Here is a 1,141,656-nt window from a genome sequence, read left to right on the forward strand (position 1 = left end):
AGAAGCAGATTTTTAGTTATGTCCTCCAGATCCACTGTCCTCTCCCCATAAACTCCATTGTTTCCTCCCCCAAATTTATTCTTGTGCTCAGAGGCTATTTCCCCAACTTTAGTAGGTAGTTGTGATCACATGACTAGGTACAAGGCAATGGAATGTGAGCAGAAGTGATACATATAACTTCTGAGTCATCTCCAACGAAGACAAGTTGTCTTTCCTGGATGTGGCTCTATTTTTTCCCTTCTTGAGATCTGAATGCTAATGTGCCAATGAATCCAGCTTCCACAATGCAAATCAGAAGGTCCTATGGGAAGAGCAACAGGATAGAAGGGGTCTGGGATCCTGACTGACTTCATGGAGCACAGGGGCCCAACAGCCTGGACTGTCTGGACTGTTATATAAGTGGGAAATAAACTTCTACTTTATTTAAACCACTTTGTCTTGGAGTGTTTTTGTTATAGAAGCTGAGTAGTTTTACCTTAACATCTACATTATACACAGCACCAAAAGAGAGATTACCCAGGCTTCATACTTGCAGAAAGGATTAAAATTATTTGAGGAAATAAGCCTTGACTTTTGGCTGCATGGATTACAAATTGGATCATTCCTCCATCTCTACTTTATTCTTGACTATATAGTACAATTGCATCCTAAATTGGGGTTAATTTCTAAAGTTAGGGCATAAGATAAAAATGATTACTATTCAAAATACACTTTAGTACTCTTAATATGTCCAATGCAGCAGTATTTTCTTCCAGCTTTGAAATGTGGTTGTTTTTGGTTAAACTCAATGAAAACTGACATTTAGGGACCTTATTGTATGAAAAATACATTTTTTAATATGCTTACTTTTTTTCTTTCTCTCCAACTTTTTCTTTCTTTCTAGTGGGTAGAATCGAATGCACCTAAGTTTAATGTGTGTATGAAGCAATTCAGTATAAACACTGGTGGCCAACAACTTGGCTGCCAGGAATGAAGTGGACTTTGAGTGCTGGAGACCAGAGAGCTCCCAATCCATCTGGTTTTCTTCAGGTGCAGTCCTGCCTTGGGTTAAGGAGCTGGACACAGTGACTTAATGAGATTGCTTTGAGCAAAGACAGGCAGCTCCCAGAGTGGCAGAGGAAGCAGTTGCTTGCATGGGTAATTATTTCTCTCTTTTTCCATCCTCTCCAACATCTATCCTAACAGTAGACTGATTTACACTTGGAATTCCACAATTAGAAATCTCTTTACTCTGACTCAATGTATTAATAGGTATTTCAACACACATCATCAGAGTATTTTCTATTTTCATCATTTACACATCATTTTTGCAGCCTCAGCTTGTTTATTAGATGTTCACTATGGATAATTGGTAAAGAAAAATATATCATCCACACTCCCATCACCTTGCCCCAACAACTACCTTCATTTTAATTCAATAGCTTTAGTCTTTGTCCAAATGGATATATTTTTCCTTACTTGTAATTATATCAGACATACTGTTTGATATTTGACCTTTTTACTTCAAAATTTATTGCCTAAACCTTTCTATGTAGCTACATCTTTGTAATTATAGTTTTAAGAGTTTCACAAAAGTCTGTGGAATTTATGTACTATATTTTACTGCACAGGTGCTACAGCCTATAATGGAGAGAACAATCCACTTCTCAGAGTTGTTGAGAGGATTACATGTTGTGCTCAGCCCAGTACCTGGTATCTCACAGGATTTGTGGAGAATATAGTTTTGGGACCCAGACTTCCTGGCTTGGAATCCCAGCTTCACCTCAATCCAGCTGTATAGCCCTTCAGAAGTTACTTAACCTTTCTGTGCCAGTTTCCTCATCTATGAAATGGGAATGATAGTAATTCTAGATCACAGGTTTGTCATGAGAATTCAATAAATAAGGACTACATGTGTTAATTGTTGTCATTTTTATTGTCATCGGTTTTATTTTGATACAACATACTCCATCTTTGCCAAAGCCCGAGAACCAATCCTTTCAAGTAATTCAATTTCATGTCTTATTGCTTTATCTAAAACTCCCACAATAATAGTAAACTATTATAGGATTATTTGGCATAATTGTTCTGTTGCTTAAAGTTGATGTGTTTTTACAGTTATCATTAAGCATACAGTTGGGATTTTGCGTACAATGAGTATCACTTTTTTTTTTTTTTTTTAAGATTTTATTTATCTATTTGACAGAGAGAGACACAGCGAGAGAGGGAACACCAGCAGGGGGAGGGGGAGAAGGAGAAGCAGGCTCCCCGCAGAGCAGGGAGCCCCATGTGGGACTTGATCCCAGGACCCTGGGATCATGACCTGAGCCGAAGGCAGTCGCTCAACCGACTGAGCCACCCAGGTGCCCAATGAGTATCACTTTTTATATAAAAAGGGGATATTTTTATTCTTTTTGTTAGAATTCTTAACATAAGGAATAGCTGTTAGGTTGTATCAAAGGCTTTGTATCACCCATTAAAACAGTCATGTTGTTTCTTGCTTACCTATTGAAGGGATGTGCTTTTGTTCTTAGTTAAATGTACTAGGTTAGGTTTCTTTATCATATAGTCTATTTATTATTCCCTTCCTTTTGAGGTCCTTTAGGTTTTTGTTCTTGTTGTCCTTTTCCTGTCTTTGTGTATAGCCTCTATACATATATTAAGTGGTGAGAAAGTTTACAAGGACCAAGTGAGGTGACATGAAAAGTTCATAATAGCCAAGTGAGGTCACATGAAAACCACTTCTAGTAACTTTTAAACATTGACATTCATAGATGACTAGCAACTAGGTGACTAGTTAAAAGAATTTAATGCATTTTGAATGGTCATTTAATATTTGAAAATAAGCCTTAGCCTTCCTTCAGTATATAATGTTAAATATTTCATCTATTTTTAACTTAAAAGGATTTGTTCTATGTGGTTCTGTGACTGTTATAAGAATGGACTTTTGGGCGCCTGGGTGGCTCAGTTGGTTAAGCGACTGCCTTTGGCTCAGGTCATGATCCTGGAGTCCCAGGATCGAGTCCCGCATCGGGCTCCCTGCTCGGCGGGGAGTCTGCTTCTCCCTCTCCCACTCCCCGTTTGTGTTCCCTCCTCGCTGTGTCTTTCTCTGTCAAATAAATTAATAAAATCTTTAAAAAAAAAAAAAAAAGAAAGGACTTTTGACAGAATTTGCTTATACTCTTGGACTCACAGGCAACACTGTGTGACTCTCTTAATTTTTTTCCCCAGGATTCATTAAGTATTGTATCTGGTAGAAATATGATTATTAATTGTGTTTACAATTGAATATATGCATAAATAATAAAATAGGCAATATTAATAACTATTAAGATCTTCTAGAACAGCATATGTTATGCCAAGTATGGCTGATGAGAATAGATTTCCTCATTATAAACCACCTTTATTTTGCTGCAATAAATTATACATGCTTCTGGTATATTATTCTTGTAGGGGTGATTTATTGATACTTTATTTCAACACTTTTATCTGCATTCAGATATTGTGTTGGCATAGATTTTATTTTGTTATAATGTCTTTATCAGATTTCAGGCCTTGTATCGTTCTGACCTCATACATTAATATGGGCACTCTGCAATTCTTTGTTTTCGAACGGTTTATAGCACACAGAAATCACTTGCATTAGGAATAATTTGCCGCACATCTCTATGACCCTTGTAAATAATCTTTTATTTAAGCCTAACAATGTTTTGCATTATTTTCTTGCATCAAGCCTGGAATGCCATGTTTTTAAAGACATTTTATTGAGGTTTCAAATTATCTGACAATTTGGCATAATATGCCTTTATAATTAAAAAAAATATTTTATATTGGTTGTTATATCAGCTTTCTGGTATTAATGTCAATTTGAATTTGTTTTTGATTAGCTTTGCTAGTTTAGGTTTCTTTATTTTGTTATTTACTTATTTTTTCCTTTCTTTCTTCCTTTGGGGTTCAGTTGCTATTATGACCCTACCTCCTTTCCTTAGCCACCAATGTCTGGCTGATGCAAGCACAGGTCTTCCAAAAGGGAGGATTAACCATTATATTCTTACTCACTAGAAATGCAACTAAGACCCAAAGACTGTGATTGCTGGCTGTAGGGAGCCGAGCTACAACGTCAGTATGTATGAACCAATACCGACACCGGCAAAGCCACACGCAAACTGAAATTGAGGGCCAAAAGGATACCAGTCTGAGCTGTGGAAGTTAGTAGGGAAAAAGACAAAGATGGATAGACTAAAACAGAGATTAGGGACCAAGTAGCCCCGGGGAGAGGAGGAAGAGAATCTAGCTGCTTTTGTTCTTCCAGCCCCTTGGGGCCTCACTTTATTCCTCACCATGAATTTCCATGAGGATCTCCATTTTTACATAATTCCATTTTGTCCTTAAGCTAGAATTTGTTTCATGCGTCTAGATACATCTTAAGATTTTCTTATGCTTTTATACTTAATGCTTATTTGACTTACTTGATTTTTTTAATAATAGAAGAATTTTTAAATTAAAAGGCTAAACTGATACAAATTCATCATTTCTCACACTAATTATTCACATGTATTCATACTCCCTGATTCTTTGATAATCTTTGCTTTGCCCATTTTCCCATATGCCTAGCGGCCAATACCGGGACAGTTTCTTCATAAAACGATTGTCTTAAGCTTCTCCCAAATATGTAGGGTACCAGATTCTCATCTCATTCTCTCTCTTTCTCTCTGGATTACAAATCAAATTAAGCAAAAATCTTATCAGTATCTCTGTGAATATATATCTAAATCTACATAGAAGAGAAAAAAGAAAATATACAAAAATGTTATCAGTGGTTATCCACTGATTTTTATCACTTTTATCCACTGGTTTTTATTTTCTTGTTTGTTATTTTCTATTTTCTGCAAACCATAAGAATACATTATTTTATAATCAGATAAATGTAATTATATGGTACTAAAAAATGAACAGTTAATTTTCTCTGAGTCTGAATTTGCTGTGCTACAGAGGTTTTTATATATAGTGTTTTTATTTTCATTGATTTCCACATTTGCAATTATCTGACCTTAATGCAATTTTGCAAAGGATTTTATTCTCTTGCAAGCTTGAAAAATGTTTTGTCTGTTCTAACTTATATTACTAATAGAGTATTGTTTACCTGGCCACCAGACTTGGAGGAAATAGGGTCACAGCACTTGTTACTGTTGACTGCATCTGTTCTCTTAACTGGCTCTGACCTGTGTTTCCCAGGCACTGGTAGAACAAAGATGATTGATGCAGGCAACTTTATTCTTTCATTGTTTTCAATAATTATTTGTGTGGGGCTTACCATGTGCCTATCTCTGTTCTAGGGTCTGAGGATACATCTTAACAGTACTAGGTCTTCCTATCCATGAAGGTGGAGTATCTCTCCACTTATTTAAATCTTCTTGATTTATCAGAGTTTTGTAGTTTTCTTCATATAGTTCTTGTATCTATTTTGTTAATTTAATCTTAAGTATTTCATTTTGGGGGGCTGCTAATGTAAATGGTATTGTATTTTAAATTCAAATTCCGATTGTTCATTGCTTACATGTATGAAAGCAATTGACTTAGGTATGTTAACCTTGTATCTTGCAACATTTCCATAAATGCTTACTAGTTTCAGTTTTTGTTGGGTCTTTGGGATCTTCTATGTAGACACTGTGAACAGTGACAATTTGTTTTTTCTTTCCCAATCTGCATACATTTTGTTTCCTTTTATTTTTTTATTTCATTAGCTAGGACTTCTAGTATGAGTTGAATAGATTGGTGAGAGGGGAATTTCTTGGGGTGCCTGGGTGGCTCAGTTGATTAAAAGTCTGCCTCTGGCTCAACTCATGATCCCGGGGTCCCAGGATGGAGCCCTGGATGGAGCCCTGGATGGAGCCCTGCATCGGGCTCCCTGCTCAGTGGGGAGTCTGCTTCTCCCTCTGACCCTTACCCCCTGTGCCCTCTCTCTCTCTCAAATAAATAAATAAAATATTAAAAAAAAAAAGAGAGTGAGAGAGGGGAAATTCTTGCCTTGCTTCTGATCTGGGGGACATCATCTAGAATCTCATCATTAAGTATGATGTTAGCTATAGGTTTTTTGTGGATGTTATTTATCAAGTTTAGAAAACTCCACTTTATTCTAGTTTTCTAAGGATTTTGATCATGAATGAACATTGGATCTTGTCAAATGTTTTTTCCGCATCTGTCTATGTGATCAAATGATTTTTTTTTTTAGCCTATTGTTGGTGTGACAGATTACATTAATTGATTTTCAAATGCTGAACCAGCCTTGTATACCTGGAATAAATCTCGGTTGGTCATGGTGTGTAATTCTTTATATATATTCTTGGATTCAATTTGCTAGTGTCTTGTTGAGGAGTTTTGCATCGATGTTCATGAGTTATATTGGTCTGTAGTTTTCTTTTTCTTTCTTTTTTTTTTTAAGATTTTATTTATTTATTTGACAGAGAGAGACACAGCGAGAGAGGGAACACAAGCAGGGGGAGTGGGAGAGGGAGAAGCAGGCTTCCCACTGAACAAGCAGCCCGATGCGGGGCTTGATCCCAGGACTCTGGGATCATGACCTGAGCCAAAGGCAGACGCTTAATGACTGAGCCACCCAGGTGCCCCTGGTCTGCAGTTTTCTTGATCTGATTTTGGTTTTAGCATAATGCTGGCCTCATAGAATGAGTCAGGAAGTGTACCCTCTGCTTGCGTTTTCTAGAAGAGACTGTAGAAGATTGGTATCATTTCTTCCTTAAATGTTTGGTAGAATTCATCAGTGGAACCATCCAGGCCTGATACTTTCTATTTTGAAGATTATTAATGGTTCATCCAATGTCTTTAATAGATGTTGGCACATTAAAATTATCTATTTCTTCTTGTGTGAGTTTTAGTAGATAGTGTCTTTCAAGGAATTATTCCATTTTATATAAGTTAGCAAATTTGTGGGCATAGAGTTTTTATAGTATTCCTTTATTCTTCTTTTAATGTTCATGGGATCAGTACAGATGGCCCTTCTTTCATGTCTAATATTAGTAATTTGTGCCTTCTCCCTTTTTTTCTTAGTTAATAAAACTGATAGACCTCTAGCTAGAGGTCTGTCATTTTTATTAATCTTTTCAAAGAAACAGCTTTTGGTTTTGTTGATTTGTTTTTTCCCATTGTTTTCCTTTTTTACTTTCACTAATACCTGTTCTAATTTCTATTATTTATTTTGTTTATACTTGTTTTAGATTTATTTTGCTCTTCTTCTCTAGTACCCAAAGGTGGAAGATTAGACGATTGATTTTAGATAGTTATTCTTGTCTAATGTATGTATATATTGCCAGAAATTATCTGCTAAGCATGGCTTTTGCCCCATTCTACAAATTTTGATGTTATGTTTTCAGTTTCATTTAGTTCATAATTAAAATTTTTCTCTTAAGATTTCTTTTTTTGACCCATGTGTTATTTGAAAGTGTATTGTCAGGGCGCCTTTTTGGCTCAGTCAGAAGAGCGTATTACTCTTGAGTGAATTCTTATGAGTTCAAGCCCCATGTTGGGTGTAGAGATTAAATAAATAAACTTAAAGAAATGTGTTGTTTACTCTTCAGCATACTGAAGGAGCACCAGGGGAAGCCAGAATACCAGTTAGAAGATGTCACAGTCATCCATTCCAGAGCAATTTGGGGCACCTGGGTGGCTCAGTCAGTTAAGTGTCTGCCTTCAGCTCAGGTCATGATCCCAGAGTCCTGGGATCAAGTCCCACATTGGGATTCCTGCTCAGCGGGGAGTCTGTTTCTCCCTCTCCCTTGCCCTTCCCCGCCGCTCACGCACTCTCTCTCTCTTTCAAATAATTAAAATCTTTAAAAAATGGAATTTATTAAAAAAAATAAAACACAATTTTAATAAATACATAAGATTTGATTATGGGATGCACCAAAATTTACTCTGCTCATCTTCCATTGTTGGGCACTCAGGTTACTTTCAATTTTTCACTCTTATAAACACCTACCACATATGTTTATTCTATTAGCTAAATGCACACATTCCTACTTATTTCTTTAGGGTACTTTCCTAGATGCAGACAGAGGGTTTGCAAGTTAATATAAATTTATTAATTACCCTCCAAATTATCCTCTGATCAGCAGTTTACAAATACCCTTTCCGTAGCACCCTTATTAAGCATTATCCATCTACTTACCAGAGTATTATCGTTGCATTTAATCTTTGCCCAGTTTCTAGGCAAACAATGTTATCTCATTGCTTTAATTGGCTATTCTTTGTTTTTAAGCGAGGGTGAACGTTTCCTTGACGACATCGATTGACTCTTCCTTAGTCATTACTCCGGTCATAGTTCACCTGTGCTGGCATGAAGGATGGACGAGGTGAGGGGGCGGGGCATTTCTATTGCAAGTGACAAACAACCCAACTAACATAATCGAAAAGTCCAAGGGTAGAAAAGCCATATTCAGGTCTAATTGGATTCAGGGCTCAAAGGATGTTTCCTGGGCTTCATTTGTCACTGTCGTTTTAGTTCTGGTTTCTACTGTGTTGTTTTTTGGTCTCAGCCTCCTTATGGTACCTCTGTGGTGGCAGCCACTGCAGAACTTACTCCTCTCAGCACCAAGCACAGCTGACAAAAACACCTGCCCCTGCCCCGAAATGGTACCCAAAGCTTCAGGCATCCCATTGGTTCTGAGGGCCGAGCTGCCAATCCTGAGCCAAGCCCAGGGAGTGTGGGGCTCTTGTTGCTTTGGACCTGGGGCATGTGTTCTGCCTCTGTGACCCGGGGTAGAGACAGCCTCATCTGAAATGGACAGAGAGGAGGAAAGTGGGGAGTCTCAACTGGACATTGAGGTACTGTCATCACTTTGGGGCAAAAATGGGAAACTTCTACCGCAAAGGAAGTAAATAATCCTTGTTTCTCTGTACCCCCTCAGGTTCCCCGAATTCATCAAGGACTCTTTCTAATATGTATGGCGCTTGGCTGGGCATGAACAGAGTGGCTAACCAGCCTTGTCTTCAGTGCAATGCTAGGTAGTACATATTTATTGATTACCTACAACAGCCAAAGAAATAACCATGGTGCTGGAAAAGAAGGAGGAAGAGACATCAAGATGTCTTAGACATGGTCTCACCCCTCAGTGAGTTTTCATTGAAAGAGGCAGATACAAACAGCCATAATTCAAAGTGAGACTGAAGTGAGATCTAAATGCAGGTGAAATGACCCAGGGAGACTAGATAAAGTCGGGGAGGGGGCAACGATCTAGGAATGTTCTGCAGGGGCAGTGCTTGAGCTGAGCCGGTTTTCCATAGGTAGAGGGAATGATGATGACACCCCAGAGCCCACAGCATTCAATATATGGTTTCTGAACCCTTTCTCACAGAGCTCTGTGCAAATGATGACTTGTAAATTACAGAGAATTAATTGCATCATTTATATTCCCTACAGATCCAAGCCAGATCTGGTCTCAGCCTCTTTAAAGCAAACGGCTCGGCCACTTTCCTCCCCTATGGCAGATGCTGCTTCTTTCAATAATTTAAGCTCATTTGGACCTAATGCCAGGGCCCAACCACCCAGACAGGCACTCGGCTGCTGCCTCGGGTCACCAGGGGCACTGGGAAGGCACGTGAGACAGCACCAGCTTGGCCCCAGCTGTGTTCGCTTTCTTTCTGATTGGGAAAGACTTGTTAGTCAACAACCTTCCTAATAGTTACCATTTTAAATTTCTCCTGAAATATCGGCAGGAGAAGGCGGCAGGAGAAAAATGGACCTCGAGAAATTATTCACGGACTCAAGGTGCAGCCATGCTCACAGCCATGCCAGGTTGCCTTATCAAAGGCTGCTCTGTCCATTCTCTCTCCCCAATTCCCATCAATAACCCACTAACAATGACAAATTGCCTCATGACATCCACACCGTGCAGTTGGGGCTAAGCACCTAATGAGGTGTTTGCAGGAAACCTGACTCCTCTCCTTGCTTTTCTTGTTCATATATCAGAGAGTCCACAAATATTTATGGAGTGCTCACCTTGGGCGAGGCACATAGCGACCAAGGCTGGGAAGGACCCTCCCCTGTGATATTTACATTCTACAGAGGGACACAGACCTAGACGAAGAAAAACAAACTTGCACAGGAGGCTGTGAAAGAGACAGAATGAGCTGGTGTGACAGAGTGGGGTGACTGGGCAGGGGAGACCATGTCTTATCGAGTGGTCAAAGGTGAACCTGGGGAAGAACATTCCGGAAAGAAGAGACAAGCCAGGAATGTGGGGGATGAAGAGAGAGGCCTGGGGGCTGGGCTGCTCTGGGCTGGGGAAGGGCTGGAACCATGCAGCACTCTGTTGTCTTCCTCTCTGCCTTCTTCTGCCTCCTCCCTCCAATCCCCCACTTGTCCCCATCCCCCTCCCTTGCCCAGGCCTATAGGATTCCTCTCCATCAGCCCCTTGGTCTGTATCCTCCAAACTCATAGACTTCTGGGAGTCCAAGATATTGTTTTTTTTTTTTTAAAGTTTGACTCTTGGCAAAGAGCCAGCACTATTTCCATCTTGTGTGGAAAATATAGAATTACCGTGAATTATATTGAAAAATTAGATTCATTCACTGCTGTGATAATTTATCTCCCAATCTGTCTCAGAGAGTTAGCAGCTGGTGAGAAAATAAAATGTAATTTAGGCAAAAAAAATAAAAAAATCACTTTTAATCTATGTCTGGCAGGGAGAGAGCCTTATTAAGTGAGTTTACTCTTTGCCAATCAGGTGGTTTTCTTTAACACCCCCTCAAATGCAATGTTGTGATGGAGACTAATGGGGAGCTTGTTCTCCTTGGATGGGCCCTGCTAATGGGTTGAGAAGTCAAACCCCACTTAAAATTCAGAGCTTTTAATGAGGAGCTCCTCCCAGGGCTCATCTCCCACAATCCTATTGGACTTGCCCCGCTAAGAGAAGGATACACTTTATAGCACTGGGGTTTTCCATGACAGTTTCTGCTTTGAGAAAGGAGGAGAAACAGCCCCCCAATTTAAGCCTTATCGATTTAAGGTGTTTGAAATATTCCTCTCCAATTGGTAATGACGGTCATTTTTCTTCTCCGGAGTGCCTGATTATGTGCCCTGGAATTGTCCTGACATCGTTGCATGAGTCAGAACACTGAGCTAATCGTGCTCTGCCCAGAGTCGAGTCCAGAACTCCCCGCCTCTGTGAGTCAGCCCTCCCATTAGCAGGCCAGGCAAGGCCACTCAGGAACATCAGGCTCGAGGCTGTACCTTTGGGGTCATTGACCAATGCCCCTCTTCACTGCATCCTGAAGGCGGCTGGGCAGGTTTCTGCCTCCCCTTGCGAGGGCTCCTGGCAGCCCTGAGCAGAGCAGGATGAGGTTAGTGCAGCCCACCTGTTTCCTGGAGAATGAATCCCCTGGCTGGCAAGACTGGAGGGGCCTAGTAGCAGGCACTTGCTTCTTTCCACCTTTCTTCCTAGCATAGAATCCTGCAGCCCTGGGGAAATTGAGGCACTATTGAGTAAGAATGTTCTGGACTAGAATCAAGAGATTAGGGATGAAGTGGAGGTTCTGCCATTTGCTTACCGTATGACATTGGTGGGGAGTGTTCCCTTCCCTTGGCTCGAGCTGCCTCTTCTATAAAGTGAGGAGCCTGAGCAAGATGGGCACATTCCCTTCAGCTCAGAGTTTATTAATCTGTGAATTTGGAATTCAGGCTATACAGATGCGTGCACAGCTCCATGCTTTCCCCGCTGAGCAGAGCAACGACTTTGCATCTGCACTCGAGCCTACTTGGGGTTCTTGCTCAAAAGACAGTGTCTCAGGTGACTTCAGGGAATGGAAGGGGGGGCTCTCATTTGGGGAGGGTACCAAGTAGAGGGACACATCAACTTCTCAGCGGTGGCTTAAACACCGGGTGCATCTGACAGAATAACCCGCTGTGTCAACAGTTGGTTTTCTCAAGGAGACTGCAGCAGCCAATAGGACCCTCCTGATTGGCAACAGTGACAGGGAGCCCCGGTGTGGAGGGCCCTCCTAGAAGTCACCTGACCCACCAGGTGTCACTCCAGGCAGAACTGTGCCTCATCCAGTTCCGCAAAGATCTTGACAACTTCTTGAACATGACCTTCGAGGTCAGGTAAAGAGAGAAAGGGTTTGATTTAGATTCAGTTTGAACTTGCGGGAAAGCCAGGGTTCTCATTAGAGATTCTACCTGCCCCACCTCCCTCCCTCCCTCCCCCCGCTGGTCAGGTTGAAATTACCAGCGGAATATAAAAACAGAGGAGAACATACACTGGTGCTATAGAGTAGGCAGCGCTGATGGAAATGTAGGGGACTTTTGAAAAAAGAGGTCAGGCTGACCTGATGGAAGGAGGGCTGCCAGTGCCTGCAAAAGAATGGGCTATATCTCTTCACGCATTCAACAAGCACTTATTATGTACCAGGTGCTGCTCTAGGGATTGGGGACACAGGCGAGAACAGGAAAGACATATTCTCTCTTCTCATGAGGATTACATTCCATTTTGGGGAGATGGACAGAAAACTAATAACGGAGATGTAAACAAGGTATTTCAGAGGAAGAAGCTCCGTGAGACCTAACGGGGAGTGTGAGGGCCACCAGGGGCCGCAAGTTAGCTCTACAGGTGGTGAGTAAAGCCTTTCAGGGGACGTGAGCTTTGGGCGAAGATAGACAAGAAGGAGCCAGTCACTTGGACGACAAGGGGGATATTCCCAGTGGTTTTGGAGATGGAAGCAGCCTGCATGCTGGAGGGAGAGGCAGAGGGCAGAGTGGCTGGGGTATGGGCAGGGAGTGGGGGGGCAGCTCAGAAGAGGGCTAGGAAGGCAGCTGGGCCACGGTGAGAAATCTCGGTTTGATTTTAAGAGCGATGGGGAGACATTAAAGGGTTCAAGCAGAATAGATAAGTTGGTTTATATTTTTTACAAAGCACCCAGTCTACGGACAATGGATTTGGTCCCCTCCTAAGTTATAGCGAGAGACCCTGGGAGAAGTCCTCTATTAGCAGCCCCTGCCCCATCTCAAAGGGAAGGCCTGAAGGTGAGGGCAGTCTGTGGGTATGTCAGGGGCTCGGGAAGCATGCCAGGATCACAGGAGTCTCACTGTGCTGGGAGTCACAAGTCTCATCAGTTCCTCTGACTGGGCCTGAGGAGGCAAGGGCCACTGCCCCATTGCTTTGGGACACCTCACCAGAAACAGCCAGACCACCTTTGGGAGTTTAGGTAAAGAGTCCCGAAACACCTGCCTCTCTCTCTCCTTCCTTCTCTCCTCACTTAAACTTTGGGGTCTCTGATCACCTAGTACATTTTCAGTACACCTGTTTTTTCCTCTTCTCTCCATCCAGACCAGACAGATTAGAACAGAGGCCCACCTTGACCATCTCAGCAAGAACTGATCTCATCTCTCAGTACTGAGCGAACCAAACTTGCCCCCGGAAGGACAAAGGGGCAGAAAATAATCAGACACAGAGAAAGAAACTAAAGTTCAAAAGAAGGGGTCCGTCTGGAACATCAGACAACATTACGGGAAGAAGCGGGAGATAATTTTAGACAATTTTTAATATTCGTCTCAACGAGATTCAAAATGTCATCGCATCTATGAATCTAAAGCAGAAGCTGAGCCATGAAAGTATGAAGAGAGGACAAATTAGGACAAACGGGGCTAGACAACCATGCAGGGTGAGGGTGGGAGCCTCACCTGAGTAAGAGCTCCACACTCTCTGGTTCCATGGTCCCGGACGAGTTCTAGATCTCATCAATTTCCTGTAAAAAGGGAACTTAAAATAGTGCTTCTTCCTAGAGAGTCGCACAGCTTAAACCAGATACCACCGTACAATCAGTTCTTAGCAAAATGCCAGGCCATCGAGAAGCACCCAACACCGAAGACAAAAGACAGCAGGTTAGATTCTTCAGAAAACCAAGAGCAAAGTAGAAATCATGTTTAGGGACTCTTCCCTGATTTCAAAAGAGAAGTAATAAGAAATGAAAATAATAAAGTTTTTTTTTTTTTTTCTAAAGAGGCTTAAATCACAGGAGCAGTACATTTGAGACAAAGAGAGGAAGTTGGGTAGGAGAAAAATGAGCAAATGAAGCTGGATTAATTATTTTTATAAAACCATTTTCTGCTATTTCTGCAAATTGAAAGAACCAACTGAGCAACAGGCAAGGAAAACAGACCCACTAGAAACATCCTCGTGGAAATCTGGAATCACAGAGCAGAGGAAAAAGGTTTGCTGAGTGTCAGAGAAAATAAAAGAGGTTTATTACAAAGGTAGAAAATCGGGCTTGCTTTAGATCTCTCCATAAAACCAAACAGCAGATGAGAGGCAACATAAGAGGAAATGCATGATAGAATATTCTGATTGTCATCCCAGATTATCATTCCTGTGAGGGCAACAGAAAGGGTTGCTCATACATGAAAAGGCTCAGAAGTATACCTCCTGTGGGACTGGGATGAAAAAAATCACTTGAAGATATGGCTTAATGCTTAAGAAATGAATTAAATACAGAATTTTAGACTGTGGAAGACATTGTTTGAAGAAGAGGAAAATAATCTATGAGATGGATTAAAGCTAAATAATTATCTTTAATGGAGTTTCACAATATGCAAATATAAAAAAAAAACTGAAAATAAGTTAATACTAACTCAGATTTGAAACCCTGCATTTCTTTTGCATGTCTCTGATGATTGAGCCTTGACTGAAGATGTTGAGCGTCTTTTCATGTGTCTGTTGGCCATCTGTGTGTCTTCTTTGGAGCAATGTCTGTGCATTTCTTCTGCCCATTTTTTAATTGGATTATTTTGTTTTTTGTTTTGGTGTTGAGTTGTATAAGTTCTTTATATATTTGGATATTAAGCCCTTATCACATTTGCAAATATCTTCTCCCATTCAGTAGGTTGTCTTTTTGTTTTGTTGATTGTTTCCTTTGCTATGCAAAAGCTTTTATTTTGATGCAGTCCCAATAGTTTATTTTTTGTTTTTGTTTCCCTCACCTTAGGAGACATACTTAAAATAGCCACGATATGGAAGCAACCTAAGTGTCCATTAATAGATGAATGGATAAAGATGTGGTAAATATCTACAATGGAATATTACTCAGCCATAAAAAAGAATGAGATCTTGCCATTTGCAATGACATGGTTGGAGCTAGAGTGTATTATGGCAAGTGAAATAAGTCAGTCAGAGAAAGACAAATACCATAGGATCTCACTCATACATGGAATTTCAGAAACAAAACAAAGAAAAAAGAGACTCAAAAAGACAGACTCTCAAATATAGGGAACAAACTGGTGGTGGCCAGATGGAGGAGGGTGGGGGATGGGTGAAATAGATGGAGGGGTTTAAGAGTACACTTAACCATGATGAGCACCGAGTAATGTATAGAATTGTTGAATCACCATAACATCCCCCAGTTCCATCCACGTTGTTGCAAATGGCAAGATCTCATTCCTTTTGATGGCTGCATAATATTCCATTGTATATATATATATACCACATCTTCTTTATCCATTCATCTGTCAATGGACATCTTGGCTCTTTCCACAGTTTGGCTATTGTGGACATTGCTGCTATAAACATCGGGGTGCATGTACCCCTTCGGATCCCTACATTTGTATCTTTGGGGTAAATACCAAGTAGTGCAATTGCTGGATCGTATGGTAGCTCTATTTTCAACTTTTTGAGGAACCTCCATACTGTTTTCCGGAGTGGTTGCACCAGCTTGCATTCCCACCAACAGTGTAGGAGGGTTCCCCTTTCTTGGAACACATCAAAAACTAATGATGTAATGTATGGTGATTAACATAACAATAAAAAAAAGAATTGTTGAATCACTATATTGTACACCTGAAACTAATATAACACTGTATGTTAATTCTCCTGGAATTAAAAATAATAATAAAAGGTTATTTCAATTAAGAAAAGAAAAAACCCCTGCATTTCTTTTTAAAAAATTTTTATTGAGGTATAATTGTTGTATAACATTACATTAGTTTCAGGGGTACAACATAATGATCCAATATCTGTGTACATTGTGAAATGATCACCACAATAAGTCTAGTTACCCTCCATCACCACACATAGTTACAGCAATTTTTTTCTTGTGTTGAGAATTTTTAAGGTCTACTCTCTTAGCAATTTTCAAATATGCAATACAATATTATTAACTATAGTCACTATGCGATACAATACATCCCTGTGACTTATTTATTTTATAATTGGAAGTTTGTACATTTTGACCCTCTTCACCCATTTTGCACAAGCTTCTACACCCCTGCCTCTGGCAAACACCAATCTGTTCTTTGTATCTGTAAGTTTGGTTTGGTTTTAGATTCCATATGTAAGTGAGTACATATGGTATTTGTACTTATTTCACTTAGGATAATGCCCTCAAGGTCCATCCATGTTGTTGTAAATGGCAAGATTTCCTTCTTTTTTATGGCTGAATAATATTCCATTGATATATATATGCCATATCTTCTTTGTCCATTCATCCATCAGTAGATACTTAGGTTGCTTCCATATCCTGGCTATGGTAAATAATGCTGTGGGGGACACTGGGGTGCATATGTCTCTTCTCTTTGGTGTTTTGGTTTTCTTTGAATATGGGAGTTCTATTTTTAATTTTTTGAGGAACCCCCATACTGTTTCCCACAGTGGCTGCACCAGCTTGCATTCTCACCAACAGTGCACAAGGTTCCTTTTTCTCCACGTCTTCACTAATACTTGTTATTTCCTGACTTTTTGACAATAACCAATCTAACAGGTTCTTTTTTGTAGCGGAGCAATGGGGGTGATAAGAAGCCAAAATTTATTAGGTTTTTCCTCTTTTCAACAAAGAAGTCTTGATAAAGATTTCTCTTTTGACATGAAGTAGGGAGAAGTTGGTCATTTTTACATTTGAAAACAACTTTTCAAAACAAAAACTGTATAAATTTCATCAGACAAGAAGAAGAACAACAACAAAACTTCCTTTGCCAGAGAGAAACAACAAAAGCAGAACAAAGGAAATAATACATAAGCATAAAAACAAAAGCTTGAAGTAACAGAAATAAAATGACCGTTTTTTAAAATTGTGATAACAGCTATGAGCTAAGTTCCTTTGTTAAAATGAAAAAGTCGTCAGTTAAGTGATGAATTGAAGTCCATCCCATTTACATCACAGGAGAGATTCAAACCCTGCTCTAGGATGTAAAAGTGAATTAGTGATAAAATATACCATGTTCCTGGATAAGCAATCTCAACATTTTAAAGATTCAATTTATTTCTAATTAATTCATAAATAAAATATAATTCTAATAAACATTCAAATAGAATTTTTTGGAACTTGGCAAAGTAGTTTTTAAGTTATTCTGGAAGAATACACGTGGAAGAAATCAAAATCAAAATTAAAAAAATAAAAATGAAAGCAGTGGAATGAAGGAAACATTTTTTTATATTAAAACCTATTTTAAAGTTGCATTAATTCAGAGAATGTAGTAAGGATATAAAAATGAAGATATCGCTGCAATATCCTCGAAACCCCCAGAACAGACCCACATAAATAAGGCAGCATTTATGCAATTGGGTAAAGAATACCATTAATAATTATTAATATTAATTATTAATATTAATAATTAATAAAATTGGATCACTACATCAAAGTAGTATCTCTGATGTAATAATTAACAATTATTAAATTAATATTAATTATTAATATTAATAATTAATAAAATTGGATCACTACATCATAGCACATACCTAACTGAAGACCAGATGGATTAAAAATAATATATAGGGCGCCTGGGTGGCTCAGTTGGTTAAGCGACTGCCTTCGGCTCAGGTCATGATCCTGGAGTCCCTGGATCGAGTCCCGCATCGGGCTCCCTGCTCGGCAGGGAGTCTGCTTCTCCCCCTGACCCTCCCCACTCTCATGCTCTCTCTATCTCATTCTCTCTCTCAAATAAATAAATAAAATCTTTAGAAAAAAAAAATATATAACCGTAAAACAACTAAAATAAAATAAATGTAAAACAAGGATAAATGTTTGCTTCATCTCTGGACAAAACAAGGATTGGTAGATCCAAAAAACAAAGGAAGGAGAAAACACAATAGAAGAAAATGTAGGACCTCACTATATTATATAAATATACTCATAATCATAACTACTTCTCTTTTTGAAAAAGCCTATAAATGAAGTTAAAAGAGAATAAGCAAAATTAAAAACTGATGTTTACACACACACACACACACAATTAATATTCTGACTATATAGAAATTAATATTAATTAGAAAAAATATAAGCACCAAACAGGAAAAAGTGGGCAAAATACACAGCCTGATGAATTACAGATAATGAAACACAAGTGGCCAATCAATATGAAAATCAACCAATATCAACCTCATTAGTAAAGAAAGATATTCAAATTCAAACAACATGCCTATCAAATCGAAAAAGATTAAAATGTATACAATTACTGAGAGCTGGAGAGGCTCCAAGAAACAGGTGCTCTTACACCCACAGGTGGAGGTTTTAGCAATATACATCAAAATCCTTAAAAATGTTCATCCCCTTGGGTATAGGTATCCTATTCCTAGGAATTTATCCTAGGTAAACATTCAAGGATTTACACTAAGATTTACCTGCAAGGATGATCATTACAGCCTTTTAAAGGCAGGTCAAAATTGATATAAGATATGTAATATCTATTTATTGAGCTCATGAAATGGCCAGGCGCTCTGCCAAGCCCTCCATACGCATTATCCCCTTTTATCCACAAACAGCCATGTGAGGTCCCTTCTATCGTTACCTCTATTTTACAGATAAGAAGATAGAGGATTAAAACAACTCAAATGCCCAGCGGAAGAGGAAGAGGTTGGGTACACATATCACAGAACAAAATGAATATGAATGTAGTATAGCCATGCAAAACCGTATTTTTCAGAGAATATAAAGGGGCATCACTAAAGACTCACAGTACATTTGTAAGTGCGTGTATGTGTGTGTGTGTGAACAGGTATCAAACATGTGGCCATGACTTTGGGGAAAAATATATATAGAACATATGTATCTCCCTAGGAACAAGGATAGATTCAGTGAAAGGAAGCAGAGAGGAAGGGGGAAGCAGAGAGGGAGGGAAGAGGGGATGTGGGGAGGAGAGAAAGCTGTTAACGCTGGTTTTCTCTCTCTAGGTTATAGAAGGATGATCATGTTAATTTTCTTCTTTTTATTATCTGCTGTCTTCAAATTTTCTTCAATGAACATGCACTTTTCAAATAAAATAGAATTGTATTTAAGGGGGGGCAGATAATTGATGTCATTTCAAAGGTCTTTTTTATAGAGAAAAAGGATTGTTTCCAGATTTACAGCTGCGCCCTAATGGTTTATCCAGGGTTGCTGGGTCACTAAAGTTCTCAGAGCTACCTGATCCTAGAAGAAGAACAGGGCTGATTTATTTACCTTGGAATAATTCTACCCTTCAGTCCAGAGAGACTCTGGCTTAGAAGACATTCCTTAGATCACTAAGTCCTCCCTCTGGCTAAGGGTTTTGTTCTGAGACTGAAACCCTGTGTGTTTTCCAGCTAAATATATATGTCCTGATGTTGTATATTGATATGTCTGAATGCTTCCAGATTCATGCTGGCCCGGATGGAGTGACAAATCCACTGATAGTCTCCCGAATTTCCACAAGCTAAGGTTTTCACTAATAGGGAAAAAAAATCCCAAGATGTCCTGATCTGGTCATTGTGGCAAGGTGAGTGGGCTGCAGAAAGAGGGGCTTCAACGTGGAAGGGGGTGTTAGGTCAAGTCTGGCTGGCTTGGGGAAAGCAGCCACAAGGATGACCACCGGCAGGTGGGTCACAGTATGCTTAAGGCCAAAGCCCATAGCCTGGAGGCTCCTTCCAGAAGGAGAGAGCATCAGAAATCTTATAGGGGTTGGTCATCAGGTCAGAGAAGTAAAAGGCTGCCTCTCTGTCAAATAAGGCAGAGTGCTGGCAGTGTGTGGTTCTATTTGATCTTTTCATTCACCTACTCATTTATTAATTCATTCCTTCATTCATTCAAAAAACATCAATTGAACCCTTGAAATGTGCCAAGCACTGGAGAGATAGAGATGAACACAAACAGATAAAATTCCTGCATTACTGGAAGTTTATAGCTTGATAGAATTAGGTATGCCATAAACATGTACACATATAGACAAACAAGTCAACAAGGGAATAATGTGATAATTTCAAATAGGGGTAAGTGTTCAGAAGAAAATAAAATAGGTTACTGAGATGAAAGGGGCTGGGGGATTACATTCTAGATGGCCATGGAAGGACATGCCAGGTAACCGCGGAGCCAGGATGAATGAGCAGGAGAATCCAGCCACCCCAAACAGCACAGAGACTCCTTATTTCTTCTAGCTTGGCAATGCCTGTCCATTTCATGTCATGCCCATCTCCTCCAGGAGACACTGGAGGTCTTGGCCATGTTGCTGTCTTCCTCCTAGAGCGCCCAGACTGTGCCACACAAACCATCAGCCCATTTTCCCAGGATGTGCGTCTGGTGGCTCTACACACGTGGGTACCACAATGCACACACATGTCCTGCCCTTCCACTAAGCTACATGACCGGGGAGGGGGGTAAGCTAGGGGTGCCTCCTGCTGGTCAGTCTACAGCTGAGGGGTCTGAGTTCTTCCCAGCCATGGAAGGGCGAGAACCACTGTCTTAGTCCCATTAAATCTGCAGAGAAAAGAGCACCATGAAGTGAAGGACCAGGCTAGCAGAGACGCTATGGGTCACCGGGTGGTGGGTCACTGCTCCTTGCATCTTCCTTACACATTTCCAACCCTCCGAAGAAAGAACAGAGACCTCTGAGTGCTGACTGGAGCCCTTTTTGAATTGTATCTTTGATTGAATAAAAGCAAAGTCCAACATCGGATGAGTATGTGGAATGTTTATAATTTGGTACAAGTAATTAGGTGATAGATAGATAGACAGGTAGAGATGTATATACACAGGTTTCTAGGTGCATAGAATATCTCTGGGAGGATACATAAGACCGTAGTAATGGAGATTGCCTCTAGGGAGAAGAACTTGTAGGTTAGGGTAGTTGAGAAAAGTTTTCCTCATATACTTTTTACAACCTTTAAATAAAAACAATAATTGTGAAATACACAATTTCTCCCGTATTGTCATAGCAAACCATTATGCGATGAGTACTATGTGCCAGGCACTGGTGTGCATGGCTGTATCTGATTTAACAATCCTAAGAAAGAGGTACTATAATTCTTCCCTTCTTATCAATAGGAAAACTGAGGTAGAGCTGAGCAAAGCAATTTGCCCAGATTCATACCCGTAATGATGGAGGAGGCACTGACATGCAGGCATTCTGACTCTAGAGGCCATGCCCTTGACCACTGGGCTACACTGCTCCTTGGGCCTCCAACCCTGGAGTGGTCTTTGGGAGAAGTTCATCTGTATCTTGGCCCTAGCAGGATCCATAAAATTCCTGACTCAAGTATTATCTTCTCTCTCCCCAGCTGTTGGGCCAATCCCAACTTAGACCCAAGTGTCGACTATCTAAAAGTGAATGAATGAATGAATGAATCAATCAATCATCAATCAATCAACCAATCAATCAGTGAAGTGGGAGACCAATCAGTCAATGGAGCAGGTTCTTTAAACAGGCCGTTAGAAGGAGACCTCTCTGACAGATGGGGTTAGCCAGGAGAGGGTGAGGGGGGTACATTCCATGTGACGGTGGAGGAAGCACAGAAACACAAGGAATGAAGAGAGGTCAGCGGCTGGAGCACGATGAGGTGGAGTGAGTGACCAGAAAGGTTGGAGAAGTAGGCAGGGACCAGCTCGTGCAGGCCTCTACAGAGGATTTTGAAATGTGTCCCGTCAAGGAGGCGGCCATTTATCCCTGAAGGCTGCTTGGAGTTCAGAGGCTCGTGAAAGAAATGGATGGGTGTGGGGATTCTGTCTCTGGCACACACGTGGGGAGCCGAGAGGGTGCCCTGGAGTGCCTGGAGGAGGTCTTCGAAAAGAGCATGCTAGAATTCCCTACAGCTAACTCACATGCTGGCTCAGGCCTCCCTCCTGTCCCACCCACCTAGTGGGCCTGGACTCGGGATTTTCTCCAGCTGAAATCTCAGCAAAGAGCTGGCCTTTCAGGCGATGGCCTCATCCTCTAGGAGTCTGAGTCCTGGGGGCAGTGCTGACAGAGGTGGGGAGGCCAGGCACAGAGGTATCAGCGCCGAACAGTCCCTGAGCCTGCAGGGCCAGCCAGGCTTTGGCTGGGGTCATGAGGACAAAGCAGATTGAAGTGCACAGTTGCCCAGGGAAGAGACAGAAGTAGTGGAGCCCATCCAAGCCCTTCAGCCTGAAGCACTGCCCTGGCCTCAGCTCTTGACCCAGACAGGAATCCTTCCCGAGCACCAGACGCGTCAAGGGGTCCCACAGCCCACATCTTTGCAATCCCCTTGCCTGAGTCAGGGAGCTGGGGCGCAGTTGTAGGTGTGAGACCCAGGGAGAATGCAGTTCAGCTCATTTCCAGTTCTGCTGTAAGTCCTGCAGCTGCAGACACACCGTCTCTGCCGCTAGGATCTACAGTCTGTCTGAGAAGACAGACCTCGGAGAAATAATCCCCTAACAGAAGTGTTAGCAAGTGCGTTGACAGCCCAGGTGGACAGAAGTCCTCCTGCTGGGGGTGGGGGCAGGTGGTCAGAGGGATTAGAGTCAGAAGGAAACACTGGAGCTGGACCTGGAAGACGGAATAGAGCTTTGAGTGAACGGGGAGAGGAAGGGCATCCGAGGTCTGGGTGGGGAAAGTATAAGCAAAGGCAAGGAGGCATAAACGCCCTCGTGATGTTTCAGAAACAGAGGAGCAGAGTGATTAATTGGGGAAAACTCTAGAGCCAGACTGCTAAGGTTGGAACCTGACTGCCATTACTAGCTGTGTGACTCTGGGCCTGTTACTTAACCTCTCTGTGCCTCCGTTTCTTCATTATTAAAAAAAAAAGGCAGTAATAATTATACTGACTTCATAGGATTGGAGTGGAAAATTTGAAAGTTAATATACATAAAGTGCTTCGAAGAATGACTGCCACGAAGGACGTAGTCGGCACTAGAAGTAGTTGCTGTTACTATTACTGCTGTCGTTGTTGTTGCGGTTCTCTTTGAAGGGCTGCCGGCGGTGGATTCAGAGAGGCTGCAGGGGGACGAGTGCTCAGAACCCAGAGCCGGAGCGGGAGTGGCAGACCAGGAAGGATTCCAGCCCTGCTCTTCCGCCGAGCCTCCTCTGGAGCAGAAGGCCAGAGGTGCAGTGAAGGGGAGGCTTGTCCGTGCCCATGCGCTGGACCCAGGGAATGGAAGCCCCCTCAGAGCCGGAGCCCCGGGTTCGACCCCAGCTCTGACCATCTGGCAGGCTCAGGCTGAGCTCCAAAGATGACCAAATCAACCACAAATGCCGCCGTCCGTCCCGAGGGCCTGAAGGAGAAAGCGCCAACGGCTTGGTCCAAACCAGACAAACCCACACACCCCCGTGGGTCTGCAGGGCCCCCTGGAGGCCTGGGGGCGGTGGAAAGGGAGATAGTGGCTGGGGTTAGGACCCGCCTGCCTCGGGTGTCGCGCTGGCCCCAGAAGGAGAGCTGGGAACGTAAGGGCAGGATGGATGGGGGACCTGACCGAGGCCAAATGGAGGGTGAGGACCGGAGCAGTGGTACCTACCCCAGGAGGGGATGCCAGGTGTGTGTCTCAAGCCCAGAGGGAGGCCCCGGTGAGAAATGACCCCAGCCAGGCAGAGTTCCGCGAGGGCGACCGTCTTAGTGGGTGGGTCAAGCAGTGGGATGATGCCCCGAATGAGCAGGATGCCAGGGGGAAAGCAGAAAACAACTTCTTTTCTCTCACACCTGTCCTTTTAATCTCCGCTTTCCTACCTCTGGGCTGATCTCCTGATCTGGGCCACACGGTCCTTCACCATCAAAGCCTCTGGGCACTTTCCGGCACCCAAAGTATCCTGTTTGTCGCCACTGTAGTGCCCAGTGCGGTATTCTAGTGAAACACAAAGCTTTCCTTAAAACGGCCTTTCCTTCCTTTCCCCTGTGCGCGGGGTCTGCTTCAGTGCAGTTGGGGCAAGAGCAGGAGGTGCGGGGCTGTCTCCTCTCTTACTCTGCTCACACATCCCCTCCGCCTCATCCAAGCCCAGCGGGGTGCCTCTCACTCCTCCAGGGACAAAGCAGAAAAACGGGAGAGAAAGTTAGGGGAGCAAGGTCTTCCCAGTCCTGCTGCGATCAGAATGGATTCTCTCTGGCATTGACCGATGTCAGTGCCCGCACAAAGACCCTTCTTGGGTAAATTCCTTTTGAAGGTGGCTTCAGGCCGGTGCTCTCCCTGTCTCTGTGACCCGTGAGGAAGCTGGCCCCCACTTCACTCTGCTCTGCGGGTGGAAGCATAGCTAGTCTCCAGCACAACCTGGCCTCTTTCTCCTTCACCCCATCAGCCAAGACTTGACCTCTTGCTTTAGATTTCTCAGATAAGTGTCAGACACGAGGTCATTGTCTCCCCTTATTTCCAAGGAACACATATCAAGCTTTCCAAGAGGTCTCATCAAAGTCCCCTTCCCCACTTGGCTTAAGGTGAGGAGGATGTTCCTCCCATCCCCATGTGGTGGTGGTGGGTAGATGCACAGCGCTCGGACAGCTCTCTCCAATAAATCACTCCGGCTCTCATCCTGCAACATTTCCAACTGGACCCTTCATGCCCTTGCCCTGGATGATGAGCTAAAGTTCTCAAAACTGGTTTTTCCCACTCCTTCCCATGTGTATGTCCTGTGTGGGCAGTCATCAGCCTCCTTTCGAGAGAGAGCTCTTGAGGACAAGATTTGTGTCTATGCACAATTGTCTTCTCAGCTCTCCAAACTGCATTTGACACTGAATTGATACAGTAGGCAGAATAATGGCTCCCCCAAAATGTACACATCCCAAATCCACAGAGCACGTGAATATGGTAACATACATGGCAAAGGGGATTAAGGTTGTTAATCCGACCTCGAGAAGGGGGAGATGACTGGATTTTGTGCGTGGGTACAACATAATCACAGGGGTCCCTGTAGGTAGAAGAGGGAGGCAGAAGATCAAAGACTGAGAGGGATTTGAAGATGCAACCCTGCTGGTTTTGGAGATTGAAAGAGCCCAAAACCAAGAAATGAGGGCAGCTTATAGGAGCTGGAAAAGGCAAGAAAGTGGATTCTCCCCTCAAGCCTCCAGAAAGAAACACAGCCCTGCTGATGCCTTGATTTTAGCCCAGTGGAAGCCAGTTGGGACTTCTGATCTCTTCTGAACTTCTGTTAGGTAATATACTTGTGTTGTTTTAAGCCACTAAGTTTGTGGTAGTTTGTTACGTCAGCCATAGAAAACTAATATAATTGGTGCCTAATAAATATTGGTTGAATCATGATATTACATTGAATCGGAAAATCGTCTGACAAATGGGGAAGGAAGGACAAACATCTGGAGGCCTGTCTCTTCCAGGTCACAGGGAGTCTGTGGAGCTGTCCCTGGAAGCTCCTCCTGCCCACCTCTGTAGTGACAGGTCCCCGTGCTCAGAGGTGCTCTGTCCTGGACAGGGCTGGATTCCCAGTGCCAATCGCTGGTTAGCAAACTTCTCCCTTTCCAGTCTGCCTGCACACCTCTCTTTTCTGCACTGCTGTTGCTGTTTTTCAAAATTATAAGTTGATGTATGCACCTACTGGATGTTTTCCTTGCAATTCAGGGAAGTATGATAACATGAAAATAGAAGCCCCCCCATGTATGTGTACACAAACACGCTCGCACACACACACCAGGGAATTTGACACACAATGAATCACGCTGTCAATATTGTTCTGCATCTTGCTTTGTTCGTGTTATATCCTGGAGACCTTCTCCCATTAGTACACAGAAATACACTTCGTTCTTTTGAATGGTTGCATCCTAGTCCACTGTACTGTAACTTATTCAACCTCTGCCACAATGGCATTAAGATAGACTGGTGTACAATAGAACTGATTCTTCAATTTTTGATCATGTTCTCCCAGGACCAGACATTCACGGGCATTTTGTGCCTTGTGTAGACCCTGAGTACTCATTTACACCCACATTCCACATCAAATATAAATTTTTGTTGTAAAAACTGAAAGGATTTTTACGATTTTGCTTTTGAAATAATTTGGCTCTGAGTAACTTATTTAATTTATGGCTGACTACAATTTCTCAGCAATCACCATGCAGACTCAGGAATTCTCGCAAAGTGAGACAATCTAACCTGCAAATAGTTTGTTAAGTGTGATGACATTTTTATGGATATGAAATTTAATAATCAATGAATGTGACCTAATGCTGCTCTTCACAGACATTTAAATAAACACTTGTTAATTTTTGTTTTGCTGCTTTCTTTTTGTATTTGGAAGCCAATTGTTGTCTTTGTCAGACCTCCTGTTTTGTTGAGGGTTTTTTTGAGATGATTGCTTTTCCTAGAGACAATGAGTAGAGTACCTGAGGGGAAAACAGCCCTGTTCCCAGTACCCCTAGGTCACTGGCTGGGCTTGCTCACAAGGTGAGAGGGCAGGAGGGTTGAGGTATGCCTGGGCAGGAACCTCACGGGGGCCCCAAACGGGTGTTTCCCAAGGTCTGAGGCAACAGAGCAGTCTATGAACTGGAATGGGTCATAAAGAAGAACCAGAATCACAGCTAAAGAGTCAAGGGAGATAACCCGAGGCTGGCCTTTTAGGAAGGGAGCGAGACAGGTCAGAACTTGTGTGCCCCCAAATTCCTCATTCCCATATTCCAATACTATCTCTGAGAGGCTTATTTTATTCATTGTTATGGGGAGTGTCTCCCTCATTTCCCTTCCAAGGGCTGGCCAAAGCTTCAAGGCCTGGGGGTCTCTGATTTTATGCTCTGCCTACTATAAAGCCAGAGTAGGCGATGGATGGGCAAATGAGGGGTCTCCATCAGGAGGTAAATGTCCCCATCTGCATTGCTACATGTGAAAATGTCATACTGATCAGAGCAGTAAGTGCTCAGGAGGGAAGGGCAACATAATGACAGAGACAATTTGGCATCTCATTTGATTTCCTCACACAAAAAAAATTAACATTTTTGAAAAGATTGACTTTCTCCATGGAAATTCCTCTCCAGTGTAAGTACTTGTCCGATGATGGGCTATTATAAATGCTTATGATCATGAAGATGAGATTTCTATAGCATCAGATGTTGTTATTACTTTGAATGAAATCACTGTGAGGACAATTTCAGGTCCCACAAGCAGCTCTTAGGTTAAAGAAGTCCCCGTAGATCAGAACACAATTTTCATAGCTCAGTAACACAGGCAGCCAAGAAGCTGGGCAGAGCCATAGGAAAGGGAGGGAGACCAAGGGCATGGGATGCTATGTGACCAAGAAAAGAATCAACGAGACAAGGCAAAGATGTGTAATCCTGTCTCTTGGGTTATCCCACCTGGGATAGGGAAGAGCTCACAATGTCAGGCACATACAGTATTTCCCTAGTTTGGTCTTTATAGACTCTCTGGGACTCTCTGGAAGCCTTTTGCCTGGGTCCATGTGTGCACTAGATATTATTTTTCTTGGCCATCATCTTCCTCCTGTCCACTTTAGGTCACTGCAGTAGTGACTTCTGCCACCAACAATAGCAAATATGTCCTCTTTTATAGCCATGCTTAAGACACCGATATTGCCAAGGCTACCAGAGTAGCCGCCTATTCTAAATCAAGATTGATGTCGCCCAGTATCGAAGGTGTCTACCCTGGTGCAAGAGAATGCCTGTGGTCCCCCAATACCTATGTATATCTTTTGTCTTAGTAAAAGAACTCCAACTTTTAGCTAGACATATTGTCATCCAGCAAGAAGACCATATCTCCCTGCTTTCCTGTGGTTACATGTAACTGTGAAAGTAAGTTCTGACCAGTAAGATTTAAGCAGAAATGTTGTGAGAGACTTCAGAATCTCTCGAGATGATGAGGGTATGAAGGTAATCCTCCCACTTCCCTTTCCTTTCCTCCTCATTTTGCGCAGAATGCAGCAGATGTGATGGGTGGAGCTCTAGCAGCTATCTCAGACTCCAGGATGACCTTAAGGATGGAAGCCACATACTAAGGATGATAGAGTCTTGCTCCCTAATGACACCATGGAGCCACCACACCAGCTTGTGCAAGCCATTTTCATTCTGGGTATTCGTTCATTCATTCATTTAGAAGCCAAAGCCATTTCCTTCACAGTTATTAAATCAGTTCTTAGAAAACACAAATGGGTCTTATCCACCATAATTTGCAACATTGTCTTCCTTGTTTTTTTAAATCAAGATATAATTGACAAATAACACTGTATTAGTTTCAGGTGTACAACATAATGATTTGGTATTTGTATACACAATTAAATGATCACTGCAATAAGTCTAGTTAACACCAGTCACCGTCACAGTTACAATTATTTTTCTTGTGATGAGAATGTTTAAGATCTATTCTCTTAGCAACTTTAAAATCTACAATATGACATTATTAACTAGAGTTACCATGCTGTACATTATATTTCTGGGACTTATTTATCTTATAACTGGAATTTTGTACCTTTTGACAACCTTCATCCATTCACACACCCCCTCTCACCACCCCCCACCCTGCCTCTGGCAACCACCAGTCTGTTCTCTGTATCTATGGATTCAGGTTTTTCTTTTCTTTTCTTTTTTTTCCTTTCATTTCATTTCCTTTTTTTTCCTTCTCTCTCTCTCTCTCTCTCTTTAGTTTCCAAATATAAGTGAGATCAGACACTCTCTACCTTTCTCTATCTGAGTTATTTCACTGGGTCTTTGTGTTTTATGTAGTCATACTGTATGCTAACTTAAACACAGCGATGCTGTAGAAAGCCCTGGTCCTAAAGCTTCTGGAAACCATACAGCAACAGTTCCCTGAGACTTTTCTCACGGTCCATTGAAGTCTTTTTACCCTGTACCTAGACGGGAGTTCATGGAGGCTGAGTGACACTAATAGATGAGGCACTCTGCTATCCCACCCCTGACCACTTACCACATCATCATACACCTCCACCCCATCTTCCCTGGGGTAACTCACCTCCCTGCAGACTCCTCTGTCCCCCATCAAAATAGACTGCTGGTGGACCAGCCCCAATAGTTGTTTGGTTCTACTTCAATCCCAGGGTGGATAAAACTCATGACAAAAACCATTGAGTCCTACTATAGTCTTTCTCCTGTAAAATGCATGTGCTCCCCTCATACCTGACCTTCCTTCAAGGTGGTCTCTTTGAAAAGATGAGAGACAGTGGCTTCTTGTCCCTTGTCCACTGGGCTTCCCCAGCTGGAATCATAGCCCAGCAAGGAGCACAACTGTGTGTGGGGTACTTTCCCTTGCTACGATGGCACAAACTTGCCCTTGGGTCAGTGAGTGCTCCTTGGTAGTAACTGTGCTAGTTAGATATTTGCTCCACAGGTAATTTCTCCCTGCCACCTCCATCTTCATGAGAGGAGTAGAGTCTTTTACCCACTGATGCTCAGCTTTGCTATGTGACTTGCTTTGATCAACAGAATGTGTGTAGAATTGATGACATTTGAAGTCTAAGTTTTAAGATAACGTGCCTTCGAAGGAATCCCATGCTTCAGCTTGTCCCTCTCGGAACGTCCCACTTACACTATAAGAAGAACATCCTGGGCTCCAGAAAGATGCCCATGGAGTAGGGCTTCTCCAACTAACCTATGGCCTGAAGCAGAGGCACCCCAACTGACCAATGGACTTGCAGGCTTGAAAATAAATGAGTACTGTTTTAGGTTCCTAGATTTGGGGGTGATTTCTTTTTAAGGTAGCATTATTTCAGTAAAAGCCTAGCCAATACAATATGATAAGAATCCCTCTTATGCCTTACAACATCTTTCAAGTCCCTGGGTGGGAAAAGACCCTTCGAATCTGCTGGGTGTGAATTCAGACCTGTGAATACGGACAGACTGGACCCATGCCCTCTGGGGTGCTCTCTTGATTTCTCTCTATCCCAAAAGATAAAAGTTATGGACCCCAACACCTGCCTGGAGGAGGGCCTCCTCCATCTGATTTGTTGCTGGCTCCTTCCAAGACCCACACCCGCATGTGCTTTCATAAACAGTAGATTCTTTTCAAACCACCCTCCAAAACGTAGCCAGATCTGCCATCTCAGCGGCTCTTCAGAACAGCTTAACTGATCCCATCAGCTCCGTGCTTACAATCCTGCAACAACTCTCAATAAGTAATGAAAGCTCCCATTTCTTAGCTGAAGGGACAAGGCCCTTCACATTCTTGCTCCTTCCTTCCTGGTCTGCCAGTCTATGCCACCCCTACCCCTCCAACTTTAGAGAGGACCAGTAGTTCCTAAAGGCATCCTACTGCCCCATACCAATGCACATGCTTTCCACAGCTTGCATGTCCTCCCCTCATTCCCTGGGGTGTGACTGTCTTAAGGTGACAGTGATATGACCGATGGAAAGATGCCAACAGCCACAGGAAAAGGAAATGACTTTCTTTAATATAAAGTAGGGGATACAGCTAATTACACAGAACAGCAGCAGGCCCAGTCCAAAGGGGCAGTAGTTAAGATCTAGTTTAACTGCTGTCACAGAGAGACCCAGATTCCCAATGTGTCCTTCAAACCCAGCTCAAGCCTTGCCTCCTCAGACCTTCCTTGGTCTTCTTTGCTGCCCACTGCCCAAGCTCTGGGTCCCTAAGGGATCTGCCACACTATTGTACCACTGGTCTATACAGGTCAAAGAGCCAGTCTGGGAGCCTGGGGAGGGCAGTGATCTGTCATGTGCTTTTTCATTCCCCAGACATCATCTGGCATCTTGCAGGTGCTCAATGCCTATTTGATGAGCAACTGGGCTGTTGAGTTGGGGGTGGGAAAGGAAGCAGCCCAACTAGTTGATATGTGCCACCTGGATGACAGGGGCCTGCCATGGACTTGGAGGTGTGCCCTTATAGCTGCCTCCCTGCCTCTTGGCTCATCTCCAAAATGCAGCCAAACAATTTTTCATAGCACAGAACCAGCCATGTAGCTCCCCTTCTTAAAACCTTCCAAGAGTCCCCATTACTCTGAGGTTAGAGTGTGAACCCTCCCATGTGGCCTCCAAAGGAGGGTTGCCATATTTAGCAAATCAAATAGGACCCCCAGTTAAACTTGAATTTCAGATAAACCGTAAGTAATTTTGGTGTTATTATGTCCCATGCAATATTTGCAACATATACTAAAAACAAACTTGTTTATCTGAAATTCAAACTGAGTGTCTTGAATTGTACCTGGCAATCCTGTTTGCACATTCTGTGGCCCTGCCTTCTTCTGCATTCTCCACTCTCAAAAAGCCTCTGTCCCAATCCTATGAAACCACTTCAGTCCTTCCCTTTCTTCTTCCTTATTTGCTCCTGTGAAGATCAAATGAATTAAGACCTACAAAGTACCTAGAACAGTCCCTGTTGTGTTCAGTCCATGGTAGGAGATACTGAAGTTTTGCTGATAGTACCCACCTCGTTGGGCACTCCCACCCCACCTCATTGCCCTATGTTGCCAGGCTAGCTCTTACCCATCTTAGAGTATGCTGGTGATCTCAGATCATCAATCTTCTCCTAAAGAAGGTTTCTCCAGGGGCGCCTGGGTGGCTCAGTCGGTTAAGCGTCTGCTTTCGGCTCAGGTCATGATCCCAGGGTCCTGGGATCTAACCCAAATTCTGGCTCCCTGCTCAGCAGGGAGTCTGCTTCTCCCTCTCTGTCTGCCTCTCCCCCTGCTCATACTCTCTTGCTCTCTCTCTCAAATAAATAAATAAAATCTTAAAAAAAAGAAGCTTTCTCCAACCACACTTTTGGCAAGATTGGGGGTATATGCCTCCAAGCACCTTGCATTTACCCTATTACAGCTCTTATCACCCTGTGTTATAATTTCTTAGTAGTTATAAGTAGTATAAGTAGTTTCTGTATCAGACTGCAACTTCCAGAGGGGAAGGGATTGTGTCTGTCTTGTTCACATCTCGGCACTTGGTGCCAAGCACAGCACTTAGCATGGGAGGCGGCACTCAGTACATCCTGAATGAAGAAATGGCACTGTGTGGTCCTTAGATTATTCAGGAGCTAATTTCCTAGGTAACTCAATCCCTTTGTGGTCAAGGTCAAGAGAGAGCCTCATGCTGCCCATTTGGAGTGCCGATTCCCTTTGGGGTACTCATTCCCAGTCCTTGTAGAAAGGAGGCAGAATAGCAGAGCTTTCAATTTGGTTCTATGTCACCACCTGCAAGCCATGTTTGACATCAGGAAAGTTACTTCTGTGCTCTGAATCCAGTGTCCTCATCTGAAATGTGAGGCCAATAAATCCCCCAACCAAGTCCGTCCAAGTGGATCAAATGGGGCCAGAAGGTACTCTTCACAATGGCTGGGGCTGTGACTTAGCACCTGACATGGGCACACCAGGCTCTACGGCCTGCAAAACTCCTCATTTGAGGATCTGAATCAGACAGATCTGCTCTCTGCTATGTTCCCCAGTCAGAGTCCACTTCTGACTTGGTTGTGCAGGTGAGCAAAGCCTATGGTTTGGATTACTGCTTGGCCACTACAGGTATGAACTTGATCTGCCAAGATCCATGGCTGGTTGTTCCAAGCAGGGGGTGGGGGACATGGTGATCAACTCTAGTGATGCTGATGAAAGGGCCCAGCGCATAAACAGGTACTCAGCAAATGCTAGTTTTGTTTCTCTCTCTCTCCCAGTGGGCTAGCAAGGGCCTCTTTCCTTCAGAGGAAATATAAAGTTTGGAAGCAGGTGACTGACACCTGGTAATGTATTTAAAGCCGTGTATTTTGGTTTCACATCAGAACCAAGAAACCCCACACTTTAAAGATGAGAGAGGGAAAATGTGGACGTGAGAGAGAAAGGCCATGTCTAGGGACTTGAGAGAGAGAAAAAAGAGTCTGGCAGCAGCAGTTCTATCATCAAGGTGAAGACGTAAAAGATGATTGATTTTCCTCCTTGATGTCCACGTTTCAAGGGCCTTGTTGGATTCCTCCTGGGAAATCAACTTTGAGGCTCATCTGCTGTACAAAGTCATTTCCTCTGAGCTCTGTTTCCAGTGGCTCCTGGGCTCTGGGCAGGGAGGAAACACCAGTCCCTGCAGATCAGTAGCCTGACCTTGGGGCCATCCCTCACTCTTCCCCTGTAGTCTGATGGTGTTCAGAGCACTGAGCATGGAGTACCTGGATTCAACCCAGCTGCCTGGCTGTGTGGTCTTGGGTGAGCAGATTCACCTGCCTGACTGGCTAGTGTTGGATAAACTCCAGGGGGCACCAGTGTGGGGTCTTGAAGAGTAGGGGTAAGCAGACAGGATAAGGATGAGCCAGATGATAGGGACATGTGTCCTTGGGACACTCAAAATCAGCACAAGAGAGCCAATGTTTCCCAAGGCAGAGTTTGAGTAGCAAGCAAGGTAAAGGGGGGTTGAGGTAGGTACAGAGTGAGAAGGGAGTGGAAAAGGTAAAAAAGTCCATGCTTGCTGGGAGATGGGGAAGGCACATGGTGAAGGGTCTGGAAGGCCCAAGGCCCAAGTTTACCTCTCCCTGGTTGAAATGGGCAAATCTGGCTTAAAAGCCCATGGTCAAGGTTGACCAATGTGACTTTGACCCTACAAGGATGGCATGAGGAGTACATGAAGTAATGAATGGGAAGTTCTGTCACATAGGGCTTGATAAATGTGCTGAGTCGGAAGAAAAATATAAGTCATGCAGGCAAAGGACCAAAGAATCAAATTGAAATTTATCTTCCCTGCCTCAGATACCAGGGTTCTCTGCTGGACTCCTGGCCACCTTGAGCTCCCTTGACAAGTGTGGCCAGAGCTGACCTGCCCCAGGCAGCAACCCAAGCTAAACCCTTCCCCACCATCAGCTCCTTCAACAGCGTTGGGCTCTTTCTCTGATTTCCCAAGGCAACTAGGACCCATGGACCAACTCTGACCCACTGTCTATTTTTGCAAATAAAGTTTTATTGAAACACAGCTATGCCCTTTCATTAACATACTGTCTTTGGCTGTTTTCATGCTACAACAGCAGAGCTGAGTCATTACAACAAAGACCATATGGCCTGCAAAGCCTAAGTATTTATGATCTGGCCCTTTATAGAAAATGTTTGCCAGTCCTCAGATTAGATACATAAATGTTTGTGGGTGAGGCCAGACTCAAGACTTCCTGTCCTGCTCAGGCAACACTGTCTTTTGCCAAAAGGTTTTGGAAGACTGCAGCTTGGATTTTGTTGTTCATATCAGAGGAATAGGAAAGAAGGAGAATTTCAGGGCTGGAAAGAAGGAATGGTAGAAGAGATAAAAGGATGTATGCTGGTCTGACAAAAACTTTCTATATTGCTCCCAAAGTGAGGAGCATCTGTGAAAAGAGGCAAATAAGATTAAGAAAGTTAAGAGCAAGCTGACTCAAGGTCAGTTCAGTTCTGCCCTCTCGTTGCTGTGTGACCCTAGGCTGTTACTTAACCTCTCTGAGCCTCAATTTCATTTCCTATAAAATAAGAATAATAGAGTGAGAATAATAATTCTCACAGAGTGGAGAGTGACATCACCAATGTGGCTATATAGATTGTTTCTGACTTTACTTCCCCTCACAAGAAGAACAACTAAACAACTATTCAAGAACAAGACACCCCTGAGGGAATCCTAGAACATGGGGATGAGGCTGAAGCACTCCCTGCACCACAGAGACCCTACATTAAAAGAATAAGAGAGGTGGCTACACAATGACTGCATTGTACTTCCCCCAGGCCAGCACAGCACCATGTCAAGAGGTCTCCCCTGAGCCTCCAGTGGGAGACCCAGGGGGACAACCAGCATCCCCCCAACATTGGGGTTCTCTTTGTAGGAGCCCCTACTCTGATCTCACACCACTGGCATTGCAAGGGAATCTGTGGGGCTCAACCACTGGAAATCTGGCTGTGATGGAGAAGGAGGAAGGGGCTTGGAACAACCAGCCATAGATCTTGGCAGACCAAGTTCATACCTGCAGTGGCCAAGCAGTAATCCAAACCATAGGCTTTGCTCATCTGCACAACCAAGTCAGAAGTGGACTCTGACTGGGGAACATAGCAGAGAGCAGATCTGTCTGATTCAGATCCTCAAATGAGGAGTTTTGCAGGCCGTAGAGCCTGGTGTGCCCATGTCAGGTGCTAAGTCACAGCCCCAGCCATTGTGAAGAGTACCTTCTGGCCCCATTTGATCAGAGGGGCTGGTGACAACTCCTGGAAGACGTGTGGCCTGACAGCTCTCAAGTGGAGAGGCAGGCGGGCAGAGCTAATTGCCCCCAGTACAAAGGGGAGTATTCCTGGACTATGCACAGGCAGGGGAATTAATTCATAGCCAAGGCTGAAGGTAGCGTCTGGCCCTTACCAACCGGAGAGCCTATTTGGGAAATTGAGAGTAGCCTGGAGCAGCCCCTACCCCTCCCACCCATCCAGGGGAGCTGTGATATAGCCCCATCCACTGTGAAGGCTATCTTCTGGCCCCTTCTGACCAGAAGAGCTGGTGACAACTCCTGGAAGCCATGTGGTCCAGTGAGGACTTGAGCCTAGAGTTGGGCAGGCAGATATGATAGTTTTCAGAGCAAAGCCAGTGGCCCTGTTCAGTAAGAGAACTTGGGGTGTGGGTCAACTTGAGCTAAGATGACCAACTAAGAGTTTTACCAGCTTTAAAGCTGCTTCTCCCACTAGCCCAGGCAGGGAGTGAGATTCATAGCCCCACTCATTGCTGAACATAGACTTTAGCTTGTTCTACCAGGGAACCGACCCACAGCACACAGGAAACTCCACAGCCCATTTGACAACCCCTCGTAAGGTGTATTTTGAACAAAGAGCATAGCCCATGTCTTGCTTCATCTGCAGAGCAAAATCAGTGGCTTCACCTGACCAGGAAATTCAGTGCACACTCTGGCCTCATTCATATCCCCAAATGATGGCCCTGAGTTCCATCCTGTTGCCCTGCCAGGGCAGGAAAGTTAACTCATAGCCCCATTTAGTACTGAATATAGTACCCAGCCCCGACTATCTAGTAACTAACCTGACTAGAGAATCTAGGCAACCTTGGAGCCTATCCTACAGCCTCAGTTGGTCAGGGAACCAAGCCAGCAGTCCTATTCAACTCTTCTCAGGCAGTGGCACACATCCCCATCCCTGTCCTCAGAGCTTCAGCTTTAAAGATGGTGAAAAGAGACCAAGAAGGTCATTATGTAATGATGAAGGGAGCAATATATCAAGAAGATGTAACAATTATAAATATTTATGTGCCCAATAGTGGAACACCTAAATATATAAAGCAAAAACTAGCAGAGCTAAAAGGAGAAATAAACAGTAATACAATAATAACCGGGGACTTTAATACTTAACTCTCAACAATGGATAGATCACCCAGACAGAGAATCAATAAGAAAACAGCAGATGTGAACATTATATGCCAAATAGATCTAACAGACATATACGGAATACTCTATCCAACAATAGCAGAATACATATTCTTCTCAAGTAAACATGAAACATTTTCTAGGATAGACCAATGTTAGGTGACAAAAAAAGTCTTAGTAAATTCAAAAAGCTTGAAATCATACCAAGTATCTTCTCTGACCACAATGGCATGAAACTAGACATCAATAGCAAGATGAAAACTGGAAAATTTACCAACACATATAAAGTAAACAACACACTCCTGAACAACCAGGGGATCAAAGAAGCAATTAAAGAGGAAATAAGGTGGTTTCTTGAGACAAACAAAAATGGAAGCACAACATCCCAGAACTTGTGGGATGCAGCAAAAGCAGCTCTAAGAGGGAAGTTCATAGCAATAAATGCTTACATTAAGAGTCAAGAAAGATCTCAAAAAAAAAACCTAACTCTACACCTGAAAGGACTAGAAAAAGAACAAACTGAGCCCAAAGTTAGCAGAAGAAAGGAAATAATAAAGATTAGAGCAGAAATAAATGAAATAGAGACAGAAAAACAATAGAAAAAATTAACCAAATAAAGAATTGATCCTTTGAAAAGATAAACAGAATTGAAAAGCCCCTAGCTAGACTAACCAAGGAAAAAAGAGAAAGGACCCAAATCAACAAAATTATAAATTACAAAAAAATTACAACAGATATCACAGAAATTAAATCATAAGAGGCTACTATGAACAACTATATGCCAACAAACTGAACAACCTCGAAGAAATGGGAAAAATCTTAGAAACATGCAACTTAACAAGACTGAATTAGGAAAAAATAGAAAATCTGAATAGAACAATTATTAGGAAGAATATTGCATCAGTAATCAAATATCTCCCAGTGAAGAAAAGCCCAGGACCAGATGGCTTCGCTGGTGAATTTTACCAAAGCAAACATTTAAAGAAAAATTAACACCCATCCTTCCTAAATTTTTCCAAAAAAAACGAAGAAAAGGGAATGCTCCCAAACTCATTTTATGAGTCCAGTATTATCCTGATACCCAAACCAGAAAGGGGTGCTATTAGGAAAAAAAAACTATAGGCCAATATCACTGATGAACATAGCTACAAAAGTTCTCAATGAAATACTAGCAAATTGAATTCAGCAGCTCATGAAAAGTATTATTCACCATGATCAAGTGGGGTTTATCCCTTGGATGCAAGGATGTTTCAACATACGCAGATCAATCAATGAGATACATTGCATTAACAAAATGAAAGAAAAGAACCATGATCATCTCAATAGATGCAGAAAAAACATTTGACAAAATTTAACATCCATTCATGATAAGAACTCAATAAATCAGGTATAAAAGGAACATATTTCAACATAATAAAGGCCATATATGACAAACCCAATGGTGGAAAGTTGAAAACTTTCCCTCTCAGATCCAGAACAAGGGTGCTCACTTCTACCACTCCTATTTAACGTAGTACTGGAAGTCCTAGCTAGAACAATGAGACAAGAAAAAGAAATAAAAGCTATCAGAACTGGAAAGGAAGAAGTAAGATTGTCTCTATTTGCAGGTGACATGATTTTATGTAGAGAAAAATCTTCAAGACCCAGCCAAAAAAACTTTTAGTCAATGAATTCAGTAAAATTGCAGGGCACAAAATTACCATAAAAAAATAAGTAACATTTCTCTACACTAACAATGAATTTTCTGAGAAAGAAAGAAATCAATTCCATTTACAATAGCATCAAAACCAATAAAATACTTAGGGATAAATTTAACGGAGGAGGTGAAAGATCTCTACTCCTGAAAATTACAAGACATTGACGAAGGAAGGAACTAAGAAGACACAAATAAATAGAAAGGTATTTGATGTTTATGGATTGGGAGATCTAGTATTGTTCTCATCACAAGGAAAAAAAGTTTTTTTCTTTTTTTCTTTTTATTGTATCTATATGAGAAGATGCATGTTAGCTGAGCTTATTGTGGTCATCCTTTTACCATATATGTAAATCAAACCATCATGACATAGGATTTAAAGCCATACGGTGATAAGTATCAATTATTTCTTAATAAAGCTGAGATGGGGTGACGGGGGTGGGGGGAGAAAAAACAAAACTGACCCTACTTTCACTATCCAGAAAAACTACTGTTAATATTTTGAGGTATTTGTATCTTGTTTGAATGATGTACTTGTTTCTAATGATCATGTTATGGTATATTAAAATTAAAAATAGTTTTAATACCCATCACCGGGCATTAAGGAGGGCACATACTGCATGGAGCACTGGGTGTTATATGAAAACAATGGATCGTGGATCACCACATCAAAAACCAATGATGTATTCTATGGTGACTAACGTAACATAATAAAATTAAAAATAAAAATAAAAATAAACATAGTTTTAAAAAAGTAATAGTAATTCTCACAGGGCAAAATGCATGTGAAGTATTTAGCATGGTACCTGGTACATGGGAAGCATTTACAAGATGCCATTATTATCAATATCATCATAACACTTGAGATGAAGAAAGGGGCCTATGTTCCCTTCACTCCCAAGTTCCCAAAAGGGAGCCATTTTTAAGTGTTAGAAATATGATACAAATTGCCCAGAGTACAGGAAACCTGCTATGGAAATTGCAAAGCAGAAATCATGGTTCTATATATTCTGCAACAATGAAATACTAATAACTATCTATCACATGACAAAATAAAAGTTACATCTATGCCCACTTGATTGGTGCCACTGCCTGTACCCCAGTTTTTTAAATTGGCCAGTGAAAGTTACTCAGCTAAGTTCTCGAGTCTGGGACTTCCTGATGAGCACCAGGCGAGCTGCTTCAGCTTCTCCTCCAGCGCCCACTGCAGCTCCAGCAGGAAGGCAAGGCTCTGTCCTGCCTGCCTGCCAGTGCCAGAGTCTCTTGCTGTGGATAGCTCTTCCCAGGCCTGTCCCATCTCCCCACACACAGGCTTTGGCCCCCACATGTGGGTGAAGGATGCTGGGGGAACGGGTCTGAGGTCAGCCTCTCTCTCGCCAGCCCCCAAGTGGGACACTGGTTAACCAGCTCTCTGGGGAAAAAGAAAGAACTCTGGTTGGTAAGGTTTTGCTCGTGTCTAAGGTGTGAATACTCCCACCACGGCCAATTTCTAGCTGTCAGTGGCTTGCAGAATTATTGAGCCTATGTAAGCCGGCTGCACCACACCAGTGTCTTCTTCCTCCATGCTGGACTTAGCCCTGTTTCCCTGCCCCAGGTACCCTGTTTGAGGGCATTTCTTTTCTTTTCTTTTTTTTATTATGTTATGTTAATCACCATACAGTACATCATTAGTTTTTGATGTAGTGTTCCATGATTCATTGTTTGCATATAACACCCAGTGCTCCATGTAGAACGTGCCCTCTTTAATACCCATCACCAGGCTAACCCATCCCCCCACCTCCCTCCCCTCTAGAACCCTCAGTTTGTTTCTCAGAGTCCATAGTCTCTCATGGTTCGTCTCCCCCTCCGATATCCTCCCCCATTCATTCTTCCTCTCCTGCTATCTTCTTCTTCTTCTTCTTTTTTTTTTTTTTAACATATAATGTATTATTCGTTTCAGAGGTACAGGTCTGTGATTCATCAGTCTTACACAATTCACAGTGCTCACCATAGCACATACCCTCCCCAGTGTCTATCACCCAGCCACCCCATCCCTCCCACCCCCCACCACTCCAGCAACCCTCAGTTTGTTTCCTGAGATTAAGAATTCCTCATATCAGTGAGGTCATATGATACATGTGTTTCTTTGATTGACTTATTTCGCTCAGCATAATACCCTCCAGTTCCATCCATGTCGTTGCAAATGGCAAGATCTCATTCCTTTTGATGGCTGCGTAATATTCCATTATATATATACACCACATCTTCTTTATCCATTCATCTGTCGATGGACATCTTGGCTCTTTCCACAGTTTGGCTATTGTGGACATTGCTGCTATAAACATTGGGGTGCACATACGAGGGCATTTCTTAACACCACCTCTGGGAAACTGCCTCTTGGCCCTGGGCCTCCCAGTGAGTTCTTCTAAAGAGTCTGGGCTATTGGGGCTCTGCCCCTGATTCTGGATGGGTCCATACTGTTCCTTACACCAGAGCTAGCCTCCTCTGTGACCCACAGGGTGACCCACCAGCTCACAAGCTCATCCCATCCTCAAAGGCTCACCTGCCCCTCCCCATCTTTGACCCCACCCAGCCATGACCTTCATTCTAGACTTGGCTGCAGCCTCCTCACTGGTCTCCCCTGCCCCAGACATTCTCTCCCCCAATCCATTCTCCCCAGAGCCACCTGAGAAATTGTTCTAAAATGTAAATAAAATTTGATCACCCCCTCCTGTTTAAAAAATCAAAAATATAGAACAAAAAACAAAAAACTTTTTGTTTCCTATCACCTACAGGATAAAGTGAGGAATACTTTTCATTGTTAGAGTGGGATTTTTGTTTTGTCTTGTTTGGGGTGCCATTTTGATCTCAGGTACAAAGGGTCAAGTTATCACAACACTCCTTGCTCTGTGGGATTAAGGTCATGATCCATAGAAGACCACTCTGATTTAATTTATTTATTTTTTTTTTTATTCTTATGTTAATCCCCTTACATTACAACATTAGTTTTAGATGAAGTGTTCCATGATTCATTGTTTGTGCACAACACCCAGTGCTCCATGCAGAATGTGCCCTCCTAAATACCCACCACCAGGCTAACCCATCCTCCCACCCCCCTCCCCTCTAGAACCCTGTTTGTTTTTCAGAGTCCATCATCTCTCATGGTTCGTCTACCCCTCCGATTTCCCCCACTTCATTCTTCCCCTCCCGCTACCTTCTTCTTCTTCTTCTTTTTTTTTTTTTCTTAACATATATTGCATTATTTGTTTCAGAGGTACAGATCTGAGATTCAACAGTCTTGCACAATTCACAGCGCTTACCAGAGCACATACACTCCCCATTGTCTATCACCCAGTCCCCCCATCCCTCCCATCCCACCCCCCACTCCAACAACACTCAGTTTGTTTCCTGCGATTAAGAATTCCTCATATCAGTGAGATCATATGATACATGTCTTTCTCTGTTTGACTTATTTCACTCAACATAATACCCTCCAGTTCCATCCACGTCGTTGCAAATGGCAAGATCTCATTCCTTTTGATGGCTGCATAATATTCCATTGTATATATATACCACATCTTCTTTATCCATTCATCTGTTGATGGACATCTTGGCTCTTTCCACAGTTTGGCTATTGTGGACATTGCTGCTATAAACATCGGGGTGCACGTACCCCTTCGGATCCCTACTTTTGTATCTTTGGGGTAAATACCCAGTAGTGCAATTGCTGGATCATATGGTAGCTCTATTTTCAACTTTTTGAGGAACCTCCATACAGTTTTCCAGAGTGGCTGCACCAGTTTGCATTCCCACCAACAGTGTAGGAGGGTTCCCCTTTCTCCGCATCCCCGCCAACATCTGTCGTTTCCGGACTTGTTAATTTTAGCCATTCTGACTGGTGTGAGGTGATATCTCATTGAGGTTTTGATTTGGATTTCCCTGATGCCGAGCGATATTGAGCACTTTTTCATGTGTCTGTTGGCCATTTGGATGTCTTCTTTGGAAAAATGTCTGTTCATGTCTTCTGCCCATTTCTTAATTGGATTCTTTGTTCTTTGGGTGTTGAGTTTGATGAGTTCTTTATAGATTTTGGATACTAGCCCTTTATCTGATATGTCATTTGCAAATATCTTCTCCCATTCTGTCGGTTGTCTTTTGGTTTTGTTGACTGTTTCCTTTGCTTTGCAAAAGCTTTTTATCTTGATGAAGTCCCAATAGTTCATTTTTGCCCTTGCTTCCCTTGCCTTTGGCGATGTTTCTAGGAAGAAGTTGCTTCGGCTGAGGTCAAAGAGGTTGTTGCCTGTGTTCTCCTTTAGGATTTTGATGGACTCCTGTCTCACATTGAGGTCTTTCAACCATTTGGAGTCTATTTTTGTGTGTGGTGTAAGGAAGTGGTCCAGTTTCATTCTTCTGCATGTGTCTATCCAATTTTCCCAACACCATTTGTTGAAGAGACTGTCTTTGTTCCATTGGACATTCTTTCCTGCTTTGTCGAAGATTAGTTGACCATAGAGTTGAGGGTCCATTTCTGGGCTCTCTATTCTGTTCCATTGATCTATGTGTCTGTTTTTGTGCCAGTACCATGCTGTCTTGATGATGACAGCTTTGTAATAGAGCTTGAAGTCCGGAATTGTGATGCCACCGGCTTTGCTTTTCTTTTTCAATATTCCTCTGGCTATGCGGGGTCTTTTCTGGTTCCATACAAATTTTAGGATTATTTGTTCCATTTCTTTGAAAAAAGTGGATGGTATTTTGATGGGGATTGCATTGAATGTGTAGATTGCTCTAGGTAGCATTGACATCTTCACAATATTTGTTCTTCCAATCCATGAGCATGGAACGTTTTTCCATTTCTTTGTGTCTTCCTCAATTTCTTTCATGAGTATTTTATAGTTTTCTGAGTACAGATCCTTTGTCTCTTTGGTTAGATTTATTCCTAGGTATCTTATGGTTTTGGGTGCAATTGTAAATGGGATCGACTCCTTAATTTCTCTTTCTTCTGTCTTGTTGTTGGTGTATAGGAATGCCACTGACTTCTGTGCATTGATTTTATATCCTGCCACTTTACTGAATTCCTGTATGAGTTCTAGCAGTTTTGGGGTGGAGTCTTTTGGGTTTTCCACATAAAGTATCATATCATCTGCAAAGAGTGAGAGTTTGACTTCTTCTTTGCCAATTTGGATGCCTTTGATTTCTTTTTGTTGTCTGATTGCTGTGGCTAGGACTTCCAATACTATGTTGAATAGCAGTGGTGATAGTGGACATCCCTGCCGCGTTCCTGACCTTAGGGGGAAAGCTCTCAGTTTTTCCCCATTGAGAATAATATTTGCTGTAGGTTTTTCATAGATGGCTTTTATGATATTGAGGTATGTACCCTCTATCCCTATACTCTGAAGAGTTTTAATCAAGAAAGGATGCTGTACTTTGTCAAAAGCTTTTTCTGCATCTATTGAGAGGATCATATGATTCTTGTTCTTTCCTTTGTTAATGTACTGTATCACATTGATTGATTTGCGGATGTTGAACCAACCTTGCAGCCCAGGGATAAATCCCACTTGGTCATGGTGAATAATCCTTTTAATGTACTGTTGGATCCTATTGGCTAGTATTTTGGTGAGAATTTTTGCATCCATGTTCATCAGGGATATTGGTCTGTAATTCTCCTTTTTGATGGGCTCTTTGTCTGGTTTGGGGATCAAGGTAATGCTGGCCTCATAAAATGAGTTTGGAAGTTTTCCTTCCATTTCGATTTTTTGGAACAGTTTCAGAAGAATAGGTATTAATTCTTCTTGAAATGTTTGGTAGAATTCCCCTGGGAAGCCATCTGGCCCTGGGCTTTTGTTTTTTGGGAGATTTTTGATGACTGCTTCAATTTCCTTAGTGGTTATAGGTCTGTTCAGGTTTTCTATTTCATCCTGGTTCAGTTTTGGTAGTTGATACATCTCTAGGAATGCATCCATCTCTTCCAGGTTATCTAATTTGCTGGCATAGAGTTGCTCATAATATGTTCTTATAATTGTTTGTATTTCTTTGGTGTTGGTTGTGATCTCTCCTCTTTCATTCATGATTTTGTTGATTTGGGTCATTTCTCTTCTCTTTTTGATAAGTCTGGCCAGGGGTTTATCAATCTTGTTAATTCTTTCAAAGAACCAGCTCCTAGTTTCGTTGATCTGTTCTACTGTTCTTTTAGTTTCTATTTCATTGATTTCTGCTCTGATCTTTATGATTTCTCTTCTCCTGCTGGGTTTAGGCTTTATTTGCTGTTCTTTCTCCAGCTCCTTTAGGTGTAGGGTTAGGTTGTGTACTTGAGACCTTTCTTGTTTCTTGAGAAAGGCTTGTATTGCTATATACTTTCCTCTTAGGACTGCCTTTGCTGCATCCCAAAGATTTTGAACAGTTGTGTTTTCATTTTCATTGGTTTCCATGTATTTTTTTAATTCTTCTTTAATTTCCTGGTTGACCCATTCATTCTTCAGTAGGATGTTCTTTAGCCTCCATGTATTCGAGTTCTTTCCGACTTTCCTCTTGGGATTGAGTTCTAGTTTCAAAGCATTGTGGTCTGAAAATAGGCAGGGAATGATCCCAATCTTTTGGTACCGGTTGAGACCTGATTTATGACCTAGGATGTGGTCGATTCTGGAGAATGTTCCATGGGCAGTAGAGAAGAATGTGTATTCCGTTGCTTTGGGGTGGAATGTTCTGAATATGTCTGTGAAGTCCATTTGGTCCAGTGTGTCATTTAAAGTTTTTATTTCCTTGTTGATCTTTTGCTTAGATGATCTGTCCATTTCAGTGAGGGGGATGTTAAAGTCCCCCACTATTATTGTATTGTTGTTGATGTGTTTCTTTGCTTTTGTTATTAATTGCCTTATATAATTGGCTGCTCCCATGTTAGGGGCATAGATATTTACAATTATTAGATCTTCTTGTTGGATAGATCCTTTAAGTATGATATAGTGTCCTTCCTCATCTCTTATTACAGTCTTTGGTTTAAAATCTAATTTGTCTGATATAAGGATTGCCACCCCAGCTTTCTTTTGGTGTCCATTAGCATGGTAAATGGTTTTCCACCCCCTCACTTTCAATCTGGGGGTGTCTTTGGGTCTAAAATGAGTCTCTTGCAGACAGCATATCGATGGATCTTGTTTTTTAATCCAGTCTGTTAGCCTGTGTCTTTTGATTGGGGCATTTAGCCCATTTACATTCAAGGTAACTATTGAAAGATAGGAATTTAGTGCCATTGTATTGCCTGTAAGGTGACTGTTACCGTATATTGTCTGTGTTCCTTTCTGGTCTATGTTGCTTTTAGGGTCTCTCTTTGCTTAGAGGACCCCTTTCAATATTTCTTGTAGGGCTGGTTTTGTGTTTGCAAATTCCTTTAGTTTTTGTTTGTCCTGGAAGCTTTTTATCTCTCCTTCAATTTTCAATGACAGCCTAGCTGGATAGAGTATTCTTGGCTGCATATTTTTCTCATTTAGTGCTCTGAATATATCCTGCCAGTCCTTTCTGGCCTGCCAGGTCTCTGTGGATAGGTCTGTTGCCAATCTAATGTTTCTACCATTGTAGGTTACATATCTCTTCTCCCGAGCTGCTTTCAGGATTTTCTCTTTGTCTATGAGACTCGTAAGTTTTACTATTAGATGTCGGGGTGTTGACCTATTTTTATTGATTTTGAGAGGGGTTCTCTGTGCTTCCTGGATTTTCATGCCTGTTTCTTTCCCCAAATTAGGGAAGTTCTCTGCTATAATTTGCTCCATTATACCTTCTGCCCCCCTCTCTCTTTCTTCTTCTTCTGGGATCCCAATTATTCTAATGTTGTTTCGTCTTATGGTATCACTTATCTCTCGAATTCTGCCCTCATGATCCAGTAGTTGTTTATCTCTCTTTTTCTCAGCTTCTTTATTTTCCAGCATTTCATCTTCTATATTACTGATTCTCTCTTCTGCCTCATTTATTCTAGCAGTTAGCGCCCCCATTTTTGATTGCACCTCATTAATAGCCTTTTTGATTTCTACTTGGTTGGATTTTAGCTCTTTTACTTCTCCAGAAAGCGTTTCTCTAATAACTTCCATATTTTTTTCAAGCCCAGCTAGTATCTTTAAAGTGATGATTCTGAACTCTAGATCTGACATCGTACTAATGTCCGTATTGAGTAGGTCCCTGGCAGTCGGTACTGCCTCTTGTTCTTTTTGTTGAGGTGATTTTTTTCGTCTCGTCATTTTGTGCAGAGGAGAATAGATTAATGAGAGAACAAAATGCTAGCAGAGTAACCACGTCCCCAGAAAATATACTCTAAACAAATCAGAAAAGACCTGAAGCAGTGGGATAAGAAGGAGAAAGAGAGAAAAAAGAAAAAGAAAAAAAAAGAAAAAGATAAAGATAAAAACAACAACAAACAAAACAAAACAACAACAACAAAAGAAAAACCAGAATGTGATCAAATATGATCTATATGGTATATAGATCAGTGCCACACACTAGATTTGGGGTGTGTTTTGGTCTTTTAGAAGAAAGTGTCTCCCAAAATTTTAAAGAAAGAAAAACTTATATATTTACAAAAATAAGGGTTGATACGATGAAGGGATGGAAAATGACTGTAAAAATGGAAATTATAAAAAATTTTATAAAAGGAATTGATAAGAAGTTGTTTGAAAAAAGAAAGAGGATTTAAAAAAAGAAAAAAGAAAAAGAAAAAAAAAGGGAGAGGATGTGATCAGGCAGGGGAATAGAGAACACCATATACTAGAGATTTAGGGTATATTTTAATCTGTTAGAAGAAACTATCTCAAAATTTTAAAGAGAGAACAACTTATATATATAAGCCAAAAATATGGGTAACTACTATGAAGGGATAGAATATGACTCTAAAAATGAAAAATAAAAATGTTTTTTTTTAAAAAAGGGGATTGATAAGATGTTGTTTGAAAAAGGGAAAAAGAAAAATTCAAAAAGAAAAAGACAAAAAGTTAAAAAAAAAAAAAAAAACTTTAAAAGACTAAGGAATCATGGTAAAAAAGCCGTGAATTCTATGTGCAGTAGTCCCTTAGCGCTGGAGTTCTGCTGTTCTCATTGATCGGTAAACTTGGTCTTGGCTGGCTGTTCTCGCTGATCTTCTGGGGAGGGGCCTGTTGCCATGGTTTCCAAATGTCTTTGCCGGAGGCGGAATTGCCCCGCCTTTGCCCCCTCCTGGCTAAGTAATCTGCTCGGGTTTGCTCTCCGGGGCTTTTGTTCCCTGCGAGGTTTCCGTTCAGCTTTGGAGGCAGAGAGTGAAAATGGCGGCCTCCCAATCTCTGCCCCGGAGGAGCCGAGAACTCGGGGCCCCGCTCCTCAGTGAGCCCCCAGAGAAAAGCCGTCAGTCACTCCCGTCTCCCCGGTCTGCAGCTGCACTCCGTGCTCAACCGGCCTGTGACCGCGCGTTTCTATCTCTGGCACCGGACCCGGTCTGGAGTCTCCAAACCCAGCAGATTCCTGCGGTGCACTCCCGCGCGGCTCCTCCCGGGGGAGGAAGGTGAGTCTCCCCGGATCTGCCGCTTGTTGGGTCCCTGCTGGAGGAGCAGGGGCCCGACTGTGCCGCGTATCACGGTTTAGGGCCACCCCGAGCTGAGAGCCCGCGCCTGGGCTCCGCCTCTGCAGCCGGCTTCCCTGCTCCGATACCTGGGAGCTCTGCCGCCCTCAGGCACCCCCGGTCTTTCTGTGACCCCGAGGGTCCTGAGACCACACTGTCCCGGAGGGTTCCACCCCCCGCTTAGCCACCCGAGTGACGTCCCTCGGCGGAGCAGACTTTTAAAAGTTCCGGTTTTGTGCTCCGCGGCTCTGTCACTTGCCAGAAGCGGCCGACGGAGGCCCCTCCCCCGCCGTCTATCCTCCCGAATATCGCCTCGGATTCACTTCTCCGCACGTCCTACCTTCCAGAAAGTGGTCGCTTTTCTGATGAGAGAGTTGTTGCTATTCCTTTCTTCGATCTCCTGTTGAGTTTGTAGGTGTTCAGAATGGTTTGATCCCTATCCAGCTGAATTCCTGAGAGGAGACGAAATCCAGGTCTCCTACTCCTCCGCCATCTTGCTCCGCCCCCCCTGATTTAATTTATTTATGCATGCTCCTCTCTCACTAACCCTCTCCTCATTAAAGGCAACCACATGAATATATTTTATGTATATTCTTGAATTCCTAGGATACCTTGGAAAATAAGGATTGTCTTAATCTACAGAAGTGATACTGTGCTAAAGATCTCGTCATATTTCCTGCCTTTTCATTCAGCACAGTGTCAACTTCTGTCCACTCTGTCATGCTTGTACCTGGTTTCATCACTTCCACTGTGTTTTGGAACACCCAGCTGACCTCTGAGAACACCTAGCTGACCTCTGACTCCTCTCCCACAGCTGTATTGCTCTGTGCATTCCCATGCATATCCCCTGTGGACCGGTCTGAGAATTTCTCGGGGGAACAGTGGGGTCATAGAGTAGATGCTTCCTTAGTTGACATCCCACCACATTGCCCTCCAGAACAGCTGCACAGTCTGTATCCCAGCAACCATTTGACCCCTGGCCCCCTCTCCAGGCCCTAACCCTAACCCCATCTTAAATACTTGCCACTCAAAGTACTCACCAATTCACTGAAGGTGAGTGTTTTTGAAGACTGGTTAGCCCAACTCCCTTATTTTACAGATTAGGACACAAGGGTCCAGAGAGGGGACATTACTGGCTCAAGTTCACCTAGCACAGAATGGCTTAACTAGGAGAGCCTAGGTGTTCTTGATGATTCAAGACTTTTTTCACTTTACTCCAAGGTCAATTTTGTCCTCCACTTTGCAGAAGTGGACAAGGGAGTTCCAGAATAATGAAGTCACAAACTTTGGGTTACATGGGAAATTTTAAGAAGAGGGAAAAATCATGACTCTTTTGACCCTGGAATTATCTTCCTTCCTGGAATAGAATAAGCAAGAGCTAGATGCTCATGTCAAAGACGCCTGGGGGGTATGCTGGGCTCACTCCAAATCATGCAAAGCGGCAATAACCAGGGCTCAGGTGGCCCTGGCCCACCCCACTGTGCTCACCTGTCACCCAGCACCAGGCTGAAGCCTGGATGATTGAATGGGTCTTTTATCTGCCTGATCTTCCTGAGGCTTCAGCTAGGGGTAGTGCATTTAGAGTGCAGTTTGTTTCCATGTAATTGTCAATTACTCCAATGGATCAAAGTGGGTTTGGGAAACCCAAGGCTAAATTTAGAAGTCAGTTTAAGCTTATGAAATTGTTTGGGGACAACAGTAATGTAAACAAGCTGCCTCTTTAATACATTTTAAATGGAGTTTATTTCATTTTTCATGGGGTTTTCATCTCCTGTGTCCCCTCCACCTTCAGGGCATCATCATTCTTACTCTGAAGAAAGGCTGGGAGGGAGAGAATGGAGTAGAGAAAAAAGTGATGTGTGGCTGCCTTCCCTGGGCTGCCTTTCCAAGCAGACCAGCCACAGGGCACCCTGTGGGAGTGGTCTGTTTCACTGAGCGAGGAACAGAACTCCCCATTTGGACTCGGGGTCACTGGGTGCCCACAGATTACACACCCAGACTGTATCACTTTCCAGCTTCTGTGGTGAAAGGCAGAAAAATGGTCTTCTTTGGTGCCTGTTCTTTATGCAAGAACAGCCACATCCTGCCTCCAAGACCTCTGCCTCTCCTCGGCTCCGCAAATTCACCCACAAGTTACAGGCAATTTAACAGGCAGATCTAATCTCACCAAGATTTCAAGGCCATCCTGTCAGTGCATTCTAACTCTGCCTTTCTCTGCCTGTCCTCAGCCTCCTCTTCCCCCCCCCACTCCTCCCAAACTGCACCTGCCAGAGGGATCAGAGCCTCTCCCCCATGTGGTTTTGGCACTTTCCACTGAAATTCACAATGGAGGAATACAGAGTCTTCAGGCTTTCTGATAAAATGCAATGCAAAATGGCTGAGAACATGGACCCTGGAGCCAAGAAGCCCGGTTTTTATACTTGCTCTCTGAACTTGAGCAAGTCACTTAACCACTCTGTGCCTAGGCTCCCCAGTTGGGAAAATAGGAGTATTAATGTGTGCCTACCTATTAGCAGGACCTGCTTCATAGGCTTGTTGGTGAGATTTAAATGTGTAACATGCTAAGAACAATGCCTAATCTATAGTAAGTGTTGTGTCAGTGTTTGCTGTGATGAGCACGATTGATTATTGTAATAATGGTGATTGGGGCGCCTCAGTGGCTCAGTCGGTTAAGCGGCTGCCTTCGGCTCAGGTCATGAGCTCAGCGTCCTGGGATGGAGCCCCGCGTCAGGCTCCTTCCTCAGTGGGGAGTCTGCTTCTCCCTCTCCCTCTGCTGCTCCCCCTTCTTGTGCTCTCTCTCATTGTCAAATAAATAAATAAAATCTTTAAAAAAATGGTGATAACAACGATGATGATGGTGATCAGCAGCTTCGGGAGAGGAAGAGAGGTGGGGATTGGTAGAATTGGTTATATCTGGATCCTCTTCCTCCATTTTCTTTGGAGCTCAGAGATTCTACAGGAATGCAAAGGAACCTCCAGGAGACAGCCTTCCATTGGCTGGTGTGAGGTCGGGGGTAGGAAGAAGTTCTGGACTTGGAAGGGAGTGGAGCTCATCTCATCCAAGACTGTTGCCCAGATGGCTGAGATTTTATTTTCTTCGGACAGAGAAGGAGCATGCTGCCACATGAGGTGTTCTAGTTTTTCACTACTCAAAATGTGTCTGATAATGAACAGCACGAGCTTCCCCTGGAAGTCTACCAGCTATGCAGAATCTCGGGTCCATCCCAGATCTACTCAACCAGAATCTGTATTTTCGTAAGATGTATTTCAAAGTTTGAAAAGGACTCTTCTTGTCCAAATGCAAGGGAGTAGATTTGGTGGCCCTCCTATGTGGTCCCACTGGACTGTAGGTGCCATGCAGGCAGGGACTGTGTCTGTCTTATTCCCACTGTATCCCTGGCATTTGGCATCATTCCTCTCACTTAGTGAGCACACATAAATGTCTGGCAGAGGGATGGATGAGTGAGTAACTGAAGAAGGGAATGAGTGAATGCGTGACTGCTGGGTTCAGGAGCTCTGTTGGCTTGTTTGGGGGCCCTCAGTGAATAGTGCTGGGATATCTCAGCAGGAGGCAAATGGTGGAGCAGATACATGCTTCTGTAGCACCTAATTTACCACTGAGATTGAGCGAGATTGGCTTGAGGGCCTCGAGACTTTCTGTTTTGTGTAGCTGGGCAGAGCTGAGGCAACCAGGGCCTGACCTCGTGTCTACCACATGTCCCTGTTCTCATCCTCAAGTATCCCTGACAAAGAATGAAGAAATCAGGTCAGTGTGACATGACTTATTCTAAATGTGCCTGTACAGCCTGACAGTGAGCCTTGAGTCCTCATCTGGGCACTCAGCATCCAGCCCCTACACACACTAGATATGCTTTCCTTAGAGAACTCATCCTTTCCAAGGCTTTGAAAATATGAATGACATTTGCCTGTTTCCAGGCTTGCAGCCGCTACCAGACTGGCATGGTTCCTCAAAGATCAAGAAATCACGGATGGGCAATCGCATTTGCAGGTGTTTTTAAATGCCTTAGCCCATCATTTGTCTGGGCCAAGAGGCAAGGGACAAACATAGTAGCTCAGTGTTTGGTTGTAATGACCTCTTCCTCATCTTTTGGATATCTTTTATCCTACTAATATTTGCTCTAACCTTTACAGTCTAAAGATTATGCTAAAGATCTGTCCAAAGGATTGGGGCCGTGTGTGATAGCCCCAAGGCTTTTGAAGATCTGTGAGCAGCTCAGAGAGAGCCCTGCTGTTTAGGGCTCTCTTTATCTTGTTCCCTGCCAGCCCCTTCTCCTGTGATTACTCAACTAGAGGAGAATCTTTAAGAATGGAGGGAGAGGGGAATGTGCTCAAGGTTTGATGTCAAATAGACCAGGGCTTGGAGCAGACCAGCAGGGAGTGCTACTCACTGGGCACAAGGGAATCCAGGTCTCCACACACTTGTAAGTGTGAGGCTTAACCTCTCCTCTTACGTTCTGCCCCTGCCCTACACCTCTCCCATGCTCTGCCTCGAAGCAAATCATTCCTGCTCCCCCTTTGTGACATGAGTTGGTTAAGTGTAGAGGACATGGTGATTGCCTATCCCCAGGATCCATTCTCATCCCTGCCTTACTCCCTCCCAATGGAACCCCTAGTTTGTTCTAAATCTACCTTCCCTGTGTTGCCCTGTCCCTTGGGAGAAGTGAACACAGCCTTGGCATCAGATCCTAAAGAGTCTAAACCAGTCTTGGTTAATCCCACTCTTACTGCCAGGGACTGGGAATCAGTTCTGGACAGTAAAATGAAAAGGGAGTCTGCAAGGGAGCTTCTGGGAGAGATTCACTTGCTCTTGAAACCGGACCCATGGAAAAGAAGGTATTGTCTTTTTCCCAGTGTCAGCAGGCCTAGATAAGATGTGGGAAATGGCTGCAGCTCTGGGGAGAACCAGACTTAGGACAAAGCGAAGATATTTTAGATAGCAGACAGAAAGTATAAAAGGAGCCTGGGTCCTTAATGACATCTATGGACCACTGAATTAATCGACCCGGGAGCTGCCCTACCTCTGGACTTCTTGTAATATAAGATAATAAAACTTCTTGCTGTCTGGAGCTGTTGAGTTTGCTGCAGCCAAAAGTGAAAAAGCAAAATGTGTGATTGGATATAGACATCTCAGGAGGAGTTTCTGTGCTTCTGTCTTCTTTGTGGTGATTGATCTGAAGAGAAATCCAGCCCTCAGTGTCAAGTTTTATACCTCCCATAAACACACACACACACACACGCACGCACGCACGAGCGTTTCATAGACACTCGCACAGATGCACATGTCCAAAATCGGCCAAGAAATTGAAGCAATTATGTAAATATTCTTATGAGAAGAAGCTAGTTATGCTTAAAGTCTGAAGTACAAGGATCCAGTTTTGTTCAGATCAGGGAAATGAAGCACCACCAGGTGGAATTGGGTGAGAACAAGCTAATTAAACTGTGGCATTTATTAGTCTCTTTTACTTGAACTTGGGCCTAATTGGTGAAAATTTGTTTGGAGAGGACTTGGAAGCCATAATTCTATTGCTAAAGCTAAAACTCATCCTTTTGATGCAAAAAGTCCTTCTCTTGCTCAGAGCTCATCATGTAATTCAAGAGATATACACTGTCTGATATAAAGTTCTTGTAAGAAAGGTAAAGAAGATGGCACCAAGCCTGCTGCATGAACCTCACTCATGCCAGCATGCTGTGGCCCTAAGAATCACCTTGCATCCATCCATCATTTTCAGCCAAGCAAAAGCAGGACCTTAGACCCATCTCAGGAGATAGAGACTTGCACACAGAAAGTCTATCATGCAAGAGTGGAGGCATGGGAGACTGTGCTCTTAGGAACTCCTGAAGGGGATCAATGAGGGAGACAGGATTGGGCAGAGGGGAAGGTTGAGTTAGGGCATAGTAGTTGTGACTGAGATCTCAGCAGATCCTACAGGGCACTCTGGAACTAGAGTGGCCCTTCAAAGTTGACCTGAATGAAGGCAAGGAGGCTGTGCCTTTGACTTTACTCATAGATCAGTTATGGGATATGGGCTGTCCCTGGAGAAGGCATATCACCTTGAGTGAGGCAGCACCCTTTGAGGGAAGGAGGACACCACCCAGGGAGGGATTTGAGAGCCATCAGCTGCCTACATTCCTGACCACTTGGGGAGTAAGTGACTTAATCCTACAGGGGGCTTTAGGTGGTACACCACAACATCAACTACACATTTGATGTAGACATTGGAAAGCACTGAGCAGAATGCCCTTACTCTCCCTCTATTCCCAACATCTTTCAGAATGCACATTGTAGGTACTTTGCAAATATTCTTGAATAAGTAATGATGGACATGCAGGACCCAATTGGGGCAAAGACGAAAGCATCATGTTCCCGTCCTCTCTTCCATCTGTTACTCCCTTCAGAGGAATCACTGTGACCTGCAGAGCCATTAGGTATTGTTTAAATTGCTTAGATGGGCTTCAAATTAGGGAAGGAAGAATGATCTGGTTCTGGGAGGGTCTGTTAACTATTTGGGAAACAAGTTAAAGCTACAGCATTAGCATAACATACAACAAAATAAATTTCAGTGGTTAAAGAGTTAAATATAAAATAATTGAAACCATGAAAGAACTAGAGAAAAATTCTAGAGGAATGTTTTTATAAACTTGGGGTGGTTGGGTCTTTCTAAGCATTACCAAGCATTCAAGCATTTCTAAGCAAAAACAATAAAGGAAAAGACTGATGAATTTGATTACTTAAATATAAAATCTTCACTGAGTCAAAAAACACCACAAGCAAAATTAAAAGGAAATGACACACTGGGGAAAAATCTAATAAACATATATTATAGACAAAAGGTTGAACTATAGGTTGCACTCTCAGAAGTCAAAAAGGAAAAGATAAGCACCCCCATAAAAATGGGTAATTGACATAAGTAGGCAATTCACTAAAGAAAAATTACAAATCGACAATAAACATATGAGAAAACATTCAGCCTCACTGGAAACAAAGGATATGCAAATTAAATCAACAATGAGTGTGGGAAATTGGGCATTCTTGGAGCCTGCTGGAGGGAGTGTGATTTGGTGCAACCTTTTCAGAGGGTAATTTGACAATATCCATCAAAAGCCTTAAAAATGTGCATACGGATCTTCAACTCAGCAATTTTCTTTTGTGAATTCGTCTAAATGATCAAAGCAAATATATGTGCAACAATTTCTGTATAAGTACATTCAATAAAGAATTATTTTTGTTAATGAAACCTGGAAATAATCTGCATATCCAACCACAGGCAGTTTATTAAACAAATTATGGAATATCCATACTATGGGATGCTGTGGAGCCATTAAACTGAAGTTACAGAAGAATACTTACTGACCTGTTTGCAACATATTGCTGAGTTAAAAAAGCAGGCTATAAAACAATATAGATAACACCATAAATGATGTGTGTGTGTGTACCTAGAAACATGTATTTTCCAAATATTTATTTTTCACTTGATGACCAATTACTGGTTTTATTTCCCTTCTGTTTTTCTCTGTGTTGTCCAAATTTTCTGAATTAACCAAGAACTCCTTTTGTATTTAGACAATAAAATGTAATGAACAAAATAATTAGATTTGGTAGAATTAGCAAAAATAATGCAATTGTTAGTATTGAGTATTGGCAACGGACCCCGAATTCAAAGGTGAGTCATACTGTACCTGTCTCATGTTTGAAGTTGAGGACCGACAGCCAGAGAGAAGCTCACCTGAGTTCCACAGAAGATGCCCAGTGTGAAACAATTGATAGTATAAGACCATCGGTGGTTTGAGGGCAGGGATGAGTCCCACGTATCTCTGTGACCTGAATAAGACTGACAGTGAGTTGAATGAAGTGTGAATGAGTAGCATAGTTATCAGCCCTGTCTTCTACCCCTTCCCTCTCATGTGAAGTTGACTGAATATAAAAGGTGAGCCTCATCCTTGCTCCTGCAGGAACCAGCAGGATGCCCTTGTCACCAGGGCAACCTGCTTGTGAGCAGAGGTTGTAGCCCTATGGAGGCCACTTTCCACCTTGGTTCTCTTCCCTGTGCCTGTCCTTCTCTCCCACTCTTGCCTGAGTCTTTCTCTAGGGACTTTCGGTTAGTCGCATGATAGAGAGAGTTGGCTGCTCTACACAAAGACATTTTGTATTAATTTTGGACCACAGCCACAGCCACATGAAACTCCTGAGGCCTCAAATACAGACTGTATTGATTCAGCTTTACTACTGGAGCAGAGGGTGAAACTGTAGTTAAGCTTGGGTGGGTGGGTGGATGGATGGATGGATGGATGTTACATTAAGGTTACATTAATTCTTTTTTTTTTAACAATGTGGATGGATCTATCTATCTATCTATCTATCTATCTATCTATCTATCTATTTATTTATTTGAGACAGAGAATGAGAGACAGAGAGCATGAGAGGGAGGAGGGTCAGAGGGAGAAGCAGACTCCCTGCCGAGCAGGGAGCCCGATGCGGAACTCGATCCCGGGACTCCAGGATCATGACCTGAGCCGAAGGCAGTCGCTTAACCAACTGAGCCACCCAGGCGCCCAGGTTACATTAATTCTTATGACAACTAGTTTCTGGTAAGCTCACTCCACATATATCTGAATTTCATTCAGACTCAAATGGGATCTTGTTAAAATTGGTATGATTCTCCTCCATTTCACAGTTAAAAAAAAAACCTTGAGGACCAGAGAAGTAAAGGCCCTTGTCCAAAGTCACACAGCTAACAAGTGGCAGAGTTGGGATTCAAACCTAGTGGCCACTCAAGTCTTTTCCTTTTTCATTCCACTATGTCCAAGAAAAGACGTTGGACTCTGTGGTTAATGAGATACACGACACTGACTTATGCAGGAACTGTATCACTGGCTGTCCCCTGTAGGGTAGGACCTCCCAGACAATGTCGGCATTGCCTGCTTCTCCACTGCACCCTTTGATAGAACAAATCCAAGCTAAAGTTCCCCATGGATGGCCCATGTACAACTTGCTACTAGTACATGGTGGTCAGAGATTCAAACCCAAACCTGCTTGAATCTCAATGCGGGGCAGTGTGAGAGGTTCGGTTTGTTATTGTGAACTTGTGTGCCATAGACAGGGGTGGTGGCAGGAAGAGAAGGGATCCCTGCTCCTCTTTCATCGGTCCTGCCTGTCTTCTCTCCTCCTCCACACCTCCCCCCATCCTGCCCCATCCACCACACCTATCCCTCTTCACTTGCTGGGGATTAAGTTAGGAAACCAAAAATGAAATGAACACTGCTCCGCCAACCCATCCCTGGAGATGCTGACTTACACACGTCTGATGTTCTTGATAATGTTCTATCGATTTCCCCTCTAATTGCTGCAGCTGGATCTATATTCATTTTCTGTCTCAAACTTCTCCTTTGTTGGTTCAATCAGCTAAATGAAGGGCCCATTTCTCTCTGCTCCTGTCCTGAAACGTCAAAGAAGTTTCAAATGAAGAGCTTTCTTCAGAAGTAAGAGAGGTCGGTAGACTTAGAGACAAAGAGGGTCAAAATGGGGTGGCCTCTTTTGATGACTTGGCAAAGAGCAAGGCTGGAAAAGAGAGGCCTAGGAGACACACCCAGTTGGCAAGAAGTAGAAATATCCCACCTTGAATTCACACATCAGCTGTTTACTCATTCATTCAACACTGTTATGGAGCACCTACCACGGACCAGACCCCATGGTAGGATCCAGAAATCTTCCCGACACAGAACCTGCCCTCATGTGGTTAAATGTGAGATGGATGGACAGATATCAGTCAAATAACGTCATGAGTAAATAATTTATGCTATAGAAAATGTCCAGGTCAACCTAAGAACCATACGGAGAGAAACTCAGGGAGGAAATCAGAATTAATTCAAGCAAGATCCATCTTTTCCCTTGATAACTCAGGAAGCTTTTGAATTCTACTCAACTCAAGATACACCATGAAGACAGCAAAGAACTGAGGGGGATCTTCAATTTGAACAAGAATTGGTGCTTTTCTCCCAGGAGCTCACTATATTACAGAGAAGCCAGATGCTGGGACAATTGCACCAGCTTGCATAGGACCTTGGTTGGAGGGTGGAGTGCATGCAGAAATCAACCCTCTTCCTTTGTGATCTGTGTGTAGCTTTGGCCCTTTGGGTAAATGTGTCACTTTCTCTTGGTGGTCATTTCTGACTGTTCATTCTTTGTTCAAGAGGATTTGAGATTCAGTCCCTATTCTTGAAATCTGACCACACCTTTTCTTTCCACTCCATCCATTACCAGTTACTGGCCTTCACCAGGCCTTCTTCCCTCAACCCTTTAATCATCAGGCCAGGTGAGTGTATGAGTTATATAGTGGCATTAGTCAGGATAAACTAGGCTATGCTGCAAAAACAAATAACCCCAAAATATCAGTGGCTTAATACAACAAAGGTTTGTTTTTTACTCAAAGTCTGCAGCAGGTTCTGGGGCTCTCCAGGGCCTTTCCTTCCAAGCAGTGATTCAGGATCTGATGGTCTTCCACCTTGTGACTCTGGCATCTTAATACATGTTTGCCATGGCAGGGGAGAGGGCCAGAGTCATTTAGGAGGTTTTACTGCATTTTCCAAAGTGACACATATTATTTCTGCTCACGATCTCAACCAGAATTAGTCACATGGCACCACCTAACTTCAAAGCTTCCTAGGAAGAAGAAAATAATCAGATATGTATAAGTTCTAGTAATGTTTACCACAATTGGTCCAGCCTCTGAACAGAGGACTTACTTACAGACATTCTTATCTGGAGCCCCACACTTTTAACCCATCATAGCCCAGCTTATATCTCATCCTTATTTCTTTAAAGCAACCTTAATTCACAGTCTATATCTGTCTTCTCTAGACATATTTCTTAGCCAGTAACTGGTAAGCTATGTTTCAAGCTCATGACTATCTTCAAAAGAAAAGCACACACATTTCCCTTTACCTTAGACTACCTCCATGGGGAAAGCTCATGTGCTTGAAGCAATTCTGTTCTTGTTGTGACAGTAGTATTGAGACATACATGAAAGGCAGGATGGCTCAAGTGTCAGGTGAAGAGTTTAGTTTATGAAGTGAGGCACACATAAGTTCAACTGTCAACTCTGCCATTTATTATTTGGGTGACCCACAATGAAATGACTTAATTTCCAACTTGCACATCTGTAAAATGGGAGTTGTAATAGTACTAACTCAGAGTGGTTATACTGCCAAATGAGATAATGTAGTTAGTAAAGGCTCAATAAGCAGTAACTGCTATTAGTATTATTATAGATTTCTAGAAGTCAATATCTAATTAAGAGTTTGATAGTGTGTTTCAGACCCAATGCTAGAGATTCTGGGAAAAGAGGGGAAAGGAAGCAGAAGCACTTGGAGATCTGAGTTTTCTGCAGGCTCCAAATAAGTTGTTGGGCAGTTAAGCTGCCAAGAAAGCCAAGATGGTGAAGATATTTCAGCCGTGTACCTCAAGAGTAATGGGGCCTGGAGATAGGGGTCTATAAATTCCTGAATATAACGAAGAGGTTAGGGGTATGCCTATGTAACTTGCTTTCTCCATTCTGCAACCTTGAACTTGGGCTGGCTCCAACAGTGCTTGAATTAAATATCACCATGCTTGTAAAATGCACAGCACAGTCCCAGGCTTATAGTTGATGTTCAATAAATAATAATTATTATCATGATGATAATTATGATTCTCATTCTACCCCAATAAGTTGACACATTAATCTGGGAGACCATAACAAAGAAGTTATCTCTAAAGAGACTTATTCTATGAATTGTTGATCCACCCACAGCTTATTAAGGGACCCTATTCTAAAGCAAAACTTCCCTTAAATAAAATGAGTTTAAAACTAAGAAATGTACTGTTCCAGACCTTGAGGAGCTTATGGTCTAGAACGAGAGTTGGATATTGTGCAAAGACAAAGTGTGTGGAGCACTTTGTCTTATATTGTGCACATCACTAACATTATCTCCAGATGTCACAGCAGTCAAACAAAACAGGTCTTATATTTCCCATTTTACAGATGAAGAGAATTAAGCCTCAATTCCTTTAGTCTTAAAACAAGAAACTTCACTGACTTGCTATGAAGATTAGGCACAGCACCTATATAAGGCATGGAATAATTCCAGGCAGAGTGATGGTACAGAAGATGATGGAGTCTCCAGTCACCAGAATGTGTCTGTGTAGTTGATGTCTATACTAGGAAGGTATATGGGAGTGGTGGTTGGTGACCCAGGAGTCTGACAGCTAGAGTATGGGAAAAGAGAGGTGTGTTGAGTGAACTCACAGGAGAAGGATGGAGAAATGAAGGAGGTGATATAAAGCATGTCAGCTCATCCCCATGGAGACAAATCTCAGATCCTCGGGGCTGGCCAGTTGAAGGTTTTGCAGGGTTGTGACCTGGTATGAGTATGGGACTGCTTTTTCCATGTCCCAACCCTCCATCCCACCCCCCATCCAGGGTCAGGATAATCCAAAGGTCACACCCAGCTCCTAGCCTGAGATCTAAGGACTGCCTACAACTTTGACTTCTTGTGTTTCCCCCAAAATGTCCCACCTGGATCTCTCCCATATATGCAACGTTGAGGGGTATATTTTAGAAAGCTTTTGAAGGGGGCTTTCAGAGCCATTGAATCTCACCACCACCTATTAGACCCCAGCTAGGAGAACAAAGTGAGCATCAGTATATCATACCAAGAGCTAGATGGTTTCTGCTCTCATTTTATGACTTTGAAGATTGTGTGGCTCTTCTGAACACTCCCTTGGCCATAACCATAGCAGCAACTGCAGGGACATTGATAACTAAGGGTCATTCAGCCTATTAATACTTCTGGTCTTAAAAACATCTGCATATTTTTCTTTTATCAAAATGAGGTCATACTATATTTGTCCATAGTTTTTCTGCTTAACATACTGTTACATGTCATGCATGTCTCCCCATGTCAGTATAAAAATCCTATGCTTCTTTCTAATAGAGGTGTGGTGACCCTCTGTGCAACGACACTACAATTTTTTTTTGTCAGCTTCCTGTTGATGGGTATTTAGATTATTTCCAATTTCCCCTTTTTTACTGTTGCAAGCAATACCATTACAAATGTTCTTACATATATCATTTCATCTTGCACTAATATTTTTGTATGGAGGAGAATTGCTGTGTCAAAGGATAGGCAATTGGCCAGTTTTAATGATATAGCCAGATGGCATGAGAAACAAAGGAAACACATTCTAATATGAGAATGCAGACGTAATGGCTTGGAAGTGGTCATGAAGAGAGAGGAGAATGCTGACCTGAGTTTTTGTACCTTAGCAGAATGAGCAGCCTCGACTTGAGAAGACCACAAAGGCAGCAGTGTCCTCCCAGGACATTTCATTCTCTGTTAAGGTGGGGGGTGCAAGGAGTGTTCTGGAAAAAGTCCAAGTATGCAGGGAAGTCTGTTTGGGAAACAGACTGGGCAGGACTGGGAGGATGGAAGCTGTAAGGCTGAATCAAGGGTGAAGGAGCAGAGAACCATGTGGGGATGTGAGGGCTGGAGAAGATAAGAGACTGGAGGGGAGAAAGGGTCTTCCATCTATGAGGTGAATAGTCACAGATGACAAGGCTGTGAGGCTGGGGGATTGTCTGGCTACAAGATTCAAATGGATCTCAAGTCCTAGTCCCTGAATGGTATCCAGAGCTTAGTGACATTTGCAAAATGTGGTCTTAGCACAGTGTCTGTCCTAGGTCTGATTCTCTAGAAATAGAGCTGAGAGATTTGGGTGCACATGATTTGTTGAGGGAGAGCTCCTTAGGAAATTTTGTAAAGGAAGGAGGGAAGCAGGATAGGGAAGGGGAAAGAGCCAAGAAAATCTGTGGCCTCCAGTAAAGTTTAACCTTGCCTGACCCAAAGGGTGTTCTGGAGTGTCACATCATAGAGTGGTCATTCAGTGAGACGGAGGGGCCAGGTGTTTGTGCCCTCATGTCAGCCAATTAAGTCATTGGACACCCCTGGAAGAGGGAGTGTAACATCCCAAGCTTCTCTAGGCCAGGAGATTCCTATTAGCCACATAATGATATATAGAGGTCACAGTTATAAGCCATTAGCTATAGCATTTGTAGCAGCTCAGGGAGAGATGCATGAACAGGTAAAGGGATCTGGGAAATCTGAAAGTGCTACCAGCCAGGAAGGGACTCTTCAGGGTCCTGATCTTATGAAGTCCAAAATGACTTTGCCCTCAAGAGACAGTTGGAGTAATCTATTGAGAATGCCTCCAGAGACATACAAGCTTGACACAGAAGGGGGGAAGAGCTCACTCATTCCCAGGAAACTTGCCCCACAGCAGAACAGCAAGAATGCTAGTGGGTGGGAGGACTCAGACTTCCTCAGGTGAATGGCTTGTCAAGGTCTAGCTTGGGCACACTTTAGAGGAACACTTGTTTTGTGAACAGTGCCAGTTCTGACCCAACCAAGACTAAAGGCTGGTGCTGACATGGGACATCTGGACTAGTCATCAGCACTGGCCATCTTTCCAGGGCTATAGAAGGATGTCCAGTGGAACCTGGAAGTTGTGCAGTGAACTGCAGACAAGGGCAGGGTAAGACACCCTCTTTCCTATCTTCTGCCCACATTTTACCTCACTAGAGCATCTCACACTTACTGATGCCCTGCTCCCATCATGGGTACTGGAATTAGACGGACTGGGCATGTCTTCAGATTTGGCCCCTTTCTAATTGAGTGAGCTTAGGTGAGTTACCTCACCTCTCTGAGCTTCAGTATTCTCATCTGAAATACGGGTGAAATGGTAATCACATCACTGAGTGGTTGTGCAAAGGAGATAATGAGTATAAAGCACCAAATATATAGTGGATGCTCAATAAACGGCAGTTGTATTTATAGTTATCTTTAAATCATTATTATTTTCATAGTTCTGGAGTGTCTATGCTGGTTCTCTCTTTGCCTATAGGTCTAAAAATAAACAGTGCATAAAAGGATTTCTCCCTGTCCATTACTCAGAGAATCTTGCCAAGCTCTGCTGCCACTTTGTCCATGCCTCATTCATGACTGATCACAAAAGACTTGTGTTTTTATGGTTCACCCAGAACAGGAAGAAGATAGGACCAGATGGGACCAGGACTGAGCAGGTGGCTGTGCTCTGGGCTGGCATCCCAGAAAGGTCTCCATCCATCCTTTATGGGAGTATGGAAAAGTCAAGCTGGACTCCCACAGGCTCCTGTGTTGCCTGGGAATGCATTCAGCTGCAAGCAACAGAAAAATTGGTTAAAAGTGGTTTAAACAAATAGGAGTTCGTTCGTTTTTCTCACACCACAAGGAGCATACAGGTGGGAAACTTCTGGAAATGGCTCAGCAGTTGGATTATGTCAGAAGTGCTCTTGGCCTTTGAAGTGCTCTTGGTCTTTATATTTGCATTTTGCTTCATGGTTATAAGATGGTTACAGCTCTGGACATGGCACCCATGCAGGAAGAAGGAGGAAGGGGGGAAATGGGAGAGACTGCACTAACCTTGCCTTTTCCTTTTTATCAGAAAGTAGAAATCTTCCCAGAACCACTCAAAAGACTTCCATGCAGGTCCAATTGGCCTATGTACAAGAGAAACTCACTCCTTTGTTTCTCCTATACGGTCACATTACTACCACACTTCACTCCTGCTTACCAAATGCCCAGGGGCTCTCTCTACACATCAAACAATTCCCTAACACTAGCTAAGTGTCTACAATTTAACTCAATTCTGACACGATCTATGTGGAGTTAGTGTCAGATCCCACAGGTTAAGGGCTCAGTCCCACAAGACCCCTCCCTACCACTTCAGATGACAATTGCAAGTCCCAGGTTGTCATCTGTACTTCTGACCAACCAGTTGTAAATCAGGGTCCCCATGACTCCCTCCTTTAGTCTGACAATTTGCTAGAATGGCTCACAGAACTCAGGGACACACTTACTCACATTTACCAGATTATTATAAAATAAAGGATATGATAAAGATACAAGTGAACAGCCAGATGAAGAAATACACAGGGCAAGGTCCAGAAGGCTCCTGAGTGCAGGAGCTTCTGTCTCTGTAAAGGACACCACTATCCCAGTACATGAGTATGTTCCCAACCTGGAAAATCTCCAAACCCTGTACTTTGGGGGGTTTATGGAGGCTTCATCATTTAAACATGATCAATCATCAATGTAATCTCCAGCCCCTCTCTCTTTCCCAGAAGATGGGGGTGGGGCTGAAAGTCTCAAACTTCTAATCATGACTTGGTCTTTCTGGTGACCAGCCCCCATGCAGGAGCCCACCAAGAGTCACCTCATTAGAACAAAAGAGACTCCTATTACCCAAGAAATTCCAACAGATTTAGGAGCTCTGTGCCAGGAACCAGGGACAGAGACCAGTATATATTTGTTCTTTATTATTTCACAACCCAAATAAGTTCAAAGGCCAGCGTTAATTGCCAGGAAAGCCAGGACTAGAAATATCACATTTGGATTAGAGACTAATTATGGCTCATCTCCAAAGATGGGGTACATTGCTGTTCTGATCAAAATCAGGATTCAGTGGGCAAGAAAGAAGGAAGGAAAGGATATTGAGTAGGCAGTAAACAGAGTCTTCCCACCTTCACACCCAAGAAAGTCAATCATTAAGAGTGTAGATTGCTGCAGAGTAGCTACAGCTAATGAGGTACCACACCCAGAGTGTGGGGGGCACATGCCTTCAAAGCTCTGCCCCAAATCCCCAGATCCCTGAGACATTTTTGTGTACCCAGTTCCCAGGGTGCTTTTGCTCCCCTCCAGCTCCTGTATCTCTTTGTTAAAGGGTTGTCATAGGACACAGGAGCTCATTTTGTCTGTGCACGCAGACACCAGAAGGGTATAAACACCAACTCCCTTGCCCCTGATTGGGGCAGCTCTGACATGTGACATGGGTTGTCTTCAGAGCTCCCTTACAGAATTAAGCCCAAGTTACCCTACATCAGATTTTGCTTGAGGTCATACCTTGCCTAGCTTCTTCCTTTATTTGTCTCACTTCCTCATTCCCCTGATAGATTTTCCTGGAAACCCTTTATAATAAATTGTTTTCACATGGATCTTCAGGGTCTGCTTTTGGGGGACCCAACCTCACATCCTGTGACAGTGGTATGATTCAAGTAGTCTGTTCAGAGGAGCAGGGGGACAGGGAGAAGAAAGAGGGGGACAGGATCCTGGAAAGTTCTGAGCAGTGCATTGGGGTCTAGCTGAGGAAGCTGGGATTTAGGACAAGGATCCCGGCTCAGTGGTAGCTGTGGGGGAAAAGAGGGAATGGAAACAGAAGCTTGAGTAGAGGAATAGGAACAGCATCACAGGAACGAATCCCAGACCACACCTCCCAGGCACTGAGGGCCAGTGACCTTGTAGCCTGGGTCAGGCTATGTAGGGCTGGGGCATGCTAAGTCCATGGTACTAGATACTAGCCCAGAGCTCTTGCTGAGCACTGAATGCAAGGAGAGTGCTGACACTAACCCCACCCCAACTCACTTTATTTAGGAGAGTATCACAGCCAGGAGCAGTTTTTATACTGTGACCCCCAGCTCTCAGCACAGAGCTTCCATATATGATTGCGTTTGAACAAAAGGATCTGCCTTTCAGCCTTAAGAATGAAGGTTGAAAATCATCACTGAGGTTCAACCCCGTGGTTGAATCTCTAGACAAAGATAGTTTCTCCAGTACTCTCAAATTCCACCTACACCTGTGTCCCCGGAATTTACCAACCTGATAAGTGAGAGTTAAGATACAAATAACACTGCAAGCCATGGCTCAAAGAACCATAAATTCAGAGTGAGGACTGTTCTGCACAAATGAATTATCTTGGGCAATTGAGGTAGGGTAACCAAGCACTGAAGAGTGTGGGCTCTGGGTTCAAATCCTGAGTCCAGCATTTATTAGTCATACTACTAAGTGATAGGGAACGGGAGCCTCTCTGACCCTCTATGCCCCATCTATGAAGAGGGGATAAATAAAATCCATAAAATAAGACCCATACCTATCAAAAATTGATTTAATGTCATCTGTGAAGATCAGATGAGATGATTTCTGTAAAGCACTTGGCAGAGTGCCTTATACATAGAATATATAGGTAAGAACCAAAATATTTAACAGCTAATATGGCACTAGTGCCAACCAATCAGCATGTTGCACTGACCAATCAGGGCAGATCCACTGTTCAATAAGAATGGATGCCTGCTTGAACTGACCTACAAAGCAACATCTGTGGGTTCTCTCTATAACTCTTAAACGGTAATTTTATAAATGGTGACCAGCTAGCATGAACCCTTACACAATTTTGTTTTGCTTTTTGCTATAGAAATTCCAAAATGCTCTAATTTCTTTATCATAGTCAATAAAGACAGAGAACTGCTTTCCTGAGTGAGGGTGACTTTCTGCCTTCCTTTTTCCCTAATATAAGTCTCCAGTGAATATAGAGGGGGGGGGATCTGAATCACTGCTCCTCAGTCTTAGGTATGCCCTTGTCTGAACCAGAGCAGTGAGAGGAAGATCAGCCATAAGAGCATCCCTTGGGGACTCCTTCAGGTTCTGTGCTGGGAAGCCAACATCTGGATTAAATTTCTCACTGAGAACAGTGTGTTTCACCCTATGCCCTTGCTCAGGATTCAAAGTTTAGGGAGACAGAGTCTGAAAAGATGAACTTTTTTCATGGGTTTATTTTTGACTGTACCAAGGCACTGAGCAAAAGGATCCACCAGAAGGAGATCATTCTCCAAAAGAAAACTGAGAAGGTATTAGAATAAGAAGATGCCCAGATCATTGGCCAGTAAAGCGAGGGAGACAGACAGACATGTCAAATGCATCAGGAGACATATGACTCACTCTTTAATGTTCATCCTCTAAGTGTTGACAAGACATCAGTTCACCAACTCGCTAGAAACCTTATTACATATACTGTACACTGTTCAACTCCATTCATTCCAGTAATGATGACCAGAGGAAGGCAGAGAGGTGTCTGCCACCAAGATTTCCTGGAGGTGTCCAGGTCCTGCCAGTTCCAAGTGTGATTTCTTCTTCATGTTTCTTTCAGTTGGTGATTCTCATTACCCCTCATAGGTTTCTAACAAATGCCTTTTTTGTTTAAGATACCCAAACTTTAACTAAAAGATTGTGAATAACAGGTTCCCTTCATGCATACAAATATGACATGATAAATGGACACTCATTGTACATATAATGTCACAGATTGTACAAAAGAAACTCACCCCAAACTCATTTGCCACAATCACACCATGCACCTTTTTGCTTCCATGTCTCACTGCGTTTGCCAACACATTGTCCTCCAACCAAACATCCTGTCTCCTTGCTATAGCCATCTCTTGGGGTGGACATCAAGCTCTGATGACTCCTCTTTGGGAAGTGCCCTGGGTCAGTGGCTGAGTCTGAACTAACTAAGCTGCATATTTAGGTCCGGCTAAATAAACCAGGAATGGATCTCTGACTCCAGGTGGGCTGATCAGATTCTTCTAAGAATCTGGAATTTTGGACTGAGACACCCAGGGAGGAGATGCTGGTGGAGGAGAGTTTTGTCCATGTATGCCCTCTAGAAAAGAAAATCATAGATTCCTGCCACCAAGGTCTCCCAAACTTCTGGGGTATTGCCATTTTTGAGATTTACTTGGTCATCTCTCCCTTGGATGCCTTGAAACAACCAGGAGCCTTATAATAACCCTCTTTTATTTAAACTCACCAGTCCATTTTTGTTACTTGCAAACAAAATAACCCTATTAACACACTCCCCATTCTCTGTTTCCTCAACACTGCTTTGTACCTCTTTCCATGAAGCCAGCTCTGGTTCACCATCCCCTGGCAGGCAAAATTTAGCCCCTTCCTCTTCCGTGTTCCCATAATACTTGATGCTCACTTGTGCTGCAGCATTTTGTAGACTATTATGTAATCTGTTGTGTATTTAGACACATGGGTTCCTCAAGGAAAGAAGCGGCCTTATTTACCCTGGTGTCCCTAATGCTGATCTTAGTGCTTGCAACATAATAAGTGTTTATTAAATTCTTCTTGATTAACTGATTAAATGAATGAATAATTAGAGCCAAATTGGAGACAGGCTCCATGAAGAGTTAAACCTTATTTCTTTTTTGTGTGTAGGTGAATGCTGCAGAGAGATGTCAGCAGCAAACCTGTTCCACTGAGCTCACATCTCTACCACAATGAACTCTACAAGCTGTCAGAATCCCTTTGTCCTGTTGGAGTGTCTGTTTGTTGCATGTTGCTTGGAATGAAAGGCCATCAGACAGGCGACTAGAGATTCCCTTGGTTGTACAGAGATTTCTTGTTTCCGGAGGGCTTGACCTGGCGGACCTTCTGGCCATCTTATTGACCCCTGGCGGTCTGGAATAGGTCCCAGAGGAACAGGGAAGGATGCCTCTCTGCCTGGGGAAGGAGGGCTGATAGGGAGCATCAGAGAGTCTAGCCAATCTCTTCTCGTTCACAAGGATTTGATTCTGACAGGCTTCTAAGAGACTCCTGGGTCTGACTCTGGGCTGAGATTTAAAGACAATTGCATCATGGGTGAACATGAGTCTCCTGGCAAAGTAAGGATTCCAGAACAACTGCTCCAATGAATATAACTCTGATCCAAGCTGCACAAAGCAAGTGCAGTTATGAAAAAGCAGGGCAAGAGTGGAGAGATGAATCTGATGCTGATCAAAGTTCAAGCACTCAGAACACATGCTAACTGAAAAGTTGGGCCACAAGGCCAACAATTGGACTTCAGCTGAGCTGCAGCATCTATAAGAAAAATGCAATCTGCCCCAGGGTGCTGTAATTGTGCCATTTGGGCACTGGATTAGGAAGGTAGCAACAGCCTGGAAGGATAAGTTCTCTGAACTAAGGACCTAGGCAAAGGATGGTTGATAATTATGATAAAATAGTGGTGATATAATAACAATCATAACAGCGAACATGCCAGACACAGTTCTGAGTGCTCTTGATGTGTTATCACATTAAATCCTCACAATATACTGATGAGATCAATGCCTCTATTATACAAAAATAAAAACAGCCCTGGACATTACATGACTTGTCTAAGCCTACACAATGGGTCAGTGGTGGACTTGAGAGGCTAACCCAGGCAGCCTGAAACCAAAGCCGTCACACAGAGTCTGAAGGCCACAGATTCTCTTAGCCACCCTGGGCTCTTTCCTGCCCCAAGACCTTTGGATATGCCATTGCCTTTGCCTGAGACACTCTCAGTGATGATAATAATAGTGTAACAAGATGGAAATTTTTCCTCCAAGCCTCTGTGCAGATCTCAGGTATTAGCATGGGTTGTGAGATAGGCCAGTCAGTAGAATTCATTAGAAAAAGTGAAAAACTGGCTAAGTGTGGGCAAACAAATCTTAAACTCTTCACCCTTTTGAAGGGTATAATAGGATTAGGAGAAAAGGGAATTGGGGTGAGAATATTTTGGAGAGTGAAAACTAATGTACACTAATTTTAACTTATCCAAGGTTACCCAAAAAACCAGAATTTGTCATATGGCCTAGAGCAGGCTTTTACTGACCTTCAGTTTTTTTTTGTTTGTTTTTTTGTTTTGGGTTTTTTTGTGTGTGTGTGTGGCAGCTACTAAACTGCTATTCATCTAAACCATTTCCTTTTGGGAACCCTCATACACTGTTGGTGGAAATGTAAATTGGTGCAACCATTGTGGAAAACAGAATGGAGGTTCCTAAAAAAATAAAAAATAGAAGTATCATATGATCCAGTAATTCTATTACAGGGTATTTATCCAAAGAAAATGAAAACACTAATTCAAAAAGATATGCACCCCTATGTTTATTGTAGCATGATTTACAATGGCCAAGATATAGAAGCAATCCAAGTATTCATCAATACATAAATGGATTAAGAAGATGTGATACACACACACACACACACACACACAATGGAATATTACTCAGCCATAGAAAAGAATGAGATCTTGTCATTTGCAACAACATGGTTGGACCTAGAGGGTAAGTGAAAGAAGTCAGTCAGAGAAAAATCAATACTATCTGATTTCACTTATATGTGCAATCTAAAAAAACAAAAAAACAAACAGAAACCAAACAGATTCAAATACAAAGAACAACTGGTTGCCAAAGGGAAGGGAGGGGAAATAGAATAGATAAAGAGTATTAAGAAATACAAACTTCCAGTTAAATAAATAAGTCACAGAGATGAAAAGTACAGCATAGGGAATATAATCAATAAGATTGCAATAACATTGTATGGTAACAGATGGTGACTACACTTACTGTGGTGAGCATTAAGTATAGAATTATTTAATCAATATGTTGTACACCTGAAATTAATATAATATTGTACTTCAATAATTAATTAATTAATTAATTTTTAAAAGGCTGTCTTAAGTCAGTTTGGGCTGCTATAACAAAAGTACCATAAGCTGGATGCCTTACAAACAACAAAAATTCATTTCTTATTGTTCTGAAAGCTGGGAAGTCCAAAGTCAAGGCATCAGCATATTGGGTGACTGGTGAGGGCCCACTTTCGGGTTTGTAGACCACTGTCTTCTTGCTATGTCTTTACCTGGTGGAAGGGGGAAGGGAGTTTCCTCTTACAAGGGCACTAATCCCATTCATGAGGACTCCATCCTCATGACCTCACCATCTCCCAAACAGCTCACTTCCTATTATCATCACACTGGAGATTATTTTTTAACATATGCATTTTGCAGGGACACAAATACTCAGCCTATAGTAAAGACAATTAAAATAATCCAGGTAGGAGACGATAATGTCTTTGGCCCAGGGTGAAAACATCAGTGGTGGTGAGAAATAGTCTCATTCTGGCTTGATTCTGAAAGGAGAGCCATCACGATTTGCTGACAAATATCCATTTGGATATGGGGCATCGAAGGAGGAGTTGAGACCATTCCAAATGTGGGGCTTGAACAGCTGGAAGTATCAAGTTGCCATTTTCTGAAATAGGAAAGCTCCAAGAGGAGCTAGTGTGGGGAGAGCTATCAGGGTTCAATTTTGGGTACTTTATGTTAGAGACATCCATTATATGTTCAATAAGTAATGTCTGGGTTGAAGACAACACTTGGGAGTCATTAGCCTAGACGTGGTATTTCAAGCTACGAGACCAGATAAGATAATCTAGTTCAGACGGAGAAGAGAAGTTTGAGACTGCCCTTCAGTGTTGAAAGGCAAGAGAGATAAGAAGGAGCCAGCAAAGCAGGCTGAGAAGACTTCTTGCCCAATAAGGCTAGAGGAGGGTCAGAAACTAAGAGAAGAAAAGGAAGGGAAGAAGGAGGGAATGATCAGCTGTTTGAACCGTTGCTGAGGGCCTGAGAGCCCACCTTGGATTGGGCAGCATGAAGTCGCTGGTGACCATGACAAGAGCTATTTGGTGGAACCATAAGAATGGAAGCTGGTCCGATGGGTTCCAGGGGAATGCGAGGAGAGGACATAGATAGAGAAAGTACAGGCCATGCTTCTGGAAAGCTTTACTATAAAGGGAAGTGGAGAAATGGAGCACTGTCTAGAGTGAGGGAGGTGTAATCAAGAGGGTTGTTGTTTTGTTTTGTTTGTTTTTCTTTTTCTAATCAATCACTGAATGCTTTTGAGATTGGTCAAAAAGAGAAAGAAAATTGATGTGAGGGAAACAGAGAAGATATTTTCAGGTTGACAGCTACCCTCCTGAGGCCAGAAGGGATGAGAACCAGTGCCCCAGTGGTGGGAGGCTGGCCTAAGCCAGAAGCAGGAGCAGGGTAGCACTTAACCAGCAAAGATGCAAGTATCAATCAGGACGTTAGCCGAGGCATTTGGAATCTGTGAAAGCTACCTTCTGAGTGTTTCCATTTTCTCAAGGAGCTAGGAAGCAAGGTTATAGCTGAGGGTGAAGAGGAGGCGGAACAGAAGGAAGGAGGTGTGAAATGATTTTCTAGGACACGGGAGAGAACAGGAGCCAGGAGCATGTAGGATAATTACCAGGTTGCACGAAGAACCTATTTGAGGTTGGGGACATAAACAGAGGGAGAGCAGTCAGCATGGTTTGGGGTTTTCCTCCAGCCATGTTCAGCTGTAAAGGTGCAGGTGTGATGCTAGGCAGGCGGGTGGGTTTAACCCAAGCTGGGCAACGGTGGACATTTGTGGTAGGGGAGGCCACCTGGTCTGAGGAGAACTCACTGATGCCACATTTGCTTTGTGTTGTTCCAAAAGGTCTCTTGTACTAGGATGCCTTCGTGCTCTTGGAATTTTATGAACTTCAGTCGTAGTAGTTGGGGTTGTTAATGTTTGCTGAGTCCCTCTCTGCCAGATGGCATTCTAAGCACTTTACCCGGATTATCTTATTAAACTTGTTGACAACCTTATGAGGCAGGTGCTCTTATTACTCCCATTTTGCTGATGAAAATACTGAGACACACAGAGAGATTAAGATACTTGTCCAAGGCTACACAGGTAATAAACAACAGCATTAGAAGTGGCATCCCAGCAGTTACTAGAAAGCACAGAGGCTCCACCACAGCACACCTCCCAAGCACCCATAAATACCACAGAACCCTGGGCTTTGTCGTGTATCCTAGTGGCTCATGCAAAATCACAGATTTCCTAAATTTGGATACCAGATGGGGAAACATATTCTGATTTATTGCCTAATTTATAAAGGGCTCTAACTTAGCTCAAGTTCTGGAGGCATGCTTGTTTAACAGAGGAATTCTACCCCAATTACAAGAGTTAGAAGAGAAAGGAAAGATGGCTGGTAATTCACAGCCAACCTGCCTTAATTGTCAGCAAATGGAGGTGGGAGAAAGTTTGCCTCGATTCCTAAACTTCCTCATGATTAACAATATTGTGACTCAACATCACATCCACACACACCCACAAATGTTTGCATTTTGGCTTTCCAAGGGCAGATGCCATATCCACCATGATTCTCTTTGAGTACCCAGGGAAATGACCTTCTCCATCCACCCAGAGATATTAAGGAACTGCCTCAGCTAAATATTTAAAAAATCAGTATATTATTCCCCTAAATCTTATTTTCTTGGATGTTCTCAATTCCTCTTCCTTGCGACCCCAGTCATCTTGCCATTTTAGCAGCTATTTCCAAATCTTTTCCAGCTGCTGGGATCCAGTCATTGCTGCTTCATGAAGGTAACCTGCCTTTACCCTTACATGTCTGTTCCTGATGGGACAAATATCTTTTTGGTAAAAAGCATCAAATCTCCTCTTGTGTAAGTGGTTGGAATTGTTAATTTTGCTTTCAGCACTCTTAAGAGGATAAACTGACCCACAAGACTCCTAGAGGAACAAGTAGGTCAGTTAGGAAGGGAAGGACATAATGGAGGAGCTTCAGGGCCCACGAAAGAGCACAGAACCCCGGAGCGAAGTCAGCTGGAGATTTAGGTGAGATGGGGATGGACAGAGCTGCCCAGAGTGGACCATTTATTTCCACAAAGGCCCCAGGGGTCTGCTGGGTGAAATTATGGCTACTGCACATTTTTGATTTTTAAGTAGTTCAGCCCGTCAAAATAGGGTGGTGAGAGCTGCCTCCTTCCCTTTCAGGGTTTTGTCTTCCTAGTGGAAACAGCATCAGTTGGCACCCTCCCTTGGGCCCAGTCAGTGAAGGCAGGACAGGAAGCTGGAGTCCTGCTTGGTTGGGAATGGGGCAGACCCTGAGGATAGCCACCCCATCTCTCCCCACAACATTGGCTTCATGGGAACTGTGGGAATGTTGTGGGAAGCACAGAGAGGAGAGACAGATGCAGCTCTAGGTACTCCCAGGGAAAAGAAGCCACACAATGGGGGTTGGGAGTGAACTCTGGAGCCTCTGAGGAGCCCCAGGGAGCATACCCCATAGCCTCATGGAGGAGCCAGCTTCCCAGAAGTGGGCACCCAGTACAGGACCAGACAGCAGCAGGCTCAAAAACTCTTTGTGCCAAGTTCAAGACCTGACACATAGCCATGGTTCTGACGCCTGTCTTCATGGTGACCTAGAGTGGCTCTCCTATTGCAATTTTTTTTTAATGTAGTGAGGTAGTAAATTTCATTGCAAAGAAATTAGAAAAACTAAAATAAAAAGCAAAAGATCCTATAATCTCAACACATAAAGACAGACATGTTCACATTTTCATATCTTTCCACCAAGGCATCTGTGTGCATATCTACACATAAATATATTGTATACAGATGGCTTTGTACTGTATGTACTATTTTGTAACCTTCTTTTTCACTTGACAATACATCATGTTCAGCTTTCAATGTCAGCACACATAGTTTTACATCATTTTTAATGACTGCACTGCAATCCTTTGGGTAGGTATACTAAAATTCATTTAACCAACCCCCTATTGTTGGATATTTATGCTGCTTTCAATTTTTTTCCTACCATAAACAAAGCTATAGTGAACATTGTTGGACATATGGTCTGTGCCCTTGAGGAACTCATGGTAGAAGAATTGGGGAGGGGGGTCCATTGCTTGATTTTATGGCAGGTGAAATAGTGAGTGTTGTTTTTAATGATAACACTGATAATACCAGTCACTTTCATTGAGCATTAACTTCATGCCGGACACCATGCCAAAGGCTTCACACCTATACATCTGTCATTTAATCCTTACAACTCTGTGAGGTTGGGATTATTAACATCCCTATTTTGCAGGAGAGGAAATGAAAGCTCAAAGGAGCAAGTGACTTGCCCAACGTTTACACAGAGAGCTTGTAATAGAGACAGGATTCAAGCCTAGGTCTGAAGGCTCCAAAGGACAAACTGTAGGCCAAACACTAGACTTTCTTTTGACAGTTACCTGGAGCCTTATTCCTGGATTTTAGCCTCAGACCCACTTTCTATCAGGTTCAAGTTGGAATAATAGACCAGCAGTAACAGACTATTTGTGGTAGATGTTTGTTCCCTCCGTATATGCATGCCTTTTTGCACTGTGATTTCGAAGCTTCTCCCTTTGAGAGTGGTACCTGTCTCTCTGACTCTGGGATCAGCGCCAGTCTTTGTGGTTTGCTTTAACCAGTAGAATGTGGCAGATGGGATGTTGTACCAGTTCCAGGCTTAGACCTCAGGAAGCCCCACAGCTCCTGCCCTCGCCTGGGAACCTGCCTCTGTCATGTGAATGCGCTCAGGCTAGACTGCTGGATGATGAGAGCTATGTCGCTCAGTGGCTCTGTGTCCTTGCCGACAGACTAGTTGACTGACAGGTGACTGAAGATGCAGGAAGAACCCCAACCAAGCACAGAACAGCCACCCACCTAATTGTGAGCTCCCAATGCTTATTGCTGTAAGCTCACAAGTTGTGGGGTGGTTGTCAGGAAGCAAAAGCTGATGGGTACCTGGTTCTGTTAGTGTGGGTGATGCAGTCTGCGAGAGGGGGGCTTAGGTGGGGGTTGGGAGCCACGTGGCTGGGTCGGCTTCAGAGAAGAGGTGACAGCTCGTGCATTGTAGGGTGTGCAATAAATAGCAAAGCCTCCTGAAGCGGAACAGAGAGATGGGCTTGCATGCACAATCAGATAAACCTCACCGCTGAGGCTGCAGGTTGCCAGAGACGTGTCTCCAGAGCCTGAATTAAGCAGAAACCTCCCTCTGGCCAGAAAGGCAGCTAGACGTCATTTACACACCAATGCAAAAAATAAAACACCTGGCAGATTCCCTGGCAGCCTCTCAAGTGTGCCCTGAGGGCTGGAGCAGAGATAAGTTGGATGATGGTCCCCCTTTCAAGTGGAGAATTGGAATTCCAGTCTCGGGCCAAAGTAAAATGTTGCTCCTTCTCCTGCCATCTTCTTGGCCCTGAGGCACCCTGTGCCCTGGGAAGTCCTGAAGGGAGAACTTTCCTGCACCCTCTGACAAGGTATGTAGTGCAAAGTGTTTTCCAGTAACCCTTACACAAGTGACCTCTCAGGGCTGCTCTTAGCTGTGTCTTGATGAAAGAACTGAGTCAAATAATCTGCCAGAGCGAGGGACTCAACAAATCATTTGTTCGTTCATTCATTCACTCATTCCACAAACACACCCAAGGGACCTAAGATGCCCTGGAGAAGCTCACAGCCTGGTGGTAAATGCATATCTTGAAAATTCTGTGCCTTGTCTTAACTAAACCTAGGTGGAAAAGCAGGTGGTCCAAAAGGTGGACCAAGAATGGATCCTGCGTACTCTGGGTTGGTGATGGAGTCAGTGAGTTCTGTTCTCTAGCATCTGAAGGAGCCTAGAAGCCTGGGAGAGTGAGAAAGGAAAGACGAATGAAGAGGTGTGCGTCCAGATGCTGAAATTGAAGCACTTTGAGGTTTTGGTGTTGCCTAGGAAGACAGCAGGTACAAGGGCGGAGTTGCTGGGCTGCGTTCTTGTAGGAAGCCAAAGTGAGAGGTTGGAGTCCTAAGGGCACTGTAAGGGTATTGTGCCCTCGTAATAACAGCAATAATGTTTCACACCTGGAAGTATTTTTTAGCACTCGTTTTTTTTTTTTAATTTTATTTTATTATGTTATGTCAGTCACCATACATTACATCATTAGTTTTTGATGTAGTGTTCCATGATTCATTGTTTGCGTATAACACCAGTGCTCCATTCAATACGTAGCACTCATTTGTTAATGGCGTATCGTATTGGCCTGGTGGGAACTGGTGGGGAGCTGGGGAGGATCCTGCCTCCAGGACCTCGTGGCCTGTGGGACACATAGGTCTGCAACAAGTTATCACATTCCAGTGTAATGGAAAGAAGCCCAAGATGCTCAGGGAACAGAGATGAGGGATGAGGGACCAGGGCAGGTCAGTGCAGGCTTCATATTTGAGTTGGGTCAGTAGGAGTTTTTGGGTGATTAAGAGACATTTCAGGAGGAATAAGGAATTGAACACACTAAGATGTAGCAGAATGAAAAAGCATAGAACACAGCAGTGTCCCTGAGTGTAAGATGAACAGAGTTCAGTGGGAAGCAGGCTGAAGCATGGCAAGCAAGAGCCAGACCATAGAGATTTATGGGCCAGTTGAAGGAGCCTGGACTTCAAACTGTGGGAAAATGGGGAGCTCCTGAAAGGTTTTGAGCAGAGAGTGATGTGATCAGAGCTGTCTTTTAGAAGGAGTTCTCTGGTAGCTGTGTGGGGGATGGTCTAGAGAAGGGTAAGACCAAGGGTTGTTATACCATCTAGGAGATGCTGCGGGAATCTCGGCAAGAGATGATGGTGGCAGATGCAGTGGAAGAGCATTACTGCACTGGTTTTATGAAAAGGTCTGGAGGCAACCTCAGGGACTCGAAACCTGCCAGGATCCCTTACCAGATGTGTGATATTGGACAAGTTACTTAACCTCTCTGTACCGGGCTTTCTTCATCTATAAACTAGGGATAATAAAAGCAACTACCTCATAGTAGTTGTTCCATGAATGAAATGAAATGGTCCATGTATAGCACTTGAACCACTCCTGGTACACTGCAAATACTCTATAAGGACTGATTATTCTCATTTAATCCATTAGACCTGATGATGATTACATGTGGACAATGAGTAAAGGGTGAGTCTAGAAGTCTAGACTTGCTTCCACAGAGCTAGTTAGGGTGCTGCCATTCCCGAAAGTGAGAAATAGGAGAATATTGCAAAATATTTACTCCCTTCCAGGAGAATGGAAGTGGTACCCAGTGTACAGAACTAAGCTTCTGCCCTCCGCTTTATGCTGAGCACTCCTAATGGTGTCCTGGTTTTGTGCAAGTAGACTGGACCCCTGCCCGAGACTAGCAGCAGTAATGAACATCAGCAGAAATCATCATGCCTACTTACCCTCTTCAAGCCTCACAATAAGCTTGCAATACTAGTGAGACAGGCATACTATTGTCCCCTTTTTACAGATAAATAAACTGATGCTCAATGCCACTGCCCAGGAGACGTGGCTAAAAGGGGAAACATCCATGAGTCTGATACTCAGGTCTTCTGACTCCCAAATCCAGTATTCTTTCCATGACCCCTATTTGCTACCATCCTTTTGCTTCCTTATGGGCTTGCCAAAGTCCAAAGTCCATGTGACAGCACAGAGCCCCACTGAAGCTCCAAACTGTGATCTTACTGTCTTCCAGGGGTGGAAGGTGGACTTATAAGTACCAAAGAAAGGGTGGAACGAGAAGGTGCCCCAGTTTTGCTTGAATTTCTGTAGAAGGAATTCAACCCCTTGAAAGCCCTTGTCACAAGCCTGACTGTCTTGAGAAGAGGGTGAGATGGAATACTTAGCCACCCTTTAGAGAGTGGCCCAAAGAAGAGCAGAGAAGGAGGTAAGAACCATTATTCTTTGAGCTCTGTGTTCTAGGTGCCAGACATTCATCATCTCATCGACTGCTCACATCCACTGTGAGGTAATCAATATCATTTCCATTTTTCATACAAGGAGACTGAGAGCCAGCAAAGTTAGGTACCCAAATTCTTAATCATTCTGCTATGGCAATCCTGACTTCAGATGGACAAATGAGGACATAAATGCTGTGTTAGGACAGCCTCCTCTCACTTTGAGCACATTTTCTGACCAATTCTGGAAGGTATTCTACCTCAAATCACTGTTTTTCTGAGGACAACCAGGTTAATTAAGTACTATTAAAGGGGCTTTAAGGAGTAGCAAGAGTGGGGAAAATGTTTTGTTTTTTTCATAGGCTCAATATGTATCTGTCTCTAGTTTGAAGGGACATTTAACTGGAACATATTAACTGCCAAGAAATGTGGTAAGTGCTTTACATACATTATTTCATTTAATGCCCCCAAACAACCTTATGAACTAAGGTCTATTATCATCATCCCATTTTCTAGCTGAGACACCTGAAGCTCAGAGAGGTGGAGTAACCTCTTGCTCCAAAGTCATATAGTCAGCCACTCAATGGTAGAGCTCAGTCCATGTTCTTAACTGGCAATTTATGCTGCCTTATGAAAGAGAAGGTAATACCCCTGCTAGTTACACAAGAAGGTGGGCATGGTGCATAGACTTCCCGGAACATGTGGATCCACCTTGGAGTCTAGAGGGCAATCCCTGAGGTTAATTAATCTCTGATAATTCTCAACTTTGGTTTTCATCCCTAAATAGGGATCCACAAGCTAAGAACCCTGTATCATCCCTCACTGGGCTTCACAGACCCTTGCTTAACAGGTGGACAGTGACCACTTACAGGCTAATGGCATAGGCCTGTGATATGAAAGACCTAAGATTCTGGTCCTACCACTTATTAGCTCTTTGACCTTGGACGAGGGATTTATTTGGTTTGGTTCTCAGATTTCTCAACTGTAAAACACAGCCAATAACAACACCCATTGTTCTGGTTACTATTGCTTTGTAACAAACTATCCCAAAACTTATTAGTTTAGAATAGCCACTCATAACTTTGTGGGTCAGGAATTGGGGAAGGGCGAGGATGGGCAGATCTGCTTGGGGACTCTCATATGATTGCAGTCACATGTCATCTGGGGCTGCTGCCATGTGAAGGCTCAACTGAGCTGGACACCCGCAGCTGGCAATTAGTGCTGGCTGTGGGCTGCAAGCACAGGTGGGCTGCTCTTTGGAGTGCTTACACATGGCCTCTCTAGCTTGACAGTCTCAGGGTTGAACTCCTTACATGGCAACTCAGAGCTCCAAACGGGAGTCTCCTCTAACAAGGGGAAGCCACACTCTTTTGTATGCCTGAGCCTCAGAAATCACACAGTCATTTCCACTGCACTCTACTGATTAAAATGAGTCACAGGGCACCCAAGTTCAAGGGCAGAGAATTAAACTCTTCCTCTTATTGGGGGAGTGGTAAGGATCTTGAAAAGCAGGTGAAACAGGAGGTATTGGGGCCACCTTTGGAAAATATCATCTGCCAGCCTTGTATTATGGAATTGTACACAGATTAAATAAGACACTGCGTGGAAGATACTTAAGACAATGCTTGGCAAATAGAAAGTGCTCGTAAAGGTTAGCTAATGTTAGTGGGTGTCATATGTTTGTGAGATGTTTTTCAACATATCAGGATGGTGGAAGGGGTTGAAGAAAGACTAAAATTGGTTCAAAGCAATGGCAAGGAAAGATTTCCCGAAGAGGCAGAGTGTTAACCATTTAGCTAATCAATGGCCCAAGGAAAGATAAAAGGGAGAGTAAAGGAGTGGGTATCAGGTTTATGTTGGCTGAAGGGCTTGAAGTCTTGGTGAAGGGAAGTGTAATCTGGGAGCCAGGCAGGAAGAGTTGAGAACAAGAGAAGGACTGACAGCCTGGGGTGAGTGGGAGTAGCATATCCCAGACTCATGGTGTGTGAAAAGAGAAGACAAATCTAAGAGGGAAAAAGAGTTGACCAGGCCTGGAAGGGAGTCCAACATGCAGTTTAGAGCTGCCTAGCTTGTTCCACAGAGGTTGGGCTTATGTCTAGGCTGGTCCTCAATGACAAAGAAGTTGGCCTGTAAATGTGTTCACTTCAGGGAATAGAGGGATGGACTGGAGGTGTCTGCCTCCTGGTTTCCTAAAACATTTGCTAACCTAGGAACTCTAACAGAGAGTGAAAGTGGCCATATCTGAATTTCCTGAGAAGATCTGAGAAAACACTTCACTGTTTTATTATTGCTTTTACAATAAAATCCAAACTCCATAGCATAGCTTTCAAGAATCATTTGGCCTCTGCTAGTTCTACACTCTCATCTTGAACTTCTCTCTTCTACTTACTAGACTTCAGTTCCATTGAACTTCTTTGGGGTGCTTCAGCTCTAAACTCCTTCTCATCTCAGGTCCTTTATACCTGCTGTTTCCTCTACTTAGAATGGTCCTTCTTCCTCCCCTTTACATGACTGGCCCCTTTTCATCCTCTAGACCTCAGCTGGAACCTTGTTTCCCTTCATATCATGTATCACAATTTTGTGTATTTATGTACTGGACTATTTTCTTGTTTAGTGCCTCCTTTCTGCCAGACTATGAGCTATATGTGGGCAGGGCGATGACTTTCACTTTATACCCCTAGCACCCAGTCAAGAGCCTGGTACTCAGCAGGTATTTAGCGACTATTAGTTGTGAGAAAATCTGTAACCTCACGGTGGCTGAGCTAAGGGGTATGGACTTTGTTCACTCTGCAGCCAAAAAGCTAGGATAGGTTAAAATTTACTAGAGTGTTGGAAGTTGTGGCGGCCATGAACCTTCATGTAAGAACCTATGGGATTGAGGGGCTGAAGTGTTTTTGTTCCTAAGGGTGAAGACCTTTTGAAGGCAGCTGTGCATGAAACTGGTCTCCTTCTTTTAGTGTGTTTCTTTTGAGATGATTTTCCACAAAATCTGTGGAATTTTTCTGTGCGGATGAATTAGAGCATTTACTGATGTCAGACAATGAAAACCATTGTTACTCAATGTGCGACTGCTACCAAGAACAGAGTGTAATTTATAGTCTGCCCCTTGAAATGGGCTCTGGTGGGGGCCTGACATCACAGCACAGGCAGGTTAGGCTGCTCTCCTTGGTCCTGAAATGTCTTGTCTTTACATTGTGTCTTCACAAAAACATGCATTTCAAAATATGTAAAAGAACACAGATTTACATGTGTATGTGTGCACACACAAGCACAACCCTATAGACACAAATACATCATAAACTTATCCACATGCACTCTCATGAATAGTGAGACAGCAAGACTCATTTGATATGTGTGCATTAAGCTTCTGCTGTATTTACGCCAAGAACTCAGATGGTCTAGGCCCTTTTTAAAAACAAAGGACCATTGTATCTCCTGAGATAGATTGTTTGCAAATCTGCAGTTATTTCCCTCCATCCCTGCTGGTTGCAATGTGAGTTTGCACCTTTTCCCATCTAGAAGGAGAGTCTATTTCCTCAGCCTCTGAGTCTGGGCTTACCTTATGAATTGCTTTAGCCAACAGAAAGTGAAAGGAGTGAGATTGCACCACTTTCAAGCCTGCATCCCAAGAGGCACTCCCATTTCCCCTGCTTGGAAACCTGACCAGCTGCCATGTGAACAAGTTGAGGCATTCCTGCTAGAGGATGAAAAACCACGAAGGGCAGAGATGAGCCATCCTAGCTGAGCCCCTTCTGGATGAGTCAATCCCCATCAGACAGCAGACACGTGAGTAAGTGCTGCTGTAAATGGCCTGGCCCAGTTCAGACCAGAAGAGTTGTCTAGCCAATCAGTGGACTTATGAGTAATAATAAATGGTTTAAAGTCACAAAGTCTAAAAGTCACAAAGTTTGGGGTTTAAAGTCACAAAGTTTGGGGTAGTTTGTTACTTTAAAACAGAACTAGATATACTTCCTTACATGAAGCGTAGAATCTGAACTATTCCTGAAAGTAGTCAGATGTCTATGTAGGACCCTGAAAAATTCTACTACTAATATAAAGCCCCAATAGGATGTGGTCAAAGAGCACTGCTTTGGAAACAAGGAGATTTAAATCTTCATCCTGACTTTGCAACCAACTGACTGTGTGACCTTGGGCAAGTCACTTGACATCATCTTGAATCCTTTATAAATTGAAAGAGCAAGTTTAGCTTATTTTAGGCCTCCAGACTCTAACACACTTTCTGTGGTCCCATGATTCTCAGTCTCTGCTACTTTCATCTGCAAAGCAAGAAAAGATAATTCACAATTCTTTCTGTCTTGCAGGATAATCCAAAAGGATGAAGTGTTATTTCCTTGGTGGCACCTCTGCTTCCAGACACTTTCAAGAATTTGAGTGTCTATGCAGCAGGAACAGACACCCTGAGATGCTGGCTTTGTCATAATTCACTAGGTTTTATCAACATATGTGAACACACAGATTTTCAGCTAATATTAGAAGCTGAAATGGAACTGATGAATGTGATCCCCAGGCAGTCTCCACCACATCTCCAGAAAGAAGTGCAAGCATCCTATTGAAATATGCATCCTGCTCCCTCTTCTTTTCTCCTGGGTTCCCACTGTAGGTTAATAAAACTTTATTTGTGAGGTGAGATTGGTTTCCCAGGCCCAAAGAGATCCTGGACAGGCAAAAACATATGCACACCATGATTGGAAGAGAAGGTTGCTTGGAGCTCTTTGCTTGCTTCTAACCACACTTAGATCAGTACAAATGTTGAGTGGGGTAAAATTATTCCTGTGGATAGTTCCAAATGAGCTCTAATAATCTGACTGAAAATTGGTTCCAGAAATGGTATTCAGGGAGTGCCATAGACTCCAAAAGCTGGAGTCTGGCTCAAGACAGTGTCAGTGACTAAGGAGATAGCATGGCAGACGGATGGTGAGGTTGTAGGACAGTATCAGGCATTCCTGGAGAGAACACCAAAATCAAGGCCAGCAGAGAGCAACCAGCCAGTCAAGGACCATGCAAATATGGCCAGCCAATGTCAGCACACAATAGAGGATAAAGCAAGTAGGGAACCTTGTGCTGGCAGTGTTTAAAGACAAGATGAATAGTGGATTTTTCACATTTTTTTTGGCTGCGTACCACAGAAAATCCAACCCCAAATGACTTAATCTGAAAGAATTTAGTGGATCACAAAACTGAAAAGGTCAGGGAAAAAGACTGTTTTCAGTCATGGCTTCATGCGGGCATTGAAACAACATTACCAGGACCCAGTTTTCTCTGTCTTTCTGTTTGGCTCTGCTCTCCCCAATGTGTTGTCATTGATAGGCTCCTACTTCATGAGCACAATGAGGCTACAATTGCACTAGATCTTTCATCCTCTATGATCTGTACTGGGCAGGAAGGGAGAGTCTCTCTCTCTCTCTCTCAACAGAGTGCACCAAGTCCTGGGTCTGACCTTTGTTGGTCTAATTAGGCCACATGATCATACTTGTATCAATCCCAGTGCCTAAATTATGTCATACTCTGATTGGCTTAGGCTGATCAGGGCCTACCCTGGGACCTGGCAGGGACCAACCCTATCCAAACCACAGGAACCTAGACAAGAGAAAGAGTAGCTCCCCAAAGGAAATTCAGACCCACAGGCATCCATGACAGGCAGCTATGGATAGAAATATGGAACAGAGGGCACCTGGGTGGCTCCGTTGGTTAAGCAACTGCCTTTGGCTCAGGTCATGATCTTGGAGTCCCAGGATGGAGTCCTGAATTGGGCTCCCTGCTCAGCGGGGAGTCTGCTTCTCCCTCTGACCCTCCCCCCTCTCATGCTCTCTCTCTCTCATTCTCTCTCTCAAATAAATAAATAACAGCCTGAAAGTTGAAGATTTTCTGAAAACAAAGAATAACAGTTGTTGCAGGCAGGCAAGAATCTAGATGAAGAATATTAGTAAAATAAGACATATTATGGCTAGAGATGAAGGAAACAGGCTTCCTGGGGAGCTCCTTCTGGATTGGAAGGCTCTGAGGTCATAGGACTTCAGATCTTCTGGATGTGTATCCAGAAGAGGGATCTCCCAGCCTAGGTTGGATACTGTAAGACAATATATCTGAAACTATAAAACCAGTCAAATGGAACTGATGTTTCCAGGGACTAAAACTCAGAGTAAAGATAAGCTGCCATGAAAGGAAACATGTTTGACTTAAAAAAAAAAATCTAGACATATTTTAAGGCATATCAAACAGAGCTCTGATTCTTTTGTTCATTGTGTATACCCCAAATACAGCCTGCAGATGCAAAGGTCACTTTTAAAGCTCAAATTCATAGCTCCAAGCTCCTACCTGCTGGATTACAACACTTATAAAACAGGATCATAGTTTTCACTACAACTCCCTCACACTCTGTTACTTAAACCCAAAGCAGTTCTGCTTATCCCTGCATCCTCAGTATCTCTCAACAAAACAACTCAATCAGCTGTTGGCTTTAGCCCTCTAGCCAGTGATGCTTAAACCTGGCATGTGGAAAAACCTAGGGAGGAACAAATATCGTGGCATCTCTCCCCTCTGTTTCTTTCATCTCTATCTTGCGTGGGGACTACAATAAACTGCTGTCCTCCTCCCATAGCTTCTCAGTAGATACAAATAAATATAAGTGGGTGATGGTTTATTCATTTAACTAATATTTATTGAGTACATAATATAGTAGGTACTTGAGTTTACAGTTTAGTAGGAATGACAGAGAATGAAAAAGTAAAGATGTGTGTATGTGTGTGCATAACTAGTGATAAGTGCTATTAAAAACTGGGAAATAATTAATGCAATCCATTACATCAGCTACCTAAAGAAGAAAAATCATATGATCAGATCGACAGATGCAGAAAAAGCATTTGACAAAATCCAACACTGCTTCATAATAAATACTCTTAACAAAATAGGAACAGAGGGGAATCTCCTCAACTCATTATAGAACACCTACAAAAATCCCTTCAGCTAACATCACACTTAATGATAAGAAACTAGATGCTTTTTTTCTAAGACCAGGAACAAGGCAAGGATGTCCCTTCTCACCACTCATTTTCAACTTCATAGTGGAAGTCCTATCTAATGCAATAAGACAAAAGATAAAATGTATACAGAGTGGGAAGGAAGAGATAAAACTGTCTTTGTTCGTAGATGACATGATTGTCTCTGTAGACTATCTCAGAGACTCATTAACAACTAAAAACTGGAACTAATAAGTGATTATGTCAAGGTTTCAGGATACAAGGTTAACATAAAAAATCAATTGCTTTTATATAGACAAGGAATGAACAATTGGAATTTGACATTTAAAACACAATATCATTTACATTAGCACAAAAATTAAATACAAATCTAGCAGGATATATACAAAATCTGTATGAGGAAAATGAAAAAAAAAAAACTTGATAAAAGAAACAAAAGAAGATCTAAACAAATGGAGAGATATTACATGCACATGGGTAAGAAAATTCCATATTGTCAAGATGTCAGTTTCCCACAACCTGATACATAGATTCAATGCAATGCCAATCAAAATCCCAGCTAGTTATTTTGTGCATATAGACAAATTGGTTCTAAAGTTTATATGGAGAAGCAAATGACCTAGAATAGCTAACACAGTATTGAGAAGAACAAAGAGAACTGATACTAACCAACTTTAAGACTTGCTATAAAGTTATAAAAAACAAGACAGTGTTGATTGAAGAACAGGCAAATAGATCAATGGAACAGAACAGAGACCAGAAATAGACCCTGCACACACAAATATAGTCAATTGATCTTTCATAAAGGAGCAAAGGCAATAAAATGGAGAAAGGAATAGTCTCTTCAACAAATGGTGCTGGAACAATTGGACATCCACACAAAAAAATGAATCTAGACACAGATCTCCTTTCTCATAGCTGAATAATATCCCATTATACATATATAATACAAAAATATGTATTATATAATATTTATTTCTACATGTGTATTATATATATTTCTCTAAATATAGAAAAAAACCAATGAAGCAAAAACTCATTCTTCAAAAAAATCAACAAAATTGATAAACTTCTAGCAAGACCTAGAAAAATAAAAACAGAAAAGATACATGAATTACCAATAGTAGAAATAAAATAGAAACTATCATTGCAGATCCTACAGACACTAAAAAGATAATAGAAGAATATTATAATTTGGTACTCATAAATTTGACAACACAGAAGAAATTAACCAATTCCCCCAAGGCAATAAACCACCAAGACTCAGCCAAAAAGAATAGGCAATCTGAGTAAGTCCTGAAACTAGCAAAGAAGTTGAATTCAGAATTACAAAGTTCCTGAAAAAGAAATATCCAGGCCCAAAGTGTTTCACTGGAGAATTCTAGCAAACATTTAAAGAAGAACTAACACCAGTTTTACACAATCTCTTCAAAAAATAGGAGATTGGTAAGCAGGATAATGATGCTGGAACCTGTTAATGTTACTTTATAGGGCGAAAATGACTTTATTAAGAAGGCTGGGAGGGGGTAGATTATCTTGGATTATCCGGATAGGCCCGATGTAACCACAGGGGACCTTACAAGTGAAAGAGGGAGGCAGTAGGGTCAGATTCAGAGAGAGATTTGAGGATGCTATGCTTTGGCTTTGAAGACAAAGGAAGAGGACATGAGCCAACATCTTCAGTTTAGCCCAGTGAATCTCCCTTCAGACTTCTGACCTCCTAAACTATAAGATAATAATAAATTTCTTGTATTACTTGTGTTAATGTGTTACAGCAGCAATAGGAGACTAATATGAATAGAAAATTAACACAGAAGAAACATTTCTTAGCTTATTTTATGAGGCCAATATAGACACCAAAACCAAACACAGTACAAATAAAGAAAATAGGCCAATATCTCTTATGAATTTAGACACCAAAATCTGAAAATATTAGTAAACTGAATCCCACAATGTATAAAAATAATTACATGCCAATATATGTATTGTATATTACCAATATATGCCATGCCATGATCAAATGAGACTTATTCTAGGTATGCCAGGTTGGCTCAATATTCAAACCTCAGTGTAACCCATCATACAAGCTAAAAAAAGAAAAATCATATGATTAAATGAACAGATGCAAAAAAAAACTTTTGACAAGATTCAACACTCATTTATGACATGTACTCTCAGAAAAATAGGAATAGAAGGAAATTATTTCAACTTGATACAAAGCATCTTCAGAAAACCTACAGTTAATATTGATACTTATTGGTGAAAGTTTAAATCTTTTCTTCCTAGGATTGGGAGCAAGACATGGATTTTCATTCTCAATACTCTTATCAAACAGAGCTGGAAGTTCTGGCTATTGCAGTAAAGCAAGAAAAAGGAAATAAAAGGAATACAGGCATGGAAAGGAAGACATAAAATAATCTCTGTTTGCAGATAACATGATCAAATACAAAGAAACTCCCAAAAAATCTTCATATAAAAAAACCCTCCTAAAACTAACTAGTGAGTTCAATAGGTTGCCGGATATAAGATCAATACACGAAAAGCAATTGTATTTTTACATACCAACATACACACCTATGAACATGAAGACACCAAAATTAAAAACACAATACCTTTTAAAAAGGAAAAAACACAATACTTTTGCTCCAAAGAAAATAAACTAACTAGATATAAAACTAATAAAGCATATACAGAATCTGCATACTCAAAATTACAAAATGCTAATGAAAGAAATAAAAATCCTAAATAAATAAAGAGATTTACCATGTTCATGGATTCGGTTTCAACATAATAAAGATGTGAATTGTCCCCAAATTGATCTATAGATTTAATGCAATTCTTATAAAAATTTCCTGCAAATATTTTCATAAACATAAACAAGATTATTTTAAAATTTACATGGAAAGATACCAGTCTTAGAATAGCTAAACAATCTTGACAAAAAAGAATACATTGCAAGAAATTACCCAATATTAAGGCTTACTATATAGCTGCAATAATCAAAACAGGGTAGAATTGATGAACAGGCAGATGAATCTGTGGAAAATAATAAAGGATCCAGAAATAAAGCCACACAAATAAGCCCAACTGATTTTTGACAAAAGTGCAAAAGCAATTGAATGGAGGAAAATAGTCTTTTCAATATTTAAACACAAATTAACTCAAGATGTATCATAATTTAAAGGGAAAATGTAAAGCTCTAAAACTTTTAGCAAAAAAATATATGAGGATGTAAATCAAACCATAAACTTATACAGTGATGTATGTCAATTACTTCTCAATAAATCTAGGGGAAAAGTCTTTCATCTTTAATCTATCAATTTTATATCTAGTAATTTGTTCAAAGGAAATAAAGAAAAAACTGCCTGCATTCATATTTAACTATTAATATTAGCAGATTATTTTAAAACAATCTAAATACACAGTAGGTAAGTTGCCAAATAAAATTTATTGCATCCATGCATAGAAAAAAAATGTGAGGATATTTTCAGGATCTAGGGCTAGGCAAAGAGTTTCTACACTTGACATCAAAAGTATGATTCCTAAAAGGAAAAACTTGATAAATTGAATCTCATCAAAAGTTAAAACATTTGCAGGGCACCTGGGTGGCTCAGTCAGTTAAGCATCTGCCTTCAGCTCATGTCATGATCCCAGGGTCATGGGATCGAGCCCCACGTCGGACTCCCTGTTCAGTGGGGAGCCTACTTCCCTCTCTCTCCCTCTGCTGCTCTCTCTCAAATAAATATATAAAATCTTTTTTTTAACTTTATTATGTTATGTTAGTCACCATACAATCATTAGTTTTTCATGTGGTGATCCACGATCCATTGTTTTCGTATAACACCCAGTGCTCCATGCAGTACATGCCCTCCTTAATACCCATCACCAGGCTAACCAATCCCCCCTCCCCCCAAAATTAAAGCTTTTGCTCTGTGAGAGGCCATGTGAAAAAGATAAAAATGTAAGACTGGAAGAAAATATTTGCAAAACATATATTCAGCAAAGGACCAGTATCTGGAATATATAAAGAACCCTCAAAACTCAACATTTTTAAAAAAACTAAAAAATAAGCAAAAGACAGAACAAATCTTTCACCATCAAGGAAATGCAGATGGAAAATAAACATGCAAAGATGTTGAATGTCACCAGCCATCAGGCAAATGCAAATTAAAACCACATGAAATATTACTATGCATCTATCAGAATGGCTAAAATTAAAAATAATGGTGGGGTGCCTGGCTAACTCAGTTGGTAGAGCATGTGACTCTTGATCTCAAGGTTGTAAGTTTGAGCCCCACGTTGGGTGTAGAGATTACTTAAAAATAAAATCTTAAAAAGAATAAAAAAATATTTTGTGTGGAACAATGATAGACCTATTCTCAGGTTGGCTTAATCAAACTCTTCAATGAAAAATATTTGAAGGACCCAAATTTGTAGCAAATTCCATGGCAGTTTTAACGTTGAAGCTTCTATAGTAAATAAACTGGGCATTCTTGATACTTGAATATGGAATATGTGCACAGGGAAAGGAAATAAACATTGCATTTTATAAGCACTGTATTAAGTGAAAAATGCAATGTCTTAAACTATATTTAAAATTGGCACAATAAATAAATAAATATATAAATAAATAAATACTATTGACAACACCAAATGCTGGCAAGGAAGCAGAAAAACAATCATGATGCATTGCTAGGGGAATGTAAAATGGTACAGCCATTCTGGAAAAGTCTGGCAGTTTCTTTAAAAACCAAACATGCAATTAACATAAAATCCAGCAATTGTTAATCTTGGGCATTTATCCCAGAGAAATTAAATTTTATGTTCACACAAAAACATACACATGAATGTTCATAGCACCTTTACTTGTAATAGCCAGAAACTGGAATCAGCCCAGAACTTCTTCAACACATGAATGGTTAAACAACTGTGCTACATGCATACCATGCAATACCACTCAGCAATAAAAAGGAACAAACTAGTAATACATACATGGGTGAATCTGCAGATAATTATGCTGAATGAAGAAAGCCAATCATAAAATGTTGCGTACTATATGATTCCATTCATATAACATTTTGAAATGACCAAATTTTAGAAATAGAAGACAAATTTGTGGTGGCCAGAGGTTAGGAAGGAGAGGTGAGGAGATGGGGTGGGATGGGGAAGTGGGTATAAAAGGGCAACACGAGAGACTCTGTGGTGTTGAAATTGTTCAGTATTTTGACCATGATGCTGGATACAGGAACTTATACAAATGATAAATATATATGGAACTTAATACATACTATACACACACACACACACAAGTAAAACTAGGGAAATCTGAATAAGATTGATGGATTGTAAATGTCCCTATCCTGGTTGTGATAATGTACTGTTTTGCAAAATATTACTACTACTGGGGAAAACTGGGCAAAAAGTGCAAGGGATCTCCCTGTATTATTTCTTATAACTGCACATGAACCTATAATTACCTCAATAAAAATTTATATTAGAAAATCAATTAGCAAACAGTAGACCTAAATTCAAATTTATTAATAATTATGTTAAATATACATGGATTAAACATTTCAGTTAAAAGGCAGATATTTTCAAAATGGATCACAAGAATCATGGCCTAGCTATATGCTGTCTATAAAATAGACACTTTAAATATAAGGATATGAGGGGTGTCTGGGTGGTACAGTCAATTAAGCATCCAACTCTTGGTTTCAGGCCTGGCCCTGATCTCAGGGTCATGAGATCAAGCTCCACACTGGGCTCCACACTCAGTGCAGAGTTTGCTTGAGATTCTCTCTCCCTCTCTCCCTTTGCCCCTCCTGCTCATGCTCTCTCTCTCTCTCTCAAATAAATAAAGAAATCTTTTTTAAAAAATAAATAAAAGGCGTGAATAGTTTGAGTTTTTTTTTAAAGGGAAAAAATTTCCCATGCATAAACATATATTTAAAAGGTGAAATGACATTATAAATATCAGACATAATAGACTTTAAGATGAGTATTACCAGAGATACATTTCATAAGATTAAAGCATCACTATTTTAGGAAAACATAAGAAAAATAAAATACATACACCTGATAATAGAGCTTGAAAATACAGGAAACAAAGATTGATAAAATTAAGGGGAGAGGAGTTAGGCAAGACGGTGGAGGAGTAGGAGACCTAAATGTCGTCTGGCCCCAGGAATTCAGCCAGATAAGGATCAAACCATTCTGAACACCTATGAACTCAACAGGAGATCGAAGAAAAGAATAGCAGCAACTCTCTGAACAGAAAAGTGACCACTTTCTGGAAGGTAGGACGTGTGGAGAAGTGAATCCAAGGTGATATTTGGGAGGGTAGACAACAGGGGAGGGAGCCTCCATCAGCCGCTAGCAGCAAGTGATAGAGCAGCGGAGCACAAAATCGGAACTTTTAGAAGTCTCCTCTGCTGAGGGACGTTGCTCCAGTGGCTAAGCGGGGGGTGGAACACTCGCTGGGACAGTGTGGTCTCAGGACCCTCAGGGTCACAGAAAGACCGGGGGTGCCTGAGTGCGGCAGAGCTCCCAGGTATTGGAGTGGGGAAGCCGGCTGCAGACACAGAGCCGAGGAGTGGGCTCTCAGCTCAGGGTTGCCATGAACTGTGATCCGCAGCACAGTCAGGCCACTGTTCTTCCAACAGGGACCCAACAAGTGGCAGATCCAGGGAGACTCCCCTTCCTCCCCTGGGAGGAGCAGCATGGGAGCACACCACAGGAATCTGCTGGGTGTGAGACTCCACACCGAGTTGGGTGCCAGAGATAGAAACACTCGGTCACAGCCCGGGTGAGCAGGGAGTATGGCTGGAGACTGGGGAGATGGGAGTGATTGACTGCTTTTCTCTGGGGACACACTGAGGAGCGGGGCCCCGAGTTCTTGGCTCCTCCAGGGCGGAGATTGGGAGGCCACCATTTTCACTCTCGGCCTCCAAAGCTGTACAGAAAGCTTGGAGGGAACAAAAGCTCTGGAGAGCAAACCCTAGCAGATTACTTAGCCTGGACTGGCAAGGGCGTGGCAATTCCGCCTCCAGCAAAGACATTTGGGAACCATGGCAACAGGTCCCTCCCCCAGAAGATCAACAAGAACAGCCAGCCAAGACCAAGTTTACCGATCAATGAAAATGGCAGAACTCCAGAGCTAGGGGAATACAGCACATAGAATTCATGGCTTTTCCCCCATGATTCTTAGTCTTCCAAAGTTAATTTTCTTTTAACTTTTTTTTTTGAAATTTTCTTTCTCCCTTTTTCAACCGACATCTTATCAATCCCTTTTTAAAAAATCTTTTTTATTTTTCATCTTTGAGTCATATTCTATCCCTTCATAATAGTTAACCTTATTTTTGGTATATATATATATAAGTTGTTCTCTCCTTAAAATTTTGGGATACAGTTTCTTCTAACAGACCAAAATATACCCTAAATCTCTAGTGTATGGCTTTGTTCTAGTCTCCTGCCTAATCACATTCTCTCCCTTTCTTTTTTAATTCCTCTTCTTTCTTTTTTCAACCAATGCCTTATCAATTCCTTTTATAAAATCTTTTATAATAGTCATCTTTATGTCATATTCCATCCCCTCATGGTATTTACCCTTACTTTTGTACATATATAAGTTTTTCTTTCTTTAAAATTTTGGGAGGCACTTTCTGCTAACAGACCAAAATATGACCAAAATCTAGTGTGTGGCACTGATCTATGCACCAGCCTGAGCATATTTGATCATATTCTTTTTTTTAATCTTTTTCTTTTTTCTTTCTTTCCTTTTCTTTTCTCTCAGTTTCAGGTCTTTTCTGATTTGTTTAGTGTATATTTTTCTGGGGCCATTGTTACCCTGTTAGCATTTTGTTCTCTCATTCATCTATTCTCCTCTGGACAAAATGACAAGATGGAAAAAATCACCTCAAAAAAAAGAACAAGAGGCAGTACCGACTGCCAAGGGCCTAATCAGTACGGACATTAGTAAGATGTCGGAACTAGAGGTCAGAATGACGATTATAAAGATACTAGCTGGGCTTGAAAAAAGCATGGAAGATATTAGAGAAACCTTTTCTGGAAAATTAAAGAACTAAAATCTAACCAAGTAGAAATCAAAAAGGCTATTAATGAGCTGCAATCAAAAATTGAGGCTCTAACTGCTAGGATAAATGAGGCAGAAGAGAGAATTAGTGATATAGAAGACCAAATGGTGGAAAATAAAGAAGCTGAGAAAAAGAGAGATAAACAACTACTGGATCATGAGGGCAGAATTCGAGGGATAAGTGATACCATAAGACGAAACAATATTAGAATAATTGGGATCCCAGAAGAAGAAGAAAGAGAGAGAGGGGCAGAAGGTATATTGGAGCAAATTACAGCAGAGAACTTCCCTAATTTGGGGAAGGAAACAGGCATCAAAATCCAGGAGGCAGAGAAAACCCCCGTCAAAATCAATAAAAATAGGTCAACACCCCGACATCTACTAGTAAAACTTATGAGTCTCAGAGACAAAGAGAAAATCCTGGAAGCAGCTCAGGACAAGAGATCTGTAACCTACAATGGCAGAAACATTAGGTTGGCAACAGACCTACCCACAGAGACCTGGCAGGCCAGAAAGGACAGGCATGATATCTTCAGAGCACTAAATGAGAAAGATATGCAGCCAAGAACACTATATCCAGCTAGGCTGTCATTGAAAATAGAAGGAGAGATAAAAAGCTTCCAGGACAAACAAAAACTAAAGGAATTTGCAAACACGAAACCAGCCCTACAAGAAATATTGAAAGGAGTCCTCTAAGCAAAGAAAGAGCCTAAAAGCCACACAGACCAGAAAGGAACACAGACAATATACAGTAACAGTCACCTTACAGGCAATACAATGGCACTAAATTCATATCTTTCAATAGTTACCCTGAATGTAAATGGGCTAAATGCCGCAATCAAAAGACATAGGCTATCAGATTGGATAAAAAAACAAGACCCATTGATATGCTGTCTGTAAGAGACTCATTTTAGACCCAAAGACACCTCCAGATTTAAAGTGAGGGGGTGGAAAACCATTTACCATGCTAATGGACACCAAAAGAAAGCTGGGGTGGCAATCCTTATATCAGACAAATTAGATTTTTTTTTAAGATTTGATTTATTTATTTGACAGAGAAAGACAGTGAGAGAGGGAACACAAGCAGGAGGAGTGGGAGAGGGAGACGCAGGTCTCCTACCGAGCAGGGAGCCCGATGCAGGGCTTGATCACAGGACCCTGGGATCATGACCTGAGCCGAAGGCAGACACTTAATGAATGAGCCACCCAGGTACCCCAACAAATTAGATTTTAAACCAAAGACTATAATAAGAGATGAGGAAGGCGACTATATCATACTTAAAGGGTCTGTCCAACAAGAAGATCTAACAATTATAAATATCTATGCCCCTAACATGGGAGCAACCAATTATATAAGCCAATTAATAACAAAAGCAAAGAAACACATTGACAACAATACAATAATAGTGGGGGACTTTAACACCCCCTCACTGAAATGGACAGATCGTCTAAGCAAAAGATCAACAAGGAAGTAAAGACTTTAAATGACACACTGGACTAAATGAACTTCACAGATATATTCAGAACATTCCATCCCAAAGCAACGAAATACACATTCTTCTCTAGTGCCCATGGAACATTCTCCAGAATAGATCACATCCTAGGTTACAAATCAGGTCTCAACTGGTACCAAAAGATTGGGATCAGTCCCTGCATATTTTCAGACCACAATACTTTGAAACTAGAACTCAGTCACAAGAGGAAAGTTGGGAAGAACTCAAAAACATGGAGGCTAAAGAGCATCCTACTAAAGAATGAATGGGTCAACCAGGAAATTAAAGAAGAGTTAAAAAAATTCATGGAAACCAATGAAAATGAAAACACAACTATTCAAAATCTTTGGGATGCAGCAAAAGCAGTCCTAAGAGGCAAGTATATAGCAATACAAGCCTTTTTCAAGAAACAAGAAAGGTCTCAAATACACAACCTAACCCTACACCTAAAGGAGCTGGAGAAAGAAGAGCAAATAAAGCCTAAACCCAGCAGGAGAAGAGAAATAATAAAGATCAGAGCAGAAATCAATGAAATAGAAACCAAAAGAACAATAGAACAGATCAATGAAACTAGGAGCTGGTTCTTTGAAAGAATTAACAAGATTGACAAACCCGTGGCCAGACTTATCAAAAAGAAAAGAGAAATGACCCAAATCAACAAAATCATGAATGAAAGAGGAGAGATCACAATCAACACCAAAGAAATACAAACAATTATAAGAACATATTATGAGCAACTCTATGCCAGCAAATTAGATAATCTGGAAGAAATGGATGCATTCCTAGAGATGTATCAACTACCAAAACTGAACCAGGAAGAAATAGAAAACCTGAGCAGACCTATAACCACTAAGGAAATTGAAGCAGTCATCAAAAATCTCCCAACAAACAAGCCCAGGGCCAGATGGCTTCCCAGGAGAATTCTACCAAACATTTCAAGAAGAATTAATACCTATTCTTCTGAAACTGTTCCAAAAAATAGAAATGGAGGAAAACTTCCAAACTCATTTTATGAGGCCACCATTATCTTGATCCCCAAACCAAAGACCCCATCAAAAAGGAGAATTACAGACCAATATCCTTGATGAATATTGATGCAAAAATTCTCAGCAAAATACTAGCCAATAGGATCCAACAGTACATTAAAAGGATTATTCACCACGACAAAGTGGGATTTATCCCTGGGCTACAAGGCTGGTTCAACGTCCTCAAATCAATCAATGTGATACAATACATTAATAAAAGAAAGAACAAGAGCCATATGATCCTCTCAACAGATGCAGAAAAAAAGCATTTGACAAAGCACAGCAACCTTTCTTGATCAAAACTCTTGAGTATAGGGATAGAGGGTACATACCTCAATATCATAAAAGCCATCTATGAAAAACCCACAGTGAATATCATTCTCAATGGGGAAAATCTGAGAGCTTTCCCCCTAAGGTCAGGAATGCGGCAGGAATGTCCACTATCACCACTGCTATTCAACATAGTATTAGAAGTCCTAGCCACAGCAATCAGACAATAAAAAGAAATAAAAGGCATCCAAATCGGCAAAGAAGAAGTCAAACTCCCACTCTTTGCAGATGGTATGATACTTTATGTGGAAAACCCAAAAGACTCCACCCCCAAAATGCTAGAACTCATACAGGAATTCAGTAAAGTGGCAGGATATAAAATCAATGCACAGAAATCAGTGGCATTCCTATACACCAACAAGACAGAAGAAAGAGAAATTATGGAGTTGACCCCATTTACAATTGCACCCAAAACCATAAGATACCTAGGAATAAATCTAACCAAAGAGGCAAAGGATCTGTACTCAGAAAACTATAAAATAGTATCATGAAAGAAATTGAGGAAGACACAAAGAAATGGAAAAATGATCCATGCTCATGGATTGGAAGAACAAATATTGTGAAGATGTCAATGCTACCTAGAGCAATCTACACATTTAATGCAATCCCTATCAAAATACCATCCACTTTTTTCAAAGAAATGGAACAAATAATCCTAAAATTTGTATGGAACCAGAAAAGACCCCGAATAGCCAGAGGAATGTTGAAAAAGAAAAGCAAAGCTGGCAGCCTCACAGTTCCGGACTTCCAGCTCTATTACAAAGCTGTCATCATCAAGACAGTATGGTACTGGTACAAAAACAGACACATAGATCAATGGAACAGAATAGAGGGCCCAGAAATGGACCCTCAACTCTAGGGTCAACTCATCTTTGACAAAGCAGGGAAAGAATGTCCAATGGAAAAAAGACAGTCTCTTCAACAAATGGTGTTGGGAAAATTGGACAGCCACATGCAGAAGAAGGAAACTGGACCATTTCCTTAACATCACACACAAAAATAGACTCAAAATGGTTGAAAGACCTAAATGTGAGACAGGAGTCCATCAAAATCCTAAAGGAGAACACAGGCAGCAACTTCTTCAACTTCAGCTTCATCAACTTCTTCCTAGAAACATTGCCATAGGCAAGGGAAGCAAGGGCAAAAATGAACTATTGGGACTTCATCAAGATAAAAAGCTTTTGCACAGCAAAAGAAACAGTCAACAAAACCAAAAGACAACAGAGAGACTGGGAGAAGATATTTGCGAATGACATATCAGATAAAGGGCTAGTATCCAAAATCTATAAAGAACTTCTTAAACTCAACACCCAAAGAACAAATGATCCAATCAAGAAATGGGCAGAAGACATGAACAGACATTTTTCCAAAGAAGACATCCAAATGGCCAACAGACACATGAAAAAGTGTTCAATATCGCTCGGCATCAGGAAACTCCAAATCAAAACCTCAATGAGATACCACCTCACACCAGTCAGAATGGCTAAAATTAACAAGTCAGGAAACGACAGATGTTGGCGGGGATGTGGAGAAAGGGGAACCCTCCTACACTGTTGGTGGGAATGCAAGCCATGGGGAATGCACCATGGGGTGCAGCCACTCTGGAAAAGAGTATGGAGGTTCCTCAAAAAGTTGAAAATAGAGGTACTGCATGACCCAGCAATTGCACTACTGGGTATTTACCCCAAAGACACAAATGTAGGGATCCAAAGGGGTACGTGCACCCTGATGTTTATAGCAGCAATGTCCACAATAGCCAAACTGTGGAAAGAGCCAAGATGTCCATCCACAGATGAATGGATAAAGAAGATGTGGTATATATATATACAATGGAATATTATACAGCCATAAAAAAACCCCACGAAATCTTGCCATTTGCAATGATGTGGATGGAACTGGAGGGTATTATGCTGAGCGAAATAAGTCAATCAGAGAAAGACATGTATCATATGACCTCACTAATATGAGGCATTCTTAATCTCAGGAAACAAACTGAGGGTTGCTGGAGTGGTGGGGGGTGGGCAGTATGGGGTGGCTGGGTGATAGACATTGGAGAGGGTATGTGCTATGGTAAGCAATGTGAACTGTGTAAGACTGTTGAATCACAGACCTGTACCTCTGAAACAAATAATACATTATATGTTAAAAGAAAAAAAAGAAGATAGCAGGAAGGGAAGAATGAATGGGGGGAAATCAGAGGGGGAGATGAACCATGAGAGACTATGGACTCTGACAAACAAACTGAGGGTTCTAGAGGGGAGGGGAGTAGGGTGATGGGTTAGCCTGGTGATGGGTATTAAAGAGGGCATGTACTGCATGGAGCACTGTGTGTTATATGCAAACAATGAATCATGGAACACTACATCAAAAACTAATGATGTAATGTATGGTGATTAATACAACATAATAAAAAAAGTTAAAAATTATGTTTATAATGGAAAGGTCTAGTAGTCACTACCTTAATCAGTGAACAAATTTAGCAATACCAATAGTAATACCCAGCAATACTGGGACAAATTATTTTACTTATATAATGACATATTTAATGCTTTATTTTATGCATAGTATACCTTTTGCTATAATAAGTACATATCATTTTATTTTTACCAAAAAAAAAAAAATGTCTATGCTACCCAGAGCAATCTATACCTTCAATGCCATCCCGATCAAAATTCCAATGACATTTTTCCAAGTGCTGGAACAAACAATCCTAAAATTTGTATGGAATCAGAAAAGACCCCGAATCACCAAGAAAATCTTGAAAAAGAAAAACAAAGCTGGGGGCATCACGTTGCCCGATTTCAAGCTATATTACAAAACTGTGATCACCAAGACAGCATGGTACTGGCACAAAAAAAGACATATAGACCAATGGAATAGAATAGAGAGCCAAGATATGGACCCTCAACTCCATGGTCAAATAATCTTCGACCAAGCAGGAAAAAATACGCAATGGAAAAAAGACAGTCTCTTCAATAAATGGTGCTGGGAAAATTGGACAGCCACAAGCAGAAGAATGAAACTCGACCATTCTCTAACACTGTACACAAAGATAAACTCAAAGTGGATAAAAGACCTCAATGTGAGACAGGAATCCATCAAAATCCTAGAGGAGAACATAGGCAATAACCTCTTTGACATCGGCCATAGCAACTTCTTTCAAGATACATCTCCAAAAGCTAGTGAAACAAAAGCAAAAATGAACTTTTGGGACTTCGTCAAGATAAAATCTTCTGCACAGCAAAGGAAACAGTCAACAAAACAAAGAGGCAACCCATAGAATGGGAGAATATATTTGCAAATGACACTACAGATAAACAGCTGGTATCCGAGATCTATAAAGAGCTTCTCAAACTCAACACCCAAAAAACAAATAATCAAGTCAAAAAATGGGCAGAAGACATGAAAAGACACTTCTCTGAAGAAGACATACAAATGGCTAATGGACACATGAAAAAATGTTCATCATCATTAGCCATCAGGGAAATTCAAATCAAAACCACATTGAGATACCACCTTACACCAGTTAGAATGGCAAACAATGGACAGGGAAAGAAACAACAAATGTTGGAGAGGTTGTGGAGAAAGGGGAACCCTCTTACACTGTTGGTGGGAATGCAAGTTGGTACAGCCACTTTGGAAAACAGTGTGGGGGTTCCTCAAAAAATTAAAAATAGAGCTGCCCTATGACCCAGCAATTGCACTCCTGGATATTTGCCCCAAAGACACAGATGTAGTGAAAAGAAGGGCCATATGCACCCCAACGTTCATAGCAGCAATGTCCGCAATAGCCAAACTGTGGAAAGAGCTGAGATGCCCTTCAACAGATGAATGGATAAAGAAGATGTGGTCCATATATACAATGGAATATTACTCAGCCATCAGAAAGGATGAATACCCAACTTTTACATCAACATGGATGGGACTGGAGGAGATTATGCTAAGTGAAATAAGTCAGGCAGAGAAAGTCAATTATCATATGGTTTCACTTATTTGTGGAACATATGGAATAGCATGGAGGACATTTAGAGATGAAGGGAAAAATGAAGGGGGGGTAATCGGAGGGAGAGATGAACCATGAGAGACTATGGACTCTGACAAACAAACAGGGTTTTAGAGGGGAGGGGGGAGGGGGGATGGGTTAGCCTGATGATGGGTATTAAGGAGGGCAGGTACTGCATGGAGCACTGGGTGTTATATGAAAACAATGGATTGTGGATCACCACATCAAAAACTAATGATGTATTGTATGGTGACTAACATAACATAATAAAATTAAAAAAAAAAAATGAAGCCAAGAGGTCGAGAGTAAAAAGAAGCATTAAAGTGCAGGATTTAGTAACAATGAGGTTGCTGGTAACCCTGCCCAAATCAATTACACTTGAAGTGGTGGTAGCTGTATTGACTGCACTGAGTAAAAGAATAACTAATAGGGAGTCGAGCAAATATAAAGTAAATGCAGTCATCTCTTTCTAGAACCGTTGCAATGAAGAAGCCAAGAGAATGGGCACAGGAGGTTTGCAAGAGGAAGAGCATGAAGTAGGCTTCTTAGAGAGTGGAAACTGAGGTACCAGGAAAACCCATAGGCTTGCTGGCCACTGCTGAGGGTCCTCCTAAAGACAAGCTGATCTTCCTATGGGATCAGTAGGATATTTCTTAGTATAAGTCTCAGTGAAGAAAGGGGTAAATTAAAAAATGAAACAAAGACAACCTGGTCAGCATGGCTGTGTGCTTGGACACAGACATGGAGAACAAAATGGCTGAGTTCACCTGCAGCTGGAGTTTTTCAGAAGAGTATGTTAAATGAAGAGATGAGCAAGAAGGTGAGGCTCTTTACAAGGGGGTGATTATAGCAATGGACCACAAAGTCTCAGTGATAAAAGAAGGGAAGTGATGACCAAGGGGAACTAGTGGACAAAGGAAAAGATACATGTGTAGGGGGAGGTGAGAATCAATCATTGGGTTTCAGAATGATCAGTGGGAGCATTTGAGAAATAAATATAGGGGTAGGGTGCAGTCAGAGGGCAGGGTGCTGGAATTATAATTTTGGAAGCAGCAGTATTATTTGGGCTGGATATTTTAGAGTCTAGGGGCAAGCCTGGGGCATCAGTTTTGGAGTAGAAGCAAGTATCATGGAGGATGAGGAGGTACCAAAACCCAAAAGATGAGTGTATTAGTTTGCTAGGGCTGCCATCACACAACACTACAGACTGGGAGGCTGGAATTTATTTTCTTGGCAGAAATTTATTTTCTTAGCATTCTGGAGATTCTGGAGGCTAGAAGTCCAAGATCAAGGTGTTGGCAGGTTTGGTATCTTCTAAAGCCTCTCCTTGGCTTGCAGATGGCTATTTTCCTACTGTGTGCTCATATGATCATCCCCCAGTCTCTAGATTTATGTGTGCCCTAATCTCCTCTTCTTGTAAGGACACAAGGCGTATTAAACCAGGGCCCACCCATATGACCTTATTTTACCTTATTTGCCTTGTTAAAGACCCTATTTTGACAAAGATTCTCTCCTTTAACCAAACTCTACTCTTCTGAACTTTCTTATCAAAAAGGTCCTTACTTTGGGGCTTCCATGCTCATCTCTGCATTGTCCAATTTTAGCAAGAATCCTGCTAGGTCACTTTAACCAGAATACCCCACCATCTAATCTCATTCCTCATCCTCCATCATCCTCAGGTGATGTCTGATTACACTGGCCTGCCTCCAGTGAGAATCTCATTAGGTCTTTTAGCCCAATCTCCTCCCAACCCCTTTACCTCTGTGGCCTCACCTTAGTAACTTTCCATCCACAGACCACTCCCCCCTCCAGCTCCTTGGCTGTAAAATCTCCACTTTAGAAGTTGAGCTTGATCTCTCACCCCTACTGCGAAACCCCAGTGTGGCAATCCCTATACCTAGTGATAGTCCTTCTGTAAACAGTCTGCCTTAGTGTTCTTCAACAAGTGTCAAGAATATATATTTTTTTCTTTGAAAATATCCAGGGCGCCTGGGTGGCTCAGTTGGTTAAGCGACTGCCTTCGGCTCAGGTCATGATCCCGGAGTCCCTGGATCGAGTCCCGCATCGGGCTCCCTGCTCGGCAGGGAGTCTGCTTCTCCCTCCAACCCTCCCCCCTTTCATGCTCTCTCTCTCTCAGTCTCTCTCTCTCAAATAAATAAATTTTAAAAAAAATCTTAAAAAAAGAAAATATCCAAATTAGGGTGCCAGGGTGGCTCAGTAAGTTGAGTGACTCTTGGTTTTGGCTCAGGTCATGATCTCAGGGTTTTGCGATTGAGCCCTATTATCAGGCTCTGTGCTCAGTGAGGAGTCTGCTTGAGATTTTTTCCCCCTCCTTCTCCCTTCCTCCCTGCTCCTCTCCCTGCTTACGCTCTCTTTCTCTCTCTCAAATAAATAAATAAAATATTTTTAAAAATATCTCTAAATACAGTCACATTCTGAGGTACTGGGACTTAGGACTTGGAGGGGGGAACACATTTAGTCCCTAACAACTGGGTTTTAGGTGAGTCATTTATGTGGACCTTAGGGTACACAGCAACTAGGACACAGAGGAACATAAAGAACCAGGAGCTAAGTCTTCAGTCAATGAGGGGGAGTGACCAGGCCAGCATTGGCAGCAATGCACGCGAGTGTTTGAGAGGAGCGGGGTATATTCTCATGCATGAGTCTCAAAGGAGGGATGACTTTCGAGAAGAGGGACAGAAGTGGTCTGGAAGTAGCCAAAGAGTCAAGGAGAACAATCAGGCTTCCCACTGGTCCTGAGGCATTTGGAAATACAAACCTGAAAATACAGTTTCCACCTGAGAGGGCTACATAAGCAGGGATATCCTCAGGCAACAGCCATGTTTTTACAAAGGCAAGAGATGGGCAGGATGTTGGGAGAAGGGGCTGAGGATACAGGGGAGTTAGCCAATCAGAGTAGGAGGCTACATTAGTGGTGTCTGAGTCCCAGCCTATAGTGTCCACACATATGTGTATGGGTATGTGTGTTTGTACATTCCATCTATTTCAAGACCACCAATCAGCCTTTCCCATCTCCAAAGCAATAATTATTATTGTCTACTGCCTGTGTGGGACATTTTCACCACTGTAAATCGATGGCTGAAAGAACCACACTTACTCAATGGTAACATTGGGCCACCTGTGAAATGGCGGCTGACTCTCCAATTGAACTTTCAAATCCGTTTGTCAATTTGTTCCTGGTGAGTAGTGCCCCCAAGAGCTCACACAGTCAGCTTTCTCTCCATTATTCCAAGGACAGCTTGAAGTTAGAGAATCACATCCTGGGATTTGGTGTCTCTGTTGGCTTCTCCCATCAAAAGGATCCAATTAAAATGCTAAAGGCTGAAATGCTTCTTTATTTCATTGATGTAAGGCCAGGTGATTCCTCCCTTCAGATTTGTACATTAATGTTCAAAATAAGAAGTCAGCTGCATGCAGTGGCTTAAACTAATCCTACAAGATACATTTAGCCAAATAAGCATGTGCAAATGCAGAAATTTGAGTTTTGAGCTGGAACATCTGAAGGACAGGATGTGCCTGCACGTTTAGTACATTTTACTCTGTGGAATGAGCCAGGCACTTTACTAAGATGATGCATTGCTGAAAACTGTCTAGAAACAGAAAAATGAACCTGAGCCAGGACAGGCTTGGCTTAAACAGACAGGAATCCAAAATGAGGACCTTAAGGAAATGGGCTGAATTTGAATTATCTTAATCACTAGGAGGAAAAAAAAAATCAGGGCTTTTTTTTCTTTCTTTTTTTGAAATTGAATATGTGAGAATATCTGGGCACCTCTCTTTAAATAATAATAAAACCATCATGTAAATAATTCTATTTTCATTCATCCAACCAAAATTTTAAAAAATCCATTTTGTCTTCTGTCCTATACTAGAAGCTGGGGATATTGAAAAGAACAATTTCTCTGCCTGAGGATCTCCCAGTCTAGGGGGAAGACAGATGGTTACAGATGGTATGAATTGCCAATTGTCAATGGTCTAGACTAGACCCCGATTTCCAACCTGTAGACCAAATCCTGGGGCAGAGAGCATCCTGATTTACAAAATTTTACCACACCAGGCATTTTCTAGAAAAAAAAATTATTTCACACATATATGTGCTACGTTAAAGGTGAGTGGATAAAGTTGTGATTAACAAAAAGAAAAGCTTTTCTGAATTCATGAAGGTTCTTGCCATTATGTAGTTTTTAATCAATGGATATTGAAAGTAGAGCTACATCTGGCAGAACAGGAAAAATTTTGAATTTCAAAGAGGGGCTTCAAGTGAGGAAGAGCTGAGAACCAGGGGTCTCATCACCAGAGCATGGAACCTCTGTTTCCAGTGTAATCCCAGCCCAGTGGGAGTGCAGGACTAGATGTTTCCTCTGATTCAAGACTGATCCCCAACCTGGGTTCCAGATTCCATGCCCCTCTCCTTAGGGTAGGACTCTAACTCTGCTGATTACCTCTTCAATTTGGTATCTTCACTCTCCTCTTACCAGAGCTTTCTCTTATCCATATTCATGCTCAAGTCTCTTTATCTTTACAAGAATATTTTCTATCATGTTAGTTCCACAGACTTTTATTGGGATTGTGTATAACCTCATCTGGAATATCAGGGAAAGACTCCCTGAGATGGTAGAAGCTGACCTCAGAAAAATGAGTAGGCATTAGCCAGCAAGCAAAGGAGCAGGGGTAGAATGGGTATTCTAAACCTTTCATTTTATCTCCTAAAGTGTCTCTCAAACCAGTTGCTTTTCTCCATCTCCAAAACCAGCTAGTGCAAACAGTCATTAACTCCTGCCTGGATATTTTAATGTCCTCGTAACTGGTCTAACTGTGGTCACTCTTGCCTCCTGTCTGTTCTCCATACTACAGCCAGAGTGGTCTTTTCAAAATGTGACTCTCCCCAACTTCTTGCCACCAGCACCTCCAGAGCCCCAGTGGCCCAGCCTCTGCCTGACCCTCCTGCCTCACTGAACATATCTTAGTTCCTCACTCCTTCCTCCCTCACCTACACTGGCCTCACAGTACTCTGTGCTTGCTCCACTTGCTCCCATCCCAAGAAATTTTCACATGATTCTTTAGCCTCAACTCAATGGTAAGGAATTTGATTTCATTTTAATAGTGATGGGAAGTCTTGAAAGGATTTTTGAGCAGAGAAATGACTACATATGATCTGGCTTACATTCCTGAAAGAGCAGCCTGGCTACTGTGTGAAGAGTGAGTTTGAGGGAGCAGAGGATGAAGCAAAGAGACCAATGGAGAGGTTATTTCTGAGTAGAAATCATGGTGGCTTGGACCCAAGTGCTGGCAGTACAAACGGAGAAAAGTACTCAGAATTGAAATATATTGGGAACTGGAACCAATAGAATTTGGTGATGGATTCAGTGACAGAGGGTGAGGGAAATGGGGTTTTCAAAGATGATTCCTAAGAGTTTGGCTTGAGCAATTGAGTGGGTGCTGGTTTCATTTACTGAGAGCCTGTGGAAGGGAGATATGGAGGCTCACTGTCCCACCTCTACTGAGCACCTGCTCTTTCCAGCTCTTTTTGGGTTGTGAGTTGTTAGGGTAATTGGGATGTGGAGTGCTTGATTAGCAAACTGAAAGGCATTGTGAAGTTCACTTCTTAGAGATGAACTTGAGATGTTACCTTGCTAGCCCATGACACCAGCATTCATTTCTCTCTGTATACCAACTCCCCCCTGTCTTTCCTTCCTTCCCTATCCAGCCTAGATCCCATTTCTTGTCATTTCAGCCTCTCTTTTACCAAATACCCTTGCCCCACTGTTTCCCCAATTCAACTTCTGGCAAAACACCAACTTGGATGAATCCAATTATTCCCCGTCTCTGGTTGCTAAGCACTGCTGGAAATCCACACAGACTGGTATCACTGTAAATCACTGGTGCCACTCTGAATTTATGGTCTCCAACTCCAAACGGACCCTCAGTGCTGCCTGGCAATCCTTCTCTATTTCCCCTGTCAGCTTTCTCTCATTCTTCACAGTGGCTATTTCAGATTTTAACCATTTCTTAAACCCTACTTCCCCTTCTCTCTGAGCAGATGAAGTCACTCCTACTTCACAGAGAACATACAAGCCGCCAGAATGAAGAACTGCCTCAGCCTTCTCCCATCAACCTATATTCTTACTTGAGTCTAAAACTATCCTTTCTTATCCCTCTCCAGTTACATGTCTCTTCCTGTATCTAAAAGTAATACTTCAGTTGGCTCTCATTCCCTTTTACTTTTTAGGAATCTTCTTTATTTATCCCCACTCTTCCCTATATTGTTCAACCATTCCCTTACCAGCTCCTTTCCAATGGCACTGAAACTTGCTCAGGGCTCCCCTATCTTAAAAAATTTTTTTTAAAGAATCTATTCTTCTCTCTATTCCTTACTACCAGATTTCTCTTCTTTCTTCTCATTAAAACTTTCTGAAAATATTGTCAACACTGGTTTTGTCTCCAATTCTTATTGCCCACTCTCTTCAGAAACCATGGAAATCTTGTTTTCACCATGAACCTGCCCTCACCATTGTCACCAACGATCTCCATTTGGAATTCCAATGGTCACCTTCTGGTCACTATGTTCCTTGGAGTCTCAGCAGCCTCAATGCTGTTCACCACATCTCCCATCTAGAACTCTCTCTTCCCCCTTGGTTTCTGTGAACCACACTCTCCTGGTTTTCTTATGACCTCTTAGGTTACTGTTCAGTCTTCCTCTTTTTGACCTTGAATGACAGAATTATGTGCTGGGCTTTCTTCTCTTTTTCTTCTGTACCTTAATCTTGGATGTACTCTGTGGTAGATTATTTGCAAGAAATGGTACCAATTTTCTATCCCTCCTTATATCTATACTCTTTGTTATGTAACTTTGCAACTCCTGTGAAGAGATAGAGTCTATTTCTCTACTTCTTGAACCTAGACAGGCCCTGACTTATTTGACCAAAAGAATGTGGCAAACCAATATTGTGCTGGTTCCAAGCCTGGGTCTCACTTCCACGTGAGCAGACCTGGGCTGCCACCACTATATTGCCTTCCCCCACTTCTCCCATCTTCCTGATAGGAGAAGGCTGAGGCAGTTCTTCATTCTGGCGGCTTGTATGTCCTCTGTGAAGTAGGAGTGACTTCATCTGCTCAGAGAGAAGGGGAAGTAGGGTTTAAGAAATGGTTAAAAGTCCTATGACGCAGTCGCCTCAGCCAATAACCAACCAAGCAGCTGGTGAGTGAGGCCATCTGACACCAGTCAACCTCAGCCAATCTGCCAGCTGACCATAGACACATGAGCAAGCCCATCTGAGATCAGCTGAGCCTGGCCCAGATCACAGAACTTATAAACTCATGAACAGATACACATGGTTGTTTTAAGCTACTAAGCTTTGGGGTGATTTGCTATGTAGCAAAAGCTAACTGATATAGTTTCACTCCCTTTTATGCCTCAGTGGTCATCTTTATGTTGGTAATTTCCTAGACTACATCTCTGACATAGATCTACTTTCCTAAGTCCAAATTCACACTTATACTTACCTAATAGACAATAACATTTATCCAGCTTTATATATATGTATATAATATAATTATAATATAATAATATATTTTATATATAATATGTATGATATATATATAATTTTATATAGGTCCAGATACAATGCAATGCTATACACATTTCTCTTCATCTTCTCAACCCCCCTTGTGGTGGATTTTTTTCATTACTCCATCTCACAGAAGAAAAAAAATAGAAGCAAAGGGAAATTAATAGCATGTGCATGATCTTACAGCATAAATTGGTAGGTCTAGGATTTGCACACAGGTCTGTCAGACTCCAAAGCTGATGACTGCCACCACTATATTGCCTTCCCCCACTACTTGCATTGCAAGGACATACCACATTCTCATATCTCTCACTTTGCTCATGTTGACTTTCTTCCTTAGGTATTTTACCCTTCTGCTCTTCCTGTTTTACCCTTCTGTTCTTATTGGTTAACTTCTCTGGCTTCCCCTCAGAATGGATTAGGTGACTCCTTTCTCAGCCACCATAGCACCCCCTGCATACCTCTACCTACTCTTATGGTATCATATTGAAGTTGTGTCTCTCTCCCTAGATTGAATCCCCTTGAAGACAGGGATTCTCACCCCAGGAGGGGATCCAATGGGCATCAGATTCATTTCACCCAGCCAGACACCATGATCCAATATATTCTAAAAGAATAGTTGCTCAGATATCACCTTGGCACAGCCCAAAGTCACATAAGTAGAACTGGAATACCAAAAACAGCTCCAAATGCCAGCTATTCATATAGAAATGGAAATTTCAGTCCATTTGACAATTTCTAAGACAGTGGGTCTTAGACTGAACTTTTCACAGACAGAGAATTTACAAAGCCACTCACCCCAAACTCAAATACATGGCTTGAAGACAAACTGCAAGAAGATTATGAAGTTCCTGCTCTTCTTTCTTCCGTCGATAGACACTTTCCCATGAAAGCACACTCTAGAAGATGCTGGAAATGAGTGATTTAAGGAATGGAATAAGTCATGCTGGCCATATCTCAGGCAATGCAAGATTCAAATGGCTCCAGAAGGGCACTTTGCTTTTGACAATAAGAGCAAACCCTCTCTAGGCTGACCAGGACTTCCCCAGAGACCCTGTCTCAGAAGCTGCTGTCATCAAGCTGGGAAAAGAAGATGCCATATAGTATAGGGCCATCAATTCCACTTCAGGCATCTTTGATGTGATGAGACAGTGATGAAAAAAGCTGCCTTCGAGAGAGGAGAATCTTTAGAGAACAGAATCCTGGGTTCTAGCAAATGTCTCGATCAATTAAAAAAACCATTTCAAAGTATAAAGGGTGCAAAAACTGATATGGTGATATAACATGTCTAGAATACATTTTGCAAAGTTTCTCAGAGAAGCATCTACCTTTTAAACCATGTAGCTTTTTAGAGCTGTCTCTTAAAAGTCCTAGATTCTGAGGAACTATGGAGTCAGTATAATCATGTGGGGCTTTGGGTTAGTTTGTCCTGGAGTTAGTGGTTTTTATATTGTAATAATGGCTTGGTATTATTTTGGCATGTAGATGTGTTGTACATAAGTGGAGAATGACTAGTGATGTCTGCACAGTGATGTGAATGTATTTAATACCACTGTTCTGTATACTTAAAAATGGTTAGAGAGGTCAAGTTTATATTATGTATATTTTACTACAATTTAAAAAAAATTTAATAAGTTTTGAAAAAATTCCCATGCATGCTCAATCAATCTCTTCCTTCCAACTGGCTGAAATGGAGACAACTTCAGGACAATCTTGGAAGCCACTGAAAATATTGAAAATGACAGTCTCTATAAGCATGGTTACAAGAACTAGAAATATTCTATTGTATTTGAACTATTAAACATACCAGGGTCTGTATTAATTATCTATTGCTGTGTAAAAAATTGCCCCAAATTATAGTGGCTCAAAACAACACCACTTATTATCTTACAGTCTCTGTGGGTCAAGAATCTAGATACAGCTTAGCTGTGTCCTCTACTTCAAAGTCCCTCATAGGCTGAAATCAAGATGTCAGCTGGGGCTATAGTGATCTCAGCCTCGACTGGGGAAGGAAGTACCCACTTCTAAACTCACCCATGTGATTGTTGGCAGGATTTATTTCTTTGTGTGCTGTTGGCCAGAGGCAGCTCTCAGTTCCTGGCTATGTGGACCTCTCCATGGGGCAGCTCACAACATGGCAGCTTGCTTCATCACAGCAAGCAAGCAAGAAGAGCCAGAGAGAGTGAGCAAGACAGAAATCACCATCTTTTATAAACTAACCTCAGAAGTGACATCCCGTCTTTTTTGCTGCATTCTACTCATTAGAAGCAGGTCACTAGGTCTGGCACACACTCAAAGGGAGGGAATTACACAAAAGTATGAAAGCCAGGAGACAGGGATCTTTGGATGCTATTTCAGAGGCTTCCTACGACAGGGTCTATTTGTTACAGCAGCTAGCCTATACTGTTACAAGAAGCCTAATGGAGGAATTTGCAGCTTTGGTATTAGTGAGAGTTTTGAAGATTGTTTGAACATTTTACCCCATGCAACCTGCCTATTCCTGGGAGCAGAAGCAGAAATACCCAATTTCAGATTATTCATAACTGAAGAGATAAGTGATGACATTTCAAAGAGGACTGAGTTTTCCTGGCATGATTAACAGCAGCATCATACCACAGCTGACCAAATCTAAGACCAAATGGAGAATTCGTTTCTTCTCACTGCCAGAGGCTCCCTTTTCCCTACATCCAGTGACTAAAAACCATGACGGCAGGATTTTCCCCCACATTGGTGGCTTTGCCACCAAGCTGTCTAAAGGGTGGGGCCAATTCCTGATACTTTGGAAGGTGGAGAAGAGCACATTGGTTTGACTTTCCTAAACTCTGGATCAAGGAAGGGTTGGCCAGACAGCTGCCAGATGCAAGGATCTTCCCTATGTGTATAGTTCAACTTAATTGCTCATCTGGCTAAACCCCATTCCTCTCCAGATGTTGTATCACGGCGCTGCTGGAATTGCTGCTTTCAGCCTCCTTTCATCACCCTCATTAAGCCAAAATAATAAGGCAACATGTTAGACACGATGATCAAGTTTTAATTAGACTTTGATAAACCCAATGTGAATTTGGTCTCGTCAGGTGCAACATTTTTGACAAGCGGTGAGGACAGTGAATCATGAGATGGTTTTGGTATAAATAGCAGCTATGGTTTCAATCTCATCTATGTGGAGGGAAGCCAGGGATTGGGTATATGCATAACCATAATAACCCTTTACATTAGAGGAACACTTTACAGTTTGCAGAGTTCTTTCAGCCCTTTGCTATGTGATTGTGTGGGCTGAGGCTCATTTGGCAGCAAGGCATCCAGGTCCAGATGGGGAGAAGAATGAAGAAGCTAACATTTAGTCAGTTCCTAAGACATGCCAGGAACTGTGATAGGAGTGTCATATATGGAATAGAAGTCAAATGTCTCACCCTGAGTCTCAGGACTTAAGGATTGTTAGGGTGAGAGTTACCACCCAGGGTCTGTTCATTTCCTTTGTAGGACTCTCTTCACCACTTCATGCAAACAGTCTTCCAAAGCCAACTTAAAAGGCAACTATTGCAGAGGCAGAGCCACAGAATTAGAGCTGAAAGTGCTCTTAGAGATAGATCCAAACTCTTCATTTTACAGATGGGGAAACTGAGGTACAGAAAGGCAAAGGCATGCACCCTGGTCACACAATGATTTGGGGGCAGAACCAGATAAAAACTTAAGCCTGACACTGTCATTCTCTCTAATTCATTTGATTCCGTTTGATTCAACAAATATTTGTTGAGCATTGTGCAGAGCACTGTTTTAGGGATATGCCAGTGAATTAAAAGAGATAATCCATTCTGGGGGATGGGGAACCAAGAGTAAACAATAGATAAGTAAATTATAAAGATGTGAAGAAAGACTGAGTGCTATGGTCAAAATAAAAAGGTGCAGCAGGATAAAGGGGACTGAGAACAAAAGATGGGTGAGCTTACATTTAAAACAGGATGGTTAGGGTGGGTCTTATTGAGAAAGCTTACAGAGAAAGCTTCCTAAAGGAAAAGTTTCCCACTCATTCATTCATTCATTCACTTATTCATTCGTTCAGAATTTACTGAACAGTTACTTGTGTCCAGTCTTTTGAAAGGGGTGGGCAGTGATGTCAGTAGAACCCAGCCAATCATCTCTCTCAAAGATCTCTGTTGAATTCCCAGGAACACCACTGTGGTCTGAGGCACTTTTTGCTAACAAATGGCATTCCACAAGCTTATGACCAGTAAAATGGCTTCAGTGCTGCTAACTCCTTGTACATGGCACAGAACATCTGGTCACAACATGCAAAAGTTTGATAGCCAAGCTGTGGTTGGGCCTAGAAGGGACAAGGTATTCCCAGCTGTGGTGGGAAGCAAGTAGTTTGTCTGCAGGAGACTTCCTCTCCTCCCTAATGCACCACACCTTGCACCCCTACAGGTCTCTCTGGAAAACGCCCCACCTAACATTTATCTGCCTTTCTCCTTCAAAATTTCCCTAGACTGGATCAAAACCCTGTTTGAAACCCCAGGGTGACAGCTAATTACGCCTGTAGGCTAAATGAACTTGTAAATTCCTGTGTCTTTTCCAGTCTGCTAATTGGAGTCTACTGACCCCAGACCATTCACTTTCTCCCTCCTTCTAATTTGTTTAAGTAGCATTCCAGAGATAAGTGGTCTCTGTCAGAGGCCTTCATGTTACACTATGTGAGAGCAATCATCTTTTGTGTTTGGACAGAATTTTACAATTAACGAGGCACTTCCATATCCATCATGTTATTCGAGCCCCACAAAAGTGCTGGGTCATTATTCCTTCTCTTTTCCCCAGATTAGTAAGCCTACACTCTTAGGAACGAAAGAGTTTTCCAACATCACACAGCCATTGAAACACAACTGGATGTCCAGTGCTGTTTCTAAAACCCCAAACTGGCTGGCCCTGTGAACAACATTTGGTGACATGCCAGATGGACAAACTAGAGGTGGCCCAGCCTCAAGTTGAATGAAAAAGTAATAGAGAGGACAGCATGAAATCCAGGAGCAGTAGAGTATAGTATTTCCCAAACTTCATTGTGCACAAAAATCTGCTGGGGATCCTGTCAAAATGCAGATTCTGGGTCCATAGATCTGGGAAGAGCCGGAAGTTCAGCATTTCTTTAAAACTCTCAGGTGATGCCAATATAGCTGGTCCTCAGGCTACACTTTGAGTAGCAGGAGGAGGAGGTAAGTCCACATACTGAATCATCTGATTGGAAAGAGCTCAAATCCCAGTTCTGCCCTTTAGCTGCCTGTGACTTCAGGCCAGTCTCTTCAAGCTGAAACTCAGGGTGGTTGTTCTTTTTTCTCCCCAGACTCAGCAATAGAAAAGTGCCATGGTGTGCCCTCACATTAGTCCTGAAGAAGACCTTGATCGACCAGAGGCCTGAGACTGTCAGGTAGGGTTATGCAAGGTGTGCTCTGCACCCATGGGAAGGTGGGTGTCCGCTGAAATCCAGCCCACATTCCACTCACCATGCAGAGCCCCCTGCACAAGGCTACGTCTACACAGAGAAAGGAGCATCATTTCTTTCATTTACATAAGGGCACCATGCAGACCAGTGGAGGCCTTATACAGTTTGCCACCATCCCTGATAATGGCTCATGGTCTAATTGATCTGCTGTTATAAGGCTTAATCTAGTTGCCAGGCTTGTTTACATTTACACTGTCTCCTTCTCATTCAGATAATGACCTCTTTGACTCCTCTTCCAGGCCTCTATTAAGTCCCACCCCCATCAATAGCTTTGTGGTGGGATCCATGTTCATTCATTACCCTTCATTTGTTCAACAGCAAATATTTATGTGGCATCCTCTGTGTGCCCAGCGTGGTTCCAGGCACTGAGAATATAGTAGTGAACAAAAACAGACAAAGCCCCCACCCTTCTGGAGTTACCATTCCTAAAGGGAAGAGACAATCAAATAATGTTTAAGATAATGGCAGGCAATCATATGCATAGTGAGGAAAATAAACCAGGGGGTGAGGGAGTGAGCCTTGTGGGGTGGTAGTGGAGAAGTGCAGTTTGACCAGAGGGACAGTCTCTGCAACAGATCCTAGAGCAGCAGTGTGCTTGGCATGGTCAGCAAAGCTGCAAGAAGGCCAGTGTGTCTGGAGCACCGTGGGTCAACAGGGGCATTTGGGTCAAGTGGAGAACTTTGGGTTTTATTCTAAACACAATGGGATAATATTTAAGAGTTTTGTGCCATGACCATTGTTGTTATGCCCCCTGCATAAACTGCCTGCCAGTTTAAATGTTTTAAAGAGTTTGGACTGTGGAATAATTCATTTAACAAATTCAATGTATGTATCTTGAGTCCCTACCATGTGCCAGGTACTTCTCCAGGCCCCTGTCTAGGTCCTGGGAATATTGGCAGTGAGCTAGATAGGCAAACTTACATTTTTTTTAATTGAAGTATAATTAACATACAATGCTATATTAGTTTGTGATGTTACTCTCAGGCATACAACATATTAATCCAACAATTCTATCCACTATTCAGTGCTCACCTTGATAAATGTAGTCATTGTCTGTCACCAATGTTATTACTATATTATAATATCCCCTATGTTGTACTTCCCATCTCCATGATTCACTTATTTTATAACTGGAAGTTAGTACCTCTTAATCCCCTTTATCTATTTCACCCATCCTCCCACCCACTTCTCCCTGGCAACACCAGTTTGTTCTCTGTATTTAAGAGTCTGTTTTTTTGGTTTGTTTATTTCTTTGTTCATTTGTTTTGTTTTTTAGATTCCACATATAAGTGAAATCACATGCTATTTATTTTTCTCTGTCTGACTTATTTTACTTAGCATAATACCCTCTAGGTCTACCCATGTTGTTGTAAATGGCAAGACCTCCTATTTTATGGCTGAGTAATATTCCATTGTATATATGTACCACATCTTCTTTATCCATTCATCTATTGATGGACACTTGAGTTGCTTCTGTATCTTAGCTATTGTAAATAATGCTGCTATAAACATAGGTGTGCATTTCTCTTTCAAATTAGTTTTTTTGTTTTCTTTGGGTAAATATCCAGTAGTGAGATTCCTGGATTATATCAATGCAACATGAGTGTCCATACTGCTCTCTTCCTAATGAGATCCACATGGGGAGGAGGGTGAAATGACACTGTTTAACAGAGCTTCCCACTCTTTAGATTTGCAAATTGGGTTGGGTGTGAAGCCAGAAAGTGCTGAGGGACAACCTACTACCTACACACCAATGTTTTGTGTTGGTGACTCTTGGGGAAATCAAGAACAAGAAGTTGATTCCATGTTTGGGTTAATATAATGAAAAGCCTGTGGGGCTGAGCTTTCTGAGGGACCTGGAATTGACCTTGGGTGTGGACATAAACCTTGGGAATGCACATAAATTCTGGAAAGAAAAGGACCTGGGACAGAAAGCTTGATGTTGCTTGTATTTGCATACATGTACACAAGCATTCTGCCAAGTTGTGCTTGTCCTTCAAGATCGAGCTTAAAAATCATCTCCTTTACAGGACCATTCTTAGAAATCTTTATCACTTCTGCCTTCCAACAGGTGTCTCACCTGGTACCAGAGCTTCCAGTGCCTATCACAGAACCTAGCTCATAGCACTCAGTAAATACTTGCTGAGTGGTGGATGGATGGGTGGATGGATGGATGGATGGACAGATAAGATGATGCCCACTGGGGTATAGTTTTATCTCAGACTAGTTTGTTGGTTCCAAAGTGTAAGCCTGTGGGGTAAGGAAGCCTGCAGGAAAGATCTGAGACTGATTAATCTTTTTCTCCTATGGCACCTAGACTGTGGCCTTATACATAATAAGAGTCCAATAAGTGTGTGCTGAATGAAAGAAAGTAAGCTTTGACCAGAAATATGAGCCCAAGGGTTCAGTTTTTCCCATGAAACTTTAATGCCAAAAAGGATTTCTGCATATGAAATTCACCCTTCTCTGTTCACCTTTACATAATTCAAGCAGCATGTGGTTCCTTGGGGACTTCTTGGACATTAAGTTCTCTCTCAACAGTCCAAGGATTGAACAGCTGCACTTAAGCAATTACCATTGATTTGTCATCATGAGGGAGGTATGGGAGCCATGGGAAGAAGGGCATGGAGATGAGAGCCAGGGACAGAAGGACCCAGCGGTTGAGAAACACAGGGACTGCATTTGTGGAGGCAGGGAACTTGGAGAAGTCAGTGTCCCTGGAAGTGCCAAAATGCTGGACAAGGCCATTAACACACCCCAGAGGCACGGGAGCCTTTAAGCTGTTTCTTGGCATACTTGTTTCTTTCCCCCTGATCAGTATCTAACTCATTACCTCAACATATGCTTGACAAGCACATTTCAACAAGGCAAGACAGAAAAGGGAAGAGGTCGGAGAAGCCGTCTTTGTTTTGCAGCGAAAACCCAGGAGATGATGAGGAAAAGCATCGAGGCACTCTGAGATGAGAGTCCCCTGGGAGCTGTCAGAGGGGCGGGAAAAGGCTCAGGCAGAGTTTGCACCCTCCCCCATCCTCAGCTCCCAGAAACGCCTGCACTGATGATGGACAAGGAGAGAGGACCTGGTGAGTATGGATGTCTGGATAAGGACAGGTCCAGGGCGGAGATGACCAGGACTGCAGAGCAGCAGCTGACTAGGACCTTCCCAGAGGAGAGATAGTAAAGGACTTCTGTGAGGGCCCAGAACTCAGAAAGTGGAAGCCCTGAGAAAAAGAGGAGTGATCTCCCTCCCCTGACTCCTCCTCACTGAGAAGGAAATTCCCTCCAGTGGAGGTGGGGGGAAAGAAGAAATCCCTCAGCCCCTCCCACTTCATTGTGAATTAGCTAACCCCTCTCGAGGACACAGACACCTGGAGGAGAAGAAGTGGGGAGAAAACCAGCATTCCACATCCACCCCACTCTGAGTCAAGCAGCTTCACAGACCTTGTCTTGCCAAACCCTTACCACAATCCTCTGAAACAAGTCCTGTGACTCCCATCTATGGTTTCTTGAACTGTGGTCCCCCCCCAGAATATGACGTTGTGATGTTTTTTGGAAAAAGGGTCCTTGTAGATGGAATCAAGTTAAGGGTCTTGAGATGAGATCATCTCGGATTGTCAGGTGGGGGCCCTAAATCCAATGTCACGTGTCCGTATAAGAGACAGGGCAGAAGACACCAACACAGTGGGGAAGGCTGTACAAAGATGGAGGCAGAGGTTGAAGCATGCAGCCATAAGTCAAGGAACTGGGGCCTCCAAAAGCTGGCAGAGGCAAGGGAGAATCCTCTCCTAGAGGCTTCAGGGGGGATTGCAGCCCTGCTCACTTCTCGATTTCATGTTTCTGGCCTCCAGAACGATAAGAGAATAAGTAGGTTTGTGGTCATTTATATAGCAGCCATATTATATCACTATATTACTTCATAGAGGAGAAAAACAAGGCTCAGAGAGGGTGAGCAACCTCTCTAAAGACACCTGGCTCCAACGGGATGGTTCTGGGTTACAGACTTTGGAGTAGAGGAACAACACCTGCAGAAATAAGTCTAGAAAGACCACCTGAATACACTTCCATAGTCAAAAAGTTGGGGACCACTCTGTTTTGAAAATTCTCTCTGCTAGTGTGTGTGGTAAAAGCTCTCAGAAACCTGCTGACCCATCACCTCCTCAGCAAGACCTGCCCTCACGCTACAGAAGGTTAAGACCTCACTTTGGCTATTCCTTCTCATAGTACCTTCCCTGGGCTTCCCTTCTTTGCACTTACAATCACAAGCCTGAGTAAATGCATATTTGGAACTTGTTTTTGTCTAATGTCTTCCTCCCCAACCATTCCACAAGCTCCGTGAGAAACAGGACTGTGTCCAGTTTCTTCCCCATGGTGCTCCTAGTTCTCGGCCCAACACTTGGTACAGGGCATGTGCCCATTAATATCTGCTAAAGGGATGATCAAGAAAAAATTGTTTAACTTTACTTGACCTAAGGTTTTTCCAAACTTACTTAACCATTAAATCTGTCTCCCTATAGCACCTGAGAACATCAGATTTGGGGAAAGGTGGGGGTTTCTGCCAGCAAGTTGGGTTGATGACACTGTTTTCCCCTGAGGCAGGCATGAGTGCAAACCTCTCCAGCCAAAGGGTCTCTTGGACCAAGGAGAATCTGCTCTCTCCTTGGGAAAGAAACACACTCATAAGTCAATGAAATCCAGTGATAAGACGTAAGGGATTTGCAGGGTGAGAAGGAACAGACAAGGCAATTTAAAGTCTATAGTGAAAAACAAACATGATACTAGCCAGGAACATTCTGAAATTTAAAAGAAAGAATAAATAAAAATGACAAGTCTTGCCAGATATTAAGACATAATAGAAATCTACAATACTTAAAACTGTTTGGCACTAAGATAAGCAAGGTGAGTAAAGGAAAATAGAATCCAGACAGAAATCCAAGAACACACAGGAATTTAGTATATAATGAATATGGTGTTTCAAATGAGGCAAAAGGATTCTTCACTGAGGAGTGCGAAGACAACCAACTTGCCATCTGGAGAAAAGTAAAGCTGGATCTTGTCTTCACTTCTCATGTCAAAGCAAATTCCAGATGGAGCAAAAATTCCAACATAAAAAATAAACCCATAAAAATACTAGAAAGGAATATGGAAAAAAAAATTTTTGTGACTATAGAGTAGAGACAGCCTTTCTAAGCAAGACACAACCTCTTAACTGAAAAAGTAAAGAATTGGTTCATTTGAGTAGAAAAATTAAAATTTTAGAACTTCGAAAAGTACTATAAGTAAACTCAGAAGTCAACCAATAAACTAGGGAAAAAAATATCTGACAAAGGCCTGGTTTACTCAATATATCAGAAGGTCTTATAGATCAATAAGAAAATGACAACCTTACGGGGAAAAGAAATGGACAAAATCCAAACCAAAACAAAAAATACAGACAACTCAGAGAGAAAGACCTGCAGATGGCTAATAATATAAAGATATTCAAAGCACCTTTTGTAATTAAAGAATGCACGTTTAAAATGAGAAGTTAGGGGTGCCTGGGTGGCTCAGTTGTTAAGCGTCTGCCTTCGGCTCAGGTCATGATCCCAGGGTCCTGGGATCGAGCCCCGCATCAGGCTCCCTGCTCCGCGGGGAGCCTGCTTCTCCCTCTCCTACTCCCCATGCTTGTGTTCTTTCTCTCGCTGTCTCTCTCTGTGTCAAATAAATAAATAAATAATCTTAAAAAAATAAATAAAATAAAATGAGAAGTTATTTTTTTATCTATCAGGTGAGCACACTTCAGAAATGCGATAAGACTCGTGGCAACAGGGGTAGGGAAATAGGTACCGTAAGTCCTGTTGGTGGAACATAAATTGGTGCAGGCTCTTTACTGGGGAATTTGGCGACATTTTTCAAAATGACAAGGGTGAGCCAGATGCTCAGTGGATACAGATTCCTGCTTCAGCAGTGCTTGGCTAAGCCCTGGCCAGCCTCTCTGGTGTCCCAAGGCCACCTCTCCTCTGCCACCTGCTAGGATCCACATACTCCCTGAACTATCACCAGCACTGGAGACCTCCCTCTAGCCCAGATCAACCTGGGGTTCTGTGCCTCCTGCATCTACTGTCCTTGTCTCAGCACCCTCCCCACCCCCACCAGAAGTGGAGTGGCTTTGGAGAACTCTGCCATATCTTTTCTTCTCAGATCCCATTAAAAGAGAGAACACACTGAGAAATCACAGGAACTGAAGAACCTGCAATGTGGCTGAACTTTCTTCAGAGCACCAAGAAAGGAGCCTATAGCCAATGGGAATGCTGCACAATGTGCATTTACATTTGAACAAGAGTGTGAATTTGTTATTAACAGAAATTGCACAACTTGGCTGTAGACCAAATGATCCCCACATTGTGAATTCTCTGAGACCCTCACCTGCTGAATAGATGTGATCCATCAAAGAATGGGGTGACCATTGAACCAACTTCTCCACCATGGAACTAACTTCCATAAGAGGTGGCCCAGGAGTCTGGCATAGTGCAGTATCTTTTCGACAAGCACATCCTGAGAGACAGTGACAGTGGGAGCTAAGCTCCAGGTTTCCTTATAGCCATGAGGGTGGCTTCCCAGTGCAGTGCATTTGCATTGCTGGGTCACCTTTAACTTTCTGTAGGCTGTACCAAAATATCCACCATGTTTTCTTTGAACATTTCCACTCTTGCTTCCATAAAGGAATCTTGTACCCCTTTGTCAATACAAAAAGTATACAATAAAAAGGCCCATCCTGTTTTACTGCAGGTCAACCCCACCTTAACTCTAAGGGAAGGGAGATCTATTCCCTGAAAAGTGAGGCATGCCTTCAGGTACGCCTGTTCTCTCAACCCAACAGTCTAGAGCATAAAATTGGGCTCTTATTTAGGTTCATCATCCAAAATGTGCTTCAGCAACTGGGCTCCCCGCAAGGAGAGGGTGGGGCTGCTCTGCTCTAGCCAGACCTCTAACATACAACCTGGAGGCAGAAACCCATTCCTGGGACACATGTCTCCATTACCAGCTACGCTTGACGTGTGAAGTATAGTCTGCAGGGAATACCCAGCACCATGTCCTGGAGTCCTGAGTCATACCTCCTGCATGAACGTTGCCTCTTGGAGTATTTACAACTGGCATCTGGAGTATCAGGCACCACTTCCTAGAGTGCTGAGCTCTGCCCTCAGGAAAACCAGATACTACCTGCTAGAGTCAACAGCCTGACAAACACCGCCTGCAGTCGTCAGTGCTGTTCCCTGGGGTCCTGAGTGCTCTGCTTTGACTGCTGAGGGCTGGCTGGCTGGAGCACAGAGCCCTGCTTGCCTGGAGTTCAGAACATTTCAGTCCTGAGCCCTTGCTGCTGGGGACCTGAGCAGGGCCCCCAAGTACTACTGAACACTACATGCATGGGCCACGGGGTTGAGTGTGGTGAGGGTTTTGAGTGCTGTCTCTTGGAGACAGGATCATTGTACCTGGAAGACTGGAAAAGACCTCCACCTAGCACCACCACTTCATCGTGAATGACCACTGTTTCAGACCAGGTTTCTTTCTTCCTGCCGTCTGACCTGCTCTTCAGCATCTTCCCTAGGATAGCTCTACCCCACAACACAGTCACGTATTTACTGAACACATACTGTGTGCTGGGCACACAGCACATGGAAATCTCACAGGATTGGTAGTAATAACAGAAGATGGGACCCACTTCCTTGACCCAGGTCTTGCTCAAATGCATGCAGGGTGGTCTGGCAGTTTTCTGAGTTGCTCAGAGTGAGTTTAGCAGCCAGGGTATAGATCTTGGCTGGCCAAGCTCCCAGAAAGCTGAGGACTAGAAAGATGGATTGACTTCATTTCAGGAGAGGCCAGAAGATCTTAGATTAGTTGTGAATGCTGATAGATTGGAGCCCAAGATGTGCCAGTTTAGTCTCAGTGTGGATTAGGGAAACCCATGCACGTCCTATGGGTCATAGGCTAGACCATAGGGTGTCCAGGTTATGCCACAGTACCCAAGACCCTGTCTTTCTCTTGTCTTGGCCTCTGCACTGCCCACTCCTTCCCCCAGCAACAATTCAGACTAGAGTTATAATTAAACCACTCCAAGTCATGATGGCAGATTTTGCCAGGTGCTCCCTAGTAGGTGGCATCAGCAGCTGGCTTGCCTCTGGGATGCCAACCTGGGCACATGGTCAGTGGTTAATACCTGGTAAATTTAGTAGTCAATCTCTGCTGGAGGTCACTTTCTCTCCTACTCTTTCCCCATGCTGATCTGTATCCCCTGTGCTGACCCAGGCTTTCTGGAGAAAGATCCTTCCAGGCAGTCTCACACCTGCTTGAGATACATCATGGGTTGTAATATCAACCAGAAAGTTCTGCAGCCATGACTACCACATGTGACACCCCTCCTGGTGTCCAGTTGTAACTAAGCATGTGAGCACTGAAACTGGAGCAACTGGCTGCAAATTGTAGTCACAGCAAGTTGCTTAACTTCTCCATGCCTTAGTTTTTTTCCTGGCAAAAAAGGATGAAACTTGTATCTAATTCATAGGGTTGTTGTGAAGATTAAATGGATTAACATATTGAAAAGCATTTAAAATGATGCCATCACACACTGAGTGCTCAATGAATATTAGCTAATGTCACTACTCAGTGGTATGCTACCTGTCAGACACTGTCCTTCGCATACACCATCTTACTAGATGCTCACACGGTGTTCAGAGGCAGGTATTATCATCCCCCTTTGTTGATTAGAAAATTGAGTCTCAGAGAAGCAAAGTAACTTGTCTAAGTCCTGATGACTAGAAAACGGTGGGGCTGACATGGGAACCAAGGGAGTTGGTCCTAGAGCCCATTTCGACTCTAACCACTGTACTATATGGCCCAGCAAAGCAGCCTCCTCAGATGGGTTTGTTAGAAGCATCTCTGGACACCAGGTTTCTTCAGAGACAGGCAGTCCTGCAGAGTTCCCCTTCTGGTATGCCACTCCTTCCTCGTGGCACAGAAGGTTACCTGGCTGAGGTCACTGCAAGAGTAGTTCTTGGTATCAGTGAATTGGCTCCAGCGAGTGCAGGGAAATCAGGACAGGAGTCTGGACTCATACCAGTAGCATTTATCCAGCACTGAGTTAAACACTTCCTCCTCATTTAAACTTCAAGTAGCCCTATGAATTAGATATATTTTAATAGCATTTTATAGATGATGAAGCTGAGATACAAACAAGAAATCTGTAAGATCACACAGCTAGGAAGTGACAGAACCAGGACGGAACCCCAGACAGTCTGGGGTCATGTTTTAAACACTATCCCAAACTGCATCTGAAGTTGGCAGCCTAGATAGAGCGCATCCCCAGAGAGTTAAGGGTTGGTCTCCCAGGACCTCCTATACTTCATCAAAGCAAGAAGACCAGAGCCTGAGAGATCCAGGAAAATCCGACAATCCAACGGGAGCATATATTTGGAACTTGTCAGGAGGTGCAGGACTCCAGTGACCCCCTTGTGTTGCAGTAAGACCAGCAGAGAGGAGGCTGCAGAGCAAGGGGCTGGGGATCTGGGGAACTGGGTTCTGGTTCGACATGTTTGACCCACAGAGCCTCATTTCTCCCCTCTAAGCATTAGTTCTCTTGTTTGTGAATTAAGGTGATCAGTTCTCTTTTGTTCTGCCACTCTTTTATGGCAAGAGAATTATGGCCCATTCTGGGGACAGAGACTTGTCATGGGTTGATCCACCTGAAGCTGACATCTCCCAGAGGGTGGGGATTATCCCTCTATTTGTCTTGGGAGGGGCCCGGCTGGGTACAGCAAATCTATTTAGCATTGGCTAAGAAGGCAATGCCTGCACCTCTGATGTGAGTGGTCCCTCAAAGGGCCCAATGATCCTGGGCAGCTCCCAGGTAAAGGTGTGAGCAGTATGTAGAAGCTGAAGAAGGACAGAACTCATCTCTGAACAGGAAAATCAGTGTAATGAGTTATCTTATGAAAAAGCGAGCTCCGCATCACTGAAATTATCATGCAGAGATGCACGTACATCTACAGGGGCCTTGGAGAGGAAGTTCTTTCCTTCCCCAGTGGATTTAGATGTACTATATCTTAGTCCATTCATTTACTAATCATTTACTCACCCAGTGAATACGTAATGAGCATCTATTTTGTGTCAGACACTGGGTTAAGAGCAATTGATATAAAGATGAACAAGGTTCAGTCATACCTCTGACCACAAATGTATACTGTGGTATCAGGGGTATTAAAAAGGACTCTCAGTCACTGAGTTGTAACCTTTTCGTGAATCATGCACCCACTTGAAGAAAGCTTTGGACCCACACAATATTTTATATCCAAATTTGAAGTCCACAGAGGAATGAAAGATGGTGTCATAGAGCCAATGCTTCCAACCTATTAGCTCCTGTGCCTGCACAGCTGAGCAGGGACTGGCTTTTGGCTGGCCATGTGAGGAAGATGGCAGACAAGTCCAGGCACAAGAGTAAGGAGTTGGAAGGGATGCAGGGCAACTGTGGACTGAACTAATGTCACAGGATGTTGGCCACGGTAACAGAACCCAAACTCTAAAATGGCATGGACAGACCTATTCCATTAGTTTAGGGTCCAAGAGAAAGTAATGTTTATGGTAGGATGAACAGGGAAGGATGTTTCTAAAGTGCAGGGTAGGGACTAGAGGAGAGAGACTCAGGGGCAGGTATTTCCTGGAATTTCAGGAAGAAAACCAAACTAGGCTCATTCTGGGGTGGTGGGAGTTGAAGTCCCAGACAAAAAACAGGGCCCCTTCAGTCCCTTGAAGGATTAGATGGAGAGGTCTGGTCAAAGAAGTGCAGGCAGCTAGCCCTATCTCCCACAGGGATTTCTCTGCTTTTTCTCTGCAGAAAGCAGTCAAAGCTATTTCTATTCCATTGCTGTTTCCAGGACAAAGTCTCTTTCCATTGGGTTCAGTGGAGGATGGGGCTGGCCACAGACCAGGGGTGCCCAGAGGGGTAGAATTGAATGGGTGAAGGCTGCCAAGAACCCACAGAAATGCCACTAGATTCCAGGCCCAGGGTCAGTCCAGGGAGGGGGAGCGAGCCAGGGCTTCCAAGCAGCCTTCTCAGGGGCCGCCCTGGAGAATGGAGGGCCCAGGACCTCTCCTGAACGGGCCTTAGAGACAGCAGAAAACTAGATAAAAGTTGGGATTAGAGGACCTGCCTCGGAGACGAAGCTGACCATTGATTCATCTTCCATCAAGAAGGGATTCAAAGAGCTTCTGTCAGGGTGACGTTGTTCCCAGCACTGGTCTTTCATCATGAAAGCCGGGGGTAGCTGCTCTCATCAGCAGGAAAGCCTATAGCACAGCGGCAGCCTGTCTCTATCCACCTCACCATCAACTTTCAAAACACAGAGCCCACAACCTCCCTCCTACTGTATGCCAGACACTTCTGGCCACTTTGCTTACACATCTCCTACAATTCTCAATGACCATTATTGTCTTTATTAGCCAGGTGGGGGAAAAAAAGCCTGAGATGTGGAGAGCTTCAGAAATTGTCTAAGATCACAAGTTAGTAAGAGTAGGGCTGGGACTCAGACCCAGTCAGTCTGGCAGCTGCCTGGGCAACCCTGCCCCCTTGTCACTTGTTGGGACCCGGCTCCTCCAGCGATGCCACAGGGGAACCTTGCTTCATGGCTTTTCCTACATTGGCATTTGATGACCACAACAACCACCCTCCTTCTTGGTGAGGATCTGGACTCAGTTTCTGGTTGGTCACCTCTCTGGCTTTCTCCCTCAGATGGCAGCATGAGCTCCAGGCGGCTGGCCCACCTCCATCTCCACCCTCACTCCTGGCTTCCTCCACATGGCAACTGACACCTCCATGCCACAGATCCTTAATGTCAGTGTTCTTCTTTTGGTAATATTTTCTCCAAACTTTACAACAGTGCTATCACTCTGCCTAATTCTCACTTGAGTATCAGCCCACCTACAGCTCTGCCAGCTGAGACACTGGAGGCCGGCTGGCTGGACCTGATGCCATCCACTTTGTCTCCCCCTCACAGTAATCCCTCCCTAAATATCCTCTGATGATGTCACAGGCTTTAAGCCTGAGCCTCATCCACATTTAGTGGATCATCTTTTTTCCAAAACTCGTCCTGCCAGCTGAGATTTTCTATCCTCAAATGGTCTAGTCTAGGATGTCCAAAAATCTGTCTCTAAGTTAAGTGAGGTCTGCTCTGTTGCATCTCAGCCCAGGGTAGATCTGGAAGTTCTGCATATTGGCCATCAGGATCCATAGGAGGAGATGGACCCACTGCTCCATCTGGCACATTTCTGAACGAGCCCAGGCACTTGGACCTTAAACTAATGCCATTGTGAGTCATGACTTAACTGTTTCCTGTCTTCTTTCCCCACCTAGATTATATTATCTTAAGGTTAGTCTCATACAACATGCTCAAAATAGCTAATTAAATCAATGATTGGATGAGGAGGAGAGGGAACTCTCATTTACTGGACGCCTACTTTGGAAAAGGCACTAAGGGACTTCTATGGACTAAACAGTGTCCCCTTCCAAAGCCCTATGTTGAAGCCCTAAAGCCCAGTGTGATGGTATTTGGAGATGAGGACTTTGGGAAGTTATTAGGGTTAGGTGAGGTCATGAGGGTGGGGTCTCCATGATGGGATTAGTGCCCATATTTGAAGAGACACCAGAGCGCTCCCCCTCTCCTATCCCACCACTTCTGTTTCCCTTTCCCTCTCTCTTTCTCTCACATACACATGAAGGAGAGGTCATGTGAGCACACAGCACGATGGCAGCTGCCCAGCACTTAAGAGAAGAGGCCTCAGAATGAAACCTACCTTGCTGGCACTTTGACCTTGGATTTCCCAGCCTCCAGAACTGTGGGAAATAAATGTCTGTTGTGGAAGCCTCCAGGTGTATGGTATTTTATTATGGCATTCCAAGCAGATTAGGACAGGGACATTCCATCTTTTACCTGTCTAACAACTGTATGAGGGATCAAGGTAGGCATCTCTGGTTTCTATCTCAAGCCAATCCCCCTTCTTCCTTAGTTTATAAAACCCCAATTTGGCTTGTGTATTAGGCAAGTCTAATGCATTTGGGAAGGTAAGTCCCTTCCCCAGCTCCAGCTTCTCAAATTTCACCAGAGTCTAAGGCTAAACAAGTGAACATGGCCTTCATTTCACAGAGCCTGGACTTTATAGACAAATTCCCTGGGTTCACATCTCACCTCTGACAATTATCTGTTGAGTAGCTTTGGGCATTTTTTTTTTTTTTTAAGCCTTTTGCACCTTAAAAATGGCACCTATTTATCGGGATTGTTTTGAGTATTAAGTTAGCCCCTGTAGGTATTATTATTTTTTTTAGAAGATTTTATTTATTTATTTGAGAGAGAGAGAGTGAGTGAGAGAGAAACACAAGCAGGGAGGGGCAGAGGGAAAGGGAGAAGCAGACTCCCTGCTGAACAGGGAGCCCGACATGGGGCTCTATCCCAGGACTCCAGGATCATGACCTGAGCCGAAGGCAGATGCTTAACAAACTGAGCCACCTTGGCACCCCCCATGTAGGTATTTAGAAGGTATCTGTCATGAACTAAATACTCCATAAATGTCACTATTATTATTGTTGTTGCTGTTCCCATGAGCTGTAATGGGGAAGTCTCCTGGGTGCTTCTATGCAATATTATGCTCCTTGATAGAAACGGAGGTGACAAAAAAGACTGCCCCCTTCTTTCTGCCTTGAATTTGATTGTGATATGATTTGATGCCTGGAGCTGCCATCTTGGGATACTGAATCCATAACCTAAGGACAAAAAAGCAAACATGCTGGTATAGCAAGATCGAAACTTGGAACAGCCTATTTCCAAACTTTTCTTTCTTTGAGATAATGATTAGCCGTACTACGCGATTTTTAAAATTTTTTTGAGTATAGTTGACACACAATGTTACACTAATTTCAGGTGCACAACATGCTGATTCAACAGGTCTATGTTATGTTATGCTCATCACAATTGTGCTATTATTATCCCACTGTACCAGTGAGGAAACAGGCAGAGGGAGGGCTGGGGAGTGGTTAAGTAATTTGTTCAGGATCAGCTAGATGGCAGATCTGGGATTCTAACCCAAAGGCCAGGCTCCTCCCTTAGAACCTATAGGCCTGGAGGCTTGGAGAGAAAAGTGCATGCCTTGGAGAGGAGGTGAGGGAGGGGTATGCTCTGCCTGACTCTGTTCTTCCTCTGGAAAAGGTGTATTAGAGCAGGTGCCTGCCTGCCTCCAGTGCCTTGGCTGTCAATAAAACCCCCAGCCTGGCTGTGGCAAGCTGCAGATTCATGCAAATTCAGGGCCTATATTTAGCAGTAATTTAGCTGTCATCAGTCAGAGGGAGAAGAAAAAGCCCTCCCCAATGTAATGGTTATTCATATCAACTACCTACTCCTCCGGTGCCTTATAAATCCAACAGAATCTGACTCAAAGCGGTGGTGGTACTCAGGGGGGCTGGCTGGCTTGGGTTATTCGACCCTCCCCCCCCCGCCACATCCCGGGCAGAGATGATGGGGCAGTGGTCTGAGTACAAAGGAAAGGAAGTTTCATTTTTCATGGAGGGTGATGATAAGGGAGAGAGATGGAGAAAGATGAGCCAATCGTAGAAATCTAATAAAAAACATGAAACAAGAAGGATGCCAATGAGTCAGAGGATTCAGAGCTGGGAGGGCCACGGGAAAGAAAGCAGTCCAACCCCGAGGAAACCAAGGCCAGGGAGGAAAGTAATCACAATAAAAGCTATCATAATTACCATAATTGAAATCTTGTTCTCTGTGCCAGACACGGTACTGACCACTTCACAGGCATGTGGCCACTCGGTCCTCCTAGTAACCCTGCAAAATCAGAATTATTGTCCCCATTGTACAGAACAGGGACCAGAGATGTGGTCACTTGCCCCATGTCCAAAAATGGCAGAGCCAGGATTTGAACCCCGGTCTGCCTGACGCCACAGTCATTGCTCGTAACGCTAACAATACTGTGTAATTTGTCAAAAGTTTCAGGGTCAATGTCAGAGCTGGACCAGCTCTTGGCTTGACCAACTCCTGGTCCTTTTTTTTTTCTTTATCCTCCAAGTAGAAATGACTGCAGGACAGAAGGAGAAAGTGAACATGATAGGTGGAAGGGGAGTGGATTTGTGCTTGAGGGAGTTGGAAGCTTGGGGAAAAAATGATTGTAATGTTTTCTCCCTCTAGTGATGCATCCACTGGATTTATTTGAGGGTGCTATGAGGTGTCTGGAATTGAGAGGAGAGGCTGCTTTGGGAAGGGCTGAGGGAGGCATGTAGGGGGAAGCATGATGACAGGGGGCTACAGGCATCATGGACACCCAGTGAGTGGAGGGACTGGACACAGAAAGGGCAGGCAATGAAGTGAACTCTGCCTACTTGTGCCAAAGTTCTTCTGCTCTGTTGCCTAAAACAGACCAGGCATCACTTTATATGAGGAACTTCAGGAAAAGAAAGAGTCCTAGGAGGGAGTAAGATTCAGACAACACATGTGATCATATAATGGTTGGGCCAGGAGGGAGCCACGTCTCTGCTCTTAGCCCACAGAACCTGACCACAGACTTCAAGAGAACTCAGAATGCATGTCCTGAGCCGGCGCCAGGACCCCGCACAAGAAGCTCCTCCAGGACTAAACACATGGACTCTGGGGCCAAAGTGGCTGGCTTCAGCTGGCTGACCTTGAGCAAGTCACTTGACTTCGCCATGCCTCAGTTTCCTTACCCATACAACAGGAATAATAGTAGTCCCACCTCCTAGGGCTGATGTGTGGATGAAATGAGTGAATATACGTGAGGCGCTTAGCACAGCGCCTGGCACAGAGTCAGTGCTGTGTGTTAGCTATTACTATTCATCCTGAGATGCTTTTGTCTGCCAAAGCAGAAGGTCTACAGGACTGAGCGTTTCCCTCCGTAAATTCAAGATGATTAAATTATTCCCACACCACTCAGATAATATGCAAAAAGATTATATTTCTATCCCTATCATTCTCTCCCATTTCGCCCCACCTCACCCTACCCACCACCATCTATACCACCTCTTCATCACTACAATTCTCTGGGTAATAATGGAGAAATAAGCCCACTGTTCCGTCCTCAAATTGCTCAGGTACCTCAAGGCCAGTTCATTTGGGGATGCTGTGGCCCAGAGTGACCGACTCTGGCCAGATTCTTCTTCTGCCTCCACCACCGCCCCCACCCTGGGCTGCTAATATGCCATGTTCCCCCACCCTTGCCTTGTGCTGCTCTGGTGTCCTGGGTCACAGACCATCATATCCCTCCTTTCTGCCCTGGAAGTTTCAGACATCAAGTGTGGCTCCACAGTCAGCACTTTATATCCTGAGCAGCCAAAAAGAGGGATTGCCACAACTAACTGTGCTAATGTAGGTAATGGAAGGAGGGAGACTGATGTCTCCGTTTCCCAGGAGGGCTGGTGGCCTGAGCTCGTTGAGCCAAGCCTGGCCAGAGCCCTCAAGCCAGCTGCTAAGGAAAACGCTGTGGACCAGGCTGCCTATAGCAACTGCATTTCAGGAAGGAGTCCCGCAATTCTCAGGCCTAGACACTCTGTCCATTCTCCTGCCTCTAAAATGCCTACCCCCCCCGGTTTCCCCTTCAGAGCCCCTCACCGCAGGGAAATGCACAGAGAGCACGTGGAAGCATCCATCAGTGGCTCTCAGGGTGTGAGCGTGGACCAGCAGCATCAGTACCACCTGGGAACTTGTTAGAAATCCAAATTCCAGGGCTCCACCCCACATCTTCGAAACACTGAATCACAAACTCTGGAGGTGGATCCTTGTAATCTGGGTTTTAACAAGCCCTCTAGGGAATTCTGCAGCACGTTCAAGTTTGAGAACCACTGGTCTCGTCAATAGTTCTCAAACTTTGCTGAATATTAGAATCACCTGGGGAGCTTTTAAAAATCCCAGCGGCCAGGCCGCACTCCAGCCCAATTAAATCAGACTCCCTCAGGGTGGGATTCAGACATCAGTGTTTTTAGGTTCCTCCAGGTGATCTATGTTGAGGGCTGTGAACCACTGATCTAAATATTTAATAGGCAATCCACAATCATCCTCTTTTTAATATAACTGTGCTTAGTAAAACCTGTAAAGACAGTTTGCCTTCATGCCAAGAAATCAAGTTTGTGCTGCATCTATTGGATGCCAAGATGGTACTGTGTCTATTTTACCAAGGCATAAAGGAAGGCATGTATTTGTTAAGTAGCTTGTCCAAAGTCAGAAGCAAAGCCTCCATAAGGCAAACGATCTACGTCGTAACCCAGGGCCTCTGGCTAGACCAGACCACAAGCAGAGTCAAAGGTGTGCACCACTTCTATCTCGAGCACGGCAGTTCCTTAAACTGCCTCAGCTCTTGTGAAGGACATGACCGGCTGACAGACTTCCCATCCACGCAATCAGTGAAGACTCAGCAAGGTCCAGACCACGCACCAGTCGGAGTCATTTGTCTACACTGACAACACAAGATGGAAATTAAAGTGTAGATATAGAGGGGGTGGTATAGTATATGAAACATGAAAAATTCATCATGTCTGGCTAGTACCTAAGAATATAAATTAGAAATCTTTAAGCACCACAAATGGAAGATATGATGTTACAGGTGAGAAATCGAAATCAGATTAGGAAACAAAACCAAAACAGTGATTTCCTCTTTGCTGATTTCACACACCTTCTGGCCTTGGTTCTTCAACGAGTAAGTTTCAGAGCTAGAAACTGACTCCTCCTTCGCCTGATCCCAAAGCTCAGGCACTCAATACTGTTCTTGAGGATTAATCATTAGGGAACAAACTTCTGCATAAGGATGTTCATTGAAACACTACCTATAATTGCAACAACAACAAAAAAAGAAAAAACACAATAACAGAAAATTAATAACAATAATGGTAGTATCTGTCCTTACTGAGTGCTCTCATGTTCCTGGGACACTGTGCTAAGTAAGAACTTTACATATGTCATTCCATTTTAATTATATGTTGTGAAAATTACCAGTTTTCTAGTTGTCCCTAAGACACAAGGTAAGATTTACTTCTGGTTCCCATTGTTAGTGGGTGGGGTCAGGTTATTCTGTTAAGATAGTTGTAAACACGTGATATATGTATCACATTCTTCAACAGCCTGAGTCCCTAAGTAACTGCAGTGAACAGAACCACAGTACCACCAACCCCCTCCCACCACCAATTAATCCATGATGCATATGTAACATGAGGAAAGAATAAAATTTGCTTTATTCAACTGAGACTTGGGGGTTGCTTATTACCACAAAATAACAGCCTATGTTGACTGATATATATAATATGCTATATTTATAATATAAAATATTATGTCATTTTAACAACAACCCTGAGTGGTTAATATTGATTCCATTTTATAGATGTAGAAGCTGAGCCTCCATGATTAAGACCATGTTCTTACTCACTACACTAAGGAAATGCTATATCCACTCCAAAGGACTATTATGAAATCATTAAGATCAATAATTTTAAAGATAATGTGGAAACAGAGAAAGGATATGTATGATGAAATAAGAGATGGAATAAGCAGATTACCAAACGGTGGAACCACTACATGATTTATATATTTGAAGTGAGCCAAACCAGGAAGGAAATATGCAAAAGTGGAAATGGTTGTTATTTTAGAACAATGGGATTATGTGTGACTTGTCAAAAGTTTCTCCAGTGTTATTTCATCATTGTTTCATTAATAAAACAAATCAATCTTTTTCAAATGTCTACATCTGCACAATGTCAAACACGTGGGTGGAAGGTAAAAAGTGCCATACGTCAGCATCATGCATCTCTTGCCCAACATCAGACATCTGGAAAGTCTGAATGAGCCAAATGACTGAATTTTTCATGCTTCACTGAAGATTTTGGGGAGTGGGTGGGGGGGAGGACAGATCTCTCTGAATAGCTGGTGAGCTTCATGGAGAAACTGACTTAGGTAGAAATGCTGCGGACAGCAATACCCCACTGAGAAAAAGTATAGGAGGAAGCAGAGAGTCTCCCAAGCAAATCAGATGAAAGATGTTTCTCTATTCAGCCACCTCTACCTCAGGTCCTAATGAGAAACGTGGTCACTGGGAAGTGAACATTTAGCTGGTGACAGTGTTAGAGTTTGTGAGTGCTGTCTGGACAGGCCCTACAGACCCCAACCACTGAATATGGGAAGCTCTGAAGACTGTTTTACCCCCTCCCTCCGAAGGAAATGATACTCGGGTCAGTATTCATCAAAAGTGCAGATGCAGCCTCCAAACAGGCAATGCCCATCATTCCCTTATAATGGAGCCTTCCACAAAAGCTGTCATGCTGGTGCTATGTGATCATCTTCACCAACACCCCAGCTGACGCTACCACAGGGGAGCCCCTGAGCCAAGGGGAAGACAAGATACAGGCTTGACTTGGTCTAGCCAGAGAGCTCTACTCAAAGGACAATGTCCTCCCACAAGACCAACTCAACTCTCTCTAATGGGGGTAGTTAACACCAGAAGGAGACTGGGCAATAGATAACAGCAATGGAAGTGGGCAGAAACACAGGGAGAAGCTGAGATGAGAACATGCTCTAGTCACCATCACAGCAGAGCATTGGACACACTCTTGCTTCTGGGGAAAATGAGCCATACTAAATTACCTGGTGTCATTAATTAGTGTTGGATCCTGGAGGATTTTCCAGTACCCACACTATCTTCCAATCCCAAATTTGTGAGACTGTGCAGCTGGTCCTAGGATACCTTGTTTGGAGATTTTTCCTAGAGATGTTCCTATAACCTGGGGTCTGTTGGAGGGACAAGAAGCTCTGCTAAGGGAGCTGGTCTAGGACAGGGATGCCAAAGCAACAATGGAGGGAAGTGACCACCAAGTTCTTCGGGTAAGCTTCCGGGACTAATTTTTTGGGTCAGGAGTCAGCAAACTTCTGAAAGGGCCATTGAGTAAATATTTCAGCTTTGGGGGCCAAATAGACTGTTACAATGACTCAACTCTGCTGTTGTGGTTCGAAATGAGTCACAGACAATCTGTAAATGAATGGGTGCCAATAAAGCTTCACTTACAAAAACAGGCAGTAGGCTAGATTTGGCCTTTGGGCTGTAGTTTGCTGACCCCTGAGTTGGGCCATCAGGTTCCCCCACCTGACAGTAATATGTCCACTTGCATCTCAAGGACAGTGTGCCCAAAGCTCGTTGAATGCCTTTCCTATACACAAGCAGCTGACAATGGTAATGGAGGGATTAGCTCAGGGGAGCAATGGCATTAGTCTCCAGCTAATGTCACCTTCTCCCACTTTGTGGCCCTATAACTCTCTTGCAGCTCCTGGATTGCAGGGACAGCCTGATAATGAGGAGATATAGAGATGACAGAGGGCCCTGACTCTCCTAAAAACTCTTCTGCCTTTTGGGAAAAGAAAACAGCTTCTTAAAGTGTGCAGAGATGGTGACTGTTTCTTTCTTTTTTTTTTTTTTTAAAGATTTTATTTTTATTTTATTTATTTGAGAGAGAGAATGAGATAGAGAGCATGAGAGGGGGGAGGGTCAGAGAGAGAGGCAGACTCCCCGCCGAGCAGGGAGCCCGACGTGGGACTCGATCCCGGGACTCCAGGATCATGACCTGAGCCGAAGGCAGTCGCTTAACCAACTGAGCCACCCAGGCGCCCGGTGACTGTTTCAAGAAAAGAAAATCCCCATCCTATAACACTCTCCCTGCTCACAGTGTTCCTTCCACTCTGGTCTCCTTTCTTTTGCTTGAATCCAGCAAGCGTTCTCTAGCCTCCAGACTTTCGTACTTGCTGTCCACCCCCCGACACACACACCTTCACCTCTCTTGCTCGAGTTCTTGGCATAATTGTCCTATTGTCACCCTTCAGGTCTCAGTTCACATGCAACCAGCTCATGGAGTCCACCATATCTAAAACCCAGCCCCAAGTTACTGCCACACCCCCAACCATTTCCTTCACAGCCCTTATCTTAGTCTGAAAGGATCATTTGAATGTTTGTGTAGTTTTTTATTGTTGCCTTCTCTACCAGAATCCAATCTCCAGGAAGACAGAAATCTTGTCTGCTCTGCTGTTGCCTCTGTGAATACCTGGCACAGAGTGATCAGTAAATAATTCTGGTTGGTTGAATGAGCAATATCACCCCACAACATATGGGATGGGGTGGGGGAAGTCAGTGGATCTTCTCTCCTTTTCCTTCTCCCTAACCACTAAGGGTTCTTGGTCTTAACTGCTTGGCTCAAATGAAAGAAGGGACTGTGTGTGTGTGTGTGTGTGTGTGATAGGAACAGTGAACCTGAGATTTATCCTCTTAACAAATGTTTAAGTGGACAGTGCAGTATTGCTAACTATGAACACCATGTTCTGCAGATGATCTCTAGAACTTAACTTGCATAACTGACACTTTGTACCTGTTGAATGGCACTCCCTATTTCTCCTTCCCCTCAAGCCCCTACTACTTTCTGCTTTTATGAGTTTGACTATTTTGGATACTTCAAATAAGTGGAATCATGCAGTATTTGTCCTTCTATAACTGGCTTATTTCACTTAGCAAAATGTTCTCAAGGTTATCCACATTGTCATATATGGTGGGATTTAAGAAGGGACTCTTTTTGAATTGTGCTGAGGAGCCCACGTAGACTTTGCCTCACAGCCAAGAGCAGGAGAAATCAGACAAGTGAGGACATGTGAAGTACAAGATCCCAGAGCAGCGGTGATCCCCCATTGGCCTTTTATAGCCTTTACTCTAAGGAAACCCCTTGACTGTGAGTTTCAGCATCCTTGCTCTGAGATGGGATCAATAATAGCTACCTCACAGGGTACTGTCAGGATCAAGTGAAAGAATACACACGAAGCTAACTTTGCGCAGAGAAACTCCAGAAGCTTGGGGCAAGGCTAGGGTTTTAGGGTGCTTCCTTGGCAGCCATGTTAACCAATGTCACTTCAGAGGAGGCTTCACATCAAAAGCCGCTCTAGAGGAGTGGCTTCATGGAGCAGACACTTGGTTTTGTTGCTGTTGTCTGTCTGCTGCCTATAGCAGTGCATGGCATGTAACATGCTCTCAAGATTCAAGGTGAATTTATCAGTGGAAACAAAGTGTTCTTACTTGTTGTTAGTCAAGAAGAATGAGAGACCGGAATCAGAAAACTTAGTCTGGGTTAACACAGCTCAAATCCTCTCCTCTTAGTTTTAAATAAAAGGGAGGGAAGGGGAGGGAAGGGGAGGGAAGGGGAGGGGAGGGAAGGGAAGGGAAGGGGAGGGAAGGGAAGGGAAGGGAGAGGGGAAGGGAGAGAGAGAAGAGAAAGAAAGAAAGGCAGGAAGGAAGGAAAGAAGGAAGAAAGGGGGGAGGGAGGGAGGGAAGGAAGGAAGGAAAGAAGGAAGGAATGAGGGAAGGAAGGAAAAAAGGAAGGAAGGAAGGAAGAAATGAGGGAGGGAAGGAAGGAAGGGAGGAAGGAGGGAGGGAAGGAAAGAAGGAGGGAGGAAAGAAAGGAAGAAGAAAGAAAGAAAGAAAGAAAGAAAGAAAGAAAGAAAGAAAGAAAGGAAGGAAGGAAGGAAGGAAGGAAGGAAGGAAGGAAGGAAGGAAGGAAGGAAGGAAGGAAGGAAGGAAGGAAGGAAAGAAAGAAAAAAGCACGTAACCAAACATGGTCAGAACTGTAATGAAATATCTTGAACGTGTTGGGGAATTAACTACAGGGTTTAGCACTCTGGAATCTAGTTCTGCTGGACTGTTACTTCGCCCCTTCCTCATCTCTCTCCTGTTTGGACTCAGTATATTTCCCAGCAGCAAGCCTTCCATATGACTTTTCTACCATGCTTCACTTCCCCCAGACAGACTCTGGGATTAACGTGGGCAATCCGTTCTGTTCAGATGAGGGAACTCTTCATTTGGTCTGATCAATATGGGAATGCAAGTAAATCATTCACTCACAATCAGTCACTCTTTGTCAACTGTGGTGAGAGCAGCACTCTGGACTCTAGCCTTACCACCTCCTGCTCTGGTGTCTGAGGCTGTTGGTTGGTAGTGGGGTTCTTCCAAGGTCACTCAATTCTGAGAGCTGCCATTTTCCTCCTAGGTCAGTTCCCAAAGTGAAGCAATTCACGGTAGTCATTTGGATGTCTAGACATAACCTGAGGCACAAACCAGGGACTGCTACTGGCTTGGGACTTGAGTCTGAGCTTTCTTAGCAAGGTTCAATGTATGGATGAAATTGGGGAGGGAGGGAGGAGGATCCCAGAGGCCCTCTGGTCCCAGCCCATCTTAACCAGTCCTCAGTTTGCAAATGTCGTGAGCCTCTGCCTGGGATGGCTTCTGCAAGAAAAATGCCCGCCCTCCTTTTTTTGGAGGGGGAGCTTATATGTCCCTCAATATGCCTACTTCCAGGAAGTCTTCCATGATTTTACTGAGTCAGGGGTCCTCCTCCCAATCCTTGTACTGGCCCCTAACACAGCCCTTAACTCACTATCTCCTCCACTACACTGACAGCACCCCCATGGCAGAGCTTGTCTTATTCCTCTTTGATCAATAGTGTCTAAAACAGGAACTATTACACAGTAAGCATTAGTGAATTATGGTAGGCATCAGTGAATCTGTTGGGTTTGATTAAATGAAGCAACTTTCTGAAGATTACACAGCCCAGAAGTAGCAAGGCCTTGTATATTTGTCAGCTTTGAAGTATAACAAACAATCCTGAATCTCAAAGCTTCAAACAACATATATTTACTTTGTGTTTATGTTGCATGTTGGCAGCTGCAGGACAGCTGTGGTTCTACCCAGCTCTGCTCTGTGCATCTTCTTATTCAGAACACTAGTGGAAGAAGTATTCCCTGTGGGATACACTTGTTCTCAGGGCAGAGGGGAAGAGCAAGAAGCTGACACGAACACATATTTAAAGCTTCTGCTCAGACATAGTATATGTCGGGTTCACTCATATTACATTGGCCAAAGCAAATAACATGGCAAAGCTCAAAGTCAGTGGGGTGGGGAGATACACTCCTCCTTTGGAGAATATTTACGTAGAATAAAACAGTCTGCCACACCAGGACAGAATGATTTCAAAGTGGCCCATCTTTCCTTTGTATCTACTTTCTAGTTCAGCATCTCCCTCCCTAGGCTCAAGCCTAGGGATCCAAGTGCAGAGAGGGAGGCTGGTAGTGAAGAACAACTGGAACACCTTTCTGAAAAAGCTGTGTTTATCTTCCATCTTGCTGAAAAATTTGCAATGTTCACACCATTGCTGCACAAGTAGAACCATGACTTAAGTTTCACATCTCCTGTGACTGATTTCATGCATTTTTGGCAGTCGTATCACGTTTTCAAGGAATCATAAATGTTCTTTCTCTTCCAGAAACCATGTCCTCAAAATACAATGCTTATAGAAATAATCACAGGAAACACATACAGTACAAGCTCACTTCTCTTCCCTGGTCTACATTTCTGAGCCCCAAAATAACAGGTGATGTGAGAAAGAACTGTACTGAACTGGTCCCTGCAATGCAAGCCAACATCACAATAATACCCCCCGGCTGAGAGGTGACATGTATCCTCAGGAACATGGGCCTGACTTTCCCTTTTCCCTCAATGCCCTGCCTGCTTGTGGTGCTTCTAGCATCTGGTATCATTTTGATTCCCCAAGGGGCTGTGAAGAAGAAGAAATTCAGAGAAGGACTAATGCCTATTTGCAAACCAGACTCCAATTAGTGACAGGAAATGTGAAAAAAATCTGGAGATATCACTCAAAAATCCAGAGTTCTGGACCCTAGAAAAATTGGAAAATGCAACAAGGTTATCCTGCCATTCCACATGGTAATAGTTGGCTAGAGCTGAGTAATGATGTAGTTGAATGATGGCTGTCCCCTTTAACTGGGACAGAGGCTCTGGTCTCCAGATGGACATAACCATCTCCCAATGTCAAATGTGTATCTACCTAAACATTCTAGCCTACTTTACTCATTTATAGTACTTGTCTGGTCCTTGTGGGTATCTGTAGTTTTAAACCCCTTATTTATTAAGTGCCTACTGTATACAAGGGACTGTTCTAGAAGCTACTTGGTCTCCTTTTTCAGTGGCCTTCCCCATGATCAATGGAAAAGACTGGCCCTTCTTTACCAAACTTCCTATTAAATTCAGTGTTATGCTGAGAGGGTCATGTAATGACTTTGGGGCCAAGGTGACTGATATGCCTAAGGCCCAGTAAATGGTCTTGTTTAAGTCATTGATTCCTTTCACCTCTGGAACATTCCCTAATTACTACACCCATGCTAGCCCTCATAGTTGAAAGAAAAAGGTTTTTGGTCAGATTGACCTAAACTTACGTTCCAACTCCAAATCACATCAGTTCTCTGAGCCTGAGATTTCCTATTTGTAAAATAGGCATATTAATTCAATTTTGGTGGGTTGCTATGAGGATGGAATAAATGAGATCATGTATGTAAAAAGCAGACTTTGCATTATAAAGTATTTGGTAAAGTTAGCTTCCTTCAAAAATCCCATCCACTTACAGCCTCACAACATATGAATACCTGACAAATGTAATAATTATATATAGAGAAAGTTAGCTAACAGACATGAGTGGGAGTATTCTCACAAAGGAATAATGAAAAACTTGGTGGGTCCCTCTGTTTTAGGAAAGGAATGCACTATTACCCATAAACACCATGTCCTATGATGTAGCTTCTTGTGGATGATCTAGTTCTGTTTGGGGCTGTGAAAGTGTTTTCTTACTTATTTGTTTGTATTATTGTTTCTGACTATTGCACTTTGCTTTATGAAGTTGGTTGGGCAGACATTGTCCTATATTACAGTCACAGAAATTAAGGCTTCAGTGTTCTAGTCAGGACTCTTGGTTGCAAAAGCCAGAAGCTACTTGGGCTAGCTCTGCTTGGGTAATCTAATGAACATACAAGGACTGGCGCCAGAAGATAGCTGAGACTGTCAGGGACAGAAACTGGCAAGTCAGAGAACCATGCTGTTTTTTCCTCTCTGCTGTGTCATATTGTCTCTCATCTTTTTTCTCTGATTATTCAGCTTACAGTTGGCCCAATATGATGAGCAGCCTACCTCTATCCCATGTCCTTTTTTTTTTTTTAAGATTTTATTTATTTATTTGAGAGAGAGAGAATGAGAGAGAGCACATGAGAGGGGAGAGGGTCAGAGGGAGAAGCAGACTCCCTGCAGAGCAGGGAGCCCGATGCGGGACTCGATCCAGGGACTCCAGGATCATGACCTGAGCCAAAGGCAGTCGCTTAACCAACTGAGCCACCCAGGCGCCCTATCCCATGTCCTTTTAACTTATCAGTTTCCCATACCCCAAGGTTGAGCCTCAATCCTGGAGTCTGAATTTCTCGCCTGGCTACTGGAAATAGGATGCCAGGTGAAGGACCCTACATTGGATACTATACCCATATCCATGAGTTTTTCCTCCCCTCTGGCCATTTTTCATAATAGAATGGAACAGAGGCAATAATCAAAGTGATAGTAACTTGGAATTTTCCAGAATTAGTAAAGGAATATATTAATGTGTGGGTATATCCAAATATATATTGACTGTATACATAATAAACATAAGCATAATGTCTAATTTGGGATATTAAAAATATTAAAAAACAATAAACTTGAGACAGAAGGAGATTAATAATAATTAGAGTCCTTGAATTTGGGGATGGAAAACATATATACTTTGCCTAATCTGTTAATATGCATAATAAAATGTCTAAAGTAGCACTAAAGGAACAAATATAGGATGCGTAATTTCCATACTACTTGAGAGATAGTGGATAAGTTTAGTGGGGAATCAATCTAAAAGAAGATCTAATCAATTTAAAGTAGAACAGAGTGGAACAAAATTAAAGAAAAGGGCAAGAATAGTAGGAAGCACAAAATAAAATGATAGAATAAAGTCCAACTCTATAAGTGATTCCAATAAATATAAAGTGACTAAATTTCCCAGTTAAAATAAAAAGGTTACCAGAATAAAAGCAATTTGCTTCTATACTGGATACAAGACAGAAAGCAAATAGAAGTAAACAGAAATACTAAAGCATAAAGACGGGAAAATGTACATCATTTAAATGCTAAGCAAAAGGAAGCTGACATAGCTGTATTAGTATTATCTGATTAAATAGATTTTAAAGCAAAAAGCATTACTGAGATAAGAAGAGTTATTTTGTATTGATAAAAGTTCAATTCACCAGAAAATTAAGTAATTCTAAACTTGCATGCACATGATATTGCTTCAAAATAAATAAAACAAGAGCAGTCCAAGTTGGCAGTGTTTCTGTTGGTATAAAATTCTCAAAACTCTTTTTGGCCTCCTGTGCAATTAATGGGAGAGCAAGCTATTAGACAAGAAAGTTCTCCACATATCTTCCAAAATAACACCATCTCTATTCTTGGATTATGCTTAGATGGCTGATTGGGTCCATCAGTCACATTCCTAGTCTCTTTAGCAAATGGTTGTCCAGCCCCTATTTTAGCCCCATTTCCAGAGCATGCCATCTTGTTAAATAGATTCATCCAATTGAATGCTGTATTTTTTTTTTTTTTTTTTTGCTTAGTAGTTCCTTCTTCAATTTATTTCTCTCCTTTCACATCAAGGAGACACCAGGCTGAAACTTCAACACTTTGCTTAGAAATCTTCTTAGCTAAATATCCAGATTCATCACATATAAGTTCTGTTCTCGATCCAACAAAACACAATTCAGCCAAATTCTTTGCAATGTTATAACAAGGATTGCCTTTCCTTCAGTTTCCAAAAACATGTCCCTCATTTATGTATGAGAACTCACCAAAAGCATCTTTAACATTCATATTTTTAGCAAAATTCTATTCATGATGATATATGTGTTCTCTAAGACAACAGAATCTTTCCTTTCTGAGCTCTCACCAGAATCTTCTTTAACATCTGTATTTTTACCAAAAGTCTCTTTAAGGCAATGTAAGCTCCAATTCAACTCACAACAATATTGAAAGGATAATACATTATACATTACTTAAATAAAAATTAATAAGTTAGAGAAACATATTATAAATCCCAGGATATTCACTAAAAAAATTTTAAAACACTGGAGTATAGTTAATAAGCCAAAGTGGAAATGAAATGGAACACTAAAATATAAGAGAGAGAACTCAATATGAAAGAAGGTAAGAAAAAGAAAAAGAAATAAAGAGCAGATGGGACAAATAGAAAAAAAATTACAAGATGGCAAATTTAAATCCAACCATATTGATAATTACATTATGCATAAATAGTCTATGCACTCCAGTTATAAGACAGAGATTGTCAGACTGGATTTAAAAAGCCAAGCTTGGAATGACATCAGAAAGATGAAGGAATAAGAAGTTCTAGCTCTTGTCTCCCCACAAAAACATCAATTTAATAGCCATCCATGGATAAAAATACCTTTATGAAAGCTCTGGAATCCAGCTGAGAAATTACAACACCCCAATGGGCCACATAAATTCAGTAAGATACATTAAGAAGTGTAAAACAGTTTTTATTCACCCACATTACCCCTCCCATAACCTAGTACAAAGGTGCACCAAGAGATATCTCCTTGGCTCAAGTTACCCGACACAGGAAAGAGAGAGCAAGCCTGCCTGTGGACTCTGGCACAGTTCTGTCTACCTGTGGACCCCAACACCAGGTCTGCAGCCCCCACCACTGCCATGGGTTCTGCCACGTGGCCTAGCCAGAATCTCTGACTAGGCTGACTGGTGAAGGGCCTTTCCTACTGAAGCCATTCTGTAAAGACTGGAAAAGGTGACTACTTCCTCAAATGCTCAGACACCAACAGAAGACTACAGGAATCATGAAGATTCAGGGAAGCATAACACCACCAAAGGGTCAAAATAAATCTTCAGTAACTAACCCTAAAGAAATGGAGATCTAGTAACTGACTGACAAAGAATTAAGAATATTCATCTTAAAGAAGCTCAATGAACTACAAAAGAACACAAATAACTAAATGAAACCAGGAAAACAATACAGAAGCAAAATGAGAAGTTCAATAAAGAGATAAAAAACATTAAAAAGAGTCAAAGAGAAACTTCAGGAGTAGCAGAATACTATGACTGAACAAAAAAATTTAATAGAGGGGTGACTGGTTAGCTCAGTCAGTTGAGTGTCTAACTCTTGGTTTTGGCTCAGGTCATGATCTCAGGGTCATGAGATCAAGCCCCATATCAGGTTCCATGCTTAGTGGGGAGTCTACTTGAGATTCTATCTCTGTGTGTGTCTCCCCTACCTCCCCAAAATAAACAAATAAATCTTAAAAAAAAAAAAAATAAAACTTAACAGAGAGCTTCAACAACAGACTCAATCAAGTAGAAAAAAGAATCAGCAAACTCAAAGACAAGTCATTTGAAATTATCCACTCAAAGGAACAAAAAAGAAAAACACAATGAAAAAGAGTGAAGAAAGCCTATGGGACTTATAGTACATCATCAAAAAAATCAACATATGCATTATGGGAGTCCCAGAAGGAGAAGAGAAAGAAGTAGAAAGCTAATTTAAAGAAATAATGGCTGGGGGCGCCTGGGTGGCTCAGTCATTAAGCGTCTGCCTTCGGCTCGGGTCATGATCCCAGGGTCCTGGGATCGAGCCCCACATCGGGCTCCCTGCTCTGTGGGAAGCCTGCTTCTCCCTCCCCCACTCCCCCTGCTTGTGTTCCCTCTCTGGTTGTCTCTCTCTCTGTCTAATAAATAAAAATAAAAATCTAAAAAAAAAAAAAAAAGAAATAATGGCTGAAAACTTCCCAAATCTAGGGATGGACATGGATATCCAGACCCTCATGAAGCCCAAAAGACTCTAGGTAGGTTGAATCTAAAAAGATCTACACCAAGACACATTACAACTGAATTGTCAATAAAGAATAAGAAAGAATCTTGAATGCAGCAAGAAAAAAGCAACTTATTACATACAAAGAACCCTTATAAGACAAGTAGAATATTTCTTAGCAGAAACCTTGAAGCCAGGAAAGGGGTGGAATGATATAATCAAAGTGCTAAAAGAAAAGAACTGCAAACCAAAAATATTACACCCAGCAAAATTGTTCTTTAAAAATGTAAGAGAGATAAAGACTTTCCCAGATAAACAAAAACTGAGGGAACTTGTCACCAGTACACCTGCCATACAAGTGCTAAAGGGAATCTTTCAAGTTGAAATAAAGCTAAACAAAACACAAAAGTATAAATCCCACTAGTAAAGGTAAATATATAGACAAATACATAATAATGTAATACTATAATGTTGGTGTATACATCACTTTTGACTCAAGTACAAAAGCTAAAAGACAAAATTATTAAGAATAGGGGCACCTGGGTGGTTCAGTCATTAAGCGTCTGCCTTCGGCTCGGGTCATGGTCCCAGGATCCTGGGATCGAGCCCCACATCGGGCTCCCTGCTCGGTGGGAAGCCTGCTTCTCCCTCTCCCACTCCCCCTGCTTGTGTTCCCTCTTTCGCTGTGTCTCTCTCTGTCAAATAAATCAATAAAATAAAAAAGTATTAAGAATAACTTTAAAAAAGTTAAAAATAACTGTAGCCACAAAAATTTGTTAATGGATACACAATGTAAAAAGAAGTAAATTCTGATAATAACATGAAGTATGGGGGACATAAAAGTGTAAAGTTTTTGTATGTGATTGTTACCAGCTTAAAATAGATTGTTATAACTATAAGAAATTTTATGCAACCCCATGGTAACCACAAAGAAAAAAACCTATAATAGATTAAAAAAAAAAAAAAAAAAAAAAAAGGACAGGGAACCCAGGTATATCACTACCAAAAAAAAAAAAAAAATCAAATCACAAAGGAAGACAGCAAAAGAGAAACAAAGAACTACAGAAAAGACAGAAAACAATAAACAAAATGGCAAAAGTCAGTCCTTATTTATCGATAATGACTTTAAAGGTAAATGAATTAAGCTCACCAATCAAGAGATATAAAGTGACTGAATGGATGAGAAAATCCACTTATATGCTGTCTGTAAGAGGCTCACTTTAGATTTAAGGATTCATATAGCTGAAAGTGAAGGGATGAAAAAAGATATTATATGCTAATAGTAACCAAAAGAGAGCAGGGGTGGCTATACTTCTATCAGACAAAATAGGCTTTATGTTAAAAACTGTACAAGAGACAAGAAGGTCATTACAAAATGATAAAAGAATCAATTGAACAGGAAGATATAATGATTATAAATATTTATTCATCCAACATCAGAGGGCCTAAATACATAAACTTTGACAGATCTGAAGGGAGAAATAGACAGCAATACAGCAGTAATAGGAGACTTTGATACCCCACTCTCAATAATGGATAGATCACCCAAACAGAAAATCAATAAGGAAACAGCAGACTTGAATAACACTATAGACCAAATGGACCTAACAGACATAAATAGAACATTCAACCCAACAGCAGCAGAACACACATTTTCTCAAGAGCTCATAGAAAATTCTCCAGGAGAGATCACATGCTAGGTCACAAAAAAAAGTCTTAACAAATTTAGGAAGATTGAGAGCAATTTCAAGTATCTTTCCCAATCACAATGGAATTACAAAAGGAAAATGAGAAAACTCATAAATGCATGGGAATTAAACAAACACAATAACAGAGCTTCAAAATACATGAAACAAAAAATGACAGAACAGAAAGGAGAAATAGATGAATCCACAATTATAGTTGGAGAATTAACAGTTTTTTTTTTTCAGTAAATGACAGAATAGACAGAATATCAGTAAGGATATTGAATACGTGAATAATGCTATAAAAAAACTGGAAGTAATTGGTATTTATAGAACAATCTTTGCAACAACCCCAGACCACACATTCTTTTCAAGTTTACATGGAATATTCACCAAGATAAACCATAAATAACAAATTTTTTTAAAATTCAATAACAAAGTTAAAAGGATTGAAATCATATAAAGTACATTCTCTGAATATGAGGAAGTTAAATGAGAAATTACTAATAAAAATATATCTGGAAAGACCCATGGATATTTGGAAATTAAAGCAAACTTTTCTATATAATCTATATCAAAGAGGAAAATCACAAGATAAATTAGAAAATATTTTGAACTGAATGAAAACAAAAGCAAAACATATCAAAATTTGTGAGATGAAGCTAAAAGAGTGCTTTAAGAAAAATGTATGGCTTTATATGCTTGCATTAGGAAAAAAAAATAAAGGTCTCAAATCAGTTATCTAACCTTTATCTTAAGAAAATATAAAAGGAAGAACATATTAAGACCAAAGTAAGTAGAGGGAAAGAAATAATAAAGAGCAAAAATTAATGAAATAGAAGACAGTCTAAAAATTCAGAAAATTAATAAAATCAAAATATGGTTTTTAAAGAAAATTAATATATTGAACACTACATCTGAAACTAATGATTACTGTAAGTTGGCTAATTGAATTTAAATTAAAAAATGAAAATTAATATAGTTGTTGATAAAACTATAATGAGCTTGATTGAGAAATAAAGAAAGAAGATATAAATTACATTTTCAGGAATAAAGATGGGCTATCACTACATATCCTGTAGGAAATACTATTAACTTTATGCTAACAAATTCAACACGAGATGAAATGGGTAAATTCCTTGAAAGACAAAATATACTATAGCTCACTTAAAAAGAAGAAGTATGAATCTGAATAGTCCTATATCTATTAATGAAATTGATTTCTGAATTTAAAGGCTTCCCACAAAGAAAACATATGGTTCAGATGGTTTTGCTGGTGAATTCTATAAAATATTTAAGGGGAAAAATAATACCAGTTTTATACAAGATCTTTTAGAAAATGGAATAAAAAGAAACACTTCCCAAATAATTTATGAGTCCAGAATTACCATGAACCAAACTAGAGATATTTACAAGAAAAGCAAACTATAGGCTAATCTCATTTGTGAGCATAGACACAAATTCCTTAGCAAAATACCAGCAAATTCAATTCAGCAATATACAAAAAGATAAGACATCTTGACTAATTGGGGTTTAGTCCAAGAAAGCAATATTGGTTAACATTAAAAAAATATATAATTCAGCATATTAACGAATAAAAGAGAAAAACCCTATTATCACCTCAATAGATGGAGAAAAAAAATTTGAAAATTTCAAGACCTAATCATAACACAATCTCTTAGCAAACCAGGAATAAAAAGGAACTTTCTCAACCTGATAAAGGATAGCTATAAAAAACTCTACAGCTAGGTCGGAGGGGAAAGATGGCGGAGGAGTAGGTGACCTTATTTCAACTGGTCCCCAGAATTGAGCTGAATATCTACCAGACCACTCTGAGCACCCACGAAACCAGCCTGAGATGTAAGAAGATCTGGATCTCTACAAACAGAATATCGCAGGCGCTTGGTTGTGAGGTATGAAGCAGGGAGCCGTGATTCTGCGGGCAGATATCAGAGGATAAACGGCGGCGGGAGGGTGCCTAGCCGTGGGGATCCTACACCACCGGTGAGGGACAGCCTCGCGCGCTGCAGACAGGGCACAGACTCGGAGACCAGTAGCGTCGGGAAAGAACTTTAGGGCAGCCACCGGGGTGGAAAACCAGTGCGGCAGGGTCACACGCATGTGAACCGCAGACCCCTGGACAGAAACCCGGAGTGACGGTCGCACACACGTGAACTGCAGCCTCCGAGACGGAAACCCGGTGCGACTGCAACCCCCGGGGTGGGAACCCCGAGCGGTGGAGTCGCAAGGGCGCAAACTGGGAGCGGCTGGCGGTTTTAGAAGCACAAAGGGCAGAGACGTGCCCCGACCCGGAGGCAGGACTGGGAGCGCTGCGGAGGGGCTCACAACCCAGGCCGCTGCAGTTTATAGCAGCAGGGACAGAAACGGAGACGGTGTGGCCTGGAGAGCTCACTGAAGAACAGACTGCGATCTCTCTGCTCTGAGGCAGAGGGTTGGAAACGGTCTCTTCTGCTCTGACTCGTGGAAGAGACGGAAAGCCGCCAGGGGAAGCCGCCAGAGAACAAAAGCCCCAAAAACTGATTCCCACTGAGCCCATCCCCCGCCACAGAGGTGCAGGGCAACTCCGCCCAAACAGGGTTGCATGAGTAACAGCGCGGCAGGCCCCTCCCGCAGAAGACAGGCTGGGAAAACAAGAGACCAGCAACCCTAAGGTCCCAAGAAAACAGGTGCATCTTGCTTGGGTTCTGGTCAATAATTTGGACTCTATACATTCCCTCAAACACCCATCAAATCAACAGAATGACTAGAAGGAGGAGCCCCCAAAACAGAAAAGACTCAGAGATTATGACTTATGCTGCAGATTTACAAATGGATGCAGATATAACCAAGATGTCGGAGATGGAATTCAGGCTAGCAATTGTGAAGACAATGGCTAGAATGGAGAAATCAATTAGTGGCAACATAGAGTCTCTAAGGGCAGAAATAAAAGGGAAATTGGCAGAACTTAAAAATGCTATCAATGAGACCCCATCCAATCTAGATAATCTAACAGCTAGGGTAACTGAGACAGAAGAGAGAATAAGCGATCTGGAAGACAGTATAATAGATAAAAAGTGAAAAGAGGAGGCCAGGGAAAAACAACTCAGAATCCATGAAAATAGAATCAGAGAAATAAGTGACACCATGAGGCATTCCAATGTCAGAATCATTGGAATCCCAGAGGGAGTGGAGAGAGAGAGAGGGGGGGCTAGAAGATGTATTTGAGCAAATCGTAGCTGCGAACTTCCCTAATCTGGGGAATGAAACAAACATTCGAGTCCTAGAGGCAGAGAGGACCCCTCCTAAGATCAAGGAAAACAGGCCAACACCCCGGCATGTAATAGTAAAACTTGCAAATCTTAGAACCAAGGAAACCACCTTAAGGGCAGTTAGGGGGAAGAGATTCCTTACTACAGAGGGAGGAACATCAGAATAATGTCAGACCTATCCACAGAGACCTGGCAAGCCAGAAAGTCCTGGCAAGACATATTCAGGATACTAAATGAGAAGAACATGCAGCCAAGAATACTTTATCCGGCAAGGCTTTCATTTAGAATGGATGGAGAGATGCAGAGCTTCCACGACCGGCAGAAGTTGAAAGAATATGTGACCATTAAGCCAGCCCTGCAAGAAATATTAAGGGGGGTTCTATAAAAGGAGAAAGACCCCAAGAGTGATCTACAACAGAAATTTACAGGGACAATCTATAAAAACAATGTCTTCACAGGCAACATGATGACAATTAATTCATATCTTTCAATACTCACTCTCAATGTGAATGGCCTAAACGCTCCCATAAAACGGCACAGGGTTGCAGATTGGATAAAAAGACAGGACCCATCCATATGCTGTCTACAAGAGACTCATTTTGAACCTAAAGATACATCCAGACTGAAAGTGAAGGGATGGAGATCTATCTTCCATGCCAGCGGACCTCAAAAGAAAGCTGGGGTAGCAATTCTTATATCAGACAAATTCGATTTTAAACTAAAGTCTGTAATAAGAGACACAGAAGGACACTATATCATTCTTAAAGGGTCTATCCAACAAGAAGATCTAACAACTGTAAATATCTATGCCCCCAACATGGGAGCAGCCATCTACATAAGCCAACTGTTAACCAAAATAAAGAGTCATATTGATAACAATACGTTAATTGTAGGAGACCTCAATACTCCACTCTCAGCAATGGACAGATCATCTAAGCAGAAAATCAACAAGGAAACAAGAGCTTTGAATGATACATTGGACCAGATGGACCTCATAGATATTTACAGAACATTCCACCCTAAAACAACAGAATACTCATTCTTCTCGAGCGCACATGGAACTTTCTCCAGAATAGACCATATACTGGGTCACAAATCAGGTCTCAATCGATACCAAAAGATTGAGATTATTCCCTGCATATCCTCAGACCACAATGCTCTAAAACTGGAACTCAATCACAAGAAAAAAATTGGCAGAAATTCAAAGACTTGGAAGCTAAAAACCACTCTGCTCAAGAATGTTTGAGTCAACCAAGAAATCAAAGAAGAACTTAAACAATTCATGGAAATCAATGAGAACGAAAACACATCGGTCCAAAACCTATGGGATACTGCAAAGGCAGTCCTAAGGGGGAAATACATAGCCACCCAAACCTCACTCAAAAAAATAGAAAAATCCTGAATTCACCAACTAACTCTACACCTTAAAGAACTAGAGAAAAAGCAACAAACAACACCTAAGCCATGCATTAGAAGAGAAATAATTAAAATTAGAGCAGAAATCAATGAATTAGAAACCAGAAACACAGTAGATCAGATCAATGAAACTAGAAGTTGGTTCTTTGAAAGAATTAGTAAGATTGATAAACCACTGGCCAGACTTATCCAAAAGAAGAGAGAACGGATGCAAATTAATAAAATTATGAATGAAAGGGGAGAGATCACGACTAACACCAAGGAAATAGAAACAATTATTAGAAATTATTATCAACAACTATATGCCAATAAACTGAGCAATCTGGATGAAATGTAGGCCTTCCTGGAAACCTATAAGCTGCCAAGACTGAAACAGGAAGAAATTGACAACCTGAATAGGCCAATAACCAGTAACGAGATTGAAGCAGTGATCAAAAACCTCCCAAAAAACAAGAGTCCAGGGCCTGATGGATTCCCTGGGGAATTCTACCAAACATTCAAAGAAGAAATAATACCTATTCTACTGAAGCTGTTTCAAAAAATAGAAACAAAAGGAAGACTTCCAAACTCATTCTATGAGGCCAGCATTACCTTAATCCCCAAACCAGGCAAAGACCCCATCAAAAAGGAGAATTTCAGACCGATATCCCTGATGAATATGGATTCCAAAATCCTCAACAAAATCCTAGCTAACAGGATCCAACAATACATTAAAAGGATCATCCACCACGACCAAGTGGGATTTATCCCTGGGATGCAAGGGTGGTTCAACATTCGCAAATCAATCAATGTGATAGAACACATTAATAAGAGGAGGGAGAAGAACAATATGGTCTTCTCAATTGATGCAGAAAAAGCATTTGACAAAGTACAACATCTTTTCCTGATTAAAACTCTCCAGAGTATAGGGATAGAGGGAACATTCCTCAAGCTCATAAAATCCATCTATGAAAAACCCACAGAGAATATCATCCTCAATGGGGAAAAGCTGAGAGCCTTTCCCTTAAGATCAGGAACACGTCAAGGGTGCCCACTCTCACCACTGTTGTTCAACAGAGTACTAGAAGTCCTAGCAACAGCAATCAGACAACAAAAAGAAATAAAAGGTATTCAAATTGGCAAAGAAGAAGTCGAACTCTCTCTTTTCGCAGACATGATACTTTATGTGGAAAACCCAAAAGACTCCACCCCCAAATTACTAGAACTCATCCAGCGATTCAGGAATGTGGCAGGATACAAAATCAATGCACAGAAATCAATTGCTTTCTTATACACTAACAACGCAACTGTAGAAAGAGAAATTAGAGAAACGATTCCATTTACAATAGCACCAAAAACCATAAGATACCTCAGAATAAAACTAACCAAAGAGGTAAAGGATCTATACTCTAGGAACTACAAAACACTCATGAAAGAAATTGAAGAAGACACAAAAAGATGGAAAAATATTCCATGCTCATGGATCGGAAGAATAAACATTGTTAAAATGTCTATGCTACCCAGAGCAATCTATACCTTCAATGCCATCCTGATCAAAATTCCAATGATATTTTTCAAAGTGCTGGAACAAACAATCCTAAAATTTGTATGGAATCAGAAAAGACCCTGAATCGCCAAGGAGATGTTGAAAAAGAAAAACAAAGCTGGGGGCATCACGTTGCCTGATTTCAAGCTATATTACAAAGCAGTGATCACCAAGACAGCATGGTACTGGCACAAAAAAAAAAGACATATAGACCAATGGAATAGAATAGAGAACCCAGATATGGACCCTCAACTCTATGGTCAAATAATCTTTGACCAAGCAGGAAAAAATACGCAATGGAAAAAAGACAGTCTCTTCAATAAATGGTGCTGGGAAAATTGGACAGCCACATGCAGAAGAATGAAACTCGACCATTCTCTAACACCACTCACAAAGATAAACTCAAAGTGGATGAAAGACCTCAATGTGAGACAGGAATCCATCAAAATCCTAGAGGAGAACATAGGCAGTAACCTCTTTGACATCGGCCACAGCAACTTCTTTCAAGAGACATCTCCAAAAGCTAGTGAAACAAAAGCAAAAATGAACTTTGGGGACTTCATCAAGATAAAAAGCTTCTGCACAGCAAAGGAAACAGTCAACAAAACAAAGAGGCAACCCATAGAATGGGAGAAGATATTTGCAAATGACACTACAGATAAAGGGCTGGTATCCAAAATCTATAAAGAACTTCTCAAACTTAACACCCAAAAAACAAATAATCAAGTCAAAAAGTGGGCAGAAGAGATGAACAGACACTTCTCTGAAGAAGACATACAAATGGCTAATGGACACATGAAAAAATGTTCATCATCATTAGCCATCAGGGAAATCCAAATCAAAACCACACTGAGATACCACTTTACACCAGTTAGAATGGCAAAAATGGACAGGGAAAGAAACAACAAATGTTGGAGAGGTTGTGGAGAAAGGGGAACCCTCTTACACTGTTGGTAGGAATGCAAGTTGGTACAGCCACTTTGGAAAACAGTGTGGAGGTTCCTCAAAAATTTAAAAATAGAGCTACCCTATGACCCAGCAATTGCACTCCTGGGTATTTACCCCAAAGACACAGATGTAGTGAAAAGAAGGGCCATATGTACCCCAGTGTTCATAGCAGCAATGTCCGCAATAGCCAAACTGTGGAAAGAGCCGAGATGCCCTTCAACAGATGAATGGATAAAGAAGATGTGGTCCATATATACAACGGAATATTACTCAGCCATCAGAAAAGATGAATACCCAACTTTTACATCAACATGGATGGGACTGGAGGAGATTATGCTAAGTGAAATAAGTCAAGCAGAGAAAGTCAATTATCATATGGTTTCACTTATTTGTGGAACATAAGGAATAACATGGAGGACATTAGGAGAAGGAAGGGAAAAATGGGCGGGGGGAATTGGAGGGAGAGATGAACCATGAGAGACTATGGACCTGAGAAACAAACAGGGTTTTAGAGGGGAGGGGGGAGGGGGGATTGGTTAGCCCGGTGATGGGTATTAAGGAGGGCACGTACTGCATGAAGCACTGGGTGTTATATGAAAACAATGGTTCATGGATCACTACATCAAAAACTAATGATGTATTGTATGGTGACTAACATAACATAATAAAATTAAAAACTACCAAAAAAAAAAAAACTCTACAGCTAGCATCATATTTTATATCGAAAGATTAAATGCATTACCCCCTAAATTGGGACAAGACAAAGATGTCTTCTCTCATTGATTCTATCCAGCATTGTACTGGTGGTCCTAGGCAATATAAAACAAAATATAAAACAGAGAGATAATAAAAGCTCTAAGTAGAAAATTCTCAGCAATGTATAAAAATAATCCACCAATACTAATAAGTGACTTTAACAAGGTCAATACATAAAATAGATTTTGCTTATATAAATTACCAGCATTCAGTTGGAAACTGGAATAAGGAAACCATGGCATTTATAGTAACATCACAAAACACGAGATTCTTAAATATAAATGTAATAAAATATGCTCAGACCTACATACTAAAAATTACAAAATAAAGACAGAAAGTGAAGAAGACGAACTAATAGATAGATATATCATGTTGATGGATCAGGACTCAATATTGTTATGATATTTGTCAATTTTCCCCAAACTTATCTATAGATTCAATGTAATCTCAATCAAAACTCTAGGGGGCTTTTATATAAAAATTGAAAAGATGATTCTGAAATTTATATGGATATGCAAAGGAACTAGAATAACAAAGACTATTTTTTAAAAGAACAAATAAGAGAATTTATACTATCTAATTTTAAGATTTACTATAAAACTAAATACAAAGGTATAGTAAGTGAGGAAATGTGGCACTGCAAAAGGGTATAAAGGTAGACATCTAGATCAATGGAACAATATGGAAATAGATCCACACATATGTGGTCAATTGATGGTGCCATATTAGTTTTCCATTGCTGCTATAACAAATTACCATCAATTTAGTGGCTTAAAACAGCACAAATTTATTTTATGGTTCTGTAAATTAGAAGTCCAACACCAAGCTCATAGAGCTAAAGTCAAGATGTCAGCAAGGCTATGCACCTTCTAGAAGTTCTAGGGAAGAATCTGTTTCCTTGCCTTTTCCAGTTTTTAGAAGGTGCCCTCAATCCTGTGTTTATGGTCCCCTTCCTCCATCTTCAAATTCAGCAGATCTGGGTCAAGTACTTTTCACATTACCTCACTCTTTCTTTTTCTATTGTTAAGGATTTCTGATTACATCAAACCAAGACAGACAACCAGGAATAATCTCCCTATTTTAAGGTCACTCTATTAGCAAACTTAATTCCACCTGTAACCTTAATTAACCTTTGCCATGTTACCTAATATTTACATGTTGGGTAGAACATGGACATCGTCGGGGAGGGGGGTCATTGTTCTCCCTACCACATACAGATGCCAAGGTAAGTCCATGGGGAAAGAGTAGTCTTTTCAACACCTGGTGCTGGTACAACTGGATATCCACGTGGAAAAAAATAAATCTGATCATGACCTAACCCCACCACAAAATTATCTTTAAAAAATATCATATATCTAAATATAAAAATGAAAACTATAAAACTTCTAGAAGAAAATCTTTATGACCTAAAAGAAGGCAAAGATTTCTTAGGACAGAAAGGACATAAACTGGGGGACGCCTGAGTGGCTCAGTCGGTTAAGCATTTGCCTTTGACTCAGGTCATGGTCCCAGGGTCCTGGACTCCAACCCCACGTCGAGTTCCCTGCTCTGTGGGGAGCCTACTTCTCCCTCTCCCTCTGTCCTCCACTCATGCTCTCTCTTTCTCACTCTCTATCTCAAATAAATAAAATCTTAAAAACAAAAAAAGAAAAGAAAAACACAAACTATAAAAGAAAAATTGGCTTAATTGTTTTGCAACAATATTAAAAATTTTTTACTTTAAACGATGCTGTTAAAAAGTCAAAAGCAAGCCTCAGACTAGGAGAAAATATTCGCATGCATATATCTGATGAAGAATTTGTATACAGAGTATATAAAGAATTCTTACAATTCAATAATAGGAAGACAAAAACTCAATTTAAAACATGGGCAAGAGCTTGAGGGAGCAAGATGGCGGAGGAGTAGGAGACCTGGATTTCGTCTCCTCTCAGGAATTCAGCTGGATAGGGATCAAACCAATCTGAACACCTACAAACTCACCAGGAGATCGAATAAAAGAAGAGCAACAACTCTCTCATCAGAAAAGCAACCACTTTCTGGAAGGTAGGACGTGCGGAGAAGTGAATCCGAGGCGATATTCGGGAGGATAGACGGCGGGGGAGGGGCCTCTGTCGGCCGCTTCTGGCAAGTGATAGAACCACGGAGCACAAAATCGGAACTTTTAAAAGTCTGCTCCGCCGAGGGACGTCACTCCGGTGGCTAAGCGGGGGGTGGAACCCTCGTGGGACAGTGTGGTCTCAGGACCCTCGGGGTCACAGAAAGACCGGGGGTGCCTGAGTGCGGCAGAGCTCCCAGGTATCGGAGCGGGGAAGCCGGCTGCAGAGGCGGAGCCCAGGCGCGGGCTCTCAGCTCGGGGTGGCCATAAACCGGGATCCGCGGCCCAGTCGGGCCCCTGCTCCTCCAGCAGGGACCCAACAAGCGGCAGATCCGGGGAGACTCACCTTCCTCCCCCGGGAGGAGCCGCGCGGGAGCGCACCGCATGGATCTGCTGGGTTTGGAGACTCCACCCAGGGTCGGGTGCCAGAGACAGAGGCGCGCGGTCACAGGCCGGGCGAGCACGGAGTGCGGCTGGAGACCGGGGAGACGGGAGTGACTGACGGCTTTTCTCTGGGGGCTCACTGAGAAGCGGCCGGAGTTCTCGGCTCCTCCGGGGCGGAGATTGGGAGGTCGCCATTTTCACTCCCCGCCTCCAAAGCTGTACGGAAAGCTCGCAGGGAACAAAAGCTCCGGAGAGCAAACCCGAGCAGATTCCTTAGCCGGGAGGGGGCAAGGGCGGGGCAATTCTGCCTCCGGCAGAGACATTTGGAAACCACGGCAACAGGCCCCTCCCCAGAAGATCAGCGAGAACAGCCAGCCAAGACCAAGTTTACCGATCAATGAGAACGGCAGAACTCCGGCGCTAAGGGACTACTGCACATAGAATTCACGGCTTTTTTACCATGATTCTTTAGTCTTTCAAAGTTAATTTTTTTTTAACTGTCTTATTTTTTTTTGAATTTTTCTTTTTCCCTTTTTCAACCAACATCTTATCAATCCCTTTTTAAAAAACATTTTTACCTTTCATTTTTAGAGTCATATTCTATCCCTTCATAGTAGTTACCTGTATTTTTGGCATATATATATAAGTTGTTCTCTCTTTAAAATTTTGAGATAGTTTCTTCTAACAGATAAAAATATACTCTAAATCTCTAGTGTATGGGTTTTTTTCTACTCCCCTGCCTGATCACATTCTCTCCCTTTTCTTTTTCTTTTTTTTTAAATCCTCTCCTTTCTTTTTTCAAACAACTTCTTATCAATTCCGTTTATAAAATTTTTTATAATTTCCATCTTTACAGTCATATTCCATCCCTTCATCATATCAACCCTTATTTTTGTACATATATAAGTTTTTCTTTCTTTAAGATTTTGGGAGGCACTTTCTTCTAACAGACCAAAATACACCCAAAATCTAGTGTGTGGCACTGATCTATATACCAGCCTGCTCATATTTGATCACATTCTGGTTTTTTTTTTGTCTTGTTCTGTTTTTGTTTGTTTTTATCTTTATCTTTATCTTTTTCTTCTTTTTTTTCTTTTTCTTTTTTCTCTCTTTCCCTTTCTTTTCCCACTGCTTCAGGTCTTTTCTGATTTGTTTAGAGTATATTTACTGGGAACGTTGTTACACTGTTAGCATTTTGTTCTCTCATTAATCTATTCTCCTCTGGACAAAATGACAAGACGGAAAAAATCACCTCAACAAAAAGAACAAGAAGTAGTACCGACTGTCAGGGACCTACTCAATATGGACATTAGTACAATGTCAGCTCTAGAGTTCGGAATCATCACTTTAAAGATACTAGCTGGGCTTGAAAAAAGCATGGAAGTTATTAGAGAAACCCTTTCTGAAGAAGTAAAAGAACTAAAATCTAACCAAGTAGAAATCAAAAAGGCTATTAATGAGCTGCAATCAAATATGGGGGCACTAACTGCTAGGATAAATGAGGCAGAGGAGAGAATCAGTGATATAGACCAAATGATGGAAAATAAAGAAGCTGAGAAAAAGAGAGATAAACAACTACTGGATCACGAGGGCAGAATTCGAGAGATAAGCGAATACGAAGCAACATTAGAATAATTGGGATCCCAGAAGAAGAAGAAAGAGAGGGGCAGAAGGTATATTGGAGCAAATTATAGCAGAGAACTTCCCTAATTTGGGGAAGGAAACAGGCATCAAAATCCAGGAAGCACAGAGAACCCCTCTCAAAATCAATAAAAATAGGTCAATACCCTGACATCTAATAGTAAAACTTATGAGTCTCATAGACAAAGAGAAAATCCTGAAAGCAGCTCGGGAGAAGAGATATGTAACCTACAATGGTAGAAACATTAGATTGGCAACAGACCTATCCACAGAGACCTGGCAGGCCAGAAAGGACTGGCAGGATATATTCAGGGCACTAAATGAGAAAAATATGCAGCCAAGAACACTATATCCAGCTAGGCTGTCATTGAAAATAGAAGCAGAGATAAAAAGCTTCCAGGACAAACAAAAACTAAAGGAATTTGCAAACACGAAACCAGCCCTACAAGAAATCTTGAAAGGGGTCCTCTAAGCAAAGAGAGACCCTAAAAGCAACATAGACCAGAGAGGAACACAGACAATATACAGTAACAGTCACCTTAAAGGCAATACAATGGCACTAAATTCATATCTTTCAATAGTTACCCTGAATGTAAATGGGCTAAATGCCCCAGTCAAAAGACACAGGCTATCAGATTGGATTAAAAAACAAGACCCATCAATATGCTGTCTGCAAGAGACTCATTTTAGAACCAAAGACACCCCCAGATTGAAAGTGAGGGGGTGGAAAACCATTTACCATGCTAATGGACACCAAAAGAAAGCTGGGGTGGCAATCCTTATATCAGACAAATTAGATTTTAAACTGAAGACTGTAATAAGAGATGAGGAAGGACACTATATCCTACTTAAAGGGTCTATCCAACAAGAAGATCTAACAATTGTAAATATCTATGCCCCTAACATGGGAGCAGCCAATTATATAAGCCAATTAATAACAAAAGCAAAGAAACACATCAACAACAATACAATAATAGTGGGGGACTTTAACACCCCCCTCACTGAAATGGACAGATCGTCTAAGCAAAAGATCAACAAGGAAGTAAAGACTTTAAATGACACACTGGACTAAATGGACTTCACAGATATATTCAGAACATTCCATCCCAAAGCAACGAAATACACATTCTTCTCTAGGGCCCATTGAACATTCTCCAGAATCGATCACATCCTAGGTCATAAATCAAGTCTCAACCGGTACCAAAAGATTGGGATCATTCCCTGCCTAATTTCAGACCACAATGCTTTGAAACTAGAACTCAATCACAAGAGGAAAGTCGGAAAGAACTCAAAAACATGGAGGCTAAAGAACATCCTACTAAAGAATGAATGGGTCAACCAGGAAATTAAAGAGTTAAAAAAAATTCATGGAAACCAATGAAAATGAAAACACAACTATTCAAAATCTTTGGGATGCAGCAAAGGCAGTCCTAAGAGGAAAGTATATAGCAATACAAGCCTTTCTCAAGAAACAAGAAAGGTCTCAAGTACACAACCTAACCCTACACCTAAAGGAGCTGGAGAAAGAAGAGCAAATAAAGCCTAAACCCAGAAGGAGAAGAGAAATAATAAAGATCAGAGCAGAAATCAATGAAATAGAAACTAAAAGAACAGTAGAACAGATCAATGAAACTAGGAGCTGGTTCTTTGAAAGAATTAACAAGATTGACAAACCCGTGGCCAGACTTATCAAAAAGAAAAGAGAAATGACCCAAATCAACAAAATAATGAATGAAAGAGGAGAGATCACAACCAACACCAAAGAAATACAAACAATTATAAGAACATATTATGAGCAACTCTATGCCAGCAAATTAGATAATCTGGAAGAAATGGATGCATTCCTAGAGATGTATCAACTGCCAAAACTGAACCAGGAAGAAATAAAAAACCTGAACAGACCTATAACCACTAAGGAAATTGAAGCAGTCATCAAAAATCTCCCCAAAAACAAAAGCCCAGGGCCAGATGGCTTCCCAGAGGAATTCTACCAAACATTTCAAGAAGAATTAATACCTATTCTTCTGAAACTGTTCCAAAAAATAGAAATGGAAGGAAAACTTCCAAACTCATTTTATGAGGCCACCATTACCTTGATCCCCAAACCAGACAAAGACCCCATCAAAAAGGAGAATTACAGACCAATATCCCTGATGAACATGGATGCAAAAATTCTCACCAAAATACTAGCCAATAGGATCCAACAGTACATTAAAAGGATTATTCACCACGACCAAGTGGGATTTATCCCTGGGCTGCAAGGTTGGTTCAACATCCGCAAATCAATCAATGTGATACAATACATTAACAAAAGAAAGAACAAGAATCATATGATCCTCTCAATAGATGCAGAAAAAGCTTTTGACAAAGTACAGCATCCTTTCTTGATCAAAACTCTTCAGAGTATAGGCATAGAGTGTACATACCTCAATATCATAAAAGCCATCTCTGAAAAACCTACAGTGAATATCATTCTCAATGGGGTAAAACTGAGAGCTTTCCCCCTAAGGTCAGGAACACGGCAGGGATGTCCACTATCACCACTGCTATTCAACATAGTATTGGAAGTCCTAGCCACAGCAATCAGACAACAAAAAGAAATAAAAGGCATCCAAATCGGCAAAGAAGAAGTCAAACTCTCACTCTTTACAGATGATATGATACTTTATGTGGAAAACCCCAAAGACTCCACCCCAGAACTGCTAGAACTCATACAGGAATTCAGTAAAGTGGCAGGATATAAAATCAATGCACAGAAATTAGTGACATTCCTATACACCAACAACAAGACAGAAGAAAGAGAAATTAAGGAGTCGATCCCATTTACAATTGCACCCAAAACCATAAGATACCTAGGAATAAATCTAACCAAAGAGGCAAAAGATCTGTACTCAGAAAACTATAAAATATTCATGAAAGAATCTGAGCAAGACACAAAATGGAAAAACGTTCCATGCTCATGGATTGGAAGAACAAATATTGTGAAGATGTCAATGCTACCTAGAGCAATCTACACATTCAATGCAATCCCCATCAAAATACCACCCACTTTTTTCAAAGAAATGGAACAAATAATCCTAAAATTTGTATGGAACCAGAAAAGACCCCGAATAGCCAGAGGAATGTTGAAAAAGAAAAGCAAAGCTGGCAGCATCACAGTTCTGGACTTCCAGCTCTATTACAAAGCTGTCATCATCAAGACAATATGGTACTCGCACAAAAACAGACACATAGATCAATGGAACAGAATAGAGAGCCCAGAAATGGACCCTCAACTCTATGGTCAACTCATCTTTGACAAAGCAGGAAAGAATGTCCAATGGAAAAAAGACAGTCTCTTCAACAAATGGTGTTGGGAAAATTGGATAGCCACATGCAGAAGAAGGAAACTGGACCATTTCCTTACACCACACACAAAAATAGACTCCAAATGGTTGAAAGACCTCAATGTGAGACAGGAGTCCATCAAAATCCTAAAGGAGAACACAGGCAGCAACCTCTTTGACCTCAGCCGAAGCAACTTCTTCCTAGAAACATCGCCAAAGGCAAGGGAAGCAAGGGCAAAAATGAACTACTGGGACTTCATCAAGATAAAAAGCTTCTGCACAGCAAAGGAAACAGTCAACAAAACCAAAAGACAACCGACAGAATGGGAGAAGATATTTGCAAATGACATATCAGATAAAGGGCTAGTATCCAAAATCTATAAAGAACTCATCAAACTCAACACCCAAAGAACAAAGAATCCAATCAAGAAATGGGCAGAAGACATGAACAGACATTTTTCCAAAGAAGACATCCAAATGGCCAACAGACACATGAAAAAGTGCTCAATATCACTCGGCATCAGGGAAATCCAAATCAAAACCTCAATGAGATACCACCTCACACCAGTCAGAATGGCTAAAATTAACAAGTCAGGAAACGACAGATGTTGGCAGGGATGCGGAGAAAGGGGAACCCTCCTACACTGTTGGTGGGAATGCAAGCTGGTGCAGCCACTCTGGAAAACAGTATGGAGGTTCCTCAAAAAGTTGAAAATAGAGCTACCATATGATCCAGCAATTACACTACTGGGTATTTACCCCAAAGATACAAAAGTAGGGATCCGAAAGGGTACGTGCACCCTGATGTTTATAGCAGCAATGTCCACAATAGCCAAACTGTGGAAAGAGCCAAGATGTCCATCGACAGATGAGTGGATAAAGAAGATGTGGTATATATACACAATGGAATATTATGCAGCCATCAAAAGGAATGAGATCTTGCCATTTGCAATGACGTGGATGGAACTGGAGGGTATTATGTTGAGCGAAATAAGTCAAACAGAGAAAGACATGTATCATATGATCTCACTGATATGAGGAATTCTTAATCGCAGGAAACAAACTGAGGGTTGCTGGAGTGGGGGGTGGGGTGGGAGGGATGGGCTGACTGGGTGATAGACACTGGGGAGGGTATGTGCTTTGGTAAGCACTGTGAACTGTGCAAGACTGTTGAATCTCAGATCTGTACCTCTGAAACAAATAATGCAATATATGTTACGGAAAAAAAAAAAAAAAGAAGAAGATGAAGGTAGCAGGAGGGGAAGAATGAAGCGGGGGAAATTGGAGGGGTAGACAAACCATGAGAGATGATGGACTCTGAAAAACAAACTGAGGGTTCTAGAGGGGAGGGGGGTGGGAGGATGGGTTAGCCTGGTGGTGGGTATTGAGGAGGGCACATTCTGCATGGAGCACTGGGTGTTATGCACAAACAATGAATCATGGAACACTACATCTAAAACTAATGATGTAATGTATGGGGATTAACATAAGAATATAAAAAATAAAAAATAATTAAAAAAAAGACTCTTAGCTACAAAAAACAAACTGAGGGTTGCTGGAGGGGAGGTGGGTGGGGGGATGGGTAACTGGGTGATGGGCATTAAGGACAGCACTTGATGGAATGACCACTGGGTGTTATATACAACTAATGAATCACTAAATTCTACCTCTGAAATTAGTAACACACTATATGTTAACTAAATTGAATTTAAATAAAACATTTATTTAAAAAGTATTGGCAATGTTCTCTTATGATGAATGATGGTAACAGATTTTTATTCTTCTTTATAAGCATACATTATAATTATTCTTTTTGTATAATATAATATTTATATTTAAAATTTTAAAATCACACAGCATTTCAAATGGTAGAACTGGGACTTGAACGCAAGCCTCTTGACCCCAATCTCCCTGAGTCTATGGACCCTGAGCAAGGGGAAGAGAAGCAGATCTTATCTCTCTGCTTCCAGGTTGAACCTGAATTTTGGCGGGGGGGGCAGGTAAGAAGTGCAGCACCTGGCTGGGAAGATAACCTTTGCCCTACTCTCCATCACTAATGGATATAGTTGATATTATCTGCCTCTTCTCTCCATCAAGTATCTCCTCTACATACTAAGACATTGGGCAGCAGATTAGATCCTACACAGGTTAGATCCCTACCACAAGGGAAATTTTCTCCTTCCTAATGAAAAGTGATAGACAATGAAGATGCTGGCTACCAGCAGATGTTCATTCCATCCTGAAGCAGTTGGGATCTCGGGGACAAGCTTTCCAGGAGGTGAAGAGCAGTCCACTGGGCTCCCTTCCCTAACCACAGGCAGAGTGGAAAACCACCTCTGACACAAAGGAAGGGCTCATGAGGCTCTCTGGAAAAGATGGTATCCATGTTCCACCCACCCTCCTGGCTTACATGAGTGGCCCATCATTTGTTGCTCCCCTGGGACTATATTAAAACGCACATCCTTTACCTTGGGCAGCATGTTGGCCCTCTCCTATTAACACATCGACACTGATGAGCTTGAATTTCTTTAGAGACTGCTCCTCTATCCTTTCACTAGTTTACCATTTATTAAGCAGGAACCAATCGCAAGAGCTGTCTTAGTGGATGGGGCACAGATGATAAAGCCAACAAGATATCTTTGCATAGGGAACTTACAAAGGGGGAGAAAAATATATCAACATATAATTACAACACATTAAGCCTGTGCTAATTGAGTTTTGTACAGAAGAAAGCATAGCAAACTAGTGGCCTCATCAGAGGAGGTGACATTTGATATAGGGTTTGAAAAAGGAGTAAGAACTCACCAGAGGAGGTGGAGGGGACAGAGACCCTCTAAGAAGGAGTGAGAGGCTCTGGTGTGCTCTGGAAAAACAAAAGAGATCCCCGTGGCTGGAGCTTGGACAGATGAAAGAAGATAATGTGCACAGAGGCCCTTTAGGAGAGCTGTAGGGAGCAAGAAGTTTGGAACTTAAGTTCTAGGCCCCATTATCTTCAACCTGTGAGCCCCCAGAGACTTTGGGGGGGTCACGAAGTTATGTGGAAGAAGTCCTCAAATTCCTATGTGCACTGACCTGTGACTGTTGAATGAATAAATACTGTATACCTACATGCTACTATTTTTAAATAGAAATAAATTTTACAATGATTTTTAAAATTCAGATACATTTGAAAATCATGGTATTTTTTGGCATTATGCATTTTTTCCAGATGACAGTTACTACCAGTTCATCTGCTGTCACGGGTTGAGGTGCAAGGCCTCTAGGACCATTTTCAATGTTAAAGGTGGGGAGCAATGGTCCTAATTCAAGTCCGAGCCTTCTCTGAGGGAATGAGGAGAAATAGGACAGTTTTGAGTAAGAGAAGGACTTGTCAGGTTTCTGGTTTGGAAAGGCTGCCTAGGCTGCCCCTGTGGGGGAGAGGAGGCAGGATGCGTTACAGAAGGAGACAGAGCCACCAGTTTAGGGATCCTTGGAGTGATGAAATGAGAGGTCCAGGTGACCTGAGCCAGACAGATGTGGTGAAGATGGAAGAGAGAGGCATTTCAGGAGGCTTTAAAGTCAGAATTGTGGGGGAGGGATGAGTAGGCAGGGCAAAGAAGGATTTTAGGGCAGTGAAAATACCCTGTATGATATTATAGTGATGGATGCATGTCCTTATTCATTGATCCGAGCCCATAGAATGTACAACACCAAAAGTGAGCCCTCATGTAAACTATGGACTTTGGGTAATTAGCATGTGTCAATGCAGGTTCATCAATCGTAGCAAATGTACCACTTGGGAAGGGGAATGTTGATAGTGGTGAGACTAATACATGTTGGGGGACAGAGGGGATAGGGCAAACCTTTGTATCTTCCTCTCACTTGTGCTGTGAACCTAAAACTGCTTTTAAAAAATTGAATCTTTAAAAAATAATAAGTAAAAAAAAGTCAGAATTGGTGGAAAATGTAGTGGCCCCCTGGATGTCAGAGAGGAAACAGAGGAAGGAGTCCAGGAGGGCTCCAGGTTTCCAGCTCTGATAGTTACTGGAGCCATTCTCAAGGCTATCTGCACTATCTCCTGTAATCCTGTGCTTAACCCTGTTCTTGAAATGTCCTGGGCTTTGCATTTGGAAATCACTAAACTCAGCATTAAAAAAACAAAACAAAACAAAAGGCATGAAACCTTGACCAAGTGTTTAAGATGTAAAAAGGCAAAAGAAATGAAGTGAGAAGGTGATAACTACCGATGGATCCTTATAGGGGAGAAGAGAATGAAAGACACAAGTCACTATATACAGGTGAGGGGTCATTGCCAGGGTCATGGCCAAACAAACTAAAAACATTCTGAGCCTGAGGGTGACAAGGCCTGCCTGTTAACTGCTCCAGCTGCTCATGGGAATGAATGCACTGCTACAGGATGATGAGGAGGGTAGTTCTGAAGCTGGGGCCTAGATTAAATCATGTGCACAAGGGTTCACAGCTGGTAAGCAGAGAGAGGTTTCAAATAATAATATCTAACACTTACAGATCACTAACTGTCAAGAACTGTCCTCAGCTCATGACATGCATGGGTTCCTTTAATAAACATCCTAGCTCTGTGAAGGAGGTAATTATTATTATTCTTTGTTGTTCACTCACTCATTCATTCATTCCCAGATGAGAAAACTAAAGCCCACAGAGGTTAAATAAGTATCCAAGAAAGCACATGCGGTAAGTGCAGGAAGCTAAGAATTAGATCCCAGCAACCTGGAATCAAAGCTTGCTGTCTTGGCCCCTACTCATCACCCTGAGTCTGTCTGTCTCTCCACCTTTGAGACTGACTGAGATGCTATGCTTAACTACAGAGCCACACTGTCCTTACACAGGAGGGAGTCCAAGGGTAAGGGGAAGTGGCTCAACCAGCTCAAGTTCAGGGCAGTGAGGCCTGGAGGGGCGGCGGCGGTGGGGGAGGCACCCAGAGGCATCTTTGCTCAGTGAGGTGGGTCCGTGCGGGCCTCTGGGTCCAGGGGACCAGCAGCAGCAGGATGGGTGTCCACAGCCCACTCTGGACAAAGGCAGGCAAAGGATGGAAAGGCTGCAAGTTTCTATCCAGGCTGGAGCAAAGGTGTGGTCCTGGGAGGGGTTAGGAGCCGGGGGAGGGGGTGCGGCAGAATTATGTTGAGATTCTATGAGGATACTTCACAAGAATCAGGCTTTCTGGGTCTCATGAAATTGATTTTATTTTTATGTCTTAAGTTTGTTCCAGGATGTTATTTCTCAGTTGAATTCCTTTGACTACTTCTATCTCCCAATTACACTCTCATCTTCCTCCTGCAGCCGTGCATTCATTCCCATGTGCAAACAGGGACTGCAAGCAGACAAGCCTTGGTCCCTGGAGGCTAAGCATGTTGTCTGCCTGCCAGCCTTGACCCAGAAAAGGAGCGCTTTTCTGAGTCTTGGAACCTGTGTGAAGTCAGACCTTCTTCTTTGCTTGTTCTTTCTTTTTCAAAAATTTCTATTTGCCACATCCCACTTTTTTTTTTTTAACTGTAGAAATTCAGTGACTATCCAAGTTTAAAAAGTACCAGGAGCACTAACCTTTATTTCCTGCCTTTGGCCTCTGCTAACAGGCTCCATCCAAATTTCAGTGCCTTTGGGCAAGGCTACGTCCTACTTAAGACCCAGAGGTCTATCTGATGGAAGCAGCCTCAGGAATGCGCAGAGGGGCAGGGTGTGGGGATGCGTATTTACTGAGCCCCAGTTCTGTACCCAGCAAACACTAGGCATTCTCCAGTTTAATAATGACATTTACTAGGTATGGGACTCCATGCTAAGTACTTTATAAAAATCACAGCAGTCTTTAAAAATACAAATCTAAGCCTGCCATCTTCCTGCTAAAAACCATTCAAGGGTTGCCCAGTGCTCTTAGGATGGAATTCAAAGTGGAGTTCTTGCCACGGGCTGCAAGGCTGGCTGTGGTCTGGTCCCTGACTACATCACCCCCTTCTCCTTCGATCACTACCTGAACTCTGCTACTCATCCTCAGAACTCAGCTCAGAAACCATAGTATATGGGAGGACGGGGAGTGCAGTGGTTTCAGGCCTTCTAGCCAAACTATCTGGGTTCAAATCCCAGCTCTGGGCCTGGGTGGTCTGATTGGATCAGGTACCCATCAATAATCCAAGTGCTGGCCAAGGTGATAGGATACCCAGGGCTGCCCCCGGGGTCCAGGAGTGAAATCAACCTTATCGTGAGCACCTGGCTTACAACTGGGGCAAGTGATTCACCAAGGCACATCGGGAAATGTTGCCCCAAGAAGGGCAAGCAGATGCAGGAATAACAAGTGTCCACTTTGCTGTCATCCTGTGTTTTCCAGACCATGACCACTGTGCTCTTTCTGTGATACTTGCTTTATTCCTGTATCACGTGCCCTATTATTTCATTTTCCACCCCTCCCTTTTGGTACTTAGAGTCTTGTTTTAAAATAAATGTATTTACATCAGCGCTGTCAACGAAAAGCAAATATTGCTTCCCATAAAGAGGAGGTAATCTTAACCTAGTTTTTTTTACAGTGAAAACAAAACAATGTTATTAAATTCTAGCTGGAGATGGTGGCCTGCTAAAAATGCTCTGGGATTGTGGCCTTGTTCTCTCTTTGTTAAAAAGAGAGATTATCAAGTGTTAGAGAGGCGTAAAGACATACTAACACCAAACTGAGCCTTTCTCCCTGATGTAATCAGAAGGCCTAAGAAAGAATTGAAAAGGAAATTACTTTCTCACTATGTGATTCGATGTGATGTGATGCCGTATCCATACAGCATTGAAAAGTCGTTTTCCATGCCACTCGCAATCACCAGTGCTACCTGCCCGACACTTTAGGGAACACTGTCTTGGAGTATTTGAACCTGGTCAAAATTGTTGAGTGAATGGCCAAAGACAGTGAACCTGAGGACTAGCTGGTTATCAGAGAGGGTGGGAAGCAAAACAGCACATTTTAACAACAGGAAATTACCTCTTTGTCTAATTGGACCTTCTTGACCAATTAGTTCAGGTCGTTGTGTTTCTCTCCTGCCCTTCCTCTATGTCCCACACTGTCCTTCCCGGCTGGTGCCTACATAGTCTTCCCAGTGACTGACCCTTCCTTCTGCCCAGCCAGAGACCTGACCTCCATCCTCGACACCCCCATTCACTCATCCCCCTCACACGACAATTTCCCTGGCATATTCAGCCATTTCGACCATCTAAATATTTTCTCACATCTGTCCATTTCTGTCCCTCTCCACTGCAGCTGCCATGGTTCACACCACCATTATCTCCCCTCTGGACACCTGCAAGTGCCCCTTATCATTCTGCCTCCCTTTTTGCCCTCATTCCTTGATCCACTTTCCGCCGATCAGCCAGAGTGATTTTTTCAGAAAGTGGATTGGAGCACTCACTGCCTTTCATTAAGACTTCAATGATTTAGGGGCCCCTGAGTGGCTCAGTTAGTTGAGCGTCTGACTCTTGATTTTGGCTCAGGTCATGATCTCAGGGTTGTGAGATCGAGCCCAGCATCAGGTTCTGCACTGGGCCCAGAGCCTGCTTAAGATTCTCTCCCTCTTTCCCTCTCTTAAAAAAAAAAAAGACTTCAATGGTTTATTGAGGTTAGAATAAAAGCAATAGCTAGGCTTACCTGACCGTGCCATCTGGACCTGCCTCAGTCTCACACCTCACCGCATTGCACCCACAAAGCATAAAATCCATCCCTGCACTGGAACCCCATCATTCTCCTTCCTATGATCAGTTGGCTCCCAGTCCTTAGTGCCCACACTCTGCCCCAGCTCTTCCTCTGGCTCGTTCCTACTCATCCTTCAGGAATGCCTTCCCTCGCACCCCCAGTACAAAATATATCCCCTTATCATAGTTCCCCATTCTTGGCCTGTATGGCACTTCTCACTGTTTTAACCGTATACAGTTGCATGTGTGTTTGCTCAGTGTCATTCTCCTCCATCTGACTAAAAGCTCCATAAGAGGAGGGAAGAAATCTATCTTTCTTATTCACTGATACATCCCCAGCCATTAGCCCAGAGCCTGGCACTCATTCATGTTTGTTGAAAAGAATAAATAAATACTTTCCATAAAGCAAATAATGTCCTTCATGTCTAAAATTGGCTAAGAGGGAAATGCATTGCGTTAGAAGAGGGGAATTTGTAGGTTAAGAATTAAGGGTATTGGATGTATTTGGTAAGAAGTTTGACAGTGGATAAGGTATAATTATGTGGCTAAATATGTTCAGGGATGATTTGTGTTTTATGTTTAATTGATGGAAAATTTTTAAAATCTGTTAAGTTGGGGAATTCAAGAAAACATGAGGAGCTCATTAAGACATTGCATAAAATAGGCAGGACGACTCAGAGGATGCTAAGTGTTCACCTCCTTGAGACCACAGGTGTGAAGTGAGCATGGACACGGCTGGACTCTAAATAAGCAGAAAAAAGGACCTCGCAAAGACTAAACCATGGGGCCACCACTCGACTTACCCTGTTCCTCCTGCTAATTACACCAGAAATGGAAAATCCCCCTACAAATGGGGTGGTACCACATGGAGTCAAGCTAGGTCCACCTCAGAGAGGAATTGGGTAGAAATAGGAGGGGCTTGGGGGGATTATGACATCATCTCCTGCAAGCATGTGGCAGCCAGTGTTAAGAAATTAGGGGTTTGTGCAGCCACATTTCCCCCTCCCCACCCCTGTCCTATTTACCACTGCTGCTGCTTGGAAGGGAACCCCACGGCGAGCAGGACAAGGAAAAGTCAATAGTCTCCACCAGCTTTTAAAAGTCAGATATCTTCTTCGCATTGTGCTGATAAGGCCCATGGGGCCAGCAGACATGAAATGTAGAGAGGATGGGCTGTGATGAGGTGATCAGTACATTGACAGTATGTGCATAGTCAGTGTACAATCCCCGGAATTTACAAGTAACATCACCCTTTGTGAGTGGATCTGTTAAAAGTGTCAACGAGGGTGAGTTTGACCATTTGCAAAAGGCCCTAACTAAATAAACCAGAGGTGTTTTGGAGCCAGATCGTACCAACTCCCGAATGTGAATTGGTAAATTTTCTGGAATTTTGTGACCTGGTTGTTAAACGTGGACATTACTAAAAATTAAATTCTCTCAACTTAGAATTAAATAAATTTTATTACGAAGATAACAAATACTCAGAACTCCAACTTCTTAATTATTTTACATTTTACTCCTATCTGTGCTCTTGGGGTTATTTACTTCTATTATATCTGTATGGTGGAAATACTTCGTAACGGTGTACTCACCGTCTCTTCCCCACTGAGGGTTTAGTGACATCATGTTGGTGGCTTGAAATCGGCCAAAGTGGGAGTATTTTTACCATGGAAATCAGAAAATGTTACAAATTACAACTTGATTTATTGTTTTGTTGATTGTCTAGACTTACGAAAGTGATGGGGAAAAAGTTAATAATGCAGATAAAACTTAAAAGCCTGCCGTGTCTGTAAATGTCACATTGGGAATGGTACAAAAATTGAGGAAATATTCTTCCAGTATTTGCAAACTATTATCTGGTTCAGCAAAGCAGTCACTCACGTCACTGATGAACAAATGGAGTTTCTCATGCTCTTGTTGTTTTACTTCCATTTTACTTGTTAAAGTGAAAGAAAATATTGGCCAATATCCATGTCACCATTCACCAATTCCTTCCTTAGGTTGGCTGTAGATACAAGCATTCAGCAACAATCAATGAAAGCATTCTACGAGAATTTACAAGAAATAGTATGCAGTATTATGCAATATTATATTATTTGCAAAGTGAGTTCTACACATCCTTTGTCAGTAGAATTTTAACAAATGTATGTATACATGTACAGCATGTACATATCTTTTTGAGAACTGGTTATTGAACACTGACCAGCACATCGCTTGGTATCTCCCAAACCGAAGCAGAGGAATGAGCATAAGAGGTCACTGGGTCCAAATCAATGACATTGATAGTATTGTAGAAAGACATGCCAATGGAAGAAAGCTGAACTTCACAAATCCCAAGAGGATCCCTCAAAGGGGAATTCCACTCTTTACCCAATCCTGTCCAACCAAGTGAGAGGACACGTGGAGACTGGGAGAAACAAGCTGCAGAGAAACGTTTTTTTTTTCTGCTGGGAGAACAAAGGCTTCCTCAGATCTCAGTCTATACCATGGTTTCTCAACCTTGGCACTATTTTGGACCAGAAGACTCTTGGTTGTGAGGGGCTGTCCCACGCATTGCACGGCGTTCAGCAGCATCCCGGGCCTCTACCTACTAGAGGCCAGTAGCACCGCCCTAGTTGTGACAACCAAAAATATCTGCAGACCTTGGCCCTGGAGGTAAAATTGCCACCGGTTGAAAATCACCAGCTTTGATGAAATATCATGTCCATTCCAGTCAACTCAACAAATAATCATCATCTGTTACGTGCAAGACGCACTGCTCTAGGTGCTTGGGATACAGAAGTGAACAAAGCCAATAAGGATCCACTGAGTTCATTTTCCCCACCATACAGTGAGCTCCTTGAGAGCAGAAATTGTGTCTCCAGGTCTCCAGCCTGTTTCAGCACAAGGCCTGGCACCCAGGTCCTCAGTAAATGTTGAGCTAGAGTGACCCAAATACCTCAGCTGGGTGAACACACTGCCTGGCTCTACAACTGCACCCCTTTATCCACCACTGAGCTTCAGCCACTCTGAGCTGATGCAGTTCCCCAATGTCTCATGCCCTCTTTCTCTTCAAGATCTCTCTTAACGTTACCCCCTGGGTGTGTTAGTTTTCTGTTGGTAGGTAACAACTTACTACAAACACAGCAACTTAAAACAACGCCCATTTATTATCTCACGATCTCCACAGGTCAGAAATCCAGGCACACCATGCCTGGGTTCTCTGCTTAGATTCTCACTAGTCTAAAATCAAGGTGTCAGCTGACTGCATTCTCATCGGGACCTCGGGGCTCTTCTTCCAAGTTCATTTGGGTTGTTAGCACAGTTCAGTTCCTTGCTGGTTGTCTGGGGGTTTGGGGGATCGTGCTCAACATTGAGAGGCCCCTCTCCTGTCCTTTTCACGTGAACCCCGCCATCTTCAAAGCCAGCAGTAGAGAACTTGTGACACAGTAGATTCCCCTCATGCTTTGAATCTCTCTGACTTTGATCTCTTTCTCCAGGAAGGGCCTTGTGCCTTTTAAGGGCTCTGTGAGTAGGTCAGGCTCACGGAGGATCATCTCCCTTCCTTCCTCATGGGTACCGTGTAACATAACCTAATCATGCAAGCAGTGTCCCATCATATTCACAGGTACATCCCACCTCGAGAGAGAGAGGGGTTTTACACAAGGTCCCTGGGGATCACCTTAGAATTCTGCCTGCTACACATGGGTGCCCCCACTCTCCCCAGCCCCCCTTCAACTTGGCTACCCCAGTCCTCTTGCCTGTTAGGTCTCAGCTTAGGTGTCACTAATGACAATAGCTTCCTTTTAACGAGTTATTTCTAAAAGCTGTGCACCACACTTTACATACAGTGTTGTATTTGCTTTTCACAATAGCCCTCTGAGGTAGGCATTGCTTTTATGCTTTGCACGTAGATTTCCATCTGTCTAATGATCTTCCAGGTAATCTTCCTGTACATTCCTTCACTCTTTTCTGGTCTCCACTCAAATATCACCTCCTCAGAGAAGCCTTCCCTGATGACCCCATCTAAAAACAGTTCATGGTAGAATACCCACTAATGAATGCAGAAGGAATGGTGGCGTGAGAAAACCACTACGTGGCAGCCATCATATTAGTAATTGATTCAGGCAGGAATCATCAGTGGATGCTAAAACTGGTGAGTAGCACCTTGATGAGGAGCAAGATAATTACATAGGCTCAGGATATCTCCTCACAAAATATTTATTAATTATAAAAGAAAAAATAGTGACTTTATGATGGACAAAGCTGGCAAACACCACCTTAACTAAATGATTCGAGTTAATATCCCCAGTAATGGCACAAAGCTACTTCGTGTGCCTCCTAATACAATGTGCTGAGAACACATTACTTCTGTGTTTTTGCTGTTTTACCAGATTTGCCCAAATTGAGGAATCATGCTACAAAATAACTAGGCTGTATTCTTCAAAAATGTCAAGCAAGAAAAGCTGAGCAGCTATTCCTGATTAAAGGAGATTAAAGAGACTTGACAACTAAGTAGGACATGTGATCCTGGATTGGGTCCTAGACCAGAAAAGAGAAGCTTGCTTTTTTTTGTTTTTTTTTTAGTATAAAGGACATTATTGTTACAAATGTTAAACTTTTAATAAGGCTTGCACAATAGATAACAGTATTAATTTCCTGATTTTGATCATTGTACTGTGGCTGTATAAAAAAAAAAAATGACCTTGCTCTTATCTGCTCTTGCATCATATCTGCAACTTACTATTCTGAGTGGTTCTGGAAATAAATAAAAAAAAATAATGATGAAGCAGGGGTGCCTGGGTGGCTCAGTCAGTTAAGCATCTGACTCTTGATTTTGGCTCAAGTTGTGAGATCGAGCCCCATGTCAGACTCTGTGCAGACTCTCTCTCTCTAAGAAAGAAGGAAGGAAGGAAGGAAGGAAGGAAGGAAGGAAGGAAGGAAGGAAGGAAGGAAGGAAGGAAGGAAGAAAGAAAGAAAGAAAGAAAGAAAGAAAGAAAGAAAGAGAAAGAAAGAAAGAGAAAGAAAGAAAAGAGAAAGAAAGAAAGAGAAAGAAAGAAAAGAGAAAGAAAGAAAGAAAGAAAGAAAAAGAAAGAAAGAAAATAGAAAGAAAGAAAGAAAGAAAGAAAGAAAGAAAGAAAAAGAAAGAAAGAAAATAGAAAGAAAGAAAGAAAGAAAGAAAGAAAGAAAAAGAAAGAAAGAAAATAGAAAGAAAGAAAGAAAGAAAGAAAGAAAGAAAGAAAGAAAGAAAGAAAGAAAGAAAGAAAGAAAGAAAGATGAAGCAAAAGTAGTAAAATGTTAACTGCTAGGGGACCTGAGTGAAAGGTCTATGAGAGCCCCTTGTACTCTTCTTACAACTTTTCTGTATATTTGAAATTGTTTCGAAATAAAATTTACCAAAAAAAAAAAGAAAATATAGTAAGAATAGCTCACTGCCCCATTCCTCATGCCTTACTCTGCTTTACTTTTCTGCATGGCCCTTATCAACACTGGCTAGAGCGTGTGCTTTACCGAATTTCGACAACACCATATGAGGTAGGTACTCTTATTATTCTTTGCCTTTATCACACTCTCTGCCTGCAATGCCCTCTTCCTTGGGTCTCTGCAGGTCACTCCCTCACCTCCTTCTGGCCTCCACTCAGGTGTCACCTGTGAGAGCAGCAATGTCAATTTCTTCCTTCACTATACTGCAAACCCCATGAGAGCAGGAACTTTTGTTTTGTTACTGGTCTTCATCTCCTTCCACGAGAGTGGGCACATAGTAGGTATTCAGTAAATATGTGTTGAATGGAACACCTCTATTTTAAAGAAGAGACTTAGAAAAGATCATAGGTGTTGAATTCAGTCTTTGAATTCAGGCAAAGTGATTCTAGAATTACTATTAACTACTCTGCTTTACTGGCTCCATTGTTCTTGGAAGCCCCCTAGCCTCTGTGTACTCCCCTACTCTTGGGTCTGAGCTGGACCTTGTAACTCACTTCTAATGAACAAAATATGGCTAAAGTGATGGGATGCCACTTCCACGGTCAAGTTCGTTGCAAAAAGTTTGCGACTTCCATCTTGCTGGCACTTGGTCTTGCTTTCTTGCTTGTTTGCGGCCATGTTGTTAGGTGATCTATAGAGAGGCCCATGTGGCAAAAAACCAAAGAAGGGCCTCTAACCAATAGCCAGTCTTGCCAACCAATGCATGAGTATTCACTTTGGAAGTGGATCCCCCTCCCCAGTTAAGCCTTCTGATGGCACGGTGGTCCCAGCCGACAGTTGGACTGCAGCCTGTCAGACGCTGCAGCAGAGGACGACCTGAGCCACACCCGAGTTCCTGACCCACAGAAACTATGAGTCATGAAGTGTTGTTTTTAAGCCACTACATTTTGGAGTAGAAAATTAACACTACAGCCTTCCGTATCTCCAGGGCTATGTTCTACTATTGCAGAAGCATGTTGTGTGATACTTATCTGTATTTTCTACCCTCCCAGCATGCACCCTATAAGCTCTTTGTGCACATGGACTGTGGCTAGTTTATAATTTTATCTATGCTTTGTAGCACATTGCCTGTTTCATACTTGGAGCTCAATAAATGATTGTCAAAAATTATTGAGAAGTCCCTCATTAAAAATAAATTGCAGTTGGGTTTATACAACAACCTATGAATTTGGTCAGATCTAAGAACCCTCACAATGCTCTTGAATTTTCAAAGCTCAAAAACACAGCCAAAACTGTGGGCATCCACCAGGTCTCTCCTCCCCTTCCTCTACAAGAGGCCCAATCTGGGTGGCCAGCTGGTCCCCTAGATGGTGTCTCTCTCACCTTCTTTAGCACCATAATTCTCAAAACTGGTGTTTGTAATACTTAACCACATAAGAGGACAAAGTGACCTGCCCATCCACCTATTCTGATTAATATACTTTTAAACCTCTCAAGAAAAACCATTTCTCCTCCTTCCTTTACACCAAACAAAGATTTAGCCATAAAATTTTGGTTTAGAGTAATCACATCCTGAATCAATGGCTTCTGTTCTGAGTTAAAAAAAAAAAAAAAAAGGAGCCCTCTAACATGTTCATTTTAATTTTAAAAGTGCTATTTTAAATGGTAGGGAGCCTTTTAATTCTCTACTCTGGATTATAAAAAAATAATAAGTAGGCAGAAATGTGTTATTAAAGCTATTTTTCTTGGCGTTCTGGTAATTTACTAAACTGCTGAAGCTAAGCCTTGAGACTTTATGATGCAGCAAGAAGACAACTTGTCTGTTGATTAATAGTTTCTGATCATCCCCCACCCCACCCCCTCACCTCCTGGGGTGATCCCTGAAGGACAACGACTGATTTCCAAGGAGTGGAGATTTGGAGAAACATTGTGCAAAAATGTCTTGTTCAAGGAAGTTTAATCTCTAGGAACACCCATATACCCTTCTCCAGGACTCAGGGTGCTAGGGAGCTGGTTGAGATGAGTCCCTTATGGTGGCCACTCACTTATCTGACCACTTCAGAGCATGTCATCAATGTCAAGATCACAGGGCAACATCTGAGTCTGCTCGGGCTGCCGTGACAAAATACCAGAGACTAGGTGGCTTAAATGACAGATCTTTATTTCTCACAGTTCTGGAGGCTGGGAAGCCTAAGGTCAAGGTGCCAGCAAGGTGGGTTTCATTCTGAGGCCTCTTCTTTTGAGTGTTTGGCAGCTACAGTCTTGCTGTGGGCTCATACGACCCCTTCTTTTTTTTTTTCTTTAAGATTTTATTTATTTATTTGAGAAAGAGAATGAGATAGAGAGAGCATGAGAGGGGGGAGGGTCAGAGGGAGAAGCAGACTCCCTGCTGAGCAGGGACCCCGATGTGGGACTCGATCCCAGGACTCCAGGATCATGACCTGAGCCGAAGGCAGTCACTTAACCAACTGAGCCACCCAGGCACCCCATACGACCCCTTCTTTGTGTGCATGTGGAGAAAGAGAACAAGCTCTCTGGTGTCTCTTCAAGCATAGGCTCTAATCCCATCATAAGGGCCTCACCCTCATGACCTCACCTAACCCTAATTATCTCCCAAAGGCTTTATTTCTAAATAGCATCACATTGGGGGTTGGGGCTTCAACATATGAATTTGTGGGGGACACAAACATTCAGTCCATAACAGGAGGTGTTCAGTTATTAAGTCTTCATTACTTGGCTTCAAACCCACTCCTAAAGATCCTGAAGTTCTGCGAACCACTTTTCTGCTTTGCCTGCTGGCTCTCTGTTAGGCTCTTTTGAGAAGGGGTACTAGAGGAAGCCCCAAGGCTGGAGGAGATAGAAGGGCCTGTTCATTCTTATTTGGCTCCTATTCTGGTCAGCATCACCCAGCAATGCCAATGTTTTCCATTAGCAACCATGTACCTAGGTTGCCATTTTCCCAACACTTGTAGAACCAGACTCATTGTGCCTTCTTAGAACACCAACACCAGTAGGCTGATACCTCCTCCTGTGAGGTCTGCATTTCTACCTCAAGGACCTCTTCCTCTGAACCCAGACACCAGCACTGGCCAAACAGTTCCTGCTCCCCAGACCCACATGTCTGAGTTTCAACTCCTCAGGGATTCTCCTCTGGGCTTCCAAGTTTTAATAATTCCACCTTCTTCTCTTTGGATGTTACCTGCTTTCTGCAGTTGCCACTTCTGTGTTAACCTACAATCCTTTTTTTCTCCTTTTTTAGTTTTTCAATAGAGAGTTAATAATTATTTACTTATATTAAATTCTATTAGAATAACTGAAGTGGCTCTGTCTCCTGTCTGGGCTGGGCCCTGACTGATAGTGGGGACTTGGCCTCATTCATTTGATAAAAAGATGCAAGCCCCTAAAATGTAGATTGACTACTTTTGCATTCTCTAGGCCTGCTGCTCTCCTTGTAAAGTGGAGTAACTGGTGAATACGTTTCATGTATGAGACTGACCTCACTAAGTCAATTTTCTCCTCCTTTTGGGAACTGCTAGGTTGTATGATTGTGACAAGGAAAACCTTCCTTGTTGGAAAATTTTTTCTTTTTTTTTTTTCTTTTTTTAATCTTTTTTTTTATTCTTATGTTAATCCCCATACATTACATCATTAGTTTTAGATGAAGTGTTCCATGATTCATTGTTTGTGCATAACACCCAGTGCTCCATGCAGAATGTGCCCTCCTCAATACCCACCACCAGGCTAACCCATCCTCCCACCCCCTCCCCTCTAGAACCCTCAGTTTGTTTTTCAGAGTCCATCGTCTCTCATGGTTCGTCTACCCCTCCGATTTCCCCCGCTTCATTCTTCCCCTCCTGCTACCTTCTTCTTCTTCTTTTTTTTTTTTTCTTAACATATATTGCATTATTTGTTTCAGAGGTACAGATCTGAGATTCAACAGTCTTGCACAATTCACAGCGCTTACCAGAGCACATACCCTCCCCAGTGTCTATCACCCAGTCAGCCCATCCCTCCCACCCCACCCCCCACTCCAGCAACCCTCAGTTTGTTTCCTACAATTAAGAATTCCTCATATCAGTGAGATCATATGATACATGTCTTTCTCTGTTTGACTTAGGAAAAATTTTTCTTTACAGTCAGCTAGCTCTTTGATGGCAGAGAATATGATTGTCCAGCTATGTAACTCAGCACCTGGTTCAATGCCCAATGTACTAGGGAAGTAGTAAACTCTTACTAAGTGATGAATGAATAAATGGATGGATGGATGGATGGATGGATGGATGAGGAATAGATGGGTGGGTGGATGGATGGAAAGATGACATTACCTGATCTCAAAAACATTTAATAGTAGAACAAAAAAAGCCCTCTTGAAAAAATGGTGTTATTTCATTTTTGAGTATGTGAATTAGGATTAGGTTTGGCTATGTGAGAAAGCTAAATAACAGTGGCTTTTAACAGGTGTTCACTTTCCTCTCACATAAGCAAAGTCTGGGGACAGACACTCCAGCTGGCCTGGCACCTCCACTATTAAAGGTTCTCTCTTTCCATCTTCTTGTTCTACCTACCAACTTCATACTGTAGCTTTGACCTCCAAGAATCACACAAAACACTTTGCCTACATCTCCTCTGGCTAGAATTAAGTCACATATTCTGGGTGGCCATGTGCCAATCTGAAAAATGATGTTCTATTACTAAGGAAGAAGGGGGAAATGTGTGGTTGGTGCCAAATGGAAATCCTGTCATACAGAGGAACGAATAACATAAAGCTGAGGGAGCCTTGGAGAACCTGAACTCCTGGAGGAGGAGTTTCAAGGCTGAGACTTCATTTGGGGATTTACCGCCACATTTCTAGGTAATTATGGGAATTCCACTCTCTGGAATCATCCATTTTAGATATTACATAATGACTTCCTCTTATGGTAAGTGAGGATTTTAGCTTTATTCACACCTCTCTTTTCACCTCCATCCTTCCACTACAGTTATAACACAATTTTTGGTAAAGTCTATAATTGAGCTTTTTATTATTATGACCACGTAAATATTGTCTGCTGCCAAGTTAACAATTGTTTCATTTTTCACTTGAATTTACAGCTAAGTCTTCCCACTCCCGCCAACCTCTATAAAACAACTCTCAGTACAATGTTCTACACGGTCAACTCTGTCAGGATAATCTGGTGTTTTCTTTTTCTCCAGCCCCTCAGGCCCCTCGTGGACATACCTCCTCTCTTAGGTCTCTAGCTTCCTGTTGCTGTCTGGACCGGTGGTGGTGGTTTCCCAGGCTCTGCCACATGGTTCTGAGCTGAGACTTTCTTCTCTCACCACCTCGGATGTCTCCTTAGCCTCCCTTCTGCTCATGTTCCATTGGCTACCTGCTTCCCGGATTCTGCGTCCTCTTTTTCGGCTTACCCACCTGTCTTAGTGGAGCACATCCTCTCTTAATTTGTTGACAAGCGTGCAAAGAGGTAACATTTTTGAGACTTTGCATGTCTAAAAACACCTCCTTTCTACTTGTACAGATAAAAATTGAGTTTTAAAATTCTAGGTCAAAAATCATTTCCAATCAAAGTGATGACAGCTTTGTCCTGGGATCTTCTAGATTCACCATGTTACTGTTGAGAAATCCGATGCCATTCTGATTCTTGCACATTTGTATGTGAGTGGGCTTTTCTGAAATTATTAGAATCCTGCCTTTATTCCTGATATTCTGAAATTTTACAGTGATATGCCTTGGGACAGTTCTTTTTAATTCATTTTGCTCAGCACCAGTCTGGACCAATATATCCGGGAAATTTTCTTGTGTTTTTCTGTTAGTACCACCCTCCCCTCTATCTTTGCTATTCTGCCTAGAGCTCTTGTTAGGCAGATATCTGGTATCTTGGACTGATCCTCTCATTTTCCCATGTTTTATCTCCTATAATCCATCCCTGTGTCTTTTTTTAGTTTTCTTTTCCATGAGATCTCTCTGATGTTAGCTTCCAACTCTCTTCACTGAAAAACATCAACTATCACTGTTCTAATTTGAAGAGCACTTTCTTGTTCTGATTTTTAAAAATAACTATATGGCATATTGTCTTATTTTTTTTTAAATGTACTATCTTATCTCCCTGAGAATATTATGGTCTGTCTCTCTTTTTTTGGTTTCTTTTTACCTTTGTTTTGATCCATTTCTTTCTTGTTGAAGACTGTCCATTCCTATTAAGACTCGGGTCTTTAAAAGTTGATTGGGAGCTCTTTTTGATGGGCGTAATCATAGGATAATTTTTGTTGGTACCTTCAAGTGCCTTTGCGGTAGTTCAGTTTCTCCAGAGGACCCTCCAAACTCCTACCTCTTGGCTAAGACCTAGCTGTTGGCATTAGATGTGTATTTGTATTTCACTTAATCCCCATTTTCAATCTGGACTCTCAGCTCCACAATCCTTATGCATTGTCTCCAAGGTTTCCCAGAGAAAATGCCTCCCATCTTCTATAGAACTGTCCATGACCCCTCGCTTTGTGGGGCTGGGATAGAAGCTACCTCCTACATCACCTCCTCACTTTCATCCCTCTCCAGCCCCACCTTCCATGATGTCCAGCACCCAGCACCTCCTGAGACCTTCAGGACTCTGCAGGAGAAAATTGTTTGCTTTTTGTCTCCTTCAGCGGGCATCTCAGCACGATCTCCCCCTGCTCCACTGAGGCGTTTACCATTCCCCTATCCTATTTCTGACTTTGTACAGAGTGAATGGGATTGCTGGCTTCTCCTAGTTTCACTGAGAATGGAGTTTGTATAAGTTTTCTTGCTCTCTTTCCTATTTGGGGAGCAATTTCAAGAGAAGAGGGACAAAAAAATCTTCACTCCACCATTGTAAAACCACAGGTCTGCATTAAGTAGACATTAAATCTATATTAAGTCTACATTATCTTTTAATCCCCACAACTATCAACATTGCCATTAATAAAGCTGAAGTTTAGAGAAATTAAGTTCTCTGCCCAAGGTCAACATTTGGAAAGTGACTTAGAACCAGGTCTGGCCAAGGGCAAATCAGTGCTTTTTCTCTTACTCTCTCCTGCCTCCAAACAGCCTGAGATCAAGAGAGGGTAGTAAACTATGGTCCAGCCTGGGGTTAATACCTGGAGAGACCACAGGAGGAAGCCCTTCAGGGACGAAAAGGGCTCCTGAATTTGTCAGAACTCCTAGGTGACTAATGTCTCTCAGAGTCCATGGGGAATCTAGACTGTTGGCCAAGGAAATCAATAAAAAAATAAGACATACTAGAAATAGGGTCCAGCTTTGGTGGCAGGGGCTGAAGAACTTGGGGAGAATCCCAGACTCAGACCATGAAGAAAGGGAGAGGGCCTAAGTCCTAAGAGAACTTAGAAGAGAAATTAATTTCCAGGTTCCCAGAAGGAAAGTCCAGTGAGGCCAATTACGGAACTCAGGCCCATGTCCCATTGTGAAATCCCAGAGTCTATCACACTGTCAGGGCAGGAGAAATGCTCTTGTGGGCACAGGGCTAAGCCCATCCTGAGACATCAGTAATTTCCAGACCCCAGCCTGTCATTGCTATCAGGATTGGACTCAGCCAGGGTGGGGTTGAGCTTTCAGATAGCTAATAGGATTGGTAATAGAACAACTTAGAACTGATAGTGTTGGTCTGTCTTTTATTTGCATAGCTCATTTTTTTGACCCAAGAGTAGGTCCTTACATTAACTTGCTGTTTAATTTCACCATGTTAGAGTCTGTCAAAGGATGGCACACAGGTTTCATTTCACAGACCATCCCTGATCAGTGATGGCTGCCTGGACCACCATGGGGAGAACGATTCTATGGCTTTGTACAGGCTCAGGGGAACCGCTGCTTATTGATGCCTGCCATGGGTGTAAGAGAGTTTAGTACGTGTGCTATTACCGATTGAGGCCATCTCCTCTCCCCAGATTTGTGTCCTCCACACATGTGGTCAGGATGCTCTTAACAGCCTTATTCAAGTCCCTGAGATAGATCCAAGGGCAGTGCCATCATATACAGTTTTGAGATTGGCCTGGAGCTTGGCATTGATATACAATCTCTGGATATAGTCCACCACATTTAGGATTGTTTTTGGAATTGATTTCCAGGTCACATATTCCCATCTTGTGTCCAAGAGAGATTTTTTTTTCCCCTATAAAACAGCTCCCTGAGGAGGGTGCTTTACTTTTACGTCCGCTCCTGAGATGCAGGAACTAGGATGTTGAGAAGTGAGTGGGTCACAGAAGAGAAGAGGTTAAGTCCTTACGTTTATGACGCCTGGGGTCCCATATTTAGACAGCAGCGCTTTGAGGACTCCAGCCTGGGGTCTCTTGTCATGTCCTGGGTTAATGCTGTGTCTGGTCATTGGGGGAAATAAGCAGTGAAGATGACACAGAGCATGATAAAAATAAGCAGGCACACTCCATTTCAAGCAGCTCACACTTTTATCATAAAATACAAACTTTCTATAATAAGTGTCTTATTTCTATTTTACCAACAAAAACAAAAACAAAAATTACTCATGTATCAGCTAAATACAGGTGCATATGTGGTTGAGCAGATGAGTATGGATATGAGGGAGGTGCGTGTGCTGTGAACAGTGTGTGGTGTGTGTGAGAGAGTTGGTCAATAGATGAGTCTGGTCTTGCTGTTTTCTGCCTGTGACCTGGTCGGAACCTTGGCTTTCCAAACCTCAGGCCACGCTATTACAGAATCCAGAGTTCCAGAGCCCTCAGCCCTGACCCAAGGGCTAAGGCAGGAGGAGGGAGGAGAAAAGATCATCTAAAAATTTATGCCATTCCCACTGGAGGAAAAATACGGGCTGTTCATCACGGGCCCGCCAGCCGTCGAGCCAAACCTGGAAGAGAAAGAAGACGGACATTGTGATGGAACTCCTGATGTTAGCAGAGGTATTAGGAAAAGTACTGTGTTAATTTTGTGGCTGTCAAGGACTAGAAAGATCATGACAGGCTTGGAGGCTACATGCTTTTTAGCATAATAAAAAAGCTTCAGCTCTGGAAAAATAAAATACTAAAATGATACAATTGGAGGACAATAAAGAGCTTCTTCTGCCACTTCCTTAGGACAAGGAGCCCTTGGCAGCCTGTAGGGAGGCTGCCTCTATGGGCCCAGTGCCCTCTCCTTCTCCAGGACCACACCGCAGGGAGCCTCTCTGGATCTGAGCACCTTACCTGTGGGCCTAAAGCCATTCTACCTGCCTGAGAGGACCAGGTGTGTCCTTCAGGAATTCCACAACATTACGGAACTCAGGCCCATGTCCCAGTGTGAAATCCCAGAGTCTAGACAATCCCAGGGCTCCCTCTCCCCTTATCAGCACCAAGCTAAGTCAGGCTCCCCCTTTCAACACCACTTCGAGGAATAAGCATTGAGACATCACTGCATGCCTGGAACTTTGCTTAGATCCTCAGGGAAGGAAGGGCTGAGAGCATTTGAACCTCACCTTGCAAGCGTAGAAATACGCACACTTCTGCTTTTTCCCCCCGGCACCACTGCCATGCATCCTTCAAAAGAGAGTTCAAAAGCCACCTCCTCTGTGACCTCTTCCCTGACCTCTCCAGATGGAATCATTTACTCACACTTCTGGGATCCTATAGCAATTTCTTCACCCATCTGCTAGGATGCTTTGAATGAATGGGAACGGAGCTCAGTACAAATCGCAGCGGAGCAAATGGCTAGATTTAGTCTAATCCAGGGATTCTCGGTCCCTTTTCAGCTGGGCTGATGCATATTACAGAAGACGTTCACGTTCACCACACCCTCCCGTGAATTAATGAAACACAAAAAGGGAGGGGGAGGGAAGAAGCGATGGGAACAAACCACCGCATTAATTTGTAATGCCTCAGCTGGTGTCGTATCTCTCGCTCGCTCTAAGTGTCATGGGCAAGCTAGGCTTTGGGTTGGTTTGATTCCCTTTCTCATTATATAAATTCCAGGATTTTATCTGGAGATAAAGGGACATTATCTGGACTGTTTGCCATTTTATGCCCAGAGCCCAGCCCAGGACCTGGCACATGGGAGGTGCCTTATAAACAAGAATGCTGGCTGTAATCCCACCTCTTCTTCCCTCTTCCGAAACTCGTACTGGAAAAGAACTGATTAAAAGTCATGTTATTACAGGGATACCCTGGATTCTGCTCTGATTTACAAAATGAAAACCGGCACACATACTTCAGCATTTAATAATTCCTGGTAACAAATGACTCAGGACACACCTCATATCTGATTGCCACGCCCCACGCATCTAGGCCATTCAGGTTGGGAACTTCTGATGGGTTCACCTGCCAAGGGCAGGGTCTGGACAGGATGTCCACTAGAAGGCCAGGAGGAGAGGCAACTCTGTGGACTAGAGTTATCAAGGAGTGCTTCCTGGAGGAAGAGGAAAAGCTTGAACTCGCTTGAGCATGGCGAACTATCCCGGTTTGCCTGCAACAGTTTCTACACTGGCATTTCCAATGTGATTATTATTGGTGCTCCTTTCAAGTCTCAAGCTTGTTATTGTTTGGAAGATAAATTGCATGATTATCCTGCCCCATGAATGTATGTAATTGATTGGCAGAGGGAGGGGAGAGCTTGGCTCCTACCTCTCCCTCTTCATATAGCTGAGTCTCTTGGTTTGCTTCTTTGCTCCTGACCCTGCTTGTCTCCCCGGCTACACCCTCCCCCAATGCCCTTGCATGATTCCTGCCCAGTGCATCCTCTTCTAGACCTGCTTCGCCCACATCACTGGGAACCCCGGACACTACTGCTTACTCCATACTCACTGAGTCCCAGCCAGCAGGGCCTACGTCGTTCTGTGATCTCTCCCTCTCCCCCAGGAAACACGTCCTCCCCTGGCCTCCTGTACTCCACACTCACCTATTTCTTCTCTCACCCCACTAACACTCCCTCTTAGATCCTCTGCTGGGTCCTCCACATTTCCCCAAGCTCCCTAAATGTAGGAGGCCCAGGGCTCAGACCTTGGGCCTCATCTCTTCTTCATGCACACATACTCCCTGGGCAATCTCATCCCATCCCATGCCTTTAAATATCATCTATATGCTAATGACTCCCAAATTTATATCGCCAGCCCCAGCCTCTCCTCTGAGTCCCAGACTCACGTATCCACCTGCCTATCAACAACCCCGCTCATATATTTAACAGGCATCTCAAACTTTGCATATCCAAAACCAAACTCCATCAACAGACCCTTCACTAGTCATCTTGACCTTAGTATTTTGTTTAATTTTTTTAATTTTAAAGATTTTATTTATTTATTTGAGAGAGCGAGCAAGAGAGTGAGCGAGAGAGAGCATGAGTGGGGGGAAGGGCGGAGGGAGAAGCAGACTGCCCGCTGAGCAGGGAGCCCGATGGATGCGGGGCTCAATTCCTGGACTCCAGGATCATGACCTGAGCCAAAGGCAGCCGCCTAACCAACTGAGCCACCCAGGCGCCCTTGACCTTAGTATTTTGGCATTGCCACTTGTTCAAATAAAAAATCAGAGAATCATGCTTGACTTCTCTCCCTTTCCACATCCTGCCGTCAAGTCCTGTCAATTCGATCAAGAAAATACTCCAGATTTTTTCACTTATCTCCTTCCCACAGTCTCTGCCTTAGTCTACACCGCCAGCATCTCTTTTTATTTATTTATTTGTTTGTTTTAGAGAGAAAGAGCAGGGGGGAGGAGCAGAAGGGGAGGGGCAAAGGGGGAGGGAGAGGCACAAGCAGGCTCTGCACCAAACAGGGAGCCCAACGCAGGGCTCAATGAGGGGCTCAATCCCAAGACCCTGAGATCAGGACCTGAGACCTGAGCTGAAATCAGGAGTCGGATGCTCAGCTGACTGCGCGCCCCAGGCGCCCCCCACCAGCACCTCTTGCTCCAACAGCTGTCAGGGCTCCTATCCTGCGTCCCTGCATCAGCCCTGTGGTCCAGGCTCCATACATTGGCCAAAGCCACCTTCTTTAGACAGAGAATTAGAACATGTCCTCAGCAGTGTAAGAGCTTTAACAGCTTCCCACTGCTCTTAAAGGAAAACTCCTCACCATGCCCACCAGGCCCTATCTAGTTCGGCCCTGCTTCGTCTCGGATTTCAATTCCACTCCTTCCCTCTCCTACTCACTGAGCTCCAGCCACATTCCCCCCTCGGGGGCCGCTGCCCAGAGTGCTCCTCGCCCGTGTCTATTCTCTCATTTCACTCAGATCTCGGCTCAAGAGACACCCCTTCATTCTCTCACTCCTTACCCCCCACACCTGACAGGTGAGCTGCTTGTTTATTTCTTCCCCTGGAATGAGAGAAGGAAACTCTTTTCCTTGTTCCTTCCCCCCAGGAAACGCTGCCTAGAACAAATCATCCTTTAGGGGGACATGGGCCTGCACCCCGCCCCCTTGCCTCACTTTTCTGACCTCACTCTCAGGCCACCAGGCCACCTGCTGACCACTCCTCCCCCGTGTCACTGTCCTCCTGTGCCCTCAGTGTCTCTGGCGGGGCCCAGGCTCTCTCCCACTTCCCAGACAGCTCCTTCCTCAGCCTCTTGCTCACGCTTTTCCCCTCCCTGCCCCTCTGCAGACAGCCAGAGACCAGGCGTGCACCCTCGGCTCTTCGGCTCCCAGTCGGTGCTTCGCACCCGCTGACTGATGAGACCTTGCAGCCACACCCCCTCCCCAGCACGGCCAGTTCTGGCTCCTGCAGTCTGGCCTCCCTTGGGCCCAGCGTCATGGTACGGAATGGGAGGTTGCTGGGTGCAGGTCGTCTGTCTTGATTCCGCTGCTGTCTTGTATAGTCTCACCCCCAAGGGAGGTGAGACCCTCCACTCCAGACCCTACAGTCACCTGCAGGCTGCACCCTGTCTCGCGTCCTACTTCCTCCCCTCCAGCCCATCCATGCACTCCAGTGTGCACAGATCTGCACTGGGCCCCAGGCCTACCAGTCAGAGCCTTTAATATCCAAGCCCAACCTCCCTTTCTAATCCTATTTTCCACCTTTTTCAGGGATAAATCGAAAACTTCAAGCATACACCTTTGTTCCCCAGGCCTTAAGCCTGCCCCACACTTCCCCTCTAGGGCTGGACCCTCCTCCAACTGTGCTCCCTGGAACCTCCCCCACCCTGCAGGCCACCCAGCAGGGGTGCTCCCTCTGTCCTTGGGCCACTTGGACGGTCCTCACTTTCTGCCAGCACGAGGTTGCGCCCACATCTCATCCACTCTCAGCCTCTGAAGGGAGGAACCGTGTCCTAGTCATCTGTGGGTCCCCCGCAGGCTACATTCATATTAACCACATGATTTAACACAGCTTTCCAGGGTGGGTTGGATGAAATGCACCCTGATATGCTGTACAAGAAAAGGGAAGAAAAGAGGGGGAAGGAGGAAAGGAGGAAGGAAGGGGAGAAGGAAGGAAAGGAAAAGAGAAAAAAAGGAAAGAAAAGGGGTTGTGGATTTCAGGTTCAAGTAACACTATCGACCACCCCCGTGAACGTTTTCTATGCACCTTAAGAAATTAAATGATCTGAGAATTCCAACAGTTAAGAAACCTGTTTATCTTTGTTTCTCACAGCTTTTCCTGAACAGATCCAACTCTGGAAACCTCTTTCTAACATGTAATCCTTTTACAAGGCATTCAGGGGAAACACTGACTGAAAGGATGAGAGTTTGGGGACACCCAGGTGACGTCACACTGAAGGTCGGTGGCGGGGGGCTGGACAGGAAGGGAATCCATGTCAGGCTGGGGAATTTGTCCCTCATCTTATCAGCTGAGTTTCTCCAGCTGGGGCACACGTTCCCCCGGGGTGTGTGGAGACTCAGATCGTCAGGAGGGACGCGGCGCCGCCTGCCTCTCCGAGCAGGAATGTGAGCTGAAGATTGGGTGGGTGGGAATGAGCGGCCGTGTGTTGTTCTTTCGAGACAATGAACATTAATTTATGGCGGACCAGCATGTAAAATTTGTGTGGAATTTTCAGCTAAAATGTTGAGTTTGTGTTGGCTGCTTGCTGTGAAGTCCCTGTCCTCTGCTGTTTGGGGCCCTTTGGTGGAAAAGCGTGAGCAGCCATGATAAGCCGCGGAAGTCCCTTCCGTGGGGCCTGTTACAAAGTCAATGGGATGTTGGCGAGATTAGCCTGGGAAGGAGCTCAGGCTGCAGTAACTGGGGGGAGAGAGCTCTAAGAAGATTACCTGGCCGTGTCCTGTTGTAAAGCAAGCAAACGGGTAAAGGCAGATGCGTCATGCTCCGCCACCTGCCACCTGCTAAAGACAGTGTACCTGTCGTCCACTGCCAACTGGGCAGCTACATTTCTGCATCCAGGCTGTGGGGCCCCAGCCCCATCATGGGCCTACAACAGCGGCCCAGCAAACCCTGGACCAGCCTCACCTCCATACCAGGTCCATCCAGGACCCACATAGCCCCCCGACAGGCACAGGGCCCCTCCCTCCCTTCAGCCACGGAGCATATGTACCAAGAACATGCCAGCGAGGCTCTCCCAGCATGCCCCCTCCCCTCCCCAGCAGCTTTCTGGATACAGACTGGACTTCCTGTGTGGGTTGAGGACTCACCCGTACGCCTGGGGGACCAGGTACTGTGACGCATCTCCTGCCATGGGGGAAGGGTCTCGGGGGTTGGTGGACAGCTTTGGAGGTGTCCTCTGAGGGTACGGATAGTTGGGCTGGACGAAGGGGATGTAGCTCAGCAGGGGCGTGTAGGAAGAGCGGAAAATCTGCTGTCCCATCTGCTGTGGATTGCACGGCGTCACCTGCAGGTCAGAGATAAGAGAGGGACTGGGTCCAGCAGAGCCCACTGCTTCCAAACCCTACAGTTCCTGGCTCTAAGTCCAACCCCAGCAACCCCCCTCAGGCCCTGTGCCCCTCAGTTACTGTGGGTGTATAGACGGCACCGTGTTGGGTTGGCAAAAGCCCAGGGCTCAGCTTCTGTATCTGACTGGCAAGATACTTAGTTTATCTGAGCCTCGGTTTCCTCATCTGTAGAATGGGCAAACACTCCCTTCACTGTATGGAGACTGAGTCAGTTGATAAAAGCAAAGGAACTGGTGCATAACAAATAGCAAATAACTTTTATTTGCATTCCCGGCCCTGCCTCCCTACTTCTTCCTCCGTCAATAACCATCCCAAAAGCCCTTGTTCATTTTTAAGTCTTTTACTACCTCAAAAAAAAAAAAAAAAAAAAAGCTGTTGAGATTTATACATCCCTGGCTTCTACCTCAGGATCTCAACAGACACCAAGTCCAAGACAGCCCGGCTCAGTGGAAATGCCGGCCCGGTGACGGGGCTGTCCTGTGTCTGCACCGCTCGCTGGGGCAGCTGCCAGCCCCCCGTGGCTATTGGCCGACCGCTTGAACAGTGACTGCTGTGAATGAGGAACTGAATTGTACATTGGCCTTAATTTTAATTGATTTAAATGTAAGAAGCCACACGGGGCTGCTAGTGGTTACAATACTGTACAGTGTGAATCTAGGAGAAAGGGCAGGAAAGGGCAAAGAGATTCAGCTCAGGGAAAATCAGGAACTCACTGGGGTTTTGGACACTACCCAGATCTGACTCCCGCTAAGAACCTGGGGTCCCGCTATCTGGCCCTTGACCGACCAAGGATCCCATCTGTCTTATCTACTGATATCTTCTCAGCCCCAAGGCAGAGCCTGGCACATAGTAGCTGCTAAATAAACATATGCTAAATGAATGAATGCAAGGAAGAAAGAGCGAGGAAGAGGAGAGAAGAAAAAAGAGGCCACTAAGTGTCTTCTTGAATACCCAAACTGACGGGAAGCTCATTACACTTCAGGCACTGTATTCTACCACTGACAGCTCCAACTGTCAGAAAACCCTCTCTTGTATGGAGCTGACATCCATCCTCCTGGATGCTGATGGGAGTTTCCGTCAAAACTGGGGAAACTTCTGGGCTTCCTCTTTAAAAGCAAGAGTCTGGGGTCCGAGGCATGCAGGGATTCAGCACACTGACAGCCCTCTCTCACCCTGCGTGTCCTTATCTAATTAAAAAAAAAAATCACAAAAGCTAGGGCTTATTGAGAGCTTAGGGCAGGCCAGGCTCTTCCTATGGATTCTCTCATTTAAACTCCAAACAGCTTGTGAGGTAGGACCACTACTCTTCCCATTCTAGAGATGAGGAAATGAGGTTCAGAGAAGTTAACCTTGCACAGTAAGTGCTCCAAGTGTCTGAATTGCAGTCGGAACCCCCAAGGCTTGGTGCCTGTGCCCCTTTATGGCACCTCTATACCTGTTCCCTCGAGAAGCCCGAGCCCCTTCCTCCGGACCCTCCCCATGTCTCCTCCAGGGGAAAGGAAGGACCTGGTGATGCTGGACATGGGCCCCCAGACCCCATGATGATGAGCTAAAGGTCCAAAAGAGCCAACAGCTCACAGAGAGAACCCAGGAAGGCACCTCCCTCCAGGACAGAGGCAGAAAGAGGAGAAAATCCCCCTGGTTTTCTTGGAGGTAGGGGGCCGGCAGAGGCCCGGACCTGGGAGGGGACTGACAGGAAAGAGGAGATGCAGGTCCTGGAGCTCATGCAAGCCTTCTTTAGGGATGTGTCCCTAACTACGTGTAAATGATAAACACCATAAAACAGCTGTGTATGCGGCTCGGGAACCACCTCCAGGATATACTTTGCTGACAAAAGTAATGATAGATCAGTGTGCCCAGAAAGCCACATGTGTATAAAATGTTTGTATAAATAGGTGCCGCTGGAAAGAGACTGCAGGAACCAGCAACAGCGACCGCCTCTGAGATTTTTTTATTTTGTACCATGTTCTATTACTTTTTCAGATACACACACATACATGAGGTGGTCTCAACATGCTGCCTCTGGGGCTAGATGGACGTATTGCTGTTTGTGGGGTGGGGGTGACTGGTGGAGATCCCATGAGCCAGACTCTCTCTCATCTCTATTCTTCTTGAGGATGCAGAGCCCCTACTGCTGGAAAAGCAGCTCTGGCCCATGTAATAAAGTAGCCTATATCTATGGGCTCTTCTCTACCCTCTGGAACATTCCAACATACTTCAGGTCAGAGGTACAGTTTGCTCCCTGGGGGTGGGGGGCGGGGCAGAAAAGAGGCCAAGGAGTGTGAGTCTGAGTGTGGGGTCTGTCCATCTGTGTGTGAGCGGGGCAAGACCAGCCTGGGGACGCAGTGCGGTGTCAGTCTCTCCCCTCACACCTCCACGTCTGCCCCAAGACTTTCAATATCTCTGGATACACATGTGCGTGCAGCTTACCGGCATGCATATACCTACATCTTCCTTTGTGTCTCTGTGAGTGCGTATCTGCCTCTGCTGCTTTATTTTGTGTGTAAGAGGCAGTAAGCCATGGTCATTGGCAGCATGGACTCTGAAGCTAGGCTGCCCAAGGTCAGACCCCAATTCTGCCATCGTGTAGCCTTCAAGCAGATGCCCACTCCTGGCCTACCCATGGAAGTGGGGGGTGCCAGATCTGGCACACGAACAAACAAAAAGACCTCCAGTTAGGTTTGAACTTCAGGTAAACAGCAAATCGTTTTTTAATATAACTAGGGCCCATGCAATATTTGGGACTTCCTTATACCAAGACTTTATTCACCATCTACCTGAAGTCTAACTGGATGTCTTACATTTTAACTGACAAACTGACACGGAAGGAGATGACTCCCCAGCCCCACCGATGCCAGGCAAAACCACGTGATTTTCCTTGGCCAGTGGAAGGCAGATGCACACTGCCATGTGCTGACTCCAAGCTGAGGTTCTCAGAAGCAGTTGGCATTTCTGCTCACCCTTCCCGCACTCCCGTCATCCACCGCGGCAGGAGCAAAAGCTACTGCATCGTCAACATGGTCCGCAAAGGGAGACACATGAAGCAGGCTTGAACCCAATCCCAGACCAGCTCCACCAACCCATAGACTTGTGAAGGAAAACTCAGTATTGTTGAAAATCTCTGAGATATTGAGGCTGTCTGTTGCCACAGCAAAAGCTAACTGGTATGCTAACTTTAGGACCTTTCGCACGTTATTGAATCTCTCTGTGCCTCAGTTTCTTCATCTCTAACCTATTCCACAGGGTGGCCGTGAAGTTCATGCAGGTAAAGCCCTTAGAGAGGGGCTGCGACGCAGCGAGGGCCATGGAGGTGCCAGCATTTAGCACCTGGGGACACGGGTTTCTTTCCACGTGCATATTGGCCTTCGTGTCTGTTCTCTGGGGCCAAGGGCGGGCCAGAAAGTCTGGCCAGTGACCTGCTGGACCAGGACGAGGAAGCCGATGTCCTTCTGACCTGAAGGCCTTCGTGGAGCTGGGACCGAGGGGAGGAGGTTGTCTGCTCACCTGGCGGGAGTAACAGCCCAGCTGGGGGGGCACGGGCTGCTGGTAGGGCATCCTCGCTGTGCGCTGTGGGTACAGGCCCTGCGGGGAGAAGGGACAGGCTCAGCACGGCGGGGCAAAGGGCTCCCTGCCAGAGAGCAGCAGCTGCTCCGCCCAGCTTCCCGCTCACAACGCCTGGATTGCCAGCCTACCCGAGGCCGGCCCACCACGCTGCTGGCCAGACCCACCCGTTGCCTGGGCAGCCACCAGGCCGAGCAAGCGCAACTCACGCTGCACAGGAAGCCCCTGCTGAGCAGGATTCATAGCCTTTCCAGGGAGCATTTCAGGTAAAACCTTGGGGGACCTGATTGCCTCTTGAATCCCAGGTCTGCCCCCTTGGTGGCTGTGTGACCTTGGGAAAGTCGCTTCACTTCTCTGAGCCTCTTTTCCCTTGTCTATAAAATTATGTGTGTTGAAACGTGAAGGTCGGTGAAGGTAGCCAAATTATCTTTGTTGCTATCTATACCCTTTTCTTAAGTGCCTTTCCCCAAACTCCATTCATGCCCAAGACCTGAGGTATCGATGTGCCTGTGTGTGTGCGCGTGTGTTGGTTTGCATCCATGTTTATTTAAGCACATCAACACGTGTGCTTCCATTTGTGTCCTCAGCTGTGTGTTTCGGGGAATTCGTTTGGGTCTCTGCTGCCGTGTGTCTATGTGCCCACACATACACCTGTGTCTGCACCTTATGATGAGGACTGGCAGGAAGATAAATGAGTTAGTGCGTCTAAAGGGCTTAGAACAGAGCCCAGCACGTAGTAAGGATTCTGCGAACGTTAGCTATTTGCAGCGTCTCACTGCTCCCCCACCTTGAAGAGGTGATCAGGCACTTCAGCCAAATGGGAAGCAGAACCTTTATTCAGAACTCTGTCTGGGGCGGCCTTGGGCGCCCATGTGTACACACACACGCACACACACACAACCAGCTTCTGGGGCTGGGGTCAGATCATAGCCCCTCCGGGCTCAGACTGCCTCTACCTGCCAATTCAGAATTATCTCCTAAGACACAGCTCAGAGCACCCCTCAGACCAGTATGTCTTTCCAGAAGATTCCAAACCCCGAGATGGTGCCCCCATTCTGGACTCAGCCTGTGCCAGTGATCAAAGTGTTGATGGCTGACACTGTGCCCTTGATGACTTCCTCAGCGCCCATGGGCTCCTCATCAAAGGCTGCAGAATCCGTGATATGGGGCCCCACCTACCATGTCCCCAAGTGTATGCATCCTCTAGAACCTCCCCTGGCTCTCTGCTCCCAGGCGACTGACAGAGACTGCGGTCAGGCCGCTCCCACTTCCACCAGCCCCTTCACTTGCAACCGGAGCACCTGCTCCCCTTTTCTCCAAGCCCTGCAGCCCTGGGGCAACCCCACTCACCACCATGACCATGGCCTGGTCTCTGCGCCCCCCGCCATGGCCTGAACCTGAACAGAGCAGTCAGACAGACGGGGCCCCCCTGGCTGGCCCAGCGCATGGCGAGCTCCGAGGCCAGGTTCTGCGTGCCCCTCTCCCTCCCCATCAGCCTGGGCTCTGCGGTGCACGGCCAGCTCCCCCAGGCCACCATCCTCCCACGCCTGGGCTGGGCTGCCCCTGGGGCCTGTGGAAGACAAACAGCCGCCTGTCCCTGCTCCATCCTGGACGGATTTTCAGGAGACAGGACCACATGCATCAGTATGAATAGTACACTCGCCAACTTTGAGGACATTCCTAGTTGTTCAAATTGCAATTCTGCAATTCTGTAAAATCACAAACAAGGGTAAATAAACATTCATTCTTCTTTGCTTGAGGTCACGGCCCCTTTCTACCTTCCCTCCTTAACTGGGAACAGAGTTCCTTTATGCCAAGCAGCCCAGGAGCCTCCAGATCTCCTGGGTGCTGCAGACTTAGTTTTCCATGGCTCTGCATGGCTCCACAGTGGAGCTCTGAGTAAATTGGATTTGGGACCTCATCTTTATTCCTAACGCCACGCAAGGAAAGACTAGGATAGACCATTCCCTGTTTCTCCTCTCTGTCTCCTCAAGGTCTGTGCAGCTCCCTGACCCTGTTTCCTAGGAAGATCAGGGCTGAATAATAATAAAAACCAACATCTATATCATACTTAAGACTTTTCAAATCCCTTTCTCACCCATAGACTCAATTAACCTTACAACCGAGTCAAGTACAGGCTGCGCCGCTGCTGCTAATTATTATGAGCCCATTTCACGAGTGAGGGAAGGAGGGCTCAGAGCCTTTAGCTAACTTTAGCTTGTCCAGAGCCACACAGCTTTAAGCAGCAGATTTCTTTAAACGCAAGTCTGCCAATTCCAAAACCTGCATTCTTTTTATTACGTCAGGCCCCTTGATGAGCCGTCTCAAAGCTGGATGGCATTATGAAATCATGAGAAGTTTCGAGAAGGTGAATTGCCCTGTTCTCCATCGCTCCCTGGGAGGGTCAGTTTCTCCAGCAGAGGCCAGGAAGCCTTAGAGGCAGCCGTGTGCAGCAAACACCAGCATCTCTGAAAACAAAGGACCTTCGTGCTCAGATAATATGGTCGAATTTCACTCCCTCCAAAAAGTCAAGCCAGAAGCAGCTGACATAGCAAGGAGCTATTATCTTTCCGCTCTTTATAACGCAAGCCAGTAAGCATCCACTTTATACACTGAGCTCCAAGTGCACTTAGAGTGAATCGGTTTACACTGCATAAAATTATGCGGCTGCTTCCCTTTCAGAGGTGGGGTGCACAAAGTGCAGGTCTCCGATCTGTGCCTGACGTGTGCTGGACTCTGAGCATCTCAGTCATCTTTGAATGCCCTCGCCTGGCCGACACTCGGCCTGTGGTTAGGGTGGAGCAAAGGTTTTTAAATTACTTAAATGAACGAGTAAACACATAAATAAAAATGAACACGTTGGTGAGTAGGTGAATAAAGGACTGAATAATGAAGGAGCAAACACAAAAACGCCAGGGTGAGGAGTACTAGAGAAGAGGTTGGTGAATGGATAAGGGCGAGAGCAGGGCACTTCGCTCAAGACCTGGGTAAGGACGAGACAGATACGGGGCTGATGCATGCTGGCCTCCCCCTCCCTCATGCTTCCTGACAGCCCCAGCCCAAGGCTCTCCATCCTGCAGGGGGAGGGGGTGGGCCCTTGTCCTCTTTAGCAAAAAAACAAACAAAAAGCCTTGAAAATAAAACATCAGAGAGAAAGACAGAGACTTTGCTAAACTCTGTGAGCTTCTGTTTAAGCTTCTGGGGCTAAGTCTGGTGGTCCAGCTCAGAGAGGCTCTGTGTGGTGTAGAGAAGATCCACCTTCTGTGCAGGGGACACCTAAGCCCTAAGGTTTGCCGCTCTGCTGTAAAGGAAGAAATGCACAGAGACCGGACAAGATGATTTGCAGGTGTATTGTCTTCTCCGTGTGCCTTCTCCATGCTTTGCTGGGCCAGCCGGGGGCAGCAGGCCCCCAAAGACCTGGGTGTACAAGTTGGTGTGTCTTGCCCATATACCTACGTGCCATTCTGGAGAGGAGCTGGGGCAGGGGATTCCAGAAACTCTCAATAGGCCTATGATGCTTAGCCAGAAGACTAAGCAATCTCAGATGCTGAGCACCTTTCCTGGAGAAACTGAGCACTACCTACAGGGACTGTTGAAATTGTTGAATTAGACTAAGGTTTAAACCAGAGTGGACACTGATTTGATTTTTTTTTTTCCCTCCTTCTGCCCAGTGGGCGGCAGCTCTTAAGGGAGATTGACTTAAATAGACAAACTAAAGGAACTACATTTTCCTGCATAAATAAGTTCCGTGAGTAAAATTTCCAGCCCTGCTCCTCGTGCTGCACCATCCCTTCGTGTCTGGTCACTAATTCCCTTTAGGTTAAGAGCCCAAGATCTGGAATGTGCGCCAGGCCACCTGAGCTGGAACAAGCTGAGACTATTCAGATGTCGTTTAAATAAGGTGGCCATATAGTTTGGCATCCACACCAGGACACTTGAGAGTGAAAAGGGGGTGCTTTTAGTAATGTTGGGACAAGAGACCAAAACCGAGACTGTCCCAGGTACTCTAGGACACATGTCATCCAACTCTAAAGGAAGTCATAGCAGGTGGGTGGGAAACAAGGACTGTGCCCTCCTCCTCTGCTGGGAGCCCAAGCACTTCACCAGCCAACACTAGCAAAGCACATACACAGCACAGAGTGAGCTGGATTTTGGACAATGGAAAATTTAAGAGTGTGTGTGTGTGTGTGTGTGTACCAAGTAGTTGGTCTGATGTGGCCACGGTGAAGAAAATAACAAGTCTAAGGCCTCTTTGTGAATCAGGCTCCCTGCAAACCACCACTCCTCCGTGGCTGGAACCTGGGGAGCCAGGCCCGGGACCCACTCACTCACCTGGTACTGTGCGAAGGTGGAGTGATTTGCGAACACGGGCGGAGGCGGATAGTTCAGGTTGAGCCAGAGCGGCTGGTTCAGGGTGGCTGAGGTCAAGGCTGTAGCAAAGCGTGGGGTGAAAACATTCCCTGTGTACTTGAGGTGGCTCTTGTCGGCCGCCGTCACAGGTGGGTTAACTGTGAGTCACAGGAGAGGTAGAGCGTCTCAGTGATTGAGGAAGGAAGAGGCCAGCACACCCTCAGCACCATGACTACCCCGGGATTCATGTTCTCGGATGTCAGGTCCTTTAAGCTCCAAGAGGGCTCTTCAAAGTGGGGGTGACTTTCCAACTATAGGAAAACATCGTTAGCACACCTGGCCAATTTGGAAGAGGTGTGCATCCCGGCATGGTCTGGCTTAGAGTTCTTTCTCCATCATGCACTAGTAAAGGAGGTGGTTTAGCATGAGAAAACAATAAACCAGGATGCTAGGGCTATAGCTCAGCTATGTAGAAAACCAAATGCTTTTCAGTGCTTTACAAGAATCCAGTTCTATACCAACAATTGCTATGCCGTTGGAGTTCATTCTTACCAAATTATTAAGGCAGCCCCCTGAGGACATATACTTGGCGACACTGAGGACCCTACTCAGGTTGTTTTATCTATACTGGCAACATTTTTTAAAATATCTTCAACATTATATAATTGACACGGTATGACCCCAAATTAGTCTGAATGAATGAGATCTGGTTGGGTTGTTCTAGGATATGAATCCCAGACTCTCTTCCTCTGGTAAATGTCCTGTGTTTCCAGAGTCAGAGATGGGACCTCAACTTCCCCTTAGGGGCATCTTTTTGGACAAAGGAGGTTTGGCTGAAACAGTTGTAGGGACAGAAAGCAGGGACATGAATAATCTCAGTGTAGAAATAATCTGAAGCATGGATTTTTCTTTGGCTTGAGCAACTTGAGCGGATACGATGTATGCTGGCTTGGGGCTGGATTCAAACTGACCACTGAAATTCACCCATATTTCTCTAGCAGTTGTACTCCTGATAAGGGACGTGGGAGAGAGTCATTTCTCCCGTTTTATGAGTTTAAAAACTGACGCCCAGAGAAAGCCAGTGACTTGCCCATGGACGAGGCAGCCATTTGGTGGCAGAGCCATCATAGGCCTATTGAGAGTTTCTGGAATCCCTTCCTCTACAGACTCCCCCCGGGCAGGGTCAGCTTACGTTTCAGCTCCAGCCCGTCCACCTCCACTTTGCTGCGAAGCTTTAGCTGAGCGCTTGGGTTTTTGGCGGCCCCAAGAAACTCATAGAGCAGGTTCTTCTCGGCTGGCCACGCAGGCTTCTTGGCTGGTAGGGCCATGGACATGGAGCCCACTGGGTCACTGCACCCTTCCTCACCACACGTGTCCTTCCGGCTCTGGGGCCACTGACTGAGAAAGAGGCTCTCTCGACCCTTGGTCAGCTCCTTGGCACCAGAGTTCCATTCTACAGCAGGAGGGAAACTGAGTCAATGGTTTTGGGAAGCCACGTGCTGGATGCAAGGAGCACTGTCTGTGGACAAAGAAACAGGTCCTCCCTAGCACACACCTGGGGCTCAAACCACTCTGGGGTCTCCCTCCCAGCCAAGCCAGTCCTAGTCTTCTCCCTGACACCTTCACGGACCACTGCCCATTGCAGCCCTCCCCTCTCATGCATGCGTACATGGGTCCGTCCATCCATCCATCCATCCATCCTTCCATCCATCCATCCATCCATCCTCCCTTCCTTCCATCCAGACTTCTTCCCTTCCAATTACCTTTCTTTTCTTCTCTCCCTTTCTTTCCTCCCTCCCCTTTTCCCTGCTTTCTTTCCTTTCTACCTTTTTTCTTTCCTCTCTCCCTCTTTTTGTTTCTCCCTTCCCTCTATCCATCCACAGCGCCAATCTTGGGATACAGAGCTGCTTTCAGCCCCGCCTCCCCGGCTCCACGGGGGAGGCTCGTGTTCCTATAGAACACGTGGCCTAGCTGAGGTCCGGCCCCTCACCGTGGACCCTACTCCGGCTTTGTTGGCTCATGGGTGATCCAGCCCATTTGTCAGCACCAGGCCCTGACCTGAGTACTGAGGACACTGATGAGTCAGAGCCAGACTCAGCCCTGCAGGAGCTCACAAGAAGGAGGGAGAGAGAGACAGACCCAGAAATAGCTCCAGGGCAAGGCAGATGGGGACCGTGAGGTGACAGAGGGACACAGTGGGAGAAGAGGGTGGCTGAGACGGCTTCTATCGGAGAGGGTCAGAGGGTTTCCAGAAGGAAGTGGGCCTTCCGGGAGGCCTTCCGTCCAGGAGTACGGGGAGATGGCACAGCAGGTGCGGGCATCAGAGAGACAGGTGAGTGCATGTCCCCCCAGTGCGTGTGGTGGGGGCCAGGCCCGGGTCTCTCTGCAAACAGACGGAGTGGTCCCCTGGTGTGAGGACGCTGTCTGGACCATCCCAATACCCTCTACAGCAGTGATTTTTCACCTAGATTTCCCTTTGAGCAAAGGGACTCGTTCTTCAAACACAATTAACTATGGGCGAAATTGTATATATGTGGGTTTGTTTGTTTTTAAGGCAATGTCTGGTTGCAGCCATGCTCTTCACTCCTTTCCCAGCCTGGAGGCTTTGCAGGTCTCCACGGAGTTTGGCTGGGAAATCGTGCGGAATGCACAGCAAGCACCTCGGATCGTTCCCATAGCGGCTGGACCAGAGGACCTGTGCCTAGTGTCACCTGTTGGGAATGGATCTGATCCCTCCAGCATGTGCCCCCACTGCAGCCCTGTGGTCTTGTGGCTGAGTCTGGACAAGACTGGGCCTACCTTCCTAGCACCATCCCACTGAAGGAAAGAGTGCTCTAGCCTGAGCCAATTTAGAAGAAAATGACATTTTTAGCAAAACATGTCCCTAGAGTCTCTTCCAAGAGTTTCTCTGGTTGCCAAGTTTAGCCCCCAGCCAGTGTGCTGAAATAACAGTACCCACTAATAATAGCCCTTTCCCCAGAGACCCAACACACCTGCAGTCTCTCACATACCTCCGGTTGCCTTGAACATGCCTGCCACTCACTCAACTTCAAAGCTCCCTCTTCCAACGTCTGTGTACACAGACAGACACACACACACACGTTCTTGCCTGTCGTTCCTCTGCCTCACTTAACATGTGCACGACGATGCACACAAGATGGATACACACAGACCCATACACACAGACAGACTCAGATGCACCCACACCCACATTTTCTCTAACGAACACACCCAGACCTATAAAATTTCCTTTCGCACACCTTTGCCCACACATCGATACACAGAGACAAACACACACAGTGGGGAGGGTGGGTGGGACAGGACCACCTCCAAGCCTGCAGCCCCATCCCTCAGAGAGCTCTCCAGGCGTCCTTCCTGGAGAAGGCGGTGGCAGGAAAGTCCCACCCTCCGGGCAGGGCTCAGCCCTCACAGACACAGCTCCCAAAAAGTGCACTGGGTCCCAGAGGCCTTCCCAGGACCCAGAGTCCAGGTTGCTGTCCCCAGCTCTGATTCCTCGGCCTTCCCACAATGTTCCAGAACACAGAACATGCACCTCTTTTATTAAGGAGATGGATTTGTGCCCTCCCAACACAGCATCTCAGTTATCCATCCATGCTCACAGCCTGGGGGTGATTTTTCTTTTGGTTGACGTATGATCAACTCTCCTAAAGACTGCTGACTGTAGGCAAATGCCTCTGCCTTGGAACCGTCCAGTCTGAGTGGCTGGATCAGAACAGGCACAACATGCAGAACCTGGAGGTGGGGTGAGGGGAACTTGGGAGGTGGCTGGGCTTTTGGGAAAGGGTAAGGACTCCTCAGTTAGCAGGTGGAAATGCACTGTTCTAAGGCTCAGGAGTCCCAGGGCACAAGTCCAGCCCAACAGTCTGAACGGCACATGGAGAGTTTGCACGTTCACCCCCAGGACCCGGAGGGAGGACCAGTCGTCGTGGTCAGAACCAATTCCTCCATCGGAAGTCAGATGACCCCAGCTGCTAATCATATTTCTCTCCTCCTATCCAGCTTAAAGCCCCCATGCTGCAGTTTCAGCTGGGGTAAATGCTTCCTTCAATGTGCTCTGGATACCTGGATTCAAAACATGAGCCAGTTACCACATGTGCCTATATCTCTTCTCAAAGTGCATTGGGATCCAGGCCACTGTGTTTACTTACATAAGCCGTGTCCCCATACATGGGCATCCAGCAGAGGGGGCCTGTAAGTGCTGAAAACAGCCTGCACTTGGGGACTGCACACATCAGAGAGACCACCTTGTCCTACTCTGCTAAAGATGCTGCATGCCCCTGCTGCAGCCCTGATTGGCTTTCTGGTAGGTTCCTCCCTGCAGGCCCACTCACTAGCCCTGCTCCCAACCACTTACCCATTAAGAGGTGCCCCTCCATGGCGGAGTCAGCCTCGGGCTTGCAGCAGATCTTGGCAAACACCGGGAGCTGCCTCTTCTGAGCAGGGAGCTCAGGGAGCTTGTCAGGGGGTGCGGGAGGCGGGGGCGGCAGCAGGAGGAAGGGGCCCAGCCCTGTGGGTTCCCTGGGTCCCAGGCCGCTGAACATGCTGTTCTGCAGGAAGTCCTTGATGACCCTCGTCTCCTCCAGCACCATCTTGTTGTCAGGAACCTTGGTTGCCTCTGTGGACTTCAGTGGGAACTGGGCCAGGAGCCTGTTGATTTCCGAGGTGGAGGCACCCAGGATGTGGCCCCCATCCTCTGTCCCCTTGACACTCTTGACCTTGGCAGCACGCAGAATGCCCGTGACTGTAGACATGACAGAGTCGCAGTCCTGCCGGCTGCTGATCACGGACACGGCCACCTTCGGCTCCAGAAGTGTGTCGGCGGCCATGATGGTGGTTCCGGGGTACTCACTGCTGTTTGCCACCGGAGGAGGGGCGAGGAAGCAGGGAGCCGGCTGTCTGGGCCCCTCGGGGGAAATGCCAGGTGCCTCCAGCTCCCCCGAGCTCTCTGTGACTAAGATGAGGTGCTCTTTGGTCAGGCTCAAGAACTCCTGCTCCACCAACAGGGAGATCTCATCTTTGTCACGGCTGAGCTCCAGAGCTCTGCAAACAGGTCAGAAAGAGGGGCTTTAGTGCCAGCTCACTTGGGGGGGCGGGGGAGGTTGGGGGCTCTGTGGCAGGCCCCAGGCCCCAGGGAGAGGGGATGGAGAGAACACATTTCCAGGTAGGGGAAACCTACTGCTTTCTCAGGAGATAAAATGGACAAACAGTGGATTCCCAAGATGTTTCTGTGCCAGGCCAGCAGGACTAGCACCAAGAGCACAGGTCTGGGAATTGGGAGTCGGGGTCCTCTCCAGATATTCCATCTTGCTGAATGAGCTGAGCCTCAATTTCAGTCCATCCCTCCCTGTTTTGTTGTGCCCAGGACCTAACGCAATGAAAGACCAGCCACACTGGGGCCGGGAGTGAGTCAACACCTCTGAGCATGCAGGCCAGAGTGCTGGGGCTGAGCCCTGGGACTAGAGAGCTGGACTCATGCCCTGGCTCCCTCACTTCCCCACTGTGACCCTGGGCAGGTTGCTCAGCATCTCTGTGCCTTGTCTCCTCATCTGGTCAACAAGAATAACAGACATGTGCAAAGCACTTTGGACAGGGCCTGGCACAGTTGGTAAGGGTGATCCAAGGTGTGACAGCCTGGCTGGATCCTGGAGTCCACATTGTGGCCCCGTGGGTGGATACCTGTGTTTCCCCCCTGGTTGGCACGGCCCTCTGACCAGATCACGGCCTCTGGACTGAACCCCACTTCCTGGGAGCAGGAGCAGCTCCTTGGGGACTGCCCTGATTCTCAAGCATCTCCCTGTACCCACACACTGGCCTCTACCTGCACCTCCAATCCTGGGCCCCATCTGGATGCCTGATGGTCAACACCAGCCCGATGGGGCCGACTGGGACCACAGACTCTAGGCTGCTGCTTGCTGGCTCTTTCCAGGTGTGGGAGAGGATGATATTCCTGCCGGCCTGGCGTCCTTGGCAAGGGGGCACCTTCCTCCCTGGCACCACCAGAAGGACCGTGGCGACCTAGCTTAAAATCATCTGCTCTCTGTATTTGATGGGCTCCCATAAAAAGTGGATGAGGTGGTCTACAAAGAGCATTCTGGAAACTGCTCAATGCCCCTGGGGGAGGGTGGTGAAGACAATGAAGAAGGGGCAGGAGGAAGATGAAAAGTGCCCACGAGTGGTGTTTCCCGTGGGGGAGGCCTGGTGCACACTCCTACTCTGACAGGTCCTCCCCAGGGCTCAGTGAGTCCCTCGAGCAGGGACCATGACTCCTGCCAGTAGGGATGTGCCTTCCTCGTAATGCTCTTTGTGTTTGAGCTCATACAGCCTCATGCGTACGCAGGAGCAAATGCACACACTTGTGGATGTGTTTGATGCACACACCCGTGCAGGCACAAAACGACTCATGCATCACCACCCCCACACGCTGAGCCAGAGAAAAAGTCACTGTATTGGACAACCACTCAGAACGGGCACAGGTGACAGTCCCCGGGGCTTCCAGCTGTGCCAGGCGTTACCCCCTTAGTTGCTGGGTCCTCGTGAGGCCCAGGGGGTCCTGGGAAAGAAGGTGGGTGGCCAGGGCCCTTGGGAAACACAGGGAAGAGCATGTCACTACTCTACCAACTGAGCCGGCATGCCTCCTGGTCACCAGCCCCACAGGTGGCCTCAGCAGACTTAGAAGCAGAGAGGGGCCAGGAGAAAGCAGACTCCAGCCAAGCAGACCAGGGTCTCCATCAGGCACTACTGCCTATTTCATGTCAGACCCTGGAACCTCAGGGCCTCCCCTATTGCTTGGGCATGACACCTGAACCACGGGTGTGACACCGTGGTGAGAATGTGGGGAGGTGATCTGGGTGCGAGCTCGGCATGTGTCGGCTGGGAGCTCTGGAGGGTGGCATAGCTGCAGAGAGATGGGACCATCTTCCACTCTGGCTTTCTCATTCCTTCCATTCTCTCCTCTCCCCCTTCCCCTTCCTCCCTGCCCTCTCCCGTTCCCTTCCTTTCCTCCGTCCCATGTCTAGACTTCAGCTATAAATAGGACCCACTCTCACGGCTGTGTCCCTGAGAACAATCAGAATAAAGAGACCCCCCTTCTTCCTCTTCATCATCATCCTCAAAGGGAACAGGTGAATCTCGAGTTACAGAAACCAGACATTTGAAGGATGAGTTTTTGACTCACCCTTCTACAAAAAAAAAAAAAAAAAAAAAACTTGCAAAGCAAGCTATACACCAATAGATTTTTTTTTAGAAAGACCTACTACAATTATATCAATTTTAAAACATTGTGATAATGGTATTGTGGTTTATACTGAACAAAAAAAATGAGTCCTTATCTCTTAGAGGTAGATAAAATTATGTCTAAGATATTCTTTAAACTTAATCCAGCAGAGGTGGAAGGAAGATGGGGGCATAAATGAAACAAGATGGCCATGCGTTGACCATCACTAAAACTGTGTCGTATGTGGGTTCATCACGTACTATTGGCTCTACTTTTGGCTGGGTGTGTGTGTTTTTAAATAAAAATGTTACACAATAGATGCACATAGGAAAAGTCTCACCACTTGAATCGTCTCAAGTACAAACTCCGAGGAGAAATCAAAGCAGATTCTAAAAGACCCTCAGGACCCTGGGGTCCCTGTATCAAAAACCACCCACAGATGGTCCCTTCTCAGCACCTGAGAGGACCCACCTGCCCCTCCCCAACCTCGGACACAGGCAGAAGCTGAGGATGAACCCCTGTCCTTTTTATTTTTTTTCATTATGTTCAGTTAGCCAACATATAGTACATCATAAGTTCTTGTAGAGCTCAATGATTCATTAGTTGCATATAGTACCCAGTGCTCATCAGATCACGTGCCCTCCTTAATACCCATCACCCAGTCACCCCACCCCTCACCCTCCTCCCTCTATAACCCTCAGTTTGTTTCCCAGAGTCCAGAGTCTCTCATGGTTTGTCTCCCTCTCTGATTTCTTCCCATTCAGTTTTCCCTCCCTTCCCCTATGGTCCTCTGTTCTATTCTTTGTATTCCACATATGAGTGAAACCATATGATAATTGTCTTTCTCTGCTTGACTTATTTCACTTAGCATAATCCCCTACAGTTCCATCCATGTCAATGCAAATGGTGGGTATTCATCCTTTCTGATGGCTGAGTAATATTCCATTGTATATATGGCCCACATCACCTTTATCCATTCGTCTGTTGAAGGGCATCTTGTGAACCCCTGTTCTTACTCCTCTGGCACATTACAGCAGTCGGGGCCTCTTAGGAAGCTGGCATCCCTGCAGGGGCAGTGCAGTGCCAAGAATGCAGGGCCCACTCTGGCTGTGGGCCCTCTGTGTACCCCTGAAAGGCTGTCCCCAGGCCCCCAGCCGTCCCTCGGGCCAGCCTCCACAAACTCCTATTTCCCTTGCATCAGTCACAAACCCACTACAGGCCAGACAGGAAGCCAGGCATCCCTATACATGCTTGAATTTCATCCTCTCCACACTCCTGGGCAATAGACAGCATCATCCCCACTTTACAGATGGGGAAAAATGAGCCTGAAAGAGGCCAAGGACCTTGTCACCTAGAAAGTGTGGGGATGTGGGTGGGTTCGGCTGCCTTCACGACCTCCTCCTACCCCACCCGGCTTCCTTTCCAGGGATAGCTATCCAGCAAGGGCCCCCTGCCCCACAGCTGAGCTCTGTTCCCCAACCCGAGTGCAGTCGGGGCTATTGCTGGTTTCATTCCGTCTCTCCAGCCTGTGGAGGATCATCACGGTGAATCCTGAGTCTGTCATCCGTGGCATTAGCTGTCCCTGACAGCTCCATGTCAGCTGCATGTCTGACGAGCATGTCTCCTGGGTCTTCTGCCAATTTATGGATAGAAATGTTGAAGGGAACGAGTCCAGGGCCGAGCCTTGGAGACACTGCCGGAGACCCTCCCCACAGCCTGACAGTAATCCTGGATCAACACTTCGGGGGAATAAATCAATCCCATCACTATCATCCCATCTCCTCTTCTCCAAGACAGTCTTATTCAAATACCTCACTGCAATCAAGATTCATCACACAGTTACAAGTCCCTGATCAAGGGTGTCCCTACCTGCCCCCCAATCCCCCAAGAAAACAAGATTTGTTTGTTCTTGTTTGTTCTAGAAAACTGTATGCCTGCAGAGTTAGGATGTTCTCAGAACTCAGATCAATCCATTTCTCTGCTTAAACCCTCATGTGGACTCTCATTACATATAGGATAAAATTTAAACTCCTTCCTGACCTTCAGGGCAGTATACAAAGTGGCCCATTCACCCCCTCCTGCTTTAACTCCTCCTTCATCCAAGCCACTCTGGCCTTAAAAATATTCCTTGACATGCCAAGTTCACTCCAGCCCCAGGGCCTTTGCATTTCCTGTGGAATGCTAGATCATGCCCTGATGCTTCTTCTCATCATTCAGGCCTCTGTTCATGTTTCCTACTCCCCAAGTAGCCTTTCCTGCCCATTTTTAAAGTGCCCCCCCAGTAGGCACTCTCTGCTCCATCAGTCTGTGTATTTTCTTCATTGTATCAACCACCATCCACAGCATCTTTTTTATGTCTTTACTCCCCACAAAAACATAACCTTCCTGAGGGCAGGGACAGTATCTTGTTCAGCACAGAGCCCCAGGGTCTAGAGCAGTGCCTGGCATCTGACTCCAGCTCAGGGAGAATTTGTTGAATCAATGACGAAACTAGCTCATGAACTTATCTTTACCCTTGTCCATCTCTTGGAGCTCTTGACATCAAGAGCTCTGTTGCCGAAGACTGCCCAACTTCTTCCACAGGTTGCAAACTCTCTGGCTTTGGTTCCATTTTCTGGCCCCCGTGCCTGGCCTGGCATCCCTAAGCTGGTCAGGTGACACAAACCACCTGCTTATCCCAGTCCTAAGAACTCCCCATCTCTGCACGGCGGTTCCCACGCCAGACCCCACACAAAGCCTGCCTGATCTCCGCAACCACTTTGGGGAACCCAGGAAGTTTTCATTCTTCCCACGACTTCCCTGGGTTCAATGTCAAATCTGCTCCCCTGCATTTCCTGGAATCTATCTTTTCTTCTCTCTTCCTAAGAAGTCTTGCCGATTCTGGCACCTCTCCCGTGCTATTTGCTTTCTCCTTTGAGCTGGTAAAAACCATAAAATCTGCCACAGACTCTATCACAGTGAATCATTCAGTAAGGTTAACCCAGCGCCCGGGCGCTGACATAGGAAGAAGTCGGCATTGGTGCTGTGACCCCGGCAGCTGCCACCACCTCTGCGTTGCCCACCTCCAGAAGGGACAGGGGTCTGATGGCAGCTCTGGACGCAAGCGCTGTGCATAATTTCTGCATTCGCAGTGTACAGTCAAAGAAAATAAAGGCTATTGAATGGCTGGCACCCCTTCCCAGAATAATGACTAAGCAAGCACACTGTGAGCTCCCAACAGCGGTTCTGTGTACATGATAACACAGAGCAAAGATGAAAACTGCTATTCATCCGAGCCAGACAACAGAAAAATGCACGCAGAGAATTGTTAGTGCTACAAGAGGACACCCAAAACAAATGTTTTCTTCCCACCATGGCATTTCAGACCAACGACAAACACGGTGCCCAAGCCCGGTACCCGGGCAACATGGCTGGTTGTGACTGAAGCAGGGGAAGGGCCCCAGGTCTGATGCGGACCCGGGCCTGAGTGATGGTCCCTCCACAGACTGACCTCGTGACCGTGGGTGAGGTTCTCACTTCTCTACCTGTCCGCACAGCTGAGCAGCAGAGAGTAGTGGCTAAGAGCTCACTCCCTGGGAAGAGGCAGGAGTGGACTCAAACCCCCCTGGTTAAGGGGGCCATACCTTATGCAAGCTGGCTAACATGTCTAAGCCTCAGGTCCCGGGTCACAAAATAATAAGAAGGTTAAGTGCTTATGGAGAGCTAACTAACCGGCCAGGCGCTGTGTTAGGTACTTTCCATGCCAAAGTCTCATTTGAATCCCCACAACAGGGTGCCTGGGTGCCTCAGTCGGTTAAGCATCTGCCTTCGGCTCAGGTCATGATCCCGGGGTCCTGGGATCGAGTCCCACATCAGGTTCCTTGCTCTGTGGGGAGCCTACTTCTCCCTCTCCTCCCCACTTGTGCTCTGTCTCACTATCTCTGTCTCTCTCTCTCAAATAAATAAATAAAATCTAAAAAGAAAAAATTTTTGAATCCCCATAACAGCCCCAGTGGGGTAGTGTGGTCGACTGATCACAGTAACAGCCCCCATTTTATCATGCCTTCCTGTGTCCAGGCCCTTTGATAGTTTCCACACATCTTGATTCAGTAATAAGCGAAAATACCTAGGAATAAGTGTAACCAAGAAGATGAAAGACCTGTACTCTGCAAACTATAAGACACAGCTGAAAGAAACTGAAGATGACACAAATGAATGGAAAGATACACCATGCTCATGGATTGGAAGAATTAATGTTGTTAAAATGTCCATACTACCCAAAGCAATCTATAGATTCAGTGTAATTCTTATCAAAGTACTATCACATAACTAGAACAAATAATCCTAAAATTCATATGAAACCACAAAAGAGCCCAAACAGCCAGAGCAATCTTTTTTTTTGTTATTATTATGTTAGTCACCATACATTACATCATTAGTTTTTGATGTAGTCTTCCATGATTCACTGTTTGCGTATAACACCCAGTGCTCCATGCAGAACGTGCCCTCTTTAATACCCATCACCAGGCTAACCCATCCTCCCACCCCCCCCTCCCCTCTAAAACCCTCAGTTTGTTTCTCAGAGTCCATAGTCTCTCATGGTTCATCCCCCCTCCTATTTCCACCCCCTTCATTCTTCCCCTCCTGCTATCTTCTTTTTTTTTTCTTAACATATATTGCATTATTTGTTTCAGAGGTACAGATCTGTGATTCATCAGTCTTGCACAATTCACAGTGCTCGCCATAGCACATACCCTCCCCAATGTCCATCACCCAGCCACCCCATCCCTCCCACCCCCCACCACTCCAGCAACCCTCAGTTTGTTTCCTGAGATTAAGAATTCCTCATACCAGTGAGATCATGTGATACATGTCTTTCTCTGTTTGACTTATTTCGCTCAACATAATACCCTCCAGTTCCATCCACGTCATTGCAAATGGCAAGATCTCATTCCTTTTGATGGCTGCATAATATTCCATTGTATATATATATATATATATATATACCACATCTTCTTTATCCATTCATCTGTCGATGGACATCTTGGCTCCTTCCACAGTTTGGCTATTGTGGACATTGCTGCTGTAAACATTGGGGTGCACGTACCCCTTCGGATCCCTACTTTTGTATCTTTGGGGTAAATACCCAGTAGTGTAATTGCTGGGTCGTAGGGTAGCTCTATTTTCAACTTTTTGAGGACCTCCATACTGTTTTCCAGAGTCAGCTAGAGCAATCTTGAGAAAAAAGAACAAAGCTGGAGGTATCACACTCCCAGATTTCAAACTAGACTACAAAGCTATAGTAACCAAAGCAGTATGACACTGGCACAAAAGTAGACCCATAGATCAGTGGAACAGGATAGACAGCCCAGAAATAAACTCATGCTTATATGATCAGTTAATCTACATAAAGGAAGCAGGACTGTACAATGGAGAAAAGGCAATCTCTTCCATAAATGCGGGTGGGAAAACTGGACAGCTACATGCAGAAGAATGAAACTGGACAACGTTCTTACACCATCTACAAAAATAAACTCAAGATGAATTAAAGACCTACATGTAAGACCTGAAACCATAAAACTCCTAAAAGAAAACAGGCAGTAAACTCTTGGATAACAGTCAGCAGTATTTTCTTGGTTGTCTCCTCAGGCAAGGGCAACAAAAGCAAAAATAAACAATGAGGACTACATTCGAACTAAAAAGCTTTCACAGAGTGAAGGAAACCAATAAAACAAAATGGCAATCTACTGAATGGGAGAAGATATTTGCAAATGATGTACCTGATAAGGGGCTAATATCCAAAATCTATAAAGAACTCGTATAACTCAACACCAAAAAAAAAAAAAAAAACCCAAACAATAATCAATAATTTGATTAAAAATGGGCAGAGAACCTAAGTAGACATTTTTCCAAAGAAGAATGCAGATGGCCAACAGACACATGAAAAGATGCCTAACATTACTCATCATCAGGGAAATGCAAATCAAAACCAAATGAGGTATCACCTCACACCTGTCAGAATGGTTACTATCCAGCAGACAAAAAATACCAAGTATTGGCGAGGATATGGGGAAGAGGGGACCCTCATGCACCGTTGCTGGGAATGTAAATTGGTGCAGCCACTATGCAGAATAGTATAGAGGCTCCTCACGAAATAAAATAAAAATACCATACAACCCAGCAATTCTACTTCTGGGTACTTACCCAAAGAAAATGAAAGCCCTAATTTGGAAAGATATATGCACCCCTATGTTCACTGCAACATTATTTACAATAGCCAAGATATGGAAGCAACATAAGTGTCCATCAATAGATGAATAAAGAAGATGTGGTACACACACACATGCGTGTGCACGCGCACACACACAGAGAGAAATATTACTCAGCCATCAAAAAGAATGAAATCTTGCCATTTATGACAACATGGATGGGCCTAAAGGGTATTATGCTGTCGAATAAGGCAGGCGAAGAAAGACAAATACTGTATGATTTCACTTATATTTGAAATCTGAAAAAGAAAACAAATGAACAACCAAAACAAAATGGAAATAGACTCATAAATACCGAGAACAAACTGGTGATTGCCAGAGGGGAGGAAGGAATGGGCAACACAGGTGAAGGGAATTAAGAGGTACAAACTTTCAGTTATAAAATACATGAGTCACAGGGATGTAAAGTACAGCATAGGGAATAGAGTCAATAACACTGTACTATAATAACTTCGCTTGGTGACAGATGGTGACAAGATGTCCAGTACTCATTTTGTAATGTTGAATATAAATGTTGAATCCCTACGTTGTATACCTGAAACTAATATAATATTATATGTCAGCTATATTTCAATAGGAATATAATCTGAATTAAAAACAAAATATATTTCATACAGAAGAGAACAATAAGCAGAGACTCATAAAGTGCTTGGACATTAGGGCCCCAACCCTTGTTTGTCTTGGGACTTAGCCACCTCCATGGGCACGAGTGCAGGAGAGCCTGCCAGAGGATAACACAGCCCACGGAGGGAAACCCCAAGGTCCCCAGGCCATCCCTCGCCACACCCAGCTGACTGCAGACTTGGTGAACACGAGTCACGTGTGGTCAGGCCCAGCGTCTCCCAGAAGAACCACTCGGCTGAGCCCAGGCCAGCTTGCTGAACCACAGAAATGGGAGCTAAGTAGATAGTTGTGGTTTTGAGTCACCAAGCCTTGGGGTGGTTTGTTATAGATCAAAAGCTAACTAACACAGAGAGAGATAATTTTCCCAGTTTTTAAAAATGAAGAAGCAAAGAGACAGAGAAGTTAGGTCATTTTCCCAAGGTCACAGAATCGAGAGTTAACAACAGGAATGAGCTGAGGCAATCTTGCTCACATGCTACTCTTCTCAACCCCTGGGCCACATTGCTCTGAAAACCAAGAGTGAAAACCTGCGTGGGAGAATACTGGGTGCATACACCTAGGTTGGGAGAGTGAAAAAAGCCTGTTGAGGAAGTGTCATTTAAGCAGGGGGAGAAAAGAGAGAAGAACGTATTCAGGTAAAGAATGCAAGGAAGAGCTTTCCAGACACAGGGAATAGCACACATGAAGGCCATGAGGCAGGAAAGGGTTCGGTGCATTGGCGGGACTGATGCTCAAGGGCATGGGGCACATTAAGGGTGGGGTCACGTGAGGTGACGTTAGCAATAAAGGCAGGAGGCACTAAGAGCCAGGTCTTGGAGTGATGTGAGGGGATTTGATTCTAAAGGCGCAGGGAAGCCACTGGAGAGATTTCAGCAGGGAAGTGCCAGGCGTAGGTATTTTTCCTCCAGGGAGCAGCCCAGAGGAGTGACAGGAGGGGTCCGGGGCCTGAGCCACGATTTGTGCCAGATATTATGCTCGGTGCTTGTCCTCCCAGCAACTAGGAAGGATGGGTAGCATCTTCATTCCCAATTTAGAAAGAGGAAACTGAGGCTCAGGAAGTCTGAAAGGTAACTTCAAGTTCACCCAAGAGCAGGGTTGGATCCAAGGCCACATGGCTCCCAGCCTCTACCGCAGCCACTGCCCTACATTACCCCAAACAGCAGAAGTGGGAGAAGGAGCAGGGCCTTTGCAGTCCGGAGACCTGCACTCAGACCCCAGCTCTGTCCTTTCTGACGGGGTGACCTGCAATTCACTTCCCTTCTCTGACCTCGGGCGCAGGAGGCCAGAGGCCAGGGAGCCAGCCAGGAGCTAAGGATGAGGCGGCAGAAGGCAGAACTTGGTGGGCAGGTGAGTGGCTGTGAGTGGGGGTGGGCAGGAGATCCAAAGGGCCCCAGACAAGGAGAGGCCTTCATCATGGAGGCAGACGCTCTGGTGTCCAGCCTGGCACCATCCCTAGTGAGCCCCCGCCCTTGCTTGACCGAGGGTGGTGGACATTTCTGGGTCTTCCTGTCTGCATGAGGAGCAGAGACCCAGTTTCTGTTCCCCTGGTGCATTCGTCACAGCACCCAGGGTGCCCTGCCCAACGTGGAAGGAAGGGACACGGCCGTCTTGGTCAAAGCTACCTTGTGTCTATCTTCCCTCTCCTCCAGATGTAGGATTCGCTGAACTGCCCTGGGTCTCCCTCCCCGCACACACACCGCACACATACACAGCAGAACCACATACACACACGCCACGCCCGTGCACACAAACACACACCAACACCAAACACACACACACACCACAGCCACGCACAACGCATGCCACACCCATGCATACACACACAGCCCAGCCATGCACACACACACACACACCCACATGCACACACACACACCCACCCACATGCACACACACACCTCACCCATGCACACATCCCACACAGCTCCCCCAGCCGTACGCACGTACACCCATAAACACACACACACACACATTCACTGCCACAGGCTTGTGGAAAACCAGCAGGAAGGAAAGGAATGAGGAGGGTGGATACTCTGTCTGTGGATAGCTCTGACGGGCTCAGGTTAGGGTGGAAGGGGCACCTGAGAGAAGCGGCAGATTCACTTGCCACCCCAGGGCCTGCGCACCTGGGTCCCAAAGGTACCTGGGAACGCCCTGAGCTCTGTCTGCTGGGACATGTGGGGGGGCCGAGGGGCGGGGGGCCTTCAGAAGGCTCGGCCTCCTGCCCCTCCTCCACCCTGCAGGCTGTGGGAGGATTAAGTGAGCCGGTGAACGTGAAGCACTCGGTAAACTGTAAGGAGCGCTATGCAAATGTTAGCAGCTCCAAGGAGAGCCCAGGGCTGCAGGCTGGGAGCCCTGCTGACCCTTCACCGCCCAGGGCCTGGCTAGGAGTGGAGGGGGGGACGTCCCCGGAACCTCAGTCTTGTCACCTGCACCATGGGGATGGCGACACCCCTCAGGGTTAAAGGAGGTAACTGTGAAATCCCTCAGCTGCCCCAACGCCCAGCCTGGACGTCGCGTTCCTCTCACTTCTCAGCAAAGGCTTTCGCACTGAGTAGAGCCCATTTTTTTACGACGTCCTTGGCATACACTTACAGCTCATTCCATAAAGCTCAGTCTCCTTCCTTCTCGCGCTTCTTTGGAACACCTTCTCAAAGCTGTGTCCCTTTTAAACCTGAGGATCTGTCATTGTTGACCCCCAAAGTACCGGAGAACTCTCACACAAATGCATAGGAGTCACATGGGGCAATTGTTCCAAATGCAGATTCCAGGGCACTCTTGGGGAGATGGCAGTTCAGTTGGTCCAGAACAGGGCCCGGGTATCTGCATTCTGAACAGGTATCCCTGAGGCATTCCTCCCCCCCCCCCCAGGGTTTTGATGCAAATGATGCCTTTGATGCAAATGAGACACCCAGCCAGGTGGGACTTTCCTGGGCGGGCAGTTGAGAAGGCAGATTGGCACAGGGAAGTGGGACACCTCCCACCGCCCCTCCCTGGCCCTCGCCCCCCAGGACGGGAAAGGAGAAGCTGACAAACAGGAAGCTGGTGAGGGCTGGGTCCCCCAGACTGGAAGGGTTTTGGGGTGGGACAGGACCTGCTGAGGAGTGAATACAGCAGTAAGAGAGCCTCCGCGGCAGCTGTGAAGCTACTGTGATTCGTATTGTTCAAATTATCTTTAAAACTTTTCATTTGAATCTGTTTAATAAGAGAAGGCCTACCCAAAGGAAGAGGTATTTTTTTAATGCGACTTGGGAGCTGAATTGGAAAGAAGGTTGCAACAAAGATATTAAAAAGGGGATTAAACCAAACCACCAGTGGCCCATCTCTGCAGGCTCCCACAACCTGCGACACAGCTCCCGAAACCATAAAATTAAATTAGAAAGGGGGACACGGGCATGGGACGTTAATCATGATTCATCTTCCCTCTGCTGCTCATGGCTCCTGGCGCTAAGCAGACACGGAAGGGCTATCCTGATGGGCTCCTGGTGTCCAGGAAGGAGCTCAGGCCTTGAAGCCTCACGGGGCTCCTATCTCTGCTCTGTCCCCTCCTAGCAGGATGACTCTGGGCCAGTTGCCTAGAGTCTGAGCCTCGGTTTCCTCATCTGTAAAATGGGAGAAATATTGACCATCTACTGGGAAGGGTTGCTAAGACAATGAGATAAACAGAAAATTAAAATGGAGAGCCTGGCATATATAAGATGTACAAGAAAATGTTAGTTCCCCTCTCTGCAGCTTACGCAGAAGGAGGAAAAAAACCCTGCAATGTCTTGCCTTGTCCTTATTCTGTCCTTGGGTCACTCAGCACTTCCTCCGATGCCTGTGGCCCCTTGCTTGGATCCTGGCCACCTCCGGGCCTCACCCTCCTTGCAGTGCATTTTTATGGTCCATCCATCATTCTCTTCCTCATTCATTCATACGCACTGCATAGCAGCCACCCAGTGCCAGGAACTCAGCTGGGCACCGGGAGACAAAGATGAGTAAGACACAGTCCTTGCCCTTAAGGAGCCACGGTCAAGTGGGGGAGGAGGGATTGTTGCCACAAGGCAGTGTACAAAATGTGCGTGATGATCAGAAATCTCGTGCCAGAACCACAACAGATCCCATGGGATGCTGTGTCTTCCCCTTTGGCCAATGGTCAACACAAGAGTTGGGCCTGAACCCACTTTTCCATTCCATCACCCTCATGTAAAGACCCCTACCTCACAGTCCCTAGAGTTAGGGAAGCATTCGTCTCTCCCAATGATCTCTCCTGTTTTCTCTTATGAGATGATATAAGTTATAGAAACCAACTGCTACGTTCCCACTGTTTGCCCTGGCGGCCAAGAACCTCAAAGCAAAATGCTAGCCTTGGTTGAGTGGTTTCTATTAGGTTAGGTTTTCAGGTATATAAGTTCCCTCCCCTCATACCATTCTTGATTACTTAAACCCTGTTATTTTATCCTCGATCAAAACAATAATGGTGATGATGATGATGGAGAATAACTTGGAGTCCTTATCTTATGCCAGGTGCTATGTGGGCTTGGCATGCATTCTTTCATTAACCTCCACAATAATCCTTTAAGGTGGTTGGTCACTACAACATTTTCCATTTTTCAGATGAGGAAAACGGGGCACAGAAAGTCTGAGCAACTTGGTTATAGCTAGGAATTGTGTTGGAATTCTAATCCACCTCTTTCCTTATTTTATTGTTTTCCGAGGCACCTTGAAACTCTTAGGAAAAAGAGAAGGTATAATTATGTATTTAAATTAAAAGGAAGAACATGGAAGAGGGAGGAAGAAAAAAAAATGTTGAGTGGGTGAGCTGTGAAATAGTCAAGGGATGACACACTTATTCTACGTTTTTAAGGATAGATAGGATTTCAATAGGCAGAGATAAGGAAGGAAGGCATTCCTGGCACTGGAATAACCCAAGCAAAAGCAAGGAGCTATGCACCTGCTGATGGTTCATCTTGGCTTACAGAGAGTTTGGAGAAGAGCAGCAAGACATGCAGCTAGACATGTAGGCAGGGCCGACACAAAGACCCTTGTAGACCAGGTCAAGGGGTTGAGAAGACAAAGAGGGAGCCATGGGAGATTCCTGAGCAGCTCTGTTGACATGCTTCAGGAATATGAAGCAGGTGAAGGGCGAAGCACATCCAGGAAGGAAAGGAACCAGACACAGCCAGATGCGATGTTCTGAAAATGGCAGAAAAGAGAGCAGCAGGAAGGCAAGGAGTCAAAGACCATCCTGAAGGTGAGTGGAGGACAGAAGGGTTGGGGGCCCTTAAACCTCTGTCTGCCATTTTGTGCACTAATTCACCTGACAACCAGGATGGGGGATGTCAATGTGACTGGGTCGCAGCAGTGGCGGAGACCCAGCCCCAGGAAGGGTAAGGGAGACACACAGTGTCCAGGTGTAAAGGATTCCAAGCTGGGGCCTTGGGGGTCTCTGCCGTTTACAAAATGTGAAGGGATGTAAGGATGTGTTTTAAGCAAAAGAGTGCACAGCAGCTTTCCTCAGATTCTGAGATGTTTGACCTCTTAGAGAGGAGAAAACTCTAGCCTAGAGCATCAGACTCCAAAGGTCTTCAGAGCTGGCTTTGGCTCTAGGACACCAGTGTCTGTGTTTCCATGTGTGAATCTTGTCCTAATCACGCCCATCACCAGGTTTCAAGCTTTTTAAAAAACAATAACAATAACAAATAAATAAAAGTGAGCATATATTCCAAGCAACTTCTCCAGGAAAGAAGGATTCATTCGATTGTTCAAATAACCATAGCACAAAAGACTGGTTTGCTGGGAGAGCGGTTCCAATAACACAGCACTTTGGTTTCCAAGTCCCAACATCCCCGCCAGCCTGGAGGACTGGTCAGTGGCCGCAAACGGCGCGGATTTACTAAAGCAAGTGCAGAACAGCCCTCTTCCTTCTTGAGGCAGATACCTCAGAAGGCTGTCAATCAGGAAATCATTTCTGTTTTTTAAATACTTAAGTGGATTTCCTTTCTTTGTGTAGAGTTATCTTCCTCCTTAGGTCTGGCCCAGGGTAACACCCACCACAGCCTTCTGACTCGGCAGACCCAAGTGCTGTCTGACTTGGGGACATGGGAAATTTCTCTAGTGCTGCCTGAGGGCCTGGAAGCCACCAGAGAAGGTAGCCACACCCAGCAAGCCCCAGGCCACCTCTCCACTCTCATCCACCCCCACGCATGACATGCCATCTCCAGGGAGCTTCCTATCCCTCCCTGCACCTGCAGGATGCTTTCTGTAAGCTGTTCTCTCTTCTCAAGACCCAACCATGGATCCCCTTTGCAGTGACAATCTTGCCATCCTCTGCTCCTAAGGGGCCATCTCTGTACCCTTCATCACACTCACCGTGCAGGGGTCTTGTCTCTTGACCTTCCAGCTCGCCTCCCACAGCCTCCTCCAGGAAGCTTTCCCTGAGCCCCAAGCCCAGCCCCTATGTGCCCCTCAGTGTGTTCCCACGGTGCCAGACTTCACCAGCACACGAATGGTAATATGTTGGGCTCTGCCTTCCTCAAGACACTGAAGGTCCATGAAGGGCAGAGACTGCCCACATCTTTCCCACCACTGTATTTGTTTGCGTGCTTTACCAGGCATGCAGTAGGTGCACAATAAATACTGTCAAATGTCGTTGCTGTCTCTGGGTCCATGCCGGCCACCAGAGTGGGAGCTCTTTGAGAGAAGGGCTCCTGTCCTGCTTATCTCTGTGTCGTGGGACCCAGCGCAGGGCCTGGCACCCAGAAGTCAACTGTGAGTGTTTGTTGAATGAATCTGTAAACAAAGGGACAAACCAATGCCACGTCCCAGTCAGGGCAACAGAGTCAACAGCAAACCCAAAACTCTATTCTGAGGCTGTGAAGGGTCAGCAACAGGGGGAGCGAGGGAACATGTGGTCCCAGGCTGTGAGTCAGGAGGTGGCTTGCCACAATGCTCTAGGCCCAAATTTAAGTCTACTTAAAAGATAGCTGAGTAAGATTCTGGAGTTTAATGAATACCAGACCGAATCAGTGATTTTTCCTCAAAAACCCATTTCCCCAGTCTCTTCCCCACCTCAGGAAATGGCCCCCCCGTCCAGCCAGTGGCTCAGGCGGAAAACCTCAGCGGAACCTTGCTGTCTCTGTTTATGTGCCCCAAACGTCAGCAGGCCTGCTGGCTCCTCGCAGGACAGCCTCTGACTCTCCTGCTTTTTCCATCTCCACTGCGGTCGCTCAGATCCAGCCACCACCGCCCTGGAGCCTCACCTGGACCACTGGGGCATCTTCCACAGGTCGTCCCACCTCCTCTCCCTGTCCACTCAGCAGCTAGAGAGGTCTTTAAAAACCAGTGAATCCGCTCACGCTACATCCCCTTCCTTCAAGCCCTCACGCGTGTCCCGTCACACCGCGAATCAAATCCTCACTCACTACATTGACTTCCCCAGGCCGCCTACACCTTGCTGGCCTGCCTCCGATATATCACCTTGTCCCATATCCCATCACACCCCTGCCCCAGCCCCGCGGTCCCTCAGTACCTCTCCATGCTCACTCCTACGTCGGGCCCTCTATGGTCGCTCTCCAGTCTGCCTGGACACCCCTCCCTGGATTTCCCCTGACCGACTCCTTGGGATCCAGGTTTCAGATCACATGAGCGCCTCTCCTCGGAGAGCCCTTCCCTGACCACCCTCTACCGAAGGGTGCTTTCCCTTGATGTGGTTTTATTTCCATCAGAGTGCTCATTGCTATCTGAAATTATCTGGTTTATTTTTATGTGTTTGGTTTCCTCCAACTAGAATACCAGTCCTTTTCATGTTCCAAAACTATCACAGTCTTTTATTTACTTGTTTTCTGTTTCTGTCCCCTACTTGACTGTAAGCTCCAAGAAGGAGAGCCTTATCCAGTTCACGACTCTATTCCGCTCGCTCTTAGCACAGTGCCAGGCACAGATTTGATGCTTATTAAATATTTGCTAAATGAATAACTGAATGAATGAATGAATAAACTCCAAATGTGCCCACAAAATAAAGCTGGCTCATGGAGAAAAGTGAATGTGGCATTAATCACCATTACCATGAATACAGAATAAAACAGAGAAGATCCAATTTGCACAAATTGGATCATACCTGGATTCCTGTACTTGGTTCTGGTTGCCACACTGCCAAAGGGACCAGCACACATGAGGGGAAACTTAGAAAACCAGAGATGATCAGCTACAGAAACAAGAAATCCTAGAAGAGTATTGTTGCCATCTTTTCATATCGAAGGGGCTATGGAGAGAACAAGGGGATTGATTTAGTTTGGAGACCTAAGTCCATTGATCTGAACCCAGATCAATGGGTATGAGTTTGATAGAGATAGATTCAATATAGGAAGAAAAGGGTCTTTTGACAACCAGCATTTGTAGCGAGGGAAGAGACTACCTTAGGAGGTGGTGAGCTTTCCATCTAAGCAAGTGTACAAATAGATAACCACTTGGCAAGGATGTTGAGGAAGAGATTCAAGCAGCAGAAGATGGCCTCCAATATCCCTTTTGGCCTTGAGATGTTTGAGGGTTTGTCATATAGAGGGATTGAGTCAAGAAAAAATTTCTGGCTAGCAAGAGTTTTAGAATTTACTTATCTAGCCACCCTGATAGCAGAAAATATCACCAAAACCAGGTCTACAAATGAAGCGGTGGGAAGATTAGCTGAGAGGTATCTCGTGGGCCTGAAGCCAGCTCACTGGATTTGAAATCCGTTGTCTATGTGTGACCATTGAGAACACGGGCCTGCCAAATATGATAATGATCCAAAAAGATGCTTCCATTTCCAGGGGAACATAGCCCACACTCTCTATCACCCAGTAGCTAAGATAAACCTGGGTTTGCTTTCTGAAATTCTACCTCTTCCTAACCGGCGGGCCTCGGGCAGAGAAATGAACCCCTCCAACCTGTGACCTCATCTGTGAAAATGATTTTTTTTTTTTTGAAAATGATTTCATTTAAAAACCAGGGAGGGAGGACTCGAACCAAGAATGGCACAAGTGTGGTGATTAATGAACCTCGGTGACAGACCCACATTCACTATCCTACTCTATCTTATGCACGAGAACATCCACATAATACAAAGTAAAAAAGAGGGGGAGTTTAAAATAGTACCAACCTCATGTAATAATTGCAGGGCTTCACGAGATCATCATCATCATTATTATTACAGGGAATTTATACAAATCCTAGCCATTACTGTTATTACCAGGAATGTTTAAATATCCCGTTGAATCATCCCAACCGCCCTCTGAGATGGCGGTAATTGCCATCTCCGCTTGGTAGATGAGGAAACTCAAGCTCACAGAAGCTGAACAGATCCCGCATCGGGCGCAGGGCGGCAACTGGGTCTGAAGCCGGGGATCTGACTCCACCGTGGCAGCTGCTTTAATTACAAGAGGAGCCCCTCCTGTCCTACTTGGTGGATGTCTACACGGTTCTGACATCGGTTATTCATCTACAGCTGTGGTTTCCTGGCTCCTTTCTCAGTAGCAAAATCATTGTTTTTTTGTTTGTTTTCCCAAACGCAGCTTTTACTGAGAACTCCAGGAAGCAAGACCTCAAAACACCCAAAAGCCCTCTGGCTGAGGTGGGGATGGGGGCCCAGCAATCAGGCCCCTTGATTCTAGGGTGGCCCTTTGAAGCACCTCCAGGGTCTACGAGCAGAGTGTGAAAACCCCCCGATTGTAGCCAGCAGCAGCAACAACAACAAAAAAATGCTAAACTCTGAGAATTCCATTTAAGGACAGCCTCCTTTGCATAATGTGGGGAGGGGGAGGAGGGGGGTCCTGTGTCCACCACATATGATCCTCATTATGGACTCTGAGGTGGACCAGGCAGGGCACATCATCCTCAATTTGCAGATGAAAAACATCAAGGCCAAATGGAGTTAAGCAACGGGCCAAAGGTGCACCAGTTCACTTTTGGGCCAAGTGCAGACTGGAAGTAGAGTCTGTCTCCATTAACTCAGTGTGACCTGGCAGAGAGGGTGCCATCTACTGGAAATTGCCACTGACCCTTGGTCCACAAAGTGGACAATCAGCTTCTTGGCCACTGAGAGCTGAGCACATCCCCAAGGGCCCCCTGCCAAGGCCGTGTCCCAGAACAGATGGCAACGGGCAGGGGAAGGGGGGTCAGTGCCACTGGAGGGCTGGACAGCAGGATTTTGGCGGTAGACGGGCCATTCCTGTCCCAGCCATGTCGTGCTGAGCACAGGGCAGGATAAGCAATAACAGCCAAAGTGCTTCCACCTTCATCTGCAGCCCGAGAGGGGACGGCAGGTAATGCACACCTGGGGAGCAGTTCCGCTTCGCCTCTCTTCCTAGCTCTTTCATAGAAATCCCCACAGTTGATAATTGCCTAAATGGTCCCCCCGACTCTAGCATCTCTGAGCTGACCTGGAGCATGTGTTGGAACAGGCGACACTTAATTATCACTTGGTCTTTAATTAGCACTTAATTATTAACACTTAATCCATCTGTAAAATGGGGACACTAATACCTGGTTCATAGGGACTCTGGGAGGATTAATTAATGTTTGCAGCCCACTCTGAAGATGCCAAACATTGAACGGAGGCTCAGCAGTGACACTGATGACCGTGGTCCTTTATGTGCTTTTCCTAACGAGCTCTCTCCTTCCTCTCCTTGTGAATATCCATCCCCAACAATATCTGCCCAACATGTAGCTCTGTGTTTCCCAGACACAGGATTTCCCATCCAGGAAAAGGGCTATTTACAGCCATCTTCCCGCACTTTAATTTTCTATTGTGCCCTCTGAATATGTCAATGCCTTCCCAGTAAATATTTTGATGTGCGCTCTTGCTGCAGCTTCTGTGGAGGCTGAATGGGACAGCTGCTCCCTGTATTAGGGAATTCCAGATGTGCTTTAAAACCACCAGACTCATCTGTGCCAATGCCTAGCCTTTGGGGGTGGGAAAGGGAAAATATCATGCAGTTGCCTCCAGGGAAAGCCATGGGCATCTGACCCTCAGCCCAGGCCAGCGTGGGTTTTCAAGGTCCTCAGATCTACATCTACGTTGCCTATGCAAAATGAAAAATGTTCCCTTAGTGGACTGGTAAAGAGGCAGCAGAAATACAGCCCTGGTCTGGCCCTTCACCCTGGTAACTTCAGGACCCCAGGCACCTCCCCTATAAAGATTGGACAAAGAACCACAACAGGTGGATGAAAAGCATACAGCCTTTAGGGTTTAACCAGACTGAACAATGGGCCAGAACATTCCCCCAGAAGGTTGGACCTCAGCTCCTCCCACCTCCCTTGATGCCAGCCCCAGAGGGGGACACTCACTCTTCTTGGAAGCTGAGCCCGTTGTCTCTTGGAGTCCCAGCCATGGGGGTGGAGAGCTGTTCCTTGGTCCTGGGCTGCAAGGCCTCGGGCAGGCCTTGAACTCTCTTCCAGATTTCATGGCAAGTCTTGTCTAAGCTGTCTTGGGGTGTGTCCTGGTGGATCCAGATGTATCTGGGGAATGGGCCCAGGGCAGAGGGGCTCTTGGCCACCAGGGCCGAGGATGAAGGGAGCCCATTCCCACTGGCCATCCTCCTCCTCTCTTTGCGGAAGCCCCTTTGTCCACTCAGGGCTCGAAGACAGGGGGACCATCCACCACCACCCCTCATTCACCAGAAAGGGAGATGAGGATGGGCAGAAGCAGGTCAGTTCTGTCTGGCTATTGCTTCAGCAAGGTGACTATGTTCAGAGGCCTTCGATTTGTGTGTGAGTGGTGGGTGGAGGACAGCTTTCTTTTGGGGAGGGGGAGCTTATTTTGATTTGTTTTTATTTGCTCTTTCCTGGCCTTTGCCCCCCTCCCCCTCTCCCTTAGAAGAAAATATTTGAAAGTCAACAAAAACCAGTAGCTTAGTAACTGTGGAATCCCCCTGAGCTCAGGAACCAGGCGCCTGGGCGGGCAGAATGACATCTGGGAACAGCTGGAGGGGGAGGGCAGGCTCTCCCCACTGTCCCTGGCACTCCCCCGTCGCGATGCGCCCGGGACACCTTGCGGCGCCAGTGGCTCAGCCCATTCTCGCCCGCCAAGCCGCGCGGATGGCTGGGCCAGGGCCCGGCACCGGGCACTGCGCTAGGCGCCGTGGGGGCGGGGGCCCGCCATCAGGTTCTCAGCCGGGCCTTCCCAGGGACCCCCGCGCACCCCGAGGGCCAACGGCCCGCCGAGCCCCGCCTAGCTCGGCCCCCTCCCCGCCCCCCTGTCGCCCTCTCCAGCGCCGCTCCGCCGCGGCGGGCAGGAAGACCCCCGGGAGTGCGGCCCCCCTCCGTAGCCCGCCCCGGCGCTCCCAGCGGACACCTGCGGCGCGCCCCGCACCGGGCTGCGCTCGGCCTCGGCCACGGCCAGGGGCCCCACGCCTCCGCAGGGGCGCTGTGTCGGCGGGCCGCGCAGGGCGTGGCGGCTTGGGCCGATTGGCTCGCCGGTGGCGCCCACACCCTCCCCGTCCAGCGCCGGAATTCCTCTGTGGGTTTCAAACGCAACGGCTCGGTGCGCGGGCCGCCCTGGGTTCGGTGCCCAGGGCGCCCCGGCAGGGTGGGGGTGGGGGCGCTGAGGACCCCGGAGCACTTGCCCCTGTTGGAAGTCAAGGGCGCCGCGCCCCCGCCACTCCGTGCGGAACCTCAGCGCCTGCCCAGGGCCCCTGGCGCTGAATCGTCTGCTCTTACCCCAACCTGCCATTGTACTGGGCGCTGACCGTGTGCCAAGCTCTGGGCTTTCTGTGTTATATTCAACGAACAAGTTCGTGAAGTTAGTACGATTGTTTATTACCGTTCAGCGTTTGAGGAAACCCAGTCTCTGAGTCAAGAAGAAATGTGTCCAAGGCCCACTAGGAAGAGGGGAGCACCCAGCCCCCACCCCCTACGCCGGCCCTGATCCCTTGCTCTCAGCCTTTGAGCTCCACCAGTCCCTCCTGAGCTGGGTGCAGCGGGTCCCCGGGTTGGAGCGTGAGCCGGTGGGAGTGGGGTCAGGGGCTCAGGTGCAGAGAGATGGGCTAAGTCAGCAGTTTGCGGCCCAGTGGGTTCCCGCTTCTCACTGGATGGGCTTCATTAAACTCGTAACGGACACAGCGCATTTGCCTGCCCAGGGCTCTCTGGCCCCATGAGTCAGTCGTCGTTCCTCCGGGGGTTTCACCCAGAAAAGGGAGAGCCAGGTGACTGGGAAGAAGAGTGGATGGGAACAGACCAGAGCCGGGTTGAACCCGGACACTGTCACCTCCTAGCTGTGGGACCCCAACCACTTTTTTAACCTCTCCCATGCTCCTTCCTTCTTTCATTCCCCAGGATTGACTGAGGACCTCCTGGTGAGTTGCTGGGCACTGAGGAAGCATGCAGGTGAACAAGCTAGCATGGTCCCTGCTCTCCTGAAGCCTATATTCAGGGCAAGGAGACAGATCACAAGCTAGCAAGGCAAGTAAATAAGCACTAATTACAGATGAAATAAGGGCTCTGATGCGACAGGGGGAGGGGAATGGTGGCAGCATTAGATGGATGTCCAGTTAGGCCTCTTTGAGGAGTTAAAGTAATACTGGAGATGAGACCGAAGGAGGAGAAGGAATCCTCTTATGTAAAAATGGTGTTAAAAAAAAATTCTTAAGAAAACCGCATTTCCGGCACATAGTAGGCACTCAATAAATATGTGTTGGATGAATTAATGATATATGTAAAGTACCTGGCATGCAGTCGGTGCCCAATACACAACCCTGCTCATCAGAGGAGGCCCGAGTTCCTGGAAATGTTGACTCTCAATTTTGAAATCTGAGCTTCATTCCCCTTTGATTTTCATTATAAAATTGAAGATGTTCTCCTTTGGGGAAAATTCTGAGGACCTAGACTGAATAAAATTATAGTTAAGAATGTAGAAAACCTTTTAAGATAGTGTATTTAAAGGAAAAGTGATCATTGCTGATGAAATATTAATAGTTCTGAAAATGTCACTCAGTGTTTGTGCTGCTTGGCATTTGGTTGGCTAAACCTATGCTTAGAGCAGAACGCCAACAACCCAGCGCTGCCCAGGCCACAGGATTCTGGAAAGTTAGCCAGCTCACTCACTCCTGTTCTTTCTCCCCCCACAGCAGAAGACTAGGCGACAGGGGCTAAATTGGAAAAGATTGGGAAAAAAAAACCAATAAAATGCAACAGGGATATGGAATAAAGATAGGAGCATGTTTTTTAGAGCACACAGCTGAGGTTTCTAGAAGATTCTGCAAGAAGAAAAAATGTAAGTCAAGTAATTTGAAATAGTATAAAGCTATGTCCAGTATGGTCATTGCTAAGCCACATGTGGCTATTTTAATTCTACTTTAAGGTAAATTAACTTAAAATTTTAGTTCCTTAGTTACATCAGCCACATTTCAGGTGCAGCTTGCGGCTTGTGGCTACCATTTTGGACTGCATAGAGAACATCTTCATGGTCATGAAACACATGGACTCTAGAACCAGACTACCTGGATTCAAATTCTGAGTTCATGTGTTCTGGCCTTGGTGTATTAGTTCTCTAGGGCTGCCATAACAAAGTACCACAGAATGGGTGGCTGAAACAATAGAAATTTATTTCTTCACAGTTCTGGAGGCTAGAAGTCAAAGATCAAGGTGTCCGCGGGGTTGGTTCTTTCTGAGGCCTCTCTCATGGGCTCATAGATGGCTTTCTTCTCCCATGTCTTCATATGGTCTTCTGTCTGTGCATCTGTCCTCTTCTTATAAGGCCACCAGTCATATTGGATTAGGCCCCAACCCATGATCTCATTTTACCTTAATTGCTCTTTAAAGGTTCTGTCTCCACTCATAGTCATGTTTTGAGATACTGCGGGTTAGGACTTCAACATACAAATTTGGAGGGACACCTTTTAGCTCATAACATTTGGGTCTCATCTGTCAAATGGGATGATAATAAAAAACACCTGCTTTGTAGAATTGTTGTAGATGTACTATTACCAAGTGATTACTTAACACATGAAAAGTCCCTAGAATGTGTGGCACATAAGACATCCATAAAAGGGCTGTATATTAGTTCCTTTGTTGATTACACTGAAATGTGTGCTACTGGAGTTTCTAAGTAACTGCTTTTGTGCTACGTATAGGGAGGGAGGACTTTAGCTGTACTGGGGAAGTTAGTCTGTGATGGAGGGACAGACCCAAATCATCCACTAAGCCTTTCTAGGCTTTGTTCATTTTTAAGCACCTACCATGGGCCAAGATTGTGCAAGGTACAGGATGAGGAGATGAAGAAAACCTCTTGCGTAGACATTGTTACAGGTGAGTGAAGGGATCAAAGCATTCCATAAGTGCCTGGTATATAGCAGATGTGGGGAAAACTGAGCTTATTCCAGTCTTGTTCAATATATGTAGTTGTGTTCCTTCAGCACATATGTATCTGTGTGCCCAGCACATGAAATGGTGTCCATGACCACTGAATGCTTTACTTCAGGGTCTGCAAAGGGGCAGGGACCAGGCCCGTCTTCGGCACCTTGAACAGTAGGTTCAGTTTGTTTGGACAAATTCTTTTTTTTTTTTTTTTTAAGATTTTATTTATTTATTTGAGACAGAAAGAATGAGGGACAGAGAGCATGAGAGGGAGGAGGGTCAGAGGGAGAAGCAGACTCCCCGCCGAGCAGGGAGCCCGATGCGGGACTCGATCCCGGGACTCCAGGATCATGACCTGAGCCGAAGGCAGACGCTTAACTGACTGAGCCACCCAGGCGCCCTGGACAAATTCTTAAATTACCTGTTACTGCCTTTATGACACTGGACAGATTGTTTAACCTCTGTATACGTCAGTTTGCTCATCTGGTGAAACAGGGATAATGCCAACTTCATAGAGTTGTTTTGCGACAGCTGAGATGATGCGGGTACAGGGCTTAGGACAGGGACCCAGGGAATACTAGCTATCAGTATTTAGGATTCGGAGGGTCTGGCTTTTCTATTTGGAAGCAGGAAAGCCTCAGGAAGAAGCAACTCTCCCTCCCTATTCCCCAGCCTGGCTTCCATCATGGGCACTAGCATGGCCAAGCTCATCCAGGTGGGCACAGTCTGCCCTCTGCAAAGGCCTTCATAGGCTCCAAAGCAGCTTCCTCTTGTAGGCCCTGTCCCTCATCTAACATATTTGAAACAAACCCACCTCTCACCACAAATATAACTTTCTGGCTGTACAAGAAAATTGAAAGGATTTTTGCCATTTTGCTTTTGAAAAATTTTGGCCATGAGTAATTTAATTTATGGTCAGCTATGACTTCTTCCCGCGCTTGGTGCCTACCTGGGAGATCTTGCACGGTAAGAAAACTCCAACCTACAAATTGTTATTTGGAAATTGTTGTAAGGAAATTTTTATGACTACTAAATTCCTCCGTCAATGAAGTTGACATAATGTTACATTTTGCATTTAATTAAATATTTACTGATTTTAATGTTGCAGTTGTCTACTTTGTATTGTGGAGGTATTAAAAACATTTTTAGGCCTCAAACTTTCATGTAGGCCCCCGAAAACCCATAGAGAACCCCCCTCTTCATTCCCAGGCCAGTGATGCCCTAATGGGGTCAGGCTGCCCAGAGGCGGGGGAGGGGAGGCATGCATAGGGAGATGTCAGGTACATTTCCTGAGGGACAAACCATCAGAGCTGGAGGAAGGGGAGGGTGCAGCCACATGTCGCAGGAACAGGCCTTCCTGGATATTGTCCTGGCAACTGAAGCCAGCCATAGAGCAGCCAGCCATTTCCAGGACTTTGAAAAGGACACCAGAATGCTCTGGAAGCAAAGCTATGACTCTGGCTTTTCTCTCCTGCTTTTCTATTGGAAGAATAGAATGGCAATAGATGGCAAACCTCGCCATGGCCCAGAGGATTTCATCTCTTATTCTTGCCCCCATTCCTGGCCCACAGGTGGAGAGTTTAGGCTGTGGTCACTGACATACTTGAATTTGAATTCCTGCTCTGCTGCTTACTATGGCTGGCTTCACACACGCTTACCTTCTCTGGCATTTCATCATCGGCAAAGTGGTTGAAACAACAGACAGGTGCAGAGGGGGAGAGGTTCAGATAGGAAAATGCAAAGTTCTCAGCACAGATACCTGATTATTGTTATTACCAGCTATTAAAGTAAAAGTGATAGCTTATGAGATGTCCATTTAAAGTCAGGGAAAAGGAAGGCCAGTGGTGATGGAAAGAAAGAATACGACTTGGCACTGGTGGCCCGGCAAGGTAGCAAAAAAGTCAGAATGCATTTGACCTTTCACTTCCTGCTCTGGCTTTCCCGCTAGACTCATCGTGACAGGAGCCCCAAGAACTTCTGGAGGGGCTGTATGTGGGATCCTTCTCAACTAGAAGCTTGGTGTTCTGCCCTTCCATAACTTCCATGCCAGGATGTTGGTCACCAGTATGCATTCATTTAAGATTTATACGATCTGACTGCTGAGATGATTTGAGGCAGCTTTCAGATTAAAAAGTAAAAATTACCGCTTTGAAGAATAAAGTAAGAACTGACTCCATCTAAAGAAAACAGAAAAAGTTGCTACTTTCAGGCATCTGAATTGGTCAGAACGCACGGAGGTAATAAGGTAATAAAACTGGGTATCCCTATTTGTCAGCTAAAGCAAAAATGGAAACACGTTGGAAGGCAGAGTTTTTATTTTCTGACAGCAGAAAATACCCATCTTCATCTGTGGAGACAAAATGTTTCCTGGAAATAACCCCAAGCGTGAATTTATCATGAGTCCTTGTATAAAGGACACTGAATGACATAGTGAGCAATATATTCAATTCTGTTTTCATAAAGGACAGAAATGCCATTAAGTTGGTCAGTTTCTCACATCAGGGGTTCTCTGAAGACATAAAGCATAACATGAAATCATAACTCAGAGAAGGCATTTCTTTAAGGAACTCAGATAATGAAGTCTGGGGGAGACACCTTTGGGTCCATTCCACAACCATTATTGAGCACCTAGTCAAGCATCCATCCAGTCATCCAGCCATCCATCCACCCAGCAGAGCTCTACTGAATGCGCACCATGTACCAGGCCCTCTAAGTGGCACTGGTGAAGACTGCTTGCAAGAGCTGACACCTGGACTGTGTTCTGAAGGACAAACAGGCAGACACCAGACACAGCAGCAGGAGGAGAGCATCCCAGGCTGAGGGAACAGCACGCATAAAGGCAAAGGAGAGAGAAAGCGGGCCCATCTCAGGAGCACAGGGGACTCCAAATGGCCAGAGCATGGGGGGGTGGGTATAGGGAGTGGGGGGACAGGGGCTAGAGGAGCAGGTTGGGGCAGGTTAATGGAAGCCCCTGCAGGAAGAATCTAGCAGGGAGCTTGGATTTTACTCTGTAGGTCATGGGGAAATGTCCTGGGAAGGTGGGGGAGCTGTGAAATCAGGGTAGTGCTTGCAAACTGGGTGGCAAAGAGGAGACTACACTGAATGGGGACAAGAGCAGAGCTGGGGCACTTGTGATGTGGCTGTTGTAAGAAACTGGAAAGAAAGACCGTGAGTCCTGGGAGATATTAAGGAGGCAGAATTTAGATGACTTGGGGGGCTTCCTGGATGTGGGGGCCAAGGGAAAGTGTCCAGGATGAGCTTCGCAGCTTTCTGGCCCAGGCACCTCTGGACAAGGAGACACCAAGCAGAGAGGTGGGGTGCGGTGGGGTGCGGTGACAGAGAGGTAGAAGCAGGGGAATTCAGGTGTGAGCAGGCTGGGGCACGGCGTCCTGTGGGACATCCAGGAGGGCAGAATGCCAGACACCTTGCAGGCACTAGGGACCACCGAGACCTTCAGGAGGAGGTTTCTGCCGGAGGCAACTCTCAGTCCACCAGCAGTGGGGGACGGTGAGACGTGGGACAATTACAGAGCGTGGAGAGTGCAGAAGGGAGATCCCCTGCCCCTTCCGTCCTTCTGCCAGCATCCTGGACTGCACCAACGCTGCAGGAGCCTCAGGCTGTCTCCCTCCCAGCGCTTGCCCACACTGCTTACTTCCAGAACCAGGCCACCTCTCACCCGCCTTTCTCCCTAGGCTGAGCCAGGTGCCCTCCTCCTCTCTACCCCTCGCTGTATTTAATCGTGCCTTGCTGTTTATCTCCCTCCCCAATAAGCTATCAACCCCCTAAGGGCAGGGACTACTGGCAATGTCTTATTCTTCTTTGTTTGTTCATTATTTGCTTTCTCAGCACCCAGCACAGACCTGGGTGTGCAGATCAACGTTTGAGACGTGGACAAATGAATGAGTGAGGAGTAAGCCCATGACCACACGGGATACTCCAGAAAAAACCAGGGAGGGTTGTATAAGGGTACTGCTGCTGGGACATGCCCCAGTATTCCAGTGGCTTAATGCTGTTGAAGATCATTTCTCATACAAGGGTCTGATCCTGGTGTCTCTGGTTGGTGGTGATTTTCCTCCACACAGTGATTTGGCATCCAGGCTTCTTCCAGCTTGTGGCTCTGCCATCCCCAAGGGACACAAACGCTCTGTACCGGCCAGCAGATGGAGGAGGAAGGATGAGAGGATTTTATGGGATCAGCCTTGAAGTGGCATACACCACTTCTGCTTACCTTCCTTTGGCTGGGACCTTGTCTCGTGACTTCACCCAATTACAAAGGGGATTGGGGAATGTAGCGGCTTCTCAGGACACTTCGGCGCTATCCACATCTTGGGCCGAGTAATTTGGGGGTGGGGTGGAGGAGAGCTTCCCCAGGCATTGTAGGATGTCCAGCAGCATCCCTGATTTCTACCCTGTAGAGGCTAGTAACACCCTCCAGTTGCGAACATAGTCAAATGTTCCCTGGGGGCCAGTATTGTCCCTGGTTGAGAACTGCTGCATTCTATGGAAGGGGAAGCCTGCGCTTCTGAGATCCAGCTAGCTGGCCAAGCTGCAACGGAGCCCCAGCAGAGGGACTGGGGGCAGGGAGGTGGTTAGGAAGGGCCACCTGGGAGAGGTGCCATTGAGCCAAGCGGTGGTTAGGGCCATTTACTCCGCACGGTGAGAGAGGAATGGTACTCTCAGAGACAGTGTGAGTAAAGGCATGAGGCATGATAGCATAGCAGACCGGAGCTTCCAAATAGAGATGAGTCTAGAATGGCCCCCAACCTGTGCTTTATGGCCTCTGAGAAGCCAAGGAGAAATCTGACCTCTTTTGCCACTGATGGGAGTGCTATCCCTTTCCTTGTATCACAAACAGATTTTTCTACAAGAAATGTCAGAATTCGGGGGGGCCCCGCATTTGGTAGCCCTGGAGGAAAGGCTGACCAGGGGCCCTTCTCACTTCTCCCTCCTGGCGTCTGAGGCCCACAGCCTCACCACCCTCCGTGCTGGGCTTTTTCTTCCTCAACCTCCGCTGTCACCTTTCCTTGGGAAGCAGATCCCGGTCATCTCCACAGTGACAGCCTTGCTCTTGGGACAGACGAACTTTGTCTGATCATGCTGGTGATTTACAATCCCCACCCTCCACTCAGACCCCAGGCTCCTCCTTGAAGCCCTTGCCTTTGCTCTGTGGCCCTTCTCTGCCGTCCTGCTGACCTCCCCCCGCCCCCCCCCCCAGGGCCTCCACTTCTGCCCTCATCCTGCAGAGCCTCCTATTGGCCCCTGCCCCCACCCCTTGGCTTCAGAAAGCTCCTGCATTTTCTTCTTGGGTCAGAATGAAAATTGCAGGGCATCAAGTCTTCAGCCCCTCCTTGAATCAGGCTGAATTCTCCAGCGCATCAGGTCTTGTTTTCTTTCTAAAACGAACTCTGATCTTATCTAGATATTAGGCTTATCTTGGCGAGTCACTATACTGCGTTGGGCTTTTTTGCAACGTGATGTTGTGGAGACATCTTGACCCGTGGCTGCCTACTGCTCTGGGAAGAATGGAAGGGGAATGTAGGGGGCCAGTCCTGGAGGCTGGGCTGAGGGCCACCCTCTCCTAGGCTAGCGGGGAGGGCTGTTATCATCTCCTGGACTCCTGCCTCTCCCTTGCCCTGCGAATGTTTTCAAGGCTCCTGTCTCTGCCTGTACCCACATCACTTCCAGCAAAGACTACTGCAATCACCTTCCAAGTGCATTCCCTTTTTCTGCCCCTTCCTTCCCATCTGTTACCCCACAGAGAAGTCAGAGTACATGCTAAGCTGTGCCCCTTGGCTTCTACTTCTTAGAAATAAAAAAATCCACCTCTCTGGGATTCAGATCTGTCCACTTTGCAGAATATCTCCTGCTAAAGCAGTCGCCCTATGCACGGCCCTAACAGATCTCTCTTTAAATATATATCCCCACTATCATACCCATGCTTTCTTTCCTCCCTCTACCTGAAAAGTCTTGTCTTCCTGTTATGGGTAGAATTGTGTCTCCTTCTTCAAATTTGTATGTTGAAGTCCGAACCCCCAGTACCTCAGAATGGGACTATATTTAGAGTCAGGGTTTTGAAGAGGTCATCAAGTTAAAACGAGTTTAGGGTGGGCCCTAATCCAGTGACCGGTGTCCTTCTAAGAAGAGGTGATCTGGACACAGACATGTTCAGAGGGGAGACAATGTGAAGAGATAGAGAGAAGGCCATCTACAAGTCAAGGAGAGAGGACTCAGAAGGAGCCAACCCTGTGGACACCTTGATCTCAGACTTCGAGCCTCCAGAGCTATGAGAAAATGAATTTCTGTTGTTTAAGCTACACACTGTGTGGTACTTTGTTATGGCAGCCCTAGCGAACTAATACACCTCTTATTTCTCACTGCCTATGACTAAAGTCCAAACTCCTCACCATCCCCTATGCCTCTTCGTGATCTGGTTCCTATGCTCCCACCTCTTCCCTCATCTGCTAGGTGTCCCCTCTTGCTCACTTGATCCCCTACACCCTGTCTCCCGCCCCTTTTCAGAGCCTCGCCCATGGCCCCTGTACCAAAAACTTCTTTCCCACCTCTTTGCAGGGCTGCGCTGCCTAATTTAGACCCCACTTTCAAGGTCACCACCTGGGAGAGGCCTGCCCAGACTACCTATTTAAGTTACATTCCCCCCATATTCGTTCTCAGAGCACCATGAACTTTTCCTTGCTCGCATCCTTAATTAGTAACCTTATATATATTTATCTATCACCTACCTTCATCAAGCCAGGGACTGTTCACCTGGGTGTATATTCATTATCTAGTACAGTGTCCATCGTGTAATGATGCTCACTAAATATTTGCTGAGTAAATCTTCATCTTGCCATAATCTCTATCCAGGCCTTGGGGCCCTGCCAAAATCCTACTTCCCTTCTTAAGTGAGCTTTTCGATCCCCCCAAGTCCAAGACAAGCATAGTCTTGATTTGTCTCTCTAATGTGTCCCTTGTGGCATGGTGATCACCATGGCCCGAGTGTATGGGGTGTGTGTGGGGTGCCCACCTCCACCCCACATCCTCCGAAGATGGCCTGCACACTGTGGATGGCCTCAGTAAATGTATGTGGACCCAAATAGATCAGAGAGAGGGATGAATGGTGGAGGAAGTAACTGGGCCATTTACAGGGATGAAAAGTGCGCCCCTGCCCTCCACAGCCCCCAACGAGAAGGATGACAAACATTCCTTTTGCCAGGGAGGGTTTGGGGACAAACCTCAGCTGTGGGTTGCAGCCACAGAGCAAAGTTCTGGGGCTGAGAAGGGGCTAGGGGCAGTCCACTGGCCTGGAGCCCCAGAATTATAGAGCAGCCCAGACTCTTCTGCCCAGCTGTGGGCTGCTGGGGAGGGCTGGGCATCTGCCAGTTCGTCTCTGGAGGAGAACCCAGCAGGCAGGAAAGGGGGAAGGCCCAAGCCTAGGAGCCGGGAGCCCACCCCAGGGAAGGCCCCAGCCAACAGCCCCCCAAGGCTGCCATCCACTCACCGCAGAACCAGCCCCTCCCTCCTCCCCAGGGCTGGTGGGAAGGCCTCGGCCAGTCTTGGCTGGCTGAGCCCTCTCTTTCAGGGGCTGGGCCTGGACAATGGGAAGTGAAAAGCCCCCTCCCCACCGCCCTGGGGACATAAAGCAGGCCTTTCACTGTGGAGTTCTGGCTGCTTCGGTTGGTTCTTGGCACCCAGCAAGGCGGCGTCGGGAGGGGCGAGAAAGCAAGTGTGTTGGGGGTGGGGATGGGCCGGCGATTCGGAGGATGCTCGCCGGCCCTGGGCCACCGGGCAGGCTCCCCAGCTGTGAGATGAGCTCATTCAGGGAAACCGGAACAACTTGGGGTGGGGGTGGGGGATGGGCATTAAGGAAGCTGGAGAGCGTGGCTCTAGGGAGCAAGTTTTTCGTGGGGAGCAAGGACAAGCACCCACTCCTCCGGCCCTGCCCATCACCCTCCCCATTCGAGATCGGCAATCCCGTAGCCCTTTCCAGACTCTTTCCCGGAAATTCCCGGGCCCCCGCCGACCGCCAGCCACTGGCCCCGGGACTCGCAGATAGCCGAGCTCCGGCTTGGCCAAACCCCTAAGCCCGGAGCTCTGCCTCTCTCCGGTGCCTCCGGCAAAGGGGGTGGGGTGCTCACCGACTAGTGTCTCTCCGCTGGGCGCGCCAGCGGGAACCTTCCCTACCCCCAGCCTTGCCCCTCCCGGTCCCCTCCAGCCTCCCTCCCCGCCCCCCCCCCCCCGACCCCCGCAGTAGCTTTTCCCTCTCGCCCAGAGTTTGGCGTAGACAGCGAAGGAGCCATCGTGACTGACGGAGGAGTCTAGGGAAGACAAGACAGAGACAGCGACCGACTGGGGGTGGGGGAGGGGGTGAGGACCGACGCTGAGCGTTTGGGGGCAGGCGGCAGCGGCGACGGGGGAGAGGTGGGGAGCAGCTCACGACACTGGGAGAAACTCTCCCGGTTTGGGGCCGTGGCTGGGAGGGGGAGGGGAGAAGAAGCAGGGTCCGGTTATTTAATTTTGAGGATAAATTGTACAAGTAACTCTTGCATCGTCCTTCCACCTCACCTGCCCCACGCACGCCCCCAATCCCCCAACCCTCCACCCGAGCGCATACATGCATTCCTCCCTCCATCCTGATTTTGTCTTAGGGTAGGGGTAGGACCGCACCGAGCCAAATAACCGGTCGCCCCCCCCCCCGCCACCCCGTCGCCCAATTCTTAACCCTGGGTGTGAGCGCACACACCCTTCCTTCTCCTGGGATGGGGTAGGAGGCTATTGCAAATGGGTCTCCTAAACATCGGCCCCGACCCCGAGATTGCAAGTTCAAAGCCACCACCCATGATCAGCTCGTAAGAGCCGTGACTTGGGGAACCGCATCCTTCTTTGGTTACCTTTTCCCAGACAGTATTCCAATTTCCAAACGTGGAAGAGGCATGTGTGTGTGTGTGTGTGTCGGTATCACTGTGTGTATGTGCGCGCGTGTGTGTATGGGGGGTGTATTAATGGGTGATCTTATAAATGGAAACGAGAGGACTGAACTTAAAAGAAACTGGTCAATTGTAAAACAAACAGGAATAAACAACCCTTTAGATGTAATTTGTGGTTTATCTGGAGGTGGAGGTGGCGCTGAAGAGGAACCCCCACCCTCCAATATTTTTTCCTTTGCTGCGCCTCCACCCCCAGCATTTGGAGCGGTGGAGAAGCGGCTCCGGAGTGATTAATCCGGGGATAATTCACCCCCCCGCCCCCCGGCGCGAACCCCGCGAAGCGGGATTGGAGCGAGTCATTTCCGAGAGCGCAGCGCGCCTCTCCCCGGCCGGGCGGACACTTGGTTCATTCCAGCCGCAGAAGCTCAGGGCTCCCGCGTACCGGGATTTTTTTCCGAGCAGAAAAAAAGCTCCAGAGCTCTCCTGACCTCCTTTCTCCTCGGCGGCGAGCGGAGCCTCTCCCTCGGCACTGCCGGCCGCGCCATGCCGCGCTCGCGGGGACGGAAGCAGGGGCGCTGCGGCTGCCCCGCGGGGAGGGCTCGCGGCGAAGCCGGGATTTCGGCGCTCGTGTCGGGCGCCCGGAGCCGCTGGGGCCGCCGGCCGCCGCAGCCAACGCCGCCGCCGCTGCTGCTGCTGCTGGGCTGGGGGCTGCTCAGCGCCTCGGCCGCCGCGGGTAAGTCCGGCCGCGCCGGAGAGCCGCGGCCGCCGCGCGCCCCACCCGAGCTCCTCGCCCACCCCTCTCCGACAGGGTCCCTGTCCCTTTCCCCGCTCTCTCCCTTAACCTTCCCCACTCCCAGTCGCCCACCCTCCTGCTCAGCCTCGCTTCAGTCGATCCCCCATTCTCCTCCCACCCTCAGCCGCGTCCTCACCTCCACCCTCACCCTCACTGCTACCCTCAACCCCAACCGCAACTTGGCCGGATCCGGCCGGCGTGGGGGGCCTGGGAGACAGACAACCCTGCCCGGGGCTGAGGGGCACCCGGACCGTGGCTTCAGTTGCTCCAGCCTCCCAGCCCCCCTAGGTGCCAGGCTTTTCCCCGATAAACTTTCCTGGAGCCCTACCCCCACCGCCGCCTCCCGATTCCGGTTGGCACACGGGTCCTGGGGGCTGGAGAGGAATGGCGCGCCCCCTCCCCGTTTCTGCGTCCGTAGGGTCTGCCCTTCCTGCCCCCGCCCATTTGCTCGTGAATGAAGCCCGCGCCCCAGCCGGAGCCGTCTCGAGACTGCGGCCACCACCCCTTACCCAAGTGGCCCCCTCCCCCGGGCTCGGGGCTAGAGGTGGGGGGGGGCGGTCAGGTGGGCGCGCGCCCAGGGCCAGGGTCCCGCGCACGCCTTGCGGGAAGACTCAGGTGGGGGCTGGAGGGTGCTGAGCCACAGGGAGGCGGGGGCGGGGGTTGTGCCCGGGGGCGGGGGAGGGAGTGTCGCCGCCAGGTTCCGCGCCGCCACATTCCCCTCGGTTCCCACTCCGCGCCAAAGTGCCCTTTCCCGCGCCCTGCTGCAGCCGAGCGCCGGGGCTGCGGCTGCGGCGGCGCGGGCGGCGGGACTTGCTCCCGGCGACCGAGTCAGGGAGGGGGGCGGACCTGGCGCGTGCGACGAGTCCCTGAACTTCGCGGGTGTCTGGCTGCAGCTTGAGGACCGGGGAAGGCACGCGGGCCTTCGGGAGAACCCAGTCCCCAGTGGGGACCAGTGGCTCCGACTGGTGCCCTTCCACTTTATCTCTTGCACCCCTCTGAGGCTCAATGCTAGCCACAGCCTGGAAAGTTCCGTGTGCCCGGGTGGGGACGAGTCCAACGGGCGACGCCTGGGGCCGCATTTTCATTTAGCGGGGAGGCTGACACTCACTGGGGGAGAAAACCTGTAACACCTGCTGCCTAGGCCTGGACTTGGGGCACCTCCGGCCTGGATCCTTGTTTTTGTTTGTTTGTTTGTTTTGTTTTGTTTTTTTTAAACCACCGATTGAACCTCTGAAGGCTTGGCCTCCGCCAGTCCAGCATCCCAGTGCTCCCTTCTTGGAAAGTGCGCCCCTTCCCTGGCAAGCTTTGCGGCCCACTCGGCTCCAGTATCTTGTGAACCCGTCCCTTAGCCCAGAATGTTAGGGATGCTGTTCTGGGAAGGCGCCCTGAGCTAGCCTCAGCTTTCCCATCCCGACTTGACCGGACTTTCTTGGTTCTCCTAGGAGTCATAGCTGCCGACACCCAGAGAGGGGCGCCCGCGGTGCGCTCGCCTAGGAGCTCTGGCCTCGCACACACCCACACCCACTGGGTGGCTGCACTGTTCACTACAACGCCGCTGGTCCCCCAGACTTGCCACATGGGCAGTGGGGGGACCGCTTCTCCGGGCTGGGACTGTCGGGGCTCTCCGACGTTTGTCCAGGTGTGGCCCTTGCTCTGGCTTAGCCAACTTAGATTTGCCCTGAGGCGATGGAACTGTTTTTCTGGCTAGATTTGTCCCTGCCCCCCGCCGGCATGTCATGCTCCTGGGGAAAGAAAAAGACCGACTCATCGTGGCTTGCACACTGCTGGGCAGTGCTGGAATCCTGCCTTGGGGGGAGAGATCCATTGGCTTCCAGCTCTTTGGTCAGTAGAGCAGTTGGCCGTGGTGGTGGTGGTGGTGGTGAATGGCTTGGGGGAGGAGGCATTTGCTCTCTGGCTGGGGGTTCTGGCTTCCAGTACATTTCTTTTTAAACCTTTCCCGCATTTAGATGTGCTGTTTGGCCTTGCAAGCAGCAGAGGTTTGGAAATGGACTTGGTGACGGATGATCGCAGGGTTTGGCAGTTTCGAGGGGGAAGCATATGCATTTTGTGTTCTCTTAACACTATTGACTTTAAAAGACACTCAGGACCGAACTGTCTCCCTTCCTTGGACCCGTGATGACCGAATACAATGAATATAAGGATTTGAGAACAGGGAGCCTCCTCACTCACCTTTACCTTAGACCCTCAACCCTTTGTCCGGGCCATGCCTCACACTCCCCCTGGCTCCAGCCTCCACAGGGACCTCCCATCAGTTACCTCCTCTCCTAACTGTGGCTCAGTCTTGTCTCCCTTCCTCCATGTCCCCTCGGCCTGTGAACAGCTAACTCTATAATCTAAAACAAGCTAACCAGACTTCTTGACCCTGTTGACCTTTTAGCTACCATCCCACCTCTTTGCCTTTGCAAGTGTTTTCCAAGGGGTCTTCAACTCACTTTCTTGGCTACTGTTCACTCTCTGCAGTCTGCCTTCTGTCCCCAGGATTGGAACTCTCTAGGAAAGATCACCAAGGACCATCCTGATTGTCAGATCCATCCTACTTAACTATGTTTGTCTTCCTTTACTTCTCTGTGACTTCGAACACTTTGGGTTACTCCTTTTTAAAATTTCTTCTTTAGGCTCCTGGGATACTGTGCTCTGTTGATTTCTCTCCTACCTCTTGGCTGTTCCTTCCCAGTCTCTGGTAGTAGCACTTCTTCCCTCCTGTACCCATTTCCTGCAGCCTTCTATTCCTTGTGCCTTTCCTTGCTTCCTTTCACCACTTTGTGGGTGAGCTCATCCGGGCCCAGCCCTTCCACCACCACACTCTGAAGCTTCCAGACAGATGTCTCCTGCCAAGACACTTCTCCTGATACATCTATTGGCTTCCTAGTCCATGGAAACTCTGGGTCTAGACAACCCATATATCCAGCTGACTCTTGGATATCTTCACCTAGATGTTTCTCTTCCAAAGCAAACTCATTAGCTCCTTTCCTGAGCCTCCAGGATTCCCTGTGTATGCTGGTGGTACCTCCCAGTTACCCAGCCCAGAAACCTTAATGTCATCTTTAACTCCTTCCCTATCAGGTGGCCATCAAGTGCTTAACTTCAATTGTTACTAAACCTAGCTACTTTTCTCTGGATTCAGAGGTTCTGAGCATTGACAAGGCTGTCGTGCCTCCCATACGCTTACTAAGTAGTTCAAAATAAAAGCAATATTGAACTGTAAGTATAAGGAATTCCACCAAAGTTCTGATTTTTCCCGTGCTAACCACTTCATTGCTTTTAAGAAAAAATCAAATACCAAATTACTTTTTGAAAAAATTCTCCCTGCTTTGCTTATTCCCTAAGTGCTTGTTTTCAGAGGTTTCTTGCAGACTGGAGCACTGACCATACCCAGTGTTTGATTGTAGTACTAACTGAACTGTCTTCAAAGTATTTATTTATTTGTCTCACATATTGAACTGTGAGCTTCCCGAAGACAGGGACAGCACTTTATTTCTCTTGGTATCCCCAGCACCCAGCTCAGGACCTAGCATAGAATTAGTGCCTGATAAATGGTTGTTAAATCAGTGGATGGTTTTGAAATCTTTTTTTTTTTTTCTTGGATGGTTTTCTAGAGACTGATAAGGCTAAATCAAGAGTTTTAGCGGCCAGGACAGCCAGAGATGACAAAGACGCCTGGTCCCCTGTTGCTTTCCCCCCGGAACTAAATGTCACAGATTGGTAAGATAGTTCCTTAGACTTCAGAACCGATGCACAAGCCCTTCGATGTAACTGTCCCCACCCCCCACAAAGGAAAAATATTCAACCACTCGGTCACCATTGTATGGGATTTGAAATTTCATTTGCAATTGAGCTGCAAGTTTTTGGTTTTCAAGAAAGAAGCTGACTATAGCAGATAACGTTGACCATGTCTCCAGCTGGCAAGAGTGTGGCTTTGCTGAAGGTGAGGCTGGGATCGTGTGCAAGGGGACCGGAGAACCAGATTGCGGGCTCTTCGATTGCAGGGTCTGGGTGTGTCCAGAAGAGTCCAGCAGGTGGCTTCGGCAGCACCCCCTTGATGCATGTGCATGACCTGCCTCTGCCTCACCATCATTTTCATGCCAGCAGGGTTAAGGGACTCTGACTGCCCATCAGAGCCAGATGTTCCTTGTGGAGAACTGGTTGATCTTCAGACCTCTCCAAGGCTCAGGGTCCCCACTTGGAAAAGGGGCAAGTTACTCCTATGTTGGGAGAAGCACTAGAAATCGGAGATGCACCAGACCCAGCACCTACCTACTTCATCCAGGGTGCCCATTTAGTGGAAGCTGGGGCTGAAGCGGGAACCGTGAGGTCAAAGGACTCAGCCAGGAAGTGTGTGAGCCCTCAGCATGGCCTCAGCCCCCCAGGTACCCCGGAGGTACCCAGGGGAGTAACACTAATGGCTGGTGGTCACTGAGTCCTCATCATGAGCTGGCACCATTCCAAGCACTTGGTTGTATTAACTCAAGCCTCATAGCAACCTGGTGAGGCCTGCAATATTATCATCCCCATTTTGTAGGTTCAGAGAAGCTACGTAACTTAACCACACAACAAGTCAATGGCCAAGCCAGGGCTTGAAGCCAGTTTGCCCAACTCCGAATCCTTCACTTATAACCACACTGTCGTCCGACTTCTAAGGGGACCCAGCTGGTGCCGTGGCCCCGGAATCCTTTTGCCCAGGCTGCCTGCCTCCGCCCTGCTCTCCCCCTTGGGCTCCTCCCCGCCCCCCCACCAAGTGATGCTCTGCTGCTGTTGGCACTCGAGGCTTGGACCCCAGACTTCCAACCCCGCAAGCAGCCATGGTCCGTCTGTGGTCTCCACCATAGCTCCCGTGACTGCACAGGCATCCTTGGTCTGCTGGTCCCAAACACCCTTCTTGACTGAGCTCTCCAATAGGCTCTCACAGCCCCCAAGCTCCCCTGATGTAAAGCTCACCAGGACAATTGGAGTGTCTTGGTTAGTGAGGTAGTACCTGTTCGTATTCCCCAAAGGCCTATGCACTCAGGAAGGGAGATGTAGCCCAGACCACAGCACCCAGCACCCACCCAATGAGCATCTGTCCAGAGGATGAGAGGCAACTTTTCTGGAACCCAAGGCCTCCTTACCCTCACACTGCCCTCTTGGACATTCCCAAGGCCAGGGGTTCGGAGGAGTGGGGAGGGGCAAAGAGGCATGCCCAAGTGGGAGGCGGCCCAGGCCCTTCTGGGGAGCCCTGGGGTATTTGCTGTCCTTTCAAATGGCTAAACGTGTCTTAGACATTACTATTCAATTCGCATAACAATCCAGGTACTTTATCATATTTGAAGAGACTAAGGCTCACAAATTAAGCGGTTTGGCCAAGGTTAGAGAGCAGATGGGTGAAGGAGGCAGAATCAACCCTCATGGCCACCTGACTCCAGGGGCCACTCTCTTAATTCATGGAAAGCAATGGTCACAGTGCCAGACACCCTGTTAGCATTCAGTGCATGTTAGTTGCTGCCACCACCGCCATTACCCCTGCTGGTGTTGCTGCTACTGTCTACTTGCTTGGGGCACCAGCCCCGCAGAACTGGGAAGGAAACATGCTTGGGGCACCAGCCCCGCAGAACTGGGAAGGAAACATGCTTGGGGCACCAGCCCCGCAGAACTGGGAAGGAAACTTGCTTGGGGCACCAGCCCCGCAGAACTGGGAAGGAAACATGCTTGGGGCACCAGCCCCGCAGAACTGGGAAGGAAACATGCTTGGGGCACCAGCCCCGCAGAACTGGGAAGGAAACTTGCTTGGGGCACCAGCCCCGCAGAACTGGGAAGGAAACATGCTTGGGGCACCAGCCCCGCAGAACTGGGAAGGAAACATGCTTGGGGCACCAGCCCCGCAGAACTGGGAAGGAAACATGCTTGGGGCACCAGCCCCGCAGAACTGGGAAGGAAACATGCTTGGGGCACCAGCCCCGCAGAACTGGGAAGGAAACTTGCTTGGGGCACCAGCCCCGCAGAACTGGGAAGGAAACATGCTTGGGGCACCAGCCCCGCAGAACTGGGAAGGAAACATGCTTGGGGCACCAGCCCCGCAGAACTGGGAAGGAAACATGCTTGGGGCACCAGCCCGGCAGAACTGGGAAGGAAACATGCTTGGGGCACCAGCCCCGCAGAACTGGGAAGGAAACATGCTTGGGGCACCAGCCCCGCAGAACTGGGAAGGAAACATGCTTGGGGCACCAGCCCCGCAGAACTGGGAAGGAAACATGCTTGGGGCACCAGCCCCGCAGAACTGGGAAGGAAACATGCTTGGGGCACCAGCCCCGCAGAACTGGGAAGGAAACATGCTTGGGGCACCAGCCCCGCAGAACTGGGAAGGAAACATGCTTGGGGCACCAGCCCCGCAGAACTGGGAAGGAAACATGCTTGGGGCACCAGCCCCGCAGAACTGGGAAGGAAACATGCTTGGGGCACCAGCCCCGCAGAACTGGGAAGGAAACATGCTTGGGGCACCAGCCCCGCAGAACTGGGAAGGAAACATGCTTGGGGCACCAGCCCCGCAGAACTGGGAAGGAAACATGTCTAACACCGTGGCGCTCTGAGGTGCTGCTAGATGCATCTGCAAGTCTTCCCTTTGTTCCTCCCGTGGAAAGGACACCCCTAAGAACCTGGCCAACTCACCCAACCCCATCAACCCCAGTCACTCCTCTTCCTAGCAGGGTACAGGGGGAGGGTCCTTTAGCTCCCCCTAGAAGTTGGACAACGCCACTGATACTGTGCTGGGGTTTTGCTCCTTGAGAGGGGGAGATGGCCTCCCACCCTCTCCTCTCTGCCTGCTGCAGAGATTTTCCACACAGGGGAACATCTGGGTGAACCTGAAAATGGAGGATTATTTCCGAGTCCTCTGCCTCACAGAGACACTGTGTCAGGATTCACTGGCTTTGAACAGAACTTGGCTCTCGCTTGAACCCACAGAAAGCAAAGGGTAGGCTATGCAGTGTGGGCTTTTCTCAACTTGAAAATGATGGTGAGGTTCTTAGAGCTCTCTCCTGGCTCTTGTAAGTTAAGAGAGACAAAAGAAACTCATTTGTTTTCTTTCTGGACTCTTGAGAGCTCAATTCCCTGGATTATCTTTTCATACCCCTCCTTTAAAGATGAGATTCTGTCTTTTTTTCCTCCACTCCCTCCCAGATACACATTTAATTGTTAGATGTTTGGGGGAGGGTGAGACCCTTTGACTTTCTCGTGTAGCTTCATGTAACATGAAGAATGGTCTCACCTCTGTATACGATCATAGATGAGAGCTTTGACAAAGCAGGGAATGGGAAGGGAGGGAACGTAATGGAATACCATGGCTTGAATTGGAGAAATAAGATAATTTGAGATGGACCGAGATCAAGTAGGAAGCAGTGAGTTGGGGTAGGATCAAGAGCCTCTGGGAAGTTTTGGGATGTGATAGATAGAATGAATTGGGGTGGATTGGGATGGGTGGTGGAATGGAAAAGAATAGGGTTGAGTGAAATACAACGGTCTGGGGTGGGATTGAGAGGGTGGTAGATAGAGCGTTCAGGGGATTGACTGGCAGAATGGGGTGGGTGGGGTAGAAATGGATTAGATGGATTGGGGTGGAATGGGATAGGATAGGGATGGGTGAACTTTGGGTGGGGTGGAATGGGACAAATTGGGATATGGTGGAGTGGAGGCGAATGTGTCCTGGTGGGATGGGTGAGATGGGGATGAGTCAGGATATATTGGGACAGCTTGAGTTGGGTGGATGGGATGGGATACTGGGAGATGTGGGGTTTATAGGCAATTGAGTGGGCACTATAAGGATATGGAAATGAGTGAGGGCACCAGAAACAACCTGCTTCACATGATTGTAGCATTTTCTTCTTCCTCTCCAGAGCTCCTCAGGTTTTTCTTTACCAGAATTGTGAAATCTCCAGCAGATGGAAAGCCCCCATCAGCCCTTGCTTCCACTCTGGCATGGATCCTAAAATGCTGGAGGCTCCAGTCTCCTGCTGTCAGAGGTCATTCTTCAGGGAGAAACTGGGAGTCCTCTGTGGCCACCACCATGAACCCTGTCAGAGAAATATGCCAGAAACATGACAGGAGCCCCCCGTGCAGTCCAGCACCAGAGAAGTGCACTGTGTCCTCCCTAAAGCTGGTGGGGTGGCTGTACCCACAACAAGCCATCTGCTTGGTGGTGTAGGGGTTCACTTCTGTGGCACTCCACTCTTGGGGAGCCTCCCCACTGGAAACTGCCTTTTACTTTCTATCTACTTGTTTCTGTAAATATCAGAATGTTTTAAACTGAATTAATATCTATGAGGATGTCCATCTTATCCTTGAAAGTCATCATTATAAGGAACTTTTATGATGCTAGAAATAAGGCATTTATCGTTAAATTACTGACACCACCAAGATAACTCTTAGAAATTTATTTGAGAATCTCCCATGCGGTCTAGAGCAGAACATAAATGCTGGTATTGAGTCACAAATAGCCTTCCTCCCTGCCAGTTTCTAATTTATACTCAATTAAGTGCAATTATAATCCCAAAACTTCAAAAAAAATGATGTGTCCGTCTTCTGGGTTTTCAAATTGGAAATCGCCTAAGTTCTGTTATGAAGTAGCTACATCTGTTTATTGAATGGAAGCGAGCAAGTGTGACGGTTCCAAGTTTAATGGGAGAGAGCAGAGACTTTGAAATTTAGATCACCTGAGAGACACGCCCCTGCTAGAGATGCCCGGGCGTTTCGTGTGGGCTCTTCTAGGATGAGCAGGTTTGGGAGGGTGGACTCAGCCCGGGGAGCTGTGCCTGCTGGTTGCTGCCCTTCTCCCGCCTACCACCTGCTGACCCTCACTGCCTCCTCCCTCGCTGTTTCCGGGGAGGGGGTTGAGTATGGAGAGAGGCGGAGAGATCGAGTGAGACTTGTGTGGGCTTCTGGCACGTTCCTTGGCAAGAAGAAGGAGGTGAGAGTGTGATGATTCATTTTCAATCCCCGTGAAAGAGTTCCTAGCATGAAAACAGCTACTTCTGGCATGGCGTCCCCTCCCCACCAGGGACCCATGTGGCCCTGCCCTCCTGGCCCTTGTGGTCTGTGTAGTTCTGGAAGGGCTGACCCACAACAGATCCTCAGCTGAGGGGAAGGGATTCTCACGTGTTTGATATCTGTCTTGAAATTTGGCGGGAGGGTCAGGAAACTAGTATTCCAGCCTCGGTCGTGCCTCCACAACTTCTGTGAACATGATTTCATCGTCAGGGGCCTCTATTTCCTCACCTGTAAAATGAGGATATTATTACTCACTGTGTCTATGTAATGCTGGACTTGGAAGCTCTTTAATGAACCAAACAAAAAGGATCTGGAGATGTGAGAATAGACCACTAGTCTGAGCCCCGTCCAGGTGGCCAGGCTGGCTTGGCTTGGCTTTCTAGGGATGCAGAGCCCCCTCCCTCTGCAGACCACCTGCTTCATAGGGGGAGCTAGTGAAGAAGGGTGGACTTGCTGGGCTCCCCTAGCCCTGATCCAGTCTTAGCCGTCCGATGGCCTGTGTGGCTGCTCAGGAGAACTTGGAAGGGAGGGGACAAGCACTTGCCCACCAGACATAGGGCACAGCCTTCTCTGTACCCACCAGCCGCCCTGGGGCAGCATCACTGTGTGCTCCGTGGGAGAGGGGTGATTGCCTAGGCTTCTCCTTCACTAACACATTCATCCAGGGGACAGGTTCTGCACTGAGGCCTTTTAACTCTAGCAAGATGAAAATGCCTTATGTTCCAGGGCCACTGGGACTCCCATCTCCTATGACATTTTTTTTCCAAGGAACATGGAACGAGGAAAATGTTAGAGAGTTTTCCTGAGTCCTGTGGGAGACACAGGTGTTGTTTTATTTTGTGCCTTTTTGTTTGTTTTGCGCTCAGGTGCATAACACTGAATTCATCCCACCCTCAGACCATGACACTTTAAGATCATCTGTTGATCCAAGTCTCCTCTCTTGTTTTATTTTCTTCAATCCCAAAGCATTACTGCATTCCTCCATCTGTACCCACTCTGATATATTTGATAGATGTCTTGAAATGTGCATGGATCCTTATATGTAGGGTTGTTTTGTGTGTGATATGTGTTTTTAATTTACATAGATGATAGTGAACTACACATTTCATGTAGTTTCTTATTTTACTCAACACTATATTTTAAAGATCTAGCCCTGCTCCTGTGTTTGTCTGGTTTGTGGTTTCTAACTGTTGTGTTGCATTATGAGCTACGCATCACATTCTGTGTATCCCTTCTGCCTGAGGATAAACTCTGGCTTGGCTGTAGCTCCTGGCCACACATGAAATTCTGAAGAACATCCTCATTCATGCTCCCTTGGGACTCTGTGTGAGAATAACTGGGGCTCTATAAATGGGGAATTGGGATCCTTGAGTTAATATGTTAATTTTCTATGTTCTGCCTGAATGTTTTCCAGAAAGGCTTGGCCAGGGCCCATTTCCACCAAGAGTTCCTGTCTCCCCATGTCATCACCAATACCTGATATTATCCATCTTTCTAATTTTTTTCGTTCTGATGAGTTTAAAGTGCCATCTCATTGTTTTAATTTGCATTTCTCTGATTACTAGTAAGTTCGAATATCTCTTATATGCTTGTTAGTGGTTTGAGCTTCTCTTTTTGCAAATTGTCTATTCATATTCTTTTGCCTGCTTTTCAGTTGGACTTCCTGTCTTAATTTAGGAAAATTTTCAGTTGATTTGCAGAAGTTCTTTCTATATTCTAGATATTATCCTCTGTCAATATTAGAGGTTACACGTAACTTCTTCCAACCTTTCATCTGTCTGTTTTATTTATGGTGTTTTTCTTTGGACAGAAACACTTCATTTTATATGGTCAGATCTATCAGTGTTTTATGAAAGGCAGAAGTTGAGACATGTGGGGACACTGAGGAGCTAGGGGCAGGGCGGGTTCCCAAACCCACCTGGCCCTATCCTCTTGCAGGACTGGCTCTCTGTATGGAGGGCTTTGAGGATTTCCAGAGCCTTCCTATCCATACGGGGCTCCTAAATCTTACAAAAGGTCTCTCTTCTGGCTCAAGGCCCTGTGTTTTCTGAAGGTGCTAAGGTAGAAATTAATTACTTAATGCTTGCCACACTTAGAGAATGTGAGGGACTCCTCAGTCCTTCAGCGAGGCATTTATGGAGGGTCTGGGCTGTGCCCGAGCCCTCAGACGCACTGGGGACGTAGACAAGTTTGTAAATGAGACAAAAAAGACGCTTCATGGCTGCGTGATTCACAGTTTCCAAAAGGTGGAAGCAACCCAAGCGTCCATCAGCAGATGAGCGGATAAACCGGATGTGGTCTATACCTACACAGGGGAATACTCTTCAACCTTAAAAAGGAAGGAAACTGTGCAGGCTACAATGTGAATGACCCTTGAAGACATTCTGCTAAGTGAAAAAAGCTAGTCACAAAAGGACCAATACTGTATGATTCCACTTGGATGAGGTACCCAGGGTAGTCAAATCCATAGAGACAGAAGGTAGAAGGGGGGGCAGGGGGAGAGGGGAACAGGGAGTTAGTGTTTAGTGGGTGCAGAGTTTTCTTTCCCCTCTGCGTGTCCCCCACCCCACTCCCCGCCTTCCCAGAGAGCATAAGCATCCGACAGAAGTGCCAGGAGTCTGTGAACCCCACTCCATAAATTGTGGGCCGTAAATCACGGTGCCGTTAATCCTGCCTCAGTGAGAACACCACCACACTTTCCTCCTGAAAGAATAAAAATAGGAAATGTACCAACTACCAACTCGGGGATGACTCAGCAGACCGGCTGGCGGGGGGGCGGGGGGGGTGCGCGGTGTTCCCTCCCCGGCCAGTCACACATGCCCCTCACCATTTCCCTCCTTCCTTCTTCTCTTCCACCTCTGCAGGCTGTCTCCCTCCCCTTGCCTTTTCTGCTCCCTCCTTTTCCCCAGCCCTGTGACCTCCCTGGCATTGTCGTCGTCCTCCTCCTCACTCCCCGGTCTCACCTTCAGGTGGACCCTCTTCCTGACCTTTGACCTCATTGTCTCCATCCGCACCTGACCTGGGACCCTCCCTGTCCCTGGCCTTTCCTTTGGCCAGCTTTCAGCCCAGCAGCTCTGTCAAGTAGGAGGATTTTTAAGGCCCTTGGCCGCTCTCTCATCTGCATAGGGCCAGTGGGCCGCCTGCTGTGGCCTTGGGCTGGGCGTCATGCATATCAATACTACTTCAAAGCGCCTGCCTCTGGCCAAGGATGGTTATAAACTCCCAGACGCCCAGGGAACTCCAAGAGCACAGTGGAGCGAGGGAGGGGCAGGGCAGGCGCCCCAGAGGAGCAAGCAGGCTCTCCAGGGGTGAGCCCAGGTCCCAGGGATGCTGAGGATGCGGGGTAAGAGGTCCAGGACCAGGGAGTGGCTTGCACAAAGGCTGCAGGCCCTGTGGCCTGCCTTCCTCTCCAGTGGCACCACTGTCTCTGTCCCAGAAGCTGGGAGCTGTCCTTTAGGGAGCACTCAGGCCCCTGGCTGAGAGCTGTATTTTCCCTTCCTTAAGCCTGGCGCTCCTAAGAAGTCAGTCGTTCGAGGTTGAGGAAACTGAGTTGAAGGAGATGCAGTTCCTTGGCCCAGACCACACTGCTGGGGAGGGGAGAGCCGGATTTAAAGCTGGTCTGATTCAGGCCCAAATGGGCACCACCGTCACCTTAGCCCGGTTTCCAGTTTCACATGGAGAGTCCCAGGCCCTCCCTCCCCTGGTCTTCTGAATCAGAGTATGTATTTAGGAGCAGGGTGTGTAGTCTGCGTCCTGAAGGATTTCTTCTCCTTATTACTATGTGCATGGGGTCTGTCTGCGAAGCTCTCAGGCAAACAGCTCCCCAGTTCCAAAGGTGGAGCTCAAAGGACATAGGCCTTCAACCACTACTCCTGCTCACTTTGCTATGGCCCTGGTCTTGAGGGGCTCCCAGGACCCAGCAGAGGAAGCAAGGAAGGGAGGCCACCCTCTCCCCTCCTTTACTGTTACAGGAATTTTGTCCCCTTACTGCCCGAGGTTCTCAGTCACACCTCTTCGAAGGATGAAGAGGTAGGCCAGAGGAAGAGTGGTGGGCAGCAAAGCAAAGTTTACCGAGCAATCCTATAAAGCTCCCAGAGAGGGAGGGGTGGCCTGAGAGGGTTACCTTTGGAGTTTCTAAGGGGTTTTTATGAGCTCTTTTGGGGAACTACCTTGAGCATCCTGAGTGGGGGGGCCCCCTGTGGATTGGCTGCTGATGTATGCCAATCAGGGTTTTGATCATGTATGGGCTACCTATCAGGTTATTGTTCACGTGTTGATGGTCTTTTGGGCTGACATTTGGAGACTAAGTCCCTCTGAAAGTCCCTCCACTGAGCTAGGGCTGTCCTCTCAGCACCCGCCCCATGCCCCGCACCCCCTCCCCGGGTGGGGGTCTGGTCCTGCTCCACTCCCCACTTGGGAGCTTCCTCCAGAAGCCTGCCTTGACTGCACCCTAACCCCAGCCTCACCAGGCCCTGAGCCCACCTGCCTGACTCTGCCTTAACCTGCCTACGGCGCCAAGAGTGACCGATGTTTTATGGTTAATTGTTTTGTCTCGGGATGTTTTGCAAAAGTCACTTTTGCAGAAGCTGCAAAACAGAATGCTGGTGTGGTTTTGTCTTCGCTGCCCCAGCTTCCTGCTTTCTTGTTGGGGATCCTGACCCTGACTACCTACGTGTCCAACTAACTCCTAAACTACTCCCAGCCCCGCCCTGGTGGAGGCAGGAGCCGCCAGCACCCCCGCCCCCACAGGTAACCAGATTTGTGCTGTCAGATTAGGCGGCCCCCAGAGGAGACAGGAAGCCCCGTAGTTTGGCAGGCAGGCATTTACATTCCTAAACTGCTTAACCCACTGAACAAAGGGCCTGTGGGTGAGAGTTGGCCCGACAGCTTGGAGCGCCAGAATCCCAGAGTCCTTCCACCAGCCCCTGATTTGTTAGGTGAGAAATCAGGGCACTCAGGGGAGTCTTATCCTCAACTTCCTCTGTGTACTAATTCCCGTTATTCTAGATTTAATACTCACTGAAGAGCAGACACAAAGCGCCGAAATGCCACTTTGCTCAGGCCTTGTGGTGAGAGGCAGCTGGCATTCTAAGAAAGAGGCACTGTAGGCAGGCTAAGGCCGGGTCAGTCATGTGCGGTCAGGGCGGGGGGAGGCTGGGGTTAGGGTACAGTCAAGGCAGGCTTCTGGAAGAAGCTCCCAGAGTGGGGCCAAGGAATCCAGGTCCCAGCCCTCTTGGCTTCCTGGCTGGAACAGGACCGGGCCCCCAGGGGAGCGGCCCTAGCTCAGTGGAGGAACTTTCAGAGAGTCTGCCTTCCCTGTGAGGAGCCAGAGACCCAGCAGGGAGACCGAGGCAAAGGGCCAGTAACACAAATAAGGATGCTAAGGCAGAAACTACACAGATCCTGGGAGGCCCAGCAGTGACATTCATTTGTGAGGTAGGGACTATTAAATCAGTGCTGTGGGAGAAAAATATTTCATGATCAGATGAGCCTGGGAAACACTAGGTCCTTTTTATCCAATGTGTGGTCCAAGGCCTTGCCAGGAAACTTCTTAGAAATGCAGCCTCCTAGGCTTCACTGCCCACCTACTGAATCAGAATCGCATTTTAATGAGATCCAGGTGATTCCTGTGCCCGAGAGAGTCTGAGAAGCACCAATGGACACACTTTCTCAGCACAAACTCTGGAGTAAGTCCAACCCAGCCCAAATCCTGGTTCTCTTCTGGGCCTCAGTTGTTGCATTAGTAAAATGAGGCAAAAAACCTGACCTTGCAGTTATACCTGTAGAGGTTTTTGTTTGCAAGGGGCCTGGCTCTGAGCACACAGCTCTCCTGACAGGGTTTGGGTTCTTTTATTCACCCTGACAGTGTCCCCAGCACGTAGGACAGGGCCTGGAGGACAGTAGATGCTCAGTCCATGTTTGTTGAGTGAATGAATGCGTATCAAGTGGTTGTCAGGAAAAACTGAACACCCTGGAAGCTAGTTTTTAGAGCAGCAAAGACACAGCGAGGTTTTCCTTTCTATTCTTTGTTGCTGCATCAGATTATGGCAGATTCCCCAAGGTGAAGGGTCACTGAGAGGCTGGGGCAAGGGGGTAGTTGAAACTTTTGATACAGAGCGATGAGTTTGCTTGTCTGGGTCAGGCTGTGTTGCAGGAAGATTCTGTTGTTGCTGTTGGTAGAATTAAATTATTTTGAGAAGTGTTAGTCTTTAACACTTTAGTAAAAAATGAACTGATCAGTCTAGAGAGATCAGGGTTGGGTAGGGTGGTAAAGGACCCACTGTGTCTGAAACCATTCAGCATCCCTAGTCCTCGGACTTTGAACCTAGAAGTTCACCTGACCCAACCTTACTCCTCTCCTTTCTCTTGGATCCAGCCCTTGTTGACCTCTGCCCCTCAGTGCAGTCCCTGGTGTATCCCGCCCTGCTCTATGCTCCTCTGAACCATAGGCTCCGTCTGGGGATTGTTCTCATTGCTGGGACAGCCTTGCCCACTTGCTGTCCTGAGCATCCTTGTTTTCTCCATCACAGAGAAATTGTCATTGAAGGAAACAACCACATGAACCTTGCTGCTGAATTTGGGTAGGGAGGCCCTACCCAGGAATGGCACGGCTGTCGCTGGCATCCCTGCTCCGCACAAGCCCATAAACACACTTTGTTTTCATCTTAAAAGCATACTAGGGGCACGTGGATAGCTCAGTCGGTTAAGCATCTGCCTTTGGCTCAGGTCATGATCCCGGGGTCCTGGGATCCAAACCTGCATGGGGCTCCTTGCTCAACGGGGAGCCTGCTTCTCCCTCTGCCTGCTGCCCCCCCCACCCCGCTTGTGTTCCCCCCTCTCTCTCTGACAAATAAATAAATGAAATCTTTAAAGAAAAGCACACTAAACAACACCCCTTCCTTTACTCTTCACCCCCTTTGGCTGTCACCCTGTCTTCTTCTGTTCCTAGCCATGCTTCCCAGGAGGGTGTCTGCCAGCTCCTTTCTCAGTGCCTGCCATTTGGCTCCCACCCTCCCCACTCCAGGGGAAGGGCATTAGCCCAGGGTGCCACGTGACTCCCTCCTTCCCAAGTTGAAGTGTCTCTCTTGGCCTCTAGAGCTTTCTCTGTCAGGCACAGCCTGCTCTTGACCTTCTGTCTGTCCCTTCCCCTCTTCAGCATCTGACACTGCTCATTCCTCCCTCCCTACTTGAAGTTGCGTTCATATCAGTGCTTCCATGGCTTTGCCCTTAGCCTTCCTCTCTGTTGATCTTGCATTTCCTTCCTTCCTGGGGCTTAACACCGCTATCCAAATGCTGATAATCCCTGCCTCCCATATTTAGGTCTCCAGACCTCCAGATCCAGCACCACACACATGCATTCATTGTCCAGTCCCCCCTAACCCTGCCAATGCTCACCATCCCTGCTCTTTTGTGTTCCACCCCCAGAAATTGCCGCACTACCATCGAATCTTCCTAAGCTGGAAATCTGAAAATCATTCTTGAATTCTACCCTCACACACTGCCTTTCGCTAATCAAATCTTGTGGATCCTGCTTTCCAAATATCTCCCGAGTCTTCCCACCTCCTCCCTGGTGCTGCTGTGACCCAGGCCTCACCCTTTGCTCCTGGACACTTGGGACCCAGTGCTCTAGCCATGGCAGTGGCCATGGTGTGGTCTAGCACATCCTTTCTTGCCTTCCTCCAATTGGCGATGCACACTTTGTTCAGAGAGAAGCAGGGAGGTGTTGCTCTCTGGGGTGCAGGGGAGGGGCATCCCTTGAGGAAGTGGCAGAGACTGAAGCTCTTGGGATAAGCGTGAGTCTTGGCAGGAGTTCAGGCTGATCTGTCCCTAACACCCCCTCCCTTCTGGGGTTCTGACAGATGGGGCGCAAGGACAGAGAATGCTAGCTGGATGGAAAAGAAAGTTCTTATTCATTTATAAACAGCTGGGTGTGTGCATGATACCTGTCAAAGCACAGGCTTTGGGGACATCATGTTGGAGAACATGGCTCAGCCTGAGCCCAGGGGTGCTTTCCACCTCCCACGGTGAGTGTGACTCTGGCTCTCAGGAGCTTCTGCAGAATTAGGGCTGGAACGGGGTCTGTGGAGCACCCTCAGTGTCCCCTTCCTCAACCATGAGAATGATGGGTTGGCTCTACCTGCTGGTTTTAGGTTGGACGGCGGGTATCGGTGGACACTCTTTGCCTTTCAGCTCAGTGGCCCTGCCCACTGGTAAAACGCAGCCCCGCCAGGGGTGAGGAGGGAGGGGGCAAGAGGCAAAACTGCCTTCTGAGCCTTCCCTAGCAGGGGGTAAGGGGGGAGCTCCCCTTCCTCTGTGTGCTCAGACTGCCAAGGGGTGGCAGGTGGGGGGCAAAGCAAGGCTCCTGAATGTCTCCCCCTTGGTCAGCATAGCCCAACTTTGTTGGGACGGGGACACTGAGTTCCTTCCGAGAAACTTGTGTTTCAAGGCACTGTTTCCCCCAGACTGCATTTATTAAGAGGTGCATGGATGCTTTCCCTGTTTTTATTCCTAAAAGACATATGTCACTGCCGTTGTTTTCTGGTCTGTTGGCACTGATCAGCTCTCCCAAAGCCCCCCACCCCGAAAAGCTTACCAGGAGACTGCCAGGGGGCCCGAACCAGTTCGCTAGACTTCCCAGCTTCCTTCAGCTCTGTCCCAGGACTGAGGAGGGAGTAGCCACATCCCCCATGTGGAAGCAGACATGTGACATTTTCTACCTTCCAGCTTTCCTGTTCCAGAGCCCTGGCCTCCCCCCATCCCCAGGGGCAGTGGCCTTCTTTCTCCCACCATATATTGTCTGAGTCGAGGCCACGAGATGTTCACTTTCCTAACAGGTGGTTCTGATCTTTGGCTCTGGGAAGAGGCATCTTCTTGGGAACTCATTCTCATTCCCTTTATCTGAGGTTGAGATTCCCCCCATTCTTCCCCCAAATGCACCTCATTGCAGTTTCCCCTTTTGATGCAGTGGACAGCCCTGCCTAAGGGGCTATAGTTTTTGATGCAGTAAGCAAAGGGCCTGGGGAAACCAACATCCCTTCATTCTCAAGCCTTGGGGGGCGGGTACGGGAGGGCCATGGCTCCGTCCCACCAATCAGAATGGACAAAGGGCAGTGTGACCTCACTGATTGGGAATAGTTCCAGCCCAAGGCAGACACTCAGCATTTATTTGGCCTGTGTGTTTTGACCACGGACAAACGCAGCTTCTGTTAGGCCCTTTGAAATATTAAGAATAGCTCACAAATTCTCATTACTGCTTTTGAAGACCTGTAGGGGTCTGGGAACCCCAGGCAGGGAGCAGGGGTCTGGTCCAGTTCCTCCTCTACACCCTACCCACCATGCCTTTCCTCCCTCTCAAGTTCGGACCAAACTGAGTGAAAAACAGGAGTCATTCATTATTGATAAAGCTGATTGGAGAAGGTGGCTTTGGATGTGCGGCCAGATTGGCTTGTTACTACATCACCCCTGAGTGGGCGGGATTTACCCACCCTTTCGCAGGCACTAGGGGACAACCCCCCACCTCCCTCACAGGAGCCAAGCCTGCTGGATAAATTTAAGGAGGTGCCAGGCGGGTGGGGCTGAGCTGAGTGGGCCAACTTCTTCCCCCAGTCTCATTATTTAGACAAGTTTCTCCCTGGAAAAATCTGCGGGCCTGCAGTACTCTGCCCTCTGGGGCACGGAGTGGGAACTCTCTCCCTTCTGCGGAGACCGGCCTGGAGAGCGCCTGCGCTGTCCTGCATGGATCCTGCTGTAGTGGATCCGGAGCAAGCATCAGGCTCGCCGGAGGCTGTGGGGGCCCGGGGCAGGCAGGACCTGTCTCACGCACCTTGGGCGCAGCTGGAAATGCCAGCCAGCCTTGGAAATTTCTCAAAACCCCTATCCAGATGGAGAGACGTTACTAAGACGTTGATTATCTGGGCTGCTTATCTCAGTGACATGCTTAAATAAGAAAATAAATTGATCATTTTTCTTTTCCCTTCATTGTCCCCTGGAAGAGTAAATGGAGAATGAGCTTCATCCAGGTGAATTGTTAGGAAATGCGACTGCTGTTTAAAATGCATCTGCTCTGGAGTCAGACCTGATTCTCCTTGGTTAACTCCTTGATAGGAACTGATGTCGGATTAGGGCCGGGCACCGTACATTTGCTTTGCAGATGAAGGATCAGAATTGAGTGGAAAGGAGCAGGTGGGGGTGCCAGAGGAAAGCAGAGGCAGGTGCCAAGACGTTTTCCTTCTTTCCTCCCTCTCCTCCCCCCTCCCCCGCCTCCTTTTCTTCCTTCCAGACACTCAACCATCCATCCATGCATCTGTCCAACCAAGTTGTACTGAGTTTCCACTTTGCCGGGCACTGTGTGGGGTTCTGGGATATAGAGCTGATGGCATGCGTGGTATCTGTCTCCCCACTTCCACCCCCTAAACTTCCATTCTTTCTAATACATCACCCTTGGGGTGATCTTTTATTTTTATTTTTATTTTTTTAAAGATTTTATTTAGTTATTAGAGTGAGAGTGAGCAGGGGGAGGGGCAAAGGGAGAGGGAGAGAGAGAATCTCAAGCCCCCTGATAGGGAGCTCAATCTCACCACCCTGAGCTCATGACCTGAGCTGAAATCAAGGGTCAGATGCTTAACCAACTGAGCCACTCAGGTGGCCCTGGGGTGATTTTTTAAATGCAGTGTGGTGAATATCAGTATAGAGTTTAGCCCAGAACTGGGGTGGGGGTTATGGGCGCAGACAGGAAGGGCAGGAACCCAGCCAGGGAGTATCGGGGAGGACTTCCGGATATACTTTGAAGGTAGAACCCACAGGTCCAGTGGGAGTCCGTCTGGGAAAGATAGAGAAGAGCAAACCAGAGCTTCATTATCTGGTAGTTGTTGTTGGTAATGGCCGGGAGGCAACTTCCCCAGGGTGAAAGTGCGTTGCTTGGATGGGGCACCTGTCCTATTCTGATTGTTGAGCTGTACCTAGGCACTGTGCCACAAGACCCCACCAAGTTGTTCCCATTTTATAGAAATGGAAACCGAGGTTTGAAGGAATGAAATGACTTGTCCAGGGTTCATTCACACAGCAGGCGAGTGATGGAGCTGGGACACCACCCATGTGGGGTTTCTACAGCCGGTTCCACCACAGTGCACAGACCAAAGATTCCTAGGCGAGTCTAGCACCGACTCTAATCACAAACCGTTCCCATAATAGCAGCTATAAAAACATTATCTTCATGTATGGAGCTCCTACTGTGAGCCACGGCGCCAAGAATTTTATTGTAAGTCTTACAATGGGTTTGTAAGCTAGATGGCATTATTATCCCCACTTTGCAGACGGGCAAACTGAGCCTCACTAATGTTAACTAATGGCTCAAGGTCACACATGGTTGTTACACAGGAAAGCTAAATTAGAACCCAAGGCTGCATGACCCCAAAGCTCCTGCTGGTGAGCAGAACATTATTTATTTCCTCCTCTGTAATTTCACAAGAAAATAGGGAGAAGGGGCTCTTCTCATCTTGTGTCACTCCCTGCCCATGCTCCTGCCACTTGCTGGGCCTCTGTTTGCTCCTCTGTGTAGAGGGGACAGTCATCCCTGCCTGTCTTGACCGGGCATGAGATGGGGACAGGCTCACCAGGGCTTGAAGGGCCAATTTCACCTGGCTGGGCAGGCACATGCTGCTGAGCTCAGAGTTCCTGTCGCTCCAGGGCTGGGTGTTGTATGTAAGGGCAGAGAGGAGCCACTCTGGGCCTCGGCGCCCGTGACCACGTGTCTGAGCCCGTCATTCAGATCCATCGTTTCTTAGATGTGCATGACCATTGGAGGTGAAAGGATCAGAGCCTCTTTGGAGGCTGAGGGGGCGGCTAGGGCAGGACAACCCCTGCCTCTTCCCGCAAAGGCCACACAGCAAAAGGAAGGCACAGAGTGGCAGCTCAGGGACACTTGATGACTCACACACTCGACAGACCTTAACGGGCCTGGCTCCACGCAGTGTGGCCAAGGTGGACGGCCGCCACCCCTGTCCCACAGAGCTCACCTTCCCGTGGGGAAGGCACACGTGGACACACACACACCGTGTTGGTGGGGCCCAGAAACCTGGCCATCATCCTGGACGCTGCCCTTTCCCCTTTCCTGCTACGCCAAGCCGTGGAGATGTGAGCAAACCCTGTTGGCTCCACCTTCAAAATACATCCAGATCCAACCCCTCCCACCCCCCTCGCCACGGCTCTGGAGTCTGAGCCAGTGTCTCCTTCGCCTGGACTTCTGCGGATACCCCTCTGTGGTTTCCTTCCTTCCATTCTTTCCTCCTACCAGCCTAGCCGCTGGAGAGCTTTGAGCAGCGTGGGTCAGATCATGCATTCCCCTGCCCAGAATCCTCCAGTGACCCCCATTGCATTCAGAAAGAAGTCAAGGCCCTTCCACGTTCTTGCCCCTGGTTTCCTCCCTCTGGGGGGTTTCCTCTTTGAGACGTGGCCGGCTTACTCCTGCTCCAACCAGGGGCTCCCGGCCGTTCCCCAGACACACTGGATGGCCGTGCTTTCAAATAGTCTTCAGCCCCGCATCCCCAGGGGGCCACAGGGCGCAGTCCACCTGCTCAGATGCCACCCCCTCAGAGTCCCTGTCCACAGTCAGACCACCTTCCCTTGCTCTGTCTTAGGTTTCTTCACTATTCCTTTTCACTGCCTGATGTATTACATATGCATTTCTCCCCCATTTCCTGTCTGCCTCCCCGAGTAAGTTCTGTGAGGTGAGGTCGAGGGGCTTGTCTGCTTTGTTCCCTGCGGTATGCCCAACTCCTGGGATGGTGTCTTACGCACAGTAGGGGCTCCATGGCTATTTATTGCACGTTGAATGAATGGAGATGTAGAGCGTAGGAAAGCCCAGAAGATGGAGGAGTGGACTCCACTGTGGGTGGGGGTGAGCAGGGTCACTGTCGGAGGGGCTGTTGTGGAGGTGGGAGGTAGCAGGGGAGTGTGCAGTTTTCAGGGAAGGGCAGGAGGGGGCGTGAGCCCTGGCAGAGCCCCCAGACCTCAGAGGGTCTGTGCTGAGGGAGCGGACGAGAAGTTCTGCGTGGTGGGCTGTGTACTTGTGTGGTGGCGGGGCCGCCGAAATGTGCTGGGCTGGAGGGCTGGTGGCCTGGGAGCTGGGGGCAGTGTGGCTACTCCCTGGGAAGTGATCGTGAACTTGGACTCTGGAGCCAGCCTGCCCTGCAGGGAAAACTCATCAGTCACTCTCTGAGGTGGCTATTTCATCATCCCTCCGGACCTCAGAGGATAGCATCGAGCATTCTCAGAAGCATGAGGTGGAGCTTTAGAGAGACGTAGGCTTAAATCCTGGCTCTGCCAGGTACTAGCTGGTGCAAGAGAGTGAAAAATCTCTTTCGGCCTCGGTTCCCATCTCTACAGAGAGAACAATAATCCCTAATTCACAAAATCTTTGTAACGACGCGGTAAGGTGGTGTCCAGGAAGCACGTACCTAGGCCTGGCCTGGTACTCGGTCATGGTTGCCAAGGCAACGAGAGGCCTGCTGAATCCAGGCGGATCAGGAACATTGAGAGAAACTTGTTCTTTAAGCTCTCAGTGGGGCCACAGGCGTTCTCCAGACATTTCCGGGGCACCCACCTGCGAGGGGCCGCACTTTTGCTCAGCGACGCAGCGACCCTGCCCTCCAGCCTGCTCCTTCCTTCAGGTCCTCAGAGCACCATGCTCCCTCCCTCCTGCCTCTGGGCCTTTGCATGTGCTGATTCATCTGTCTGGAGTGTTCCTACCCCCTTTCACTTCATTAACCAAGACTCATCTGCCACCTCTTGGCTCAAGGTTCATGTCTTCCTCCTGGACCCCTGGTCTAGATCATTATCATCAAATTGTGTTCCTTGCTCTTGGATAGCTTATCTCAGGTGATAATTATACATCGATCAGAGTCATTAATTTGTTATTGCTCTCCCTCATAGACTGTAAGCCTCAGGAGGGCTGGGACCATGTATGTCTTTGCCTGTCATCTCTTTGGACCACAGACATTCCCCGGCCCATAGTAGGTGCTCAGTCAATATGAAGAGTGACTCAGGACATGTGGGAGTTACATGCACGGCCATAGTGACCTTGCCTTCCCCTGCGCCCTCCCAAATGAGGCTGATAAGACTGAGGGAGGCCCTTCCCCATGAACCTCACAGCATTAGGAAGGATACCAGTTCTTCTTAAATTTACGACAACAACAAAAACAATAGTAAATAACACACACTCAGAGCCCCAGTCGCTATGCTAAGTACTCTGTAGACATTACTTCATTTAATTGAAACATCATTATTATTGAGTGAGAAAAGCAAGATGCTGAGAAGTGTGTATAATATAATCCAATTTAAAAAAGATAAACAATGTCAAAGCCCTACTATATATGTAAATGTGTATTTGGGAGTATGTAAGTTTATGTTTGTATATGGTTTTATGAGCAAGAATAAAAATATGGAAAGATGCAAACAAGATTGCTGCTGTGGGTGATCTGGGGTGTGTGTTGGCTAGTGGGTGGTGTGGGTAGGTGAGGGTGGGACCGAGGGAGAGAAAAACAAGTGAGTGAAAAAAGGGAAAGTAACAAGCCAAATGGCACTAAAAACCCAATATGCATAATAAGATCATACTTACGTATTCATGCCAGATTATATATGAATTTGTATGTAAAAAGAAGTACAGACATTGTTCTGGAGCAAAAGTCTATGTGATGGCAAGGGTGCCCCATGATGGGCATTTTCACAAACTGCCTGTAGGGGTGTAAATTGTTACAAACTTTCTGGAAAGCAACTTGGCAATATATCTTCAACAGCCTTAAAAATATTCATATATTTGGACTCAGTATTCCACTTCAAAGAGCTTACCCTGAAGAAATAAGCAGACTTGCAGTCAAGCATTTCTGGGTAAGACGCATAGTGTGATTTATAACAGAGGGAAAATGGAAATAAATTAAATAGCCAACAAGGAAAGGTGAAACAAACTGTTCCATCACAAAATAAGTCACAGTAGTTATAATGTCATGGCCGTCCTGCAGACAGGAGCACTCTTCCTGTCTCCATCTTCCAGAGGGAGGAAGCAGAGGCTACAGAAGGTGAAGCAGGTTGGCCAGTCACATGGCACGTAAGTGGTAAGCAGGATTTGAACCCCTAGGGATTGGGAAGGATAGAAGAATTCCTATCTTATGGAGGGCGCCTGGGTGGCTTTGTCAGTTAGGCATCTGACTCCTGATTTTGGCTCAGGTCATGGTCTCAGGGTCATGAGATCGAGCCCCGTGTCCAGTTCTGCACTCAGCAGGGAGTCTGCTTGAGATTCTCTCTCTCCATCTTCCTCTGCCACCACCCCCCTTCCCTGCAATCTCTCTTTCTCTCTCAAATAAATAAATAAATAAATAAATAAATCTTTAAAGAATAGAAAATGCCTAGCATAGTTCTTGCCTTCTGGAGGTGTTTATTAAATATTGCCAATTAGAAGACACATTCTTCAGTTGAAGCCTTGCTGAGTGGCACTGGATTGTGAGTGGCTTTAGGCCAAGGTGGACTAGGCCAGACTAGGATGTAAACTGGGCCAGAGGCACAAACAGCATGGCTGGGGCTTTACCCCGGGTTAGAGTTCAATGTGGCAGGTGGGGTCGGAAGGAAATGAACATGTGGTTACTCAGGCCCAGGATGGTGCTAGAAGTTACAGGCAAGTTTTGAGCCTGATGTTTTTGTTCCTGCTGGTACGTAGAAGTCACAGCTGATAAGAGACCAGTGGGGGAGCCTGGGCGTGAAAGAAAGAGGAGGGATGCGAAGTTTGGATAAGACTCACTGTTGAGAGTGCTCAGGTATGAAAAGAGCTTAGTAGGCCTTGGGAAAGTAGCAGGGTTTTTCAGTCACTTTTTTTTTCTAGCAAAGTCATTGGATGTTGGCTGCCCCAGTCTCTTCACCTCTAGAGGTATAGCCAGGTCCAGACTATGGGGTGGGATGAAGAGAACAGTTGATGAACGGATGTGTAGATGGATAAATGGAAGGATGTGTAGATGGATAAATGGATGGATGAATAGGGTGGATAGATAGTAGATAATGGAAGGGTGGATGAGTGGATGGGATAGGCTATTGTATATGGGGATGGATGAATGCATGGATGGTTGGGATGGAAGGATGGGGTTGATAGGCTGGTAAAATGGAAAGAAAGATGGGATAGGATGGGTGAATGGACTGGATGCGTAAATGGAAAGATGAGTGGAGGGATGAATGGATAGATGGAAGTATTGATTTGATAGATTATACAGATGAAATGGGAGGGTTGAATGAAAGGACTGAAGGAATGGACAATGAGTAGATTCATTGGATGGGTAGATTTAAGAGTATTTGGATAGATAAATGGATAAAAGGAAGGTCCAGAATAAGTCAAACAGAGAAAGACATGTATCATATGACCTCATTGATATGAGGAATTCTTTTTTTTTTTTTTAAAGATTTTATTTATTTATTTGAGACAGAATGAGAGAGAGAGAGAGCACATGAGAGGGGGGAGGGTCAGAGAGAGAAGCAGGCTCCCCGCCGAGCAGGGAGCCCGATGCGGGACTCGATCCCGGGACTCCAGGATCATGACCTGAGCTGAAGGCAGTCGCTTAACCGACTGAGCCACCCAGGCGCCCGATATGAGGAATTCTTAATCGCAGGAAACAAACTGAGGGTTGCTGGAGTGGGGGGTGGGGTGGGAGGGATGGGCTGACTGGGTGATAGACACTGGGGAGGGTATGTGCTCTGGTAAGCGCTGTGAATTGTGCAAGACTGTTGAATCTCAGATCTGTACCTCTGAAACAAATAATGCAATATATGTTAAGAAAAAAAAAGAAGAAGAAGAAGAAGGTAGCAGGAGGGGAAGAAGGAAGGGGGGGAAATCGGAGGGGTAGACGAACCATGAGAGACGATGGACTCTGAAAAACTAACTGAGGGTTCTAGAGGGGAGGGGGGTGGGAGGATGGGTTAGCCTGGTGATGGGTATTGAGGAGGGCACATTCTGCATGGAGCACTGGGTGTTATGCACAAACAATGAATCATGGAACACTACATCTAAAACTAATGATGTAATGTATGGGGGTTAACATAAGAATAAAAAAAAAAAAAAAGGAAGGTCCAGGGATGCATAGAAGGAAAGATGATTGGATAATGGATGGATCAGGGTTTTCATAAGTTATTGTTCAAGCAAATCCATTTGCTTGTTGGCTGTTCAAAAGTGGAAATACAAGCTGAATGAGAGAATAAAATATATTGGCCTTTTTAGAGGGGATAGGAACCTGAACTCCTGTTCATCATTCTCTTATCAATTCCCATGATGTAAACACCAACACAGACCATGAACATACCTCTGTGAGAATAGACTGTGTCTTTTCTAATGCACAAACATAGTCTTTATTGACTCTGACATGCAAATATGAGATATGTCCACATGGCATTTATACTCACATGTAATTTTAATGGAGAATGCCTGTTTGTATTCTTCTGGAAATCAGATGAGATCAGTGGCCAACAGTCCACAACACACCCAGTTGGGTGGGTTGGGCCAACAGGGAGGAAAATCAGGTGGCTTAGGGGCCCTTGCCTTGTTTAATGGATATAGGGTTTTGGTTTTTGTTTTTTTTTTGTTTTTTTTTTTTAAAGATTTTATTTATTTATTTGAGAGAGAGAGAATGAGAGACAGAGAGCACGAGAGGGAAGAGGGCAGAGGGAGAAGCAGACCCCCTGCTGAGCAGGGAGCCCGATATGGGACTCGATCCCGGGACTCCAGGATCATGACCTGAGCCGAAGGCAGTCGCTTAACCAACTGAGCCACCCAGGCACCCAGGTTTTGGTTTTTGTTAAACAATTATTTGTTTTGAAAGCCACCAGTTCAATGAAACCAGTTACTTGTTCTTCATCAAAGCAACCTGAAGATAGAGCACAGAAGAGGCCTCCAAGTTTCTCAGTTGGGCCTGTAGTCTCCAGGATACAGTTTTCCAAACGATTGAATTTCCCTCTTCCCCTAGCTGTGCTTCTCTGTCTTGCTTGCTCTTTCTCTTTCTTTTAAGTTAATGAGTTATGACTACTTTTCAATTATTATAATAGTAATATATACTTAGGGCAAAAATTTAAACAATGTAGAAGGGCATATGGTGAAAAAAGACCTTCTCCCCACTGCAGATCCCCAGTCCCACTTACTAATAGCTTCTTCTAAATTACTCTAGAAATCTTTAAAACACATGGAAAGAAATATGACAGAAATGCTTTATATCTCACACAAATGGGATCCTTCTAGATATAGCAAATATACTATGCTGTAACATGCTTTTTTCTCTTGGCAACATCTCATATGTCTTTCTGGGTAGGCACATGGTATTCCCCCCTTCTTATCCATGGTTCTGCTTTCCAGGGTTGACCTGTGGTCAACCAGGGTGTGGAAGCAGATTATCCACCTTCTGACAGATGGTCAGGAGGTCAATAGTACTCTAACTCTAGGTCAGCATGCCTACATCATTCTCCTCACTTCATCTCATCATGTAGGCATTTTATCATCTCACATCATCACAAGAAGAAGGGTGAGTAGTATCCAATAGGATATTTTGAGAGAGGGAGAGAGAAAGAGAGAGAGAGAGACCACATTCACATAACTTTTACTATAGCATATTGTTATGACCTATTTTCTTATTAGTTATAGTTGTTCATCTCTTACTGTGTCTAATGTATAAATTAAACCTTATCATGGATATGTATATAGAGGAGAAAACATAATATATATAAAGGGTTTGGTACTATCTATGGTTTCAGGCATCCACTGGGGGTCTTGAAACATTACTCTGTGGATAAGGGAGGGGGAGGCTACTGCATATTGATTCATCTCATTCTTGTTAATGATTGCATAGTATTTGGTAAGTTACCACCAATGACTGAATCAGTCCTTTATAATTTAGGCTTTTTCTATTTCTTGGCCACACCAGATAATACCATAATAAGATAATTGGGTGTGTGTGTGAGTGATTTCAACCCGAATGGATAGTCTATAGAATGGATTTATTTCCTTAACGGGTATATGCATTTATGCCACATGACATTAATTTAAATGTTGCCAATAGTATTTGAGAATTTTCGATTTCTCTACAACTTAGAGTACATCAGAATCAGCTAGATGGGTTGTGAAAGCAGATTTCTGGGTCCATGAAATTCTGATTCAGTAGATCTGAGGTGGAATAGGTCTGGTATAGGATTGAGAATTTGCATTTCCAGCAAGTTCCTGGGTGATGTTGATGTGCTGGTCCAGGAACCACTGCTCTGCACCTTTCCAACAGCTTTTAAAAAATTGCCAATCTGATATGTATCCAGCATCTCACTATTGCATTTCTTTAATTATAAATGAAATTGAACATCTTTTCATATTTCTTCTTCATCTTTATCTCTTTTCCTGCAAACTGTCTGTTCACATACTTTGCTCATTTCCTATGGCATTGTTCATATTTTTTCTTATTGATTTGTAAGAACTTTTTGCATATGAAGGACATTGGCTCTTTATCATAGCAGTATGGCAATCTTTTTCCCAGTTTGGAGCTTGTCTTTAGACTTGATGATTTTTTCCCTTCCTTCCTTCCATCCTTCCTTCCTTCCTTCCTTCATATAGAGGTTCTTCATTTTTGTGCGCTCAAATTTGTCAATATTTTGGCTTTCCTGTTTGTTTTATACTTAGAGAAAGGTCTTTCTTACTCTAAGATTGTATAAACATTAACAACAAATGTGTGTTAATGCTTGTTTTTTACTTCTAAACTAAAATGGGGCAAATTAATGAAAAAATAAAATGGGTCAGCAATGTTACTATGGCGGCGTCATAATTACTTAATGGAAAATGAAAATGTGAAGTCTTCATATTTCTGAATTAACCTGATGGGATCTTTTCAGCTGCTTCAACCCTTGGGCCTGTAAGAGAGAAAAGAAATTCCCCCTTGTTGGTTTCCCCCTCTTCAGACTATTTAAAAAAAAAAAAGAGTGTGAAGTCTGAGGGCAAAGTCTGAAGGCTGTTTTCAGGCAAACAGATATTTCCAAAGTGAGGGAGGCACAGAAAGAGCCATGGAGGCTGCAAACATGAGGCAGCACAGAGAACGAAGCTCCCTCCCCTTCTGTCAGTCTGGCTGCCAGAGCCACCCGCCTGGGCTTTCTCTTGTGCACTGCCTGGCCCTGGGCACGCTCTCTCCCATTGAACTGCAATGCTTACCACTGGAAAAGACATGGCCAGGAATGCGCAATTGTGAAACATGGCCTTTTGCACGACCCATAACAATGTATGCACCAATAAATATGGGCTAGCTGATTTAATGGAATCCTCATGATTTTGCAAGGTGTGCTCTTTCTATTATTCAGACAACTTCTTGCTCAGGGTCCTAGATGCCAGGACAGCATCCTTAACAGGCCATGGTGCTGGCCTTGGAGGAACTAGCCGTCCAGTGGACAGCTAGATACGGTAACAGTGATGTTTTTGAAAGGAGAGAGAGGGGCTAATAAAAGGTGCTAGACTGAACCAAGGCAGGGATCATGTTTTACTCATCATTCTGTCCTAGGGCGTAGCGCAGAACCTGACACTTAGGGGCTCCACCCATGTTTGGTGATTGAATGAATGACTTTGGGGGCAGAGAGGAGGGAGCAAGTCAGTCTGCCTGGGGAGGGAACATAGGAGGGCATATAGGAGCCCTAACAGGAAGAAGGGTAACAGAGAGAAGTGGGTCATAAGCAAGATGAGTCTCTGTGGGTGTCACCTGTTACTCACCAGGGCACAGGATGAATTCTACAGTGTCATGTAGCAAAGGTGAGGATGTAGGCTTTATTAGGGAAATGGAACATTGACAAAGTCAGGGTCAGCAAGATGAGATGGTGCGGGTCTCTGATTCTCCATTATCTCTATGTCTGGCAGGGTGCTCTGCCTGACATTCAGCATGGGTCTGCGTTCCAGAGGAGGATCACCTTGTCCATTGCTCTTTCTCCTCACAGGTTAGGCATGCAAATGATGTGAAAATCAAAAGGATACTTTATGCCCGGAAGGGAATGAGCAGCTTGGTGAATAGTCCCAGGGAGCCCCTCTCCCAGCTCACAAGGAGGCTTGGGCTTGGCAGCTGTGGATGTGGGTTAGCATGAGTCTGTGTCTTCATCCAGCACCCCATCCCCCTTTCTGTGTTTCCTGGTGGTGGACAAGCCCCTCTCAACCTGGGTGCTGGGGGTGGGGCTGAGGGAGGAGGTACAGGATGCTGAGGCCAAGTCTAGTCTACTCTCATGCTTAGAAGAGTGCAGGTTGGAGAAATCCCTAGGCCAGGCCAATCTGCATAAATAACTTGTAAGAAATAGTCACCCGTTTGTTTATTTAAAAAATTGAGACACGAAACCCTACTGCCCTACCCCTCCCACTCCATTGGAGCAGGCGGGAGAACTTGGACTCTGGGTCAAATATAACTTGATTCTCATCTGCTACTGTTTCTCCTAGCTGTCTGTGCCACCCGGGGGCAAGTTATTTAACCTTTCTGCACCTCAGTTTTCTCATCTGTAAAGTGGGGTTATGCTAACCCCTGTCTCAGAGGGCAGCTGGGAAGGTAAAATGAGAACATGTACTTGAGGACACTCAGCACACTGCAGGTGCTTGATAATGTTTGTTAACAAAAACAAGGCATCTGTTGGTGAGATAAGAGGTGGGGGAATTGGGGGAGGGTTCCAAACCCTGGGCAGGAAAGGACAGGTGCCATATTACAAATGTGCATTTATTGAGCACCTACCATGTGCTATATCTTGTGGGTAGATACATAAAGGAGAATCAGATGCCATGTCTGTCCTTGAGTTGTAAGTAAGATAGCATTGGTTTGTCCTTTAAACCAGGTACCAAGTGCTGTGGATGTGCATAGATGGGGACCCGGGGAGGGTCTTCTGGGGAGGCGGCCTTTGAAAAATGGGCTCAGAAAGAGTTGGGGAGTGGCCTGTACAGCCTGGAGTCATCCTGAGTGAGGAGCCCGAGGATGGGTAGGAGGGTGGGAGATGGGGAGGAGGCAGGGACAAGGTTGGGGGTCAAAGTGGTGCAGGATGAGTCTTTAAAACCCTCTATGTCTCTCCCCAGGGACAATAGCTCCCCGGCTGATCTGCCTGCTTCCCAATGTTGTCGCCTCTGTTCATTCCACACCCGGCGCTGTGCCTCTGAATTCTGGCTGCCAGGAGCTGGATGGTCTCAGCTCCCAGCCCCAGGGTGGGTCAGGCCTTGATCTTCAAGGCCTCCCGTCCCCATTCACTGTCCTTCTGAGCTGGTGGAGTGGTTGGGCCAGGCCCCTCCCAGACCAGACTTGAGGGCTCTTTTTTCTCTTCTCCCGGCAGCTTTCTTTTTTATTTATTTATTTATTTATTTATTTATTTATTTATTTATTTATTTATTTATTTATTTGAGAGAGAGAGAATGAGAGAGAGCACATGAGAGGGGGGAGGGTCAGAGGGAGAAGCAGACTCCCCGCCGAGCAGGGAGCCTGACGCGGAACTCGATCCCGGGACTCCAGGATCATGACCTGAGCCGAAGGCAGTCGCTCAACCGACTGAGCCACCCAGGCGCCCCTCCCGGCAGCTTTCTGATGACCTCAGATGTAAGCCTGTGTTTGCCAACCATGCCTGGCAACAGCCAGGGCCCGGTCAGGCCAGCAGCCTGCAGGCTGTGGGGGGCTTTGGGGAGGTGCCGGCCTGGGCCTCGGAGTTCAGCCGGTGGGGCTGATGCCTCTGCCTGAACTTCAGGCCTCCTTGAGCACCTGGGACTTCTCCTTCAGGGGAGCCTCTGCCTCTTTGAGAACCTGCTTTCTTGGAGCCAGGGCTGTCATTTCTGGGTGGAGGAGGAAGAGAGAAGACGTACCCTCAGACCCAAGCGAAGGGCCCTGCCTGTGGGGTGGTTCCAGTCTTCGGAGGAGATGTGATTCTCCAAAGCTTCTATGAGCCCGAGAGGTTTTCTTGCCTCTGTCTCTTTAGACTTAGTCCTTCCTCAGAAGCTTCTAGAGCTTCTAGGGTGGGTGGGCCAGGCAGAGGTGTGCTGCCTGGGCTTTATTTACTGCCTCGGAGCAATCAGCACTGAGTCTAGAGCAGAGAAGCCCCCAAACCAGTCTAGACTGAGCTCAGAGTCCAAAGAGAATGTGGGAGAAAGGATATCCATGGCCTTGGTGTGGGCAGAAGTGGAACCAGGGAGCAGTGGAGGCCGACAGCTGGGAAGGTGGAGGGTGATGCCTGCTTCCCCAGGTGGACTGAGAACTACAACCAAGGGCAAATTGAGGTCATGGCTGGCTGTGACGGCAGAGGAGAGCCCAGGAGGGGGGTGGAATGAGGGCCTGCCCAGCCCATGCAAGGCCTCTTGGAAAGCTGGGGACCTCTGGACAACCACCCCCCCTGCCCCCGCCACCTCCACAGCAGCTTTCCTCGGCCCCTGCCCTTCAGGACCACCCCTTGAATGACTGCTCCACAGGGAACCTCAGCCTTTAGTCCTCTGCTGCCCCTGCCCTACACACAGCAGCTTGCTGCCTGCCACTCCCACCCCCCACCCCCACCCCCCCCCACCCCCTCCACCCCTGGGCTGTGAATCCTGCTGCCAGTGCATTCTGAGCCCAGCACAGTTTAGCTCTTTCTTTATCAGCTTCCTGCCTTAATCCTGAGAGTGGCCATTCCAAGACACAAATTCCTGGTCCATCTCAAGATGACCTGACCAGTACCCCCACTGAGAACACAACACACCATCAGGAGTGGACTTCTCCCACATCCTGTCCCCTTCCTGCCTGCCCCTGCTGCATGCAGCCGCTCTCCCTCCCCCCACCCCCCACTCCCCAGGAAGCGGTGGGGTCCCTGCTGCCCTTCCTAGTTCCCAGACCTCTGGATCCCATCTCTTGTCTCCAGGATTGGGCTCTTCTCTCCCCTCCGCCTTTCCCTTTTTATTTCTCTCCTCCACCGGCTTTACTCTTTAAATTTAAAACATGTTCATGATAAAAAGGGGGCTTTCTTGGATCCCTGAACTCCTCTGGCTACTGTTCTGTTCTTCTTCTTAAAGAAAAGCTGCTCCCTGTGGTCTGTGCTCAGTCTCCCTTTCTTCTCCACGGCCTCATGCGGGGGGTCTGTGTGTTAGGTGCCACGGAAGGCCTTTGTTGGGAAGCTGTGGGGAGCTGGTGGTTCTTCGTGTTTCTCCCTCTCCCTCCATCCTTCTTGTTACTGTTGCCTTGTCTGCCCCTGATTTGGTTTTTCCTTTTCTCTCTCACCATGTCTGCCTTTGTGTCTCTTCTCCATCTGCCCATCTCTCTTCTGCCTGATTTTTCTGACCCATGATTTTCGCTGTCCTGGTCTTTCTTGCTTTCTTCCTTTCATGGGGGTGTCCAGCCATGGGTGGTGTGGTTAAGGGGGTCCCGGTGGGTCCTGATGTCCCCCCTTGAGAGCCTCTCCTGGGGCCTGTACAAGGAGCAGTATGGATCTGGCTGTTCAGGGGGCCTGGCAGGGCGGCCCCACCTCAGGAAATGCCCTCCAGGCATCGGGGTTGGGAGAGAGTCTGTCTCTATATGGATCTCTGGAGGTGTGCAAACGGCAGGGGCCTGGAGTGCCTCCAGTTAGTGTAATTACGTTCTTCCTGCTGACAATTCCCACCATGGTCTCAATTGGATGTGACATTCTTATTAAATAACTTCACCAGTAACTAGTAATAATAACACCGTCCTTACTTCGTGACCTAAATTGCTCGATGCTATTTTGGGGAGCTGCAGCCATGCTGCCAGGCTTCTGCAGAGTGGCCTGCAGGATCGCTGCCCGCATGCACACACGTGGACACGTGTGTGCATGACCAGGGCCGATGGGAAGCGTGCATGCGCTCGTTTGTGCACAGCCTACAGGCTTGTGCCCAGGAGCACACAGGAGGCAGCACCCCCTCTCCAAACTGGGAGTCCTGGTTGCCTCATGGCCCAGCATCCCAGGCAGGGATCTCTCCCCAGCCTGATGGTCACACACAATGGAGACTTGACTCCCAAAGGATCTCTTGATCCTGTGTCTCTTCCTTTACCCTGCCCCAGCCTCTGTGCACTTACATCTGCCTATCCTGGAGGGTTATGTCTGTCTCTGGAGTTTCTGTCTCTTTTTTTTCCCTACCAGGTGACATTTTATTCATCCTTCAAGGCCCAGTGCAGATGTTGCCTCTTCCAAGAAACCACCTCTGATTCTGCCATGGTGGACTTAGTCACTCCCTGAGTTCTTCTGCTTTATTTTGTCTGGTCTGGCACTATGTTCTAATTTTGTTAGCTGGATATAGGATTGTCTTTTGGCCAATAGGCCATATTTCCTTAAAATCAAGGACTGGGTCATAACCCATCCACTCCCATAGTAGAACTCATTGTTTACTGAACGGAAGTGGATATAGGTTCATGGTGAGGGGTGGGTGTTGCTGGAAGCTGGGACTGGTGGTCGTGGGTTTCGCCACAAAGATGGAATGCTTGCAAGACCCTTAGTCTGTCTGTCTTTGTTTTTATTTTCCATCTTGATAAAAAATGTGAGATGTTCACTCTCTCAGAACAAATAGAACTGTGACTTCGGTTTCACAATTTATGTGGCTGATTTTGTCTGCTTTTGACAGTTCTGTCATGTTCCTGACAGTTACAATTTGGTTTCTCTCTGGGACCTCAGGATGATAAGTTGGGATGCCAACCTTGCATTGATCCGCTGGGGGAGAACATGGCCCCTCTTGCTTCCTCCCCATTCTGTACTTATGGATTTGGAGTTCTGCACAAGCCAGGGGGAGGACAGATGGCAAGACAGTAAGGCAATGTGGGTGTGCAGGTGCGTGTGCCGGGGGAGGGGCATCACCGGGATTACCTGACCCCAGTGACCATCTGAGGGCATGAATGGGATGCACATGTAGTTCCCCAGACCTGCTCCCCACAGCTGCTTAGTCTCCCAGAGGGCAAGTCTCAACTGATTCCCTGCTCTCCTGTGCCCTTCCCTTCCTCCCCAATCCACCCACCAGCCTGCAATGTGTCTCCATGCTGACGTGAGCTCTTGAACAGAGGGGTCACAGCTGATTTCTCTCTGGATCTTTAACGCACAACATGTGACCTCAGGAAGCATCAACACGTGTGCCAAGTGCATGATGAATGAATGAATGAATGAATGAATGAATGAATGAATGAATAGATGAAGAATGAGTGAGTCATTCTCTATAGCCTGTAGTTTCCTTCCCTGGCTTGAGCATAGAATTGAGTTTGTCTTAGATTTCAGTCCTGGGTCCACTGCTCACTAGCTGAGTAATTTGGAAAGGTTATTTTGCCTTTGAGAAGCTGGTTTCCATCTATAATATCCAGAACAGAATCCATGCCTGCCTGGGTTGTTGTCAAGGTGAAAGGCATGAGGGACCATATATGGTGTAGTGGTTAAACCCATGGGCTCTGGACCCAAACTGCCTGGGTTCATATGCTCATTCAGCTGCTTCCTAGCTGTGTGACCTTGGGCAACCTACTTAGTCTCTGTGCCTTAGTGTGCTCATCTGTACCTGGGGATAACAGTGGTACCTATCTCCCAGGGCTTTTGGGAGGATTTCATGAAGCAAAGCATTTAAAGCAGGGCCTGGCAGATGGTAGCTACGCTTGTAGTGAGCATCACATAATGTATAAACTTGTCGAATCACTGTGTTGTACACCTGAAACTAATATAACATTGTGTATCAACCTTATTTCAATTAAAAGAACAAAAATTAAAAATAAGCCAGACCCTGGCATATAACAAGTGCTCAGGACATGGGCACTTGGATGGGCAACTTGGCAGAGTCACAGCTAAGATTCAGATATGAAGACTCAGGAGTCAGGCTATGGTACATCCTCTGTAGGGATCCCTTCTGTCCCTTGGTCAGATGTCTCCTTCCCTCTCATGGAAGTTTTGGGTGACTGGCCACACTCCTGGCTGGCATGGAGTTCGCTAGTTTCATGAGGAAGAACTTGAATTGAGAATACAGATGGGGTTTAAATACATGTAGACCCATGTAATGGGGTGGGGGTGGAACCGTAGGTGAGATAAAGGAGCACCAGAGAGAAAATTCACTTTGAGTGAGTCATCGATCAGACAGGGTTCCAAGGCTTGAGGATCAAGAGAAGACAGGGGTTCTGAATCAAAGGCAATCAAATATGTCTCCAGACATTGCCAAATATCCCCATAGGGGAGAAAATCACCTCTGGTTGACAACCATTGTTCTGTTAGACTGGAAGAGGATGACAACTTCCTACCAGCTGGAGAGAGAAATAAGACATGAGAGTCAGGTAGTGGGAAAAACAGGGAAGTTCCTTCCAGCTGCCTAAGACTCTTAACGCTTCTGCACATCCCAGATCAAGGTGCCAGGTCAGTGCCGCTGGGCTCTCAGCCTACCCTCAGCAGGAGTGGTGAAGTTTCAGGCCCTGAGGCTGTTGAGGAAGGGTGCAGTGGCTGGTTGAGAAGGCCTCCAGGGTCCAAAGGGCTGGCTCTGCCTCCATGGGAGTTGGCAGCCTTGTTTTGGGATTCCACTCTCAGATGTTCTAATTTAATTGGTCCGGGGTGAGGGACCTGGGCACTGGGATTTACAAAGCTTCCCATGTGCCACAAAGTTGAGAACCAGCCACTGTAAGCAACAACTCCTGCATTCTAGAAATAAATCCTATTTGGTCATGGTGTATGATCCTTTTAATGTTATTGAATTCAATTTGTTAGTATTTTGTTGAACATTTTTGCATCGATATTCAACAGGGTCCATGGTTTTCTTGTAGTGTCTTTGATTTTGGTATCTGATCGAAATCATACTATTGGCCTCATAAAATGAGTTTGGAAATGTTTCCTCTTCTTCAGGTTTTTGGAAGTTTGAGAAGGATTGGTGTTTTTCATATTTAAACGTGTGGTAGAATTCTCCAGTGAAGCCACTGGGCCCTGGGCTTTTCTTTGTTGGGAGGTTTTTGATTACTGAGTCAATCTCCTTACTAGTTACAGATCTATTTAGATTTTTTATTTCTTCATGATTCAGTCTTGGTAGTTGTATGGTTCTAGAAGTTTATTTTTCTAGGTCATCCAATTTTCTGGCATATAATTGTTAAGAGTAGTCTCTTGTGATCCTTTTTATTTCTGTGGCAACAGCTGCAATGTCTCATCTTTCATTTCTAGTTTTTGTTCTTTGAGTCTCCATGGTTTTTTCTTAACCTAGCCAAAGGTTTGGCACTTTTGTTGACCTTTTCAAAAAAAACCAACTCTTAGTTTTGTGGATTTTTTGGTATTATTTTTCTATTCTCTATTTTATTTCTGTTCTAATCTTTATTTTTCTTTCCTTCTGCTAAGTTTTCATGTTGAGTTTGTAATTGTTGTTGTTGTTTTCTATTTTCCTGGGATGTAAATTAAGTTGTTGATATGATATCTTCTTTCTTAGTGTAACAATTTGCTGCTATACGCTTTCCTCTTAGTACTGCTTTTGCTGCATCCCATAGTTTTGGTATGTTTTGTTTTCCTTTTCATTTGTTTCCATATGTTTTCTAACTTTCCTTGTGATTTCTTCTTTGGCCCATTGGTTGTTCAATGGTGTGTGCTTTAATTTCCAGACATCTATGAATATTCCATTTTTTTTCTTTTGCTATTGATTTCATTTCATTCCACTGTGGCCAGAAAAGATACTTGGGATGATTTCAGTTTCCTTAAACTTGTTGAGACTTGTTTTGTGACCTAACATGTAATCTCTTCTGAAGAATGTTCTCTGTGTGCTTGAGAAGAATGTGCATTTATTCTCTTGTTGTTGGGCAGAGTGTTCTGTATAGGGCTGTTAGGTCCAGTTGATCTATAGTGTTGTTCAAATTCTCTGTGTCCTTATTGAACACCGGTCTGGTTGATGTATCCATTTTCGAAAGTGAAGTATTGAAATATCCTACTATTACTGTATTATTGTCTGTTTTTCCCTTCAATTCTGTAAATGTTCACTTCACATATTTGTGTGCTCTGCTCTTAGGTGCATCTGTATTTATAATTGTTATGTCTTCCAGGTGAATTGACCCTTTTATCATTATTATAATGTCCTTTTTTTGGTGACAGTTTTTGACTTGAAGTTTATTTTGTCTGAAAGAAGTATAGCCACCCTTGCTCTCTTTTGGTTACTATTTGCATGGAATATCTTTTTCTGTAATTTCACTTTTAGCATATGTATGTCATATCCAAAGTTAGTCTCCTTGACAGCATACATTTGGATCTTGATGTTTTCTCTATTCAGTCACTTGATATCTTTTGACTGGGGAGTCTAATCCATTTACATTTAAAGTAGTTGCTGATAGAGAAGGACTTAACCATTACCACTTTGTTAATTGTTTTCTGTATGTCTTTTAGTTATTTTGTCCCTTTTTTCTTCTCTCCCTGCCTTTGTATTTCCTTCCTTTGTAGTGACATACTTTGCTTCCTTTCTCATCCTTTTGTGAGTTTTCTACAGATTGCTACCACTGGGATTACATAAAATATCTTATAGTTAATACAATCTATTTTAAACAGTTACCTTCAATCACATGCAAAAACTCTACTTCTTTACATTTCTCCACCTACCTTTGTTATCCATGTCACAAATTACATCTATTTACATTTTGAATCATTAACATAGTTTTATAGTTATGGCAATTTTTGTGCATTTATCTTTTAAATTCTATACCAGAATTAAAAGTGATTTTATACGATTCCAGTTTTAGCGGGATTCTTTATTTTCTATATATTTACCTTTATCAGAGAGCTTTATATTTTCATATGCTTTTGTGTTGCTGTGTAGTGTCCTTTCATTTTAGCCTCAAGGACTCCCTTTAACAATTCTAATAAGGCAGGTCTAGTAGTGATGAACTTTTTCAGCTTTTGTTTATCTGGGAAGGTCCTTATTTCTCCTTCCTTTCTGAAGGACAGTTCTGCTGGATATAATATTCTTGGTTGGCAGTGTTTTCCTTTCAGCAGTTTAGATATATCTTCCCACTTCCTTCTGGCCTGTAAGGTTTCTGCTGAGAAATCCACTGATAATCTAATGAGAGCTTTGTTGTATGGGGCAAGTTGCTTTTTTTCTTGTTGCTTTCAAGATTCTTTTTCTTTGTCTTAACTTTTGACGGTTTGATTATAATGTATCTCAGTTTGGGCCATTTTGGGTTCATCCTGGTGATGGAGTTGGAGTTGGAGTCTCTTGAGCTTTTTGAATTTGGATGTCCATTTCCTTCCACAGATTTGGGAAGTTTTGGGCCATTTCTTCAGATACGCTGTCTGCCCCCTATCTCTCTTCTCCTTCTGGGACATCTATAATGTGTATATTGGTCCATTTGTTGATGTCCCCTAAGTCCCTTAGGCTTTCTTCACTTTCTTTATTCTTTTCTTCTTTTTTGCTCCTCTGACTCAGTGATTTCAAATGACCTTTGAGTTTAGTGATCCTTTCTTTTGCTTGATCGAGTCTGCTATTGAACCCCTATAGTGAAATTTTCAATTCAGTTATATTCTTTAGCTACAAAATTTCTGTTTGATTCTTCTTTATAATTTCTGTCTCTTTGCTGATATTTTCATTTTATTCATGCATTGTTTTCCTGGTTTAATTTAGTCGTCTGTGTTCTTTTATAGTGCATTGAGCTTCTTTAAGATGATTATTTTGAATTCTTGGTCAGTAATTCTCCATTTCTTTAATTTTGGTTTCTGGAGATTTATTTTGTTCCTTTGATTGGACCACAGTTCCCTGTTTCTTCATGTGAATTATTATTATTATTATTATTATTATTATTCCTGTGATTTATGCATTTGAAAAAACAGCCACTTCTCCCTATTTTTATGGACTGGCCTCATACAGTGAAAGACCTTCTCCAGTTAGCCTGGCTAGAGCTTCTGGATCTGGAGGTCACTCAAAATTTTTCCGGGGATGTGTCTTCTCTGGGCTTGTGCATGTAGTTTCTCAATTAAAAAGAGGCTTGCCATTTTCTTTCTTAGGATCTTGCAATTTCTTGCTCCCTCTCATGTCTGTCTGTGTTACTGTAGGTTCTCTGGTGCTATAGCAAGTGCTGGGCTCCCTTTTGTTTCCTGTGGTTCCCAGGCATCCTAAGTATGCTGGTTCCTTGTTTGCACTCTAAGTCAGATGAGATAGAAACCAGTCCTTTGGGCAATTTCCTAAAAAGATGGAGCATTGGACTTATGTTCTGCTCTTCTCTTTCCTTCCCAAGGGAGAAGGTGCTAGTTGGGCTATTCTTCTCAATCATGCTGAAATGTGTCGGCTTGGGGGAAAGGCTATGATGGTTGCTGTGAAATGGCTTTCCTCACCTGTTTTACTGGGACTATTCTTGACTTTGAACTTGCCTGGCATACCGTAACTTTTTAACTGGTTTCTGGAGTTCTCATAGACTCTGTGGGTGATATATTGTTATGATCCAAAGTTGATGACTCTGTGGTGGAACAAAGTCTGGGGCTTCTTATTTTGCCATCTTGCTGATGTCACTCCTCAAACCCCTTTCTAATGGCACCTCATCTGGGCACCCTCCCCACTGTCTGTCAGCAGAGACTGCTGGACTGGTAGGGTTGTGAGGGTCATCTGGGCCTTATACTTGTAAAGTCCTTGCTGGATCATAATAAACTCTCTCTTGTGCAGCAGGCTATGTGATGGTTGAATGTAAGTTCATTCTGCTTTGTCTGACCAAGTGCAGCCTGCATGGTCTCCATGCTTCAGGTGAACATGTGCTCTTAGCCATTTCAGGGACAGATGTGTTTTGAGAGGACATTGCACCCATGGAATCACCTGACATAAGAGTCAGAGGTCCTAGGTACCAGCTCCATGACCCCAGTAGATGTGACACCTCTGGTTTCTCTTCTGTCATGCATGGTTAGACCTATATTTCCCTCTTGGGAGGCACAAGGAGATGGGTACCTCTAGATCCTAGGAATCCACATGGGAAGTGTCACTGGAAGGGTACAAGGAAATGGGTGGAACAGATTCTCCAGCTTATGCTACGAGATCTGAGCTAAGAGGTGGCCCAGCCAGGATAGAGCTTAGCTTACAGCAATGAGGATGAAGCTGTCCCCACCTCTTCCTCAATGTCCCTCTTTCTCTCCTTTCTATAAATTCCTTGCCCTTCCCAGTTATACACCTGCTTGCCAGCTGCCATTCAACTAAGAGCATTGTCAGGGAAGCTCAGATTGTCTTGTAGGAGGCCCTAGTGAATACCCATTGAATTGGCTTGAATTCTGTTCTTTCCATGGCCCTGTGCTACTCCTCAAGCCAGTGTGTTTCCTGCCAGAAAATGTCCAGCAACTAGAGTCCAGAGCCCCCTATTAGACTTGCCTTTTTATAGATTCTCCCATTAGAAAGTTCATTCATTTATTCATTCATTCATTTGTTAGTTCGTTTGTTCATTCATTCATTCATTCAGCATATGCTTTTGATTTTTCTTAAGACCACCCAGCAGTGAGCCTTAGGAATTCCTGTCCCAGTCTCTGGCATGGTGACATCATTTTGGTGTGGCCACAAGAGAAGAAAGCTAGGATTGGCAGGATTTCTGGAGCCCTAAAGGGTCTCTAGGACTCTCATCCACAGAACTCTGCAAAGCAGCCCTCTGGTAAGCCCTTTGAGTAACTGAGCACCTTTGGGTGGGGCTCTCAGCTGGAGCGAGGAGGCTACTGGGACAGCAGGTAGGTGATTAGGCAGAGGCTGTGGCTGACCAGACTGGAGGAGCCCATGGTGAGCAAAAGCCATTAAGGCCAACACAGGGCATCTGGGGAAATGGCCATGGGGATGTCTTCTAAGCCGAAGTCTGAGGTCACTGGGGTAGGTTCTGAATCAGATGCTTCCACATGGCTAACCTCATCGTGTTGTTGGCTTGCATGTGTATGGGGGAGGGGCAACAGAGAGCTGTGATGATTTCCTTTTATAGAGATTCTAAGAGGAAGTACATTTCTCCATTACTTCCTGACACAATTTTTAGATTATCCACCTACTCAGATACATTTTTCCCTCAGTTCATTCAAGTTTAGAGAGGAGAGAGAGGGAGGGGAGAGGAATTGAGAGGAAGATTTTCAAAGAATTAATTAAAGTCTCTTCTAGGACAAGATATGCCATCTCTGTGCTTCCTTTGGGGTAGGGGGTGGGGTGGGGACAGGGCTAAAATGGAGTCATGTCCAGCCAAGAGGAAAAGCTCCTTAGCTCTGGTCAGCAATTTTAGACCTCCATGCTACATCTGGCATGTGGCCTGCCCACCATCTTTCCTTCTCCCTCCCTCCCTCGCTTCTTTCCTCCCACCATCCCTCTCTCCCTCCCTCTGTCCCTCTGTCCCTCCCTCCTTCTGTCTGTGTCTCTCTCCCTCCTTGTCTCACTCCCTCCCTTTCATCCCAGTGCAGTGGTAAAACATATACTTTCAGATCTCAGTCTCAGGAGTCAGACAGACCTGTGTTGAACCTCAGCTTTGCCATCTATTATTATACGTGTGAACTCGGGCAAGTTATTTAGCCCAAACCTCATTTGTTAAACAGGGTAAAAAATAACACCAACCTCCTTGGGATGTTTTGAGGTTTGAAATAAATCATGTGAGTAAGATGCTCAGCACTGTGTGAGGCACATAGTCAGTGTTGGATAAAGGATAGCTGGAATTCCTTCATCCTTGTGCTTACTGATATTTGATTCCTTCAATAGCCCTGTTCTGCACCCTCAAGGATGTGTTGGTTAAAAAGGCAGACAATGTTTTCTGCCCTCAGGTCAGTCTGGTGGAGAGATGCCACTCAGGACCCCCCTCCCTGGCTGTAATTCCACTCTGGGCTGAATCTGTGGCCCCTCCCATTACCAAAATTGCTTTCAGACAGAGCCACACCAGCTGGTTTGGCTTCCTGGGCCTTTAGAGAGTTGGGTTCACATGAGCTGTGCATTTGTGATTGCACCGAATTGTAGTTTATTCATTCATTGAACAAATATTTACTGAGTACCATGTGCCAGGCACTGTTCTGGGCATTTGGGATGGAACAATGAATAAAAAAGAGACTTTGCTTTTGTGAAATGAATGTTCAAACAGGAGGAAACAGACACTAAACACACATAAATAAACTACATAGGGTGCTATAGAGTGATACCTGCTATGGGAGAAAGGAAACTGAATAGGTAAGGGAGATTGGAGGTATTGGGGATGGAGGTGGGGGAGGGTTGTGATTTTATTAAGGGCCATCAGGGTAGACCTCATTGAGAAGGGAACGTTGAGACTTAAAGGAGGAGAAGGAGTTTGCCTTATCTGAGGAGAGAGGACTTTATGAAAAGAGGGAAAAGCAAGTGCAAAGACCCTGAGGTGATAGCATGGCCTCTTGTGGGAGGAAAAGGGAGGAGGCAAGAGTAGCTGGGGAAGGAGGAGCAAGAGAGGGAAGCTTTGCGAGAGCAGAGACTGAGTCTGTCCTGTGCCTGGCAGGTGGTAGATGTACAGTGAGTATTAGTTGAATGAATGAATCCTTGTTGGCATCTAGGTCTGACCTGAGCTGGGCCAGGCTAGGACTGACCTCATCACTAATTTGCTTGAACAGAGTGGCTGATTTAAGCTTTCCTTTTTGATAGGAACAATTTTCAAATCACCAACAGAGCTCATATAAAATTCAAATGTGCAATTGGGGGCATCAAAACACAAAGCTCTTCCCTTAGCATGTAAAAGAGCAGCACATCTGCTGAAGAGTGGGAAAAACAAAATGAAATTGCAGATGACCTTTGAATACCTAATTTAAAGAAAAGTCTGTACTGGGCTTTCCCTGTAGCTGCTGTGAAAGTCTTTGTGAGTGAGCTATTTGGATTTCCAGTAGATGTCCAGTCTAAAGGTGCTGGAGGAATGAGGGGGTAGGCAATCTATGGAGGAAGAAGAGGTTGCACCCAACTGCTGGTGACCATATGTTATGTCCTCCCTTTGGCCCTTAGGATGTCTGATTTTGTGTCTCACTCTGGATCTCAAGTCTCCCCACACCTCATCTCTAGAGAGCTAGTCTCCCACCTATCCTCCTCCTCCTTCTTGGCTGAGGACTGAGTGCCAGGAACATCTCAGGGATACACTCTTAAGGGACCACCCCCCATCCCTCACCCCAGGCCTTCTGAGGCAAACCGTCTCTAGTGTGTCCTCTGGTTCTGTCTGGCCTAGGGCTGATGGACATTGTCTTAGGCACTCAGGACCCTGAATGGAGCTCCAGTGCTCTCTGCCCTCACCTCTGTTCCATTAACCCCTTTCGCCAGTGCTCTCTCTCTCTCCTCCTCTGCTTCTTCATCTTACTAATTCCCTTTTCCCTTCTCATCTGGTACAGAAGTCCAGAGAGAAATTGGACATGCATCCCCAGTGGCCTAGGGTGGGGAGAAACAACCAGCCTGAGGACATTAGTGGTTCAGGACCATGGATAGGGCTCTTTGGCTCCCTCAGCACCAACTCTTCACTTGGGTCAGCCGACTCAGGGCATCTATATGAAAGTGGCCTTGAGAGGCCCATTTTAAGATGGAGGGGCAGGGGCCTATGTGACTAAGGGACTTGACCATATCCCTTGCTAGGAAGTGGCAAAACAGAATTAAGAACCCAGGCTCTCTGATTCTTTCCACTGCACCATGTTAAGTATCCCCCATTTTTTTAAAATTAATTTTCAAATATGAGTCACAGAAGGGCAGAGGGCTTAAAGTTGCTTGTGTTCCTCAGGGATGAGGCCAGTTCCTCTATGGGTGTATGTAAACCAGCAGCCATGAGCTTCTAATGAATAGAGAAACAAATGAAAATAAAGGGTACAGATGACAACTGGATGTATTAATCTATTTACTCAATAAATATTAACTGCGTGTCTATGAAATGCCAAACCCCATGTTGGGGATTTAATAGTGAATCAGATGTAGTACTTGCCATCAATGTGGCACTCAGGCAGGTGGGAGAGACAGACATAAGCTTGGCTTCACATACTTTTGGCAGTTCACTTGTTTCTCAGGTTACATTTTTTTTCTTCCTTTGGGAAGTCCAGTGTGCACAGAATTCCTCATGTGGTCTCCCTTCTGATGCCTCACTGTAGTGAGCTCAGCCTTGAGAAGGCAGGCAGTGCAGCAGAAACCTAGGAGTTTGAGCTGAGGTGATTGATTCTTGAATGCAGGTCCTTCCGAGGCAAGGTTCTTTGCCTGTGAGTATGCTCTAGAAAGAGGTGTGACTGATCACTTTGGCCAAAATAAGCATCTAGCCACACTCCTAACTCCCCAATCCATCTATCCATCCATGGAGAAGTAGTTAAGAAGGCAGAATTTGGTACCAGATTGCCTGGGGTTGAATCCTGTTTCTACTGTTTATCAACTGTCTGACCTTGGGCAGGTTACTTAACCTTCTTGGGCCTCAGTTTCATTATCTATAAAATGGGAATCATAATAATACCTATCCAATATAGTTGCAGGGATGGAATGAGTTTATTTACTATAGAGTGATAAAAAAGTTCTTGGCACAGGAGGAATGTGTAATAATCTATTATTGTTAGACTTAGCTCCATGAGGCCAGGGGTACTGCCTGGGATACGGCGGGTGCTCAATACTATTTTTTTAAGGTTTATTTATTTATTTTAGAATGAGTGCGTGAATGGGGGGAGGGGCAGAGGGAGAGAGAGAGGGAGAGAATCTCAAGCAGACTCTCCACTGAACGCAGAGCCCCATGTGGCGTTCAATCTCACGACCCTGGGATCATAATCCAAGCCGAAATCAAGAGTTGGATGCTCAGCTGACTGAGCCACCCAGGTGCCCCTCAATACTAGTTTTTAAATGTGTCAATGAATGAATCAAACATTTGCTAAGACCTGAGTTTTTGTGTGTCAGCCCCTGTGCTCAGCCACCATCCCTTGAGTCAAAGCCACAGCTCAGGTGTCTTCTCAGCTGAGGAGAGCGCAATGCTGGCTCTCTGAATTTGCTCTGAAAGACCCGGCCCAAGAGTAGGACCAACCTGGCAGAGGTGCCTGTCCCCAGATATCCCTGGCCCCTCCTCTCGGTGCTGATCCAGGGATGTAGCACAATCCGATGAGTGAGAGGCTCTGCCCTCAGCAACGCAGAGATCCCTTTGCTGGTCCAGGATTCCCCGTCAACATAATAAACAACCCCTGGCTGGTATTGGCTCAAAATGATGACAAATGAGCTGCCTATGTATCGCCAGGCAGGGAAAATCATATTTGGAACATAGTGGTGGCTTCTGAGTTAAGCATGTCCAGGAGAATCAGAGAGCCTGGAGGTAGAATTAGAAAGCTGAGCGGCATGGGATTACTCCCCTGGAACAATTGGATGTGGTACAGGGGCAGGCTTGCCGCCTCACCCTGTCTGCTATGCATTGTTTTATACCTTTGCTGGATGCATCCCCAGCTTGAGAGGAGGGAGACCCTGTTTTGTTTTCATGTCCCTGAGGCACAGCAACTGTGCTAAGCTCTTTTCAATAAATCCCAGGCTCTGCCCCCAGCGCTGGGGGCAGAGTGGAAACAGAGGACCGTAGCTTAGGAAGTGTGCCCCCTGATGGTGTGTGGAAGCCTTGCAGCCTGGCAGAGAGAGGCACCAGAGCTTTGCTCTCCTGCAGACCTGGGTTTGACTCCCGGCTCTTCTTCCACTGCTGCTACCTATTTGACCTTGAGCATGTTCTTAAGCCTTGAGGAACTTCAGTTTCTTCACATGTAAAGTGGTAGGTGTGGGACGTAATAGCCATTTCAAAGGGTCATTGCAAATGTTAGGGATATAATGGTAGTGAAGCCTGTGTGTAAATGGCGGTTTCCTTCTCAGACCTGCACAAAAGCACCAGTCTTCTGGGTTTGTTTGTACAGTACTCTCTGCTGTGCCCCTGGGACCCAACAATGAGGTGTCCCTGAACCACTTGTTAAGTGGAGAGTTAGTAAGATGGGCCATGCGTGTCTATCTCTATATTCCACTGTGAACTCCTTGGGGACATGGAACACATTATACAAAATCCATTCCTCCCATCTTCCTACCCACATACACATAGACTGGGACTAAGGAACCTTCCCCAGATTTGCTGAATGAAAGATTGAATTTGGTTGGATCTCTGGGGTTCTTGATAGAATCTAGGGGCTTCCTAAAGTGGATAGGGAAAAATTACATCTTTATTTTCACTGATTTCCTGTTGAGACTTGGCATTTCTACCAATGATGAATGTAGGCAACAAAGTACAGCAGTATTAGCCGTATTTGTGAATTTGTCACTGATAAGATCACAGGTATTTTCATTACCTGAAAGTACGGTTGTTGTAGCCATCCAGAAATAACATTTATGGTTTGGACTGCAGTATTTATCAGGCCCACTGCTAGATCTTATTAATAATGCATTAATAGGGGAGTGCCTGTATTACCAGATGACACATCTTCAAAATGTTTTGAAAATTGTATTTCAATATAATTGGTTTCCTTTGTAATTCTATATATTTTGTTTTATTTAAAACATTTCATTAAAAACATTTATTTTATTCAAAAACATCATTTGTGAGGGCTTCATCAGGCTGCCAAAGAGGGTCATGGCACAACAAAGGTGAAGAACCTCTGGTGGAGGAGGTTTGGGAATCCTTTGACATGAATGACAAAGGTGGGAGGTTAGCATCTTACGTATATTATTCTAGAGAGTATTTCTAGCTTTCATTGGGAGCTCCAAGATGGCAAAGAATTAGATCAGTGACTCTCTCCTAAGGGTGATTTTTCCCACCTAGGGGACATTTGGCAATGTCTGGAGATATTTTTGATTGTTTCAGGTGGGAGGTGCTCCTTGGCATTCAGCGGTAAGGCCAGGGATCCTACTATAACATGCTACATGCTACATGCAGAGGACAGCCTCCACAACAAAGAATTCTTCTGCCCCGAATGCCAACAGTACCAAAGCTGAGAAACCCCGGACTAGACTATCATATCATTAGTGGGAATTTCTCTGATTGTTAAGACCTCTAGGGAAAAAAAGAAAAAAAAATGCACAAATTCCTTAGCAACACCTGCGCTAATTCTCTTGTCCAGCCTTAATGCACATCTGCCTTGTGTACCAGGTGCTGGGCCCTAGGATTCCAGAGAGAGGCATGGCTCTGGAAGAGCTCTGGGTCTGCCATTCAGTAGGATGTGTGACCTAGCAGACTGGTGTGCAAAGTGCAGCCATTATGCACATCTCTACTGGGCACCTGTTGTCCAGGCAATGTTCTGGGTGCTGGGGATTGGTGTGAATGGGACAGAGCATGGTCTCTACCACCACGGAATCCACACCTCTCAGGGGAGACATGTAAACCACGTGTGACGGTGGAGATGCAGGGTACTGTGAGGATGGGCGGCGGGGTGTGTGTTTGGATGCGTGTTGGGGTGAGGACGATTCACCTTAGTGTAGTGGTCTGTAAGGTCTCCCCGGGGGTGGTGAACTTTGACCTGTGACCTAAAAGATGGATAGGCGTTGTCCAGACCAGAGGATGGGGAAAGGGTGCTTCAGTCAGAGGGAATGGCAGGTTTGAGACTCAGAGTGAGCCAAGGAACACGGAGCATCCAAGGAAGGAAATGGAGTCTGGCTTGGACTGGAGTGTCATTTAAGGGAAAGACTTGCAAGAGGTGAAGCCCAGGCGAGGAGCAGGGGCTGGCTCTTGCAGGGAAGGGGCATCTTGTGCACCATATTGCGGATTAAGGCCTTTATCCAGAGGAGCCATTGAAGGGGTTTAGGCAAGAGTAGCAGGCCATTTTTGTTTCGTTGAAAGGCACAGACTGGGAGAGAAGAGAGAAGAGTTCTGGAATTTGGAGATGGCTGCTGGAGAGAGGGAGGAAAATAGGAAAAGACAAACAAGAAGGGAGGGAGGGAGGGGGGAGGGAAAGATAGGAAGAGAGGAAAGGACAGACAGAGGGAAGGAGGGAGAAGGGGAGGAAAAGAGGAAAGGATAGATGGAGGGAGGGAGGAGGGGAGAGGGGGAGGGAGAAACTGCCCAGGAAATCAGGGAAGACGCCTCAGAGAAGGTGCAATGTGAAGTGAATCTGGAACAGGGAGTAAGGTTGGCTTGGTGTAGAAGGCACGGGAAGGGCATTCCAGGCCCAGCATTCTGAGGGCCAGAAAGGGCCTGGGGTGTTTGTGGATGGTGAACTATTTGGCATCAGTAAAGCTCGGTGTGCAGGGGAGAGGGGCAAACACGAGGGTCAGGGCCACCCACTCCTGAAGGGTGATTGCTGAGGGCCAGAGATACTGTGTGGCCCCTGCTCCCCGATCTGTCCAGACAAGGGGTCCCTGCCAGAAGGCATGTCTACTGCTGGGCCAGAGTCGACTGTGGACTCGAGGTGCACAGGTGGCTCTCCGTGTGGCAGGTGAGACACCTGCAGTGGACATGATGGTCTGCCTCACATCTGCAGCTTTCCCCTGCGTTTCCTCTTAGGGCGGCTTCATTCATTACATGGCTTCGATGAATCCATATCGCAGCCCAGAGTGCACACCCAGATTCCAGTCTACAGCCCTAATTGCCTTCTGGCCATCTCCATCTGGAGGTCCCACTGGCTTCTCCAACTAAATTTATCCAAAAATGACCTTATCAGTCAACAAATATTTGCAGAGTTGAATTGAATTTTCCTGCCAAACTTCTCAATAGAGTTATCTCCTCAAAATTATCATTATTTGTAGACAACATGATTGTGTACCTCAAACACCCAAGGGAATCAATTGAGAAATCTTTGGAATGAATGAGAGTTCAGAAACCCAGTTGGATGCGAGATGAATATATAAAAATCAATAGGTTTTATGTATATCTGTAAAAACCAGCTAGAAAACTAAACTAATGGGAAAAATATTATTCACTAGAGCAAGGAAAAGCGCATAAAGTGTCTGGGAACAACCTTCTTAACAAGATGTGATTGGGACCTTATATAAAGTAAAGTACAAATCTTTATGGAAAGATGAGTTGGTATTCATTGATCACGTACTGTGTGTTAGGTACTGTCTGAGCATTTAGCAACTTAGCAGGTATTATCACATTAATCTATACGGTCATCCTTGAAGTGGGTGTTAATTTTAAAGATGTCCAAACTAAGTTTAAAGCGTTCACATGAAGCACCCACCAAATATTAAGTGGCAAAATGGAAATTTGCACACAAGGTTTTTGCTTCCCAAACCCGTGCTTTTAACCTTTTCTTAAGCCACCTCCCCAATAAACCCTAAATACACAGACAAATGAAGTTGGAAGGTGTTGTCTGAATATTATAAAAAGTTAATTCATTTCGCCCATCCATTCATCCCCACGATGGGTATTGAGTGTCTGCCATGGGCAAGGACTGAACTAGGTGGTAGAGATAAAAATATGCATAAGCTCTCGAGGAGTCTGCTGATGGACATAAATGTGTCATCATGTCACCATCGGTGAAGGCAAGGATATTCATAGTAGATAAGTAGCAAGTAGAGGAGACATACATGCCATTGTCTTGAGGGTCCCAAGATGGCTGCTTGGAGGAGGGAAGGAGTCTCAAAGTACCTATAGTCAGCCGGGTGAAGGAACTGGAGAGTGACTATCCCAAGCATAGAGAGTTGGGTGGGCAATTAATATTTATGAATTCATTCATTCAACCAACAACTCTTCCGGGAGCATCTGCTATGTGCCAGTACAGGTCTGGGAGCTGGAGATAGAGCAGAGAACAAAATAGTACCTCTGCTTTCATGGACATGGCATTCTCATGGGAAGAGGCAGAAAATAAACAGGAAAATCAACGGCAGTGGGTGCTAAATGCTATGGAAAAGAATAAAGCAGGAAGCTAGAGCACCTGGTCTGAAAGCAGGGAGGCCTGGATTTTAGGTAGGGTGGACTCTGAGGAGGTGATACTTGACTCCAGAGCTCAAGGAAGTGAGGGAGTGGGTCACATGGCTCTTGAGGGAAGAGGTTTCTGGATTGAAGAGTCCCAATGTAGGCATGTGATGGGCTTAAGGAATGGCCTGGAGACTGCATGGCTGACCGTGGGAATGAGGGGACAAGAGACAGGAGAGGAGCTCAAGAGGAAGCGGGGCGTCCATTCAAGGTAGGGCTTTGAAGGGCTAGGACTTTAGCTCTTATGTTGAGGGAGATGAGAAGCCAGTCCATCTTTAGTAGAGCAGTCTTTCTAAAAATATGACCAAAAAGAGGTCAGTGTCACTGCTTGCAAAACTGAACATTTTAATCTTCACGAAAAATTGAAACAATGCAAAAAGCACACAGCCAGGTAGACAACAATATTTGCAACAAATATGACAAAAGAGTAAAATCTGGATTCTATGAAGAGTCAGTACAAGTTGGTAAGAAAATCGTAGGAACTTATGGAAGATTTAAGTACATAAAATTCAGGAACCTCTTATGTCAAACATCATAAAATTAAAAGGCTAAAATGGCGACAAACCTGTGATGCCTACAGGACATAAATATATAAATCAAAAAGAAAAAATAAGCTCTGTAGTGGAAAATTAGCCAAAGAGTTCATCAGATGGTTCCTAAAGGGAGGATTTAAAATTATTAGGGAATGTTGAAAAAAAAAGGTTGAGTCCAAGTTACAAAGAGATACTAAATAAAACAAGATAGCTTTTTTTTTTTTTTTTGCACCTGTCAAGTAGGGAAATACTTTTCAATAAGAGAACACACAATGTGAGTGAAGATGGATTGAGATAGGCATTCGTAGGCATGGCTGTTGAGAATGGAACTGGAGTATATTTTCTAGAAAGTATTTGGGAGATCCAGAGCCAGAGCATCACAAATGTTCCTACCCTTTGACCCAATACCCTGCACTTTTGGAAGTCTGTCATAGGGAAATCATCACCCCAAAGCGTTTAATTCTCCAGGATTGTTCTTGAGCCTGAAATGGGTCTTGGCCGTGTCTGGGAGCTGCGCTGACTGGAGAGAGTTATGGGTGAGTGAAGGCAGCCCATCCTGGGTACAGAGAAAGAAATGCAAGGTGCCCTTGGATCAAAGTGCACAGCAGCATTCCCATCCACAGGGCAGTACACTGGTCATTAGGCGAAGAACGAAGAATATGAAAACACTCATTTAAAAAGATACAAGCACCCCTATGTTCACCGCAGCATTATTTACAATAACCGAGATATGGAAGCAGCCCAAGTGTCCATGGATGGATGAATGGATAAATGAGATGTGGTGTATATAAACATGGACTATTACTCAGCCATGGAAAAGGATGACATCTTGCCATTTGCCACAACCTGGATGGAGCTTGAGTGTCTTTTTTTTTTTTTTTTAAAGATTTTATTTATTTATTTGAGACAGAGAGAATGAGAGACAGAGAGCATGAGAGGGAGGAGGGTCAGAGGGCGAAGCAGACTCCCTGCCGAGCAGGGAGCCCGATGCGGGACTCGATCCCGGGACTCCAGGATCATGACCTGAGCCGAAGGCAGTCGCTTAACCAACTGAGCCACCCAGGCGCCCGAGCTTGAGTGTCTTATGCTAAGTGAAATAAGTCAGAGAAAGACAAATGCCATGTGATTTCACTCATATGTGGAATTTAAGAAACAAAAAAAACAAACAAAAAAGAGACAAACAAAAAGAGACAGATTCTTAAATGCAGAGAACCAAGTGATGGGAGGGGGGAAATAGGTGAAGGGGATGAAGAGGACACTTACCGTGACAAGCACTTACTCACTTACTAACGTTTGGAACTGTTGAATCACGAGAGCATACACCTGAAACTAACAGGACACTGTATGTTAACTCTACTGGAATTAAAAAATAATAACAATTAAAAAAAGGATGAAGAACAGGTAGCCCTTTTCTTGGAAGAAATTCAGCATTTTATAGGCATGAAAAGACATTTAGCCCTTTTGGCACGGACTCCCACTCTATTGGCATTTCAATCTGGAGTGGCTGCTCTCTGGGTTATAACTTCCTCAACTCACTAACAAACTAACATTTGATTTCAGGAAGCCTTCCCAATGAGTCAGGCTTCTAGCACTATCTATCTTGAACAGTGCCTGCCACAGAGGTCAGCCAGCCTCCTGTGGACAATACCGCCATCCCCAACCTAGAAACCGAAGCTGGATGCGGTTACGGCGTAAGTGAATATTCGTTCTGGGACTCTGGCCATGGAAGAGCATTTTCCACTGCACTGACCAGCATTCATTCTGTCACCAGACCTTACGAGTGTCCAGGTCTTATTTAAAACAGAAAAAAAAAAATCCAGAAACAATTTAAATGTCTGACAGTGGGAGAATGGTTGAGTAAATTCTAGTTTAACCATAGAACGGAATGTTGTTCATCCATTTAAAAGGCTGTTTATGAACAGATTCAATATCTTGGGGGAGAAGCTCGTGTTATAATGTTTACTGAATTGTTGCAAAAGAAAACCGAGAAATGACCTGAATGGCCATCAACAGGGGAGTGGTTGAATAAATTGAGATACATCCATGCCGTGGAATATTACACCTTTATATAAAAAATAAGTTAGATATGTATCTACTGCCTGGAAGTTGTCCCTGATGTATTGTTAAGTGAGAAAGCATGGTGCAGAGAAATGAGCTAACGTAGGATCTCATTTTTAAACAAAATAATAAAAATTCTCCCAGAATGTGTCCATTTGCTTGCATGAGAGTGGAGAAGGTTGGAGAGGAACACCTAGGCGCCTGGTCACTTTGGGTTGGGTGGAAGGGAGAGAGATAGGAGATCAGTTTTTCTTTATATGTCTTTGTGTTGCATATATGCATATCTATATATATCACAAATGCACCTTGCCTTTGTAATTTAAGACAAGAATAATTTACTGAAGAAAGATCACACACAATTATATGTGCAGTATTAGCTGCACAGTGTGAAATGTGTCTGGAAAAATCTAGGAAAAAAAAGAAAATATTAATAGCAGTTGCCTCTGGAAGGAAGGTGCAGTTATAATGTTTCGTCTTTTTTATCCTTGCCTGTATTTTTCAAATCGAATGAGCAAAATGTATAAATTATTATTTAAAATATACGGGCTTCCACCTTCTCACCAGTCCATCTTGCCTTTACTTACTACGATCTGGTCTCTGTCGGCCTTGCCTCCAGCCACCTGACTTTGCTGAAATTCATGTATCCATTCAGCACATACTTGCTGAATTCTCGGCATTGGGGAGGCAGCGGGAACCAGGACGAATCCCTCACTCTCAGCATTCTCCTTCCAGAGGGACCATTGAGAAATCAAACTGAGTGACCTCTCCCCAGACCCTCATCTTAGCCTGTCTGTGGTGCTCAACACATTGAGTCAAGTTCTCCTGCGTGGAAATGTCCTCTGGTTCTCCTCCCGCCATTCTGCCTGCCTCACTGCCCCCTACCCCGTCACCCTTCTTGTCCCCGTACATGGAAACTGTTCCCAGGGGCTCTGTTTTGAGCCCCTTCACTTGTTTCTCCATAGCAGGAGTACAGTTTATATCCAGATTCTGAATCAGAAATGGCAGCTCTGTGCCGCTCTGAGCCGAGGCAGCCGCCCAGGATGCTGGGGATGGTGGTAAATGTTGGTATCTGTGGTTGCCAGGACATGGATGATAGTGGCCTTTACAGTGTGGTCCCCGTGGGCTCTGTACTTCAGATGCACTCTGTGCATCACTCGGTGCACATGTTGGTGTGTTTGATTATGTCTGGTCTAGGATCTGGGCCCCATGGTCCCTCACTGGGTCTAACCTAGAGGAATGAATGAACAAATGAATGAATGAATGAATGACATAATACAATGACATCTCCAGGCAGATTTTAGAAACATGAGTAGATCTGGTGCCTGTGCTGATGAGGGGAAGTTTAGGGAAGTGAATTAGGGGGCTCCTTTGAAGCTTTATTTCATTATTCTTGTGGCTGAATATTTTTCTGGTTTCTGGGCCATTTACGTCTTCTTTAGTAAACTAATTTGTTCAAGACCCTGTCTGATTTTTCAATTATAGCGCTTGTTGTTTTCCTATTGATTTGCAATGGTTCTTTGTATATTAAGGCAATTACTTTTGTGCCTAACGTTTTTGTATCCTTTTCTGTTTCTATTTTTGACATATACAAACTTTTTGCATAAAACTATCAGGCTGGTAGTATTTTCCAGTTTTTCTGCTCAGAAAAATCAGCCAGATAATTATTTGCCTATATTTTTCTCTAATTACTTTTTTGGCTTGATTCTGTTTTAACTTCTAACTCTTTTCTCCATCTGGAATTTATTTTAGTAGATGGTGTGAGTTGAGGAGGTAGTGGTTCTTTTCCCAGTTAATTTGGTGGCCGTGCAAAATGTTTTTCTTTTCTCATTGATTTTTTAATGTTGTCTTGTATATATTTCAATTTTTATGTGTGTTAAGACTTCCCACAATACTGTTTCACGTTCTGCTTGTCTGCTCTTAGACCACCCCTCCGCTGTTTTCATCAGCATCATTTGGTGAATCTGGTTAGTATCTTGCAGAAGGAGGATACTGCATTTTCAAAAAATATGCATTGTCTGTGACCATCTATTTTTCCACTTAAACTTAGGTATCATCTTACCAAATTTAAAACAGGTCATTGGGCTTTTGATCAGAATTGCATTAAGCTTATAAATTAACTTTTCAGAAGGTTAATATTCTAAATTAACCTTTCAGTAGTTCGTCTTTCTGCTCAAGATGATGTTATGTCTCTTCAATTATTCAGTTTTTTAAAATCCCTCTCTAAAAGGCATTTTCATACAGTGCTTGCTCATTTCTTACTGAGCTTATTTCTATGTCTTGCATGCATTTTGTAGTTATCATAAAGAAGAACTTTTTTCTTTATATTTTTATCTGTCCCTGGCATATGGAAATGGTATTGATTTTGTAAACTTATTTTGCATTTGGCTACTTTACAAAGTTTTTTTTTTATCAGTACTAATAGCTTTATAATTGATTTCTTTGGGTTTTGGGTATATTAAAATGTCATTTGCAAACCATGTTTTTCTTGCTCCTTTTTTTTTTTAGTGTGTGTGTTGCATGAGTTAGCTCTTTCAATAAGTCATGAAACCTCACAGGTGATAGTAGCATTCCTGATCTTAATCAGGTGTTCGCTGTAAGTATGAATGTTGGTTATTTTTCTAAAATGGATGCTGTATCATGGTAAGGAAATCTTTTTCCTAGTTCCAAATGCTTATTTTAATCAGGGTTACACGTCTAATTTTATTAAATGCCCATTTAGCATTTATTCAGAAGACTTTAACTTTTTTTCTCCTTTAATGGAATACTTTGTGTTAAGAGAGTTCTCAATAGTAAAGTCATTTCAGAGATTAACTGTCCTTTGTCAGTTAATCCCTAAGCGGGCTTTAAAAAAAAAATTAGTGTTGACTCCATTTATCAGCATCAGAGTTAAGGAGGGGGGTGTGAAGTGGCTGCTCACATGTGAATCCTTCTGTGAGTAGCCGTGTGGTTTGGGCTCTGTTCCTTAATTTCTCTTTGCCTTAGTTTTTCATCTGTAAAATGGAGACATTAATAGTCTCCGTTTTAAAGGGCTGTTTGTGAGGTTTAAACAACTCAGTCTATACAAAGTTCTGAGAAGAGTATCTAACCAAACACTCACTAAATAGAAGCCATATATTAAATTATTAGAAATTTACCATGTGTGTGCCTGATACTGAGTTTGGGGTGTGGATTCAGAGATGGGAAAACTCACATATGGTCTGTCTTCTCATGGAGCTTACAGCCTGGCAAGAAGACAGAGCCTTATGAAATAATCACGTGGAAGCATGGAAATTTTCCTCTATGATAAATGCTATCAAGAAGAGCTATGGTGTCATAAGAATATGTAATAGGGGGGTTGAGCTAGTCAAGGAGAGACACTGGACTGAGATCTGAAAGATAAATATGCCCAGAAGGTAGGGAAGAGTATTCTAGGAAAAGAGAAGAGCATATGCCAAGGTCCTATGGCTGTGCAAGGAAGATAATGTGCCTGGTACAAAAGTTGAGAGGGTGGTGTTTGAATGGAATGCTAGTGGACACTGGGTCTAAGAGGTCACTAAGGGCCAGACCATGCAGAGACCCTCCCAGGCCTGCAAGTGATTTTCTTCCTTATTGAACAGCAATGAAGAGTCATGGAAGGTTTGGTGTAGGTTGGGGAGAGGGGAAGTGACCTGATCAGATTTCTGTTTTAAAAAGACATCCCTGGCTGCAGTGTTGGCAAGGACCAGAGTAAATGTGGTTGACCAGGTAGGAGGTTATTATGGCAGTCAAAGAGAGAGACTGGTGTGGACAGGGAAAGGGGGGAGTGGAGGTAGAGACAAGATGGTAGATTGCCTGTGGGGTTGTGATGGAGAGGAAGGTGTCAGAGGAGAGGGAGGGAGGGAGACATCACAAGCCTGCAAATCCCAAAGGAGATGTCGGGGCTGGAGCTCAGAGGGAAGTCTAGCCTGCAATGTGAAGTTGTGGGTTGTCAGTGGGCAAATGGGGAGGTCCTCTAGACTAGACAGAGAGGAGGAGAGGTCCCAGCACTGAGCCTGGAAAGGGGCCAGAGGAAGAGCAGGGAGCGGAAAGAAGGAGAGAGCAGTGGTGTGGGAGAGAGCCTGTGGTCCCCAAGCAGCAGCATCATTGGATCTAGTGAGAGGAACAGCTTCTGGCCCCAGGAGGATGCTGTCCTTCGGAAGGTCAGAGTTCACATTCCAGCCAGGTACCCAGGCGGTGTGCATGCACGGTGAAGTCTGAGATGTTCTGGCCTGGCAGGAGTGTTTCCAGAAGGAGGGTACGTGTGAGCAACAGTCTTAGAGGCAGCAGAGACAGAGATCTGTTAAAGGGAAGACTGAAAAATATCCACTGGACCCATCAGTGACCTTAGTACACCAGCTTGGGTGGATCAATAGGACCCGAAGGCAGAAGTGACAGGGCTGGAGAGCGAGTGGGAAGTCAGGAAATGGAGACAGAAAGTATAGACAGATTGTGTTTTCTAGAAATTTGGCAGCGAAGGGGAAGAGAGAGACAAGGCTGGAGGGAATGCAGTGGGAATTGTTTTCTCGGTGATGGGGTCCTGAGCACACTGAGAATGGGAAGACTCCAGTGGAGAGGAAATGATTGGACGCATGTAGCGTATGCAAGAGAGAGACACAGGTCAGCTTTGTGATGGGGAGCGGGGATGGGATTCCAAGGGCAGATGGGACGATTATGTTTAGATCGGAGCAGGGGTGGTTCCTCCGTTGGGGGAAGGAGGACAGCCAGGGGCAGATTGGATGGATTCGGAATTGGTGGGGGGAGACAGAGGACCAAGGGATCCCCCCTTGTGGCTTTGTTTTCTGTGCCAGGTGGGAGGAGAGACAGTGAGCTTGGAGGAGGGACCTGCAGAGTCAGGAGGGCATGGAAAATGGAGAAGGTTGCAAGTCTTCATTCTGGCATTTGATGTTCTAGAGGGGAAGCCTCTGTTCTGCCCTGTCTGGTGGCTTTTGGTTCCAACTCTCTGAGCCTTATTTTCTTACCACACCGTTCTTCCGAGGCTCGAGTCCAACGACACACATTTTGTCATCTGCGCAGTGCATGGCACAAGCAAGCCTAAGCTCCGTCTGTCATCCACCCTCCCTCCCTCTGTGCCCAGCCTGGGGCAGCCTGGGAAGCCCATGGGAAAGCGGGTCAACATTGCTCCTTTTTCTCTGGAAGCTTCTGGGAGTTCTTCTGGCCATACTGACCTGCTCCCTTTCTCTCTCCCAGGCCAAAACTGCACGTTCCAACTACAGGGTCCCAATGGGACAGTTGAGAGCCCAGGGTTCCCATATGGCTACCCCAATTACGCCAACTGCACGTGGACCATCACTGCGGAGGACCAGCACAGGATCCAGCTCGTGTTCCAGTCCTTCGCCCTGGAAGAGGACTTTGACGTCCTGTCGGTGTTTGATGGCCCGCCCCAGCCAGAGAACCTGCAGACCAGGTACTGTCTCCGTAGCCAACAGCGGGGACCTGAGCCAAGCCCGCTCGCCAACAAAGTCCTCTGTTCCTATGGGCTCTGCCCTCAATTCCTCTGCTTTCTTTATGTTTCCAAATGCCTTTCTCCAGCTTAGAAATACCCAGTAGGCGGGACTGATGGCTAGTGTACTTAGGAAGATGAGATAGAAGACACAAAGTGTTGTAGAGAAGTTCAAGTCTTTCTTTCTTTTTTTTTTTAAAGATTTTATTTATTTGACAGAGAGAGATATAGCGAGAGGGGGAACACAAGCAGGGGGAGTGGGAGAGGGAGAAGCAGGCTTCCCGCCGAGCATGGAGCCCGATGCGGGGCTCTATCCCAGGACCTGGGATCACGACTTGAGCCGAAGGCAAATGCTTGATGCCTGAGCCACCCAGGCGCCCCTCAAGTCTTTCTATTAAGACGGATTTTGCATGGATTTGTGTGTATGTGTGTGTGTATCTATTGGTGTGCATTCTTTGCACGCATGGAGATCTATTTTCACCCCTTAGATCCAGCAGATATGTGTTGAAAGCTAATAATGATCATGTCTTATATCCTGTACTTGAAAACCATCAATACTTCATTGGAGTTTGCCTTGCATTTGCATGGCCTTGACTGTGGGCGTAGAATCAGGAGTTTGGGGCAGGGGCACTTGGGTGGTGCAGTCGGTTAAGTGTCCGACTCTTGATTTTAGCTCAGGTCATGATCTTGGGGTTGTGAGATTAAGCCCTGCATTGGGCTCTGTGCTGAGTGTGGAGCCTGCTTGAGATTCTCCTTCTCCCTCTGCCCCTCCACCACCACCCCCCAAAAAAGGAGTTTGGGGCAAAGTTCCCACTCTCTCAAACCCCATCCTGGTTATTGGAAGAGAAAACTCTGGAAGGGCTTTCCTGATCCCCTGAGCTGTCTCCCGAGGGGGAGAGAGAGTTCACGTCGAGGAGGGAGATAGGCAGGGAGACTGCTGCCTTTGCAGATGGGCAGACTTGTCTAGGACAGAGGTCAAGGCCCCAGAGTCCTAGCTCTCCAGCTTTTGTTGACCTGGTGGCCAGCCGTGCTCCATGGCCAGCCTTGTCCTGGTTCTGCCAGCCAGGCTTTGGGTTCCCCAGGGAGCCAAAGGGTTAGTGGCTTACCAGCCAAGCCCTGGGGAGCTCGGGGTGCTAATGAGTGGAACAGTAATGAGCCGTTCCCTGGCAGGTGCTTTAACTCTCGAGGCTTTAAGATGCTCTGTGCCCTTAGCTTGCGAGCTTCTGGAGCAGGGTCACAAACAGCACTTACAGGACAGCACCAGCCCTCTTCTCTCCCGCTCCCTGCCCTCTCAGGGTAGTGCAGAGGTGAGGCTGCCAAGCCTGCAGCAGAGGTGGGGGCCGCTGGGGCCCCTCTGACTAGTAGCTCTTACCGGACAAGGCTGGGCTTATCCATCCTGCCTTGACAGCCAGCATGTTTGGTGCACGGTAGGTCTTCAGTGACACTTGGGGGGGGGCAGGGTCTAGAGTCCTCCTCACTTATTCACTGCACAACTATGTCATGAGCACCCCTTATGTTCCAGACACTGGCCTGGGTGTGGGGGGTGCGGCAGCGAGCACAACACAGCCACTGTCTTCACGTGGGCTACCTGCTAATGGGGGCGGCGGACATGGATGTGAATATGTGAGTTGAGCATTCAAGGACATCAGAGCTAGAGAAAAAGCAGGGGGAGACTGGGACTGGAGAGTCTGGAAGAGGTCGCAAAGGAGCAAGTCCTTACCACTGGGTGCTGAGCTCAGTGGCACCATCTGTGGGGCCCCTGCATAGACTTTTGATGGATGTTGAATGAAGTTGAAAGATGGAAAGGCTAATGGGGTACTTTGCTGGGGTGTGGACAGCTGGAGGCTGACTCCGGTTCTGCGTCCTAGAGCTGTTCTAGCTTTCCTTGCTCTGAGGTCCTACACGGATGTAGTCAGACCTCTGCTTTCTGATGCTTAGGTTTGCTCACTGGGAGAGTGAAATGCAGAACATCCACGGGAGGTGGGGGGACTGGTCTGGCCTGGAAGGGTGGGGAGGTGGTCCTGGGAGGGGAGGCCCTGGTTGTGTCCCCTGCCCCAGCGCAGCCCACTCTGGCCAACCAGTCGTGTGTGAGGAGGAGCTCCCAGGGGTTGTGCCTTCACTAGGTGGTCCCTGCTTGGGTTCTCCCTTTCTGTGATTTTCCCCATCTGCTCATTTCCGTTCATTTCAGTAGCCAAGGGCCTGCAGGCTTAGCAGAGGGGGAAGAGTGCTGGGCCTCTTGGGGCCCCTACAGCCAGAGGAGCTCATAGCTTGGAGGACACTGGGCAGGGAGATGACGCCAGAGGACAGCCTGAATAGCAGCCTGTGTGCTCCTTGAAGGTTTTGGAATGGGGCTCCTTCCAGGGGTGTAGGGGGGACAGCATGTGTGTTTGGGGAGGACTCTTGGGTCCTTGTGAATTATTTTCATGTTCTTTGCGTGGTTATTAGTCTACTCAGGTTTTCTTCTTATTCGTGAATCAGTTTCTATATGTATGTTTGTCCACGAAATCATCCCTTTTATGGAGATGGTCAAGGGTCTCAGCCTAGAATCACATGCATTACAGTTTCCCCATCTGTCTGGTATCTGGGAATGCACCTTCTATCTCGCGCCTGCTCCTGTGTGTTTGTGTTTTCTTTCTTTTTACTCAATTAGTCTTGTCAGAAGTTGCCTGTTTTATTGGTCTTTTTAGCATTCCACCTGTAGGGGTATCAATTTTATTCTTTCTCTATTATCTACTGACTCATTTTTGCTTTTATCTTTATTCATTCTTTTCTCCCTCTTACATTGGGCAAATATTGCTCTTTTGCTGATTTCATGAATTGAATTAGTTTCATTATTTCTTGTTTGATAACAAAAACCTTAAGAGACATTTTCCCCTAAGTATAACTTTGACCATATCCCATAAATTTTGATGGATAGTCATTATTTTAGGAAGAGCCTCTAATTATGGTTTTGTGCCTTCCTTGACTCTAGGGTTTTTTCCCTCAGATTTTCCAGTAATATTTTTTATGCTTAAAACATTATTATCTAGTTGTATTGCATTATGATCAGATGATTATTTCCACTTTGGAGAACTTGCTTTTTTCCCCACAGTGTAAGATCATTTTTTGTTAACTGTTCTATAAGTATTTGCAAGAAATAATTCTTTCTGAAAAAATTTGTGTTATTAACATTATGCAGTTTTTCTAATTTCTTATTGTCTGAATGAGGTTTGTCAAAGATAAGCAATGCATTGTTTTCACATTTTCACTATTGTTCTTGTCAGTTTATCCTTTTATTTCTAAGTTTTTACTTTATATATTTTGGTGCTATACTTTTCAGCATGTAAATATGTTTAAACATTAGATATTGAGTGAATTTTATGTATTTTTTCAATAAAAAAGTTATCTTTATTCCTCCAGGTTTTTTTTGGTCTTAAATTCCACTTTGATGCTAATATAACCATCTTCATTTTCTTTGATGTTTGTATTTATTGGGTCCTCCTCTTTCCCAATTCCTCTGTTTTAAATATTTCTGGCATTGTTCTAGTTATATCTCTTAGGACATCATATCATTGGATTTTTTTTTAAGATTTAAAAAAAATTATTTATTTGAAAGAGAGAGAGGGAGAGAGATACAAGAGCGAGCACAAGCCAGGGGGCAGTGGCAGAGGGAGAGAAACAAGCAGACTCCCTGCTGAGCAGGGAGCCTGACCCGGGGCTCTATCCCAGGACCCCGGGATCCTGGGCCGAGAGCAGACACTTAACAAACTAAGCCACCCAGGTGCCCCTGGATTTTTATTTTTAAACCTTTTCTGAGAGTCTATTCTTTAATAGGAAAGCTTGATCTACTCACATTTTTTGGTGACAACCTGTATGTTTGCTCCAGTATAATACTTAATGCTTTCTGTTTTTAAGTTTCCTTACTCTTATTTACTCTTATTTCCTTTTCTCTACTTTCAAGTACAAGTTTTCTTCGCTTTTTCTGTGATTTTGATTCTACTAGTGGTTAAGTTACTTCTTCAGAACACATTTTTTTTAAAGATTTTATTTATTTATTTATTTGACACAGAGAGAGCGCACAAACAGGGGGAGCTGCAGACAGAGGGAGAGGGAGAAGCAGGCTCCTCACTGAGCAGAGAACCAGACATGGAGCTCGATCCCAGGACCCTGGGATCATGACCTGAGCCGAAGGCAGATGCTTAACTGACTGAGCCACCCAGGTGCCCCCAGAACACATTTTAAGGTGTATTTCTCTGTCAACATCTTGTCTGGGTAGGCTTTTTCTTAATCAGGTCATACTGGCACTGCATCTTGTAGAAATTCCTTAGTGTTTGTAGCATGTAGTTATCTGTCTCTTTTTCCTAGTTTCCAGAGTGGACATTTATATTGGCTCTTTTTAATATACCTTCGATTATTTCTATGAGAACTTAGGGGCTCAAGTGGAAGGGGAGTTTAACATGTTGGCTTGGCTCTCCGTCTTCAACTGGAAGTTTGTCCTAGGATTTTTATTCTTTTTGATGCTATTATGAATAGAACTAATTTTTATTTTATTTTATTTTTAGATTATTCACTGCTAATATATAGAAATACAGTTGGTTTTTGTAACATTGGTCTTACGTCTCAAGACCTTGCTGAACTTGTTATTAATGCTTCTAATTTTTTTATTATTATCTGTGAATAAATGTTTTTGTTTTAGTTTTTCCTTTATAATCTAGATGTCTTTTATTTCTTTTTTTGCCTAACTGCACTGGATAGGATCTCACTACCGTCTTGAAAGGAAGTGGTAAAACTGGACATCCTTGTTTTCACTCCTGATCTTAAAACGTTCAGTCTTTCGCTGTTAAGCGTGTTGTGAGCTATAGATGAGTGCTAGATGCCCTTCGAATGAAGGTTTTAGCAGATGATTTTGGCACAGTCTGGCTGCAGTGGGGAAAATCCACTGGATTGGGGGCCAGACTGGTGACCGCCAGGCCAGGCAGGAGACAGTGGTAGCCAGAGCTAGACCAATGGAGAGAGAAGATGGAGTGGCTTTGTATGATATTAATGGAAAGGCATCGTCCCTGAAGTTAAGGGCAAATTTATAGGGACTGTGGAGTGTAAAGAAGAAGAAAGAGGTGGAGGATGACTCCACCGTGTCTGACTTGGAGGCAGAAAACAAGCAAGATCAGTGTGCGTGAATTCCAGTTTCCAGGAAAAGGTGTTCTCACGGCATACCAGGGTCTTTTCTGTACAGATTTTTTTTTTTTTTATTCGTCTAGTGGAACAGGAAGGTCATGTTCTCTCACGTTGTTTTCCTGTGAAACAGTATCACACAGGAGGAGGGAGGGGCAGGCCTAGATTTATACCCAGGTAGGTACTACATTTATTAACGCTGTGACCTGTGCTAAGTTTGGCCTCTCGGAGCCTCATCTATAAAATGGAAGTCACACTGTCCATCTTTGCCCATCTTCCAGGGTGGTGGTATGGGAGCCCCCTGCTACAGATCCCTTCGTGCTCTAGCAATGGTAATTTGCATCCTTCCCCGCCCCTCTGTTCCCAGACCTAGGAACTCGGACTATTCTAGAGGGCTTTGGCGTCTGTCCTGCCACTGCACGTATAGACTTTTTGGATCACAGGAACACAGGTGTGGAGCACAGACACTGAAGAAGGAATCGGGCTCAGGGGCATCCCTCACCATGGGTGGCATTACTGAGCAGCAGGTTTCTCTCTGCCCGGATAGCCTGTGGCTTGCTGTGTTTATTGTCTACAACTCCGCAGCCTCAAGTTTTGTAGTTCTGCTGTCTGTGCATTTTGAATGCATTTCTCCTTTCTTCTTCTTTTGCTCCAACACTGATCTTTTTCACTTGGTGGATGCGTTCCAGCACAAGGCTGAAGGGTCACCTCCCCACCTCAATCCCCAGCCCCCTTTAAACTTACCTTTCTCCGGCTGCTTGCTCATGGGTTGTGTTATGAGTGACAGGCTTCTTAACTGATTAGATTCTAAGCTCCTTGAGGCTGGAAGTCAGGCCTTCTATCACATTTTGCTGTGGCAGAGCCAAGCAGTGAAATATACCTCTTGCTGGTGGATGACGTGAGCTTGCTTTCCAGCTGTTCCTTAGCCGGCACATCTGCCAGTCTCTTTGACTCTCAGCCTCAGCATCCCCATCTATGAAGTGGGTATATCAATATCTGCTTCATAGGTTGGTTGGTGAGGATTAAGTTAAATCATGTGTGTAAACCACTTTGAATTGTGATAAGATATAAACAAAAGGAATACTTGTATATTTGGAGAAGAAAATCAGAAAACACAATTAAGCAAAAAGACACCCCCCCATAAATGTATAAGTCATGTGGCAGAGCAATGGTTCTCAACCCCCAGGGGACGTTTGGCAAGGTCTGGAGACATTTTTGGTTGTCACATGGAGGGGAGGGGCTGTGGCATCTAGTAGGTCATGGCCAGGGATGTTGGTTGTCACATGGGGGGGAGGGGCTGTGGTATCTAGTGGGTCACGGCCAGGGATGTTGTTGTCACATGGGGGGGAGGGGCTGTGGCATCTAGTGGGTTGCGGCCAGGGATGTTGGTTGTCACATGGGGGGGAGGGGCTGTGGCATCTAGTGGGTCACGGCCAGGGATGTTGGTTGTCACATGGGGGGGAGGGGCTGTGGCATCTAGTGGGACGTGGCCAGGGATGTTGGTTGTCACATGGGGGGGAGGGGCTGTGGCATCTAGTGGGTCACGGCCAGGGATGTTGGTTGTCACATGGGGGGAGGGGCTGTGGCATCTAGTGGGTCGCGGCCAGGGATGTCGGTTGTCACATGGGGGGGAGGGGCTGTGGCATCTAGTGGGTCACGGCCAGGGATGTCGGTTGTCACATGGGGGGAGGGGCTGTGGCATCTAGTGGGTCATGGCCAGGGATGTTGGTTGTCACATGGGGGGGAGAGACTGTGGCATCTAGTGGGTCATGGCCAGGGATGTTGGTTGTCACATGGCGGGGAGAGACTGTGGCATCTAGTGGGTCACGGCCAGGGATGTTGGTTGTCACATGGGGGGAAGGGCTGTGGCATCTAGTGGGTCATGGCCAGGGATGTTGGTTGTCACATGGGGGGAAGGGCTGTGGCATCTAGTGGGTCATGGCCAGGGATGTTGTTGTCACATGGGGGGGAGGGGCTGTGGCATCTAGTGGGTCACGGCCAGGGATGTTGGTTGTCACATGGGGGGGAGAGACTGTGGCATCTAGTGGGTCATGGCCAGGGATGTTGGTTGTCACATGGGGGGGAGAGACTGTGGCATCTAGTGGGTCATGGCCAGGGATGTTGGTTGTCACATGGGGGGGAGGGGCTGTGGCATCTAGTGGGTCGCGGCCAGGGATGTTGGTTGTCACATGGGGGGGAGGGGCTATGGCATCTAGTGGGTCGCGGCCAGGGATGTTGGTTGTCACATGGGAGGGAGGGGCTGTGGCATCTAGTGGGTCGCGGCCAGGGATGTTGCTAAACATCCGGCCATGCCTAGGACCGCCATCAGGACGCATGCCAGTGGCGCTAAGGTTGAGAAATCCTGATGGAGGCCATGGAGGGGTTGAGGCCTTTGGCATCGGACATACTTGGGTTCTCATCCTATTTCCAGGTCAGTGACCTTGGACAAGTGAGTCAACCCATCTGAGCCTCAGTTTCCTCCCCTGAAAAATGGGGAGCTCTGGGTGGTGCTCTGGGCTGACAGCTGCACCTGGCATCGTTAATGAAGAGGTGCCAGTTGATACACTGGGCACAGCTCGTTCTCTATGCAGATGCCATTCATCTCCCAGCGACTCCCTTTCTCTACCAGGAGTTCAGAGCCATCTTCTTGAAAGCATCTCACATTTCATCTAGAGCTATTCACAAGCAGCAACATCCCAGGGTGCCAGAAGGCAGCGTCTGGCTGCTTGAAATTAAATTTACAATAGAAGCTGATCAGATTCTTCTCGTAATGGATCAGGGTGGGAAGTGAGAGTAGAAGCTGGTCTTGAAAGCCACGGAGCCTGTAGGAGTTTGGAAATTAGCGAGAAAAGAACAAAGTGCCTTCCAGATAATGCAGTGTCAGCTCTGCCTGGATGAATTACTGAAACAATCCACACATCTCTGCTTTGGCACAACTGATGGCCTTTCCATGCTGGCAAACGTCCTATTGCATTGCAGTTTAATGTGGGATGAAGTTTTCTAATGAAACACGAGCAAACGTAATCTACGGAGACGCTGCTAATAAACAGCATCACTGTATATTGGATGGTTTATAGGGCGCTGGTGATGACTGCACCAGTTAAGCACAGCTAAGCACCCCTTAATTTAGACATTTGGGCTCAGGTTATGGGAAACACTACAACACGTTCCCTCAATTGCTGGCAATACGCATTCTGTCATCTGCCTAAGGTGGAATGCAGTTTAAGTCATTTGGAGCTGGTTGCAGATTTCACTCAACTGGCGTTAGACACCTGTTTGGAAGTTGTAAAAAATCCGCAAATTTGCCAGATTTACTGTCTTCTTATAAATATGTATCCCAGCAGAGGCCCCTGAAGGACTTATCTGTCTGGATTCCTTAAAAAGTATTCTGTGCACATCAGCAGGGTTGTCCTTGGAGAGTCCTCTCTCTCCCCAGACTGCCTCGAGAGTGTGCTCCTGTGTGCAGGAGGTGGCTGGGAGGGCCCGTGGGGATGAGGGGTGTTCTTTCTTTACCACTGAAGCGGTGGGGCGAGGACGCTGGAAAGGGGAAAGAAGAGTTGGTGGCACTGAACACCTCTTATGGTCCAGCCACCATGCTAGACATGGTCATTCATGGCATTTATTCAACATTGAATGCCTACCAGGAATGCCGAGTGTTGGAGATGCAACAGTTAACAAGACAGCTTCTGCTTTGAAGGAACTTATAGTCTCTTCAGGGAGACAGATAAATATGCAGGCAGTGCGAGTCCAGGATGCTACATGCTAGGGAAGCTGATGGCCTTGAGGGAGCTCTTTGGAGATGCTGATCTATGGGCCTGGGATACCCTCCCTCCATCTGCCCCTTTGCTTAGTTCCTGCTTACTCGTTCTTCATACCTCAACTCACTTGTCAGTTCCTCACTCAGGGACTCCTCAGAGCCACCCCCCCTTCTCAACCTGGTCAGACCCTCCTATGATCAGCCTCCTCCGTTGACCATGCATCCGTCCTTCATGGTTTTACATGTGCACATGTGTGTGATTATGTGATCTGTGTCCATCTCCCACAGGACCGTAAACTCCTTGGCTACAGAGACTGTTTCTGTTTTACTCTCCATAGTGTCTCCAGGGCCTGGCTGATAGTAGGTGCTCAACAAATGTTTATGGAATGAATGAATGAATGCTGTCTGGAGGAAGGGTCACCTGGCAGGGCACGGAGGGAGGGATGAGGACAGTGTTTCAGACCAAGAGAATAATATGTGTACAGGTCCAGTAAAGCAGAGAACGTGAGGTATAGGATGACAGTGGGTTCCTCCTGGGGTGGGTTGTAGTGGAGAGGTGGGGTGTGGCCCGGGCAGATCACCAGGGGCCCTATACGCCATGCCCGGGAACTTGTCACGTATTCTAACAGAAGTACGGACACACCGAAAGGTTTTAAACGGGCACTGTATGTGTTATCTAATCATTCAACAGCACCGCCATGAAATAAAGTCGTCTTAATTTTCGTTGGAGTTAGATAAGCGTCTGAGGTCTCTAAGCTGCTAAGGGGCTGAAGGAGGAGTAGACCACGGGTCTCCTAGAGCCAGAAACGAGGCTCTTTTCTCCACACCAAAATGCTTTCTTACTACATCGGATTCATTTGCATTCATTTCATTTCCTTTTTAAAAATTCATTCCGTTTTCCTTTTAAAGCAGCTTCTTTAAAATAGTGAAAGTAGTAAGCGCTCACTACTGTAGAAAAGTCAGGCAGTCCAGCAGCGTGAAGTAAAATGATGTAAGCGCCTCCTTCCCCAGGCTCTTGTCCCAGCCCCGCTCCCGGGAGGTAACCGCTGTTCACAGTTTGGTGTGTGTCCAATTTCTTTTTAAATAAAGATTCATTAAACTGCCCGTGAAACTTATTGGGACATCCATCAGCGCTTTAAAAATTGTTCTGATGAATTAAGTGTAAACTAATTAGAAACATGGATTCAATTACCCTCGAAACACACAAGGGCTTAATAATTAATAGGAAGAGGGCTTGAGGCCAAAGGCATTATGGATTTTATCAAACCCCTAACATCTGAAAAGTGAATATGTTTGATTCACCCTAAATGCTGGCAGATTTGCCATCCGGAGGCAAACCTGTTGGTAGGAGCTTTGTATTTAATCAGGACAGTTATCTGTGATTAATAGGGGGTCAGCTGAAGTGCGTGAAAGCCGAGGCCTGCTGGTTGTTGCTGGAGATGACAGGACAGGGACAGGACAGCCTGTCTCTCTGGGTTCCTGGAGTCAGCTTTGTTCATGATCTGTCACCAGGCTAGTGTTGGCGGGCGTGGGGAGGTATAGGGGGTCCACTGAGGTCCCCAGTGAATTCACTGATCGTTCCTGTGGGTCCAGAGTATCTGGGGAGCATTGCTGGGCCAAGAAACCCTGCAGGATTTTGGGGGAACATTCTGTTTGTCCCCTTGGACGATGAGTTACAACACTTTAGATGGAACTGGAGGAGAGCCGGGGTGGGGGATGGAATTTAAATATTTACCTGTTGTGCCAGGAGCTCTTTGTACCATAGCGCATTGAATCTTCACAGTTGTCCCGGAGGTAAGAATTATTGCCTCCGTTTTTATTGCTAAGGAAACTGAGTCTCAAAGAGGCTACATGCCTCAGGGCCAAGGGGCAGCTGTGTTCAAAGTCTAGATCTGCTCAACAGCCAAGTTCCCACAGGTCCGTGCAATGACACCAGGGCTGAAAGGGGTGGCGGGAGGGGAGGAAGCAGGGTCTGCCTGGCTTGGGGCTCAGGAAACCAACTGCCGTGACCCACGGGGCAGCCAGGTGCTCCATCACCTAATGCCAAAGGGTGGGTTTGGGCAGACGTGGTGGGGGGAGGGGTTGGCAGCAGATGATATGTAAAGCCAGGTGGGCAGCGGTGCAGGGTCCTGAGCAATCTCTCCATTCACAGTAGGACCCTGTGGTTCAAGGTCAAAGTCAGTTTCTGTGGCAGAGCTTCACCTAGCTTGTTCGTCAAGTCTGCTATTTAATAGCAGCCAAAATTTAAGGCCCCGTGGAGCCCGAGTCTCAGGCCAAAAGGCTGTGCTAGCTCATGCTTCCCCACGATTGGTTCTGCCCCCATCTTACCAGGTGTTGGTCAAAGAGGCAACATCACCCCAGAATGGATTTAGCCACCCCTTGACCTTCATCTGCCCCTTTCTTGCAAGTGGTGGCTGACAGGATTGTTGCTGAGATAGGAAAGTGCCCCCTCGTTTATCCTCAGTGCTTATTTCCTGAACCTTTAGGGCACCAGAAATCACTGTGCAAGGACCCTGTAACCCAGGATATGGTCCAGGGTAGAGGCGAGTTTGGACATGTAATTCTAGCCTTCATTCTGTTCGTCAGTAGAAACGGTACCCAAACAAACCGCCTCCCAGATACCGAGTTCCTTGTTCCCTTGGAATTAAAATAATTACAAAAGACAACCAACTGTCAGCTTTTCAGTGAACCAAGAGCCAAGTTATTGCTTCCTGGGGTGGGTGTGAGCTGCCTGGAGCCAGGGGTGGGACAACGAGACCCAGCTTCCATCAAGCCTGCTTCCTGACTTACTTGTGATCTTCACCAGGTCTGTCCCTTCTCAGGCTCAGCCGCATCTTCCTGACTTGTCAGTGGAGGGTGTGAGTCCAGAGAGACTCCAGAGCTTCTCCCAGCTCTGCAATTGAGTGATTGAGTGCTGCTGGAAATGTTTGGGGAAGGACTATAAAATACTCCGGATCTTCTTGGATTATTTCTGCCCTCCTCGGGTACTGCTCTTGGCTCTGTGAACAATGCCACCCTTTGTCTTTGGCATTGGGGTTTGTTTTCCAGGAGCCTGTCCAGCCACATGGTAGAGAAGGCTAACTGTCCACCATGGTTCTTGGTCTGCTTCCAGGGTGCAGCGTGGTCTGTGGGAAGCTGCAGCCTCCCCTGTATCCCAGTACCACCATGTGGTTAGTGGTCAACAGAAAGTAGATGGAAGCAACGTGTGTCCCTCCCAGCCTGGCCCAGGAAAGGTCCCCTGCGATCTTGTGTTCCCTCTTCTTCCCTGGACACAGGAGATGCCTGCATGACTCTATGAAGTAGAACCCCCCCACCTGCTCTCGACTGGCTGGATTTTGTATACAAACTTCAATCTCTGAGGGTCCAAGGTTTATCTGCCACTGTAGTCCATGTTTTCTTAGCCATTGCGAGCTCTCAGTCCAGCCATTAAGGAAGGTACTTTAGAACCTAGAGCTAGGTGAGGATTCTAGATAGCAGAATCCACGAGCTTTCTAGAATTGACATTTGGTCTTGTTTGCTTTTGGGGAGATGAAGCTCCTGGACAATCTGGCCTCTGTGCCTAAAAATGAGGCCATTGACGCAGAGCTGAGATGTTTTTTAAAGCAACTTTTTGTGCTCCTGACTTCTGGTGGATTCCTCTTGGCATCATGTGGTTCTGGTTGTAGTCCCATCCCTGTCCCATCTCCTGGGGCCTTAGCCGAGAACACATTGTGGTGTGGTGGTTAGGAGAGAGGCTTTAGAGCCAGCCTGCCTGGATTCATGGCCTTGCTCTGCCTCTTACTGGCTGTGACTTTGAGGAAATCACTTCTGTCTGAGTCTCAGTGTCTCTGCCCACAGAGTTGGTATTCCAGTGGCACCTACCTTGTAGGGAAGTTGTGAATATTCAATTACCCTACAAGACCCAAAGTACATAGCAGATGCTGGGCCTGTGGTAAGCACTCAGTAGATGTTTATTGTCTTGTCATTGTTGTCCTCTCCGAAGCTCATGTCTTCCCGCAATCCCCGCTGCCACCTCTCTGGTTCATCCCCACCCCCTTTATCTCTTGCCTTGGTTATCACAACAGCCTCCTGCTTGCTCCCCTTGCTATTGCCTTGGGTGTCTTCAGTCTATGCCTAATACCAGAGCTACAAGGATCTTTTATTTTTTCATTTTTTATTATTGTTTTAAGATTTTATTTATTTATTTGAGAGAGAGAGTGCAAGCAAAAGAGCACGAGCTGGGGGCGGGGAGGGGCAGAGGGAGAGGCAGAAGCAGGCTCCCACTGAGGAGGAAACCCGACGCCCAGGATCCTGGGATCATGACCTGAGCTGAAGGCAGACGCTCAACCAAGTGAACCATCCAGGCACTCTCGTTTTTTAAAGAACAATCTTTTAATTGAAATATACAGAAAGAAATAGTTTTAGATTTACAGAGAAGTTGCAAAGATGGTACAGAGAGTTCCTATACATGGCTCACTCCAATTCCCTTATTATAAACATCTCACATCCATGTGGTACCTTTGTCACAATTAATGAACCCATACCGATTAATTGTTATTAACCTAAGACCATATTCTGTTCAGATTTCCTTAGCTTTTACCTAATGTCCTTTTTCTGTTCCAGGATCTCAACCAGGGTGCCTTAGATCCTTAGGCTCCTTTTGGCTGTGATAGTTTCTCAGACTTGACTTGTTTTGGATGGTAGACACTTTTGAGGAGTACGGTCAGGTTTTTTGTAGAATGTCCTTCAGTTGGGATTTGTCTGATGTTTTTCTCATGATTTGACTGGAGTGGTTTTATTTTTTTTTAATTGTTTAATATTTTATTTATTTATTTGAGAGAAAGAGAGAGAGTACACTCACAAGTTGGGGGAAGGGGCAGAGAGAGAGGGACAAGCAGACTGCGTTGATGCGGGGCTTGATCCCACGACCCTGAGCTCATGATCTGAGCCAAAATCAAGAGTCGGACACTTAACCAACTGAACCATCCAGGCGCCCCAAGGAGTCATGTATTTTTGAAAGGAAGATGGTGTTTTCATCACATCACATCAAGAGTACATACAATCGACATGACTTGTCCCTGCTGATGTTGACCTTGATCACCTGGCTGAGGTCCTATATGGTAACTTCTCCACTCCAAAGTTACTCCCCTCTCCATACTGTCCTCTTGGAAGGAAGTCACTGTGCGCATTCCACACCCAAGGAATAGAGTGTTAGGCTTCATCTTGAGGGCAGAGTGTCTGCATAAACTATTTGAAATTCTTCTGCACGAGGGATGTCTATTCTCTTCCATTTATTAATTTATTTATATCAATATGGATTCATAGGTCATTATTTTATACTTTGGGTTATAACCCAATACTGGTTTATTTATTTTGTTGCTCAGAATGTTCTAGCCCGGCCCCTGGACACTGCTTTAGTTGGCTCCTCCTGTCTCCTCTGACATTTTGCATCATCATCAGTCTTTGTTACGGATGTTGGTGGTGCTGCTATTTCATTAACACTCTTGGGAACAATGAGCTCGGCCTTGATCGGAAAATGATATCAGAACCCAAGATCTGGCTCTGCGTTGGGGCATCACTGCTTCTGGACTCTCTTCGCTACCAGAGCAAGGAACTCTATGTGTACACTAACCCACCTATATACACGTAGCTATAAATATTTTTATGTGCACCCATCTGTGTCTCTGTTAAGCCAAACATGAGTTCATGCTGGTATCTCCAACTCTGATCCAGTACCACCTGGATCATTGTAGCCTCCTTCCCTTGCTTATCTGGAACCTCCCACTCCAACAGGGAGACACCTGCCTGCCACCATCTGCCATGCATTTACTTCATTGTTTAATTGTAGGCTGCATGTATGATGGTACGAGAGTTGCGAACCTGTGCCCCCGTGGGAAAGGACTTTTTCAACTAGAGTACAGTCATTATGCTCCGTTCCTTTTGCCTTTAGTTTCCCAGATTTCACTTGATTCAAAAGTTACTTCAGATAAGCGCTATGGAGAAAATACACATCAGGGCAGTGGTGTGACGTGTAAGGGGTGAGATTTTAATAGGGTGGCCAAGGAAGCCGTGTCACTCAGAAAGTGACTCTTGTCTAAAAGCCTGGAACCAAGTGAGTTCCATGTCTCCATCTATTTGCAGGTGGCTCCAGGGTTGTGTTGGGTTGTGTGTCTCACGTGTGTTTCCATTTCAGGGCCCAGCAGGTTTATTAAGGAAATTTAAGGGACAGGAAATATATTTATCAGTAACTTCAGGGGACATGAAAGACACTCAGGCACACGTTATGGGCATCTGTCCTCTTGGGAGCTGCAGCTGACTGGGGTTTCCTGGGGAAGATGAGAAAAGCAATGAAGACAGGGTAGAGTAGCCTGACTGGTGAAGTCGGAGAAGTGATTTCTGAGCTCATGATGCCCCCGAGCATCGTGGAGGCTGGCGACGCAGCGCCTTCCATCCCACCCGAAGGAGAAAATGTCTGCACGAGGTCTCTGTTGGTGAGCTCCCCTGCACCCAGCAAGGTCTTTCACCGGACCCTCCTGGTTCTGCCCTCCCCCATCAACCTTTGCCCCTTTAGGCTCTCACTGAGCAGTGACAGCCTCATCAGGGAAGGAAGGCTACACATTTGGTTCCACCTTCCCAATTTGATTATTTTGTCCCCAAAGGCTCTCAGCTAGCGATCTGGGGGCTTTGTGGTGTCCTGGCCGATCAGTATAGGCACATCTAGCCTCTGTCTTGTCTGGGATCCTCCAGCCATCCATCACAGACAGGGTGGATCTTAGACTTCTATAAACCCTACAAGGTGAAGGGGATCTTAAGACTTCTGCAAACCCTACAAGGCAGCTGCATTTCAGTGATGGCAGGAATTCACTGCTGTTCCTAAATGCACGTCCCCCCACCAGGGTCCTTTGTGGGTGGGGGAGCTGAAGACAGGAAGAGTCCCTGCAGACCAAGGCAGGTGCAAGGCTCCTCCCTCTGAGCGCTCCGTGGAGCTCCTCCCCACTCTCTGTGACTGCTTCAGCTTCCCAGATGCGCTGTGTTACTTGCTTTCCCCAATCAGCCCGTACGGGCCTTTTCTTTGGTCCCATTTTGCAGAGAAAGCTGAGGTTCTAAATGGTGAATAAATGGTGGATAATAATACAAATACAAGGTGGCCGAGTTCTCAGGGTTTTCGATCTGCTCCGACAGTGTCCTCCAGCCATGTAGACTGCGGGTCCAACGAGGGGCAGGAGAGAAGCAGCCTGGACACAGAGCCAGTGGTCCTAGAGGACGTGGAGTCATGGAAACTTCCAGAGATAGAATTTCTCTTCCATAGTCTACCCCTTCCTCCCTACTGGAATTTACCTCTGCTTGGGCAAAAAGGAGAGCAGAATGGATTAACTGCCTTCCCCCTGCTGTGCTCTTTCTTCTGTGTGGAACTAGGTGAATGCTTGGACGTGGCAAAGTCTTTGTAGAACCCCAAAGGAGTGGGTTCCTTCTATTTTGGAGTATGTAGAAGAGTAAAGATTTTCTTTAATTAGATAGTGCCGGATAGATTTAATTAAAGCTTCAAACCTGCAATTTTCTTTGTTTGATTGATCAGTTGGTGCTGATTGCCTGGAGTAATTACGAAGGGGGAGGTGGCGTTTTCAAAGTCTGGTGGTGATAAAGAGGCGGACTGAGTCAGCTCCTGGGTACTTGGTTGACGGAGTAGATTCCGAAAAGGTTTAAACTGCACAAATGTTTGTTAGTTGGCCAAATGAAACATAAGGTGTCTAAATTATACTTTTGTCTAAATCGTGCTCCTGGCTGATGCGCTTCTATAGAAAATTTCCTTTTTACCTCTTTTCTCCAAACGTAATCATGCCCCCGAGACCAGGCGGTATTCTGTTTTGTCTTCTTTTTGGGGGGAAATAATTGAAGCACCTTGTTGGGAGTGTCTTGTCCTCTTTTAAATCGCTAGAGCCCATGGAGGGTCAGGTGGGAAAGACAGCCTCTCCTGAGCTCTGCATTTACGGAACTCACGGAGTTTTGGAGTCAGGCAGCCCTGGGTTTGAATCCTAGCTCTGTGACCTTGAGCAGTACCTTCTCTTTTTCCTCAGCCACAGAGAGGAGAGGTATGGAGAGCATCCAGCTAATACTTGGATATCTGGTGTCTGGCCTGCCATGGGTTCTCGCTGGATGCCCGTCTTTCCCCCGTCCTGGGCTCTGTTGCTTCACTGAGGTCACCACCACCACGACCGAAGCTCAGTGAGCTCCTGAGAGCAGAGCCATCTTGCTCACCATTACAATCACCCCTGGTACGACGGCCGCGACTTGGTACATGGCCGTTCTCAGCAACTGTCTGTCCAGTGGTGCGTAAGTGAATGAATACCCTGTGTATATAGGTGCCCCCCACCCACCAAAGCAGGTGCCGCCAGTATAGGGTGGAAGAGGCCCCATTCCTGAAAGCCTGAGGGGTCTTTGTTCCCCACTGGACATGGCGTGAATGGCACGGCGGGATCTGCCATTTGAAAGCCGTGGTGGGAGAAACTGTTTGGTTTTCTTTGGAACTAGTCAGACCATCCCTGGAGACTGAGTTGACTTCTCAGTCATACACTGGAAGGGGGTGTCTGGGGGACTGTCAAGGCTGTTGCAGCACAGAAGGATGCTAGAGCTGTAAAAACAGAGCAGGCTGTGGAAATCGCCAGTGCATTCCGTATTTCACCACGGAAGAACGTATCCTCAGGCCAGAAACACTGGAAGCAGAGTACAACAGCGTGCTAATAATACAGGTATTGGGATGGCCCGATTGTGAATTTCTTTTTCTTCTTTATTTTAAAATGTTTCGGTCACGTAGCATGTTATTTGGACAATAAGAGTGCATTTTCAATGGATACAAAGTTAGGTGTAAAGGAAAAGCAGAATGCTTCAGTGTGTCACTCCTCACCCACATCCGTACAGGGACAGGGAGGGATGGAAGTTCTTCCAAAGGAGAATGACCAGGATGAAGGGAGATTGAGTCTGTGTTGCAAGATGGAAGTTGAAGGACTTTGGGGTGTTTCCCTGGAGGAAGGAGGCTCTCGGGGGAAGCGATGGCTGTTGCCAAAGGCCAGGGAAAGGCCTCAAGAGCCAACATCAGGTGGCCGCACTCAGGCTCCGAGGTGGACGTGACAGGACCGCAGACTTCAAGTCGTGGCCAACACTCGCATCCCTCTAGAATTGGGGCTCCCTGCTTCCTGCTTCTGGAAGAATCAGTGCAGAAGGTTGGGGGAGGCTTGTAGGGCTGCCCCTCTCTGGGCCCCAGACATCCCACTGGAACACTGGAGGCGGAGGTTCTTTAGATCAGTCATTGTCTACCTGGGGACTTGCCTTACGCTCAACCGTGACCCCTGGGGTTGGGGGAGTGGCATCCCAGTAAATATTCTAGACAAGAGCCTGAGGGGAGTTTTATGTGCAGTTTGACAAGCACCTTCAGAATCACCATTGCTTCAATTTGTGTGTAGTCAATTTATTTTAAAATTTTGAGCATTAAAGAAGAAAGTGATCATTTCATGTGGATCACAAGGGGCCCTGGGGATAAACAGTGGTCAAGGTGGGTGCTTTGCAAACTTTAACATGCAGGCAACTAACTTGGGGATTTTGTGGAGTGTCAATTCAGGTTCCGAAGGTCTGGAGTGGGGCCCAAGATCCCGCAATTCCCTGCGAGTTTCTGGGTGATGCCATGTCTGTTCACAGCCCACCTAGCACCCAGCACGACCTCTGAAGCCCTTCCTGGCAGCTCCTGGGGCCCTGGCTCCCTAGAATGGCAGCATATTGGTTGCTTATGTATCAGCACTTGGCCCATCCTTTATAGAGTCTGTTAAATGAAGAGGAACCAAGTAAGAATGCGAGTGAATCCAGGCAGGACTTAAGAACTGTGTTTTAGTAGCAATAGAACGAGGCATTCATTGCTCAGATTTACATCTGCACATGTTCATATCTGTGCTCATCACTGTTGATCATTTGCAAATAATGCTCTGTTATCTTAATCCTAATTTTATGGCTAATGATGTGTGTTTCATTCCGATCAAGCGTAGACTTTGAGTAAACATACATTTCTCAGTATGTTTCCCTCCGATCACTACCAAAGGACTGCGAGTCACTGAAAGAAATCGTGTGTGAGGGAGCAGGATGGTGTCTGGAGCCCATCCGCTAACAGCAGCGTTCTCTGGCTGCCCGCTAAGGGCCTGGCAGGGGCGAGCCTGTTTGTCCTCGCTCGTGCCTTTCCCTGCTGGTTGAGGGAGCCCCTGCGACTCTCTGCATGAATCTCCATGGGTTTGAGGGAACTGCCAGCACCACTGATCACTGGCCCCTGCAGAGCAGAGTCTCTCTCTCTCCTTTCCAGGAATTTGTGATGTTTCCAGTTTGATTATTCAGGATCGCTCTCTGCTGCCCCCATTCCTGCTCAGAGGCAGACAGCGTCGTTCCCCAGAACCCCAGCACATCCTGCCCCAGCCTGACTGTGGAGAGGGCCCATCCTTACCAGAGGTGGCTCAGGGCTTAGCCTCCTCGGCCCAGGATCTGAGCACCCTGGATACTTAGGTGCCCGCAGTCCTGCAGTGTGCTGGCCCCCCGGCTGGGCCCTGCCCTGCTGGGCCCCGGCTCTCTAGGCCAGGCTTTGGACGCCACTTGACTAACTGTAGCCCACTTCTCCCAGCAGCTGACTCTGCTTCTGCCTCCCGGTGGCAAGTCAGACATGGTTCCCGGGACCCTGCCATCCTCCAGGCCGTGAGCCTCCAGCGTCCCTGCATGGCCCACCCCACCAGGCTGGTGGCTGAGCCACAAACTTTGGTTCTTTGCCCTCCCTTCCTTCCCTTGCCCCTTCACTCTGCCAGCTTAGAGGGTGTTTCATGATGGGAGTGAGCAGGAAAGGCTGAGGGAGAGGTAATTCCAAGGCAGAGAGTAGGGAGCAGGAAGGAATAAGAAAGGAGGAGAGTGGGATGAATCAAAAGCTGGCTTTGGGACAACAGTTCTTGACGATAAAAATTAACACATGCCATTATTTGTATATATACGGATATTATACATAAATATAAAATTATCTTTGTGTATTATTTATATGTATGTGCGATTTTGTATCCCTATATAGATAGATAGATAGATAGATAGATAGATAGATAGATAGATAGATAGATACAATGTATCATGTATGTGTGCCTGGCATTCATCTAAGCTTGATGGGCAACATGCCATTTAGTACTCTCAACAACCCTGTGAGGAAGGTATTATCATCTCCACATTATGGATAGAAACTGAAGCGGGTCACGAAGCAACTTACTAAGATCACATAGCTAGTAAATGGCAGAGTCAGGATTTGGACCTAGACCGGCGGACTTCAAAGCTTGTAGTCTTAACCTCTCTGCGATCTTGTCCCAAGTTCCCACCTTGGGCAGGAGTGGGGGTTATGGACCCCCGTGAGTGTCTGATGTCAGCCATGGTCTCTCCCCTCCCCGCCAGATACACGCACCATCATTTAACCATGTGCATTTGATTCTGATGGATGGATGCATAAACCCCGTGGGACCCATCTTTGAGCCTTAGGTTCAAAGCCTCCTGCTTTGGAGGCGGAGCCCATGGCTGGCAGTAAGAGCAACAACAGAAATTTATACTTTGTTGAGTATTTACTATGTTCTGGGCACAGTGGTAAAGGCTTTCTGTGAATTACCTTGTTTACCCCTCACAACAGTTTCAGGAGGAATTATCACCCCCATTATGCAGATGAGAAAGCTGAGGTTTAGAGAGGTCGACTCACTATCCCAGGCTCAAGCAGCTAGTGAGCCCCACAGAGGGACTTAAACCTAGGTCTGTTGGCTCCAACGTCGGCACCCTGTATGCTCTGCAGAGGGCTGCTGAGGGCTGGTGGTGCCCTTGTCCCCGGGCTGACCTAGACTCGAAGGAGAGAAATGGAGATTTCAGGGAATGGTTTCTAGCAGGTGCTTCTTCACCCCAGCCCAGGCCTGCTGGAGTCTGCTTTGCCATCACCGGTCTGTGCACATCCAACAGAGTTCCCCCAACTTTGAGAGCAGGAAGACAGCATGAGGGAAAAAAAAGAAGGGTTGGGGGGCCCAGGGCAGAGCCGGGCATGGAAGAAGGAGGGAGATTTATTCCAGGAAACCTAGAAGACACTCACAGAGGAAAGCACATTGTGAGGAAAGGAGGGGCCGAGGGAGGCTGTGGGAAAGAGGGGGGTGGTTTGGGGAGCATGCTCTTGCAGAGTCAGGTTTGGGCATTGGTTTCTGCAGCCAGTTTTGTCGTTTTGCTTCTGCAGAGACTGTCAGTTGTGTGGTCAGAAAACAGGGTCTTAAAGCCTGGCAGAGGCAAGGGTGGGGCTGAGGACCATCAACCAGGACAGGCCACAGTGGAGCTGGGCCCAAATGCAGAGATTGGAGGCTGCTCTTGGCTGCCCTGCTCTCTGGGATGAGCCCTCACAGTCTCTTCTCCTGCTCATGGTCCTTCCCTGCCCCCTGCGTCCCTGTCTTTTTTTTTTTTTTTTAAAGATTTTTTTATTTATTTATTATTTATTTGAGACAGAGAGAATGAGAGACAGAGAGCATGAGAGGGAGGAGGGTCAGAGGGAGAAGCAGACTCCCCGCCGAGCAGGGAGCCCGATGCGGGGCTCGATCCCAGGACCCTGGGATCATGACCTGAGCCGAAGGCAGACGCTTAACGACTGAGCCACCCAGGTGCCCCCTGCGTCCCCGTCTTTAGCACAGCCAGCTCAAGCGTTATGTCCTGAAACACGGCCCCCGCGGGACTTCCCATCATGGCCATTTTAAAGCATTCACATTGAAGTGACAGTCAGAATGTACCGGCCACTCTTTTGTTCCCAGGTGTGTGTGCCGTGGACCCCCGGATAGATGCCCCTGGAACATGCTGCTTGGTAATCAAAATAGCTGAAGGGCTTAAGGGTTTATTTTTAGGCTGGGCCCCAAAATGCTTCTGCCTCAAAATGCCACTGCAGAGCCTCAGAGGCCGTGTGCTTGCCGGGTCTTGTCCTGAGCTATTGCCAGCCCCCGGGTCCCAGAGAGGTCCAAGGCCGTGGTGGAAGGTGCTCTGGTTGACTGCAGATTCACTAGGGTCAGGAGTGGAGGGTGCTGAGAGCCACATCTGTCTTACTGGCAGGGAGGCCGCTGAATTCCCCAGTGGGGTCTTGTCCCATCCTGGCGCCCCACTGTGGGGATGCCGTCCCCAGATCCCATATGGAGAAGCGTGAAGCAAGTCTCCTCCCCCAGTCGAGCCAACAATCTCCTCCTTGGGACAACGGCAGTGAGACTTCTGACTTGCTGGCCTGCACATGTGAATGGCAATAATAGTACCAGGTTGTACAGGCTCCAAGAGGACCGTGGGAACCCGAGCTGGGGTGTGTGTGGGGGGGAGCAGATGCCTGCTGCCATGGTGAGTTCCGGTGCCCACTGATCTGTTCCGCTCACCTGGGTAATAGGAATGGCTACTATGTATTGAGCGCTTCCTACCTGCCAGGCACTGCTTTAAGTACTAAACATGTATTAACTCTTTTAAGTCTTACAACAGTGCTAGGAAGTAGGTGTTCCCATTTTCCAGATGAGGAAGCTGAGGCACAGGGAGAATAAGCGACACGTGCCTGTGGTGTTGGGATTTGAATTCAGGCAGTGGGGTCTCTGAGCCCCACGCTTGAGGATGAGAGGTGCAGAAACATAAGTGGTGGCCTTTGGTGCCCAGGAGAAGCCAGGGCCTTGTGTTCCGCCGCAGGAGAGCCTTGAGGAGTGTGTGGGTCCCCCAAGGACGGGTCAGAGTCAGAGGCCGCCTTGCAGCCGGATGAGAAGGTACCTATGAAGGGCCTAGCACCGAGCCTGGCACACTGTCGGGCAGGCTTTCTCCACTGGGGCCCTGCTGCCCTTGGGGGCTGGGGAACGCCTCCACAGGGTAGGATATTTAGCAGCATCTCTGGCCTCTGCCAGCAGCACCCCTTTGCAGAAACCAAAAATAGGAGTCAGGAGATGTGAGCTCTGCTCCTGTCCCCAGGTCTCTCCCCCACTGACAGGTTACCGTGGCTTGTGTGATTGATTAGCTAGCTGCCTCCGATTGCTGCAAAAAAGCTGGCTTTCCTGCCCCTGGGGATGCAGGGGGGTGGGGCCTCTGTGCCTCTGAGCTTCTTTGCGGAAATCGGGATGGGGCGAGGTGGGGGCGAGGTGGGGCACGAAGGTGAGGCCCGGCCGTGGTGGGGACCGGACAGCATCCGGCTTCCAAGCCTTCGTGGCCTTTTTATCCTGCTCCATTAGCGACATGCATGGCATTTCTGTTACAACGTTTCCACAAAGAATCAATTGAAAAGATAAAAAGTATGGCATCTGGAGAGTTTAAAATTAAATTCTTACAAAATACAAAGTGGAAGAGAGAATTAAAAAATAGAAACAGGGAGCCCCATGACTTGCACAAATCCTCCATTTGTTGCCTGGGAACTGAGCAGCCTGGCCTCAGAGGAGAAGGAATTCCAGGCTGCCTGGGGTGGGGTCCGCTGAGGACCAGGGGAGAGGGGGGCCTCCCTGCAGAACTTAGTCCAGGCCAGCAGCCCGCCTCTCCTCCCCCAAAGCCTCCCCATCCTCGGCTTCCGGGTCCTTCTTCCTTTCCTTTCCATACAGACACTTCCATTATATAAATAGATTCTTATTATAGAAAACTTGGAAAATGCAGACTATTATAAAGGAGAATTTTAAAAAATCAGCTGTGATGTTGCCACCCCAGAGAACCACTGATAACACACCCCCTGCACACTTATTCATGGAGTTGACCAGAACTGTAAATACTGTGTACCTGTTTTGTACGTATGTCATTTTTTCCCCACTTAATTTGTCCTAGACCAAGGGAGGAATCCAGCTTTTCTGGGGTCTCCCTGTCCCTCCTGTCAGCCACAAAACACCTGCATGAGCCTCCCCGGCACTCAGTACTGTAGGGGCAGACAGACAGAAGGACAGGAACACCTGGACTCCCCTCTTGTGCTCACAGCCTGGAAAGGGGTACAGGACCACTGATGGCCTAACGGTTGTTACAGGGCAGTGTCTTTATCAGTAAAGACTTCCTGGAAGGACCCAAGCTGGGTTTTTGGAAGAATCAATCAGACTTGGCTGGAAGGAGGGACAAGGGAGGACATTCCCAGTAGGGGGTAGAGCATGAACAGTGGCTGGGTGGAGGAGCCATTCCAGGCACATTTTGGGAGGGATCTTGGAAGGAGGCTCAGAATGTACACTAAACAAGCCCTCAGTCCTGCTGACCACACTGATGATGAACAGTTGGTCGGAAAGGTGGGTTTGAGGCTGCTTACAGAGGAGTTGGATTGTGCTGGAAGCACGGATTTGGGCAGTGGTGGGGCTGGTGAGGGTGGGCTGGAGGGGAAAGGCCTTGTAGTTCCTGGACAGCCCTTGCTCTATGCGTCCGGGGTGCATGGAGCTGCAGCTGTGAGCTGGGCAGCCCTGTTTCGGCATCCTGCACTGGCCGCCTGGGTTGTCCCCATGGTCTAGACTGCCCCAGTTTCATCTCTCCTGCAGCCAAGATCATGCCTTCATTGGCCTCTCCGAACCTGGGAGGTCCCCTGACCTCATCCACCCTTCCCTTATCTGCGCACTGCCGGAGCCAATCTCATGGGCATGCGACCTATGCTTGGAAAGGGCCCATGTTGGTTGAATGCTCTGCTGTCATTGTCTTCAAATTCCTAGGATCCTGTGCTGGGAAAGGGCCCATGTTGGTTGAATGCTCTGCTGTCATTGTCTTCACATTCCTAATCATTCTTGAATGAGGGGCCTGCGTTTTTGTTTTGCAGGGGGCCTCACACATTATGTGGTGGGCCCGACACTCAGTAGAAAGTCTCATCTCTCATTTTATCAAGGGCTTCATCGAGGCCCTCCTGCCCCAGGGACCTGCCAGGTTTCTGTCTGTCCCTCTTTCTCTGAGGCCACCCTTCTCCCTGGCTCTCAGGTGCATCCCCCACAGATTGTCCCTCTCTGCACCTTGCATTCACCCTCTTTCTGCTCCTTCACTCCAGCCCACACCTAGGCTGGGTTACTATCCTAATTCAAAATTTAAAAAATCACTATTTTGTACACCTACTTGCCCCTCCTTTCCATGGGCCCTGCCTTCTCCTCCACTTCATGGAGCTCCCCGAGAAATCTCGGCAGGTTTGTCGGTGTCGGCGTCCTCTCTGGGGAATCTTGTTTCTGATCTCCCTCCTCCACCTGCAGATCCTCTCAGCAGGATATTCACACAACTCACCCAGGAGGACCCAGGGGCCTCTTCTTAGCTCGCCCTCCTTGCCCTCCAAGCGTCACCTCTCTGGGGCCTTCCTGTAGTGGTCCTTATCCTCAACTCCCGGCACCCTGTGTTTTCTTGCCTTTCTACTTTCCCTTGCTTCTCCACCTCATGGATGTGGCAAAACCCAAGGGGTCCATTCCAGCTATGTCTGTGGCTTCTAGAAGCCCGGACAGAAGTGGCCCCGTGATGATGAGCCGATGGTCCAGCATGGGGGGTGGGGGTTGGGAGGTGAGCTTTAGAACCAACAGAGATGAGCTGGGACCAGCCAGGTGACAGTCCAAAGGGTGGGCTGATGGGGACTCAGGCCACAGGGATCTGGGGCAGGGGATTAGGAAAGTGAGAGCGGCCCCCCCACCACCACCTGGGTGTGCTCAGTAACCACAAAAAACAGCAGTTCACTGCCTCCATTCGATCCTTCATCACACAGGCTCCCCAAGCAGTCACCCAGCACCTATCCCAGCACCTATCCTAGCCAGGCACTGAGCTTGACCGTATAATGTGTGAATTCTACCGGGCCCTGTGGTCACCTGCACGGGTCAGCAAGGCATTGGCAAAGCAGTGGGAGAACAAAGACACCAATTCCAATCATCCCCAAATTTAGCCTCTAGTAGGAGAAATTAACAAGTAAACGAAGAAACAAACAAAGCAGTTACAGCTTTTGATAAGCTTTCTGCTGGAAATAAATAGGGGGGCAAGAAGAGAGACTGCGGGAGTCTTGCGGGAGTCTTCACAGAAGGATCCCCAGGATTGGAAGGGGGGTGGGCGCATAGGACTGGAGGGGGTGCCAGGCAGAGGCACACCTAGCAAAAAGCCCTGAGCCAAGAAGTGGGGCCTTTACTAGGCACTGAAGGAAGTCTCTGCTTGCCCGTGCCGGCCATCAGGGCATCGCCTTTACTGGTGGCTGGAAGCACCCTGACTCCTGGTGATAGGGATAGCTCCATCCTTTTCACCTGTAGCAAAATGTCACCGAGTACTTGAGCCCTCCTGACTCCAGGAGTGCCCTGCCAGACACATTACTGTGGTCATTGCTCATTTCTTCGTGTCCTGCATGACCCTTCATGCTTCCATCCCATGCAAGGACCTCAAATATGGGATGGGCTTGGAAGCAGGGTGGCGGGGTGGGGGGGTGCACCTAGGTCTGGGTTTCATTGCCTGGGACGTTCACTGACAAGTGCCCAAGAGGCAGAGGGTCCTAAAGCTGGTTCAGGCTGGGGTCCCCTAAAGTTGAAAGCAAATTGAGATCTAAGCATCCAGGACTCCCAGCCTGTAAAAAATGCCGTGCCTCTGGCAGGGGATGAGGTGACCATGCAATTCGGGGCTGACGTGTGGGGAGCGGGGTCCCGTCTTCTGGGGAAGGAGGCTGACCAGAGCACAGTAAGGCAGGATAAGCAAGGCTGAAGGCCCCGTGTGTGTATTGGGAACCAAGGCAGGGCGGCCTGTGGGCATGTGTGGACCCTCAGGGCTGACCCCACCCTGATACCCACCAGCCCGAGACAGCAGGCACAGGAGGCAGCGCTGTCTAGCTCCAGATGGGGCCTGGGTGGCTATAGTGGCCGTCTGCTGCTGTGGGTCCTTCACATATTTCCATTCCCATCCCACAGCCTTGCAGACTGTGGCCTGACAGTGAATTCCTTCCTTTTCCTTAGAGGAGGTCTTGACTTCTTTCTCTTTGTAAATTTTGTTTGATAGCTGTAGGAATGTAGAGAACTTGTTTTTATATCATCATCATCATTATTGGCATCATATTAACCCCTTACTCTGTACCAGCATCCAGAGGAAATGAGGATCAGAGAAGGGAAGTGTGCCTAAGGTCAGAGAGGGAGTAAATGACAGAGGGGGGGGGGGTCTGAGTGGGACCAGCTCCTGTGTGATGCAGGCCCCTGGGGTGGGGGCTTTCTGTGCTCCCAGCACAACAGTCCATCCTTTTCAAAGGGACGGGTTGGAGTGGCACCTCCCAGTGCACCTGGGCCGCCTCCACCCCCGGGAGATGGCTATGCTGCTCCCTCCCCACCCCTACAATGGTTCCCTCTGCTCTCAGGCCAGCGGAAGCCAAGCCTGGCAGCACTCTGAGTTAAAGGAGGGGGTCAGAAGCTGCTCTGGCCAGTGTCACCGCCAGCCTGGTGCACAGCTCATCTCCTCCTCCCAGCGCCCCCCCCCCCCGCCCCCTTTGCCTGCCAGCGCTCAGAAGTGTGGTGCTATAAAAAGCCCAGTAGTAATATGCAAATAGCCCTGATTATTTATGGCCAAGTTAGTAAATAAGCCAAAGAGACAAGGTGGGTTGTTGTTTTTACGATCTCTGCAGTCCTCGCAGGAAAATCTACGGTAAGCAGAGTTCGGGTGAGCCGAGCCAGAGCCCACGGTTTAATAAACACAGCCTAATTACCAGGCACCGGGGACAAACAAGTGAGGGGGTTGAGCCAGGGAGGGAAGAGCGCCGCAGCCCAGCCCGAGGAGGGGGTCGGGGTGCTTGGACTGAGGGCAGGAGCGGGAGGCGGGGCCCTCTCCCCGCCCACTTCCCTCTGGCCCCGCCTCCAGGCGCCCGCTGGAAGGGGCGGGGCCGGCTACCACCGCCCTACTTGGCTCCGGGTTCTGCTGTGGGTCCTGCCAGGGACGGGAGCGGCGCTACCTGGGCTGCAGAAAACGGTGTCTGGACGGGCCTGGCGAGGGAGGCTCGGGGAGAGAGAGAAGGGAGGCTTTCTGCCCGCCATCAGCCTGGTGGTGTTGTGGCCCCTGGCTGGTTTCCCCGATCTCTGCCATGGCGGCCCCTGGAAAGCTGGGATCAGGATGGACTCAAGGAGAGAGATGGGGCAGGGGGGCAGGGGCGCTCCACGGACTTGAGGAGAGCAGAAGCCAGGCTGCCAGGGGCACAGTCAGAAGTTGCGTTGGGCATTTGTCCCCCACCCTCTCCTGAGATTATGTGCTCACGTGTCAAATGGGAGTGGAGGGCCCCTCCCTGTAGGTGCCCCAGCCAGAGCTCACTGGGCGGAGTTAATGGCCCCAGGAGCACCAACGACCAACAAAGGAATGAGTTTGGTGGATAAATTCCCCAGCCTCCTCTCCCTTCAGTAGGACAACTGAGTTGCATGTGCTACACCCACTCCCAGTGTCCCTTGTAGGATTCAGCACCATCCACTACTATTGGCACCTTATGCAGCTGGGATCCCTTGGTAGGCTGTCTTCCCTTTCCTGTCTCACTGCCCTTCTCCCTCACTGTACTTCCAGGGATCAGTTTGCAAATAAACTCACTTGCATCCAAATCCTTAACCCAGGTCTTGCTTCTGTGTAAATCTGACCCAGGTGACTAGCAGGTGCTAAACACTACGATAGAATTAATTATAATAACAGCTATTGAGCGCTTCCTATGTGTCAAGCACCATTCTAAACATTTTACTTATAATAACTCATTGAATCATCTCAATGCTCTATGAGAGCGATACCATTCTTAATCTCCCATCTGACAAAGGGGGAAAAGAAGGCACAAAGATATTAAGGAACCTGACCAAGGTCACACAGCTAAGAAGTAGCAGAGCCAGGATCCAAACCCAAGCACTACTAACTTTAGAGACTATTTTTTGTGGTCATCATACTAAACTGCAAGCTTTTCAGATATTCCCCAAGCACCTCTTTACTCCAGGCCTTATGCTTGGACCTTGAGATCTAGAGATGAACCAGATGTGGGTCCTGACCTTGGACAGCTTGAGGTGACCAGCAGAAAGATGAAGGAAATAGACAAGACAGTGCAGTTTGGAGAGATGTGTCCAGAGCAAGGAGAGTTTAGAGGCAGAGCACCTGGAAGAATCAGGGAAGGCACTAGGAAGGGGGTGTCACTTGAAAAAGTCTTAAAGAAGAAACGAACTGGAAGATGATGGGATGAATGGGGTGGGAAGAGTCCAGGCAGAGGAACAGTGGGTGTAAAGGGTCAGAATATGTGCCCTGTGGTGAGGTTCCGTGTGGCTAGAGAGCTGGGGTGAGTCAGCTTTTTGCTTGTTTGTTGATTGTTATTGTTGTTTGGGGTGGAGTGGGGGCCGGTGACTAATGGGTGAAGAGGCGAGGCCAGATTATGAAGAGTCTTGTCTCCAGGCCAAGGGAAGGGAGAGCTCCCCAGGCGATCCGACTGTGTTTGCAATGCTTCATTTCCTTGTGGGAGTTGAATACACAGGTGCTCATTATATTCTTCTCTGTGTCTTCTTGTGTTTCTGAAAGATTCTTAGTTTTAAAAATGATTTAGGAAAATAAAAGCAGTTAGCAGGTAAACAGACCCACACGGATAGACCAGAATCATCATCTCCTCCCTGTGGACACTAGTCCTGGGAAGGTACCCCAAGGTCTTATTTCTGGGCACCAAGTCACACAATCAGCTCCAGGAATGTTAGGCAACTAGACTTGTATAGTCTGCGTCTAGGATCCAAGGACACAACTTACTCTTCAATGCAGGTCCTCTGGATTAAGTCGGAGGGGACCTTTTGGATTTGGGTCTCGGTCACACCAGCAACAAGGTGACCATTGTGCCATCCATGTTCCCATACAAGACATTAAAAATTATGGTGCTAAATGCAAAATGGTATCCTGGATTGGGTCTTGGAACAGAAAAAGAACATTTGTGGAAAACCTGGTGAAACCAAAATAAAGGCTGTAGTTTGGTTAATAGTAAAATGCCAGTGTTCATCTCTTTTGACCAGCTACCGTGGTTATGGAAGATGTTCACATCAGGAGAAATTGAGTGAAAGGTGTACGGTAATTCTCTGTACAATCTTTGTAACTTTTCTGTAAATCACAAATTATTCCAAACTAAGGAATTTATGTAAACATTGCAGTGAACAGAGGAGGACTGAGAATCAGCCTCTGTTACGAAGCCCTATTCCCAGGTGACATGTGCACATGGTTGTTGAGCCGGGAAAGAATTACGATTGCGTTAATGTCCAGCCCACCCTTCCTCTTCTTGTGCATGTATAAATGCCTTGTTGGAACCCAAATATTCCATACTTGTTACTTTTTCCTGATTTTCACACCTGGTAACTCTTTTCAAAAGGGAATGCAGGTGATGATAAGGCACTTTGCAGAGAGCATTCTACTTGTTCAAAAGATTGACCAGAGGTTGCCTTGACACGGCATGCTTTTTTCCTACATTTTAAGAAGTTCGTCTACTAAAGTTGTATTTTCACTTGCCTCTTTGGAAATTCCTGGAGTAGTACAGACCTGTTTTCCCCAAGGAAGAGAAACAGGAAGAGGGCTTCAGGGATGGCAAAGCCCAGCAATGAAAATGGACTCGTATTGACTCCCTATGTGTGCCACTAAATTTTAACTTCTCTGGAGATTTCTTGTCTCCACTTTGCTTGGGAAGACTTAGAATGGACTTATAAGGAGTCAGTCACCCATGGAAGTCACCATAGGAAGACCTATAGATAGTGGGGAGCTTTCAGTCTTTCTTAGACAAGCAACATGGCAGGTTGTCCTCATTCTAATTGTCCCTGCTGATTAATGAGGTCACTTATGGTATCAATTATTATCCTGCCAAGAGAATGTGTATCAGACTGAAACAAATGCCCATGAACTTGCTTATTCTATTAAAAAATAAAGTAATGAGAGATGATTAACGGTATGTGCTCTGAGAGAAGCCACAAGAAAGGACAGGCAGGAGAGAAAGGTAGAAAGGAGCCTTTCTGATTAGGGGTTTAAAAAAGCTTTTGTTTAAAAGTAGCTTTCTGTTGACCCTCTTCCTTTCAACGCCATGCCTTGGGGGAGCTGTCTAGACTCAGTGTCTCTACTTCCTTCCTTCCTGGGAACAGCTTAACCCACTGCAACCCACTTTTTCAGCCTTACCACTCCACTTAGACTGCTCTGGAAAAAAAAGTCACTACTGTTCTACCTGCCAAATCCATTGGCCCTCCAGTTCTCCCGTACCAGTCCCCTCAAACGTATTCACACCACTGACCTCATTCTTCTTGAAACACTTTCTTTTCCCAACTACTCTGACACCACCAACTCCTCCTTCCTTCTTTCCTTCTTTCCTTCCTTCCTTCCTTCCTTCCTTCCTTCCTTCCTTCCTTCCTTCCTCCCTCCCTCCCTCCCTCCCCTTCCCTCCCTCCCTCCTTCCCTCCCTCTCTTCCTTTTTTCATTCTTTCGTTCATTCTTCCATTCACTTTCCCATGTATTTATTGAGCACCTACTGTATGCTAGGCACTGAACATAAAAAGGTAAACAAGACGACGAAGTCCTTGTTCTAAGTGGAGCTTAGGTTCAAGCAGAGGAGGAATAGTCAGTGAACAAAAGGTGCCTGTAAATAAGACATTCAGTGTTAGGAGTAGGAAGACAGTAAATCTGAGCGACCATAGAGTGTGAAGACCGGGCAACATCAGGCGGCATGGTCAGTGGGACCCCTCTGTGAATGTGATACTCCTTCCCTTCACACGGCAGTCCCTCAAATCTTGCCATTATCTCTGGGGCTTTTATGTCTTTCTTTGTGTCATTTTACCCCCCATAGACGTGGGCCAGACCTTGGGGATCACGGGATTGTGCTGGATCAGTCCCCGCTTTGCACCAAAGATGATTGAAGGTGTCATCCAGGGGGCGAAACTCAGTTCCAAATTCAAGCTGACAGTTGTCTAATTCTGAGGTTCCAGGCAAAGAGACAGAGCCCAGGGCCAAGGCAACAGTTCTCAACCCAGGTCCATCGACTATGATATGAATCACAGCCCTCAGAATTGTGCAGTATGGTGGCCTGAAAAATCCCGGAAGCCAGACTAGAGTTAGAGATTCAGACAGATGCTGGGGAAAAGAGCTTGAGAGATTGCCCAGACCCCCTGCAAAAACTCTCAGGTGACCAAGCTGTCTCACTGCCCTTGTGGCTCAGTCCTGTCTTATCTCCAGCTGAGGGCACAGGGAAGGGCTCTTTACTATTAACTGCACCTGTCATGAAAGGCCAAGCTGGGTCAAGGTTTTCCAGGATCCCACGAAAGCAGATAAAGTCTGCATCTGCTAGAAGGCTGAGCAGCCTCCAGAAAAATCCCCTCTCTTGGGGAGACTAGTAATTAAGCCGTCATGGAAAACACATGGAGGATGAACAGCTGGTTGTATCCATTTGTTCTCCTGTCGTTGGAGAACAATTTCATAAATTACATGTGGAGTTGGATTTTGTCTTTCCTCTGCTCATGCCATCTCCTTTGCTTGAAATGACCTCACTGTTCTCCTGCTACCCTCCATGCCCTTTGGATGATTGGTTAACAATTTACCCTTTTAGATCAGCTCAGGCTGATGATGTTGAATTCCCTGGTAATCGCTCTCACTGAACTTACTGTGTTGCATTTTCATTATGTCTTCAGCAGTAGTACAATTAATTATTAACTCCTACTGTGTGCCTAGCACTGATCTCTAATGCTGGGCATAGACCAGGGAACCAATGGATCAAAATCCCTGTCCTCATGGAATTCACAGAATAATGGGGAAAGGTGGACTTAATAAATAAGGATTAATCAAATATATAGTATGTCAGATGGTGATAAGAAATGTAGAACTAAGAGATCAGGAGACAGGAAGGGGGGAGGGGAGAGGGTTGCAATTTTAAATAGAGTGGTCATCGAAGACCTTGAAGACCTCGGTGGAAAGGTGATATGTGAGAAAAAAGCCTGAACAGGATGAGGGAACCAGTCAAGCACAAGAAGGGGAGGAAATGGGATAGCTGGGAAAAGCTGAGGGAATAGCAGGTGCAAAGGCTCGGAGACAGAAACTTGCCAGCTATGTTCAGGGAACAGTGAGGGGGCCATTGTGGCTGGAGTGAGCAAGCAGGGGAGACTATTTGGTGATAAAGGGAGAGAGAACGGGAGTGCATGATGATGGCAGAGGTTTGCCCAGGGCCTTTGGGTCATTATGAAGCCTTGGGCTTTATCCCAAATCAAGCGGGACACCTTTAGAAGAGTCATAAGCAGAGAAGTGACATAATCTGACTTAAAGTGATCATGCCGGCTGCTGTATTGAGAATAGTCTGGAGGGGGCAAGAGGGATGTAGGGAGAACAGTTGGGAGGTTATTGCAATCGCCAAGGCAAGAGATGGAGGTGGGGTGAACAGGATGGTAGTAATGAAGGTGATGAGATGTGGCTGAATTTCTGGATACATTAATGGAAGTTTCTACTTTTGAGGGTGAACTTCTTGAGGACCAGGTCTGTGTCTTATACATTTCTATCCTCAGAACTAAACATAGTGCATGACGTTTAATAGGGCACACAATTAATATTTGTTGAATGCATGGTTGATGAGAAATAATTTTTAAATGTTAATAATAGGAATAAGTCAGCCTCTGGTCTCTTTTTGGAACCTGTCAGATCATAGAGCAAATCCTGGATAACAGCCACCTAAATTTTCCAAGTTTTTGTTGTAAAGAAGGCTGCTCATGGGTGTGCTGAACCAAGAAGTATGGGGCATGTTGGCTTCAACTGTGTTTGTCTATTTTTCTTGCTGTAGGACTTCTCAGAGCCTTTAATACACTCATGCACAGGTTCCCAACATTTCTTAGTTTGAAGTGCCATTAAGTGCTTCAGTTATTTTTCCATGGGTAAAATGGGTGCTCCTTGGGTAAAAGAAATACCTATCAGTTCTACTTATTAAATAGTTAGGGCCAAATGGCTAAATAAGTATATACACCGTAACAATTTCATAGCTGTTTGAAAAAATAATAAATATAAATTGAAAGAAAAAAGTCCTATTTTTATTTCATCCTTAAATGACCACCACTAGTTACTAATGGAATGTGTGTACTTGTTGGGCTATGCACAGCTTCTCAAACCTTGGAATCAGATTGGACACCACCACCCTCATATCGTGTTCCACACTGATTTTACACAGCACCTGCTTTATATCACACCAACCACCAACTTTGCAAAGATATGATGTCATTTAATGGAATGTAGCTTCATGTTGAAACTGTGAACTGCCTCGAGCTCATACTTTGTGTGGCCAACAGAAACTGAGTGTCATAGTTTTCTTTGAAAATTTAAAATATTCCACACTGCTCTTACAAATTCCCTGCAGCACCCTAGCGTACCATGGCGCACGGTTTGAGAACTATGGTGCTACTTTGAATGTAGCACTTCCCAAAATTATTTGCAGGTTTTCTCAGGCAAATCTACTAACATAACACTGGATGCAGCATGGAGAGAGAATATCCAAGACTCCTTCCTGCAGAATCAGAAGCTGCAGTTCTATGGCAAATACTCCTGGGTATTGACAGAGTGAGCGTGCTTAACATTTGCATTCTGAGCATACAGTGCTGCTTCCTTATTTTTAGCTGTCAGCAGGTGGGCCTTCTCTGACTCCAGACCTTGCTTCTAAAGCCTACATGCCTCCCAGACAGTGTATCTGGAGATTTGGATGCCTAGCATTGCTCCTACCCAGCCATACTTAGGACAGGTATACTGGCCTCCCTCAAAATGTTTATACATGTGCAGCTGAAGGCAGACGTTTGTGAAGCCAGTGGATGTTTTCTGAATAGACTGAGACATTTTAGAGAAGATCCTTTGTACTTAAGCTGGGATTTTTCAGCAGATATCTGGCTAATGCCAGGTCATCCTCAGAAATGGGGGTTTATTCCAAGGATCCCCAGTCTTGGGACAGCACAAGACCCATCTCTACAGATTTTTGGTTACTGTGGGTTTCAGGGCTTCTGAGACCAGGAGTGTCAGTGGTCTCATGACATGTAGCAATAGCATGAGCTCTGGGACCTGCCTTCTTTGGGCATCCCATTTCCCAGAGAGTGCTCCACAGCACCCCAGCCCACAGGGTGCTCTAAGAAAAAAAGAGCTTATGACACAGACACTTAAAAGCACAGAAAGCCCGTTTTTTGTTTTGTTTTGTTTTGTTGTTTTTTTTGCAAGTTTCCGTTTTAGAAGCTCTTGATGCAATGCAAATGGGAATCACCAGAGAGAACGTGTGTCTGTAGGGGTGTATGTGTGTGTCTGTGTATTATGTGTGATTATGACTAATGTCCATCAATTACCTGCAAATGACTAGACAGTGCCTGTAATGATAGTTCTGTTTTTAGCTTAATGGTTTATGTATCTAACTAGTGGTTGCTGTCTGGAGTAAGGCTGCTGGCAAATCAAAACACTATTTGCCAAGCCTGTCAGTGTGACAAATGTTGCTTGCATTTACTCTTTTATTCCCAAGGTCAATTGACATGTCTTTTTTTATATTACTGTTTGATGTGCTAAGAGCCTTAAATGAGAGCCATCCGATAAAGGCCCAATTTGCTGTATTACTATTTATTCCTGGATAATTCTCTATTAGTTGGGCTCTTGAAGATTTCAGGGAAGTGACATGCATGGATCATCCTCAGAAATAGGGATTTATTGCCAGGATCCCTGGGTCTTGGAACAGCACAGGGACCATCTCCTTGGCCTTTCGGTCATCCTGGGTTTCAGGGCTTCCGAGATGAGGAACATCGGCAGCCTCGAACATTGTGACTTGCCTTGTCTGGGCATCTGATTTCCTAGAGGGTGTGCCACAGAACCCCAGGCCATACGCTCTAAGAATAAAAGGGTCAAATGGGTTGGGAGCTCTCGGCATCATCTATTCCTGTCTTGCAAGTTTGCTATTCACTTATTAAATGCCTCCACAAGCACTTTATTTTTGTTTATTTTCTGAAAACTCCTTGCCTAACTTTGTTTAACCCAGCATTTCCCAATTCTGTTTAACTGACAGACACACTAGAATATCCTTTGCAGAACAGTCTAGTATTTGTACTTTGCAGACGGATCTGGTTGTGGTCATTGTCACCCTCTGTGCTGGGGGTCCCCGTGACCACCCCCAGCTTCCATGATGTGCTAGAAGGACTCAGAGGAGGCAGCCTATAGTCCTCATGGCTATGATCTGTCACGGTGAAGGCTACAGAGCAAAACGGCCATGGGAAACCGTGCACGGGTTGAAGTCTGGGGGAAACCCGGCACCAGCTGCCAGGAGTCCTTTCCCAGTGGGTTCACACAGAACGTGCTTAACCGCCCAGACAAGGAACTGTGACGACACGTGTGAAATGCTGCCCCCAGGGAGGCCCACCGGGGACTGAGTGCCCAGACTTTTTCCTGGGAGCAGGCAACATAGGCACTGTCTGCCCGGCATGTACCGAAGTTCCAGACTCCCAGAGAGAAGGCAGGTGTTTAGTGTGAACCGTAATGTTCATGCAGATAGTTTAGGCCACCGTACCAGTTCTGGGAAAGGTGGGGACCCTCCCGAAATCCACATTCAATACTAGCCAAGGCCAACCTTGTAAGCTGGCTTCAAACAACAATAATCAGGCCTTTTCTGTCTACTCTCTGATGGTTGAATATTCATTCATTCATTCATTCATTCATTCATTCATTTTATATTTGCCTTAATCAGCTTGGCTGCTATAACAAATGTTCCATAGACTGGGTGGCTTGTAAACAACAGAGATGTATTTCCCATCACTCAGAGACTGACCTGCAAGGTCAGGGGGCCAGCACGTGAGGATCTAGTGAGAGCTATGTTCTGGGCTGTAGACTGCCAACTTCTCCTTGTACCTTCACATGGTGGAGAGCAGAGATCCCGTTCAAGTATCCCACGCAAGAGAGCTCCACCCTCACAACCTCATTTAATCCTAATTACCTCCCAAAGGCCCCACCTTCTGATTATCACACATGGGGGGAGTTGACTTTCAACATAAGAATTTGGGGGAGCATTCAGTTTATAACACTATCGCATCTGGTATGTGCTATATACTAGTGATGTAGAGAAAAACCCTAGTCCTTGCCTTCAAGGGACTTATCATCGGAAAGGAAAGACAGATACATCCCAAGTAATTCAATAAGAAAATCAAGCCATTATAGTTGGAATGAATATTGCAAGGGAAGAAGTACTCTGTCCTCTGAGAACGTTGATCAGGGATCCTTCTGCCTTTTCCCAGAGGAGGTAACAACGTTCAATCTGAGACCTGAGAAGCTAATGGGAGATGGGTAGGTGAGGTTGTTGCAGTTTGGATGGCTAAGGAGTGGGGCAGTGCATGCAGCCCTACGAGCAGCTGATGCAAAGTCCCTGGGGTGGGAAGAAACACAGCACATTCAAGAAAAGTGTACAGGCCAGTATGGGTGGAGGGGAGAGAGACGTGAGCTGATGCAGAGAGAAAGGCAGGCCAAGTAATGCAAGGACAAAGCCTTGAGCAGCATCACCCAAGGGGCGTCCTGTCTTTGTCATCCCTGGGAGCGGATAGATCTCTGCTTTTGCTTGAGGCGTGGAGCTTGCAGTCACAGCGGCGTTTAGGCAATGATCTGTCCCTGTCCTCAGAAGGCTGCCCTGTGCCCCTTTCTGTTGGGAACCGAGAGTAAACAAACTCTCATTTCGCTGGCAATCCTCTCCTGATCTGCTGGCCTCACCACACCTGAATAATAATAAAAGCTACATTTGAAAACACCGTGGTAACAAACAACCCTCAAATCTCAGTGGTTTAACTCACCAAGTTTATTTCTTGCTCAAACTGTAAGTTCAAGAACAGCTCACAGGGACTCTGCTCTCTGCTGGGTGGAGTCACCCAGAGACCCAGGTAGTCAGGGACCTGGGATCACTGCAGTGGGGGAATTGGGCAAGAGGTGCAGAGGGTCCTCAAGCCTCCCTCCCAGAAAGAGCACACTCCACTACTACCCGCGTATCCTTGGCAAAGCCAGTGCCATGGCCAGACCTGCCCTCAGCCACGGTGTGTATGGGAAGAAAGAAGAGCCAGGGGGACGTGCTGAGGAGCACCAGTGACTTCCCACAGGGACCCATGAAGATGCAAATAGATTGGTCTGGGAGGTCAAGGATGCCTCTTTCAGAAGCACTGAAATGTTGAGACATTTGTGACGAGATTTGAACAATGAGAGGGAGTTTATTAGCCTAGGAGGTGGAGGGGATGCGAGAAAGTGCTGTAAAAAGGAAACAGCGTGTGCAAAGACCCTGAGGGGGGCGGGTTGGCATATTGAAGGAACTGAAGCCAGGAGGGGAGTGGGGAGAAAGGTGAGGGAAGAACATTTTATCACTGACAGTGTTTGGAGTGCAACCTCATGGGAAGCCTCCATTTTATTATCATTTTCAAATTCTCCACGGGAAATGCACCCCTTATTGCCTGCATTCTGGGCTGACCACCACCCCTGCCCTTGACCAAGGAAGACTGGAGGGGCCGGAGCCAGGTGGGATACAGGGCAGAGACTCTGGCAGAGGCTGAGTCTTCCAGGCTGTGTGGAAGTCACTATGGGTCCTGGCCTTAATCTTAAGAACAATGGGAAGCCATTGGTGGATTCGGCACTGGGAGAGTGAGAAGTTTGGGGTCTTGAACATCACCAGTGTCCAAGAGCCTGAGTGACTCTGGGCATGGAGGCAGAGCAAAGAGAAGGTTCTTGAGGAGCGGGAAAGACAGGGAGGCTTGAGAAAGCAGAAGAGGAGTATTCACTTACATCTGTGGCCATGCCACCAGGCTCTCCTCTGCACATTTTAGAATCAATGGGGGAAGAGAGCCAGCAGCGGGAGGGGCTCTTGCTGGTCTTGTCGTCCTCTTAGCCCATGTCTCTGATAAGTCTGGATTCCACTCTTGAAGGATGCCTCACTCCTTTCAATATGGTATTTAGATGCGTCAGAGAAACGATGGAAACTTCTGAAAGTTTTATTTGCTTATTCCGACACGCGGCATGGTACCTCTTCCTGACTGTGAGGTCATCAGTGTGTCTCAGATTTATTCAGCGATCAGGAGTGGGTGAGGGAAGAGCGGGCACGGGGGCAGGGGAGTGATGATTCAAGGATCCAGACGGGAGATCCAGGCCTTCAGCCCCCCTCCAGCATTAGCGTTTTTGAGGAATTCTCCATGTTAGAATTTATCTACCAAGGCTGGGAAAGAAAGAGCAGAATGGTAAATATCTGATTAGAAAAAATGCCTTGTAAGCCGCAATTCCATATATTGCAAGCGATAAAACTGTAGTTGTTTGTTGACAGTGTACCTTAGCTATGCGCGGCCTGGGTTGACGTTAGCACCAAGAAACTAGGGCCTAGGAACCTTTAATGGCAGCTCAGAAATATCATGGAAGCAGCCTCAGTGAAGTGTGAGAGTCCTACGTGAAGCTGTATGTTGTTGAAGGAAGAGTTTCCCAGACCATCTGGGAAGGGCACCCAAGGGCATAATTCTGGCGGACACGGGTGAGAGGCAAGTTGCACCTGCTGTGACCTGGGCCCATTTGGAGGTTGGAGACACCTAGGGCCGGTTGGGATGGGGCCTGGAGAGCAGAGGCAGATAGAGGTCTGGCCCCAGTGGGGACAATTTGATATTTTAATGGCAGGATCCATTGGGGGCAGGAATCTGTCATTGGCAGACATTGCATATCTGGGTGTGGGCATGTCGGAAGGAAGCCAAGGGACAGGTGAGTGGTGGCTTTGGGGCTGGAGTATGGTTCTGGTGGGCAGGGACCCAGCCAGGCTGCAGGTATGTGTGTAGTGGGGGGTGGGGTGCAACGTAGGAGCTGGATTGTACATGAGGCACCTGAGGAGAGGGGCCTGGCAAAGACCAAGTAGGAGCTCAAGGCTCAATCTAGGTAGGCCGAGTTTAGGTCAGAACTAATAATGGAGGACTCAGGTGCTGTCTGATAGAAACATAGTGTGAGCCATAAGTATAATTTTTAAAAACTTTAAATTTAGAAGTCATTATAGATTCATAGAAAGTTGAAAGGGTAGTACAGAGGTTCCATGTACCTTTCCCAGTTTCGCCCAATGCGTACATCTAATGTAACGATAGTAAAATAGCAAAACCAGGAGACTGACAGTGGCACAGGGAATATGCATACGACTTTGTCAGTTTGTCACATGTGTGCATTTATGTAACGACCACTGCAATCAGGATACACACCTGGTCCATCGCCACAAAGATCTCCCTCGTGCTACTCCTTTATAGTCACCCCACTTCTCTTCCTCTCCTTATCCCTTACTCTTGGCAACCACAAATCTGTTTTCCATCTCTCTTTTTTAAAGATTTTATTTATTTATTTGAGAGAGAGAGAAATCACGAGCGGAGGGAGGGGTAGAGGGAGAAGCAGGCTCCCCACTGAGCAGGGAGCCCAATTCGGGGCTCCATCCCCAGACCCTGGGATCACGAACCGAGCCGAAGTCAGATGCTTAACCTACTGAGCCACCCAGGTGCCCTGTTTTTGATCTCTTTAATGTCATTACAAGAACCTGATATAATAGAATCATCTGGTATATCATCTTTTTTTTTCTTTGAGAGAGAGAGAGAGAGAGCACATGCATACACATGAGCAGTGGGGAGAGGGGCAGAGGGAGAGGGAGAGAGAGAAAATCTTAAGCAGGCTCCACACTTAGGGCTGAGCCTTGTGCGGGGCTCAATCTCATGACCCTGAGATCATGACCTGAGCTGAAATCAAGAGTGGGACACTCAACTGACTGAGCCACCCAGGAGCCTCTGGTGTGTCATCCTCTGAGATGAGCTTTTTTTTTTTTTTTTCCACTTAGCATAATGCCCTTGAGATCCATCCAAATTGTTATATGTATGAATAGCCCATTCCTTTTTATTGCTGAGTAGTGTTCCATGGTGCGGAGGTGCTCTGGTACGTGGAATGGTGTTCATCATTCACCTATGCAGGGCATTGGGGTCATTTCCAGTTGTTGATTATTACCAAAAAAGAAAAGCTATGAACAACTGTGTACAGGTTTTTGTGAGGACACAAGTTTTCATTTCTCTGGGATGAATGCCCAGGAGTGTGACTGCTCAATTGTATGATTGGTGTATGTGTAGACTTTTTTTTTTTTTTTTTTTTTAAGAAATGTCCTGTTTCCAGAGTGTACCATTTTACATCCTACCAGCAATGTCTGGGAGATCCACTTGCTCTGCATCATTGTCAGCATTTGGTATTGTCACGATTTTTATTTTCTCTGTTCTAACAGTATGTAATAGTAAGTAGCTCACCTTACTACATGGCCTCACTTTGCATTTCCCCAATGGCCAGTGATGTGGAACATTTCTAATACACTTGTTTGCCATTCTTATATCTTCTTTAGTAAGATGTTTCTTTTTGTCTTTTGCTGACTTTCTAATTGGCTTATTAAATCTTTGACTCATTGTCAATCTTCAGGGAAAAGCATTCAGTCTTTCACCATTAAGTGTGAGGTTAGCTGTGGGATTTTTGTAGATGTTCTTTATCAAGTTCAGGGAATTTCCTTCTATCCTTAGTTTTCTGACAGTTTCTTTTTTTTTCCCATCATGAATGAGTGTTGAATTTTGTCAGGTGTTTTTTCTGCATCAGTTAACATAGTTGTGTGATTTTTCTACTTTTGGCCTGGTAATGTGGTGGATTACAATGATTGACTTTCACATTTTGAACTAGCCTTGCATCCTTGGAATAAACTTCACTTGGTTGTGGTATATAATTTTTTTATTATATCGCTGAATTCTCTTTGCTAATAATTTTTAAGGATTTTTGTGGTTATATTCATGTGGGTATTGGTCTTTAGTTCTCTTGATTGGGACTGTCTTTGGTTTTGGTATCGGGGTAATACTGATTTCATAAATGAGTTTGGAAGTGTCCTTCTTTTCCCTATTTTTGGGAAGATATTGTGTAGAATTAATGTTATTTTTCCTTTCTATGATTGGTAGAATTCTCTAGTGAAACCATCTGGGCTGGTGTATATCTTTTTGGGGATTTTTAAAATTACTAGTTCAATTTCCTTAATAGTGATAAGGCTTTTCAAATGATCTACTTCATATTGGGGAGCTTAGAGTAGTTTGCGCTTTTCAAGGAACGTGTCCATTTCATCTAATTTGTCAAGTACATGTGTATAATCTGCAGGATTTCCTTATCATCTTTTGATAGCTGCAAGATCTGTTTTCTGTAACCTTTGCCAAGTCTGGATATTTGCCAATGTGAGAGGTGAAAAATGAGTCTTGTGGATTTAGTTTCCATATTTTTTATATTAAGTAGGTGGATCATTTTTCTGTTTTTGTTTGTGTCCTTTTTTCCTTTTTACTTATCTTTTTCATAATTTGTAAGTGTTCTTTATAGATTATGAATGCTCACCCTCTTCTTGTCATATATATTATAATCTTCCCAGTTTGTATTTTTCCTCCTTTTTTTTCAGTTTCTTTTGCTTTGCTACATGCTTTTAATTTTCACATAATTAAGTCAATCAATATTTTCCATTAATGCCTCTGGGATTTCATGCTGTCTCCATCAGTAATCAATTGCAAGAGATAGAACCCAAATCAAACTAGCTTAAGCAAGAAAAAAAAAAAAAAAGAAGAAGGAAGGAAAGGAAAAATGGATGGATGGATGGAGGAATGGCTGGATGGAAGGATGGGTGGATGGATGGAAAGTAGGAAGGAAAGAAGGAAGCAAGCAAAGAAAGAAAGAATGTTGGCTTATGTAATTGGGCACTGCAGAGGTTGATGTCTCTGCATGGCTGGATTGAGGATCTCAACAATATATCAAAAGGGTTCTGTCTGTCTTCTCTCACTTTCAGCTTTGTCTGTATCATGTGGGATATCATTTTGTAAAGCAGCTAGGCTCTGGGTAATGATAAGAAGGCTACTGGCAGTTCCAAGCTTACATTCTAATGATTTAGAATCCAAAACTAAAAGCTCTCAGAATCTGTATATCATATCCCGTGGAAGGACTCAGAATGATCCTGTTTAGGTTATGTGCCCTCCTTCTCCATGCCTTGAACTGGTCCATAAAGATGAGGGATATGTCATGATTGGTCATTTGCCCAATTCTGTAGCAGGTGAGCAGGTGAGGTATTCTGTGCAGCAACAGCTCCCTAGAAGAATGATGGTAGAAAGCAGGAGCCAAAGGAGTCCTTTAAACATGTCACTCTTAGAAAGACCTTCCCTAGCATAAGATGATACAAGAAAAAAAATAGGCTGTTTTTTCCTAATATGTATGTTTCACTATTTTACATCTAAATTTTTGACCCATGTGAGAAAGTGAGGGAGACAGAGACAGAAGGCCAGGGGCCGGGAGAGGAGAGATTATGGGGTGATGTAAGCATCTTTTGCTGGAGGCTCTTATACCAGAAGAGAACATGACCTTGGAACTTCTTTGGTCACCCATTTCACAGCTCCATCACTTTCCTTCTCTGTTCCTTGAGTTTATTTTGAGTTAACACGAATCCTATAAGATTGGGATGGTGGGAAAGGCAAGGGCTTCATCTAGCAGAGGGCTTTTCGCAGTGGGCATTAACACATATCTGATTCAACGTGTCTGAACCCAGGGTTCATGATTCCAGGGGACATCTGGGCATCCAGATATTATATGACAGTGGGAGGAATAGAGCGGGATCTGGGAGCACCACAGGTATCCCAAACTACTTGAAAATGAGGGTAAAGGTAAACCTTGAGTTCCCTCCCAGAGCCCTGACTGGGGTGCAGCGAGGCAGGGTGAGCCTCGGGGAGGAGATAAAGGACAGAGGCAGACAGGGGATCGGCCCCCTTACCACCTCCTCTGTGCATACTCAGGTCACGTGTGAGGGACCCAGCCGCAGACACCTGCTCTCCTAAAATATGTTCCCAAGAATTAAGTAAAAGCTTCTTTATTTTATCTTTTTAACATTAGAAGAATCTTTTACAAATGATTCTCTTGTGTTGCAAACGAATTATCTCAAGTTCAACAGTTCTGTTTCACCTCTGTTTCTTTTTCTTCACTGAACTCACAGGAAAAAAAAAATTAAGCATTTTAATTTTAAAAGCATGTACAGTATGATCCCATTTGTATGAAATTATTTCATTGACGATGGTCCCATCTGTTGATCCCTCCATTTCTTTGTATGTCAACTGTCAAGAACGGTTATTTCTAGATTGCATTGGTTTTTTGTTTTGTTTTGTTTTGTTTTTTGCTTTCATCTTTTAAAAATAATAAGCTACCATTTTTATAAAAGCAGTAGACTTATTCCTTTTAAAGAATAAAGTCTGTGATGAGAAGCATCCACCTTCTGCTACTTACAGTTGGGTATATTTTCCTCAGTATCCAAGTGAATGTTGTCTTTTGGCAATTATTAGTTGCCAATTTGTGGTGAAGTCAACCCAGAGCCGCAGAGGACCTCGGCCAGAAAGGGGAGGGACGAGAGAAGACACCCAAAGAGGAGAAAAGAGAAGAGACATAAATGAGGCAGACCTCCGGGCCAGAGGATGGCCTGTGGCTTTGGGGCGGAGGGGCCTCCACTTGTCTATGACAGAAGACTGCTGCTTGTCACCACCTCAGCTCCGTCACCTCTTTGTCCTCGGACACCTTGCATATGCCTGGTGTTAGGCTGCTTTCATATCCCTCCCCGGGCCGAAATCAGCATTGTGCATCCAGCAGGCGCTCGATAAACGCTTAATGGATGCTCATTTCCCAAGGGGGTCATTCTCCCTAAATGGCACCTCTTTGTCTTTCAGGCTCACAGGCTTTCAGCTACCAGCTTCCATCGTCAGCGCAGCCACCACCCTCTCTCTACGCCTCGTCAGTGACTATGCGGTCAGCGCGCAGGGCTTCCACGCCAGCTATGAAGGTAGGTGCCTCCCGGCCTGGCTCCAGGGGCCTGGCGTGTGTGGTCAGAAGGGCTGTGGGCAGGGCCGTGTGGCTCTCAGCTGCAGGGGAGGGGTGTTCCTGATTCAGAGCTTCCTCCTGTCCTAACAAGGCTGCCTACTAACCAGTAACTCGGTTACCTAAATTGTCCATGCCATGTTCCCAGGAAACTGAAAATTGAAATCAGAGCTCAGCTGCAGTCATTTATCCTGAGGGTCTGGTAACATCCTACTTGTCTGTCCCCTAAATGTGTTTGGTTGTGTTTTTATTTTTTTAATTCCGTTTTCTATCGGGCTTAATTGTATAAGGTATCTCTGCTTGGTTTTGGAAATAAGAAAGATAGAAAGTCTAAGTAAAAGAAATACAATAAGTAGCTGAGAAAACACTTCTGCTCAATCTTGTCACTGCCGAGAGTCAGTGTTAGATCATTCAGAGAAGAAAAATCCGTTTTTCCTCAATAGCACAGATTAGGGTTTCTTGGTTTGAGTTATGCAAATAATTTCCACTTCTCTCAGCTTGTTTAAATTTGGTGTTGGCATTCAAATTAACACTAATATCTTCAGATTATACACTATTATTATTAACTTTATTATATTAGTTCAGAAGGTGGTACTTCTAGATCTCTGTCATTTCCCTGGGAAATTTACATCTCATTAATAGGTAATTGTGCTGCTCTTGGCTAAGACCCACACTGCTATTTTGTGTTGAGATCATTAATAGGCATATTTTAAGACCATTAATGATAATTAATAACAGTAATGACATAACATCCTAGTAAAGCATGCCAGTTATTTGAAAGCTTTCTTATCTCCAAGAACTTAAAGAATAAGTGATGCTTTTTCAAATGGAGCTATAACAAAATAGAAACAGATACTGCCTTTGTCCTGACTAGAAATAGACTATGGAAACAGGGCAAGTCCTACTTCTTTGGGAAAATCCACCCGTGGTAGCCGGGGTGTGGGGCACAGAGTTTGATGCTTTAACCTGAGCGTTTGAGGACTCCTGAGAAAGGTCTCAGTTATTTTTAACTAAAGGTTCCTGAGAAGGCTCCAGAGAAAATTCTGCATGCCTTTAACTGATAGTTTCTGACATAATTCCAGATCACTTTAACTGAGGGCTCCTGACATAACCATAGTCACCTTTAGCTGAGGGCTCCTGACAAAGACCTAATGGTCACTAAAGGTCTCTTGAGGTAGCCCAATTTCTTTAGAAAAAAATGATCAGTTCCTCCCAGTATCAAGTCTGTGATCTTGGTCATTCTAGCTACATCTTCACCCCAAACCTTTGTCCCTGAACCCAAAGTAATTCTCTCCAAGTTTGAGTTACAACCTCCTTACCAAGAGATGCCTCTTCAGAAATCCCTTACAGCATCTCTGGTCACAAGTTCCTTCTACAGCATGTTGGCCTTGGGGAGACTGGATGTGTTTGGGGATGGTGGTGGCAATGAGTCAGGGACACCAGAGTTGGTGTCTGCAGAGATGCTGGGAGGGGCTGACGCAGGGGGCCCTGGCTGGACCCTCACGATGTCCTCAGTCCGCCGTCCTTTTAGATGCTTGTCTGAGGCCTGGGCTTTCATGAGTGTCCTATTGATCTCTGCCCATATTGCCCCCTCTGGGAAACAATGCCAAGCACTTTTCCACCAGGCAGAGCAGATCTGAGATTATAGTCACTGATATCATTTAAATCAGAGGTGGTATGTAGCCTGGGAATCATGGGCGGGGCTTATAGTTGGACATCAAAGGTCTATAAACCCCTTGAAATTAGGGGCAAAATTCTGATATTTAAAAAAAAAAATTTTTTTTTTTTTTTTTGAGAGAACAAGTGCTAGCAGGGGGTGGGTGGGCAGGGGAAGAGGGAGAGGGAGAGAGAGAATCTTAAGCAGGCTCCACGCCGAGCGCAGAGCCTGACACGGGGCTTGATCTCACAACCCTGAGATCATGACCTGAGCCGGAATCAAGAGTCAGATGCTTAACTAACTGAGCGCCATTCTGAATGTATATGGATGTGTGTGTGTATGGGTGTGTTTTCTTTTTTTAAGGAAGGATCTAGAACAGAGATCAACAAACTCTGGCCCGCTGGCTAAATCCAGTCCATGTTTGTTTTTGTAAATAAAGTTTTATTAGCATGCAGCTAAGCCTATTTGTGGCCGTGTTGTCTCTGACTGTCAGCCTGCACTACAACTTGAGTCTTGCTACTGCCAGAGACCACGTGGCCTGCAAACCCTAAAATCTTTACTCTATCATCCTTTACAGAGAAAGCTGGTTGACCCTTTGTCTAGAGCTGTGCTGTCCAGTGTGGTCGCCATTAGCCACATGGAAATATTTATATTTACATTACTCAAAATGAAATAACACTTAAAATTCAGTTTCTCAGTCCCATTAGCTTCCTATCGAGTGTTCAGGAGCCACATGTGGCCACCATATTGGACATCACGGGTAGAGAGCATCACAGGTAGCAGGGCATGCTACTGGACGAGCTGAGCCAGAGCTTCCATCAGCTTCACAAAGCGTCTGCGATTCAAAAGAGGTCGTAAAATAGTACGGTAGAGTAGAGGCTGATGGGTCCCCCCTTCCACCTGCCTGGCATAGAGGAGGGAGCCCAGACGCGAGGGGGCTCAGCATTCTGCTGCAGGACCAATGGGCCAGAGGAAGGGCCTGCCCTACCCCAGCCACATAATGGTGTCACTGGTGGTAAGAGGACAAAGCCTTGCGGGCAAAAGGCCCACCCACGCAAACCCCGGACCTGTGCACACAGGTTGCTATAGCTGAGTCCCCGTGCGGTCACCTGGGCAGGGTTTCTTCCAGCTCCGGTCTGTGTGGCTGCTGTCTTTGTGTGGCCTGGCAGAGTGACTCAGAGACGGGTGTGCTAATGAGGGAGCCAAGCACAGAGAAGCCGAGATCCCATGGATCTGGCCTGGGACTGGCCTCTGGGGCGACCTGCGCATCCGGAAAAGTATGAATTGCACTGACTTCTGGAATACCCCAAGTGGAGGGGTGGGGGGTGGGTGGTGGGGAAGGTGGGAGGAGCCAGTAGGGGCAGCCGCCGCTGGGAATAAACCACGTGCTACCTGTATTCACCATGGTGGCCTGGGCCTGACTGTCACTGGGCTTATCAACAAGACACCAGATAATCCCATCTTTGCGGATTTACTGATAAACACTAGCTTCTTAGGCTTGTAACTGACTAACTGACCTTGGGCAGAATTTTTGGAACTACCTGGGCCTCATTGAAGGGGGCGGATCTAGTAGTCAGAACGACTCTGAAGATTTTGGCTTTCTGGGGAAGAGGTCAGCTCCATTGCAGAGTGCACCTTAGACAATTGTGCTGGACAAGTCCTAGACAGACAGGGTCCAGAAGAGGAGCCCCGCCGCCACGAGGCCGGGCTGCCCCCTGCCACGACGGCCCCCTTGCGTTCTCTAGTCAGGATGTTGCCACATCCATTTAGAAAACATCTGGGTCCTGCTCTCGGTAGCTCCCCTTGGCCAACGTCCCTGAGAGTCCACTATCAAAGGGAGTTTGTCTCCTCCACTGCATCAGGAGCGTGGAAAGTGCCGATAAGGGGCTGAGCTCCTGCGGAGACTCTGGAGAGAGGTGAAGTCAGGTGAAGAATGTCAGCCCACGGCGGCTGGCCCTTCAAGGCAAAGATCAAAAAAGCCAGTCGTCTAACCCTGAAGAGGACAGGAGATGCTTGATTTGTAATCCCCGGGGACAAGAGCGTGGGCTGCGGCCTCGGACCAGAGGGAAAGGGATCAACTTGTATTAAGCGCTGACTGTATGCCAGGCGCTTTACATACATTTTCTCACTTAATCCCCATGGCAGCCCCGCGGACAGACATTGCTATCTCCATCTTACAGATGTACGGGCTGTGTGCTCCTCAAGAGTTTTGTGTTCAGCTTCAGGCTACTTGATGGCCAGGAGTTTTTCCGTGGCTTCACTAAAGACTGCGCTCCCTGCAAAATTCCTGGAGTAGGGCAGAAATGGGTGACTCCATTTCATGGGCGGGTAAACTGGAGCTAAGTCAGAGGCAGGGGGAGGACCCAGGAAGCCTGCCTCGGCTTCAGCACCCCTCCTGGCTGGTGTGGGTCATCCTGGGGAGGCAACAAGAGATGTGTCCAGAACCTCTCAGCTAGGGTTGCCGGATAAACTCAAGGATGCCCAGTTAATTGGAATTTTAAATTACTCAAATTAAAAATCAGAATAGTTAAAGTAGAAGTCTATCCCAAACATTCCATGGGATATACTTATGCTAAAAACTTGTCCATGGTCCATCTGAAGCCCGAATTTAACGGAGAGTACTGTGTATTCATTTGCTGGCTCTGGTAACCCTATTCTCAGCACTGAGTCCCCATAAGTCCTCACCCCATTCACTCCCCACCCCCCTTCCTGACTTCCAGATCTGCCCCTGTCCTGCTTTGCCCACCTAGGGTTGCCCATCCTCCACAGAGGGTCCAGCCTCCCCTCTGCCAATCTGGCAAGTGTACATTTAGACAGCTCTCCGTGCAGGCACATGGGCACCTGCACAGGGATGCAGATCCACGTGCCTTTGGAGTTATGCTCTATATTCAGTTCTGTAGTCTGGTTAATGAGGATGGCGTTTTTCTATGTTAATAAAAGTAGCCCTGCTTTGTTTGTCCTTCCGAATGAATATCAGCAAAGGAGCCATTGTGGCTTGCATATAGCACAATTATTTAACCAGTAGTCTTCTGTGGACACTTAGGTGAAGAACATTCTTGTACATACAACTTAAACCCTCATCTAATTATCTTCTTAGAATAAATTCTTGGAAGTGCAATTGTTGGGTCAAAGAGTGGGTAGATTTTACATTTTAATGCATAATTCCACAGTGTTCTTGGAAAGGTTATGTTGATACACACCTCCACCAACAGCACATGAGGGCCTAGCCCTCTGCCCCCTACTTTACCTACGTTGCATGTTGGTGAGTTTTAAATCCATTTCATTGATTAAAATAGATAAAAAATGAAATCTCATTGGTTGTTATAATTTCTGTCTCTTTGATGACAGGGAAGGTCGAGCACCTGTCTTCGCTTAGTGGCCTTTTGTAGATCATTTTGTAAATTGCCTGTCCCCCCCTGCCCATTTTTCTTTTGAGGTGTTAGTATTTTTTCTTATCTCTTTTTTTGTAAGTGGGTTTGCATATTAAAGATATTAAAGTTATGGGTTTCCTTTTGATGTGTGGGATTTTTAATTTTTATGCCACCGATTTTAAATTAAAAAATTTACTTTTATGATCTACCTTTGGTGTCATGTTTGGAAAGGCCTTTTCCATGCCATGATCAGATAAATATTCATTTAAATGTTCATCTTATTCTTTTGGAGTTTTATTTTTACATTATACTTTTAAATCCTATTGGAATTCAGCTGTGTTTGTCTTGGTTTCAGTGGCTATTTCTGTCTCTGGCCTTCCAATGCTCTGCCCTGCCGTTTCCCTCTTTGAGTGTGTGGAAGTCCCTTACTTCTCAATTTGTCCCGAGTATGACTCTCCCTGATGTTGTCTTTGGGCATTATTTCTCCCAGCCTAGCCGCCAGGCTTCTCGCCTTCTCCACACACAATCTGAAAGACTATGGGATTGTTTCTGTCTATTCCAGACTCATCAGCATGTAAACAGGAGTTATTATAAGCAGACCAGAAAAGTCAATTAGATGAGAGTCTCTGCAGGTTTTAAATGCCCAATCCCGGGTGCACCTTTGCGTTATCGGACCATTAATCCAGAGTCGTCTGTCTGACACTTCCGTGAAGGAGAACCCATCCCTGAGTGCAGGGTCTCAGTCGATCAGATCTATTTTCATCATCCAGATCTGAAAACAGGTATTTCTGCTTAGCTAACTCTGACTGTCATCTTGGAATCCCACTATCAAAATATTGTAGGCTGCCTTAAAAATCAGGCCTGTTCTTTTCCCTTAGTATCTCCACAGACTCTAGAAGGATGAAGAACCCTTATTCTTGCCAATTCCCTGGTAACTGTTAAGGGGAGAGGTGGCATCATACAATGATTAAGACTCCAGGTCCTGAGTTCATACATGTCTGGAATCAAAGCCCATATCCGCCATTCACTTGCTGTGCGAACTTGGGCAAGGAATTTCTTTTCTCTGACCTCTGACCTCCCCATCTGTGAAATCAGGGTAAGAATATGCTTCACAGAGTTGTGAAGACTAAGGAAGAGAACACACAAGTCACACGATGTGTCCAGGACCCTGGCCAATATCCCTGGTCCATAAATGTCCGTGGATTCATGAAGTTCCCCTCATGCTAACCTAACTCGCCTGAGATTATCTCAGGAGATGGGAGAAAAGATGATGCCATCACCAGAGGTCACAGTCCCAGCTCCACCCCAGTCCCCTGGGCTCCTGAGTTTGCCCCAGACCCTCAAACCAGTTGTTCATGGTGTGTCTGGTCTACAAACGGACCGTGGCCTCTGTGGGGAAGGAGCAGAGTGTTGTCCATAACCATGAGCCCCAGCGCTGCCACTCAGGGTGTCCACTGGACAGGGATGAGGCTTCGGGCCCTGCTGCCTGGTGGCCTGGAGCTGCCCAGGTCACGGCCGGGAACTTAGCCTTTCCATGGCCTCTGCTCTTTACATCAGAGACGTTGGCTCTAGAGCTAAAAGTGCTAGTAACATGGCCAGCAGGCCCGAGCTGTTGGAGGTTAGAGTCCTGGACTTGAAAGCTGTGACTGTCTTTGCAGGCACACATACGCGCACGTGCGCACATACATGCACGCATGCTCACACTTGCTGTGCACACACATGTGCATGCACACACATATGCATGCACACATGCACATACATGTGCGCACCACTTTTCCATATTTCCTTTCATCTAATTCAGATGCCCTGAAGCCCACCCACGAACCACTAGTCCGCCTGAAAAGCTGAGCCCAGAGGGGCCGACATCGCACATGAAGTTGATGGTAGAGACTCTTTCCTTCACTGAGCTAATATTTCTTGGTGCCTATGGTGTGCAGTTGCTGATTTTTCAGCCAAGCCCCACCTTCCTAGCCACCCCCTCTGTCCTCATCCACCTGGTAAGGGAGGAAGAGGACGCACTCACTATAGTGTCACTTCTGAAAAAATGCCATGGTGACCTTCTGCTACGACGGAAGGTGAGCAGCGTCCTTACGGGGGGTCAGACACACGTGTAGGGGACAGAAGGACAAAGATGGAGCTCCCTGTGGGCGCTGGACCAGGAGAGGCAGGTTTGAAGCAAGCTTCGGGACAGAGTGTGCTTTCGTGGCTTTTGGAGGTGGGAGCAGGGTGGGAGGTGACCATGACACTCTGCACACAGGGAAATCGGGGTCCAGAAATGGACCCCTCCTGATTTTATCCCTTCCTGTCATTAGGCCCGCTGATTCCCAACTCTTAGTCTCTACCTCTCAGACAATTTCCTCATTCTGAAAGGGCTCCCCAATTCTGGGACATTATGCAGACATTTGAAAGTAGACTAATGGAAGCTATTCGACTATATGTATGTACATGTGCACTGAATATGTAATTTGCACCATTCAGACCACTCTGGTCCAGCACGGCAGGCCTGGCGAGGCCTCCTCTAGGGTGGGAGGCGATGAATGTCCATTTCCTCTGCCCAGGAGGGATGGTGTGCGCTTCCTGAGTGAACCTGCTCCATTTCCGATGGCTCTGCCTTGGGAGTTGGAGAACATTTCTTTTAATCAGGACCGTGGAGTAGCAAATTAATACATAGAGATGTGACATTTGAGACAAATTGTGCAGCACTTCTCAATAAGTGGGGAATCAGGATGAATTTCATATCACGTCCTCAGTAATCCCACAAACAGTTCATCATGCACAGTGATATTTCCCCCCTTTGGGGGAAGAGTATTAACATAATTTGACGATGATATCATACCAGACTCTAGCGCCCTGACCCGCCTCATGTCAGCGTGCTAGAAGACAGGGTGGTGACGGCGAAGGAGCGTTTTTAGGTGGGTGTGTTACCCACCGGTAAGGTGCACATCTGCTTTACTTCCCTGCCCTCGTTCATTCCTCCTTCATTCAACAGATATTTTCTGCGCACCTGCTCTGTGCCAGGTCTCAAGGTAGGCTTCGAGAAATATGAGTGAATAAGAAGGAGCCCCCACCTTCAAGGAGCTCTGACACCTAAGACTCATGGAAGGAGTCAGAGCAGAGGAACAGGGCTCACAAAGAAGTGGGTTCAAACCCTGGCTAGCTATGAGAACTTAGGCAAGTCTCCCAACCTCCCTGAGCTGATTTTTTTTTGCAAAAGAGAAACTGTAATGCCCACCTCAAGGGATTGTAATGAGGACTAAAAGAGTTAATGCATGCAAAATGCCTGGCACAGAGTCTCTATTCAATAAATACCAGCTCCTCTACCACATGGGGAAAATTGCTCTCCTGCCTGGTTGGGTCTCTGGAGATCGATTTGAGCATTGCCTTGTCCCCACTGTGTGACCTTGGGCAAGGCACCGAACCTCTCAGCTCCCTCCTATGGAAAATGGGATAACCCACTCTTCCTTTCCAGAGGAGTGTGAGCATTAGTTAAAAGGTCTGGAAAGTACCTAACATGACATTTGGCACACAGTTGACACTCAGCAAAAGGAAGCTATTATAATATGGCCTGGTGTGTTTTGTGGGAGTAAAAAAAAAAATATTTCCCAACAAAGCCTTTGGTCAAGCCTTGTGGGTCTCTAAGAGTAAGGAATGCCACCTATGTTTTTGTTTCTTCTGTCATCACCATACCTTAGTCCCAGGCTTTGCACACGGGGGACACCACAGTGGTAGCTAGTTCTTGCCTCTGCTAATCTGGATCCCTGCTAGTCCCGTATAAGGCTTTTTTTTTTTTTTTTTAAAGATTTATTTATTTATTTATTTGAGAGAGAGAGAATGAGAGACAGAGAGCATGAGAGGGAGGAGGGTCAGAGGGAGAAGCAGACTCCCTGCCGAGCAGGGAGCCCGATGCAGGACTCGATGCGGGACTCGATCCCGGGACTCCAGGATCATGACCTGAGCCGAAGGCAGTCGCCCAACCAACTGAGCCACCCAGGCGCCCCCGTATAAGGCTTTTGTGCAAATTACCACGAGTGGCCACCCTGAGGGGACACAGCTCTGTAAACATATGGTTTAGTGGGTGGAGGATAGGCTGGGTTTTAGTTCTCATCACCCCCCTGTCTGGGTACCCTTTTGCAATACTCAACCTGAGCAACTGCACAGGGGGGCCTCGCTCCAGAGGCTTCCTTTTAGGAGTCCACAAAGAGTGACTCTTTGTCCAACAAAAGATTCAGAGAATGATTAGATGCTTGGATGCAAAGATCTCAGGGAGCTTTCACTTAAACCCTCTGGTTGCTTCCAGGATGGAGAACAAACTCCTTACCCGACCATGAAAGCCCAGGACATCAGCCCCACCTCCACCCCCTTCCTCCTCCTCCTGCCACATCTTTGTCCAGTCTCTGTCTCGCCCTCATTCCTCAGACTCCTCCACCCACTGCTCTGCTCTTCCTCTTGTTTTCCTTCCAGACTCGGCTTAACCCAAATCCACAGGCTGCCCATGGTGCACATGCTGCCTCTCAGCTCCGGGTCTGTCCCCTCCCATCCCGTGCATCGCTCATACCTTCCCTCTTCCTCCTTTGCTTTCTCCCCACCCATGTGTGCTTCTGGACGGCTGGGACTCGCAGGAGAGCACCGAGATCACGAGCTCAGGTCTGGAGGGAGAATCAGTTCCCAGCTCAGCTGGCTAGCAGCTGTTGTGGGAATTTGACCTCCCCTGTCATAGGAGGACTGTAAGAATCCCTCCTCCGTGCACTTCTCACTGGGAGCAAATGAGACCACCTGTGTCGGGAGTTCCTAACGTGCTCAACAAGAAGACATGGGGACTGTCGTGATCACTGTTGACAGCTGTGTGCCCAGCCCAGGATCTGACACGTGATGGATCCTCAGTAAACAATGATTTAATAAGGGGGAGTGGACAAGTGGTCACCTTGCCCAATGTAAAAGACCCCGACAAAGAGAGAGATTTGCTCAAGGTTCCTGGGACTGTATTCCATTGAATGTGAGATGCCGTCTGTTATGATACAGCTCGATCTGATGTACCGCAGGGAAAGAAAAACAGGTTGCCAGTTAAAGTATGACATGCTATTGATTATAAGACACAGCCCAGTTTCAAAGATATTAAAATATGGAAAAACGGGTGCCCTTGAACTGATGAAATATGGTAATTCCTTAATTGCTTTTGACCACCCCCCAGCCTCATTTGCAGGGGGCTCGTCCTTCTGACCTCTTCTCTGACCCAGGACTTTCAGATGGTCTGAGCTCTTCCTTTTCAGCATTCAGGTGGTCGCTCTCTCGGCCATGTGATCACCTCTTAATTTATTCTCTTAGCTTTGAGTCTCATTACTTCTCAATTTTCTGCATTGAACTCTATTTAACACCTATTAGCACAGGTCTTCGGTTGATAAACGCCTTTTTCGCGGGAGGCAGCATGATGCCCCAGTCTTGACTCTCCCTCCTATCTGTGCCCAAGGCGGGTGAGCCCATTAAACCCAGACACGACTCACTTTGGGCCACAGCCAGCCTCGCCCAGAATGACCCCTGAGGCCCGGAGAACAGCACTGGGTGGGGACGTGAATGTGGTTTCTCCCATTGAGATGGGAGGTGAGAGGGCCAGCCTTTAAGCACTGTCCTGGCAGAGACTGTAGCTGGATGCCCACGTGTCTCCCTCCTACGGGCCTGGGTCAGGGGAGAACATCAGAGCTTCCTCCGCTGACCCCCGCCCTGGATGTTGAAAGGACACATGCCTTTCTCCGCCTCTTCCCCGGGGGGATTTGTCTCCCAGCCCCTGAGCCGAGCATGGACACCGCCAAATGGAAGTATCAGAGTGAATATTCCCATCTCATCTCTTCCCATTATTTGATAATGTGGGGGTGATAAGCCAGTGTTTTGGATCAGGTTTTCCAGCTTTTCCCTTTAATAATGTGGATAATCGAGGGTTTGAATCCACTGACCATTCATTTTAACAGCAGGAGGGAAAAACACCACGTTAGGTGGGAGACTCGGATTTGGAGGTTTGTGGGTGGATGGACTACATCTCTACCCTCCTTTTCCCATCCTGATGCACGATAGTTACTTCACAGTCCCGCGTCCTCACATGAGCCACAGCGGCCATGCCCAGGGGCTCCGAGAGCAAGAAAACCAAGGAATCCAGCACTTGTTGAGCACCTTTGACGTGCCCAGTGATGCGGCGGAAGCTTTGCAGACACTGGACATCACCACCTCGAGGGCAAAGCCTTCCTTAGAATCCCCATTTCACGGAGAAGGAAGCCCAGGCCCGGAGAGGTTAGATGGCTTGTCCGAGGTTATACAGCACTGAAGAGTCCTGCACCCTTCTCCACTCTGTGCTGCCTCCTCAGATAAGTCCCAGTCGGTCCTCCAAACGCACCTCTCCAGCTCTCCTGACCCCACAGGAAGGAGGGCAGGTGGAGAGTCAGGTGGGTCCGCACAGGGCACTGGGATGTTTCCCAGAGCCTGCAGTCCCCAGTCTTAACACTTCCGAGGACACCGTTGTTGCCAGAGACCCTGTCTTGTGGGTGACGGCTTTGCTCTCCTGCTTTTCAACCTTTACTTCCAGCTCTTCATTTCCTGCTCTTTCCTGAAGACCTTTATCTATATTCTTGGGGCTTTTTTTCCATAATGCATTCCAGGAATATAGGAATTATTTAGGAATAATGCAGATTGCATTTGGTAATGAATTACATGACCAGGAATGGTCTTGTGAAGTGGAAGGGGGCAGAGAAATGGCAAGCCAAGCATGTTTCAGCCTCAGGACCTCCGTACATTCTGTTCCCTTGACCTGCTCTGCTCAGTCCTGGAGGTCCCATAGCCTTCTCCCTTGTCTTGGCTTCAGGTCTCGACTCAAATGCCCCCTCATCAGAGAGGCCTTCCCTGACCATCCTATATAACACAGCACCCCCACCCCCATTTCTCCCTCTCACCCCTTCATGTATGATAATGATTATTTGTTTATTTGCTTATTATCTGTCTCCCCTACTAGAATGTGAGTTTTGGGGGGCCAGGGTCTTTGTCTTTTTTGCACTATTATTGTTGTTCTCTGCTGAGTCCTTAGCTCCAAGAACAACAGGTCCTGATGCGTTAAGCACTCAGTAAATATTTGGTGAATGAATGAATGAAAGAAATCAAAGGTCAGAAGAAAGAAAGAGCACATATATTTGAGCACCTGCAAGAAATCTTGCAGGGCAGAAGCGTAGAATATGAGAAGCAGGAGTAGCAGGAACTGAGTTCGATGAGGGTCAAGGGCCAGCTCCTGCAGGGCTTGGGAGGCCACGGGAAGGAGTCTGGGCTTTATTTGCAGAGAAAGGCCATCACCAAGGGGTGCTGGGCAGGGAAGTGACACAGTGAGATTTGTACTTTAGGGATGGTGAGGAGGGCAGGGGGCAGATTGGAGGCAAGGGGCCATTGCATATGGGGACCACTGCCCAGCACAGAAGGTGCCTAGACCTTCATCAGTGCCGGGGAGGGTGCCAGGACAAGGGGACACATGGCCCCGGGGCTCATACCACACTGCCCATATTCCCCATGGAAGGGTATCTAAGCTGCTGGAACAGAAGAAATGACCTACACATGAAAAAACTTGGCTCTCCCAATGGCTTAAACAAAAATATTGATGATATGCCTATCTGTAGGCATTCATGATGTGACTGTAACTGATGGAACAAGCTCACCTTAAGAGTCCAGGTGAATATATGAATGTCCAAGTACTGGGGTCTCCAGTTTTAAGTGCTGAAGCCCTAGAGATCACACTTGGAAATTTTGCAGAGGATTCAGAGCAGGGAGGAAGAGCAAATACATAGGACAATGATGACTGTAAGGACGACTCACGTTGCTTCTGCTCTGGCCAGGTGCCAGGTCCTCTTCAAAGTACCTTACATTTTAACATTTAATCCTCATGATGCTCCTATGAGGTAGGCATGATTATTATCCCCATTTTACTGATGAAGCACAGAGAAGTTAAGTAATGTGCTGGAGGTCACAAAGCTAATAAGAGGTAGAATGAGGGTTCAGACCCAGGCAGTTTGATTGTCAGCTGGCAAAAAAGAATAAAATAATTCCACACAGCTGGGACCCTTGGATCAAAAAAAAAATATGTTGCTATAGGAGGAGCAGTGCCAAGCTTTGTGCTTTAAAGGACGTGGCAAAAGGAAACAATGTACTCATCTGACTATATTCAAATGTAAAAGTTCTGTATAACAAAAACTATCTCCAGTGGAAAGGAAACAGTTGACTATTGAATCATATTATGCCAAGTATGGTAGGAAAGGATTATTCTTTCTGTTACATAGCTAGCCTATCCAAGGTGGTAAGAAATCTGGAGTTCACACCAGAGGAAATAGAGTCAGCAAGTGAATATACAGGAAAGCTATTCCGTCGTGCTAGTCATCGAAGTAATGTCAATTAAACCAATGAAATGGCACTTTAGACCTAGTAAATTAGCTTGAAGAGCCTTAGGAGGAAAGAGAGTGCTGGCGTAGATGCAGAGAAACGAGCACACTCACAGGTTGCTGGTGGCGATGTAAATTAGTCCTTTGGGAATCCAATTTGACAACATGTATCAAGAGTCGTAAAATGCTTATGTCGTTTGACCCAGTAACTCCTCCCCTGGGAACATATCCTACAGAAATAATTCACCAGAAGTAGAAAGTTATATGTGTGAAAGTGTTGATTTCAGCGTTATTTATAGTGATGAAAAATTGGAAACTGTAAAAATGTCCAACAATGGGGGAATGACTAGGAAAATCATGGTATATCTACCTAATGGATTTTTGCGGACATTTAAAATTATAATAGCATTATTTAGTAATATAGAAAGATGTTTATGAGATTATTTTCAGTGGAAAAAGCAGAATGCAAAGTTATTTCCCCATATTTATTATAAGCATGTAAAGTAGGTCTTCTATGGACAGGGACTGGATGAAAATCTAAAAAGGAAGCAATTGCTATGGGAGGGCAGTGAGACTGTGGGTGATTTTTTTTAACTTCCTCTTAATAGCTGCTCCAGTGTTGATTGTGTGACAAAGAGCAAATACGATAAAATCCAAAATCAAAGAGTGAACTAAAATCAACAGCAGGAAGGGAGGGAAAAATAAAATACGATGAAATCAGAGAAGGAGACAAACCATAAGAGACTCTTAACCACAGGAAACAAACTGAGGGTTGCTGGAGGGGGGGTGGATGGGGGATGGGATAACTGGGTGATGGGCATTAAGGAGGGCACGTGATGTAATGAGCACTGGGTGTTATATACAACCGATGAATCACTGAACTCTACCTCTGAAACTAATAATACACTATATGTTAATTAATTGAATTTAAATAGAAAAATAAAATAAAATCCACAGCAATGAAGTCCTGACTTATGTGAAAACTACCAAGAGGTTTCAGTTGGCTGTAAATAGAACATGAGCCAAAGGTCACATGGCTCTATTAATAGAAGTATAGACTCCGATCTTGGGAAGTGGGTGCCCTCCAGAGGAAGGAAACCCACACAATAAAGCAATGATCAGTAATAAGGTGTTTTTGAGGGTCATGGACTGTATCTCCAGCATAAGACCCAGCACTGAGTAAATGTTTGGGCAGAATGAATGAGAGAAGTAATGATTAAAGAAAGGACTGGGGGGTGACTTGAGGATTTGTTTCATTGAGGACAAATGAATGTTTATTCTGAATTGTTCCAGAGAGCAGGACAATGTCCATTGCATAGTTGTTAGAGATAGGTGAATTTCAGCCAAACATCAAGAAGAAATTTTGCATAGCTTTAATTATCGAGGTGGTGAGCTCCCCATCTCTGAGGTGCAGAAGCAAAGGTTTGATCAATCAGCTCAACCAGAGATGCCATTAGCATACTTCTCAAATTGGTGTATGTCCCTGGATCTCACCAATTTAACATTCCATCGATTGTAATGCGCCATTATTTTATGCACCACTAAGGAAAAACACTACCAGTTAAGCTATGACACACTCTTGATTGTAAAACTCCTCCTAATTCCTGAACTGTTTAAATGTTAAATGTGAGAAAAAAAATCAGTGAAATACTCTATCGCCCCAGGTGAGATACGTGGTGTATTTTGAGTGCCCATATCTATAGGCTAAACATGTCATATCTTCTGGTTTTATCGGGGGTAGCAGTATTAAGGCTTATATCTTATATTATTATTTATATCTCTATGTATCTCTCCATACACATATACACAGAGGGAGAGGGACAGAGAGGCAAGTCAAATGCAGATGGGCATTTTTTCAAAGACAGGGCAGGATACTTAGAGCCATGTCCTGCTGGTGGTCAGCCACACTAGCTTGTCCCCTAGGACCCTGGGTACATGCACACACATTCTTTTCCTGCTGAGGATTTCTTTGGTGTGAGAAGATGGGCTGAACTGGATAGGGAGTTTCCCTAGATGCCTTCTATAATTCATGGCGAATCTACAAGTTGCTAATTCAATGGCTCTGTGATTCTGGAACTCACTACTTTAATCAGCGATCCCCGTCCGTTAATTCGATTGACTTTGATCCAAAGCATTTTGTAATCCCTAGTCCTGGTCCAGGCCCTACCAATCAAGCCCCATTAACACTGAGACAGCAGGGATACAGGCACGCAGCCCATCCTCCACCCCCATCGCAACCCTCTACCTGACCCATGTTCCGGCAGCATCCTTTGGAACCACGGTGGCCCTTTGTGATCCAGGAAGCTGCAGAGAGCCCGGAGAAAGGTGTGTCACCTGGGACTTTATCCTTCCTCAGGCACAGGGAAACCTAGATCCAGTGCCCACATTGACCCCTCATGCCTCCCCAGTCTCCTACCCCCTTTTAGAGGTGGGGGAAAGCAGGAAGCAGTGGAGTGAGCTTGCACTTTGGAACCAAATTGTTCTTGGGTTAATCTGCCATGCACTGTGTGTTATCTGGAGAACATGCTGTGATATTTCTGAGCCTCAGTTTTCCTAGCTGTAAAATGGAGTTGGTGCCTGAGCACACTGGAATAACAACAGGCTCATTGAGAATCATTCATTCAAGCCATGTCCAGCGGGGCTGAGTGTCCCTCCTCCTGCAGACCCTTTCTTGCTCTGGGGCCACGTGGGACTCTTCTTCCATGTCCATCTTGAATGGAGGCTGAGATGGGGAAGATTCCATCCTTACTTGGGAAAATTTGTCTGGAAGGCTGTGGTTCTGGCAGCTCCGCCATTCACAAGCCAGGGAGAACGTTCTGTCTGCGGGGCTGCGAACTCAGCTGTGTTGGAGAACAGCACGGCCCTGCTTGGAGGCAGCACATGGGCTGGTTGGCTTCTGGTGATTCTTCTTGGAACACAGAGCATATTCCTTGGTTTCTCGCTGTTCAGTCAAGCACAGATAGGAGAAAATGCCCCAAACACTATAAGGTTATGAAAACCTAGCTTTTTTGTTCATCCATCCATCCATATGTCCATCAATCCATCGATCTGTCCATTCATCCATAAACACGCCTTGAATACCTACTCTGAACAGGGCATGGGAAAACACAGATGGGTAAGTTCCCGTCCTTGACCTTGAACAACCATGATCTAGCTGGGGAGATGGATAAGAAACCCCAATCTGCGATGAGACTGCTTGAGGGTATGGGCTCAGTGGTCGCTTGCTTAGGCCCAAGGAGGAGAGCTCCTTGGTTGGAATTTGGGGTTCCATGCCACCACCTCCTGGAGAATCCCCAGGCTCTGAGTCAGCAGCATCCCAGAGCCCCTGAAGCGAGAGTTTGCCTGGCACATTTGAAGAACAGAGTTGAGCCAGTGTGGCCAGAGTAGAGTGAGCTGTAGCCCTGCGCAGGGGCTTCCGGCTCCCTTTCCTGTCTTCCTGAAGCAGGTGCCCAGTGCCCACAGGAACTCGGGAAGTGCTGCTCGAGTGGAGGGATGCAGGGTGTCAGGAGGGTGGCAGAGCTGGCGGGTCCCACCCTGAGCTCGGGAGAGAAACACAACACAGGCAGACCCTCCGAACCGAGCAGCGAGGCAGGTCGTGCATGCGCATGGGTGGGTGCAGGGTGCGGGGTGCTGGCGGCAGCGCGGCAGAGGATTGCCTGCAGTGTGGGGGGCGTAGCTCGTGTCTGCCTGGTGGGCACCCACTGCCTGGAGGGCGATGGATTGAAAAATCCATAGCGGGCATGGCTGTGAGTGATAATACTTGAAAGGAAATCTGCTCTGGCTGCTTTCAGAGTAGCGCTTTTCTGGAATGCAGTTCTGCGCGCGGTCCCCGTAGCTGTCCTTTGGAGATGGCCGTGAGCACTCAGCCAGCTTGCTGGGGTTCGCACGCGGAGGACAGTTAGCAAGACTGTGGCTTGGCCGTGGTGTTGGGCTTCTTTCTACGGGCTAATCATGGGTTCCCAAAAGTGAAGCTTTGGGTGGGGCCCCCGGAAAGCAAGGGCTGGTCCTGGTGATGGAGACACACCGACTAGCTCAGGGCGAGGCAGGTGTGTCCCCTTGGTTCTCAAGCCCCGACAGCTATAAAAAGGAAAGAGCTATCTGGGATTCAGCAACAATTTCACTGGCTTCGTTTATGGGACTGTGTACTTCTGGTGGAGAATCATTCATTCATGCAACAAAATTATTGAGCACCTACTATGTACCAGGTGCAATTTGAAATCCTGGGCTTGTAGCAGGGGACAAAACCAGTGTCCTCTGGAGCTTGCATTCTAGCATACAGAATAGATAATAGACAAACTAAATGACTAAAATATACGGTATGTAGGTGTTGATGCGTTCAAAGCAAACTGAAAGGCAGAGAAATGGGATAGGACAGGTCCAGGGTAGGGAGGTTACAATTTTATATTGGGTAGTCAGGGAGGCCTCCTTGAGGAGGTGCTATTTGTGTGAAGACCTGAAAAAGGTGAAGGGGTGAGCCAGGAGTCTGTTTGGGGGAAGAGTGTTCCAGACAGCAGGAATAGCAAGTGCAAAGGCCCTGAGGTGGGCCTGACATGTTCAGGGAACGACAAGGAGTCAGGGGTGGCTGGAGGGGGTGCGTGGGGGTTAGATAAATAGGAGGCAGAATCAGAGGCCACAATGCCAGGTGACGTAGGGCCTGATAGAGTGTTTTCCATCTAGAAGAAAACTCTGAGCCTTTCCACCTACAGTCCCAGTTTTTCAGATGAGGAATCCGACCCTAACCAGGCAAAGTAGTTTGTTCATAGTCTTGCTGTCAGTAGCTGACCTTGTTCTAACAATCAGGTCCCCTGACATCCAGATCATAACTTTTCATTCAACTTACTTAGTCATTTAGAAAATGTTTATAGACATTTCCCTCACTATTGGAAATGAAAAATAAACAAAACTGATGGAGAGGCCTGGAGAAGCAGAGTGGAAAATGGATGGGCTCTCATGAGAAGATGCTCACAGACTCTCTGTTTTGACTTTCCATCTGGAGAGAAGCATTTGAAAACACTCCAGAGCCAGTGAAAGTCAGGATTTCTGTTGCCCAGTTTAACAGGCAGATTTCTGGGCTTTTGACAGTTTTGCCCTCAGTCCACCTCCAGCCACCTTTCCATCTAGAAGTTATTAGACAGAGTTATTAGACCAGGGCTCGGCCTCCAGTGGGAAAAGAAGCAAAGCATGGAGTAATTTGAGCAGGAATTACTGGCATAGTGCAAGGCAGTGGGGGCCCGTTGGTGATCTAGAAGCCTTTGCCGGGGCCCTCCTTGGAGCTCCAAGCCCGGCGGGGGGCAAGCCTGCAGTCCCAGCAGAGTGACGGGGACCGTGAGGAGGTTGACGCGGCCGTGGGTGTGCAGAGGGTTGGTGTCTGAGCCAGACGCGAGGTGGCTGGGTTAGACAAGGTCTCCTAGAGAAAGCAGATTGCTGGAGGGTGAGAAGGTGATACCAGGCCTTTCCGAGGCAGAGGGAGACCATAAGCAAATCATCGAGAGGGTTGGTGTGGCCTTTGTGACCGTGGGGACATCACTGAACCTCTATGTCTCGCTTTCTTCATGGATAACATGGGATAATGATAGAACCACCTTCCAGAATTACACTGAGGATAAACTAGGGAATGCAGGAATACTTCTGAGCTCACTGTGAATGCTTGCATGTCATCATGGCAATCGAATATGTAGGGTGTAAGGGACCAGAACTCCCTGCCTGGGCTCTGCTTCCTGGAGGTGGTGCCACCATGACTGAGCCTTAAAGGGAGTGGTCCACTGAGCCAAAGAAGCGAAGACATGGAGAGGAAGGCCTTCCAGCAGGAGGGGCAGCCTGAGCCAAGACTTGGAGGCCAAGGCCAGCATAGTGAGAGTGAAGAGCTCCAGGTGGATCAGTATTAAAATTAATGAATAACAATCAGAAGGTAGGAAGGGGGTTTGGTGACACCGTAAAAACAGGCAGGGTCTAGAGTCAGAGGCCTGTATGCATGTCAGGGATCTGAGTATTGCCTGTGGTCAGTGGAGAGCCATGGAAGGGCTCTCAGAAGCAAGGGAGTGGCATGATCAGGCATCTAGAAAGGTCACTGTGGCTGCCGAGGAGAGGGTAGATTGCAAAGGTTCAAACCAGGGAGTGGGGGGCCCCCTGGGAAAACAGGGTGTAGGTTCAGGTACAAGATGTGAGGCCTGAACTGGGATAATGGCAGCGGGGATGGGGGTGGAGAGGGGAGGCTGGGGATGGGTCACTCAGGGGTGAAATCAGCAGGACTTGATACTGGATTCAACTCGGGGGTATGGGAGAAGGCAATGAAAGAAAAGGAATATCCAGGAGGTCAAGCAGGTTTAGGAAAAACACTCCCAATGGATTTAGGAGTTTATATATATATATATAAATAAACATATATATATAAGTAAACTATATATATATGTTTATATATATATAACTTGTATATATATAGTTTATATGTATATGCTATAAACTCCTATTTTTATATGTATATATAAAATATAAAAAAAAATAAAATAAATATATACATATATAAATAGACAGTACTTTATATATACACAAATATATATTTGTATATATTGTATATGTAAAAATAAAATAATGTATACATATATAAATATATAAATATAAAATATCTTATATATACATATATGTACACAAATATATGTACATATATATAATGTCTTATATATATGTACATATAAGATGAGATACATATATAAGATATGTACATATATACGATATATATAAGATATAAAAAATGGGGAATTGGCATTGGCTCACAGGATTATGGAGGTTAGGGGGTCCCACCATCTGTCACCTGGGGGCTGGGGGCCCAGGAAAGGCAGCAGTGTGATTCAGTGTGAGTCCGAAGGCCTGAGAACCAGGGGATTTGATGGTGTACATCCCAGCCCGAGGGCAGGAGAAGACAAGAGGAGATGTCCCAACTCAAGCAGGGAGGCAGGAAAAAAGGGGCCATTCCTCCTTCTTCTGTGCTTTTGTTCTATTCAGGACATCAACGGGTTGGATGATGTCGCCTACACTGGGGAGGGCGCTCTACTGAATTCGCGGATTCCAATGCCAAACCCACCCAGAAACACCTTCACAGACACACCCAGAAAAAGCATTTAATCTGGGCACTCTGTGGCCTGTCAGGCTGGGGAGGAGAGGGGCTGAGTCACCCAGGGACAGGCAGTCCCAGAGCAGGGTGCCCTGGGAGACACCCGGGGCAGGCAGAGGGAGGGGCTTTCACAGAGGCAGAGTTGCAAGTAAGGTGCCCAGATTCCAAGGGGTTGGGGCCTCTAGGAGAAGAAGAAACAGCAGTGGTAAAGGCAGCCGAGCATCCAGGAAGAGCAAGACTGTGCCCTGTCTCCTGGATTCTGCCCCAGGGGGCTTAGCCACAGAGCTCTCCCTCATCCCCAGCGCAGGGAGCTGAGGCATGAGTTGAGTGCTAGACACCTCTTTACAGATGTTTGAGTGATAAGGAAAGATGTAGGGCCAAGTGAGCTTCTGGGTTTGTTTGGCTTTGTTTTTACTATAAGAGAGATGAGGGGTTTACAAACTGAGAAGGTGCTTTCTGGAAGGGAAAGGGATGACAAAGTCCTGCGTAGTTGAGAAATATTCTGTGAATCTAAACCCGTCGTTCTGCTTCGTTCTCCTATTGGACAGGACAGGACAATGATAGAGTCCTGTAGCGGACCACTAGAGACCTACTAGAGATAGACAAAAGCCTGCTGCCTTAATCTAGGTCATTTTCCCAGCACCGATGCCTAGCAGTGCTCCCTCTTGACTCACGGGAACCTCTGCCTATCCACAGTGCTCCCGATGACAAGAGGCAGCCCAGCACAGTTGAGACCGTGGGAGCTGGAGGCAGGACATCCGGATGAAAGTCTCCTCCTGGCTCCTCCCTAGAGGGACAGGTTGGAGTGGAACGTTTCACCTTTCAGGACCTGCCTTCCCTCCTTTATAAAAATGGGGTCAGTGCTGATACCTGCCATGATTTCTCCACGTGGTCCTTGGGAAGGTTAGACGGGAGAATGTGGGGGAGGTGGGTGGTGATGTGGAGGGCCTGAGCACAGCTGTGGTTTCTACTTCTCACCTGTGCCCACTTGGAGTCAGAGCCACTGACGGATGAGTGCAGGGAACGGGCAGCACATTTCAGAACGCTGATTCGGTTGTGCATGCTTTATAAAGCATGATCATTTGTTGGTTTAAGTGAGATCTCTAGGCTTTTTCAAAGAGTCAAACAATTTATACTCAAACTGCAGCTTGACAGCCAGATTTGGAGATGCGCGTCTTTTTTTTTTTTTTTTAAAGACCACATGTCTTACTTTTATAGATTATAAAAGTATTACCTGTTCACTGGAGAAGATGGGCGAAGTGCCCAGAAGCACAAAGAAGAAAATTAAAATTAACCGTGATCCAATCCTTTAGATATCACTACAGTTAATATACTGGTGTTTATCCTTCCAGGCATAGGTTTGTAAAAGTGTGTGTAAAATTGAAATTTTATGTATTTATATTGCTATAATTATTTAACTAATCTCCTGTGTTTAAAATTGGAATTGTTTCCCCTTTTTCCCTATGAATAATGTTGCAATGAAAAATTCCTATACATAAATCATTGGATGCATCTGATTATTTCCTTAGAATAAATCCATAAGGGCATGGCCTATTTCAAAGACTTTTGGTAGGTGGTTTAAAATTGCTTTCCAGAAAGATTTATCTTCTTGCCAGCACTGTATACACATTTGCTCACGCCCTCCCCAACACTGAATATTAACATTTTTATTTTTATTTTTTTTAAAGATTTATTTATTTATTTTGAGAGAGCGAGAATGAGAGAGAGAGAGAGAGAGAGTACATGAGTGGGGGAGGGTCAGAGGGAGAAGCAGGCTCCTCGCTGAGCAGGGAGCCCCATGCGGGACTCGATCCCAGGACTCCGGGACCATGACCTGAGCCGAAGGCAGTCGCTTAAACAACTGAGCCACCCAGGCGCCCCTGAATATTAACATTTTTAAACAATGGCTCACCAAGTTGACAGGTTAAAAAAGGTGGGGGGACGGTCAGAGGAGACCAGTCCTGAGAGGTTGCTTGTATCCCTGCCACTGTAAGGATTACAGCAGAACTCCTGTTTCTCAGGAGCATGTTGTTCCGTGGACACTGTCCTGGCCTGCCCCTCACTCACTGAGGACCTAGTAAGTGTCTATGCGTGTTTGCCCCAGAGTGGGACACTTCCCAGAGGCCGAGGTCAGGCCTGATGGGGTAATGACGCGCAGGGGCATCTGAGTCCTGAAAAGAGAGGAAGAGAGAAGGAATGCATTTCAGGCAGAGGCAGGCCAGTCCCCTGCATATCATCTTGGATGTACTTCTGGGCTCAGATTCTAGAGCCTTCTTTTGGGCTCCACCCATAGTCCAGAATGCTCTGTTTGTTCACGGGACCTGCGTCTTTCCGGACTAGATGCAGACCTTCTGGAAGCAATGAGCTCGGCGAATGTTCAGAGTGTCCATGCTTACGGCAATCTATGGCGAGCTGGCTCCCTAGCAGATGCTCAGCCTTCTCCTCGTCAGTCCTTTCTTATCTCTTGGGGGCTTCTACTCTCTCAAACCTGGGACAGTGCCCTGCTCCACCTGGAAATGGTCATGCCTCCACCCTGGACATGACTGGGGGCCCATGGGAGAGGAGGAGGCAGAGCATAAATGTCCCATGTCAGGACCCAAGAATGTACTGTGGCACACTCATTTAGTCATCCTGTCTTGCAGTGTGCTGATATTAGGACAGAAATGAAGACGAACAGGACCAGGTCCTTTGGTGCCCTCTAGGAGCTCACAGCCAAATAAGACAGACAAGCCCATAAACCAGCAATCGCAAATGCAGGGGTGAGGCATAAGCCTCTGAACACTTCCTTCCAGACACTCTGGAAGCCCAGGCTGCTCACTTGTATTCATCTGTTACTTGAACTTTAGAAAACATTCCTCAAGGAGCAGTGTGGGATGGTGAACTGGAGTCAGGGAATGGGAACAGGAGTGGGCTGGGTGGGATATGCGCAGCTGGCCTGGAATAAGAAGAGCAGATATGGGTAGTGTCTAGAGGCCACAGAATTTTCCAGGTGCAATATGCAGCATTCCCCTCCTAGGAGGCAGGATGTTAGCCTCTGAATTAGGGACCATGGGAATCAGGTGAAGCCTGGGAGGACTGCCCTGAAGGTGTCTGATTTGGCTGGGAATCAGGATGGGCTTCGGGATGAACCAAGATAGGTTAGAACCTAAAGAACGGGGAGCCGGGTATGGACTGATAGAAGGATCTGGCAGAGAGGGCGAATGGCTCTCACTCATCTTGAAAGCTAGTATCAATCGGTTGTGGCTGCCAAGACCCATGTGTTGAAACCACGTCGAAGTTCACTGAGAAGAGTGCAGAGATCAGCTGGTGATGTCTGCATGGGAGTGGATTAGAGGAATGTGGGCACGTATGCTATTTTTGTCATCCCTGATCCCGGTTATCAGGGATGACAAAAAGATATTGACGATGATCTTGCTGAATGCCAGAGAGGACAGGGTCCTGATGGTGATCCTGATTTATGCTTATCTCTGGGGAGCATGGGTCCCACAGGAATATAAATCCAAGGTTGCCAGAGGAGCAACTGTGGAATAAAAACTGAACTGAGCAGAGCGTCATGGTCCCAGCCTTGGTGACCAGATTCAGCTAAGTTTCCAGTCTGAGGGGAGCTGCCGCACCCATCGGGGACGTGAGGCAGGACCCAGGACCCCAGTGAATATACGCTGGGCTGACCTGGCCAGTGCAAGGGAGGCTCCATTTAGGGTGCTCCCTTGGCTCCTGATGTTGGGCCTGGGGCCACACAGCTCATTTGGGCTCTACCTTCTCGTGGCCTCCCTGCCCTATTCAGGACCAAACCAGGATCTGGGCAATATCATGCCTGCAGGGGCTGGATGGGTTCCACCTACTGATAAACACATCATGGATTTCCACCCTCAGAGGTGGCCCCAGGAAATGCCCGGGCCAGAAATGAACCCACAACCCATCACTGTCTGGGAGGTAGATCTCTCACCCTCCCTCTGCCTCTTGGCCAGGGCAGAAAGGGCCTTCGTAGCTGGAAGTTCTTCAGTCTGGGCTCCTTGTTTCTCTGGGAAGACTTCTCCATCACAGATCTGACTGACTTCCCTATTGAGAGGTGGTTTTCCTGAAACGGGGACTCGGCTCATGGGTTGCCCTCATCAGTCGGAGAGCCATCGACAGCAAGTGGTGGGAGAGTGTGCCAGTGCTCTAGCCTTTCCGTGGTCCCTGCCTTCAGTGGTAGTTAGCAGATGACCAGTAGGAGCAGGACGTCAGCCCAGCCCAGCCCCACAGGGATTGGGCAAAAGAATTTACTGGGGAAGAGGGAAGAGTCCGGAGCCAAACAGGTAACCCCTCTCAGACCCACATCAAGCTCCCAGGTGTAGGAGAGAGTTGGAAATAATAGAATGGAATGGAATTAAGAGGAATTTGCCAAGGCCACAGCAATCTGACCCTATCTCAGACCATTCCTTCCTGAGAGGCGCTGTAGGAAGCCCCATATCTCCACGATTCTACAATGTACACCCTGCCCTCCTATACTCCACCCAGTAGTTTAGCCCTTCTGAAATCAAAATGAATCTTAAATCTTAGAACAAATACAGTTCATGCTGTATTTTTGTTTCTTCTTTTTCGAAAAAAAATCTCTTAAATTGATGGTGCCTGGCATTACTGATGGCATGCTTCAATCAGGGAAATGTGGTGTATATACAAAGAATGAAGCTGGCGAAAAGACCCTTGATTCCTAGATAAAACTCTGGCTCCAAATGCACTCATGAGCTGTCTGGATTCCAGTGAAAATGTGTTGAGCTTACTTCCATGATTCTTTTAGTGGTTCATGAGAGAAAGCCAACTCAAGGGAACTTGAACACAAAAGGAAATTTATTGGCTTAGGTTCCAGGGAAGTCCAAAGGCTGGATGGCTTCAGGAACAGCTGGATCCAGCATTGCCGGTACTCTCTTCATCTTTCAGCTCTGCTTTATCTCTTTTATGTGGCAGCAAAATGGCTTCTGAGAGCTTTGGCCTTCCATGATCCTGGAGATGTCGATCCTATTCTTCCCAACATCTGTATGGAATCCTTACGGAAGAATTGTTATTGGCCATGCTTAAGTCATGTACAACCCCTCAAGAGAAATCACAGTGGGCAGGGGATGAGATGCCATATTGACGAGCTAGAGGGCAGGCAGGGTGTTTTGGTTTTGTGGACAGTCTGCACAGGGCCACAGGGGTTGTAAGCAGGGCAGTTCTCTAATGGGAAGAAAGAAATGCCGGGTAGATAAACCTACAGCTCTCCACTCTCCACTCTAGGTCTGAAGGACCTAGAACCAGAGTTCTTCTGCTCCAAGTTCAATCTCTGACCACTCTGACTCTGACCACTTATGTTCAAGGAAAGGCCAGTCTAGAATAGTCCACTGGAATGACAGAGGACAAGGAGAGGGAGGGACAGAATATGGCACTGCTCCAGTGCTTGGTCCATGCGTGGTATCCCTCCCATTGGGGGGCTGCCTCTGCACATGTTCCCCACACAGGGACATGAATGTCCACAGAGAAGGAGCAAAAGAGTTGGGGAGGCTTAGGGCAGCCTAAGCTGTGCCGACAAGGAAGGAAAAAGCAGAGGAGAGACCGCATCTTCTGTGAAGATAATGAATGGGGGTGCTTAGCCCAGTGCCTGGCACCCGGCACCCAATCAATAAATAGTGGCTATTATTATTACCCATTAGGGATCATCCCTCAGTGCCTGCAGTCTGCACATGATGGATGCAGACTGTGTTTGTGTAATGGGGATTATTTATTAGTCACCTTGTAAAAAGCAATGACAGAAAGGCACAAAACTGTGTTACCACAGAGGGATCTTATCTCATGGCAATCAAAAGCTTCTGTTTTTCCACTAAGAAACAAGAGCACTTGTTCTCAGAGATTAAATCCAATTCCTCAGTTAAGGCCTAAAGGGGAAGGAGGAGATGCAATTCCCACAGATCTCAGCGCAGCTTTCAGGATAATTCTCTTCCAGTCTCTAAGTACCTGGGACACGGGCATGCACCTGTTGCGGGGAGGGGAGGGGCTGGAGGGAATGGGAGCCTGAGAGGGGAGAGGGGCCTGGTCCCCTTGGAGCTCCCTTAGGCCTTGGCCCCAACTTCCCTACCTTTACTGGCTCAGGGCAGAGACCCAGAAGTGATGTTTCTGCGAATCCGTTTCTGTTGGTTGGGGGAGGCTGGACCACCCTGACCACTCCCCCTCCCCAGGCACACGTGCCTTCAGCTGCCTCCCCTGGCTCAGTGCTCCATCAGGAACCATGTTATAGAACTGTGGCCCTCTACTCATTGCCATCTAGCAGCATATACTATTTTAGAACTACTTACACAAATGTCTTTTAATTTGATATTTTCAGTTAACAGAGGTAGCCAGAACACATTTATGTGGCAGCACTCATATAATAATTCTGAGCGGCCACAAAGTCCCCATGCATGAGAGTAGGTCTTTTGCTAATTATTTGTTTAATTAACAGCTCTGCCTAAAAACAGTTGAAGACCTAAAGACAGCAATCAGTCACTTTCCCCCAGAGAATATGGGGACGTTTTACATTTATGTAGATAATAGAAGAAAACGTACAAATCACTTCTTATTATGTAGTGAGGCTTAGTGGCCACTCTGAATATAACATTTATTAAGCACTTACGTTGACTGGCACTTTATGAGTATTGTTTTACTTAAACTCCTCCAAACTGTTCTCCTAACATAGGTGTTGTCATCCCTATTTTACGGGTGAGGAAACTGAGGCACTGAGAGGTTTTAGTAGACTGGGAAGTGTTGAACACAGAGGGTTTGACTTCAGAGCTTGTGCCCGCCACTACCATTAGATGGGGCCTCATATAGACCCACCACATCAGCATGTAAAAAGGGATCATGATTTTATTCTCCTTAAATGATTCACTTCTATTATAAACATTAAGGAGATGCAGTAAAGTTATAAATACAAAGCATTTTGTGATTGCACAGAATTCCACAAATGCAAAAGTAAACTATTGTTAACATTTTGAGACCATCACTTCTAGACATCTGGCTACCTAGGGAGATAACAAGCTAATGAGGCTGCTGGACAGAATGAATTTTAGAAAAAAAAAAATGGGGCTGCTGCATGCTCTCCATTTTATTTTTACTTTTTGAAAATTTGACTTGAATTTAACAGATGGAAAAACAAGTTAAAGAGAAATGGAAGGAATTGGTGAAACTTGAGATAAATAGACATTAGTTCCTAAACCATCCCTGGGAAGCTAAGGACAAAGATTAAAGAACACATTGAGAAGTTGGAGTTTTCCACCTCCTCTTCCTCCTCCTCCCCCCCTCCTTCTTTTTGTAATATTTATTAACCTCCTGCCTCGAAAGATGAGGAAGTCAGTGCATTTATGTTTCTTTTCATTTCCGCAGCCTCATTTTTCTGGTTAAAAAAATGTGTCATCTTTTTGCCCGGCAAGGTCTATAACATTTATATTCTTTCTGTGCAGTCATTTTCACAGTTGTGTTATCTTGGCCTCATATTTATAAAAGGATTTAACACTCGCCACCAGTCTTCTTACCACATGTTTTGTATTCCAGAGTTCTGTATTTTGATTGATCTCTTGGTTTGCTGAAGTTCAATCTCAAATACTTTTTGCAGGAAGGGCTCATGGATGTTGCGTTCTCTGAATTCCTACGTGCTCAAGAGTGTCTGCCTGTTGTCTAAATGACAGTTTCACTGGGTATATGCTTCTTAAGCTGTAATTCTCATCAGAGCTCGATCGGATTGATCTAAGGCTAAGCAGACTTATTTTTCTGTTGTTTAGCTTATTTTTTCAGCTTGGGTGCCCATATGATTCACACTTTTTCCTTGAAATTTAGTAAATTCACCAGCATGTCCTGGAGGTGATTACTGTACATAAAAGTTTTAGAAACATCATGTGCCTTTTGATCTTCAGATTCAGCTTTCTCGATTTCAGTATGTTTTCACTGATTATATCTTTGTATATTTTTCTCTGTGGATATGTTGGATCTCTTTTGTTAATATTCCATACCTATGACCTTCTCCATAATCATGTTTCTATATTTGATCTTTTCCATTTGTTTATTTAGTTTTCACAAACCTGCCCACCACATGCCTGATTTGGGTTTTTGGACCTGCCTCATGCACCCCTCCCCCACCCCCTTCTTCAGTTGCTTTAATGTGATCTTTCTGTCTTTTTCTTCCTCCTGCTCTGCAGGCTCACCTTTCCTGTCTTTTGTTTATCTTATAATTTCCCTTTTAGATCCTTGAAACCCTTCTTTGAATTTCCTTTTTTTTAAATCTAGAATTTCTTTGAGACTAGAGAACCATGCTTTTCTGAACTTATATTGTTTCCTTTGATAATTCTTTGAGATCTATTTTTCCATAGCCTTTTACTTCATTAATGTCTTACTTTCTTATTTTGTTTGTTTATTTTGTGAATTCAACCTGTGCTTCTCTGGCTAGTTCCTTACTAATTGTTTCTGGTTTTTTGAATCGGACCAAATATTTGCTGAGGAATACCACGCAGAATTCTGGGGCGTGGACAATGAGGGATCATGAACAAGCAGTCCTGTGTTGCAGGTCAGGCTTTGTAGTTCAGATATCATCTCAGTAAATCCAGTTTTTCTGTTTACCCAGAGTCAAAAAGCTTCTCCGTGTGGTGGTTTGGGATGGATGCCTCCCTCATCCACTGCCTTAGTTTGCAACCTCCCTAGGACAGAGGCAGGGCCATAGACCATTCAAGTGAAAGGCAGTGTGGCTCATCCTTCAGCCTCCCCGCCTCCTTTCCTATTTCCAGTGCTGACTGGGTATCTGCCCTTCTGCCAGCTCTCCCATGGCTGGCCCATATTCCGGCAGTCTCATCACAAGTTCATGGAAGCCTTTCAGGTGCTGAGATGCTTTGTTTTAGGGAGAACTGCATTTTGCTGAAGGTCTGAGGATGCCCTCAGCATCCTTCCTTGTTTAGGTCCAAATTCTCCAATGTTTGGTGAATGTGATGAGTGGCTTGTGGTTGGGATCACTTCCTTGTTTCACCGAGGATGTGGCTTTTACTTGTTGCTTCTTGTGTTTTTCGTCAGTGGATTTTAAGAGAAAGATAAGTGTAAATGCCCTCACTTGACATTTTTAAAAAAGAAGTCTTTCGGGGCATATTGTTGCATAGAATCCCGCAGTACCAATGAGCAACATTTAATGAACTAAAATTCTCGGTGAAGGTCATTTCTGTTTCTTTTTCTTCATCCTTCTCTTTTTGAATATAAGCCATGCTGTGATGACTATCCTTGGATATTTGTCCAGTTGCCCTCACCCACATTGTGAAGAACTGGGGAAAGCCTCAGAGAGGGTAAGGGATTTGCCCAAGGTAAAGAACCTAGTCACTAGTAGATGTGGGATAGGACCGTGTTTCAGAGCTGTCCAGCTGCCACAAACCTATGTCTCTGTTCATCCCAGCAAAGACCCTTCCCACCGCCCATCCTCTCAAATTTGCCTTCTCTGGCTCTACATTCTTGTAAACTTAGCCCCTGTTCTCAGAGGGATTAACTGTAAGAGGATTTCTGTGCAGCTTTTCTCCTGGATTCGCATAAAAGGACTTAGATAAGTCTTGGCTTATGGGGCCTTAATGGGCCATTAGGGGAAACTGGAGCATCTGGGGCCAGCTCTAAGCAGAGGAAGGCATCAGGGAGGCTAGGACATGCCTGGGCAGGGCCTTTCCAAACCTCTTCTTCAATGTCCTCCTGAATAGCATACGCTGGGAGTCTGAGCTGTTTATGCGACCTAGATTTTTGGAATTTCTTAAACTGGGGATCTACTCTTTGGGGGCATTCACCCGCAAATGACAAATCACTGAGGATCTAACATATACTCAGGCCTGACTTCATAGACATTTGACCTGTCCATTGCGCAGGGCTCTGTACCCAATTGGAAGGACCCAAGCTTGGTTTAGTGCTGTGCTGTTGACCTCTTGAAATTCTTATTTATGTTTGAACAGGGCCCGGAATTTTCATTTTGTACTGGACTCTGATTAGGTAGCTCCTCCTTTGTGTGCCAGATACGGCACTGAGCTCTTACACCTCGGCTCGCTGAGGCTGGCAGAGGGAGAAGCAGAGAACGGGGTCTGAGAGGCGTCAGGCTGTGAGTCTTCAAATCCTGCAGGCTGTGGTCCAGGCGGCCTGGTGTGATAGAAGCAGCTGTGCAGTCGGAGGGACCCCTGGTCATGATGACTGCCCTCCGAGCCCGAAGCCACAACTGGTCACTCTGCAAAGGCCACCACTGGGGGTCTCGGGGCTGCACCTCAAAGGCAAACAAGATGCCCCTCCTGCCTTCTCAGACTGCAGTCAGCTGATGGAGGCGGCTAGAAAAGGTTTTCGCTCCATTTTTGTCCCATCACCAGCAACATCAGCAAAGTGAAGGAGCCCAATTTCAAGAATTGTGCAGACAGATCTCAGCGCTCCTACATAACCATGGCAGGACGACAGCCTCCCTCTCTCCCAGTCTAAGTCCCTCTCTTTCTCTTTTCCGTTTTCTGCTTTATTAGCTGCACAAGAAAAGGTTTTTATTACTCAAATGAGCTCTCAGCACGTCTGCTAATACACTCCTAATGGGTTTTAAGACTTAAAAGCAACAGCACGGATCACCATTTGCTTGCTCAGCAAGAATTTGCCTGGTGGGAGGGCGGGGGGGGGGTGCAGGGGGGAAGGGAGGCAGGGAACAGGAGTTACCTCTGTTGGCCAGACCCACCATGCAAATAAGCCGGGATGTGCTCCCAACATATTAAATGGATCAAAGCAGCTTCTCGTTCACATGTGCAAATTAGATTAATCAGAACAGACAGAAAGAGGAGAATAATAATGCTGTTACTAAGGACACACAGGCACCCACAGGGACACGCAGGAACCGGACTTGGACTGGAAATCGTCTTTGGGCGATGGGTCATAACCTGGCTTCTCTCACCCAGCCATCCTGCTGGATTCAAAGCCATCAGATGATCCCTGTCTTGCCAGCCTCCAGGTCCTTCCTGTTGGGCCCTGCAGCTTCCAACCGATGAGCGGGAAATCTGGATTTCTCAGGCCCCAGAGAGATGCAGTATGGTCTGAGGGTTCAGAGCATTGATGACCTGGCCCTGGCACTGACCCACTGCCTGAACCTGGGCAGGTTCAGACCCTCATCAGTCTTGAACTTCCATTTCTGTAGGTGTTGATAGCTCCCGCCAAGGCTAGCTCTGTGGATTAAATGAGATAATACGCACAGAGTAGTGCCAGATGCAATAAATGTAGCTGTTATTTCCTTCCTCTTTTCTTCCCTGATTCACAGAATTAGTTCCAGTTTTCTCTAAGTCGATTCATAAAATCGACTCCATGATTTCCCTAATTTGATCTTCCAGGAGAGACATACAAACCCATCCCACCCAGAGGTGGCGCCCTTTGAAAGTTGCAGCTGTGTGCCTGGCGTAGCCCTGTGGGCAGGTGGCCCTTTCCTTTTGTCTTCCCATGCTCCTTGGTCTTCCTTCTTGGGGGCCTTGGCTCAGCCCCTCTGTCTGCCCAGGTCTCAGTAGCCCCAGGACAATTAGGACCTACTGCCAAGACATTCTGTTTGCCCCCTGCCTGTTATGCTCAGACAGCCGATATGTATGGAGCGCCCACATCTGTGTGGGGATCTGCGGGCAAAGAGATTTTTGTGGAAAGGTCACGAGCTAGGAGAGAGGAACTCAAAGCTTGACAGAACGTGGCTTCTCATCCTCCTTGGATGCTCTCCCATCCCTCTGTGCTGAGTTTGATTGTGGCAGGCAGTGAGTACCCTGGGTGGGGGCTGGAGGGCAGGGTGGCTGGCGATGTGGCCAGGGGGCTTGGGCAATGCGTCTGGCTCTGCTTATCAGTGAGCTTGAGCATCTTTCCCCGTTTATCAGCCATTTACATTTCCCGTGAATTTTCTCTGCCTATCCTTTGCCTGTTTTCTGGGGTCCTTTGAATTTCTTTTTTCTTTTTCAGTAATTTGCAGGAGCTCTTAATAATATCCGGGCATTCATTCTTTGTTTGTTATGAGTATTGTGCATATTTCCTTCCAGTCGTCTGCTCGCTCATCCTTACTTCCTTGTGTTTTTCACCTCGTGCATCACCCCAGCTGACCTCAGCAAGGCCCGCGCCAGCGCCGGGGGCGGGGGGCCACCGTTACAGATGGCTGGGGTCACTCCCACCTGGGAATCAGAACTGTCTGGTGTACATCAATGGAAAAATCTTGATGGACCGCCGCCCCAGGGTACTGAATATTAGCACAACTGGACTTTGGCATTTTTAAAGCATTGCTTTTCCTATTTGCAGTGAGTCCATTTCTTCAAAGAAATTACACTTTCTTGTGAAGAGAGTGCAGAGGCATGACGAGCTCGCAGTCCTGCTGGAGCTGGGAACTGAGTATGAACGAAATTGGTGGGGAATACTCCAGGAGTGGGGGCTGGAGAAACAACTGCCAGATTTGTCTATTTCCTGAGCACTAAGGTTGACCTAAGGCTCTGGGGGATGTGAAAGATCGGAGTAGGCCCCAAGTCTCGATCAGAAGGCCAATTATAGGTGCCAAATCCCTCAGCAGGAGGCTGGGCGGTGGCTTTTGCTCCTAGATTGTCAGGCTGGTAAGAAGAGGTTTTCAGGGGGCCTGGGGCTGATGTCACAGAGCACAGCCCTGGAGCCCCCTCCCCCGCCCGCGGCAGCCACCTGGCAGCCTCTGATGGTGACCACGCTGCAGTCCGGCAGTGAGGGTTTCAAATGGATGATTCCAACGTTGACAAAGCCAAAGACCCTTAGTTGGGGTTGTCGTTCTGTGAGACGCCAAGACAAACCGGGAGTCCAGGTAGGAACTTGTGCGGAGTCTCCCTGGGTCCGTGGTGAGAATTTACAGTCTTAGACAACATTTCTTCTCTTTCTCTTCTTCACTGAGAGACACACTTACCAAGTGCCTAGTGGGCTTGGGACTGATGGGAGTTCACAAAAGTCGTCCTTAGTTGCGTAAGCCGGCTAGTGGATGTATCGGGACAATGAGATAAGATTCCCGGGCACATCGCTGTGTGAGAAATAGAAGCCGCTTTGGGAAGTGGTTGCAGGGTAAAGGAAGTTTTAACCAACAACTGGCTCTTCTTTTTTTTTTTTTTTGATGAATATTTATATATCTACCATGTGTTGTGTATGAGTTGGGCTCCGGAGATACAATGGAAAACAAAGACAGGTGCATTCCTTCCCTTCATGGATCTGAGGGAAGACATTAATCAAGGAAGGCACAAACATGGAAAGGACAGCTGTGGGAAGGACCACTAAGGCGCAGCCGTTGCTGTGAGCAGGAGGGTGTGGAGAGCCGGGCACACTGAGAGGTAGTGATCACCGAGCCCTGAGCTGGAGGGGGAGGGGTTCACCAGGGAGCAGGGTGGGCTTTCCCAGCTCGATGAAGATGAAGTGCTCGCGCCATCACTCGTCCCCTCTTCTTCCGCCCCCTCACCCCCACCACACCCTCAGCCCAAAGCCCACCTGCCGTATCCAGTTTGTCATACATCCTGTTTATTCTGCCTCCTGGAAATCCCTGAAACCTAACCTCCGCCCTCTTTCATGGGCCCCCACTGTGTCTGCCTCTCTTTGCCCCTCTCTCCCAGATTCCCCTAAGGATCCCTTCGCTCGTCCCGGGATCCCCCTTCAGTAAGTCACACATCCTGGCGTCAGGGATTTGCCTTCACACGTTGGCAGAGACTTTCTTCACAGAGTGTGTTCCTTATTCAGTTAACTGTTGGAGGGTGGCTCTAAGCTAGACACCCAGGGGCACGGAGGACTTACCAGGGAGAAGGGGTTGGGCTTCCTGAAAGGCTTGGCCTTTGAGCTGCCACGGCAGAAGGAATAGGAGTTGGATAGAAGGGGTGGTTGAAGAGGCCATTGTAGGCAGCCAAGGAACAGTGGGAAGTGCTGGGGCACAGGGGCGTGAGGCTGAAGAGAAGGCCCTTCAGAGGAACTTCCAGAGCAGTGTTTCTTTCATTTGGCAGGAGCACGGGAGAACTAGATAGCAGGGATTGCGAGTCACCAGAGCCGCAGGCAAGGGGATGGAGGCCTCTTTCAAGAGGCTGGGTCAGCCGCAGACAGAGAAGTGGGGAAGGGGCAGGAGGGAGAGGAGAGCAGCTTGCTGATAGAGAAGGGCCCTGAGGAAGCAGAAGGGGCAGAGCGAGGCCTAGAGGGGTCAAGCGCTCCAGCGCAGAGCTTCACCTTGGACAGGAGGAGGGAGGCTCCTTCTGAGAGGAGACAAGCAAGTCAGCGCCATTATGGGGGCGCCGTGAGAGGGGCAGAAGCACGGGAAGGAGGGAGCCATCCAACCCCGTCCCTGTTCTGTAAACCAAGTTCTTTTTTTTTTTTTTTTTAATTTTATTTATTTATTTGAGAGAGAAAGAGAGCAGGAGTGGGGGGAGGGGCAGAGGGAGAAGGAGAAGCAGGCTCCTCGCTGAGCCGGGAGAGATCATGACCTGAGCCAAAGTTAGATGCTTAACCCACTGAGCCACACAGGCGCCCCTGTCAACCAAGTTCTTCAGTGGTAAATCTGTGACGAGCACAGAAATCTCGGAAGTAAAAAGGGTCCCCCTTCACGGCCCTCTTCCCCCATTTGCCTCCCAGATCTTCAAGGCTCACAGTTTTCTATGCAATTTAGATCTTTTCTGTACACTTAACACCACTGTGCACATATCGAGATAGAGATACATGCATATGCATAGATCCAGACAGACACATACACATGGACACACACCGATATAGTTATACTTCCTTATATAGATGTGATAATACAAAATGTACTATTCTGAAACTGCTTTTTTTTTCTTAATATGCCATATGTCTTTAGAGTTCTTTATATATGTGTATTCATTCCTTTTGGTGGCCCCAAGGATTTCTGTGCCATGAGTTACCTATTTTCTGGATGGACATTGAAGTGGCTCCCGGTGATCTCTGTCAAAGCCACGGTGGCGGCGAGTGTCATCGTTCATGCATGTCTGTGTGCAGCTCTAAGCATGCTTACGGGACGGGAAGCTAGAGGTGGAAGTGGCGGGTCGGATAATGCAAGCTATAATTTTTATATTGTTCATTGTCCTCCCCCAAAGCCACACTAATTTACATTCTCACCAAAAACCAAGGTTGATTTCCTTCCCAAACCTAGATTTTATCAATGTTTTACATTTCTGCCAATCGGATTGTCAAATAATGCTATCTCGTTTTGATTTGCATTTTCCAGATTGTTAATGAGGTCTGTCTTTTCATATGCTTATCTTCCATTTGTTTGGTTTTTGTTTGTTTTCCAGTGAGTGACCTGCACCTATCCCCTGCCCATTTTTTCCCCTCTTGGGTCACCTTCTTCTCCTTATTGATTTGGAGCTCCTAATATATTCTGGGCATCACTGCTTTGTCCATTACACACGTTGTGACTTTTTCTCCTACTTTTCCATAACTTGTATTTTAACCTTGTCTTGAGGCCCATTTTATAGATGAAGAAACTGAGTCAGAGAGAGAGAGATTTGAGATGACTTTCTCAGAGCTATCTTCTGACTCCCAGCACTCTTTCCACCAGATGGGCTGTTCCTTTGCAGAACAGCGAGGCTGTGTGGTCCTCTGGCTCCCAGGCAGGAGGATTGGTAAAATTGAACTCACCGCTAGGAGGGAGCCGGCATCTTACCAAGCTGCAGAGCTGGGTAAAGAAGGCAGACCCACCTTCGGCTCAGGTCATGATCCTGGAGTCCCTGGATCGAGTCCCGCGTCGGGCTCCCTGCTCGGCAGGGAGTCTGCTTCTCCCTCTCCCACTCCCCGTTTGTGTTCCCTCTCTTGCTGTGTCTTTCTCTGTCAAATAAATAAAAAAAATCTTTAAAAAAAAAAAAAAAAGAAGGCAGACCCACTTTGGGGGCACCTGCTCAGCTCTGTTCCAGCCCCTTTCATCTCCTCTCTGTATTCCAGTGGAATAGTTTCAAAGGTTTACCAGCCCACAGCTCATGTTGGCTTAGGACCTGCTGCTGTAAACAAGAGGGTTTCAAGCTGTGTTCTCTGGAGCCCTAAAGGTTCTAGGATAGTATACCAGGACCAGCTGGAATAGGGTTGCTAGACTTCATAAACATAAATAACAGGACACCCAGTGAAGTTTGAATTTCACATAGACAACAAATACTTTGTTAGTATAGGTAAACGCCCTATGTCATATTTACTGATACTAAAAAAAATCATTTGCTGTTTATCTGAAATTAAACTTAACTGGGATGATGATTCTGTCTGGCAATCCTGACCTGAGGAGGTGGGAAAGGTCAGGGGAACTGGGTAGACTCATGTTCTTTCCCCAGCCCCCAGCATCAACCAAAGGGTGACATTTTCAAATGTCTTAGATTTTTAGATTTAGAAATTTAAGGTACAACGAGATCAAGTGACTTGGCAGAGCTGGGATCTGAATCATGATGTTTCCCATGTGTCTTGAATTTGGGGAGGTCGGCTCTCCTCTTTAGGGCTTTTACTGTGCTGGGGAGCTACAGAGGAGCCGTGGAGATTGGCCTGTAAAGGGCTTCCCACGTGGAGAAAGTAGAGGGTGAGAGGAAGTGTAGGGAGAGAGAGTAATGTGTGTTTTCTGCAAGACTCTCATCACCTTAAATGGAGTGCATCCACATTAATTCAAATTAAATAACTATTTAATTGGCTCGAACTCCATTTCCAGGGGCCCACAGCCCATGTGTGCATCCTTGGGCCTCTGATTACTACAGATCTTATATTACTATACATCCTATTACTGCTTTTTGATACCTGTTCTTTTTTTTTTTTTTTTAATTTTTTTATTCTTATGTTAATCCCCATACATTACAACATTAGTTTTAGATGAAGTGTTCCATGATTCATTGTTTGTGCACAACACCCAGTGCTCCATGCAGAATGTGCCCTCCTCAATACCCACCACCAGGCTAACCCATCCTCCCACCCCCCTCCCCTCTAGAACCCTGTTTGTTTTTCAGAGTCCATCGTCTCTCATGGTTCGTCTACCCCTCCGATTTCCCCCGCTTCATTCTTCCCCTCCCGCTACCTTCTTCTTCTTCTTCTTTTTTTTTTTTTTCTTAACATATATTGCATTATTTGTTTCAGAGGTACAGATCTGAGATTCAACAGTCTTGCACAATTCACAGCGCTTACCAGAGCACATACCCTCCCCAGTGTCTATCACCCAGTCACCCCATCCCTCCCACCCCACCCCCCACTCCAACAACACTCAGTTTGTTTCCTGCGATTAAGAATTCCTCATTTGATACCTGTTCTTAATGTGTGTTTTTTTAAATCTCCTTTACTGAAATATAATTAACATACGATAAAATGTACCAATCTTAAATGTGCAATTGGATGAGTTTTGACAAGTTTATGCATATACCTAATGACACAGCAATCAACACACAATTATTTCTACTACCCCAGAAAGTTCCTCTGTGTCCCTTCTTAGTCGTTCTCATCCCTCCCCCAACCCCAGGTAACTGATCTGCCTTCTGTCACTTGAGATTACATTGGCCTTTCCATGAATTTCCTATTATCAAGTCATACGGTGTCATCATAAAATGGTTATACTCTTTTGTGCCTGGCTTCTCTCATGTCATGGTTTTGAGACTCATGCATGTTATTATGTGCATCAGCAGTTCATTCATGTTTACTCCTGAATGATCTCTAATGGTATTAATGCGCCATAATTAGTTAAGCCATTCCCCTGTTGACGGAAATGTGGTTTATTTCAAGTTTTTGCGCCATCACAAATAAAGTCGCTCTGAATGAACATTCATATAGAAGTCTTTGTGTGGGCCTATGTTTTCGTTCCTCTCAGGTAAATGCCTAGGGATGAAATTGCTAGGTCATGTATGCAGTAAACTTCATTAAAAAATTGCCTGGCTGTTTTCTGAAGGGGTTGTGCCGTTTTATATTCCCATTGGCAATGTGTGATGGACATACCCTTGCTAAGACTTGGTGTCCTCAGTCTTTTGAGTTCTGACCATGCTGCTAAGTGTGTAGTTTTATGTCACTGTGATTTTAATTTGCATTGCCCTGATGGCCAGTGGTGATAAACATCTTTTCAAGTATTTATTGGCTATTTGGCTATTGTCGGTTCAAGTCTTCCACTCATTTTTTAATTGAGTTATTGAATTTTTTTGTCTTCCTAGAGTGAGCTGGTAAATTCTACATCTCTCTACAGATATTTATACATTCATATGTACATATATTTATGTATATTTAGAGAGAGTCAAGGTTCATTTTCTCCCCATTGAATATGCAATTGTTCCAGCACCGCTGGTTGAAAGACCATTAGATTCTATTAAGATGCAACATGATTGATTCTTTATCAGCCCTTTTCGTTTTTCACCTTTTTTTCCCAATTAACAAATATTTGCTGAGTCTCCACTACATGTCACACTTTGGTTTAAGTGCTGGGCGTCAGCAGGTGGAGCAAGTGCCTGTTCGCATGGAAGTCATAGTCTAGCAGCAGGAGATGGACAGTCAGCCAGGTACTAGAAAGAAAACCAGGATGGGGCCCGGGACCCAAAGAGCGGCAGGATACGCTGCGGGGGGGGGGGGGGCAGCGTTTCTGATGAGCCCGCTTGAGCGGACCAGAAGGATGTAGGGGGCAGGACTCAGTTCTCTGCAGATGGGCATTTAGGGAAAAGCCTCATTTCAAACCCCACCCCCCCACCCCTGCCTTCTCAGCTTCTCGGAAATGCCCTTGATGGGGGGTTTGTGGCAGGGTCCCTCTGCAGGGTCCTATGTCCTATAAGCTGTCAGGCCTCTTCTATACCTGGTGGCTCTCACAGAGCTGCATCTTACAGCAGTGATGTTGCTGCAAGTCCCCCAGGAGTGGCCTCAGCAGACCTCAGTCCTTCATTCGTTTCTTGGATCAAAGGCCACATGTTCGGCCCACGAAGTGTGCTTGCCACTGTGCTTGAATCTGGGGAGACAGAGAGGGACAAATAAAGGGGGGAGGGTTGAAGAATGGGTCTGAGTGACTGCATCAACAGGAGCCAGCCCAAGAAGAGTCTGAAATACGCTCGGTACACTGGGTGTGTCCTCAGCGGGCAGAGGGGCTCCATGGGGTGGCTGAGGCCCTGACTGTTCTTGCTATTGTGCAGCTTGGGTTTCATTTGGGGGCGGGGGAAGCTATAAGATTCTATATAGAATTATATATATATATGTATAATTATATGTACTCTATATAGATATATTCTATATATATAAGACTCAGTATTTGGGGGGATGGAGGACAAGGAGGATTGAGCCTAGCAGACGTTGCAATAGGCCAGGCAGGACATGCTGCAGGTGTGATTTAAAGCAGTGGAGACCGAAGTGGGGGGCATGGGAGAAAGTCTGTCGGGTGACTCCAGGTTTTCGACTTGAAGGAAAGGGGCCAGTGGTACCATCGATGGCCTGAGGGGACACAGGAGGAAGAGCAGGTTGGGAGTGGGTGGGTGGGGCGATGATCTCATTTGGGGGCATGTTGTGAGTAAGGTGTGCCTGGTAGAAGTGTCTAGGGCTTAACAGCACTTGAAGGTCTGAAGCTCATAGAAGAGGTCTCCGCTGGAGGTCCAGCCTCAGGAGCCATCACGGAGAGATCACGGCTCAGGCCAGAGATGCATGAGATACTCCCAGGAGGTTTCTAAACAAATACTCTGTGTCACCCTTTGCTCCCGGCACTCTGCTAAATGTATAGTATACTGGTTATGATGCTGTTGGTTTTTGTTTGTTTGTTTTATTTTTAGTTTTTATTTTTTTAGAGAGAGAACACATGCGTGTGTGAGTGGGAGGGGGAGGGGCAAAGGGAACAGGAGAGAGAATCTCAAGCCAACCCCATGCCCAGCATGGAGCCCAACTCAGGGCTTGATCTCACAACCCTGAGCTCATGACCTGAGCCGATATCAAGAGTCGGACACTCAACCGACGGCACCACCCAGAAGTCCCATGACATTGGGTTCTAATGCTCAGCTCCCCGGGTGCAAATCTCAGTGCTCCTATTTACTAGCCACTCACCTCTCTATGCCCCTGCTTCTTTGTCTACAAAAAGGTGATAATAATACTTTGATAATAATAAATTTGCCTTGTGGGGGTACAGCGAGGATTAAATTATTTAAACCTGCATAGCACTCAGAACAGTGTTATACTTGTGAGCAGTAAATGTTAGTTAATTATGATGTCCTTTAATTCTCTCAGCACACTTATGAAAGGGATTAGGGACTAGGATTACCCATTTTACAGATAGGGGAACTGGGGGTCTGACAGGTCCCTCCTGCCCAAGGTCGTGGAGTCATGAAGTGGAAGAACCAGGACTTGAACCCATCCAGGTGTGTGTGTCCCCACGCAAGCCTGCCTCCCGTTGTAGTAAAAGGCCCAAGCGTTCATTGACTTCTTGACTAACTCAGCCCCTCCGGGCAGAGGATTTGTGACACGAGGCTGAACCCCCATCACCACTGTGGCATCAGCCAGCGCCAGCTTCTTCCTGCCCCCAGCCTGGAGCCAGAGGACCCAGCAGATCACCTGCAGGCCTTATGCATGCATGAGTAGGACCCTGCTTTTCTTACCCCCTCCAGATACTTCAGGAGCTGATCCTCCCACCTCTCCCAGGAAGCCTTCCCTAACCACCCCAGTTCCTGGAACCCTCTGCCTCTGGGCACCCTTAGCTCTGATGGCCCAGCCCACTCACTGGGGACATGCACACACACTGCCCTGGGCAACCTTTGTTATCTCCTGGTAGGATGTTTCTTCTCGGACCCGATTGTGCTGTGTCTGAGTCAGGTGCTGTCGGTCCCCTTCCTTGTCGCAGGGCAGAGGGAGAGAGAGCCTTCGATTCAGTGCTGGTGGAAGCCTGCTCACTGTGCCCGGAGCCCGGGGTTATGCTCCAGGTGCCCCATTTGGAGAAGAGAGCTAGCCAGGAGCCCTGGCTGAGAAAGCATGGCGGCCAGGGGTTGAAGCCAGGAGAGCAGACTTAGAGAGACTTGAGGATGTTAGCAAATAAAGCACAGAGAGAGGCCAACAGTTCTGCCCGGGACAGGGGTGGAGGGGCTGTCCGATCCCAGCCCAGCGGGGGAGCAGGAAGGCAGCCAGCCCTAGGGAGAGCACTGAGAATGAGCAGTCCTGGGCTGGAGGCCTGGCTCTACTTACCCGCTCAGTCACCAGATGCCCGGCCTCCCTGAGCCTCCGTTTCCTTAACTGTAAAATGGGTGTGACGCAGGTAATCCCTTCCAGGGCTGTGAGAACTCCGAGTGGTGCTGGCCTTCCCTTGTCCCTGCTTCCCCAGGGAGGGAAGACTTCCTACACAGAGGGCAAGCTTTAAGCAGCATTTGGGAGACGAGGAAGGCCTTGGACTGGTTGAGCAGAGGGAGGAGGGTATTGCTGCCCGGGTGTGAGGCTCGCAGCCCATCCGCTGAGCCGAGGGCTCTGGGAGGAGAGGTGAACGGGCACATGTATGAAGAGGGAAGGAAGAAGTGGCCACTGTCACTCTGAGTCCTGCATGGTGCCAAGGTGGATGAGGTGCCACCTCTGCCCTCACGGAGCCCCTGGTGGGAGGACAGTCAGACGCGTCATGGGGCATCTCCATCCCAGGTGTTTGGTGATGGTCGAGGGTGGCCCAGGGACACAGATCTCATGTCAGGGAGTGATTGCTTTCGCATCGATGGCTGAGACCTGGCAGCCTGTGAGTGAGCTGAGGCCCCTGCATTCCTTGAAGGTGGGGAAGCAGAGAGGCTGTAGAGGCTGCAAGCTGGAAAGAGAGCACAGCTTTGTATCAGCAGGACTTAGCTGTGGACTCCTGCTGGGGAAAAACAGGGGCATGAGATCTCCTCTGCAGAACTGTGGCTGTCACGAACGGCATCCCGTTAACCCCCGTGATGCACAGAGTATCTCTTATTTCTCTAAAAGCCCAGAGAGGTCCAACGCCTCACCCAGAACTGCACAGTGAGGGAATGGGGCACGCTCAAGGTTCGCACTGGGGTCCTTCCGGCTCCACGGGCCTGATCTCTCCCACACGCCCCCTCCTGCCAGCCCTGGGCCTTCCCAACAGATGGGCCACTCCCATGTCTCTGACAAGCCCTGCAGACACCACTAGGTCCTGCCTTCCTCCAGAGGAGCCCAGGCCGCCTCGGGGCCTGGCCCACCACCATGCCTCCTGTCCTCCCCAGCTGCCAAGCCACTAATTAGCGGGCCTGGCTTTGTGGACTGCGGTGTGCGTGAGCCAAGGTTCCTCGCAGCTGCCTGCTCACCCGTGCCTCTCCTCCAAAGCCGGGCTGCCGACAATAGTTAGCTGTGGCTACTTGGCAGGGAGGGGTGGGGCAGATGAAGGGAAGGAAGGCTCAGTCCGGAGCTTGGAGTCTGCACACGGAGGGGGGCAGCCCCAGAGCAGCCTCTCCCCCATCGCCGGCATGTGCAGCCTTAACGCTGTGGCCCCAGGTCCACTAGTACATACTTGGTTTGAATCTGATGGACGCTGAGGTCCACGTACGATAGCAACAGAAATCTTGAACGTCAGATCTCATCAAAGCCGCCTTGTTTTCACTGACTGGTTTCACAATAGGCAAGTCTTATACATTTGTATGTGTACGATATTTTCATATTCATGCCCTCTTGTTTCATACACTGGGGTTCCGTGCAAGGTTGCTTTCGAGATGGGTTTGTTCCCTTAGTGAAACAAAGTTTGGAAACCAGAAGCTTCAGCCTTTAGTGCCTTGCGGCTCAGAGTGTGGTCTACGGACCGGGGAGGAGGGGCCCCACTTGGGAGCTTGTTAAAGGCTGCATCTCGGGCCCCACCCCAGACCGAGTGCATCGGAACCTATACTTTATAAGATCCATCGGTGATTCTTCTGCTGCTTGAGAAGAACGGCCTTAGTAGAAGTCAGAATCTTGGGGGTGGGGGGTGCTTGGAAAACGCAGGGTTGCTGGCCTTGCTCTGTGAGATTCTGAGTCAGGGCTCCCGGCGGGCCCAGGTAATGTCCATGCTTCGTAGCACCCTGGTGATGGGGCAGGCCCTCCGTCTGCCCTAGGTGATGGGAATGCCCACGCTCTGCCTGCAGCAATGAGGGGGCAGGCTGGTGAACACTGCACAGAAACAGGCTTTCCTGGACAATCGCTTGTCTCCTTTCCAGACACACTCTCCCCCAAGGTCCCTGGGCCCCGGGGGTGGTGGGATGGGTGACGGCCTCTCCATGTTCAGTCCCGGGGGAAAACACCCCTGGGACCACAGCTTCCCAAGTTTTCCCTTTGGCTGTGAACATGGAGACATCCTTCAGCGGGAAGGAGAGAAGGGTTGAGACAGTGGACACTCGGGGGACCACGCTTGTCCCCAAGAGGAGGCAGCCGTGGTCCCAGACCGGATCTGCACACTCTTCCAAATCACCTTCTACGTGACCACTCACCAAGGGGTTTGTACCAACTCTTTCCTCTCCTTTCTGCCCCGGCCAGACCCTCCCACAGGGAAAAGTTCCCAAGGAGAGAGATGATGTCCCGAGGGAGGTGACAGGGAGAGGAGAGACAGGTGATCAGACCCGCTGGATTATTCACATCTTTCAGGGTGAGGTCCTGAATGACTTCTTGGCATCTGCTAAGTGCTCACACATACTCATTGTGTATTTATGTGTATGCACATCATGTATATGTAGGTATATACAGAAGATCATGCCCCACCTGGATTGTTGTAGGAACCTGCTAATAGGACCCCTGCCTCCAGGTCCCCCTCCCCCATTTATTGTATCCTTCTTAGGGCCTCCAAGCCCTGCCTTTCCTTGCTCTGAGCCCTGTGGCTCCATGAGAATCTCGGGATCTGCTCCCAAGGCAGGATTTACAGGGTCTTGTGGCCTAGGCCCTGCCTACCTCCCCTGCCTGAGGCTTTTTCCCTCTCTGTGCCTGATGCTCTCCCAAGATGACATCCCCTCCAGTGCCTTGAGGGTGCCCTGCCCGCCCAGGCCTCTCTGCCCAGGCACCTGCCGTCCCCTCTGCCGGGGACATATTGCCTGAGAACATGGCAGTTCTCAGACAGCTTATCACAGAAACCCCCTCACTGGTCCATCCTTCCTTCAGTTATACAGCAAGAGCTCAGGAAGGTCCTCCCATACGCCACATACTGAGCTAGAGTCTGGGGTATAAAATGCAGCCAACGAACTGAAAGGACTCACAGGCCAGAGGCCTCTTCTCAATATCACCCCGCTCCTCTGGCTTCCCCTTCCATGGCCCTGGTCTTCTTCCCGTGCACCCAGCCCTGAGGACAAAAACACGAGTCACCCAGGAGCCCGGCCAGAAAGCGAGTCGTCTGGGCTCTGCTCCCTACATCAGCCAGTGCTGTTTGCCTGCCTCCTAAAGTCGCTCACATCAGTCCCCTGCCAGCTCCTGGTCCCAGGGCCCCTCGCCTCTCACCTGGGTGACTGCAGCATCTTCTTCGTCTTGCCGTCACCTCGTTCACTCTTGCCCTCCTGCAGTCCGTTCTTCCCAGAAACCCACAGCCTCGCGGCCAGTCTGACCAGGTCGCCTGGCTCCCGCCGGCCTCACATGCCGCCCTCACTGTCTGTGCTCCTGCCACCTGCCCATTTGTCAGCACTGCCTGGAGGCTCCTCTCTTCCCTCACCCCCAGCCCCACGTGGCCAAATCAAATGGTGCCCCTTCGTCAGCTCCCAGCTCCAGATTCATCCCGCCGGGGGCCCTCCTCTGATCACCTGTCCAGCTCGCACACCTGGGCTGTCTTCATGGAACTGTCTCGAGATTACACACTTACTGGTGTCATTACTTTATTGGCAGTTGTCCCCTTGACGAGACTGCGAGCTCTAGTGCATCAGCGATACGTGTGCTCGGGGCCTCCCTGTCCCCCCGCACCTGCAGCACCCGATGGATAGGAGGCAGGCCGGAAAGACCTGATGAACCAGTGAGGGTGTGGCAGTGAGATCACATCAGAGAGTGTCTGCAAAGGCCGTGGCCCGGTCCCTAGGGTACCGCAGGCCCTCGATTATTGGCTAATAGTCCTTGCTGTTGTTGTTGGAACTAATCTTGAGCAAGGCTTACCTGATGCCCAAAGGGGGATGGAAATTGCAAGTAACTGGGACGGTGGCTGCAGACAGCTGGGGAGGGGACCTGAGGATGCGGCCCACTCAGAAGTGGGTAGGGCTGCACACAGCTGGAGGGCTGAGCTGCGAACAGCCGGGAGAAAGGCCTGCAAGCAGCTGGGGAGCAGCCTGTGACAGGCACGCACGCACGTGGGTATGGCCTGCTCTCCCCATCGGCCCTACCCCATCTGCCCATGCAGCACCCCAGCCCCGGCAGGTGGTCCTGGCTCCTAGCTAAGTGTGTCTCTCGTGGGCCACCATCTGTGTCGGGTCACCCAGTGGCTTCTCTCCACTCTTCCTATGCTCTAGGCATGCCGCCCTCGCTCAGCTCCTCAGGCGGGCTGTGCCTCCTCTGGCGGCCTGGCCTGGGCAGGGGCCAGTCCCTCCTCCTGGGAGTCCCCACCCCATCCTTCATATGTGAGTTCCAGCCGCACTTTGTCAGGAGGGCTATAGCTCAGATTCTCCTTCTCCATCTTCCTTCACTTCCTCTTCCGCAATGAGAACAATGGTCGCTCTTCTCTGTTTACAGATACTTGCAGGTTTTCTGACGAATTCCCACCGTCCCTGCTAGACTGTAGCTTCTAGAGAGCCGGGGCCATGACGCGGTACTCACTCACCTGGCCCTGACCCCGGCCCCCAGCAGGTGCTCCTAAATGTGAGATGGTGCAGGGATGGATGGAGGCACAGAGGCGGTGGCTGATTCAAGGAACGCATAGGTCCTTGAATTCCAGGGCAAAGAAAATAAATAACTCCTTTATGGAGTGCCTACTGTCTACCCAACCCTGAGCTAAGTCCCCTTCTGGTTGGTGCTCAGGAAGCACATGTGTGAACCATTTTATGTTTCTCTGGAGTCCGTCAGAAGGCCTCGATCTCCGCGTGGCTCAGCCACTGCTTCTCTGTGGGGGCTGGCCTGTGAGGAAGTCCATTAGGAGGAACAAAGCAGGCCTACCAGGGCTCACACTGACAGCCACCCGCTCCTACAGTCTGCTTCCAACACGGCAAGGAAGAAATGGATCACCCCAGGCCTCAGTTTCCCTGTCCTTAAGAGACGGCTCCTAACCCTGATGTTTATAGCAGCAATGTCCACAATAGCCAAACTATGGAAAGAGTCAAGATGTCCATCGACAGATGAATGGATAAAGAAGATGTGGTATATATATATATACACACACATACATACACACAATGGAATATTATGCAGCCATCAAAAGGAATGAAATCTTGCCATTTGCAACGACATGGATGGAACTGGAGGGTATTATGCTCAGTGAAATAAGTCAATCAGAGAAAGACATGTATCATATGACCTCACTGAAATGAGGAATTCTTAATCTCAGGAAATAAACTGAGGGGTGCTGGAGTGGTGGGGGGTGGGAGGGATGGGGTGGCTGGGTGATAGACACTGGGGAGGGTTATGGTGAGCACTATGAATTGTGTAAGACTGTGGAATCACAGACCTGTACCTCTGAAACAAATAATACATTATATGTTAAAAAAAAAAAAAGATCACAGGAAGGGAAAAATGAAAGGGGGCGAAATCAGAGGGGGAGACAAACCATGAGAGACTATGGACTCTGAGAAACAAACTGAGGGTTCTAGAGGGGAGGGGGGTGGAGGGATGGGTTAGCCTGGTGATGGGTATTAAGGAGGGCACGTACTGCATGGAGCACTAGGTGTTATACGTGAATCATGGAGCACTATGATTCACATATGGAACACTACATCAAAAACTAATGATGTAATGTATGGTGATTAACATAACATAATAAAAAAAAAAGAGAGAGAGGGCTCATCACAAAGCAGGTGATGCGTGAGGACCGTGTCAGGTGTGATAGTCTGAGTCGGGGGTGAATTTCTCAGTCTGGGACTCGTATTTTCATTCCAGAACTACCCACACCTTCCCGAGAGTGTCAGTCCCCAGACTAGCATCAGGGGGTCTGGCCACTAATGTCTATGACATTGGCCAGGGAAGGGTCCAGAGTGAAGGCTCTGCTCGGCTCTGGTCACATGTGGCATCCACTGAGTTGCTTACAGGAGCCTCACAGATCCATAAAGCAGGCACAGAACCCAGACTCCCACAGTCACATAAAACTACTAAGAGACCTCAAGTAATAATAGTAAAGCACTGGCTAGATGTTCCAAACTGAAGTTCAGAGACGTTGAGGAACTTACCCAATGTCACACAGCTAGTAGGTGACAGGGCTGGGCTTTGGGCTGAGACGGTAAGCTCCAGAGCCCTGCTTTGGCCCCTGCATCATAGTCTGAGACACTCAGGCTCACCCACCAGCAGACACACAGGCTCCCCAAAGTACACACACACACACACACACACACAGCACACACAGGCATTTTCAGAGAAGCCAACAAAATGGCTCCTGTCCTTCCCACTTTCCTCTCCTGAAGCACTTAGGCTCTGCTGGTTCAAAGCTCTGCACAAAGCCGGAAAAGGGTCTCTCGTTCCCGGGAGCTTTCTCCCTCGTATGGACTGGCGCGCCTGGTCTCTCTGCCAGCCAGGCTGGAAACGAGGCTCAGCAAGCCCTGAGCCTGCAGTTCCCTTGGATACTGTACCCACGGCTGGGGGGAGGGGAGGGGACAGGGCTGTTTCTCAGCGGGCCCCTGGCCCGGCTTGACAACTGCTTTGGATGGTAGCCGAAATGCCTCCTTTATCTTTGTCCCGTTAACTCGAAGATGCCATAGGAAACCTGTTAAGGAAAAAACAAAATGGGCCTGCCTGCGCTCTGCCCCGCCAGCCGCCCCTCCCCCTCCCTGCATCGGACCCAGCGAGGAAGGGGAAATCAGGCAGCTGTGAGGGGCCTTGGCTCCTGCCCGGCACAGCCAACCTGGGCATCTCACCTGCAGAGGATGGGGCATGGGGTGGGTGGAGGGAAACTGAGCAGGGCCGAGCAAATCAGCTAGAGAGGTGGGAGCATGACAGCTGGGTGCATAGAGCCACGCACACGTGGGGACGAAGTCAAGGAGCTTCTAGAAGACGGTATGCACCTGTGAGGGTGGGGCAGACGGTGAAGACGGGAGGGTGGGATGGTTGCTGTTAATCCTGACTCCACTGCTTGCAGGCTGTGTGGCTTTAGGCAAGTGACTTAACTCTCTGTGCTTCAGCTTCTTCTCTGTAAAATAGAGATGGCAGGAGTACTCACCTCCTAGTAGGGGGTTTGAGACAAGCTGGTGCGATAACTGCAAGGAGCTTGGTGCAGTGCCTGGTGTGTCCTAAACATGCAGTCAATGCTTCAGCCTGCTTGTCTGAGTCCTCACATCCTGAAGACTCTCACCAGCCCCTTTCCTCGGGGCTGGATCTGCTGTCCATCCCTCCAGCTGCTAGCTGGGCTTGCCTCACATCTGGTAACCGCCCCCTACCCCACATCACCCAGAAGTCTGGTGTGAATGCCTCCCCAGGTCAGATCAGAAGGCCGCTCCAGCTTCCATGAAGGTCCTGGCATACCTCAAGGACTTTTCCACAAAGGCGAGGACTCAGAATCCAGACCAAATGCCAGACGTGGCCTGCAAGTTCCCATGGGCTGGGTCCATGCTCACCTCTCAGCCTGCGCTCACCATGCTCCTGGACACACTGGCCTTCCTTAAGTTCCTGGAGTGCATCATGCCTCCTCAGAGCCTGGGCAGTGCTGTTCCCTCTGCCTGGAATGCCGTTACTCTGCTGCCCTCTCCTTTTTTTTTCTCTCGTCCTGCAGAGCTCAAAGGTCACATCCCCGGGATGCCCTCAAGGGGCTCCCAAGACTAGACACAGTGCCCCTGCTGCTCACTCCCAAGGCTCCCAGAATCTGTTCATCTGTGCCCCATCAATTTTATTGTCGCTTATAATTGTTAGTAAGCATTGTTATTTGGTTTTTGTCTGTCTTCCCACTTGACTAGAAGCCCCATGAGGGCAAAGCTTGTACCTGCTTTACTCTTCCTGAAGCCTGGTCAGTGCTCATTACGAGCAAGCTTTTCTTGATCCCCTGTTGCACTAGGCTCTGAGCTAGATGCAGCAGGTGCAGTGGGGAATGAGCCACGGCCGGGAAGATGGACCAGAAAAGTACCCACTTGTGATAAATGGCGGTGATCCAGCTGCTGGGGGGGCACAGCAGAGGGAGGAGCCCCAACCCCCAGTCTGAGAGGAAGGTGTCCTTGTTGAGATTTTGGTCCCACTACTGACTAGTAGGGTTCTCTTTCTCGAGCTCTTACTCTGTAGGGTCAGCTCTGTTGAAGGGTTGTGTTGAGGAAGGGCGTTTGGGGTGGAAGAGACAGGAAAGGGTACATGTGGAGCTTCGGCGGCAGCTCAGTGGTCTTGTTGCCCCAGAGGGAGCAGGAGAGGAGGCCGAGGGACCGGCGAGGGCTTGATCTGGGTGACGGTGCGTCATGGCGAGGGTCTGGAATCTAGCCTGAAGACAGCAGCGTGCCACTGAGGGCTGAGTAGGAGAAACTTCAGGGGGACACCCCAAGGAAGGCATCCGTAGAGGAGAGTTGTGGGGTGATGGACAGGGGTGTCTCCTGCTTCCCCATCACTCCCTGCCCCACACTAACCGGGCTTGTTTGCAGGTCTCCCGCTCCCCTCCCACCACCACTGCCTGCCTGGCACGCCTGTGGGCGGGGTCCCTGCCGCCTGGCCCTTTCCCTCAGCACCCTGGACAGGGCCTGGCCCAGCCTTGCCCTGTTGCCTTCCTTCTTCCATCCTTGTGTAACCCCTCTCCTCCTAACTCCTAACGCCTTTCCTTACCTCTCTTCCTCCCCCTCTCTCTGTCTCCTCGAGGAATGGTTTGGGCCATGAACGGATTTCTCTCCTGCTTCCCCTCCCTGCTCTCCCCCATCCCATCATCTGCCTTCTTTGCTGGAAAAGCTCTGAACTCAGCGACACTTGAAAGAGCTAAAAGGATGGGTTAAAAGAACGAATGTCAATTGAACGCCTTTTGTATGCCAAAAACTATGCCAGGCCCTTTACATGAATTACTTGATCTAATTTTGAAATCAACCCAAGGAGGTAAATATTAGTGTCCATCTTATCAATGAAGGTCAGAGGAGTTCAGAGCTTCCCAGTGTCACGTTGCAGTCAAGCCAGACACCTCGGCAAAATAAAGGTCTGTAGTGGCGGATGTCAGGTGTCATGGTAGGGCAGTGGGAGAGGGATTTAGAAACAAGGAGTCCTTCCCAAACCCTGCACATCACATACTCTGGTTTCTCTTCAGATCGCGTAAATCTTTCGCCTTTTACCAAACCGTGCACATCACGTGCCAGTGGTGGTGCCCCATCCCTCCTGCCTTGAGTCAAGGATGCCCAATAGCAGCCCTTCTCTGGGTCTGACTCCTTCAATTCCCCCACACTAGACGGTGCCCCGGGCAGGCAGGATGAGCATCTGGCTCAGGCAGAGCTGCGAAGGTGGTTTTGGAGCCAGAGGAGGAATGAGGCCAGAGGCCATGTCCCCAGAGTTGTAGTGTGGGGTCAAGGCCATACCTTATGATGGGATCCCCTGGTGGGTCCTGAGGGCTCCTGTCTTCAGCCCCCCCTCCCCGTTTGGATCCTTGTCACCATGTCTGTAGTCATCTCTGCCCCCTGCCCCTATGCATGTCTCCTTGTCCCCGTCACAGCCCTTGGCCAGGACAGAAAGCTTTTTTTCTGGACCTCACTGTAGCCGATGGAGACCCCGAGGCATGCACCCCCTGAGCTCCCTCTGAAATTTAAATCAGACCATTCTACTCAGGTGAGAAAGTGACCCTGGTCCCTTAGCTCAGCATCAAAGGGCCTGGAATTATCAGCAAGTTGCTTCTGGAAAAGTATAGAAACAAAACATGTGAGGATATAACTTTTAATTTAAAATCCTGTGCCCTCTGCATTTGGATGTCAGGAGGGATCATGAGTGACATTTGCGGAGCTGCTGGGGTGAGCGTGTGAGGTCAAACATGCTCATTAGCCATGCTCAGAGACAGCGGCGGAGGGAGTGGGGAATAAATCGGTTTTACCAGCTGGGTTCCTCCCTATCAGAGGGAAGCAGAGCTAGATTCTCTTTGGCATCCCCCAGGCAGGGCCACAGCCAGGCACGGAGTGAGCATCCACGGGGGTCATGGCAGAGCATCAGGAGGAAATCCACATGGCTTCTAAATGTCCCTGGCGGCCGGGGAGGGGAGACTGACAGGTGGCTCCCTTGGAGGTAGCACGCTGTGGCATTGCCTCTGCTTGGAGCAAACCAAATTCTGGCTGCCAGGAATTTTATCAGGGAAGGAACCTGGATGACCAGACATTGTATGGAATTCCCTGACTCACAGACCTTGGATATTTATGCAGCTGTGTGTGTGTGTGTGTGTGTGTGTGTGTACACTTGGGAGGATCCATAGATTTTTTAATTTCTTCAGATTTCTCAAAGGGGTCCATTCATTTCTTTAAAAAAAAAAAAAAACACCTCATTGACCAATTACTCTATACCTGGCACAGTTCTATGTCCCGGGGATATAGGAGGTGAACAAAAACAAAGTCTGTTTATACTCTAATCAGGAGACAGAAAGTAAGTACATGAACAAAACACACGAGAACTGTGTTTGCTGGCTCTGTGTGCCACGAAGAGTAAAGCTTGATAAGGAGAAGAGAGAGGACGATATAGACAATAGTGCCGTTGGGTGCACCACCCTGCAAACATCAAGAGCACTTGGTATAGACAGTAAGTCTGATTCCGGTGCGTGGATCCATTGCACCTTACAGAACAGGTCTGGGTGTGAGCCAGATGCCTTTGGAAGCCAGGTCCTCTGGTGATGGGGATGGACTCTGGGGAGACACGGTGACCCCCATGCCCTTCCTTGTACCTAGCCCAGTGCCAGGCTCCTAAAGGGAAGGGTAGAGCTTGTCTGGCCAGGGGCAGTTAGAGTGGAGCTCTGTGCTGTGGAAAGCACGTGACTTGTGTCCCCAGAGCTGGGGAGGTCCAGCCTCCTCCTCCCTCGAGAGGTGAGCTGGGTAAACACATCAAGCACCTGGCTTCCTGTCTGGCTCTTGGCTGCTCGTTTCATTGAGTACCCTTCTCGTTTGGCTTACGAGGGACACTCACAGATAAGAAGTGTGCAAACATCCAACTGTGCTAGTGTGGGAGGGGCCAGGAGGCTCTTGTCCTGAGAAGGGCGCTCCTTGAGAAGCTCCTTCTGCTTTCTGGGACTTGGTGGCTTCACTGTGCAATATGGAGGGTGGTGGGAGGGGTTGGGTTCTGAACTTGACCTATGGTCCCTTCTTGCGCTCATACACTTACCAGTATTTTCCTGAGGGCTGCTTTGTGCTGAGCCCTGTGCCGAGATGAGCAACGCTTAACCCTGACCTTGGGATGCTCGGTCCAAGGGAGGAACTATGTAGGCAAAGCGGCTCTGCCTCTGACTAGCCCCGTGACCTTGAGCAAGTTACTTGCACTTCCCTGAGTTCCGGTTTCCTCATCTGTAAAATGGGGATCGTCAGAATACCTCCTGGGGCTTCTGCAAGGATTAAACGTGTTACAACGTACAAAGCACTTAGAACAGCGCGCGGTAAAACCAGCTCCTCGGGGGACAAGCCGCATGACGTGCTCATGTCTGTGTACCCGGGGCCTGGCCCAGTGCCTGGCCTGGAGACGCAGTTCCAGAAGAAAAAGGCAGAACGGGCAAGCGGCAGGAAATATGTGTTCTGCACGCTGGGTTATCAGTTTGGGGAGCCACGTGAGATTTGTGCGAGCCCATGTGGCCCTCAGACAGCTCTTGCAGGCTGCTCTAAAGCTCTCGCCAGGACCTGTCCCTGCGAGCCCCCGCATTGTGTATTTGAGCCTTTGATATACGGGGGATGTTTGCCAAGGGAGAGAAATGTTATTGGACATTTTTTTGTGGTTGTAAAGATTACTTCTTGATGAAAACACACACAAAGAAAGACTTACAAGCCGCCCTTAAGGTAGGCAAATGAATGATGTGTGTTTATAGCATCCCAGCCATTGCTCAGGGCTGTCAGCTCTGTGGCTCCTTGCAGGGGGCTTGGGGGGTGGGCAGGGGAGGGGAGGCGGCCGTGTGGCTACGTGCACATGCATGAGCGGGGGCAGGTCTATGTTGAAACCACAGCAACCCATTATTCTGAGCCATCCCTGGACTCCCCTTGCTCCTCTCAGCTCGGCTAAGTTTTTCTGATAAAAGAGCCAGGCTCTTCCTTGAGGTCTGGCCTGATCGCTGCCCCCCTCCCCAAACTAAACAGGACCTTGTGCTGCCCGGAACGTCCATCCCCTGCTCTGGCACCTTGGGGGCTCAGGCTTTTTCCGTGTGGGAGTCCTGTCTCTGGCCCAGACAGATCCTAAGTCCAAAAGGGCAGGTTGCAGGGCCACTCCTGGAGGCCTGAGCCTGAGCAGCCCCCTCCCTGAATGTAGCAGTCAGGTCAGAGAGGGCTGTGGCTGAGGGGGAGCTCTGGGGAACAGACTTCAGGCAGCCTGTGGACCCCACTTCTCGACTGACCTGGGAACCTTGTCTCATTCAATGCAGGACTCCCTCAGGGTCTGTAGAACGGGGGCAACTCGTGGAGTGACTCTTGAGGCACATGGTGAGCCTCCTTGCTGACCCTCCAAACCATCTCGGACCCCATCTCCTTTGCCAGGAAGCCCCTTCGGCCACCGCCCCGATGGGAAGGAATGCCCTTCTCCCGGCTGGCTGCACTGTTCTTTGGATCTGCTTGCTGCCTGGCATCTAGAATTCTCCTTCATGCTGTACAGACACGTTGGTGCCTTGCTACAAAGATGGGCGCCATGCCAGGGTGCCAGGAAATAGGCCCAGAGCATCCGCAGGTGGTCAGGGTGGCCGGGGTTCCGGCTGGGCAGGGCCTGGCCTCTGGTTGAGGAAGGAGTTGGAGACAGATAGGGCCTGGGTCAGGATGGGAGGCTGGGAGCTGGGGTGAGAGGCCAAGATTAACGTAAAGCTGTGCCAGCTTGGATGGCTGGCTTACCCTCTCTGCTCTCAGCTTTCTCTCAGGCAGCAAGGGAGAATCCTTGAATGGAGACGTTTAGTCTTCTAGCTGTGGGGCTCATCCTCCCACTCCAGCCCCTTGCTGGGTCTTGCAGGGACATCTGTAGACCATCGGCAGCCTTCCTGCCATTCATAGTATGTGTACTGGCTTCTTATTGTCGCTGTGACAAATTACTAAAAATCTAGTGACTTAAGACAATAGAAATTTATTCTTGTATGGTTCCGGAAGCTCAGAGTTCAAAATCAGTCTCCCTGGGCTGAAGTCAGGGTGTTGGGAGGGGACTCCTTCTGGAGGCTCTAGGGGAGAATCTGTTTCCTTCCCTTTTTCTGCTCCTAGAGGCCACCCACACTGCCGGATTTGTGGCCCTGTCTTCATGTCACTTCAGCCTCTTGCTTCCATGGTCCTATATCCTGCTCCTGACACTGGCCCTCCTTCTTCCCTCCCATAAGGTCCTTTGGATTTCGTTGTGCCTACCCAGATGATCAAGCTAACCTCCCCATCTCAAGATCCAGACTTAATCACATCTCCTTTTACCAGGTCAAGGAACACATCCAAAGGTTCTAGAAATTAGGACAACTTGGACATCTTTGGGTGCAGGAGAGGGACCTACCGCAGTGTGGTAAAATATTCATCAAATAATCATCAAATAAAGGTATTACTTTGAGCACTGATAACACCATGCCACACAGCAGCACTGTGCTGGAAGAGTATAAGGGGGACTTGGCTTAGCCCGGTGGGGACAGTGAGGTCTGGGCCACATTTCTCCCATTTTCCTCAAGCCCTGTCAGTCCTCATGGCCCTGCCTGCCATCCAGAAGTCCCCGGTGAGTCCCTTTCTGCAGCCACCCTCCACCCTTTCCCCCTGCCCTGCTCTTGGCGGGGACGGCCATCAGTGTCGCCAGACTGTAAGGGTAGCTGAGGGGACTTTGGAACGTTTCTAGGCAGCATGTGGTTCTATATAGACCAGCTTCCCTCGGGAGGATCAGTGACTTAAATATAAATATAAATATTTGTCTCCTGGGCTGGAGGAAGTATCAGGCTGTAATTTACTTGGTCAGTTGTGCTGGCTCTTTCTAACCCGTCCACATCCTCCAGAAAAAAGTCCTCCACCTGTCTGGGGCGTCTGGATGGCTCAGTTGGTTAAGCGACTGCCTTCGGCTCAGGTCATGATCCTGGAGTCCCGGGATCGAGTCCCGCATCGGGCTCCCTGCTCGGCAGGGAGTCTGCTTCTCCCTCTGACCCTCCCCCCTCTCATGTGCTCTCTCTCATTTTCTCTCTCTCAAATAAATAAATAAAATCTTAAAAAAAAAAAAAAAAAAAAAGTCCTCCACCTGTCTGTGAACCGTAGACTATTTGCCTCTTTGGAAGTCCTCCAGCAACTGGGGGGCTCCCGGGGTCCTCCCAGGGGCTGGGCTGCTGCGGACAGTCAGGGTCGGGCCCCCTGCCGACACTCTCCCGCAGCCGTCTCCCATCCTGCTGAAGGGGCTAGCGCATCCCACTTGGCCTTCCCAGAGCTTCCAGAAAGGGCAAAAGAGCAGTCAGCCTCCTCACCACTAGGCTCCATGGGGAAACCACAGCCCCGTTCGCTTTCCACACGCTGTGTCTCCCAGAGCCGCTCAGGGCTGGAGGCTCTGCTCGGGCCTGCACACATGCAGGAAGGACGTCGGCACATGCCTGGCATCGCGCAACAGCTAAAGCAGTGGGGAATCAGGAAAAAGGCCCAAGACGGGCACCCTGCTTCTGGGGGCCCTCGCAGAGCTGGAGGAAGACGGGGCATGAGCATCCATGTCCATGAGGCTGCCGGGGCCCGCTCACCTGGGCACCCAGGGCCCTGGGGACTCCAGAGGTCAGGCTGCTGTGGCCTGGGCGGGGCGTCCAGGGAGGATAGCCGCCGATGCTCCAACACATGTTCATCTTGGTCCTTCTCTCCTGGAAGGTGTCTCTGGCCATTGCCAGAAGCCTTGAAGCCTTTCCACAGCCAACGACTTGCCAATAGTCACTCCGGACACCACGAGGGCCGCCGTAACGATCGTGGTGACGATTCTGATAATGGTAATTGCGCTCATTTCCCAAGCGTCTGTGCCGTGCCAGGCACTGTGCTAAGATCCTCGCACGCAGTATCCCAATTAATCCTCCCGGCAGCCTGGTTCTTATCATCCTGATTTTACTGACGAGGAAACTGAGGCTTAGGGAAGTAAACAGTGTTGCAGGGGGCTGATGCTGGAGGGAGGCAGTTATGGAAGAAAGAGCACCCGGTTTGGAGTTCAACAGATCTGGACTAGAATCCAGAGTTTACCACTTACCAGTTCAGTGGCCTGCAAGTCACACCCCTGCTCCAAGTCTCAGGAGGCAGGAGAAGGCAAGTGGCAGGTCTGCCTCCCCGGGGCCGAGCCCTGTACCCACAGGCATTTGAGCTCAGTCTGGGGAGGGTCCCTTCCTCTGGGGGAGGCTTGGGCTGGCAGGCAGGGCTGCTCTGTAAAGTGGCAGGCAGGGCAGGGGGTGGGAGTGTGCCAGGAGATCCTCTATAGAACTGCCTACTCCCAGGTGCCAAGCCTGAGCTCTGTCTCCAATACCATTCGATGTCACCTTGTGATTCTGCCAGGCTGACCTCTCTTTGGCACTGGAGACCAGGGGTAGATCTGAAATGGTGGTCGGATCAGTACCTACAGATAGGGATTCCAGAGGGAGGATGTGTGGCAGCCTCACTGGGCAGTGGGGGTGGGTGGGGGGCAGGGAGGCAGGGATGAGTGCTGGGGTGCCAGCTCTACAACGTGGCCTGCTTAGAGAGCCTCGTGCCAGGAGCTTTCATCACCTTAGAAACATACACATTTACTCACTCGTTCATGCATCTGACGGGCCAGCAGAGCATAGTGGGTACCAGCCCTGACTTTTGAGTCCCATGGACCTGGCTTTGAATTTCTGACTCTTTAGGAATTTTTGTGCCGTCTTGGGAAGATCACCTAATCACTTAATCTCTCAAAACCTCAACTTTCTCATTTGTAAAATGGAAGTAACAATATCTAATTTACAGAGTAACAATGAGGATCAGATGACATAGTGCCTGGCATCAATAAATACTCGATATATCATTTCAAAATATCTATCTATCTATCTATCTATCTATCTATCTATCTATCATCTATCTATCATCTATCTATTCCTCTGTTTAGGAGAAATATAATGTAAATCTCAAATGTAAGCCATGGATGTAATTTTTTTCTTTTCTTTTAAATTAGTTGCCATGTATGTAATTTTAAATTTCTGGTATCCATATTAAAAGAGTACAAATAAACAGGTGAATCAATCTAACAATATATTTTATTTAACCTAACACATCCAAAATATTACCTCTTAAACATATATATAATCCTTGCAAAACCTATTAAGATATTTTATAATTTTCCTTCCATATTAAATCTCTGAGATTGGGCACACATTTTTATGCTTATAGCACATCTCCATTCAGACCAGTCACCTCTAAATATGAGCGTTCCCCAGGGTTTGGTCCTTGTTCTGATCTTCTCTCCACATGCTCTTTCTCCTATGATCTCACTGACTCCCACAGTTTCAATTATCACCTCTAAGCGCATGATGACGGGAGTGTCTTAGGGGGCCTTCTTCAGGGAGCTAGGGAACAGAAAGGATGTACACAGAACATGTCAAGAGGGGCATGCAACCAAGAAAGCTGGAGGTTAGCAGAGGCCTGAGAAAGGAGCTTCAGGGTGGCAAACTCCCAGCAAAGCTGAGTGTAGTAGTTATCATCACAATATCAATGATCACAATTATAGATTATCCCAATTATAAAATTATCACAAACTGAGCAACTAAAACAGCCAACATGTATTATCTCACAGTTAATAACATTAATGGAGTTATCTTGTGGATCAGGAATCTGGGCATGGGCTAATTGGATCCTCTGCACAGGACCTCACAGTCTGCAATCAAGTGTTGGCTGGGCTGCATTCTCATCCGGAGGCTTGACTGAGGAGGAATCACCCTCCATGCTTGTTCTAGTGGCTGGAAGGCTTTATTTCTTTGCAGCTGTATCACTGAGGGCTCCCAGATTTCTGCTGAATGTCATCTGGTTGCCTCCCTTAAGGTCTGGAGGAAGTTCTTGGGTCCTAGAGACCACTTCCAATTCCTTGTCACATGGGCTTCTCCAACATGGCCACCTAGTTCATGGAGCCTGCAGGGAGAGTCTCTCCAGTCTAAGACAGGGTCTTATGTAATGTGACATTATCATGAGAGTGGCATACCATCACCTTTGCTATATATTGTGTTGGGTAGAAGCAAGTCACAGGCCCCACCCACACTTAAGAGGATGATATTACACAAGGGTCTGAACATCAGGAAGCAGGGAATTTGTGGGAGATCACTTTAGGGTCCATCTGCCACCTGGGATTTGTGAAAAACTATAAAGATGAGTAACAAGAGTTCAGGGGACTTAAGACCCTCATCTTATTTGAACTCTGAGTCAAAGAAAGGAGATGCAAAGATACCTCACCAAATAAGAATCAGAGAACCAGCTTTACTTATATCTGAACAGGTTCCCTAAAGTGTGGGACTTCAATAGGGACAGACTGGAGAATAAGGTGGGGCTGGCCATCTTCCTTCCAAAGAGAAGACATCAAGGTCCATGGGGCAAGGCTGACACGATTTACCCACTTGGCCACAAATAGAAAAGGTGGACCAGAAGGAGAGAATGGTGTGCTTCCCTCTAGAAGGCAGATTAAATTGAAGCAAAATGCAAGAGTCAGCCCTTTTGCTGTTTAAAACATGGCCTGATGGATTTTAGGTTCTCAATAATCAGTTGTGCTTCTCCTGTTTTTTTTTGAGGAGGAATGAATAAGGGGCTGGGGGAGGAAGCCAGGAATGTCCTCTCCTCTATAGAAGAGAGACAGGGACCTGCCCTCAACAAACATAAAAGGAATTTATAATTTTGTTGAAGCAGGAGGAAATGTCAGGCCCACTGCTAGGTAATAAATTCTCGCACATGCACTGGAATTTATAGACTGCCAAGCTGCTTTCATGTCCACTGACTCACTGCATCTTGAAAACAACAACAATCAGCAGGCATGATAGTGACCGTTTTAGAATGAGGAAGCTGAAGCTCTGAGCGGTCAAGTGACCTTGCTGACAAGTTGCACAGCTGGACCTTGAATCTTAGTTTTCCAGTTCCCCATCTAGTCTCCTCCTACTATTATGCGGCCACAGAATGGAGGGAGAATGCAGAGCAGCTCAACCTCTCTCCCATGTCTGTTTGGATTTTTGGCAGCAACCTAATAGAAAGTTTAGCAAGGACTGTTAATAGCTGGAGAGTATGTAGGTGCCGAATGAGTGGAGGTGCACCAAGAACATGTCCCATCAGAAATTAAGAAAACAATCCCATTTACAATTGCACCAAAAACAGTAAAACACCAAGAAAAACCTTAACCAAGGAAATGAACGACCTGTGCTCTGAAAACTATAAAACACTGATGAAAGAATTTGAAGATGACACAAACAAATGGAAAGACATTCGATGTTCATGGACTGGAAGAACAAATATTGTTAAATGTCCATACTACCCAAAGCAAGCTACAGAGGTAATGCAATCCCTCTCAGAATACCAACAGCATTTTTCACAGAACTAGAACAAACAAAATTTATATGGAACCAGAAAAGACCTGGAATGGCCAAAGCAGTCTTGAAAAGAAGAACGAGACTGGAGGGATGCCTGGGTGGCTCAGTCGGTTGGGCATCTGCCTTCGGCTCAGGTCATGATCCCAGGGTCCTGGGATCGAGTCCCGCATCGGGCTCCCTGCTCTGTGGGGAGCCTGCTTCTCCCTCTGCCTCTCTCTCTCTCTCTCTCTCTGTCTCTCATGAATAAATAAATAAAATCTTAAAAAAAAAAAAAAAGAACAAAACTGGAGGTATCACAATCCCAGATTTTAAGATATACTATAAAGCCAGAGTAATCAAAACAGTATGGTACTGGCACAAAAATAAACACAGAGATCAATGGAACAGAAGAAAGAGCCTAGAAATAAACCCACAGTTATATAGTCAAGTAATCTTTAACAAAGGAGGCAAGAATATGCAAGGGGAGAGAGATAGTCTCTTCAACAAATGGTGTTGGAAAACTGGACAGCTATATGCTAAAGAATGAAACTGGATCATTTTCTTACATCACACACAAAAATAAACTCAAAATGGACTAAGGACCTAAATGTGAGAACTGAAACCATAAAAATCCTAGAAGAGAGCATAGGCAGTAATCTTTCTGACATCAGCTGTAGCAACATTTTTTTAGACATGTATCCTGAGGCAAGAAAAACAAAAGCAAAAATAAACTATTGGGACTACATCAAAATAAAAAGCTATTGCACAGCAAAGGAAACAATCAACAAAACTAAAAAACCTACTGAATGGGAGCAGGTATTTGCAAATGACATATCTGATGGAGGGTTAGTACCCAAAATATATGAAGAATTTATATAAGTCAGCACCCCCAAAACAAATAATGCAATTAAAAAATGGGCAGAAGACATGAATAGACATTTCTTCAAAGACATCTAGATGGCCAACAGACACATGAAATGATGCTCAACATCACTCATCATCAGGGAAAAGCAAATCAAAACCACAGTGAGATATCACTTCACACTGGTCAGAATGGCTAAAATCAACAATACAAGACATAAGTTTTGGCGAGTATGTGGAGAAAAAGGAACTCTCGTGCACTGCTGGTGGGGATGCAGACTGGTACAGCCGCTATGGAAAAGAGGTTTCTCCAAAAGTTCAATATAGAACTACCATATGATCTAATAATTCCACTACTGGGTATTTACCCAAAGAGTATGAAGACACTAATTCACAAAGATATATGCACCCCTATGTCTATTGCAGCATTATTTACAATAGCCAAACTGGGGAAGCAGCCCAAGTGCCCATTGACAGATGAATGAATAAAGAAGATGTGGTATGTATACACAATGTAACATTATTCAGCCATCAAAAAGAATGAAGTCTTGCCATTTGCAACAACATGGATGGATCTAGAGAGTATTCTGCTAAACAAAAGTAGTCAACCAGAGAAAGACAAATATGATTTCACTGATATGTGGAATTTAAGAAACCAAACAAGTGAACACAGAAAAAAAGAGACAAACCAAAAACAGACTCTTAACTATAGAGAGCAAACTGATGGTTACCAGAGGGGAAGTGGGTGGGGGGATGGGTGAACTAGGAGAACGAGATTAAGGAGGGCACTTAACCGTGATGAGCACTGAAAAATGTATAGAATTGTTGAATCACCATGTTGTGCACCTGAAACATAGAACACTGCATGTTAACTCTACTGGGATTAAAGAAAAAACTTTAAATTTACCTTGCTTTCCACAATTGGCCAAGCACTGAAAAGATAACAGATGTGGGCAGTTCCCAAGCTTTATTAGCTAAGAGTGCTTCACCTGGGATGCTCTTTCATCTCCAGGAAACTGTCCAAGGAAAACTTGATATCTTTCTGAGTTTCTTTTACCCTAGGGGATGCACCCTTCAAACCAGCCCCCCTTCTGCTATCTCAAGGCTTATCGTGCTCCACCAAGGCCCTTCTTCACAGACTAGAAAGGTCTGAAAGCACAGCAGGAGAGAACCCATTGCCCCAAGTGAGGCATTTCTCTTGGGTTAGTCCAAACCAGTTGGCTCTGATCTCATCGGGTTGGCCCGATGGGGCATTTCTGCCCAACATGGAAGCCCTGACTTCCTGCTGAGCACCTGGTTTGGGGAAGTGGTCACAGATCATGCCTGCATTTTCCTCAGCATACCTCTAGAAGACCCCGCTGAGTGACTTTGGCTAGGATTTGATCTGGGGAACAGAGGAAGGAGGAGGTGGGATTGCCATGGAAGGAGAAAGAAGTCGGTAGAAATATCTGTGTGGTTTATGGGAAGGGGGTGTGTGCACACCGGAGCCTGATAGACCTGTGAGTGCACTTGTGAGTGCAGGTGTGCTGGGTAATTAAGCAAGCGTATGCCTGTGTGCGTTCACGCTGGGGTGAGGGTATGTATGTACTTGTGTAGGGAGAGCCTTGAAATCCAAGTAGGGTATATTCTGAGACCTTGACATTCCCAAATCCTCAAATATCTTTATAGACTCCTATTAAAAAATCAGTAAGCGTGTCCTTGAAAAAAAAGTATTTTGGTGACCTCTTCAGACCTTTAATGATTCCATAAGTGTAAGACCAAAGCCATTTATAAAATATTAAAATCAGTTCTCCACTAAATGAACTCTCCTCTACCCTGCCTCACATCATCAACCTAAGAACATTCATGTGGAGTTTAAGTAAAGCCTCTAAGCTGCGCCGGGATCATGATGAATAATAATGCCCCACCCCTGCTAACTTCTCCCCCAGCGAGGGAGAGCACTTTGCCAAATGTTTAAACCTTTCCTTGTGATTAAAGGTCAGTTCCTCAACCACACTCTTGCCTCTACCACCTGGCGCTTTATGGAAATGTTTATGGGCTCCCAGCTGCATTCCAAGCGCGTTTCCAGGGATGGTCGCAGGTTCCCTGGGCACATTGTCACAACACACTCAGCTGCCTTTTGTAGCTGTCCGAAGTATTCATTCCCACTCAATGAACAATTTTTGCCCTGGATGAAGCACTTGCCGGAATGATTTCAGACATCATCTTTTCCTTGTTTCCAAACACTCACGAAGCAGAGCCCCCATCCGCTTCAACGTTTGCTCCTGGATGCACCCACAGCTTCTGTTTTCAAGCTCAACACCATTACTTCCTGAGGCTCCCTCACTTACTTTGCACTTTCACTACCACCCCTGGGCAGCTGGCTCTATTTGGGGAGACGATTTTTCACAATAAGATAAAGATTTTCATCACTTCAGAGGAGTTGGTGCAGAAGCCCACAGAACCAGAGCTGCCGAGGGCTCAGCGAGGTTTCCTCGCTAGCTGAGCATCTCCCTCGCCGGCCAGCCCCCAGCCTCTGTGGTCCAGGTCTCGGCCTCAGCCGAATTAGGAATTGCGGCCTGGGCCAAAGGTTAAGGTTCACTTTATGTGGCCTGGGCCTGGAAAGATGTGCAACCCTCAGGGTGGAAAACTTACACGGCCGCGGTTAGGGATGTGCAGGTGGGACCCAGCTTGGCCTAGCATCACCAGCTTCCATTGCAATTCACTGCTAATGGGCTGGCTGGAACCTGGGGTCAAGATCAGAGGCTCCATGGGCCAGTGGACTCCCTGGGAGTTGAAGGAGCCTTGTAGGTTTCCTCTCCTATAAAATTCAGATCTTGCATTGTTTCTTCTGGAAGTCATTCCCGACCTCCCCCTTGCCTCTGCACAGCAGGATAGCTCCTTCCAGGAAGTTCACACCTTTCCCCATCATGCCTCAGCCGCGGGACCCATTACTCTGTACTGCACTTACCCGCTGACTTCTTTCCTCTTCTGCATCCATGATTGGACTGTGAACGCCTGAAAGCGAGGGCTGTCCTCCCTGTCCCCCGTCCTGACCTTCCTTCTGTCACTCCGGGTTTGTGGAGACTGTCACTCCGGGTTTGTGGAGAGGATGTGCCCTTTATGTAGCTTCCTGCATCCAGGACCAGCTTCTGGGACATGTGGCCTATGAGGTCACACAGCTGCTTAAGAGACCACTCTGGGAAACAAAGGCAGAAGAAGGTGGGACTCAGGCTCTCAAGTCTTTGACAGCAGAGTCTGTGCTTTCCGCGGTGGGTGCCTGCTCTTCATTCCTTGCTGCACTTACTCATTCGGCTCGTGTTTCCAGAGGACGGGCCCTGGCCAGGCCCTGCGCTCAGCTCTCAAGGATAGGAAGGAATGAAACCAAAAGAAACCCCTTTTCCCACAGAGCTTATCTTCTAGACAACACAAACAACATAATTACGATAGAATATGTTAGATGCTCATGAACGCTGTTGAGAGAACAAAAGCAGGGAGTGGGGATTGGGAGTGATGGGGCTAGGGGTGGGGCTTGTGATTTTAAAACAGGGTGGGCAGGAATAGTGTCACTGAGAAGCTGACATTCGAGGAAACCCCTGAAGGAGGTGAGGGAGTGAAACTTGCTGATCTTTTAGAGCAAGATGGTTCCAGGCAGAGGGAAGTGCAAGTGCAAAGGCCCTGGGGCAAGAGGGGTAAGCGGAGGGAGATGGGGAGAGAAGGCAGAGAAGGTGTTGTCTGTGTGGGGCCTTGCAGACCATCGCAAGGATGTCAGTGTGCACTCTGAGTGAGAGCGGAAGCCGTTGGAGCATTTGAACAGAGAAGAGGTAAGAAATCTATCCCTGCAGGGTTATTTATAAATCAGATGTTTGGCAAATGAATCCTGCTTAAAATCCCCTGTAAGAACCCAGCTGACCCAACCATTCTTGCTTGGAGGCAGCTGGTTACCACAGAGCAGGTGCGCTTGCAGAAACACTGCACAGGCTTTCTCCAAATGAAATCTTTATGTACCCCTTGCCCCACCCTTTCTGGGCAAGAGAGCAAGTCTCCCCGCCCCCCCCCCCAAGATAGCAACACTGTCTACCTACAGAGCCTGCTCTTCCTCCCTAGGGACTGCGTCCAGGCTGAGCTGCTGCCCCTCTCAAGTGGATGAGGCCTCGGAGAGAGAAGGGAGCTTGTGAGGGTGATGTCAGGGGGAGAGTGAGCCACGTGGGCCCTGCAGTCAGAACTCCAGAGCCAAGGAGCCTGCACACTCTGTCTCTAAGCCAAGCTGCATGAATTTGCCAGAATGATTTCCGTTGCAGCCAGCTGAAGCAGCTACCATGCCGTTCACTGAGCACTTACTATGTGCCAGGATTGGTGGTAGGTGCTTTGCATGATCTCTCATTTAATCATCTCAACACTCCTGACTCCTTGTAACTCCCATTTTGCAGATGAGCTCACGAATGTTGGCAAATGAGGGTTTCTGTGTCCACAGGAAATGATCGTGGCCCCAGGGCGCCCACGCCCCACCCCCAAACCCCATGCAGGCTTCTGCTCCAGGACCCCTTCACGTCCCTGTAATTATGTGCTTACACATTTGTCTCCCCACAAGGCCACGAGCCCCTTGAAGGCAAGGTCTGAATCTGATCCTTGCCCCTGTCCCCGATGCCTGGCACAGGCTGATCCATAGAGTTATGAAATAAATTAATGAGTAATTAGGAAACACCGGCTGCCAGAGAGCACCGAGGTTCCAAGTCAGTGGTCTGATAATGTCTTTGTGAGTGAATCCAGCCCCTGTGGACTTTGTATGTTGAATAATTGAGTGAGGTATGCCAGAGGCAGAGCAGATGTGAGATTTCTCAAACCCGACAAATGAAAGAGAGTTTTGAAACAGAGGAGGTAGATGTGGGGTTGAGACCCATCCTGGGGGTTCATCCTCTGGGGACCCCCAGGAGGCCGACCTCAGCAGGAAGAAGGGGTGGGGGAGGCGTCCAGCTTTGGGTAGAGGGTGGTGGGTAGGTCAGCACAGCGCTGGGCATCCCAGGGACGACAGAAGGGACCAGGCAACTCTGAGTCCTGGGACTCAGAGGGCTGCCGTCCTAGCAGGATTGAAAGTCCAGGTAGAAGATTAGGCTTCATTTATTCCGTTGACACCCATCCTTGGTGTTGGGATCCAGCAGTGAACAAGGTAGTCACTATCCTTATGGAGGTGACTTCTAGAGTGAAGACAAGTCAACAAGTAAACAATCTCCTTTCAGATTGGGGTAAGTGGTGTGCAGAGGCAAGAGGAGGGGGAAGGGGCAAGAGAGCAGGGAACCAGATTATCTTGGACAGGGCAGAGTCCAAGAGGGCTTCTCTGAGGAGCTGACTCTTGAGCAGATTGCTGAGTGATGCAAATGATGTCTTCCTCGGTGGCTGTCAGCTTGGCGTGTGTGAGGGGCTGCCCAACGGCCTGTGTGGCTAGAGTCGGGGACACGGCAGGACCGAAGGGGCGGGTGACCAACCGTGCCTCTGCAGCCTGCCTGCGGGGTCTCCCGGGACATGGGACTTTCCATATTAAACCTGGAAACATCCCAGGCAAAGTGGGACTAAGTCAGTCACCTAGAGGTAGGACATGAAAACAGAGGGGGGCAGGGACCAGACATGCAGGGTCAACTTTGAGGCCGCGGGTTTTATTCTACATTTGCTAGGAATGGAAGACAATGGCTCATTTTTGATTGAACAAGTAACTGTGAGTGCATCGTCCATGCATGGCACTCTGCTGGCGGGTGAGCAAGGATGTGGCGCGCGCTCCCACCTCCTCGGCGTTTCGGGCTTTTGTGTCCACTCGCATTGGATGTTAAGCCAGCAGAAGCACACTGTCACCACATGCCTGCTTTTTTGCATTTTCCGACCAGGCTCAGGACAAACAAAGAAAAGCATCCATAGCCTTCAGAGCAGGTGCTTTTCTTTCCATGCAGAACAACAGGATGCTATTTCCAGACATCATTGTGACCGAGAGCGAAGCGCATGTTATCTGATCCTGTGTTGTAGTCCGGGTTACCCTGAACATCGAACGCCGGCTCGCTGTGTGCACCTGAGTGGGAAGGTCACAGGACGGCCAGGGAGGCCAGGAGAAGCTGGCAGCTACAGGGGAGCAGAGTGAGGGCCGGGGGAGCTGCATGCGCAGGGTGGTGTCGCACCGAGCCATAGGGAACAGCCTCTAAATGTTAACTGTATCAGCTTCTCAGTGCTGTGTAACAAAATGCCACAAACACAGCATAAAACATTTATAATCTCAGTTTCCTTGGGTCAGAAGCTCTGGGCATGTCTCAGCTGTCTCAATTCAGGCATGTCTCAATTCAGGGTCACACAAAGCTATACTGAAGGAGTCAGCTGAGGTGGGGATCTTATCAGAGGCTTGGGCTCCTCTCTCCAGCTCATGTGACTATTGGAAGAATTCATTTCCTTGCAGCTATAGAACCATGGCCTCTTGCTTCCTCAGGGTCAGCAGAAGAATCTCTGACCACCAAACCCTCGGGCTCACCTGATTTGGTCAGGCCCACCCAGAATAAGTTCCTTTTTGATTAACTCCTAGTCAACTGATTTGGCTTTAATTCCATCTGCAAAAAATCTGTTCACCTTTGCCAAACAGCTAATCATGGGAGTGATACCTCATCGTACGCATGGGTCCCACCCACACCCAACGGGAGGGGGTTCTTGGGGTGGGACCAAGGGGCAGGACTCTTGGGGAGCCATCTCAGAGCTCTGCTTATAGTAGCAGCCATGTAAGGTGGGCTTTACACACACCAACTCATTTAATTCTCAGAACAATCCTGTGAGATAGACACTGTTATCGTCCCCATTTTACAAATGAGCCAACTGAGGCAGAGGGAGGGTAAGTAAAAAGTCTGAGGTCCCACAGCCGGGAGGGGCCAATGCTGTGCTAAAGCACAGCCCGTTGGAGCAAGGATCGCTGTGGCAGTCAGGGGAAGAAGAGGGGGCAAGCCCACCAAAGTTCCCATCTCTGTTTCATACAGCGTTGCCATGGAAACCCTGCGGGAAGCATCCCTTAAAGAGCTGTTTGATTACTCTTTTCTGGGTGGCCTCTGTAGGCGCAGAGTAGCAGCACCAACACAAGCACTCGCCGCAGCGGAGTTAATGGGTCTCGTGGCAGGCACGTGGCAGGAGGTCCAGGAGGTCCCTTGATAAAGGAACACGCTCATTGGCAATATTAGAGTCTGGTCACTGTCCCTGCTGCAGGGAACCCAGATCCGGGTAACCGTTCGGGTCCCCGTGGTCGTGGTGCTGTCGGTTTTCACTTACTGTGGGCCCGGAGGGAGTATCTGTCGCTGACCTTCTCCTCCCACTGGCCTTCACTCCTGGCCCGTCCCTGCCCTGCTCTTCCTGTTGCGATCTTGGTACCTCTGCCCAGCAGGGGAGAAGGCTAGGACAGTGTGCGATTTGTGGAAGGCCTGGACAACGGACCTAGGAAGGCCCCCAACCTGCTCTCTAAGCCCCTTTGATGAGTTCCAGCTCCCGCCATGACACAGATCTCCATCTTGGACACTTAACAATCTTGTCCCAAATCTTCAAGCGAGGGCCACCCTGGCAGATCAATGAGGCAGGAGGTCCGGGGTTATAATTATGACAGCAGTAGTGATCACAATGACTGCCATCTAGCGTGACTTCTTGTCAGGCCCCACTTGAAGCGCTTTGTGTACATTGAGTTTAATTGCTTATTTGTCAATTCGTCCAACAAATATTTATGGAGCGATGACTCTGTGCCAGGTTCCGGGTCTCACTGGTGAAGCAGTTAGATAGCGTCCTGCTTGTATGGGGCTTGCATTCTAGTTGGGGGCAGGGGAGAGGGAATAAGCAAAGGGGAAAAAATACCTAATTGTGGTTAACTGTTGTGCAAAGAAGTAGAATAGAACAGTGTTGCAGAGAGGGCCTGGGGACTTCCTTGGTCTGTGTGGCGAGTGGAAGCCTCTCTGAGGAGGCCATAGTTCAGCAGATGGTTCATCAGACATCTCAGTAAAAGGCTGTGCCAGGGAAAAGGTACAGCTGATGCAAAGGCCCTGAGGTAGGAACTGGCTTGGTGAGTTTGAGGAACAGGAAGAAGAGCTGGTGTGGCTGGAGCATGGCAAGTAAGGAGTAGAGGGTAAAAACAGAGGTTGGCCAAGTAGACGTAGGTGCAGGCCAGGTGTGGGTTTTCTGTGAAGGGAGACGAGAAGCCTTTAAGTGTGTTAAGCAGGGGAGATACGTGCTGCAACTTGTGTTTCAAAAGATCACTCTGCCTGCTGTGTGAAGAGTGGCTGTGTGGGGGACAGGCGTGGAATCAGGGAGGCCAGTTAGTAGGCCTTTGCAGGGACCGGGTGAAGGATGCTGGTGGCTTAGGCCACAGAGGGAGCAGGGCAGCTGGGGAGAAGCACATGGATTCGGATGTGGCCATTCGGGCTGGCCCATAGTGTGGACGTCGGGGTGGGGAAGAGGATTCTGGAATATTCTTAGGGTCTTGGTCTTGAGCAACGGGTAGATAGAGATTCCATCCCTGCAAAAACTCTTAAGTTGTATTGTGATCCGTGTTTCATACCTTAAAAAGCAGACCCACAAAGGCCTGACATATGCTGCTACACGGGTGAACCTTGAGGACATTATGCTAAGTGACGATAAGTCGTCAAGTTCGCAGCAACAGAGAGCAGACCGGCAGTTGCCAGGGCCTGGGGGGAGGAGGGATGAGGAGTCCATGTTTAACGGTTGTGGAGTTTCCGTTTTGCAAGATGACAAGAGTTCTGGAGTTGGAGGTGGTGACGGCGGCACTATGTGCATGCACTTAATGCCACGGAGCTGCGCACTTAAAAATGGCTACGATGGTATCAAAAGGAATGAGATCTTGCCGTTTGCAACGACGTGGATGGAACTGGAGGGTGTTATGCTGAGCGAAATAAGTCAAACAGAGAAAGACGTATCATATGACCTCACTGATATGAGGAATTCTTAATCTCAGGAAACAAACTGAGGGTTGCTGGAGTGGGGGGTGGGGTGGGAGGGATGGGGTGACTGGGTGATAGACACTGGGGAGGGTATGTGCTCTGGTAAGCGCTGTGAACTGTGCAAGACTGTTGAATCTCAGATCTGTACCTCTGAAACAAATAATGCAATATATGTTAAGAAAAAAAAGAAGAAGGTAGCAGGAGGGGAAGAATGAAGGGGGGGAAATCGGAGGGGTAGACGAACCATGAGAGACGATGGACTCTGAAAAACAAACTGAGGGTTCTAGAGGGGAGGGGGGTGGGAGGATGGGTTAGCCTGGTGGTGGGTATTGAGGAGGGCACATTCTGCATGGAGCACTGGGTGTTATGCACAAACAATGAATCATGGAACACTACATCTAAAACTAATGATGTAATGTATGGGGATTAACATAAGAATAAAAAAAATGGCTACGATGGTAATTTTTATGTTAGGTGTATTTTTCCCCAATTAAAAAGCACAAAACAGGCCCAGGATCCCACAGGGGGTAGGACGTCAAGCCAGGTTTTGATCTGGGCCCAGTGAATGCCAGAGCTGGTGTGTTCAACTGCTGTATCCTTGTCCCCAGAACAGAGGGCCCAGGCCGCATGGGAGCTCAGCCACAGCCCTGGCACCATGGGAGGACGTGGCGCCAGGTGTGGCTGGTGTGGGTACCTGCCCATGGGTCGTTTCGATGGGGAGGGGACAACAGGAAGCCCACTGAATCCGGGGACTTCATGACAACGTTGATATATACAAGGAAGTGATGATGATGAAGATGGCACTGCTGACCACATCAAGGACAACAAAATAGTGCAAATGTCAGCTCCCACACCTGGATGAAGGTGGGCCAAGCCCTTGGCACGTAATATTTTAGCGGTCCTCACCATAACCCTACACTGCAGGTAGTTCCATGATCCCCATCCTACAGGTGAGAAGACTGAGGCTAAATGCCATTAAGAGACTCACCCGGGGCCACCCGCCAGTAAATGGGAGTAAAAATTCAAAGCTTGGCCTGCCTGTCTCCAGATGCCTTTCTAGTAATGGCCCAGGTTAAATGAGGGGACTAATTACGAAGGGATAACTGCACTGCTTCTCAGTGTTCTATTTTTTGGGCCAACTTGAAGGGACACAGAGTAATTATTTCCTGGAATGAGCATCTTCTGCACAGGCCCCAGGGTGCTCCACACTCAGCCTCCCGCATGGAGGCTGACACCGCCTTTGCTTGGCTACAAGTCCCAGCAAGTCTCAGCACACTCCCGCCCTGCCCCGCTCAGGCGGCACCTCAGGGAGGGGTGGGGGGGTGGTGGGGGGAGAGAACAAGATAAAACAAAATCCAGCTGAGCTCCTAATTCACATTCTATCTCCGGCAGCTCCTCGATGATAAATAATTCTGGAATTGGAAATGAGGTGGAGGAAGGCGGGTGGAGATTTGGGCAGTGCAGCTCACCGGAACTTTCCACTGGGGATCTTCCTCTCTGCAGCTCCACCGGCCAGTGAGGCAGGGCCCACGAGGGGCAAGCGGGCACCTGCCCCTCCTTCTGTCTCTGTCTCCCTCTTTAGGTATTATTTTTAATCATGGTAAAGTAGACATAACAGAGTTGACCATTTTCACCATTTGCAAGAGTACGTTTCACTGATTAAATACATTCATGTTGTGCGACCATCCTCGCCACCGTCTCCAGAACTTTCTCATCTCCCCTGATTGAAACGGTGCTCATGAAATACCTCTCCCCTCCCTTCTCCCAGCTCCTAGCAACCACCATTCTACTTCTGTCTGGAAGGATTTGGCTATTCTAGGTGCCTCGTGGAAGCGGCATCGTACATTTGCCTTTTTGTGACTGGTTTATTTCCCTTGGTGTAGTATCCGTAAGGTTCATCCATATTAACTTATGTCAGAATTTCTTTCTCTCTTTAAGGCTGAATAGAATTCTGTTGTATGAATTTGCCACATTTTGTTTATCCATTTATCCGTTGACAGATGCTTGGGCTGTGCCCGCCTTTTGGCCACTCTGGATAATCCAGCTGTGAACACGCCCCTTCCCTACCCCAGGTGGGACGTGACTGTGTATCACCAGGGTATTCAGGTGGCCAAGTGAAGTGTGCATCCCCCGGACCCTCAGGACTGCCCCCTGCACAGTGCCCCGCAGACCCCTCCCCTCGCCTCGCCACACCTCATCCCGGGCCTTGCAGGTTTCCATGGCAGTCCTGTGCCAATCAGCTGGGAAAAGCAGTCCGGTGTGGCGGTTTGAGTCCTGGCTGTCCACTTACCAGGTTTGAGACCTTGGGCAAGCTGTTTCATGGCTGTGGTCTTTCGTTTCTTCACCCGTAGAACCGGGTCATACTAGTCCCCGCTTCACAGTGAAGGGGAGAGGTTGCAGGAAACGCAACGTGCTTGTTCTCTGCCCGGCGTCATACTAGGTGCTTGGCATGGATTACTCGGTGTGGCCATCACAACTACCCTGATGAGTAGTTAGCCCCTTGGTTAGTCTAGCTCTGTCTGTAAAGTTGCCTGCTCTCTAGATGAGGAAACTGAGCTGAAGGTCTTGCCTGAGGTCCCTCCCCAGTCAGCGGTGAGGCTACAGTTCTGAGGACCCGGCTTGCGCTCCTACCTAATGTTTCCTTCTGCCTCCTGTGCATGGAAGGCACCTAGCATAGGATCTGGTCCGCAGGAGGTGCCCAGCAAATGCCGAGCCGCCTGACAAACTTTGGACATGGCCATAGCTGGCTCCTGACTTGAGGAAATCCAGAAGCAGAAGCACAGTTGACTGTAACAGGCAAGGCCCTTGTTTGGCCCAGACATTCTGATCTTGCAGCTGGGCTGACGGATCAGATCTGCCATGCTGGGTAAGGGCACTTGGCATCCATGCCTGTGACCTTGGTAATCTGTGGATGCTGTCTTCCTGCAAAGAGGGGCCACATATTTTATCATTTCTCAAAAGGTCCCTGATCCCCAAATGAAGACCCACTTGGATTCTAAAGCCCATGGATCCCACAAAGCCACAGGCTCTAAGGTTTGTGAGCAGCAGAGATTGTGTTATGCTGAAGCTCGGAGAGGAGTCAGCTCCTGGGTCAGCGGGGCTGCAGTCATTATGGAAACATGGCAAGTCAGCAGAAATGTGTGCCGGAGGACAGACAGAACCAGCCAGGACTCGGGGTCATAGAAGAGAAACTGGTGTTGGCATTAAGCGGGCTGAGGTCAGACCGCTGCGAATGCTAGCCTAGGCCATGGTAAGCAGGAGACACCACACCTTCCACGGCTCAGCAAATAGCAGTTTATTTCCTGCTCCTGTGTCCATCCTGAACAAGTGTTCAGTTTGGTGGGGCGGCTCTCCCACACGTGGTAGTTCAAGGACAAAGCCTCCTTCCATCTTGGAGACCCAACATCCCCGGGGTGTGGTCAGGGGCATCCAGCCAAGATGGAAGAACTTGGAGGAAGCTGCATGGAGGGTTTTATGGGCCATGCCTGGAAGTGGCCTAGGCCACCACTGAAGAGGGCCCAACAGCAGGGAAGTCTGGGAAATGTCATCTAGCTCTGTGCCCAAAGGGAAGAATGAGTTTTGGTGGGCAGCTGGCTTTTTTTTTTTTTTTTTTTTTTTGCCACACACAACCAATTTGACATTTTCTAATGCCTACCACTTTAGGAAATGTCTAAGGAACAGAAACCCCCTGAAGTAAGTTCAGTAAAGAGGGGTTTATGTTAAGTATTCAGCAGACAGTCTCAAAGAAAACTAAGCACATGGTGGTTGCCATGCATCCACTCATTCATTCAACAAATAGTTTTGTGGTTTGTTTTTTTTTAAGATTTATTTATTAGAGAGAGAAATCACGAGTGGTGGGAGGGAGGGGCAGAGGGAGAGGGAGAAGCGGACTTTCCGCTGAGCAGGGAGCCCAACTCAGGGCTCGATCTCAGGGCCCTGGGATCATGACCTGAGCTGAAGGCAGATGCTTAATGACTGAGCCACCCAGGTGCCCCCAACAAATAGTTTTTGAGTGTCTGCTGTGTGATGTGCTAGGATACAAAGGTGAACATGTCAGACAGGGTCTCCTCATGGGGTCTGCGTACTAGTGGGAAGAGGGGGATAAACAACAAGGAAAACAATAAGAACACATAAAATGATGACACATGGTAGTTAGTACTCCGAAGGTAACATAAAAGGTGGTGAGACAGAGAATAATTGAGGCCGGGTTAGGTGCCAGGGTAGGTCTCTCAGAGGAGGTGGCATTTGAAGTGACATGTGATGGATGAGCATGTATGAGCCATGCAAAGAGCAAAGGCCAGAGCCCTTCTGGCCAGAGCCCTTCTGGGCCAGGGAAAGTTGTGCAAAGACCCTGGGGCAGAAAAGAGCTCGATGTACCTAAGGATCAACCACCACCACCATAATCCTTATTCAGATCTCTTGACTCTTTGCTCAGTTACTTTTCCTCTGTTTAATTCCACTGGTTTTACAGTGGGACCACCAAATTCAGTGGCTCTGTTTCTTCCCTTTCTGGCTTGAGCTCTTAGCAGCACTCCACACACTGTGGGCCACATTGTCATTCTCGAGATCCTCTGGGGGCCCCATAGCCCGCTTGACCCACCCGTACCTCTTTGTACAAGCTTCCCAGAGTGGAAGCAGAGTGGAGGGTTGAAGGGGGGCAGGCAGGGAACCTGCAGTGGGGACTGGGTGGGCAGGCGGGAGAAGGGCTGGGAGGACATCCCGTGTTCTTGGCAATCAGGAATGTAAGGTGCCCTAATAATGCCTGGCACAGAGTGGGCCCTTAGCTGTCATTGCCTCAACTCCTCGTGGGACTGTGGCCTGGGGCAGGTGCTCTGGTAGTTTCTTAACTCTAAAGGCTCACAACCCAGAGTGAAAGCACTGTGAGGGCAGGGAGGGTGCTCCTTGTTGGAGGCCCAGCACCACCGGTGTGCAGAGGCATTGGCTGCCTGAGTGAATGAATGACCGAACAGCGTCTGTAAGCCAGCCTGTCTCCTGAGCCGCGGGCCGTGTGGAGGGACAGATTCCTGTGACTTGGCTTGAGGGGGGTCAGAGAGAACTAGGCCTGTTCTAGACCGCCGCTCCAGCCCTGGAGAAGCTGGTAACATACAGGCCTAAGGAAACGAGGGTGGGGAGGCCAGAGACCACGGCAGGCAGGGACTACGGTGGTCAAGTTCAGACACAGACAAAGGGGAAGGAGAAGTTGGGAGTCCCCAGGTGTCCGGAAAAACTCCCGAGGCTCTGGGTGAAGTGTGATGCCAGGCTGTACGCAGTCAGGAGCCAGAATTGAGAGCTTGCCTCTCTTCGGGAAACAGTCCCAGTGATAGAGTGATCAGGTCACATCAGCTCTTTGGAGACACGGAGAGGGGTACAGGCTCTCTGGGGCCTCTCACCCCCTCCTTCCCTGAGTGGGAGGGAGAGCAGTGCGCAGGGACCTGGCCCCTTCTCCCCGCCCAAGCCCCGTGCCCAGGGACAGCTGCAGGCCAGGTCGGGAGATGACTGAGACGCCCTTCAGTTCCCTTGGGGAGGGGAGGGCAGCCAACTCCTGCCTCCAGGCCCTCGTTCCCTGGGGCTGGCTGCAGCCCGGCACAGCTGTGCCCACCGCTGTCTTCTCAGCTCTGTCCCCCTCAGTCCCCATCCTCAGCAGGCTCTTCCACGTAAACACACGTGTCCCTCCCGTGTCCCTGCACAGATGACAGATGCAAATTTTATATCTACATCTACAATCTATAGATCTATCCACATCTGTAACACCAGCACGCGGGCACACTTGCATACACTGTAGAGACACGGTGTTCTTGTTCACACACACACACACACTGTGCTGGAGGAAACACAAGGGGTTTGGCGTTGCTAGAACATCGGATGTGAGGAGAGACAGTGGGAGCCAAGGTTGGAGACAGGGGTGGGGCCAGCTCTTGGAGAATCTCCAGTGACGTTCGAGGGGGTGTGAATCCCACATGAGTGATGGGGAGCCACCACAGGGCTTTCGGAGGGAAGCAGTGTGATCCTGTTAGCTCTTTAGAGAATGGGTTGGACTGGGGCAAGTCTAAAGACAGAACAAGGAGGAGGGGACTGTCTCCAAGTCCATGAGAAGAAGGCGAGATGGGGGAGGTGGCCCTGAGGGATGAGCAGGGGCATGGGGAGGAGGGACAGAGAGGAGAGAGGAAAGGAAGCCAACTCCAGAGACTGACGTGAGAGGTTTTGGTGAGGGTGGCTGGAGGGACCTCCTCCCCGGGGGACAGGTGGGTTTGGGAGAAGGGCAGGAGTTCAGTTGGTCCACATGCGGCTAGAGGCATCTGTACGACTTCCCCATGGAGAAGCCTGACGGTGGGGAGACCTGGGGCCTGGAGTCGGGAGGAAGGTCTGGCCTGGGACTGTGCAGATAGATGAGGAGTCAGCAACACAAGGGACAGGACTGAGAAGACAGCAGCATGCTCCGGGGGCTCCATGCTCCTGGCCGCGTGCCACCTCCTCTACCTGGAATGTCCTTCCTTTGCTGCCAAGACCAGACCTAATGCCTCTTCCAGGAACCTTCTCAGAATTATTCCTTCCTGTCATCCCTGAGGCCGTGTGCCGCTGGCTGGGGCAGCCAGGAGGAGGGGTGGAGAGGGGCAGCACGGGGCCGAGTGGGGCCGAGTGGGGCAGGGTCCTCGCCCATGTCTGTCCCCTGCTGGCTCCCTGTGCTGTCTGCATTTCCCTAGCTGCTTTGGGGCTGGGTAGGACCGCTCAGAAATTGTTCTTATTAGGCCGGGACAGGCCTTTCAGACCACCAGCAGACTAGAAACGGGCGAAGCCGGGCCCTGCTTGGCTCCGTAGAAATTATGTGTGTCCAAGTGATGCCACCTGCCTGGCAGAGACCCGCTACTCATGTCCCAGTTCCTGGGACCCACCTGCTCCCTGCAGCTACTGTTCCCACTTACTGTCTCTCTCGGCTCCCTGGCCTCACCCGCACTGCCTTGGCAGCCTTTCCCAGGGAGCTCCTGGGACTTATATGTAATCGCATCCCCAATGTAGCGAGCATTTACTATGTGCCAGACACCGAGATAAGTACTCCGTCTGGTTTATCTTATGTAATCCTCTCAGCGGCTCTCTGAGCTGGGTGCCGGGACGACTCCCATTTTATTGGTAAGAACCCCAAGGTGCCGGGAGGTGAAATAACTTGCTCAGTAAAGAGCAAGGCTGGGATTTGTTCCCCGGGCCATCCACCTCCAGGGTCCGCTGTCCTCACCAGGGCGCTCTACTAACTATGTATTAACTGTTAACCGGAGGTGGGGTGGGGTGGGGGGGCGGGTGGTGCAAATTCAAACCCAGGTCTGCGGGACCCTGGCACATTCTCCGAGCCATGATGCTCTGTGCCCGCCTGACCCCGACAGCCTCGCCGCCTGCCTCGTAGCCCATGGTCAGCGGCGGCAGCTGCCTGCATCATCGCCACAGCTGCATCTGTGTCCCCACCCCAGTCCTGCCTCCTGCTCTGGGCCTGGGTGACAAGAGCATCAACCGGGGAGCCAGGCAGGCCCCGTGAGTGCGGATGGTGACACCGGCTTCCAAGACGTGCTCTGCTTGTAGGAAGGAGACACCTGTCAGCAAGTGTTACTCACCCAGGAGAGGCTATGCGGAAGTGGGTTGTCATTTCGATACATAATATAGGTTGTTTATTGTGGGGGGTGGGGGATATGTTGTGCTTGCTGTCGTATATGTAAATGGCAGAGCTATGCAAAGATGCCTTCTGGATCGGTCTGTTTTTATATACACATGTTTGAGTATGAGAGAGAGAGCATGATAGAGCGTGCGTGCGTGTGTATAAAGGAGGGCATTTGAATGATGGATTTGTGCCTATGGGATGTGAAAGTTCATCGGTATGCCTCTGTGATGTGTAAGAGATTGTGGGGGTCCCCCAAGTAAGGAGCTTGTCCAGGGCAGAGACAGTTTGACCTCCTGCCTCTTGACTCTGGAGGGCTCAGGCGGGTGGTCTCCAGCTGCGCAGGGGGCTCCACAAAGACTTTGGACTTTGGGATGCATGTAAAGTTAGACCACAGAAGCGGTCAGAAAGCTCGGGGCTGCTGATGGAGAGAGGGAGGAGGGCTCACAGGCTTCCTGTGGGGACTCAGACACAGCGTTTCATCCATGTCTTACAGTCACTGTATCCACCATCCTCGGCAGAAGGTATGGGAAATAGGGGGGGTGACAGTGGCTGGACACCTCCCTTCTCTGTTCCTCTTTGGGCCCCTCTGTCAAATTCTTCTTAGAAAGAGGGAAGCCGAGGGGTCCAGAGCCTTTGGAATATTGTGCTTCTTCCAGTGGGATGCAAGCCAAAGTGTCTTTTCCCTTAAGAAGAGAGATGGCCGTGAGGTATGGTGGAGCTTCTGGGCCCTGGACTGGGAGCCAAGTGCAGGAAATGGGGGCCCTGGAGCTCCGTTGTCCACAGGGCTGGCACTGGTGCACAGCGGATTCCTATGGGCATCCCAAATGGTGCTGGTGCTCAGACACAGCATTTCCCTGCTAGCCAGCAGGGTATCGGCGACTTAAGCCCCAGCCTGAGGGAGGGGGTTGCAAAGCTTGGGGGAGGTTTAAGGGAAAGCAAGGCCAAGTATGCAGCCCAGTGGGACAGCCCCAGTAACGGAAGGATGACTTCCCATATGGGCATCCTCACCCAGGGTTATAAGTCCCAGCCTTATGGCAAGACACCCTGCTAAGCCAGGTCAGGCCTCCCCCTCTTCAAGTTCCCTTGCCAAGATTGGTTCAAGATCCATGACTTCCTGTCTGCAGCCGGGCAGGGCTGAGGGCCAAACATAGCTAGCCTTAGCCAGAAAACTTGGGAAGTCCTAGCCCACCAGGCCAAGGGTCATTCTGCCCCAGCCAAACAGAAAACATATGCCACTCTAAAAGGCATCAGATGAAAGACAAAATCCTACGCCTTTGCCGTTTTTTTTTTAAGATTTTATTTCTTTATTTGACAGAGAGAGAGAGAGCATGAGCCAGGGGGAGCAGCAGAGGGAGAGGGAGAAGCAGGCTTCCCACCAAGTGGGGGGAGCCCGATGTGGGGCTCGATCCCAGGAGCCCGGGATCATGACCTGAGCCGAAGGCAGACACTTAACCAACTGAGCCACGCAGGCGCCCCTGCCTTTGCCGGTTTATAACATATGCTGAGTTCAGCTGGAAGTGATGTTCACTTCTTTGATAAGAATTGATTCCATTCCTCAAAGCTCCTGACCAGTGGAGCCTGGAAAACCGCAGGCCGTCCCAGCTTCCAGAAGAACATAGGTTTGGATGTGCCGAAGGGGGATTATGTTTTTATTTATTTATTTATTTAATTATTTATTTATTTATTTATTTATTTATTTATTTATTTATTTATTTATTTATTTTAAGATTTTATTTATTTGAGAGGGAGAGAGAGCAAGCAGGGGCAGAAGAACAGGGGGAGGGAGAAGCAGATTCCCTGCTGAGCAGGGAACCCAATGTGGGACTCGATCCCAGGACCCTGGGATTATGACCAGAGCAGAAGGCAGCTGCTTAACCGACTGAGCCACCCAGGCGCCCCGGGATTATGTTTTTTAAAAAATTCGTGTTAACTGGGAAAGTTCTATGTAAATGTCAACTATCACTGCTATTGTCCTTTTATGATGGTGATGATTAATAATTTAAACCCAGCAACTCAGGTTTATCTTATCCTAGGATCTAGCAATTCCCGAAACATGTTCCATAGAATGATTCTGAAGTTACTAGGTGATTCTGAGGAAAAAAAGCGTGGGGGGTGGGGGGAGGAGAGATTCTGTAGTTAAATTTTTGGAGATTCTGGTTTAAGTAAGGTTCAACAGGTTTCTCGCCTGAAGAACCTCTTGGGTAAACTCGTGAGCATTGGTTTCTGCTAGAGGAGGGAGTTTCTGGAGTATTTTTAAAAATTACTTGACCCACTGAATGCTTTTCTCACGGAATGTATTTCTCATTTTTATATGGAACATACTTGGGGAAACATTTCTAGGCTCCATTCTGCAGTTAATCAGATTTAGCCCCAAATTGCATATTTAGCTGCTCTAACAGTATTTTGCAGCGTTTCCCCACAGGGCATCAGTGATTCTCCATGCATTGCTCTGTCCAGACAAGCTGGAGAATCCCTGTGCTCAGCTGGGGGGGGGGGGGGGCGGGAAGGCTGAGCAGGGAGCAGCAGGGTTTGGGGCTGCAGAGGTCAACAGAGGCTGTCTCATGGAGGGCCTTGTGTCAGCCTAAAGCTACTCATCAGAGGGGCTGAGGCTTGCCACTGGCTCTGGAAACAGGAGAGGGACGTGTTGGTGCATAAGAACAGAGGCTGGGGCTTCCCTTAGGGATTGGCTGGGGGAAGGAGCGGGTGGCTCAGCCCACTGCTCTCCTGTAATCCTGCAGGGGATCCTCAAACTCATGCAGGCCCTACCCTGGGAGGCTCTGAACTTCCCCCTCCACAGCCTCTCTTTTTGTTCAGTGTTGTGTTCTCTAAAGGAGGGCTACCTCTCTCCTTTTCTTCTTCCTCCTTTTCCCAGAGAGATCCTAGTGCCTTAAGAAGCTGAAGTCGTTGATGGGAAAGTGACTCCCCTCTGGGGCAGGGTTGCCAAAATTGACAAATTAAAATACAGGGCGCCCAGTTAAATTTGAATCTCAAATAACAAATATTTTTTTTTAGTGTAAGTATATCCCAGATGTTGTGTGGGATATACTTATGCTAAAAACCCCTATTTGTGTTTCTCTGGAATTCAAATTTAACTGGGCATCATTTGTTTTAACTGGCAACTCTATTCTGGGGCCTAGGATATTGCCTTTTCGGTGCTGCTTCTAAAGAATGGCTAGTAAAAATGAGGAGGCCATGGGGTCCTGTGGTTACAAAGCATCAAGGAGAATCTTGCACTGACAGCCCCTGTGGCCCCTGCTGGTGGGAGGGTGGATGCCTGCACAGCCCCAGCTCATTGGGGTGGGGAGATGGGGCCAACAAGGATCCAACAAGGTGGGGGTGGGGCCTGCCCTAGGTCTGGCGGAGAGAGGGACTGTGCAGGGGCCCAGAGCACTGCCTCCATGCTGGGAAAACAGCCTTGAAGCCAGAGAGGTCAAGGTTACAACCTGATGAAGGACACGGCACCATAGTCAAGTGGCTTGAGTTTCAACCCCAGTCCTGATCCCAACCAAGTGTGACACTGGGTCAGAGTTAGCCCCGCTAACTTCCTCATTCCCCAGCCCCCGAAAGGGGACCTCCATGGTACCTCTGTCAGGGGAAGATGAAATAGAAGAGCCCAGATAAAGTGCTGAGTGGAGGGCCCGGCTCATATTAAACATCCAAATGGTGACAGTTACTATCATTATAGCTGGTCCTGTGACTCTTTTTCCTATAGCGGGACTCACGAGCGCCAGCCTAAAGAGGAGCATGACAACTAAGAGAAGTACGATTCTAACAGGAAAGAGTGGAGACTGTATGGAGGCAAGCCCTTCCCTGCGGCCAGCACAGCACTACCTGTTTCCAGGGCCAAACTGAAGGGGAAAGGAAATGGGGCTTGCCTCTCAGTCCTCGGGTGCTTACTGCCTGTGTTGGCCCGGCCCACTTCCTGCCAGTCACCTCTGTCCAGGACTCCCGCCTGCTTGGCTCACTCTTCTCCCAGCCCCTGCCCATCCTTGGTGCCCAGCAAAAAAAATCGTACACCTGAGCTAAGTGCATAACTGAATCGACCGTAGGTCGGGGCTGCCCAACGATGGCTCCTGGGCTGGCTGCCTGTGTTCTCAGTAAAGTTTTATTGGAACATGTGTTGTCTGTGGATGCTTTTGCACTACAGTGGAAAAGTTGAATCATCGAGACAGAGACCATAAGGCAAGGCCCAAAATATTTGCTATCTGGTCCTTTACAGAAAACGGTTTGCCAACCTTGCACTAGTTTATTGCCATATATATATTTTATGCTAATATATAATGCATATTTTTATATTTATATAATATACATTATATCTGTGTACATATAAAATTCATTCAAAGCATTCCAACCAGGCATCCTCTTCCTGCCAGGCATTAAGTCAAACACGAGGTAAATACAGAATAAGTCATTCCTGCCCCTCGGGGGAGTCCAGCGATGAGCACAGACACCTAAAGAAACACTGAGAAGCAGGCTTAGCTCCCGTTTGGAAAGCAGGGTGTTGTAAATGGATGGCTGAATGAGTTGCACTGTTGTGTGACAAGTGCAGGAATTGACGTGCAGCTAGAACGCCAAAGTAATTCTGTAAGTGAGACCCCAAAGCTCAGTCATGTAAAATGTGGGCTGTGAGGTCACAAAATGACGAGATGACCAGAGGGGCCTGTGTAGTTCACAGACGGGCATCTCCAGGATTCTGGGAGCCAATTGCCAATGACATTGTGCTTGAATTGACCTTCTATCACAATGTGTTCTCCTGGGATCTTCCGGTTTCTACCAGACACGAGGGGCATCAAGGAGGGCTTCACAGAGGAAGTGATATTGAAGTGTGGCTTCAAAGGGTGAGTAGGAGTTTTCCAGCTGGAACATTTGAGAGAACGGCAGGGTGTGCTTAGGGAGCCTGTTGTTTAGAATAGCAGTAGTGGAGGGGACGAGACTGCGGGAGCAGGAGATAAAGCAGAAGCTGTCAGCCGGGGTCACATCATGGAAGGATGGGGCTGCATGAGCGTAAGCTTTGCTTTATCCTGACAGCCATGGGAAAGCTCTCCAGGTACTCTTTCTCTTTCTTTTTATTTATGTATATTAATCTTCCAAATCATTATTATTCTTGTGTTAATAATGCAAAGGAGAAGGGGGCCTGCACTGGCTCGTGCGCCTTGGTGGTAGGGAAGCCACCTCTGGCACATGCGCGCCTAATGGGGCGAACAAGGCAGGGCCGTGCTAAATTTGCCCTTCTAGAATGCTCACTCCAGCATCAGTGCGGACAGTGCATCGGAGAGGGCAACACCAGCAGCAAGGAGATCAGAGTGGGGTGCAGAAGTCCAGGGGAGAGGCGAGGAGGAATATCAAAGGAGACGCAAGGATAGGGCAAGTGTGATTTATGGAGCGCAGCCAAGTCCAGCGGAGAGGCCAGGCTTGCTGCCCCCAGAAGTCAAAGTCCAGCCACAAGAAAGGCCCCGGAGATTGAACAGTTCACAGCTCAGAGAGATAACCCCAGGGGTTAATGGAATAACCGACATGAATAGGTTACTGTGAGTGGTTGTCAATCCCAGCTCTGCTTTGCAGACCCCTGGACAAGCCCAGGCTCTGCCTCTGAAATTCTGATTCAGCAGGTTGTGGGACAGGCTTTAGTAGCTTTATAGAACTCCACATGACCCCATGTGGAAGGTGCAAAAGCTGCCATCCTGAGCCGAGAGAATGTGCTCACAGTGGAGAGCTTATGGCTGGCACTGGTCACGGAGAGGCGTGACAGGACAGGGCCCCGGGAACCTGCGGGTGGCGTACCCCATCAGAGGCCCTGGTGCCCCCCTGCATTTGTTTGGCTGACAGTCAGCAGGAAATGTACGGGGCCAGGCTAGGGGCTGACTTGTCTGGTGGACACCGCAAGACATCCACCAAGGGAAATGAGGGTGAGTCCCCTATGAGGATGTTTCAGGATACACGCGCCACCCCATGGTGGAGTGACTCGAGGTAGAGTGGTCAAGTGTAAGCACAATCTCGTGCAGCTGCAAAGAACATGGGCTCAGCAGCCAGGCACTGCGGTGGAAACCCAGCCTTACCCCCCAGTGAGCCATGTGGCCTTGAGTAAATGCCCCAGCCCCTCTGGCAAGCATGCTCATCTCAGCAAGGGATAATAATGGCATCTCTGTCAATGGGTTGTTGAGAGGATTAAATAAGATCATTAAGTCATTCAATAAGCTTTTATCAAAGTATTATTATACACGAGGTAGATTGTTCTAGGAATTGGGACACAGAAGTGAACAAAATAGACTAAAACCTGTCTGTCTTTATGGAGCTTACATTGTAGCAGGGTGAGAGGAAGAATAACAAATGTATCAAATATATAATAAGTCAGATGGGAGGAATGGAAGTGGAGGCAGCAAGTGGAGACAATTCTTTGGGGATGGAAATATATACAAAGCACTTGGCACTGGGGCTAACATGTAGTAAGTGGGCAATAAATTATGTTTACAAGGCCAAACAGCTAAAAGTAAGGGAGTTATAAAGAATAACTTTATAAAATAAGATTATGTGTGTGATGCAGAAGTGTCTAGCACAGAGTAGTTACTTGGAAGAGAATGGTTTTTATTCCTCCCTCTCCTGACCATGCCCCCTACCCCTCAGTCACACACACACACACACACACACACACACACACACACACACACACACACACACACCCGTCCTGACACTTAGTATCAACCGTAAGGCCATGCAGATGAAACAAGTTACTTGATGGAAGATAAGAAATCAAAACATATGGAGGGTGCTTATCCAGAGAGCATAAATGACTCTTCTTTATAAGATGGGAACTAAAGTCTCAAATTAAAAATAAAAGAGGGCACGACGTAGCTTTTGCTGCACTCCAACCACAGAGGGGATTCATTGTCATACAATCACTGAGAATATTATGTTGATTGGCAAGAGCCAGGCTTTGTAGATGGGACAAAATTCCCCACAGCTAATCTACAATGGAATTGTTCAGTGTCAGGCACAGCTTTAATAATATTGTTCTGGGCTGCGTTGGATGTAAATATCCCACTCTTCATTTTGTAAGCAATCAAAGGGAAGTTTTATAGATGGGAGAGCATGAACAGCTATAATATCTGTGCCAAAAAACACATGGGCAAAATAAAAAAAAATCAAAGAATGCTGCACCTCGAAAGGCTTGCTTTGTGGCTTATCTCCGATCTCCTCTGTCTGTCCAGCAGGTTGCACATCAGACACATTATAAAAGCCCTCACTTTAAATGTTGCCCTTATTAAAAAATACAAGGTTAGTAAATCAGACTGGAGGAAAAAAAACCAGACTATTAAATCTGGACAATCAGGTAATCACCCTTCATCTTGTCTTGGCACCTACAATGATGGAGGGAGGGAGGGAACTCTGGTTGATTAAGCACCCACTACGTGCTGGGTGTTGTCTCTGTCAGAAGCGGTTTCACAGCCCAGTTAAGAGTGCTGAACAATGGAGCCAGGAAGACAGAAATTCACAACCTAGCTCTGCCATGTTCTAGCTGTGTAACCTGGAGGAAGTTGCTTAAACTCTGTGTGCCTCAGTTTTTTCATCCATAAAATGAAGGTAACAGGTATTCCACTGGATTTTGAGGATTACGTAAAATAAATTTGTAGCCCAGGGCCTAAAACATACCAGGAACACAATAGTGGATATTATAGAGCTAACTTTACTTAATGTGTACAACAGCCCTGCTAGAAGTTGAATTGTGTCCCCAAAAAGATATATTAAAGTCATAACCCCCAGTAGCTGTGAATTTGACCTTATTTGGAAATAGGATCTTTGCAGATGATGAAGTTAAGATGAGCTCATTGGAGTGTGTCTTAATCACAACCCAAAATGATTGGTGTCCTTATAAAAAGGTGAAATTTAGATACAGAGACACAGAGTAACAATGCCACGTGCAGATGGAGGCTGGAAGTGATGCGTCTATAAGCCAAGGAATGCCAAAGATTGCCAGAAAGCCACCAGAAGCTAGAGAGAGACAAGAAAGGGTTCCCTTACAAGTTTCAGAAGACTGTGGCCCTGCAGACACCTTGATTTTAGAATTCTAAACCTGCATATTATGAGACAATCTGTTGGGTTTTTTTTAAGCCACCCAGTTTGTGGTACATTGTTACATCCTTAGGAAACTAATACAATACCCAACATGGGAAGAAAAAGTATCCTCATTTTCAGATGAAGAATTGAAGGCCAGAGGTGACAATTACAGCTTAAGATCACTGAGCTAGAGGTAATGAGCTGAAATCGGAATCCACACCTCTCTGTGCCCAGCATCTGCCCTCCCTCCCCAGCCACTGTATGGCCTCTCAGGAGCAGAACTCAAGATAAAAAAGAAGGTGGTGTTGGGACTGAGCCCCCATCCATCACACCCAAGTCCCAGTTGAGGGGCCAAGTCAGAGTGGCCTGATTATGAACAGCTCATTAAGTAAAGAGCAGTGAGTGTTTGAGAGTGACTTTTTTTAAAAAAATTGACTTTTATTTATAGTGACGTTCCAGTCATTAATTTCAAAGGAAGAAAGCCCAAAGCAGAAGCAGGTTCATTGAAAATTTGACATTAGTAGTTTAATTAAATTGGGTCTTTGCGTCTCATTGCGGAAAATGAAACGTTAGTTCTACACCAGTTCTCAGCCCATTTCCCCCGGTTGGCTCCCTACCCTCACCTTAGCTTGCTTTCTTCTCCAAGTGTTTACTTGACCTGCCCCTCCAACCCCCAACACTCACAAACACACACACATCACAGTCACTGCCTCCGCTGCAAGCCAGCAGCAAGAGCTCATGGGAAACGTCAAGGAAGCCAATAGTATGGGATCATGGGAGACGCCATGCTAGCCAGCAGCATGGGATCATGGGAAATACCAAGGTGGCCAGTAGTGTGGGATCATGGGAAATGCTGAGGTAGACAGTAGCATGGGATCATGGGAAACACCAAGGAAGCCAGTAGTGTGGGATCATGGGAAATGCTGAGGTAGACAGTAACGTGGGATCATGGGAAACACCAAGGAAGCCAGTAGTGTGGGATCATGGGAAATGCCAAGCTAACCAGCAGCATGGGACCATGGGAAATTCCAAGGTGGCCAGCAGTGTGGGATCATGGGAAATGCTGAGGTAGCCAGTAGTGTGGGATCATGGGAAATGCTGAGGTAGACAGTAGCGTGGGATCATGGGAAATACCAAGGTGGCCAGTAGTGTGGGATCATGGGAAATGCTGAGGTAGACAGTAACGTGGGATCATGGGAAACACCAAGGAAGCCAGTAGTGTGGGATCATGGGAAATGCTGAGGTAGACAGTAGCATGGGATCATGGGAAATACCAAGGAAGCCAGTAGTGTGGGATCATGGGAAATGCTGAGGTAGACAGTAACGTGGGATCATGGGAAACACCAAGGAAGCCAGTAGTGTGGGATCATGGGAAATGCCAAGCTAGCCAGCAGCATGGGACCATGGGAAATTCCAAGGTGGCCAGCAGTGTGGGATCATGGGAAATGCTGAGGTAGCCAGTAGTGTGGGATCATGGGAAATGCTGAGGTAGCCAATAGTGTGGGGTCATGGGAAATGCCTAGGTAGCCAGCAGCATGGGATCATGGGAAATGCTGAGGAAGCCAGCAGCAAGATTGTGGAAATGCTAAGCTGGGCCAGCGAGCAGGATGATAGAGGTAATCCTTTCATCTGGGTCATCACACCCGGTGGAGAGAGAGCATGGGCATGGAGAGCTCTTCAGTCCTTTAGATAACTCTCACAAAAACATCAGCCTCTCGAGGGCAGGCTAATTCCCAGCATAATAGGCCCACAATAAATTTTTGTTGCATGAAGGAATTAATTCATGAATGAGTAACTTGCCCAAACAACTAATTAATGAACACATAATTATGTCCCTGCAAGTGCCAGGCATTGTGTTAGGGCTCCCAGGATACACCTATGGACCAGACAGGGCCCCTGCCCTTGTGGTCCTCTGACCCAGTGGAGTCAGGCATCTGCCATTTTCTGAGCACCTACTACGTGCTGGGCACTGTGTCAGCCAGCCATGCATCATGTAGTGTCGGTAACCCCCTCCACCACTAGGTATTGTTCTCCTTTCTCAGTTGAGGAGATCAAGGCTTAGAGAGGTCACATGACTCAAGGCCACAGAGTAAGACAGAGACAGTGCCTGGTTGCAGACCCAGATCAAGGTGATTTCAAAGTCTGCCATTTCTCTCTACAACATGCTTTCTCCTCCTGGAAGGGGAGGATAAGAAGAGGGAGGGAAAGCCTTCTTTCTGGGGGTTCTAAGGTCATCAGGGTTGGTAGAGAGGGTCCTGGAAGATGGCAACATGGTCAGGAAGAGGGTACGGCAAGGGCCTGGGAAGCTCTCTAGGATTCAGGCTGGCCAACTCCACTTCTTCATCTTTACTTCTCATCCTGGCCACCCCTGCCCTCTTGTTTCAGGCTTCTTGAGCTCCTGAAGGTTATCTTTGGCCTCAGGGCATTTGTGTATGATATTTCCTTTTTCTGGGACACTCTTTGGCCCAGCTAATTCTTACTAATCTCTCAGGATTCATCACAGATGTCACCTCTTCCAAGAAACCATCTCGGACTGCCCCAGACTGGGTTTGGTCCCCTGCCTGGTCTCTATCCCATCAGAACATTTAACATGCCTTTAATTGTGCACATCTCTCATGAAGTGTGCTCGGATTCACATGTGTCTTACGTGTCTGCCAGGCTCTGTCCTAAGCACTTTGCATATCTTTGCTCATCTAATTCTCCCCAGTACCCGGTGAGGGAGGAAAGTACTGTTGTGATCCCTGTCTTGCAAACAAGGAAACTGAGGCACACGGGGTTAAGAGAGTTTCTCGGGGTCCCACAGGTAGTAAGCCATCTGTCCAGGATGCACACCCAAGTTCTTGAGTCTGTACTCCCCACCACCCTGCTCTACAGCCTTTCAGTGACGTCTCAGTGAGTGATGGACACGGACTTGTGTGGCACTCTGGACATGGCTGTGAGCCCTTGTCATTGCCCTGTGGGGACATCTTGGATTGGTAGGCGGTCTGACCTTCAGGGCGCAGGCAGTTCTAACTCTGGGGAGAAAGGAAGAGGGTTGGGGGAGCTGGGTTGGGTTGAACCAGTGACTCGGGCAGAGGAGCTTCCCCCACCCTCCCCCCAGATTGGCAGGTTACAATGCTCTGGCACCCTCCCCAGTTTCCTCGGGATAATGAGAGCGCACCCACAGCTGGCCGTGATTGCTTTGGCTTGGGTCACACATTGTACATAGTAATCCCTGGCTCCCATCTCCCCCTTTAAGTGGGTCAGTCGGATCAGAACTCAGGTTCTTGTCTTCCCACTTCACGGTCTGGTCCAGCACTAACAACCCCTTCAATTCTCCCAAACCCGAGGGGCCGAAGGACCGCTCTGGCTGCCAGGGCAGACAGGCATGAAAGGAGGAACACTGGGTTTAATGGGCACCTACTCCCTGCCATGCTCTGTGCCCCTTCCCTGGTTTCAAGGAATGTGGAGTGTGAAACCAGGGCAACCGAACCCAAGAGATTAAAGTGATTTCCCTGGGGCATCTCAAGTGATGGGACAGACGTAATCCACCTCCATGGCTGTGCAGGAGAAAAGGCAGGAAACCTGGATATCTGGCTAAAACCGCAAGTGTGGCTCCTCCTTAATGCGGGACCACCGTGCGTTTTCAGGGACTAGGCAGCCTTGAGAGGGCCAGCCCATCTACCGGGGAAATGAGACCCGGGGAGGTGACTCGCCCGGGCAGCTGATGCACGGAAATGGGCATCAGGGCTGAAGCCACGCTCACAGGCTGTGTGTGTGTCTCTCTCACAGTTCTCCCCAGTCACACGTGTGGGAACCCCGGGCGGCTGCCCAATGGCATCCAGCAGGGCTCAACCTTCAACCTCGGGGACAAGGTCCGCTACAGCTGCAACCCCGGCTTCTTCCTGGAGGGCCACGCCGTACTCACCTGCCACGCCAGCTCCGAGAACAGTGCCACGTGGGACTTCCCCCTGCCCTCCTGCAGAGGTAGGCGGCCAGAGAGGGTCTGAGGGGTGGGCAGTACGTGGAGAGGGATGCTGGAGCTTCCAGGGGGGCCTGGTCTTCAGTGGGGGAGGCTACACCGTCCACTCCAACAATGTCTAGGGTGCCTGCTCTGGGGAGCGCATGTCTGGAGACCACCGCGGGTCCCCAGGGTCCCCAGCTATTCTAGAGGCTTCTCAGCTGTACTTGACCTTCCAGCCCTCAGGTGTTCCTTCCTTTGATCCCTTTCCCGCACATCAACAAACTTATTTTTAGCCAGTCTACCCTCCTGTCTAGAAGAAACACGGTTTCTTTTCCGTTACAGAGCATCTGTGTGCAAGGATCTCCCCCAGCTGCTTCCCTTCCTACTGACCTCACCCTGGCAGTTCTTCTTTTCCCTCTCCTACAAATTTCCTATAAATTCAGCCTCTCTCCCTGTTTCATGGAGTCCTCCTCTCAGCCTCCAAATATGCTCAAAACCTCTTTACCCCAACAGCCACCCCCCCAAAAAAAACCTACCACCTCAACCTCCCAGCTAGGGTGACCAACTTATCCTGGTTTCCCTGGGATTTTCCCATTTTTAGCTCTGAAATTCCCGCATGCTGGAAACGCCCTCAGTCCCAGACAAACTGGGATGGTGGGTCACCCCCTTCCCAGCCTATTTCTTATTGTCCCTCCAGCCCATAATAGCTGGGTTTATTTCTTTTTTTTTTTTTAATTTATTTATTCATGAAAGTCAGAGAGACAGAGAGAGGCAGAGGCAGAGGGAGAGAAGCAGGCTCCCCGCCTAGCAGGGAACCCGATGTGGGACTCGATCCCAGGACCCTGGGATCATGACCTGAGCCGAAGGCAGACGCTTAATCATCTGAGCCACCCAGGCGCCCCAGCTGGGTTTATTTCTAAGCTAATTTCTCATGCCTTTAATCTGATGATAAACATAATGCATGATCATTTTTAAATGATCTTAGAAAATTCAGAAGAATAAAGAAGCAACAAAATTTGTTCATTTTAACAGTGATTTTCACGTGTTTCCTTCCTGTCTTCTAATCTATACTGCACTATGCATATATTATGAATATGTGTATAATTGAGATTACCATGCATGTAGATTTTTTAAGACACCTTTTAAATGCTGTGACATTGTACTGTAGGGTTTCCCCAGGCCACCAGGAATGCCCAGCATCTCAAAAGCTCCATCCAACCTTCTCTCTCCCCGCCCCCACCTCCCATTTACTCCTCTGCAGACTGGCCTTTGGCCCCAATATTCTGCATCATGTTGCCAAATCAGATGGGAATTGTTTTGGCCCTTATATTTCTTGACCTCTCAACAGCCTTTTGCACTATTGACCACTCTTTTCTTCTTCAAACTCTCATCTTTAAATTGTGTGGGTCCCAGAACACTCTGCTATAGGTCTGGGGGGGATCGTTTCAAGGAGTTGAGAAATGATTGGAACATGCAGCTCTCCTTGGGTTCAAGTTTTACCTTTCTCTTAGAGGCAGCTTTTCTGTAAATACTGTCCAAAGACTAGCTCGGGGAGCCTTGCTCCCCATTTCCGCCATAAGCGCATGCCCTTTGTATTGTCTGCACCAGGGGTGGAAAATACTTGGCACATATATCTCTTCCCTTGTTCCCATTCCAACGGCAGACATAATTAATTGATCACAGCACCCTTTCTTGAGCCCACACACGGCTATGAATTCCTTCCCAACAGACAAGCCACAACCAGTCAGCGTGAGTTGCCACATGATCCCATGTTTGTTTACTCCTCTTTGCCATGTTGGTCCTTCTTGGTGGAACCCAAGGGAATGAGAGTCTCCCTTCTCACCTTCCTAAGTGCTCCTCTCAGGCCCCATTTCTAAGTTGGGATGTGCCTCTCATCACATGATTGATACCAGGAATGACCAATCCCATCAGGTGAGACCTTGGCCCTTCCACACAGGTGTGTGGCCCTGAGTGGCCAACCATGGCCTAAAACCACTGTCTCCACTCCTCTTAGAATCCCTATCCACCCCCAGCCCGGAAAATGTCACAGCTGAACACTCTGACCTTCCCAGGAGGGGTGTCAAGAGTTGTGATGTGATAATAGAATATGAAACCTGATAGTGTATGAAATCAAGTATTTAAGTTGTGAAACAAGACCCACCATTCTCTTTCCCCTTACAACACTATAAATACAATGCTCTTTTAATATGGAAATGGAAAACAATGGTAGCCCAAGTATGAGAGGCAGAGGGACTGCCACCCTATCCTGTGCCATATAGTTCACATCAACACCCATCCCAATATGGTGGAAATCCACTTCCCCTCCCAGGGTCTCCAGGGATCTTCATCACCTTTAGCCTCCTCTGAATCTGTAACTCACTGCCATCCCTCATTTCCCTGGGTTCTGCTCTGTGAGCTTAAGTCAAGAAGCTGGCCCATTGGTCTTCAGTCTCTCCCTGTCTCGGGGGAAAAACAAAACAAAAAGCAAAACCCACTAACAAAGGTGTTTGCTCGCAGCACAGCCTTTATTGAAGGTGTTGGTGGCAACACAGGGAGTTTGCGGCTCAGCAATGCAAATGGCTGAGAATGAAAGTCTGAGTCATCATGAGCCTCAAAAGCTTTCGGCCCCTGCTCCCTGGAAGCTTGTCCCTGGCTTCTGTCTTGACAGGCTCAGGTTTCCGTGGGGGTGTACATCACACACTCTCTTCTTTCTCCAGCCAACTCCACTTGGTCCCTCTTGACTTTGGTCCCACGGGGGGACTTGCATTGACCTCTTAGGCACAAGAGCCCCATTGCCTCTTGGTTTTGCCATCTCCTTACAGGCTAATGTGTCTCTTCCCAGTGTGGTATTGTCCTGAACAAAGAGAGCCTTCACCTGGAAGAAACTTGGCAGACTGTGAAAATGCCTTTTTTTAATTAATCCACCAGTAAAAGATAAGTGATGAGGGCCATCTCCTGGAGGTCTTCCTTGGCTAGGTGGGCTCACGGCCCCCAGTCTAGTGCCTGCATGTCCAGACGTGGGGGGCGGGCTGGCGTGGGCTGGGGTGATGGTGCTCCCCCAGCACGCACACCACAGCAGTGGTTCATGGGCGCGGGGGGACTTTTTGGGGCAGGACTTTCTCCCAAGCCTCTCTCTTCCCCTTAATGCCAGAGGGCCCAGCATGGCCTCGCCTCTGGGGACATCGTGCATCTCTGCAGATTTCTCATCCACTACATGGCTTCTAATTGTCACTTGGCGGTGACTCTCCAGTTTCTGTCTCCAGCCCCAGTCTCTGCCCTACGCTGCAGGCCCACCTGGGTATCAGACTCTACTGAACCTTTCCTGGAGCACATTGGATGGGACACATCCCAAATCTAATTCTTTCTTTCTTCCCAAACCTGCTCTTTGTGTGCCTCCCCCAGCTCAGTGAAGAGTGTCACCATCCAAGGTGGCCAAGCCAGACACCCCAGTGGCATCTTACCCCCCTCACCATTCTTGCCCCCGACACCATCAGCCACCACGTCCTGGTGCATCTCTCTCTGCACCCGCCCTCGCCTCCAAGCCTCTGCCCTTGTTCAGGGGCTCTGACTAGTGATGGTCCAGACTACCTCACGTCTCATCTCACCTGTCCCACTGCAGAACAGCCCTCCCTGGGCGGCCATCTGCCAGTCTCCCACCACACGTGGCCCAATCCATTCTCCACTGCTGGAGTGAACTTTCTAAGCCACAGATCCGACAGAGCACTTGTTGCTTGGAAGGCTGTCAGTGGCTATTCATCCCTGACGGGGTCAAGTTCGGATTCCTTAGCATGGACAAGGCCCTTCCAGAAAGAGTCCCAGGCTGATCTTTCTAAGTCTTTTCTAAGTAGCTTCCAATGTAGCCACACTGGAGAAGGCCGTCTTCTGGAACACACCAGGGAAGCCAGCCCAGGGTGTTTAGAGTGCTTCCAAAAAGACTTCAAGTCCCGGAGGCTCCTCGGTGTCACTGGGGGCTGAGATGTGGCTCCGCCCATGGGGGAGGACAGATGGCTCTCCCACTCCCCGAGTCCCAGCACCTCCCCCATTCTCGGGGCTCCAGGCCCAGTTCTGGTTCCTAATTCACCACCAGATGCAAGAATAGTCTGAGAAGTGTCCTCAATAATGCCAGTGATTTTCTGAAAGTGATTTTCCAAACTGCACTTCCTTAGGAGGCCGAGCTGTACAGGAGCTGGGGGTGCTCATCAGGAGCCGCGCGATGCCAGGAGCCATGGTCATGCCAGAGTTAACGGTTCGCACTCAGGAAGGATTAAAGCCTTTTGGCCTTTTTTCCTCTAGTGTGGAATTCTCAAGGGCTGGCATCTGTGAGTGGATAAACCTCATCCACTGGGCAGTGGTCCGTAAATATTTGCTGAATGAGTGGGTGGCTGGATGGGCCTAATTCCCCACCCGAATTGTGTAGGCATACAAGCCTGAAAGGCAAATTGCTGGCCTGGGTTAGCCCACCTGCCCAGCAGTGCCGAGGGACACAGGGTCTGAGGCCAAGGCTTCCTGGAGCAGGTTGGAGGGCAGGAAATGCCACATGCCTGGCTGAAAGGTAGACTCAGCCAGAGGACATAGCCTAGATTAAGGGGGAGTGAGGACCCACTGGGATATTAGGGGGCAGAGCAGGTGTGAGGCTGACCTCCGATGAGGCCCATCCCAAGGCTGCTGGCCCTCTAAGGCTTGGTCTAGCTGGCAGAGAGAAGGAGGCAGGACCTATGGCCTCCCTTTGCTTTGTGTCACTCTGGGCACCTTGTCAAAGGCAGAGGTCCCTGGGAGGCTCTGAGCTTTGTGGAACCTCTTTGAATCACAAGAAGGAAGACCATGTGGGTTTCAGCAAATGGCCTCTGACTTGTGAGGAGCATGGGCCCTGGAGCAAAGAAGCCCGTCTGGGGAAGGCATGGGGTTCAGATGTGCTGGGGGCTGCGAGACAGGTGGAGAGAAAGCAGCTTGAGCAAGCAATGCTTGGCCTCTGAGGTTCAAGCCAGACACTGCCGGCTGTCCCGGCTCGGGGAAGGGGGCATTGGTCTGCAGAAGCTCGGGCTGCACGTGCAGAGCTACATTCCCGATTTTCTAGCCCCAGGGGGAGGAACCTGGGGAAGGCGAGACAGAGGCAGTGTGCCATGGAAAGAGGGTGGAGTCAGATGGGTCCAAGTCAGCCCTAGCCATGCCGTGTCAACTCAGAGCTGCGGATCACTGGTGTGTTGCTAAGCCTCTCCGCGTTTTCAAGTGGGGAACACGAGCAGCGGGCTGGGTCGCTTACTCATTCATTCACTCAGGATCCAAAAACTTCATGAGTGCCTACTATGTGCCAGCCAGTTAGTAACTCAATCCTTATTTATTGACTGCCGGTCGTTAGACATTTATTTTTCTAGATACAGAGAATTGCAGTGATGAAAAGTCAGACCAGGCTCCAAGAGATCATGGAGTATTTATTTGATTTTAGCAGCTGGGAGGCAGAAAACAGATAAAAATCAAATACATAAATTTCAGATCTGAGGGAAATGAAGCAGATCAGGATAGGAAGACTACTTTAGGTGGACCTCTCAGGAGAGGACCCTCTGAGCAGGTGATATCTGCACTGAGTCCTGAATGATAAGAGGAGGTTGTTATGTGAAGACCCAGGGAAGGGCATTCCCAGCAAAAGGAACAACAGGTGCAAAGTCCCTGAGACAGGAGAGTTTGGCTTGTTAGAGAATCAGAAAACAGGCCCATGTGGCAAAGTAAAATGGGGGGGTGGAGGGAGAGGGGTTGCTGTGGTGAAGCAGGACAAGAAGTTTGGGTTTGGTTCTAAGCTCAGGAAGGAGCCAGGGAAGAATTTTAAGCACAGGTATAGTGCAGCTGAACTTTTTTTTTTTTTTTTTTTCCAAAAGATCACTCTGAATGCTAGAATGAGAGGGACTGTAGTCGGTAAGAGGTACAACCAGGAGGACTGGTCAGGAGGCCTCTACTGCAGGCAAGCAGGCTGGAGATTCTGCATTTGGGTCACGGGTGGCCATGGGAGAGATGGAGTGGAGGGGGTAGACAGGGACCGTGGTTTGGGGGCACAGCCAATAGCCCTGCTGATGGGATGCATGTAGGTGCGGATGGAACGAAGGGTCAAGGATGACTCCTAGGCTCTTTGTCGAGGGTGGGGATGTGGATAACTGAGAGGGGATGACTAGCACAGGGAGTCAGAAGCATGTGCCCTGAGGGGAATCAAGAGAACTCATTTCATCCAGATAAAGTCTGAGATGCCTGTGAGACATCCAAGTTTGGGGGGGGGGGGCGGGAGGGGCGGGTATTAATTCTGTGGCTGGGGAAGTTCTGAGCTAGAAGGAGGTGAGGAGAGGGATACGAGGCCCTAAGTTGGCACTGCGGGTGGCAGAAGGGTCTGGGAACCGCATGCTGGGCCCCTTTGTGCTGATCACACTACACGAAATGCAGAAGTACCAAATATCATGCCAGCCAGCGGGGACCTTGAGTGATTCTGGAATGCACCATGGCTCCCAGATACCGTTCCTAACTAACCACGGGGTTCCTCTCCTACCACTGGGGTCACCAGTCCTCCAATCACCTTTGCCATCACTGTTACTATAGCAGGACCATCCAGAGTGTGCTCTGGAGTCCAGTCACCTGGATTCAAATCCTGGCCTTGCCACTCCTACCCACTAGCTGAGTGACCTTGGGCTAGTCACTCGACCTCTCTGTGCCCTGGTTTGCTCACCTGTAAATAATACCAATAACGGTGCTTAACTCACAAGGGGGAAGTGAGGCTCAAGTTGATAAACGCTCCACGTGCGGCAGAGGACCCTGCTTGTACCGGTGACTCGGAGAGCGAGCTGCCGTGATTCTGACCTGCGCCAATGCAGCCTGGCATTCGGGGAGCACTAACTCTCCGCCAGACCCCGCTCTGCCTCCTTCAAGCCTCACGGAAGCGTCACAGGAACCCCAGGAGGTTAAGAGCTTGCTATCCCCTAGTGCACGTGAGGGAACTGAGGCGCGGAGAGGTGAGGTACTTTGCCTGCAGCCACACGGCTCGAGCGCAGTGGAGCCAGGACTCTAGCCAAGGCCATGCATCTACCAGCCAAGACCTTGACCACCCTTGTCTGCTGCAGACAAGGACAGTGGCCTGTGACGCCTGGCAGGAGACTCGCAACGACACTGTTGCTTCCAGAGCTCCGGCTTGGTGGCCCAGGGCCCGAGAGCTTGATCCTCTCCTGGGTGCGTCCCCTGAGGGGTCCACGCAGCGAGGCACTGCCCAGTCTTCTGTGTTCCCCCCGAGCCGTCCTCTGTAGCCTGTCCCGTGAGCTCCAGGAGAGAAGCCTCAGGGAAGGGGCCTGAGGTGGTCCTGCTGGGCAGATGCCACTTCAGTGGTGGGGGTGGGGGAGCCAGGGTCTGCAGGGGCTACTTTCATCCTTTAGAGGAAGCCTGACTCAGGACTCGCCCACCTCCACTTGAGTACGGGTAGCTGACCTGCACTTTGGAAGGAGCACAAAGCCCCCACCTCAGGCCCTGCTCAGAAAAACCCCTCTCCGGGGCCTGGGGCAGCATTGGAAACAGGTGGATAACTGCGTGGGTCTGGAGTCAAGAGTGTCCGAGCTTCGAATCCTGGCTCCAGCAGTTAGTAGCCATGTGACTGTGGGCAAGTTTTAAAAACCACTGAACCAGGGTGCCTGGGTGGCTCAGTCAGTTAAGCGTCTGCCTTCCGCTCAGGTCATGATCCCAGGGTCCTGGGATCGAGCCCCACGTCAGGCTCCTAGCTCAGTGGGAGAGTTTGCTTCTCCCTCTCCCTCTGACCCTTACCGCCACTCATGCTCTCTCTCAAATAAATAAATAAAATCTTTTAAAAAATAAAATAAAAACCGCATTTTCTTCATCTGTGAAATGTAGATGATATTATACCTATCTCTTCGAGCAGTTTGAGCAGTAAACAAAAAAGTACCAGCGAAGCGTTTAGCCCAATGCCTGGTCTATACTGGAAGCCCAACGGAGTCATGTAACTGAATGCCATGTCCCGCCTGCATTCTTCTCCCCAGAAGATGCCTTGGGGGACCACATCCATGGAAGGCATCCGGGGTTGGGGAGGGGCAGAAATAGCGATGCTCTCAGGTAATTGCAGTTTCTTAATTTTAAGAAGGGGTATCTTTGATAAAGCCAAGGATAAAGGGGCAGAACCCTGAACCCCCAGAAGAGGGGTTGAGCAGATCACTGGAGCCCCCGAGGACCCTGAGCCACACAGCACAAGGAAAAGGGGGAACATCGAGGCTTTAGGGCACTCGTGCTCACACATGAATTGTCAGATGGCAGCTTCTCCCCTAGGGCCTATGGGGATTTTTTTTCCTCAGAGGCCGAGTAGCCTGAGGATTGAGGATATGGACAGAAGCCCAGAGCCAAGGGCCCCAAAACTTGCAGGCGTCCAGGAATTTGCACTGACGTTGGCCTGAAATGCAAGGAAGGGAGAAGTAGGATGTTTCCTCTATCCCTACCTGAAATTTGTGAGTCACTGGAGAGTTAACAGACATCCAAAGGGGCCCAGGGGTAGTTCTCTAAAATTATAGTTAATTGAGTTCTCTAAAATTATAGTTAATTGAAGAAATTTCAGTAGAACTTAAAGTTGATCATAAAGAAAGTCATAAACTTGGAAGGGCAATGCTCGGCATCACACACCTGCACCTTAGAATATACATGACTTAATGGCCGTGCAGACTGCCCATTACCAGAGAAGGAGAAAGTGTAAATTAATATTTTAGGACTGTGGTGTCAGCTGAAGGTTATATTTTATGGCTCTGAAGTTGTAACCATGAAATATGATGCCTTGTTTAAAGTGAGAGGAAATCTCCAAACAACTTCTAGAGCATCTTCAATCAAAGCGGTATGTTCAGGAACCAGGGTGTTGGAGGAGCCCGAGAGACAGGGACCACTCAAATGGGAAATGGGCCACCTCTACAGTGGACTGGCAGCTCTGGGCAGAGGGCCTCAAACTCTCGAGCCCTCAGTTCCAGCACAGTCTAGAAACCATTGACTAAGGTTAGGAGCTTTGATATTTGTGGAGCTACTGAAATTTGTGAGTCACTAGAGAGTGACCATCTCAGGATGGCTTACCAGACTGCTTTTAAGCAGGGACATGTGGTGTCCTGAAAGAAGCCACAGTCCTGGTGCCAGAGAGACTCAGCTGGAATCCTAACTGGCCATCCACTGTGTGACCTTAGGGAAGTTCCTTAACCTCTCTGAGCTTCCCCGTCCTGTTTCATTTCCTTGTTCAACAGCTGTTTATTGAGTGTGCCTGCCATATGCCAAGAGAAGTGGTAGGTGTTGGGGGCATTTTCATTTCCTCTGAGCTGAGTAGCCCCGAGGCTCCACTGAGCGACATTAAACCCTTTGCTTGATGTCAACAGTCCTTTGTCCTTCCCAGCAAGAGAGACTTGCTACCGAGCTTCTGGGTCCAGAGGCAAAGGTATGTTGTTCTAAAAGACATTTCTTCGGGTGAAACTTACACCTCACATGGAGAACGAACTTGGCAAAGCCCCTGCCTCAGGCAGCGGCTGTGTGGTGGCTCCTGGATGGCAGAAGGCACTTAGGGCCATGAGGGGCTGCACACCACCCAGCCACAGTGACCGAGCAGCCTCTGCCCAGGCTCGCTGCCCACAGACATGGCCTCTGCCCTCATGGAGTATACAGTCTAGACATTAAATAAGTGACATAACCCATCAATGAATTTGGGGAAATGATTCATTATGAGAAAGTATGTCCTGTGCTGAAGGCATAAGATGGGGGGAAGGGGTTTCTGTATCTGGAAAGATCCTTGAGGAAGTGACACTTAGACTGGGACCTAAAGGCTGAGGAGGGGCCAGCCAGGCGCAACGAGGTAGGGAAGAAGTTTCCAGAAAGAGTAACTGGCACTTTCCAGGTCCTGGAGCAGGGAGATGCTTGGTACATCAGAAGAGCTGGAAGGAGGCCAGTGTGGCAGTGGGAAGTGGGCGGGGAGAGACTGGTGTGAAGTAAGGCCCCGTACGTCTTTATAAGCCACAGGATGTTCTACTCTCATGAGTGACAGTGGGAGTTATTGAAGGTTCTTACAGAGAGGAGGGGTGTCCTCAGGTCTGTGTTTCCAGGATCACTCAGGCTTGTGTGTGAGGAATGACGGGCTGGAGCAGGAGGGATGTTTGGAGACCAGGGGTAGGCCTCAGGGCTGTGGTTGACTTGGACGGTCACGTGGCTTCACGTGGAGCAGGTGCAGGGCAGATGTGAGGCCGGGTCAAGAGCTACTTACAAGGAAGGACGGGGTGTGGTCTCTGGCTGGGTGTGGCATGCAGACGAGGGGGCCAATGGCCCCAGCCCTCTGGCACAAGGCACTGGGTGGATGGCGCCGACACTCTCCGGGAAGGAAATGCCGGAAGGTCAGGGTCGGTGGGCAGAGAGCACGAGGGTGGGCTTGGGTGGCTGAGTTTTAAGAACAGTGTAGGATGTCTGCTTGGGTTTCTAAGACCAGCACCACACAGAGGCCTGAGTCACTGTCTTCCCCCATGACCTGCTCCCCTCCAGCATGGCCCAGCTGCTGCGCTGACCTGGACTCACAGGCCCGAGGAAACGGGACAGCGTGGACCAGGGCTTGCCACTCCGTCCCGCACTCCTGACACTGCTCCCTCACCCCATCCCCCCACCCGGAGTTCCCCTCCTGCCTGACCCCGACCGCTCTTCCTTTCAGGGGCCTTTGCTTCTGCCTGCTGATCATTAAATGTCGCTCATCCCGGGCCTTCTTTACTCCCGTGGAGCCACCGTTGCTCTTCATCCCGCTGACTCCCAGCCTCGCAGGCTCCCGGGCCCGTGCTCTCTGTGGGCTCTGCCACCCGTTTACCCTCAGCAGCTCATAATCAGCATGGGAGTGCTGAGGGCCATCACTGTCTCGCAGAGCTCCTTCTCTTTCGCCCCCTCCCCCCCTTACCCAAACAGCATCATAATGCTGCCCTGTTAGAAACCTCTACCTCCTCCTTCCCTCCTCCTCTCCGTCGCTGGCCACTCCTGGATGGAGACCATGTCCTTTCTCTTCTTCCCTGCCTGGCTCCTGAATCCTTCTGTTCCTTCTCTTCCTCCCACTGGCACTGCCACTCATTGAGGCTTTGATGGTTAGGGCGACCTCTCCACGCTAAGAGTTCGCATTTGGAAATAGGCTCATTCTCTTGAAACAGACCTTGACCCTGTACAATGACATTAATCAGAATAGTTCAGGACCCCCAGATGAACTCACCTTAACCTCCATCCCACACTGCTTCTGTATATGCAGCTGTCAGCTCCGTCTCTCCACCAGGACATCCCACATATACACTCAGCCCTGGAATCCAAAACTGGACTCCTGCTTGCCTTCCCCACCACAAGGTATCCCCCTCCTGGGTTCCCTGTCACGGGAGGTACATTTCATTCATCCAGATTCTCATGCCCCAAACCGGGAGCTCATCCCTCCCAACTGCCAAAGCCTGTAGATTCTGCTTCTTAAATGTCTCTGAAATCAGTGCTCTTCCTGCAGTCCCCAAGGTCTCAGCTCCGATCTCATCTGGCCTCCCCTGGACTTTGGTGACTATGTCCTACCAAAAGCATCCTGCCCACTCCCCTGACTCAGACCTCCTCTGTGCCATGGCCCCAGTGATCTTTCTAAAATGCAAATTTAATCATATTCCTTCACTACCTTTGATTACCAAGATGAAGTGGAAGGAAAAGGAGAACTTAGTACTTGTTGGGCATCTACATGGGCCAGCCACTGGCTGACACTAGGCACTGTCCCATTAATGATCCCATTCAGTTATCCCAGCAAACCATCGTACAAGAAAGCCAAATGAAGCTGCCAGAATTGAAGCTGGGGAATTGTGGAGGCTGAATTCAGATCTAGGCCTTCCTGACCCCCAAATCCATTTTCTTTCCAATATAGTCCACTGCTTCCAAATTTTCTTGGCCCAGCGTTCTCTGTCACGTGGCTCCTTCTCCATTTCCAGTACTATCACCCACCATTCCTCTCAGTTTGCTCTGTGATAAGCCATGTAGAACCACTTATCTTTTTTTTTTAATTTTTTTTTAAGATTTATTTATTCATTTGAGAGAGCGAGAATGAGAGAGAGTACACGAGAGGGGGGAGGGTCAGAGGGAGAAGCAGGCTCCTCGCTGAGCAGGGAGCCCGATAGTAGAACTTAAAGTCAGCGGGTGAGTTTGCTTCTCCCTCTCCCTCTGACCCTTACTGCCACTCATGCTCTCTCTCAAATAAATAAATAAAATCCTTTAAAAGACTAGATCCCGGGACTCCAGGATCATGACCTGAGCCAAAGGCAGTTGCTTTACCAACTGAGCCACCCAGGAGCCCTAGAACCACTTATCTTAAGCATGCCATGTGCCTTTGTACTTCTGGGCTTATGACATTCGTCTCCCTGTTTTCTTAAATGCCGTTCCCTTTCTTCTCTATCTAGAGAACTCCTATTCATCCTTCAAAACCTAGCTCTAAGGGCATCTCCTCTGTTAACTTTTCCCAAACTGACTCACCCAAGCAAAGTAATTTGCGGTTTTATCTATGTCCTCCACATATGAACCATACTCCTGGGAGACAGGAGACTGTATTGGTTAAGGACACAGGCTCTGGAATCAGGCTTGGAATTTCAGCTCCTGCAGTCACTATGAGCTGTGTCACCTGCAGCAAATGCCTGAATCTCTGCGTGCCTTGGTTTCCTTACCTACAAAATGGGAATGATACTTTACAGGGTCAAAGTAAGGACTACATGAAATTCAAAGCATTGTTAGAATGGTGCCTGGTGTAGTTTAAGTGCTCAAGAAATATGAGCTTTCGTTATTGTTACTAGGCTGCCTCTGGCACACGTTGGAACATGGCTACTGCCTTTCTCCTTCCTTCCCCACGTAGTCCTGCCTCTAACAACACATGCTAAGTGTACTATACTCGCTCGCGTGCATACAGGCTCCAGGACAACAGGCTTGGGGTTTGGATGACTTCCCCTACACCGCCCAGCTAGTGAGCAGCAGGGAAAGGATTCAGATTGCCGTCTGCAATAATTCAGACACCAGGCCTCTTAACTACTCTATGTCAGAGCATGTTCCCCAGATCATTTTTTTTGGAACATCAAGCCTCAAATGGGGTTTCAGCTGGAGTGTTGTGACTGCCAGGTTGTGTGGCAGGAGGAGTAAAATGTGGTCCCTGCCCTTGGAAGTTCCCAGCGGAGCTCAGAACCGGTGTGGCAGACAGACGGATGAACGGGTCACTTGGACAAGGCAATATACCACCGTGTCTACTGTCGGACGTGTTGCGGTGGGAGCCCAGAGGAGAGAGCAGTCACTAAACACTGGAGGGCATGAGGCTCTCCCAAGAGGCGGCATTGGAGGCGGGCCTCAAGAGGGCATCCTAGGCCAAGGGAGCAGTGTGAGTGAAGGGCAGCAGGCTGACCGTGCATGGCGTGAGAACAGAGTTGGCTCATAGTCAAGGGTAGGACGGAGGATCACAGCGGTCTGGCCAGTCAGCTCTTTGAGTGTCGCCCCAGGGATTTGTGTTGGGTTTTCATTTTGTTTCCCCACATTGGAGGCTTCCTAAGATCAGGTGGGAAGAAATGTTCTGTTCCCCACAGTGGTGACCGTGGCAGTAAAGCTGAGTCCTTCTTTGCTTGTGGCAGAGCAGTAGGTGTGGTACCCCAAAGGTGCGCTGAATGTCAGAGTTCAGTCCCAGCTCAGTGGCTGTGTGACCTTAAGTAGGTGACATAACCTCCCTGTGCCTCGGTTTCCTCGTCTGTTCAGTGAGAACAGTCAGATCTGAAATTCTCAGAACAGGGCCTGGTGCATGGTAAGGGCGATGGAAGTATCTGGTGGCGTTATTCCTAGGCCAGGTCAGACACGGCTCTCGGCCCATCTTGCCTGTGTGTCCCGTGCTGGGACCCTTCCTGCCTGTCATGGGTGAAGCCCACGAGTGCCAGGGCCTGAGAACAAGAACAGCTCACATGAGCCCCTTGTCTTTGTGCCCACAGCTGACGATGCCTGCGGGGGGACGCTGCGGGGTCAGAGTGGCATCATCTCTAGCCCCCACTTCCCGTCGGAGTACCACAACAATGCTGACTGCACGTGGACCATCCTGGCAGAGCTGGGAGACACCATCGCCCTGGTCTTTATCGACTTCCAGCTGGAGGACGGTTACGACTTTCTGGAAGTCACAGGCACTGAAGGCTCCTCCCTGTGGTAAGCACACTGCCCTGCCCCCTCCCTGGTCCCCAGAAACCGGGGCTCACCCGGATGCACACTCTCCTCAGCGGTGGGGCCTGCGCTCGGAAACCCCTTTGCCACATCTTGGACCCACAGTTGACAAGTGTGGTTCTCATCGTGATGAAAACTCACTGCATGTTTTCAGAGCCAGGGTCCATTTTTACAATGATTTTGGTATCTGATTTGAAGTATACCCTTGCTGAAGAATTTCGTGTTGAACCTTGGTGGAGTGACTTGCACTGAGGCTAAAAATGTCCTGTTTCTCAGGCCATGGGTCTCAGTGCAATGATTGAAGTACAGTTGCAATTGTGGAGGGCATATTCTAGCATCCAACAAAGGGAACAGAATCGTTAAGTGGCAGTTCCCAGGGCCCTGCACCGGCAAGGCATTATGTCTGGGTTTCTGATGGGAAGGACTAACCTTCTCCCTGTCGTTCTGGCTTGCTCTACTCGCCATGGAGACTCTGTGTTGATGGGTTCAGGAGGAGAAGGATGACATGACTTCTCAGCCTTAGTTGCTCATAATGTCCCAGACTTAGACCCTTAGGACATGCCCGAGCGGAGGTTGGCTTCCAGAAGTGTCCAGCTTCCTGTTTGGGTGACAAGCCTTGAGTGGTGGTATGGGGTTAGAATATTCTCTTGTCGTCTCCTCGTGGCTGTGTTATCAGGATGAGGGCGCAGGGGGACCTGTGTCCGCACCTCAGGTGCCCACAGAAGGGTGTGTCAAGATGTGCTTCAGATAAGATAGGGGACATCTTGCAGGCTTCATTGCGGCGCAGGGGAGGAGGGCAGAAGAGGTGTCCCCGAGGACTCTGAGAGTCAGGGGAGGACAGTGCCTGGGAAGGAGACGTGGTGGTCAGTGTGAGTGGGAGGAAGGGAGGGGGAGGAAGCAAACAGGAGGTGGGGGCACATTTGTTGAATACCTCTTTCAGACAAGGTGTCATGCCACGTGGTAGAAACATCAGCTGTGTAAGACAAGGTCCTTGGAGGGTGAGAAAACCAGACAAACCCACAGTAGGAACCAAGTTTGACTATTTCAGGGAGATAGAATGGGAACTGAAATCCTCCCAATATGGACTAGGAGATTTGGGGACCGGTGTAGCCCTGAGAACTCAAATGTCCTGGTACAGTGGAAGGCAATCCGACCTGGGAGTCAGAAGATCTTGGTGTCATAAGCTTGTTGAGTGAACTTGGCCAGATCATTCACTCCCCTGGATGGGGAGTTGAGAAAAGCACATGTGAGCCAAAAACAGACAGCTGTGGGTAGGTGACTGTTCTGTCAATAGTCTGGGGCAACAGCTGGACATGTGGTGCTAGGAGTGGGGACGAAAGCCTGGGTGCCCCTCTTCTGCACTGGGACCTCAGTGCCCTGCCAGCCCGAGGCCCTCCCTCCCCCTGCCTCTTTTTGTTAAATACCTGTTTTTGTGACTGTAAAGGTAACACATCTGCTTCTTACAGAAAACATAAAAAGACATGGAGAAATGAATAAGAAATATTAAGAGTGTGATGTACTCCCCTTCGACCTTTTTTTGCTTTGCTTGGATCAAGCTAGCTGGCTATTTATATATGTTTTAATATTACAAAATTAGGATCCTAAACTCTATCTGTGGTTATATATTTTTAAGTTAGCATTATATAATGAAAATTTTCCCTATATTATTGCAGATGCTTCCAAAACATAAGAGGCACAATAATAGCATCATTTGTTGAGCATTTGTTATCAATGCATCGCAGGCTGGTTCTAAGCTCTTACGGCTGGAATTTCATTTCTTCCTTATAGAAACTCTGTGAAGTAGGTAGCATCCTTTTCCTCCTTTTACAGATGAGGAGAATGAGGTCCAGAGAGGTTGTGTCACTTGCTTGAAGTCACACAGCTAGTAAGGAGCAGAGCCAGGATTCGACCCCAGGTCAGTTGGACGTGGAAGGCCATCACTGTAGCCATGACAGCACGTTCCGTCACGCACCTTACGTTTGCGAAGGCTTGCCACGGCTGTGGGGCATTCCCTCGTCAGACCGACAAGGGTTTACTCATCGGATCTCTTATTAGGTCGTTCCCAAGTTTTTGCTTCTGTAAACAGTTGCCAAGATGAATAGGCCTGCCAGTTCTGTCTCTTTTAGTCCCAAAGCCTCTTCGACTCCCTTGTTTATCTGTGGGCCAAATGGTCTCCCACAGCTTCTGCCCCTGCCCAGGTGTGAATCCACACGTTGTCCAAACTTCTGGAGTGAAACAAATCTGAAAGACTATTCCTTTTCCTATTAAGTCACTCAGTGGGGAAGGAATTAAGCAGAGGAAATCATTAGGGGAGTCATTCAGAACTCTTTGCTATAAGATTAAATTATAATTATTTACAGGGTTGGTGTCACCATTTCCAGGCAGGATGCATTTGTTTTTCTAATTTATACTTGCATAGCAATTATGGATAAACAAACTTGGAGGTTCGGGATGTGTGTGCAAAGGACTCGCGCTCTCGCCTGCCCCTGTCCTTTATGGATCCCTGGATTCCTGTGAAAATGTGATGCTACTGGTTTATGATGCTGCTGCTATATATCACCGTGCATTAAGATTTTAGGATGTTTTCTTGAGATCTCTGCCAAGTCACAGAAAGCCTACAGATCCTGTTAGAAAACATGCATGTGAACAACTGGGCATCCCTTCACCTATTGAGAAGATAGAGGCAGCTTTGAGAGGAAAAAAAAAAAAATCTACTACCTCTTTCCCAGATAGCAGATTCCCACTGATTGAGGATGGGGGGGAGGCATGGGGTGTTCCTGACTCCGTTTCCCCACTCTTCTCCTTCCCCTGTGGGATACAAGTAGGAGAGTTTTCATTAGGGGTTCCGGTTGTTTGGATTTCACCGACCAGTAAAATTTCCAAACAATTAGGGAAATAGAGGGTTGATCATTTTTTATTTTGCCAGGTAAGGACATTAGGAAAAAAATCCTGCCAACTCCTCAGAACATTATTTCATAAAACAAAGGACAATTCAAAGCCAAAAATGTGGCAGGATATAATCAGTTTGCAGCCTTGCGCTGGCACAATGAAAGACGGGGTACGAGGGAGCACAGAAAGAACTGCGAGCGCCTGGAGCAGCGGAGCCCCGAGGAGCACCTACATCAGTGGTGCTCTGTGGCTTCCTGCTTCCCGGTCCGTGACTGGCCACTGGGAACTCGGCAGTCCACGCTTGGAACAGGAAAGGGCTGTTACTATGGTGAGCACCAGACCCTGTACCTCTGACGTGTCCAGAGATCCCCAAGTATTTTAGATGTATTCTCTCTAGTTAACTGCTTTTTTTATTTTTATTTTTATTTTGTGATTGTCCATGAGCAAAAGCTGGGTTTGAACTGACGGAGAGTTACAATCCAGATAGTGTATTTGGTATTCGTCCCCCACTACACACACACACACACACACACACACACACACGGCCAAATCACCACCATCTATGCATCACCAAGTGAACCGCTGTTATACATACTTCTGTCTCTAGTTCACTGAACTCAGTTCGGGGGCCAGATATTCTCTCACTGATCCTTCTTGGGGGTGGTGGGTCTTTGCTCTGCTCTGACCAAGTCAGTGGCTGTATCCTTCATGGAGCCCCATTCCTTCCCCTCAAATTCTATGAAAATACTGTCACCATTGCTAAAGTTCCTCATGAGACCCCCGGACGTTTTCAGATGGCTACGACTGGGCAGGTCTAAGCTGGGGTTTAAAAACTCAGTTGTTTAAGACCCTGGGTTCTGTGTCCCTGGAGGGTATCAGGATCATGTTATAACGAGTATAAGCGATTGCCAGCCCAGTACCCAGCCGGCCTCTCCATTGTGCAGAAAATCAGTGAATGAAAGCTCTCTGAGAAGACAGGAGAGCCAGAATTTCTCCCCTCCTCCATCTGCCTCATGCTTGACACTGTCCATTTGAATCTCTCTAGGCTCTTCCTCTGGGCTAAGGAAGGAGAGAAAGCCAGACATGCCCTCCAAGAATAGGAGAGAGGTCTGTGTATCTTGGCATCTAACTGGGGAGACGGCAAGCCTGGGAATCAGACAGATTTGGGCTCAAAACCCAGATCCACCTCTTAGTAGTTGTTAAAACATATTTACTTACTTCTGAGTCTCGGTTTCCTTCCACATCTGAAAAACGGTCCTCATCATACCAACCTACAAAGCATGTTCAAAGGGCTGGGCATGTAATCTGCTGCCTGGCTCACAGTAGGCATACTACTCCTGGGATGGGGACCAGAGTCAGGGGCTCACCCTTTGAAGGGAAAAAGGTAAGATGAGGCATCTCCAGCAACTCAGAGCCCTGGTGGCTCCATTCTCGGTGATCCCACTGAGGCCGTTCTTCTCAGCCCGCCAGCCCAGCGGCATCTCACCGGCAGAGAGACACAGCCTGGTCACTCCAGCTGATTCAGCTCCAGGGGGAATTGCCTGGAAATCCAGGTAAGGTGAACTGGCAGAGAGCCCCTGGGTCAGACTGGAGGATGCCCTTGCAAAGGTCAGAAGAGAGGGCTGTCTTCCCAGAGCCACATTTTGTGAGCATGTTGCGGGCAGCATCGCCTCTTCTTGGCTGGACCCAGCCCTAGACTCGCCAATGAGCTGCCTTGTTAGAAAAGCAGAAGAGGGGGTGCCTGGGTGGCTCCGTTGGTTGAGCATCAGACTCTTGATTTCGGCTCAGGTCATGATCTCACGGTCCTGGAATCGAGCCCCACATTGGGGTCCACACTCAGCAGGGAGTCTGCTTGAGGATTCTCTCTCCCCTTCCTTCGCGCCTTGTTCTCTCTCAAATAAATAAATAAGTCTTTAAAGAAAAGCAGAAGAGGGAGGTGGACCAATGTGGTGACAGTGGCTGTTCTGGGCAGGGCTAGGAGCAGGGGGACTTGGCTGGGGGTCAGGCACAGTGCCTGCCCAGAGGGGGCCTGCAGAGTTGGGGAGAAGGGGCAGAGAGTCTGGAGAAGACATTCAGAGACCACTGTCCCAGACCCAGAGGGGAGGCACATCTCTGCCTGGCACCCTCTCGCTGGCTCTAATCGATGATGCCGCAGAGTTCCGTTGGGCCTTCCTCTCTCCTTTGCTCCTCTTTCTCTGCTTCTCTCCTTCCCCCCAGGGCGGAGCGGGGGGACAGTTTCCTCCTGTGGCAGGGACGGCAGGCAAGGTCTGACCCATGCTCAGAACTTGAGCCACTTCTTCCCGGGGGCCAGCCAGAGGGCCAGCTGCAGGGGTGTGTTTGTGGCGGGAGTTCAGAGCTCCTTCCCACCTGTGGGATTTCTGTGCAGATCCTAGAACACCCCCCCCCCCACCATCTTCTTGATTGTCACCTCCGTGGTCAGTCTCTACCAGTGATTCCCAGCCTCTCTTCCCTGCCCCCTTCAGTATACTTGGACTTCCATTCTTTATTTGTTTCACTCGGATCATTTGCGATTTTCCTGCCCATTCTCTATGTCCCCACACCCCTAGCCAAGCCCCCATGGACCTCTATGTGACAGACTTTCCTCCACCAAACCTTTGAAGTAGGGAAGGAAAGGAGGGCATGCTGCAGGGCTTCAGAAGAGGATGCTGCCCTCAGGTGGGAGGACCAAAGCCTCAAGGCAGGGGCTGCATTGGAGACAGGCTTCAAAGGGTGGGTACCATTTGGATATGGGAGAGAAGGGGACAGGGAGAGCATCATCCTAGGCTGCTGCTGGGCATCCTACCCAACACGGGAGCTGCCGTGATCCCTAAGGTACAGGGCAAGGAAGTGGTCCCAGGACTCTCTCCACAGTGCACCCACCCTGGGGCTCTACCATCTGTCTCTGAGCCTCGGCGGCCCCTCCTCCTGGAGAACAATACAAGAGAACCTGCTGGACTGTCTGGATCTCCTGCCACCTGGGGCTGCCCAATACTCTTGGGCTGTTTCTAGAAAGAGAATTTCCCTGGAGAGCAGGTCCAGCCTCCTCTCTGGATCCAGCTTTGAGGGTTTTTCTTTCCTTTGGTCCCCTTCCTTTTTTGCTTTTGTTTTTATAGGTGGAGGTACAAAAGTTCCCATCCACTTTACAGACATTCAGTTTGATAATTTTGCTAGCAACAGTCTTTTTCCTCTTTGAAAGACTTTGTTTTAATTATTAAGCATTTTACCCATGAAATTTGAGCCAACTAGAACCATTTGATCTCAGCGACTTTTAACTAGGTATTTCATTCAGGAGTCATTAGATCCAGATGCAATTAGAAAGAGAACAGCATGCCAACAGGGATTTGTTAATAATAACTATTCACTTATTTACTCATTCACATGTACTTCATCAAACCATTGGTTTAGATCATTTACGTTCTTTGTTACTTTTCCCCTATTTATTTTCAGTAATCATTTATTGAGAGCCTTCTATGAACTAGGCTCCTAGGTGCTGGGGAGACAAAGACACAGGCCCATCCCCCAGGAATTATTTATCCCCTCCACCAATGTTTATGTAATAGCTATGCATCATGCCGGACCCTGGAGCTCACAGTCAGGGTGAAGAGGCAGAATATAATTAAATCCTTGACAATATCCTATGTTAGGGGCTTTTCTAAAAGGTGTAAAGAAGCTCCCGTGGAGACTGAAAAGAGAAATGTAATAGTTAGCATTCTTTTGGTTCAAGAAATAGAAACCCACCTCCAGCTGATTCAAGCTAAAAAGGGAATGTGCTGGCTTCTGTAACTGAAAAGCCGAGGGATTGGCTTCAGGGACTGCTGGATCAAGGTATGCAAATAATATCATCAGACTCTATTTCTCTCCCTCCCACAGCTTTGCTCTCTTATGTGTTGGCTTCCTCAGGCATGCTTTCCCCATGATGGAAATGCAGCTCCGTGCATTCTGTTGGTTTAGCAATCCCAGCAAAAAGGAAGTTTCTCTTTCCTGGTGGGTCCCACAAAAGCCCTAAGATGCACTGTGAGTGTTTTCTCGGGCCAGGCCTAGGTCACGTGACTCTGTCCTGCTCAAGCTCCCGGACGGGGAGTGGAGGAGGGTGGTTCACCAAAGGCAAACTGAGTCACAGAGAAGATGAAGTCTTCCTGTCATGATGGGAAGGGCTGCTGGAAGGACTCTGATAAATGAGCCCCAGAGGGGGTGACTTTTGAATTCAACTGAGTTGCAGGAGTTTACCACGGTCTCGGAGCAGGAAAGGGCCTGGGTGTGTTGGAGGCAGTGCAGGGGTGTGCAGGGTGAGCGCAGGGAGAACATGGGTCCGGGAGAATCTTGTCCCGTGTTCAGAAGCTGGGAGAGAATTCCAAAGACTGTAACAGGCTGTGGAAGTGTTCTAAGCAAAGAAGTAATGCAATTACTCTGAATTTTAATTGGCTCCGAGTGGAAGGCTCAGAAACCAGCGATAAAACTGTTTTTGTGACCACCCAGGCAAGAGATAATCCAGCCTTGAATTAGGGCAGCTGTGAAGGGATGGAGAGGAGGGGGTGACATCAAGAAACATCTCAGATGCAGAATCAGCTGCTTTGGGGGGTTCATTGGAAAGGAAGAATGGAGAGAGGGGAGAGTCTGTATTGACTCCCAGGTTCCTGGCTAGATGACTGTGGTAGGATTGCCTACCAAGCAGAGGGACACAGCAGAAGGAGCAGGGCTTGGGGACAGGGACACAGGTGCCCTTGAGTGCTGACCTACAGGCTTTTGACACTCTCTAGTGGAGATGGTCAGGGGGAATCGATAGGAAGGCCTGGAAAATTTGGAGTTGGGCTAAATACCATGGCAGGGCTTTGAGAAGCCATTGTCAGGAGGAACACCAGCACCATCATCCTCGGCAGTGTCTCCTTCATCATCATGGTCACCCTTACCGACTCCATCTTTATTACAAACACCTTCCACCATGATTTATTCATTCAAGCAGACTACTTAGGGCTTCTATTGCCAACCTTGGGCTTGGCATGGGAATACAGTACTGGAGGAGGCAGATAAAGCCTCTGCCTTTGTGGGACTTCTGGTCTACTTGGCAGAGATTGACATTAATAAAATCACAAAATAAATGTAAAATGCACTTGTGTTGAGTGCCACAAAGGAAATGAACCAGATGAGGACTAGGAGCAGTGGGGGCCCTATTAATATGAAATGGTCAGGGGAGGCCTCTTGGAGGGGTTCAGATTTAAGCTGAGACCTGACTGTTGAGAAAGAACCACCACAGGAAGGACTCAGGGATCAGCATTCAGGGCAGAGGGGATTGCACCTGTAAAAGCCCATCATCACAGCGCCCTATATGTCCTTAAACTTCATACATGGGAGTGTCATGAGCCTAATGCCTGTCCTCTGGGATTTCAGTTTGTTTGAACATCAAGAGCAAGGCAGGGTCAAGGTCTCAAGCTGGCAGAGAAGCTCAGGAAGCAGCTGAGATGGTGCATGACCAAGGCTGCTGAACCCAGTGGCCCTTGGAGCGGGGAGGGGGATAAGCCTATTCCAGCCGAGACACAGAACCTCCCGCCTTCCTGTGGGGTCCTGAGGCCCTTGCTTCACTCTCCTTCCCTGCCACATCACAATGCTTTCAGCCACCCCAAGAAGCTGTTCTCTTCTGATGGAGCCCATGAAGTTGCATCTGTTGTATCCATCAGGAGCCAGGCCATAAATAACCAGCCCTTTAAAATCTCATCTCCCCTCTCTCCCAAGAGTTAGAAATAGCATTCCCAGCCCCACTACTGAGCAGTAGGAAAGGATTAGTGCCCTAGCACGCCACTGGCAGAACACATCTGCAGACTCCGGGCCGGGCCTTTTGCGCTCTCCACGGAGCACCAACGTGACTTCCTCGCTCCCCTGAGCCTCTGAGAACTTGCTCTCAGAAAGAGAACAAAAGCCGCAGCTGAAGGAGCAGGAAGTGAACCGGGGTTGTCCACTGTTGGCACAGTGGCTCGGCTCCAAAGCTTGTGATTTGGCCAAGTTCTCCGTGTGGGAAGTGAGGGTCAGGCAGCTGTCCTGCCCCCCGTCGGTCTGACTGCATGCAACAGGTTTGTACTAAGTACGTTGTCTGTGCAGGGGCCCCGGGCCAGGACTGGGAAGGGCACCAGACAACAAGATGCTCTTTTCGACCTCTCTCTCTTGAGGAGCTGCCAGATGCCTGATGGTGCCGCTAAGACAGATGGAAGGAACTGTTCCGGGCCCTTCCAGAGACCTCTCATTCTGGCAAAACCTGCCTTCCAGAATGACGTCAGTTCATTCAGAATGTTCAAGACCCCAATCCTGGTCTCTGTTTTCATGAAGCTTGGCCATAAAAGTTTGTTCTACTCAAGTCTTGGCCTCACTTATCCCATGGTTCATCTTGATTTTGCCTGTCTCTTGCTCCTACAACCTTTTCTGGCTTCCTGAGCCTGACCTAAGCCCTTAGTTCTAACCCTGAGCCTCTACTTCCTTCATCCCAGCTGGCCCTCATTTGGTGGCTGGGGGGCCCAGTGTGTGACACTCCCAGACCCACCAGGGAAGCAGGATTCATACAGAAAACCAGGACTTGACAATCTGAGGAAATAGCCGATGATCACTGTTGAACTCCGCAGATTTCATCATCGGGGAAGCAAGAGGGCCAAGTTGGCTTGAAAAGTGGGAGGCTTCAACCCTATCCCCTCTGGGAACTTCTCATCCAAGGTCTCAGACGAGTGATCTGCCTCGAAGTCCTCTCTCCGCATTAATTCCTCACTTACTTCTCCATGGCTCCTATCCCCAGCCTTCCTCTGAAGCCATTCATACTAGGATCATCATCAGAGACCCACCCCTCACCCCAACGCTAACCACTTCCAGCACCAAATCCATGAGATGGTCTTTAGGTCTCCTCTTACTGGCACTTCTTCATTCCCTTACCTTGTTGGTTATTCTCTCCTTTTAGAACATTCTCTTTGTTTTATGCTGCTCTCTCTGATGCTTCCTGGACCTCTCTGACCATTCCTTCTCTGTTTCCTTTGATGTCCCCAAGACTCTGCTCTTGCCTTACTGCTCTTCCCATTCCATATGCTCTCCTGGGGTACTCTTATCTGCTCGCACGTTTCAGGTACCACTGGTTTTTTAGAACTCCCAAATCTGGCTCCCCAGCCTGGCCTCCCACTGAGCATCAAACTGTAGAGCCTACTAGCTGTGGACGTCTCCACCTTGATGTCCACCAATGTCCCTGAGTCAGCATGTCCCAACGTCACTCATCATTGACTACTAAAATGGGCAGAGTTTGTTTGTTTTCTTAGTTGATGGTGTCACCTTCCACCAAGTCTTCCAGAAATCTGGGAATCCTCCCTGTTCTTGGAGTTCTTGCAGTGTACCTCCTATAACATATTTTTCCATCTTTACTGCCACTCCCCCAGTTCAACCCCTCATCTTTTCTTCTTTGTGAGTTGTAATAACCTCCTGACTGATCTCCCAGCTTCTTGGCACTCTTCAATTCATCCTCCCCACTGGTACCAGAATGGTTTAATTAAAATGCAGCTCTAACATGCTAAGCCCCAGGCAAAAGCTTTCGATCATTTTCCATTGTCTGTGGGATAAAATTCCAGCCACTGATAAGGCCCTGTTTGATCCAACCCTTGCCTGTCACCCCGGCCTCAACTCTTGCCACTTCCTTCTTTGAGCTTCATTAACCTTAAAACTCAATGGTATAATACCTCAAAGGTTTCTTTTTCACTCATGTGACCTGTCTGCCATGGGTCAGTCCAGAGTGGCTCTGATCCACATAGTAATAATGCAGGTGCGTATCCAGGCTCATGGAAGTTCCATGGTCTTATAGATGCACCATCTGGAATGTGTGGCCTTCTCCAATGCCATGGCAGGGAAGAAGAGTGGAGAACCTAGGACGTGCTTTTCATTGCCCCGGCCCAGATCTGATACATATCACTCATGTATTTCATTGGCCAGAAATCACCATGTGGTCCAGCCTAGCTGCAAAGGAGCCTGGAAATGTGATGAGCAGATGAAAGGGTTGGTGAGTCAGTATCTCTCTGCCACACCTCATATTTCAGTGGACGAGATGTCCAGGCTCCTGTCAAAGGCCAGCCCCTCCCTTTATGTTCTAGACCTCCTATTCCCCAGACTTTTCTGTTAAATTCATCTCCTTTTTCTTGCATCCATTATTTTTTTCTTCTCCCTTGAACATTCCTAACAGCATAGAGACATGTTCTAGTATCCACTGTCTAAAATCAAAACAAAAGCAGCACACCCCAAAACCCCATTACTCATTCCCACGAAGCTGCTGCCAGTTATTGGAAATGGACCCTTTCTGTGTCTGCCCCACCTGCCACTAAAGCTGACCTTGATAAGATTGCCAGTGACCTCTGGATTGCCAAATCCAGTGTTGCTTCTCCCTTGTCACCTGACTTGGCCTCTTGGCAGCACATGACACCGGTAATCTGTCCTTGAACTAACTGTCCCCTTCCCTTGGCTGTCATGGAGCCACACAGCTAGCCACCTGTGGCCAGTCCTGCTCTCCATCTCCTTGTCTGTCTCCTCCACCTTCCAGCCTCTGGCCTGCCCTCACATGTGGACTGCCCAGGCTCCTGGAACCCTCCTCTTCTCCATTTACTCTCTTTTCCAGAGAACCTCAACAAATCACATTTTGGCTTTCATTATCATTTATTTCTATGCCAGTGGCACTCAATTTTAATGTCCAGGCTGGAGGGACCCTCTGGGCTCCATATATATATATATATAGTAACAGGAATCTCAAAATTTTAACAGGAATCTCAAAATGAACACTTTGAAGCAGATTTTTTTTATTGTGGTAAAATATACATAAAATTTGCCATTTTAACCATTTCTGAGTTTACAATTAAGTGGCATTAAGTACATTCACATGGTTGTACAACCAACACCTCTCCATCTCTAGAACATTTTTCACCTTCCTGGACTGAACTTCTCTGTCCCCACTGAGTAACACCCCATCTGCTCCCATCCTCTGAGAACCACTTCTCTGTCTCTATGAATTTAACTGGTCTAGGGACTTCATATAAGTGGAATTATACAGTATTTATTCTTTTGTGTTGGCTAATTTCATTTAGATTGTTGTCAAGGTTCATCCATATTATAGCGCATCCCAGAATTCTCTTCCCTTTTATGGCTGAATAATACTCTATGATATTATATACCACATTTTGTTTATCCATTCTTCTGTCCGTGGACATTAGCTTCTCATTCTCTCCTCACCCCTAACCTGTCCTCTGCCCAGCCTTCTCCAGCTCTGTCTGCTCCCAAGAGGAAGCTGTCCATGCCCATTCTATGCCCCAGTATCTCTGGCTGCTCAGTGGCCTTGTCCCCCTGCTTCTGCCCCTCTGTAACCCATTCTCCATGCAGTAAGTTGGGTGACTGATGTTTATATACATCAAATCATGTCTCCCTTGTTTAAGGCTTGCTAATGACTTCCCATTGCACTTAGAATAAAATCCTACAACAAGACTCTACGTTGCTGGGTCACTGCCCACCTCCTTGACTTCCCTCCTACCACTCACGCCCCTCACTGTGCCCTGGCTACACTCGCCTTCCTCCTGTCTCTCTGTGGGCTAAACAGGCTTCCTCCTAGGCCTTCTGCACTAGTTCTTCCCAGGGCTTAAGATTCTCTTCCTTCAAAGTTTTGTTTGTTTGTTTGTTTTATGGACCCAGCTTTTTTGAAATGCAAAAGTTCAATTTAAATCTTCCCTCTTTAGGGGCACCTGGGTGGCTCAGTTGGTTAAGCGTCTGCCTTAGGCTCCGGTCATGATCCTAGGGTCCTGGGATCGAGCCCCACATCGGGCTCCCTGCTGAGCAGGCAGTCAGCTATAGTTCTCCCTCTGCCCCTCCCTGCTCATGCTCTCTGTCTCTCAAATAAATACAATCTTTAAAAATAAATAAATAAATCTTCCCTCTTTAGAAAGGCCTTCCCTATGCACACAATCTAAAGTAACCCTTGCTCACTATCCCAGCATCTGGTTTTATTTTAGGCATTTGTCAATACCAGATATTTTCTTGCTTGCTTACATATGTGTCTCTTTTCTTTGCCCTTCCCCTGCCCCTCCGCTGCCTGCAGAACCTTGAAAAGCCCCAAATGCAGTGCTTGGCACTTAGTAGGTGTCCAAGATTGGCTTGTTAGGAGGAGAGACCTGCTTCTGTCTCACCAGTACCAATGTCCTGTGGCTAATTGCAGAGATTAACATCAAGCCTCTCCACCAAGTATTTTAAGTGATAACCTTCTTGGGGGACATTTACAAATTAGCCCTGACTCTTGCTGATTATTCATCCTAAACTCAGTCTGATTAATAATTAATCAGCAAACTGCTTGGCCAGAGCAGGCTGATCAGTGCTAGAAAGGATCTTAAATTATGCAAGTCACTTGGCCAGTGTTGAAAAATAAAAAGCTCAGCAGTCGACAGAACTGGAGAGGTTTGATTGCAATGTGAGTGAGGTAAGTTTTCTCGCTTGTTTGTTTTTCTTTCTGGTTTTTTTTTTTTTCCTTTTGACAAAGAAATCAATTAGGCTCCAACTTGCAACCTCAGAGAGAGACTGAGTAGCACAGAAATAGAAATGTGTTAAATATCACTTTCTTTCTTTTCTGTTCCTTCCCTTCAAAGGAGTTTTTGGTCTGAGAGACAGAGGTTAAAATTAGCCAGTTTGTTAAGCAAATGGGTGTCTGGCACCCGATGTCAATTTCTGCAGCCACCTGGGTTCCAGCAACGGCCTTCGCCCCCTCTGAGCAGTGGCACGCTGGGCCTGGCAATAAGGAGGTGAGAGATTTGATGGGCACTGCTCACTGCCTGCCCCGGGCTTGGGGCAGAATCAATTTGCCAGCAACCTGTCCCACCAGGAGGCCTTCTTGTACTCTTTGCCTCCCACCTACAAAACCCAGGGAGACAGGAGAAAAGGCAATCAGAGGGTGATGAACGGGCTCCCCATTGCCAGGAGTGAACTCAGTGACCGCCAGGGACCTTTTTAATCCTCAGTTTGCAGCCTCCACCCTCAAAGGCAGGTCCTGTGTGTGGCTTCGTCTTTCTTCCAGATGCCCCTTCTGGTCATTGGAGATATGGCTGTTGGGGAGACTCAGGGAAAGCCAGAGGGGGTCTGCTAACATTGATCTCTGGGCCTGAGAAAAGGTGCAGGGATACAGGATTTAGCGAAGTTAGTGCAGCCCTGACATTTGTCAGAACCAGCAGGGGTGACAAGACAACACCCCAGACCAACTGAGTCAGACTGCCTCAGGGTGGTACCCAGGCAACCATATTTTCAAAGCTCCCCGTGGGCTCTCTGTGCATCAAAGGGGAGAATCACGAACTGATGGAGCTTGCTAGGCTTTTAGGAAGGAGGTAATGAAGAACATCAAAGAGGGAAGTAGGAAATGGGCTTCTCCTGGGTTGATTGTCTTCCCCAGAGTTGCCTGGAAGGTGTTTAGAATGCTGAATCCTGGGTCCTACCCTGGCCTACTACCTCTGAAATTTCTGAGTGGTCTAAATTCGGGATTTGTAATCATTCTCCCAGGTGTTCGGAAGAAGATGACATTTTCAGAGCCACGCTAGACCTAAACAGAACCAACCTTTCCAGAGCAGCAATATGGAGAGGATGGACTTTTGCCTGTTATGAAATGATCCATCTTTTCAGGAATGGATCCATTATCGGATTTCTTGGCATGGAAATCCCTGGGTTACGTTTGACGTATGTGTCTGGTTATGGTTATTTTCCAGTTTGGGCAAGCGCCTGTTTTACATAAAATGAGGCACACTGATTCCTAAATACTGTTTTTTATTAATATTTTTATTAATTAACTTAACAAATGATTTTTCCTGCCTACTCTGCATCGAGCTCTGTGATAAGCCCTGCGATTATGATGCTGAACAAGAAAGTCTCAACCCTCGGCTTTGAAATATAGCCTCACCTCCTAGTCTACCTGGGATGGGCCGATGCAGCGTCTCGTTTCTGAAACCTTGAGACATGCCGGCCTCTCTGCCCCCCCCACCCCCCACCTCCCCACCCCCCCACCCCCCACCAGGCTCCTGCAGCGCTGGCATAAACCCCTTAGTTTCTCTGGCATCCTTCTTCCAACAGAAACTCTTAAAAAGCATGAACTTGCCCCTCATCTCTGAATCAAGTCCTGGCAATAGACAAAGGCAAAGATTTGCTGACAGTTCGTTGAATAATCAAGAGATTATTTGCCTGTTTATTTGTCTTGGCATTCGTGCTGTTACCAAAGGGCTCTGAGACAAGGCCGGGTGCGACAGGTGCCATATGCCTTTCTTTTGGGTGGTGGTGAGGAGACGCTGAGGCTCGAGGGTCTCTTGATTGCCTCCATGAGCCCGTTGGTTCCTGTGCTGAATGACATCTCACATCCCGTCTCGTTGAATTTTCAGTACCATCTGCAGGTTAGGTATTTGCCTACCTACCTTGCAGTTGAAGAAACTGAGTCTCAGAGGCTTCGCCTTCTCCTCCCCTGCACACTGTCCTCTTAGGCTGGGTTCTTCCTATTCCCCTCCCTCTGGATCCCAGGCCAGCCACTCCCGGGACCCTATCTTGTCCTTTGAGCAGGCACTGCTGTGGTCAGTCTGGCCTCTTCAAGTCTGATTATCTGCCTCCCTCTTGCCTTAACTTACCTTGACAGGTGTAATAATCTTTAAGAGCTACTGCGTGTCAGGCCCTGTACTAAGGGTGTCATGGGCATTATCTCATTTAAATCCCAACAAAACACTTGTGAAGGGGTGTGTCATCCTCCCTGTTTTTCAGGTAGAAAAGCTGACTCTAGGAGGTTAAGAAACTGGCCAGAAGTCCTACAGCTAGTAAGCATTTGAGCCAGGAGTTGGACCTCTGTTCTCTGGACTCTAAACCCTGGTCTACCCTCACCCCCCTCTCTCTTCTGCTCCTCTGATCTCTGATTCCTTTCCAGTTCTGACCCTATCGTTAATGTGGCTTTTTGGTTTTCTCTTTATAATATAAGTCACAGGTCCTCTCTGCCCTCCCTGCATGAGCCCTGGTGAGTCCGTCCTGGGTCCCAGCCCACAGAGAGCAGCCCCTGCCCACCCCGCCCTGCAAGTGTCTCCAGGATTCTGTCTCCTCCTCATGTCCCAGGATAGTTGATCTGCAGCAGGTCCCTGGCCTTTGAATCAAGCATTCAGTTTTGCCTTGAATGAGGCTAGAGTCTTCTCTGTTCCTATGACACGCCATTAAACCTTGCAGGCTGCTCCCCGAGTAGGGGGTGGGGGTCACGTGGTTTCTGCACAGTGCTTCTCCCACCTCCCAGGTCTCTTTCCTGGTGGTCTACATCACCAGCTCTGTGAAGGAGATATGAAACCTCCTTGGAGGATGTCTGTGATAGGTCCATCTAGAGGATGTTTAGCAGCAGAATAAATAGGCTAACTCCCACGCGAGCTGCATGCTGGGTTCCCAGGGGGCTTGGTCCTGCTCCTGGGATGCCCATAGTCCTTCTGCATGATGCCATGACTCCAGGTGTCCCTGGCCCAAGTGGGAAGGTAGCCAGGACTTGGCCTGCCGTACCTCCTGCTCGGCTTCCTGCGCCCAGGTCTGCAGAGAGGCCCCACATCTCCCCTCCAGCATCCTGGGAAAGATCCTCAGGCCTCCCAGCTCACAGTGTGGAGTAAGGGAAAGAGCATGGAGTTAGGAGTCAGTGTTGGTTCAGTGCTGGCTCTGCTGCCAACATCCACATGATCTAGTTAACTTCCCCTCCCAGGGCCTTACATAGAGTCACAAGAAGCATTTGGCATGGAAGACTTTGAACAGGCCCAGCTTGCCAGCTTTTAAATCCGCGTATGTCCTTTCTCTGACCTTGCGTGACTAAAGCACCTGGAAGGGCCCCCCTGCCCCACCTGCTGCCCCAACCTGCCCCTGTCCACACTGCACCTCCCGCTCCACTCCGACAGCCTCCCAGCAGACAGCCAGCTCGCACTGCTCCCTTCAGTGCCTCCCAGGTGCTGAGGGGCTCAGCCTCTGCAGCTGGTGGGTCAGGGAGGCAGCCAGGGCCTGGACCTAAGCAGGACAAGAGATTGTCATCACAGTCTGGGCCAGGCAGCTCTGAGGTCCCAGGGCTATTTTGGCAGTGCCCTCGCGGACAAACAGAGAAAGACAGGGAGGAACGATGTGGCTTTGACACGTCCCTGTGAGCAGGGTGTTCAGTGTCTGAACCTCAGCTGCCCCAATTTTATAACGTAGGGGGTGGGTCCTTTGCACCTCTCCTCACCCCTCCACCTGCTGGGAACATGCATCTCGGTGCACAGAGACTTCCTAATTTCTCCTGTATAAACACAGCACCACCAAGACCCTTCCAACAGGGTCCACGCCTGCCAAGGTGATTTTCCTGGAACTGGGAGGGTTTTGTTGTTGTTGTTTTATGTATTCGATTATTTATTTATTTATTTATTTATTTATTTATTTATTTATCATTTATTTTTAATGTTTTTTAATTGAAGTATAATTGACGTACTATATCCTGTTAGTTTCAGGTGTATATCACAGCGATTGGATATTTTATATGCATTATGAAATGATCCCCATGATAAGTCTAGTTACCATCTGTCACCATACAAAGTTGTTATAATATTATCAACTCTCTTCCCTAGGCGGTACATTACATCCCCATGACTTATTTCTTTCATAACTGGAAGTTTTTTACCTCTTAACCCCCTTCACCTATTTTACCCCCCCCCCCACCTCCTCAATTTGGTAATCAACAGTTTGTTTCCTGGAGGATTCGAGGAAGGAAAGACAAGGACTCTATAAGCACCAACTGCACATCAGGCATTGACGCTGATTATTTCCTTTGCATCTTTAAGTAACTGGGAGAAACCGAGACTCCACGAGTTTCCGTGCACAAGGTCACATGGGAGCTGGGAAGCTGCAGCTTGAGGACTAGGGTGGGAATTGCAGGCTGGGTGTCGTGGAAGGCCCCCCGGGCCCCCAGCCTCAACTCCTGTTCTCCCGTCGTGCTGCCTTTGTCCTTCGGGCTGGGCTCGGTTGGAGCTGCCGGCCAGCTGCCCAGCTGCCAGGCTGATGGAGGCCTCCACGTACCACCGGCTGCCTAGAAAACACGCCGTGAGCCCGGGACAGATGGCCAGCCGCCTCCCCCCACTCCCCCCCCCGGTAGGAGAGCCCTGTTACTGCAGACAAAGGCCCGTGTCGTTCAGCCACGTCTTTCTCATTGCTGGTCTGCGGCCTGAGTTGTCCAGATAACCTGTTCATTTAGTGTTGTCTTGAAGGACGTCACGAAGGTCCCCGGGCAGTGACAGCCCAGCCTTTGCCCCAGCCAAGGAGAGACGCAGGCAGGCCTGCTTCCCGACTTGTGTCGGCTGCCTGTTCAGCTCTTGCAATTATCAGAATCTGTCAAGCTCCATCAAGTGGCGTTTTTCACATAAAGACACGTGTCCCTTAGGCCTGGCTCCGAGCTGGGGATGACATCCTGGTGTTAACGTGGCTTCCACCAGCCATGTCCTTCACAACCCCTGCCCATGGATGCCACCCTCAGCCCCCTTCAAAATGCCCCCAGTCCCCCTGCTTATAATTACCCTCCTCAACCCCCCACCCCTACCCCCAGTGCCTTGGCAAGTAATTACCTTCCAGGGAAGTTAAGTCTCTGATGACTCCTAGGCCGGCTGGAAAAGATTCATTATTCTGTATCTGGAAATAACCAGGCCCATCAGCACAGGGCTGAGATAACACCAGTGTAAAAGTTCTCTATTCAGGAGAATTAATTAGGATTCCTTATTAAAGATCCCATTAGGCAAAAGGGCATTTTTATCTGTGATAGTCAGCTGCTCCTATTTTTCTAAAGCTATAACTCTAACTTTTAAAAAAGAGAAAACCAGGGGCTGTGTTTTCCTCTAAAACAATTCAGTGTCAATTATATCTTCATCAGGATGTGAAAATAGATTTTCTCATTCAATTTGCAATGCTTTATCTATTCAGAGTCTGGTAATGACTCCACTGCATCCCTTTAGCAAGAACCACAGCCCCAAATGGGTATTTGGGGAGTGGGACGTTCGGTTAGAATGACTGCCAGAGAAACTGCATTTTTTTTCAGCAACCTGGGCTGGCAGGAAATGCTGACTCTACCATGTACTCTCTGTGTGACTTTGGGCAAGGCGCTGAACCTCTCTGAGCCTCACTGTCCTCCTCTCTAAGTCTATCTCCCAGTGCAGGGGGTGGGGGATCAAGAGTATAGCTGACCCTTGAACAACACATGTTTGAACTGTGTGAGTCCATTTATACGCAGATTTTTTTCTATAAACACAGCACAGTACTATAAATGTGTTTTCTCTTCCTTATGATTTTCTTAACATTTTCTTCTCTCTGGCTTACTTTAAGAATACAGTGTGTAATACATATGAATACAAAACACAATCGACCTTGAACAATGTGGGGGTTAGAGGTGCCAACCTCCCGTGCACAAGTCTGCACCTAACTTTTGACTCCCCCAAACACTTAACTACAGTAGCCTACTGTTGACTAGAAGTCTTGTTGATAATATGAACAGCTGATGATCACATATTTTGTATGTTACATGTCTTATATACTGAATTCTGACAATAAAGTAAGAGAATCTTATTAAGAAAATCTTACGGGAGCGGCGCCTGGGTGGCTCAGTCGTTAAGCGTCTGCCTTCGGCTCAGGTCATGATCCCAGGGTCCTGGGATCAAGCCCCACATCGGGCTCTCTGCTCCGCGGGAAGCCTGCTTCTCCCTCTCCCACTCCCCCTGCTTGTGTTCCCTCTCTCGTTGTGTCTCTCTCTATCAAATAAATAAATAAAATCTTAAAAAAAAGAAAATCTTAAGGGAAAATTCATCTTCAGTCCTGTAACTAAAATATCCACATATGAGTGGAGCCCATTCACCCCTGTTTTGTTCAAAGGTCAGCTGTATGTGTGAACCACTCTGAGTACGCCTTGGTTTCCTCATCTGCAAAATGGGAGGGCGATCCCTCTTCCAAGGCTCTGGAAGGGTTCAAGAGCAAGTAAAAGCACGTTGCCTGTGGGAGGTGTTTTATACATGCACGTCAAGCCTGAAATGGACCCATTTGGTATTTCCTTCCGAGAAGCCCTGTCAGGACCCCTGGAGAGAGCTGTTCCTGCTCCCCACCCTGAGAGAACTGAACTCATTTGTCCTGCCTGGGGCCCGGGTATTAACTTCCCTGGGCGATTCTAGAGTACAGCTGGGGCTGAGACACCCCGCTCTGTATCATCTAGGTGAGCCTCATTGATGGACACACCATGGCCTCTGTGGCTCCCAAAGGAGGCAGTGCAGGGGTGGGGAGGGGTCGCCTCTTGACCTCAGTGGCTGTGCTGCTTTCCCCTCAGCCTGGGACCCAATGCCCAAAGTCTACCCGACCATGTGACATGGGCGCTCGCTGTAAACCCCACAGATTTTTATTTGCATTGTCAAAGAGAGCAGCCGCAGCTTGTTTATTTTGAGCAAGAGGAGAATGGGAGGAGTAACAGAATCTGAGGCCTCCAGAAAGTTCCGTACAAAGCGTGTTGTTGTTTTTCTCTTGCCTCACCCCGTGGATAAGGATGTGAGTCCCTAAGCACCTCTCAGCAAGTGCATGGCATAGCCAGGGTGGAATCCGGGCTCTCCGAGTCTCATCCAGACCTGTTTCCACCACCTTCCATGCTATCGGGCTCCTCGCCACTGCACCAGCGTTTGCCAGACTTCTCGTGAGAGAGTCACAGCTGCGTCACCTTCTGCAAGATCTGTATCCACACAAATGTGTTCACACCGTGTTCTTCTGTCTGCCTGTCCTGATACAACCCCCCATTGCTTGTGCCTCAGTTTACCCGGTAGAGGAGCCACTTTAGCTTCTGGGTTCTCTTCTCACCTTTCTTTCATATTGCTTTGGCTTCAATCCTCTTTTAAAGCCTCTGACCCTGCTCCCTCCCCCATTACCTCTCTGACCTCCCTACTCTCTCATCCACTTCTGCAGCCACACTGGCCTCCTTGCTGTTGCTTAGACACCAGGCTCGCTCTTTCCACCTCAGGGCCTTTGCACTTGTGGTCCCCTCCACCTGGAATGCTCTTCCTCCCAGGTGTCCCCATGATTCACTCTTTCACCTCTTTCCGGCGTCACCCCTCAGGTCATCCCCTCAGTGAGATTCCCCTGACCCCCTATTTAAAATTACCAGTGCCTCTCCCCACTCTTTAGAACATCTGTTTACATCTGTTTTTTTTTCTCAGCTGGATCCCCACACCTCAGAGTGTTTAATGCACAAGAAGCCTGGAATTGGGGGGTTCCAACCCCTCTCCTTGGTTCTATCCCTGGAAGCTCTGCTTAGAGCTTCACACCCATCATCCTCATTCTCTAGGTCAGAAAACTAAAGCAGGGAGGTGGCATGTGGCCTCCCCAAGGTCATGTCAGGTGTTAGTCAGGAGTGACTGTGCCAGATTGTCTTAAACCAGCCACAAAGATTGTCAGGTTAGGCGCGCCTGGGTGGCTCAGTTGGTTAAGCGACTGCCTTCGGCTCAGGTCATGATCCTGGAGTCCCAGGATCGAGTCCCGCATCGGGCTCCCTGCTTGGCAGGGAGTCTGCTTCTCCCTCTGACCCTCCTCCCTCTCACGCTTTCTGTCTCTCATTCTCTCTCTCAAATAAATAAATAAAATCTTAAAAAAAAAAAAAAAAAAAAAAAAAGATTGTCAGGTTAGTTGTGTCTGTCTCCACGGCCTGCCCTGGGCCTCAGGGTCTGGCTTTACTAGGTGAGACCTCCCGGGTGCAGCTGCGTTCAGCACCCACGTCATGGAGACAAATTGCCCTGCTGCACAGATGTGTTGCTGGGAGAAAATACGGTCTGGGCTGAGAAGCAAGAAATCCTCTCCGCCTTGGCACTCCCCTCCTCACCCCCATACCCCCCCCCCCCGCCAATTCCCCCATCAAATAATTCCTGATAATGAAGTTAGGATGATTCATTGGTTTTCTGATGAGCGTGAATTCATCATCAAAATCTACATATTTCAATCCCCTGATATGTGCTCTCAGATTCCTAACCTGATTAATATGTAAAGTGCTTTATCCTGTGACTTCACAAGAGAAAACCCAGCTTGCTTTTAGGGGCTTGCGGGGTTCTGGGCAGTGTGGGAGATGCTGCCGGCTCCGTGTTGGGGATGGTAAAAGTAGCTCAGCAGGTACCTCAGCTGAGAGGATGTTGGCTGCTCAGAGTCCAGCCCTGGGAGGCCAGGCAGTGAAGCTTCAGACACACCGTCTCATAACCCGAAAGCCCTGGATGCAAAGTTGTTCAACATTCACAGCCCCCCAAGCTTGCAGGGGCTAGGAATAGCCTACACCCCATGTCTGGGAGCCTGGTGGAGAGGCAGCAGTCCCCTTCTGAGCCTTCTGGAAGGCCAGCCAGTGTGCAAGCCACTTTTCAGCCAAGACCATCTAAGCCTGATCCCTGCATCCTGTCCCCTCGCCTCTCCACAGGGCAGGCTCAAGTTCAGCAAGCAGCCTTGGGCCTCCCTTTCCCAGCCCCTAGTACTGGCCTTGGGACTGCTGACCTCCTGTTGTGTCTAAGATGCCTGTTATGTCAGATGCAGCCCGCTCCATCCCCTTTCACCTCGCCCACCAGACATCCCTACCACTCCACCACCAGATTCTGCTGGCACCTGGACTGGACCAATTCTGGCCCACACCTCCTTGGATTCAGACTGTTGCCTCATACCCCCAGGTGGGGCCACCCCTGCCTCTCTCAGCGCCCTTCCTCTCTGACCCACAAACCCAGACACAGGTGCACACACCCCACGGGATCTCCCACCAGATGCTGTGGCCACTGACCCCATGAGTGGCTGTTTGCCCAGAGGGCAGTCGAGTCAGACATGGTTCAGACCTCAGGTCCAGGATTTGGGCAAGGTTTTCACCTCTCTGAGCCTCTATTTCCTTAGCTTTAAAATTCGGGCCATCAGGAATAATAATTTACACTGCGTCAGGCTGCTATGAATTTCATCCTAGTACTAAGCGGCTTGTCTAGCATGTAGGTGACACTCGGTAATGCAGCTACGGGTGGCATTCACTCTCATCGCCATGGACTGGGGTGAGCAGGTACTCCTGTTTTCCTGATATGGAAACAGAAGCTCAAAGATGTTGAGGTTGGGGTGTGGTTCAGAGGAGCAAGGCAGCACCTCTTCTCCACAGAAGGACCTGGAGCCTCTTGGGGGAAAAGGATCTGGGACCTTGCAGAAGATGGGAATTCCCATGAGGAGACCTGCCCTGCAGGAGATGGGGACCCCATCAGTGGCCTGGATATCCCAACAAGGCAGTGGTCCCGACGGAGGAGCGCTGCTTCCTGGCACATCATATGTGTCTGATGCTGGAATTCTTGCCCCTGGCACCAGGATATTTTCCTAGTTTAGGCTTTCCCAAAAGCAGACCTGAGACAAGGGCTCAAGGGCAAGTAGTTTATTGGGAGGTGCAAATGACACCAGGAAAGAAGGGGGACATGATATGGGGAAGGGGCAGAAGTGGACACAGGGTGTGTGAGCACACCAGCCCCCACAGTGGAGGCCTGGGGCATAATCCCACCGGGAGACTCTGGACAACCCAGGTCTTGGAGTCATGCCACCCAAGGAACAGGGAGCCGGGGTATTTATATACCAATTTCTGCGAGTCACTGACTGGGAGCTTCTCCTGGCGGATTAGTGCCTGGCCCTCCCAGCCTGCTGTGCTTGCAGGCAAAGTGGCCCTCTGTGGGGGGGAAATGCCGTCGGGTACAGGGTCCAAGTGCTGGCAGTGGACGGCTGTCCCACTCTGAAAGACCCAGGATTACAGGGGGACACTAACCACACCTGTGACAGATTTAAATGTATAAAAACACAGTGTGGAAATGAATTGAAAGAGCTGTAACTCTTGAGGCCTGGGCAGTTCACTAGACATGACCTTGGGGAAGGAGCATCTTCCCTTAAGCCTTGAGGAGCCACTGAGACTTTGGCAAATCTACAGAAAGCTGGGGAGGGGACATTGGCTCTGGTGAGCAGATACAAGGGACAGCGGGACTCCACTATCCAGGTACTCATTTATGCGACACTAAGTCCCCTGCCCCCAACACCACCGCCTGACAACAGCCTGGAGACCTCCCAGGACAGGGGGAGGGGTAGACCCCATGTCACATTGTGTTTGGATCTCCTACCCTTCCCTGCAGGGGTCAGCATCGACCACCCTCAGGGGCCCCGGAAAAGGCTAGGCTCCCTGCTAGTTTGGCAATTAGCCATTGAGATTTGGAAGGTCAGGAACATGAAACTTATTTTGTAGTCACAGAATGGTAAATTCTGTGGATTTAGGTCACACACACACACACACACACAAAAACAATTATTCACTGGAATATAAGCGTCTGTTGTCAACATTCAAATATTTTTGGAAAGTTTTTCTTTTTTCTGGCTGTGCATTAAGGGAAGTCGTGCTTCTTCCACCAGATGTAGGCTCTAGGGTGAAGTCCCCCAGAGCTCATGCAGAGTTAAGCAGCAACGCCCACTTGGGGGCTTTATTTAGACACACCCAGCTCTCACTTCATCACTTTCTGGAACCACCTCTGGAAGTTTCAGAACTCAGTCTGGGGAGAAGGAAAGAGGCTCCGAGTTCAAACACATTCCTGACCCATTTACTGCTCTTTCTAAATTATGTGGGTGAAAGCTCCTTTGTACTTCACCCCCACACCCTTCCTCCTCCTCCTCCCCCCCCCCCCCACCAGTCTTCTCGCTGGGAGGCCAGGAAGAAGAGCCCAGGACCTGGAGTCAGACGGATAGAGTACCATGGGTCAGCCTTGGGCAAGTGCCTAATCAGTGTTCCCATCTGCAAAGTGGGGTGCAATATTGCCAACCATATGGCGCTCCAGAGACAAGTATAACACCACGGGTGCCGAATGAGGGCTCCTCTCCTTCCTTTCTTGTGATTTGAGTTCTCTCTCTGCTTTCAGTCCGCCCCTCCCTCCCTCTCCATGCAGACTGTAGCAGGGAGAGTCGTGACCTAGATGTTTCTGTTGATGTGGGGAGTGGCTAGAAGGATGGTGCGATGTTTCATCCCTAATCATCATAAAGCATCATCGACTTACCACACACCTACTACTCCATGAGGAAACTCCCATTGATCATTTTTGAAGGTGAGAACCTGAGCCTCTTGCCAGGCCCATCTGCTTGGTCCCACCTTCACTTGGTCACTCACCTCCTACAAAAGCCGTCGAGTCCACACTTGGGGACAGGGGATGCTGGACTTCCACTTTTTGCTTCAGAATCACCCGGCCAGCTTCCGTGGAAAAGACAGACAGCACAATGATTTTACTGAAATGGTTTCCAACAAAAAGGAAACAATTTAAAAAGAATAGAGAGCATTTGTTTTTTATTTCCATTATAGATGTAACACACGGTCATTAAAGAAAATTTAGAAAACAGAGAGAAACTAGATAAAGAAACTCTTATGCATGAACATTTTGATGTACTGCCTTCAATTTTTCCTAGGCATGGCTTTGTTTTGTTCTTAATTTAAAAAGCCGTGTTCTTGCGGTGTGTGTGTGCATGTGTGTGTGTGTGTGTGTATGGATAGATAGATCCTTTTCATTATTTACAAAAGTAATTCATGCTCATTGTGAAAAATTCAAAACATACCAAGAGTACAGAATAAAATGTTAGTTTTCTGCTTGTTGAGCCCCCACCCTAATTCCACACTCCCTCCCCCACCCACCCTGCCTCCCCCCAGGCAAACATTATTAACAATGTAGCTTTCTAGACGTGTCCCTATGCGTTTACACACACACACACACACACACACACACAGAGGATAGGGGTTAAATGTAAACATGTCATTCTACGGCTCGTTTTTATTCCCTTTGGTGTATATGATAGATATTTTTCTTTTTTTCTTTTTTTTTTTTAAGATTTTATTTATTTATTTGAGAGGGAGAATGAGAGAGAGAGAGCATGAGAGGGGGGAGGGTCAGAGGGAGAAGCAGACTCCCCGCCGAGCAGGGAGCCCGATGCGGGACTCGATCCCGGGACTCCAGGATCATGACCTGAGCCGAAGGCAGTTGCTTAACCAACTGAGCCATCCATGCACCCTGATAGATATTTTTCTGTGTTACTTCCTAGATCTGCCTCATTATTTTTTTAACAATTGCCTTCATGTTGTATTTTTCACCATCAAACAGTGCTATAGTGAACACCTCTGTGCATCTATCTTCATGTGCATGTTACAGCATCTATAGGATAGCTTCCTTAAAGTGCAATTTCTGGGTCAGAGTATATGTTTTTTTAAAAATTCAGATTCCACCAGAGTACACTCCAAAAAAGCTGTGCCAATTTAACGTTTTCATCAATCATGTATGAGACCAGCTATTTTCCTACATCCTTCCCAAATTAAAATTTCGCTATTTTTATCCATCTCAATGGGTGAAAAATAACACCTCATTCTTCTTTTGATTGCCATTCCTCCAATTATTAGTAGTTGATCATCTTTTCATGTGTTTATGGTCATTTTCATTTTATTTTTTTGAATTAACCTATTTATATCCTTTACTCATTTTTCTGTTGAATTGTCCGTGTTTTTCCTATTGATTTTTAGGAGCTCTTGTATATTTTTAATATCACTACTGCGTCTGTGTCTTAGTCCATTCAGGCTGCTATAACAAAACTGCCACAGACTGGGTGGCTTATAAACAACAGAAATTCACTTCTCACCGTTCTGGAGGCTGAGAGTTCCAAGGTCAAGGTGCCAGCAGACTCGGGGTCTGGTGAGGACCCACTTCCTGGGTCCAAGCTGGCAGCCCCTTGCTGTGTTCTCAAGTCGCAGAAAGGAGCTCTCTGGGGTCCCTTTTATATCACTAATCCCATCACAAGTGCTCCACCCTCATGACCTGACCACCTGCCAAAAGTCCCATCTCTTAGTACCATCACATTGGGGTCAGGTCTCAACATACGAATTTGGAGGGCAGGGGGACACAAACATTCAGTCTCTAGCAGTCTGTCCTACATGTTGTAAGAGTTTTCTATCAGCCAGTAACTAGTCTTGTTTCCTTCTTCCTCACACCACACATTTTATTTGTATGGGACCAAACCAAGTTGATCTTTTTCTTTGTGACTCCTGAGTCTTGTGTCTTGGCTAGAAATCTTCTCATGGAGTTTATAAAAATAGTCTTCTCTATGTCTTCTAGAACTCTCAGGATTTCCTGTTTTACAGTTAGCTCTGTAAGCTGTCTGAATTATGTTTTGTGCCAGGTGTGGGATATAGATCTAACTTCTAGTTCCAAATGAATAATGAATTGTCCCCAAACCTGTCCTTTCTGATTTGAAATGGCCCTTTTATCATAAACTGAGCTCACATCTATCCATGGTTCTGCATCTGGATTTTTTTTTCTTGTATTTCATTTAACCATTATTCTATTTCTGTGCCAGAATCACATATTTTCAATGACCATAGCTTTTTAGCCCTCCCCCATTATTATTTTTAAGACATTTTATTGGCAATTCTTGTGCACTTACTTTTCCAGATAAATTTCAGAATAAGGTTTTCGGACATCTTCAAGAAATTCCTTAGGATTTGTAGGTTAATTTGGAGAGAACTGACATTTTTACAATAGTGAACCTTCCTTATAGGACCACAGTATTCCTCTCATTTTTCAGATCTTTGTTTATGTTCTTTAATAAAATTTTATGGTTTTCATCATTTAGGCCTAGTAAATTTCTTGTTAGGTTTTATTCCTGGTAATTTTATAGTTTTTATTAGTGTGAATAGTGTCATTTTGTCATTGCACTTTCTAATTGTTGATTGCTGGCGAATAAGAAAACCATTGATTTTTATACATTTCTTTTGTAACTGACCATCCTATTGAGCTCTCTCATTGGATCTAGTAGTTTTAACATTGATTATTTTAGATTTTCTAAGTTAGACAATCATATGAACTGCAAGTAATGTAATTTTGTTTCTTCCTTTCCAGTATGTATGCTGGTTGGGTTTTATTTTTTTTTTAATTTGGGGGGGCGGTTTCAGCGCTTTTTTGGTTTCTTACATGACTAGTACCCGCAGAACTGTATTAAAGAGAAATGAAACGTTTGGCAGCCTCATGATTTCTACAAAGGAGAGACTTACAGGCAAGCACAGCTTTTACTAAATTCTGCATGACGGATCAATAAAAATCACACAATTTCTAAAGATGTTTTTATTCCCACTTTATATAAGACTGAGAAATCATGTAGTGTCCAAATTAAATAATGCTACTATTTTTTAAAATCTGGAAGGATTTAGAAGGGGCTAATGGAGATCGGAGGGACAAGGGCCAAAAAATGCAACCTCAGGCAGCTCCGTGGTACCATCACTAAATGACGCGTTGCATCATTTCATATCCTGATTATTTTGCACTTACACCATTGGCATTTTCCATGTTATTATAAACCCTTGGCCCCAAAATATCTCCATTAGGTGGAGATATCACAGCTTACTTAACCATTCCTTTCTCTGTGGACAGTCAGATCATCTCTGGTTGGTCGTGTTATAAATATTGCTGTGAAGAACATTGTTGTGTGTAAAGCCTGGTTTTTTCCTCTCTGAATTTATGATTATTTCTTTAGGAGCAATTCCCAGAATGAATACTTTTTAAGACTCTTGATTCTTATTGCCAAATTGCTTTCTAAAAGCTTTCGATCATTTTACCCTGCCACAAGCAGTATGTGAATGTCTGAAGAAATGGGACTTTCAAAATTAAGAGTATGAAATATGTTGTAGAGGAAAAAAGATGGGCTTTGGAGTCAGACAGTTGGGTTTGGATCCTGGTTCCTCCACTGACAAACTGGTCAGATTGAAAGAAACAAAAACAAAAACAAAAAACACTCTGGAGCCTCTGGAGCCCTCTTTGGAAAATATGAGGCCAACTCTGCAGTCATGGTCAAGGCTGAATGAGAACAAATGGGTGATGGCACTTGGCACAATGTAACTATAAACAAATGGGTGTCATCTTCCCTTTTTTTGAACTATTTTCAGAGATTTTTCTTTCCTAACCAACTTTGGAGACTTCCCCAGGAAAGCATACTTGCTGCAATGAGGAGTGACTTCCGTCCCTTAGCTGAGGCTTGTCTGCCTCAGAGGAAGCCCTTGACTGCTGCTGGCCACTGGTCCTAGCCCTGAGCTCCAAGACCTGTCCCATGGAAGAATCTCCCGTGGGCTGCCTGTCAGGCCCGCTCTGTGGTCAGGCCACTCACAAGCCTCACAAGGGTGGGGACAGGTGAGAGCGGTGAGACCAGCATTCCCAGTGGAAACCGTGGCCGGGGGCTTCCAAGGAGGCCATGGCTTCTCTCCCGACTAACTGGATTCTCTCCCTCATGGACATTGCACAGTGGGGCAGTCGTCATCTGCTCACATTTCCTGGCTGCCAAATCCCACCAGTTCTACCTCTGTGATATCTCTGCAGTTTGTCCCTTTCCCTGCAACCCCAGGACCCTCCCACGTCCTTCAGGCTCTTGCGCCTGGAAGGCTGAAGCAGCCTCCCACCAGCCTCCAGGATTTCTCCCTCCCATCCATCCTCTATTCTGGCCCAGTGTGATCCTACTAAAAGCCCGTGTCCAACCTTGTTGCCATTTCGCTGCTGAACACCTTCAGTGGTTGCTGTCACCCACAGAGGATAGTTCAAACTCTTAGCACCCGGGGCCCTCCAGCTGGCCATCACTCCTCAGCTGTACATTCCACGCATGCCTTTGTTTATTCAAGAGACATTTATTACGTGTCAGGGACCAGTCTAGGCATTGGAGTTACACCTGTGATTTGTTTCAAGCTAACCAGTCCAGAATCGTATGGGCTCTCATGCTTCCTGCACTCTTTTTAGGCACTTGGTGCTGTGCTAAGCACTCCATATGCATCATCTCTCTTAACCCTTTCGGCAACCCTATGAGGCAGGTGTGATTTTCATTTCCCTTTTACAGGTGAGGACACTGAGGCTTGGAAAGTTAACATCGGCTGCCCAGGGTGGCTCTGCTGGGAAGTAGCAGAGCCAAGTCCTCTGGCACTGGAACCCATGCTCTGAGCCACTCATCAATCCCAGTTTCTTTCGTCTGTATTATGCCTGAGAATTCCTGTTAGACTGAATGGTGGCATCCTCTCTATATACATATCTTCTAAGAAATATGGGCAGAGGGGCACCTGGGTGGCTCAGTCGGTTAAGCATCTGCCTTTGGCTCAGGTCATGATCCCAGGGTCCTGGGATCGAGCCCCACATAGGGCTCTCCACTCAGTGAGGAGTCGGCTTGTCCCTCTCCCTCTACTCCTCACCCCTGCTCGTGCTCTCTCTCTCTCTCATTCTGTTCTCTCTCTCTCAAATAAATAAATAAAATCTTAAAAAAAAAAAAAGAAAAGAAATATGGGCAGAGACATCACAATTCTAATTAGCAGAATTACAAAACCTGCCACCGACTGGGGACTAGCACAAGGACTTGGGCAAATTCTCAACCGCCTAAGTGCTCCCGGGCTGACTACAAGATTCCTGCCTTGAACTCCGGTTCTTGGCACCCTAATTCCTGCCTCCTCCTAGTGCCCCATACCCAGGTTAGTTATGATTTCCCAAGAGGTGTCTCTGCCTTCCTCTCTGGACCTTCCATAATCAGCCCTTACAGGATGCATAGTGGCCATTCAATAACCGCACCAAATTAAACTGGATTGAATTGAACCAAATTGAATTTAGGAGCAGATATTTCCCAGCTGTGGCTGGGATTTAAGTTCGTTGTTGTCCTGATCATTTTGTTGTAGGTAACATTGCCTCCTCCATAAGCCAAGCTAAGCACTTAGGTGATTGAGGATAGTATATCTTAAGGGGTTTCTATTCAGGCAGCGTGGCTCTTTCAGCATATACCATTGGAAAGAGATCTGAGTTGCGTGTATTCTTTGATACAGTTCTCTTGATATGATATGTCTCGGAAGTGGGACAATCTGGGCTTAAGAATCTTATGTACCTCTTGCACTGCTGCATGACCTTGGGCAAGTTACTTAGCCTCTCTGGCCTCTGGTTCCTCATCTGTCTCTGTCCCATGAGGATATTGCAAGGATTAAAACGGAAAATTGAATATAGAGCTCTTACTGTAGAGCTTTACGTGCAAGGAAAGATGCACAAGGCATAGTAAGAGCTCATGGGTGTTGACAATAATTGTCATAATTGTTCTCCTCTTCCTGTCTCTCCTGTCTGTGCTGAATTGCATGGATTGGGGGCAGTGACAGCAAGGAAAGGGCAGAGGGAGGTAATCAGAAGCATGGTCTTCAGGGAGATTGCTCAACCCTGGGGCCCGGGAAGGAGGGGGAGCTCTCTGGTTTCATGCCTAGAAAAGTAGCTGACGGGTGTGAAAAATGGAGATAGGATGAGTCTGGAGAGGTAGATGGAGGCCAGATTATTTGCATTTAATTCCGGGGTCAATAGGGAGCCACCTAAAGGTTTATGGCAAGGAAGTGACACGATCAGCTTTGCATTTTTGAAAGACCACTCAGGCTGCTGCTGGAGAACAGGATGGAGGGATGGATGCAGGCACAGACACTGACTGCTCTTTGTTGCTGTCAGGTGATAAATGATGAGGCCTGAATTAACACAGATTATAACAGTGGAGACTGAGTGGAGGAGTGGGTTTAGGGGACTGGAGGAACAGAAACACAGCAGCACCTGGTGAGTGATCCAATGAAGCTGAGGGACAGAGGGGGAGGAGGAGAGATGGCTCCCAGCTCTTGGCTTGAGTAGCTGGTGGATGGGCAGGAGGTGGCCAAGGGAGTGAAGGCAGGTGACGTTTCAGAGGCCCATGGGACTTCTAAGGTAGGTGGATTAAAGAGCTGGAATTTGGGTGGGCTGTGGGTTATAAATAGACATTTAGGAGCCACCAGCAGAAAATTGGGTGCAAGGAGAGGACTTACTCCAGGAGACAGCAGGGAAAGAGAGTGGCACACAAAGGAGAGAAGGCAAGAGGGTGAAAACACTGGTAGATGTGAGGACTCGCTCGGGGCCCCAGCTCCTCCAGAGGTCGGCTCTGGGCTTGGTCGCCCTGACATCCAGTGCCCTGGGGGGGAAATCTGGGCATTCTGCTGTCTGCTATGTGTCCACCGTGTGTCTATTGAGGCCATGGTGAGCCTCCGGCTCCCCGCCCAGCCTGGAATTGGCCCTGAGTGTCCGTCTCCTTGGCTGGCCCATGAGCCCCTGCCCTGCCCTGCTTCTCCCCCTCCCAAGGGCTATTCCTCTCTATGAAGATTACAGAAATAGTCAAAACTCTGATCTACCTGGCAGCACATTTCCTAGTCCCCTCCCCCTTCCACATTCTAAATCCCATAATACGGAGGGAAATATTTCTACTCTCTCTCTGAGCGGAAGACAGCTTGAAAATGGGGTCTTGTTCTCAGTTCAGAGGCATGTGTCCTCTTTGGGGCATCTCACCTGGGGATCAGATGGGCCTTGATTGTGGACCCCTGGAGAAGCTTTGGAGTGTTCCCATATGTGTTAATGCCTTCCAACTTCTTGGCACCATGGATAATGCTCTGAACTAAACAATGATAGGTGTTTCCAGATCCCACTCTCACAGAATGTGTCTCAGATTAGAAATCTACATTTCAAATACTCACCTAGACCAGTGATTCAGTAGGTCACAGGGCACCTTTGAGAAACAGGATTCAGCAGAAGATGATTCCGAGGGGACCCAATATCTAACCACCACCTGCCGTTTGCCATACTGCTGACATTTCATTTAGTATTCACTACTCCCCAGCAAGGTAAATGCATCATTATGTATGGTCTAGGAATAATTTGAGACTCAGAGATGTTTAGCAACTTGCCCAGAGACACACAGCTTTTTACTAGCAGAGTCAGAATTGGAACCCCAAGTCTGTCTGACTCCAAAGCCTAAGACATTTATACTCCAGCACATCACCTACTGAGAGGGAAATGGTACCTGTTTTCAGGTAGTTAAATGTCCACAGAGGAAAGAAAGCCTGGTAATTGGCAGAAACAGAAACAATGGATAATTGCCAAGAGTCAAACCTTGACTCAACACAAGTTCTAATAAAATAGAGTCGCTTCCTGGGGGTGACCACTGGAGTGTTAAGTGGGTGCTGGACAGACACTCATTGGAGGCACTGTGGATTTGTGGAGTAGGCTGCAATGTGACTGAGTCATTGTCAAGCTCGTGATGTCTACAAGACAGTGTTTTGATGAGATGACTCCCTGAGTCGGGTCCTCATATTTGCTCTAGACTTATTACCTTTGCAGCCATGAAGGGAGGGAGAGAGGGAGAGGGGAAAGAAGTCAGCTCATAATTATGAGGATTGAGAGCTATGGATCTTGAATATTTTATCCCTGAGTCAGGTCTTAATGATGAGAGAACTGAGAAGACATGTCTCGTGTTGACTTGTTCTGTAAACCCAAGGCATTCCTGAGGAATCCTCCCTGAATCCAACCTCACATGACCAGATGAGTTTTCATATGTGCCCCTCTTGCTAATGCCAGCCCAAAGCCTGGGTCAACAAGGCAGTAACAGCCAAGAGAAAGGTAGATATGTTATATTCTCTTCAGTCTGAACACTCTCAAGTGGGAAGTCATGACATAGCAGCTTTAGAGAGAGTATGAAATTACATGTGTCGTCTGACAAACAACCTGTCCTTTGAAGCTGTTTTATTAGACCATCCATCTTCACCAGAGTAAGTTTCAGCCCTCCAGACTTGATCACCTCTGGCCCCCCAATTCCCCTCTCCCCACTCTCCCCACCAAAGCTCTGCCATAGCCCTGTGAACACCACTGCCCACATTCAACTCTCAGCCTCCCACTCTCAAGCTGCTTAATCTCAGGCAGGTCATTGAACCTCTTTGCTGGGATTATAAATTGGCACAACCCTTTTGGAAAGTAGTTTGACAGTGGTGATTAAAATGTAAAAGGTGCATACCACTTTTAGGAATTTATTCCAAGGAGATAAAATGACATACACAAGGATGTCTGTTGCGGTGTTATTTATGACAGTGGGGAAAGGAAACAATATATGTACAGTATTAATGGTTCAATAAGCTGTGGTCATTTGGCTGAAAAAACATGTAGCAATTCATTTCAAAGAAATTGGAAAATACTCAAAGAAATTGAAAAATATTTAATATATGGTATTAAGTGAAAAAATTAACATACAAAACATGTTATGTGAACTAAATTTCTTACATGCATACATATGTAATAGTCATAAAAAAGAAGAAAAGAAAAAAATGGGTGACTGTTAATATATTTTTCAATATTCTTTTATATTTTCTAAAAGTTTTTCATCAAGCCTATGTTACTTTCTAGTTGCAGAAAAATCAGTATAAGTTAAAACACTTTTGGGGATGCCTGGGTGGCTCAGTCGGTTAAGCATCTGCCTTCAGCCCAGGTCATGATCCCAGGGTCCTGGGATCAAGTCCCGCATCGGGCTCCTTGCTCAGTGGGGAGCCTGCTTCTCCCTTTGCCTGCCACTCCCCCTGCTTGTGCTCTCTCTCTCTGACAAATAAATAAAATTAAAAAAAAAAAAAAACTTAAAAATACATTTTGATAGCTCCCACCACCTACCGGATGAAGAAAAAACTTCTTAACAGGATTTTCATAATCTGACCCTACCCTAATGTAGCAGCTTCATCTTGCACCACTTCCCCTCCTCATTGGCTCCCCACACCATGCTAAAGTGCCTTGCTTTAGTCATTCCGAGCTACTTGCCATTCTATAAACACATCATAACCATCATCCTGTCACGCCTGTATCCTTCCTCTGTTCTCCATCTAGAATGACCTTCTCCACGTTTTTCAAGAACCAATTCAACTATCCCTACCCCCTCATTGGCAGTTAATTAATTCTTGCTTTTTACTCCTGCAGAACTTTTATATATACATAAAAGTTACATATTTAGTCTCTGTCATCTCCACTCTTCCTTTCCTCAAGATTTTGTGGGAGCCCCAAGAAGAAAAGACTAATAACTCTGTTTTGGAGAGGCTGGAAAGTATTCACAAAGAAGAGGACATTTGATTGGGTTCTTAAAGAATGAATAGGAGTTTGTCAGGTAGGCACAGGACAATAGATATCCCACAGAGTTCTGGAACAAGCTTTCAGTTTGCCCGCTGGCAAACTCTTGTACTTATTTCTATCATAACCTGATCTCACTGCATAGCGTGTTGCATGGGGGAATTGTCTGTCCCCTAGCAGACAGTAGGTCCTCAAGGGCAGAAAATGTGCCTTGTTTTCCTTGCAATGTGCAGCACAGTGCCTGACAGATGCTGGGCATCATAAATGTATTTTTGTACTGGGGCATGAAGGCATGAAAGTACCAATCCAGGAACTACCTTTCTCCTTGTCTTAGTGCAAGTGGGGAAAAGATCATATTCTTATTGCCTCTTATCACTGGTTTCAAGAACAGGCTCAGAGATGCTGAAAATACTCTATAAATTGTCTGCTGATTTGAACCAAACTGAAGAAGTTGCTCACCTGGCAGGCATTTAGAGGATCTTCTGTAACATTTACTTCATTTGAGTATAAAAATTCCACCAATATAAGCTTTGCTTCCCCTTTAAACAACATGCCACAGTTCCAGAATGATGCCTTTGAAATAAATCCTGTTTGAGTAATGTTTCTCTTGGACTCATAAAATCTTTATGGCAATCTTTTTTCATCTCATAGACTATGAGAAGGAAGAGAAAACCAGAACCACTGAGCTAGAAGTGGGGAATGCAGTATTTTCTCATATGTGGGTCACACATTTAATGTAAATAGTTTTTAAATGCAAATCCAATACTGACCACACATTAGCTCAAAAATCCTAGCTCTGTCCAAAGTGCTGAATCTGTGAGTACTCTCTGATTAAAGAGTAGGTGGTATGGAAATGATGTATCCTTTCAGATAGAAGGTTTGAATGTATTAAAACATCTAGTAATAGCCATACTAGGGATAACAACACAAATGCCAGGAGAAATAAAACACAGATGAACAGCTTAGTGCCCCCACTCCAGGAGAGAGGGAGGGAGGAGGGGAGGGAGGGAAAGAGAGAGAGAGACGGTAAGTTAATAGAACTGAGCTCTTAACTCAGTTGTACAAAGCAGCACTGAACTGGGAGTCATGCATTAATTCAACACAGTTTTTTTGAGTGACTACTATATACTAGGCATCGTACTAGAACATTAAATGAGATAAATCATAATCTTTGGTCTCCACAGTCAGTGGATTACTCAACCACTGACCAGCTGTTGACCTTGGGCAACTTACTTAAACCTTTCAAGCCTCAGATTTCTCCTTTAAAAATTTGGGATAATAGAATCTCACAAGATTACTGTGCAAATTAACTAAGGTGACACTTACAAGCACTTTGCACAGAATTTAACATGTTGTAAGCCCTCAGTGAATATTACATGTTAGGATTATGTGTGGTACATTATGGTAAATTCTTTATACCCATTATCTTTTATGCTCTCATTTACTCTGCACCAGTCACATGGGATAGGTTTTAACATCCACATCCCCAGGTTAGGAAAGTGAGGCTCAAAAGAATGGAGTTCATTAACTTGCCCAAGTTCATATAGTGTTCAGCCATGTGGACAGAATTCAGGGCCAGCACTTTTTACTCTAACGCCAGTGCTTGTAATTATGGTGATGCTGTCTAGAACAGGACTTGAAAACGACTGACTGTCCCTGTCAACAACCAAAGAAATAAGGCCAACTCCACCCTTATCTGGGCTGACACTTTTGAAAAGGCAAATTCTCAGGGACTGGGGTGGGCATGCAACCCAGATGCCTGTGTGAATTTTAAGTTAGGGATACTTGCAGGTTGACAAAGATGAGGAGGATAAATTTCAGCCCACAGGGGAATAGGACCAGACCCCCCATCCATCCAGAAAGAGTCTCACCAGTCTCTCAGCCCACAAGGGAGCAAGAATAGGGACCAGAGACTAGAGCAGACCAGTCAGGCAGATGGTCCACACTTAGATAGGGTGGGTAACTACAAAGGCTGCAGGGGCTCCAGGGGCTAAATCCCACAGGGCACGTTAGATTTTGGGGGGTGGGCAATAGACTATTTGCAGAATCCATTTGACAAGAGAGGAAAGGGCTTATGGTGAATTGCCTGCTGGAGAATCACTGGCACCCAGACAGGGCAAGTCAAACCCAAATATGTGGTGAAGCAAAGGCTGGGCAAGAGCCGACATCACAGAAGCTACTATCTCACATACTCCATCTGGAACCTCCAGCTGAGAGAAATCTGTGATTTTTCTGGTCTGTGTCCATGGAGCGGGGGTGATGGGGCTTCTGAATTAGTGACAACACATTGCTACCTCCATGGTAAGAATGTTCTTTTCCTTCTAGTCCAAGAGCTTATGATCTAGACCAATGGACTCCACATAAATATATATTCTCTTTGCTTTCCTCCCTGCGGGAAACATAAGGCTACAAAGCACAATACCCTCCTTCCCCCCTCCAAAAGCTGTTCAGTAAACAATGGGAGCTTTGGACTCCTTTGACTGAAACCGAAAACGTCACATCTCAGTAGTGTCTTTGAGTCTTGCTTGTCGAATTTATGACAATCCTGGGCTGTCGTGGGGCCTCCCTAAGGTGTCCTTCCAGCTCTGACCTTCCATAGGTGTCTTTTAAATGCAGAGAGTCATCAACCATCAGGCAGGTAAACGGATCAATGTGGGCTGTTCATTGAATTGTGTTCCCAGGGCCTCTGTGTCTGCTGCCTTCCACCCCTGCTGCTGCTGTCAGATCAATGGGGGAACCACAGGGCTGTCCTGTGTCATAACAGCGACTCCTTTACAGGGACTTTTCTCAGTCCTTCTTCAAGCTGGGAGGTCAGGGGCACCCGGGCCCCACACCTCAGCAACTCTGGGGAGGTCCATGTTGGCTTCTGATCAAGATCAGCCAGGGGTCTCCGGAATGGATGGCGTGCTGGTCTCCCACTCACCTGTGGTGTTGTCTGGTCTGTCCCAGTGAGATGGGAAGTGTAGGTGCCCCATCGTGTGTACGTGGAGCCCATGGGGCCTGGGCTCATCTTCCACTCAAGCTAAGGGAAAGCATGTGGTGACAGAGGAAGCAAAGCAGGAGTTTCACGTTATTTCCAACGCTTCACCTTCCTACGGTAATGGCCCAGGCAATGGCTCCTGGCTCAGGAATTCAGAGGGTTTATTGAACAAATGCACAGGACAGAGAGTGCCGAAGAACAGCTCTCTTGGTACTACGTGGTCTTCTCCCCTCTCCCTGCTTGTGAATCAGTATACATGGTCCTAAATGGCCCCTCCAAATGCTGGGTCAGACTGACTTCCAGTTTTCGTATCTCTTGATTCGAGTTATCAAGAGAAAGAATCTGATTTGTTCAGCTGACTAATCGAGTGTCAACTCCTCATCCAGTCAGATGACACTAAGAAGAGGCACACTCAACGGGGACAAGCATAGCTGCCGGAGCCCACCCCTCCAGTGGTGGTGGCAGGGGGCAGGTGAGGAGCAGGGCAGCCCTGAGAAGAGAGCATGGGCTGGGCGCCAAACCCACGACATGGCTTCCACATTAGTCTAACCTTTCCACCTTCTCTTGGGTCTCCCTCACAAAGAAATGAAGAAAACTTCTTCCTTTCATCCACCTCCTTGAGCTAAACAAAATAAAGCAAAGGGCCCGGCACTCCATGAAGAGAACTTGAGAGTAATTTCAGGGTGTCCCCGCCACTACAATATTGTCTGGCTGGCTTTCACAGTCTGCAAAAGGAAGCTCTGTAAATACCGGGGATTACTGTGATGATTACGAATCCTCTAAGAAGCTAAATTTCCCGAATTCTCAGAGTTCTAATGCTTTGGGATTTAGAGATATAATTAAGAACAGATGAGCCTCAAAAGTCGATGACCATGATTGGGGGTTGCAGGGAAGAGCAGAGAGGATGTTGGTGGGGGTCCCAGGACTCCGTCTCCCCCACATGGTGGCAGAACACAGCCTGGGGAAGGGGTGGGGGACGGCAAGTGGCCTGAAGGACCTTAGTCACTGGAGTCAGGAGTCCCTGCCTCCCAGGCTCCCAGAACTGGGGACACAATCTATAAACCTTCTCAGCAGCTTAGAACCAGGCAGTGCGGAGTCAGCCTTGGACTGTGGTGCTGTGGCAACAGCTCTCTGCTGTTCTGGGACCCAGGGAGACTGCCACATCTGGCCCATTTCCTCTCGGGCCTTCTGCCCACACATCAGTCTTGCCGCAAGAGGGTTTCTGCTGTGGCACTGGGCCATTCCCCAAACCCCTTTAGTTTTTCTCATCTCCCAATGTTTTTCTCTGACTTCAGTATTTACTAAAAGGCATGAAAATACCAAAAGGCAATGCTATGTTTTATTTGATCTATTGACCATAGTGACCTGAATCTATAGCATCTGTAACTCCAAGATTGTTTTGACCTTCTAAAAGGAAATGAGTGCGCTCAGAACCAGAGCCAAATGAGCAGCTTAGACCCATCCACAAGCAGAAGCCTGGGACCTGGGGAGTTTCAGGGCATTAAATTGCCATCGAAATTTGAGTAGAGTCTTGAAACCCTTGCAGCCAGGGAAGGGAAGGAGCAGTGTTCCAACAGTTACCATGAGAGGAGGTGGAATGAAGATGTTAGAGCCTGAATGCCTGACTTCTGCTACTTGATTGCTGTGTGACCTCAGATACATTGCCTAAACTCTATGTATTCCATCTTCCCACCTGCAAACCATAGATTATCATAGAATCTGCCTCATGGGGTTGCTGTATTAAAGGAGTCAACACATGCGAAGTACTTAGTGTCTGGCATGTAGGGCATGTGCAGAATGGTCTCTTTTGTTCCCAGGGGTTGACTAGGTACTCTATCCTGTGTCTTTTCATTTTAGACTCACAATAGCCCTGGGAAGCAGATTTTTTATATTCCCAACAGGCAGAAGAAATGGAATATCTGATGTTCAATAAATTGCCTAGGACCACCTAGCTAGTAAGTGGCAGGGATAGATTTCTAGACTCTAAGTCTTATGTTCTTTCTATTCTCTGTTGTGGCCAGTCCCCTTCATGGTCTGCCTTGCTTCCCATAATCATACCCCTTCTCTCCCAGTTTCCTCTGCTGAGTCCCTTGGCACCCACCCGAATTAGTTTCAGTGACCTTGGAATCACAGCACAACTTCCTGGCTATGACAACTCTCTGAGCCTCAGTTTCTCTATTTCTCTAAGTTGGACACAATCACGGGGCCTGCTGAGGAGGAGAGCAACAGTCCCTGAGGGCTGGAAACTGGCCTGGCATCATGAGGCCACCGCTTTGCTGGGAGCTGGCCTGGCACCCACACCAGACCTGGGTGTTGCCTGTTGAACATAAATGTCAGCATCAGACAGGCCGCTTCATGACCACGATGACTGAGACAAAAACAAGCCTACTTCATAACCACATCTGAGCTCCAGCACAAGCAAGAACATTACCAAACACAAAACTGGCCAACCATTCCCCTCCCTTCGCATCTTGGCTAACGTGCGAGACACCTACGGCTCGACCAGTGGCAGCTTTAGTCTTGCTTCATTCCTCCTGCCTTCTCGATAAAATTTATGAAGTACCCAATCACAGAAATACACCTACTTCTTGACAGCATCTAATCTAGAGCAGAGCTCCACTTCCTTGGGCCCTCCCCAAATCACCTAACACAAGCCCGAATCCTGCAGTAGGTTCTTTCCAACACCCTCTTACTGATACCCCCGTGGTTCCCGGTGGTATGCATTCTCGCTCATTGTCACAAGCCAATGCCAACTGTGTCCAGCTACAGGGGGATTCCTGGTGGTCTTTGGCTGTGGTTTTGTGGGTGGGGTGAGCGTCCACACTGCTTCTGGAATTAAATATGATGATTCCTGAAGAGCACTTAGAAACAGGGCCTGGGACATTGAAAGTGCCATGCTAGTTGGTAGCATCATATTTATTGCCAAAAATGTCCCTCTTGGACAAAGCTGGTGCACACCCATTAGCCCTCACTAACCAGCCCCCTTCTTCTCAAAAGTCCGTGCAGACACCTTCTCGGATTTGCCTTGGGCCCTGAGCATGCCTCATTTGCACTTGACAGACCTTCCGTCCACGCTGCAGACCCCGAGCCTGTGAATACTTTTACCACCCATGACTTTCGGGGCTGCCGTCTGCCCGCTGGGGCCCCTCTTGGAGAACATCCTGTCCGAGTGTTCCAGCAGCAAGATAGGCGGAGGGGAGGCCAGGCGGGCAGTGGGATGACGATCAGGCGTCCGCAGTCCTCTTTCTGCTTCCTGGCGGAGGAGACCCTCTGCAGATGGAAGCGCCCCTTCCCACTCTCCAGAGGAGTCTGGCCAGAGTCTTCCACACGAGTGTACTCACAGCTGCATCTGCAAGGGGCAGCCCCAGGGCTGGCAGACCTCTTCCATGCCCACTGCTGCTAATTGCAAATAATGCATTAAAAATACAGAGCCACATCTGTTCATTTCAACATGAGTATCGAGGAATTTACATGGTTTATAATGACAGGGTGTGAGGGGTAGGAAAATCCTTCTTTTGCCTGTGGGCCAGAGGCACAGCTGTGAGCAGAGAGCTGGAGGTGTGGTTTCCTCTGGATGCCAGCCAAGCCCTTTCTTGGAAGTGCCAAGAGATAGATCCAGGTATTTCTCTGGAAATACAAAATTATGTAACCAGTCAAGCACAGAGTATGTGTCTTGGTGCTCAGGAGGCCTTCTGGGCCAATTCTGCTGTTTGCAGAGTTCCTGTGAGGAGGTGACCGGCCACTGCCAGCCACAGGACAAGAGGAGCAATGTGCCTGTTGTGATTCCAGCGAGCAGGCACTGAGCACCTAGCCTAGAATCTCAGTTCCCTACCTGCAAAAAGGGGCGTTTAAAGTTCTTGCCTCATTGGGTTTATTATCAGATAAAATAATTACATCTGAATCACCTCAAACAGTACCAGCATGGCATAGGAATGCAATAAATGTTTACTATTTACTATTATTATTTGAATGCATGTCAGGCATTGTGTTAGATTTTAAGAGTACCAGGATGAATAAGGCAAGGTCCCTGCCCTTCTCCACAAGTCCAGGAGATAAACAGGTAAAACAATGTGATCTGCAGTGGGATGATGATATGTTATGGGAGCACAGGAGGAGGGTGGGAGAGTCAGAGAGGGCTTCCTGGAGGAAGGGACACCTGACCTGACTTTCATCTGAAGGTGGAAGTTTACCAGACCTAACAGGTAAGGAAGAGGATCCCAGCCTGGAGTAGCATGTGCAAAGGCCCTGAAGAGAGCATGATGGTATCATGTTTCTGGGGGAAATAACATGTAGCAGGGCCTTCGGGTGGGACTATTAAGCATCTGTTGCTGTGTAACAAATTGTCCCAGAACTTAAGGCTTTAAGCAGTGTTTATTGTATCACATGTTCTCTGTGTTAGGAATCTGGGTGTGGCTTAGCTGGGTCCTCTGGCTCAGGGCTTCTCACAAAGCTGCAATCAAGGTATCTACCAGTGGTGTAGTCCTCTCAAAGCTCAGTTGGGGAAGAGGATGTGTTCCAAGCTTGTTCATGTGAATGAAGAATTGAGGGCCCCAGTGCTGTTGACCAGAGACCACCTCCGTGCCTTTCCATAGGGTGGCTTTCAATATGGCTGCTTACTTCATCAGAGCAAGTCCTAGAGAGAGAGAATGAGACCAGGAGGCCCAGTCCTTTATAACCTCATCTCAAAAGTGACAGCCTACCACTTTTGCTGTATCCTACTTGCTAAAAGCAAGTCACTGCATTCAGCCCGCACAAAGGGGAGAGGATTGACCAAGGGCACAAATGCCAGGAGATGAAGATCATGTGGTCATTTCTGAAGCTGCCTTATTACAGGCTGCCCCTGGTCCCCAATGACTCCTTCCCCTTCCACATGCAAAATGCAATTACCCCTTCTTCAGGTCCCCCAGAGTCTCATCCCATGATAGAATCAGCTGAGAGTCCAAAATATCATCATCTAAATCAGGTTCAGGTATGGACAAGGCTGCTGGGTGTAGTTTCTCAAAGGCAGGTTCTAGAATACTGCTACTCTGGAACTGTAGTTCTACAAAACCAGAGAGAGAAACATTGCCTGCCCCCACATACCCAACACAGAGTGGTACAACAGGCATAGAGTAATGGTTAAAGACATTCCTACTCAAAAAGGGGGGGAAATGTGAGGCATGAAGGAGTCCCTGGTCCATAAGATTTCTGAAATCCATCCAGTCATGAGGAATCATTCCCCATGACTTGCAGCTCCACATTCTGAGCTCTTGGTTCCTCCCTCTGAGTCATTCTTCTCTTTCTCATGGAAGAAAGCATATGTTGAGAATTTGGGGAGTCCAGTGACCTCTTTTTATTTTGTGCTGTCTCTGTCCCTTTCAGTGCAAGGTAACAGTGTTTCTTCTATTGATTGTTTTCTTAAGACCTTCGGGGGTCTTCTCTAAATCTGAGACTCACTCTTTATACAGAAGCCACGCCCACAGATTTCTTTGGACTAAACCCCTCTCTACCTTGAGCTTCTGCTAAGATGAACAAGGAACAATGCTTTGATGCTTCCCAGAGGCCATGCTGTTTGGTCTAGAGGGTCTGTGAGACCCACCCTAATTTCTTTAAAGGGCCTTGTGTGACTGACATTATGCTCTTTTTTAAAATTTAAATTCAACTAGTCAACATATAGTACATCATTAGTTTCAGATGTAGGGTTCAGTGATTCATCAGTTGCATATAACACCCAGTGCTCATCACATCACGTGCCCTCCTTAATGTCTATCACCCAGTTACCCCATCCCCCTACCTACCTCCCCTCCAGCAACCCTCAGCTTGTTTCCTAGAGTTAAGAATCTCTAATGGTTTGTCTCCCTCTCTGATTTCTTCCCATTCAGTTTTTCCTCCTTTCCCCTATGATCTTCTGTGCTATTTCTTATATTCCACATATGAGTGAAACCATATGATTACTGTCTTACTCTGACTGACTTATTTTGCTCAGCATGACACCCTCTAGTTCCATCCACATCATTGTAAATGGTAAGATTTGATTTTTTGATGACTGCGTAATATTCCGTTGTATATACATACCACATCTTCTTTGTCCATTCATCTTTCAAAGGACATCTGGGCTCTTTCCATAGTTTGGCTTTTGGCATTGCTGTTATAAACATTGGGGTGTAGGAGCCCCTTCGGATCACAATGTTTGTATCCTTTGGGTAAATACCTAGTAGTGCAATTGCCGGGTCGACACTATGCTCTTTTGATCTTCCTGAGGTCTCACCCAACAGCTGGACAGTCACACCTTCACTTTATCTCCAGACCACCTTTCCCTGACAGTGCTGGAAAGCCATTTCTTGATTTTAGTATCCTTTGCTGTCTTGGAAGTCTGAAAATTTTCAAAACTATCAGGTCCTGGCTCCTTTTTAACAATCGTTCCCTCAATTTATCTCCCTTCTCACCTAAGTGGCAAGAAGAAACCGGACAGTGCCTTCGACACTTTGCTTGGACATCTCCTTAGCTGGATCGCTGAGTAGGCATGTGTTCTGCTTTCCACATAACTGCAGACAACAGTGTTGCCAAGCTTTCTGCCACTACGTCACAAGGATCCCCTCCCTACAGTTTCCAATAACATGTCCTCACTGCCTTTTGAGCCATCCTCAAAGTTCAGATTTTTCTAACAAGCTTCACAAAATATTCCCAGCCTCACCCCATGGTCTGATTCCAAAGCCATCTTACATTTTAGATATTTTTATTATCTATCTAAATATTAGATATTTAGATACTATGCCTCTTTTGATACCACAATCTGTATTGTTCTCTCTTTTGGTTTATAACAAATTACCCCGAACCATAGTAGCATGAAACAACAGCATCTATTAGCCTAGTTTCTGTGAGTCAGGAATCAGGTGTGGCTGATCTGGGTCTGTCACAAGGCAGTAAAGGCGTGCACAGGAGCCCAGGAGTGGTCCACCTCTGAGCTACTTCATAGCCGTGGGCAGCATTCTTTCCTGGCAGGCAAGCCACCCTCAGTTCCTTGCCACATGATCCTCTTCACAGGACAACTTTCAACATGTCTTTTTGCTTTGAGCAAGCAAGAGAGACAGACAAAGATCATCTTTTGTAGCCTAGTCACTGGTAAAGAAGTGACGTCTTGTCTTATCACTTTTGCTCTATTCAATTCATTAAAAGTCACTAGGTCCAGCCCACACTTAAAGGGAAGAATTAGACAAGGGTGTGAATTACAAGAGGTGAGGATCACTGGAAGCTACTTGAGAAGCTGAGTGTGGGCGACAGTGCAGAGGCAGCGGTGGCTTGATTATGCTGCGTCAGACTCCCATAGGTGATGGGCAACCACTGAAACATTTTACTGTTGAGTGGGAAGTCTTACAACATCAATCAGGCAGCCAGAGCTGAGAAAGGACTGGAAAGGGAGCAATGGGTAGTGAGAGCTAGTGCATGGAAACTTACAAGGGGATGGCCACACGAGAATGTTCATGGCATCCCACCAACCCAGAGGTCAAGGCCAGCCTGGAGCATCACATGGCCCCCTTTGGGCCCTAGGCTAAGCTTCCTCCTGCTTCAACTGTCCTTTTGTATGTTGTTCTCACCTTCTTTAAACCATCCTTTGGAGACCAGGGCAGGCACCCTCATTCACAGGGTACTTCCTACACACCAGACTTCATTCATAATGATACACACATCATTTATTACCCAGCACACCTGTAGGGCAAGTATAATTTTGGGGAGTGTGATTAGAGGTACATGACAGGACAAGAGAGTGTCATTGCCTTGGTGATTTCACCCTAAGAACCATGGCCTGTCAATGGACCTGATCCTTAAGCTTGACAGCCCAGAAACTGGATCTTTTGGTCCTCAAACAACTGAGGATTTAGTGGAAGGTAAAATCATTTATAAGATCCCAACACAGTGGGGCGCCTGGGTGGCTCGGTTGGGCATCTGTCTTTGGCCGGGTCATGATCCCAGAGTCCTGGAATTGAGCCCCACATTGGGCTCCCCACCCAGTAGGGGGTCTGTTTCTCCCTCTCCCTCTGCCTCCACCCTCCTGCTCATGCTCTGTCTCTGTCTCTCTCTTTCAAATAAATACATAAATAATATTAAAAAAAAAAAAAATCTCAACACAGTTGTGTGTTCCAGATGGTAATCAATTGTTTTGCAACTGGGATCAACTTCTCTGTTGAGATTTGAGGAAAACCCAATAAATAAATATGCTTATTCCTGTCAGGTTTGGAATCAGTGGCAGTTGCAGGAGAAAGACAGATGAGGATCAACCAATGAACTAATTGAAGCGCAGACCTGAACACATTCTGCAGGCAAGGCTGGGGGGGTGGTAGAGAGAAAGAAGAGTACGGTTAGCTCCTCTTCTCAAACCCATTAGGCAGATAAGTTTTGCTTACTACTCTTCCAAGTGAATGCCTGGGTTGCAAGAGGGAGAAGTAGTCCCCTGTGGGCCTTGGACTGGTAGCGTCAGTGTCACCTGGGAACTTTTAGAACTGCAAATTCTAGGTCCAACTCCCGCAAAAATTGAATCAAATTTTAGGAGTGGGGCCTAGCAATCTGTGTGCTAACAAACTCTGAGATGATTCTAATATAGGCTCAAGGTGAGAACCACTGATTGAGTGGAAGCTGTTCCACATGTAAATATGAGACCTGGGAAGAAAGTGTCCTTATGGAACATTTTGCAACTCATGCCTACCCTTCTCCCCATCCCTGGGAAAATGAATCACGGAGGTAGAAGTTTCACACTTTCCATGTTTGATTTTTAGCTTACAGCTGCTCCAATGAGTACCAAGTAGAGGCTCCTGATTATCTCCCCCCCAAAAAAGAAAAATGTCATGGGTTTAGTATTTGTTAGCCTTGTCTCTTGCTCTTGCAGACCTTGGAGGGTCTAGCATCCCCTTGTTGGCACTGAATAGTTTCTGAAGATGCTAGAATGACCAATAACCAGAACTCAAAGTGGAAACACATGGCTCTCCCTACAGAAAATTCTGTGGCTCCCCACTGAACTTAGATTTCAAAATAAACTCCTTTCCAAAGTCTGTCCCACTCCGACTGCATCTCACATCTTGTCACTCTGGCCTCCCTACTCTCCCTCTAATATGCCAAGCTCACTTCTGCCTCAGGACCTTTGCACTAGCTGTCCTGCTGCTTGAAGAACTCTTTCTTCAGAACTTGGCATGCCTGGTTCCTTCTTGTTCTTTAAATCTGAACCCAAATGTCATCTTTGACCACTGATTTAAAGTGCCCTCAACCCCACTTGTCATTGTTTATCTCATTACCCTTGTTTATTTTCTTCGGAACACTTGACACTATCAAAAAATGATCTCATGTGTTTATTTGTTGACTTATTATCTGTCTCCCCCTCCCTGGAATCAGGGATCAGAGATCAGGGACCTTAACTGTATTCCTAGCATCAGAACAGCTCCTGGTATATTGCAGGCATAAGATTTACATAAATATTTTTGAATAAATGAATAAATGAATGAATAAGTGAACATAGGAAAAGCTTTAGGAGAGAAGGATCAGAGTGCAGTGATTCATTCATCAAGACGGCGATGGGCCCAAAGACTCTGCCTTCCTCTTCCCAGGGACAGGGGCACAGAGCCCAGCTGAGTGGGTCTGGAGTGCTGGCACCACACCAGACTCCCTGCCTGCTTCTCCTCTAGCCCACTGTCTTAGGCCCAGCTCCCCCTTCTCCTCCTCCTCCTCCTTCCCTCCCTCCACCTCACTGTCATTACATTACAGTCATTAGAAGCCTGCAGATTCACACCCTCCTGTCAACTTTTTCATAAAGGAATGTTAATGGAGTTGGTCTTTAGCAGGGGCAATGCAGACTGTTGTCAAAACTCTGACTTGGCCACCCACATTCATGTAATTAATCACACAGGAAACCAGAAAGGGGCGGCATGAGGGCTGGCTGTGTGGTGGCCCTCTTCCTGGAGAAGAGGATGGTATAACACACGCTGCTGCCCACCAAGAGCCCACTTGTCAGGCTAGAAGCAAGACAACCCAACTGGAACCACTACAGAGGAGTCCAAGCCAGGATCCAATCTGCCCTGGGGTGGGGAGGGTCTCCTCCACATTCAAGAGGGTACCAAGGAAAGGAAATTAAACAGATAAAGTAGAAACTAGAGAGAGAAATAAGGTTAAAGACGGTCTCTTCTAAAATTATAAGGAAGCTGGCATTCATTGAGTACTGTATTGGTTATCTATTGCCATGAGACAAATTGCCATACACTTACTGGCTTACACACATTCATTATCTCACACATTCATTGTCTCTCAGTTTCTGTGGGTCAGGAATCCTGTAACAGCTTAGCTTAGCTGTGAGACCTCACAAGGCTGCAGTCAAGGTGCAAGCAGGACTGGGTTCTCATCTGGAGGCTCAACTGGGGAAGGACCCCCTTCCCTGCTTCTGTGATTGCTGCAACACTCAGTTCCTTGTGGTTGTAGGACTGGGAGCTTTAGTTTTTTGCTGGCTGTTGGTCGGAGGCCATCCTCAGCTCCTAGAGGCTTACCACAGTTCCTTGCCATGTGAGTTTCCCAGCTTGGCCTCTTCATCAAGCCCGCAAAGTCTCTAGAGCAAATCAAGTAGCAAGATGGGGTTTTCATAGATCATTACATAATCACAGAGGTCACAGCTCATCTCTTTTGCTCCATTCTATTGGTTAGAAGCAAGTCACAGGTTCTGCCCATATTTAAGAAGGGATCATACATGGATATGGACACCAGCAGCGGGGGGCGGGGGGGTATCAAGAGACTGCCACCTAGAGGATGCCTACCACAGTACATATTAGGTGTTAAGGACTGTGCCAAATGCTCTTGCATGTATTATATCATTTATTCACTAAAACAACCTGTAAGGTGAGAATCATCCCCATTGCACAGGGGAGGACTCAGAGGAGAGAACTTGCCCAAGGTCCTGCAGACATTAAGATCAGAACCACCTGTATCATAGCACCAAGCCACCCTGTGCAAGCTTAGAGGGCTGAAGGATTTGCGTCTTTACAGTGAGGAGCAAGGGCCCGAGGGAGGCAGAGGAAGGGGGCCACAAGTGCATTCTAGCTCCCTGTGAGACTTGAAACCAGGAAGAAGGGATGGGTGTGGATTACATGTTGAGAAAGAAGAAAACTGAGAGCACTTATGTTTGATGATCTCTGTTTTCTCAATAAAACAGAAAATGAGGGCATCTCCTGAGAGAGTGGGGGTTGGGATGGAGGGGAAGCAGAGCCAAGTTGGAACAACAGCTGTAGGCAACAGGGAATGGGAAACAGGAATCTTGCCAGCACCAGTACAAGGTTGCCAAAGAGGATAAAGCTGCTTCCTCCCTGAAGACTTCAGAAGTCTCCTTGGTAGGGGACTCCGGCCCCCTGCACTCTGTGTAGCCTGCACTTTCATCACGCCTTGTAGTGCTGTAGTTTATGCCCACATCCATCTCATCAGAAGGAAAGTTCTTGCAGGGCAGGAACCTGACAGTAGTCTATGCAGGGGCCTGCCAGTAACCAACACAGGATCTGGTACATGTGAGTCTTCCATAAATGGCCTGACTCCAGACCTTGAATTTCTAAATCACTCCACTGTTATCACCTATTCCCTAAAGTCTCTCCAGTTCTATAAGACTTTTCGAAGGATGTATTTTTACTTTTGTTTTGAGAGTAAAAGTTCAAATAGTAGTAGAGGACAAAGTCTAAGTCCATCCTGGAATAAGAATGGAGATGGGGGCGCCTGGGTGGCTCAGTTGGTTGGGCGACTGCCTTCAGCTCAGGTCATGATCCCAGGGTCCTGGGATCGAGTCCCGCATCGGGCTCCCTGCTCTGCGGGGAGCCTGCTTCTCCCTCTCCCACTCCCCCTGCTTGTGTTCCCTCTCTCGCTGTGTCTCTCTCTGTCAAATAAATAAATAAAATCTTTAAAAAAAAAAAAAAAAAAAAAAAAAGAATGGAGATGGAATTAGGGAAGTCTGTTGCATGCATAACGTGGTGACAAAAAAGCAATTTTGCATTGTGGCCCAGTCTTTTTGATGGCGAGAAGTTGAGAGCCATTTCAAAATATTCCATACCAATGTATATTGATTGATATGAAACATTGCTCATGGTATGTTGTTGCCTGAAAAATACAGCACAGACACAGAACAGTCCCATGTGTGTCAAATTACCACTTTTGTCTCATTTTAAGTGGCAGAACCCTAACTCAAACTACCTTAGACAAAAAAGAAAATAAAAGAAAGAAAGAAACAAATATTGTGGACTCATTTTCAACGAAAAGTCCAAGACTATACTCTGATGCCAAAGGGACTAACATTTTGGCCCAAGAATGAGGTAGATGGCTTGCAGCAGCCTCAGGGCAGGGCTCTCCCCTAGGACCTCTTGCACAAGTCCTGTGGTCCACTCTGATTGAACCACCCTGGGTCACATGCCTGTAACCGAACAAATCAGTGTGACCAGGGGACTTCAGAGGTGGGTGCTGTGAGCAAGAGGAGAAGGAATGAATGCCGGGTGGTCATAAAGGCACTAAATGTCCACTCCATGTGTTCTATGCTTCTAACCACAAACAAATGATTGGGTGGATGCCCACCAAAATCATGACAGGGTTTTCTCCAGGATATAGGACTTGGGCAGAGTCAGATGCCCGTGTTTGTAAAATCAGCCCTGCATTTCATCCTCACCAGAGCAGGGACCACTCCTGGGGTCTCCTCCTGGCCCACTGATAATACCTAAGGCTCGCTGGAGGAGCAGTTCTGGAATTAACTGGAGAAACTGAGTCCCGGTCAACTCCAGTTTCCCAACGTTTGCTGGGGCCTCAATTGGGAGCCTGACCTGAACTCCAGGCCTTCTGGCCGTGCTGGTGAGGATGATGGCAGGACTGGTATTCAAGCACCTGACCCTGAGGAGGGTCTTCCACCCTAGATAACCACTTGCAACCAGGATGTCCCTACCTCCGTGATTTCCACTTTATACCTGGAGACTCCCATCCCACCTGCCCAAGCCAAGCCCCGTAGCTATTGACCTCAAACACTGCCTTAGACCCCTTTGCCCTTCTTTCAAAGCCAGCTCTCCCCAGGATCAGCTTCCAACCCCAATCTCAACCGCCACCCCACTCACTTCCTCAAAGCAGCACCAGCCGTGGCCGCGCTCACGCAGCACAGGAGACCAGTGACGGGCAATATAGTTGAATGGCATTTTATTTCTAATTGGATCCATCAGCTTTGTCCGAGTCAGTTTTCACCCTGTGCTGGTTCTTAGCCGACCCTTTGAGGCCCTTCCTGGCATTACGTTGTTTACGGTAGATTTCCAACTCCTCTTGGTATTTGGCTCTCAGGAGAGCTGCCTTTTGCTCATACGGCTGCTTTTCAGCATCTGTTTTTGCCGACCACATCTTCCCCGAGGCCTTTGCCACCTGCACTACTGACCAGTTTGGATTCTCCCTCTTCAGCTGAGCATAGTGTTCTTGGCAGAAGAGCAGGAAGGATGATGGGGGGCGTCTGGGTGCCTGGGGGTCCCGCTTTCTCCGCTTCTTCTTCTTCTTGCCAACATAATTCATCATCTCTTCCTGGTACCGGGCTTTGTCGAGCTTGGCCAGGGCTTCATATTTGGCCTTTTCGTGCTTTGAGATGGACCTCCATTTTTCCGAACACTTTCTAGAGAACTCTTTAAAGCCAAGGTAGGTATTTGGCTGCTGCTCCTTGAACTTGTTCCTGTAATTCAGCAAAAAGTGGATGTAAGAAGAGACATTTGCCTTGGGCCTTAGCTGGATTTCTTTTCCCATGTTCATAAGGTCATTTTTTTTTTCTGGATTCAGTAACTTGGACAGCAGAGACTTCTGTCTCCACACTCCAGGAGCAATCTAGAAGGTGCTCTGCTTGCGGTGAATTTTTCCCTCTGTAAGAGCTATGGTCAAGGATCAGCCTTTTCAGTGGTGGTGGCATTATTGAGTCAGAGGAGGGGACTGTGACATCATTCACCAGCCTGTGGCATTTGCATACAGCTCCTCTTATTGGTTGGCTACCTGAGGATCCATTTCTGCTTCTCATGTGAGATGGTGGTTCATCCAGAGGAGGCTTGGGAGCAGCCACTTCCCCTGGAATATTTCTCCTTGACTTCCTGGAGTCAATGGGCTTTGCTCAACTATGGGAGCTTTCAGTCCCTCGGATGTAGTAATGAGCTGTGGGGTCCGCCTTCCTCACCGTAAGATTGTCAAGATGCCGCATGATCCCTTCCAAAGTCAGGATGGAAATAATGAACGTGAGGAGGTGGATGGTTCCAGAGCTGTCATGATAAAATGTGAAGTCTTTCTGTTTGCCTTGAATGGTGGCAGCTCATGCCGTTCAAAGAGTTTAGTAGTAACTCTAAAAATAATCAGGTATGACAGCCATGACTCAGTTCCTGTCAGGACAAAGTTGTCTAATTTAAAACCTGAGCACTTGGGCTATATACATCTGAACTCTTCATTTCTCTGAAGAAACTGGGGTGAGGTGGGCGGAGGGAGGAGAACCTTGAGGGGTTTTACTCATTGCACTTGAGTCCGTGAAAATGGGGCCAAATCCTTGGCCTGTCAGGAGGCCTCCCTGCTCTCATCTCTGGGGTCCCTGGCTCTCGGGGTTAGAATAGAGAGCTCTAATGGCTACACTCAAACTAGTTGGCTTCTGACTTTTTGTGGAAGCCGTCGCCCCTATCCTACGAGTCTTCCAACTGAAGGAAAAAGAAAAGACAATAAAAGTGTCATCTTGTGACCTTTGGACACTTTGAGGTCCTTGCTTGTGTGGGACTGGAGTTAATACAACTACTGAGAAAATGGAGCCTTGGGGCACCTGGGTGGCTCAGTTGGTTAAGCAACTGCCTTCGGCTCAGGTCATGATCCTGGAGTCCCTGGATCGAGTCCCGCATCGGGCTCCCTGCTCGTCAGGGAGCCTGCTTCTGCCTCTGACCCTCCCTCCTCTCATGTGCTTTCTCTCTCTCATTCTCTCTCTCTCAAATAAATAAATAAATAATCTTAAATAAAAAAAGAAAAGAAAATGGAGCCTCGTTAACAGAAAAATTAGGGTAGGGCGCCTGGGTGGCTCAGTCGGTTAAGCGACTGCCTTCGGCTCAGGTCATGATCCTGGAGTCCCGGGATCAAGTCCCGCATCGGGCTCCCTGCTCAGCAGGGAGTCTGCTTCTCCCTCTGACCCTCCCCCCTCTCATGTGCTCTCTCTCATTCTCTCTCTCTCAAATAAATAAATAAAATCTTTAAAAAAAAAAAAAAAGAAAAGAAAAAGAAAAATTAGGGTAAAATACCCAAACAAGTGGGAGTCTGAATTTGGACTGATCTGCTTAATGCAAGCCTGTGGTTCTTGGCGCCTCCTCAGATCCGGCACCTCCAGGGCCGGCGGCTCTGGTGTGCAACTTCAGCAACAGCTGGACAGGGAAACTCGCCTAAGACTAGACCACATTTCCAGGGCTTCCAGTCCACTCCCAAGCCTCCGAGACTGACTTCAACTTCCATCTTCTGTAAAAGAAAGATGGAAATTGATGAGAGTCACCAGTCCTGAATTTGAGCCCCAGCTCTGCCACAAGGCGGCTGGGTTACCGATGCTAGCCCCTTCCTTCCTGTAAGCCTCTGATTTCATATCTGTAAAATGGGTGCTTTGGCCTGGCCAGGAAAGACCCTCCAGATGACATGCTGTAGCTTTGTGGCTGCATTTAGAGGCCTGTAAGATCTCAGATGCCAGCCGAGGAAGTCTGGGCTACTGGTGGGGCAGAGGGGTCTGGCCATGGGGAACAAATCAGTCTGAGAACATTTCTCAACATGGTTAGCTTTTTTCACTCTGGTTCTTTCTCCCAAGGGCCAGGGGTTGGCTCACCTGTTTGTTGGATTTGAGCTGGGTTGCCAAGGTCAATAGGACTTAGCTCCTTTCTGAGATGGAAGGATGGGTTATGAGGAAGAATTTGGCCAATGTCTATAGATATGAATTAGACTCTGCTCAGTCTCACAAAACCCCCAGCAGCTCATTTGTGCCTCCGTTCATGACCTTCTACCCTTCTCATGATGAAAACATCCAGAAGGATTAACCCTATGAGAATCATCTGGAGCCTAGCTGGTCTAGAAAGATAAGGTGGTAAAAGGTAAAAGCTATGGCCACCCTGTGGTGTTTGGGCCATACTCTCGCTTTGGAGGGATGAAGTAGGGGAACTGTCTGGAGAACCTTAGGGAGGGTCAGTATGGCTGGCTCTCTAAGTCAATGCTATGTGCGCTGGTAGCTGAGGCTTTCCAACCTTCTCCACTCTGTTCTGTGCCCTGGGAAGCTGAGCCATATGGACCACATCAATGGGTCTCATGCCCTGTGGCTTCCATTTCAGTTTGGTCACTGTGGACCCCAACAGTAGATCAGGGAGAGAGGAAGGTGACCCCAGGGCATTTATTCCGGCTTCCTCCTCAAGAGGTCACTTGGAGCTGGCTCTCAGGCCCTGGACTGAAGGTGTTGACTCCTATTAAGTTGTCCTTTCTAAATGACTGGCTCCTTCCAAGTTCAGGAATTGCTCCCTCTCCTTGTCCCCTCTTGCCAAGGGTGGTAAGAGCTCTGTTTTTACTCTGCTATCCCTTGTGGTTTTCCTACACCTTCCCCTTCCCCTGGTAGATAGCCTCTTTATTAAACACTCTTCAAATTATTCTCATTTGAGTGACCATCTGGTTCCTGCCAGGACACTGACCGATGTACCATGTTTCTAGCTTTCCACCATGAACAGCCATGGAGGTGGATAAATAAAGCAAGCACGGGCATCAGTCCAGGGTAGAAGGGTATTGAGCTTCTTGAGGCCCGAGGACCCAGCAGGCTCACAGCCTAGAATGTTCTGCAGGGGTAAGTGTGCCTGCCAGAGCAGTAGCAAAACGGGGCCACATGGCCTCCACAGAGGCATTTAATATCCCTTGTATTATAAGATGACCTCTAGGCAGGGGTGTTGGTCTGGAGAGCCAGATAAGAAAGATTTTCAGCTTTGTGGGCCATATGGTTTTTATTGGACATACTCAACTCTACCATTGTAGCTCAAAAGTAGCCATAGACAATACATACACCGATGAGTGTGGCTTCACATAAAGAGGCTGGAGGTCATAAACTGCTGACATCCCAGTCTAGAGCTGTGAGTTCAGTGTTTTCTAATTTGTTCATTGCAGTTTACAATAAGAATTACATTTTACATCATGACTGGTTTGTGCACATGCATACTTCATAATATTTATATAATGTGTACTGTGTGCCCGTCTCTGTTCTAAGCGCTTTACCTTTATCAATTCATTTAATCTTTATAACAACTGTGTGTGTGTGTTGGGGGGGTGCTATTTTTTTTAAAGATTTATTTATTTATTTTAGAAAGAGAGCAAGCATGGGGCGGGGGAGGGGCAGAGGGAGAGAGAGTCTCAAGCAGACTGCGCTGAGCACAGAGCCTGATGCAGGGCTCGATCTCACGTCCCTGAGATCACGCCCTAAGCTGAAACCAAGAGTCAGATACTTAACCAACTGCACCACCAGGTGCCCCTGGGTGGTGGCGGGGGGTGGGGGGGGCTGTCATTTTTATCCCTATTATAAAGATAAAGGTCTCTAAACACAGAGTTTACAGAAACAACATTATAACAAATTATACTTACTATGTGTGTGATGTATTCTTTTCTATTCTATTCTGTTATGGTCTATTTTGTTATTCAAAGTGCAACCTGCAGACTGATCTCATGACCCACTATGGGTTACAATCCATGGACTGATTTGGAAAACACTATCTAGGCAAGCCGAGGGGGAGCTCTCACCTCGGACTCTGAGATCCTCTTGATTTAGCAATGATACCATGAAGTGGAAAGAACATGGTCTTGGGAGTCAGGCAGACATGAATTCAAATTCTAGCTTTGCCACTTATGCTCTGGGGGTCACTCATTACAACCTTATCAATAAAGAGGAGTGAGGTGGTAACAAAGCTGTGGGGAGGAACTAACTGAAGTGATGGGAATAATGGACCCGGCACCCCCCCTACCGTGTGGGCGGGACGTAGGGACTCACTTCTAATGAATAGTGTTTGGAAAAGGACAAATTGTATCTTTCCAGTGGAGAAAACTGGCAGATACCACCCTAACCAATAATGGTATTCTTCCCCCAATTCCATAACCCCTCGTCTAATCATGAGAAAATATTAGACAAACCCAAATTAAGGGGTATTCTACCAAACACTTGACTAGTACCCTTCAAAAGTGTCAAGGTCCTGAGAAAGCAAGGAAAGCCTGAGAAACTGACGCAGATTAGAGATCAAGTAGACTCGATATCTCAGTGCTCTGGGAGATGCTGGACTTGATGCTGGACCAAGAAAAAAGGCATTAGTGGAAAGACTGGGGAAATCTAAATGAAGTCTTCCATTGGGCTAACAATACTGTACCAATGTCGACTTCTAGATACATGTACCATGGTCATGTAAGATGCTAATGTTAGAGGAAGCTGGGTGAGGGGTCTATAGGAAATGTCTATACTATATTTACAACTTGCAACTCTATTCTTGTTTTCAAATAAAGTCTTTCAGAAATCTCCTTTGCTGACAGTAATGTGCACCCAGAGTTGAGATACCCTGCTCTTGATCCATCTCCTCCAGAAATCCCTGGGCAGATTTGACCCTCAATTGTAGCAACATGTGCTCTTGGCGTGTCTTCTGTCACAGTGTTCCCCGAATTGCAGGGCATGCTGGAACCACCTGAGGAGCTTTCAAAAATCCCAGTGCTCAAGGGTATTATATAAGACTGATGAATCACTGACCTCTACCTCTGAAACCAATAATACATTATATGTTAATTAATTGAATTTAAATTAAAATAATAATAATAATGATAAAAATCCCAGTGCTCAAAGCCCCAAGAAGAAGAGCAAAGTACCTGGCTCGGGCATCTGATAAATGCTTTGATGCTTCCTCCATCCCCCTCCTGCCCCTCTTCCTGTGGGTTGGGAATCACAGGCAGATTCCCTGCATGTGCCCTCTGAGTGGAGTATCTGTGGTAGGCAGAAAATGGCTCCACAGGGATGTCCACATCTGAAACATGGAAGCCCATAACTGTGTTATCTTCCATGAAAAAAGAACTTTGCAGATGTGATTATGTTAAGGATTTGAGATGGGAGGATTACCCTAGGTTACATGGGTGGACCTGATGTAATCATCTGGGTCCCTATAAGAGGAAGACAGGAGTGTCAAAGTGTGAGATGGAGATGTGGTGACAGATGCTGAGGGTCAGATTCAGAGATCTGAAGATGCGGCACGGCTGGCTTTGAAGATGGAGAAAGAGACCACAAGCCAAGAAACGGGGTGGCCACTAAAAGTTGGGCAAGGCCAGCAAACAGATCGTCCCCTAGAGCTCCAGAGAGTGCAACCCTGCAGACACCTTGATCTTGGCCAGGTGACGCCCATTTTGAACTCCTGCCCTTCCCCTCCCCCCCCAAACTGTAAGACAGCTGTGTTCTTTCAGGCCACGAAAGCAATAGAGAAGCAATACAGTGTCTTTTTCATCCAGCTGGTGGTCTGTAATGTTTCCTGTGCTATTCTTAACCCCTGCTTATGTTAATAAAGATGAAAAATTTATGCCACCGCTTATTGGATTAGTTGTGGGAGCAAGGAGCATGATCTACTCAATTTTACACACTCTTCTTCACTCACTTGCTGACTCATTAAGTCACTAATTCACTCATTTGCTTACCAATTAATTCACTCTTGGATTCTTTCAGTTCATTCACTTACTCATTCGCCACTCATGTACGCGCGCACATGCACACACATCTCAATAAATAGCTGTGAGTTGTGGAGCAGTGTGGCTGATTCTTTGATGGCCACTTGTAAGCAGTGTTTGAAGGATGGATATGTCTTAGGAAAGGAGGTGGTGGTAGAGAGAGGCATCTGAAATTTCCTGGAAGCCAGACTGGTGGGAAAGGCAGGGTCATAAGCACTAGGCCTAGGCTCTTTGGCACTAACCTCATGCCAAGAACTATTAATCCCATGTAACCATAATATTTTAATACGAATGATGATAATGTTTTAAGTATATCATCTCCAGAAAAGCCTAAAGAGAGAGATTAATTTTTCCAGGACTACATAGCAGAGCCAGGCCTCAGACTCAAGTTGGTTTGACTCTTACGTCCATGTGTTTGGCCTCTACTGGGAGTCTAGGAACTCTGTTGGGTAGGAACAAGTTGAGGAGGAAGCCAGCAGGGAATAAGGCCAAGTATTGCAGGAGGAGGGCAGGTGGAAGGAGAATAAGGTATCTAAATCTCAACACTTAAGGGATTCAGGGGAGACTTTTCTCATTTGGGTTGATGGATCTCTCATGCCAGATGGATCTGCTCAGTTTACCCCAGGTCATAGAATGCCTTGAGTCTAGTGGGTAGACTGACCTGGATAGCCCATAGAACCACACCAGCATGTACAGGTACAAACAGAACCTAGGTCTATTACTGAGAACACAGGCTGGTTGAAATGAAGTAGCCACACCTAGTCCAGTGGTCTAGTGGACAAGTGGACAGGAAATGGAACAGATGATCAAGCCCAAGCATGGGATCAGCATGGTGGGGGCCAGGCATGCCTACTTACCTCTGGCAGGATACAGTAAAGGAGGAGAGGATGAGATCTAGAACTAGACCAACTTTGGGGAGAGAACACCCACAGTGAACTATGGATGGATATACCCCTTGCAGGCTTTGACAAAGCCACTCCATTATGCCACAGAGTAGGAAGAGTGGTCCCTGATCTTTTTGTCCAGCCCCCTGCCTCTTTCAACCACCATGAACATCTTTCATTTTGTCTGCCTAGCACCGACCCTCCTTCCCTTTGAGCACAACCCTTCTTTTGGAGAACTGTCCTCCCAACAGTTCTAGCAGGGGCCTTTGCCCTTGGCCCCAGGAGTGGGCACACCCCCCAGCTGGACTAATCAGAGGCTTCCACTGAGCTTTTTCTAATTAGAACTAAGGGAAGGGATTTTTGTCTTGTTTCTGGAAGTGAAGGTGTGCGGATGAACCGGAGCTGCTAAGGGTGGCCATAGGTCCAGCCTTGAGCATCGCCATTTGTCATGGAAAGAATGAAGCCAGCAGATAGAGCACAACAGAGACAGGGCACAGAGAGAGGGGCCTTTTGGCATTTGCATCCCTGGGTCTATTCATTCCCGGGGCCAGCTATGGCTTGACTATAGCAGCCAGTCATTTCTTCTTGATTCCAGGCTGATTTGATCTGGATTTCTGCCACTTGAAACCAAAAGTATTAGCCCAGATGTGATAGAGGTGAGCAATATGAGAAGACAGGAACTCTGCTCTCCTCCATTTGTCCATTCTCTCCTTCCTAACTCCTTCCTCTTCCCTCTACTTCCTTTTGCACCACCGTACAAATGGCTAGACCTCTGGCTGGTCATTCAGAAAGTAGACATACAACACTGGCACATTGTGTGCCCTCAATAATAGTAGCAAATGGTCTTTGAGCACTTGCTATGTGCCAAGCACTGTACCGAGAGCTTTTATACCCATTATCTCACTTAGACCTCCTGTCAGCTCTATGAGGTGGGTGATATTGTCATCTTTAGTAAATAGAAGGGCAAACTGAGACCCAAAGCAAGCAGTTATTTGCCCACAGTTAGACAGCTGGTAAGTTTAGAGCTGAGACTCGAACCCAGGCAGGAACCTTCCAGGGCCCATGTTCCGAATCTCCACCCCAAACTGCTTCCTATTCAGTAAGTGTTAGCCCTTTGCCCACGAGTCTCCCTTGCTGCTTGGAGACATGCCGTGACCAAGAATATGTGGCTGCTGTGTCTTGAAGCTTTAGCAGGAGTTTACAAGCATCACCATATCACCCTGAATTGTCACAACGCACTGTGAGACACATACTGGGAAAGAGAGACTCCGAGAGGTGAAGCAGTCTCCCAGGGTCACACAGCTAGTGGCTGTGGAGGCAGGATCCAAATCCAGCTGTCTGACGAGGGCACCTTGCTCACTGGCCTGCACATCCCCGAGATGTTATAGCCCACCCATTCTCCAGCCAACTGGAGGTTCATGCCCTCAGCCAGGCCTTCAGAGCTGCCAGGCTCTCAGGCAGGGCTGGCTACCTGCTTCCTTCTGGGTGGGGTGGGGTGGGAAGGGACATCGATGATGCTGAAGCTCAGAATGGCAGTTGAGTGGCAGGTAGAGGCTGGTGTGGGAGGCTCCTCGGTAAGCCATCTGCAAACATTTCCTCAGGATGAGAAGTTTATCCAAATATAATCCCCAAGGGCCTCTGCAAGGCATACATTCCCACCCTCTCTGGGAGGGGGACAGGCCCCTTCTCTGACTCATGTCTGCGAGTGACAGGTGGAAGATGGACAAGGCTGAGAGAGCAGGAGCTGGTGGAGGCCAGGCTGGGGCCGCCGAGGGAGAAGGGAAGGTGGCTGCCACGTGGATTGGCTACCCTGGGCGCCAGAGAGTACCCTGTCCTTTTCCCCCCGCACTGTCCTGTCACCAGACTGAATTCAGGCATCCTTACTTCTCCAGGGAAACCAAGCCAGGCTACTCTGGGTCTACTTAATCCCTGTATGCTCTGGAAGGTAGGGTTCAAGGCACTGATAAGATTCCATCCCTTCTGCTCTCAGACCTAACTAAGCAAGGGAGGAAAATAGTACACATTTGTGAGGCACCTGCTCTGTGTCAAACACAATCCTGGACACCTTATATACACAAGCACAGCTGTTCACAGGTCTCCCATTGCACAGATGAGGAAACAGACTCAGAGAAGTTCAGGCACATCCCCATACTTACACAACTAGTAAACAGTGGAGCCCAGACTCAAATACAGGACCGTGTTGATTCCAGAGGCCCGGCCCTTAACCTTTGACCTCCTTAAACCTATCGTCTCTGTGTAGGGGAATAAGACAGGTGATGACCCAGACAGGCTGGCATCTCCACCTAGGCAGAGACCTGAGCCAGGAAAGCGTAAAGGTCCAGGTAGAGTGTGAGTGTGCCTTGGTCACCACGCTCCTAAGGCACGCAGTTCCTAGGCCAGGCCCGATGGGGCAGGCTTTAACATCTTAGGCCATGGGACCATCAGGTCTCCAGGCGAGCTCTCCGGTCTAACCTGGAGCAAGGGAGACTCGGGCAGGGGGCAGGGAATGGCTAGCTAAGGATTCAGCAGCGGGGCAGGGCAGAGACTGCGCTTAGATTCTGTCCAGGCAGGAGGCCCCAGGACGTGGAGGAGGACAACGGACGAGGCGCGGCACGTCGTGTAAAAGTGATGGGGCGGGGGTGGGGTGGCGGCGACAGTGGCGGACGCCGCGATGCTGCGCCACCCTTTCCCCGAATCCCCTTCCAGTCTGCGAGCGGGGCCTGCGGGGCCCTCCTTTGGTCGAAGCCCCTGCACGGTCGCAGGGGCTGACTGGCCCCGCTTGGGTCACATGGCCACCCTGAGCCAATCAGCTGCGGCCTGAGGGTCACGTGGGGCCGGCGGGGCGCTTGCTCTTCACCGAGAGGCTTGTAGCTCTCGGAAGGGAGTGGAACGTCCCGCTCTAGACGTGGAGACGGAAAACGAGGCAGGCAGGCGGGCGGCCCCTGGAAGGCAGTTGAGGACCCGCCACCAGCCCCCTCGCCCCGAGCTCGGCCCCCGGCGCCACTCCCGTCCGCAGACCCAGCGCCAGTGAGCACGGCCTCTGCGCAGAGGCAGGAGACGCCCCAGCCAGCAGCCCTTCTGGGTGAGCTGCCGAGCAGGGGATGCAAGGAACGGACACCCCAAGCCACTTCCAGACCTTCTCAAGGTGCCACCCCCAACGCGCGAGCCCCAGGACTCCCACTGGTGATGACACCCGCATCCCAGGGGCAGACACACTGCCAGGAGACCTGTCCCTCTCTCTGGCCGGCTCAACCCTCCAGGGAACAGTGTGTCTGGAGGAAAAGCGTTTACCTGATGTAGCTTGTGTAGGTTCCCTGGAGCTAACAATTAGCTGAGCAGGGAAGAGTCCTGGTAATTCGTTGAGTTTATTGAGTTGCTTCTGGGGAACAAGGAACATTTACCCACATTAATTACCAGATCTCACTGTTAGTGCATTAGAGATAGTCAGGGTGAGAAGAGTCTCCCAGAAAGGTTCCAGCAGCTGCCAAGTGAATGGGGAGCACTGTGAGGGCTGAGGGACCAAGGGGGTGGGGTGGCCCCTCTTCATAGGAAACCGAGATGAAACCCAGCATGGCCTTGGAGGCTCTCCCCACTGTCTCCAGGCTCACCTGCTCGCCTGGTTTTCCCCGTATATGCCCTCTGCTTTCACTAGCAGGATCTCATTCGTTCATTCACTCATTCAAGCGTTCCTTCTTCTAGTAAGCAATATTATTGAGGTCTTTCCATGTGTTAGGTTTCCATGCAATGTATTGAGGAAAGAACTGAAGAAGAAAGAAACAGCTCCTGTCTTCAGCAGCACACAGTTTGGAGGATGAGGCAGACCCCTGGATGATGCTTAGTGAGACAAGCACCGGGGTAGAGGAAGTGCAAGGAGTCACGAGGTACACAGGAGAAGCCAGCCAGACCCTCTGGAGCCACTGGCTGTAAGATGCCACCTAAAGGATGAGCAGGAAGTAGATAGAAAAAGGGTGGGAGTGAATCAAAGTGGACAGGGAGAATTTGGCAAGGAGCTGACTTCTCGATCTTTGGAAACATTCAGAATAGATCTGGACTGACCATCTGTCAAGAAGGCTGTAGATGAGATCCATACATAGCTGGCCCTTAGGTCTGGAAGTCCTCTGAAGTCCTTGTCAATTAAGATTTTAATATTAACTGATTTCCACTCTCCTAGTAGCAAAGGGGATGTGATTAGAAAAGATGCCCATGGTCGAAAGCAAGAGACTGCCATTCATTCATTCATTGATTCATTCATTCACAAAGCATGCATAATGAAAGTGCTCTTAGGCCTCTCCACCAGAACAGTTCCCTGGGGTAGCTGGCACTCCCATGGTCTTGCTAAATCTTCCTGACCATTGCCCGGTGGCACTCTAAGCACCAGCTGCCTGCGGGCCATCTCCCACCCCCACCCTCAACACCTGTGCACTCCATGGTCCCACCAGCTGAGTCTTGCACTTTCTGAGAATCAGATGGGTTTGTTGCCAACTCTCTTGGTGCCAGTCATACTTGTTATTGTAATTATGTGATTTAAATTAAACATCACATAAACCGATGAAATATGAGTGTGAAAGGAAATAGAGTTGCATCTATGGAAACTAAATTAAATGCTTTGGGAAGACTCCATGAAGGAGAATCTCTAAAAAGAATTGCTTCCTAAATATTAGGTGTGAGTGACTGAGACAATTGCTCACTTCCATCAGGGCAGTGACCAGGTCTGTCTTGCTCACTGCTGCATCCCCAATGCCCCACACAGTGCCTGGCACATGGCAGGTGCGTGATAGATATTTGTTGACTGAACGAGCTGTAGCAGAATTGGTATGGCGAACGATGCATTATGGGTGGAGTTTATATGAGACAGTGTAGAGAATGAAACCGTAGTCAAAGGAAAGACCTTGGTCCTGCATTAAATGGATTGATACATAAATGTACATGGAAGTCTTTGTACACCATCATGAAATGTTTTAGCTGTGTATGTGTTCTTTTATTATTCCTTACTTGGAAATTACTTTTTACCAACAAGCTATGTCGTCTGCAAGGCTTAGGGTAGGTGTCAGGAAACTGTTTCTTTAAAGGGCGAGGTAAATATTTAGGGTTTTGCAGGTGATAGTTTCTGTCCCAACTACTTAACTCTGCCATCGTAGCTTGAAAGCAGACAATATGTAAATGAATGATCACGGTTGTGATCCAGTAAAACTTTATTTACAGAAACAGACAGCCGGCTATAGTTTGCCATCCCCTGTTCTAAGGAATTGACTTGTTCCACGTGCCAGGCACTGTGCTGTGTTGCTGGACATGGCGAGACAAAGAAAATCCTGTCCCTGCTCTTGCAGAGCTTGGCTTCTAGCTGGGGACATGGTTACAATTTGGTGTGTCCAGTACTGTGGCAGGGGCATGAGCATGGTTCAGAGGGGTCACAGTGAAGGCAAATGCTTTTCCCATGGGTTCAGGGAAAGAGAGAGGTGGAGAAAAGGAGACATTTTGGTTAGATTTATGGGAGCAGTGATATTTCCCCCAGGAAGTCAGGTGGGGCAACAGGAAAGGACATTCCAGGTAGAGGAAGTAGAATATGCAGAGGCATGGAGACATGAAAGAAGCTGGGGCTCAAAGTGGGTGTCACTGGAGGGGGAAGGCATGAAAAAGTCTAGACTTTATGATACTGGTGCCTGTGGGCCTTTGCTGCTGGGTTTCCAGCAAGGCAGGAACTTGGGCAAATCTCCCCACAGAGTACAGAGATGGAGTGAGGGCAGAGGGCAGGGCAGAGGGCTATCTCAGTAGTCCAGGTGAGGATGATGAGGTCAGGAAGCAGAGAAGACTTGGCTGCCATTGGCCATGGAGGGCAGGAATGGAGGAGTTAAGGATGATGCCTGGGTTGGGTGACAAGGAGGATGGTGTGGATTATGGGGAGAAAGAACACTGAGGAGCAAGAACGATTGGCAGAGGCTTGAGTTTGTTCAAACAAGCCCCAAATCCTCCAGGTAGGTAGTTGGGATTTGGATCTTCATACCGTGGCTCAGCTGCTCAGAGCTGCCTGAACAATTGGGATGGGTAGGCACTGCTGAGAACCAGATCTTGGGATGCCTTTCCAAAGATAAGTCTTAAGACTTAGGGACTCCAGCAGTCCATATCCAAAAGAGAACTGCATTCCTCCTGGGCCTTTGCCCAGTTCCAGGAAAATAGATAACATTATGGGTTTGTCCTGGGGAAAGCTTTTATCTCAACATAGCAAGAATCCTAGGCATTTGGCTAAAGGAAAACTGATACAGAAATCATTGGTGATGAGAATGGGTATCAGGGCTGAGTCAATAAAGGCTCTCTTCAGAGATGAGAGGTAGCTTGGTTGGGGACAGAGGAGTTGGGTCTTCAACAAGAGCCTTGGTGCCCTTTGCCTACCACCACCAAGCCATTTCCAGAAGGGTTTTTCCCTGGTTGCATCATGGTGCCCTCTCCATCCCCCAAAGAGGAGAGCAGATGGCAGGTGGGGAGGGAAGAGGGTGTGGGAGTGGGGATAAAGTGGCACGCACCTCCTATATTTTATATTCTCCCCAGCCAGCTTTGGGGTTGGAAGGATAGTTTCTGCTGGCCCCTGGGATGCAGAACTTCTCCAACCCTGTATCAGATCCAGGCTGTTCACAGAGCTTAGCTGAGAGATTAAGCCCACAGGACATGCTCTGGGAGCACAGAAGCCAGATGCCACTGACTGGGGGATGGAGGTTGTACAGAGAAGGGGACATTGCAGCTGAATCTGGTAGATTTCAGGCTTTGCAAGGACTCCCCATATCCAGGGAACCGGTGGGAGTGGCACCCACTGGCAAGCGCTGTGCCTCGTATCCAATATGTGCTTAGTGAGTAAATGAATGAGTGAATGTTCTCCTGAGCATGTCAGTTTTCGGCAGTACTGAAACTGAAACCAGGAGCTCCTAATACTCCTCCCCCTCTGCGTACAGCTAGGCAGTGATTCTTTGCAGACTCAGTTATCATCTCAGCGCTCCCAACATCCTGACTGTAGGAGAAGCTTCTTAAGAAGAAATGCTTTCCATGAAGTCTGCTCTGAGCTCTCTTATTACCAAGACAAGAACTAAGAGCTTTCTGTAGGGGAATTCAAAGCCACTTTCCCCATAATCAACTACGTACATTAAAGGGAGCCGTTGTGGTGTTTTTGTTGTGGTGGTGGTTGTTTTTTATTCTCCCCAAGCCAGATTCCATTAATGAAGCCCCATTTAACGGAAGTCAATTTACCAAAAAGAAAAAAAAAATTGAGTGTAATTGCTTAAATACATTTTATGCTGTACTGCAATAGCAATTTCCTGGGCGAACTTGGAGTTCCCCAGGCGCCCCAGAGTGAAGTTAATGTGGACAGAAAGGGTTGAAGGGGAGAATCTCTCTTTGTGTTTCTCTCCTTTAATTATGATTCTAAGAGGGAGCAAAATTAAAGAGGATCCTGGGGGGGGGGGGGAGGAGATGGGAGGGGAGGAAAAAGAACAGAAATGGAATTCAGCCTGAACTGCTCCACTGCCTTCCTTCATGCTTGTGTGTATGTGGCAGTACGATGCAGTGGCTGAGTACATAGGCTCTGAGTGGGGTGCTTTAAGTGTGACTCCCACCTCTGCCCATTTAATAGCTGTGTGACCTTGAACAAGTTTCTTAACCTCTCTGTGCAGCCAGGTGGTACAATGGGAAAGGGCAGAAAGAGCAGCAAGTGCAAAGGCAGAGAAACACAAAAAAGCAGTGTGTGTTCCAGTACAAGTACGGTCTTCTGTATGGTTGGAGATTGTGTGTGTGTGTGTGTGTGCATGAGCATGTGTGCACATGTGCTCAGGGAAGGAAGGCAGGCAGGCATCAGACCAGAAAGACTTCACCGAGAAGGTGACATTTGATCAAAGGCTTAGAGGAAGTGAGGAGGTGAGCCACATGGATGTCTGGGAGAAGAGCCAGCTAGCAGGCAGAGGGAATGTCAAGTGCAAAGACCCTGAGGCCAGAGGAGGTCTGGCCAGTTTTGAACAGCAAGGAGACCCGTGTGGCTAGAGCAGAAAGAATAGAGATGAAGAGAGGAGGAGGTAGGAGAGGTGAGGACACACTGACTTTTTTTAAAGCCTGAGGCCAGAGTAAGGTCTTTTACTCTAAGGATAGGAGCCACTGAAGGTTTGTTTTTAATTAACTCTATTCAGGCATAATTTGCAAAAAATAAAGTGACCCATTTTAAATGTATAGTTTTTAAAGTTTTGACCAACGTGTACATGCCACATAACCACCATCTCCTTTAGAATGTAGAACATTTCCATCACCCTAGGAGGGTCCCTTGTACTCCCTCCCATGGGCCACCCACCAGTATCTCTCACCCCCAGCTCTGGCAATGGCTAATCTACGCTCTCTCGCTATAGATTAGTCTTTTCCAGAGTTTCATATAAATGGAACCATACCGTATGCCCTCTTTTATCAGTATAATCAACTTCTGAGAGTCATCCATGTCATTGTGTGTGTCACTGGTTTGTTGGGAGAGTTTTCAGTGAGGCACAGCACCATCTCAATGGCAGAGTCTAATGTGATGACTCCAACACAGAAGCCCCCAATTCTTGAGATAGTTGCCAAGAAAACTTTCCAATGCACATTTACGTGCAAGGAGGCAGGAGCAGAACAGAGTAAAGGTGTGTAGGCACCACAGGGCCCTGGGAGTTTAAGCCTTAGGAACGAACAGTTAGCAGGAGCCCTAGGGATGGGTAAAGGTTTGGGAGAGATGGAAGACAGATGCCCCTTGGGGCTTCTCCAGGCTGGACAGCTGGAGTTAAAGTAGATACTGGGGCTGGAGAAGCCTCACTGACTTCCACTTACCATCTCCAACATTACTCTCATCCTGCTCCTGGGACCCGGGCACCCTCCCCACATTCTGTTTTGCAATAAACAGCCTTTGGTTCTGAACTATTCAGGTAAATTCTCCCTATTTCTACTTCCCTTATGTAAATAGTCTCCAAACTTTGTCATTGAGATAGAATTGAATTTGGCCTGGGGAAAAAAAACCCACAATACTGTTTGTGGCTCCTTGGAAAACTTAAATGACTCAGCCGGTAATAAACTATTTTAAATGGGATCTGGTAAAATACGGTAATTGGTTTCTATAATAGCTCTTACCATGGCAATATGGGTTGTATTATTGGAGTTTGGTGTGTGTCAGCATTTTCATTATAGTAAAAATTCAGTTTTGCAGGGTATGAAGCCACTTGGTTAGTTCCTTTGTTTAATACATATTTATAGGGACCCACCATGTCGGATCTCTTCCATTTGCCCCTCCAAATCCTATCCCCAACCTTCTCCACTCAGTTCCATGTCTAGGAAGACTTAGCTTTGGGTGAGCCTACATCAGTATGCTCCTTTGCTTCTGGCTTTCAATTGGGATAGATCAACAGAAGCATCAGTAGGAGATTGGAGGAGGGGAGGGAGGAAAGTGAGTTCCAGGTATCCATTCCTTGATCCCTCCTGGTGGGACTTGCACAAACTGCCTGAAGATCTGGGTCCAACATGGTGGCCCTTTCCATACAGCCTTCTTTTTCAGGGATACAGTTTCCTCTCCAGGCCCTCGAGTGGTAACAGGCTGTATGGATACTGCCCCATCCGAGTTGGTTTCCCTTTATAAAGAGTCCATTCATGGAACTCCTGGAATTATTCTCATACTAGTGCACCACCTATTTTGTATTGGAATCCTCATGTCCCTGCTTTGTACCAGCCATTGTGCTAGGTGCTTGGTACAGAGATGAAGAATGCAAGTGGACAAGAAGAAAAGAGCAGCCACCATTTACCAAAAGCTCTCTATTTGCCAGGGACCATGCTAAGGTCTTTGTTATGTATTGCCTCATTTAATCCTTGCAACTCTTTGAGGGAATGGTTGTCATTGTCCCCATTTTAGAGATAAAGTCACAGAGAGCTGAAGTAATTTTTGTGAAGATAACACAGCTGATCCCTCTAGAGCCCTAGCTTCACCACCAGGCTACAGCACCCTCTTTGAGGAGGTATCAAAGGGAGACACACACCTATATAGGGAATCATAATCCGAATGCAGTGCTGTGGCATGACGGAGGAGGGAAAAGGAAAATGAGATTTCTTGAGCTCCTATGTGTCTGGTACTGGGCTAGTTCTTTGCCCACAGGTCTTCAGGCTGCTATTCGTATTCTCACCCTCAGAAAGGTTCAGTAACTAGTCCTAGGTCACACTGCTGCTAAGTGCTGAAGCTGGATCTGAACCCAAATCCATATGGCTTCGAAGCCAAGCAGGGGAGGTAGGCTTTCCTGGGACGTGATGATTGAGGGCTTCCCGAAGTCATCTCAGGCGACACAGGGGGTGCGGGAGAGAGGGCTACAGGTGGCTCCGTTCCAGGCAGAAAAGGCAAAGACCTAGGAAAGGACAAAGCATGTGTGCTTAGGAGATGCCTGTGGCGTGTCCCCGCGGGGGTGGGGGCAGACAAGAGGGAGATGTGATGCTGTCAGAGGGGAGGCATCAGGAAGCTTTGTACCGGATTCTTGTGCGGGGAGGAAGAGAGAGAAAACACCGGTGCAATGGGCCAGCTGGGAGGCTGTGGGGTAGAGGAGGGAAGGTAAGATGGAGGGGGTTCCTGGGGTGCAGGGAACACACAGGGGGTGGGGGGGGCATCACGGTTTAGCTTGAGTGTGGCAGCGCTAAGCAGAGGCTTGTTCCGGCAGGGGACAGGGTGGGAAGTTTGAAAGGCGGTGGGTCTTGTGTAGCTACTGGGGAGCCGCTGAAGATTCCTGTGCTCCAGGAGGAAGGATCTGGTTGACCTGGAAGGTGGCTCAGGATGGCAATTGGCCAAGAGGCTAGGGCAGTGAACAGTGACAGGGGACAGACAAGAGGCTAATCTAAGGGAGGAGGGACCCAGCAGGGAAGGGGATGCCTCTTATGGAGGCAGCAGCAATAAAGGAGGAGCCAGAGGAGACCTGGGGCCTAGTGAGTGACCCCAGAATGGGCTCTCAGACCCCTGAAGGGCCACACTGCCTGGAGTGCCTGCCTAGGCCCTTTCCACGGACTCCTTGGGAGCTCACTAGGGGTAACCGATCCTCGGCCCGGGGGTCGTGGGCTGGACTTTTGCTGGGGGATCAGGATCTTAGGTGGGGGTGGGTGGGTTCTTCTGGGAGGGCTGGGCCTCTCTCCTGCAACTGCGGTCCGTGGCACAAGGGAGTGACACTTGTCAACACTCCTGGCTGGGGGGGGGGGGGATGGGCCTCTGCTCCTGGCCTGAGGGACGTACCCTCTCCACAGCATTTCAAGGTAGCTCAGTGGTGGGAAGGGCCCCTGAAGAGCCCCCTGAAGCTTCTCAGGCCCCAGGTTGCTGGAGGGCAGCCGGGGTGGCACTGCCCCTCCTTCCCGCTCCAGGCCTGGGCTAAGGCCCCAGCTCACTTGGGAAGTGGGGACACGCCTGGATGCCTGCCTGTCTCACCCCTAACCCTGCCCACGTTGTGTGCCTGCAGGTTCACCGGAGCCAGCCTCCCAGCCCCTGTCATCAGCAGCAAGAACTGGCTGCGGCTGCACTTTACCTCGGACGGCAACCACCGGCAGCGCGGCTTCAGTGCCCAATACCAAGGTAGGCGGGGCCGCCATGCTTCCTCCGGGGGCCGTAGTGACTCCTGGGAGCTCATCCTGTCCCCAGACTGGGTCCGGGGTGACTTCAGGGTGGGCGCACCTCTATCGTCCTGTTCTTATTTGCAGGCCTAGGGTGTCCACATCTGCATCTCTGCACCTGCCACAGTGGCCTATTGCCCAAGGCAGCGACGGGGTCGTGTAGCCCGAGCTGCCCCTTTCCAGGCCCCTCCTCAGGTCAGGCTGATCGTAATACTGAGTGCCTTTGAAGAGCCAGGCACTGTGTTGGGCAATTGATAAGCATCGTCTCATTTAACTCTCATCATTCGCCTGTGAAGTCGGTGCTATCACCATCCCCATTATATGGACAAGGAAGCTGAGGCCCAGAGAAATTAAGCCAGTTTCCCAAGGCCATCTGAATTCCTCTTGCCTTTTGAATCCAGAGCCCAACCTCTCTAACCACCAGTGTTTCCCCTCCCGCCATGTAAAGTGGAAGAGGAGCCGTATTTCAACTCTCTTTCGTGTTATGTAGCGCACGAATGCATTACACACGCAGGCTGGGAGCTCTAGGAGTGCTCCAGCTCAGGTGCTCCAATCTGTGAATTGCCGCCTGGCAGCCAGAGCCCAGACCAGGAATGGCAGGGGGAATCGCAGATTTCTGCTCCAATCCTAAAGAATTGGCTCACCCCAAGGTGGGGAGCTCCTCAGCCCTGGAGGAGATCCAAAGTCCGGTGGATGTGTGGGAGCAGATGAGGACATTCCTTTCAACCTTGAGTTTGCTCTAAGTACACAAAATTTATAAACACCAAGGGTGGGCTTTAGAACTTGCTCATTAAGCCCTTAACTGCTACCAATTACAAGCCGATATTGGTTCTGATTGATTCGACAGCAAACTTGTATTGCACACCTGTTAAGCAGAAGGCCCCAGAAGGCTCTGGGGAATAAAAGGTGGGGTGGGCTCAGGTTGTAAGTGAGTGAGTGAGGAAAACCAGTGGTGTGCAGAGAATGGGACCGTGTAAGGCTGATAAAAAGCAAGTGCCTCCCAGTGAGGGTGTGCTGGGGTTGGGCGGGGAGGGGGGCGCGCGGATTCTCACGGTGGAGAGCGGGGCAGCTTGTCCCTCCCAACCCCAGCTCAGAGTCTCTGGCTCCGGACAGTAGCAGCCCATCACTCGCCTGGAGGTGGCAGGGGCAGGGGCCCCCGCCACGAGGCCCCTGGGGCCAGGCTTTCCAGCCAGAAACTAGGATAACAGTGGCACTAGAAGCAGAGGCATTACCTTTAAAATCTGGACCTTTCCTAAACAGCCTCATTTCCTTAGCGTTGGGTGGCAGGACACCTTTGAAATATTTAAAAAATAAACCCAAAAGCCAACCTGGTCTGACAAGCTTCACAAAGCCTCACTCTGAGAGCTTTCCTGGAAACATTTTGCCACTGCGGGCGATGGGCTTTTGTGGGAGCGAAGCACCTGTCTGGATCTTTTTGTTGTATTTTCCAAAATAGAAAAGCAGAGATGAATATTATCATTTCATCTGATTAAATAGGTACCAGGATCTCTACTATTTCGGGTGCCTGGAGGCCTGTCTGGCATGGTCGTGGGTTACAGTTTGATGCCAGACAATGGGCGACAAGCACTGAGCCACGGGAGCCTCTAGAAGATCAGGAGCACACCTGCTGTGCAGGAGGCTCTGTACCCCTGGATGAGGCTCTGTCCCCCACTGCCCCGCCGCCCCCCCGCCCCAGTGCAGTGGAAAATGTATTTTTAATTCCCACATTGCAGTGAAGAAGCCAAGGCTCAGAGAGGTTTTGTAACAAGCCCAACACACACAGATTACACAGGCTGTAGGTGGTGAAGCTTGAATTCATTCACAGGCTCGTGTGAGTTTTCTGCAAAACCAGAGGGCCTTCTCTGGTGCCTCGAGTGTCCTACCTTTCCTATTTAACTGGTAGCTTTTAAACTTTGTTAATCTCATCCCACCATAAAAAAGTACATTTTCCGGCACAACCCAGTACACACATCTATCTATAGAACTATAAAGAAAATGTCACCAAGTGGCATTTTCCCTTACAAATCATGATGCACCCTGAAAATTTCCAATTTTTAATGTTAACTGCAACCTCTAAATGAATTTCACAAGTCTACAGCAGGGAACAACCCCCAGTCTGAAAATCTGCTTTAGTGATGAACTTCTCAGAAGCAGACCCTATCTTACTCTCTTCTGTCTCCCTGAATACAGCCCTGAACAGGGTCTGCAAGTTCACGTGGGCCAGTGTTTCCAGAGGGCTTTCTAGGCTTCAAGCACTTGGCATTTATTACTCATCCAGTCCTAGCAGCGGCTGTGGGAAGGAGGTCCTCCCATTAGCCTACAGGTGAGAAGCCAGGGTTTCAGAGAGAGTGCGTAACTGGCTTAAGGTCTCATTGATGGAGTGTTGGAGGCAGGATTTGCACCCCAGTGGTATTCATCTGCAGCCGGCATGCTTATATATGGTGGTATATATATTGTGTTCATAAATGATTCTACCCTGGGAACTTCTTTTTCTAGTGTTTTCCAGACTGGGGCACATAGTGCAAGCGTATGCAATAATCAGTTGGCGACTCAAGCAAGGTTCCTCAGCCTCAGCACTGTTGACATTGTGGTGTGGGGAGTTCTTTGTTGTAGGGGACTGTCCAGTGCATTTTGGGGTGATTAGCAGCGTTCCTGGCCTCCATCCACTAGATGCTAGAGGCCAGTAGTGTTTCCCCTCAACACACACAGTCACGATAACCAAAAAATTTCCACATGTGGCCAAATGACCCCTGCGTACAAAATCACCCCCCATTGAGAACCACTGCTCGGAAGGAAAGGAAACTTGGGAATGACTAAAATAATCTCAGTTTTGCAGCTTGCAAACACAGGCCCAAAGCGTGGCAGAGACAGCTTTTAGTCAAGGGGCTAGCAGGAGACAGAAGGCATCCTGCCCGGCTTTCACTGAAGAAGGTTTAGTGATGGGACCTTTTACAGAGAATAGGATGAGATTAAAGGACCCTACAAGGATGATGAGGCCCTCAGGGACCATGCAGCAGGGAGGCCTTCGCCACAGTTGGGGGGAAAGGGCCAGAGGGGGTAGAAGAAGCACCACCTGGCAGAACTGAGGAGCCTGGCCCCCGCCAACCCACAGTGCTTGGGGAGGGGGCCTGGGAATCAGTAACCAGAGCAGAAGGAGGAGCCCAGAATCAGTAACCAGATCTCTCTCTTCTCTCCCCCTCCTGTCTACTGTGCCTCCCATCTGCCAACCCAAAAGGAGCCAGAAATGGGAACAGAGACCCTGCTGTGGCTCGCTGTATACCCTGCGAGGCTAGGAGCCTTACCAGTGGGCCCCTGCGCTAGCAGTCCACAGAGCAGGCCAGAGAAGTGTGGGGACTGGAGCTGGGGACACATCAGCATGGGGTCAGTTTCTGCCACCCTCAGCTTGATGGCATTAGTCTCAAGTGATTTATGGCACTTCGGGGTTAATCATTATAAACCCCTAAATGGATTTATGGACAAATTTTTTTCCCCAGAAACCAAATCATACATTGAATAAATAAATGAATAACCTACAACATGGCATATTCCATTCCCGTCTCAGTCCAATGAGAATTTAGGGGTATTCCTGGCCAGACAGGATTTTAAATACTACCTCAGGGAATCAGGGGACCAGAGTTCTAGTGTGACTGTGTGTCTGGCCGGCTGTCGGACCGTGGGCGAGAGTGTTGAATTGCAAGCATTTTGGTGTGACATGGCCACATGACAGCGCAGAAAGGGGGACGCGGCTAGGCCAGGCTCTGCTGTCAAGGAGAACAGGTTAAAGAGAGGAACAGGCATAAATCTATAAGTTGTGTGCAGCCAGATAAAAGCTATAATGGAGGCCCGGGAAAGGGTTCTAGGATTAGAGATAAAGGAGCAATTAGTTTGGCTGGAAGCACTTAAAGAAGCCAAAAAAAAAAAAAAGAAGAAGAAGAAAAAAAAAAAGTGGCAGCGGCATCAATGTGGGCCTCAGAAGGATGCCACGCAGCTCGTGAGGAGCATTCCGGGTAGAGGGAAGGCAAGAAAACCTGAAAGGGCTAAGTCTGAGGAGCCCCAGAGACCTGCATATCCAGGGCGGAGCTGGGCCAGCCACAGCCCACAGGCCTGACCGCGCCATCTGACTGCTTCCATATGGTTCTCAAGCTGAGAATGGCTTTTACATTTTTAAAGATTGAAGAAGAAAATAAGAAGGTTTCATGACACATGAAAACTGTATGAAAAATCAAGTCGCTGCATCCATAAATAAAGGTTTATGGAACACAGCCTTGCTTACTCATTTGCGAAGAGTAGAGAGCCTCCGGAGCGCTACCAGGCCAGAGCTGGGCAGTCTGCAGCTGAGACATGGCCCACAGCCCAACACACATGCTCCCAGCCCTCTCTCCAAAAATGTTTGCCGCCTGAGCGTGAAGCCCGCCACCCAGAGCTCAGGGCAGCAGTCTAGGCAGTGAGCTCCGAGGCCGGAGAGGAAGGCAGGACTCACACTGTCAGAAGCTGCACTGAAGACAGGAGATCAGAAGTCTTTAAAAAGAGGGAGACCTGTGGGCGCCTGGGTGACTCAGTCAGTTAAGTGTCTGCCTTCGGCTCGGGTCATGATCCCAGGGTCCTGGGATTGACTCCCACATCAGGCTCTATGCTCAGCAGGGAGTCTGCTTTTCTCTCTCTCCCTCTGCCTCTCCTCCCTGCGCATGCTCTGGGGCAGAGGCAGATGAGGGTGGATTTGCTTGGAACACGTTGATCCTGGCATAGTAGCAGCCTATCAGGGCTTGGGGGCCATCTAGCAGGTAGCTGGCTGGTCTGTCAGTCTGTAGCTCAGAGAAGGGTCTGCACTGGAGAGAGAGATGTGAGGACTCAAGGCAAAGTAGAGGCGGAGGCCTCCGATCCCCTCCCAAGGCAGGAGTCCTCCTCAGATGTATGTAGCATGAAATGAGGGAACCCAAAAAAGTGGTTTTCAAAGTGGGTTCCTTGGAGGCCAAAGGGGTTCTCCCCGCAGCTATTTTGATAGGGCCTGAGTGAGTGGGGCTCCAGGTTCACCCCACCCCCACACCACTGACTTGAACCAGAGCAGTCTCTTTAATTTGTTTTGTGTAGTGGGCATTTACCTAGAAGTATAATCACAGGTTCCTATACCTAAAGTGTTTGGCAACCACAGAAATCAAAATTCCTTAAGTTTCCTTCCAGTTCTGGGAGACCACTAAGGTTATGTAATCAATCCTTCTGCCTCCAGGCGAGGACTATTTTCAGTCCTCACAGTGTTAATTGCTTTCTTGCTTTCTTTTCAAGCCTGCAAGGAATGATATCGAGACGAGCCTTTCTTAAATGCCCCCAGTTGCCAATGACAATGACAACTGGTGAGGGTCTTCCCTGGCTAGGAAGAGAGCATAGCCCACAGCTCACTATTGCCCTGCTGGTCCGTAGAGAGGGAATAATATTGACCCCCACGGGGCTATTGGAAATTGAAGGAGGTCCTGCTAAAATATCTGACCCATGGCAGGTGCTCAGGAAATGGAACCCTCAGGCCTCAGACTCCACCAGTCACCTTGACTTCCTGTTATAGGGGGAACCCCTTGTGCAGTGAGAGTTAGAGCTGGTGGCTCTAGTCCTCAGACGTGGGCTCTCTGCCTGCCATCGTGACACGATGACCATTGTCCAGTTCCCCGAGCCTCCCTTCAGCCAAATCCTTGCCTGACTCTGCCGTCGACTAGCACTGCCTACCTTGTCAAGTGAACTCTGGGAACCAGGAGTTGGGAGATATTCCACAGTGAGAGAATCAGCTCCTCTGCTTTCTGGAAGTCCGATGCCGAGTCTCAATTGTCTGCAGAATAAACTCAAACATTTGAAACCAATTTGCACGTATTGAGATGCTTTTTAGAGTAACAAACCCAAGCTTCTGTTTTCCACATGAACTTGTCTCTTTGTGGCGTGTGACTGAGCCTGTGGTCCGTGCTCAGACTCTTTTGTCTGATTCCTGTCTGCATGCTGAGCTGCTGAACCCTTGCCAGCCTCCCTGTTAGGTTCTGGGCCTCCGGGACCCCTCCACGAATCACAGGGTTGTTTTTACTTCCAGGCTCAGGAGCCCAGAGTCCAGTGCCCATGAAGCCAAGCTTCTAAACTCAATCAAAAGTGAGCCTGAACTGAAAACAGCATGAACACAAAACACGGCACCCCTCACCTCGCCTGCTTTCAAGTGTAACCCATTCTTTTTGCCAGGAAATGAACTCAAAGCACATATTCTTCTTTTTTTTTTAATTATTTTTTATTGTTATGTTAATCACCATACATTACATCATTAGTTTTAGATGTAGTGTTCCATGATTCATTGTTTGTGCATAACACCCAGTGCTCCAGGCAGAACGTAAAGCACATGTTCTTCTAACAGTTGGTCGTTCATTCATCCACTCAATCATCAGACAGTTCAGGGAAACTTCTGTGTGCTTGGCCCTGTCAGTCACAGGTCACAGACCTAGGAGCTCAGGGGACAAATAGCTGGGAGAACAGGACATGATGTCACAGTGTCAAAAGGGCTTCAGCAGATGCCTGAATCAAGTCTTGTAAGGGCAGTGACTTCTCCCCGAGATGTAGACACAGCCAGAGAGAGGAGATAGCCTTTGAGTCAGGCCTTCACCAGTGAGAGGTAGCCAAGCAGAGAAGAGGGGAAAAGGCGTGCCAGGTAGAGCAAACAGCATTGCCCAAACCATGAAACCAACAACGATAGCCATAGGGATTCCCTTAAATATCTTTCTTCCAGTTGTTTTCTGACTTGTCAGAGGTGGTTTGTGAAGACCACCACACAGCCTATTAACAATGGCAAAGCACTGTTCTAGAAATTAGAACATGCCACTCCCCGCACTGCCTGCCATCTACCCTGCCCAGGTCCTTGTCTTCTTCAGGGATCCTAGTGGCTATGAGTTTTGCTGTGGTTAACCCACTGGCCACACCAGCAGCATCCAACAAAGTTCTTCTTACAGACTTCAGTTGCTTTGTACATCTTACAGCCCGTAGCTGGGATGATGATTCCTTTTCCCACCATATTCAAAAAACCACCCAGCATAGTACATAACCAGCTTCTAAGGAGCTGTGCATCATATTCTAAACTATCAACAATCCTTCCACACCTGCATTCTTGGCAGTGGTCATTGCTGGAATTTTGAGTGTTCTTTCCATTGTTGCTGTACCAGTTTTTTGCTCTTCATTAGCTGGAGCTGTGAATTCAAGGCAGGAATGCCCCAAAGCAAAGCACCCAAACAGTGCCTTTTCCAGCAGTGGGTCTTGGAGTTTTCACTGTACCTGTGACTCCTTCTTTTCATTCTCTTCCACGTCACTTGTCCTGGCGACCTTCAGCACAGCTCTGCCATCTGAAGTGTCCCCAGATGGCCCTGGGGCTTTTCTTTTCCACAGTCATTAGTAGTGATTCCTTGAATATTTCTCTTTTTGAATCTTGTCATTTTTCCCTTGCAAGAATGTGGCATCATCTTCGGTCACAATAACCTGTCCAACTTTTCCTAAATCATGAAGCAAACGATCTTGAAAATTCAGAGCCCAGCTCTCTTTTCCAAACACCACAGCATCAATAGCAACAGCTTTGTTGGTTCTTTCCGTGACACTAGAACCTGGAACTTGGGTGGCTGTAACCTGCAAGCTGACTATCCTATTCCAAGTGAGTGCTCTGAGGGCATCTTCAGCAGTCATAACCCAAGACTTTCACTGGGTGTTGGCAGTTTTAAGAGTGGGTACCATGGACCGGACACTGGAAACCCTAAATACCCTAGAATTTCCACTTCTGAAGTTTTGATGTATTATGCAAGTAGGGAGATATGCAATCTTAGGCACATTCTGTGCCTTCGATTCCTGCTTCAGTCCTTCAGTGTTTTCCTGCCCTGTATTGCGAGGATACTCTTTGAGCTTTTGTGATTACATCAGAAGTGATACTGCCGATTTGTCTGTCTCCATCTGCAGAAACTAGAGCAAACTGAGCAATATCTTCAGAAGTTATCACAGTTTTAGGCTCTTCCTAAGTTCAGCAATTACAGCATCAACCAGCAACATCACACCTTTCCTGATTTCCACTGGATTAACACCTTTGCTCATCTTCTCGAGAGTTCCGTGGCCATGGAGTGTGCCAGTGCAGTGGCAACGATGGTGCCACCCCAGCCTCTTTATTTGTGTGTTGGCAACACCTGGTCAACGGTGGCGCAGTCGTTTTATATTTATCCCTCAGGTCCACTGACCTGGCAACAGACATCTCACCTTTCATTACATCAAGGCTTCCCCAGCTCTGTTCCATACCACCGCTCTTCCCACTGTCCTTCTCCATAGTAAGGGCTTCAGCCTCTGCTAGAAGGTTTGTACCTTGAAGCATTCGATCTTGGGCATCTGCTGCAAATTTTCCATCTTTGGCATAAATCTGAGTGAGATGAGGAGCCAGTGTGCTAGACACTGACTTTGTCTAGCAAAGAACTGTGAGTAATGAAAGCATTTGTGCAGGGCTGGTGGCCAAGCAAGAGGCATGCCGTCAGTGACAAGGGAGGGGCAGAGTGCAGGGTGCGCACCCACCAAGTTTTCTAAGGGAAAAATCAGATTCCATTTTTTAAAAGCATCCTCTGCAACATCTTGGGGGGTGAGTTATAGAGAGTGAGTCGGTGAGTAAAATCCAAGCAAAAAAGAGTTTAGGGCGGGAGTGGCTTAGAATCCTGAAAGGAAGATACACATTGGAAACTTTTTCTAGGGTTGAGTGAACTGGGTTTGGTGAAGGAACAGGTGTGGGGAGATAAAGGGATGGTCCAGCCAGTAGGACAGCCAAGTGGCGGGGAAAGGGGAGTGATCAGGGTTAGTCCCGGGGCTCACCCTTGTGAAGGGAAGTCTGACTCCATTGGGAAGAGAAGAAGCTACAGGTTCCCTCCACTTCGTGATTCCCAGAGCCTTGGAGACAGGTTTAGCAGCTCCCCTCCTCCACTAACAGGTCCTTGTCTCCTGCTAGCTCAGCCCAATAACTCATGCTGCAGACTAGAGAGGAATTTGTATTGCCAGATTCTTCTAGCTAAATGTGTACCATGTGTCCCGCTAACCTTTACAACAGCAGGGAAATGTCTTGTAATTAACCAGAATATAAAGGATGAATGGAGCAGCCTGGCAGTCTCCTGTAGTCATTATCATTCAGAGGAGATGAATGTACCTAGTAAGATTTCCATCAACCAGTTCAAGCCAGCACTTTTTTCTGGGAGTCTTGACTTTGTTCACGGTGCAAAAGCATGTGCAAGTGTGAATTATATTTTGTATGTGAGTGTTTGGAGCCATGCGTACCCAAGGGCACAAATGTGTTGTGGGTGTGCCCGCTGTAGACACAGATGCATATGTGTGCATGGATCCATGCACAGGCACATACATATGTGCATCAGGGGTATGCATTCAAGTGTAGCCAGAACCGTGGAACCAGCCCCAGGCTCCATGTTTTCTGCAGCGCATCAACAATTACAAAATCCATTTTAGAGACCAGAGCTTCAGTGTAATATCATTGGCACTACACTAGTGGGGGGTCCATGAATGAATGAATGAATGAATGAATGAATGAATGAATGAATGAATGAACGACGACCGAATGAACAACATGAATGGATACATGCCAGAAATTCTCTAGGTTCTTGCTACTTTATCCTGCATTTCTGATTGCATCTGTCAGTAGCGCACTGTGGAGATCTAAAGGGAGAAGGGCTCTTGTTTCCTGAAGATTTTTACCTGGCCTGCCCTTGTCTGTCGAGCTAGCTCTGACTAAGCTCATTTTGTGGCTGATTTCCCATGGTGTTCCTTTTTCCTTGATCACTCACCACCCACTTGGTCAAACTGTTTAAAAGACAAATTAGTTGTATATAATTCAGGGTGTGACAACTTCCCTGGGGTTACTCAAAAACTGAAGCCTCAGCATATGGAGGTGATTTCCTGACCCATTCATCAGCTCCCACGGTGGTATGGGTCCTCTGTATGGGCTCCCCTCCCCAGAGCCTGGGCCTGGGCCAGCTCGGCCTGAACATACATCTTCTAGAGATTGCATTGTTGGTGTAAGGAACCACAGTCTGGAGAGCAGGGCCCCTGCCTTCCCTGTGTTTGTGTGGGGTGCACACAGACAGCATGGGCCATGCACCTCTGGGACCAGTTCAGAGGAGCAAACAGTCACAAGGTTTATCTGTAAATTAAGAAGCCCTAAGGCTTCTCAGGTTCCTTCTCATTCACTTCTTACTGCTTTAGCAAGTTCCATCCTGTGGTAAGTAGCAGGAAGGAAAAGAAGGACAGGAGTTCATTCCTGTCGGGGAGGATGATGACATCAGCCACTGCTAACAGTGGCCCAGGAGGTATAAAGCACTGACCTGGTGGGTCACACAGCCCTTCTTGGGGAGGACCGAGTAGAGCGGATGGGCACAGAAATTGGAAGGATTCCTTCTGGAGCGTCTTCCTGAGTGCAACCTTGAGAAGAGAGGAAGAAGGACTCCCTCTTAGCCATCCCCTCATACCCACCTGCCTCTCCCCGCCCCCCTTCAGCAGCTGCAGGGAAAACTGAAGCAGCATTTGCCCCTGGAAATGACGTTCCTGGTGCACGGGCCCCTCCTCACCTCCCTTCCTCCAGAGAACACTAGGACGGGAAACGAGGCGATTGGGAAGACTCTTACCTCCTCCTTCTCGGCCAGGTACCCAGAGTCATCCGCACAGACCTCCCCTTGAGTGGGCCAGCCTTGCTCATGGAGACCCCTCTCCCCACCCCAGCCCCAGGGCCGGGGCATCAGGGAGAAGAGCTTGAGCTATCCCCACAGTACTGGGGCCAGCCCTGTTCTCTTAGGGATGACTGAATCCGAGAAATTTCCCCCCTGCTGTATTGTATTAGCTAGGCTTGAATAATGCATGTTTCCCTACCAATACCCTCTGTTTGATAATGGGTCCACGTTAGTGTTCACTGGAAATTTTCCTGCTGGATACACATGGAGAGTAATGCACATTTATAAAGAGGCTTTGAATGCATGTTGGGCAGCAGTGACTACATGGTAGTAACTGAATTTGATCAGGCATTCAGTTTAGCAGCTTGCCAGGGGACAAACCCTTGGGGAGCTTTTTGATTAGGTAGAGCTGGGGATTATTGGGGAACTGGGAGATGGGCCCTTGCATGCCTGATCACTGTGGGCTCTAGTTTCGGGACTGGCATGTTACCTCAAGTGCAGGACAAGTACCGAGTTTTTCGGGCCTGAGCCGGGGCAAAGGAAAGATTCTGGAGAAGGTTAACAGTGCCCCTGGGATGGCTTTGGAGGCAGGCCATAAGAGAAGATGCTTAGGTTTAACCAAGAGCACAGCTGCCTCCTGGCTATGTGACCCATAGCAAATCACTTAAACCACTCTGAGCCACCACGTGATTATCTATCAAGTAGGTATAGTAAGTACTGGTTAAGGTCGATGGATGTGGAAGGAGCAAATGAAGGCATTATTGAGGGCCCACCGTGTGCCAGGCTCTGTTCTAGGCGTGGAGGAGGTACCAGTGAAGAAAACAGACACAAACCCCTGCCTTCCTGGAGCTTGCATTGCAATGCCGGGGGTGGGGGGGCTGGAAACCACCCAGTCAGTGATCCTGTGTGTTGGAAAGTTAGGGAAGTAAAGTAGGGAAGGGAGCCAGGGAGCCAGGGTGCAGCATCGCTGTGAACAGTGGTCAGAGGAAGAGTCTGCAAGGAAGCGGTGTTTTCACAGATGCTTCCAGGGAAGGAGGGAGTCGGGAAGATACCCTTGGAGAAGAGCATTGCAGGAAACTGGGCTGTGTGGCTGAACAAGAGTGATTAAGGTTGAAGATAAGGTCGGAGGGGTGCTGGGAGGGCAGATGGGTCTGTGCAGGCCACTCGAAAGACTGGCTTTTACTTTTTACTTTTACTCTTAAAACTGAAGAGTTTTGAGCAGAGATGTAATATGGTCTGACTTATGTTTTTAAAGGATCCCTCTGGCCCTTGTGTTGAAAACAGGCTATATGGGGTAGGGAAGATGGGAAGTCATGGCAACCAGGGGGGAAGCACCAGAGACCTGGACTATGACAGATGTGGAAACTGCACTTGGGATATACTTGGAAGGGTTTGATGGATCCTGGTGGATCAGGTGTGGGTGTTGGGTGTGGGGGAAACAGACGAGTCAGGGACGCTGACATGAGTAAAGAACTTGAAAGGCATTTAGCCCAGGGCCTGGCACACAGGAAGGGCCTGGTCACAGTCGCCGCTACCACTGCTGGGTACCCATCTGAGAGGGGCAGAGCCACCCGGCAGGGGCCAGCTGGGAAAGGTCATGGGGGTCTGGGACAGATGCATCGAGCAGTAGACTCAGAGACAGGATGAAGCCCTTAGAGGCCAGCAGAATACCTTGGGGACCTGGGGCAGTCAGACACAAAGGAGGTGGATGGCTTCAGAGGAATGGCTTTGGAACTGTGGCGTCCTCATGCTGGTGCCTTTTCTGTGCTACTTGGCAAACTCCTGATGAGCTGTGGACTGGACTGACATTGGATCAGAACCCAATTCAGTCATCAGGCCACCTCCTGAGCCAGGCACTATCCCCCAGGGACCTCTGGGACTCAGCTTCCCCTGCCCACAATAGGCCGGCCGGCATAGGCTGGGCTCAGCAAGGCCGACTGGCTCTGCTCCACATGTTCCTCATCCACCTGGGATCAGCCATGCCTTCTCCCAGCAATGACGGGGATGTGAGAGGACAAGCCTAATCTGGCAGGCACTCTGCAAGTCTTTGGACACATCAGGACCTCCTCCAAAATTCCAGTGGCCAAACGCAAAGTCAAGGGATGAGGGAATATACCCCACCTTTTTAATGGGAAGAACTATAAAATCACATTGCAAAGTGTGTGGATACAGGGAGGGTGACAATTCAGGGGCATTGCTGCACTCCAGTGCCACCTTTGGTATGTCCTCACCCAGAGGGACTTCTGGCTTTGACCCACTCTGGACTATCCCAAGCCAAGAGAGGGGATCATTCTAGAAGAACCCCATCCCCAGTCACAGATAACAACTGAAACGGTTTTCCCTCTTACCTCCTCTCTAGTCAAGAAGCAAATTGAGTTGAAGTCTCGAGGTGTGAAGCTGATGCCCAGCAAACATAACAGCCAGAAGACATCTGTGTGTAAGTGTCCGCCTGCCTGCCCGCCTGCCGGGCCTCTTGCTTAAGGTCAGACCCGCTGGTGCTGTGACCGCGGGGAAGCCAGACGATGCTGGAATGATTTCCCTTCAATCCTGCCTCTTTCCGTCCCGGGTTCTACACATGGACACACTGACCTAGTGGCTAGTGAGCAGCCCCAGGGTCTGACCTTTGCCTCCTCTTCCCCCTCCCTGCACTTCCCTCCCTCCTCCTCTTTCCCCCTCACTTCCCATTGTAACTGCAGTCCAGGGAGTCATTACTGCTACATTTCTCTCTTTATTTTTCCTTTTGAATCACTTCCACCTGCTGAAACAGTCCTCTTTCTGCTCCTTGCCTAGGAGTCAGTAACCCCTAGCTGGGATCTTGGAGGCGGCAGGGTCCCCATTCCAACTCCCAGGGCAAGAGCCTGCTCCAGGGACCCTGGACCTGGCTGGGCTAGAGGGTGGACTTCTGCACTCAAGCCCATGGGGCAGTGCTGGGGTCTCTCTGCTGGGGCACAGGGAGGTTTTATCTATGAGAGCATGTTTCTGCTATTGGTGTTTGAACGATTAAAAGGGGAACATTTGATGCTGGGGAATGGGCTGGAATGTCACCCCAGAAACAACTGATGAGAGCCTGTGCTAAGGAACTTTTGGGCTAGAGTATAAGCAGGGGTTCAGGAAGGTTCTGGGACACCCCAGAAAGCTGGACTTGAAAGCAGTGGAGATTTTCCTGAGAACCGCTCAGGTTTTGTTCTGAAGTTGAGTGCAGGGAGCCTTCCGTGGTCGGGGACCCTCCAGATGACCAGCCTTCTGCTTTTCCTTTTCCTCCCCTTCCTTTGCCTTTCTGCTTCTCTCTCTCCTAACCCCTCCTCCCTCCTTCTTCTGCATCCTCTCTGCTGTTTCTCCCCTTCGTCCTGACTCTCTCTCCGTTCATCTCACCTCCACGTGTTCACTTCTCTTGAGGGGCTGGAAGTGCTTTCTGAGAAGGATGGAGAGCAACCATCAGTGGTTCCAAAGCTCTGTGTGGTGTGTGTGGCAGGGAGCTGGGTGGGGAGAGTCCCCGACCGAACGGAACCTGGCTGTGGGATTTTTCTGTGGTCCTTCAAGTCTCTGGGGACTGCTGTCTCTCAGCATTCTGCCCTTGATGGCAGAGGGGTGGCCAGGAGCCCTGCTTCTGTGTCCCACGAGGGTGCCAGGGGAAGGAGCGAGGAGAACCGGGGGTTAGACCAGGAGTCTGCAGAGCAGGCTTGGGCCACAGCCCTGGCCCTCACAGGCTCATTCTTTCTGGAGCCACAGGAGAGGAGAGGAACTGAGGTCAGCATGATTTCACTTCAGAGTTTGCCCTGGAGCCGTAGGACTCCAAGGAAATGGCCCAGATTTGGGAGAGCAAGTGTGTTTTCAGGTGACTGTGTTACTCCAGGCACTGGTGTCTTAGTTTCCAAATCTGTGAAATGGGATGCAACACCTTACCCTCCCTTCTTCCCAAGGGTGCTGTTGGATCTAAGATGGGCCTTCCTGATCTAGGACTTAAGGAGGTCCGTGAACTGGCTAAAAACTACATGTGATATTGTGGGTGCATTTGGAGAGGGGCGTGTTTTTCATTAGCTACTCAGAGGTGCCTGAAACTCCCTCAGAAAGATGAAGAAACCTTATTCTCATGAAATAATGCAGAAACTCTGAAAAAGATACACACCTCTCTACTACAAGACACTGGTCTTCCCTCTGAGATTTCCTCAGAGAAGGATGGGCACGCAGCTCAGCTGCCGGGGAGGCAGGCCACCAAATCTCTGCAGGTGTCTGGCCCTTGGTGGCCTGCCCACACTCCCTGTGGACAGAAGTCCTGAACTTCAGGAGAGGAATGGACCCCGCTGACCTATCCCGAACCCTACTTACTGCCTTCACTGGGTGGTCCGTGGGTACCACCGACCCCTGGCCATCAGTCCTGACTGCCCACGTGTCCATATCTCCTTCACTTTGGGTGGAAGGCACTGCCTTTCTGAGTGTGTTGTGGCTTCTTGGGGTAAGGCCCACTCTCCTTTTCCTTCTCTGTAGCCAACAATGAATCAATGCTACAAACATAAGCAGCTGGTTTTGAATAGGCAGGAGAGGCTGGGATTAAGGAAAGAGAGGGGAAAGCCCTCTTGACTCCGTCATTCAGACATAAAGTGTTCACTGGGACTTATCTTTGCTTATTTCCTGGGGAGCCTGGATGTCCGTGCGCTCAGGCCTCCCAGGAAGACAGGGTCCTGGGGGGCTATGAGTACTGACCCCTGGGATGGTGACTTCCAGGATGGTGCCTGAGCCTTACTTCCAGCGGGCTGATGAAAGGGGGGTGGCAGGGTTGGCTGCGCATGTGCGGGGCTGGGGTTGGGTAGGTGGGCTCTGCCGTGGCCTCTCCTCTCTGGTCCAGCCGCATCCTCATCCCGCAGCCTTTAGCTCTGCGTGCTCCCTGGGTGGTGTGAGTACCAAGCGAGAGGGCAGGAAAGTGCTGTATCATGTTAACGTGCTACCAGGGGCGGCATGGTTCCCATGCGGTGGGCACGGGGGACTGTGGGAGGGGTGTGGTCCGTGGGCAGGGGTGAGTAGGCCAGGCCAGAGGAAGGTGAGCGCTTAGCTGATGAGTCCTCAGTAGCGATGGATCATGGTGAGGCTGGCTTACCAAAGATAAAGCACAAGTACAGCTCAAGACTGACATCCTCATCTTTTTAGAACAGAGCCTCCCCTCGCCTTTCTATCCCCACCCTGTCACCTCCTTTGTTCCCATTGCTTGTGGAACACGGAGGCTCCAGGAAGCAGGACTTCCGGCTCATTATACCTGCCTGGAGGGTCCTGCACTGGCAGGAACAGTGACATTGCTGAGTTTAGGATGTGGAAGCATTGGAAGGAGAGGCTTAGTGGGGAAGGGGATGGGAGTAGGGGAAATGCCTGGCAGGAGTGACTGGCTTTAACAAGGCAATATGGAATGTTGGAGAAGAAGAGGCTCCCTGAGAGGCCTTGAGCTCAATGCCGCACAACCAAGAAGATACCAGCTGTGTGGCTTGTGTGGCGTCTGTCCAGATCCCCAGGTTCCCTTGGCCAGCCACCCCCTGGGGTACCTGGAGGTTTGAACAGGGTCTACACCAGTCTTCTAACTGTAGAAATGAACTCCAGGCTCCGTGAGTCTGAGATGGGACTCCACAGGTCCCCGGGTGAGGCACGCCCTTGCTCCCTCTCCCCACACTTTAGTCTTCCAGGAGCCCTGGGGACTCTTTCTTTGCCATGTCCATTCCTACACCCTCATGTTCGTCCCCACTGCCAGGCTCTTGTCCTTTGCCTGGACAATCTTAAAACTTCCCAACTGGTGTCAAAGGCACCAGCCTCCCCCTGAGCATCTTACTGTGCCCTTCCCCCGCCGTCAGGACTCTCCAGTGGCTCCCCACCATTTTCAGGATCAGACTTGAACCCCTTAAAGGTCTGACCTCCACAGCTTCACCTTCCGCTCTTCCATGTCACTGGTACCCTCTCTTCTATTCTGGCCACACTGGGCAACCCCCAGTTCTGTTTCCATGTCTTCACTCCACCCCCCTGTGTTCCTCTGTCTCCCTGAACTGCCGTTCCTCTGTCACCATGTGTTCAAATCCTACTATCTCAGACTACTCATGTTAAATGCCACCTCCTCCAGGTAGCCTTCTATGCTTCTCTCAGCAACATAAGACAGGTCTTCCCTCTCAGCCTCCCTGTAGCTGCGTCTTCATCACTTCCCCATTGTGGTTCTGCAGTTTGTTTCTGTTTCATATCTTCACTTGACTGGGAGCTCCCGGAGGACAGTGGTCATATCCGAAATCTGACAGTTGCATCTCCCATGGTATCGAAAATAGGGTCTTGTACACACCAGGTGCTCACTGAATGCTTACTGCGTACCAATGTATGGGAATTAGTGGGTGAGTGAATGAGGAATGGAGCCGTTGCTCATATTGTGGGACATTGAGTGGGTGGGAGGGACATGGGCCAACTCGGAATATTGCTCCACGCTCCCTGTCATCTCTGTCTTGAGAGTGCTGTTGGGACCATGGGATGGGCGAGGGCTTGAATGGAGCTGTATGCTAGGCCCCAGCTCCCAGTGATACCAAAAGCCAGGAATCCAGGGATGTGAGAGAGCTCCAGCCTCATGAGTATGAGCATCTTGAGAACAATAAACCAGCAGGGTCCAGGGAGTTTCTACCCTCTCCACTGGAGACAGGAGAAAACTGTGTGTATCCGCCACCCCCTGACCAGGCTTCTCCTTTGGCAGAGAGGACCATGCACACGGTTGTATAAACAGCACTCTGGTGTTGGCAAGTGTGAGAGCATCCCACCACCTGCCAGAACCACCACGGGTGCCATCTCTGCGTGGTGCCCTTGGCCGGTGGCATTGGACAGGGGATGCTCTGCTTACTGCTTACTCAGCTTGAAAAGCGTCCGATGGGGAGAGGTTTCTTGGCAGAAATAACCACATTTGAGCTAAAGGCTCTGCTTTGAGCTTCAGGCTGCAGCTTTCTCTTACATTCTTTACTGTTCCTGATCACATATCCACCTTTTATTTAACTTCCTTTGAGTCATTTCTCCATTTGGGGCTGAGGTTGGGGGTGATCATCTCATCTAGAGTTGCCACCCCCGGATCCAAAGCACAGGGTGAGGAGTCACTGGGGGCTGAGGACCGTCCACCTCTGGCCACTGGCGTGGGACAAAGGAACAGAGTAGTTGCTGGTTTGGGGTGTCTGCCTCTGAGCCCCTATGCTCTTGATGAATTTCACTTGGACTTTGCTCACAAAGGAATTTGTCAAAAGCAGCTCTCCACCTTGCGTACTCATGAAACCTGAGCCAGGAGACCCCACAACCCCACACAGCCCCACGGAGCAGGGCCTCATTCTGTCTCTGTATCCATCCCCCACCCTGAGCCACTGCCCCGGACATGCCTTCCTGTGATTACCCATCTCTGTATGTGCTGTTTTTTGCCTTGTAGTAACTCAGGTTGGTGTGTCCCAAGGGCATAATATGTGTCCAGACCCCGGCATACCTGAAAGGGGCAAAAGACTAGGCTCGGATTTCAGGTAAGACCCGTTCGGGAACTTTCTAATTGCAAAGAAGGGTGGATGGCCTGGTTGGGGGGAAGACAGGGGCTGGCCTTCCTAGAGGTATAATGCAGAGGACAGTGTGGATTGAGGAATAGACACTTTCTGGAGAAGAACTGTGGCGTCTGGCATTCTTTCCTGGGCCAGTCCTGGAACTGGTGCCTGTAGGCTTCAGGGGAAGAAGAGAGCTGCAGACTGCCAGGGACACACAGCACACCTGTCCCCGGGGTACAGGAACTGCCCTCACCAGTAATGACATGCCAGCAGGCAGCTTATGTCTCCCCTCATCTGGAGATCCTAGGGCCCCAAGATGGTACATCTTGTAGAGTTTCTAATAATCAAAGTATCTTCCCAGAACCCTCCATTTTCATTAAAATTTATGGGTATCATCTACCCACTCTTAGCTGTCCTAACATCTCAGAGCATGGCGGTTTTGCTCACAAAGTGACCTTTTAACTCAATCCTAAGACCATTAAATGGTCCAAAAAAAAAAAGATGAATCTTCCTTTCAGTGGAGATTTTAAGTGATAAAACAGTGGAGTAGAGATGAAGGGACAGAGGAGAAATAATGTTTGGTGTGGTACTTGTTTGTGGAGCAGGGAAGGACTTGGGCGGGCCTGGTGGGCCCAGGGCTGAGCTCACAGACACGCCTTGTCTCCCAGGTTAGGATCCAGCGTCCAGTTTACCTGCAGCGAGGGCTATGACCTGCAAGGGTCCAAGCGGATCACCTGTATGAAAGTGAGCGACATGTTTGCGGCCTGGAGCGACCACAGGCCGGTCTGCAGAGGTGAGGGTGCCCCGGGAAAGGGAGGCTGGCCTTTAACAAGGCAATATGGAATGTTGGAGAACATGCCCGGGCTGGGCAGGGAGGATGGAGCCCAGCTCCTGGTCCCTGAGGGTACACACTTGCATCCAGACTGGCTTGCCTCACTCTCGCTGTGCTCCAGGCCTTGGGTTCTGCATTCATTGACTGATTAACTTACTATATTTAGTTAACACCATCTCTGTATCAAGGCCTATGCTAGGATCAGGAGATACAAAGGTGGGGATGACAGACACGGCCCCTGCCCGGCATGGACCTTACGGTCAGGTGGGGGAGGCACATAGGAAGCAGGTTGCTAGCTCACTGCACAAAGACATCACAACTACACCTCAAGTGGAAGGGAAGTCAGCTTGAATAATGTTACCTTGATTCCCTCCAGTATAACACATATACACCCCAAACCCTCTGTCTCAATGCCTTTGTTTCTTTCCATGTGCTCAGCAATCCACAGACCTGTCACCTCTAGAAGAATGCTCTTAGCTAGGCAGGAGTCACGTGGACCATTGATATCAGAAGGCTTCTCTGTAGGAATCTTCTAACCCCACACCTGGCACATCTTGTTTTCAAAGGCCCCGCCACCCACATTCCCAGCCATCACATGCATGGCCTGAGGATGGGCTGCCAGGGCCCCCGTCCCCCACATCTTAAAATAGTAGACCTGAATGTTTTCCTTCCCTGAGACAGGACAGCAGCTGCCTCTATGGTAGAGAAGCCCCTGGCCTCAACCCCCAGGGCAACGGTAGCTGGCTTTTCATTTCTCCTGCCCTGTGTGCATCTCTCTTCTACTATTTATGCACATGACCAGAGCTCAGCAATTGGTGCAAGACTGAGCAGTCTCTCTGGAGTTTGTGAACAAAGCCAACGGTTGCTCTCTTGAGTGCCTCTTTGGAAGAGAAGGTACATTGCCTGCCATAAAGTTATATTCTGAATCCTTCCCAGTTTAAGAAGGAGATGCTTTGCCTCTCTCCAGGCTTATATACTAAAATGAAATTGATGCACAGAAAGGGGTCCAGGAGAAAGAACTTAGATGATGATTACAGTAAGGAAGGGACAGAGTTGGAGCTGAAACCCACTCCCTTTTTTTTTTTTAATGTGTTGTTGAGTAATCTTGGAAGAAGGTCATGAAAATACTTTTGAAAGAAGCTTCAGATGTATTCATTCTCACTCAGCTTCGAGGTGGCCATGACCCACAATTAATGTACTTTGTGTTCCCACTGATCTTAGTGATATTATTTCAAAGATTCCACTTAGCTAATATTTTTTAAAAATCAAACAAAAGACAGAGTCTTAGGTATAACTCCCAGCTTTGCCACCAGCTAGCCATGGGCAGTTTGGCAAATCATCCGTTTTCCCTGGCCTTGTTTTCTTAATCATGTAGATAATGGTACCTACCCTACCCATCTTGTGCTAATGTGGGAGTTGTGGATATGGAAACATCTAATGAATCAGAAAAAGCTTGACAAGAAAACAAATATCCTCACGCTAGAATATCAGCTCAATAGGGCAAGAATGCCTAGAATGGGGCCTGGCAGATAGTAGTAGGTGTTCGATAACAGATGTTGAATGTGTGATTGAATGAATGAATAATAAGATAGCAAACATTCCACTTCCAGGGAGCCAAGAAACCAGCTGTGTAGAGAGGCATAGAATTAATCACGTCTGAGGACCAAAAGGACCCTAGGCCAATCTGTTCTTTCAAAATTCCTTTTGAGGAACCAGAATAACAGTGCCTTTGGGCCGTAGTGGAATCTGATCTCTCCCAAAACCTTTTCATTGGCAGAAGATTCTTCTCTTAGGACGGGGGATGGTTTACGTGACTATGCCCAGGGTAGGGAAGGACTGGCATTTCAGAAGGAAGTTCACAGTCAAGTGATCACGCTTATCCAGATGTGTTATGTGGCCCATTCAGGTCATGTCCAGTGATTTTGACACACTGGACTCTAAATTCTCTGCCACCCTGTTAACTGAGCTTTGGGCTAAGCTTTACACATCCGTTCTCCTCTCATCCTCTGCCGCTGGGTGGCGGAGGAAAATCATGGGAAACAAAGCCAGGCAGAATTGCATTCAAATGAAGCCCCCACCGCTTTGTAGCTGGGTGTCCTCGGGCCAGTCCCTGCACCTATCTGAATCTTTTCTCTTTTTTTCTGCTAAAAGGCAACGATTATAGAACATGACTACTCCTTGGCATTACCGTGAGGCCTAGAGGAGGTAGTGTATTGAAAGTGCTCACTTAGGGCGCCTGGGTGGCTCAGTTGGTTAAGCGACTGCCTTCGGCTCAGGTCATGATCCTGGAGTCCGGGGATTGAGTCCCGCATCGGGCTCCCTGCTTGGCGGGGAGTCTGCTTCTCCCTCTGACCCTCCTCCCTCTCATGCTGTCTCTCATTCTCCCTGTCTCAAATAAATAAATAAAATCTTTAAAAAAAAAAAAAAAGAAAGCGCTCACTTAGAAATGATCCAGGAGCATCTGCGAGGCTTGTGTGCTATCAGGCACCGTCTGCATGCGGCCTCCCCCTGCCTGGGAGCACCCCCTCCTTAGCATCTAGGGGCTGCAGGGTTTTAGAAGCCTGTTCCCTCACTGTCTTGGCCAATTTTATCACAATCACAGCAGCTGGGGGCGCACACAGGCTTTGACCTAGAGCACAACTCTGCCTCCTATTAGCTTGCTGGCCCTGGGCAGGTTCCTGCCTCATTTTGAGCCACAGGTCCCTCCCTTGTGAACTAGGAAAACAAAACCTCCTCTCCCTGGTGCTGGCGACATTTAAACAAGCCATTTTATGGAAGGTGACCAGCGCCAACTGTGGTGGAGAGAGAGGGGCTTCTCAGCGCAGGTGAGAATATGCCATTCTCCTCCTCCTGTTCCCCCCACCCCTCCAGATAATTGGGAGGGAGGAAGAGACAAGGCAAAGCCTCCTGGGTTTGGACTTGGATGGCCTGTCCCCGGCTTCCCTGAAGGCCAAGGCCTGAGACAGAGATGAGATTCAAGGGTCCTCTCATTGTAGCAGTTTTGAAAGTTTTTCTTTTAAAAATCTCTTGTTTTTAATTAGTTAGAATCACTATCGTAATTGTAATTTTTTATAGAAGTCTAAGTGAACCCCACTTCAAGAATAAAAAGGGACAAAACTCTTTGAATTCCAGGATAGCTCTACTAATAAGCAGGTTATCAAAAGATCACATTCTAAAAAGGATTCACCACTAATAACAGTGGTATTATTTTTCCTCTAATGCATTTGAAATATGATTTGATTTTAAATATTCATTTTCCATGCAATTAATTCTGCTAAAACATGGGGCCTGGCAAATAATAGGTTCTTGAAAAATGTTGCAGGGTGACCTGAATGGATCGGTGATTGAAATGAGCGAACAATACGGGACTGTGCCCTCATTTTGGAATTTGAAATTAGGTATTCACAGGTTTTTCTTCTCTTTCCATCCCACCGAAGAAATAAGTTCCAAAAAAAAGGGGGGGGAAAGTGTTTTGAATTTCATGTGTCCTAGAGAAGTTTGATCATCTAAAGTAGATTGAGGGAAACATGAAACTTACTAATTCTCTTTAGCTCCAGAGAGACGTGGGTGGTAGAGTACAGAGCTTGGCAGAATTATTTTACAGATGGAGCCCAGTATTTAAAAATCAGCGTTTGCAGAAGCCTAATAATAAAGCAGATACAAATGGAGCTTCTTTCATTGAAGTAGGGGCAGGAGATTTAGGGTTGCCCCTCCCTCACCCCTCTCAGCAGCCCCCAAGCTACCTCCAAAGAACCCTGAGGCTCCAGGGAACACTAAACACTAAACCACTGATAGTGGATAGGACCAAATTGACAACCAGGAGACCTGGAGGCCTGGTTTCTTGTGCCCACAAATTGGTGTTGACAGAGAATAGGAACTGAGTATCAGCCCCAGATGAGATACAGTTACTGAGCCATAAAGTAGATACTCAACAGAAAACCATACTATTCTTCTCCTTTGTGGAGAAATCCCCTATTTGCTGTACAAATACACATGCATAAACACACACACTCACACACATATATCTATATATACTTGTATATCTCTAAAGAATAAAAGCCTTTTTCCCTCCCTTCCCCTATGATCCTCTGTTTTGTTGGAGGGGAGGTGGGTGGAGGGATGGGTAACTGGGTGACGGGCATTAAGGAGGGTACATGATGTAATGAGCACTGGGTGTTATATGCAATGGGTGAATGACTGAGCGCTACCTCTGAAACTAGTGATGCACTATATGTTAACTAATTGGATTTAAATGAAGTAATTTAGTAATTTAAAAAAAAAGAACAAAAGCCTTTTTATGGATAGAACACCTGACTCAGGACTCAAGAGACCTAAGTTCAAGTTCCAGCCTTGCTACTAACATACCATATGGCACAGGGTAAATTACCAAAACGTTCTGAATCATCTCCCTCATTCTCATAAGATGGGAGTGAAATGTGGGAAATAGGGCACAAACCAGCGGAATGAAAGCATGACAGTTACAGGTGGCTGTCTTCCTTCTTGGTGGCCATCACTGGATCAGCTTCCCAGGCCCACTTAAACACTAATGTTGTTCAGAGTTCTGTTTTCATCCCCTCCTCCCCTCTCTCTCCACTCTGCCCACTCCTACCCCAACCTTCCTCTCCCTTCCTTTGTAGTTATTCCCCGTAGGTAATGTACTGACAGCATGCCCCATTGTTCCCTGAGACTCATACCTATATATTTGTACTAATGATAAAGCTCCCAGTTGTTACACTATTTGTATTTGATAAAGCATTGCAGTATACATTTTCCATAATTTCTTTATAAGGTAAGTGGCAATATCCACATTTTATGTTTGGCTCAAGCTTGGAGTGGTCAGCCTTCTTGCCCAAGGGCACAAAGCTAATGGGTTGATCTGGGATTCAAACCCTGACTCCAAAGGCACTATTCTACTTGAAAATGGCACCTGGACATCCTTTAGAGTCAATATTCTGGATGGAAGCACATAAAACAATACCCTTTTCCCTACTTTTTGGTTAACTTTTATTTTGATTTAATTGTAAACTCAAAGACAATTTAAAGGAAGCGTACAAAGAACAATACACTCTTTACCCAGATTTAAACAACTAATTTTGAGGACTTAACGAACAAGAAGGAAGCTGAAAAGGATCAGTCAGAGAAGTAGGAGAAGAGCCAAGAGGCACCATGAAAGCCAAAGAATGTGAATTTCACAAAGAGAGAAGGTTCAATAGAATCAGATCCTCCAGAGAGGTCAAGTGCAGCAGAGAGCAGAAAGCAACCACTGGGGTTAAGTGGCTCAACTGAATGGCAAATGTTTGAAGTTGCCTCTGTAAGAAATTGTCAAGGAAACTGAACAAAGACAAGGGAGAGGGCTGACCTGAGCTGAAGCTTCAATTACTATGGAAACCATGAAGCTAGGTGGTAGACTTCATCAATGACAGATATAAGACTGTTGAGGGCATAAGGGTATTGGTAAAGGTCTTGAAGTCCAGACTGGGTAGTGAAGGGGAAGAGCCAGGTAGAGGTCGATAGGCAGGGAGAAATGAGGGAGCCAGAGGGCTGGAGGGGCCTATATTTTGGACAGCAGGTCCACTGAAACCAAGTCACTCTGCTGGGTACAGAAGCAGCAGGGCAAAGAATGGGATGATGGAGTTTAAGATCTCATAGGTGGACTTATGAGAATCCACCAGAACAGCAGGCCCTGGCTATGCTCATAGACATGGTTGACCTTGGGCAAGGGTACCAGATCTCATGAGGAGGGCTGGCCTCTGAAAGGTGAAGGAGCCATCTCTCTGTTGGAACCAGAAGGGAAGAAGTAGATGAGCACATAAGCAGATAAGAATGCAGATTTGGGATATGGGAGAGAGGGTGTGCCCACCAGATGTCCTCTGTTTCATCCACAGGGACTGAAGCAAGGTCATCAACTGAGAGTGAGGAGAGACCAGGGGAAGGGTGAGAGGTCTGGGGACATGGAGAGGGCATCTGTCTTTGAGCAGAGCATAGAGCTGAATGGCAGAGTCACTGGGCAATATCTAGGATTCTTTGAGGTGGGTAATCATGAATTTATAGTGGTGTCACTCTTCCTACTCATGTGACTTATCTCTAGCAAAGCTTGACTCTATGAGGGCAGGCCTGGAGAATGTAGGTTGAGGGGTTCATCCGTGATTGCTGTCATCCAAGCTGATAAAAGGAGCAAGAGACTTGGGTGGATTTGTAAGAAAATGATCATAATGGTAGACCATGGGATCTAAGTGGGATAAGGATGGAAGAGAGGACAGGGAACTTAGGGCTAAAGAGACAACACTGGTGTCAATGGGGTGAGATCTCAGTGAAGATCAATGGAGAGTACCTCTGTGGGGTCAGCTAACATTTGTGGAAGGAGATACTGGGGGGCGGGAGAAAACTCTCCACTGCAGAGGACAGCAGGGAAAGCACTGGCCTGGGGAGAAGGAGCCAGACTTCAGTCAAGGCAGGAGTTGGAGTGGGAGGTTTTGAAAGATGTAGCTACAAGTTGAGGTTTGTTTGTATTAGAATTGGTGGTGGGGACATGGTTTGAGAGGCCTAGGAAAAGGGCAAGGAGGGAGGTCAGGAGCAGGAGAGGCAAGGGAAGGCAGCATGGAAGAAGGTGGGAATAAGATTTGGGGAGAAGGGAGAACACCAGAGGCACTTACATCTGGAGTAGCTCGCTTTCTGGTGCCAAGCTATTTCCATGCCAGGATTGGCTGTGGGTCCCAGTGGTGTCTCCCAAAGGTCCCCTGGGTTGCTGTCTGCAGAGCTTAGGCACAAAAGGTGCTGGAGAAGTCACTTCTGGAAGTTATCCAGAAGAATATTTGATGGGAAAAGGCAAATAGAGAAACAGCAACATGTGTTTATTCATTTATTCAGATGTTGTCTGAGCACCTCCCATTTTGCCAGCCTGTGTGGGTGGCATTGATGAGCTAACCATCCTGTGGTGGGATCCCAGGGGCTGTCTGTTCAGGGGGATGTCTGTCCACAGACCCCCCTCCCCCTGACCCTACCCAGACAGCGGAGGGAAAAAGCTGGTGCTCCAGTCTGAACCTATTTTAAGGTGCTCCCATGTTAGCTGTTTGCACATTGTAATAAATTATTTAAGCCCTTAAAGTGGTAAATGCCTTTTTGACCTGTTCTCTCTAATGACCTTCGGCATATATTAACAATGCAAATACCATCTAATTTCCAGAAACAAGTGCAGGATAAATTGAGTCTGAAGGTGAGGGCTTTTAAGGCAGCAAAACCTGACTTTGCAGAAGAGGTATAAATGGTGCTGGTGGAGATTTGTAGGAATTACCTATAGGGCTAGGGTTCTGAATCCACAAGTCCCCCTTGCAAAGGTAGGGCGGGATCATGGTTTTGGTTTTGATGGTCTTTTTCTAATTTGTGTACTAATGTTCTCAGCCATGGGAAAAATTCCTAAGTGAAGAAATCAAGGAAGGTAGGAAAAAGATTTTTGGCCTTTAGAAATGAATGAACATGGCTTTGGGAGTCCCATAGTCCCCTTTGTGGAATATTGATGACGTCCCAGGACCTGAATGAGTCTTCCCATCCAGTATCTCATCCAATTTCATCCTCACCATGCTTCAATGAGGTGGTATCACTAGCCCCATTTTACAGATGAAGTAGAATCAGAGAGCCTTTCCAACTTGACCAGCAAATGGATTTCAAATCTAGAAGGCTAAGCTGGTAAACCCCACAGCCTATGCTCTCCTCACCATGGTCCAGTTGTATCAAGTACAATCTGTGAATCTAAGAGTTTCCCAGCACAGAATTACAGGCACAGTGAGCTGTACGTGAAGGGGATGGAGGAAAGGGTTCCTCTAGGGCTTTTTTCAAACTTGACTCAACTGCCATTGGAGCTCCTGAGGGAGAAGATCCTTCTGGTATAAGACCGGGGCCAGCCACCAGAAGGAACATCCTTGATGAGGGTGCTGTCCCAGTAGAGAAGGAGCAATTCGGAGCCAGCAGCCTCTTACAAATAACCCTCTGACAACACTTGCTCTGCTTGATCGTGGCTGTTTGCACACCTGCTTTCCCCGCTTACTGGTGGCCCTTTCGAGAGGAAGGGTGTGTCCTAGATATTTTTCTCTCCCCACATTCTGCCTGGCCCATGACAGGCACTCAATATATGTGGGAATGAGTGAGTGCAGGAGCAAGTGCAGGAAATGAGCAGATTAATTATGTCCGGGGGCTGTGGAAGCTGCTTCCCAGGCCCTCCAAGAAGGCTTTCGCAGGAAAGGTTTATCGTGGCTGTTATCCACCTACGGAGAGGAGCCCTAGGATATTTTGCCCCATCGAAGGAAACCCGGTTTGACACGACTTTCATTTTATATACTTAAGCTTGTTGAGTTTGCTCACTATTTCTTTACTGTTAGGCACTTTGCCTACAATTAGGATAAATTGCCATGTGGGCAGCAATAGAACAGACTCATAGAACTCTTTATTAAAATAGCTGAGCGCTAACACTGAAGAATGATGTGGCCAGAACTAAAGAGCACGTTTTTAAAGAAGGCAAACACCTAGGTACAATGTAGTACCTTAACTGTTATCAATCACTACTTAATCTAATTAGTTTAGAAGCTATTTTAAAGAGCTTAATTAGATTAAGCTGTGATTGATAACACTTTATATCTACTTGAGTAGAGCACTTCTTCTAATTCACCTTGAATCTTTATGCTTCCAGTCAAAAGCCTATTTCAGACATGTGCTGAGCATGGGGAAGGAATTGGGAAGTATTTGATTGGCCCTGAAATCACTCCGGGTACCTGGCACTGGGCTGAGCTGGGGGCCTTGGCAGAGTCCTTGGGTGCAGACATTCTCGGGCCGCATGGGGTGGCTTTGACAAGGACATCCTGAGATTCTACTTCAAGAGGCTGAGAGCAAATGGGGAAACACAGGTCAGCAGAGCAAGGGGCGAGCAGCTCAGCACTTCCATAGGTGCCTGGGGCCTACCTGGCTTTAGGTCAGCATGAGTTGTACTAGCCTACACCATCCTGGGGGAGATGAGCTGCTCAATCACAGTGGAGTCAGGATAGGGAGGCTTGCTTAGCCTGACCACAGAAGTTCATCATTGCCTACAGAGCAGCAGGTGAGGACTTGCAGGCCTGCCCCTCCACCAGTGTTCCCAGAACTGTGACTTTCCTTTGAGCCTGCGGAGAACTGGGGAAGGAAATAGGAAGCAGGTTATATCTGGGGTGGGACTATACAGACTCCAGGCTCTTCTGGCTGGAAGTAGGAGGGGGGATGGGAACTGGATCTAGTCTAAACTAAGATGCTTGCCTTTCATCTCCTCTCTGCAGCCCGCATGTGTGATGCCCACCTTCGAGGCCCCTCGGGCATCATTACCTCCCCCAATTTCCCTATTCAGTATGACAACAATGCACACTGTGTGTGGATCATCACAGCACTCAACCCTGCCAAGGTAAGGCTCCTGGGGTGGATGGGGAGAATCCTGTGGGCAGGTCTGGCTTGGGAACAGTTAGTCTCCAAGGGGTTTCAAACCCAGAACTTGGTTGTGGTAGATTCTCTGCAGGAAATTCTTAAAAATTGTTTTTTTATTAAATATCAAGTAGTTAAAAAGCATATTTGTAAAAGAGTAAAATATATTCAATTTTTTTATTTATTTATTTTTTATTCTTATGTTAATCCCCATACATTACAACATTAGTTTTAGATGAAGTGTTCCATGATTCATTGTTTGTGCACAACACCCAGTGCTCCATGCAGAATGTGCCCTCCTCAATACCCACCACCAGGCTAACCCATCCTCTCACCCCCCTCCCCTCTAGAACCCTGTTTGTTTTTCAGAAAGAACATCAATACAACAAACAATTGCTTAGTCATCTCCCAACTTAAGAAAAAAAAAAAATACAGTCACCTTAGTGATGCGTGTCCCTCACCAACCCCATTCCATTCCCTATCCCTCAGGTACCTTGACTATGTACTTATTGTTCCTCTGCTTTTCTTTATAGTCTGCATACAAATGTGTATCCTTAAAAATATATTATTTAGTAAGCCAGCATTTGAGCCTCATAGAAACATACTCATGTCATATATATTCTTAATCAACTTCACTCAAAATTATATCCCTAAGATTTGTCTGTTGGTGTGTGTAGTTTGCCCTGCTATATACATCTCTTCACATGTTTATTTCACATTTAGTTTTTTTCTATGCAATGCCCTTTGTTCTCTCATGTACAAGTATCTTGCCAAGATCCACAAAACAACCCGTTAGAATCTTTAATTATACCAAAACAACAGATCAATTGGAGAAGAACTGATATCTTTATTATACTGAGTCTTCCCATCCATGAGTATGGTATATCTATTTCCTTAGGGCTGTCAGTAAACTTGTGTAATTTTTTTCCATTATAGATCTTGTTTGTTTCTTAATATATGTACTTCTAGATATCTTATATTTATTGTTACTATTATAAATCATATCTTTTAAAATTTCATTTTCTCCCAAGTTCTTGCTAGTATTTAGAGATGCAGTTAATTTTTATTCTTTGGTTTTTTAATACGGCAATTCTTGTAATGATTTCTCTATGAATTACTTGGGGTTTCTAGAAAGGACAAAGGATGATGGTTTTATTTCTTCCTTTCCAATCCTTATACCTTCTCTTTATTCTTTTTCTTGCCCTAACGTTCTGGCTAGACCCTCCAGTATAATGTCAATTATTGTGATGATGGTGGGCACACTTGTCATTGTTTGATGTTAAATAGAATGTTTTTATCATTAAGTATGATGTTTGCTGAAGTTTTTTTTCTAATTTATGGCTCCCTTCTGACTCTAGTTTTCTAAGTGCTTTTATTGTGAATAAATGTAGCGTTTTATCAAGCACCTTTCTATATCTATTGATATAATCATAATTTGCTCCTTAATTTTCTTAGTGTGGTGAATTACATCGGTAGATTTTTCTAATGTCAAACCAACCTTTCATTCCTGGGATAAACCCAACTTGGTAATTTAGTATTAGAAGGTAAATAAACATCTAAGTGTTATAAATGTCTATATTTGATTTGCTAATATTTTGTTTAGTAATTTGCTTCCATTTTGTTAGTGAGATTGGCCTTTTTTTTTTTTCATCTTACGTATTACCCTTGCCAGATTTTTTTCAAGAAGACATTGTTAGCCTCAAAAAATGATTTGGCCAGTGTATCTTCTCTTTCTATCCTATGGAGTTAATAGTAGAGGTTGGAATAACTTTTACCTCAGAAATTTGGTGGAACTTTTCAGCAGAACTATCTGGATTTGGTGTTCCTTTGTTGGAAGATTTCAAACTATAGATTTAATACTTTTAATGACTAAAAGACTATTAGATTATCTTATTTTTTTCTTGAGTCCATTTTAGTAAGTTTTCAAATTTATTGGCCATAAAGTTGTGTATACTATCTCTCACTATATATATTTTATTCCCTCTTTTATTTCTAATTTTGTATCTCTTTTTTATCAACATTGCCAGAGGTTTCACATTTTTAATTCTTTGCAAAGAACCGATTTTAGTTTTGTTAATATTTCTTTTGATATGTTTATTTTCTATTTCACCAGTTTCTTTCCTTCTGTTATATTTGGGTATGTTCTGGGTTTATACTCCTTTTTTAGCATCCTAACTTTGATGCTTAATTCATTATTTTTCAATATTATTTAAGCATCTAAGGCTACAAATTTCCCTCTGAGGACTATTTTGGCTACATTCCCACAGGTTTTGTAGGTAGTATTTCTGTTATCCTTCAGTTCTGAATATTTTCCAATTCCATTATTCTTTTATCTTTCAACCATGAGTTTTTTAGAAATATTCCTTAATTTCCAAATAGAGGATTTGTCTAGCTGTCTTTTTGTTACTGATCTAAAGCTTGTGGTCAGAGAACATTGTATTTGAATCATTTGAAATTTGTTGAGACTTTTAGGATCAGGAATGTCATTTTTCACATATATTCTTTGTGTGTTTGAAAAAATAAGCTGTATTTTGCAGTTTTTGTGTTCTAATATCTTCATTACATCACCCTTGCTAATTGTGCTTATATCTTTTATATCTTCATTGTTTTGCCGTCTTTATCAGTCAACTGCAAGAGAAGGCAAATTAAAATTTCCCACTATGGGGGCGCCTGGGTGGCTCAGTCGTTAAGCGTCTGCCTTCGGCTCAAGTCATGATCCCAGGGTCCTGGGATCGAGCCCCGCATCGGGCTCCCTGCTTGGCGGGAAGCCTGCTTCTCCCTCTCCCACTCCCCCTGCTTGTGTTGTGTCTCTCTCTCTCTCTGTCAAATAAAATCTCTAAAAAAAAAAAAAAAAAAATTCCCACTATGATGGTGGTTTGCCTAATATTCCTTGAAGTTCTGTCAGTTTTTGCTTTATATATTTTGAGACTGCTGTTAGAGCTTGCAAGTTGAGAACTTTATATCTTGCTGATGAATTGAGCTTTTTCAAAAATAGTTATTTAATGACTCTCTTTACCTATAGTAATGCTTTTGACTTTAAAGCTTTTACCCCCACCTATTCCATCAGTTTTTTGTTTGTTTTTTGTTTTTTGGTTTTTTTAGTTTTGGTTTAATAAATCATTCCTGTTCTCTTGCTTTCAACCTTTCTACTTCCTTATGCTTTATATATGTCTTGTATATAGCTGGATTTTTAAAAATCCCCTCTGGCAATTCATCTTTCAACTGAAAAAGTTAGACCATTTAAATTATACTATCATTTGTATTTTTTAGGGTTAACCCTAGATGTCTAGTGTTAATATGCATACTTAGCAAAGTCTAATGTAAATAGTAATTTTATGTTCCCCCTGAAAAGTCAGAGGTCTTAGAACACTGACTTTAATTACTCCTTCCCAATTCATACTCTATGGTGCGTGTATTTTCATGTTGCCTTTCTTTTGCTCACAAGTCATTATTGCTCTTGTTTAATAACACTAATGTCCATTTAGATTTACTCACACATCTACTGTTTTGTTCACTATTTCTTCTTGTATATCAGTCCTTCTCTTTGGAATTACTTTCTTTCTGTCCAAAGTACATGCTTTGGAATTTATTGCCCTGTTAATGACAAACTTTCTTAGTTCTTGTTTGTCTTAAAATTTCTGTTCTCCCCTTGTTCTTGAAAGAACACTGCTATTCACTAAGTATTTGATTCTTGTTTGATAATTACGTTCTCTCTGCCCATGGAAATATTATCCCAATGTCTTCTAGCTCCCATTGTTGCTGTAAGTTTATTGTCATTCCTTTGTATGATCTTCTGGCTGCTTTTATGGTCTTTTCCTTGTCTTTATTGTTCTGCAGTTTCATGATCAAGTGTCTCGTTGTGGATATCTTGGCATTTATCCTGATTGACTTCATTAAGCTCTGGAATCTGTAGATTTTTATCTTTCATCAGTTTGGGGAAATTTTTAGCCATTGTCTTTTCAACTGTTTTCTCTCCTTTATTCTCTCTCTTTTCTGCTCCTGAAAGCCTGACAAGACATGTTAATATTTCTCACTTCATCTTCTATGTTTCTTAACTTCTGTAATTTTCTGTCATTCTCTTCACCATTTCTCTGTTGAGCTACATCTAACCTCTGTTGAATTCATTCACTGAAGATTTTTTTTTTCTTAAATTTATTTGACAGAGAGAGAGAGAGACAGCCAGAGAGGGAACACAAGCAGGGGGAGTGGGAGAGGGAGAAGCAGGCTTCCCGCCAAGCAGGGAGCCCGATGCGGGGCTCGATCCCAGGACCCTGGGATCATGACTTGAGCCGAAGGCAGATGCTTAATGACTGAGCCACCCAGGTGCCCCTGAAGATTTATTTTAATTTCAAATAGCACCATTCATATTTTAGGAGATCATATTTGGTTTTCAAAAAGTGTTCTTGATCGTATTTTATAGTATTTTGCCCCCTACTCATATGTTCCTTAATTCTTTAAGTATGTTAAACATATTTATTTTATACTCTGTATCTGTTAATCCCAATATCAGAAGTCTTTGCAAGTTTGATTCTGTTGTCTGTTGTTTCTCACTTCTTGTCTCCCAGAACCATGTTTCCTTCCTTGTCCTGTCTGTAATTCTGTGTGGGTAGAATCATAAACTTTGTCTGTGAGACTTCTTTGAGACCTAGGTAGAAGGTGGTTTCTCCCAGAGAGAGTTTACATTCGCTTCTGCCCAGTGCCTGGGAGCATTACTAGCCAGAAACCTCTCATACTAAATTCTCAGTATGAAGGTTTCAACCCACCCAAGTAACGTGCAAACCCATGTGAAGGCAGACTTATTGTGAAGGAGTCTCGGGGGAAGTTTTCTGTTTGCATCCACTTAGTGTCAAGGTCTCAGATAAGTAATCAGCCTCCAGATCCAGCCAGAGGACAGTAGTGGCAGATGAGAAGGAAGGCAGTCTTACTTCTCTCTCACCCTCACACTATGGGTGCAGCTTTAATTAGCCCAACTTTATTCAGGGGTGTCATACTAGAGTCCTCACCTTTGTGGGTCCTGACCTTTGTCTCCTGTTCCCTCTTCTCCACAAGGCCCTGAAAATCAGAGCTCTACTTCACCAGTTTTTAAATATGCACCCAAGGCCAATGCCAGCTTCATGCTCTGAGTCATAGTTTGGATCCCTACAGTCACTGGGTTTGGACTCTGAGTATTCTTACTTTATTAGTCTGCCCAGGCTGCCATAACAAAACAAAACAGACTGGGTGGCCTTAACAGGGGACATTTATTTTCTCACAGTTCTGGAAGCTAGAAATTCACAATCAAGGTGCCAGCAAATTCAGTTTCTGGTGAGGCCTCTTCCTAGCTTGTAGATGGCCTCCTCATATGGCCTTTACTCTCTATGCATGCAGAGAGAGAAACTCTCTGGTGTCTTCTGCTTCTCTTATAAGGACACCAATCCCGTTGGATTAGGGCTCTACCCTTATGACCTCATTTAACCTTAATTACCTCCGTAAAGGCCCCGTCTCCAAATTCCATTACACTGGGGGTTAAGGCTTTAACATATGAATTTTAGAGAGATGTAATTCAGTTCATAGTATTTACTAATTTGTAAAAAAAAAAAAGCTTTTTTTTTTTCCTTTTTAAATTTTACTCAACATTTTAAAATTGTTTGGTCAGAGTGCTTAGGACCACAGTGCTGGGGACAATGGAAACAGATTTCCTCTGCAAGGCATATTACAAAGAAAGACTCACATTTCATCAAACCATTTGGTGATGAACCTAGTCAATGGGGAGAGATGCTTCAGCCACATGGGGGTGGAGTCTGGATCAGAAGAAGGACTTCCTATCACAAAGTTATTAAGTTGTTGATGAGAAGGCTCTTTCTTGGGTATTGTTAAAGATGCTTATCTCAATTTTCTTTTGAACCTGAAGATGAGGTGCAGGGGAAAGTGTAAATAAGGCCTGAGAAGTTTCTGAGAAACAATTCGATTCACCCTCCCCCCAGCCCCCCAGAAGAGCTAGTCTTACCTGGTGTGTGGAGTTCAGTGGCTCCATATCAGTCACTCCCTCACGTGTCCTGCAGGAGGTCATGCCAGTCTGGGTTCCTGAAGCCAGCCCTCTGAAGGGTACTCCCTCAGAGTCAAGCTATGAAAAAGGATGTTCCTGTCATCTCCATGGGTTCTTTATGAGCTTCAGGTAGTGCTGAGGAGCCCAGAGAGGCTGAAGGGAGTCCCTTACTGATACCACACTGGAGGAGAGGCAGGGAGCATTGTGTGCAGAAAGAAGGGTGTTAAGTGTGGCAACCAGAAATCCAAGACTGAAGAATCAGAGCTGCCTTCCTGCAAACATCAGGGAAGATGCATAATGTGTTCTTAACCCTGTTCACTGGCCCACAGGAGAGATACAGGTGTGTCAAGGACTGCCAGTCCAATCACCCTTGGAATATCCCCCTCAGAGAAAAGCCCAGTCTCTCCAAGTTCACAATATGTCTTATGAGATGAGCACTCACTCATTCATTGACTATAGATATGATCTCTGCCCTTGAGGAACATGTACACAGGAGAGATGACAGGCACGCAAATAAAAAACTAGAGAATGGGTAAATGCTGATGGAGGGGTGTCCAGTTTGCTACCTTGGAAAATGTTGGAAGGAGCCACTGACTGGAAGGTCGGGAAGTTTTCACATTTGAGCAGGGTCTGCAAGGATGAGTAGGCTTGGAAATCCATAACTCAGAGTGGATGCCTGTGCAAAGGCACTGAGGTTTGGAACAACCTCTCAGAACTGAAAGGAATTCAGCATGTCTGGATCAAGATGAGTCTGGAAAGGTCACAGGATCCAGATCATACTGAACCTACGTGCTTGGCAGAGAGGTTTGGGTTTTGTCCTGAAACAGATTTTTAAGGGCAGAAATGCTAGACTGTTGGTAGTAACAACAACAGTTATGTCTTACTCTAAGTACATCATATGCCAAGCACTGAGCTAAGGCTTCTAGATAAATGATTTTATTTCATTCTCTTCATAGCACAATTAATTAGGTGGTAAGAGACCCACATGATGGGTGAGGAAACTGAATCGTGGATAGGTTAATTGGCATAGGAAACTTAGCCACAGTGCATAGCCAGTAAGTGGAAGCACCAGGATTTAAACCCAGTCTTTGTGGTTCCACTGCCCATGCTCTCAGCAGCTGGGCTGTGCTGCTGGATGGAACAAGGTCCCAGAGTAAATGGGAGGGCGTGGGACTGACAGCCCTAGGGATCAGCCTCGGAAAGGATGAGGGTCATCCTTTCTTCTGAACCAGAGCAATAGCAGGAAGGTCTGAGTTTTTAAAAGATGACTCTGGCAGCAGTGGAGAGGATTAGAGAGGGATCCTGGAGGGAGCGAGACCAGTTAGGAGGCAGAAACAGTTACCCAAGTAAGAAAAATGGGGGCATCCACCAAGGCTTTGGAAACACTGAGGGGGAGACAGATATAAGAGAAATGTAGGGAATGGAATTGGACTTGGTGGCTGACTGGATGTGAGGATGGAGGGAAAAGGAGGGTCTTACTCAACATTGTATCCCAGGTGACCAGCACAGTGCCTGGCACATAGTGGGCATACGGCAAACATTGATTCGGTGAACAAATGAATGATGATGCGATACTTTCCGACTTGGACCGATGGGAGCCTTCAAAAGGAGATGGAAGGGGAGGGACATGTTTTACAGGGTCAAGAGGAAAACGGTGCATTTGAAGTCCCTATGTTTCATGCAGTGACATTTGGATGTTACCCAGTTGGAAATCGGGTAAATCTGGGTTCAGTAGAGAGATTGAATATTACCTCCTCAGCACATGGGTGAGAATAGAAGCCTAAGGAATAGAATACTTCCTGGAGAGAGCAAAGAGAATCGGAAGATTCTGAATGGATCTGGAAACACCAACCTTATAGATAAAAGAAATCCAATGCAAGACACAGAGGAAGAGCAGCATAAGTTAGGAGGAGAAAGGAGGAGAAAGAATTTCCATGCAGGATATGCTGACAATGGTGGGAAGGAACAGGTCTTGCTGGGAAAAACCGAAAAGAGACCATTGGCTTTGGCCTTGGAAGAGGACCTTTCAGTGAAGCTTTGGGGGCAGAAACAGCTGTGGGGTGGGGAGAGAATGAGCAGGAAGGGAGTCTCTAGGAGCAAGGAGCCCAGAGAGCCCCTCTGACAAGTCTCAAGGTGACGTGAAGGAAGGAGAAAGGGCATGAGAGGGAGGTAAGGTGGACAGAAAGCTTGGGGCTACTTAGAGTGTTTGTTTAGGATATTGGAAACTGGAATATGTTTGCAGGCTAAGGGCAGAGCAGGCGAAGAGGAAGAGAGTGAAGATGTAGGAGGATCTGAAATAAGTGAGAGGCACATGGACTGAGAATGCAGGGGCTCTCTTGCGTGGGGCATGTGAAGAAGGATGGTATTAGGAGAGGCTGGGGTTTTGCCTATAACTGTGCAGAGCAGGACACATGTCTGCCCCTCCTTATGATCATGAGATGATTATTCATCCAGGCACCTGGATATCTGTGGACCTGAGGACTCTTGCTGGAATGCCATCCCCCTTGTAGGACCTCTGTGGGCTGAGCTTGAGAGGGAGCTGTGAATGTTCCAGTAACTAGGGCCCCCCAAGGGGCAATAGGAAGGTCCGAAGAGAAACGAAATGCTCTGGTGTGGAAATGGCCAAGAATATATCAAGACACCAGCATTGGCTGAGTACCTATGGACCATGTAGCAATGCACTGTGGGGACAAGAACTTACGGTCTTATTGGAGTGGCAGGTGAGGGGTATGTCTCTACTCAGTAAACTAAGAATAAAATAAACATATCCAGGCCATCCTCCTGGAAGCTTGGCAGATTCAGGGAGAAGAAAGAAGGCTCAGAGCAAGTGATGTTGGCCTACTCCAGATGGTTCCACATTCTCCCTTTGGTTGAGATGTCCTCGAGAAATGTGAGCCCCACCTGGCCATTTGGGCTATCTTAGTCCTTATAGTCATTCTACTCACAATACTATTTCCCAAATTTGGTTAATCATCAGAAAAATACCTGGAGAGAACTTAAGACACAAATTCCAGAGCTCTCTCCTCCAAGATAGGATTCCATGGATCTGGGATGGGTGCCTGGACTATACCTTTGAAGGGCGCCCTGGTGGCTCTGACCAGCCAAGCTTGTGTGCTAAACAACAAACAACCCCCTTGCCTCGCAGCAAAGCGCACAGCACTCACCACCACCCCCCACCCGGGGGGCAGCCCTGGCTTCAGCCACACTAAACTCCTGGTTCATAGACGCACGCGGCCCTTTCAGACCTCTGTCTGACATCCTGTCCCAGTGTGCCTTCCCTTCCCCTCCAGGCAAGTTCCTGTCCCCCTTTAACACACAGTCCAAATACCCCCTCTTCTGAGAAGCCCTCCTAACTCCACCAGATCTTGGTTCTTCCTCTATTCCTACAGCATTCCATCAGCACCTTTTGTCTGTGTGCATATCATGTCGCACTGGGTTTAGAATCTCCTTCCCCCATAGCCCAAGAGCACCCTGAAAGCAGGGACAGTGCTTGGCATAGGAGGAGCTCAGCAGGTGTTTGGATACATTCATGACTGATGGAGCAGACCTGGCCCCATGTCAGGTAGCTCCTCAGGTACAGCCTTGCCCCCGTGGGGCCCTGGGGCCTCCTTCTGTGAGGACCTCTCAGCCGGGCCTCCCGGAAGACGTGCTGATGGAATTTCTGCGGTCAGAACTAAAGCCCAGACCCACATCCTACCTGCACACATCTGCCTTTCTTTTGCAGCTCCTCAGTATGAACTTGAGACCTATGATCTGATTTGTATGTGAACCTTGCTGGGTTTGAGCAGGAGAGTCAATCCACCTTTACAAGAGAAGTAAAAGCAAGGCAGATGGGGGCGGGGGGTGGCGGGGAAGAGTCGGGGGAGGGGGCACGGACTGGAGAGAGAAAGGAAATCTCATTTCATGAACTTCAAAGCCAAAGATAACAGGGTTTTGATTATCCCCTCCTCAGGGATTACCAGTGTCACTCTTCCCTTTGTGCACCTGAAGAATTGGGAAATTACTCTCCGGGCAAATGATCGCTTCCTAGTGCAAATGTCAGGGGCACAGTTGCGGGCCCATTTGCTCACTCACTTACTCATTCAGCAAACATTGATTCGTGCCCTGTCTGTGCTGGGCCCCATGTGAGATGCTGGCCACCAGAGGGCTTTCCCCCAGGTGCCCCTAAGCCCGTTCCTCATGACCCCTTAATGGCCTCCTCCAAGTCCTAAACCTGATTCTGTTCCTCTTAAAGTTGTCCTCACCTCACATCACCTCTTGGCATTCCTCTTTCCCCACACCTAGCTGTGGCCTTGATGTCCCCACACCCCCTCCTCTGTTCTTGAAGGCAAGCCCTGGCCCTCCGCTAGCCAGGACTTTCTGTGGCCCTCATACTTGCCCCATCCCCTTCTGACTCCAGCACCCATCACACTGTATGGTGTTTTCCACAGACTCATGCATCGCCTCTTCCAGACTGTGGGGTCTCTCAGGGCAGTGGCCATGTTTAGCTTGCTTGCCATTTCCTTCCCAAAGCCCAGCACGTGGCAAGTGCATTTTAACTGTTGAATGACTAAGTGAATAAATGAACTCATCAATCAGTGAATGAAAGAGCCAATGAATGGATGAACGGGTTTGTTACTCTCTGAGCCTCCAAAATTCAACCTGAAGTAGTGACCAAAGTTCCAAAACGTCTGAAAGTTTTCAGTCTCTGCCCCTGGGCTTTCGTTCCCAGCCTCCTCCAAAGCCTTCTCAAGGGTGCTCAGGGCATTGTGCTTGAACTCCTGGGATTAAGGTCAACCTTCCCACTGGCCTCCCCTCCTCCCCACCCCAAGAGCCACCCGTCCAACCCTGCCCTGGGCCCCCAGCAAGATCCGGCCAGGAATCACTGTGCAGGCTATGTCCAGGAAAAGGAACTTCCCTTCCTTTCTTGGAGCTAATGGTCAAACTGACAGAATTTATAAACCAAGGCTGGGTGGGCCAAGGTCAGCCCTCAGGAGCTCAGAGAAGTGCTCTGAGGAGGAATAGGGGAAGTGGGACTACTGCAGAGCAATGTGGAAGGGAGCTCTAATTAGCTAGAAAAGCCATTTCAGCCTAGGTTGTCCTTGCCAAGATGCTAAGCTTTATCCTGATGGTCAAGAGTTGGCAAACTTCTATGGTGACGAAAGTCTTTCTTCAGAACCTATAGCTATTAGGCTGCGATTGGCTATGAACTACAGAAAATGCCTCCACAGAAGCTGAAACAAAGCACAGTTTATTTCACCATATACCAAAGGTCTAGAGGTGAAGAGTCCAGGGCTGGTTTAGCAGTTCCTTCAGGGTCTGCAGCACCTTCTGGTTTTCCCTCTGCTATTCTCTGTGTGTGGCTCTTGTCCTCATGATCACAAGAAGGCTGCTCCAGCTCAGTCCTCACATCTGCATTCCAGGAAAGCAAGGAGAAAGGTGGGAAGATGCCCTGAGGGCTCCTCAGCTTGTGTCTCATTGCCCAGAACCCTGTTACTTAGCTCTTAGCTCTGAGGTTAGCTAAGTACATTGCCACACTCCAAACTCAGAGTTCTGTTAAGCATGGGTAAACTGAGGGAGAGACACTGAGTAAACCACTCTCCATGTCTGTCACAGAATCCCAAAACATGAACTAGATCAAAAGGAACTTAGGTTGGAGCAGGGTTCTGCTCACTCTGGCTTCTGCTCTACCTTGGTTGATGGCTGCTCAGGTACGTTTATGGAACCCTGGGGTGCCTGGGAACCCAATTTGAAAAACCTTGCTCTACGCCAGAAGTCAGCAAACTTTTTCTATAAAGAGCCAGATAATAAATATTTTAGGCTTTGAGGACCATGTGAAGTTTTTGTTGCACATTCTTCTTTGTAGTGCTTTATTTGTTTTTTAAACCTTTAAAAATGTAAGAACATGTCTTAACTCAATGGGCCATACAAAAACAGTCCATAGGCCAGATGTGGCCCAAGGGCCATGGTTCTCCGACCCCTGCTCTAAGGGATCCTGGGACACAGAGTTTGGATACAGAGTGAAGGATGGCAGCAGAGGCAAGGAGCCCAGAAAGGAGGCTCTTACAGAAATTTAATCATTGGATAAAACTGTCTCAAGTTAGGTCTCTTGGACTCCAGCTTCCAAAAAAAATGCCTGTGAGCGGTCAGATCCTCTGCAGCCTCCCCAAGGCATTGGGCACAGGCTGACAGACCTGGGATCCCTGTCCTTTGGGTGGTCCTGGGCAGTGTTCAGGAAGCAAGGACTGTCCTCCTAGTCCCAGGGTGGGAACCCTCTCCATGGTCTCACTCCCATCCCCCGCTGTTCTGGGAAGGCAGCTGTATGCTGAAGTTATAGTCTCCAGACCTCTGCCCTTTCCTGCCTTCTGCAGCAAACACAGACTCAGGCTCCCCTGAAGCCCTCCTGCCACTCCTGGGCCCTGGACCAGCCTCTTGGCCGGTCTCCCTGCCTCCAGCCCTCCCTTCATGCTGAGTTGTAGCTTCCCCTCATCTTCACCATCAAGTCCAGACCACGCACTCTGGCCTGCCAGGTAAAAGCTAACTGCAGACTCAGCCAGGCTGCTCTTACCCCCCACCCCTCCCCTACCCCGGCTGCCTGCCCTGCTCTTCACTCCCAGTTCAATGCTCTCAGCATCTCCTGGACAGAGCCCACACCCTCCTCCATCACATGAGGCCCAGCGCACCCACCTCCTCCGTGTACCCCCACTCTCATTTCCCCCTCTTTGTGATCCCCAGCATTCAGCGTCTGCCCCATGCTCTCGGCGTTGGGATTCTGCTCTAAGTTGCCAGGCAAGTGAGATAACTTCTGGGAAGCAGCTAGCTTGGTGCTGGGCACACGGCAGGTGCTCAGTAATTACGTCCTAGATGATGGGTTCGGTTATCCCTTTATCTGATGGGTGTAAATTAGGTGTGTGAGCCATATACAAATATGCCTCTTTGATCACGCCTATTTCATGTGCTGCCACTCTCCTGCCGCAGAAAGACGACAGTCTGCAAGTTTGATTGATCTGCATGTTAGTTAATGAGTCATTATAGGATCCTGTCTTTAAACAAAGGCCAAAGAAGAGGAGAAAAAAAAAAATGAAAGCATCAGTACATTGTGCACTGGGGGCTGTCCCAACACTGCAATGTTAGTCTGTTGTACGGTCTACTTGGTGTAATTAGCTCCTGCGTTAGGGTCAGATGCTCTAAAATGCAGTTCACATCAATGGCTGCTCTAACCAGTGATGTGAATCGTTTTATGCCTCTGGGTTCTGGCCTTCAAAGCAGTATTTTCCCATTATAGACATAATAATCCTACACTCCCTCTTTTGGAGGTGGCTTGGTGAGCCAGTGTCCTCTGCCCCGAGGCTGGCTGGAAGGGGGTGATGGGCGAGAGTGTGCGTCCGGGGCAATCACTCCCTGCAGAGGCCGGGCCCCTCCCCCTGCAGAAGGCACTGCGGCCTTGCCAGATTTTATACGCAGCAAGTGTTTGCCAAGCTGCTTGGATTCAGCAAAAGAGCTGAGGGAAGATTTGGGAGGGTCAGTCATGGTGGCTACCCAGTGGACCTGAGACCCCGCTGGGGCAGCTGTGAGGCAGTGAGTGGCAGAGCCTGGCCTCTGGCTGCCTGGTGAGGTCCAGTTCTACCACTCAGCTGTGTGATCTTAGGCAAGTTGCCTAACATTTCTGTGCCTCCATTTTACGAATGGCTTTTCCCTTCGTAAAATGGAGGTATTCGTAGTAGCGGTTGTTGTGAGTTTCCCTGAACTGATGTGTCCTAACTGCTCCAAACAGTGTCGAGCACATGGTAAGAGGTCCGTGCTTGCAGTGAAGAAATCTCGTAAGAGAAGATGATCAAAAACTGTGATTAAGTGTCTCAAAGAATCTCCTCCACCGGGGGTCGGCAGACTCACCCCTGTGGGCCCAAATCAGCTCATTGCTTGATTTTGTAAATCGCATGCATACTGTCCCCGGCTACGTTCATGCTACAGAAGCAGAGGTGGGTAGTTGCGAGAGACATCCTATGGTCTGCACAAGGCGAAACAGTTACTCTCTGGTCCTTTACAGAAATGGTTTGCCAGCCTTATGTTCTAGACAGTAACTCCAGTGGGGGAACCGAGGGCCTAGCCATTGGTCCGTGCTGGAGAACCAGGAAGGGTTTGGAAAACGTTGTCTGGTTCAGCACTGTCTGAGCCTCTGGCCTGTGCCTGGTACAGCGACAGGCAGGGGCATCAGAGACAGGGAGACCTGGCCCCTGCCCACCCCCTGCCCCCGGAAGTTCCCAGTGTAGTGGAGGAGCAGGTAAACAGATCAGTGCCAGTGCCGCAGGTAAGTGCGGACCCAGAGGTGAGGAAGGGTATGGGAGCACCTGGAAAAGACGGGCCTCAGGGAGGAGACATTGCTAGCGGAGCCAGCAGGGAAGCAGGGGTCTGTGCCAACCAGAGTCGTGAACGGGCCAATATGAGGGGATGCCCAGGAGCTCAGGGAGACACACAGGCTTGCAATGGGGAGGGCCGCAGGGAGCAGATGCCCCGGGTCCCTCCGTGTGCATCTGGCTAGGAAATGGTGACATCAGGACAGGACCAGGGAGGTTGAGAGGGGAAGGAGATTCCGGGCCAAGCGGATAGTCCCGTGATGGTGCTTTTGGCCATCAGGGAGCGTGAGGGGTGAGCTGGCCTGGCAATGGGACAATCAGAGGGGCGAAGGCATCCCCACTCACTGCCAACCATTCCATGCCATCCCTCCTTCTGAGCGCACCCCAGCGCTGCCTGCTGCAGGCCCACCTTCCCCCTCCCCGACGTGACTGCCACAGCCCAGAGATGGCTCTCCTGGTTTTCCACCATCCCTCAGTGTTGTTGCTCCGAAAACAAAAATCGCACATCACACCTTTGCTCATGACCCTTCCATCACTTCCCCTTGTCTTTAGGGCAAAGCCCAAATCATGACTGACAGCAGGACAGACAGCCTTTCCTGCTCTACTCCTCCCACTTCCTCCCAGCACCAGCCTCCACTCCCCTCTTCATTCAACCACTGCAGATCCGTTAGGAGTCTCTGATGAGTCTCGTGTCCCACACCTTTGCCCATTCACCTGCCCCTCCCTCTCTCGATGGCTCTCCCTCCCTTACTCATTTAGCTAACTCGGGTTCATCTCCCAAACTCAGCCCCAGCTTCATTTCCTCTGGGAAGCGTCCTTTAACATTTCTTCTGGCCTCCACTTTCCTGTTCTGTGCTCATGGGTGTTCTTATATAGAGATGCTCCTCTCTGAGAACGCCATGCCCAGTGTGGAGGGGCCCTCGGACATGGCAGCTGGGCTGATGAATCAGTGTGGCAGCAGGTGGCTCCTGAGATCCCTGAAGGCACCGGGGAGTGAGGCTGTGCCAGCACCCTGCCAGTATGTGGGTTCGCACAGAGGAGACCTGCACAACGAGGAAGAGCCATCCATGGAATTCCCTACTCCTTGAGTGGTAGAATAGAACACAAAGGAACACCTCCAGCCTCCCCACTGGGGGAGATGGAAGATCTTCATCACATTGGAACTGCAGATGAATAGATCAAGAAGATGTGGGAGATATCTACAATGGAATCTTACTCATCCCTTAAAAAGAATGAGATCTTGCCATTTGCAAGGATGTGGATGGAGCTAGAGAGTATACTGCTGAGCAAACCAAGTCAGTCAGAGAAAGACTAATACCATATGATTTCACTCATACATGGAATTTAAGAAACAAAACAAATGATCATAGGGGAAAAAAAGAGAAAGGCAAACCAAGAAACAGACTCTTAACTCTAGAGAACAACCTGATGGTTCCCAGAGGGGACGGAGATGGGGGAGGGGGGAACAGGGGATGGGATTGAGGAGCGCGCTTGCTGTGATGAGCACTGGGTATGGTATGGAAGTGTGGTATCACTGTATTTTACCCCTGAAACTAATATTACACTGTATGTTAACTAACTAGAATTTAAATAAAAACTTTTTTTAAAAAATGAAACAGACAAAAAGAGGCCCAGATTAGCCATTAGGAGTGGTGCTCCCTGTGTCCCATCTTTGTTCATGGCACCACCTCCCACCCGTCCAGGGACCCACAGGTCATCCTGAATCCCTCCTCCTCCCTTGGTTCCTACACCCATGCAGTCACAAAGCCCTAAATACTGCTAAGACCTGTCTCTCTTCTCCATCCCCACCGCCCTCCTCCATCACTCACCTGGACGGGAACCCTCCCCACCACCTCTGGCCTCGCTCCTGCCACATCTGTTTCTACACAAGCTGCCAGACTGACATTTCTCTCAAACACCAATGTGCCCCTGTCTCCCGCTGTTTAAAACTTTTCTTACCCCCCCCACCCCGAATAAACCCCAGCTCTTTGGGCCAGAGGAGATTTTAAAACCCTTTGGACTTAGCTCCAGGCAAATTTCTCAAGTTCTGGACCTTCCTGAGTCCCCTCCTTGCACTGAAGGCCCAGCCATATTGTGCCCCAGAGTGAAACAGCCAGCAGCTGTGCTCACTTTGCAGACCTTCCATTGACCAGGCAGTGAACACTTGTTCTGCAATGTCCCATCTCTGCCGAAACTCGGGCCCTGTGCATCTGACTCCTCAGGATGGCCCCCTCCATCCCCCAGCATCCCCCTGTGGCCTGACTGTCTTCCTCAGCCTTCAGTACCCTCAGACAGCACCCTCACGGACAGACCTCCTCCAGCCCCCACCGCAGGCTCCATGAGCCCCAGGCTTCTCTGTGCACCTACAGCCCTCATTGGAACACCTGCCACCTGGCAGGGGCTTGGTGGTTCTCGGCTTCCGTTCTGTCACCAAGGGCAGGGACCATGCTCACTGTTGAAACCCCACCTCCTAAGTTTGGCACATGGTGTGTGCTTAGTAAATATTGTGTAAGGCAGGACTAACACAAATTAAGAGAAAAGAATCTTGTTGAAACCTTCCTGGAACATTCATTTATTCAATGAATAAACAAAAGAGGATAGAGAAAAGCAGGCAGAGGAGAGGCTAAGAGAAACTTCTGCAAGTCCCCGGGGGCCGGCAAGATGGCTGAGATTCCACATGTGGCTTGAAAAATTGCCACCAAGTCCATGGGGACTTCTGTGCTTTAAAGCATGAAGAGAGAATCTAATCTTCTCACAGCCGGCCAGATGTGCCTGATGTTGCCATGGCAGCCCCCAGAATTGGCCAGATGTGCTGTGAACATCTCTGGAAAACATCAGGGGACCCCAGAGGCTGTAAGGCCTGGAGAGAAATAGTTGACACTCCAAAAGGTGGTGTGGAAATGCTCCGTTTGGATCAGGGGCTGTGTGAAGTGGTGTCCCAGGGACTCTGGGCATCGGGACCTAATGAGGGAACTTCTCAGAGCTGTACGAGTGTCTCCCAGAAGCCCCTGCCTGCTCCCTAACCCAGTGCTCCCTCCCCAGGTGATCAAGCTGGCCTTTGAGGACTTTGACTTGGAGAGGGGCTACGACACCCTGACGGTCGGGGACGGCGGGCAGGACGGAGACCAGAAAACCGTTCTCTATGTGTAAGTGAAGCAGGGCTGTGGTCCGGAGGGCAGGAAGCACATGATCCTGGCCTGGGGGTGGTGGGATGGTACGCTGCGTCCTGTCTGGTCCCCAGGGCCACGCTGCATCAAGCACAGGGGACCAGCCCCTCTCCTCTGACTGAAGGAAACAGAACACTGGCCACATTCTCTCTAGGAGCTCCCAGGAAGAGTGGGCAGAAGGAACAGTTTCTCAGGGAGGAGAGGGAATTGAGGTCCTGGGTGTGCACCTGGAGCATTCTGCATGGTGGGCTGCTTCTGCTTGGCCCCTGCTTCTGCCACCCACGGGTTTCTCCTCAAGGCCATGTCCATCCATGGCAGTCTGACTTCAGACAGAGACAGTGGAAGTGTGGTTGCTGACCTCCCTGCAAGCTCAGAACTATCTGGGAAATGAATAGTGTCAGGGATTTGGGACCCTGTGCACACGGTGGCCACAATTCCTGAGCCAAGAAAGGCTCACATGGTCTAGACAAGGGAGAGGATAATGCCGCATTGTCCTGGGATTCCATTCTGTTGGATCTTCCTTTGCCCTCCACCATTAGCCTGACATAAACACAGGAGAACACTTCTGTGCATGTGGCCCGGCACAGATGGCCTGATCTCTCTCATCTCCCTTGCCCAGATAGGGGGGTGGGGGTGGGGAAGTTTTCCTATACACTGAACATCCATTGTGTGCCCAGGCACTGGGAGGGGAAGTTTCACATCAGGTATCTCATTTAGTTGTATTGTTATCCCCATTTAACAGGTGGGGAAACTGAGTCCCAAAGGTTGCAAAGCTGGTTGGTGGCAGAACCAGCACTTGAGTTCATGCCTTTTAACTTCAGTCCAGGACAGCATCCCGTGCCATACCCCTTCCCCACCAGGCTAGCCCCAGGCCAATGCCCTCTGGTTTTCATGCTGAAGGAGAAATAGCTCTTCAGTCCTAGCTGCCTTGTGCAGGAGTTGTTCTGCTCTGGGCACTTCCCACACCTTCCCCACACCTGCCAGAGAAGATCCTTTCAGGGCAGTTAAAGGACTCACAACGTTACCCTCAGAATCAGGTGACATGGCTGGTACTTGGAATCTCCTAGGAGAAAGGAATGGGATGTGAGCCTGAAGGGTATCCTCCCCCCACCTATTCCACTGTATTAATCAGGATTCTCCAGAGAAACAGAACAATAGGATAGACACAGAGAGCCAGGGATTTATTATAAGGAATCGGTTCACATGATAATGGAGGCTGACAAGCCCCACGATTTGCAGGGTGGGCTGGCAAGCTGGGACCCAGGAGAGCGGATGATGGCCTTTTAGCCCAAAGGCCAGCAGGCTCTAGACCCAGGAAGAGCTGATGTTTCCATTCAAGTCCAAGGCAGGAAAAAGGAAAAAAAAAAAAAAAAAAAAGGAAACATCCCAGATGGAAGGCAGGCAGGCAGGAAGAATTCTCTTTTACTTGGGAGAGGGCTAGCCTTTTTGTTCCATGCAGGCCTTCAACTGATTAGATGAGGCCCATCCATATGGGGAAGGGCAATCTGCTTTATTCAGGCTACCAATTTAAATGTTAAAGTCCTCCAAAGGCATCTTCACAGAAACAGTCAGAATAATGTTTGGCCAGATATCTGGATACTCCATGGCCCAGGCAAATTGACACATAAAATTAGCCATCATACTCACTTTCTCCTCTGGCTCATCCCCATCACTCACCTGCCATGTATGGTGCTCAGAAGGCCAGGGTCCTGGTTCTGTCTCCTCCCAGGACAAAATCCTAGTGAGCTCTGTCAGAGAGAGAACCTTAGAACAGCAGAGCCAGAAAGATTCTTACAACCCAATCCCCTCATTTAACACTAAATGAAAAATCCCAGAGTGGCTCAGCCACTTGCCCAGGGCCCCACAGCAAATGAATGACAGCTCCAGGGCTTACACACAGGTCTCTGTAAGTTTTGAGTGAGCTCCCAACGAGTTCTATAACAGCCCAGGGGCTCTCCCACCACCCTCAGATCTCTGTAGGCCAGCATCCATCTCAAACTTTAGGGAAACACATGGCAAAATTGTCGGACTCCTTTGTTGTCAGAATTGGGTCAGATGAACTCTGCCACCCTAGAGTTAAGAGCCAGCCCTGGCTTGGCCTCAATCCTTACTCACTACAGAATGCCAGCAGCCATGCGATGTCACACGGGCCAGGCCGATGTGCCCCAGGTGTCTATCCCAGCCCCACCCCTACAGCACTCACACTGTGCTGATCATCTCATACAGCCAACTCAGTGCCCCCCGCAAGCTTTGAGACCCCAGAATGGAGCAGAGATTAAGACCCATGAATCCAATCACACCTTCCACCACCACCCCCTGGTCTGTGCTGGTGATCTGTCTGGTCTCAGCAGCAAGAGGAAGCCAGGTTCCTTCTGGAAAGCCCAGCCTCTGCTGTGGACTCTGGCTCCGCCACTCTCCATCAGGCTGACCTTGGGAAAGCGACTGCCCATTTTGCACCCTTATCTTCTCATCCATACGGTGGGGATAACACAACCCCTACCTCACTGGGCTACCGGGGTCATTAAATAAGAGAATGGAAGGAAAATTGTCTGGCTTGGATAGGTATTTGGTTAATGTGAGTTGAATCCTCCCCATGCTTAAACTCTGTTCTTCAGAAAGAATGTGGCCCCGGAGTGACAGGTGCACTTTAAGCCTTGCTCCATATATGGAAGCAGATATTTCCATATGGAACGGAAAGAGATGTCTCATTAAAAGGAATGGCTGGGCTCAATTAGGGAAATGGGTTTCTGTCTGTGTCTTTTCTTCAGTAGTTCATGTGAGAAATCAAAGGTGGAAGGAGTGTAGACACCCCTGCAGTAGATCTGGCTACACCTAACCCCGGCCCCTGAGAAAGCAAGGACACAGGTCTCCCTCACGAGCCTGGGGGTCTGGGCTAAGGGGTCACGGGTAAACACAAGCCATGGCCGGAGGGGAGAGGTGGTGAGTCTCCCAGCCGCTGGATCACATGCCTCTGGGCTCCAGTGTTAAACACCATGGGCCCCGAATTTGCCTGACTGGGTAGAGCTCCTAGTCATTCTGTGGGGTGCCAGAGTGGGGGGCACATCTCTAAATCTCACTCTCCTGACAGCCTGACAGGTACGTCGGTCCCAGATCTCATTGTCAGCACCAACCACCAAATGTGGCTCTTGTTCCAAACTGACAGCAGCGGCAGCTCCCTGGGATTCAAGGCTTCTTACGAAGGTAACTGCTGTTGGCGGGCTTCTCCACTCACTCTGCAGTCAGACTTGGGGTCCGGATGTGGAGTCAGCAAGCCCTGGGTTCGAATTCTGATTGTGTCCCGCACGAACTTCCTCTCCTTAGGCATATTATTCGACCTGTCTGAGCCTCAGCTTTCTTTGGCCAGTGGGTCTCCTGGATTGTTTTGAGGATTATCTGGGATAAACCACTTGAGGCACAGGTCACAGCACTAAGGGCATACATTCGTTGCATCTGCAATTCATACCTGGCTTGTGTAGACTTTTAAAAGACCCTATAGACTTTTGGAGCTTCCCAAGCTGCCATACTTGGATGTCATATAGTGCTGAGTGACTGTGCATGGGGCTAGGGACAGACATACACCATTGGTGGCCTGAGGAGGATACAGATGAGGGTAACTTGAATCTCACTGGGAACCAGCATTAAGGGAACAGTGAACTCTGGGTCCAGGAGCTACCACCACCATCATCAGCCTTCTGTGTGCTTCCAGATTTCCCATTGGTGATGACTGCTAATGCCAGTCCCCACAGAAGGGGGAGCAGAAGCCATCCCCCGAGCATTTGGTTGGCAGATTTGGTAGGTGGCAGAGCTTAGCCCAGCACTCAGGGAACAGATGCATCAGATCTGAGCCCTTGCAAGGGGTCTGCACTCCAGGGGTGAGACAGAGGAGGAAACACACGAGCTATTATAAAAGCAAGATATCTGTGGCCAACAGCCAGTGGGAGCATGGAGAAGGGGGTGGTCATCCCGTGTGCGGCATCTAGAAAGGCTCTATCGAGAGAGTGAGCCCTGGGTCTTGAAAATGATGTCAGAGAGACAGGGGGCAGGGGATGAGAGAGAGAAGGTCTTTCTCCACCCCCATTCAGAGACCTGATAACTCTATATGAGGTGAGTTGGGGGGAGCAACTCCAAAAGGCTCTTATTCTGCTCAGTGTGACCCCCACCCCCAGGGACCAGGAGTTCTTCCTGTACCAGGACCTGTATTCTGTCTCCAAGCTGGGTACACAGAAGGCCTGTCAGTTTCCTCCAGCTGCTTTGACAAAGGACCACACACTGGGGGGCTTAAAACAACAGAAACCTCTTCTCCCCAGGTTCTGGAGGCTAGGACAGCGTAGGTCCTGTTCTAAGAACAAGAAGCACATGTCGAGGGGAGACAGAATAGTAGCCAGAGAGGACCGATGGGATGACAAGTGCTGAGTTCACATCCTGGTTCTGTCCCTCTCTAGCCCCATGCCAGGTCAGGGAACCTCCCTGAGGCTCTGTTTCTTCATCTGGGACATGGAGGTAATAATACACCCTAGGTCCCAGGGCTTCTGTGAAGAGTAACTGTGGTCAAGGATGTGAAAATAAGAATTGCACTGCAATTACGGGTGACTAATGAGTGAGGACACAGGTAGTTAAGCAAATGGCTCTTCGGGTACATCAGAGTTACACACAGCTGGGGGGCGGCAGAGAGAAATCAGGAGACGCCAACTCAGGGCCAAGCTCTAACACTCACTACTTGGAAAAATGGGAATGGATTTGGACTCAGAGTTTCAAGTTTCCCCCATGTCTGAAGTTCTCTGGATGTTCAGCAGTGAACGTTTCCAGAAGTGGGGAGGAATGATCCTGTGTGCCACCCACCTGCCCTTAATCTGTCCATATTTTATCAATGGTATGGATAAGCCATAAATAGCATGAGCCGGAAAGGGACGACAGTCAGCACTCAGCAAACAAATGTGCAGAAAGACCTCGACGGGGTAGAGCTACTGGCTAAGTCACCAGGATAAGAGGAAGTGGGAATAAATAGCAAGTCCTCTGTGAGGGTTCCAAAACTTAGCAACTAGAATTTACCCCAGGGAGTTAGTGATGCTTGATTCTTGGGCATCAAGAATTGGGCTTAATTGTGGGGATAGGCAGGGAGAGGGCTGAAGTCAAACCCTGTGAGAAAGGTTAAGAGCCCCCTGAAAGTGCATTCGGGAGAAGAGTGGACTCAGGGGAGAGCTGAGAGCTGTGTCTAAATATCTGAAGGGCTGTCATGTAGGAAAGAGGAATTAGATTTGTTTGGCATGGTTTCACCGGAAAAGAAAGGGACAGAACATTGAATGCCCATTATGTGCCGGAAGCTTTATGCTAATTTTCTCAAGGTTTTCAACAGTGTCACGCAAACATTTGGGGTACCCTCAGGGACCACCAAAGTTGGGTAAGGGTTGCCTAGCAGGGCAGGCTCTGATCCTGCCTTCTCCTTTCTTCTCTTTTGTTCCTTGTAAGCCTTCTTTTAAGAAGGGATTTGTAGCTACGCACCAGTCTGAGAAACTCTGCCTCATCTCATTCAGTGTGGCAGCTAGCTGATGGCTGCTCTTTTGTACCTGAGGAATCTGAAACTCAGAAGGGTGGAGTGTCCTGCCTGGGTCACATGGAGTCTGGGACCTGGAAGAGCCGAGATTCAACTCCATGTCTCGCTGGCTTCAAAGCCCATGATGTTTCCCCCCTCTACCAGGGTCTCCAAAGTGACAGAATTTCAATTCCTTATAAAATCTCTTAGAAGCCAACACCTTGCCCCAGTCCCATGAGCCATATGGCATGAGCCCAGGCTCCTCGTTACTAGCAGTTGTGGTTTTGTTCATCAGCCCATGTGTCTACCTCGCCCAGCCAGTAGTGATGACCCTGTCACATGACCAGCATGATGCTGGGGGCTAGGATTACAGCAGGGAGCCACACGGACTAGAACAGAAAACTAAAGCAGTCGAAAAACATCCACGGTGGGACTGCTGGTCACAGATTAGGGAAGTCCTCCTCGGACTCATGACAGATTAGGAAGAGAGTCTGGGCATGTCTGTACATTGTTAATCCAACAGTCCAAGTGGGTACTGCTCACAGAGGCATCTGTTTCTGTGAAGATGGAACGGACTCTGGAATTGGACCAGACCTGGTGAATCCCAGCATGGTCCCAACTGTGGGATTGGCCAAGTCCTGTGGTCTGTCGGAGCCTCAATCTCCCACTCATAAAACAGAAAGAATAGTGGTGACTCCTTGCACAGTCCTGGCTCAGAGAGGTGTCTTCCCTGGGGGCCACTGAGTTTCCTCTGCACCCAAGCCCTTGGTGATCAGCACTGTTCCCCACTCCGGAGCATGTCCCCTTCTGCCAGGGAACAGAGCTCCTTGCCTGCCCTGCGGGTGGCCTGGCGCTGCGTCCCTGCCTCCCATCTGCACTCTGCATCCAGGGCTCCCACTCCTCAGACCGGCTGGGAAATGAGACGGTTCACTCTGGCCGCAGTGTAGGGAGGGGAGGCAAAAGCAGTAGAAGGCAGATCCAAGTCACTGAGAGACTTGGCCTCAGAAAGAGTTTGCACTTCATCTGCAGGGAAGAAGAACCTGTGGAAGTTTAAATGTAGGGATGGGCCTGCCCTTCCACCTTGGACCTTTTATTTGACGGTAAAAGCCATCCGTCTCTTGCCTTCACGGTGAAGAGCCCCCTCTACCATGAATAAAGCTGGGTCGGTTAAGTCCCCTGGTATCCTGATGTGACTTCCCATCCTGCTCTCTGGGCTTCTGTCACCTGCAGCCTCCTGATCATCTGCCACCCCTCTGGCTGCTCCCTCAGGGCTTCTGCATGGCCCCTCACGACCCCCACAGAGCAGGCACTTCCCCAGGGTCTCTCCTCAGCTTTCCTTCCTCTTTTTCAGGATTGCATCTACTCCCATGGCTTCCAGCTCAATCTAAACACTGGTGACTTCCAAATCTGTTCCCCATTTGCATATCGGTCTCCCTGTGACACATTTTATACACTTCTCCTTCAGACACCTCAAACCCAAGGCATGTGTGCTAGTCTGCACAGGCAGACATAACCAAATACCATAGGCTAGGAGCTGAAACAGAAGTTTATTTTGTCACAGTTCTGAAGGCTAGAAATCCAAGATCAAGGTTCTGGCTGATTCAGTCTCTAGACTAGGCGGCCTTGTCACTGTGTCCTCACCTGGCCTTTCCTTGGTGCTTGCACAGGGAGAGAGGGAAGGAGCACAAGCTCTCTGGTGTTGCTTCTTATAAGGACACTAATCCTATTGGATCTGGGCCCCACCCCTATGGCCTCATTTAGCGTTTATTACTTCCTTAGAGGCCCCATCTCCAAATCCAGCACCTTTGAGGTTAGGACTTCACCATATGAATTTGGGGAGGCACCAACACTCAGTCTATTAACACCATCCAAACTGAGCTCCATTTATGGTAGCTTTATTCACAGTAGGGGGGCTCTTCACCATAAAGGCAAGAGACGGATGGCTTTTACCGTCAAATAAAAGGTCCAAGGTGGAAGGGCAGGCCCATCCCTACATTTAAACTTCCACAGGTTCTTCTTCCCTGTGGACGAAGTGCAAACTCTTTCTGAGGCCAAGTCTCTCAGTGACTTGGATCCGCCTCCAACCACTTTTGCCTCCCCTCCCTACACTGCGGCCAGAGCGAACCATCTCATTTATGGTAATTCCAAGCCATGTTCCAGCTCCTGAGAACCCATTCTAGGCAGAAATACAGCTCTTCAGGCCTGCAGGACTGAGCCCAGTGCCTGGCACATGGCGTGTGCTCAGAAAAGCTCTCAGATTAAGTTGTGATGACTTTCTACACAAGCACAATCAAGCACCCTTCCTCCACACCCTCTCAGCTTCCCACACTCTAAGGCAAGAGCCAGGCATTCTGCATTGTCCCATGGCTTTGGGGTCAGACAGACCCAGTTTGTAATCGAGTTCTCCCATTGGCTCTGTGTGTGGTCTTAGCCAGTCCCTCCACATCTTTGAACCTGGGTATTCTCACCTGTGAAGAGGGGCTGATAAACACTGATCTCACAGGGGTCTTCCGAGGGCTCAGTGTTGTGAACCTCCCAACACAGGGCTGGCATTTAGGAAACACTCAGTTAAAAGTCCGCTCCCTACCCTGCTTCCCTAGGCCTGCAGCTCCTCTCTCAACCTGCACCCGTGGCCCAAAGCTTTAGAACAAACTCCATCTCCACTCTAGTCCTCCTTTTATCCATCTTCTGGGGGATCCCATACAGGATAGACACCTTGGCTCAGCGATGGAAGGGTAGCTGCGGCATAGATGTTCTACAGGTGATATGAGGCATTTGTGGGTAGAGACCGCTCCCGGGCACTCCTGGCCCCATCAACATCAATACGCCTTCCACCCCAGCTTAGGGAAAGAGAAGCTTCCCTGGGGCAAGCAGGTGGCACCACAGTGTCACCCCTCCCCCCTCATTAAAAGTGTGAGCCCCTGGGTAAGAAAATTGGGGGATTTATTTTCTAGAAATTCTTCCAGTTCTGCTTGTCACAATCACAGATCAGGGTGGGGGAGGGGACTCAGGCGCCATCAAAATCTGAGTACTCTTTGGAGCCTAGAAATTCAGTCCCCCTCCATGGGGGCAGCCAGCTGTAGGAAATGCATTCATAGTTGCAATTGCGTTGCTTCCCAGTAGAACAAGAAATATTTAAGGAACAGGCAATTAGCACTTACCAGAAACATTATAAAATTACATACAACTTGCTAACAAGTTTTAGCATCAATCTGGGAGTCTCCTCGCTTCCTGACTCAGAGCCTAGAATCTGGCAGCCTAATGCTAAATCTGGGGATTTGGCTGGCACAGGGGAGGAAGGAGCGGAGACCTTGACCCTGGAGACATGAAGGAGCAGGGCGTTAGAAACTATGCAGAAAGGACAAACAGCAGGGACTCGCATTAGAAATGAGGTCACCTTGTATTCAACATCATGGAAGCCCCTACTGTGTGTTATAGATGCTGTTCAGGACATGGGGGCCACGAGAACAAGAAGACAACCTGTGCCTTCCCCTAAGCCATAGCCTATGTTCAGTAGAGTCGAGAAAGTGTAAGAAGATGGGGAAGTATCGGGGAAGGGCAGCTCACCTTGTTTGAGGGCATCAGGGAAAGCTCCCTGGAACAGCAGGTGTCTGAAGCTGAGACTTGTGTAAAGGATGAAAAGAAGTTGGTCAGATATCCCTGAGAGCAAGTAGGGAGAACACAGGCAAGACTAGCCCTCTGCCGTCAGCACCTCCATCCCCTTCCCTAGAACTTAATTCTGCTGGGGGGCATAGGTGAGCTTCCTGGAAGTGATGGCCTTGAGCCAGGCTGGAACGAAGACAAAGGGCAACAGACCCGCATCTCTGGCTCTACTCCTTTTCGGACCCTGCCTTGCCTCAAGCACAAGGCCATTTTCAACCTCAAGTCCACTATTTTCAGGACACGTCTGCTTCTTATTTGATCTCCATGAGCAGAGAGGCCCAAACTTCCCAACTTCGACCAGGAGTAACACCAGGCATGTTCCTAAGACACTCACTGAGTTTCCATGAGACCCCCAAAGCTCTCAGGCACTGGGAGCTGGGGTCTTGTTAGATGCGGGCAGCAGTTGCCTACTCTCAGGCAAGCCCAGTGGGATCCACGCTGTACCCAAGTCTGTCCTGGCCCGTGGGGGCGGGGAAGGCAAGCGGCCGAGGATGCTGTACCATTAAAATTTGGCAGGCTGCAAGCACAGCAGCAGTTTGCAATAAACTGGCATTATGATACTGAAGAGAAAATTGGCAGGAAGTAATTTGTCTGTGAGATATACTCTCGAAATACATGGGCTTTTGCAAATAGCAAGCTCCAGTGTGGGGCTAATGCAAACAGCTTGGAGGTAACCCCGATGCTCTACGTGTCCACATGCACCCCTGGTTCCTGACCTTCAGCTGTACATCCCCATGATAGTGTTGTGGGGGAAGGAGATGGGGCGGGAAACATGTCACCCACTTCATCCACCCGCACCTCCGTCCCATGTGTGACAACCTTTGCAAGGAGGCGCGTGAACCCCGAGATGCACTGGCAGAAGCACTGTGTCCCTTGCCTCCTGGTGCCCTGCCCATCAGAAGCAGAAAAGTGGAGTGGGATGTGGTTCTGAGGAAATCCATGAGATCCAGGCATGCCCAGGGCTTATCTTAAGCACCAAAAGATGTCTCGGTCACTCGACAGGAGCTTGTGCTCATTGAACAATGGGTCTGGGCTGCTCGGTATGTGTAAGACACTGTCTTTGGTTCTGGAGATACAAAGGGCAGAAGAGATGAGACCTTTGGCTTTGAGGAGCTGACAACCTCCAAGACCACACATAGGTGACTCATCAGTCCTTGACCCAGGCTCCGCACAGTGTCCCTGAGACCCTCTTTGTGGCCTCCTCTGTCTTCCCCATCACTTCCTGCCATCATGAATTTCTAACTCTTCTCCAGATACTACACTCTCTTCCTTTCTTCCTCCTTCCCGCTTCTTTCCTCCCATCCTTCCCTCTATCCGCCCCTCATCATCCTGCAAATGTATATTGAATGCCCCCCTCTGTGCCTCACACCCTACTAGAAGCCAGGAGTATAGAGATGTCAAAAACAGTCTTGATCCTCAAGAAACTTGCCATTTAAAACAGGGAGAAACCCATGCCACAGTGAAGCTGTAACTGAAAATTGTCGGGAGGGCTGGGAGTGAGAGAAAGATCCCCTAAGTCTGCCCAGCGATGCGAGGGAGGATCCCCGATTGGGGAGCACTTGAGCTGACACTTAAAGGTGATTCTTTGTTGGGCAACCAAGCAGGGGATGTTCATTCAGGGAGAGAGGACACAGGTGCCAAGTTAGAGCAATGTGAGCGCCGGCTGGGCTCTGCCAGCCGCAGGGTGATAATGGCGATGGGAAACACCTACTGCTCACTGGTTACGTGCCACGTGCTGGACATTCTGACAATCGTCTTATATACATAAGCTCATTAAATCCTCACAACAGCCCTGTAAGGTGGGTGTGATTACCATTTCCATTTTACAGATGACAAAACTAGAGCTCAGGGAGAATCAGAAATGTGCCCAAGGTCTCCTACTTGTGTCGGAGGCAGGATTTAGATCTTCGCTCATCACCATTGCTCTGGTTTGCCTCCCCACAAGCAGCCCAGTGGGCAGGAGGGCGTGTCTAAATTTCAAGGTCGGTGATGGCCAAAGATAAGTCTGGAGCGGGAGGGGTAGGCAAGGTCCTGCCATGCCGAACAGTTAGGGACTTAATCTGTGGATTTTAGGCAGCCACGAAAAAATCAATGAGCAAGGCACAGTAATGATTGCATTTTCCTCTCTGAGTGATCTCACCCTGCTTACAGAGTTCAGAATAGAGGCAAGAGGCAGGGGACCCCCTCTTGCCAGATGCCACCATCCCGGAAGGGGGTGGACTAGCCAGTGAGCAAGGGGCCGGAGAGCAGAGGGTGCTGGGATGTTTAGTGGGGGAAGCCAGCCTGAGGCGGTTGGTGAGGCTGCAGGTGGGGAGGGGAAAGCAGGATACAGACTGACTCCCAGGTGACTGGGACTCTCCGACCCTCCCAGCCTGAGGCCGGAGCTGCTGTCCCAAAGGTTGTCTGGTCAGGAGCACACCTGCCCCCTTGCCTTCATCATTTACCTTATACTTATTTCTATGCCCGCTTGACTGGGACTCTCCAAGGGCAGGAGCCATGGGTCAGGCCACTCTGTATCTGTAGTGCTGAGCATGGCATTTGGCACAGTTTTCATGCAGTAAATGCTAGCTAGAGACACACATCGAACAGAATGTTCTCTGTGTTCCAAGCTCTGTGCTAAGCGCTGGGTACGCAGTAGTCCATAAGGCATCCCCAACGCCTGCCTTCATAGAGCTGACATCCTAGTAGGTGGGGAAACAGGGGGGCCAACCTTGCAGCCAGCGAGGAGCCGGGGGGCTGAGTTGGCGAGTCATTTTGTCCCTCACATCCCACAGACAGTAAGCATCCGAGGGCAGACATTCTTGTCCTCTTCCCACTGTTGTACCCGCAGGGTCTAGAACAGTAACTAATAAAATGAATAAATCCTTACAAAGGGCAGTCAGCGCCATGAAGGAAAAGTTGGGGTGCCAAGTGAGGCAAGAGAGCGGGAACCACGTGAGGGGCATGGTCAGGGACAGCATCTCTGAGGAAGTGGCCTCTTGGGCTGACCTGTAGCGTGAGGAGTTGGCCATGGGGCATGGTGGGGAGGTAGGAAGCGGGAGCCCAGGCTGAGGGGACAGTGTGTAGGTAGAGGGACACATGGAGTCCTGCCCATTTGGAAAAGCAGCAAGTCACAGTCCACGCGTGGACTCCCTTTCCTCCGCCAAGTGCCACCACTCTCCTTGGAGCGCCTCAGATGGTGAATTTAGAGAGATACATGATGCACTCCTCCCGGACAGACGTTGTCATAGAAGAGGATTGCAATCTGGTATTTGAAATTGAAAAACCCGGGAGAAGACAGTGAGGTTGACCACAGATGACAGGGATGAAGCCGCCGAGCAAAGGGAGAGCAAATCCACCGAGTTGCGAGCCCATCACAGCGGAGTTCCAGGCGTCTCTCAAGCACTCCTCTTCGGTCTGCTGGCTGGCTTTTTGTAGACAAAGGGAGAGAGGGAGGGTGAGAGCGAGAGAAACACTGACAAAATGGAATTATAGTAACCAGATAACAGGGAATTACATGCAAGATTTTCTACAAGTTGAAATTTGGCTTATCAATTTGTTTTTCTGGGCCCTGACATCAGACTTGGTCAGCACCTGACCCCAAGGGTCAAGGGCAAGTGCCTTTCAGGCAGGCAGGGGAGCACCAGGAGCCCTCTCCAGGAAGGCAGATGGCCTTGATGTCTGTGCTGCCAGCAGGGGTTGGCCCTGGGCTAGGAGGGAAGGCCCAGACCAAGACAGGGGTGTTTGAGGAACACAAACCTGGCAGAAGCTGGTCCCCTCTGCCTCCCTGGAGGGAGCTGCAAACTCTCAAACCACCCTGCTCTGCTCTTCTTCTCCCCTCCACCAGGTCCTGGTCCTGGCCCTGCGCGTTCCCCTCTCCGGTGCCTTGGACCTCTTTGCCAAGTCCTCCCTTAAACTTGACTCCCTCTTGAGGACACCATTACTCAGGAGACCTCTCCAGGGACAGCCCCATGAACTTCACCTTGGAGGGATTGGTTCGAGGTTCAGTGTCCAGTGCCATTCCAGCCACGTGCACCCTTTCTCCCTTGACCTCATGCTGTCACCACGTCTGGTTCTTTCTCACCTCCCATCAGTGTCACCAGCCTCTTCCCCTCCACTCCAGGTCTTGCCATCACCTTGCCTTTTGGCCACTTGACCTCACTTGCTCTTAGCGTACTGCACCCTGGCTGCAGCCGGACCTTGTCCTCCAGCACCTCTGACATCCGAGCCTCACCCAGCCTGCACCAGCCCTTTGTCCGCTCAGCTCTTCTTCCCCGCTCTGCTCCTGTCCATCACCCTCCCAGGGTAACACCTCTGCCGTTCTTTTTTTTTTTTTTACTTTTTTATTGTTATGTTAATAACCATACATTACATCATTAGTTTTTGATGTAGTGTTCCATAATTCATTGTTTGTGCATAACACCCAGTGCTCCATACAGAATGTGCCCTCCTCAATACCCATCACCAGGCTAACCCATCCTCCCACCCCCCTCCCCTCTAGAACCCTCAGTTTGTTTTTCAGAGTCCATTGTCTCTCATGGTTCGTCTCCCCCTCCGATTTCACCCCTTTCATTCTTCCCCTCCTACTATCTTCTTCTTTTTTTTTTCTTAACATATATTGCATTATTTGTTTCAGAGGTACAGATCTGTGATTCAACAGTTTTGCACAATTCACAGCACTCAGCATAGCACATACCCTCCCCAGTGTCTATCACCCAGCCACCCCATCCCTCCCACCCCACCCCCAACTCGAGCAACCCTCAGTTTGTTTCCTGAGATTAAGAATTCCTCATATCAGTGATCTGCCGTTCTTTTTTTTTTATTATTCTTATATTAATCCCCATACATTACATCATTAGTTTTAGATGTAGTGTTCCATGATTCATTGTTTGTGCACAACACCCAGTGCTCCATGCAGAATGTGCCCTCCTCAATACCCACCACCAGGTTAACCCATCCTCCCACCCCCCTCCCCTCTAGAACCCTCAGTTTGTTTTTCAGAGTCCATCGTCTCTCATGGTTCGTCTACCCCTCCGATTTCCCCCCCTTCATTCTTCCCCTCCTGCTACCTTCTTCTTCTTCTTCTTCTTTTTTTTCTTAACATATATTGCATTATTTGTTTCAGAGGTACAGATCTGAGATTCAACAGTCTTGCACAATTCACGGCGTTCACCAGAGCACATACCCTCCCCAGTGTCTGTCACCCAGTCACCCATCCCTCCCACCCCACCCCCCACTCCAGCAACCCTGTTTGTTTCCTGAGATTAAGAATTCCTCATATCAGTGAGGTCATATGATACATGTCTTTCTCTGTTTGACTTATTTCGCTCAGCATAACACCCTCCAGTTCCATCCACGTCATTGCAAATGGCAAGATGTCATTCCTTTTGATGGCTGCATAATATTCCATTGTATATATATACCACATCTTCTTTACCCATTCATCTGTCGATGGACATCTTGGCTCTTTCCACAGTTTGACTATTGTGGACATTGCTGCTGTAAATATTGGTGTGCATGTACCCCTTTGGATCCCTACATTTGTATCTTTGGGGTAAATACCCAGTAGTGCAGTTGCTGGATCATATGGTAGCTCTATTTTCAACTTTTTGAGGAACCTCCATACTGTTTTCCAGAGTTGATCTGCCGTTCTTTTAACAATATCCTTGGCTCCCTGCCCCATGGCCTTCCGTTTCTCCAGTCTCAGCCCCACCCCCAATCAGTCCTGGAGCCTCTCTCTCCACTTCCACATGCACCCAGCTATGAAGGGCTTCGGGGACACGTCCTATAGCCCTGCTGGGGGGCTGCCCTGTACGTGTGTCACCTCCACCTTCCGGGGGCCTCAGGTGGCAATCCATCTGGCTGTGATTTCTTCTTCTCCAAGGGGAGTGCCTCAGACATTCTTGTCAATATCATACCCCTTTCTGGGCGCCTGGGTGGCTCAGTCGTTAAGTGTCTGCCTTCAGCTCAGGTCGTGATCCCAGGGTCCTGGGATTGAGCCCCGCGTCGGGCTCCTGGCTCAGCAGGGAGCCTGCTTCTCCCTCTCCCTCTGCCTGCCGCTCCACCTGCTTGTACTCACTGTCTCTGTCAAATAAATAAATAAATAATCTTCTTTAAAAATGTCATATCCCTATCCCCACGACCAGACCCCCTCCTTCAGCAAAGACCCTGAGACCAGTGGACCTTTCCTCCATTCAGAAAGTAGAGCCCATGCCATCGCAGGACCTCCTTCATCCTCCTGTATCGCACCTGAAAACTCAGTGAGCACCTCATCCCTCCTCCCTCCTGCCATGCAGGAAGGATCTTCCTGATCTCTCAGGCTAGCCTTGCAGTGTGCTGTGGGTCCCGTGCCCTGCCTGCTCGAGGGCCTCGGGCTGTCATCCCCCTCTGTCCTCTAGATCTTCAGCTAACATATACTCTGTGTCTTTCTGTTTCCTTACTTTAAACATGGTTAAGTTTCTCCAATCTTAAAAATATGTTCAGCTGCCCCCTTCAAGGCCGTGTTCCTCATGAATGACCACCTAAGTGCTCTTCTTTCACTGCCAAGAAATGGCTCCTTTAAAAGTCATCTGCTCTTCCTGTATCATCTTCCTCTTCTCCCACAGTGTGTAGCCCTGTCACTGCACTCAGCTACTCCTGCCAGTCAGTATGAGCAGTGACCTCCTTCCACTAACCTGCTCATCTGTCCCACCTAAACTTCCCCCACAGCATTTGAGGCTGGAGATCTCCTCCTCGAAAGTCCTTCTTCTCCAAGCCTCTGTGACCCCGTGCTGCCTGGGATTTTAGTCCAGCATTCTGCCGGCCCATCCGGGGTTCCTAACTATTCTGCTCAGGACTGACATCTCTCACTCTCTGTGGGTTGTCACATCCTTCTTGTGACTTCTTTTACCATCTGTGAGCAGAATCCCAAATTCTATATTCCTACGCTAGACTTTTCTCCTGAAATTAAGATCCATGTAGCCACTCTCCACTAGATGTGTCCACTTGGAGGTACCACAGGCACCCCAAAACTCAGCATATCTTACTGGTGACCCCGCAGACCTGCTCCTCTTCCTGCATGCTTGTCTCAGTGAAAACGTACCCAGCAAAACCCTCAGTAGATCCTGGCCTCTCCTTTATCCCAGACATGCTCCCTCTCAGGGTGGCCTGTGGCTCCCTGCTCTACACCTCCCCAATCTGTCTGCCTCTCCCATCCCCTTTGTCTTGGCCCAGGCCAGGATATCATCAAAACATCTCCCAGATGACTGTGAGCCTCCCACCAGAATGGAAGCTTCATGGAGGCAGGCCTTGTGTCTCTCTTGTTCTCTGCCGCACCCCTAGAGCCCAGCACGGTAGTATTTGCTAAGGAGACAGCTGTGTTTTTGTTGAATGAATGAATGAATGAATGATCGTCCTGCCTCCAGAATTGCTGCCCCCAGACCATTCTCCAGACAACAGTTAGGGTGATCCTTTAAAATACATAATATGAAATGCTAAATCAAATGAAGCCCTTTGCTGACTCCCCATTGCCTCCCATCCATAGTCCAGTCTTGTTAACAGATTGCACAGCACCTTTTTTGGGTTGGCCCCGCACACCTTTTGCAGCCTTATCTCCTGCCACCTTGCCGAAAACCCCTCTGCTTGTACTCGGAGAAAGGCAATGCAGTGCAGCAGTAAGACCCTGGGACCGTACAGCCCATGTCTGGATCTCAGGTCACTCAGATGACCTGGGACAGCTACATGATCTCTCCGTGCCTCGGTTTCCTCGCCTTGAAAGTGGGAAGAATAGTACCTCGCTCCTGGGGTTACTAGAGGATGAAATATTCAAATGCTCAGAGTGGCTGCCAGCATGACACCGGACGAATGTATTAGTTCTACAGCAAACTCATTTATACTAAGGATGAGTTAGTTGTGATCTCTGCTCTCCTTGCAGTCTGACAAACAGTGTCACCTCTGAGACTTTGCATGGGCTCTTCCCTACCTGAAGGCCCTCCCCCTCCCTTCCCTCCCATTCCTTCCTTTCTTTTTTTTTTAACCAGCTTTACTGAGATATAATTGACATCTAACATTGCATAAGGTTAAGGTGTACAGAGTGATGATTTCGCACATGGATGTATTGCAAAATGATTACCACAGTCAGGTTAGTTAACACGTTTATCACATCACCTCACAGTTTGTGTGTGTGTGTGTGTTGAGAACTTTTAAGATCTACTCTCTTAGCAACTTTCAAAGATACAATACAGTATTGTGAACTAGAGTGACCATGTCATGCATGACACCCCCAGAACCTATTCTTCTTATAACTGAAACTTTGTACCTTTTGACCCCCTTCATCAGTCTCCCCCACCCCACCCCACTCTGTTTTTATGAGTTTGTTTTTTTAGATTCCACATATAAGTGAGATCATCCGGTATTTGTCTTTCTCTGTCTTATTTCACTTGGCATAATGCCCTCAAGGTTCCTCCATGTTGCAAATATCAGGATTTCCTTCTTTTCTTTTTTATGGCTGAATAATAGTCATGTGTATGTGTGTGTGTGTGTGCACACGGGCGTGCACGCATATACATTTTCTTTACCCATTCATTGATGGGTAGTTAGATGTTTCCATGTCTTGGCTGTTGTAAATAATGCCACAGTGAATCCCACTTGTTCCTTTCACCTGCTGGCTCTTGCACAACCTTCAGGCCTCAGTGTAGATGTCACCTCCTCCAAGAAGCCTTCCCTGATGCTAGGGCTGGGACTGGGCTGAGATGAGAGAGGCATGTGCCTTGGGCATAAATTGTAGGCAGGAGCTGCCGAATAATTGAGGAGCTGCTCAATAATTAAGTTAAACAAAGTTAAATAATTTAATGTGGTATTTTTTAAATGAAGATTAATGCAAAATATCCATGATAAAAAATATCAACATTTTAAATAACAAGAGGCTCTGAGGGCCAGAATGAGGGTGAGGCCACAGAAGTAAGTCACACAAGTGCTGAGTCAGATCTGGTCTTTTTTAAGTTCTGATATTATTCTTCTGTGTAGGTTTGATTTATATGCATTAGTTTTGATTTTCTAAAAAATATTGCATTAAGGTATTATTTGTCTTGATTGCCCTAAAATTTTGTGCTAAAGTTTAATGCCTTATTCCCCACAGCCTCACCTTCCAAATTTGAGTTAGATGCTCCTTCTGGATGCCTACACACACACACACACACACACACACACACACACACACATACCCAGCCAGAGAATTCCTTGTTCTGCCAGGGCCTGCAGAGAGCTGGAGGCCCTGGTTTTCAGGGTAACACAAATGTGACAATCAAGAGCATGTCCATATAAGGCAGTGCATGGGGCTAGCCTGAGCAGCCCACAGAAACCCACCAGTTGTGGTTAGAAAGTTTTTGCAGCATGATCTCTGTTAGGGTCACACACGGCTACTTCGGGGACTGTGCATTCTGAAGGCTCATTATGGCATCTACAGCAAAGGCAAGGTCCCTTTGGCCTGACAAGCCTGGGAAGGTGTCCAGCAAACTTCCCCGATTACTCCAGCTGCCTCCCTTCCAAGTCACAGGACCCTACTGTCCTCCCTTCACCATCTGCCACTAAATCCATTACTCCCTGTCTTTCCCGCAGGAGGCCTTCCTCCCCGGGAATAGCTCCTCCTCCTCTTCTCCTTCCTCCCTTCTGCCCTCCCCCGCCCTTCCCCTCCCCTTCATCTCTCACAGCACCAAGCACAGGGCTGCTGGAAGTGGGGTGAATCCAGAGGAAACTCCAGGGACTTGGCCAGGACAGCCTCCTTTCCTGAAGCCTCCAGGGCCTAACTGCCTCCCCCATGAGGCTGCCAGCCCATCATGCCCCACCAGCTTCCGGGCCCCCGAGCTGTCTCAGGGAACCCACTCCATGTGTGACTCACACGGTTGAATCAAACAAACTTTAAAAGCACACTCAGTGAGCCACTTGTTTCATTTTACCTGAACCATCTCAAATTGAATTAAAAAAAAAAACCTTTATGAAAGTGTTTCCATGTCAGAAGGCAGCGAATATTGATTCTCACTTAATCTCTGGTTTGGGGAATGGCAGGCAGCCTCATTTCATGCTTGTCTTTGCTGCTCAGGAATGGACTGAGCTGAAGGTCTCTCTGGTCGTCTGAATGCAGAGGCAAGTTCAGGACGCTCCCCACTGAGATTCGTTAGCTCCTGGGACAGGTATCTCACAGAGGATGGAGACCCACCTTCACTGGGTGAAAATATCCAAGCCCCTCGAAGGCTCTGTGTGGACTCAGAGTCTCAGGCATATTATTGGCTGGAAGGCCTCTTGATCCCGGGATGGGGTTTTGAAGGGACACGGCAGGATTTCTCATGAAAGGTCCTACCTGTGTCACTCTGGGCACTGAGTTGAGACGGAGGGGCAGCAGAGCGTGTAATGTGGACCTCCCGCTCCAAGAGAGGTAGGAAGTCACCTTTTGTCTCTGTTTTCTCTTCTTCCTGTCTTTCAGAGATCGAGCAGGGTAGCTGTGGCGATCCCGGCATCCCTGCCTACGGCCGGAGGGAAGGCTCCCGGTTCCGTCATGGTGACACACTCAAGTTTGAGTGCCAGCCTGCCTTTGAGCTGGTGGGGCAGAAGGCAATCACGTGCCAAAAGAATAACCAGTGGTCGGCTAAGAAGCCAGGCTGTGTGTGTAAGTGAGCGGGGAGGAGGCCTCTTTGGGGTCTCCACCAAGAGGCAGGGGGCCCCGTTGGCTAGCTAATCCAGGGCCCCATCCTTGGGAACCTCGCAGGTCCTAACAACAGCTTCCCTCGTTGGTTTCTTCTGTTCCTCCCAACGTTGCTGGTCGGGTCCTCGTTTCTGGCAGTAACATGGACTATGGCACTGGGAATGATTGCTCTTGACATTTGGGGGCCTTCTTCAATGCCATCTTGCCCTCCCCAGTGATCCTTGAGAGCAAGGTAAAGGCCACTGGGGCCTGGTCCATCAGGCTCTCACCCAGACATTTGCTCCTCACCCTTGTTGTCACCAGCGATACCATACAATCAAGCCAGGGTGGAAGGGGTGGGCCGGTTTGTAAGATCGTAGACTCTATACCAGCCTCCGGGTACGGTGGGAAATCATGGTCTTGCCAGGGTATGAGGAGTTTCCTCAAATTGCTTCTTCTCGGATTGGAGCTGGGGAGGGATGGGGGATCAAATTGTCTTTGGATTATTGATCCTTTGGTGTGCCCATCCAATGGCAATAACAAGGAAGCCCTTCATCCTTCCTCTGGGATGAGATGACCGTAATTTCTGGCGAAAATAGTACTTTAAGTCCTGGGCCCAGTGAGATTGGCAAGTATGAGGGGCTGTGTGCAGCAAAGGGAGGAGCCCACTTGGTCTCTATTGAGAAGTCAAAGGTTCCAGCCTCTCTGGGCTACCACCTCTTCTTCCCCCAACCTTCGCCACCCCACCTTCTCCATCTCTTTCCATCTGCTTCTCGCAGGGGAGGGCAGAAGCCTGACCCTCTGATCATTTCTCCCACCACAGTGGGCTTCTCGGGGTCTCTAGGTGCTACAGACTAGAGTGGCCCCCCAGGGCAGAGGGGGAAAATAGCCTGGGGATTACCAGGGAACATCAGTGAGGACTGAGACTTTGGCGTATGAGTTGGTGAGTTGGGTCATACATTTTCAAACCAAAAAATCACTTTGTTTTGACAAAGCATTTGTGATGACTTGTGAGTTTATGCAAAGATTCTTGCAGAGGTTTAAAGAACAAATTGCTCTTAGATATACACCCTTGTTGCAAAAAAATAAAATTGCACAAAATCTGCCCATCTCTGCGGCCGGATGTGGTTAGAATATCGTGCCCAACAGTGTTAGCCTCGTAGCACCCTGGGAGCCAAGGGTACTGGGGCCAGGAGAGGCAGGGGAGACTGGCACAGAACAGCCCAGGGCAAGCAGGAACAAAGGCCCGAGGTTGTGAGTGGAGCCGGGCTCTGCTCTGCAAGTTGGAGGCGGGGCCTCAGAAGACAAAGGTATAGACTGTGGGAGTCCCAGGTGTTGTGGGGGCTTTATCTTGGAAATCCATTAGATAAAACAAGGCAGGGAGAACTGGAAGAGGGTCAGGCCTCTGGGGCAGAGAGCCAGTGGGAATGAAGTGGGTGGCCGAGCCAGCCGGCTTCTTAGGACAAGATAAAGTTTCCTGCATCACAAACTGAGAGATGCAGGTAGCAGAATATTACCTGAGGGCTGTCACTCGAATCCTCCAAGAATTTACTTGACCCTTTGGCCCTGAGGAAGGGTTTTAGGAAATCTTTCTAGAACCTTCCATAAGAACAGAGGGCCATGAAGTGCTGCTCAGCAGGCTCTTCATTTCCAGGAGCGAGGCTGGCAGCCTCCAGTGAGCTGGGCACTGCTTACGAACAGCTGAGAAGAAACAAAGACAGAGCTGTTCTGGCAAGTATGGAGCAGTGCACTCTGGCTTAAAGTAAGGAAGAGGAGCCTGAAGCTTATTGATGGGAACTGTGAAGCAGGCACTCTGGGGGGCCAGCACAGCATTGCATCTTCTGGATGATTCTGGGATGTAGGGGGCTGGCATCCCCAAGGCGCTCCCATTGCTCAGGTTTTTTTCTGGTCATCTGGGTATAACCGAACACAGCTTGAGTCTCAGGGATGCTGGCTTTAGAGAAGGAGGCCAGAGAGAGCCAGCTAGTCCCATGCCTTTGCACCACACAGCAAGGTCACGTTCCTATTCCACGAAGTCAAAGGAGCGCCATTTGTCAGCTCCCTACTGAGTACCCAGCCCCTAAGCTGACACTTCCATTGGTCCCAGGCTTTGCCCTCAGGGAGTTCACAGTCTAACTGGGGGGTGAGAGATGGTACTCAGATGCCCTGGTGCACGGAGATAGCTTTGGATTCAAACTCTGGAGACTTGTTTCTCAGTCCTGGCTCTGCATCATGATGGCAGCCGGGGAATCCTCTTGCTGGATTTTGGTATACTGATCTATCCAGTAGGGTAGCACTCCATTCTCTCTCCCCAAATCCTAAGCATCTATGATCGTATTCATAGAACAAGATAACTATGGCATGAACAGTCCTCACTGCCCACACTGAATGCTTGGGAACAACTACTTAAAGTGGGTCATTGACAGAGCAGGTCATATACTTTGCTTGAGGGATATGTTAAACTGGGGTTCTGACCCTGACCCCAGATCAGATGTATCATAGGGGGTGGTCACTAGGAAAGGGCCAACGTCTATAAGCATCCATAAAAATATAAAAGAATACAGTCTCTGTATTTTATAGAGATAAATGTGCATACAGAAGCACCTCTAGCAAGAGTCAGCATAAACGCCATAAATTTTCCCACACATTAGTCACAATGAATATTAGTACACTATTTAGCAGACAAACTATTCTTTCCTTCTTAGAATTTCATAGGAGATTGGAAAAAATATTTTAATGGTTCAGATTTTTACGAACAATGGTCCAAAGAAGTGCAAAGTGGTGCGTTGTTCTTCTCTTGAAACATCTTCTTCAAAACAGCTCTTTACTTGGAAATTGCCCTGCCGGGACTACACAAATACACACTTTCCTTCATGTTCCCAAACATTTTCTGCAGCAGGCTGACTTCAGAATCATTTCATTGGCTTTTGCGACGCCCTCACAGTAGTAAGCGCTCGATAGATGGCCTTTTTTCATCTAGGTTTTAAAGAAGATGGTGTTTCTCACAGTGAAAAGCATTTTGAAAGATGGAGCTAGTTTCTTCCCTCTCACTGTCTTCCTCCTTGGTCAATTCACATCTCCAGGGATCGCTGCTCAAAATCAGTTGGAAGTAGTATTACTTTCCATCCATCCAACAATATTTACTGAGGGTCCAAGCACCGCATATTGGATTCAGAGCTGTTCGATCTCTGCCTGGGAAACATGTTCAACCTGGTGTCCTGGTGGGCACACTCTGGCCAGGCTGCGCATTTTCTTTCCTTTCCCAGAGCTCCGCCCATTTCACCCTGTTCCTTGCAAAAGAAGAGAGAGCCCTTCCCATACTACCGCGTCTGGCTAGTCCTCCACCACAAGAGCTCCAACAGGAAGGAAGAGACAACCTTGATGGCAGGCGGTACTCGGATACTTGATGCTTTGTTGACAGGCTAGCAGAATGTTTCACACTTCATAAGGAAGCCAGGAAACCAATTATCAGTCCATTAGCAGCCACTTTCCCAAGAAGTTTCAAAACAGGCTTCACCAGAGATATGCCAAGGTTTCACAAGCGCAGGCTTTCTTTCGCCATTTTGTAAACTGTCTCGGGAGAAGGTGTGAACCCTAATTGCCAAGCTTCTAATGTATACGGGGCGTATGTGTGAAATGTGAAGGCAGGGCCCCCTAGCATGGATACAGTGTAAGCTGGGAATCAGCAGCCAAACCTTGAGAGACCAGGGGAGGGAGAAGTGGGTCTTTGGGTGCCCCAAGAAAATGTCACAGAGGATACAGGACTTAAGCTGGGCCTAGAAGAGTTGACAGGTAAAGGAGGGTGTTCCATATAGGAATGCTGCAGAAAATGGTCCTCTCTAGTACCCTCTTGTCCTTTACCTCCGAGTTCCTCCCCTAAACTCCCCCCAACCTGCCCTTCACTGGACGCACACACACATACACACATATCTGCAAAGGAGTGAATGGGGTCATAGGATCATCGGGATTCTCAGCCTCAGCACTACTGACCTTTTGGACCAGATAATTAGGTGGGGTGGAGGAGGGGCAGTCCTGTGCATTGTTTGAGCCACATCCCTGTCCTGTACCCACTAGAGGCCAGTGGCACACACACACACCCCTCTTACTGCCAGTTTGATGACCAAAATGTCTCCCTATTGGACATTGCCCAATATCCCCAGAGAGAAAAACCACCTGAGATTGTGACCCACCAGACTAGGGTACTCTAGACTAACCAAATTCTAAAGATGAAGAAATCTGTGTTTTTGCATTTTAAGTGAGGCTCTGATGAAAACAAAGTTCAAGGAGACGAGGTGACTAGCTCAGAAGTTATAGAACCACTAAGGGTTGGGCTGGAATTTGAAGTGTTCATTGACAGAGAGGTTCCTACTCCAAACCCTGTACTCTCTCCACTGCGCTAGATTTCCAGAATCCAAGGGCTCATCTGCAGCAGGAAGGACAAGGAAGCCTTAGGACAAAAATACTAGCCCAGAGTACAGGCCTACTGTTGGCTGAGTTCCCCCCATGAAGTATCAGAGATTGCCAAGCATTAAACAAATTCATGGAGGCTGGACCCATGACCCTGTTGGAACTGTATGAATGCTGTATACCAATGTGCAATATACCGGCACCCGAGCATATCCCTAATCTTTACTTTTTCTCATTCCTTCTACCCATCCATTTATCCATTAATCTTTGATTTATTGAGCACCTACGGTATACAGACTCAGCTGCATAACAGGGTACGGCTCTTCCTTGTTCCTGGTCAAATTGTAACCTGGAGGGCCTCTGGGGATGATCTTGCTCATCTGGAGATGGGGTTGAAGGGGAAATCTCTTCGTGCCTAGCCTTATATAATGTGCTAGAACTCTTTCAGAAGTATCTGGAGCTCAAAGGTCAAAACTCAGCACAGGCTCTTGGTATATTCTAGTGTTTTAAAAGTTTAAATAAATCTAAAGGTTTAAACAAATAAAATACTCTTAATTTCACTTCTTTAAACCAAAACCAATTTCAACCTTGACCATTCTTTTTGACTCTTACCCATGTGCACACATATTTCGTGTGGTTTTAATCAAAGTGAAAATATCAACTCACATTCTGTGTTTCACAGTTCATGTTATGTTGCATATCTTACCGTGTTGCTGCATGCCTTTCATACTTTCTGTTCTTAGTATTTATGGAATATTCTGTTTAGTGGATGAAGCCATGACTTAGTCAAGCAGTCATGTTCAATTATCTTACATAAGGCTGTAATGAACATCCTCATGCGCGTGGCTTTCTTCTCTTAAACTCTAATTCCTTTGGATAGATTTCCAGGAATGAGGTTACCAGGCCAGAGTATGAACATTCTTATGACTTTCGATGTTTGCTTTTATATTGCTCCCCAAAAACATTGTGCTGGTTCATAATGCCAATAACAAAAGCTATATGATTAAGAATATGATTCATATGCTATGCGGCCTTCTACCCAGAAACATGGCATATCTCTCTTTCATGTTCCTCTGCTTTTACTTTTCTAGATATAACAACTTTGTGGTTTTCTTCATATAGATCATATAACATATTGCTTACCTTTATCTGCGTTGCCTAACCCCAAATATTTGCGTGCCCTTTTATAAAATTGCTAATTTAATAAGTATAAGTTGAATACCCCACCAGCAAACCCTTGTCGACTTCTGCAAGGTGCCAAATGTTATGATGAGTGCTGTGAACCCAGAGATGAATTGCACACAGCCCTTGACCTCAAAGATCTCGCTCTGATGTGGAGAGACACATAATTATGTAAATTAAAGGGGGCTCTTGTGGTTCAAAATTTAGTTTTTCAACTAAAAAGCATTGGTGATACGGACGTGTTTAGGATCCACCCCATGAAGTGTCATTCTTTTATTTAACAAATATTTGCAGAATGCCTGCAATGGGGCTGTTATCATGGTGGGTGCTAACAGGGGAGCAACAGACCTCCCCTTCTCAAGGAACAGCCGGGGCCCCCTTCCTCTGCTACCCAGTCCTCTACCCAGCCTTCCTGTAGAGGACAGAGTTGTGCTCCTGTTGGAATGGGGACATCCAAGGGACAGCACTGGGTCCTGAGAGAAGCCATGGGGTTTGGGCCTCTGCAACAGGGGGGTGTTCAGTGGATTTATTGGTGCAAACCTGTGCACACATGCATGCATCGCCCATCCGGGTCCTTGGTTCGCAGTGGTTCCTACAGGGGTTGGCTGCTGTATGTGAGTGGAAGAGGAGAGGTGGGGGTCCATGGGGAGCAGGGTCTGGAGAGAGATTCCTAGGTACTCCTGGGCCAGAGGCATGTCCCTGGTGGGCCAAGGGGTATGAAAGTGGTGTCGGGATTTCCAGCACAGGATCTGAGACAGAGACTCCAGTCCTGGCTTTTCTCTAGCCAGCCAAGGTCCACTGCTGTCTAGAGGGGACAGGAGCGCTTGCCATTTGTGATCCCCATGGGGCAACTGCCTGCACTGAGGTGTGGCTCCTAGAGTGTTGTGATGGTATTTTCCTTTACAATTTGAAGGCGCTCTTTCTCCATTGTGGTGAGAAACTCTTTGCGGTATTTGGTATACATAGTTTCCCAATCTCTTGTTTTCCTTCTTTTTTTTTTCTATTTTGCATCGTATACTTGTTTTATGTAGACAAATCTTCAATATTTGTGATTTCTTTTCAATGCTGACAGAGTTATCATTCCACCGTGGGTCTGAGAAGCAGTTTGTTCTATTTTTGGTTATTTGTCGGTAATCTGATTTTTTTAAAAAATATAATTTGTTAATCCATCTGGAGTTTATTTAGATAAATGTAGAATGTATGGTCCAAACTATTAAGCAGTTTTCCAACACAATGTATTAAGCAATTCATTTCCCTTTTGATTTGAGGGAAATGAATTGTTTTATCACATACTGAATCCTCACATGCAGTTAAGTCTATTTCTTGAGACACCACTTTGTTCTGCTGCTCTATTTCTATCTTAGCACCGGCATTGAATAATTTTAATTGTTGTTTTATAATATGTTCTAATATCTGGCAGAGCTGGAAACTACTCCTTCCTCCCTTAATTATTTTCTCTTTCAGAAATGTTCATTGTTATTCTCATCTGTTTGTTGTTCAAGATTAATTTTAGAATCATTTTGTCAGAGTAAAAAAAAAAAAACCTATTGGGATTTTGTATGTGTGCTCCTATTAAACCGTAAATTAACTTGAGGAAAATAGGCATTTTTATAATACACAGCCTTCCCATCCAGAAGCATGGCATGTCACTCTTTTTGTTCATCTACTTTCATTTTTCTAAATATAACAGCTTTGTGGTTTTCTTCATATAGGTCACATACATTGCTTGCAACCTTTATTTTTAAATAGGCAGGTACTTTTTTCATTCCCCTCCCACCTCGACCTCAATGCCCCATGCACAGGTGAAGCCTGTCCCTTTTGCCTCTTCTCTATAGTTGAACCTTGACTTTCCCTGTAAATATATACTCCCAAATTTTCCAGGACAAGAACAATTTCAAACATCTTTTCCTTTGGCCCAGAAAATATGATTGCAATAGCTAGACTCTTTGGAAATTGCCTTTTTCAAATGTTTGGAGCCAGAATTGGGATCAACTGAGGTTCGAAAGCATCAGCCTCAGTGTGGGGCATAATATTCCCAGGCACTGCTTGTGATAAGGGCCTAGGGGCTCTAACAAGGGCTGTGTGAGTATTCTCTGCTGACGTCATGTTCTGCTCAGTTTTCTAGGCTTCCTTAAGGGCCTCACTAGACCACAAGTGGCCCCAGGAGAGAAGCAGGGAACCTGGGGATTGCTTTGGTCCAAATTTGTATTTCAGGCCAATTCCTAGAAATTGAAAACCAGCATGTGAAGTTCCGGGGCCCCCTTCCTCTGCTACCCAATCCCCAAGAACCCAGACATTGAAGACCTAGTGCTATGCAGAAGGGTTTTTTTTAGGGGGAGGGGGTATTGGTACCTGCTCTGTACAAGGGCCTCCAGTAATCCAGAGGAGTCTTTTCCTTGAACAACATCCTGGTAGTGGTGGGAGGTGGGGAGGATCTCTGTCTGCCCCTGCACTGGGGAAGGAACACGCAGTCAGGCAGGGAAGCATTCCAGAACCACTGCACAGCCTGGGGAGGGTAAGCCAGGGCTGAGGAAGGCTGGGGCTGGGAGAACTGACCCTGGATAAAGGGTTGGCTCATGAAGGTGGCTGCCAGCATTTCCTATCAGAACGTCTTAGGAAGTAGAGTCAACATTTGTCCTACCAGACCAATATGGGTCATACACCACTTGTTACCTTTACTCCTAAATAGGCAGATATTAGTGGAAGAAGGCAGCTTCTGGGTTGAATCAAGTCTTCACCGAGGAGAAGAAAGTCTACCCCTGCAGGGTAGCCCTGTCCCAGCCAGAGGCCGCGGTACTAGAAAGGGCCTTTCTTACAGTGGGGCCTAGAGAAGAAACCAAGAACCAGAGCAGAAGCTCAGTCCCTGGGCGGGGGCACACATGTGGGACAGGGATGACAGAGAGGAGGGTCCTAAAACTCCTGGGTGTATGGGTGTGCTGCACTCCTCACGAGCCCACCAGATGCTGACTCTGGAGCCATGCTCAGACCTCACCCCATGGTTTGAGGGCATGGGCCTTCCTGTGACCATGAGGCATGTCTGGGCCTGGGCTCAGGATCTGGCTGTAAGAACTGAGCCCACGGAATGAAGGTCATCAGCAGATCTGAGCAGGGTCCAATCAAGCAAAGATGAAGCGATGGGCTTTCCAAAGGAGGCTGCCAGCACGTTCAAAGAATTAGAGTCAACACCTCCTAACAGGCCAGTGTGGGTCACAAACATCACTTATTATCACTTTATTTTTAAATAGGCAGGTATTTTACGGGGAAAGGAGGTGTCCTTCGTGGCCCTGCCCAGTCTCAAGTGGGCCCAAATGTAGCTAATCATTAGAATCCCTCAAAGGCTTTTTACTTTTTTTATTATTACTATTACTATGTTATGTTAATCACCATACATTACATCTTTAGTTTTTGATGTAGTGTTCCATGATTCATTGTTTGCATATAACACCCAGTGTTCCATGCAGAACGTGCCCTCCTTAATACCCATCACCAGGCTAACCCATCCCCCCACCCCCCTCCCCTCTAGAACCCTCAGTTTGTTTCTCAGAGTCCATAATGTCTCATGGTTCGTCTCCTCCTCCGATTTCCCCCCTTCATTCTTCCCCTGCTGCTATCTTCTTCTTCTTTTTTTTTTAACATATAATGTATTATTTGTTTCAGAGGTACAGGTCTGTGATTCAACAGTTTTACACAATTCACAGCACTCACCATAGCACATACACTCCCCAGTGTCTATCACCCAGCCACCCCATCCCTCCCACCCCCACCACTCCAGCACCCCTCAGTTTGTTTCCTGAGATTAAGAATTCCTCATATCAGTGATACATGTCATTCTCTGAATGACTTATTTCACTCAGTATAATACCCTCCAGTTCCATCCACGTCATTGCAAATGGCAAGATTTCATTCCTTTTGATGGCTGCATAATATTCCATTATATATATATATACCACTTCTTCTTTATCCATTCATCTGTCGATGGACATCTTGGCTCTTTCCACAGTTTGGTTATTGTGGACATTGCTGCTATAAACATTGGGGTGCATGTACCCCTTTGGATCCCTACATTTGTATCTTTGGGGTAAATACCCAGTAGTGCAATTGCTGGATCATATGGTAGCTCTATTTTCAACTTTTTGAGGAGCCTCCATACTGTTTTCCAGAGTGGCTATGCCAGCTTGCATTCCCACCAACAGTGTAGGAGGGTTCCCCTCAAAGGCTTTTTAAAATACAGAACCTTCACCCCCAGAAGTTCTGATTCAGCAGGTCTGGGATGGGTCCCAGGTACTGTGGTTCTAAAATCTTCCTAGGAGATCTAGATGGTAGGTCAGCTCTGTGAGCCACTAGTATGTAACTCCTACTGTATGCCAGTTGTTTGCAGGGGAGTTTCGCATCCTTGCTGAGGGGTTTGGCCCCCCAACAAGATGGTAGCCTCTTGGAGGCATGGGGCTATGACATATGTGGCCATATGTTGTTGTTATGAGTCTCACCAGCGTGAGGCTGCCATAACTCATGATGCCAATCATCATGATGGCAGTAACCTCCTGCCATCCAAGAAATGTAGACCTCCATGTTGATATCCCCTGGAGATGCAAAGTCCAGTCCTCTGACCATTACAACTTGATGCTCTTGTTTCCTGCCTCTCGTTTCATTTGAACACAGCAAAATGTGAATGGGAGCTGCATGCCGGGCATTGTGCTCAGCACTGGGAGAGTAAGGGGGATGATTCTAGCATGGCTCTTGCTCTCTAAGAGCTCATAGTCTAGTGAATGTGATAGGCACATACTTATATTATAAAGCAGTCTTCGAATTATTACAATAATAGAGGTGGCCACAAAGTGCCCCCAGAATGTAAAGGAAAAAAAATTTATCCCAATTGAAAGATTCTCAGGAGACTTCTTGGAGGATCATTGCACAGGCAAAATTTCAGCCCAGTCTAACTCAGGAATCTGCCCAGAACCAAACTGTGAACACAACTGAGCATAGGGCTCAGTCCAAATGCTATATTCCTACAACTAAGGGTCCTAGTCCAAGGTATCTTGGGACCATACCTACCTGGGTGAAACAAGGCTGGAAAAACTGACCAAGCTTTAGGGGTCTAATCCTGGACTGTGGCCTCTGCTTATAGTGGGGATGGCATATATCTGCCATTCTCACTTCAGTTTTCACCTGTGGGATCAGAGCTAACAGGTTCTTCTCTCTGTAAAATTTCTGAAGTGATGTGTATGCTAAGTGTGTTCTCACTACAGACCATGCTTTCTCCACTGTGCTCTGCCATGTTTGACTAAGAGAACTATGGAGGAAACAGGAGTTTCACCAAGAGGATCTGTTTTCACAGCTATTGGCTCAAGAGCTGGGGCTTGAAGCTCTACTGGTACCCCTCCTCCATTCTGTGAGCCTGTGGGCAAGTTTGTCATCTCACTTAGTCATAATTACATTGCGATCAGCCCTGGCTGTCTTGGGTGTCACTGGGCTCTGGTTCCTGGGAAGGTACCACTCACCTTTTCTGGAGCTTGGCTTCCTAGGAGAGTCTTAGACTACCCCTCTTGGGTTTATAGGCCCTTCCTCCAGTCCTTGTGTACAAAGGCAGTATTCTGGCAATCTCAGGGAAGATGGGCCAAGAACAGGACTGCTGCCATAGGCTGATTAACTCCCATCTTGCTCTGGAAGTAGGTGAGACTCTCCCATAGTCCTAAAGGTAGCTCTCTCAGGCCAGCTGTAAACGCCCTTGGATCCTTGTGGATTCCTATGGAGGGAAATCCAAACATACTGCCTTATGATCGTGGTAAGCAGCCACTAAGTGTTCTTTTCCAGTCTTCAATGGGAGGTAGTCTGAGGTATGACTGGGCTTTGGGTGGCCAGGACCATGGCTAGTTCCAGACTCCCTGGGTGGAGATGCTTTGCTGAATAGCCTTAGAAAAGATGGTGAGACTCTCTGACGGGGCTTAGATGAAGAGGACAGGCCCTGTGGGCCCCAAAGTACAGTCCCGAGAGCACCTTCTGAGCTGTTGAAGATGTAGTCTACACCCTTTCGTGTACTCCCCTTCCCCATTAGGGAAGGCTTGAGCTCTTGGGCTGTATCACATGAACATAACTTTTTCCCCAGATAATACCTGTGTTTGGCTGACCAGGATAATAATCTGCTGGAGCTGATCCCCTCAGTTGCCTGAGATCTGCTCCTGTGGCAAAGAAAGAACCCTAAGTATCATTCAGGGATCCCAGGGTTTGGGCATGGGCAGCTGAGAGACCTCACAAAAGTGAGATGCACCTTTGCTTGGCACTCAAGGAAGACTGGGTCATTGAGGCACCCACTCTTCACCCCTCATGGCACAGCTTATCAGAATCCCAGACAAAACTCAAGACTAACAGAATATATAATACTCAGATATAGACCTCTTCAGCATCAGGTACCCCCTTATATAGCTGATAGACTATGTCTCCTTTTATAAGTTGGTCTTCCCACAGAAGGTAGCACCAAGCATAGTTAGTAACCAAGCCCTCAATCATTCCTGCAAATGAGTTTTGTCAGAATCTTCTGGATTTGGAGTTACCCACTCACTCATTGAGGAGAAGAGGGACCAAGGACCAGAGAGCAAACCTTGCTTGGTTGAGCAATGGGCTATGGGAAGAGGTGGGGAGATAGCTCTCCTGCTGCCTCAGTGGGCTGGCTGAGACTCAGAGATAGGCTGGCCAGGAGCATGTGTGGAGAAAACCATCAGCAGCAGAAGTGGGAAATGCCTCATTTCAAACTCAACAAAAAATTGATTTTATACCTCCCATGTGCCCAGGTATGGTGCTGCACTCAGCGCCTTCAGAAGCACAATCACAATGAATCTTCACAGCAAATGCGTGATTTAGAAGTTATTAGTCCCATTTTTATACATGTGGAAACAAAGTCAGTGAAGAAGTACCCTCCCTCCCCCCCCCAAAAAAAGGTATATAACTAGTAAGTCAAAGATAACAGGCAAACCCAAATTTTTAAGGCTTCACATTTGTTCCAATTTGGGGGTACTGGCTTGGCTTCACTATGCATATTTTTCAAAGAATTTATGGTCTATTTTTAAGGTAAAAGCTGAGCCCCAAAAGTATAGACTCAGCCTCTTCCCACGAGTGCAGAGCAGGGACTTTCCTCATGCTTTGTTCCATAAGGTTCTAGACCTATCTTAGCAGCTGGTGACAGGAGTCCTCAGCCAGAAGCTAAGGAATACATCAGACCCCAGTTCAGAGCCTGGCTTTGAATAGGTCTAAAGGCTAAGGTAAGCACCAGGAATGGTTTGAGTGGGCATTATTCCAGAGGTGTGGCAAAAAGCAATCATGGCTGCAGGTGGGTAATTGCAAGAGCTGAACAGGAGTGGCATTGTCAGTTTAGGCCAAGAACTTAGCCAACCTCTAAAGAGGTACAGGGAATAGGGGCTGGTTGTGGGAGGCAAGAACTTAGGAATTGTCAGAACCCCACCAGTGAGCTTCAGTTTAAAATTCCAGCTCCAGAAGGGGACTGGATTGTGAATGGGGAGCTTGAGACAGAAACCACCTCCTCAATATAAAGTATACTCTTGCAGAAGGAAAATAAAAGTACCGTGAGTGAGGTGACCATACATTTAGATTTCTTTGGGACAATTCCAGTTTATATCTTGTGTCCTAAAGTAATTATTAGTATTCTCAAAAGTGTCCCAATTTGGGCAATGTATTATGTGGCTACCCTAACCGTGACCCAACAGACGTTATGCCAAGAAAGGGACTGGTCCTCAGCTGAATGTTTTGGATGCTGAGGGAGATCTATGAGCCAAAGGTCTATGAAGCATGATGTGACTGACCCCTTCTTACCTCTCTCCTCATCCCATGCCACTTGCCCCCTCACTTACTCTGCCCAGATTCACTGGCCTTCTTTCAGATCTCAGAGTCTCTAAACTCCTTCCTACCCCAGTACCTTTGCGCTTTGCAGTTCACCATGTTGGAATGTTCATCAGGTGGCTGGGTCCTTCTCATTACCTGTTAGCTGCCACCTCCCCAGAGAAGACTTTTCTAACCACCTTATCCAAAAGGCAGTCCTTCACTTTCTGAGTTCTTCATATCCCTTTTCATAGGGTATTAATCAACTTCTGCTGTGGCATCAACAGTCCAAAATCTCAGTGGACTGCAACAACAGACATTTATTTCTCACTCATATCCCATGAGGGCTATAGGTGAGTTACAGCTCTGTGGGGCTTGGCTGGGCTCTACATAGCCTCTCATTCTGAGATCCAGGCTGAAGGACCAGTCTGTACATAGAGCATTCTGTTCTCATGGCAGAAGGCAGAAGCTCAAGAAGATAAGGCAAAGCCATAGCAGGCACTGAGTGAGATGAACCTGGTGTACAGACTCCATGACCGCAGCCAGGAAGGATAAATGAAAGGTGGGAGGGACCCACACCACTCAAGAGATATGATGCTTAACAGAGTTTTCCAGGTGGACAGGAGGAGAGACTATTCTAGAAAGGAAAAAAGGCCTAGGCAAGACATGGAGTTAGCCTTGCACATTTGTAGGGCTGTGAGTCGTCTAATACAGCTGGGATGGAGGATGCAGTGGGGGAGTGGGAAGGCCTTAGGGCTTTGAGGGTCTTCTGTGCCCTTGTGAGGAGTTTGGGTTTTATCCTCTGTGCAATTGGAAGTATTTAAAGAGGTCCAGGAAAGGATGTAACATCATGAGAATTTGTGATTTATGAAATTCACTCTAGAGGATGGATTCAGAGGGAGTGAGTTTTGAAGCCAGGAAACCAGGTAGACTACTGCAGCAGGAAGAGGGCCTTACTTAACAGGGGAGTGATGGGGATGTGACAAGTATAGGAGATACTGAAGAGATAGAATCAACCAAAGTTAGTTACTGATTGGATATGGGAGTGAGGGAGAAGGAGTTGATGTATTTTGCTTAGATAACTGGGTGTTGTCATTCATGGAGATAAGGAATGAGGGAGGCTTAGGAAAACAGATAAAGAGTTCAATTTTGGACATGCATTTGAGATGCCGGTGGGATCCCCAGTAGAGATGTACATCACATAGTTCCCTCCCCGGTCTGCCGTGTGCAGGAGGGCCCGGGCTGCTGGAATTTACTTGGGAGGCAGTGGCATAAAGCAGGAGCGGCTGGGTAGTGAGAAGAGAAAAGCCCATCTCTGAGTGATGACAGGGCTGAAACATTTGCTGACACCAGGGAACATTCCAGACCCTTAGTATCCAGGAGAACCAGGTTTGGGAAAGAAGACTTCGGAGTTCAATATTGGACATATTTAGTTTAATCCGCTGTGACAAAATCCAAACTCCTTCTCATGGTCTGAAAGCCCTTTGCCATCCTCTTCATATCATCTCCCGTTCCTAGTCACTCTGGGGCTCACCTTGCCTCTGCCACAGTGCTCCCCTTTCTGTCCCTCACCTGCACCAAGCTCATCCCCTCGTCTGTGTCGGTCTTCCCTCGTGATGGCTGGCTCCTTGTTCACACAGGCCATCTCTGACCTCCTCATTGTAAGTAAGCCACCCCCACTATGTTCACTTTTTTCCTTCACCTAGGCTTAGGTTCTATTACAATATCGACCTCACGAGAGCTGAGGGCTTGCTCCTCTTTGGTTGCCAACCTATATCCCTCATACCTGGAGCAGTGTTTGGCACACAGCAGGTGCTCCGGTGATCCTTGGGCGAGGTGGAGATGTTGCAAGACCAGGATATACAGGTCTGGGGCTCTGAAGAGTGGTCTGCCCAGGGGGCATACGTTGAGGAGTCATGTGTGGGGTGGGGTGCCCGAGAGAGGATGTGAGTTAGCAGAAGACGACCCTGAAATTGATCCCTTCATGTTCCACAATGTGAATGTCAGGTAGAGAAGGAAAGCTTGCAGATGACTGCAAAGGGACGCCAGAGCCAGAGGTGGGAAAAGTGAGTGGGTGTGATGAAGGACAGAATGGACATGGTTCAGGAATTAGGGGAAGATCAGCTCAGTTGAAGGCCCTGCTCATCTAACTCAGGACACCAGCGCCCCAGTCTTGCTTGCCTGGGAGGTGGGGATTGGACCAAATGAAAAAAAAAGGAAAAGAAAAGAAAGGGAAAAAGGAACACAAAGCCATGAGCACAATTCATGGCCTGTGGATTGAATTACATCCAGTATGAATGTAAGAGGACATACCGTGTGCTCGGGAAACACGTGGCCAGCGTTGCCCATTGATCCCAATGCTCCCTTTGGAATGTGGGAGTTTCTGTAAGACATCCTCAGTATTCTCAAGAGAACCCCACCTTAACCTAATCTCCTTTAGGATAAGGGTGAGCCCTGCTGGGGGGGAACAGTTTCACCCCTCCTGCATGTGACTTTGAGAACCTCTCACCACTTGCACAGCCCCAGTGAAGTTCAATGAGAACTTTCGCCAGACTCCAGCACCAGAGATGATATTAAGATAACACGAACATATGCTGAGCTTCTGAGCAGGAGACCAAAGACATTCAAGGGTGGGTTTGTGAAGCCTGAAGAGCTGCCTCAGTTTACTGGTCCAGAGACCCACAATGAAGCAAGAACGACCTGATTGGGCCTCTCCTGCTTGAGTGAGCACTGCTGGAGAAAATCGCCCAACCAGGCAAATTGGCGCAGCTCGGTAGAGCCTGCTGCGGTGCTGAACAATCCATCTGTGCTTCTCAAGTCAGCCTGTTATTTTCTTCTCCGTGGAAGCTGTCCACTCGCCGCTCCCCTCAAACCCATGAGCAGCCTCTGCCCCCACCTGGCACTGGAGAGTGACCTTGCCTCCCACCCAGCAGGCCTGGCAACAGTCATCAACTTGCAAATACCAAAGACACCCAGCCTGCAGATTATACTCCTTCCCATCCTTCTCTGCTTTATAATGGAGATGTTCACTCCTCTCTCCCATCAAAAAGCAGTCCCCCTGTAGATTATACATCCCTTTTAGGCTTTAAATCAGGGACCTACGAACACCGTCGAACTCACAGTAAGAAATGCAATGAGGTACACACACGCTTGCACTAATTGAAGTGTACAATTTACAAACAGTCCTTACCTTCACTACTTATAGTGCACTCAGAAAATTTCCATTCTCTTCCTTTTCTCCTTTTTTCTCTTAGCATCCACCTCAATACCCACCACATCACTTTCACGACCAGTGATTAATGGACTGTTCTTGCTATAGAGTCTCCCTCACCTCCCACCTTCTCAGGAACCTTATGCCTTATGTGCAATCCATCCTCCCTGTTCTGTGTCTCTAGCCTCTCCCCATCGCCAAGTCCTGCCCATCACCATTTAAATTTACCCCGGGTCTCTAAAACTTAGAAGGAAAGCTCTTTCTTCACACCCCCCATCACCCTGCCTGTTCTCTAATGCTCCTTTTTACACCCAGACTTCCTTGACAGGATGTCCTCCCTGCTGCATCCTTTCCTCAGCTACCGCTCCCTTGTCACCTGCCCATTCTGACCTCTGTATCCCCCACACCCGGAGACTGCTCTCACCAAAGCCGCCAATGACCTCCTGTCACTAAAACCCGAAGGGTGGCATTCTGCCCTCCTCAGATGCTCCGCTGTATTTCAGAACAGATAGTCCTTCCTTCTAGCAACCACTCTCCTGTTTTTCCTCCTCCCTCGGCTGCTTAGCCTCCATCTGCCCTTCCAGCTTCTCTCCGTTCTCTTGCAAAGTTCCATGCTGTCTGTTTTTCCTTTGCCAACTTGAGAGCTCTGTCTTTTGACGTTTCTGTTTTCCAATAATACTGTACATTTCCTGCATCTCTGTTGACCAGCTTTACTCTTCTGTTAGTGACGTCTTAATTTCCTTGGCCCATATTCCTATTTTGAGTGTTTATCTTTTTTATTGAATTGTCGTTCTGTATATGGTAAACATAGTAAATATTTAACTGGAATAACCTGCAAATATTTCCTCTCCATTTGCTCCTCAGTGTTGAGGTTTTGTTTATGGTGATTTTTTTTAAATCCGAAAGTTTCTCATGTCTGTAGGTAAAAATCATTTCCCACATGCTTTCCAACTTTGGTGTAATGCTGAGAAAGTCCATCTCCACCTCTGAGATTATACGAATATTCCTTATATTCTTTATATTTTCTTTTCTAGTAGTTCTGTGGTACATTGAGTGAGGTATGAATCTAATTTTTCCACAGCTGGTTAGCCATTTGTCCCAGCATCCTTTATTGATCCATCCACCTTTGCCCTGCCAATGTGAAAAGCCCCCCTCGTCATATACTAAATTTTTAGATGTCTGTATCTGTTTCTAAACTTTTCTTTTTTGACTCCATTTCTCTCTCATTTGAAGCTAATACAATACAGATTTTACTATTGCAGCTTGAGTATATGTTTTAATATCTGAGTGGGCAAGGCCTCCTTACACTGGGAGAAAGCAGGTGTCATGGCTGAGAGCTTGGGCTCTGGAACCAGCTCGACTGGGTTCATATCCCAGCCCATCACCCCCGTGCAGTGTGACTGGGGGCAGGTTACCTGAACACCTGGACTCAGCTTCTGCATCTGTAAAGTGTGGATAATAGCATCCACCTCAGAGGGTTGTTGTAAGGGACTGCTGACTGGCACCTTATCTCTTTAAGGAGACATTGGCTCTTTTCACCTGTTTATTACAACAGATGGATCTTAAAATTGTTTTAAGTTTCAGAAAGAAAAAAATTGGTGTGTGCTATGCCTGGAGTTATGTTCAATGTATACAACGATTTGAGGATAATTGTCATTTTAATAATATGAACTCGTCACCCAGAAAAATAGTGCATCTCTCATTTTGAAATTTTCTTTTCTGCCTATCAGTAAAGTTTTGTTGTTTTCATTATATAGGCTGTGTTTGTTCATTGTTGTAGGGCTGAATTTGATTTGCTAACGCTTTGCATATGGGATTTCTTTTTACACTGTGGGTATGTTGGTGTGTGAGTAGGTGGGTATGAATATGTGTATCATATATACTGTTTTATGGGAGTAGTTGTATCAAAATTAATTTAAATAGCATGGCTATTATGGTGTGTTTAAAGTTTTAAAGCTCTAGCCACAAAACCACCTACTCCTTAAGTACATTCCAGTTTTCTTGTGTTTTTCTCTTCACACAAGTTTGGTAATTCAGAATTTCCTAGGAAATTCTGTTTTGTCAAGATTTCAAATTTATTAGTATGTTACACATACTATTCTTTTATTTTTTTTCAAAGATTTTATTTATTTATTTGAGAGAGAGAATGAGAGAGAGAGCACATGAGAGGGGGGAGGGTCAGAGGGAGAAGCAGACTCCCTGCTGAGCAGGGAGCCCGATGCGGAATTCGATCCCGGGACTCCAGGATCATGACCTGAGCTGAAGGCAGTCGCTTAACCAACTGAGCCACCCAGGCGCCCACTATTCTTTTATAATTGACTTGTCTTCTTAGTTTTACTATCCTATATGTATATGTACCTTCTCTCTATTTCTTGAGTAGACCAGTGAGAAGTTTCTTATTTATGGGGCTTTTCTGTTATTTTTTTTTCTATTTTTATCTTTTCTAAGTTTATTCTCCCTTCTCTCTTTGATCTTGTTCAGTTATTCTCTCCATAACTTCTGAGTTTAAACATTCATTTAACTTATTTTTCTACAATTTAATAATGAATAAGGCTATGAATTTCCTGTGAAATACAGCTTTGACCTGATACCATCATCATTCTTATAACTAGTCTGTATTGACAGATTTCATTTCCTTTTTGAACTCAAGAACTTATTTAAGAAAGGGTTCTGTGAATTTTCAAGTGATTTAGGGATTCTCCTGTATTCTTTTAGTATGGATTTCTAGTTCATTTGCACTGTGAACAGAGAATATGGCCCCATAGTTTTTGCTTCGTGGAGAGCTTTATGGAGATTTCCTTGTAGCATAAGATAAAGCCTATTTCTGTGATATTCCATGGGTGCTTGTAAAGAGGATGATTGTCCTTGTTTGAAGGCCACACAGTTTCATATAACACATACACACTCATAGTATTTTACAGATCCGCTTTATCTTTACTTATTTTTGATTTCAGATTAGTATATTTTTCTCCAACTCTTATACTCTTTAAAAATAGTTTATTTGATCGGTGTCAGTGCTTTGGGCTATAAAGTATCATAACTGTCATATCTTCATTTTGGAATCTGTGCATCATCCATTGTTTAAATATCATCTTTGGATTTTGTTTTGCTTTGTCAACAACCCCCCCCCATAATTGAATTATCATTTTGAAAGCAGTGAAACCAGCAATAACAATACCAAAAGAGAAGATAGTAAAAGGGGGTTTTTCAACAAGCCCCTTGTGTTTTCTACTCAAGGTCATATCAAATAATGATCTGATATTACACACAGTAATTATGCATACACCTGCTAATGAGTTTTCCACCTTTATCAGTTTTCAAAAGTCTGAGCGATGGCAGAGCCCTCTGATTTAAAGGTTTACCCAAGGTTGAGATCCATAAGCATAACTACTTCCAAAGGGGGTCGGCACCTTATCTCCCTCTTTTAACCTGGGTGATTGATAATGATGAGATCCAATCACAGCACTTGATGTTTTCCTCATTTTGGCCACTGAGAAGCAAACTGTGCTCTCTAACAGAAACATTCCAAAGTAGCATGCAAACATAATTTTTGCAGAGCGAGAAAGATTAGACCTTTGTAGCACAATGCATATGCCGTTTTCCTGCTCTCATGGCAACGAGTCTGAGTTATCTTTTAGGGTGTTAGACTGAGCTTTGTAGGGCCACGCTCTTTTCTATGAGTGTCAGTTTATGAGCGTCATGTCCTTCCAGGTGCAAGAAGAAATGTCTTTTGGTAGCTGTTCAAGACTCTTGACCAAAAACAAGGATCGCCCAAGAGTCTGGTGTGACGTTATAACATCCAAGGGTCTGATCTTAATATTAAAACCCCCTTTTTGGGTGGTTGGCATTTGCCTCCACTGGTCCTTCTGAAACCTTGGTTGCACATTTAGGATCACCTGGGGGAGCTTTTAGGACCTGTGGATGCTCTGGACGACTCCACCAAACACATAGGAATCTCTGGAGCCTGGCACTGGTAAACTTTAATACACTTCTAATGTGAAGTCTGAGCTCTGTTGGCCCCTTCCCTTGTTTTTAACTACTCTGAGACACTTTGTGTAAGTCGTGTGTCTTGTTCCAAAATGAGAATTATATTTTACTGGACTAGGTTAACCTGTACACGTATATTGTCATAAATAATGTTTTGTCTCTTTCTTTTTTTTTAGCATTTACTTTACATTTCCCCTCTTTATGCTTCCTTGTTTTGTCCTTTGAATTCCGTTTTTTGCTAAATTGACTGCTTTCCTTTTTCCCCCTTTGGTAATTTTGAAGATAAGCTACTTTATAGTCTATTACTAATTACTCTTAACATCTTTAAAAACATGGTCTAACCTATATTTCTCTAATTAACCACAGAAACTGTATAAGAGAGTTTCTTGCAAGATGAGGAAATTAGCATATCTCCTTGCTCCAACTTTATGCTTTCTATCAGTGTCATCTGCAGAGTTTTACCCTGGGGTTTGGGCAGGAGTGATATCTTTTATCTTCTCTTCGAAGGAATATTTGTTATGCTTGCATTCTGTTTTATAACTATGTTTATAGCAATTATTTAGATTCTTTACTATACCGTTTATTTGCTTGTTCCTAATCTTTTTTTTTTTTTATTGATCAAAACTTTCCCACACTTGAGTTCTTCATTTTGATTTATCTCTTGGTTGGGTAGAAAACATCTTTGAGTGGTTTTTTTTTTTTGATGAATTTTATGTGACTAATATATTTTTCGAGGTCTTTGACACTGGGAGCAGTTTCTGTTGTCTTTGCTGTTTAGCAACTTGGCTGAGTCATTCTCTTTTCTACTCTAAATTATTTAGGAACAGATCTGTACTGTGTCTAAGAGAAATGCATTGAGGGTCATGGCCCGGTATTTTTTCCTAGTTTCCAGAGCTGACTCGGGTACCCACCTGTTTTTCAGACTTTGGTCAATTCTGTTGCTTGGGGGTTAGAACGGGATGGGAACGTGAGGCACATGTATTCATGTCCCCGTCTTTTCAGATGGTATCAACCATTAAATCCAGTTAACCCTTGAACAACACGGGAGTAGAGTGCCAACCTCTCCCCACCCAACCCTGTTCAGTCAAAAAATCCATATATAACTTTTGACTCCCCCAAAACTGAACTACTAATAACCTACTGCTGACCGAAAACCTTACCGATAACATAAAGTTGATTAACACATATTTTGTATGTTACAAGTATTATATATCGTATTCTTACAATAAAGTAAGCTAGAGAAAAGAAAATATTATTAAGAAAATCATAAAGAAGAGAAAATGCATTTACAGTACTGTGCTGTATTTATAAAAAAAAAATCCATGTGTAAGTAGATGTGTGTGGTTCAAACCTGTGTTGCTCAGGGGTCAACTGTATTCATTGATTCATTCAGCAAATATTGATTTGCTGATTGAGCACCTACAATGAATGCACTAGGCATCATGGGAGCCATTAGGGACCGAGAGGAATCAAACAGACAAGATTTCTACTCTCATGGAACATATGTGTATGTGTTGGGGTGAGGGAGGGACAGACCATAAACAAACAAGTGAACAAGATAATTTTAGAGAGTGATAAGTAAAACTACCATATACAGCTACTCAAAATGGTGCCCCTGGAGCTTTGCAAGATAGCAACCCACTACAAAGGTATAAAGAAAAAAGAATAATGTGATAGAGTGATGGAGTGGGGGTGGGGACGCAGGTGATGTTAATTAAATTCTCCTCTGCAGCAAAGCCACTTTTGCACATGTTTACAGTTCTTCTGATGGTCTTCCCTCTGAAATCATAGCACTTCTTGCCTTCGGTCTGCCTTGGTATGGTTCTACTGGTAGGCAGGCCTTGTGATTTTGCCCCTTGTCTTCAAGGTCGTTGGCTCTGTTGGGTGAGGATTCCTCATGATTTGCATTACACTTGCAGCTGGAGACAGCATGGCTGTGTGGGGGCACCTATGACCAGCCTAGAACCCCCCACTTCAGTGCTAATGTAGTGGTTAGGAGCTGACAGGTCGATATTCAGCAAATTCTAAGAACACCCCGTGGACTCCACTTTTAGGCCTAGTGGGCAGTACTGTTCTCATAATAGGATGTTCAGGGGTGGCTTAAGAGCTTGGCCCCTGAAGTCAGATGGATTTGAACTTGCTGTTACCATTTACTGACCAAGCAACCCTGGCAAATTACTTAAATCTCTGCGTGCCTCAGTGTCTTCATCTTTAAAATGAGCTACCTACCAAATAGTGTTATTGTGACAGCTAAATTGAGTAATTGATGACAGTGCTCAGAACAGTGCCTGCACTTAGTAACCACCATTAATATATCATAATAATCACTATTAACTCTATATTGTGTTGCCTAAACGCTTTTTCATATCCTTCTCTCCCCTTGGCTCAGACTCTTTCTATACCCCTAAAACACAGAGACTACAGGGATAAGACTGAATATGTCTTAGGGACAAGGTTCGCTTTGCAGAACTGGATGGGAAGGCTTTGAGTAGCAGGTTGGAAAAGGGATACCTAATGTAGAAAAGGGGAGGATGAGTAGAGTCAGGGAAAGGAAGGAGAAGCTCAACATAAGGAGTCACCAATTCCTTTGTTTTGTGTGTGTATTTCTTTTGCAAGCATGATTTCATTATTATTTTTCACCTTAGCTTCATCATAATTAATAAGCCAAATATGCTAACTTAAGTTTCAATATTATTAACACCAAATATCAATATAAATGTTATAAAGGTATTTAAATATTTGCCCATATTAGTTTTACCCTCTTTATACTTTTACATTTAAAAGTGTTTAGTATGAACCTATATCATTTTTGCAGTCAGAAAAATTAAATATTGTTTTCATTTTGAAAAACTATTACCCCAAAACCTATTACTCGAAAACAATTTTTATTCGGGGGCTCATGTCCAGTCTCTATCCACATGTAAATATGTAATAGCTATAATCGGAAGTATACATATAATTTTATGATCTACTGTTTTACTTAAAATGATGCTTAATGTTCTTCTTTCTGCAGGGTCGTATTTATCACTTTAATGATTTTGTTCAAACAGCATCACATTAAAGGCTATAATTTACCTTGTATTATTAGGCTGGCATATAGGTTGTTCACATTTTTTTTCTCTAATAAAATTATGTCACTATAAACATCTTTGTCCATGCAGCTCTTTTTCTTCTGAATTAATTTCTAGAAACTACTGAGTCTGAATATTTGAATAGTTTTGTGGTTGTTGATAAGAATTCATATCCTCCCTTCCAAAAGGATTATATCAGCTTTACTCTGCAGCTGGCAATAAATACGTATGAATTTCCACGAAGCCTCAACAATATTGGGCTGCGTATTTTTTTCTTTATTTTTTTTTTTTACTAGTGAAATAGACTGTTTTCATATTAATTCTATTTTCTCTCCTACGAATCCTGTGAGCATACTCTTTGCTTATCCTGGTGATATTCTTATGCAATTGTAAAAGCTCTAATTTAATATTTATATTCACCCTTTGGCATATTTGTTGCAATTTTTTTCGTTCTATTATTTTCCATCTTAATTTTGGTTTAGTGTTTGCTTGCTTGTTTGTTTTTCCACTTATAGCACTTCCCTTGCCTCAGCCTTGTTCCAGGGTCTGTTAGTCACTGGCATGAAAAGAGTTTAAAATAAGGAATTCCAGAAGAGTGAGTCCTTAGGATAAAGTAGGAGAGAGAACAGGAAGTGGGCAGGGCATGGAGATGAGGCCACCATCACCCCTCCCCCATGGTTCTTCCAAAGCTTTGGTCTCTGAAAGACAGTGTTTACTCAGCACCTCCTTATCGTAATTATGTAGCTTTGTAGCTTTGAGGTTGCCCGAATCCCCAGGGCATGCCTATCATAATGGTTAAAGAGTAGGAATGGACTTGGCATGCCCTGACCCTGGTTACCACCCAGGGAATCACCAGCAGCTAAGAGGACCAGTTCCACCCGCCATGTCTGCGGTTGGCCAGAGGGACCCTTCCCAGCACCATGCCCAGCATGGAACCCAGCACATCTCCCTCCTAGAGCTCAGAGCCCAGCCAGTCCAGCCCAACCCTGGTGTTACATTTCTTTCAATTGCTCTTTAGGCCAAGGAAATGCTCCCCGCGCCAACCCCTGGTAGCCCAGGCAGAATGCTGGGATGCACACTGACCTCCACGGCTCTTCTCTTGCAGTTTCCTGCTTCTTCAACTTCACCAGCCCCTCCGGGGTCGTCCTGTCACCCAACTACCCAGAGGACTACGGCAACCACCTGCACTGTGTCTGGCTCATCCTGGCCCGGCCCGAGAGCCGCATCCACCTAGCTTTCAACGACATCGACGTGGAGCCTCAGTTTGACTTCCTGGTTGTCAAGGATGGGGCCACGGCTGAGGCCCCGGTTCTGGGCACCTTCTCAGGAAACCAGCTCCCCTCCTCCATCACAAGCAGTGGCCACGTGGCCCGTCTCGAGTTCCAGACTGACCACTCCACAGGGAAGAGGGGCTTCAACATCACCTTTACCAGTGAGTCCCCACTCGGTCTCCAGCAGACCAACCCTCAGAGTACTGGCCTCTGAGCATGGTGGAGGGTGCCCCCATGGAGGAGCATCGATGTGGGTGGGCCATGGGGGGCCCCGGCATGGGGCTCCAGCATGACTGGAAAAGCCGAAAGTGCTGGCTGCTGGCCAGGGTGCTCTTTTCAGTGTAGTCACTCTCTTTTAAGCATTTCTTTCCTCTAAGTGCGGTATGTAACATCAGAGGAGCCCAGGACTTCATTTGTTCATCCCACCCTCCCCCTCCTAGAAGGCCCAGTGAGCACCAGGGAGGGCCCCCGGGAGAGCAAGGCTGTGTCTTCCTCTCATTGTTGCCCATCCCTCTCAAGGGGCTCTCCCTGGTCCTTGCACAGCTGCTTACTGTTGACTTCAGGTATTCCCCATGGGGCTCACACTTCACTTTGCCCAGTTCCCACCCCTGTGGTCAAATCGGAAGCAAAGGTCTGGAGCAGATTTCTGCTTGGATCTGAGGCTTGTTAGCGTTGTTACTGGGGCACTTCCTCATCGCCCCTCTCAGGGCCACAGTCCAAAAGCTGTCACCTCCAGTTTCAACCCTGGGCCCCTTCTCTAGAAGGAGCCTGAAGCTAAGTGGAAATTCTTTGCATTTCTGTGTCTCCTGGGGCTATCGTGAGGAGGGGGAGAGAGGCCAGAACTTGGAGACCAGAAATAGAAAACTGCCAAAGGTAGCAAGAAGTGCTTCTCGGGTCATAATAAGCTGTAGACCCAGTGAACCTAGCCAATGGCAAATAGTCAAATTTGGGCTGAAGTTGGGCTTGCCTGAACCATTCACCAGATCCACTTCCAGGGGCTGCTTGTGAAATGCAAGCCCCCAGTTCCCACCCACCCCATGCATGCAAACACTCACATAGTCTGGTACTTTTTGACAGAACAGATCTCCTCCCAGCCCCCACCCCTCTCCCTTGGCATAGAGGTCTTACTTCCTTGTCCCACCTGTCCCTGGAGTCTAATTGAGATGGGGCCGTTGGGGACCTCAGATTCCAAGGAACCACCCAGGCTCAAGCCCTCTCCCAGCATTCCCTTCAGCACCTTCTTCAGGACAGCGAACTTGCTAGAAACCATCAGTCTCAGGGCACGCCTCTTCCAGGACGTACCTGTCCCCACCATCCACAGTCAGGCAGAAGCAGAACCCAGCTCCATCTCCCCTAGTCTTCCCAGTCTAGCACTACACTCTATCTTCTAGCTGATCTACCCCTATCCTTGCTTTACCATGAGATCATGAGCTCTGGAAAGGTGGGGGGCTGTACACTTATCTTCTTACCCCTTCTGCCCAGCACAGAGTCTGCACCTGCTAAGGATCAGTAAATGTGTATTGGATGGAAATGTCCATGAGTGACTAATGCCCTTTTTTCCCACTGGTGGGAACAGAAAGAGGGATGAGAGGTATCCCAGGGAGCCTACCTTCCAGGATAGTGAGGGCTGGGAACTCTGCAGGTTCAATGTAGGTATGGACATCAGTGGGGAGCCTGGGACAAAATGGCTACTGAGTCTCCTAGCAAGACCAAATCCTAGGAAGTGCCCACTTTCCAAAAAGCAGCAAGTGCTGAGTCCTTGGTGGGGAGGGGAAAGGGGAGGCAAAATGCAGGGACTTGGCCTAAAAGAGGATCGGAGGATCGAGCTGTTACCTAGCATTCCTCTTCAAGGCTTCTCCATCACCATAAAAGTGATACACATTCAACACATTACATACTCAACAAACAGAGCAGGTCAAAGAAGTACTAATTACCACCCCAGAATCCCCCTCACCCAGAAATGATTCTTGCCGGCCTTTGCTGAACACTATTGCAGACCTCAAATATTTCTCTGTGCATTTAGAGAGAGAGTGGGGGGATAAGTAGACATAATTGTTTTAAATTTGGGCCCCGTTGCTAAATCAGAATCCCTAAAGGGATGAGGCCCTGTATTCTACATTTTTACAGGCTTCGGAGGCGATTCTGATGTAGCTGGTGAAATAGTAGTCCACAGACAAGTGTCTGGGAACTGGGACATAAAGCTCCTCGGTCACATGCAGCTGATGATCATCTAGGCTGAGCCTAAATCTGCTCAGCGTGGGGAACTCACTTCCCAGACAGCTTCTCCATGGCCAGAGAGCACTGGGTGCCTTCCCCTCATGCTGACTTGAAGCCGGTGTCCCTGGAACAAGGATCAGTGATCCCATTTTCACCCCTAGCACTCCTTAGAGTAAAGCTAATCTTTCCTCCACGTGGGGCATTTGGAACAACGATGATGGCAGCAGCTGTCCCCCGAGCACCTGCCATGTGAGCACCTCTGTGGCCACCACCGCTGGCTGCTTCAGCAGAAACGTCAGTAGCTAAGCTTTATCTACCCCTTCCACATGCCAGGAACCTGAGGTTGAAAAGACTCTTGACTTAGAGCTTTTGCACCCTGACATTGGAAGTAGCTTCATATTCCTGCATGTATGCATGCGTGTGTGTAACTGATCAGATTTTTAAGAGACATGTCTGGACTTCTGAGCCCCAGGCACCACTCTTGTTCCCAGGGCATCTTTCTAAATGTCAGGGCAACCTCATAGTCATCATTCCTCATGAAGGAAGGTGGCGAGCCTAAAGTCTGGGCTGACCTGGGCTTTGCATTTCAGTGGGAAGGGTGTTGGGGCATCCGCTGAGGGATCATCACAATCATCTCCGCGTCAGATGCTCCCGTGGCTCGCCTTCAGTAGGAAGGATCCCCAGGTTTGCAGGTCTCCTGCCTCCAGCAAGATCCAGCAGCCTCTGGGGCCCTTCTGTTTCTGGTTGTGCAAGTGTTTAAATCACTAGTGAGGGGCGCCTGGGTGGCTCAGTCGTTAAGCATCTACCTTCAGCTCAGGTCATGATCCCAGGGTCCTGGGATCCAGCCCCATGTCGGGCTCCCTGCTCAGCAGGAAGCCTGCTTCTCCCTCTCCCACTCCCCCTGCTTCTGTTCCCTCTCTCACTGTCTCTCTCTGTCAAATAAATAAAATCTTTAAGGGGCGCCTGGGTGGCTCAGTCGTTAAGCATCTGCCTTCGGCTCGGGTCGTGATCCCAGGGTCCTGGGATCGAGCCCCGCATCAGGCTCCCTGCTCCGCGGGAAGCCTGCTTCTCCCTCTCACACTCCCCCTGCTTGTGTTCCCTCTCTCTCTGTGTCTCTCTCTGTCAAATAAATAAATAAATAAATCTTTAAAAATAAATAAATAAATAAATAAAATCTTAAAAAAAAATCACTAGTGAATTTCAGAGGCTTGCAAATTGAGTTCTTAATTTAAAGTGGCACCCGTCTGCAGAGCCAGGGAGCCTGGTCTCCTGGAAAGCACCGTCCTCACAACAGCAGGGACGCAGATAGGGTGTGGCTCAGAGACTCGAGCTCCAGAACTGTGGCACCCTGATGGAGGCGGGCTGGGAACGTGCTCCGTGGAGACGGGGTGGGAATGGGAAGAAGGCAATGGACTCATACTCAGGGAGTACTTACCATCTGTCAGGCGCCCTCCCAAACATTCTCCACTTTCAAATTCATACCAACTTTCCTTTTATTTCTATCCCAAAATGACCCTGCCGGGGAAGTACAGTCTCCATTTTATAGGTCAGGAAACAGAGGCTCAGCAAGATTACATAAATTGCCCAGAACCGTGTAACTAACAAGAGGCAAAGCTCAATTAAACCCTCAAGTGCTCTCTGTCCTCTTCCCCCTTCCTGCTGCATTATCAGTTGCCTGGACAGAGCGAGAGGCAGCCTGACAATACCCAAGGAAATGAAGGAAATGGCTTCAGACAGGGTTGAGTCCAGGGCACCTACTTTATGATGCTTAGTGTCTATTAGTGTCACAGGACTTGGAGTCCAGCTCATCTGCAACATAAACGATCCCATAACTATCTGAAGTTAGGGAAGTGTGGAATGGGTGTGACAGCAGGAAGTAGCTCTGCTCATAAGCCATGTTGAGCCTCAATTTCCTCATTTGTAACTTGGGATAATTATGTCTACCTCATGGAATCATTATATGATGTAAATGAGCTGACATGAGAAATACTTAGTTCGCTGCCTGAGCTCGATATGTTCATTAGGATGAAATTGGATCAGGTGCTCAGGAAGGTAGGAGATCAAGTTTTAACAATCACCTGCTTTCTGCCCACTGTGGCTCACTGGTTCTGGGGCATCTGGCTTTGACTCCAGTAGGGCGGGTTCTTGTGGAAGTGATGGGGTCTAGGATTGCCTATCATAATGAAGCTTATTTTCTCGGGGGGGAGGGGGTCCATCTGCACTCCAGCTCTGCCTAATCCCATCCTTGGCCTCCATCCACACAGCCTTCCGACACAATGAGTGCCCAGATCCCGGCGTTCCAGTGAATGGCAAACGGTTTGGTGACAGCCTCCAGCTGGGAAGCTCCATCTCCTTCCTCTGTGATGAAGGCTTCCTCGGGACTCAGGGCTCGGAGACCATCACCTGCATCCTGAAGGAGGGCAGCGTGGTCTGGAACAGCGCCGTGCTGCGGTGTGAAGGTACATGCCTGCCAGGGCTGGGGGCCAGGGCTGGGGGCCGGGGCTGTCGGCTGGAGCGGATGCGGAGGGGGCCAAGCGGCACAAGTCTGCACCATCCTTCCTCTTCTCCCAGGACGCAGGCCACCCTCTCACCCTCACACTGGGACGGCAGAGGCTCTATAGGCCGACTTTGCACAGAAATTTGAATTGTCACCAGAGATTCACCTGGAGAAACGCTGGTTTTCGATGATCAGGCATCAAAGCCCCCTCTCCTTTCAACTGAGAACTCTCTCAGTATCACAGCTATTAGGAGCCCTGCTTCCAGCTCCTGTCCCAGGGAGCTCCGGAGCCCAAAGCACTGGCAGCAGTTTGAAGGCTCGCAGGCTGCCTGGCACTCTCTTCTGCACGTGCTCATTTCCCCCAGTTCCCTGGGACATCTCCCCGCCTTGGCCTTTATGCTCCTAGTAAGGCTGCCTCCGTGTCCTTGCAGCCGGTCTTCAGGAGGCTGAAGGCAAACCGGCCAGAAGAGACACAGCTCGAAGCAAGCACAGGGTTATTATGGTGCCCCCTCAGTCCTGCCTGGCCACACAGAATAGGTTTTGTCTCAGGCTCAGAGACCATTCATCTGTTCCGCCAAACTGCAGGCATTTTTTTTTTAAGATTTTATTTATTTATTTGAGAGAGAGAGAATGAGAGACAGAGAGCACGAGAGGGAAGAGGGTCAGAGGGAGAAGCAGACCCCCGCTGAGCAGGGAGCCCGATGTGGGACTCGATCCCGGGACTCCAGGATCATGACCTGAGCCGAAGGCAGTCGCTTAACCAACTGAGCCACCCAGGCGCCCCAAACTGCAGGCATTTAAAACACAGATGAAGCTTCCTAAGGGCAGGAAGCATGCCACACCTGCACCCCAAGCCCAGGGCCTGCCCCAGAACAGGCCCTCAGTAAAATTCGTGAATAATGGACGCAAAGTGAGCAGCCCGGCAGCCCCTTGGAGGCAGTGACGGCGGATGCGGAGGCAGTGGCTGAAGTTTTCTACTTTGGGGAGCCAGGAAGCTGCTTCCTCTCATTTCACATGATGGACAGAAGTGGAGACCTAACTGACCTCTCCCCATACCCAGTCCCCAAACCCAAATCTGAGCACCCTGGCCAGCAGGTGGGAAGGACAGGAGAAGAAGAGGGGAGCGTTAGGCCGCGCACTCACTGCCCCAGAGCCGACGGGGAGGGGAGGGGAGAGGAGAGACCCTGACCACTCAGTGCACGTGGCAGAGTGTCTGAGGTTAAGGTGGCCTTTCAAGTCCATGGAATCCTGGCAAGTCACCTTTTCCCTCTGAGCCTCTGTATTTTCCAGCTGAAAACAGAAGGGAGGGAACAAGAACAGGTACATTGTAAAGGGCAGTTCCTGGCATAAAGTACTCAAGATGGTTTGCCGTGCTGCCGCTGGGTTGTAAGCTCCGTGAGGTTAAGAGATCTTCCTTGGCCTCACATCCACACAACTGGCAAATTGTTAGACTCTTAGATGCTCAGCCAATACTGGTTGATGAATTATTGGATGGATGAATGAAGGAAAGACCTTTTAATTAGGTTAGTCTCTCCCTAATGGCCTCCAGAGCCTGCCTCCCACCAGACTGCCCTTTGCCTTCACCCTGAAATTTACCATCTGTGGCACCCTGGGCAAATGACTTGGCCCCTTCATGCCTCAGTTGCCCCATCTGTAAAGTGCGATTAACAATGGCAACCTCCTCACGGGGTCGTTGTGAGCACACGCTGCCCTTGGAGCCGTGTCTGGCAGAGAGGCAGCGATCAATAAGTGTTGGCCATGAGCATTATTTTAACCCGATTTTAACCATTTCTTCATTCGGACCAATCAGATAAATATCACTCTACTTCATGGGATCAAGTGGTGCTCTTCCATCCTTCCAGACGCCTGATTGGGATCATGCCATAAACGGACTGTTTTCTGCTCTCCAGGTTCCCACAATGAGGTCCACACAACCTCATGGCCATTTTCCCCAGTGGAGTGAGCTTTTTTAGAAATGACATTCTCAGCTGTGGAACTAGTAGGTGAAGTCACTCCATCACTGGCAACAGTGGGGTGATCATGCATGTGTGATCGTGGGTGAAGCCCATGACCCTGCAAAGCCACCGTGAGGACTGTCCACTTTTCCTCCAGGCTGCCCCTCATTCTTCCATTCTCTCCCCTGACCTCTTTGGTTGTCCTTGTCTTGGTCCATTGCATCCAAGACACCTACCCTGCTGTCTCTCGCTCACCGGTCTCTCCCTTCTCCTAATTCCTTTTGTTCTTCGGGGGCCACCACTGGACCACACTGTTGGATGCTTGGTCTCACCACCATTTCATTTTTCTTTACCAGTTCCCTGACCTTTGGACCTGTCTCCCCACCAAGATTCTCTTGCGGAGCAAAAGCCCAGGCTCCCAGTGCCTCCGAGCCTGTGGGGGCTCAGTCCCAGTGGAGCTGACCACTCCCTGAGGAGGCACCAGGGCTTAGTAACTACACACCCCACTTCTTGGCATGACCCACCCTCCTGAATCGGGGGCTCCTAGACTCTAGTTCTGCCAGTGCACTGAGATACTCGAGACCACGTATGAGTGCATGAGAGAATTAGACTCACTGTTTCATGGGCAAAGTCCTAATTTTGAAATTAAAACTATCCCATCCATTCTCTCAGGAGGATGGGGAATGCTGAGGTTGGAGGACAGCAGGCAACCAGACATAGGGAGCAGCCCATTGGAGAGACCGTGAACTTGGCACAGGGGAGAACCTGCTCAGTTTCTTCAGAGGGTTGGGCATTTGCTGCCAAGCTGGTTTTCGGGGACCCCGGGAGCGGCACATATCAGAGGAGCGGAGTGAGAGACCCTACCTCGGGCGGCCAGTCCCAGCCTTAAAACAGTGGAGTAGATGGGGTGGAGAAGCCCCTGGGATCGGCCCCTCCATGGCTTCTTTCCCCTGTGTCCCAGCCTCAGGAGAACCCTGCTTTGTAATCAGTATCTTTTGTCTTTTCCATTTTTTCTAGTTTTGTTTTTGATTAAGTATCCCCACCTTGTGGACAATTAAATGCAAAAGCTAATGGTCTTTTAAAAAATCTTTTAATATATGCTAAGAGCCACTTAGCTTTTGAGAGGCTATAATGGGACAGGGAGAAAATGGCATCTTCTCCTAAATTTAGAAAGAAGGATGATCATCTCATTGCTCTAAGGCGCAAGTCAGCAAACTTTTTCTTAAAGGGCCAGCTAGGAGGTATCTTGGGCTTTGTGGGCCATGTGGGTCTCTACTCAACTCTGGCACCGTTATGCAAACACAGCCATAGACAGCACTTAAGTGGATGGGCTAGATTTGGCCCTCGGGCTGTAGTTTGTTGACCCCTTATCTAGACAACAGAGGACATAGGGGATCCTTATGCTTAAAGTCAGAAATATCTTTAAAAAGCCTTCTAGGCAGTGAAGACATCTACACAGGCATGCCTGGTTATCCCTCCCCCATTCACCTCTTCCTTGTCTTTTTTCAGGAAGAACCAAGTAACCATACCGCACTGGGATAAGTATTTTACAGGTGTCCCTTCATTCCAGCCTTGCACCAGGTAGGAAGCAGGTGTAGTTTGTGGTCCCCACTGGGGCCCAGAGAGGTTAAGTCACCCGCCCAGGGTCCTCCCAGCTTGTCAGTAGTGGAGCCAGAATTCAAACCCAGACCCTTGGCTACACTGTTTCTGTATTTTTCTGGAATTGTTTCACTACAGAGAATATCATTTCAAACCTGTTTATGAAATACTTCCAAGTATCCACAAGTAGGATAAAAAGCAAGTTTCTATTTTCCTACCCCAGTAGAAAATTAAAACAAAAGGAAACATAGTGCCTATTGCAAGAGACAGAGAAGACAGGACACCACATGGAAGCATCAGAAATTGACAGCATAAAACAAAATGACAGCAGTAAGACAAACATATCAGTTATGACAGTAAAGGTAATTAAACTCCCTATTAAAAGACAAAGAATCTCAAACTGGGTTTAAAAAAATATGCTGCTTATATAAGAAATACACGGGGTGGGGGAAGGAGATAAATTATCTACAGTGAGTGTGTATTCTCATTTTTACAGTAATACTTGGTGGTTGTAAAAAATTTAAGCAATACATAAGTGAGATAAAGTTCAAAGTGAAAATTCTCATTTCCCCATCCCACTCCCTAGAGGAAAATGGTTTGACTGTTTGGTGTAAACACGTCCACATTGTTTTTCTCTGTGTGTATACCAGATGTGTTACTTTTATAATCAGAAAATTAAAAAGTCCTATAAAAAAGACAGAAGGCCAGTTTTCCCCATTCCCACAAGAGGAATCCAAGTGATAGTTGTAGCTCATTTAGGCCTCCAAGGAAGAAGTAAGCATAGTTACCAAGTCTCTAACATTATCTCACTGAATCTTCTTGGCCACGCTTGTGAGAAAGATGTTATTATGCTCTAAGCACAAGAAAGCTGCAAACCAGCGAGGTGAATTGACCTGCCTGAGATCCCACAGCTGGTAACGGTTGAGAATTTACTGTGTTAAATACGAGGCCAAGTGCTTTGCGTACGTTGTCCTTTTGAATCCTCATGACAACGCTAGGAAGTAAGTACTGTTATGGTCCTCATTTCACAGATGAGAAAGCTGAAGCATGGAGTAGTTACGTAACTTGCCCAAGGTCACACAGCTAAACGAATCAGAGAGTCAGGATTCCAATCCCAGTACTCTGATTCCAGACCACCACTTTGAATCCCCCAAGGAGGTCTGACTCCAGAGTTCACTCACCTGTCATGCTGCCACAAAATGGTAGTGTAGCAGGCCACGGGAAAAGGCTTTCACGACTTCTGCTCATTCACACGGGACACCTTGTCACCTAAAACCCCTCTGAGGCCGGTAGTCAGGGTGGGCATTCCCACGTCCATCCACAGTGGCTAGCGACGCAGGCCCTGGAGCCAGCCCGCCCGGGTTTAAATCCTGGCTCTGCCACTTCCTAGCTCTGTGTTTCTGGACCAGTTAGCTAACCTCTCTGTTCCTGTTTCCTCCACTCTGAAATGAGGCTAATACCAGTCCCCACCTTATAGGCTGTTGTGAAGGTGAACGTTCAGGAAAAGAAAAAGTGCACGTAAATCAATGTCCAGCTCATATTCTTGTGTCCCATCACTGTTCCCAATTGCTCCTGGCCTGACACAATGTTGGCATCTGTCCTGGAGAACACCAGCCCCTCACCAGAAGCCCTGTGTATTAGTCATCTCGTGCCATCATAACAAAATACCGAAGACTGGGCGGCTTGAACGACAGAAATTTGTTTTCTCTCCGTTCTGGAAGCTGGAAGTCCAAGGTCAAGGTGCCAACAGGGTTGGTTTCTCTTGAAGGCCACTTTTTCCTTGGCTTGCAAGTGGCACCTTCTCGCTGTGTCCTCATATGGCCTTTTCTCTGTGTGCACATCCCTAGTGGCTCTTCCTCTCCTAAAAAGGACACCGGTCCTATTGGATTAGGGCCACATCCTAATGATCTTATTTAATCTTCATTACTACCTCTTTAAGAGCCCTAGTTCCACACAGTCGTACTGGGGCTAAGGCTTCAACCTTATGAATCTGGGGGAACACAAATCAGTCATAATACCTGGTCTTCTACCTTTCAACCAGTATTTCATTCCTTCGACAAAGTAATTATTGAGTTCCTGCTGTGTGCCAGGCACTAGGGTAAGCACAGGGCCCCTCGTTTGTCTTATTTCCGAGCTCTTGTCTCTATTCAAGGCAGGAAACCTCCCCCTCTTTTCTTTCACTGTGCGTGTGAGTGTGTATGGAGTGTGAGTGTGAGCGTGAGTAGATATGAGTGTACATGTGCTCGTTTCCTTTTTTTGCCCCAGATTTTGAGTGGAAAATTTCAAACAGAATAATACACCTATGTGCCCACCGCCCAGCTTCACCAGTTACAAACTCCTGGCCTATTCTGTTGCATTCACACCCCTGCCTATGGCCCTGCCACTGCACTCTAGGATTACCGGGAAGCAAATTTCAGGCAAAAAATCCATCCACAGCATTTTAGTGTGTATCTCTAACAGATAAAAAGAACTCTTTATAACATAACTGCAATGCTATCATCCTAAAAAAATAAAAATAATCACTTAATACAATCAAATTTCCACTTTATTTATAAAGATATTTTATTTTAAAGATTTTTTTTGAAAATCAGAATCCTGCTCAGGTGCACTCACACTACAGGTAGCACATATGTGTCCGTTCACTTAATCTGTGGACCTCTATGCCCACACCTGGTGATTTTTTGTGGCAGAAGCCAGGTCATTTATTCTGAGGTGTCTCCTGCACTCTGAATTTTGGCCATTATGTCCCTGGGAAGTTGTTTAACATGATCCTCTCTCTCTTATATTTCCTTTAATTGGCAGTAGGATCTAAAAACCTAATCAGATTTAGACCTAATCAGATTTAGGTTCCATTTTTCGACCGGAATATTCTACGGACAGAGCTCTGTGCCACCATCAGGGACGCATAATGTCTGGTTGTCTCTCATTTGAGGATGTTAGGAGCCATAGATGGGATTGCAAAATGCCCACATGCTATCATTTCATCTTCTTTTATAAGCTGGAATCCTTACAGAAAACTCGCCCTTATCAACTGTTCGGTTACCCTGAGGTATAATTCATGAAGGAAAGGCAGAGAAAAACTTATTTTCCTTTATTTACAGGTTTTTATTCAATGAGTTGATTCCCTGACATCTTCTAAAATTGAACATTTTAAAATATCATTACGGTTCAGTGGGTTTAAACATATTTTATGTATTTAAATCCATTGCAATTATCACTCTAACCGACACTCCAATTGTCCCATTGGCCAGTGGGAACCTTTTGAAAGTGGTCCAACCTCATTTTGAATATTTTCTGTCCCTGACCTGGAAGCAGCCGTTTCTCCAAGGAACCCTGGTCCCTTTTTGGTGGAAAATGATATTGAGAATCTGGGCACTGGAGGTAATTATTCCTATTGAGTTGGCCCTTGTCTCTAAGGCTTTTCAATGAACAGAGCTAAAGAATTGCTTTTTAAAGATAAAGAGCATAATGGGTTCATTTCATTTCAGATGTAAGAATACTTTCTTTTTTACTTTCTTGATGTCGTATCTGTACCTGTGTTCATTCCTGCTGAAATTTCCAGTTCCCTACATCAGCATAATTTCCCATTCCCTACTGCATATCCAAGACTCAGAGAATGATACAACCACTACCAACATCAATGTGATGACTGAAAATGGTTTAAGTTGTTTTACTTTCTATTCCTCTTGTTCCTAGATCCTACTAAGGATGGCTGTGTTTTAAAATCTCTTTCGCCAGTTTCTTCATTTGTGATTTTGCCACCAACTGATATGGTCCCGTATTCATTTATTTCACTCTGCTTTTGAGTTTTGAGAAACTGCTTATCAAATTTAAATCTTCCTTTTTAGTTGTGAAAAATATTTACATGGGTCCAAACTTAAACCTCTAAAAGAAGACACATTCTGAGAAAGTCTAGCTTTTATCCCTTTCCTCTCTACCCTGTTCCCTCCTTCTTTCCATAGATAATCTTTGAGTTTGGACCTCACTCTTTCATCCAGTTGTTAATATGGGTCAATATATGTGTGTGTCTCCCACCCCTCTCTTCAATAAGTGGAATCATATGATTATTTTTTTACCTCTTTGCCTTGCTTTTTTTTCATTTACTAATATATTCTGGGGACTACTCCAGGACATTATATAGAATATTCCTCATTCTTGTTTATAGCTGCATCATCCATCTTGTTGATTATTCCAGTTCATTCAGTCCGCTCCCTATTGTGGAACATTTGGGCTCTTTCCATTCTTTTGCTAATATAAATCATGCCGCTTTGTATAGCTTTGTACATATATATGTCTTTTCACAGATTTGCAGTTATATCTTTGGGATCGAGTTCAGGAAGCAGAATTGCTGGGTCAGAGAGTGAATGCATAGGAATTTTGCTGTACATTACCAAACTTCCTTTCACAGGAATTGTGCCATTTTGCATTTCCACCAGCAAGGTACTCTATAGAATACCTGCTTTCCCTGAGCCTCATGTGTCCTTGAACTTGGATTTTGCCTATCTGATGGATGAGAAATATTTTCTCATTGCATTTTTAATATATATATATATATACATATATATATATATATATTTCCTTAGAATGAGGTTGAGCATCTTTTCAAATGTTAAGGAGACATTGCATTTAGGACCCTTCCCTACTCCTCCCTGCCTGACAACTGTCACCATGGCATGTGAAGATGAACCAGAGAGTGTGAAAGACTGAATGCATAGAGAGGTCATTTGAGCAGCACATGAGCAGGAGAAGAGACGAGCCAGCCAAGGCAATAAAACAATACAGCAGAGAAAAACAAAGTGGTGACCAAAGGCAGGATTTGGGTTTCCCTGTCTGGAGATTTTAGATAGGGTTTTGTTGTCGGTATTTGTGCACTGAATGAAGGGCAGCCTAGACAGAAAGTGACCGTGTGATCTACAGCTTTCTGGAAAGTAAGTGAGGAGATCACAGCTCACAACCCAAGAGGCTGGGCCTGTGCTGAATTGAAGCCAAGAGAGAGTCCCTGCTTCTGCAGAGGCTCAGTACCTGCATGGGGACCCTGGGACCAAACAGTAGCCCCCCCACACACACACACACACCTCCAAGGTCTTACGTGTCTATCGGAGAAAGAGAGGAACGTATTAGCAGGTTCAATGAGATGCAGAGATGGGTCTTGAAAACTGGGGTTACCCAGGAAGTGACAATACGCATGTGCAATTTACTCTCTCAATGTTTGATATAAATGTTGTGTTATTACTTAATTTCTCCATGCCTCAACTTACTGAAAATGGGGTGATAATCCCCACCTATAAAATGAGGATAACAATAGCATCTGTCTTTTAGTGTTGCAGTTGTCACAAAGATAATCCTCCTTAAATCCTGATGCGCAGTAAACTCAACCCCAGCGAGCTCATTGCTGCCAGGGCAGCTGTAATACCACTATGTGCCGCAGAGGGGTTTGGAGACAGAGGTCTGGAAATCCCAGCTCTCCCTTCCTTACTTCTTGATCTAGTCTCTTAGCCTACTTAGCCTTAGTCTTCTCATCTGAAAATGGGCATAATAACTGCATAAACGTTGTGTGCCTTTAAATGAAATAATACACATAAAGTAGAGCTGTAAGTCATTGGTATGAGTTTCTACTACTAGTATTACTGTTCTTATCTCATGTTAATTAAACTCCCTAATGTATCACAAGAATGCTTGACAATCAGAATGCCTAGGTGGCTCAGTCAGTTGAGCCTCCAACTCTTAATTTCGGCTCAGGTCATGATCTCAGGATGGTGAGATTGAGCCCAGTGTTAGGCTTTGCGCTCAGCAGGGAGTCTGCTTGAGACTCTCTCTCCCTCCCCCCTCTGCCTCCCTCAGCCTTCTCTCTCTCTAAAATAAATAAATAAATCTTTTTAAAAAAGAATGTTGGCAATTATTTTCTATCTTTCCAAGAAGTTCATAGAATTGAGAGAGGAAAGGTGCAGTATATTTGATTCCGTTTTATGAAACTGATTACCTAGAGAAACATACAAAAAACTGCAGAGACAGAAGTGCTGGGTAGCTCTTTATTTCCTTCCTGGTCTTGTTCAGGGCATTTGGGGCATCTGATAGCTCCATAGTAAGGGATTCCAAAGGATGCAGGGGTTCTTTGAAAACTGGGAGGCTGCTTAGTTTAGGATCTCTGGATTTGTGGTGTCTTCCCAGGTCCGAGTCCAGGCTCTATCACTAGTAACGCAGGGCTAGTCGCTGCACCTCCATAAACCTGTCTTAGCTGTAAAACGGGGAGGATAATAGCGCCACCCTCGCAGGATTTGTGTTCTGTGAAGAGTGAGCGTGACTGTCCCGTGTGAGCCCGTGAGTGGCAGTGGTGGTGACAGTGGCCGCAGCGTGGGTGGCGGCTGTTACCGGCATCCTCCACATCGGTCCTGGAAGGGACCAGGTGGGCGAGGTTAGACTGCATTAACACACAAGCCCCAAATCTCAGGGGCTTAAAAACAGGAGTTGATAGCGCACACAGACTGCCTGAGCTGCATGTTTAACACTGGTCATCAGCGGCCCTGCCCCTGAGTCACTTAAAGGTCCAGCCCGACGGGACTTGCATCTTGACACTTGCTCTCACGGTCGAGGAGGCAGAAAACTGCAAATCGGGCACCAGCTCCTCAAGTTTCCCCGTGGGCGGGACACGCGCCACTACTGCTCTCATGTGATTGGTCAAAGCGGTCACGTGGCCTAAGATAACTTGAAAGGGGTGGGTGAGGAAATCTGACCACCTGTCGGAAGGAGGAGGACTGGACTCGCTCTGATGAGCGCCGCGGGGGCCAAGGGTCCGGCGCAGGAAGAGGCGGTGGTGAGGGAAGGATGCGGGTGGGAACGGGAAGCTGAGGGATGCGCAGAGAGAGACCAAGGGACTGAGAGGACAGGCGGGGCAGGATCAGAGGCATGTCTGCACCACCCAGTGTCTTGTGGAGTCACCTGCCATGAACCACTTTCATTCGCCCTTCCATCCTTTCATGTATTCATTCAAGCAATAATTACTGATTTCTGGCACAGAGGAATAAGTGTGTGCCGAGCTCTAGGCTAAATGCTGGGGATTCCGAATTATGTAAGACCATTAACAAGGTCCCTGCCCTCAGGGGGCTTACAGTGGAGCAGGTCAGGCCAGTGCTCTGAGCTGAGCTTTGGGGTCTGCCCAATGTCCAGTGCCAGAGCACCTGGTGCCAGGTGTGAGGAGGTGGCCCAGTCTCTGCTTTTGCCACAAGCCTGATGGTTGAGCGAGGAGCAAAGGAAAAACCAGTGTGACCCAAATATTAGCTGTACTTCAGCCCTTCTAGAATGACAGAGGACTTTGTTTAAAGGATTATTTTTATTTCTCCCCTCTGGCCTTTAATAAAAGTCCAAATGATGTAACTGAGCATGTCTATAAAGGTCCCAATAGACAGAACTCAGGGCTTGTATAGTTTATGTAATTACGGCTTATGTAATAAAAACAAAAACAATACTTGTTGACAGATACATTTTATAGAGAGAGTTTTTATTTGTTTGTTCATTTGTTCGCCCCTCCCCCCCAAGAAAGCTGCTTCTCTCCTTTCTGTCCCCCCAGCTCCCTGTGGTGGTCATCTGACTTCGCCCAGTGGCACCATCCTGTCTCCAGGCTGGCCTGGCTTCTACAAGGATGCCCTCAGCTGTGCCTGGGTGATTGAAGCCCAACCAGGCTACCCCATCAAAATCACCTTCGACAGGTGCCTGCAACCACAGCCTTTGAGGAAGCAGAGTGGGGGGGTGCGGGGGATATCTTAGGAGTGGTGTGGGAGGGAACCTGGGGTTGAGGGCGGAGGACCAGCACCTTTGCTGAAATGTCAGCAAAGTCAGAGAAGACCGGAGCAAATTGCCGTGGGTGGGGACAGGGCACCTAGGCTTCGCCCTTGGCCTTGGTTTCACCTCAGTAGTGGGGTTTGTGTTGTTTATGACCAGAGGAGTGAGCAGAAGGCTGGGGTATCACTTGGGATGTCAGAGCCCTTCTGTCCCCCCACCCCCAGTGATGGAGAGTGGGCAGACAGACACCATCAGATGTTGAAGCAGGCATTGGCATCTGAGGAGCATAACTCTGAAATTTGCAGTATGAGAAGGCAGCCTTCCTGATCTCTGACCCAAATCCTGCTCGTATGCCGCATTTCCCGCTCACACCCCAGGGGTGCCCCTTGGATGGGGAAAGTAGCCACACAGATATGAACAGAAGCTTCTTCCAGACAAAGCATCCATGACCTAGAATAGCGCTGTTCAGACTTTTCCATGAGAGTCGATAGTAAATATTTTAGGTTTTGTAGGCCACCTGTGGTTATCTGTTGCATATTTTTTGCTCTTTAAAAACATACCCCTTTATAAATGTTAAAAACCATTCTTAGCTCTTAGGCCATACAAAAACAGGCTATAGAACAGATTTGGCCCTGGGCTATAGTTTACTGAATTCTGGCCTAGAACATTCTGACCACCCATGAGGCTAGTCATTGTGCCCCTAAGTCTCAAGATGAGTCTTGACCCAGACCGCAGGGAGGACTGAGAGAGTGCCCAGCCGTGGGAGAAGGGGGAGGGGCTAAATGCAGCGGAGAAGGCCCTTCCCTATCACTAGTGAATGTGTGCAAATTGTATTAAAATGTCCCAGCCTGCCAAAATCTGGCTGTTCTGAAGCCCTGGGTCAGGCAGGGCTTTTTGTCATTTGCAAATTACTAAGCCTCAGGTTTCTCAAGTCTACATTCCCATCTTTGGCAGATTTAAAACAGAGGTCAACTATGATACTCTGGAAGTTCGAGATGGACGGACATACTCAGCGCCCTTGATCGGGGTTTACCATGGGACCCAGGTCCCCCAGTTCCTCATCAGCACCAGCAACTACCTCTACCTCCTCTTCTCTACCGACAAGAGTCACTCAGACATCGGCTTCCAGCTCCGCTATGAGAGTGAGTCTTGGCAGCCCACAAGGTGGGCTGTGGGGGGTGCAGGGACCCAGGACTGTTCCAGCAGTGGGCCCCCAACTCAGCCCCATCCCCATGGCTTCTTCAGTTAAGCTGTGCTCCTGGCGGGCACTCCCCTACTTTCGGCATCTGTCAGAGCCCACGGGAGCTCAAAGGGGAGCCTTTGGAAACAGTGAAAGCTGATGACCTGCATACCACAAAGCCTCTTCTACCTACAGGTGATTGGGTGCCACCATGCCACGCTCTTGGGGGACAGAAAGTTTGAGGATTGTGAGGTTGAAGTGTGATGGTATCTTCTGCTCACCCTCACCCTCCCTCATCCCCTTCTGCATCCATCTCTGCTGCCTCAATTGAATGAGATGGATGTCATTTCCATTCCTTGTAGACCAGTAGAGAAAGCGATGGTTGAGAGTGCCATGAGGACAACCCCATGTTCTTACTTATGTCTGTATCCCTAAGACATGGTGTCTGTATCCCTAAGACATGGTGTCTAAACCATAGTGGATACTCAACTTATATGAACTGAATGAATGGATGAATGGACAAATACTAGAATCAGCTTGTTTTCTCTGACAGACAGGTCTTCAAATAACCCTCTCAGCAGATAGTGACAGCCACACTTGATGCATGGGTAAATGACAACTTCACCTTTCTATAAATCAGGGTTCTCTCCTCCCTCCCTTTTTGAGCCAGCTGGGGTCTTTCTGTGGTGATGGTTAGCTGTCTGTTCCAGCTGTGGGCTCTCTTTTCCAGCTATAACCCTGCAGTCAGACCACTGTCTGGATCCAGGGATCCCCGTAAATGGGCAGCGCCATGGGAATGACTTCTACGTGGGCGCTCTAGTGACCTTCAGCTGTGACTCAGGCTACACGTTAAGTGATGGGGAGCCCCTGGAGTGTGAGCCTAACTTCCAGTGGAGCCGGGCCCTGCCTAGCTGTGAAGGTGAGAAACACCCTGTAAGGGGGTGCTAAGGTAGTCGATTCCTTTCCAACTGTGAAAGACCAAGAGCTAGAAAGGGCATTGACTCTCCCACCCATCAGTGAGGGTTGAGAGAAGATGGCTCCCAGGGCTCCCAGAAGGATTGGTTGGGGCTGGGGGTGTGGGGGTGGAGCTCCCCAGGCCACTCCAGTCTTTCACCACCATCTTTATTCCCGTAGCACTCTGCGGTGGCTTTATTCAAGGCTCTAGTGGGACCATCTTGTCACCAGGGTTTCCTGACTTCTACCCCAACAACTTGAACTGCACCTGGATTATTGAAACATCCCATGGCAAGGGTGAGTGGTTAGGCCTGGAGCAAGTATTGGGATGTGACATGGTCAGGGCCCCATGTTCTTTAGGTCAAGGTGGCCTCAGTGGGGATCTCCCTATGTAGTGACCTCAGGGCTTGGTCTGAATTTTTCTAGTCAACAGGAAAACTCCCAGAAGCTTCCCATCTCTTTGAATCATAGAATATATTCCATAAGTATTTTTAAGAATCTAAAATCTCCATGCTAGAAGAGATCATAGAGATTATCAGCTGTCAAACCCTACATAATGATGCAGACATCTTGTCTAATTGCTCCGCACAAGATGGCACCAGACCTTCTGTCTTAAACACCCCCAGCAGTGGGAAGGTGGCCAACCCATTCAGCAAATGGGCACCTGCTGTCATTTTTTGATAGATGACCCCCTCCTCATAGCCTGTGAAGTGTTCCTGAAAGTTTCTTCCTTGTTCTGTGTCCTGGAGGAACATAAGATCCATCTGTCCCCTCTCCTCATGTTCACCCTTCAGACACTGGACCCATGAACCTCTTCTTACATAGCTCAGCTGTTCCTCAGATGCCATGATTTCACATTCCTCACCAGGCTGGACTGTTACCTCAACTTACCCTCACATGAATAATTTTTGGAAATCCAAGTTCAAAGTAAGGGTGCTGGTTAGAAATAAATAGGAAATAATATAGTCTTCGATTCAACAAATATATATTGAATAATGCCACCCATGTGGCAGACTCTGGGGCTGGGAATAAACAGTAACCAGGCACATATGGCTTCTATCCTCAGAAGCTTATTCTGAAGAACCAGGGTCATGGTTCTTAACCCCTCTGCACTGTAGCATATATATTAATGCTTAGACTGCACCATAGAGGTTTTGATTCTCCATGTTGGAGGTGGAAAACAGGCATCTTTGATTTTAGAACACTTCGCTAGTAAATCTGATGCATGCCCTTGAATGAGAACCTCTGATCTAGAAGAATTAACATGTAGAAAAGCCAAGAAAAAAAAATTAAAAAAAAAAAAAAGCCAAGAAAAATTTTTAAAAGAAAGAGTAACTCTTCCAGATAGTAAAATGTTATTGGCTAAAATTATTTTAACAATGTGATATGAGTATTGGAGTAGATACACAAACCAGTGCAGGCATATGAAGGTCTAGAAGTGCGTGTGTGTGTGTTTGTGCATGCACACACATGCACACTCATCTATGTGTGTGAGAGAGACAGTTTGTAGTATATAATTAAAGTGTCATTTCTAATCTATTGAAGAGAGGATGGATTATTTAATAAATGGTTTTAAAACAGTAGACTTAGGGCGCCTGGGTGGCTCAGTTGGTTAAGCGACTGCTTTCGGCTCAGGTCATGATCCTGGAGTCCCTGGATCGAGTCCCGCATCGGGCTCCCTGCTCGGCAGGGAGCCTGCTTCTCCCTCTGACCCTCCCCCCTCTCATGTGCTCTCTCTCTCTCATTCTCTCTGTCTCAAATAAATAAATAAAATCTTTAAAAAAAAAACACACAAAAAACAGTAGACTTAAACACTTGGGGAAAAAAGAAAAGAACCAAACAGACCTCATACATTTAACCATATAAATTCCAGTACTAGAAGAACATGAAAATCTAACCTCAGGTGGAGATGTGCTATAAAGAGTAATACTAAAAGCAGAATCCATAAAGGCAAAGACTATAAAATTTGATTAAATAAAACTTTGAGTGGATTTATGTAAAAAAAAAAAAGCCATAAAAATTTCAGATAGTAAGTGGACAAAATTATTTTCAACATATATAATCAACTAAAGATTACCAACCTGATGCACGAAGAGCTCTTAAAAATCTTAAAGAAAAATATACCTGGTCTCTGGGCCTGTAAAATGAGACAAGCTATAAATGCTTCATAACAGAAGAAATAGAAATGAAAGGACATTGACCCCACTCATAATTAGAGAAATGCAAATTCAACCAGTAATGAAATACCATTTCTTTTTTCAAGTCAGCAGAGAAAACCATAACAGTGTGGGAGACAGTGTGCAGACACAAATACTCTTCTTCAATGCTGACATTTTATGAAATGGTTGAAACTCTCTGGATGATGGTTCCATGATGTGAATCCAAAGCCTTCAAAATATATGTGCCTTTGGACCCAGCAATTCCACTCCTTGGAATTTATATGAAAAAAATAAGTACAACTGTACATCAAGATTCAGCTGCAAGGATGCTTCCTAAAACACATTTTTTTTTAAAGATTTTATTTTATTTATTTATTTGACAGAGAGAGACACAGCGAGAGAGGGAACACAAGCAGGGGGAGTGGGAGAGGGAGAAGCAGGCTCCCCGCAGAGCAGGGAGCCCGATGCGGGACTCGATCCCAGGACCCTGGGATCATGACCTGAGCCGAAGGCAGTCGCTTAACCAACTGAGCCACCCAGGCACCCTAAAACACATTATTAATTGGAAGATTAGTTAACTACTCAAAAGTCCATTGATAAGGAAATGTTAAATAAACATATGATACATGTATAAAATGCAATACTGTGCAGCTACTAAAAGGCATAATGTGAGAGAATATTTAAAGACCTACAGGGGTAGGGGTGCCTGGGTGCCTCAGTCGGTTAAGCGACCAACTCTTGATTTCAGCTCAGGTCATGATCTCAGGGTCGTGGGATTGAGAGCCCCGTGTTGGGCTCCATGCTGAGCATGGAGTCTGCTTAAGATTCTTCTCCTCCCTCTGCCACTGCCCCTCTCCCTCTCTCTCTTTCTCTCTCTCTAAAATAAATAAAATATTTTTTAAAAATTAAAAAATTAAAGACCTATAGGAGTAGTTGCAATACGTTGTTAAGTCAAAAGAAATGTTTGCCAAAAGAACATAGTCCGTTTATAAAAAATAAACAAGGATATATGCATAGGAAACTGTCTGAAAAATATACCCCAAGATGTTAGTGCTACTACTCTCTTATCTTACCTTATTTTATTGTTTTCTAATTTTGAGCAATAAACATATATTACATGTAAATGATACTATTTGTGTAAAAAAAGAAAATTTGTAAGAAAAGTCACTTAAAGTCTCCCCACAAGTGCTTAAGTGCTTTCACTTTTGCCTCTAATAGGCCTGACCTCACTGGGATTAGGATGGCGTGCAGCTTCTTGGGGAGAAAGGACCCTCCAGACAGCCAGGGTGAGGCCCGGTTGTCCCCTTCTCCCTATAGAGGAGAGGAGGGATCGGGGCAGCATCCTTGTTCATCCTGCAGAGCTGTTTCCAGCAAGTCTGGGCCAGAGTTGGCCAATGCAGGAGCCAGAAGCTCCTCTATGGCATCAAGAGGGCAAGAAAGGCAGCCCCTCATGATCCTTAGAGGAACAATCCCAATAGTCATGATTTTCTTTCTATCTGGCATCTATAATCATAGGGGGGTATGTTTCTCTATGCCTTTCTGTATGTGTCTTTGCCTAGAAGTCAATGCAATTCAAATATTTAGCAAACGCTTATTTTATACTTGCACTTACCCTAGATGCTAGGAAAACCCAGTGGCACGACCCCCTGGCGTTGCCTGCCTTCAAGAAGTTTATAGTCCAGTGGTAGAGATAGACCATCTCATGTACCATGGCCAAGAGCAGATAGAGGTGGCAAACATCCAGAGGCCAGCTGAGGGCTTGGTTAGGTAGGTGTCCTGAAGTTGAAACTTAGGCCAGTCTTCAGGGATGAGCAAGAATTAGCCAGGACAAGAGGTGTCCCAGGCAGAGAATCTACACGGGGTCACTGATGTATGACCAGGTCACTTCTTCCTTAGAACCACTTAAAGTCTTCACCAGACCCTTATAAGGCATAGAGCTCGAAATTGTAAAATAGCTGGCATGAGCCTATCGCCCTTGCTCACCTTTCTCAGCCTCCTTCTGAGCCCTGTAAACACTAAGTCCTAGCTACGTTGAAGCTCTCTCAGTTCTTAGAACTTCCCAGGCTTTCATTGTCCTCTAGAGCTTTGTGCATTGGGATGCTATTCTCTCTGAACACTTTCTCCCCCTGTACCCTCTCTACCCTCCCTCTTGTGTGGCCAGCCCTTCATCTTCTGAACTCACTTGCTCTAATGAACCTTCATGACCCCTTCTCCCCAGTCCTGGGTATGAGTTGGGTTCCCCTCCTTGGGCTCCCACATGATCCTGTGCCTTCCTGCTCCCCCCACACAGACTCTAAGCTCTTTGAGAGACATGCCTGCCTATTTCCTGCAGCTTCCCCAGGTGCCGACTCTATGTCTGGCACATAAGGAAGTCAAGAAATATTTATATGAATTGAATTAAACTGAACCCAGACCCTTCTCTAGAGGGCAATGCTTGTAAGAGTATCTCACGTTAACAGATCCATTAGGCTACCGACTGTGATTGATCTCCAGCAGGCAGAGGAACAGCTGGGGAAACTCAGAACTCTGTGAAATTCAGAATTGTTCAAATTCCCAGCCAAAGGGAATGGCCAATTCAGGAGTCCAAAGAATGTGCCCTTGTTGAGACCCCAGAACTGACATTTTTTCAACCCATAAGGCTGCCTGGGAGTTAGACAAGCTGAGCAAAAAGAATACCTACTGTGTGCCAGACACCATGCTGTGGGCTCTGCATCTGCTACCCTAATTGTTCCTTGCTCCAAGAATTAAATGCTATCTATGAGGAGAGGCTATCATCCCCATGATATAGTGGAGGAAACTAGAACTCAGGACACATTGAGCAACTTCGGCTCAGACCCTTCAGCTCGTAGATGGGCTGTTGACCCAGGTCTGTGCCCCCCCCCCCCACCAAAGCCCATGCCTTTTCCACAGCTCTGCATATCTGCTTGGCGTGGTATCCACATCCTTCATAGGATTCAGCATGGTCACTCCAGTGACGTATTGGTTTGTGTGTGCATCTGTCACACCAAATCTGGATTCAAACTCCAACATGGGGCCTCTCTATCTCTGTGACAATGTCTTCATTTTCTCACAACGGCCAAAAGAGCCCCAAGCAATCAGCACAGCTGGGAAACCCCAGGGCTTCATCTCAGTTGTTTACTCATCCTTAGAATGCCAGCCAAATGTTTACTTGTATGGAGGGGCTGTGTTTGCACGCTAAAGAATAGAGTGCGAGGCTTAGTGCTTCATCAACTCCAATTCCCCGTCCTGTGTCTGATCCACTCTCCACTCAACCTGCGCTCTAGCCAGGAGGGAAAGGACGTATATTCCATCGAGCCTTTTCCCAAGCTCTGTAGACTAAGAACGGTTTCTCGTGTGCACCGGTGTTTATGTGTTGGGAGGACAGGATACATGTGGGCACACATACCTGTGCATCCCTAAAATGTTCACACCCCTCTTGTCAAAGACTGTGACCCCGTGAAGTCTTCCCAACCCTCCGGGCATAGTTGGCACTCTTCTTCTATGCCCCCATTCTGGACTCTCACCATGGATGTGTCTGTCTCCTCCACTAAACTGGGAGATCTTTCTCACTGCTTTGCCCAGGCCTGGCACTTAGTAGGTGCTTAGGATCTGTTCCCTTGAGGAAATAGATCAATAGCTGCATCTCAGTTGCCCAGGCACATTTACAAGCTGCATGCCTGGTTCTACCATCTCTATGGGGTTTTGTTTCCCCTACCCCCACCCATAGAATCCCAGGTACTCTGGGATCACCAGCTCCTACCAACAGAGAAGCAAGATGATGAAAACATCTAAAATATTTTAGCATTGAAAGCTTGGATCCAACCATCATTTATCAAAAACTTGTCAGTAATTATCTAGAGAAGTATTCCTCAAACTTTCATGTGCCTACAGATCTCTTGGGGATCTTGTTAGCATGCAGATTCTGATTTGGAAGGTCTGTGACAGAGGCTGAGATTCTGCATTTCTAACAAGCTCACAGGCAAGGCGCAAGCTGCTGGTCCATGGACTTTGAATAGCAAATGGATCCAGCCCCCCTAGTCTAGCCAAGCACCTGCCCTTAGCATGTCCACGGCAAATATTCCCGTGGGCATGCTGATGTGTGGGTGGGCGTGCATTTACACATACGCCCACCTAAACACGACTGCCATATGGACAAGTCCAGGAGCCGCTTTGTGTTGAGATCCTGCCACCCCATCTTTCTCACTGTCTGACCCGTCTCGCCACCTGGCCATTCCTACTGCCTGTTCTCTCTCCATAGCATGAGAAGCAGTGTCATGTGGAGCAGTTGATTACGCAGCCCTGCAATCAGACTGCCCCCAGATCCCAGCTCTGCCACCTGCTAGCTGGGTGACCCTGGACAAGTGACTTTATCTCTTTATGCCTCAGTTTACTCAGGTGTAAATGGAGATGAGGGGTAGTCATACCCATGTCATAGAGTTATTGGTGGGATTAACTGGCTTTTCAGATCTTCTCTTCCAGTTGAGAGGGGCCAACTACAGGGCAACGAAAACACATAGCTTAGTGACACACAGATAGTTAGTGCTGAAATGTTAGTGAATATTATTGCTTTTGTTTAGGGCTTGCTATTCTGCCCCTGGCACACTCTGAACTACATTCGATAGAGCATTTGTCACTCTGTACTCTAGCTGTTCGTTGACTATCTCCTATATCCCCTTGCTCCTCCCTGGCCCTGGATCCTAGCCCGGAGGAAGCACTCAGCAAATACACAAACACTTACTGAGAAATGAATGAGTGAACCCGTGAATGAATGAAAGGCTATGCAGCATTCTCACGGGCCTAGCCATAAATCTTTCAAATTTGACAACCATAAAGCGGTCTCCTTCTCCCTGACCTGTGGGTAAATGGCATGTTCCAGATCATTCGGGCCTGTTCATTCCGGTTCACCTGTATGTATCTATCAGTGCATGCTCACACCCCTACCCACTGATAGACATCCACAAGTCGGAAATGTTTGTGCTGACCCCGTCTCGCAGGGGGGCTGCTGCAGCAGTCTGTTTGTCACCTGGACCCTTCCGGTCTCTTGGCAGGTGTGTTCTTTACATTCCACACCTTCCACCTGGAGAGCGGCCACGACTACCTCCTCATCACCGAGAACGGCAGCTTCTCGCAGCCCCTGAGACAGCTGACCGGCTCGCGGTTGCCAGCCCCCATCAGCGCCGGACTCTATGGCAACTTCACTGCCCAGGTCCGCTTCATTTCTGATTTCTCCATGTCCTACGAAGGATTCAACATCACTTTCGCAGGTAAAGCATGTCGGGGTCCCTTGGCGGGGAAGAGATGGCAGAACATTCTGCCTCTCCCTCTGCTGCCAGCCTCTGGTCTTCCCAGCAAATGGATATTGATCCACTTTCCAGTCCCTGGGAGAATGACCTCACCACTGCAGCAAAAGGTAGTTGGGTTAGACTCAGGGGGACCTCCCCATAATGGGCTAGGAAGCAGGTTTTGGGGGAATCTTCTTCCCTGAAGGTGTTTAAGATCCACTCTGAAAATCACCTACCCAACTGGTTGGATTAGGACATTCCTGCCTGCCCTAGTAATTCCAGATTCTTCTGCTGATTTCACTTCCACTGTTTCATGACCCCAGCAATTAAAAAAAAAAAAAAAAAAGAGTAAGGGTATTTGAAACGAACATATTGGAGTATTTGAGTCTCATGTGGGGACTTCTTCAGCAACACTAATTTAGTAATAATAGATATTTATCTCTGTGTTTAGGAATCCTGAAAAGAAAGCTCTTTAATTTGGCATTCAGAAAGAAAATGGCCCCTTCACTGCTCTGGTCCTAAGTACCCCCACCACTCTTGTCCCATTGCTTCCCAGAGCCCCCCTTCTCGTCACTCTGATTCCCTCCAGGATGGGCAAGAGATATCTGGCCTCTAGGAACTGGGACATGGCCCTGCTCAACCCACGTTGTCCCTCCAACAGAAGCCACCTGCCATGGGCCTGGGCAGGCCTGGCCTGTGGGACATCTCCAGCCACTGTGCCTCATCCCATCTGAGGGACCCTCCTTCTCTTTACCACATAGAGCCCTGGGGCACTGTGTCCCAGAAGGGAGATACCCTTGGGGACAATGGAAATTGTCATTTCTGTGCTGTCACTAGAGGAATCGGGCAGATCCCTGGCTGATAAATGCCATCCCATCATGCTTGCCATCTGCCTCAAGCGCCAGCATTGCAGAGACATAGTTTGAGTGAAGCATTTGGATTCTTTCTCCCGATGTAAGTTGCCCTCGGCTGGGTCATACGTTCTGACCCTCTAGAACCAAGCTGATTGAATTTATCTGGGTCAATGCCTAGGGAGAGAGAGGCAGGAGACTCTTCGAGCCCAGAGGCTTAGGGTTAATATGGGGATGAAGGGACAGAGGAGGGAAAGGTCAAGTCATGAGGAGCCTCATAAATACCCTCAGGAAGCGTGCTTCCAGAAACACCGTGTCCTCTCTCTGCTTGCAGCGGTGAGGTGTCCCCACTTCCCGAAACATGGTGCTGCTCACCTCACTGTATGTCTCTCTGCCTCTGTTCCTCTTAGGATCATTCTTCTTTTCTTTTTACCTTTTGTGGGTCAGTGTGTATGTATTCTGACCTCTCTCTGTCTTTATCTCTGGCCCTCTTCTCCCTGGTGTTTTTGTGTGTATGTTTCCATATTCTGCCTCTGACCCCAGCTCTCCTGCTCCTTTTCCAGAATATGACTTGGAGCCCTGCGAGGAGCCTGAGGTCCCAGCCTACAGCATCCGGAAGGGCCTACAGTTTGGCGTAGGCGACACCTTGACCTTCTCCTGCTTCCCCGGGTACCGTCTGGAGGGCACAGCCCGCATCACGTGCCTGGGGGGCAGACGGCGCCTGTGGAGTTCGCCTCTGCCAAGGTGTGTTGGTAGGTGGTCACGTGCTTTCATTTTGCTTCACTAATGGGGTGGGCCAAAGTTTAGTCGATTGCTATGAGGTAGTGAAACACGTGGGCCAAGAGGCTAAGAGGCCTGGGTTTGGGGAGACTGCCTTAGCACACACTTGCCTTGGGTGGGGCCTTGGATGGGAGGCCTAACCTCCTTACCAGGCTCTGAAGAAGGCTCTCCGGAGCTCTGGGCCCCATGGGTGGGAGGAGGTAGGGTGATATCCCAGGGAATGGGGACAATTGCTGGCTGGCCCTCATTTATAAGGTTAATGGCTCTGCTCACTCAGGACTCTCAGCATAGGGCCGGACAGAACACAGGCTGGGTTAGTGCTCGCTGTTAGCACGGAACTTGGGCTTACAGTGAAAACTTGCATAAAATCCCAATATGCCGGAGAGCTAGACGCACTACTGCACTGACTGAAACAGGGGTCATGAGGTCAGCCCAGCCGGAGACATCTCTGTGGAAGCCGGGGCTCGGCGGAGGACAGTTGTAAACAGCCTGGCGAGATGGACCCAGCTGGGGCTGCGCAGTCACACAGGGTCAAGGTCAGGTCTCTGCTCAGCCACTTACCAGCTGTTAGATCTTGGGCAGGCCACCAAATGCCCTCGGCCCCAGCTTCCTCACTTATAAAACAGAGATAGCAATAGGCAACTCACAGGCTTCATTCCAGATTAGATGACATGATTTACATGAACGAGTGGGGTGCCATATAATTATCACCATTTTGCTAGTAACCTTTTAACTGTTACTTGTCAATAACCAATAACCTTTTACAGTCTCAGAGGGCACACACTAAGACAAAGAGATGCAGAATTCCATTTTGACCAGTTAAATCATCCCAAAGTTTTTCTGTTCTCCCGTAACCATCCCCCAGAGCCTCCACCCACCCTGACCCAGACACACATTCAGACCTACACGTTCCCCCATGTAGGTTCAGTGTCTGTCTGGCCACCAGCAGCTCTTTCCTTCTCCGGGAAAACATCCTCAGCTAAGTAGTTCTGGGGGAAATTTTTCTTGAATGGGATTATCCGGGACCACAGATGCACACGCTCCTTAAGCTCTTGCCTCATTGATCTCATTATTCCAATTACTGTGTGTTCATGACACCTCACAACATTTCATTATTACATTTGTCTTCCGTTTCATGTGTTATTAATAATACACAGCAATTATAATCACCTCTAATTACCACCATCCCTGCAACAGAGCCTCGGGCTGGAGGTTTCATGGGAATGCCCACCCTGGGGATGCTCCCAGTTGCCACATGCACTGTGGGTGTAAATTGGATGACTTAGCCCACACAGTGTTACCAGGAAATATTCCCAGCTGTGAAGGAGATGAACAGCCCTGGGCTCTAATTCATGGTGTGATGGGGTGACACAGCCCCTGACCTCAGGGGCCCCTGGACTAGATGTGGAAGAGACAGCCCTGACTCCAAGGGCCCCAGTCTGTGGCAGGAGACATGGCCCTGTCCTTGGGAGCCCCGGTGTGATGGAGAAGAGTGAACCCTCCGCCTCCAGAGTCCCAGACTGATGGATAAGACACAGCCCCTGCCCTTAACGAGACCTCCTCTGATGGGGACGACAGAAGTCACAGATGCCTCAGTCAGTGGCAGGACTTTCCTGTGTATGTGACTGTTTGTTTCTCCGGAACATTTATTTGTTTCCACTGATGCTTGTGTTTAGCTTTTTAGTGCATCTGCTCATCATCCCTTTTACTTTGGAAACTCTCCCAGAAGCAAGTATCATGTCCCTCTACCTTCCTGTACCTTCCCTGGTGCCCAAGACAAAGGCCCTGGCAGGGAGTCAGGCCCTGGTGATCAGCCAAGGATTGGCCCCATCTGAAGCTACCAGCTCTGTGTCTCTCCTCACCAAGGTGTCGGGCTATGGGGGAGAGGAGACGGGCGTGCTGGGGCAGCGGCGGCCTAAGAGCTATCGTGCAGGAAGCCAAGGCCAGGGAAGGTGTCCAATAACATGCCAAAGCCCATGCTTAATTTGGCTTAAGCCAAATTTAGGAACTAGGCAGAGGGCAAGAGGCATCAGACTAGTGAGTGTGCTGTGAACACCAGGCAGCTAATGCACACTTCCTAAGGAGCTTCTCAGGCTCTCTGCCAGCCGCAGAGCACAGGCACTTAGGGCTCCAGATGGAATCAAGGAAGCGGCATAGATTCACCTGGGATAGATGGGGAAAGAGAGAAGGAATAACACTTGTTGAGAGCCTACTATATGCTAACCGCTCCCCACATGCTCACTTGTTTTATCATAAAATCCCAAGCATTTATTCTCTATAGTCTTATGTGGATGCTATTATTGCGCAGATGAAGGCAGATGAAGAGACTGAAGTTCAGAGTGTTGATATAACTAGGCTGTCTGACTCCAAAGTCCATGCTCATCCCACTGCTCCCCATGCCTCTCCCTGGATGGAGGGGAATAGTGTGTGACTCCAGAAATAATGGAGAGCTGCTTCAGGGTGCTGCCCATGTGATAAGACTGAGTAATACAGGTGCACAGCCCTTAGCACTCCCTCCCCAAGTCCCCGCCCTTGTCTCCGGGCCCCCAGAAAATGTCCACAGGGTGCCTGTCCACAACTATCACTTTAGTCGTATACCCCAGCTCAGCATATTCATTATGCACATTTGGACACTTTGCAGAAAGGCTCTAAGACAAATGATCAGGCCGCTGTAGGAAAATACTATGGGTGGCTTAAACACCAGATATTTATTTCTCATGGTTCTGGAGCCCAAACAGTCCAAGATCAAGGTGCCCGCAGATTCAGTGTCTAGTGAAGTTCCTCTCCTAGCCTGCAGACAGCAGCCTTCTTGCCATCCTAACAAGGCAGAGAGAGGGCTCTGGTCATTTCCTCAGCTTGTGTGGTCGCTAACCCCAATCACTTGCCAAAGGCCCTCCTGAGGATACCATCACACTGAAGATTAGGGCTTCAACATATGGATTTGGTCTGAGGCCACGAACATTCAGTGCATAGGAATGGCTTATGTAAACTCCTAGGAAAGTGAACCTGTCCTGAACTGGCCAGAGCCCAGGGAGTAGGGCCCATTGAAAGAGTAAGGACCTGTGGGACACGGACACTGTCTTCAAAGGTCTAAGGAGCAGCCTTGGGGACAAGAAAACACACAAGGGTATAACTAAGACCACGAGAGTTTCAACTCTGAATGTCCCTAAATCACAAGCTCCATCTACATTGCCTTGGCCTAGCACACTTCAGGCTTAGGACAATTAGGGCTAACTGCGTGGCCCATTGGTTGACCTCAGGGACAACCTTCCACCAATGACTGTGCCTAGAATAGGGACACCAAGGGATGGTTTGAAGAAAGCAGACTTGCTACCATCAACCTCAAAGATTCAAGATGTGCTCCCAATTCCCCATATGTCCAGACAAGTAATGTGCCTGCCATCTGGACTTGTATTTTCATCCTTCTGGAACCTAATTATTTTTAGGACTGTACATCTTCTGAGGTCTGTGTCCTCCATATTCATTCATTCACTCATTTTGCAAATATTTATTTTACAGACAATCTGGGCTAAGCCTTGGAAGTTTAGATTCATTAAGCATGACCCTAGCCCTCAAGTAACTCCCATTTTGTGGGGACTACAGGCAAGTAACAAGCAGTCAGGGTGCAAGGGGACAGACGCTCTGATACAGGAAGCACAGGGAGGGGCTTTACAACTATTAAAGACCCTAGAGAGACAGCTGTGGGGCTCTGCATCCATGCCCTGCCACTGAGCTCCCGCCCCTTTCACCTGCTCATGCCCGCTCTGCCCAGGCATTGGTTGGGGCTGGGGAGAGAGAACTAGGACCCAGCCCTAAAGGATCGACAGCGAAAGAGACAGAAATGTTAACAAATGGGTGAAATACAATGTGATGACTGCTATAAATAAAAGTATGGGAACAATGGGGAAAGAAGGACTAATTCTGGAGGAGGAGAAAAAGATGTCGAGAGGAGGCTGTGAATTCATTAGCTGTTGAATGAAACAGGGTTTCAGTGGGTCTATGCTAAAACTTTCTCCAAAGCCTTAGTGGCCTTAAATTCCAAGACCAGGAGGGTTGAATTCTCAGCCCCCTCATCTTGGTAAATGGAGAGACTTGATCTGAACTGCTAAGTACCAAATTCTTTATTTTTAAAATAGGGATGATAATTATGCCTACCTTATGGGTTTGGTTGTGACTAATGACTGAAGTTTGGAAGATGCTAGCAATAATTATTCAACATTGACCCCTCTGGGTTTCTAGCCTCTGATACTGAAAGGATTCGTCTCTCCTCACTTCACCACCTCCATCCGCCCCTGACATCCTCCTCAGCCATTCTGTTGCTATGATACTAGACGAACAGGTGTGGGGAAGGGCTGCCTCAGGCCACTAAGAAAGTACAGGATGCCTGGTGGGTTCATTTCTATTCCTGCAGAAGAGAGACAGACACACAGAACAAGAGAGATATGTTAGAAAACTTTGATAAGCAGTCCCACAGACAGGCAGACGAATGGACAGATAACCAGGCATTTGGGCAAGTGGAAAGGCAAACAATGTGTCATCCTTGTAAGGTCCTCCAGCGCTGTGAGTTGTTTTCTAGAGGTAGCTGATGGGGGTTAATCGGTGATTATTGTGATTCTCTTTCCAGCTGAGTGTGGGAATTCAGTCATGGGCACTCAGGGCACATTGCTGTCCCCCAACTTTCCTGTGAACTACAGTAACAACCACGAATGCATCTACTCCATCCAGACCCAGCCGGGGAAAGGCATTCAGCTTAAAGCCAGCACGTTTGAACTGTCAGAAGGGGATGTCCTCAAGGTAAAACCAATAGATCTCATAGAGGATGTAAGTGACAGTAGGCAGCAGTGCACTCAGCACCTACTCATTTACTTCTGTGGGAATGACCCAAACGTTCATCTTCCCTCCTGAGTTCCAGGGTATTGTCCTCACTCATCTGGGAGAAGGTAGGAACCTGAAAGAGAAGGGTCTGTGAAGATCTAAGAATGTGGCTTTCGAGTTTGCTTCAGAGCTGACTATTCTCAAATACATGTGTGGTAGAGAACAGGCTGACTACGTGATAAATCATCATAAATTCAGCTGGAGGGGCCAGTGGATCAGGTTTTTCGCCATGAACTGTGACCATCAAGCTGGATAGTGAAGAGCTGGTAGAATATGCATGTGCATTTGTGTAGACACGTGTTTATGGACGTAGATCCTTTTATTACATTTCCACATGTGTGTGAATCTGAGTCTAGGTACTGGCTTCTTTTAAGGGACCTGTGTGTATGCGTACGTGTCTCAGTGTATCTTATGTGTGTGTACACCTGGGGATGTTTTGAGTATAAGTTTTGGTAGTAGCTCATTGTGCCATGGTGATGGCCCATGTGTGGCAGTGGGGTTAAAGAAAGTGGATTCAAGTTACATGTCAGGCAAAGAGGTGTTGGGACTTGATTATAGAAAGGGGATTGTTATGACACTGAGCACACGTGTGATTTGCATGCCTTTGTATGTAGGTGATTCATGTGTATCTCCAGTAATATATAGTGTGTGAGTGTGTGTATGATCAAAGAATGGACTCTGGAGAATTTATCCAAGAGCTGCCTTATTAAAATGGATTATAAGGAAAATCTCACAGAGTGTGTCCATTTTCATCCTATGCCAAGAAACTTTTTTAGCTTATCCTAATACAGTTTTATTCCCTGCAGCCTGAGAAGTCTTGACATTAGAAACAATCAGAGGTCACTACTCTGAAAAACTCAAAGAGAAAGAATTAAATAATCCCCATCCCTTAGGATTCTCTCTAGATATGATGAGTGTACTGTGCATTTTATGCTCACTCTCCGGCGTATGTGTTCTCTGGGGTGTATGTGCGCGCGCACACATTTGGAAGGTGTTTCTCACTCTTACCTGGTTATCCTTAAGCCCATGAGATGACTGGTTGGGACTGGATATACCTGAAATAGAAGAGAATATGCGAAGTGGCCGAGTGGGGATTAGGGCCTAATTACTGTCTTCTTAAGCTCTACTTTGCAACCTCTGAGCTCCCCAGACAGAAAATCTCCTTTTAAGCGAGCAGTAGACAAGATTATATAATTTCCAAGGGCCATGTCTTCAGGCAGCCCCTGGACCTCGCCTCTCTCCACCCATGTGTTCATCGTCCACACCAGAGCCTCAGAGGATACAACTGGGCCCAACAAGGCCAGAGTGACTTCCTCTCTCCAGTGCTGCAGATGAAATTGATGGAATGTAGAGCCCTTCTTGCATGAAGGCTGTCGTCAACCCTGCAGAAAAAGGAGTTTTGGAGACGTAACTTATAAGTTTCAGGTTTTGAAGGGAGTATATAGCAGCATTTCTATGTCTGGCCTGATAGGACCAGAGGGTTCCTTGGCTGCCAGAGGTCACACGGAGTAATGACTGGTGCCTGAGCCTCTTCCCCATGGTGGTCTAGATTCAGAGAAGCACCTAACACATAGTCAACGGGTGTGCATACCCAACTGTCCTGTCCAGGTGCTATCTCAGGATTAGGTAAGCAGCTCAAAAGACAGAAGAGAGACTTTCTGAGGCATTCAGGGTAAGAAGGGAGAGACATGGGCTGTAAAACCCAGGTCAGAGTTCAGGGAGTACTTGTGTAGGAGATAGGACCCTAGGTAGTCCTGCAGGGTTGTGGAGAGATGGGAATGAATTCCTGTATCTTAGGGGGATGTTCCCAGACTTCCCTGCCCAGCTGGCCCTACCACCCAGCCTTCTAATATTGGGCTCAGCCTTCTTGTCGAAGAAGACCCTCTTCCTCCTGTGTCCAGGCCTCTGTAGTGTCCTCCTCAGAAGGCTGTATCTCTGACCTGGCTGAAAGGCCACTCACAGGACCCCAGGACCCCCAGAACTTCTACAGAACAGGGTCTGGGGAAGGGAGGGCAAGGCACCCAGGGAGATAGGGTGGTTTCCTGGAACCCCTTCCTGTTCTAAGTCTTCTCCTCAGGGTGGAGAACCTGGGACATGAACAGGTACAGAACTGTTTCAGAACTAAGAGAAACCCACGGTTATGGTTTCCCAAATAGGATTCAGAACAGCCTTGCAGCCACGTCAGCTGCCGGGCGCTGCTGGGCCAGCGTGTCACTCTGGTCTACCTTGACAGGAACATGTGCAGGAACTGCCCAGAACAGTAGTCAGCTCCAAGAATATCTCGCCCTCGCCCCCCTGGAATTCACCCACCTGCCAGAACACTGGTGGATTCCTAATCCTCAGGACTCTCTTGTCCCTCCAAAGAAACCCCAGTGCACACCTGAGCTCCTGACCAAGGAGACCTGTCACCTCCTCCACACTTTATTTATTGCCCAAGATACAGTATTCTCTGCATCTGACCAACCCTTCAAACTTTATAGTCTTGTATTTCTGACCCATGAAATGACTCTTTGCTTGTGTTTATGACCCCTGATCTGTTTCTTACCTTTAATAACTGAAAATTCCTTAAACTGCATCCCTGCTCACACTTCAGCTTCTCTCCCAGAACTGATTCCTTTTATTTTGGCCCCCACCAAAATTTTGACCTGACATCAGCAAGACAGGAAGGGACTTTAAATTGCAATAGAATGGAAAGACGACTTCCAGCTCAAGATGCCAAATGAAGCACATGGATATATATATAACTTCGTCCTCTGCCGGTCCCCACTGAAATGACTAAAAGGATGTAAAAGCAGAGGACTGTGGCCTCAGCACTGAAAATTAGGCAAGGGTACCATTCACATATCACTTAAAGGAATTTTTGCCAAATGGAATATCCAGAAAAGAGTTCAGATTGAGAAATGGCCCAATCAAACTATGATTCACATAAGTGAAGTGAAATCCTGACTGTGGAGGAAGTGTTAGAGACCAGAAGGAAAAACGCATGTCCGGCCACCTAGCTCAGAGCAGCAGAGCCTGGAGGGAGGACACGCCATGGCCCCATTGGCAGGGACCAGATGTCCACATCACTGGTTCCTCTGGAAGCGTACTAGGTCTGAGAGAACACACAGAGCCACCGTTCCCTCTCGGCGGGACATTCTGGGCTTCATGTGGCTTTTGTTGGCAAGCCAGATGAAGTAGGGCAACGCTATGATTGGTGCCAAACAAGAGTGGTCAGGCACATTAGAAAAGAAAAAAAAAAAAGAAAGAAAGAAAAGAGGCACCACACTCACACACACACTTCAGCACCAGGAGCCCGGAAAGCTCCTGCGCTGGCCTATTCTTGTGTAATTCCTCCACTCCCCTCCAGAGACCACTGGGCATTTCCATTCCCCTTTTATGCTCCCTCTGTAGTGGTATGCTAACAAGAAAATTAACTGAACGTGTGTAAATAGTCCGTAGATCAGAAGAAGCGGACCTGTCTGAAGAGTCAGAGCTGATTTCCCCTCTGTAAGCAACAAAGAAGAAAAACTTTAAAAGCAACTCCTACTTTGTATTCTTAACAGGATTTGGGAGAATCTTATATTTATGACACAAAAATAGGCATTAATGAAAACAGAGCAATCTGAGATGAGGAAAGATTAAATAAAGATGAGAAACATGATCACCCAATTAAAAAATGTGACGGAGGCAATGAACGGAAGAGGGTAAAGCACAGAAAAATGAAACCAGTTTATTATGAGATGACTTTGAGAACTTCTCTCACACCTCATAAGGAAATTAAAAAGAGGATTCTTTTATGTTAATAAAATGTACAATCAATCTACAGTCAAATTTTATGTGCCAAATAACATAGCATGAATAAATTAAATAAAAACTGCTAGAAATGTAAAAAAAATTTTTTAATAAAGTTGCAGTCATGGTGGAAGATTTCAATATACCTCTGTGAGTCTCTGATTCATCACCTAGGTTAAAAATAAATAAGGAGTTGGGTAGTGTGAATTATATAACAATAAATCCAAAGGAAGTAGGAGAAAGAGCCTTTTTTAAAGGTAAAGTCAAAAATGACTGAAAAAAATACAACCAAAAAGCAATAGAAATTGTCAATAAAACCAACTGGTTCCTTGGAAAATAGCTAATAAAAATCACAAATTTTGCAGGACTGATCAAGGAATAAAGAAGCCACTGATATATAATTTTAGGAATGGAAAAAGGATCATAGTTAGAGATGAGGTAGAGATTATGAAACTAACAGAAAATATTTAGGAACAAGTATAAGCTAAGAAATCTGAAATGGACATTTTGACAGATTAAAAAGTACTAACATCAAGAAAAGATAAAAATCTGAATAAACCAATACTTAAAAATTTTGACCTCCCCCCCATCCTGTCTCAAGGGCCGCAGGCATAGAGTATTTTACAAGTAAACTAACAAAAACTCAAGGATAATTAATACTGCAATAATCAAACTGACTCAGAAAAGAGAAAAATTGGCATCTATCTCCTCACTCATTTTATTTAAATGAGGCAAGTAGAAATATTGATAGCAGACTGAATAAGAGCCATAGAAGACAAACTGTTAGACCAGTCACATATGATCATAGATCTGAACACCCTACATACAATGTCATATTGAATCTAGCTGTGTATGAAAGCAAAAATGACCAAGCGGGATTGATTCCAGGAATGTGAGGATGTGTCAATATTAGAAAAGCTCACAGTGTTACACAGTAAGCAAACCCTATGAAACTGACATTTTTGTAGGTCAAAACTGGTCACATATTGGCAACTTCACGTGGTTCAACCTAATACCCTGTAAACAGATTAGAAGCCAAAAATACGTAATCCTCCCAGTACACCCCAAAACATCACATGATGAGATTCAGTACTCATTCATGATTTTAAGATATCTCAAAACTACGAAGAGAACTTTATTAATCTGATAAAAAGCTCCTACCAACACCTATAGCAAACATTATTCTTAGTAACAGAACTTCCTAAGGTTCCCAGTACAGTCGGGAGCAAGACCAGAGTTGTGCTATCACAGTAGTATTCAACATTTTGCTGCAGATCCAAGCCATTACAATCAGATCAAAGAAAGAAGAAAGAAACTATAAAAATTAGAGAGGAATATATAAAATTGTCTCTTCTATTTAGAAAATACAGAAGAATTGACGGATTAACCAACAGAAACAATAAGACAATTCAGCAAAGTGGCTGATGTGTCTACAACCAACTAAAACATAATCAGAAAAAAAAAAAGATCTCATTCATAATAGAAGCGAAACCTATAAAACACCTAGGAATAAGTCTTAAAAATGTGCATAATCTTTAGCGGAAAAACTATGAAATTTTATTTTGAAGGACATAAAACCGAAATGCAGGGAGGTTTCATATTCATGGATAAACAAAGGATATGAACAAGAAATTCACATAAGAGGAAAGTAGAATTATGGATAAACACATGAAAAGATGCTCAACCTCAGTGATAACCAAAGACATACAAATTAAAACAAGATACCATTTCACACCCATCAAATTGGGAAAAACTAGAATGCCTGAAAATACCAAGTGTTGGCAAAGATACAAAACAATGAAAGCTGTCATACAGTGTCAGTGAGAGATTAAATTTGCATTACTCTTTGGACAGCAATCTGGCAATATCTAACGAAGTTGAGGATTCCCCTTCCCAGCAACCAGCTTCTCCTTTGGAGGCATATGCCCTAGAGTAACTCAAGCATGGGTGCAAACAGACATGTAGCAGTATCCGTGGGAATGTTTGCATTGTTTGTAACTGTGTGGACAAAGCTGTTAGTGTAGTTACTCTTAAATCACTGAACTGTCATATCAGATGTAACGGTACATGTGCATCAAAATATCAAGTTGTACACCTTAATTATATACAATTTTTATTTGTCAATTATACTGCAACAAACATGAAAAAAATAAAAACATCTAATAGAGCAAGAAGAAAGAAAGAAGGTTCAGTGTAACAGATGTGTATGGATTGTCTTGGATTTCTCAGAGACCAGTCCATCCCAGTATATAATGAGGAACTGGACCATCAAAGCATTCTTATAGACAAGCAGTATCCTGTTAGAAAATAAATGTAGACAACGGCCCAATTCCCAATTGCAATAAAAAATATAAAAATACCCAAAAATAAATACAGAATTTTACTGAGAGACATACAAAACAACTTGATTAAATAGAGTCAGATGCCAAAAAGTGAGTAAGAAGATTCAATATCATGTAGATGGATTTTTTCTCTTACTAACCCATACCTATGATGTTAATCAGTCAGAATTACACAAGTTGTTTGGGGTTTTTCTTGGCAGGGGGAACAGGAGGTGTCTTTTATTTTTTAATTTAAGGATGTTCATCTTGAGTTTATCTAGCAAAATAAACAAGGGAGAATAAATTTTTTAAGTTAAAAGAAGGACAAATGAGAGAGGACTTTCCCTATTAAATATTTAAGTATATTATAAAGCTATGATAACTAAAATGGTGTGGGTCATGCACAGGAAAAGACAAATAGGTAGCAAATAGAAATAGAATAGAATAGAAAGTTGATAAACAAAACCAAATGTACATAATGTGATATATATGTGATAAAGGTGAATTTAAAATTGGTGGTAGATGGAATATTTATAGCGTTTGGTTAAATGGCTAATCAATCAAGGAGAACAAAGTAGACTCTTATCTCCTATCATATGCCTAAATAAATTCCAGGTGGACTTAAAGACAAAAGTACTAGAAGAAAACGTTGGTTTATTTAATTATCATACTTTTATTGAATGCCTCTTATCTGCCTGGGCACACATTCTGGACAATGATGTGTGAGTAAGTATAGTGTGGGTTGGTTTAATTTTATGATGAAAATTCCTTAAGTTATTTAAATGCCGTTGGGGAAAAATATTTAATGCTTCAAAAAATGTGCACATTATATTAAGTGAAAGATCAGGTTACAATATAGTATTTATAGTTGGATCTTGTTTTTATATAAAAAAATAAAGAAATAAATATATATAAGGAAAAGCATACATAGAACAAAGCCTGGAAAGATAGTCACCAAAACGTTGTGAGTCCTGAAAGTTGTTTTTATCTTCTGTGTGCTCTTCTGTTTTATAAGTTTTCTGCAATGAATATTTTATCATAATGACACATTATGAACATTTTTGTCCTTAATGAGTTAGAATGAATTATGCTTGGAAATTAAGGAAATAATCTTGTTCCCACTATACTTTTATTAATTAACAACAATCTCTTGACATCATCATATATCCAATGAATGTTCAAGTTTCCAATTATCTTATAAATGTTCTAATATTTTTTTAAATTTACAGTTTTTTGAATCAGGGTCCAGATAAGGCCCGTACATTGAATTGGTTGTCTCGTACGGTTTTTAATCAATAGGTTTCTGCCTCCATCTTTTTTTTTTCCTCCATCCCTTGTAATTTATTTGTTGAGGAAATCAGGTAACTTGCCCAGTGGAATTTTTCATATTCTGGGTTTTGCCAAGCATATTCCCAGAGTATCATTTCATATATCCCTCCATCCTCTATATTTCCTGTAAGTCAAAATTGGATCCAGTGACTTGATACAATTCAGGCTTCATTTTTTTTTCTTCATTCTTTTTTTTTTTTTTTTTTTAACAAAATGACTCTGTAAGTAGTGGTATTCATGATATCTGGTTGTTTCTCTTATGTTTCTCCTATTGTGATGTCAGCAAGTGTTGACGATTAATGCCTTGATCAGTTCATTTCAATATGCGTTCATGGGTACAAATATTTTTATTTAGCAACTTGGATGCCCCAGTGGGCTAAACTCTTTGAACTGGTGTCATCTCTCTGTCTGTTGGAACTCCAGAATTCTCTCAATCTATCAGTGATGTGGTACATGGAATCTGGAAACAGACTTGAGGCTCCCAGGGGCCTGAGCAAGTCTCTGTAATATACAGCACTGTTAGCTTGAAGGATGGCTTCTTTTAGAAAGTTTTGCTTCATAAATAGTAGAATGGAAATATTGTTCCAATTTGCTGACAGCTGGCACCACATCGTGCGCCATGCACAAATATTCATCACCCACCCATAGATCCCATCTTTGATATTTACCAGAGCACTAGGGGGGTCCTTCACTCAATCACAACTTCTGTTGTTATTTGTACAATTATCTGGAAAGGAGCAGCAACCTCAGAACCTGGGGAGCCAGTTCATTATTCTGGTGATTGTTGTCTTTGCTAGTGCTCAGAAGTTCAGGGGACAGATGGGCGTCGGGGAAGCCAGATGCCGCACGATTCCACCCCTGGCAAGCCCAGCAGGCTCTTGCTGGAGCCCTCATTTTAGGAGGGAAAGGGCAGAGGCTGAGCTTGGGGAAAGGAAAGGCGCCATGACATGCTGGTCATTTTTACTCTGTGCTGCTGGATCCCGGGGGCCATGTCTAGAAGAGTAGTCAAGACAGGCCACTGCCACAGTGGGGTGGAGTTAGGCAGAAGGACAGTTGTCTCATCTGGAAGGACAGGACTGTTTAGCAATGCAGAGCTGTCGAATGCTTTCAGTATGCCTGTCCGCAGAGACAGATGGCTTGGGCCTTCAGGCGGCCCCATCCTGGCCTCCCCGGGCTGCTGAAGAGTAAGCTGGTGCCATCTGGGGGTTGGGGGACAGAGCAGAGCTCCACTGGAAAGGTTAGAACAACAAGCAGTTCCTAGAGACTGGATTCACACTGAGATGGGCTGGGCACAGAATGGCACCGAGTAGAGACAGGAGGGGCTGATCACTCTCTCCGTTGCTGGCTCCCTGTGCCATCTTCCCTGCGTCTGATGCTCACGGCCCCTCCAGCAGTCAGCACTGGTGCTAAAGTCTGGGAGTGTAGGCTATGGGATGAAAAGCTGTTGTTCAAAATAAGGCCATGCTGACATCGGGTCGGGGGTCTCTCGTACATCCAGGTCTACGACGGCAACAACAACTCCGCCCGTTTGCTGGGGGTGTTCAGCCGTTCGGAGATGATGGGGGTGACTTTGAACAGCACATCCAGCAGTCTGTGGCTTGATTTCATCACTGACGCTGAGAACACCAGCAAGGGCTTTGAGCTGCAATTTTCCAGTAAGTCCTTCTTGAGTCAGAGTGGACGATGAAGTCAAGCTTTCCCTGGTCCCCCAAACAGGGAGGTCGGGCTCTGGGACGTCACCCCTCATTTAAGAGGTTCGGTTTTCTCTGACTGGTGCATGCTGAGCGGACTGTTTCCTCTGAGATCTTGTGCCTGTGCTCTGGGTAAGCAGCCACTTGGTATCCGCTCTAAGGTTTACATCTATGGTTAACTGAGAGTCACGCATACCTGTTACTCACTAATACTTCCAAAATATAAACACTGAGGCTTTTAACTAAAGCAACCAAAGCCTTTCCTAATCACAGCATTTATAAAATAAGGTTCAGCTACAGCCAGATGTAAAACATGCAAATGCTAATGTGTAATTATGTTCTTTTGCACTACTCCCTAAAGACTTCAGTCTTGATTCTTTCCCTTTTTCGTGGTTTTAGTTTGACTTTTACTCCCAAGATTTCAAAAACGGAAAGCAGCCCCGGGGTACTTGGGATTACATCTCCACACCTGGGCTTCACGGCCCTTGTGTTCGTTGATTTGAGCTCCTGTACTTGCCCAGGAGATGCCAAGAAATGTGCTTTTCTAGGTTATTTTAAAATCCAATGGGTATCCATCAGCTGATAAATGGCTAAACAAAATGTGATGTACCCATCTGTACAATGGAATGTTATTCAGCTGTCAAAAAGGAATGAAGCGCTGATCCATGCAACACCATGGATGAGCCTTGAAAACACTGCTGAGTGAAGGAAGCCAATCACAAAGGCCATGTGTTATATGATCTATTTATATGAACTGTCCGGAGTAGGCACATCCATAGAGACAGAGAGGAAATTTTGGTGGCCAAGGGCAAGGGGGTGTGTGTATAGGGTTTCTCTAGAAGTGATGAAAAGACCCTAAGGTTGATTGTGAAGATAGTTGCACACCTCTGCGAATATACTAAAAGACAGTGCATCAAATGCTTCAGATGGGCAAGTGTTCGGTATGTGAATTCTATCTCAATAAAGCTGTTAGAAAACCAGTGAATCCACCCAAGATTCCTCTTGCCTGGGCTCTAGGCCATCTGGCCTAAGCGTCTATGCCTGGTACAGCAGGCCCATCATGGGAAGAGGATTGAATAAAGTGGCATGCGAGTTCCATCTCCATTGTCTGAGAATGTGTGACTTTGGAACCATTTATTGAACCAGACAGTGTTCTCGGTCATTACCCCTCCCTACAAGACCGCTGTGGATAAGAAACATGAAGCACCCTATAGCAGGTGCTCTGTGAAGACGTTCTGCGTAAGCCTTCTCCAGACTTTCTCAATAGACTGTATTTAAACAGGACGTAATTGAACTTTGAAACATGCATTTGAAGTGACATTTCCCTATTACACGATCCCATCAGAATGTCTCAGCGAGCCAAATGGAAAGAGCAGCCCTGCTAACAAAATGCTCTGGGGGGTCAAACAAAGGAAATAGAAAACCCAGACCCTGTGTCTGAAAACTATTAAAAGCTGTCCTGGGAGAAAGAGCTGAAGCCATTTCCACGCCGCAGCCGGGAGCGAATCCTGCACGCTGCACCTCTCCTGAGCACAGCCACGTGGGGCCCCCCCGAGCAGTGAGACCGGCGGAAGCCAGGAGCACGTGCCTGGTGGCTTCCGTGAGGACATGGGCTTCACACTGAGGGAGGAAAGGGCGTGCAGCTCCTGCCACGCCGGGTCTTGCTTACCCTCTCTCTCCTCTCTTCGGCAGGTTTTGAACTCATCAAGTGTGAGGATCCAGGAACTCCCCAGTTTGGCTACAAGGTTCAGGATGGAGGCCATTTTGCAGGAAGCTCTGTGTCCTTCAGCTGTGACCCTGGATACAGCCTGCGGGGCAGTGAGGAGCTGCTGTGCCTGAGTGGGGAGCGCAGGACCTGGGACCGGCCTCTCCCCACCTGTGTCGGTAGGAGGCCTCTTGCTCTTCGAGTGACCACTCGGGCCCCCCCCCCAGGCCCAGGCTCCCCGCTCTGGTCTCGAGAAGGCTCTCCCGTTGGACCCCACGCTCCAGCACGTGGGGCTGCCTAACTGGACTGAGCGCCGCCGTTCACAGGAGCCAACCCTCGCCCTGCGCCCCTTCTCGGTTCCCTCGCTTGCACACCTCAGTAGGCCCGTGTGGCGGCACGCTCAGGCAGGGGGCTTGCCACTGTCACGTGTTGAGCCAGGTGGGACCACAGCCAGGTCATGCCCTCAGAACTGTAGTGCTGGTGACAGAGAAGAGGGAGGAGCGTCAAGTAGGAAGAGGTGGAGCATTTGCCTGGCTTCCAAAGGTTCCTGCAGCCCCCAGACTCAAACAAGCCTCCGACTCCCTCTGGGCCTCAGTGTCCCCATAGGCAAAATGGGGTTTATGCCCCCTTTTCTGGGGGAAGTTGGAAGAAAGAGTAAGATAATGAGCTAGCATCTCTCTCATTCTTGAGAAAGAATATAATAATGAACCAGCACCTTCTTAAGCCTGCGGTGTTTCCAGAATGTCAGCAGAGGCTCTCTCTAAGCTCTCTCCATGTGTCATAGGATGAGAGAAGCCTGGTCCAAGACAGGAGTATGAAGTAGGCAGAACCTGTCATTCCGTCGGTCTGGCCTTCTCCTCTCTCACCACCCACCTCACTGCATCTCTTACCCTCCCTGCTGATCAAGATTCCCACCACCCTGCTTTGTCCTGCTTCCCCATCGCCAAACACCAGGCCTTTCCCTCCATCCCCTTCCCCTGGTGCCACAACCTCAGCATGTTTGCTGTACAGCACCAGCTAATCTTGTAAGAACAAAACATCCACTGGGAAAACATTTAAGTACCTACCAAGCGCCACACACCAGAATTGGTGCAGTTATATGTTTGGGTATGTGCAGAAGCAGAGAAATACAAGAAAGAAAGAATAAAGCATTTTCCCCTGCCCTTGGGGAGCCTATAGCCTAGCAAGGCAAATAGACACATAAACAGATAATTATAATACAAGATAAGCACCATGCAAAGACTTATGGGCAAAGTGTTGGGGCAATATGAGGAAAGGAAGGGTAAGAATTTACCAGCAGGAGGGGAGGATGGGGGCTGGGCTTCTAGCCTGAGCATGTGTGAGGGCTGGAGGGGTGAACCAGCATGGTGGGCAGTGGTAATGGCCAATATTCTTTTCCCCTAGACAGCTCCCTGTTAACAGGATCTTCAACACTGTTACAGAACAGAGGGCCTGAAGGAGAGGATTTTAAGCCTGACAGTGGACAAACCAGCATGGCGACCTCTAAGTAGCCTATAGAGACTTCCCCACCCTCTGAGCTTAAGATCGGCTCAGTCTGCAGGCATGCCCCATCCCTTTCTCCCTGCATCCCTGTTTTTATCCCCTGCTTTCATTCATGTGCCAGGCCCTATGCGGGGCACTAGGAACCCTGACAAGGGCAGATCCCAGGCCAGCAAGGGGGACACATGCGTAAACAGACGACAGTGTAATACCACAGGCAAGCTAGAGCAAGTGAAATAGGAAGGAGATGATTCACGTTACAAGACAGTTACCTCCTTTGCAGGAAGGATTCACTGTGAGGTTCTTTTGAATATCAAATGTGCCAGTTGGGCTGAACTTAGCGGATCCACTCAAGCAGTGCTAGTAAGGGTACTTATATTTTGAACCTTGGGGCTTTTCCCCACTGAGACTCCCTCAGGCCCCACATAGAGGAGTGAAGCTGTGTATCTGGGGTGGCAGGTGTATATTTTTACATATGTCATGTTGTGGTGGACTTTATCACAGTCTAGCAGGAGTGACCACTGTACCTTAAAATAACCCAAGGCTTTCTTCATTGATGAGTGGACACTGCAGCCCAACTGAAGCAGCCAAGACTCTAAGGATGGGAAGAAGGGCAAAGAGCAGAAAGAGTAGAGTCTTCTGGTCATATCAATGCATCTGCACCTTGCTGGCCTCTGGGCTCCTCCCACCCACGTGCCAGCCCCTAGATGTTAGGTCCGGGAGGAAAGGAACAGTAGTGTCTGTAAGGAAGAGCCCTCCCCCGCCATGCTGCCTCCAAACACTCACCTTTAGGGAAGCAGGAGGGGCTTCTCCATCTGGAATATGGAAGAAAGCTCTAGCCAACGGCACGGATAATGTTCTGCCACCTCTCCACTACCACCATTATTTGTGGGGCCAGATAGGCTTCCTTCCCCCAGCTCACGGCCCGTCCTCTTGCCCACACCCACTCTTCCAACGTGGCCCATTCAGCCCTGAGTCCTTCAAGCACCTCCTGTCCCAAAAGCACCCTGAGGGGACTCGTGACAAGGCGGGAGCAAAGGATCCGGTCTCAGGAGAGTGCCTCCTTCCTAACCCTGCCATAGTGCTCCCCTGTGAAGCCATGGGGCTCTTGAGATGCTTAACGAAGGTGAAGGCCAATCTTCTACCTGTGACCTCGATCCCGTCTTCTTCAGTTTCTTCTAAGGATTTTGCTCAATCATCCCCTTTCCTAAAAAACTCCACAATAAATCTCCTGCTCTTCAGTTTCACTCATGCTCCCTTGACTCAGACCCTCATAGTAATTTTCCTGGGAAGCAGTAAGTGTCACTTATTCATCTGATCCTCCATGTATCTCCCCATTCAGTAAACACTTACTAAAACGTCTGTGACGTGCCAGGCACTACAGCGGCACTGGGTGTGCAAATAGGAGTAGGACGAGGTCCCTGCTGCCAAGGCGTTTGGAGTCTTGTGAAGGAGACTGACATGACTGCCACACGGTACATGTGTTGTGATAAAAACCTGCTCATGTTATAACAGAGACACAAGGGAGGACAGCAGCAACTCTACCTGGGAGGGGAGAGGCCATTAAAGGTTCCCCAGGGAAGATGTTTTCAGGCTGTCAGTCCATGTGGACACATGAAGAGGCCTCGTGTTCCTGGCTCATAGCATTCATGAGGCTTGACTGGACCGAGGGCTGTCAGGAAGGGGCCCAAGAGGCCAGAGGGAGCCCCTCTGGGGCTTGGACTTCATTCCAGGAAGGAAGGTTTGAAGCAAGCAGTGACGCAGTCAGTTTGCATTCTAGAAAGATCCATCTCGTGGCACTGCTGGGGGGAGAGTGGGCAACTGTGCCGCCCTAGAGATGGCCAGGGCCTAGGCCAAGACTCTAGCAATGGGGCCGAGGGGCATCGATGTAACAGACGCCCCAGAGGTTCAGGGTCTGGGTCTCGGAGGCAGATCAGACATGGGGAGGACGAAGGCCAGAGGATCAGCAGCTTCTGACCTGGGTGACTAGGTGCTCCAACGGGGCGTGTAGACCTCTGCACTGTTCCCCTGCCTCCAGTTCCTCCTTTTCCATCCCTCCGTGCCCTTAAGGCTGCTCCCAGAGCATGTAAAGTTCACTAGCATATAAGGTGACCAGTTCTTCCCCAACAGAGTACATAGACACTAGCCTCATGCACGGCGCCCTTGGACGTCCGATGCTGCGCCACTTCACAGCCCTGTCTCTCGCCCCCGTCTCCTCCCCTGGCCTCCGTCCACCACGCTGTTGCCCACTGCCAGGACATCTGCCCTTTCCCCTCTCTCCTGCTGTGCCCCCTACACCAGCCCTACCACCCAGCCAGCCCGGTCCACTCCTGCTTCTCCTTCACGACTCCCCTACCCCGTGTGAGGGGAAGTCGTCACTTCTCCTCTGAGCTGTCACCCACCACCAGTGCGCCTCTGTTGGGACCCGCGGTGGCTGTCTCCTCCTCTAGACCGTTAGCTCTCGGGAGGAAGGATGCAGTGTCTCGCTTGCCTCCGCATCCCTGGCACCCCATACAGGCCCCGTGGCTGAAGACACAGGTTCAAGTGTCTGCACATGGCCAGGGAGGCTTCGAGGAGTTTGGGCGCGGAGTAGGCTGTCAGCCATCCACCCAGGGACCTTTGTAAAAATGGCTTTATTGAGATACAATTCACGTCCCTTACGCTTCACCCCTTTAAAATGTACAATTCAGGGCTTTTTGGTTTATTCCCAGGGCTTTGCAACTGTCACCAATGGGATTTTTGAACATCTTGTCCACCCGAAAGAAGCCCTGCACCCATTAGCAATCCCTCCCACCTGCCCACTCCCTCCAGGCCGTGGCTACCTCCACTGTCCTTTCTGCCTCTATAGATTGTTCTGGCCTAGACATTTTATATAAACCGAATCATATAATACGTGGCCTTTTGAGTGTGACTTAACTTAGCCTCATGTTTTCAAGTCCATGCCTGTTGTAGCAGGTACAAGTCCTTCACCCTTTTTTATGATCAAATACTATTCCGTTGTATGGATTACACCATATTTGTCTACCCATCCATCGGCTGATGGACATTGGGTTGTTTCCATCTTTGGGCTATTATGCATCATACTGCTGTGAGCATTTTTGTGTGAACGTATGCTTTCATTCTCCTGGGTCTGTGCTGCTCGTGGAATTGCACGGTCCTATGGTGACTACGTGCAACATTTTGAGGAACTATGAACCCGTTTCCCAAAGCAGCTGCCCCCTGTTGCCTTCCTACCAGCACATGTGTACGGGTCCCAGTTTCTCCACATCCTCATCGACTTTCCTGTCTGGCTTTTTGACTGCAGCCATCCTTGTGGACATGAGGCGTGTCTCACTGTGGTTTTCGTTTGCATTTCCCGGATGACTAATGACGTTGAGCAGCTTTTCGTGTGCTCACTGGCCATTTGCATACTCAGATGCTTTGCCCATTGTTTAATTGGGCTGTTTACCTTTTCATTGTTAAGTTGTAGGGGTTCTTTGTAGATTGTGGATACAAGTTCCATCCGGGGGTCTTTCTGTGTGCTGTGCTCAGTTACCTGAAGGGAACAAGAAGGGCTTGGGCACACTGACAAGAGGAGCCACTGAGTCACCACTGGCCATGCAGGCCACCCCATAAAGCTCACTTTTTTGGGATTTCTTGCAGCTGAGTGTGGAGGGACAGTGAAAGGAGAAGTGTCGGGGCAGGTGCTATCACCCGGGTATCCGGCTCCCTATGAACACAATCTCAACTGCATCTGGACCATCGAGGCTGATGCTGGTTGCACCATCGGGTAAGTGTCACGGCTGACAAAGTCACTGCTTGCTGGCCATTCGGGTGAGTCGTCACCAGCATCGTCTTCGGGCCACTCAGCCAGTGGCTGGCCCTGCCCACTTCACCTGGAGGCCCTTGTGATCAGCAGTGGTCGCTGTGACCCCAGGCTCGGGCTGGGGCCCAAGGAAAACCTGGAGAGGCCAGTCTGGGCCTCACAGGGCTGCTGTCCAGGTTCAGACAACTCTGGCCTCGGTAGCACAGTCACGGCAGAGTAGCTGAGGGCAGAGCTGGAGGTCATACGGACCCCAGCAGGAATCCCAGCCCTGCCACCTGCTGTTTGCAAGACTTCGGGCACAGCCCTTATTTGCTCTTACAGTAGCGGCGTCTCGGGGGAAAGCACTAAATGGGACAGCAACGCGCCCAGCATCGTACTGGGAACATAGTAAATTCCTAGGAACACTTCTGTGGTTATTTCTCGAACAGTAGTGTCAGCTCAGAGCGGTATGATCCCAGATTGTTTCCTGTTCTCAGTCTGAGTGTCCTCATCTGTAAAGTGAGGGCAAAAATGCTGGTATTTGATGGTTGCAGAGGGAGTAATTACAAAAGCCCAGCAGTGTCTGATACTTCATACACACTCCCTCAAAATATAACTTCCTTTCTATACTAGCATCTGACCAGCAGGATTTATTTCCGAGGGTTCCAGAAAGTCAGAGAAGAAAGGAACATCACCATTTACCCAGCACAGGGCCTGGCACATCTTTCCTCTTATCAGTTCTTCGCTAATAGTAAGTTCTAATAATAAATAGACATTACTCTTGGTCCCATTTTATAGATGAGAACACTGAGATCCCAAGGGAATGCATAGTGTGTCTCAGTTCGCACAGTGAGTCCCACAGAAAGCTAGACTGTGAACCCAGGTTTTTCTGAATCTTCGCACTATTCACACTGCTGGCAAAGCTGGGCCTTGCTTGAGCTGTGGTTCAGAAGAGCTGTGAGGAAAGGAGCAGGTTGGGGTGGCAGGATGAGCAGAGGTCTGGAAGGAGGATCGAAAAGGCAATTGGAGAGGAGACAGAGTCTGGCTGGAGAGGGGGAGGCATGTGGACAAGGAATGAGAGGTAGAGAGGGTTGAAGTATGGCATGGTCATGGAAGATCTTAAATGCCAGCAGAACAGAGGGAGCCATGGTAGGTTCTTGAGCAGGGTTGTCCCACCAGGGTCGTTTACAGTGGAGAGAGCTCACGGGAATAAAACCGGTCAGAAGTCTATCACAGTGACCCAGGAATGAAATGTTGAGGATTTGCAATAGTGGGGAGCCAAGGCACGGAGAAGTGTAGCTAGAGAAGATTCTGCCCTAGAGGGTTTTCAGTTAAAGGGAATGGACGGAATGGATACCTTACTGCAAGAGATAAAGACATTTGTGTTTTTGCTGGTGTGCACAGACGGGTCCTTAGACTCAGTTCAATTACAATTAAAGAAATGCATTAAGTGTTTGCTATGTGCACGTTTTTGAGCCAAGCCCTGTGCAAAATGAGGTCAGCAGAGCTCTTAGGGGTTTTGCACTATTAGGGGGACAAGTTAAATATACAAATTCATCCTGCACACCACTGCTGGAGTAAGCTTCTGGAAGCACTCCTGACCAGCTCACCTGCTAATTGGAAACCTTCCATGACACCCACGCTCACAGAAGCTAAACATCTTATCCTGGTTTTCAAGGCCCTCGTGACCTCAACCTACCTGCCCAACCTTATTTCCCGCCCCTTCACTCCAGGGACACTCCAGCAGAGCTGAGCGACTGGTGGCTCCTGTGCATGTCCAAGCTCATGGCCTCAGTAGGGCCCTCATGGGGAATGAATGAATGAATGAATGAAGCAGGACTCGGGTCCAAAAGGGGATCATATGACTAGTAGATCCATGATAGTCCCTCAGTAAGTGTTAAGCGAGCAATGTGTGAATCAGGAGCATAACGATTCTTCCACGGTAATGTGCATGTATGCAAATCAGGAGGCTTTCCTGCTTCCCTACCTTGGAGCATCGCTCACTCATTCGTTCATTGATTCATGTAAAAACCACCTGTCTGTTGAACATGTGGCATTGCCTGGGTGAGGTGCTGGCGTCACATAAGTGATGGAGACCCGGGCACCCGGGTTGGCAAAGGGGAGATGTGTGCAGACCCACAGGGAGGTGGAGGGATAGGGAGGGGCGGGGAGCAAAAGGCAGGACAGAAGACCAGAGATGCTCTCCTGACAGAGGCGACACAAGAGCTGAAGGATGGAGAGGACGTTGCCAGGTAGCCGGAGGAAGGTCGGCAGGAGGGGAGGTGACACGGTGTGGTCAGGCACAAGGCCCAGAGCATCAGCTGTGATCTAGTAGCAAGGGGCCGTGGCGGGAGGTAAAGCTGGTGGAGCAGGCTGTGGCCAGAGGGTCAAGGTCGAGGACTGGGTTTGGACCCATCCTGGCCTGAGATGCTGGGTTTGGACCCATCCTGGCAGCCTCATGGAGAATGGGGCAGCCTGGGGCAGGGAGTCCGAGGAGGACGCTGCGCCAGATCATAGTCGGGATGAGGAGCCGGAACCTGAGCGGCGGTAGTAGGGGTGGACAAGAAGGGAAAAATTCAGGAAACACTGAAGTGGTCACACCAGTGGTCTCACTCTCAGTAAACAGGGAAAGTGCGGCTTCTTCTGTTTCCCTGGGTTTTGTTGCATAACACACAATGTGTAACATACACAGAAAAGTTGAAAGAACAGCACATGAGCACCTGCACACCTACCACCTAGACTCAGCCATTATGAATATTTTGCCATATTTGCATTCTCTCTTATTTCCTTTTTGCTGAATCACTCAAGAGTACATTGTGGACATCATGGTACTCCAGTCCTAAGTACTTGGGCAAGCATCTTCTCAAGCGGAGGATGTGCTCCTCCACAACAGAGTGACATTAGCATACCTGAGACAGGCAGCGATTTCCCCGGAAGGAAGGTTTAAGACAAGGGCCAGAGAAGAGCAGAGGGATCTAGGAGCAGCTGACAGGCGAGCACAAGAAGTGGATGATGGAATTTCTGGGCAGGGGTGAGGACCATTGTCACTTATGGGAATCGTGAGCATGGGGTGAGCCGGAAGGGAGCCAGGAGGACCTCTTCATGGCCCTCAGGAGGAGAAGATCAAGACAGGGCCACCAACTATCCTCTGCAGGGTGACGCAGCAAGGACTATAAAGTCATGGGGCCTGCTGAATGTGTGTGCGAGGCCCCCACAATGGGGAAAAGCAGGCAGAAGGTGAAAGGAGCTTCCATCCTCCCTCTGGAAGGTTCTGGCAGCCTCAGAGCTTCAAAGGAGCTGATGCCAAGGGAGCAGAAGGGGGCTTCCAGCTACACTGAGAGCAGCCAAAAGATGGAGATGAGCCACAGGACACCTTTCCCTTTCTCGCTCAGTGCCCCAGCCCAGCTGGCCTTCCCAGACAGTGTGTGTGGTGTCCAGACGCACATCTATGCTCATGCCTGGTCTCTCTCTCTTTCTCCTCTCTCTCCCTCCTTCTCCCTCCTTCCCTCCTTCCCTGTTTCTCTCTCTCCTTCTCTTCCTCCCCTTCAGTACCCCCCCACACCCCTCACGTCAATAGCCAGCAGCAAAGTTAAGGGAATTCATGATTAGACCTAATTAAGACAAACACAAAAAGCCCCGTTTGTGTTTGAGTCCTTATTCAGAGTAAGATCTGTTATTTTTTTAAAGGGGAATATCTTTATAGGATGTTTCTATATTTTAAAAAAATACACTTGTTTTAAAAACTCAAAATGCAAACAATAAAGACATTTGTAGAGATCAAAAGTCCCCTTAATCTTACTCTGGTCTCCTCCACACACCCCACAGAAGATAACCCTTGAGATCTGTTTGTTCTACTTGCTCAGCAATACGTAGACCAAGCAGTTGCGGTAAACATGGTTTCTAAAACAAGATCATCTCTATGCATGGCTCAGTGACTTGCTTTTGATTTACTGTTTAATCCTCTATCATCATATTATTATGTCAATATATATAGATCAGCCTCATCCTGTTTGATGGCTACAGAGGATTCTGTTGTAGGCACAACCATAATTTATTTTTCTACTCCCCTGTTAATAAAGTAAATATTTTCAGTTTTTCACTCCAGTGAACATCCTTATACATGAATCTTTGAACAGTTGTCCAATTATTTCCTTAGGATATATTCTTAGAAGGCAAATTTTAATATATGACCGCAGATTTCCCTCTTGTTACTGCAGCAATTTACACATCCACCAAAAGCCTGCCTCCCCACACAGAATCACGAGCTATTGTCAACCCTGTCAGTGTCTATCAGTTTGACGGACAAAATGATATCTAATTGTCTTTGCTGCTTCCAGTTCTTAGTATATTTTCCTTTGGGGAGTTGTTTTTTTTTTTCCTTATAGAGTGTTCAACTGGGTTGATTTTTAGATAGTCTGTCATTTCAGTTTAGATTTCCTTTTAACATGAGGATTTAAATTTCTTAAAAAACATACTAATTGATTATATATATTTTGTATGATCTTTTTTGTTATTTTTACCACATTGTGCCCTTTTTACCTTTGGAATTTTTGTCTTCTTCATGTTCCATGTATATTTGAAAAAAGTGAAAAGAGCACAGGGTTTTATATATTTCTTTTCCATCAATGTATTATGCTTTTTTCCAAACAAAACACGCGATGCTTCTTTATTGCTTTCGTTCATTTTTAACTCTTGCTATTGTTAGCTGTTTTGATTTAATTGGCTTTGTTTTTTCCCCTAGTTATTTGAAAATTCTCTATCCTTTTTTTTTATTCCACCAGTGATCTTGTGTTTTCATTAATTCTGTTTTCAACAGCACTTATCTTGTTCTCCTTTATTTTGGAAATCTTGTTGTTTTCATTTTTATTTTAAGGAAACTGCTCTTTTTTTGTTTTGTTTTCGGATTGCTCTTGACAGCTTACTTTTGTTTTTTCGATGTATTATCATCTTGCATCTCCCTGAGAATACTATTTATGTTTTGTTTTACAATGTCTCCTATTTTTTCCTGCATTTACTGCATTTCGCAGTTGGGCCATTTTGTCTGATCGGTCAGCTGGATTCCTCTGAGGAGCTGCTTCTCTTTCCATCCCAGGAGGTTTGTTGTTCATTCAGGATCAAGTTGTAGCTCAGAGCTGGACTCCGGGACCAGACTGCTCACCACTCTGACCAGCTGTGCAGCTTGGGAAGATCTTGAAGCAGGTGCTCCAGGCCTCTGTTCTCTTATCTGTAAAATGGTGATTTAAGATGGTACCTACCACCTAAGGTTGCTATGAGGATAAGTGAGTTAACGTATCTAAACACTCAGAACAGTGCCTGGCATGGAATTCCCAAGTGATGAGAACTCCCTCCTGGGGCTGGGTAGGTGGTTGTTCATTTTACCCAGATGGGGCATCCCCTAAGCACAGCAGGCTATAAGTCACCCCTGAGTGTCACAGGTGGTGGGTGCCATGCTGTTGGTGGGAGCAGGTGTCAAGCAAGCTGCCCCTTGGTGTGGCAGATGGAATGAGTTGTGGGAAAGCCCACAGGCCAGTCCATGAGACCATTCCCAGGGGCACAGACAGGACAAGGCTTACAGATGCCTCTCCTCACCCCGCCCCAACCCCATCCAAGCACTGGAGGTGATCAGAGGGATCTGTGGTCAACCTCACCCCAGCAAGCCAGGCAAGGATAATCCCTGGCCAGAAGTGCCCAAGAGGGACAGTGGGGAGCTTCAGGGATCACACTCAGCCCTGAGTGGGGTCCAGGCAGGAAAATGGGCCCTTCTTGGATGTGTGTGACAAGCATAAGCTGACAGTCATATTCTGCCCTTGAACACAGGGGGCGTCTGCAGCGTTTGGCAGGCGCTTTTCGCCTGAATGCCAAGAATGGGACAGGCTGGCCAATGAACTCTATCCAGGCCTGGCAGCTAACAGCTGGAGAGCAGACAGTGAGCTGCACCCTCCATGTCACTCTTTCCTGTGCGGTCAGTACGTAGAACATGGAAGCTTCATCCGCTATGGATGAGACCTCTTCTCAGTTTCCAGTGTTGGCTTAGAGTTTTCCCTATTATAATGAGAGGACCAGCTCAGAGGAAAATTGGAGAGGAGAGGGAGGCAAAGCCTTCTGCTCTTGGTCCTCCCTTCTACATAATATTTATCAAACACATACAGCATATCACATTCTTGATAGGTTATTACTGTCCCCATTTTACAGATGACACCATTGAGGCCCTGGAAGGGGGACTGTCTCACAGTTACCCAGGGATGTGGGTTTCAGACCCGTTCTGTCTAGCTCCAGGTTTTTCTCTCCCCTGTCTGTCATCCTGACCCCGGTTTAGTTCCATTTAACAAAACATGCATTGAACACTTTCTCTGTGTCAGAGACTGTGCAATGGGAAACACAAGAATTAGACTAAGGCCAGTCTTTGTCTTCCAGGGGCTCACATTCTACGAAGGAAATAGTCAAACAAACAGGTCCCTCCAAGACAAAGTAGATACTGTAAGTGAGTGCAAGCCAAGTTCAGTAATGGAGAAGAGAGAGAGAGAAGGCCTGCCTGCAGGCATCAAGGCAAACATTCCAACTGAGGGGAAAGAGAGTGAAGGCATGAACAGAGGGCAAAATGTAGGGTCTGTCCACAAGAGTGCTCCTTTGATGTGGCTGGGGGCTACGCAGGGGAGGCGAGGTTGCCTGGGTATAAAGGGCTCTCTGCAGGACCCCGCGTGCCAAGATGAGAACTCTAAATGGATTTCTCAGTATAATGAGGAGCCATTGGAATATTTTGAAGACAGTAACGACATTCAGTTCAATTAAAATACTTGGAGCATTTGCTCAGTGCCAGGCGTTCTGCCAGGTACTGAGGGTATACATATAAATAAGAAACAGTCTTTTCCCTTGAAAGTCTCAGTCTTATAGATAGACATTTTATCAGTTAGGAATGGAAGCCGAAAAACCGACTAAAGCTGGCTTCAACAGATGGAGGTTCACTTTTCTCTTGGAACAAGAATGCGAAGGTCCCATCCAGACCCAGGGCAGCCACTCAGGAAGCCAGCAGCGCCTCTCTTCTCATGCTGCTATCCTCGGGCCCTGTCCTCCCGCTTACCCTGCTGCACTGCGGCCTCAAAGAAGAGGGGAAAGACCAGGGCGCATAGCTTTCTCCTAGCGAGGGTTTGTGTATTTATTCGGGGAGAATCACCATCCTTACAGACATCTTCCTACATTCCATTAGTCAGAACTTGCCATGTACGCCTGGCTGGGAAAGTGGGAAATCAATTCTGTTTTGCTTTTACAGTTTCAGTAGTAGAGATAGATGAGCATTTTTGGAACTGGAGTGCAGACAGACCATCCTACAGGGTCTGCTACAGATTCTAATGTGACGTGATAAATGTGATAGTGGAAGTTATGTGCGAAACACAACCGAAGAGCATTTGCAAGGATGGTTCCTAATTCCAGGTGGCGGCGGCAGGGGGGTAGCAGGGTGTCCCGGAGAAGAGGGGCTATGCTAGCTGCATTTGAAAGCACAATAGTAGTTCACCACGCAGGGCGGAGGTCAGGGCCTTGCAAGCATGTGGAAGGGAGGAAGGGGGGAATGTATGCAGCTACTTCTGGAAGAACCCATTCTGGTGTGACTCCATGATATCTCCATTTCTAAAACAAGATCATTGGTGGCAACTAGGAGGAGAAATTGGCTGGGAAACCAGGGAAGGAGTCTAGGATAACTGAGGGTTCCTGGTTATATTCGGAAGAACTGAGGCTTGTTTCTGAGTACAGATCTGGCTAGGCTGGAGAGCTGCGTGTGACTGGGGCATGGGGGGGAAGGGAAAAGACCCGTTTCTTCCAGGTGTGCCTTTCCTTGAGAGATCTGGGGCCCATGGAGGCTGGAAAACTCATTCCAGAAGCTTTGATTTCTGCTCCTACTGCTCATATTTGGCTCACGGACCTAGTTTGTTGATTTTTAACAACAAACAAAGTAGGGATGCTTTTTAACAATTAATGCAAAGGGTGACCTGGAAGCTCCCTTCTTGGCTATTGGTCACAAAGCAGTAGGATTACTGAGAGATGGAGGCCTGCAGTTTTGATGAACCAGAACCCCTGCCCAGTGGAGCTTGTCTTCCTGGAAGGAGCCTGGACCAGACAAAACATCTGGCTGCGCCCAAGACCCAGAGTCCCTGCCTGCAGTTTCCCATCAATCACAGGGCCACCAGCCCCCACTGCAGTCAGTGTCACTTCCCTTCGACAGCAAGTGGGCAGCTGGCCCAGAGGAGGCAGAAGGCACCAGAAGTGAAGCTTCTGTTTGTAGCTCTTTCCAGGAATCGAAGCCGCAGGTTTACCAGCTTCCAGAAGGTTTGTTTTTGAGCAGTGGCAGTGAGTTAAACCTTAAACAGAGAAGGTCCATGTACTTGCACTGTGAGAGCTGACCATCTGCAGGAACTGATCAGATAAGCACATACACAGCAGGATGGCCCTTTGTCAGACTTAAGGTTTCAACAAATCAGGAAATTGTCAAAAGGAGCTCAGAAGTTTTTTGAAGGAGAGGATGTGGATCACCCCATAGGTGTCAGTGTAAGAGTGGTGGTGGTCTTGGCAATTTAGTTTTCATGGATCACTTCTAGAAAAAGAACACAAAGTACTTCAAATCATCCAAGAATATAACCCAGCTGAGCTACACTGGATAGTCGAATTGGCCAGCAGACATGAACTTGACTGCCAGTTTACCATCCCAAAAATGGATTCCAGTATTTCTTAGAGGGGGATTCCATTCATTCAGCCATAGACATGCAGACCTGCGTTTCTGGCCACGCTGGACCAGGTGAGAGCTTGCCCTCTCAAAAGATTAAGTAAACAAGCAGAAAGGAAATAAAAGAAACCTGTGTGATGCCATGTGACACATACCATTCTTTAAAAAAGGGAATCATTTCCCTAAAAAAATAGGAAGATATTTCCTGAAAAGATTGTATTATAACAAACAAAAGAAAATGTAAATGGATTGATGGATACTATTCTCATTTAAATATAAGAAATAGGGATGATCGGTAGCAGAAGGATGGATGATGGAATGGGGGAGGGGAGATCCGTGAGATAGAGTGACCATGATAGTGGCGAGTAAAGAATGAAAAGAAGCTAACGACACAGTGGCCAAAATCTACAAGAGCAGCACTTGCCTTCTAAGAAATAAAAGCACTGAAGAAAGAGACAAGCTGGAGGGTCTGTCTGAGACTGCAAAAAAAAAAAAGTACGAGGGTGTGGAAATAATGAAAGAGAAGTTACCCAGTGTGGAAGACAGAGGACCAACCGGCCAGCACAGATGGAGAAGATTATAATAATAAAATCAAAACTGTGAGCAGCCTCCTCTGAGAAGGGGCAGAGAGAGGGACCAGGGCTAAAGTGTCTTTGGTGAATTGAATGGACTCACTAAGTTCCAGCCAAAATGAATTAGATACAATTTGATGAAAAATGGATCAGTTCCAAGGATAATAAAAGATCCCTGAAAGCTTTTGGCAAAACACACTCACACAGGTAAGCACACAACCAGTCCTCCTCAAATAAAACAGTCATTTACGAGAAACCACCCCCACACCAAATCCAATCCTCCTAAAATCTCCCCTCCTTCACATCAAAGGCTGAGACCAGCGGTGTTGTGAGACCCAAGAATCATTGATTCAACCAGGATCTAATATGCACAAAAGCCACAGAAAATTGCCACTGGGGCTTCTTGAAAAACTCGCAAAGACATTGTAGTAGGCTGAATGATGGCCCCCAAAGACATTAGGTTTTAATGACAGGAGCCTGTAAACATTAGCTTATTTGGAAAAAGGATCTTTGCAGCTGTGATTAAATCAGGGCTCTTAAGATGAGGAGATTATCCTGGATTCTCTAGGTGGGCCCTAAATGCAGCCACATGAATCCTTATAAGAGGGAAGCAGAGGGAGATTTTATACACATAGAAGTGAAGATACAGAGATTGGAGTGATGCGGGAGCAAGCTAAGGAGTGCCAAAAGCCACCAGGGACAGAGGGAATTATTTCATGGGACAAGTGCTCATGCCATAATAATGCTAACAGTCATGGATCTTTATACAACAAATAACCTACCAAGAAAATGTAGAGTGAAATCTGTCATAAATATAAGAAATTGACAGTTGTAGAAGGACTTTAACACATCTCTCTTAGTCAAGTAAAAGAAAAAAAAAGTCATACACCTGAAACGAATATAACACTGTGTATTAGTCACACTTCAATAAAAATAAAGAGAACAAAAATAGAATTTCTTTTAGGTGATTTCACCATTTATTGATTTTTGTACTATGTAACAGGCTCAGTGCCAGGTGCTTTATATGTGATTTCATTTACAATAATCCTCTCAGCAACACTGCTAGACAGAGGCGGTTACTGCCATTCGACAGAGAAGTAAACTGAGGCTTCACAAGGCTACATGATGAGCTATCCCAGAACTAGATTTGAATCTGTGTCTTTGGCTCCATAGCCACTAGTTTTCCCTCTGGGTTATACAACCCCTTCAGGAGGCATGAACCATTCATGTTATGGACATTTCTTCCAAGAAGAATAAAGACATATCTGCCCCTCACAGAATCCCTGATACCTCCAGGGCAGGTTCTGGCTAATGACAGGCAGTCTCACAGCCTTCATTTACAAGGTGCCCATGACGAGAAGGAAGCCGGTCCAAGGTCACCCGGCAAGGAAGGCTGAAACACACGGCAATAGCCTAAGTCCTGCATTTGTGCGCTGCCCCAGCCTCCCAGAACTCCATCACCGCGGTCACTTCAGTGACCCAAAGCTCAGCTTTATTCTCTCCCTCATGGAAGTAACAAATGAATCTTTTTTCTATCAAATACCAACTGGCCCCAGGAAAGAAGAGCCTCTCATTTTGCTTTAGACACCAGTGCTTGCTTTGGGCTTTGGTCTGTCTTCTCCGTTTTTTTGCACTTTGGATGGCAGGACACTTTAATTGTTATTGTCTGCTATTATGATCATGGTTTAATTGTTGGTTTGCAGCTCCATGGCTCAGAAGTGGGCATTTTATAAAACAAGTATTATTTTCTTACTGCCGTTTCCAGTGTCACTGAAGATAATTTAGGCTGCATTCTCATTTGGGGGCAGGAGGGATTTCTGACCCTCTCCCTCCTGCAGCAGCTGTTCGTTCGTGGACCATTTTCCCCTGATGTAAAGATTCGCCCTTAGGACTTGTGTCTGTGCACCATCCGTTGTGTTCATGGGGTGGCAACAGTTGCTCAGGAGGACCCAAGGCCCTTTCACATTCTGGGGCCTGGTCAGAATGCAAGTGAAATCAACATGTCAAGATGCTATGTATTTTTTTTCTTGTTTTTGTGTTATCTGTCTGATGTGCGATGGATCCAGATGAGCCATCTGTAAGCGGTGGGCTGGGCAGAATCCAAAAAGCACCCAAAGTGTCCAAATTTCCTTGGGACTGAGGGAACTGAGGACCCGATTCCAGAAGCAGGTTTTGCCTGGGGACAGCTCTTGAGAGGTACTGGCGCCTGCAGTGAGAACCCAATTTCCCCTAGCTTTTTAGATGGAGACTCTGGTGGAAAATCTCTTCGTGTCATTGAAGCTGAGTGTCATGAGCCTTACTCCCTTGCCAGCAAAGTCTGGCGGATTCTTGGTGTCAGGCTGGTAGGAAGAGGTAAGGGAGCAAGGGCCAGGTGGGAGTGCCCTCCCTGGGGCACCTGCTACTGGGAGATTGTGGAAGAAGGTGGGACTCTGCAGAAACACCACAAGAAAAAGGTGTCTGGAGATCCTGGAACAGGGCCAGCCCCACAATCCAGGGTGCCCTGGGGTTGAAGCAGGTGGCAGCCAGCTAAGCAATGAAGACCCAGCCCTGGAGAGAGCAGAGTTTCAGGACAGTCCCCAGGGGACTCAGAGAGAGAACCAGAGACCAGTGGGGGTGAGGAGCTGAGCGCCATATTTGTTGGTCACCACAAGCGCCCATGTTACACCCTAGGCAAACCAGACACCAGACTTAGGACACTGAGACCAACTCCAGCCCCTCCTTTGGTGGGAACTGGTCCTCCCGCCCCTGCCCCCAGCCCTGCCCCATCATCATGGAAACCGCAGTGGCTAGGATCACAAGGCCACACCTGTCTTGCCTTCTCTGCAGCAGCTTGGGCACGATTGCCATCCCTCTGAGACTCTCTCCTCTCTTGGCTTCTAGGGCTGCACCTTTTCCTGTTTTCCTTCTACCTCTTAGTCTTAGTCTCCATGGGCTTCTCTTCCCCCGCTCATCCCTAAAGCCAGCATCCTCCAGAAACTCCCTACCCTGTGTGCATCTCACGCTGCATACTCATTGGACGTGCTTGTCCAAACCCACCACCTGCACCCCTTGCTTGTGTCCTCCTGAAGAACTGATACTTTCCTGGGGGGCCAGTCTCTCTAGCCCACCCATGTCTTTGGGCAGCCTCTCTTCCTTCCGTGGCATTCCCTTTTCTTCTCACACTCCTCGTCCCCCCCTGCCTTCATCTGGACACACCCTGTGCATCTGACAAGACTCAACTCAGTTGTCACCTCCTTCAGGGGGCCTTGCCTCAGCCCCTCCACCCACGTAGGGGTCTGCTGTGTGCTTACCTTGACCACAGTACTCATCACACCACACTTAGGGGCAGAGACATGCCATGTTCCCATTGATGCCATCTGCATCTAGTACCTGTTATCTCTTGATTGAATATGTGACTCTCAGTATCTGTATATAGACTCAGAGAACCTACCAGGCTGGGCTTAGCCAGTGTGAGACCATGATTGCATCCTCCCCATGTCTCCTGGGTTTGGACTAGGCAGCTAGCTCTGGCCCAGGGTCGGTGTGGCTAGCTCCTATTCCTTTGGTAGTGATAGAGCACCAAAGATTCAGTGGTAAGATCCTAGAAGCTGGATGTGGGCATTAAAGAGAGATGTCAGAACCTCCAGCAAAATAGGGCATATCTTCCTTAGTACAGAGTATTTCAGTTGCCTCTCACCATGTGGCACACACTTGACAAGGTGAGTGGGTGAGTTTGGCTGAACTATGGGTGTTCCTGCAAGATGGTGAGCAGTTCATTCATTCATCAGTTCAACCAAACCAAGAGCTGAGCGTGGGCCAGGCCTGGTGCTGGGTACCAAAGATACAGAGATGAATGAGTCACAAACACAGCAGTTAAGGAACTCAGTAAGACGGGTATGTCACTGGATGGCTCTGATGCAGCAGGAGCACATGGAGGGAGCATCTCTCCAGACTGGGACCATGGGGTCGGGGGTGGGGGGCACATGGAGACACCCGGGGGAAGGTCCCCTCTGGGTGTGGGGTATCAGCTGGTACACACTAGTCAGGTGGTGTAGGAGTCTATGGGGCTGTTGTAACAAACAGAATGGCTTGAAACGAGAACAGAAATGTACTTTCTCACAGTCCAAAATCAAGGTGTCGGTGCTCCCTCTGAAGACTCTAGGAAACAATCTGTTTATGTCCTTCTGGCTTCTGGTAGTTGCCGGCCACCTTTGGCTCATAGATACATCCCTCCAGTCTCTACCTCCGTGTTCACGTGGTCTTCTCCCCACTGACCCCTCTGCTTCTCTGTATCCCAATCTCCCTTTCCTTTCTCTTAGGAAGACACCAGCCGTTGGGTTTAGGGCCCACCCTAATCCAATATGACCTCGTCTGAACTTGATTACATCTGCAGCGATACATTGATTTCCAATTAAGGTCACATTGACAATTCCAGTTAAGGTGACATTGAAGGGGTTGAACTTGAGCATATCTTTGTGGGGGAGACAATTCAGCCCGCTGCATGTGGCGGGTACGGGGGTTTGAGGGGTGGGTAGGAATGTTCTGGGCAGAGAGAAGTCCCTGAAGCAAGAAGACAAGAAGGAAACGGGTGGAGCAGAGAGGATTGGAGGATGGCAGCTGGGGCTTCTGAAGGCCTTGGCAAAGGAAAGAAGAGTGTGGTTCAGAAAGACCACCCTGGCCCACACAGAGAAGGTGGATCGAAAGGGTGGGAGGGATTCTGGATCCAGGAAGGCCAGTCACACGTTTTATAAGACTCTGTATATGCTGTTCCCTCTCTTGTGATCTTCCTCTCTCTCCATCTCCTCCTGCTTTTCTTTCTGTCTTCAAAACTGCTGCAAAGACACCTCCTCCTTGGAGTTTTCCTTGCTTCGCTCAGGCAGAAAACAATGTGAAAGGAAGGCCTTTGGTACTAGAGGGACATGCATTGAATGCTGGCCCTGACCCTTACTAGCTGTTTGGTACGCACTCCCCCCGCCCCACCACCACCACCACCCCCACCAGTGGTCTGTGTTAAACCCCAGGGACTTCAGTCCCCCCCATCAGCAAGGTGGCAAAAGTAGCCTGCAAATCGCAGGGTTTTTATAAGGATCCGGCACACATTATTGTGTTTTTTTCAATCCCATCAGCAGTCTCCAGGGCAGAGACAGAGGGTGACGCACAACATGCTTCAGCCCTCTTCCCTGGCCTGTGTCGTGTCTCTGTGGCCCAAAGAAGCAGGGAGAACCCATGGGAGCAAGGCTTCTTTGTGAAGGAGTACCTTTCGCCTCTTCCCCTCCCTTCAGTGCTTCTCCACCTGGGGGCATTGGGGGAGGGGGTGGGAGCAGGATCCTCAAAACTGTTCCCAGCTTTTCAAAAGCCAAAGAAGACTGATGCTCACCTGCAGAGGCGCTGCTCAGGCAAGCCTACTGTCTGCCTGGGCCTGGAATTAGCCCTATCAATCAGAACCTCTGATTAGCATTTTACAGACTTTGATTTCTAGAAGATGAAAACAAGTCTTCAATAAGAGTCTTTCTTAATCAGCATGGTTGGTTTGGCAAGGGAAGTCTTCCCTGGCTCTCATCAAGGATTTCTAATACAAGGGGTCACCACACCCCTGCAGCAGCCCCCCAGCTACCTGCCCTGCACCCCCTCGAGCGTCTGCCCCTATTCCCATCTGGGCAGCTGCCCGTAAAATGGAAATCGGATCCTGCCAGGCCTCAGCGGAGAAATCCCTCAATGAAACCCAAATTCCCACCCCCACCCCACCCCCGCCCCTCAGGGCCCCACCCAACCTGGCCTCCGAAGCGACAGCCTCGGAGGCCTTTCTGTTGCTCACACGCTCCAGGCTGGCTGCCTTTGGGGCCTTTGCACATGCTGCTCTTTACCACAGGAAGCTTCCTCCCACCTCTTGCTCCGCCCTGCTCTTCCCAGGGCTGGCACCTGCGAGTCTCGCCCCTTGCTTCCATGTCCCCTCCTTCCAAAGGGCCTCCCCGGCCACTCTCTGGAAAGCAGGTCCTCCGTCTCAGCACGCTGCTGCCTTCAGCGCAAGTGCCACCGCAAATGATCATCTTTCCAGGAGTTTGTGCATGAGGGAGTGTTGCCCATGTCCAGAAACAACTGGAAAATGACACCCTGTCTGTCCTCGTCCCCATTATCTCCCCGCACCCAGCACAGGGAGGTGTTGAAACGAATGCAGTAAGGGGTCTGGCACTTCAGGCTCTGTCCTTCCAGCTGCCGAGCTGCATTGTTTCTGCCTGCAGAGGACCTCGGGCTCCCTCCTCCCAGCTTCCCCCTGCCGTTCTCTAGACCTCCTCAACGCCAAGTCTTTGACTTTTGTCTGATTATCAGATCAGCTGAGCTGAGTGCAACAAGCTGGCATTTTTAACTCATGGTCTCAAAGATCAGCCCTTCCACCTTGTTATGATTCACATGTAAACTATTGATTACTGATAGGGCCTCTCGGGCACACACCTGGCTCCTGGCCACAGCCTCTTCCTTCCCAAGGCGCAGGCAGCATTCTCAGGGGAAAGAGCGAGAGCACCAAAGTTGGACTCAGACTATAATTATATAATGTAATTCTGGCTCACTCTCAAACCAGCCCTTGACCTTAGGCAAGTTATTCAACCTCTCTGAGCCTCCGGAGGATTTCTTTTTTAAAGATGGGAAGGATGTCACCTACAAAATAAAGATGCTCACGGGGGCTAAGTGGGACCACGAGAAAGTGCTTTGTACATGGTGGTTGTTATATAAAACATGTTTCTTATCATCTCTGTTCCATCTCCATATTCACTCTTCACAGCTTCCTAACAGACTGCTCCTCCTGGAATTTCATTCATTCATTCATTCATGGATTCATGCACCCACTCCTTCAGTTATTCACCCTCTGGGACCTCAGTGGGTCTCTTAACTAAAAGGGGACGAAACCCAGACTCCTCTAGCTAATTCTGGGGCCTCATTATCTTCCCTCTCTCAGCCCAGCTCTATTGCCTATAACCTCCTGACGCCACTTGAACTCCATTGTGGGAATCACCTTTCTTCCTAGCCCCTTCACCTGCATGAGCAGGGGAGAAGCAGGGAGCCCAATGCAGGGTTCGATTCCAGAACCCTGGGATCACGACCCGAGCCGAAGGCAGATGCTTAACCGACTGAGCCACCTAGGCGCCCCTTGTCTCACATTATTAATGCAAAGAAAACACACTCCCTTTCATGCCGTACAAACTTCAAGTCTCATCTCCTCCCTCCTTCCCTGACAAGTCCGGCACCTGAGAACCTGTATTTTCTGAGAACGTGTCCAGCCACACCACACAGCTTACCTCTTGGTCTACTCTTGTGGTTGGTGCCAATTTCACAGTCCATTGAGTAACATGGAGAAAGCAGAGAAGGAAGGGGGCAGGTTGGCACAGCGGTGGGTATGCATGTTTGCTCTGCTTCCTGGGGAGCTCCTACTTCCTCTTTCCAATCAAGTGTGGGGCCCCAGGCTGCCAGTCTGTTTCCTGCTGAATTCATGGAATGGAAGCCCATCTGTCTTTACCCTGTCAGAAGCCCTCCAAGGGGATGCCTGCCAGGCAAACTAGAACCCACACAACTTCTGGTGTGGAGGACCTGCACCTCTATCTATAAAAGGGTTTGCTCGGGAAATCCAGAAGATTCACTTGAATCCTAGTAAAACTAATTGGTAACTGAAAAGAAACATGCACATACATCCAACGATAAATATGTAGCTAAAAATTAAATCTCATTCACAATGGAATAAAAAAGAATTTAATAAGAGGTATGCAAAAAGAAAAACACAACAAAGAAGAAAACCATGACACTTTACCAAGGTACCTGAACGAAGCCCTAAATAGGGTAAGATATCTATAGTGTTCCTGGCTGGGGAAAATAATGTACAGGTATCAGTTTGCCCAAATGAATCGATGCATGTGTGCAATTCCAATCAAAATATCAATGGGATTTTTTTGGAACTTGATAACTATAAAGTTCTCTCAAAGGATAAATTTGGGAAAAGAGCTAAGAAATTTGGGGGAAACAATATGAAGGGGGATTTGCCCTAGAAGAATATGAAAATATGAAATATGAAAACAGAAGTAAGTTGCATGGGTGTGTTTGTGGTACCACCAGTGGCATCCATAGAGACCGAGGAGGGAGCCCTGGAGCTAAGGAGGGCGTCTGGAATCAGAGTCATGACGAAAATGACATTTCGAACCCATGACGGGAGCCTGGATTATTCAGTGACAAATGTCTTCATTCCCTAGACATTCGTGAGCACCATCCAAAGTGTCAAGCACATCATAGGCACTGGGGCCCCCACTCATGAAAATTATCTTCTAGTTGGGGGCACAGGCAGTAAACGAATAAACTAAGTATGGACTTCAGTAAATGCTCAGGAGGAAATAAACAGTATTTTGATAGTCAAAACAGGGATGAGGCTACTTTAGACAGGTGGTGGGTGTCCATTTGGAAACATAATGAACCTATACCTCAAAAAATAGAACTAACAAATTCTGGGGAAATATTCAAGTTTGGTTTTTTAATCATTGTGGGAAGAAAAGGGTTTGCCCAAGCATAACATGACACCCAGTATCTTTTTTTCTAAGTTATCTCTTTAAAAAAAAAAAAGATTTTATTTATTTGAGAGAGAGAGAGCACGAGCAGGGGGAGCGGCAGGCAGAGGAAGAAACAGGCTCCCCGCTGAGCAGAGAGCCCGATATGGGGCTCGATCCCAGGACCCTGGTATCCTGACCTGAGCTGAAGGCAGACGCTTAACCGACTGAGCTCCGACACCAGTATCCTTAAGGGAAAAGATTAGCATATTTGTTACATAAAATGAGTAAGTCCAGGCACACCTGAGTGGCTCAGTCGGTTAAGTGTCCGACTCTTGATTTCGGCTCAGGTCATGATCTCAGGGTCCTGGGATCGAGCCCCACCCATGTCAGGCTCTGTGCTCAGCAAGGAATATGCTTGAGGATTCCTCTCCCTCTCCCTCTGCCCCTTTCCCCCACTTACATGCTCACGCACTCTCTCTCTCTCTCTCAAATAAATAAATAAATCTTTTAAAAAAATAAATAAGTCCAACATCAAAATAGACACCATAAACAAAATTTAAAGGGCAAAAAGACAGCAGATGCTAGGAGAAAATATTAGCAATATATAAGAGAGAAATCAAAATATATAAAAAATAATAAATAAAAATTATAACTAATTGTAAATTGAATTTTAAAAGACAACTCAGTTAAGACGGATAAAGGTTATGAAGATATATAAGTGGGCAATAAATATGTGCAAAGATATACAACATAACTAAATTATCTAAAAACACCAGTGAGATTCCATTTTGGTTTAGCAGATGGGCAAGTATTTTAATATAGAATATATTTACAACATTGTAATATCTGATGTTGATGAGGTGAAGTTTAGAGAGAAGAGTGACATTGATACTGTTTAGTGGGAATGTAAATTGATGCAATCACTTAAGAGAATAATTTAGCAGCATTTATAAAAGGTTTTTAAGTGTCTACCCATCCCCCCCAAAAATTCTTCCAACAGTCCACTGAAATATTAACAGAAATTGCAAAGCAATGTAAAGATAGGAATGTTCTTTGCAGTCTTATGCGAGATAGTGAAATATAACAATGTCCATTTTTGTAGGGAAAAAAATGAAGTATATGTGTTACGTCCATAACAATCTTAAGTGAAAAAAGTGACTTAAAATTATGTAAAATATGGTCCCATTTGGAGAGGAGGTGGGGAATGCATGCACACTGAAAGAAAGTCTGGAAGGATATGCACCAAGACTAATACCAAGTAAAAAGCTTTAGAGAACAGATTGGTTTGTGTAAGAAAGGGACTTTTTAAAAAATTCAGTACAGCTATATATTGTTTGTCTTTTTCTGCCCTAAGCATGTCTTATTTTTATAATTTAAAAAGATATTTTTTAGGGATTTTATTTATTTGAGGGGGGAGGGGCAGAAGGAGAGGGAGAGGAGAAGCAGACTCCCCGCTGAGCACACCAAGCCAGCCACTGGGGGGCTCAACCCCAGGACCCAGAGATCAAGACCTCAGCTAAAACCAAGAGTCAGATGCTCAACCGACTGAGCCACTCAGGCGCCCCTCTAAAGATATTTTTAAAAGGAGATAGTGGTAAATGGATTGGCTTCTGGAACAGAAAAAGGGCATCAGTGGATAAACTGGTGAGATCCAAATGAAGCGTGGAGCTGAGTTCACAGTAATGCACCGATGTCGGTTCCTCGGTTCTGACAAATTGCACCTGGGAAACATAAGACATAAGCAGCGGGAGAAATGGTGAGGGGTCTATGGGCATTCTCCATTTTAACTTTGCAACTTTTGTACAAGTCTAAAATTGTTCCAAAATAAAAATTTGATTAAGAGAGAGGCTGGTAGTCAATAGCTTTGGCAGCCAGAACCTCTTTGTCCTGGGAGAATTCAGGGTTCCTCCTCAGCTACCTTGCCCTGAGAGCTCTGTCTGTGGCCTGCAGGCACCCCCCATCACATGGAAACCCTGCCTGGCCTCTTCAGATCCCCAGGGACTATCTAAGCCAAGCCTGTGTGTAGCCAGTATCCCAAGTTCTGCTCCTGGAAACCAAGATGTAGGCTCACTCCTCCCCCCCACCACAACTGGATCAGCCTCTCAAACCCCACAACACACCCCTTACCTTTACCCTCACGCCCCTTCTTCTAAGGCCAAGTTTCTTAGAGCAGATTTAGGTTCAGAGTAAAATTGAGACAAAGGTGCCAAACTTTCCCATTTGCCTCCTGCCCCACCATAGGCACAGCCTCCACATTATCAACATTCCCAACCAGGGTGGGACATTTGTTACAAGTGATAAGCCTACACTGGCACATCGTTATTGCTCAAAGTCCATAATTTCCATTAGGGTTCACTCTGATGTCATACATTCTATAGATTTGGACAAATGTATGATAACATGCATCTACCGTTACAGTATCCTAAGAGTGTTTCCACCCTAAAGACCCTTTGTGCTCCACTATTCATCCCTCCCACCCATCCAGCTCCTGGCAAGCAGGGTTTTATTTTTTTTTTATACCATTTCCATAGTTTTGCTTTTTCCAAAATGTCATACAGGTGGAATCCTACAGTATGTGGCCTTTTCAGAATGTCTTCTGTCACTTAGTAGTATGCTTTCACATTTCCTCCATGTCTTTTCATGCCTTTTTAGCTCATTTCCTTTTAGCACTGAATAATTCAATAATATTGTCTGGATGTACCACAGTTTATCCATTCACCTACTGAAGGACATCTTGGTTGCTTCCAAGTTTTGGCAATTATGAATACAACTGCTATAAATATCTGTGGGCAGGTCTTTGTGTGGACCTAAGTTTTCGACTCCTTTGGGTAAATACCAAGGAACATGAGGGCCAGATGGTATGGTAAGGAGAGTATGTTTACTTTTGTCAGAAATGGCGAAACTGTCTTCCAAAGTGGCCGCACCATACTGCATTCCCACCAGCAGTGTGTGAGAGTTCCTGTTTCCCTCCCCCATCCACGCTGGGTAGAGTCAGTGTTCTGGATTTAGGCCATTCTCATGGGCATGTAGTGGTATCTCATTGCTGTTTCCATTTGCATTTCCCTGATGACAGGACGTGGAGCATCTTTTCATGTGCTTATTCCCCATTTGTCTATCTTTGGTGAAGTGTCTGGTAAGGTCTTTGGCCCATTTTTTAATCAGACTTACTTGTTTTCTTCTTGTTGAGTTTTAAGAATTCTTTATATATTTGGGCTAACAGTCCTTTATCAAATTGTGTCTTTTGAAAATATTTCCTCCCAGTCCACGGCTTGTCTGCTCATTTTCTTGACATTGCCTTTTGCAGAACCGAAATTTGTAATCTCAGTGAAGCCCAGCTGATCAGTTGTTTTTTTCACAGATCATGCCTTTGGCGTCATATCTGAAAGTCTTCTCCACACCCAAGGTCGTGTAGGGTTTCTCCCACGTTGTCTTCTAGGAGTTTATAGTTTTATGTTTTCATTTAAGTCTGTGATCCAGTTTGAGTTAACTTTTATGAAGGGCCTCAAGTCTACAGCTAGATTCATTTTTTGCATATGGGTATCCAGTGGCTACAGCACCCTTTGTTGAAAAGACCGTCTTCGCTCCCTGGTCAAAGATCAATTGACTGTATTTCTGTGGGTCTGTTTCTGAGTTCTCTATTCTGTTCCATTGATTTCTTTGCCTGTTCTTTTGCTGATACCACACTGCCTTGATTACTGCAGCTTTGTCTTAAGTCTTGACGTTAGGTAGTGTCAGTCTCCAGTCTCGTCCTTCTTCGATATCGTGTAGTGATTCTGGGGCTTTCTCCTCTCCATATGAACTTCAGAATCAGTTTGTCGATAGACACTAAATGGCTTTCTGGGATTTTGACTGAGTGTATGCCTTCTCAGCGTCCCCCTCACAATCTAGAATGATATGGATGTGGACTCAGGAAGAAGTCTGGGGACCATTGTGTACAGTGAAGAGACCGGGGGTGGGGGGGCAGGGGCTTTGACAGTGGTAACATGAAACTCATGATAATCAACAAGGTGCACAAAACCTGCCCCCCCTCACCCCCGTCCCTGCTGCTGGGGACCCCCAGTGGGAGGAGCAGGCTGGCTGGAAGCCATGAGGGTGCTGCTGGACACTGCTGTCCCTTCCTTCTGGCAAGTCTTTCTTGGGTTTCCCACCTTCTCTGACCGGAAGCCCCTGGGAGGAAGGTGCTGAGCCCACAGTGACCGCCTTCCTTTTCTCTCTGTTCAGGCTCCACTTCCTGGTGTTTGACACGGAGGAGGTCCACGACGTGCTGCGCATCTGGGACGGGCCTGTGGAGAGTGGGGTCCTGCTGAAGGAGCTCAGCGGAGCGGCCCTGCCCAAGGACCTGCACAGCACCTTCAACTCGGTCGTTCTGCAGTTCAGCACCGACTTCTTCACCAGCAAGCAGGGCTTTGCCATTCACTTCTCAGGTCTGTGCTCACTTCCTGCCCACCCCTGTCCATCTGTCCTGCGGCATAGCCCCGCTCCCTCCAGTCCCTCCTTTCCTCCAGGCCTCTCCTCTTGTAGAGAGAGTCACTGAGCAGCAGCTGTGTGCCTGGTACCTGGTTAGCACTTGTTCAAATATATGTGCTGAGCTTACTCTGCAGGGGAAGACAAGCAGCTTAAGAGACACTAATGTGCAGATTGATGAGTATCTGGGGAGAGAAATATAAGCTATAATGTTCACCTTGGAGCATCAGAGAAGAAAGATATTCCAGAAAACACAATGCCCAAGCTCAGACCCGCGGAATGAGTAGTAGAAGTTACAGAAGGAAAGACCATGTTTCAAGCAGGGGGTAGTTGATGATGCTGTGGAGTGGGAGGTGCCACGGAGTAGGATTTGGGGGGCATCTGTGGATCCCTGTTAGATGAAAAAGAGAGAAAAGGGCACCATAGGTGCAAAGAACGTGTGCACAAGTGCAGAGGCAGGATGAGAGGATCCAGAACGTGCGGGCTGAAATTCGGGGAGCACGGAAGGAGGCACGCAGGCCCCCGGTGACAGTGGGATGGGGCTTGGTTATGGACGAGCGGCTCTACGTGCCGCGCACTCTGGTTCTTAATCTAGTGTGGGTCTCAGGAAGGACCGAGAGCCAAACATGAATGATCTGAATTCGATTAATTATGTACTATAGTAACCAGTTATGGAGGAGCATGACAAAGAGCTACCAAAAATGGGCAGTGCTCACACATCCAAGTCCCAGTATTAGATAATTCATGTGTTGATCCTGCCTCCCCCTGTGATGCACCGTCTCATCTCCTCTGAAGTGCCTCTTCCATCACTCATCTCCCTGCATAAGTGACTGTGCCTTGGTTTATGCTTATGTTTATTATACAGCAGCTGTCTTCATTACCATGTCCTTACTCCACTGTGTGTGGGGAGGGGGGCGTTGCCATGGTGACTGCGGAGCGAGCCCATGTGGCACCCATGCCATGGCTTTGCCTCCGCAGTCTCCCCTCGTTGGTGTATTAACTAAGGGTGGTTGGGTATATTTCTGGTACCAGGTGGGCTGGAATGGTGTTACAGACCCTGCTTGTAGCCCTTGTGCGCATCTGTTTTCTCCGTGGAGACAACCATTCAATAGTCTGTAGGGCAGATGAGGGCCTCCAGGATTATGTTCCTTTATACCCATTAACTTGCCTGATTAACACTCATGCAAGCTTCTAGCCTGGCGAGGAAGAGCTCCTTGCAGGGTTCACTGGGAGTCTTCTTACTTGGAATCCTGGCACCCATTCACCCAGGGAGAGTCTCTGGGGACCCAGGGTAACGCTGACCTCATCCAAGATTAGGTCCCACCACGGGGCAACGAGGGAGTCATTTTCGATAAGCATTTCCCCACATCTGTTCCCTGGAGTTCCACGAACTGTTAACTGATGTTGCTGAAGAAAGAACTTTGCATGATCAAATAATGTTGAGAAGGTGCTTAGGTCAAGGCAAACCTAAAGAGGCTATCTGTAATTTGGGACCTCTGAGAACTTTTGGTATGCTAATTTAGCAGGTGAATTCAGAAGGTGTCTATCTAGTAGGTCACAGTTCCCAAACATATTTGACCATGGATGACTTTTTCCTAGACCATCTCAAGAGACTAGCATTTTATGGGACAGACTTTAGAGATTGCTGGGATAAGCCGTAAAGAATCCCCCAGCAGTGAGGAGAGTAGAATGCTAAAGAGACAGCTCAGTCCACTCTCTGGGGAAAGGAGTGTTATGAATAATTAAACCAGACATGTATTTTCTCAGACTGTGCCCAAGCTAATGGTTATGGCTTAAAAAAAAAAAAAAAAAACCCTCTTAATTGCTCTGACAAATTCCCCCGTGGATTTGCATTATCTGACGTCCCATGCACCGTCAGCATGTCCATGTGGGACAGCGTCCCTGGGCACTGTCGCAAACCTTGCCTTTGCTCAGCAGCTCAGGCTGCTTCCTCACGCATTGCCCAGCCTGTAGAAGTACTATTCATCCTTCAAGGTTCCTGTCAGATGTCACTTCCTCCTCATCTCCCCATTCAGAATAAACTGCTGTGGCCCGTGGCACCCCGAGCACTTTACTTCAGTTTCTTCGGCACGTTGTCAGTCCCAGACACTCTGCCTTGTGTTGGAGGTGGCCACACCCTTGCCATTCCACAGACAGCTCTTAGAGAGTCGGGACCATGTCCTGCCGATCAGAACCGCCCCCACCATGGCATATGCATGCAGCAGGTGCTCACTCACTGCTTACTGGATAAGCAGGCACATGAACACATGCACACATGAACACATGGTTTTCTCTAATGTATGGGTGTCCTGAGGCAAGCCGCCCTGAGCATCACTTAGGTCCATGGAGAGAGGAGTGGGCTAAGCTACCTAGCCTGGGCTCCAGAAAGGCCACGATGACCTGGCCCAGGGTCCAGGTGTAACAGAGGTTCAGGAAAGGTCACCTTGCCCTGTGGCTGTCATCAGTTAGCAAATACCAGGACTCCTCTACGGAAGGGCAAATGGCTCACCCCATGTTAACTTTATAGTGTGTGTTTGACAGGGGATTGTGCAGAAATGCCAGAGACGATTAGTGCAGGCTTGGCTTTATTAAGTAAACATGACTGTGTAACATCTAACATCCTGTCTGAAACACGTGGATCCAGCGTGTCCCTGAGGCTTTGCCAAGCAGCTCAAATCCAGGAGCATTAAAGAGGGAAGGTGGGAACAAAGAGAGTGAGGGGGACACTGAAGGAGAGGGAAGCATAGTTGCTGCTACCCGTTGAGCCGGCACCATGCTAAGCACTCTGCTATTAATTTTCAAGGAAGCCTTAGAGTATGGTGGCCATTATTAATCCATGCTGCAGACAGGGCCTCTGAGGCCCAGGGAGGTTTCTCATACAAGGTCATCTAGTTAATAAGCAGCAGAGACCGGATCAAAACCCCCATGTCTGATTCCCAGACCTAGGCTCTTCATCATTGCACTCTGTCTCCTCCTATATAAATAATTTTTCTGAGTATGGTCAGAACAGGGAGCTATTTTTCTTTCAGGGAATCATTTACATGTGTACAGTCGCTATAAAGCTAGAGATGAAAGCTAAGTCTGTTTTTAATTGGGAAGGAAGAAGATTGATTCTTATTTGACTTTATAAATAAATTCAGTAAGTGTCAGATGGTGATGATTTGTTCATTTATTTATTCATTCAACAAATATTTACTGAGCATGGCTGTGTGCTGGGTAATGTTCTAGGCCCTGGGGATGCAGTTGGAAGCAAAACAGCCGAGGTCTTGGTTCCCACGGAGATGCACAAGTGATAGCATACGATAAAGAGGCAAACGAATTAGCAAGAGTATTACAGATCGTGCAATGAAAATAACAAAACAGGATAATGTGACCAAATCGGTGGAAGGGGGTCAAGGGATGAGCCCAGAAGAAGGTGGTCAAATAGGCCCGTCTGAGGAGGTGATTCAGGAGCTGAAAACTGAATGACAATATGGAGCTGGCTTAGGAAGGTCTGTGGCACCATTGTTCCAGGCGGAAGGACCAGCAGGTGCAAATGCCCTGAGGGTGGGGGGGAAGCAGGGAGGGACCTGAGCTTGCTGTGCTGGAAGAATTTACAGTTGTGGCTGGAGTATAGTAGAGCATATGTAAACAGATGAGCATGCCTGTATTCTGGTAAAACTTTATGTACAAGAACAGGCATAGAGCCAGGTCTGACTGTGGGCCCTAGTTTATCGCGTGTATTGCTATTGGGTATGCGGTATCAGATGCTGTAACTCCAGACTTGTTCACACAATCTTAGATCTTATAGTTGGTGATATTAGTGTGTATAGTTGCCCTGGGCTGGGGCTTCTCGAGCTTTTCCACTGAAGTCCGCCTCAGAGCAGAAGAGAGTAAATGTATCTCCCCCTGCCAATCTGGAGGCTGTAGGAGGCTACAGTCTCTTTTAGGCTTCATGTTTTTGCTGAAGAACTCAGGTGAATTTTACATTCTACTCCACAATAAATTCATTTGGTTTTGTGCATGCTATTTTTCCCAAAATTTGGGGGCGGGGGGAATCTGACCCTCCAAGCAAATGAATGTTACAGATCCTGTGGCCTCCGGTGCCTCCTGTCCCCGGGGCCCGCTGACCACAGTCCGGAGGATGACAGGTTGCCGCTGCCCCGATTCTTTCTCTGGACTTTCTTTTCTGTCATTTCCTTCACTCACAATGCATCTGCTCATTCATTCACTCATTCATTCTTTTATTCATTTACTCCTTCCCTCCATCATTCATTTGACATTCACTTTTAAAGCACACACAGTCCATCTTACACTAGGTTAAGTATCAGACTGTGAACATCTCTCACATTCCTGAGGTTTTTGAATGTTTACATACATCTCGGCTATGAATGTTTATTTTGAACTCTACTTTGTCACCTGCTACAAACATCAGACTTTCCTCCGGTTTCAGTCTGATGGGTCGCTGGGCGTTTGCCGTGCAAGAGAGGGCGTGGTCTCCACCTGACTGCAGTTCTCCCTCTGCCAGCCCGCTGGCAGACCCTGCTTGTCTCTGCTTCTCTATGCAGCAAGGCGGGTATCGTTAAAGCGAACCCAACTCACTTCTTCTACAATCACAGCTCTGCAGTCACACCTAACTCATGGTATCTCGTGACAGGTGGATGCCAGCGATGGTGAAGGTTCTGGTAGGGCTCTGATGGTGGTCCCCAGTGGTGGTGGAGGCAGTGACAGGAACGGGGGTGAGAACAGAAACGGTGGCCCTGTTGCCAATGCCGCCAGTGGGAGGTGACAGAGATCATGGCCGTGACACTGGCAGCAGGCACGGTGATGACAGTGAGGCTGATGGGCTGGGAGCCTCATTGTCTGGCACTTGCTCTTCTGTTTCCTTGTCCCAGTATCCACAGCCACATCCTGCAACGACCCTGGGGTCCCACAGAACGGGAGCCGGAGTGGCGACAGTTGGGAAGCCGGAGATTCCACGGTGTTCCAGTGTGAGCCTGGCTATGTGCTGCAGGGGAGTGCGGAGATCAGCTGTGTGAAGATCGAGAACAGATTCTTCTGGCAGCCCAGCCCGCCAACGTGCATCGGTACAAAGCAGCCGCAGGGTGAATCCTGCCCTCTGGGCCCCCCACTTGTGTGTTCCAGACCCCGTGGCCTAAGTGGTAGCTGCATCTGGAGGCTGGCCAGGAGCCTCGGAGCAGCTGAAAGTTGCAGAAAACCCAAAGTTTACACTGCTTTGCGTGCATATGCGCACACACACACTCCCTCACATTCATACACTCACACTCTTTACACATGACAAATTCTTCACTCTCCAAAGTGGTCCCCAAAATGTCTAACCAGGCACGTCTGCCTCTTTTCTCCGTGGCTCAGGCTATATAGGTTGGAATGAGGCAATGGGTCAGCTCGGGTAGGAAGGTCAGCAGATTCCAAAATGCCCCTTCTAATACCTAAAGCACGAGAAGGGCATCCACAGGCCTGGGTATAAAGGGAAGAACCTTCCCCTTTCTCTTCTCAAGGAAACTATTGGTTACCTGGGTGTTAGATCTCTAGATCTGTCCTTACTCTTAAAATCTCCCCATTTGACCCATGCAGAAATGGAAGCTCTGTGACTTGCCCAAGGTCAGGTAGCTTGTAAGGGTTAGGGGGTGAATAATCCTGCTCCCCAGCTCCTTGAGCCTGGGAGGAGGAGGGAACTTGAAGGGAGAGAGAAATAGAAACATTCCAGGTGCTCATTGCCCTATGACCCTTTTTCTCAGGCCAAATACTGAATGCATTTATCTCCTGTGTCAACAACGGGTGTTAGAAGAGAAGCAGTAGTCACTGGGTCCCCTTACTCTGTGCTGGCCCCACACTGGACATTTTCTTACCCAGCCTCATTTAACTTTACCTACAGCTCTCTGAAACGAGCACCATTCCCTCATTTTACAGTTCAGGAAACCAAAACTCAGACACATTTGGATATCTTGCCCAAATCACAAAGCTAGGATATAGCCGTGCCAAGATTCATACCCACATCAGTCTGAAAGCAGAGCCTTTCAATTTCCTACTTCCCACACTGGCTCCTGTGCTGGGGATGGGTTCCAGGGACTTCCCAAGACACAGCCCAGCAGCCTTCACCCTGGCGATGCCCTGCATGGCTTTCCACAAAGGCTCAGTGGAAGGCTCTGTCCAGGCATCCGAGGACTGGCCTTTGCCAGCCAAGCTCTCAGGCCTGCTGCTGAAGGTGAGACACTGAATCCTGTCTCTCAAAGGTGATTAGGAGTCAACGGGGTTATGTGGTAGGAGCATGGTGAATATACAGCTGACAGGACGTTGAGACCTGGCTTCCAGAAACAGCTCCGATCTCAGCTACATGGAGGAAAGAGTGTGGGGTCCTGAAGTAGACAGATCTGGGCTCAGATCCTGGCTCTGCCATTAACTAGTTCAGTGGCCTCAGGGGAACCACTCCCTCTCTCTGAACCTCAGTTTCCTATTCTATTAAGTGAGAGTAAATATACTCACAGCATCATGGCGTGAGGACACAACTAACCCAAATCTCAAGAAATACTAATTTCCCTCCTTCCTTTTCTCTTTCCTTCTTTCCTTTCTTCCTTCCTCGCTCCCTCCCTCCCTCCCTTCTTTCCCTTCTTTGTTTTCTTCTCTCGAGTTTTTGGACTCACCTCCCTTGCCTGAACCCAAATCCCACCTGGGCAATGGAATTATTCTGGTGAGGCCCAGGAGGGAATCAGATGACCTCTGAGGCCCCTTCCAAAGTTAACATTCTCTAGGGCTGTGATTCCTTAGCCTTCTACAGAAAAGCAGGTCCTGAGACAAGACTGGCCCAGGTGGAGGGGAGCGGGGCGCACACAGTGTTAAGCTGTTGAGAGCAATAAATGTGCAGCAAGCAGGGCAAAGAGGTTAATTCAGCTTTCATTACCCATTCTTCTGTACTCAGCTTGGGGAAACGTTCCTCAGGCAACAAAATGAATGTCTTTGTCTCTTCTCTCAAACAGTCTGGAAATCCCAGTGACAAGCCCCTAATTTCCATCTCCCTTGGCAGTCTGCCATGACTGGTCTGGCTGGCCTTGATATCCCTTCATTATAGGGAGGAAGCAAAGGGAGAAAACAAGTATTTATTGAGCGTCATCCCCATGATAGGCACTGGGCTAGACATTTTAGCTGCATTCTCGCAAATGTAATCATCAGATGGTAAGTTTAGAGCTCAGGTTCTGGTTTGCAACTACTGACCGAGTCTGGTGGCTTCACCACAACAAGCTGTGTGGCCTTAGGCAAATTACTGAATCTCCCTGGGCCTCATTTTCCTCCCCTGTAAAATAGGGGCATTAGGAGTACCTAGCTCACTGGGCTGTTCTGAGGAGGAAAGAAGTTCATGCTGTAAAGCGCCTAGGACCACGTCTGGCTCACGGTGAACACGGTGTGTGTTAGAAGTTATTATTGTTGTTACTCTTTTTTTATTATTATTTATTTTATAGATGGGGAAGTGGAGGCTCAGAGAGATGGGAGAGCTTGCCCAAACTCATAGCTAGTAAGTGGCACAGTCAGAATTGGAACCCAGGACTATGTAACTTCGAGTTCAATGGCCTTTCTCACACCTCTCGTCCCTCGGGACTGCCCGGCCACTGTTTGGCCATCTGGGGTGACCAGCTGCCTGCTGCCACCCCTTCCTGGGCTTCCATGGTTTGTAAGCTCCAGCCTGGGCCCGCAGGCCAGAGCCCACCCTCTGTTCCTGACTCACAGTAGGGAGGGGACAGGGCGTGACTCTGGGTGTGGGGCAAGCGCCCTGGATTGGGAGCGACACGTGGCTTCTAGTTCCCACCTGGCTTTCCGACCGCAGTGAATACCTGCTGAAAGGACCAGGTGATGCTGGGATGTTGCCAAGGCCTCATTTGATCTCCTGCAGCTCGGCTATCCTGCTGCCTAGTGCCAGGGCCTAGAAAGGGAAGGTGTACCCCTTCATCAGCCCCGAGCAGCAGGAGCGCTCCTGCTGGCGAAGTCGCTAGGATTCTGGCAGGCCTTGACACACAAATGGCAGAGGGTGATGAAGCCCTTGTTGGGGTCCTGAGTGGGAAGCAGATGCCCAAATGTCCGATGCCAGGGAACCATCTGGAAGGGAACTGCTCCAGGACAGAGGCCTAGAACCCAAACCACAAGCACTTTGGGGGTAGGGGCAGTTTCAGAAACAGCCAGGCTCACCCCCATCCCTGGCTAACTTAAGGCAAGAAACCCCTGAGCCACAGAGGAAGCTCACGCCCTGTGGCCTTTGCCCTCATGGAGGCGGCACTGTGCCCCCTTAGGAAGGTTCCCAGGGAGCTGGGACTGCCCACATGACCCCGGCTGCCTCAGACCGTTGCTAGGGTCGCGCCACTCTCAAAGCACGGGACAGTGGGGCCTGTTGTGCGAAGTGCAAGGTTTTATCCTGATCGTACAGGCCTCCAGCGCGTCGCATTGGTGTAACCCTCTTCAACAAGAGGGCGCGGGGGAGAAGCGAGCCAGACACTAAGCAGACCTGGTGCAGGGAACCGTCCTTGCTCACTGAAGCTCTCTCCCAGAGGGGGCTGCTCCTCTTCTCCCTGACCCACGATTCCGAGCCGAATGGAAGAGTGCAAAAGTGCTGCCCTTTCGAGCCAGACGGATGAAGGTTGAGTCTCAGAGTGACTCTGGGCGGGTCTTTCAACTCCCTGAACCCTGAGCTCCTCGGTTCTAAGCCAGGAAGGAGAATCCATAGCTCACTGAGTGGTTACGAGACGTAAATGAGATGAGGTATCTAGAATGCTGTGTGTCATGTCAGACCTACAGTAAGGGCCCCCTTGAGTGTTCCTGGTGTTCCAGTTGGGACTTGGGAAATATTTTCCATGGGGCAGGGGGCAAATCCACTACTCTCGTGATCACTCAGGCTTTATGTTCGGCCATGTTGGGGCTTTTACGGCCCAGCCCGAAGCCTGCTGTTTCTTAAAAAGACCCGGTGGGCATTGACTGAGCCCTCGGAGGCTTACCCTGGGTGAAAGCTACAGCGTGAGGCAATAAAGCTCAGCTCTGTGACAAGCGAGTGGCTGCTCTCGAGTTGGGTCTTGGATATGCCCTTGGCTCCCATCTCCGTGTCCAGTCTCGGATTTTCTGGCCTCTCCTTGAACGGCTTTCCCTGCTCCTATGGGCCCCCTGCTGACCTACTTGACTTCAACCTCCAATGGCGCCCTGTGGGGTTTCTCAGACCACGCTATATTGGTAGTCTCTACCATCTTTCCTGTGGATGACCCCATACACTTTCCAGCCCCCGCTTTACCAGACCCCACAGCTACAGGGCAGTGGCCCAGCCATTTAGGGGAGAACCTGACTCAGGATCTGGGAAGTGCCCCAGCAGGCTCCGGGTAAGCCGCTTGCTGCATCACTAGCCACTTGCCCCCTCCCTGCCCGTTAAAAGGTACGTCCTCAGGGGGGTGGCGTGGGGACCACCATGGACGAATGGAGCTCTGTCATATCTCCATCCCAGTGAGGTGCACACGCTGTCTTAGACAAGGTCTTCTGGAAACTTGGAAAGTATCTGCAGCTCCAGGCAGATGCCGAGAACATTGACAGGAAGGAGGCCAGCCGCGCTGGGCAGGTAAACGTGGCTGTGTTCTTCACACCTCCTGATGGTGGGCGCACTGGAACTCGGGATCAACACCCATAAAGCTCACCTGGAAACTGGACGTGAGGCTGTGGAAGGAAACCATGTAGTTCAAATGTCTAAAAGATGAAGGAGTGTCAACTATTTCCAAATATTGACTATTTACCATACGCCAAATGCTTTAACAGACCTCTCCAACATCTTTACTACCATCCCTGAGAGAAATAGTACCTCTTCCTGCAATAGGGAAAGGACGCTGAAGTCCAGAGAGGTTAGGTAAATTCCGTAAGGTCACACGGCCAGGAAGTGGTGGGGCCAGGTAGTTTGGTTTTGTTTCTAATAATTTATCGAGGTGAAATTCACATAACATAAAATTCACCTTTTTAAAATGAATGATTCAGTGGCATTTGTTACATTCACAATGTTATGCAACCACCACCTCTGTTCTAAAACATACCCGTCACTTTGAGGTAAAACCCTGTATCCATTACATTCCACCCTCCTCTTGGCCCCTAGAGTCAGGTTTTCACTCAGGTCTGCCAGACCCAGTACCTCCTCCACTGTGCCTGCCAGCACCCAGGGCTGACCTTTGTCTTCCTCTCTCCCCAGCGCCCTGTGGGGGAGACCTGACGGGACCATCAGGCGTCATTCTGTCGCCAAATTACCCAGAACCTTACCCACCAGGCAAGGAGTGTGACTGGAAAGTGACCGTCTCTCCAGACTACGTCATCGCCCTGGTATTTAACATGTATGTACCTTTCCCCCGGGTGGGAGACGAGGGGCTCAGAGCAACTAGGGGCTTTAGACCGGGGTCTCCAGGTGAGTGCACACAGGTCCGCTGGGAGCAGATGAAGGAGCCCAAAGGAGGGAAACTAGCGTCTATTGGATGTCTCCTGGTGCCCTGCGCTGTACTCAGCGGCCTCACCCGTGTTATCTTATTTAATCCCTATAATTGATGAAGTGGCTATTATTCTTTCTTTCTACCCTTCTTTCTTTCTATCTTTCGTTCTTTCTTTCTTTCTACCTATCTATCTCTGAAGATGTTGAGATTCAGAAAGCAGGGCCTTGCTGGATCCTTTTCCCACTGCTCCCCTGTGTTTCCCCCCTCTGCTGTCACCGGGCTCCTTCCCTCATGCTCCCTAGTGTGCGAACAGGCTCAGGTTTTTCTCAGGTCCTCCCCCATCCAGCTCCTGCATTGCCTCCTTTATCCCTTTAGAGGCAAACTCTTCAAAAGAATCATCTCTGTTTGTGTCTACTTCCTCGCCCCCTGTTCGCTCTCAGACCACTGATAGCTGGGTTCTGCCTCCGTGGTTCCGCCAGCAGGTCCTCTGATAAAAGACACCAGCGACCTCCTGGTCGCCACGCAAAATGACATTTCCCATGTTTTATCCCGCTGCACCTCTCGATCACTCCCTCCATCCGTACCCTTCTTTTTCTCCTTGGTTTCTGTGAAGTTACTCCCCTCTGGTTCTCCAGCTTCTGTGACTTTACAGCTTCCTCATCATACACCCCCTTCCTTGGCCAGGCTCTGTCGCCTTTTCTCTTCTCATGCACACTTCCTTCCCAGGCCAGCTCATCTGCTCCAGTGGCTTCACCTTCGTCCCATAAACTGGAGACTCCACACTACCACAGCCCAGACTGCCTTCTGAGCTGCAGGCTCTCCTATCCAATTGTTGGGGGTCTGGTGCCTGCAGGCGCCACAAATGCAGCAGGTACACACCTAAGCCTATGACTCCCTCCCCTCCCCAGAAGAGCTCTCTTCTGACCCCTGGGGAGTGCCGCCATCATGCACCTGCCCTGCTGCTTCCATTAGTGAGCAAGGTGTGGAACCTCTGCTGCCTTAACAAGCCTCACATTTTCCCCTCTTCTCCAGCCTTCTAGCCACTATGTTGGTTGAAACTCTTGTTACTTCCCATCCAAACTACTACCATAGTCTCCTGACTGGTTCCTCTGCCCCCATCTTCCTCCCATGCCAGCCTCTTCTTAAGTTAGCCGTGGAAGTGATCTTGTCATGTGAAAATGCTAAAATAACCACCTCATCTTTCATTGGAACATATGATAACTTGCTACTCAGCAATAAAAAGGAATGAATGACTGATACATGCAACATGGCTGAATCTCAAAAATACCACACTGAGCGAAAGAAAACAGACCCAAAAAAGTCCATAATGTATGATTCCACTTATACGAAATTTTAGGATCAGCGAAATGAATCTATGATGATAAAAATATGTTCAGTGGTGGCTTCTGGGGGTGGTGAAGATTGACTGGGAAGGGGAGCACTTGGGGATGGTGGGAATGTCCTGGGTCTTGCTATGCATGTATCAAAACCCATAGGGTGATACACTTAAGAGCTGATCATTTCATGGGGTATAACTTATACCTCAATTTGAAAACAAACACACAAACAACTCGATCTCTTATTTTAAAATCCTGTCATGGCTTCCTCTTCCCTATAAGTCAGAACTTTGGTTTTTCAGTCCAAGCAATCTGGCCCCTGCCTACCTCTCCACTCAGTCCCCACCACCCCATCATAACCCCTGAGCTCCAGCCAGACTGAACTGCTCACAGCTTCAAGACTACTCCTTGCCCCTGTGACTTCACCTCTGCTTCTCCCTTCATGGAGACTTCCTTTTCCCTCCTTGTCCAACTACTGGGGGGGTCTCTGCATCTCCCAAAACTTGACACCAGCTTGGCCTCCATGAAAGTTTCATTCCCTCCTCCCCGAGGAACTTTGTGTTGTGATCCCATGTGCCTGTACAGACTTTATACTTTGCTTTGTTGTCTTCACATCCATCGCTTCCTTCAGCCCCATCGCCATCTTGAAGAAGGTGTGGCGTCTGACATATGCCTGTGTCCTGAGCACCTTGCACCATGCCTGGCATATTGAGAGTGCTCAGACGAAATGTGATGACTGAAGGAAGACAGGGACAGACAGAAGGCAGTTAGAAAGTGGTGGAGCCATAAACTGACCAAGACTGACTCCCTCCAAGACACTTCCCTGGTGACTTTTGCAAGAGCAGGTGGTTGGAAGCAGAGTTATAAGAGCAAGAAGACCACACCACCCAGCGGTGGTGGTGTGCCTTTTCAGGTGACCCCAGTGTGAGGGTGCCGTGGAAGGAGGCCAGTATACATCTGGCTCCCCCCACACACACCCCGGATCCCAGGGGCTCCACATTCTTGCCAGTCTTGGCATTTTCCATCATTTTCACTCTAGCCAATCCAGTGGGATCGGTGATATTCAAGGACTCTAATATCCAATTTGCCAATTTTTTAATTCACTTTTTTTCCCACATGAGGGTCAAGATAACTAAGAAAGAGGCATGCTCATGGGCGCCAGGAGCGGGGTGATAGCAGAATCTGTGAAGAGCTGGGAACTGGCGCAGGGATGAGGGGATGGAGCCAGGTTCTTCATGAGATTAGACCCCTCCCTGCCTAGGAATGGCCCCCTGGGTGACTCTTTCCCTCCTGGAAATGGAGGTGCAGAAGAACACAATCTAAAGACCATCGGAGGCAGATAAGAGAGCTCAATATATAGAATTGGCAACTTGTTTTCCCTTCTGTGCAGAGTATAGTGAATACAGACAACAGTACTGTACTATAATCCTCAAACTTGTTAAGAGACTAGATCTTAGTTATTCCAACCACTAGAAAGACGTGATACCTGTGTGCGATGCGATAAAGGAGCTAGTTTTCACCACTGTGGCCATCATATTACAGTATAAAATGTATCCAGTCAACATGTTGCACAACTTAAATTTACACAATATTATATGTCAAATGTATTTCAATTAAAAATATTTTTTTTTTTTGTTTTTTCCAGAAAGAGGGTGTTGGGTTTTGAGGTCTAGCTTTCTGGGCACTGACTGTAGGGCTGGTCTCCTCTGCCCCCAAGCCTGGCTTATCCATCTCCAGGCCCGACTGGGAGGCCGTCAGGGCTTCCCCCCTCCATCCCACCAGGAAGTTCCAGGAGTTGGGCACCGGTGGGGTGGAGGGCTCACTGTGTGGGAGGCCCCCCTCCCTCGGTTGAGCCTGTTTTGACCTTAGTGGGGTGGGGGCGGGATGTTTTTATTCCCCAGCTTTAACTTGGAGCCTGGCTATGACTTCCTCCATATCTACGACGGACGGGACTCCCTTAGCCCTCTCATAGGAAGCTTCTATGGCTCCCAGCTCCCAGGCCGCATTGAGAGCAGTAGCAACAGCCTCTTCCTCGCCTTCCGCAGTGACGCGTCCGTGAGCAGTGCGGGCTTCGTCATCGACTACACAGGTAGGGCCCTGGTGGCCGAGAGCCAGCCCGAGCCGGCAGAGGGGTGGGGTCACCGGCAGAGCCCCTGCCCTCCCTGTGGCCCTCCAGGTGGCTTAGCCTTTCCCTCCCATGTGCCCCGGCACTGTCCTCGCACCTCATTTCTATTTCCACATCCCTGCTCCTCTCCTGTCCTTTTCCTGTGAGGGTCAGTCCTTGCAAGCCCAAGCAGAGGGGTGAAAGCAGGCCTCAGCACATTTTTCCTTAAAGGCCCAGAGAGTCCATATTTTCGGCTCGTGAGGCATTCGATCTGTGTCTCAACCACCCAGGGCTACCACTGCCGCCCTCAAGCGGCCCAGGACAAACTATAGAGGAATGGGTATGGCCGTGTTCCCATAAACATCTCCTTACAAACAAACAGGCCTCGCTCCCTGCCCGGTCGAGAGCCTAGACCGTCAGATTAACGGCGTCCCGGGCTCATGTTTGCCACTTCGCAGCTGTGTGGCCTGGGGCGAGTTACTGAACCTCTCAAACCCTCCATTCCTTCATCGTAAAACGATGGTAGACTGATCCCTGCCTCACAGACACGTCGTGAGGATCCATGACCCTGTGCTTCGGAGCCCTTAGTCCGGCGCCTGGCACATAGCAGGTGCTCCATAATGTTCCAACAGCAAGAGTAAGAGAGGCTCCAGGCTCCCAGCCATTCCGAGTGCTTCTACCCTGTTATTCTCTGTGTGACCTTTTCTTCTTCCCTAATTATCCCGGACACCATCATCCAAATCCTAGCTCCACTTCTTGCTTGATTTGTGCGCTTGGCAAGTTATTATCTCTTGGAACCCATTCCTCCATCTATAAAGTGGTGGTAATAATAATTATGCTGCAGAAGGTTAAAATTAAAAGATATTTTACACATACATATTATATGTAGGAGTACAATACCCAGTAGGTGCTAAACACTCTACGGATACTCTAGAGATGATTGATTTTGTTACTGTTGCTCTAACCCAAGTTCACCCGAGCCTCCTCAGCCTGTGTGGACAAATGGGGTCATATTACCCGTTAAAATTAAAAAGTTTCTGACTCATGTCCCCCACTTGCATAGTGTCGGACCTCAGCAACCTTTTAAAGGGTTCCTTAATTAAATATTTCTGGCAACTGCTGGGAATGTCTCACATACACTCGCAAATAATACCAATCATAACAATAGCTAACGTAGCATCTACCACCTGCCAGCACAGTCCTAAGTACTCCACATCCATCAACACATCGAAATCCTCGAAATTGCCGACCGCCTGCCCTTTGCCAGATACAGTTCTAGAAGATACTTAGTGCACAAAGTAGAGAAGGTTTTGCCGTGGTCTTCTCTCCCCGTGGGGCTGGCCTGGGTAGTGTATATTTTGCCATCCTCTCTTCCTCCAGATACCTGCCACTCAATAAACCTCCTGTCCCCAAACCCTACTGCTTACACTGGTATCAGAACAAATAAGGTCACATAGCGTGGAATTCTAAGAGAGGCATGACTTGGGACTTAGGCTCAGCCGTCCCCACTGCCATATTATCATCTTCACTTTTCCTACTGCTCCCCTCTTCCATCACACCCACAGAAGTACCCTAAGTTCCCTGCCCCCACGCCCTTCTGTCGCAGCCTTGCAGAATGGCACCTGTGTCACACCCACACTCAAGTGGCTGAGCTCGACCCGAAAAAGTCACACAAACGTGGCACTTGAGCCACCACAAGTGATGGCTTTTAGCCCTGGCCAAGCATTAGCAACCGCCTTAGCCACCTCCAGCTTGTCCCTGCTGGGGTCTTCTCCCTGGTGGAGATTCCAGAATGTCACCCCAGAGGTCATCCCTCCAGCCCCTTCACAAGAGGACTTCAGCTCATCATCCCTGGATACAGTAAGCTCCTGGGTTCACGGCATCCTGGCCACAGCCACCTCTCCCCATGTCCCTTCCACTGAAGCCACGGGCCGGAGCCACACTTACAGGCCCTCTTTCCCAAAGAAGCCCTTTGCACTTTCAGCTATTGGTCCAAGACCGCATCTGCAGGGGTCCCCCGTTCTGAAACACAGCCCCAGGGAATAAGGCCTGCCAGGCAGCCATCTGAGCCAGCCGAGTGGCTGAAGGAGGCCAATTACTGGGGAGAGGGGAGAGGCGATGCCCGCCCATGCACTCTCCACCACCTTGTTGGCGTCTGTGGTTCAAGCACTAAGATAAATGTGCCTGTTTGGGGCGGGAGGTTCCTGGTGAGGCCTGAGGCATCCTTCCTTCCTTCCTTCCTTCTCAGATGGCACACTCCCTAATATCAGTCATCCCTCTCCTATGGCCCTGGCCTCTGGTCAGGCAGCCCATTTCGTGGGACGCAGGGACCCTCTGCCTTGCCCCCATGGTCTCCTTCTCCCCATCCCAGGATCCCTGGATTCCTGGAATGGGTCTACTCTGCTACTGAATCCCATGGCCTCAATGATATCCCCGCCAATATCCCCTCAATGTCTTTACGGGGTGGCCTTCATCACTTATTAACTGTATGACCTTAAGTAAGTCCCTTACATTCTCTGAGCATCCCTGCCTCACCCAACAAAGAGGAACAGCGCAGTGCATGAAAGAGCTGGTGTGGGGGTAGGAAAGAGGCACAGCCCCCAGCACAGGGCCCAACGCCAGGAGCTACCTGGCGCACACTTTGATCCACCTTCTCCATCCATTGCCTTCTTTCCTGTGAAATGGATATTTCATGTGTTCTGCTCTCGTTTGGAAGAGAGAAGAGTTTGGAATCCTCCTCATGGGGCTAGCCCCGTTGAATGCAGTACAGTTTTCTGTTTACTGAAGATATAAAGTGTGAGATGATGTTTTGCACACACATGAGTGTGAAATATTTATAACATGAATATTTGTGGTGTGTGTGTGTGTATATGTGTCCTATTTATGTCTCCGATCCATGGCAAAGAATTGAGACACTGTGCTCCGCGAGTCCATAGAACACCATACATTGAGAGGTAGCCCACTAAGGACCAGCACACTGAGGCAGGTCTGGATCCTTAGGAAGAGAAGAATTGGCCGCATCCATGTAGATGCCATCGTGTGTCCAGAGGCAGAATGCTGTCTTGTCTTTTAGAGAGATCCAGGGCTCCTCTAAGGCTGAGTATCTGGGTCTCCTGGGAGCTGTGGCTGGTTTCGGAAGTAAGGGGAGTGATGTAGAGAGCTGTTGCCAGACTCCGCTGGGCTTAGTCCAGTGAAAACCACTCTCTGAGGTCGATCCCTCCTCTGACCACAGGCACATAGACCAGGGGCCTTTCCCCACATCCTGCCAAATTCCCAGGTGGGAAACAAAAACCAGGTGGTCGCAGCTGAGTCAGGGGTCATTTAGTTTCAAATCAAGAGACCCACTCAGACCAACTTCAACAAAAAAGGGGGTAATTTATTATAAAAATGCAAAAAAACAACACATGTTCAAACCAACTTGAGACAAAAACTTCCTTATAAGAAAATTAATGGCCAAACTAATTTAAGCTAAAAGGGGTTCTATATCTTAATACACATAGTACACATAATAAAAACTCCCTGTCACTTAACACAAAAAGGGAACATATTTTTAAAATATAAGAGCTCCAGGGCAGGAAGCATAAACTTCCAAGGGACTGAAATCAGGAAGGAAGAATCAAAGGTTGAGATTACCTCCTGTCTCCAGGACCACTTGGTCTCCTCCCTGCTTCTTCCTGAGGATCTGCTACATTCTCCTCTCTCTGCAGATGCATGTTCATTGCTTACCCTAGGACAAGTGTGGCCGTCTCACTCTTGATTCTGAATCACTTCCCAGTCTGGGTCCCAATTCCAGATCCAAAGGACCTTCAGACTGGCCAGGCTTAAGGCAAGCATCCAGTGAACAATGTCATGGAATTAGGCTTTTTCATTAGGGCCAAGGGCAGATCATGCAGTTTTACTCTTTTGTTCACTCAATAAATATTTATTTAGCACCTTCTATATGCCTGACACTGTTATAGGGGCTGAGAACAAAGCGGGAAGCAAAACAAAATTCCTGCCTCCATGGACTTCACATCCTCCTGACAACCAGATGGATAGACATTTCTGCCACCAAAGAGATCTTGGAGGCTCACCTACTTATAAGGCAGTAATGGGCGAGTTTGTAGGTGTGTCTCTGTCCAGTTGCTCCTGGAAGGTGGTTGTGGTGTCTGAGTCATTCTAGGCAGGTCTTCTAGATGATTCTGAATGCAATCATGTCATTAGTGGACTTCTATAAGACCATGCTCTGAGGCATTCTCATCTGAATTCAGCCACCTGAGTAGCTTTACCCTTTGCTAGAAGGAAACAGAGGGGATAAGAAGGATCCTGGTTTTTGGATACAGTTACTAAAAGTGAGACTCAGAGAGACTTAGTGTCTTTCTCCAAGCCAAAAACATCAGAAGAATGGGTGCATGGTTGGGGGGGACTTTTGTTGTCATCTTCCGGCAGGTGAGGTGGTCTCCTCCTGGGCAGGGACAGGCTAGGATGCCCATGCATGAGTGTAGAGACCATTCATTCATTCAACAAATGCTTATTGAGCTCCCACTTCCTGCCATGCCCTATGCTGAATATGGAGGCTACTGCGGTGAGCACAGTGGTCATGGCCCCCACCCTAAGGTAACATAAAGGTGAGTGAGGGAAACAGACAATACGTAAGTAGACCAACAAGGAGTAAGAAGCAGAAGTTAGGAAAGAGAAAGCTGCTGTGAGAAAGAAAAATGGGGAGTCAACTACAGAATGGCAGTTGGTGAAGGTGAGGACCTCGCCCAGTGGGTGATATTTAAACAGAGGCCTAAAGGTTGAGAAGAAGCCCGCTGTGCAAGAACGGGGCTGGGCAAGTGTTGCAGACAGAGGGAGTTTGAAGAAGTTCAGAAGAAGAGTTTGAAGTCTGCGTTAGAGAATCTGAAATAACTCAGGAAAGGCCAAGGTCAGCTTCTACCAGAAGGTACTAAAAAGTACCTATTTTCTCTTTCGAGCCCTTGGACGTGACACTATGGGCCAAGGAGTTACAACCAGATTTCCACACCTGCTACCACTACCACCACCCACGACCCACCACTGCCATGGGTCTTTCTTCTGGAAATTCAAAATGGAAACACGTTCATGGTTGCCATTTTAAAAGTAGCACGTGTTTGTTGGAAAAATTCAAACGATATAGAAGCACATAAGACGTACTCTAAAAACGTAACACCTCCCATTACTACCATCCCCTGAAGTACCATTATTAATGGTTTGTTATCTCATTCAAGATATTTTACGTAAATATAAAGTAGTGCAAATTCTATAACAAGGGTTAGCAAACTTTTTCTGTAAGGGACCAATCAATAAATAGGGTTGGCCGGCCAGACGATCTCTGTTACATCTGCTCAGCATTGCTGTTGTAATGCTAAAACAGCCATGGGCAGTATTTAAAAATATAGGCATGGCTGTGTTCCAACAAAACTTTATTAAAACTTTATACAAAGACAGGCAGTGAGACTGTGGGCTATAGTTTGCTGATCTCTGTTCTATGCGAATAGAGATCACACCATATGTATTAATCTGTCATAGGGGTTTGTTTTTACTTTGTTTTGGTTTTTGTCTGATGATAGATCTTGGTCATCTTTCCATATCGGTATTCAAAGACTTCTGCAATTCTTTTCGAAGCCTGCTTGTATTTTGGTGGATGGCTGTAATCCAGCCTTTTTAACCAGTTCCTTACTGGTTGGGTGTGCAGATTGCTATTTTCGGTGTCTTGCTATTACAATGTTTAGAAATGTTCCTTATATATTAGGACAAAAAGAAGTTGGTTATTTTACTGCCCCTGTTTTGGAGGGCTTGGTTTTTATTTATTATTATCCCAGTGATGTTTCAGTCATTATAGTTTTATCATTCGCAGCCGAGCTCTGGTCTGGCTGACTAAAGACCTGATTTTGGTCTTAATTCTACTTCTTACCAGCTGAATGGCTTGGGAAACTCATTTAGCCTCTCTGATCACCACATTTCTCATCTGTAACCTGAACAGGAGCACACCTGGCCCTGTCTGCTGCAGGGGCCATCGTGAGGCACAAATGAGATAACAGATTGGAAGGTACTTTGAAAATCATAACGTGATACTCCTCTGTAAGGGGCTATCATCATTATCATTACCCTTGTCATTTTCATTAATATGATAATGCTTGGAATGATGAGCTCTTCTTGCTCTGACATGTGAGTAACTATAAAATACAGTCTGTAGTTGGAATCGCTGATGTGATGGTGGATTTGCCAAGCCCTGAGGTGTTCAGGCAAACAATCAGCATTCATTTATTAAGTAGCCATTATATGCCAAACAGAGCCAGCTCTAATACCAGGTTCTGTGCTAATTGCCAGGGTTATGAAGAGAATAGGTGATGGTCCCTGTCCTTTAGGAGTCCAGAATCCACTGGAAAGAAATACACTCATCCATCCTATGAAGATAATGCCACACGTGCTATTATTCAGGAAATAAAAACAGAATTCTGCCAGACAGGAGGCAAAGTTCAGGAAACTTGCTCAAGAGAAAGTGGCATTAAAAAGTGTAGGAGTTTTTGCCATATGGGGACAGGAAGAAAGGGCTTTCTGACAGTGTAAAGTTCTGGGACAGATGTGCCCAGCTGTTACCCAAAAGACAGCTTTTTACATGAGGTAGACGTTTATCCTCCTTCCTGTAAAAGAAATCTAGAGATTGTCATCCAGAGATGATGAGGTCACCCCCAACCCCATCCCTGCTCCTCTTGTCTTTCTGCTATACCATGCTAAGACATGGCTCCCATCATCATGGGATCCAATCTAGATAATCTAACAGCTAGGGTAACTGAGACAGAAGAGAGAATAAGCGATCTGGAAGACAGTATAGTAGATAAAAAGGGAAAAGAGGAGGCCAGGGAAAAACAACTCAGAATCCATGAAAATAGAATCAGAGAAATAAGTGACACCATGAGGCGTCCCAATGTCAGAATCATTGGAATCCCGGAGGGTGTGGAGAGAGAGAGAGGGCTAGAAGATGTATTTGAGCAAATTGTAGCTGAGAACTTCCCTAATCTGGGGAATGAAACAAACATTCGAGTCCTAGAGGCAGAGAGGACTCCTCCTAAGATCAAGGAAAACAGGCCAACACCCCGGCATGTAATAGTAAAACTTGCAAATCTTAGAACCAAGGAAACCATCTTAAGGGCAGTTAGGGGGAAGAGATTCCTTACGTACAGAGGGAGGAACATCAGAATAATGTCAGACCTATCCACAGAGACCTGGCAAGCCAGAAAGGCCTGGCAAGACATACTCAGGATACTAAATGAGAAGAACATGCAGCCAAGAATACTTTATCTGGCAAGGCTTTCATTTAGAATGGATGGAGAGATGCAGAGCTTCCACGACCGGCAGAAGTTGAAAGAATATGTGACCACTAAGCCGGCCCTGCAAGAAATATTAAGGGGGGTTCTATAAAAGGAGAAAGACCCCAAGAGTGATCTACAACAGAAATTTACAGGGACAATCTATAAAAACAACGTCTTCACAGGCAACATGATGACAATTAATTCATATCTTTCAATACTCACTCTTAACGTGAATGGCCTAAACGCTCCCATAAAACGGCACAGGGTTGCAGATTGGATAAAAAGACAGGACCCATCCATATGCTGTCTACAAGAGACTCATTTTGAACCTAAAGATACATCCAGACTGAAAGTGAAGGGATGGAGATCTATCTTCCATGCCAGCGGACCTCAAAAGAAAGCTGGGGTAGCAATTCTTATATCAGACAAATTAGATTTTAAACTAAAGTCTGTAATAAGAGACACAGAAGGACACTATATCATTCTTAAAGGGTTTATCCAACAAGAAGATCTAACAATTGTAAATATCTATGCCCCCAACATGGGAGCAGCCATCTACATAAGCCAACTGTTAACCAAAATAAAGAGTCATATTGATAACAATACGTTAATTGTAGGAGACCTCAATACTCCACTCTCAGCAATGGACAGATCATCTAAGCAGAAAATCAACAAGGAAACAAGAGCTTTGAATGATACATTGGACCAGATGGACCTCATAGATATTTACAGAACATTCCACCCTAAAACAACAGAATACTCATTCTTCTCGAGCGCACATGGAACTTTCTCCAGAATAGACCATATACTGGGTCACAAATCAGGTCTCAACCGATACCAAAAGATTGAGATTATTCCATGCATATTCTCAAACCACAATGCTCTAAAACTGGAACTCAATCACAAGAAAAAATTTGGCAGAAATTCAAAGACTTGGAAGCTAAAGACCACTCTGCTCAAGAATGTTTGGGTCAACCAAGAAATCAAAGAAGAACTTAAACAATTCATGGAAATCAATGAGAACGAAAACACATCGGTCCAAAACCTATGGGATACTGCAAAGGCGGTCCTAAGGGGGAAATACATAGTCATCCAAGCCTCACTCAAAAAAAATAGAAAAATCCCGAATTCACCAACTAACTCTACACCTTAAAGAACTAGAGAAAAAGCAACAAACAACGCCTAAGCCACGCATTAGAAGAGAAATAATTAAAATTAGAGCAGAAATCAATGAATTAGAAACCAGAAACACAGTAGATCAGATCAATGAAACTAGAAGTTGGTTCTTTGAAAGAATTAATAAGATCGATAAACCACTGGCCAGACTTATCCAAAAGAAGAGAGAACGGACCCAAATTAATAAAATTATGAATGAAAGGGGAGAGATCACGACCAACACCAAGGAAATAGAAACAATTATTAGAAATTATTATCAACAACTATATGCCAATAAACTGAGCAATCTAGATGAAATGGAGGCCTTCCTGGAAACCTATAAGCTGCCAAGACTGAAACAGGAAGAAATTGACAACCTGAATAGGCCAATAACCAGTAACGAGATTGAAGCAGTGATCAAAAACCTCCCAAGAAACAAGAGTCCAGGGCCTGATGGATTCCCTGGGGAATTCTACCAAACATTCAAAGAAGAAATAATACCTATTCTACTGAAGCTGTTTCAAAAAATAGAAACAGAAGGAAAACTTCCAAACTCATTCTATGAGGCCAGCATTACCTTAATCTCCAAACCAGGCAAAGACCCCATCAAAAAGGAGAATTTCAGACCGATATCCCTGATGAATATGGATTCCAAAATCCTCAACAAAATCCTAGCTAATAGGATCCAACAATACATTAAAAGGATCATCCACCACGACCAAGTGGGATTTATCCCCGGGATGCAAGGGTGGTTCAACATTCGCAAATCAATCAATGTGATAGAACACGTTAATAAAAGGAGGGAGAAGAACCATATGGTCCTCTCAATTGATGCAGAAAAAGCATTTGACAAAATACAACATCCTTTCCTGATTAAAACTCTTCAGAGTATAGGGATAGAGGGAACATTCCTCAAGTTCATAAAATCCATCCATGAAAAACCCACAGCGAATATCATCCTCAATGGGGAAAAGCTGAGAGCCTTTCCCTTAAGATCAGGAACACGTCAAGGGTGCCCACTCTCACCACTGTTGTTCAACATAGTACTAGAAGTCCTAGCAACAGCAATCAGACAACAAAAAGAAATAAAAGGTATTCAAATTGGCAAAGAAGAAGTCGAACTCTCTTTCGCAGACGACATGATACTTTATGTGGAAAACCCAAAAGACTCCACCCCCAAATTACTAGAACTCATCCAGCAATTCAGTAATGTGGCAGGATACAAAATCAATGCACAGAAATCAGTTGCTTTCTTACACACTAACAACGCAACTGTTGAAAGAAAAATTAAAGAAACGATTCCATTTACAATAGCACCAAAAACCATAAGATACCTCGGAATAAACCTAACCGAAGAGGTAAAGGATCTATACTCTAGGAACTACAAAACACTCATGAAAGAAATTGAAGAAGACACAAAAAGATGGAAAAATATTCCATGCTCATGGATCGGAAGAATAAACATTGTTAAAATGTCTATGCTACCCAGAGCAATCTATACCTTCAATGCCATCCCGATCAAAATTCCAATGACATTTTTCAAAGTGCTGGAACAAACAATCCTAAAATTTGTATGGAATCAGAAAAGACCCCAAATCGCCAAGGAGATGTTGAAAAAGAAAAAGCTGGGGGCATCACGTTGCCCGATTTCAAGCTATATTACAAAGCAGTGATCACCAAGACAGCATGGTACTGGCACAAAAACAGACAAAAGACCAACAGAACAGAATAGAGAACCCAGATATGGACCCTCAACTCTATGCTCAAATAATCTTTGACAAAGCAGGAAAAAACATGCAATGGAAAAAAGACAGTCTCTTCAATAAATGGTGCTGGGAAAATTGGACAGCCACATGCAGAAGAATGAAACTCGACCATTCTCTAACACCACTCACAAAGATAAACTCAAAGTGGATGAAAGACCTCAATGTGAGACAGGAATCCATCAAAATTCTAGAGGAGAACATAGGCAGTAACCTCTTTGACATCGGCCACAGCAACTTCTTTCAAGAGACATCTCTAAAAGCTAGTGAAACAAAAGCAAAAATGAACTTTTGGGACTTCATCAAGATAAAAAGCTTCTGCACAGCAAAGGAAACAGTCAACAAAACAAAGAGGCAATCCACAGAATGGGAGAAGATATTTGCAAATGACACTACAGATAAAGGGCTGGTATCCAAAATCTATAAAGAACTTCTCAAACTCAACACCCAAAAAACAAATAATCAAGTCAAAAAGTGGGCAGAAGAGATGAACAGACACTTCTCTGAAGAAGACATGCAAATGGCTAACAGACACATGAAAAAATGTTCATCATCATTAGCCATCAGGGAAATCCAAATCAAAACCACACTGAGACACTACCTCACACCAGTTAGAATGGCAAAAATGGACAGGGAAAGAAACAACAAATGTTGGAGAGGTTGTGGAGAAAGGGGAACCCTCTTACACTGTTGGTAGGAATGCAAGTTGGTACAGCCACTTTGGAAAACAGTGTGGAGGTTCCTCAAAAATTTAAAAATAGAGCTACCCTATGACCCAGCAATTGCACTACTGGGTATTTACCCCAAAGACACAGATGTAGTGAAAAGAAGGGCCATATGCACCCCAATGTTCTAGCAGCAATGTCCGCAATAGCCAAACTGTGGAAAGAGCTGAGATGCCCTTCAACAGATGAATGGATAAAGAAGATGTGGTCCATATATACAATGGAATATTACTCAGCCATCAGAAAAGTGAATACCCAACTTTTACATCAACATGGATGGGACTGGAGGAGATTATGCTAAGTGAAATAAGTCAAGCAGAGAAAGTCAATTATCATATGGTTTCACTTATTTGTGGAACATAAGGAATAACATGGAGAACATTAAGAGAAGGAAGGGAAAAATGGGCGGGGGGAATCAGAGGGAGAGATGAACCATGAGAGACTATGTACCTGAGAAACAAACAGGGTTTTAGAGGGGAAGGGGGAGGGGGGATTGGTTAGCCCGGTGATGGGTGTTAAGGAGGGCACATACTGCATGGAGCACTGGGTGTTATACGAAAACAATGGATCATGGATCACTACATCAAAAACTAATAATGTATTGTATGGTGACTAACATAACATAATAAAATTTAAAAAAAAAAGAAGAAAAAAACTGGGTAAATATATAGTACATGAGATAATATTGTTGCCAGTGCAGAGAAACAAAGCAGAAAAAGGTGACTGGGAGTGCTGGGGAGAGGAATATCAGAAATTTAAATAGCTGGTCAAGGAAGTGTCTCTAAGAAAGAGACACTGTTAAATCCTGAAAGAGATGAGAGAGAGAGCCATGCATATAGAGGAACATTCCATGCACAGAGGCCAATGTGGTTGGAGCAAAGTTAGCAAAGGAATGATAGGAGTTGAGATCAAGATCGTAGAGGGGTAGGGACTGGGGATAGAAGGTGCAGGGCCTGTAGGCCTGTAAGGATTTGGGCTTTTACTCTGAGACAGGAGACTCTCTGACTTGACTGTGTTTATATCTCTTTGGCCAGATGTAGCGGCTTAGAAGCTGGAAGGTATGGATTTTAGCTGGTGCCTTGGTACTCTGGATAAAATCTGGTTTCTATTATTTAAGGATGAAGAGGGGAAATAGTTATTGGGGGCCACAGCTAGTTCTGCTCCTTATGAGCTATGTCAACTTAGTCCTAAGTTACCTAATTTCTTGGAACATCAAATTAGGTTTGACCTGCTGTCATTTGTAAAAAGAACAGATGAAATATACGATGGTGACAGTTCCCTGTGTCTCTGTTATTCTCAGATGGGTCACCCAATGGCCAGTTGTATTCTGGCCAGAGCCAATGGGCTTCAGGAGAAGACAGATTTGATGAGGGGGTGAAGGCGACACACCACAGAGCACACAAGGAAACCACTGAGGGGTCTTCTGCTAGATGAGGGACCATTTTCTGGGTCCCACCTGAATTTAAATGCAATAGCATATCCAGGACTACTCCACCCTTAGCTATAGACATAGACAAAGAGCAGGGCCATCATAAGGGCTCCAATGCAAGAGTGGCCAGACTTGGCAGGACCATGGACTCTCAGAGCCCATCCCATCAGTCACTGGGCTGACTGGCAGCTGAGCAACACCCACCCCCCAAACAGCAGCTGCCTCAGATGGGCAGCCCAAAAGATGCCCAGGTGACAAGGACAGCCTCAGCAAAATTCCTTGGCTATTCATCCCTGAACTCTGATCCCTTCTGTTCTGGCTCTTTCTGCCTTAAATCCGCTATTTGAACTTCTGAGTCCTCCTGCAAGGGCTGCCGGCACCTTTTTGTGAGCCCTGATCTCCAGACCTCCCTGTAGTGTAGCCTCCAGGAGTCCAATGGAACCCTGATACCCAGTGGCATGTCCCTGACCCTGCCCAGCCATGGCGACACCAGTGGTCTTTGGACAAGGAGGATGAGGAAAAGCAGCAATGGATGCAAGTGAACATTGGCTCTCAGAGCTGCTCAGGATTTCCAGATAATGGTGAGGGAGGCTGCAGAGTGCCCTTCTCCAGAGATGTGGGGCCCCAACTAGTGCTCTCAGTTGCTCAGGCAGCACCAAGTTCACTCTCGTCCAGCACAGAGGGACAGAGTGGATGCCTGTTAGGTACCTTATGGGATGCCTAATTGGGAAGACATATATGCAATGAAAATCAAGTGGAAAAATACTACTGTTTTAATAAACTAGCAAGCACCCAATAGCCCAGTGCACAGTCCTGGAAAACTGTTTAACCCTAGAAAGTCCAGAGCTTGAAGTGGGGTTTCACAGTTCCTTCCTAAATCTAAGTATTGGTACCCATGCCCTCAGAAGTACCTGCCAGGTATGGATATGACAGCAGGCAGCCTCCCTTGGAGAGGAGTGAGTCAAGGCATGACAAAGGGCCCCCAACATTTAGCTGCTACTTGCTCCTTTGTGGGTCAGGGCAAGAATGTGGGAGAAGAAGGAAAATTTCATCCTCCAAGATGACCTCCAACCCTAGACTTACAGAAGTTTTCAGACCTGAAGGGAGCAGGACCACCAGTCCCAAATCCCCATATGCTCTGTGGCTAATTCGAGTCAAGGTCTTCTCTTGGGTGCTGCACCATGGACTGGAGCCAATAATGAGTCCTCTGCGTGTGTGGTGTGTGTCTGTGTGTTTCTTTTTTCCAGAAAACCCACGGGAGTCATGTTTTGATCCTGGTTCCATCAAGAATGGCACACGAGTGGGGTCCGACCTGAAGCTGGGCTCCTCCATCACCTACTACTGCCACGGGGGCTATGAGGTTGAGGGTGCCTCTACCCTCAGCTGTGTCCTGGGGCCTGATGGGAAGCCCGCATGGAACAACCCCCGACCAGTGTGCACAGGTGACGGAGCAGGGACAGGAAGGGGCAGAAGGGAGTGAGGGCATGCCAGCAGCGGAGGGGGCTATTGGCTGGGGGGAGGGACATGGCCCTCCGAGCAGGCTCCTTGTGTTCACTGTGAATGAGAGAGGCTGGAAATTCACCAGGTGTACTGTCCCTATCAACGTGTCCTTGCTCTCAGATCACATAGTGTTCCTAGCCCCACTCAGAGGTCCTCCACAGGGGCCTCCACACATGCCGCCAGCTCGTATGAGGGAGATGGGAGTTTTAAGGTGACCTGGGCTTATTCCTGAGCCTAGGAAGTCACTGAGAGGTCAGGTTTGTAAAACTAAGGCCAGCGGGGTCTGGCTCAGCCACAGGGCCCTGGCAAGAGGCATGGGATAGAGTGTCAGAACTTCAAGAGCATGGTGGCCATCCAAGTTGGAAAGCAAGGAGGCCCCTTTTCCCAGGGGAGAGGGGCTGGCTCTCCAGGCCACCCCTTGTGGAACTGGGCACCTTGGATGGGAACAGGTGGCTGGGTTGCATGGGCCAGCCGCTCCCAGTGGGGCTACTCTGGGACTTTCAGCTCTCTACTCATGCGACACTAACTGCCTCAGGGAGACTTCAGCCATGGGGCAGAAGATCATTCCTAGGCCCCTGTGCCTCTAGGGATGGATGCTAGTGTTATTAGTTAGAGGGCAAGATCTGACCTGTGGCCTGGAGGGCCTTGGGTGGCATCAGGGTGGGTTTCGGGCCACATGCCAGCCCAGGGATGTCCTCAGAACTCCCCTCCTCCACGCTAGTGGCTGCAAACCTCAGGGCAGCCCCACCAGGGCCAGTGGTTCAGGCTGGGGGTGGGCAGAACAGAGGATGACTGTTGATGAGAGGTCTACAAGGTCACCCGGCCCTCTCTGTGATTTCTCTTTCAGCCCCCTGTGGGGGACAGTATATGGGTTCAGATGGAGTGGTCTTGTCCCCCAACTACCCCCAGAATTACACCAGTGGACAGATCTGCCTCTATTTTGTCACCGTGCCCAAGGACTATGGTATGGAGGTGTTGCATGTTTGTATGTTTTCTGACCTCTTCCAGGGCCTCTGGCCCTTCTCAGTTGTGTCCCAATCCCACTCTCAGCTGTATGCACTCCCATTGTAGGAACAGGCAGTCTCCTATACAGGACACCTGGGGGCAGATGCCATGAAGTGGAAGTAGGATACACTGTAGGCACGCTCCTGACACATGTGGGAGGAGGGGCCCTGGTGAGGCCAGCAGAATCAGGGGATGCAGCTGGGGAGGAACTAGCCAGGACAGAGGGAAGGTCGGGACACCGGAGGCTAGCCAGCACAGCCTAAGTCTCAATAGAGGGGCTGCAGTTCCAGGCTGATTGGGAGCCCAAGAGAGGGCAGCCAAAAGGCAGGAAGAAGGAAGGAGTGGGACAGAGTTGGGAACCACCATGTTCCAATATTCCATCTGAGACTGGGTGCCTGGTCCAGCACCTATAGGTAGGGCCAACAAGAAAAGTGAGGAGCAGGCCAATGTCCTGAGACAGCAGAAAAACCTCCAGATTCTAAGAGATGCAGCCAAGAAGAAGCCAGGCTTGTCACCTGATTGGCAGTAGGGACATCAAGGAGTCCTGTCATCCCTGGAGGATTCAGGAAGTTCTAAGGGCAACCAGGCTGGTTGTACCTAGGCAATCAATCAGGTGACCCACCTGGATGCTTTCTCCCTGGATCTCCTCTTTGTAGGACGAGTAACAACTATTTCTAAGCAGGATTGGCGTTGGGTGGGGTAAAGGGCATTGATACATCCTGACCATCTAGGAGAGGGACGGATGGGGCAGCCTGCAGAGAGCTGGCCGCTGATTTCTGAGATAGAATGGCATGCGTGTAGGGCAAGGCCTGATGTCACCAAACATTTATGAAGCATCTCTCAGGGACCACGCACTCTGCCGCAGACATGAGCTTGACATGCTCCCTGCCCTCTGTAAACTCCCACTCTCATCTTAACCTACAGCTCCAGCCATCTTGAACCACTCCCACACCAGCCCCTGTACACTTAGGTGTGTGGGCACATGCTCCCCAACCTACTTAAGTAGCAGGAGTTTTTGACCTGCAGGGTCACCGTTAGCAAAGTCCTAAAAGGTTGTCCAATCCAATCTGCCACACAGAGGAGAATCCTCGATAAGTGGTGTGCAGTTTGTGCTTGGATTCCTCCCATAATAAAGAGCTGGGGCCTTTAAAAGAACCAACCCCAAGGCTGGTCAGTTTCATTGGGCTGAAACCTGCAAGCAGAGAGCTGGTTGGAGGAAGGGCAGTGATCTGTCCCAAGTATCTTCTCTTTGCCAAGGATGCTGAACCCCGGGATTAGGGGCAGATTTTTGCCTCTGGGTCTGCAGTATTTGTCCTCCAGCTCAAGTCTCAGCTCTGACATCCTCTTCCAATGATCTTCCTTTGATCCCCTACCTAAAGTGACCTGCCTCATCCATGGTTTTCCCATTTCCTCCAGGGCTTAATTTTAACACTATCTGAAATTATCTTGCTTATCTCTTTGCTTAAGTGGGGTGTTTTTCCCCCTTTATTGACTTACGAATCAGAGGGGCTTTCCTCAGCCACCCCGTCTCTGCCAGTCACTGCTGGAGGGGCTGTGTCTCTGACCCCACGGCGGGCACAGCTCCAGTTCAGCTATCTGCAAGACCTTGGTTCAGTCTGCCTGCACCAGCCTCCCAGTTTGCCAGGTGCATCTGAGGGCAAGAACCGGGGGAGGAGAGAAAGGAGCAGAGGTCAGAGGGGTGGGAGGAGGAGCTGGAGGGAGAGCACATTTTGGAGCCCTGAAAATGGGTGCTGAGTTAGGTGAACAGGATAGGAAACATTCCTGCTTTCACAGGGTGTGCACTCTAGTGGGTACCTGGCACACAGTAGGTGCTTAATAAATGCCATTTTGCCTCTTCCTTTGGCTTGGCCAGAGGGAAATGAGCTAAAGATGTTTGCCCATTCCTTAGACAGTTGCTCCTTCCCCAGGAGCAGCTGCTACTCACCACCCTTATTCCTCTTAACTGTGGGGGATCTTGTATCAGAGCTATCCTGGTCAGCTGAATTTTTGAAGAAAAAATAAAGGAAAATACAGGGTCCTGAGATCACATGGAAAACGGGGGATGTTGCCAAAAGCCCTCCCATGTCCATGAGTAGCTGCTGCAGCTGCTATCTGAGAAAGGAATAGGCTTAGCTCAGCTCCACTTCCACCAACCCCGACCACTGAGTTCAGTCTTCAATGTTACCTTGACCGGTGAGGGAGACTGCCGGCCAGCCCTCTCCACCTCCCCACAACCCTGTGCCTGGTCTCTGGCCAGTGTGCTGATCAGCCGGTAGAAAGCCTCAGCAAGCAGTTAGCCCCAGGAACCAACAACTTCCTCCAAGGCTTCCCTGCTTCCAGCCTGCAGCCCCCACACCTCCAGCCCTTGCCCCCAGCATGGCGGCCGATATTCCATGCTGAGGTGTCGATGTCTCCTCCACAGTGGTGTTTGGACAGTTCGCCTTCTTCCACACGGCCCTCAACGACGTGGTAGAGGTGCATGATGGCCACAGCCAGCACTCCCGGCTCCTCAGCTCCCTCTCGGGCTCCCACACAGGTACCCAGGGCTCAGCCGGCATTGGGAATGGTGGGGGGCTGAGGGTATGGTGGGCCAGCTGAAAAGAAAGAGGCCCTATAAGCCTGGCCACAGGTGGAATCACACAGTTTTGTGTCTGTCTGCGCTGGTGCTGTCTCTGCAACGCAACAGTCAGCTCCTGGGAGCCCAGACAGAGAAGGGGGCTTCAGAAGCTACCTTCACCACAAGCTGTAGCTACACACCGCTGCCCCCAAGTGGTGTAATATTCCCCTGTTGGTTTATTCGTGGCCCATGTTTTTCTAATTATAAGCATACTGTGTTTTCAATGTAGAAAACTTAGAGGCAAGGCAAAATAATTGTAAGGAGAATTAAAATAAAAACCACCCAGAAAGAACCACTGAAAGATGGAGTGTATCCCCCCCCAGGCTTTATTTCTACTTAGACTTAATCTTTTGCATATTTTATTGAATAAAACAATATACATATTTTTATTAAAATGTTCATTGTGAGCATTTCTGTCATCATTTTCTTCTATAATAGGATTTTAAATGATGCAAAATAGCCTATCATGTAGTTACTTAAAATTTATGTAAAAAATTTATGTAATGAATTCCTTATTATTGAACATTGAGGTTGTTTCTAATTTTTCACTCTCCCGAATAGTAGTAACTCTGTATTACGCATATTTCTTTATATACATTTCTGACTATTACCTTAGATTATCTAGAAGTAGAATTGCCAAGTTAAAGGATATGTGTGATCTTTATTAAGGCTTTTTATGGGAACATAACTATATTCTTTCAAATTTAGCCAATCAGCTGTTTCAACAGAATTCTCAAAATCCCAGATTTTGAGATATGCCAAAATTCCAGTCATCCCTGCAGAAAGTTCTTGCCACTTTGTTCACCACCAATAAATAAGAGGGCATGTTTTATTCTCACAAAAACTAGCTAATTAAGGAACCAAAACATCATCAGTTTGAAAAGTGAAAATGGTATCTCATTTCTTAATTTGCCTTTTTTTATTACTAGTTGAGTTAAACTTTTCATAATGTAATTATTGGCCCATGCATTTTTTATCTGTGAATTTAATTGTGAATTGCTGTTGATTTTTCTGTCAGCATTTATCTTATTGATTTAAGAGAGCTCCATATTATTACAAGCTATACATATCATGTACCATAAAAACTTCATGTCCATATTATATGCTATAAAAAGCCTTCCCTTACAGTTTATCGTTTGCCATTTAATTTTCTTCAGGGTGTATTTTAATGTCAGAAAATTTAAATTTCCCATGATATCAGATCTATCAATGCTTTCTTTTATAGTTTTCTCCTTTACTTTTATGCTGATTAAGTAAATATTCTGTGTTTTCTTTCACTTCTTTGCAGTTTGTTTTGCTTTAATACCTTTGGAATTTATTTTGAGTTGTTATTTGTTTTAGGGAATCTAACCATATTCTTTCAAATTTAGTTAATCAGTTGTCCTAACAGAATTTTCAAAATGCCAGATTTACATCTATTAAATTTTTATGAAGTTAAGGATATGTTTCTAGAGTTTTTATCCATGTCTTTAAGTATCTGTTTATTTTTGTATCAGTGTCAAAAAGTTTTTTTACATTTTTCATAATGTAAGATTATGAAAATGTTTAATATTATGATCATTTTAAACATAGGGTACTATAAGTCCCCAAACTCATTCTTTCTTTTGAATTTTTTATTGGCTGTTCTTGTTGATTTTTGCCTCCAAATAACTTCTTAGAAATACCTTGTCAAGTTAAAAAAATTTGCATCAGAGTTTTCATTGAACTTCCATTAAACTTATTGATTCATTGAAGGAGAACTCACATCTTTATGATAGTCACCCTTCTTCCCTTCCAGGAACATGGTATGTCTCTCCATTGACCTATCTTTTGTAACCTTGGGGACGGGGCTCTAATTTTCACTTTGGCTGTATTCGTTTTTTGTTAACTTCCCTCTTAGATATTTCATGGCAATTTTTGTTGTTTTTGTTGCTGCTGTAAACGGGTCACCCCTTCCCTCCATTATATTTTCTAGCTGGTCTCTGCTACTATAGTAGAAGACTGGTATTTTTGGTATAGTCATTTTGTAAAGTCAATGAACCCTCTGTAATAAAGGTAACACTGCCAACTGATTTCTCCCAGGTCCTTAAGGCAAGAAGCAATATCTTCTGCAAATAAATATGTCTCATTATTTTATCTCTTCCTTTTTAGTGTTTTTTCTTTTATTTTCTTCCATGGTTATTGGTCTATTCAAGCATCTTACCTCAATATCAATGTGGATACTTTATATTTTAGTAAAAAGCCCATTTTGTAATTATTTTAAATTCAGCAGCATAGGTTATATCATCAGCTCTAATGCTGTTGAATCTCCTCTGTGTTAGCAGTTATAGCCCCTGCCTTTGCACGCCGAGGGCTATATTCCTAGTGCCCCTCTTTTCCCATCAGGACCAGAGGTTTGGTGTTGTTTTGTTGCATTTCTTACTGCTTCTACTTCTCAATTCTTCTGTGGACTTTGTTATTTTTTAATTAATTAACTTCTGGGTTTATTTCATAATGTCTCTTCTGTTTTTCTTCAGTTTATGTTGTTCTTCTTGTGCTAACTCCTTGAACTAAGAGCTTTGTTCATTATTTTCCCTGTGTAATGAAGAGCATGTGGATAGTAGTACACTCCCCTCTAAGCATACTTTGGGCTTCATGCTATGAGCATTGATGTGTACTATTGTCCTCCTTGTTACTTTCTAGATAATCTGTCATCATGTTTTCCTCTTTTTGCCTGAGTCCTTTAAGGCTGCCTCTTCTTTTCCTCCAGGAACTTGGATTTTGTTCTGTTACATTTAAACATTTGTGTTAATTTCTCATTTTATTGCCACATGGTGAGAGAATATAGCCTGTACCATTTCCGCTCTGGGGATGAAATGAGGTCTGCTCAGTAGCCGAAGACATTTTTTTTTTAATTCCTTAAGTATCTCAGAAGAGAGTGTGTGCTCTGCAGGATTGAGAGGCCACAGAGAGATGGGGAGCTCAGGCCCAGCACTCAATGCCTGGCCCTTAATCTCAGCCCTCCCCCCTGCCAGCTAGGTGCCTGTGGGGGCTGGAGCTTGACCCCTCTGAGCTGCAGTTCCCTCAGCGTAAAATGCAGAGAGGAAAACCTTTGCCTCCTAGAGCTGTTGTTAGGGTTAAATTAGCTTTGTAATAGCCATTAGACCAATCTTACTCAATTTTATTATTCAATTCCATTCTATCAGTAGTTCTCAATGAAATGAGTTTTTGTTATCAACACCCCACAAACGCACACCCAGCCAGGAGTGTAATTCAGGATCTCTTGGGGTAGGATGCTTTTTCAAAATCTCTTGATTTTCAAGATAGAGATATAAGTTTAGCTATAGATATAGAAATATAGATGTAGGCAGAGAGAGAGAGATACATTTAGAACCTGTATATGTAAATGTGGATATAGATACAGGTACAGATATAGATGTAAAGGACCAATGGATAGAAAGAAATAGGTATAGATGGATGGATAGATAGGTAGGTAGATAGATAGATAGATAGATAGATAGATAGATAGATAGATCGATCAAACCAATAGGTATAAATATCAATATTCTCAAATCCTCCCTATTCCTCATTTGGAGAAACACTGATGAGGTGATGGGTGTGCCCCTGTCCCTGAGGTGTGCTGAGACGGGAAAAAGAAGCTTGAAGAGCACTACTCAACAATCTTCATTTTGTTTTTCTATTTGATACATTACTGATTGAGAATGCTGCGGATTTAAAGATCCCACTACAACTGTGATATTTTGTTGTCTTCTCGTGTTTCCAACCATTTTTGTTATCTGTGTTCACCTGATAGATCTTTCCTCGTTTTCTGTGAGAGTCTTTTCCTTTTAAGAGGATGTTTACTTACTTATTTTACATTTGGTCTGATAACTGTCATCTGGTTTTGTTCTTTGTGGGTTTTTGTTTCTTTTGTTTTGCTTTTGCTTTCTTGCTTTTCCATTCATATCTGACCCATCTATCTCTAACTTCCAAGGTTTTTCTTATATATATTTAGACTTTCATATGACTGTTATTATTAATTATTTGTAAATTATGGACTTCTTCCCTAAGAACAAGTGTTTACATTTGCATTTAGTTTTGCTATCTCGTTGACAATAATTATTTGGGTTTAACTATTATTTTCCTGGTTGTCTTTATCCCTGAGAGTTTCTGATTTCCCTACTTCCAATCATTTTTTTTTTTAGCAGGCTCATCACTGCAGTACTTTCTGTCACCTTGCAAGTATGAGTACGTCTTTCCTTTGACGTATCATATAAATGACAACTTGATTGTAAATCAAATTACGGGTCACAAACTTCTTTCAAAACTGCAGCTGCTGTTCTACTTCATTCCAACTGTTAATATCAAAGCCAAGTGGACTCCAACCTGATTCTTTATCCTTGTAGGTAACCCCTTCTTTTCTCTCTGGATGCCTTTCATATGTTTGTGTTTTATATTTAAAATTTAGAAGTCCACTAGGATATGTTGCAGTGAAAATCTCTTTTTTTTAATTACATCTGGCACTTTGAGAACAATTTTAGTCTGAGCCTCAAGTCTTTCTTAAGCTTAGGAAAGTTATCTTCTTTTGTAAACTATTTCTTCTCCTTCAATCTCTCCTGTCTTCTCTCTCTCTCTAGAATTCTTGATGTGTGCATATTGGAGTTCCTTTGATCTATCTTCCATGTCGCTTGTGGTGTCTCTCATTATTTTCATCTCTTTATCCTTTTCCTGTGGATTCTGGAAGAATGTCCCAAATTTAATCTCCACTTCTCTGTTCAATTTCTACAGAATCCAGCCACCATGTACTAGTGCTTCTCAGTTTTGAAGGCTTTATTGATCTCAGAACTTTCTTTGGCACACCTGCCCTCTCTGACTTTATAGATGCAATACTAGATCTAATCTCATGACAACCACAATTGAAAATCTTCTGAGATCTTTCCCTGTTCTTTTTTGTAGTTCACATAAAAATGTTTGCTTTGATTTCTGAGTGGTCTTTACCCTTAAAACTTTGGGAGCTTGTCTTTTGTCCAGGGATTTTACTATGTGCTTGTCCATGGAGAGGGAGGTTTGTGTACATCCAGGGTTGGAAGTTGAAATGGGTTTGTGAGAGATCACAGGGGTCCTAATCCACATATCAGGCCAGAGGATGGGAGGATGGAAAAGTACAGTTTTATTCTGCTCACATCTGTTAAAAAGAGAAGCTTTTGCTTCATTAGTTTTCTTTTTGCTTTGGCAGCCAGAAATTATCTGGGGCAATGACTCCTAGCCAGGCTCAGCCATCTGGGTCACATGTAAATAGTGTGCTATATAAAACTCTCTACTCTCTATGGCCAGTAGCATCACATGGGCTTTCTGGAACCACTGGTGGACCCCAGATGTGCTTCCCAGTGGCTCCTTGGCTGGTCCCAACTCTAGCCTTCACTGCAGTGGAGACTTAGCCTGGCTGTCTGCAACCCCAACTTCCCTTCTGATGGTGGCGGGGGAGGGGGGGGTGAAGTGTGGACAGTGGCTATCTCAGGGATCCCTAAGGCTGTGGAGGGGCAGCATGCAGAGCAGCCGTGCCACTGCCTGCCAAGCCATATTCCCTCAGCTGTCTCAAGAGAGTGACAATAAACAGGACTGCACTTCACAGCTATTAGTCCAGTTGGTGTTGTCTATACTCTAGTCCATTTGTACCACATCAAGGAGAAGATGGAACTTTATCTTCTGATATAAAGGCATCCTATGCCCGAGGGGGTGCAGCAAGGTGGCGGAGGAGTAGGAGACCTAGATTTCGTCTGGTCTCAGGAATTCAGCTGGATAGGGATCAAATCATTCTGAATACCTACAAACTCAACAGGAGATCAAAGAAAAGAATAGCAACAACTCTCTGAACAGAAAAGCGACCACTTTCTGAAAGGTAGGATGTGCGGCGAAGTGAATCCGAGGCGATATTCAGGAGGATAGATGGTGGGGGTGGGGGCCTCCGTCAGCCACTTCTGGCAAGTGATAGAGCCACGGAGCACAAAATTGGAACTTGTAGAAGTCGGCTCCGCTGAGGGACATCGCTCCAGTGGCTAAGCGCAGGGTGGAACCCTCGTGGGACAGTGTGGTCTCAGGACCCTTGGGGTCACAGAAAGACCGGGGGTGCCTGAGTGCGGCAGAGCTCCCAGTTATCGGAGTGGGGAAGCCGGCTGCAGAGACGGAGCCAAGGCACGGGCTCTCAGCTCGGGGTTGCCATAAACCGTGATCCGCGGCACAGTCAGGCCACTGCTCCTCCAGCAGGGACCCAACAAGCAGCAGATCCGGGGAGACTCCCCTTCCTCCCCTGGGAGGAGCAGCACGGGAGCGAACTGCAGGGATCTACTGGGTTTGGAGACTCCACACGGGGTCGTATGCCAGAGATAGAAATGCTCGGTCACAGGCCGGGTGAGCACGAAGTGCGGCCAGAGACCGGGGAGACGGGAATGACTGACTGCTTTTCTCTGGGGGCACACTGAGGAGTGGGGCCCTGAGTTCTCGGCTCCTCTGGGGCGGAGATTGGGAGGCCGCCATTTTCACTCTCCACCTCCAAAGCTGTACGGAAAGCTTGCAGGGAACAAAAGCTCCCGAGAGCAAACCCGAGCAGATTACTTAGCCCGGACCTGGCAAGGGCGGGGCAATTCTGCCACCGGCAAAGACATTTGGGAACCACGACAACAGGCCCCTCCCCAAGAAGATCAGCAAGAACAGCCAGCCAAGACCAAGTTTACTGATCAATGAGAACAGCAGAAGCCAGCACTAGGGGAATAATGCACATAGAATCCATGGCTTTTTTACCATGATTCTTTAGTCTTTCAAAGTTAATTTTTTTTAACTGTCTTTTTTTTTTAATTTTTCTTTTTCCCTTTTTCAACCAACATCTTATCAATCCCTTTTTTAAAAAACATTTTTATTTTTCATTTTTAGAGTCATATTCTTTCCCTTCATAGTAGTTACCCTTATTTTTGGCATATATATATATATAAGTTGTTCTCTCTTTAAAATTTTGAGATAGTTTCTTCTAACAGATCAAAATATACCCTAACTCTCTAGTGTATGGTTTTGTTCTACTCTCCTGCCTGATCACATTCTCTCCCTTTTTATTTTCTTTTTTTTTTAATCCTCTTCTTTCTTTTTTCAAACAACTTCTTATCAATTCCTTTTATAAAATTTTTTATAATTTCCATCTTTACAGTCATATTCCATCCGTTCATCATATCAGCCCTTATTTTTGTACATATATAAATTTTTCTTTCTTTAAAATGTTGGGAGACACTTTCTTCTAACAGACCAAAACACACCCAAAATCTAGTGTGTGGCACTGATCTATGTACCAGCCTGATCATATTTGATCATATTCTGGTTTTTTTGTTTTGTTCTGTTTTTGTTTGTTTTTATCTTTTTCTTTTGCTTTTTTCTTTCTTCCCTTTCTTTTCCCCCGGCTTCAGGTCTTTCCTGATTTGTTTAGAGTATATTTTCTGGGGACGTTGTTACCCTGTTAGCATTTTGTTCTCTCATTAATCTATTCTCCTCTGGACAAAATGACAAGATGGAAAAAATCACCTCAACAAAAAGAACAAGAGGTAGTACTGACTGCCAGGGACCTACTCAATTCAGACATTAGTACGATGTCGGATCTAGAGTTCAGAATCATCACTTTAAAGATACTAGCTGGGCTTGAAAAAAGCATGGAAGTTATTAGAGAAATCCTTTCTGGAGAAATAAAAGAACTAAAATCTAACCAAGTCGAAATCAAAAAGGCTATTAATGAGCTGCAATCAAAAATGGAGGCAGAAGAGAGAATCGTGATATAGAAGACCAAATGATGGAAAATAAAGAAGCTGAGAAAAAGAGAGATAAACAACTACTGGATCACGAGGGCAGAATTCAAGAGATAAGCGATACCATAAGTCGAAACAACATTAGAATAATTGGGATCCCAGAAGAAGAAGAAAGAGAGAGGGGGCAGAAGGTATATTGGAACAATTATAGCAGAGAACTTCCCTAATTTGGGGAAGGAAACAGGCATCAAAATCCAGGAAGCAGAGAGAACCCCTCTCAAAATCAATAAAAATAGATCAACACCCCGACATCTAATAGTAAAACTTACAAGTCTCAGAGACAAAGAGAAAATCCTGAAAGCAGCTCGGGAGAAGAGATATGTAACCTACAATGGTAGAAACATTAGATTGGCAACAGACCTATCCACAGAGACCTGGCAGGCCAGAAAGGACTGGCATGATATGTTCAGAGCACTAAATGAGGAAAATATGCAGCCAAGAATACTATATCCAGCTAGGCTGTCATTGAAAATAGAAGGAGAGATAAAAAGCTTCCAGGACAAACTAAAACTAAAGGAATTTGCAAACATGAACCAGCCCTACAAGAAATATTGAAAGGGGTCCTCTAAGCAAAGAGAGAGCCTAAAAGCAACACAGACCAGAAAGGAACACAGACAATATACAGTAACAGTCACCTTACAGACAATACAATGGCACTAAATTCCTATCTTTCAATAGTTACCCTGAATGTAAATGGGCTAAATGCCCCAATCAAAAGACACAGGCTATTAGATTGGATTAAAAAACAAGGCCCATCAATATGCTGTCTGTAAGAGACTCATTTTAGACCCAAAGACACCCCCAGATTGAAAGTGAGGGGGTGGAAAACCATTTGCCATGCTAATGGACACCAAAAGAAAGCTGGGGTGGCAATCCTTATATCAGGCAAATTAGATTTTAAACCAAAGACTGTAATAAGAGATGAGGAAGGACACTATATCCTACTTAAAGGGTCTATCCAACAAGAAGATCTAACAATTGTAAATATCTATGCCCCTAACATGGGAGCAGCCAATTATATAAGGCAATTAATAACAAAAGCAAAGAAACAACACATTGACAACAATACAATAATAGTGGGGGACTTTAACACCCCCCTCACTGAAATGGACAGATCATCTAAGCAAGAGATCAACAAGGAAATAAAGACTTTAAATGACACACTGGACCAAATGGACTTCACAGACATATTCAGAACATTCCATCCCAAAGCAACAGAATACACATTCTTGTCTAGTGCCCATGGAACATTCTCCAGAATCGATCACATCCTAGGTCATAAATCAGGTCTCAACCGGTACAAAAGATTGGGATCATTCCCTGCCTATTTTCAGACCACAATGCTTTGAAATTAGAACTCAATCACAAGAGGAAAGTCAGAAGGAACTCAAAAACATGGAGGCTAAAGAGCATCCTACTAAAGAATGAATGGGTCAACCAGGAAATTAAAGAAGAATTTAAAAAATTCATGGAAACCAATGAAAATGAAAACACAGCTGTTCAAAATTTTTGGAATGCAGCAAAGGCAGTCCTAAGAGGAAAGTATATAGCAATACAAGCCTTTCTCGAGAAACAAGAAAGGTCTCAAGTACACAACCTAACCCTACACCTAAAGGAGCTGGGGAAGAACAGCAAATAAAGCCTAAACCCAGCAGGAGAAGAGAAATAATAAAGATCAGAGCAGAAATTAATGAAATAGAAACCAAAAGAACAGTAGAACAGATCAACAAAACTAGGAGCTGTTCTTTGAAAGAATTAACAAGATTGATAAACCCCTGGCCAGACTTATCAAAAAGAAAAGAGAAAAGACCCAAATCAACAAAATCATGAATGGAAGAGGAGAGATCACAACCAACACCAAAGAAATACAAACAATTATAAGAACATATTCTGAGCAACTATACGCCAGCAAATTAGAAAACCTGGAAGAAAATGGATGCATTATCAACTACCAGAACTGAACCAGGAAGAAATAGAAAACCTGAACAGACCTATAACCACTAAGGAAATTGAAGCAGTCATCAAAAATCTCCCAACAAACAAAAGCCCAGGGCCAGATGGCTTCCCAGGAGAATTCTACCAAACATTTAAAGAAGAATTAATACCTATTCTTCTGAAACTGTTCCAAAAAATAGAAATGGAAGGAAAACTTCCAAACTTGTTTTATGAGGCTACCATTACCTTGATCCCAAAACCAAAGACCCCATCAAAAAGGAGAATTACACACCAATATCCTTGATGAACATGGATGCAAAAATTCTCACCAAAATACTAGCCAATAGGATCCAACAGTACATTAAAAGGATTATTCACCACGACCAAGTGGGATTTATCCCTGGGCTGCAAGGTTGGTTCAACATCCGCAAATCAATCAACGTGATACAATACATTAACAAAAGAAAGAACAAGAATCATATGATCTTCTCAATAGATGCAGAAAAAGCATTTGACAAAGTACAGCATCCTTTCTTGATCAAAACTCTTCAGAGTATAGGCATAGAGGGTACATACCTCAATATCATAAAAGCCATCTATGGAAAATCCTACAGCGAATATCATTCTCAATGGGGAAAAACTGAGAGCTTCCCCCCTAAGGTCAGGAACGCGGCAGGGATGTTGACTATCACCACTGCTATTCAACATAGTATTAGAAGTCCTAGCCTCAGCAGTCAGACAACAAAAAGAAATAAAAGGCATCCAAATCGGCAAAGAAGTCAAACTCTCACTCTTTGCAGATGATATGATACTTTATGTGGAAAACCCAAAAGACTCCACTCCAAAACTGCTAGAACTCATACAGAAATTCAGTAAAGTGGCAGGATATAAAATCAATGCACAGAAATCAGTGGCATTCCTATACACCAACAACAAGACAGAAGAAAGAGAAATTAAGGAGTCGATCCCATTTACAATTACACCTAAAACCATAAGATACCTAGGAATAAATCTAACCAAAGAGGCAAAAGATCTGTACTCAGAAAACTATAAAATACTCATGAAAGAAATTGAGGAAGACACAAAGAAATGGAAAAACGTTCCATGCTCATGGATTGGAAGAACAAATATTGTGAAGATGTCGATGCTACCTAGAGCAATCTACACATTCAATGCAATCCCCATCAAAATACCATCCACTTTTTTCAAAGAAATGGAACAAATAATCCTAAAATTTGTATGGAACCAGAAAAGACCCCGCATAGCCAGAGGAATGTTGAAAAAGAAAAGCAAAGCTGGTGGCATCACAATTCCGGACTTCCAGCTCTATTACAAAGCTGTCATCATCAAGACAGTATGGTACTGGCACAAAAACAGACACATAGATCAATGGAACAGAATAGAGAGCCCAGAAATGGACGCTCAACTCTATGGTCAACTAATCTTCGACAAAGCAGGAAAGAATGTCCAATGGAAAAAAGACAGTCTCTTCAACAAATGGTGTTGGGAAAATTGAACAGTCACATGCAGAAGAATGAAACTGGACCATATTCTTACACCACACACAAAAATAGACTCAAAATGGTTGAAAGACCTAAATGTGAGACAGGAGTCCATCAAAATCCTAAAGGAGAACACAGGCAGCAACCTCTTTGACCTCAGCCGCAGCAACTTCTTCCTAGAAACATTGCCAAAGGTAAGGGAAGCAAGGGCAAAAATGAACTATTGGGACTTCATCAAGATAAAAAGCTTTTGCACAGCAAAAGAAACAGTCAACAAAACCAAAAGACAACTGACGGAATAGGAGAAGATATTTGCAAATGACATATCAGATAAAGGGCTAGAATCCAAAATCCATAAAGAACTTATCAAACTCAACACCCAAAGAACAAAGAATCCAATCAAGAAATGGGCAGAAGACATGAACAGACATTTTTCCAAAGAAGACATCCAAATGGCCAACAGACACATGAAAAAGTGCTCAACATCGCGCGGCATCAGGGAAATCCAAATCAAAACCTCAATGAGATACCACCTCACACCAGTCAGAATGGCTAAAATTAACAAGTCAGGAAACAACAGATGTTGGCGGGGATACAGAGAAAGGGGAACCTTCCTACACTGTTGGTGGGAATGCAAGCTGGTGCAACCACTCTGGAAAACAGTATGGAGGTTCCTCAAAAAGTTGAAAATAGAGCTACCATACAACCCAGCAATTGCACTACTGGGTATTTACCCCAAAGATACAAATGTAGGGATCCAAAGGGATACGTGCACCCTGATGTTTATAGCAGCAATGTCTAAAATAGCCAAACTGTGGAAAGAGCCAAGATGTCCATCGACAGATGAATGGCTAAAGAAGATTTGGTATCTATATACAATGGAATATTATGCAGCCATCAAAAGGAATGAGATCTTGCCATTTGCAATGACGTGGATGGAACTGGAGGGTGTTATGCTGAGCGAAATAAAGTCAATCAGAGAAAGACATGTATCATATAACCTCACTGATATGAGGAATTCTTAATCTCAGGAAACAAACTGAGGGTTGCTGGAGTGGGGGGTGGAGTGGGAGGGATGGGGTGGCTGGGTGATAGACACTGGGGAGGATATGTGCTATGGTGAGCGCTGTGAATTGTGCAAGACTGTTGAATCACAGACTGTACCTTTGAAGCAAATAATGCAATATATGTTAAGAAAAAAAAAGAAGATAGCAGGAGGGGAAGAATGAAGGGGGGCAAATCAGAGGGGGAGACGAGCCATGAGAGACGATGGACTCTGAAAAACAAACTGAGGGTTCTAGAGGGGAGGGGGGTGGGAGGATGGGTTAGCCTGGTGATGGGTATTAAAGAGGGCACGTTCTGCATGGAGCACTGGGTGTTATGCACAAACAGTGAATCATGGAACACTACATCAAAAACTAATGATGTAATGCATGGTGATTAACATAACAATAAAAATTTTTTTTTTAAAAGGCATCCTATGCCCATACAGGTTTCCCCCAATTTGTGTGTTATCAGTTGGGTGGCAATACATCTTGCTTTGCTTGTGACAATCCCAGCTTTCACTTGGTTGTCCCAACATAATTATTAATAGCACGCCCTTTGGCTCTCACAAGTGTTCTAGTGTGAGCAATAAATTACACAATTACTGTGGTTATCTATCATTTTACAGCATCTGGGAAGGGCCAGTTACTCTCAGATATTCACATCGCCCTCCTTCCCAGAAGCTGGTGCCATTTTTCTTTTTAATGTCCATTTTCCAAGTAAACCACCAGTCAGGTTGGTAATGGCCATTCTCCCCATCCTTGTGAGTCAACATATGTCTAGATGTTTTCTCCTTTCTCAGAAGGTCATTTAATCTTTCTGATCCTCTCTTTCTTGTCTGTTAAATGGGGCACTGAACTCTTGTCATGCCAACCTCGCAATGAACATGGGTCAAGGTAAGACCATGGATGCTAAAGCCTTCTGCAAACCTTAAACTATAAAGTGCAGTAAAAATGGGAGGTTATATTTCAGGAAGACCTGGGATATGGACGGAACTGCTGTGGAGGGTATGGGCAGCCCCTCCTTCCTGGCCAGGATCTTCTCTGCTGGGCCTACTGCTGGACTCACTGTCTTCCTCTCCTCCTCTCCCCTTACCTCGGCAGGAGAATCGCTGCCCCTGGCCACCTCCAATCAAGTTCTCATTAAGTTCAGTGCCAAAGGCCAAGCACCAGCCAGAGGTTTCCACTTTGTCTACCAAGGTATGCAGGAAGTGGGTGTGAGAGGTGTGAGAGCAATCTCAGCTCTGTAGTGACTTCCTGACCAAAGGAACAGGGACTTTTGACCCCTAGTCTGGGCCTCAGTCTTAGGGTGCTGGAGGGCAGTTACTGATTTATAGTGCAGTTCCTTGAAATTCAGTTGAATTTAGACATCCATTTGCCCAAGAGACAATTTTTGGGCCAAACTCCATGTCAAATGAGGGAAGAAATCAGACACGGGAGGCTGACTTCTGCCCTCCCCCTCCCCCATTGGCTGGCACAGTCCCGATGGCATTGGGACGACCAGCCCAGACCTCATACCTAGGCTCTGTCCCATGGAGTTTGGTTTTCTCTGCAAAGCACAGTAAAGGTGTGGAAAAACACAGACTTAGAATTAAGGTGGACATGGCTTTGAATCCCAGTTCTGCCACTTTCTAACTGGGCACCAGCTGCTCCACCCCTCAGAGCCCCAGTTTGCTCACCTGTGAGATGGGAGTAAGCATATTACCTCACTGATGGAGTTAAGAGAGTTCACAGAGTAATTGGCACCAAGCAGGTGATCAATGTCTGTTCCCTTCCTCACTGGCCTTGAAAGGCAAAATCTTGGAGTGCCCTGGCTTTCACCTGCAGGCCCCAACCTCTCCTTGTCCAGAAGCATGCCCACTTTTTTAGGGCCAGTTCTAGACATGTCCCATTCATCCCACTGCCCAGGAGGAGCTGAATTCCCCTGCCACAAGGGCACGTCATATCTGGGGCCTGGGTTAAAGCATACTATGTGCCAATTGGGCAGGGGGAGGGGAGGTTCAGATTCAGGTCATGAGAGTAGAGCCCTGGGAAGAGTCTTTTTTTTTTTAAAGATTTTATTTATTTATTTGACAGAGAGAGATAAAGCAAGAGAAGGAACACAAGCAGGGGGAGTGGGAGAGGGAGAAGCAGGCTTCCCGCTGAGCAGGGAGCCTGACGCGGGGCTTGATCCCAGGACCCTGGGATCATGACCTGAGCCGAAGGCAGATGCTTAACAACTGAGCCACCCAGGCAACCCAACCCTGGGCAGAGTCTTAAGGCACCTGGGGAAAGAGGCCAAAGGCAGGGCGAAGGGAGGAAGAAGGGCCATTCTAAGGGGACGTGGGACCCTGATAGTTGAAGGGCATCATGGAGAAGCCACTGAAAGCAACTGAGCCTAAAGTCTCCCTCCCAAGGTTTCCAGAAGCTGTGCTGCAACTGTATTTCAGTAAAATGGGCCTTGTTCTGGAAAACCCCTACCCCTGCCCTGAGAGAAAGCGCCCAGAGCCTCTGAGGGTCCCATCCAGACGGGCTCAGCTCTAGTACCATTGTGTGTCCATCCCTGGGCCAGTTTCCAGAAGGGTGAGGCCTACCCCTCAGTGCCCTTGTCCCCTGCAGCGGTACCCCGAACCAGCGCCACGCAGTGCAGCTCTGTGCCGGAACCCCGCTATGGCAAGAGGCTGGGCAGTGACTTCTCAGTGGGGGCCGTCGTCCGCTTCGATTGCAACTCCGGCTATGCCCTGCAGGGGTCCCCAGAAATCGAGTGTCTCCCTGTTCCCGGGGCCTTGGCCCAGTGGAATGTATCAGCGCCCACCTGTGTGGGTGAGTACCTGGACGACCGGGACTCTGGGGAGGGGGTGGCCAGCGAGACCCAACAGCAGCCCTTGCTCACCAGCATAACTTAAGTAGGGTGTCCCATTCAGGCCAAATCACTAGTCCCGTGGGTTGGGTGTGAAGACAGCAAGGAGGAGGAGCTGGGGTTGCTGGGGGAGGGGTGCATGGGGAGGAGGGTTATAGAGATAGGAGCCATGGAAGGAGCAGGGATGGGGGCCTATGGGAGAAGCCAACAGCCAGCAAGGGAGGCTGGGGGGCCTGAGAGGAGTGTTTGGGGAGGCTCCCATAGGGGACCCAAAGACAAGCAGGAGAAACCTCTGACCAGAACTGCCTCCTTCCCAGTGCCATGTGGAGGCAACCTCACGGAGCGCAGGGGCACCATCTTGTCCCCTGGCTTCCCAGAGCCCTACCTCAACAGCCTCAACTGTGTGTGGAAGATCATGGTCCCTGAAGGCGCTGGTATCCAGGTAGGGGCTAGGGGAGGCCTCAGTCCAGCAGGTGGCCTGGAGGAGACATTTCAGCCCTGTCCCTGCCCCTCGGGCCAGATGTGGGGGTGAGGTCCACAAGCAGAAAAACACACCAGCTCGAGGCCCAGAAGCTTCAGGGGGTGTGGAGAGAGAGAGCCGGGTACCTCAGGAAAGAGAAGGGGTGGCACCAGTTTGGGCCATTGGGGAAGGCCGGAAGAGGAAATGGGCCTGGACTGAAAGAAATACAGAGATTGGGGAAGATTCATAGAAGACGTTTTTCTGATGGTTTGAAGGGTTCTTTTATCAAGATGATGGGGGATGGAAGAGGGGACATTGCAGGAGAGGGGAAGGAGAAAACAGATGAGGCATGGAGAAGCCCCAGGCACACGCCTTGGTGTCACACCTGGAGCCCAAGCTATAGGAGCAGAATGGCGGCTAAACTGGTCCCCAGTGGTAAGAGTCAAGTGGAGAAGGCCTCAGAACTGGTTATGGCAGCAAGGCCACCAGAGAGGCAGCCAGCAGGGAGTCAAGGTGGGCAGGTCTGGCCAGGAGTGGGTTCCTGGACCATCACTGCATGACGTCTGATGTCATCCATACAGGGAAGTGGGGAACCCAAGGAACGTGTGAGAGATGAGGACAGGGCCATTCAGACTGAAGTAGTCCCACTTCCTGAAATTCCCTTTCCCCATTCTCTGCCTGACAAAGTACCCCACTGTCTTACAACCCTTCATTTTACACCTGTTTCCCCCACTGGGCAAATGAGGTCCTGGGGGAGGGGGATGGGTAGAGAGAGCATCTCACTTTTATTGGAAGGACCTAGCACAATGTCAGCCCCAGAGTGGGTGCTCAGTACTGGAATTAACTACATGAATGGAGAAGAGGGGAGGGAGGGACAGACAGACGGACACAGGCTGCCTAACCAGCAGTTCAATTCCTCTGCCTTCCCAGATTCAAGTCATCAGTTTTGTCACAGAGCAGAACTGGGACTCTCTGGAGGTGTTTGATGGTGCGGACAACACTGTAACCATGCTGGGGAGCTTCTCAGGTGAGGTGGGGCTTCCAGGGACCTCAACTTGGAGGGCAGTGGTGGACTTCATCATCATTATCATCATCATCATCACCATCATTATTATTACTGACGTAGTTCACATGCTGTAAAATTCACCATTCTAAAGTTTATAATTTACAGATGTTAACTAGACTCGTTTTGGTGGTGATCATGTTGCAATATATACAAATATTGAATCATTATGTCACACATCCAAAACTAATATAATGTTATATGTCAATTATAGCTCAATAATAAAACAATAATAATAATGCTACAGTGAAAGAAGAGTGTACAATTCAGTGACTTTTAGTATATTCACAAGATTCTAAAACTATCACTGCTATCCAATCCCAGAACATTTGCATTACCCCAAAAAGAAGCCAGGTACTCATTTGTATGCACTCCCCATTGCTCCCCCTCCCCCATCCCTTGGCAACCACAACTTGGCAACCTACTTGCCATCTTTATAGATTTGCTTGTTCTGGAAACTTCATATAAATGGAATCCTACAATATGTGGCCTACTGGGTCTGGCTTCTTTCACTCAGCATCATTTTTCAAGGCTCACCATGTTGTAACATGCACCAGCACTTCGCCATGTGGATAGACCAGATTTCACTTACCCATCCGTCAGTTGATGGACATTTGGTTGTTTCCACTTGTTGGTTCATTATGAATAATGCTACTATAAACATTCATGGGGAAATTTCTGTGGGATGTGATTTCAATTCTCTTGGGTATATACCTCGCAGTGGAATTTCTGGGTCATATGATAACTCTATATTTAAATTTTTTGAGGAACTGACAAACTGTTTTCCAAAGTGGCTACACTGTTTTCCATTCCAATGGCAGACTTTTCACTGAGTGTGGTGTGTGCTTTTGCCCAATGGCCAGGGCAATCGTCTGGGTCCTTCAGGCTCCAGAATTCCATGTTGCCAAGATATAAAAAGGAGTAATGTGCACCATATATACAGTCTACACTGCCTGGATTGCCCAGAGAATTACACCTGTGAGAGTTTTTTGAAGATGGCTGGGAAGGGGACCAAACTCTTGGGCTGCCTGTGGAACTCTCCCTCCTTCTGGCATATGGCTCTGCCACTGCTCATTTTGCAGAAAGATTGAGGACTCCTGCCTCTCAGCCACTGAAGAAGACCCAGCACTCTGTGGGGGGTAGGGGGGTGCTAATTTGTCATGTAACAAGTATGATAACTGGGGACATTTGAGGGTCTTAGGAGAAGAATATCAGCAGGTAGCGAAAGCAAGAGAAATGGGAAGGAGCTCGGGGGCTGGGGGAGGCTAAGTGTGAACGGTCTCTGTGTCCTTGCCCTAGGAACAACCGTGCCTGCCCTTCTGAACAGCACCTCCAACCAGCTCTACCTTCATTTCTACTCAGATATCAGCGTGTCAGCAGCCGGCTTCCACTTGGAGTACAAAAGTGAGGATCCAAAGTCTCAGCTGTGTACAGGGCTCGGGGTGGGAACTGACATGTACCAAGGACCCACAATGAGCAGGGAGCATACTGGGGCTGTGTATTCTCCACCCCACGTAAACCTTACCACAGACCTAGATGAAGATGCTAAAGCTCAGAGAAGGTCTGAAACTCCTCAAGACTGCACAACCCGTAAGTGGCGGAGCCAGGATTCTCACCCCCGTGTCTGTTACTCAGACACCTGTACACTTCCCCTGTGTCCCCACAGGGATCGGAAGGGAGCCCCATCGTTGACTTAGGTCCAGTATAGAATCTGGGATGTACGAAAATGCAGGTGCCATCCTCTGCTCCTGAAACCTGTCCTCTCCAAGCCCAGGCTCTGTGATGCAGCCATCTTTGAAGTTCTTGTCCTCATGAGAAACTTCACTCCTCTTGCACCAGATTTCTCCCTCCCCTCTCAGAACCTTCCATCTTGGCTTCCAGTGTCCCGAAGTGGTCACAACGAAAAACTCTTAGAAGAAAAAGGCTTGTGGACGTGCACGGTGGGGCAACAAAGACAGAGGTTGCTGGGGAGACTGTTTTCATCCTGGGACAGCCTGCCATTCTCCTTCCCCTCTGGGTAGAGGAAAGAATAAGTAGACAGAGGCATCTATTATACATTCATCCAGCAAATAGTTATTGAGTCTTTACAATGTGCCAGATGCTGTGCTGGGGTTTGCTAGGACTGGGTAAGATCAGTAAGTTCCCTCCGAGTCCATTAAAGAGAGGCAGACACATGGACAGAGAAGTGCATTACAAGATTCCAGGTGCTCTCATGGAAGTCCCCAGATGGTAGGGCAGTAGTTCAAAGGAGAGCATGGTCACTCCTCCGTGGGGCAGGTGGAGAGGTTGATGTCATGAAGAAACACTGAGTGTCCCCAGTGTGGCAAGCCCTGTGCTGGATACCCACAGAACAAAGATGAGTAAGACATCATTCCTGCCCTCACACACACAAAGTCCAGGGAGATAGAGGAACAAGGGAGCAATAATTTTAGTGCAACCTTATACACTAAGGAAGTACAGAAGAGGGGAGCTAAACCTGGTCAAGTGAGACCTTACAGAAGGGGTTTGGATTGAGAAGTAAGAAATACGGGAAGGTAGAGTGGGCTTGACCATCTTGGTCAGCGTGGGCCTTTGCAGATGGGAGCCCCATTTGGTGCTAGAGGCCTGATAAGGTCAGCATTGGATGTTATGCAGATGCTCAGCTGGTCTCCAAACAAATGAGCTTTATCCAGATGGTTGGGAGAGGGTTGGTTGGATCCTGGGATGCTCGTGGCCTGAAAGAACAGAAGTGTGCACCTGGCAGGAAAGACCTGGGAGGACAGCTTGAAGCAAAGACCCTGATGGGCAGAGGATAGGACAGAGACCTCTGATACCCCCCCACCCCACCCCACCGCCCGCAGACCTCAAAGGCTTCACTCTCCTGGTGGAGTCAAGTATGCCGGGTTTCTTGAATATTTCCCATTTTTCTTTTTACTCTTTTGCTCTGTTCTATCCAATTTTGTTTTCTTATCCACTGTTTTCACTGGAGTCCTTAAAGGTTCCCTCGAATCTTTTCTTTTCTTTCCTCTTCCAAAGATACACTTCCTTCCTAAATCTCTTTTCATTCTGCTGCCTCATTCCCAGAAAAAAATTTACCTCTCCTCAATTTGTTGTTGTTGTTGTGTTGTTCAAGGGAACTGGTAGTTTTCTTTGTAGCTGATGTTTATCAAGCACTGTCCTCTCATGGCTGGAAGGGCTGAGGGAAAACAGAAGCGACTGAAACTCCTAGGAGCCAAAACCATTTTTGTTTTGTGAATCTACTGTTCTCTTAATATTTGATAATCTACAAAGAGAGTGCAGAGGGGAAGAATTAACTGTAGAAGCAAATGGTTTTGAAGGGTACTGAAAAGTCGTAGCTGCCGCTATGACTCACTTAATGTTGATTTAATTGAAATAGAAATGGAACAATATGCTTTTGAAAGCAATTGATTGCATATGATAAAAAAAAAATTCTTCCATTGTTGCATGCATGGCCTAAATAAAGTCAAGCTGTGCACTGTAGGAGAAATGAGAATGGACTTTCCTCTGTCTCTTTCTTTCTCTCTTGGATTTCACGTTCCTCCCCATTCCATTTTTTTCTCCTACCACATTCTTTTGCTCTTGCTTTCCCTCTCTTTCTCTCTGCCCCTTCTTACTCTATCACTGCCCAGGGGTTAAGTAGGTTTCAGGTTACTAAGCTGTGGTCACCCCACTAAATACCAAGTTGAGTAGCTTTGCATTTTACTTAGAGTGCCGGGAGGAGTGGGGAGAAAAAGACAAGATGACAGCCAAGATGTAGTACTTCAAATTCAGCTTGATGGTTGTTTTAATCCTGTGCTTGGAGTCTCTTGCCCAGCTGCTGAGATCTGTGGACGGACATAGACCCAAACTGCTTTCATTTCCAAGAATCCCATGCACTTCTTAAAAGCACCTGCAGGGGGCGCCTGGGTGGCTCAATTGGTTACGTGTCTGGCTCGATTTCGGTTCAGATCTTAATCTCAGGGACTTGAGATCAAACCCTGCCTCGGGCTCCGCACTGAGTGTGGAGCCTGTTTAAGATTCTCACTCCCTCTGCCCCTCCCTGCCCCCACTTGCAAGTGCGCTCTCTCTCTCTCTCTAAAATAAATAAATAAATAAATAAATAAATAAATAAGGCACATGTAGGACAGGAATTGCCTGGGACAAAGGAACTTTCTAGAGTTAACAATGTTCTGTAGTTTTGATAGGGGTTTGAGTTATACAGGTGCAGGCATTTGTCAAAACTCAGCAAATGTCCACATAAGATGTATGCATTTTGTTATATGTGAATTTTCCTCCAAAGAAAAAAAGCACATGTAGTCATCCAATGCACATGTCAGCTGTCAGCTCTGAATGTGGAATGAGGGCTCCTCAGCCATACACCAAGAGATGGGGCTGGTGGTGGTAGTCTACGCTGGCCGGCCCTTCCCATTCCTCTTCTGCCCACGCCTGTCTCCGTGCAGGCACTGCATACATGTGGCTTCCCCAGGGAGCTGGGATCTACCAGGAGGGCTATCAGAAGGTATCCACCAGGAATGGACCAGGAGGGCTGAGGCTGCCCCCTCCCAAACTCTCTGAGCTGTACAGGTGCCTAGGATCAGACCCAACCATAGTCTGTTCGCTCTTATCCCTGGAAAACGGCACCACTGGTCCCATGCATCCATACACAGGGATTTCTTTAGCACATCTTATTTCATCTTAGTTAGTTAGTGCATCTTAAGTGCCCGCACCTGCAGTGGGGCCCCTGTGGGGTGCATCCCACCAGTCAGGAGATACTCCACTCCCACTTGCTGCGAGTTTCCACCAAGAGGGAATTCAAAGCTGGATGAAGATGATTTCAGGAGGGGCGGTGGGGAGAGCAGGGCTCAGTCGCCTGTGAGCTCATGTGGCCTGGAAGTTTGGCCTCCAGAGTTAGACTGGGCTTGGTCTGAAACCCAGCTCTGTGGCTTGCTAAGGGCATGTCTCTGCCTCCTGGCCCACATCCTCACCTGTGAAACAGGATGTGAAGACCTTCAAGGGGCTGGGACGATGCGTGGGACACATATGCCCCAACCCTGCTCATGGGAAGTCTCAGTTAGTGGGCAGGCAGTGAGGAGGAAGACCACGAGGAGGAAGATTAGGATGGATGTCCTATCGAAGACAGTGTACGATGCTGGGCATAGAATAAGGGTCAAATCAATGCAGATGAACTTGGAAACTCAAGAAAGGAGAATGAAGGAGTGTTTGAGAGCCCTTAGAGGGGATCTTGGAAAGGGATCAGGCCAAGTCCTAGAATGTCCAGTGAGAGGGTGAGATTCTGAATAACACTGGGTGGAGACCCACTTTGAATTGCTGAGTAAGGCTGTCCATGATTCAAGGAGAGAGATTCAGAAATGTCAGCTGCCTCTGAATGCAGGATGGCCCTAGGGCTGGGAAGGACAGGGAGGCTGTGAGGGGCCCAGCAGTGAGCAAGGACCAGAGTTGACAGTGGGGGGCTAAGCATGAGGAACACCCAGTATTACTCCCAGAAAGGAACTGGCCTCACCTTAAAAACACAACAGGAGAAATAAGGCAGCAGAGAGTCTCACCCACTGGCAATTTTTTTTCTGGACAGCCTGTCCCAGAGAGTGGGACTCTCGGCCTCCTGAGTGACACTGAGGGGCCTCTCTCTGATAACTGCTCTCCTTCCTCCTTGCCTTTCTTTCCCCTCTCCCAACTTCGTTGCCCCCAGGAGTTGTCTTCTTTTTTTTTTTTTTTTAATTTTCTTCTTATGTTAATCCCCATACATTACATCATTAGTTTTAGATGAAGTGTTCCATGATTCATTGTTTGTGCACAACACCCAGTGCTCCATGCAGAATGTGCCCTCCTCAATACCCACCATCAGGCTAACCCATCCTCCCACCCCCTCCCCTCTAGAACCCTTTTGTTTTTCAGAGTCCATCGTCTCTCATGGTTCGTCTACCCCTCCGATTTCCCCCGCTTCATTCTTCCCCTCCCGCTACCTTCTTCTTCTTCTTTTTTTTTTTTTCTTAACATATATTGCATTATTTGTTTCAGAGGTACAGATCTGAGATTCAACAGTCTTGCACAATTCACAGCGCTTACCAGAGCACATACCCTCCCCAGTGTCTATCACCCAGTCACCCCACCCCTCCCACCCCCCACCACTCCAGCAACCCTCAGTTTGTTTCCTGAGATTAAGAATTCCTCATATCAGTGAGATCATATGATACATGTCTTTCTCTTTTTGACTTATTTCACTCAACATAATACCCTCCAGTTATCCATCCACGTCGTTGCAAATGGCAAGATCTCATCAGGAGTTGTCTTCTTAAGGCAAGGAAAATGGAGGGAAGTTGGGGGTCTGGGAGTGGTGCAGGAGAAGCCGGATGGAGAGGTCTGGGGTTTGTAGCCAGGGCTGGGCACCCCCCTAGCTCCAGAGTCCTTCTGCTGAGCCCCGGGGGGGGGGCAGCCACATGGCCCGAGTGATGCCCACCCACCCCAGAGAGCGTCGGTCTGTTGAGCCTTGATGCTGTATAAATGTTCTGACTTTCTCTGTGCGCTTGTAGGGCAAGAGAGTTAGGAAGCACTGGCCTCGAGGTGGAGGGCAGAGAAAGCACAGATTGGAGCCCCTTCTCCTTCCCGCTGCCAGCAGCACCCTCTGCCTACTGGTGCACTGACCTGCTGGGCTTTTCCCTCCTCCTTTCTCTTTGTCTCTGTCTCGTCTAGCCGTGGGCCTGAGCAGCTGTCCAGAACCCGCCGTGCCCAGTAACGGGGTGAAGACTGGCGAGCGCTACCTGGTGAACGACGTGGTCTCTTTCCAGTGCGAGCCAGGATACGCCCTCCAGGTACCTCCCTTCGACACCCCGGGCAAGAAACAGGTGTCCCCTGAGATGGGCTTGGCCAGCCTTGAGCCAGCCGAGCCGCAGTCACTAAAGAACAGGGAGAAGCCCTTCAGGTCCCCCAGGGACCACTGTCAAGCTTTGCTGACTTCGGCGATTTAGCACCAGCCAGCCTCAGAATGTGTTCCTGCAAAGTTTCGGTTTGATTAGACTTCAGGGAAATTTAATCTTCCTTTGAAGGCCATGAGGGAATCTAGTAATTAAAGGAGTCTCACAAGGAACCTTTAGTAATGAGAATTCCTTAGTAATGGCTGTTAATAAGCATCCTTCCCCAAAGTCTCTCTCCCTCTGCCTCATCCCACCCCACAGAGGGCTTGTGGATCTTTGCGTATCTTGTTGCTCAACACAAGGCCCCTGAACAAGCCCCCTGCTCTGGGTTGTACATGCAATTGGGCCCCCGGGGGCACTGAGCCCACCCCTGTTCCTGATCCCTCCAGGGCCACGCGCACATCTCCTGCATGCCCGGAACCGTGCGCCGCTGGAACTACCCTCCGCCGCTCTGTATTGGTAAGAGAGCCCTGACCTTCTCAGTCCATTCATACCACTCCTGCCAGAGACTGGGGCTCAGTGACATCTCACGGGGATCGAGTTCAAATCAAAGGACAGTTTGGCATCCCGAGTCTGTCTGAAGGGAGTCCCTGTAGGCTGGCGCTCTGCTCTCACACAAGCTCGACGTGACTTCTGCAGACCTTCGCCACCGAGTGAGGGATCACAGGGGGCTTGGCCGTTTGAAAACATTACGATGACCATCCTGAGCGCAGATAATTGACCAAAGCCCAGGTGGAACCTCTGGGCAATTGAGGCCTTCCCCTGTGACTTTTCATGGGACAGACGGGTAAAATCCACCACTAGAGAAATGGTGCGGGGGGTGGGGGGGGCGCTACAGGTGAAACAAGGGCTTAGCTCGGTTGGGTTGGGGGAGGGGGACGCAACATTTATTGAGCGTCTACTATACGCAAGTCACGGCGCTACCTGTTTGCTCACAGCAGCGCTTCAGGGGAGGTATCATTGCCCTCCTGTTTGCAAATGGGAAAACTAAGGCTTTTTAAGATTAAAAAGTGATTGGCACCATCAGGGACAGAAACCTACGTTTCTCTGATGCCTCACCAACTGTAAAGTGCAAATCAAGGCTGACCTTGGGTTAAGAAGCGAAGTGAGTGGAGGGAGCATCCCTTGGGCATAGAGGCATTTCCCTTCTGGGATCTCGCCAGGGACTAGGGTTTGGTCGCCTGCGCTGCGGTCAGAAATGTGGCTGGGCAGGCCAAGGCACTCCCCTCATTCCCACTCTGTATTACAAAGTTCCTGCCGGGGAAACCACTCATGGTAGGAGCAGCTTCTGCTGTTGGAGTGCCTGTCACCTGGTCACTGTGTGCATCGGCCCCTGTTCTAAGTGACACGCAGGCCTTCCTGCTGTAACGTAAGGACCATCCGTGACATAGGTGCTGTAGTCGGCTCCATTTTATAGGTGAGGAAAACTGAGGTTTTCCCAAAGTCACACAGGTGACTTTCGCCCAAAGTCACACAGGAAGTGAAAGCGGTGGAATAGTGATCCCAGCAGTCAGTTCCAGAGCGCCCCCCACTCTGAACCCGGGCACAGTTCTGTTTGTCGCCCTTTCCCCAAAGGCCTTCACTTGGACCCTGCAGATCCCTCCCCTCGTCTCTTTCTCTGGTTTCCATAACCAGCTAATCCCTTGTAGCTCACACGATGGTTTCCTGAAAGCTGTGAAAGAAAAGAATTGATGTCCACTGACCAGGCTGTATTCACGCTCCAGGCCTGCATCTTAGGTGACTCTGCAGTCACCTCAGCTGGAGTGTCGGATGCCCCAGCCCCTCATGGTTGGCTCCCCATGGAACGCTAATCACAGTCACTTTGGCTGGGGGTGGGCCCCGGTAGGGCTCATCTGCTGACCACACAGCCCTGTGGATTTATATTTGCAAAGAGCCCGGTGTGGTGCCTGGCACAGAGTGGGGACTCAGTGCATGCCAGTCTCCTCCTCTCATCCTTTCTCTTCAGTCTTGAAAGCGTTGATTGGACAGTGATAGAGGGAGATTTGAGGCATAGCGTAAGAAACAGTCACACTCCTCTTGGAGCAGACCACTTTTGCTGCATGACCTCGCTAAGGGAACTGACCTGCAAAGGGCATGCTCAAGGTCAAGAGTCGTAACTCGGGTTTGTGGCCGGCTGGGCAGTGCCAGGAGGCTGAGCAGCCCTTCCTGAACTTACATCCGTACTCAGTTTTGCCCATGTGTGCAGTCGTTTACGGGAGATGAACAGTTGGTTCCTTTGGATTCTCAAAGGGGTTAATGACTTGGGAAGGGATCAGAAACTGCTGCTCTAAGGGAGCATCCAAATGCTGCCATGGCCCCATGCTCTCCTCCATGCTGTCCTAACCCTCTGTGTGGTCTCATTGTCACAGCGCAGTGTGGGGGTGCAGTGGAAGAGATGGAGGGGGTGATCCTGAGCCCCGGCTTCCCCGGCAACTACCCCAGCAACATGGACTGCTCCTGGAAGATAGCGCTGCCCGTGGGCTTTGGTAAGTCTGCACGCCCGGGCCCCGGATGACCCTTCAGCCTGACCTTGATGGAGGCAGGTCCGTCTCTACTTCCTCATCTGTTGACCTCTCGTACAATTATGAAGATCAGTTAAGAAAGCTAGGAATGAATGCTTTGGTAACATAAAATATAGGGAAAATAATCTTAGGGATTGCCATTATTATTATCTGAGTAGTAAGCTAAAATTCAGGATTGTGGAATGAGGAATTACTCGGGGGGTTGAAAAAGAAAAAAAAAAGTCTTTTACAGAGACTGGACCTCAAGTTGTGCTTTTAACTTCAATATCCAATTTCTCATCCTAATTAAATGATATAGCCAAGGTCAATATGATATAGAGTTTGCATTCTTTATACACACATTCTGGCTGGTCTTAAAGAGTGGGAGATTTTTTTTGTGGAGATGGAGTATGCCAGGCACGGGGGTTGGCGGGGTGTGGAGGACATCGGTCTGGGCACAAAATTTAATTGCTGATGATTCATTCCTGACTGGGAATATAATTTAACCCCAACATCTCTGTTGAAGAGATAAAAGATTTGTGGTGACATGGACCTGATGGATCATCTTGCCTGAGTCACTGCCCTGCTCCCAGGGACAGGATGTCCTAAGGGGATCGCTCCTGCACAAGCCTGTGATCTCCCAAGCTGTGACCTCAGGAATGAAAGCCACCTCTTTTTATTCTGTACTGTTCAGCCTAGACTGGGTCTTCTGATGGGAGAAGGGGCTTTCAGGAGAAAGGGATCCAACTGGCCTGCTTTAAATCTGTTCTGAGGGGAGGAGAGAGGTTGGTGACCCTTCAAAGGATGGAGTCTTATACTTAGTACCATCTTCTGGAGGAACCTGGGGACAGATGATCAGAGTACAAAATGATGAGGGCTTTGGCAGCCTTGGGAAACTCCAGATTTTAGAGATTGAGGGAAGGAGAGCTCTGCATCCAGGTATGGGCCACAAGAATCTCAGATGATAGAGAGATGGAGGGAGCACAACATCCAAAGGAAAACAGACGTTTAAGTGGAAGGTACATCACTGTTCTTGTAAGTCCTGATGTTCAGTCACCAGAGCTCTCTAACTCTAAGGCCTGGGTGCTTATTCAGCCTTTGGAGAATAAGCCCCCTGCAGGGTGCAATCACAGAAGAAAGATCTTGCTTTCAAGTGAATGTTGGACTCCAGTGAGGAACCTACTAGGGCACCTGGTTTCAGTGTGTAAAGAACCTCTGCATTTAAAAGCTGTTACCACTAGATGGCAGTGGTCATACCCAGTTCTTTCCACACCCGTTCAATTCAAAAATCTGGAATCCTGGAAAAGCCCCTTTGATGAACATGCTGCCCACAGTGTTGGGATGATGCAGACGACATGTCCCAAAGTGCTCACTGCAAAACTGTCGGCAATTTGGAAACAATCTGCATGCTCATTAATAGGGTAGCGAATAGTATGGTTGGGTAATTCATAAAATAAAATTATAGACCTTGAAAAGCACAATATTGAATAAAAATGTTTATAAAACTGTATGTGCAGTATAACAACGTGCATGTAAACGTTTAAGGCGTATAAATCAGACACATATTTAAGAATCTAAAACCATGAACTGGAAAGATATCTTCCTGATCCATGAGTGACGTCACCCTCGAATGGGAGAGAGCAGGAGGTACGAAGGGTCTTCAACGTTATAAGTCAAATCTTTATTTTTTAATAACTTTAAATTAAATTATTAAATAAAAAATTATTTAAATAATTAGATGCAAAAAAAAAAATCGCACATATGTCCCCATTCCGTGCAAATTAGAAACCACAGGTGAGAAATTTTTAAAGATTAAAATCCATCTGTAACCCCACCATGCAGAGATAATCACTAACAGCTTAGTCCTCACCATTCAAATGTAACCCCCGTGAAGACAAGGACCTGGGAGATCTTTTCATCTTTGTGCAGTGCCTAGCACAGCCCTGATGCATGGCAAATGCTCAGTAAATATTATTAGTAAATCAGTGAATATTCTTCTAATTTTTTAATACCAAAATTAGAATTACATAGTACATACCACTTTGAAATCAGATTTTCACAATTAACATAATGGACATTTTCTTATGCACAGTAAATACATTTCTTCAATATCATTTTTAATCTAATTTTGAGAAATCTCACCAGTAAACAAATATCAATCTTCCCACCTCCATTCTGCAGAGTATATCAATATGTAAGTTAAGGGCTTAATCAGATCTGTTTAACCTGTTGGGTTGTTAGGAGATCTTGATTAATCCAGTAGGATCCCAAAGTATAAACTTCACTGGCAATGTATTTTTCTAATTTCTGAATTATTATGAGTATTCTAGAAGATACCAGTATTGAAGTTCATGTCTTTCGATTGGGTATAGTTATTTTTAAGTGGTGATATTTTTAAGTAAAAAGTTTATTTTAACAAAGCTATCTTTGTATTGATAGTAGGCCTAGGAGCTACAAATCAAATGTTAGCCCTGAGCTTTGTTTTCAGTAAAATAAAATGGACTCGAGATGGAGCTCTGGAATGATCGATGCCCTTCATTCTGAGTGAATAATTATTTTTAAGTTCAATCCTCCTAAGACAACTGGACTGGATCGTGTCTCCCCGAATTGTGTTCTGGGAATCTCGGTTGAGTGGGAAGCCAGTAGCAGGGACGCGTGAGGTCTGGCAGGAAAAGCTTCCATGGGGCCGCATGTTTGAAGCAGGACTCTATTGCTTTGGGCACTGTCTGCCTCTGTCTTGCTCCCAGGAGCTCACATCCAGTTCCTGAACTTCTCCACCGAGCCCAACCATGACTTCATAGAAATCCGCAATGGCCCCTACGAGACCAGCCGCATGATGGGCAGATTCAGTGGCAGCGAGCTTCCAGGCTCCCTGCTCTCCACGTCCCACGAGACCACTGTGTATTTCCACAGCGACCACTCCCAGAACCGGCCAGGATTCAAACTGGAGTACCAGGGTAAGGACCAGGATTCCCCTTTGGCTCCTACCCATCCCCTTCTCTTACGTACAACCACCATCTTCCCAGCCTTCCACGTAGGGGAAGAGAGAACACTGGGAGGGCTCTGAGGGTGGGGGGCAGGCCTATCGATGCAGGCTCCCCTTTGGTGGCATGTCTCTCTGGCCCCATGAAGATATCTAACCCCCTTTGACAAGCCTTTTCCAGGGCTAAGGCCCAACAGCACCGCTGAAGGCTCCCTTCTGTCCAGGCCCAACCGCCAACAGTCTTCCCTGAGCGTTCCCATCGGGCATCCCTGCGTGGCCAGGCGGCCAGTTCCCCTCAGCCTTGATAGGCTTGCTTAGTCCCTCTGGACTCCCCTGTGTGTCAAGCCCAATCACCCTCGGCAGAGCTCCTCCTATCACATGATGGAGGATTCTGGTAACAACCCTGGAGCACCCACTGAGCCTTCGCCATGAGACAAGCCCATTAACTCCCGCTGAGGGTTTCCTGACTATGCTTAGTGGGGCTCTGCCTTGCTGAGGTGAAATCCTGTGCTAGGCCCCACTCCTCCCGGCACACTTCCCTGGAACAAGCCCCAGCGTGAGGGGCTGTCACCTGGGTCTGTGCTGCTACATACGGTGGCCCGAGGCAGGCCCAGCCTTTCCCCTGGATGCCTCCCTGGGGTGACTGACTGAACCAGTTGCTCTAACCTCTTTTTCAAGATTCTTCCACTGACCTTTTTTTTTTTTCATAATTTTGGACTTTTCTCCAATCTAATACATGCTTATAAAAAATTAAAACATTACAGATGTTTTTGTGAGTACATCATAGAAAGTCAGAATTTTCCCATAATCCCATCTCCTACCGCACCTTATGCAGAGAGAACCAATTTTTTTTAAGTTTGTTTTCCCCATTTTTTCTGTGCATATGTTGATGTAACTGTATTATTATATGTTAACCAAAATTGTATAATACTATAAATACTGCTTTTGCAATTTTCTTTTTTAAAGTTAATTTTTAATTATATTAACGGTTCACAAACACACTTTGTTAAAAAGAAAGAGAGGGGGAGGGAAGGAGGGAGGAAGGACAAAGGGAAGGAAGGAAGAAATTAAAGCATTACAGGTAAGGCCAAGCTTTCTCTGTCTACAGCCTCCAAACCCAGGCTTATTTCCCAGAAATAATCACTGTTGTTTTAACATGATCTTTCCAGATCTTTTTCCACGTGTTAACATACATATGTTATATGTATCTTTGAGAACATGTAATGTTTCATGAACTTTTTGGTTGTGTTTCCTATATAAATCTATAGAATGCTCTATATCCATAATGCTCTGATATTTGGCTTTTTCATCCCTTGTCAAAGGTGAATATGAGCCAAGGATTTGAGCTTGTCATGTAGGGAAAACCTTCCAGGGTATTCTACAAGGTGAGCACCATTGGACCAGTTACACAGGCACTGCCTCCTCAGAAGGAACTTCAGGGAGTCTGGTTGGGCTTGCCACCACCTGGGACACCTCGGGAGGAGGAGCTGGGCCTCTCACGGATGAGGCGGCAGGGAGAAGCGGTGCTTTTACCCAGAGAGTGCTGGTTCCTTGGTAGTAGCAAAGCTGCCTCACCCAGTGACGCGGTCTGTGAGCTTGTCATACAGACCAGCCCTCACCAAGAGTGTCCACGCCTGTTGAGCACACACAGCGGGCGTTGTGGCCTGTCAGATGCGTCATGACACATCAGATGGCCACGTTCTGTCACAGGAGAGACTCGGGCCCACATATGTGGTCAGCGTTTCCTTCTGGGACAGACGCATGCCTCTCTCGGGCTTCTCCTGCATCTTGGTACTTTGTTACCACAGCCTGGAGGGCTTAAACAACACACATTTCTTCTCTCACAGTTCTGAAGGCTGAAGTCCCGAAATCAGGGTGTGAGCAGGGTTGGTTTCCTTCTGAGGGCTGTGAGGGAGAGTCTGTTCCAGGCCTCTGTCCTTGTTTCTGGCGGTTTGCTGGCAGTCTGGAATTCCTTGGCTTATAGAAACATCACCTCCATCTCTGGCTTTAAATCCTTGAATGTCTCCAAGATGCCCCTTTTTATAAGGATACCAGTCAAATTGGATGAAGGCCCTCTGTAATGACCTCATTTCAATTTAGGTAAAATGGCAAAGATCCTCTCTCCAACTAAGGTCACATTCTGAGGTACTAGGGGTTAGAACTTCAACATACGGATTTGGGCAGGGGACACAATTCAACCGTAACACCTCTCACAGGCCCACATGCTCTCCCCAGGGCTCCTCGTGTTGGATAAATGCAAGTACTGATGACACCACCGTTGTGACAGGGACGCTTCTCAGGGCCCTACCCATACACATTGTGCCTTCACCGCTGTGATGGAGCCCTGCCCACTGAGTCCACACGGTGGGACCAGACACTCACTGTGTTCCGCATGTGATAAGCCCGCTTGTCCCTATAAGAGTTGTCCCCCTGAGTCCCTTGGACTTCACTTACTTCTCCCCGTAGAAGAGACCTACCTACTTCCACAGAGCCCTGGTCTCAAACTCAGCCCCTCTCACACTCACTGAGGCTTCCAAGACACAGGCCAACACCCTGGGCTAGCCATTCTCTCCGTGATGTGCCCATTACTCACACTGGAGCTTCACGTTTGGAGGCCCACTCCTCCAAGGATTTTTCCTTGTTAGGGGGAAGCAAGGCACAAGGGCAACAGGGTTCTAAGTATGCCTTTGAAGGCCCAACACCTCCACTGGTCCAACTGAATGACAGGCCCAGAGGTGTCTACTCTATGGTGGGCGCACCTCCTCCCACTCACATTTTACCTTCATGACTTGTGGATGTTCCCCTTGAGGCTTCCCTCAGGTCACAGGCCCAGCTACTCCCTCAGTGACTGCCTGAGCTCCACAGACCTAATGATGCCTGGGAGCCCGCTCTTGGTGTCAGGGCACTTGCTCCCCTTCACACTTGACCTTGGCTTCCATTAGGCTTCTCGTCTGTGGTGGTCCCATCCTCTGGGACGGGGTTGTCTCTAGTGCCAGAGGCTCAGGTCCTCCCGCCAAGGCCTCCTAATTTATGTCAGGCCCGAATAGTTCTCCCTGCCCAACAGGCCCACATTCTCTACTTACACCTTCCTTAGCCCCATGGAGCTGTACCTTGTACACGAGCTCTGACCACTCACCCCAGGTTTTCCCTTATGAGAAGACCTGTTTCCGAAAGGGCCACCTGTCCCCACTGAGGCATTTTGTAGGGAGCAGGCCCATCTCCCTGTAGTCCCACAACTTTCTCTGAGGAAATCCAACTCCTTACTTTTTCTCAAAATCCCTCCCGTTAGACACTCTGAACTTCCTACACTGGAGTTTTCCTTTCTCCTCTCAGGTAAAGATTCCCATAAAATTGTTACTAACAGCTTAAGCCACTCTTACCGGGCCTCTCAGTCGGACAGGCTTAACTTATATCATTAAAACTTTTCAGGAGATCATGTGTATAAAGAACTTAGCAAAATGACAAGACACATAATTGTTCCAAAATGTTAGGCATCATTATTCATATTTTAATAATACGAATATTTTAAGCATTTTAATAATATTAATATTTGCAGTTGTGGCACTTCGTTAAAAATTTTATCTATTCCCACCATAGTGTCTCCATTTGGGACAAACCCAGGAGCTCTTCGTTAGGAAAACTAATGATTCTGCCCTTTAGGGTTCATTTCTGCCTGTAGTGCCCAACCTCTCCCTTTGAAGCTTCTTCTGGTAAACAGGCTCTGAGATTTTTCTCAGTTTGAAAGCAGTCCAGGTGCTCTCACTTAAGTGTCTCTTTTTTCTAAAAAGCCCAGCTCCTTCTGCGTGAGACAATTCCTATAAGAGAATCCCTCAGGGACGCCTGGGTGGCTCAGTCGTTGGGCGTCTGCCTTCGGCTCAGGTCATGATCCCAGGGTCCTGGGATCAAGCCCCGCATCGGGCTCCCTGTTCGGCGGGAAGCCTGCTTCTCCCTCTCCCACTCCCCCTGCTTGTGTTCCCTCTCTCACTGTGTCTCTCTGTCAAATAAATAAAATCTTTTAAAAAAAAAAAAAAAAAAAGGGGGCGCCTGGGTGGCTCAGTCGTTAAACATCTGCCTTCAGCTCAGGTCATGATCCCAGGGTCCTGGGATCGAGCCCCACATCGGGCTCCCTGCTCCGCGGGAAGCCTGCTTCTCCCTCTCCCACTCCCCTTGCTTGTGTTCCCCGTCTCGCTGTGTCTCTCTCTGTCAAATAATAAATAAAATCTTCAAAAGAGAGAGAGAGACTCTCCCTCAGGCTGCTCCTGGCTTCTGACGTGCAGCCACTCTCTCCTGGTTCCTCACCATCGTGGGGTCCACGGCTTCCCCCTGAGGCTTCTCGTTAGAGGCCCAGCCCATCCATTCAGTCAGCTCCCTGGGCAATAACTCCCCTCTTTTCTACTAAGGCCTTTATTTGCCAAATCACCCAAACCCCCTGCTGCTGACAGGGCCACGTGTCTCTTTGGCTGACCAGCCTACCCGCTCCCACAATAGCTGCTTGGTTTTTTTGACACACCCAGTGACCCTGATGATTTCCCAGTGAAACCTGCCCAGTTCCTCCCACTGAGGCCTCCATCAGTGAGACAGTGAGTGGAAATACTCAGCACAGGCACCGTCCCAGATGGAGGTCTTCTGAAATGTCAGCTTCGTGATCATTGTTATTTATATTGTTATTACATGTAATGAATGCATCCACTTCCATGGAACATTCGTTTGATCTCAACTCCCACTGAGAATTTCCACTGTCAGAACGCTCTGTCTACCCCACTGCCAATTTCCTGTGTAGGAAGAGCCCGACTCTGGCCACAACAGCTGTTCTTTTTCCTGTGGATCCGATTAATCGGAGTCTGTGCTCTGTACACGTGCTCAGCAAACCCCGAGGCGACCTCTCCCTGTCAGTCTCTGGTCCTTCCATTAAGGCATCTCCTTTTTGAGTTGGGCTCACCCATTCTCAGGGAAGCAGCTTTCTTTCTCTTTGGAGAGGCTTCCTTATCTTATAGTCACACACATTCCTTTTTTCATCCAGCGATTCCCTCTGGAAAGTTTCTCTCCCAGCCGCAGACTTGGCTTACTCCCACCAAGTTCCTCCATCTTGAAAGGTTGTAGTTTCTCAGAGTCAGAAAGACCCCACTCAACTCCTCCCCTGACTGCTTTCTGTATTTGTGATCTAGAACATGGTTGTCATGGTTAAACGAGACGATCCACATGAAAGAACTGGGGTCAATCCCCAGCCCCAAGCAGGGGCTCAGCAAATAAGGCTTCAGTCTAGCCTTGTCTTCCTTGAGACTCCTTTGCCCATGGAGACAGTAACAACAGATAACATTCATTGAGCTCTTACTGTGTGTCAGGACTATGCAAAGAGCTATGCATATATTAGCCCACTTAATCCTCACAATAACGGTTTTCTATATAAGAAACCTGAGGCATAGAAAAGTTTAATGTCTAGCCCAAAGCCAACAACTGGTAAATGACAAGGGTCCATCTGAGTCCAAGTCTTGGTGCTTCACACTATGTGAACTCTCTGCTGCTCCTATACTCCGGTTGAGGAGAAAATGTCCAGAGAGAATAAAGTGACCTTCTCTCCTGATCTTTTCCAGCCTATGAACTTCAAGAGTGCCCGGACCCAGAGCCCTTTGCCAATGGCATTGTGAGGGGAGCTGGCTACAATGTTGGACAATCAGTGACCTTCGAGTGCCTCCCAGGGTATCAACTGATTGGCCACCCCGTCCTCACATGTCAGCATGGCACCAACCGGAACTGGGACCACCCCCTGCCCAGGTGTGAAGGTATGTCCCTCCCTCATCCCTGGTGATTCTTCCTAAGGAGACTGATTCAGAGTACTCCCATGCTCCATGGAATCACCCATACTGGGGAGTCCAGGCAAACCCTGTCCATCCTGTTTTCATATGGAAGGGACCCAGCCTATCCAGGGAAAGGGTCTTGGGGACAGACCTCTGGGCCAAGCTTGGGAGGACCTGGAAGAAATGTAGGCCACAGCCAAGGGAATACCTACTCAGCCCTTGGGAAGATCCAACCCCATCAGAAGGGAAGACTGTAATCTTTATCTCTTTCCTGAGATCTACACCTGTATATCCAATTCCTTACTAAAGAGCTTCACTTACCAGAGGCATCTAAATCCTAATGTATTCAAAATTTAAATCATCATCTTTCTGTCATTCAACGGAAGTCCTCATTAGTGAAGGGCACCTCTAGTCACCTGGTTACTCAGCCTTTATTTAGCACCTCCCTCTCACCTAACTGACTTAATTCCCTGAGTCTTGATAATTCTACATCCTGATTACCTTCCAAATGCATCCACTTCTCTCTATGCACTGCCTCTGCTTTTATCCCACCACCACTTGGATGAGGTTCCTCACTGGTCTCCCAGTCTTTTGTCTTGCACTACTCAAACCATTTTTCACAGCATAGCCAGTGTGAGCCTTCCAAACCATCAACACACTCCAGACTCTGCCCTGCTCAGAAGCCAACAGGGCATCCCCATCTCTCTTGGGGTAGATTCCAAACCCCTTTGTGTAGTGCACCATATCCCTCTGGGCCTGGTCCCTGCATACCTCCCAGTATTCTCCACTCTCACAGATTTTATGTCCAGCGAAGCTGAAGTGCTTTGGTGGTCCCAGTGCGCCATGTTCTCTTGCCTCTGGTTCTTAGCATATGCTGTCCCTCCCGCATGGAACATCGCTCTTCTCTCTTGCCTTGTCTACTTAGCTTTGTCTAAATGGGAACAATACCAAGAATCCTTCCCTACCTTCACAAGACTGGGTGAGGGGTGCCCCCTGTTGCTCCTGTGGCATTCCATGTTGATGTGTACCCCCCGGGCTGGCATCTACAGAGATCGGTTTACTTAGCTATATCCCAGTGGGCTGTGAGTGCTACAGAACAAAACCACGTGCCTTGGTATCTTTGCTCCCCTTGGTCTCCCCAGGCTGGGCCTGACCCTGACACTGAGTGGATGTGCAGTGTGTGTAGGAGGGATGGTATGTCCATGCATACCCCTTTCAGGACACATATGCGTTCACAGGAACCCTATCTTCTGCCTGGAGGCATTGGGATTCTTTCTCTTCACTCTGGTCTGCCCGCATTCAGATGTCTGCTTGTTGCCCCGTGCCAGCCAAATACACTCATTATTCTAGACCAGGATTTGTAGGTTTGCCCTTTTTTTCTCCTCCCTGATGACTCAATTGGAACATTATGGAAACTTCAAGGCCTCTCCATCCCCCTACCCAAAGCCTAGATGAGAGTGAGCCTAAAATTGGGTGTCACTTTTGGGGGACAGGAAAATAGGGAGAGAGGATCATATCTAGGCAGCATATGTCTTCTTTGTGATCTAAGTGCCAGGTTGGACATTTTACATCCATCAGTTCACCTAACGGCTGCCATAGTCCTACAAGGTGGATGCTCTTAGTTCCATTTTACAGGTGAAGAAAGAGTAAACTACTGTCTAAGGTCATCTAGTTAATAAATGGTTTAGCCATGATTTGAACCCAACCTTAGCTTCACCACAAGAATCCTTATCTCTTAGGTCAAGACCAAAAGTACCAGTCTGGGCACCTGAGTGGCTCAGTCAGTTAAGTGTCTGCCTTCAGCTCAGGTCATGATCCCAGGGTCCTGGGATCGAGTCCCACATCGGGCTCCCTGCTCAGTTGGGAGTCTGCTTCTCCCTCTCCCTCTCCCCCTACCTGCTCGTGCTCTCTTTCTCGTGCTCTTGTTCTCTCTCAAATAAATAATTTTTTAAAAAATATCTTAAGAAAAAAAGAAAGTTTTAAAAAAAAGTACCACTGTAAGAATCTTAGAGCAAATAAGAAGAGAGAAAGAGATAGTTCCCTATTTTCTTAGCTCATCCCAGCAAGAGTACTACAGCTGATCCTGACATCTGTCCTCCATTCCATTCCTAGGAAAGGAGAGAGGAGTGCTTTAGTGTGTCCTTCTTTCTGGGCAGGTCTTATCCACAGGAAGAAGAGGGGGGCCAGGGACTGAGGCTGGCCCACAGAGGCACCTGCACTGAAGATCAGGGGCTGATGGGGAGTGATGTGCTGGGACTGGTGGGGGAAACCACGCAGTCCTCCTCAGCCCCATCACCTCTCCCCATCCCGCCTGCCCTCCTTGAGCAGAATAATTTGTACTGGGTGCTGGGACTTCATAAGGGAGTCATAAGGGAATTTTCAAGTGGGGGGTGATCTCCCACACTCATCTGTGTTTGTGTCCCCTCCTTGGCAGTCCCCTGTGGTGGGAACATCACCTCTTCCAATGGCACTGTGTACTCCCCTGGCTTCCCCAGTCCATACTCCAGCTCCCAGGACTGTGTCTGGCTGATCACCGTGCCCATTGGTCATGGCATCCAGCTCAACATCAGCCTGCTGCAGACAGAGCCCTCCGGAGACTTCATCACCGTCTGGTAGGGCCAGCTGCCATGTCGACAGCCAATTAGAAAGGGGCATTAGCTGGGCTTTAAACAGCTTTTTGTTCAGGAAACCAAGAGCTGAATGGTTTTCAATGGTGGTCAGCTTCCTGGCTTTCAAATAAACATAGTAAATGAGGGCTCAGTTTCAGTTATCCTCTGTGACTCCTTGAAGGGAGAGGAATGGGAGGACAGTGGTTTCCAATGCGGAGTGCTCCTAGGGGTCAGAGTACCAATGGGTGGGTGTGTGAATAGGAATGGTCGTAGATACACAGACTTTTCTCATTTTTTCCAGAGTCCAAACCAAAATTCTACATTTACCTAGGATAAGCTACCCAGTTTGGGGGTGGAATTCCGTGAAGTCCCATTGGTTATCTCATGCTAAACCAGTATTGTCCAACACAACGTTGTGCAGTAATGGAAACATTCTATATCTGTGCTGGTCAGTACAGTAGCCAGCAGCTACAGGTGGCCATTGAGTACTTAAATGTGACTAGAGTGACTGAGGAACTGATTTTTAAACTTTATTTAATTTTAATTAATTTAAATATAAAGAGCCACATGGGGCCTAGTGGTTACCAAATTGACAGTTCCACTCTGAGTGATAGAGTTAGAATATCTTGAAGTGACTTTAAAATGGGAGTATGAGTTATGAGCCAATAAGTGTAGTCTCCTAGATAGTTCTTCCCAAACCACTGGACCTTTGGACAAATATATAATTTAAGGATTCTTTTGTTTAGGGGTTACTGCCATTCTGGGAATCAGCAGGGGATAGTGAGAGTCTCTTCCCAAAATTCCCAGGGCTGGATAATTGTAATCAGACTACCCTGGGTTAATTCCCAGTTTCCTTTCCAGGCAACAATTAAGAACAGATAGGAGGGACTAGATACGTTTCCAGGGAAGAAATCCTTTGCCTAGAAAGGCAACATGGGTGTGTCTCTGCTTGAAGACAAGGAAGTGGGGCTGGCATGGATAGCAGCATGAGCTCTTCCTCAGCCCCATCCTACTTCTGCTCAGACTGAGAGAACCTGCCCAGTGGCTCCCACTTCTCAGCTGAGACTGTTGCCCCCAGGAACCCATTACAGAGGCTGGTGAAGAATCAGGTGAATGAGGAGTCAGTGGGTGCTTTGCCAACTCTATCAGCTCTGTTGGCAGACTGAGTTGGGAGAGATTAGAGGGAGGTGCACAGGGCATTGGAGAAAGACAGTGCTGGGCACAAGTAGAGTCACAGCCTCCCACTCCAGGTCTCTGTTAAGGCCACTGATGGTAGAGGCAAAGCAAGCAGCCACGGTGACTTGCGATATACCAGAACATTCTTTCCTACATGCAGGGATGGGGCCCAGCAGACAGCTCCACAGCTTGGAGTCTTCAGCCGGAGCTTGGCCAAGAAAACATTGCACAGCTCGTCCAACCAGGTCCTGCTTAAGTTCCACCATGATGCAGCCATGGGTGGGATCTTCGCCATCGCCTTCTCTGGTCAGTATGGAAGCCTGGCAGGGGAGGGAAGCACCGCGCTCTCAAGTCAGGGCCGCGCTTGATCCCTGGTTCCACCATTCCCAGTCGTGTGATTCTGAATGAACTACATAGCTTCTCAGCCTCAGTGTCCTCAGAGTTATAAGAGTTAAATGTGTTAACCTACGTGAAATCCCCCAGCACAGACCTCCACACTACTAGGGCAGAGAGGTACATGGCGCTGATCTTGGTGCCAAGTCCAGGCTTAGAGGCAGCAGGATGAGGCTTCTCATTCCACTCATTCACATCAACTCACTGGCTGGGTTACACACTTACTTGTTCCCCAGCTTGTCCCTTAGCACCTTCTAGACAGCTGTCCCACTCCAAAGGAATCCAGAGTTTCTGTTGACCTCACAGGAAGTACTGTGCACAAGCGAAGTCATGGAGAATTCAAGCAGGAGGAGCATGAACGATTCAGGGTGGGCTTGTCCTTATCGACAGCCAGCCAGTTTTCTTCTAAAAGTCCAAAGTTATGGATCTGGATACTTCCTCATTTTTGTTACAGTGGAAACAGCATTGAAAAACTTAAAGTTCTTTGTCGGCTTGTGCCCATCTATAGATAATCCTCCATATTACAGTTTGCAGAGCATTGCATGTATTTGAACTGGAGCTTGACTTTATTCCTGGCTCCATCTTACAAACACTGGATTTTATCAGATTTTTAAATTTTTGCCAATATGGTGGATGCATGAAATAGCATTTCACTCTTATGTTAATGATGAGGTGAGCATCCTTTCATATCTTCATTGACTATTCATGCTTTCCTGCGCTGTGAAATATCTGCTCCCCATAGAGCTTTCTTCCTCTGAGGAGAGCGAGATAAAAACAAAGAGATAAATGAAATCTTTGCAATTTGTAATAAGTTGCTATGAAGGAAACAAATAAGATAGCAAACAAAAAGGTGGGGAACTGTGCTTCATGTAGAATAATTGTGGAAGACCTGTCAAAAGGCAATATTTGCAACAAGAACTAAAGAAAAAGAAGGAGGTAGATTTGCAGAGACTGGGGAGTAGGGACTGGTATGGGAGAAAGAATGTCTGGCTTTCTGTAGGCAAACATTAGCTTTAAATAAATTTCTTCTCATATAAGGACTAATAAGTAGAAATGAAAAGTACCTTAAGGAGAGCTATGAACAAGATTCTGCAGTATTTTCTTAATGAGATAATTGGACTTGAATTACAGAGAAAAATGTCCTTGGAAACAGGTAGTTTAGGAAATAGAAATAAATTTTGGAAAGCATCTGCTTCCAGCATAAAAGTCTAGACAACATGGACTCCAAATAAGAGATAACTAAAAGGGGAGCTAAATGTCTTCTCTTCCCTTCCTGAACAATTCAGTCCCAAAGCTGTTAAATGGGATGAAGCAAAGTGGGAGAAGCAAAGAGGAGAGAGGGGGTCCACACTGAGGGGCGACATCTGCACAGAGACCAGGCTGGCCTGGGGTATCAAGGCTCTGAGCAAACTGACGGAACATCTGTGTAGGGTAAGAGCCCCAGCAGAGTGAGAAGGGCATCCACACAGAGGATCCATCAGACTCCAAGGTGGGAGAGCAGGACATTCACGTAAGGGAGGAGTGGCAGTAGAGATGGGGACTTGTTTCCCTATGGGCGACTGATCAAATAAGTTAATAGATTAAGGACAAAGGTAGGTGTCTCACTAAGAGAAGAGGGTTAGAAATGTGGCAAGAGCAAATATCAGAATATACCCAGGGAATTGGATTGGAATTGGAGGTCTGAGTTTGAGCTATGGTTTTCAGTATGTACACATAGATACAGAAGGAGATCTGGGTATAAACGTGGGTGGGCACACGTACATGTATTCCTTAGCTCTTTCCACTAAGAGGGCTTGGAAACAATGACTCCTCGATAGCAATGAACACACCTAGCTCCAGATACTGGTTTCTAATACCATTTTCCACTAAAATGGACCAGAACTCCTTAAAGAAAAGGAAACTATAGGAACAAAAATACGGGCAGCCCAGAATGAAACGGTAAAACCGTGACCTACAATGGCTGTTGCCCAGTTGGCTGCCACTTGACATAACGCAGCGAGCCCACCCCACCAGTTAACGTGTTAACCAGTACTGGAGTCCGCCTACGCTGCATCAGGGCCTCACCGCCAAGGGGAGCAAGGGGAGTAGGGACAAAGTGAAGTGGAGGAGTTCCGAATGTCCCCCCGCCCTCAAGTTCTTTAGCAATAATACAGTAGATATGGTGTGTGCTCTTGGGGGGAGGAGGGAGGGATTAGCTATAAAATACCGAAGGTCATGACCAAAAGACTAGCAATAGTTGTGCCTGGGTGCTGATGGGACTTGGGGAGTTTCCATTTTATTGTTTTTTAGTATTCCACCAGCTCTCTGCGTTGAGCAGAAATGTATGGTTTTTTAAAAAATATAATGGGAAATCTGCCCCAATCAAACTAGCAACCACAATTATTAAACACTCAGGCTGTGTTGAAGTGGAGATTTCTTTTTACTGATTTTTTTTTTCCTGAAAGTTAAGTATGTCTAAGAGGATATTTTTTTCGGAATTTGAGACTTTATTTTTTTCAGTTTTATTGAGATACAATTGGCATACAACATAATGACCTGACTTACATATATTGTGAAATAATCACCACAATAAATTCAGTTAACAGCCATCATCTCATATAGATACCCCAAAAAAAGGGAATTTTTCCCTTGTGATGAGAACTCTTAGGATCTGCTCTCTCTTAACAACGTTCAAATACACCAAACAGCAGTGTTAACATCATGTAACACATGATATCCCCAGTACTTATTCATCTTATAACTGGAAGTTTGTACCCTTTATTCAATTCCCTACCCAGAAAATATACTTTAAAGATACGCATGTGGCCGAGATTGAAAGATATCAAATCAAAAAAAAACTTTATAAAGGAAAACGTTAAGAATTGGCTAAGCAGAGGGATGCCTGGGTGGCTTAGTCAGTTAAGCGTCTTTGGCTCAGGTCATGATCTCAGGATCCTGGGATCAAGCCCTGTGTCAGGCTCCCTGCTCAGCGGGGAGTCTGCTTCTCCCTCTCCCTCTGCCCCTCCCCCACTCATGCTCACTCTCTCACAAATAAATAAAATCTTTTTTTAAAAAAAAGAAAGAATTGGCTAAGCAGAATAAGCAGAAACTTCATGCATCTACAAATCCAAAGAGTGCCCTAGATAAATATAAGCAGAGGATAAACTGTGAAAATATATTTAACAGAAGTCAGTCTTTTTTTTAAGAGAGGGAGAGGGGGATAGGGGCAGAGGGAGAGAAAGAGAATCTTAAGCAGGCTCCATGCCCAGTGCTGGGCCCTACCTCACAACCCTGAGATCATGACCTGAGCCAAAATCAAGAATCAGATGCTTAAGTGACTGAGCCACCCAGGTGCCCCCAGAAATCAATTTCAAATATGCACCAGGTTCTTCAAATTCGTAAGAAAAATAGGGGCAAAGGACTAATAGAAGGTTAAGAAGAAAAATCCAAATAGTCTATTAATCTATTAAAAAAATGTTTAACCTAACTTGTTATCAAATGTCAATTTAAAAAAAAAGAAATGCTACCTTTTTTGTTGTTTATCAAGCTGACAACGATTAGAATTGATGACTGCTTCCCCCAATGGGCTCTGAGTTCCCTGAGGGCAAGGACTGTCTGTTTTGTTTACTCTTGCACCCTCAGTGCCTAACACTGTGCCTGACCCAGGCTCAGCCCTCCACAGATAATCATTAAATGAATTGGATGGAAGAATGATAGTACCCAGTGTTGGAAAAACTGCCACTCTATTGCTGATATCAGTTATAGCCATTTTCCTGGAGAGACGAATGGAAGCATACATCCAGTGCAGGCATGGTCCTCCCTGGTTTATGTTAAATCACAGTTAAAACTTCGTGGTTACCTCAAGAGTGCCTCTTGGCTTTAATACCCACATTTCCTGAAGCTTGTGTCTCTCAATACAACGTTTTTCAGCCAACACATCTAAAGAAAAAAATTGGTTAAATCATCAAGATATAATACAACATTTTTAATAAAACTATATGCAGGAAAATTACATTCCAACTGCAGTTGGTAAAATGTCAGGATCCCAGGTGAACATTTGGAATGCGTATCTGCATTGCTGCTGGTTCTGAGAGGTTATGATAATGTGAAGTTCATTGTGAACCATGCTGTACCCCCCACAGTGCCATCCTGAACACATGCCCACATTACCCTTGTTTTCTAGCTAGTGTTTCTCAATGCATCACGCTGAGAAGACTTGCATGGTGTGCTACAGTATGCACAGGGCAAGTGCTACAATGCATAGAGCTGCTGTTTTGTTACAGCCATAGTCATTCTTGGGTGGTCAAGCAGTAATGTTTTAAGTATTTAACTTCTAGCATTATGGTTTGTTGCATATATATACGTATCTTGTTATTTTAAATATTTTCTGGGTTTGGGATTACCCACTGTAATTTTTTCCCACTTGAAGTCATGGAAAATAGGCTCCTAGTTAACATCTTTACACGGAGCTTCTGATTTCTGGAAGTGGATTACTGATTCAGTAGGAGATGCTCGTACTTTACAAAGGTCATACAATTTAATCATTCCTATTTTTTTCAATTTTTTATTTAAATTACAGTTAGTTAACATGCAGTATAATATTAGTTTCAAGTGTAGAAGTTAGTGATACAACACTTCCATTCACCTGGTGCTCATCACAAGTGTATACCTTAATCCCCATTACCTGTTTAACCCATTCCCCCCACCCACCTCCCCACTGGTAACCATCAGTTTGTTCTCTATACTTAAGAGTCTGTTTCTTGGTTTTGCTCTTTTTTTAAACCTATGTTCATTTGTCTTGTTTCTTAAATTCCATATATGAATGAAATCATATGGTATTTGCCTTTCTCTGACTGATTTATTTTGCTTAGCATAATACTCTCTACCTCCATCCATGTCATTGCAAATGGCAAGATTTCATTCTTTTTGATGGCTGGGTAATATTCCACTGTGGTGGAATATTATATATACCACATATATATACTATATATGTGGTATATATATATATATATATATATATATAGTATATATATACACATACATATACACACACACACACTATATATATATATACCACATCTTCTTTATCCATCAGTCAATGGACATTTGGGCTATTTCCATAATTTGACTATTGTTGATAATGCTGCTATAAACATTGGGGTGCATATGTTCCTTCAAATTAGTATTTTTGTATCCTTTGGGTAAATACCTAGTAGTGCTATTTCTAGATCCAAAAATATACAAAGAACTTATAAAACTCAATACCTAAAAAACAAATAATCCAGTTAAAAAATGGGAAGAAGACATGAAAAGATATTTTTCCAAAGGAGACATCCAGATAACCAACAGACACATGAAAAGATGCTCAGTGTCACTCATCATCAGGGAAATACAAATCAATACCAAACTTTCAAATCAACATGGATGGGACTGGAGGAGATTATGCTAAGTGAAATAAGTCAAGCAGAGAAAGTCAATTATCATATGGTTTCACTTATTTGTGGAACATAAAGAATAGCATGGACGACATTAGGAGAAGGAAGGGAAAAATGAAGGGGGGGAATCAGAGGGAGAGATGAACCATGAGAGACTGTGGACTCTGAGAAACAAACTGAGGGTTTTGGGGGGGGAGGGGTTAGCCAGGTGATGGGTATTAAGGAGGGCACATACTGCATGGAGCACTGGGTGTTACACGAAAACAATGAATCATGGATCACCACATCAAAAACTAATGATGTATGGTGATTAACATAACAAAATAAAATTAAATTTTAAAAAATTGACTGGTAAAGAAAAAAAAAAACTACAATGAGATACCACCTCATACTTGTCAGAATGGCTAAAATCAGTAACAAAGGAAATAACAGGTATTGGTGAGGATGCAGGGAAAGGGGAACTCTCTGGCACTGTTGGTGGGAATGCAAACTGGTGCAGCCACTCTGGAGAACAGCATGGAGGTTCCGGAAAAAGTTAAAAATAGAACTACCCTATGATCCGGCAATCATTCCTAGTTTTTAAAAAGGAAGAAAAAAATTATTAAAGATGCATATATAGAGAAAGATGTTTATCATAGTTTTATTTTAAATTGCAAAACTTTGGAAACCTAAACGGTTAATAATAGAGCACCTATTAAATAAATTCTGGTCAATCATATGACAATCCTTATGAAGTCATTTCAGTCATTTTTTTAGTAATTTAATTACATCAGAAAATTCCTGCAGTATAACAGTAAGTGCACAAGGATCAACACAAAGTACACCACACACTGCAAAGTTTGTAAGAGAAAAATAGATATGCAGAATGTATATACTCTAAGAACTCACAGTAAAGGGTTAACAGTGGTGATCTCCGAAAGGCAGGTAGATGAGTTTAATTTTCTTCCTACTGTTTTTGTAGAAAATCTCGTATTTTCTCTAATGACAGTGCATCACATTTGTAACTTTCTTTGAGAGAATGTTCTTTGTAAAAAAAAAAAACATAGTGGGGTTTGGGATGATGTATGGAAGTGTTATATCACTAATAACAGCAGTAGCGATGGCAACAGCAGCTTGCACTGACATAGTGCATGCCAGGTAGTGAATGGAAACCAAGCTATGAGCCCACACTGAGCTCTGTCTTGGTAACATCATCCATACACAGTCCGGTCTCTGCCCAGAGGAATGTTTTCCAGTGTAGAAAATCCACTGAAGCCAGAGATGTTCGGCCAAGGGTCAGAGGGGAAACTAGCTGGCTGTAGTGGGCACTCACATGAGCTACACGTGGTACTTAGATGCCAAGCACTGGAAAGAATATGGGATTTGAGAGCAGCCAGACCTGGATTCAAGTCCTATGGCACTCACTTCCTGTGTGACCTTGGAGAAGTAACTGAAGCTTTCTGAATCTCAGCTTTCTCATAAAGAGAGTAAGAACACCTCGCAGGGGGATCAGCCATCCTGAGAATTAAAGGTGACAGCGTGTGAAAGTGCCTCACATCTAGTAGGTGCTTGGGAAATGCCTCTCTCCCCTTCCCTTCAATGCTATCGCTGACTTCGTAGATTCTCTCTCCTTTATTGTTGGTGTTACTATATGGCTCCTGGTTTTTGCATCAGAAACAAAACAAAAGAAAAAAACGATGACAGCAGATAAGCAAAATAGCACTTGGCTAAACTTGATCAAGTCACTAGTATCTGTGTGAGTGAATGAGGAATGAGAAGGTGAAGCATTGAACAGGTGAACGACAACATGCCCAGAGAATGATGCTCTTACACCAATTTGTCTGCTTCTGTCTTTTCAGCTTATCCACTCACCAAATGCCCTCCTCCCACCATCCTCCCCAACGCCGAAGTTGTCACAGAGAATGAAGAATTCAACATAGGTACCCCCTCCCAAACCAGCAAGGACTGGGCAGGCGAGGAGGGGCCAGGTCAGGGTGGGGCTGGCCAGCAAAGTGCATCTCTCCCTCCCGACCATGGAGAGAAACAGTAGGCCCAGTGCAAGATGGTTGATGTTCTGTCAACTGAGTCTGCTCCAAAAATACAAACACTTCCTTTTAGCCATCACTAGGCAGAGGAGACAGGAAGGCAGTTTTCTTCTGTGATCCAAGTCAGTATGTTTTTGGGAAATAAGTCCACACAAGGCATTATAAAAAGTTCCTGGAATGTGGAGGCTCAAGGCTGAGCTGTGAGAAGCACATAGCCGTTTTCTGGGTCATTTGATTGGAGTTGACCTGATTATTTAAGTCTGAAAAGAACACAACCCATCACTGATTGACTTGCCTGGAAGTGGATTTAAGTACTAAGGGGTACCCCGTCCAGACTTCTCCAGGGAATCCCCATGTTGGTCTCTCTTTGGCAGGTGACATCGTCCGCTACAGGTGCCTCCCTGGCTTTACCTTAGTAGGGAATGAAATCCTGACCTGCAAACTTGGAACTTACCTGCAGTTTGAAGGACCACCCCCAATATGTGAAGGTAATTGCACAGAGCCATGCCTTTATGGGTCTCAGGTTCCTCCAAAACGGAGCCTTTATCTTACTCCTCCCTATCTTCCCAGTCCCTGCCCATAAAGTAAGAGGTCATTTGGTGAATGTTTGTTTATATGAATGAATGATTGCTCTAGAGAAATTTTCTGTCCTACTCTTAGGTCTGGGCTACAAATTGCCATGGTAACCACTTGTATCTTTGTCTTCCTTTTTTCTAACTGGTATTGTCTGGAAGTGGCACACTGATCATTGGAAGGAGGAAGTTCTGGGACCTCAGGGAGAGGTGGGCTTGCACACCAACCTAGCCCTACTGGAGTGCAGATGTGCTCAAGGTCCTGTGTGCTGAACTTCATTCCAATGTGACACCTTGACAGAAAATGAATTGGCTTCACCAAGTGATCCTTACTAAGACCAAAAACAAACTCTCCACTCAAAAAGCATCTGACCTAGGACAAGATATTTAACTGTCCCATGCCTCAATTTTCTCATCTGTAAAATAAAGATAATAATATTACTTATGCCCATGGATTTATTGTGAGGAATTAAATGGATTAATAATGTAAAGCACTTTAGAACTATGCCTGGCACATAGTAACTGCCCAATGTGGGTTTTTATTTTTACTAGTACTTCTACTGCTTCTGCTACTAGTGCTACCAACAAATATTTAGTAGTCTATGGAGAAACAGGTCAGCTTCTCCCCCACTTCTCATAAGGTGAGAGTAGAGAATCCACAATATGGATTGTTAGTGAGAAAGAAAGAAGCCGCAGCCCTAGAATTAGCTGCCCCGATACACTAAGAAATTCATTATCTATGAGTTGAGCTGACCTACCCACACACCAAACAACCAGATCCCTATAAAAGTGGACTTTAGCTTTGATCCTGCTCCAGAACTTCCCTGCTTTGCTCCAGCCTTAGTTTCTCATCTCTGGCTGTTTCTGTGTCTACATGGCTCCAGCCTTCTTGGCTTTACTCCTATCCTCAGCCTCATGCTTCCATCTAGGACTTGGTATTGTACTTGGCTTCTCAAGATGTGACCCTTCACTGGCTTTTTTATAATAACAGCTTTATTGGGATAGAATTCATGTACCACGCAACTCATCCATTTAAATCACTTCAGTGATTTCTAGTATATTCAAAGTGTTGCAGCCATTAGACAATTTTAGAAGATTTTTGACACCTCAAAATGAAACACTTTACCCATTAGCAGTCAGCTTCCATTTCTTTCCAGCCCCTCCCCCCCAACACACAGTTCTAGGCAACCACCAATCTAGTTCATGTCTCTATGAAACTGACTATTCTGGATATTTCATATAAATAGAATCCCACAAGAATTTTTTTGTATGCTCAGGAAATAAAAATAAAATCTAATATTGGTAAAGAATGAAAATATCTACCACATTCATTAAGAAAAAAATGAATACAGGTAGAATGGTTCAGATGCAAAAAGTAACAATGAGCTAAGAAATTGGTAAAATAGGGTAGTAAATCTAAACAATACTGACCATAGTAAATTTAAAAATATACACACACAACTGGACAAATAAATGACATTGGAAGAAAGAAAAAGCAAGCTCAGGACCCTTGCTTGTTGAGGAGAAGCATAGATATTGATTAACCCTCTATGTTAGTTAAATATATAAATTAAAAATAAAGTTTAAATTTATGGATAGTTTTTTTGAAATTATGGATAGCCACAGTATGTTTAAGTTCTAAATCCATAATCAAAAATAAAGATAAAGAGAACTCAATCAACCCAATAGAAACATTGAAGGAGAAAAAAAAATCATGGTAAACAGAAAACACAAAATAAGGTAGCAAATCTAAGTGCAAATATATGTGTGACCATAGTAAATATAACTGAATAAAACTGCTAATCAAAGGAAAGAGACTTTCATATTATTTAAGTAAAAAAAGTTTAATTACAGGCTTTCTATAAACTTAGACTTGAATATCTTCATCTGCCTCCCTAAAGACATAGCTAGAAAGGTATCACTCATCCCTGGTATGAAACAAAACTTTGAAAAAGTAGTAAGTACTAACCTCTAAAATCTGGTGTAGCAAAAATCCATCAAAAATATATAACAGTCATAAACTTCTATGTACCTACAATATAGGTTTGAAATATATAAAGGAAAATTGGCAGAATTTTAGGGAGAAAAGGACAAATTCATAATTACAGTTGGAGATTTCCACACACCTCTTTCAATGACACACCAAAAACAAGTAGGTACATATAATATTTGAATGATATGGTTATGTCAGTCAGTAAGTTTTTGCTGCATAAAAACCCTGCCAAAATTTAGAGGTTTTAAACGGTAACCACTTATTTCCCACAACAGATCCAGTTTAAATATAAATACCAGATAGATTGAAAGAAAAGGAAAGAAAAAGATATATCATACAAATGGCAAACATAAGAAACATAAAGAAATTTTGGATAATACTGTAAGCAAGGAGTATTGCCAGAAATAGATTTTAAAATGACAAGAGTTAATTCCATTACAAAGGATATATACGTTATATGCAGATGATAAAAGAGCTTCAAAATACATGAAGGAAAAACTGACAGAACTAAATGTGAAAAAGAAAAGGCAAACTACAGAATAAAAGAAGATATTCATCATACATATATTTTCTAAAGGACTTGTATCTAGGCTATGTAAAGAACTTTAACAACTCAATAATAAGACAGTCCAATAAAAATATGGACAAAAGACTTGACTAGACATTTTACAAAATAAGATGTATGAATAGCCAATAAGTATATGAAAAGATGCTAAAACATCATTAGTCATCAGGAAAATGCAAGTTAAAACCCTAATAAAGTACTACTGCATACCCACTAGATTAGCTAAAACTTAAGACTGAAAATACCAAATGTTGACAAGAATGTGGAACAAGTGGAATTTTTATACATAGCTAGTTGGGATATAAAATTATACAGTCATTTTGGAAGACTGGTAGTTTCTTTCAAAGTTAAACATACACCTGCCCTACCTCCCAGCAATTATACTCCTAGTTATTTTCTCAAGAGAAATGAAAACCCATATCCACAAAAGGACTTGTATATGAATTCCATAATAATCTCAAACTGGAACCAGCCTAAATGTTCATTAATAATAAATACAATGAATGAATAAACAGATTGCTATGATTGCTACAGAGCAGTAAAAATAAATAAAGTGGTAATACACAAAATACCATGGATTGCCTCTTAGAAACATTATGTTTAGCAAAAGAAACTAGACACAAAAATAACATGTCTGATTCCAATTGCATGAAATCTAGTACAATCAAAACTAATCTGTTGTTATAGAAATAATATCAGTGACTTCCTGGAGCATGGGGCAGGTCATACTAATTAATTGCAGAGGCACATGAGAGAACTTTCTGGAGTGATGAAAATAATCTATATCCTGATTATGGTGGTGGTTACACAGGTATACACATTTGCTAAAACTCATTGAACTGCACACCTAAAATCTGTTCATTTATTGTACATAAATTATATCTCAAAAATTTTGAATTTTAAAAAGAAGTTAATGAATTATAAAACAGAAAAACAGCCTTACTGATCAATAAAAAGAAGTACCTGGAACAAAGAGCTGCAAAATAATCAAACCATTAGATAAGTTAAACAAAGGGGGAAGGCAGGAATATACAAAAATAAGAAAGGGAAAGTGGGGGGCGCCTGGGTGGCTCAGTCGTTAAGCATCTGCCTTCGGCTCAGGTCATGATCTCAGGGTCCTGGGATCGAGCCCCACATCGGGCTCCCTGCTCCGCAGGAAGCCTGCTTCTCCCTCTTCCCCTCCCCCTGCTTGTGTTCCCTCTCTCGCTGTGTCTCTCTCTGTCAAATAAATAAATAAAATCTTTTTAAAAAATAAAAAAAGAAAGGGAAAGTGGGATATAACCATTGAAGCAAGAGAAAATTTTAAATTATGAAACTATCTTGTACAAATCTATGCCAAAAAATTAATGATATGAATGATTTTCTAAGAAGGTATAATATAATAAAATGGACCCCAGCGGATAGAAAGTTTATACTTTCCTAATTCTTCAAAAGAAATAGAGAATGTTATCAGAGGAAACCCCATCAAAGACATCAAGACTAGATGGTTTCATGGAAGAATACTACTAAACCTTCAAAGGTCAGACGTCTTGAGCGTAATGGGAAAGAAAAATTTGTAAACACTAATGCCCAGATCTGATAAAGTTGCGCACAAAAAGGCAAGCCTGTGGACCAATCTCATTTGAGAAAGCATGCCTATTTCCCCTCAGTGGGGGAGTTTCAAGTGGAAAGGGGAGAACTTCAAGAGCAGACCTGATCCGGGCTGGAGTGTACCAGCCTAGGGGAATGTAAATATCACCACACCACACTTCAGGGACCTGTAGGTATCAGTTTAGTGAAATCAGGAGCATTTCAAAAACAAGGCTGTTTTTCTCCAAGAAGCCATTTGTTTTTCTTTCCCATTTACAAAATAAGAAGGAATTACTCTCTAGAGAAGCTAGTTAGTACCTTTCAAAGCTACTCAAAGAGGGGGTACCTGGCTGGCCAGTTGGTAGAGCATGCGACCCTTGATCTCAGGGTTGTGAGTTTGAACCCCATGTTGGGCGTAGAGATTACTTTTAAAAATAAAGTGTGTTGCAAAGCTACTCAAAGGAATCCGAGATGAGTTGTGTGAATTTGGGGCACAGCAAGCATTTTTGTCTGTTAGCCCAGACTTAGTGCTGATTAGCAAGCCCCATTTCTGTGAAGGCAGAAGGTTTGAGGGAAGCAGTGGAGATGGGTGGAGAGTGCATGGCTAAATCTCTTCCCCAGAAGAGCCACATCTCAGATTATTATCCGGGGATTAGCCCTTGGCTTAGCAGTTCCAGAAACTCTCCTTTATCAGTGTCCTAGAATCCAGTACATTCAGGAAGCCTGTCTAAAGGCACATACAGCAAAATCCCAATTTCTCCATTTGTAGTGATTGGGATACTTGTCACTACTGCCCGGGGCCAGGCCTCTTTCAAGGTCCTAAAGAAGTTGATTCAGTCCTCAGAACTTTACTGTGGTGTCCTCAGCCCAAGCACATGGAGGGAGGTCATCCTGAAGTTTGTTTCACATGAGAGGTAGTGACAGGTCCCTGTACCCCCAGGAGAGAGCACCTCCCTGGTCTCCAGGATGTTCAGGGCCCCTTGGAACCAGTATCTTCTCTCACCTCCCTGGTGACAGACACAGGAAACCCAATCTAGCTCCTCCAGCCACTCCTTTTCCAAGTTCTACATTGACTGTCTTCCTTGGGGTGACATGTTTTTCTTTAGTTATCTTAATACTACTAATCAGGCCACAGCCAAGCTCTGCTAGTTCCTTCTGTTCCTGGTATAATTACCATCATTATCATTATCATCTCTACAGTTTATGAAGGCACTATTTTGCATGCTTTATATATATTATTCCCTATAATATTATAGATTTTATAATGTTAATTAATATACAATGATATAATATGTTATATAATACAATAGCCTTGTAAGGCAGGTGTTATCTTTCTGCATCAGAGGTGGAGAAGCCATTGCACAGAGAGGAAATAATTTATTCAAGACCACACAGCTAGTAAGGGACAGAGGTGGGCTATAAATCCAGGTGTGTTTGACTCAAAACTCCATGTACTTACCTCTGCCCAATACTCTCTTTGTACAAATCAGCCCCGCTTAATAGAATAACTCTTGGATTTGGGGATGCCTTCTCTTGTCTGTCTGTATGTATCATCTTCAGCTACTCCAAAGCCCATATCTGAGCTAGGAAGCGATGCCAACCAACTGGCCAGGCCTGAATCCCGGCAATATAGTAACATTGACACAGAAGCTGAGGTCACCTCATGCCATGGAGCAGTGTAATGATGGGCGTTGGGGTCTTGTTTGAATGTGCTCAAATACTCGTGTTTCAGTGGTTGTCTTTTGTACCAGGGAAATGTGTTGGCCCTGATTTCATCTCCAAGCCATGTACCTGGTATTTCTCTTTCTTTCTCCCAAGTGCACTGCCCAACGAATGAGCTTCTGACAGATTCCACAGGTGTGATCCTGAGTCAGAGCTACCCAGGAAGCTATCCCCAGTTCCAGACCTGCTCTTGGCTGGTGAGAGTGCAGCCTGACTACAATATCTCCCTCACAGTGGAGTACTTTCTCAGTGAGAGGCAGTATGATGAGTTTGAGATCTTTGATGGTAAGTCAGTCAAACGTTGAATAGTTGCCTGCTGCAGATGGCACAGATTTGCTTCAAAACTCTAGGGATTCGTGCTATTACTTCCCCCACTAGAGCTTCCCAGAGGCTCCATTCAACATCTTTCTCTACCACAGAAACCTCAATACCATGGGAGCTGGTGAATTGTATGGCCCACGGGGCAGGGATGCTTGTGTTCCTGCCTAGTCCTGCTACAGAACCCTTTCTTATTCCAGCGCCCACTCAAAGCTGGCACCTTGAATGTCACCCAATAAATGGATCATAGCAGTATTCCCACATGAAGAGTATGCCACCTCTGAAACTCGAAGGGGTCTACCAAACATTGCGTTTCTTTCCTTGTAGTAGAAGGGAAAAGGCACACTAACTTCCTCTTTAATTTGGAGAGAATGTTTCAGCGTGTCCTCAAGTTACTGGGGAAATTTCACCTGCCTCTTTGTAGGACTTAATTTTACCCTCTGGAGCCATGTGTCTTACAAAAGCTTCTACACTAATTGTCCCTTCTGGCTCTTCAGAGGCAATTAATACGATGTCCTCATAGAGGGAACCAATATGCTATATTCTGCAGGATGTCCAGATGGTCCACATCTTTTCATTACTATATTCTGACAGTGAGCAGGAGAATTAACATAGCTCTGGGACAAGACTGTGAATGTATACTGTTGTCTATCTCACGTGAATGCAAATTGCTTATGATCCTCCTTTCTGGTGGGTCTGGAAAGAGTGCATTGCTAGATCAATAACTGCATTTCATGCAACCAAGGCTGTTAATCTGCTCTAATGAAGATACTACATCTGGCATAGCTACTGCAATCAAGGGCTACCACTTGGTTAAGTCGGTACCGTGAGATGGACCTGGGCCAGGACTCCATTCATTGCCAGCTCCAACCCTCAGACACCTCTATTCTAACAGAGGGGCCATGATAGCGCTTTGGGTACCCAGGTATCAGCATCAATTCACACTATGTATCCAAAATCTTTGGAATACCTGGACATTCCCTTTTCTCCACTATTCAGTTGCCTGAGGAAATAGCAGTAGGTTTTTTGGGCAGGGACTGGGAGAATCACTACTATATACAATTGATGTCATTTTGTTGGGTCCTTTTTCATGGGGACCCAGTCTCTCCTTCAGCCAAAGTGTTCTGGAATAAGATGGAACCTGGCTCAAGTCTCCAAACTGGGTGAGGGGTTGAAACTTTCCTTTGGGGTCAGCTTTCCTCACTGTTTTGACTATATGTTCATGATTTTTTTCATATATTCATATATTGAGAGGCTTCCCATCTATCTTGCCCTGAGGAACATCACGTTCTGTGAGACATCGCCATAGATCCTACAGGTTAGGCCCTCCCAGCTACCATTCCAACCTTGCTGCCCATGTTAGTAATTATGCATCTCACTTCTGATTGTTAAGTGCCTCCACCTGGCCCCTGTATTCCAGAATCTTCTCATCCCCATCAACACTAGGAAGCCCAGTTCTCTGAGAGTATCTCCTTCCATCAGTTTAGGCTTCAGAGGACAGCTGTTACTCAGGTTGTCAATGATGCTGGTGCTCACCCCCTCCACCAGTGTGTTCCTTGTTGCTTTAGGAAATGGAGTGTCCCCCAGGTCCTCCTGAGGGACATGGTCAGCTAGTGGGTGTCCTGGTCTGATGTGGTAGACCTATTCTGGCATGCCACTTCTCTGAGCCTTTTGACCCCTTCCTTCATAGTTTGTCACAGCAGTTCTGATGGTTCTATTTTGTTTAATGTGGTCCATTAACTTTGCCAAGTTTCCACGAGCTGTCTCAGCAGATATCAGAACCATCACTCAGGGCTATTTCCAGGGTAATAATTCCTGTTATGGATTATCGAGCTTTATACTCTGCCTCCCTTGAACCAGCCACCTTAGGATGCACTCCCAGGCATTAAAGGTAGGAAAAAAGAAGAGGGAGGGCTTTCTGGAAGAACCTTGGGGAGGAATATTGAGGAACTGTGTTATGTATGACATTGAGATATGATGTTTGACTATAGTTTTATTGCTATATATTCATTCAGTACAAAGTTTTTCTATATGACAAGCACTGAGCTATTTTTAGTATGCATGTGAGAAGTAGGTAGCAAGGTAGAAGTTCCCAGTTTGCAAACCAGCTCTCTCATTAACCAGCTGTTTGGCCTTGGCAAGTCCCAAGATGGCAAATAGATTTCATCTCGCCTGCCAACTCCTGTAGGTTGGCAGTGACATCTGGGAGCATTGCTTTAGAGCTCCGGAGGAAAGAGCACCCAGCGCAGTGCCTAGAGATGCAGAGAAAGGACAGAATTACAGACCATTGCACTGACCCTGACCATCTCAGCTGAGTGTCATCTCTTGAGGAGGAGAAGTGGGAGGTGGTTACATTCGAGGTATTGAACCAAGGAACCTGATCTCTTGCAGCTGTGCTAGTCTGTAACCCTGTGTCCTGTACTCTTGCCCAGGTCCCTCCGGACAGAGTCCTCTGCTGAAAGCCCTCAGTGGGAATTACTCAGCCCCCCTGATTGTCACCAGCTCAAGCAATTCTGTGTACCTGCGCTGGTCGTCTGACCATGCCTACAACCGGAAGGGCTTTAAGATTCGGTATTCAGGTGAGTAAAACATAAGGACACATGAGAAGGGCCACAGCCCCTGAGCCCCTGAATTTGCTTACCCCAAACACACAAGTAAGCCATGGGCCATATCCCCATCAGTGGCGGAGACCCTCCACGAGGACTGGCAGCCTCTCTCCTCTGAACCTCTCTCACCACAGAAGCACGAGTGTCCCTGACGGTCTCTACCTACCCCCTTCTGCTCCTTTCCCCACTTTAAGCTCTTCCCTGTCCTCTGCTCCTACTGCCAGCCTATCGTGTCTTTTGGATAAGTTTATTATATATCATCTGATAATGCCTCTAAGGTGATCCCATCCCCAGCACTGTTGAAATGTTAATACAAGTTCCTTAAACCTAAGGAGCCCTAAGACATGGGTCTCCAGGTGGGAAGTGTTGGACAGTCAGCAAAGGATGGCCTATATTTTAGGGGCCTCTCTATTGTTCTGCCCGCCATAACTCCCGGGCAGAGGCAGACCCAGGGCCATGCCAGGCAGGCGGCTGACCAGGGCCGCAGTCTATAAGGAACACAGAGAGATGCCTGGAAATGTAAGGAGATGGGAAAAAATGGCATTTATCTGAACTCCCATCGTGGGGATAACTGTCTGTGGTTGGAAAGAAAACTTGATAAGCAGCCTGGTGCCCATTTTGAAGGGGAGTAGGTCCACAAACCGGCTGGGCTCTGCAAGCATGGAGGCAGAGAGGAATTACTGAAGACCGCGAGGAGTTCTGGGAGATGAGGTTGAGGGGCGCCTGGAAAGAAGACCTTTACTATCTCAAAGTCCATGTTCTCTGCAAACTGAACCCAAAATCCCTTTCCCCCATGCACACGAGGGGAAGGGTGGCTTCACGACCCCCAGGGGCAGTGATCAGCTTTGTCACAAACTAGCTGAATGATTATTAGACAAGTGACTCACCCTCTCCAGGCTTCAGTGTCCTTGGGATGAAAGAGAAACCTTATAGCAGCTGTCGGGGAGGTTCCGGCAGCTTCTAGGGGGTTCCCGGCAGCTGCTGTCATGGGGGCGATACAACAGTGTGATGGTCGCTACACTAGGAACTAAAAACCACCAGGAGCTGCCCTTTCCTTGATGTTTTAAAAGACTGATCATGTTTGGGGGTAATGAGTCAGTCATAACTGGAATACCTATTCACAGAAAGTTGATTCATTACATGGTGAAACCATTAGAACTTAATGAAAATATAGTAGACCTGTGTACTTTGCCCACGCAGCCGTCACTATGACTCAGGATATTTTATAACTGAGACTCTTGTTCTGACTGAGGTAAACTCAGAGGTAGATCGATGCAGGGGGCAAAGCAGGAGCCAGGAAACACCTCTGGCATGGAAGGGAGGTCTTTAAAACACCATTCACCAGCAGAGGGATGTGATCGCCCAATAGGAGGCCAAAGGATCTCACCTTGGGGTCTTCATCCTCCCCTGTCACATGCCTGCCTGGCAGACCAAGCCGGGGATTCTTCGAGTGAACAGAAGTCCATGTTCAGAGTGTTCCTTCAGTCACCCCCATTCCCGGCCTCACAGAGCATCCCCTGGGGATCCCTGGCAGGAGTCTTTTAGGGTCAGCCCCCTGAGGCTGAGAGTTTTGCCTGTGTTCTTCGCTGTGGTATTCCCGGCATTTAGAACACCTCCTGGCACATAATAGACCTTCCATGTCTGTTTGTCGAATAAACGAATGAAATCCGTTGAAGCCATACACCGAGGGGGAAATAGGAGTGTGGATGCGTGTCCTGGATTGCCATGCTCCCTCTCCCCCAACCCCCTACAACAGAAAGGAGAAGGGCCACTTGTTGAGCACCAGGTGTCCTGCGCGAGGCTGGGGGGTTTTACAAACACAATCCCATTTAAATTGTCCAAAAACCTTTGAGGTGGGTGTTTCCAATCCCAATACACAGGGGAGGAAAGGGGACCTCAAAGAACTTCAGGGATGTGTCCCACGTCACAGACATGGAAAGGTCAGATCCAGGACCCCAGAGTCCACACCCCTGCAGTCACACTCTTGTGGAGCCAGCCATCCCCTGCCCCACCTTCCCCCCGGCGGGGTCTAGTCCCTGCGCCTCTTTGGGAGCTGACAGGTCTCAAGAGCCTGAGCGCAGGGGCTCAAGCCGCACTGCGTCTGGGCCACAAAGGGGATCCTGTGCTTCATGGCTTTTTCTCTTCTTTCTTTGGCTTTTACTACACTGATCGGCCGTTTTTCAGTATCAACCACTCAGACCTCCCTAAATAGCAGTGGACCCGGCAGTGGCAGAAACAAGGCAATGGGGTGGGGGGGAGGGAGGCATGCAGGAAATCGCACATCCTCCTGCTTGCATGTGGTCCCCTGAACCTCATCTTGTCGTCCAGCTCCCTACTGCAGCCTGCCCAGGGCTCCACTCCATGGCTTCCTTCTGGGCCAGCCCAGCACCCAGCCCGGAGGCTCCGTCCACTTCGGCTGCAACACTGGCTACCGCTTGGTGGGACACAGCATGGCCATTTGTACCCGGCACCCCCAGGGCTACTACCTGTGGAGCGAGGCCATTCCTCTCTGTCAAGGTGAGGAGCACTTGGAAAGGGGGTGACAGGTGGCTCGGATCCTCCTCACATCTTGGGTTCGTCCCAGGACTGATCACTTCCAAATGTGGGTGTCCTCATTGATAATTAATTCATTCTTCAGCAAACATGTATTGAGGATCCATAATATCTCGAGCCCTGGGGATATACATATGCATAAAACAGTCTCAATGTTTTCAGAGCAAGGAGGGAGGTGGATATGTAGCCACATAAATGCAAAATGGCAGAGGAAGGGAGTGCTGTATCAGGAGTACAGTGTTGTGGGAGCCCAGGGGTAAGATGGGACCTCCTCCCAGACAGCTAGGGAGGGCTCCCCTCTTCTGGGCTCGGGCTCATAGAGCAAGTGGGGTTTGGGGCCAGGCATTGGCAAAGAAAACATTCTAGGCAACAGCAAGAGCATTTGCAGAACCACGGACTGGAGAGACATCACAAGATATGCAGAGCAGCTTGGGCTGGCGGAAGCCCTAGGTCAGAGGAGGCGAGGGGCAGAGGGCACTAGGAAGCAACAGAGGCTCACCATACTCATTGCCCGCAATCAAAGCCCGTGATCTCTACCAGGTGTTTGCATGCATTGCCTTTCATAATTGATGGGATTTGTTTTCCCTTAAAGTAACATAATTCAGACTAGAGATCTGAGGGGAAAAAAAACTATAGATAATGCAAAGGGTTGCTGGAGGGGAGGGGGGTGGGGCGGGAGAGGGGGGTGGGTTAAATGGTTGATGGGGATTAAGGAGGGCAGATGTGATGAGCACAGGGTGTTGCATGTCAGTGATGAATCAGTACATCCTACACCTGAAACTAATATTACACTGTATGTTAACCAACTGGAATTTAAATAAAAACTTGGCAGAAGAAAAATGACCTATAATCCCATCAACTGAGATCACTGGGTAACATTTCAACACATTTCCTTTGATCTTTTATATATTGTTTACAAAAATGGCATCCTCGGTGTACAAAGCTCTTAATATTTTCTTAACATCTGTCACATAATTAAATACACTTCCTCATCACTATTTCCAGTAGTTGCATACCATTATGGAAAAACTGTCACGTACTTAAGTATCGTCCTATTGTTGGTCATTAGAATTTCTCTATTTTTTGCTACTGTAAACAGTGCTGCTATTAAAATCCTTATAATTCCATCATTATGAACATCCACATTTATTTCTTAAAATAAATTCCCAGAAATGAGATTGTTGAACCATAACCTATGCAAAGTCTACAGCTCTTGACACTCACTGCCCTCCAGGACATTTGTCTTCACTTAACTTCCACCAGCATGTGAAAGTCATCTTTTCTCCCACATTCACAACATTGTGTACTTTTTAAAAAAAAGAAAAGGAAAACTTTGCTCATGATACAGACAAAAGCAAGAAATCACACTGATGTTTGATTTTCTTGTTCTTTGATTCCTAGTGTGGTGACGTCTGTCATCTCTGACCCTCACAACCTTCTCGCCTCTGCCTAAGCGTCCTCAAACAATGTGTCATTAGCATTCTGTTTGATGCCCTACGAATAGGTCCCAGAGAACAGACTGATCACAAATGGCAAATGTCATTTGGCTTTGGTCTCTGTGTCTCTAACTGTATCAACACAGACAAGTCTTTCTTCCAAAGCTCCAGCTGGAAACCACCATGCCTCTCATCTCTGTTTTCTTTTGTAACTTCCCAAAACTAAGCCCCTCTAGGCTTCTTTGTACTCATCCCCATACTAATTTGTACCCAGACCCAGCCCCAAGCTTACCACTGATGCCATTCCACTCGGCCATTCCCCCTGAGCTCTCTGGAATCCCGGTTCCGTGGCCAGCCAGCATACACCCTTGGTCACTACCCAGAAGACTGTCTTCACTTCCTTCCTCCACAGAGACTGGCTCTCCTCTAAGAACATGAATGCTGGGGCCCTTTCAAGTAGAGGGTCCCCATAACCCAGGGCCACGAAAGTCCCGGCATTCTCCCATTTCCATATTGCTTCTTCCAAACCATGACTTTCCACCAACAAATGTATCTCATTAGAGATCCTATGCCTTCTAATGCTTTCTCTCTACTTCCCCAGCCCATTCTTTTGCTACATATTCTCTCCCTCAGAAATCTCATTCCACCACCACCTTCAAATACTTGGATTCTGCCCCCTCCTCTCCTACCCACAGAAAGTGCCCCTTTTACCTTGGGGTTTGGGGACTCTTATGGCATGGAGATCAGGAGACAGGCTTTTAGTGTTTCGGGCTGGGAAGGTATCCTCTCTCCTCTTAGTTATCCACACGGGAAGAGCTGGGCCAAGAGCGATGAGAACAGTCTGCTGTCCACTTCCTTCACCTGCTGTCTCCAGATTGACTGACTCCTCATGCAAAATACCAGTAGGGATCTAAGTATTTCTTCAAAAAAAATCCAAGGAAGCAAGGCAGTTCATTGATCACAATTTGACTACCCTAGTACCACCAAAGGAGCTTACAGCTTTGCTGTTTAGGCACTAAAAGAGCATCATATTCAAATACTCCTCATTTCTTCATTCCACATTTTCTCCTCAGTTCCTCCTTATTTACTCATTCCTTCCATTTTCCAGTCTTTAAAACCTTCTTCCATCTTGATATCCCAATCCATTTCCCTCTGACGAGTCTATCCTTCCCTATATCATAATAAAGCCCTGGCCCTGTGTCTCTTCTGAGTTCCAGTAGCATGGAGGACCGTTGTTGGCCAATGTGGATGGGGACTTCATCTGCTTGAGCTGGCTCTGAATGAGGGAGGTCTGAGCTCTAGACAAGTTGCAGAGGTGGGGGTGGATGAGGGACAACAGTGGGAAACCTGATTAATTCCCCTCTATCTGTACTAGCTCCTGAACTGTCAAAGGGCAAACACGGTTTGTAAGTATTAATTTCTTTCAAAGACAACACGAGCTACTCCTGCCTAAGTAATGTGTGTTCCTCCAATAAACATAGTGTTGACCCTACTCCTTATAATGACCATGGCCATGTGCTGCATACCTGTGTCTCCTGAGCTGTCACCTTGAAATTCCTTTTCTTTATACTCCTGTGTTAGCACTACCATTTTTTATATTTTTTATATCCCATATCCTACCCTTTCTTGGTTTTTACCCCCTTTTTGATGGACCATAGCCTTGAGTAAATTCCTCATAAAGGGTTCATGAAAAGGAAATTCCCTGAGTCTTTAAATGTCTGAAAATATCTTTACTTTTGCCCTCATATATGCTTGGTAGGTTGACCAGATAAAATTCTAGGTTACCGATCACTTCCTTCAGAAATTTGTTCCATTATCTTTGGACATCCATTGCTGCTGATTGGACGTGTGATGCCAGTCTGATTCTCATTCCTTCACAGGAATGTCCTATTTTTTCTCTCTCTCTGGGAACTTGTAGGAACTTGTCTTTCATCTTCTGAAATTCCATGATGATGTATCTAAGAATGGTTCTCTCTGCATCCCTTTGGCTCCCTTTCAATCTGAAGATCTGTGTCTTTCCAGCTCTGGGAAATGCTCATCTGTGATCTCTCTTCTGTCTTTCTGGAACTCTAACCTGTTGGGTGTTGGACCTCCTGGATGTTGACCTCCTGTGTTTTCAGTCCTTTTTTCTCATTTTCAGTTTCTGTCTTTTTGGTCTCTATTCTGGGAAATTCCCTTTACTTTTAAATCTCCAGCCCTTCTATCTAATACTTATGTTAGCAATCATATTTTTAAGAGCTCTTAAGAGAGCTTTTTCTTGTTCTGTTGTTGTTGTTGTTCTTTTTTGAAAGCCCTCTGTTCTCATTTTATGAATATAATATGTCCCCCTGACTTTCTCAAGATATTACTAATCAAAAGTTTAAAGCTTATGTATCTTCTATTTCCTGGGTTAGCTCTGTTTCCTAAAAGAGAACTTTATTTCTATTTTTGTCTATTTTTAATCTTATCTTTGTTTATGTCTTTCATGTTACTGGTTTTCTTCATATGTACAGTGATCTCTGATTAATCCTATTTTAAAGCAAAGGCAAGGCTGATTTTTCCAGGGAGCAGATGTGGGTTACCTTTGTTGTGATTATATACAGGTATCTTTGCCCACTAGGTCTCCCACGTGAATAAGAAGTTGAGTTGAGTATGTAGCACAGATGAGCAGGCAGAGGGGCAGCCTTTAGGCTGAGAGCTCTTAAATCCTAGAATTAGAAGAGCTTTACTTTGGGATGCCATCTCACACCTGAGCAGCCCTGATTCTCTCAAGGGAGTTCCTTTTTTTTTTTTTTTCCTTAAATGGGAAAGAAAACCCTCTCTATGTTATTTGGGGAATAGATGCATGAATGCCTCTACACTGTATTTGTGGGAAAGGATGGAGGAGAACTGGTCTCACACTATAGCTCCCTCGTATACTTTAAGCTGCAGCTTCTCGGCTCCACTTAATCTATCAACACACTTCAATCTGCATTCCATCTTCCAAAGTTTTTTTTGAAATCTCCTCTGCTGCTGATCCGCCCATTTTGTTTATTGTTATGAGGCTTTTCCACTTTACTAGTCTTTACTATAATTTTATTAGGGCCTTGGGGGAGAAGGAAAATTAAAATATGTTCTCAGAATACCATCTTGAAACAGACATGCTCATAATATTTTTTTTCTCTTTGCTAGCTCTTTCTTGTGGGCTTCCTGAGGCCCCCAAGAATGGAATGGTGTTCGGCAAAGAGTACACAGTGGGGACCAAGGCTGTGTACAGCTGCAGCGAAGGCTACCACCTCCAGGCAGGTGCCGAGGCCACAGCAGAGTGTCTGGAGACAGGCCTTTGGAGCAACCACAATGTCCCCCCACAGTGTGTCCGTGAGTCCTTGGGCAGAGAAGATGGGTATAAGGAGGGGCTGGGTATGTAGCTGAAAAGATTTCTACAAGGAGTGAGCTAAAAACCCAGTAATGAGAAAAAAAGCAGGTACATGGAGGTTGGGGATTTGGGAAACAGACAGGTGGATAGTGTCATCTACCAAGTTGGGCTCCCATTTGAAATTGCTCTCAACGCATTGATAGACCATTGCACCCTGAGATGTTTCCATAAACCATCACAGAACTTAGGAATAAGTTCCTTTTAGAAGGAAAAACTACCAGAACATTTGTGCGAATGTCCTTTGATCACAAAACTCTAAAATGTTTTATATGCAACTGATGAATTACTGAACTCTACATCTGAAACTAATGATGTATTATATGTTGGCTAATTGAATTTAAAGAAAAAAAAAATGATGTTAGTTGGAAAAAAAAAAAAAACCTCTAAAATGACAGAGGTTCAGTTCAGCTTTAAGGCCGGAGTCACAAACTTGGAGCCTACGGGGCCATATTGAGTTCGAAGATACAGGGTTTTGTACTTTTGATTTGTTTTGTTTTGTTTCTTTGGCCTATGGTATGCTTTATGAAATTTCTGAATTGCCTCCCAACATTTTAAAATTGGGAGAGTTTACATAAAAAAATCCATATTTCTGGATTCTCTTGAAAAATAAAGATCTGACTAAAGAGAAATTACAAGGTTCACATCTAACAATCAGCACTGATTACCACCTCCCCTTTTTTCTCTTTTCTTTCTTTTCTTTCTTTCTTTCTTTCTTTCTTTCTTTCTTTCTTTCTTTCTTTCTTTCTCCTTCCTTCCTTCCTTCCTTCCTTCCTTCCTTCCTTCCTTCCTTCCTTCCTTCCTTCTTTTCTTTTCTTTTCTTTTTGGTGGATCTGCCCACCCCAGTTTGTTTTGTCCCCCCCCACCCCATTCCCAGCCCACTTCATTCATTTAACAAACCTGCCTGGCGACTCAAGATTCTTATTACTGAATTACAGTCTCCCAGTCCCCAGTTCTGGACTCTTCCCAGTTCTGGAATCTCCACCTCTAGTGTCTTCCATAATTAATTAATTAATTACTCCTCCTCGCTGCTCCTTGTCTCCCCAGCTGTGACCTGTCCTGATGTCAGCAGCATCAGCGTGGAACACGGCCGATGGAGGCTCATCTTTGAGACACAGTACCAGTTCCAGGCCCAGCTGATGCTCATCTGCGACCCTGGCTACTACTACACTGGCCAAAGGGTCATCCGCTGTCAGGCCAATGGCAAATGGAGCCTCGGGAACTCTATGCCCACCTGCCAAAGTAAGCCCAGTAGGGGAGGGTGGGCATGTTTGGCACAGTGCCTTCCACTTGAACTATACCATACATGGGGAAGGAGAGAGAGGGGTATCACCAGGGATGGCAGTGTACCTCTTTTTGAACACTCACCTAAAATCAGGAGCTGGTACTTCCTTTAAGGAAGTACTTCTCAGCGTCTTACCATCTTATTAAAAAGTTGCCTTTGTCCAAGTGAGTATCCACTCATTCACGTGTTCAACATTCATGCCAGGTATTATAGCAGTATGAAGATAAAAGGCTGTGGTTCCTGCCCCAAAGAAGCTTATAGTCTGCTGGAGAGGCAGACAAAATAAGGAAGCAATGATAATGGGGTGTGACAAGACCTGTAATGAGAGCGTATATAGAAGGAATGGGTAGAGCACAAGGGGTAGGCACCTAAGTGTCTGCCTCTCCTTCTGTATTATTGTTTTTGTTTGTTTCTTCAAGATAGTTTCTAAGGTCAGGGTTCCTGGGAAGCACCTCTGAGACAGAGGTTTATTAGGGAGTACCCTTAAGATCTCCGCCTCTGTGTAAGGGAAAGTGAGGAGGCAGTACTGGGAAGATGGCACAGTTGACCTCTGATACAATATCAGTGTGGCCCTCCACTGACCCCACAGGGAGCTCTGAAGCTGGGATGGTCCTTCAGAACTGCCACAAGTTGGGGCTAGAGGCCTTTATACCTACACATTGACCAAACATTGGGTACAGGATACCCCAGGAAGAAGCATGATCTAGATGGGAGGACTCTTCAGCTAAAGCAGTCTGAAGAGGGTGAGCAGCTGAGAGTTGTTTGCCAACAGCTGGGGAAAAAATCCTCCCATCCTAAATGGGGGTGTGAGTGGCCCATCACAGCACCTGCTACAATGGGATATACTCATGATATTGACTTAATCAGTAAGGATGTGATAGAGGAGGTGGGTGTTTGTAATGGGGTAGAAGAGAATAACTTGTCAGTGAGGAGTGGAAATTTTGAGACTGGATGGGAGAAGAAGTGATATCTTACCTACATCTATGATTCAAGTCACTATTGTCTTTATACATCCAAGTTTAGACCCCACCATGGAATATAACCATGTGTGTGGCAGAGCAGAAGCCATGAGCATGTAACAGCTTCATCACAATGAAGGCTCTCACACTTGAGTGCAGCCTTGGCCATTGGGCCTCACCTCCCACACCAGCCAGTGGCTATATGCAGTGCTCTGTTGGGAAGGAGTGGGAGGGTAGGGCTGCTCTCAGCAGAAAGGACAAGGGACTCAGTTGGACACCCAGGGCACCACAGAATCTCCACCTCTAGTGTAGTGGTTCCTAACCAGAGTACCATCTGAACCGCCTGAGGAACTTTTCTTAAAAATGCATATGCCTGGGCCTTATCTCAAGAGATTGTGGATCATAGATCCAGAGTACAGCCCGAGCATTTTAGAAGCTCCTTGGGTCCTTTTGGCAATACTTCAGTTGAGAGTCACTGCTCCAGTGTAACACCATGCAGGTCACTCCCATGCCCCCACATTCTGCTCATGAGTCCCAATAAACTTAAACAGGTCTTATTTTTGTCATTATTCTTACTGCTCAGAAGCAGCACATGTCCCTCCTCTTGGGGTTGGCTTTTCACTGAGCACTTTGTGATCATTTTAGTCATCTCCTGTGGAGAGCTCCCCATCCCGCCCAGCGGGCACCGAATTGGAACACTGTCTGTCTATGGGGCGACGGCCATCTTCTCCTGCAATTCTGGCTACACACTGGTGGGCTCCAGGGTGCGGGAGTGCATGGCCAATGGGCTCTGGAGTGGCTCCGAAGTTCGCTGCCTTGGTGAGTGACCTCCCCAGACCTATCCTGCCCATTTTTCCCTCCATAAGACAAGTTAGAGCTTTCTAAAGCTGGATCCCAGTCTTTAAAAGCATCATTTTACCTATAGCATAAAATGCTTAATCCAAACACCAGCTCTTGGGCATCCACCATGACTAAGACCCTGAACTTGCTTCTCTTGGGGCACCCAAGAAGATGAGAAGAACTTCAGGTCTGATGAGACAAAGTTTTATTTATATATATATACACACATACGTATACATATGTATAGAAGGAATGTATACATACATATAAACATACATATAAACATATATGCGTGTACATATAGACATACATATGCCTATATATGTAATACACATATATACATACATATATACACATACATACATATGTATATATATGTACATACACATATATATGTATAAAATAAGCAAATGACAAAAGCACAAAAACAACCTGGCTTACAAAGAGAGTTATCATTTCCCCCATGGCCAATCCATTCCCTACCAAACCTTAGATTCTAAGGTATTCTCTCCTCTCACTTCTTTCTCGGATCCCCAAGTCCAAAGGAGGGTCCCAGCTACAGAGACCTAACAGCATAGATTGGATGGTCTGTTCCATAGTGAACAGTGCTGCCCTTCCACTGTCCCAGGCCTTTTTTAGGGATACAGTCATGAGTTATTTCCAGAGAGAGCCAAGAATGCCAGTGGAAATGCTAGGAATATACTCTACCCAAACCCCATTTAATAGAGTAACTCACCTAGGTTAAACTCTCTGTGTCTCCTGCCACTCAAGGAGAAGGAAGGATGGATTTAGCCAAACCACCTGTTTGTGCATAGTTATTTTCAATTCCACTGGGCTTTGATGGCCTTAATGTAGACCGAGGTGCCCTCCACGCAGTAGATGCTCCATCAATGCTGGTTGATGAAAAAAAAAAAAGGAGACAATCCCAGAGGCAGGGAGGTGACAGTGATCATTTCCAACCTGCGGACAGACACAGAAACTACAGCCCAGAGATGGGTGGCCTTTGGGGATTCAACCTTGGGATTTGGGCTTGCCACTTGAATCATGTCTAGGACTCCTGAAGCTGTTCCTGGATGGCTACTCTCGGGGCGGGGGGGGGGGGGGAACGATGGGTGGCTGGGTCCTTGGTCCTTTTCCTCACCGTCCCCTCTCCTCTTATATGAGCTCCTCTTTGATTTGCACTCTTTCCTCATCTCCCACCAAAGCTGGGCACTGTGGGACACCCGAGCCCATCGTCAATGGAAACGTCAATGGGGAGAACTACAGCTACCGGGGCAGCGTGGTATACCAGTGCGACGCTGGGTTCCGCCTGATCGGCATGTCCGTGCGCATCTGCCAGCAGGATCACCTCTGGTCGGGCAAGACCCCTTTCTGTGTGCGTAAGTATATTACCCACTCTGCTTAGTCACGAGCTCAGACTCCACATGGACTTGCTCCCTTGTGCTCTTGGTTAGGTTCACTGGAGGTTTTGTATGTTTTGTTAATTTTTTTTGAAAGACGCATCATTACATCTCGTTTTCTGTTTTCGGCATCCTTCATTACTGCTTTTGCCTTCACCGTCACCCTCCTTGTGATTCCCCTTGTTTAACTTGTTTGTTCATTTCTAGCTTTAGAGTTGGGAATCCAATTCATTTATTTTCATTTTATTATTATTATTGATATAAGTGCTTAAGGTTGGGAAATGTCTTCCAATAACTGCTCTAAGCGGATCCCATAGCTTATAACAATTAATGTTTGATTGTTTATTAGAAATTAATATTAATTTGGGTATGAATTTCTTCTTTCACCAAGAAGTTTTTTAATAGTTGTTTTCTTTTAATTTCTAAGTGGAAGGGCCATTCTGTTTTTATTTTGTCATTCATTTCTAATATGATCGCACTGTGTGTAATATTTCTACCTCATGGAATTTACTGATGCTCTCTTGATGTCCTCATATTTGATCAGGTGTTCTGAATGTTCCATGGACATTTTAGGAGAAAGGGGATTAGGGTATAAAGTTCTGTATATAATCATAAGATGTGCCTTGATTATGTCGTCTCTGCCTTCTGTATGCTTACTGACTCTGTCTACTTGACCTGTTTTGCCCTGAGTGGTGTGTCTTAAAGCTTTCTATTCTTAGTGTCCTTCTATCTATTTTTCCTTGCATTTCCTGTAGTTTCTGCTACATAAAGGTAGTTGCTGTGTAATTTGGTATATACTTGTTCAGAACTATTATCTACATTGCAAATTGTGATTTTAGCCTTTAAAATGTCTTCTTTGTCACTTTTAGTATTTTATAGCTTGACTGGCACTCAGACCTGATACTAGGCTTACAACCCCTACTTTCGTCCTTTTTCCATTTGCCTGGTATACTTTGAGCCATCCCTGTGTTTTACCCTTTCCAACTCTTGTATACCAGAGAATTGGGTCTTGCCTTGCAAGCCCATTTGAAACGTTTCTCTTTTAATAGGTTAGTTATACTCATTCACATATATCTCTATGACTTATATTCTTGGTCTTACGTCTGTCATGTCTTACGTAACTGTTACGGGTTATAAGATATACTCGGCTATTTCTTTCACTGTGTGGTGTTTTCTTTTTAAGATTTTATTTATTTATTTGACAGAGAGAGAGAGAGCACAAGCAGGGGGAGCAGCAGAGGGAAAGAGAGAGAGAGCATGAGTGGGGGTGGGGGCAGAAGGAGAGGGAGAAACAGGTTCCCCAATGAGCAGGGAGCCAGATGCAGGGGTGGATCCCAGGACCCAGGGATCATGACCTGAGCTCAAGGCAGATGCTTAACCGAATGAGCCACCCAGATGCCCCTGTGTGATGTTTTCCTTACTATTTTTTCCCATTTCTTTTGGTATTTAGGGAATTTAAGAGTTTCATACCCCTTTCCTGTAGTCTGTGCACTGACATATCAGGATCCTTTTTCAGTTTGTTCATATTTAAGACGGACTTTCTCTTGCCAGCAGTGACTTCAGATCAATATTGGGCTGCTCCCTGCCCCTCTCTTCTCTTTTCCATACAGTCCTGCTCTCCACAAAGGCTTGCAGCAAAAGCATGAGAAACAGCTCTGCCTGGGTGTCGTGCTTGTTTTTCTACTTACACATAATTTAAAGTTTATAGCATTCTGTTTTGGTTATGCTGCAGGCCTGGGCTTTCTATAGTTTTATTTGTTCTTCTTGTTAATCTGCATTTTTTTTTTTTTGATTTAGATGACCACCATTTTTCTCAGTTGCCTGGAAGTAACTTGGAAAATTCTTCACTTTTTAAAGTTCCCCAAAGTGAGCCTTTATGTAAAGTGCAGGGTTGGTTTTGTTGTTTAATTTTTTTAAGGCAGGTTTTTGTTTGTAATTCTTCTTCATTTGGTTCTTCATAGATGAGATGGAGCAATAAAATAATGAGACATATTGAATAAGCAATGCGTGAAAAATTAGTCTTAATAGCTGCTTAAGTATTAGGTTTACACAAAGCAAGACCCATCTATATTCAGTCACTCTTCCAGATGGGTGTGAACAAAACATTTGGTTTTATCCAGAAGATGCAAATTCAGATGCCTCCAAGTAATCAGCCCAGAATATGCATGTGGACATTTGGGTTATAAATAATAGGGAATGTTGGGGTCTGAAAATAAGTGGAGAATGTCTGCCTAAGCCTAAAGATGTTTGATTTTCACCCCGGCATGCACTGAAAGGCAGTGTAGTAAAGTATTTGGACACTTGGACCCCGGACCTCGATTGCCTGGGTCCTACCCAGACCTCCCACCCCATATCACATGGTTATATGACTTCAGATGGGTTAGTTTACCTGCCTAAGTCTGTTTCCTCCTCTACAAAAAGCAGATACTTCGGAGTATTGTGAGGATTAAATAAATGCTATTTTGGACCCAAAGTAGTCCAAACAGTGCCTGAGAGAGGCATGAAGCAGATGCTCTTGCTGTTGTTATGACGATGGTGGTGTCGATGCTACCACATGACAGAATCCAGGACCTCTTGGGCCAAACCCCATTGTCTCCTGGAGCACAGAGCAGTGGGGGGCATCTGGAGGAGGAAGGCAAGAGGAAAAGAACAAGTATTTATAAGTGACGACCCCGTGGTCGGCACTGTGTGAGCCGTCACCACGTGTCAATCCAAGGTTTCCATATCCATCACTCTCAGAACTTCCCGGCAATCCCACATCTCCTCCGGTAGCTCTCCTGCCCATTCCCACACATTCTGCGCGATTTCACCTCTTCCCTGAAGACCCCGCCCTCCACTTCCTCCACCTGCCTTCCCAGCAGACAGCTAAGGCAGATAGTGAACACAGCCCTGTCACAGAAGCTGGGTTCAGAGCTCAGGTGAGCCACCTAGAAACTGTGCCCCTGAACAAGACTCCCGGCTTCTCTGAGGATGACGATGGGACCTATGTCACAGGGTTGTGGAGATTCAATAAAATAATGCAGATAGACCCCAATAATTATTAGCTGATTAGATAGCCTCACTTTCTATTTTGCAGAAATGATGGAAGCCATCAGACACTAACTCCTTCTACCTCCTGCTTCCCACCCACACGTCTATCCTTCTCCCTTCCCTCCCACCTCCCTAGAAGAATCTCTCTCTCCAGGCCCAAGGCTGTGCCCTCCATCCATCCCTGGATCTCCTCCCTTCTGCCTCCTTAGTGACCCTAATCTGCTTTTAAATCTCTCCTCCGTACCACTTACCTTTCTTTTCTCTTAATTTCCCTCAAGCCCCAGGGAAGCCCTCAAGCTTCACGAAGACCTCGATTTTCCTTCCTAGTGGGTGTTCTCCATCTCTTCTTTGCAGCCTGTACCAGTCAGGGTCCCCAGAGAAACAGAGCTCTCTGGGGTATCCGACATTTCTTGAGGATCTCCCTGTGGCTTCAGGGACACTCCCACCCCCCATCAAGTTTTCTTTTTCTACCTGTTGACCACACCTCCATTTCCCTTGCAGGCGCTTTGGTGACCTGGTCTGCTGACCCCCATAGCCCATTCTCATCTCAGCACGTGGGGCAGTCTTGAACCCCTGCAGTCCACTAGCCGCATGTGTCCCCCTCTGCCCAGCTCTGGCCGCTAGGGTCAGTGATGCTACTGTTGAGATTTACACAAGAGAACAGACCCAGGCAGATACCAGAGTTGGCCATAGCAAAACTGGGCTCTGTCTGCTCTTGCCCACCCATCCCCATTCACACCATCTGGGTTTGGGGTGGGCTTCTTGTGGATCCAGTTGTTGGGGTAAGAAAACATTCCTCATGATTTCTCAGCCTCCAGATCCAAAACCAAGGGAAAGGCCTGTCAAAAGCATCACCTGAGAGTTCAATCTAGAGAAACTGGGATACCAGGCAGGTGCTCAATAGAACTAAGGACTAAGGAGCAAAGCAGAAGGCCTGTCACCCATCCGTTCCCACACTCACATGTTCCTTCACTTGGCAGATATTGATCAAGCTCTTCCTACATGTCAGGCACTGCTATAGACCCCAAGGATGTAACGAGGAGTGAACCAAAGACCCTGCCCTCGTGCAGCTTAACTTCAGGTGGAGGGAGATAAGGACTGAACAAATGGAGAACTGCATGTGGAGTGTGTCAGTTACTGTGGAAAAAAGTGGAGAAGGCACGGGGCCTGAGCAGTGCTGGGGAGGCTGATTATTGGGTCATAAGGGATGGCCTCCCTGATATGGTGACATTTGAGGGGAGACCTGAGGATGTGAGCGCAGGAGCCAAGGGATGTTCTGGCAGAGGGGAAAGCAGGTGCCAAGGCTCTGGAGCAGGCACTTCTATTGGAGAAATCTCAGAGAGACCAGTGCCTGGGTGGAAGGATGAACTCCAGTTCTAGGAGGAAGGAAGAAAGCTGGGACAGAGGGGTAACCCGAGCACTCTGGGGCCAGGCCTGCTGGCACCAGGTCCTCCACTAGTGCTCTGCCCATGGCTGAAGAAATTACACAATCCTGCATGGATGCCAAAGTATCACCTTCATTACTAATAAAGCCTAAGTCGGAAGCAATAGCTTCATGTGTAGCCCAGTAGGGTCTGCTGAATAAACCCAGGATGGGGTGGATTCACACAATCAGAGAAACACGCAGGGCCGGCATCCCTTCATTGTCAGGGAGCGCCTGCCCCCAGAGGAGCAGCAGAGAACACTGTTGTCCACAGTCGCTAGGTCCCAAGAGGAAGGGGGCAGAACTGGGTCAAGCATGACTGCTCGCTCTTCCCAAATTGCACAGATCGGCCGCTCCACGTGACCTGGGCCAGAGTAAGTAAAAGAGCACAAAGAAAGGCCAGAAATCACTCCTTCATCTGGGAGGAATAGAGGGGAAGGGTTGTGCTCTCAGCAACAGCTTTGGCTCCTGCAGGCTGGCAGGGGGAGCAATCCCTCTGTTCAGGCTTGGTTAGTATCGACTCTGGCTCTGTCAAGCTCGGCCCAGGAAGTGGGCTGGGTCTGAATCCACCAAGGGGTAGTCATCACATCCAGTGATGGAGAGTGGAGATGGGGAGCCGCAGGGATAGAGGCAGAGAAAAGGAGGCAGGACTGACTACCTGGACGACAGACCTACCATTCCAGGCCAAAGGCCCCATGGGAAGTCACAGAATGATTTCTCTCGATTTGTCCAAGCTACAGATGTGCCTTCACGGAAGAAGGTGCGCCCACATGCTGATTTCAGGAGGTAAAGATTTTGCTGCTAAAGAGACTATAGTTAAGCTTAGGGCTGAACTTCACTCATGAGCGTGAGAAATACCAGGTGAGGAAAGGATGAGCTTTGGGGGATGTGGGATAATAGGAGGTCTTACCTCTCTTCTGTTTGGGTTGCAGCAATTACCTGTGGACACCCAGGCAACCCGATCAACGGCCTCACTCAGGGCAACCAGTTTAACCTCAACGACGTGGTCAAGTTTGTGTGCAACCCCGGGTATGTGGCTGAGGGGGCCACTAGGTCCCAGTGCCTGTCCAGTGGGCAGTGGAGCGACATGCTGCCCACCTGCAGAAGTGAGTCACCCTTCTTCTTCCACTTGGCCCCCAGTACCGCTGCCATTTGGGGTTCTGTGACCCAGAGGATTCAGTCCTGGCGTGATTTTGACACAGATAAGGAAAACTGAGAGCAGAGGAGGGTCATAAATGAGGATTTTCTTAACCCCTTGGAACAGCCACGTCTGTGTCAAGATTTCATCACTGGTTATATAAGCACAGCAAAAAAGGTGTGCCTTTCAAAATAGAAATGGAAAGCAATCTTCTCGTTTACATTGCATAGAACAAATACTCATCATTACCCTATAGAGCCCCATTCCTGATGAAAGAAAAAAGCAGGAAAGTTAGAATGAAAAATACAGAGCCGAGAGCATAGGGGTTGGGATGAAGCAGGGAGGAAGAACAGAACCCAAGGACTCGAGAGGCAGACTCTGTGCAGAAGGTGTTCTGGCCCCATCTGGACGACTTAGGAAATAGTTTCTAAAGCTTTTCGAGGCTGGTCACAGCAGTAGGGGCAAATGGAGCTGCCTTGTACCAGGAAGAGCCTGGCAGACTCCGTGACATACGAGTGGAGCATCAATGCGGGCAGAACATGAATGAGTCCTTCCCTGACCTGGGGGTGGATCAAGTCTTCATAGTTGTGAGGGCGCAGAGTCCCGGGACGATTGGCTCCTCGTTGCACTATGTGCGGGTGCACAGTGATTGGCTGTGCAACGTGTGACAAGTCATTTGTAACCGGTGTTAAAGAACTCAGATTTTCAAGTAAATCAAGATGCATCCCAACTAACCCTAAAATAACATCCCTCTGGTAACATTTGAAGATGCCATCTTGAGTGAAAGAAGGTTCCAGAAAACACAGGAACAACTGTCATGACCTGGTGTTGTGCCTTCCTCTGATCATCTACTGAGGCAGGAAAGAATTTAGAACTTGGCTGCTGGGGGGGTATTGCTATCCCGTGTCCCCTTCTCGAAACCATGATCCATCTCTGCAACACAAGATGCAAATTCTCCTGTAACTCTAGCTCCCGCCCCCACCAGTCCCTTCCCAGAGAAACAAGCTCAGGGACTGGTCTTGGAATCCAAGGGCTGGGGTAACATCTTAGAAGTGGTGGCCGCCGGTCCTGTTCCCGTCAGCCCATTCTCTACGCTTACAGAGTGACCTGTCTAAAACGCAAACCTGATCGAGTCGTCCCCTGTTAAAAATGCCTTCCCAGACTTCCCAATGCCCTCACAAAGGTACTGTCCTCTGCCTCGTCCTGACCTCTGTACTGGGGCCTGGCTGCACTGAGCCTCTTCCAGTCCTATCATGCACACAACCCCAGGGCACTCCCTCAGTCTCCTCAAATGCGTTCTTCTCTGTCCCCCTTGGTCTGGATGACTTTTACCCAACCATCGAGAACCAGCTTGAACATCTCCCCTTCTTGGAAGCCCTTACTGCTCCACCACCCCGCACTGGGCTCTCGATTACTGCTTTGTGCTTCTGGAACATTCTCTGCTACCCCTATCAGAGTGCTTATCAAACAAAATAATTGCTGGTTTGTCCTTTTCTCTCTAGACCAGCACTTCCCAACTGGGGATGATTGTATCCATCCCCCCGCCCCAACAGGGGACAGAGGTCTAGAGACATTTTTCATTGTCACCCCTGGAGGGCTTCTCTTGGCATCTAGTGGGTAGAGGCCAAGGATGCTGTTAAACATCCTATAATGCACAGAACTGCCCCCACAACAAAGAATTATCAGCCAAAATGTCCATAGTGCCAAGGTAGAGAAAGCCTACTCTTGACTGCAAATTCCGTGGTATCTTTACTGCCCGACACACTGCTTGGCGCTCGGCGTACGGCCATAAAGAGTGTGAATCAATACATACTAAGTATTTGTTTTGTGACGCCAACTTCTCTGAGCCTCAGAGGGGCTCATCAAAGGTAAAAATACCTTATACTTGAAAAACTTATCCAAGATTTAAAAAAATATACCTGTCCTGCCTACCTTATATGATGATTAGGAGACAATGGTAAGGATTTGAAAGCAAAAGTGCACATCATGGATTATAAATGATACTGTCATTATCCTAAAATATCCCTCTGATTTTGAGTTAAGCTGCTTTGGAAACACTTTCAGCATGTAGCAGTCAAATTTATCCCCCAGGATATTAATCTTTCCCTGAAATACTCTTCAAAGTGGTTAAAACGGGTTCCAAAAAAGACCAGCCCCTGTTGGAGTCAGCTCAAACATCTCTGTCGTCAGGGATGGGCGCCCAGAGGCGAGGGAGTCATGCCCTCCAGGGACTCATGTATTCAAACAACTCACCATCAAGGCAGATAAAGTTAGCAGTAGAGGTCTGTGCAGGAGAGCACTGCAGAGAGGCTAACCCATCTGGGAGGAGGTGGGAAGGCTTCTCCAGGGAGGTGGAGTCCAGCCAACGTGGAAGAATGAATCCCTTAACCAGGTGATCAAGGTCGGCGATCAGGACGATCAGGACGTACAGCAGCCTGAGGACCAACTCACCCTCCCAGGCGGGATCGGCTCTGTGCTACCAGTTTCGGTCTGGAAATTCTGCCCTACTGGGAAGGCATGCCTGTTGGGACTTAGGAATTCTCATTTAAAAGCATAAGAAAATCTTCACATCTAGGTTTCTGTGTCTGATGGTCCCATTCCCTTACAGTCATCAACTGCACAGATCCTGGGCACCAAGAAAACAGCATTCGCCAAGTCCGTGCCAGCGGCCCACACAGGTTCAGTTACGGCACCACTGTGTCTTACCAGTGCAACCACGGCTTCTACCTCCTGGGCACCCCGGTGCTCAGCTGCCAGGGGGATGGCACGTGGGATCGTCCCCGCCCCCAGTGTCTCTGTAAGTAGATGTCTTCTACTCCAAGTGATCCCCATGCAGACTGACAGGGTGGCCCACGTCCAAGAACGTTCTCCCTCGTGTGTGTGTGTGTGTGTGTGTTACAATGACAGTCACTCTGGCTGCTCCTTGGGCCCCTGTTGGGTTACTTCCCACACCAACTCAAGCATTGTCTTTCTTCCAGGCCAGAGGCCTATTCTCTTTCCTCTCTGGTACGTTACTATCCTCTTCAGTCCTCAGGGGTCCCTTCCTTTACAACAGGCTCCCTGGCACGACGCTGTCTCCCACCTTACCCCTTCCTTGCTTTTCCAGAAAAACAACACATGACCCCCTTTCTTTTGAAGGACTGAAGCAGAAATGCCACAGACTCTGGAGGCTGGACGTAGAGCCTACTTAATAATAATTTTTTTAAAAGTGGCAAAACAGACATCTGTCTCTTGCTCCTAGTCTTTGGAGAAAAGCTTTTAGTTTCTCATCATTAAGTATGATGTTAGTTGGAGAGTTTATGTAAATTCCCTTTATGAGTGAGGAATTTCCCTTCTATTCCTAGTGAAAAGTTTCCCTTCTATTTCTAGTTCGTTCAACATTTTTATTTACCATGAAATGATGTTGGATTTTGTCAAATGCATTTTCTGCATCTATTGAAATGACCATGTTGTCCCCCACCCCCGTTCATTCTATCAATATATGGTGTATTACATTGATTGATTTTCATATGTTGAACCACTCTTGTGTTCGGGGAACAAATATAATATATTTGTTGTATATATATTGGACAAATATAATCCTTTTAATCTGCTGCTGGACTTCGTTTGCTAGTATTTTGTTGAGGATTTTTGCAGCGATGTTCCTAAGGGATATCAGTCTGTGGTTTCCTTTCTTTGTGATGTCTTTGGCTCTAGTATCAGGGTGATGCTGCCTTCCTAAAATGAGTTGGGAAACGTCCCTCTTCTTCTATTTTTAGGAATAGGAAGATTGGTGTTACTTCTTTAAAAATTCGATAGAATTCAGCAGTGAAGTCATCTAGTCCTAGGCTTTTCTTTGAAAGTTTTTTGATTATTGATTGATTCTATTTATTCACTATAATTCTATTCAGATATTCCACTTCTTCTTGAGTAAGTTTTGGTAGTCTGTGTCCATCTAAGAATTTGTCCATTTCATCTGGATTATCTAATTTGTTTGCATACAACTGTTCATGTTCATAGTATTCAATAATCCTTTTTTATTCCTATAATATTGGTTGGTAGTAATGTCCCCATTTTCATTCTTTATTTAGTAATTTGAATCTTTCTCTCTCCTCTCTCTTCTCTCTCTCTCTGTAAAAATTGTCTATTTATTTATTTAAGAGAGAGAGAGCTGGGGGAGGGCAGAGGAAGAGGGAGAGAATCTCCAGCAGACTCCCCACTGAGCGTGGAGCCCAACACGGGGCTCAGTCCACGACTCTGAGATCAGGACCTGAGCCAAAATGAAGAGTCAGACACTTAACTGACTGTGCCACCCAGGAACCCCCCACATTTGTCAATTTTATTGATCTTTTAAAAGAACCAACTTTTGGGTTTGCTTATCTTCTCTATTGTTTTTCTATTTAATTTATCTCTGCCATTAACTTTATTATTTCCCTTCTTCTGTTTGCTTTGGGTTCAATTTGTTCTTCTTTTTCTAGTTTATTAAGGGGAAAGGTTGGGTTGTTGGTTTGAGATCTTTCTTCTTTTTAATGTAGGCATTTACAGCTATAAATTTCTCTCTGAGCACTGCTCTCACTGTTTTGGTATGTTTTGTTTTCATTTTTGTTCACCTCACAGTATTTTCTAATCATTTTTCTGAGTTCTTCTTTAACCTACTGATCATTTAGGAGTGGTTGTTTAATTTCCATATTATTTGTAAATTTTTCAAATTTCCTTCTGTTGCTGACTTTTAATTTCATTGCATTGTGTTTGGAGAACATACTTTGTATAACTTCAATCTTTTTAAATTTATGGAGACTTATTTTATGGCTAACACACAGCCTATCCTAGAGAATGTTCCATGTGTACTTGAGAAGAGAGTATATTCTGCTATTATTGGGTGGAGTGTTCTCCAGATGATTGTGAGCTCTAGTTGGTTTATAGCATTGGTCACTATATTTTCTTGTAGGTCTTTTGTCAGGTTGTTCTGTGGGGTAGTGAAATCTCATACTTTTATTGTTGATTTGCCTATTTCTCCCTTCAATTCTGTTAGTTTTTGTTTCATGTATTTGGGGTCTCTGTTGTTAGGTGCATATATGTTTATAATTTTTATATCTTATTGATGGATTGATCCTTTTAATCACTATAAAATGTCCTTTTTGTGTTTAATGACAATTTTTTTATTTAAACTCAATTAGCCAACATATAGTACATCATTAGTTTTTGATGTAGTGTTCAATGATTCATTAGTTGCATATAACACCCAGTGCACATTACATCATGTACCTTCCTTAATGCCCATCATCCAGTTACCCCATCCACCTGCCTACCTCCCTTTCCACAACCCTCAGTTTGTTTCTCAGAATCTATCCTGTCTGATATTAGGATAGCCACACCAGGCTCTGTTTGGTTGCTGTACACATGGTATATCTTTTCCCATCTTTTACTCTCAGTCCATTTGTGTCTTTGAATCTAAAGTATGTCTCTTTTAGACTGCATATGGTTGGATCATGTTTTTTATCCATTTTGGTAATATCTGTCTTTAGGTGTTTAATCAACATTTCATATAATTATTGATAAGGTGGGTTTTACATCTGCCATTTTGCTATTTGTTTTCTATGTATCTTATGGTCCTGTGTTTTTTAGTTTTGGGGTTTGGGGAGGTTTTTTTGGTTCTCTGTTCTCCTATTGCTGCTTTCTTTTTCATTAAATAGATCTTTTCTAATGTAACGTTTTAATTTCTTTGTAATTTCACTGTGGGTTTTTTAAGTTATTTTCTTAGTGGTTACTCTGAAAATTACAATTAACATTTTAACTTATAACAACATAGTTTGTAGTAATACTAATGTAATTTCAGTTGTATGCAGAAGCTTTGCTCCTATATAGTTCCATTGCCTGCCCCCTCCTTTGTGCTGTTACTAGTATACAAATTACATCTTTAGACATTGCATGCCTATCAGCACACATTTCCAATTATTGCTTCATGCCATTTCTCAGCTAGGAGAAGAAAAATTACAAACAACAAATACACTTATACTGTAGTTTATGTTTACCTATGTAGTTACCTTCACCAGAGTTTTTTAGTTCTGCGTGTACCTTCAAGTCCTTTCGGTTCAGCCTGACAGACTTCCTGTAGAATTTCTTTATAATTTAGAATTTCTGGGCGCCTGGGTGGCTCAGTTGGTTAAGCGACTGCCTTCGGCTCAGGTCATGATCCTGGAGTCCCAGGATCAAGTCCCGCATCGGGCTCCCTGCTCGGCAGGGAGTCTGCTTCTCCCTCTGACCCTCCTCCCTCTCATGCTCTCTGTCTCTCATTCTCTCTGTCTCAAATAAATAAATAAAAAAAATCTTTAAAAAAAAAAAAAAAAATAGAATTTCTTTCTAGGTTTGCTAATGGTGCATTCTCTCAGTCTTTGTTTATCCAGGAATGTCTTAATTTCCCCTTCATGTTTGAAGGATAGTTTTGCTAGCTATAGAATTCTTGGTTGATAGTCTTTTTTTTTTTTTTTTTTGGTCACTTTAAACATGTTAAATTACTGACATATTTAGATTTTAAATCTACCATCTTATTTTGTGTTTTCTGTTTGTTCTACCCACTCATTTCTCTTTTTCTCCTTTTTTATTGGATTAACTATTTTTATAACTCCATTTTTTTCTTCTCTGCTGATAAGTAAGTTATATGCTCTACATTTGAATGGCTACATTAGAAATTATAGCAGGAACACTTCACTTATCAAAGTCTAAAGTTAATCTCTCTTCCTCCTATGTTGTACAAGAACATTAGAACACTTTAACTCCATTTACATTTTTCTGACTTTTACATTATTGTTTTCTTATATCTTAATTTTGCCTTGTTTTTTAAACCCACAATATATTATTGTTGTTGTTCTATGCAATTATTGTTCACTTGGATTTATCCACATATTTGCCATTTTGTTTGCTTTTCATTCATTCTTATACCTTGTCCTTCCTCATGGATCATTTTCCTGTTCTTTGAAGGGCATCCTTTAGAATCTTATTTAATGAAGATCTATGGGTGGCAAGCACTCTCAGTTTTTGTTTGTCTATAATATGTTTATTTGTCCCTCATTTTTTGAAGATATTTTTGGTAGGTTTAGAAATCCAGATTGGCAGTTATTTTCTCTCAGCCCATTAAAGAAATCTTTTTAATATCTTCTGACCTCTTTTATTGCTATGGAGAAGTTGGCTATCAGTGTTTCACTCCTTTGAAAAGTCTGTCTCTGTCTTTGGTGTTCTGCATTTTCTGTAGTTATTAAATGATAATTTAGCTGGATCAGAAGTCCAGGTAGACACATTTCTCTTGGTGGACTTTGCTGGCATTTACTATTACTGAGAAGTCTGCTTTCAATCTAATCATTGTACCTTTTAGGTAGTCTTTTTTTTACTTCACTGACTTTAGGATCCTCTCTTTCTTGTTGGCATTCTGGATTCTTTTTACACTATGTTTAGCTACTTTATTTATCCTTCTTAGGATTCATTATGCTTCCTGAATTTTTCGACATCTGGGGAATTCTCAGCTATGGAGTTCTATAAATATTGTCTCCCCTCATTCTCTTCCTTCACTACTTCTGGGACTCCAACATTAGATCTTCTTGTGCAATTCTCTATGTGTCTGAAACTCATTCATATTTCCAATCTCTGATAGATTTCCCCGGGTCTCTCCATGTTAGTTACATTAATATTACTAGGGGTCTTTTAGGTTGAACTAATATAAAGTAGAACTAAAATTCTGTCTGGATAATCAGCTATCACTAGGCTTGGTGGGCTTTTCACCTCTACCTATAAATCTTCTCATTATTTTGCTACATAGATGAGTTTGTTCTTTTTTTAAAAATTTTATTTTATTTTATTATGCTATGTTAGTCACCATACAATACATCATTATTTTTTGATGTAGTGATCCATGATTCATTGTTTTCATATAACACCCAGTGCTCCATGCAGTATGTGCCCTCCTTAATACCCATCACCAGGCTAACCCATCCCCCCACTCCCCTCCCCTCTAAAACCCTCAGTTTGTTTCTCGGAGTCCACAGTCTCTCATGGTTCATCTCTAAAAATTGTTCATAGGTAGCTTGTCTGTCCTACCATTTGCTAATTATCATTTTAGCTATGTCTTAGTTGAGGTTTAACTGTTCACTGAGTTTCTATTTTCAATTATTTCTTTTGTATTTGAGATGTTTTATTTGGTTGTTGTTCAAATTTGCTTGATTATTTCCATTGTGTTTCCTCTATAAATGTGTTCTTTTTATGTCTTTCACATATTAAATATACTTATAATGCCTTCCATATCTAATCATTACAATATCATCATCTTTATGACTCTAATTCGGCTATTGTTGTTTCTGCTGATTCTCTTATGGTGGCTTATTTCTCATGTGTTTTATTATGTTTCCACTGTAATCTCTTATTGGGCTGAATTTAATCTGTAGGAACCATGAACCAGGCTCTCAGTCTTATAGAAGCCAAAGCCTAGAAACAGGCTAGCCATTATCTCTCAAAACAAATTACTAATGCTCAATAGTTGCTGATATTTTTTACTCCAGAAAACCAATTGTAACTTCTTTTTCTCGTTAGGATTTACAAGGTGCTAAACTCTGCCTTCACTAATTACTGAGACCACTGCATTCTATCATTATTAGGGACATAGAAACCAAATAGAAGCCAAAACCAAGAGGCAGATCTGCTCTTCTTTTTAGAGCAGGTTTCCCCAGGACAGCAATGTTTATTACTCACTCTGAATATGAGCTTCAGCAGGATTTCCAGAAAGATGATATACTAACACAAGAACCCAATTAGACTATTCACTTGTTGATGGGGGGAAAGTAAAGACATTTTTCCCTAGATTTTATGAGAATATTTCAAAAACACAAGACCCTGAGGAACTTTCATTGCCTATATGATCCCAAGTGACTCCCAGTAAAACCATTTTCACTGCTATTTCATGATTATCATGACATTATTTTAGTGGGCTAACTGAATTTTTACTTCTGGAAGACCAAAGTACCTGTGAACAGGCTTATGGAAAATTGTAGAGCACTTTACATATCCATCTGATCAATTCAGTTAATAAAAATCAGCTCTTCCTTCCAGGTGAAGGCAAACTGTTTTAATTGGCATGGATGTGCAGGGACCAAGGAAAATGCATGACCCAGCTCTATATCATATGCTATTTCCCTGATAAAGTGCTTTAGAAAACAGTGGAAGCCCTGGAGGCTGGCCAGCCATTAGTATAACCCTCATACTTGGGGTTTAGGAACCAGGTCCTTTTCCTTTTGCTGTAGGACTCAGCATAGCCCAAACCAACCATTAATTCTGATATTGTTTTTTGCTTAATTATAATTTTATACTTTTTCCTCAATCCCCTGTTATATATGTATTCTCTGTAAGGCAAGAAAGTCTGATATTATTTGCAGTGCTAAGTATCTATCTAGCCTATTTTTATGTACACATTTAAACTTATTTGCAGTTAAAAAAAATTTTTTTAACTAATTTGCTGTTATAAACTACACAGCTACTGCAGGATCTGGAGATCCCATATGGACATGGGCATGAACATTAAAAACATTTTTAAAATGTTTTTATATTGACAAATGGAGAAATGCAGTAGCAGTTAATCACCTTCTCTGTGTTCTTCACCTCCCTGATTTGTATGCAAATACACACTGAATATAAGTTGTTCCTCTTTATTATTATCTTATATCCTTTTCTTGTTGTTCCTTACCCACAGCAGCCAAATGGTATTGATACTATTTTATCTTTTGTCACAAATATTTTTATTGTTGACTTATTCCTTCTTTAAAAGAACAAACCACAGAAAAGGAATAAAACATAGAGTATACTCTGGTTGCTAAATTTACAGATACCCAAGTGGCCTAGATCAAGTCAGTGACAAATAAATAATTTCGGGCATTGCATATACATTTTTTGAGACTATTAGATAATACCATAATTTAACACTATCCTCAAATTAGCCAAAGAAATATTTCAAAGCCAAATAAGAACATCGGAAAAACAACCAGCCAACTATAATCACAGAAATCAGTAGAAGTAGAGGGGAGGGGGTTAGGGGGATGGGTTAGCCTGGTGATGGGTATTAAGGAGGGCACATATTGAATGGAGCACTGTGTGTTATATGCAAACAATGAATTATGGAACACTACATCAAAAACTAATGATGTAATGAATGATGACTAACATAACATAATAAAATAAAATAAAAGAAATAGCCAACATATATGTGTACCTATGTACATCAATAAACATGAAAATGTTCTTATCAGTGTTATTCATAAAAGCCCAAAACATGAAACAATCCAAAAGTCTTTCAACAGGAAATAATCCAAAAGTCCCTCAACAGGAAATGGATGAAAAAATGTGGTATATTCACACAGTGATAGGACAGTCAACCTTGAAGACGGTTCCAGTGACTCCACCTACTGTATTCATGCCTTTATGTAGTATCTTCCTATATTGTACAGGGTTGGTCTGTGTCAAGTAGAGGTGTGTGACTTACAAAGTTAGGTCATAAAAGACATTTTTACCTCCACCTTGCTCTCTTGGATCCATCACGCTGGGGGAAGCCAGTCAGTTATCTGTTGCCGTGTAACAAACATCTCTAAACCTAAAATAGCAACTGTTTGTATTTTCTCACAATGATGTAAGTCTAGAATTCAAGGCTTAGCAAATTCAAGGCTTAGCAGGTGTATTAGTCTGAGTTCTCCAAAGAAACAGTAGCCAATGGGAGATTGTATAGATACAGATATAAGTATAGGTCTAGATACATGTTTTTATATCCGTATTTTATATCTAGATCTAGATCCAAGATGGCCTCACTCACATGTCAGGGAACTTGGTCCCGGCTGTTGCCTGGGGCATCATGATTATTCTCCACATGGCTACTGTCTCCATGTAATTTCTTATCATTCAGTAGTCTAAGACAGACTTCCTTACATGGTGGCAGTCATATTCGAAGAAAATGATGGCAGAAGCTGCTTGGCTTCTTAATCCACAACCCACCCAACGTCACTTCCACCATATTTTAGTGGTCAAAGCAGATCACAAGGCCAGCCCAGATTCAAGGGGAGGCAAAACAGGCTCCATGTCTTGATGCAAGGAATTGTTGACAGTAGTCTCTGCAGATAATATACCATAGGCACTTAGAACATGAGCTGACACACATTAAGACCACAGTAGCTAGCCAAGACCTAGTCATACCATCCCTGTGCCTGGTCAAAATTCCATCATCAGGAACAGCATTGACCCAACTCACATGTTATCCCTTTGGTCACCTATCTGGGTCATCACCCATACTGTGCCTTGTGCCCTTTTTGGGTACAAGCAATGACTCCAAGGATCTCCTACCATACCACAAGGTTTAGTACATCCAAGTCCTTATCATCTCTTCTTGAACTGCTGCAACAGCCCCGTCTTTCTTGCCACACTCTGGAATGTTGTCTACCTGTAGCCGGAATGATCTTATTAAAGTAGAATCAAATCACATCACTCCAGTGGTGTCCCATCATACAATCCAATTCTCTGCCATGATCTGGTTCCGAGCAACCCGTCCGTCCAAGTCCTCCTCCATTCTTTCCTTGCTCAGTTCATTCCAGCAACCTTGGCTTTCCTGCTATCCCTCAAACACACCAAGCTAATTGTGCCTCTGGGGCCCTTTCTTCTCTCAGAATGCTCTTCCTGTAAATCTTGAACGACTGGCCTCTTTAGTTCACTCAAATCACTATTCAAATGACACCTCCTCAAAGAGATCTTCCTTAACCACCCTACTCAAAAATAGCACTCACAGCCCACCCCTGAATACCTTTTTCCTGATGGAGCTTTATTTTTCTTCATAACACCCCCTAGAATTACCTATTTTTTTAATTTATAGTCTCTCTTCTCCACTAGAATATAATTTCTGTAAGAGCATAGAAATTCATCTCCCAACATATAAAACAGTGCCTAACACATAATAGGTACTCAATAAATATGTGTTGGGTAAATGAAAGAACCCGGGATCAACTGGGGCAAAAACAATGGGAAGCAAACCCAGTGATGTTGAGCACTGCCCTGCCCTATCCTGTATATCTCAATTCTGGTATTCTCATCTTTCCTTTTTAATTGAGATATAACTGACATACAACATAATATAAGTTTTGGGTATACAACATAATGATTTGATATTTGTATACATTGTGAAATGATCACAGTAAATCTAATTAACATCCATCACCATACACAGCTTTAGAATTTTGTTTCTTGTGTTAAGAATTTTAAGATCTAGTCTCTTAACAACTTTCAAATATGCAATACAGTATTAGTAACTATAGTTACTATGCTGTACATTACCTCTTGTGACTTATTAATGTTTGTTCCTTTTGACCCCCTTCACCCATGTGGCCCACCTCCCATCCCCTGCCTCTGGCAACCACCAATCTAGTCTCTGTATCTAAAAGCTCCATTGTTTGGGGGTTTTTTTGAGATTCCACATGTAAGTGAGATCATATGGTATTTGTCTTTCTCTGAATGACTTATTTCACTTTGTATAATGCCCTCAAGGTCTATTCATGTTGCCACAAATGGCAAGATTTCATTCTTTTATGCCTGAATAATATTCCATTGTATATATACACTACATCTTCTTTATCCATTCATTTGCCAATGGACACTTAGGTAAGCTTCCATGTTTTGGCTACTGTAAATAATGCTGCGGTGAACATGGGGTGCATATATCTTTTCAAGCTAGGGCTTTCATTTTTGTCAGATAATCTGGTATTCTAATCTTATCACTGGTGTTCAGTTACAATTTGGTGTTTCAGGAGAGAGAACTTGCAGACTGAAGGGGACAAGTTGGGGACAATTGATATGGGCATCTGTAAGATGCAGGTGGAAAAAGACTAGACGTGGCCCTTATTTGGGAACCTGTAGCCAATGCGGACTGTCCTAGGATGACAGGTTGTCTCTTCTGTCTTATGTTTGCTATGTGTACCACCTTTCTGCCAGAGACACCTTGGGTATGTCCTACAGCAGTGAGGAAATAGGGAGAGGTGGACACAAGAGGCAAAGAAGAAAGGAAACAGATATTATTGCATACCAGCTACATGCTGAACAGTTTCCCATGTATTATCTCATTTAACTCTTAAAACAACAGGTATTACTCTTCATTTCACAGATACGGAAAATGTACGGCAAGGTGGGTAGGCATTGTCTGCTGATGCCAGGTAGGCGTGCCAACAGGAAACAAACTTCAAAAGATAACCCAAGCTTTCTCTTCTTCTCTGCCTGTCATTACGGAAAGCCTATGTCCTGTGATGACAATCCATCCCTTTGTGGAGTTTCTGATGTTTGCTCTTCCCCACAGTGGTGTCCTGTGGCCATCCGGGCTCCCCACCCCATGCCCTGATGTCCGGGGACAGCTTTACCGTGGGAGCAGTCGTGCGTTACAGTTGCACCGGCAAGAGGACTCTGGTCGGAAATGCCACCCGTATGTGTGGGCTGGATGGACACTGGACTGGCTCCCTACCCCACTGCTCAGGTAAGGAGCCTGGCATGAGGAAGCAGGGTCCAGTGGAACCCTTGGCTGGGGGGAGATGGAACAAGCTCCCAAGGTGTGAGTGTGACAGATGGGCAGGAGGGAAGTCAACCTTTTAGACCCCCATTTCATAGGCAGAGAACACAGCTATCAGAGGTCCCAATCGAACTTCAGCCTTTGGTGGTCTGAGACCAGCTTCCTCCTCTTGGTCTCCTTTGGCCAAGCCCATACAACCCAGAGATTGCAAAACTAGGGAGAATGCAAGTTTGTGAGGTCCCCCTGCAGCCAGAGTCCTGTCCAGACACTTGTTTCCATAAGTTTCTGAGAAGAGTCCAAGCCTCCCTGTTTTGGGGCCCAGATCCAAACCCACCCTTGTGTTCCTTCCCTGTTTGGGACCCCAAGGCCCCAGGCTGCTTCCTTTTCTTTCTTATCACTGCCTCCCCAACTTGCCTTATGTCTAGGCTGCCTAGTGGGATACAGGTCTCCCCTATTGCCCTTATACACCAGTCTCAGATTTTTCCTATTAATATATTTGTTTTACTATTAATCTCTATGAGGATACTGACAGATGCTATCCAAAGAGCAAATTTAAGAAACTGCCAAAGCTCTTGTGTCCATACTATCCAAACCAGAATTTCATCTATAATGTCTTAACAGAACAAAATATTTGAAATTGAATTGGCCCACCAATGACAGAAATCACTAACCCAAAAATTAGTACCCCTGAACTTGGTCTCCTTTGAGATGAGCCTGCCTGGCCCCAGAAGGGATCCCATAAGGTGTGTCAACCCCAAGAAGGCAACTGCTCATGTAGCTTTATGTTTCTCAGGGGGCCCACCTTGGCATTGATATTAACCCCTATCCCTTCCCATGCCAGGCCCCCTCTAGAGGTAAGAATCCCAACCTCCTCCTATTATAGATGCTATCTCCTTGATTTGGGACCTCACCCACAAGACATGTATGTAGCTGTTCCTGCAGTCTGAGTTCCCAGATGATCTGTCTCCCAAAATTTAGGGCACTGCCAGAATATTGAACCAGATATTGGTTAGGTCTCCCCAGAAAGAAGAAATCCCTCAAGTGCTGGCCACTGTTTCAAAGGGCTTCTGGCTGCCCAGGACAAGCTTAGACACATCACTCTATCACCACCCAGGACTTTGGCCCCTCACCTTTATTAATTTCATTAATCACTCACTTTATGAACTGGGTGGGACTATATATTAGCCATGGAGACTCCTTTAGCCTGAACTAGAGGAAAGCCTATTAACCAGGACCCTAACTTCATTTTGTTTGGACTTCTGGTGGAAGTGACTTGGGGAGGATGGCATGGAGAAGACAGAGTCCTGTATATGGAGGCCTCCTGGGTTACCCACAGAGCAAGTTCCCGGAGGAAAAGGCATTCCAAAGAGGAAAGTCATGCATTTCCCATCCAAATGCCTGCGTAAGCATGCATTTGCCCCAGTCTCTTCTGTGAATTGTCCCTTTACATAGTTTCTCCCTCTAGACACCTCTCTAGGGCATTGGGCTAATGGTGTTCTTAAAGCCTATTTTATCTATCTTGGGGATCTTTGTTCTCCATGGGAAAGGGAATTGCAGAGTACAAGAGAAAGAAGCCATAAAGAAAGCCTTGGACCTCTCCTGCCTGTTAACATGTATAACCCAACCACACAGCCATTCTCCTGGCCCAAGGCATGGAATCCAAAATCTTTTCTCCTCAATGTAATTTCCCTTCTCTGGAGTTGTGTTAGCAGATGCTGGAAAATGACCTACTTGAAAAATGACCTACCCCAGAAACAATTCTTGTCTGGGATAGAAAACTAAGCTAGAAAACCTACAGCCCTGAGATTTCATAATTTTGTGACTTCCTAAATACCAGTCCTGTGTGTGAAAAAAAGGGACTCTTCCTTGGTCACATCAAAGGTCAAGGGAGACTAGAAACAAACTGACTCTCTGGGAACATGAAGAAGTGAAAAGCAAGAAAGGAAGGGATATGTTGCATTCAGCTATTTTATACCTGATGATGAATATTCTGAAGAATAGTTTGCAATCACTTCTCCCATGCATCCATCAAGGATGACAAACACTTTGGAGACCAGAATCATGGGCAGAGTTTTGCTGGTGACCTCTGAGGACAGGATTAGAGGGGATTATATTAATGCTAAGGTTGAGGAATGAATGAATCTTAAATGCTTTAGATAAGAAACTGAGAGATGTAAAGAATAAGTGATTAGGAAGTAACACTAGAGGTGCTCTTGTGAGTAGAATATAATTCCTCCCTTCCTGAAACTTACAGATATCATCTTTTGCAACACTATCTCCTGCCAGTCCTAAGAAATATGCATTCAGAAATCCAGGGTCACATTTCCGAGCCTCATTCTGTATGCCCATGCACATAGATGATGCATAACAGGCTATAAGTGCGTGGGCCATCATCAGAACATGCAGAGATTTCTAGCATCTGAGACATGCTTCAGGTTGGTCATTGTCCACCTCTGCAATGTCATCATTTGCTGATATACCTCAGTAGAGGACCAACAGTTACCGTGTGCCCCTGTGGTACAATATTGTGTCTCAAACTCCTTTATATCACCAAAAAAGAGCCCCAAACACTACAGTGAGGACCATTCTGTCAGAATAAGGTCCCAGGACTGGAGACCTCCACCCTCAGGCCTGTTGTTCAGTAGTGCACCTCCAGCTAAGGTCACCTAGCCAGTGTGGGAGTTTGTGTACTCACCATCAGAACTGCCTTCAGGGGGACCCAGTGCAGCCTGTTGCATTAGCTACACCCTGGAAAACTCCAAGAGAGAAGAAAATCTAGCCAAGTGTGATGGGCCCTCTTTTTCCAAATGTTTGAGTTGAAGGTTGAATGAATCCCCCTTCCTTGGTAGAGAGCAACATGGGATCATATAGTAAGTATTCTCACAGTCTGAGACTAAATGAGAAAAGGAAATAATTCCATGATCAAGAAGAAGAGACATAAATGGTAAATGGTGGGGTATACGTGACTTAAACATTTATTTACTCCAACAAACTAAACGTGCTTACTCAGACATTAGCATTTGATGCCCACACATGTGGGTTCCTGAGGAGATACATGCCACATCAGATGGCACCCTGTCTTCTCATGAAGTTGCCATTTATTCCTTCATTTTCCTCTTCCTTCTTCATGCTTCCCATGGCCTAGTCTGATCTAATGATGTTTCCTATACAACTCTGTATTATGAGGGGTGCTGGTTTCCACAAGTCTCGACCTTGTGGCTTTGTCTCCTGTTCTCTACCCTCCTCCACCCCTTGGGTCTTTAGCACTCTCTTGGGTGGGTCTGTACAATATCAGGACCCAGATGAATGCAGCAATGTAGCAGGAGGCAAGGGACGAAGAAAGAATGGAATGAGAGAGTCCAAAACATTTCACCTAGAATTCACCTGTGTTACATACTTGGTGAATAGGGAATCCTCAATGAAAGGCCCAAGATCCAGATTCAAGCCGAGCTGTTGAGAAGACAAAACTACACTAAGGAGTTTAGACTTTAACCCATAGGCTGTGGGAAGCCAGTGGAGACATTTCAGTAGGAAAGAAACAAGATCAGATGGTTGGTGGTTGTTCATTGTCAAGGTTTGGGTATAAAGTGGAAGTTGGGTTACAGGGAGAATTTAGGAGGTAGGGACATTAGGAGACTCTCACAATAGTTGGGGCAAGAGAATGCTGGGCATGTGAGCTAAGATGCTGGAACCAGGGACAGAGAGGGAGCAGAATCCGCAGATATTGTAGAGAAGAGGTAAAAGGAAGGAGGAGGAGATGTGGCCAGCTTGAACCACTGACATTCCACACTGGCACTGGCCAGAAAGAAAAGGCCTGATCTCTACCACAGAGCCTTCCCTCTGCTTTCTTCCCTTGCTGTGCAATCCCTGGGGACTCACCCATGACCGCAGACCTTTGTATTCTCTGACCTCTGGGTAGTAAGGCAGGTAATAAGGTCCAACTAACTGGGGTAAGACACACAGTTTTCACCCCCCTTATTCCTGGGACCCAAAGCCTCCCCTTAGCACCAACCCAGTATCTCTCTCAGGTCCCCACTGCCAATTCTTCCATGCTAAAACAACAGGGTTTGTTTGGTTCTGGTCCATAGGAACCAGCATGGGAATCTGTGGTGACCCGGGGATTCCAGCACACGGCATCCGTTTGGGGGATAGCTTTGCCCCAGGCAGCCTGATGCGTTTCAGCTGTGAGGCTGGCCACACACTCCGGGGATCATCTGAGCGGACCTGTCAAGCCAACGGCTCATGGAGTGGCATGCAACCTGAGTGTGGAGGTAATGTATGTGACCATTCTGCTTTTCCCCTTTGCCCACCCCAGCTGCTCGTCCCCCATTTGCCTGCTCCCAAGCACCTGCCCTCACCCTCGCAGACAAAATCCACGGCCCCATTGGAACCCTTGGCCTGGAGGATGGTGGTCAATAGATAGTCCTCAGTCATGCTCATCAGGAATCCAAAGATGAACATATTCCCCACCCTCACCTAAGAGGGGAAGAAACCAGAAGGAACTAAGTTTAGCCCCGTTTATTCATTTATTTCCCATACAGCTCCCACAACTATGTGCCAAATACTATAATAGGTGCTGGGGACACAACAGTGCCAAGACGAACACACCTCACCCTCTTGGAGTTTAGTTTAAGGGAGGAGACTGTTAAACAATTATCCAAGGTGCCAAAAGAAATACAAATCTCATTTTTAAAAGACCCTTTAAAGGTAATAGAAGTCCCTACTGAGGTTTTCTGAGGTAGCTCCAGTGGGGGAATTTAGATTTCTCCACACACTCCTGAATTTCTGAAAATAACTTTATTTTAAAACCTCTCTCAGGACGCCTGGGTGGCTCAGTCGGTTAAGCATCTGCCTTCGGCTCAGGTCATGATCCCAGGGTTCTGGGATCAAGTCCTGCATTGGGTTCCCTGCTCAGCAGGGAGCCTGCTTCTCCTTCTCCCTCTGCCTGCCACTCTGCCTACTTGTGAACTCTCTGTCAAATAAATAAATAAAATCTTAAAAAATAAAACCTCTCCCCAGAGTCCAACTTTTTGGAGCTGCTCCCGGGATCTCTCTGCCGCTCTCTAAAATACAGCCTGCGTAGCACTTTCCTAATTAGGAATCAGTGTAACCGCTGAGAGTAAGGGTATGTGAGAAGGTGCTGGAAGAGGAGGGAGACCATATGAAAGAGTCACCTAGCAAGGGAGGCGTGGGAGTTGAATAGGGAAAGGTATAATTGCCAGCAGCACGAGGGCTCACTTAAGGAAAAAGGCCATTAATTTAAAGTGAGAGTGGTCAGCATCGGCCTGTGTTTTTGTTCGGGCTACATTTTGCCCCATAGGTGTAGACTTAGGGTAGGTGAAGCATTGGGTATACAGTTGAGGTTTTATCAGGCAGCTAAGACGTTGGCAGCAAGTGGCAAGTGAGGAGAGGGTTTATGCAAGGCAACGATTATGATGGATCTTGGCATCTATGCTGGGTAAGGAGGGAGCAGGTTTATGAGTGGAGTAAGGGACAGTGAAAAAGTGGTAGGGGGGCGCCTGGGTGGCTCAGTTGGTTAAGCGACTGCCTTCGGCTCAGGTCATGATCCTGGAGTCCCGGGATCGAGTCCCACATTGGGCTCCCTGCTCGGCAGGGAGTCTGCTTCTCCCTCTGACCCTCCCCCCTCTCATGCTCGCTCTCTATCTCATTCTCTCTTAAATAAATAAATAAAATCTTAAAAAAAAATGAAAAAAAAAAGTGGTAGGATACATGGATTATAGGTCCCACTGGAACCAAAAATATCACCAGAGAATGAATCCCAGAGGGTATGAGCGGAAGAGATAAGAGGCAGTGGTCAGAGAATGGCCCTTGAAATTGCGGTTGTGGAGTAAGTCCTACAAGTGCGGGGATGCCCTCTCCCACCTGTCTGCCTAAAGTCCTGCCTTTCTGAGGGTGCTTTTGCAAAGTTAGTTTCCACGGGATTTTTTTTTTTTTCAAGTAGGCTCCACACCCAGCAGGAGCCTGAACTCAGGACCCTGAGATCTAGACTTGAGTTGACATCAAAAGTCAGACACTTAACCAACTGAGTCACCCAGGCGCCCCTATTTCCATAGGATTTTGTAGGCATAGTAAGAAGTCTGTGGTAGTGGGAGAGTATATTGGCAGGGGGAGAATTTAGTGCATTCTCAAATATCCACTGTGACCCAGGTCCCCTTTCATACCACTCAGATCCCAGCATGGAGTCAGTCAACATGTCAGGAGTGTTCGGGGAACAGAAAGCGGGTGGCTAAGAATTTAGACCTGGAAGTGAATGTTTGTTAGATGAGTGTGTGTATGATATGCACACAATTCTTCATGACTTTCATTGACAAGTTCCCACTTACCTTTCAAAGTACAACTCAGATTCTTATCTTCGGCCCCAATAAGCTCCTCCCTTCGTAGAGTGTTTTTTTCTTCAAGTATAACACTTATTGCATCATATTTTAATTCAACTGTTTATAAGTAGGTCCTTAAGATGGACTGGCCTCCTGAAGGGCAGGGGACATGACTTCCTAACTATGTTCCCAGCACCTAGGCAGCACAAATACTTGTTGAATCCATGGGTGCTAAGACCTGTCTGTTGCGCTCATTATGTAGGAATTATTTGTAGATTTGACTTTGGGACCACATAAATGCTGTATATACTTAGCAAAGTAAATTAAATCAAAGATTAGAAACAAGCAATCTCTAAATATTAAAATCAAAATGAAAACAAATGAACATAACTACTCCTCAAATTGGTGATTTAACAATCCAGAGAATTATTTCAACTGACTTGAAAAAAGTGGAATTTGACTATGGCATATGTGCCCTAAGGACAAAGAGAATGACAATGAAATCTTAAATTGTTTTTCAGCAATCGTATTATTAGTAATAATATTGATATTACCATCCTGAAACTTTTTGAAAACAAATTAAAATCACTTATCATTAAGAACCAAGATTTTCAGCATTAAAGAGATATAAAAGTAAAGAAGTTGAGGAAAGACTCTTAATCCTAAATTTGGATTGGTAATATCAGCATAAACTCATAATGAATTTTCAACCTAAAAAGTTATTTTCCCAGCTCTACCCATTCTAAAAGTCTAGTATCAATGACCAGCTCAGTAGCAACGAGTACCCTTAATTTTCAGATTATGGTTTTTAAATTAAAAGAAACCAGAGCTCTTCAGAGAAATGGCTGATTCCAGGACTGGGGCAGGATATACAAGATGAACATGGAACACAGTGTCACTCCAGCAAGAAATCTACCATAGACGAGTGGGATCATGTCAAAGGAACACAGAAGCCAACATGGAGAGGCTCCCCCTAGCCAAAGATGGGATAACTTAAGCATCAATAAGAATAATAGTGGCTATACCTTGGCTAATTGAATTTAAATAAATTTAAAAAAGAATAATAGTGGCAATTGGTGGCAACATAATAAATTTAAACCCACGAGTCCAAATGACTATCCATCATCTTTGGAGCTTACTAGGAAACCAAATCATTATTCTGACATCAGATAAGAAAGAAAATCAAACATTATCCAGCCTTCCTTTATGAATTGTATTTCAGGGAAAGCAAATATTTGATGATGGGCAAGTTCTTTATTAAAGAACTCTAGCAAAAAAAATAAAATAAAATAAAATCTTTAAAAAAAAATTCATTATCTGAAATTCAAATAGAAAAAAAAGAACTCTAGCTAATTCAGAAAGAATTATAGAATTAGGGCGCCTGGGTGGCTCAGTTGGTTAAGCGACTGCCTTCGGCTCAGGTCATGATCCTGGAGTCCTGGGATCGAGTCCCGCATCGGGCTCCCCGCTCGGCAGGGAGTCTGCTTCTCCCTCTGACCCTCCCCCCTCTCATGCTCTCTCTATCTGATTCTCTCTCAAATAAATGAATAAAATCTTAAAAAAAAAAAAAAGAAGAATTATAGAATTAGATATCACCATTTTCTGTCCCTTAATGAAATAACAAATCTAGTCAACAACCATCAAGTGCTGCTTAAACCATTAAGTGAACAACCAATGGGAACTCTGTAATGCCGGATGAGATGGGCTAACCCGAACCCATTCAATCAGCCTTAACATCACGAACAAGGAAACATTCTGTACCTCCTGATGTGGCGCAGTAGGAAAGACAGGACCACCTATGAAGTGCCCTTGCCGAGAAGCAGAACCTGACTTACAGGAACTATAGGAGACAGAGCAACACGGGGAACAGCACCTCACCAGTGCGCTTAGCAACATCTGGAACGCCCTAGAGTCTGTAACAGATAAATTCTAGGAGAGGGAACAGGAATCTCTGAATTCAAAGAGGCTTAGAGGCATAAGATTGTCCAAAGTCATATTTGGATCATGATTCAAACAAATCAACGGTTTAAAAAAAAAAAAGGTGGGGGGTTGGACAACTGAGGTAGATTAAGCACTGGTTGGATATTTGGTGATATTAAGGAATTGTCTAAAATTTTAGGTGGGATAATAAAAGTAATTAGTCTTTACATCTCAGAAATTAAAAAAAAAAAAATTCATTCAGACCTCTCCTTCCCTTCTGGGGGCCAGACCCTCAGACACGAAAGCAGCCTGAGTGGCCTTTCAGTCCACAGGGTCCTGACGTAGCCCGCGGGTTGCCCTCCGGGCCGCTCTCTGCCCCCTGGCTGGCGCCCCGCCCTTGTTCTGGTGACTAATGCGCTCCTCTGGCTTCCCAGTGATCTCTTGTGGGAACCCCGGGACTCCCAGCAACGCCCGAGTCATGTTCAGTGACGGCCTGGGCTTCTCCAGCTCCGTCGTCTATGAGTGCCGGGAGGGCTACTACGCCATGGGCCTGCTCAGCCGACACTGCTCTGTCAATGGCACCTGGACAGGCAGCGACCCGGAGTGCACAGGTGAGAGCCCAGGGCTTCTGGGCTCCGGGACGAGTGGTGGCCAAGGCGCTCGGGCTCCTCCCCGCCGAAGAAGGCTGTCCGTGGGAGACTGGGAAGACTGGCTGCAATGCGGGGACTCACCCCCGAATGAGAGTGCCTATTTATTGAGCATGTGCTATTTGACCACCACTGAGCTAAGTGTTTGATTTGATTTGCATTATGTCATTTGATTCCCACCACAGCCCACTTGACATATGAGATGACTGAGGCTCAGGGAGGTTGAGAATATATGTATTTGCTATTCCTCGGGCTCTCGCCAGCTCCTTGGGCTTTCTTGTTCTCTTTTGCAGCAAACTCCCCGTGCTCAGCCTGATCCTAAAGCCACCACCATCCACCATCTTCGTGGGTTCCTCTCGGCCTTGGACCCATTCCCCCGCCCCCAGCCTGGCTCTCAAGCCTCATATAGCCCCACTGCTCCCCTTCCCTGCTCCTCTCTGGGGCAGCCCCAGACCTTTTTCCTTGGGAAGTAAGTCACTGTGGGTCCCAGATGGAGGGAAGTGACAAGATAAAGGTATCTGAGAACACAGTCCCTTTCCAAGCCCTAGCCTGTGATTTCAGGGCTCTGTCTAAATCCCATGTCAAGTTCACTTTTCCAAGGCCAGAGCTCACCAAACCCCACCCTCACTCCATACCATAACAAAGACACGACCATTGCAAGGTTACAAGACCCTGCTTCTAAGCCGCTGGCCCTACAGGGGCCTCCTAGGCAGAACAGGAGGTAGTCACATGTGCCCCTCAGCAGACAAATTGTCTTATGAGGTCCAGTAACACAGGCTCTTCGGTCAGAAAACTTCCCTCTCTGAGCCCCAGCCTCATTTAGGAACTAAGCCCTCTGGGTACTTCCTCTGAGAGGAGTGGACTTTGAATAAGGATGGTCTTCATAGTCCAAGTTGCTGGGGTGCATAAAGATGGTGGGGGCGAGGACAGTGGGGATATGGGAGGGCCATTGCAGAGAGACTTGGCCAGAGGGACTTTAGAAAGTGCAGTGCCCAACCGGGAGCTTGTGAAGAGTCAGGGCATCCCTGATCTGACTCTCTTCCCTCCTGGACATGTGCAGGGAGTACCAGGGATAGCATTGGAGTGCTGGGGAGGAAAGGGGTCTGTACCGAGAGTGAACCATGCTTTATCTCCCTTCTCCTAGTCATAAACTGTGGTGACCCTGGGATTCCAGCCAATGGCCTCCGGCTGGGCAATGACTTCAGGTACAACAAAACGGTGATGTTTCAGTGCGTCCCTGGCTACATGATGGAGTCACATAGGGTGTCTGTGCTGAGCTGCACCAAGGACCGGACATGGAATGGTACCAAGCCAGTCTGCAAAGGTGTGTCTGAGGGCTGCACATGTGGACACAGGGCCAAAGAAGATACAAAAGTGAGACATGGGCCTCGAACATGTAGCAAGGAGGGAGGTGACAAGGCAGAGCCCTAATAATATCTTGTCATGGGGGGTGTGAGGTGAGGACTGATCCCTGAACATCTGCAAGGAGGGAGTTAGAGACACCAAGGTAAGGCCTGGGCTTTGAGCATCAAGGGAAGGACTGTGCAGACAGAGGAGTGGGTTGTCACACTTGAGGGCATTGTAAAATGCAAAAGGACCCCAGCTCCCAAACTAAGAGGGAGCATTTCTGATTCTCCCCGCTTAGCCCAGACTCCCAGCAGGCGCAGGGTAGCCAGTGACATCGGTGCTGGGGAGTGGGGCTTAATGCCCTAGGATGGCACCAGAACTCAGCGTGCTTTGCTCTCCCCCCTCCCCCAGCTATCATATGCAAGCCACCTCAGCTCATCCCCAATGGGAAAGTGGTGGGATCTGACTTCATGTGGGGCTCAAGCGTGTCGTATGCCTGCCTGGAGGGGTACCAGCTGTCCCTGCCTGCAGTGCTCACCTGTGAAGGGAATGGATCCTGGACTGGAGAGTTGCCTCAGTGTTTCCGTAAGTTTGCTTATGAACAGGCCTTTGTGCATCCTATCTGCCGGCTCCTTCCCCTTCCCTCCTCAGAGTTCTGCTACTGGAAGGCCTAGAATAGGTAATAACCTTCCCCCAAAATCGGGGAGAGGCTTTGCCAAAGACACTCTTAAAGGGAGTTTAAAGGAAAATAATGAGAATATCCCAACTGAGCCCCGGCTGTGGACACCATGTGGAGTTACAGTGGAAGGAAGTTAAGCCAGAGATAAGGGAGGTGTTTCTTTTTTTTTTAATTTTTTTATTGTTATGTTAATCCCCATACATTACATCATTAGTTTTAGATGTAGTGTTCCATGATTCATTGTTTGTGCATAACACCCAATGCTCCATGCAGAACGTGCCCTCTTTAATACCCATCACCAGGCTAACCCATCCTCCCACCCCCTCCCCTCTAGAACCCTCAGTTTGTTTTTCAGAGTCCATCGTCTCTCATGGTTCGTCTACCCCTCCGATTCCCCCCCTTCATTCTTCCCCTCCTGCTACCTTCTTCTTCTTCTTCTTCTTTTTTTATTTTCTTAACATATATTGCATTATTTGTTTCAGAGGTACAGATCTGAGATTCAACAGTCTTGCATAATTCACAGCACTTACCAGAGCACATACCCTCCCCAGTGTCTTATCACCTAGTCACCCCATCCCTCCCACCCCACCCCCCACTCCAGCAACCCTCAGTTTGTTTCCTGAGATTAAGAATTCCTCATATCAGTGAGGTCATGTGATACATGTCTTTCTCTGTTTGACTCATTTCACTCAGCATAATACCCTCCAGTTCCATCCACGTCGTTGCAAATGGCAAGATCTCATTCCTTTTGATGGCTGCATAATATTCCATTGTATATATATACCACATCTTCTTTATCCATTCATCTGTCGATCGGACATCTTGGCTCTTTCCACAGTTTGGCTATTGTGGACATTGCTGCTATAAACATCAGGGTGCACGTACCCTTTCAGATCCCTACCTTTGTATCTTTGGGGTAAATACCCAGTAGTGCAATTGCTGGATTGTATGGTAGTTCTATCTTCAACTTTTTGAGGAACCTCCATACTGTTTTCCAGAGTGGCTGCACCAGCTTGCATTCCCACCAACAGTGTAGGAGGGTTCAAGGGAGGTGTTTCTTAACATGAAAGGTTGTTCACTGGATGGGATAGTTCCCAAAGATCTGGAAGGGGCCCATGCTGGAAATGTGCCTGTCTTTATGGAAAATAGCCTACAGAGAAAAGATTCCTGGAGCCTACATGATTTTTTGGTGAAAGACTTTATTTCTTACCCTCCTGGCCTAATTGTGTCCCCAAGAGCCCAATTCCATCCCAGAGCTCAATTCCTCATTTATTCTTGTCACATAATTGGACTCTGGAAGATCTTCTCAGCACCCATGCTTTGGACAAATAGTAGACCTATTTTTTTTTTCTGCTAGGCATTTATCTAATTCTGTAGAAAACCATCAATATACTCATGACATTATTTGGATACCTCTGAAAACTTACTTCGATTTGGGAAATTTCAGCAGGAACTAGGACCAGCAGCTCAAAAGTGGATGCAGGAAAGGCAGCATCTGGTGCATGGTCAGCCCCTCAGGACTTCACACACCCACAAGGAAACATTAGGAAGGTAGCAATCTCAGCGTTGAGTCTGGGCTGAGAAACCCTACTTTTCTTCTTGAGAAATAGCTAAATTGCTTTTGAACAATGAATAATGGTCATCATAAAAAAATGTAAATGTATCTGAAAATACAAAGAAGAACATAACACTCTGGTTTCCCGAAAATAACCAGGGTTAAGCTCTTGACTGTGCTTCCACCCCGACCACAATGTTTTGGACATAGAGGTGTGCAATTTTCTGCAAACGGTATTAAATCATGCTGTGCAGACTAGTTTGTGACTTGTCTTCATTGATAGGCCATCACCACCTTTCTCCATCAATCCATACTGACCTACACATCATCATTTTTAATAGCTTAAAGAACTTCCTTATTGTAGCTACCGCAACTGGTTTAATCTTCTCCTACTGGTGAAGGACTTAGGTTTCTCCAGTTTAGTTACGTTAGAAGAAGTTCTGCAATAAATGTTCTTGAGGATAACATTTCTTTACTCTTCTAGGAAAGTCCTAGGAGAGAGAAAATGCTGAGCCAGTGGGCATGCACTCTATACATCTGAGACACGGTGCCAAACTGTCTTCTAGAAAGAGTCCCAACTCACACTCCCACCAACAGTTTATGAGAATATTTCTTGACTCACTTCCTCATTAACAATAGATTTTGCCAATATCTTTTAATATTTACCAGCCCAAGGGGCACCTGGGTGGCTCAGTTGGTTAAGCGACTCCCTTCGGCTCAGGTCATGATCCTGGAGTCCCGGGATCGAGTCCCGCATCGGACTCCCTGCTCGGCAGGGAGTCTGCTTCTCCCTCTGATCCTCCCCTCTCTCATGCTCTCTCTCTCTCTCATTCTCTCTCTCAAATAAATAAATAAAATCTTTTAAAAATATATATTTACCAGCCCAAGAAGTTTAAAAAGGTATCTCATTGTTTTAATTGGCATCATATTTCTTTTTCTTTTTTTTTAAAGATTTTATTTATTTATTTGAGAGAGAGAATGAGAGACAGAGAGCACGAGAGGGAGGAGGGTCAGAGGGAGAAGCAGACTCCCTGCCGAGCAGGGAGTCCGATGCGGGACTCGATCCCGGGACTCCAGGATCATGACCTGAGCCGAAGGCAGTCGCTTAACCAACTGAGCCACCCAGGCGCCCCGGCATCATATTTCTTATCAGCAAGATGGAGCTGCTCCTTCTTTGTCATCCATTTGTACTTCTTTTTCATGGAGCTGCCTCTTCCTAGATTTGGTGACTTCTGATCAAGTCAGCCTTTAACTGACTTCTGATTGGCTTGTCTAGGCCCCCAGCTCCCATAGAGACTTCCACCAGCATAGGCTGCTGGTCCTGCTTCCATTTTATTATTTTCTATTTCTTTAGGGTGCATCTTTTTTTTCAGACTTTTTAAAATTAGTTTCATAGGTAGAATTTAGTGATTCATCAGTCTTAGATTATACCCAGTGCTCATTACACCACATGCCGTCCTTAATGCCCATCACCCAGTTACCCCATCCTCCCACCCCATCCTCCCACCCCCCCTCTAGCAACCCTCAGTTGTTTCCTATGATTAAAAGTCTCTTATGGTTTGCCTCCCTCTCAATTCTCATCTTATTTTATTTTTCCTTCCCTTCCCCTATGTTCATCTGTTTTGTTTCTTAAATTCCATATATGGTATTTGTCTTTCTCTGACTGACTTATTTTGCTTAGCATAATACCCTCTAGTTCTATCCACATCATTGCAAATGGCAAGATTTCATTTTTTGATGAATTCCATGTATATGATGATGATTCCATTGTATATATATATACACCACATCTTCTTATCCGTTCATTTGTTACTGAACATCTGAGCTCTTTCCATAGTTTGGCCATTGTGGACATTTCTGCTATAAACATTGGGGTGCATTTGTCCCTTCAAATTACTGTTTGTATCCTTTGGGTAAATACCTAGTAGTGCAATTGTTGGGTTATAGGCAGCTCTATTTTCAGCTTTTTGAGGAACCTCTATACTGTTTCCAATAGTGGCTGCACCAACTTGCATTCCCACCAATAGGTTCCCCTTTTTCCGCATCCTCACCAACATCTGTTGTTTCCTGATGTTAATTTTAGGCATTCTGACCGGTGTGAGGTGGTATCTCACTGTGGTTTTGATTTGTATTTCCTGGATGCCAAGGGATATTGAGCATTTTTTCACGTGTCTGTTCTTTGGAGAAATGTCTGTTCATGTCTTCTGCCCATTTCCGGACTGGATTTTTTGTTTTCAGGTTTTGAGTCTGTTAAGTTCTTTCTAGATTTTGGATATTAGCCTGCTTCCGTTTTATTTTGTATATGATTATGAACCTCTTGGCTGTGTGCGCACACACACATTCACATCATAGCATGAAGGGTGTTCTTCATGCTTGAAGTGATGTCTTGGGGAACTATGACTCTGGTAGTCAGTTTCCTTGGAGCTTGCTGTAAAGAAGTCAAATATATTTATTTCTAACCAGCTGTGCTCCACAACATATTTTCCGTGGCCAAGCAGCTGACCACTTGAGATGTGCAGTAACCTCTGGAATTCTTATCACTGTTTCCAAACTTTGCATCTGGGCCTTCCGCAGTTCTTGGTACTCCTGCTTCCCTCCTCCAGACTGCATCTCTTCCTCCATAGCCATGCTTCTCAGACCTAGTCACTTTCTTGCTGTATTACTGCAAACATATCCCTCATAACATCACTTCTTCCTCTTATGTAACTCCCTAAACATGGGCAGGGATTTTGTCCCCACACAGTAGCACATCAGGATCAAGATCATTGTCAGCCTCACCCACTTCCTACATGCTTCCCCAGACCCACTCAGCCCTTTCCACGCCACCTCCCCATTTGGCTGGACAGCTCCCCTGTCTTCAGTAAAGAAGCTTCTGAAGTTGACTTCTCCCCGCCGATCCCACCATTTCCGAATATGCAACTTCTACTTCTTCTCCTGAGTCCCTGATGCACTTATGTACTTTCAGTAAATTTTGTTGATGCTCAAGCCATGTTATTTATCTGTATTTTTCACCTTTTATACCCTCCTGTGTTGTCCAGCTTAGATTCTAAGATCTCAGAAGGCAGGGCTCATGTCTGCAGACTTATTCGGTGCCAGAAGCAGCAGAAAATCAGGAGCTGAAGATGTTTGTTAAATGCTGTTTGCAAATTAATGGAGAAGGAAGCGAATTTAATTCAAGGCAAAACGGATGTGAGGAAGAGGAGTCACACTGCGCCGTTAGCTTTGCTCTGATTACCCGCACGTGAACTCCTCCACTGGGAGGTCACAGAGTATCAGTCCATCCACAGAGATAACATTTTACATTTCACAGGCTTTGTGCTGCCTCCTCAGGGGATGTTTACACACATGTCACATCTGATTCTCACAACGAGATATCCTGGGAGGCGGGCAGAAGTCCCTTCTCAGGTGGCTGGCAGGGAAGATGAGGCTCAGAAAAAGGACTGACCTACTGTGTTAGTGACAAAGTCTAGTCTGAAAACAATCATTTCTCCAGACAATTTTCTCTAAAATTCTTACTCAAATTTACAGCCCGTGTTATCACCACTAGAACTTTTAAAATAGGAAAAAAGGATAGACATAAAATTTAATTTTGCATCTTAGAGTGCTTCAGTCAGTGGAACTCCAAAGCCACATATGATCGGCATGAGGCCCTTTCTCTTAGGTAGAGCACATTCACGGAGTGTGGGGGACCCATCCGGCTGCTCCCCACAGCAGCTAGTTTGTTCTGGGAGAACTGCTGCACAAGTGTTTATGGGAAATCAGTGCAAGCTCTGTGTGCTTTCCGACCAGCACAACCCAAGCGTGCTGGTGGCCCCGTGGGCCTGCTCCTGCCACACCGCACACCACTGGCTGTCTATTATGTGCCATCCCTGATCTTGAGATCTGTTTAAAAGTATATTGGTTCTAAGAATAAAAACACAGGTAGAATCCCTTTATGCTTATTTTTAAGGCATCAAAATCATATTTGCAGTCAGCCCCCTTAAAAACACAGACCTGTCTCTGCAATGTCCTAAGGAAGTAAACATTTTTAGTAAACCATGTGTGCAAACACTTAAGACACTGAGCAGAAGGGACAGAAGAGGGGCCTGTGTTTATTCTGTTTGCTGTCACATGATTTGAATTCAGTAATCATTCTTTAGGGAATCTCTCTGAGGATCTCAATGAAATGGGCACATTCATACCCACCACAGTATAAATGCACACACTTTGGAAAGACATTTGGCTGTATACATCAAGAGCTGCAAACACGCTCAAACATACTAAGTCCACTCCTAGAGAATCCCTATAAGAAAACATTACCAAGGGCTGCCTGGGTGGCTCAGTCGTTAAGCATCTGCCTTGGGCTCAGGTCATGATCCCAGGGTCCTGGGATCGAGTCCCACATCGGGCTCCCTGCTCGGCGGGAAGCCTGCTTCTCCCTCTCCCACCCCCCCTGCTTGTGTTCCCTCTCTCGTTGTCTCTCTCTCTGTCAAATAAATTAATAAAATCTTTTAAAAAAAGAAAAAGAAAACATTACCAGGGAAAAAAGAGCCACATTTAATGGTATAATAATAGAAAATGCCTAATATAAAGGCTACGATAAACTGCAACTATGGTACAACCTCTCATGGCAAAATTATGTAGCCAGTAAATGATAATGGTGTCATAAACGTGGAAAATATTTACAGACTAGTAAGTGAACAAAGCAAGGTTTATAACACTGGGACATTGGGTTCACAGCCACACACAAGTTTACACACATGAAAATGGGGAAAAGTTTTGGGTAGTGAGTTGTAGTTTACTTTTTCTCAATTTAACTTCCTATAACGTTGCTTCATTACTTGGGTGATTATTAACAAGCATTTTGGATTTGGGAAGGAGAGGACACACACAACAGCAGGTGTGTGAGGCGGGTATGACTATTGACCCAGGGCTGCCCCCGTTGGCAGAGTTCAAGTGGCACTGGGAAAGCCAGCCGGTGGTGGCCGATGGGGCTCTAGAAAGCAACTCGGACCTGCCTTCCTCCCTTCGTCTTCCCAGCCGTGTTCTGCGGAGATCCCGGCGTCCCAGCCCGTGGCAGGAGAGAGGACCGAGGCTTCTCCTACAGGTCGTCCGTCTCCTTCTCCTGCCAGCCCCCTCTGGTGCTGGTGGGCTCTCCACGGAGGTTTTGCCAGTCAGATGGGACGTGGAGTGGCACCCAGCCCAGCTGCATAGGTGAGAGGTGGTTTGGGGAAGAGCGTCCGAGCTAGTGGGCATCCTTCTTTCAGGCCCGAGCTTCTTAGAGCAGAGCATGAAATTGAAATAGCCAGAGTGAGCGTGCTGCCAGGAATCACATAGTCAGCCCAGGGGTATGACTCGGGTGGAGATATTAACAGGTCGGGGAGTAGGATGTGGCTTCCATTTTTCCCTCCTACACCTATCTCTCAGAGTGAGTGGAGGTGATGAAAGCTTCTCTGACCGTGGGCTCTGTTTCTCTGTTTTGCAATCTAGACCCAACGCTGACCATGTGTGCAGACCCCGGCGTGCCACAGTTCGGGATACAGAACAATTCCCAGGGATACCAGGTAATGAGGTCAGCCAGGATCAGGCCTTCCTGCCCCCTGTCCCTGTCTATCACTGTCAGCCTCAGAGGACTCAGGGCTCTTCCCAGGTACAGCACTGGGGGGAACAAGACCTTGGAAGCTGGAGACAGAAAGTGTTCTGCATCTTTGAACCACGCCACACTGGAGCACCTTGCAGAAACAGAGGCACTGACAGCAATCCAAGAAACTGATGCGGAAGAGATTCTCACGTAGTGACAGAAACACTCCCCAGCAGCCCCCTGCGGTTGGGGCGGGCAGTCGTGGAAAGACAGAAATGAGTGAGACAGGCAACCGTCTGTCCGCACGGCACCTATACACTCCCTATAGACCCAGGGTTCAAAGTGGCAGGAACGAGCAAGTGCCACACGGGAGGCAGGCTCCACGGACACATCTCAGAACGAACTTCAGAAAGAAGAAGGGATTTGGACAGCCTGGGATGGGACACTTGGAACAGAGAACAGGAAGCAGGAAAGTATGGGTGTGTTCAAGACAGGACAGTTAGCTGGAGCATGAGATGTGCCCAGGAGAAATGGCCCGTGGGGATCCAGCCAAAGAATATGACTTATTCACTCAATCTGTATTCATGTAACAAAATATTTACTGCCATAAACTTTCTAGGTGCTAGGAATGCAGTGGGAACAAGACAGGCTATGTGCCCACTCTTAAGAAGGTCTCCAGCTGGAGACAGTGAACAGGATAACTTCTGAGAGCAATAAGCCCTACCCACCATCTAGTACCAAGGGGTTGTGACAGGGTGGGCTGCTATTTTAGGAAGAGACCTCCTGAAATTGAGCTGTGGCCTCCAGTTCAAAGGGGCACCAAGGCGGGGGAGCACTTAGCAGGTTGGAGGAGTGGAAAGCAGGGAGGCCAACGAGTCCAGAGCAGTGTGAGCCGAAGAGGAGATGTAGCCAGAGAGCTAGGCGAGGTTTGAAAACAACTGGGCACTGTCTTGTAAAGTTAAATATTCACACATTCTGCAACCCAAAAGCTCCATTCCTGGAAACGAACCCCAAAGATACCCTTGCACATGTTATCGAGATCTGAGAAAAATTTCAAAGTCACAGCAGTGAGAATGAATGCAGGACAGCTCTACACAATGTGGGTGAATCTTAGAAACATAGCATCAAATGATAAGGTGGGATGATGCTATTTCTATAAAGATTAAAACTAAGAAGGACATATGATTAGAGATATATGTGCATATGTGTGATAGAATTATCTTTTAACAAAGCAAGGAAATTAAAAAACACAAAATTCAAGATAGTGCTTACCACTGAGGAGGAGCCAAGGAAAGAGGAATGGGGCAGGGGAGGAGGACGCAGAGAGTAACAATTGTGTTGCTAACATTCTAGCCCTGGAGTGCTGGGCTCAACTTAATGTGTCCAGTTTCTTTCCATATATTCTTTTGCATGCATCAAATATTACATAATAATTTCTTAAAAGAGAAAGCCATGGGCCAGGTCACCTAGGGCCCTTGAGGCCATGGTAAGCATTTTGGATTTTATTCTAAATGTCACAGGACACCATTTGAAGGGGACTCTGATCCATCATTTGAACACTGCAGAGAAAGTGAATAATGGGGGGTGAAGACGGAGGCACCCGGACAAGTAGGACACTGTTGTCATGGCTCGGGGGGAAGGGCGAGGTAGTGACAATGACACGGAGAGAAGTGAAGGGGTCAAGATGGACTGTGGAGGCAGAACCAAGAGGACGCGCTGATGGATTGGAGGGAGGGGTTGAAGAAAAGGGAGGAATCAAGACTGGCTTGAAGGTTTTGATCTGCACACCTGGACGGACAGAGGGGCCATTGCTGAATGAGAGGATGACATTCCAGACGAAGCGGAAGGGCCTGGAGGAAGGGAGTGGAAGTCAAGAGTTTCACTTGGTGTTGGAATTTTGCTTCCATAGGTAATAGGGACATGTGAGTGTTTTGAGCTGGGAAACAGGGACATCGGAGTTACAGCTTAGGAAGCTGCCATGCAGAGGGCGGAAGGAGAGATGGAGCTGGTGGTTGCAGGGGTGTCGGAAGGGACAGTGAGGGCTGGTGGACGGCGGGGGGGGGGGGGAGACACAACTGAGCAGAGGCAGCGATGGCAGCAGGATAGTGATTCTGCCCAACAGATACTCACTAAGCAAGTGCCAGGTTCTATGGGGGAGCTGTCTATGAAAAAGACTAGTCTCTCTTCCTTAAGGAACCTGTAGACCCATAGAAGAGACACACCCAAGTAATAATTCTGTGTTGTGCAGTGCTTCCCATTTTATAAAATGCTTTCAAATCCAGCACCGAGTTTGAGTGTCACGACACTGCACTGTAAGCGTGACCGGGCTGGTGGTCCCACGCTCTGCACCTGAAGACTCAGGCGTCAAATTCCCGGCAGCCTGTCATTCCATGAGCAAACGTCAAAGCCGGAACTCAGACCAGGGTCTTCTGATTCTGAGTCAGGCATCTGTCCCCCACAGCAGAGCGCACTACGTCCGAGAAGAGCATTGCTCTGACCCCGGGGCTTGGGTAAGGGCTGAAGGAAGAGGCATAAGCCTGCCTCAAAGGGTAAATAATATTTAACCAGGCAGAGAAGTGGAAGAAGGATGTTGCAGGTGGAGGTAAGGGTGTGGGTAGGAACTGGGTGATGGGGAAGTAAGTAGTCAAGTAACAAGGTATGAAGCATCGCTGGATAGAAAGGGATGAAGGAAGCTTCCGTCCTCCCAACAGGTTGGAAGCACAGTGCTCTTCCGTTGTCAGAAAGGTTACCTGCTTCAGGGTTCCACCACCAGGACCTGCCTCCCCAACCTCACCTGGAGTGGAACCCCACCCGACTGTGTCCGTAAGTGCAGACTTCCCCTGCATCCCTAGACAGTTCCTCTTGGAAACACATTTATCTCCCCCAGCTGGGCACCCGGGACATGCTCGAATGCTCTGACTGACAGGGAGCTCATGACTTCTCCCTGGGACCAATATTGCTTTCTTTGTAGTCCTTATCCCTTGGGGGCTCACAGAAGACATTTCCACACAAAAGCCTTGTTGATATTTGAAGGCAATTCCTATGCTTTAGCGAAAAAGAAAGAACTTTCCAGTGGCAGCCAAAACTCACAGCTACAAGGTCAGCCCTCAGGTTGAAAGATTTCAGGCTTTTGACCATAATTACTCCTCTTCCCCAGGAAGGGTGCTGCAGGCCCCCCAGGGGTGACTAAGCCTGGATCCACATCATCTCCATCGTGGCCATAGGTCTAGACATCAAGGCTGGGGTTAGAGGGGAGGTTTGGGGAGGGGATGCTGGACATGAAAGGGGCCTAGAAGGAAAGAGATGTTCCATGTAGGAACAGGAATAGTTAAAAGGCCTCCTGAAGACCCTATTCTCCCCAGGTCCAACACTGTCTTTCCTCTCACCCAGCCCACCACTGCAAGCAGCCAGAGACGCCATCCCATGCCAACGTTGGGGCCCTGGACTTGCCCTCCATGGGCTACACACTCCTCTACTCCTGCCAGGAGGGCTTCTCCCTCAAGGGTGGCTCCGAGCACCGCACCTGCAAAGCAGATGGCAGCTGGACAGGCAAACCACCCATCTGCCTGGGTGAGTGCGCCCACTCGGCGAACCTCTCCAGGGTGGGAGGCCAAAGGTGACAGCTGAGCTTGAGCAGAAGACAGCAAAAAAGAAGGAAGAAATAGGATTTCCAGGAGCTGGATCCTGCTTCTGAGTTTCTGAGGTATTGAGCCTCTAGGAGATGAAACCAGAGCAGTCCAAAGAGACACATAGTGAGGCCATCCCAAGTTTTATTTTGCTACCTTCTGCCTGGGCTTAAAGATTTATTTATTTGAGAGAGAGAGTGTGTGTGTTTGTGTGTGTGCATGGTCTCTCTCCCTCTCTCTCTCTAAAAAAAAAAAAAAAAGGTAGACTTACCTTAAAAAGAGAATTGTTTTGTAGCCCATATGATCTGTCCTGGAGAATGTTCCACATGCTCTTGAAAAGAATGTGTACTCAGCTGCTGTCGGGTGGAATGTTCTGTAAGTGTCCATTAAGTCCATCTGATCTACTGTGTAGGTTAGGCCCAGTGTTTCCTTATTGATTTGCTGTCTGGATGATCAATCTGTGGTTGAAAGGAAGGTATTGAAGTCCCCTGCTGTTACTGTGTTGCTATTTCTCCACCCAGATCTGTTAATATTTGTTTTTATTTTCTTTTATTATATATTAAAATATATTTAGGTGTGCTGATGTTGGGTGCATAAATACTTATAATTGTTATATCCTTGTGATGAATTAACTCCTTATCATTATCTAATGACCTTCTTTGTCTCTTGTTAACAGTTTTTGGCTTAAAGTCTATTTTGTCTGATGTAAATATAGTTTCCCCTGTTCTTGGCTGGTTTCCATTTTGCATAGAATATCTTTTCCCTTCACTTCGCCTTCAGCTCTGTGTCCTTGAAACTGAAGTCAGTCTCTTGTAGGCAGCATATCATTGGGTCTGGGGATTTTTTGTTTGTTTTTTGTTTTGTTTTGTCCATTCAGCCACTCTCTGTGTTTGGATTAGAGAATTTAGTCCATTTACATTTAAAGTAATTTTTTATAAGTATGGACTTCCTATTGCTGTTTTCTTAATTTTTTTTTCTGGCTCCTTTGTAGTTCCTTTCTTCTTTCCTTATTCTCTTCCTTTGGGGTTTGATAAGTTTCTGTAGTGGTATGTTTTGATTCCTTTCTCTTTACCTTTTGTGTATTCACTGAAGTTTTTATTTTGTGTTTACTGTGAGGCCTACTTAAAACATCTTATAATTATGACAGCCTTTTTAAAGCCAATAACAACTTGGGTACCTGGGTGGCTCAGTCAGTTAAGCATCTGACTCTTGGTCTCAGCTCAGATCTTGCTCAGGTCTCGATCTCAGGGTCATGAGTTCAAGCCCCGCACTGGGCTCCACGCTGGGCATGAAGCCTACTTAAAAATAATAAATAATTAAATAAATATATATATATATATATATAAATAAATAAATAAAGCAAATAACAACTTAACTTTGAGTGCATACAAAAGCTCTACATTTTTACACTCCCTTCCTATATTTTATGTTTTTGATGTCATAGTTGACATCTTCTTATACAATGTATTCATTAACAAATTACTGCATTCTAGTTTGGGGGGTTTTTTTTGTTTTTTTTTTTTTTAGGCTCCACACCCAGCATGGAGCCCAATTCAAGGCTTGAACTCAAACCCTAAGTTCAAGACCTGAGCTGAGATCAAGAGTCAGATAGTTAACCAACTGAGCCACCCAGGTGCCCCTGCAGTTGTAGTTATTTTTAATACTTTTGTCTTTTAATCTTTATACTAGAGTTGTAACTGATTTACCCAGCACAGTTATAAATTAGAGTATTCTGAATTTAACCATCTATCTATATCAGTGAGTTTTATAGTTTCCTATGTTTTTATATTTAGATCCTTTCCTCTACTTGAACTCCTGCTGTTAAACCGTGTGTAGCTGTACATTCAGTGTGTCCATGACAGGAGAGGAATTCAGGAGCTTCCCATGTCACCATCTTGGTCCAGAGTCTCTTCAAGAGTTCTTCATATATCTAGAATATAAGACTCTTATCAGATACAAGATTTGCACATATTTTCTCCCATTTTATGGGTTGTCTTTCACTTTCTTTTTTTAAAATTTACAAGTACTTTCTCCTTTATTTCACTCATCACCTAAAATGAAGTTAGACTGTCACATTTCAAGCTCCATTTTAGTCCTGTGTTAAATTTTTTTCTTTTTTGTTTTTAAATGGAGTTTTTTTACAGCCTTATTGAGATATAATTGATATATAAAAATGCACATATTCAATGTATACAACTTGATGAGTTTGGATCTTTTCACCTTCTTTTGGTGTCCTTTTAAGCACAAAAGTCTTTAATTTTAATGAACTCCAATTTATCTATATTTTCTTTCTTCATGCTTCCATATCATACCTAAGAAACCATTGCCAAATCCTAGGTCATGAAAACTTATGTCTATGGTTTTTTCTAAGTTTTATAGTTCCAGCACCCAAATTTAGGTCTTTTGTTCATTTTGTGGGGTTTTTTGTGGGGGGAGGTGGTCATTTGGGGTCCAAATTCATTCTTTTGCATGCAGATATCCAGTTGTCCCAGCTCCATTTGTTGGAAAGACTATTCTTCACTATTCTTCATTGAATTTTCTTGGCACCCTTGTCAAAGATCATTTGACCATAAATATGTGAGCTTATATCTGGATCCTCAGCTTTAGCCATTGATCTGTATAACTGCCTCTATGACATCACCACAGTTCTGATTACAATAGCTTTGTAATAAGTTTTGAAGTTGGGAAGTGTACATCGTCCTTTTTGTTCTTCTTTTTAAGATTGTTTTAGCTCTTCTGGGCCCCTTATATTTCTATATGAACTTTAGGGTTGGATTGTGAAATTCTGCAAAACAGACAGCTGGGATTTTGACAGGGATTGCAGTAAATCTGTAGGTCAGTTTGGGGAATGTTGCCATCTGAACAGTAGTAAGTCTTCCAATCCATGAGCAGGGGATGTCATTCCATTTATTTAGATCTTTAATTCCTTCTAAAACGATGGTTTGTCATTTTCACTATACACGTCTTGCACTTCTTGGTCACATTTAGTCTTCAGTATTTTACTGTTTTTGATGCTATTATGTATTTGTCTATAAAAGGACAAAATGCTTTAGATGCAGTTGAATTTCAGTCCATCCCCTTACTGTGTGATCTTTGGCAAGCCTCTTCACTTCTCTGCCTCTTAACGAGTTTCTCTTCTATAAAATGGAGATAGTAATCTGTACCTCACAGTTCTGAGAGCAGGAGTAAATGAAATAATGTGAATAACATGGCCTAGCACAGCTCCTGGCCTATAAGCTTTCTCCCTCTTACACCCTTCATCTTATAAAACCTAAGACAATAAAGGCATTTTCTTCATAAAAGTACTTTGACTGAGACACTGTGGAAAATTTCTCCACAGCCTTCTGTACATAAACTGCCCTCCAGAGTCGGAATGATTGTGCTCAAAATCTAGCCTCCTCAAGGAGATAGAAGGGAGAGTCTGCCCTTCCTTGGTGATGAGGCAGATATTTCTGTTGTTTCTGTGCAAAAGAAGAAAAGACATTAACAATGGCTGACTGTGACCTTCATGTTCACAACCTCATTTATTCAGCGTAGACCTGTGAGGTATGTTTCAGTATTTTCCCATGTTTCCAATGAGGAGATGGAGACTTTGAGGGGTAAAGGGACTGGTCCAGGTCACACATCACGAAGTAGCACTGCTGGGACCTGAACCTACACTGTCTGGCTTAGGCCCAGAGCTTGTGACTTTGCCTGTGAGGGCTTCTCAGTCTTTTTTACTCCCCACACACAAGTGCTTTATTGAGTTCAGCTGTAAACTGACGTGTATAGACACTGCTATGAGAGGGGTGAGAGCCTCAGACCATGGGCAGCTACTAGCAGCCTTCATAACATTTTATGGTCTCTGAAATTGCGTGGAGAATCATCAGCGAACCAGTGGCAAAAGTAATGGTGATTGTAATGATCAGAAGGAGGCCCAAGACCAGGGCCCTGATGTTCAGTCACTTGGCAGCAAGGATGTAGGCCAGGACCCCAGTCACATAGCTTGCCATCTTCAGCTGCCTAGGCTTCACAGAGTAGGCGAAGGCCAGGAAGCCCAGACTGTGTTGAACAGGGACTGGATGATGTGAGCTTATATCTGGATCCTCAGCTTTATCCATTGATCTGTATAACTGCCTCTGTGACATCACCACGAGGTCTTGCTGTGGATATTGACCATGGTGGTCATCAGAGGAGCCAAGCCCTGGGCACCCCGAGTACATCCCCCTCATGCTCCTCCTTGAGCATCTCCTAGGTTGGGAGGGATGTCGGTGTGGACGCCAGAGAAAACGCGCTGGGAATTGTGGTTCATGGTGCGAGACAGAGCAGCTGTTGTGGGCTTCTCAGTCTTAATATCATCACTCCAAGGGAAGGGAGCACAGCACTCAAACCCCCACCAGGCCTCAAGGAGTTCACTTTTGATTGTTGGAAGGTCCTCCATCGTGCCAGGCATCTGGGAGGAAAGCAGAGTCCGGGACAGGGCTTTTCAACCTGGGGTCATCAATAGGGGCATTCGGCAGATCTAGGTACAAGGGTGGCAGAAGAGACAGCTTTATTGTCCTTTACCTCTTGCTGAAATTTAACACTTTCTTTAATTTGAAATGTAGACAAAAACCCATAGTAGTGTTAACAATACCTATGACTTTGTCACCGGTAAAAATTACAGAGATTTTCATATTATATTACAGTTGTTATTGATATCATGAAATATTGCTTATGTTCCTGACTACTTCAAGGATATGGTAGTGACTGGACCTGCTATTAGATCCTGCTGTTTAATGCAGTAATAAAGAATCACATATCTACAGGCATCCTAATTCTTTGTTTAATATGTCAATGACTGTAATTGATAAAACGGATTTCCTTTTGATTCATTGTTTTATTATTCCAAGAGGGGTCCATAGCATCACCAGACAAAGTATCCACTCCCAATTTAAGAGGATAGGTCCAAAGCAGGATCTCAGAGAACCCATTGACCTAGTGTCAGAGAGGTGGCCATTATTTTTCCAATAGAGTATAGACCAGAGTGTGAACCTGTGTTCTTCCATTCTCTTTCCCCAGCAGAGGTCCGGCCGAGTGGGAGACCCATCAACACTGCCCGGGAGCCACCACTCACCCAAGCTTCTGGTAGGTATGGTCCAGAGCTTCGGCTCAAGAAACTGGTGTTGATTCCTTCACCTAGTTACGCAGAGACATGCACATGACTTTCCGAGTACTCAGTGAAAGGGTGTGAAAACTGTCTACAGAGCCAAACAGATTCCTCCACCCACTACCCACCCCTGACAAACTTCAGGAGGAAGTGAACCTGAAGGAAACAGAAACCTCATCCAGAAGAGAGAGCCAAAGCCTTCCAGAAACACATCCAGATCTTCGAGCTCAGGAGCCATTGTTTACCACAACCCCCCCAGCACAGGACTGGCCAGTGTGTAGTCATACAGACACAGAGATCCAAGTCCTGCCCAGGGAGCTTCCTGGAAACGGTTACTTTTTTAACACAGGTATTATTTCTTTCAAAGTGCAATGTCCAGAACTGGGCACATAACTACATGTGTGGCCCGACCAATGCAAAATTCTTATGGACTATCGTATCCTTTTTTGAACTTTATACTTTTATTCATCACATTAGCATGTGTGTTATATAAGAAGGAAACTAGAGTTGGCATCATACTCAGTTCAAGTTCCATTTTGGATCACAGGAGGACCGGAGCACTGCACCATCCTTTCCCGAGTTAGGCTTTGGAGAAAGCAATCTCAGTGAGTGAATTGGGATCAGCCATCAGGTGGCCTCAGTCCCTCTCACATCTGTTTCTCACTTCCTCCAGTTCCTGGGGATGTTTTTGCCAAGAACTCCCTATGGAAAGGGGCCTATGAGTACCAGGGGAAGAAGCAGCCGGCCATGCTCAGAGTGACTGGCTTCCAGGTTGTCAACAGCAAGGTCAACGCCACCATGATTGACCACAGTGGCATGGAGGTGCACTTGGCTGGTAAGGAGCAGGCCACCCCCCCGTGAAAGCCTGGGTGTGATAGGGGTGGGCAGGCACACGCCCTCTACAAGGACAAGTCTATTGTCATTGCATCCTCATGTCCTGGGGGGACTTGTCTGATGGGCAGAAGGAGGAGAAATTGTTCATCTTTGTTTGCATGATAAAATCACCAGGGTCTAAAAGGAAATGGTTAGATGACAAACAATAACTTGAACTGAAAACAACTCTTAAGTAAAGAGAAAAGAGACCGAAATCCCTAAAACTGAACCAAAAATAAGGACAGAATTCCCAGAAGCCAAAATACAGTCAATAAACAAAAGAAAAAATATTTTTCAGCAATAATCAAAAAACTAAAAGTAAACAGAAAATGTCATTTTCCACTTATCCCACTAAGATTTTTTTTTTAAGTGATAAACATTAGTGCTAGTCAAGGTCCAGTGAAGGCACTGAAGCAGTTGATGGTCAATAAAATAGTACAGTTCTAGAAAACAGTTTGGCAATTTGTGTTAAGCTCTTTGAAAATTATCGAACCCATTAATCATATTTCTAAGAATTTTTATCATAAAAAATAACTATGGAGGGAGTGAAACATTCCTGAATAAAAGATGTTGACATTACAGGGCTATTTGTATTACATAAAAACTGGAAAGAGAAAATTATCCAAAAATAACAAAATGGATATATTAATTATAATACATCTGATAGATAAAATAGTATGCCAGTTTGGAGGCAAATGGACCTACCATAGTGCATTTACAATGTGACTCCAGTTTTTAAAGGAAAAATTATATTCATTAGAAAGAAAATTGGGGAGTGCCTGGGTGGTTCAGTTGGTTAAGCATCTGACTTCAGCTCAGGTCATGATTCCAGGGTCCTGGGATAGAACCCTGCCCCTAACCCTAACCCTACTCAGTGGAGAGTCTGCTTCTCCTTCTCCCTCTGCAGCTCCCCCCCTCGTGCACTCTCTCTTGCTCTCTATGTGTCTCAAATAAATAAAATCTTTAAAAAAGAAAGAAAATTGGAAATAATTCCACCAAAAGTTTAACAGTGGCTATTTCTTAGTGATATCAGAAATGATTTCTTTTTTCTTCCTGCATCTCTGCCTTTCCCACAATTTCCCCAATTTTCAATCTTTTTATAATCAGAAAAACTAAATGTCTCAGAAAACAAACATTTCTGGAAGAGATGGACAGGTAAAGGAATGCATGAGTGAATAGATGTAGACATTAATACAAAGCCCACATACAATCATACCCGTTCTTCCGTGCGAGCGCACACACGCACAACTGAACAGTCGGGTTCCCCATTCGCTCTAAGGCAGAGTAGTAAAGACATCACAGAAGCCCACGTACATGCATCCTGCATTCCCGCACCCACAGAGTCGTAAAGCATACTCATGCGTTAACTGACACATTAATGTATGCAAAGTCATATTCACTTTATTCTGACGCGTGCATGCGTTAAAAGGGTCACAAACACAGGTCAGTGATCCAGTTGTCTGTAACACACATGCGCACACTCTTGTGTATCCTCACACTCAACGCACACAATCTCATAGGCCAGACTACGCTTACCTACTGGCAGTCACGCATGCCATGTTTACATCAACATCGACACGTGAAATTCCACGTACCCGCAAATTTGGGCCTGGAGATTTTTCCAGATCTTTAGTGTACTCTCTGAACTTCCTTTTCCCAGGAATTTACAAGAAAGAAGATTTCCATCTCCTGCTCCAGGTTTACCAGATTACAGGGCCTGTGGAGATCTTTGTGAACAAATTCAAAGACGATCACTGGGCTTTAGATGGGCATGTAAGTGCTGCAAAATCTCAGTCCTTGACCTCCCTGTGCCCTTGCCTTGTCCCTGATTCCCAGATCACAGGCAGGGAAGGGGGGAGAGAGAGTGGAGATGCATAGGATCAACATGGAAACTTGAGAGGTTTACTTGGGGGCCAGGACTGAGATCAAGGGAATCCTCATCTGCTAGTGAAATGGGTAAAGGAAAAGATAAAGGGGCCAGGAGGCGGAGTGTCCGGAGGGCCAGCACATCTGAGTGATATGGAGTAGGGTCTGATGTTCGAGCAGAAAGCAAGGAACCGGAACAGCTGTGTAAGAGTGAATTCAAGCAACCTGGAGGTAATGGTGTTGTGCTGGGATATGGGGAAAGGTCCCAGGTGACTACTTCAAATATCACTCACAATTGAGGATGCAGATTACAGCTGGTTTAGCACAGCTTGAGAGACCAAGACACAGGGGAGGAGATACGGCTTTCTTGCCTTCCCGTGTGGGAAAGCCTAACGACATTCTAGGGCATTCTTAAGGCAAAAGGCAGATCCACAGTGATGCTTCTCTGCCCGTACCTTCCAATTTCACGGGGGGGTGGGAATTGAGCATAGTGTCCCGTATCACACCTGTGGCTTCCCTGTCTCAGACTGTTGATGCTGGACATGGAAGTGTGGGAAGGAGGGAGAGGTGATGGTGGCCAGAGTAGCTGAGGAGTCAGGGTGCATGCGCAGGGACAAGACAGATGAGCCAAGAAGACTTACGTCCCCAACTACCTCCTCAAATTAGTAGCTATTGGAACTGTGATGAACCATCCAAAGTATGTTAAATCTGCTGGGTACACTTTAATCACGGCTCAGTGGTTCCAGGGGCTCTTGACGGTCGTTTTCATCACAGTGATAACGGCTAACAGTTCTCTAGGCCCGGAAGTGGTCTAAGTGCCTTCTCTGCGTGAGCTCGAGCAGGCCTCACCACCACCCTGCGAACAGGTACTGTTGTTAGACCTGCCTGGCAAATGGAAGGCCCACACAGATGAAGTGATGGGACCAGTAGACGATGAAGCGCCTCCCTGCCTCCTAGGAGCACCCAGTGGGCCCACCCCACCTCCAGCACCATAGTCCCAGGGTACACCAGAGTCTGACAGCCCGCACCAGGAGGGCGTGCGGCTTCACCTGGCCATGCCCCCATCACACTGCCTCTGCTCTCACTTTCGCAGGTCTCCTCAGAGTCCCCCGGAGGCACCTTCATCTATCAAGGCTCAGTCAAGGGCCAAGGCTTTGGGCAGTTCGGCTTTCAAAGACTTGGTAACTAGCATTTGTCCTCGGGAAGGGAGACACTTGTGTACAGGGGTGGGGGGGGTAGAGGAGTGAAGTGCAACAGCCAAATCCAGGGGTTCTTAACCATTTGGGGGTCACAGCTGCCTTTGAAATTCTTTTTTTTTTTTTTTAAGATTTTATTTATTTATTTGACAGAGACACAGTGAGAGAGGGAACACAAGCAGGGGGAGTGGGAGAGGGAGAAGCAGGCTTCCCGCTGAGCAGGGAGACCAATGTGGGGCTCGATCCCAGGACCCTGGAACCATGACCTGAGCCAAAGGCAGACGCTTAACGACTGAGCCACCCAGGCACCCCGGCCTTTGAGATTCTGATAAAGGCTATGGAATATGTCCCCAGAAACAAACACATACACATGACAGTCTCGACCTTTGCCAAACAGTTTCATGGCCAGGCCTGGAGTTGAGAGCCCTGGCGTAAGGGACGTTGGGTCTTGAATACGGCCCCCAGCAACACCAGCCAGCCAGCCCTTGGGCACCACCCAGACACCCTAAAGCATGCAGATGTGGGGTTCTTAGGGGTGCCTTTAACTCACATTGTCCTTCCCTCCCCGAGCAGTCCCAGAAGGTGGCTCTTCCCTGGCATCTTTACTCTGCCTGCTACAGTCATCATCGGCATCCAGTCTCCTCCCTTCAGAGATTGACCTTGACCCAGAGCCTCAGACCCTAGTCCAGGAAGGGCCCCTGGTTTCTCCGAGGCGGTGAGGGGAGACAGGAGGCAGTCCGGGGTGCTCAAGAGCCAGCTCTATGTACCCGGCTGCTGATTCCACCATGCCCAGGGGCTCTGCCTGCATTTTCTCGCAGCTCTGACCTTCGGAAGCTTCTCCTTGTCTTAGCAAAAATCTGCTTCCCTGTCATTCCCACTCTCCTCCCCTAGGGGAGTTCTTAGCTCGCCCTTGTGAGGAGCATGGAGTAAGACCTCTCTCTCTTCCCGACAGCACCCCTTCAAGTTCTTGAAGACAGTTCCCCTGGCCCCTCAGCCTGACACACCAGAGAGAACTCAGAAGCTGGAGTTCTCGATTCTGGCTTCTCAACTGACTCCCCATCCCCCGGGCAGACCTGTCCCCTCTTGGAGCTTCTACCCCAGTGCCGCGGGCCACTTGTCTCCCTGCGCTCCTCTGAGCGCCCGGCCCAGCCTGGTGCCAGGAGGACCACAGCGGCGGAGGAGGAGGGAGACCCCCGCCCCAGGCTGCTCACACTTCTTCTCCCACGCCCCCCGCCCCCAGCAGGCCCACCCTCACCTGTTTTGTATTTGGGCTTCCTCCTAAGGTTTTACCTGATAAAAGGCTTCTGTGGCCAAAAGAAGTTTCAAAACTTCTGAAGGCGGCACCCTCTGAAGACTTTAGCCTGTGACAGGTTTTAGGTCCTCCTGCAGATTGGCTCCCGGGGACTGGGGGCGGGGAAGGCAGCTGGCTCGGGGTCTGGGCTGCAGGAGATGACCTCCCTGCTCGAGGCCACACCGCCCCCCGGGTGGCTGTCCCCTCACATAGCTGGGTCTCTGTGACCTGAGGTTTCTGCTCTGCGACTTTGCAGACCTCAGGCTGCTGGAGTCCGACCCCGAGTCCATCGGCCGCCACTTTGCTTCCAACAGCAGCTCTGTGGCCGCCGCAATCCTGGTGCCTTTCATCGCGCTCATCATCGCGGGCTTTGTGCTCTATCTCTACAAGCACAGGTACGGGAGGGAGGGCGGCGGGGGAGAGCGAGGGGGGCGGGGGGGGCGCCTGGAGGGGGTAGGGCCGCATCCCCGACCCCAGCCCACAGCCTTCCTGGGGCCTTCTTTTTTTTTTTTTTTTAAGATTTATTTATTTATTTTGAGAGAGCGAGAATGAGAGAGAGAGTACATGAGTGGGGGAGGGTCAGAGGGAGAAGCAGGCTCTTCGCTGAGCAGGGAGCCCGATGCGGGACTCGATCCCGGGACTCCAGGATCATGACCTGAGCCGAAGGCAGTCGCTTAACCAACTGAGCCACCCAGGCGCCCTTCCTGGGGCCCTCTGAGAGGAAGACACAGCCTCCCGTTCCCTCCCTCTCCCCCTTCAGACCGAGTCAGCCTCTCTCTCTCTCTCTCTCTCTCTCTCGCTCTCTCGCTCGCTCTCTCTATCACTCGCTGTCTTACTCCCAGGAGAAGACCCAAAGTTCCGTTCAATGGCTATGCTGGCCATGAGAACACAAACGTCAGGGCCACATTCGAGAACCCAATGTACGACCGCAACATCCAGCCCACAGACATCATGGCCACCGAGGCGGAGTTCACGGTCAGCACAGTGTGTACAGCGGTATAGCCACCAGGCCTGGCTGCCGCCGCCGCCCCCGAGAGCCCCGCCTCCGGCAGCCGGTGAGACGCGCGTGCGCGGGGGGCGGGGGGGGGGCAGCCCCGCCCACAGATGGGGCTAGCCCCGCCCACAGGCGGGGGGGGCGGGGGGCGGACCGCGCGCTGCCTACGGCTGTGCTCCAGGCGCTGAGCTAGGGACGGCCCCCCTGCGAGGTGGGTACTGTTGTTATCCCCATTCAGTGGGAAAACTGAGGTACAGGAAGAGAATGAACTCGACCAAGATCACACAGCTAGTAAGTAGCAGGGGCAGAATCCAGTCCCAGTTCCAGGCAGGCTGACTCCAGAGACTGTGCTCTTCTTAGCCCTTGGGCTTGGCAAAATATCCAAGTAGAATGTGGCAGTCAGGGCTCTCCGGAGAGAGGTGCATGTGTGTATACATAATACATACATAAAATACACATACCATGCATATATATCTACATCTCCGTATAGACATCTGCATATCTATGTCCATACAGGAAGATGTATGCATAAGTATATCTAGATGTATAGAGATACCCATCTAGAGAGATGGATATACATATGTATGTATTGTATATATACTTAGAGAGAGAGGTGGGGGCAGAGATTTAGTTTAAGGAATTGGTTCACATGATGGTGGTGCTGGAAAGTCTAAAGTCCACAGGGCAGGCCTGCAGGCTGGAAATTCCATCAGGGGTTGATTTCATCTTGATCCAAAGGCCATCTGGAGGCAGAATTCCTTCCTCCTCAGGGACCTTAATTTTTCTCCTCAGGCCTTCAACTGATTGGACGAGGCCCACCTCTATGGGGTGGGTAATCTGCTTTACTCAAAGTCTACTGATTTAAGTGTTAACACACCTAAGAAATCCCTTCACAGCAACATCTAGACCTGTGTTCGACCAAACAACTAGTGTCTGACCAGAGCCTTGTCGAGCTGATGTGTCAAATTAGCCATCACCTAGAGCATGGCAGATGGTTGCCACAATCCCTGCCTGTCTCCAATTCTCCCCTCCCTCCTCTGCATCCACTTTCTCCTCTAGATTATTTCTCTAGCTTAAGTCTAAGCTTAAAATTGTAGGCATTAAGATAATTTATACATAAAGAGATAAAAATTATTTTCAGAATATACAAAGGCAACCATTGAACAGAAATAATTAACTTATTGAGTTTTTCCACATCCTTTGACATCCATCTGAAACAAACATTTAAAGAAGGAGGAGAAATTATTCCAGAATTCCATACTTAGTTCTGAGGTTTCGTCTTTGTGATCCCTCTGTACTTTTTCCTACTCAGAACTCGTACAAATAGAAAGCAAAAAAGAAAAAGGAAAATCCCCTCTGATGACATAAGTCAGGCCTTACAGGTGATCAGTAATGACTCTGAACTTCGAGTTGCTGAATTACTGAACAGTATAAGAGAGAAACCAGAATGCCCCCTGATCTGCATCACGCCCCTCCCCAACCCCCCTGCCATCTCGGGCTCCATTGGGTCCCCACACCTGTGCGCATATGTGTCACCTCCAGGTCACGTGCAGTTGGGGTCTCCAAGTCTAAGAGCCCCCAGCATTGTCTGTCATCAGCATTCAGGGCTTCAGAATATTCCACCCAGGCCACAGCCGTCCAGCGAGGCTCCCCCGGAGAGGCGCCCACTGTGCCCTGCCCAGAGGAAACACAGAGAAAGCGTTGTTGACTCAGGGAGGGGATGTGTGAAGAACTACCCTGAACACACACACATGGGATTAAAATGAATAATTAGGTGATAAATTCAAATGATGCCTAACAAGAACAGCTGAAATTAAAATAAGAACCCGAAATAGGAAAATCATGGAGGCCTGTGGGGTCAGTGAGTCAGGGAGCAGGGCTGTGGTATGGCTCTCATGGGCCTTTTCCTCCATTAAAAAAAAATATTAAACATGATAGTTGACAACTATGTTGTTATAAAGATGAATATAACCCAGTCTGGACACATTCTTGTATGCCCCTTATTGTCATATTCATATTTTTTCCTTCCGATTTTGAAAGAAATTAAGTTAAACCATTTTCCTGCACCCCTAAAAGTGTGGTGGCCCCTAAGCATTGGGTCTCTTGTGCCTAATGGATAAGTTGATACTGCCAGAAAAAAAAAGACAATATGGGAGAATGTGTGTCCTGCTGTGTGTGTTCCCCCACCTACACCCCATCCTCAGTTGGGGAAGATCAAAGATCAAGGCTACTAATTTACTTCTTTCCCTTTTATCCCTCTTTGCTTTGCCTCTTTTCTCTCACCGGCTCCTGCTCCCTGCCCCACCCCACCCCACCCCGCCTCTCTTGTTTACAATCTCTGGTGCCATCTGTCTGTCCCTAGTTCTCCGGGGACAGGCCGAGAGCCCCCTGAGCACAGCGCCCGGTGCCCATCTTCGTCTGTCTCTCTGCCTGTGTCTGTTACTGCTGGGACTTGGGCCCTCGCCCCGCCACCATCTGCACCCGCCACCCCAGAGAAGACGCCCAGTGGGCCCCCACTTTGGGCAGTAAAGGAAGAGGGGGCTGCAGATGGATGAAGGAAGCTTACAGATTTAAAATAGCAAAGCATCTTGTGGATGTGCCCGTGTGTGTATGGGCCCGAGCACACATAAACGCACACGCCTCTCCTTCATTTGAGTCTATGGAAGAGACCACAGAAGCTTAAGAAAGAAAGAGAGCTGTGTGTGAAAGATGCCCCATGCCCTGCTCTCCCCCCACACACAGAAGAGGTGAAGAGGAGGACACACTGAAACCAACACGCCCCGTCTGCCCCGTGTGTGAGGACACGGTGACTGTCAGCAGGTGGCCAACGTGCAGAAAGCAGCTGTCTGCCAATGGACGTCCTCATCTGCAGGGTGACAGCAAGGAGTACCCCAAAGGCAGAAAAACATCCGAAGAAGTACTGTAGAAAGCAGTTTATTTTTTCCAACAGAATTTTATTGAGTTCTAAGCGCAGTAAGTTAAAAAAGTCATTCCGGGTCCCGGGCAGCACTGGGAAAGAAGGGTGAGTTGGGGGGAGGGACAACAGGAATCGGGCCTTGAGTCCAAGGTCAAGTCTGGCTGTCAACTGACAGGAGAAAAGAAGCAAGTCAGTGGCCCAGACAGAGGTGGCCAAGGCTGCAGGCGTCGGGAAGGGGCTGGTACAGGAGGGCAAGTCTAGCCCAGTGTCCAAAAAGTAATGGCTGCCATGTGCTGAGTTTCTTCTCTGTGCCTGACACTTTCGGTGTATCATTTCTAGACCTTACAACACCCAAAATACAGGAATTATTGTTCTTGTCTTATAAACGAGAAAACAGAAGCCCGGAAAGGTTGAAGAGACGTAAGCCAACAGTAAGTGTGCAGTCAGGACGCTAACCCAGATGGGTCTGACTCCAAAGTCCACAACACCAGCTGCCAGACCCCCAGGTATAACGGGGCACCAAATACGGGGGGGAGTAGGTGCATCTCGGTAGCAGAGCTGTGGCCAAGGCTGGTGGGCCAGGCAGGGGACCTGTGTGTCCCAGCTGGGCTCTGTTCTCTCCACCCGGCAGCGTCAGGGAGAGGACCCAGTGCCCAGGCCCCCGGGAGCCGGCGCTGGCCCCTTGGCTCTCAGCAGCCCCTCGCTGCAGCAGACAGACAACCTGAGCATTCCTGAATCAAAAGAACGGAGTGAATGAAAGTCACATTCTCTCCAGTTCCTTGCAAGTCGGCTTGATTCATTTTGAGTTCCATCGTCCCTGGGTCATTATTGAATTCCGTATACGTATTGTTGGAACACTAACAAGTTGAGGGATCAAACGGTGGCATTTAGAGCTGTTTTCTCTGTCCTCGGGAAGGTCCCCCTGGGCTTAAGACCTGTGCACATGTGACATGCTGTCCTGAGGTGTTCAATTCACATAACTGAAATAACAAATAGAAATGTAAGGGAGTGGAATGGCAGGGACACCCGGTTCTTAAGCAAATGAAGCGAGCTGCCTAACGTTAAGACGGGCTGCGAGGTGGTCAGTTTCCAGCACACGGGACTGGGACCCGCAATGGCAGGAGCCCACAGCCGCCCACACCTGCTCTGGGCCACCACACCCCTGGCTTGGCGGGAGAGGACCAACCCAAACACACACACTCACGCGCTCATCCCTCTCCTTCCCTGGAGACAAATGCAGGAAGTTCTTTGGCTGCATCCTTTCCCTGTTCTTCACTCCTCTCAGACCACGCAGTGGACTCCTTCTCCAGCCCTGCCTCCGCCCCTCCCCTGTGTCCCCTTTGAAGTCCCAGGAGACGCCAGTGGGGCACCCAGCACTCTGCTGTGCATCACCCATGCCCACCTCTGGCATTTTCACACCACCTCCAGAGGCTTGGAAGGAACCGGGGCAGACTAGGCCTTTCACTCACCATCCACACCATACACCCACCGCCATCCCATGAGGAAAAAAAAAAAAAAAGTAAAACAAACAAACAAAAAAAATCTTTTGTACAGAGATATATTTTTATTATACAAAGTTTGTACAGTACCAAAAAAGAAAGAAAAAAAGGTGTAAATTTTTTTTTCATTATTGTAGGTAAACGGTAGTGGAAGCCTTTTTTGTAAATGTAATAAAATGTATAAATATGGTTTTCAGAAAACATCAAGTACTGTAAATATGTAATCTACACACCTTCTTGGCTTGTCTGCGGTATATACATTTAATTTATCTGTCTCTGTATATGAGGCTTCCCCTGGGGTCCCGCATTATGGTACTTTCCTGAATTTGAAAGCAATTTTAAATTTTTTGAATTCAAATAAAATATAAATTTTTGCATTGGTTTCTTACATTTTAATGGCCTTTTTCGTGGCTAGGGGCAAGTGTTTCTTGGGGAAGGGGAGGAAGGACATATTTTGGGCCAGAAGCCAAGAGTGGAAATGTGGAAATCTACCATAGACCAAAATTAACACAAAAGGGAGTACATACCTAAACATAAGACCTAAAATATAAAAATCTTACAAGAAAGCATAGGGGAAAACTTCATGACATTGGATTTGGTGATGATTTCTGGGCTAGGACCCCAAGAGCACAGGCAACAAAAGAAAAAACAGACAAATTGCACTCCATCAAATCCAAAAACTGCATCAAAGGACACAGTCAACAGAGTGAAAAGGCAACCTAAGGGATGGGAGGAAATATTTGCAAATTGTATACTGTTAAGGGATCAACATCCAAAAAAATGTAAGGAATTCCTACAATTCAACAACAACAAAGCCTGATTTTATTTTTTTAAAGATTTTATTCATTTGAGAGAGCGAGAGAAAGGACGAGGGAGGGAGGAGCAGAGGGAGAGCAACAAGCAGACTCCAAGCTGAGCGTGGAGCCCAGTGCAGGGCTCAATCCCACGACCCTGAGATCACACCCCGAGCCAAAATCAAGAGTCAGATGCTTAACCTACTGAGCCACCCAGGCGCCCCTCAAAACCCGATTTTAAAACAGGCAAAGCGCTTGAAGAGACATTTCTCCAAAGAAGACAGGTGACCAACAAGCACAGGAAAAATTGCAAAACATCACTCATCATTAGGGACATGCAATCAAAACCACAGTGAGATGCCACCTCACATCTGTTAGGATAGGTTCTGTGAAAAACACAGAAAATACCAAGAGTTGGCGAGGATGTAGAGAAACTGGAATCCTTGTGTGTGTGAAGTAGTAAAACCGCTGTGGGAAATAGTATGGAGGTTCCTCAGAAAACGGGCTGCTGTATGATCCAGCCATTCTTCTTCTGAGTATTTATCCAAAAGAATGGAAAGCAGAGTCACAAAGAGATATATGTGTGCCCATGTTCATAGCAGCATCATTGGCGATAGCTTAGGGGTAGAAGAGCCCAAATGTCAACTGACAGATGAATGGATACACAAGATGTGCTACATGGAATAGTAGCCTTAAAGAGGAGAGAGACTTTGACACATGCTGCCACATAGAGGAAGCTTGAGAACATTATGCTAAGTGAAACAAACCCATTACAGGACAAATACAGCACGATTCTGCTTTTATAAGGTGTCAAATTCATAGAAATAAAGTAGAATGGTGGTTGCCAGGGGCTGGAGGGAGGGGGGAGTGGGAGCTGCTTAATGGATACGGAGTTTCCATTTTACAAGATGAAAAAAATCCTGGAGATTGCACAACAATGTGAATATATTTGATAATACCTGTACCCTTAAAAATGGTTAAGATGGTACATTTTATGCAATGTGTATTTCATCACATTTTTTTTATTTAAAAAATTAAGTTATAATAAAGCCCAACTCAGCTCAGGATAGGAACCTGGGGACAGAAAAGTTATTCTCCTTCAGGGATGGGGTTTGGCCTGGACTGAAGAGGTCAGGTTCTAAGGATGGCAGCCTAAAGGGCAGGTGGCTTAGGCAGCAGGAAATCTATAGTAGACAAAGGCCAAACTAAGGAGGATCATCCAGGCAAGACGGCCACTGCAGGAGAGGGAAAGAAGGAAGGACTGGCAAGAGCTGGGGGTCTCCTCTAGGGAACCCTTGTGCACTGTGGGTGGGAAAGCAAACTGGCGCAGCCACTGTGGAAAACAGTACGGAGATTCCCCCAAAAATTAAAAATAGAACTACCATATGATCCATCAATTCCACTTCTGGGTATATATCCAGAGGAAACAAAATCACTATCTTAGAGATAACTGTATCCCCATGTTCATTGCAGCATTGTTTACAATAGCCAAGACATGGAAGCAACCTAAGTGTCCATCGATGGACGAATGGATAAAGAAGATGCACACACACACATGTAATAGTATTAAGCCATAAAGAGAAGAGAGAGAAGGAAATCCCAACATTTGCAACCACATGGCTGGATCTTGAGGACATTATACTAAGTGAAATAAGTCACGCAGAGAAACAAGTACTGTATATTCTCACTTATATGTGGAATCTTACAAAACAGAACTCACAAATACAGAGCATAGATTGGTGGTTGCCAAAGGCAAGGGTGGTGCACAGGAGAAATGGGTGAAGGTGGTCAAGAGACACAAACTTCAAGTTGTAAGAGAACCAAGTTCTAGAGATTTAATGCACAGCATGGTGACTATAGTTCACAATACTGTATTGTATATTTGAAAGTTGCTAAGAGAATAGATCTTAAAAGTTCTCATCACACAAAAAAAGAGTGTAACTATGTGAGGTAATAGATGTCAACTAAACCTACGTGGTAATCATGTCACAATGTATACATACAGCAAATCAGTGTGTTGTATGCTTTAAATTAATACAATGTTATGTATCAATTATATCTCAATAAAACTAGGGGGAAAACAGCATAAAACAGAAAATAAGTAGTAAAATATTTAGCTAATGAAAATACTCCCCCCAAAAAATATAAGCAAAAGAGAGGGAAAAAATTTTTTTTAGAGGACAAGAAAACATTCTCTGGGCCTCCAGGTTAAAAATTAAGTCCATTGCAAGAAAAGAAAATCAGGTTGTCATCAGGCAAAACACACAAAGCAACACAAGCAACACACAAAGCAAAACAAGAGTGAAGCAACATTTTTCAACAAACTGAAGGGAAAATATAAGCCAATTATTATATATGCAGTAATTTTTAAGCATCAAGACTAGGAAACACAGTATTAAATATTCAAGAACTCAGGAATATTTTACTCAGGAACCCCTCCTGAAAAATCCACTACTAATGAGAGGATAGGTTTTATCCAACCCATTGGGAACTTCAGCAAAAAGACTGGTATTGAGAATGGATTATATTGAAATCTAAGATGAAGAATGGAAGATGGAAGAATAGTATATAATAAATAGTATAAAGATGGAAGAATAGTATATAAATGTCATGTGCCTGACAAAGAGGAAATATTTTTTTTAATGGGAAGAGAAAGGAGAGGAAAGGGGAAAGTAAAATGAACCCACTTTTGGCCACAGAGAGAATAGGTGGGAGTCAAAAGATCACCTAAAGAAAGATTTCTCAAACTCAGCACCATTGACATTGGGGGCTGGATACTTTTTGCTGTTGCATTTGGCTGTACTGTGCATTATAGAATGTTTAGAAGCATCCCTGGCTTCTACCTACTAGATGCCAGTAGCACTCCTCCTCCAGTAGTAACAACCAAAAATGTTTTCAGATATTGCCACATGTCTTCTGGGAAGCAAAACTGATACACACAGGCCCTCCCTCCCCTCCACTGAGAACCGCTAATATAAAGCTAATAAAATAATAAGAACCTAAGTAGTGAAAAGGAGGAGTAAGGGCATTACATAAATGTATTAGTATAAAGGAAATCATTAGAATAAAAATACAAATTTTGCTAAATATTAATACACATTTTTAATAAACATTTTAAAAGGACCCAAAGTATCACATTGTGAAAGAACCAGTAAATATGACAAATACACAAAGCAAATACAACATAAAATATTATGACAGATCTGAAAACAAACATGGCCATTGTATCACTAAATGTAATTAGGTTTAATTCACTTGTTAAAAGGTTTCAGATTAGTTCACAAGGTAAAACTCAACTCTGCTATAACAAGAGGCATACCTAAAATAAAGTAAATCAAAACAGCTAAAACCAAAGGAATAGGCATATGTTCTGCATGGTTCAAGACAATTATATATTCTGTAAGCTGGACTTTTAGTAGGGCAGGGGAGAGGGATGAGCTCTCACAGCCACACTGGGGGTCAGATACGGGTATGCTGGGGGTCCTAGAGCACATGGATGCATGGCTTGGAGCTAAAGTAAAGAAACATAGTTGCTACAGTTTTTACTGTTAGTGTTTCAAAGGGGGAATCAGGAAAAACAACAAAGGAATGAACAAAGGAGCAGCAGACATATGCAAACAAGAACCCAGGGACCTGTCTTGGCATCAGATAAGTCAGAATTCAGGCCCAAAGGCATCAAACAAGACCAAGAAGCTCATTTTACAATGCTAAAGGACACAATTCACAATGAAGATGTAACATATGTTAACTACTCACCCTATAAGAAGCAGCCACTTTCATACAGCAGAAACTAAGAAATGCAAAGAGAAAGAGAAATACACCAATAACAGGAGCTGTAAGTCACTACCATGAGGCCAACAAAAATTGAGGTAACAAAAAAAAAGGAAAGTTGCAGAAGACCTAAACAAAATATCGTAAGGAATTTTTTATGAATTTTATGAAAAAAGAACTGCAAGAAAATGAACTATTTTCAAAAATCATTGTGGTAATAATGTTGGTATTTTATTTGGATACTGTTTTGTGAGTTATGGGAAAAAATGAATAATTTTGTTGGTGTAGTTTTTTACAGGGTTTTTCTTAGGGAAGAAAGGAGATTCATATGTCAGATAAAGGATGTTAAGTAAAACCCAGTAGTCCTGAATTTAATTGGAAATATCACCATGATTTTACTTTATCGTTAAAATGCATGTATGTATGTATGTATTTCCTACCTCTGTCTGCTGAAAAGGCCTAAAGACAATGTACAATCCATTTGCAATGAGCATGCTTAACCCTCAGTGGGTGGTCTCTAAATATTATTTTCCAATAAAAGGAACCAGAGCTCTTTGGAGAAAGAGCTGATTCCAGGTCCAGAGCAGGAAATTTCCAAGATGAACACGGAAAATCTTGTCATCCCAGAAAAATGAGAACTACCAAAGACCACTCATGTCAAGGGGACTCAAGAGCCAACTTTGAAAGGCTCCCATTCCACAAATACAGGACAATTTGAACATTGCTACCACTAATAATAGCAATGGACGGAAACACAGTAAATGTGGGTTCATCCATGAGCTCATAATAACATTTTTAAAACTCATTTAGATACCTTATGAAAAATGCCAAGGAATCAACTCATTATTTTGATAACCAGTAAATACAAGAGAAAAAAAAAGCAAGCATTTAGCCTGCTTTTCTTGTATGAAATGTATTTCAGGATAACCAAATATTTACGGAGGGGAAACATGATATAAAGTTTCTCTTTAGAAAAGTATTCTGGCTAATAAATGAAGAAGGATAGAATTTAAGTATCACATTTTGAAACCCCTCTTAAAATAAATCCCGGTGATGATCATCAGTAGTTAATGTGACAGAAAAAGAGGCAACCAGACATTATGTTTTCTGATGGAGTACACAAGACCATGTATGAAGAATTCTTGGATGGGCATCTGGCTGGCTCAGTTGGTAAAGCATGCAACTCTTGATCTTAGGGTTGTGAGTTCAAGCCCCATGTTGGGGTAGAGATTACTTAAAAATAAAATCTTTAAAAAAAAAAAGAATTCTTGGGGAAAAGTTTAAAGTCAAATCTAAATCTGATCAAATCTCTAGGTCTCAGTACTAGTTCACAGATGATATAGATGACAGAGAAACAAGGTCAATGACACAATAAAGATGCAACTGACAATATACAGAGTCTGGAAAACTCCTCAGTAAAAATGATCTAACTCTAAATTGAGTTGCAAGGTATGATCTTATCTGAATCCTGATTCAAACAAGCTATTCTTAAAATTTGTGAGACAATCCATGAAATGTGAACACTAATTTAATATTTTTATTATATTAATAAATAATTTTTAACTTTTAGGTGTGATGAGGGTTTTATGCATATTTTTATTGTTAAAGGCATCATTATCTTCTGGAGATACATACTCAAATATTTATGGATGGACTGATACGATATCTGGGATTTGCTTCCAAGTAATCTTTGGAGGGAAAGGGTAACAACATACATAAACAAGAGTAGCCATGAGCTGATAATTATTGAAGCTGGATATTCATTATGCTTTCTACTTTTATAGATGTTTACAATTTTTCTATAATAAAATGTCTTTTTTAGAAAACAAAAGAAGGGCAAGTAATAATTTGTTTATGTATACTATACCTATCATGTCATCTATAAATTATTATATTATATGTAATATATATACAACATAGTATATATATAATTTGCTTTTCTTGCCAAAAAATGCAGGACAGATTAACCATCATTACCTATAGAGGATAGGTGGTAATGGGGTGAAAATCTAGGAATGGGGAAAAAAAACTTTGAGTACATCTCAATAGTTTTAAATTGTATACCAAGTAAATATACATATTTAAATATTTTTTAAAAATTTTTTTAAGATTTTATTTATTTATTTGACAGAGAGAGGGAGAGAGCGAGAGCAGGAACACAGCAGGGGGAGTGGGAGAGGGAGAAGCAGGCTTCCTGCTGAGCAGGCCCAATGCGGGGCTCGATCCCAGGACCCTGGGATCATGACCTGAGCCAAAGGCAGATGCTTAACGACTGAGTCACCCAGGCACCCCTAAATATTTTAAAATTAAAACAGAGACAAACAACGTAAAACGAAATTGGTATCATAATCACAGAGAGAAAATGGTTATTTTAAATCACTTTTGAACACAGAACTCTGACTTACTGATATATACTCTAAGGATTAGAAGGATTGCAAAGAAATCTTCAGCATGACTTAGTTTATTGTTAATAGTGACATTGGTATCACAGTTTTGAAATAATTTTATGAATATATATGATTAAGCAAATAATATATTAATGTTAATTAGCACCAAGATGTAATCTGTAAAGGAGATATAAACAACAAAATAGCTGAATAAAAATCATGTAATATTAAATTTGAATTAGATTATTAGCAGGAGGGCGCCTGGGTGGCTCAGTTGGTTAAGCGACTACCTTTGGCTCAGGTCATGATCCCAGGATCCTGGGATCGAGTCCCGCATCGGGCTCCCTGCTCAGTGTGGAGCCTGCTTCTCCCTCTGACCCTCCCCCATCTCATGCTCTCTCTCTCACTCTCTCTCAAATAAATAAATAAAATCTTTTTTAAAAAAAGAATATTAACAGGAATTAGTGAAATTTAAAATACATATGTATTTACTAACTCTGTCCCTTGAAAGTGTCCAGAAGCAATAACAACACATTAGGAGCAATAAGCACACTGAACACCCAGCTCTTGGGGTTTTTTCTCTTTTTTTTTCTTTGTTGTTGTTTTTCCCCCCCTTAGGTACAGGAATATGACCCTAAGTAACTTTTTTTTCTTTTACTTTTTAAAAATTGAGGTATAATTGACATACATACACATTATATTAGTTTCTGGGGTACAACATAATGATTCAATGTTTGTATATATAGTGACATGATCACCACAATAAGTCTAGTTAACATCCATCACCACACATAGTTCCAAAATTTTTTTCTTTTGATGAGAACTTTTAAAATCTACTCTCTTAGCAACTTTCAAATATATAATACAGTATTATTAACTATAGTCACTATGCTGCACAGTACCTCCCAGGACTTATTTATTTTACAACTGGAAGCCAGCCACAACTGGAAGCCATCTCGTGGTTTCCAAATACCATTTCTCACTAAAAGAAACCAGGGCTCCTTTGAGAAATGATTGACCCCATGTCTGGAGCAAGTTAAACCCAAGCTGGGGCATCTAGTTATAATGAAAAGCAAGGAAGCACTCAAAGACTGTAGGTCAGTTATTAGATGATATCATGCTCAAAGCCATATGTTAACTGTTAGAAATCTTTCAAAATACAAAGTTGGGGGAAAAAAACAGGCCTACACTATTTTACAGAAGAATTTCACCAGACCTTCAAAGAATATATAATCTTCAAAGAATATATAATTATACAAATTATTCCAGAGAACAGAAAAAGAAGGAAACTCTTTCAAACCCTTAATTATGAAAAACATAAAGAAATCCTCAACATCAAAAACCAAATGAAGTAAATGAATCTAACAATATATAAAACCTGGTAAGTAATTATTTCAGATTACTGTCACACGATACCCTGCCTGTACATCTCTGATGGGATTTATCCTAAGAACAAAATTGGGGCAGGGTGGACTTTAGAAGCCCGACAAATACCCTAGGCCATCTCTGGTCCTTGCTTTTATCTCATGGAAGTGTAAATAACTTAAAATTTCATGGTAAATTAATACTGAACATTGTATAAAAATCACAAAAGAACACCAATAAGTCTATAATTCCAGCACCCTGAGATTACCATGGTAACATTTTGCTATAGATCTTTTCAGTGTTTTTGTGCCTATACCCACTTTTGTAATATTGTGTTAACAGTTCATTGTGGACATTTTTACATGCAGTTGTGTATGTGTATTTTTTGTCACATTTTAAATGACTGCTCAGTTTTCTATTGCCTACTGGTATATAATTTGTATCATATTCCCCTTTATTGGACATTTTGATTATAAAATGTTTTGCCATCAAATTGCTACCATGAACAACCTCATAGGATGATTATTGGGCTTGTTTTGGACCTAATTGACCATGAATTTATTGTGGCACCAATCTTTCTGATAATGCTTTTATTTTCTTACAGAAAAAGTTAATAGCATGAATGCAGGTAATAGAGAGGTTGCATTGTTGGATTCTTAAATGATTGAGATTATGCCAGGCAGATGTAATAGAAGATGGCAGTAAGAGTGCAAAGGTATTGGTAAGAATGGCTGAAATTCCGAATATGGCATCTAAACTGGGTAGAGAGGGATATGAAGACAGGAAGGAGGTGATAGAGAGGAGAGGGGAGCCTAGAGACTAAAGATTCTTGGGTGCATTTCTCTCCACCTCAGAAAGGGGAAAACCAGCTCAAACTAACCTAACAACAAAATACATTGGCTCATGTGACAAAGTCCAGCAGCTGAGTGGGCTTTGGCTTAGCTAGTATCTCTAGCTCCATTTCTCTGGGATTCCCTTGGCTCTGTGCTTGTGACTCCAGGCAGGCCTTCTCAAGGCAGTAAAGGTCAGAAACCAATTTTCCAGTCCCACCCCTCCAGCTGCTATTTCATTGGCACAAATTGGGTCACACATTTCTGATTATCCAATCCCTGTTATCATGGGAATGTCATCACTGCCTAGCTACTTGTGTTCTTAGATGGAGAACAGGCCAAGGAGAATGGGATTATCCTCAGACAAAGCAAGCCCTGTCTGGAACCTGGAGTAGGGGAAGCCCTGAGGCATGTGGGCCTCATAGAAGGAAAAGTTACCTAAAAAAAACTGCTGTACTTCTAAGAAGGAGGGAAGCAAACAGCAGTGTCCACACAGACACTAAGAAATAAACGTGTAATAACAGACTGGGATAAATGTTATGAGGGAAAGTGGGGTAGGAGTTTGTGGCTTTTAAACTGAGACCTGAGGGGGCGCCTGGGTGCTCAGTGGGTTAAGCGTCTGCCTTCGGCTCAGGTCATGATCCCAGGGTCCTGGAATCGAGCCCCGCATCGGGCTCCCTGCTCAGCAGGAAGCCTGCTTCTCCCTCTCCCACTCCCCCTGCTTCTGTTCCCTCTCACACTGTGTCTCTCTCTGTCAAATAAAATAAATAAATAAATAAATAAAAGACCTGAGAGAGGACTTCCAGGGAAGATGGTGGAGTAGGAGGATCCTGGGTTCACCTCATCCCATGGATACAACTAGAAAACACATCAGTGTAAATAACCCAAAAAATGACCCAAAAACTGGCAGAACAGACTCTCTACAGCTAAATGTAGAGAAGAGGCCACATCAAAGAGGATAGGAAGGGTGGATATGCAGTCAGAAGCTAAAAAGACCCCAGGGACTGTCCAGGGGAGGGAGGGACCTGCAGGCATAGAGAGGGGAAAGGACCACGCAATCACACTGGGGAGACCACACAGGGAAGATGAATCCCCATAACATTTGTCTTTGAAAACCAGAGGGGCCAAATTTAACAAGTTCTTACAATCAGTAGGACTTAAAATATGGAACTTTAAAAATCTCTGGGAAAGCCAGGAGGGTGAGAGAAAACTGAGTCCCTCCCCTTAAAGAGACTGCACAACAAACGGCCCATAAAGATACAGCATAGAAGGAGCAGTTTGACAAACTCCTGGGACATATGAGAAGGAGATTTGTTTACTAATCTCAGAGTGTGTCTCAGAGGGACAGTGATCACTGGAAGACTCTTCCAGGAACAAAGGAGCTGCTGAATGCCATTTCTTTCCCTCATCCCACAACATAAACACACAGCCACCTGTGGGAACCAGCACAGGACCAATTCTCACTACCTATCTTGCTAACAGCATGCCCCACCACCACATTCTCCCACAGTCATGCCCCTCCAGCCAAGCCTCTCCTTCAGGTCCTCTCACACAGCAGATGCATGCAAACTTTGCTAACACCATGTGGTCCCACCCCAGTGTCCTTCGGCAGACCCTCCCCCACCAACCCAGCCTGCCTTGGTCCTAGGTGGCTGCAGGTACCCCCCTGCAGCAGGCCAGTGGGGATCTTGCTGGGACCATGCACCCCATGTTCTCCAGCCAGTCCTCCCCCTTCCAGTACGCCCTTGGCTGGAACCCATCCCAAGCATTGCCACAAACTTGGCAGTGTGTAAGCAGCTCCAACAGGAGCCAGCACCACTCCAAAGTGACTCCTGCCCTGGATAGAGGGGAAGATGATCACACACACCAGTCCAACTTTGGTGCCAACAGTGGGCTGGAGGGAGATATCTGGTCTAACCGCAGGCCCTGCCCGCTAGTGAAAGTTTCTCAGAGGACAACACAGGGAAAGTGCCTTGCAGTTCAATACTGCATCCCTGGCAAACACCTCATCTAACTCAACTCAAGTCCAATGTGTCCCCAAACTGCCCACTAACAACACAAGGACCAAACCCTGCCTGCAAGGGGAAAAGCAAACCATTGCAGACAACTGGACTGAAGGAAAAATTGGCTTAGTCACAATAGCAGGGTACAGGCAACACACGTAGGAGACACCCCTGAAGCATCAGATTCTGGTGAACAGGGGACACTGCACTGCAGGGCACTACAAGACCTCTTCTTCATAAGGCCACTACTTTCAAGACTGGGGGGTGTAGCTGACTTTCCTAACACAGAGAAACAGACACAGAGAGGTAGACAAAATGAGGAGACAAAGGAATATGTCCCAAAGGAAAGAACAGGACCGAGGCACCTGGTTGGTTCAGTCAGTTAAGCATCTGACTCAATCTCAGTTCAGGTCTTGATCTCAAGGTCATGAGTTCAAGCCCCACACTGGGCTCCATGCTGGCTGTGGAGCCTACTTTAAAAAAATTTTTTTTTTAATTAAAAAAAAAAAGAAAGAACAGGACAAAATCACAGCAAGAGAGCTAAACTCTTAAAGATAAGTAATGGAGATAAGTAATATACATGATAAAGAATTTAAAGTAATGGTCATAAAGATACTCACTAAACTTCAGAAGAGAGTGGAAGACCTCAGTGAGACTCTTAACAATGAGAAAACATTAAAAAAAAATCAGAGATAAAGAACCCAAATGAAATTAAAAACACACTAGATGGAATAAACAGACTAAAAGAAGTGGAAGAACATATATCAGCAAACTGGAGGGCAAAGTAATGAAAAGCAATCAAGCTGAATATGAGGGAGAAAAAAATAATAATAAATGAAAATAGACTTAGAGAACTCAGTGACACCATCAAGTGTAATAACATTCACATTATAGGAGTCCCAGAAGGAGAAGAGAGAGAAAAGGGGGCAGAGAATTTATTTGAAGAAATAATAGCTGAAAACTTCCTTAATCTGGGGAAGTAAACAGACATCCAAGGAGACACAGAGAGCCTCAAACAAAATCAACCCATGGAGGTCCACACCAACACACATAGTAATTAAAATGGCAAGAAGTAGTGATAAAAGATAATTTTTAAAAGCAGCAAGAGAAAAGAAAAAGAGTTACATACAAGGGAAATGGCTACCAACTGATTTTTCAACAGAAACTTTGCAGGCCAAAAGAGAGTGGCATGATATATTCAAAATGCTGAAAGAAAAAAACCTGTAGCCATGAATACTCTATCCAGCAAGGCTATCATTTAGAATAGAAGAAGAGATAAAGAGTTTCCCAGACAAACAAAATTTAAAGAAATTCATGACCACTAAAACAGCCCTGCAAGAAATGTTACAGGGGACTCTGAGTGGAAAGGAAAGACCATAAGTTGGAGTAAGAAAAGTAGGAAGCACAAAACCAGTAAAATTAAGTATATCTATAAAAATCAGTCAAGGTATTCACAAAATAAAAGGATGTATTTACCTAAAACATAGCGGGGAGAGGAGTAAAGAATGGGTCCAAACTTAAGTAACCATCAATATAATATAGACCATTATATGTGTAAGATGTTATATGCAAACCTAAAAGTAACCACAAATCAAAAACCAGTAATAGATATGCAAAAATAAAGAGAAAGAAATTCAAGTATATCACTAAGAAAGCCAGCCAACTGTGAGAAAAGAGAGCAAGAGAAGAAAGAAACAAAGAACTACAAAAAACCCAAAAAACAAGAAATAAAATGGCAATACATATATACTTATAAATAATTACTTCGATTGTAAATGGACTAAATGCTCCAATTAAAAGACATAGGGTGACAGAATGGATAAAACGCAAGACCCATCTATATGTTGCCTACAAGAGACTCATTTCATAACTGAAGACACATATAGATGGACAATGAAGGGATAGAAAAGTATTTATCATGCAAATGGAAGTGAAAAGAGACCCAGGGTAGCAATACTTATATCAGACAAAATAGACTTTAAAACAAAGACTGTGGGCGCCTGGGTGGCTCAGTTGGTTAAGCGACTGCCTTCGGCTCAGGTCATGATCCTGGAGTCCCTGGATCGAGTCCCGCATCAGGCTCTCTGCTCGGCAGGGAGCCTGCTTCTCCCTCTGACCCTCCCCCCTCTCGTGTGCTCTCTCTCTCTCTCTCTCATTCTCTCTGTCTCAAATAAATAAATAAAATCTTTAAAAAAAAATAAAAAAATAAAAAAATAAAACAAAGACTGTAACAAGAGACAAAAAAGGACACTATATGGGGGGCGGAGCAAGATGGCGCAGGAGTAGGAGACCTGGATTTCGTCTCCTCTCAGGAATTCAGCTGGATAGGGATCAAACCATTCTGAACACCTACAAACTCAACAGGAGATCGAAGAAAAGAAGAGCAACAACTGTCTCAGCAGAAAAGCGACCACTTTCTGGAAGGTAGGACGTGCGGAGAAGTGAATCCGAGGCGATATTCGGGAGGATAGACGGCGGGGGAGGGGCCTCCGTCGGCCGCTTCTGGCAAGTGATAGAGCCGCGGAGCACAAAATCGGAACTTTTAAAAGTCAGCTCCGCCGAGGGACGTCACTCTGGTGGCTCAGCGGGGGGTGGAACCCTCCGGGACAGTGTGGTCTCAGGACCCTCGGGGTCACAGAAAGACCGGGGGTGCCTGAGGGCAGCAGAGCTCCCAGGTAACGCAGCAGGGAAGCCGGCTGCAGAGGCCGAGCCCAGGCGCGGGCTCTCAGCTGGGGTTGCCATTAACCGCGATCCGCGGCCCAGTCGGGCCCCTGCTCCTCCAGCAGGGACCCAACAAGCGGCCGATCCGGGGAGACTCACCTTCCTCCCCCGGGAGGAGCCGCGCGGGAGTGCACCACAGGGATCTGCTGGGTTTGGAGACTCCAGACCGGGTCCGGTGCCAGAGATAGAAACGCGTGGTCACAGGCCGGTTGAGCACGGAGTGCAGCTGCAGACCGGGGAGACGGGAGTGACTGACGGCTTTTCTCTGGGGGCTCACTGAGGAGCGGGCCCGAGTTCTCGGCTCCTCCGGGGCGGAGATTGGGAGGCCGCCATTTTCACTCTCCGCCTCCAAAGCTGTACGGAAAGCTCGCAGGGAACAAAAGCCCCGGAGAGCAAACCCGAGCAGATTACTTAGCCGGGAGGGGGCAAGGGCGGGGCTATTCCGCCTCCGGCAGAGACATTTGGAAACCACGGCAACAGGCCCCTCCCCAGAAGATCAGCGAGAACAGCCAGCCAAGACCAAGTTTACCGATCAATGAGAACAGCAGAACTCCAGCGCTAAGGGACTACTGCACATAGAATTCACGGCTTTTTTACCATGATTCCTTAGTCTTTTAAAGTTAATTTTTTTTTTAACTGTCTTTTTGTCTTTTTATTTCTTTTTGAATTTTTCTTTTTCCCTTTTTCAAACAACATCTTATCAATCCCTTTTTTTAAAAAAAACATTTTTATTTTTCATTTTTAGAGTCATATTCTATCCCTTCATAGTAGTTACCCATATTTTTGGCTTATATATATAAGTTGTTCTCTCTTTAAAATTTTGAGATAGTTTCTTCTAACAGATTAAAATATACCCTAAATCTCTAGTATATGGTGTTCTCTATTCCCCTGCCTGATCACATCCTCTCCCTTTTTTTTTCTTTTTCTTTTTTCTTTTTTTAAATCCTCTTTCTTTTTTCAAACAACTTCTTATCAATTCCTTTTATAAAATTTTTTATAATTTCCATTTTTACAGTCATTTTCCATCCCTTCATCATATCAACCCTTATTTTTGTACATATATAAGTTTTTCTTTCTTTAAAATTTTGGGAGACACTTTCTTCTAAAAGACCAAAACACACCCCAAATCTAGTGTGTGGCACTGATCTATATACCATATAGATCATATTTGATCACATTCTGGTTTTTCTTTTGTTGTTGTTCTTTTGTTTTGTTTGTTGTTGTTTTTATCTTTATCTTTTTCTTTTTTTTTCTTTTTTTTTTTTCTCTCTTTCCCCTTCTTATCCCACTGCTTCAGGTCTTTTCTGATTTGTTTAGAGTATATTTTCTGGGGACGTGGTTACTCTGCTAGCATTTTGTTCTCTCATTAATCTATTCTCCTCTGCACAAAATGACGAGACGGAAAAAATCACCTCAACAAAAAGAACAAGAGGCAGTACCGACTGCCAGGGACCTACTCAATACGGACATTAGTACGATGTCAGATCTAGAGTTCAGAATCATCACTTTAAAGATACTAGCTGGGCTTGAAAAAAATATGGAAGTTATTAGAGAAACTCTTTCTGGAGAAGTAAAAGAGCTAAAATCCAACCAAGTAGAAATCAAAAAGGCTATTAATGAGGTGCAATCAAAAATGGGGGCACTAACTGCTAGAATAAATGAGGCAGAAGAGAGAATCAGTAATATAGAAGATGAAATGCTGGAAAATAAAGAAGCTGAGAAAAAGAGAGATAAACAACTACTGGATCATGAGGGCAGAATTCGAGAGATAAGTGATACCATAAGACGAAACAACATTAGAATAATTGGGATCCCAGAAGAAGAAGAAAGAGAGAGGGGGGCAGAAGGTATAATGGAGCAAATTATAGCAGAGAACTTCCCTAATTTGGGGAAAGAAACAGGCATGAAAATCCAGGAAGCACAGAGAACCCCTCTCAAAATCAATAAAAATAGGTCAACTCCCCGACATCTAATAGTAAAACTTACAAGTCTCACAGACAAAGAGAAAATCCTGAAAGCAGCTCGGGAGAAGAGATATGTAACCTACAATGGTAGAAACATTAGATTGGCAACAGACCTATCCACAGAGACCTGGCAGGCCAGAAAGGACTGGCAGGATATATTCAGAGCACTAAATGAGAAAAATATGCAGCCAAGAATACTCTATCCAGCTAGGCTGTCATTGAAAATTGAAGGAGAGATAAAAAGTTTCCAGGACAAAAAAAAACTAAAGGAATTTGCAAACACAAAACCAGCCCTACAGGAAATCTTGAAAGGGGTCCTCTAAGCAAAGAGAGACCCTAAAAGCAACATAGACCAGAAAGGAACACAGACAATATATGGTAACAGTCACCTTACAGGCAATACAATGGCACTAAATTCCTATCTTTCAATAGTTACCTTGAATGTAAATGGGCTAAATGCCCCAATCAAAAGACACAGGCTAACAGACTGGATTAAAAAACAAGATCCATCGATATGCTGTCTGCAAGAGACTCATTTTAGACCCAAAGACACCCCCAGATTGAAAGTGAGGGGGTGGAAAACCATTTACCATGCTAATGGACACCAAAAGAAAGCTGGGGTGGCAATCCTTATATCAGACAAATTAGATTTTAAACCAAAGACTGTAATAAGAGATGAGGAAGGACACTATATCATACTTAAAGGATCTATCCAACAAGAAGATCTAACAATTGTAAATATCTATGCCCCTAACATGGGAGCAGCCAATTATATAAGGCAATTAATAACAAAAGCAAAGAAACACATCAACAACAATACAATAATAGTGGGGGACTTTAACATCCCCCTCACTGAAATGGACAGATCATCTAAGCAAAAGATCAACAAGGAAATAAAGACTTTAAATGACACACTGGACCAAATGGACTTCACAGACATATTCAGAACATTCCACCCCAAAGCAACGGAATACACATTCTTCTCTACTGCCCATGGAACATTCTCCAGAATCGACCACATCCTAGGTCATAAATCAGGTCTCAACCAGTACCAAAAGATTGGGATCATTCCCTGCCTATTTTCAGACCACAATGCTTTGAAACTAGAACTCAATCCCAAGAGGAAAGTCGGAAAGAACTCAAATACATGGAGGCTAAAGAGCATCCTACTGAAGAATGAATGGGTCAACCAGGAAATTAAAGAAGAATTAAAAAAATACATGGAAACTAATGAAAATGAAAACACAACTGTTCAAAATCTTTGGGATGCAGCAAAGGCAGTCCTAAGAGGAAAGTATATAGCAATACAAGCCTTTCTCAAGAAACAAGAAAGGTCTCAAGTACACAACCTAACCCTACACCTAAAGGAGCTGGAGAAAGAACAGCAAATAAAGCCTAAACCCAGCAGGAGAAGAGAAATCATAAAGATCAGAGCAGAAATCAATGAAATAGAAACTAAAAGAACAGTAGAACAGATCAACGAAACTAGGAGCTGGTTCTTTGAAAGAATTAACAAGATTGATAAACCCCTGGCCAGACTTATCAAAAAGAGAAGAGAAATGACCCAAATCAACAAAATCATGAATGAAAGAGGAGAGATCACAACCAACACCAAAGAAATACAAACAATTATAAGAACATATTATGAGCAACTCTATGCCAGCAAATTAGATAACCTGGAAGAGATGGATGCATTCCTAGAGATGTATCAACTACCCAAACTGAACCAGGATGAAATAGAAAACCTGAACAGACCTATAACCACTAAGGAAATTGAAGCAGTCATCAAAAATCTCCCAAAAAACAAAAGCCCAGGGCCAGATGGCTTCCCAGGGGAATTCTACCAAACATTTCAAGAAGAATTAATACCTATTCTTCTGAAACTGTTCCAAAAAATTGAAACGGAAGGAAAACTTCCAAACTCATTTTATGAGGCCAGCATTACCTTGATCCCCAAACCAGACAAAGACCCCATCAAAAAGGAGAATTACAGACCAATATCCCTGATGAACATGGATGCAAAAATTCTCACCAAAATACTAGCCAATAGGATCCAACAGTACATTAAAAGGATTATTCACCATGACCAAGTGGGATTTATCCCTGGGCTGCAAGGTTGGTTCAACATCCGCAAATCAATCAATGTGATACAGTACATTAACAAAGGAAAGAACAAGAATCATATGATCCTCTCGATAGATGCCGAAAAGCTTTTGACAAAGTACAGCATCCTTTCTTGATCAAAACTCTTCAGAGTATAGGGATAGAGGGTACATACCTCAATATCATAAAAGCCATCTATGAAAAACCTACAGCAAATATTATTCTCAATGGGGAAAAACTGAGAGCTTTCCCCCTAAGGTCAGGAACGCGGCAGGGATGTCCACTATCACCACTGCTATTCAACATAGTATTGGAAGTCCTAGCCACAGCAATCAGACAACAAAAAGAAATCAAAGGCATCCAAATTGGCAAAGAAGAAGTCAAACTCTCACTCTTTGCAGATGATATGATACTTTATGTGGAAAACCCAAAAGACTCCACCCCAAAACTGCTAGAACTCATACAGGAATTCAGTAAAGTGGCAGGATATAAAATCAATGCACAGAAGTCAGTGGCATTCCTATACACCAACAACAAGACAGAAGAAAGAGAAATTAAGGAGTCGATCCCATTTACAATTGCACCCAAAACCATAAGATACCTAGGAATAAATCTAACCAAAGAGACAAAGGATCTGTACTCAGAAAACTATAAAATACTCATGAAAGAAATTGAGGAAGACACAAAGAAATGGAAAAACGTTCCATGCTCATGGATTGGAAGAACAAATATTGTGAAGATGTCAATGCTACCTAGAGCAATCTACACATTCAATGCAATCCCCATCAAAATACCATCCACTTTTTTCAAAGAAATGGAACAAATAATCCTAAAATTTGTATGGAACCAGAAAAGACCCCGCATAGCCAGAGGAATATTGAAAAAGAAAAGCAAAGCCGGTGGCATCACAATTCCGGACTTCAAGCTCTATTACAAAGCTGTCATCATCAAGACAGCATGGTACTGGCACAAAAACAGACACATCGATCAATGGAACAGAATAGAGAGCCCAGAAATGGACCCTCAACTCTATGGTCAACTAATCTTCGACAAAGCGGGAAAGAATGTCCAATGGAACAAAGACAGTCTCTTCAACAAATGGTGTTGGGAAAATTGGATAGACACATGCAGAAGAATGAAACTGGACCACTTCCTTACACCACACACAAAAATAGACTCCAAATGGTTGAAAGACCTCAATGTGAGACAGGAGTCCATCAAAATCCTAAAGGAGAACACAGGCAACAACCTCTTTGACCTCAGCCGAAGCAACTTCTTCCTAGAAACATCGCCAAAGGCAAGGGAAGCAAGGGCAAAAATGAACTATTGGGACTTCATCAAGATAAGAAGCTTTTGCAAAGCAAAGGAAACAGTTAACAAAACCAAAAGACAACCGACAGAATGGGAGAAGATATTTGCAAATGACATATCAGATAAAGGGCTAGTATCCAAAATCTATAAAGAACTCATCAAACTCAACACCCAAAGAACAAAGAATCCAATTAAGAAATGGGCAGAAGACATGAACAGACATTTTTCCAAAGAAGACATCCAAATGGCCAACAGACACATGAAAAAGTGCTCAATATCGCTCGGCATCAGGGAAATCCAAATCAAAACCTCAATGAGATATCACCTCACACCAGTCAGAATGGCTAAAATTAACAAGTCAGGAAACGACAGATGTTGGCGGGGATGCGGAGAAAGGGGAACCCTCCTACACTGTTGGTGGGAATGCAAGCTGGTGCAGCCACTCTGGAAAACTGTATGGAGGTTCCTCAAAAAGTTGAAAATAGAGCTACCATATGATCCAGCAATTGCACTACTGGGTATTTACCCCAAAGATACAAAAGTAGGGATCCGAAGGGCTACGTGCACCCCGATGTTTATAGCAGCAATGTCCACAATAGCCAAACTGTGGAAAGAGCCAAGATGTCCATCGACAGATGAATGGATAAAGAAGATGTGGTATATATATACAATGGAATATTATGCAGCCATCAAAAGGAATGAGATCTTGCCATTTGCAACGACGTGGATGGAACTGGAGGGTATTATGTTGAGTGAAATAAGTCAAACAGAGAAAGACATGTATCATATGATCTCACTGATATGAGGAATTCTTAATCGCAGGAAACAAACTGAGTGTTGTTGGAGTGGGGGGTGGGGTGGGAGGGATGGGGGGACTGGGTGATAGACACTGGGGAGTGTATGTGCTCTGGTAAGCGCTGTGAATTGTGCAAGACTGTTGAATCTCAGATCTGTACCTCTGAAACAAATAATGCAATATATGTTAAGAAAAAAAAAAAAAGAAGAAGAAGAAGAAGGTAGCGGGAGGGGAAGAATGAAGCGGGGGAAATCGGAGGGGTAGACGAACCATGAGAGACGATGGACTCTGAAAAACAAACAGGGTTCTAGAGGGGAGGGGGGTGGGAGGATGGGTTAGCCTGGTGGTGGGTATTTAGGAGGGCACATTCTGCATGGAGCACTGGGTGTTGTGCACAAACAATGAATCATGGAACACTTCATCTAAAACTAATGTTGTAATGTAAGGGGATTAACATAAGAATAAAAAAATTAAAAAAAAAAAAAAGGACACTATATAATTATAAACAGAACAATCCAACAGGAAGCTATAACAATTGTAAATATTTATGCACCCAACATGGAAGCACCCAAATACATAAAGCAGCTAATAACAAACACAAAGGAAGTAACCAATAGTAATACAATATAGTAGGGGACTTTAACATCCCCCTTACATCAATGGATAGATCATCCAAACAGAAAATCAACAAGGAAACTATGGCTATGAATGACACATTGGACCAGGTGTATCTAACAGATATATTCAGAACATTCCATCCTAAAACAGCAGAATACACATTCTTTTCAAGTTCACATGGAACATTCTCCAGAATAGATCACATATTAGGCCACAAAACAAGTCTCAACAAATTCAAAAACATTGAAGTCATACCAAGCATATTTTCCAACCACCACGCTGTGAAACTAGAGATCGACCACAAGAAAACATCTGGAAAGAACACAAATACATGGAGGTTAAATAACATGCTACATAAACAATGAATAGGTCAACGAAGAAATCAAAGAAGAAGTCGAGAATACATCGAGACAAATGAAAATGAAAATACAATGGTCCCAAATCTTTGTAGCAAAAGTGGTTCTAAGAGGGAAGTTTATAGCAATGCAGGTCTACCACAAGAAGCAAGAAAAATCTCAAATAAATTGAGACCTGAAAGATGAGTGGGCATTAGCCAGGGGATGAAGGCAGGGAAGAGGAATCCATGAAGTGGGAACTACTCACCTCTGTTGGAGGAATAGAAAGGGGGCCACCATGGCTGAAGTGTGGTAAATTAGGGGAACAGTGTGTGACAGAAGGCAAGTGTAAAATCATCCACCTGGGGTGGGAAGCCAAGTGACATAGCCTGATGTATGTTGTAAGAAAATAACGTGCAACTATTGGGACTCAGGTTGAAGAAGGCCAAAGTAGAAGTAGGAATGCTCCTTAGGAGGTGGCTGCCGTTGACCAGGTGGGGTGATGGTAGCCAGGACAAAGGAAGTAGCCATGGGAATGGAGAGCAATGGGTGGATTCAAGATGTCTTTTGGAGATTCGTTACACATGATTTGGTGATTGGATGTAGAGGCAAGGGAGAGAGAACATTCAGAGGTGACTCTAATGTCTGACGAGCAACTTGGATGGATGACACTATCTTTACTGGAATGAAAAAGGAAGAGGTTGGAGGGCTAGGAGCAAGCTCACGGGGAATCTGTGTAGACCTGCTGAGTCCCAGAGGAGATGCCAAGTAACTAGTTGTGCAGATCTGAGCTCAGAAGAGAGATTAGTGGCTGGACTAGTTGCATTAAGGATATCAGAGGTGGTGGGTTCAAGGACAAATGTGGCTGAGCTGGAGTGGTCAGAGACTGCATGGCCATCCTGTGGTTGCCCGAGCCACCCCGGGTGATGACAAGACTGCCTGCCAGCCAGGGGAGGAGGTCCTCGGTGATTGCAGGGGCACGTCCAGGAGGTGGGGGCTGTTGCAGGCAGGGAGGGGCTATGGGAAGATACAGGTGAATGGCTCGAGCACCACAGGAAAGGGACTTCAAAAGACCTACTGGTAGAGCATGGCCAAGAGTGCAAGCCCTGGAGCCAAACTGCCGGCCTGGAATCTGGGCTTTCCCATGGAACTAGCGGTGTAGCCTGGGATGGGTCCTGAACCTGAACCCAGGTTGTAACTGACATTCGTAACTGACCTCTGGGCTCTGCTAATAGCAAGAGCACAGCGATGAGATGTCTGTGCCCTCTGTCCTGTCTTCCAGGAAGACCAGCCCCGTGGATCTGGTCACTGTCGGAGCAACTGCCAGGAAGAAGTCACATGAAAACATGTCAACAAGACCTAGAACTTCTCTTCCAGGGAGACAATGACTAATTCTCTCCCAGATCTCATCTTTGTCCCAAAATGTGCAGAGTGTCAGTGCATCCCAGCCACCACTACAGCCTAACACTTCCTGCAGGAAGAAACGGTTTCCAGTGGGTTCTGATCGAAGCCATGACAAACTCTGAAATACCACTCTCTCTCTCCCCCTCTACCAGCTTACAACCAGCATTTGAGGACAGCAGAGTTGAAAAGGCGAAGTTGCCTATGCCCCACTCAATAAAAATACAGAGTGTAAGTTGATTAAGGAATTTCAATCTTGAGCCACGAAGTCTCCTGGACATTACCGGACGAGGTGGGTGGAGGAAGGAGGGGGAAAATCCCCATAAAGACTCTCCAGCTCTCGCCTCCTTGAGTACCAAGTGTGTCAGCTCTGTTCCTGAACCAGGAGGCAAATCAGAGGAGCCAGGTAAAATTCAGCCCTCTGGGAAACCTTCCTTTCTTTCCATCCATAATCATCCTTGTGTTATTTGGGCCCCAGATTCCTCAGATTTCCTAGCACAGAGATCCCAGGAGAAAATCAAAGCAGGTGTATGGAGAAGGCCAGCAGACCAATGAGCCACCTGTTATGGACAAAAGGCAATGGGCTCACGAGTTTGTACATCCACCCATGTGTGAAGGACCATGGAGAACAGAGAAAGAAAGATGTCAGTCCAGCACAAGGGGCATGAGATCGTACAGCCTCATTGTGTACTCCTGATTCCCCCTCGCCCTTTCCTCCGTGCTTTGAGGGTCATGAAAGAGATGCCAGGAGAGCTCAAAACAAGTTTGTTTTTTCTTTCAATCAGTATAATTTATTAATTTATCAGGCCACTTTGTCCCAAAATAGGATTTAACTAGCCAAAAAATGAAATAATCACCAAAAAATGAAAATATGAAAATAATGAAATGAAAAATGAAAATAATAGAGGATAAGGAAGTGAAAACAAAGCCAGGCAAAATGAAGTCAGGGACTAGGGTGAGCAAACTGTGAACCAAAAAGGGCCTGCTCGGTTTTTAGAATTGGATCTTGAACCTCTGAGCCTCCTGGTGGCCAAACTTCATTCTATTTTCATTTCAGAGTCCCTAAGATCAATCACGAGTGTCTGGTCTTCGTAAGATATTAGCTGCTCAAAGAGAGTCCCTGGAGATCACATGCCCAGAATGTGCCAGAAGGGCTTAGCGTGACCTCCGGCCTGGCTAGGCCCACCTCCCCCCATCAATTTCTGGGCAACTTCAGGAGTGGGGTTGGGTTGGGGGCCACATGTGTATGGTCATGAACAAGCCTTTCCTTAGCAGGTGCTGTCTGGGGTGGGGGCATTCTCCTGCCCTGCCTACCCCCTTCCCAGTGAAGTGTGCAGGAGGGTTTCAGAGTAGCAGCTCACCACCACCACCATCCCCGGGCCCACCCTTGACCCTCATGCTCATCTCCACCCCTCTAAATATGCAGAAGCTGCTCCATGCCCTGTGAATTCCCCAAAGTACTGAAGCCAAGACACATTGTACATGGGAGGAAGAAGAGGAGTCTCTTCCCCTGTGTCACAACTGTCACCTGGTACCACTCTTCAGAGGTGACAATGGCTCCGTCAGCCGCTGTCCGTGGCTCCTGTCCTGCTTGGGCTCATGTGATCCAGAACCAGCCTCACAGGCCCATGTGTTTCCTTACCCTTCCCTCCTAAGGCCCTCCCCCTCTAGGTGGCACAATTATGGGGCATTTTCCAACAATGAAAATGTGAAAAACAAATGTGACTTCAGAAAGCATTATGTGATGTCAGATGGCAGACAGGCTCAGAATGATCCGCACATACCAAGAGAATCCCTCACCGGACCGTGATTAGAAAATCGATGTCTGTGGGCGTCCGTATTCTGCCCATTCAGTGTGTTTAGGCAAAACTGTTTAACCGGATCCTGCCCTTGACCGGTCTGATGCTCTTGACTTAACTAAGTGGCTCTTAGACCAAAGCAGCGCTCAGCCTTGAGATGTGGGAGGACAGACCCACACTGAGAAGAGGGGCCTCTTAAGCTCTCTGCCTCTTCCTCCAGGCAGCCCACCGAGCTCAGGCTCCATCTAGGCTTCCTTCAGGGACAGGTGAGAGGGGCGCCACAGGGCAACGAGGCCCCCAGCCTGGGGCGGGGAAGTATAGTGAGGGCCACCACAAGTACATTTGGAGGTAATTCCAGATTTGCCTAGAGTCAGAGTGAGGGGAAAAAAGGTGCTACAGAGACGGTCGTGTTGATACGGATGTCGGGAGAGAGGCAGCAACCAGGAGCTGTGGGAAGACGTGGCTGCACCCCGAACTCCTAGGAGCCACCTGAACCCCACTGTCCGGCCAGGCCTTCCCTGACCTCCTGCCACCTGTCACTGAGCTCTAGGGGCGGCCAGGGGCCGGGGCTCAGCCTCACTGTCTGCTAAGAAGTGGGGGCGCTAAGGGGCATCGAAAGGAGAGGTGGGATAAGGGGAGATAAGGGGCTGCTTCCGGTGACTGGAGGTGACTGCAGGCAGGGGCCCCCGTCAGAAGGCTCCCGATGCAGCCCACCGGACAGTGCCCTTCCGAGGGAGACTGTGGCTGGGGCACTGAGTCTGCAGGAGGCGGGACAGGCGCGCCTCGCTGGAGCTTTGGGAAGGAGGCTTGTTTGCGGGCCAGAGCGGGTCCGCGACGTGTGTGCCCCATGGGGGGACTGAGGCCGAAGACGGCTGCAGAGGGTCCTGGCGGGGGAGGTGGGGTTGGAGGAGCCAGGAGTCACTCAGGGAGGGCGGGCGGGCAGGAGACCGGCTCCGGGAAGGAGAGCCCAGGCCAGGAGACAGTCCTAAAGTCCTGGCCAAGTACATGGCACTGCAAATGCAAATGGAACAGTGAGGGGGGCCGATGCGTCAGCAGCCCTGGGCCAGGAGCGCGGACGGCAGCCTGGGGAGGGGGGCCTGCACCACGGCCGCACCCACTCCAGACACCGCTGCACTCAGCGCTTTGAAGCTTCGGCACCCCCTCCACACAGGGTGCCACCCTTCTCCCCAAAGCGACTGAACACAAGCCCCTTTTGGCAGCCTGGAGGCGGAGAGCTATCCCCCACCGGGGGCCCAGAACAGGATGAGGCAGGGGGAAGCCAGGGCCCCCAGAGGTCCTGACTGCCACATTTCTCAGCGTGTGAGGACCCAAGCCGCCTTACACCCCTCCTCGCAGGAGGCTGAGGTGGCCATGACGGTGAGATCCCTGCGGGAGCCCAGGCCTAAAGAAGGTGGGTATCTAAATGCAGCCACAGCCCCCGTTCCCGGCACTGACCCTCGGGCCTGCTGCCTCCATGGAGTGAGAATCCTCTGAGTGTCTTCCGGTCACCCCAGAGGAGCCGATGCCCTTCTTGAGGGAGGGTACACAAGTCAAGTAAGGGGACACAGCTCACACGCGACACCCTGCCAGGGTCGCATTCGCCGCTTCGGTTTCCCATCACCAGGGGCTGAGCAGTGCACACACAGGCTGAGGCCCAGGCTGCAGAGTGGATCTGCTTCCCAAGGGCAGACCCGCGTTAATGAAGCTCAGAATGTGCCAGACCCAGGCATCCATTTATCGGAGCAGCGAAGACCTGCTGGAGGATGTCTGGGTGCCCCCGCAAAGCAATGGGGCAGGACCCAGACACAGAAGCCAAGTGAACAAGAACTTCCTACAAAGGAAGGGTCGGTTATGCAGGGAGGAGGGTCCACCTGGGCCCCGTCTTCCCTCCTGGCCCACCCCGCCTGTGTTCTCAGGCTGAACCTGCTCTTGCAACAAAGGATCGAGGGGTAATGAACACCCAACTATTCACTGGAAGCATGAGACACCAGCACACCTCCAAGAAGCGGGGTGCCGGTGACACGGGGGAGCGGGCTCAACTTGGCTTCCACAGTGAAGGTTCCAGAAGACTTGGGACTATACTGAGAATTCAGGCATCGGCAGCTACGGAGAGTGTCCAAAAGATGACAGGAGTGTGCGGGGGGTGGTGGGAGTGGGGAGTGGTCTAGAGCTCCTTTGAGGAGAGTCTCACTCTCCCTTTAGGGTGCTTCTCAAGTTCTGCCCTAGGCCCAGTATTTCTAGGACTTGAACATACTCCCTTTCCTGTGGTTTAACTCCCATGCACACAGGTGACTCGCTAGTCCTGAGCTGTCCCCTAGCTTCAAGCCACACATCCAAACGCCTGCTGCAGTGCCACTCAGATGTCCCTCAGGCACCCGAGGTTCAAAATGTCCTGAACTAACCTTGTCATTTTCTGCCCTCCTGCATCTCCTCGTGTTCCCAGCTCTGGTGACATGCTCAGCCCGTCACCCAAGGCATTCTAGCTTTCCTCTGCTGTCCCCAGTGCTGCTTCTGAAACCTCTCAAATCCATCTGTTCCCCTCCAAGGTACCCACTGCTCCAGTCCAGACCCTCACATTTAACTGGAATATTGCAGTAGCGTCCCTACTGCAGCATCGCCAAGCTCCGCTCAGACAGTGCGCGTCCACGCCGCCCGTGGCCTGACGTCCAAGCTCCGCTCAGACAGTGCGCGTCCACGCCGCCCGCGGCCTGACGTCCAAGCTCCGCTCCGCCATGAACGAGGTCGGGAAGCTGCCCCAGCACCCTGCCATCTCAGCTCTCACCACTGCTCACCTCTCCGTTTACACCCCAACAGTCCTAAGCTGCTCTGGCGCCCGCCCGCACCCTAAGCCATGCTCTCACACCACCATGCCTCTGCCTGGAACTCCCTTCCCCTCAGCTCGCGTGGCGCCCCGTGCCTCCTCTTGTTCCTGCCGATCTGCTGGTGCCAACCCAAGGCTCGCCCCAACCCCGCCCCTCAGAGACCATGTGAGCCAGGAGAGGTAAACGCGGAAGGAGCTGACAGGCAGTGGCCCCGGGGATGCTGGTTATCGGGGAGCAGAGGAAGGGGTGGAGGACGGCTCTCACTCTGTGGGACTGCAGAGCACGCCACTGACTCCCTTGTGTGTGAGGAGAAACTGCCACGCTTCCCATCACATCCACCATCTGATAGGTACTGCCCAAGCCCATGAAATAACCGGGGCCTGAGGGCCTCGCGGTATCACGGGCATAGATGTCAGGACAGGGATTTTCCTTTAAGATCCTCTAGAAACCAAAGTCCGTGGTCAGTATTTTTAAACCCTCCTAAGGAGAAACTCTTGAAGGCCAAAGTATGCACATCAGCAAGCCATCCTGGTGAGCCCTTCTGACTGGTGTGGAAGCACTGGGCAGGCCTGGCACGAGCTGGCTCCAGATAAAATTGTGCCACGCACCTGGGATGCAGGGCACTGTTCAAAGTCCTCTCAGGGGGGACGCGCCAAGTCCTCCCGCCTCCCCTCTGCTCAGCTATCGCATGGCCATCAGCAACAAAGCTTCCACCAAGAGGAAAAGGGCCGGGGAGGCAAAAACACAGGCCTGGATTTCTGTAAGGTTTAACATTCAATCCAGCCCAGTCTAACTCGAGGAGGACTGACTCCTTGAGAAAAGGGAAATTCTTAAACCCTATTTCCTTCGTGGAAGTGGTATCCCGTGGGAAGAGGTACAATGTGGCTGGCTGAGTGTTCTCCCCAGTCTCGACCCCCTGTATCTCTCACCCATATTGTTGCAAAGAAGGAAATCCACATCAAGTACTTTAATACTAGCTCAGCCTTGCTCCAAGTGTTGTCAATTCGGGTCATTCAGACCCTTTCATATTTAGGGATTCTCAATTGCCGTACTTGCTAAAAGGAGAATTCATAAAGGAATTTTAGTAGGAAACCTGGGCCACAGAGTGCTTTGGGGTCCCCGCACCTGAGTTGCCAGCGGAAGGGGATTCAGGACCATAGTTAGGAACACCTCAGGCTCCAGAGACACAGATCCGGTTAAAGTCTGCCTCTGCCATTTTCAGACATGCCACCCAAGCACATTACTTAGCTTTTCCAAGCCTCAGTATTCTCCTCTGGGAAATGCGGAGATTAGTACCTTCTTCCCAGGGCTGCCGTGAGGAGTGAGAGGATGTGTACAAAGCGCCTAGCACAGAGCCTGCCAAAGAGCAAATGCTCAATAAATACTGGCTACATTTGCTATTATTAATATTTAGCAATGACGTCACTGATGTTCCTCCTCTTTGCTGAGGTCACGGTGGTCTACTTCAAGCCAGATTCCCAGTTATGCCCTCTCTCCCCCATCTCAAAAGTTCTTCTGTATGGACACGCCCCAGCTGAAACCTGCCATCCTGAGAATTTGCTGCCGTGTGCCAACGGACTGCGTGGACCCAGTGACAGTGTAAAGGTAGAGTGAGGCCTGGAATCACTGCCTGGGGCCTTGGATTTACCTCTAGTCCCCCACGTTATCAGTCCGGTTCAAACACTGATAAAGTCCTCCCATGACAGCAAATGTAAAAACAGCCTGAGGACCGCATGGGGGATTTTTATAGGAGAAAAACAAATGACACTTAAGAAAAGTGCCTTTAAACCATAAGAGACAAACTGAGGGTTGCCGGAGGGGAGGTGGGGGATGGGGGATGGGGTAACTGGGTGATGGGCGGGAAGGAGGGCACTTGATGGAATGCGCACTGGGTGTTATACGCAACTGATGAATCACTAAATTCCACCCCTGAAACAAACAATACGGCATATGTTAACTAAATTGAATTTAAGTTAAAAATGAAAAAATTAAAAATTTTTAAAATTGAAAAAAAGTGCCTTCATATCTGGATCCTTAGCATTTGTAATTCACTTCCAAATAACCTGGATTATACCAAGATAGCTTCCCTGGGTATACACCAAGCTTAAAAACTGGGTAAGTTTCTAGCATACATCTTACGATCGGAGATTTAAATACACATTTTTCTCTTTTGCTGTTGTGGCGGGGGGGGGGGCGTCTCCTATGATGCCTTCCCTCCCGCATGAGTTCTCCGGTGGGCACTGAAGTGGGAGCTATTGTTGAAGTCTTTCCCACACTCCATGCACTTGTAGGGTTTCTCCCCAGTGTGGATTCTCTGGTGAATAATCAGACTAGAGCTCTGGTTAAAACACTTCCCACACTCTCTGCACTTATAAGGCTTCTCTCCCGTGTGAATCCGCTGGTGAGTGATGAGGTTGGAACGATCACGGAAGAACTTCCCACACTCAAGGCATTCGTAGGGCTTCTCTCCCGTGTGCACTCTCTGGTGTGTGACGAGCTTAGAGCGCTCACTGAAGCTCTTCCCACAGTCCACACACTTGTACGGCTTCTCCCCCGTGTGGGTTCGCTGGTGGTTAGCCAGCGTGGAGCTCTTACTGAAGCTTTTCCCACATTCAGCACATTCATATGGTTTCTCTCCCGTATGGATTCTTTGGTGGCTAATGAGGGCAGAGCTCTTAGAGAAGGTTCTTCCACAGTCAGAACACTGGTAAAGCTTTTCCCCTGAGTTGGTGCTGTGTGGGCCAGAATTCAAGTTCTTACTGGCACTCTGAGGTTGTTCAAGAGCTGTCTCTTCTGTGGAGTTCCTGCAGTGAGCACTGAAGGATGGGCTTGGGCCCAAGTTTTCCCCAGGCTCACTGCAATGGTCAGGATTGCCTCCCAAGTGGATTCTCTGATGTTTCAGGAGGTTTGAGCTCTGGTTGAAACTTTTCCAACATTCCCCACATTTATAGGGCTTTTCCCCTGTGTGGATTCTCTGGTGGGTGACAAGATTGGAGTGATCACTAAAGCTTTTCCCACATTCAAGGCATTTGTAGGGCTTCTCTCCAGTGTGGATTCTCTGATGGGTATTGAGGTTGGAGCGGTCACTAAAGCTTTTCCCACATTCAAGGCATTTGTAGGGCTTCTCACCTGTGTGGATCCGCTGGTGGGCGTTGAAGTGGGAGCTCCGATTGAAGCTCTTCACACATGTATCACACTTGTAGGGTTTCTCTGCCAAGTACAGGCCTTGATGGTCGATAAGTTTTTCTAAGTCCTCTTCAGAAGAACATTCTTCCCACTGCTCCTGGGGGGTGTTTCCCCAGTGCCCTTCACCTTCACCTTCATTTTCACTGTCTTGCCCCCAGTCAGGAGGGTGGCAAACATCCTCTCTAGTACAGTTTGATAAAGCTCCAGGCAAATCCTCAAAAATATCCTGCTCCAAAATCTGGTCTTCATCCTTATGCCTCATCTCAAACCCTAAAACAGACAGAAATGCAGTTTTTCTTCATTCATTAGTTAACATCTATTTATGGACCTTGTGTCTTGTGAATTTAACATGAATTTATTATCACATATTTTCTGTTCACATCTTGTAATATGACTAACATGAAACTGATCAACTTTTGGTGCATATGTAAATTTCTGACCTGCAAAGCAGAAAGCAGAGCCTAGAACATGGTGACCTCACCAACGGAGTCATGAGGCCCAGGCCACACAGCCAGCTCATCAGTCTCTGGCCAACTCCCCCATCCCTCTACTCAATACTGAACACTTCCTTCTTCTAGCACATTCCAAATAGCCTGTGTCATGGGAAATTGAATAAACTCTATAATTTCCCAGATAAATCCCAGTAAAATCAAGATCTTGATACTGCTTATCTCATTTGGGGGATTACACAAAGCTAGAGACTGAATTATCTAAGCAAATCACAATGCTTTTCCTTTTCACTTCCATTCTCCCTTATAGTTCAGAAACAAACAAGAAATGAGCTGGCCCCCTTGCTCTCCCTGCATGCTTCTGGATTTTGTGGGCATCAAATTACTCCCAGCTTACCAGTGTCTGGGGTATTAGGACGTGGGACTGGAGATTTGATGGCATCTTCATCTGCCATCTCATCCCAGGCCTGCTGGTCATCAGCCTCGGTACTGCTCTGCCCGGACCTAGGGAGAACTGCTGCCTCCCTGAGGGGTCCCATGGCTCTGACGGCTGTCCGCGCCCTCATCAGGGAGTCCAGCTCCTCATAGAAGGGGCACGTCCCTGGTGGGTGGCTGCTCTTGGCTTTCCGGTAGCTTCGAAGGAGGTTTTTGAATCTGTAGCGACACTGCTCCAGGGTCCGCAGGAAGCCCTGTGCACAGAGCCGCTCTGCGATGGCCCGGTACACCTGGCTGTTCTGGTGACAGGTGCGAAGCTTTTCAGAGAAAGGAGACTCACTGAGAATGGTCAGGAAGGCCTTGGTCTCCTCGTAGCCCCAGTGCACACCTGCTGTCAGGAGTGAAGAGTTCAGAACTGTGAGGCATAATGAGACGTGCCTTGGTCATCAGGGTTCAGGGTCCCCTGCCCCACCAAATGCCTAGAACACAGGCCCCTCAGAAATTTTCCTAGCACCCGGGGCCCCAGCAAAGACTATTCCCTTGCTTCTCAGAGGTATGCCACGGCCTCCCACCCTGCCCCCTTCTAAGAGTTTCCATTAATTCTTGAGTCTTAGCTGAAGAGGACTCAGGTGGCCACATTATACCAGGTGACCCCACTCCTCTGGCTTCAATTGACTGGTGTGGGTTAAGGCCTCAAGCTGGGATCCAAGAGACTTTATGTCCATGCCATACACATCCTCTATTATTTTATGAACTTTTCTCTTAACATGGTAACTGAGAATCCCTAGACATAAATGGACTTCAAACAATCTTGCAATAGCATCCACGTGAGGATGCCCTTTCCTTTTGTGGAGGAATGAAAAGGAGGTGGTCTGTTCTCAGGTCCTCTGCAGGTAAATGATGCAGCCCAGGTGGGAAGCATGGTGGAGGGGAAAACCACATAAAACTGGAGGCAGAAGATCTGGGCTCTGATCCTGACTCTGCGCCTACCTCACTGCGTATCTTTAGACAAGACACTTCATCTCTTGGGCTTCTGTGTTTCCACTTGTACGGTGATTGGGTGTTTCCCAAATGTCACGTGTTCAACTCTATACCACCAGGATTTCTGTTACATATTAAATATCTCACTCAGTATCTTTCTTTACCTAAATTTACTGTCTGTGAAATCACCGGTTGATGTGCTCATTACACATTAAAATTAAAAGTTCACTCGTAACACAATAACCATCCCCATACTCTTAGTGACACACTCTGGCAAATACAGCTAACCCTTGAACAACGTGGGTTTGAACTGCACGGATCCACTAATACACAGATTTGGGTTTTTATATACAGTACAGTACTGTAAATGTATTTTCTCTTCCTTATGATTTTAATAACATTTTTTCTCTAGCTTACTTTATTGTAAGAATACAGTATATAATACATATATAAAGTAAGTGTTATTTACGGTACTGGTAAGGCTTGTGGTCCACAATATGCGCTATTAGTAGTTAAATTTGGGGGGAGTCAAAAGTTATACATATATTTTCGACTGAGCAGAGGATCAGTATCCTAACCCTGCATTGTTCAAGGCTCACCTGATACTGAATTAGCTCTTTAAGGTTCCTTAAGGTTTTAAAAGTTGGCTTTTATAGCTAAAAAAAACTCATTTTAGGAAACTGATCATAGGAGGCAAGAGTAGGAGTTTGGGGACAACCAAAGGAACTTAACACCTTACTCCACATGGCATCAATCTAGACTTGCAATCCAGTCTATGCTCTGAAATCAGGGAGCAGAGGTTTGGCTGGCAGGAGAGTTGGAATCTGGATCCACGACACCCCCTTGTTCTTACCAATACGACTCTGGAACAGAGTTGGGCCCCCTGGAATCCTGGGCTCCTGGACAGATTCATCAGTGGCCAGGTCATCACCATTATAGTCTTCTGCTGTTTCCTCAGGCCCCCAGCCTCCTTCCTCCTGCTCATCCATCTCTGCATCACTATCCCCCAGCCTGGGGAGTGCCATAGCCTCTCCTGGGCCATCTGTGGTTCTGATGGCCGTCCGGGCCCTCACCAGGGCCTCCAGCTCCTCATAGAAGGGGCAGGTCCCTGGTGGGTGGCTGCTCTTGGCTTTCCGGTAATTCCGTAAGAGGTTTTTGACTCTGTAGCGACACTGCTCCAGGGTCCGCAGGAAGCCCCGAGCCCTCAGCCGCTCTGCAATGGCCCGGTACACCTGGCGGTTCTGGTGACAAGTCCGGAGCTTTTCAGAGAAAGAAGACTCACTCAAAATTGCCAGAAAAGTCTTGGTCTCCTCGTAGCCCCAGTGCACACCCGACACCTTCATGTCCTCCGTGTCCCACTGGTATGGTTCCTCCCAGGCCTTTGAGTCTCTCCAGGCCAATGACTGAGCTGGTCTTATTGGCTCATTACCTGGGTTGTAATCTGCACTGTTCCTTTTTCCAGAATTTATAAAGCTTGGATGCCAAAATTCTGGTCCTTGCTCTCGCTGGCAGTTGATACTTGGTTTTGAAACTGGGGGAACTCAAACAAAAGAAAGAAGAGAAATGATTAAGTAGAAATGACACACTGAGCAGAGCATTTGTCCAAAATGCCCCTGAAAGAGATCATTTCCCTGCATGAGGCTAATGAGAAATTCCCATGCCAATTCCCCATGTTAACTGACCTGTTTGCTTTCTTCACTTGCTTTCTTTGTTGTAGTTATGAGCCATAACACAAAGAGTGAGTGTTACTGGTCCACAGATGGGCACCTGGCCTAAACTGGCCCAACCAGAATGAATTTAATGGTTGGAGAAAAGGTTTTCCTCTCTCTCACTCATTTGCTCTGTGTGTGTGCTTGTGTGTGTCTCTTGCTAGGAAACTTGTGAGCTCAACTGACATTGGCATCTATCTTTTGATTATGACACATGACACTCCAGGGGGAAGCAGACACTGAGGATGGCAGAGCAGAGAGAAAGAACCTAGGTCCACCATGACACTGCTGAGCCACTTTGCACTGTGGTTGGAGCATGCCTTCCGCTGGACTTCCAAAAACGTGAGAAAATACATTTCCTTATTTTTTAAAACACTTAGCAGCTATGTGTAAAGGACTGCTGTCCCAACAGCTCCTAGCCCTAACAAAACAGGAAGCCTTTAATTAAAATAAATATTTGAAGAAAACTATATCAGAAGTAGCTGAGAGCTACGAGAAACTTTAGGCTCACTTGGTTCAGCATTTCCCAAAGTTTGCTGTGAACACTATCTTACCCAGATATCATGGTTTATGTAAAAAAGGAGTTCTACTGTCAGGAAAGGTGCCAACAAGCTTCCCGTGCCTCCCCTTAGCTCCCCTGAGGAGGCACACCTAACAATGTCTTCCACTTTATCCCCTTCTCGCGTCTAACCCCTCACACTGACCCCAGGCTCTGCAGGGAAATGGCTCGTTTTTGTTTGGCTCCCTGGAGATGCGCTACAGAGACAGGTGCAGGCCATGCGGGCTTCAAGTGCTTCGAGCCCTATGATGCTTACTTCTCACTGTGGTTTAGTACATCAGTCTCATGGGTTCAGCTCACTGGAGTCTGCCCCTGAGAGACGGACCCTGTTTGCTGCAGGAAGGACTGGGTTTCTGAGACAGCCTAGGACCGCCGTGGTCAATGTACTGAGGAAATGAGCCCCAAGAGGGCAGGCTCTTGGAAGCCAACCGCCAGCCTCTCTATGCAGGCAGACCCCACGCCCCCCACTCCATCCCTGCCACCAGTGCTGGCCACAGAGAGCGTATCTTCTTCCTGTGTCTCAAGTGCCAGACTTCCTAGAGCCACAAGTCTTAAGGGAGCGACGAGACAATCTTCAGGAACTGAGTCCACCAGAAACCAGACAAGATCTTCCTGAGAGGGAACTATTTCCTTACCTAGGGGCACACCGTTCCCACACCCGTCTCCTGGGGGGTCCTTGCAGAACTCCTTCTCGGCGTGTTTGCCAGGGCCCAGGGCTTCCTGTGAGATGTACAAGACAAGGACGGCAATTGAAAACAGCCTGGGAACCCTAGCAGGCCCCAGGAAAGGTCACGGACACAGGGAGACCATGTGTGAGACCAGCATCGTAAGGAACAGCATGACTGAGGAGAGGCCCAGCAGACCGGGGGCCGGGAGGCAGCGGCTAACGCCCTCCAACACATGCCCTTCTGCTGAGGGCAGGCCACAGAGAGAGGGGAGGGACGCAGGGGCACGGGCCCAGAAGAAGTCAGGACAGGAAAGAAAGGACAAACAGCAGCTTACCTGGGACTCGGCTGTCACCTCCCAATCTCCAACACTCCCCATCTTCGGGAGAGTAGGGACTCGGGGAGTGAGGACAGCTGAGGAGAAGAAAAAGTCTCTGAAACCCAAGCTCTGGTTCCCAAAAACCATCCCCTCCCAGGTCCAGGTTTCCAAGGGCCACGCTTGCATCAAGCTGAGACTGCCTGGCTAGCCAGGGCAGATTTCCCCCTTTTACTTCCCTTCTGGAGTGTCTGGTTCCGAAGCAGGCCTGAGAGAGGGCCGTGTGTAAGATGCCAGCTCAAACCCCTGTGATCACCACCTGGCCCCAAGGCGACCTGAATGTGCTGCGTGACTCAGCTCAGTGGGGCGTGCCAGCATCGCTCGGAGCTTCCTCTTGCACAATGCTCACCTGCCTTACCTCGCAGCGTGGCCATCAGACACTATTCTACCCCTTGCCTTGAATTCCTCACATCCCTCCTCCCCGTGCGCCCTTCCTTACCCACTCTAACCGCCTCCTCTCTTCCCTCCTTTTCCCTGATCCTTGGTACTCACCACTCTCTTTCAAGGGCTGTGGCACCATCTTGGTGTCTAGATGCTTGGGAAGGTCAGGGCATGAATTCTTCACCCACTGCTTCTGGCACTGTGCCTCGGGCCAGTGATTCGCTGGCTGCAGCTGACAACGCTGAGATTCTTGCATTGCCTTTAAGGACCTGGTCTCTTCTGCACACAAGTCCAGTTCCTACACACAGACAGTCAAAATTCCCAATCATCAGTTCAATAAGACCAATTTTGCTAGGGCAGGGAATTCTCTTTTGAGTACAGCTGTGGTCCAGAAGTTCACAGGCCCATTTTAAGATCCAAAGATGACTCAAAGTATGACAACAAAGCCATGAGACCGACGTGAGTAAAGAGACCAGCATTGATATCACCAAATGGCTACTGTTTTGTTCAACAAAGGGAGGCTAAGCAAGTGTCTCAACGAGGCTGCTACTGTTCCAGACATTTTTTAATCATAAAGAGATAAATCATGTAACGTGATTTTATGACATTAAAACATAATCTCTAGACATCACAAACAGACCGTTTCATTTTTAAGGTATCAAAAAAAGATAAAAGTTAACCAGGTATCTGTCAAAAGATAAAAACAGATATAACAATAACTTTAAATATAATTGCTCTAAATATTCCTGCTGCGAGGCAAGGAAAATTCAAAAATAAATATAAGAGAAAGGAGAGGCAAACAACTACAGATGGAATTTTAAAATGGAATAAAAGTATGTGCTGTTTGAGAGAGGTCCATCTACTCTTAAAACAGAAGGAGAAGCAGAGAGGAGGCACTGTAATTCAAAAGGAAAACAGAAGTGGTAATTTCGACTTCAGTGCAGAAGTTCAGGCAGAAAAGCCCTCAGAGACAGAGAGCACATATATAAAATAAGAAGGAATAATCGGTTAAGAGAGGACAGTACCCAGCTCAGCATTATCAGTCATAAAGCTCATTTCTTACCCGTCTGTTGGTTCCAAATTCAGAGATGGAGGTGGAGATGTTATTTCCCCGCCCTAAAGCCCCAACAATGTAACAACCTCATTGCCTTACAGAAACTTTAAAAAATGTGTTTCAATGTTTTCCCTCCGTATTTTCAATACTCAGGTGGTTTCAATAATAGAAACTATGAAGGTCTAGTTAGTGAGAACAGCCCATCCCATCGGCCCAGTGTCTTCCTTCTCCCCACTCCTCCCCACAGGAAACCACTGTTCTGCATCCTCTCGGTTTCTGTATATATAAGCATCTATGAATACAGACTCTTACTTCTTCCCTATTTTTATATAAAACATAGCAATTATATACATTGCTCTGAACCTTATTTTTTGATTCAAAATAATAACATCCACCTTCATCGACTTACAGAGTTTGTGAAACCTGTAACTCCAAAAATCTTTTGGCTGATCTGGAAACTCCAATCTTCTCCCCAAAACGGGGATGTTTATCCTTAAGATATATAGGAATGGGCCATAAGCATAAAAAGCCATTCCAAATGAAGCCATCCACCAATGTCCTGTGTGGTTCACAGGGAGAAAACATCTGCTTCCAACCTTCTTCCATGGTTGTTTAAGGAAAAAACAAATCAACCTCTCTTTGTTATAGCTATAATCTTACCATCCGCAGAGAAATTGTGTGACTAGACTCCATAACAATCCTCACTCCCAGCCCGAGCTCCTCCAACTACTGCCACACCTAAGCAAAGATTCTGGTTCCACGGATGGCAATTGTAGACACAGAACGGAGATTCAACAAGGAGAAGGAAAGAATCAACAGAATACTAGTTGGGGTACGGATGAATAAAGAATCCACCAAAAATGCCTGTGCACCACACAAAAGCCTACACATGGATGTTTACACAAAAGCCTACACACGGATGTTTATAGCAGTTTTACTCCTAATTGCCAAAACTTGGAAGCACCCAAGATGTCCTTCAGTGGGTGAATAAACTGCAGTACATCCAGATGATGGAATATTACTGTGCTAAAAAGAAATGAGTTATCAGGCCATGAAGACACATGGAGGAACTTTAAATGCATTACTCAGTGAAAGAAGCCAATCTGAAAAGGCCACATACATCCTGTATGATTCCAACTATGTGACACCTTGGAAGAGGCAAAACTATGAAGACAGTAAAAAGATCAGTGGTTGCTAGGGGTTTGGGGAAGGGCAGGATAAATATGCAGAGCACAGAGGATTTTTAGGACAGTGAAACTACCTTGTATGATACTATAATGGTGGATACATGTTGTTATACATTTGTCAAAATCCACACAATGTACAACCCCAAGAGTGACATCCAATGTAAACTAGGGACTTTGGGTGATAAGGACAAGTCCATGTAAGTTTACCGATCATGACAGGTGCGCCACTCTGGTGGGGAATGATGTCCATGTGGGCTGGGGGGGGACAGGGGGCATATGAGAAATCTGGGCACTTTCTGCTCAGTTTGGCTGTGAACCTAAAACTGCTCTAAGAAATAAAGTCTATTTTTTTTTTTAAATGCCTATGCACCTGATGGGGAGAGAGGTTCTGGAAGAGGTGACGACAGAATCAACAAGCCAAAACCCACCCAATAGCAGAGCTGAAAGATCTCTTTAAGGAAAACATCTTGGACATTTAGCCCAGCAGCACCGCCTTTTCCAGGCAGTTCTCTCTGAGGAATCTAGTTAGCTGGTTAAGTCTTGGAAAATTTTCACTTGCAGAAAATGTAACTGAGTCAGGTATCCTGCAATGTAATCACAAGCTGTAACATCTGTGGGGGCAGGGAGCTCCTTTGCTACTTATCCATTTGCTTGGCCATTTGTGAGCACTCAAGAGCAGGAAGAAAGTTAAAAAATAAAAATAAAAGTCACAGAAGATAATACATCATAGAGAACGTTCCATTACTTTACCTTTTTTTTTTTTCCCTAATTTTAGAAGCAGTTCAACCTCGCCTCAGCTCATAGGGGTATAATTTGAGAACTCTTGGTCTAATCCAACCCTCTCATTTTACAGATAAAGAGTCATAAAGACCCTGATTTAAATTGATTCTCATCTCTGAGTCTCAAGGTCTTCATCTTCCAGCTCTGAAGTCCTAAGACTTCCATTTGTTTTTTCACTGCTATTTAAGATGAATAGCTGCTTTCTTTACAAGAAATAATATGGGAAGGTGGGCTGGCATATTCAAATAAGGTACACTCTCTCATACTTAGTTCTGTAACTTCAAATAGGACACTTGCTGTGTCTTCAGTTTGTAAAGGAATCCAAAAAGCCAACCCACAGACCACAAACCTTTCTTCCCCTGATCTCACATCTGTCCAGAGCTTTACCTTTTACAGAAAACCCCTGCCATTTGCAAGGGATGTTCTCAAACCTATAATTTCCCCCAACAAAATGTGATTAACTATAACATCAAAAAACTACTGACCACATAACAAGGGGAAGCAACAGGGTTATGCTGAGGTGAAAGTTCTGGGCGGCTGGCTCAGCCCGGAGCCAGCTCAAGGACTTTGCTCTACATATGCCAGTTCCAAAAGCAGGATTCAAAAAAAAAAAATGGTGCCACAGAAAAATTATCAATGACATCATGGGCCTTCAGTCTCTTGCAAACTGTTGAAACTGTGAATGTTAAATCCACGATGCCTTCACTTCCCTTATCTCGGCTCTACCACTTACTTAAATAAATCCAGACAAGTTCCTTACCTCTTTGAGCCTCTACTCACACAGCTGAAAAATGGTGGCAGAACAGCACCTACCTTCTTGGGCTGCTGGGTTGATGAGATGAGCAATACATGTAGAAAGCTGAGAATGGTGTCTGACACACAGTGAGTGTTCAGGAAATGTCAGCTACTAACCCATTTGAGCCTCATACCTCAGAGGTATTTTAGGTCCCATGGTCTGGCAGATGAGGCATCTGTCATGTCGTAGAAAGAACATCGAACTTGGAACCTGAGCATCTACGTTTAGGCTCTGGTTCTTACTGAGCTCTGCAAGCCACCTGAGTTTGGGGGTCTTAGTTTAATCTACACAATGAGGATGATGATGCTACGTCTGTCCACCCAGATTTCTGCTATAAGCACCCAAAGATTTCATCACGTGTGAATCATAATACAAATCATGCACACTGTGAATACGGTCCCAGGAGGCAATCTGGGCCGTGGTTCTGAATGTGGCCTTCAGCATCAGGCTGCCTGAACATGCTCTGTTGTCTGGGGCTGTGTGACCTCAAGCCAACCACCTAGCTGTCCTCTGCCTCAGTTTCCTCATCGGTAAAATCAGGGTAACAGTACTGATCTCATTAAACCTTTGACAGGATTAGATGAGTTAATACATGGAAAGCACTGAGAACAGTTATCAGGTTTACAGCAGTGCTCAGTAAATGTCAGCCGGTCAATAACAACAACAATCACGATTATTACCGCTGTGGTTTCGGCAATTATTAAGCTAGTCACAGCCCCGCCGCCTTGCCTGACCCGCTCCTTGAAGGACAGACTGTTTGCCTCACCCTCTGGCCTGCAGCCCGGACTTCTCGGTGCCAATCCTCCACCAGGGCCACTGCCTCCTCGCCACTCTCAGGGTGGCGTGCCTGCACCCAGGCCTGGACCTCCCTGGGTAAGATAGTCAGGAACTGCTCCAGCACCAGCAGCTCCAGGATCTGCTCTTTGAGGCGGATCTCCGGCCGCAGCCAGTGACAGCAGAGAGCCCAGAGCTGGCTGAAGGCTTCATGCGGTCCCGCCGCATCCCTGTACCGGAACTGCCTGAAGCGCTGGCGGGAGGCCTCGGGGCCAGGGACGGGGTCACGGTTCTCCTCCCAGAGTTTGGATTCTGATCTCCACGAGTCCCCCTCCAATTTCACAATCAGGAGTTCTTCAGGCTCCGGTCGGGGAGAGGCCTGGGTCTGGGGTTCTAGGGCCACGGCCATGGTTGGTCCTGGATACCTCGCTTCAGCTGGACTGTTCTTGTTTAACGTCTTCCTGCATCTAAGGCGTGTCCTTCAAGGGGCTCCTAGGAGAGGCAATGCTCCCCAAGGCTCTGAAGGCAGAGAAACAAGGGACAGTGTAAGAGGACCCCCGTACCTTCCACTGCCTTTGCCTGGGGCAGGGGTGCTAAGAGAGGAATATGCATAAGCGGGCGACCATGCCAGCAGGCAGCATGCCTTGGAGGACAGCACAGTACGAAGTCCTCTGGGATGCGCCAGAACACTGTATTCTGGCATCAAGGCTTTCATCATTAAGCATGCCTGCCTTCCTCTACGCATGCCCAGAGTCTGACCTTTCCTCCAGGTGGGTTCCAAATGTCACCCCCTCCATAAGGCCTTGTTTCCCAGGCTTCAACTTTCCCCTAAGGGTGCTCTCCTCACAAAATCCTTTCACTCCATACCCCCTCTTGGTCAACCCATCCATTTGGCATTTTTCACCATCTCAAAACTGATGACTCCCAAAACTCCCACCAGGACCTGCCACCAGACCTCCAGACCCCAAATCCAACCATCTACAGGACATTTCCACTTGACTGTCTACTAGGCATCTCAAACTCAGTGGGCCACAAACTAAATTCATCTTTTTCTCCCACAAACCTGTCCTTCTGGAGCTCTCCACCCCGCCAAGGCACCACCTTCTTTTTTTTCTTTTAAGATTTTCTTTGTTTATTTGAGAGAGAGAACACACGAGCAGGGGGGAAAGGGAGTGAGAGGAGGAGAAGCAGGCTCCCCACTGAGCAGGGAACCCAATGAGGGGCTCGATCCCAGGACTCTAGGATCATGACCTGGACCAAAGACAGACACCCAACCGACTGAGCCACCCAGGCGCCCCAAGGCACCACCTTCTATCAAGTTACCCACACCAGAAACCTGGTCATCATCTCTCTCCAACATCCCCCACATCCAATTCATCACCAAGCTGTGCCCTCCTGGCCTTCTAGGAATCTACACCCCCAATGCCACCACTTTGAGCCAGTGAGTAGCCATGCTTTTCACTGCATCAGCCTTCTAACTCATGTCCCTGCCTGCTCTCCCCTCACCCCAACCCGGGGTTCTTCACACAACCACCAGACTAGCTCCAAGTCTGACCAGGTCACTTCCTGCTAAACACCCTCGGGTGACCTCCCACATTCCTCAGGATCAAGCGCGAACCTTGCCCACGTCCCCACCTCATCTCTTTGCCACACTCCCGCTGGTCAGGGCGTTCCAGCCGCACACCCTCTGAACCCTCCCACGGGCTGCTGGCAGTCTCCTTTGGGAAGTGTTCTCCCTTTCTTCACCTAGCTAGGTCTCAGCTTCAATTATACTTTTTCCAAGAGGCCCTCCCTGTGCCCTGAAACAAGATTCAGTCCTTCCTGTGCCACCAGCTTCTATGCCACCTACATTTGCTCCGTTGTTCTCTTACCCACGAGATCATAAGCTTCCTAGCACAGTGCTCAGCACACGCAGGAAGCGCTCAATAAACAGACAATGGTCAGCTCACGATGGTGACGTGTCATGAAGCAAGGGTTATAATTAATCCCCTGCTGCACACACTAGATTTTTTTTTTTAATGACCTTCTTGCTCATGCCAGAAGGAATTCTCTTCTCTTTACTTCCATCAATGTCACACAGGCCACATTCTATGTTGTGTTACAGGGGTGTGTGTATGTGTGGCCCCAGATGGATGACAGCCAGAGGGCAGGACTATAGTTTGCCCCTTCCCTCCCCCACCCCCGAAATAAGCATGGCACACGATGCACAGGAGGCTCTCAGTAAATGCTTGCGGAGCGGACATCTGGGGTTGCTTCTTTTACACAATGAAGACTGACGACACTCATGCTGGCTTATCTGGAAAAATGAGCTCTTTGTGTCATTCCCAACAAATCCAGATGACATAAAAAACACCCATTCAAAGGAGGCTATTAGCTACCCCCAAGTGGGAATGACACAGCTGAACTGAGAAGGGAGGGGGTTATTATTTAGATTTTAGGCCATCTGACTGGACTGCCCAGAAACAAGGCAAGGGCGGTGCAAAATAAAGCCTCATCCTGAAGACCTCCACATACACAGGAGGCTAGGAACAAAACTCATGAGCACCTGGCAACCTCCTCTTTGTCCTTCAGCTACCAGGTCATGCCCTTGTCATGCCCTGCCCCCATCCCTGCTCTCCCAGAATCACCGCCCCACGACCATGTTCCCAAAGCAGTTGGCACATGCCTCTAATATAGGTGTCCTTCTACACCATTGTAGTTCCCTGTTCTGACCTCTGACAGCCCCACTGCATTGCATTATTAGGGCCAGGACTCTATTTTACCCATTTCTGTATCCACAGTGCCTAATAAATAGCAGGGCCATTGGCAGTTTTGTTGCCTTTTATGAAAATGGTAAATCTGGTACATCAAAAGCCTCCTGGGCTACGGAAGGTCCATCATTTATACTAAGCTAAAGAATTAACTCTTCATGAAATTTCTTTTTTAACCACAGCCTTAACCATGCACTAGTCCAAAACCATCTGTGGCGCTCTCTCGCACAAGTCATTCACCACCAGTCATTTACAGAGTCCTACTGTGCACCCACACTGTACTGCTAGCTGGAGAGCCACCAGTAACTGGGACAGACGGTCTCTACCTTCATGAAAGTTACACTCTCATGAGAGAGACAGTCAATAAGCAAGCAGAGAAGTCTGTGCTCCTGCACCAAGAGAACATTACAACAAAATAGGCAATTAGTAGTTTTGCCAGGCCCAAAGCCCAGGGTCTCAGGTAATAGGTATTTTCTTCTGGGAAGACTTGAAAGTCCCAAAGGTTAGTTTCAAATAAAAATCTGAAAGCTTTTTCTGCTACTCTCTTCGACAGGTAATGAATAGTGGCCTATCCACAGAGGGAGGTCAATAAAGTCAGCAAATAGCAGGGTGACTTTACAGAGAGCTGACGGAAAAAAACAGACAAGGGCATTCAACAGTCCTAAGATGACCAGGAGTATCCGGGCCACTCGAGGATCGGCAATCTCAAAGAGTACCCATCTACTGAGTGCCCATGAGGCGCCAGCCTGCTGCTAGGTGTTCCACCTTCATAATCTCACTGAATCCTCCGGGCAAGCAAGCGAGGTGTCATTGGTGTGGAGCTGTACTACACTGATCTGTAACTTACACGTGTGAAACTGCACGCGAACACCGGAAAGAGAAAGAAAGCACGTAATTTAAACGGTGCAGTCAGTTCCATTCACTAGGTGTCTGTTCCAGAATGAGCATGACTTTCCTGGTCCCCAGGGTGGTCTGAGTTCCCTCAAGCCTTCCTTTCCAGGGTGTGAGCAAAGTATGTTTCATACGGCTGGTCCCGAAACACAGGCCAACTCTTTCATCTGACATTCAAGCAAGGAAACCCAGCTGCGCTGGTTAGCTTATTGAAAGACAGTGTGTTGGTTTCTAAATGGCTCCTCGCCAAAGGATTTTCTAGCTGACTGTGATTTTTGGCTAAATGTGATTTCCACCTTCTGTGCTGACTTTAGAATATAATTATCCTGTAACGTATGAGTCCACATCCTCAATTTACATATAGGGAACTGAGCTTCTATGAAAAGACTCACTTAAAGTCACACAACTAGCAAGCAGCAGAGTTGGGACTCAGCCAAGATTCACTCTTTCACTCGTTTTTCTTAACTGCACCCTACAGCTTCCCCTAGGTGTGCCCATCATCCAAACTCCTGACAAGATGGTATGAGAGTGGAAAGAACATTAAGGCAGGAGGGAGCAAGTCAGGGTTCCAGTTCCACTCATGCCATTACCAGCTGTGTGACTTTGGACAGGTCATGTGGCCTCTGCAGCTTACAGCTTGACCCTACTCAGCGCTTGCCCCAGATTCCCCAATTAGCATGATGGGAGCAGAGCAAAGGGACAGGAAGACTAGAATCAGTGGCTACACATTTAAATGGCTACAGGGGCCAGGGAATGTAAATGGGTACATGAGTGGAGTGGGGGCTGTGACTAACTATGGAGCACTAGAGAGAACACTGGCCCAGTTCCCAGGCCTTCTATTTTTTCCAAGAGAAGCTAACTCTGGATTTTTAAATATTGGCAACCTACTCAAAATTGTTTCAAACACCAGGACTAAATAGAGGATGATGACAGGCTTCTTTCAGCATGGGCTGTCATCACTTTACCAGCTTTCAGCTAAATGATCTCAAAGGTCTCTTCCAATATCCCAGAAGACCTAGAAAGGGTACAGATTCCCCCTAAGCAATGAGGGATCGGTGTTGACTGGGTCAGGATCCCTTTACAAACACAGGGAAGCTGAGGGGTATCCTGGCTCCTGGGGTATTAAGTGTGGATGTGGACATAAGGAGCCCACCCACTGAACAGTGAGTTGGTAAGAGATCTGCCCCAATCCCATGGCAAAAGCCAAGGCTGGTCTGTGACTTCCAAAGAAGAAACTAGGAGTCCCCAAAGGCTCTCAAGCTTACTGGGCTGATGGTCCAGGCTACTGCTTAAAGTAACTTGACCTCACATTTAATGGGATTAAACCAGGGAGAGCAAATGGGCTTCCCATAAAGCACCAACTTCAGTCAACTGCACTAAGGACTCTGAAACCCGTGTCAGTATGTGTTGTCACCAATTAGCTAAAACCACCAGACACAGGAAGGAGAAACGACAGCACACATTCTATATATTTGCCGCCCCTGGCTTAAACTCCCATAGGTAATGAATCAGCACCCAGCAAAGACAGCCCTGACAGGCAGGAGAAGACTAAAAGCTCATGCCCCTAGAAATCCACCGGAAGTAGCAGCCTTCAAGAGTGGTATAGCAAAGCTCACCCTAGATTGTCATTATTCACACATGCATCAAGTATTCAAGTGTTTGCTGATTTACTTGATTTACATCAAGTATTTACAACCCTGGGCTGGAAATGGAGGTGACTAGGAAACTGTCCCTGTCCTGGAGATGCTTATGGTCAAGTGGAGGAAACCAAAAAAAAAAAAAAAAAAAAAATCACAGATAATTATGATCAAATGTGGTAAATGCAGTAAAAGAGGTCTGTGGGAACTGGGGTTGGGGGGTGACTCAATCTGCTTAAGGCAACTGAACAAAGTAACATTCGAGTTGGTTCTTGGAAGAATGGTTCTCTTGGCAGACAATGGGGCGAGAAAGTGTACTCTAAGCTGAGAGAACAGCATACGTAACGGTGGAAAACTAAACAGCCTCCCCGAGAGATGGGGAAAACCAAACAGTCCTGGAGCATGGGGTGCACAGGATTAGGCTGCAGAGAGAGTTTATGAAGAGTCTTGACCATCAGGCTAAGGTGTCTGGACTTAATTCTACAGGCGATGGGAGCCAAGGTTTTTAAGCACAGGGCACAGTCAGATTTGTGGGTTAAATAGATGACGCTAGCTACAATGTGTCTGTCCAGGCTGGGGAGGTGAATAGGTGGGAGGCTTCAGCAAAAACCCCCACCAGAAAGGGGCTGGCTGATTCAGGACACATTAAGGAAACAGAGGGATCTGAAGATCCTGGATGTGGAAGAATGCAAGAGGAATCAGGGGGTGCCATTCACTTCCATCAGGCAGAAGGAAAGGGGACACTGGCTTGGGGCCGAACACAATAGCCAGTCCCACCTACTGGGTTCCAGAGGTCACAACCATTAGGGGAAGTGTAAGGGGGTATCAAATCTGCTATGTTTGTCGAGGCGGTCAGGTAGAGGCTGGAACACTATTTTTAAGGTCGGGCTTCAAGCTCAGGCCCTTTTCTCTTCACTTCTTGCCAGGGCCCGAGAACCCTCTATCCTTCCATCTGTGGTCTCCAGACCCTTCTAGGACTCTCCCGCCTCCAGAACTTCTCTCGGTCTCCTCACCTACAGACCTTTCTACGACCCTCCTCACTCCCAGGGTGTTCTAGCTCCCCGTTCATCCCCGACCCCTCTGTGACCCTTCCCATCTCCGGACGCTTCATCGTCTGGCCGCCCTCACCCCCACCCCCACAGAAAAGCTTCTTTCTCCCCTCTCACCTTCCCTGCCCTCCCTGGGACACCACCACCTCCTAAGCCGCCAGCCCAGAGCCTGAGTCTCAGCTGCCCCCGCCCCGCCACCCGGACTCACCCACCGAGACACCCACTTCACCAACAGGGCGGAAGTGCTCCGGGGTTCGCGCAGGGAATGCTGGGACGCGGAGTCCGCACCGCGCCACCCCGGGAATGGAGCCTCTGAGACTACAACTCCCAGAAGGCACGGCGCGAGCGCTGGTGGGCGGCCCCCTCCGTTTGCTGCCTGTCAGATGTCGTCAGCCAATAGATGTGTCACTTTCTCCCGGTCGCGGGCACCGGAACAAATCGGAAAAAGGGTCTACCCGTGGGGGCGGAGCCTGCCACGACCCCGGTCCTTCTACAGGCTCCGAGATTATGGCACCGCCCAGTGGGCGAGCATTCAAGCCGAAGGGGCGGGGCGTGCTGCAGGAAAGAGCTGGGAGCGGTGGGCCGCGAGAGGGCACAGCAGAAACTGGGAGAAATAGAGAGGGTGACTGGTGGACCGGAGAGAGTTGGGCAATTGTAGGTTCAATTTCCAGCTCACAGTTAAGCCACGTGATTTTGGAACGATGGTGAACCTCGCGTTCTTCACCTGTAAAGTGAGGATAATAATAGCATCTGTTCGCCGGGTTTTTGTGAGGCTTCAATGAGATAATACACCTAAGACGATTAAATCAGGGCCTGGGTCCTAATAATACACAGCGAATGCTAGCCATTATTATGTAAATCAGTTAGTACAGAGCTTGGCACTTCGTGGGTGTTGGAAAAATGTTAATCATTATTTGAATAATAATAATCAGAATAATTTCAATATAAATGCAGTTGCTTTGTACCATTATGAATACTTCGTGATATGAGCAATCTAATATGGGGTTGAGCTTGTGGGTTTTGCAGTCAGGCATGGATCCAAATCCCAGCCCAACCACTCCTCTAGCTGTGCGGCCTCGAATGTGTTACTGCATCTCTTTTGTGTTAGGTTTTTGCATCTGTAAAATGCAGGTGATATAATAGAACCTACATTGCAGGGTGTTGTGAAGATGAAATGAGGTAATGCAGGTAAAGCATGGTCTCTGGAATCAAGCTGCTTGTGTCTGAAGCGTCTTTCAAATGCAGGATGTAGGCTTTGCCACTCACTAGTTCTAAAACCTCGGGCAAATCACTTAACTTCTTTGTGCCTCAGTTTCCTTATCTGTAAAATGGGAATTATCATAATGGCATCTACCTAATAGGGTTTGTGAGAGGAATAAGTGGGGAAAAGTTTTTAAAGGACTTGGCACAGGCCGGGCAGAAGGAGTTTAATAATCATTAGCTATTATTATTTTTACTAATGGGTATGAGACTTTGGGGAAAGTAGTAGTACCTAGCAATATAGCAAGTGCTCAATACATGTTGGCTCTTGTTACAAATTAGGGGAATTCTATATTTTAGTTTTAAAGGCCCAGTTCCTCCTCATGTTCAAAGTGAAACATGTTCCAACTTATAGAACTCATGTGAGTGTGCTCAGTGAACATAAGAGTGACCCGTATACCACTCCTTGCTATTTAAGTCTTTCAACAGCCCCATGAGGCTGGTATTATTACCTCCAATTTACAGGGAGGAAATGGGGGCTTACACGGATGAAGTGACCTGCTCAAGATCACATGGTAAGTGTCAGACTGGAATTTGAACTGCGGGGGGTGACTCCAAAGGTTTCTTCTGGGCTCCACACTGATAGGGAAAAGATCACGGTTGGAGAAGGGTGGGGGTTGAGTAGTGAGAGAGACCTTGTGTCAGACATTTGAGAGAGCGTCAGGATCTGAAGCTGGAAAGGCAGGATTTGCCAGGCAAAGGATGGCCAGCCACTTCAGGATCACGTGTTGGAAAGACCTGTGGTGAGGTTGTACAGAGAGAGAAAAACACCATTACAACACAAGAGGGCGCCCCTCACCCTAAATCCAGCCTGGAATTGTTTGATGGTTTCCCTTAGCTTTTTTCTGATTAAAGCCTGGCATTTTACAGAAGAGGAACACTAAGTCCCTAAGAGGCCACGTGCCCTGCCCAATGTCACATAAAAATAATCAATAGCCTGAACCAGACCCCAGTTCGCTGCATTACTATCCACCAAGATTTTTTTCTCACCACAGTTGTCTACAAGAATCCCCTTTGTGCTGGGCCAGCACTAGGCTCTAAAGATGCAGAGGTGAATCAAACTGGCCCCATCCCCAAACTTTCCAGATCAAATTTCCCCAAGATCTCCAAACTTTCCAGATCAAATTTCCTATTAGTAAATTAGTAATGCTTCCTATTAGTAAAATAGTTTTGAACACACACTCCCAACATATGTGTATTTATTTACTTATAAATGATACACATACACGTAGTACATATATAATGACACAGAAAGCTAACTTTTATTGAACATTTATAATGCATCACTAGGTCCTGCTCTCAGTACTTTATACGTATTAATTCACTTAATCCTCACAAAACCCTCTGAGCAAGAGTCTAATACTATCCCATATTACAGAAGAGGAAACTGAGGTACAGAGGTTAAGTAACATAAAACCATATGGCTAAAAAGCGGGCAATCTAGCTTCAGAATAAAATGAGATCAAAAATAGAAATATTAAGTCTTAACATTTTTTTTCTAAACCCCTGTGAGTCATCTTGTGCACATCTCTTTGGAGACCAGTGCTTCAGGGGCCCCCAGACCTGTGCTGGTGAGTACAATGTGACCAGTACTTTGAGAAAGGGAAGTGCAGGAAGCTATGGGACCCAGGGGCAGCAGCTTACCTAGCCTGGAAGGTCAGGAAGGGCTTCTGGAGAAAGTGATGGCTAAGCTAAATCTGAAAAGATATGTAGTAGTTCCCCCAGAGGAGAGAGATTGGGGGAAAGTGTGTTTCTGGACGAAGGAGCAGCACATGCAAAGGCCCAGGGGCAAGAGCACATGGTGTTCTGGGAGCTCCAAGTGGTTTAGCATGGCTGGACACTGAGTGCCAAGGGATTGGATTTCTCCTCCCAGTGTTGTTATGAGGCTCATACAAGACCATAGGTATGACCATGCCTTTGTGTCTTTGCTGAGGGAACAGGCAATCAGTCTGCTGCCTCCTGGGCAGCATCCCAGCTTTTCCGTCCTCAGCTGCCAATTCCTCTATAACCCAGATGGCAAAAAGGGCCCCTCTGCCCCTTGAAGATCTGATTGAACTTGGCCTGGACTCCATTCCACAGCTGAGGACTGCTCACAGCCCTCCCTCTTTCCCCAAAGCCTCCATGAATTTCCAACTTTATTTCCTCTGAGCTACAGTTTCCATGACCCAGCCCCTTCACCTCCTGCCTCGTGTGGATTTCCACCAAAAACAAAAAGTCCAATTAAGCCAAGCATTTCATGGATTTAGTAAATTTACTAAGGATTTGGAGATCTTGAGATCACATCACATACTGCATGGCCACCTGCCATCTCCCAATTTTCTCATTCGGAGGCTCATCCAGAGCCTTCCCAAAGCCTGTGTTCCCCAAATCAGCTGATCCTCCTGACACATGCAGCACCCCCACCTCCCACCAGAAGCTGGGTTCAGTCTCGTGCACCCACACGTACCCACTATCTCCCTGCCAGGCTGGCTGCTTTTCCTATTCCCAACCTCCAACATGCACACACCCACTCTAGCCCAACCCAGGCTGCCCTACTCTGCTCCCCAGCCAAGCCCAGAAGCCGTCCTTTCTTTCATTTCCCCTGGGCCACACACAAAAGTCCCCTCTGCAGAGCAGCCAGGCCCGTCCACGGTAGCCTGGGAGGTGGTGGTAGGAGACAGGCTCCAGGAAGACCAGCAGCAGCACTGGAGGATGGGGGAGCTGCCAGCCTGAAGAAGGTGGCCAGGTGGAGCTCCAAGAGGCTGTGTGGGCTGTGCGGAAGCTGGTGACTCAGCACGCAGTGTGACCCGGCTGCTTGCCGTGCTATCTGCCACATTGGCAGCCGCATCCTTGCCTGCCTCGCAATCCTGCTTGGAGAGGCAGAGGCACGGCCCCTGGCCAGCAGGAAGGCCACTCTCCAGAGTGGACAGCAGCTCCTGCACCACCCAGCCCTGGGCTTGCCTGCGGTGGGACGCAAATACATCATAGAGGAACCTCTTACCCTCAGCCTCCCAACCCCTCAGACCCGGCAGCCAGGCCCTGAACAAGGCTGGAGATGGAGAATCCAGGAGTTTCTGGCTTCGTGTAGGAGGAGCGAGGAGATCAGCAGAAGCTGCAGGCAGAGCGACCCCCAAAGAGTTCCAACCCCAAAGTTTTGGGACAGCGGCTCCAGAGAAAGGAGAAAAGGGGATTCTTGGGGGTGGCCCCCAGCTTCTGGCCAGCACAGCTGGTGTGATACGATGTGCATCTATGTTCTGGGGGATCCACTCAAGCCAAGGCCCCACCCGGGCCCCTGGCACTCTGGGAGGCCAAGGAAGCACCCAGAATACACATGTGCTGTGTACATACTGTGCTCGAGAAGCTGCCATCCAGCACGAGGCCTGTCTCCCAGCCTAGCACCAAGACCTGGAGACTGCCCCGGGCTCTGGAAAGCAACAGTGTCTCCAACCCTGCTTTGACCAGATGCCGCAGCTCAAGCCTGGGTCGCTCGCCTACCCGTTCCTCAAGCCCCCCTGGGCAGGCCCAGGCTCAGGACCACAGGGCTGGCAGCTTCAGCTCCCGTAGATTGTGCAGCTCCATGACGCAGCAGGCCCCGGGCTATACCCATCCACCCAGATCGCAGATACTGGAGCCTGGCGAGCCGCCAGACGAAGAAATTAGAGGCACCCTGGGAGCACAGGGCCTCCAAGTATGGCCAAGCAGGGAGAGTTGGCCAAGGGCGGGGAAGATCTTGGCGACTTTCTGGGTCCCCAGCTACAGTGCCTCATCTTTGAGAGTCAGGGTTTGCAAGACTGACAAGACAATTGAGAAGCCAGCTTCGAGAACTTCCTATCTGAGACGGCACAAAACTCCAAGGTGGTCAGCCTCTTGGGCAGGGACGGCTCTACCCAAGAAGGACCAGAGGGAAACTACAGTCTCAAGCTATGTAGACTCTCTGGGCCCTGGAAGTCCAAAGCCAAGCTCAGCACCGTGGGTATCCAGCAGGGTTAGGGGGATCAGGGCGGGCAGAGGAGCCAACCAGCCCTGGCCTGGGGCTGCCGGTGAATTCCTGCCAAGTCCAATATCTCCAGCCTTCTTAGGCCCTGGAATACCTGGCCCCCCAGACAAACCAGCTGGTTTCCCTGAAGTAGCAGCTCTCCAGGAGAAAGTGGCTAGGGGTAGGGAATGCACCCTGTTGTTGGACAGAGCCGGGGCCTACGGTCCTGACACAGCCCCTGTTTCATTTGTGCACAGCATGGCACCCTGCCATTGGTAGCCACTCGAGTTCAGTCTCTGGGCGTGGCAGCCAGGAAACCTGGTTTGACCCTGTTAAACCCAGTTAAACCACCGTTAAGACCCAAACCTTTCAGGCTGTGGCAGGAAGCCAGGGCCTCCGGAGCTATGTGCCCCATGAGAGTGGATCCCAAATTCAGCTCCTGCAGCTCAACATGGGCAGCTGCCTGGCAGGCAGCCCGGCCGTGTGGGTGTTTATCACAGAGCGGCTATCCCGTCTCTGCAGCCCCAGTCCTACGACCGCAAGCTGCCTCCATCTTTGTGTGGTCCAGACACAGAGTCCCCAGCTGGAGGCCCCAAAGGGCCCCAGGACTGGCCATCTTCAGCCAGTTGGTGAATGACAGGTCCAACACGTCCAGGGGCCAGGCATCACCAGAGGAGGGGCCAAGTACCAGGTCTGGGAAGATGTCGGCCAGCTCCCCCCCATTCTGAAAGCAATTATACTTGGCAGCCAGCTGCGTGGACTGGAAGGCAACTGAACTCCCAACTTCCCATCTAGGCAGGGGCCTAAGAAAGCAAGATCCCGGAGGAAGCTCAAGTTGCCAAAAGTGTCGGGGCTAGAAAGAGGTAGTAAGTTCGGGGGGACCAGTGAAAAGGCTGTTGCATAGCCAAACTGTGGAAAGAGCCAAGATGTCCATCAATAGATGAATGGATAAAGAAGATGTGGTATATATACACAATGGAATATTATGCAGCCATCAAAAGGAATGAGATCTTGCCATTTGCAACAACGTAGATGGAATTGGAGGGTGTTACGCTGAGCGAAATAAGTCAATCAGAGAAAGACATGTATCATATGACCTTACTGATATGAGGAATTCTTAATCTCAGGAAACAAACTGAGGGTTGCTGGAGTGGAAGGGGGTGGGATGGATGGGGTGGCTGGGTGATAGACATTGGGGAGGGTATGTGCTATGGTGAGCGCTGTGAATTGTGCAAGACTGTTGAATTACAGATCTGTACCTCTGAAACAAATAATGCAATATATGTTAAGAAAAAAAAAAGAAGAAGATAGCAAGAGGGGAAGAATGAAGGGGGGGAAATCGGAGGGGGAGATGAACCATGAGAGACGATGGACACTGAGAAACAAACTGGGGGTTCTAGAGAGGAGGGGGGTGGGAGGATGGGTTAGCCTGATGATGGGTATTAAAGAGGGCATGCTCTGCATGGAGCACTGGGTGTTATGCACAAACAATGAATCATGGAACACTACATCTAAAACTAATGATGTAATGTATGGTGATTAACATAACAATAAAAAATTAAAAAGAAAAGAAAAGGCTGCTGCGGATGCCCCAAACCCCCGAGAGCTCCTGGCAGAAGCTCGGTGAGATGCAGACTCAGCCCCAGAAGTGGCAGAAGTGGAACCAGCGAGACAGAGCCCCTCCATGCTCTGTGGCACAATCTCCAAGGCATGTGTCAGCTTGGTCACTGAGGAGCCTGCTGCAGGGAGGGACAGACTGGAGTCCAAGGGGCAGATCAGGAAGAAGCAGGAGACCAGAGGTGGCCGGGAGCCTTCCATCACAGGGCAGCTGGGAGCAGTGCAGCCTGCAGTCCGAGGAAGGGATAGGAGTGCTCATTCACCTGGGCACCAAGCCTGGTCTGCAGAGAGGCAGAATCAGGACCCCCTCTCCGCCCCCCTCCCTTTTCCGGAGAGGAGCCCAGACCCCATCCTCCCCCCGACACACACATCTCAGCACTGACAGGGTACACAGCCTCCAGGGGACCCAGGAGGCGCCGGAAGCAGGGTCAGAGGACCACAAAGCTTCCAAACTGCACAACTGCTGGAAGGGTGGGACCAGCCTCGGAGATGCTTGGAGCCCAGGATCCAAGGGTCGGGTAAAGGCAGAAGTATACTAATGGGAGGAGGGACCCCGCTCTCACGCTTCTGCTGTGAGCAAGCACACAGTGTTTCTGAGCACAGGATTTGGGGCTAGAGGTCCCGGATCTCACTCGGCCATTGTCCTTCAGTGCAGTGCACATCAGCATCCTGAGCTTTAGTTTCCTCCTCAGCTTGCCAAAGTGTACTGTCACCTGCTCCATGGGCTTGCTGTGAATGGCATATGGGTGACAGAACGGGGTTTCTCTCCTCAAGTATACTACTTCCTCTCCTTTCTCTAGTAGAAAGGAAATCCTGAGTAAATCGGGGTTTTTTTGTTTAAGATTTATTTATTTATTTGACAGAGAGTGGGGGTGGGGTGCAGAGGGAGAGGGAGAGAGAGTCTTAAGCAGACTCTTCATTGAGCATGGAGCCCGACTCGGGGCTCAGTCTCATGACTTGGGAGATCACGATGTGAGTCGAAACCAAGAGTCAGACGCTTAACTGACTGCGCCACCAGGCACCCCAAGTAAATCAGGATTTTTAAAATGCTGATGTTTTATAAGCAAAATAATACATCAAAATGATGCCTTCATAAACATCTTGTAATGCTCCATGTGGAAGATCCCCCAAAGCCCAAGATTTATCCAAGAAGACTCTAGGGGTCTATTCCTGCCCTTCAGGAAGAACAGTCTTCAAGGCCTTGAACTTGATGTGCACTACCAGGATGGAGTCAGGACTCCAGGGGAGAGCAGAAGGAGAAAACGGACCTTTATGACGATCTCAAACAATGCAGTAAACTATTCAATAGAATTCAATCTGATCATGATTTTAAAAAAATAACGAACACAGAGAGAAGAAAAATGCCTTGACTTATAAAAGAGTATTTACCCCAGATCTACAGAACATATAATTCTTAATGATGAACCATCTGTTGCATTCCATTTAAAGCCAGGAACGAGACAACTATGATTACTTGCGTTCAACATGATAATGGAGGCCTTAGCCAAGAGAATAAGAAAGAAAAAGAACAGAGATTGAAATTATAAAATGATAAGTATTTTAAGAAACAAAAGGGTCACCATTTATAAGATGCTGTGATTGCCTACATAAGAATTCCAAGAATTTCTAGAAACAAACTATTAAAACATTCTTTAATGTTTAGCAAGGGTGCTAGATACTTGATACTTAAAAAAATAAAAACAACAACAATTAAAAAAAAAAAGCTTTCTAATATACCAGTGCAGTACTGAGAGTCCCAACAGGAAACTGCACATTCAAATTGCAATTTTTCTAAGGGGTTTGTGTGTCAAGAGGCTAATCACAAGCCTGTTAGCAGGGCTTCAGGGTACCACGAGGGGTAGCACGGGACCCAGAGCTGGCAAACACAGGAGCGGTCCTCATACCGAGAACTGAAGGCGACTGTATTTCATCAGATCTAAGATGCTCATTTGTTCATATTTTTAACACCTTTGAAACAGGGCTGTGTCCTACAATTAATGATACCTTGTTATTGCTGGTAACCAGGCAACGTTCATGATATGGTTACTGTTGCCTGCCCATATGCATACTTGATCATAGCTGTTCATATTATTAGCACTTCAACTGAGTTATGGATATCATTGATACTACCCGTTTTAGTTCGGCTGTGCTTTACAACGTCTTCAGGAATATTACACTATAATTCCACATTGAAATGGAGTGTTATTGTACGTGCAAGGAGAGCATGGAAAGAAAGCAGTGGGGCGCATATTCTCTGTTGGAGAAATCATGTGGGAGGAGCTCAGAGGAGGACTATAAATATGAAGGAGTTTGAGGAATAATCAATCAATTTTTCTTACATTTTAATTTTTTGTGTGTACAAAAGTTATGTAAGATAAAAATCTCTAAGTGCGTATAAAATAGCTCTAAGTTACAAGTGATGAGAAATCGTTGTGTCATCATTTAACTGGATCATTTTCCTTAATGGTATGTAAAATAATGGTTTGTTCTACAACTGATTCTTAGAGTCAGTCAAATGCAGTAATTTAACTATTTGAAACTAATTTTTCTCTCCTCTCCCTCATTATTAGTGTGTTGGTGGTGGTGAATTTTACAATTTATTGCTCAGATTGTAGAATTTTGAGACGAGATAGTACTCATCAGAGAAGGCACCCTATCCCACAGCTCGTGGACTGGCAGCTGGATATAATTACTCACAAGATTTAGGATGATTCCTTTGGGGATGAGTAAATCATTATAGGTTTTTCAAAAGGTGATTATTGTATCGTAGTTGATGGAAGCTTTATTTTGAAATGTTAAGTATTGGAAAAGGGGGTTATGTCAATGGACAAGCCAAGGGGTAGACAGCAGAGGGCATCTGTTATTCGTTTGGCATCTGAACTCCCTTTCTATGCCTATAAGTAACCAAGTCCACCTTGCTTCTAGTAGTTAAATGCTATTGCTTGGGGTCTGCTCTCTAGGATGCTGGAAGCACTACTGAAATCAGGGAGCCCATGTCAACAGCAGCTTCCTACACCTATCCCAGTCTTACAGAGAACAGTCACAATAGAGTGTTTCAAAGATGACAGTATTAACCCTCACTGATGCATTTCTCAATGCTTTCAGAAAAGGGCTTGTCTTCTGGGCCCATTCTGGGAATACAGTTAGTGAGTGGAGAACACAGGGCACATATAAATGTGCTCAATATTTCAACCTCCCCTCTCCCACTTGACACCAAGGAATTTATGGCATCTTAACTTTGTTTAGTAGACGACTGGTTAGTCCAAGATCCAATCCACCAACAAAGCGAACAAATTAGAACACTTCTGGCTACTCAAAACTAGTCTATTGAAATAAAACCTCTGGTAAATGCATCCATATCAATACATTCAGTACAATCTAAAATCATGTTGCTTCCTCCTTAGCCCAGCACACCTTCGGTGTCTGTTTCCACGTACATTCTTTAGATTTGGCCAACATAAATGAGCAGAACTCTACCCTGATTTGCCTCTCTGCTTGGGTTTACTTTGTAATTGCCGCCTAGGTATACTGGAATCTGATGCTAGTTAGACATCTCTAAACTGCAGAGAAGATGGTTTTCCATTTGTACCACTTCCGGGCCTGCTTCTAAGATCCATTCTTCTCCTTCTCCTCCTCTGTTCCATATCACTGGCAAGCCAACGCCTGCAAGGGGTATTTCCTGACCTCTCTGGAAAAAGGTTGGAGGGCAGGATGTTTTCCCCTCCTTCTCTGTCGGTGGCTCCTTCAACATCAGTTGCAAGTCTTCCACTGTTCCAACTCCTGCAGGGCAGGCCTGCCGTACTTCCAGCGTCCACTGGTTGACTCTGGGCCCTCGGTTCCAGTAATACTACCTCGTCCCCTTCTTCCTACCTCTGGAAGAAATTTGAGATTCTTCAATAACAGTCATAAAACACCCTTAGCTTTTAGGCAGACAATTGGGCTGAGAAGTTAGGATATGAGCTTGAAGTCTCTGAGCCCCTCATACTGCTCTATGGCATGGTCACTCAACCTCTAGATCCTTGCTTTCCATGGGCACTTCATTCCAGGTGACTGGAACTTTTCATTTAATTGACTGCTTCACCATTGCTTGTCTGATCTGTCAGAGTCCTATGACTTAAAGCTGGGTTTTCCCTGCACTTGGTCCTGCTTCTGTGGCTATTGGGGTTAGCTTACACTGCCCATCCCCCAGAAATTAGATGCTGGAGCTGCTGCCCCCCCTACCTCATTACCAAAAAGGGATTCTGCCTTAGTTTCCCCTTGCTATGGTTACCAGGAGATTGATTCGCTTTACCCTAATTCCCCACGTTGGAGCTGGGGGCCAGCATTTGATGGAACTCCAGAATCCTTTCCTTCCTCAGTCGTTCAGGGATCTCAGAGACTTGAGACTGCCTGATCAGGAAAGGCCCTCTGGGTTCATCTAGTCCAACACCTTCCTTTTCAGATGGGGAAACTGAGACCCAGCATGGGGAAGGGGATTTTCCAGGGCCCAACAGAGAGCAGGTGGCAGAGCTGGGATCAGAACCCAGAAGCAGGCCAGGGGAGGGTGGTGGGATGGAGGGAGTATTCATGGCAGCAAGAGGTCTCCATTCCTGACCATGGGAAGTGAAGTGAAGCTCTTGGAGCCCAGAAGACCACTCCCACCATCCTCCTGGCCCACCTCACCCCACACACATTCAGAAGACAGGGGTCTCACCATCACCTCCTTGTGATGTGCTGTGAGGAGTTTATGGAAGGATGCTGACGGAAGTCAGCCCGATTCCCGTGTTATGGTCCTGCCAGAATGGAGAAACCAGCTTGGCAAAGAAATGAAGTGGAATGATAAAATAAAATATAGTATTTAAAATAAAATAAAATGAGGGGCGCCTGGGTGGCTCAGTCGTTAAGCGTCTGCCTTCGGCTCAGGTCATGATCCCAGGGTCCTGGGATCGAGTCCCACATCGGGCTCTCTCTGCTCAGCGGGAAGCCTGCTTCTCCCTCTCCCACTCCCCCTGCTTGTGTTCCTGTTCTCGCTGTCTCTCTCTGTCATATAAATAAATAAAATCTTTAAAAAATAAATAAATAAAATAAAATAAAATGAAACATATGCCTTTGCTTCGGTCAGGGGGCCACTTTCAGGGGTGCCTTCTTTCTCTCTCCACCTACTCATCTTTCTTGCCTCCATGCCTAGCACATCTTCTCTCTCCTACTTTCCCTCCATCCCCTGTCTCTACCCCCACCTCCCCCCCACCCCACACCCTTGCCTAGGCACTGCTGTCCTCCTGGAGGACAGGCTTCTGATACAACCAAGTGACCGCCTTCTCTGTGAGTTGTTAACTGGTCAGCAAATATAATTTCTAATCATAACCAGTTCGTAGTGATTTCACTGCATAAGCAATTCAGGTGACATCACTGAAATTCTAAATAAAAAGAAGAGAGTGTGATAGACCGCTCTGCCATCACCAGATCAAATGGCTTTTGCCTGCCTGAGTTCACTTCGGGTCTTGTCCCAGCATTAAATACTTTTCCTGAAACCACCACTTCTTACACTTTCCTATGTGCTGGGCATTCTGAGAAGCATATTAAACAATATCAGCCCAGAAATGTTTTATTTCCCAGAATCCCCCTTTTTTGGGCTACCTAGAATCCCTTTTGATAATAAAAATCACTAACATTTGCTGAGAATGTACTGTGCCAGACATGATGCTCTCATGACCCACTTTCTGTGTGCTTTTCCCTCACGTTCTCCAGGTGGAGAAATGTGGCCCAAGGAACTTCAGTGGCCTATCCAAGGGCTGTCCTCGAGGTGGTTGGTTTCTTCCTCTGTAAAAAGGTGAGAACGTGGGAGCACCTTGGTGGCTCCTTCGGCTAAGCGTCTGCCTTCAGCTCAGGTCATGTATCCTGGTCCTGGGATGGAGCCCCGCATCCATCCCTGCTCAGTGGGGAGTCTGCTTCTCGCTCCCCCTCCCCTTGCTTGCTCCCACTCTCCCACTTGCTCTCAAATAAATAAATAAAATCTTTTTAAAATTTGTCAATGATTAAAATAAAAAAAAAGATGTGAGAATGTCCTAGTTACTACCTCCTCATTTGGGTTTTCAGGGACCATTGGGCTTTGACTGTGAGTTCCTTTGTTCTTACTGCCTTTGTATCTTCGGTGTTTTCAGATGTAATTCCCAGCAGCCCTGGGTAAAGGATGGCCTTGTTTCCTGTTATTTCAGACATCACAAGGACAGACAGAGGAGTCTAAACAAAGGCTACAGAAGGAGGATAGATACATTGATGCACAGAACAAATGTGAACCCAGCGGGGCAGCTGGGCAGAACCTCGGGGCAAGAGCTCCCTGTGGGCCATGGCAGCGGGGGGGCCCTGCTGGGGAGGGGAAAGAGGCTGCCCAAGAGTGGCCTGGGCTACTCTATTGTCTTAGTGGAGGCTCTTTTTGTGTCCAGGAACAGAAATCAACTCAGACTTCTGCAGGCTCAATTTGTTGGGAAGATGTGGAGGTAGCTCATGGAATCCTCAATCAGCCAGGCCTGGGGAAGGACTGAAGCCAGGGAATGGGGCAGTCAGAGACCTCCCAGTAGTTTCTCTCCCATCTCTGCTTCAACTTTCCATTCCCTCCTGACCAGCCATGTCTGCTTCTGGGCTTTCACGGCTGACATTGGTCACCCCATCCAAAAGGAACACCAGGCTGAGCTAAACCAAAGGCCAGCTTTGGAGGGTGCAGGAGCCCCACCCCTCCCTGTTCTAATCATGTTTACCCCTCCCACCCCTTCCCACCAGCCACCACATCTGCTTGAGGTCCCTCCCCAATGCTGATTTTGATGCCTCCCCCCCACCCCACCTGCCCCATCCCACGCCCCAGATCTACTGAGGAGCCCTGAGGGAAAAGAAGCCAGCATCTTCCTTCCTTGGAGACCACCGAGAAATCCCTCTCCATATGGCTCCCCTGTCTGTGTTGTAAGCTTGATGGGATGCTCTGCTTGGGCATGAATGGGTTTCTCTACAGCTCTGGGGAGAGAAGCAAAGGGTCTCTTGCTCGGGGGAGCAGCAAAGCAAAGCATTGTTCCATTCCCAAAGAGAGCTTGCAGGTTGGGCTGTAAGGGGCCATTGGGTCCTGGTTTCTCAGTTCTCTCTTCCCTTTTGGCCTGCAGATTTCATTATGTAGACAGTCTTCTTTGTTGACAATTGTTGACAATTGTGTGCAATTCTTCGACAGTTGTGCGATTTCCCCATTTGTGCTCACAGCTATCGTGAGCCTGGCGTGGGTACAGAGGCCAAGGGGGCAAAGTTTCTGCCCTTGAGAGGCTCATGGTAGGTGACAAACCCATGAAAAGGGGAACGACCCAGATGTCCTCTTATTTCTCCTGCCCTCAGTCCACACTCCCTTTAGCGAGGAAGCAGCAACAATCTGAGCGCTCAGTCTGCAAAGACTTTAGGAAATCTGGTTTCTTACCAGGTTCCCTCTTCCAAGCATCTCTGAGAATTCTCACATATCCCACCCATTCACTGTGGTTGTCACTTGTCACTGGACCCTGGTTCTGAACACTGGCAGGGCCTGTCCTCAGGAGAGCTGCTCTCCCCAGGCCCCTGCTTCCCAGACAACTTTGCCTAACATGGGCCTATTCCCACGGAAACCCCAGGCTCCCTCCTCTCCTCTGCTGTCTCTCCCTAAGTGATCTCACCCGGTCCCATGGCTTTTAAATACCATCTGTCATATTTACCAATGACTTTAGAAATCTGTATCACCACCAGTGACCTCTCCCCTGAGCTCCAGACTCTTATATCCAACTATCTATTTATCACCTTCACTTGGAAGTCAGATAGGCAATTGGAACTCATTTTGACCGAAACAAACTCCTGATTTCCTGCCCTGCCATGTCTGCTCCCCTCCGAGTATCTCCTTTTCAGGGACATCTCAGTACATCGCATGACACCATGCCCTTAGTTGTTGGACCTACAAATCTGAAAGTCATCCCTCATTCCTCCCTTTGCTCCCTCCCAGCAGCTGGCTGATGATGCCACTTCAGGACCTATCCTGCATCTGCCCACTTCCTTCCATCTCCCGTCTAGATGATGGCAATGGTATCCTGACTCTGTCTGCTTTCATTCCCGCCCTCTGCAGCCCATCTCCTACACAGAATCCAGAGTGAGCTTCTAAAAGTATAAACCAGATCATTTCACTCTCCTGATTAAGCCTTTCAATGGCTTCTCATCACATTTTTTTTTAGAGAGGGGGAGAGAGAGAAAGGGGGAGAAGGAGAGGGAGAGAGAATCTTAAGCAGGGTCCATACCTGGGGGCTCGATCTCAGGACCCTGAGATCAGGACCTGAGCCAAAATCAAGAGCTGGATGCTTAACCGACTGAGCCACCCAGGCGCCCCTCTCATAGAATAAAAACTTAATTTCTTACTCTGACTGACAATGGCTTCCTTGAACTGGTCCCTGCCTGCTTCTGTCCATACAACTCCCAGTCTTGCGCTCTCTCTCGCTCTCTCTCATTCTCCCCCCCTCTCTCTTAGAGCCACACTTGGCCTTCTCTCTGTTCATCAGAAGGACCAGGCCCACCTCCACCAAAGGATCTTTGCAGGAGCCGTTCCCTTTGCCTGGTGAGCTCAACCTCACCATTGAGGGCCTGTGTGTGTGTGTGTGTGTGTGTGTCTTTTTACTAACCATGAGTTAATCCTACAAAACTAATGGCTTTGCATATGGGTTAGCACTTCAGGAAATTTTTGCCTGTGATAAAACAATTCTCCTAGGCCATTAAGAAGTTCTGTTCTCCCATCCTACTTTCTTAGCAGATAACATGGCTTTGGGCAAAACAAAGCAAAACACTTTGAAGTCTTTCCAACAATAAAAGAAATTCCATTATTTGGGAAGAAGAAGGAGAATAAGCAGCAGCAGCAGCGGGAGAAGGAGCGAGAAGAAATGGAATCTAAGACCAAATCATTATGTGAGGTTAAAGAGGATCACATTGAAATAATAAAAGCTATGTTACTAGAGTAACAAAACACACAAACTATGGCTTTTATTTTATTTTATTTTTTTAAAGATTTTATTTATTTATTTGACAGAGAGAGACACAGAGAGAGAGGGAACACAAGCAGGGGGAGTGGGAGAGGGAGAAGCAGGCCTCCCGAGGAGCAGGGAGCCCAGCCCGATGCAGGACTTGATCCCAGGACCCTGGGATCATGACCTGAGCCGAAGGCAGACGCTTAACGACTGAGCCACCCAGGCGCCCCTAAACCATGGCTTTTAGAAAGATAAGCAGACGTTAATAGAAGCAAAATGGTAGTTTTCAGTTATTCACCCAACAAATGTTAGACTGCTATGTGCCAGGCACTGTCCTAAGTGGTAGGGAATAAGCAGTGAACAAAACCTAACACTTCTGAGCTATGGAGCTCACTTCTAATGGGTGAGAAAAGACAATTTTAAGTAAATATACTGAGCTCTATGAAGAAAGATAAAGCCATGAAGGGGGTTGGAGAGAATCAGGGGAGGGATGGGTTTGCAATTTTAAATAGCATGGTCCAGGAAGATCACTTCTAATGAGGTGACGTTTGAGCAGAAGCCTGAAGAATGAGAGAGAGATCCATGCTGCTCTCTGGAGAAGAGCACTCAAGGCAAAAGAAAGAGCAAGGGCAAAGGCCCTGAGGTGGGACTAGGCCTGGCCTTTTAGAAGAAAAGCCAGGAGGCCAAGGTGGCTGAAGTAGAATGAGCCAGGAGAGTTGTAGGAGATGCGGCCAGAGAGATCATTGTAAGAACTTTGGCAGCTCTGAGTGAGATGGGGGGTCAGTCCGTGTAGGGCTTTCAGAAGAGGGACAACACAATCTGATTTCTACTATAAAAGAATCATTGAGGCTGCCATGAATTGCTGAGGGTAGCAGCGGTAATGTGAGAACAGAAGCATAGGGACAGGCAAGGAGCTACTGCAAAAATTCAGGCGTGAGATGACGTCATCTTGGACCGTGATGGCCAACCTGGGGAGGAAGGAAAGACGTGATTAGATTTTGGCTGCACTTTGAAGGCAGAACTTGCAGCATTGACTCATGTGTTTGAGGGGGGTTGTGAGAGAAAAGAAAGTCAATGGTGACGCCAAGACTGTGGGAGAACAGGTTTTGGGAAGTTAAGAGTTTGACTTTTCACATGTTGAGTTTAACATGACTATGAGATGGCCTAGCAGTGACAGCAAAAAATGTCAAGTACTAGATGTAGGGTGTGTGTGTGCGCGTGTGCAGGCATATCCTAATTAGAACTGGTTCTGTCTCTTGGTGCCTGTGTGATCTTGGCAAGCCACCCTGCTTCTCTGGAACATTGACCCAGTCGGGCCCACTTCTCAGGGTCTGGTGTTTTTAACACATGTCCATTTTACCCTACTTCGAACCAAAGGTAAAGTTTAATTCCTCTCCCTTTGCACATGGAAGACCTTAGTGACCAGCTCCTAACAAGTCAAATGCACAAGTGATGCAATGTGACTTCCAAGGCTACGTTAGAAGAGCTTCTGCCTTGTTCTCACTCTGGGGACACTCACCCTTGGAACCTAGCCACTCCGTGGTGAAAAAGCCCAGACCACAAGCAGAGGCCACATAGGTGTTCCAAGGCACAGCCTCCACTAATGTCCCAGCATCCAGTGCCGGACACGTGAGGGACAGGGCCTTCAGATGATTCCAGCAGTCCTGCTGATGCCAAGTGGAACAGAGACGAGCTCTTCCTACCAAGCGCTGCCCAAATTGTGGTCTGAGAGCAAAATGACTGTGGTTGCTTTGGGTCGGTGTGTTATGCAGTGATAGAGAGCTAAGCTGTAGGAAGTTGTGAAAGCATTTTGTACACCGGAACTGGATCATTAGTCGTAGACATCCTGAGCTCATCTCATGACTCCAGCTATGAGTCCTTCTGAGTTGGCTGTCATCTCAGGCCAGGCACTGACTCCTTCCAGCAGCAGGTAGCATTACCCATGACACCTCACAGCCATCTTCTGGCTCCAGGCCTCCTCTCACACCCGCCTCCATCAGCTGCCCCCTTTGCTCCCACCCCATAGAACTCCTTCAACACACATTATCCAGCTATGTCTCTGCGCTTTTTCCTCATACTTTCCTTCTGGCTGAACAGTCTTTTCCTCCTTGGGCTGCAGGGACTCACTTCACCCAATCTTATCCAAGGCAGGACCCCAAACCTTCCTGTGGGGAAGAGCTTCTTCCCACGTCTCTGTCAAAGTCTGAGGGCCGCTTGCTACAAATACACCGGACCCAGTGCCTCTCAACAATATAGTCCCAGTGGAATGATGTGGAAAGGGGCCACCACCACCTGCTGATGGAGAGAGAAGAGAGGAAAGGAGCTGGAGCAGTCGTGTGAGTTTGGGGCAGTGATTTCGGAGAGAACAGGTGGTCTCCAGCTCCCTGTAAGGCATATCCACCAAATTTTATTGGTTCCCAAGCACGCCTCACTTATGTTCAAGGACAAGTCCTCTCCCACAGAAAGCCTGCTGTTTTGCTGACCATCCACCCTCTCCACACTCCTGCTGAGCCGACCCATCCTTCGGAGCCTGATTTCCACAGCCACTCCTGCCAGGCACAGCTGTTGGGGGCCACTGGCCACCTGCTGGATGGCCAAGCACGGCATGCACGGTAGGCGATCATCTGTTGGGGAAATAAGTGAAAACTACAAGTGTGCTTTGTGAACGTCTTCCTAGATTTTGATCTGGTGCCTGGACCTTCCTTCCCACAGCCCCCACAGGCCCAGCAGCACTCTGAGCCCCCTAGATGACGTATAGTGGCAGGAGGCCCCTTCCCTTGTGTTACAGGGATAATGTGGATGCTCACAGACCTCGTCAGCCTGCAGGGATGAAAGAGGCCAGGATATCACTTGGACATACATGTTGCTAGCTCAGTACTGCACCATCCTAACGCAGGTAACTGCTGGGCTCAGAATCATTACAAGCCCACTCTGCCCTTGGCATCTGTGGGAGTCCCAGCATTGTCTCATGCATGCTTCCACAGCGGTCAAAGCTGCTGCTCATGCTGCCTCCTCCACTCTGCCTGGACATCACGTGGGCAGATGCTTACCTTGCAGGGCTAGCCTCTGAATGCCTCTTAATATCCTGCCAGACTGCTGGTCGACCTCTGTTTCCCTCATACTCCCCCTGCCTTCTCACTCATAGGAGGATAGAGAAACTGGTCTCCCCTCCACTATGTCGCTCCCTTAGCCGAGAATCCCTGCTGAGTCCCGAGGTGGCACATTATTTAGATTCTTGTTTTGTTTTGTCTACATCTATGGATACACACAGACCCTAGGGCCAGAGCCATGACCCGTCTGTATCATTCAGACTCTGAGTTGAGGCTCATTCTTCATTTCAGGTTCCTCTGTGCATTCAGCCGCTAGCCACCAAGTGCCTGTGTTTAAGGGACTATGGCAGTAACTTGGCATATTAATTTTGCATTGCTGTGTTACAGATTACTGCAGTCTTAGTGGTTTAACACACCATACATGCATGCACAGTGTTGGAGGTCAGAAGACTGCAATGGGTATGCAGGCCCTTCTGAAGGCCCTGAGGGAAGATCCATTTTCATACCTTTTCCAGCTCGTAGAGGCCACCCACGTTCTTTGGCTTGTGACCCTACATCATTCCAACCTCTGCTTCTGTCACCACATCTCCTTCCCTGACTCTGACCCTCCTGCCTTCCTCTTACAAGGACCCTTGTGATTACATTGGGTCTGCCTGCAGAATCCAGGATAACCTCCCCCATCTCTAAATCCTTAGCTCAATCACATCTGCAAAGTGCCTTTGGCCACATAAGGAAGGTAATATATTCTGAGGTTTGGGGGATAAAGACATGGGGAGCTGCTATTCTGCCTGCCACGCTGGGTATCCTGCTGAAGGGATTCTATCTGAGGGAGGCATACTCTTGTCCTGCAATTTACCCTCGGGCACTCACCCTTTCCCTCCCAGTTTGCTAAACACACCTGTTCATACCTGAACCCAATCTCGGGCCAAGTTCAAGTTCTTTTCTCAAGAGCTTCCTCTTCAGCCACCTTGTAAATCAGAATGGTCATATTTCTCCTTCCTGGGGGCTCATTCCACCCTCAGAGGTAAGGCCCCTGGCTCTCCTGTTAGTGTCACAGAGAGAACTCAGATACTCAACTAAGAATCTGGAGTCCCTACTCCATGTGTGTACATCCACATATAATCCTGGGGAAGCTTCCTATCTCTCCCCCCGCCCCCAGGCTAGTCTCCACCCATCCCCACCCTGTTCTATACACCAGGTGACTGACCTCCACAAACCACATCCGTGAGCGCTCTTGTTCTCTGGCTTCCTGTTGGGATTCGGCCAATGGGAATTCCAGCAGGAGATGGGAAGGTGGAGGAGAGTGCAGGCAGGCTTTGCCTTCCCCTAACTCCCTCCCTGCAGGGCTGCCCTGGACTGCAGCATTCCTCACTGAAGGCCTCAGCTCCTGCTGGCCCCTGTGGGTTCAGGCAACTGCTCTTCCTAGCCCCCACAGACATCCAGACCGTAAGGATAGCCCCAGATTTCACATGATTTCTTGTGGTTTCCCCAAACTCTGCCCACACCTTTGTAAAGACCCTTCATTAAACTTTTCTCAAATTACCCAGTTGGAGTGTGTCAACTCTTTTCTGATGGGCTTCTGACTGTTCCATTCTCCAAAATGTAACTCAGATGTCCCCCAAGCTTCCCGGGCCTAAAGGAATGATCTCACGATATAATTTAGATCTGAGTGTTGGCAGCTCACTAACCCCACACCTGAGTCACCGCACAAACTCAGTTCCCTTTCAACCTTCTAGAATTCTTGAGTCCCCAGGGATTGCTCACAACTGGTCACTCCTTACATTTCCTCCATGCCTCCTCTGCTCGGGCTATGGTCCAAGACACTATTGACAGAATGGAGCTTTCCAGTTCTTTTGGGAGCCAGGCTCTTCCTGAGACCCCAGTACTTTCTCCAAGCCAGACTGAGGTGGTTTGGGTAGGCTGCAGATATGGGAATCAAAGCCATGTGACACTGAATCTGACGTAATTTATACATGTGCACACCTACTTTCTTTCCTGAACAACTATTTGCCAACACCTCTTCTGTCCCAAGAGCCCCCTGGCTTACGGAGAAAATGGAGCCATTGGGCAGGAATTGTGGGAGGCCACGCCCCATCTCACATTCACAAGTATAACCACTTCACCATTCATCCTCATGCACCTTCCTCGTATCAGAAGACACGTTTCTCTTTCTGTTCAAGGCTCATCTCTATATCTCTGCTCTTGGCCCCACACCCTCCTGCCTGCTCTGACAGCTGTCTCTATCTAACTCAAGGAGCTAATTCCTCTTTCCACATCTTTGAACTCTCCTCTATGGAAATACTCCTCTTTTCTTGTAACTGTTCTCAGAGTTTTCCCAGCATGAAGAAGGAGGAGGAGGAGGCACCATCCTCCTTTGTTCTAGAGTTGGCTATTTCTGCCCCTCCTTCCCTTCTCCCGCAAGTTACCCAAAAGAGCTACCTTACACTTCTAGCTCCATATCCTCATTTCTCACCCTCGACCCACTTCTATTTCACTCCTGCCCTTCCAGGGCCAAGGAACTTCTTAAGTGCCAAACCCAATGGTCACTTTCCATCCCCATCTTATGGGACTTCCCTACTGCATTGAGCTGTTTGGACCCTCCATCTCCTCCCCCCAGGGTAGGGTCCTCGTAGCAGAGACTTGGAACTTCCCGCCATGGGTTCCTTTCCCTCTTCCTTTTTCCACACCCCACCCCTGCCCCGAGCTGTAACAGAGAACACAGCTGCCCGGCTGGATTCTACACACCCCCCAGACTTCCCGCAGCTAAGTGTGGCACTGTGACTTGTGAGCGGAGCAGAAGGGACGTGGCAGCTTCCTGGCCTTACCCTTGGGGCTGTGGATGCAGAAATGGGAGCCTCATTTTAAGGATAGTAGCATCAAGCCACCAACCTAGGTCCCAGATGACTCTTTGGAACAGAGTTGGTCCTGCCTGCTGTGAACTACTCATATCTGGACTTTTCACATGAGAAAAATAAACTCAGGTCTCATTTAAGTTATTGTACTCTGAGACTTTGTTACAGCAGCTTACCCTGTACCCTAAGTAATATAGTATTGACTCAAGAGCAGTCAATCTGGAGGCTTTTTAAAGCCTACCTCACCCCCAATCTAACTTAGATCCTCTCACACTCTCTTATAGCACCCTGTACTTCTCCTTCAAAGTACGTATCACAACTTGCAATTAAATAATTATTTGGGTAACCCAGTGTTCGCTATTGATTGCTTTTCCCACAGCTCTCTGCACTACTTCCTTTTTATCTTGCAGAATACCTATGTTACTCAGGAACTCATAGCTTCCTCATTCTGATTCCTGCTGCAGGAAAAGATGAGTGTAAGCCCGTCAGATTGTCTCTCTTAGATTTTGAAGTAAGAAACAAATAAGAAGCCACTTATCAAAAGGATCTAAGATGGAAAGTTCAAGTGGGGCTACCGCGGACCACGTGCAAACCAAAACTAAGAATGAGAGTGACAGGCAGGTAGGAAAGGAACAGATGCATGAGGTGCAGACAGTGTTGCCTGTGATGACCTGTATATCGTGTCTGCTGAGGATCTGCAGGCCCCTGGATTCAGGACTATGTCCCAGTTCCACTCTCTGTCCTTGGTCCCCCACAGCTAGAGCATCTACAATTATCCCTGCAATACACCATCTTTCCCTGGGCTAACAAGAGTGCACACTTGTTTCTTGTAATCAAGCAGGCCTAGATAAAGCAGTAACTTTGGGCAAATTTATTCAACAAAGATTTTTGAAGACCTACTACGTTCTAGGCACTCCTGTATGCACTGGGGTACTAGGGAGAACAAGATGGGCTGCCTAAAGCATCTTTCTGAGAAGCAAAGTCAATTACACTCCTCGACCTGCTTCTAATTCTTCAATGGCTCCTCACTGACTTCAGAATAAAGCCCTAAATCCTAAACGTTTACAGGCAACCTGGCATGGAACAGCCTCTGTCTATCATTTGAATCTCAATTCTGTTACTTTACCCCTCCCTCCATTTCCACCAGATCAGCTCACACTCAAGTCCCCCAGTGTGCAAGCCTCTCTCATGCTTGCAAGTTTTTGCACCATACTCTTCCATTTACTTGAGTGTGGTAAGCAACAGCATGAGGCAAGGATAAGGGTGGTGATGAGGATCAAATAATATTACCACCTGAGCCCTCATATGTACTTTATATATATTCTCCTTAACCTTTGTCACAATGTCACAAAGGACATTCTGTTTCCTTCATTTTACAGATGTGGAAACTGAGGCTTTGGTAGTTCAGTGACCTGCTTCAGATCACACAGTTAAGAAGTGGCAGAGCCAACATTTGAATCCAAGCCTATTTGACTCCAAAGGACAAGCTGTCTAAGCCAGCTGTCATCGCTTGGCCACTCTTTTGAACTCAGCTTCTGGACACAGCCGTGGGCTTGGATTTGGGGTTCTGCCATTTCCTGAGTGGGTGGCCTTGAGCAAGTCACTCAATCTCACTGAACCTCAGTTTCCTCATCTGTAAAATGAGGGCAGCAACAGAACCTACCTCAGAAAGTTATAAGGCGCTTGGCATCGTGCCTGGCCCAGTGCGTTTGGTGAAGGTAGATACCATTTCCTTATCATCATCTTTACCTTCTTCATTTAGGCCAGTAGCTTTCTCCTTCGCCCCGCCCAGGTCGGAGCTCTGCATCTTGTCACAGACACAGCCCAAGAGCTGCTTCTCGGCCGGGCCTCCTGGGGCCAGGCCTCCACAGATCTGTGGAAGGAAGCTTGGGCCGCCAGGGGAATGGCCTGTAATTGATCCCAGTTAGAGGTGGACAAGCCCTGTCCTCCTCGGCTGGGGCCTCAGGAAGCAGGGCTCTGCCTGATTTATGTCCCTGTTGCACCAAGGATGACCTGGTGACCTCTCTACGTGTTCTAGCATCAGACAAGGCCATAAAACGGAATTAGTGTTGCACGTTTGTTCCTATCGGGGCTGACTTGTCCACTGCTGCACCCCATTTAGGTCAATCCTCTGCAGGGCCCTCCCCAGGAAAGGTTGGTGTGTGTGGCCTGTCTGTGCAGTCAGGCTGCTGGGAGTTCAGGGACAGTGTACAGAGGGGAAATCACAATCTCCTATGCTTTCATGGCTTCTGTGACCATCTTCAGTGAAAGACACCCAATCTGCATCCTGAACCTACAGCTCCCCCACCCAGCCTCAGACCCAGAGGTCCATGGCCTGCTGGCCTCCTCCTCCCGCACGTGTCACGGGCCCCCGTCTGAGGTCATCATGTTCACCTCTCTGCCGGCTCTTCTGCGCTGAGGGGGCCACTTCCTCCCTGGCCTGGTGCAACATCTTTGAACAGACTCCTCCATAGCTCTGACCTCCCCGTTTTGTGATTAGAACAACTTCTTGCAGTCTTCACCATTATGCATATCTCTGTCTCCTCCAATAGACTGCGAAGTCCTACAGGCAAGAGACCACATCTGATCCATCTCTGTACCCCCAGAACCTAGCACAGGGCCTGGTACAGAGGACAAGCCACAAACCTTTGATGAAGGAATGAAGGGCTGGGTGGATGGATGGGTGGATGGATAGATGGATGGATGCATGGATGGATGGATGGTAGATGGATGGATGAAGGAACATAGAAGGGTATCTTTCGAGGTAGTTTTCAAATAAAGAACAAGGCTTCTTAAGAGGGACCCCAAAGTTCCATTGGGAAGAGTGAAATTAGATATTAGCATCTTAGAGCCAGATTAACCTTATTAATTGCATATTCTGAGCTATACTCAGAGCTCTTCCATGTGCAGACGACAGAGACCCAGTGAGGTTAAATAACTTCCTGAAGGTGAACAGTGATTTAGTGGCAGCGCCCCTGGGCCAGAGCTCAAACCTCCCACCTCTACTGTCTGTAGCCTCTTCCTCTCTTTCTGTATGGTGAGCTTAAGTGAGTTCTTCACAAACTCCAGAGCTTGGCTTCCAGAAATGCACTATAGAAGGCAGAGGGTCTTGGGGCGTCTGGGTGGCACAGTCGGTTTATCATCCCACTCTTGGTTTCCGCTCAGGTCCTGATCTCAGGGTCATGAGATCGAGCCTGCCTCGTGGGATTGAGCCCTGCATCGAGGCCCATGCTCAGCATGGAGTCTGCTTAAGAATCTCTCTCCCTCTCCTTCTGTGCCCTCTCCTCACACACTCTCTCAAATAAATAAATAAATCTCTAAAAAACAAAAACACAAAAGTCTGCTTAAGAATCTCTCTCCCTCTCCTCCTGTGCCCTCTCCCCACACACACACACACACACTCTCTCTCTCTCTCAAATAAATAAATAAATCTTTAAAAAACAAAAAAACAAAAATGAGGCAAAGGGTCTTCCAGACGATCTACAAGGTTTTATTAACAATGTGATCCATAGCAGAAAAACTGAAATGAGCTTCTCAGAATTTGCAGTTGGAGAGTAGCATAAGACTATATGATGGTGTGGCCCTTATCTTCTCAGAGCCTCAGTTTCCTCACCTGCAAAATGGGAATAAGAATAGCATCTGTCCTGGCAGAATACATGTTTTTTCACTTTGGGCTCTTGCAGCGGATTGTATTATTATTCCCAACTATTTGCTGCACTCTTAGTGAAAGATGATCCATCTCTGCCCATAGCAATGAGACTTGCAGTGCTTCTCTGTGGGGAGACTATACCTCACTAACCCCCTTGGTGTCAGCCTAGGCCATTTGCTTCCTTTGACCAATGGAACGTGAATAGACGTGACATATGCCACATCCCAGCAGAAGCTTTAAGAGTCATTGCAAGATTCAGCCATGGCATTTTCTCTTCTGTCTCTGGACTGATATAGGGGCCACTCCTTTGGTCTGAGACACAGAATGTGAACACATTTAGAACAGAACTTCAAATAACCTGCAGCTGTCATGTAGCATAAACAAGAAATAACCTTTGTTGCTGTCAGCCGTTGAGATCGTAGGGTGGTTTCTGCTGCTAAGCCTAGCAAATGCTGCCTAATAATCTTTTGCTTATAATAGAGACAGACTCATTTGGGACCTCTTAAGAGAGAGGACAGGGTTTGTGGTAATGATATCCACAAAAGGCACCAAATCCCAGGTATTCCTAGAGCTAAGTATTCGTAGTCAGATGAGCTGCCATAATAAGAGACTCCAAAATAAAAGTCTTGGGATGCCTGGGTGGCTCAGTGGGTTAAGCGTCTGCCTTCGGCTCGGGGCATGATCCCAGGGTCCTGGGATGGAGTCCTACATCAGGCTCCTTGCTCAGTGGGGAGCCTGCTGCTCCCCCTGCCTGTGCTCTCTCTCTCTCTCTCTCTCTCTCTCTCTCTGACAAATAAATAAATAAAATCTTAAAAAACATTAATTAATTAATTAGTTGAATTAATTAATTAAAGTACACATTTACTTCTGTCCTGAAACAGAAGATGTAAGTGGCTGGTTCAGGATGGTTAGACAGCTCAGCTCCATGGCTGCCCAAAGATCCAGGTTCCTTCCAACCTGCTGCCCCTGCTACCTTCCATGGTATTCTCCTCATCTGCACCACATCACCTTCCAGCCTGCAGGAAGAAGAGGAGAGAGAGCAGGGGCGACCAGTGCTCCTTTTAAGGATGTACAGAGAACCAACCCACATCACTGCTGCTCACAGACCACTGACCCGATCTTTCTTAGGTGACCATGGGTGTGTAATACAGGGCGCGGCTGTAGATCACAGCCAGTGTCCAGCCACGTGACTATGAGCCCTAATGAAACACAAAGTGCACCTTCTATTAGTAAAAAAAGAAGGGGACAATTCGGTGGTGTTCAGAGCTGGCTTACATAGGCTCAGGAGAGCCCATCACATGTATTGCCCACCCCCCAGTTCCATACTTATTGACATGACCTGAAATTGGCCTTAGTGGGAGTACACCACAGAAATCGGGGAGCACTACAAATCTGGACTCCCCACCCTGACCTGCCAGAGAGCCCGCTGTTACACATTTGCCTGCGCGGAGGGTGACGGGTACTGAGAGGTAATCAGCACTCTCTGCCACAGTTGGGCCACTGTTTCTTGGTGTTTTCTCTGCTGCCTTCTCTCACTCCCGAGCACCTTCCTCACCTTCTGCTCTACAAGAAGTCCTCCTTGGTTCAAATTTGTGCGTGCAACACATCTTGCTTACCTCTTTCTTGCTCTCGATTGCCTGCCCTGGGCCAGACGCCTCCACTTGGGCTCCTCAGCTCTGTCCAGGGGTGGAGGGGCTGGATGGGGATCACACCCAAAGCTGCCTTCAGAGGAGGTGCGAGCAGAACCGACCCCAGAGGCAGACACTGTGCAACTGAGGAGCGAACGTTCTTTCTGTGTCCCTACCATGCAGTTTAGGTTGTAGGAGACCATCCTCATGCAGTTTGTCAAATATTCCTGTGTATTGTGGTAAAGTACCCATAACATAAAATTTACTATCTTAACCATTTTTAAGTGTACCTTGCAGAGATATCAAATACATTCGCAACGCTGTGCAACATCATTCCCATCCATCTCCACATCTCTGATACTCCTTTTGTCTCTCTTGTGACTAGATAGCCCAGTTTGGTGAAAGAGGCACTTGCCGAAGTGGCAGGGGTCCTCTGGCTGAGGCATGGCTGTGGCCTATATCACAAGGGCAGTAACTTGCAGTATAGACAGGACAGCGGTGATTTGCAGGAGACCTGAGGTCCACACCCAAGGATCTAGGAAAAGTGGCTAGATGAGCACTCCCCACAGCAAGGCAATCCAGGAGGAAAGAATAACGCGGACTGCAGCGTCAGACAGCACCCAGAACCGAGCCCTGTCCCTTGGTGACCTCGGGCAAGTCCACCTAGTACCATGTTCTTCACAAACGCCGTGCCTTCTGGGCCTGAACAGTTCTTGCCTCGCTTTGACTGATTAGTGCCTGAAGCCCTACAGAGGCCTCTAAAAGTGGGTGTCTGTATGATCCTCTCTCACAGACCCTGGTCTTCCTTTTTGTACCCTAGTCATGTTTTACCTTATCTCCTAATTTTTCATCTGTGTCTGTACTAATCTAGATGTGCCATTATTTTTGTTCAGCATTGTGTCCTGAGCACTGAACCTAGGACTGGCACAAAGCAGCCATTCAATAAAAATGTGTTAAATGAATGACTGAGTAAACAAATGACCTAGGTTAGTTAGCTTCTTTAAACCTTACCTGTAAACAGGAGGGTATCTAAAATATCTAACTAGTGAGGCAGAGGCAAGAACCCATCAGAAAGCATGCCAAGGGTCTAAGCCAAAGTCCTTGCTATGCCTGGTATCAACCTTTTAGTTGCTGGATGGTGTGGAGGTCCGGGGGATCACAGGGAAGAAACTAGGGTACAAGGGAGCTGGAGGGGCATTTAGGGTACTTGGAGCAACACAAAAGAAAAAAAATTTCTTTTACTAAATTAACAAGCATTTGAGGCTGTGCTGGTGCAAGCCAGCTAAATGTCATTCCTGCCTATAAACTGGAGGAACTGATACCTAGCTGATCAAAAGGGGTGCTGGGGAAGACAACATCAATTAGCCCTTGACACCCTAGGAGAGGCAGGTCCGAGGTAAAGAAAACACCAGAAGCTTAGAACATACTAGAACAGGAATGGGCTCCTCACTTTCCTGCTCTCACCCCAACCCCCACCCCAAGAGAGATAGACGAGTCCTAGTAACCAGTTCCAGGTGTGGGGGGAAGATCCAGCTAAATTTGGGAAGGGTGTCAGCGACTGAGGAATTGCAAATATAAAAGAACAGAACAGGAAGAGGTGGCATGGCTCTCAGGAGATCCCTCCTTAACTAAGGAGAGTTAGAAATAGTGGTCCCTCCCATGGAAGACCTGGCCAGACCCCCTCTAGCGTTCAAGACCCAAATCCCTTTGCTCCTAAAGTTCTCTGACCCAAAAGCTTATTCAAGCTCAGCAGAGACAATTCGGTCCCAAGACCCCAAATTTGAATTTTCTTCCCCCTTGAGTAGCCCTTGAAAAACTGATCTCTTGGGGCGCCTGGCTGGCTCAGTCATTAAGCATCTGTCTTCGGCTCAGGTCATGATCCCAGGGTCCTGGGATCAAGCCCCGCATCGGGCTCCCCACTCAGCGGGAAGCTTGCTTCTCCCTCTGCCACTCCCCCTGCTTGGGTTCCCTCTAGCGCTGTCTCTGTCTCTAACAAATAAATATATAAAATCTTTTAAAAAAAAAGAAAAGAAAAACTGATCTCTTGAACATGGAAGACCCAGTTGCTGGGGGGTACAACCTGCCTTCCAGGCACCAGGTGAAAACGGGAGACTCCCTACATCTGACTTCAACACAAAGAAGAATTTACTAGAAGGATGTGTCACAGAATCCAAGGTTAGGGACAGCATAGGGAGGCAGTCAGGAACCTCAGCACCCTAAAAACTCCAGCCATTGGTTTTGCTTTTCTTTCTTGCTGCAGACTGATTGGTTCTTTTTCCTAATATGTATGGTGGAAAATGTCCACTGCCAACCACTCCTAATATCACCTCCATTCAAGAGAGCAGCCAAAGGCAAGCAGCAAGGCCTCAGCTCCATTCTGGGGTCTTGGACATGGGATGTGATTGGCTCAGCTTGGGTCTGTCGCCTGCCCTGACTAATTATCTGTGGCCTGGGGTGAGGGGTGGAATCCCAGGTCTGTTTAGCTCCTCTTCTCCCGGCCCTGTGGTTATAGGACAGGCAGAACCATTCCTAGAACAGGGATACTGAGCAAGCAGCAGACACAGGTACCTTCTACATGTGATTTGTCCTATGTCACTTAGCTAGAAAATGGCACACCAAGTCGAAACAATTTCTATGTTCTTCCCATTTTGCTCCGTTTGAAGGAGCAAACGAAGGTCATCAAGCCGGAGGGACACCAGAAGAGAAGCCCAGAGCTGCAGACTACAATGAGGGTTCAGGAGGCAGTGAGTAGAACCGTGCTTCCAAGGTCTGGCTTCCCTGTTAGACTATAACTGGGGAGGATGGTGTGTGTCTAGCAAGGGTCTCGGCAGGTAGGAATACTCAGTAATTAATAAAGGAAGAGAAGGAAGGACAGAAGGAAGGAAGGAAGGGAGGAAGGGAGGAAGAGAGGGAGGGAGGGAGGAAGGACTGTGCTTCTAAATCACTTGTAGTTTCATAAAAAGAAAGATTGCAATAGTAAGCAACAATTATTGAGCACTTCGTATTTTCAGACTTCACATGAAATCAATGAGCTGAATATCATTATTACCTTTTATAGATAAGATACTGAGGCACAGAAAGGTTAAGAAGTGCACCCCCAGTTCACTGGGTTAGTGGCAGAACGGTTGCAAATCTAAGCAGCCTGGCTCCAGACTCCCCCACGCATAACCCCTGGACTGCACAGCCTCTCAAGATGTCAACAGCCCAGCCCAGACCTAGAGAATCAGACTCTCTGAGGGTGGGACCTGGGAATCTGCATTTGACCAAGGTTCACACGTGATTCTGATGCACAGCCAGAGTCAGACCTAAGACTGTGGATCTAAAAAGTAGCAGCAAGTCTGAGACCACGTGATTAGAACAAATAAGGCTGCCTCCAGGATATTCGAGTTTGTCTGATCGTGTGAACATGAGGCCTGCTGAGGAGGCCTCCTCTTTGTGAGGAGGGAACCCAAACCCAGATCAATCACAAAGAATCCTCTGGAGACCTCTGAGCCGAAGGCCAACTCAGGAGACCGGCCTATTAGACACTTGCTGAAGGGGCTCCAGCCACTGGCCACCGTCCTCCCAAGAGGCGGGCCTGACTGTGTACCTGCCTAGTTCCTGGACTTTGATCTCCCATCTGACCTCCTTCTCACCCCTGCTCTGATCTGACAACTCTCACTGGGTTGACCCCATCTCTGACCCCAGCCTGCCCCAGTTTTCAGTCTCACTGCTCCAGGCTGATGTCTCACAGGGTGACAGCTCGAGGCAGGACAATATTCGGATCGGTCACCAATAATGGGAGCAAGATGCCATGTCTTCTGCTGATGGAGTGACAAATGGAATAGTCATGTCAAATGAACTGTGATTTTCAGAGTGGAATTCAGGGACCTGACCCCAACTCTGCAACCATCACTGAGCATGGAATGTCGAAATAGCAGTAAACAGTGCTTGGTCTTAACTGGAGCAATGTTCTTACATTCACTGAGCAAATGGCTATTGGGAGCCATTTCCATGACAGTTTCTGTGTCAGCACTGGGGACAAAAAAGATGAACAAGACATTGTCTCTGCCCTCAAGGAGTTTCTGTATGCCTGATTCCGCTGTGGCATCCAGAGAAGATGATGCCTCGAAGATTAGCCAAAGAATTGGTCCAAAAAAGAAAAAAGGCTGCAGGATTGCACTTTCGGATAAGAGATGGTTCTAGCTTTGTCCAAGGTTCCAAAGTCCCTCAATGACAGGACCTGCCTATGGAAGTCTGGGGGAGCTAGTCAGAGGGAGAAGCAGACTCCCTGCTGAGCAGGGAGCCTGATGTGGGACTCCATCCCAGGACTCCAGGATCATGACCTGAGCCGAAGGCAGTCGCTTAAACAACTGAGCCACCCAGGCACCCTTAAAAATAAAGTCTTAAAAAAAAGGAAAGAATGAAAATGAAATTGGCCAAGAAGAAAAAGTTTAGTCCCATTCCTAAGGGACCCTGGGTCACACTCCATTCTCCAAGTATGATCTGCTCCTTATGGACAACCTCACCTTTCTTTTCATCCCCTTCCTTCATTTTCCATCTCCTCTGCACATATTGTTGTGGGTTGAATTGTGTCCCCCAGAAAAGGTGAAAAGATATGTTCAAGTCCTAACCCCTGGTACTGGAGAATGCGACCTTATTTGGAAATAGGGTCTGTAGATGTAATGAAATTAAGATGAGGTTACACTGGGTTAGGGTGGGCCCTACTCCAATAGAACTGGTGTCCTTATAAGAAGAGGGAAATTGGGACACAGACGCACAGGGAGAATGTCATGTGAGGATGGAGGCAGAGATGTGAGTAATGCATCTATAAGCCAAGGAATGCTAGGGATTGCCAGCGCCACCAGAAGCCAGGAGAGAGGCATGGGAGACATTCTCCCTTTGAGCCCCAAGAAGAAACCGACGCTACAGATGCCTTGATTTTGGATGTCTGGCTCTGGAATTGTGAGAGAATAAGTTGGTGTTGTTTTAAGCCACCTAGTATGTGGCATTTTGTCATGCCAGTCCTAGGAAACTAATATATGGCACCAAGGCCATTATTTGGAAATCACCCAACTGATGCATGTTAGCAGAGCCCAAAAAAAGCACCAGTGGCCCTGACAGCTCTCCAAATGTTCATTGCAGATGAGTCATCGTTGTGCCTATTGCGGATCTCTGAAACCAAGAAGCCTGACTCCCCCATGGGAAGGAAGAAGGCCTTCCACAAGATTAGCAGGAAGAGGATGCCGGGGGAGGGGGGTTGCCAGCTGCTTTTCTTCCCCACTGGGGAAAGCCCAAAAAGGGGGACTATCATCACTATTAAATGTCACAGTCATTTCCTTTCGCTCACTCAGTAAGTATATGCGGAGCACTTAGGGTGCTGGGTGCTGCTGGGCGCTGGTGGAAAGCATGCACGTGTGGATGGGGGAGGCACACTACAGAAACAGAGCACACTTTCCATGGGTTGTATGAGCCACTCTGGAGTTGGAGACCTGGGGCATGGTGGGTTACCAGCATGGACTTGGGAATCAGACAGTCCTGCTTGAATCCTGGCCACTGACTTCCATTGTGATCTTGGCCAAGTTACTTAATCCCTCTGGGTCTTTGTCTTATTGTAAGTATTAAATAAGATGATGTATATAGCACAAGGCCAGAGTAAGTGCACAATAAATGTTATTTTCATTATAGGAGAGCAAAGATGTTCACGAGAAACAGCTCAATAAAAGGGCAAGGTGATTGTGATAAAGCGGGACCCCATCACCTCTTGCCTAACACTATCTGATCAAATGCTCAGAGCAACTCTGGGAGGTAGTCTCAATTTACAAATAACGTAACTGTCGGGATGCCTGGGTGGCTCCATCGGTTAAGCGTCTGCCTTTGGCTCCTCGGGTCATGAATCCAGAGTCCTGGGATGGAGCCCTGCATCAGGCTCCCTGCTCAGCAGAAGTCTGCTTCTCCCTCTCTGTCTGCTGCTCCTCCTGCTTGTGCTCTCTCTCTCTCTCTCTCTGTCAAATAAATAAATAAAATCTTAAAGAAAAAAAAATAACGTAACTGTGGTTTAGGGATGTAAAAACTTGGTCAAGTTCACAGAACAAGAAAAGTGGCAAAGTCAGTGTTCAAACCAGAGTTACCAAGCACATACTCTTCTTATTCCTGGGCAACCTTTATTTGCAAGTCAGGATGGGGGTGGGTGGGGCAGCATCTGGTTGGGGGAGAGGGAGAGAGTCTAGAGCACTTTGCTTAAGGCTGTACCTGCCTCAAAAGTATATTGTTTGTATTGGACTTACATGTTTATTTTGTTTAATTAGCAAATACACCTCTAGTGCTTAGTATAAGGGGTGCTAAGCACTTTATGTTAGTAACTTATTTATCTTCACAAGAGACTAGAGGGTGAGCACTGTTTCATTCCCATTTTGCAGATGTGGAAATTGAGACCCAAAGAGGTTAAGCAACTTTTCCAAGGTAGTGGAAGCAGGATTCACACTTGCTTCTTTAGGTCCAAGATTGTATGCTCTTAACCACTCTTCTATACTGCCTTATCTTTTGGAGTGGTGGTGGGTTGGCTGTCCAAGTGTGTACACCCGGGGGGAGGGGGGGAGTAAGGGAATTAACACCCCACACCAGCCATCCTTTGGTGCTATTGCTGCAATAAGACCGTGAGTAATTTGACCCTATATGGTGAATGGCAGGATAGGGGCTGTTTAGCCCTGGGTTTCTCTGAGTCAACAGCTTTTCATCCCTGCCCCACTTCCTGAAAACTCTTTGCTCCTCAGCTTTGGAAATCCTTTGAGCACAAAGAGCTCATTTCCTGTGGCCAGGAAGGACGGAGGAGTTCCTGATGACAGCTCATCTCCCTCATTAAGGCGCTCATAAAAGTGTTTCAAGGAGCCTGACTTATGGCTCCGCTGTTTGTCAAGATCCTCTTCTGTAAGAAGCCACTCTGGTAATTTGGTGCTAGGAGATGTGCCGGAGAAACCAGCTCCTTTGAGTCCAGGAATTATTTATGATCCTAAGAAGAGGGAATGTCATTGGAGAGATAACAAGTCTTCACCAGCACAACAGGCTGTTTAATATGCCATGAAGGATGGGGAACAGCTTCAAAATTCCAAGCCAGCTAGGAAAACTTGAGAGATTCTGTACATGTGGGTTGTCTGTTCCTAGGAAAGCTCCTGGGGCAATAACAGCTAACAATTACGGAAGTTTTACCCTAAGCCAGGACTTGTGCTAAATGCTTTTTATATGTTAATCATTTAATTCTCACACCATTCTTACCCTACTTTACTAATGAGGAAATCAAGGCACAGCGAGGTTAGGTAACTTACCCAAGGTCACACATTAGTGAGTAGCCAAGTCAGGATTTTATTCCAAATAAGTCTGGCTACACAGTTGTGCTTGTGAACACCAGTCACAGTTTAGGAGGAAATTGGGTTTTAAATCAGCCCAATAAAGTGAAATGTACAATATATTCAAAATTACCTTTGATAATCCCTTAAAATGCCTATAAAATTTAGCATATTTGATTTGAGGCATATGGCCTTTCTCCAGTAATCACAGAACCACTGAGCTAACTTAAAGGAGCAAAGGGAAAGTCCATATGCAGATGTTTACACTTTTAAACTACTCTGCTTCAGATCTCTAGGGGTAAAAATCAAAAAGCAGGGAATTGTAGAGTGTACATACCCACCTACAGAGGTGACTCTATTCTTTTTTGATATTTAGCCTCTGTGACCCTAACACATACCACTTGTCACGTGATGGTTTGCAGAGAGCATGGTCACATTTTAAGAGGAGAGGCAGGGAAGTTCTGTTACAGAAGTCCAAGTCCAAGCCTAAATTAAATGAACCTGGTACAATGAGACTTCATGAGACTAGCTTTAGAGCCAGATAAACCTCGATTTGAACCTAAATCTGTTACTTACTGGCTGTGTAGCCTTGAGCAATTTGTTTAACTTCCTAAAGCCTCAGTCTCTTAATCTGTAAAATGGTCATAGCAATACCGCTGTGTTGAGAAGATTGAATTTAAAAGTTTATAAAGTAGGGGCGCCTAGGTGGCTCAGTCGTTAAGTGTCTGCCTTCGGCTCAGGTCATGATCCCAGGGTCCTGGGATCGAGCCCGGCATCGGGCTCCCTGCTCCGTGGGAAGCCTGCTTCTCCCTTTCCCACTCCCCTGCTGTGTTCCCTCTCTCACTGTGTCTCTCTCTGTCAAATAAATAAATAAAATCTTAAAAAAAAAAAGTTTATAAAGTATCGAGTTTGAGTATAAATCATAGTAATTAAGTACTAGCTATTAAGAGCTGTTTGACGGGAGGCAGGTCACGTTACCTCTCAGCCTCATTTCTCCTCATCTGCAATATGGACATAACTGTTCTGCCTACTAACCTCAAGGGTCATTGTAAAGAAACGCCAAAGCACTGTATAAAGTTTGTAGGAGGATCTTCTCAGCCGTCTGGTATACCTGGAATTGTGAGGAGGTACTGGGAGACCCCTGCTGGAGAAAGTGACTCTAAGAGAGTCCTGGGCCTGAAGTCAAATATGGGCTCAGCTCTCCACTTTTGCCATTTGGTGTGACTGTGTGACTTTGAGTGACCTAATCTCTCTGAGCCTCCACCTTCCCTTCTATTAAGTAGGGTTAACAGTACTGACATCACAAGGTGACCCCGAGATTCATATTCTGCCGAAAAGTGTTAGGCACGTGGTAAGCGCTCATTTACTGTTTGCTGAGTCTGAATCCTTCTGAGAGGAGCCAAACTCAGCCCCTCTCCCTCCGTAGGGTGGGGAAAGTGCACGGTGTCTCCACACGGAATTCGGGTAGGAGAGATGCTCCCGGGGGGCCACTGGGCTCCAGTGCCTCCCCGCTTCTCCCCGCCTCCGGTCCTCCCAGCCGTTGCCATGGCCACCGGTTCAGGCCCGGAGCAGCACCTAGGCGTGTTCAACCCAATCCCCGCCTTTCCAGAGTGACCATTGGTTGGAGAGGCCACGTGACGCGCGCTGGTATGCTAATATATGGTAATCGCCCCCACGCCCCTCCTCCCCGGGCTGTGTCCGAGTAGCCAGCAGGGTGCGCGGCGCCGAGCCGAGGGGGCGGGCTGAGGGGCGGCCCCCGGGAGAGAGCGGCCAGGTGGAGGAGGAGCGCGAACGCGACCGCAGGTAACGGGCGGGCGCGTGCGCGCTGGGGCCGGCTCGCGGCGGACGGGCAGCGCGCGGGGCACTGCGGCCGCTGCGCTGCCGGCTTAACCCTTTGGGCACCCAGCTGTCACGCCCGGGCCGGGGCGCGGCGACCGGGGCGGGCCGCGCGGGGCGGGGCACTGCGGTGGGCACGGGCGGGCAGGCGGCGGGCGGCCTGACCCGGGATCCGGTGCGCGGGGCCCGCGCGGGCACCCGGCAGTCGGGCCCGCGGAGCGACCGGCCGCGACGCGCAGGGTGCCGGGACCCAGCGGCGGCGAGGGCTGCGGGGCAGCTGCGGGGCCGGCACTTGCGGCAGGCTGAGGGGGACTGGCCGGAGCACCCGCGCTCGCGCGGCTTCTCGGGGGCTGAGTCCCTTCCGCGCAGAGGCCCGCGCCTCGGCAGCCCGTGGCCTGGCGCGGCCTGCGTCCGCTCGGCTCGTCCCGCAGAGTGCGAGGAGACCCGGGGGTCGGGCCTGACCTCGGCGTCCCCCTACTCAGTCGGGCCTGACAGCCCGGCCGCCGGCACTTTGACCCGGAGTCAAGCAGCCCCCCCCCCCCGCCCCCGCCCCGCGTGGGACGAAAGCGAGATTGGTGCTTGGGGGGGCACCGGCAGAGGGAACTGGGGATTGCCGGTGCTGGGAGGAGAGGACAATCCCCTAAAGGAAAACCAGGCCCCAGGATTTGCCAGGTTTGAGAAGGAGGGATGCCCAGGAAAGGCACTGGCCCCTTGTTTTCTGTGCTGGGTGATGACCTGACACTCATGGGCAAAGGTCACTGCCGGACACCTGGATCGGGTCTGTCATGTCCAGAGGAAGCGGCTGTTTTGCGTGAGTTTCTAACCAATTTTTTATAAGGCAAGGTTTAAATTCATCTTCCTTTCTCGCCCTTCTACTAGGTCGGCTAACAGTGTGTTCTTTGGATTATCCACCTCCCCTCCCCCAACCACACCAGTTCACTAAGATCGGTGGCAGCTTTAGGCTCACGGTGTAATTTAGCTTTCACTACAACAGAGATGGTAGGATGGGCGATGTGCCACTAATGTTAAGCTTGCCCTGGGAGCTTCTTGGCAGAGTGCGGTGAGGGGGATGTTGCAATCATCAATGGGGATGAAAAACTGGCTAACGTGCCAGTGATATCAATAGAATTTCCTTTATGAGTCTGAAGTCGTTTCTCCCAAATCAAGGGAAAACGTGGTTACACATGAAAAGTAGAGGAACCAATTTGATTTTTGCAAGTGAAGTGCAGATTGCACTTCTTACTGCTCTTGATGTCTTTTATCACGCAACAACAAACACTTGCTATATGCCAGGCACTCTGCTGTGTCTTGTGCTATGTCTTGGGGATGCAGAGATGAATAAGATAATTAGTCCTTGTCCTCAAAGAAGTAGTGGGAGAGACAAATAAAATTGCCAGTAAAAGTGATGGCATAATAGATGTGTATATAAAGAGCTGTGGAAACACAAAGGAGGGAACAATTAGCTGTCTGAGAGGGTCAGAGAAGGCTTTCCAGAAAAGAACACGTTTAAGCAAGATCTTGAAGGATGAATAGGAGTTTGCCTCACAGAGAAGATTGGGAAGGACAGGAAGGGCAGCCAAAGCAGAGAGAGTGAATATAGACACTGGAAGAGTATGGTATCCCTAGGCAATGGCTTTATATTGTAGCCATGGCCTTTTTCCTTCCTTGATAAAGTAAGTTTCCAAAAGTAATCTAGAATTTCTAATTGCCACTACAATTTTCCAGTGGTATTTTCCTTCTTATTGTTCTTCTCCCCCACTTTTTCCCCTTATCAGTTTTTCTGAGCCTCACCCCTGGTCTTTGTCACTTGTATCTTTCCAAGTAACAGTCCAACATACAGAGATAAGAAAGGGATACTTTGCAGTAGCTCCAAGGTATAAGGCCTGGACACTGGGTACAATGTGTGGCCATAGGGGCACAATCCTGAGAAGACAGATCTACACCAGACAACAAGACGAAAATACAGGGCATAACCAGGGAAGCAATGCTGAATGTCAGATCTGTGAGGTCAGGTTTCTGAGACCTGAGGAAGTGAGTAATAAGGTCAGAAGCCGGGAGGATCTGGAGCAAGGGAGGATCTGGCCTGTGATATGGGTCAGGACAAGCAGTTCAGGACTGAGCCATGAATCATGCAGAAGTGACAGAACCCACTGCTATATGGTGCCAGCCGCAAAGGACAGGGTTGGATCCGACAGCTTCGAGCAACTATTCAGAAAAGGACAGCACCATCTTCTCAATAGAATATTTCTAGCATTTCCTTCTTTCTGTTCTGTCTCCCTCCTTACTCTTATCCTCTTTTGATCTCATTTTCCACCCACGATGCACTTTTATTGGGCTTCTTTTACCAAGGACTTAGCTACCAAAGCAGAGAAATCCTATTCTGCTGCCTTAGCATCCACCTCCAGAACTCTAAATAGTCCATTTCAGGGCGCCTGGGTGGCTCAGATGGTTGTGTCTGCCTTCGGCTCAGGTCGTGATCCCGGGGTCCTGGGATCGAGTTCCGCATCGGGCTCCCTGCTCGGCGGGGAGCCTGCTTCTCCCTCTGCCTCTCCTCTCTTTCTCTCTGTCTCTTATGAACAAATAAATAAAATCTTTAAAAAATAAATAAATAGTCTATTTTACCTCATAAGCCATCAACTAGCCAGCCTATGTTCACTTCCTAATCATCTGGAAACAACAAGGATGGGCCAAGAGGTAATACAATGGACATCCCCAAAACTCACCTAATGTTTGAATCAGATAAAGGCCTTTTAGCTTTGCTTAAACCAACATTAATTTTTAGAATGGATAGTGGTGAAGTTTTGGCAAATCCCGTCTTGAACTATGCTACAGATCAAGCAACGTGAAGAAGTTGATGTGCCTAATACGCATTGCTAGGATTGACAATTCTGTAAGTGCTAGAGAGTCACGGGTGCTATTTAAGCAATTTTCTCAATCACCATGTTTACTGAACACCTGCTTGTGTGCAAATACTGTGCCGTTTGGGGGTTTGGAAGAGACAGGAAAATGGGAGAGGTGGTGTAGTTTGGGGATTATTCTCAGCTAGGCAAGGATTTGGATCCCAGTTCTACCAGTTACTTGCTATATGACAAGTTAGTTGACTTTGTTTCTTTGTAACAATGCCACCTACCTCATGGAGTTGTGAGGATTAAATGTAAAGCAGCCATTCAGTAAGTTGTCAAAGTGCTGAAACGTGGTATTAAAGGAGTCAAAAAAAGGAGAAAGATCATTATGGAGTATGATTACAAAGGAAGGCTTGAGAGAAGGAGGGTGGAAGGAATTTCCAGATGGGAAAAATCATGTTTATAAAGCATGGGACTAGAGTATGGAAGAAAGTTTTCAGGGACCAGTCTGGCAAGATCAGGTTTAAGCAGAGAAGTTGTAAGACTGGAAGCAGTGATTGAAGCCTGACTTGAACAGGCATTGAATGCTGAACTAAGGAGTTAGAACTTTATCCCATATGATGGAAAGTCTGAAGATATTTGGTTAGGAAAATGTGGGGTCGTGAAAGTATTTTTAAGAAGACTCTCAACAACAGTGTGGAGAATAAACTTTAGTAGGGATAGAAAGAGAACTGCAAAACCAGCTAGTACATTATTTACATAGTCTAGATGTGAGGGGGTAAGGAATTGAATTAGGGTGACAGCAGTGAAAATAAAAGACGGATTCAATAAGTATCACAAAGGAAACATGAACAGGACTCTATGACTGTGGATATGGAGGGCAAGAAATAAGGAAGAATCATACAGCCTTGAACATGGGTGACAAGATGAACAGAGAAGACAAAAAGGAAAGCCAGTTTGGGGAGAAGAGGAAAAGCTAGATGCTAGATATCCTGAGGTGATACTGGAACTCACAAGTGGACATGTCCCATAAGTATTTGGAAGTGGGGGGCTAGTGCTCAAAAAAGAGAAGTCAAGGAGTCTTATGTAGAGAAGGTGATCAGTGAAGCCATGTGATTAGCTTAGTCGACCAAAGGTAGCAGCATTGAAACAGAAGAATAGAGGACCAAGGGCTGAAGCTTGGAGAAGCCCACATCTAGGGAGGTAGGAAGAAGAAATGGGGTTAGTATGGTAGAAAAGAAGGAATATCAGAGAAGCCAAAGAACCATCTAGTTTATTCATCCAACAAATGCATTCTCTTCACGACCATTTGTGTACTGGATAGATGCAAGGCTGACTGGACATGCTGTTAGCCATGAGGGTGCAGTGTTAGTTAACAAAAGTCAGAAAGGAGAAGAGAGGGTTTTGAGCTGGAGGAATCGGTCAGCAGTATGAAATTGTACAGAGAAAGTGGGAAATGCCCGTTTTATTTAGTAAACGGGGTCATTAGTAACTTTTTGAGAAGGGGGTGGCCATGGGGATATTAAATGCCAGAGTAAAGAGGATTGTGGATAAAAAATGGAGGCAGCATGTACATCACCCTTTGTATGCTTTGCAGTACATGGGAAGAGAGAAGTAGGAAAGTGGTTAGAGAAGGCAGAAGAGCCAAGCAGAAGATTCGATCTTCCTTGTCTGCCTCATTTAGTTGCCCTAAAATCCCAGTCACATGCTTTCATATCCTTAATAGCAGTTCAGCAATTCATTTCTTAAACTTACTGCTCTGATAATTACCTGCATATTTCACTGAACAATAATAGTTCAGCTACCACTTTTTGAGTGCTTACCACGTGCTAAACACTTTGTATACATTCTATTCCTTATCCCATTTAATCCTCACAATACTGGATTACAAGCACACAACCTCTTAGAAGTATGAAGAGGCTAAATAGATTGCCTAAGATCACATAAATAATGGGTGGCAAAGATGGGATTTCTGGGGTGCCTGGGTGGCTCAGTTGGTTAAGCGACTGCCTTCAGCTCAGGTCATGATCCTGGAGTCCTGGGATCAAGTCCCACATCGGGCTCCCTGCTCAGCGGGGGGTCTGCTTCCCCCTCTGCCCTCTTCCCTCTCGTGCTCTCTGTCTCTCATTCTCTCTCTCTCAAATAAATAAATAAAATCTTTAAAAAAAAAAAATGATGGGATTTGGACCCAACTCTGACTCTAAAGGACCATGCTATACTGTCCCTGAAGGCAGGACCAGCTTCGCAGGTACACAACCTAGGCAATCTCCTAGGGCCCTGCACTTAGCAGGTCTCCTCACTTGGTTTAATGCTCCGTTGTTGCTATCTTGAAATTCTTAATTTTTTAACAAGGGTCTTGCTCTTTCATTTTGCACTGGACCCCACACATCATCGAATAAGTTCTGCCTGAAGGTATCAGTACTACTTCCTAAAGCTGGAAAAGCATGTTGTGCTGGATCCCTTCTTTTGATTGTGTAGTGTGTCAAAGTCCTTGCTGTGTCATGGTGCACCATCACATTTTTCTGTGGTCTTCTCATTTTGGACTCCTGATATTAAGGGCAAATGGGGAATATTTTGAGGTTCAACTAGATAGTCAGTATGAAGATAAGAGAATAAAGAGGCAAGGAATTATTACCTGGAATGGCTCCTGGAAACTCATCCATCACGTCTTGAGACTATTATTAGGTAGAGTTACAGTCCTGATGCTGTTGATACTCCCAATTTAAATAAGAAATGAGTTCATTTCTATTCTTTTTTAGTCAGATATTCCCATTTGCTTGTAGGAAGCTATGGCAAGCTTTTTTTAACCTGCTAAAACAGAAATTGGGATTGAACAGATATAATACAATTTATCTGCCCTAATCTGATGCCTTTTTAGTCAGGCTGATGCTACCCCTTCACTCCCATACCAGGGACTACCCAGAAACTTTGAACAGTGTGGCCTGTTTACCACATTTGTCTTGAATGCTCATAGGAACATGACACCCTTGTCTTTGTTGCCTGGTCTATTCTTTTATCTGCTCATCTGAATCAGGAAAACTTAATCTTTGATATTATCTCTTATTTTTGGCTTTACAATCATTCCTTGGCACTGACAACAAATGAAGTTTTTCTGGTTCTCCTGATTACTGCTCTCTCAAAAACAACTTTTACTCATTCTCTCGTTCCTCCCACTCCTGGTCCCTCTGAGTAATTATTTGGCTAGTACTGACCGAGTCCTTACACCACGTGATACTAGCTGACCACCTGACCAGGTCCCAACACCAGCCAACTTAGGTTCTTCTGTGGAGGATATCAAACAAGCCTGAGATTGTGTTGCTTTCTCTCATTCCCTGTGTCATTCCATTCCCAGAGGGCTTGTTCTCACTTTCTACTCCTGATATGGACCAGGTAAGCCTAAGGGTATGTAAGATTAAAACTGTAAAGAGATTCAGAGTATAACCTATGGTATATGTCAGGAAACAAAGTTTAGATGGCCAGGTGTTCTCCATGGTCTCCTATTTGTGCTAGTGGTAGAGTCGCCATAAGACATGTAGTAGTTATCTATTGCTGTGTAACAAATACCACCAAATCTATCAGCTGAAAACAACAAACTTCTCTATCTCTTAAGATTCAATTCAAGCATTGCATCTCAGAGGCATTTCCCCACTTGCTTTTTTTTTTTTTTTAATATTTTATTTACTTATTTGACAGAGACACAGCAAGAGAAGGGACACAAGCAGGGGCAGAGGGAGAGGGAGAACCAGACTCCCTGCTGAGCAAGGAGCCCAATGCGGGGCTCGATCCCAGGACCCCGGGATCATGACCTGAGCCAAAGGCAGATGCTTAACGACTGAGTCACCCAGGCGCCCCCTCCCCACTTGCTTTTAATGAATTAGTATCTTTCCTCTCTGGCCTTCCTTTGTGCTTTAGCATCTCATTTTAGCACTTACTACAGTGTTGTAATTGCTAAGGAACTATGTCTTTTTCATATCCATAGCTTCAGTTCTGAAAACCATTCCTTGAACATAGTAGATGCTCAATAAATAGTTGTTGACTATGCTTAAGAATAGCTTGTACCTAGGGCACCGGGGTGGCTCAGTCATTAAGTGTCTGCCTTCAGCTCAGGTCATGATCCCAGGGTCCTGGGATCGAGCCCCGCATCCTGCTCCCTGCTCTGCAGGAAGCCTGCTTCTCCCTCTCCCACTCCCCGTGCTTGTGTTCCCTCTCTCGCTGTGTGTCTCTCTCTGTCAAATAAATAAATAAAATCTTAAAAAAAAAAAAGAATAGCTTGTACCTTTATATACTTTTTACTCTAGAAAACATATATACTGCAAAGTATCTAGCCTTGTGCCCTGTGATAAATATACCCTTCTTCATTTCCTTGTCTAGAGGCTCAAGTATCATTGTTGTTGAAGATGTAAAGAGACTATTATACATATCAAAGACTTGTTGATGTGCCAACTCACCTATTCCAGGGAGGACTTCTCGAACTTGTTTCTGTTGGTTAAGTCCCTTCTCCATCCATCTGAAACCAGTTCTGGCCCTTGTAAGAAATTGTATAATGAGCCCCTAGCCCAAAGATACTTGATTCAATAACAAAGCCAACATTGGTTCACTATTTAAATATTTGACAAAAACCTTATGAAGGCAGGACCTGAGTCTGGCTTATTCACTGCTGTATTCCCAACACCAAGTACTATTAGATGCTTAATAAATACATGGTGGATGAATTAATGACACTCCATTCTTGATACTCATGTTCCATTCCTGTTATCTAGGTCCTGAACTCTGATCACCCAGAATCTTAGGTGTTCATCATTTCGTATGCCCCAGACATTTTGTCTTGGTCCTTGACTCTTCTCTTCCCATTCTTTATCATAGCTGATCTTTGGGAATTTGACTCCTTGCTTACTCTGAATTAATTCAGAGGCACCTCTTACCTCTCTTGATCTTCCTAACTAATAATATTGGCCAGATGCCCTTAGGAGAATATTCTTTTCTCTACCTATAGCCAGAAACTATATGTGTTGAAAAATATTGAACTGGGGTGCCTGGGTGGCTCAGTTGGTTGGGCGACTGCCTTTGGCTCAGGTCATGATCCTGGGGTCCCAGGATCGAGTCCCGCATCGGGCTCCCTGCTCAGCAGGGAGTCTGCTTCTCCCTCTGACCCTCCCCCCTCTCATGTGCTCTCTCTCTCATTCTCTCTCTCAAATAAATAAATAAAATCTTTAAAAAAAAAAAAAAAGAAAAATATTGAACTGAAGAGAATTACATTCAAATTTCAAAGGAAAGGAGACAGGCCCCTTAAGAAGCAAATTTTGGCCAGAAACCAAGTTCTAAAATTTTGTGAGTCTGTTAAACTAATTAACTTGTAAGCTTAAGCAATTCAATGCAAATTAATTTTTATACCAACCAGCAAATCAAAGGAGGGGAGGGAATTAAGTGAGTGTGTAAATATGGTTGCCAGGGAAACTTTTCCTGACAGAAGAGAGAACCTCACAGGAATTTATGCAGGCCCAAGAAAGCAATGTAACCTGATCTTTCTCTGTTCTCTCTCTGATGGGGGAAGAAAACAATGTAGAAACCATGGGTACAGATAAGGGTGGCTAAAGCCTAAAGGCTTTTCTAGAGACTTGAGGAGTAAGTTCTCCCTCTTAAAGAAGGACTGAGTAGTAGAGTTCTCCAGAGCAAATATGACTATTATAAGGGACCCGTTACTTCTGAGAAAACATCTGGAAATGCAGAGTTCTGAATCCATCTCTGAAACGGTATTCATTCATTCAACACATATGTATTCAGCACTTTCTAAATGGCCCATTGCCCAAAGGGAATATGATTAGAAAGGACTGATAATAATTTGAAGGTACTATATCACACCTAGATGATTTGCAAATCATCTGACATGACTGGAGCAGAGCATACGAGGAGGATTGCGGCAGAAACGAGGCTGAAAAGTAGGCCAGGAGCTAACACAAAAAGCTTGGCTGGCCAAGCTAAAGAATCTGGTCCTATTGTTGGAGGCCCCAGAGAAGTGTTGAAGCAGTGAGGGGCTCAGAGCTGCAGTCCGGAGAGTGGTTTGGACAGGAGCAAGACTGGACACACAGTCTCACGATCAGAAGGGCACCTCTAGCTCGACTTCTCGTCTCCTGCTGGTATTTTCACTGAGTATGTGCACTTGTTCTTCCAGCCCAGATTGATCGATGACATGCCAGGTACAGGGCTAACTGCTGGAAATCCTGAGACAAGCCACATGCTACCCATGCCTTGGAGTCGCTGGCAGGATCTTATTTGTCCTAAACAAAAGCTTGCTTGAGTTTTTCGGCTCTCTTGTCCACCTTCCACTTCACCTCGGTCCCAGAGCTGGTGTTGTGTGTGTGAAGATGAGCTGGGTTGGGTTGGCCTTGTCTGTGCTCATGGTGATGTCCTTGTCCCTGTCATAACTCACTCCTCTCAACTTTCCTCTCTCCTAAGTGCAGAGTTCTCATCATTTAGTGAATTCCTATGCCGAGTGAATCAATTGCATCCCCCTTTTTAGACTTTTGCTATTTAAATTCTTCATCTTGTTTCATTACCCCAAACATCAGGCGTTCTAGGTTAGAGCGCTTAGTCCTACATTAAACTCTTCAGGCCCTACTTCCTGTCCTTTACTGGTTTACAGAGTCCTTACTCTCTTCATCTTTCTTTTCTTCTTACCCCAAGGAGGATACCAGAATTGCAGACTGTGTTATTTTCCGGGCTTTTTCTATGTGGTGTTAATACCTTTCACCTTGAGATCACAGTCCCCAAAAGAAAAACTCCTCCCACTCTGAAAATAAGGAAATTGAAGATGAGAGGATATTTCTACTGCAATAGAATAGCAGATAGTGTTTTATTAGAAATAGTAGTGTTTAGGGGCACCTGGGTGGCTCGGTTGTTGAGCGTCTGCCTTCGGCTCGGGTCATGATCTCAGGGTCCTGGGATCAAGCCCTGCATCCTGCTCCCTGCTCGGCGGGAAGCCTGCTTCTCCCTCTCCCACTCCCCCTGCTTGTGTTCCCTCTCTCGCTGTCTCTCTCTGTCAAATACATAAATAAAATCTTTAAAAAAAAAAAAGAAAGAAAGAAATAGTAGTGTTTAGTACATAATAATAAATTGTGATTATGATTTACTGAGCCGTTATTCTATATGCTAATTGCCATGCTAGAACTTTACATGAGTTCTTATTTAAACCTCACGGCCACTCTGCAGGGTAAGAACTTACTACTCCTATTTTATAGATGAAGAAACAGGCTCAAAGGGGTGAAATGATTTGTCCAAGGTCACATCACTAATAATAATAGCATCAGGTCTTGAACTCAGGCCTGATTCTAGAAATTAATTTCTTCACTACTGTGGAGCACAGGGTAAATATGCAGGGTCTGGGTGGGGTACCTGTGGTCATCAAGAGTGAGCCCATTGTTTTCAACCTTTAGTGACAACTGCCATTGTCAAATCTAGTTCTTGGTTCTTACTAGCCATTTTAATAAGCTATTTTATTTGGATCATAGGAAGGCACTTAGTAAGTTTCTAGTAGCACCCCTCCCCCAAAGTTTGTGATGTTTGTCTTAATTTTATGGATTTTAGTTTGTATGTTAGTCCTAGGAGATGTTGTAGTTCATTATGGATTCGATACTCACAATTTAGGGACCTATCAGGTGAAAAGTTTGTGCCTTGGCATGTTGCATATTCTAACAGGTTTGTTGTAGAGAGAGCTAAATGTCCTCTTAAAAAATATTATATATGTTGTAATTTCTCTACGAGATCCGTCTACCCCAGGGATGGGTATAATAGGTTGAATAATGCCTATCCAAAGATAATTAGGTCTATATATAAGGTAACTTATAAATGTTACCTTATAAAGAAGAGGGGTCTTTGCTGATATGATTAAATTAAGGATCTTGACATGCGGAGATTATTCTGGATATCTGAGTAGGCCCTAAATCCAACCACAAATGTCATTCTGAGAGGCGGAGGGAGATTTGACACACAGAGAAGAGGAGGCAATGTAAACACAGAGGCGGAGATTAGAGGGGTGCAGCCACAAGCCAAAGAACGTTGGCAGCTGCCAGAACTCAGAAGAGTCCAGGAGCAGAATCTCCCTGAGAATCTCCAGGGAGAATGCAGGCTTGCCAACCCCTTGATTTCAGCCCAGTGAAACTGGTATTGAAGTCCCAGCCTCCAGAGCTGCGAGAGAATACATTTCTGTGGTTTTAAGCCAGGAAGTGATTTGTTATGCCAGCCACAGGGAACTAATACAATGAGAATAGTCACTTCTTATGCTGCTTCGTTCATTTTGAGGACACATATCATGACTTAATAAAGGTGACAACCAACTAATATAACATGAATAATAATTGTAATTTCAGCAAACATTTGTGTAGTGCTCACTCTGTGCCAGGTACTATTATAAGCATTTGAAGTGTATTTATTCGTTCAATTTTCATAACAACCATATGAGGGGAGTTCTGTTACCATCTCCACTTAAAAATGGGGACATTGAAGTACAGAGAAGTTAGGTGACTTGGCCAAAATTATGTAACTAGCAAGTAGTGGGGCTAGGACCCGAACCCAGGCAGTGTGACTCCAAGTTCATGCTATGAAACACTATACAGGGGTTTGCACTTGGGAGGCACTGTCAGTGTCAGTCCTCTGGCCACTTTCTCTCTCCATGTTTTCTGCTGTGTTCTTCCTCCATGTGTTCTTTATCTTTAATGTCTTTTCTCTGTTTTGTTGTGTTTTTTTTTCTCTTTATAATAGCCTTATGTGGTTTTGGTATCAGTAAATCTGGCCTCATAAAATGAGTAGGTAAGAATTTCCTTTTTCTATTTTCTGGAAGAGTTTATAGACCATTGGTTTTATTTCTTTTTTGAATCTTTAGTAGAATTCACCAGTAAAATCATCGGGGCCTGGCGTTTTCTCTATGGAAAGCTTTTATGCCAAGAGCTTATGTTCTTTAATAGATAAAGGACTACTATTCAAGTTATTTCTTCTTGAATGAGCTCTGATAGCTTGTGTCTTTCCACAGATTTGTCCATTTCATCTAAGTTGTTTACTTTATTGGTTATAGGATCCCTTTAATGTCTGTAGGATCTTTCATTCTTACTATTGATAATTTGTGTCTTTTCTCTTTTTCCCCCTGGTCATTCTAAATAGATCTTCATCAATTTTATTGCCTTTTTTCAAAGAACCAGCTTTTCATTTCATTGATTTTTCTCTATACTTTTTCTGCATTTTATTTTATTGATTTCCATTTTCATCTTTATTATTTCCTTTCTTTTGTTACATTTCACTTGCTCTTCTTTTTCTAGCTTAAGTAGATGCTGAGATTAATGATTTGAGATCTTCTTCTCTAATATAGGTGGTTTAATGCTATAAATTTTCCTCTAAGTATGGCTTTAGCTATATCCCATAAATTTTGATGTGTAATATTTTTGTTTTCATTCAGTTCAAAATATCTTCTACTTTCCCTTGTGATTTCTTCTTTGACCCATGAGCTACTTTCTTTCCACATACTTAGGATTTTCCTAATAGCTTTATGTTATAGATTCAAGTATAATTTTGTTATGCTCAGAAAATATATAGTTTGCATTTTAATTCTTTTAAATTTATTAAGACTTATTTTATGATCCAAAACATGTATTCTGTTGTTACTGGGTAGAGTAATATAGATATAGATATGGATATAGATATAGATATATAATATCAGATTGGTAGTGTTGTTCAAGTCTTTTACATCTTTATTAATTTTTCTGTCTACTTGTTTTATCAATTACTAAGAGAAAAGAATTGAAACTTCTAACCATAATTGTAAATTTATCTTTTCCTCTTTTTGGTTCTATCAGTTTTGCTTTATGTGTTTTGAAACTCTGATGCTGGGTGCATACACATGGATTGTATATCCTCTTGATGAATTGACCCCTTTATTACTATGAAATGATCTTCTTTTTCCCTGATAATATTCCTTGTTCTGAAATCTACCCAATAAAGCGATAGTCACTATAGCTTTCTTATGGTTATTATTTGCATGGTATATCTTTTCCATCCTTTTACTTCTAACCTATATATGTCTTTATTTTTAAAGTGTGTTTCTTACAGAATGCATTTAATTGGGTCTTGCTTTTTAATCCAATATGAAAAATTCTGCCTTTTTTTTTTTAAAGATTTTATTTATTTATTAGAGAGCGAGCGAGAGAGAAACAGCGTGAGAGGGGAGAGGGTCAGAGGGAGAAGCAGGCTCCCCGCTGAGCCAGGAGCCTGATGTGGGACTCGATCCTAGGACCCTGGGATCATGACCTGAGCCGAAGGCAGTCGCTTAACCAACTGAGCCACCCAGGTGCCCCGAAAAATTCTGCCTTTTAATTGAGATGTTTACAATTAACATTTATTATAATTATCGATATGGTTGGATATAAATAGCCCATCTTTCTATTTGTTTTCTATTTGTCCTGTTTTTTGTTCCTTTTTTTCTCTTTTTTACCCAATTTTGGATTATTCAAGTTACTTATTTATTATTCAAGTTACTTATCTTCTTATTGGCTTATTGCCTTTATATTTTTGTTCTATCCTTTTTTTAAAAGATTTTATTTATTTGAGAGAGAGAGAGAGCACAAGCAGGGGGAGCAGCAGGCAGAGGCAGAGGGAGAAGCAGGCTCCCCGCTGAGCAAGGAGCCCGATGTGGGACTCGATTCTAGGACCCCGGGATCATGACCTGAGCAGAAGGCAGATGCTTAGCTGACTGAGCCACCTTGACATACCTTTGCTGTATTTCTTATCTTTGGTCCTCTGTAATGTGTCTTTTTTTCCTCTGGCTACTTTTAAGATTCTCTTTTTAAAACTTAAGCAATTTGATCACGATATTTTTTGGAATCATTTTCTTTCTATTTATTCTGTGTAGATTTGCACTCCTTGGATCTATGGGTTTATAGGTTTTATCAAATTTGAAAAATTTTTAGCCCTTATTTCTTCAAAGGTTTTTTCTTGTCCCTTCCTCCCCAGATCTCCTTTCCTTTTGGAACTCCAAATTCATGAATGTTAGATTGCTTGATATTGTCCCACTGTTCACTGATTCTCTGCTTATTTTAATTCTGTCTTTTGTTTCTCTGTGCTTCATTTTGGATAATTTCTAAGGCTGTGTCTTCAAGTTCACTGATCTTTTCTTCTGAAGTTCCCAATCTATTTTTAATCTAATTCAGCATATTTTTAATTTCAGGTATTATATTTTAGTCTCTAGATGTTTCACATCTTTTTAAAAAATTTTTCTTTCTCTTGTCCTCATTTTCCTCTACTTCTTGAACATGTGGAATGTATTTGTAAAGGTATTTTAATATCCTTGTCTGCTAGTTCTTTCATCCCTGTTATTTCTGGGTATGTCTTTATTTATCTTGTTTTCTCTTACTTAACAAGTTTCTTTACATGCCTGGGAATTTTTTATTGAATAGTGAACATTGTTTATTTTATATTCTTGGTTGCTGTATTTTGCTGTGGAATGTACTTAAATTACCTGGAATCAGTTTGATCCTCTCAGGGACTGCTTTTATGCTTTGTTATGGGGGTCTATAGCAGCCTTTATTCTAGGTCTTATTTAGTTCCTACTACTATGGCAGTATTCTTTGAGGATTCTAATTCCTTGTGTATTACAAGGTTGTTCTACTCCAACTGATTTGAATACAAACTATTTTCAGTCCTATGTGAACTCTGGGAATTGTTCTGCTTGCTCCTTTATAATAGTCTTGTGTAGTTTTCTCTCACACATGTATAAATCTGTGCTCAGCCCAAGACTCCAGGGAGGCTTGTCTATCGATGAAACTTTGGAGTATGTGCTGTCCCTCCCTTCTTCTCTCTGTGTAGCACCATTCTCTCTGGCTCTGTGTGCCACAAATTCTAGGCACTTGGCCCCCCAGAGCTCTAATCTCAGTCTCCTCAACTCAGTGAGCTCTGTTTGGGCTCACCATCTTTATACCACATCCTGGAAACTGCCTTCAGGCAATAAGCTAATACAATCATAGGGCTCACTTTTTTCTCTTTTTTTTTTTTTTTTTTTTTTGGAGATCATAGGCCTGTATTGTCTATCAACCAATGTCTGAAAAACATTGCTTTATATATTTTGCCTATTGTTCAGTTGTTTAAGGCAGCAAGGTAAATGTGATCCCTGTTTCTCCAAATTTTTTTAAGAGAGAGAGAGAGCATGTGAGTTGGGGGAGGAGGGGGAGAGGGAGAGAGAATCTTAAGCAGACTCCATGCCCAGTGCAGAGCCCCATGTGGGGCTTGATCTCACAACCCTGAGATCATGACTTGAGCCAAATTCAAGAGTCAGACACTTAACCAACTGAGCTACCCAGGCACCCCTCTTTAGTTTTTAAGTGAAAGTCTCTAACATCTTTTCTAGGGACCTTACATGTTGTTAGTAGGTTCCTTCTTTAAAGAAGCTTGGGTCACTTCAGACATGGCTTTTGAAGAGTTAAAAATTATATCTGTATTTAAAGTAATAGTCAGGGCTCCTGGATTGCTCAGATTGTTGAGCATCTGCCTTATGCATGGGGTCATGATCTCCAGGCCCTAGGATTGAGCCAGTGGGCTCCCGACTCAGCAGGGAGTCTGCTTCTCCCTCACCCCCTGCCTCTCCCCCTGCTTGTGCTCTCTCTCTCTCTCTCTGTCTCAAATAAATAAATAAAGTCTTTTTTAAAAAATAAAGTAATTGCCATACATCTAGATAAATCAAAATAGGGTTTAAGAGATTTAAAGACTAATTCATTGTTATTAGGATGGCAGGGGGTCAAAAAGGACTTTCCAAAATAGGGCTAAAGCTATCCAGATGGTGATTTACTGAGGTTCCAAGGTTGTACAGGGTTGTATCCAGTTATAAGTCTTGGCTATAAGCTTTTTAACTGCTCTACTATCTATTTAAATTCCTTCTTTGTTAATGTTTAGTTTATGCCTCATCCTGATATTCAAACAAGAATGAAGCACTCCGAACCACTGAGATAAAGATCAAAACTGTAGTGAGAGGATCGAAGAAAATGCTAACAGTTGGGGCACCTGGGTGGCTCAGTCGTTAAGCATCTGCCTTCAGCTCAGGTCATGATCCCAGGGTCCTGGGATCAAGCCCCGCATCGGGCTCCCTGCTCAGCTGGAGGCCTGCTTCTCCCTCTCCCACTCGCCCTGCTTGTGTTCCCTCTCTCACTGTGTCTCTCTCTGTCAAATAAATAAATAAAATCTTTAAAGATAATAATAATAAATAAAAAAAAGAAAAAGAAAATGCCAGCAGTGTTTAAACTGTGGAACCCGCCACCAACTACTGACTATCTGACCCTAGAATTGATATTTTTGTTCATGTCCTTGATGGCTGCACTGAAAATAAGTGAGGCCAATTACAACAATCTATCCTTGGACTAGGTTATGGAGGCCAATAAATCAACCTCAACTATTAACCTTGTGTGTGTGTGTGTGTGTGTGAGAGAGAGAGAGAGAGAGAGAGAAAATATATGTGCAAGTATGCATGTGCACATATTTAGCATCTTATATGTGCCAGGCATCCCATTTAGTCTTTGTAATAACCCTATGAATTTGGCTTTTAGGTATTACATATTAGGTGTTCAATGAAAAAGCTGAGATCCAGGGCTCCTGGGTGGCTCAGTTGTTAACCATCTGCCTTCGGCTCAGGTCATGATCCCAGGGTCCTGGGGTCGAGTCCCACATCGGGATCCCTGTTTGGCGGGAAGCCTGCTTCTCCCTCTCCCACTCCCCCTGCTTGTGTTCCTGCTCTCACTATTTCTGTCTCTGTCAAATAAATAAAATCTTTAAAAAAAAAAAAAAGAAAAAGCTGATATCCAGAGATACCAAATGACTTGTTCAAGTTCATGATGCCATACTGCATTACCCTCAGTAGTACCATAATTCAGTTGTCAGTAGACCATAAACACAACCTGGGCCATTCATCTTGCAGTTATGTACTCTGGACCACAAGAGGTATTGTAAGACAGGGTTGGATAGGAGCGCCTGGGTGGCTCAGTCGTTAAGTGTCTGCCTTCAGCTCAGGTCATGATGCCGGGGTCCTGGGATCGAGCCCCGCATCGGGCTCCCTGCTCAGCAGGAAGCCTGCTTCTCCCTCTCCCACTCCCCCTGCTTGTGTTCCCTCTCTTGCTGTGTCTCTCACTGTCAAATAAATAAATAAAATCTTAAAAAAAAAAAAAAAGACAGGGTTGGATAGATAATCACAGTGTCTTTCATTAGCAAAAACAATTCCGAGTTCATAATTTACATACAGTGGATCAAAACAATAATTAGGCAGTGCGGACAGTACATTATTATCTATACAGGCCCATTTAACTGAAAAAGACTGATACACCCCCAATACCATACTGCCTGTTGCTCAAAGACAGACATTTTAGTTTGAAATCATAGTTCTATTATTAGCAAAGTCTAACAGTGCAACTTTGTCTTTTAAACTTATGATCTTCGGGGCGCCTGGGTGGCTCAGTCAGTTGAGCGACTGCCTTCGGCTCAGGTCATGGTCCCAGGGTCCTGGGATCGAGCCCCACATCAGGCTCCCTGCTCTGCGGGGAGCCTGCTTCTCCCTCTCGCACTCCCCCTGCTTGTGTTCCCTCTCTCGCTGTGTCTCTCTCTGTCAAATAAATAAATAAAATCTTTAAAATAAATAAATAAATAAAAATTAAAAAATAAAAAATAAACTTATGATCTTCATAAAGAACCTTCACATTTGAGATTGCTACCATGGAATGGTTTTTCTGTGGTTGCTTTCCAGCTGTACCATTGCAGTATAACGTTCTACATTAAAGTCATAATTTTATCTACTTTGCTAGCAGTGTCCTTGATTTAGCTCATCACAATGATTTAGCTCATCACAATGAAGCTACCTCAGTTCCTGCTATAATTTTTTTCTGCCTATGTCCTGTCTAGTGTTGGTAGACTGGCTGTATTTCAAGACTGTGGTATTCAATAGTAGGCTCAATAAATTCTTGTTAATTTAGCAATGCTAGTTATCCTATTATTCATGTTATTTCCAGTAAAACCTGGATTACAACTACTTAAAAATCCATACATAGAGTCCCTGATGATAACCCCAAGTTTCTTCCATAAAGACATAAATGCCACTAGCCTTTACTTTGGTGTGTGGTTACTTGGATATTAGAGCCTTACTTTTGAAGTCTACAACTGTTTTTAAAATTCTGTTTTTGAATTTGTCAATGAATATGCTATCCTTCATATACAAGGGTGACAGTTCTAATGCATCATCAGTACTCTTTCAAGTTTCACCCTCTACAATTAGAGATAAGTTGTACTGAACTAGAGCATTTGCCATTTATTTGGGCAGGGTCTAGGTAGGGTATATATATCTGGGTTGTATTAGTGAGGTTTTATCCAGTGTGAAATGTGCTTACCTGTTAAAGATTAAATGTGTAACTTTATTAGGCAATCAGCCATCATGCTTTTTACATATACAGTGAAGATTCAGGATTCATATCTTGTTTTTTTCTTCCTCTTCACCAAAATTTAAGGTGAAGCTAGTGGTAATTCAGTAGAAGAACAAAAATGATGTTAGTGTTTGTGTGTATGTATATAGTAACACCTTGATTAGTAAGTGGTCTTATAATAGTTAAGAGGAAGTATCTTTCTGTTATTGTATCTTGTGATTTTGATAAATTCACTTTAGTTCTAATGGCTTTTTGGTAGATTCCTTAGGATTTTCTGTAAACACAATTATGTCGCCTACAAATAAAGACAGGTTTACTTCTTCCTTTCTAATCCTTATGTGTCTTTCCCCCTGCCTTATCTAGAACCTCCAGTATAATATTGAATTGTCATTCCCAATTTTGGAGGGGAAGCATTTGGTCTTTCATTAAATACTTATTATGTTAGCTGTAGGTTTTTGTTTCATGTCCTTTTTCATGCTGAGGAAGGTTTTTTCCTATTCCTCGTTTGCTGAGAGTTGGCTATGATTAAGTATTGAATTTTGTCAAGTGTTTTTTCCTCATCTATAGGGATGATCAAGTAATCTTCTTTATTCTGTTAATATGGTGATTTGCAATAACTGATTTTCAAATGTTTTTATCTTAATATAACAAGGAAATAGAGATATTCCAATATATATTCTGTGTATTTGTTGGATTTCTGGCAAAATCTTAAGGTAGTTTAAAATCTCTAGGCTTATTGCCTAGTTGTCTCTCACATTTAAAGCTATGTGTTAAAGGCATAATAATAATTAACAATAAAACACCTTTTGGGAGAGAACCGTGACTATATAAAATCTTCCTGATTTGTGATTTAAAGATATTTTAGTGAAATCTGAACCAGTGCAAGAATATAGTATTTACACTGGCTGACCATTTACTTCTCCCATAATTCACAGAAAAATAATCTTGATTCTTTTGAGATCTTCCTAATGAATATACTAGGTAATGAAACTAGTAGGTAATACATAATTGTTGAGAAGTAGTTAACTGGATATTTAGAAGTTATTTTGGAGGGGTACCTGGGTGGCTCCGTCGGTTAAACATCTGCCTTCAGCTCAGGTCGTGATCCCGGGGTCCTGGGGTTGAGTCCCGCTTAGGACTTCCTTCTCAATGGGGAGTCTGCTTCTCCCTTTCCCCCTGCCCTTCCACTCCTGCTCTCTCTCTCTCACTCACATTTGCTCACTCTCTTTCCCTCAAATAAATAAGTAAAATCTTCTTTTTAAGAAAAGTTATTTTGGAGTAATAGTCATAATAAGCAGAATTTCCAGATAAAGAAAGGCTTGGTTCTTCATCTGGTGATAAAGAAAAGGAAGACCCCCATAGTTGGTGCCTTGATTTATCATGCTTGCTATTCAACCATGACCATAATATAACATTCATTCTCTTTACAGGAAGGCATTTTTATTGTTTGTTACTAGGTATTACTGGGCCTGTTTTATTATAGTGACTGCTATTTTTGTAAAGAAGGCATTTAAATATAGTAAGAATGATTCATCCTCCCCATTGCCACTTCCAGTTCTACAGATGGAAACAGCACTGAAGGGGACATCAGCTGATTTAGTCTCCCATTGAGGTTCTATTTGCAGAGCCCATGATTGCTAAAGGCTTAGTCTGCCCATTACCTCAACAGACCTTTTGTACAAATAAAATTGAATCAAGCAGATGAGTGAATAAGTGTGTCTGGAACGCAGCCCTGCAATCTCACTGCCCTTCTCCTGTGCATAGCTGCATTTCCCAGTCCTCTCTGCATACATACCACTTTTGGGGTCAAACTTGATTAGGTGCTCTCATCATCTCTTTTAAAAGATTGGCCTCTTCAGCTTCGAGAAGCAGCATGACCTGTTCCATTCAGCTACTGTTCCCAGCCCATTCTTTAGCTTCTTCTCTTACGTTCCCAGGGAGTGAGGCTCTGGGTTTGTCCTGCACATGCTTCTTGAGCAAATCATTCCCAGAGATGGTCTGCTCTCTAAGGGAAAGCAGTGAGCCATCGGGGAAAGAGATGACGGGTTGCACCAACGAGAGGGGAAGAGTAAGGCATATTAAAAATGACATCAGTGCAGTAATCCCACAGGGTCTTGAATTGAGCTGGTATGTTTTTCCTGGAAATTCCAGTTCATTACAGGCATTCATTTTTTTCTATAAAGGATTGGGGGCAGGTTTGATTCTCTCCATACCACAGAGACAATTAAGCAGCAGAGGCAATTAGGCCTTATTGACCAGCACTACACAGAACTACTAAATATACAATAGGCCTTCCAGGGAAAATACATGAAGTTGTTATAATAATGACTTTCCCTTTGGGTATTCTCTCAAAATATTTTTATTTAGTTTGCATGTGAGAGATAATATAATGCCATAAGGATAGTTTAAAATGGAGATTACTTGGTAGAAAACAATCACATTGTAAGTATACGGCATTCTTTTCTTTTAAGATGTATTTATTTATTTTAGAGAGAGAGTGAGTGAGCGAGCACAGGGAGGGGCAGAGGGAGAGGGAAAGAGAAACTTTAGCAGACGCCGCACTGACGCAGGGCTAGATCTCAAGACCCCAAGAGCATGACCTGAGCCGAAACCAAGAGCTGGTCCCTCATCGGACTCTGCCACCCAGGGGCCCCAGTATACCACATTCAGTTTCCAATTTATGTGGGTAAATTTCTGGCTATTAGCAATCAGTTCAGTTCAAGAAATACATACTACGAGTCACCTACTCACTGCTGATGGGTGAATGTTACTCTATTCTGGGTGGCCAAAAAGCTGAGAAAACCTGTATATACATCAAGCATGGAAAGTGGATGGAATTAGGAGAATATAGACTTCTCTGTTAATCAGTGATAGATGGATTAGACCTAGAAATGGCTGGTCTGAGGTGGCCAATTATATTTATCTATAGGGAAAGGAACTCTAGTTTATTTTATAATCAATTTTTTCTTATTATAAAAGTAATATGAAAAAAGTAATATGTTTTCATTACAGAATACCAGCAGGGGAAAAAAAATAAGCAAAGCTAATGAAAAACTACTGTTCTCCTACCACCCCAAAGTAATGCTGTTAACATTTTTAGATCCTTCTAGTTTTTATGAGTACATATATATTTTTTACCAAAAAAAGATCTTGCCATATATGTTCTTTCATAAATTACTTTTATCATCTTATTGTGCACATTTTTGTATCATTAAATATTCTATTATATGAAGGTACAATTACTAATCCCCTTCCGATGGGATTTTAAGTTTTTTATTTTCCCTCTTATAATGATCATCCAGGTAGCTAAATCTTTGTGAACACCCATGAATATATTTAAGACAATTTCATAAACATGGATTAATGGATCAAAGTTGTATAAAATACAATGGCTCTCGATGCATTTTTTTTTAATTTCCCCCAATTTATACATCTGTCAACCATGATTATATGAGGAAAGTCTGACTTCTAAGTTGGACATAACTGAACAGTATCAAACTCTATATTTGTATTTATCTACTTGTATATACTTTTACTCTGATTAAGTCCTCAAAGTTGATGTAAAGTAGTTTTCATTCAAAAACAATACAGTAATTTTCATTGCTTTCAGTATTCAGCTAATGCCCTGAGGGAAGAGATGAATTCCTAAAAATCTAGTTCTTGGGTGCCTTCAAGTCCAGGATGGTAATACAGATAACAAGAAGACTGGAATTTTATCATTTTTGTCCTAGGTCCTAGAGAAACGGGGATACTCATTAAAAACAAGAAGGATTTCAGGGCACCTGAGTGGCTCAGTCAGTTAAGCGCCCAACTCTTGATTTTGGCTCAGGTCATGATCTCAGGGTCATGAGATTGAGCCCTGCATTGGGCTCCGTGCTTGGCATGGAGCCTGCTTAAGATTTTCTCTCTCTCCCTCTCCCTCTGCCCCTCACCCCCTCCCCATTCCCTCTCTCTAAAACAACAACAGCAACAACAACAACCAAGAAGGATCCCTATATCTTAGGAGTGCCTGGCTGGCTCAATCAATGGAGCATGTGACTCTTGATCTTGGGGTTGTAAGTTTGAGCCCCACACTGGGTGTAGAGATTACTTAAAAATAAAAATCTCAAAAACAAAAACAAAAAAAGGATCTCTAATCTTTAAGTGCTCATTGTCTAGTCAGGAGAGAGAGAACACATATGTCTATGTGAAGCAAACATCATGCAAATAATAAATTCACTTAATTCAAACTGTTCGTTTTGGTTAATGTTTTAAATATGTTATCCCTTTTGCTTATGAACAATCTGACAGAATGTGACCAACTTGATTCTCCCCCTCCCCTGTTTAAAAGTCATCTGTTGGCTTCCTATCATGCTTAATCTAGGAACTTTCATTGCTGATAATGTTAGCCTTGAAAATCAAGACCATTGAGGAAAACTAGAAAAGTTGAGAGAACTATTCCTTTTATATTACTTAAATGTACCAAAGAGCTAACAAAATAGTAAGATAATACTGTGCTGTTATCTATGGTAAAGCAAGAACCTAGAAGGCAAGGTGACCACTCAAAGCCGCTCTTTCTCTGAAGGCATTCCAGTCTGGAAGAAATGCTTGTGAAATAAAACTGAGTTTTTGGTAGCCTTATAGGGCAAGGGAGAGAGGAATCAAACCTAACATTTAACCTAGGTAAGAAATCTAATAAGCCCTCTCCTTCTTTAAGCTGGAACCCTAAAGAGTTACACATTCAGAGTGAGAGTAACCGGGAAGTAAACCCGCCCTACTACTTAAAACTACTTAAAAATCCATACATAGAGTCCCTGATGATAACCCCAAGTTTCTTCCATAAAGACATAAATGCCACTAGCCTTTACTTTGGTGTGTGGTTACTTGGATATTAGAGCCTTACTTTTGAAGTCTACAACTGTTTTTAAAATTCTGTTTTTGAATTTGTCAATGAATATGCTATCCTTCATATACAAGGGTGACAGTTCTAATGCATCATCAGTACTCTTTCAAGTTTCACCCTCTACAATTAGAGATAAGTTGTACTGAACTAGAGCATTTGCCATTTATTTGGGCAGGGTCTAGGTAGGGTATATATATCTGGGTTGTATTAGTGAGGTTTTATCCAGTGTGAAATGTGCTTACCTGTTAAAGATTAAATGTGTAACTTTATTAGGCAATCAGCCATCATGCTTTTTACATATACAGTGAAGATTCAGGATTCATATCTTGTTTTTTTCTTCCTCTTCACCAAAATTTAAGGTGAAGCTAGTGGTAATTCAGTAGAAGAACAAAAATGATGTTAGTGTTTGTGTGTATGTATATAGTAACACCTTGATTAGTAAGTGGTCTTATAATAGTTAAGAGGAAGTATCTTTCTGTTATTGTATCTTGTGATTTTGATAAATTCACTTTAGTTCTAATGGCTTTTTGGTAGATTCCTTAGGATTTTCTGTAAACACAATTATGTCGCCTACAAATAAAGACAGGTTTACTTCTTCCTTTCTAATCCTTATGTGTCTTTCCCCCTGCCTTATCTAGAACCTCCAGTATAATATTGAATTGTCATTCCCAATTTTGGAGGGGAAGCATTTGGTCTTTCATTAAATACTTATTATGTTAGCTGTAGGTTTTTGTTTCATGTCCTTTTTCATGCTGAGGAAGGTTTTTTCCTATTCCTCGTTTGCTGAGAGTTGGCTATGATTAAGTATTGAATTTTGTCAAGTGTTTTTTCCTCATCTATAGGGATGATCAAGTAATCTTCTTTATTCTGTTAATATGGTGATTTGCAATAACTGATTTTCAAATGTTTTTATCTTAATATAACAAGGAAATAGAGATATTCCAATATATATTCTGTGTATTTGTTGGATTTCTGGCAAAATCTTAAGGTAGTTTAAAATCTCTAGGCTTATTGCCTAGTTGTCTCTCACATTTAAAGCTATGTGTTAAAGGCATAATAATAATTAACAATAAAACACCTTTTGGGAGAGAACCGTGACTATATAAAATCTTCCTGATTTGTGATTTAAAGATATTTTAGTGAAATCTGAACCAGTGCAAGAATATAGTATTTACACTGGCTGACCATTTACTTCTCCCATAATTCACAGAAAAATAATCTTGATTCTTTTGAGATCTTCCTAATGAATATACTAGGTAATGAAACTAGTAGGTAATACATAATTGTTGAGAAGTAGTTAACTGGATATTTAGAAGTTATTTTGGAGGGGTACCTGGGTGGCTCCGTCGGTTAAACATCTGCCTTCAGCTCAGGTCGTGATCCCGGGGTCCTGGGGTTGAGTCCCGCTTAGGACTTCCTTCTCAATGGGGAGTCTGCTTCTCCCTTTCCCCCTGCCCTTCCACTCCTGCTCTCTCTCTCTCACTCACATTTGCTCACTCTCTTTCCCTCAAATAAATAAGTAAAATCTTCTTTTTAAGAAAAGTTATTTTGGAGTAATAGTCATAATAAGCAGAATTTCCAGATAAAGAAAGGCTTGGTTCTTCATCTGGTGATAAAGAAAAGGAAGACCCCCATAGTTGGTGCCTTGATTTATCATGCTTGCTATTCAACCATGACCATAATATAACATTCATTCTCTTTACAGGAAGGCATTTTTATTGTTTGTTACTAGGTATTACTGGGCCTGTTTTATTATAGTGACTGCTATTTTTGTAAAGAAGGCATTTAAATATAGTAAGAATGATTCATCCTCCCCATTGCCACTTCCAGTTCTACAGATGGAAACAGCACTGAAGGGGACATCAGCTGATTTAGTCTCCCATTGAGGTTCTATTTGCAGAGCCCATGATTGCTAAAGGCTTAGTCTGCCCATTACCTCAACAGACCTTTTGTACAAATAAAATTGAATCAAGCAGATGAGTGAATAAGTGTGTCTGGAACGCAGCCCTGCAATCTCACTGCCCTTCTCCTGTGCATAGCTGCATTTCCCAGTCCTCTCTGCATACATACCACTTTTGGGGTCAAACTTGATTAGGTGCTCTCATCATCTCTTTTAAAAGATTGGCCTCTTCAGCTTCGAGAAGCAGCATGACCTGTTCCATTCAGCTACTGTTCCCAGCCCATTCTTTAGCTTCTTCTCTTACGTTCCCAGGGAGTGAGGCTCTGGGTTTGTCCTGCACATGCTTCTTGAGCAAATCATTCCCAGAGATGGTCTGCTCTCTAAGGGAAAGCAGTGAGCCATCGGGGAAAGAGATGACGGGTTGCACCAACGAGAGGGGAAGAGTAAGGCATATTAAAAATGACATCAGTGCAGTAATCCCACAGGGTCTTGAATTGAGCTGGTATGTTTTTCCTGGAAATTCCAGTTCATTACAGGCATTCATTTTTTTCTATAAAGGATTGGGGGCAGGTTTGATTCTCTCCATACCACAGAGACAATTAAGCAGCAGAGGCAATTAGGCCTTATTGACCAGCACTACACAGAACTACTAAATATACAATAGGCCTTCCAGGGAAAATACATGAAGTTGTTATAATAATGACTTTCCCTTTGGGTATTCTCTCAAAATATTTTTATTTAGTTTGCATGTGAGAGATAATATAATGCCATAAGGATAGTTTAAAATGGAGATTACTTGGTAGAAAACAATCACATTGTAAGTATACGGCATTCTTTTCTTTTAAGATGTATTTATTTATTTTAGAGAGAGAGTGAGTGAGCGAGCACAGGGAGGGGCAGAGGGAGAGGGAAAGAGAAACTTTAGCAGACGCCGCACTGACGCAGGGCTAGATCTCAAGACCCCAAGAGCATGACCTGAGCCGAAACCAAGAGCTGGTCCCTCATCGGACTCTGCCACCCAGGGGCCCCAGTATACCACATTCAGTTTCCAATTTATGTGGGTAAATTTCTGGCTATTAGCAATCAGTTCAGTTCAAGAAATACATACTACGAGTCACCTACTCACTGCTGATGGGTGAATGTTACTCTATTCTGGGTGGCCAAAAAGCTGAGAAAACCTGTATATACATCAAGCATGGAAAGTGGATGGAATTAGGAGAATATAGACTTCTCTGTTAATCAGTGATAGATGGATTAGACCTAGAAATGGCTGGTCTGAGGTGGCCAATTATATTTATCTATAGGGAAAGGAACTCTAGTTTATTTTATAATCAATTTTTTCTTATTATAAAAGTAATATGAAAAAAGTAATATGTTTTCATTACAGAATACCAGCAGGGGAAAAAAAATAAGCAAAGCTAATGAAAAACTACTGTTCTCCTACCACCCCAAAGTAATGCTGTTAACATTTTTAGATCCTTCTAGTTTTTATGAGTACATATATATTTTTTACCAAAAAAAGATCTTGCCATATATGTTCTTTCATAAATTACTTTTATCATCTTATTGTGCACATTTTTGTATCATTAAATATTCTATTATATGAAGGTACAATTACTAATCCCCTTCCGATGGGATTTTAAGTTTTTTATTTTCCCTCTTATAATGATCATCCAGGTAGCTAAATCTTTGTGAACACCCATGAATATATTTAAGACAATTTCATAAACATGGATTAATGGATCAAAGTTGTATAAAATACAATGGCTCTCGATGCATTTTTTTTTAATTTCCCCCAATTTATACATCTGTCAACCATGATTATATGAGGAAAGTCTGACTTCTAAGTTGGACATAACTGAACAGTATCAAACTCTATATTTGTATTTATCTACTTGTATATACTTTTACTCTGATTAAGTCCTCAAAGTTGATGTAAAGTAGTTTTCATTCAAAAACAATACAGTAATTTTCATTGCTTTCAGTATTCAGCTAATGCCCTGAGGGAAGAGATGAATTCCTAAAAATCTAGTTCTTGGGTGCCTTCAAGTCCAGGATGGTAATACAGATAACAAGAAGACTGGAATTTTATCATTTTTGTCCTAGGTCCTAGAGAAACGGGGATACTCATTAAAAACAAGAAGGATTTCAGGGCACCTGAGTGGCTCAGTCAGTTAAGCGCCCAACTCTTGATTTTGGCTCAGGTCATGATCTCAGGGTCATGAGATTGAGCCCTGCATTGGGCTCCGTGCTTGGCATGGAGCCTGCTTAAGATTTTCTCTCTCTCCCTCTCCCTCTGCCCCTCACCCCCTCCCCATTCCCTCTCTCTAAAACAACAACAGCAACAACAACAACCAAGAAGGATCCCTATATCTTAGGAGTGCCTGGCTGGCTCAATCAATGGAGCATGTGACTCTTGATCTTGGGGTTGTAAGTTTGAGCCCCACACTGGGTGTAGAGATTACTTAAAAATAAAAATCTCAAAAACAAAAACAAAAAAAGGATCTCTAATCTTTAAGTGCTCATTGTCTAGTCAGGAGAGAGAGAACACATATGTCTATGTGAAGCAAACATCATGCAAATAATAAATTCACTTAATTCAAACTGTTCGTTTTGGTTAATGTTTTAAATATGTTATCCCTTTTGCTTATGAACAATCTGACAGAATGTGACCAACTTGATTCTCCCCCTCCCCTGTTTAAAAGTCATCTGTTGGCTTCCTATCATGCTTAATCTAGGAACTTTCATTGCTGATAATGTTAGCCTTGAAAATCAAGACCATTGAGGAAAACTAGAAAAGTTGAGAGAACTATTCCTTTTATATTACTTAAATGTACCAAAGAGCTAACAAAATAGTAAGATAATACTGTGCTGTTATCTATGGTAAAGCAAGAACCTAGAAGGCAAGGTGACCACTCAAAGCCGCTCTTTCTCTGAAGGCATTCCAGTCTGGAAGAAATGCTTGTGAAATAAAACTGAGTTTTTGGTAGCCTTATAGGGCAAGGGAGAGAGGAATCAAACCTAACATTTAACCTAGGTAAGAAATCTAATAAGCCCTCTCCTTCTTTAAGCTGGAACCCTAAAGAGTTACACATTCAGAGTGAGAGTAACCGGGAAGTAAACCCGCCCTAGAGCAGTTCAAATTTGTGTCACTCAGGTGGTCCAAGGAACTGCAAACTTTTAACTTCGCCCAGAGTGGTTCCATACTAGCAGTGTCTTGTGGTACCTAGCGGAAACAAAGGAAAATCCTTTCTAGTGGATGGTGCCATTATCCTAAGATTCCAGTTAATTTTAAAAATAATTTTTTTCAAATATAATGACCAGAAGTCAAAGATAATAAAAAAAAAAAAAAAACAAGATACCCTGAGTGATAACCAACAGAAACAACAGATAACACAAGGTCCCACAAAAACTTCAGATATTGCAATTATTAGACAGGCTACAACACAGTTTTGTGGACTATATTAAAAGAGATTTTTACATAAGCTTGAAAATATCTGCAGGAACAGAAATCTATAAAAAGCATTGTAACAGATTTGAAAAAGAACTAAACAGAACTCCTAAAACTGAAAAATACAACAACCCAAATTAAGAACTCAGTGAACATATTTATTAGCAGATTATACACAGCTGAGGAGAGAACTGAAAGATAGATCTGAGGAAATCATCCAGAAAGCAGCAGAGGAGAAAAAATGATAGAACATAAACAAGCTAGGATATTTGAAGAGGTGATGACTGAAAGTGCCTCTGTTCCAAATTGCTTCTCCACACCTTCTGGGGCTCTCATTTAAAGCATATTAGGTCTTCTTATTCTATCTTTCATGTCTCTTATCCTATCTTGAGATAGGATTTCTAGAGATAAAAGGTGTTACTTCAAAAGAATAAAAGTTTTAATTTATCAGAAAGATATAAGAATATAAAAACTACATGCACACGATAAAATGGCCTCAAAATACATAGAGCAAAAAATTTGCAGAACTCTGAGGACAAAGATAATTTTACAATCAAGGTATCTTGTTTACTTTCCCTTGTGGTATTTGCTATAACAGAAAAAAAAAAAAAAAAACAGTAGGAATATATAAGATTTGAATAACAACAAATGTCATTGATGGACATATATAGAACATTAAAGTTAACAACTACCGAATACATATTCTTTTCAAGCACACATGGAAAATTTATAAAAATTGACCATGTATCAGACCACAGAGCTAGTCTCAACAAATTTTACAGGATTAAAATCACACAATATTATGTTCTCTGACCACAGTGTAATTATATTAATAAGATAAAAGTGGGGGCGCCTGGGTGGCTCAGTTGGTTAAGCGACTGCCTTCGGCTCAGGTCATGATCCTGGAGTCCCTGGATCGAGTCCCGCATCGGGCTCCCTGTTTGGCAGGGAGTCTGCTTCTCCCTCTGACCCTCCTCCCTCTCATGCTCTCTGTCTCTCATTCTCTGTCTCAAATAAATAAATAAAATCTTTAAAAAAAAAAAAATAAGATAAAAGTGACTGGAAACACATCATCTTCCCCAAACATTTAGAAATCAAGCAGCATGCTTCTATATAAACCATGGGTCAAAGAACAAATCATAGTAGACAACAAAAATATTAACTGAATGATAATGAAAAATACTATATATAAGAATTCCTGGGGTGTAGATAAAGCTGACTTAGAAGGAATTTTATAGCTTTAAACTCATCCATCTCAAAAAGTTAGAGGAAAAACAACCAGATTAAACTTGAAGAAAATAGAAGGAAGGAAATAAGAAAGACAAGAATAAAATTCTTGTCTTTTCTGACAAGATTCTGACAAGAATCAGCAAAACAAAAGTTGGCTCTTTATGAAGACTAATAAGATTATAAATCCTTACTAAGACTGATGAAGAAAAAAAAGATACAGATAAGCAAAACCAAGAATGAAAAAGATGTCTCTGTAGATCCTACAGACATTAAAAAGAATACATTTATAAGAGTGAACTCCAGCTTCTTATTTTGCATGTACACAGCCCTGTGTTTTCTAATCCCTGCATTCCTCTTGTTTTATACCACTTGCTCTCTTGTCTACTATGCAGTAGTCAAACAGGGCCAAGTTTCTTTCTATCTTTAGGTACTTTGCACTAACTAGTCACTTTTTCTGGGATGCAATGACTGTCTCCTTGTAATTTGATCTCAGTTCTAACTATAATATCCTCAAAAAGGCCATTCCTGACCACCAGTCTGAAGTAACCACCAGTCATTCTATGTCACATTTCCCAATTTTAATTCCCTAATTAGCACATATTACTACCTGACTTTTTAATTGTTTGCTTCCTGCCCCAAATATAAAACACATGAAAGAAGGAACCTTATCTTGCTCACCACTTTGTCCCAGAGTGCACACAGTAGGTGCTCAATAAATATTTGTTGATTAAAATACCATCTTCTGATTCAGTCATGGAAAGGTGGACTAGGGGAAATATGGTAAAAATTAGAAACAAAATGAAGAAAAATCAAACTATTTAAGAACCTATTATGTACAAAAATATAAAGAAAAGGAAAGAAGAGACAAAAAATGTGCACAATGGATTGAAAAGGGAGAAGAAAATACTTTATATAGTAGTACTGTCGTGTTTCAAAAAACTCTTAATTAGGGGAAAGGAACTAACTTTATTGAGCTCCCTCTATGGAGGAAGCCTAATTTCCAGATGATGTTGTTTTTTGAAAGGCTTCATTCGTACTTAGAGCTACAACCAAAATAATTGTCCTTGTTTTCCACACCTTCCAAGGAAGAAAAGAGAGCAAGTTCTTTTATCTTATAGGAGGGCAAGGGCAGGGGAGGGGGGCTATTTCTTTTTGTGGAGTAGTATTTGCCCAGGACTACTCGTAGTACCATTCACTGAGACAGACTACTAGAAAAACCCATTTTGGAGGGATATCATGAGTTTAATTTTTAACAGGTTAAGATTGAGAGACTTTTAAACGTCAACTAGAGATGTTGACTAGATAATGGGATACCTCAACCTAGAACTCAGAGGAGAGGTCTGAACTGGAGATCTAAGTCTTTGATGTACAGTTGGTAATTGAAGCCATGGGCATGGATGTAAATGTCTAGAGAGAGAGAACAGAGTATGAAAAAACAAGGTTCTAGGGAAGAACCTTGAGAAGCTCCAACATTTAATGATTAGGTGGTGGGAGACAAGCCATTTGGAAAGCAATTGAGAAGGAATGGCCAGGAGACCATGGTTTCATGAAAGCCAAAGTGAGACACTTTTTCAAGGAAAGAGGATGGTTAGCAGCGTTGAATGCTGCTGAGATGTCAAAGAAAATAAGGAATGAAAATGTTTTTTAGATTAGTGACAGTAAAGTCTTTGACCACAGTGAAAGTAATTTCAGCAGAGTGGTAGTAGAATTTGAGTCAGTCTTAGGCATGCAATTACAGTGCCTTTGCATATGGTAGACACTTGATATATTTTTTCATTTGTTTTAGTGTAAAATGTTTAATTGTGTAGAGGAATGTGTAATATATACATGTAGAATTTTAAGAATAATTATAAAGTGAACAACATTTACTGATCACCCAAGTTAATAAACTTTAGAAGACACTTCCCTGGTTGCATCTACCTTCTTCCTCCATCCAGAGGTATTATTCTGCCAACCATTGTAATAAGTATTCCCTTGCTTTTCTCTATGGGTTTACCATATATGAATGATTTCCTAAACAATGTACTGTTATTTTTACAATATATGTTTTAGTTTTGATTGTCTTTGAATTCTGTATAAATGGAATCCTACTGTGTCCATTCTTCCGGGTCTCACTTCTATTGTTCAACATTATGCTTTACAGATTTGTCTGTAGTGATGCATGAGACTTTACATCATTCATTTTTACTGTTGTATACTATTCTATTGAGTTAATACACAAAAAAATTGTTTTTACATGCTGCTTTTGATGGGCATTTCCAGTTTTTGCAGTAACAAACAACACCGCCATGAGCATCATCATCCATGTCACCTTATGAATTTATGTGAGACATTTTCTAGGATAGGTGCATACATAAGAATAGAATTTCTGGGGCATGGGGTATGGGGTATAGGTATGCTCAACTTTATTGTGAAGTACAAACTGTTTTCTGAAGTGGTTATATGAATTTACACTCCTGCCCTCTCTTAGGAGAGTTACCATTGCTCCAGATCCTCCCTAGTGTTTGATATTGGCAAACTCTAAAATTGCTTGATCTGATAGATATGAAATTTTTTCTCATTATGGTTCTAATTTGCATTTTCCTGGCTATTAAATAAGGAAGAAAAATTTTATGTTTATGGGCCGTGTACTATTTCACAAAAGAGAAAATCCAATTCAAGTCTATTGTCCATTTTTTCTGTTGTATCTTTTTCCTATTGATTCATAGATATTTTTTAATATTTTGGATGCACATTATTTTTTGATTATGTGTGTTGAAAATGTTATCTTCAGGGGGAGACTTGAATTTCACCTTCTTTATGATACCTTTTAATCAGTAGTAGTTTTTAATTTTAATGTAGTCAAATTTTATCAATCTTTTCTTGTTTAAAGGATCTTTTCCTATCTGAAGTCATAATGGCTTTCTCCCACATTTTCTTCTAAAAGTCTTATATTTTTGCCTTTTCCACTTAAATATTTAATTAAAAATTTGGGGGTTTGGTGTAAGGTAGGGAATCAGTTTGGGGTTTGTTTGGGTTTTTTTCCATATGGATTCTTGATTTTCCCAGCACTATTTAATGACATGTCCATCCCTTCTTGACTGATCTGATATACCCATCTGTCATAGAACAAGTGTTCACAAATGTTCGGATCTGTTTGGAGAATCTCTATTTGCTTTCATTCAGTGGTATGCTGGTAGATATTTCACAACCAGCTCTACTCTCTCCTCTCCAATACACACAAAAAGACCTGATTTTTGCCAATTTGTGTGTTATAAATACTCCCACTATGACCAGTTGCAAGCTACCAACATAATGTCACAGAATGCAAAGTTGGTAAGAGATGCTAGCAATTGGTTCTCAAGAACAAGGTTTATCCCAGAGCTAATATACTTTTTAAATTACTATACCTTGATATCTGATAGGGCAATTCTCCCCACATTGTTCTTCCCTTCAAGCGTGATGTGCCTATTCTTGGTCTTTTGTATTTTTCATATACATTTTAGAATCAGCTTGCCAAGTTTATTTTTAAAAAACTTACTGGGACTTACATTGGAATTATACTTAATCTGTAGGTTGATTTGGGAACAAATGAAATTTATATAATATAGAGATTTCCAAGTCACAAACATAGTATATGTCTCCATTTGTTTAGGTCATTTTAAGTGTCTTTCAGTGAATTTTTATAATTTTCCCCATAAGTGTCTTGTACATCTTTTGCTAGGTCTATTCTTGAGTGCTTTATATTTTTTGTTTCTATTATAAACAGTTTATCTTTTCAAATTTCATTTATAACCCTTTGTTGCTAGTATATAGAAATATAATTGATTTTTATACATTGATTTTGCTGTCTAAAAATTTTTGCAAACTCCTGTTCATTCCATTTAACTGTAGATTCAGTTGGATTTTCCATATATACAATCATGCAATCTGCAAAAAATAGCAATTTTGTTTCTTCCTTCCCTACACTTTTACTTTATACATTTGAATTCTTGTTCTGCCAGAAGGGGGTGGCTAGGATAGCCAGTACCATATTAATAAAGGGATAGCAGGCACCCAGTCAGTTTTCCCCATAGAGCATGGTGTCTCAGTATGCACTTGTACAGTTAGAAGCATATTGAGGATTAAATTGAGAGGTGTGGACTAGAAAAGATATAGCTGCTTTGGAGAAGCGAGGGCTCTGTTGTTTAAGGAAGGTTCTCGATTGACATCCTGAAATCCAGACTGAATAGACTTTGCCTGAAGAAGAAAGTCTCGCCAGGGCAGGAGGAGGAGAAGAGCAAGAACAATGGCGGGGATGAGCTTGGCATACAGGTGGCCAAGTAAGAAGGCCAAGTGATTATAGTTCCTTTTGATGAAATCCGCACATTCTCTCAGCTCAACCTTCAAAATACATTCAGAATCACATGCCTTCTCACTACGTTTATCAAGACACCCTAGTGCCAACTACCGTCATGTCCTGCTCAGATCTCTGCAGAAGCCTCCTGACAGGTCTCTGCTTTGGCCCTGGTCCCTCTGCAGTCTGGTTTCCTGGCAGCAACCAGAGCGAGATCAAAACATAGCTGAGACCATGTCACTTCTTTGCTCCCAGCCCCTAATTGCTTCCCAGCTTGCTTGGAGTAAAATCCGAAGTCCCTGCACTGGTCTACAGGGCCCTATATCATGTTCCTCAACCTCGACCCTATGACATTTGGGCCAGATAATTCTTTATGTAGGAGCAGACCTGTGCACAGCAGATGTTTAGCCCCATGCCAGGCCTCTACCCACACGGTACCAGGAGCACTGCAGTCGCCAGCTGTGAAAGCCAAAAATACTTTCAGACATTGCCCAATGTCCCCTAGGGAGTAAAATTGCCCTCAGTTGAGAACACTGGCCCCCACGGTTCAGTTTGCACCATACCACACTCTGCTCAGCCCCTCGCACCCCACCTCAGCCACACTGGGGCTTTCCCTTTTTTTTTTTAACTTTACTCTTCTTCAAACACATGAAGCGTGGTCACCTCACCTTAGGGCCTTCACATAAAGCAGTTCTCCTCTGTGCTTGGGATGCTCTTCCTCCAGATAGCTACATGGCTCACTTCTTCCCTCATTTCTATCAGGTTTCTGCTCAGATGTCCCTAAAAAAAGTCCTTCCCTATATACTAACAACCTTCCCTACCACCCCAGGACCCCTGTCCCCTTGATCCTACTTTACTTTTCTCTGAGTAACACTGCCAGATATTGGTTTTCTGTCTCCCCCCCAGCTGGAATGCACACCCTACAAGGAACTATCCCCAGTGCTCCACTGCTGTGTCCCCAGTGTTGAGAATAACCCCTGGTACATGGTTATGAACAGGGATTTTGGATAGGTGGGGCCAGCAACCATCAGAAGGCAGTAACTCTCACATGAAATTGCATGAAGTCCTTCCTGAAGTTTAACTATTAAGGTATTGAAGGAAGGGGGCTGAAAAGCCAGTAGAAAGCATAGGTTTATTTATATAGACATCTTAAACCAGGGTGGCTGGGCATGATGAATTAGAGAAGGGACATTAGACAGAGGGAAAACCTGTGAGAACAGTACAGGAACCCAGCCACATTATGATGAGGACCTGACCGAGGCGGAATCCAAAAGAACAGAGAGAGGAGAAATGACAGGTAGCGGCCAGGCGCGTGGAGTACCCTGCCATAACTTGGGTTTCCTCCAACACACACCAGCTGTGCCGCATTTCCTAACAAAATCCACACCCTGCACGCTGGTCCAGACTTTCCCAACCTCCTGTTCACACTTCGATGGTAATGCCTGCACACGTTCTTCCTGCGTTTCTGCAGCTTGTTCTATCCCACACGCAGCCCTTGCAACACTCCTCCTCAAAAAAATTGAATTGTATCAATCACTTCTTTTTATAAACAAATCTGCAAAGGCTCCTAGTCTCACTTGTAAGGCTAGATCTTACTTTGGCCTTCAAGTATTGTCTTACTACCCTCCCCTCATCCTTTCCCTTACTATCCTGAGGAAATCGGTTAGTTTAGGAAAACCCACCACTGAAATGTACATTGACCAGCCCTCTTCCCAAACAAAACAGAAGTAATTTTTACATTAGGAAAGAATTTGTATTTAGGCTAGAGTCCTTTCCTTTTCAGATAATTCCCCTGATGCTTTAATACTTTTTAAATATAAAGAAAAATAATGATCTACTGCTATATCTTCTTTTTTATTAACACGAAGGGAGGAGGGTGTCTGAGGTATGTTATTCCAACCTGGATCTTTTCAGTTAGTAATCGGTCTTCAAGATCTTTCCATATCAACGTGTACAATTCTGACTAACTCCTTTTAACTGATGCAGAGTGTTCTGATGTGTGTGTTATGAGAGAGAGAGCAAAAGCGAGCATGGGAGCGAGCACATTAGCTCTGGAACCAGACTGCCTATCTGGGAATCCTGCCACCTACTGTGTGACTTTAGACAAGCCTCTTAACCTCTGTGAGTCTCATTCTCCTCATTTATAAAATGGGTGAGTAGCAATACCTACCTCAGAATTGTCACAAAGAGTAAATGAGATATGTACGTAAAGCATCAGAAACTACCCACCACATAGTAAGTGCTCAATAAATATTAGCAGTTACTATTCTGTTATTACTCCTGGTGTTTTCATCATTCCTATTGTGGCACTGCTTCCAGGTTGTGGCTGTGACCAACAGTGCTGTAGTGAACATCCTAATATATATCTTAAAATACCTTGAGAATTTATATCCCTAGAGTACAAATTCCTATAAGCAGAATTGCTGGGTCAAATGGCATGTGCATTAAAATGTTGATATCTCTTGCCAAATTGCCCTCCAAAAAGGATATTCCAAATCGCATTCCCACCAGCAGTATAAGAAATGTACTTACCCACTTTATTCAGCCTGGGTATTATCAAATTTCTAAATGTTTGCCAATCTTATCGGTGTTATTTTGATTTGCATCCTTTCATTTTTTTTAAAGATTTTATTTATTTATTTGAGAGAGAGAAAGTGAGCAAGAGAGCACATGAGCTGGGGGAGAGGCAGATGGAGAGGGAGAAGCAGACTCCCCGCTGAGCAGGGAGCCTGATGCAGAACCCTGGGGTCATGACCTGAGCAGAAGGCAGACACTTAACCAACTGAGCCACCCAGGCACCCTTGCATCTCTTTAAATATTAGTCAGGTTAAACATCCTTTTATAGGTTTGTCACTTGTAATTTTTTTTTACAAGTGATGATGAACTGCTTATTCATATCCTTTGCCTATTTTCCTACTAAGTTATGTATTTTTTTCTTACTGATTTCTATGAGCCCCCAAGGCCTTATAAATAAAAATATTGACAATCAATTTTCCGAAACATAGTTGCTGGGAAAACTAGGTGTAATTGTGAGTTAGTTACATTCATTTAGTATTATAAATATTTTAAAGCTTCCTCCCCCATGCCACTGCCCTACATATATCCGGAACATTCCCACCTAAAAGCGCGTGGGGTCAGTGCGTCACTTCTCTTCCTTTGTCCCTTCCTTTCCCTAGTTCCAGCAGCACCTGCTCCTTTGCCAAATTCAATGACTGGAAGAAGGGCCTTGCCATGGAAATTTCAAAAGAATGGACTGAGTTACAACCCTAAGACATAAGCCACCTGTTGGGCCTTGTAAGGCTTAGAAAACAAGAAAGTGGTCCAGAGGCTACGCAGGCCCCCTACACATCTCCAAAGGCAGCCATGTTTAAGTCCATTATAGCAGAGAAAAAAATGGGCCTGTTTCTATGGCATCAGCCAGGAAAACCTGGAACCAATAACCGAGGCTTTCTGTGTCCATTCACCTGTAATCATATGGCTCCATGGAACTTTTCCAGATGCAGACAGTGATGATGATAATGTGACTACAGTGTGGTCCCTCGAGGCCCCTGTCAGCTCAGTGTCCAAAATAGGAATAATCGCAGTACCTTGTGTGTGAGCACACCTCACAGGCATCCGGCCTGTTCCTCACAGTGTCCCCTCAAGGGCTGCCATCTCCCTTTTAGAGATGAGGAAACAGTGACCCCGCGAGGTACAGCACGCGGTCCTAGGTCACACTGGCAGCAGATGGCAGAGGTGTGTCCCATCCAGGCCTGGGTAGCCCCAAAGCCACTGCACCACACTGCTTGGCTCCACTGTTCACATCTGTGGCAGAACTGTTCATATTTTGCTTTGCATTATAGGTCCTTATATCTATGTTCGTCATCCTTACAAGATTGTCAAAGCCCTTGAAGGCAGAAACCGCGTCTTTTTCACCTACCTTCCGAGCAGCACTAAGTGAAGTGAACTGGATTGAGTGACTTGCCCCGAGAACACTTTGTGGTCACTAACTGGGTCAGGGGTTGTACCCTCTGCTGGAACTGATCCTAGGAGTCTGATGCCGCCCATCTTTGTGTGCTTTCTAGCTCTGCAAAATACCAAATAGCCCCTGGATCCGTTGGCTTATGTATTTAGGGAACCCGGACTGCCTCCAGCCCGGGTTCAGCAGGGGTCTGGATGCTGTGGGCCAATGTGGACAGACCTGCACCACCAGCTTCTGAATGACCAGGACTTGTCCAGATGGAGAATGAGCACCCTTTCCCTGTGGTTTTCATTTTTCACTTCTGTTTTATGCTGAGAATATTGTGATGTCTCAGCCCAGATAATTTTAAAAATATGGACAATTTGGAAAATAAAGAAAAGCACAAACAAGAAAATGAACATCAGAAGTGACCATACCACCCCAAGCAACTACTATTAACATTTTGGTATATATCCTCCCATGGAGTTCTACATCCAGTAACACGTAATTCACAACAATGGGATGATACTGTGCATATTACCTTCATAACAGGCTTCATCCTCTTCATTCTGCCTCATTATTACAAACCTAGTGAAAACCCTGTTGGAGGCAAGTCCTCTCCTTCCTCTTGCCAAGACTTAGCAGGGCGGAAGTGGGTTTAAAGCATAATTACACTTACTTAATAGCATTTAATAGTGGGCAAAGCACTTCACAACCTAATGAGGAAAAACGTAATCTTGCTCATAGCCCCGAGGCGAGATCAGAGTCCATATCTGCAGGCCAGTCTCAGAGTCTTCGCACCAGCTTTCCACGAGGCTGAAACTTGCAGGTTCCAGGAGGAGAAAGAGAGAGAGAGCAAGCAGCCCAGTTCTAAGTGGAGCTAGATGATATAACAGCAGGGCCAGATGGGCTATTGTTTTTCATTGTTTTTCTATCGGAGGCATTCTTTTTTAAAATTATTATTAACTAACCAATTTCTGAATATGTTTTACATGCATAGGGAACAAAACGGCAAAGAAACAAAAGGGCATCCACTGAAAAACAGGCCTCCTCTTGCCCTGTCTCCCAGCTGCCAACTCCCTGGGCCACCTAGCTGCCCTCTGTGAGACATGAGCAGCTCTTGTGGGTCCTTGCCTGAGGCATTCGCAGTCCAGAGGGCAGGAGTCCACAGAGGTTATCAAGGGTGAGAAGAATGCTCTTCAGTATTTTCCTTCATCATATCAGTATCCTCCACTGAGATCATCTGAGTAACCAGGCCTCACATCCCCAACGTAGTCCAAATGGAACCAAAGTTCCTCCTTCCAACGCTCACTATGGATGCATCTCAGGCTGGGGGGAACCCCCCACTGCTGAAGCCACTGCAAGGGGAGGGAGCAGAACCTCTCTGCTACTGGAGGCAACAGCCTCAGGAAGGCCCTGCAGAACCTGGGCTAGCCTCAGGGTCAGGGGACCAAAAGCTTCATCCGGGTTCTGCCATGGACTGAGTCTAGGTGACTTACCTTAGCTCTCTGAGCTGCGGCGTTTGACCCGGTAATCTCCAAGGCCCTTCCTTCTCTGACCACGCAAGACTTTTAGCCTGGGCCACTCTAACAAAATACCATAAACTAGTAGCTTAGAAAGGACCAAAATTTATTTCTTAAGAGTTTTGGAGGCTGGAAGTCTGAGCCAGGGTCATCAGTTCTGATGAGAGCCCTCTCTGGGTTGCAGGTGGCCAACTTCGGGTTGTAGCCTCACAGGGCAGAGAGCCGAGCAGGGGAAGCAAGCTCTTGCTAGCTCTTAGAAGGGCGCTAATCCTGTTTCTGAACGCTGTACCCTCACAACCTCATCTAATCCTACTCACTGTCTACAGGTCCCAGCTCCTAATGCCAACACGCTGCAGGGTAGGGTTACAATTTAGGCATTTGGACATTCAGTCCATAACAGGGATGACTTGAAACAGGGCTTTTCAAGTTTTAATATGCATATGAATCACCTGGGAATCTTGTTACAATGCAGATGCTGATACTGCAGGTCTCTGGTGGAACCCAGAATTCTTCATTTTCAACCTGCTCCCAGGTGATGTGAGCTTGCGGAGATCCTAAGGACTGAGCTGGCCTGAAAAATGACCTGTGACTAAGGGACAAGGGACTGTTCTAGGGACTGAGCATCTGGGAGTTTGGAGTAAGGATTACTTTGAAGCTGAGCAGCTCCCTCTGGAGAACCCTTGGCGTCCAGTTTCCTAAGATTCTTCTCTGCTAACATTCTGTGAGCTCTCCTGTGTGCCAGGCACCGGGCTGAGCCTCTCTCTTAATCCTCAGGGCTACCCAATAAAGTCAGTGCTGCAATTATCCCCATTTTACAGATGAAGGCACTAAGCCTTAGAGGGGTTAAGATTACACAGCTGGCAGAGCGGGCATTCCCAGCCAGACCCAGACCATCTGGCCCCAGACCCCTCGTCTTGCCGCCAAACCAAAGAGCAGAATGGTGTTCTGGGTTCCAGCCGTGGAGGAGGACATCATAAGGATTGCTGCATCACGGCACCCCCTCTTGTATGTAGGAGACGGATGCTGCTGGCTGTCAGCTCAGAGGGTCTTTTCCAAGGAAACACGTCTCCACTTGCAGACCTGTCCTCAGTCTAAGATTTTCTTGATAACTCTTAAGGGGTTCTGACTGCCATAATATCAGTCATGGGGTAGGAAGGCTTCTTCCACGAGTCTTCGTCCCTCAACAAGAGGGTTCCTTGGCTAGGAAAACACATAGATTGTGTCACAGGAAGGCCATGGGCCTTCACAGGCCACATCCATTTTCATTTACCTTCTGAAAGAAGATTAAGGAGAAAATTCAATTTTGCCTAATGCCTCCCCCAAATGGCTAATTTATATGCTAATTAGCAAGATAAGAATCGATGAACCTGGTAATCAATATGATATCCAAGGCACCAGTAATGAAATTCATTTTGAGATACACTGCCAGTGGAAATGAAGCAATTATGCAGAATAAATGGGGCAGCTCGGGAATAGGGGCTCCCTCCATATTGCACTTGACGGCACTTTTCCCCTTCTGCCCTCCCTCACTCTCTCCCCATCCTGCTGGAATCAGCTGTCCACTCAGATCCCTTGGGACATCTCACACCAGCTTCTTCCTCCCTAACTACCTGACCCTGCACTCTCCCTGTGGCTCTGTGGGCCGCCAGGGGGGAGTGGAGCTAGGGAAATTAGAGTCTCAGAAGACCAGAGGTGCAAGCCCTGGAGGGGAATCAGGTGCTAACTAGGCGCTTTTAAGCCATAGACAGAGTAGTGAGTAGCACTTTACCCTCACACTGGCTGAGGTTGGGTTACAGTTTTTAGTTCTTAGAGCATAAATATGATATTGCCCAGATTTTCCAGACTCATCCTGATTTCAAGTAGTTTGTCCCATCAGACTGTACATTGAGCGATGTGTCCTACGTGAGTCCGTGAAGTTGGCCCTAGTGTCTCTGCAAGATTTCACCTGACCCTAGATGTCTTGTTTCAACCTGGACATTTATGCCAGGGATTCTGACTTTTTCTTTTCTTCTGTGTGTTTGTTGGGGGTTGATTACAATCATCTCTGGAAATTAGGGGCAGCATTATTCATTTCATCCTTTCAACTAAGAGAACTGAAATTTATCTTTTACCCCCATGTCTGCTCATTGGAATCACCTGGGGAGCTTCCCCCCAAATTTTATTCTGAAAAGATTTAAACATACCAAAAAGTTGAAAAAAAACACCCAGTTAATAGTACATGTATTTGGATTCTACAATTAACATTTTGCCATCTTGCCTTATCACGTATCTGTCCAACTCTCCATCCATCTATCCACTCATCAGTCCGTCTTAACATCTTGTCACACATTTCAGAGTAAGTTTCAAGCATCAGTACATTTCACCCCTAAACACTTCAGCATGCATGTCATTAGAGTTCAATATTTGTTTCTTTTTTTTTTTTTTTTTTTGAGGTAAAATTTATTGACAGTGAAAGGCACAAATCTGAAATACACCATTCTGTGAGTTTTGGCAGATAAGCACAGCAATGTAAAACAACCTTCTCTGAGTATCTGGAATAGTGCCCTCACCAGGAGTTCCCTCATGCCCCCTCCGCAGTCACCCCCTACCCCCACTTCCATCCCCCAATTGCAGAGGCAACCATCACTCTGATTTTTCCCACTGTAGATTAACTTTTCCTGTTCCTAGAACTTCATAGAAATGGAACCACTCAGACTGTACTCTTGTATAAGGGTTTTTTTTTTTTTTTTTGGTCATCCAGCATAGCACTTTTGAGATTCATCCATTTTGTTGCCAATATCAATTGTTTGTTCTTTTTTCTTGCTGAGTAGTATTCCATAGTATGGATATACCATAATTTTTTAGCTAGTATGAATAAAGCTGCTAGCAACATGTTTTTATAAGTCTTTTTGTGGACATATGTTTTTATTTTGCTTCAACAAATTCCGAGGAATGGAGGTAGGTATATATTTAGTTATATAAAAAACGACCAGGCCATTTTTCAAAGTGCTGTGCTATTCCTAGGAAGCTCTTTGAAAACACTGCCTGGGTGCCTGGGTGGCTCAGGTCATGATCTCAAGGTTGTGAGATCGAGCCCACATTGGGCTCCACACTGGGTGTGGAGCCTGCTTATGATTATCTCTCTCACTCTCTGCCTCTCCCCACCCCACGCACTCTCTTAAAAAAAAACAAAAAACAAAACAACACTTCATCCCCTGTAGCCCCTAGAAATTCTTAATTGGTGTGGAGTGGGACTCAGGCATACGTATTTCTGACATGCTTATCTAGTGGTTCAAATGAGCAGCAAGAGGTACGAGTCACTGAAGGTTTAGCAGTTAACACCAGATGAAACAACTTTGGGTACCTATAATAAATGCAAAAAAAAATCCATTTTTTTTTTTTAATTTTGAAAGGTGGCGTTCTGTTGCTGACCTCTTTTTTTCCCCTTTATTTTTATTGCTATAACGACCTGGGCATGATCAGGGATGATCTGGACATTGCAGTTCAGACTTGAGTAAAAATACCTGCTTTTTAATCCCAGCTTTGCCACTTTATAACTATATAGCTTGAGCAAGTCACTCATCAGTTTCCTCTTCTGTAAAATGGGGTTTATAGTATGTAGTATTCCAAGGTAATAAGGATAAAGGTGCCTGACTCAAAGAATCTTCTGAAACTTACTATAGACCAGGGTGGGAAGAGTTATCCAACCCTCCAGATGAGTGGGATTTGTTAACTCTGCGTTTCTGAACAAAGGCAAATTGACAGATTTTTTTGTTGTTTGTTTTTTGTTTTGGGAGGGTGTTCTATAATATGGCTCAGGATGGTAAGGCTGTGAGTGTCAAATATTGGAGAGTTGTCACCACCTCTGTATAATGATTGGAGTATAATCATCTCTGTCTTAACAAATATGTAAAAGCTACAACTCAGTAAGATAGGGGATATGAACTGGTTTTCCATCCTGGTGGTAACTGGGGCTGATCTTTCTATGCACTGTCCCTGTGTAGCCAACAACACACCTTCCCAAGACTGCCTGCTAGAGTCCATATTAGGGGCACAGCAAGGAGCTATCCAGCAGCTGAGGTCACAGTCTTTTCTTGCCTTCATGCTGGATTACTGAGCATTGAGTCAACAACAAAACTACTGAAATCTGGTTCCTACCATCTGAAGCCTGGCCCACTCTCCCAGAGGAGACAGACCTGGACACTATCTTCTGAGTGATCTAGCCCCTGGACCTTACAGAAAGTTGGTATGCATGGCTCCCGACAGCGTTTTACATCAAATGCTCAGTACTTGTTGGGAAAACAAGCACAGAAACATCTCTTAAAAGGGTCTTATGAGTGATGTGGCTTCTCTCATTGTTCAAACATTTGAATGAGGATTTGCCAGGTTGGCACCAGGAAGGATGCAGTTGCAAACAATGGGTTTTCTCCTGTAAGATAGGTCAGCATGGACATAGATAAGTCTCTTAAATCAGGCTAGAAGTGCCAGGTTTTAGCTCCTTTCTGAATAGGAGGGCTGTGGAGGATTCTCCGTGCCTTCCCCTGACAACTACTGAGAATGTGGTATTCCTCGCCTTCCCAGGAATGTATGGTTTCCAGAGTATTAGAGGTTTCTCTGAGCTGTAGTTATCAGTACAGAAATCCAGGGTAAAGGATGGCGGCTAATGAGCCTCTTTTCAACTTTTTGGCCTCCCTGAGTGTCTGTCTGTGGAACCTGCATGCTTTTGTTAAGGGGTACAAGGCGGATGGGATGAGGGAAAGAGATCAGATGGCCTGCTACCCGAGGCATGTGCCTGACCTCAATAGTCCCCTTTTGGGTTGGTTTTATTCTGTAATGTGTCCCCTGAGAAGACAGACTAAGCAGCCTGGGTTACCCTGCAATTTCTCCAAACTATTTGCATGAAATACTGCAGGCAAAAAGCCCAGCCCCTGATTGGCTGTTGCTAGGTAACAACATAATCATCAGGAAATTAGGCTGTCTTTTTTTTTTTTCCAACCCAGAGTATGTGTGTGATTGCAGCGTTGTGCAGGAAGAGAGAGGGAGTGAAACAAAGAGAGATAAATGGGATGGTCTTGAAGGCGGGGACACCACAGCCACAAACCTGCATCCCACGGTAGGACAATCTGCTTTGGGTTGGGCTCTTTCCTCAGTCAGGCCGATATTGGTACCTTTTCTTTTTTTATAAGAATGACAAAGCTAGCAGTTTCTGCAGACAGCAGGAGCAGAAGCTATGGAAGCAACTTTGACATTTGAAGTGATTTTTAGAAGCAGAATGTAGTGTTTAATATATGAAAATGACTCCAAGTGAGGATGAATAAATGAATGTGTATGGAGAACGTGGGTAGGCAGAGAAGAATCCATTAGCGTGGCTATAGAGCGCCCGTGAGGAACAGAGCGTGAGAATGCGCATGTGAATGAGGCGTGTGACGGAGAAAAAACAAGCATGCTTTACAGTGTGGAAGGAAGCCCCATAAACTGAATGAAGTTCAGAATTGTGCCTGCTAAAACTCCGACAGCGTTTAGGCATGTGGTCCTCCCATTATTCAGCCGGCGGTCCTCAGCCTACCTTTCCGCCTGGCTAGACTTGGCAGGTGGATGAAGAGTAATATAAAGAGAGCATTTGTGTCCGTGTGTCTTGTGCACCTGTGTGTGCACGGAAGTGTGTGTGCACGTGCACTGAAACACCTAGTTCATTTTCAAGGCTGTCTCCTAGCATAAGGGCATGTGGCACCCCGACAAGTGTACGGCTACACCTGGACACTTCCACTGGCTAATAAATATCCATGGAGACCGTGAGGGCTTTCCTTTCCCTTCCTGCCAGCCCCAGCCCCAGCCCCAGATGGTTTTCCCAACCCCTACCCTCCCTTATCTTATCCTCCTTTTGAGTTCCCTAGCAATGACCCTGCCCTTACACTAGACCCTCAGTTGCCATACTGCATACTTCATTGGCTTGCTACAACCCCAGGCAAGCTAATTGCCTTTTGCCATTCATTGTCTACCAGATTAATGACTCTTCCTGCGTCTGCCTGCCCGTAGCCTCCTCTGAGATTCCTCTGTGTGCTCTCTCTCTTTCCCTTCTACCCCCTCCTCAGCCCAGACTCTCTGAACCCCACAGCTGACTTTTTAGAAGTCATTTAATCTAAATGCTAAAATAGAAGGTCTTTTTTTTTTTTTTGCCCGATCAAAGGAGGTAGTCCCCAGAATAATGCCGAGAGGACCATTTTGTAGCAGTGGTAAAAATACAGAAATGTATCAGGAACAAGACAGAATGTATGCCAATAACCAAGATTCAGACAGAACTATCCTAACCACGCAGCCCCCCACAAGGACTTGCTGCCTCCAGTGGGTGAGCCTAACAAGACTCAGAGCTCCTGCTGTGGAGGTAAAGAGCTGTCACCCAATCTCCAGGGGCTCCAAGCCCCTTTCTGAATCTGTGCACTAAATGGAATGAACCTGGTGCTCTGCAGAGCATCCACGCCCTGTATGCAGATGGAACAAGATATTCTTTAAGACTATTGTTCTCAGAGTACAGTCCCTGGACCAGCAGCATCAGAAACCTGGGGGTGGGGCCCAGGAATCTGTTTTCCAAAACCTCCAGGTGATTTTCATATATGCCAAACTTTGAGAACCACTGTGGACCTGAAAACTTGCATTTTTAGTAAGTGTCCAGGTGATACTGCCCATTCTTTGAAAACCTCTGCTCTAAAAATAGAAAACAGGGCTCATGTATAATTGCCCTCCTTCCACCTAGCATACCCCCTTCCCATTTCCAAAGTCTCAATCAAACCCATCTTTATTTTTTTAAAGGATTTTTTTTTTAAGATTTTATTTATTTATTTGACAGAGAGAGACACAGCGAGAGGGGGAACACAAGCAGGGCGAGTGGGAGAGGGAGAAGCAAGCTTCCTGCTGAGCAGGGAGCCCGATGCGGGGCTCAATCCCAGGACCCTGGGATCATGACCTGAGCCGTAGGCAGATGCTTAACGACTGAGCCACCCAGGCGCCCCCAAACCCATCTTTAAAGACTTACCCCAAATGAAACTTCTGATTCAACCAAAGGTTATCACTTTACACCTTATTTTATGTTTAAATGTCAGCAAACTGGGGCCCACGGGCCAAATCCAGCCCATAATCTGTTTATGTAAGGTCCCAGAACTGAGAATGGCTTTTACATTTTTAAATGGTGGGGGTAGGGTGATGGTTGAGGATCAAATAAGAATATGCAACAGAGACCATATGTGATCTGCAAAGCCTGAACTATTTACTATCTGGCCTTTTATAGAAAAAGTTTGCCTACTCCTGTTGTATTTATTTATGTACTTTTCTTACTTCTCTTAAACTGTTAGCTCCGTAAGAAGAGTCAATATCTTAATCATTATTGTATTCCATTCAGTACCAAGCACATAATAATTGTTCAGTAAACATGTAGAGGATGGAGAGATGGATGGTGGTTGGATGAGCTAGTTGGGCAGTTAACTAGCACTCTGGGAATCCGAAAGAGATCAGCTTTCCTACTTAGCCACTCTGTTGCTGCCCCATCCATGAAATAAGAACAGTGGTTTCCTCCATCTGAGTGTAGATGATAAGAATCAGGAAGTTCATATGAATGGAGCTTATTCTTTCCATTAGTAACCAGAATGGTAAAAACCATCTAGATGCCGTCCTGCCCCTTGACAAACAAGATTCCCATTTAGAACATTCATAAATGGGAGAGTTTAAAAATAGGGAAAATGCTTAAAATTTCGGGTGGACTTCTAGCATCCAGTAAAAGATTTTCATGGAATTAGATGCTAGCAGTGTTAAAATAGATCCTAGAGGCAAGGCTGCGTGCCTCACACCTGCCATGTGGTTGCTCCAACACTGGCCACTCGCCTCCATCCACTGGGAACTCGCTTCGCACAACCCTCCTTCCGCCTCGCATAGCCCCACCTCGCGTAGCTCGCTCCACTTGTTCCCAACGCCAGGTGTTAGTCAGTACTTCTCTCTGTGGAGTTGAAATCTATCTCCTTATAATTTCCACTCTGTAGTCCTACTTCGGCCTATTCTAGCTATCAAAATGAGCTACCTCTGTTTCGAGCAAAGAAGTAGGGTAAAGTTGTATTTGGCTGGAAAGAGTGGAAGATGGAGAGGCATCTACCCCATTGAGATCATTTTCCCCTGCAAACAGTTGACAGAACAGGTTAGATATATAAGAAGCTGTGAGCCAGCCGGTATGCTAAGAGAGGAAAAGCAAACGTATGGGTATAAAATGGAAGAGAGCAGAGCGCCTGGGTGGCTCACTCGGTTAAGCATCTGCCTTCCACTCAGGTCATGATTCCAGGGTCCTGGGATCGAGCCCCGCATCGGGCTCCCTGCGGGCGGGGAGGGGCGCATCTCCCTCTTCCTCTGCTGTTCCCTCCGCTTGTGCTCTCTCTCTCTGTCAAATAAATAAATAAATAAATAAATCTTTAAAAAATAAAAAAATAATAATAAATGGAAGAGAGCAGGACATTCCTAATACAATAGGAAGCAAGAAGGCTGGTGGTCACAGTAGATCATAGGCTGACCACAGACGTGCAGTCTGTTTCTGCTAGAGAGGAATGTTAATAGCAATTAGAGGCCATTATTCGGGACAAATGAGGGAAAGAAGGCCCCAGAGCTGGGCCTGGGGGACTCCGGAATTGCTCTGTGATTCCAAAGCTCTGAAACAGCTGCCAGGACGAGTTGCCAGGGCAGAAGCAGAGCAAGAGAAAGCCTCTTAGGAATGGCCGAGGCGCCTAAATGGTGGGCTGGGCCAAAGCAGTGAGGGCGCAAGGAGGGAACTGTCCCCCAGAGGATGGGAGGAGGGGGTGGAGAAAGGAAGCTTAAATCTCAAGTTGGACGCCGGCGGACAATGCAATGTAGTCAATACTAATCCAAACACCTGGAGAGCCGAGAAATCAATCATTGCGCGAACAACAGCTCCAAGAAGAATGTTTAGTGATCACTTACTTTCTGCATTCCTAAGGCACTTTTACTGCACAGAGGCTGGTGTTGGGTAAGGAACCTCACCTGGTCAGAGCTTCCGGGCTCTCGCTTTCCCCTCCCTCCCCCGCCCCCATACGTAACCGAGTGCACACGCGTGAGCACCCCTCTCACCCAGGAGCACGCACCCCGTGGCGACGTCTACCCTGGGTATCACTTCCTTCAGGTTCCCCTGGAGGTGGGCTTTTTTTCCCCTTATTTTTGGTTTCTTAAGAAGAAAATTCCTGAGATCTGAGAACAGGGCTTTTTTGGACTCTGGAGAAAAGCTTACAATGGAGCCTGGACTAAGAGTCTATTCTGTAATTGCAAAGGATTAAAAGCCTAAAGTTTTAGTCTTCCCTGCTCCACTTTCACATCACTCCCCGGTTACCGGGACCCACCTAATAGCTCTACGGTCTCGGGCGAGTGACAACTCAGAGCCTGCGTCCTCGTCGGTAATCGCTACTCTAAAACAGCACTGCAAGCCAGCAAAGAGCGGCTGATAATTATTAAATGCCTATTCTGTGCTGCACACTGTGCTGGGTGCTTTGCTTGCATTTTCTTATTTACTTTCCCCAGTAACTCTTAAGAATCTGTATCACTGGCACTCTTTACAAATGAGAAAACTGAGGCCCAGGGAGAAGAAGTAACCTGCCTGAGATCTCCCAACAAGGGCAGAGTCGGGAATCAAAACAGCCTTCTCTGAATACAAAGCTCCTCCTCTTTCTGCTAAATCTTGCTGCCTCCCTGACACTGTGCCCAGCATGAAGTGGGCAATCAGGAAAGTGGGTGTCCTTCGTCCCTCCTCTCCAAAGGACTGTGGGGTGGTTCTTTTTCTTTGGTATTACTTTTCAATTAAATAGTTAAAGATGGCTTTGTAAACACTGCTAACAGAACCAGCCATATATGAAGGTAAGATGCCGGAAAATACCTCTGAAAGGAAAGGCCTACAAATATGAGACATGCCCCAGTGACTGCTCCGTGTTGCCAGGGTATGAGGCAGACCCTGGGAGAGTCCGAGTTGACAGGTTTGCCATGGACTGACCTCCCTGCTTGAGATGGCTTTTGTGAGACAGTCTATCAGACACAAGGCAATAGGAGCCAAGTTAACTTTGTAAAAACTCACTGGCCCAGATTGGCCTAGACTGGAGTAAACACAAGTAATTCTGCCTCTTACACAGGGACTTGCAACCCTGGTTTCTGACACCTGCCATTTGCCAGCTCCGTGGCCTCAGATAAGTTACTGGACCTTTCTGAACCTCAATTTTCTTGTGGGAAAAATGAGGAAATAATCCCTGTGTTCTAGGGTTGTTGTGAGGACTACATGAGACAAAGCCCTTGGCCTTGAGCAATAAATGGCAAGAATTTTTTCCCAGGACCGGGCCAGAGACCACTGGCCTCCTAATGGGTAAAAGATCACTTACATACAGAACAAAAGTGTTCGTAACAGAAGACTTTTATCCCAGGCAGTCTATCTCTTTATAATCCATCAAAGTCTATAAAGCTCCATTCCCAAAACTCCTATAGGGGATATAAAGGGAAACTCTAAGGAAGAAGCCTACACTCCTGGAATAAGTTCTGGGGGGAGCATACCCAGATAGAAGCAGGAAAACAGGGCAGTCCCTGCTTTTCCAGGACACTCTCAGCTAGTGTTCCTAAAAATGAGCAAACTCCTAACCCCAAGTGCCACACAACACTGGGTTAAGTGAGACCTACCTGGCCCCAGTAGGTCTGAGCTATGTCCCAGTTTGAAGGAGTAGAACAAGAAGAAAAAGAGAAAAGAAGGCTAGTAAAGGATTTATAGACAAATGTCCATGCCCTTAAGCCCTTGAACAGTGATTTTGCCCTTGAACAGTGATTTTGAAAGCCTGGCTGCTGTGCATGATCCCTGTCCTGACTTAGTTATGCTTGTCAGGAAGCAGCAGTGGCAGAAAGACTGGCCTACCGTGGCTTACCCTAACAGCAGGCCAGTTCAAGGCTAAGACGAATGCAGAAAATGGTGAGTCCTAGAAAGGGAAGGGGTGTGTGTGTGTGTACGCGGGCCTGCTTTGTGGAGAGACTTAGGATGGAGAGGTTTTGTTCTTATTGAGGTATAATTAACATACATTATATTAGTTTCAGGTGTACAGCAGAGTGATTTGATATTTGTATATATCATGAAATGATCGCAGTAAGTCTAGTTAACATCTATCGCCACATAGTTACAGAATTCTTTTTCTTATGATGAGAAATTTTAAGATCTATTCTTTTTTTTTTTTTAAGATTTTATTTATTTATTTGACAGAGAGAGAGACAGTGAGAGCAGGAACACCAGCAGGGGGAGTGGGAGAGGGAGAAGCAGGCCCCCCGCTGAGCAGGGACACCCCCCCCCCCCCGCAATGCGGGGCTCAATCCCAGGACCCTGGGACCATGACCTGAGCCGAAGGCAGACGCTTAACAACTGAGCCACCCAGGCGCCCCTAAGATCTATTCTCTTAGCAACTTTCAAATATGCAGGGTAGTATTATAAACCATAGTCACCAAGCTGTAAAGTGCATCCCCGGATCTTATTTATTTTGTAACTGGAAGCTTGTAACTTTGACGAGATTTTTATAGAGGTCTTTTTTTACAGCCTTGGCTCCTGAGGTTTCTGTGCACAAATCCCAGGAACGCATAGCTCTACTAAGAAAAAACAGGGAAGAATTGACTAATGGAAGAATTTACTCACCAGATTAAAAAAAAAAAAAAAATCTGAACTTTGAGGTCATTGATGGAAATAAAATTATCTTTTCCTCTGGAAATAAAGACTTCAGTCCTAACCCAACTTACTCTCTTTCCAGCCTGTGCCACGAAGTGGGTGGCTTAAAATGACAGATATGTATTGCCCTACAGTTGTTGAGATTAGAAGTGTGATATCACAGAGTGCACAGGCCCATGCTCCCTCAGAAGGCCTTCCTTGGCTTGAGAAGGCCTAACTCCAATCTCTGCCCCTATCGTCACATGGCTGTCTACTCCCTGTGTATGTCTGTCTCTTCACATGACATTCTTGTCTAAGGACACGAGTCATATTGGCTTAGGGGCCCACCCTGCTCCAGTATGACCTCACTCACATCTACAGCGACCCTATTTGCAAATGAGCTCATATTCTGACGAACTGGAGGTTAGAACTCTGACTTATCTTTTTGAGGAGACACAGTTTAGCCCGTAACAAGCAGTATCTAAGGTGTAGGCAAAAGGACATGGACACTGTGTGTCATGGCTAGCCAGGAACTTAAAGAAATAAATGTCTTAAAGCTAGATGCCAAGTGAACAGAACGATGGGATCCAAGTTTGTGTACATGTTCAACTTTTGAGCAGCCGGTAGAATAGCATTTCTGTTTGGCCCTGGAGTAAAAGTTCTTTCCAAAGAACGTTTAGCAGTGTCCGTAATAATAAAAATGTCAATAATAATGATGACGATGATCACAGCTCACATTTATTAAGTGTTTGCTAAGTGCCAGACACGGTTCTAACTGCTTTACGTGGATTATCTCATCTAATACAACAACCCTCCGGGATGGATTTTTTTTTTTTTTTTTTTTTAAGATTTTATTCATTTAGGGCGCCTGGGTGGCTCACTCATTAAGCGTCTGCCTTCGGCTCAGGTCATGATCCCAGGGTCCTGGGAGCGAGGCCCATATCAGGCTCCCTGCTCAGCGGGAAGCCTGCTTCTCCCTCTCCCACTCCCCCTGCTTGTGTTCCCTCTCTCTCTGTTGAAAAATAAATAAAATCTTAAAAAAAGAAAAAAGATTTTATTCATTTATTTGACACAGAGAGAGCATAGGCAGGGGGAGCGGCCAGCAGAGGGAGAGGGAGAAGCAAGCTCCCCCCTGATCCAGGAACTCGATGTGGGGCTGATCCCAGGACCCTGGGATCATGACCTGAGCCGAAAGCAGATGCTTAACCGACTGAGCCACCCAGACGCCCCTCAGGATGGTATTATTTACAGTTGAGACTGAAGCCTGAGGTCCCGTAACTTGCTCAGTCACACAACTAGGAAGCTGAAGTTCTAGGGCATACATTCTTAAACACAATATAGAGACTTACTTTCTTTACATCTTATGTTCCTCAAGAGCCTTCTGGAAAAGCTACCCTTTAAAAAAGAGACAAAGATTCAGACAGGTAAAATGGACCATGGTTCTTTATAAAGAGATTTTTAAGTGTGACTCTGACCTGTGACCAATGATGAGAAATAACTTATGGGATCCTCACTATTTGAGGTGAAAGGAATTGCTTCCAAATCCCAAGTCGGGTTCGCATGCTTGCCATGTATCACATGCTTCCTATTTGCTAAGTATTGTCCTCGGGGTTGTACGGACACTTCATTTAATCCTTATAACGGCCCCATAGGGATATGTGATCTCATTTTACTGCTGAGGAAATTGAGGCCCAAAAGATGACACAGCTTGCTTGAGGATGCACAGCTAGTGTGTGGCCTGGTTGGAATTTGAACCCAGGTCTTACTAACACGAAAGTCTGCGCCGTTAACCAGGGTGCTACAGGTACCCTGCCGCATGGCTGGGGTATAAAGATGAGTTTGCCACAGAACAGGGCTCCTGTAAGCTATAGCCTGCAGGCCAAATCCGGCCCGCCACCTTTTTTGGTAACTAATGGTTTATTGGACCACAGCCACACACCCCTTATGACTTGTCTAGGGCTTCTTTTGCATAGCAGAGTTGAGTAGTCGTGGCTGAGACCGTATGCCTGCAAAGCGTAAAGCACTTGCTAGCCGGTCCCTTGCAGAAGAAGTGCCAGTCCCTGCCATAGGACGTGCAGGCTGTGAGGTTGCCCCGTCTTAGAGCAATGGGCCTAAAGCCGCCTGGGTCCAGACACACTCATGCTTGTACCTCAGTCCCATCTGCATCTGCATAACGTGGCTTACCCAAACATTCCTTCCATAAGAAATCAAATCCTTCCTTTTCCTCTTCATATGCTTCAACCAAGGAGCACCCGCTTGTCATAGAAACACTTGAGATAGTCTCCTTTCTATAACTTATGAAGAAAACAATGAGGTTTCAACAAAGTTTATTTAAATTGATATGGTTCTCTTTCACAATGAAATCATTATATTTTGATTGCTAAGGCTATGTGATCCGTTTTAATTTCTCATCCTTCATTTCTGTCTTTGTTAGCCTTCATGTATTTACTTTGGTTCCTAGAGACTCTGAAGGAGGCATCATGCAGAGCATTGGGGAGAGAGGGAACTTTTTGAGGAGATTTGAGCTGAATCCATTTGGACTGCTTCCAATGTATCAGTAGGCTCAGACAGCTGCCAGAGGCATAATGAGGCTGGGTAAATCAGGATATTTATGTTAATGCAGCAGCTTAGAGGTGTAAGGCAGTTTCCCCCAGGTCCCCTACATCTAGAGAGCCTGAACACTCTGCTGTTATTGACTTACCCCTTTGACAGAGAAGCAACCGGAGAGGCAGAGCGAGAGCAAAGGAACATGGTCACCCCATCACCCCGCCTTTCAGACTCTCCATACACAAGCCACTACAGGAATGATAATATCAGCAGCCTTTGTGGGGCAGACTAGACCTCTCATTTCCTGTCAGTCTCCGATTCCATTAGGAAAAGCTCCATCCCACTTTACCCCAAGGGTTTTAGGCTCAGGATTTGTAGAGCTCTGTTTTTAGTATCTTTCCCCTCCACTTCCCTGAAATCTCTGCCACAGCTGTAATCCGCAGCAAATGGATTTCCCTGACCCCAGGGACAAAGGCCTAGTGTTCCCAAGACTTGGTGGCTCCTGGGAGGGCAGAACCTCAGCATTTCTCCAGCTGCCGGTCTCAGGCCCTATGGGCAGCAGGGACCTGTAATAAGATCACTATCCAAGCAGGGTACAGTCAGCACATCATTCAAAGCGGCCCCTTGCGGTTGGGAAAGGAGAATTAACTAAAGTGGGAATCAAGCCTTCAGAGCTTGGGCTCACACAAAACCACAAAGTGAGCTGGAACCTAGAGGAAAAGAGACTTCCGGTTCTGGATGGTGGCCATTAGTCAGATTTGGCTGTGACTCACAGTGGGAGTCCACAAGGATGGGGTGGCCTTGGGGAAGAAATAAGGAACGAGTTAGGTGGAGAAGGGAGGAAATAAGAGCAGGAATAAAAAGGAAATTGAATAGGGGTGTAGAAGGTGCTGAAAGCCTAGATGCTATGAAAGTTTAAAGATTCAGATTTTCTAATATGAGGCCCCAGCGTTGGGGCATACTGAGAGTCCCCAGATCCCTTACTGAGACTCCAGAACACCTCCTTTGCATCCCGCAGACAAGAGCTTTGGGGCAAAAAGAAGTCAAGAGTGGGTAAACACTGAAAGCTTGCATTCAAAGAGAAAGTTTGAATGCTACATCAGTCCACACTTTCTAATTAATTCTGTTACTCTCTAGTCCAAGCTCCCTTCTACTGGGAGACCACTGAGAAAGTGACATACGACAGGACCCTAGCTTCTGATCTCTCCTCACGGCAAACTCCAACCCTCCGGTTGAGTCAATCCCAGGGAGTCCAGTAGGTTTTCTGGGGGTGCCTTCTGTGCCCATGCTACTGGAGGAGAGTCAAAGGAGCCAAATCTCCTTGAGGGAGCCACTTCCCCAAAAACTGGGCCTCAGTCTCTACATAGGAAAAACAAGGGAGATTATGGTGGTGTTGGATTTCTTAAATTGGCCGGTGTGTACCCATGCATATTATCTTTTATGTATGTATTATATATAGGGAGATTATTTTTTAAGTATAAAATATTTAATAGACATTGGGGCCCCTGAGTGGCTCAATCAGTTAAGTGTCTGAGTCTTGATTTCAGTTCAGGTCATGATCTCAGGGTTGTGAAATCAAGCCCTGCATTGGGCTCTGCACTCAGCATGGAGTCTGCTTGGGGTTCTCACTCCCTCTCTCTCTGTCCTTCCCCCCCGCCCATGCTCTAAATAAATAAATAAAATCTTTTAAAAATATATTTAATAACATTAATAATTAAGAGATCAAATTCAGTGGTCTCAGTTCCTTTCCACTTCTGAAAATCCAGTATGCTCTGACATAGGCTTTGCCCAATGTCACTGAATAATGGCTGAAGGTGAGATTATGGGTGAAGCCTCAGAGGGTATAGTGGGAAGAGCTCTGGCTTTGGAGTCAGACCCAGTTTTGAATCCTACTTCACTGATGACCTTAGATGAGTTACATAGATAAGCTCCTCATTGACAAAACTGGGATAATAAATCCTACATCATAAGGGAGGTCATGAGTATATGTAAAGCATCTATTAGAGTGCTGACATGTAGTAGGTGCTCAATAAATAATCATTATTAGTAGTATAGACACTCTTGATGGAAGGTACAAAAATAATCAGTAGTGTATATTTTAAAGTAGTTTGGGAGAATTCTTCAAGTGAGGTAAAAAGAAAGCTGAGCTTTCAGATGAGAAGCAGGACCAAGTGTGGTGCCTTTCAAACAGTTCTGTTCAACAAACATTTATGGAATGAAGCACCAGGTATATATGGGAAAATATATTACCCTGTTCTCCAGGAGTTCAAAATCCAATGGGAAAGACAGACACATAAGTAAACCACTATCTTGTAATACTACATTACAAGTGCTAGGAAAGAGGTAAGCACACAAAGTGTTGTGGGGAAAGCCATCCAACTGGATGGCTTAGCAGAAGATGTTAGAACCTAGTTTGAAGGAAGCAAGAGAAGTGTTAGAGGAGGTTGCGCTGAGTGCATGTTTCACAGGAGAGACTGAAGTTGTTTTGAAGATCAAGTCAGTTAGGTGAAAAATGGAAGGGAAACATTTCAGGGAAAACCACATCAGTAAATAGTAGAAGTAGGGAACAGCAAGGCATCCAAAACTTCAGGTTGTTTGGAATATGCTGAGTGAGAGTATAGTGTGGAAAAATAGTGGGAAATGAGGCCAGGGATGTAGGAAGGGTCAATTCGTGGAGGGTTGATATGCCATACTGAGAAGCTTGGTGGGGGAATTGTGTTGGTCCAAGAACAGAAGTAATTCAACAAATGGTTCAGGGACAACAGGAATATCCACATGCAAAAGAATGAAGTTGGGAAAAATAGTTTGGTGGTTCCTCAACAAGCTAAACATAGAATTACCATACAATCCAGCAATTCCACTCCTAGGTAATACTCAAAAGAATTGAAAGCAGGGACTCAAGCAGATATTTGTACACCAATGTTCACAGCAGCATTATTCACAATCACTAAAATGGAGAAACAACCCAAGTGTTCATCAACAGATGAATAGATAAACAAAATGTGGTATATACATATAATAGAATTCAGCCAAGAAAAGATACATGCTACAACATGGATGAACCTTGAAAACATTGTGCTAAATGAAAAAGCCAGACACAAAGGACAAATATTGTCTGATTCCATTTACATGAGATATCTAGACAAATTTATAGAGACAGGAAGTAGATTAGAGGTTGCCAGGAGCTGAGCAGGGGGAAGAGGAGAAGAGTTCCTGCTAAAGGATTATAGAGTTTTTGTTTGGGTTGGTAAAAAGTTCTGGCAGTAGATAGTGGTAATGGTTTCACAACATTGTGAGTGGCAAATTTTATTTTATGTATTTTTTACCACAATTTAAAAAATGAAAATGAAATGAAATAATGTTGTCCCCTTACCTCACACCATATACAAAAATTAACTCATAATGGATCTAAGTCCTAAATGTAAGAACTCCATGGGCGCCTGGCTGGCTCAGTCAGAAGAACGTGTGACTCCTGATCTCGGGATTGTGAGTTCGAGCCCCACATTGGGTGTAGAGATTACTGAAATAAATTTAAGGGACACCTGGGTGGTTCAGTCAGTTAAGCATCTGCCTTTGGCTCATGTCATGATCCCAGGGTCCTGGGATCGAGTCCTGCATCGGGCTCCCTGCTTGGCAGGGAGCCTGCTTCTCCCTCTGCCTGCCACTCCCCCTGCTTGTGCTTGCTCACACTCTCTCTCTCTCTCTCTGACAAATAAATAAATAAAATCTTTAAAAATAAATAAATAAAATAAAATAAATTTAAAAACTTAAAATGTAAGAATTATAACTATAAAACTCTTTGAAGAAAATTTAGGTGTAAATCTCCATAACTTCGGACTAGGCAATGGTTTCTTCGATATGGCAGCAACCAAAGAAAAAATAAATAAATTGGACTTCATCAGAATTAAAGAGCAGAAGAAATTATGAGCATGTCGTATGTGGTAAAGGAAAGCAGAGCCACCAGACCAGAGCAGTAGACTCACATCATGGAATACAGCCTCTTTTGTTATGCTTCACAGATACTGTGTTTTTTACAAATCAAAGTTTGTGGCAACCCTGTGTCAAGCAAGTCTATTGGTGCCATTTTTCCAACAGCATTTGCTCACTTTGTGTCTCTGTGTCACATTTTAGTAATTCTTATATTTATTTATATATATATATGAATATATAATATAATTCAATATTTCAGACTTTTTCATTATTCTATTTGAATGGCTGCAATCTCATGATAAAACTTTAACAGATGAAGAATTGCTTCTTGTGGATGAGCAAAGAAAGTGGTTTCTTGAAATGGAATCTACTCCAGGTGAAGATGCTATGGAGAAGGTTGAAATGACAACAAAGAATTTAGGGTAAGACATAAAGTGAGTTGATAAAGCAGCAACAGGGTTTAAGAGGATTGCCTCCAATTTTGAAAGAAGTTCTATGGTGGGTAAAATGCTATCAAACAGCATCACATGCTACAGGGAAATGGTTTGTGAAAGGAAGAGCCAATCGATGCAGCAAATTTCGCTGTTGTCTTATCTTAAGAAATTGCTGCAGCCACCCTAACCTTCAGCAACCACCAGCCTGATCAGTCAGCAACCATCAGCATCAAGGCAAGACCCTCCTCCAGCAAAAAGATTACAACTCATTGAAAGCTCAGATGATGGTCAGCATTTTTAGCAATAAAGCATTTTTTAAGTAAGGTATATACATCATGTTTTTAGACATACAGCTGTTGCATACTTCATAGACTCCAGTATAGTGTAAACGTAACTTTTATGTGCACTGGGAAACCCAAAAATTCATCCACCTCACTTTATTGTGATATTTGTTTCATTGTGGTGGTCTGGAACCAAACCCACAATATCTCTGAAGGCATGCCTGTATACGATTAGAAAAGTGGAATGAGACTCAGAGATGAATCCTCACACACACACACACACACCACCACCACCACCACCACCACCACCACCCCCCCAGCAGGTATTATTACTACCCAATGTTGTGGATTAGGGAACCAAGACTCAGAGAGACTGCCTTGCCCAAGGCTATACGATGGCAACACTGCACAGATATTCCCAAAGCTAGGATTACCCACCTTCTAATCCCGTGCTCTTTCCCCTTTAATGCATTGCCTCTCCTAGGAGAATTGAGCCACTGGAGAATGCCAGAGGGAGAGGTTGGGCACTGTTCACCTTAGAGCATTGACTGTTTATCCAGCAGCAGCGTAAATCCGGGCTTCATAAAGCCTGGAGTAGCCCTCCTCCACTGTCCATCTACCACACTGCACACATTCCTTATGCCTCACTTTTCTCAACACTAGCAAATGTTGTCTCAGTCACTCATCTGGAACTTGGCATATGGTAGCGAATAATATTTTTATCTTCAAATTTGTACTTCCTGCCTGATTTCTACCTAGCTAAGAAGCAGAGCTTCTTAGTCCAGAGTTAATGGACAGGCTTCAAAGGATTCATTAACCTCTATAATTACAAGTACATTTTTGTGTGTCTCTGTGCATTCTTTTCTGGGGCAGAAGACTTTAGGTTTCACCATTTTGGATATGCCCACAGAAGTGAAAACCTTAAAATGAGGATTCATGTCTTCTACCTCATCTATTCCCAATACTTAGCAAGAATACCCTGCATGTGGTCGATGCTCAATAGATGTTCATATCTGGGGGGAGCCAGGAACTTGTCGATTGCGAAACGTTCTAGAAATGACTGACAAGGAGTGGAAGGTGGGAAAGGGCAGCTTTATGCAGTGAAAGCAAGAAAGTGTGGGTTCAGGCAGCTCAAATGTTACTTCTCCTTTTAAGTGTTCCCTAATCTCCTAGGCAGTCTGTCCTTCCCTCCTCTGCTTTGTATGAGTGAGTGAGAGAGAGCCAAAGAGGAAGCGTACACTTGAGAGACTGCTGTAGCTATCAAAACCTTGAGCTAGAACAGGGAGTGCCGGCCCAGAGAGGGAGGGAGAGGGCGCATGCACTATCTAGAGCATGAACTTGAATGAAGGCGAGAGGATATGCTGGCTCAGGACTGGGGGAGAGAGATCCTCAGGCACAAGAAAGAAGAGAGAGCTAGAGCATGGGAGGCAAGGGAGACAGACACAGAGTGAGCCAGCTGCAGAGCAAGGGCCATCATGGGCAGGGCAGGCCAGCAGGGCTAGGACCCAGTGTGGGGAGAGAGCAGAGGTCAGGAATGGGGAGAGAGAGCTCATTACAGTAAACTGGAGCAACCACTCAGGATCAATGGGACCTGGGTAAGAGAGAGAGGACGGGGAGGGGGAGATGCATGCACGTGTTCCAGAGAGTCAGAGGGAGAAAGAGTCCAGAGCCAAAGCACCAATCGAGGTAAGTGTGATCCTCCCCATGGAGGAAGATGGGGCCAGGGCAAGGAAGCACAGGTAGGACGGAGGATAGGGACAGGGGACAGGAACCAAGAACAGGGAAACCTGAAAAACAGGGGTTGGGGGCAAAAATTAATGAGACAGAAAAGGTGGGGGGCGGGGCAGAAGCCAAGAATGCAAGAATGAAGAGAGAAGGGAAAGGCATGCTTAGCAGCAGGAGGAAGGCAACAGGCAGGTAAGAGAGTTCAGGAAACGCACTGTGTCTGTCCCCATGTTGCTAAGTCTCCTGCCCCAGCATGAGGGGCGGTTGCTGTCCTTGCCTGTGCGGTTTTTCAATACAGGAGTGCCATGCTCTCGTTAGGATTTTGCCCTGTTTTATTTCTCAACAAGGACGGAGTATACACTGTGCACGAGATCTGCCCGAGCTGCTGCAAAGGGAAAATAAAATAGAGCTGAGGCTCTACCATTTAGGACGTGTGGATTACTCCTTCTGTCTTCAATTTGCTGTGACTGCAGCTGTTTCCCCGTTTTACGTTTTACGTTTTACGTTTGTAAGTACTTCCAAGTGAACTGTCCTAGGGCAGAATGAAAGCAAGAACTGAACCCAATCCTGGTCAACGTTTTGGGAAATGTATTTCTCGAAAAGAAGACTTTGGGATTCTATGGGATATTCCGTGTTTGAACATAACTCTGATTGGTTGGTGGTGATCCTTGACATTTCAGCTGAGCCTCGTCTCTACAACAAGTTTGTTGGTTTCTGCAAGATCACAATTAGGCCTGTACTCCTTCCTATCTAGCCTAACTGTCCCTCCCTAGAACATAAGATAAGATAGCTTACAACTGAGCAGAGCATGGGAAATATTTGTTGACTCTGGGGTTTCATTGATTCCTGCATCATTGTTATCATCGTAAGAATCTTTGACGGTGATGGCCATAATGAGGCCCAGCCCTGAGTGCAGCTCTGGACAAAAGGGACTCATGGCAAGAGCCTTGCCCTGTGGCAATGAAAGCAGACGTTCAAACATTAGGGAAAATCACTGCTCAAGGACCCAGGACCCACACGTTCCTGTCCGTTAGCCTTTACCCCCACTTTGTTCGGCTCACTGTGAAACCCACCGGTCAGAAGAAGGCAGCCTGAGGAATGTTGACCACCTCCACACTGAGCAGCGTTGGGAAGAAGACAATAGGACATTAATGACTATTTTAGTTTGGGGTACTAACCAATGCTCTCATCAGTATGAAAAATCATATTATTTGTTTCATTTCTTAAATTAGCCTAATCTGCAAGCAGAGAATTCAGTGTTTATGATGGGACAACAAGTGTCGTTTCTAGGTATAGGAAAGAATAGGTAGAAGGAAAAGCTCATATAGAGAAATGAGAATTTCAGGAATAGCATGAAAGAAGAAAGAGAGGAACTTGACCTCGGACCTGGGTCTGCCTTTTCCACCACCCTTCCTTCCCTTCCAGCCCCTTCATTCCCCAGCATGTCTCAAGGGTATATGTGATTTCCAGTTCTGAATCCAGCTCATAGGATGGTCCCTGAGGGAATTCCCGGCACCCTTTAGTGACTGGGATAGAAGGTTCCAGGAGGCTGGCCCAGTTCCACCTTGGAAGAGGATTGATCTATTGGAACCGGACTGGAGACAGTTTTAATAACCACAACGACAGCCAGTGCTCGGGAGCACTCCGTATTTGCCTGATGCACTACTAAGCACTTCTTTCATTTTTTGACTTGCTTCTCTCACCAATTCATGTATTCTCACATCTGACAGATCAAGACAGAAGGCTGGAGAAGTGTGACTTGCCAAGATTTCCCAGCTAGTAAGCGGCAGAGCCAGGACTCAAGCCCAAGTCTTTCGGATCCCAAAACCTGCAATTTTAACCACACTGCGTGATGCAGTGCCCTGCTCAGCATCAGATCAGAGGGCACTCACTAACTACTTCATCGAGAAAACAGACTCCAGACACACTGGCCGCTCTTTGGGCCTGGAACAACACAACCAAATAAACACTCCAGCTCATCTTACTGCCTCATTTGTCTCTTTCTCTCGTTCTGTTCTCTCCAGACTTGGAATCCCATCTCTTTCATTAATTGGCTCTATACATACAGACACATAATAAGTTCTCTGATGCCCAGTTTCTCCATCCCAAAGGTGAACGCGTAGACAGCGGGAGAGAGATGACCCCTAAGATCACTGGCAGGAAGGCCACTGGAGGAGATCTGCCTCCTTGGCTGGTTTTAGCAGCTTCAGCAGAAGGAGGAGTGCCATATCATAGACTTTTTTTTTTTTAAAGATCATTTATTTATTTATTTGAGAGAGCGAGAGCATGAGCGGGGGCGGGGGCAGAGGCAGAGGGAGAAGCAGACTCCCCACTGAGCAGGGAGCCAGGTGCGGGACCCCGGGATCATGACCTGAGCTGAAGGCAGACGCTTCACCGACTGTGAGCCACCCAGGCGCCCCCAGGTCATAGACTTTAACATCAAGCGGATCTGATTGTGAGCTACACCTGGCCTTGTCCTTCCGGTGGCAGGTACGCCTCAGGCCTCAGCTGAGAAGCGGTCCCACCCCAGGCTGATGGGAAGCTGATGTGTATGTGTGGGTTCTCTGGGAGGCGTCAGTGTGACATTTCACTTCTGCCTCTTCGCACCCAGCACGCGCCTGCCCTTCTGCCGTCGGAGCGCCCTGACTGTGCCATACCGCGCAGGCCATGGAGAACGAGCTGCCAGTCCCCCAGACGTCCAGCAGCGCGGGCAGTGCCTGCTACAGCAGCAGCAGCGGTGGGAGTGGCCGGCCCTCGGGGCCCCAGATCTCCGTGTACAGCGGCATCCCTGACCGGCAGACCGTGCAGGTAAGATTCTGGCTGCTCTGAGGCCGTACTCCGGGACAGCGTCGGGGCTAGCCGGGAGGAAGCGTTGGCATGGGCTGGTGGAGCAGCCGGGCTGTGGAATCTAGAGTGGGCATTGGGGAGTGTGTTTGTGGATTTATACTTAGGCACAGTTAGGGAGAAGTGATGCTAGACGGGTCCGATCAAGGGGGTTTGGGGAGAGTGGGGGTACTTCGCAGATCTGGAAAATTCCTATCTCACCCAGTGATTCAGATCCCAGAGTGCTGTTTGGGAGGACAGGCGTGTGAAAGTGTGAAGGGGCTAGGGGGCTGGGGAACAAGTAAAAATAACAAGCAGAAAAAACAATAGGGAGCTGCTCAGCCATGACCTAGACCCACTATCTGAAGAACCATTGCCCTGTAATAAAACTAAGTTTCTTAGACAGAGGACCAAAAAGGAGCCCCAAAGCAATCTCCCTAAAGCAGCGGTCTGCTAAGTGTCATCCCTGAGGCCTTCCGGGTGATGACACACGCTTCCCCACACAGCCGTGCCCATGTCTCGCCATCCGCTTTGTGCCCTACAGGGTACAAAAATCACTGTGAATTTATCTTCTCCTCCAGCTGGAAATGGCTATTACAGGTACAATTCCATAACCGAGAAGACTGAGGCTCAGAGAAGGTAGTAACTCATCCAGGTCATTCAGGTAAAGACAAAAAAAGCTGAACCTCATGCTCCCCTCAACCCTGTGTCTGTGTGAGGTCCCCAGATAAGACAGACAGAGACTGCCACTGAGAAGTGTTCACCCCAAGGAGCTGTGCTAATCCAGCACAGATGTACCAGACAAATGACCTCATCCTGCTTTGGCGCCTGGCCCAGATTAGGGAGTAGAAGACGGGTCATGGCAGACAGTGGGAGAGTCTGAAGACACCATCAGATACCCTGGAGTCTTCCCTCTCCGGGTTACTTCTGCCTCCCATGGAGTAAAAACCATGTTTCCTGCACCCATCCTTGCCACCCCTCACACGTAGCCTCTTCCCAGCCCCTCAGAACATGAGGGTTTGAGCACAGCTTCTAGCAGCCCATGTTAGGATGTGCCATCCTCCCATCCCTCATCACAAGTCTCTACACAAGGGATTTGGGCTTTTCTGCGCCGGCAGATGGAATCCCCCAGGGTCGCGTTGCACACCCAAGCAGGGTCATTCAGGGTTCCTGCCGTCTGCACTCGTTGACACCAGCCCTCTAGTGAGGAAGAGCCACGGTATCTCTGCTGCTGCTGTCTGGACTGCAGGGAGGTACTCAGGAGTGTAAGGGAAAGAGAGAGGCCTAGGTAAAGGGAATAAGAGGAAAGAGTTCTGGGAGAGAGCAAGCAATAAACAGAACTGCGCTCGTATAAACCAGGACCCTCTGAGGAGAGAGAACACTAAAGGGGAGTGGGATCTGAAGAGTTGGGATGGGGTGGGAGAATCAGGAGACCCCAGAGCCCATGAAGAATCTGTGATATTAGCCTGTTTTCACAGAACTCCAAATCTGAGCTCACAGATGGTTTTGTTCTAGAGCCACCAGCCCTAGAAGTCAGGCTAAGCCAGAGAGAGCCAGATTGGATGCTTGCTTGTTGGGGGCAGGACCCAGGGTTGGGAGCAGGACCCAGGGTTGGGAAAAGCCCCATGGCCAGGGTTGCAGCAGGTCTAAGGGTAGCAAGTGGGCCAAAGACTGGCCAGGGCCCGCAGGGATCATCAGGCAGCAAGAAATGGCAGGAGGGTGACCAGGCAAGGAGAAGGGAAGAGAATTCTCCATGGGGCTGAGAAGAGGACAGAAGATCTCAGGGCTGGGTGAAAGGCATTCACTTTTCTTTGTTCCTGGGGGCGAGGGGAGGCTTTGGGACACCGGGAGTGAAGAGCAGGTGGGGGGATCAAAGGCAGCCTTTGTCGCTTCCTAGAGACAGTGGCTCAGCCAGTCCCACCCAGAAAAAGGAGGAGCAGTAAGGCGAGGTGATGGTGGCCAGAAAGAGGGACCGATGGAGAGGGGGAGGAAAGAGTACAAGAGAAATGCATCATCCCTGTGGCACTGGCCTGCTCTGCAAGGCCAACGGGACCTTCTTCTAAGGGACTGCTAGGATTCTCCAGCAGCTGGGGGCAGACCTGGGAAGCAGCCCCAGCCGGGAGGGGGCTGCCCTTGGGTAAGTTTCCACCGCTGCTAAGGCTGGAATAGGCCCCCCCTTGGGACCTGCCTCTCTCTCCCACCCCTTTCCTGCTCTCTGCCTTATTGGGCTTCGGTTCCCTGCCATCACCGTCCAGTGTTCTGGCCCCCCGAATCTGAGGACGGGGAATGGCCGGGGGGGTGGGGGGGGTGGTGAACAAGGCTGGCACGGGACACAGCATCACTGGAGGCTTTCTCCCTGCTGTCTGCTATCTCCCCGAGCCTCCCCGCCGCCCAGAGCCGGTCAGAGCAGCGGTGTCCCACGGTGACTTTGCCCAAGCGGGCGGCGGCCGCAGAAGCAGATGGAATTGGGGAGGAGCAGAGGAGAACACGAGCCGAAGATGTGCGGGCAGACGAGGGCAGGGGAGTATGCGGTGTGAAAGCTCGCGGTCTTCCCGCTCCCGAGGGCGTGGTGACCCGTTGCCAGGCTGCTCGCCGACCTGGGGTGCTCTGAGCAGTTAGGGGGAGATGGGGCTGGCAAGGTGTTGCGGCAGAAGGGGCGCCCCCCAGCCCCCCGCGAGCCGGGTCACAGCGCAGCTTTCCCCCTGCCACCCCGCCTAGGTGATCCAGCAGGCGCTGCACAGGCCGCCCAGCACGGCGGCCCAGTACCTGCAGCAGATGTACGCGGCCCAGCAGCAGCACCTCATGCTGCAGACGGCCGCGCTCCAGCAGCAGCACCTCAGCAGCGCCCAGCTCCAGAGCCTGGCGGCCGTGCAGCAGGTGAGGGGGAGGGCTGGGGGGCGTCGTCGCAGCGGGGGGGGGGGGGGGGGGGGGAGGGGCAGGCCCTGTGCGCGTGCCCCGGGGCCCTCTCTGACTGCACCCTCACAGAACCCCCGCGCGCAGGCGCGCTGGTCAGGGTCCTTTGCCAGGCGAGGACAGCGTCTGTGGGCGGTTCCGCACCTGGCCCGAGTTCGCACGCCCGGGAGTGGACTGCGGGAACCGTCCGCCCAGCTGGCCCCGGGAAGAAGGGCTGGGGGAACCCCACCTCCCCACGGCACCACACTGCACACTATGCGGAGGGGCCGAGGGGGTGTCCACAAGAGAAGGCCACCTAGCTTCTGTCTGTCCTCAGTGGCTGAGAGGAACTCATGCGTTCCTTCATCCAACAAAAGTCTCACACACCCACTCTGCCACAGTTCATGTCAGACACTGAGTCACTGTGGACCCTGCCTTCTTGGAGCTTAGATGAGGTGAGAGCAAGTAAACAGAAACCCAAATAGACAAGGAAACAGAAGGTCTAAATCTCCAAGTTGCCATAAGCACTCTGACAGAGAAGAACAGCTTGCTCGGCCTGAGAGACGAGAGGGCTGTCCTAGGTTGGGCTGCCAGGGACAGTCTGTCTGCTGGAGTGACGTGGAAGCTGACACGTGAGGGATGACAAGAAGCCGGCCACGGGGAGGGGGGCAGGCGGGACATGCCAGACAGCCGTGCAAAAGTCTCTGTGATATGAGCCCGGTGTGATAGAGCCCAGTGTGATAGAGCAGGGTGGAGCGGGGGGGGGGCTACAGGGACCCGGAAAGGTAGGTAATCATCATAGCTAACGATTTGAGCTCTTGCATGTCAATGCTTCGCCTTGTTCCATCCTTTCCAAGATGCTACAAGGTAGGTTCTGTTATTAGCCCCACTTGATAAAGAGGAAACTGAAGCAGGTGCTTGAGGCCACACAGATGAGGCAGGATGAGGGTTTGACTGTAGGTGTTGGACTCCTAACCACCGTCCTATAGCACTTCCTTGGAGAGCTTGGGGAATGACTGGGGGAGATCTGGGACCCTCGTGACAAGAATTGTTCTTTTCTAGGCAAGCCTGGTGGCCAACAGACAAGGGAGCGCATCAGGCAGCAATGTGTCTGCGCAGGCCCCCGCCCAGTCATCCTCGGTGAGTAGATGGGGAAGCATCAGGCAGAGCCCACGGCGCTGGGACCAGTTCCTTCCTCCTGGCCCCAGATGCTCGCGGGCTCCCAGACCCAGGTGGTTAATCCTTAGCCACATACAGTCATGGCTGGAATCTATCACTCTGGCCAGGGGGGAAAAAAAAAAGCATGTGCCGCTTTCTAACCCTTACTTTAGTAACTCCCTGTTGTCCTTCATGCCAACGTCCAGGCTCTGTGTTTAGAGTTCAGTTCTCTCCCCCACTGGACCCTCCCTGCAGCTCCCCACGTAGGCCAGAGGTGGGGCAGTGCTGGGGGGCGCTCCAAGGCCCAAGTACCAGAGATGGTCCTAAAGAAGGCTGAATCCACCAAGGAACAGAGGAGGGGGAGAGGAAGAAATGGATGAGGGGGGCACAGAGTTAACCAACAGAACCTCCTGCTTCCTACTGCACACGTCTCTCTCTTCAGATCAATCTGGCAGCCTCCCCAGCAGCAGCTCAGCTCATCAACCGGGCGCAGAGCGTCAACTCGGCGACAGCCTCGGGCATCACCCAGCAGGCTGTGCTCTTGGGCAACACGTCTTCTCCGGCCCTGACTGCAAGCCAAGCACAGATGTACCTAAGGGCACAGATGGTGAGTACCCAGCCTGGGCCATGGCAAAGGTGGGCTAGGAGGAGGACAGCAGCAGACAAGTCAGGGCCGGGGAGGTTAGAGACGGTAGGGATTAGAGAAGTGGAGGGAAGGAGCACCAAGGGACAGGTGGCAAGAGGTAAGGGGTGGAATAAACAAGAGGGCAAATGGGAGCTTGGGTCCAGGCTCAATGACTCAAGGACAGGGTGGGTGCCCGGCTGAAATGGAGAAGCTTGCCAGTGATGCCTCCTTTCCTTCCCTAATTGTCCTCTTCTTATCAGAAGCCACTCCCCCAAATTAATTAGGGTAGAAAATGCAGGGGTCCATGCCCAGATGGTCAGTACACGCGGATACTTAAGCAAACACACAGACGTCCAGAAATGGGGTCTTAACCCCCTGTGGCAGTCCTTACAGGGACTGGCCACCACTAGCTCCAGGGCCGAATGAGAATTCCAGCCCAGGTAGTGAAGGTGGCATTCCACTTCATGACATGCTGCTGCCTCCACTGCTCTCCCAACTGGGCCCCCATCCAAATCAGGGTCACTCTCACCTGTTAATTCAGTTTATTTGAATGTGCCAAATGTGCTCAGGATGGGATCAGCACCGGACCTGCATACCTAGAATCTCTCCTCTACACCTGCCCCCTAAGGGATGTAAAGGTCCTAAGGTCTGGGTCCCTAAGATTTAGAAGAATTTCCAGGAGGCAATAACATCTAGCTGTCTGTCAGGCTCGGATCACTGAGTCTGATCTCATGTCTCCCATCCTGAAAATTTCTCTCTCCGGCTCCTTGACACGCTATCCTGAAGAAAACACAGTCCTACCCTCCCCTTGCTACTGTGGCCAGAACTTGACACTTGGAGTTTTTCTGGTCTTGCTCCAGCACTTCCCTTCTTGACTCTGAGTTCACTGTGGTGTTCCATTCCCAGGGAATAGCCCCTGGGACACACAGTATGGAATAGACTTGCACTTCTCTAGGGAACGGGATGGCCGCAATGTGACCCGGCCCAAACTTGCCTTTGTCTTCAGTTTACTCATTCCCTTGCTCTACTCAGCCGCCCAGCTGGAGTCCTTCAGCCTGTCTGCCTCCCTCCCCAACGCAGGGCATACACGCACAGAGGAGTAGACATAGGTGCACCTCAGAGTTTGGGGAAAGCAGCCTGTGAGATATCAGCACGTCCACGGGGGAACCAAATGAGGCTCGCGGGGTTGGAAGCATCATGCCGAGACCATCATGTAGCCCGCACCCACCGAAGGAGATGCAGGCAGGAGCACAGCTCTAGGCACCCTGCTTCCTCTACCACCATTGTCTCCGCCCTCCCCACCTGAATCTAAATTTGACTAAAAACCAAGAAGAGAATACATCTAATTTGATCCCTTGGGCAGGGGGGTCCTATTCTGGCCCAGACCCGGAGTCAGGAGTCAGTTAGACCTGGAAAGCGGTCCTAGGGCATCTGTCTGAACCCAAGGTCCCTGCTCCCCGGGGTGCTACGGAGAGAGTGACTTCAGGGTGTCCCAGGAATGTTGGCCCCTCTAGGATAAGCTCCTCCCAGAGGCTTCTGAAGTAAACCCAATGTGCATCCCCAGATGGGCTCTCCTCTGCCATCCCCTTCACTACCCAGCCTGGATCAGGACGCTACAAGCCTCTTGAGACTTTCAGGTGGTCCCCCTGGACTCTTTCCCTCTCTGGCCTCCCTCTTTCCCCATATCTGCTCCTTGGCTGAACTGGCCTGTCCTGTGGCTGAGCCCACACTGGGCAGGTAAAAGGCACCTCGTTTCCTGTGATTCCAGGCCCAGCCAGGTAACCTGGTGCAGGTAGCTAGGAGCCTAGGCGGCACTGTTCCTTTGTCCCCTCAGCTCATCTTCACGCCCACGGCCACCGTCGCTACTGTGCAGCCTGAGCTCGGCACTGGCTCCCCCGCCCGGCCCCCCACCCCCGCCCAGGTGAGGATTCCATGCTGCTGGGAGGGCAGGGGGGTGGGCACCTCCGTAGAGGGGTACTGATATTGGGTATGGGCACAGGCCTGGAGGCACTTTGACTCTTTGGAAAGGTTGGGATCTCCTAGGAAAGCCGGGGGGAGACAGGACATCCCGATGCTCCCAGACTGACTCCTTAATTAATTCCGCATTGAGAAGACCTCAGCCACTCTTGACTCTGCTCCATTCCCTCAAACGTAGATCAGGAGTCAGAGAGCAACAGGCTGAGGCAAACGCGGTTGGCAATAATGGGTGGTCATTACTAGCTTTTTCCCAGTATAACTTCTGTGTTGCTTTTCAAGTGGAAAATCCCACTCTGGCTACACACACTAGCACCTCTAGTCCAGGAAAAATGGCACGGAAGAGGGAGCAAAGATAAGTCCTGGGTCCCCACCTTCCGCTGGGAGCACGCAGATACTGCTGTGGCTGTAAAGATTCTCAGGGCAGCGGGGCAACACCCCACCCCCACCCCCACCCCCTCCTCACCCCAGCTACAGAACGGGAGAGCACTTGGGAGCCAGAGAATCCGATTTGTCAGGGTGAGTCTGGCACAGCCTCCGCGCGTCCAGCAGAGGGCACCAGGGGCCAGCTTGAGTAAGCACGCTGATCCTGGTGGAAACCTCATCCTGAGTGAGAACAAGATGATCCTTTGCCTGGTGGCCGCGCTGGTCAATTAACTTCCACTTTTGCCCTGGCCTTTTTGCGTGTGGAAAGCCCCATGGCCCACTGTAGCTGGGAATTCTTTCTAAATGGAATGCATCCCATCCTGATAGTTCGGGGGAGGAGAGGAGGTAACAGAAGGGAGAGAGAGCCCACCCGCCCCAGCCTGGGCGGTCGTCCCTTCTCAGAATTCAATTTCTTCTGCTGATGGATCCAATCACTAGCACTCTTTCTTGTCCCCTTAGAAACTCTACCTGCTTCTGGTTCCTCTTTCAGTCCCTAACTCGTTTTCTCTCTTTTCTCTCTGATTTTACAACCTGCTGTCCTGTTTAGCCATTCCTAGGTCCATCCCTAACTCCTTCCCTGTCTTAGCTGTGTGTTGCCACTGCTCCTACCCACATTCTCGGGACTCCTATAGACCCCTCTTTTCCAGGTACAGAACTTGACCCTCCGAACACAGCAACAACCAACTGCAGCAGCCTCGGGCCCTACCCCCACTCAGCCTGTCCTGCCCAGCTTGGCCCTGAAACCCACGCCGGGTGGTAGCCAGCCTCTGCCTACCCCATCACAGGGCAGAAACACTGCTCAGGGTTCCCCCGCAAGTGCCAAGCCTGGCATAACTGACAGCGTGATGGAGCCCCTCAAGAAAGGAGATGCTAACAGCAGCGTGCCAGGGAGCATGGAGGGCCGGGCTGGGCTCAGCCGGATGGCGCCCGCTGTGGCCACCCACCCCCTCGTTGCACCAGGTAAGGGCTCCAGGGACAAGGGTCCTATCCCAGAAAACCCAGGTAGACAATAGGGGAGGTGGAAACTTTCAGACTTTCCTTTTTCCCATGGACATGCTAAGATACCAGCCCCGCATCTCTCTTCACTCTTTCACTCTTGAGCAGTTCATCAGCTCCTGGTTCTGTACCACACCTCCATCTAGCTTTAGAGGAGAAAGCCACATCATTTGGAATCAATGAGTCCTTCGCGATGGGCACAATGGTGAATCTCGGAGTGCACAGTCATAGCTCTTAGCCTTGAGAAAGGGGAGGTTGGCAGGTGGGCCATTTTGAAATGCTCTAAGGGTCAGCAAAAAGGATAGGGATGAGCCAGATGCACACGAAACCACACAGGGAGATGAGGAAGTGGGAAGTTGATTTTCTCATCATCCAACAGACATTTGTCGACTAATATATGACAGTTCTGTTGCCAGTTCTGGATGTGCAGAGATAAATGAGACTCGGGCTCTGCCCTCAGGGAGGGCACCGTCTGGGAAGATAGACAAGTACAATGCGGGACAGTGTAATACTCATACACACAAGCTCTGGGCACTGCAGGGGCCCGGGGGAGCTATCTAGCTCTGGGCAGAAGAGCCAAAAAGGCTTGCCAATGAGGGTGACACTTGAGAAAAAAAATCTAGCAGATTAAAAAATAATAATAATAACCAGATTACTTGTGAGGCAGATTCTGTGAGGGGGCTGACTCAGCATTCCCTGAGGCTGGACTTCTCTCCTTGACTGTTACCAATGTCCCAGCACTGCCTGTTGTAGGCAGTCTCTCCTTAGAAAAGCCTTAGGAGGAGAGGCTGGATGGCTCTGTCGCTTAAGCGTCTGCCTTTGGCTCAGGTCATGATCCCAGAGTCCTGGGATCGAGTCCTGTGTCAGGCTCCCTGCTCGGTGGAGAGCCTGCTTCTCTCTCTGCCTGCCGCTTCCCCTGCTTGTTCTCTCTCTCTCTCTCTGATAAATAAATAAATTTTTTTAAAAAAAGCCTTAGAAGCCAGCTTATCAGTCTAGGGAATAAGACCTCGCTGTTAGACCATGGAAGTAAATATAGCGATAGACTACATGGTTTTGCATTAAAGAGAGAATCACCCTGGTCACATCCCTGAGACCATCACTGATCCTCTGTCCTCATCCAGACCATTTTACCATCCATTCTAACCTGCCCTTTTTTTTTTCTTGAGAGCCTGTGTATGCCGGTTACTAGATTAACCGAGAGGGCCAGAATACAATGCCTTACCTAAATGGGTGTGCAGTCAAAGGGAGGGAGCGGACATAGAAGCAAATCCATTCAATTTCACAGATTTTATTAGAGAAGTAAGTCCAAGGTAAGTGTGGGCACAGGTGGCCAACTCAGTGCCAGGAGCTTGGGTCAGAGATACTGTCCCTCAGAGGAAATGGCATGTGAGTCTCAAAACATGAGTAGTTTACCCACCAGACAAAGTGGGGAAAGATATTCAAGACAGGGGAAAGCACAAGTCAAGTGTCATAATAGTGAGCAAGGAAGAATCTATGCTACAGTCTTTTATTTACCTTCTTGAGGTTTTAAGGACAAAGGGTTGGTGATTCTCTGCCTTTGGACAGTCACTGCTGAGCTAAGGAAGGCAGCTCCCTACAGAGTCCTCACTGCCCTGTGGTTCCAGATGTTTCTCACTGTCCAGGATTGCTTTCTTCAGAGATTAGTCCAGCCTCTTCCTATGGAGAAAGAAACTAGGCTCAAAAGGGTTAAGGCTGGGGATCTTACAGTGAGTTGACGGCAGCGTGGACGAGAGTGAGACCCCAAATTAGCACTTCTACCTTCTCATTCAAGCTACAAACCCTACAAACCCTACTTCCTGAGAACCGTTCCCGTCCAAGCCAAAATGTAGCCTCTCCCTAGATCGAAGCCAGCCCCCCAGATTCAAAGGACCCTTCAGAAGAAAGACCAGTTCTCGAGTTCTTCCTAAACATGCTAAGCAGCCCTGGGGTCTCGAGAAAACTGGGCACTGATAAAACATCTACTGTAATCTAGATCATATGCTAGGCATTTTTATGCACACCACCCCTTTTAACCTTTGAAAGAACCTTGTAAGGTTCTTACACAACACACCTTGTAGGTGTGTTTATCCATTTTGCAGACGAGAAGATGAAAGTTCAGAGAGATTACCCAAGTAACTTACTACATATGTCACTCAGGGTCACATAAGTGTGGCAGAACTGGGAACCAGTTCCGTGTCTGGCTGAGTCAGATTCCGTGTTCTTAGTCATTAAGCTGTATTTGCCTCTCTCATTTCTTACAGTAATTTGGGTCTTTCCTAGGCCTTTCCTGTTTGCGACCCAAAAGTCAAAGAGCCTGATGGTTCTAAGTTCTGCAGTTTACAGAATCTAGTGGAGGGCTCTCTTCTCTTGAATCTTATAAAAGTGAACACCTGTGAGTTACAGGCTGAGGTCCAGGGCCCCAGGCATGGCCTGGGACTAGTAGTATGTGGCTCTATGCAATACAGAGACCAGTGGTTCCACAGAACTTTCCGTGGAGCAGCTGTGAGCTGCATCTAGATCACGCAAATCAGTGAGCCTTGCATGGTTCCTGCCTCCTGCCATCCCCTCCCGTTCTTCCTTCCTTCTTCTTCTACCCCTTCCTCTCTGTAAGCCAGTGGTTCCACTCCCCCACCCCTACCTCCCAGATGGAAGGCAGTGGGGAGGATTAGGATGCTGCAGATCCTCTCAGGGCCTCTGGAACAAAAAAGACAGAAATAATCCTTATGCCCTGCTGGGGGCGGCCTGGAACAGCACCTGCGCTGGGCTCCCGGGTCCTCAGGCAGAGGTAACTTTTGGCTTCCTGCCCAGCCAACCCACTGTGAATGAACAGAGGGATCAGAGCATGTGGGCATGCACATGGGAGAGAGAGAGAGAGAGAGAGAGAGAGAGAGAGTGTGTGTGTGTGTGTGTGTGTGAGAGAGAGAGAGAGAGAGAGAGAGAAGGAAGGCAGTGGGTTTTGTTGGTTATTGGAGCATTTTCAAGCTGGCTGGCTGGTTGCCCCCAGGGAGAGTAACCAGTGGAGACCTGCGGTGGGGGGCAGTGGGGGATCATAGTGGAGAGGAATGTGTCCCCCTGGGGGCCATGTCCTCCCAGAACAGGCAAATGCTGTAGTCCCAGCTGGGACTGCTCCCACTGACAGCTGTTTGGGGGCAAAGCCCCTCCCCCGTGGCGAGCTCCCTGCTGTTCCTGCTCCTGTCACCTTGGTAACCAGCTTCTTTAGGATCTGCAAATAGAAAAGGTCTCTTATGCCCTGGAAAGGGGTGGGTTGGTAGGTGGGGGAGGGGAGTAAGAGGCAGAGAGCAGAGCCTAAGAGGTTGGGCTTCTCGGAAAGAAATTCAAGGACAGAACCAGGGAGGGCACAAGAGGGGCGGACGGCAAGTTCCCATGGGCCCAGCCTCCAGGGAAACCAAGTCCTAAGGGGGCTGGGCCACAGCTGCCCACAGGAGGCTTGGTTCTTGGAGTCCTCGTTCTAGGGGATAAACTCAGGGCCTTGGCTGCACACTCAGGCCCAAAGGTGAGGAGCGAGTTGCTGACCAGGAGGTTGATGCTGTGGAAAGAGGAAACTGTCAGGTCACTGAAAATTCTAGGCCCTTCCCACACAATCATGGTCCAGATGCCAAGTCTTTGTTCCGTCTCCTCATCCCTTCTCAGGTCTCATCAGAGGAGAGAAAACTCTCTGCTGGGAAGGCCTGCCACATAGCAGCTTTGTTTGATCACAGAGAGGGGTTTGTGTCAGGGAATAGTGATTTCTGTCTGTGATTGGCCCAACAACGTGGTGCTTGCTGATTCTAGGACTCTCGGGTACCACGTTGCTCTCCCAGAGCAGCTTCCAAGCTGCGAGAGAGACAACTGTACTTAGAGAATCCAATAAAAACAAAACATGCAAGTGGGCTCCTGATCTCGCTGGAGTCAAAATTCCCAACAATTTTGATGTTAAAATCATGCAACCAGCCATGAAGGCCATTTCAACTATCCACTGTAGGACCGAATTTAGATTACTAAGAAGTTCCTCTTTATATTAGGGGGGAAAGGGCTAGAGGATATCCGTGGAGGAGTTTTATATTTTGCTTAACACGTCATGGGTGTATACACATGCATGTGTGTGTGTGTATGTGTGTGTGTGTGTGTGACAGAGACAGAAGAAGAGGATACAACGGTGATACACAAAGGGCCTTGGAACTGTTGAGCCTTCTTTCCTGAAATCCTTCACCTAGGCTCCTATTATATTACCTCCACGGGTCATTGCCAGCCAATAATAATAATTACCGGTTAATAAACAACCATATCACAGGCACTGTACTAAATACCCACATATCTTACCTACATATCTCACTTAATCCTAACAATGGTTATTCCATTCCTCCAAATGAAGAAGATATGACTCAGAAAGACTAATTAACTGTCGTACCCAAATAGTTTTTCTGTCTCTTTAATTGTTTAGTTCAGCTCAGTAAATACTCATTTAGCACCTATTATGTGCCAAACATAATGCTAACCATGTGGGTGGGAGTAACAGAGACGAACAAGAGTTTAAATTCTAATTGGGGTTGTGGAAATCTGAGTTGTGCCTGAAAAATGAGTAAGTTTCAGGAACAGAACAGAAGGAGGATGATCTCAGCCAGCACTGGGAGGTACCTACGCCCAGAATGGCCGTGTGTGCATGTGACCTCTGTGCGTGTAGGTGGGACCTGCTCCTCCCTCCTTCCCCCTTGCCCCACTGCCATTAGCTGTGGGACTCCCAAAAGACTCAGTCCTGTCCTTCAGGTGTTTTACTCCAACACTTACCCCCTAAAGGAGCTTATCTGTTCTTACATTTCAGACACCTGCCACCTGTCTGCAGATGACTTCTCAAGATGTGTTCACCCCTGTCTTCATTCCCCTTCCCTATAGATTTCCTGTCTACAGAATATTCCCCCTAGGATATCACCCCACCTGCACATATTTTTTTAAAGATTTTTAATTTACTCATTTGAGAGAGAGAGAGAGAGAGCCAGCGAGAGCACAAGCAGGAGGGAAGGTCAGAGGGAGAGGGAGAAGCAGACTCCCCACTGAGCAGGGAGCCCAACATGGGGCTGGATCCCAGGACCCTGAGATCATGATCTGAGCTGAAGGCAGACGCTTAACCGACTGAGCCACCTAGGTGCCCCTGCATTCACATTTTTAAAATCTACAGAATTCATAAACAAAATAAAAACAAAAACCTGGCTGTGTTCCTCTAGGGAGGAATCCCCGTCCCCAGTTTCCTGGCCACTGCCCACAGTCGTGAGCCACTCTTATACCCCAGGCTCTCAATCTCAGGGTTATTTTGACTTCATTTTCTTTTACCGCAGAGGCAGAGTGTTATAATGGGAAAAGCCTGGGCTTCAGAGTTAGATCTGGTTGCAGACCCCAGCTTCCCTACTTACTAGTTTTATGACCATCATCAAGTTACTTAATCTCTGTAAACCTCAATTTCCTCACCTATAAAACTAAGATGATTGTACTTCCCACAGGCTGTAAAGATGAGTGCGGTGGTGCAGAGGTGACTGGCACAGAGTAGGCTCGCAACACCAACAGCTCCCTTTCCCTCCTGAGTCCCCTCTTCCATCACCACCCGGCTCATCGCCAAGCTCCGATGATCCTTCCTCTGTGTTGGCTCCCTGCCTTCCTCCAAGCCTGCTGACTGTAAGAGGCTTAACTGATGCCCAGGAATTCCCACTCACAGCTGCTAGAGTCATCTTCCTCAGAGACTGTGATTTCTTTCTTGTTTAGAACTCTTCACTGTATCTTTATTTCCTACTTTACCGGCTGCAATGCCTGGCCTGTAGGAGGGCCTCAATAAATAGCATGTTCATGACTTCTGATAAGACTGACTGACTCCAGGAGGGGCGGGGGGCTGCAAGACTCTCCCCAAATTGCCCACTGAGCCACTGGAATTGCTCATGGCTTCCTGGGACAGATCTTCTGCCCCCTCTCCCCCCACTCCTACCCCTTTGTGACTTACTTGACCCATCACATACCTTTTACCTCCCTGCCTTCTGGCAAAATACTCCCTCTTCCTTGGCCTTCCCTCCAAGATGACCTGCAAAGGTCGGAACAGCCTCCAGCTCATATCCCAAGGCTTGCCATTATTTACTTTGTGCTCACTGGCTTTTATTATTCACTTGCCCATCAGCATTTTTTGAGTGTTTGTGACATGCAAGGCACTGTGTCTCATCTGTCAAGTAGAGTAGATTTTCCCTTAGTGCACCACATTGTCGCAGTCAACTGGAAACTACTCTCAGCTCTTGCTTATAAAATGGGAGCACTGCCCACTTGCCTCATCGGCTTACTGTTATGCATAAATGGGATTCAAATTATAAAAATGCTTTGAGGAGTTCAAAGCAACATGCAAATAGCTGATGTATTTTAAGAAGAGCTTCATTTGATGAGCATCTCCTAGGTATGAGCAAAGCCAGTGAACCTTTTTGTGATTTAAACTTCATATTCCATGTGATGCTAACAGCTACTCTATGTGGTGCATATGACCATTTCTAGAACAGGAAATCAAAATTCAGGGAAGGTAAGCAATTTGTCTAAGGTTGCACAGTCGATAGGTAGCAGAACCAAGCTCCAAACCCAGATCTGGCTCTAAAACCCATGCCTTTAGCCACTTACGCTGTACCGCCATCTCTCTGCCAAGGTGGGGTGGGGGCAGACATGCAGAAGCCAGTTTCTTTTTTTTTTAAGATTGATTGATTGATTGGTTGGTTGGTTGATTAAGAGAGAGAGAGCGTGAGAGGGGGAAAGGTCAGAGGGAGAAGCAGACTCCCTGCTGAGCAGGGAGCCGGATACGGGACTCCATCCCAGGACTCCAGGATCATCACCTGAGCCGTGAGCCCAAGGCAGTCGCTTAACCAACTGAGCCACCCAGGCACCAGGCCAGTTTCTTTTTGAATGCTCCAAGCTGCCTTATTAAGGAATTCTGCTCACAGAGGATATTTGCTAGTTTTGCCAGATGGCTGCAGCGCAGGCCCAAAGACATGAAGGCATAGGCAGACCACCATGGCGTGCCCCTGCAGTTGGCAAGCCTGTTGTTATAACCTAGTATCTTCTTACAGGGAAACTTCCCTTAGCTCCACTTCCCCTTCAAACCCTTAGCCCTCAGCACAGAGGAACTGCATCATGGAAAATTCATGTGGCTATTGCTTTAGGTTTTTCTAAAAGGAGCTTCCCTGTCTATTTGTGTGTATGTGGGGCTCTGACCTCTAGAGTCAGCCTCAATCTCAGTCACTCCCAAGGCCTGATCCCACGAGACCTCTTCAGAGAAGAGCAGCCTCTTGTGGATGCCAGCGTAATTTAGACCCATCCCAAAGCTGCCTCCTTGTCCGGCTCCTCTGCTGTAGACACTCTGGGCCTGGCTGTACAGGATGCCCTACAGCTTTCTGAATGCACCGTGGCATTTTAGGTCTCTGGGTCTTCCCACGTGCTATTCCTTCTGTCATCCTCCTAACTGCGTCATGGTAAACGCTTCCTCTGGGAAGCCTTCTCCACTCTTCTCAAGCTGAATCCCTTTTTCTGTGTTCTCACTATTCGGGGCTTATCTCCTATTGCAACATTTACCAAGAACGGCCAAGAGTAAACGTCTCTTTTACTAGACTATAATCTGTTCTAGGGACCATGTTTTAGCCAGCACCAAACATAGTACTTGGTTTATAGTGGGTTAAATGGTTAAAAGTACCTCTTCACTTGCTAAGCCTTGAAGAGTAGTGGGCAGTAAAGAGTTATGCCATCCTCTCTCACAGGCATCCCCCCTCACCCGGGGACCAGGTAACTCTAGTAATTCTAGTCCATTATAGCAGAGTCTAGAAAAATAAGTGTACACGCAAGCCTAGACCCGTGAGGAAGATGCTGACAGCTCTGGTGTATTTTGGGACAAGAGTCTCAGCCTGTCTGGGGCAGTGAGCTGTTTCCTGCATACTTAAAGCCTTGAGATCAATAGAGATTAATTATTGATAAATTCTGACAGTGGATGCAGTGAAGGGGGCGTGCCAGTAATCCCTCCTGCCTGGGGGACCTTAATCCTCTTGTTGCTAACAACCAACTGGTTTGGGAGCAGTGAATTGGCCTCTTGAGATTCTAAAGAGGCCGTTCAAGGTTAGAGCACCAGACGGGAAGATGAGCATTGCCTAGAGTCTCTCTTTTCTTGCTAGGATCTAATCTGTGGAGGTCCTGGCCCTGCCCCTCCCCTGCTCCATAATAGAAAGGGCTGATGGGGCCTTTCAGGGTTGAGGTCCCGTGGAAGCAACCCTCTGTTCCTTAGAAGCAATGGACTCTACAGCAGGAGGGGATGGGGGAGCCAAAGTGAGTGCAGGGGAAAAAATGAAGCTACTGGGCATTAGAAAAAAATTAAGAAAAAGAAAAAAGAGATTTCTGTGCATTAACATTTCATAAACTGATATGCCCCATCCTACCTGTGGGGAAGAGGGGCATGGCCTGCTCTGGTATCATGGCTGCAATCAGAAAGGCCCTTTACTACCCCAAACTGAGGTGGAGGGCATGGCAGAGGGAGAAGCATTCATGGATCTTACCATGATCAGCAGCAGACATTTACTAAGCATCTGCAAGCATGTAGAGTATCATGTTGGACAATGTGGAAGGTGAAAGAGACATAAAAACTTTCCACCTAAATTAAAGCATATCTTTTAAATTAAGAAAAAATTTAAAAGCATCATAGAACATGCCTTTGACTGAAAAAGGATAGTTGGAAAGATAGGAAACATACACAAGAATAAAAGCATTCCCGTTTGAGTTCATCTAGAACACCACCAATTGCAAGATGCACCATTATTGTATTAAACTCTAAGGAGGAAAAGCACCACCAGTTGAACTGACAGCAACTGCAATATGAAGCCCAGTTCAGAGGATGTTATGTTAAAACGGGGGGTGGGAGGGAGTAAAAGAATCAATTTTTAAGTATCAGTGAAATACGTATACAAGATAGCACATGTTAAATCACAAATGAATCAAAGAAACAGAAACCTTCAGGAATTCTGTGGGAAAACCCATAATTGAGAGTTAAGGCAAAGAGGGAGACAACAGGAGCTGAGCCTGAGCCAAAGAAGCTTAAGTCTTTGGATCACTGAAGCAGAAGGAGGGCATTCCAGAAAGGGGAAGCACCGAAATCAAAGCCAGACAGGCACAGTGGGATATGACGTTTCATGCACAGCGAGTAGAGCAGTTGGGGTGGGTTGAAAGTGAGTGCAGGAAGGTAGTGAGCAGGGGTTGAACAGGAGGAGGGTCTTCCATAAACCAGAATGCTGCTTAAACCAAAATGATCTGTGGGCTTATATCCCTCTCATCCGTGTTCTGGGTCTAAAGAGGAAAGGTTCTGTGGGACAAACAAGCTGGAGTCCCACAGTGTTGTCATTCATTCGTTCGTTCATTCATTCATTCATTCATTCATTCCCCAATACTCATTGAGCATCCCCTAAATTCAAGGTTCTTTGGATGAAATAAATGAATCCCATAAATTCTGCCTACTAAAAGAGATAAATCTTTTACTAAAATAACCATGAAATAGGTATCATCGTTACCCCTTTTAAAGATGATGACACAGCAGTACAGAGAGGTCAAGTAACTTGCCCAGCAGCACACTGCTAGTAAGTGGCCGAGCTAAGATTCAAATCCAAGCTCTTTGACTCTAGAGCTTACACTTGACCACTGGACACACTGCATCTCTGAGGGCGGTGCAGAGAGACCTTGGTGTAGCTCAAAGGGAAGGGTCTCCTCGGCTGTAAGGGCAGGGAAAAAATTTGATTTGTATGGCACTCTGGGCAGGATGAGACAAGGCATAAACTCTGTGCGGAGGACAGTGAGTAGTAGATTGCTCAGATCAAAGCAATAATAAAAATCAAAAGGTTGCAAAGAGATCTTGAATGCCAGGGGCTTTACACAGCAGACAGAGAAGGATCCCTGATGGCTTTTTATCAGGGGTCAGATCTGTGTAATCTATAAGATGGATTACAGAGAGAAGAAAACGGAATCAGAAAGAACAATTAGAAAGTTATCGCAATACTTTAAATAAAAGGACTTTTGGGCGCCTGGGTGGCTCAGTTGGTTAAGCGACTGCCTTCGGCTCAGGTCGTGATCCTGGAGTCCCGGGATCGAGTCCCGCATCGGGCTCCCTGCTCAGCAGGGGGTCTGCTTCTCCCTCTGACCCTCTTCCCTCTCGTGCTCTCTGTCTCTCATTCTTTCTCTCTCAAATAAATAAAAAATCATAAAAATAAATATAAATAAATAAATAAATAAAATAAAAAAAAAAATAAAAGGACTTTTGACCCAGGATAATGCCGGAGTTAAATTGTGGTCTTTGCTTTTTATTAACCTCAAAAGGTTACGGATGTACACTCCCCCAAAATACCTTGAGTCTTTGATCTATGAACTTATCTAAGGCTTCATGAGCTTTGCTTCCAGCATGGCATAGACTAGCATCATCTGTTCTGAAACAATGCCTCCGGTTTTCCATGAGCAGCACAGAGGGGAGAGAGTGGGGTAGTGGGATAGACAGGGACACCCTGGGAGATCGGCCCAGCAGTTGCTTTCCCAATCTTGGCAAGCAAACGTGTATTGTCCCTAACTGTACTCTATGCGCTGGAGACTTAGAACCGTTTTCCTCTCTGACCTTCTTTTTACCACCTTATACATCCTGAATTTTACAGTACTTTCCTATGATAGCCACCCCCATCAGATTAGAGCTGGGAGAGACTCCTGTGCTCATCTCACCCAAACCTCCTGTTTCAGAGAAAACTGAATCGCTGAGAAGGAGCAGGACCCGCTCTGGCCACAAAACCCGGGAGTGGTGGGACATGCCGCAGATGTCCAGCTCCCTGCCCCGCACCTGCACTCGCACTCACCTCAGATGGGCAGCCCCTGGAACGACTGTTCCCGGGGCAGGACTTCGTGACTTTGGACTGAGAGACAGAAAGGTTGCTTGAGTTCTCAGTGACAGTGCCCATCCTTCTGCAGGTCTTCGTGGCCGCTCGAGCCTAACGGGGCACTGCATGGCGTCTGTGGGATCTCCCAGGTGCCTTCTCAACAGTCATCTCAAAAAGTCCTGTTTGTCTAGTTTGCCTGATTAACAATCTTTGCCTGATTAAGTTTTGAGCTATTTAATGTGGAATTGGAAGACAAGGCTTAAGTTGGAGGCAGGGGCAATTTATAGTCACTAAATGCCTACTGGCAATTTCCGTTTGGATGTTATCTACCATCACCTCAGACCCAGCGCATTTCTCTAAAACCCCTTTTCCCTCTCTCTGCCTCCAGTGGTCAGTCACCACGGACCGTGTTGTTTTCCCTTAACACCTCTTCTTTCCTTTCTTTCCTTTCCTTTCCATTCCGATTGGCCTTCTGCTTGGAACTTTGTGTTGGGCTGTGATGAGATAGTTGGGAATGGATATGTAAATAGACGAAATTTAAGAAAGAAGCCCCCCTCCCCAATTCAGTTTGAAATCTGCTTGCTTTGCACCTGTCAAGATCACAGGATTCTTTTAAAATGTTAGCTCAGGATCCAAAATTTGCCTTTATTCTTATTGCCTGGGAGGCTTTGGTTGTAAAAATCCATTTGTGAGCTTCCAGCTGTAACCCTCTGCATTTGCAAGGCACAGCCTCTCTGCGGTGGCTCCCCAGCTGTGGGAGTCTTGGTGGAGGGCCTCCGTCAGGCAGGACAGATTCAGAGGAGCTGCCCTCATGGCGAAGCTGGCCTGGATGCCACTAGGCAGGGTGAGGAATAAGGACAATCAATCGCTGAGCTGAATCCCTGAATCCCTACTATATACAAGGCATGAGCGAGACACTGAACAGATTACTAAAACGTATAAGAATCCTCACCTCAAAGAGTCGGCCTGGGTAAAATGGGAGAAGAAAAGGCTAGCGGCATGTAGCAACAAATGAATTCCAGTTCAGGACAAGAAGTTTATGTCTTTAGCACCCATCCGATGTAAGGCATTAGGCCCAGTTCTGGATAAAGAGATCCAGGATAGTTTCTGACCACAAGGGGTTCATGATCTTGAAGGGAAGGCAGCTAAGAAACAATTATAGTACACGGTGATACACGTTCTTATGGTAGACGTCAGTCCAGCATACTTTGAGAACCTAAACCGAGATTGAAATCATCACTCTAATTATAGCTAAAAATGATCGAGCATGACTGTCTGCCAGGCACCATGCTATGCACATTGTGTCACTTTTTTTCTCTTTTCATTCGCACAGCTTTTTCTCATTTCATCCCTACAACAACTTTCTGGGTGGGAACTGTTTTTATTTTCAACTTTCAGAGGAGGAAGCCGAGGCCCAGAGAGGTTTAGCAGCTAGCCGGAGGGCCCTGTGTATGTAAGAGAATCCGGGGCCCCATGTGCAATCCACTCTCCCTGGAGGAGGCCCAGCCCGAGCAGAACTAGGGTTGGGTTGGGTGGAGGGAGGCCCCACCAATTGCAGGCTCAGAGAAAAGCGAGGGAAGGGCACGGAGGGGACAGAGAACATGGCACGCTGTAGAATCTGAAGAGCTGGCCTGGTCCAAGAAGGCTTCCCAGAGGAGGTGAGTCTTGCACTGGGTTTTGAGGGGCAGCCCGAGGGAACAAGGCTTCAGCACAGGAGGAAGGCAAGGAAACAGAGTTGGGCCGTGGCAGTGGCCAGGCCAGGCCAGGCTCTAGGTGAAAGCTGAAAGATCAAAGCCCGAGACCTCGAGTCTGGGAAGCCGTCGTGATACGGAGGTGGGGGGGCAGAGTGGGGGCCACGGCAGAAGATGAGGTCAAGCTGTGCCCCCTGACCTGGTCTGTCCCCCCCTTCAGCCTATGCTCAGCTGCAACCGCACCAGCTCCTCTCGCAGCCGCCCTCAAAGCACCTGCAGCCCCAGTTTGTGCTCCAGCAGCAGCCCCAGCCGCCAGCGCCGCCGCCGCCGCCGCCGCCGCCGCCGCCGCCGCCGCAGGCCCGGCCCGCGCTCCAAGCCCAGCCCCACCCCCAGCCCGCCGCGGCCCCTCCCAGCCTGACCCTGCAGCCCAGCCCCGAAGCCCGCGCCATGCCCCTAGGCCCAGTGACACCCGCCCTGCCTCTCCAGTGCCCCGCGACCAGTCTGCACAAGGCTGGCGGCACTCAGCACTGTCACCCTCCCACGCCAGACGCTGGGCCTCATAATGGATACCCCGAGGGCCTGGCCCACACCCCTCAGCGCAGGTTCCAGCACGCTTCGGCTGTCATCCTACAACTGCAGCCCGCCTCACCAGTGGTGAGTAAGCCAGTGCCAAGGTCCAGGGAACAGACGGGAGCACGCAGCTCCGTCAGCGCCACAGCGCCCGCGTGGAGGTGTTTTTGTCGAAGTCCTGTCTGGGTGATCCAAGAAAGCCCAGGGGCCCCTCCCCAATTTGGGGCTGGCTGAACCTTAACGTCCTTGCCGGCCACCCAAACTCCTCGGCAACGGGAAGTATCCGAGGATGTAGAGGCAATGTGTGAGCAGATGATCCCTGTCCTGTCCCTTCATAGCCCCAGCAGTGCGCCGAGGATGACTGGAAGGAAGCAGTACCTGGGGAGAACAGTGTGCCCGAGACTCGGTCTGGCCCATCACCCCACCAACAGGCCATCGTCACTGCCATGCCTGGAGGCCTGCCCGTCCCCAAGAGCCCTAACGTCCAGCAGCCCCCAGCTCACGGTATGCAGTGGAGTGGGGCCCTGGAGGGAGGGGAGTGAGTTGGCCTTCCTGGCCATGCCCTGGCACGTTTCACTTGGGCGGGTAAACCACCGCAGGCCCACGAGGCAACAAGGAAGCTGGGTGGGTGGAAATGGGGCTGGGGGGAGGGGGAGGAGGACTGGAAGATGAACCAAAGGGAAAGAAAGGGGACTCAGAAGATAGAAAAGAAGAGAGAAAGAAAAGGAGAGTTGAAAGTTCTAGATCCAGACTCTGAGGCCTACATGTCATTGCTGTCAGGTGTATCTGCATACCCATACGCCAAGTTGAGAGTTCAGGCAGGTTTCCAGTTGTCTCAATTCTCTGCTTCGCTTGCTCCGAGAAGGAGTTCTTGAAATTGGAAATATGACAAACAGCTGCCATAGATCAAAGATACAGCAAATGCCTAGGGGGAGCCAGAAGGGGATTCAGAATGAGTTCAGCTCATGGAAAGCGTTTTTGAAAGAACTGCTCAGCTCTGGGATCCCCAGCTGTCTGTCTGTGAGTGCCCAGTGACAAATGGCCTTCTCCATGACTGGGTTTCAGGACACGCTGCTGGACCCCTCTACCCTGTTGGGAGAGTCACAGCATGACCTCTGGGTCCCCTCTCTGCTGGTGCGCAATCTTGGCCCAGATCTGTGACATTCTGAGCTGTGGGCCACCTACAAGTCAGGGAGGCAGTTCCAGTCATCGGACTAAGTATGTGCTGGAGTCGGGGCGGGGAGAGTGGAGAGACAAAGAGTTTGGAAACTCAAGAAGGAGAAATGAGAAGACAAGCACTTGGGGACAAAGTAGGGGAAAGGGCTATCAGTGTCCTGTAAGGAATAGAGGATGGGATCAAGGAAAAGGAAAGCAAAAGAATGTGGAGAAAGAACATCAGGAAAAAGACAGGAAGGAGGCCATCCGTTCTCTTGGCACACTTGCAATAAGAAGGGATTCACCAGTTTGAAAAGCAGCCCATTCCACTGTGGAGTTGCTCTAATTATCAGAAAGTTGCTCTTCAAATTAAGCCAAAACCAGCTCTCCTGGAACTTCCATCACTGGCTGTGAACGTCTTGGGAATTCTAACAGTCCATCTCCTGTCGCCTTCGTAGACAGTTACCGTGTCTCTTTCCTCTCCTTCCCATTAAAAAAGGGAAAATCTCCAGGCTGCATATCTGAGAATTTTTTTTTTTTTAACCCATCCCATGTCAAGACCTCCCATTCCCACCACCATCTGGTCATTCTTGTTTAGCCACATTCCACCTTTGCATTAATTCTCCCAAAGTGTGAGCCCCCAAATTAAGCACAGTCATTCCAAATATAAAAAGCCATTGGCCACCATTGGTTGGCACCTAGACGTAGCTTCATACGCCCTTCAAGGAGCAGGACTGTTTTGCAGATCTGCATGGTATGGTAGGGAGGAACTGAGATTTGTCTGCACACCTACTAGGTGCCAAGTACTGTTCTAAGTTTTCCTTCCCTCGTTCATGATAACCCTGAGAGAGAAATATTATTGTCCCCATGATTCGGAGGAGGGAATAAAAGCCCATAGAGGGTCCAGGTCACACTGCTGTAAAGGGCAGTGCCCTGACTGTGGCTCCGAGCGTAACTCCCTCACCTTCCTGCATCAGCATGATGCACCCAGAGCCCTGCAGTAGCTCCTCCCAGCCAGGGGAATGACACCATTGGCTCATAGAGCACTGTCACCTGAATCCCAGAGGGCTGGGTTTGGGGTTTATTTTTTATTTTGTTTTTAAGGTTTCTTTTAACACGGACTGCTATCATTCCAGGTCTCCACAGTCTCAAACTTGTACAATTTATATTTTGAGCCCAAATATATAGTTAATTATGCCTATTAAATGTTATCTTGTGAATTCAGCCGGTAGTTCCTGCCCAGCAAGAAAATAGTTAATAGCTAATATTTACTAAGCCCTCTCTGCCAGGCTTTATGTGTATTTCCTCATTTAGTCCTGACAGTAACCCTATGAGGTAGAAGGGACTTTTATCATCCCCATTTTAAAGATAGGAAAACAGACACAGAGAGAATCAGTGAGGGGGCAGAAATGTTTTAGATCTGGATTTTGTGATTCTTTATATTAACTCCTCTGCTTGACTTTGCCATCTGTAAATCATATAGCATGTTCTCTTTGTCTTTAACCAATGTGCTGATAGAAATGTTGAATAGGACCCGACTGAGGACACATGCTCTGTCTGCAGGTTGGTGATAATATGCATTCTTTGTTCAAGTACTTGTTATCCAGTAACTCCTAAATGAACTGACATTTGCCTGTCTTTCTCTGTCTTCTCTATAAAGCTCTCAAAAATCTCTTTCTGAAATCTATACTTATAACAAGCATCCTGTTCCTGAGGTACTATCTCATGAGAGAAGTGGGCTTTGCACAGTGGAAACAACTGTGAACCACCCAAGACTTAAATATTTATCCATTCTATGTTGGAATGCCTGCTCGTTGCAAAGCACTGTGGGCTGGGAGGTAATACATAGAGAAATAAGGTCCGTGCCCTACCTTCAAGGAGCTTAAGGTCTGCTGGGAAAGACGAGAAATGCACAGGAAGAAAACATACAATAAAAACCAAAATGTGATAAATGCCATAGAAGGATTATAGGTAAGTACTTTAAAAGTTAAGAGGGAAGAGTTACCAGCAAGTAGAGATTATCAGGATAGATTGCTGAGAGGAAGGAGCGTTGTTCTAGAGCAGAGGTTGGCAAACTACATCCCACCTTGAGTCACCTTGTACGTCTCTTGTACCCCTCACAGCTCCTAGCGTATCTAGTGAATGAATGTGCTTCGCCACGACAATCCAGTTTAAATCAGTGTGGTTTAGGAAGAGAAGTAACATTTATTGGGCTCCAACTGTGTGCCAAGCACTGCAGGCAATTTGTGTAAATGTCCTCAGTTAACCTTCACAGTAAGCCTAAAGAGTAGGCATTATCCCCGTTTATGGAGGTGTAACTGGGTCACTTTGGTCATTACTTCTCTGATCCTCAGTTCCCAGGGGGGAGAATAATGACTACTTGTAGTGTTACTGTGAAGCCTAAGTGGGGATGCGTGCGCCGAGGGCTTGACACATACTAAGCACTCGATTACTGCTAGTCGTTATTATTATTGCCTCCGAATTGGCCGGGCGGGAGTCAACAGTCCGCCACGCCACTGGGGACTTGTGACCGGCCGCGGGCACACGTCCTCGCCGCGCGGCGCCCGCCTCCCTAAACCGGAGGCCGACGTCCCTAACCCGTCGCCCGTTCGGGGCGCCTTCCGGAGGGCGCGGGGCGGGGCCGGCGCGGCCGCACAAAGGAAGCGCGCGGCCGGGCTTCCGCGCCGGCGCCCCGCCTCCCGAAGACCCCGCCCCGCGCGACCAGACCCCGCCCCGCGCCGCGCCCCGCCCCCGGCGGAGGCGGCCGCGGGAGCCCTGCCGGGACGCGCCGCATTGTCTCCGCGGCGGCTGCAGCCCTCGAGCGCCCGCCGCGCGCGCGCAATCCGGCCGCCGCCCGCGCCCCCGCCCCGGCCTCGCGCCCCCGCCGCCCTTTGTTGACGCCGGCCAGGCCGGTGCGGTCGGATGCGCCGCGGCAGCCCCGGGCCCCGGCTCGGAGGCTCCCGGCGGAGAGGAGGCGGCCCGCCCGGGCCCGGGACCCCGCGCGAGGCGGCGCCCGGCCGAGGGGCTGCGTAGGCCCCGCCCGGCCAGGCCCAGCCGGGCCCTGGACAGGTCAGTGCCCGTGGCGGGGGAGGGGTTCTCGCCAGGAGGGGGCCCGCGGCCGGCGCTCGTCGCACGGGAAGCCGGGCACCGCCCTCCGGTGCCACTCCCGGCCCGGGCCTGCTCGGCTGCCAGGCCGTGCCAGCCCGCGACTCTCGCCCTCTCGGCGCCTGGGTGGTGTCCTCCGCCTGCCCCCCTCGTCGGGGACCCTGCCTGCTCCGCACTCCCCCGGAAGCCGCTGTGTCAACCTCAGCGTGCCAAACGCTTCCGTGTGTGTCCGCGCCCCTGCCCCCGGTCCCCGCACCCCCCACCCCCCACCCCCGTCCTCCCGGGACGGCGATTTACCGGGGCGATGGACGGGTCGTTTAGGGGCAGGGCTGCTGGCATCCGCTGCGCTCTGTTGGTAGGGGACTACCTAGCTTGGAGGGCCTGCGGCTTCGCTGGAGAGTTTTGTTTTTAATCTAGTTTCGGTCTCACGAGGTTTTTAATTGGATGGAAAGGACAAGCTGTTCTGTGTCTGTCCTGTCTTCCATTTTTAGAAGAGCATTTTCTCTCTGTCCCATGCCAAATGAAGGTATGCTGAATTGTGGATTCTTTACATAAAAATCGGGATTTGTGAGATTTCTCTATTTAAATTGAAGTCCGCAGAGAGGGAAATAATTTGCCCAAGGTCAGGTTGCAAACTGATGGTGAAGCTACAGTCAGAACTCGTGGCCCCTGACTCCTGTATGGCTGGATACCACCAGTCTGTGCCAGCGATACCCCCACCATCCCAACTCTCTCCGTCCCTTCCCCACCCCCGCCGTCGATACCTAAACAGATTTCACTGACATACTTTCAGTTCTGATAACTTTCCTTTCCTCCCTACTCCATACCCAGAATGTTCCGCTTCTTCCAGTGCGGTCTACAGACACAGTCTTTTATTTTTATTTATTATTATTATTATTATTATTATTATTATTATTATTATTATTATTCCTGCTTTACAAATCAGTGACAGCTTTCCCCTTAGAGGGCTTCCATCCTAGAGCTTTAATCCCCTCCATTAGCATATTGGGCCCAGAGGATCCCTTGTTGTGAAATAAGCAACCGACCTAAATCCACCATATGTCCCCGATTTTTCTAGGACGGCCCCAATTTAAAATATTCCATCCCATTGTCTATCAGCCCAAGTGTCTTGATTTTTGGTTTAGAAAATAATGTCACTTTAAGTGTATCAGACCCTCTGTCCTGGCTTTTTCCAGTCATTTGGCTCTGGGGCATAACTGGGTAATCCAATTATCATTCACCTGGGATTTTTCTTCTCCTGAGTCAACCCAAATGTTGGAACTGCCAGGATTTCTAGATGAGTCTGAAAATTACAGGCTAATGAAGCAAGGAAATGCCTTCTTGCTCCTATATTTCTCCCCCACTCCTGCCCTCCCTATCTTTTATTCTAGTGCAGGGCAGCAGACCTGTGGCAGGGTCTGTTGATCAGGGCTTAGGTTTAGGTCACAGGGATATAGGGCTTTGTATCATTTCGCCTGTAAAATAGGAAGGAAGTAACTTACCATGTTGGTTATAGGGCAGGAGATTCTGTCTGGAATCTTAAGGTACCTGCACAGCTAAGTAGTTTTGGTCTCACGCAGATCAACACACTTTTATTCGGCTCCTGCTTCATATAAAGCACTGTGGTAAGCATTGTGGAGGAAAAAAAAAGTGATTTTCCCACATAGCCCCCAACGTCTGGAGATCTGTATTTGGAAGTACCCACACTTTTGAATCAGCTGATAAACTGTGTTTCCCACTGTTTCTATACCTGAATTCCAGTCCCTGCAAGGCAAGAACCAAAGTTTCTGGTTTGGCTCATTCACAGGGGCTGGCTTGTTTCACAGAGGGTCCAGCAGATGGGTAATGGTGCTCTTTTGGCACCTGTCCTTTCCAGGCACTCTTTGTCACGTGCGCCCTGCCCACCCAAGATCTGTTTCCAGGCTTGTCTATACACACTGGAAGAATAGATGCCTTTTTTTCCTCCAGCCTTACTCTTGAGAAAGTAGGTAGTTTCTTGGTGTACATTTCTGTTGTTCTTGAGTTGGTTTCTGTTATCCAGCGGTGTTTGCTTGAGCCATCTCTCCTGTTGTCACTCCTTCTTGTTTTTTTTTTTTTTTTTAACTGTTGTTTTACTGAGATGTGGCACATAGATGCTTAAGGAATATTGGTATTCCATCATGTACTCACCTCCCAGCTTTTTCCACCTCTCTTCCACATCCTGACTTAATTTCTAATTTCCCTTTGTCAGTCATACTCTATATATATTACTTCACTTCCCTCAAAGTAAGGTGGAAACTCCAGCTCTTCTTTCTGTCCCAATAATGATTCTCTTAGCTGTAGGACTCATCAGCCATTGTCTTCTCTCCATTTCAGTGGAGGATGAGCTTTTAGGAAGGTGTTTGTTATGCTTCTCCAGACATATCTCCTCTGTCACTGACTTTCTAGTCTAAGCTGATTGATCCTGAGACTTCTCTTCCTGCCACCAGGCCCCCTCCCCCATCTATGACCCTGTGCCTGTTACTTGCTTTGGCTCAGCCCCAGAATCCACTCTTTTTCAGACCACATCCTTTTTCCTGCCTTACTCATTTCCTGTCTCAGATACTTTGGATCCTTTAATTCTGATCTTTCCAAGGGGAAGAGAATAAACCAAGAGAAGAGGAGTAAGTGGATAGATGATCTTCTAAAATTGAACTGTTCTTTCTCGCTCTTACATAGGCTGTCCCCTCCCTGGGTTTTCTTGTTTAAGAAAAAAAGAAATGATGACTGTCTCAGAATTAAGAACCTCCACCTGTGAGTCCCTGTCTTTTTGTCTTTTTTTTTTTTTTCCCTGTTGTGAATGTATAAAGAGGATAACTTAGAATCTTAGACTCTCCCTCTAAGTCTCTGTCCTCCTTTGGACTGTGGGCCTCATGCTAGGCATTTGGTAACCATTTACAGAATAAAGTTCAGCCACTTCCTATCAGAGTCCTTCACTTTCCGCTCACGTGGATCAGTAAGCCAAAAATAAAATTTAAATTAAAAAAACTAGGGAATAGGATGTTGGTTCCAGTTCTGGTAATACTGCTCCATGTTAGTATGCTATTTCCCAAGGGTTCCCCCCCGCCTTCTTGTGTCATTCCAACTTTATAGTAAAGTTCTCCCAGCTGTTCAGTGTCATATAATCTCCAGGTAGATTTGGTCCCGTCCTCAAAAAGATTCTCTTTTGAAAAGATACATCTGCTAGAGAGGAGAGTAGGTAAATGAGAATAAGGAGTCTTCATAAGTGATATTTTTTCTTTTATTCCCTTTGTTTTGTGCCATTCTGCAACTGGAAGATGAAGATGATGACTTTCTGTGGTCGGGAGGAGTCTCACCAAAGTGGTTGTAGAGAGATGCTATTGTGTTTTCCACCCCCGTGGAAAAGCAGGGTGAGGACTGGCTGCCTTACGCCATCTGCCCCCATGAGGCCTTTGTGCCAGTAGCAGGAATGACTCTCTCTGCAGTGACTTGGCACCTTGTTTGGTGGAAAGCAAAGCTGGCCTACCCCTCAAGGTTGATGTATGAACATATGTAGATTTATATTTTTAAAGTTTTTATGGCATGGTTTAAACTATAATGTGAGTCACCTCTTAAAGATTCTGAGTATGTTTTCTCTTAAAAAATTAAGTATGCCTGTTTAAGATGACTTACTCACATCTCAAATAGATGTAAGGTTTCATTTTGAGCATTAACTTATTTCAAAATTTCAGTTTGAATTACCAGCTACATCAGACCACTGATTTGAGAAACTCAGAGGCAGGCCACCCCTAGTTCAACTTTATGACATTTGGGGAATTGTTAGGAAAATAATCAACCATTTGTTTACCCAAAACAAAAATCTTACAGATTCTGGACTTTTTCCCGTCAATAACAAAAGTAGTGTGACTGACATAGTCAAGAAATGGGCTGCTTTATAGTTAATCAAGAGTTATACAATTAAAATTTATATATTATTAAATTTATATACAATGAAAAATGTTAGTTTTTGGAGAAAGAAAGTGTAGTAAGAAACAGCACATAATTTAATAAATTGTTGTGTGAGTCATTGTAAGACCATCTCAGCCAGCATGATAAACTTAATAGGGGTTGTTTTTTTTCCTTTCCCTTCCAGATTATTTATACTTAGTGAAAAAGGATGTGCTTTCCTTCTCTTTCAATTTCCAAATGATTTTTTTAGTTTAGATAAGTCCAAAAGAAGAGCACGTTCTTTTGACGTCACCAAGAAAGGATTGTTATTAAACAGGCATTGCCAGTTCTGAGATAAATCCAGATGTTGAAAAGAGTCCTGGTTTGCTAGTAGGGTTGCTCCTTATCCTGGGGATTAACGAGTGTTGAAGGTGTTGAAGCAAAATATCTGTTTCCTGGATGATTTTCTTCTCAGCATTGAAATTTATTTATTATAGCTTCTCTTAAAAAGAGATGCCTATCAGATGCCATGTCAACCGGCTCTTCTCCAGTAGGTTAGGAGGACCAGGCCTGAGACTGTTGGCAACAAAGTGAGAGCTATTGACCACTGGGGCTTATTGTTAAGGCTTTAGTTGCAAGGCTATTATGTCTCAGATAGTGTATGATTATCCTTAGTTACTGATATCTTTAGCATATTTGAAACCATCCGTATGGGGCCTAAATCCATATAATCCAAATCTATCTTAATCTATAGTCATCCAGTCTATAGTAAGACATGTTTTTGTTTTTAAGATTTTATTTACTTATTTGTCAGAGAGAGAGCGAGAGAGGGCACAAGCAGGGGGAGCGGCAGGCAGAGGGAGAAGCAGACTCCCTGCCGAGCACCCTGGGATCATGACCCGAGCCGAAGGCAGACACTTAACCGACTGAGCCACCCAAGCATCCCAAGACATGTTTAATTAAAGGATCGAAGCAAAGGACACTTTAAATTGAAACAAAATTAATGCAGTCAAATACTGTTTTTACAAAAATCAGTGAAGTCCACGTTTTCAGGCCTCCAGTAGTCAGTATTAATCTATTCTGTCAGCTGATTGGTAGCAAAGTAGGGTGATTGCAGACTTGGACAATGATTTTAGGAAGGAAGAGAGTAATGTTTGCCACAAGCAGAAATGGTCAGGAGGATTGGTTTGCAAGATAAGTATTATGTATCCCATTCTATGGGCGAGACAGCGGAGGCTTAGCTTTTTCCCCACTTCTCTGTCTCTCTCCCCTTCCCCCCCCCTCCCATTTATCTGAGAATATTAGTGCTCCTGCAGTTGGTAAATAATAAGGCAGCGTATCAGGCAACATAGTGGCCTTTCCTTATTATCAACCTGAAAATAATTATGGAGTTTACTAAACATTTCTAATTGTCTTTTTTTTTTTTTTTTTTTTAACTATTAGAAACCCATCTTCCATGATTTTGCCTTCAGCCTTTTAAACTAACTTCTTTTCATGGGCTACACTACCTCCCGGCTTTACAAATTCCATGAATTTACTGCTCTCTAGGTAAAGTTCTTTAGTTGCTCCAGTCACCTTGTCTGGCTTCTGGGGTTCTGCACTGTGTGATACCCTGAGACTCTTTACCCAAGAACTGTATAGAAAGGGAGCGTGGTGGTTGCCTCATCCTGGGGATTAACGAGTGTTGAAGGTGAATTGAGACATTTGGTTCGCCCGAAGGCAGGTGCATTTCTGTTCTGTTGCTGCCATTGTCAAAGTGGAAGTAACATTTCTTCCTGAAGCCTGACCTCAAGAGGACAAGAACAGGACACCCTGCATAGGCCAGGGTGTCTGAGGAGCATGAATGGTACCTGAGTTTGGGCTGATGGAAGAAGAGTTCTCTCTGCCCTGGAGCTACAAGAAGCCAGGCTCAGTGAGAGCGAGATTGAGAGATTAAAGCAGGTTTCCTAATATCTTGGGTTTCAGTGATGTTAGCCCTCCTAGGGCCAAGGCCAGCCTGTTCCACTATGTTGTTCCTACATTATCTTATTTAATCCTTACTGTGGCCAACTGAGACAGGTCTAAGTACCCATTTTACAGATAAGGAAACTAAGGCCTCGGGTAACTTGTCCAGGATTACAAACTAGGATTTAAGTCTAAGGGCTTTCTGATCCCAAAGTCGTAACGGCCACGTTGCACAGCTTCTAAATGAGATCAGTGGGGGCGCCTGGGTGGCTCAGTCGTTAAGCGTCTGCCTTCGGCTCAGGTCATGATCCCAGGGTCCTGGGATCGAGCCCCGCGTCGGGCTCCCTGCTCGGCGGGAAGCCTGCTTCTCCCTCTCCCACTCCCCCTGCTTGTGTTCCTGCTCTCGCTATGTCTCTCTCTGTCAAAAAAATAAATAAAATCTTTAATAAATAAATAAATAAATAAATAAATGAGATCAGTGCCAGGCATCTTACATATAAAAATTCTAATATTCACTATAGCCTTGCAACATAGGCAGTATGATCCTCATTTTTACAGATGGAGGGACTAAGGCTCAGAGCAGGTATCAAGTGCTTGAAGCTCACAGATAAACCAAAGATGGAACCAGAAGGCAGAATATGAACCCAGAGGCACTGGCTCCGCCCAGAGCCAGCACTCCTTCCACTCTGCTGCTCTGACCTCCATCTTCTGTGATCTTGAGGCCTCCAGTGTAGAGCCTCTCCTGCGGGTCCCAGACGTGTTGTCTTTTGAAGTCCTAGCACCTGCTAGAGAACTATGGTGGGAGAATATCTGGGAGCCCTCGACCTCAGCAGTGGATCCCGTGGGCCTGGCTCCATCCAAGTAGAAGTCTGAAACCCCTCCCTGACTCCCTGCAGTCAGAGTTAGCTGCTCTTCCCTGGTGCATTGACCTGTCCCGTGGGAAGTCACCGCACGGTCCTGCAGGTGCTGCTGCCGAGCTTGGTCCCGGTGCCGGAGGAGCCTGGCGCGGGGGTCTGCCTGCGGGCTGGGCAGCAGCTCCTGCAGCTGTTTGGAAATCCCCCAGGGCTCCTGTTGTCCTGACCTGCATGGGGGAGGGTGGCTGTTCGCTCCATTGCCTCCTTCCTTCATAGCGGGGGAGGGGGGGTGGTGGCAGCTTGGAAAACATTCAGCTGTTTACAATTCAGCTTATGTACACTGTAGCTGGGGATTGTGGGTGAGTCAGAAGGGCCGCTCTCTCTGCCTGTGTCCTCAGAGATGGCAGGAAAGTCAGCTGTATGGTAATGGCTGCCAGCGAGGAGGAGGAGCCCTCCCTCACAGATGCCTTAACCAGAGTCGCTCAGCCAGATGCTGAAGATCCGAGAAGCACGTCTGCCCTCCAATTCTCTTAACCCAGGCTCGACGAGGTCATTTTGCTGTGACACCGAGAGCAGGGTTGGGGCTACCTGGCTGAGCCTCGCTTTCGTTCTGCCAGCCAGCTCCCCTGCAGGGACCCAGGCGGGGACCCGAGCCTCGCCGTCCTGTGCCTGCTCTGCCAAGTGCCCAGAGCGCCCCGCCTGTCACTGCCGACTCTTCCCCTCTCCAGAGAGCTCGGTCAGAGCAGGCTGCTCTTGTTTGCAGAGCCCAGGAAGGTACTCTGAGGAGCAGGATGGTGATGGCCATAGCCTGCTGTGGGTCCTCGAGGTAAGGATTTCTTCTGTGTCTGACAGCTCGGTCCTTAGCAGAATTGAAAAAGTTAAAACATTGGGCATTGGTGCCTACTGCCTTCTGGGTACTCAGGGGACCCCAGGGTGGGAAGGGACGTGTCATTTCCCCACGACTAAGAGCTCCTTCTGTGCGTGTTTTAGAAGGTCCTGCCTTCCAAGTATGTGCCATCCACTCTTGCCTTGATTCTAAAATGCACACTTTTCCTCATCTGGAAAATTGCTAAACTCCGGCCCTGTGCTCTAGTGCCCATGATCCAGAATAATCACTCTCCCCTCCCACCCCTCCCACCAAGCCTGCTGCCCCGAATCGGAAGGAAAGCTATCTGCTTATCTGTCAAGTGGTTCACAGCCAGGTGTGAATGACTGCAGGTGTCTATTTGCATTTTAAAGAAGGTTGTTAACCAAATGAATCTCTTTGAGTGATGGACTCAGGGTCCCAGGATGGAGCCCCACCATTCCTCCTTCCCTCGCTCCCGCCCCTCGTCACCCCTCTGCCTGTTTCTACCCACCCCTTTCTCTCTCATCGCCACTTCCCCCTTCACTTTCCCACCTCCCCCTGGGGCGATGGAGGGATGCCAACAAATGGGCAATTATGAAATATCTTACCTCCCCCCTTTCCGAATGGCACCAGTTTCTTTAGGCGCCCAAATATAACTGCAGAGAGCGTAAGAGTGGCGGCGGACATCAGCGCCCTCAGCTTGCTGTGCTGTTACCGCCCGCTGGACCAGCTGCCCTCCGCCTCCTGGATCTGGTTTCCCTGGCGGGAGCTCTGCAGGTGCTCCACACGGGCGCTCTCCCGAGCACGCAGTTCTGTAGGGATCCTGCTGTCCCCCGTCCTGGCCCTGTGACGGGGCCTGCTGAGCTGAGGCACTGAGAGCGGGATTTCAGAGCCAGGGGCCTGGAGGGAATGCTCCGTGTTGTATAAGCAGCCTTGTTTTGCCATTTGTCAAGCTGGATTTGCTGCAGGCAAATGACCCATGTTATCACCTACTTTGCTTCCTTAAATTCTTGATTAACTTCATTAGCTCTGTCTCACTCGGCTACAGTCAAGGAAGGGTAGTTAGAAGTCTTGTAAATGAAAACACTCCTCCTGTCGAGAAAATAGAGACCGCTGAGGGGTAGAAGCAGCTCTGCTTGCCCTCCCGTTTCCTCTGAAGTCAGGTCTTCAAGATGACTTGTTTTAGGAGCAAACACAGTGAATGGCCAGGCCATCTGAAACACCCGTAATAACTGTTCGTCCTAAACCAGATTCCAGCATAGCTGATTTTTGGGTTTGTTTGTTTTGTTTTTTTACTTTTCTATTTACTTTTTTTTTTCCTGATTTTTGTTTTATCTGCTCATGTAAAGAACATCAGAACTGGTTCTAAAATGGCCCAGATTTTGCATAGCTGTAGCCAGCCAGACCTCTATCTTAAATAGGCAGGAGAGCTCAGCCTCTCCGGACACCTAGTGACTGGTCCTGTGGGCGGGGCCATTTTTATAGGAGCCTCCCAGCCTCTGACTCTAGAGGTCATCATGCCTTTCTAGATGCCTGGAGCCCAAACACATATTTCAAAGGGGCCAGGGAATCCAGAACTCCAGCCTTCAGGGCAACTTAATGCTCCTTCTTACTGAAGAAATCCCCACGCTAACAGGAAGAAATGGGCCAAGGAATAGCTCTTGTTCTTTGTAACCAGGTACCCAGAAATGCCAGTCCTGTAGAAGACACTGGCCTGACTGCTGTCTAATCATTATAGCCTCAGTAGGTAATTTACAAATCTCAGATGGTGCCAAGTTCCCTGTTTGAGACTAAGGAGACCTTCGAAGATGGAGAACATGGGTTCTAGACCATCCAGTTTAACAGACATTAAATAGCTTGTCCTAGAGCAGACATGGGGTTTAGCCCCTGAAGATACAGAGGTGATAAGACATAGCCCCTGCCTAAAGAAACTTGCCCTGCCCAGGGACCCAGCCCTGAAGCAGATAATCTCACAGACAGACTGCTGGGTGGTTCTTCCTATTTTATCCAGCCCCTATAAGGGCTATTGCTGCCAGAGCCTATGAATGAGCCCAGAATTGAGAAGCAGCCTAGAGGTTGAGACATATATATATATGTAAAATTTATATATATATATATATATATATAAAACATATATAAACATATATATAAAACAACTTCCCCAGAACATACTATCCTGTTCATTCCTATCTGAATACTCAGCCCTTTGTAGGCACCTTCATTAAAGGCTTGATTCTCCCTCCCCACACCTTCACCACCACCAAAGCTTGGCCTCCCTTCCCTCCCACAGCCTCTGGTGCTCAGAGCACCCTGGCCTCCACCTTTCAGATACGGTGCCTAGCTGTGTGTAATGACTTTTGAGACCTGTGGGAATCTCCAGCAACAGCAACAGCCTCAGGACTGGTCAAGAGAATTCAGAAAGGAAGAATTCCTAAGACAGAGTCTTTATCTTTTATCTGGCCTCTGAGCCAGCTGGACAGGTTTCTGCAAGTTTCCCTGTTAAGCTGCTTTCCCTCAAGCAGGCTGAAAAGCAGTCTGGGAGAGCGGGGAAGTAGATTAAATTAATCTCAGCATGCTGGGCTTGGCAGGGGGTTAGATTGTGTTTGGTCATTCCAGAAATAGCCCAAGCTCCTTTGTTCCTAAAGCAGATGAGGGGGCCTTGGCCTCCAAGATGACTGCAAACCTTTGTATATTCATAAAACGCCCTCCCTCTGTCCCCTGGCTTCTGTCTCTTCTGCAACCTGCCCTAGAGTTATAACGGAGAGTGATCGATTCTGACGTTAGGGTGAAAGGATTTATTTGTTTGTTCTCCTGCTTAATAAGATCCTTTTTTTAAAAACTTAGATTCCAAAAAGTCTTTGCTCCCCAGAGTTAAGCATCGGCCCTGTCAACTCTGAGCTAGTGAATGCATCTGTTCACTACTGTATTTGGCATGAGGAAAGAATCTGACCTCAAGAGTTATGCCCGCGCCATCCTGTCTTGCAGTGCCCCAGTGCACATTAATAGACACCGCTCTGAGAGACAGGAGGGAAGGGGGGTCGGGGGGAAGGAGAAGAACCGAGCCAGGATACAGAGATCCATAAAAGGAGACAAGGTATCAGAAGCAGTTTGGTGATGAATATCCATGAAAAGCCGGAGGTGGGAGTGGTCCCAGAATTCAAGGAGAATGGATTAATTCCACTGAGGTATTTGAAACTAAAACAAGGGAGTCACTTATGCCCCTTCTCCTGTGCTCCCAGTCAGGAATGTGACCATGTGTAAAAGAAACACAACCAAAATCTTACCAACCCAATCTCTTTGATCAATGCGCTTGGTTTTTTATGTTAGTATTGACTGGGTCCCTGACTTGAAAAGACGTAAACAGGACACGTAGGATGATGATGGAACTTGGAGCCTTTTGTGCAAGGAATAGTTGAGGCAGCAGAGGGAGCTCGGCCTAGAGGAGAGAAGAAACACTTGGTGGTGAGTGCCGTGCTCTCCGACACCAAGAGCAGTTCGTGAGCATTTCCTAGTGCACTAGCACGCTCTGCAGGTGATTACCTCGTGGTCCGCAGAGCCGCTCAACACTGGGGGAGGTACTGCAATTGTCCTTATTTTACAGCTCGTTGCACCGAGGCTCAGAGCCAGAGGACTTACCCCTAATTCACTTGAGAGATAAAGACCTGTCTCTGAGCCCGTGTTTTTGCCCATTATACAAATATGATTAGCCTTGTTCTACGTGGTCTTAAGGAACAGAACCAGGATGGGTGGGCAGAAGTTAACAGGAGATAGGTTTTTGGCTCATAGTAAAGAACTTTTTAATTGAACTGTCCACAGAGGGAACTACTCCAGAGGTAGTAAGTTCCTTTGTCATTGGAGGTATTCAAACAAATGCCCAGAAATCACTGGGTAGTAATATTATAGAGAAGTTTCCAGCATTGGGAAGGGATTGAACCAGGCATTCCAATCTTGTGATTCTGTAATCTGTAGTTCATTAGAGAAATCAGGGGATATTTTACCAGAAGGAATTTCAGAGCACCATGTAAAAATAAAATGTTAACTTGTGTATTCGGTTTTATATATATATTTTAAAATATTTTATTTATTTATTTATTAGAGAGAGAGAGAGCATGAGCAAGGGGGAAGGGTAGAGGGAGAAGCAGACTCCCCACCAAGCAAGGAGCTGAATGCAGGGCTCGATCCCAGGACCCCGAGATCATGACCTGAGCTGAAGGCAGACGCTTAACCAACTGAGCCACCCAGGCGCCCCTCAGTTTTATATTTTAACAACATTTATTTATCATTTTAAGTAAAATTTATATTTCTTTGCATATTTAAAATATTATATATTATATTATATAAAATATTATATATTAAATAAAAGAAAACATAACCATGTAAATGCAGGCTTAAATGTTTAAAATTTAGGGGCGCCTGGGTGGCTCAGTCGTTAAGCATCTGCCTTCAGCTCAGGTCATGGACCCAGGGTCCTGGGATCAAGCCCCACATCGGGCTCCCTGCTTGGCCGGGAGCCTGCTTCCCGCTCTCCCACTCCCCCTCCTTGTGTTCCCTCTCTTGCTGTATCTCTCTCTGTCAAATAAATAAATAAAATCTTAAAAAAAAAAAAATGTTTAAAATTTAAAAGCAGAGAAATTTAATTTGATTGATTCAGTTTGATTGCCTCAGTCCTGCTAGTTATTCATGGAGAGTTAAGGAAAGATTTTTTGTTGTTGTTGCCAAACACCTTTATAATTTAGAAAGACTAATTCCAAAGGGGAAAATTTCCATCTCTACAGTAAAGTCAAAGCTCTCAAAAAATTTTTTCCAAATGACTGTGAACACTGAAGGGAATCTTTCTAACTTGCCAGTGTGCCTCTGTCTCAAACAAAAACTAATTTAAAGCAGTCTCATCATTCATATCTCTTGGATGACTCCTTCTAAGCTCTGAAATTATCGTTGCATTACAGAAGTCTGAGGATTGACAGCATGGGTCACAGTACGTTCTTTTTCATCAAACAAGATTTATTCTGGTTTATCAAGCATTTAGGACTGCTAGTAAGAAAACGAATCAGTTATAACCTTTCCTAAAATGAATTTATTGTTATTTCTCCATGCTCCATATCAGACACTGAATTTCTGTTCCTTGGTGGGATTTTCCATTTTTAACAGGAAATAAGAGCATCGACATAAAAAGTCTTGTGCAAAAATCACTAAACTAATGTACTGAAATCATTTTTCAAGTATATAACACCCACAGGGTTATACTTAATAGGCTTGTTGCAACAAAGAAATGGCTTTTTCTTTCTCTTTTTTCTTTTTTAGGAAGTTCCAGGTTACAGGCACCTTCAGCTCCCACAGTTGGTGGTGGTAGAGAATGGTCTCAGAAAGGGGCAGGGAGGGGGTGGCAAAAGTGAGGTAAAGAATTTTTGCACCTCTAAAGCGTGGAGCAGCTCAGGAGAGGGGCCGGCCAAGTGGAAAAGAGGAGGTTCCCTGTGGTGTGTTCTGGATAGGCACCTCAGCACGCTTGTTTTTTTGTTTTTTGGGTTTTGTTATGTTTTTTTAAGATTTTATTTGAGAGAGAGTGAGCACGCGCACGCACACACGAGTTGGGGGAGAAGCAGAGGGAGAGAATCTCAAGCAGACGCCCTGCTGAGCGTGGAGCCCGACCTGGGGCTCCATCCCATGACCCCAAGGTCATGACTTAAGCTAAAATCAAAAGTGCACGCTCAACCGACTGAGCCACCCAGGCGCCCCTCAGCACATTTTTTTAGAGCATTCTGTCAGGTCCTTCAGAGGAAGGCCCACAGGGGGTGAGGGTGGGGGGCGAACCTCAGGAAGGGTTGTCCACAGAGGGAAGGACTATGTGCTTGGCTGAGGACCAGACTGTGTGGAGTTGAGAGCAGGGCAAGGGGCTTGATCAAGAGCACGGGGCCAGCAGAAGCAGCATAGAGCCCCACAGCCTCGGTGACCTTCTTGGGGGAGAAATTGAATGCGTGTATATCTCAGCACGTGACCCCAGATAACCTGCCTCTGGAAAGCACTGTGTTCACTTGGGGCCCAGCCCTCTTGTTCCCTTTGTGTTCATCTCTGGGGTTCAGTACTTTGGCATTTCACAGGATGCTTAAAATCAAATCCTTCTCCATGGACCTTCATAGAAGGTGTAACCTCTCTCCCCCCAAAACCCCATCATACCCCAAGCCCCCATACCTAGTGCAGCTTTTCATCCTGGTTGTAGATACCACCTTAAGTACGTTTTCTCCTTTGAACTGAAGATGACCTTGTTTGTCCAGATCAATATTGACCAAGGTCTTAACTCCCCAAAGAGAATTCTTGTCTGTTTAACTTGGTCGTACTGTTCTTAGCACAGTTGGGAAATTAAGAAATGCTGCTTTAGCTGCCTCATTGCAGAGCTGATTATAGTCACACTTGGTGGCGTGTCCATCGACCCTACCACTTTTAAATAGGTCATTGAGGGGAGGGGACTGCTTGGTTTGCATTGTCATTTGGCTCCATGGAAAAAGCCAGGCACATGCTGAGTCCCTGCTCTCCTTCTGCTGTTCTGGACCTGGTTCTGACCTCCCCTGCTTGTGTTTTCCTACTCTCCCTTGTACAGAGACAGGGCAGGGCATTGTTCATGCACTGACCGACCTCAGCAGCCCCGGCATGACCTCAGGGAACGGAAATTCTGCCTCCAGCATCACCGGCACTGCCCCCCAGAATGGTGAGAATAAACCACCACAGGCCATTGTGAAACCCCAAATCCTGACGCATGTTATCGAAGGGTTTGTGATCCAGGAGGGGGCGGAGCCTTTCCCGGTACGGACTACTTCTTTTCCCCTCTTTTTTTTTTTTTGTTTGTTTTTTTTTTTTTTTTGAAGTATATTTTGGATGTGTATTAGAATATTTTTACATTTCCATGTAAAATTTCCAAAAATGTAAACAGTTTGCTCTTTCTTTGTTAATTTGCCCCCAAAAGAACATCAGAGCCATTTTCTTTCTAGGGTTGAGTGTCTTCCTATGGTCCAGAAAGGATCAGTGATTAGGAATAATTGGCCAGGCCCCTTGGTTAGAAGGGTCCACACAGACCCAGCTGTGTCCCTGCCTCGTGTTGTGTGACAGCCCCCCCTTAGTTAGAAGGGAGTTCACATTGGGGTGTTTGGGGCAAGATGATGGGTTTTGGGAAATGAGACCTCATTCAGTTTTGAATGCCAGGACCGCTGAGTGGCAAAACTTTAACCAGTTAGAGAAGAAAAGGAAAGTGTGTAGAATAGAATTTTCAAGATGTGTCTGAAATGAAGATGAGAGAACAGGGTTGTAGCCTGAGCTGCTTTTCTGGGATTAGAGCCTTGAAAAGAGTGAATGCAAGTGAGGGGCTCTTTAGAAAGGGCACAATCAAATGTCTCCAGGGAAAGCATAAGACCAAAGGGAAATATAAAAGAATCAAGAAAATGGCTTATTAGAACAAAGCACCCCAAGCTGATTCCATGCAGTGTGAGTTGGTGAGGACAGGGGGCGCTGCTCTGTGGGTGGGAGGAGCCCAGAGCCAGGTGCACAACGGCCTCTCCCGGGATGAAATTATCTGGCTGTGAGAGAATACCATCTTCATGGGACGTCATCTGCCTTTTGTTCATTCTTTGGGTCCATGAGTGGTTTGAATAGTCAGTGGAAGACTCTAAGCTTGATGAACTGAGCTGGGTGAACTGTCCTTCTAAAATGCCAGAAGACAAATAGGTTCTTGTCACTTTCCCTCTGCAGGTGGTTCAGGGCCCATGGCAGAGAAATCCCCCTGGAGCACCTTAGCTATCAGTCAGTAGCTCCGCCCTGCCACATCCCCTCCCTCATCAGACTAGGTCTTCAGCTTGGCCTCCTAGAGAAACACCAGAAACCAACCCATCTCACGGGGCGGATAGAGACTTGAGTAACAGCCCCAGCATCACCCTAGAGTTCTAGCCACCAGCCCACCTGAACAGAGGCAACAAAGGAAGGACCGGAAGAGTGAATAAGCCAGTCAGGATCCTGGCAACCACAGAGGGCATTTGCTCTGTGGCCCAGAGTCCCATTTTCCTGCGCTCCTGCACAGCGGCCTGCCCCTCTGGCTGGGGTAGACCAGCGATATGGTGGAGGACAGTAGGAAACCAAAATAGGGTTGCTGAGTCTCCTCTCCCCCATGCGCTCACACATGGGGCCCCAGCTGTATTCTTGCTGGTGACGCGTGAGCCCCGGGTCCTAGCAGTTCTGGTGCTGTGGGAAACCTGATTGCTGCCTCCATCTCTGCCCCTTAGTCACTTGGAAGAGTAGGTATTTTCCTAACTTCCTAAGCCGTCCATTGGTCCTGGATTGAAGCCATTGCTGCACTTTGGTGACAATTGGCATCTTGCCTCATGAGCTCCACGGCAAAATAGGGCCTTGAGCAAGACACACTTGGATGATGTAGAGCCTGGCGTCTGTGCCTAGCTGCGTTCTATATGTAATTTTGATGAGGCTGGAGAGCAAGGAAGCATCTCCCACCTAACCCTCATGGCCTCCGTGTCACCTTGTCCTTTAGGTGGGACGCTCGTCCCTGCTGGTGGGGAATCTCAAGAAGAAGTATGCACAGGGGTTCTTGCCTGAGAAACTTCCACAGCAGGATCATACCACCACCACTGACTCTGAGATGGAGGAGCCCTATCTGCAAGGTAGGTGCACTCCCCCCGCCCCCCGCCCGCCCAGCACGAAGGGCCTCTGATCTGGCCCACCTGACCAGGGGGCAGACGGGGCTGCAAAAGCCAGCCGTACACACTTCCTCTCGTGGTATCCGTGGAGGGACATGTTCGTCTACTAAACATTCCTCCCGGTCCCTCTTCAGCCGCTGTCCCTAGAAAACAGGGAAGGGGGAAAGTCGCTGCCCTTGGAGAGCTGTTTGTCCCCTGCCTCTCCTGCAGCCCCACACCAGCCAGCCACGGGATCCCAAGAGTTGCTTTTCCTGTGGAAGTCATTGGCAAGAGGTGGGAGTGCCACGGGCCAGGGTGTCCTCCCCTCGGCTTCCCTCAGGCCTCAGGGGCTGGCCCTCGGGCAGCACCGTGGCCCCGCGAGGACTCTGCACTTGCAGCCTGAGCCACTGACTGGGTGGGGGCTGTGGAGGTTACAGAACTCATGGGTTCTGGGATCTAGGTCCACAGCAAACTAGACAGATTGAGGTAGGGTAGAACAATTTCAGATCAGTTGTGAGAGCACGCAGAGTATTCCCTGTGAGCCTGCCAGTCGCTTCCAGGGTCATAAAGAGGGATGCTGATTCTTTATCACCTGTGTTTGCCTCAGGCTCATAGCGCTTGGGGGAAAAAATCTGTCAGGTGTCATCACCAAACACCCCTGTGTACTTTCCCGGGTAGGGGAAACTTTTTGGCCCTTCCCAAACCAGTGGCAAAGCAGTTGGGCGTTTTCCAAGCTAGGCCGCCATTGCGTGTCACAGCTATGGGGGTGTGAGCAGGGGAGGCAGGCCTTTTGGGGGGCTGTCCAGGGTCTTGTGGGAATTGCTCCTCTTTACACTTACTCCAGTTTCCATACTTTCCAGAATCCAAAGAGGAGGGTACTCCCCTCAAGCTCAAGTGTGAGCTCTGTGGCCGGGTGGACTTTGCCTACAAATTCAAGCGTTCCAAGCGCTTCTGTTCCATGGCGTGTGCAAAGAGGTGAGTGGCCTCAGCCCCAGGGCTGTACCAGCCCCTCCCTCTCAGGGTTACACCTTAGGTCCTACCCCGCTTCAGTGATCATCCGACCCGGGAGCCCCTGCATGTAGCTTAGCTGCGTTCCAGTCTCCTCCACCTGCCTGGGAGCAGCGCCGTGTCACTAGTCCGCCAGGTACTGGAACCCAGACCTCGAGTGAGCAGCCCCAGGTCCAAGGAAAGGAAGCAGTGCTTTAGCTTGGCTGTCCCTCCTGGGCCCCACTGAACCCATACTCTGTTCCTGCCCTTGGCAGCTACTGCCCCTTAGGGGAAACCCTCCACCAGAAGCCTCGCCCAGAGGCCCTGCACTGGTTACGGATGCTCCATCTGTGAGCTTTCACCCAGCATAGGCCAGTGACCCTGGTCAGGCGCAGCGTCGGGTACTGAGCGCCGGCCACGTGCTAGGCTCTGCACCAGGCACATGGGGTGCGCAGTGTCATCTCATCTTCAGAGTAACCGCGAGGCAGGGATTGCCGCCGGCCCCTTCACGCCCACTAGGAAACTGAGGCACAAAGGGTAAGTACCTGTGCCCAGTGTCCTAGAGTTGGGGAGTTGGACTCATCTGCCTCTGAAGCCCTGCGTGGTCTTCATGCCACAGCGGAAGCAGGAAGCCCTGAGCCCTCAAAAGAATAGCAATCTCTAGCTCCCTACGCAGAGGTGCTCTGCATGTCGGCTGGAATAAGGCTCCCCTCGGGCCTGTGCTGGAGGTCAGCAGCCCTTGTTCTGTTGGGCTTCGCAGATACTGCGTTTTTTACAGACTGAAGGTGTCAGGCAAGTCTGTCCGCACCAGTTTTCCAACAGCGTTAGCTCATTTTGTGTCTCTGTGTCACATTTGGTAATTTTCGTAACATTTCAGACTTTTTCATTATTATTATATTGTGTGATTTGTGATCAGTGGCCTTCGATGTTACTAGAGTAATTATTTTGGGGTGCCACGAACTGCACCCATGTAAGATAGTCAGTGTCGTCTGGGTTCTGACTGCTCCACCAGCGGGCTCTTCCCCCATCTCTCTCCCTCTCCTCCAGCCTCCCTGCTTCTGGAGACACAACAGTATTGGAAATTAGGCCCATTTGCCTGGGTGGCTCAGTCGTTAAGCGTCTGCCTTCGGCTCAGGTCGTGATCCCAGGGTCCTGGGATCGAGCCCCGCATCGGATTCCCTGCTCCGTGGGAAGCCTGCTTCTCCCTCCCCCACTCACTCCTCTTGTGTTCCCTCTCTCGCTGTGTCTCTCTCTGTCAAATAAATAAATCTTTAAACAAAGAAAGAACGAAATTAGGCCCATTAATAACCCTACAGTGACCTCTGAGTGTTCAAGTGAAAGAAGTGTGGTGCGCCCCTCACTTTAAATCAAAAGCTGGAAATGATTAGGCTTCGTGAGAAACACTGTGGAAAGCTGAGACGGCCTGAAAGCCAGGCCTCTTGCACCAGACAGCCAAGTTGTGACTGCAAAGGAAAAGTTCTTGAAGGAAATTAGAAGTGCTGTTTCAGCGAACAAGAAAGCAAAAACAGCCTCATTGTCGATACGGAGAGAGTTTGGTCCAGATAGGCGATCCAACCCGCCACAACATTCCCCTAAGCCAGAGCCCAGTCCAGAGTAAGGCCTAACTCTCTTCAGTTCTGTGAAGGCTGAGAGAGGGGAAGAAGCTGCCGAAGAAAAGCCTGAAGCTAGCAGAGGTTGATCCGTGGGGTTTAAGGAAAGAAGCCATCTCGGTAGCATAAAAGTGCAAGGGGAAACAGCCGTGCTGATGGAGAAGCCGCAGCAAGTTCTCCAGAAGATCTGGCTCAGATCAGCGATGAAGGTGGCTACGCAAAGCAACAGATTTTCAGTGTAGATGAAACAGCTTTCTACTGGAAGAAGATGCCATCCAGGACTTTGATAGCTGGAGAGGAGAAGTCAGTGCCCGGCTTCAGAGGACAGGCTGACTCTCTCGTTAGGGGCTAGTACAGCTGGGGACTTAGGTTGAAGCCAGTGCTCATGTCTACCATTCCGAAAATTCTAGGGCCCTTCAGAATTGTGCTAACTCTACTCTGCCTATGCTCTGTCAGGGGAACAACAAAGCCTGGAGGACAACACATCCGTTAAAATATGGTTTAGTAAATATTTTAAGTCCAGTGTTGAGACCTACTGCTCAGGAAAAAAAGATTTCTTTCTGAATTTTACTGCTCACTGACAGTACACCCGGTCACCCATGAGCTCTGATGGAGATGTGTGATGGGATTCACGCTGTGTTCATGCCTGCACACACATCATCCGTTACGCAGCCCATGGATCAAGGAGTAATTTCGACTTTCAAGTCTTTTTAAAAAAATGCATTTTGTAAGGTTCTAGTTGCCATAGATACAGATTCCACTGGTGGATCTGGGCAGAGTCAGTTAAAAACCTTCTAGAAAGGATTCACCATTCTAGATGCCATTAGGAACATTCAGGATTCAGGGGAAGTGCTCAAAATATCAGCATTAGCAGGAGTTTGGAAGAAGTTGATTCCCACCCTTGTGGATGACTGTGAGGGGTTCAAGACTTCAGGGTGGGGGGAGTAGCTGCAGATGTGGTGGAAACAGCCAGAGAACTGGAATTAGAAATGGAGCCTGAAGATGGGACTGAATGGCTGCAATCTCATGGTAAAACTTGAACAGATGAGAAGTTGCTTCTTAGGAATGAACAAAAAATGCGGTTTCTTAAGGAGGAATCTCCTCCTGGTGAAGACGCTGTGAGGGTTGTTGAAATGACAACAAAGGATTTAGAGTATCAAACTGAGTTGATAAAGCAGCGGCAGAGTTTGAGAGGATTGACTCCAGTTTTGAAAGAAGTTTTCCTGTGGGTAAAACGCTATCGAACAACATCGCACGCTACAGAGAAATCATTCGTGAAGCGTCCATCGATGCAGCCAACTTCATCATTGTCTTTTTTTCTTATAATTTTTTAAAAGGATGTATTTATTTGAGAGAGCGAGCACGCGTGGGTGTGCACACAAGCAGGGGGAGGACCGGAGGGGGAGGGAGAGAAGCAGACTCCCCACTGAGTATGGAACCTGATGCAGAGCTCGGTCCCATGACCCTGAGATCATAACCTGAGCTGAAATCGAGAGTCAGAGCTTAACCGACTGAGCCACCCAGGCGCCCCCATCGTTGTCTTAATAAACTTCAGTGGAGTGTAAACATTACTTTTATATGTGCCAGGAAACAAAAGCCATCTGACTGGCTTTCTTGCCAGTCCGATCTGGAGCTGAAGCCGCAGTATCTCCGAGCTGTACCTGTACTTTTCCAGCACGACAGCGCGCACTGTTTCCTGGCAGAGGCCATACTTCGTGTAGCATATGTCAGCCATGAGTTCTTGCCATGACCCACGTTGTCGTGGCCAGCCCTTTGCACACGTTAGCTCATACAGTTGTCAGAGCGGGTTTAGAAAGTGAGCGGTCTCATCCCCAGCTCCAGATGAGGAAACCGAGGCTCAGAGGTCAAGTGGCTTGCCCAGAGCCGGCCGGCTAGCAGCACGCGATGGCCTTGGGAGCAGAGCACACGGACGGACTCCGCTATTGCCGGAGAGCCTGGCTGTCTTGACGCTGCGGGGGGCCCACGCGGCCCACCACTGCCCTGACTCCCGTTTCCCTGACTGCGGCAGGTACAACGTGGGGTGCACCAAGCGAGTGGGGCTTTTCCACTCGGACCGGAGCAAGCTGCAGAAGGCGGGAGCCACGACCCACAACCGCCGTCGGGCCAGCAAAGCCAGCCTGCCCACACTTACGAAGGACACCAAGAAGCAGGTGAGAGGTTGGCAGGGCCCGAAGCTCCGTTGTCACAAGTCCTCACCAACTCCCCTCCCTGACGGACCCGGCACACCCACATTCCTCTTCCGCGGCTGCCTCACATCCGCACCATCGTGTTCTCATTTCTTACAAGCCGTCAGATCAAGCCCTTCCTGGGCCCCGTAATAGGCCCCTGCGTTTAGACCCATGGACGCGTGGGAGGTGATTTCCTGCCTCAGTGACCTTGCCCCTCCACACCCCTCCCCTCCCAGTTTGCCTCCATCCTTCCGGGGCCAGGGAAATGGGGTCTCCTCTGCCCGGCCCCGGGAAGAGACAGACTGTCCCTGTTCCCCTGGGTCTTAACACAGAGGGCCAGGTGAGGAGGCAGCCTCCCCACTTCAGCCCTGCTCCTCGCTGCCACCTCAGATCCAGAGCACGGAGTTCTTGCAGCCTCTCCTAGGAACACGGGGGTTCCTTACAGATGTTGTAGCCCCCCTCACGTGCCCGGAGCGCCATGAGGCGCTGAGGCTCTAAGTTGCGCCGCAGGAACCCAGTCTTCGTGGGACGTTTCAGAGCCTCCTGGTTTTGGCTGCTTGTCACTTGGGTCATAAACCTCTTTAAGAATCTGACGAAGGCTGGGACCCAGCACGCACACGCACAGGAAATTTTCCGTGCTATTTCACAGACCACCCCTGAAACCTCCAGCATCCTGTTTTAAAACCCCACATCTAGAAGAAGCGATAGGCGTAGATAGAATCAGATGGATGCAGTGCAGTGCAGGGAGGGGCTCACTCTGCATCGAGCCAGGGAGGGGACAGCCCAGAAGATGGGGACGTTTTGATCTAAGCATTCAGAGGTGTGTAGTCGTAGACCAGGTGGGAGGGGGGACAACCCGCCTTCGCCCGTTGCCCTGCTGGAGACCCAGAGTCTGTTTGTGCCCCGATCCTGAAGCCAACGGTTTCTCTCTGCTTGCAGCCGGCGGGCACCGTTCCCCTTTCGGTCACGGCTGCGTTGCAGCTGACGCACAGCCAGGAGGACTCCAGCCGTTGCTCGGATAACTCAAGCTACGAGGAGCCCTTGTCGCCCCTCTCGGCCAGCTCATCCACCTCCCGCCGGCGACAGGGCCAGCGGGACCTGGAGCTCCCAGACATGCACATGCGGGACCTGGTGGGCATGGGACACCACTTCCTGCCAAGCGAGCCCACCAAGTGGAACGTGGAAGACGTCTATGAATTCATCCGCTCCCTGCCAGGTGAGGCCCAGGGGAGTCCCGTGCGGGACTGGAAGAGCGGCCCCCGGGAGAGAGGGACAGCCCCCCCCCCCCAAGAAAATGACTCAGTTGGTGACTCAGGCTCAGGAGCCGCCATGCTGCAATCTGCCGCATTTCCTGGCATGGCAGGGTCTGTGTGAGATGCAGGGGTGACCGTGCACCAAGCCTGTGTCTCTCCTGGGACGGGGGGCAAGGAGTCAAGTGGGAGTGTAGGAAACCGGTCAAGGAGAACACCAGCGTAGGGAAAGGGAAGCTGCGTGACAGTGGGCAGGCAGGCCTCGGCCGGTGGGAGACACGACCCCGGGGAGCAACTCGAGCGGAGGTGCACAGACGTGGAAGGGTATGATGTAGGGAACCGCACAAACCCTGCTGGGGTGGGTGGTGCGCACGTGGTTCTGAGGCCTAGAACTGAGACATGAACCTTGAAAGACCTACCTCGCATTATTCACAGATGCTTTCAGGGGGATCCCGCAGGCTTCTCGGCTGTTGTTTCTGGCAGTCGCCCCCGGCTGCTGGCCACGTCAGGTATGGACGGCAGCCGCAAGCCTGTTACTCAGAGACCCGAGTGGGAGCAGTGGCCGAGAGCGCGGACTTGTCTGTCGGAACTGGGCTCACATCCCTGGCTCTGCCCCTCACTGCAGTGTGTTAGTCATCTCCTGCTGCGTTCCCAGAATTTATCACCACACAGTTACGGTGGCTCAGGAACGTGGGAGTGGCTTGGCTGGACATTTCTGCCACAGGGTCTCTTGTGAGGTTGCAATGAAGGTGTGGCCCAAGGCTTCCCTGGGGCTGTAGGATCCTGTTCTCAGGTGCCCCATGCCCCTGATTGTCAAGGACGGTATGGCTGCCCACAGGAGGCCTCCATTCTTCTCCGAACGGGCCTCTTCAGGACACTCGTGCTTGCATGTTCTTTCCCCACAGGAGGGTGATCCAGGAGAGCATGGTGGAAGTCACTGTGGCCCTTTTGATCTAGACTCAGAAGCTACATGGTGTCACTTTCACAGTATCACACAGGTCATGCCCACAGGGACATGAAAGGGAAGCCAGGTTTATTTAGAGCTGGTTACCATAGTTCACCAGTCACTGGCCCCCATGATTCATGTTCCTCCCTCAAGCCGACCACCCTCGCCCCCTACCATAGACCCCACAAATCTCATCCCATTGCAGCAGTAATTCAAAGCCCAGGATCTCACCAGCAAACTCTGGTCCAGGCGTGGGTGAGCTCCTCAAGCCCAGTTCTTCTCCATCTGAACGCCTGAGAACTAGAGACACGTTCCCCGTTCCCTCCACAAACCCAAGATATGGTGGGATAGGTGTAGGATCACTGCGGTAGGCACAGCTGTTCAAAAAGGGGAGAACAGTGCAGGAGGATACAGGAGTCACCCATCGTCCCAGTTCTGAAATCTAGCAGGGCACGTGTTGGCATTTCCCTGATTAGGACTCCAAGCCCGGGAGTGATTATCTTTCCTTCTTGCTTCCATCCTGTGAGTCCTCCTTCCTTTCCCATGAAAGGTAGCCTGAGCTTTCAGCAGACTAGTTTTCTCAGCCTGTTCCTGCTGCTCTTCATTTTCTATGACCTCGACTCTTACAGTTCAAGCAGTGTTTATGCCAGTACAATTGTCTTAAAATCGTTGTGGGCTTCCAGTGCATCTTGTTGGGATTTACTCCATTAGACAAAAGCCATACCCCAAAATGCTCCGAGAAGCCTTTCTCTATGTTGGCTTCTTCTGAAGCTGAGGGACAGTGCCCTTAATATGTTTGAAGCTCTGCTATTGAGCAGCCCGGATCCAGGAGGCACGCCCGTAAACTCCTTAAGAGAGTTCTCTGAGGCAGCACCTTCGAGCTTCTAAGATCTTGGTGAAAGATCTGTCATGCCCTCAGTTCTATCTCTAGACCATGTTTTCTTACCTGTGTCCCGGATTTGATCTTTGCCTAGAAACTACTTCTTAGTTTTGGCATCATTTGCTATCTGGAGAGGCCAGGGATTTTCAAACGAGCAACTCCTGGCTCCTTGATGTCTAACAGTTTCACCTTTACCTCATCTGTCCTCGTTTTCCTGCGAGCAGCGGTCAGAAGCCAGGCAGCACCTTCACCGTTCTGCTGGAAACGTCCTCCGCTAGATGCTAGATCGCTCCGTCCATGAGGCCCAGTACACTTACCGTGTTACACCCGCTGCAGGGTCCTGACGTTTTCTCCACTTCCCAGCAAAGATCCATTTCTCCCAGTTTCCAGAAACCGTTGCCTTTCCCTGAAGCCTCACCCAGTCTCCTCACAGGCCATCAGACTGCTGTCCAGTCCCTCAGAATATCTTAGACACGTCACTGACCCTCTCAGAGTCCTTCCAGCTCCTGCCCACTGCCGCCCCCCAGGCCACGGCAGCACCCCTCTTCCAGAAGCCAGAATCTGCATTCGTTACCCCAGAGTGTCGTGGTTTACCTCAGGTTCTGTGGGTCAGGAACCCTGCTTAGCTGCGCAGCAATGGCTTGGGGTCTCTTACGAGGCCTCGGTCAAGATGGCAGCCAGAGCTGCGGTTGTCCGAAGGTTTGGAGCCAGAGGACCTGGCTCCGGGCTGCCCCACTCACGTGGCACAGAGTGCCAAGTGGCCTCAGTTCCTCTCCACATGGGCCTCCTCTGAGTGCTGCTTGACTGTCCTCATGACCTAGTCGCTGGCTTCCTCCAGAGTAAACTCTCTGGAAGTGCCCTTGGCGACCCAGCCTTGGAAATCCCAAGCTCTTGCTCCCACAGCACCTTGCTCTGCCGGGTCTGCCCCGTTCATTGAGGGGGGCTCTGACCAGGACATGCATGAGTAAGAGGCGCGGGATCACTTGGGTAAGTCACTTAGCCTCTCCCGGGCTGTCACACGAGACAGCCTTCCTCAAGGTGTGCTTAGGAGGGTTCAGGGAGATCGTGCACAGTGGGTACCAAGCGTGAACGCCACTAGCTCTGACTGACCCCGTCTGTGGTGGGATCCCCCTCAGGCTGCCAGGAAATAGCAGAGGAGTTCCGTGCCCAGGAGATCGACGGGCAAGCCCTGCTGCTGCTCAAGGAGGACCACCTGATGAGCGCCATGAACATCAAGCTGGGGCCTGCCCTGAAGATCTACGCTCGCATCAGCATGCTCAAGGACTCCTAGGGCTGGCGGGCGCAGCCAGGGTCCTGGCCCGGGGCGCCTCCTCCCGACTGAGCAGAGCCAGACAGACATTCCTGAGGGGCCCAGAAATGGGGCCAGTCGGAGGGAAGGGCTCTCCCTATGGGGCGTGGCTGGTGAGGAGGTCTTGGCACCCCCTCAATGGCTCTCAGGGGCCTTTCTTTCTGTGGGAGGGGCAGAGAGGTAGGTGGCACAGAAGATGGGGCTTTATGCTTGTAAATATTGATAGCACTGGCTTCCTCCAAAGTCCCAATACTCTAGCCCCGCTCTCTTCCCCTCTCTCTGTCCCCCATTTTCCAGGGGGTATACGGTCAGGGCTCCCCAACCTGAGTTGGGTTACTTTCAAGGGCAGCTGTCAGGCCTGGATAGAGGCCTTGCAAGCCCTTGCCTGCCTTTCTCCCACTTCTTTCTCTGGGCCTGGCTAACTCTTCCGTTGCCGGCTTCTCCCCCTTCAGCCCGTTTCTGAAGCAGCCAGGGGTTCTCCCCCTTCACCCTCCGCAGGTGGAGAGAGAGAAGCTGGGCCCGGTTTGGCCACGCCTGCTGGCACAGACGCCTTAACGCTGTGTGTGTGACTGGATGACTGTGTAGGAGCCTGGACTGGCAGGTGGGCCCAGAGCCACCCTCTGGCATCTCCAGGTGTTCTGTAGCAAACAGCCACTTAGTGCTTTGTCCTGGACTCCACTCAGCCTCAGGATGGGGAGTAGAACAGAAGGGCAGCCTCCGTGCAGAGAGGCGAGATCAGAAAGCGAAGATCAGGAGTGGGCACGCTGTCTCCGAAGTCCTTCCCACACTGTGAAGTCCCCCCCGCCCCCCGACTGCCCTGCTGTGCCACACGCAGCATTAAGGGAGCTGCTGTGGGCCGGGCCGGGCCTCCTGGCCTGCCCACCTGCCCACCCGCCCTGGGAGCCCCAGAGTGGGGGCCCAGAGAACGTCTTGAGGGCAGAGAAGAGCCGGGGTGACGTTGTCGTGAAGAAGGCAGCCTTGGGCCTCCCGCTTCCACACTTCTTTGCCTCTCGAACTTGCTAGCAATTTGAGCTACCTGCGGAGGAGGCAGGGCAGGAAGGGCGAGGGCCTGCCTCTGACTTGCCCTGCCCTTGGAGGCTCCTGGGGGAAGAGCGGGGCTCTCCCCGGGAAGAGGGGGGGGCACCTTTCTCAGCTTGTTCTATTCCCCACTCACCCCCAGGCAGGGTTGGAAATGAAGGACTTTTTTAACCTTTTGTTTTTGTTTTTTTAAAAATAAATCCGTAAAATCTGTTTCTTCTGTGCCTTTCTCCGCTGGCCACTTCTCATCCAGAAGGAGAGGGATGGTTCTCTGGGCTGGGGGAAGGACAATCTCCTTAACTTAACTCCCGTTTCTGCCTGTGTAAAACGTGCATTTGAGGCCCAGCCCACTGAATCCGTCTCTAAGGGCGGGGCCCAGGAAGATTAGGCACAATCACTTTGAGGAGTTTGATAACACTTCTCGGGAAAGCCAGTTAAACTGTAACTAGTACCTGGAGGAAGAGCAGAAGCCTGCCGGCGATTCTGATTACCCAGAGGGCAGAGCCAGGACTGGAGGGGCTGCTGGGCCAGGGCCAGGGCCAGGGGCCCAGCCTCGGGGAAAGTGGGAGGGTGGGGCCCCGCTGGGCAGGTGCCCCGAGGTCCCGGCGAGTCGGCGAGTCTCTGCACTCTGGATCCCCACCCCCCTTTTCCCTCCTGAGGAAAGTCAAAGCCAGGCCTCTCCTGAGTTTGTGCCTAAACGTGTGGTGAGGGAGGAGGGCACCAAAACTCCTCAGAAGAGAGGACGTGGTGCAGTCGCGGGGACTGGCTGACACAGACAAATGCCGGTGCCCTTCTTTATGTGTGTGAAGGGTGGCTCTAAATCCAGGTGAAAGCTCACCTTAGGCCACCTCACTTTTTTTTTTTTTTAAGATTTTATTTGTTTATTTGACAGAGACAGCGAGAGAGGGAACACAGGCAGGGGGAGTGGGAGAGGGAGAAGCAGGCTTCCCGAGGAGCAGGGAGCCCGATGCGGGGCTCGATCCCAGGACCCTGGGATCATGACCTGAGCCACCCAGGCGCCCCTGTCCACTTCACTTTTACAAAAGACCTACATGAGTCCCTGTTTTCACGGACCAAAACAAATCCCAAGAGGGTTTTTGCTTTTCTGGAAAAAGGCAAAAAGTGCAAATAGCTTGTTCAGCGTCTGTTCGGCAGCAAGCCGCAGATGGAAGCCCGCGCGCCGGGGGCTGCTCAGCATCTCAGCTCCCGACCCCCAACCCCCGCCCCCGGCTCTACCTACGTTTATTTGTGCTGTTAGCAAGGTGTGTCCTAAGGTAGCAGAAAAGCCTAAGACGGGTTACTTTTGCGTCTGGGAACGCTGAAAAAACTTTCCATATAAATTAACGATTAAATTAAACCATCTTCGCTTTACATCTTTTCTGCTTATGGAAGTTTTCACAAAGAACACTCTTCTTTCAGAGACCAGGAAAACCTGTATTTGTTCCTGTTGTTTACACTTTACAGAGAATTTTGCAGACCTTTTTTTTGATCACGAGCCACCATTTAAAAAAAAATGTTTTCCACTCATACACACACTTAAATATAGATATCTGAAGCAACAATTTCACAAAACGATACCTACCCTACGTACATTCTGGTATTTTCAGTTCTCTGGCTGTTCATGTTTTAAATCTCGGTCACGATCCATGATCCACAAAACATTTCTGAGGGCTCACAACCTGCACTTTTTAAAAAACCCTGCCCAGTGTAAACCTTACAGAATGGTTTCATATCCTCTATCTTGTGCGGCTCTTACACTGTCCTGGGTGACTTGGGCATGTGCTCCATTCCATGGTGAGTTCTCCAAGGTCACACTCGGGCGACCAGTGCCCTTGAGATCTGGCTGAAGCTCCGTGCAGAGCAGGGTTTTTCCTGGACGGCAGACACTGCAGCCCGACCCCCTCACCCTTCCCAGTGCTCTAAGACACTGAAGAAGAGCCCAGGCACCCTTGCACAGGTAAGAGAAACCAATACGAAATAGCTCAGAGCCTCCAGCCAACCAGAGCGAGCTGGCCTTACTCAGATCCACCTTCTTCCAGGTGATTGGCCCCAAAGGGGCTCTGGGGCTCTGGGCCCCCACCCCATCCTGGGGCCAGCTTCCTCCAGCAGGCACCACCCCCAGGGGAGTCCCTCTCGGGGCAGTTCATCTCTGCCTGCTCCTGTGGGTGTGGTTTCCGACAGATGGCCTGGAGCTGCTTTGTCCCAGTCAACAGGAACTGGTCATTTCTTCCCTGGCTCCGAGCTCAAGGGCTCTTCTTGGCCGGTTGTCTTACCAGCTTCTCGACATGGCTCTCCAGGAGAGACTCAGGTGAGTTGGGGACACTGCCAATGTGTCGGGGGGAAGATGAGGGGACAGCTGACCTGGGAGGAGACCAGCCTGGTGGCCAGAACAGTCAGGGAGGAGGCACGAAAGCTGGCCTGTTGAGTACCAGCTGAGCCATGTTGATCCTGGGAGAAGGGGGACTCTGAAAGGGGACATCACTCAAGGGGTAGAGATGGTCCATGGAACAGAGTGGGGTGGAGGGAGACTGCACCCTAGGAGATCTTGTGGATCTTGTCAAGAGAGCTGGGTGACGCCTCTTGCTGTCCTTAACCCCGAGCCCCCTTGGTGAGTGAGAGAAGGAAGACCTAGGGCTGTGTCCCCCACCATAGCCGAGAGCTCTCTCGCCTCCCACTGGGACTGACCATCCAGGATTGAAACTTGTTCCACGTAAGAACTAACGATTGATCTTCAACCCCTTCTTGAAAGCCAGGAGGCTGTAGGGAACAGCATGGGGTAGGCTTCAAGGACCACCTGCTGCAGGTGGAGGGGGGGTGGAGGGGCTGCTTTTGAAAATGGCTGAACAAGGCATGTGGAAGGAAGAATGGGCCAGGCAGAGGCCCCTATGGACAAAGGGCTCCCAAGGGGGCCTGTGAGGGGGGCAGCAATAGTGGGCAGGTGCCTATCACGGGCCTACATCTGGGCATCCTCCGAGCCCTCACCCGGGCCACTTGGGGCCAGCTCCGCCTGGCTGCCCTGGCTGAGGCCCAGTGCCCAAGATAAGCAACAGCTTTCCCCACCCAGGTTGGGAGGGGGCTGGCTAAGAGGGTCAAGAGCTGGGGGCCGAGAGAGGTCAATTCCAGCTTTTTCCTGCCCCTGTAGCACAGACAGGTGGTGCTTCCGGAGGGGCCCTCTGCGGGTAGAACTGCAGCCCGTCCTCCCGGGGCGCAGTGCGGTGCGGTCGCTGGAAGGGAGAGAAAGCTGCCTGTGGGAGACCCTGGCGGGGAGCGTGAGGTGCCTTGGGGGACTAATGACATGGCCAAAGACCCTTGGGAGATGAGCCTCAGGGCTGAGCTGGGGCCAGGTCGTAAGGAACCCCAAGTGCCATGTTCTGGCTTGGGGATCAGACCTCAGTTCAAACCTCCGCTCCGTGGCATAACCAGCTATGTGACCTTGAGCAAGTGATTTAATGCTTCTGAACCTGTTTCCTCATAAGGTAGAGACAATCAGGGCAGCTCCTTCAAGGGCCCGTGGGCAGGCCTCCATGAGATAGGGACCTAAAACACTGGGCAGGCAGAGGGTCTGCCTCGTAAATGTCCGGCATTATTCGTAAAGAGTGTAGACTATTCATGAAAGCAAACAGTGTTGAGAGTCACAGTTGGGGAAAGAGAATGAAGACAAGAAAACCATTCATTGCTTCATTTGTTTACTGAACAATCATTAATACCACCAACTACAAGGCAGGCTCTCAGGTTTGGCACCGAGAGCACAAGGCCCAAGAAAACAGACCCCCACAGCCTGGTGGGGCACAGGTGCAGAGTCTAGTTGGGCATGTGCTGGAGGAGAGGTTTGCACCGGTCCGAGGGGCACCCGGCGGCAGGGGTTGGGGGGCAGGGCGAGGAAGGCGTCAGTCACAAGGAGGCTGGGCATTGAAGCATATTATCTGGAGCTTGGTGGTGGTTGGTAGGAAAATAAGGGCAAACATACAGAGGCGGGGAAGACCCAAGTCAAGTCAGACGCAGGAATCCAGGTGAGAAGCAGTGAGGCGGGAATGGCTCTGTGGGGTGGGGACAAGGGAGCTTGGGGCCCTGGCGGGGAGGCAGAAGCAAGAGGACTCGGTGACTGACAGCTATGAGGGGAGGGGAAGGGGTCCCACTCGGATACCTGGGACCAGTCACAGAGAACACAGGACATCATGATGTCATTTACCAAGATGGAGGGGACCTGAGTGGGGAGCAGGTTTCTGAGGAAAATCAAGAGCACCGATTTGGCCATTAAATGTGAGACGCTTGGGAGACATCCAAGTGGAGAGAGCGGGTGGCACCAACCCCCCAGGTGTCCTCTGTCACTACTCGTGATGCCCAGAACAGTCCCAGCAGAAGCCCCGGTAAGTGCTATGCAGCCCCACCCCAGGCCCAGGAGGGAACTCTGATCGAGGGTGTGGTTTAGGACGACTTTTGGTCTTTTCCCTGCGTGCCCGGCCAGGACTCTTCGAAAGGTTGGCATTTCCTGAGTGACTGGAATGTCTTTTGTTATTCCTAATAAGCCCCTATCCCAGCTGAGTTTATGCTAAGGAGGTGACTTAAGTTGGTCCCTCGTTGCGTCTGCGTCGGGATGGGGCTGATCGCCAGAAAGACCCTGGATTAGAGGCTTGGAACGTTCAGCCCCACCCCAGCCCCTTGGACAGCAGTGTGAGAAAGCTTCCGGGTCGGGGAGTGCGTCCCACAGCCGGGACCCCTGCAACTGCACGCGGGCTAGAGCCTCCTGAGCTCTGGACCCTTCTGGACGCCCCTCTACGCAGTCCTGGATCGGGGTCTTCATAAACGAACCAGGAAATGGAAGGAAACTGCCTCCCTGAGTTACGTGAGCTGTTCTGCGAGCAAATTAATGGAACACGAGGGGGCTGTGGGAACCCCTGAGTTAAAGTCAATGAGCCACGAGCAGGGGTAGCCCACAGGGTGACTAGAACAAAAAGGGAAGCTGGACGAGAGACGAGTGTGAAGAAACAGACATTATCTTCTTCTGTTAGACAACATTAAAAGGGCAAAATCCCTCCAGGTACATCTGAAGACCGAGTGGGCTTTCTTTAACGATTCATGAATCGGGCAGCATCTCAGCAGACAGAACGGGGCTCTGTGGAGCTGGACAAGATGGCAGGCTTTTATAGGCAGGAGGGGATGGAGGAAAGGAAGCTTCTAGCCAAGAGTGGACTGTTTCAGGCGAGGTCACCTTCCTTTGGGGGAAGGCAGGGGTCCATCAGGCAGATGACGTCACTGGTGCTGACCAGGTAATTCCAGCCTGACTGGTTAAAAGACACATTCCTGTGGGAAGCTGGAACTGCAGTTGCGTTAGGTACTGAGTCGTGGCTGGCGGACAGGGCACTGCGTGTGAGTGGCTCCATCTGGGGCCCGTTGTTTCTTTCGTAACCGTTCCCCCTCCTTTTGGTCAGACTCTCGGTTTGACTGAGAGATGAGTCCTCCGTGTGGTGCTCGCAGGTCATGACTTCAGGCTCACATTGTTGAAGTCAGACATTCACTCCATTCCCTTCTTGATGCTCCAGTCTCAGCGAGAGCATTTGCTTGGTGGTTAGGGCTTCGAACGTGCATTTAAAGCTTCTGAGAGAGCACAGGGCCCCCGGATGGCTGCTGTGGTTATTATCAGCAGGACACTTCTCTCTGTTCGGGGAGCACTCAGGAGCCACGGGCCCCAAGACCCAAATCCATCGAAATCAAGTAAGGCAAAGAAAGACCCCATGGAAGGGGTCACCTTTTTAAGCCAAGTGGCTTGCTCAGCACTCTTCCGGAACTGAGTTTCAGCTTCCCTAGAAGTGTTCATCCCAGTGCAGCACGGGGTACTGACCACAGCCCAGACTCCTCTGCGTTCGGCTCAAAGTTCATCAGGGGCTGTCCTAATATCAAAAACAGCTCAGGCAGGGGCACCTGGGTGGCTCAGTTGGTTGAGCGTCTGCCTTCGGCTCAGGTCCTGATCCCAGGGTCCTGGGATCGAGTCCCACGTTGGGCTCCTTGCTCCGCGAGGAGTCTTGCTTCTCCCTCTGCCTCTGCCCGCCCTCCCCCCGCCCACCCCCCGCTCCCTCTCTCTCTCTCTCTGCTCTCTCTCTGTCTGGCAAATAAACGAATAAAACCTTAAAAACAAAAGCAACTCTGGCCAGAGAGTCTAAGGATTTTCACTGTGTGTCTATTGCTTCAGCACTGGATTTTTGCCACACTTTCAAGAGTTAAGGAGAGTGTCCTGATCACAGCCTCATTTGTATTCACTCCTAACCAGGGAGTTAGGGACCTGCCAAAGGAAGCAAATCCTGACTCACAAAAGCCGCCTGGTAGGTCCTTTCTAATTAGAGGTTGTAAATTTAGGGGAACTGACCGATGGGGTGTCCGGGTTTGTCTGTGACAGGGGCACAGTTAGCTAACCCTCTTAGATAAGAGTCACTGCCCTCTAGGCATTCAAAGGCCCAAAGGGGATGAAAGCCACCACAAAGACAGACCCTGTCCACCCCGCGAAGGTGGCACTGTGAATGGACTCTGCCTTCATGGACAGATCGGAGGGTTTTTTTTTTTTTTTTTTTTAAGATTTATTTATTTATTTGACAGAGAGAGACACAGCAAGAGAGGGAACACAAGCAGGGGGAGTGGGAGAGGGAGAAGTAGGCTTCCCGCCGAGCAGGGAGCCCGATATAGGGCTCGATCCCAGGACCCTGGGACCATGACCTGAGCTGAAGGCAGACGCTTAACGACTGAGCCACCCAGGCACCCCAGATCAGAGTTTTTTAAAGACAAATTTAGAAGTCTGAAAGGTTACCTCCCTTTAGCAAAGGCCCAGGAGATACAGATGAAGGTGTTATCTTTCCAGGCCAATGCTAGAATAAAGGAAAGAAAGAAAAGAAGTAAGGGTTTTAGCCTTAAAGTAGGAAGTCTCTATCTGGTGCTTTGGGTGGGAGCAGTCTACCTGGATGTCAGGTACTTCTCTTCCTCGTCCGTTTGATTTGGAGGTCTCTGGCATCTGCACAGGATGGCAGGACACGTGCAGCCTTCTTTAGCTGTGAGATGTGGACCCAAGGTTCAAGTTCCTGGCATTTGGCTGCCATCAGGGTGGTGAGGAGGACCTGGAATAGTCCCTTCCAAGGAGATTCAGGGCATTCTTTGGGCTCGGTGACTCCCAAGTCAGAAGGGTGCGAGAAACTTGGAAACATTCTTTCGGAGAGTTGTAGTCAGATATTTGAAGAAACTAGAAGAATTCAGGATCTAATTCTGTGTACAGGCATTTAACAGAAACTCAAAGACAATAAACAGGATTCAAATCTAGTATCTACAAAGTGCAAACATAATTTTTCTCTCTACAATTACCCGTATTTACCAGATATAATCACAGTAAAACTAATGTTTGCATTAAGTTGGCCTGATTACTTACGTAAGTGCAGTAAGAATAGTGTTTGACCATACAAGCCCATCTTAAGACTGCTTTGCTGAAATTTTTCATAAGGAATCTCAGACTGAACTTTTAAAAGTCTCTGAGGCAGGAAGCCAAGCCAAGGACTCACCATTAAATTTTACCTAAAATACCTATAGTTTGGGTGAATTCCTATCAGTCAAAATCTTGGTAATATAACCAATGCTTCCAGTTATGTCTTAAAAGAACAGATTCTCATAGAACTTAGGCAAATAACTAACTATATCACCATGAAAAGAAGACTCAAGAGTTTCCAAATTCAGGAGGGGATCAGGTAGGGGGAAAAAAAGTAAATGTTTCATCTTTGTTTACAAAGGTATACTTTACTGGATTGCTGTAAGTCATATAGCTTAAGTATGGAAAAACAAAACATTAAGGAACCAGCAATGTTTCAAACAAAAGGTCATACAAAATTAAAATCATACTCGTTCGTTCAGTCCCATGTAATTAATACTTGTTCTGCTTGAATCCAGTTTCCCTGTTACTTCTGGAAACTTTTACCCATTTCAGTTTTATGATCTTAAAGTTATCAGAAACCTGTACTGAATCTCCTTAAAGCTGAAACACGTTTACAAAAGCATCAAGGTAAAAAAATACCATCTATAAATGACAAAAGACTTAAAAATAGCCGTTGGTCAAATAGAATTGACAAGGAAATTTGACTATTTCTGTAATATACAACATTTTAAGATAATAACCAAGATTATGGCTGATAACATTATACTAGGACATATCAGATTTCCAGGAATTCCACATAATTTCTGAAACACTTACATACCTACACAAATACAACATAAGGAAGGCTTCGTATCACTTATTCGACAATGCCTCCCATATAATTTAACATTTCAAATAAGCCTAATAAGTTGGGCATCTCTCTTTTTATAAGGAGAGAGAACAATTCTTTTGCAGTTTTTCCAAGGATCCTGCGGAAAATCTCAAAGTTACTTCCAGGTTAAAAAGACTTCTTTTAGAATTATATTGTGGGGGGAGGAGGGCACAGAGTTTGTAAAAGATTATCAAAGGGTTTGGGGGTTTTTTTGGTGGTTTTTTTTTTTTAGAGGGGGAGGGACAGAGGGAGAGAGATTCTTAAGCAGGCTCCACGCTGAGCGCCGGGCTGGATGCCCAACGCGGGGCTCAGTCTGAGGACCCTGAGATCATGACCTGAGCCAAAATCAAGAGTCAGACGCTCAACCAACTGAGCCACCCAGGCGCCCCCAAAGATATAAAGGGGTTTTTAAAAACTTGGTCAAATAAGATCATAGGTCATTGTGAAGCATAACTTGTTTATCTATTTAACCATAATGACAATTAGAGAGTCTGCAGAAATTTACAGAGTTAAGGAGTCGTAAAACAAAAACAAGCCCTAAGCTTTTCTAATAGAGAAGTCTGGGTTTTCTTAAGTAACCAGAGATCTGATATGAGACACGGGAAATTATTTTGAGAGGACACAAAAATCTTTCGTTTCCAGGCAGATTACTTAAAGGTAAAGAAAACCCTGTACAAATCTATCAACTGCAGACCTATAGTCTAAGAAAACTTCGTCCTTTTAACAGAGAGGAAACCAATTTTAATTTTGTACCTGTGCACTTTGGGGATTAACATTAATTCATTTTTTAAATGTATATCCATTCCAATCTTAGCTGTCTTAACCACGCATAAAATCCTTTTCCTAAGATTCCTTTTCTACACACCATCTGCCACCTTCTTTTTTACATTCAGATCTCGTCCTGTTTTTTCTTTCCCATTCCGAACAACCAGCCTTACTTTTAGGACAAAATTACTTTCTTTTCCCTCAGCAAAAATGCATTTCCATTCTTCATACCTTCTCTTACTGAAAATGCACACCCTGCTTTCCTTTCATACAGAGAAATTTCTTTATTATTTCTAGTAGCTTTAAACAATTGTAAATGAGCTGTTACTGTCAATTTTATGAATATATTTCATATTCCTAAAAGTATCTGTTCCTCATAGTAAATTTTCCAATGTGGCACACATTATTTTATTTTATCTTGAGATGGTCTACATATTCAATGAATTTCACTTAACTCATCATTTAACTTAGCAACACATTAAGGTTTTGAGGAGTCAAAAGATTTTGGAAACTCTTTGCCGAAAAGTTCACCTAGAAACTCTTATCCCATTTATATCTATTTAAATCATTTATTCTTAACAGTTATTTTAAGATTACCTGCAAAAACATCATTATAGGCATTAGACAAAGTTGGTTATCATCCTAAGTTATTTTATAGGCTGACAAATATTTGTAACCAAGATATGAACTTATTAGTAAAACCCAAGTAGAATAAAAGTTGTGTGTCTGTTTGGTATTCAATGCTGATAACTCTAAAGACATACCTATTTTAATTAAACCAAACTTAAACTAGCTTTAATACTGAGTATTTTCCCAGATCACATGAACCTGAAAAGCATTTGGGTTATTTTCTGTTATATTTCTGAGATTTTCAGGAATACTTAATTCATATAAGTGCTTAATTTTTTAAAGCCAGTTAAGTCAAGCTCTTTTACAAATTAATTTTCGCACTACTATTTGTAATAGAAAATACATCTATAACACTCTGATCATATAGACAGATGCAGAGACCTCATGGTTTTTGTTTTAAAATTTTAGCCACGAGGGGTGCCTGATGTCTCAGTCAGTGAAGCGTCCAACTCTTGGTTTCAGCTCAGGTCACAAGCTCAGGGTTGTGAGATGGAGCCCCGAGTTGGGCTCTGCGCTGGGTGTGGAGTCTGCTCAAGATCCTCTCTCCCTCTCTCAAAAAAATAAAAAATTAAAATAAAATAAAATTTTAGCCATGAAGCCAGGATAATACAAAACTTACTAGGTTATAAGAGTTAGAATAAGTTTACTTGCTCAGATGGCTACAGCTTTTTATTAGTTTTTATGGAGAAGACACTTAAGATTTGTATTTGTCCTTGACAAGTAATCTAACAGAAACTGTGGACTAGATTTGGGGCAAGGGAATGTCTATAGCAGTTTCTATGTTTTACAAGCCTCTTTCCTCCTTTTTTTTCCCCTTCTGTTAAGAATTACAGTTGACCCAGGGCACCTGGGTGGCTCAGTTGTTGGGCGTCTGCCTTCGGCTCAGGGGTCACGATCTCAGGGTCCTGGGATCGAGCCCCATGTCAGGCTCCCTGCTCCATGGGAAGCCTGCTTCTTCCTCTCCCACTACCCCTGCTTGTGTCCCGTCTCTTGCTGTGTGTGTCTCTCTCTCAAGTAAATAAATAAAATCTTTAAAAAAAAAAAAGAATTACAGTTGACCCTTGAACAACATGGCTTGAACCACATGGGTCCACTTATAATGGATTTTTTCAATAAATACAGTACAGTACTGTAAATATTTTCTCTTCCTTATGATTTTTTAAATAACATTTTCTTTTTTCTAGCTTGCTTTATTGTAAGAATACAATATATAATACATATAACATACAAAATATGTGTTAACTGTTTATATTATCTATCAGTAAGGCTTCTGGTCAATAGCAGGCTATTAGTAGTTAAGTTTGGGGAGAGTCAAATATTACATGCAGATTTTTACTGTAAGGGGGGGTGAATCAGTGCCCCTAACCCTCTGTTTAGGGGTCAACTCTACTCCATGAAGTTGACATTTCAAGGAGATGGCCTAAACCAGAAGAGTCCCTGGTGAAGATTAGGTAGCGCATTTACATCTCAAAGGCACAGGGAGAGAAGGCAAACTCCTCCAAGGACACGTGTTCCCTCAGGCCAGAATTTTTACAGTACGCACACACCTTTTGAGACAAATAGGGGCAAGGTTAATTGTTAAAAAGAAAGGGTGGACTCTGATTTATTTTTTTAAATAATCGCTACACCCAACATGGGGCTCGAACTCACAACCCAGAGATCAAGAGTCACATGCTCTAACAAATGAGCCAGCCAGGTGCCCCTATTCTGTTCTGTTCTATTCTGTTCTGTTCTAAAGTAAGCTCTATGCCCAATGTGGGGCTTGAACTCAGGACTTGGAGATTGAGTCCCATGCTCTACCAACTAAGCCAGCCAGGTGCCCCTAGAATGGATGGACTTTGAATTGTTTCTAGAGCTGCCTTTCTGGTCTTGGAAAGATTTGTAGGATAAGGATAGCTACTTCTAACTCCTTGGAGAACTGAATTGTAGCCTGGAGGACATCCAAGGACTGACATGCCCATCCACCTATGTTGGAAAGATTTTCCTTCCCTCCAAGTACATTTAGCTTAAGGGAGAAGGTCTAAAAAAAATTCATATCCGGCTTTAAAAATCAGCTTCCAATTTGGCCAAATTTATGACCACAGAGCTATTAACTCCTTCAAATATCGGTGTGCCTGGGTGCCTCAGTTGGTTAAGCGTCTGCCTTAGGCTCAAGTCATGATCTCAGGGTCCTGGGATGCAGCCCCGCGCGTCTGGCTCCCTGCTCAGAGGGGAATCTGCTTCTCTCTCTCCCTCTGACCCTCCCCCCTGCTTGTGCTCTCTCTCTAATAAATAAAATCTTAAAAAAAAAATAAATCCTTTCAAATATCTTGTCAGGTTTCAGCCAGGAGAAACAGTAAATATTCTGGCAGTACACAACCCCATGAACCCAAGAGGTATCCTTAACGAGGGTGCAAAAGATACTATCTTCACAAGATCTAGAGCCATTCTCAAAGATCAATAACCAATGGCCTGGATTTGGAAAGGAAGGGATAACGTGAAAGCTTACTTTTCTCTTTATACAGGGTACTAAGAGATCCAGGAGAGCTGACTCTGGTGAGAATATTCTCACCTTTAGCTGGCATTCCCAGGATCCCACTTGCAGGCCCCAAGTGAGGTTTGTTTTTTTAAGTAGGTTCCATGCTCAGTGTGGAGCCCAATGCAGGGCTTGAACTCAACGACCCTGAGATCAAGACCTGAGCTGAGATCAAGAGCCAGATGTTTGATCCACTGAGACACCCCGGGTGCTCTTCGAGTGAGGTTTAAAGTAGAGGGTGTAGGGCGCCTGGGTAGCTCAGACGGTTAAGCTTCTGCCTTCAGCTCAGGTCATGACCCCAGCGTCCTGGGATCGAGTCCTGCATCGGGCTCCCTGCTCCTTGGGAGCCTGCTTCTCCCTCTGCTTCTCTCTCTCTGTCTCTCATGAATAAATAAATAAAATCTTAAAAAATAAAAATAAAAAAATGAAGTAGAGGGTGTAGCTCCAGTATCTACCAGAATTTGGCCAGTTGCTAAAATTAATTTTGACTTTAGTTTCCCCTTTCCTGTTTAAAGGAATTACTGGTAGCAGTACGGGAGAATCCCTTGGAGACCTGTCAACTCTGGGAGGGGCCTATATGGGGGCCCACCTTTGGGAGTAGATACAAGGACATTAAAGTTGATGTTGGAAATTTTGCACAGGGCCTTTGAGGACTGTCTTTTCCAGCTTCTCCATTGATTACAACTGAGACATCAATCCCTGGGCCAGCGTTTTAATGATGGGCCCCTAGGAAGGTGCAATGTGGGAGGCCCACGTGCTTTTTTAAGTCTCTGGCCTTGCAGCCCTTGTAGCTATAAGACTAATGGCTTGGCACACTTTTGTTTATGATCTTGTATCTAAATTTTCATTGGCCTTTTGCAATGAATTTTTTTTTTTAATTTTGTTTATTTGACAAGAGAGATAGCGAGAGCAGGAACACAAGCAGGGGAAGTGGGAGAGGGAGAAGCAGGCTGCCCATGGAGCAGGGAGCCTGACACGGGGCTCAATCCCAGGACCCTGGGACCATGACCGAAGGCAGATGCCCAATGACTGAGCCACTCAGGCACCCGGCAATGAATTTTTTTTAATGAAGCTATTCTGGAATCTTGAAGCCTTTGGAAAGCTTCTGTATACCAGTTAAAATAAGTATCCCACTCAGTTGGTTTGATTTGGGGACCCTTGTTTCTGTTTTTTTTTTTTTTTTTTTTTTTTTTTTAAGATTTATTTGAGAACAAGAGAGAGCTGGTAGGGGGGAGAGAGAGAGAGAACCTTAAGCAAACAAGCTGAGCATGGAGCCTGATGCGGGGCTGGATCCCACAACCCTGAGATCATGACCTGAGCAGAAATCAAGTCAGCTGCTTAACCGACTGAGCCACCCAGGCGCCCCTGGGAACCCTTGCTTTTAAGTGCACTTCTCACATGAGTGATCTTGTCTAAATGGAATGTTTTCCATAATGGCAAGTGTAATTCGAGGTTGTTTTAGTAAGATTGTGCCATTTTGTAGATATCAATAGCTTTCAGGACTGCAGTTCTTAGACTTAAAACAAGTCAGGGGGCGCCTGGGTGGCTCAGTCATTAAGCATCTGCCTTTGTCTCAGGTCACGGTCTCAGGGTCCTGGGATCGAGCCCTGCATCGGGCTCCCTGCTCAGCGGGAAGCCTGCTTCTCCCTCTCCCACTCCCCCTGCTTGTGTTCCCTCTCTCGCTGTGTCTCTGTCAAATAAATAAATTTTAAAAATCTTAAAAAAAAAAACAAAAACAAGTCAGTGTGCGGGAAGATGGAGTGCTTGACTCTGGAATTTAAGGATCCCATTATTAGTAGTAGTTATTATGTTTCAGCTAAGCCTTTGGGTCTCAGAACCAGACTCATACCTGAAAGGGACATGCTGTGGGATTGGGGATTGTGTGATGTTTTACAGTGTACCTTGTTGCACGGACATTTTCTTGGGGTTGGTGAGACCTAGTAACTTAACCTAACCTAACACATGAGTTTTGAAGTTAGGTGCAAGTGCTCTAATGGTTTTTAAGTGTTTGACCCACACCCCACCAATTTTCGCAGCTTTTTGGCTTCTGAGACTCCCACTCGCAATAGCCTTTACCTTACGTCTGGGTTAAGAGAAACCAACAGTGGCCACAGAAATGGGCCTGTGGACGCCAGCAGTCATCTGCAGACTGGCGGACAGAAGGCCTCATGTGCGCCACCAGCAATTCCCACTGTGGAAGTGGGGACCAGGGGGAGGCCGGAATCACAGAGCCCAAAGAAGGGGACCTGCAGACAGAGTCCAAACAATCGGGGACCTGCAGCTGCCACCAGCGGGCCCCAGTGTGGAATCTGGGGGTTCTGATCAAATGGGGGGATTGCAAACTAAACCGAGGGCTCGGGGCTTGGGTTCTGGGTGGAACCCTCTGCTTGCTGCAGCTGACCAGCCCCAGACTGGAAAGCCAATGAGATCGGGAGCTTGATGCAAAGACAGTGGAGCTCAGAACCAAGGGGAACTTCCCTGAGGCCCTCAGAAACAGCGAGAAATTCAAGAGGCTCATGGGTACCATGCCTGTGTTTCTCACTGTCCCCAAAGCCACCAGAAGTCTCCTTTGATCCTGTCAGTGCCACCCAATCTGTTAAAAAACAAAATTAGCTGAGTACAATTGGCTTTCTTTAATGATTCATGAATCGGGCAGCATCTCAGAAGACAGAAAGGAGCTCTGTGGAGCTGGACAAGATGGCAGGCTTTTATAGGCAGGAGGGGATGGAGGAAAGGAAGCTTCTAGCCAAGAGTGGACTGTTTCAGGCGAGGTCACCTTCCTTTGGGGGAAGGCAGGGGTCCATCAGGCAGAGAATCTCTAGAGCTGACCAGGTAATTCCAGATTGACTGGTTAAAGGTACATTTCTGGGACAAGTTGAAACTGCAGTTAAGTGCCAACTGGTTTGGTTTGCTGATACGGGGCTTAGTAGGAGTGACTCCATTTGGGGCCTATTGTCCCTTTAACAACAACAAAAGTAATACAAGCTCATTGCACGCGGGAACATGATAGAAGTATATCAAGTAGAAATCCCCTCCTCCCTCCAGTCTCAGCCCCTCGCTAACTGGTGCCTCTCCTTCTGAATCATGCCATCCGGTAGGGGAGCCACCAGCCCTATGTGGCTACCAAGCACTTGAAATGGGGCTAATTCCAATTGAAATGTGCCATACATCTAAAATACACACTGGATTTAGTATTTGGACTTCGTACAAAACAGGAATATAAAACATATCTCCACAATTTTTGTGATTATACACTGAAAGGGTATTTTGGATATACTGGGTTAAAATGTTATTAAAATTCATTTCAGCTGTTTCTTTTCATATCTTTTATGTGACTACTAGAAAATTTCAATTTATACATGTGGTTCACATTGTACTTCTCCTGGACAATGCTGTTCTAGATCTTTTCCTACATGTTTATAAAAGACCACAGATACGCACGTCTGTAAATGCCTGGGTACGTAGGTGTAGATCAGCCTCTGTATGTACTCCCTTTATTTCCTCTCCCACTTAATACATCAGGACCTCTTTTCCAGAGAGTACGTCTACATCCACCCCATCCTTTTTAGGGGTCGCGTTGCTTTCCGTGGTACAGATGAGCGTAACTCGTTCATCCAGTTCCCCACTGATCAACACTGGGGTTGCTGACATGCATTTGCTTTTTCAAACACAGCTACAAGACCGTCCGTAGTCTGCCTGCTGCGAGTCTCCATTTCTAGAGGTAGGAAAGCCAGGTCAGGTGAGGGCACTTCAAATGTGAGAGCGAAGGAGCCAGGTTCTGAAGGCTCCTCGGACAGGACTAAGAGCCGTAGACTTGATTTTGCAGGCAGTAGGAAGCCTTAACCCAGCTTTGTTGGGGTGGTTTTTCTAAACTGCTAACTCTGTATTCTTCCTTCATTAAAAAGGCAATATAAGCACATCACAAACAACTGGAGGGGAAAAATAAAGGGAGGGAACCCTACTATAACTTACTGCATAGCCACTTTTACGTTTTCCTTTTTTAGTCTTATTTTCTGGTGTATGTTTTAATTACTGCTAAATTATAATCATACTGCCCATCAATTTGAGAACTTTTTTTTTTTTCCTATTGAAGCTTCCTGCATAAGCATTTTTCCATGTGACCACAGAGTCGTCAGTAAAGGGTGATTTAGTCAGTCCGTGGGCTGGCTGCTGGGGCCTTTTCAGCAGCCCACTCAAGGCCTTCTCCGTGGTACCTCCAGTCGGGATGCAACCAAGCCCAAGTGCCTCTCATGAAAGAAACACATGCCCCGCCCCCAATCCCAGGCCCTCAGCCCCCTCCAGTTCCCGTCCTCCTCCCTCTTCCCAGCCGCACTTCTGGGGAGTCACCCAGGCCCTCTGCCTCCACCACTGCACCTCTGCTTACTCCTCTCCCCACCCTCCCACTGGACACTCAGGCAGTGCCTCCTTCCCGCCCCCTGGCCCTGGAACCATGAAAGTCCTGCCCAGCCCACTGCCGTGACAGCCCTTCACCAGCTACTCCCCCCCACCCCACCGCCAGCACCCGGCTCACACTGCCACTAGCTGAGGGCTGGCAGTGGCTTGGAGCCTGCTTTCCTGCCTCCAGCCCTGCTCCCCACCCCAGTGTCCAGGCTCAACAGTGCAGCTGCAATACTTTTTTTTTTTTTTTTTCCAATAAAAATCTGACTGCATCACTCCCTGGGGGAAGTATCTTTCAGGGCTCCCTAGAGTCCTCAAGGTGAAGCTCAAACCCCTTCGCCTGGAATGCAGGGGGGGTGTGATTTAGCCTTGGCTTACCTCCAGCCTCACCTCACCTTCCCCCGGCACCCCCCCCCACACACACTCCATCCTGCAGAATGGCCCGCAGGGCCTTGCACAGCCCAAGCTTCCTCTCACCTCTCACTTTTGTACATTGTTGTTTTCTTCTCATAAGCCTCCCTCCCTACTCAGCTGCCTTCTTTGCCTGGATAACTTCTCATTATTAGAGGCCACCTCTCCCAGGCAGCCTCCCTGACTTCCTCCCCATTTGTCAAGGCTCGGCTGGCACCCTCCAATTTGCCCTCATAGCCTCTTGTATTTCTGCTATTGCAGCCTTACTGTGCTGTGTTCCATTCGTCTTTCTGCAGTCTGTCATCTGACCCATTCCCTCTCTTCCTGGCCACCCACATCCTCCGGCCTCCATTCCCTGAAGACGAGGTCTGTGCCTCGCTCACCTCAGAATCCTTGACCCAGCAAGTGCTTGATTCTGAGCTTGTGCCCAGTAAATATAGTGCATGAATTAGCAGAAACTCGTGAACATCTTGACGCATCAACTTTTTCCATACTGAACAGGCTCCCAGAAGTTGGGGTGATTGGATTAAAGGGGATGAACAGTGAAGGCTTCAATTCCCATAGCTCAGCAGCTTTCCACAAAAGATCCGGCACCCTTTGCCCCCACCAGCAGGGTGAGAGTGTCTGCCTCGCTGTATCCTTGCAGCGCCGCTCTTTTTACTTCTTTTTAAAAAGCTCATTTTACAGGTAAAACATGCCAGCCTGTTCTAATTTGTACGTCTTTGGTTACTAGGGAGGGTGAGCATTTCTGCATGTATTTGCCTCCTCGATGCATTTCTTCTTGGATGATTGGTCATGTGATGTGGAAGCTGTTAAGGCGGGCGGGCATTTTACAGGATGGCTTTGGGGGCCGTGGAGGAAGTGGCTGGGAGCAGGGAAGTTGGTGCCACAGTGATCCCGGTGAGGGGTGTGCAGGCAGGGTCACTGCGGGGGCCGGGGCACAGCAGGAGCTGAGCAGGGGGGCGGGGGGGTTAAGGAGGCCAAATCAACCCAACCTGGGGACTGACAGCAGACGGGGGTGAGGGAGAGGGAGGGGTTGGGGAGCAGCCAGGTTTCTGGCTTGGCCAACTGAACAGAAGGAGGTACCATGTGCTGAGATGGCGCGCAGGTGGATACCCGGGCGCACATCCCACCACAAGATGCGTCTCCGAGCTATCTGCTAGATACATCTGCTGAGGAAAGGTGAAGTGGGGTAGCAGAAAAGGCCAGGAGGCTGGAGGGTCTGACCTGGCAGGCTTCTTGAAAGAGACTGGGGGAGCTAGACTTGGGGAGGATTTGTAGGGCGGAGAGTGGAGTTGGGAGGTTGTCCAGGGGGTCACGGGGGTCTGCTCAGGAATAATAACAATAGCAACAGCCAGAGTATACTGAGCGAGTACTATGTGTGAGGCTTGCTCTCATCGCTTAGCTTGAAGTGATCAGTGGCATATTGGGAAGCTGGGGAAAAGGGTTAGAAAGCACATCGGGTACGGAGAGGGACCAACGCCAAAGACAATCAGTGCAGGCAGTGGAAAGTGCAAGGTGCAGAACAGCGTATCTACTGTGCTCCCATATTTATATTTGCCTGTACGTGCACAGACCACTTCCGGAAGGAGGCGCAAGGAAAGAGTCATACTGGCTTGCCTCCACGCAGAGCAGCTGAGTGGCTGGGACCAGGAAAGAGCACTAGATATACTCTTGTCCTTCGAATGTCTGTACCATGCGAATAGGATATATTTGTATTCAAAAATAAATAACATGAAACATTAAAATTACAAAAACAATTTCTCATGTGTATGTGTGCATATAAATGAGTTGCTAACGCCCTTCCCCACCACCCAGGACCTGGAAGAGACTCTTCTGTTGGCTGCTCCTACTTGCGCTTGGCCTCTTAGGGATGCTCCAGTATGGGCTCCCTATAGTCAGGTACAACCCCCCTCCCCCAGCACTCAGTGTGGGAACCAGCAGGGTCAGGGTCAAAGCAGCTCCTTCCAAGTGCGGGTGGTGGGTGGTGGGTGGTGGCTCTTTGGCTGCACACTTGGCCTTGTGGGCTCTCCCTCCTTGTAAAGAGCAAAGTGAGAGGCGCCCTGAGCTGGCTGTCATGCCCCTCCCTCACTGCTGCCCCCACCCCACAGGCATCTGGAAACCCTCATCCCCATGGGTGTCTGCCCTTCTGCCAGAATGGCCCTGCTGAGAGACAACTTCACAGGTCTCCTGAATCCCTGGTAAGGAGCTAACGCCCACACACTCTCCAGAGCTCTGCCCCAGTGTCTCTGCCCTCCTCACATCCCTCGCCCCAGCAGGGCCAGGTACTCCTTCCGGTGGCCCCATCAGGTCACACGTCTCCCAATCCTCTGTATTCGATCTAGGTTAGGGATCTCTAGGGGCAGGGGCCGGGTCACACCCATTAGTGGGTCCCTAGGGCCCAGCACCTGGCAGGTGGCAGTGAACATGCACCAAATGGGTGGATGAACGGACCTATCTCTCCATCCCTGCCCTGGCCAGGGCCCGGCCTGACGTCCTGACCTGTACCTCCTGGGGGGCCCCCATTATTTGGAATGGCACCTTCGATCCAGCTGTGGCCCAGCAAAAGGCTCTCCAGCAGAACCTCACCATTGGGCTGACTGTCTTTGCCGTAGGCAGGTAAGGCCTGGGGAGGGGAGCGGTGCTATCCAGCATGGGAATGGAACAGGTGTGCGTGTGATGTAGGGGTAGGGCACCCTGTGGGCCACAAGATCCTAAAGTGAAGAGGGAGTCAAAGACAGCACCTCTTGTCCCAGACTCCCAGGAAGAGGACAGCGCTGTCCGTTTTCTTTCCCTCCTCCCCAGACACCAGCACTATGGAGCCCACCCAGCACAGGGACCATCCTGGTTATCTATGTAAGGAACGGTCACAAACTCAGTGACTGAAAACAGCTGTTATTATAGCTCTTGATTCTTGTGGGCAGGAATTCCCACCGGGCTCCGCAGGAAGGGCCCCTCACTGCTCCCCACGGTCTGAGCCTCCGCTGGGATGGCCGACTGCTGAACACAGGTGGGGCACTGTCTCCACGCAGCCTTCCGCGCAGCTAGCTGGGCTTCCTCACGTCCCTGCGGCATCAAGGGTCTGGGGCTTCGTAAGCGAAGGCTCAGAGCCCTAACGAGGCAAAGGCTAACGGCCGCCAGGCGTGCGAAGGGCCAGCCCAGCCTCCCTGCCGCGGCACCCTGTTGATCCAGGCACGTGGTGGGAGCCCACGTTCAAGGGAAGGCACCCAGGGCCCCTCTGGGCAGCAGAGACGAGCCATCTGCAGTCGCCTCTGTCCACCGCGAAAGCTACGGCTGGAGGGCTGTGGAGGGGACCGGAGGGGGACCGGCGCCGGGAGCCCCAGCGGGGCCGGGGCCGGGGGCCGGGGGCCGGGGTGGGAGCCGCGCTCAGACTGACCGGCCCCGCCCGGCAGATACCTGGAGAAGTACCTGGCGCGCTTCCTGGAGACGGCCGAGCGGCACTTCATGGCGGGCCAGCGCGTGGTGTACTACGTGTTCACCGAGCGCCCGGCCGCCGTGCCCCGCGTGGCGCTGGCCCCGGGCCGCCGGCTGCGCGTGGAGCGCGTGGCGCGCGAGCCGCGCTGGCAGGACGTGTCGATGCGGCGCATGCGCACGCTGCACGAGGCGCTGGGCGGGCGGCTGGGCCGCGAGGCGCACTTCGTGCTCTGCATGGACGTGGACCAGCACTTCCGCGGCGCCTTCGGGCCCGAGGTGCTGGCCGAGTCGGTGGCGCAGCTGCACGCCTGGCACTACCACTGGCCGCGGCGGCTGCTGCCGTACGAGCGCGACGCGCGCTCGGCCGCCGCGCTGGCGCCGGGCGAGGGCGACTTCTACTACCACGCGGCCGTGTTCGGGGGCAGCGTGGCGGCGCTGCGCGGGCTGACGGCGCACTGCGCGCGGGGCCTGCGGCGGGACCGCGAGCGCGGCCTGGAGGCGCGCTGGCACGACGAGAGCCACCTCAACAAGTTCTTCTGGCTGCACAAGCCGGCCAAGGTGCTGTCGCCCGAGTTCTGCTGGAGCCCCCAGATCGGCCGGCGGGCCGAGATCCGCCAGCCGCGCCTGCTCTGGGCGCCCAAGGAGTACGCCCTGCTGCGCGACTAGGCCCCCCACCGGGCCCGGAAGGGGGCCCCTGAAGCCGTGCGGGCGCCCCGGAGGGCGGCGAGAGCTTGGACGCAAAGAGCCCTGCCCGCTCCGGCCAGGTGCCCGGCCGTGGGATCGTGACGGTGGGAGGAGGAGCGTGGCCTTTGGGGAGCTTCTCGCTGGGAGGGAAAGTTCCCCTTTCCCCCACTTTCAACAGCGACCGACAACGACGCACGCTGAGCAGGAGCGCCTCGGTCAGGCTGCCTCTGGACCTTTCACCTCTGACCTTACTGGATTCGGCTGATGCCTCCTGAAGGGCTGTTTTAGCCCCCGTCACCCACCGCCACCCCCAGCCCCCTTTTTGATGAGACTGAGACGCAAAAAGGGAGCATAACTGCCTAAGGACACAGAATCTGTGAGTCAGTCTGGGCAGACGCTGCAGAGCCAGGACTGGCCCTCACTCCGAAAAGACAGTAGCCTCCGGGCGAACAGGAGAAAGCTTCTGCTGCAGGAGAAACGTGGTGGCATCCGAGTCCTTTGCTTTGCCCTTCCACCTCCCCCGCCCTCAAGCATAGTTTGTACATATTTAAGTAATATTGTAATAAAATTATTCCAAAAGTGTCTTTATGGCCCCTCTCCTGGGCAGTGTCCACAAAAAGGACATTTCCTTGATGTGGGACCCATAGGGCTGTCTGGGAGATGTTTCCTTACCCAAGACTGCTATCCAGAGTCTTCATCCTCCCGGGGGGGGGGCACAGGCTCTGAACAGGAGGTGAACTCATCAGGCCCTCCAAGGAGCCAGGGAAGGCAGCAGCTGGAAGTCCCTGAGCTGTCCTCTGACACCTGGGAACACTGAGGCCCTGGGAGGGTGGGATTTCACCCCAGGTCCCCTGAATCCTTTATGTGATGTTCTCAAAGACCTTGCCTTAATAGCCTCCACTGTTCCTCTGAAGGACAGCAATTCCGGCATAAATCAATCCTGATGGTTTTTACAATCTGATCATCTTTACAAGCAGATTCCACTTACTGATGATGTGACCTAAGAGATCTCTGCCCTCTCAAAAACAGTTTGAAGTTCCTCAGTGCCTCCTACCCGAACTAGATTAGCAAAACCCAGAAGGCCATTTGGATTCTGGATGAGACCTAAGAACAGGCTAGGTGTGCCTGAGAACAGGTTATTGCTTGATGACTTTGAGCTGGCACATCCCTTCCTCTGGCGTGCATGGTCCTCCACCTGACCCTGCAATATTCACCGACGGCCACCCACACCGACCGTCACCACCCCCAGGGGTCATGAGAGACCTGAGCACGAGCTAGTAAGATCTGGGTGGGAACCTGCTCCTCTTCTCACTCTGCTTGTGACTGTGGACAAGTCCCTTACCTTTGCTGAGTCTGTTTTCTCCTGTGTCAAGTGGGGACGCCGATCACCCTCCTTGCGGAGGTTGTGGTGCTCCAGAAAATGTAACTTGCCTTCTCCCTCTCCTTGCTTGCCCCTTCTCCAGCAAGTTCATAGTGCAAAGGCTCTGCCAAAAGAACAGCCATTTCCTGTCCTACAGAGGAAGTCATGGCACAGGCAGGGGTCTCCAGATGCTAGGCCGGGGCAGCTGCACGCTGTGGGTGGAGACCTTCCTGAGGATGCAGAAGGGTCAAGGAAGCTGCAGTGTGGAACACATGACCTCTTTTGAGTGTCTCCCTCCTTCGTCTTACCCAGAGGCCCTCGTTGGGGCTGGGGGCATTAGAGGGACTTGGGGCAGAAGAAGAAGGTGGGGCAAAGCTCTTTCTTCAGCCACTTCCATCCGGATCACTGTCAATCAACACTGTCCTCAGCACCTGCTGGGGGCCTCAGAGGCCTCAGAAGCTCCTGAGAGCTTCCAGGCGAGCAGATGAAAAGCAGACTGCCAGTCCTTTGAGTGTCGCTCCTACATGTCAAATCTTCACCTACCCCCGCTGCCCCACCCTGCCAGGCCAGCTCAGACGCCACCCCCAGAAACTGCCAAACATCATCAGCTCTCTAGTCGGGAGTTCACTGATCATAAGGGACTTAGATCGAACAGAGCCACATCAAATGGTAACAGTCACAATTACATTTACTGGTACTTAACTATGTACTGGGCACCGTTCTAAGCATTAGACATATATTGACTCATTTAATCCTCACATCCACCCTACAAATTGGTTACTATTATTTCCCTCGTTTTACATATGAGAAAATCAGGCACAGAGAGGTTACGTATGTAACTTGCCCCGTCACACCGCTAGCAACTTAAACTCAACTGATGTGCGAACAAGCAGGAAATGAAACCTGGCCAGGAGATGGGAGACGGAAGTCAGGGACGGAGTCTGACACAGGCTCTCGGTCTTCTCTGTCCATCTCTGCTTCTGTCTGCCCCTGTCCTGCTTGTGTCTGGCCCAACACACATCCCAACCCCTGGACCACACGGTCTTCCAGTTCAGGAGTCCACCATCTCCTAACTTATTCCTAATCCATGGACTGGCGAAGCTGATCGGAGCGTCAGCCCGCGGTGTGCTGGTAAGCGTTTAGCAACTGGCTCTTCCAAGAAAAAGCAAGCCCGCCTTTGTAGCCTTTGCCAGTTTCTGTTGCACAAACCCCACTACGGCTGATTTCGAACCCCATTCACTGCATGTGGAGTCGGGAAGAGGTGTGCCCAGTCCACTCTCATGAACCAGGACTGTCAGTACATGCCACCGGTGCCCCTGGTAGCCGCGGTCTAAGGCTCCAGCGGCGGAGTCAGGCGTCCACCACTGGCTGATCAGCTGTGGCCCAGATCGGGTCATGTGGGATCCGGGCGGCTGCCGGAGCCCACCCCTTCACAGCAGAGCAGGCTATGGGAGGTCGAGTTCAGAGACGGCAAGGAGGCCTGTGAAGTTACCCAAAACATGTTCCTGGCTACTCCACACCCATTTCCCCCTCCCGACGTTAACACGTCTGGTTTCCTTTTGGGGAGATGTACTACAGATTGGGGTTTCACCCTCTGCTCCAGGCTTAGAGCATGGGCTCTAGGTCTCAGCCAGTCAAGTACAGACATTCCGGCCACAGTGATTGGTTCGGGGATGGTACCTAGCCAGTCCCAATCACAGCTCCTTTATGGAAGATTTTCCTGGAGCTTCTGGGAGAAAGACAGAGGCTTGACAGCTGGAAATCTGGGGCCTGTGAGGCTGGAGCTGCCGACCCCACAGGAGCCACAGGTTGAAACCGACTCTGAGAACAAAGCCAAGTGGAGAGCTGGAGACACCACTGGGCCCTGAGGCTGGCCTGACACCCGCACTGTCCTCGTATGTAAGCCAATAAATCCTTGTCTGGATTGGGCTTTCTATCACTTGCAGCCAAGTCTTGACACCCAAGGCCTGTGAGGACTCGGAGTGAATTCCTGAAGGTGAGCTCCACGGTGACTCTTGGTAGAGTCACATCTGTCTCTAAGGATGCCCAGCAGAGGACCAGCCTTGATAAACTCTGGGGGAGTTAACTCCTGCATTTCCCTCTCAGGCAATCAAAACACTGACCCACATGGGGAAAATGGATGTGAAGGGGGCTACTTGGTTCCCTCAATCACTGGAATTGCTTCCACAAGTCCGGGCACTCATAATGGACCCCCAAAGGTGGGCAGGGTAATATGGATGTGGCTGCTCCTCTGGGAGCGGGGGCTGTAAACCTCACCGGTGGACCCCATACATCCCAAAAGGCCTCACTCATTTTGAGACAAACCTGGGTGAAATTTGCGTTCCTGCCACTTAATTGCAACATGATCCTCAGCAAAAAAACAAAAACAACAACAAAAAACCCTCTTGGTTTGCTGCCACCCTCACAGGGAGCTGTAGGGTAACCACCAACCAAGCACTCAGCTCAGCAGCTGGGGTGAGGCCAGCCCGCAGTAAGGGGCCATGTCCCTTCTTCCCCAAGTCTGGGGGGGGCGGGGGAGGGGAGAGGAGCAATGGAAAGGTGCCCCCCAGCCCCGCCCTCGCACAGAGCACGTCACACACCACCGCCACCCAGGTGTGGGTACAGTTTATTCTTCACAACAGAGAAATACAAAGAGCAGAGCGTTTGGAATTCCTTTGTTTCTTGCTCCGTTTAGTGTCTACCCCACGTTCGATTTTTATTTTGCTCCCCACCCCTTTTCTTAAATATAATGCAAACTTGTTTCCTGAAGCACTGAGGGGCACGTGCCCTCACCTCCCTGCCACCAAGATGCAGACCGAGAAGCCAACAGACTGTTTTCTCTTTTTTAATAAGGTAACTAGTTCTAAATATGGTGGCCTGGAGGTCCCATAGAAAAAAGCAAATGGGGTGTTAACAGTATGTATAACAGCGTATTTACAGGGTAGTAACATGCGGACAAAAAGCTACAATACTGAGTTATCAGACGACGCAAGTCAAACAAAGGGGTGGGGGTGGGGGCAGAGAACCCCATGGGGAAAAAAAAAAACCCAGGAAACGTTAAACTGGTAAATCAATGGCGAGTTAAGGCTTAAAAAGTGTATAAAAATAACACAGTTAATATTCAAAACGGAACTCCAGATACAGAATATATAGATGAGTTTCTGTCTAGTTTTCTTTTTCTTTTTTTTTTTTTTCCCGGGGGATGAAGGGGGGGCTTCTCCGGGCTCTGTACATAGTTCCTATATACACGGACACGCATGGCTTTCAGATTGGGGTGTGTCTGTGGGGGCTGAGGGCAGGGTATGCTCCTGGGACCCTCCTCCCCGAGGATCCCTTCCCTGCTGAGGGGCCTAGGGCTTGGACTGGGAGTTCCCCCTCCATGACAGGGAAGACAAATAACCCCTCCCTGGGCACTGCCCCATCTGGAGGAAATTCTGGAGGGGGGTGGTCCTAAGCCCAGGCCCACTCCCTCCCCACCCCCCTGCCCACAGTCTGGGATGGTGGGAGAGGTAGCCAATAGGTTTCCTGGCCAGCACCGAGGTAGACTGGGGTGGTGTTCAGGGCAGTGGAGGGCCAGGTCTTACCCAGCCCACCCTCACCCCATTTCCCTGGGCCTGCGCCCAGCCCAGCCCAACGCTGCACCCTTTGGTCCTGCGGATCTCCCGGCCCCTCTCTCATTTTGCCTCCTGAAGCCTGGGCAGCCTTGGGAGCTGCTGCATCCCTCTGCTCAGTAATGCCCAGGGCGTAGCTCGAGAGGTGTGAGCTGGGCACCTAGGGGTGAGTGGCTCACTCCAGCTGCCTCCTGTCCCCTCCCACCTGGGGGTCCCCTTTGCAGTCCAGAAACTCAGGCCTGAGCCTTCCCTCAAGACCTGAGGCTGTGGCAAGAGAAGGTCCCACGCTGCCCTCTGGTTCTCTGTGTCCATCTGTCCGATTCTTTTAATTTCTCGGTCTTAGCAGCACCAACTTCTTGGCCAATAAATATCTTTTTTGTTATTTCCAAAACAAACTTTAAAAAACAAAACAAAAAAACAGTGAAGCAAGTGGAGGGTGGGGAACAAAAAGAAACCCAACAGAGAGGTTCAAAGTGCTCTGAGATCGTCTTTGGATGCCACCAAAACAGTCCAGAATCTTGCAGTTGGCCTGGCCGCCCCCGGAGCTGGACCGGGCAGGGCTTCTGCAGCCCAGGCTTTCTGGAAGGTCAGGAAGGTCATGAGAGAGCTCGGCTGTTCCTGGAGGGCCCCTGGAGGAAGCTGGGGCCTGGTGCTGCCTGGGTCTGTGTCTGCCAGTGGGCAGGGTGGGGCGGCGCCTTGGGTCGGCTCAGATGAGGGAAATTCGCACCGGGATGCCGGGGGACTCCGTCCTCTGGGGCGAGTGGTGGCTCACCAGGTGCTCCACCACCGTGTGTTTGGACATGTGCTTCATCAGGTAGGTCTCCTGTGGGCAGGGGTGAGATTCAGGACATGTAACCAACCAACCATCGGCAAGAGACGCAGGGGAGGCTGCAGTTCCCACAAGTGCCCACTGGAGGGCTCCTTGGTAGGTGGGCCAGCTCATGGTGAGCAGGCCCCGCTCTAGGGCATCAGACGGGCAGGGGGCGGTAGTTCTAGCGATGCAGAATCGCCACCGGGGGTGGATGCTGGTTCGTTTCCCACACTCTGAGCCCACAGCATGCTAGCTGGACAACTGGATGGCAGCGGGCTCGTCCCTCAGCAGTGCCCACCTGGACTTCTCTAGGGCCAGGCCGCCAGGCTGTACTCGGGTATGCTGGCTGAACCTCCGCCTGCCTTGGGGATCGAGCATGGCTGCCCCCTTCTGGATGGTGCTCCAGCGAAGGAAAAGCAGGAGGCCTTGGTCTGAGCTGGGTTCTGCCATCTCCTAGCAGTGGGACCTCAGACGTGTCATCTCCTATGTCCAAGGCTGTTTCCTCCTCTTGAAGGCACAACCTCAGCGGGTTGCTATGGTGGCCCGAGCTCCCAGCATGCGGTACGGGTTGAGGGGACTGCTCCTTCCCTGGTCTCTACACTGCATTCCAGGTGATGGTGGGAGCCCCAGCCACTGCAGCCCCCCACCCCCACCCCCAACGTGATCCTCCCTGGGAAGAAGCTGCACCTGACAGGACTGGTGACTTGCAGAAGCAGAAGCTGGGCATGCTCGGCTCGTCCCTTGAGTGCCAAGTCTGACCTGAGGCACCCACAACTGGCTCACCTGCAGGCCCAGAGGCCCCCACACTCAGCTGGGAGGAGGTGGAGCACCTGGTGAGCCACCACTTGCCCCCCAGGACATAGTCCCCCAGTCTCGAATGTCACTCTGCTCAGAATCTGGTAGAGGAAGCCCTCAAACGTGGCAGCAACATGCTATCAAACAACACCCGAGGGAAGCCATCAGCAACGTCCAAACTAGGAAACTATTCTTCAGTGACTACACTGCAAAGGAAGAAAAGGCCCGGGAGGGGGGACAGGGTGGGGATCAACAGATTAAGAGATCTATTGCTTGGGTGCAACGTGGGGATCTTATTTGGATCTCGATGATAAAATCAAATTGTAAGTAAATAAAATTCTGGCCTTCTGGAGACAAAAACGTGAACACTGACTGGGTATTTGATGATATCAAGGACTTATGGTGAACTGTAAAGATATTGTGGGTATGTTCAGAAAGAGGAGTCCTTGTGTTTAGAGACACAGTGAACATTTTCAGATGAAACAATATAATGTCTATTTTACTTCAAAAAATAGGGATATGGATGAGGCAAGATTGGTTGACGGTTCTGGGGGCTAATGGGAACATGAAGGTTCACTATTCTACAGTTGGTTAAAGTAGTTTAAAATTCAATCCATTTAACTGTTTTTTGTTTTTTGTTTTTTAAATAAAAGGTATGTTGGGGGGCCTGGCTGGCTCAGTCAGTGAAGCCTGTGACTCTTGATCTCAGGGTCATAAGCTCAAGCCCCACACTGGGCACAGAGCCTACTTAAAAAAAAAAAAAATACGTCAACTTACTTTAATTAAAGCCAAAAATAAATTCAAAATAAAGGTAACTATTCTTGTTCTAGAGAGTCCAGTTGAGGCCGCGTTCAGGATGGGGCCGCAGGGACACTCCCTGCCCCCAGAGTTCAGACAGACTCCATCTAGAACTATAGCCAGTAAATGCCGGGGGCCCCTCCCCCAGGAGCAGGCGTGAGGAGGCGGATGTCGAGAACTTGAGGCCAACACGAGCCGAAGGTCAGCCAGCTAAGTGGGGCTCCTAGGTCTCTGTGGCGCCCCACCTCGCCCCTTGGGACCCATTCCCTGCAGGTTCTGCCCTCTGTCTTTCACTTCTCCTCTGCCCTTCAAACTCCAGGGAAGGAGCAGTGTGACGAACCCAGCACCCAGCAAACTGTAGGCCTGGCTGGCACCTGACATACCGCTGACCACCCAACGTGTGCCCCCTCCAGTCAGTGACCTTTCAAAATACCCTCGCAGACAATGGCTTCCCCCCAGTGGCTTCCCGCTCCACCTGGCACGTATCCAAACTCCCTAACAGGGCCTCACAGCCCCGTGTGACCTAATTTTCCTTCAGTTCCTGGACCGCGCCATGTTTGTTCCACCTCAGGGTGTTTGCACTCACCGTTCCCCTGCTTGGAAGGGTCTCACTCTCCTTACCCTTCAAGGCTCCATTGAAATGTTGTTACCCCCTCAGTCAGCCTACCCAGACCTGCGTCCCCTTCCCAAATCCATTCCAGCCTCCCCGCTGCTTTATCAACCTATGGTCCTTCAGCCCAGTGGTTCTCAGTCAGAGGCGGCTCCACCCTGGCCCCAGGACATTTGGCAACATCTGGAAACATCTTGGGTTGCCAGAGCTCAGGGAGGGGGCTGCTAGTGAGCAGAGGCCAAGGACGTTGCTAACATCCTATAAGGCACCGGGACAGCCCCCCGGCGAAGGTACCCTGCCCACATGTTAGCATGCCCTAAGGCTGACAAACCTCCTGAGAGCAATTACCACTATTTGTCATTCCATGTTTATTTGGTGGTTACTTGTTTAATATCTGTCTCCAGCAGTAGACTCCAACCTCCCTGGGGGCAAAGAATGTGTCTTGGATTCATCCTGATGCCCAAGCGCCTGGCACAAATGTTCAGTAAACACTGAGCGAATAAACAACGGTGAATTGGCGGACATTTATTAGGCACTGACTGGGCCGGCCAACAGCCCTGTGAGGTAAGAACAGTTACCTCGTCCGTTTTACAGATAGGGAAATTGAGGCTCAGTGATTTTTTTGAGGGGGGGGTTTACCTGGGGCTCTGTTAACCAGGATATTTCATTAACTGAACACACACACCTAAGTGACTTGCTGGGCTCCCTCTTGTGGGTGCTGAAAGGATTCTGCTGCAGGAAAATTCCCACCCAGGACGGGGCTGGATGAGATGACTTACTGTGCAGGCCTTTCCTGGGGTGAGGCAGCTCTGGGCCGAGTCGCTGTGCCCCCTTGTGGCCAGGATGGGGGTTGCAGCTTCCCCAGTGGAGAGGCCCCTCCCCTCCCTGGCTCTGGAGAGCAGAATGCCTGGCCCCCCACCACTGCCTTGAGTGTTCCAGGGCCTGGAGGAAACCACGCCTGGGAAAGCCAGGCTAAAGGCCACCAGGAGGCTGGGAACTTGGCCCAGGGCAGCCAAAAACAGAACTGGGAAGCCGAAGCGCTGGCCCAGCCAGCCACTCATCGTGATCTTGCGGGGTCACTTCCCCTCTCTGGGCCTCAGTTTCCTTGTCTGGAGAATGGGGAGAATCAATACAGATCTGATGAGGAGAAGGCTGAGGCCCAGGGAGAGGAAGAGGCTCCGCAGGGACCCCAGGGGCCCCAGGCACTCACCGAGGTGTAGGCCCGCCCGCACATGCTGCAGCAGTAGGCCTTGGCGTGCTTGATGGCGTGGGCCGAGAGGTGGATCTGCAGGGAGGCGGAGTCCGAGTAGGCCCGGTAGCAGTTGGGACACTTGTAGGGCTTGTCCTTGTTGTGCTGGCGCTGGTGAGACTGTGGGGAGCACAGCAGGGAGTGAGGAGCCAGGTGGAGCTCCCCCAGCCCCACCCCACCCCCTTCTGCTCCCTCTGCAGGGGGGCAGGCAAGAGGCAGCCAAGAGGCAGGCTGGCACTCACCTGAAGGTTGGAGAGCTGAGTGAAAGCCTTTTCGCAGCCAGGATGTGGGCACTTGTAGGGTCTGTCGCCTGTGTGGATTCTGCAATGGGCAGCCCAGTGAGGTGGAGTCCCTGACAGACAACCCGGCCAGCTCCAGCCCCCAAGGCCTTGGATGGCCTGCACCATATATCCAGCTCCCAAGCCTCCCAGTCTCCACTCCCCACACTCTCCAGAGAGCACCTGGCAAGAGCTTCTTCTTCTCCTTCCTCCTCTGGTCTCCCAGTCTGCCAGTCTGTGACCAGAGTCCTCCTGCTCCCCACAGGTCCCTGCTGAACCCAACCCACCACCAGCATCCACTCAGAGACCTGGCCCAAACCTCCAGCTAAACAGCAGGGGCTTGCTCAGATTGCTTTCTGTCCCTCTCTTCTTCAAAACCCACCCGCAGACCACCGTTGAAAAGAACACAGATCCACCACTTTGCCAGGAACTTCCCTGTCCACCTTGCCTCTTTCCCTCAGAAGGAAGCCTCTCTCTCTAATTGGCACCCAGTTTCTGTCTCCTGCCCTGTCCCCACATCAGAGACATGTCTAGGATGGTAACCTGGTCACCCCAGCTACTGAGAGAATGCAGGACAGGGAGGCCCTGCAGTTCAGCCCCTCTGCCCCCTCCCATTCCTGGGTTCTCATCCTGGCTCCACCTTCTACTAGCTTGGTGACCTGGGGGGAAAAAACCACCAAGCCTCAGTTTGCTCATCTGCAAAATGGGCATAAAAATATGCTCAGAGGCTTTGCTGAGTGTTGGCACAAAGTCAGTGCTCAGGAAACACCTGCAATGTTTATTACGTGGGGCACCCATGTGCCAGGCACCACGCTCGGTACTTGGAGTGAACAAAACAGACAAAAACCACTGCCTCGTGGAAACAAACAACAAACATGAACGAAGTAAGTAAATCCCACGTAGAATGTAATAAGTGCTGTGAGAAGAAAATAAATAAGGTGGGGGGAGCATGAAAGCCCCGTATGTGTGTGTGTGTGTGTGTGTGTGTGTGTGTGTGGCAATTTTAAACAGGGTGGTCAGGGCCAGCCTCCCTGGGAGGCTGACTCCAGAGTGACGCTGCTGGCTGTATTTTCTGTTCAAGTCTGTGGCGCTGCTCATGCTTGTCTGACAGGCCAGGTGAGGACGGAGCTGGGCCCAGACGAGGTGCCTGGCACACGTGTGGGAGCCCCGTCCTCCACGCGAGCCTCCCACTATCAGCCTGCACTTGTCTCCCGCCACCTGTCTGGCAAACCCTCTCTGCCGAGCAGGTGGGCAGCAGAATGTGGGCTGGCCTGAACCTTGTTTGTCTCCTTTGCCGCCGAGCATCAGGTGGAGGGAGAATCCGGCCCTGGCCGCTCGGTGTAGGTTCCCTCCCCTAATGCCCCAGGCCACCTCGCTGACTGGGCTGCTCTGCCCGTCAACCCGCTCATCAAACAAACTAAGGTCCCTGTCGCAGCAGGCCTCGTGCCAGATAGGCTGGAATAAAGAACCGTCCCTGCCATCGACAAGACGTTGGCTGCCCGCTATGAACACGGATAGGGTCCGGATTCCTTAGTGTGTCACTCAAGGCCCTTCACCACGTGCTCTGGCCTCCCCTCGCCGCTCCTATGCACCCTCCATCCTGGTTGGAGATCCATTTCTCATCAGGCAACCTCGTCTGACTGACGATCCTGCCCGCCACGCCCGTGCCCCCGCTGCACCCTCGGCAGGGGAGGCTGCCCCTCCTGTTTCCTCTACGAGACAGGGATCCGAGGGCAAGCACAGGGCCCAGGCTCAGGTGCAAGGCCAGCCCCACCCACAGGCTGCACAGAGACCTGCCAAGTGGAGCTGGGCTGGCCTGGTGTTGAGAACCCATATTCTACCCGCACAATTCTGGGTGTCAGCCTCAAAGACGGGTCATGGACATAGGGAGTCATGGACTGAATGAAGGAAAGCGAGTTCTTTCTCTCAGGTCAGTCACTGTCAACAGTAGTGTGCTCAACATAACCAATGCCATCCATACCGCACGAACATTTATTGACCGACTGACCGAGCACCTTCCAAAGGACTTTAGGTTCTTCCCCAGGGACCCAGCCAAGCCCTCTTGAAAGGGAAACTGCCCTCCGGCCTCCTCCGGTCCAAGTGTCATGGCTGCCTGGCCTCCTCCCTGGCCTCCATCCACCACTGCAGCAGTGTGGGGATCCGACCTTGTCGTGGCCCTGCCTGGCAACCTCCATAGTCTCTCCCTTTTCCAAACCCCATGCCCCGGCATTTAAGGCCTTGGTTTCTAAAGCCTCCCCCTCCACCACTGCTCTCCCCAGCATGGCATCCTTCCAACTTCCCCGCAATGTGCATGCATCCCCCAGGAGGCCTCCGAGCCTTTGCTCATGCTGTTGCCCCATCTCTAGGGAGGGCTACGGACCCCTCAATACCCGACCCCGATGGTCCTCCCCCACCTCCCCCACCTACTTCACTCTTTCGTGGAAGTTTCCACACCCACCAGCCTCCCAGGTCACAGTGGGGTGCTTCTGGGCCAGAGCCTGCCTCTGGCCACTGATCCGCCCTCGTGTGTGCCCCCCAGCACTGGGCTGGCTCCAAAGGGGCACCGGCGAGTGCCAGCTGGGTGAACGGGGGGCCAGGCTGCATGCTCCCAGTGACACTGAGCCCCAAAGCTCTTCGGTCCCTGACTTGCAAGTCAGGACCAGGTCCTCAATTCCCGCATCAGAGTCCCGTCCTTGCAGAGCATCTTCTCGGTAGGGGAGCACCCAGCCCTGGCTCCCACAAGTGCGGTGAAGGGGAGCTCACCACGGACCCCAGGCGACACAGGGAAGCCGAGCTGCGGCACAGGGAAGCCGAACTGAAATCGGGGCCCCTGGACGGCCCCAGCCCCACCTGGGGCCCCAGACACTCGCTCTGCAGTGCCAGGCACCCCCGCCCAGCCAAGCTTCTCCCACAGCCTCACGGCCACAGCCCCTTCCTCCCTCTGAGGCGCAGGAGAAGGGTCCTGGGATAGAGCCCCACATCGGACTCCTGCTTTTCTTTACTTGCTGTGTCTTCTCTTCACAGAAGGAGGTCCCACCAGAATGCTCCAGCTCCCAGGAACCACATTACCCCCAAAATGCTCCCATCTTTCTCAACAATCAGAGTAATCTTGCTCAACCTGTTTCTAAGTCCATTTCTATTACGTGACCAGGGCTGGGTCAGCCTTGGACATGATCTTTTATTCCAGTCATTACTGGCAGTCACCCCTGAATGACAGATTTGATTAGATGCCCTGACTGGTTCTCTGTGAAGGAGCAAAAAGCAGGAAGGAGTCTCCGTGGAATGGGAGAAAACAAGGAACCTGGAATCTGGTTGCTTCTTTGCATTTGGCTTTTTTTGTTTGTCTAACAGATTCTAGGACTTCTGGGCATGGGGGACATCCACCTCTTTGTCACTGGGTTAGGACACATTGGTTTAATTATAGGTGCCACTGTCTACTGACTAATCATTTGTCTCTAATGTTAACAGGACCCTCTTATGTTGCTTGTTTCGTTTCCCACCATTATGCACTCAAATCACTCAAGAGGAAAAAAATGTGTGTCTTCAGGAATAGAGAGCAATCCCTGGATCAGGAAATAATCCTCCTTCACGGGCCGGTTAATTTTTTGTTGCTGTTTTGGTCATGGTCTTGATTAATATTTTAAAACAAAAGTTTACTTCTGAAAAAAGCTAGGGATTCTTTTTTCTTAAGATTTTATTTATTCATGAGAGAGAGAGCACAAGAGAGAGCACAAGCAGGGGGAGGGGCAGAGGGAGAGGGAGAATCAGGCTCCCCAGCGAGGAACCCAACAGAGGGCTCGATCCCAGGACCCTGAGATCATGACCTGAGCCAAAGGCAAACGCTTAACCGACTGAGCCATCCAGGTGCCCCAAAACTATGATTCTTCATACTTATCACTACTTGCTACGGTGTTTATTTTCTATTAGACCGATGTTCAGACCTTGCCTAGGCTGTCCACTTAGTGCCCTCAGCCTTCTCAAATCCAGGCCCCAAAGTATCAAAGTATCTTTTACACCCAAACGCTCTTGGCCTTTCTAGACGGCCACCAGGCAACACCAAAGATTTCCTTCTTTGCTTTGTAAGAAGAGTGGTGCTCCGAATGAGCGAGCCTTTTGTGTTTTCTGTATTTCGAATTAGCAAACATTAGAGCGAGAGTTGTTCTATGAAGATGCAAGTGTAAGAACGCTGGCAAATCAAAAGAAGAGACACTCAGGAGCGCCTGGGTAGCTCAGTCAGTTAAGCGTCCAACTCTTTTTTTTTTTTTTTTTTTTTTAAAGATTTTATTTATTTATTTGAGACAGAGAGAATGAGAGAGAGAGAGCACATGAGAGGGGGGAGGGTCAGAGGCAGAAGCAGACCCCCTGCCGAGCAGGGAGCCCGATGCGGGACTCGATCCTGGGACTCCAGGATCATGACCTGAGCCGAAGGCAGTCGCTTAACCAACTGAGCCACCCAGGCGCCCAGCGTCCAACTCTTGACTTTGGCTCAGGTCATGATCTCAAGGTTGTGAGATCGAGCCCCGTGTCAGGCCTCGTGTCAGGCTCCGTGCTGGGTGCGGAGTCTGTTTGGGATTTTCTCTCTTCCTCTCCCTCTGCCCCTCTCCTAAAAAAAAAAAAAGAAGAGACGCTCGATCTCCCTGTATTAATTTTATATTTTATGTGTACACATATATACAGAAAATGTCTTATATATTTATATTTATTTTATATATCTGATTATATGTAATTTATACAAATATACAGTATATCATATAGAATTATATATCCTATATAATATAAATATATATATTTGTGTACTTTGTTAAAAAAATCTTTCATTTATTTGTCAGAGAGAGAGCACAAGTAGGGGGGAGGGACAGAAGAAGAGGGAGAAGCAGGCTCCCCGCTGAGCAAGGAGCCTGATGCGGGACTCGATCCCAGGACCCTTGGATCATGACCTGAGCGGAAGGCAGACGCTTAAAAGACTGAGCCATCCAGGCGTCCCAATTTGTGCACTTTTTTTAAATGGAGACAAAAAACCAGTAATTTATTTTCAGGTACAATAAAAATCAAAAGAAATGTCCTTAGAGAAGTTTTTTCTAGGGCGCCTGGGTGGCTCAGTTGGTTAAGCGACTGCCTTCAGCTCAGGTCATGATCCTGGAGTTCCTGGATCGAGTCCCGCATCGGGCTCCCTGCTCGGCAGGGAGTCTGCTTCTCCCTCTCCCACTCCCTGTTTGTGTTCCCTCTCTCACTGTGTCTTTCTCTGTCAAATAAATAAATAAAATCTTTAAAAAAAAAGAGAGAAGTTTTTTCTACATTTAACTATACTTATCAATTAGTGACAGTCCTAACACGTGCTTTAGGAGATAAAGAGCCCGAAGATGGGTCAATGCCCTTGCTGCCTAAAATACATTCTTAATCTGTAAAATTGATCATGCATTCTATTTTAAGGAAGACTCCATTCTCCTCCATTCTGACATTGTTGATTGTTACAATAAATGTTTATTGTTACGATAAATGGACCAGTCATTCAGGCTTACCAACACTTCCTGTCCCACCTGCCTAAAGGCCTCTGCTTCAGGTCAGAAGTCCAGTCTTCCAAAGAAGACATCAAGAGATTATGGCCTCAGTAGAGGACTGTAACACGTGCATTTGGCTCTCCAGACTCCAGGGAATAGATGAATGCACGCGGCCTCCACCCGGATACCATCACCTTGACCAGACACTGCCTGAGGCCAAGGCAGGATCCGAGAGAGTCTGCAGTCCAGAAGCAGCCAACTTGGCAGACCGGACGAACTACCCAAGGTCAGCAGAACAGGTATTAGGACCTCGAACCGAATGAAAGTGATTTAAGTGGGGTTCATTTCTATTTCCTAAAGGGGATATGAGAAGACCTTTTTCTTCTTTGATCTACACCTCTAATCCTCAATTTGGGAGGCTATATTTGAACCAGGAATAAAATATTCCTTAAATGGTGCCTTTCCAACTAACCCTTCAGAATTCTCGGGGAGGAGGGAAACTATAAAATTTAACATAGATATAAACTCATGAATTATCAAGGAAATTTTAAAATAATAGTTCTATTGGGGCACCTGGGTGGCTCAGTCGGTTGAACGTCCGACTCTTGATTTCGGCTCAGGTCATGACTTTGGGGTCGTGGGCCCCAGGTCAGGCTGTGCACTCAGCGACGAGTCTGCTTCTCTGCTTGAGGATGCTCTCTCTCTCCCTCTGCCCCTCCCTCCCCCACCTGCTCCCCACTCTCTCCCTCTCTCTAAAATAAATACATCTTAAAAAAAATAATAAAATAACAGTTCTGTTGAAAACAGTATGTTACTGGCCCCGCCTACAAAACTGCTCAGAACAATTGCCGACAAATATTCACAGTGCCTTCCCTGGGGTCATCTTCTCTTATGGCCGTTAGGTTGGTAAATAGGGTCAGTAAGAATCTGTCCTCCTTCCCAACAGGGTATAATTGGGTAAATCAAATTTGTAACCATGACCATGCCAGAAATGTCACATTTAAAAGACAAATTTCATTTAATTAGGCATGACAAGCCTGACAGTGAAACACACGGACCATCCTTCCCACGTGGGATGTGGCCTCCGTTGGAAGCTGCGCAGGATCTGCTCCCTGGCTTGTGGATTCCCAGCCTTTAAGGTTACAGAAAACGTTACTCCTGCCAGTCTGAAACGCTGACAAACGGGGATTCTGCAAAAAGAAGGCACCCTTCCCATTACAGGATATGTAGGTACCACCTGACAAGACTGACCTGCATGGTTCGAGGTTTCTGGTCTTAGATAATATCCTAAGAAATTTTTTCACACACACAGATTAAAATGATGACCCAGGGGTTCCGTGAAGTCTCCTGATAGAAGTTAGCTCTGAAGCCTTAGCATCATGTGCTCTGATTTTAATAGCCATACAACCAGGAAGACTTTGTTTATTAATCATCACCTCGTTACATAGGCCTGTGTCCAGAAAGCTGGCCAAACTTAAAAAAAAAAAAAAAAAATCAAAGCAATGACAAACATCAGAAAATTGCTGGAACAAAATGCTATGGTCCAATCCTTATGCCTCAGGAGGCACAGGACCGAGGGAACGGACAGAGGCCCTGTCCTGCTCGCACTCTGCCATTGCTCTCTTACAATCAAACCTGCGCATTCTGCCTCCGAGTCCAAGAACTAGACAAACAAGGCATTCCGCGCCCCGTGATAAAGCCTACCAAGACAATGGGCATATCCAAATAAATCACAACAGTAACAACAATTTTTAAAAACCCTAAAAGGAAAAACTAGGGTCTGTCTCACAGCAGTCCCCCAAAGAGAGAAAACGTGATCGCTTCTGGCAAGTTACAAGCTCCACAGCAAAAACAACGGTATCCTTGACCTTCACAAAGCTGATATGCCAACACACAGCAGCGCTCACAGACATGATTGTTGGTGGGGGGAAAACTGCTGTGTTTCTCTCTGAAGAGATGAACTGCAATCTTGGTAACCTTTGGTTTGTTTCTTTAAATACCTACGGTATTTTTATTTGCAGTGGCGAGTCAGCCTTTCTGATGTCCGTACTCCCTTGCAAAAACCTGTCTTTCCTTAAAGCATTTATATTTCTGAATCTTTCACATACTCCACTAGATCATATGCCTATGAGGACAGGGATTTTTGTCTGTTTTGTTCACCTGCTGTGTTCCCAGCACCTAGAACCATGCCTGTCTTAGAGCAGAGGCTCTGTAAATATTTGTTAAATGTGAATTGTATGCCCTATAAAAGATAGTTTGACTTATTCCACAAATATTCCACAAACACCCAGATGCTTATTACGGGCCACACGCTGGGGATATGGGTCTGGAGGGGACCAAGCCCTGGCTTTCAAGAGCCCCCAATATATTTGGGGTGGTGGACAAAGAATGTGACACATACAAGACAGCCTGCCATTGCTCTGATGGGCATGCACGGGGCCTAGTGGAGCCCCAGGAGGACTTCCCGGAGGAAGCTAAAAGGAGAGATGGCTAGGAGAGGGCCAGAGAAACAGGATAAAGAAGGGAGAGGGTGTTTCAGGTAAAGGATACGGCAGATGAGAAACGGTGGGACGGGCGGCACGGTAGCGACAGCAGAGGCCTGTGAGGTCTACAAAGGTCACACCATCAAAGGCCTCAAATGCCAAGTAAAGGAGTTTGGTCTTGACCGTCAGGGCAGTGGGCACCTGCTCATACCAGGTCCATGCGCCAGCGCAGGTGCCAAGCTGAGACCAGCTGCCGGGGGGCAGCCCCAGGCAGGCCACTCACCTGGTGTGCTGCTGGAGGTGGGAGAGCTGTCGGAAGGACTTATCACAGTAGGAGCAGTGGTAGGGCTTGACGCCCAGGTGGATGCGCAGGTGCTGGGCCAGGTAGGAGGCATTGGCAAAGGACTTGGAGCAGTGCGGGCACTTGTGGGGCTTGGCCTCGGTGTGGGACTTGGAGTGGATCTGCATCTCAGACTTGGTGAAAAAGGTCAGCGGGCACACCTTACACCTGTGGGGCATGAGGCACGTTCACACCTGGGAAGACCCCCACCCTCTGCCCGGAAGCGCAGGGGACCTCCCGCACCGCACAGACCCTGCGCCCAGCATAGAGCTTTCTTGTGAGGAGCCCCGGGGGGGGGGCACAGGCCCACCGGGGAAGGCCGGGGGGCAGGCTCCCAGCCCGACACCCTCCAATCTGGAGGCCAAGGCTCTTCCACCGGGGGCTCCATTCACAGAAGCAGGGGAGCGCTTTACACTTCCCAGGGGAGAGGGGCCTGGCAACCCTGGGGACGTGTGCCCAGGGCCACAGCCTACAACACTCGGAATAAGAAGTTCTCCTGCCAGCTACACGTCAGAAGCATCTGGGGAGCTTTCAAAAAGGGATCACTGGCCCTCTGCATGTCCCCCGCCTAATAAAGTAAATCAGAATTTCTGGAGGTATGGTCCTGGGATTGGCATTTTCTGAGCGCTCTCTGGATGATCCACACTTGAGGGCTGAGAATACTGCTTGAAGGGAGGAGGAAAGGACTCCCATGGCTCCAGGCTATGGTGAGCTGGGCCCCCCAGCAGCCCTGCATAAGCATGGGAGGACAGCCCTAGCCCACCTGCGAAGGGGCTGCGGGTGGGGCTTGTCAGGAGAACCCCGCTCCTCGGGACCTGGCACGCACCCTGAGCCCCTGGGGCCCCTCTTTCCAGCCCCAGCTGTTGGGCTCCTAGGGCAGCCCTTGGTGCGGCTCTGGCCCAAGCCCTTGTGGACCCCCTTTCCGCCAAGACCCCCACCTGTATGTCTTGCCCTCCTTGGCAGTCTCGCCCGAGGCCAGGATGGGGTAGGGGACTACGAGGACAGGTGGCCCCCCTGGGTTCTCCGCCTTGATCTTTTTGCGGCCACGCTCGGACTTGGGGGGGCCAAGGAGGCCGTGGCCCTGGATTGTCTTGATGGAGTCCAGGAGGGGGGGGCTGGTGATCCCTGAGATGAGGGTGGGGGACGAGGCGATGAGGCGGCTCTGGCTGGTGGTGGTGGGTGTGGACGGGGTGCTGGTACCCGTGCCCGCGCTCGACTCGGACGTGCTCACAGCCGGGGTCCGGGAAGAGAGCCCGAGACCTGCAGAAGACACAGGGCGGGGGAGGCAGCTGCAGAGGCCTTTCCAAGCCTCCTCTTCCCTTCATAAATTACCCAGGGGTGACTACATGAGAGTCTGTGTATGTGTAAGAGGCCTGACACACTGAAGGACTAAATTGGGTTGGTAACAGAGGCACTTTGGAAATATTTTAAACCACAGGAAAAAAGCACAAAGATGTTCACTACTGTGTTATTTGCAATAGCAAAAAATTAGAGGAACTGAAATATGCAACATTAGGGAAGGGGTCGATATGTTGTGATCAGTCTTCTCCACTGAACATTAACTGCCCATTAAAAAATTATGTTTGTAAAACAAAACACACACACACGAAACAAACAAACAAAACCAGCATATGTATGCACAGACAAAGTAAGTAGGAGAAGGAGATGTACCAAAAGTGATATGGATAGCACAACTGGGAATAATTTTTTTTAAGTATTTTGGCCTAACTGTACTTTGATTCTTTGACAATGAACTTTTTAAAAAACTTCTGTAATACAGGGGCGCCTGGCTGGCTCAGTCAGAGGTTTGACTCAGTCAAGTGTTTGACTCTTGATCTCAGGGTGGTGGGTTCTAGCCCCACTTGGGTGTTGAGATTACTTAAAAAAAAAATAAAAGCTTTTAAAAAAGGGAAAAGGAGGAGCGCCTGGGTGGCTCAGTCGGTTAAGCGTCTGCCTTCGGCTCAGGTCATGATCTCAGGGTCCCGTGATCAAGCCCCACATTGGGCTCCCTGCTCTGCGGGAAGCCTGCTTCTCCCTCTCCCACTCCCCTTGCTTGTGTTCCCTCTCTCGCTGTGTCTCTCTCTGTCAAATAAATAGATAAAATCTTAAAAAAAAAAGGGAAAAGGAAAAAAAATAAACTGTTGTAATAAAAGTCATTCTTTTAAAAACGAGGGAACTAGAAACATTTACAGTATCAGGTGAAGCAGACAAAAAGATGAAAATGGTATCTTTCATGTTACTAAAAGGATGCTTCTTTTAAAAAGAAACCAAAAATCTACCATTGAGAAAGGTAAGCTCCAGAGATGGACAAGTGTTCGTGTCAGCCACTGCTGGTCAGAGTATGCATTTTCACCCTCAATGGAGGGCTGATTGGCAGAAGCCATTAATATGTCAAATATACATAACTTCTTTTTCTTTATGATTTTATTTATTCATTTGAGAGACAGAACATGAGCAGGGGAGAGAGGCAGAAGGAGAAAGCAGACTCCCTGCTGAGCTGGGAGCCCGATGTGGGGTTCAGTCCCAGGACCCTGGAATCAGGACCTGAGCTAAAGGAAGACGCTTAATCATCTGAGCCACCCAGGCGCCCCAAATATACATAACTTCTGATGAAGCAATGTGACTTCTAGAAATTGTCTATAAAAAAATATTTGCACACGAGCACATGAGGACCTTCTATATGACCAGACCGGACACAACCCATTTGTCCTCAGCAGGGACTGTGTAAAGAGATGTAGCCCATCCTCACTATGAAGGACTGAGCAGGCATGAAAACAAGAAAGATGCTATGCAGTGGTGGAGAACCCCCAAATGTGCTGTCGTCAGGTGAAAAAGCAAATCGTAGACAGTATGAACCCAACTATTAAAAAAAAAAACACACATCTAAGCTTCCTGTGTAGGTAATAGACAATACAGATGTGTGTGTGTTAATGCACAGAAATAGATCTGAGAAGACACACCCAATTAAATTTGTGTATAAACTGTGGTATGCTCTAGGGACGAAGAATTTTCTGGTAAAAGGAGATTTTCATACTTTGTCTATCTGCTTCTATGTTATTTGAATTTTTTACCTGGTGAATTCATCCATTTTTTTTATATCTGTGATTAAAGGATAAAACAAAATAAATTAAAGAGAAAACATGAAAATGCTAACAGTTGTAGGACTAGGGCTAATTTTTTCACTTTTCAGCTTGTCTGCAATTTCTACATTTTCTATAAGGACTATGAATTACCCTTATAATTAAAAAAAGCATTAAATATGCTTATGATAGAATGGTGGGTAGGAAAAGTGAGGTGAAGTCATGGGTACAGCCCCACGACAAGCTCAGCAAAACACACACGCGTATTAAAAAATAAACAAAGAAGATGGAAAAGGAAGGAAATGAACCAAAAGGCTCTCCTAAGCTGCTGGGTTAGGAGCTGGGGATTATGAGTGGGTTTTTCTCCCTGAGTTTCTCTTTTTTCCAAATTTCCCTTAATATGCTTATATTACTTTTTTAATATTACTTCTATAATGAAAAAAATAAATTTAATAAAATCATAATAAGGGGGGATGTGCAGAGTGGGGCTGGGGCCTTGCAGAGGCTCACTGGGTCCCATAATTCCTGGGCGTCTCTGAGAGAATGGGGGAATGAGGAGAGAGGCAGAGGCGCCCAGCTGGAGGCAGGGGTGGAGCCAGGGGAGGAACAAAGGCTCGGCTGCAGTGGCCTCCAGAGAGAGCCTGCCCACCAGGTTCTGAGGTAGACACCAGGCAGCCCCGGCCACATGACACCACCTCAGGATGTCCCCGACACCCCAGTCTCAACCTACCCAAGACTGAGCTCACCTCTTTCCCTACCCTGCGTTTCCTCCTATGATTCCACTTCCATGGCAGTGCCTGGGCTGTTCGCTCAGTTCTTCTCCCTCTTCACCCCTGCAGCCAGCCCAGCACCAAGCCCTGTCCATTCCCCTCAACAAGTCTCAGATCTGTCCCCTTCTCTCAGTCCCCACGGCCACTGCCTGATCCAGGCCACCACTCTCTCCTACAGATCTCCCTGCCTCCTTCTCTCTCCCAGCAAGCCAGTCCCCACCTCCCAGCCAGACCCAGCTTTGCAACCCAAATCTGAGCATTCCCCTCCCCGACGTAAAAATCTAACATGGCGGGGCGCCTGGGTGGTTCCGTCGTTAAGCGTCTGCCTTCGGCTCAGGTCATGATCCCAGGGTCCTGGGATCGAGCCCCGCATCGGGCTCCCTGCTCGGCGGGAAGCCTGCTTCTCCCTCTCCCACTCCCCCTGCTTGTGTTCCCTCTCTCGCTGTGTCTCTGTCAAATAAATAGGTCTTTAGAAAAAAAAAATCTTCCATGGCTCCGCACTGCCCGAGGGTAAAGTCCAAACTGCACAGCCTGGCCCACAGGGCCCTTCACATCTGGTCTGCTTCCTCTCTAGAGACCAGCTAGAGCCAAGGGTCATTAACACCCGGGCTCTGGAACCACACTGCCTGTGCAACTCTGACTCAGTTTCCTCATCTGTTAAATGGAGACGTCAGGGTGAGCACGAAACTGTTGTTTCCGAAGTCAAAACCTGCCAACTGTTCAACCTAATAACTAGCAGTGCCCACCGCACAGGGCTGCTGGGAGTAATAAATGAACACTGCTGGCCACACACAGGCGCTCACCTGGAACCAGCTGCCATATTATGAGTGTAATCACCATCATCATCACCATCATCACCATCATCATTTGCCCCTCCCACCCGGGCGGACCATCCTACTAGTGCTTTCTACACACAGAACCCTTTGCACATGCTGTTCCCTCTCCCTCTCCACTGCGGTCGTTAACAGCCAACCTCTCCCGGCATAGGGGCCCCTTCGTTCACCCCCAACATGTCTGGTCAGGGCTCTTCTCCCAGCAGGCAGCGCCCCGCCCAGGTCCCGGCGACTTAGGGGGCGCGGTCCTGGGAGGACCCCGCCCCCTTCGCCCCGCCCCGCCCTCGCCGGCCCCGCCCCCTCCCGGCCCGCCGTACCTGTGACGGTGCTGGTGGCCGGCCGCGCGTGCAGCGCCACGTCGGGCTGCGGCACGGCCTGCGGGTGCAGCCCCGGCACCTGCTGCAGCTTGGGCAGCGACATGACGGCCTGGCTGCTTTCGGCCGGCGCCGGCGGCACCAGCAGCGGCTGCTGCGACGAGGCCGACGTGGGCGGCAGGTGGGGCGGCCGGATCTTCTCCGCCATCAGCTGCTCCTTGATCTTGTTAATCAGGACCAGGTTGTCCAGCTGCGGGCGGGAGAGGAGAGGCACTGAGGGGGCTGGGACCGCGTCCGGCCCCTTCCGCGGGCCGCCGGTCCCCCGCAAGCCGGGAGCCCCGAGCCCCGCAGGCCGGGCCCAAGCCCCGGGGCAAAGCGGAGCAGCTCCAAGACGGAGAGGGCGGCCGGAGGGCGACGCTCGGTCTTACCTGGCTGGGCATGGTGGGAGGAGGGGGCCAGAAGTAGGGGTTGTTAAATCGAGGCTCGGCCATCCTGCGGGGAGAAAGCGACTGTCATAGGGACCCTCCCCAGCCGCCTGGGGCGAGCTCCCATCAGCCATGCCCACTCAAGTCTGGCCCAGTGTCTGGAACCCCCGCCCCCGTGGGATCCTCACCCTACCGCAGAGCAGGCCCCCTCCCAGGGCCGGGCAACCGCGCCTCCAGGCTGAAAAGTCAGGAATTCAGTGTCTCCCTCCGCGGGCCCCAGAAGGCAAAGGTCAGAGACAGACCAGCTAGCTAGCACTCAGTCCCCCCATCACCCTGATGCGGGCAGACCAATCCCCATCCCCGAGAAGGGCCCAAGGCTGCAGAACCCACCCCATGGACCATGGATTTCACATAGAAGCCCCCCACCCCCACTCCACCCCCACTCCTGCCAGAGACACACTGGAGAGTCTTGGGGCAACTTTGTAAATGGCCACAGAACAGAGGCAACTGCCCAACCCTGATCCCTGCCCTTCTGACCACCGCCCCCTTGAGGGCAGGCATCTTCATCAGAACAAGGGGGCAGTCTGGGTCATCAGATACGGCCACTATGAAGGGTAATTTGGCACAATGGTTTACAGAGACCCAAATGATTACTGCCCTTTGACCCAAGAAATTGTACCTCTAGAAAGTTGTCTTCAAGAAACAAGCATGGACACATGCAACATTTTACCTACAAGGATGTGTCAGCACACTGTGCTTAAGGAGGGACTTGGGGAGGCCTGCGGCTAGGGCAGTTTGGGGCTCTTCATTAGAATTATGTGACGATCTACTGGTGGCCCTCATCTCTAGCAAGTTCCATGGCAGGCCTGTGCAATTAGAAGGCCATTCAACAGGGGAGCGTCAAGGATGGGCCTCCAGAGCTATTTTACTCTTCTAGAGGGTTCCAGTCTTCCTGCAACCCAAGAGAGTAAGTCAAGAAGTGACTTACAGGGACCATCCCGAATAGTCTTGCTCTCCATCAAAATCCTATTGATCTCTCTCTTACAGAAATTACTAAATACCTACTAGCATTGTTGCTTAAGTGCAACTGTTTTATTTTGACAGGCAAGGCCAAAGAGAAGTGTCTTCGACCTCTCTTCCTGGTCTGAGAACCCCGAGGAGCCCCTAGTGGAACTGCAGGCAGAGGGTTTTAGGAGAAAACTCTCAATACAATCTAATCTCAACACTCTTAATAAAGACTTTTGATATAGATTATCCTTGTAATCTTTACTTGAGAAATAGGCACAGGAGGTATTATTATGCCATTTTATAGGTGAAGAAACTGAGGCTTGGAGAGAGGCGGAGGGACCTGTCCAAGATGACAGGGCTGGGTGCCAGAGTCAAACTAGAAATCGGATTTGCTCAAGCCATTTCCACTGGGGAATTTGCTTTGCAAACCCCAGTACTTGGTTGAGCAAATAACCACATGCAAATGGCTGGATCCCTACACGAAACCACCTTTGCCCTTCATTCCCAGCCTGGCGGCCACTTGGGATCTGAGCCTGGCCAGGCTGAGGGTCAGAGTAGCCTCCTCTGGGGTGGCTGGGACAGCCCCTGCCCTCTAAGGGCTCTCCTGCTCCCTCTACCCACAGACAGCAGGCTGCCCTTCCCTCACAGCCCGACACTAAGAAACACTTCCTGCCTGGAGTTCTCCCTGACTGTTCCAGATCCCTTTCTCAGAAAGACCTCAACACAATAATGACAGTAAGGAGGCTGCCATTTACCAACTGCCTACTTGGTGCCAGGCACACCGACACTCAAAGCCAGGTTCTCTCATCATCCCCATTTTATAATTGAAACTGAAGGTCAGAGAGGTGGAGTGACTTGGTCAAGGTCACATAGCAAGTAAGCAGAGCTGAGATTCCCGCTCTAATCTGCCTGACTCCAAAGTCCAGCTGATCGGTCCCTTAGCTGTTCAGGGGAAAGACAAGGCATCCTGACTGCAGGCTCGTGAATATGCCCTGTCTTAGGATACAATGGGCACAGCCCCGGGGTCCGGCACCCACTCATCCAGCAGCCTTAGGACCTGTCTGTCCCTCCCAGCTGTTGTCCACCAGGGAAAGCGTGAAGGGAACCCAGGAACTGGATATACCTGTCTTACCCATCTCAGTATCCCGAGCAGCCAGGCCCAGAGGTGACCAACAACATGAGTTGCATAACAGAATGAATAAATGAAGGAATGATAATCAGAATTCAAGACAACCACACACAATTCAACAGTTTACAAAGCTCTTCTGTCCCCACTGGCATTCTCCTCAGGAAGCAGGGAACAGTTTCATCCCCATTTTGCAGAGGGAAGCCCTTTGCTCCAGGCCACAAGGACGGGGAGACCGAAGGGAGCACCGCACTGCAATGTTGAGCATTGGCTCTCAGAGACTCAGTTCTCCTCATCTGTGAAATGGGGTGAGAAACAGGCTGCTCTGCGCATTCCTGCCCTGGCCCAGGACTGCCTACTGCACCAGCTCTTCCTCGGAGTTCTCAGGGAGCTACCCTCACCTCCTCCTCTTCAGCTCAATGCCAAGTTCGGGCTTCCCAAAAGCCCACCTTGGTCAGGGAGGTATGGGGAAGAAGGTGGCAGGCCTAGGGTCCCATGGCTGGGATAGAGCATCCTCTCTGCTGCTTGTCAGGCCCCTGGGAGGGCAGGGATAGCCCCTCACCCTGGCTGGACAAACAGGCCCACAGAAGGGAAGGGTCTGCCCTGGGCCACTTAATCTGATCCCCACGGTCTCTGCTTAATTTCTCCACGTCCTTCTCTGGCTGGGCGTAGTAATGTAATGATTCAGTCTGTGCCCCCCGCCCTGGCATACACCTACTGTGTGTCAAATGCAGGGAAGGCGGGCAGGGGATGACCATTTGCCGAGCTCCTACTGGGTGTCAGGCCCACTGCTAGGTACACTTCAGGACTATCTCAGGGGAGCCTCCCAGCAAGCCTGTGGAGTGGGAATGCCCCTGTGCAACCCTGGGACCTGCACGACGTGGTGGGCCATCGCCAGAGGTGAGTGGGGAGGGTGGGGAGGGTGGGGAGGGCTGGGCTAAGCTGCTCAGACCTTGTCTTAAGGGAGGGGTTTTAAGCAGGAGACTGGGCAGGTGTGTGTTTAGGACAGGTGGACACGGCAGAAGGCCACGGCTTGAGCAGAGGCATGGATGTCTGGAAGCACGAGGCAGGTTCGGGTCCCTGAACCGCTACCTTCAGGCTCCAAAAAGAGAGCCAGAGAGGGGAGGTAGTGAGGGACCAGCCAGGCAGGGGCACGCTGAATGCCTGCTGAGGGGCTGGGTCGGAATGCTGGTGGGGAGAAGGCGTCAGGAGGCTACAGAGCCAAGGGGACTGAGGTCAGAGGGAGCAGCAGTCTGCGGGCCGAGCGCAGGGCAGGAATGGGGGCAGGGGCGGAGGAGCCAGGTGGGCTACGGCTGCGTGGTCCTGTGGGGACAGGCAGAGACATGCTGCTGGTTGCGTAGGATGTGCCAGCCTGTCTTCAAGCCCCAGAGAGAAGCCAAGACTGCTATGAGCCGTGAGACACACAGCCCTGACCCTTACAGCGGGGCGAGCACACCACCATTTCGTTTTTCTTGCTCTGCAAGGTGAAGAAAGTTGCAGAGATGGATGAATGAAACACCTAGCGCTGCTTCTGAAAACAGCGGGCCCATCCACCATCCGCCCATCCAGTCGTTCTGGATACATCCTCTGGGCCACACTGGGCCCAGAGCTGGGGAACCCGAGGCATACGGGGGAGCCCTGCCATCCAGGAGCTCCGAGCTAAGTGGAGGAAGGAGCCATGTGACCTACAAGCTTCTGCAAAAAAAGAACTTTCGCCTGAGACCTGCTACATGCCACCAAGGACCTTCCAGCCTGACCCTTCCTGGCCTCATGCTGCCTGGACCCTCTGTGAAGCTCTGTGCCATGACCCCAGGCTCCTTATCTCAGTGCCTCCCAGAGCTCCCACCCACGGACCACGGTCCTCTGCCCCACCCACCTCATCCCTGGGTGGCCCATCCACTCTAGGACTTTAAATACTGGCCAAGCCCCAAGTCTCCACCCCCAGACCAGGCCTGTCCCCGGAGCTCAGGCCCACCCTCCAGCTACCTCCCTTTTGCTGTCTCGTGGGCTGCTCAGACTCAGCAAGCCTAAACTGGACTGGGTCTTCCCCTAAGATGTGCACCCCCTGGAGCCATTCCTGACTGTGAGCGGGAATCCCCATCTGCCCAGACGCTTCTGCCACAGACACACATGGATCCCCAACACGTCCCCACCCTTCCCTCCCAGCTCTGATCCACCACCAGCCAAATCCCCAGGACTGCGTTTCCAAATTCTCCCTCAAATCCACCCACTCCTCTCCACGAGTCCCAGCTACGATCACCGATCACCTCACCTGGACCGTGGAACAGCCTGCTTTGTTTAAAGCCCAATGCACCTGGGTTCAAATCTTGGCTCCAACTCACCAGCTGTGTGATCTGGGGCAAATCACTTGCTCCTTCCCCTCTCCCCTCCCCCCCCCCAGTAAGGGATGAGCAACCCAGAGCCAGGGACCTGACCCAGGATGGAAAAAAGGATCAGGGAGGACTTCCCAGTAGATGTCATACCTGCTTTGGGTCTTAAAGGATGAGTGGGAGTGAGCCAGGCAACAAAGGAGTGGGGAGCATTCCTGGCAGAAGCAGCAGCCTGAGCAAAGGCCCAGAGGTGAGAAGCAACACACGTGCGAGGAGCTAAGCATTCTGGTGTGGACTGGGAAAGGGGACATGAGGCTGGAGCCAGCAGCCAGGGCCTGACCTAGAAAGCTGATGAAATCCTAAGCCTGGGGTCTGGACTTGAAGCAATGGGTGATGGGGCAGAATCTGTGGTTTAGAAAGACCCCTCCAACTGCTGAGTGTGGACGGGACCGGAAAGGCCAGGAGAGGAGGTGGGAGGACACCCATTAGGAGGCCCCTGGAGAATGGGATGGAGGGGAGAGGCAGGGAGGCGCTGAGCTGGGACACGGAGGAGTCATCAAGGAGGCCTGGCTATCCTGTTGGGAGCTGGAGGCCAAGGAAACATGCAGCTCACCGCCCCCCCACCACCATGTGGCCCAGGAGGACCTCAGGATCCCCACGCAGACGAACACGGTCACAGGAACATGCAGACAGCACCACACTTGGACACACATGACAGACACAGACCTGTGGTCCCAAACATGGACAGATGGGGACACAGAGCAGGAACCCACAGCCACCAGGACATGGAGTCACAGGTGGGCGCTGTCGCAGGAGGGTGAGTGCACATGGCCTCTGGGACAGACCCAGAGGGAAGCAGTGAGGGCACGCAAGAAAGTTGGGATGAACACAATGCCTTAATCCCCCCCAAAGAACAAACCCCTCATTGACAGATTGCAACCTGGAATCACAGGCTCCTTACCTAGAGTGTCCTTTCCCACTTGGTGAACTTCTACTCATCCTTCAAGACCCAGCTCAAGTGTTCCCTCTTCTACGGAGCTTTCCCTGAACCCCCAGTCAGTCACTTCCTCTGTGTTCCCAACAGCACCTTGTATATGGGAATAACAATAACAATAACAATAACAATAAAATGGCAGCTACCATTGATTTCAACACCTACTACGTGCCAGGCACTGTGCTGAGTATGTCATATGCATCATGTCACTGAGTCTTCCCGATGCCCCTATGAGATGTGCAATTAACAGAAGAGGAAACTACAGCTCAGAGAGGTTGACCAACTTACCCAAAGTCACACAGCTAGCAAGTAATGGAGTTGGATGCCACCCAGATCTGGTCCAGCACTACAGGGCCGATCACACCCTGGTGTGGCTATCTGTTTCCCTGGGTGACTTCCCCGCCAGACTGTGAGCTCCTCAGAGTTATAACTAGTGCTCGTTCACCCGTTCACCTTTGCCATTCCAGCACCTAGCCCAACATGGTCTCAGAAACTCTCCATAGAATGAAAAAATACAATAATATCCACTACCTTTTCTTGAGCACTTACAATGGGCCAGGAACTGTGTCGGGATTTTTACAGCCGTTATTTTACTGTTGCAATAGACCCATGAAACACATGAGGAAACTGAGGTCCAGAGCGGTTAAGTGACATGCCTGAGGTCCCAGAGCCAAGTCTAGATTTGAATCCAGATCTGCCCATGACCCTTTCCCAGGACGATGGCCCCTGAGGCCAGCCTTGTAAGCTCCACAAAGGGCCACTGAGGAAGGTGGCAGGCCCTGGCACCTGGGGAGGTCTAGGTATAGACAAACCGACACAAAGACGACAGGCAGCCCAGGGCGGCATGTGACTAGCCTTGCCCACCGCAGGACAGCAGGGTGCGGTTCAGCAACTCTGTCCCACCCCCATCCCTAGACCATCCCACAGCCATTAAAAACTGAGATTTGCCCAGACCCCGTGGCCGCAGAGGAATGAGCTCCTAACGAAGCAAATGGGAGAGAGCAGGACCCAAAACTGTCCGGACACTATGATTACAAGGAGGCAAAAATAAAAACCTGCGTCAGAAAAAGCAAGCTGCAGGGAACCACACCCAGAGGGAGGGCTGGGAGAGGTGGCTGGAACCGATCTGGTTTTTGTCTTTGTTTCCCTGATTTCGATTCTCTGCAATGCCGTTCAGTTGCCTTTATAATGAAAACAATAAATTTATTCTCAAAGAAAAGACAGAAAATTGTTGGGAGCCCAAGGGCGGAGGGGAAGCAGATGGAGGGTCTTGGAGGCATGGAGGCGCAGGGGGAGGCCGGGGTCAGCTGATGGTGGGCACTCACCTGACTGCTGGCTTGCCAGGCCCCACATGGCCCCCTGTCCTCCAGGTGTGTGTGACCCGGCTAGGCGGCAGGGGATGTCAGCAAGGGCTACCTGGCAGACGGGACATTCACTGTGCACTTTGGAGCTGTTTGAGGGTGGGGAACCCTCTCCAGCACCTTCTCTGCCCTGGTCCAAGCCCCCGTTGGCTACTGCAAGAGTCCCTTCACTGGTTTCCCCGCCTCTACCAACAGCCCCCATTCCATTCTCCTACTGCAGTTGCCGTGAGATTTCTAAAATACAAAAGCAGATCATAATATTCACCTCCTTAGAACCTTCCATGGCTCCCTACTTCCCTCCAGACAAGGTCTGGACTCCTTGGGCCTTACATATCCGGCCCCCGCTGACCTCTTTGGCCTCAGCAATTGTTCCTGCCTTACACTCTGCCCAGCCAGCCAGAGAGCTCCCCCAGGGTTTCACTTCCTTTTTATTTCCTAACCTTCAGTCAGGCTGCCTCCTCTCCCTGGAACCCTCTGTCCTCCCCGCTTCACTGACTACCCCGAATTATCTTCAAGCACCAGCTTATGGACCACTTTCCTCCTGAAAGCCCTCCAGGACAGCCCCCTTAGGCTGTGTTGGGTGCCTCTCCTCTGTTCCCTTTGTGCCCTGCACGTCCATCATCAGAGCACATATCCCCCTATTTTCTGTCTGTTTTCTTGCCCATCTCTGCTGTCAGGCATGCTGTCAGGGCAGAGTCATGGCTGAGTAATTTGTCTTTTAAGGCCTGCACAGTACCTGATAAATGTTTGAATGAATGACTATATAAATGAATGAATGAATGCTCTAGATGGAAGGAACTTAAAGGGTCATGGCCTGGATAGAGGAAAGTCCTCTCCCTCACCCTGGCACCATACTGTCCGCCGGTGTCGCTCTGTTCCCTATTTCCTGTATCTAAACCCTATCTTCCTAAGTGAGCTGAGAAGGGGCTGTGTGTGCTCCGTAAAGACGAGCAGACCAAAAAGGATGTTAGCGGCTAACCAACACAGAAAACGGCTCTGCTTCACTGGCAGTGAAAATTAAACAAGCCTCACTTCTTAAAACAGCAAAAAGAAAGAAGAAAATGATAATACCCAATGCTGGTGAGGGTAAGATGAAACTGGCACTGCTAGGCATTATTGGTGGGAGTGTAAACTGGAACAAACATTTTTTTTTCTTCAAGATTTTATTTTTAAGTAATCTCTCCACCCAATGTGGAGCTCGAACCCACAGCCCCGAGATCAAGAGTCACACGCTCCACCAACTGAGCCAGCCAGGTGCCCCACAATCATTTCTGAAAACAGTCTGGCAATAATGTGTCAAGAGCCCCCCAAAAATGTTCAGACTTCCTGGCCTAGTGATCCCATTCTTGGTCATCTGTCCCTGGAAAATAACCCAAATACAGACAAAGTTTTATGTACAAAGCTGTTTGCTTCAGTGGTTTGTTTTTTTACAATAATGAAAAATGGAAAGAGCCAAAATTTTAAATAGGAGGATGGCTCTGTAAGTCATGTTCACAGTGACATAGTCTGCAATCATTAATAGCCAATGTTTACTGGCATTGCCATGACTCATTCAACACTCCTATCAACCTTACCAGGAACTGAGGCATGGACAGATTAGGTTAACTCGCCCAAAGCCAAGCATGTACAATGTGAACCCAGAAAGTCAGGCTCCGAAGCCCATGCTTTCCACCTGACACTGGATCTGTTAGAAGGGAGGATTGGGGGGCGCCTGGGTGGCTCAGTCGTTAAGCATCTGCCTTCAGCTCAGGTCATGATCCCAGGGTCCTGGGATCGAGCCCCACATCGGGCTCTCTGCTCAGCGGGGAGCCTGCTTCTCCCTCTCCCATTCCCCTTGCTTGTGTTCCCTCTCTCGCTGTGTTTCTCTCTGTCAAATAAATAAATAAAATCTTAAAAAAAAAAAGAAGGGAGGATTGGAACCACCCTGAAGTCATGTAGAAAATACTCATGATACAACAGTTGTCAGGCGGATGGGCTGGGGAAGATTTCTTAAATTGTATGTGTAGACGGGGCAATGAGATCTATATAAAAACCAGTTACTGAGAGGAGGGAAGGAAAAACCAGAAGGCTAACAGTGATGGTGCCTCAGGCTTGGGGTGAGGGCAGAAATGGTAGGTTTGAGTTTATCTCTTTTCCCTATTCTCTGACTTTTCTGCAGGGTAGTTACGTGACTTTCTTAAGGCATATTTTTCCTAAAACTAAAGGTTCAGCAAGCTTAGGCCAAGCAAGACAGCCCAACCCCTGCCCACAGCTCCAGTAGGATTCTGGCCTCAGGCCCTGCAGGTTCACTGGGAGGAGAGAAGGGCTCAGAGAGGCAGGGGGCTTGCTCAGTCCCACAATGAGCCCTCCAGCTCCACCCCAGGCCCTAGCCAGGAGCAGAGTCAAGAAGGGGCTCCCCATCCTATGTGGGGGCTTCAGAGGGGAGGACCAGGCCAAAGCCTGCCCAGGTCACTCACGCCTGCTTGAAATCTCTCTTGGGTTCCCATCACTTTTGGGGTACAGTTCCAAATCCCCAGCACAGCATCCAGAGGCCTTTGCCAATGAGGCTCTGTGGGCCACATGCATCCCAGCAAGTACATCCCCACAGCCTCCCTCCCTCCAGCCTCCCTACACCCCATGCAGGTCCCCTAAAACAAGTTGTGCTTTCATGCCACCGTGCCTTTGCACAGGCTGTGCCCTTCCACCTAGGGCCATCACCCCGCTGGAGCCCTGCCAGGTTCCCATCAACCACCAGTCAGCTCGGGTGTCACAGCCCTGGGGAAGCCTCCTTGCTCACCAGCTCTTCCACAGCTGTATTTGTGGCCTCTCCCCTGAACTCCCCCAGCTTCCTGGACCTCCTCCACCACAGCACTGACCCCACTCTGCTAGAATTGCCTGCTTCCTTGTCCACCCAGTCCCCCACATAGCTGTGAGCTCTCCGAGATCAGGGCTTGGGTCTGGTTCTTAGTTATAACCCCACACCCCGACTTGGCCCCATAGCTCACCCGGCTCTTCCTTCAGGTCTCCGCTAAAGGGCAGGTTCTAACTCTCTCCCCAGCACGAAGTGGACTGCTCTGTCATCTACCCCCACAGCCCCCTGCTTTCTCTGCCACCTCTCTATCATATCACGCCTCCAGTTACTCCCTCCAGTCATGACCCACAAGCGCAGGGCCACCAATGCGGCCCCAGAGCCAAGTGCTGACCACATAGTAAGTGCTCAGATGCCTAGTTTGCGCCAGGTGCTCAATAAATATTCACTGAGAGAAGGGCTGTCCCTGAGAGACAGGAGGGGTCTGTCCACGTGGGCCTTACAGACTGAGAAGTTTGCCAGGAGAGCCAGAGGGTAGAGGGAGAGCATCCCCAGCAGAGGGGTGGCCTGTGCAAAGACATGGCAAACTGCTAGCTTCCTAGGGTAGCAGAGGGTTCTCAAACATGCTCCCTGCCCCAGGGTGACAACAAGCTGGTGTTGGGGCCCAGCTGAGCTGTGGGGTAGGGGTGTTCCTGGGAAGATGAGCTCATCCCACTGAGGGGTGCACAAAGATTTCATGAAGGTGGGACTTACTAATGGGGGAAAGCGGAGAGGTCAAGAGATGCCAGGGAAGGGCAGGCCAGGCAGTAAAAAGTTCATGTGCAAAGGCCCAGTGGCAGGAAAGCACAAAGCATCACGTTTGGTCTGGTGTGGGTATAGTGCGGGAATTTGCAGAGGACGGAGGGAAAGGCAGTGGGGCAGTTCACAAAGGGCCAGAGTTCCAGGCTAAGGTGCTTGAATAAAAGGCCATGGGGGGCCATGGAAAGTCTCTGAGCAGGGGAAGGCCAGTCAAGGTTTTCAGTGGACAGGTCAAATGTGGTCAGAAGGATGTGCCTGGAAGTGACAGGCAGGAGATGGTCCAGGGGGAGAAGCTGAGGTTTCCCGTCTTCCCAGCTTGAGATCCCCACATGCTCCAAGTCTGCCTCTCATTCCCTCTGCCCTCCATGTGTCCCTACTCCATGCGGCCCAGAGTGCCGAGCCCCAGCTGCTGGGCCCCACCCCATCCCCAAGACCAGGCCAGCCTCGGGAGCTTGCTCCTGGGAACTTCCTGTGAGGACCGAGGCTCCCAATGGTCCTGGATCCAATTAGGCTGGGTTTCCGCAGCCCCGCGGGGTTGGAAGGGCAGTTCTCATTGAGAGGGAGGGACTGATCGGAGAGAGCAGGGCTGCTATCTGTGCCCTGGTCAGTGGGAGCTGGGATGCTGCCCTTCCCCCTCTCTGTCCCTCCCTTTCCCCAGCACCAGCCACCCAGAAACACCACCCTCTCCGGGAGCCGCAGGGCCCTCATTTAGAGAATGGGCCAGATTACCCTTCTCAGGCTGAGAGAATGTTCTGCAGGCTTTGAACACATGCCCTTCTCTACTTCCATCTCCTCTGGAGACCCCCAGCTCCCATCCTCACAGGGAAGTCCTTCTACCAGTGCGAAAGGACAAGAAGAAGAGGAACAGAGTACTTGGTCCATGCCAGGCACTGTTAGATACCTGACAAGCATTTCTCCCAGGCTCCTAATGACCCTGTGAGGTAGATCCTGTGAGCATTTCAAAATACAGCACACATTTGGAAAGAGGCTAAGAACATAAACAAACAGCTAATGACTTATGAAACACACATCCAGGCACCCAAGAAGCCCTTACCCCATGCCTCTTCTCCCAACCCCTAATGTCCCGCCCTCCTGGCTTCTACCCTAATCTCTTCCTTGTTTGGAGTCAGGAATGAGGTTCAAGCCCAGTCACGGTACCTGGTGAGGGCAGAGGGAGCTCGAACCCACCGCCACCAGCTTGCTGTGTGAACTCTAGCTAGTCCATTTCCTCTCTGGGCTATAGCTCCCTCCTCTATACTTTTTTTTAAAGACAGGCTCCACGCCCAGCATGGAGCCCAAGGCGGGGCTTGAACTCAGGACCCTGAGATCAAGACCTGAGCTGAGACCAAGAGCCGGATGTTTAACCGACTGAGCCACCCGGGTGCCCCGCTCCTTCCCCTATAAAACAGTTGCAACTAGGGCGCCTGGGTGGCTCAGTGGGTTAATCATCTGCCTTCAGCTCAGGTCATGATCCCGGGGTCCTGGGATCGAGCCCCACAATGGGCTTCCCTGAGCAGGGAGTCTGCTTCTCCCTCTCCCTCTGCCGCTCCCCTTGCTTGTGCTCACGCTCTTTCTGTCAAATAAATAAATAAAATCTTAAAAAAAAAAAAAAAAAAACAACCAGAAACAAAGAATAGTTGCAGCTAAATCACAGCCTGGGTTCCTGGACCCTCTGAGGGACAAAGTGGCAAATCAGGGGTTAAAAAGTACAGTTTCTGTACCAGATACCGGGGTCAAAGCCCCAGCTCAGGCCCTTGGGATTGTTACCCAACTGAGGACAACAACAGTGTCCCCACAGCACTGTCGTTTGGATTAAATGAGTCAAGTCTTGAGAAGAGTGCCCAGTGCAGTAAACTCTGTAAGCCTTAGCTGTTGTTGTTCTGTTAGTAGGTTCTCTCAGGCATAAGGCAGCCCTTCCCAACATTCCAAAGACCCACATGGCAATCTGACCAACCAGGGAGGTTAACTGGGCTGGGGGTGGGGGGATGCAGTAGCTCCGAGAGGCATTCAGGACCCACAGGGGCTGCTCCACTGTGGGCTGGAGAGCCGAGTCTGGGATTAACTCCAAAAGGGAGAGCCGACTGCCGAACCCCGGCTCTGGCCTGGCCCCCAGGAGCTTTCTAGATGGGTCCTAGAGGTCTGGGGCTGGGAACCCCTGGCAGGTGGTCACAGTCTGTTCTCGTGCTGTGTGTACCTCAGGACCCCCAGGGGCAGGCAGCCTGTGGGGCAGGTCAGAAGAGCTGAGGCCCGGGGTGGAGGCCGGCAGACAGAGTGGGCCCTGAACAGGGCAAGTCAGCAAAGGGAAGGTTGGGCTGGTCAGAGAGAGGAGTGGGGAGGGCCTGGGGTGGACATGTGGGAGGGGTGAAAACAGGCCACAGAGGACCCACCACCGGCCCTGCCCGACCAGGCCCGCCTTCCCCTCCCCCCCGCCCCCCCCCCCGGTCTTGGGGCTATCACCTTCTCCATGTTCCCTGATTTGCCGCCTCACAGCCTTTGCCCGGGCCGTACCCTCTGCCCAGAATGCCCTTCACCTGGAAAACGTCACAGTTCAGATGATCAGTTCCTCCAAGAAGCACCTCTGCCCTACATACACCACGATCGTCACTCATTATAGTAAACTTAACACCAAGAAGCTATATGGAAGCCCTCGTCATAGAGAAATACCTCTTTCCTAGCATTGACCAAAATCTGTATAATCAGTCATCAGTCGTGTGCTCTTCTGTAGAATGTCTGTCTCCCCGAAGAGGGTAGGGGCTACATCAACTTTCCTCACCTCTATCTGCAACCCAGAGCACGCGGCCTGGTATATAGTAAATGCTCCAGAAATACCATGGAATGCAGGCGGGCTCCACCACCACAAGCCGGCCCCGGGCAGGGTGTGGACACACACGCGAGTGCAAGGGCGGACGCAAGGGATCACGCCTGAGGCCCAGGATGGGAGGCTATGTGCTCATGGGAGGAAATGAATGTGTGCGTGCAAGGTGAACCTCAGTGTAAGGCACGCACGTGCACAAGTATGCCTGCGTGCAGATGATAAAGCTGGTGTGTATCATGAGTGTGCACGGATGCGAGCACACTAAGGTATGTGTGGCCTTGGACAAACCCTAATCCTCTCCCTGCCTGCTTTATTCTCCCAGTGGATAAAGCGAGGTTTGCCTACATAATCCGTGAGCTCTACCTCTCTCCAACGAGGGCATGACTTTAGATCTCAAAGGGTTCTCCAGGAATTGGGTACATAAACACCATCAGAGACAGACTTTCTTGGGTCTCCAAGAGAGAACTGTCCTCTTTCCCCGAGTGCCCCAATACCCTGAGTGAGCGCCCAGTGCTCCAGGGACAGGAGAAGCGCAGAATGCGTGCCCTGGACACACGCATTCGCTGACTGACTCCGACGTTCAGCACCATGCACAGCCCAGTGGGGAGAAAAAGGCTACCGAAGCCATGAAACCACAAGGTCAAAAGCACCGGGAATCCATAACACTAACATCGCTCCCTAAATGTTATTCACAGGGGAAGTGCAGCACTTTACACTTTGTAAAGAAAATCTTTCCGGCAATGACAACTGTCTGACAAGAAGACAGTTGGAGGCCCAGTGAGGAGGGAACTCCCCGCCACTCTGGCTGAGATCAGAGGTCCTTTTGTCAAGGGTGTGGGAAGGGGATTCCTGCTCTGCGCAGGAGTCGGCTGAGGTTGGGCTTCCCCTCCACAGCTATGGGATTCTAAGGAGGAGTCCCAGAGTGCTGGGTTCAAATCCTGCAATGCCCCTGACAACTCCGTGGACTCAGGCGAGTTACCTAATCTCTCTGTGCCTCCATTTCCTCATCTGTAAAATGGGGGGGGTGATAACAATGAGAATGCAATACGTTAACGTTTATAAAGTCTTTTGGAACATGGCCTGACACAAAGTACTCTGTGCTGCTAAATAAGTAAGGCAGAGCAGGTCCCTATTGTAAGGTTATAAATCCCAGATCAGATCACACGAAGACTCCAAGTGTCAAAGGTCCTGAGGTGGAAAGCTCCTCAGATGCTACGGTTCTGAGATTGGAAGAGACTGCGATTCTTAGATGCCATGATTTAATCATCTTATTATTTCCTAACGACAGCCCACAGCCTCCCGGGGAAGGAGAGGACAGAGCTCAGGGGCCCTTCATCTCCCAGGTGCTGCCCCATAGCCAGGGTCAGCGCCATCCCTGGGTTCCCCGGCATTTCCTCGCCTCCACTAAAGCCCCCGCCGTGCCGTGCTGGAACCACCTGCCCACTTGTCCACATGGGGTGGAGGCAGGTTCAGCAGTGTAGATAGGCAAGAAGTGCAAATAAACAAATCAATGAGAAAGCTTCAGGTACTGATAAGAGCAGCAAGAGAAACTGGACAGGGCACTGACATGAGAGTGTCGGGAAGTGGGAAGCTATCCCAACGCAAGTGGTCAGGGAAGGCCCTCGGTGGAGGCGACCTCTGAGTGGCAACTGATGAAACAAGAAGGTGCTGGCCATGCACACATCTGGGGAAGAGTGTTCCAGGTGGAAGATATGCAAAGGCCCTGCCAACAATCTGGACATTCAAGGTGCAGAGAAAGCAGCTGCTGTGGTTGGAGGTGGTGAGCCTGGGGGCTGGGCAGGGGAGCAGAGGGGTGGGCAGGCCCAGCCAGACCATGAAGGGCATCCATAGACTCCGCAAAGGACTTTGGATTTTTGTTCCTCAAAATGCCCTGGAAACATCTGAAGAATGTCAGCAGGGGAATGACAAGCCCGGGCAGGGCTTTCAGGGTCCCCAGATTACTTGGCTCATCCTGAAAACAACATGATGGTTTTCAAAACTCAAGGTGGGGCCTACGGTGGTGATCAACAATCCCTATCATTCAGTTGGTGTATTCTGAGCTCCTACCACATGCCTGGCCAGGGCTCAGATACATCCCACATACTCTCGTTATCACCCCCTACACGGAGAGATTCACATTATACCCATTTTAAAGATCAAGAAACTGAGGTTCAAAAAGGGGAAGAGTGTGCCGAAAGTGACACAAGCCATGTACCATCCAGTGCAAACTGTAAAGTCTGATCCACAAATGGGACTTGGTCCCAGGACCCGAATCCACCATCATGACAGTCTGTGGAACTAACTCTTCTGGTATTTTCAAACCAAGAGACCTCCCCCATGACACATGTAGGTGCCCACAAATACTGCCCTGGCTGTGCTCCCCCCACCTGCAGTCTTCTTCCCTGTTGGCTTCAGAGCCCGGGAGGACTGTCCTTGTACCTCACATGGCTGTCCAGCCTGTGCTGGGTGAGCTGGAGACCAGATGGATGGAAGGACAGAAGGATGGACTACTGAAATGGCTAACCACTAAACTAACAAGTGGACAATGAAAAGAATAAAGGAATGATCTAGAAAACCAATGAATGAATAAACTAACTAATGGCTAGTGGAAGGAAGGAAGGAAGGAAGGAAGGAGGGAGGGAGGGAGGAAGGAAGGAAGGAAGGAAGGAAGGGAGGGAGGGAGGGAGGGAGGAAGGGAGGGAGAGAGGAAGGACGGACTCTGCTTTAGAGAGAGGCAGGGCAAGGAAGTGTCTGCCCAGAGAAGGATGGGCCAGGCTGGCTTTAGACCCAGTCCACACGTCACCCCCACACCAGCTTCCTCTCCACCTGGGGCCATCTTGCCTCCATATCCCAAGCCCCTGGGACACCCCGTCTCTGTGAGCGGCCGGCTACTGTAGCACCCACTACCCATCACCAATCACCAGCAGCAGCAATCACTGCCGCCCAGGGCCCAGTGGAGCTTAGCGGAGGGTGGAGTGGGTCACTCTCCCTCTGAGTTTCTTGTAGAGGAAGGGAGACGAGCCCAGGCCTCTGGTCCTAGGTGGGACCCAAATTGCTGGGTGACTTCAAGCCAGTGGCTTCCCCTCTCTGAGCCCAGATAACCTCTCAGGGCCTTTTCAGTTCTGACATTCTGTAGGGTTGGGGACTCTAGATTTTTACACAGTCCCTGGGTCAGCAGAAGAATTTGAGAGACTAAACACCAGAAGGTGGGGAAAAGCCCTATCTACAAGCACCAAAGCCCACCTAGAAAAAGACCTGGACAAGGAGTTTGGAGGCTTGTGTTTAAGTCCTCCTCTGCCACTGCTCAACCTCTCCAAACCTCAGTTTCCTAAATTTTGAAATGGGGTTAAATATCCCCACCTCAACAATTTCACCCCAAGCAAGTTTCTGGGGGAGCCTGATGTGATAATAACCATGCACTCCACTGTGCAACCTGCAAAGTTCCATTCACAAGGAAGGATTATGCTGGCCCGGGGCGGGGGGGGGGGGGGGGGGGGGGGAGGGAAGTGAAGGGGGACATGCTGTCCCATTCCAGTTTTGTCCAGATTGACTCTTCCAGGAGTCAGGGCCTGCACAGAGAACAGTGGAGAGAGCCCAGAAGTGGGAGCCTGAACATCAGGGTCCCTATCTTAGCTCTCCTTCTAACTGGCAGTGAGACTTTGGGCAAATCACTCCCCCGCTCTGGACCACAGTTTCTCCATCTGAAAAATACCTAGCTTGGTACCCTCTGGCCCAGGCATGCCAAGTTCTGCAACCCTGAACCCCTAAACCCCAGCCTTCGATCCCTAACTCTGCTCTCAGGAAGCTCACATTGTCCTGTGGAGCCAGGATACAAACCAGGAGTGAGACTAGAGGGGTCTCCCCTCCAGGAGATGCTGGGACAGGGGCTAGAAGGGTTCAGGGTCCTCCCAGGACAAACTTTCCCAAAGGAGTAAAGACCAGGCCCAACCTGCCTGATGCTTTGGACAGCGCCAGACCTTTGGGCCTGGTCTTGAGACCCTCCTGCCGCCTCCAAAGCCAGCAGGCTCTGACCTGTCCAGCAAGATACTTAAGTAACTTCACCGAAGTCCAAACTGCCTCCAACAGAGGAGGCTTCAGGGTGCGGGCAAGAGTAGCAGAAAAGGTTAGAAGGGCACCACCAGGGAGAGGCTCACACTAGCAAACGAGTGCCCCCCTCAACCAGGCAACCTCTCCTCCCCCTCCCCTCAGACAAGACCCACTGGGGCCCCTAGCCTACACCCTGACAAAAGCCCACCACCCAGGGGCATCTGCCACCAGATGCCACCTCCAGAGGCCAGGAGGCCCACCAGATCAAAGAAGGGGCTCTCCAACTGCCAACCGCCAAACACACACACTTGCCGGAGGGCTCCAGAAGCCACTCCAGCGCCCAGGGCATGATTCCCGCCTACAAGGGAGCCCCCCCACCCCCCTCCCCCGGCCACCCATAAAGGAGACGGCCCCCTCCTCCCCACACACACACTGTTCCAGGGCAGGGCAGGGGAGAGCAAGATTATTTCCTCATGCCAGGGGTCTGAGCTGGAAACCATGGGCCCACTCAGAGCCCCTACTGCCAGCCCTCTCCCCCAAATCTGAGGATCTAGTTCCTTACAATGCCATTTTTATAGAGCCTTTTCCAAAAGACACTTCCTGGTCCCCCCAAGTCCCCATCGCCAACCCTCCACGTGCCCCCCGCAGCTCTGAGGAAACCGGCAGTTAACTTTTTCCCAAAAATCCTGCAAAGGCGGCTGGCTGGGGGGAGAAATGGGCCCCGAGATCCTTTCGCGGCATTTCACCGCCTTCCAAAAAAAAAAAAAAGAAAAAAAGAAAAGAAAAAAAAAAGAGCTTAAAAAAAAAAGAAAACTTTCGGAGTTAACTTTAAATTCCCAGCCCTCCCCCCCAAATCGCCCAGCGGCTTCTTTTTTTTTTTTTTCTTTAAAGTGCAATTGCATTGTGTCTCACCTCCCCGAAAGGCTCGCGGCTCTCGCCAAAGAAAAGGAAAAAAAGCCAACCCTTCGGGTGCCCCCTCTGCTTCCAGCCGCCTCTCCCACATTCTCAGACAGTTTTATTAAAATTTTCAGACAAAAGAAAAACAAAAATGGCAGCCTGGCTTATTTTTAAAACAGGACAGGGACGCCATATTCTGCAGATCTGCAAAAAAGGGGAGAAATCCGGCACTGGCCGCTCCACCGGGCCGGCTGCAAAGTGCGCGAACCGCGCCGTTTGCAATCCGTTTATTTGCATTAAGCCCCATGAATCATTGTTTATCGGAGAATTGCAGCAGGTTTGAATAGCCCGGCTTAAGAAAACACACAGACACACACACACGCACACGCACACAGACACACACACACACACGCACACGCACACACTCGGAGAGCAGACCCAGACACGCCGCCGGAGACACTTCCTACCCGCGCGCCGCCGCCGCCGCCGCCGCCGCCGCCGCTGCTGCTGCTCCGGGCCGGGCCCGAGGCGCAGGCAGCCCCGGGCCCTCGGAGCGCCCCGGCCCGCGCTGACAGCGCCCGCGCCCGGCCCGCGCCCCCGCCCCCGCCCGAAACTCGGCGCAACTTTCCCGCGGGCGGGCGCTCGGGCGGGCGTCCGCCGCCGCCGCGCCCGCTCCCCGCGCGCCCCGGGCCCGCACGGACCTGGCTGTGCTGGCGGCGGCTCCGGGACGCGGCCGCAGCCCCGCGCCCGGCGGCCCTTGCAGGGCCGGGCTGGGGCTCCGGCTCCGGGCTCCGGCTCGGGCTCCGGCTCGGTGCGGAGCCGCGCGCAAACCTTCCGGGTCGCCTGCTGTTCACTTCTGGGTTCTGCAAGCGCCGAGGCGGCGGCGGCGGCGGCGGCGGCGGGAGGCTGGGTCTGCAGCGCCGCGCGGCCCCCCGTGCGCTCGGCGAGCCCCCGCGCCAGGCGCCCGGCTCCGGGGGTGGGGAGGGGGCCGCGTCGGGCCCCCGCCTCTCCGGCTGCGCAGCCCGTCCGGCCCCGGGGGCTCCCGCGAGTGGGCAGCGCCGGGCGCGGGCGACGGCGCGCGAGGGGAGGGGGCCGGGCGGGGGGCGGGGGCGGGCCGCGCGCTGGGGGCCCCGCTCGGGCCCCGGGGCCTCGTCTCGCGCTCGCCGCCGCCGCCGCCGCCGCCGCCTGGTAAAGTTGCGCCGCGCCCCCCACCCGCGCCGCGCCCGAGGCAGAGCCACAAAGGAACTCCTCGCCCCCCTCCGCCCGCCCGAGCCGCGCGGGGAGGGCACCGGCGCCGGGCCCTAGGCCAGCCCCTTCCCCAGCGCGGGGGCTCCCGGGGCCCCGGCGGCCGCGGCCATTGTCCCGCCCAGGCCGGGCCGCCGCTTCGCCGCCCCCTCCCCGCGGTGATGGCGGGCTGGGGACCCAGGTCCGGCGGGGCCAGGCTGCCCTTGGGGGGGGAGGGGGTCTCCTGCGCAGACGGCAGGCAGGAGGGGACCCCCGGAATGGGTCCCCACACCTGGTAACCAACGACCGTGCTCAAAATCCCCGCTGAGATTTGTTGTTGTTGTTGTTAAGACGAGGACATGGAGATGGGGGCAGAAGTTTGTACTGGCCAGGCCACCCCTCCCTGTGTAGGCTCCGGCCGTCCCTGGCCCTAGGCCCGAGCCCCCAAAGGGTGGGGCCGCCTGAGGCTGTCAGCGGCTCTTCTCGCAGAGTCTTAACAGAGGTGGCACCGGCTGTCCCCCAGCTCCAGACCTCAGAGCCATCTGCGTGTGACTCCTCCTCCCGCCTCACCCTCCCCAGCCAATCAGTCACCAAGTCCTTCGGATTCGGCCTCCCGGGCTGTGTCAGCTTCCAAACTTCACTTCTACCTGAGGAGGCGTCCGGTCCCTGGGTCCTTTCACCGACTCAGACTTCTGTGACACTCACTGCCACCCAGCCTCTAGGCCAGAAGAATCAAGGCTGGCTCTGCCCTCAGGGAGCTCCCAGTCCCCAGGGAAGGACAGACACACACACACACACACACACACACACACACACTCACCTGCCCGTGTTTGCTGGTCCTCCAGAAAGCATTCCAGCATTCCGCAGTTGGGTAAACAGTGATTGAGGACCTGGGATCCCACGCTGTGGTGATTGGCTGGAAACCCAGCTATGAACAAGTTGGACGAAGTTCCTGACCCCATGGGGAGTCCAGTCTTGCACAGGACGTGGAGGCTGTGAGCCACTGGAAGACAGGGCCTACCTAGGCCACTGGTTTTCAGGCCCCAAGCACAATACCAGCACAGAGCGGGGCACAAAACATAGCGTGGCCGGAATTAGTTGGATTACAAAGCACAAGGAAGGGGCAGGGAGGGGAGCAGTGGGGAGGACACAGAGGAGGCCACTCTTTCTCAGGAGGTGGAGAAGGTCTTCTGAAATTAGATCTGGGGTGAGCCAGGTGAGGAAGAAGGGAGGACCTTCCCATTTCCACGAAGATGGGGGTGATCAAAGTATCAACCCACTGTGGAGAAGCTCAGGGAGATAATAATAAATGAGAAATCTCATGCAAAAGAATTCAAAATAATTTATGGAGATATTCAAGGAGGGGGAGCAAACTCTAGGCTCTTTAGGTATGGCTATGCCTAATGACTTCCTTCCAGAGTGTACAGTATGGAAAGGGAGGGCGAAAAGAGTCACTTCACAGTGGGGATATCTGACAGCTACTACTTCAGCCGGGTGATCAAGGCTAACACCAGCAGTCACAAACCATGTTTTCAGTAGCTACCCTTGATACTAGTGATAAAAGTGGCACTTTAGGGGCACCTGGGTGGCTCAGTCGTTGAGCGTCTGCCTTCGGCTCAGGTCATGGTCCCAGGGTCCTGGGATCAAGCCCCACGTCGGGCTCCCTGCTCAGCGGGAAGCCTGCTTCTCCCTCTCCCACTCCCCCTGCTTGTGTTCCCTCTCTCGCTGTGTCTCTCTCTGTCAAATAAATAAATAAAATCTTTAAAAAAAAAAAAAAAAAGTGGCACTTTACCTCTATGGTCTTCCTCCCAATAACCTATAACACCAGTCTTGTCATGAGAAAAACATCAGACCAACTCAAATAGTGGAACAACCTAAAAAATGCTCAACTAACACTCCTCAAAACTGTCGAGGTCATCACAAAGTAAGTCTGAGAACCTGTTAAAGCCCAGAGGAGCCTAAAGAGACAGAACAGCTAAATGTACTGTGGTATCCTAGGTAGGATCTTGGGACAGAAAAAAAGACATTAGGTAAAAACTAAGGAAATCTTAATAAATTACAGATTTTAGTTAATAGTAATGTATTACTAAAAGTATTCATCAGTAATTATAACAAAATATAACAAATACACTAACTTAAGATGTTACCAATAGGGAAAACTGGGTGAGGGATATATGGGAATGCTCTGTAGTATCTGATCCATTTTTCTGTAAATCTAAAACTGTTCTAATAAAGTCTACTACTAAGAAAAAAAAAATCCTAAAAAAGTATACTAACCCACATCATTGTTGATGTTGTTGTACAATGAAATGATGCTTGACACAGCACCTAGCACATTCTAAGGGCCCAACAAATGTTATTTTGTTACTATTATCACCATCATTGTAATTACAGGCACTTGGAGTAGCACATGCAAAGGCACTGGAGTTTAGAGTGGAGAGGGTGATGGGAGACAGAATCCTGAAGGCTTTGATCCTGAAGCTGAGGTCTTTATAAGGGATTTATGGGCAGAGGGTACCATAATGTGGTCCATCTCTGCCTCACTAGCCTCCTGTCTAACCACCTGGAAAGCTATGCTACAGCCAACCAAAGTGGGCTGCCATCTTGGACCTGGCCATCTCCCTTCTAAGGGCTTCGAACAGGCTGTTCCCTCTGCCTGGGACCTTCAGTCCTTTTCTCCCCATCTCTGAAGTCTCTGGAGAACACCCACTTATCAAGGCATGGCTCAAACATCACTTCCTCTGTGAAGCTGTTCTAGATCCTCTGCATGGAAAGAGGTACTTTCCACTGGTTCCCAAGAGCACCATGGTCCTCCGGCCATACTGCTGGCAAAGCACTTATCATGATGCATTAGAATAAATGTTTGCTGAATGGATGGACAAATGATGGAGTGGACTAAAAGTCCACTCTCATCCTCTCCAGTTCTTCAAGTCCTCATTCTCTTCCAGGAAATCCTCCAGGACTGCTCCAACCAATGAGCTCCCTCCGCCTTCTTTAACTTTTACAGCCCTGGTTACATTCTAACTGTTGTATGTATAAGTATCTGTCCCTTCGATGAGAATAAACTCTTTGAGGAAGAAACCATGTCTTACATGTTCTGTGTTTTCACTCATTCAACAAGTATTTACAAAGCACTTCTTCTGTGTCACAGTTAGGGTCCCAGACACCGGAGAAGCAGTGACTAAGAGCCAGGCCCCGCTCTGATAGAGCATTAGTGAGCATTAGTAATTAGTCAAGATACACCAGATTATGCTGCAGTAACAAAGAACTCTGGAACCTCAGTGACATAACGAAAGAGTGGTTTCTTTCTCACCTGTGCCACATGCCCATCCTGGGTCCTCTACTGGCTCAGAGAGCTTGGCTGAGGAGTCCCTAACATCTTGAAGCTGCACCCACCGAATGAAACACGTGCCCTTTTTAGTTCCCACGGCAGGAGAACAGAGACTGGAGAATCCCACACGGCATTCAGCCTGGCGCGGGGTGGCGCGGGAGTGGGGGTGGGGGTGGGGGGTGGAGATGGGACACACGCACAGCCTCGCCTCAGTATCCATTGGCCAAGATGAGTCACGTGGTCCCGCCCAACTGCAAGGGAGGCTGGGAAGGGCAGCGTTCCTTTGGAAGAAGAGAAGCAGACGTTAATTTCAGGAGCCAGAGTTTAACAAATAATCCCTCAGATAATTTTATGTCTCCTAAGAGATGCAAAAGATGTGAGATGTCTGGGGAGTGGGTAGGAGAAGATCAGGGAGAGCTTCTCTGAGGAGGGGACGTTGAAGCCGAGACCAGGGAAGAGATGGGACGAGAGCATTGCTGGCGGAGAGAACTGTGTGTGGAGGTTCTGGGACCAGGACGAGCTGGCCGTATTGAAGGGCCACAAAGGACCATGGAGGGAGTGAAGTGAGGGGGACTTGCGAAGTGACCCTCCGGGCTGAACGTCCCAGGAGCTCCCTGGCAAGGAATTAGCTTGAGAACAAGAGGAAGTCATAAGGAGACAGGCGTTAGGCAGAGACGTGATGTGATCGCATTTCATTTCAAAAGGCCCATGTGGCTGCTGGGGAAAGAATGGACTGGAACGGGCAAAGCAGAAAACCAGGGAGGCCAGTAGGGAGACTTTCAGAGTCTCCCAGGTGAACAGTGATGGTGGCGTTAGCAGAAGTGGAAAGAAGTGGACAAGTGTGGGACACGTGAAGGACTTGATGGCTGATGCAGGGAGTTACAAAGCAGGAGAGGTCCAGGCAGCTCCGGGGCCCTGTAACTCCGGTCATGCTAAGCACAAGGCTGGCTTCCCAACATAACATCCCCAGCTTGCTCACAGTGGGACCTTAATGCCAAGAGATTTCCATCTTTCTCTCCTTGCCCTCTACTCAAGCTAGCCACCTTGTCATCCTCCAAATGGGGTGTACCTCCCATCGGAAGTAATCCGACCTCAAGCATCAGCACAAGCACTTTCTAATAAGAGCCCACAGGAGCCCTGGGAGGGAGGCTGGCCAGGGATGTTATCCCCCATTTCACAGGGGGGAAAACTGAGGCCCAGGAAGGAAAAGGGCTGGCTAAGTCTTGGGGCCTGGCCTGCAGCTGAGGTCCTCTGACCCAGGGTCCAAAGCCCCTGGTGTACGGGGGTGCTATGTGCTGTCAGCTGAGACACTGAATGAGTGAGTATGTGAGCTCTCTGCCCTTCACCCTCTTCACCTTTGCTCATTTTGCTCCCCTCAAGGAGACCATGGAGTTTAAGATGATAGATTAGGTTCTAGAGTCCAGTCAGAGCTGGGTTGAACCTTGTCTTGTCACTCAGCGGCTGCTAATTTAAGGCGAGTTTCTTCCTCTCTCTGAGCCTCGGTTTTCTCCTGTGCAAACTGAGTGTGATGACCCCTGTTTCCCGGGGCAAGCATACAGTGGATCACATGTGAGGCCATGGCAGTGCGGCTGCCTGTACCTTGGAGACCCACCCCCACCCCACCTCCCCTGGAAAATCTTCCCTGAGAACACCAGCACTCACTTCTCAAGCCCTTCCGTCTGTACCGTCCGAGTTATCACACGGAGAAGGGGCGTTTAAATCCCAAACTGGCCACTCTGCCTTTTGCTAAGGCAGTAGAATAACTCATACTGGTGTGAAGCCACATTTCTCTGTGCCCTCCATTCCCTTTGGGGCGGGGGGATTTGGAATGGGGAAAGAAAAACTTCTACTGCTTCCTCCGGAGAAACTCGGGAGTATTTGGTCCTCTGTGAGCAGAGCTATTAATGGAGGTTGGGATATACCAACGTCGTACAGGAGCTGAGCAAGAGATGGAGATCTAAACTGCTCTACATGCTGAAATTATAGTGATTGCGGTCCCCAAGTGTCTGTACGTGGTCTGGCCCCTCCAAAAGCCTCCACACTCAATCAGGACTACTTTCCCTCTTGGCCACTGTGCTCCAGCCGTGCAGGCCTCCTCTGAGCTCATGGAAGGCACGCTGATTCCTTTTGTCACATGAACCTTGCAGTACCCTCCTCTTAGCAGGTGCTCCCCACCTAACCACACCCACGTGTCTCCCACCCCTCCCCCCCACCTCATGGACTCACCCAACACACCATGGCTCACAGCCACATGCTGAGGGTGGCCTTCTGCTATCTTCAGGATGCCCTCACAGCTCCATGGGCATCTCCCTTTTTTGTAGACTTACCCCAGCTGTAATTCTGCATTCAGATTTCTAATCTCATGCTTTGACATTAGGTTGTAAACTCAATACCTATTTGTTGATTCATTCATCCGATAAAAAAAAAAAATGATGGGGGTTGAATTTTTGAAGGTGAGGGGGCTCAGAAAATGAACATGCTGACATATGTGAGCATTGTCCTGAAACGTGGGGATGATCAGTGACATGGGTGAGCTAGAAGAGAGGGGCTCCAGTGGATAGGCAGCTGCAGAACTTGTCAAACAGATATTACTACTCAACTGTCTGCCCTTTGCATTGCCATGACACCCCCCCTTCAAACCTTCAGGAAACCAGCTGCATGCTGGATGTTTGGTTGGCACGGGGATGCCCAGATGGGCCCTGAGCAGAGAGGACAGACAGGCAGAGAAGACATTGAAGGTGCACTGGGAGTAGAAAGAAGCAGGAAGTGACCAGGACTTCATAAGTCACTGGCACTTGAAGAAATCTTGGGGACACATCAGATTTCCACAAAATGTGAGGACGGAAACTCTAGCAAATTTTTATTTAAATCTCAAAGGACTCAGAATCTGGGCTTTAAACACGGGGAATGTTGTGACTGACTGGCAGTGTCCATCGTGGGCAGTGACAGCTGGTTACATAGACCAGCCTCCTGCTGGAGCCCCCAGATCTACCATTTAGCTTAGCATTTGCTCATCCAGAGGGAGAAGACTATGTTTTACTCATCTTTTGTGTCTCTACCATTAGTCGTGAGCTGGGGCTTGTGGGATGTGGGGGAGGTGACAGGGGGAAGGGTAGGGGGTACAGCAGAGCCAGCAGCAAGTCTGAGCCCCATCTCGGCAGGGCAGGACATGTGGATCCAGGTCCTGACTGTTAAATCCCTCGATGAGCTGGGGCCAGCCACCTTGCAATGCTGGGCCTCAATCTCTTCAACTGTGACGTGGGCCAGTAGTATCCGTGGCAAGTTGTAGGGGAAAAGCATGAGTGCTTTCAGATCGGGCACACATGGTTCAAATACTCGCTCTCACTAGCTATAGGAGCTGAAGGCATCTCAAGCCTTCTCATTTATAAAAGGAGGATAATAATCCTTATTTCACAGGGCAGTGTGTCAGGATTAGAAATTGTATACACCACCATTTACCAAGCATTTACTCTGAGGCATCTTGCTGGGCTTTTTATGGGCATGATCTCACTTAAGGAAGGCACTGTGCCCAGGACCTGGCCACTTCGCAGGGAGTGTTAATTCCCCATTTCCTATAGGATCTAAGGAGTCTGTGGGTATGGAAGCGCTGTCTTACTCACAAATTACCTTCAAAAAGTGATCGCTGTAACTATTTACAGCCCTCCCCCCACCACCCCTCTCCACCCCCCTCCACTGCTCTCAACAATCCTCCAGTGATGGGCCTCACAGCAGATCTGGACCCAGTTGTCTTTTATGACTGGCCCGGGGCTGCCAGAGTAAAAGGGCAAAAGTGCCATAATGAAAGGGCAGACAATTACCTTCCCTTATAATTACCATTTGCAGTAATTAAATAATAATAGCCTTTTGTAGGCCCTGAGAGCTCAAAGCAGCCCACATGGATAACATCTGGTTCCCTTCTCTTCTGCCAGGAATTGTGTGCCCACAGGGACGGGATGGGGAAATTGAGGCAAAGAAAGAGAGAAGGCCAGCCAGCCACCCTCTGTCATATGCCAATCAGGGTGTCAGGGTCATTAAAAGATCCTTAAAGAAGTGACTCAAGAGTGGCAGATAGCTGGGGGCCTGTGTTTTGGGGTCCTGGCCGCATTGCTCACAAGCTACATGGCTGTAGGTGCTCTGGGCTTCTGTTTTCCCATATGTAAAATGAGATGAAACCAACACTTGACCTGACATAAGCCTATTGTTCTAGGCTTTATTCCATTCATATATAATACTGAGGAATTCTTGTGGCACCTGTGTGGCACAGCCGGTCAAGTTCAGCTTGGTTTCTTGGTTTCAGCTCAGGTTGTGATGTCAGGGTCATGGGATCGAGCTCTGGGGCAGGCTCCGCGCTCAGCTCAGCATGGAGTCTGCCTGAGATTCTCTCTCCCTCTCTCTCTCTCTGCCCCTACCCCCTGCTCGCTCTCTCACTCTCTAAAATAAATACATCTTTAAAAAATATATATTGAGGCATTCTTTTTGCACGCTTTGGGTTGCAAGAGATAGAAATCCATCTCAGAGTAGCAAATCGGCAGAAAAAGGAGGGCTAGTAGCGGCTTGCAGAATCCAAGCTGTGCAAGAAGTAGAGGTCTTGGGAACAATTGAACCAGGGACAAGGACATTTCAGGCCTCCCTCCTCGCTTCCCGCCTCAAATGTCAACTGTATTCTTTCTCCGCCTTGTTACAGAGTGCACCAACAGCTGCACTACTACGCGGTTCTGAGCTTTGGCCGCCTGCTGGAGTTTGCTGTTCCCTGGTCCTGCGGGCATTAGGTGGCCCCCCTGGGACCAATCAGCTGCAGCTCGGAGGGCAGTATCCATCATACCCACATGGGACTGCTAGGCATGGAGGAAGAGAAGGGCCCAGAAGAGGTAGGGGGGCGCCGGGCAGGCAAAATAATCCTTATTCACTAAAGCAAAATCTAACTGCCCCTGAGTGTCTCTTCCCTGTGGGCAGTGACATCAGAGCGTTCAGAAGCCCCGTGAGATAACATTTATCTGAGGGGTTTCCCCCCACAAAATGCCCTGTACCTGGCGTCCTTCCTCCGGTCAGACTGTGTGATCACAGCCATACGCCTTGTGGCTACAACAGGGCCCGGCACAGAGGTGACAATAAATGTGTGTTGAAGAAGCTAATTCAGGTGGTGAGGGCCTTCCTACGGTGAGCGCCCCAGGGAGGGGATGACGGATCGGCACAGATAACAAAGGGCTCACGTTCCGCACTTTTTCCCCATCAAAACCCTCGGCCCAGACATAAGACATAAGACCTAAGACTTAGGAGAAAACGTGATAATCCCCGAGACTGGAAAGGACACCCCTTCCCACCCATCGCCCTGGGGAATAGGAAAGGCAGAAGGAGCATCGCAGAGGAGGCAAGAACAAAGCTTGGAATGTTCAAGGGCGCCAGGGAAGGGAGCCCCAGGTGGGTCTTGGGATCTGAGAACTGAGGCACGTGAGCAACCGTGTACCTGGTGCTCTGCACACGCGGGCAAGGGGGAAATACCTTCAGGTTTGTCTAGGCAGACGTACCTGACACCGCCTCAGGGCCACCGCTGCCCAGACAGGGAGTGGAGCAGGCTGGGAGGGGCTGGGGCCATGGGGGAGACCTGGGGGGTGGGGTGGGGGTGGTGCTGGGGGGCAGGCCTTGCTGAGGCTTTGAGGTCTCCCACATGCGACAGAGCTGGAGTTCATGACCCAGGACCTCGTCCAGCTGGCCAAGTCTGCAAAATGAGACAATGTTTGTAAAAGCACTTTGCAAAACAAGAAAGCGCTCTATAAATTTTAGTGATTATCATAGGAGCTGCATTCCTTGCCTCCCCCATCCCATCCCTCCTCTGACAGTCCTTTGCTAATCTCCAAACCCATGGACTCTTTTTCATCTCCCTTTTCCTTTTTAAAAAATTACCTTTATTTTTTGCAATGCATGCTCATGATAGAACCAGTTGAAAATACCTAAAGGTTGAAGGAAGAGGAGGGAAAAAAATCTCCTCAGGGCCCATCACCTAGAGATAACTAATATTTTGGTGTATTCCCTTCCAATGTTCTTTTGTCAGGTATTTTCACGAAGGCATTTTTTTTTTTAACCAAATGTGATCGTTTGGTAATACACAAACTTGTACATAATTGTTTTTAATATCTCTCGCATTATAATACATGAATAAACTTAGTGCATAAAGAAAGAGAGGGGGAAAAAACCATATTAACCAGAATCCCCCAACTCAGGATGTACCCCCAGGTCCATCCCTCCACCTCCTGCTCAGTTGTTTTCTAGGATTTGCAGCTTTTGTCTGGATTTTTTTTTTAAAGTAGGCTCCATGCCCAGTGTAGAGCCCAATGTGGGGCTCGAACTTATGACCCTGAGATCAGGACCTGAGCCGAGATCAAGAGTCGGACGCTCAACCGACTGAGCCACCCAGGTGCCCCTGTATGGATTTTTTTTTAAAGGACTGATGTGGAGGAGAGAAGACAACACTCTGGCTCTCCCAAAACAGCACCCCATGCCTTCCAAATACGGCTGTCATTTTTCCGGTTGCAACATCCTTATGTTTCTGACCAGTGGCAGAGAGTGGGGAAAATGAACTATTTACATCTTGCACTTTCTTATCAAATATCACAGGTGCTTTAAAACCGATTCCACTTCTCAATCCACCTCTGTCACCTTCTGATCAGTGGGAAGCCTTGATTATGAGCATGGGTTGATTTTCAATGTCTTAATGAATTTTTGTCTTTTTCTGAGTCTTCATAGGTATGTTTGGGGGTGTACCTCTAGCTGCTTGTGGAATCCAATTTTTATAGTCTGTCCTTATCCTATTTAACTTTTCATGGCATTTGTCCCCACTAACCATGTCCTGGGGAAATTCTCACCTCCCGGGACTTCTGTGACATCACCATCATTTAACCCTCCCTTTGTCTCTCCGATTCCTTCTGTTGGTTTTGCTGACTTCTCTTCCTCAGCTAGCTCTTCTTTTTTCTTTTTTCTTTCTTTCTTTTTTTTTTTAAGATTTTATTTTTAAGTAATCTCTACACCCCATGTGGGGCTCAAAAGCTCATAATCCTGAGATCAAGAGTCACATGCTCTACCAACTGAGCCAGCCAGGCGCCCCTTCGCTAGCTCTTTTTTTTTTTTTTAAGATTTATTTGTTTATTTTACAGAGAGAGAGAGCATGAGCTGGAGGAGAGACAGAGGGAGAGGGGAAAAGAGAGAGAGAAGCAGACTCCCCACTGAGCACAGAGCCGGATGCAGGGCTCGATCTCATGACCCTGAGATCATGACCTGAGCTGAAATAAAGAATTGGAAGCCTAACTGACTCAGTCACCCAGGCACCCTGGCTAGCTCTTAAATCTTGATCTCCCTAGGGTTCATCCTTGGTACTCTCTTCTCTGTGTAATTTCTTCCATGCCTCCTATGATTTGTACAAAGTTAGTTCTCCCTCCCTGATCTGTCCCTCAAGCCCCAGGACCACATACCTAGTGGTTTGCTGGATCCTCAGGAATCTGAGATTCCACCTGTCCACAGCCTCCTCATCTTGCTGGGCTGGTATATTCTCATTCTCTCTGTCTCTCCCTGTGTCTCTCACCGCCCCCCTCTCTCTCCCTTACACCCACAATCAGTGGCTAAGTGTCATTCTCAGCTCTTCCTTTGCCTTTACCCCACATACCACTGGGTCCAGCTTCACATGTCTGGATTTTTTTTTTTTTTGTAAATTTCCATTTTGCAATAATTTCAAATTTATAGAAAAGTTACAATAATAGCACAAAAGAACTCCCAAATATCTTTTACCCAGGTTCACCATTTGTATACATTTTGCCTCATTCACTATTTTTCTATCTCTATCTATACATGTATCTTCACATACACACAATACACATTCATATGAAGACACCCTGCTCCTTTCCACTAAATATTTCAGAGCATATTTCCTAAGAACAAAAGTAGTCTCTTAAAGAACAATAATACAATTATCAAACACAGGAAATTTAGCATTAATAAGATTTTCTTGTCCAATCCATAGTCCGTGTTCAAATTTTTAATTGTTCCAATAATATTCCGTATAATTATTTTTTCCCAGTCCAGCATCCAATCCAAGATGACACATTGCATTTAACTGTCATAGCTCTTTAGTCCCCCTTAATCTGAAACAATTCCTGGGCCTTTGTTTTTTTTGACCTTGACATTTTTGAAGAGTCCATGGACAAGTTATTTTGTAAGATGTCTTCCAGTTGGGTTTGTCTGATGTTTCCTCATGACCAGAATCAGATCATACATTTTTGGTGGGAATACTGTTGAAGGTTGTATCCTCCCCCGTGTCTGACCTGGCATTCGACCCCCTGGCATTCGACCCCCAGAACAGATCTTTTTTTAAATGAACACTTCCCTCTTCTATATGACACAATTATTTTCAGAAATAATCATGAAATGATATGAACGATAATAATGGTCCAGAAAAGAAACACAGAAATGCCACTAAAAATATAAGAACATAAAATATTAAAAAATAGGGGTGCCTGGGTGGCTCAGTCGTTTAGCGTCTGCCTTCGGCTCAAGTCATGATCCCAGCATCCTGGGATCGAGCCCTGCATCGGGCTCCCTGCTCTGCGGGGAAGTCTGCTTCTCCCTCTCCCACTCCCCCTGCTTGTGTTCCCTCTCTCGCTGTGTCTCTCTCTGTCAAATAAACAAATAAAATCTTTAAAAATATATATATTAAAAAATATTATAGAACACAAAAGGAAAACATTAATGGCTTAATGATGTTTAATTACATTAGTGTAGCTTTAGAATAAGGGAGGAAAAACATATACTACATACGGATCTGTCCCAGAAATGCATAATAACTATAGTTTGTTTTTGTGCTTTAACTGACGTAAATTTCTCATGACTTCATCGGAATCGATGTGATTCCTATGTTCATGTCCAGTAGAAAATGTAGCCAGGTTTGTAAATCTGTCTATTCACAGTTGATCAAAGAATATTTTTTATTAATTTTAATTATGTAGAAAAGTTTCTTTCAAGGGCGCCTGGGTGGCTCAGTCGTGTAAGCGACCAGCTCTTGATTTTTGCTCAGGTCATGATCTCAGGGTCATGGGATGGAGTTCCGGGTTGGGCTTCACACTCAGTGGGGGATCTGCTTGGGGATTCTGTCTCTCCATCTCCCTCTGCCCCTCCCCCTTGCTCTTTCTCTCTAAGATGAATAAATAAATCTTTAAAAAAAAAAGTTTCTTTCATATGAATCAACAATATACAGATAGTTATAAAAAAGTTTTAAACACAGGGGTAAGTTTGGAAGAGACTCATAAAAATCCCTTTCATAATAAAACCAAGAAATTGCAATGCAGCTCATGGCTTTGTTTGTTTGGGATTGATACTGATTCAAACATCTCTACCGTCAAAAACATTTCCACTAAAACATATTTACCAGAAAATTCATCAAATATTTCTATTATACTTGGTTAAAAAAACAACAACAACAAAACAACTTCCAAAGTTTTTCTTCTTTTGCAAAAACAGACAAAATGGCTGAAAACTAACATTGTTTGATCCACTGTCTTTCAAGTGTATCCAATTCTTGCTGAAAACGATTGCAGCATCCAAGCATTTCCCTTTTATTTCTTCTGGCAGACTAAGACCAGCATCTTCTGCTGCTCCTCCCCACTCTCTTCTTGGAAATCTGATTATTTTTTTCTCTGTGAATGTCCACTTCCTTACATGTGTTGTTGCATAGTTAATGAACTTCTCCGCCGTCTCTGTGCGCCCAGCCTTCGAGAAGCAATGTTAAAGCTGGATGTTATACTGTACCGTGACCCAGGCAGATCCTGGCGGATTCAAGTATTTTTGTGTCTGATTGACCTCACCTAAAACTTCACACGTGATGAAAGATAACTCAGGAAAAAAATAGTCACATACAGCGGAGAGCAACATCTGAACGGATCCCCCTTTGGATCACACCGTTCTTCAAAGGCTGAGGTTCACTTTTCAAATCATCTCCACTACACTACACAGCTTCATGCGGCGCGATCGTTTTGCCTGGGAAAGCCTTTTCCCGTGTGCTTCCTTCTGCAGCGTTTCCCATCAGTGAAACGAGGCTGAAAAGAACGACTCCATTTTTTCTGAAGTTCCAAAAAAAAAAAAAAAGTCACACGTGGGAAAAAGACTCCAGGTAATCACACCAAATGTCAGAATTAAACTGACTCGGGTCTCGTTTCTTTGCCATCTCTCTGCCACCATTGCTTATTTTGAACCTACTGTTTAAACACGGGATAGGCAGTTCCGCAGGGCTTGAAGGCACAAACCGCACCAAAGTTAGCTTGAATGGTTAGGAACTGAAATTATCTCACTCTGAAAAAAGAAACACATTCTGCAGAGCCCACATCCACCACGGCCAGCTGTGTAACTGGGAATTCACCAAACTCCACTTCGAACCCAACGTTTATTGGAAGAGAAGTGATTAAAATATGCTCATTTGAAATGCATACGCATGTATATGTTTACATATACACACACATGATTAAATATATACCAAATATATAATTAGATATATAGTTAAAACTCAAAGTCATGGCAGCAATCGCTTGGATGCTTTCAGAGGGGACTGCTTCATCACCCAATTGCTGGCACATGGTGATAATAAAAAAGAAATCACTTTAGTCAGTTTCACAATTTTAAAATTTTAGAATGCAATGTACCCCCTAACTGCCTGCGCCCAGAGCAGGGACTCCCCGCCACGCGGCCACACCTGTGAGTGCCTCTAATGTGGTGCCTTATATCAGGAAGTACACCAGTCAGCTCTTCCTGATACTGGGGGTGTTCATTTTGATCGTTTGTGAAGTTTCCATGTTTCCCTTTGTAACTTATAAGTAGCGTGGGGGAGATACTCTGAGATGACATTAATATGCCGTCCTTGGTAGGATTTTACCCACTAGTTCTACCATCCTTTGATGATATTTTGACCTGAGCATTTTTTATTCTGCATTTTGGGGTCTCCTTGCCCCCACACTTCTGGTAGGGGGCTTTGCCCAGGGGGGTCAGTCGTTGTGATTTTCTAATTTTCATTCCTTCTATATTTAGTAGATGATATACTACCACAAGGAAAAAGCATCTTCCTTCCTTCCTTCCTTCCTTCCTTCCTTCCTTCCTTCCTTCCTTCCTTCCTTCCTTCCTTCTCTTCCTTCCATTCCTTCCCCTCCCTCCCTTCCTTCCCCTCCCCCCTTCCTTCTCCTCCCTCCCTCCCATCCTTCTTTCCTTTTCTTCTGTACAGACTCATAGATTATTTTATTCAACAGGTTATAATCCATTATTATCATTTATTATTTTGACTTTCAGATTGTCCCTGATTTGGCCAGTGGGAGCCTCTTCAAGTTAGCTCCTGTGTCCTTTTGATATGCCCCCATCATTCTTTTGAGCACTTCCTTACTTTCTGGTGTGTGCCAATATGTATAATGCACACCAGTGTGTGTCTCTGTACCAATATGCATATGAGTACAAGGAAAACGACCTAGAGGACCCCCCCCCCCAGGGGCCATGTGTGGGGTCTTGCCAAGGATATTAGAGCTGGAGAGAGCAAATCTGAGATCTATTTTGGATTTTGGCTGCAACTCCCCACCAGATACTATGTTAATTGCATTTGATAATGGCACAGCAGTACAGATTAGAGGATGGGGTGGGTGTTACCTGGCTCATAGTGATTCTCCTGGTGCGAATTCATCATGTCTGTGTCCCCCGTGCCCTCAACCAACACACACCATTTGGAAAGCCACTCCTCCTGTATTCATCTACTCATACCACAGACTGGGTGGCTTAAAGAGCAGAAATTTATTTTCTCATGTTCTGGAGTCTAGAAGTCCAAAATCAAGGTTCCAGGAAAGGTTGGTTCCTGGCGAGGACTCTCTGCTCAGCTTGCAGACAACACCTTCTCATTATCTGCACACGGCCCCATCTCTGTGTGCACATGGACGGAGCAAATTCTGCTGTCTCTTCCTCTTCTTAGAAGGACTCCGGTGACCTTATATGACCTATATGACTTTGTGACCTTATTATTTAATCACCTCCTTAAAAGCCCTATCTCCAAATGTAGTCTTATTGGGCGTTAGAGTTTCAACATAAGAATTTTAAGGGGGCACAATTCAGTCCATAACATTCTCCTTTTAGTCTGGCTCTGCCTATTTTTAAAAATATTTTATTTATTTATTTATTTGAGAGAGAGCGAGAGCGCGTGCACGAGAGAGCACTAGCTGGTGGGAGGGAGGGGCAGAAGCAGAGGCAGAGGGACAAGCAGACTCCCCTCTGAGCACGGAGCCCCACATGGGGCTCCATCCCAGGACCCTGAGATCATGACCTGAGCCAAAGTCAGACACTTTAACAGACTGAGCCACCCAGGTGTCCCCTGTATATTTGTATATGACTCTGTCTTCCTGGCTGCAATGAGGGGCTGAGGGGCAAGCACCTGACCTTAGCTTGGCCAATCACAGCACCTCACTCTCCTCAGCTATGATGATTAGTCCACCCAAGGGCACATGACTCAAACTGACTTTGGAAGAAAAGTTATTTTTCAATTTAGAGCAGGGGTTCCACACTTTTTTTTTTTTAATAAAAAGCTAAATAGTAAATATTTTCAGCTTTGGTGTGGAAGGGAGATATGGTCTCTTTCCCAGTGATCAATTCTGTGCTAAATTCTGCCCTTGCAGGTGAACTCAGCCAAAGGTGATACATAAAGGAATAGTACTGGCTGGATTTGGCCTATGGTGGGTCGAGCTTGCTGAACCTTGATCTACTGCACAGAAAAGTGAATATGGGTTCGTAATGAAGTTCCGCACTCAAATCCTGGCTTCCTCACCTGCTAGCTTTGCCAGAAAATGTATATTATTTAGCCTCTCGATGCCTCAATTTCCTTATCTGTAAACTATGGACAAACAGGTACTTTGTATTAGTCAGGCTGCATGGTGCTGGCTGCTATAACAAACAGCCCCAGTAGCTCATTGGCTTTAGGACAAGGAAAAGTTATTCCTTATGTTGGTCCTACGCCACTGCTGATGGTCAGAGGCCAGCAGTGCTCCATCAGCTCTGCTCCGTGAGGTCATTCAGAGACCAGTGCTCATGTGGTTCCATCACCTTTGACACATGGCCTCAAGATTGCCCTGTCCTCCAGCTCACTGGCCGATTAAAGAAAGAGAGCACAGTGAAGGCCATGCTGCCTTGAACCACAGGTTATTTCTACTCCCATTCCATTGGCAAGAGCTAGTTCTATGGCCCCACCCAGACGCATGGGCACGAGGAAATGCAGGTCACCTGCGGGTCCAGGAAGAGGAAATGGATCTGATGAGCATCCAGCCAATCTCTGCCGTGGACTCCAGGCTGTCATGAGGACTGAGTTAGAGAATAGTGTCAAGATTTAGAAGACTGTCTGGCCCTCGTTAGCACTCGATAAATGTTAGCTGTGATTATTAGTGAAGCTGGGCGGCAGCGGGGGGTGGGGGGGAGGAAAGCACTCTTCTCCTTTCTGGTGGGAGAGCCATACTGATGTCATCTGAGAGCAGCCTGCAACTCTGGCTCCTATGAGTGGGGAAGGTCAAGGGTATGGAAGAGATGCTGACACAGGAAGAGGTGAGAGACAGAGGCCAGAGAGAGCCCTTCCTGATGCACTCAGGTACCTGCTACAATCAAAACCTATCCTTCTCTAGTCTTGGTAGGTCTGCAATTAATAACAACCATGATAAGAGTAGCTAATGTTCTGTGCCAGATGCTTTGCTAAGGTTTTTTTTTGTTGTTGTTTTTTAAGATTTTATTTATTTGACAGAGAGAAAGAGAGCACAAGTAGGCAGAGTGGCAGGCAGATGGAGAGGGAGAAGCAGGCTCTCCGCTGAGCAGGGAGCCGGATGCGGGGCTCTATCCCAAGACCCCAGGATCATGACCTGAGCCGAAGGCAGCCACTTAACCAACTGAGCCACCCAGGCGCCCCTGCTTTGCTAAGCTCTTAATAGACACTAACAATTTTCAAACTCTAGCCACTCTAGGAGGGGGAGGGGCCATGAAATCATTTTAAGGAGTCGGTACCAATATTTTGTAATAAACAGAATAGACTAGACTAAACGCAACAGAAATTATCAGAGTATACCACACATGGTAAGGGTAAATATTGTTTTATGGCTCCTGTTTTATATTATGTGTGTACTGGGTCATGATATAAAATAGCTTTCTGATTGTGGGTTACAGTCACTGTCCTAACTCACTGACCCTTCCCAGCAACCCAGTGAAGGAGGTGTCATTAAAACCCTGTCACGTAGACAAGAAGACCGAAGCACTGGCAGGTGTCCTCACTTGCACGATGAGAAGTAGCCGAGTCAGTGTTTGCTGCCCATAGTTTGGCTCCTGAGTTCCACTCTAAAGTCAACCCAGGTCTCTTTCTAAGGTATCAGTAACTTTCCTTTTGGCTGAAGCTTCTTCAGGTCGGATTTCTGTGCTATGCAAACCCAAGAGTCCATGCCAATGGAAGCAGGGAGGAGATAGTGTGGGCCGGGCATGGGAAGTGGAGGAAGGAGGCCAGCTTCTAGACTGGGCTCAGCCTGGAGCTGCCCAGAGACCTTCAGCAGGACACCTCACCTTTCCCAGTCTGTCTCCTCCTCCTGGAAAATGAAGGCAGCAAGAATGTCTCCTTCAGAGGCTTTTGCCAGGAAGAAGTGAGATGACCTAGAAAAGCACCTGTCCTAGGTCAGGCTATGAGTACAGGGAGGGCAAGGAGGGGGTGTGCAGGGCAGGGACAACACCTATAAAGGTGTAGAGGTGGCATTGAGCAGAGCAAGGAGAGATCAGCCAGCCAGAACCGGAGGCTGGGACACCAGGCAAAGCAGGTGTGATGAGCCTCAAAAGCCAGATGAGGAGCATGGATAGGATTCATTAACCCTGCATGGTCCTGAGGGCTTCCAGAAGGGTGAAGAGGGAAGTTCCCCAGGGTCCTAAGGCATACACAGGCATTTCCTGTGAATTAAACTTGAGGAATACACAGCATGGTACCTCCATCCCAGGTGGCTAACAGAGGAAAATGGAGTCAAGTATCTCAAGCCTATGACTTCAGACTGGGGATGGGAGTGGGAGGCGGTTGAGGAAGCCTCATGTCCGACCTTGGACCTTGGCTGGGGCCTCCGCAGTTCCCAGGGCTGCACAGCAGGCTCCGTGCAGAGCAGGAAGCCAGGAGCTGCTCCAGAGGGCAGGCAGCTGTGAGGCCTCCTCTGGGAAGCCACCCTTTGATCTCCCTAGCAGCCAAGGGGTCCCACTTCCTGCATCCCAGAATGCCTGCTCCGGAAGGGACCGCAGAGGTCATGGAGCCCAACTTCATTGGACAGATGGGTCCAGTGGAGCCCTGAGAGGAGCAGACCCCGGTCAAGGTCACACAGGTAGCTGGGGTGGGGGGTAACTTGGGACCAGCGTGGGGGCCACAGTGCTCACCCAGGGCTGCCTCCACTCCTCAGTGTTGTTCCTGCTTCCTTTAGCTCTGCGGGAAGCAGGCAGGGAGGGCCTGCTCCTTCCGATCTCTCTGCTGTGGGGGGTCCATTTCCTGTCAGAGCTGAGTAAGTTCAAAGGCCCCTGGAATGGTGGGGGAGGGGCCTAGACAGCACAGGGCAGGGAATGGGTCCTTAAATCACAAAGACTACTTTATCTTTCGAGATTTTAAGTGGACAGAAGCCAATTTCCTAACATCCTTTCTTATGATGTGCCCCTTGGCAAAATTATAACACAGGTTGGGGGCAAGGAAACTGAAGGTATTTGAGCCCCTACTATATACTGGGCTCCGTGCCAGGTGAATTTTTCGTAGACATAACAATCTCCTATGGTAGAGATTGGTTCCCTCATTTTACAGATGAGGAAATGGAACACAGTGAGGTGAAGTAACTTGTTGAAGGTCACACAGCCAGGATCTGAGCCCAGGTGTGTCTGATTCAAGAGCCTTAGCAGCATTTGACTTCAGGCCACATTGGTGCCCAATGGGTTGTGTTCTGGGTAATCTCAGTTCCACCTCTGCATTAGGGTTCTCCAGAGGAACAGAACCAATGATAGATAGATAGATAGATAGATAGATAGATAGATAGATAGATAGATAGATAGATAGATAATAGATAGATAGATAGATAGATAGATAGATAGATAGATAATAGATAGATGATAGATAGATAGATAGATAGATAGATAGATAGATAGATAGATAGATAGATAGATGATAGACAGACAGACAGGCAATTTATTATAGGAGTTGGCTCATTATGAAATCATGGAGACTGAGAAGTCCCATGATTAGCAGGAGACCCACGAAAGCTAGTGGTGTAGTTAAAGTCCAAGCCCAAAGGCCCAAGATCCAGGCCAGCTGCTGGTGTCAGTCCCCGGGTGAGTGCCGAAGACCAAATCTCCTGTTCAAGCATTCAGGCAGACAGTGAGTTTGCCCTCCCTCCACGTTTTTGTTCTATTCAGATCCTCCACTGCTTCAGTGATGCCCACCCACCCTGGGGAGGGTGATCTGCTTCACTCAGTCTACCAACTCATATGTTCATCTCTTCCAAAAACACCCTCACAGCCACACCCAGAAATAATGTTTCCTACATATCTGGGCATCCTGTGGCCCAGTCAAGTTCTAAATTAACCATCACAACCGCTCCATTCATTTATTCAACAAATACTTGCTAAATGTCTGGTAGGTGCCAAGTGCTTTGGGTACACAGATAATAAAAATAGGATCTAGTCATACTTGCTATGTGCTGGGCACTGTTCTAAGTATTTTACATGAATGAACTCATTTAGTCCTCACAACGATCATACAAGGTAGGATATATTGAATACGCCTACCTTATGGGGAGTGACACTGGCACAGAGAGAGAAAATGATGCAGCATAGGGATGCCTGGGTGGCTCAGTCCTTTAAGTGTCTGCCTTCGTCTCAGGTCATGATCCCAGGGGCCTGGGATCGAGTTCCGCTTATTCTTCTGCCCCTCCCCCAACTCATTCTCTCTCTCACTCTCTTAAATAAATAAATAAAATCTTTTTAAAAAAATGATACGGGGAGCCTGGGTGGCTCAGTCATTGAGCATCTGCCTTCGGCTCAGGTCATGACCCCAGGGTCCTGGGATTGAGCCCCACATCGGGCTCCCTGCTCCGCGGGAAGCCTGCTTCTCCCTCTCCCACTCCCCCTGCTTGTGTTCCCTCTCTCGCTGTGTCTCTCTCTGTCAAATAAATAAATAAAATCTCTGGAAAAAAATAACGCTCCATAGTTGCATCACTAGGAAATGATGGAGCTGACAGTGAAGCTGCCAGAGTCCATGCTTTTGACCACTGCCCCACACCACCATGTTAAACCTCCCGAAACTCACAGTCTCATGGGAAGACAGACATGACTCCAGGCAATTACAGGAAAGCATGAGAGAGCATGGGTGAGGGAAGTGCAGGGCACTGAAGGTGGGCAGCAGAAGGCTGAGCCAGCTGGGGTGACCAAGAAAGTCTTCCGAGAGACAGCCAACTCAGTGCTTAAGGAGGGACAAGTCAGGCTGAAGGGAAATAGGTCCCGGGCAGAAGGAGCAACATGTGCGATGGGCACACTGGGGACACAAGGAAGTTCAGTCTGACCAGAGCTTGGGGCCTGGTGGGGAGTGTGGAATGGTGAGGTTTGAAGCTGAAGAGGGTAGAAGGGACCAAGGATCCTGAAGGGCACTGAATGCCATAACAATAAGTTTGGGTTTTATCCAGTGGGTGATGGGGAGCCGAGCTGTATGGCCCTGGACAAGTCACTACCTGACTGCACTTCAGTTTCCTTATCCATAAATTGAGAGTAAAAGAACCTACTTTACTTGCCTGTAGTTACTGAGTGGAAGAGATGAGACAATGCATTTGTAGTAGGAACCTCACAAATGTTAGTTTCCAGTCTCCACCACCCCTCAGACTAGGAGCCAAAATGTGGAAGTGCCACTGAACAACTAGACAAATGCCACGGGAGCCAGAGGCTCCCTGTATGCCAATCAGGAGGCTTTGAGCAGCAAGGAACAGAAACTCCAACTAAATATGCTTTAACCCATAAGGAGTTCATTTACATACTTAACAAGGGAGAGAAGTTCTACAGTTTGGAAATTCAGTGGCTCAATGATGTCTTCAAAGAGGTGTCAGCCTCCTTCCCATGTTGGCAATGTCTTGCCTCATAGTCACAAGATGGATGCAGCAGTGCCTGCCATCACACATAGACATGACAATGTTTACTGAAGAAGGCATTTCCTCCTAGGCATCTTTAAAGGTAGAAAACTTTTATTGAAAGCCTCCCTATCAGGCTTCCCCTCAGGTCCCATTGGCCAGGATTGGATCACATACTCTTCACTAAACCAGTCCTGGCAAGGGGAATGTAATCGTCATGACTGGCCTAAGCCAGGGCTGAGAAGGGGCTTGTTCCCTGAGTGCTTGGCCTCAATGTGACAGGACCCAAATAAAACAAGCCTTTCCTGGGGTGCCTGGTGGCTCATTCAGTTAAGCATCTGCCTTCAGCTCAGGTCATGATCCCAGGGTCCTGGGATTGAGCCCCTCATCGGCTCCCTGCTCAAGCGGGGAGTCTGTTTCTCCCTCTCCTGCTCCCCCATGCTTGTGTGAGCTCTCTCTCTGTGTCAAATAAATTAATTAATTCAACAACAACAACAACAACAAAAAACAACAACAAGCCTTTCCAGCAAGGAAGAAGGGGGAAGAGATTTGGCCAGACCATTAGCATTATTTGTGACTCCAAGGACCTGGGTCCAAGCTCTGGGCAATAAAGATAATCCCATTTCCATACCTGCTTGGATTCAGGTGCTAAGATCATTCTATGACCCCTGAGATCAGGACAGACTGAGCCCAATGCCCTGAGCCTTGGAAACTGCCTCAGTAGGGCTGGGGGAGCTGGGCTACATGCCCTGTGTCCCTTGGGTTCAGCTCAGTGCCTCTGGCAGGATCAATCGTTCACTTACCAATCCACAAATATTAATTGGGCACGTACTTTGTAGTGGGGACAAACAATAAGCAAAACTCGACATGGATCCTGCCCTCACAGAGCTTACCCCCTAGCTGGAGAGGCAACGGGATAACCAGACAGGTGTGTGTACGGCGACATCTGTGATCGGTCGTGGACAGACAGGCACTGATGCCATGAGAAGGAATAGCAGGGAGACTTGACCCAGGCAGGGAGTGGAGGGCTGTGGATTGGTAAGTGTCATTTTGAGCCCAGGCTTAGCCATTTACTGGCTGTGTGACTCTTCAAAGGCAATTTGTTTGACATCTCTATGCCCTGCTCTCATTGGAAACCAGCAAAAATAATGGTACCTGTGCCCTGGGATTGGTAGGATGACGAAATGAGATAAGGTGGCCTCTTGGACCATCCTCCAGTAACTGGGAAACCTCCCACTCTCAACCGTCCAGTAGAGCACAGCAGCCGAGGTTTCTGGCTCAAGCCAGAGGGCATGTGCTGGGAGCCCGGCTCTGCTCCTTCTGGCTGTGTGACAATGGGCAATTGCATCATCTCTTTGTGCCTTGGTCTCCCCATCTGCAAAATGGAGCCAATAACAAATAGAGTTGTGGTAAAGCTTAGCTACAAATCTCTAAGCACAGGCCGGACATAATGTGAGCTCAATAAATGTTAGTGAAAGCTATTATGTTGTTGTTGTTGTTTTGGAATTAAACATAAAAGCACACATGAAAACGGTTGGGTTAGGGATCTTCAGGCTAGCGACTGCAAAGTCATTCTTCTCGCTGCTATTTCAATAATAAAGGTGTTTGTCATCGCAAAACGTGTACAGCCAGGAATGTTAAACGTCCCTGAGCGTCCCTGGGCTTGATGGCATCTCGATTTTCCTCCGGAGTGCGGGTCTGCCCATTTCTATCTGTAACCCACCTTGAGGAGCGACCATTGTTAGGATAAACAAAGCGAGACCCAGCCGGCGGCCGCAGCGTCGCCTGCCAGGCTGCTTTGGGCTTGCGGGGCTGTCTAACCAATCGCAAGGCGCAGGATGCAAATTGCGTTGCCTAATTGATCCATCAAGCTCTGCGCGGTGCTGGTGATGCGCGTGCAAGCACTTAGCACCGGGCCCAACGGACAGTTAGCGCTTGGGGAGCACTGGCGACTGTTTTTAATATCACGCATCCCCCTAGATGGCGGGAGCCTCGGACTCCCGTCAGCTGGAGGGAGCCCTCCCCGGCTCGGCTTTCCCTTCCCTTTGTAACACCGCGGAAGCTTCTTTAGCTCAGCGTGGTGACTTGGAACCACACCTACTTCAGGGGGAGGTGGCGAGGGTTACAGGAGTTAGCGCCGGCGATGCGGCTTGGCGTCTTGTCGTCTTGTCGTCTTGTCTTCGGAATGGTGCCTGGTACAGCAGAAGCCGCGACAGGACCCGCAAGAGGGGTAGCTAACACTGGGCAGGGAGCAGGTTCGCTTTCCAGATACAATCCTCGCCATCTACCAGAGAGGGAGGCATTAATATCATTCCCATTTTACAGGTGAGGCACCTGAGGGCATAGGTTTAAATAGCATGCTCTAAGTGAGCCAGCAAATTTGGAACGTTATTGGCTCTGCTTGTCGGTTTTTTCCAAAGTCGGGTGTTCCTCTGGAGAGTCGGCAGAAGCACGATTATCTGTAAAACAAAACAAAAGAAAACATAATAGCTTGTGCACAGGAGAAAAGGCCCGCAGGAATAGCACATCAAAATGTAAATAGTGGGGCGCCTGGGTGGCTCAGTCGTTAGGCGTCTGCCTTCGGCTCAGGTCATGGTCCCAGGGTCCTGGGATCGAGCCCCACGTTGGGCTCCCTGCTTGGCGGGAAGCCTGCTTTTCCCTCTCCCACTCCCCCTGCTTGTGTTCCCTCTCTCGCTGTCTCTCTCTCTCTCTCTCTCTCTCTCTCTCTCTCTGTCAAATAAGTAAATAAAATCTTTTCTAAAACACGTAAATAGTGTTTGTCTCTAAATGGGAGGAATATGGGTGGGGATTTTTTTCCCTTCCTTTTTCATTGATCTGCGTCTTCTACGTTTTCCATTAGCAACATGTATTACTTTTGCACTGGGGGAAAGTAATCCAAATTAATGTTTTAAATGACTGTGGCAAGAGCCTAGATGGATGAGGAGCAGGGGGAGGGAGGCCAGTCAGGTCAGTAAACAATTGCAATGGTGGGAGTGGGAGGGAAGAAGGTGAGGCCTGAACCAGGGAGTTGACTTGGGGAGGGGAGAGGGGGGCGGGGTGGGGGTGAAGGAGGCAGCAGGTACCGACAAGCATAGAAATGACTTTGTGACTGATTGAATGTGTGTGAAGGAGGATCCATTCATCCCTTCATTCCACGGATGACTATTAAGGTACCGACCAGTGTTCCTGGAGCTGTTCTAGGAACCAAGGTTCCACAGGACAGGTCAATCCCTAAGCTTACAGAGCTTCCTTTCAACTGGGAAGAGACAGATGATAAACAAGTCAGTGCCTGATGAGTCAGGTGTTAAGTGTTCGCGAGAAAAACAAAGCCAGATGAGGGGGATAGAGAACGCCAGAGTGGGGTGGAGGGCAACTACAGAAGACCCCCTCCTTTGGAAACATTTGAGCAGAATTGGAAGGAAATGAGAGAAGAAGCTCTGTGTGTATCTTGAGCAAAACCATTCCTTGCACAGGGTAGAGCCACACAAAGGCTTTGTGACAAGAGCATCTTGGGTGTCAGAGAGGAGCAAGGAGGCCAGGGTGGCTGCAGAGAGGGAGGGAGGGAAACAGCAGTGGATGGGATTAGGGAGGCAAGGGGGCCAAAGGAAGTCGCCACTGTCAGGACTTGGACTGTTGTTCTGAGTAAGATGGGAAGCCAGCGGAGGTTTCAAGCCAGTGACAGGCTTGACCTTCATTTTAAAAGGATCGCTGAGGCTGCTGTGTGAGAGATAGACACAGGCAAAGTTGAAAGCAGGGGACCAGTTAGGAGGCCTTTGCAATAATCCGGCAGCGAGATGACAGGGGCTTCAGAGTAGTACAGTCACACTGAGCAGGGTTGGATTCTGAATGTACTTTGAATGGAGGAGTCAGCAAGAGGAGTCAAGAGGGAGTCCAAATTCTGTGGCCGCATTTTCTGAGAAGGGGAAGGCCTCCGGGGAACCAGAATCGTGGAAGGCAAACCAGGAGTTGAAGTGGGCTAGGTTGGGTTCAACATGTGGGTGTCCCGTAGGCAGGGGACATACTGGAAAGAAGTTCGGAGAGGAGGTCAGGGCCAAAGACAAAAATTTAGAAGTTACCAGAGTACAGGTGATATTTGAAGCCCAAGAACTGGATGCGAAGATCCAGGTGTGAGGGCAGGAAAAGAATGATTTCTGGGTTTCCAGCTCCGGTTACCAGAAGGATGGTTTTCCTTCTTCGGAGATGGAGGACACGGGAGGAGGAGCTGCTTTCGAAGGGAAGGTGAAGTGTTTGCTTGTGGACACAAGAGTTCAAGGTACTGTAGGACATCACGGAGTGACAGGGAGTGGCTTGGCAGGCAGTTGGGTCTAGAGACCATGAGCTCAGAGAGAGGCCCGGGCAAGAGAGGGAGAGAGAGAGAGACAGGGTAACTGAGGTTCCAGCAAATTTATGTAAAAGAAATGCAAATCTATACAAAGCAGAGCCCTTTTTCCAATTCCCAGAGACGGGGCAAACAGGTGTCAATGCAGGTATTTCAGGGATTAGAACAGGAATTTAAACCTGCAGGTGAAATCTCCAACCATGTGTAATGTGAGGGTAACACCCTCAGAGAAGAATGGGGTGAAGGGAAAAGAAAGACTCTGCCCTCCCCAGTTCTGAGAACCATCTGTCTCTCCAGGGCACCTGGATGAAGGACTCCTAAGAGATCTGGGAGAACAGATGGAACAGAGATAAGGGTTGTACAGCTGGGGATAGGAAGGTGACTCTGGTTATCTCTTGCTGTACAACGTGCCACTCCAAATTGGTAATATAAAACAACATTTTTTATTATGCTAATGCCTTCCAGGGGCCAGGAATTTGGACAGGGCACAACAAAAATGGTTTATACCTGCTCTATTGTGTCTGGGTCCTCAAGTGGGGAGGCTATGATGGCTGGCGACTGGAATCATCTGGAGGCTCCTTTACTCACATGTCTGGCTCCTGGTCTTGAATGGCGGAAGGCCAGGTTTAACTGGGAGTGTCCCCTGGAGTGCTTATATGTAGCCTTTCAGTGTGACTTGGCCTTCTTAACAGCACTGAGTTCTGAGTGAGAAGGTCCCAAGAACCTGTGTCTAGAGAAAGCCAGGCAGAAGCTGCTAAAAAGCCCAGGCTCAGAAGTCACATATTGTCCTTTCCATCATGCACCATTGATCAAAGTGGTCGCAAGCCCATTCGGATTCAAGGGTTGGGGACCTAGACCCTGCTTTCCATAGCAGCACTTTTTATATCATTTGCAGCCATCTTTTTGGTAAGTTTTATTGAGTTATAATTTACATGTCACATGATTCACTCATTTAAAATATATAATTGAATAGTTTTTAGTATTTTCACCAAGTTGTACAACCTGTCACCATAATCAATTTTAGAACATTTTCATCATCCCCAAAAGAGACCCCGTATCCTTTAGTGATCACTGTTTCCGCCCCTCTGCTCAGTCCCTGAAAAACACTAATCTACTTTCGGTCTGCCTTGATTTGCTTTTTCTGCACGTTTCATATTAACGCAGTCACGTATGTAGTCTTTTGTGACTGGTTTATTTTACTTAGCATCATGTTTTCCAGGTTCATCCATGTTGAAGCATGTGTCAGAACTTCATTCCTTTTTATGACCAAATCATATCTAAATTATATGGATGTGCCATATTTCATTTATTCATTCACCAGTTGATGGACCCTTAGGCTGATTCTACCTTTGACTCTTATGCATAATGCTGCTATGAACATTTGTTAACAAGTTTTGCAGCCAGTTTTTTAAACCACCACTGATCCATGGACAGGACATCCGGGGATGGTGGGTCCCAAATGGGATCTTAACGTGTCCTAGCTCTATGACCTTCAGCAAGTTACCCAACACCACTGAGCTTCATCCTCAAAATAGGATGATAAAATATCCGTGGACATGTAAGGATGCGTGAGCTCAGGATGTGAAGTGACTTTCAAAATAATAATCTGACAGATGCTATGTAAAAGAGTTTTTGGGTTGCCCATTCAACCACACCCCTTTTCTCAGTAACAGAACCTTGATTGTGGTCAAGCATGAAGAAGCCATCTGCCTCATGGGTCTGGACCCCTTCCACTATGACAGACAAATCATGATCAGTCTAAGCCAATCACAATAATCCATCATCCTCTCCTATAAATGGCCTTGGAATGGCCTGGTGATCCAGTCCTGGCAAACGAGACGGGAAGGAGGTCTACTGGGAGTACTGCAGAAACTGAGTTTCTTAGCCCCTAAACAAGAGGTGCAGAAAAAGCAGCTATCCCTCTTTAGCAACATATTGTCATGTCTTCTCGTGAAAATGCATAGCAATCAGCCTGCAGGGCATGATAAATGTGAAAATGGAAAGCAAATTGATGTCAGCATTGAGCTAACACTGAAGATGCCCTGCTTCTGGATGACTCCTTATGTGAGATAATAAATATCCTCATTCTTTAAGTCACTTGTGGTTGGGTTTCCTGTAACTTGCAACTGAAAACATCCATTCTTAAACATAGATCAGATTCTATCTATCTATCTATCTATCTATCTATCTATCTATCTATCTATCATCTATCTATCTATCTCCCATTTACTTTTAGAGAGGATTTGACTTATTTCACAATAAAACACAGAGGAAAAAATCAGAATAAGGGTAAACAAGGGAATTGATGAATGAAGTGGGACTTCTGTCTCTGACATCATGGTGTATTAAGTACCCTTAATAGCCTTCCTGATAAAAACAGCTAGAGTTATTTTAAATATGTATTTTTAATTGAATCAATCTGCTTAAATTTATTTAAGTTGAAGGAGACCAAAAATTTTTTAAAACCCAATCATAAATAAATAAAGTATAGGATATGTTAGAAGGTAGTAATGTATAATGAAAAATAATTCAGGGAAGGGGTGCCTGGGTGGCTCAGTTGGTTAAGCATCTGACTCTTGATTTCAGCTCAGGTCATGATCTCAGGGTCATGGGATCAAGCCCTGCCTTGGACTCTGTGCTGGGCATGGAGCCTGCTTAAGATTCTCTCTCTCCCTTTCCCTCTGTGCCTCCCCCCTACTGCTTGCTCTCTCTCAAAAAAAATAAAATAAGATAATAAATAAATTAATAAATAAATAAAATACTTTGTAAAAAATAATTCAGGGAAGAGAGATCAAAAGTGGATACAATTTTAAATAGAATGTTCAAGCTAGGCCTCATTGAAATGGTGACATTTGAGAAAAGACTTGAAAGCGATGAGGGAAATAGCTATATGAATATCTAAGAGAAAAATGAATCAAGTATAGGAAACAGCCAGTGCAAAGAGCCAATGGTGTGAGTATGTCTGCAATGTTCAAGGAATGACAGAGAAGCCTGTATGACTGGAACTAAGTAAGTGAAGGGAAGAGTAGAAGATGAGGCAAAGGATATAGTGATGGAAACAAAATTCTAGATTGGCAGTTTTTGCTTTCAGCAATTTGAGATTATCATTCATCCCATTGTCTTCTGGTCTCCATGGCTTCTGTGTAGAAGTTGCTGCCAGCCCTGTTGTATATTCTATGAAGATAATATATCTCCCCCCACCCGGCTGCTTTTAAGATTTTCTCTTTGTCTTTCATTTTCAGAAGTTTTGCTATTGTGTGTCTGAATCTGGTTTTCTTTGTATTCATTCTGTCTAGGGTTCAGAGTGCTTCACACATCCTATGACTTGATGTCTTTCTTTGGCTTTGGAAATTCTCAACTATCATCTCTTTGAATCTTGCACCTGCCCTACTTTCTCTTTCCTTTCACTCTGAGATTCCAATTACACATAATTTGGACATTTTCACTGTGTTTCATTTGTCTCTTATATTCTTTTCTGTATTTTTTCATCCTTTAGTTTCTCCTTACTTTGGTATGGATGTTTTCTTTGGCTTATTTCCAGTCCACTAATTCTCTCTTCAGTTGCATTTAATCTGCTATCAAACTCATCTATTGAGTTCTTAATTTCAATCCTCCAATCCTTTTTAAAGATTTTATTTATTTATTTATTTGACAGAGAGAGACACAGCGAGAGAGGGAACACAAGCAGGGGGAGTGTGAGAGGGAGAAGCAGGCTTCCCGCCAAGCAGGGAGCCTGATGTGAGGCTCCATCCCAGGACCCTGGGACCATGACCTGAGATGAACGCAGACACTTAACGACTGAGCCACCCAGGCTCCCCTCAATTCTCATATTTTTAAGTTACAGAATTTTTTTTAAATAATTTCTTAGTTTCCAGTTCTCTGCCAAAATACTCCATGTTTTCATTTTATTTGTTGATCATGTTAATCACTGTTACTAAAAAGCCTGCTAATGCCAAAAGCAGGGTCTCCTGTGGGTCTCTTTCTATTGTATATCTGTGTATGTTTTCTCTTTATTTTGGGGGGGGGTCAGTTCTTGTCTCTATGCATGTTTGGTAACTTTTGATTAAATTTTGACATTGTGTATGAGAAATATAGAGAAAATTTGAGGTTCTGGCTCATGTTCTCTCCCTCAAGAAAGGCTATACTTTTACTTTTGATGGGTAGTAGATGCAGATCACTTTAATGCAATCAGAGATTGAGCTGTGTTTAAGATGGCTAGTCTATTTCTGATTCACTCAGAATTACAAGCTATGAAAAGCGCCGTGAAGGAGGTAAACAGAATGAGAGAAGAGAGAAAAATTCGAGTTGGGAATGAGAGGTGGATGCTGCTTTGGCTAGAGTGGCAAGGAAGACCTCTGTGAGAGATGACACTTGAGGCCTGACATGAATGATGAGACACAAACAGCCATGTGAAGATATAGATTCTTCCAGACAGAGTAAGCAGTAAATGCCAGTGCCCTGAGGGAGAAATGAGCTTGGCAGCTTTGTGGAATAGAAAGAAGACAGAATGACATTACAAGGTAGATAAGAGTCAGGTATTATAAGCCCTGGCAAAGGGTGTAAACTTCATTGCATGTGCAGCAGGAAATTACTGAAGAATCTTACGCAAGAGAGTGACATGGTCTGGTTCATATTTTTGAAAGATTACTCTGGCTGCTAAGAGAATAAATACGTAAGGGGGGGCGAGAATCAAAGCAGAGAAACCATTGGTAAGACTATATGCAGAAATCCAGGTGAGCAGTATAATGACCTGGACTGAGGCAGCAGTTGCAAATGAGGAAAAATAGATGGATATGAGGTATATTTTGGAGGTAGGATTGACAGGGCCTTTTTTTCTGGGTAGATACCGGGGGAGGAGGGCTTGAACAATTGGGTGGATGGTGGAGCCATATATCAAGATGGAGAAGCATGGAAAGGCATCGGTTTGGGAGATAAAAATTGAGTTCCATTCTGAAGCCATCTGCATGATATGCAAGTGTCATTGGTTTGATGTCTTTTGGTTGCAAATGTCAAACTGGCTTAAGCAAAAGTGGGAAATTGTTGGCTGACTCTCTTGGGAAAACAGGCTCAGGGACAGCTGGATCCAGGTACTCTGCCGTCAGACCACACACATTTTGTTATCTCTCTCTCTTTCTCTCTCCTCCTCCACCTGTCTCTTCCTTCTCCTCCTTCGCTGGGATGATTTAAGCCTGGTGTGACCACAGCCACGACCCTCTCACCAAAGAAATTGTCTACCGCAGGAGAAAAGACAGCCATCGTACAGCCACTGCTCCTAACACTACAGTCTCCTGCTCTTGCTCTCATGCCCTGTGAGATTGTCTACCTACCTTTTTATCCCTCTAGGAACAGCCTGGACACCCCTTAAGGGTAAGGTTCAGATCTTATTCCCCCTGGACCCCTAGCTTAGTGAAATGAAGAATGAATTGACTTTGGGGTCACAATCCCAAATCGACTTTGGGATTCCACCAGGCTCTGACATTTGGTAGCTGTGTGACATTGGACAAATCACTTAACTGCTCTGAGACTTATTTTTCCTCATCTAGAAACTAGTGATTAGAAAAGCATCACTGGGTAGGTTCTGAGGATTAAATAAGATCTTGAAGAGAAATGCCTGATACAGCTTTAGTACTCTACGTTTTGATAAATGAGGCCATTACGAAGGCTATAGCACCCTCCCCGCCCCCCCCCCACCCCGGAGTTTGATCTTGAAGAAATGGACGGGGATGTGTGAAGCTGGAGAACAGCCTGGCAGCAGGGAGGTTAGCCGGTGGGGCAGGGGCAGCAATGCCTGACACTTGCTGCAGGGTTTTCTTGGCCAGTCCCACCCCAGACCTGGCTTCAGCCCAAGCCTGCCGGGGCGGGGGGACCCTGCCCAGGTTTCCCACCCACAGCCAGGACGGGCCCTGGCCTGTACCCATCTCCTCTGCCTGCCGCTGGGGTTTACCAAAGCCACATACATTCCTGAGGGATTGATAAGATTCTGGAAGCCACGCCCACCACCCACTGCCTACCTCAGACTGGATAGGAGGGGGGCCCCCGGCCTTCCCCCTCCACACATGGGGGGCTGGCTGCCGGCAAACCCACCCTCTCAAATATGCATGCCCTTGTCCCTTTTTTAACAGAACCCCATAACAACACAGCTTTAAGGAACCCCAAAGAGTCCCCAGCACCCTCCTTCAGCTGACCCTGGCTCTGCCAATCTGGTGGGGGCCCCACCCTATTCCCCACCAAGCACCCACCAGCTTCATTCCTTTCCTCCCCACAAAACCCACAGATCTTAAACTGTGCTCAGAATCCTTTGGCATTAGGGAAACCATGCCTAGAGTGACCTAGCAGTGGATAAATGTACCTGTCACCCCTCTTCACCTTGATTAGAACCCCCAGGCCTCTGGGTGCCTGGGATGCCAGGTGGAAAACCACTGGTCTTGCTGGGCACAGGACATGGTCCAACCATGACTGGGGGGGAGGGGGGGAGTGGAGAACAGGGAGGGGAGTTCTTCACCTCTGGGGGCAAGCACAGGGCACTGCCCTGACTCCCCGACTCCTCAGGGTGACCTGGGGTGAGTGGTGTAACTTCTTTGAGCCTCTTGTGACCTCATCTGTAAGATGGAGACTGACAATAAGGTAAGTGAGGATTATACAGAATAATGCTTGTAAAGAGTTTGACAGGAGGCTGGGCATAGAGTAAGCAGTCTATAAAGGAGCTCTTAAGTGCTTTCGTCAGTAATACAGACAGGAATAAAAGTCTGTAATCCTGCCTTAGCCCCAGGACCAGGTTGGCTATGGATGAATAATCAGAGATACCCCTCCTCCCCCTGCCCCCCCCTTGTGGAGTCCCAGGACCCCACTTCCTCTCACCTGCCCACCTCACCTCCCTGTGAAGCTCACAAGCTGGGGGCCTGGGTCCAGCCCTCTCCTTCTGCTCACCATCCTGTCTGCCTGCTGACTTGGATGATTCATCCCGCCTCCCGGCCATCCTCATGCCCATCAGAAACGCATTTTTCTGGTTTCCCCTTCTGAGCTGGGGGCTTCTTGGGTTTTGCCTTGCTCCTAGCATAAGGGAGGGGTAGGAGCCCTGAGTAGAAAAATCAGTCTTCCCCCCCTTTCCCCCTCTCCAGACCTGGAAACTAGGGGGAACTGGGAGGCAAGAGGGAAGATCAGAGAGGAAGCAAGGAAGGAGACAATCCCCTCTCTTGGTCTGAATTAGTTCTGGAGCAGTTCTGATCCCCAGGGCAGGGATGGATCCAGGTTTTTTTGGTGTTTTTTTTTTTAAAGATTTTATTTATTTATTTGACAGAGAGAGACACAGCGAGAGAGGGAACACAAAGCAGGGGGAGTGGGAGAGGGAGAAGCAGGCTTCCCGCCGAGCAGGGAGCCCGATGCGGGGCTCAATCCCAGGACCCTGGGATCATGACCTGAGTCGAAGGCAGACGCTTAACGACTGAGCCACCCAGGCGCCCCTGGATCCAGGTTTTGCTAGGGGGGGCAGGGGTCAGGGAGGAAGGGGGAGGTCAGGCTAGAGCCACGCTTTCCCACTGCTGGGAGGGTCCTGAAAGTCCCTCTAGCACCTCGAACTCAGCCCAACGCGAGCAGAACTTTTCGCCTGCACCTGCCCTGGCTGTCCACGGAGTCCGTCCAGGTAGAAAACCTAGCCAGTGCATCTCCTAAGTTGCCAGGTGCTGGCCCTTCAGAATGTTTCTTGCTGGTCCCTCCCGCACACAGGTCCTCATCAGCAACCCCCACACAGCCAGCCCAAAGGGGATCTTCCTTAGCCACAGAACTGGTCAAGTGTGGGGACAAGCCTGGGAAGGAGCAAACCCAGCCATGACAGCAGGAACCAGTGCTTCTCTCTGGTCAGCCAATGAGTGTGTGGAGGACAGGGGTTAGGGAGTGGGCTCATGATCCCTGAGCACCTACCTACCTACACCAGGCTACACCATCCTCTGTTCACCTTTCCTCCACCATGCCTTGTGAAGGTGGGTATTGGTGGACCCATTTTACAGATGAGGAAACTGAGAGACCGGGAGGGCATGAGGGCTGCACCCAACCTACAGACACGAGGTGACAGAGTTTTTTGGATATTAAACTCCAGGCTGGCTTCAGAGCCTGGTTCTCTGCTCTGCTATCTCTAGAGACTAAGGGGAAATCATTGTGTGTTGGGGAGTCCTTACAGTCAGGGAACCAAGTAGTTTCCTGAGAACCTGAGAAGCTCTCTTGAAGGGTCTTTGTAGGGTGTAGTGTGTGTGTGTGTGTGTGTGTGTGTGTGTGTGTGTCTCCAGCTCCTGGCGGCCGTGTGTCCTGGAGGAATGTGAATCTTGCCCACTGCTGCCCTCCGCTGACCAGAGGCAGAACTGCTCCTGTCTCTTGGGAATCTGATTTCACAGGGGACCACGTTGTCCAACTCTAGGGACCCTGAGAAACTAGATGGTCTGAGGTTAAATCCCTAATATACAAAGAGCTCTTAAAAAACAATAAGAAGCAGACAAATGTACCCAAAAGATAAGTAGACACAGGATATAAACAGGCCATTTCACAAAATATCCAAATAGCCAATAAGCAGGTGATCAATCTCACTAAAAACCAAAGAAATGAAAATAAAAACAATGAGATGACGTGTTCATGCCCTCTGTTAGCAAGAGTGTTGAGACATGGGCTACTCATATTGTTGATAGAGGTGAGAAGTGGTCCCAACTTTTTGGAGGATAGTTGGACAGTATATATAAAACAATTTAATGTTCACATTTTTGACCCAACAATTTCAGATCTGGAAATTTATCCTAAAATTGCAAAAGGATATAGATTTAAAGATGCTCACTGCAGCAGTATTTACGATTCATTCATTTATAGAGGAAAATAGGGAGCCACTAAAATAAAGTGGTAGGTAGGATTTGGTCTTGTGGCTGCTGACGGCATTTACACGTTTGTGTAAATGGTATACTTATATGTGAGTATGTAATCAAAATAAAGATTTTTTTAAATTACAAGGTAAATATTTTTTTTCATAGATCTTCATGACATATCATTGAGTGAAAAACTTAGATTACGGTACAGTTAAAATACTATGATCTCATTTACACAAAGTGTGAGGGTGTCTGAAGTTTGTGTGGGGGGGGGGAACATAGGGAGTTATCACAAAGACTACTGCCAAAATTTTAATGGCGGTTACCTTTGTGTAATAGGATTAACCTGGAATTTTACTTTCTCCTTTACACTTCTGTTACTGTTTGAATTTTTAACAATAAGCCCGTATTATTTCTATAATGAGAACAATAAAGCTATTTTCATTCTGAGAGAACAAAACAATCAGAGGGTCTTGCTTTCCCAGCTGGAGGGGCCCAGTGGTGGGGATTCAGGGATGGCCCCATGAGGAGGGCATGCTAGTGGGTTGGGACATTTAGGGGGACACAAAGAGCTTGGCTGGATCTGCTGACCCACTGTGAAGTTGTCTGGAGCTTGTCCTGGGCCGTCAGAGACCTGAGGGCAGGTAAGGGACCTGTTCGTCTAACACGCTCACTTTGGGGCAGGAAGGATAGAGTAGATGGTGGCTCAGAGAGGGCTAGGGACTTGGCCTAGGTTACACAGCGAGGCAATGCTGTGTCAGGCACCAGAACCCAGGCTTTCAGACCCAAGGCCAGGGCTCTTTCCTTGATGGTTTCACTTCATAAGGTGGATCTGAAGATCAGAAGTGAGGTCACTTTTGGGGCTCCTGAGTGTCTCAGTCATTAAGCGTCTGCCTTCGGCTCAGGTCATGATCCCAGGGTCCTGGGATGGACCTCCAGGTTGGGCTCCCTGCTCAGCGGGGAACCTGCTTTTCGCTCTGCCTCTGTGTGCACGTGCTCTCTCTCTCTCTTAAATAAATAAATAAAATCTTAAAAAAAAAAAAAAAAGAAATGAGGTCACTTTTAAACAGCATGTTTCCACAGACGTGGTGCCGCCACCAATTTGCTGTGAGAACAGTTCTTCTGACTCAGTTTCCTCATCGCTGAGCCAGGAAGTGTGGCTCCCTCCGTTCCCTGCCCCACCCCATGGTCAGCTTTGTCACAGGGCCTTCACTGATGCTGTCCAGGAAGCTGAGGTGCATGGGAACAGGGGGTGGCCTCTTCTCCGCGACCCCAGGCCTCCCCTCAGCCCTCTTTTCTCTGCCTCCAGGACTGACTCATTGACCCATTCTCTACACCGCCCGCAAGGGATGCACCGCAAACACCACTCCCACCCTGTCACCTCTGCTTGGAAAAGCTTTCTGTGGTTCTCCACTGCCCTCATTCAAGGCCCTCAGTGATGCGACCCCGACCTCCATTGACAGCCTCCCATCCCTCCCTTCCTGTCCTCTGCTGGGGTGACATCCCATGTGCTGACCTAACATGTCCTTTTATCTCCCTGTACATTTCCTCATGCAACCCCCTCTATTTATTATAACATCCCTGCCTTCTCTGGGGGAGGCACCTTCTGCTCATTTTTAAAACCATCCTAAATAAGGGTTCCCCTCCTCCAGGAAGCCTTCCTTGATTCCCCTCAGAATTTTTAAGGGCTGCATTCCACTACTCTTGCCTGCTTTCCCATGATTTCAATTACCACATGCTTTTTCTTTGCTTCATTTTTCTTATTTCACATCTTCTTTTGAGTTATTTTTTGTCGTTTTTTTTTTTACAAATCCCTTTTCTTTGTTCCCTCAGCCAGCGTGGAAGTTAACTATGCATAACGCACACTTAAAAATCAATAGTTGAATAAAAATCCCTCACCTTCTTTCTTCCGACCAATACCAAATCAGATGTTTTTGATCTATCTTTTTTTTTTTTAAAGATTTTATTTATTTATTCGACAGAGAGAGACACAACTAGAGAGGGAACACAAGCAGGGGGAGTGGGAGGGGGAAAAGCAGGCCTCCCACAGAGCGAGGAGCCCGATGCGGGGCTCGATCCCACGACCCCGGGATCATGACCTGAGCCCAAGGCAGACGCTCAACGACTGAGCCATAATTATTATCATTATTAGAGTAACCACTATTTAGTTAGATTCACTAACAATTTACCCATTTCTTTGTTCACTCTCACCTCTTGCTTCCCACACTTTCCTTCTGGGATTTTTTCTAACACCTCTATTGAGGTATAATTGGCATATAATAACTGCACCTATTTGAAGTGAGCAGTTTTGATAATTTTGGTCATATGGACACACCCATGAAATAAATCATCATCCCTCTCAAGATAATGAACATCACCTTCAAAAGTTTCCTAGTGATTCATAATTTCTCCCTGCTTCCCTCCACTCCCTGCCCCATCCCATGCTCAGGCAACCACTGAGCTGCTTTCTGTCACTCTAGATTAATTTCGTTTTCTAGAATCTTACATGAAGAGACTCACACAGTATGTGCTATTTTTTTTGTCTGTCTTCTTTCACTCAGTACAATTATTTTGAGATTCAGCCATGTGGTTGCATACATAGTTAATTCTTCTTACTGCGTTGTAATTCCATTGTACGGATATATCACCTTTTATTTATCCATTTACCTGTCGACTGGGGACATTTGAGTTATTTCCAGTTTGGGCTATATTATAAATAAAGCAGGAATGAACATGCGCGTACAAATTTGTGTACAACAAATGCTTTCTTTTCTCTTGGGCATCTGGGAGTGGAATGGCTGGGTTGTACAGTGGGTATATGTTTAACTTTATGAGAAACTGCTAAACTGCTTTTCCAGAATGGTTGCACGCTTGACATTTCCACCAACAATGTGAGAAAGGTTTCGTTGCTCCACATCCTTGTCAACACTTGTCCGGGTCTTAGCCATACCTTAGGGGCAAGTAGTATCTTCCTGTGGTTTTCATTTGCATTTTAATGATGACTAATGATGCCGAACATCTTTTCATATACTTATTTGCCATCCACATATCTTCTTTGGTAAAGGGTCTGTGCAAATCTTTTGCCCATTTGTGGGGGAGGGGGGGCCTGCGTGTTTTCTTATTACTGAGTTTTCAGGGTTCTTTAAATTCTGGATATATGTGATTTGCAAATATTTTCTGCCAGTCTGTGGTTTGTCTTTCCATTTCTGTAACAGCGTCTTTCAAAGAATAGATTTCTCTTAATTTTGATGAAATCCAATTTATCCATTTTTCTCTTCTGCATTGTGTCCAATTTTTTTAAATTTCTGTGTTGTAGCCAAGAAATCTTTGCCTAACGCAAAGCCAGCAAAGAATTTCTTCTATGTTTTCTGCTGAAAGTTTTATAGTTCTCTGTTGTACATTTAAGCCTTTGATTCATTTCAAGTCCTATCTTTGGTTTTGTGTTTTGCCTGTGGATATCTAATTGCTCCAGTACTATTTCTTGAAAAGTTTATTCTTTCTCAACTGAATCGCTGTCACATCTTTTCAAAAATCAATCGATTAAGTGTGGATCTATTTCTGGAATCTCTATTCTGTCCATTGATCTGTCTCTCTTGCAGCCAATGCCAAACTCTCCCGCTTACTGGAGTTTTATCTTAAGTCTTGAAGTCAAGTAGAAGTCCTTCAAATCTCCTTTTTTTCTTTTTTCAAAGTTGTTTTTGCCATTTTAGTTTCTCTGAATTTTTATATAAATTTTAGAATTAGCTTGTCAATTTCTACACACGCACACACGCATGCACAAGCCTGCTGGAGGCTTCATTAGGATTCTGTTGAATCCATGGACAGATTTTTGGAGAATTGACATCATAACAATATTGATCCTCTAATCTAAGAACACTTCTTCCCATTTCTTTAGGTCCTTCTTTCATTTCTCTTAGCAAGGCTTTGTAGTGTTCAGGGTGCAGGTCTTGCACATCTTCTGTCTGATTTATCCCCAGGTATTTCATACATTTTATGCTACTGCAAATGATGTTTTTAGTTTCTGATGATCTGTTGCCAGTATAAAGAAATACTCTACTCAATGCTCCAAGAATTATATTTTCCACTCTAGCTAGTGAGAATGGCATTATTTCTGGCTACATGTGAACTGAGAATATTTCCCTCTAATCCTTCTGAGAGGTGCTTTTCCCAGCCTTGAATCATATCCCCTTGTGCGTGCGCTGATCAGTACCCAGTACTGTCTGGTTCTCTCCTCTGGTACTTTGTCCTGCAAACTTTCACTTCTTGGCCTGCTTGGACTCCCAGCTGTCTCCTTATTTTAGGAAGTCCTCTGGGTCTGCCTAGGTTCCCCCCTCTCTGCTCTATGGCCTGTAAACTTTCTCTAGGTGGTAAGCTGGAAAAATTGTAGGGCTCACCTCCTCTGTTTCCCAACTCGAGGGATCACTGCCCTTTGTTGCCGGCTGTCTGATGGGAACCACCTTGGGAACCACCGTCCCATATATTTTGTCCAGGTTTCAGTTGTTCCAGATAGGAGGGTGCATCTGGCTCTTCTTATTTCAGCTCAGCTGAAAGAGGTCTTTCCCTTCCCAGTTTGATTTTCTTCCTGCCGAAGTTCATCCTACATAAATTCTTTGAACAAAAGTCTGAGATCAGATTGCCTTATCTCTCAGTCCGTGTGTATCTGAAAATCTCTCTGTTTCACATTCACCCTTAAATGCGGGTTAGCTGAATGGAGGATTCTAATTGTTTTTCTGATCACTCTGAAGCTATTATTCCATTGGCATCTACTGGTGCCGATGAGAAATTAGCTTCAGGCAGAATGTCATTCATTTGTAGATAATCTGTTTCCTCTCTGGTAGCTTTTCAGATTTTCTTCTTTATTGTGTTTTAATTTCTCTGCAACATGTCCAGGAATGGAATTTTTCAATCCTCCTCAGAGCTCAGTGTTTTTCAGTTTAGGGGCTCATTCTTCTCCACGTATAGAAAATTCTCCATCATTCGTTCTTCCAAATGTTGCTTCTTTCCTATTTTCTCCTTCTGGACCTACTCTTAGATAAATGTTGAAACCTCTCATTTTCTCCATCCTGACTTTTAATTTATCTTTCATATTTTCCATTCCTCTCTCATATTAGCTGATATTTGCTGCTCCGCTCATATTCCACACCGTCCATCCTGCTTTCATCCTTTTGTGCTGCTTCCTGGGCTGCATTCTGGGTGGTTCCTTTCGATCAATTTGACTTGACCGACTCCTTCTCCCGCCCGTGTCTTGCCTACTTTTCGAAACACAGGTTGTGTTTCTGATAGTTCATTTCCACTCCGTTTGCTTCTTTTGCCACCAGCCCCTCTTCCTGCCCTATGCCTTCTGGTCTCCAGTGTATCCTTTTGAAGCATACTTTCCAATTGTTCTACCACCCGAGTTTTTGGCCTGTGCACCACTCACGTCTCCCTGCGATACAAACTTGCCACTCGGCCACAAGGAGTGCAGCTAGCTGATGACCTTGGGCTGGGTGCTTTCCGGGTGGAGGCCACGCTCTTCCTTGGCAGACCCCAAGCGGTGACCGATGATGACTAGGGTGCTAGAGTCTTGGCATTTCTTTCTCTTTTTTTTAAGATTTATTTATTTATTTTAGAGAGAGAGCACAGATGAGGGGAGGGGCAGAGGGAGAGGGAGAGAGAAGCAGACTCCCTGCTGAGCATGGAGCCTGACGCAGGGCTCGATCTCATGACCCCAAGATCATGACCTGAGTGGAAATCAACAGTCAGATGCTCAACCAACGGAGCCAGCCAGGCACCCCTCTTGCCATTTCTACTCAGCCTGGAACTCTTCTAAGCAGCATGCTTTGCTCTGTCATTGCCTTTTGGGTTAGCCAAAACTTTGTCAGACCTGCGTCTCAGCTGAGGTTCTCCCTGCCCACCCCCTTTCTCCTCTGCAGGCGTCACCCCTCAACGAACCCCTTGCACTCCCAGCTCCACCCCTACTTTGATGTCTCTGCCTCACTAATAAGGCATGTGAATTCCCCCAAGCTGTTTCGTCTTCTGAACTTGCCTCCTGGAAGTCTCTCTCTTCTCAGACTTTGTAATGTTTTGCTCATGGGAGTTGTTTTCTGTGAAAGTCCCTTGTGCCCCAGCTCGTGGAGAAGTGCCAGGGGGAGCATAAGGAGAAGCTCCATTAGTTTAACGAGTCCCACTGACAAATGTGATTTCCATTCCTTGGCAGGGTTTCCCCCAGCTACCACCACCCCCGTTGTATCGTTAGTGCAAACTGAGTCCTCGCACCCACATTAGTACAGGCTAGGACTGCAGTTACTCCGACTTACAGATTTTGCGCTCCGGTCGATATTTAAGTATACACTTGTTATAGTTTATCCATCATTTCCATTTAAGAGTAGTAGCTGAAAGGGACTTCTGCCTTCACTGTGGTACGCCGTGCTTGCTGGAAGAAGCCCAAGAACTCACGTTAAGGATATGTATTCTGTTAACTATATTTCCGTATGATTGGTTTCCTTGGTCATCCTACCTAATTTTTTGACTTCTGATTTTGAAATACGTATAGATCCTCAGGAAGCGGCAGAGAAGTCTCACGTCCCCTTCTCACTTTCTCCCAACCGGGAGTCTGTGTTTTCAGCAAGTAGTCAGAGGTAGATGCAGGTTGTTGCAGGGGCTGTCAGCTCCCCACCATATCCCCTGGACCTTTCCTGCCAACCGCCAGCTGCTAGCATCCACCCCTAAGCAGTGACTGCCACCCCAGCTCCCTCACCCCTCGCATGGGTTATACGTTTTGTACCATTGTCTGGAGTTCCCCTGCTGGGATAAGCAAGCTCTGAGAACCAACTGCGGTAGCTGGGCTTAACGGTGTGCTCTACTTGGATGCTTCGCTTTCTCTCCCCACTTCCCACTTCTCTCTCAGTATAGTGGATGCTTCCCCAAATAAGCGAAGTTAGCTCGAATCCTTGTCACAAGGTCTCCTGAGCCAGGACAGCTTGTACCAGAAGTGGTGTTTGGAAGCAGGTCCTTAGGACAGAATTCTAGAACTGGATCACTTGCTGGCCCATGGCAACAAGACCCCCGTTGTTGGTAGACCTTGCCACGTAGGAGCCCCATTACAAGAACTCTCACTCATGGTGACTTGGGGGCCGGGCTGCCAGTGTAAGAGGATATAATTGTTTCTACAGACTCTGCAGCATTTGGGAGGTGTGGGGGCAATGGGAATTAAAAGAACTTGTGGAGGGCACCTGGGTGGCTCAGTTGGTTAAGCGACTGCCTTCGGCTCAGGTCATGATCCTGGAGTCCCAGGATCGAGTCCCGCATCGGGCTCCCTGCTCGGCAGGGAGTCTGCTTCTCCCTCTGACCCTCCTCCCTCTCATGCTCTCTGTCTCTCATTCTCTCTCTCTCAAATAAATAAATAAAATCTTTAAAAAAAAAAAAAAGAACTTGTGGAGTTGGTTGGTAAGTCCCGGGATGTGATGAAAAAAGAAAATGATGAGCTCAAACAAGCCAACTACCAGTCTAGGGCATGGCATGAAAGCCAGAAAACCTCTATGACCAAGGCGTCACCTGAGGCAGACAACTTGCAAGAGCACACTTGCCCTTTTCAAGACCTGCTCCCACGTTCTCTTGTGACTTCTAGGCCAATCACTAGGGCCAGGCGTCAGCACGGCACTACTCTCCCTGGAGAAATGGGATTTTTACGAAAAGAACCGCAGGATCTAGCCAAGAGGTGCCAAAAGAAATCTGGAGAACATGCCTGGGGATGGATTAAGGGTGTTAACTTGGGACGGGAAAGGGCATCTGGGGCTGCGCTGGGGAAGCGTTTGCTGACATGGAGGCATCTCCTGGGCCTCTGGATCTGTCCTCCCGGGAAGGGCACCCGGAGCTGGGACAGCTCCCTGAAACTTACAGGGGGGAAAAAAAAGATCAGGGTCCAATCAGGAGACAGAAACCACAGCACTAATTTAAATAGAGTGAAAGGAGTGTATAGTATCATGAAGTAGGTATAATGCTCTTAACTAGGTAAGTGAAAAGGTAAACAGAGAGAGCACTAAGTTGTCACAAAGGTAGCAATTACTGGAGCAGATGACATGCCCAGGGCTGGTGAAATAAGGTAAGAGGGTAAAGTTACCAAAATTGAAAAGTTTCAAGAAGAGGTTCCAAGAAACTGAAACTCAGACCTCTGAGGAGGGGCACCAGAGTGCTGGGAAAACCTGCAGAGGGGATTCAGCTGCTGCTAAGGCAAGGCATTGCTGATGCAGGGGAGGGGCGGATTGCGGGGCGGGGGTGTGAGGGGGGGGATGCCTGCAGAAGCAGGAGGGCCCCAGGAAGCCAAGAGGAAGAGCATGACCCTCCTGCCTGCTTCAGCCTTGTCAACTCCCTCCTGCGCTCCTTGTGGGCAGGGCCTAACGGGGAGCAACTGGTGATCCTGAAATGTGATTTTCTGAGTCCCGGCTCTAGCACTGAACAACAGGGTAGGAAGGGTGGTTGTGGTGCTAAGAGGCACTAGCTTAACAAGTGACAAAAAGAACAGCTGCAGTGAACAATGCGGAAATGCGTCAACTGTTAGAAGTGGAGAAGCAGCAGAATGGTTCACAGAGGAGGCGCCCACTAGAAGAAATGTATTCTCAAAAACCAAAGGACCCTCCAGCTGAGTCTGTTCCCAGTACTCTCCTTTCATTGGAGCAATAAGAAAGGAGCTGTGAAAGGGGTGTCAGCATCATGGAGCCGCTCAGTGGTGGTGGTCCTTTCTAAGCTAAGTGGACAGTAGGGGAGGCTGCTATGTGACTGGACTCCTCGGTGTGTGTTCATGGTGACGACAGGATTCCAGAAGAGCAGAGGCCAGTTGGCAGCCCTTAACCATCAGAGGCAAGGTGGAAGGAAAGTCTACCAAGGGACCCTTACCCACAGGGATCTGAGGGATAGCTAGCTATTAGACCCTGGAGTTCCAAAAGGTGAGACCAATGGACAACCAACTATGGTATTATTGACCCATATAATCAAAACATATCCAGACCATGTGGTCTGAAGGCTGACGTGAGCCATCACAATGAAAAATTGCTATCTCTCACCCACTTCCCATGCTAAGGCTGGTCCTTAGACCAAGGGCCCGTTGTTTTAAGGAAAGGCTTGGTTCCACTGAGAAAGGACCGTGCACTGCCAAGTAAGTATATGCAGAACTGATTTCCCCAGTCTTTCCCCAAAAGGGCCCTATGACCATTTATCCAAAGTAACTGTATACTGGGGAGTGAAGAATACCCAGAAGTTTCTATGGTTTGGGGATACAGGGTCTGGGCTGACACTAATACCAGGACATCCAAAATGCCACTGTGGCCCTCCTGTTAAAATAGGGATTTGGAAGCAAGAGGACAAATGGAGTCTTGGCCAAAGCCCATCTCACGGTGGAGCCCATCTCACGGTGGGTCCATTGGGTCTGCAGACCCTCCTGTGATCATTTCCCCATTCCTGAAAATTGGGAAGAATACACTTAGTAGGTGGTAGAAACCTCACATTGGTTTCCTAATCTGTACAGAAAGATCCATAATGGCAGGAAGGTTAAGAGGAAGCATCTGAAATTGCATATGTACCCCCAGACAAGATAGTTAATTTGCACTCTGTGGTGAATGGCAGAGATTAACACTGCCCTCAAAGATTTAAAGAATGAAGAGTAGTAGTCCCCATGGTATTCCCATTTAATTCAGACTGGCCACCGCAAAAATAAAAATTAAAACCAACAAATCATTGTGGGGGATGATGTACTACCATAGACTCCACAGTAGACTCAATTGTAGTTTTGGGGGCAGATGTGCTAACTGTACTAAAACAGACCAAGGTAACCTCCTGCACTTGGTATGGAGCAACTGTCCTGTCAAAGCATTTTCCTTCCCCACCCCAGTCATTTTCAGGAAGGAAGATCAGAGACAATTTGCATTCACTTGGAATGACAGCCGTATACATTCATGGTTGTGCCCCAGGGCTATGTTAACTCTCCTACTCTGTCACAATATAGTACCCGCCCTTCCTCAGAGCCTCATACTGGTTCTGAGAAGTACTGCATTGATGAGATCATATTAATCAGACCCAGGGGAAGAGGAGATGGTAAGTCCCCTGGATGCCCTCCAAGATACATGTGCAAGAGGGTGGAAAATACCAAGATTCAGGGATTGGATATGACAATAAAAGTTTTAGGGGGTCAGTGATCTAGGACATGTGGAGACATCCCCTCCAAAGTAATAGACAAGTAATTGTACCTTGTATTTCTTACCACCAAGAAAGAGGCACTCGGTGGACCTCTGGATTTTGGAGACAACATGTATCTCATGTGGGACTACTGCTGCAAACCATTTATCAGATGCTATGCTGATAGAGGTGTTCATAGTTAGGTAAGGCCACATACAGAGCCTTGGCAAGGCCCACAGGAGGCCTCAGTGCAGACCTCTAGGAATCTGGAGCAAGAATATGCTTTCTTCAGTATTTGAAAACCAACACTGGCATGCTACTGGGTTTTTTTTATTTATTTATTTATTTATTTATTTATTTATTTATTTATTTATTTATTTAAGAGAGCACAAGCAGGGGGAAGGGGCAGAGGGAGATGGAGAAGCAGATTCCCCCGCTGAGCAGGAAGCCTGAAGCAGGGCTCCATCCCAGGACCCTAGGGTCATGACCTGAGCCCAAGGCAGACGCTTAACCGACTAAGCCACCCAGGCGCCCCTGCTACTGGGTTTCTAATAGAGACTGAGCAATGACCATGGGAGACCAACTGAGCATGCGGCTGGAGCTTCCCATTTTAAGTTGCGTACTGTCAGATCCACCGTGTCGTAAAGTCAGACAGCTGCAACAGCAAGCCGTCTGTCATGGGATGGAAATGGAACATTCAAGACCAGGCTTGAGCAGGCCCGGAAGTCACACACGAATTCCACAAGCGGGCCAGACCCCGTGCTGTCACCATATTTTCACTGAAGCCTCTCCCTCCACTCACAGCTATGCCTCCTGGGGGATTCCTTATGACCAGCTGCTGAGGAGGATAAAGCTTGAGCCTGGTTTATGGACAGGTTAGCACAATAGGCTGGTAGTAGACAAAAACAAAACAAAACAGAACTTTTGCTGCACTGCAGCCCCGCTGAGGGGGATGCTGCAGGATAGTGGAAAGGAGAGATTGTCCCAGGAGGCAAAACCACAGGAAGTGCATCGGCTGGGTTCAAAAGGCGTAGTGGCCTGAGGAAAGGACTCCAGGCAGTGGTGAACAGTTTGGCTGATTCATCAGGAAACTACAAAGGGCAACACTGAAAAACTGAAATTCATGAAGTCTGGAGAAGAACCCTGTGTACTGACAAAATGTATGGGTCTCTCATTTCAATGTCTACCGGAGAGTGCCCATTGTAGAGGAGGCACTGTTCAACCAGGTGGGCATGATGATTCGGCCATGATCGAAATGAGCGGTTATCTTACCTCAGCCACCTCAGAGCATGCACGATGGATCTGTGAACTGAGAGGCCGTGGTGGCAAGGATGAAAGCCACACATGGCCCAACAGCATGCGCTCTCTCTCACTAAAGCGGATCGAGGTGTTACTTCTACTAAGTGTCCAGCCTGTTAGAGCGAAATTGATGGGAGCTCTCAATGTGGTGCCACCCCTCGAGGAGAGCACCTAGCCACATGGTATCAGGTTCATGACAGTGAACCCAACCATCACAGAGGGGCCATGGTTCTTCTGTGTCTTCATGAGATTTATATAGGTCTGCCTTCTTCATTCCCAGTGTCATGGCTAGCATTACGCTCTGAGGGCTTCCAAACTGTCTAATTTATCATCATGGAATTCCCCCCTTGACCATGGAGGAAGTGGGCACATGACCGTATTATCCACTGGTCCTACTATATACCATTATCAACCGGAAGCAACCATACTAAAAGATGTCAGAATAATCACCTGAAAGTATAACTAAGGCATCAGCTTGAAGATAGTGTTCGTGTGCTGCCTGAAGATATATTTCTATACCTTGAGCCAACAGCCAACATATATATGCTATATCCCTGCTCCGTGGGATATACAGGTCTGGGAACAAAGGAAGTGGCTCTCAGTGTCCCGCTTGGTAAATTTATGCTTTCTACCCCCAAACCCTCAGGCTCTGTTAGACGAGAGATCCTAGTTCTCAGAGGGTAGGGGGAGATCACTGCTACCAGAGGGCACAGCGCGTCTTCAGTTGCCCTCTGTGCTAGCCGGCTTAACAGTGCAGCCTTATGGCGCGCCTCCCCCTCCCTGGGTCACTGTCCCACTCAGTAGTGTTGCTTCCCAAATAAACTATTTTCACTCCGCTCCTTATCTCAAGATTAGCTCTTGGAATAACCTGTGCTAAGACACATGTGGTTCAAGGACCACGTTTTGAGTAGCAATGATTTAGAGAGTGAACTCATTTGTATTTTTTTTTTAAATCTCTCTCCCTCTCCCTTTCTCTCTCTGCCTCCTCCTCCTCCCTTGTATGTGTGTGTGTGTGTGCATGCGCACAAGCATGTATAATGTGCAAAGGTCTACAAGGATATAAACAAGTATTGTCAATAGTTCTTTCTGGGTGGTGCAGTCATGAATATTTCAAGTTTCCTTTTAATTTTTCTCTGTATTTTGTTTTTCTGCCGCAGCGACTGAGTATTAGCAGCTCTCTTTAATTGGCAATTAGGAGATTATTAGCGACCTCAGTGAGTGGCAGGGAGTAGAGCCAGGCTGCCGGAGGTTGATGAGGGTGTGCAGGGGATGCTTTCAAAAGGCTGGGGTGGGGAGAGGCAAGAGAGGAGGTGGGAGCCAGAGGAGAGGGGCTGTTCGCAGAAGGGTGAGCATGCTCACAGCTGAGGGAAAGGAGCCAATGCTGAGAGGGGAAACACAAAGACACTGGAGAGGGGGACCTTTGAAGGACTTGGGTCCCAGGGGAGTTCTGAGGAGATTAGACAGGGCCCAGGTGGAGGAATTCATTCTGAACAGAAGGCACACCTCACCCTCGGGCTCGAGGAAAGGAAGTGAGGATGAATAAAGTTATAAATGCGTTGGCTTCATCCATTTGTTTATATTACACTCTGCCTCATTTCACAAAGGGCTTGAAGTCTTTCTACAGCGAAGTTGATAGGTTGAAGGGGACTGGAAGTTGAGAAGCCCCCGGAGAAGGGCGTCTCCTTTCTTCATGGAGGGGGAGGCAAGGTCCCCCACAGAGAAAGGAGCAGGGGTGTGTCCATGGGGCTTGAGGAGACAGGTGAAGGTTTGGAATGGGGAGGGACGGAGACCATTGGCTAGAGCTGAGGGCGCAGATCTGGCCCAGTTCCAGGCTGCACACTGTGTAATCTTCTCCATCAGCCCAGGGTGTAGAAGCCTGTGCCTCCTCTTTGGTCTGGTGCTAGGCGAGTCATTCACCCCGCTGAGCTACAGGGTCCTTATCTGCAAGTGGGGAGAAAAACAGCAAGTCTGGAGGGTGGTTGTGAGGATTAAATTAAACCACACCGCCAAGCACCTAGCATAGTGCCTGGTACACAGGACAGGCTCAGTCAGTACTCCTTCTCCTGCCCCTCCCCTTTGGAGCAAACCTGAGCCCGTGGACCCTGGATGGAGAAGAACATGGCTGTTGGTACCTTGTAGTGGTGGATGCTATTGGATACAACAACAATTTTAAATACAGTCCACTCATTACTCACAGTAGCTGTGTTCTGTAAAGTTGCCACAAAGACTGAAATAGGAAATACTGAATCATTGCCCCTTGAGGAAATACAGCATTCTTCTGGCCACACTTTCATCAACCAATCAATACATAACCTTGTTTTATGTGTGTTTCTGTTTAAAGACACCTTATCTAATGTATATTGTTGATTCATTAGCACTGAACTCACGGCCAAGAGCACCATAAGTCATTCCAGAACGAAGCTCATCTACCTCACGTGTTTTCTCCCTGAGGCTCATCCCAGCCTCCCTCCGCTTAGGAACTAGACAGCTCTTCAGTGCTACCCTTGGGGGCCCGTTTAAACAGCAATAGCACCCAAAAAAAGCCCCCAAATAAGAAAAATGTGGCACTGAATAGACTACGAAAAAGACACTTGTTTACAGTATGAGGGCTGAAACAAGGCAGAGCGTCACCTCGTTGGACCTCAGCTGGGAACAGGTACATCAGGCAACTTTAAATTTTCACGACTCCGTGCATGCGTGGATCCTTGCGTGACTGCAGAAGTTCCTCGAGTATTGATTTGGGGTTACAAATAGATTTACAAATAGGTGAAGGGCGCTTGGGTGGCTCAGTGGGTTAAGCATCCCACTCTTGGTTTCAGTTCAGGTCATGATCTCACGGTTGTGATTTCGAGCCCCGGGTCTGGCTCCAAGCTGGGTATAGAACTTGCTTAAGGTTCTCTCTCCCTCTTCCCCTCCCCCTGCTCTCTCTCTTTCTTCCCCTCTCTAAAGAGAAAAAAATTATAAGTAGGTGAATTTGCAAATATGGAATCCATGAATAATGACGTTTGTGTCTTTATTTTTTCTGATTATAAAATTAAATAATAAACAGTGCTATATGCATAATGTCCCCTCCATAATCCTAGATCACAGATAAACACCGTTGGAACTGCTATTGAGTTCCGCAGATCTCTGCTAGGCAGATAATGGCTGTGTGCCTATGTGTGACTGTGGGTCTGTGTCTGAGTATCTGTGTGTGTGTGTTTTCCACTTAACAAGATCTCTCGGATAATTTTTAAAAAGAAAAATTCCTGAAGTTATTTTTTAGAGTATGGATGGAAGCAGTCAGCATGCACTGCGGTCAGGACCACCCCGTCTCAGTTCAGACCCCTTGACCACATCAAGTTGGGGAAACAATGATCCAGGAAGAGCAATGGCTTGCCAAGCTTAACTATCACCAGCAGTTTGAGTGAATGTATGCTCCACATCTTAGCCGAGATGGTGTAAGGCCAGCAGAAGGACTGCTGGAAGGGTAAAAAGACTAAAAGCGGAAAACACTGCAAAACATCAAGAGACTGACTTACAGCCAGAGAAAACCATATTCCATACATTTGGGAAGGGGTTGGGGCTACAGAGCAAGGGGAGCTTAGCTATTTGAAAGGATTCAGACAACAGCATCACATAGTAACAGAGCTTCTTCTAAAAACAGCAGTGGGATGGCATGGGGTAGGCCAAGCTGCTGCAAGAAAGAGACCCAAAATACAATGGCTTACCGAAAATGCACGCTTATTTCTCTTTCTCTAGTCCGCGTGGGTGGGTGATTCCACTCCATGTCGTCATTCAGAGCTCAGGTTCCTTATATTTGCTCTGTCAGCCCCTTTGAAGCATTATTGAAGCTCGGTGCCTGGCACATCTGTGTTCCAGCTCGAAGGAAGAGGAAATGGAGCATGGCAGAGCAAAAGCCCAATGCCTTAAGGACTGTTTCTATTTATGTTCTATTAGAAAGGACTTAGTCACAAAGCCACAGTCAGCAGTAAGAGCAACTAGAAAGTGCGGTCTCTAGCAGACCAGCCATTTGGCCGGCTGCTCCATTGCCATAGAAGAGGATAGATTATATGTTGAATAAATGAAGCCTGTCCATCCATCATCAAGCCTTTTTACATTTCTCTTCAAATACTTCAATAATTTAGACGCTCCCCTCCTTACAAAAAAAAATATATTGGGTATGCATATTGGTGTGTTATATGGGATTCTTTTGGTTGCCAACGGAAAGCACAGCCCTATTCAACTTGCTTAAGCAATAAGGTGGGCCACCTCATATATCCAAAAGTCTATGCCTGCGTCAGAGCACCAGCCCTTCTTCCCTAGGACTCTCCCAGCCTCAGTCATGTGTTGGCTGCATCCTCAGACTGGGAGCAAGTTCGCTGCTGCAGCTCCAACCATCACCACCAAACACATACACGATCAGGAAAGGGGGCAGAGTTTTTGAAAGGGAAGAGATCCTTAGCAGAAGTCGCCTCCCCACCAGAGGCTTGACCTCTAGGTTTTTCAGGTTGGATCTGTGTCACATGTCCAAGCCCAAACTATCACTGGCAAGAAGAATGCAACCATCACAATGGACTTGAGCCAAAAGGGGACTTCCTCCTAGACTGGGCTGAGGCCAGCCTTCCCTTGGTCACCTGGGGAAGGGACTCACCTGAACAAAATCAGACTCTGACTGCAAGGAAAAGTGGAGGAATGGTTTGGCATGAGTTACCAACTCATTTCTGGCAATGATGGTGGCACGGGACCAGGTGAGGATCTGGAGGGTACGTAAACAGCCCAGAGGAGTAAACTTTGAACTGTTTCTTAAATTGTACCTCAATAAAGTTTAACTCCAGGGAAGGCATGTCTGGAGAAGGCAGAAACTGGGGAGCCATGATCAATGTCTCTTTCTCACGCCCATATCCAATCCATTACTAAATTCCATAGTGTCTATACTTTCAATACCCTTGCCATCTCTCCTTCCCCAGTGTCTCAGCCCCAGCACAGGTCCCCTGCAGGCACTGTGACAACAGTGATCTAACTGGGGCCAGTCTTTCTTTCGCAGCCTCCATCTTTGTTGCCGTTACTCAGCTACACAGCTGTAATGAGTACCAAGCACCGCGCATATGCAGACATATCAGAAAGGATCCCTGCCTTCACCCTGCTGATGGAATAAGGAGCATCTCTCTGACTCCCTGAAACCCACACCAGACCAAGTCATTCCTCCGCTTGAAAGCCCAGTGCCTCCAGGAAATCTTTTACTGTGACCCACAGCACCCTCCACTCCTTGCCTTCCCCACCCCACCGCCGACAG

At 46.9% G+C, this 1,141,656-nt stretch overlaps 7 protein-coding genes, 1 long non-coding RNA gene and 2 pseudogenes across 20 annotated transcripts; 3 read left to right on the top strand and 7 right to left on the bottom strand.

Moving 5' to 3' along the window:
* Window positions 1-181,594: 181,594 nt before the first annotated feature.
* Window positions 181,595-221,252, bottom strand: CUNH1orf94 (chromosome unknown C1orf94 homolog). The gene is made up of 7 exons (XM_045895466.2): window positions 220,927-221,252; window positions 199,898-200,583; window positions 196,715-196,975; window positions 195,505-195,680; window positions 191,116-191,193; window positions 187,354-187,550; window positions 181,595-181,670 (listed from the first exon to the last, which is right to left on the bottom strand). The coding sequence occupies exons 1-7, from the start codon at window positions 221,250-221,252 to the stop codon at window positions 181,595-181,597; spliced, it is 1,800 nt and encodes a 599-aa protein (XP_045751422.1).
* A 13,146-nt stretch (window positions 221,253-234,398) lies between these two features.
* Window positions 234,399-824,488, top strand: CSMD2 (CUB and Sushi multiple domains 2). Its single transcript, XM_064589508.1, has 70 exons — window positions 234,399-234,588; window positions 293,213-293,429; window positions 338,028-338,140; window positions 427,550-427,744; window positions 441,704-441,911; window positions 511,834-511,946; window positions 525,041-525,118; window positions 530,096-530,183; window positions 530,867-530,991; window positions 540,327-540,448; window positions 557,866-557,969; window positions 561,079-561,191; window positions 577,619-577,801; window positions 602,607-602,933; window positions 607,254-607,448; window positions 618,605-618,743; window positions 619,771-619,958; window positions 620,727-620,915; window positions 621,131-621,247; window positions 628,158-628,373; window positions 629,806-629,994; window positions 634,647-634,816; window positions 643,820-643,976; window positions 645,705-645,896; window positions 650,860-650,986; window positions 673,012-673,214; window positions 678,129-678,320; window positions 683,450-683,588; window positions 686,920-687,107; window positions 700,755-700,949; window positions 701,855-701,971; window positions 704,435-704,548; window positions 718,013-718,108; window positions 719,507-719,710; window positions 720,065-720,189; window positions 721,138-721,234; window positions 722,570-722,674; window positions 727,958-728,076; window positions 728,568-728,637; window positions 730,548-730,664; window positions 733,427-733,636; window positions 739,254-739,442; window positions 741,892-742,069; window positions 743,403-743,548; window positions 750,888-750,968; window positions 751,448-751,561; window positions 757,591-757,779; window positions 760,245-760,391; window positions 762,747-762,935; window positions 767,558-767,743; window positions 768,846-769,040; window positions 770,688-770,861; window positions 772,088-772,261; window positions 777,668-777,841; window positions 780,482-780,670; window positions 791,210-791,383; window positions 795,505-795,687; window positions 800,106-800,282; window positions 801,463-801,642; window positions 802,077-802,250; window positions 808,919-809,092; window positions 809,369-809,442; window positions 812,171-812,282; window positions 812,850-813,029; window positions 818,129-818,191; window positions 818,887-819,048; window positions 820,747-820,859; window positions 822,046-822,133; window positions 823,696-823,834; window positions 824,282-824,488. The coding sequence occupies exons 1-70, from the start codon at window positions 234,399-234,401 to the stop codon at window positions 824,439-824,441; spliced, it is 10,824 nt and encodes a 3,607-aa protein (XP_064445578.1). The 3' UTR covers window positions 824,442-824,488.
* HMGB4 (high mobility group box 4) lies at window positions 492,934-493,624 on the bottom strand. The gene has a single exon (XM_045898136.2). The coding sequence runs from the start codon at window positions 493,530-493,532 to the stop codon at window positions 492,948-492,950; it is 585 nt and encodes a 194-aa protein (XP_045754092.2). The 5' UTR covers window positions 493,533-493,624; the 3' UTR covers window positions 492,934-492,947.
* LOC135363947 (60 kDa heat shock protein, mitochondrial-like) lies at window positions 518,453-519,670 on the bottom strand (annotated as a pseudogene).
* Window positions 519,843-522,538, bottom strand: LOC135363948 (60 kDa heat shock protein, mitochondrial-like; annotated as a pseudogene).
* Window positions 824,489-857,592: 33,104 nt separating the features above from the next.
* ZSCAN20 (zinc finger and SCAN domain containing 20) lies at window positions 857,593-875,786 on the bottom strand. Of its 4 annotated transcripts, none has more exons than XM_045898138.3 (8): window positions 875,741-875,786; window positions 869,194-869,720; window positions 864,722-864,908; window positions 864,191-864,267; window positions 863,824-863,908; window positions 861,774-862,460; window positions 859,902-860,330; window positions 857,593-859,325 (listed from the first exon to the last, which is right to left on the bottom strand). In XM_045898138.3, the coding sequence occupies exons 2-8, from the start codon at window positions 869,608-869,610 to the stop codon at window positions 858,070-858,072; spliced, it is 3,138 nt and encodes a 1,045-aa protein (XP_045754094.1). In that variant the 5' UTR covers window positions 869,611-869,720; window positions 875,741-875,786; the 3' UTR covers window positions 857,593-858,069. The 4 variants fall into 4 exon arrangements, with proteins under 4 accessions (XP_045754094.1, XP_064445580.1, XP_045754096.1 ...); XM_064589510.1 differs by having other exon boundaries at window positions 861,774-862,451; window positions 875,737-875,786; XM_045898140.3 differs by having other exon boundaries at window positions 859,902-860,327; window positions 875,737-875,786.
* Window positions 875,787-900,756: 24,970 nt separating this feature from the next.
* On the bottom strand, window positions 900,757-931,334 carry LOC123859820 (uncharacterized). 2 transcript variants are annotated; one of them, XR_010411024.1, is made up of 6 exons: window positions 931,011-931,334; window positions 918,973-919,049; window positions 917,160-917,335; window positions 902,512-902,750; window positions 901,761-901,911; window positions 900,757-900,859 (listed from the first exon to the last, which is right to left on the bottom strand). It is a non-coding gene; the product is annotated as an uncharacterized LOC123859820 (long non-coding RNA). The 2 variants fall into 2 exon arrangements; XR_010411023.1 differs by having other exon boundaries at window positions 900,757-901,911.
* PHC2 (polyhomeotic homolog 2) lies at window positions 911,530-1,026,739 on the top strand. 5 transcript variants are annotated; one of them, XM_064589511.1, is made up of 15 exons: window positions 911,530-911,648; window positions 974,399-974,595; window positions 977,329-977,487; window positions 978,565-978,642; window positions 979,103-979,267; window positions 981,054-981,206; window positions 982,333-982,645; window positions 995,488-995,921; window positions 996,176-996,341; window positions 1,014,241-1,014,443; window positions 1,016,173-1,016,302; window positions 1,017,178-1,017,292; window positions 1,020,944-1,021,085; window positions 1,022,043-1,022,319; window positions 1,025,316-1,026,739. In XM_064589511.1, the coding sequence occupies exons 2-15, from the start codon at window positions 974,455-974,457 to the stop codon at window positions 1,025,468-1,025,470; spliced, it is 2,631 nt and encodes an 876-aa protein (XP_064445581.1). In that variant the 5' UTR covers window positions 911,530-911,648; window positions 974,399-974,454; the 3' UTR covers window positions 1,025,471-1,026,739. The 5 variants fall into 5 exon arrangements, with proteins under 5 accessions (XP_064445581.1, XP_054368970.1, XP_045754098.1 ...); XM_054512995.2 differs by having other exon boundaries at window positions 981,120-981,206; XM_045898142.3 differs by lacking the exon at window positions 981,054-981,206 and having other exon boundaries at window positions 911,531-911,648.
* Window positions 1,026,740-1,026,881: 142 nt separating this feature from the next.
* A3GALT2 (alpha 1,3-galactosyltransferase 2) lies at window positions 1,026,882-1,048,219 on the top strand. Its single transcript, XM_045899124.2, has 5 exons — window positions 1,026,882-1,028,834; window positions 1,045,337-1,045,420; window positions 1,045,630-1,045,719; window positions 1,046,000-1,046,137; window positions 1,046,932-1,048,219. Exons 1-5 carry the CDS (start codon window positions 1,028,812-1,028,814, stop codon window positions 1,047,617-1,047,619), a joined length of 1,023 nt encoding a protein of 340 aa, XP_045755080.1. The 5' UTR covers window positions 1,026,882-1,028,811; the 3' UTR covers window positions 1,047,620-1,048,219.
* A 3,607-nt stretch (window positions 1,048,220-1,051,826) lies between these two features.
* ZNF362 (zinc finger protein 362) lies at window positions 1,051,827-1,090,772 on the bottom strand. 5 transcript variants are annotated; one of them, XM_045898145.3, is made up of 9 exons: window positions 1,089,758-1,090,041; window positions 1,076,318-1,076,443; window positions 1,070,896-1,070,959; window positions 1,070,471-1,070,717; window positions 1,066,409-1,066,730; window positions 1,065,414-1,065,638; window positions 1,057,114-1,057,192; window positions 1,056,833-1,056,991; window positions 1,051,827-1,053,431 (listed from the first exon to the last, which is right to left on the bottom strand). In XM_045898145.3, exons 2-9 carry the CDS (start codon window positions 1,076,353-1,076,355, stop codon window positions 1,053,315-1,053,317), a joined length of 1,251 nt encoding a protein of 416 aa, XP_045754101.1. In that variant the 5' UTR covers window positions 1,076,356-1,076,443; window positions 1,089,758-1,090,041; the 3' UTR covers window positions 1,051,827-1,053,314. The 5 variants fall into 5 exon arrangements, with proteins under 5 accessions (XP_045754101.1, XP_045754102.1, XP_054368971.1 ...); XM_045898146.3 differs by lacking the exon at window positions 1,089,758-1,090,041 and adding an exon at window positions 1,089,524-1,089,631; XM_054512996.2 differs by lacking the exons at window positions 1,076,318-1,076,443; window positions 1,089,758-1,090,041 and adding an exon at window positions 1,090,573-1,090,772.
* Between the last annotated feature and the right edge of the window lie 50,884 nt (window positions 1,090,773-1,141,656).

This window comes from Mirounga angustirostris, unplaced genomic scaffold, assembly GCF_029215605.1.
Source record: "Mirounga angustirostris isolate CCGP_5_RB_7025 unplaced genomic scaffold, mMirAng1.0.hap1 SCAF_4, whole genome shotgun sequence".
Lineage (NCBI taxonomy): Eukaryota > Metazoa > Chordata > Mammalia > Carnivora > Phocidae > Mirounga > Mirounga angustirostris.

Excerpts from the sequence above, each read along its gene's own strand:
- HMGB4 (XM_045898136.2), bottom strand. The coding sequence starts at position 493,532 with ATGAACATGGGAAAAGAAATCCAGCTAAGGCCCAAGGCAAATGTCTCT.
- ZSCAN20 (XM_045898138.3), bottom strand. The coding sequence starts at position 869,610 with ATGGCCGTGGCCCTAGAACCCCAGACCCAGGCCTCTCCCCGACCGGAG. Across the intron at positions 864,909-869,193 it reads TCCGGGCTGCAGGCCAGAGG|GAACTGGACTTGTGTGCAGA; the intron begins GTGAGGCAAACA and ends GTCTGTGTGTAG. Across the intron at positions 862,461-863,823 it reads TGGGAACGGTGTGCCCCTAG|TTCCCCCAGTTTCAAAACCA; the intron begins GTAAGGAAATAG and ends CTTTTGTTTGAG.
- CUNH1orf94 (XM_045895466.2), bottom strand. The coding sequence starts at position 221,252 with ATGAGGGGTGGTGGTGGATGGTCCCCCTGTCTTCGAGCCCTGAGTGGA. Across the intron at positions 195,681-196,714 it reads GGACGGGCTGGAGCTGAAAC|TTAACCCACCTGTGACGGCG; the intron begins GTAAGCTGACCC and ends TGTGACTCACAG. Across the intron at positions 187,551-191,115 it reads TGGGCTGTTACTCCCGCCAG|GTGACGCCGTGCAATCCACA; the intron begins GTGAGCAGACAA and ends TCTGACCTGCAG.
- PHC2 (XM_064589511.1), top strand. The coding sequence starts at position 974,455 with ATGGAGAACGAGCTGCCAGTCCCCCAGACGTCCAGCAGCGCGGGCAGT. Across the intron at positions 982,646-995,487 it reads CCACCCCCTCGTTGCACCAG|CCTATGCTCAGCTGCAACCG; the intron begins GTAAGGGCTCCA and ends CCCCCCCTTCAG. Across the intron at positions 995,922-996,175 it reads TGCAGCCCGCCTCACCAGTG|CCCCAGCAGTGCGCCGAGGA; the intron begins GTGAGTAAGCCA and ends GTCCCTTCATAG.
- A3GALT2 (XM_045899124.2), top strand. The coding sequence starts at position 1,028,812 with ATGGCTCTCCAGGAGAGACTCAG. Across the intron at positions 1,045,421-1,045,629 it reads TATGGGCTCCCTATAGTCAG|GCATCTGGAAACCCTCATCC; the intron begins GTACAACCCCCC and ends CCCACCCCACAG. Across the intron at positions 1,046,138-1,046,931 it reads ACTGTCTTTGCCGTAGGCAG|ATACCTGGAGAAGTACCTGG; the intron begins GTAAGGCCTGGG and ends CCCGCCCGGCAG.
- CSMD2 (XM_064589508.1), top strand. The coding sequence starts at position 234,399 with ATGCCGCGCTCGCGGGGACGGAAGCAGGGGCGCTGCGGCTGCCCCGCG. Across the intron at positions 683,589-686,919 it reads ATCGCCCTGGTATTTAACAT|CTTTAACTTGGAGCCTGGCT; the intron begins GTATGTACCTTT and ends TTTATTCCCCAG. Across the intron at positions 809,443-812,170 it reads ACAATTCCCAGGGATACCAG|GTTGGAAGCACAGTGCTCTT; the intron begins GTAATGAGGTCA and ends TCCTCCCAACAG.
- ZNF362 (XM_045898145.3), bottom strand. The coding sequence starts at position 1,076,355 with ATGAGTAGAAGTTCACCAAGTGGGAAAGGACACTCTAG. Across the intron at positions 1,070,718-1,070,895 it reads CTCCCACCATGCCCAGCCAG|CTGGACAACCTGGTCCTGAT; the intron begins GTAAGACCGAGC and ends TCCCGCCCGCAG. Across the intron at positions 1,065,639-1,066,408 it reads AAGGAGGGCAAGACATACAG|GTGTAAGGTGTGCCCGCTGA; the intron begins GTGGGGGTCTTG and ends CATGCCCCACAG.